The 1,142,118-nt window shown below is 38.9% G+C and overlaps 5 protein-coding genes, 1 long non-coding RNA gene and 1 pseudogene across 21 annotated transcripts; 2 read left to right on the top strand and 5 right to left on the bottom strand.

The window, feature by feature from the left end:
* Positions 1-4,071: 4,071 nt before the first annotated feature.
* On the bottom strand, positions 4,072-74,655 carry ANKRD12 (ankyrin repeat domain 12). Of its 3 annotated transcripts, XM_060775044.2 has the most exons (14): positions 74,410-74,655; positions 43,751-43,846; positions 41,820-41,956; positions 39,805-39,952; positions 31,499-31,567; positions 27,508-27,654; positions 25,978-26,178; positions 22,736-22,878; positions 22,190-22,337; positions 11,560-16,154; positions 9,420-9,518; positions 8,428-8,571; positions 6,430-6,525; positions 4,072-5,366 (listed from the first exon to the last, which is right to left on the bottom strand). In XM_060775044.2, exons 3-14 carry the CDS (start codon positions 41,904-41,906, stop codon positions 5,181-5,183), a joined length of 6,063 nt encoding a protein of 2,020 aa, XP_060631027.2. In that variant the 5' UTR covers positions 41,907-41,956; positions 43,751-43,846; positions 74,410-74,655; the 3' UTR covers positions 4,072-5,180. The 3 variants fall into 3 exon arrangements, with proteins under 3 accessions (XP_060631027.2, XP_060631029.2, XP_067323566.1); XM_060775046.2 differs by lacking the exon at positions 31,499-31,567; XM_067467465.1 differs by lacking the exons at positions 41,820-41,956; positions 43,751-43,846.
* A 9,827-nt stretch (positions 74,656-84,482) lies between these two features.
* Positions 84,483-102,002, bottom strand: NDUFV2 (NADH:ubiquinone oxidoreductase core subunit V2). Its single transcript, XM_060775047.2, has 8 exons — positions 101,779-102,002; positions 93,365-93,430; positions 91,439-91,501; positions 91,241-91,357; positions 89,774-89,942; positions 87,867-87,976; positions 86,107-86,183; positions 84,483-84,634 (listed from the first exon to the last, which is right to left on the bottom strand). Exons 1-8 carry the CDS (start codon positions 101,995-101,997, stop codon positions 84,541-84,543), a joined length of 915 nt encoding a protein of 304 aa, XP_060631030.2. The 5' UTR covers positions 101,998-102,002; the 3' UTR covers positions 84,483-84,540.
* On the top strand, positions 84,631-86,179 carry LOC132774721 (uncharacterized). Its single transcript, XR_009631429.2, has 2 exons — positions 84,631-85,107; positions 85,200-86,179. It is a non-coding gene; the product is annotated as an uncharacterized lncRNA (long non-coding RNA).
* A 73,380-nt stretch (positions 102,003-175,382) lies between the features above and the next one.
* MTCL1 (microtubule crosslinking factor 1) lies at positions 175,383-307,774 on the bottom strand. Its single transcript, XM_067467464.1, is given in 16 exon segments — positions 175,383-176,435; positions 176,437-176,610; positions 186,697-188,251; positions 189,682-189,713; positions 191,786-192,079; positions 199,190-199,438; positions 201,398-201,565; positions 207,015-207,200; positions 209,668-209,898; positions 211,668-211,760; positions 221,245-221,400; positions 222,309-223,625; positions 235,798-235,857; positions 282,842-283,000; positions 286,586-286,810; positions 306,289-307,774. Coding segments are annotated over 16 exon segments (5,844 nt in total). The 5' UTR covers positions 307,180-307,774; the 3' UTR covers positions 175,383-176,381.
* A 36,743-nt stretch (positions 307,775-344,517) lies between these two features.
* On the bottom strand, positions 344,518-366,429 carry RAB12 (RAB12, member RAS oncogene family). The gene is made up of 6 exons (XM_060775054.2): positions 366,054-366,429; positions 359,053-359,113; positions 351,294-351,432; positions 349,837-349,926; positions 348,117-348,221; positions 344,518-346,674 (listed from the first exon to the last, which is right to left on the bottom strand). The coding sequence occupies exons 1-6, from the start codon at positions 366,310-366,312 to the stop codon at positions 346,561-346,563; spliced, it is 768 nt and encodes a 255-aa protein (XP_060631037.2). The 5' UTR covers positions 366,313-366,429; the 3' UTR covers positions 344,518-346,560.
* Positions 366,430-413,270: 46,841 nt separating this feature from the next.
* PTPRM (protein tyrosine phosphatase receptor type M) lies at positions 413,271-942,668 on the bottom strand. Of its 14 annotated transcripts, none has more exons than XM_060775055.2 (35): positions 942,178-942,668; positions 813,186-813,308; positions 768,761-769,029; positions 752,268-752,346; positions 750,252-750,367; positions 723,167-723,341; positions 710,348-710,641; positions 656,729-657,037; positions 654,624-654,733; positions 643,666-643,867; positions 640,140-640,242; positions 613,627-613,900; positions 612,596-612,632; positions 605,080-605,154; positions 584,032-584,164; positions 573,981-574,010; positions 526,930-527,081; positions 524,527-524,601; positions 524,046-524,072; positions 518,109-518,120; positions 517,156-517,343; positions 490,851-490,938; positions 481,369-481,445; positions 478,218-478,254; positions 458,394-458,491; positions 440,987-441,103; positions 440,174-440,328; positions 438,961-439,096; positions 437,477-437,626; positions 435,956-436,147; positions 433,592-433,723; positions 424,274-424,399; positions 421,325-421,488; positions 415,768-415,903; positions 413,271-414,058 (listed from the first exon to the last, which is right to left on the bottom strand). In XM_060775055.2, exons 1-35 carry the CDS (start codon positions 942,248-942,250, stop codon positions 414,005-414,007), a joined length of 4,518 nt encoding a protein of 1,505 aa, XP_060631038.2. In that variant the 5' UTR covers positions 942,251-942,668; the 3' UTR covers positions 413,271-414,004. The 14 variants fall into 14 exon arrangements, with proteins under 14 accessions (XP_060631038.2, XP_060631040.2, XP_060631039.2 ...); XM_060775057.2 differs by having other exon boundaries at positions 435,974-436,147; XM_060775056.2 differs by lacking the exon at positions 518,109-518,120.
* Positions 538,111-538,162, top strand: LOC132775262 (U2 spliceosomal RNA; annotated as a pseudogene).
* Positions 942,669-1,142,118: the final 199,450 nt, after the last annotated feature.

Below are 1,142,118 nucleotides of genomic sequence, written 5' to 3'. Positions count from 1 at the left end.
ATATATTAATATATTTAAGCTTAAATATATACTTAAAGTGAACCTTACAAACTGTGGCATGGGCACCGAGAACTGGGAAGCCCTGACCCTTGGGAAGCCCTGGCCCTCTAACTGGAGGTCAGCTGTGGCCAGCAGTGCTGCAGAATTCTAAGAGTCATGAATGGAGGGTAAAAGGGAGAAATGTGCCAAGAGGAAGATGCATCAAGCAAACCCTAACCGGGACTGCCTTCCACCTGTCCTCTCTGTGGAAGAATATGTGGATCAAGAATTAGGGCTCCATAGTCACAGACATTTAGAACTGGGAAGCCCTGGCCCTTGAGTGCTCTAACTGGTTTGTAGTTTTCTAAGGTCAAAAATCTCGCCTTCTCTGCCAAAGAATGCTGATGCCCCACCAAAGTACAACTCCCAGGATTCTATAGCCTCGAGCCCTGGAATATACTTGCAGGAACACCTTGGCAAGCGAGAGTCCAAAAGTGGCAGGCTAAAACCCAGCACCTCAATCCATGGCTGATACCAAATGAGAGACTCCCTCCTGGGCACACAGAAGACTAGGCGACTTGGAAAGCACTGAACAGACTGCACCACGGGATGCAGAGCCAACCTTAAGAAATGGGGCCACAAAATCGAGTCCATGACATGTGAGTGTGCAGAAGAATAAACCACAGACCACCTATTACAATGCAGCCTGAACCTTGCCATGTGCACAATGGAAGACCTCCTTATAGCAACATCATAGGCACTCCAAGTGGCCAGCGACTGGTCAACGGAAATTTATTATAATATCACGTTTTTAAACTTTGTGTTTCTCACATACATCACAACTGTACCCTTGGTTTGCTGCTGATACGATAAAAAATAAATAAGCCCTGGAAGTTCAAGTAGTGTTAGGCTGCATCCGTTCTACAGTGTGGCTGTTCCTTAAATATAATGTAGTTAAATATTAATATATTTAAGCTTAAATATACACAAAGCAAACCTTAAAAACTGTTGCATGGGCACCGAGAACTGGGAAGCTCTGGCCCTTGAGCGCTCTAACTGGACGTCAGCTGTGACCAGCAGTGCTGTAGAATTCGAAGAAGTATGAATGGAGGGCGAAAGGGAGAAATGTGCCAAGAGGAAGGCGCGTCAAGCCAACCCTGACTGGGACTGCCACCTGGAAATGGATGCCCTCACTGTGGAAGAACATGTGAGTCAAGAATAGGGCTTCACAGTCACAAACACCAAGAATTGGGAAGCCTTGAAAGGCCATCATACACGGACAACGAGAGATTGCCTAAGTAAGTGAGTATAGTTTGGTTGCACCCCACATTGAAGGAAGGGGCTATTTATTTATTGTGTCAGAAGCAAGTTGAGAATATTTATGTATTTTAAAAATGCAATCAGAGTTAAAAACTTGACATTATGTTAAATTTCCTTTGACTAGAAACTGGCCACTTCGAGTGCCTCTGGCGCCACTGTAAGAAGGTCCTTCGTTGTGCATGTGGCAGAGCTCAGACTGCATTGTAGCAAATAATCTGTGGTTTTCCCTTCTCCACACCCACGTGTCGTGAACTCCACTTTGTGGCCCCATTTCTTAAGGAAGGGGCTGAGTTTGTTACAGTGCTGTTATGCAGTTGTTCCTAACCTCTGGTCCTCCCAATGTTTGGACCCCAACTCCCAGGAGCCCCAGCTGGCTTGGCCAACTGCCAGGGATTTTGGGAGCTGAAATCCAAAACACCTGTAGAGATCAAAGGTTAGGAATCGTTGGTGAAGTAGTACATTTTGAAAGTGTTGGTACTCATTTCCACCAAAGAGCAACTAAAAGTTAAAGTGTGTATGGTAGACAGACAAGACTGCTGCATTGGCAGTGCCTTTGAATACCCCTATTCTTTGAAAATTGCCTGTTGAGGACCATGTAGCTCCTTAGCTGACAGGCAAAAAGTTGGGCAGCTCTGCTTTCTGATCCAAGCAAACCAGCAAGGGAATGTGAATTTGCATTGGTTTTTGTGACATTCAATTGGCTAGTATCAGTCTATGGGTGCATCTATACTGCAGAATGATTGCAGTTTGACACCAGTTTTAACTGCCATGTCTCAGTGTTCTGGAATTCTGGCACTTGTCATTTGGTGAGGCAACAGCAGTCTTTGCCAGAAAAGACTAAAGACCTTGTGAAACTGCATCTTCCGTATTCCATAGCATTGTGGCACAGCAGTTAAAGTAGTGTCAAACTGCATTCATTCTGCAGTGAATTTTATCTGTGGCCTCCCTTGCAGGCCCTTGGGATCTGTTTACCTTCCTCCCTATTTCTCAAATGTTGGTAAGCCCACACAACATTCAGTCAGCTTCTTATGACTACACTTGGGCTCCCAGCCAGTTTCATAAATTAATAAAAGGGAAGGGCTGACAGACAGCATTTAAAAGGGAAAGGCAACTAATCTGCTCATATTACACCCGGATTTATAAATACCTCCTTTGTTGCTTATGCAGAAGAATACTACTGAGTGTACCCTTGCTCCAACAACTGAGATACAAGTGGCGGTGATCAGGGCAGTGTTTCCAAAACTAGCAAGACTTTTTGTTCACCGTTCATCTTTGCTTGTGAGAAAGCAACTGCTCCTATATATATATATATATATACACACACACACACACACACACACACACACACATACATACACACACACACACACACACTCTTCACTGCTATAGTGACTGGGTTAAAAGGTTTTTGGGGCCAGTGGTGACTTGTGATATTAGCTGAGAGTTAATGGCATTGATGAAGAATGTCAGACTGGGGTTTGGGAGGCTTAAGGTCAAGTCCCTACCTGGCTGTGAAATAGACAAGATGATCTACTTTCTCACCATAATCTACTTTTTCAAGAAGGTTGTGACAACAAGGAAGAGGAGGATAGTTGTAATCATGGCTTTCAGTTTATTGAAAGAAGGGTATCATCTTTAGCATCTAGAAAGACATTGTAGATGCTAAGGATGGTCATTGAATTGTTGCACAATGCTGTGGCATTCGACCAAGCAATTTGCAGAACAGATGGATGCAGTGGGCTGCCACTTTGCTTTATGCACAGGCTTTAAAAATAGCATAAAAAAGATCTGTAGCCTAATAGCAGGGTTCACCAATTTGTTTTGCAGCAGCCTTTGCTCTTTTTCTGATCTTGAAAGAGAAACTAAGTGTACCAGAAGAGATGGGGCATCTCTCTTGCTGTACTTTTTAAGTGTTGGGATTATTTGTCTGGCCCAAGTCCCCACTTGAGAGTGTGAAGAATCTCTCCTGACTTTTCTCAAATTCTACAATGTGTTTATTCAGTGAAGCTGGAGTATGGGGGAAGATAGACTCCTTGGATTCTTTTTGTGCCAGCAAGGCATTTATCCAATTAAAAATTCTGAATCCTTGTTGAAGATACCAGTATGACAGACTGGGCCTCAGAATAATTCACCTGCCTGTTGCTACTTCCATACCTCTTGCAGTTGCTTCTGCCCTTTCTATCTCATGTCTCAGTGTTGGAGCTGAGAATATGATGCAGTTTCATGTATTGCCAATCTTTTCCCTACCTTTATTAAAGGAAGTGACATTGGAGGGAATATGGCAGAGCATGTATTGGTCAGTTCATTGGTAGGGCAGACTGTGGCAGACTGTGAAGCTATTCAGAGATAGCATGTACCTAGGTAGAAGCAACCCAATTGTTCCCAGCGGGTAGGTGGCTGAAAAGGCTCATCACAGATCTCCTTTCCACTGCTGAAGCTTAGGAGGGCAGAGCATATGCGTGTTTCCCCCATTTTATTCCCAAATATTGTGTGATATAGATAAAGTCGAATTGCTCAGGCAGCTTCATGTAAGAGAGGATTTAAACCTTGAAGTAATCTCTTATTTGCAGTCCCTCCCCTCCACATCATAATAGCAGTAATTTTTCTCGTAATCCATGACTAGCACATTAATCAGTTATTCAAAAGCCACTGAAAGATTGGTCAGAATATACAAGTACAATCTTATTGTGGAACTTTCAAATATTTATTTATGTCAAATTGTATAAAATTTCAAGAATGAAAATTTCACAATCACAAAGATTCAACCATCTGTTAGCATGACCAATAGAATTTATTAAACATTGTATTTACAACTATTCACATATGTTTTAATTGGGAAATATTAAAATAGACAATGTACAATTTAAGATTTTTTTTTTCACTGAGAGGCATTTGGAAGAGCGGAGAAAGAACAGTGGAAGGCTTTTTATGAACACAATGTGATTATTAAGGGTTTAAACAAAATACTCTCAGCATAGTAAGTCATGGGCATGATGTTACAGCAGCAGAGCAATATACAAATAGCTCTGGAAAGTCATGGTGTAATCATCCATGAAGCACTGCTGCAAGCTACACAGAAAGGGACACTCATGCAAATTCCTCGGAATGAAAGGACGCTGTACAGAAGCAGTGCTTAGTGGATTGGCACCACATGTTGTAATCACTTAGGTTCCACACACATTGGGAAAACTTGAACTGAGCCAGCATGCAATACTGCTCAGTGTCAAATCGTAGCGATGATGGTGATGAACAAGCAGCTAAACCAAACACATGCCTTGTAAAAGAAAATTGCCTATTTACTACAGATAAGAAACAACAACTTTGGTCCAGTAAAACATTAGACAAAACAGTTTTACAATTAAAATATCTATTTTTATACAGAGATGAACAATAAATACAATATTTACATTTGCACAATATGTATAAAATAAGTTATTAAAAAATGAAAACAATATTACATCTTTTCCAAAAAGAAAACTGTACAGTTAACCATACTTATATAAGATGAACAGACTTTCACTCCCCATATTCTCCCAAGTTTATAATTTCTTCCACAGGTCTGATGTTGTTTGTGGGAGTTTAATAATTATATAATTAAAGTGAACTTTAAATAACTACTTTTCAGTGTATTTCTTGTAACAGCTGCCAGCGCTGTTAAATCTTCAGTGAAAGATTGTTATACATATATAAATCTGTTGGGAAGATGCTTTTTGGATGCAGAATCTAAAATAAATTTACATTTACAATATTAAATGAGATTTTGTGGAGGAATATATGGAACATTGGAAAAGGCAGTACTTCACTTTAGTGCTATATTTTAAACAATAATATTTATGTCCCACAGCCTTAAGCTGTTATAGACAGCAAAGGTATGTTAGCTGTCATATAGGTGTCAGTTCAAAGTCATCGTTAACATCTACAAGAGGAACATAGAATTCCTGAATTTCATAAATGCTGATGGATTTATAAGTTGCAGGATCAAGTTCTTGTAGTTTAAGCTGCCATTCCAGTCTCTGAACAGCGTTTAAAGCTGCTGCTTCATGTTGCTGCCTCATCAAGAGACAAGTCTATTTCAAAACAAACAGATGAAGATCTGATTATTTCCAGTACACTTTAATGTTAACCATACACAGTATTTTCTAAAGTATGCGTAGCTAACTTGATTGTGCAGAAGTCAGTAAAACCCATAAGACATTTTTTTTCCTGGCCCTTGTAATCATCAGATCTATTTTGGAATAGCCTATCATATAGGTTCCTAAAAAAAAAATCTGAATTTATAATGGAAATGTTAGTAGAAATAATGAGTATTAACCTTTGAACTGTAACTATCATGCTTGTTTTAAATTCCAGAAACAATTAAATGCGTCTTAAAACATAATGTGTAATGAATTACCCAGGACCCAGCCTCAAAGAATAAGGGGCACATGAAGGGCTCTTCTGTATGTTGTGTCTTACTCCACACTTCTATGCCTCATGCTATGTTGGAAGAAACTCAAATTCCACACAGACAACTTGGTGTTTGATGAGTTTTAGAAAGAGGGTTATTTTCAGCTATTGTGACTAATATCAACAAATCATGGCTGTTTCTCTACTAGACATATAGGTATAATACAACCCTTAAAATCCTGGCTTCTGTCTTTAGAAATCTAAACATTTGCACAATCATATTCCACACAAGTAGGGTCAATTTTTGAGTAGCAGAAACCTGACACCTATTGAAAGTGTCTATGTTTCTTCAGATAAGCATGATTTCCCCATCTGATACCACACCGAGAAGCAATTACACAGATAAAACAGGCTTGTTCTATCACTGCTGTGTTCTGACAATGCAGTGAACATGGATGCAGAAGCTGAATGTTCGCACAGGAATTCCAAGTGTGCAGGGGGAACTGAGTTTTGTGCCTTTGACTATATTTCAGTTGTTGCCTAGCAGAAGCCTGTTGATCAGCCTGCAGAGCAGAGGAACTTTGATACATTGCTCTGGAAGAAAATTTGGCTGGAGGCAGGAGGTTTTTTTAAATTAAAAAATACACATATATTTGTACGTGAATTTATTACAGCACAAACAATGAGATGGAATTTGACAAGAGTCAGCTTTTTAGTTAACCCCCCCCCCCCAAAGATACATACCTTTAATTTGTCAAATTTATCATCCACATCCTGTAACCATGACATAAACTGCCTTGCATTAAATCGATCTCTAACTGATATTTTACCGTCATCAGTCTGTAAATCAAACATATTAGAAAAATATAGCAAATGTTAATTGTTAGATCATGGTAATTTCTGCACCAAAACTATTGCCTTGCCTTATGTATTTAAAATGGTAGATTGATGAAGGTCACCACCTAGAGCTAAAGGTCCCCTTTTAGTACTAGTAGAAAACCGTTTTCATGCACAAGACTTTTGTGAACTAATGAAAGAGAGAAAACTGCACTCCCATCCAGGAAAAAAATCTGTTTGCATCTTGTACAACTTTTCTTAATATCTTTGATGAGCCCTTACATCTTGTTATTCCCCATTTCTCTCAAGTTGCAGCACACAGGACAGAACAACAGCTGTGGCTCTGGATTGCATACAATTCACAGGACACACCTGTAACAGTTACTACCATTATACTGAATATTGCAAGCAATCATATTTCATTTGAAATATTTGAATTAAATTTTAACTATTGCAAATTAAAAGCCATTGATAGATCAAATTTCCATGAATATTTTAAACTTCCCCTTAAAGCCATTTTTAGCGGCCATGATTATATCTCATGGAAGTATGTTCTACAAGTGAATCATAAACACTAGACTCTCCACTTCTACATGTGGCTAAGGGCACAGGACTCCTATGAATATGGAAAAGGGATATTTATTTTACTTGAAAGAACACCTTTCAAATAATCTCTAGATTGTCCAATACAACCCTATGCTCAACTTCTGCTGGAAGTTGACCATAGGATTATTTTGAATGGCCTACAAATATGTAGAGAAGCATTCTCTCTAGGTACTGTGGTGGAAATTCTGAAATTCCATGAAAAATAAATTCCACAAATGTTAAATCTACAAATATGGAGGATCAAATATATTATGTTTTGTATAAAGTTTATTTTACCTGTTAGTGTAATTAACCCTAATTCGTCCCTCGGACCCCCTTTCCAGATACATTATATTGCCCTCTCACCCAGTGTTTTTAAAATTTTAATCCTTGTCACCAGCCCTGCCCACTACGATTAATTCTCTGCATTCAAATATTGTGATTTTATATGGTATGATGTGTTTATTTATGTTTCTTGTATTTTATTTTATTTTTTATATTTTATTGTTGTATTCTTATGTTGTATATGTACATTGTTGTACTGTTGAGCTTGGCCTCATGTAAGCTGCCCCGAGTTCCCTTGGGGAGATGGTGGCAGGGTATAAATAAAGTATTGTTGCTATTGTTGTTCTGTCCTGAATTAAGTGACAACCAATTCTGCTGGGTATTCCTGCATTTCATTTTGTGAGCTGCCTTGCGTCCCCTGGGAGAAAAGTGGCATATAAATGAAATGAAATGACTCATTCAATAATCAAATCAAGTCTCCAAACCATATACTATTTGTAAAGTTATGCCATTTTATCTTTAGTCATCTTTTTAAACTAAAAAGAACACTAAATGTTTTAGTCTCATAAAAAACTGTTGCACTGCTGGAATGATTTCAGCTGCTGTTTTCTGACCTTTCAAGTTCTCTACTATCAATTTGACATTGGGAAATCAGAACAGAATTAACAAAGCACTTACACAATGCTATTATATAAAGGCATTATGCTACAGGCAGTTTTAAGAAAATAAGAAAAGTAATCCTGGATAGTAAACCCTATCTAGGCCAGCATTCTGTTCAAACAGTGGTCAATGAGCCACCTATGGGAATCTGCCATCAAACATGAACGCAGGTGCATTCATTCTTGTATTCTCCACCAATTGATCTGCAGAAGTGTACTGCTACTATTGCACAAGTCTCCCTTATCCTAAAAGTTATTAAAAAGCACTTACGCTAGTAACTATTCCATATTGTCACAAAAAATGAGTTTAAGGAAAAGGATTAAAACAGTAATGTAAATTAGTCAACACAAAATTCAAACAGCAGTCTTCTTTTACCTGCGCATCCATAGGTGCATTATAAACCTCAGCATCCAGCAATACTGTACATGCACTGAATGGTAAAGTCTGATTTGCTAAAGTTCTTGCAGCTCGGTAGTGAACACGCAAAACCTCTTGCTCATTGGAAACAATAAGCTTTTCCTAATTAAACAGAGAATTTATATGTAAATTTGAAATACAGTTTAATTATAGAAGCTCACCTATATTTTTATTTCAAAGGGAACAAATTTGCATTTTCACTATGAATTTGAAACAATGAGATTTCAAACAGAAAGCATTATAACACTTTGGTTTAGAAAATCTTTTAGGAAACTTCTCAGGCATTCCTTATAAGCATGAAATATTTTCTTGGATATCTTTTAAAGTAATACATTTCCAAATATTTTAAATATCAAATACAGCAACAATTAATATTTTTCTATCTATTCCTTAAAACTTGTCAGCAACATTTATTCATTTCTCTCATGAAAAATTGGACAGAGTTTTAGAGCATCTTCTGTTCTTAAGAGCATCTGGCAACTTATTTATATTTATGCCATGAAGTTTGGCCCCATATATTCTGGTGACCGAAACCAAAGTAAATGGAACAGAACACTCTAGTTGAGTATGCCAAGAATTTGGAGGAAAACTTTTAACTTTTACTGTAAACATAAACCACTCAAAAATTTGTTTGGCCACATATCTGCAGCAACTGACAACCATGACATTACAATACAAAATTTTGTTCATGTGTCCTTTACAACAACCCATCTTATCATAAACTCCACCAAATTAAAAAAAATCAATGCATTTGAAAGGCTAGTTTAAAAATAATCTGCATTTGCTAATAGTCTTTATCTAAATTACTTATTTCTCTTCCTCCTCTTTAAAAGTATATTTCTATACTTTAGAAGTATAAAAATAGAAGCTTATTAATATGTATTCTCCCTGGACTGATAATTGTATAAATGCTAAAGAAGTTAGCATGCAAGATTTCATGGGAGTCTCACCCTTTCAATACTATGCTGTAAACGAAGTTTCATCCTTACAACTTCTTGTTGTTTAAAGAGTTCTTTTAGTGGGTCAGACAGTGAAGGAGGTGGTGTGATCTGTGAATGAAACAACATTCTGATATAACACTTCTATATATGAGAATATAAACAAAATGTATTTCACTGGACAAATGACACATAGTGGCTAAAAGCAAAATTCACACATTTGTGTCAGCATTGTAATGCTGGAAATGTACAGTTTCTCTTTGTAGTCTTCTGCAACTTTAAAAGTACAAGAGTCTTCAAAAATAGAGACCTGGTAGCTCTACGCATTCTTGACTTCCTGGCTTAGAGCCTACAGTTTTCAAAGCTTCTTTGTCTACCATTCCATTTTTGGCAACCAAGAATTGGCTGGTTTGTTCAAATGAAGATATAAAAAATACTGTTTACTGCTTCCCTTCAGCAACTCTCTTTGCTCCTTTTATATTGGGACTTCTTCCCATGGGGATTTCCAGTCTTCAATCTCCCTTGTCTTACCCCACACAAGTCCTTCTGTCTCTAGGGTCCGTACAAAGTTTTGGTGATAGTAAATCCAATTTATCTCAGAATACTGCTTTGTACATTTTCTTGTTGAAGTTACCTTTTCTGGTAGTTAGAATGTATGCGAACATTGCAAGACATCATCACGTGAACTACTATAATATTGTTATTTTGCTTGTTCATGTTTGTGCAATTCTAGTTTTATTAATACGTTTTTTGGCTAATGGAAATTCTCATGGTGTGTACACATTTGGACTTTGTTCAATGAACCACTGCAGAATACACATTTATAAATAGCATTTTCATCAGGTATAAACCACAGCATATAATACTAAACTATGCTTACATTTACAAGAAACACGCTGGGTTTATGTGCTTCTTACTTTCTTCTGTGCTTAAGATTAACTGCAGCTTGTCATGACATCTTATCCCAAACTATCGTTATTCTTAATAACGGTTTACTAAACAAGCTATGCTTCATTGGTGCTCTGTAAATCTGACTTGTTTTGAATAACAATAGCTTAGGACAACATTAAACTGTGGATAACTTGAAAAAGAAAATGTAAGCATTTCCCATCATGCTGGATAAAGAAAGGAGCAGAGTGCATGAATCTATGGCTGAATAAAGAGCATTCCCATGTTAAAATATGGCTCAACATTAAATATGTTCCACATACAGAACATGATACCCTAATATAATGTTGACAATAATATTAAACTGCAGTATAGTATCACAAGTGAATGCAACCCATACAGTAGTAGTCAAAGAATAAGGAACATTCTCAGTATTGCAGCAATGGTTCTCCATTTTCTCTCACTACAAATGTAAACAAACAGATTTCATTTCAAAACTTTTTAAAAGTTTTATTGAGTTTTGTTAAAACCCCTTTCTTTTCACTTTTCCTACTATTAGAAAAATCTTAACAAAGTTTGATAATTATGTGAGAGAAGTGATTGGTCTGCCTCAGAAACTACAAATATAAATTGAGGAGCATAGTGAGCTAGGGACACGAGATCCTGAAGAAAGGAAACAATACAGCATTCTCCACTCTTAAGTATCCAGTTGCAAAGTACTTTCTCCATCATGATAAGCATTTATACTAACAAGCAGCTGAGGTAAAGCTATCACTGAATCTAAGCAATCGGAAGACACAGTTGCTTTCTTAACCAGGGCTCGTAAAAACCCATTATGACTCATCTTCTTATGTCTACTAGCAACTGGCAAAGGTTGGGACCAACACATCCTTTCACAGATTTTCCCAATTGTATAAATAAATGTTAGCTTGAAAAAGATGTGGAAAACAAACTAATAGAGATTACATTAATTGCGTATATTTTATTATGTTTTTGCAATTATTAATTTAATGCAAAAAATGAAGTATAATTATTTTCCAGTGCCATTACTCCCTTTCATTTCCACCAAATGCAAAAAAAATAAATTTACCCATAGAAATTACCTACACCAACTAAGCAAAAAGTAAAACATTATTGTATGTTGTATCTTTACAGGATAGAATAACAAATGTCTCCTTATTGGCTTATATTAAAACAAAACGAACAGTTTTGGTGTTACTGAGAATATGTAGTTTTGTTATAATTTTAGTTTTCAGTTACTTACAGTTGGAATGCATATCTTGCTCAAAGGATTGCCATCTAAGAGGTATGATCCATTGAAGGTCACATATTCATCATAGTACTGAGGCGCCTGAGGAATAACGCTACATAGTAACTTGCGTTTCTCTTCTATTTTCTTCCTTATGTGCAAGTACTCAAAGTATGGATTTGCTCTCTCTGAACTGTATGGCTGAATTTCTTCAAGTTTTAGAGCATCAACAATAGCTGCCAGGGATTGATGAGTTTTTTCCTTAGCTTGCATTAAAGATGGATTTACTTGCACAGGCTGAGGAACACGTGACAGTTTTCTTTTACGTGGATGATGTGCCTGAGGATCATCTTCCTCAGTTAGCCGTATCCTTCCTTTTATAGAGGCAGATGATTCAGAATCTCTTTCTGATATCTGAGGACACCCAGCAAGATTCTGCTTAGTCTGGTTAGCAAGCATATTTGCTCGGTTCCTTGTAATTCTTTGAGGAACTTCATACTGTTGTGCTTTATGGTCTTCTATTGCTTCCTCCAACTCTGCCTTAATTGCTGGACCGTATTTATGGATTTCATGTCCGGATAACTGTGAATGGTTTTCCAAACAACGTGAAAGGCACTGCTGCAAGTTTTCTTCTACTAAGCTGTTTTCTGTGTTGTCTGTGTTGAAAAGCTTTCTATTATAGTCAGTTACAATACCTTTCAATGCTCTGGCATGCAAGTCCTGTGAATCTACATCATTTTTATTACTGGCCATATGGGACAAACAAAGGCCATCAGAATGGGCTTTTTCTCCTTGAACCTGAACATCACTCAATCTGTTATCTAGTTCATCCGCTTGTGATGTCTTATAAATGAGTTTACTAACAACAGATGAACTTCCATTAGGATGTATGTGAGGATCAGTTACAGTAAAATCCTTTTCAAAATTTGATCTAATATCCTTAGTAAAACTTTCAGGATATACAGTGATGAGCACATCAGTCTTTTTATTGTTTGAGAAGACATTTTTTTCTATCTTCTTTTTACTGTTAGGATCTACATCTAAGCTTGCATTGGTTGCTTGAATGGCACTTTGTTGGTGCTTTACAGGTAGTGCCTCTTGACTAATATCTGGTGAAGATGCATGCTTTAATCCACCCACTGAATCAGGAACAGGATGAATCTGAGATGGGCAAGAGGGTTGGAGAGGCAAAAATGCTACTGATTCTTGTGACATTACATTTACTGTGCTTTCAGTCTGATGATGATAAGGTTCAGAACTTTTCTGCTCTTTCATGATTTTATTCTCAGAATGATGTGTAGCTGGGGCAATTGTGGCATCTTGTTCATACCAGGTGCATTCACTGTTTGAAGGGTTAAGCCTATCCAAAGCTACACCCCATGGTTTACTTGCCAGAGTCACAGTATTCTGATTACCCTGTTCTAAAGGTATATGACTTTCTCCTGATGGGATCAACAAAGCAGCACTTTTAACAACTACATCTGATGCATTAGATTTGTTACTAATAGATCTTGTTGGAGATGACGCAGGGCCAGAATATAAACTTGACACAGTATTTTGGGAGTCCTTTTCAAGCAAATTACAGCACTGGGATTCATGTATAGGAGAACAACTATGACTCTGAATTGAGAGCAAAGCACTGTGATTATTTTCATCTGAAACCCGAGACTGTTTAGTGTATTCATAAGCAGTTGGCATACTGCATCGTCGTACTTCTACAACTGCTCTGCAATCATTTAGAACAAATTTAACATCTTCAACCGATGCTGATCTAACGTAAGTTGGTGGAATTCTATTTGAAACAGGAGGTTTATTGCGCTCTGGAAGCTCTGATAAACTATCGGTTTCATGATATGCAGGTGACTTGGCACTAGGTAAAAATGGTGAATGTGAAAAAGACATTTGTGAGTCAGATCCTTCAAGCATAAAGTCTGAATCATATTCAGTTAGAGGTCTTGGTGGAGTCACAGTAGTATGGCAAGAATCCTCTGAGCTAGCAACTGAAATCATGGAAACTGATCTGGATGTTAACCCGATCTTTTCATTTTCTGATCTAGGGGATCTATTTAGGTTATTGTCCAATAGTACTAATGGCTTTCCACCAGCTGGTAAGTTCTTTGTGTCAACAGACTGTGACCTGATACTTGCAGCATCTTTCAGCAACTTATCCTTCACACAAGCATCTGACAACTCCGAGCTTTTTGAACGAATCAGTTCTTTGCTTTTTGTTTCAGCAAGTGAATGTTTTGTTTTTTCCTTATCTTTAATTTTGTTAAGTTCAGAACAGGATCGATTCTTTAATCGCTCTTTTTCTTTCTGTTTTATTTTTTCTTTATGTTTTTTATGCCACTGTTCAATTTCCAAGTCTTTGAGGCTAAGCATTCTTTCAAAGCTTGTCTGCATCAAATCATCATTTAATAATCTCTTTTCTTTAGGTCGAGTATCTTTAGGTGCAGGTGCTGTTTTAGACTTAAACTTTTCCATTTCAAGTTTTAGCTTAAGTACGTTATTTTGCTGCATTTTATCTTTATGCTTATCACGTTCTTTATATCTGTCAATATCTTTATCTTTTTTATCCTTTTCTCTTCCATCTGGAGTTTTTAGTAATTCATCTTTGGGTTTCTCTTTGAATGATAATGTTTTTTCAGTATTACATTTCCTTTCTTCTGATGCATGTTTTATATTTGAAATGGAACTGTCTCGTTCTTTGGATCTGTCTTTTTTCTCAGCTTCCTTTTCTTTATTTTTTCCTTTTTCCATCTTTGAATATTCACTTTCCTTTTCAAACACCTTTGCTTTCCTTTCATTACATGACTTTTCTTTACATTCGGATAAGTGCCTATCATTTTTTTCTTTCTCATGCTTCTTGTCAGATTTTTCCTTGCCTTTTTCTTTTTCATCAAGCTTTTTATTGGCATTAAAGTTTTTTAGCTTGTCATTTTCTTTATGAGATTTTTCTGTTTGATGAATATATAACTTTTCTTTTTCTTTTGTCTTTTCAATATTTTCAACAAATTCTGAATTGTCTTTTTCTGATTTTTGCTCACATTTACTTTTTTTCTCTTTTTCGAGGTTTTTTCTCTCTACCTTTTCATTAGCAGAGTTCCGTTTCTCTAATTTTTCTCTATGTTCCTTTGTAGTTTTTTCTTGTTTCTCAAACTCTGTTTCTTTCTCTACTGAAAATATACTTGTTGATATATCCCTAACACCTAAACACAACAGTTCTGTTTCTTTGTCAGAGAATATGGTTTCTTTTTCTTCCTTAATATCTTTTGCTTTCTCTTCCTTTTCATTTTCTTTTTTATTCTTGTCCTTTTCCCTCTCCTCTCTGAAAGTTTTCTCTTTTTGCAACTTTTTATCTTTCACATGTTTGTCATCTTTTGTCAGAACTTTTTCCAGTTTGGATTTTTTTTCTGAAATGGGAGATTCATGGTCCAAATTTGATATATCTTCTGCTTCATCACTTTTAAAAAAGTTCTCTTTCCAAAATTCTCTGTCAAATTCAACATTTCTTTGGCTCTCCCTAGAACTCTCCTTATGCTTGTGTTTTTCCTTCTCCCCATCCTGCTCTTTTTTGTGCTTGTCCTTTTCCCTTTCTTTATGTTTCAGCTTATGTTTTTTATATATTTTCCCCTCCTTATCAACTTTTTTCATCATACATTCAGAGCTTTCACATGACGGACTATTATCTTCCTCTTTATGTTTGGGACTGGATTTGTCACCAAACTCTGAAAGACTTTCTTTCTGATGTTTACTTTTGTCTTTATTTTTGTAGGGTTTGCCACTGCAGCTTTCTGGGAGAAACTCAGCATCTATATTATGATCGCATCGAACCAAATCAGATTGTGATGTCACTTCTGACCCACTTGGGGATAAACACATTTTAATATTCTCTTGTTTAAGAGGTGTTGGCTGCTTTTCAATTAACCCACATGGATGCTTGGGGGATCTGCTAGCAGTAATATGGAGTAAGGGCAAAGAAGAATCCTCTTTGGAACTGAATGATTTTCTAAAATTCTCTTCTTCTCTACTTTTTTCAAAAGATTCTAAGACAGAGCCTCCCAAAATTGTTCCTCTGGAATTATCTTTTTCTAGTTTTAATTGCTGGTTTTCTTTATTTTTGCTCTGATTTTTTACTTTTCTTTTAACTTTTCCTTTTTGTTTATGTTCATTGAAAACATATTCTTTTTTAATCTTTGTGTCAGAACTTGATGTCTCTGTAACAGTACAGGAGGGAGAAATGGTCTTTTTGTCTTGAGGAATATCTTCATCTGAACTTTCAGAACTTGAATACAAAACTCTAGAGGGCTGTTTTTTATTTTTCAAAGATTTCTGAAATGACACTTTTTCCTGTTTAGGAAATACACTACTTTGCTCTACTTCAGACTCATCTTCTTTTCTCAGCTCTTTCCTGGGTATGTGTCTATCATCAATAATTTTCTTAACTTCGTCTTCTTCTTCATCTTTAAACTCATATTCATCTAAAGCCGATGAAAGTGGTGCCTTAATAGGAATGTGTTTTGTGTCATTGACAAGAGATTCTTTCTCTGTCTCAGAATCCATATTTCCATCTATACTGGAGGGATTTACAGATGGTGTCTCTTCAAGATCTGGAAAAAAAAGAATTGTAAAAATTACAGTGATGTGCATTTTTTGCTGTTAAGGATAGAAGTTCAAATTCTTGAATCATATTTTGTGTTGGGTCTCATGAGAAAAGACAGTAATGCTTGTCAAGATAAAAGGCAGTAAGAAACAGTAAGATACAGTAAGACTGTATCACAGGTGAACAAACTCAATCAAGGAAACCACAAAAGAAGTAAGTTCTTGTATTTGTACTTGTATTTATGAACATACTATGTACTTGTATTTATGAACATACTATGGCATTGAATGTTAGCCATTTTTGTTGAAATCCACCCTGAATCCCCCCAGGAATACAAATAAACATTATTTATATTATTATTAATTTATAAGATGGGGGAGAGGAACGGAAACATCAGGAGGAGAAGGAGGAAGAAGAAGTGGGAGAGGGACCCAACTTGTAAATGACTTAATGTATTCTGACTTGCTAAAATGTGGGAGAGGGGACAGCCTCTAAATGAAATTACAAAGGCTATAAATTATTTCTTGGAACATTAATATATGACTCGAACAATTGAATTAGAAGAAAGAGGGTGTTTCACTTTCTGCACAAAGCTAAAGTTGATATTGCATGCCTACAGGAATTCGCAAAGGGAAAAGACAGCCACCTTTTAAAACAAGACAGATATGCTCTGTCTGCAACTTTAAGAAAACGAATGGGGTTTTGTAATATGTCAATAGATGTTTGGCATCAGACAAAGTGTATGAGGACTAGAAGGATCCTAATAGTTAAGATAAAAATTCAGTATAGGTAAAGGTTGTCCCCTGATATTAAGTCCAGTCCTGTCTGACTCTGGGGGTTAGTGCTAATCTCCATTCTAATCTGAAGAGCCAACGTTGTCCATAGACACCTCCAAGGTCATCTGGCCGGCATGACTGCATGGAGCACTATTACCTTCTCACCGGAGTGGTAACTATTGATCTCACATTTGCATGTTTTTGAAGTGGTAGGTTGGAAGAAGCAGGGGCTGACAGAGGAAGCTCACGCCGCTCTCCGGATTTGAACCTGTGACCTTTCAGTCAACAAGCTCAGCAGCTCAGCGGTTTAACCCACTGCGCCACTTGGGGCTCCCAAATTCAGTATAAAATGGTAGTATTCGTTGGAATTTTTGCCCCAATGTAAAACAAAGGATACTTTTTTAAAAACCTATCACCCATATTAGCAGAGTGTGGGGGAAAAGAAATGATCTGGATGGGAGACTTTAATGGGGTAATGGATCCTAAATTAGATAGGAACTGTAAAATGAAAAAGGACAAAAGGGAAGGCAGACTCCCAGATTCGCTGCTGGGGGAACTCCCTCAATGGGAATTATATGATACATGGAGATTACAGAATCTAAATAGAAAAGAATATTCTCATTATTCACATATATATGGCATCTCATCAAGGATTGACTATATCTTTGCCACAAAGAAGTTGATAATGAAATCAGTAAATGCGGAATTACTACCTAGGGTGTTGTCAGACCACAATCCAGTTATGTTAAAGATAAAATGGGGTCAGTGGGAGAGAATATCCTGGAAGATAAATGAATATATTCTGAAAGATCCCAAAATCAAGGACAAGATGAAAGATGGTATACAAAACTATCTGAAAGATAACAAAAAGATGGCATTTCTGATAAGGTTATTTAGGAAACTGGGAAACTGGTAGTAAGAAGGTTACTGATCCAACAAAACTGCATTTGGTTCAAAGGGAAAAAGAAAGCACAAGCAGAAATCCTAACCAAGGTAAAAGAAAAAGAATTGGAGAAAGGCAAGTTTGATAGGAATGTAATACACCAAGATCTGACATGGCTACAGTAATAATGAGAACTGTTAATTGTGAATAAGATTGAAAGAATGATGTACAATAAATACAATTTTTTTGAAAATGCAAAAAACAAAAACAAACAAACAAACAAAACACCCAACCAGGGAAATTGCTGGTGTGGGAGCTGAAAGAGAACAAGAATAGGCAATTTGCTGTATGGATAAGAGATAAAGGAGAAATAAACACAGATATGAAACAAATTTGATTTTTTAAAAATTACTGTAAGAATCTTTACAAAAGGATCCAGACTGACACAGGGGAACTGATCAATACTTAAGACGAAATGAATATCCCAAAAATTTACTGAGGAAATTAACAAATATCTGGATACTACAGACCGATTATAATGGATGAGCTCACTAAAGCAATAGTTAAATCCAAAGTAAGCAAAGCTCCAGGCCTAGATGGAGTCTCTGCTGGATATTATAAGCTATATAAAGAAGAACTGGCCCCATTACTATTAGCAGTCATGAACCACAGTCTACAGAAAGGAGAATTTCCAGATTCATGGGCACACACTACCATACGTAGTCCTTATTCCCAAACAAGATAGAGATACAGAACACCGAAAAACTATTTGCGGATATTCTTGCAAACAGACTGAACTATATCTTAGTTAAAATAATACATGAAGATCAAGTAGGAATTCTCCCTGGAAGACAGCTAAATAAAAATGTGAGGACGGTGCTAAATATATTAGAACAGCATTTCTCAATCTGGGAGTCGGGACCCTGGGGGGATTGTTGCGAGGGAGTGTCAGAGGGGGCACCAAATACCATCAGAAAACACAGTATTTTCTGTTGGTCATGGGGGTTCTGTGTGGGAAGTCTGGCCCAATTCTATCGTTGGTGGGGTTCAGAATTCTCTTTGATTGTAGGTGAACTATAAAATCCCAGGAACTACAACTCTCAAATGTCAATGTCTATTTTCCCCAGACCCCACCAGTGTTCACATTTGGACATATTGAGTATTTGTGCCAAGTTTGGTCCAGATCTATCATTGTTTTAGTCCACAGTGCTCTTTGGATGTACATGAACTACAATTCCAAAGCTCAAGGTCAATGCTCACCAAGCCCTTCCAGTATTTTCTGTCAGTCATGGGAGTTCTGTGTGCCAAGTTTGGTTCAATTCCATCGTTGATGGAGTTCAGAATGCTCTTTGATTGTAGGTTAACTATAAATCTCAGCAACCACAACTCCCAAATGACAAAATCAACCCCCCCCCCCAATCCCACCAGTATTCATATTTCAGCGTATCGGGTATTTGTGCCAAATTTGGTCCAGTGAATTAAAATACATCCTGCATATCAGATATTTACATTATGATTCCTAACAGTAGCAAAATCACAGTTATGAAGTAGCAACGAAAATAACTTAAGGTTGGGGGGTCACCACAACATGAGGAACTGTATTAAGGGGTCGTGGCATTAGGAAGGTTGAGAAACACTGTATTAGAGGTTGCCGAACAAGACCCAAATAGACATATCGTGTTATTATTTTTAGATACAGAAAAGGTAAGTTGGGAATTTATACAAAAAGTGCTGGGAAGGTTTGGGGCTGACCCACAATTTAAGAAGGCAGTGAGGGCTATTTACTCCCAACAAAGAGCTAGACTAAGGCTTAATGGCCAGTTGTCCAACAGCATTGAAACCAGATAAGGCTGTCCCCATCACCATTTATACTGATGTTAGAAATATTAAACATCAGAATAAGAGAAGATAACAGTATGTAAGGAGTGACTATAAAAGGGCATGAATTTAAAATCAAAGCCTATGCAGACAATATGATTTGTATTTTAGGAGACCCAATACAGAGAATACCCAATACAGAGAATACAGATGCTAATGGAGATAATCAATAAATATAGGCTCAATTCGGGATCTGGAATTAACAAAGAAAAATCTATGTTTCTAACTAAAAACTTACCAACAAAAATATTGATGAATCAGAGAAATTATCAGCATGTAAGATGGTGTCAAAAGAAAGTATTCAGGCATATGGTTAACAAAATTTTTTTTATTTAAAGCAGAATAACTATGAGAGGGCCTGAAAAGAGGTTAAAAAGGACTTAAATAGGTGACAAAGAATCCAACTAACCTGGACGGGGAGGATAGCAGTAATTAAAATGATGGTATTATGAAAAATGTTATTTGCATTCCAAAATTTACCAATTATTAAAGGAGTAAGGACTTTTGAACAATAGAGGAAGGATCTAGTTAATTTCATATGAGCAGGTAAAAAAAGCCAGAATTGTACCTAGAAATTTGACAGACGCAAAAGACAGAAGAGGCTGGCCTTATTGGATCTTAAGACATTATTATGAAGCAGCACTTTATTTGGCTAAAAGAATGGATAAAATTAGAGAACCACCCTCTTCTTAACTTAGAGGGTCACAACCTTAGTTTTCGATGGCACGCCTGTCTCTGGTACAAAAAGGATAAGTTAAACAAAGACATTAATAACCATATAATAAGACCAAATTTGCTTATAATATGGAATAGATATAAAGGAGGGATGGTACAGAAAACTCAATTATGGTTTCACCTATTAGAAACAGTCTTAAGGCCAAGAACCAAAGATTAAATAAGATCTTATAGGGAATATTTATTTAAAGAAAAATATCATTGGAACCAAAAAGAAGAGATGAACTAAGTATTAACAATTGGTTTCAATTTTATCAACTATACAACTGATTTACAAAAAATGCGAGTACAATGCGAGAAAAAGAAATCTAAGTTGGAGTGTTTTTCGATATGGGAAATAAGGGCTTACTCTCCAGGTTATACCAATTCATTCTAGAATAAAATCTAGAAGATCATAGAATAAAACCTGTCATGATTTCTTAGGCCAGAGACTTGGGGGGGAAATAGAATTAGAGAACGGGAGTATCTCTGGAAAAAAAGGATTTAAATTCTCAGTAGCAGGGTCCATTAGAGAGAACTTATACAAACGTTTTACAGAAGCGATGTAACGCCACAGTTATTAGCTAAAATGGACAAAACCCACATAGGGGATTGCTGGAGATGTAAAAAAAACAGAAGGGTGTTTTTTTCCATGTCTGGTGGTCATGGCTGATAGTATTACAATTTTGGAAAGGGCTAGTTATGGAAACAAATAACATGCTCACCAATAAGGTCAAGAAAAGCCCAGCAGTGTGCCTTCTTGGTTGATTCAGAGAGGATATTAACCAGGAAGATAAAGAAATATGCCAATACAGCTTTGTTGCAACAAGAATGGTTATAGCAAAATCACAGGAGAAAGAGAACTACTCAAAAGCGATTGGAGAGAGAAATGAATAGATTGAATAGATGAATAGACAAATGGTCAAGCTGTTTAATGGACTTCGAGGTAAAAATAATGAAGTATTTGTAAACAAATGGTGGCTGGTCTTCACATATATTGGAAAGAAAGCAAAAGTTGACTTTAAGGATGCTGCAAGGGGAACTATTTAAGGAACTTACATGGGAAGGCATTATAGGATATAGATATCATAGTGAGCAGGGATGGAAGTCCACAGGTGTAGGGAAGGAAGGAATGTATTGTCTGCTGTGTTTGTTACTGTCTCTGTATGTTGCATGTTCTGTTTGTAAATGTATATCGCTGTTTTTCCTCTTTGTTTAAAATTTTTAAAAAATTAAGGAAACCACAGCCCTGAATCTGCAAGACATGAGAGGGGCTTTTGATAATAATGTGACTTGAGCTTGTTTGGAGGTTCTAGCAGGGGAGCGCAGCTATCGTAAACCCGGGACCGAAGACTGGAGACCTCGGTACACTCCTTCTATACCTGGGACGTCGTCCTCTTCCACCGAGCGCGCAGCTTCGGGAGGGACGCACATGGAGCGGTGAGGGAGGAAGGGGACACCCGCCTAGCCAGCCAGATCAGCCAAATCAACCCTGGCGATCAATGGGGTGACAGATGTCGCAGCCAGATCGCCCTCACATCTAGTCTCTAATTCATAGTTCACCATAAGCTGAAGCTGACTTTTCAGTAATAACAACAACAATATTGTTTTAGATTCACATTTTGCTTATTTTCAATGTACCTCAGATTGTAGTTCATTTATTTTGTTCCAAAACACTCAGTAGGAATTACTGAGTGTTATGGAACAATATAGTCCTGACTTAGGCTTTGTGACCTGGTCCTATATTTAAAGTTTACAACAATGTAAAGATAATGAGTCATTTTTGCTTACCTGAACAATCATCTTCATCATCAGAAATTGGAACTTCTCTTTTCAATAATAGTTCCAGTTCTTCTGTATCTGCTACATCAACAGGTCTTTCTCCATGTTTATTGGCCTGAAATGGATTTCCACCATGTCGGAGAAGCAGCTTTACAATCTGAAACATGATGTATATAAATCTTTCACAATCAATACATAAAAACAGATTGGATAGTGTATTGGAATCAGGGATCTATCTTTATTATGTTCTTATTATTTAAGATATCATGTACACTTAGGGACCCTATATAAATAAAAAGGATAGTGAGCAGTACTGAAATCAGCACACACATATTTGCAAACAGTCCACTGTGTATGACTGTTTTAGAATAGACCGTTGATAAAAATACAGCATTAAGCATCAAAAAGAGGTGAAACTTTTATAACAGAATTGTTCAATGATTTTAGAGAACAATCTAGTACTGAAATAGAACCTGTTAGACTATGTTTAATGACAATTGATCATTACACTTATACATGAAGTATTATTTTATTTATTGCCTACATGGTAAATACCTTTCTGTGCCCACTGCTTGCAGAATCATGCAGTGGTGTATCGTCATCTAGTCCTTGAGTATTTACATCGGCCCCTGCTGCTATCAAGACCTTAGCAACATCATAATAACCAGCGTTACATGCTTCATGGAGTGGTGTCCAACCTGTCAAAAGAGAGGCCAATTGATTTTTGTTTTAGTATTTTTACCATAACCTGTTCAGTATTTGATCTAAATATTTTAAAAACAAATTTCTCACATTAAGGAAAGTTTTTACCTCAAAAAACAAAAACAAATAATTACACCTAATTATAAAGCTTGCAATTTTCTTACATTTTAGATACTTTTTTCTGTTGTTTTGTAAAGACTGTAATACATTTTAATATTAATTTGAAATGAATTTTTGTGTGTCTCTGGGAACACAGGTTTTTCTCATGTATTATAAATGTTATATATATTAGAGAGAGAGGGGGAGAGAGGGAGAGGGAGAGAGACGCACATACACACAATACAAGTTAAGGTTGTGAATTTGCAAAGTAACATTTTAAGCAACAACTTCAGTTCAACTAAAGAACAGCAGTACAAAAGCCACCTGAGATGGTTTTTATTGACTTATTAAGAAATCCTTCCAGGGAAGAAATGTATCTTGGCTTTTAGGTACAATAGTGTTTACTGTGGGGCTGTTTTATCTCTCATGCAAGTTTTTCATGTTTCAGCTTCTTTCCCTCTGTCAGGAGTGGTGCCATACTTTGTTTCCCAAACTCTGCTTGCATGAGCAGAATCACTTCTACAAACGTGTTATTTAGTGCCAGTTCTTCTCCTCTAGCTATAGCTTGCTGAACCTCCTAGGAAATGAATTTGGAGGCCTAGAAGAATCCTTTAGATAAACATGTGGTGGGTAAGAATGATAATAACTACCAGTAGTATCTTCCAAAGCAGGCTGTTAGGAACTGTGGAAGTCCAAAACACCCAGAAGGTTGAAGTTTGCCATGCCTGTTTTAGAGGCATATGTATTAGCTCGCTGAACAGACCAAATAGTTTGTTTAATGTAGCATTCTATCAATGGCAAGTGGAACATGCAAAAAAAAAAATGTACAAGCAGAATATGATGGCAAAATTATGTTTGTCCATCGATTGCAGTTAAAGATATCCAACTGAAAGTGAAAGCTCTGTTTTAAGCTTTTGCAATTCACACGGCTATCCTCTACTCAAGGGGTTCTCAAACTTGTTCAGCTGCAGAGCCCTTTTTGAAGCAAAAGTTTCTCGTGGGGCCCCAAGAAATGTTTATATATAACTAGCCGTTCCCCCGCCACATGTTGCTGTGGCCAAGTCTGGTGATCTGGATTTCTTTTTTTATTTTTTATTTTGGTCGTGTCAGGAGCAAGTCGCTTCTGGTGTGAGAGAATGGGCCGCCTGGAAGGACGTTGCCCAGATGATTTTTGATGGAAAATAAAGTAATGGTTTCTAATACTCAAATATCAATTTTTTGAGTGAAGGACATACATTGGGTTGTTAGGGGTCTTGTGTCCAAATTTGGTGTCAGAATACAATATTTAAACTGAAGAATAATTTTAACCAACATAAACTTTACAGTATTTCAGTGGAAGACCCAGGAGCCATCCAGTCCATTTTTTTCTGTCATGTAGGAAAAGTACAATCAAAGCACCCCCTGAGCAGCAGGAGGGAATTGGGTTTGGGAAGCAAGGAAGGCAAGGGGAAAAGGATCTGGGTGGGGAAGAAGGCTAAGGAAAAAGGCTTTTGGCAGCAAGAGAGGCGGGAGAGGGGGAGGAGCAGGAAAGGGGAGAGAAAGCTTTGAAGGGGGGGAGGAGGCAGGAGGGGGAGGGAAGCACGGAGCCCCTCAGTATGCTTCATGGAGCCCCAAGGGCTCTGCAGTGCACACTTTGAGAACCATTGCTATACTCTATTAATAAAAACAGGAATTTATAGTCATAGCTACTTATTTCTCATCATCATTTTATTTGGACACAAAGCCGGTAATAAACTACGAACTAAAGGTCAAGGGAAAAATTATGCTATACATTCCAAATATTGCTAAATTATAAATCTCATCATATCTCACCACTGCCCACATTGATTAACATCAAAGAAAAGTTGAGTTCATCAACATCTGTGATTACAGACATATGCATACTGTGATGAGGATCCTGTGATAAGCTGCAGGTTCCTCATCATCACAGTTCACACAGTATTTTTAAAATAAAGAATCACGTTGAATATTGTATTGTCGAGGCCTGTTGAAAACTAGGAAAATTGGGTTTATATAGCTGTGAAAAGTCCAGGGTGGGAGAAAGAACTCTTGTCTGTTGGGGCTTGGTGTGAATGGTTCAATTCACACCAACTGAATTGGTCAGGCATTTGATGGCCTGACAGTTTTTAGAGGTGGCTTGTTCCTGCCTGAGGGAATCCTTTGTTGAGAGGTGATTAGCTGTTCCTGATTGTTTCTTGTCTGGGGTTCCCCAGTGTTTGAGGTTTTTATTTCTTTATTTACTGTTATAATTTTAGAGTTTTTTTAAATACTGATAGCCAGATTTTGTTCATTTTCATGGTTTCTTCCTTTCTGTTGAAATTGTCCAAATGCTTGCGGATTTCAATGGCTTCTCTGTGTAGCCTGATATGGTAGTTGTTAGAGTGGTCCAGCATTTCTGTGTTCTTAAACAATATATTATAATTATAGATGCAGGCAAAACATCAGGAGAGAATGCTTCTAGAACATGGCCATACAGCCCGAAAAATCCTACAACAACCTACTTTAAATATTACATCAATTAGCATGTGTTGGAATTTACAACAGTATGTGAAAACCTTGAACTCCTGAATAAAATGTAGTTGTTTTACAGACTGAATAAAAACTGCTATCAAACCAAGGTGTGTCCAGTTATATCCCTATTCAGGAAGCTGTTCATTACAGTGTTCTTCAACTTGAGCTTTTGATTTTTTTTAAAAGCACAAACTTAACCAAATAACTTTCTCTACAATTGCTGGAAAAAAAATGTAAGAACATCTTCAAAATACAATCAACAACAATAAACAATCAAGACACTATGTAAAATTCTACTGAAATGTATAGGACTTGCTATCACCCAACCAATCTATTTAGGAATGAAGCAGACATTCACAGCACACTTTATTTTACATTGCAAATTAATGTTACATTTGGGACAGGGTTTGACACATGATAAAATGTCTCATGAATTTACTAACTATAAGACACACTAGAGTTCATAAACTACTTGTCAAACTTACCAGCAAAATCTTTCACATTCACATTTGCACCTAGACTGATTAACTCTTTAACTTGTTTAATATCACCTCTAATGGCTGCTGTATGTAAGGGAGTCTCGCCTCGTTCATTTCTTTTATTAACTTTGTCTTTTTGTCTTGATGAAGAGCTTGGTGTTTTCTTTTGTGTTGGTGTTGTCTGTAAAGGATGATTTAAATTGGGATCTACAAAATAAATGTTAAAACATAAAATAAGTAGATCTGTCATACTGAATAAAATTCCTTAACTAAAGCTATCTTCAACCATCTCATTTACTTATTTATTTAAATGCACAAACACATCTATCTATCTATCTATCTGTCTGTCTGTCTGTCTGTCTATCTATCTATCTATCTATCTATCTATCTATCTATCTAATGTGAGGGGTCTAGTATAAAATATTGTAATTAAAGCTGATTTGTAAAATGTCATACTTCTATCACATACAAATAAAAATAAAGAAACAAAATACAGCAGGGACACATACACAAAGCAGACACTGAAGGGACCCAGATTAGGAGAGACAGCGACTACACTTCAACTTATGCCTCTTTATGAATAGCTAATATGGGAAATTCTGGTGCTAAAATGTTAGTATAATGACAATAGGATATAGCATCAAACCTTTGCAAAACCTGACCAGCATTTGGTGTTAGCAATATTTCTTTTACCTCAGTTCAAGAAATATGTGTGTTCTACATATACTCTCTGTTGTATTATTGCAACAGCATTGTATTTGTCTTTAAACAAAACATTATTTTAAAATTTTAATTCATCTAATCAAGATAACAACAATTTTCGCGTTTAATTTTTTTCTAGGCATTCATAAAACAAGTGAGTTTAGGATTCACTGCTGTTTGATAGCAGCTGAGGCTGCACATTGGAGCAAATATTGTATAGACAATACAAAATAAACTTTATGTGCTTCAGCTAAATCTAAACTTCTTAATAGTAACTATTAGAGAAAAACCCCAAAATGAACTGTTCCACAAATGTTCATAATTATATAATGGCATTTCCTGTCATATCTGATTTAATCGTTTTCTTCAGATTTCAAATCTGAAAAAAGTGTTTAGGAGCCTTTATAACATACTGTAATAGAAAACAAACATGAATAAAACTATAACCTGCATACACTGAAACCCAACGAGTAAAAATAGGTAAGTCACAATACTATGCCCTGTTATGCATATATGAGTTTTACTTTGGCTGATTCTCCATAAACAAGCTTAATGGATTAACTGTACATTATGAAAATGCAAGGAATATAATTTGGAACTTTTACTAGTATCAGTTGAGCACTGATCATTTCTAATTTCAGGTATGTAACCAACTAAACACAATAATGAGCTTGAGAGAGAACATATGTGCCCACTGAACAAATATAGTTTATTTATTTAATTAGAGTATTTATACCCTGATTTTCAGCCCCAAAAACTCTTACAAAGAGTTAATAATTTCATCAGTTGGTGCTGATCCAAGAGTATAAGGAGAGGAAAAGAAAATTGTATTACCTGGACTGTTGTCTCTGGCAGTCATCTGCATAAGAAGGGCCATCTGTTTGCGCTCTGATAGAGGGTAACCGAAAAGAATACTAACAGGTGCTGCTTTCTTACTTCCTGATTCTTTTTTCATTTTTTTCTTCTCTGGGACTTCTTTCTCTGGAAATACCCACAGATTTATAAGAACAGCAAAATGTTGTCAATTATTCCAGATAAAACACTAATCAACAAATAGAAGAAATTTAACATTTGACATGAAGTATAAAATTTCAGGTTCTTCAGGTAGAAAAAAACAAGTACTGTACAACAAGTATTATCTCAAAAGTACTGTCTTTCACTGTGTAATAGATGAACCCCCTGCTCAATTTTGGGGGGATAAGGGATGTATGACTATTATACAGAGACCTTTGAAGGGTTTCTTTCACCAAGTAATAATCCCTATGAGGGCTCAGTAGCATGAGAAGGTGATGCTTCACCCATCCACGTAGCTGCATCTTCAAAAGCGACAGCCGCATGGGCATGTAAAGTGTCACCCGCCCATGCAGCTGCGCCCTAAAAGACAGCATTCATGTGGGCGGAGGCCGGCACACCTGCCCTTGATTTGCCGTGGGAGCAAGTCAACCACCACAGCACCAAAAAGGCAGTTGCACCCAGGCCTGTAGCTGGGGGTGTGGGGGTTAGGGGTTCAACCCCCCCCCTGAAATTTTTCAGGTTTTTTTTTTAAAAAAACTGGTTTACTCATGAATTTTAACTGGTTAACCAAATCCCCACGCTAAGTCTATGAGACGCAAAAAAATCCCTCCAGAACTGCAAGCACTATCTCAAGCAAATATTGACAATTTATTCACACTGTCATTACTTGCAGCAATAGCCAATGTAGTGAAGCAACCAAGTTGGGGGGAGGGGAGTGTTGAATGCTCTCATTAAGGAGGCCAGACTTGGTGGAGGTGGTTGACAAGGGCAGAGCTGCAGGTTATTGAAGGCTGCTCTGCCCCCGGCTGTACTCTTTGCTTCAGCATGAGCTTGGAGGAAGGTTTCAAACCCCCCCCCCGCGAAATTTTCACACCCCTCCCCCCAAATTTCAATCCCTCCCGAAATTTTTTTCTGACTATGGCCTGGGGAAGTGAACTAAGAAGAGTGTGACTATTACCAAGGGAAGAACAAAATACCAATTATGTGATGAAATACAGCATTTTGCTTAGCAGAATGGAGTCAGTGTGACAGTGGCAAGATTGTTGGCATCAGTTGTGGACACTCATGTTCAAATTCCTGACAAGCACTGGAACTCATTGTGTGGCACCAATAAGCAGGTTGGGTTTTGTTTTTGTTTTTTTGTTTTTTGCTTAATCCAGGAATTAGCAGAATTGAAGCTTGTTTTTCACTAGACCCAAGTTGACCAACCACAACAAAGCACAGAATTCACACATATGGACATAATTAAGATACCTCTAAGCACACGCTTGCCTCAAGAATTGTCAGTACCCCAACTTAAGTAGGCAAGCAGATCCTGCCATTAACAAATTTTTACCTGTTCATACCATCTCTCTTGACTGCAATAGCCTACCCTTCAGGCTACCCTTGGTCTAACCCCAAGCATGTACAAACTTTGGCCCTACAAGTGTTTTGGACTTCAATTCCCACGTCTTAACAACCAGTAAGATGGCTGGGATTTCTGGGAGATGAAGTCCAAAACACTTGGAGGACCAAAGTCTGTCCATGCCTGATATAACCTATTGGCTAAGGTGCAACTGTAACTAACAAACCAGAAGCAATAATGGCTTTGAGCCAATAGTGAACTTCCCCAATGTGGGATGAAGTGAGATATGAGACGTGCTAAACTGTTTTTCTTATATAAGTATTTCTTCCTGAAATTACATAATTGTAAGGACAAAAATGTATTTCCTATATTCTATACCCTGATGGTGCATTTATGTAAATGTCTACTTAGAAGTAAACTCTGCTAAATTCGATGATACTTTATTTCCCATAAGTGAACAACACAATGGCCTAAACTCTTATTTATTACTTCCTTTCAATAACAAAGTTGAATGGTTTCCAAATTGCTCTTTTGGGAAAAAGTACAAGAGAAGTGTGTGATCAAGAGAATTACTGGTGACACAACAAAGAATGTAAGAGAAAATGTAAATGTGCCCTGCATCTATTCTAATCAACTATTCTTCTTACTATGACACAATTCTCCAAATTCCTCTCCATCTATTTACAGGTTCAAGGCTTGATGGTCACACAATGAAGATTCCCCCCCCCCCCCGAGAGTAAAATAATTGTGTATGTAATTATGCATTTCTATTAAGCAGACAATTATTTTATAAAAAGATTATGCTATAAACGTATTAAAATTTTCACTATCTCATAGTTCCATTTTGTCTAAAACATCTTTTTCACTACAACTTTCATTTTCAATTAAGCAAAATAATAGCTGTTTATTGTGTTCTTTGCTTAATTCTTCTTTAAAGGCAAGTAACACTGAAAACCCCAGTTGCACAATATATACCTATGTTTATGTATGTAAAATGATTAATTTAAAATCAGTATAAAAAGTAAGTGACAAGCTTTGATTAATGATTTCCCTTTGCACACATATATTTGCAGTTCCATAAAAATGATGTACAAATATGTTTGGCATGATTTGATGTTGGTAAGCTGTTATTTTTATAATAAAAGTATCTTGCTTGATAAATTTAACTGTTCTTTTAGATGACTTAAATACTTAGCACAGTTCAAACTCAACGCTTTAAATTGTTTTTCAGACACCTGCTGTATACATATATACAATACTGGATGGATAATGAATACTTTAAAAATGATCTTACAAAGGAGACTCATACATCTTGTAGCTACAGGGACTAGAGCAGGTATGGGCAAATTCAGCTCTCCAGATGTTTTAGAATTCAACTCCCACAATTCCGAATAGCCAATTGTGGGAGTTGAAGTTCAAAACACCTGGAGGGCCAAATTTTGCCCATGTCTGGGTTAGAGTAAGAAAGACCAGTCCCACTGCAAGGTGAGAAAGTACTATGCCAGTTCTGTTCATGGAACATTCTGCAGCGGGAAGTCTTATTTCTGGTAGCAGAAAAAGGGCATTTTGGGAGTAGGGCTGGACAAAGAAAGACCAGGTTGAATTCACTACATTCTGTCAAAAGGGGCCCAGATTGCTTCCCCTAACTACGCTATAGCGGTTTGAAGGTTATTCCTTGCTTACTGATTCTAATTGAGAAAATATATAAGACCACAAACTGTCAGGCTGAAGCACCACTCAGAAACCAGCAGGCATGAACCAGCAAGGCTTGGGATAAGATTTATTTATTTACAACATTTGTATCCCACCCATATCATCCTGAAGGCGACTCAGGGTGGCGCACAAGTCAGCAACAATTATATGCCATATATAACAATACATACATCAATAAAAAGCAAAAACATCACAATACATTTAAAAACCATAAAATCAATGAATAATAAAAATTATAAAAACTATGTCTTATTCAAATCCTCAACCGTTCCATCATTCTAGCCATTCCTATGGTAAATCTCTTTGGTAATCTCATTTAGGATCACTCAATTTGGTGTTGCACAGAAAATTGTTAAATAGCATAATAATATATAAGAGTAAATAAACATTAAGATGTTTATTTACTCTTGTATATTATGTGCTGTGCCTTATTTTTCTGTTTAGCATTCTAACTGCGGTCAGTACAGAAAGATTTTTTTCTAAATAAGTTGGTAGTGCACCATAACTCTTACCTTCCACTACATGTATTTATTTATTTATCATAGAATAAATGTCAACAGAAGGAACAAATTTTATTCTTGTATACTTTGGGTTCCCCATTGTATGATGACACATACTACTGCTTTATTAAGTGGAAGTTACTTTAAAACAGTTCAATAGCACAGAAAAAAAAAGAACCAACAACTATGGTTGCAGCATAAAAATATTAAAATAAAATGTAACTATAGAAAGTACACCCAATAATCCATTTACCTGAATATGTCCTGTAAGTAGATATTAATCTCTCCCCCCAGCTTTCATTTGTATGTCCTGGATCTGAATCTACAGAATAAAGAAGACACGGGAGAAAAGAGATGGAGGAGAGCAAGAGGACGGAAGTGTGGCATACAAGAGCGAAATACTAACATAAAGCTTCCTATTTATTTCATCACACCATTGTGGCAGTTTCACAATGCTACAGAAAAGTCATAGAACAATAACTCCTAGTTATTAACATGACAATGTGTGATTTCATGAGGAAATATTGCAGAAAATTTGTGGAGGATATACTTGATTGTGCAACCTTTTTGCTTAGCATTCTACCTCAGAGTTTCTTTGTATGAAAACTATCTTACTGCCATTACATTAATGTTAACAGGAGAAGAAGACTGACAAAGAACAAGTGATTTCTCGGTTTGCACAACTCCACATTTCTACCAGGTCATCCAGGTTCCTCATCCACAATTGAACACAAGATGAACACACAGCATTGAGATTCTGTAGCTACAAAGTAGTGTACAGGCCTGTAGCGAGGGAGGGGGGTGTTAGGGGTTCAACCCCCCCCCCAAAACATTTCAGGTTAAAAAAAATAAACCTGGTTTACTCATGAATTTTAACTGGTTAACCAAATCCCCATGCTAAGTCTATGAGACGCAAAAAATTAAGAGTCCCTCCAGAACTGCAAGCACTATCTCAAGCAAATATTGACAATTTATTCACACTGTCATTACTTGCAGCAATAGCCGATGTAGCGAAGCAACCAAGTTGGGGGGGGGGTATTGAATGCTCTCATTAAGGAGGCCAGACTTGGTGGACGTGGTTGACAGGGGCGGAGCTGCAGGCTATTGAAGGCTGCTCTGCCCCCTGCTGTGCTCTTAGCTTTAGCATGAGCTAGGAGGCAGGTTTCAACCCCCCCCCCTCCAATTTTCAAAACCCCTCCCGAAATTTTCAACCCTCCCCAAAAAAATTTTTCTGGCTATGGCCCTGGTAGTGTACAACTGTATTCTTTCATATTTAGCAATACTTTTAACTTTAAAATTCTTAAATCTTTTAGCAGTACAAGTAGAAAGGGGGACTAAAGATCAAGATGAAACCATTACGTTAGAGAAGACTGAAACTGTAACATACTGGGGAGCATATTCTAAACCAACTGATCATACTTCAAAGACTTCCAGAAGTCTGTTACAGTAGGGCATAAACATGGATTTTGTCTGCTGTTTTTAAAACTAAAATACAGTTCCAACTGAAATCACAATCTATTAATTGAACTGAATGTGATAGCAAGGAAGGATTTTTATACCTACAACATAACAAATTCAAATCATGTCAGAATTATATTAAGACTAGAATGAAATTCAAAAGTAATTCCTCAAACACAATGGCCTGGGCTCAATAAAGTGTGAGTAGGAAGCATTCAGTCATGACTTGTGTCCTCTACATAAGTGTACTATCAATGGGCCATTGCTGAGCCTGGAACGTTGCAGCGGTGGCTAGGGGGGCTTTCGCACAATTAAAACTTGTGCGCCAGCTGCGCCCGTACCTTGGGAAGTCAGACTTGGTCAAGGTGGTCCACTCTCTTGTTACATCCAGGAAATACTACTGTAACACACTCTACGTGGGGTTGCCTTTGAAGACAGTTCAGAAGCTTCAAATAGTCCAACGAGAGGCAGCCAGGTTAATAACTGGGGCAGCATACAGGAAGCACACAACTCCCATGTTACGTCAGATGCACTGGCTGCCTGTTTGCTTCCGGGCACAATTCAAAGTGCTGGTTTTGGCCTATAAAGCTCTAAATGGCCCTGGCCCAGTTTACCTGTCTGAATGTATGTCCCTTTATGAACCACTGCAGAAACTCAGATTTTCTGGGGAGGCCCTGCTCTAGGTCCTGCCACCATCACAGGTGCGTTTGGTGGGGATGAGAGACAGGGCCTTCTCAGTGATTGCCCCCGATTATGGAACTCCCTTCCTGGCAATATTAGATCAGCCCCCTCTCTCCTGTCCTTCAGAAGGATGATGAAGACCTGGCTGTGGGACCAAGCCTTTGGGACAGTGCAATGAGGCAAAATGGTGTCCTGAGATAGTTTTAAAGCAACTGATTTTAATGTGGATATAAGTGATTTTAATGTTTGTATATATTTATGGTTTTCTGTCCCAGTACTGAATGTTCGCCATATATATGTTGTGCTCCACCCCAAGTCCCCTGTGGGGTGAGAAGGGCAGAATAGAAATGTTTTAAATAAATAAATACATTTCTATATTGGAGCAACTTAGGCCTACTCTATGTCTTACAGGTTAATGGTGCTAGTAGTAGTGTTATGGAGGGAGGAAGAGGAGGTAGATAGAAAAGGAATGTAAAGTAAAGAGATATCTAAATAATTCTGCAGTGTCCACACAATGAAATTGTATTTTTAAAACTTTGAAATTTACCATATCTCAATTCATTCTCAACTACCATCAATACACATTATATTGTCAAAACTTGGCCATACACAAAAATTCTTCCAAAGTTCAATAAAGCAAATAAAATTTAATAACAAAATGCAAGTACAGGCAGTCCCTGAGTTACAAACAGGGGTGAGACAACAGGAAGTGAGATAAATCTATCCCTAAGAAGGGAAATTTATTCTTGGAAGAGTTATCATGGGAAAAAAGTGTCTCCCCTGAAGCTTTCTCAACAATCCTTGTTTCCACAACAAGCCATTTTTTTCAAAATTCAATTATCACAGGGACAGAAATGGAGGTGAAATTTTCTGAACGGTGACACATGCAACAAAACAAACACCACAGGAATGTTAACCCTTCTTTTGCTATCGAAAGCTTTAAAAGGTATATTTTTAAACCTACAGAACCTTTCTTGTTTGTAACATGGGAGCTGCCTGTACTTGAAATCCCCTCCAAAAAAGCATCTGAGTCAATATAATGTTTTTCTACCAGCAATGTATTGTAGTAGTTTGGGGTTCTAACATACAAATAGAAGAAATCGCAACAGTTTATTAATGAACACATACTAACTACATAACTAAACCTCACAAAGAGGTCATAGACACAAAAGCTCATGAAAGAATCATTAAAAAATCACAATGTAATTGCTATGAAAATTAACTGTGAAGTGACCACAAATCGACTAGCCTGCCTCTATTTATATAGGGCTAAGTTCTAATAAGCTTTATGCTTCCCCAGGAATTCTTGAAGGATCGAGAATGAGTGAGAAACTTCTCAAATGTAGTTCTAAGAAATCACTCAGGCATCCAGTTCCAGGAACGACCATTAAAGCGTGGCACATGGTAAGAGTGTGTGTGATAGGTCAGCATTCTTCTCAGCTTCACTGTCTGCCCGTCTTGTACTACAATACTTTTGGAGCTAGTTACAGCAGAATGACTAAGCATTTTCTGCTAGAGGATGCACAAAATTCAATTTGGCAAATTTCAGTTCAGAATGTAATTTCTAGTTTTCTTATTTTGATTCTACTTTTTGTTTCTTATTCTTCAATTTAATTCCATTTTCTTTATTTTATTTTCCTGGACCAGCTGCAAAACACTTGGGAAGTGCATGTGGAGTCCTTAGGGCTCTACAGAGCACAGGCTGGGAACCACTGGTCTAGTCTATGCCACAACAACCTGAAAAAATTCACATAACCACATTCAGCTTCTCAGAAAGGTATATTACAGGTACTATTTCACATATTTAATGTATACTGACTATTTTAAAAAAAAGATTTCTATGAGACTAAAGATGGATTACTGTCATTTCTAAAAAAGGAATAGTATTCTATAAATGTGAGCATTTATTATTATGTATATGAGCCAAGAAAAAGAATGCCCTAGGAGTACTGGACTCCCAATTAATTCAAAACAGAATACTGGCTTTCAATTGAGATTGAGTTTTTGTATTCTGTTAATTTAATCTTAATTATCTTCATAGAAGTACAATTCTAATAAGATTCCCAGCATGATGTAGGAAAAACCATTGAACAAGTATTTTGGTTTTATGATATTTAATTTTAATCCAAGTATTTTGCATGCACATCATAAAAATGTTCAGCAGGTTTCTTTATGGCTGAACATTATATTACATACATAATTTACAGCCAAGTCTAGCTTCCTTTTTTCATTTAATAAGCATGCAGGTGGTGAATTAGGCCAATCATGCATAGGCAAAAAAGCAACAGCAACACAAAACATCAATTAGCCCAATGGAGGATTTTTTAAAAGTCTCAACCTAGCTTGGGAGAGTGGATGAAGAGGGCAGGGGGACAGCTGTATGGGGAAGGCTCAGACATTTACAAACAGTGTGTGGTGGTCTAGATCTAAACTGGAACTCCTCCTTAATAAAAAGTAAGTAAGGTTAAACTTGATGCTAATATTTAACACAGCATGCAGTGTTACTGGAATGACTCTGGCACAAAGCACTTCTGCCATTCCAATGCAAAACACAGAGATTCTGACACTTTATAAAGCATTTCAGAACCATAATACCATGATTAACAAAGAACAAGTCATGCCAAACTAATGCTTCTTTCAGAACCCCATGAGAAAACATACTCAATAAATGTATGTGTATAATCTATTTTCTCACAGAACATTCAGTTTTATGTATTAATATTTAAAATCTAGTAATGAAATACACAGCTATAGCTTTTAAAAGTTAGCACAGAGATTATACAGATTTATGACAAACTGCCGCTACACTTTAATATTTTTATTTGAGAGTCGAGGTTTTCAATTCCTTTAGCGCCAGACTAATTAGTCAGTAACACTATCTCTCCAACTTAACTATTATTTTCTTGTCCGGTGCATATTTTAGTAACTGAACAGACAGCTTTATTTATTATAAAATCACTAACATTTTGAGATTCTGGAAAAAGTATTTTTTTTCCTGTTTTTATCCCCAGGAAGAAGAAATTTTGTGAAAATACAGAAATGCTACCTTAGCAAGATTTACATATTATATTAGCAGGATTTACAGACTAAATTATAGTAAATTAGCAGTATTCAATTTAAGAACATAAAACACATTATACAGTATATAATTTACCTTGGCATAAAAGTATGTTAAACATATTAATCGTACTTTTTAAACATTTTTGTTACAAATGGCGCTAAAAGGTTGCAAACAGTAAGGAATCCAAAAACAATAAGAAAATAAAAGCAGAAGAACTTATCAATGTTAGTTTAAAAAAAAGTCTTTGCTACTGGTCTATAGTGTCAAACAGATGTAAAGCATTAATTCCTATATAAAGAACCGAAAAAAGGAAATCCAGAACAGGAACTGCAATGATGTGAGATATATGTAGTCTGACATCAAAGATTTTCAAAAAGCGTATGAGGGACAAATATATGAATACGGGTCACATATTTTATTCTTAATTCTTAAAGAGTATATTGCACAATCTGTATTTTCTGATTTTTCTTGGAAAAAATGTTTTGAGAGAAAAAAAGTACTTTTTCTGGATTTCCCCATTCCCCCCCCCCCCCCAGAGACATTCATTACTTTATAGAGAAGATTCAGACTGCAGTCTTGAATGAATTAGGCAGGAAAGCTATAGAACTGGGAGGGCAATATAACAGATGAGGAAAAGAAGTCCATTATTCACTGGCAACTATTTCCAGTGCAACTCCCAGGATGTTATGTCAGCAACACCTGGCTTAAAGGCATATCTGCTTCTAGGAAACTATTGGCCATAGGGTCTAGACCAAGGGTCTTAAAACTTTTTAAACAGAGGGCCAGGTCACAATCTCTTAAACTGTTGGAGGGCCGGATTATAATTTGAAAAAAACATGAATGAATTCCTATGCACACCGCACATATCTTATCTGTAGTGCAAAAAACACATAAAAACAATACAATAATTAAAATGAAGAACAATTTTAATAAATATAAACTTATTAGTATTTCAATGGGAAGTGTGGGCCTGCTTTTGGCTAATGAGATAGGATTGTTGTTGTTGTGTCCTTTCAAGTCGTTTCAGGCTTAGGTTGCTCCTGAGAAAGGGCCGGGTAAATGACCTTGGAGGGCCGTATCTGGCCCCCGGGTCTTAGTTTGGGGACCCCTAGTCTAGACTCTATCCACTGAAGAACAGTTTGAGAATAACATTGAATCTAGAAGTGCTCTAACTTCTGCCAAAGATTTTTTTTTTATTCTAAAGGTTCTCCTCTACCTCTCCTGTCAGTATACCACCACCACCATAATCAGAATAATACATTACAGCCAAACCTTAGAAAGCTAAAAAAAAGCATTAGGGACAAAAAAAAACCCCAAAATAAAACAACCCCCCCCCCCCAAAAAAAAACACCAGGGAATCTCTTTTAAAACGAGTAGCTTTAAGAGCCTGCTGAAGTAAAGTCACCTATACTGTTTATTTAAATATGGCAACATAGGATCTAGACCCAGGTGCACCTTTCAGATACAGTTCCAGTTTCTAGTTTTAGTTTTAACTCCTACAAGATACCAGTTCAGGTATTTCACTAGCAGCCCAGATGCAAATAAATTTATTGAATATACTTACATTCTGGAGTTAAAACAATGCTGGTTGCCCTTAGGGACAACCTATCCATAAATATTTTTAAGAGAGAAAATTGACATGGGAAATGCCATGTTCCTTAGGACAATATCACATTAGCATTCTAAGTGGAAGTCTCTGCTTTGCGATTTCCCTGTTTGCTTCTACAGAATTATGGGAAATGTAGGGAAGTTGAGGACCTCTCCAGATGGGAATTCCAAAGTCCCTGCCCTAAACTACATTTTCCAGTATTTTGCAGGAGCAAATTGGGCAATTGGGAGATGAAAACTTCTGTTCTATAACACTAATGTGATCTTGTCCTAAAATTCTCAAATATCTCTCAGCAGCTTCTTCTACAACACAGTTATTCAGTGTTCAGTATGCAATAGTTAGGTGCCGTATGATCAGGCAGTTGACTCATTTGGACTGAATTCCTTAATTGTAAACTATAATCTCATACAAAAGCAATTTGCAAGATTGGCAGTATTGTGAGGTATCATCTCAACAAGAAACCAAATGCCTTATAAAATATTTTCTAAATATATGATATTGTATTGAGCTCTATATAGTGTATTTTTCCAAGTCACTAAGAAGCAACTAAACAATGTTCACAATAATACTTCAGCTAAGAGCCTAGGCCTTATATTACGGACATTAGACTAGCACCATCTCTAATGGTATTCCACAAAAAAAGTGAAGACCTGGCTGTTTGAGCAGGCGTTCGAATAATCAGTGCAATGATTGGTTAATGAACACTGGAATGGAACAATGGATGACGAATCTGGAACATGTTTTGATGACGAGACGACAGTGAATGGGTATTGTAGTAACTGTTTATTAATTGTGTAATGTGTTAGGTTGTTAACTGTTTTTATACTGTAGCACTGAATTTTTGCTGTTCGTATTTGTTGTGAACCGCTGTGAGTCGCCTTCGGGCTGAGAACAGCGGTATATAAGTAAGGTAAATAAATAAATAATAAATATATATATAAGGCATTTTTATAATCAAAGCTGCTTCTTTAAAAGTTCACAGGGAGCAAGTAGGGGAGTGTAATCCAAAACCAAAAGATCATTTCCATTAGGTCTTTTAAAAAACAAGAATAAGTAGAATTGTGCTACTTATATGGTTCTTATCACTCAATGAAAATCATTTCAGTGATCAAAAACTACCTGCGCACTTTGAAATCTCACCAATTTTATCTGCTGAAATTTCCTTTGTTCTTAAAGTTCATTTACATCAATAATTCCCAACCTTTGGTCCTCCAGTTGTTTTGGACTTGCAGCTCCTAGAAATCCCAGCCATCTTACCAGCTGTTAGGAATTGTGGGAGCTGGAATACCAAAGGTTAGGAAGCACTCATTGATGTAAGATATATACAGATGTTTATCAATGGGATATACAGACGTTTATGATTTGAATGAATTGTACACCTTACATTCATACATAATATGTATAATAATATGTAAAAATGTCTATCATTTGAATCTCTCTTTCTATGAAAGTGACTTTAAAATTAATTTAAGCGCTAAAATTATAAAATTGAATTATAAGGCAGGTACCTCCACACAAAATATTGTGGGCAGGTCTCAGACACAGACTGACTAATTCACACGTGGAACAGGAAAACTAGCAAAGAACTGTATAGCTCTAAGTAGGTACCTGACAATTTGAGATAAACAATTTGTTGGATTTATGATTGATGAATAAGATATAAGCAAACGTTTCACTATTACTTTTCATTTTTTTGTACCAGATCACTATCACAAACTAATTAATAAAAATAAAATTAAAAAGGCTCTACCTGTGTCTGAATTTCGATCTTCATTTCTGGACGGACTAACATTAAACTGAAGTTTACGTTTCATGGAAGACTTTTCTTTCATGTCCTTTCCCACATCGCTCCTATCCACTTTTGCAGTTTTGTTGTAGGAGGCAATCTTGTCTTTGCTCTGATATAAACAAAAAGTATATTATGTTATAAGTACAATGTTTACATAAAACTAACAAGAGTGATTAAAAAATAAACATTTGATAGTTTGCCAATAGTGGAGTTTTGCTTCTCAGATTCCAGCAATCTAGGGTTACTAGGTTTACCAGAGACCCCTTGTAAATACAAAACACTGTAGTAATAGAATGCTAAAGAAACATTCTCTATTTTTTCTACAGGTTTAAAAATTAGAATAAGATAACATTCCTCTAGAATTAGATCAGTAAGGTTGAAAGCCATTGAAAAATGACCTTGTCGTGAAAAGTGATGTGACAAAATTTAGTAGAAGGTAATGATTCAGTTCAATAAGCCTTCATGCATACCAACAGAAATTTTAGAGCACTGTTTGCTTCCCTACTTCACTCCACTCCCAGCCATCACTGTAGGCACTAAGAAGCAGAGCAAAGGTACAGCTTGCTTTCCTCACAATATAAATTACAAGTCCACATTAAGGCTTAGGTAGCTTTCCACAAAGGGGGGGGGGGGCAGTTAAGTGTTTGGCTCAGTATTTTGACAAGCAAAAGGTTAACTGGGTAAGTTTTGCTTAACAATTCAACAAAATAAACACAGTTCTAAATTTAAATTGCACATAGGATTACAAGTACAACGGTTATAACAAAACTGATTTTACACAAAAAGCTTTCCTATCTTCCCAGTGCAAGTACACATAAGTTAAACCTGATCATTCCAAAATACAGACCAACATTCTCTTGTTTCAAAACACTTTCCAAGATTCTGATCTACTGTCCTGCTAATTATGAACCAAGGTAGGCATGTTTGTACTAGCTGAAGCAACGACCCTGTTCATTAGACAGTATGTTTTTCCATAAAATGCCAGGTATTGAGGGAATTGCCACAGAAATTGCAAGACATGGCTAACAAAATTGTCTGGGAGAGCTGGGATTTCATCATGGCCTACCAACCTAAAGACCTGGATAGAGTAGCTCTTCAGTGGATACTGATGGGCTTAAATATTTATTCCTATATACAACTCTCCCCCTGGCTCCAAAACATTTTACACTTTAATGAAAATGTTACTGTCCTGATTATCACATATATCCATATTGTACCCTTCTGAGCTAGATTAATTAATCAATATATCAATTTTCTAAGATGCCCCCCAAATATGAAGAAATCAATAGCTTCTTAAAGACCCTATTTCATTTCCAAGTTTATTATTATGGCAAATTTGAAAATAAATTTGATCATTCACTTGTACTACTGAAAATCGTTATATAAATACAGATTAAGTGCAGTAATATATTAGTATACAAAAGTATAAAATATTTTAAATGCAATAATTATAACCCCATAAAACATGCAAGTAATTCCCATAAAAAACGTTCTTGCTTATATACTGTTTGAATAGAAAACTCTTCACTTGCCAACAAAAAAAAACTGGTAGCCAGGATAGCCTTTCATAAGGGGGGACAGGGACTGGGAAGTATCTACATTTCAATGTGATTTGACAGCTTAGGAAAGCAGTTTCTGAACCATAGATTCCACCATTGCTTTGATTTGTCTGTTGAAATTTGACCCAAAGTTATGATTCAGTGCAGCTGAAGTTCGTGCTTCATTAACATCAAAACTTTTAAAATAAATCATGTGAACAGCTATTAGACATGATGCAGTGAACTGCTATAAGGAACGTTATTTTCCATCAGTTTGTAAGGAGAAACATACAGTGTACAGAAGCTCATTAATTTAGCAAGTACTTTCTACAGTTTAATTTAGTATCACATTATACTGTATCTTCACACACTATGTAATTTTTTCATTCAGGCATGTTGCATGTTTTTTGTATGTCTTCATCACATTTCTTTTTATACCTTTCTTCCAGTTGGTTTCTCCACCATGGTGCTATCACTGTCAGAATTTTGAATCTGAACTACCTTTGCTGACCCAAATCTGGGCATTTTATAACCGTTCACTAACTTTATCTTGCATCAGTGTGCTCATCATGGATCTGCCAAGAAAGAAAAAAAGAAACATAAATAACTCCCTCCATAGAGGAAAAGAACAAATTACATGTTGAATATAAATTAGAGGTAATTAGATTCAAGTATGTGAGGTCTTCTACAAAGAAAAATGTTAAAATTAAAGTGTTTCACATATGACAGATAAATCCAGAGTTCACAGAGGACTGTGATACCTGAAATCATTTTATTAGATAGCACACTGAAGGAAAATACAATCTTTATGACAAAAATCTTGGAAAGGTTATTATATGAGTATTACAAATCATATATTTTAAAATATAAATTCAAGATTTTCATGCAATATGTTGTGTATCCATTTATTTGCTTATTGCAATGTAGGTATGTGTCTATTTCTTATAAGGGGTTGATTTAACCTTTGGTTTGCTAGCAAAACTGAATTACAGTGTCACAAAATGATGCATATCTAAAAGGTGTGTCACCAACATGGAATGGTTGGAAAGCTTTGGGCTAGAGAGTTTTAAATCTCTGGTCTGAACTATTTCAGTTTCAATTGTCTATGTGGTTTCTATCTGTACTAGAGGACAGGGAGTAGGGGGCACATAATCCTAAACGCAAGTAAAAACAATTTGCAGATTGGCATTTCATCTGAGCCAGATCAGATGAGTAGTTTCATCTACTACTTTCAGCATATATACTATTTGCTGGAATGAGCCAAGCTATATATCAAGCAAACAAACAAAAGAAGATACCAATTTATTTTATATAATAAGTACTGAACAGGTAAATAATGAAATAATAATACTCTTCAACAGTGTTACAAGCACGAATAGGGAGAAATATATGTGGTCGACATGCTCCAAACCCCTCTTTTTCAGTCTCAGTACTTCTAGAAGGTTTTTTTTAAAATATCACTGATACTGCAGCGTGAGGACAACATTTTATGGAAAATCACCACTTGCAGTATAGGTGATGGGGACAACATACATCAAAATCAGTGGAATGGTTGATATTGCAGTCAATTTATTACTTTTAGTTCAATATCAATAGTTAATACCATATTTGAGCTGCTTTATATATATACTCATCAAGTGTAAGTTGAAGAGTTTTATTGTTAATAAAGACTGAAGAGAATGTTTAATTGTTTCAATAATTACAAAATATTAATTTTATTTAATTTTGAGCAATGTTTAGCTATAATGTAGGTATATATACAAATAAACTAGAAGTTCTCAAAACAAAACAGGTGGCTTTTGAACATTTTCAAACCAGATCATTGGCCACATGACAATTAACCTACCATAGCATAACTGATATACTCATTTAATTTTTTTTTAAAAATTTGGCACATGCATTATTTTCCAACTTCATGATTCTATCTCTAGCTATAAGAACACTACAAAATTCTTCCATTTCTGCACGATATTCTTAAGTTCTGATTCTAAACTGAGACGTTAAGCAGTTCAGACTTATATCATATCATACAATTGTCTTAATTTATCAAGGGCAGACCTGATTAATTCTCTGTCATCACACAGTCATTCCATTTTTTTCAGCTGTTTGAAAAAAAATATCTTTCCACCATTTCCTCCTTTGTTCTCAGCTTATTTAAATTGCTGCAAACTGAGTTAAAGTGGAAAGCCGTTTACATTCAATTAACTCAGCAAGGGAGAGAGGATTGGGGGACAGAATCCTGCCTTTCTCTGTCAGCCCAGAGAAACATGAATTGCTGACAATGTTTGTGTGCTTTTTGTTATCTTTGCCATGATGATTTAAAAATGCAAACTTGTATGGTGAGGAAAACAAGAGAAAATATTCATTACCTAAACGGAAATCACAGTAGCTAATTCCAGGCTGCAAGCACACTCCAAACTTGAGCTGCACTTATTTTTAGCTGTTATAAAATATCCAAGGAAAACCTAAAAGAAATTAATATAAATACTGAAGCAAATTAGATAATAAATGATTTCTTTTTCTTAAAACAGAAATAAAGTATGTAGTTCAAAGCTAATATTGCTCTGGACTGGAATTTCCCACATGATGGATTTTTCCATCCTGTTCCCCCTCACTCTGTACCCACTGGAAATACCTAAAAAAAGTTTTCGAGAGTCCCCACAGCCTACTACACAGCATGCATTCATAAATTAAGATCTTAATGCACCAGACAGAAATCTTGGCTATCCACACGAAGAAGCCTTGCTTCAGTATGTCAAGAACATTAATATCACTGGACTATTACATTATTATATTATGTTATATTCGTACAGGATTATACTGTATTAGTACAAGTAGGCTTACTACAGTGACAGAAATCTCTTTGTTCCCCTTCCCAAGACACAGACAAAAATATTAAATACAGTATATTCTGGCGTATAAGACTACTTTTTAACCCAAGAAAATCTTCTCAAAAGTCAGGGGTCATCTTATACGCGAGTGTAGTCTTATGCATGGGAGTCGTCTTAACTCTATATTTTAACTGGAAAAGTTGGGGGTCGTCTTATACGCCCAGTCGTCTTATATGCCGGAATATACGGTAGCTACCACAGAACCTTTTCCCATGCAAAATATCATAGTGCAAGAAACAGTTGCAAAGTAGATTAAAAATCAATTAAACTTTTATATAAAGGATTTATATATATTTTAGGAAATCAGAAGAATCACCAGCCCCCTTTATTCTTTCTGAGATGGCACTGCTTCTGACGGAGCCCCCGGTGGCGCAGTGGGTTAAACCCCTGTGCCGGCAGGACTGAAGACTGACAGGTCGCAGGTTCAAATCCAGGGAGAGGTGGATGAGCTCCCTCTATCAGCTCCAGCTCCTCATGCGGGGATATGAGAGATCAAATCATCCAGGCGTCCCCTGGGCAACGTCCTTGCAGACGGCCAATTCTCTCACAACAGAAGCGACTTGCAGTCACTCCTGACACGACAAAAAGAAAAACCAAACAAAAAAAACTGCTTCTGGCTATTTTGAATTCCTGAGTGCTTCTCCCTCTTATCAGAATGACCCTCAACTTATCTGTAAGGCATATCAAAATCCATAATTTGGTCCTCAAACCTGTTCTCGACTAACACGTAAGGTTGACTTCTTCATTAGTATATATGGTATGTGGAAAACACAATATGTCATCAAACAATATTGTAACACCACGGGTCCATTCACCAATGATTGTCTGTAAGATTATAATAATTTCTATTGTGTGTATAGTAACACGCGAAGACTGCTGCAATTGTCTCAGCCTCATTATTCTAATGCAATTTAGGAACCTATTAGTATTGAGTGAATTAGAACTAGACATTCTGAGGAGTGAGGTTGAATGGGCCTTAAGAAGCATTGCTAACAACAAGGCAGCAGGAAACGACGTGATCCTAGCGGAACTGTTTAAAATCTTGAAAGGTCATGCATGCCATATGCCAGCAAATATGAAAAACACAAGAATTGCCATCAGACTGGAAAAATCAACATATATCCCCATATCAAAAAAGGGAAATGCTAAAGAATGCTCAAACTTTCATACAGTGGCAATGATTTCACATGCCAGTAAGGTAATGCTCAAGATCCTGCAAGGAAGACTCCAGCAATACATGGAGAGAAAGTTGCCAGATATGCAAGCTGGGTTTAGAAAAGGCAGAGGAACAAGAGACCACATTGCCAATATCTGCTGGGTAATGGAGAAAGGCAGGCAGTTTCATAAAAGGTTTCTGTAGTAAGCCTACTTTCAGAAAAATATATATTTCTGTTTTATTGGCTATTCTAAAGCCTTTGACTGTGTGGATTATAATAAACTGTGGCAAGTTCTTGGTACTATGGGGATACCAAATCACCTTGTTTCTCTCCTGAGGAATCTGTATAATGACCAAGTAGAAACAGTAAGAACTGACCATGGAACAACAGACTGGTTCAAGATTGGGAAAGGCATACGGCAAGGCTATATACTCTCCCTCAACCTATTCAACTTGTATGCAGAACACATCACGCGATGTGCGGTGCTTGACGAATCCAAGGCTGAAGGTAAAACTGCTGGAAGTAACATTAGCAACCTTAGATATGCAGATGATACTACTTCAGTGGCCGAAAGCGAAAAGGAGCTGAGGAGCCTTCTAAACAAGGTGAAAGAAGAAAGTGCCAAAACTGGGTTACAGTTAAATATCAAAAACACCAAGATTATGGCAACAAGAATGATTGATAACTGGCAAATAAAGGGAGAAAACATGGAGGCAGTGACAGACTTTGTATTTCTAGGTACAAAGATTACTGCAAATTCAGACTGCAGCCAGGAAATCAGAAGACGTTTACTTCTTGGGAGAACAATGACCAATCTCGATAAAATAGTGAAGAGTAGAGACATCACACCAGCAACGAAGATCCGCATAGTCAAAGCAATGGTATTCCCCATAGTAACCTATGGATGTGAGAGCTGGACCATAAGGAATGCTGAGCGAAGAAGATAGAAGCTTTTGAACTGTGGTGCTGGAGAAAAACTGTGGTGCCTTGGACCGCTAGAAGATCCAACCAGTCCATACTTCAGGAAATAAAGTCCGACTGCTCATTGGAGGAAAGGATATTAGAGGCAAAGATGAAGTACTTTGGCCACATCATGAAAAGGCAAAAAGCTTCGAGAAGACAATGATGCTAGGCGAAATGGAAGGAAAAAGAAAAAGTGGCCGACCAGGGGCATGATGAATGGATAGTATCCTTGAAGATGGATGGTTTGACTCTGAAGGAGTTGGGGTCGTGACGGCTGACAGGGAGCTCTGGCGTGGGCTGGTCCATGAGGTCATGAAGAGTCGGAAGCGACTGAATGAATAAACAACAATTAATAGTAGTAGTAGTAGTACAATACAACCCCCTCTCCCCCACCACACACTTATTCAGTTAGGGTCTTCTGTAGAAGCTACAGTTTCTTCTTCTTTATAAATATTTTTAGTCAATGAAATCTACAATCAATCAAAGAAAGACATATACAGAAAGACAAATTTCACAAAACAAAAGGACTATATCCCCCTTACAAAAATATAGCAAATATTACTTCTTAATATAAAACATAAACTTAAGCAACTAACAAACGTGATCTAACACAATAGTTCTAACCACTACCACCCAACGCAACATTGCTAAACACATCCCACACATCTATCTATATGTGTATGTTTGTATGTGGTAGGGATGTCTGTTTACACAGAGTTCCGCCTCCACAAACGGGCTATAGTCTCCCTGAGCAGGAGACACCCATGGCCCTCCCAAAACCGACACTGCAGGTTACTATGAACATGTCCAAGAGCTCTGCCAATGTCCTCCACAAATGCCTTACTGCCTACCACCTAAGTCAAGGCTTTCAGATGAGGACAATTTCAGCCTAGATTTTCTGTTTGTCCTCCACTAAAGACACCTCCCAGGGTTCCTTTCTCTCTCAATTGGGATTGAATTTGAATGAACCTGCCCACTTGCCTCTCCCTTAACCCTTTCCTATGAACACAGTAAATAGAGGAATGGATCAGTAACTGAACATTCTGTAGGGGGTTGGGGGGCTGACTCCACAGGATGGAAGTTGTAGTTCATCCTGCACCAAGACACAGCACTGTTACCCCCACTGACAATGGAGCTAGACCACATTTTGCACAGAGAACCCCCATGACCAACAAAACACACTGGAGGGATTTGGGGGGAATTCACCTAGATTTATAGCTGTTGTAGGTACTTGGATTTATAGTTAATCTGCAATCTAAAAGTGCTCTGAACTCCACCAACGATGGACCTGGAGCTAACTTGGCACACAGAACCCCCATGACCAAGAAAAAAACACTGGAGGTCTTTGGAGGGATTTATATGAGTTGTAGTTCAGCTACATCCAGAGCACACTATGAACTCAAACAATGATGGATCAGGACCAAACTTGGCATGCATACCCGATATGCCCAATTTGAACACTCCATATTGGTGGTGGTGCTCATCTCCATTTCTAAGCCAATGAGCTGGCATTGTCCAGAGATGCCTCCAAGGTCATCTGGCCAGCATGACTTCATGGAGTCTTGTTACCTTCCTACAGATGAGGTAACTTTTGATCTACTCATATTTGCATGTTTTGGAACTGCTCGGTTGGCAGAAGCTGGGGCTAACAGTGGGAACTCACCCCACTCCCCAGATTTGAATCGGCGAACTTTCGGTCACCAAGTTCAGCAGCTTAGTGGTTTAACCCACTGTGCCACTGGAGGCTCCCCAGGCAGGAAAGGCACAAATCAAAGCACCCCCAACAGATGACCACCCAGTCTTTGAAATAACGACGACGACGATGACGACGACAAAAACAACAATAGAAACCCCAGGGGCCAGTTCAACTGTCTTCTGCCATGAAGGAAAAACAGAATCAGACCAGTGGAAGGGAAATAGGGTTTTAGAAGCAAGGAAAGCAAGGAGGAAAGGATTTGGGTGGCGAGGGAGGTGAGGAAAAAAATCTTCTGGGGGTGAGGGCAACGGGGGTGGGGGGAAGCATTAAAATCTGGACACCGACATGACAAGGGGTTTACTCAAGTGCACACACCTAGAAGAGACACCAGTTACTATGGTGGCTCTATCAGAACAAAGGAGGAAAAATACGCAGCCCATCTGTATAACAATAGCTAAAGATCACTGATTTTTGGAAGCTCAAAATGTGAAGAAACCAGTGTGTAATATTTGCTTTCAGTCAAGTTTAAATTTTTCCATTATTATCTTGCCTAATTTCCTCATCATATTGAAGCATATCCGCTTCCATATACTGTATTTACCAACCTTTCCATATTTTTAAATATACACATTCTTGTAATCATATTTTAAACAGTTTTCAAGTATCTTTTTGCTGAATAAAAAGGACATGTGTGCATTTTCAAACTATACTTTCTAAGGCTGTTTGTTTTTTTGCGTGTATTCTTCAAATGTTGAAAATGTATTCTATTATATATTAGGTTTAATAAGTACAAATTTGTACTGAAATTAAATCTGAACAACTTTTCACCAAACCCTGCTTGTATCAAAAGGAGCTGAGCTCTTGCTGCCATCTATAGGAAGAAATGGAGACTGTAAATAACTCCAGTTGTTTATTGGAGAGAAAGAAGCAATTTACCAATCTGCCAGAAACACTACACTTGGTACCCAGGCCCGTAGCCAGGATTTCGATTCGGGGGGGGGGGGGGAGGGCTGAGTTTGTTTCGGGGGGGGGGGCTGAGTCTGAGTGAAAGAGGGTCTACCCTAGCAAACCTTTTGTATTGTTACCCCAATACCCTCATGCTTATGGGATATATTGAGTATGGTGATCAGATCATGATATGAATAAACGTAACCGTTTAAATAATGCACCAGTAAGGCCTTTTCGCGAACCACCATGAGAATTTCGGGGGGGGGGGGGGCTGAAGCCCCTCAAGCCCCCCCCCCCCCCGGCTACATGCCTGATGGTACCCTTCCAAGATCATTTCTACTGCTTTGGATTGAGTGCCCCAATGTTAGAGACAAACATAACATGGATGGCTGTCATTGCACATAGATTCCTATGACTCACATGATAAGTTCCATTGTGAACTACAAATCTACAGCGTAGGTAAAACCCTAAACGGTTCTGGGCCAACTTACCTGTCCGAACACATCTCCCCTTATGAACCATCGAGGACCTTGTGATCGTCCAGGGAGGCCCTGCTCTCGGTCCCGCCTTTGTCACAAGTACGTCTGGCGGGGACGAGAGACAGGGCCTTCTCAGCAGTGCCCCCTCGGCTATGGAATGCCCTCCCTAGGGAGATTAGATCTGCTCCCTCCCTCTTAACGTTTTGGAGGCAGTTAAAACATGGCTATTTGAGCAAACGTTTACAAAGCAGAGTAACTGATATAGGACTTGATGATGGAACTGGATAATGCTTGATAATAAGGAAATGCTAATGATGTTGTTTTTTATTGCCTTTGTTGTGTTTTATACTGTTTTAATGTTTTAATTTGTATTATAATATTATGTATACTGTTTTGTTGGAAACTGCCTTGAGTCGCCGATAGGCTAAGAAAGGCGGTATACAAATGCAGCAATAAATAAATAAATAAATAAATGGGAGCCGGGGGGGGGGGGGGATGAAGCACTGTAGATGCACCGTAAGGCTTCTACCGTAAAGCAACCCATTGTGTTGTACAGTTTGTCATTATGTTTGGTGGGATTTGTAGTTCATGATGCAATGTACTACACAATAGAAAGGAATTTTCCCCAAGCATTGCTTTTTTTTCAGAGCAGGGTATGCTGAGAGTTGTAGTCTTGAAATAACAAAGAAAGGACCATTCCAGAGGTTATTATTCCATGTACAGTACTTCATTTACAGCATAGGTCAGACCTGCACAACCTATGGCCCTCCAAGTGTTTGGGACTCCAATTTCCAAAAGTCCTAGCCAGCTTGTCCAATGGATAAGAATTCTGGGAGCTACAGTCCAAAACATATGAAGGGCTATAGGTTGTGCAGGTCTAGTGTAGGTAAAGGGGAGCAGAATATAGCTGGATGGGAAGGTGAGTGGGGGAGTGAGGAAGAAAAGTTGGACCTCAGCAAATCCTTTCGCATGCCACAAGCAGTCCATGAGCTGCATGTTATACAGATCTGATTTACAGAAATTCTATATGTCTGAAATTAAGTAATAGTTTCATCTGGGCTCGTACCTCATTATTTACCATATCTTTAATGATAAAAATTGCAGACAAAATTATTTAAGAGGCTTTGATGCTGCAGTATATTCTATATGACAGACTCTAGCCTCTTGTATCTAGGGCTGTTTGTTAGCACATCATATGGTACGAAAGTGAATAAACTGCTCTTTAACCTCCATTTCATAGCTTGATTTTAAAAGTTACTTTTCACCTCTTGCAGACTTTGTGTTTGATTGAGAGAAGCTCTCTGCATGTTAATTAAGTAGCATCATCTGATTGGAGTGTTGATTACTTGTCTCCACACATCTGAGCCTAACTAGCTTCCTTTATTTTTTCCTTAATTTTAATTTTCCTAAATTTATTCCCCTTTACTTCCTCAATATACATGGATCTTACCAGATCCTGGAAAAGATTCTAAGTATGTACTTCTGACTCACTTTTACTTGAAGAAATAAACATATTTTTAAGTCATGAAAGAGGCATTTAGATGTAATGCCTACTCTGTTATTTTCTCCCTGCTATCTGAGGATATTTGGGAATGGTCTCTGTCACCCCCATCCTTCTGTATTTTTGTCAATCTGGCATTCATTTTACTGCCTCTCTTAAGAGGATAGATTAATAATATTTAATTTATATTAGAAATAATGAAAGGGGAGGTTGGAGACCAGCAGGAAAAATTAAACTTAGAGAAAATGGAGACTAAATAGAAATCCCCATCCCAAAAACATTGGAATCATAATACAGGCTCTTCTTGTAGCACAGGGAGGACATTCATCAAACAGCAAACTGGTAATTGATTTAAAATCACAAAATCCATTTCCTCTTACGAATCCAATATCAAGAAGTTCTTAGATGGTAGTGAAACATCTCTTCTGTTTATAGAATTCTGTTTAAAACAATATTACGTAGCTTGTTCAAGGTGCAGATAATCACATTCAATAATCCACTCAGTTCTTGTGGGTTTTTTCGGGCTATATGGCCATGTTCTAGAGGCATTTCTCCTGACGTTTCGCCTGCATCTATGGCAAGCATCCTCAGAGGTCTGTTGGAATTAGGACAAATGGGTTTATATATCTGTGGAATGGCTGGGGTGGGGCAAGGAGCTCTTCCCTGCTGCAATTAGGTGTGAGTGTTTGGCTAATCACCTTCATTAGCATTTGAAGGCCTGCTTGAACCTGGGAAAACCTGTTGCTGGGAGGTGTTAATCTGTGCCTGGTTTCTTCCTCTCTGTTGTTTAGCTGTTATAATTTTAGAGTTTTTTAATACTGGGAGCCAGATTTTGTTCATTTTCATGGTCTCTTCCTTTCTGTTGAAATTGTCCACATGCTTGTGGATTTCAATGGCTTCTCTGTGTAGTCTGACATGGTGGTTGTTGGTGTGGTCCAGCATTTCTGTGTTTTCAAATAATATGCTGTGTCCAGGCTGGTTCATCAGGTGCTCTGCTATGGCTGACTTCTCTGGTTGAAGTAGTCTGCAGTGCCTTTCATGTTCCTTGATGCGTGTCTGGGCGCTGCGTTTGGTGGTCCCTATGTAGACTTGTCCACAGCTGCATGGTATACGGTAGACTCCTGCAGAGGTGAGAGGATCCCTCTTGTCCTTTGCTGAACGTAGCATTTGTTGGATTTTCTTGGTGGGTTTGTAGATAGTTTGTATGTTGTGTTTCCTCATCAGCTTCCCTATGCGGTCAGTGGTTCCCTTGATGTATGGCAGGAACACTTTTCCTCTGGGTGGATCATCATCTTTACTCTCGTGGTTTGTTCTTGGTCTTGCAGCTCTTCTGATGTCTGAGATGGAATATCCATTGGCCTGGAGAGCCCAGTTGAGGTGGTTCAGTTCATCTTGGAGGAGGTGGGGTTCGCAGATTCTTTTTGCACGGTCTGCCAGGGCTTTGATGGTGCTGCATCTCCATATCAATATCAGCCAGAAGATGAATTCCCAGGACTGGGACAAAATAGACAATCTCACTTACAGGAAAATGGAGAAGAACATGGTTGTCCACACCAACAGACAAAAACAAAAATTCCACAAACGACAAAAGCAACAACCGAAACCAGAACTGGATACATCACGGACCATCATCAACCTGACAGACAGACAACTCTCTGAAGACCAAGTATCCATACTAGCGAAAGGAGGAAACTTTGCTGTAACCGCCACCAGGATCCCAGTAGAAAACATCATTGCCAATGTCGAATCAGCAATTTACCGCCTACCAGAGGAAGAAGCAGAAGAAGTACGAGCGGAAGCAGCAAGGATCCTGAAAAAGGCAAAACTCCCCTCCAGTAACATTACTAGGAAGGAAAGAGAAGCCATTCGAGACCTAAATTCAGATCCTGATATCCTCATTCTGCCAGCAGACAAGGGGAATGCCACAGTCATCATGCATACGGAGCAATACAAGGAGAAGATCAGAAAACTCCTGGACCCTACTATATACAAAAAACTCAAGCAAGACCCAACTGCCAAAATAACCAGGAAAACCAACACCCTGATTAAGAACTCCTCAATAAACTTTGACATACGACAGCAGCTATGTAAATCGGAAGCCCATCCACCCAGGCTTTATGGACTCCCAAAAATCCATAAGGACTCCACCCCACTCAGACCCATCGTGAGTGCCATTGGGTCCCCCACATACGACCTAGCAAAATTTCTTGCTGCACAGTTACAAAGCCATATTGGGCTCACTACACACTACATCAAGGACTCAGCCCACTTCATAGAAAAAATCAGCAATCTCAAGCTAAATACAAACGACAAACTGATCAGCTTCGATGTGGTATCTCTATTTACCATGGTCCCGGTAGCAGACACCATGGCACTCATCAACCAGAGGTTCCCAGAAGACATCACGGCTCTGTTTCACCATTGCCTCACCACCAGTTACTTTAAGTGGGACAATGAATTCTACGAACAGAAAGATGGAGTAGCTATGGGGAGCCCTCTCAGCCCGGTCATAGCTAACTTCTACATGGAACACTTTGAAGAACAAGCCCTGGAGACAGCAACCAAAAAGCCCACGATATGGTTCAGATATGTGGATGACACCTTCACCATTTGGAGCCATGGAGATGAAGAACTCAACAGGTTCCTGGACCATCTTAACAGCATCCACCCAAACATCCAGTTCACCATGGAAAAAGAAAATGAAGGAAGACTGCCTTTTCTAGATGTCCTAGTCATCCGCAAACCAGATCAACAATTGGGTCACACCGTCTACAGAAAACCCACACACACAGATAGATATCTACATAAAAACTCCAACCATCACCCAAGTCAAAAAAAGAAGCACCATCAAAGCCCTGGCAGACCGTGCAAAAAGAATCTGCGAACCCCACCTCCTCCAAGATGAACTGAACCACCTCAACTGGGCTCTCCAGGCCAATGGATATTCCATCTCAGACATCAGAAGAGCTGCAAGACCAAGAACAAACCACGAGAGTAAAGATGATGATCCACCCAGAGGAAAAGTGTTCCTGCCATACATCAAGGGAACCACTGACCGCATAGGGAAGCTGATGAGGAAACACAACATACAAACTATCTACAAACCCACCAAGAAAATCCAACAAATGCTACGTTCAGCAAAGGACAAGAGGGATCCTCTCACCTCTGCAGGAGTCTACCGTATACCATGCAGCTGTGGACAAGTCTACATAGGGACCACCAAACGCAGCGCCCAGACACGCATCAAGGAACATGAAAGGCACTGCAGACTACTTCAACCAGAGAAGTCAGCCATAGCAGAGCACCTGATGAACCAGCCTGGACACAGCATATTATTTGAAAACACAGAAATGCTGGACCACACCAACAACCACCATGTCAGACTACACAGAGAAGCCATTGAAATCCACAAGCATGTGGACAATTTCAACAGAAAGGAAGAGACCATGAAAATGAACAAAATCTGGCTCCCAGTATTAAAAAACTCTAAAATTATAACAGCTAAACAACAGAGAGGAAGAAACCAGGCACAGATTAACACCTCCCAGCAACAGGTTTTCCCAGGTTCAAGCAGGCCTTCAAATGCTAATGAAGGTGATTAGCCAAACACTCACACCTAATTGCAGCAGGGAAGAGCTCCTTGCCCCACCCCAGCCATTCCACAGATATATAAACCCATTTGTCCTAATTCCAACAGACCTCTGAGGATGCTTGCCATAGATGCAGGCGAAACGTCAGGAGAAATGCCTCTAGAACATGGCCATATAGCCCGAAAAAACCCACAAGAACTGAGTGATTCCGGCCATGAAAGCCTTCGACAATACATTCAATAATTTTAAAAAGAGAACACTGGAGAATTTGTCACAAATAAATGAACCATCAGACAAGTCCTCCAATTAATTGTCAAAGAAGTAACATCCATACAATATAGAATTCTAGTGAAGTAAACACAAGCAGTGAGTTTGCATTGTATCAAACAGTGATTCATACATATCGTGACTTCTTTTAATTTACTTTCATTTGCACTATGGTAAAGCTAAAGATGCTATACTAAATACCGCTGCTAATCTCAATTAGGGGATAATATGGTGATTTACCATTTAGCATTTGAATATATCTGTAAATATCAAGTAATCCAGTAAGTCTACTCTATTTGGGAATTTGATTTAGGATAAAATGGAGAGGGGAAGATTCTGCAGAGACTTTATCAATTCAGCATACAGGGGAAATTTGAATGGAATTGAAAAATGTCTCTTATAAAAAATTTGCCTATAGAATCATAAAAACTCATTCCAAAGCAGTATTTTAAAATAATATTTTATAACCAGTTATGCTTCTTTATGTTAGTATAGCTGTTTGCTTTACAGAAGATCCATGCTATTTTATTGGCTGATATAAATTGTGGCTTTAACGTACTATAGAGCAGGGCTTCTTAAACCTTTTACAACCCTTCCCAATTTTTACATGACCCAGATATATAAAATAGGTACAAAAATAAAAAAAACTGACAATAAATCAGCATTTGCAAGACTTGCTAAACAGATGGATTTTTCTTTTTATATAGTACAACTCAAGTATTTTCTGCAGGGTAGTTGTTAAGAGATAGACTTCTAAAACAGCCACTAGGTGGGATGAGAAATCTTTTACTGTTGCCAAATTTCACATGACACCACACTGAGATGAGACCAGCAATAAAAGTATAAATATAATTGAAGGGGAAAAAAACTATTCATAAAGGTAAATATTCATAAAGGTAACTAATAGGCTTGTTTGATCAAGAAAAAATTTGGTTCTAAACTGGCTTCATTTCCAGGGGGCGCCAGCGTTTCGAATTTCAGAGGACTTCCGAAATTTAATATTTCAAAATTTTGAAATTTCCAAAATTTTGTTAATTATGGATCAATTCGTTAATGGTGGACGCGATTGCGCAATGCGCAAAAAACACCTCCAAATGGGACAGGGGGAACTTCTGAAGCATCCCTCTCCCTCTGTTGCTAACTGTTGGTGATAAAACTTACAACTAACAGAAACCAAATTAAAATAAATTCAGGATGAAATTAAAATACATTAAGTTAGTAAAAATACAAATTAAAATCACTTAAAATTAATAAAATAATAAAATAAATAATAAAATAATAAAATAAGTAATAAGATAATAAAATATCTCCAGGAGGAGGAGGAGGAGGAGGAGGAGGAGGAGGAGGAGGAGGGTGGGGAGGAAAGGCAATGCTGGCACCTTTTCTCTCCTTCTTTCCCGTCTTAATAATTACGAAATAATTACAAAAATTTGGAAAAATTGTTTCAATTCTTAATTACTCTTCACACTATTCCTGCATGGCTCGATATTGGATCGTAAGCTAATTTAAATACGAATTAATAACGACTTTAGAAACTAACGAACACGATCAAACAAGCCTAGTAACTAACATTGAAATTCATTTAAAAGCGACATACAAATGTTTTAAAAAGCACCATACAATGTTAAATGTCCACTTCAATCAGTTCCTAGGAACTTGAAAGCATTTTAAAAAAAACTTGCTGATGGCAGAAGAGGAAAGACAATGTCATCCTGATCTCTCTGGAGAAGGAGTTCTAGAGTCTGACAACAGCAACTGAGATAGCTCTTTCCCTTGTTTCCACAAAACGAGCCAGAGATGGTGATGAAACAGAGAGAAAGGACCCCACAGAAGTCCTTTGAGCTCTGATTGGTTCTTAAAGACAGGGTCACTCAAATAGCCCAGTTCAAAACCCCATAGTTACAGGTTATCATCACCACTTGAATCAAGCCTAGAAATGAAGCAGCAGTAATCAAACCTGTTGCAACAAGGGAGTTGTGTGCTCCTGTTAGTCAGCTGCAGTTGACAATCTGACTAGCTGATGTTTCTGAGCACTTTTCAAAGGCAGCCCCACATAGAGTACATTACAGTAATTAAACAGGATGTAATGAAATCATGTGATAATGTGACCAGATCCAAATTCTCCAGGAACAAACATAATCAACACACTGGCTTTAGATGTGCAAATGCACAATGGCCATGGAGTCAAACAAGAATTTCCCAGCACCATCCCCTGAGATAACAGTGCCTACAAGCCCCATCTCAGTGAGGCTATTTAGAAGAATAAATTGGTCAATGATACTGAAAGATCTAGCAGAATAAACAGAGACACGTTTCTCCTATCCTGTCCCTGGCATAGGTCACCTACCGTGGTCACCAATGCTATTTCTATCCCATAACCAGGGCTGAAACCAGACTGAAATAGATCTAGATAATCCACCTCATCCAAGAACTTCTGAAATTGAGAAGCCAGGGCTCACTCTAGTACCTTGCCCAAGAACAGGATGGGATGTTGCATACTATACTTATCCTGTATAATAGGAACTACAGAAGGCTTCTTCTTAAGAAAACTTTCTTCAGAAATAATGGAACCCTGCCTTGCTGCAAAGAGGCATTAATTACTCCCCTTACACCTTCAGCTAGTTAAACAACTCATGTGAGTCAAGAATCTCTAGGAAAATAATATTATTTGAGGATGGCCGATTCTCTCATATCAGAAGTGACTTGCAGTATATTCTCAATTTGTTTCTGACACGATAAAAGCTCTTGTTTACATTTTCAAGCTACATAAATTGAAACGTCAACACTGGAAAAGCAGTGGTCAAGGATACATCCACTGGACTGAATCAACTCTAGCATCCAAGTCAGAGCAAATCAGCAATTTTATCTGCTGATTGGTACGTTCTTCACAACAGGCTAGTTCATTATGAGACACTCTTCTTTGGACCAGACTATAACAGGTCACTGAATGGTTCTATGGTGATGCAATGGTAGAAGCCAAAAAGTATTTTTGCCACCTTTAGTGCTACCCCTAATGCCTTAGGCCCCTTGATATCAACTTTTTTTGGTTGGTTTCCTGTTAGCTTTATGTCAGTGTCACTCTAGTCAGTCTCACTTTTTTCACTTTTGCCAACTCCTCAGAAAACCGGGAATCTGATCTAGCCTCAGCATGGATATTGAAATCTCCCAGTATTATTATTTATTTATTTAAAACATTTATATTCTGCCCTTCTCACCCCGAAGGGGACTCAGGACGGAGCACAGCATATACACGGCAAACATTCAATGCCGGGACACAGATTCACATACAATACATAAACATTAAAAAACATTTGTCAAAATATTAAAATACACCATCCTAGCATTCCGCATCAAATCCAATTGGCCCTGTCATCTTTCCCACTGCCGCTTCATTTTTTTTCTGTCACTGAAGTTTTAGAAGAGTGGAACATTGTCAAGAGAGGCCAAGAGAGAACTTTAATCGATTACGTTTAAGAACTCCTAATATCTAATGAGGGCACTGCGCACCTGATAGAGGGAAATAATGTACTAGTTTTGTCCCCATGCTATTTAACATACACACAACACTGTTGGGAATTCTATATAAGTTAAACAGCAAAGGATATTGGGGTTTAGTGTCACCAATATGTGGATGACTCTATCTCTTCTTCCCGTCTAACTCCAAAGAAGCTATCTCAGTCCTAAGAGCCGCCGCAAACTAGCGTCTTGGGAGAGCAAACTGTGCCAGCACGACCGATGACGTCGAAGACTCCGCCTCTTTCTCCGCGGCCGCGTGGTTTTCCCTTTGCTAGGGCAGCGATGTGAGCGTACTCTTGCTGTTGAATTCTGTCAACAGCGAGAGTACGCTCGCATTGCTGCCCTAGGAAAGGGAAAACCATGCGGCCGCGGAGAAAGAGGCGGAGTCTTCGACGTCATCGGTCGTGCTGGCACAGTTTGCTCTCCCAAGATGCTAGTTTGTGACGGCTCTTAACCAGTGTCAGTAATGTCCTGGAGGAGGGCAACACACTGAAACTTAATCTAGATAAAACAGAGGTAGGCACTCCTGGTCAGTTAGGGGGCAGATCAGGAATAGAAATTCTACTTCATCTGCAATGTCAGGATTAAGCTTGGGTATACTTTTGAATTCATCCTTGAATAAAGAGTCTCGGGTTTTGGAAGTGTCCAAGAGTGTGTCTCCACAATTAATAATAATAATAACAATAATAATAATAATAATTTTATTTCTTACTCGCGTCTCCTCATGGCACGAGGCAGGTTACAGAACAATGAAAACACATAAAAACTGCAAAATCTCCACAAATACACATATTAAAACATACCTCTATAAAAGCTACACACCAAAATGTATCTCTATAAAATACATATTTAAAAAACAAAAACAAGAGATTAAACAAAGGGCATGCATTTAAAATTCATGTTTAAAAACTGTCTGAGTAGGCCTTCCGGAAGAGATAGGTCTTTACATGGTTTTTAAATTTCGACAGCACATTTAGCTGTTGGGAGTTCTTCTGGCAGGTCATTCCACAATCTTGGGGAAGCTGATGAAAAGGTCCTCTGTGTTGTGGTTGCTAGTCAGGTACTTGCTGGTTGGAGCAGATGGTCCCCAGAGGACCTCAGTGTGTGAGGCGGATTGTATAGGGGAAGGCAATACTTTAAATAACCTGACCCAAACCATGTAGGGCTTTAATGATCAAAACCAACACTTTGTACTTTGCCTGGAAACTAATTGGCAGCCAATGGAGTGACTTTAGGATAGGTGAAACATGCTCACTCCCAGACGTTCCTGTAACCAATCTGGCTGCCGTATTTTGAACCAGCTGGAGTTTCTGAACTTGGTACAAGCTAATGTAAAGCACATTGCAGAAATCCAACCTTGAGGTTGCCAGCACATGCACTACCATCTTCAGGTCCTCCAAATCTACGAAGGGGGGCAGCTGGTGGATCAGCCAAAGCTGATAGTAAGCACTTCTGACCGTCACATCCACTTGGGCTGACATTTGGAGGGACGGATCCAGGAGCACTACCAAGCTGCGAACCCAGTCTTTCAGGGGTAACCCCATCCAGAACTGGTTGACACACCTCCACCCCCAAATTAAGACCCCTGATGTCAAGCACCTCTGTTTTGTCTGAATTCAGTTTCAATTTGTTTTTCCTCATCCAACCTATCTCCTCCTCCAGACATCATTAGTTGAAGCTGTTTTTTAAGGCATGGAGAATATATTTAGGTGTCATCAGCATGCGGGTAATGCCCCACTCTATGCCTATGTATTATCTCTCCCAGGGGCTTCTTGTAAGTATTAAAGAGCATTGGGGATAGAATGACACCTTGTGGGGCATCACATAACAGCTCCTTTTTTGAGGAGCAGTTATCCCCAAGCACCACCACCTGGAACCTGCCTGAGAGGTTTGACCAGAACCACTACAGCACAGTGCCTCCGATTCCCAGCCCTTCCAGGTGTTCCAGAGGATACCATTGTCGATGGTATCAAAGGTTGCAGAGAGAGGTAGAAGAACGAATAGAGACACAAACCCCTTGTATGTATTGAGATGGAGATCATCCACTAAAGCAACCATAACAGTCGCAACTCCATCTCCTGGTCTGAAGCTGGTTTGAAATGGATCAAGGAAGTAATGTGTCATCCAAAACCACCTGGAGTTGGAGGGCAACTGCCTTCTCAATCACCTTGCCCAAAAAAGGAAGGTTAGATACTGGACTGAAATTATTAAGATCCAGGGGATCCAGGGAGGGCTTTTTCAGCAGCAGTCTAACAACAACAACAACAACCTTTATTTGTGCCCCACCCCCTCTCCCCAAAGGGACTTGAGGCGGCTTACAAGAACCAACAGATACAGAAAACAATATAATAAACAATAAACAGCAATAAACAAATATCATTTTATACAATTAAAATGACACAATAGTATAACCATTAATAAATAAGTTTAAAAGCTATTTGCCCTATAAAAAACAGTATAAATATAAACGCCGTTTAAACCAGTCAGTTCCTATTATCAAAATATCCATTATTATTAGAGTCTAATGGTCATTCAAGTTCTGTCCGTTAGGTAATCTTCTAGTCATTATCAAAAGCCTGCTTAAATAGCCAGGTTTTCAACTCCTTCCTGAAGGTTAGAAGAGTGGGTGCTTGTCTAATTTCCTTGGGGAGTGCATTCCAGAGTTGGGGGGGGGGTGTCACTACCGAGAAGCCCCTCTCCCTCATCCCCACCAACCTTGCAATTATTTCCACAGCTTAAAAACATTCCTTTGCTTTTTGTCAGGGACCAAACTGGTTGAGAATTCTGGGATCTCTCATTCAAAAAACTTAGGCTGATTCCAGGCTTCTCCCATAGCTGCTAGCAAGGACTGTGCTATCACTAGGCACCAGCTGCCTTGCCCCCTCTTGTGTTTTAGAGGAGTGAAGAACAGATGACAAAACAAGAAAGTTAACCAATAAATAAAAAAGAGGAGGACTGAAAACTGAGGCAGACAAAAGACAAAATGTTAACAGGCTCTGAAAGGGAGGGAGAAAGAAAGTTAGGGAAAGGTTGGAAGGCAAATTGATGGAAGAAAAAGAGTAGAAGAAAAAGAAAAGATGATAATAAGTCTAGGTGGAGAAGAAAAACAGGTATGATAAATATCTGTAGAAAGTTCAGGAGCAAAAAAGTGAGTGAGCTGGGTAGAGTGCTAAATGTCAAGATTTGTCAATGTTTGTCCCTCCAGAATAGTGATTCCCAACCTTTGGTCCTCCAGGTGGACTTCAGGTCCCACAATTCCTAACAGCTGGTAAGCTGGATGGGATTTCTGAGAACTGAAGTCCAAAACAACTGGAGGACCCACTGCCCTAGAAGAATAACCAGAACTTGATATCCTATATTTAGCCCATCACTGATTCGTAATACAGTAGTCTAGACAACTATGGATAAACACACCTAAGTAATTTCTCTCTTTCTTGCATACTCATTTACTTGTGTTCAAACTTTTCAGAAGAAACTCATAATTCTTTTTTTTTACTCTAAATCTGTCTACCACCAAGAACAATAAAGTTTTTTTTCATAATACTATTAAGGTATCTACCGTATAATCATACAATTTTGAAGAAAATGCCTAGACATGTGTAAAAATAACAATGATATAATTCCTATTCCTAGTGCTCCAGCTCTTTCATTATCATTCTACATTAGCTAATGTATTATTGACACTGGACAAATATACAAAAAATGGTTTTTACCACAATTCAGAGACGTAGGATTAATGCACTTTTGACAGGTATAACTTATAAATTAACAAATTTACAAGAATATATATTTATACACTATTCTTCTGCCCAAAGACAGATAGATAGCAGTGATTAAGCACCCACTTGTTTATTTAAATCACATTATGTTAGGATGGTTTTTACTTGTCCAGTGAACTGTACTAATTTGGAATATGAAATGCAGCTCTTATCCAGACTTGATTGGGAAAAGGTCAGATAAACACATTGGTTCTTACTTTCAAATAAATACCAGTAAAAATAAAAATGAGGTGTGCAACATTCACCATACTAAAAAGAACTGCTACTATTTGATTATCTACACCGCAAACTAGCTAGGTTCTTTAATGTAAGAGATTGGAGTGTTCATATGTACGTTCTTCAATGTGTCCAGCGTGATAGCTGCACAAAACATTGCAATGTTTTCTCACAGAGCATCCAATGTAGCAAGTTTCCTTCAATAAACATCATCCTTTAGGGACCCTTCCCCCCATATGTAGACATTGAGAGATGTTAGACCATGGTGGAAAATCAATAGCACCTCTTTGACCTATCCATTGTCCAGGTAGAGTTTCATCCAGATACATTCTGATATCTTGATGGTAGCAGGGTGGAGTGTCATCTTGTTGTAGGTAAAAGTTTTCGTCCCCATTCAGCTCTCAAATGACAGGTAAAATTGATGTCTGAAGCATATCAAGATACATCACACCAGTACCAGCAATTTTGAATTTATCCCGTATACACACAATTGTTAGACGTATTAGACATCCCACCATTGTCGCTGTACCTTGCTAATGTTTTCAAACTTAAAATAAACATCATAACACACTCTCACCCTGAAATAGAAATTTTATTTAAATTTATTCCAAAAAATATTGATGAGTAAAGAGTGTATACATTTTGGGAGGCCACTCTGTATTCTATATGTTCTGTATGTTCAGCGGGCAGAGTCTAGAATAATTTTAATGCAATTCAAGAATTTGAAATTACCTTTACCATTATTCTTACAATATCAGTTTTTAGTTTATTTCCATAATTTGATATAGTCCTTCTACTGGAGCCTAAAAGTATGTAGATACTTCTTAGTTTAGCTTTAAACAAATTGTGGCGCAGCTAGCTGAGTGTCAGCTGCATTAAGATCACTCTGACCAAAAGGTCATGAGTTCGAAGCCAGCCTGGGTTGGAATGGGTTTCCAACCAATTGTGTAGCCTGTTGCAACCTTTGCAACCCGAAAGACAGTTGCATCTGTCAAGTAGGAAAATTAGGTACCACCTTGTATGAGGAGGCTAAATTAACTAATTTATGAGGCCATAAAAAAAAAGACACCAGCAAAGCACTCGAACAAAAGCATGCAGGGAATGCGGAAGTACTTCATCAGTGTCGCAGATGGGACGATGAAAGCGACAGCTCCCCTGGCAGCCAGAAAAAGCTAAATAGCCTCTGTGTATGTCTGTATATGTTGTATGTCAAATTGGCATTGAATATTTGGCATATATGTGTACAATGTAATTCGCCCTGAGTACCCTGCGGGGTGAGAAGGGCGAAATATAAATACTGTAAATAAATAAATAAAATAATAAATAATTATTATACGTTCAACACATGCTGATTACAAGTTGATTAAAATAATTTGCAAAATTATTTTAAAATGCAAATCCTACATTTTATTTTATACATATTATTACATATAAAAATTACAAAATAAAAATTTTAAAGATATAAAGAAACTCAACTTTCTAACCAAATCATGGAAGTTATGATAGTTTTGGATGGACCAGGGGTTATTCCACTAAGAGGGGATAGCACCACTGTTGTCTAAAGGGCCTCAGCTTCCACCATTTTCCATTCAAAAAGGTCAGAAGCAGTGCCATGGTGGAGAGAGTAAAGGGGCCAGTGCATCTTTTAGGTTTTCCCAGGAAAGACTAAGCCTTCACCTTTCACCATTCTACTCAGAAAAGAGAATGCTTCTTTTTTTAGAAGAGTTAAGGTACAGTACTTATACCACCCTACAAAGATTTCTGACTAACATTTCTTTTTCCTCACATAAGAGATTTTATGGTTAGAAAGAAACACTGTGTAAAACAGAAGTTAAAAATGGAAGACACTCTCATATGAAAACTCTACCCTAATAATATCCATTAGGCAAGATCAACAAAACAGCCTTATCTGGAATGAAGTTTAGAACCCTTTCAAGACAGGCAAGCAGCACATTTATAAATACCAACATTATCAGTTTATCATGCTACACATCTATTACAATAAGTTAGAAAGAAATGTGTTTTCATAGCACATTAAAGGCAAAAAAGGCAAATCTAGGAAATATGCTAGTATAAGAAATAAAGTTGGAAATCATATTCTACAAGAATTGAGACATTCAAGGAATAAGTTTTCCCCAGTTTTGAATGGGTTGATAGATGATATTATTGAACCCCTCCATGGTCTAGACAGCATCATTTACTCTGATGCCAATCAGTCCCTGAAAGGTGGGATGGAGCTTCTCCAGTTACTGCTACTGAGGAAGTGGCTGATTTCACTCCATATGAGAGTTCTTTAGTGAGATAATCTATATGCAACAAACTTGTCCCAGCTGAAGCACTGTCTTCATTGCCGCAGCTTTGGCTATCCCATGTTTTCTGCATTTGAAAAGGACACAAGATGAACAAAGTACTTGATGTAATGGACCAAGAAGGGGATCCCCACTGTTATTTCCAGTTTCTGACTAGACATAGCTGTGAGGTTCAGACGGGAAGCTTCTGTCAGTTAGTGGTTTCCCATCTATGCTATATATATCTGTTTGGAAATATTCCATTCAGTTCAGGTAAGCGGGTTCAGGACTACAATCTAATTCTGCTACTTAAATACACTAGTGCATAATTTGATCAGTACATGTGTCTTGTTTGTAATCTAAAAAGAGACCTTAGTTCTTAATACTGTATTCTTCTAATACTGAATTAATCCCTTTCTTTGGCCAAGATCCAATAGGGTATATCTGAGGACAGAACTGTTTCTGTCAGCAGAATAAGGAGGGGGCTAGACTCCTTTCACAACTGTAGCCTCCTATGCATTCTGATCCAGAAGGCTATGAAACCCTCCAGAACCAGTTTACAAGTGACATTAATGATTGCGGGGGGGGGGGGGGGGGGAGAAATCTATTAAGCTTCTGCTGTTAGGTTTATGCTAATGATAGCATATGCAACAAACCAGCACTCTGAGGTTTCTTCACTTATTTTTACATCTGATCTACGTTAACTGGCAATCTTGCTTTTCCCCAACCTCTCTATTCCATCTTCTTCATTTTTTCCACTCTTTTATTTTTACCTTTACGACACAAACAAGAGAGATGTTTAAGTGCAGTATCTACACTACCAATTATCTACTGAACCATGAACTTTCCACTGTAAAAAGACACTGAGTTTACTAATTCTCCTATTAAGTTATGTGTTAGTTTTCTCTGTTCTGAACAAATTGTAGTTTGCTTATTGGAACTAGGTAAATGAAATTGAAAGACACAGCTGTATCAGTATACAATATTTTTTAGCACTGTTGATACTGATAGAAAGAGGATTGTACATTAAGGTTTCACAGATTCAGTCTACATCATCATATATATCATCAGTAAATTTTGGTTAGTACAGACTATAAAGGAAACGCTAAAGACCGCTCAAACTTTTGTACAGTGGCTCTTATTTCTCATGCCAGTAAGGTAATGCTCAAGATCCTGCAAGGAAGACTCCAGCAATACATGGAACGAGAGTTGCCAGATGTACAAGCTGGGTTTAGGAAAGGCAGAGGAACAAGGGACCAAATTGCCAATGTCTGCTGGATAATGGAGAAAGGCAAGGAGTTTTAGAAAAATATATATATTTGTTTTATTGACTATTCTAAAGCCTTTGACTGTGTGGATCATAATAAATTGTGGCAAGTTCTTGGTGGTATGGGGATACCAAATCACCTTGTTTCTCTCCTGAGAAATCTGTATAAGGACCAAATAGCAACAGTAAGAACTGATCATGGAACAACAGAGTGGTTCAAGATTGGGAAAGGCATACGGCAGGGTTGTATACTCTCACCCAACCTATTCAACATGTATACAGAACACATCATGCCATGTGTTGGGCTTGACGAATGCAAAGCTGGGGTAAAAATTGTTGGAAGAAACATTAGCAATCTTGGATATGCAGATGACACCACTTTGATGGCCCAAAGAGAGGAGGAGCCGAGGAGCCTTCTAAACTAGGTGAAAGACTAAAGCACAAAAACTGGGTTGCAGATAAACATAAAAAACCCCAAGATTATGGCAACAAGAATGATTGATAACTGGGAAACAGAGGGAGAAAACGTGGAGGCAGTGACAGACTTTGTATTTCTAGGTGCAAAGACTACTGCAAACGCAGACTGCAGCCAGGAAATCAGGAGAGGCTTACTTCTTGGGAGGAGAGCAATGTCCAATCTTGATAAAATAGTGAAGAGTAGAGACACCACACTGACAGCGAAGATCCGCATTGCTAAAACAATGGTTTTCCCCATAGTCACTTACGGATGTAAGGATGTAAGTCACTTACGACCTTAGGGAAGGCTGAGCGAAGAAAGATAGATACTCTTGAATTGTGGTGTTGGAGGAAAGTTCTGATAGTGCCTTGGACTGCCAGAAGATCCAACCAGTCCATACTTCAGGAAATAAAGCCTGACTGCTCATTGGAGGGAAGGATAGTAGAGGCAAAGATGAAGTACTTTGGCCACATCATGAGAAGAAAGGTAAGCTTAGAGAAGACAGTTATGCTGGGGAAAATGGAAGGAAAAAGGAAGAGGGCAAGCTGGATAGATGGCATCCTTGAAGTGACTGGATTGACCTTGAAAGAGCTGGGGGTAGCTGTTATAGCTAAGTTACAGTCTGGATAATATATATGAAGTGGCCACTCTAAATAAGAGTAGTCAATAAACTCTTACTATTCTTGGGGTGTTGTGTGGTTTCTGGACCTTATGGCTGTGTTCTTCGGCAATACACATAATATTCTTATTTAGCTTTGGTCCACCAATCATGATAATGATCACAAAGCAAATAAAACACTGCACTTTTTCTCCAATACAACACTGAGTCTATGAGATATCTTGCTTTGAGTTACTGAGTATGGCTGTCAAAATCTGGATGGGGATTTAAAAATTTTCCTGGCCTGTATCAGGATTGTATATATTGCTAAAGCTTTCAATTGCCATAAATGCTCACCTACTTTGTGACCTAAAACATCAAGATTAATCTACCAGACCATAAATATGTTTAAATTAGTCAATAGCAATTTCAAACATATATACTGGTAAAATGCAACATACTTATGGTTAAGAATCATGATCACAATTCCAGGCCCCTGGTAATGATAAATCTAAAGAAACAGTGGCTCAACAGCAGCTCACATCTACATTGTTCTAACATTATGGCTGTTCTGTCGCCACTGGGTCCGAACAAAATGTCTTTATTCTACAGGACGCACACTTTAAACCCAGTGGGAAGCCGGGGTGCCCGAAGAGAGATTGTTAGAGACTTCTAGAAGTAATGGGCTTTAGAGTCTTTAAAAGTACAACAAAGTCTTTATTAAGGAACAAATCTTCAACAATACTTCAAGGCTTTACTATTCTAGTCTTTAAGAGACTGGCACTAACTTGGTTTAACTGTACTATCTCAGCATAAGGAAGAACTCTTTATAATCCCTCCCAGGCCGCTTTCTATCTATGCCTAGTCGGCGTGGGTGCTGCTACCGAAATCCACGTGCATCTGGGTATCGAGCAGACCTTACCGGCTGAGGCTTGAAGATATAGCAGCCGGAGTTCTGTGGTTCTACGATGCTGTCTAGTGGGAACTTCAGGTCTGTTTTCCCCTCTGGTGCTGTGAGGCTGAGAGGCTATGAGCTCTCAGCCAGAGCCTTTGGGACCTTTTCCTTCCGTATCCCTGGAACTGGATGGTCACTGGATGACCCCTGGATGGTTGCTGGATGGACCCCGGATGGCTGTTTCTGTTTCCCCGGAAGGTTTTGAGGAATGAAGCCTTTCCTACGGGACTAGCTGATCTGCGTCCTATAGACTGGCTTCCTTGTGTGACTGACTGAAAAATGGCCCCTTCCCTCCAAAAACTCAAGAAGGGGCGGGACCAGGGAACCTAACTATAATTGGCAGGTGGCTTACCCTATGGTTGCAGCCTATAACAGGAAGCCACCCTGCCGCAAAATCCCAACCCTGGGATTGCAAACAAACATTAAACACAGCAAATAAATCTGGAGCTCCTGGAACAGCTGTTCCAGAACAATGGCTATGCAACATGAGCTTGCCAAAGATACCTTGGTAATCATAACTTCATACCTTTCTGCCAACAAAATATTGGAAACATTGTGTAACATGATCTATGCCACAGGTTAGGAATATGGACACTGCCAGTATTTGGGCAGAACAATTAGGGCAGTGTATGTTTGTTTACACTCTTTGCATTCGTCTTCAAAGCCTGCTTCTTAAGAGTGATTTATACCAATTTGCAATGCAAGGTCAATGTTTCAAGAATGTGAAAAAATATATCAGTGTCAACATAAACAATAAAACTCTCATATAGAAGACAAACACAAACAACAACGGCTCATTCAACCACAATCCTAAAAACATCTTCCAAAATCCTATACCCAGGACAGAAAGAAGCTAATACAGATTAAAATTCTGCATAATAATCACATTATAAATTTGTGTGGCCTGGTTGACAAAATTCTGGGCTTTATATTTTAAAGTAATCTTTGAGTAAAAACTGGCTAGAAAATGTTCCCTCCTTCACTTTAGATTTTGGAGTCTGTTTTCTTCGGTGAACTAGTGGCTGTAAGTGAACTGAATGTGTATGGAAAGGAACATCTAAAATATTGTGTCTTCACAAAACAACTATTCACTATATTTGGTATCAGGATTCACATGTTAGATAAGTCAGTAAACTAGAGGAGGCTGCTGAGAGTAATTTGCCCCATGGCATTGTGTGTCCAGGTTCGCTTACACAAGTTCTGTGCATTCTTTTACTGAATTGCTTCTTAACATTATAAAACATTTATGGCATCTAGCAATCTATATGTATTTGTGAGCACCAGTGTTGCAATACAGTTAGCTGAGATCATTTTCTTTAACCTTCCATCACAAGCCTATAGTTTCATTAAAATGCTGGTGGATCTTACAGGGGCAAGGATCTGTTGAAGGTCATATATGGATACTAAGCATCAAACACTACAGGATCCCAAAATGTTCTTTTTAATATAAATATTCTATTTTAGCTAAATAGCACATGGTTTTCCTACTTCTCTTAACAAAAACAACAAAGAATACTGTGGCTCCTTAAAGACTAACATATTTGTTATAGCATAAATTTAAACTAACTACTGTTCCCTTTATCTATCTTAACCCGTGTATTCGGTATATATACAAAGGAAGTGAGAGGATGGAGAGTCTGTAAACCATTAAGCAGGAGAGATATGAAATAAAGAAAGTTGCCAACGGAATATGTGTTATGAAGTGTGAAAGTTTCTTTCTCTAGCAGAGTCTCTAGCTGAGGCCAGATGGCCATCTGTCAGGGGTTCTTTGATACTGAGTTCCTGTATGGCAAATATTTGAGCTGGATGGCCCTTGTGGTCTCTTCCAACTCTAGGACTCTAAAACTATGATAACTACATTAACAGTGGCATTCACTAAACATGCATGGCAATACACAAATTGTTCCAATGCGGAGGTAATTGAGACATGTAGTACGATTTTTAATATTTGATATTTCTTTTTTATTGTTCCATGTGAATTTACATTTATATATTATTTGTGATTTATCAAGTACATTTTCTTATTTAAAAACATGTTAACAAAAATGTGTGTGTGTGTGTGTGTTGTGTTTCGGGACCCCTGAATGGATTAATAGGCTATCTACAAAAGCCTATGCTATCACTTATTTTTCTCTATTAGTCTTTAAAATGTTACAAGATAGCTTTGTATACTGGAAAATGTTGTGTGTGTTATTACTGGGCTGCAGTGCCTTACCCTATTCAGCACTGATGAAGCCAGTCTCTACACACAACATAAAAAGGACACAAATTTGATATCAGAAACAGCAAAATTCAAAGATGAGGAGACATTTAAAACCTATCTAAATTTAAAAACTTCTTTTCCCAATCTCTCATGTGGCTTCAATAAACTTTTAAAAACCCACATTTTGTTGTACTAAGCAGTTCAGCATTTCAAGTATGTCTATGTTAAAGTCCACTAACTGCTCCATTACTAATCACTGTTATAGTACTTATCATTGTATTTTCTGGATTTTAGGTTTTTCTGATATCATTGATTACCATTCCTGTAATTATCCATAAGTGATACCTGTAACTCAGAAAATACCTCACGCATATGACCAACTAGAGAAGAGCTTTCCAAACACATATAATTTCATGATACAGTAATCCAGTTTTACTAAAAATCAGAAGTTTAAACAACCCTTATAAAAGATATGAACACAGACATAAATTGTAATAGCGAAATGTATGGGATCACATTAAAACTTTTCATTTGTATTACTTTAAAATATATATAATTTATGGCTTATTTCATACAGATTTAAGAGCTTTCTCCTTATGTTCATGTGACACACCTACACACTGATACCGACACACAAACGTGCCATGACACACAATTTGTAAAGCTCTAAACAGGTGTGCAATCCATTACAAACACCTCACAACTCTTCGGTATTAAACAGTGAAACAGGAATATTAGCACTAGCAACAATTAAAACAGAAGGAAATACACAAAGTCCACATACAGAAGAGTGGGTGCATAAAGATGAATCAATCAAGCAGAATAATAAAGCTGTTGACTTAGATGAAGGGTTAGAAGGCATGATCATCAAGTTTGCAGATGACACCAAATTGGGAGGGATAGCTAATACTCCAGAAGACAGGAGCAGAATTCAAAATCATCTTGACAGATTGAAAACATGGGCCAAAACTAACAAAATGAAGTTCAGCGGGGAGAAACGCAAGATTCTCCACTTAGACAGAAAAAAATGAAATGCAAAGATACAGAATGGGAGATGCCTGGCTTGACAGAAATATATATTAAAGAGATCTTGGGAGTCCTCATGGACAACAAGTTAAATATGAGCCCACAATGTTATGCGGCAACTAAAAAAAGCCAATAGGGTTTTGGCCTGCATAAATAGGAGAATAGTGTCTAGATCAAGTGACGTCACATGACCCCTCTATTCTGCCTTGGTCAGACCACACCTGGAATACTGTGTCCAATTCTGGGCACTGCAATTTAAGGGAGACGTTGGCAGGATAGAATGTGCCCTGAGGAGGGTGACAAAAATGATCAAGGGTCTGGAGAACAAGCCCTATGAGGCAGCGTTGTCCATAGACACCTCCAAGGTCATGTGGCCAGCATGACTGCATGGAGCGCCGTTACCTTCCCGCCGGAGCGGTACCTATTGATCTACTCACATTTGCATGTTTTCGAACTGCTAGGTTGGCAGAAGCTAGGGCTGACAGCGGAAGCTCATGCCGCTCCTCGGAATCGAACCTGCGACCTTTCGAATCACAAGCTCAGCAGCTCAGTGCTTTAACCCACTGCGCTACTGGGGGCTCCATGGAGGCATGATAGCCATGTATAAATATGTGTGGGGAAGCTGTAGGGAGCAGACTTGTTGTCTCTTGTCCTGGAGACTAGGATGCAGAACAATGGCGTCAAACAGCAGGAAAAGAGATTCCACCTGAACATTAGGAAGAACTTCCTGACTGTGAGAGCTGTTCAGCCGTGGAACTCTCTGCCCTGAAGTGAGGCGCAGACTCCTACTTTGGAGAATTTTAAACAGAGGTTGGATGGCGATCTGTTGGGGGTGCTTTGAATGCGATTCTCCTGCTTCTTGGCAGGGGGTTGGACTGAATGGGCCACAAGGTTTCTTCTAACTCTATGATTCTACGCTTCATATCAATTATTTTCTCCACAGATCAAAAGGCTCCTATACAGCATCATCTGTTGCACCGTGCTAAGATAACTGAAGCAATTAAACTGGGCTGTTACTCAAAGACTCTGCACCACAAATCTAAATGAAAGGCACAACAGAGCTCTTCCCCTGGAGCGCTAGGAATGTTTTTTTAAATAGAACTTGCCACTTGACTAGGGACCACTTGACCTGGGACCACTGTCCAACATTAGTACCAAAAAGGTTACAAATCAGTTTCTGGTCAACTTTAGATTTGGTTTGGTTATTTGGGGTGCTGATTCAGAAAATTGCATTGGATAGACCTCATCAGCTCTAGTTTCTGATACAGAACATATGCCATCCAGTAGTTGATCTTGTTGTAACCGTGTAGTAAGGGTGAGACCGCAGACCATATTTTAGTTCTTGGGGACCACTGGTGGTCCATGAACCACAGGTTGGGAACCACTACATGAATTCCGCAACAGAGCTCTTCCTCTGGCGCGCTAGGAACACTTTTTACCAGAGACCACTTTGACCAGAGACCACTCTCCAACATTAGTACCAAAAGGGTTTTGAATCAGTTCTTGGTCAACTTCAAATTCAGTCTCGTTATTTAGAGTGCTGATTGAGAAAACTGCACTGGATAGAGCACATCAGCGCTAGTTTCTGATACAGAACACATGCCACCCGGTAGTCGCTCTTGTAACAGTGTAGTATCCGCAAGGCCACGGCCCATATTTTAGTTCTTGAGGACCACTGATGGTCCACGAACCACAGGTTGGGAAGCACTGCACTACATGAATTCCGCAACAGAGCTCTTACTCTGGCGTGCTAGGAACACTTTTTAAATAGAACTCAATATTTGACCAGAGACCGCTTTGACCAGAGACCACTCTCCAACATTAGTACCAAAAGGGTTTTGAATCAGTTCTTGGTCAACTTCAGATTCAGTCTCATTATTTAGGGTGCTAATTCAGAAAACTCCACTGGATAGACCACATCAGCGCTACTTTCTGATACAGAACACATGCCATCCATTAGTCACTCTTGTAACAGTGTAGTATCTGCGAGGCCGCGGCCCGTATTTTAGTTCTTGGGGACCACTGGTCGTCCACGAACCACAGGTTGGGAATCACTGCGCTACACGAAGTCCACATACAGAAGAGCGGGCGCATAAAACTGAATCAATCAAGCGGAATCATAAAGCTGTGCCATACCAATTATTTTCAACACAGATCAAAAAGGCATCATCTGTTGCACCGCGCTAAGATAACTGAAGTGATGAATCTGGGTTGTAAATCACAGATTCTGCACCACAAGTCTCAATGAAAGGAGCAACAGAGCTCTTCCCTTGGAGCGTTGGGAACGCTTTTTAAATAGAACTCGGCGCTTTCTCTCTTTTTTCTTTCTTTCTATCCACAGCAGACGTACGCCAAGGCACGGGCACGCGCATGCGCGCACACCCAAACACACACACACACACACACACACACAGAAGAACAGCAACCACCGCCTCTTCCTTTTCGAAAGGGCTGACAATGCCGCCCTCCAGAGAACTCCCTACTCTCGTGCATTATTATTATCGTTATGACCGAACGAGATTATCTTACACACAGAGAGAGAGATAAAACCCAGGAAGCCTCAACGTGGGGCGGGGAGTACGAGAGAAAACACAAGGAGGGGAGGAAAGGGGAGGGGAAGAGGGGGGGGGGGCAGTGACAGCGGCAGCCATGGCTCCAGCTGCAGCAGGAGCAACAAACAGAGAATGCCAAGGGACGGAGGGGGGCTTTGCGGGGCAGCAAACGGGATGACAAGCTGGCATTTGGGGGGAAATGCTGAAAAGGGAAGAGGAGGAGGAGGAAGAAGGCGTGTCAGGGAGACCTCAGGAAAGGGTTGGCAGAGGGATTGCGGCGTGCCTCCATTACGAGGAAAGGCAGCGCAAGAAAGGAGGGAGGGAAAGGAAAAGGGGGAGTGTTCTCTCTCTCTCTCTCTCGCTTCTCCAATAGCTTCAGACACAAAGCGGGGCGCCCATGTTTACCACAAGCGGAGACACCCCATATTTCTTGGTTCTGGATAAAGAAAAACACGCATACACTCACACACACACACACGACCCTGGTGGCTCTTCTTGAGGGACTTTCGCCTCATGAAGAGGTTAGAAAGGGAGCCCACGAGAGAGAGGGGGAATGACAGCCACGTAGACGCGGCACAAGGCGAGGAGGAAGCCCTGACAGGCGCCCGCCCGCCCAACCGTCGCTGTGGCCTCTCCCTCCCCTCAGACAGACCCTGCGAAGGCTTCGTCTCCTCCTTACCTTCTTCTCCCCTCGTCGGAAAAAAGGGAGCCGTGCTCCTACTCCTCGCTAGCCTTGAAGAAGCGACTCGCGTTCGGGCGACACTCCTTCCTTCCTTGCCTTGCCTCTTTCCCTTCCCCTCAGCTCCGTCGCCCTCCTCCTTCCTCCTCCTCTTCGTCCGTCAGAATGTCGGTTTGTGAGTAAGCCTCTCCGATTGGCTGGAGCGCCGCTCACGTGACCGCAAGACGGGCGCGAGGGGGGGGGAAACGGGGCCGGCACGCGCCGTCGCCGCCGCCTCGGACGTTAAAGGGAAGGGTGAGCGCGAGGAAGAGGAGGAGGGAGGGGGAGAGAATGAGGAGGCGGCGCGCGGGCGCTTTCGTCACAACTCCCCCCCTCCCTTCCCTCGTCGCTTTCTGTAAACTTCTTTAATACACAAATACTTTGGGAGGAAAGGGACTGGGAGGGAGAGAACGCGGCCTTCCCTTGGCACGGGGTGTGAGGGAGGAGGCTGCGTGTGCCACTGCGCAGGCGCGTCCATTCCCCTCAGTTTCTTCTTGGGTGGCGCGGCTGGAAGGTTCTGGAAAATACGGTGGTTCGCTGCGGTTTTCCTCCTTCCTTTCTTTCCTTCCCTCTCTCTCTCTCTCTCTCGAGAGAGTACACGGGCTTGGCTTCTTCGAGTGACGCGGATAGACAAGCGAGGCCTCTCCGTCCCGGAGCCGCCATCCGTTGAGGTGACTCCCTTCCCGAGGGAAGGGCTTTCCGGCGACGGTGGCGCAGTGAGTTTTAAATAAACACCCGAGTGCGCATGCGCTACTGGCCTTAGGCGCTCCGCTGCATTTTAATAGAAGAGAGGAATGGCTTCAGACGAGACGAGGGTCTCTCTCTCTCCCCCTTCGAAGACTGCGTTGTATCCTTGCTTTGGAAGGGATAGGGACTGTTTAAAGTCTATACCAGGTTGGACATTTTAAAATGAAGAGGCAGCTTGAATACATGTCGTTAAGACGACTGACATATTGGACTGTGAACATGAGCTTAGTTCCAGAATTAAGTTGACACTAATGAGGATTTCAGTGCAGTAATAGTAAAGGTAAAGGTTTTCCCCTGACATAGAATCATAGAGTTGGAAGAGACCTCATGGCCCATCCAGTCCAACCCCCCGCCAAGAAGAAGCAGGAAAATTGCATTCAAAGCACCCCCGACAAATCGGAGCCCCTGGTGGCGCAGTGGGTTAAACCCCTGTGCCGGCAGGATTGAAGACCGACAGATCGCAGGTTCAAATCCGGGGAGAGGCGGATGAGCTTCCTCTATAAGCTCCAGCTCCTCATGCAGGTACATGAGAAAAGCCTCCCACAAGGATGATAAAACCAAAGAGCCGGCGTTGTCAGTAGACATCTCCAAGGTCATGTGGCCGGCGTGACTGCATGGAGCTCCCTTACCTTCCCGCCGGAGTAGTACCTATTGATCTACTCACACTTGCATGTTTTCGAACTGCTTGGTTGGCAGCGGAAGCTCACGATTCGGACCTGCGACCTTTCGGTCAACAAGCTCAGCAGCTCAGCGCTTTAACTCACTGCGCCACTGGGGGCTCCATAGTGCAGTAATAGTTGCGGATATATTCCTCGCCACCCAAGCCGGGGTTTAACATGCAGGAAGCCCCCTCTTATTTGAAAGTAGAATTAGTTGAAAACGAACCTGGGTTTTTATAGCTTGCAAACGCATTTTGGGCACTGAAAGAAGCAAATACCACACCATATATATATATATATATTACTAGTCTAGAGCTGCTCAAGAAATGTACATGCATATTTGCCTCATGTCCATGTCAGATGGTGTGATGCTTGCAAAGAGCTCTAGAAAATGTAGTGTATTTTATAATAATAACACTTTATTTATGTTCTGCCCTATCTCAGGGCGGCTCACAGTACATATATGCAGCAAACATTCAATGCCATTTGGACAGACAGGACAGGACAGACAGAAAGGAGGTATGTTGTGTGGACGTGCAGCTTTTGGCGTCTTTGGAAGTTGTGCTCAAATCCAGCCACAGGGGGTGCTATCACTCCCATCTTCTATAATGAGTCATCAGGACTTCCTCCTTCCTTTTGGTTGCCAGCATTTTCTGGTCTTTTTCTTTTTTGGTGTTGTAAAATACCTCTCCCGCTTTTTAGCGGTACGCAATTTCTCTACTTACAGCTCTAAGCTGTTTTTGAACTGCTTAGGTAAACTGAGTTCATAATTTTGGTTCATAATTTTAATTCATAATTTGAGCATGATAATTTAGTTAAAACCTAACCAAGTAGTAATACAAACAGTTTGAAGGTGGTTGTCTACCTAGCGGCGCAGCAGGTTAAACTGCTGAGCTGCTGAATTTGCTGACTGAAAGGTCGGTGGTTCAAATCCGGGGAACAAGGTGAGCTGCTCTAAGCCTCAGCTTCTTCCAACCTAGCAGTTCGAAAACATGCAGATGTGAGTAGATCAATAAGTACTGTTCCGGCAGGAAGGTAAGGGCGCTCCATGCAGTAATGCCAGCCACGTGATTTTGGAGGCATCTACGGACAACGCCGGCTCTTCGGCTTAGAAATGGAGATGAGTACCACCACCACCCCAGTTGGACACGATTAGACTTAATGTCAAGAGGAGACCTTTATCGTTACTATATGCCTAATGTCCATGTCAGATGGTGTGATGCTCGCAAAGAACTATAGAAAAGTTTGTGTATTTTAGTACTTCATTTGAGTATGATAATTTAATTAGTTTCAAGGTAAATCTTAAACCAAGTAATAGTATTGACAGTTTGAAGATGGTGGTCTTTACATTCAGATGGTTATTCCATATTTTAATGGGAGAGAATAATAAAATGGCATTATAAGAAAGACAGAAAGGAAAAGCAAGCTGTGATTGTTGTAAAGTGGTGGGGTTAAAAAAACCATGCAGTTAGTAAATTTGCCAAGCTGAGAACATGGATGAGAGAAGTCAGCACTCAACATTATCAAAGGCATTTTCCAGGTTCATTTTGGTAGGGCTTTACTGCAGACAGCTAACAAATTTAAATGGCAGTTTTTAATTCTCACCCCCCTCAAGATAGTTGAATTCAATTTAATGATTAAATACAATACATTTTTTTTCTATTTTGATCATCACAAGCAGACCTGTAGAAGCCCCTGGTGGTGCAATGGGTTAAACCCTTGTGCCGGCAGAACTGATGACCGACAGGTCAGTGATTCGAATACAGGGAGCAAGGTGAGCTCCTGTCTGTCAGCTCCAGCTTCTAGTGCGGGGACATGAGAGAAGCCTCCCACAGGATGTAAAACTTCCAGTTGTCCCCTGGGCAATGGCAGACAGCCAATTCTCTCACACCAGAAGTGGCTTGAAGTTTCTCATGTCACTCCTGACATGACAAAAAAGCAGATCTGTGTTTGATGAATCTGGATAATAATAATAATGTGAAGTAATGATTTCACACTTAAAATGAAATCCAGACTTAGTTGATAATTCACTTATTTATTATAGGGCAAATTTATGGATATCAAAGATTGCCTAATACAGTATTTGTTATCTGAATCACGGGTAATGTCATTACCATCTCCTTTCTTAAGATGTAGAGGAAATGACGAGTGAGAACAAAAACTGATGTCATGTGAATCACAGCTTGAACAATACCGGTTGCTGTGGTAGTGGTTTAGGGCTTAGCTTTCTTGGAAGATAACACACGGAGATTTGGAGTATCCATGAATCCAGTTGTGAACATCTTCAAAGTTGTTTGAAACTTCTGAAGACCTATCAATCAATATTCTGAAAGGTTCTACTGAATTTTACACTGCAAGTCATCCTTCAATTGTCTCCCAGGTCTAGACTTATGTTTATGAACAAGCGTTTGGTTAAACAGTGCAACCGAACATAGGAAGACGGTAAATGGAACATAGGAATGGCACAAGGATTATGAGATCGGATCTGATTTCACTGAGGCGCTATGTTTGTTTTATGTTGTTTGTTAATTGTTGTGGATGATGTTGTTGATCCTGTTGTTACATTTGTTGTGTTTTTAATTGCACTGACATTGTTGTGATAATTTGTACCATGTAAACCGCATTGAGTCGCCTGTTTGGGCTGAAAAATGCGGTATAGAAATAAAGCAAATAAATAAATAAATAAATAAATAATAGTCTAGAAGTTCCATTATTTCCACTTAGTATCACCAGGATGGTAGGAATAAAATATTTGGAGTTGTTTTAAATATTATCCCAAAGTCATGGATGCAAAATGTGTGTGGTTGTTGAACTACAACTTTTCCAGCAACCTTCAGTATTAGCTATGCTAGCTAGAATTGATACAGATTACATTCAAGCCTCTGTGGGAGCTGTGTTGTCCTCATTCCTGATATAGATGATATACAGGTGAAGCTGTTATTATAGAAACCTAGCTGCTGGAATTTTTATGTCAATTATTTAACAGTTTAATCAGGAGTATACATACCCTACTTTGTACCACATCCACATTTATCATACGAAAAGCAGGCAGTTAAATGATTATGTGTTTTAGCAATGATGTAACCTCCCTGGAGCCGTGAGGAGAGGCGGGCAAGAAATACAATTATTATAATAACAATTCAGCTTGTAGAGTATGCTAATATGTACTAACTATGGCAAAACCCAGGAACTGGAAGCAGTGCTATCTTTAGTAACTTTAGTTAGCCATTTTTCTTGACGGTTATCACCAATACATATCAGCATTCCTGAGATTAGGGGCATGGTTCCCTCGGTGAAGTGGAAAACCTGCCTTTTAAAAAAAAATATGCTATAGGTTCTCCACTGCAGCTTTTTGGTTAACTTTTACCGGAGGCTGACCATGGAATCATGCTGGAGGACCTAAATGCCTAGAGAACTGTTGTCAAAGAATGTTTATGTTCTCTAGCATGACACTATGGTCAGCTTCCAGCTGGAGGACCTACAGATTCCTAGAGAGGATATTTTAATCAAATCCACAAAAGGTAAACCTGCAAATGTGAAGTGGTGACATTTCAACAATGATATTAGTTCCTGTTGTGATAGAAACATATATTTCTAAGCAACAGGATGATCCCCTGGTTAGGAGTCTTCTAACCATATGTGGAACACTGTGTTCTTGCTGCAAGATGTAGAAATTAAAGAGTACCTTGTGCAGTAGCAATAAATGAGTGCCTTTAATGCATCCTCTGTGGTAGATCCTTAAGAGCAACATTTGTCCACCCAGTAAAACAACCTCCAAGTATTCCTTGCGTAAGAAAACCCCAAGGAATACACAAGGTTGCCATAAGTTGCCATAAGGTGACAGGAGACTTGAAAGCACATCTACACACTTTATTTTAAGAACTCTCCGTTAAATATAGTTCTGTTAAAAGAGACTGTTTTGAAATGGTATTTATTTATTGTGTCAGAAGCAAATTGAGAATACATTATATTTCTTATTTGATAATACTTTAAAATTAAGCTGTTTTAAATATGCTAGCATTGTGGCTTGAATACCCTAAAGGCACAAGATCCTGTCTAATATTGGAAACTAAGCAGGATAAGTTTTTGGGTGGGATTCCATCCTAGCAGGCTATGTTTTGGAGGATGGAGCTGGCAAAACCACTACTTGAGTATTTCTTGCCTAAGAAAACCCTATGAAAAGTTATGGGTTTTCATAACTTTTCAGCATAAGCCTACAGGCAACTTGAAGGCACATACATACACAGCATACCAACTGGAAGTCACTTCACCACCCCTCATCTAAAAGAGTGAATTTGCGTTACATTTGTCACTTGTTCTGGAAGACCTTTTACTTCCAGAACAAGTATTCAAAATATTTAAATAAAACAAGTTAACAAGTTTAAACAAAATCTGTCTTCATATAAAACAGTACAGATGAGGAATTTTCTGTTGGAATGGTTTTCTCTTCAAAAAAAGGAACATCAAGACCTGTGATAATTGTCAGTTTCAAAGTATCACTTCTATGCAAAATTTTAGTTCTTTATCTCACAAAGCAATTTTCAAGCAGCTCTTTTTCATTGAAAACATGGAACATCCTGATGTTCTTATAAAGCATAAATCATAGTCAGCTTAGTCAAAGGTGGAGAATTCGGGGAGATGTCATCCAGCAACTTCTGGATGACATGCCACCTTGAAAGATTTGCCCAATTATTTTGTTTGAAAACATGTGGGCTTTGGGATATTTGAGACTTCAATTTGAATCAGAATGAGAACCATGCTTTTTTAAAAATATGTTACTTATTTATATACAGGCAAGATAATATATATTAAAAAGTTGGATATTGTGCATTATGTGGCAAAAAACAGCCAGTATGGATAGAGTGTTGAGCCAAGATGGATGCAGCCTAAATTGCATCATAAATTTGGTAATGAAGTAAAATTTGGAATGGAAATTTTCAACTTTGGAGAAAAGATTTGATATAAATATAACCAAAGATACAACACACACACACCATACATCTCCCACACAATCCACAAATAAATACAAAGGTTTACTGAAAGTGGTCCTGAGAAATAAACTTCTGAGATCAGCGTTCTAAGAAGTTGGTTGACAGTGCTTGTAATTTGCAGTATCAGTGTGATGGAACATTAGAAACTAATGCATGCTAAAACTTTTAAATGCACGTTTACTCAGGGTGTTAATATGTTGTTGTGGTTATTTTTACTTACAAATGCACTTGGCAGATGTATTTTTGTACCAGAATTCTGGATATTGAAAGTTTGTACTTTAAATCCTATAGTTGTTACCATTAACATCAAGATAGTGATTCTGAGCCACTGCTAAAACATGATTAAGTACAGTTGCTCCAAGGAATATAAACATCTGCCTAACCTCACAAGAGCAGCTTTAAAAAGCTTTAAAAATAACTTTTCAGAGGATTGGAAGAAGCAATCATGAAAGATAATCTCCTAAGTTCTATCTGTAGATTACAATTCTACTTCAAGAGTACACTATGAATTGAGTTTTTAAATTTGGTAAGTTGAGATGTATTTACAGCAGTGATACGGGATTTTTTTGGGGGTGAGGGGTCATCTGATTTAGCACATTTAATTGAAACATTTTATTAAAAATATCAAAAACTTTGTGGAAATTATTGTATTGCAATATTTGTAGAATTATAAAGAGAACACCATATGCTTTTCTAATATAGAACACAACATGATTATACCTGAAAGCACACAGTTTTCTTTAGGATGTACTTGTTGATGTAAAGAGCTGTAACCTGATACGTTAAAAGGGTAATTTTTCTTACCTCAATTTAATTCTGTTACTCTGCACTACCTATCAGTTTGATTTCAAGTTGAGAAAAATCAGTACACAACTAGTTTGATATAGTGAATTTGTATATCCAGGTAGTTTATCACATTTTGTCTTCACCTCTTGCACACAGATTGAGAAACAATGGATTTTGTGAAAGAAGAACAAATTTAGCAGTGCACTCACTTGTTAGTCTGTTTCTTTGAGCACTTAGATTTGCCAGTACTTGTCTCCTTAGAAGAATAAGTTGGGCTTCATATACTATACCTATCCAACCTGATTGACTGCAAAACAACAGTCCATTCAACTATGGAGAAACACACGTGGTATATAATTCTTTCCACAGAAAATATAACAAGGTTTTCAAAATGTTTTATTTAGAGCATGTTTACAGTGTCCCAGTTTTCTATTCCCTGTTGTCAGCCTGATGAGGCACTAATAATATTAATATTATTGGTATGAAGTAAAAAGTATAACCTTTCGCGAACAATGATAGAAATGGCACAGCAGTACAGTTCCATTATCTGGGCGGAGGCCAAAAGGGGGCACTAGACAAAGTATAGTCCATTTTAAGTGGGACAGGTTGAGGGAGTAAAATTATTTCCCTGTTTTCTGGATATTAAACCCACCCATGTCAAGGAAACAATTTTCGTTTATCTTCGTTTATGACATGAGAGGGGGCGAGGGGAGGGAATAACCAGCAAAAATTGGGTAAATTGTTTTCCTTTTTCAACTCCCCCCCCCCCCCCCCCAGTGGATTAACCTTCTCTGTCTAGCTTTGGCCTCCGCCTGGATAATTTAACAGTATGAGCATAGCATTTCTAATTCTGTTTGATGAACATGTGGTTGATTGAGAACACTTGGGTAATGACTGTGAATGGCATGTAGTAATGACTGAGTCACCATGTGAGCTGAAGTGTATTGCAAAGGGGTTGCATCAGCTGGTGTCCCGTACTGATAACCTATCAGCAGATGGCTATATGAGGATGAAAGAATCCATCTTTCTCTCTCCTGTCTGACTTGGTGTGAGTATCTCCCTGTGTTCTGTATGTGACTATTCGATTACTCTGATTGTTTGCAAATACAAGGAAAGTGGATCTGCGTATCCTGTTTGTACATTTGTATATATTGCAACTGTGAAACCTTTGGATGAAAACCTGAATCCATGAGTTTACTGAACAGTCTGTAGATGTGGACAGTTGGATTCTGCTGATAGGCAAGGCTAATAGACAGAGTCCTTGCTGTGAAAGGACTCTGAAATATTTTTGCTTGCTTATGGGACACTTGCTATACAGCTTGTAGGGGTTCGAGGATGTCGTGATTTGGAAACTATAAATCACTTCACAACCAGTATCCTGTGACACAATGATTCATGGAAGATTAAAAAGTGACAAAAGACAACATTGACTCTCCATTTCTGATGCAAGACAGTGTGTGCATCAGATTAAGGCATCAAATTAGTGTATACAAAGTAACAGTCCCTGAAAAGCACATTTTGAGCCAATCCATGCTATTAAAGCCATGACATGAAGAAATGTGTTTGCAATAATCAGAAACATTCTTTAGCAGAGGCCAAATGTTAGTATTTTATTGGATTGGATGCATATAGTTTCAGGCTTGGAGCAGTAGTTTTCTATCTCTCTAGAGCAGGGGTCCTCAAACTTTTTATACAGAGGGCCAGGTCACAGTCCCTCAAACTGATGGAGGGCCAGATTATAATTTGAAAAAAAATAATGAATTCCTATGCACACTGCAATAAATTATTTGTAGTGCAAGAAAGACCTAAAAACAATACAATAGTTAAAATGAAAAACAATTTTAACAAATATAAACTTATTAGTATTTCAGTGGGAAGTGTGGGCCTGCTTTTGGCTGATGAGATAGGATTGTTGTTGCTGTTGTGTGCTTTCAAGTCGTTTCAGACTTAAGTTGACCCTGAGCGAGAGCCGAGTAAATTACCTTGGAGGGCTGTATCTGGCCCCTGGGCCTTAGTTTGAGGACCCCTGCTCTAGAGTTTTAAGTACTGTGTTCCTCCACTTAGAATGTGTTATAAAACCTTTACATTTTATAGTAAGGTCAGCTATGCTAAAACTGGTGACTGATGTTTACTCAACAGATTATGCTGTGTTTGCATTCGTAACCAGCTAGATTCTGCTATTATGGATAAGCAAATAGTTTTGACTGATGGAACTGTCCAATTCTGCAGTAACAATACTCACATGTAATGTGTATTCAAAAATACTCTCTTGCATAAAAATAGGATTAATCTTGTATTTCTTCACTCAAACTGTTATTCAACAGCTGTACCACTATACGTTTAGGAATCTTATGTAAACACTCCCTATTTTCTTTATTCTGTATAGTTGTGCCACAGATTATTTCCAACATTCATATATTTCTTCCTTGGTGTACCAGTAACAATTCTACCATGGAAAATGAAATTCTGAAGATGCTTATTTCCGTTTGGCAAAAACTCTTTCAAGCAACGGGATTCCATCTAAAAGCAATTTTGTTTTTTTATGATCTGGGCTTCATTGACCCCTCCTTCCCACTTCATTGACTTTATGCATAATTTTCATAGGCATGTCTCTCTCTCTGTGTGTGTGTATAAATATCTAGCTATTTGGTCAGCATGCCATTTTTTCTTGATTTGTTTATATAACTAATAACTGGAACTTAGAAATTATGATTACAGTATATTTTATATTTGTTAAAAATAGAAACTTTATAATAAAGCTTAGGTCTTAATTTCAGGTGCTGTGTGGCTGGTATTTGAATTGTTAATGATGATTATAAAGAAACATTCCAGATTTGTTGAAACAAAACACTTGTATCCTTATTTTACATTTTATTTTGAAGTAATATTTTACAGAAGGAAAAGCAATTCTAAAGGTCTGACCGTACTCCAAATCCAGGTGGCTTAGGTGGTTCTGTCAGAGAAGTAAGACCGCCAACTGGCTCACAGGAGAAGCGTCCATTCCTGAAAAGGAATTGAGCAATTCATTGTTAAAGTATTACTCACTGCACCACTCATTTTTACAAAGATTAGTCCGACTCATCTTTGGAATTAGGCTTTTATTCAGTTCTCTTTTAGGTCAGTAATGAATAGGAACTTGAAAATACGAATACAACTTCATGTCTAAATCATCAGTCTATAAAGTGAATGCATACTGCTATCCTATGGGCAGGTTCCCATTGAAATCACAGATTATACTCTCTGGATCAATAACACTATATTCAGGCAATATAGGTATTCCAAAAAGTAGTTACAGTATTATATATTTATCCTGCCTATTGCTGACATAATTCTTATAACAATCTTAAGATGTAGAACCGGCAGATGTCAAGGTGTTACTGAATTGAAGACTGTCACCTTGGCCATTGCCTATGATGCCTGAGGCTAATGAAATCTGAAGTCCCAAAATCATAAAAACACAGTTTCCCCAACCACAGGTAGGTTACAATGAGTTAATAACTATATTCAAATCATCTAGCAAGCATTGTGATTGATGATTTAAACTTGGTTTTCTCTACTCTGCTTACAGTACCGATACATCCATTTTTCACTGATGTATACTCACAAAGGGATCTTATTGCATCTTTCACACGTACCTGAAGAAGCAGACTTAAGTTTACAAAAAATGATGCTACTGATTTATTTCTCAAGTGTTACAAGATTCCTTTCCATACGGACATAAATATACAGGCATACAGGCCCTAGTTCCAAGGTGGTGTAAGGCTGGTGAAAGGGATGGATATTGTGTGGAAAAGTGACATTTTGTTCCTAAAAATGTATCAGTGTACTGTATAAAAATGCAGAATACAATTTGGATTTTTAATGGTGTGCATTACTTTGGAGTAACCCTCATACCATCTTATTAAGTGCTGACTTGTTTTTTTTAAAACTCAAGTCTTTAGCAATAAGTTAATCTGATTCAAAATTCAATATAGCAATTCAAGACATTTCTGTAGATTTAGGGTATCTTTTCTGCCTATAACAGCCAAGCTGCCTTGATCTTACAAGCTGTGCATAATTTTTAAACAAGGCAAGAATATTATAAACCTGCCTTATAGAGGCATCAATATGCACAAATTATATTTGGAGAAATTAAAAGCATTTCCATGTATGAAAAATGTATCTGTCTAACACTTAGCACAATTTAAAGATGCTGTTCACATTAACTGAATGATTAAAGAACAAAATAACATATTAACATACATCACTCTGTCTCTTGCCACATAGGAAACAAGACTTTAATCTTTTGTAGATAATCTTTAACTAAAAAAGAATTAAAGCATTATGGGGACAAAATCTCAAATTGCCTATAATTTAGAGAGATGTGCCTGAAACTGGCTGGGACAATATTCAGTAATAATATTCATTTGTTTTGGCGATAGTGTTTTGGTTGTATGGCCCCAGGGTAGTTATTTTTGTACTGCAAAATAAAATACCTGGGTCCAGGTTTTGGAACTTTCCCAGCTTTCAATTCATCAAGTATGTCTTCAATGTCTTTTGTTGTTAAATCTTCCTGTAAAATGAAATGAAAAAATGTAGCCTCCTTTTACATAAAACAGTAGTCTTTTACAGAAATGTATGAAACAACATTTCAAGAACTAGAATCCACAAAATATTATATCATAATGAATGCATTAGTTTTTAAAGTGATACCAGAATCCTTGTTTTTACTAAAATGGACTATATTATAACCATTAAATACAATTTTAGGAGTTGTCTATTGCCTTTTATTTTTGCTACAAATAAGAAATCTGAAGATCATCTAGGTTTGAATCTTCCTATTAAATTAGGATTTATTTAAGTATTGCTTTTGCCATTCAGTACTTGTTTTAATATATCTATTGGAGCTGGAGCTAAGAATTGGATTCAAACTTTATAATTATATTGGTATCTGGGAAAATTGGAGGCTACAGACAATGCTATTGCCTGTTTTTGGTCAAAAATCTTGGAAGAAGGCAAAGCAAACTCTCTCTAAAAATATTGTTAAGAAAACCATGGCTCTCTACATTGCCATATAAAATCCAGATTATCTGCTCTGAACTGGATTATATACGGCAGTGTAGAAGGGGCCCTTGTCATAGGCTGACCTGATATATGCCTGTGTGTTCAAGTCGCTAGTTACTTTATGGTGACCCCATGAATTTCATAAGGTTTTCTTAAACAAGCAATACTCAGAGGTGGTTTTGTCAATTCTGTCCTCTGAATTGCTTACAGCACCTAGTATCAATTGGCGGTCTCCCATCCAAGGACTAAACAAGGCTAGCCTTGCTTAGCTTCCAAGATCGGGATATTTAGGTGGCATTGGTTCACTTTAGAGTCACCAAGTCTGAAATGTCTTGAAGACACACAACAACATACTCTATTCCTGTATTTCATATTTTAAGGTTCATAAACTATTTTGTGTTGAAAAAAATATATGAGATATTTTGGCATGAAACCTCTCCTTTAATCTCAAATGTAGGCCCCTTCTACACTGCCATAAAGTCCAGATTATCAAAGCAGATAAATCTACATTGTCTGCTTTGAACTGGATAACATTGCTATATAATCTAGTTCAAATCAAATAATCTGGGTTTTATATGGCAGTGTAAAAGGGGTCATAAGGAAAAAAACAGTTATCAGTTATTACCTATATCCAACAGACAATTAGGCCCATCAATAGACAATATAGCCTGTCCTGACAGTTATGTCAGGTTTCAATTATTCAGTAAACACTACCGCCTTGATTTTTCTTCTTTGGGGTTACACTTTGTCCCTGTCACAGAGGCCTTAACTAAGAACAACTAATGAACTGGTTTCATACAATAGATACAAGGCCCTTCCATACAGCAATGCAACCCAGAATATCAAAGTAGATAATCCACAATATCTGCTTTGAACTGGATAATCCGAGTCCACACTACCATGTAATCCAGTTCAATTTGGATTTTATATAGTTGTGTGGAAAGGGACCACAGAGTGTACTGCACATCTAACACTTTTCAGTTATTACTTGAACTCTTAGGAATACAATGTAAAGTTAGTGTAATACATTACAATTATCACAAAATAATACCCCATTAAAACAGAAACGACACTTAATGCGGAGATCCCTATTTTTATGTTAGCATTTGTATTTTAAATCTTTACAGCTTCCAGCTTTCATGCTGCAGAAATATACTGCAGATTAGAGTTATGCAAGCCAACTTGTACTTACATAGTAGTTATCATTTATTTGTACCATTGGTGCATTCACACAAGCTCCCAAGCATTCTACTTCAGTTAGAGTGAATAGCTGATCAGATGTTGTTTCTCCAACTTTTATACCTAAGAGAGATCCATATAAATTATAATTAAGAAAAAACTCAGTAGAAACAAAACCTACAATATAATTCTCCATAGACTTTTGCCACAATTCAGACAAGGACAAAATATACACGATAGCCAGTTGTCTGTTTTAGCCTAACTGGGATGGAAGTTGTATGTAGAGATGTGCACATGTTACAGCAGCCTGAGCTAGAAAGTGGAATTTATATTCTAGTTTGCCGGATTATCAATTAACAGTCCTCACTGTTACAGTAGGTTCTAAATGTATGAAAAACCTTTAGAAACTATAGCTAGCAGAAAATACAGCAGTCATATGTTTTAGAGACCATATACAGTGTTTTCTGTTTGTTTCTCAATGTAGTTCAGGAAATTTTACCTATACAGTCCTTGTGGCCAGAGTACCTCAAAACACACACAACATACACCCTCTGATGTGCTGCCTGCAAGCTGAAGTCTTCATCGGAAATCTATTTTATGTCCTGTAATTCTTCTTTTTAAAATGTCCTAATACAAACAGAGGGTAGGTTGAGGGTACAAGTGATCAGTCCTGTTTTGTAGCATTATCCTTACTGTGAAACTCTCCTAAGAGAAGCTGGACTGGCTGCATCCTTCCCAAGTTCTTGTCAACCAGTTTCACTGCTAACTTTTCACTGATGTAAATATGCTGATTTATTTTCAACTGTACTGTTTTGACTTCTATTGTGCTATGATTCTATTTCTCATTAAGGTTTTATATTGATTTGAGTGTCCTTAAAGGCTGAAAACAACACAAGTCACAAACCTGTTGTATAAATACACTCGTCTAAATATGCTGGCATAGGCAATTGTGTTGGCATGGAAGCAAGAGGAAAAAGCCACTAGTGTAACAGCAGTAAGGGAATGCCAACAAAGTAGTTGTATGAAGAGGAAGGCTGCCAGCTTAAGTCAGACTATTTTCTCAGTGCCTGTCATGTGAGTCTTAGAGTTTAAGTGTTCTGGAAATCTTTGCTATCTTGTGGCACAGGTGTCTGTCCTAGTAAGCCTTCCCTGAGCTCAGAGTCCTCAAGATTTTTACTAGAGAAAGGAAAGGAGGAGGTAAGTTAGAATCAGAATTTCCCTTACAATGACTACTTGGGTCTACCTTTCTTTGCTGCTCTGTTCTAACCCTAGTAAAAGACAAATGCTTAATGGGCTGTTAAAATAACAGTGCATTCAGAGTATTCTGAACATAAATATATTTAGCAGTAATAATCAGCAGTAATGAACTTAGATTTTTTAAGAAAAACATTGAAATGGTATTCATCAGGAAAGAGGAAACTGAAAAATAAAGAAGGGTAGACACTGAATAATTTATAAAGCTACTTCGGATTTTTCTACATTTCTAATACGTGTATGTACCTTAAAATAAAGTACAACCTGCTATTCAGAACAATTCCATTTCTCAAAAGAAAGAGGAGAAATGTCATTTTTACTCAATACTAGTTTTAGCAATTGTACTCCCCATGGTAGAGAACATTGGTTCCAACTACTCTGTGTGGAACAGCAGCAGATCCACCTGCCTCTGGAATGTCCAGAGCATTATCTACAACGGTTTTTCTTTCATATTTCTGCTTAACAACCTAAATTGCTTTGAATGAGGTTTCTGTGCTGTTCCCGTCTTTTTTCATGTAGTATTGCAATTATTCCCAGTGACTAATAGAGATTTCACCACTCTCATGATTCACATTCTAGTTTAGAGTGCAATTTGATTTAATTATAACAATGCAATATAGTATAAAATTTCTGTACAGTACAGGGATAATAAGCTTTGCATCATACCGAGCTTCTGCTGAATGGCTTCCAATATGCTATCTGAGTCTCGTAGCATGCAAGGTGTAGTAGTGCAGATTTGAATATGGTGTTTTCCAACAGGTTTACGATTATACATTGTATAAAAGGTTGCTACTTCATAAACTCTCATGGGAGGCATCTTTAGAATTTCAGCAACCTAAAATTGTGGGGAAAGACCACTTAATTCCTTTGGTACAAAAAAAATCAATTCCAACAGTTACTAAGGGGTTTTTAAATATCATTTATATGTCCAGCTATACTCCGAATTGTCTTATTCTACAATATTTTTCACAGAAAACAAAATTTAACAACACCAACAGAGATTGTGAAGCAAAAACAGAGTTACATCTAAAATAATAATAATTCTATTTCTTACCCGCCTCTCCTCACAGCTCAAGGCGGGCTAAACACATAATCATTTCAAAACACTCTGTAAAATACACATATTAAAACATATTTCCATCTGGAACCTGCCTGAGAGGTATGACCAGAATCACTGCAGCACAGTGTCTCCAATTCCCAGCCCCTCCAGGCTTTCCGGAAGAATACAATGGTCAATGGTATCAAAAGCCCCCAAGAGGTCTACAAGCATCAAGAGGAACACACACAACCCATTGGTGTTGAGATAGATCATCCACTAAGGCAACCATGTTGTTGTTGTTCATTCGCTTCCGACTATTTGTGACCTCATGGACCATCCCACACCAGAGCTCCCTGTCGGCCATCACCTCCCCCAACTCCTTCAGAGTCAAGGCAGTCACTTCAAGGATACCATCCATAAGGCAACCATAGCAGATTCCGTATCCTGCTCTAAAGCTGATTTTAAATGTGTCAAGGAAGTGTGTGTCATCCAAGACTGCCTGGAGTTGGAGGGCAGCTGCCTTCTCAGTCACCTTGTCCAAAAAGGTTAGATACTGGTCTGTAATTATTAATGTCCAGGGGATCCAGGGAGGGCTTCTTCAGCAGCGAGCAAACAACTGCTGAATGACAAGTTTTATGTTAATTACATTAACGTAAAATGTTTAGAAAAAAAGGAGTACTTTTTAAAAATTATTCTTGGTGAGTACTGGGTTTAAAAGCTTCTGAAATTGTTTACACACTGAGAAATGTTGTGACTCAGTTCAAATACGCAATTTAAATTTATACATTTTGATGGTTGTTGTGATCAGTTTACTATTTCCAATATTGTATTAGGGTATCAGCAAAGAGAAGCATGTGTGACAGTAGGAGGTAGTAATTTTTTTTCAGAATCAGAAGTTTGCTTATAAGACTTATTACAAACCTTAATTAAAACTTTTAAAAACAAACTCTTTTTAAAAATTAGTGAGGTTTAAAATAATAGAAATAGTAGTGCCAAATGGAAATTCTACCAATAAATTGTTATTAGAGGTTATTGTGAGGTTTTTTGTTTCAGTAAAAAATAATGTAGGAGGAAAAATAAAGCTAATAATGTACCTTATTCATAGCTGATATAGGTAGCCATCCATGCTGTCTTTGGGCTAGATCCAGGACAGGAATAACTGCTGCAGATTTGTGTCCCTCTGGGTAGTTGTTTACAATTGCCTCAATCCTCTATTAAAGAAAATAAATATTACAACAGCCAAATTCTTTATGTTGCTAGACAAATATATCCTCTTGTTCATCATGACATACCTTATAGTTTTCAGGTGTAAAGTCAAATGGGGTGCTTGGATTGTTTTCAGGGGTGTCCCTGTGCTGTACAAACAAACAAACAAATATTTGTAAATGACACCTAGCAAAATATATCAGGTGGTCAGACGTGTAGAAAAGGACATGTGCAAAATCTCATGCAGGCATTAAAATACCTATTTGAAAAATTACCACAGGTAGAAAAGGCACATTCTCCTACGCATCTGATTATCCATTTAAAATGGGATTGATGAAATGAAATAATAAAGACTGAAGTTCAATCATACATCTCAATTCACACAGCATGTATTTAAAGGAGAAACAGCCAATGGTTTACGCTACTGTAGTTTTGGTTTTGCATAATTATTATGTGGATAAAATCCAGTGAATCGGCACATTGCAGCAGTTGTATGCTGGGCTGTAAACTTAAGTACTGAGAATTTACACAGCAGTCTAAAAATAGAATTTTATTGCAGAAAATATATTCGCTGGAAATTGACAGCAAGCATTGGGGGTTTGTCTGTCTTTGCTTCAATATAGCTGGAATTTAAGGATTATTACAGAAGACAATCACTAGTGTACAGGCAGTCTCCAAGTTACAAAAATCCAACTTACAAATGACTCATAGTTAAGAACAGGGGCGAGACAACAGGAAGTGAGAGAAATCTACTTCTCAGAAGGGACATTCACTCCTGAAAGAGTTACCATGGGAAAAACGGGTCTCAACTGAAGCTTTATCACCAATCCTTGTTTCCTCAACAAACCATTTTTTTTTCAAAATTCAATTATCACAGGGACAGAAAGTGAGGCAAAATCTTCTGAACAGGGGCGCAGACAGCAAAACAAACACTACATGGGTGTTAACTCTTCCCTATGCTATCTATATGGCTGTAGTTACATTTAAAATGTACTTGTTCCAACATACAAACAAATTCAACTTGAGAACAAACCTACAGAACTTGAGGACTGCCTATATTTGTCACCAACTATTAAAATCCCCAGTACAATTCTAATCACATTAGAACAGTTGCTGTAGAAATGCTATTCATTGTAATTCTTTTAAATCAAACTAAACAGATGCATCTGTCTTGAACAGATTCAAAAAGCAAATATTTATAGTTTAAAACTTTCTATTTAGTATCTTAATATATTTCTAACTTTTCTCAATCAACTACACAGAAATGATTAGGGCTTTGGGATTCATCTGGAATTAATGAAATACTGCATTTTATTGCATAATAGTCATACTTGTTAGCCCTTTTTTGACAAAAAGGGGTGTGACTATTAAAGGTTGGGAAAAAATGGGCGCACATTTAATTGAAGTGATGCTTCATTCATTCACAGGCCTATGTGCCCGCTCTCCTTTCAGGCATGTAGGAGAGTGAGTGAATGAAGCACTACTTTATTCACCCATGTGCCTGCTCATCTTTCAGGCATGGGGCTTCATTTGGCTAAATGAAGTACTGTGCCTGAAAGGGAGTGAGTGAAGCCCCATGTACACAAGCAAGTAACTGAATCAACGGTGCAACTAATATGCGAGGAAAGCAAAAATACAAATTTGGCAACCCAAAAATGGGGGTGCGACTTTCACAGTGGCAACAAGGTCGTGATGAAATACAGTAACTTACTAACAGAAACTCACTCACACAGATATCAATACACTACACCAAAACAAGGTCAAAATCCAGTGTAGCCCTATTTTTTGCTTTTAAAAAGTAAATATTTCTATGTAAAGGACAAGAGCTGGGGAAAGGGTGGGGACACAATTTTGTTCACAGATGTGGCATGAGGAGAAAAATAATTTTTCCTCGATCCTCTTCTTCCATCAACACAAGGATCTTGGTCAGGTTATTTGCAACTAAAAGACTTGTGAATAAAAGACAGATTTCTCAATGTTCAGTTATATCTGTTTTTGTATAAATTACTTACCACAAATAAAGCTCCACCACCACTCTTGCATCCAGCTGTTGTATGAAGACAGCGAACCTGTGCCGCCTACAAAGCACAAAGTAAAGACCATTTCTTCTTTCATTTACTACTAACATGTTAAATTAATCCTTAGTTATACTTAGAGGAGATCTATTGAAACCACTGGAATTTATGTTCATGACTAACTAGCTTGATTGATTCCAATGAGTCTACTCAGCAAGTGATACCCTTCATAGTACTGTAGCATTAGTTACATACTCTAAATCAAGATTTATAGTCAGTTTTCGTTATGTTTGAGGCAAAAAAATAACTAAAACCTCCTTGCTACATGTCAGGAAAAATATAGTAATATCTTAAATAACTAATAATTCCGTGCTCTTACAAGGCACTCAGAATCTGCTGCATAAAGCAACTACCACTTTATGCAGGAGAAGCAGCTACCCATCCATACTGAAATCCCAAAGAGATTCAGACACTATACAGCACAGTGGATCACTATGGAATTAATTCACTGCAGTCTTCTAAACGTCTCTTACTCTCAAATGACAGAGTGCAACTAAGAATAGCTTCATCCCTCCTGATCCCTTCCCCTGTCACAAAACTATGGAACTCAAATTGGCATGTTGGAGGTAAAAATACCTCAAGACCTATAGAAGTAATCTCTACTGGCTTTAGAAACAATTTAGGCAACCAAATCCATTAATCTCTACAGGGGCATTAAAGCTTGCTGTACATAACTATATAACTGCATGACCAGAGACTGCAGGATTGTTATCACTGATTACTGTAAACTCAGAAGCATCAAGCCTTCATTTATCCAGAAAGTCAAGCCCCACCCCACCCCACTTTTTACATACTGTTTAATTAAACTATGCAGTATACTACTGCATGACGTGGTTATGGTTATGAGGAATAAATTATCTTCCAGAATGAGAGGTAGTATGTCACTGAGTAACAGTTACTAAATAACAATGGGTGAGAGCCTGTTTGGGATCCTCACAGAGATGACTGCTTGGCAACCACATAAATAAACTGGTCTAATCCAAAATCATTCTTATATTTTTAAATTTTAATTTAAACAAAACATCAACTTATTATTTTGCTTCAGCAAACCCCCATAACTGGTGTTTTTTATTGTAAGAGTATCATCTTACAGGGAAAGGACTATTAACCTGTGTGTTTTCTTTAAATGGGTGTGGAAAATTGAGAAAATACCACCACCAGTTAGAGAATGTAAAGCCCTTACACTCGGTACTTAGATGTGTGTATAGTTAAGGTTTAGTGTGTGTGTATGGGGGGGGGGGGGTTCTAGTTTTTTATATATTAAGAAAATGTATATCCATATAGTTTTTATATGTTGTCTTGTATGTATTTTGGGAGGCTTCAGTCTGATGGTTCGTTTGGTGTTAGTTTTTCTGAATAAAAATTATCAATTAAAAAGAACAATAGTTTGTATTGTATTTCATTCATATAACTTAATTCATATCATTTAACTTATATGGAGGTTTAATACTAGAACATATTAAGGCTACTTCTCATTATCATGCATATGTGAGTCTGCAAAAACATGGAATTATTAATGTTCCAGTACAATGATGACAGTCTGCAGCACATTACTGCAGAAGACTGGAAAAAAACAACAGCACACAAAATATGGCTTTAAGTATTAGTGAGTTCCTAATAAAATTCAGACTTTTATCAAGGGAGCATTCTTCATGAAAACTAATAAAAATACTTGTTTCGGTTACTGTAACTAGACAGCTTATGATGACTTCATGCAGGCATAAAATAAGGATACATTCTGAATACCTTGAACATTCAGTAATCCTTGCACCTCTCTTGTATATTATTGTGCTTATCATTACGGATTTTTGCTTGAAATTAAGGAACCTTATATGTTGGAAAGAACGCCAGATCTGTCAACGGAAAAACAACTTTTATCCAGGATCTGATCCTGGATGAGCGGGCTGATCTGGCGTGCATCACGGAGACCTGGTTGGATGAAGCGGGAGGTGTAAATTTAACCCAGCTCTGTCCACCAGGGTTCTCCGTGCAGCACCAACCAAGATCCGGAGGGCGGGGAGGCGGGGTTGCGGTGGTCTATAGAAATACCATCCCTCTGACCAGGAGCCCCATCCCGCAGTCAACCAATTATGAATGTGTCCACCTGAGGGGGGTGACCGGGACAGAATAGGGATTCTGTTAGTGTACCGCCCACCTCGCTGCACTACGGTCTCCCTACCTGAGCTAGCGGGTGTGGTCTCGAGCTTGGCGTTGGAGTCCCAACGGTTCCTTGTGCTGGGGGACTTCAATGTTCACGCCAAGGCTACCCTAGTAGGAGCGGCTCAGGACTTCATGTCTTCCATGGCAACCATGGGGCTGTCCCAATGGGTATCTGGCCCCACTCACAGTGCTGGACACACGTTGGACTTGGTTTTCTGCCAGGGATGGAAGCATGGTGGCGGTATTGAGGAGTTGTCTATCTCTCCGTTGCCATCGACCGACCACCACCTGGTCAGATTTAGGCTCACTGCACCCCCTAGCCTCTGCAGGGGTGGGGGACCCATTAAGTTGGTCCGCCCCAGGAGGCTTATGGAGCCGGATGGATTCCTGACGGCTCTTGGGGAGTTTCCCGCCACTTCGGTTGGTGATCCTGTTGATGCCCTGGTCACTCTCTGGAATGGGGAGATGACTAGGGCAATAGACACGATTGCTCCAGAACGTCCCCTCTCAAGTAGCCGAGCTAAACCAGCCCCTTGGTTCAACGAGGAGTTGGCAGCGATGAAGCGAAGGAAGAGGAAACTAGAGAGCGTGTGGCGTTCGGATCCGAGCGAGCCAAATCGAACACGGTTTGTGTCCTTTTTAAGGGCATATGCCGTGGCAATAAAGGCCGCAAAGAAATCTTTCTTCACGGCCACTATTGCGTCTGCAAAGAACCGTCCGGCGGAGCTGTTCCGAGTTGTCAGAGGCCTTTTAAACCCCACCACTCAGGATGGGAGCCCTGACAACTCGGTAGCTCGCTGTGAAGCTTTTGCTCGGTTCTTTGCGGACAAAGTCGCTTTGATTCGTTCTGGGCTGGATGCCATATTAACGGCAGTCTCTGAGGATGTAGCTGGAGCATCTGCTTGCCTGGTTTTGATGGATTTATTTCAATTGGTGAAACCCGAGGATGTGGACAAGATACTTGGAGGAATGAGGCCTACCACATGCATCCTAGACCCCTGTCCATCCTGGCTTTTGAAGCAAGCCAGAGGGGGATTGGCTGAGTGGGTAACGGTGGTGGTTAACGCCTCCCTTCAGGAAGGCAACATTCCAGCGAGCTTAAAACAAGCTATAATAAAACCGCTGTTGAAAAAACCATCACTGGACCCCACTCAATTCAACAACTATCGGCCAGTTTCCAATCTCCCCTTTTTGGGCAAAGTCTGGAAAGTGTGGTGGCTTCACAACTCCAGGTATTCTTAGACGACACGGATTATCTGGATTCGGCGCAGTCTGGCTTTAGACCGGGACATGGAATCGAGACAGTCTTGGTCGCCTTAGTGGATGATCTACGCCGGGAGCTCGACGGGGAGTGTGTCCCTGTTGGTTCTGCTGGACCTCTCAGCGGCCTTCGATACCGTCAACCACGGTATCCTTCTGGGACGCCTTGCGGGAATGGGCCTTGGAGGAACTGTTCTGCAGTGGCTCCGGTCCTTCCTAGAGGGTTGATCTCAGAAGGTGTTGTTGGGAGACACCTGTTCTACCTCACAACCATTGTCTTGTGGGGTTCCTCAGGGTTCAATCTTGTCTCCTATGTTGTTTAACATCTACATGAAGCCGTTGGGGGAGATCATCCGGAGTTTCGGGGTACGGTGTCATCTGTACGCAGATGATGTCCAACTCTGTCACTCCTTCCCACCTGCTACTAAGGAGGCTGTCGAGGTCCTGAACCGGTGCTTGGCCGCTGTAACGGTCTGGATGAGGGCGAACAAATTGAAACTGAATCCAGGCAAGACAGAGGTACTCCTGGTCAGCCGTAAGGCCGAACAGGATATAGGGTTACAGCCTGTGTTGGACAGGGTTACACTCCCCCTGACGACGCAGGTTCGCAGCTTGGGTGTGATCCTGGATTCATCGCTGAGCCTGGAACCCCAGGTTTCGGCGGTGACCAGGGGAGCATTCACACAATTAAAACTTGTGCACCAGCTGCGCCTGTAACTTGGGAAGTCTGACTTGGCCATGGTAGTCCACGCGCTGGTTACATCCCGTATAGACTTCTGCAACGCTCTCTACGTGGGGTTGCCTATGAAGACTGCTCGGAAGCTACAAATGGTCCAACGATCGGCAGCCAGGTTGTTAACAGGAGCGGTACTCAGGGAGCATACCACTCCTCTGTTGCGCCAGCTCCACTGGCTGCCAATTTGCTACCGGGCACAATTCAAAGTGCTGGCTTTAGCCTTTAAAGCCCTAAACGGTTCTGGCCCGACCTATCTGTCCGAACGCATCACCCCCTATGAACCAGTTAGGACATTAAGATAGTCCGAGGAGGCCCTGCTCTCGATCCCGCCAGCCTCACAAGCACGGCTGGTGGGGACGAGAGACAGAGCCTTCTCAGTGGTGGCCCCTCGGCTGTGGAACGCCCTTCCCGCAGACATTAGATCGGCCCCCTCCCTGCTGGCGTTCAGGAGAAGAGTAAAGACCTGGCTCTTTGAACAGGCGTTTAATTAAGCAGTGCAACCAATTGATTGATCTTGGAACTTGGAATAATAGACGAGGAAATTCGGATTATGACTTTACTGATGAGACGTGATGGATTAGTTATATGGATGTATTGATGTCATATTGATGTATTGTATATTGATGTAGTTGCCTTTAGTTACTGTTTTAAATGCTAATGTTGTGCACTTTGTATATTGACCTGGCTGTAAACCGCACTGAGTCGCCTACAGGCTGAGAGAGTGCGGTATACAAATAAAGTAAATAAATAAATAAGAACTTGAAGGCACACAACAAGAAAACTTTCATCACAGAAATTTGCAAAGCTACAACTTCCCTATTCAAAGAGACCAGAAATGATGTCATGTTGGAGAGAGTAGAGGGAATTGGTGCTTTCTTTTAGGTTCTCATGGGGTGGACTCAGCTCTTGTATGTTGCCACTCTAATCAGAGAAAGGGGTGGTTCCATTTAAAAATAAAGAGTAAGGGTACAGTACTCACACTGACCTGTGGATAAGTCAGGCTAAGTTTTGGAGGTTGGTTTTCTGACTAAAATTTCTAGACTTATACATGAGTATATAGGGTATGTTTTGTATATGCTCATACACACTGTATTAAAGTAATGTTTAAAAATATTTTTCATAATTTTGTGCAGGAAACAAAGTTTGTGTACACTGAACCATCAGACGGTAAAAATGTCTCTGTGTCAACCATTCATCTGGACAAATTTGGATTGTGGAGCCTTTTGGATTTCCTCATAAGGGATACTCCGTCTGTAATACAATCTGAAACCATTTGTTACAGTATAGATTTCCAAAACATATTTAGTCAGTTTTTATTTTTTTGAATACAAAATTGCTCAAGCTGTTTATGTCCTGTCTAACATTTGATATGACATTTAATGTCCTAAATGTGCTAAAATGACATTTGTACTCATTTTATGAATCAGCAGAATTCGTTTAAGAATAAGGTACCAAATCTAAAAAGAAGAGGAGATTGATATTTCATACCACAACCAGAGGAAAAGAGTGAATACTTTCTTCTTCTTTCCAGAACAAAGATAATTTACACTTAAAACTGTCAAGAGGTTCAGCTGTCCTACACACACTTTTGAAAATCATGACAGGAGGTTAAAGCTCTTACAAATCCATACCTTCTTTATTTGGAAACACTTTACTGTGTGCACAATGATGTATATTTAAGAGTCCCTTCCCATGTCTGCCAGATTTGTGGGTGGCATGATTGCCAAGTGCAGCTAACTTGGGTGGTCCCATATATGCATTCCTGTGTGTGGGCGTTGGAAAACAATACTGAAGAAATAATTATCCTAGGCCTTGTTTGCTTATCTGTATAGTAGTAGAAGTATTATTAATAACTAGCACGTTGCTGCAAGGCAACAAAGGACAATGCAGAATTAAAATATTTATGTATTTCTGTATAAAGTGATACATGTCAAATATATTTAATTAAGAAATCGGTCCTAGTGAGCTGATTTTAAAACTTAACTTTGGTACTGTTTCATTTTTTGGGCGGAGGCCAAAAGGGGGTGTTAGATAGAGAAGGATAGTCCATTTTATGGGAGGGGAGGGGGGGTTGAACCCATGTTTTCCTGTTATTCTCCCCACCCATGTCATAGTAATATAAAGTAAATAAAGTAAATAAAATAAAATAAATAATAGTCGTGGAAACAACCCTTGTTTATGAAATGGGAAAGGCGAGGGGAATAACCAACGAAAAAAGATGAAATGGTTTTCCTCTTTCAAACCCCCTCCCCCAAATGGGCTATCCTTCTCTGTCTAGCTCTCCTTTTGGCCTGCGCCCAGATAATGCAACAGAACCTCAACTTTGACATATATACAATGGCTGTTTTAGGGCCCTTTCACACAGTCCTATAACCCAGAATATCAAGGCAGATAATCCATTGGGTTATCTGAGTCCACACTGACATATAACCCATTTCAAAGCAGATAATGTGGGCTTTTATAGAAGGGGCCAGCAGAAATTAGAACACTAGGTTAAAGGTATCTACATAAAAACTTTTCTTATGAAAATGAAGTTTTAAGGATAGCAAGAGATGGGGATGAAAGTATGAAACCGAACACTTGCTGTACTGGCTTGAGCAGCATCAATATCCACAAAAAGCTGATGGATAGTGCAGATGGCTGAAGTTGGGTTTTGCCTCCTCAGCTGTCACCTTATTTTCAGATAACTGCCACTCGGGAGGTTAGCTTTCTCAGTCTGTAAGTCTAGGGGCCCTCCTTTCCACACAGCCATATAACTCAGAATATCAAGGCTGAAAATCCCACAATATCTGCTTTGAACTGGGTTATCTGAGGGCCCTTCCAGACAGACCCTATATCCAAGGATCTGATCCCTGGTTTTCTGTTTATCCCAGATTATCTGGCAGTGGGGAATCATATAATCCAGTATAAAGCAGAAAACCTGGAATCAGATCTTGAGATATTGTGCCTGTCTGGAAGGGCTCTGAGTCCACACTGTCATATATTCCAGTTCAAAGCAGATAATGTGGGATTTTATTCAGCTGTGTGGAAGGGACCTAGGAGAATGAGAGTGGAACTATTAAGGCCCTGGGTTGCTGTGAGTTTTCTGAGCTGTTCCAGAAGCATTCTCTCCTGATGTTTTGCCTGCATCTATGGAAGGCGTCCACAGATTATGAAACCTCACAACCTCGGAGGATGCCTTCCATAGATGTAGGTGAAACGTAGGGAAAGAGAATGCTCCTGGAACATGTCCATACAGCGCGGAAAACTCACAGCAAACTAGTGATTCCAGCCATGAAAGCCTTCAACAATATATTAAGGTCCCGTTTTCCTTCTCTCCTCTTCTGTTGATTGATTTGCGGGCCAAAGGTGAAAAAGCAGAGGGAGCCTTCGGGTGAATCTGCAATCTATATAAATAAAAATGTAATGTTCATTTGTGGGATTAACAGAACTCAAAAACCACTGGGGGAATGGACACCAAATTTGGATACAATACATCTATGAGGCCAACAAGTGACCATCACTCATGAAAACACAGAAAAACACAGTGGAAGAAACTTAAAGAGCCAAAAACCCCGCTACATTATAACGCATGTGCTAAGCAACATACATACATACACACACAAAACTCATACACAGACTGGAGCACAGCAACGCGTGGCAGGGGACGGCTAATGTACACTGTAATTAAATACAATTTTGCCTGTCATGGTTTAATGCAGTCTGCAACCACTTTATCAGCCATGGCTCAGTGCTATGGAATGTTAGCTGTAGCAAGCTTCCCTTCCAAACTTTGGATGGCCTTTTGGGCTTAAGGCTTGGCACGTTTGGGAGCCAGGGCTTTCTGTACAATTAATGCAGTCAGCATAGCTGACATTATTCCATAGCACTGTGCCATGTCTGATAAAGTGGTTGCAGACTGCATTAATTGTACAGAAAGCCCTGGCTCCCCAACGCCTTAAGCCCAAAAGGCCTTCCAAAGTTTGGTGGGGAAGTCATTGCCCTGGCATCCCCTCTCGCGGACGCTTCCTTTTCCTCCGCAGACCAGCAGGGGGCGCGCTGGGAGGCGCGTCGGGGACAGTTTCCAAGCTCCTCCTCTTCCCCTTTAAGCGAGGAAGGAAAGGCCGCCGTGCCCTTGGCCTCTACCGCCCTCCACCGACGGTGCCCGGGAGGCGCGGGTCACTGGGCAGCGGCCAGACCCCTTTCCCCCTCTTACCGTGCGTGCAATGGCGACCCGAAATGGAGCGGAGAGTAGCATGGCGGCGCTTGCCGCGGTCAGCAGCCTCCCCGCAACAGAAGCCTTTCCCTCCGAGACAGAGCGGCCGAGCCAGCGCGCAGCCGCAGTCGGGAGGACTCGGAGGGAGGACGCGCACGCGCGCTGGGGCCGAACGAAATGACCGCCGCGCGCCCCTGAAAAGCGGAAGTGACGTCTCATCGCGGCTGGAGCCTGTTTTTCCGCTCTACGGAAAGAAAAATAGGCCATAAATTAGGATATGGACTTGTCTTTTCGTCGTTAGCATGCTATCCTCATGGGAAAGGCGTGTTTTTCATGCATGTATCTTTTTGTGGGCTATTTTACATTACAGCAGCACCCACAAAGGCATTTATACAAAGGCATAGTGCACTACAGTAATATATAATACTAATATTGTGCTATGCTAATAATTATATTGTATGTACATATAATACTGATGACAATATTGTAATACAATATAATAATACGATAATTATGTTTTATATTACATGTAATATTAGTAATTACTAATAATATTGCTGTATAGTGGTATAGTACAGTATAGTAATATATAATACTAATACTGTGCTATATTTTATAAGGTAAAGGAAAAAGTTATCCCCTGACATTAAGTCCAGTTGTGTCCGACTCTGGGGGTTGGTGCTCATCTCCATTTCTAAGCCGAAAAGCCGGCATTGTCCATAGACTCCTCCAATGTCATGTGGCCAGTATGACTGCATGTAGCACCGTACCTATTGATCTACTCACACTTGCATGTTTTCGAACTGCTAGGTTGGCAGAAGCTGGGGCTGACAGCAGAAGTTCACGCTGCTCCTCAAATTTGAACCTGTGACCTTTCGTGGTTTAACCCACTGCACCACTGGGGGCTCTAGGAGAGAATGTTTCTAGAACATGGCCATACAGCCTGAAAAAACCTACAACAACCCAATATTGTGCTATGCTAATAATTATAATATATTGTATGTACATATAATATTGATGACAATATTGTAATACAATATAAAACTAATAATACAATATAATAATATAACTATATATTTTATATTATATGTAATATAATATTGCAGTATAGTGGTATAGTACAATATAGTAATATAGAATACTAATATTGTGCTATGTTAATAATATAATATATTGTATCTACATATAACTTGTAAGCCGCTCTGAGTCAGCTTCAGGGTGAGAAGGGCGGGATATAAATGGCGTAAATAAATAAATAAATAAATAAATAAAATTGTCATACAGCATTGTGTTATTGGCATACATGCCTGGACAGTGGGAAAGGGTTCCATCATAGAGGACACCTTATTAGTAACCTAGAAGCAAAAACATAGAAATGCCTGAATGTAAGATATATACACACAATGGAAAAATGCTTGTTGGATTCCCTACAATCTAGTGAAGGGATGCATGCATGCTGTAAAATTAATGCAGATTGATACCACTTTTAACTGCCACGCCTAAAGAGTTGTGAGATCCCGGGAAGTGTAATTTTACAAAGTCTTTAGCCTTCTCTGCCAAAGAGTGCTGGTGCCCCATCAAACCACAGCTCTCAGGATTCCATAGCATTCAGTTCAAGTGCTGTCAAACTGCATCAGTTTTCCAGTGTAAAGCAGGCATGGGCAAACTTGGGCCCTCCAGGTGTTTTGGACTTCAACTCCCACAATTCCTAACAGCCTGAGGTCCCTTTCCATTTCCCCCAAAGCTGCTTAAGCGGCTTTGGGGGGAAAGGAAGGAGCCTGAGGCTGTTAGGAATTGTGGGAGTTGAAATCCAAAACACCTGGAGGGCCCAAGTTTGCCCATGCCTGGTGCAAGCCAGTCCTAGATAATTCACACATAATATAGATTATACACAAGCCTAGAATCTGAGATGAGTTTCATCCAGAGTTCAGCTCCCAATAACTAAAATGTTCCCACTGTGAAAGAAAGAGGCTCTGGCTTTCCTATGGATTAGTCTTACAGTTGAGCATTCTTTTGACATATGTTTTAAAGAAAAAGAATAACCTGATAGGCTAAGCTTACTGCTGACTTTGTACCACTCCTGATGTACCAGCTGATATAACTAATAGAGAATAGAGTTAAGATCCAGGGAAGTCACAGTCCCACTCCATTCTGCTTTGGTTGGGCATCATCTGGGATGACACTGTGTCCAGTTCTGGGCACCACAATTCGAGAAAGATACTGACAAGCTGGAAGATGTCCAGAGAAGGGCATGTTTAGCTTAGAGAAAAGAAGGCTGAGAGGGGATATGAAAGCCATGTTTAAATATTCAAAAATATGTGACATTGAGGAGAGATGCTTTTTTTCTGCTGCTCCGGAGACTAGGGCACAGAGCATGGAGTAATGCATTCAAATTTAGCTGGAATTTAGATTCCAGCTAAATATTAGGAAAAACTTCCTGATGGTAAGAGCTGTTCGGCAGTGGAACATGATGTCCCAGAGTATAGTGGAGTCTCCTTCTCCGGAGGTTTTTAAGCAGAGGCTGGATGGGCATCTGTGAGGGGTGCTTTGATTGTGTGTTCCTCCATGGCAGAATGGGGTTGGACTGGATGGCCCTTGGGGTCTTTTCCAACTCTATGATGCTATAAGGGTCCAATGGCATCCTCAAGGAGAGTGACACCAACAGATGTATCAGTTGAGAGAATGATGGGAAAAGAAGGAGGGAAAGCAGCCAAGTAATGCTGAATGGTTGCTTTTGCTTACTTGGCTCACTGAATGCTGGCAGGACTGAGCATTGTCCTTCCCATTTTGGCTGGATATCTTTACAGCAGTTCAACTCTCTCCCTCTCCCATCTCCACCCGTCTACTTTTCTGACAACCATATTAATATGAAATTAATGGGGGAAAGTATGGGAGCCATGGTGGCGCAATGGGTAAACCCTTGTGCTTGCTGAACTGCTGACCTGAAGGTCGGTGGTTCAAATCCGTGAGACAGGGTGAGCTACGTCTGTCAGCCCTAGCTTCCCATGTGAGGACATGAGAGAAACCTCCCACAGGATGGTAACATATCCGGGGGTCTCCTGGGCAATGTCTCTTAGACTGCCGATTCCCCCACACCAGAAGCCACTTGCAGTATGTTCTCAATTTGCCTATTACACAATTTTTAAAAATGGGGGGAAGTGGCACTCATCCTGAGCCAACTGGATCCTATTTGAAAGTTCTTGGAAAGAATATATACTTTTGATGTTTCATTCAATAAACATCAGTGACAACAGGGTAAAAGGGCGAAGTGCAATGCACTTGCAAAAGCAAAGGAAAAGAATTTCACTGTAACTAAAATACTGGATCCTGTTGACCAATTTTAGGCATTTTTAAAGAAGAGGATTTCTCTTTGTTCTCTCTCTGTTAAAAAAAACTAGAGGCTAAAATAAGTTAACCAGAAATATCCCCCAAGCGTAATGTATTGATTAATACATTGATGGGGCCAGTTGTTTTGGATCCAGTTCAGAAACCTCAGCCACAGAAGGTAGATGTTTTGTTAGTTTCTGAGGGGTTTTTCCCCAGGAAAACGTTTGACACAGTGCTGTTCTTTACTGCCACCCTCTGGACATATAGTCAAAGCATAACAAATAATTTCTCATTACAGTCCAATGGATACAATTAGGAGGCTTGAGGCTCATACGGACTGATATAAATTGGAAGCAAGTCTCATTTGAGTAGGTAGATAGATAGACAGACAGACAGACAGACAGACAGACACATATACACATATACACATACACAAAGCTTAGGGAAATTAATAGGTCAAAACTAGACAGTCATCTCAAAACAGAACTAAAATGCTGTTAATGTAACAGCTAACTAACAAATAAAAATGAGGCTGCCCCTAAAACAGACTAAGTTAGAACATTTTCCCTGCAAAGATGAACAAAACAAACAAATATAACTCCTGTTTTGCATTTTGTATTACCTAGAAGCAATCTAACCTAAGCATTTGTTTCACCATATTGTCAAGCAGCAACATCCAGAAAAAAGCAGACACTATGCTCAGGATTGAAAGCTAAAAGTTGTGTCAGAAAAAGAGAAATGAAAGAGTCTTTACAGAGCACTGTTCCAGGTCCCAAAGTTCAAGGCACCAGTTAAAATGGAAATTATACAGATGAGTCTGATGATATGGCTACTTTTATGTGGAAAATAAGAGAAGCATCTCTCAACATAGCCAATAGAATAGTCTTTCTCCCTTTCTTTCCATTTGCTGATGGAAGAACTGTTGATTTGAGGCCTGATATTTATCATTCCTTCCCTCTTTCTGCCTCTCTTTTCCATGTATTTATATGTAATCTCTGAGCAGGGTTCAGGTGAGAAAACAATTTCTGGGATTCCATGCAGTTGAGCCTTGGCATCTTCTGGGGTTTGTATCTGGGGCCCTCCATGGATACCTAAAACTGTGGATGCTCAATTCTTATTATATGAATAGTAGCGTAAAATCATATGCTTTATATAAAATTACCAAATCAATGTTTGCTTTTTGGATTAAAAAATTTATTTTCAAGCCATGGGGGGTTGAATCTGGATATAGAGCACGTGGATATGGAGGGTCAATTGTATTTTAAAAGACATGCTTTTTAAAGAAGTGGTATCAAATATCAAGCATCCTTAACCCAGTGCAAAGACTGGAAAGTTAAATTTAAAACACCCATATATAACAATATGCTAAGTGAATAGCTTCATCTTTCCATTCATTTCTTGGTCATTGGTGATTTCAGAATGTCAGGATATATATTCTTCACAAAAGTTTTCAAAGTTCTACTCCAAATACACTAAACCACAACCCCTTTCGACTCTCGGCCACGATAAGGAGGGTCAGAGCCATGCTTCTTGGGAAAATACACAACGGGATCATCAGGCTTTATCTGAATTATTGCTTCAGAAAGGCTTCCTTTTGTTTTTCTTTATATGCAAGGATGGTGTGCTTCAAAATAATCCTTAAATTGTATTCCTTATCATGATAGTTAATATCGTGTTTGAAGATTTCCTCACAGTCCATTAATAATATTTTAATATCATTGTATCCCATGTGCTTAATATTTCTATACATTTAATTCCATTTTAATATTAAGCTTTCCTCTGTTTCTAATTATCTTTAAATATGAGTTTTAACTGTGTGAGAAAAGTTGAGTAAAGTAGTAGTAATATTAGTAGTATTAGTAGTTTGTTGTTGTTTATTCGTTCAGTCGCTTCCAACTCTTTGTGTCCTCCTGGACTAGACCACACCAGAGCTCCCTGTCAGCCATGGCCACCCCCAGTTCCTTCCAAGTCAAATCAGTCACTTCAAGGATACCATCCATCAATCTTGCCCTTGGTCAGCCCCGTTTCCTTTTTCCTTCCATTTTTCCCAGCATCATTGTCTTCTCTAAGCTTTTCTGTCTTCTCATTATATGGCCAAAGTACTTGATCTTTGTTTCTAATATCCTTCCCTCCAATTAGAAGTCGGGCTTTATTTCCTGTAGTATGGACTGATTTGATCTTGCGTAGTTATGGAAAATATGTCGAAAATATGTCAATACTACATATTGCTGTGGATATACATTTCTTTCACATACAAAAAATGTTTAAAAATTCATTACAGAACCAGTAGGTGGTAGTGTTGTATCCACTTGCTAAATAGATGACATAGAAGCTTTACTTCTCTGCCTACTTAGTTGGAAGTAAACTGCATTCAAGTCAGTGGGCCTTTCTTCTTAGTAGATGTGTATAAAATTACATTATGAATCTCCTTTTTTGCCATTATCAAGCAATGGAAGCAAGAGTTTCTGAAGCATAGATGTCATATTCCTTAGGACGAGAACAGCTACTGAATTGCACTATGTTGCTATTATAATATGGATGACCGAACCTGTGCCCTATAAAGAACTGCTTGAGACTATTTAGATTCAAATATTGTACACTATCATCATAAAAATAAAAATGAATGTGCAATACTGTATGACTAATTGCTTTAATAATCAGTACATATCTGTTTTGTGGAAAGGTTCAGAAATTCTTTTCTGACTCTCCCTGATCCACTAATTTTACAAGCATTTGCCTCTTGCTGTGGTCGTCAACCTTTGGTCCTCCAGGTGTTTTGAACTTCAGCTCTCCTCATTCTTAACAGCTGGTAAGGTGGCTGGGATTTCTGGGAGGTGAGGTCCAAAAGAACTGTAGGATCAGTTGCTGCATTGAGTCTCTTCTAGGAGAGACAAAGTGGGGTATACATAAATATAACAACAACAAAAACAACCACCACCACCAAAGGTTGGGAACCACTGTATTAAAGGGTTGACTGGAAAGAAGCATTTCAGCAACCCTCAGTTGTATTTTTAATAATCAGTGGGATAATTAAACTATGTACTTGGGATTTTAGTCAAAACTGAAACGAATCTGTCCAAGGCACTGAATCCATTTTGGAGCTCTGGCATTTTTGGATAATAACCAACCAGTGTTTCTTTTGGTTAATTGATCAGCTAGAGACTTCATTGCATGAGGTTGGCAAACCAACATTGAAGCATGACACCATGCATATTCTGTTGCCAGTCTACCTCCTCCAATTAACCTATCTTGCTATTTACAGGTGAAGTCTCCTTTGATATTTTTTTAAACAGAAGCTGGACAGCCATCTGTCAGGAGTGTTTTGATTGTGACAGAATGGAGTTGGTTTAGATGGCCCTTGTGATCTCTTTCAGCTCTGACTCTATGGGTGCCTCTATAATGTAGAATAAGCATAGACCAGGCTGTGGCGCAGCTAGTTAGTAGCCAGCTGCATTGAATCACAACTGATCAAGAGATCATGAGTTTGAAGCCAGCCTGGGTTGGAGTGAGCTCCCAACCATTAATAGTCTAGCTTGCTGTTTACCTATGCAGCCCGAAAAACAGTTGCATCTGTCAAGTAGGAAATTTAGGTACCGCTTTATGCAGGGAGGCTAATTTAACTAATTTACAACACCATAAAACCTTCCAGCAGCATGCATAAGAATCAAGGACTTGGTGTCACAAGTGGACGGTGAAGCAGCAGTTCCCCCCAGAATGATAATTGTAATCCGCCCTGAGTCTCCTGCAGGGTGAGAAGGGAGGAATATAAATATTGTAAATCAATAAATTGATATTACTTTAACTTCCATGGCTCAAAGCTATGGATTCTTTCAATTGGTAGCTTGGTGGTGCACCAGCACTCTTCAGCAGAAAAGGCTAAAGTCATTGTAAACTAAAACTCCCATGATTCTGTAGCATTGAGTCATGGCAGTTAAAATAGTATCAAAGTGGACTAATTCTGCCATGTAGATCAGGCATGGGAAAACTCCGACCCTCAGGTGTTTTGGACTTCAACTCCCACAATTTCTAACAGCAGGTAAGCTGGCTGAGATTTCTGAGAGTTGAAGTCCAAAACACCTGGAGCACCGAAGTTTGCCCATGCCTGGTGTAGATACACCAGCAGCTGAAACGCTGGTCCACTAGCAACGTTAATTAGCCTCAGGGTTAACTGATCCGCCGAGGCACATTAATATGTAATTTAATTGGTACATTTGCATGTACATCTGGCATGCTTTCATTAGGTAAAGAAGCATGAACAGTGAATATAGCTAGATTTCTTGAAATTGGAATGCTAAAGACATTGTTTCCCTTTAAAAAAAAGTCAAGCAGTATTTCTGTATGCTTCAAAGGATTTTGTAGCAATTTTATGTGCATGGCTTACAAACTATCTGAAGAAGGTCTATAATTCAGTAGTTGAGGCAACGTTCAAGTATTTATTCTCTAGCCATCAGTAAAAGTCTCCCAGGGCAATTAAATCATTACCTTTATCGTTCTTCTGAATTACAATTTAAAGAACACATGAAACATAATGAAATGAAAATGGCTGCGCTCTTCTCCACCCAGGGCCACAACAGTGGCCCCTGGAATGGATTGGGGACCTATAGAACAGTGGTTCTCAACCTGTGGGTCCCCAGATGTTTTGGCCTTTGACTAACTGCTGGCAAACTGGTTAGGATTTTGGGAGTTGTAGGCTAAAACACCTGGGGACCTACAGGTTGAAAACAACTGCTGTAGAAAATGTTGGGTTCAGTCCCAGTGTGAACGTGGCTAGTTGACACTCCAGAAGAGATCAGGGTAAGGAGGATGTGGCCATGCAGATGGATTGTTGTTGTTATTGTTATGTTTGTTTATACCCCAATTTATCTATCCCAAAGGAGAGAGAAAGGGTTTTTTTATATCAACTGTTGGGCATTAAGCAAGAAAGTGATATGGTGAAATCCTACAAAATGTCAACACTAATGTTCTGCAAACTTACTAAAACTTCATTTGCATACAAGGAACCCTTTCTTGTCTGTATGCTGCAGGATTCACCTTTGATGTGTCTACCTCTATGTTTGAAAGTTCGCCCAACTTTGACACATGGGCTGTCACCATATAAATGCATCACATCACAGCACATCACAGAAAAGTAAATGTAGTCCTATGTTTAGAAAATAACATTGCAAGAAACTTCAGGAGGGCAGTTTCTCTACAAATTCACAGAGAAATGATGATGCATTAGATTTTTTTAACAGTTCAGATAATTACAGCAGAAGATCATGCACAATAGGCATTTAATTTCTAGTCACTTCTATTTCATTTACTCAACTCTTTTGGACGTGAGAAATATTTAAAGTCATCTTGCTTTTGTTGAAACTTCATAACAGATAACAATAACAGAATTTCTAATAAAAATAGGAACAATTTATTAACTATATAAATAAAAAATGAATGTTCGTTTGTGTGATTAACATAACTCAAAAACCACTGGATGAATTGACACCAAATTTGGACACAGTACACCTATCAGGCCAACGAGTGACCATCACTCATAAAAACACTGAAAAACACAGCAGAAGAGACATATATATATATATATATATATATATATATATATATATATGCAACCACAAAGATATACACAGACATATACACACAAAACACATATACACAGACTAGGCCACAGCAACGCATGGCAGGGGATGGCTAGTTACTGATAAAACCTTCCCCCCACAGAAACCTCCTTTATTATATATCAAGCATCAAAGTCTTTCTGCTATCCACTTTTGTCCCTTCTTTCCCTATGAAAGTTGTCTTGCTTAGACCCCTGATGCCACTCAAGGGTCTAAGCACAGAAAATTGGGCACCAGTAGATTTATCCCTAATTTCATTGCAAATTTAGTGTAGGCAAACTGGTTTTATTACTGCACAGAAGCAATGCACAAAATGAGAAGGGTATACCATGATATTTCCATATCTGAATTTCAGGAAAAAATGGTCCCACACTTACCCAATTTGGAGAACACAGTTTCTGAAATAGGATTGCTAGAATTAAAACTGGAGAGGGGCTCCCATTCCTATGATTATTGTGTAAAAGAGGGACCTAAATACCCAAAAGGCACCAAATCAAATCCCAAGTAGCCCTAGCCGAAATTCTCTCTTCTGTATAACCAGTAAAGGTGCAGGTCCTCTTTTCCTGGTTCTTTTACTCTTAAATTGAGCCAGTCAAATTATCTTGGTACATGAGGCAAAAAAATCCACACCCTTCTAATTCCTCTCCTCTCCTCTGGCATTAAAAATAGCTATCTGTATATATAATAAAGAAGAGTGTTTGTATGGGAAGGACAGAGGTGCGGAGGGCGGAAGGGGTATGTGGCAGCTTTCTGATTGGCTGCCGCTGTGGTGCTATTTGCATATGGTCTCTGATTGGCCAGCTTCAATAGGAGCCCCTGGTGGAGAAGAGGGTTCATGGCAGAAACGGGGCATGACAGAAAGAAATTTGCATATGGTCTCTGATTGGCCAGCCTCAATTCCAAGATTCCGAGATGAGAAAATGAGGAAAGGAAAGGCCGGGGGCTGGGTCAGAACACTCCCAATACAAACCGAAATAGGCACACAGAGCCCCCATCACCCACTCTACATCCTACTGCAGTTTGGAGGACTATGAACCATGGATGATGGGACTTGCAGTACCACCACTCACATTCTGAGACCGCTGTTAACCTCATCCAATGACTGATCAGGACCACACTTGGCACATAGACCTCTCATGACCCACTTTACGTCCTGGTGTGGTTTGGTCGAGGATGGACCATGGATTATGGGACTTGCACTACCTTTGCTCAATTCCTGAGACCACTGCAACACTCATCCAATTACCGATAAAGACCAAACTTGGCACACTGAGTCTCCATGACCCACTCTACATCCAGGTGCAGTTTGAAGGAGGATGCACCATGGATGATGGGACTTGCAATACCTAAACTCCCTTCCTAAGACCATTACAACTGCCAACAATGATGGATCAGGACCACAATTTACACAGAGACCCAGCATGACCCACTCTAAATCCTGGTGCGGTTTGGAAGAATTTGACAATGGATGATGGGACTTGCAGTCACTTCACTCACTTCCTGAGACCACTGAGACCCTCGCCAATGACTAATCAAGACTAAACTTGGCACATGGAGCTTCAATGACCCACTCAACATCCTGGTGCAGTTTGGAGGAGGACAGACCATGGATGATGGGACTTCAAGTACCTCCACTCCCTTCCAAAGATTGCTGCAACCCTCTTCTAATGACCAATCAAGACCACACTTGGCACACAGAGCCCCCATGATCCACTCTACATCCTACTGCAGTTTGAAAGGGGATGGACTTTGGATGATGGGACTTGCAGTACCTTCACTCACTTACTGACACCACTGCCACCCTCATCTAATGACTGATAAAGACCAAACTTGACACACAGAGCCCCCATGACCCACTCTATATCCTGCTGCTGTTTGTAGGAGGATGGCCCATGGATGATGGGACTTCAAGTACCTTCACTTACTTCCTGAAAATAATGCAGCCGTTATCCAAAGACCAATAAAGACCAAACTTGGCATACAGCACCACCATTACCCACTTTCTCTAATAACCCGGGCAACGCCGGGTCCCCAAGCTAGTTATAAATAAATAAGAAATAATGTGCTGCCATTTCACGACACTCCAAATCTGCTGCCTCGAGCAGCTGTCTCATTTGACCTGAAACTGAACCATCCTACCTCCCACACAACTGAGTTCCCAATGGGTAATCTCAAAAACCATTGGTATGGGGACAACCACAATAGTTCTCCAGACTTATTTCCAAACACGTTATGGCAAGCATCAGTCTGTGTGCCATATCCTCCAAGATTTCACAGGACTTGTGTCCAAATAACATCAAAAAGTGGTTCAGTTGGCAAATAAGAAGAAAAAAAAGTAGGAATGTATTGTCGAAGGCTTTCATGGCCAGAATCACTGGGTTGTTGTAGTTTTTTTCTGGGCTATATGGCCATATAAATTGTTTGCTTGAATCTATTGGAATCTATTGGAAAAAGCAAGATTTTTTCCTCTCGTTTCACCACTCAGTTAATTGAATTCAAACTACTTTTGGGCTCCGAGCTCAATTTACAGCAATTGAGGGAAACAGAGGACATAGAGAAGTAGATGGATGAAAGAAAAGCAGCAACATTTTGAACGTATCTGAAAAACTGGAATGGCAGATAATTAATTGGGACTCTCTGCAAATCAGGACAGTTAGAGGATATGGCATACAGATCAGTCTGAACTGTGTAAACACAACTATAAACAGAGTCAATATCCAGGCTCAGTTTAAATCCTGATTGTCCTCCAACTAAAGAGAGTTTTCAAAGCAAATATCAAAGCAAATAGTGTTATCATGCTGTAGAAATATTCTGCCGCTGCTTTTAATAATAATCCTGCTGTTGTTTTTCCACAACAGAGAATTTCTACTGCAGCGGGGCTTCAAAGATAAGGAATCCAAACCATGTTGCTATGGCAGCATTCGAAACCTATATAATAAAAATCTGTTTAAAAGGGGGTAAGTGTACTCTTCGTTTGTATCTTTTTGTGATAAAATAACAGCTATTTGTTCAAAGTAATATATGATTCAGGAATACCCTCCAAGATTATCAATAAAGATTAAGACAACAGATGCAGAGTCAAAAGGGTTAGTTTCATGGAAAGGCCTGTGACTCATGACATTCATCTTCAAGATATCCTGAACAGGGCTGGGTTTACTCTGTGGGTGAGCATTCAAAGATGTCTGTGCTCAGCAGCACATGCCAGTCTGTGGAGCAGACCTAGCAATTAATCCTTAATTGCTTCAGATAAAGGAAATAATAAAAACAGGACTTTGAAAAGACCTTGATCACCAGTTACTTGTGAATTTTTATGGCAATGCAACTAATAATGGCCTGGTGAGAATGAGAGCAGAGACTACCAGTTATTATACTCCCAACTCAAGAATGGGAAACATAATGTTGGTGGACAAGAAAAGAGATTTTAAGATGGGCTTAAAACCAACCTTAAAAATGGTGGCATAGACACCAAGAACTGGGAAGCCCTGGCCCTTTAGCGCTCTAACTGGAGGTCAGCTCTGACCAGCAGTGCTGCAGAATTCGAAGAGGCACGAATGGAGGGCAAAAGGGAGAAATGTGTCAAGAGGAAGGCGCATCAAGCCAACTCTGACAGGGACCATCTTCCACTTGGAAACCGATGTCCTCACTGCGGGAGAACATGCGGATCAAGAATAGGGCTCCACAGCCACCTATGGACTCATCGCCAAGACACTGCACTTGGAGGATCATAATCCTCGGGCTACGAGGGATGTCCTAAGTAAAAAGTCCATGTCATGGACATTTGTCCTTTGGGGTGCCACAGTTTTATTTGGCCCAATACTTTTTAACATTTACATAAAAATACTGGGTAAAATTGAAGTGATGTGGTTGTTAATGGACCACTTATTAAATGAAAGACCTAAACTAGCAGTGTAAGAGATCAGCTTATAGACAGCTTTCTTCTATAAACTACCTGAGCAGCTATACTAGCCAAGCAGTTTTGAATACAATGACTTTATTGTCATTGTACATTGTACAACGAAATTAAATGTCATCGCCAATACAAATTATATATGTAGAATTACAAAAATAAAACACCCATCCTTCCACATTCTAATCACTATTGTACAACTCCTAATGCCACATCAGTGTGTGAAATCATAGAGTTCAATATACTCACAGCTCTGGAATAAAAGCTATCTCTCAGCCTATTTGTCCTTGTTTTTATCATCCTAACGTAGTAGTCCAAAAGTAACTTTTCCAAGGTACGTTCATAAATGCCCCGAATTCCCCTGGGGAGACAGGGAGGGTTATAAATAAAGTATTATTATTATTATTATTATTATTATTATTGTGTTATTTGTGTTTACAATTATTTGTGTTATTTGTGCTTATTATCATTGAACGGCACATGCCCCTTTCTTGCCCCTTAGCTTGGTATATGACCATTGTTGGGCTATTAGTTGTTTGTTGATGTTTATGTTTTTATGATGTTTGTATTCGTAAATGTTTATTGTGTTATATTTTAATCTGTGTATCACTGGGCTTGTCCCCATGTAAGCTGCCCCGAGTCCCTTTGGGGAGATGGTGGTGGGATACAAATATTATTATTAAATAATATTTAATAATATAAATAATAATAATTTTACTGACACAAAAACACAGTATGTCACAGCATTTCATATCACAAAATCACAAGTCAAACACTTCCCAAGCGTTTAGGACTGTGTGATGTATTTTCGAATGATGCGTGCAGATCCAAGTAAAGTGACCTTTTGCAGTTGACAGATCATGATTTTGTCAATGTTTATTATTTCCAAATGCCAGCTGAGATCTTTTGGCACGGCACCCAGTGTGCCGATGACCACTGGGATCACCTGTACTGGTTTATGCCAGAACCTTTGCAGTTCGATTTTGAGGTCCTGATAACGGCTGAGTTTTTCCTGTTGTTTTTCCTCAATGCGACTGTCACCCAATATATGGTGACACCAATAATCCAAACTTTTTTATTTTATTTTCCACAATCGTCATGTCTGGTGTATTGTGTTCCAAAACTTTGTCAGTCTGGATTCAAAAGTCCAACAGTATTTTTGCGTTTTTATTTTCCACAACCTTTGCAGGTTTATGATTCCACCAATTCTTTACTGCTGGCAGGTGGTACTTGTGACATAAGTTCCAATTAATCATTTGGCCACAGAGTTGTGCCTTTGTTTGTAGTCCGTCTGTGTGATTTTCTTGCAACAGCTGAGGATATGATCAACGAACAGTCTGCAGCTGATTTTTCAATCCTGGCCTTAACTGCATTTGTTCTGATGGCTTGCTCCTGGGCTGCAAGAAGCAGGCCTTCTGTCTCCTTCTTCAGTGTTTCATTGGTGAGCCATATCCAGGTCTTCTCCTTATCAACTTTTCCTTCAATTTTGTCAAGGAACTGTCCATGTAATGCTTTGTTGTGCCAGTTGTCAGCTCTGGTTTGTAGTGCAGGGTTTTTGTACTGACTCTTTGTCTGCTGTGCTTTGAGAAGTTTCCGATTATTGACTTCAATTAAAGCAGGTTCTTGGCTTTTCTTTACATATTCTGCCAGGGTGTGTTTTTCTTCTTTGACTGCTTATTTTACTTCTGCCACCAGATAGAGCCAGCCAACATCACTGTAAGGATGTAGTGAATTATGAATGGTCATGAGGTTAGGGTTAGGGTCCAAAACACCTGGAAGGCCAAAATTTGGCCATGCCTGATCTAGACTGACCCCCTTCTTCTAGGCAGAAAGGCACAATCCAGACTCTCCTGACGTCCAATTAATATGGTTCCCCAATTAAAACACAACCAAATAACTACAATTTAGCACAGAATTATTACTTACTTTAGCCCTCTTTGCAGATTCCATGATTTTATTTATTATAGACTGACTAAAGGTCATAAAGCTATTGGGGGTGAAACTTGCTATAATGGTAGAACACATTTTCACCCTTTGCCTATCAAGTTTCATAACGTTTCACTTATCCACGGAATTTTTGGGAAGTTTCAAACAACATTTTTTAGCAATCTCCGCCTCTGCCTCCCGCCCTCCTCTGTTAGCCCTGCATGGCTGGAGAGATATGCCAACAGGTTTGGCTTCACTTCTCAGCAGGGCTTGGTTGCCCTGTGAATTTTAGCTCCATCAGCGCTACATCCGAACATATCCAAAGCTTAAGAATCGAAGGCTCCTTTTGATTCAAATTCTTAATGTTGGGGAGCAGCAAGCAGGTGTTTCAGAACTTGCTTCAAAAGCTCTAAACATTCGAATCAAGGGTTTTTCCAAGTTAAATGCCCAAGTCTATACACACACGAGGGGTATTTTTTAAGTAACGTCCGTTTTGTTGTAGACACTAGTAGTTCGCGCGCATATCGCAACGAGCGCATGCGTCATGTACCAGCATGCCTTGGGAACAACTGTGCTGTTTCCGCTCTGTAACTAACCTTTATGGTTCTGTTCTGTGTTTTAAAAATGTTTAAGACTATCAACTTACCCGCCACATGTGAGGTTTGCTCAGTGATATGGTTTTTGTCAGCAAGGAACCTGCCTGCTGCAGAAATCCATTTTCAGATTTGTGAAGTGTATGGTGATACTGTTATGAGTGAAAGCAAAGTGTGTAAGTGGGTATGACAATTCAAAGATGGCCGTGACAACGTCCATGATGAGGACGACATGAAAACGGCAGTGAACTCTTGGTTATCGGAGCAGGCAGCAAGTTTTTATGAAGAGGGTATTTTAAAATTGGTTCAGAGGTATGATAAGTGTTTGAACAAACTTGGCAATTATGTCGAAAAATAGAGTGAAGTATGTACTTTCTAAAAATAAATTTACTTTTTTGAAATAAACTTTCGTTGTGTACTTATGTTCAAACGGACCTTACTTAAAAAATACTTACTTAAACGGACCTTACTTAAAAAATATATATATTTTCATAGAAATGTAAAAAAAAATGTTTTTTTAAAAAAATCTGTGTTAGTACCTATCTTTCACACAAGATAAGGAGGGAGGAAAAATCTCTTGCCTGAATCAGTGCCTTTGAAGCAGATTTGCCCCCATTTAAAATCTATTTCTTAATGAGAGAAGAGCATTGTGGAATGGGAGGCACTTTTAATTATTTATCCATTGCTGTTTGTATGCTGCTAGAAACCTTTCAACAGCAAGTTATGCAATCCCTTGAAATCCCATCAGAAAATGGTGCTTTTTAAATGTTTTGTGGCAGCTGCTAGGCTGAACATCAACAAATGAGTAAAAATGGCTTTAAATACCAATAGCTCTCCTTCATGGAAGGTTTATTTTCATCTAAAGAGACACAAGTAACAAGCGGGCTGCTGCTTACTTGGCTTTGAACAACACCACTGCAAAGATGTATATGTATGTCAATCAGTCTTATGTGTATCTGTATGTACATCTATTCTATGTATGTGTTATGTTGAAGTCACTGGCAAAGCTAGAAATGTGTATAGAAAAGGGAGAGGTGGATTTGAGGGAAACAAGGTACTAGGACAAGTAGGGATTAAAATAGTCTTTAGAAAATAAATGATAAATAAATAAATAAATAAATAAATAACGTATTCAGTGAAAACATGGAAAGATAATGGAATATCACCCCAATTGAGTTATCCTCCCAATTGACAGAGTTCCCCCAAGGATATGATGAAATTATTGGCTGTAAGCACATAAATCCAGGCAAGAAGCCATGTTCCCTCAGTGTACATTCATCCATTTGGCTACAGTTCCCTATTCAGAAAGAAAGGAGCCTCCCTAAATTGATTCACTTCTAGTAATCCTGCATTTATCGTAGGTGGGGTTAATTTTGAAGTTTTATGATGTTTTTTGTTGCACCACAACCCCCAATTTTCTGAAGAAGCTTCAATAAAAATGCACAAAAATGCACCTTGTTTGGGATGTGGGGATAGCCAGTCTCCTCCTTGTGTTTCCACATTGCTCTCCTTATGGCTCCTTTTGTTTCTAACCTGATATCGCTACAAAATTTCAAAATTATGTTACAATCTCTCAGGAAGATTAATGGTAATCCATTTAGTGCTACAGAGTATTGCAATTTTAGAACAAGATTGCCCCACAATCATATGCTATTTTCTCAGTCCTCATTCTCCTCCAGTCCTCATTCTCCTCTGAATTCACACAGAGAATGTATGAGAGAAGGCAATGGATGGGAAGTTAATCAGACCTCAAGGGGAAATAAACAGCACTCTTGTCTCTTATAGAATTAGTACTAGTCCTGGAGAGATTTGTTTGAAATAACATAGCATTATTAGGAATATTGGAGAAAAATATAGGAGGAGGCACCATGTAGGTTACAAAGCAGTGACATACCTGTTTTGAGCCACGAGAAGAGGTTGGTAAAAAATAAAATTATGTGTCTACATAAATAAAAATGTAATGTTAGTTTGTGGGATTAACATAACACAAAAGCCACTGGACGAGTTGACACCAAATTTGGACACAATACACCTATCAGGCCAATGAGTGACCATCACTCATAAAAACACTGAAAGACACAGCAGAAAACTGAAAGATGACTGAAAGGTCGCAGGTTCAAATCTGGAGAGCGGCGTGAGCTTCCGCTATTAGCCCCAACTTCTGCTAACCTAGCAGTTCGAAAACATGCAAATGTGAGTAGATCAATAGGTACCACTCCGGCAGGAAGGTAACGGCATTCCATGCAGTCATGCCGACCACATGACCTTGGAGGTGTCTACGGACAACGCCGGCTCTTTGGCTTAGAAAGGGAGATGAGCACCACACTCCAGAGTCGGACACGACTGGACTTCATGTCAGGGGAAAACCTTTACCTTATACCTATCAGGCCAACGAGTGACCATCACTCATACAAACACTGAAAAACACAGCGGAAGAGACTTAAAATGCCAAAGAAATTTTAAAATACATTACAACGCATGCGCAAAACCACATATAAACACATACACACACACATATATATACACACAAAACACATATACACAGACTGGGCCACAGCGACGTGTGGCAGGGGATGGCTAGTTATTATTAAAACTAATAAAGGCAGTGCTGGGCACGCTCACATCAAATATCCTAAGCCACAATTGAAGCAAGGTCCCCAAAAGGATCTGGAGTATGCCATCCTTATGAACAAAACTAATGGATTAGCACCAAAAAGACTGTGTTTAGAGGGAATTAGAACGTCAGAAATCAAAGAGTAGTAGTCTGGGGAAAAAATTCTATATTAGGAAAACTTGTACAACACTGATCTTTCTTTGGGAAGTACTTTCCTTTCACATTAACAGCTTCCCTGTGCATTATTCTTTTCTTTAGGGTGTATGAGCATAAGTTCTAGAGAGATATTAATTTCATTACCTAACAAAAGGCTGCTAATCCCCTCCCCCCTTTGAATTCTAAACTGTCTTCTGTAAGACATCTTTTTCTCAGTTCCAGCAGTCTTTGAATTATAAATTGTATTAGCTCCTGCACCTGCCACTTCTTTGAAGCTAAACTCAGCCCTCTATAGCAGTTCTAGCCCTGACTCTTTTGGTAGCCTCACTCCAGGTAGACCCATTGAATCAACAGAGCTGCTTGGCAAGAAAGGGCTTTATCATTTTTTGGTTTTTTAAAATTTAGGATGCATACATAGTTAAATTGGGCTGTGGCAGAGCTAGTTAGTAGCCAGCTGAATTAAATCACTATTGACCGAGAGTTCATGAGTTCGAAGCCAGCCTGGGTTGGAGTGAGCTCCCGACCAGTAATAGTCTAGCTTGCTGTTGACCTATGCAGCCTGAAAGACAGTTGCATCTGTCAAGTAGGAAATATAGGTACCGCTTTATGTGGGAAGGCTAATTTACTAATTTATCACACCACAAAACCTTCCAGTGGTGTGCGTAAGAATAAGAAAGTACTCCATCAAGGACTTGGTGTCACAAGTAGACTGTAAAGTGGCAGCTCCCCCTGTGGTCGGAATTGAGCATAACCTCATGAAGCCGGAAAGCTGGAATATTAAATTGCCTCTTTATCTGTCTATATATGTTGTATGTCTAATGGTATTGAATGTTTACCGTGTATATGTGCTTTGTAATCTGTCCTGAGACCCTTGTGGGGTGAGAAGGGTGAAAATACTGTAAGTAAATAAATAGTATTTTTGGGACAGCATTCTCAAAACTGAGCAATACTGTAGTATACAGTATATATACTAGGAACTGTAATATATATATGTGAAAACTTATACTGAACACACCTACAGAATTAACATATAGTGGTAATAGAATGCAAATCAAAACTCATGTTTAAAAGTTGACTGGGTAAACCTCCTGGAAGAGATGGGTTTTCATTTGTTTATCTGACAGAGCTCTTTCAGCAGATCATCCCAAAGTCTTGGGGCAGCTGATGAAATGTTCCTCTGGGTGACGGTCACCTGTCTGGTTCTAGCTGATTGGAGTAGCTGCCCCCAGAGGACCTCAGTGTCTTAAAGGGCCAGTTGTATAGGAGAAGTCGATCCTGTGGGTAACCTGGACCCAAACCAAACCCAAAAGGCTTTAAAGGTCAAAACCAACACATTGCACTTTGGCCAGAAACTAAAGGCAGCCAATAGAGTGAAATTATTATAGGTGTAATATGCTCACTTCTAGATGTTCCTGTAACCAATCTGGCTGCCATGTTTTGAACTAATTGGAGTTTCCAAACTTGGTACAGAGGTTACCCAATGTACAGTGCATTGCAGAAGTCCAACCTTGAGGTTATCAGTGCATACACTACCATCTTAAGGTCCTCCAAATCTAGGAAGGGGTGCAGCTGGCGGATCAGCCAAAGTTGGTAGTAAGCATTCCTGAGCATCATGTCTATTTGGGCTGACATTTGGAGAGACAAATCAAAATGTATTCCCAAGTTGTGAACGCAGCCTTTCAGGATCCAACCAAAGGCTGATTTCATGTCAATTCTGCTCAGATAGTCTCCCATCTGCTACCGATGAGATACCTATCAGATTGACATGAGGTCAGTTGCTTCCTTCTTCCTATGCATACTGTCTCTGCTACTGGTGGAGAGGTATAACTATTTTGAGTAGTAACTGTTGATGACCAATATTTGTCTTTTGTTTGTGCTGAATCTCCCACATTTTTCATGCAGAGAGAATAAGTGTGGATTCTAGAAGCTAAATTCTTCCTCTGAACCATGCATATTTAATACACTACTTTCATATTTCTGTGTCCTCATTCCCTTTTTAAAGTTAGGCAGTTGCAGATATTGTAAATTGTCCTTTTAGGGAATCTAGGAAATGAGAAACATACCTTCTGCAGTTTGATGCAGGAGAGAGTGAGAAAAAAAGTTCCTTTTCTGAACAGCCAATTAAGCGAAGCACTATCTTAATAGTCTGCAGTGAAGAATTTATAGTACTGCAGCCTGAAAGCACACATCCTGTAGTGGGGCACACATTGGTATTGAAAACGACAAGGCTGATGCTGAAAAAATTTAGAAGCTTTTTCACTTATCTTTATGAAGCAGCCCCACAAGGAACCCATCTGTTCAGAAAGTATTTGAAGAGGAAATATGCTTGAATTATGGCTACTAGCATACAGAAATGATGCCTAGTCTAAGATGATGTAAAGATAATTATGCATTTTTATTTCGTTTCATAATTTGGACCTGATTTGAGGGCATATAAAGCTTTACCCAGGGAAGATATACAAAATAGGCCTGTTGGTGTCCTCAGGATTTGTAGTTATAAGGTATTCTTTATATTTTCTATCTGAATCAACCTTTCCCCAAAGTGCTCCAAAACATTGTCAATTCAAGCACTTGTGAAGGTGTGTTTAGGAAACATTCAGCTAGTAGTGTTCAAGTTCAGAGAGCACAAAACAAGCAAGAATGGCAGGATATCCTGGAGTTCTGTAGCTCTCTAGGAGGGGCAATGGTGACATGGACAGTAAAGTGGAGGTCCAGTAGAACTGACAACAAAACAGCTGGAATCTGATTCACTATTACTGGAGGTTCAAGATAGTATATGTGGCACCTCTAGGACTACGATGTCTTAGCTCATACCTGGGAAGCACGCCCACACCCCCACACACCTACTGTTTGGCTGCTTCCTCATAAGCAGAAGAATGGGGCAAAATAAAGAATCAGCCAAGCAATTGGAGGGGGGGGGGGGTGCTTCCTGATGCTTGCATTGCCACCACAGGCTGCAAAAGGCCTTCCAAGTCAATCCGAGTGGCCTCTCTAGAGCTCTACCAATTGACAATGAACAGACAGGCAGTGCAATTGTATATTGAAGATTTAAAAAATACTAAAAATAGCCTTTAAAAAAGAAGACAATACTGAAATGATTGGGATCATTTGTCAATTATATCATATGGACATAAAAAGAATGAAGACAAATTGTAATTCCTGAGAAAAGAGCTAGTGTGTGAAAATGTTTATCATGTCTCAAAAGAGCCATGAACAGACTCTTTAAACTGAAAATTGTAGGCGTTATATAATGATATTCAGTCTTTTCCTTTATTTTTTTGCTAGACTTGTTAGTATTTTATCTTTGTCTTTGAACCAGAATTTTACAGCCACCAATAAAAGTCTCGATTTTAATACCGGTGCAATTACATTTTGAATAGCTTTAGGATGAGGCAATATATTCTCCAGAGGTGTTCTCGAGAAATCAAATTAATTGTTGAAAATGAGAGTTCTCTTTTGACTATCTAGTTGAAGACTGTTATGCAGATAATTTCTAGATCTTCACAGAGCTTAATATATGACATTATGAGATGACAAGATGATTTTATTACAATGGCATCTTTTTAATATCAAGATCCAGTAGATTTGATTATTTTTATTGAAAAGGAAAGACATCGGCATTGTAATAGGACTATGTGGTGGTTAGTTTTTAAAAGGACATTTATCGTCATTTCTAAATGGGGCAAATAGAGCAAAACACACTAGTGTAGTTGCTATTGTTATGGTTCATGCATAAATGAGTGCACATAACATATAATACTGATAAAGTAATAACTCTAAGGAGGTGGAAAGCAAAAAAGAGGAAAGATTGCCTCTTAAATCATGGATCACCTCAACAAACCACCCACTCCAATGAAAAAAGAATTTGGAACAGCTCCAGAGCAGATTCAAAAGATTGCCACAAAGAAAATAAATAGAATAAGCAGATACAGGCATGACAACAACCAGCAAAACCCAAGGCGCCAAGTTATGAGAACTCAGTGTTCTCCAGAGCAATGTGGAAGAACCTATGACCACTTATTTGCAGGGTTAGCCCCAAGGGACTTTGCTGTCTGTGCTATAGAAAATAGCACAAGGAAACTAGCAATGTCCCATTCCAACCTCCAGTTAAGGAGCCAAATTAGAGCCTAGGAAATGTACTTTTCTAATTTGTTTATGTAATAGCCTAGTCCAGTCATGTTCTTGGGGAAATTGAAGCAGAAAATCACACAAATGCTTCTCCCTATTTCTGAAAGTAAAAAAATAAAATTGTAATAATTGAAACAGGATTTGATTCCTTTTCATGGCATTGAGCATCTGCTTCCTGAGACAGGTGTCTCTTTGTTGCCAGCCCTGGTTGTTTAACTTTGCTTTTGCCTACCCAATTTTAATGCTAATTTCAGCAATATCAATCAGGATTTAAAGCAGTGGTTCTCAACTTTTTCTTGACCAAGGACCACTTTGACCAGGGACTACTCTCCAACATTAGTACCAAAAGGGTTACGAATCAGTTTTTGGTGAACTTTAAATTTGGTTCTAGATTATTAAACATGGTTTTTGTGGGCGAGCAGATGGCGACTACTGGATGACATATGTTCTGTATCAGAAACTAGAGCTGATGTGGTCTATTCAATGTAATTTTCTAAATTAGCACCCCAAATGACCCCAGGAACAGGACTAAAAATGAAGACACCAAGGCATCCTTGCTTCCAGGTGCCACATGTAACAGCTCCACTCAAGGGGAGGGAGGAGGAGGAGAAGCAGCAGTCATGTTGTCATGCCTTTTGTGGGTAGTCAACCTTTCCCCTTCCGACATCCCTGTTGCCTCGGCATTATAAGAGGTTTTCGTGAGACCAGTTGCTCTCGTTGCAACGGTATAATAACGGTGAGGCCATGGGTCATGTTTTAGTTCTTGGGGACCACTGCTGGTCCACGGACTACAGATTGGAAGCCACTGTTTTAAAGGAATATCTGAACCAGTGACTTTAGAATAATCCACCATTAAGTGTTGCCCTTAACTGAAAAAAAAGTTTAGTGTCACTTCAACCTGAAATTTAGAGAGCTGGCCTTTGCTGAGAATGCTGAATTGGAGTGAACATCATTGTTTGATCATTTTATCAATGAGATTGAGGCTTTGTGTGTTGTATGGCAGCCAGGAGCATCATTATGAACCACGTGCAATTGCATTACACCTTTTCCCATTTTAGTCTGGATTTCTCTTCCTGAATGAGTACTTGACTGGTGTCAGAGCTTACATGTTTACTGTATTCATTAAATTAACTAAGACAGAAGTTAACATCTCACAATTGTAGGGAGGTGAAAATGTCTAACAGGAGCTTAACAGTTACTATGTAAATAAGTCCTACTGTTTGCATTCTGACATCTGTCTGGACATCTGATCCTGGCATGCAACTAATCTTTTTCTTGGCAGAAAAGACACTGTCCCAATTGTTAACATTTCTGGCAAAAGAGCAGGCTAGGTATTTCTCTTTTCCTTGCAAGAGCACTTGATGAGCACTTAGGTGTCCCCATTCCTTCTTCTATTATGCCCACATGTCCAATTAAAATACTTTTACATTTATTTTAGATTAAAAAATTCTTTATTTTAAATATTGTATTGCTCTTTCATACTTTTGGCACTACAAATATGTGCATAGGAATTCATCCATGTTTTCCCCCCCTCAAACTATAGCTCGGCCTTTCAACAGTCTGAGGAACCGTGAACTGACCCTCTGTTTAAAAAGTTTGAGGACCCCTGCATTAGACTATGTGTTTAATTATGCACAAATACCTTGTGAGTGAAACTTCATACATATCATAAGTGAGACTAAACTTTTTTCTCTCTGCTAACCCCTATATGTGGATGGGCAGGTGTGGGACTGGTTACTGTTAAACGTCTGCTTTACCCATTTTGATAGCCCTTTTATTTCTTTTAGCCACTTTCAGTCTCTTCCTAGAGAGATAAAGTGGGATAGAAATAAATATAATTTATTAATAATAACAATAGCTCTACTTGAGTGAGTTGGTATTATCTGTGGCATTTCCCATCTCCTTCTCATAGCCATCTTCTCTATATTAAATTTCAGGTAACATGTGTTCTTATTGTTTGTTCCTCTCATCATACTTTCAATTTTTTTCTGTGCAATCTAGTCTGGTGCAGGAACAAGATCCATTATCCACCCTGTTGACTGCTTAGCAACCCCACACATGTGGGATTTCTGGATCCATTCTATCTCAGATACTGCTCAATGAAGATTTAGACATTCAATGGCAAATAGAATAGGTTCTCCCATCTCAATATAGATTGCTGTTGGCTTCTTAATGTGGCTGGAAAAGCTCAGATATAGCAGTCTGTACTCTAATCATATTTTGGCTGATTATACTTTTAGATCTTGGCCATGGGAAAGAGCATTACTGAATATAACAATGCTATAGAAGGTGTGTAGAATCCTGATTTGCTTTCTGTTTTAATCCCACTTCTAGCAGACAGTGGAATACTGATGCCTCAGCAACATCAAAGGGCAACTGTTGTTTTGGCAGTGCCTTGCACATTGTCATTCATAACAGGCACCTGAATAAGATGCAAAGAGGGAAAGAAATGCAATGGAACCAGATTCATGGATTTACTGCTCTCATAGGCAATACCTGCCTTCATAATTTGATATCCTAATATTTGAAGGAGACAGGCACTTTAACTTTAAAGGTGCTTGTCCATAAATTGTGACTTCTCAATTGTTTATCAAGCTGCTGTTCATGTGCAAGTATATTCTTCCTGTGGCTTCCCTAGTACTAGGAAACATCTTCTTTCGACAAACTTTAGTTTTATATATATATAAATGAATAAACCTATAAAGAGAACTGTTTTTTTGAAAGACAGTTTTAATTAAGTGCTTATGGTTCTCATTTACCCTTGCCTCACCAAAAGGTTATCTCATTGACTGGGATAATAGCCAGTTTTCTGATTGAACTGCTGGCATAGCACAGCAGTTCACATTTCTTCAAAGACATGCTTTATGGAAGGTAGCAAAATTTCTAACTCCACTGTCAACGCTTGGATTGTTTCCTTTGGGTCATTAGACAGCGAGTTATTTAATGGCTAAGAACAGGGTGACTTGAAATCTCATTAGCATTGACTTTAAAAGAGGGAACCTAAACATGAAATTGGTGCATGAATGATTTTAATATGAGAAGAGGTTAAAAATCAGTTCCAATTTTTTTTGAGTGGTGGTACTGTCATGGTGATACTGTTTGAATGTGGTACATGTAACATGTTTGTATGCGGTAGTTTGCTAAGTACACCTGGGGATTATTGTTGTTTGGCAACAAACCACTGCAGAAGATAACTGAAGGAATGGGGGAGGAGGAATGTTACCATAGTAAATCAATGGACATGACAAGTGGCTACTTACAATAGACCTTGAATGTTTAATTTTGGTGGACCCAACATACTACAGCTTGGTTGCATGAGTTTTCCTAAAGTATATGATATATTTTGGGATAATTTCTGTTGTGAAATGAGAGAGTAGTGGGTCCCTCAAGCAAAGTAATCAAATTGGCAGGGCAGAAGCTGAACAACTAGTCCCACACCTGCCAACCTGCACAGAGACTAGAAGAGAAAACAAAGGTGGTCTCTGTCAAACATATCAAAATAACCTTACTTAGGAACATTAATGCAAAATCAAACTGATGGAATAATAGTGGAAGAAACAAAAGATTATAGAGAAAAGAGACAGAGAAAAGGTATGGGAAAATCTAACAAATAGAAAACTGCCATAAATATATGCTGTGCCAAAACTCCTACACTGCTAAATTGCAATTGATGAGCATAGGCATGGAAAAGTATTTAACAGTTTAAGAACACTGCTGTGAATAAAGGTTTGTATGGATCTTTTTGTGTATACCTTAGGGAAGTATCTGTTACTCCAATGAATTTCCATTCTTTCCAACTGTTGTGGTGTTTGTCCCGCTTTTTCAGTGATGATCTCATTCAAGTCCCTCAGAGAAAGAAAGCTGTGCTCAAGCTATTCACATGGTTCTGTAGAAAAACAGCATAGGAAGGTGCGGGGGAAGGGATTCCTCTATTTTTGGTGCATCATATGTGAGCCTATTTTTTTAGACATTTAGACCCCTTTACTTCATTTTTCACCCTCTGCACAATCATAATTACCATAATCATCAGAATGACCTGTTAAACTAGATAGCTTTATGTATAGCTACATAACAGAGATGCTAAGGATCCCTTTTACTAAATTGCAAAATTGTGTAATGTAAGATCAGCAGTAGTTCTTGATGCTCATTGATGCACACTGCACACTCATGCACCAGGCACTGATGAGTGCCCACTGCACTTTGTTGGCTCTGTAATTTAGTAACATATAGTAACAGGAGCCTTCCATTGGACACAGATGTTACACAACTGCCCAATTCTAATTCCTGCAGACACTTACTTACATATTTTAATCTATGTCTGACTGGGCTTGTCCCCATGTAAGCTGCCCTGAGTCCCTTCGGATGGCGGGACAAAAAAAAGGTATTGTTGTTGTTGTGACTATTATTATTATTATTATTATTATTATTATTATTATTATGCCCCAATGTCAATATTTATCTCTTACCTGCCTTTCCCAGTGGATCAAAGTGGGCAATAGCAACAACCTATGCAAAAACACCCAATACAGATTTTAAAATGCATAGATTAAAAATAATCTGCCAGAAGAGACTGGCAGATTACTACCTCACTACCTCTGAGGATGCTTGCCATAGATGCAGGCGAAATGTCAGGAGAGAATGCCTCTAGAAATGGCCATATAGCCCGAAAAAACCTACAACCCAAAGACTGGTTTTAACTGTAAATTACCAGTATTTTAAAATCATACAATGTATCCAACTTTCAAATGTCTTCCAACAGAAAACTGGTACAGATAACTAGGCAACACAAGGATGTCATAGCTATACTAATGAGTCTTGTGACACCTGCAAGATGGTTAAGCCGTATTTGCAATAAACTATTGTGGACTGTAGCCCACTTAATCTGATGGCTGGAGTGTAGCCATGGTGGAAGGGATGGGGAAAGGAATATAAAGGTAGCACCCCTCTCAATATGTATGTTATCTGTATACATTTGTGACAACTACATGTGATGAAGTCCATCAAATCCAATGTGTGAAACTTTGTTGGTGGCATAGAACTGTTGATTTTGCTGTAAGAGAAACTCGATATATTTATGGATACATGTAGACATTTTAGTCACACCCCCTTCCAAAAATCTGGGTTGACTTAACCATAGGTTAATGAGTAGTATACATTCTTTTTTTTAAAATGGAGCCATCCCCTTCTCTGAGCAGAGTGGCAAAAGGCTGGAGTATAACGGTTCCTAGTAAACGATAAAAGAAGTATCAATCCCCTCTAGTTTCTTTGCTGTGGCACCACTTCTGGTATAAGTGGGGAAATGGTAGGAGCAGCCATGACTTATCCATGAGGTTGACTTATAGCTTAGTATATATGGTGAATACATATATCCTCCTCCTGATTACTTCAATAACATTACGGACAGGAACAGTTTTCGGATTTCTACAGCTTGTCGGAGTTGGCTTACCATTCTGATTTTTAATGCATTTGAAATCATAACATTGCCCCCCCCCCCCCAATTAATCTTAAGTGATAGCCTCTCTGTGTGCGGGGTGTGTGTATATGTAAATGTATCTTATTTCATGGCATCTGTTATGCTAAACAAATGTGCATTTCATAGCTTTTGCTTTGCCAGCTTGGCATGATGCAATGCTTATCGCTGACACTGTTGATATGCCTAACAACACACACCACCGTGCAATGTTCTTTATAAGAACGTGCCAACTTGTCTCCTTGCCTGACTTGACCGGGTGCCAAAGGAATGCGAATTTTCTTCTGATATGACATGTGCTTGGAAAACAAGGCATGGGAATTATACCACAGAACTAGTGGTAATAACGTGACCCTCTGGATAACGATGGAATCCCACTCGTGCAGGGAGTTTTAAAAGGAAGGGGGATGGAAGAAAGAAAGGAAAAGAATTATGTTAAAAAGATAAAGATGCTTCCAGAGGTTTCACGCAACCGCTTCATGCTCTGTTGTAAGTGAAGTATGCACCACAAATTAATAGCTTATAGTATTCAATTTCTTTTTTAACATGTAAGTTCAAAACTAATCTAACTAATCTAGATATGTCTGAGAAGTAGGTATATAAAATAAAGTTAATTTTTGTAATAAAAAGTACTTGGAAAATTAACTACTTTCAGAGGTGTGTTTTGGGCCTTATAACTGTAACTATTTACTTCCCAAGCTCTGGTTACCAACTTCCATTTTAGTTCATCCCATTAGGCGCTGGTAGAAGGTTCTGTATTGAGCCTCCGATGAGAAATCTTACTACCGATTATTTTTTAGACTTATTCTAACACTGTTCTAATCCAAGTCCAACAGCACAATATCTCCTTCTTGTGCAACTGAGAGATAATTTGTCTTATTTAAAGAAGAGACAGCTATGTCCTGAGTTCTTTGGGACAGGCCTTTGCCTGTGCTTTAAATCATGGGATCCTAAAGCAAAAGGAGAAAAAGAGAGAGAGAGGCTAGGGATTAAATTTTAAAATGAAACAAAAATATTCACAACAGTGTCAGGGGATTTCTACCAAGGAAGACATAATCTTTCTTGTGTCAGCCCTTGAACCTGTTCTTTTTCAGAAGGCACGCGAGTTCTTCTAAAGTTACTGAAATGGTAGAATTATTTATTTATTATCATATTTATATTCTGCCCTTCCGACTCAGGGCGGCTTACATGTGTCAACAATGTAACTGACAATCAATTAAAATACATATTTACATTAAAACTATAAAATTAAACTGTCTTAAAATTGACATTAAAACCCTACAGTCCAAAAAAAAGAAGAAAAAACCAAAGTGTAATTTGGAGCCATTCCAATTGTCAATTGCACATAATCTGTATCTATTTCTTGCACTGCATTGCTTTACTGACCAAAAGCTTGGTCCCACAGCCATGTCTTTACTTTCTTTCTGAAGGCCAAGAGGGAGGGCGCTGACCTGATTTCACTGGGGAGGGAGTTCCATAGCTGAAGGGCCACCAATGAGAAGGCCCTGTCTCTCATCCCCACCAGCCACACTGTTGCAATCCAGAGCAGGGAATGAGGCCCTAAGATAACTATCCACCACACTTGACTGTGAAAAACAATCCTTTTTTATTGAAGAAAAATGATTACAAAATAAAGGAAAAATGTAAGTCAAAAGCCACAGCAAAATCAGCAAACATGAATTTAAATGAACAAAACAAAACCCAAAACCACACTGTAAAATACTGGAACCTGTTAGCAATCCACTAACCGTGCTTGATATCCTAGAAATCTTTTAAGACCATGGCCAGGAAAACCGGGAGAACTGCCAAGGTCTTCATTAATCTGAAATGATGCCTGAACTGAGAAAGTCAGCCCGGCGGAAGGCACTTCAAGCCAAAGAATTGGTTCCGCGAACCGCCCCTCTGATTTGAAGCCATTGTTTGTATTTCTCTTAATCGGGAAGACCTACGCAAGCTGAGTGTTTTACTTCTGTCTTGCCAGATCTGGCCCCTTCTGTTCTCATTAGAGTTACCAGGTGCAAAAGGGAGTGAAAGTTCATGGCTTCCCTCTGAAACATTCTCATGAACACTGGTACTTTCATTTTCCAAATCTACAGAAGTTTCTTCCTCACTAATTTCAGGAGCATTGGCATTTTCCAAATCTACAGAAGTTTCTTCCTCACTAATTTTAGGAGCATTGGCATCAAGAGGTACATTTTCATTGGCATCAGTAAATATATTTTCATTAGCATCAGGAGGAACAAACAGAGAATCAGGTTCAAGTTCAAACTTAGGCTGAACCCCCAACACACACCTGCAAAGGAGGTGGGATTGAGAGTAGGGCCTCCCCGGAAGATCTTAACCTCCAAGATGGTTCATAGAATGAAGAATGTATATTCTCAGAGGAAACTAAGAAGACCCATGAGAAGACTCACATTTTTTTAAAAAAAGTTCACAAAATGGCATAAAGATAGAATGTGATGAAGAAGACATTCTTATTACTGGTGATGTTACAGGCACTGGCCAATATATCTCCATAACAATTAGCATTCCAATTACTGTACATATATTAGTGAGGTGCTGCTGATGGGAAGGATACACATATATTAGTGGGATGTGTTCACAAAAGTCAATTTCCAGAAATATTTAAGATATCCATAATATCAATATGAATTGCCAAGTTTAATTGCCAAATAAGTCTATTTCTCCCCCCACTCCCCACAACAACCTAAATGAGAAGATACGTTAGAAAACATTGTTTCTCTCACTTATTTTTTCATATGCAGTTTTTTGCACATAGACAGCTCTTCGCATATTTATAAGTTAAAATGCTAGACAGTTTTTGTCACAGATTTTTTTTTAAAAAAAAATAAAAATAGAAAGTGTGAATCTCTCAACCTTGTACCAGCACTTCTTTCTAATCAGAGAGATCAAATGCTGACCTGTGACAGCCTAGGAAGCAGCTATTAAAATTCTATATTAATCCAGATGGATTAACTCCTACAAAAGAGATTTCTTGCCAGCTGGCAAAGAGCCATTTGAACTTGTTGGTCTAATACGGTTCCCTCTCTCTTTAGTGAATGGCTTTCATCAAGGTCACGGCAGCCTTGAATAATACCCCCCAGGGCTTCTCTTGCTCACATGGCTTTGTTAAGAGAGCTTTCAAAGGGACCTCATAATGATAATGTAGTTCTGCTTACAAAATATTAAAGTAGAAGATTGAAACCTTTATGATTTTAAATAGAAATGTAGACAGAGACAACAATTATACACAAATACATTCATTCTTAACCTTAAAACGCTCTGCATTTATGAGTTACGGCACCATATAAGCGAGGCAGGGAATCCAGTGCAAGTTTTAATGTAAACTTCAAAGGAGCTATCTAAAGTACTCCACCTATTTTGGGGTGAGGTGAGCTTTTTGGACAGTGCCTTTAAATACTTACTTAGGCGATCCCTTGTAGCTTGGGGATGTTTGTCTTCCAGATGTGGTGTCTTGGCGGTGGGTCCGTAGGTGGCTGAGGAGCCCTATCCTTGATCTGCAAGTTCTCCTGCAGTGAGGACATCGGTTTCCAGACAAAAGGCAGTTCCGGTCAGGGTTGACTTGATGTGCCTTCCTCTTGGCACGTTTCTCTCTTTCGCTCTCCATTTGTGCCTCTTTGAATACTGCAGCACTGCTGATCACAGTTGACCTCCAGTTAGAGCGCTCAAGGACCAGGGCTTCCCAGTTCTCAGTGTCTATGCCACAGTTTTTGAGGTTGGCTTTAATCCCACCTTTAAATCTCTGTTCCTTGTCCACCAACATTCTGTTTCCCATTCTTGAGTTCAGAGTGGAGTAACTGCTTTGGGAGATGGTGAATCCAGCACTCAGCTGACCTATCCAAAGCTCTTGCATTGCTTCAAGGTAGCAAAAATGTCTGCCAGCAGAGTTACATTACACAACCCTTATATTCAACCAGGGGGAAAAGGAAGGGGGCCGAGGCTGTTAGGAATTGTGGGAGTTGAAGTCCAAAACACCTGGAGGGCCAAAGTTTGCCTATGCCTGGTCTAGAACCTATTCAGTATTATACATCTCAATAACAAGGCTTGGTGTCTTGCTTTTTAGGCCTGTTCCTGTGGTTATTTGGGGTGCTGATTCAGAAAATTGCATCGAATAGATCACATCTAGTTTATTAGATATGGTAATTTTTGTTGGCGAACAGTATATGACACATGTTCTGTATCTCAGAAATTAGAGCTGGTGCCATTGGTGCTATTTTTGAAATCAGCAGGTCAAATATACCCAGAAACAAGGCTAACATTTGAAGCAACAAAATGTATGTTGGCCAGTGTTGTTGCTACTGTTTCTATTATTACTCTTATTATTATCCCACTTTTTTTTCTTAAGAGACCTTTAAAGCAACTCAAATATATTTCTATCATATTTACTGACAAGGAGTTTAGGTTAGCGTTAGGCTATTTTATCAATACAGCATGAAAAGAAATGACAATAACTGGTTAGCTCACGACTCTTGAATGTCCTTTTGGCATCATTAGGAAATAGGAAACAGTATTGGCAACAGAATTAAAGAAAGATCAAAGCCTCCTGTGTCTGGCAAGCAGATCTTAGTCTTCTGCATTTTTGGAACTCACTCTGCAAATGTAAACATGCTCACCCCCACCCACCCACGCCTCACCACACATAAAGGATGGCGTACGTTTTTCAGAACCCAGCTCTCCTTGCCAACTCTTTAGTGCTCTAAAATTGGTTAGCACATTGTTTCATTCCACTCCCATATAAAATCTGGGTACATTCATGTCAGGGAGGACTGGCCAACCAGCCACAAAACACTGTGGTGATCATGCCATCTCTATTTTCAGCTATCACAGATGCCAGACAAGAAATTCAGACTGATTAAAAACACCAGAACATTCCACATTTTGTTCCCGTTTCTTCCAATGATATACATTTTGTTTACCCCAGAATGCGTTCTGTCAGTTCCCAGTATGATCAGAGACTTTTTATGCCTATTCCCTAGATCAGTATATGCTCATCCAGATTAAAATTGGAAAGGACGGAAAAAAAACAGATTTTTCAACCTGTCTGGATGTTCCATAATTCACATTTGTGTTCTATGTGTGCCACTAGATGGCGATGTTTCTTCCTAATGACAAACTACCATATTTAATTGGTTTCCCAATCCTTTTAAAGGAAATCATGCAAATATGTAGGAATAAGTTAATTCCTCAAGCCCTTCCCCCCCAAATGATTTCTCATGCACTCCATAATGAAGGTAGGGGATTTTTCCCCCATTTGTACTCGCTTCTCTAGTTCTACTAGTTGTACTAGAAAAGTTATACATAGCTTTTAAAACAGGTTTGAAGTTTACAGTGTTCCCTCACTTATCGCGTGTGTTACATTCCAGGACCACCTGCGAAAAGTGAAAATTCACGAAGTAGGGACACTATATTTATTTTAAGATTTATACATTATTTTAGTATTCAGGGAAAACCTTTACCTTATAAACAAAATCCTTTAGTCACTTTAGTTGAGCAGCAACTCTTAGAAAGTACTCCATTTTCATTGGGCATATATAAGAAGCATTCATGGGCATATGCGCAGTCTAGCCCTCGCACTTCCTTACACACCTCTGTTGCGAGTCTACCCAATAAATGCCTCCGGAGCCACTTCTGGGGCCGCGGTAGCACAGTAGGTTGCACTTCGTGAGCAGCAGGCCTTCCCTGCCTCACCTCAGGCCCGGCCCTCACACCAGCCTCCCTTTCTGAGGCCCGTTGGCCACGAGGTGGAGCCACTCGCCATGTGCCACTGCATAAATAATGTAATGTAAATATTTTACATTAATATTTATTTAAAAACCGTGAAACAGCGAGTCTGCACAAAGCGAACTGCAAAGTAGTAAGGGAACACTGTATATGCATAATCTCTATGGAGGCAGTAATGAACCCACTAGGTGAACAGAGAAAGACAGCTCAGAATGAGCTCTATAGTTTCACTCACTGGAGATTTTTTTTTATTCATGGTGACATAATACTCGGCAATAGTTTGTGTGATGTAGGGCTTGAACATTGAACTTTAGGAATCAAGGTTTCAATCCTTGCTCAGCTATAGAAACCTGCTGAGTGGCCTTGGACAAGACAATACAGACTCTCTCAGCTTCGTAGGAGACCCATGGCAAACCCTCTTTCTTGCCTGGAGACCCAGAAAAGCTATTTCCTGGAATTTCAGGTGGGATCTTTAGACCTGGCAGCCTTAGTGAGCCCTATTGAATGATATGGGTACAGTCTTGCTTATCTGACATAAACAGCCCAGCAGAATGTTGGATAAACAAAAATGTTGGATAATACGAAGCGTCCTGTTACCCATCCAACATGGTGCTCGACACCTAGAATACTAACAACAGGGACTCAAAGGGCTAAGGCAAGGCAACGCCTCGGGGCTAGAGTGACCCACCAGGAAGTGCCCGGATGCAGAAGAGGAGTGTGGAAATCATAGAGGGAAGGACGAAGGACACTTCCACTTTCAGTCCTGCCTCTTTTTCCCCTTTCCTCCCCCCTCCCCCTCCTTGTCTTGCCTTTTTCACTTATTGGGAATGGAGAGAGAGAGTTGGGGAGCACTCCTTTAATTGAAGAGGAAATGCAATTTGGAAAAGGGGGGCATCGGATAAGCAAGACTCTACTGTATTTTATTCTGAATAAACATAAGACTATACATTCTGAAAACTGGAATAGTTGCTTTGATGCTGTAATAAAAAAAAGCCAAGATATTGTTCTATTATACGGGCAGAAGCTAAAAGGGGGCCTAAACAGGTAAAGATAGTCCATTTTACCGGGGTGGGGGTGTTGAAAGAGTAATTTTTGCAAGCTCAGAACTTTGTGGACCCACAATTGTTCAAAACAGATGGAAAAGGGAAAAAATGATTTAAAACTGCATGATAAAATTTGGATATATACCTTGATTGCAACCTATATTCACCACTATATCCACCATTGCCCACTATGGGACTTACTTGTGAGCAGACATAGATAGGATGTACTTGAAGACTCCAAGTGGGATGGGGATGACAGAAAGGAGATGGGATGGTTTTGTTTCAAATTAGATCAGATTCAGTTATATCTGTTGGAAAATGGTGGAGGTGAGGAATCTCATCTATTTTTGTGAAATCATACACACGCAGAGAGAGTAGTCCTACTACTTACATTGCCACATTTCCCACACTGCAGGACTTAGACACAAACACACAGAAACAAGTAGTGGTTAGTTTCTTAGAAAGAGCAGCAAATAGTGTTGTTGCTCGAATATGGATTACTCAGTAGATGTTAGATAATCGTTACGCTTCAGTGCAGATCTGGGATGATGGCAACCACAACAGGTCTTTTCCATAAAAGCATGGATATTTTATGAAATGAGGGGGTGAGGAGGAGGGAAGTTTTTAAATCACTCAAGCACATCAAATTAAACAGTGCATCCAGGCTGAAAATATCACAGGCCTCAACCTCTCTCCCGTCTCCAATCAGGGCATTACAAAAGAGACCTGCAAAAAACATATTAATGATGAATGAGGAAGGGAAGGGGGAGAGCAGTTATAACAGGATAAAATATGGCTAAACAGAAGAGGCAACTTGCTAATACGAAGCCGATGACTCAGAGAACTGGATGTTTTCCTGGTATCTCCAGGTTTGACTCACTGGGAGATAAACCAGGCTGCACTTAGCCAAATCTGCTTACGTGAATGCCAAGGCTAAGAAAATGCTACAGGGAGTAAAGAAAACCTCACAGGATACCAGATTAATGGTGCTGACTCAGGGCTCAAAATAAAGTGGAATTAAAAAGCAGGCAATGAAATATATTGGCTGAGAGTACTTTCCTCAGATGAATACCTAGATGCCAAACACATCGTGCAATAAGCTACAATAAACAGTAGTTCCAGAAAATTACATGGGAAAATGATACATCAGTGCAAAAAGTGTTAGACAAACTCAACCAGTCAAAAGAAATGTCTATATAATTTATTTCTTAGCTGGAATGAATAAGCCTGTGGAGGAAACTTTTGAGTTGAATGCCAGCTTGCTTCATTCTCTTTGCTGCTACTAATGCTATGGATCTTCCCTTCTTCCTCTTTTGTTATAAAATGTAATCCAGTGGGTCTCAACCTGTGGGTCCCTAAGTGTTTTGGCCTACAAGTCCCAGAAATCCCAGCCAGTTTACCAGCTGTTAGGATTTCTGGGAGTTGAAGGCCAAAACATCTGGGGACACACAGGTTGAAAACCACTGATGTAGCCTGGCAGACATGCACTTGACTTTTAGTATGGCAGGACCTTGAAAGGCAGCAAAGGTAAATAAGGTTTTTCAGGTGAGATCTTTTTCAAAGTAATAACCATATTAGCCTCTTGCTGCATTAAAAGGTGAAAGGAAGGTGGAGGGGTGAAAAGAAATGCAGCAGCACTTTCAGACTTGAGTGGGTCCTTGGTATCAACTGAGGTTTGGCTCCAGGACACACAATAAAACGCCTGTGGATTCCAAAATCAGTAGATGCTCAAGCCCCAATACTTATTTCTTCAATTCTAAGACACACTTTCCCCCCATATAAACATATTTAAAAACAGGGCGCATCTTAGAATCGTGGATGCTTTTTAATATATAAAAAAGCTTTTTTTTCTGCTGGTGGTCCTGTAATTAGTGTGCATAGAAATATACAATGTCATAGTAAAATGGGCTCCCTTATATAAAATGGCAAAATTGAGGGGCTTTTTTTTGGATTTCAGTCAGGGCAAGCTCTTCTTTTTCCCATTTATGCTTACAAAATGTATTACTGCACCATGAAACATTTTCTTCTGCTCTCTAACAGCATTCAATAGCCCTAGTATAAATAATGTGTCAAGTTATTGGGCATGCCAAGCATGTGTATATGTAACACAGACCTATAAAATGGAAAGGATATTAATGTAATTGAGTATGCCATCTGCCTTTAAAAGAATTGGCTCAGTAAACCAAAGGAGTTAATATCAAATAAAACCAGTGCTGTTAAGTCAACAAGACAGACATCCTATATATAAAAGGGGGGGGGGGAGTATTTTTGGTTAAGAACTTGTCAGCCTAGATGAACCAATCATCTGCTTCAGAAGAACTACTGTGGATGGACCAAAACTGAGGAGGCCTCCTGCACAGTAATGTAGAAGACACAATTCTATAACTTACACTGCTCTTGTTCACAGCAATAAACATTTGTCCTCTTTTCCATCTAGCCACTGGGCATATATAGCTAAGTTCTTGGTGGCCCAAGGGTAAGTAGTCCACTTCCTCAGTAGAGGTACACAAACCAGAGTTGGAGGCGGGGAAGACTGGAAAGAAAAGGAGAAAGGAGGAGGTCAAGAAGAGCATCAGCAGCAGGGGCAAATCTAGATGTGAAAAAAGAGAGAACCTGCCTCATTCCAGATGAGCTGGATGGTACTTCAGCTAGCTGGTTCACTCATTCTCAAATCAGTCAGTTACTCATGTGGCTCATTGTCCTGGCATATTTCATAGCCTTTCTCTCTCTCTCTGGGAGTAAGAGTGCAGATGTGTATGCAAGAGATTCAGAGGGAGAGAAAGAGTATGTGTATTTATCTGATTCCTCTTCCACTTGACAATATTGGAGTGAGCAAGAGATAAACCATTGAGTAAGGATGGAACTTGATGGAACTGTTGTAGCTACTGGTGGTGGAGCAGGTGTCCTAAAGCAGATCCCACCGTTTCACAAACCAGAGGTTCCGCCCTCCCCTATCCTCTACTTGTCACTATAAGCATACTCCATGTAATACCCTTGGGTTAAACCCTTGTGCTGGCAGGACTGCTGACCTAAATGTTCGTGGTTCGAATCCTGGGATTGAGGTGAGCTCCCATCTGTCAGCTACAGCTTCCCATGTGGGGACATGAAAGAAGCCTCCCACAGGATGGTAAAACATCTGGCCATCCCTTGGGCAATGTTCTTGCAGATGGCCAATTCTCTCACACCAGAAGCGACTTGCAGTTTCCCAAGTCATTCGTGACACACACACACACACACACACACAAACTCCCAGATGTTTTGGACTGTAACTTTCAGAATTAGCCAGAATGATCAGTCTGAGTACTCTGCCTTAACTTTAATCAAAAGTGGATTATCCCCTTCTCTGATTGGAGTGATGAAAGGCAAGAACTTAGACCATCCCAAAAGTATCTAAAAGAAGCACAGACCTCTTCTACTCTCTGAATTGTGGTTCTTTTTCTGGCCCGTTTGAATGCCTGGGTGGGGAAATTGGAGAGCAGGGGGAGGGGGGGCTATGAGAAGCTTCCCCACTGCATTGGTGATTTCCTCTCCCTGCAGAATGAGCTTTGACTTATCCATGAGTCATATCAAACTCCAAAATTTTGGCTGCAAAACTTGCCCTTGACTTTACATAAGGTGGTCTATACATGAGTATATATGGTGTCACAACTACTACTATTGCCTGGAATCCACTTGGGCAACTATGAATGCATGAATCTAAAGTTATACATTTGTATTACACATCCTTGATCCCTATATATTTCACGGTTTATAGGATACTTTGATACCATGAAAGTTGTTACAGTAAGTCCTTGCAGGACACAAGTATGTGTGAAGAAAAACTTTATTGTTTGTAATTATCTTGTTCAGCTGACTAAGGAGGTCAAGCAGCAATCTTGTGCCACGCCCAATGGGGCTATAACTGTTTGAGATTTTTGAATACAGTGTGGTGGGTGTTGGATTTCTGGTGGGCTGCTGCTGGAGTTCTGTTTCACCAGTGTGGAGTACCAGCAGGAGATGCTGATGGTGAAATAGCTATTTACTTCAGGGTGTTTTGATTTCCTATTTGCTGCTTAGAAGATGCTTTATTTTATGCATATTACAAAGACTGTGTAAATATATTGTACTGCTGATTTTTATGTGCAGCATTTCCAGTTTTGTTTTATCTCTGCAAAGTTAAGAGAGTAAAGATTTTCTGTTTACCTTGACTATTGGTCTGAGGCTTTTTTTTTACATCTGGGTTTTTAGGCGTTAGGTCGCTGGAATTAAAACACGCGCTGCATAACACTTACTGGTCAATAGCAGTTGTGTCGACATGGACATTATTTTTACCTGTCACAACAGAGATAACTCATGGGAGGGGAATGTCAGTCAGTGGCTTCTCAAGCAACAGAAGAGCAGACCATCATTGACTGGTTTGTTGTAGGTTTTTCGGGCTGTATGGCCTTGTTCTAGAAGCATTTTCTCCTGACGTTTCGCCTGCATCTATGGCAGGCATCCTCAGAGGTTGTGACCTAAACTTGGTATATCCTATGTGATCAAATCAGGTCTAGCGCATGGGAATGCTGTACTTATAGTATTGTTCCCACAGTCATCATGATTGCATGATTGTTTGCCATCACTCGTTCATGTAAGCAGAAGACCACTGAATACATTGCCAATATGGACATGATTAAACTAAATTATTTTGATTTGGAAAAATCTAAAAGAACAAAGAAAGCCAAGCAATTAAATAAAAAAAATGAAAATTTTGGATCAGATGTTGCCATGTCCTAGTTTTACAGAAATTATTTTTCACTGTCAGAACCGTTTTAGTCAGCAATGCTGATAAGAAAAGAAGGTCAGCATCTTAATAATAATTCATGTTGTGACATGAATTTACCTAGGCTGGCTCCAAAACTGCAACTTCTAGGAATCCTGCCATTCATCTTGCCCTTGTTCTCCCACTAAGTCCCGTGCTGGATTGTGTTACTGGCCTTAGGATGACCCCTTAAATATGGACTTGTGACTGTTGTTCTTCAGCATTACCTGACTCCAGGTCAGGTTTAATAGAGAGTGAGAGACAAATTAAAAACAAAAATAGGTTTATTAAACAGAGTAGAAAAATATTAATCTCTCACAATTTTTTTCTGTAAGATTCCCTCAAATATGGGTAGTTCATTCTCAAATCCAAAACCCTTCTACTTCAACCCCAATCTTTGTCTTTATTAGCTCTAAACCCTCCCTGTCTGTGTCAGCTTCAAACCCTGACAGCGCCACTTCAAAACCCTGCTTGCCTCCCAGAAGCAAGCTCCTGCCTTTTGATGTAATATGTTTTCCCCACAGTCCCCTTTCATGGCTTGCCTGAGCCACGATTGCCTGTGTTCACCCAAAGTCTGCCTAGTGCTTCTTTCACCTGTCATTCAGAAATTATTGCTCGATTGAGACCTCTACAGGTCTCAATCAAGAGCCATGAGAAGTAGCATCTTGATATACACAAAGAAATTGCAAAACATTATAAAACATTAACCATATCACTATACCTATCATACTCTTACAGTCTTAAATAATAGATTACACTTCCTAACAGTAGTTCTTCATCTATTTTATTGCATTTCTCCCCTCGCTTGTAAACAATGGGCTTAGACTCTGCCTGTCTAGACAAAGAGTCTGCCACCACATTTTCATGTTCCTTGGCATCTACTATGTCGGAAACATAGTTCTGCAATAAAGACTCCACTGCAACACCTTGCTATCGTTATCTTTGGGAGAATGATTTGTTCTTAATAGAAGCATTCTTCGCCTGAGGTAAGGTTTTCAATTATCCAAAGCCCACACCATTAGCAGGCTATACTTTTCTACTATGGCCAGATGTTGCTCCCTGGGTAACAGTTTTCTACTTAGGAAGATGCCTATTCTCTTTTTGACTTAGAGCTGTTCCAAAATCAACATTGGAGGTAATCACAAAGGGTTTGTCCAAATCTGGGCCAACCAATCACATTCTTGGACTTTGGTGGTCCACACAATTTTATCAGATAGGTCTCTCTTTGTCAGCCCTGATAAGGAAACTGTCCTGAAGCTAATGTTTGGAATGAACTGCCTATAAAAATCTAACAGTCCATGGTAGGCTTTAATTTTCTTTTTAATTTTAGGGGTGGGTCAACTGTCAGTTCCTTCTACTGACACAAAAGCACAAAAGCACAGTATGTCACAGCAAATGAGATCTATATGCTGGATTTCGTATCAAAAAAATCACAAGTTGTAGTTGTTGTTGTTATTATTGTTATTATTATTAAATCCAGGACAAGGTTTTTGATGTTGATGAGAGAAGCAAGGAATTCTAACCTTTACACCAACAATAAAAAAGACATACTTGTTACAAGGTGGACTTTCCCTTGCATATGCCACAAACATAATGCCGATCACTCAAAAAATTCCAGTATGGTATGCGACTGGTTAATCTGACAATGACTGTGAATTAACAGAGACCAACTGGAGGAGTATGTGGAAGAAAACACCATGCTCCCTCTAAACAACACAGAGACAAGACAAAATAACACCAGCATACAAGATGATTGTGTATAATTCAGTAGAAGTGTTTCATTTTATTCAAAAAATGAGCTTGAGTTGCCCGCAATATTTTAATGGCCTTCCATGCTCTATATAAGCATCCACTGTAATCAAATTTTATTCTCCTCTCACAGAAGAGAGTAGCCAGGCCTTTTGAAATGCATACTTCAAAGGGGGGAAATGTAATCAACTGCCAAAGGAGGAATGGTGCTTCTGAGGCTTTTCCCCACATGAAATAAATACTGGATTTCTAACTACATTTTATCAATTATCATAGTTTAATTTCCATGTCATCATAAACACTGCTTTTCTAGGCTACATAACTTTTAGTATTTATATCTAGGATTGTAATCTCCAATTGACAGTTTTCAGGTATGAGTCTTGAGAATAGTCTAAGAAAACAGAAACTGATCAACTGAGAACAGAGCTTTTGTATCTTTACATTGTTTCATGAAAGAGGGATTTCAGCAGATAAATGTTTATGCCATGATGCCAGTACCAACAGGAAACTCTAGCTTCACCTCCCCAAGCAATGTTTTCAATGCAACCATACTAGTCAAAAGAATCCTGTAAATTAACACAAGGATTGTCATGTTGTTAGCCTGTTCCAATATGAGAAGGGAAGGAGACTTGTAGAACCTTTAAATTGATTTCTTTCTGCAAGAGCTTTTATTGATTACAATCCACTTCTTCGGGTGCACTGGAGAAGTACAATGCCCAAACCTCAGACACGTATGCATAGTTGTGTACATGTGGCAGTGTGATTCGAATGAAATAGAATTACCAGTAAACTGAAGGTGAAATTTTAATCAATTATACACCAGACGGACTTTTGACAGTTTAGAGAAGTTAATTTGGGGGAAAGAGGTGACAACTGACTCTCCAAAGCACAATGGTTATTACCTAAATTGGTTTGATTCTGAAAAATATAATGCAAAACCTGTTAATTTTTAACCTGTGGTTATTTATTTATTTATTTATTTATTTATCATGTCAGAAGCGAATTGAGGGTGCAGTTATCATGTATTTCAAAACACAAACAAAGTTAAAAACTTGACATTATGCTTAATGTCCTTTGACAAGTAGCTGCCACTTGGGAGTGCCTCCGGTGTCACTGTGGGAAGGTCCACCATTGTGCATGTGGTGAGGCACAGGCTGCATTGTAGTAGGTGGTCTGTGGTTTGCTCTTCTCCGCACTCGCATGTCGTGGGCTCTACTTTGTAGCCCCATTTCTTAAGGTTAGCTCGTGGTGCCAGAGCACAGCCTGTTCAGCGCCTTCCAGGTTGCCTAATCTTCTGTGTGCCCAGAGGGGAGTTTCCCATCCAGTCTCAGCCACTGATTGAAGTTCCGGGGTTTTGCCTGCCACTTTTGGACTCTTGCTTGCTGAGATGTTCCTGAGACTATCTCTGTAGATCTTAGGAAGCTATTTCTTGATTTAAGGCATTGGCTTGCTGGATGATATCTGAACAGAGGATGGGCAGGAGATGTCAGTGCCTTGTTCCTATCATTACAGGTTGCTGTTTCCTGATGGATGTCAGGTGGTGCAATACCTGTGGTTTATGGTAGCCAAATTTTCTGAAGGGATTCAGATGGCAGATAAGTTATCTGACTTGTGAACCTGTTTTAAAAACCAAACAACTGACTCTATTTGGTAGCATGATCTTAACTATAGATAGCCACAAGAATACAGAAAAACAAACAAAAAACTCTACTCCAATTTCTGGCTTTTCTACAGGGAATGCCTCATCCCTCCCTTTCCCTCCTATTGTCCTAGCCAACATAGTACTCCTGTCATCTTTCTCTTATTTTTGAATGAAACAATAAGGCAGCATCTGCTGAATGGACATGCACATACACAAGGCAAAAAAAGTTTAATAATAATTTGTGCCACAATGAAACTAACTGGAATAGAGATCCCTGTTGTTATGCTGATTCTTCCTCCAAATGGTCCTTTCTGCACCAGAGACCCTGGTTCTGTCTATGGACACCCATCTGTCTATTCTGCTGTTGCCTCTTGTCAGTGAAATTGGCTTGACTGTAGGCTATTCATTTGTCACATTGAGGTCCAGGGGCTCAAAAAAACATATGTGAGATGGAAAAGCAGCATAAACAGATGGCACTTCAGAATAAACACCAGACAGCTGCATCAAATATTCAAATTGGCATGCGTTTGTTGGTACCAAAAACGTGTCTGAGGCAACAGCCACATGAAGACTGTGCATCCCGGTTGCATTGCACAGTATTCATGGTTAATAAAAACACAGAGTAATGTGTTGTATAAAGTCACAGGAGGCATTTATCCTGAAGGCAGTGTAGTTTAGTAGTGCAATTCGAGAATGAATGGCCACCAAAAAGTGACATCCCTCCCCAGGGTCAGAAATGGACCCACAACCTGAGATTTCCATCCTTGCGCCTGCTCACCTTTTTCATTGCTTACTATCTGAGGCAAGGATCAAGAATATGGTGTAAATGGAATGGAACTTTTCCAGACCCAAACCACATTCGCAAAATGAAAAAACACATTGATATACAGTACATTTTTCTGCTGGTATATGCTGACCTAATATCCCCCCCCCCCCCACTCATAATGAAATGGGAAATTTTAATGGGGGGAAAACCTGAACTAGTACCAATATGCTAATATTAAAAGGCAAAAGAAGGTTAATGTGTTAATGTTAAAAATGATTCACGAAATGAATGAATGCATTAATTTGTTGCACAGCTAAATGAAATGATTATAAAAAATGATCAATAGTGAATTACTTAAATGGGAATCATTACTTAATATCATAATATGGTATGTGGTAAATAAAATAAAATTTAAAAATAATTGATAATTAAAATCAGGGTATACAGAGTAAATGTTGGAAATGCAGAATATGTGGAGAGAGTGAAGAGAGCACTGACTGGAAACAGCCTGGAAGGAAATGGCTACCAACTCTCTGAAACCCGATAATTTCCAAGGTATGAAGCATATTTTAAAAGGACTCTTTATTCCCTCTGTTCTCTGTAAGAATTTAGAGAGAAACTGCTGTATATATTGTTGCTTTGTTTGACCTTTTGAACTGAAGTTAAGTTACTGTTACTTGTTACACAAATCTGAGTGACACATTATTATACTGCAGGGTATATTTTGGTTCTGAAACAGTGGTGAAGCTTCTGTTTATTTACATTTACCACCTCCCACAGAATACAAGAAGGCACATTCTACCACATGTGGTGGATGTGTGATAAGGCTAAAAGCTATTGGAGACAGATTCAGGAAGCATCTCAAAAGATTCTTAAAATCAAGATCCAATTGAAACCAGAATACTTTTTACTTGGAATTACTGACAGGGATATGGATCTAGACCAGCATATAGAAATTATTTGATAAACTATTTGATAACTGCAGCAAGAATTGTGTATGCGAGAAATTGGAAAATAGAATTACCCACAAAGCAGCATTGGTTAATCAAAGTCATGGAAATTATGGATATGGATAAACTGACACAATTATTATCAAGAACACTGGAGAAACCCAAGAGAACAGTCAACTGACAACTATTCAAAGGCTATATAAACTCAAAGAGTGAGATGATAATAATATGAATACACTAGGTAAATTCAGGGAAGATACTCCCATAAAAATAGAGAAAAGGAGAAGCATATTAAAGAAGCAAGTGAAAGAGACTGAACACGAAGAGGAAGACTGGAAGACACCAACTTCCTCCCCCTTTTCTCTCTCTCCTTGTCCTCCCACACCTTCTTTCCCTGGAAACCTTAGCAACACCCCCCCCCCCCAATTAGCAACCCCTACAACCAACATACACTGTTTTACCTACCCCTTGACACTTTTTACCCATATGTATATGTAACCGCTATGAGTCGCCTTAGGGCTATTTATTTATTGTGTCATCAGCAACCATACCATTGTGTTACAATTCTAACAGAACAAAACAAACACACAGATTAAAAAGAAAAAGAAAAAAACACACACAGATTTTGCAAACTTGGTAGTTGGTTAAATGTCCTTTGACCAGTATCTGGCCACTTGGAGTGCCTCTGGTGTCACCGCAAGAAGGTCCTCCATTGTGCATGTGGCAGGGCTCAGGTTGCATTGCAGCAGGTGGTCTGTGGTTTGTTCATCTCTGCATTCGCATGCTGAGGATTCCACCCTGTAGCCCCATTTCTTAAGATTGGCTCTGCATCTCGTGGTGCCAGAGCGCAGTCTGTTCAGCGCCTTCCAAGTCGCCCAGTCTTCTGTGTGCCCAGGGGGGAGTCCCTCATCTGGTATCACCCATGGATTGAGTGCTGGGTTTGGGCCTGCCACTTTTGGACTCTGGCTTGCTGGGGTGTTCCAGTGAGTGTCTCTGTAGATCTAAGAAAACTATGTCTTGATTTAAGTCGTTGACGTGCTGGCTGATACTCAAACAGGGGATGAGCTGGAGATGTCTCTGCCTTGGTCCTTTCACTATTGGCTGCTACTTCCCGGTGGATGTCAGGTGGTGCAATACTGGCTAAGCAGTGTAATTTCTCCAGTGGTGTAGGGCGCAGACATCCTGTGATAATGCGGCATGTCTCAGGGCTGAGAATAGCGGTATACAAATGAAGTAAATAAATAAATAAATAAATATACTAAAAACACTTAATAAAATTATTTAAAAAAAGAAAAATCAGGGTCAAAATTTTTATTTTAAATTAATAATTTCCACACTTGGGGATGGGGGCTGGAGAAAGAAAGAGAAATGCTAATTCTCCCTCCTTTCTACCCTTTTGGCAGAAACCTAACAGAAACGCTAGAACACCCCAAAATAACTGTGGCATGGTCTGGCTCATAAAGGAAATAATAACATATACATAACTATAGATTTTCTAAGCATCAACACTACTTCTTACTTACTTACTTACTAAAAGCTACTAAAAGCCAGTTGACATTCTGAGAAATGCAGTCTTAATGGAACATGAATTTCATTTCCAGGATCTTTCTAAACGAGGGGAAAGAGAAACAGAGACAGACTGAGAAAGACTTGAAAGTGAACAAATACATGCCTCATCTGATTCACAAGCTGTAAAGACAAGAAAAAGATGCAAGTCAAACATCATTACATGTAGAAAGAAAGTTAAATAAACTCAGTCACTGAATACTGAAGAACCTTCCTAGAAATTGGTCTAAACCAAAGATATCCCCCCCCCCCCTTTCCTTCTGCTTTTAGAAAAAGTGTTATAGAACAGATGCAGGATGGATTTTATTTTCCATGTTTAGCAACTGCATTATTTGCAATTACTTATGTAATGTCACATTATCCTGACACTGATTAATGTTCAGCTGAATGCTAAGGTCACCGTTGATCCTAAAAAGAACATTTACTTGATGAAAAGTCCAGGACAGAAAGTTTTATAAAGCCACAACTGAAAGCAAAGTAGATTTTCTAGGATTTCATAGGGGAGGGACACTAATGAGACTGAAATATTCAGGACAAGTTGCATAGATTAGAAATATATGTGAGATCACTTTAACAAGCTGACAATGATCCATTGTGATTGGGAGTCCAAGTTGGCCAACTAATTGAAGATTTTGTTGGACATGTCTTCTGCCTGCCCATTCTTAGGTAAATCTCAAGAGTGTTAGGACTTCATCACATTGAGGTCCCTAACGTGGGCGACAGCGGGAGAATTTTCCAGGCAGCATGGCAAATTCATGGGGCAGAGGGAGAAACCATCATCCCATGCCCTGCATCGCCACCTTCCCCATCACACAGGGAAAAGCTTCACCACCCAGCTTCCCCCCGTGCTGGCCCTGTTGTAGACTGTGAGAACATGGGTAATTACCCATTTTCTCAGGGCTATGTCCTAGGATGCTTCCAGGATGGGGCCAGGACAAAGCCTTGCCGGAAGTAGCCTTGCGTCATTTGAAGGGCTCCTTCCTGGCTCCATCCTAGAAGTGTCCTAGGATGGAGCCAGAAGTCCATGTAATCAGGTCCTTAGTCTTCTTGCTTGGATTTTATAAAATCTTTGTTTGTGGGTCTGTTTAGCTTTGTTTCCCAGCTCAGGGACAAGCAAGTGCACTACAGCCATTTAAAACTGCAGGCACAAACACCATGGTAAAAAGTCTTCAATGAAGCTTTCCAGAGCATGGTATGCAGTTGTTTTATCACTGGTGCTTACATCTACAATTTTATCAACAATGAGTCTTGAAACATTGAAGAGAAGAAGTGCAAGAGAGCTTGCACTTTGGTAAATAAAGTTTTCAAAGCATAATAGGTTTGCTATTACTTCTCCAGATTATACATATGAGGTATTATAGTTTTAGGATGTTTAAGAACCCTACAGATATCAAATGCTGTCTGGTCATAAAAACTAAGCAGTGTTGGCTTGTTTGGATGGGAGACTGCCATCTAATATGAAGTGCTTTACGCTATATTTCTGAGAAAGATACTGATAAAACCATCTCTGAGTATTCCTTGCTTAAGAAAACCCTATGGAATTTATAAGTCACAGGGTGATTTGAAGACACATACAGATATTACAGCTTCATGTTTTTGGGACTGAGAGTATTGATTTATTTTAAAAGTATTATTTTAAATAACATCCAGTATACTGCACCAGAAGACATTTATCGAGCATGTAGTTACAATGCATCAATCAATGGATAGAGGCATCTAGGAAATAACAACAGCAACAACCATAGTAGTAGTAGTAGTATCATTATCTTCTCGGTGAAGCATTCTCAAATCTTATCTTTCACAGTTCCTCCCAAGATGGCCATTTCCGCATTGGTGGAGAACATGGGGAGCAGCAAAGCTGCATCCAGTTATTTTCCTTTTATAGATGTAATGTGATGTGATGGATCTCCTTGGGAACATTCCAGGAGTCCTTGAGAAGACCCTGAGCATGACGTTAAAGCTGTATACAGGCAGAGATGAATTCTTTGGAATCAACTCCACAGGAGAAAAGAGACACTTTTCCAACTACTGAATGAATGGCTCTTTAAATACATACTCTGTATGTATTTAAATTGTCTTCTTCAGGGGATACATAAAAATATACCATAAATATAAATATGAAATTTAAATATCAACATATAGTCATATAATAGGAGTATGCCCTTTGTTAGGGTTTAATTCCAGGACTCTCCATTGCCATTAAAATCCATGAATGCTTAAGTACTATTACATACAATGGTGTCAAGTTTGATTTTTGGATATTTAATTTTAATTATTTTGAAGCTGTGGCTGGTTGAATCAATGGATCCATGAATATTGAGTGCTGAGTTTATATCATAATACACATATATATAATTCTAAGCTTTGTACACTTCTTAAAGCCTGGATGTACCAACATGAAATCTAACTGCACTGGTAACACAATTGTACACTGGAAACAATTACAAGCCTAACATACAATATCATAACTGACTAATCTGAAGCCAGGCCAGTTTTCATGTACTTTTCTTGCCCTTAGATACTTTCCCCTTATCTGAAAACTGGAGAAAGGGGACTAGACACTGAATGGCAGGTTGCATACCTTTGCTTGCCATTTCCTCCCTCCCCCTCCCCGAAGGACAGATAACATCTGATAGCTATTCTATATCAACAAAGGATTTAGTAAATGAGCACCTCATCTGAAAAGATCTACATCAGACAAAGCAACAGCACAGTTACTGTATCATACCACAACTCCCTTTCGCCTCCCTTTCTTGAATATAGTGACAGGATATCAGCTGTATTGTCACCAAAGCCCTTTCAACACCAAGGTTTTGTTTAGATACAAAAATGGAGTGAATTGCCAGGGTGGAGCTAAATTCTATTTCTCAGTACAAGCTTAGTTCATTTCTCTGTGGGATATATGTTTCTGCCTCAGAAGGAAACAACCTCAACCTGGTGCATTTCATGTGCAATGTATGCATTTCAATTTCTTCGTAGGGAACTTTGATAAAATGCAGCATACCAGGGGGATTTGCATAAATCACAGTTTCTTAAGTAGGTTTAACTGGATAAGACATGGCAAATGAGATCTGGTGGCATTTAGACAATGAGAAGGAGTGCAATGAAACAGCAATAATGTAATTATGGCAAAGTACTTTTATCTTTACTGAAGAAAAATGTAGCTTGGTAGGTTGAGGGTCATTCTCCTGCAACTAAGGAGCTGGCATTACCTTCCAAATTTCCCTATAACCTTAATGAAAAACAACATGCTTTGGCATAACAGGGAAGCTGGATGTGCCTGGGAGTATTTGATAGGAGAAATGCCTGGCATTTGTGGATGGATCTCTGTCAAAGTGTGCCAGCCCTGACTTATTCCTTCTATTAAAAAGGCAGTGATATCAATGTTTGATACATTTCACTACACACATCAAAACATGCTTGTAAAAGATAGTTGTTGATGTGAAACTCCAAGTAGTCCAACGGGCGGCAGCCAGATTACTAACTGGAGTGACATACATGGAACATACCACCCCCTCTGTTGTGTCAGCTCCACTGCCTGCCGGTCCATTTCCAAGCACAATTCAAAGTGCTGGTCTTGGCCTATAAAGCCCTGTACGGTTCTGGCACAGTTTACCTGTCCGAACGTATTTCCCTCTACATCCCATCTTGGAATTTAAGATCGTCTGGGGAGGCCCGGCTCTAGGTTCTGCCCTCTTCACAGGTGTGTTTGGTAGGACAAGGGACAGGGCCTTCTCGGTGGTGGCCCCCTGCCTATGGTATGCTCCCCTAGTGAAATTAGGTTGACTCCATCCCTTTTAGATCTCTTTTAGAAAGAAGCTCAAAACATGGTTTTGGGACCAGGCCTTTGGACAGTAGGATTGGCAGTAATCATAATGTTGGAATTTTGACTATGACAGGCTTTGGACTGGGTCGTTGGTTGCTAAATCAGACTTTGATTCAGTTACATGATAATAATAATGTTTTCAATGTATTTTAATCTAATGTTTTATCTTTTGTATAATGTTATACATAATGTCCTGTATGTTGTCGCCATCGAATGGCTGCCATAGTCCCCCTTTGGGGGTTGAGAAGGACGGGGTAGAAATGTTGGAAATAAATAAGTTATAAATAAATGAAGCAGTGTTGGTACAAGCAAATTTCATATATAAAAACAAAGCAGGAAAAACACATTTCTGAATGTGATTTTTATTTTTATTTTACTTGTGGGTCATTTGCTATTGTCAAATACACCACAAAGTAGCATTTGATGTTATCATTAAGACAAGAGGAAGGCTTGTTTGAAATCATAAGTCACTGAACTGAGCAATCCAAGCTCAAGGGTTTATAATGAATATTATTTATTTATGTCAGTTGAGACATCGTACTGCAAGATATACATTCCTTTGCTCATTTAAATAGGGAAGCTAGTATTTAAGTCGCACAGGACTTCTGACTGTCTGGCTCTATCTTTGTCAGAAGTACATACATATAAAAGGCAGCACTTAGGATGGTAATTTTTAAAACAGAAGAAGTAAATTCAGATTATATAGCCACCAAAGCCATCGTAACCTTGAACAGAACATAGAATAAATATAGGCAGAAATTTGTCATACCAATAAATAATAAATGAAATTAATGGGGAAAGGCTGCTGGCTAAATCCAGAGAGGACAAAGTAAAGGCAGTCTTGTAAAAAATTCAGAAACACTTCTTTTCTATCCAGAATTTAGCATCTCTGATTATACAAAGCAAGATGGTCTTACTTCAGGAAAGATCTTCATTCAGTTTTATTTTGTGCACACACTGGAAGAAAATAAATGAAGTGAAGAAGACAACTTTGAGAAATAAAAAATATTGTGGATTACTCTGGATGCCTTGCACAGTAGTCCTTCTCTTTAACTGGCAATGAACAAGAAAAGAATGTAAGTTTCACTTGTCTGAGATCATATGTTTTGTGGCTGTTGTTTTGTGATTTCAAGTCAGTTCTGATTTACAGTGTAAGGTGTCCTATTATAAATCAATCTCCTTGTTGTGCCATCTTCACAAAGTTCTGGAGACACTTATTTTGCATAGAAATGTGGACTCAGTTGGACTGTTCCATTTTACCAAGTTTAGGGGAGAGCTTAGGTTCCCCCTAGAGGCCGAGTTCGGTTGGTGCAGCCCATTCTGACTCAGAGCCAGAATGGGCTGGTTATAGAACTTTGTTTCCCATTCTTTGTTAGTCTTAGCTTATAGATAGTTGCCAGATAGTGTCTGGTCTGGCCTAGCAATTTGAACAGGCCATCCTAATCACGTAAATGCCTGATAGATAGATAGAAAGATAGTATTTGCCTTAGAGTTATAGATAGATAGTTTGTAAATGCCTTATAGATAGATAGAATAGATAGTATCTGCCTTAGAGTTTATAGATAGATAGTTTGTATTTGCCCTATAGATAGATAGTTATAGATAGATAGTTTAGATAGTACATATCCCAGAGTTTATAGAGTATTTACCTCATAGAAATTATAGTTGTTTTTACCTCAGATTCACACTTTTGTACATTGTTGTAATTCACCTTGATTATTTAGTAAACAATTGTTAAATTTAATCTTGTTTATAGAGTTTTATTTTGGGGGAATTATAGTAATTAGGGCATACCGATGGTCACTGGGAAAATAGCCAGACACATTTAGGTTTCTTATTAGGTCTTCCTGGTGTGCCATCACAGTGATTAGGATCCTGATCGGCTTGTAGCCGATTCAAATTGCTTATAGAAAGTTATAAGAGAGAGCCCACTCCCTGCAAAGGGGGTGTGAGAGAAGAAAAAACACTGTTTTCATAGTGATAAGGAGCCTGATTGGCCTTGTAGCCAATTCGGATTGCTTATAGAAATAAAAGAAAAGAGAGAGCCCACTCCCTCAGGGTGTGTGTGTGAGAGAAAAAGGCACTGTTTCCACTTTTCTATTGGAACGTGTAACAAAGTTATAGGAATACTTGGGTGAAGTGTTGCTAAATTGAATAATTTTATAGTAAGGAGAGTTAGGGGCAGCTTTTAAAGTAAAAAAGCTGCCTGCCTGCCCTTTTAAAGATATTGGAGGCTTGTTTCCTGTCAGAGAGTGAAAGGGGCAAGGCTAGCATCTGCTATTTGTCTTAAGGGGGCATTTGGCGCCAAAAGGGGTTTTTTACAGTTTGGCAGCCATTTTGTGTTCATCCTTTAAGGCTGCTATAATAACATCAGAACTGTGACAGCCTTATTGTCCCCTCAAAAAGAAGCGGCAGCCATTTTGCCTACATAGATTTCTATGGGTTTGTGCTTATAGTTTAGAAAGAGCAGGAAAAGGTGTTTTGGGGCCTGTTTTTGCATTTTTCTGAGGAAAAGGAGTTACAATACTCTTAGACCTATTCCAGTAAATTGTTGTTTTGCTGTTATAGCATAGGTGGTGACAGCAGGCTGTGTGAACATTTTGCCTCACACTCAGTCCTCTTCACTCACATAGAGTTGTTGCGTCGGCAACCAGCAAACAACAAAAATGGATGGGCTTTTTGATGGAAGTGCAGACAGGCATGTACACATTTCCCGTTCACATAGAGTTAGGCACCCCACAGAAAAGGCCCTACAGTTGTTGCTGGAAAGGGAAAGTAATTTAATTGTGAAGGCAGAAAGTGCTTGGAAACACCTGCAGTATGGCATGGACACTTTGTCAGCCTCCAGAGACCCTGAGGTAATAGCAGTGCATAAAGAAGAGCTCCAGGATAGTTTTTTACTCTGGAAAACTATTATAGAAAGGCAACAACAAGTCCTTACAAACATCAATGATGATGATGCCCAAGCAAGACTGCAAGCATTATCATTGGACTATCAAAGTAAAGAAAGAAAGTTTAATGCTGTGCTTGAAGCTGCACAGTTTCGGCTTCAGGGATTTCAGCTGAGGGAGGCTTACTCTTTATCCCCTCCTAGAAGCCCCACGTCCAGCAAGGGTTTCTACCCTCAGCATCCCTTCAGTGTCAAAAGTTATGTCACACACAGATCACATAGATCAAATTCCAGTAGTGCAGCATCTCAACATTTCAAAGAAGTTGAGAGGATGAAGCTCAAGGCACAAATCTTGCAGGCAGAGGCTGAATCGGCTATGGCTGCCAAAGAGCTTGTCTTCTCTCAACTAGAAGCTGATCAGGCCATACAGCAAGCTGAAATGGAAGCCCAGTTATCAGCTTTACAAAGCAAAAGAAATATAACTGAAAAAGCTAAAGAAGCGGCCAAGCTTGCTGTTAAGGCAAACATTCTTGCCAAAGCTTTTCAGGACGAGTTGATTCCTGAAAATGTTAGGCTGCTGCCTCAGGAGGACATCGAATCAAAGATATCATTTCTTCTCCTGTCTGACAAAGATGTCACCACCAAAGAGCTAAGCCCTATCTATACCAACACAATAGAGGATCTGCCTAATGCGGAGGGGGGAAGATCTGCACCTCAGCATAACCATCCGCCATCAGCATCAGTCTTTCATGAAGATGAGGGTCCTGTCAAAGTGCAGAAGTCTACAGCGGGGAGCCAGTCCTTTATGCTCTCCACCTGTTCCCCTGTTCCTGCCACCTGGTCCCTCCCTGACCCCAAACCTGAGAAAGAAGTTAAAGTGGGGTTTTTGGACAATGCACCTTGTGTCCAGAATTCCTTCGCCAATCAAACCATAGCCTCAGGTGTTTCTCCTTTGGGTCAGGGCGAAGGTGCAGAAAGGGAAAAGGCAGTGTTTTCTGCACGAAATCAAATGTTTTCCATGCCATCTGTGGCCTGGAACCCCTCCTTCTTCAAAAGCCCCAAGAGAGACTTAAAAGATAAGGGTGATGATTTGAGCTTCTCCAAAGAAGAGCAAAGACTTCTGGACATTCCAAGCAAAGAAGGAGTGCAGTCGGAAGAGGGAAGCTGGATAGCTCCCCTTCCCTTTAAAGACAATAAGCCTGACGAAATGAGATCAGCCTTTGACTCAAGTGATACATCTGGCACTCCACCTAGCCTTCCACACTCACAGCAGGTGCTGCTTGCCAAAACTGTTGAGAAAGAGGCTCCATGTTCCAGTGGCTGCAACCCAGATTTTCTGGGGTCCAGTGCTCATGCATTCCATTGTGATTCTGAGCAGCTTGAGGCGACAGAGGCAGTGTCCCCTGCAGCATTGCCATCCCACAAGAAGGCATTGCTTAAAGAGTCAGCTTGTCAGGATTCCATTCCTTTGGAGCCGAACACTGTGCCTGATACCAGCAATAGGCCAGATGGCAACAAGAGCATTTCCTGTGCTGAGCCAAGTCGGTGGATTCATGTCGCCGCTGAGGAGAGACCTGCAGACATCATTTCCCGAGGGGCGTCTGCTCGGAGGTTGCTGCGTTTCAGCTGGCTGTCGGGTTCCGGATGCCTCGCAGACCCAGGTTCTTCAAAGGACAACACCTTTCCAGAGCTTCCTGAGTCAACTCCGGAGGAGAAAGGTTTGACAGCACTCCAACGAGGACATCAAGGTATGAGACATTGTTTTAAAGGACAAAAGTGCTTCCTGGAACAGTTGGCATACGGGTGTTACCCAAGAAGAGTGTCTGAGTGTGGATGACCATATCAGGAAGACTCCAATCAAGACGGACTCCAACTGAAAGACTGATACTCACCAAAGACTTTTCACAGACTTGGTGGTTTATTAAAGGTTTAAAGTTTATTGTATGTAATTGTATAAAGTGATTTGTTATAGTTTGTATATGCAAATTTGTTCCAAATTTGAGCGGGGAGTGTGATGTCTCGGCCTGTTTATTTCTCAGTTGGACTGTTCCATTTTACCAAGTTTAGGGGAGAGCTTAGGTTCCCCCTAGAGGCCGAGTTCGGTTGGTGCAGCCCATTCTGACTCAGAGCCAGAATGGGCTGGTTATAGAACTTTGTTTCCCATTCTTTGTTAGTCTTAGCTTATAGATAGTTGCCAGATAGTGTCTGGTCTGGCCTAGCAATTTGAACAGGCCATCCTAATCACGTAAATGCCTTATAGATAGATAGAATAGATAGTATTTGCCTTAGAGTTATAGATAGATAGTTTGTAAATGCCTTATAGATAGATAGAATCGATAGTATCTGCCTTAGAGTTTATAGATAGATAGTTTGTATTTGCCCTATAGATAGATAGTTATAGATAGATAGTTTAGATAGTACATATCCCAGAGTTTATAGAGTATTTACCTCATAGAAATTATAGTTGTTTTTACCTCAGATTCACACTTTTGTACATTGTTGTAATTCACCTTGATTATTTAGTAAACAATTGTTAAATTTAATCTTGTTTATAGAGTTTTATTTTAGGGGAATTATAGTAATTAGGGCATACCGATGGTCACTGGGAAAATAGCCAGACACATTTAGGTTTCTTATTAGGTCTTCCTGGTGTGCCATCACAATACCCATGTATGATTCTGCAGCAAGCTGGCTTCAGGACAGGCAAAAGCTGCACATCACAAGTGTTGAACCTGACTCATCATAAAGAAGATGGTTTTGAAAGGTGGCAGATTACAGGAGCTGTCTTTGTAGACCTGTCAGCAGCTTATGACACTGTAAAGGAACAGCCACTGCCAGAAGGGATAGAAAGTTTCATCTATGCTGACAATTGTGCCACACTGCCCAAACAGGGAGCTTTCAAATGGTTGAACAGAAGCTCTCTGAAGCTTTAGGTGCTCTTACTGCCTATTACAGGCAAAACCAGCTGATTCCTAATCCATCTAAAACGCAGATGTGTACTTTTCATCTTATGAACAAACAAGCATCTCAAGCTCTGAGGATTACCTGGGAAGGAATCCCACTCGAGCATCGCAGCACACCCAAATACATGGGGGTTACCCTGGACCATGCTCTGGCCTACAAGATGCACTGCTTGAATATCAAGCAAAAATGGATGCTAGAAACAATGTCATATGAAAGCTGACAGTGAATGTCATATGAAACCAGAGACAGTGAAGACATCTGTCCTTGCGCTATGCTACTCTGCTACTGAGTATGCACGCCCAGTGTGGAACACATCTCACCATGCTAAAACTGTGGATGTGGCTTTTAATGAGATATGCTGCATTATCACAGGATGTCTACACCCTACACCACTGGAGAAATTATACTGTTTAGCTGGTATCGGTTCACTTCTGATAAATAAATACCTATTATGAAGTTTTCTTTGTAAGATTTGTTTAACGGGGGTTTCCTTCACCTTCCTCTGAGACTGATGTGTCTTGCCCAAGGTCACCCAATAGGCCTGCAACCCTTTGTGTCACAGTGTTCTAGTTCAACACTCAAACAACTTGTTGCATCATGCTCACTCTCCACATGACTTACCTTGAGATTTTCCATCTGATCCCCCGCCACAGAGAAGGGTAATTGTATTAGGTGTTCTCTTTTTTCAGCAGATGTGCTTAGAGCATCCATGTTACTATCTGAACAGGAGGAGGAGAATCGATATAAAGCTTTCTATTGCAAGCCAAGCGTGCATATCAGAACACAGACCTAATGGATGGACTAACCTTGCCAGTGAAATACATTCTGCATTATTTATTACCAATGGATAATTTGCTATAACATTTCCTGATGTGCCAGAGGGATGCATTTATAGCAATGCCTTTGGAGTACAGTTTGAAAGGGCTTATTAATACATTCATCATAACCACTGTCTAAACTGCTTCTTGTAGGTTTGCGGAAGGAAAAAAGTGTAGTATTAATTCAATTCTGTCAATAGTTTGTCCCTGAGAACAACAGCGCTTTCTTTCTTGATGCTAGTAAATCTTCAGTTGCATTGGGGATGGGAAGGTATTGTGTTATCTCTTAAGTGCATTGTCTCATATACTGGAGCTAGGTTTCTCAGAAGATGGAGGTGGGGCTTTCGGGAGCATTTGATTAGGATAACAACCTTTCCTGGAGATTTTATATCTATTTTGACTGATCAAAAAAGAAAGGCGCCTTCTTTTATCCCCTCTAGAGCTTGGAAAAGTTCTTCTATTGGATTAGAGTTACCAGAATCCCCCAGTCAGTGCCCATGCCGACAGGGAGTTTCCTTGTGGAAACAAAATAATTTTTCCAAGTTATGTGGTTATATAGTCCTTACTTTTATTGGTTAACACAGTTGACTGAAAGGAAATAAATTCTCTAGTTTTGAATTATATTTGTTCCCCCTAAATTTCCACATTCATGTCATTCTAGTCAGTAGTGAGGGACACTGGAAGCTTCAGTCCAATAAACACCCTTTCCTTATATTAGAATCCTTCACCTTTCACTCCTATTCCATTGTTTCTACATTATTTTTCCATATTTTTTTTCATATGATCCTTGCATTCTAACCACCATGCATGGTGACTTCTATATATAAATACAGACTATCTTTGTTCTTCTCCCATAAACTTGAAAAGGTTGGTTTCACTCTGCCACAGAAAAGAAATGTGGAATGCTGTCTAAAAACCCATTGTTTCTCCTAGAATCTCATTTTCCTCTCCTACTAGATACTGCTTATCATGTTTTAAGTTTGTTGTTTCAGTCGCTTCTGACTCTTCATGACCTCATGGACCAGTCCATGCCAGAGCTCCCTGTTGGCCATGGCCACCCCCAGCTCCTTCAAGGTCAAGCCAGTCACTTCAAGGATACCATCCATCCATCTTGCCCTTAGTCGGCCCCTCTTCCTTTTTTCCTTCCATTTTCCACAGCATCATTGTCTTCTCCAAGCTTTCTTCTCACTATGTAGCCAAAGTACTTCATCTTTGGCTCTACTATCCTTCCCTCCAATGAGCAGTTGGGCTTTATTTCCTGGAGTATGGACTGTTTTGATCTTCTTGCGGTACAAGACACTCTCAGAATTTTCCTCCAGCACCAAAGTTCAAAAGCATCTCTTCCTTCTTCAGTCTTCCTTCCAGTTCTCGCATCCATAGGTTGCTACAGGGAATACTATTGCTTTAACTATGCGGATCTTTTGTTGCCATTGTTTTAAGTATTAAGTTGCATGTTTAAAGTATTGTAAGCAATATAAAAAGGGACATCCAATGAACTGATCCCTTCCTGATATTATGCAGGGATTATGTTTAAATTTATTATGAATATTATTGTGAGTACTTACCGTCCCAAATTAAAGAACAACTGCAAATAATTTTTACAAAGCAGTTTTCAGGCTGTCTCTAGATCGTTCATACATGTTTATTCCTCAACCAGCTTTATGCTAAGTTGTCAAACCACAGTTTAAGGCAAAGTGATTTACCACTGCACTTTCCTCTTATGTATAGCCCATACCCTGAAGACATCACATCTTGTCTAGTCTTGAAAGTTGAGCAAGGCCAGTCCTTGGGTTAGTACTTGGGTGGGAGACTGCCAACAAACTCTGGGAGCCATGGACTATATTTCAGAGGAAGGAACTGGCAAACCCATTTCTGATAATTCCTTGCCTATGGGGTCACCATAAGCCAACAGATGACTTAAAGACAGATACCATACAGAGGAGAGGTTCCTGATGCAAGTCTACACAAAATGGAAGGGGATATTCTCTGTAATCTCATACTGATTTCTTAAATATAAAATGTAATATGATACTTTTACATTTTATATTTAAGAAATAAGTTTTAACCCACAATATGCATCAAAAATTGAAAAGGCAGCTAATACCACATAAACTGACTTAGAGGAGGGATATGTTTTGATGAATGACTCAAACTTAACACAAGAGCCAGCAAGAGGACACACTCATGAACACCAACCACATTTTTATTATTCATGGCACGGACTTGAAGTCACATTAATTCTACTAAGGTTGTTGCCATGCAGAGGTCTCAAAATTTACATCGATAGTTATAAACCTCTAAACAATAGCTTCAGGAAATTTTCTCGTCCTACAGCTTGTTTTGGAGACATTTAAGGATGCTGCAGTGGAGAGGAAATCACTTCTCTTTCGGTGTTGGTGGAGCTGTCTCCGCCATTCTGCCAGTAGAAGCCCATTTCTGGACCTGCCTGGACTGTGTATAGTGTATGGGGAAAATCCCATTGTTCTTTTTCTCACACATTTGTTGCAGTCTCAAGCATTTTAGTAAAGGCTAGTGCTATCCAAAGGCTCATTCTTAAATCAGTTTCAGAGAGTTTCCATATGTTTCACCTGCCTGAAGCATTTCTTTCTCTTACACCTCAATCAATTCCACTTTCACTATGAAGACCATATCCTAGAACAATTGACTTTGCAACCATATAATAATAACACACCTCAAATGGTAAGAGAGGGTGAAACTATATACAGCTGCTGCTTCAAAGTAATTGAAAAATAATCACTTTCCCCCTTGGCTATGATGTCTTTAACCTTGACTATGATATGTTAGCAGGAAGAGGAGACTGCTTGGAGTCTGGCCAGTGCAACAGATGCACAATTCCATTAACTGATACCTTGCTCCACCAAACTCTGGACAGCCTGTCAATAGCAGATTGGTTTCCAAAAAGAAAATCTGGCCAGGAATGTCATTGTTGTCACAGCATAAAGACAAGTCTCCTTTGTATATTGATAGCATTTCTTTCTTTTCTTTTCTGGTTAAGAAAAGTTTTTTTAACATAATTGCACAATCCTATACACTTTGCTTTGATGTGTTTATTAACTGGAGCTTATCCTTAGGTAGCTGATTGTGGATCACACTAGAGAATGAATCTACTATAAATCTAGTTGCTGCCTCCTGCAGAATTCTGGGGTTTGTAGTTTAGGGAGGAATATTTAACAGCCTTCCTAAACTACAAACCCCAGTAATCGAGGCAGTAATCGAATTTAAAGTGGATTCATTGTCTAGTGCGATGAACTACAGGAGAGGCCATGATCCAGCTGTATATGTCTTCTGGTTCACACTGCTTCTACAAGCATTTCCTTCAGTCTTCAACAGCCATCAATACACTAAAAAATTCCCAGACAAGTGGAAAACTGATGGAGACATTTTTGGAGTTACTGAGGACTACAGCAGGATTGGGAAGGGGAGAAAGGTGAGGTTCCACTGGCATTGAAAACCAAAGCAAGCCATTTGATCCTGCTCATAGAAAACATGATATGTTCACATAGGTTTGTAAAAAAAGAGCTGCCAGATTAGATGGATATTTAAAAGCTATCAGGAAGTTTTTCCTGATGTTTAGGGGAATCTCTTTTTTTGTAGTTTGATTCTCTCTTCTCTCTCTCTTGATAAAGTTACAAGCTTGGTAGATGAAGGGAATGCTGTGGATGCAGCATATCTTGATTTCAGTAACGCCTTGGATAAGGCCAAACATTATAGTCTTAAAAATAAGCTAGCAAAATACAATGCTATTTTTAGGTAGGTGGGTAGTTGGTTGACTAGCCAAAAACCAACAGAAGCCTACCAATTGTGCCTCCTCATTCTGGAGAGAAGTGACTAGTGAAGTGCCATTGGAGTTCTGTCCTGGGCCCAGTGCTATTCAACAGCTTTATCAAAAGACTGTTATGTTTACTTATTTATTACATTGGTGTTAGTTCTCATTATTACATTAAAACCTTATGGGAACAAAGATAGAAAAACCTACCTCTATTCTGTTTTGAGAGTGGTGGAGACAGAGATGCATGAATTTTCAAAAGTCCAATTTCTAATCTACTCCACCAACTAAAAAGGAACAAGTAATATTAATACACCTATTAGTGAACAACATAGATAAATGCTATTTTTTCTATTTCAATTTAGTTATTCAAGCAGTGATTTTTTTAATTGTAATTTTACAATTAAGAGAAATAAGCACAATCCAGTTATGCACAAAAGTGTATTGGTTTCTTCTTTCTCTCCCTCTACTCCATCCGCCCCGTTTTCTCCTTCTCCTGATGCATGCTAAAGCATTCCCTGTGAAGGTGATTTGACATTTTGTCCAAAAAGTTGGAGAAGTAGAGTTGTGCCTGCTGGGTCAATGTGTGCACAGATGTGCATGATGTGACTACAGTATATACTCACATGTGTTTGTGCATTTGAGTTGCTATCATGGAGGCTGTATCCCTGATGGAAAAGCCCTCACTTGCATGAGCTTTGAAGCACACCCAGAGCTTCTCAACTAGGGAAAAAAGTATTTATTTTAAGGTGAAAGAATCCTCAGCTAAGGAAAATGAACGCAGTACAAGCTACAGAACACTTAATAAAACTGACACCTGGCATAACAAATAGGTCCAGCCAAATAAATGGACCAGGCAGATGTATGCCGGCTTGACTGGCTACTTTTCCCATCCTCAGGAAACCTGGCCAATTGTCTTCCTTCTTTTCCTAAAAAATGAAGGGGAATGACAGTAATGATGGCCTTCCTATCAGCTGTAGGAGACAAGCAAGATATTCCTACAGTATCTAACATATCATAACCAACTTACCCCAAAATGTGGAAATGTACAAGGTACTTGCTATCTTTTTTTTAGACTTAAAATTGAGTTTCAGTCAGCAAAAATTGGTGTTTCTAGTACATTGGACTTAGAAAATGTTTGACATTTATAGATACACATATACTTTTAAGTTATATTTTAATGTTTGTGGATCATACCTTACTCTTTTCACTGCCCATGAAAGTATATTTTACAGATAAATTTGAAGAAAATGTATTTTTTACATATAGTCAATTTATATGAATGTACAAGCCTAGTAGCCAATGTTCATACCCCGCATACACCACATTTTCTTTCTTTTTTCCTTGTCTTTTTTGTTTTTTCTTTTCCTTGTATTATTATTTAATAATATAATAAACATATATCTGAAGGTTTAAACCAAAATGCCTACTGTGAAAATAAAATATGAAAACCACAGCACAGATTTCAGTACAAGGGTGAACTAAGATAATGATCCTCAAATATTAAGAGCGGTGACACTTTTTCTACATGACAGTTTATCAATTTCCCCTCAATTCTGTACTGTTGTGGCAGCAGCCTCCAGCTTCCTTATCTGTAGCAGCTGGCCTGAATTGGTAATTTTCTAGATTATATGCCAAGATTATTTTTAAAACTTTATATGGAGAAAGGAATACCATTAAATAGTGACAGCGATCCCAGCTTGTTAAACGGCATCAAAGCAGTCATTAAGTGGATTCTGTGTACAGCTCTGTTGCTACATTAACATATTCTCCTAAGGCTTCAGTGGTATTGAAGAAACCAATTTCCAGGAATTGCTTTGAAGACCTCCTTGAAGCAGCAGACATGAAAAATGAATAGACATCTCACACCCCGCCCCTTTCCAGGCGCCCCTTTTTCAGTGTTGACAAAGAAGAAATCATAGCTGAAATATGACTGACAATGAGTCAGTCTGAAGAAAGCCACAGAGATCCCAACAAAATGGTTTCAACCCCAAATGTGTATGTTAAAAAGGAGTATTGTTATATATAGGAATATAGTAGTTGTCATTTTCACAAATGGGTTGTGTTTTCGAGTATAACATTTGTACTTCTCAATTTCACTTCTCCTGTTTAGACTGATATCTTTATACACATATAGTTGGATACTTAAATAAAAATAATGTTTAACAGATTACAACATGTGAAACTTCATTGATAAAAATGCATAATCCTTGAAGTGACTGGATTGACCTTGCGGTCATGACCTTGGAGGAAATGGAGATGAGCACCAACCCCCAGAGTCGGACACAACTGGACTTAATGTCAGGAGAAAATCTTTACCTTTACTATAGTTGATAAAACTTGGAAACCATTTATTAGTTTCATGTGTAAAGGCAATAGTGAATTTAAACCACCAAACATCAAAAAAAGATTGTGGTTGAGTAATTTATGAGTATATTACAGTAATTTTATGTAATTGACAAAATTAGAATAATGTAGAAGTAATAGAATAGATATATTCTATTTTTATAATGCTACATAAGTGATGGGAGGGGGGTATAGACCTAGGACTAGAGGGTGAGATAAAACATTTGTATTAAATTTCAAATCTTTAAATAAAAGATTTTTAATAAATAAATAAAATTATTTAATAAAAAGGGGAGGGACTGTATTGCAACTGGCAGCTCCAAAATCTCTGCTGTTTTAATTGTTGTTGTGCATCCCTCTGATAGGGCACCAGAATCAACCATGTCTTATGTATGAGTGACTGGAGAGCAAACAACGGAGAGGCAAAGCACTGCAGTCTAATGAGAGTAGGCCTAGTTCCAGCTCTGTAATTAGCCTGTGTAGAAAAGATGAACCAGAGCATAGGGTTTTTGCTAAAAGTAATGTTGGATACTGCTTGTGGCAGACCTCTCCCCAGCCCTGGCATTTGGGCCTTTATTATTGTGACTTCTGGCTCCGGTTTCTTTAAACAATCCTTCTGTACATCCTTTCACCTGCTTAGTGTCATTTGGAATGATTTTATTGGCTTTTTGACATGGACTATTTCAATTCCTTCTAGCTACATTTCCCACTGAGTTATTTACAACTCATATTACTATTCACATTGGTCATAGCCAAGCTGTTTTGGGAGCCTTGTTTTTGAAGATCATGATTTTTAAAATGCTTAAAATAAGTAAGAGCTAAAGACAATGTTAGTCCCAACTAGAAGAGACCCTTTGAAATTAGCAGGACCTGTTTAAGTGCTGACTAACAATTCATATTCATTTCAATGGGATTTCTCTTTTGATGACTGAATTCAGATTTAGTCTTGAGCAAATTAAACAAAAAATTGATTAATGACCCAGCAAAGAAAAGTCTTTTGTGGATCAATTTTTGAATTTGTAATGTATGCCCTGGTATTGAAACTTTGCGTAATGCAGCTAACAGATTATTATCCATATGGAGCACAACCTCCTGGTTTATCTTTTGTCTTCCTCTTAAAAATTATGAGCCTTCAGGGCTGAGAGTGCCCAGCACTTGTTTTACAAAATGTCACAAATTGCTTTTGGAAGAATTAATTATTATTATTTAGTGCATTAGAGTGAAATAATAACTGGGCGGTGCACAATTAAAACCTAAATCCAATGGACAGTTATTTGAGAGCAAGCCCCATTGAACTCAATGGACTTATGCCTGTATACACACATACTGGAATTGGATTGCAATGGGCCTGCAACATATTTTCCTCAAATCACCTGCAACAATTGCCATCACTCATCGAGGCCATTAGCCCTAAGTGGCCACCCCAGGCAGCAAATTTTGAATGAGTCAGGAAAGCTCGGGAAAACTGTTAGTTGTTTGATTTATTATGGTACTATTTTTATTTCCAGGAATGCCCAAAAGGTGCTTGTGAGATTTTTTCCCCCCCTTAGGTGCCAACATAATTTGACTGTTAATGTATATACCCCTTGACCCTTCATTGGAAGTGTTATTTCCTTCTGCACCTCAGACAAGGAAATGTCTCGGGTCAGGCCATCTGTGTTGTCATCCATTATTGTGACATGTTCTTTATAGCCAAAGTACTTACTGATTTACAAATATTATCAACCGTTGTCTTTTTCAATATAAAATTGACCATAGACTCAATCCAAAATGACTTCAGAACTCAAATTTGAAAACTGCTAAAGAACCATTTTTATGGAAGATGTGGGTTGATGATGGGCATTGTTGCATTAAATCAGATACTTGGTTTTTACTATGAGCATTTGTCTTTTTCAATTTAAACTACCCCTATTAAACTTTCTTGGGCTTTAGCACAGCAGGTTAACCACCAGCTACAGTACATCTTGCCAACCGAAAGGTTGACAGTTCAAAGCCCGATCAGGGTGAGCTCCTGGCCTTTAGCCCAGCTTCTGTGAGTAGATAAATAGGTACCACTTAAAAAGCAGGGAGGTATTTAAGGCACCCATAAGGAAATGCCAGAAAATTCCAGCAATTCGATCAAGGAGGAAGTTTACAAACAAAGCTCTTCAGCAGGAGAGCTGGAGCAACAGCACACCCCCCACCCTATGGCCAGAACCAAGCACAAGCCTCCAAGATGTCGAAGATGGGAAAAGACTATATATACCTCTCTCTATTCACAATTGTCTGTCTTTTCAGTGTATAAATAGTATTGAATGTTTGCGGTATATGTGCTCTGTGATCCTCCCTGAGTCCCCTTCGGTATGAGAAGGGCGGAATATAAATACTGCAAATAAATAAATAAAATATATGACATTATCTATAACTGAAACATTTGTTCAATCTAGATTTGGCCCTGTAGCTTTAAGAATGTGACTCACCCAAGATCCCTTTATGTTTCCATGGCCAAGCAAGGATTCAAACCCAGATTTCCTGTGCTTAAACCATTACACCAGGTTGCTCCTCTATTTTTCAATATAGATAGATAAAGTTTAAGCAACCAAATGAAAATACTTTCCCAATAGTATGCATCGCCATTCTGTTTAGGTTGCATTGACGTAAGTTTTTTACTGACATACCTCAGTGTTGTTTTTAAAATGTCTGTTTCAACCTTGGTAAGCCACCTTGAATCCCATACAGTGAAAAAGCTGGGTATAAATAAATAGGAGGTGGAGGCTGTGTAGTAGTTAGTAACACATGCCTCTCCTTCTCCACTTGTATGCTGTATGTATCTTCTCCTCTGTCTTTTATGTTTCAGTGCTTCAAATTTATATCATGGAGGAAATCCTTGCTAAACAATACCATGTAATCTTGGAATCTGAGAATACGTCACTAGATTTTCCTTCAGCATGGTTGCCTGAAGGATATTTTTCAACCAACAGCTGCCAAAGACATCGCTGTGCATAATGTATTACATCCCAATTTAAATACCTGTTTCTAAGTGGTAATTACACTGTCAGCATTTCCATATGCACCAAGGCTAATAAGCTTCTCTGTCAGCATTTTGAGTCTCCTCTATGAAAGAATAAACTCACTGGAGATCGGATTGAATGGGCATCAAGGTTAAAAAAAAAGTCATAGCACACTGTCAGATCAATCACTCTCTGCTTTGTGAACTAGCCAAGCAGATGTTGTGACTGGGAATTATGTGTATGGTTGACATTTTCTAAGATTTTACCAAGCAATCACACTCTAACAATGACAGATGTTTAGTGATCAGTGACCATTACCCAAAGACAGGTGATCATCTCAGGCAGAAGATTTTGGGTGTCATGAAAGTGTTGCAAGTGTATTGCATCTCTTCTACCAGAGAAAAAGCCAGTGGATTTTCCATCAAATAAGCTGCCCAGCTATAGGTTTTTGTTATGTGCCTTCAAGTGGTCTGCATCTTAAGGTTTTTCTGGCAAGATACTCAGCAACTTCACTCAAGTCCCTTCCACAGAGCCCTATACTCCAGAATATCAAGGCAGAAAGTCCCACAATATCTGCTTTGAACTGGGTTATCTGAGTACACACTCGGATAATGTGGGATTTTCTGTCTTGATATTCTGGGTATTGGGCTGTGTGGATGGGCCTTCAGTTTGGGATCCAGCTTTGCCTATTATAGCTGGGAAAGTAGTACGTTGTGTGGGGGTTTGCTTATTGAAGAATTGCCAATTATCATGGGCCACATAATGACATTAAATTTAGAATTCCTTCTAAAATGAAAGGTATTTGACAGCTATTGCCCAAGTACCAGAAGGTACCTTTAGATTCTTAGCACTTTGAACTTCCGAGATTGAATACTTTGAACTTCTGAGATCGGATTCTGCTGTTTTATCTACAGTAATTGCTGTATTTTATTGTTTTTACCAGGGGGTACTGTGAATTTATGATGTGTTGATTGTTTTTAGTCTATTCATATGTTTTGTTTTGCACTTGTTGTATTTTGCATGTCACACCTCTGGTGTTTTGTGAGGATATAAATAAAAGTTTATTATTATTATTATTATTATTATTATTATTATTATTATTATTACCAGATCCTTTGCATTGTATTGCAAAGGATCTGGTAATAATAAATTATAAACTAATGCAATACAACTGTTTTGGCTTGCTCCTGACACAATAAATATAAATAAATATCAGATCCTTTGTAGTTTTAGAAGGTAAGGAAGGGAGACCTCCAGGGAAGACCAGACATTGCAGAACAGAGTTTCTTCAACTATCTGATGTATAGGACTGGCAGGGCTCCCCCCCCCCGCCCTCCACAATGTGCTCTATGTATATCCATTGGATATACAGTAGAGTCTAGCTTATCCAACATAAACAGGCTGGCAGAATGTTGGATAAGCAAAAATGTTGGATAATAAGGAGGGATTAAGGAAAAGCCTATGACATGTCAAATTATGTCATGATTCTACAAATTAAGCACCAAAACATCATGTTTTAAAACAAACCAAAGGAAAAAAGCAGCTCAAAACATAGTAAAGGTATTTACTAATTACTGTATTTTCAAATTTAGCACCAAAACATCACAATGTATTGAAACAGCTGGGGATCCGGGTGGAGGCAGACTGTGTTGGATAATACAGAACGTCGGATGAGCGAGGGTTGGATAAGCGAGACTCTACTGTAGATGTTTCTTTCTTTCCTGGGAAAGACTCGTAATTCATAGACTGGAAGGAACCACTTGGGTTAGGTTATAGTCAGAGGAAGTCAATGGTAAAAACTTGATAAAAACTTCCCCCAAAAAATCAATTACAAGATTACTATAAATTGAAATCAATGTGGAGGCACATAACAACAAATTTGGCATCTATAGTTATGCCACCCGACTACTGTAATCCTGGGATCAGTTTTAGCCAGTCTTTTATTTCCTGTGAAAGGTTTCTTAGCGCGCTTGCTAGGAAAGGTGCCAACCACATTAACTGCTGCTGCTCTCTTCTCCAGACTTTTCTGGTAAGAAAAAAATAGTTTGTTTCAATTATTTAGCCCAGCCCTAGAAAGTAGGTCTAATTATTTGCTACTTAAAAGATAGGCCACCAAAATGGCTAGATTATTAATGCTGACACACCATACTGGAAAGCTGCAGTTGATGTGAATAAATTATAGGTGTTTTTTTCTTCTTCCTTGACTTCAAGCTGAATAATTCAGGAATAAGGTCACGTTATTTTTAATATTACAAGTTAATAACTTTGCCCTTTGAAATGGCAAAAGCCAAGGAACACTTCTTCTTATCAATAGTCTGAAAACCAAGGCTGGACATGTAGTGCGCTGGCAGGTGTTTCTAAAGTCACAGCTCAATTTTACCCAGCAGCTGAAATCAAAGAAAGAACTTCCATTTCCCAGTATATGGGTTGAGTCACACTAGTCCTTCTCCACCACATGTATCATTAAAATCGGGTTTCCAGTTAAAAATGGCCCTCAGAAGTGGAGAAAAACTATAGCAAATTTCCTTACTCATCATACTATAGGTAAATGCTTTACCATCCTTATGTCATTCGCCCACATGTCCCTCTGAGGACCCTTCCACACAGCCCTGTATCTTAGGATATCAAGGCAGAAAATCCCAGAATATCTGCTTTGAATTGGGTTATCTGAGTCCTTAACTCAGATAATGTGGGATTTCCTGCCTTGATATTCTGGAATATAAGGCTGTGTGGAAGGGCTCTGAAAAATGGGTTAAGATTAGTTCCATTTTAAAACTAATTAATGAGTTTCTTAAGATTCGTTGTTGTGTGCCTTCAGGTTATTTCCAATTTAGTGATCCTAAGGTGTTACTACCATGAATTGTTTTTAGGCTAAGAGTATGTGACTTGCTCAGTGTCTCCTAGGGCCCTTCCACACAGCCATATAACCCAGAATATCAAGGCAGAAAATCCCACAAAATCTGCTTTGAACTGGGTTATCAGAGTCCACATTGCCATATATTCCAGTTTGAAGCAGAAAATGGGGGGTTTTATTCAGATGTGAAAGGGACTTTATTCACAAACTCTAGTGTTTGACTAGACTGCAAACCCCAGTATTCCATACAATGGAACCATGACAATTGAAGAAGAATAACAGCAGTGTAGTTGTATAGTGTAAATGGGTCCCAGGGCTTTATCCTTGGAGTGGAATCCACAACATGCGAGTATGGAGAGGAGCAAACCACTGACTGCAATGCAGCCTGAGCCCTGCTATATGCACAATGGAAGACCTCCTTGCGGCAACATCAGAGGCACTCCAAGTGGCCAGATACTGGTCAAAGGACATTTAATCAACTACCAAGCTTGCAAACTTGGTGTTTTGTCTGTTTGTTTGCTTGTTTTGTTAAAAATGTAATACAAATGTCTGGTTGCTCCTGACACGATAGATAGATAAATCAATCAATCAATCAATCTTTGGAGAGTTTTTCCTTGAGTCCCTTCGGGGAGAGAGGGTGGGTTATAAATAAAGTTTTGCTTTGTGGGTTTTTTCGGGCTATATGGCCATGTTCTAGAGGCATTTCTCCTGATGTTTCACCTGCATCTATAGCAAGCATCCTCAGAGGTGAGGTCTGCTGGAACTGGGAAAAAAGGGGTTTATATATCTGTGGAATGACCAGGGTGAGACAAAGGGCTTTTGTAAGTTGGGCTAGGTGTGAATCTTTCAACTGCTGGACCACTCTCACAACCACCATGTCAGACTACACAGAGATGCCATTGAAATCCACAAACATGTGGACAATTTCAACAGAAAGGAAGAAACCATGAAAATGAACAAAATCTGGCTACCAGTATTAAAAAATTCTAAAATTGCAACAGCAAAAACAGCAGAGAGAAAAACAGGCAGGGACATCTAATCACCTTTCAAGAAGAGTTTGCCCCAGGCACAGTCAGCCCATTGTATGCTAATCAAGGTGGTCAGTTGAAAGATTCACACCTAGCCCAACTTACAAAAGCCCTTTGTCTCACCCATGGTCATTCCACAGATATATAAACCCCTTTTTTCCCAATTCCAGCAGACCTCACCTCTGAGGATGCTTGCCATAGATGCAGGCGAAACGTCAGGAGAAATGCCTCTAGAACATGACCATATAGCCCGAAAAAACCCACAAGAACTGAGTGATTCCGGCCATGAAAGCCTTCGACAATACAAAGTGTCGCTTTTCTTGTTGTTACTGAGAGTTTCTCATAACTCAAGAAGCATCTTTTCAGGTTTTTTAAAACACCTTCAACAAAGAATTCCCCCAGGTAGTAACAGGGCACACCTAAAAACTGTCAGGCCATCCAATGCTAATGGATGGCCAATTAAATGCTAATGGTGGCCAGTGCTAATGGTGGCCAATGCTAATGGTGGCCAATTAAAACATTCACACCTAGCTCCAACAGACAAGAATTCTTTCTCCCACCCTGGACCTTCCACAGATATATAAACCCAATTTTCCTAGTTTCTAACAGACCTCACTATTTCTGAGGATGCCTGCCACAGATGCAGGCGAAACGTCAGGAGAGAATGCTTCTAAAAACATGGCCATACAGCCCGAAAAACCTACAACAACCCAACGCCTTCGACTGTTCTTTCGTTCTTTAGTTTTGATATCTTTGACCTTATTTTCTGCTGCTCACTGTTTGTTTATAAAACAGTAACATGCAACACCATTAACATCAAAATTATAAGGAGATCACTCAGAGATCATCCATAAGGTAACCAAACTATGTTCGAAAGTATTACACATAAAAGATACCAGCTGCAGCAGCGTGTGTAAATGTTTCCAAGCCTTTGCTTAATCATTTAGGTCACCCAGTTTCATGGATGAGTGGAGATTGCAACATGGATTTCCCCAGTCCTAGTCTGACACTGTACACATGGACGGGATTGCACTGTAAATCTCTTGAAGATATACACACCACAGCCACATTACTTTAAGACTACAGTCGCATAGCTATATGTAACAGTTATTTAATTAAAGGGCCTTACTTCTGAATAACATATATAGGATTGCACAGATGTATAACTTATATTTGGACTCAACAAAGAAACGTGTATGTTAATGCAGAAAAAATAGAGCTGTCACAGTAGTTAAAACTTGAAAGCCTTCATGTTTTAAACATTCTGGGGGGGCACATTTGATGCTGTCATGCTTCTTAATTTGGCTACAGGGAATGGAACATTCAATTAATGAGGTTTTCAGATCTTTTGAAGAGCTTCCCTATACCTTTGACTCTCTTCCTTTTCTTTTCTGATTCCTTGTGTTCAGCCTGCCTCTTGTTTTTAGTAATTCCCACAGTTATGTAAGCAGTTTACTTGACAAACCATGGCAAGCTGCTTAGCCTGACACACCTTACTATTTCAGGATGGCTGAGAACTAATCCGAAGGCTTGGTTCCAGAGAGCAAACATCACTTCAGAGTCATTAACCAGTTCTCGGCATCCTGAATTTGTCTCTGTAGCTTTAAAGGAAAAGGGGGGAAAGGAGGGAGGGCTTGAGCATGAATTTCTTTAAAAGCCCTAGGCTGTGTTCAGTATAATCTGTCTTTTCATTTGTATGTTCGGATATGAAAAAAAGAACCATATTCCAGTAGCAGCATTTTTTTTAACCCCAGGAAATGAAGAAATGACTTCTCTTAGATGGTACTGGTATTGGACTTAATTTGAAACAGATAAGTAGCTGGAAATACTGCAATTAATTCTACCTTTTTAAGCATAAGAATGTCAATTTCAGCTTGTGGCAGTATTTCACTGTTAACGACAACTGAGCCAGCTAGGCATTTGCTTTCACATTGTCTTCTGACATAAATGATTTCAATTGCTTTTTTTCTATGACAGTTCCATCACCTTGACAAAAACACAGAAAAGTCAAACGACCCAACCTTTTCCTTCTACACACCCTTATACCCCAGAATATCAAGGCAGAAAATCCAACAAAAGCTGTTCTGAACTGGGTTATCTGAGTCCACACGCAGATAATGTGGGATTTTCTGCCTTGATATTCTGGGATATAGGGCCGTGTGGAAGTGCCCCCAGTAGTCCTAATAAAATATATTAGCCTATTCTGCATGTTGTTTTTGCTTATGGATTACATACCTAATACTATGATTTGGCTCAGGGTGCTTTCATGAACACAATGGAGGAAGGAAAGAGTTGATTTTTGAAAAACCTATCTTTCCACTCAAGCCAATTTGCCACCTCCCATACTTCTGGAAGGCGGCCCATCCTTTTGGAACAGATTTTCCCAACAGCAGGGAGATGTGGGAGTGGTGAAAATCCTTCTTTCTATTCAAGCTGTACCATTTATGAGTGGAAGGACTCATTCTTTGAAGGGAAGGGCAGCATAAGATGCGGCCTAATGTAGCTACCACATTTCTCATCCACCAAAGCATTGGAGATGATTTCAGGCATCTCCCTTAACCTTTAAATCCTTTAGGAAGGGTTCTACAGCAGTGGTTCTCAACCTTCCTAATGCCATGACCCCCTAATACAGTTCCTCACATTGTGGTGACTCACAATCATTAAATTATTTTAGTTAATACTTTAAAACTGTAATTTTGCTACTGTTATGAATTGTAATGTAAATATTGGACATGCATGGTGTATTTTTATTCACTGGACCAAATTTGGCACAAATATCTGATACGCCCAAATTTCAGTACATGTGAGGTTGGGGGACTGATTTTGTCATTTGGAAGTTGTTGTTGCTGGGATTTATAGTTCACTTACAATCAAAGAGCATTCTGAACTCCACCAATGATGGAATTGAACTAAATTTGGCACAGAGAACTTCCATGACCAACCGAAAATACTGGAAGGGTTTGGTGTGCATTGACCTTGAGTTTTAGAGTTGTAACTCACCTACATTCAAAGAGCATTGTGGACTCAAACAATGATGGATCTGGACCAAACTTGGTACAAATCCTCAATATGCCCCAGTGTGAAAACTGGTGGAGTTTGGAAAAAATAGACCTTGACATTTGGACATTGTAGTTGCTGGGATTTATAGTTCATCTACAATCCACGAGCATTCTGAACCCCGCCAATGATAGAATTGGGCCAAATTTCCCACACAGAACCTCCAAGACCAACAGAAAATACTGTGTTTTCTGATGGTTTTTGGTGATCTTTTTGACACCCACTGGCGATACCTCCCAGGGGTCCTGATTCCCAGGTTGAGAAATGCTGTTCTACAGCCTTTGCATGTTTTGATCATTTCCATCTTGGTCTCTATGCACCTACATGTCCCTTTGGTTTTTTAGCCCCAATTGTTTTTGTATACACATTTAATCCCATTGTTTCTGACAGTGAGAAGATATGGCAGCTTGTTTTTGGGTGCCAAAAGACATGAAAGAAATATGTGAGTGTGATGGATGGTGCAGGGTCTCTGGCAGCAGATGGGAGAAGAAGACAGCTTTAGAAATGTTTAAAAGGTTTCAAATGATCCAGGATAATTTTGGAAGCTCGACATCCCATAGAAGGTATTACAGCAAAGATATTTGCAACAAAAGAAAGAAAAAGATGGTTCCCACAATTCTTACCTTGTGTGTATGCTAGTGTTATGAAAGTCTCCAGTGGAATAGACTTACCAACTGTCTTTGCCCACTTTTATTCTTTTATTCCTTACAATAAAGGGTGGAAAGATACAAAGCTGCTTCATCTCTGGCTTTTATTTCATTGTGTTTTCATAGATGGAATCTGTATACGCCCATGATCAAACACAACTCTACAGAGCAAGTATCAAAGGAATATGTAAAATGAATTTGTCATCCTAGTGACCTAGATTTGGAGGGGGAATTCTACATTGAACACTATACATCTTGGTACAATCCTGTATTTTCTAAATACCATATTTAGCTATTTTATTATTTATCATTTGCTCAACTTGACACCCTGCTTTTTTCTTAAGGAAACTTGCAAACTTTCTTGAATGGGGTCCAAGGGGATAGGCTGGTTTGGGCAGAATAACAGATTCCAGTGCACTCCAGCAATTTGTAAATACGGAGGAGTTTATTTCCACATCACATGGTCTCAAACAGACTTTGAAAACAAGACCAGTTACAGTATGCCCAGAGTTCTCAGTGCTTTCCCCCAACAAGGGAAGATTTCAATAAACACTGTACATAGTCTGTTGAACTGTTTGAATAATTATTTAAAAATCCTCTTTTTTGTACAATCAATGCAAGAATACCAACATTAAAAGTACAGTACAGATAAATTCACAACAATATAACAGTGAAAGAGACTGAGACACATTGATGTGATGGTGAGAGTACAATAGCGGGATGTACATGCACTAAAGTGCTAGGAACCTAAAGACATGCAAATCAGTGATGTGTGGCGGTGGGAGTGGGTAAATGTGTGTATATGTGTGTGTATGTATGTGTGATAGAGCTCACTTCATTAAGACTGGCTGAAGCTCCCCCTTCCTTTCTATACATTTCATATTCCCTGTATTCCCCTCTAGCTTGTTTAAGACAATTCTAGTCAACTAGTTCAATGGCTTTCTTCACTACTTAAGATTTACCACTTCAGACATGCTAAAGCACCTTTATGAATGTTCCTTTTGCAAAATAATCAACACTTGAATAAACTGAATCGACATTTCTAATTTGAAATCAAGAAGACAGGAAAATGGCCAACAGAACCCAGACCTTAACAGTGCAAATATAATAGAAGGCAGTCCGTAGTCAGAGAGAAAGAGAGAGAACACATTCAGTTTCCCTTGGAACACAACGTATGTTTCATTTAAAAGTTTACCTTTATCTGTATAGTTCTAGACCCTTTTAATTAATATACTGTGTGTAGAAAAGATGGAGGCAAAAATAGTTTTCTGAGCTATGAAAAAAATAAGTTATTACAGGCACATTAACTGTTTCAATCTAGAAACACCTCTGTTTCCCAAATTGGACATGCTGCTTTCCAGAACGTTCTTTGACCGTGACAACTTGAGCTCTCCTCGCTGACAGAGACTGGCCATGGTAATGGTGCTACAATGCAAAAGACAGTGAATTATTCCGTGATAATTCATGCAGGCTTGCATCACTGGCTTGAATATCCCAACGGCAGTTCCTTGCTTCCATATTCTTCCCCAGGAGATAGTGAGGCAGTAGGGGAGTATGAGGCCCAACGGGAAGGTGGGCGCCGGTTCGCTGGTCTCTCTGGTCGGGAGAAGCAGGATTCTAGGGATGGAGCTAGTGCGGAACAAGGTAGTAGTCCCTTTGGGGTGGAGGGAAAACAGAGAAGATTAATATTACCAATACGTGTACTACACAGAGAAAAGGGGCAGGGGGACGACTGTGCCGTAAAAGAAAATGAAAGCTACATCTAAACATATTTGAGGAAGATATCAAGAGAAAGGAAATCAAAACAGTAAGTTCATTTTTGCAGACAGATTCAATTCTCGCTTTTAGCAATTGAAGAAAAACATGAGTGAATGAGGTGAACAAATTAAATGACCTAATTCACCTGACAAACATTCACTTACACAAACAAACTGGCATGATGCAATTAGACAAGTCTTATGGTAAAATCCACACATGGTTTTGACAATGGCGCTGGCAATTTAAACTGCACGATGGGAACACTCAGATGGAAAACCCACTTTTTATATCAGTTAGAATCCCAAGAGTCGTCACTTCTAGCCTGCGAGCCCCAACAAGGAGAATGGTGGCTTTGAACACGGATTTGGGGAAAAGTTCTAGGGAAATGTTTAAACACGCTTTTCTCATACTTCACTGTTCTCTCACAAATCTGATGTGACTTTACAACTATGTTTCCTGATATCCCACTCAGTTTGGCCTGACATATCTGATGTAAATATAGGTGAATTATACTACTTGAATTTGCTTCTCTTTCTGAACATTGTTATGAATGCCATTGCACAAACATCTATATTTCACGAGCAGAGGGAAATCCACAATATGAAGTATCATGAAACGGGTTCTCAACAGCACCATATGTTGCATTTGCTAGTGAACTAACAATTGGTCAAATTCCTTGGGAATATAGCCTGTTTACAAATTATGATACATGCTTTAGTTGAAAAACACTCAGGTACAACATTGAGTTCATTTTTGTTGTACTATAATTTAAAAGTAATTGAGACCAAACAACAACAAATTTCTTGGCCTTGATAACAGATATTAATGACATAACTAAAATATGGAAATGTAATTGAACAAATAGCAAGACTATAAAGAGTGCTTTCAAATAGGATCCTTCTAGCACTATCATTCAAAAGACATTTTCTCAACGGATGTCTTTTATCCAAAAAAACACAAACGGGCTATACATGGAAGTTAATGTTTGTGATCTTTGTCCCACTCATTGGGCAATTATAGGTAGGGAAAGCCTAACTTGGAAAGACCTCAGTTGACTCTGTGAAAGCAGTTCACACTAGTGCCAACTTTACCGTATTTAATTTATGAAATGAAAAACTTCATTCAGGCTTGCATCACTGGCTATGTTCAGCAAAGAACAAGAGGGATCCTCTCACCTCTGGAGGAGTCTACCATATACCACATGTTGCATTTGCATGCAGCTGTGGACAAGTCTACATAGAGACCACCAAATGCAGCATTGCCCAAACACGAATCAAGGAACATGAAAGGCACTATTTCAACCAGAGAAGTCAGCCATAGCAGAGCACCTGATGCACCAACCCGGACACAGGATATTATTTGAGAACACAGAAATGCTGGACCACTCCAACCACCATGTCAGGCTACACAGAGAAGCCACTGAAATCTACAAACCTGTGGACAATGTCAAAAGAAAGGAATAAACCATGAAATTGAACAAAATCTTGCTACCAGTACTAAAAAGGGTAAATAAAAAACAAAACTCAATTGCAGGGAAACTCCAGACAAGAAACAATCAGGAACACCTAATCATCTCTCAACAAAAGAATTTCCCAGGCAGTAACAAGCCACACCTAAAAACTGTCAGGCCATCAAATGTTAATCAAGGAGGCCAATTGAAACATTCACACCTAGTTCCAACAGACAAGAGTTCTTTCTCCTACCCTGGACCTTCCACAGATATATAAACCCAATTTTCCTAGTTTCCAACAAACCTCATAACCTCTGAGGATGCTGGCTACAGATGCAGGTGAAACATCAGGAGAGAATGCTTCTAGAACTTGGCCAAACCTACAACAACCCAGCGATTCCGGCCATGAAAGCCTTTGACAATACACTGAAAACTTCACTTTCTCACCTCAAATTTCACAATTCTTGAATAAAATTGATACTTGGGGGCACTACAGATAGGTCAAACCTACAGACAAAAATGGTCTATCCCCCGAGTTACACTGTTCTGCTTCACGGTCATGCCAGTCTTGAGTTACATCCCACACCTGCTCTTCAGAGCAAGGAAAATATACCTATGGGAAGGATTGCTTCTATTTGAAGTAGAAGCAGTTTTTAACTGTGATATTTTTATATTTTAGGAGCGAGAATGATTGATAACAACTATATGATTTCCCACAAAATGGCAAACCTTGCACACATTTTTTGTGTTCCAGTCACTAAGTTGAGAGGTGTAGTGTTGCGTAACATGATAAACCTCTCAGCTTTTGCACTTAGTGCCTTTTAGAAAACATAAAAGCAAAAAAGTGTTAAAAGTTGTCAACACAGAGAAGAGAAAATGCAGACACCATGAAGATGAGAGTGATGTGCAAGCTAAAATCACAGTAAAATGAACACTGGCAATATACATCATTTGGAATAGTAAACCACAAAAGATATTTTTGGTGGCTTGGTTTTTAGGCTTGTTTCAAGGGTACTTTGGGTCACTGATTCAGAAAATTGCATTGGATAGATGGCATCAGCTCTAGATTCTTAGATGTGGTAATTGTGAATTTCTGTCAGCAAACAGGTAGCAACTGGTAAATGGCATATGGTTCTGTATCTGATAGGGGAAAACTGGTGCAATTTTTTGAATCAGCAGGTTAAATATACTCAGAAACAGATCTAACATCTGAGGCGCCAAAATATGTGTTGGCCAGTGTTATGGAACAACAATAGCCAAAAAATACAAGTTAAGTGAAGTGCTGAGTTTCTAGATCACATTGTACGTCTGGAACAGAGAGGACAACAGATGGGATTAGACAAGCATAGTTACATGTGATAACACAGACAAACATTCTGAATGACAGTTCCAACCTTTCTGAATGTACATCCCTATCTGGGAATTCATGTACACTGGCTGGTAATATCAGGCAACATGGAGGAATACAAGACAGACAGACAAGCAGACATTTCATTTGCAGGATTGTCTTCAGACTACCCTGAGAAGTAAGACTCTTCCTATAAAGACGCATGGACAGAAGAACTATTTTGGGAAAAACTTGCCACGTTTGATAGAAAGGAGCATACGCTGTAAACTCAAGCTTCTAACATGGCCTAAATTTATTTAGTATGAAAGCAACTAGGGTAGAATGAAGTTACCCTTCAAGAACATATTAAAATGAGATTCTCCTAGTCCAAATTTTAAAGTAGGAATACTGTTAGTGAATGGCAATCGTGGCTATATTATTATTTTACTGCTCTTATACCGGGTGTTGATCAAGAAACAAACAATAACTGGAGTGAGTGTCCATGATCATAGGAAAATTGCTAGTTGACATACTGTTAGTGTAACATGTGACAGGTTAAAACAACCACTGCATGGAAACATAACAAATTCCAGACAAGTGAAAGATGGAATGAAACTATGTTTTTTCCAGACTTCATTAACCGTTAGAAATTCCACCTTACTGTTGCCAAACAGCCTGACGCCATTTTCCTCATTGTTCCTTTTCCGACTTTTTAGCATTGGCAGGAAGGCAGACACTGGCCCATTTTTCCCTACATTATCATTAAATGCACTTCAATTATATGTACAGGTGTCGATGTAATAATACTTTTTCTGTGAATTGAAGATTAGATTTTTTTGGCCACATTTATTTATATTTAAGTCTGCAACTTAGTGTATCTCTTAGACGAGCCAAATAAAATTGATGCGTTGATGCATCTCACTGAACAGGAATGCACTCCAAGAGGCAGTGACCATGCCATTCCCCATAACAGAGTTCAGGGAAGAGTACATTACTTGAAGAGGAGAGATTCAAAATTTTGCACAGTAAATATATTTTCTGTGGAAAGGAATGAGAAGATTCATGGGAAGACAAGATGATTGGTGGTGACTCCAAACTGTGTCTACTGTGTTTGTATATAAGGACACATGCCATATTTTCAGAGTGTTTGCTGAAAACTGTCTTCAAAAAACATGCCTTCTAGATAAAATTCAACCGAAAACGTTTAATGTCTATTGCAGGGGTCCTCAAACTAAGGCCCAGGGGCTGGATACGGCTCTCCAAGGTCATTTACCCGGCCTTCGCTCAGGGTCAATCTAAGTCTTAAAGAACTTGAAAGCACCCAACAACAACAACAATCCTATCTCTAAAGCAGGGCTACACTTCCCATTGAAATACTAATAAGTTTATATTTGTTACAATTGTTCTTCATTTTAATTATTGTATTGTTTTAAAGTGTTTTTTGCACTACAAATAAGATATGTGCAATATGCATAGGAATTCATTCTTTTCTTTTTTCAAATTATAATCCAGCCCTCCAACAGTTTGAGGGACTGAGACCTGACCCTCTGTTTAAAAAGTTTGAGGACCCCTGATCTATTGTACGGAATGTATTCATTTTGAGATTAAATTTGATTTTTCTTTTTTGTGTGCCTTGGGCCAAATAATGTCAGCAAACTACAATTTTTAAACATTTGTACCAGGTTCTTCCACACCAGTGTGCTTACCTTCAGAAAGCAACATGTGACTTAACCTGGTTATGCCAAATTACTGAATGCCTCTTAGGGCAGGCCTTACTCCAACTGCTCTGTCCATAGAGAGGAAGCTAAAATTCTTTCCACAGAGTGCATTTAACAGACATGATGCCCGGTGATTTGAAGACTTATGGATTTTGACTTTATCCACATACCTTAGGCACGATAATGTTTCAGAACCCATTTTGAAATCAGTATTTAAAACTCTAGGAAAGTATAGCGCATGGCATCATCACTTGGAGTCAATCAATACATTCAGCCATCCACATTTGCGGGCTTGACTTTTGTGAATTTGTTTATTCATGAATTTGATTTAAATGTTCTCTTTAGGGATCTCTAGGTCCTCTAGTGTGACTCTATGGCCAACTTCCTCCAGTCACATTGGAGTACTTTGAGATTCTTAGAGAGGACACCTCTCTTAGAAGACATCTCTAGGCATCTACAGGTTTTCCAGTGTGATCCTAGTCAGCTTCCAGTGGATGTTGAGAATCATGCTGCAGGACCCAAAAATTCCGACAGGATTTAATAAATATGTTATTAAAAATAGAAATTCCTTTATTTGTGGTTATTCATTTTCCACAACCCTCCGCATTCGCCTAATCCCAGCGAATGTGGAGGGGTGATTGTACTGTGCATAGCTGCCTTTTGCTTTTGTTGGTTTTTGTCTACTTGAGCCTGTATAAACATTTGTATATCAAGCAGAATGAGCATGCTTCTCTGGGATCTCCATCTCTTTGATTATGCATGTTCGAACACACCTGTACAATGGATTCAGCCAGTAAAGCTATCATCCCATTAAGTGGAGCTTTCTCTCAACCCGATTTCCTTTCCATCTGAGATGAAAAGAGTGAGTTATTTTGCAATGAAAACTTTTGCAATGGCTAGGCTATCATGCTGTTACGGCAACCACCCCATGGAAAGTATGAATGGACCCTTAGTGCTGTAAAATGAAAGTACAAATGCACCCTTAACGCTGTAAAATGTAGGCACATAGTAATGCTGATTCCTGCCATTTTACTTTCAGCTCCTTGACGTCTGGTTCTTTTTATGATCTGATCCTGTGGATGAGGTTATGTTGCTGCAGCACAAGCAGTGAACTGTCTTATAGTACTTAAAGCATTAGCTTAATCCCAGGGAGTGAACAAAACAGCCTATTCCGCCTTGTTGTGTTGGAAATGAGAACATAATATTATTGCGTGCCAGAAAGGACACAAAATGAAGAATGATGAAAGATCAGGAAGGGGCAGGAAAGGAAAGTTTTAAAAAGAAAGATCCCTTTAACAGTAAACTACATCCATTATGGGAAGAAAGATATACAACTTGAACATTTGCAATTAATCAATCAAGGACCTCATCACACTAGAGAATGACTCAACTTTAAATTCTGCCTCCTGCAGAATTCTGGGTTTTGTAGTTTAGGGAGGAGCCTTTAACAGCCTCACTAAACTACAAACCCCAGAATTCTGCAGGAGGTATAAACCAGATTTAAAGTGGATTCATTCTCAAGTGTGATAAGGCCCTTAATCCAGTTGTGTTCCATGGGATGAAACTGTTTTAAGAGGAAATGTTGGCTTAAATGGTTTGAGAATGCCTATATGATTTATGTTTAGTGTGGAACATTTTAAAGCCAGCGATATAGGACTTGGGTGCTTCTATTTAAATCCTGCCAGATCACGACAATCACAAAGAATGTTGTTGCTTCTTCAGTTCACACTTTCACACCAAGTTGACTTTTTTAAAAGAAAAAGCAAAACATTTTGGAAACAAAGGTAGAAAGGACTTACAGCAGTGAGGCAGGCAGGGTTAGGGTCCCCAGGGGGCAGTTAGTAAGACAGTTTGGTTCTGGACACAGACAGACAGAGGAAAAAAAGAGAGGAAGTAGGTTGGAAAGAATATTTAAACCAGAGACTTGTAGTCAGCATTGAAGAGCTCTCCAGATTTCACTCATAGCCTTTATTATGTCTTGGCCTTTTCTGGAGAGACTACAGGAAAGAAACAAATGGGCTAGCTTCAAACTGAGAAAACACATGGGGAAGAGGAGGACAGTTTAGCCATGGTAATACTGCCTCAGAAAACATATTCCATTGTTAAGAATGCATTCTGCCTCTTCTGAATCTATAACGAAGTCAGACAAAATTATTTCAAATGAGAAAGCTGCATTTTCTCTCTGTTTTTACAAAGAACAGGAATGGTTCTTAATCACAGGATAGCTTCCAAAGTTTACCTAATGGACTTGACTCTGCTATTTTGACTTTGTATCTTAGAGGTTTATATAGAAAGGAGAGAAAAGGGAAACTGAGGAAAATAAAGCTTTCTAATGTTGTCTGTTATTCTGGGGGAAATCATTCTCAGCAGAGACTTTAAATATGCAGCCAGTGAAGTGTTATTAGGAACAGAATATGATGAGGCGAGTCCTGCAGCAGCTAATCTTTTCGGCAGAGAATATGGGCTGCTGGTCTTTCTTAAAAGATCTATCCTTTCCTAGCCTCTGGGGAAAATATTGTGATGGCTGATATATGCACAATCCATTTCTATCACAGCAATTTTTGGGAGGGGCAGAGGGCCAGAACCATGTTGCCTTTTGTCTGACCAGAGAGAAAGAGTGTCAGGTTCCTACATAACATGACATACTAGTCAAGCAGAGGCTTAGTAAAATGACAGATCAGGCATTTTAAAATTTGCATCTTTTAGCTATGGATTCAGCATACAGCCACTGAGACAGGTTAAACAAGTTATGAACCATCGCTTCCATATGTCTAGTGTGTATGTATATATATAATGCATATATGTCTGCATATATGTACACGTAGTCTAATATGCAAAGAGATCTTTGAGAGGGAGAGAAAGAAGTTGTTAATATAAGCTTTGCAGACTGGAGTCTATAAAAACTTATGCAACAAACCTCCCTATCTCAGTCTCAAAGATACTACAGGACCCCTTTGCATACTGATCCAGATTAATATGGGCTATGTCTTTGAAATCTACAAGAAGTAGTCAAGATTGTAGCAGGTATCACAAAAAGTATCCTATTAGAACATTAGAAGAAAGGAAACAGCAAGAAGCACAAATGAAATAGCAATAAGCTTTTGACCATCATTCCATGCAGGAATTTGGAACCAGTAAGACATCATGCCAGGAGGATCGGGGACAAGACAAAATCTTCCTTCAACATGACCAGATAGACTGATTAAGGAGGGTTAGGTGAGACATTCCAATAGCTATAATGATAGCATAAAGAACATTACTGATACAACATTTTACTTTGCATAGCACGCCATTTTAGGTGCAGCTCAGCCACCAAACATATGCAAAAATGTGCTTTGGCAAGTTTTGTTGAAAGGAAAACATTGCAAAACCATTTTCTTAAACTTATCTGGTGTAAGTGATAATTCCACAAACCTTATTATTAATCATGTTTGGAAAATCCATATTTTGAACTCAAACTTTTCAAATTTTACATCTTTATAAACAAATGCACAACATTCATGGAGAATTTCAGGATGAAAGCAATCCTAGTTGAGAATTGTGCTGGCTGTGGGTGGTTAGCATCACACATAATTATCTTCAGCAGGCTCAAATGCCTTTCTGAGAGATGAGCCCTCTACCATCTGATCTCAGGGATCTGCTGCCATAATTCCACTTATAGCCAAGTTCTGTTAACAAAATAGGAGAATGAGGCAAAAGCTGAGTTACACCAGATCTAAACCTCCTTCAGTCCAGAGTCACAAATGAAATGTGTGCATAAAAGCATGGATGGGCCAAATCCTAAATAATCTCAAACTCAGTTAAACTAGGACACATTAGTATTTGGCACACATGGATCTGGATTCAGCACACACTGCATTGGATCTCAGGGAAGAAAAAACCAAAAATATTATGGTACCATGATGACCAACCGGTTATATACCGCTTTGGCTACTTATCTATATTAGCTCGTGCCAGATAACATTTGTTAGTTTTCAAAGATCCACTGGAGTTTCATTTTTCTTGAAAGTATACATTCACAATATGTATTAATAACAGAGCTATTGTATCCATAACTCTCAAAATACTTCTTTCCCCAAATTTTTGACTATCTGGAGTAGATCGTTTTCATGGAAAATTTTGCTATTACATTAACAGCAGCAAGGTATAACAAAAAAATATCAACCGACATGTTTATTAGAGCAGGATTTGCATTTTCTAATGTTTGTCCTTTAAAGGTTAATCTGAGTTATATATTTTGAAATATGGAATGACAAGTACTGTAACTTGATTTCAAACTCTTATGACAATTCAGGAATCATCACCTGCCTCAAAACCAATGGAGAAGGTAAGTGCAAATATAGCTCTTGTTCAACAAGGTTTGCTTTTAAATGGCATCTAGTGTGCGTTTATGACTAAGCTGACTTTAGACCATACTTCTAATAGCTACAGGGCCATCCTAGATAAGAGAAAAAAAAACTTTCCAGTAGGAACTGTCTCAACACTTTTCAGAGAAATATCACATGCAGAGCTGCTGGAAAAGGAATGAGTCAATAGATCAAGATATTTATGGAAATCTTCAATTCTAGAACATTTCCAATATATGCTAGAATCATGAACGTTTCCAAGATATACTCTGAGAGAACAAGCTGCAATGCAATATGTAAGGTCTGTTCTCCTCCAATGCTCTCTGTTTTCTATGACAGGACAAAGAGATCCTGCTGAAAGACCTTCGATTGAGAAAGTGAATTTGCAATACTGGCAAATAATAGTGTAATCTCATAAATATATTTCTTACATCTGTGACCTCTCTGTCTTGTCTATAAAACTGAAATTTCTAAGAAATCCCACATAACATGGTTTCTTCCATTGAGTCATCCCACATCATTCTAGATTCCAGAACTGGATATGACAATTCTTAGGATATCATACCAAAATTTCTCACATAAAGGCTTCTTTTTTTACTTTCTGGCTTAAAAATTCTATCAATAACTTCACTGAATGGAAAGTACTATCTCATGTAATGTACAAAAGAGATTAGAATGAACAATGGTGCACCCTCTCCTCGGTGCCTTATTTGAAAAATAGTATGTGTGTGAGTTGCATCAGTAAGTGGAAATATCTTCATATCCTTTGAGATGTAAAAGTGAAAGGAGTTCATTTGGGTAACTGCTTTGGATGATCTCAAGAAGGAAATCCAAGGGTCAACTACTTCAAATTTCTAGCATTTTCTCTTCAATGCTTTCATTAAATTATCCAAAACCATTATGATATGCATTGTCTGTGGATTCAATACTGTACAAGTACTGTACAATTATATCAAGTCTTCCAAAGTATATGTGTGTGTAAGGTAGGACCCTGCAGTGTTAATTTTCTTCCAAAATGTAACAAATATACATTATGAAATACATCTGATATTGATTCAAACAACTATTGGTATTTGTTTACTGGAATTCACAATTACACTTAATCTAAAATTGTTTATTATGTGAGCATAAAATTCATTACCTCAATGGACCCTGGTTCAACTTTGTCTATTTCTCCTGTGCTGTTCTCATTGCTAAGACTGGGAGGGCTGTAAGAAGCAAGCCTTTTTTCCTCCTTTAAGGCATGCTCCATCAGTTTCTTGTTCAAGATTCTGGCAGCATTTTCTGTAAGGTTGTATCCCGGAGGAGCAGATAAGTCCTGCCTAATGCTTATGGTCTCAGTTCCTTCATCCTTTTGTAACTCTGCACCAAAACGGAGAGGACTGGGTGACCGGCCCCGAATACCCGCATACATGTCCTGCATAGGTCCCAGTTCTGACCTGGGTTCTGCCGACCTTGATCGGCTGCTAGACCTGGAGCATTTTTGGAGGGTGTCCTGAACTACAGGGGTATGGTCAATGATATTGAATAAACTGGAGAGGCCATCGTTGATTGTGGTATGAACGGGACTTTCCCGTGTAGTGGTGGATCTGGCCCAAGCAGATTCACTGAAACCTTTCTGAGGTGTGTTTGGGGAAGTTCGGTTATTTGGTTGATCTGTTTTAGAGAGGGTTTTCTTCTGTAATTTGGGGGAGCCGTATTTGGGAGAGCAACATGTGCGTTCAAATTTGGCCTGGACCTTTTCAATAGCAGGTGCCATCTGTCTACTTCTGAGGCTTCTGGATGGTGATGACACAGGTGTGGCTCCCCCTTTTGGTGTCAGACACCTGTGTGGGCTGCTGGTGATACTGCGCAAAGTTTCTGTTTGCAAGCCCACATTGATTGTTTGAGTGGTCTGAGTCCCCATAGTCCTCACCCCATTAGTCTGACAAGCTGTGTCTTTGAACTGAAGCTCCGTTGAGTTGGTTCGTATTGCGTTTCTGACAGAATAAGCAACCTCCTTCATATCATCACTCATGTTTTTGGACATCTCCAAGCTGTGTAAAGATGATGCAAAACTCACAGTAGTGCAAATAGGGCGCTCGATTGGATGAATACCAGTTTCCATAAAATTGTTATGATGCCTGGAGAGGTCACACGACCATCGCCCAAACACTTCTGAAGAAGCACCTTTTGTCTCACCCACATTACCCTTAGTTTTGGTCACAGGAAACAAAAAGTCTTGCTCAGGCTGGCCTTTCCCTTCATTGCCACCTGCTACTGAGTTATCAAATCTGCGGACAACGGGTGGACTATGAAAGACTCTAACTCCCACTTTTTCTGTAGCAACATGACTCCTCAGCGGCTGTTTCTGGCAGTGCTCAGGGCTGGTCACTGTATTAGTTGTCATAGTCACACTAGTGGTGAGGTACCATGAAGATGGCTGGAATGGATCTGGAACTGAATTATTCCCAGCCTTCCCAATCTCCATCCTTTCTGCCCATGCTTCAACAGGCTTCTCCACAGCTCCACCGTTGTTTCTGGTAGTGCTGTAATCCCAATTTTTGTTGAATTCCTCAATGTATTTCAGATCATCTGGGGATAATGGAGGTGTTATATCCTCCTTGGTGCTGGAGGAAGGAAGAGTCTTTTCAGGGAGAAAAGGAGAAATGTCCATCAAGCGCTTGAATTCTGACATAGAGGAAACCGACATTGCCCTGAAGAAGGAAATGTGTAGTGTTAAATGGATAAAATAAAATGAATATAAGCATCACAATAACACAATTGTGAATTCTGTCCAAATATACAATATCTTGAAGTAGCTGATTACTCTCCTGGTTTCTAAGATGAACATTTGGAAAGATAAAAGTCATTTTAAGAAGGCTTTCTATTGTTAACCAATTTCCCGATGACAGAGATGACCCATTAGACCAATATTTATTTATTATTTATTTACGACATTTAAATGCCATTCTTCTCACCCCGAAGCAGACTCAAAGCATTCCAGTTGGTTCATATTAACTATAAAATGTATAATATTTAAGGAAAAAGCTGTGACAAAACTAAATACTAGTTTGAAACAAGAGTGACTTAGGGCAGTGGTTCTTAACCTGTCGTTCCCCAGATCTTTTGGCCTTCAACTCCCAGAAATCCTAACTGCTGGTAAACTGGCTGGGATTTCTGGGAGTTGTAGGCCAAAACACCTGGGGACCCACAGGTTGAGAACCACTGGCATAGGGACATGGGCCAAATGTGCCTCCAGGCTGCTAATTGGGCCACATTTACCCTATAGAAATATTACATACTTTATTTTCTTATGCTGTATCTTAAAAAATGGCACCAGGAAGTGATGGTGGGTGGAGGATTTTATGGGACCGCTAAGCTGGAGTTTACAGACTGCAACATGCCCAATGTACCACAGCTTTCCCATCTTGGGTCATGTGCAGATGGATGGGGTTTTTAAAATCCATTGGGAATGAGGCATAGTTATACAATTGCCTCCTACACAGAGGTAATTCAGAAAGCAGAAAGTTCGCGAGTCACAAATTTTGGGTAGGCATGAGTCACTCTGTCTAGCTATAGAAAGCAATTTCTATATCTCCTTAGATTGAAAAATAATTCATCCCAAAATCTCAAGGAAAGAAAAAAAAATCCTAAAATGCTGTCTTTCTATTAAACTAAACCAGTAAATGTTGCAAGTGTACCCCAAAAAGCAGAAAAAATTGATATGTAATAACTTTGTTGAGGAAGAGAATATACACATTTTTCATCATAATTTTACATCAGAACACATGATTGCTTCTAAATGATATAGTTATATGGTATTATAAGGATAAAATTCAGCACTGTACATGGAAATTACAACACACTGTACAAAAGTAAAACTACATTAAAAGCTATTGAATTGTCATCTTTATGAAAGAGGGGAAAAGATATCTATGAAGTATCCGCAGATTATTTTTTAAAAGTGGAGATGGAGAAACAAAATCAAGTATTGGGGCTAAGTGATTTGTACATTTAGGTAATTAATCTATTAAAGGTTCAAATGTTTACTGAGTTTTGGATGGCAGGTAATATCAGACTATAACCAGCTAGTTGAGTTAATTCATTTTGCGCTTTCTTTCTGTTTTTGCTTCTCTTTGCTCACCTTTGAAGATTTCCCTTGTGCATTTCTTCTTCCTGAAAATAAAATTAACAGTTAATGCTAAACTTGTGTATATGCCTATATCTTGTGCCAGTGGGCTATATTGGTATTCAGTTTCTTCAGTTTCACAAATTATTTGAAATCCTTTGAAGAGTACATGTGATTAATCCCCCCTCCACTCCTACTCCACAAATAGTTAAGATAATTAAGAGGGATTTCCTTTTCTTATATGCATGTGGATAAATCAGTCCCCACACAATTAATTGATAGAACTAAGTCTCCCTTGCATTAGTAACACTAGACAGAAAAAATAATTACAATTCAGTGCTCTAAAACATTATTTAGTTATAATGATATGATCAGAAAGATAAGCAATACATACTGAAATTATCTTTACATGTCTGAAGCTGCTCTTCTGAACTTTCCGCTTTGATATTACTGACCTAGTAGTGCTTAGATCGGAGATAACGATCCACCCCTTTCATAAATTATTTCCATTATAAATCACTAGACATTCAGAAGTGGCATTAGCTGAAACTCATTAAACGATTGCTATAAAATATGTGGGCAGACTTTCTTCATATAGGGAATACTACAATGATTCCTCACAACACAGTGTTGTCATAGAAACTATCCTCCTGTCATAATATCCATGACCGGTTTTAAAAACTCGCATTTTCCTGAACAGAGTTATTCTAGAGTGAAAAAGATAACTGTTTAAAGTTCTAGTAAGATAAACAATTCTATGCACAAATGTAAGAGCTCCAACATAAATGTCAACATTAGCAGCCCAAATCTCTTCAATCTTTTCCATATGCAGGGCGAGGAAATGAGACTGCATGGTGTAGTAGTAGTAGTAGTAGTAGTGTGGAAATGAGACTGTGATATCCTGTTACCATATAAGGTGTGCATAATGTTTGAATAGGGATCTTAAATTTTTTAAAAAACCCATTGTGAATGCAGTCTGGTACCAGACCAAGGTTATAATGACCCTCACTGCTAAGGGTTGCCAGCCACTAGTAGCCTGCTGTTCTGCCCTCAACAAGAATTCACTCGCATTTACTCCTGCTTATGCATGCACATACACATATAAATACATGCAGTGTTTAAGGATGATATGTTGAGGTTTCCCTTGAAAAAACCTACAAAAACAAATCTACACAATGGGATGTGACTTTCAAATATGTTGCTACAATACCCTCATGTATTTTTCTCAAATGAGTGCACCCCATTGGTGGAAGTCAAATTTCATGACATTTGGAAATCTATATAGAGTGTGAGAAGGTCTACAGGTCTGGAACTGACAGTATTATTGTAGGAGAGAGGTAAAATCCCAAAACTTGAAGCATGCAGAAAGTTTGGCTTAATTGCTGATGTTTGTTTCCTTCCTATATCTGGGGAGCTGAAGAATTATTTCATCAGGGAGGAAGTAGTAGTTACCAGTATATTTGTATTTATATTAGCTTAACTACAATACCAGCCACCTTGGGATAGCATTTTCCCTTGAAAAGTGGGATATAAGTATTCATAAGGTAAGGTAAAGATAAAGGTTTTCCTCTGACATTAAGTCCAGTCATGTCCAACTTTGGGGGTTGGTGCTCATCCCCATTTCTAAGCCGAAGAGCCGGTGTTGTCCGCAGACACCTCCAAGGTCATGTGGCCGGCATGACTGCAAGGAGCACCGTTACCTTCCTGCCGGAGCGGTACCTATTGATTTACTCACATTTGCATGTTTTCGAACTGCTAGGGTGATGGAAGCTGGGGTTGACAGCTGAAGCTCACGCTGCTCCCCGGATTTTCCATTGAACCTGCAACCTTTCGGTTAACAAGTTTAGCATCTCAGCAGTTTAACCCACTGTGCCACCACATATTTATCAACAATATTCAAATTCCACTAAAGTGGAAAGGCAAGATGTCAATTCTCCATCATGCAAAAGGTATCAACTTTCCTTTATATCACTAAATCTAGTTACAGATTAATACGTTAATTATAGGTGCAGTGAATTTGTTACTGGATTCCTATAAACATTGTCTTGGAAGCATTCTTTATCAGAAGAGGAACAATACTGAATATCATATTTGAAAATATAAGCGGTAAAAGACTCACCTCATTTCCACATATTAAAAACCTTTCTTGCCCCAGTTCCTGAGGATGTGGTTCTTCAGAATCATCGGGAGAATCAAGGGACAACGTATCCAGAAAGAGGTTTTCTGTGGCAATGCATCTGTCACTTTCTTTTAGCTTAGATGCTGTCCGATCTTCAAACGGCATGGTATCAGAATCAGAGTAAGATCGCAACCCCATTGGACGAGCCACACGATGTTTCTCTGGACTTGAAAATGAAGGAAGGCCAGTTGCTTTTGAGTCACAAAGGATGCTGTCTCCTCGTGGATGTATTTTCTGAAGCGGAGGGAAAAATCACAAAAGAAAATCAACTGGCTATAAAAATTCAAAGTACGTAATTGCTCTTTACCTTTTCTCCCCTTATATTTTATTCCGCATTATAGATTTCCATTGTTTCATCTTACACCATGGTATTTCTAAGAAAGATGGGGAAAACAATTCAAGTCATTACAAATGAAAATGCCCCCATGTAATGATTCTCATGGTTCAGAAATGATCGTTCTGGATACTTCTGCTGGTAAGGGTATACCTAATAGGAAACCTTTCACACCCTAGTTCATTCTTTTAGGTTGCAATGGAAACAGATTCCATTGGACAAATCGGAACTTCTGAATAATGATGCAAAAGGTTCAATTTCCAGTCCTAGACCCTGCCATTGATTGTAATGGAAGGACAGTTTTACCTTCTAAAACAAAACATAGCTCTAGGATCCGGGGGGGGGGGGTTGGGACCTCTGGAGGGGTCGTGAAGGAGTATCAGGGGAGTTGCCAAAGACCACAAGAAAACACAGTCTTTTCTGTTGGTCATGGGGGTTGTGTGTGGGAAATTTGGCTCAATTCTATTGGTGGTGTGGTTCATAATGTTCTTTGATTGTAGGTGAACAATAAATCCCAGCAACTACAACTCCCAAATGTCAAGGTCTATTTTCCCTAAACTCTACCAGTGTTCACATTTGGGCATATTGAGTATCCGTGCCAAGTTTGGTCGAGATCAATCATTGTTTGAGTCCATTGTGCCCTCTGGATATATGTGAATTACAACTCCAAAACTCAAGGTCAATGCCCACCAAACCTTTCCAGTATTTTCTGTTGGTCATGGGAGTTCTGTGTGCAAAATTAGGTTCAATTCCATTGTTGGTGGAGTTCCGAATGCTTTTTGATTGTAGGTGAACTATAAATCCCAGCAACTACAACTTCCAAATGACAAACTCAATCCCCCCTCAACCCCACAAGTATTCAAATTTGGGTGCATCAGGTATTTGTGACAAATTTGGTCCAGTTAATGAAAATACATCCTACATATCAGATATTTACATTACAATTCATAACAGTAGAAAAAATACACTTTTGAAGTATCAACAAAAATAATTTTATGGTTGGGGTCACCACAAAATGGGGAGCTGTATTAAGAGCTCATGGCATTAGGAAGATTGAGAAGCACTGCTCTAGGGATAAACAAACTCTCCCTTCCATTCCACATTCTATGCCACTGTAATAGCAGAGCTCTCTGTCGAAGAGCATAAAACTTTCTAGGCAGGTTTTGTGCATCTTTCCACTTGGTGAACAATATACCAAGATAGAAAATTCTAAATTCTCTCTCAGTTATGTACATAATGGTACGGTGATTCTGTGGTCACCTTTCAGGCATTAGATGGACTGCCAGAATTAGACAGCATTTTAAATGCAACATTAATCCCTATGAGAGCTAGCGTAAGTGCAGTGGTTCAAGCACTGGACTACAACTATGGAGACCAGGGTTTGAATCCCTAATTTGGACAAGTCACACCTTTTCGGCTCCTGAGGAAAACAAAAGCAGAGCCCTTCTGAACAAATCATACCCAAAAAGTCTGTTGATAGGTTCACATTAAGGTCAACATAAGTTGGAATAGGCTTGGAGGTACACAATAACAACGATCCTCACTGTATTTTTTTCCTACATTTTGGTCGAAACTGTGGATGTGCATATGTAAATATGATATAAAAGCAAAAGACCCATCTTCTTAATTAAACAACAACAAAAATGAATTATTAAATAATTAGTTCGAAAATCTGAAAGCTTGCAGTCACAATCAGGACAAAATTAGGTTTGATGTTGTGTCTCAAGAGATAACACTAGCAGCGTACTTGAAAGAGAATATTTGGAGGCCTTGAAAATGTAGGTCAGCATGTTTCTATGTATAAGCTGAATTTCCATAATTATCCAAAATGATCTATTTTATCTTCTATAGAGTATGTTTCTGTTTCTTACAATATGATGAAAGTTATCAGAGAAAAAATTGTTACGGCTATCAAAGAAACGTATCTTATACACCAATATTTCAAATTGTCTTTTTGTTTTACTGATACTTGCTGTCTAAACTTATTTATTTTAATATAAATATACTAATCACTTCTACAGAAATTAAATTAGGGGTAGTATTTGCAGAAAAACCATTGAACTAAAGTTATACAGATCTCCAGAAAATTCCTGATATACAAGGAATTGTTTGATTATTATTAGTACAGATGCTTTTGTGAATCTGCATGGGTAAAATGACAGATTTGTAATTGCTATTCTTGGTTGCTCAGACCTTCTAAATAGTACACTCTTCTTTTTTTAATTTCTCATACTTGCACAGGATAATTACATGCAAAGGGGTTTAGGTACAATCTGCACATGACCTGTGAAAGACAAAAACTTGTGTATTTTGGTTTGGGTTTAGAAACAATCAGCCAATGTGCCCCAAACAACAGAAGAGGAATTGAAATGGGATTTCAAAAGCAAACCTATCAAACAGATACTTAAGTCAGGTGTAGACAACTCTGGGTGCCAATTTTCCTCCTTGTGGCAGTGAAAAATTATTTGGAAGGTTCTGGTCCAGTTTACCTATCTGAACGTATCTCCTTCTATGAGCCAGGAAGAGCATTAAGATCAGCTGAAGAGTTCCTGCTCTCGGTCCCACCACCTTCGCAGGTGTGACTTGTGGGGATGAGAGACAGGGCCTTCTCAGTGGTGGAACTCCCTCCTCAGTGAGATCAGATTGCACCCCCCTCCTGACATTAGTTAGTCAAAACATGTCTTTTTTAAGCAAGCATTTTGAGAGTAAGATGAAGCAGCCAAGACAACTTTGGGATCGGTGTAATGTTATGTTGTTTATGTTATGTTTGATGTTTATAGTTTACTGGTTTTGATCTATTATTGTTATTATTATTACAAGCTATTTTAGTTATTTGTTGTATTTTATACCCTGTGAGGCATTGCGTTTTGCTATTTACTTTGTTGTGAACCGCTTTGAGTCCCCCCTCGGGCTGAGAAAAGTGGTATAAAAAATGAAATAAATAAATAAATAAAGTCAACTCAGAAGTGAACAGAAGTCACTTCTAGTTTATACTTCAATTTTTTGGGCAGGATAAGACAATTTTCATTGCACGTTTTGTGCTCAAGAAAGGTGGGGAATTGCTCTTGTGAATGATGATTCCATTTGGAGCTACTTTCATTCATTTTTTAAAAAACGCATTGGGAATTATGGGAAATAGAATGTACTCAGAGAGACACAAAAAGGGACTGGGGCAATGTACAGCCCATAGGATGCACCGCCTCCACCTTGACATAGTTGAACACAAAGGACATAAAAGTTTTGCAATTATTTTACTGGATTGCAACTACCTAACACATTATTTCCAGCTGTGTTGGGAAGCATTACAGCAAGAAAACACAGAGCAGATTCCATTTCCCCAAGAACAGGAATAGTACAAAGCTCATTTATAAATGAAAAGAGGAGCAATTATGCACACAAGCCATTGGAGATTGCACATTAGCTCTTTTAAGCACTCTTTTATGAAAATCAAGAACATACTGGTTTACTGGTTTAAATACTGCAGGGGCAAAAAATCAGAATAGCTGTTGGAAATGTACTCTTTTCTTTGTAACCACTAAGTATAAATCCTGCATCGGTACTATTGTATACTATGTATACCTCATTCCCTCACTTTTTATTCAACTGCCAGTTTCAGTTGAACAAGTTAGCAAGTTTTGTCACTGAGACTAAATATGGATTTTAATAAGAAGTGAAATGATTACATCATTTTCAATACCTTCAACCCCAAAACATCAAATTGTTCTGTAAGTGCTAGAGAAATTTAAGGAAGGGTGTTTTAGTAAGGATTGTCACATGTAAATGTAATTTGATGAAACGTGCATGTAGACAGCCCAATTTGATCTGAAACATCTGCTATAACTTCTTCATGGCAAAACAGGCCTCCAGGCATTTAAGAGGGAAGGGAAGCTGAATCATTGGCCCTACTCCCAACTTTATGAAGCTTTTCAGTCTTACTCTTTATTACACACAGCTTCCTCAGTCCTGCCACTATGCGGCAGGGAAGCCAATGCATAGAGAAGCCCTCTATGCATGTAGAATATCCATGTAGCCAGAACCCTGAGTGGGCCAGATTTATCTGGTATATAGGCTTCTTCAGTGTTCAGTGGGTGGATGTCAGAGACTGGGCTGTTGAATCTGTACAATGACTTTGGTAGCAGAAGCCCCCTTCATGGCAATAATATGTGAAGAGGGCTTAACACAATTATGTTGACAGAGATATAATCCTGTCAATACATCAGTGACTGTACAACTGAGCGACACAGTCATTTATCGCAACCATTCTGGCTCTTGTAGTACTTGTCAAAGTTATTACAAAGAGTCATATATGATGTGTCAGAAATCTAATTGCTACCCCTAGTTTGGCTTTGTCCAGCTATTGTGCCTAGAGTAACTTTGGCGATATGTCATGAGGAGAATGGATGTTGTTGCAAAATGCCAGGTCAGTTAAGCTGAGTAAAATAACCACCACCACCGTTATTCATCATACAATCCTGCCCTGCATTATTGAGAACTGGGTGGGCAAGCTGAAGAGAACGGATCGCTCTCAGCTTAAAGCCTCAAACAAATTACCAAACAAACAGAAGATGAAACAATACAAGAAGAAATATGGAAATCCAGAGGACAAAAGGACAGCAATAAAAGCAGTAAGAAATAAAAGAATCCGAAGTGCTCAGTTCCCAGAAGAATACCTAGACTATTTTCTTGCTGCAAAAAACAATGGTTCTTGTGGTCCCATAAAGACTAACTACTATATTATGTCATGGATTGTGATAGGAAAGCATGGTTCCAGTTTTGTCACCTGTGACTTTTATCAGCATGAGTTTTTATTACACTCTGTATATTTACTATTTTTCCAAGGTGAGAATATCTGTAGTATCATTAACATATGAATAATGCCATTATTGCTGACTTCCTCTATTTTGTTGCCTTCCAGCATCACTTGTTGCAATGACTTCACCATAACAGTGCTTGGGCATGCCCACAAATTCAAGACAGTAAGTTGGATGAAGTAAACTTTAATTCCAATTTATGCCATAACACATTTGCTAGCCTTTCAGGAACTTTGCTGTTTTTGAAATATTCCAGATTTTTATGTTTTAAAATATTTTTCAGAGATGGCATTGAACACCTGTACTAAAGTACTGGGAAATGGACACATATTAGAAACTCTTCACCCTGGTAGCCATCCTGTTACCTAACTTTTTTTCTGATGGAAGCAGTTTGAGATTTATTGTACAGTATGCCTCAGCTGCTATGACATTTCACATTTGTAGCCCATATTTATGATCAGCTGGCAGAAGCATATGCTAGCACAAGTGCTCTGCCAGTTGAAATCAACCAGCAGAAGAGTGAAAATACAGGATGGAGAAGAGGGTCATGCAGCCCATGGAAATAGCCAGTATGCAGGCACAAAATTATCAGTTATTTATTTATTTATTTATTTACACCATCCTAAATAATTTCCAAGATCTCCAGCTTGATGTCAACTCTGTTGACCCTCTTAATAAGTTAGAATTGTTTACTTAATAATTCTAACTAATTATTCTAACTAATTAACCCCCAATTAGATATCACCTTTGACTTTAATCTTTTGCTTCCACTAATTCCTGAAATTATAGTCATCAATTGTATAACAGTATAAGGAAGATCATACTGGAATTATTTACACTGCAAATGAATAAAGCTACTGCAGTAAATAAAAATTGCTAAATTATCAATTGTATTTGTTTGTTTGGAATACAGGCAGACCTCAAGTTACTGTAGGTTTGTTCTTAAATTGAATTTATTTGTAAGGCAGGATAGATACATTTTAAAGTATAACTCCACCCCTATCTATCTATCTATCTATCTATCTATCTATCTATCTATCTATCTATCTATCTATCTATCTACCCTACCTACCTACCTACCTACCTACCTACCTACCTACCTATCTTGGGGAAATGGATAGCATAGGGAAGGGTTTACAACCATGTGGTGTTTGTTTTTGCTGTCTGTGTCCTGTTCATAAGATTTCACTCTATTTTCTGTCCCTATGGTAATTGGATTTTGAAAAATTTGGCTTGATCGGGAAACAAGGATTGGTGAGAAAGCTTCAGCAGAGACCCTCTTTCCCCATGATAACTCTTTCCCCATGGTAACTCTTTCAGGAGTGAATTTCCTTTCCTAGGAGTAGGTTTCTCTCACTTCCTGTTGTCTCATTCCCGTTCTTAACTATGAGTCATTTGTAAGTCAGCTGTTTGTAACTTGGGGTCTGCCCGTATCTAGTAAACCCTTATAATCATATTTCTAATATTAGCAGTAGTTTTAAAACTATTCACTTGTTGCTTTGGAAATTAGTTTCTCATCATCTGCAGTATACAGTAGGACCTCTGTATGTATTACAATCTATGACTTGAAAATATCCCTCTCCCCCCCAAAATGTCAAAATTTACATCTTGATGTTGCCATTTTATATAAGGCACACATTTAACTGTAGCATTTATATAGTGATGGAAAATGTGTGTCCTGGAACGAAGCCTTAGTGGATCCCCAAATCCATTTTTGTTCAGTAAGACAAAGCACTAATCTAGATATTACATGTCCTTCAGAAATTAGTATTTCACTCATAGGTCCCACTCATTGCAAACACTATCAGGTCTTACTTGTGTAAGGGAAGGCCCAAGACAAAATGAGTAGCAGAACAAAACTTTGTTTTTCAGAAGGAAATACGATTTCTGAGACTGAAGAGCAAGAAAGCTTTGCAACACTCGGGATCGAGACTGACTGTACAACTGTAAGATGAGTTAAATGATCTAGGAAATGGCCTTTAACCTTTGACTAATTTCCCATATGCTGGCAGTGAAGCTAAAATTACTTTTTATCTGCTTTAATCCCTTGGGCTTGTATTTATCTGTTAAGAGAAACAATGATGCAGAGAGGCCAAGTTCATCCTTACTTTGAAAGCAGAAAGCAAAAGCTGACAAATCCTTTTGTAGCAATACAGTTAAAGTAAGACACGTCTTGCTCTGATCAGCCCCTGAACTCACCTGCTCCAGTCTCCTTAGCAGCTCCTTCTTTTGCCGCTCCCACTCTCGTCGGTCTTTGTCAAGCCGCTCCAAAAGCTCCACTTTTTCTCTTCTCCAACTCTTTTCGCTGTGTTGGAGTTGCCACCGCAGGTCCAGCATTAACTGATGACGATCAGCCAGATGCTTCTTGTGCTCTTCTCTCTCCCTGTTGAAAGCTGCCTTTGCCTCAAGACCAAGCTCACTTTGTGCTTTTCCACCCTTCTCTTCCAGCTATAAATGAAGCAAAGGTGTTAGTGAAAAAGCCAATATATCTTAAAGTAGGAGTGGGCAGGATTTGAATCAGAGGCTGCCTGTTTTTCTGCCAATTTTTTGCATTCCTGCTACCAAATTGATGCCATATCACTGCATGTTGGTGATTTGCTATCTGCCTCCACAGCAGAAATTCTTATTGAAAAACAAATGAAGTGGAGAAATAAAACACAACACTATTAAAATACATTCAACAGGATACATGCGGTAAAATGCAGGTTAAAAATCACTGATAAAATCAAAGTTAAAATTCACAAGTTAAAACTGACTGGGTAGGCCTGCTTGAAGAGATAGATCTTCAGCTGAGTTTTGAATTCTGACAGCTGATTTAGCTGTCAGAGCTCTTCTGGCAGGTCATGTCATACACCAGAACAGGAACACCTCTGACCTTAAACACCACATCAGCTTGGTAAAATCAACACGATGTTTATTGAAGAATATATGTAGGCAAAGCAGTAAAATTAGCAAAAATAGTAAAATTCCCAAAACAAGGACTAGTCCATGAGCTTCAAGGCAAAAGAACAACAATCCATGAAAACAAGGTAGAATGAAAAATCCAGTACATAAATCAGGAGCTTGGAAACAAACTTGGTACATGAAACTAAGAACACTTGAAAGCAAGACAGTAATGAAATTCCAGTGTTGACCCAAATGAGGCAACTCCTTCCCATGAACCATTATATGGCTTTTCCAGATCCCAAAACCCAATGGAAAGTATTTCTCTTGAACTTACCACCACATAAAAATTTCTTTTCTCTCTTTTCTTTGCGCCAGAGCACTCTGTCTCTGCTTACAAAAGCCTTGCCTTCTATCTACACTCTGATTAACTTGATTATAATTAACTTCTGCAGCTGACAAATCATCTTCAGATAGTTGCTTTGAAAAAGACTGTGCAGGGTCTCTTGTAGGAATGTGACCTTGTGAATCTTTGTGAGACAGCTCAGGCACCTCGTCTGAGCTTAACTCGGGCCTAGACAAACCCTCATCCCCATTGACCAGGCTCACCATCAGGAACATCATCCCCATTCCCATCATGAACATCAGACACAATCACAAACTGAACAGGCTGACATATAACAGGACATTCCACAGTCTTGGGGAAGTCAATGAATAAGTCTTCTGGGTGACGATTGCCAGTTTGCTTTAAAACAAGGCATATCCTCTACTTATTATATTTTCAAAGGAATCAGGGGCTTCAGCAGCTACAGGAATTTGATCTCACAGTGGCAAATTTGGTGACATGCTGGAAGCAGCCTGAGGTTTTCAATCAGGACAATACTTGGTCCAATACAGCCATTCCTATAATATTATCTGAACTACAAAACAATTCTCGCCTTTACCTGACTGCTCCCATTTAAGTCAAAAGACTCACCTGTTGTAGCCATGGTGACCTAGGTGAAAGGAAAAGGAGAAATATCCTGCTGTCCCCATGGGTAAAAACATAGTAGCAAATATAAAGAGCTTTGTGGGGGTGGCAAGGAAGTATTCTGGATCCTTCATTAGGAGAACAAAGGGACTTGTAATAAGGCTCAGAAAGACTAAGAGTGCACAGGGGCTCAAAATTAGGCTCAGAAAGAATGTTGTATTTCACAATATTTCCGTTTAAATATTTAAGTTTAATATGAGTTTAAATATGAACTAATCTTGTGCATGTCTACCCATTTCCAAAATTAATACACGTATTTTGGGATTGTGGATAATTTATTTGTTTAATTTAATTCCCAATCGTCGGGAAAAAGAGAAAAGTATGTAATAATATAGAACATTGCTAGCAACTTTCTCTTGTAGGTTGCAATTGCTGAAGCCAAGGTTAAATTTAGTCTCCATGAACTGTATTAATCTTTCAGATAATCTGACAACCATATCTCAATCAAAGCCCAGATAACTTTTGGAGGCTCAGACCATGCAAAAAAACTGTACCTGTTCCAGCTGACACTTCAGCTTTGTCCATTCCACTTCCCAAGCTGCTTTATCAATAGCATACTGCTGCTGGAAACTATGGCGTTCTTGCTCATCATTCTGGAGCTCATTCCGGAAGTCATCCAACAGTATTCTCAAGGCATTTAAGAGTCGGTGGTTTTCTCTCGCCTGCAGAAGCAAACAGCATTAGTAATTCTAAAACATTTAAAGCACTGTTTGAAAAAGGTGCTTTTGTTGTTATTTTGTTTTCTGGATACTTGCCAGCTGCAATACAGGCTGATCAGATACATGAATATAAAATACTATCAAGTACCTTATAAATAATCCCCCAAAGAATGGATTCTCTAAAGTTTTTTTAATATTAATTTAAAAAATCACAATTCTGTCTGCCACATTGAGATAATGAATCAAAATGACCAAAATGGAACTTATAATTGCTCCTTTTTAGAACATTCCGCTCCTATTTTCTCTGTAAAATTACAATATGTAGCATATAAAGTTTAACTGGGCGAATACAAAGCACAGTCTGTCAAATGTATTTCATACTTCGGGAGATATTTAGTTGAACAACTCTGTTCACTGAATTTTGGAACCTGATGTCCTGCACATAATAGTTGAGTCCAATACCCATCAGCCCCGGCCATGTTTCCTGGTCAGGGACAGGGGTGTAGGTATGGGGATATTGCTCGCCAATAAGAATCCTGACCCTAATGGCATTTCTTTTATCTCCCAGATTTCTAGCATTGCAGTAATTTTAAACTTCAGTTGAGCATTGACAAATACCAGGCCTTTAAGTGCTATGTAGATGAAACATACAAAGTATAGTCCAGAAACTATAGTCCAATGAAGGCGTTCTAGCCTTGTTAGAGGTAAGAAAACTTCAGAGTTAAGTATCTACACATTTATTTCAGATGTAACAACGCAGAAATGCTTTGAGAAATGCAATGTTTTCTGCCTTTAAAAGGAGCTGTTAGCTTTGTACAGGACAGACACCTTGATCTCAAGAGAAGTTACTTTTCTGTTTGTCATGGAGTTGAAATTTTATTGCTTTTCTTTTCTCTCTAGTCTTCATATGGCCAATAAGGGAGTGGTTTTTGCCTGCACTAAAACCCCTCAATACCATCTTAACTGACAACATCTCAGACAAAATGTGGGCCCATGACGCTCCATGGTTTTGACGCCTTTGCCTGATGAAGCTAATGAAGCTGTGAAAGCTTGCATAATATATTTTGTGTACTGCAGTTTTGAAGAACTGTTGCTGCTTGTGGATTTTTGTTTTATTTTGCTACATGGCCAATCCAGCTACCTTTGAATATATTTTTGTGTCTTGAGAATGTTCACTATTAAGAAAAAAACTGAATGTATGTCATGGATGAAACTGTACTTGAAGCATGATCCCAAAAGCAACTCCAAGGGTTCCTGGATGAAGCAGATTACCTAGATCCATTTCAGTCTGGTTTCAGACTTGGTTATGGAACAGAGACAGCTTTGGTCACCTTTGTGGATGATCTACACAGAGAACTGGACAGGGGGAGTGTGTCCCTATTGGTGCTTTCAGTGGCTTTCAATACCATCAGCCATGGCATCCTTCTGAGTTATCTTTCTGAGATGGGGCTAGAAGTACTGTTCTTCAGTGGCTCTGTTCCTTCTTGGCGGGACGTTCTCAGAAAGTGCTGCTGGGGGACCCCAGTTCGACTCCTTTGCCACTGGCCTGTGGGATCCCTCAGGGCTCCATTTTGTCCCCCATGCTGTTAAATATATACATGAAACCACTAGTAGAGGTCATCCAGAGTTTTGTAGTCTGGTGCCATCTATGCAATTACGCAATGACACCAACTCTATTATTTAATTGGATTCAAAATACCAATAGCCAGAATTACAAAGTGGACCTAGTCAGCTATCAAAGGGCTGGGCAAGGGCTAAATAATAATTCAGAAATCCAAGAATTTTCAGCTCATGTGTCCTGACAAACAAGAACCATATATAACCTCAATTTTTCTTTTTGCCCACATTTCAGAAAAATATAAGAAATGAAAGGAGGAGTCATATGATACATCCACAATCTCTTTCGAATTTTGCTTTGTTTTGTTTCTTGTATAAAACATAACCAGTGTTTGATCCTGTCTTTACAGACCACTACTGTGAAATATATATTTCCTGGAAAAAATTCAATGTAAGATACAAATCAACTGCTGAGTTTCTACACTGAGGTTCCACCAGTGTAGTAACATTGAAAGCTGAGACTAATGTGGAAAACAGCAGTGCCAAAGGTAATTGTGAGTAAAAGAAGAAACATCTTTTTCCAGTGGCAATTGGAGAAGAAGCCCACCAGTTTCAAAGTAGAGATGTTATTATTCTACTATTTTAGTCTCACAAGTGAGGATGAATAATTTGCACAACTGTCTCCTTGCTGCTGAGAAAATGAATATTTTACAGTTTTTCACCTGAAGTGTTTGAGAAATTATTCTGTGTGAAACACATCTAGGGTTTTTGCATGAGAATGGAGGGAGACTGTGAAAAAAATCTCTTTCCACTGATGTTGGGTTTTTTTTGTTAAGTTTTAACCCATAACGTTATGCTGGAAATGCAGCATCCAGTAGGAGGAGTCTTTATGGGACAGATGTTTCTGAGCTCTAATTCCTATTAATTTTCTTAAATTCTGCACATGGTACTTATTCTAAAATCTTTGGGAACAGAACTGTTCTGTACAGCCCTCCTCTAAATTAGGTTTTAATAAGAAGAAATTCCTCCCAATACTAGCGATTATAAAGTTAGAAGTGATTGAAAACAGGACCTGGTCTATCACAGTCCCAAAATTGTGAAGCAATCTTTCACACAAAATCAGCCAGATCTGAGAGGCAAATGAGCCAGCTTTAGAAAACATTTTACTGATATAGTTTTCATCTACTAAGTGCCTGAATTTATTATATCATTGGTACGTGTATACCATATACCCCAAATGCTTTTCCTATGCTCACCATATCCTTTTTTATCCATATTTCTTTTATGTATATATAATTTGAAATGTGTCAACAAAAATCATATTAAAAAGTATATAACTGACAAATGAGTTATTTCCACTATCTTAATAAACAGAGATATTTATTTGACAAATGCAACATACTCTGCCTGTAAAATACTTTTGCTCTGTCTTGACATTACATTTGTATTGGCTTAATGATAGTATTGTTTGAATTTTATTTGTATATCACCCAGATATCCTCATAAATGAAGAGTGATTTAAACATGTTATAATAAGTAATAAAAATATTAATAATGATAAAGGGTGGTCACAGCATTTCGTTAGCTACCAATTGTTAGTTTAATGATTTCAATGGCTTTAAAGAAAGCTGGATTGTACCCCAAGTCACTGCTCCTTTTTGAAAGAAGGCTGCAAATTTAATGCATCTACTGGTATTTCCTGAGGCCTAAATATTGCATATCAATCTAGGTCAGGTTCAAAATAAGTAAATCTCTCAATACAATCTGAGTGGGGGAGAAGACATTGACATTAATTAGCTTTATGAAAAAAAATAATACAGTTACAGAGATCTCTTGCATTGTGTGTCTTCATTTTTAAAAATAAATTATATATGCTTGTTTTTTTAATTATTTAAATAAAATAAAAAGCTTTCCACACTAATGGTTAGATGGTACATTGCTGTGGAAGGATGAGTCTGTAAATGAGATTTGGGAAAACTTTAACCTGAAGCTTAATGTGGTCTAGCAGACAGAACCAAATCTCCCTCTGCATGACATATTGTCTTCCTATAATCATGTCCACCAGCTGAAAAATTACAAATAAAAAAAAATCTGCTGAAACAGGACCTTTGCCCTCTGTTTCTAGTATACAGCTTCCCAGTTTTCCATTAACTGCTTGCATTTTTGTCTGGCTGAGCACCTACCATATTAGACAATATCAGGAAAAGGAAGGAACAAGCCATCTTTTAATTTGGGTGCCAAGATTATCCCTTTCTCCATGCACAGGACTATTGGTGATTATCTCATTCTGGATCACCTTCTATTTGCTGGGTTGGTGAAAGATCACAGGAATTTCTTATATCACATTCCCCACCCCACCCCTTCTTCCTGCTTCATGCCCCCATTAGAGAAATCCTCATGAGATGGGAATCCAGAACCTGCAGAAATCTAGTCATCCTCAGTATCTGCTAGACTTCAGGGTGAGCCAAAATTATCAGAAAATGGTTAAGCATCAATTTCTTCCACAGAATGGGCTTTCTGCAGAATAATCAACTTTCCAGAGGCATATGATGCCTCCCATTCCTGTTATTCTGTCTTCTTCCATACTTTTAAGGAGCAATCTGTGTTGCTGAACCCTATCCTCCAAACTAGAATACAGCAGATTTGATTGCTCTATTGAAATGAGACCTAAATTCCAAGAGTAGATTCACAGAATCCTGGATATGGAAGTCACCAGACACTTCTGCTGAGAGTGATGATATGTAAAGAGGGAAGTCAAAAGAGCAATGCCTAGGAGAAATGCCTCTCTGATCATCGATAGTTCTATTATGAGTAGCAGGTAAGCAGCAATTGGATAATAATATTGATAACATGGCCAGAAGCTGCTGGAATTCTTACTGTGCTAGTACTGCTGGTACTTGCAGCACAAAACTTAGATAATGGACCTCGCCTTTGGCTTCTCTCCATTTGGTTCAATAAACAACCGAATAGGACGAGCTGCTATGATCTTTAGTATGTTCCTTGGACTCTATTTCTGTCTGTCACTTATTTTGTTCATTGATTCCATACATGCATTGACTCTAGCTCTATTTTTATGAGGGTGTGTTTGGTTATGTCACAAAATGGGGCTCCCAGCCTACTATCTGATACCTCATTAGGCATCTGCCATCTGGACTTTTTCTTGACAAGGAAGGAAAGGAAAAGTAAGAGAGAAACAGGAAAACAGCTTTTCATGACACATGGTAATGTTGAGAGAAGATAAAATATTATTTTGGGGGGAACTACAACATGAAGGTTCCCAGAGCATCATGAAACATTCAGGAAATATGAAGGATAAGAAAAGCCAGCTTTCACTCTATAGCAGTGTTTCTCAAACTGTATTCCTTCAGGTGTTTTGGACCTCAGCTTCTAGAAATCCCAGCCAGCTTACTAGCTGTTAGGAATCGTGGGAGTTGAAGTCCAAAACATCTGGAGGGGAACAGTTTGAGAAACTCTGCTCTATAGAAAGAGTGCCTCTGTATCAGAGAAATAATGTAGCAACTGTTGATTTAGCTCAGTGGTTCCCAACCTTTGGTCCTCCAGGTGTTTTGGACTTCAGCTTGCACAATTCCAAACAGCTAGTAAGCTGGCTGGGATTTCTGGGAGGGCCAAAGGTTGGGAACCACTGATTTAGCTGTCGAATACTTATTTAGCAAATAAGTGTTCATTGATCACTTATTTGCTCCGTGATACATGGGTGATCCATGAACAATTATTTGCTAAATAAGTGTTCAACAGCTAAATCATCTCTTCCATCCCCACTGTTGTGCAATTAGTATCATGGGCATAACAAGATATTCTCAATATAACAGAGCAATTGAACACAAGGAGACTGTTCACCAGGACAGAGCAAGCGCTTGCACATTTGCCTTAGTACCTGCTTTTGATGATGCAACAGTTCTGCAGTCTGTAGGGGTGGCCCATGATCACTTATTTCCACAGTGGAATGTTGGGAATAATCTGTCATTGTGAACACTTCCTCTTCATCCTCCTCCTCTTCCTGTTCATCACCCTTTTGTTCAGACTGAAAGCTGAATTCTGGCATGGGATCTGGATGCTCCATCTAAAATGGCAAGTGAGTTAAATCAAAGTTAACATTTCTATATGAAGGTTTTGATGCAGTATTTAATCAATGTGCCTTTGCTGGTTTTTCTTATTGTCTTCTATGACAACAAGAACGCTTCTTTTCTAAAGAAAGAAGGAAATAATAAGGATGGCCCTTGGATACGCAGGCCTTTGGTCTTAATGCACAGCAACAAAAATGTATGTAAGAGTCAATAGTCAGAATTACCATCTATTTTTGACATGCATTTTTCATGAATTATAAAATAAATTGAACTATTTAAACTGAACGCAAGGAAGACTCCAGCAATACATGGAGAGTTGCCAGATGAACAAGCTGGGTTTAGAAAAGGCAGAAGAACAAGAGTCCAAATTGCCAATATCTGCTGGATAATGGAGAAAGGCAGGGAGTTTCAGAAAAACATCTATTTCTGTTTCATTGACTATTCCAAAGCCTTTGACTGTGTGGATCATAATAAATTATGGCAAGTTCTTGGTGGTATGGGCATATCAAATCACCTTATCTTTCTCCTGAGGAATCTGTATAAGGACCAAGTAGCAGCAGTCAGAACTGACCATGGAACAACAGACTGGTTCAAGATTGGGAAAGGCGTACGGCAGGGTTGTATCCTCTCACCCAACCTATTCAACTTGTGTGCACAACACATCATGCGATGTGCGGGGCTTGATGAATGCAAGGCTGGGGTGAAAATTGCTGGAAGAAACATTAACAACCTTAGATATGCAGATGACACCACTTTGATGGCCGAAAGCGAGGAGGAGCTGAGGAGCCTTCTAATCAAGGTGAAAGAAGAAAGCGCCAAAGCTGGGTTGCAGTTAAACATAAAAAAAACCAAGATTATGGCAACAAGAATGATTGACAACTGGGAAATAGAGGGAGAAAACGTGGAGGCTGTGACAGACTTTGTATTTCTAGGTGCAAAGATTACTGCAGACGCAGACTGCAACCAGAAAATCAGGAGACGCTTCCTTCTTGGGAGGAGAGCAATGACCAATCTTGATAAAATAGTGAAGAGTAGAGACATAACACTGACAATGAAGATCCACATAGTTAAAGCAATGGTATTCCCCGTAATCACCTACGGATGTGAGAGCTGGACCTTAGGGAAGGCTGAGCGAAGGAAGATAGATGCTTTTGAACTGTGGTGCTGGAGGAAAGTTCTGAGAGTGCCTTGGGCAGCGAGAAGATCCAACCAGTCCATACTTCAAGAAATAAAGCCTGACTACTCATTGGAGGGAAGAATAGTAGAGGCCAAGATGAAGTACTTTGGCCACATCATGAGAAGAAAGGAAAGCTTATAGAAGACAATGATGCTGGGGAAAATGGAAGGAAAAAGGAAGACGAAGGGCAAGATGGATGGATGATATCCTTGAAGTGACTGGATTGACCTTGAAGTAGCTGGAAGTGGCAATAGCCGACAGGGAGCTCTGGTGTGGGCTGGTTCATGAGATCGCAAAGAGTTGGAAATTACTGACCAAATAAACAACAACATTGTAAACAGCTGTCATGTATTTAAAAATGGCAAAAATCCCGACAGGGAGCTCTGGCGTGGACTGGTCCATGAAGTCACAGAGTCGGAAACAACTGAACGAATGAACAACAAAACTTGAACACAAAAGTTTGGAAAACATGTCTAAAATACTCACATACCTCTTCTTATTTCTGGTTTGGGTAATATGAACAACCAAGTAAACACAAATCCATCAGATGTTCAAGGGCATTGCAGAGGGATAAATACATTAATAGTGTAGAAAAAATAGCTACATGCAGCTACATGAGGAATAGTACAATTTGGATTTAATAGATTATGTTTTCCTTCCTGATTTATTTTAGTTGAGTAGTTTTAAGGAGTAATATTACCTGTTCTTCCTGTCCATTTTCTTTGATGAGCTATTCAGAATCTGTATGATTTTACTCATGATTGTACTGGGCATTTTTGTGAAACCAACAGAATTAAAAATGATGACTTCCATTTTTCTTTCAATAGAAGAAAATGGTAAACAAAACGTTTTTTTTCTCTTTCAGATACAAGTCAAGATAACATCAGACAGTATGAAACTGGTACAATGTATGTTCTAATAGGTTACTCTGTCTGTTTCTCAGGGCCTTGAGAGTGGGAGTAGAGGGATGACATTTACAAAGCTATTGATTTGCTCCATAGATATGTGACAGGCTTAGAAGCCATTCAGAGACCAGTAACAGGTGATTTAGAATTGCTGCACTGCTGAATTCTCACTGCCAATCTCTTTTAAAAGTCCCAAGGCAAGAAGTTTCAAATTTTCTGCTCTTCAGTCAATGCAACACTAATCACAAGGCCCCAGTTAAGGATATCCTGACATCTGAACTTGAAACAAGGTTATTTCTTACACTGCATTTTGTACATAACAGGCATATCAGCATCACTTTCCTTATAGTTTCAGTCCATTAAATAGCACGGAACAGTTACCTCAAGTATGTTCTCTCCTTGGTCCTCTATCCGCTTGCCTTGCCGCCAGTGTTTCAACAACCATTTCAATTTGATATAGAAGAAAAGGGTGTTCTGCTTGAAATGCCCAAGTTCTTGATGCATTAAGGTTTTTTCTTGACCCCAGGTCTTCTCTTCCAATTTGTTCTGCAAAGTCAAGCTTTGTACCTCCAAGTCTTTTCTCCGTAGGGTTTGCAGATGCTCCTCTTCTAACTTTAAACAGAATATGCACAAAATATCAACATGGTATTGCCCCTGAAGGATTTTTCTTGTTTTCATTTTCACATTCTTGGGCCAGATAAACTAACATTGCTAATTATAATTATAATCAATCAATTGGGTATAGCAAGGGGGCTGATTTTAAAGAAGCCCAAACACTACAGGTTATAGACTCAATTTAATTAACCATATGTGAATAACCTGCTGAGGAAATGCACAGCTCATTTACTTTAAGAAGTTGGATCAAACTTCTGATTCATAAATGCTTTAATGCTCTGGATGTGTACTTTATTACCTTCAGTTCCACCTTTTTATCTGCTTCCCGTATGACCCTGACCCAGGAACTGCTATATGTCAACAGCATAATCATTTATTAGTTGTAAAAATAAAAATTGATAGGTACAGCAATTCTACTTTATTTTTCTCCTTTAGGGTGGAGGACAGTTCCTTTCTTGGAAATGAAGCTCCTAATAGAGCCTTATAAAATAATCACCTAGTAAAATCAACAAAAGAAACAATGTAGATTGTGAAAGCATACTCATAAATATGTACTCAGTTTCCCGCACCAAGTTACTCACCCTAATGTTTAAAGATTAGACAGATCATTAACCAGTCACAAGAAGAAACAAAGAGTATAAACACACAGTGTAAGCTGTTGCTGTTTTGTTCCAGAAGCATGTCCTAGAGAGCCTCAAAAAAGAGTGGACCTTGACTTTTGAAGTCCTTGATGGTGCACAATGCTGATCCAATTCCAGAAAGGAAGATGACTTTTCAGATCCTTTCAACTACCACAGAGGTTTCTGCCCTGGTCCCTTACCCTTAGCTCACAAGTCCTGACACTCAGAGGTGGCAAAAAAAGAAGTAATTAGGGCACTGTAGTTGATGGGGGACCTGGATTTGTTGGATCCAGCCCCCTTTCAGTCTCTACCCATACTCCCATTACTGAGAAATGTAGGTGTGCCTCTGAACACATCGAATCGAATCCTCTCTCCCCTTACTTCCTTTAAAACCCGAGGAAAACAGAAGCAGCATTATGCAGGGGGAAATGGAACCAGCTCTTCCCACACTTTGATCTTGCCACAAAGGCTTTGTATGAGGTTTTGAACATATCAAAGCTCCAAGATTAAAAGACTCCTTTTCCCACTCTTCTTGAGGATTTCAGTCTTAGAGTTGCTTCTGCAGCTTCATAATATTTCAACCAACCTGTGCCTCAGTGAAAAAGCACACCTAAAACACACCCAGCCATATTTACCATTTCACAGAAAACAAGTGAAAAAGCACACCTGAAAACCAGCCAATCACATCTATCATTTCACATTAGCTTTATTTTTATCAGTATCATATTTAACCTATGAAATCTATAAAAGATAAAAAGGGGGGGGGGGGGGAAGCTTCAATGTATGATAATCTTCCTTTTAGAACATTTTTTTAACTTATTTTATCCAACAGGATTTGCTAATATTGCGATGTCTATAGTAATGTATGTTAAAGTGGATATAAGCAAACAAAACAAAACAAAAAATAAACACCTCTGTAGTCTTAGTATGATATTCTATGCCCAAGCTACTTGACTGAAAGATGGACTCATGGTTTCTTCTAATACTGATTACAAAAAGACCCAGTTTCTTCTAGCCCAACAAATCTTAACGTGGCCTGCCAGTAGTCAAAAAAGCCACAAAAATTCCAGAATCATAGTACAGATATATAAGGCACCTCTGGCAGTCAGATAGCCAAACAGACGTCTCTTCTAGTTATGTATTTACCTGCATGATCCTTTCTGTAAAGTTTTCTTGCTCCTCTTGTCGAAGTTTCACCTCCTGCTCAAGCTGAGCCTGAATCTCCTGTATCGATACATTCTGTACAGGTAAAACAGGGCAATCCCTGAGCTGATCAGCAGAACAAAAATTCTCACAGGTGTGACAGAACTACAGGACAGACATCACCGAGTCTCACAACGACACAGCTAAGAGACACTGTTCAACTATGTGTTATGTTCAAAATCAGTGAAATGGACTTTCTAATGAATGAAAAATCCCCAGAACCACTGATGGATTGTGAATTGCACATATAGGCTGATGATGAATGTGTGGCTCATATTCATTTATGCCTGAATACTCTGGGTATTCAGTGCTTTCCACATTTGCACTAAAAGATGTATGTGCATGCATACATCTTTGTCTTAATTGTGAATAATGGGACACAAATACTAAAAAGGTTCAAAGTGCTTTGTTAATTTGGAGATAATTAGTCTTGGATCAACACAGCTGCCTGTATTCTGCAAGCTCATTGCAGTTAGAACAATGCTGCTGGATTGTAATGTGCAGAAGTTCTCATCTTGGGATCTGCTAGCTAGAACTGTAGTGAGTTGTAGTCCAGCAACATCTGAAAGGTTGCACTTTGGTTATTTCTCTGCTGATCATTGTACCCACCCTTGATGGAGAGTGAAGGCATCAACAACTATGCCTAGTTTTAGGGGGTCTATTGCATTTGATAGCAAAAGTTGCAAAGTGATAAAAACATTACAATTTCTGTTTTCTGAATTTAGTTTGCATAAATCCCAACAGCTAAATCTGCATGTGCTTCAAATTGCAGACATACTCGGGTTTATGCAAATATACAGTACTAAGGATCAAAAGATGTCAACGTTGTGCCAATTCTGTTTTTAAAGTGGCTCACTGGCAACCTCAGTTATGACAACAATGTCAGAAAACAAGACGTGAGGGTGTTTCTTCCAATACACTTTACATTTTTGCACAGTTGCCAGTAATACCGGCTGAGGAATCTGAAAGTGCAAATTTTTCCAAGTTTTGCTAATTCCATTAGGTCACTGACCACATCAGGGCCAAAACATGGACACCAGCCGTGCTACCCAGATTATCACCATGATTCCCCAAATATAAGACACTGTCTTATATTTATTTTTCCTCAAGAAGATACACTATGGCTTATTTTCAGGGGATGTCTTATTTTTATTAAGTATGGTACAACAATCTGCATTTATGGGATAATCTCTCTGGGCTCGGTAGCAGACTGTTTGCTGAAGCTTTCCTCCTATCCCCTGGTGTCTGTATGATGTGAGAGACCCACAGACTGTTGCTTGTCAAGGCTGGGAAGTAGCAGCTTTACTGGCGTTTGTGCATGAGAAAGACCCACAGACTGTTGCTGCTTGGTGCTGGGGGAGAGAGACCCACAGTGCTGAGTAAAACAGCAGCCACAGCTTTACTTCTTTCCCCTGAGGACACACAATACCTAAAGCAGAGCGTCCTGCTCCTCACTTCAGCGAGGAGACTTTTACTTCCGCGTTCTATGTCTCCCTCTATGCCTCAGCTTGTAGCATGCACAGAACAACCGGGACTTGTAGGGGAGTCGACATTGTATGCTGCATAGCCACGCCTATTACTATGTCTTATTTTCAGGGTATGGCTTATATTGCCAAATGCTTAGAAATCCTGCCATGGCTTATTTTATGGGTATGTCTTATTTTGGGGGAAACAGGGTAGTACTACTGTGGAAAATCACAGCCTTCCACATTTGTGGGTTTAACTTTTGCAGATTTGATCATTTGTGGGAACTGAAAGTCATAAAAAATCCTTGGAGGCTGCATATGGTACCAGGGCCACACTTTGCCCATCCCAACAGAGGAAAAAAAGAAAGAACTTCAGATACCAGTGCAATCCCCTACATGTTGAAATCTCCACTGAGTTTAATGGATCTATTCTTAAGTACATTGGACAGGAATTCAACCTAATCCACTGGGAATAAACACAAACACCACAAATAACAACTACTGTAGACTACCACAGAACTACTGAATATAGACAAACACAGAACATCACAAGAACATTTCAATCCAGAAACATTACTCTTGGTCTTGCTAGAAACAATATTTATACTTTGTTCTATTTTCCACCACTTTTAACAAATGACTGCTTCTCGTAACACAAATCCATGATTAGAGAAACTATGTTTTCAGAATATTTTCCAAGAAGTAGCCCCCTCTCTTTCCAATACCATGACAAACATAAGACAGTCCTCAAACAAAAAAATAGTTAACCTGAAGATGATTTACTTGCCAAGTTCCCATTGAGGAAACTTTTTTTGTCTCCAGTTTTAATGGAATTACAAGAAAACTTTTACTCTGATCTGCTTTCTTACTCCAAGGAAGCTGCAGAGTTCTCTAATCGTTGGCACAGCATCAAAATTTTAAACAATATACAAAAATGAGAATGAAAGAAAATCCCAATTTGCTTGCAAACAAATGTATACTTAAATCATGATAATAGTTTTCTGCCATAAATCTACTATGAGAGTATTTTTAAAATACCATACATATGTATAGAGATGTGTTTTGAGATTGACTGATCATATATTCTGTATTTAGCCATGTTTTTAACTTTTTAAAAATAGCTAAACAATAATTAAAAACTGCAAGGTTCCAACCTAAATATTCTGCAGATAAATTCATTCTTATTGGTCATATTATTTTACATTTGCACAAATACTATGAGAAGATTTCTGTCACAAAGTCCTCCAAAGGTATTGCCCAGTTTCTAACAAGCTCTAACACTTCATGTTCTATATCCGGAAAAGTGTAATTTTGTGTCAAAAACGATTATATCTGACTAAACAACTGACAATCAAGAGTGTTATACAATATTATGCCCCATTTTCAGAATTCATTTAGGATCTTAGTGTCAAAAATAACTTCCAGGATTATTAATTTGTCAGATTCAAGCAAAATCAGACAAACAGGACAAAAGAAGTAAAAAGGAAAATATTCTATTTTCAGTGCTCTTTTAAATATTATTAGTTACTTCATAAATCTGTCGCCCTACCATTTTGAAACTGTATTCTTGAAATATTTTTAAAATACCTTCAGCAGTTGGAGAGCAACAGAGATGTCTAATGTGAAGGACATAATTGGCCAAGAGATAACACCTAGCACATATGTGCTCATGGATTTATGAATCACACAAAATGCTACATATGAACAAACAAAGCATATTAATGGGTATAAAATGCACTCATGTTGTGTGTTTTATAAAGTTGGAACAGAAAGGGGAAGGAAATTCAGTTCTAAATTTCAGCTAACTCCAGGAATCTATTATATGTGAGACTCCCTGTAGAAACAAAATAATAGTTAGCAAAAGGACATAATTGATTTATAAATACTTCTGCACACCAAATGAAAAGTCAAAAGATGACATTCACCCATTATGATTGAGCTGCCCTAATTATTCAGCTTCTCTTTTCTATAATGCATGCCAAATGGCCCTTCCTAAATATCAGCCATCTGCAATGTGACATTCTATTGAGTTCTGTGGGTGTCATTGGTTAAGGGAAAGGTGCTTCTGATTTCCCTATGCATTTCCCAGTGTGAGTCAGCAACACATAACAAGTCACAAAACTGAAAGACATCATATTCCTATGCTTTGTCACCAAGTTGCAACTAAATTCTTCCTTTGACCTGCTCGTGTGATTCTGGAACTCTAGTAGTGGTTCTCAACCTGTGGGTCCCCAGATGTTTTGGCCTTCAACTCCCAGAAATCCTAAAAGTTGGTAAACTGGCTGGGATTTCTGTGAGTTGTAGGCCAAAACACCTGGGGACGCACAGGTTGAGAACCACTGCTCTAGGGGAAAATTTTACACCATCTCCCATGTATAGCTACAATGTTTGCACATATTTGTTAGTATAATCATTGGTATACAAGTAAAGAAGATACTAACAGTATAATCTTATAGATTCCGATTTCCAAGAAAGTCTCATTGAATTAAGTGGGTCTGATCCTCAGAGAATCCTATATGATACTTTCTTCTGAGGTTTTCTTTAAGGTGAGTAACTGGGGAAACAGTATCTTAAGCAGATAGTTGCAGAAGATGGGTAGTTCAACACTCTATGCCTAAGAAATAGACTAATCAACCTAACTGTTTAGTTCTTCCCAGCTAGGCATTAATCAAAAATATATCCACCCCTTCACAGTACAACTTTGGCCTGGGAATGCATAACTTCCATAACAGCAGGGCAATGAAAGATTTGTGGCTCTTTCAGACTCCTGTACAAGACTTTAAAGGATGTGCCAGATTATTGAACAGTGTAGGATCTGTTGCTCTGGGCCAATAAAATAACATCCATAAATAAATAACAGGTCCCTTGTGTTGATCGATCTGCATGCTTTGGTGCAGTAATGCGTAAAACAGATTCTGAAGATATTTGTATTTTAAATAGGTTGGCTCTTTACATAGCAATTCATTCACATTAAGAAATATTTCCTCTTTCGGACATAAAGAGAAATAATAGCTGCAATCTAAAGTGCTACCTTCAGGCATGCTCAAGAGATTGGCAAATCCACTGCAGCTTTTGGATTTTCCCCATGCCAAATCACAAACAGCTTTTAAAATTCAAAACAGGCTTGCAATGCAGAACAGACTTGTAGACATCTATAAGTGCTGTTTGAGAAACACACGTTCAAAAAGACACAATATGCCCTGCTCTTTGGATTCATATTTTATTGTTGCTGCTGTTGTTGCCATCAGTTTCAAAAATGATTTGTCCTGCAGAATAGAGGGGGAGTTGCTAAAATCCTAAGGCTTGCGGGGGGGGGGGGGAATCAGACTTAGTTAAATTACTAAGTGTCCAAAAAATGAAACTTTGTCATGTTCATAGTTTAGATGGAATGGGTTTTAATAATGGTTGTAATGTTTTTCAGTGTTTTAATGTGTATTAATTTTAATTGCAATTTAAATGTTTGTTTTAATTGTGTGTTTTTAAGGCATTGAATAAGTTGCCTATGTGTAAAGTCGCCTTAAGTCCCCTTCAGGGTTGAGAAGGGCGGGGTATAAATATGGTAGATAAACAAATAATAAATAAATCATAAAACCAAAAAAGGAAGGGGAGGTTAAAATCATGAGTTGCCATGCAGAATGGGTGACCTATTACAAATATAATCAACAGTAATATAAAAAGACACAAGTGCTTGCATTGTTAATTAGTTGGAACAGCAGTCTTGCATGTCATTTAGATTTAGTATGAAATGAGAATAACATTGCAGTCATTTCTCCACTTTTGCAGGTGTTAGTAGAACTCATGAAAATGGGGAGGGGGGGGGACAGGAACAGCTCCAGTGGCGGGTGAGCGGGGGTTGTATGTAGCACAATATACCTATTCTACCACCTGTGCAAATTTTGTAGAGCCACTGTCTATTTTTATTTCACGGGCAATTCATTAAATCCATCATTTTCTTTCTATTCTACAACAATTCTCACACAGAATGGCAAAAATATGTTCCATCTGTGAGCAAAGAACAGAAAATGTATCTCAGTGGGTGTTTAACTCCTACCTTGTGCCAAATTGGCAAAGGAAACAAGTTCTACTTATGGCATTTTTTTCTTTAAAAAAAGATATGTTTTCTTGCCATGTGTACTTAACCCAGAAGTTTATGCAATATATACTATTAATACTTCACACTACTAACATCTTGCGGAATGCCAACAATAGTAGCAATTTAGATAAACTGAAGACTATGGGGTGGTTTGAAATGCCAGACAGTATAGTTGTGTTGTCTGTAATTCCAATGTTATCTTCAACTAAAATATGGCACTGAAATAGTGTCCTGTTTTTGCTCAGAAGCATCTAATAAAAAGAAAGCTAGAAAATGCAATGTGAATATATTCTTTCCCAGAAAAAAACCCTAAATTCAATTTTCGCCTTTTGAATTGGCAAACATGGAATGATCTTGATATTTTTTACAGACACTGATGCATAACAGATGCATAACCAGTATGATTTCAAAAGGTCCTTAGTGCCAAACTACATGCTACACTAATAACATACCATACAGGTTCCTTAATATTTTTTCTTCACATTACAATAAGAGTATGTGGCCATAATACCATCTGAGACATAGGGAAGAAAGGCTAAATAGATTTTCTTCCATCCTCTTCCCTCATTATGGACTTCTCATTTACCATTTAATTTTCCTCATGCAAATGCTGAAGTTATAAAGATTGGAGGTTATAGAATTAGAGTGCTTCTTTTTAGTACTCTTCTTAACTGCATTCTCACCAGGGGAGATGATAAAATTGTATTATATTCAGCATTGTGCTTTAATAGTTGCCTCCTACTAAAATGACACCAAATGTTTAACTTCTAATGTTTATTATTTTGCCAACATTAAATATTTTCTAGACCTATTAATTGGCACCTTACTGGGTTCAATTTGGAATTGTGTGGAGCTTCTGAACTGGATGAGCTTTTATGCAGAAGTAGTGGAAGAACTTCCCAACAATTTCCCCTCTCCTCAGCAGTCTCCAAAACTCCAGGTATCTCCCATGTCGATGGTTCCTCCAGAGTTTTAGAGGCTACTTTAAGTATAAAGGGTAAAGGTAAAGATTTCCCCTGACATTAAGTCTAGTCATGTCCGACTCTGGGGGGTGGTGCTCATCTCCATTTCTAAGCTGGCAGTGTCCTTAGACACCTCCAAGGTTACGTGGCCGGCATGACTGCATGGCGTGCAATTACCTTCCAGTCGAAGCAGTACCTATTGATCCTCACATTTGCATGTTTTTGAATTGCTAGGTTGGCAGAAGCCAGGCCTAACAATGGGAGCTCACCCTGCTCCCTGGATTCAAACCACCAACCTTTTGGTCAGCAAGTTCAGCAGCTCAGTGGTTTAACCTGCTGCACCACCAGGGGGGCTGCATTTTAAGTGTATTTATTATATTTTAATCTGTTTTACCACACTGTAGTATTTAATTTTTTTTACCTATTGTATTGTGTTTTTTAAACTTGACTAAAGTGTGGGATTGTTAGACACTTTGAGTCCCCACAGGGAGAAATATGGAGTAAAATAAAGTTAATAATAATAACAGCCTCGGTGGCAGCATAGAAAAACACATGTGGAAATGCCTTGTTCCAAGGACCAGGCACTTCCTATGGATCAAACTCATCTCTAAAAAGAGAAGGAGGTCCCCCACCCCACTCCACAATATATGAAACTGTGATTGAATTCAGCCCACTGTGAAAAAAGATAATCCATTCCCCATTTAACAAAGTTAGTGAAGTAGGATTGATGAATCTACAATAAGTAAGGTCCATGGGTCTGTTCTCACAGTCACAAAAGTAGATTAGAATAACAGATCCATCATTCAAGGAAGAATCTGAATGATCACTTAATGCAGATTAGTTAAACTTTAACAACTCATAGCTACTCTTTTGTTTACATAATCAGGGTAGTTTATGGGAACATTTTCAATCTTGTGTTAATCTGTGTCTTTTCCAGATAAATTCAAACTTTTTTCTCACAAGCGGATATATGAATCACCATTCCATGTTTCAAACACACTTTAGAAAATAGTATAACTTGTGCATTTTTGTAATTTGGAATGCAGAAATAATGTTTCTTGAATATATCAAGGGATATGTATTTTTAGTGTTTATGTTCCTGTTGCCCCGCTTCGGCGGGAAGGTAATGGCGCTCCATGCAGTCATACTGGCCACATGACCTTGGAGGTGTCTATGAACGACGCCGGCTCTTCAGTTTAGAAATGAAGATGAGCACCAACCCCAGAGTCGGACATGACTAGAATCTTCACCCTTTATCTTGACAGAAGCAGAAGCATGTGGAAGATGATGCAAACATGACAAAGTAGGTTGAAAGGGCAGATTACAAGTCGAATATAAGGGTTCTAGTTATTACTGAAAAGGGTTGAGAGAGGACCATCAAAAAGCAGAGGAAACTTGTAAATTAGGTGTGCAATTTATAATGGTTATAGGGCTAACAAATGTTCCTCCTAGGATTCCTGATCTTTGGGCGGTTATATATGGACATGAATGTAATATGTTTAATATATATTAATATTGAATCTCATACCAAGATAAAGGAAGGGTATAAATCAAATAAATAAAGTTCTCAATGAAGGGTCTCTATTTGACATAGTATAACTATATTTCCGAACTCTTTTTTACACTAGCATCAGAGTGTTCATTCTCTGCCTATCTGAACTACAAAAGAGCTTAATCTATGGTGTACAGAAGCAAATACGTTAATTAGGACGTCGTATTTTTCTCCCCTGTAGCTCAAACTGGCCCTGGCCTTCTGACAGATTTGCCAGTCGTAATGCCTAGCAAACCGAATGTTGAATCAGTAGTTTATCTGCCCAATTTCTTAAGGTGTCTTACGAGCTTTTTTATTTTAAAAAATATTGTTATAAATTGCATTTAAATTTTAAAAAACTCACACTGAAGGAAAACTGACATCAGGGGTTAGTGACATCACTGCTTTTTTGAGGCAGTTAAGGCCGAGTGGGCACAACCAGACTCTGCTATAAACATATCATCACTTTCCCCTCAGTTCAGTACAAATATATACATAAAACCAAATGCAAGGAGCACCACTGAGTTCACCAGTCAAGGATAGAAACTGATGCTTCTTTCATGCCCTAACTGTGGCATTTTACATCATAAAACCTATTAGTGCAGGTTGATTAGCTATGGAGCACTATGCATGCATATTTGTTGGTTTGTTCTTGTAAATGATGTACATAACATAAAACATCTTTTCAGTTTTGATTTTTTTTCGTGTCGGGAATGACTTGAGAAACTGCAAGTCGCTTCTGGTGTGAGAGAACTGGCTGTCTGCAAGGACATTCCCCAGGGGACAATAGTGCCATATATAAGACGGCATAATCACAATTGATACCTGCTTACTTCCAGAAAGGAATATAATTCTTAGCTATTTTCTTTCTGCTGCAAGGGTATCTTCAAAAAATGAAAAAAATTCAATTAAGGAACATTTGCAGTTAAGGACTTATTCTTGTGTAAAGTCTACATGTGAAGAAAATGGCATTTTTTGTACAGTAATATGGTCTATGTAAAAAATAAATTTTGTTTGTATAAAATGTTTAAATTGAGGACCAATTCTGCAGAAACTTCACATATTTTGTACAGAATGAAATATATTTGACCAGAAAATAGTACTTCAGCACACACACAAAAAAGGTGCAATAAGATCCAACAAAGTTGTTCACTAGTCTCGCTTTGCTTTGTTAATTTCCTATTCCTCAAGCAGCATGTTTTTCAACCATTTTTAAAAAACAAATGGAATACTGGGATATCTTTTCCATCTCTACTTCCTGATCAGTGATACATTATACCTGCCATTACTGCTGTGATCGAAGTGATAAAATAGAATATGCTTATTTTTAAAGCAAGCAATAATGAGTTCAATGTTTTTTCCTTAATTCAAATGCAAATGGCAGTGGTTCACATGACTTGCTTCCAATTTGCTTCCCTGACAAACACTTAGGGTTCTCTTCCAAGGATTTTTAATAGACTGTGCTAACCTCTAGACTGAAACAACTCTTGTTTCCTGGCCTGCAGAGTTTAAAGTCTCCATCAGTTCTGTCGTGTGGTTCAGTAGGGCTTCGTTGGTGATGTCTCTCTTGCTCCTCTCCAAGGTCTTGGCTGCGCTGCCATTCCATCTGATCCCTCAGTTTGGACTGTTAGGTGCATGGGTGGGGTTTATAACATAAAAAAACAAAGGACAGAAGGGAATAAAAGGAAAAAATGGGTAAGGTAGACGATTGAAAAAACTACAAGACAAAGAAAAGCGTGAACAGAAAAATCAACTTAAATGCAGTGGCATAAGAAAGTGAAGAGAACAGAACTAAAATGAGAATGAGCAAAATAATGGGCTGAAACATCTGAAAAGCAAAACAGAGAAAGAGAAGGGAAAGAATGCAAACACTGGTTATGAGGCGCATGCAATGAGGATGCATGAGTCAAAACAACAGCAAGCATACAAGTTATGGAGGATATGGGAATACCAGGCTCTTCCCTCCTTACTTGTGTTGAGTAGAAAAGCCATATCCAATGTGGCAGCAGTGGCAATACGAACATGAACCCAAGTGAAACACATTACGAAAGGCAAACCTGCACTGGCTAGAGGACTTCTTTGTTTGCCCCTTGGTTATGTGAGAGGGCTGTAAGTCGGCTTTTCAAGACTGCGACTTACTGTATTTCAGATTTGTTTATTGTTGGCAAGACCTTTGGAGAACACATGTCCCTATAGGAAGGAGTGTAAGAATGGGGGACAAGGAATGTTTATCTAACCATTAGCAGAACTAGTAGCAACTTTTTGTTGGCATTGCTTGCTAGTAGCCACTGTCTTTAAACTGACATAGCAAAAGTGCTTTGCATAAAATAAAGCATCTGTTCTAAAAGCCCTTTGATTCTATTAGCTGTTTTACCATGAGGAGCAGCTTATGTACCAAAGTAGCAGAGATAAAAAATCCCTACAAAATGTTTTATAACTTATATTTGGAAATAATAACCAAACAACTATGATAAAATTAAGATGCAAGAAAAAGTAAAGAGAAATATGAAGAGAAATAAAAAGACTCCTTACCTGTAAATCTGTGATTAGTTCTTTTCCCTGATTACCAATGGGTGAGTCTCGGGATATGGATGTCATGGTGGACAGAAAACTGGAAGACTCTGTAAGGTGAGGGAGAGGGGAAAGATCATCAATCCGCTCTTTCCTCACATTGTCAACCTTCTCCAAAAATGTTTGCAGTTCTTTCTGGAAACTTTTCATTCTTGAATTGATGGTGTCCAAAAGTTCTGGTTCATTCTTACTCTCCTTTTTCCCCTCATCTTTTTCAAACACTTTCTCAGAGGAAACACTGCTGGTTATGAGCACCTTTGCTTCATATAGTAAACTATCTGTATCAACAATGAGACGGTCCACAGCTCTTTCAAGCCTTTCAGCTTCACGTCTAATGCTCACCAGAAAATCTGCATCTTCTTTGGACCTTGTCAGTTCAGCAGAAGCAAGATCACTCACTTCTGATGGCTTCCCACTCCCAAAACCTGATGTCTTTTCATAGACTTCTTCAGAATCACTCTCACCCCCAATGGGTCCTTCTCTCTTTGGTTGAGGTAGACGGCCTTCTTCGTTGTCACCTTCTTTTTTCCCTATGTCACTCTCGGCATCACTCTCCCTGGAGCTTGATGTTCGCAATCCTAGGTGAGAGGCAAGATCATAACGCTGCACATTGGACATTAACACTCGATTCTCATACTGGAGTTTCATCACCTTCCCACTAAGTTCATTGATTTGCATCCGGGCTGATTTCAGCTCTTCTTGTAAAGAGCCATTAGACTTGGATGCAGTTTCATCCAGCCAGCTGGCCTCTTGCCCAGGTTCAAACTTGAATTTGTTCAATTCATTTGTTAACTGCTTGTTATGATCTTCAATCTCAGCAATCGATCTCCTCAATAGTTCAGCTTCTTCTTCTACAAATTGCAAATGGCGGCGTAGTTCTGCAGCTGACTCTACAGAGTCACCATAAGGCGAGGTAGGAATGCTTGAAACATGGTCCTGACTGAGACATACTCTCTCATACTGACACCTCATATCCTCCATCTCAGCCTTAATACCTCTATTTTCCACCTCTAGCTCCACTAACTTTCTACCCAAAATGTTGGCTTCCTCTTCTACCAGTTTCAAACGAAGTTTTAATTCAGCTTCTCTTGTGCTGGGTGGTCCTCCGGCCTCCCCAACGGGGAGAGGGCTTTCCACATCTCCATAGATGGTTTTGTATTTTTGGAGTTCTTGTTCCAGTTCATCCTTTTCCCTGCCGAGCTTGGCCATTTTCTTACGCATCAGTGCTGCTTCTTCTTTGGCAAACTGAAGCTGGCACTTCAAATCAGCACTGTCTTCCTGCCAATAAAACAAGCCCCAAATCAAATTAAAAAGAGGAAATTGCATTGAAGATAAACATACTGTCTGAATCTGTAGTGCAGGAAAACATGAACTATATACAGAGAAAGAGAAAAGCACACAGAGATGATTCAATGAATGCATTGATGGTTACATATTTATAAAATTATTGTTGTCATTGATTAACTGAAAAATATTTACTTCAATACTAATATTTCAAAGGCTGCACATTTTTTCTTCATTTAAAAAGTAAAATGTTTGTTAAAAACATTCAGCTATTTCAGGGTTTATAACTTGATAAACCTTTACATAAAAATCTATACACATTAGATTTTCTAATCATTCGGCCTGCAAGAACAGGAGAGGGTCGGCGTCCTGGCTGCCTCGCCTCCACACTGGAGAGATAAGCAAGCCAGGAAAGGAGGCTTTAAAACCTCTGCCTCCCAGCTGCATCTTACTATCATTCGGCCTGCAAGAACAGGAGAGGATCGGCGTCCTGGCTGCCTCGCCTCCACACTGGAGAGATAAGCAAGCCAGGAAAGGAGGCTTTAAAACCTCTGCCTCCCAGCTGCATCTTACTATCATTCGGCCTGCAAGAACAGGAGAGGGTCGGCGTCCTGGCTGCCTCGCCTCCACACTGGTGAGATAAGCAAGCCAGGAAAGGAGGCTTTAAAACCTCTGCCTCCCAGCTGCACCTTACTATCATCCTGCCTGCTTCTTGAGAACTTGAGAACTCAGTGCTTGGAGCTACTCCTGCGAAGTTGCTCCTTCGATATCTATTGGTGTAGCTGCTTCTGGAGAACTCAGTGCTTGGAGCTACTCCTACGAAGTTGCTCCTTTGACATCTATTTGTGTAGCTACTTCTTGAGAACTCAGTGCTGGAGACCGAGAGGAGATAGACAGACAGACCGCTGCTGTTGCCGCTGCTGCGGTCGCCCTTGCCGCAGCGAAATTGCTGCCAGAGTCCATCCCCTCCTCAGAGTGCTGAGGAGGGACGTGTCAGGGCCTGTGCTGTTGCCAAAGCCGCCTCTGAGGCCGCCGCCGCGAGCGCCGCGTGTTCCAGCTGGGCCTTTACCGCCACTCTGCCATCCGATTGGGCCGCGGCAGAGCTGCCCCCGGGAGGGGACAAGCAACCGGGTGAGAGCTGCTGCCGCCATTGCTGCTGACACTGCCACCACCATCATCGTAGCTAAGGCCACGGTGGGAGCCTTCCCCTTCTCAGGGAGCTGTGAAGGGTGAGTAGCCCCCTGCCCAGCCGGTGCTGCTACCGCGGCAATTGACGCGACCCTTCAATAACCCCAGCCGGCGTTTGGCCTCGATTCCATCGGCCGCTAGTGCCTCTGGCCTGGTGTCCTGCAGGGCCCCCGTTGTGGAACTGTTGCTGTGGTCCTTGGCGCGCCTGCCCCGCCAACCCTTCGCGGCCCCAGTTGCTGCCGTTCGACTTGGCGCTTGGTTGGGCCTCCGGCGCATCGATCTCTGGCGCGCCGGTCTCCCGTGTGCTTGCTGCCTGCCGTGGCCCGACGCGTTGGCCCCGGCTCTGCCGGACACTTGGTCGTCCCTTCCTGTCACCCACCCGGTGCTCGGTCATCAGCCCGGCGTTCCGGCTCCGGCTCCGGCCCAACAATTAAGGACGTCCGGCCTGGCGTTCGAGGGAGTTCTTCATTGCGCCGGTTCGCTGATCTGCCGTTTTCCAGCGCCCCAGCTCCTCCATCCCTCTGGGAGTAATCCGCCACCATTGCTCGAGTTTTTATCATCTCGCCGGGCAACCCACCAAATCCGGAAAACCGTGTGGGCCATCCTTGTTTTGGTTTAATTATTGCCATCTTCCGGCATCTCATTGTCTCCAATTTTGTGGGTTACTAGCATTTATACTATCAGCACCTTAACCTATTACATCAGTGGACTATTATTTTATATGAGCTTTAGCACCTTAATCTTTCTTAACCTTGCTATCTATTTTTGAGTGTGCTAATCATTCTTGACGGTGCCAATTACCTCTGCTTTTATTGACTATTATTGTAGTCTATGTTGACCATCTTAATTTGTACTGACCGTTCCTGATGGTTGCTAACTAATCTGGATTCCATGACCAGTTGGTTACATCGTGTATTTTATTAATTGTTGTGATCTTGCACTTTATGCCATTAGCACTTTAAACTACTTCTTTGTGCACTTAACCAACTATAGCACTTTAATTCGATTGATACAGCTAGTGTTGAATCAGGCCTCCATGACGCACTTTAGTTAACACCTTGGGTTAATTTAAGCCATCGCATTTATTTGTTGTTCTACTGTGTTGTGCTGAAATAAGTTTCCATCTGTATTTCAACAGCTTAACCCTGCCCTGACTGTGCTTAACAATTACTACTCATGCCACCATCTACTTCTTGGCATCTGTTAATTTGGTTGCTAATTGCATATGTGGGTAAGAGGAAATGGAATAGCACGAGGGAACTCGAATACAGCCTAACAGGACCGAAGACCACTTGGAAGGCAAAGCTATGGCAAACTGAAACTGTAACATGGCATGCAAACCGCAATGATCCTTGGTTTATTATTATAAGTATCAAATGCGTCATGGAGGAGGGAGAGGCTTCCGTTAACCGAGGAGCCCCCATAGAAGTCGTGGTGGGGAAGGGGAGATACGGGAAAAGGAGACCTTTAATTCGGCCTAGGGAACGTGGAACAACATTAGTAATCCCAAATCGGTCTCCTGATACGGTAAGTAGGTGTAACCAGGATGGCGGTCCCTCAGGATTGAAAGTGGTGCTGTTGAACGCCAGATCTGTCAATGGTAAAACAACTTTCATCCAGGATTTAATCCTGGATGAACGGGCAGATCTGGCGTGCATCACAGAGACCTGGCTGGACGAAGCTGGAGGTGTAAACTTGACCCAGCTTTGTCCACCCGGGTTCTCTGTGCAGCATCAACCGAGATCCGGAGGGCGGGGAGGCGGGGTTGCAGTAGTCTATAGAGATTCCATTTCTCTGACCAGGACCCCCATCCCGCAGTCAACAAATTTTGAATGCGTCCACCTGAGGGTGGGTGACCGGGACAGATTAGGGATTCTGCTAGTGTACCGTCCACCTCGCTGCACTACAGTCTCCCTACCTGAGCTAGCGGGGGTAGTCTCGGACCTGGCATTGGAGTCCCAACGGCTGCTTGTGCTGGGGGACTTCAACGTCCACGCCGAGGCTGCCCTAACGGGAGCGGCTCAGGACTTCATGTCTACCATGGCGACCATGGGTCTGTCCCAACAAGTATCTGGCCCCACCCACAGTGCTGGACATACATTGGACTTGGTTTTCTGCCAGGGATGGGAGGAAGGTGGCGGTGTTGAGGAGTTATCCATCTCTCCGTTGCCATGGACCGACCACCACCTGGTCAGTTTTAGACTTACTGCGCCCCCTAACCTCCGCAGAGGTGGAGGACCTATTAAATTGGTCCGCCCCAGGAGGCTTATGGATCCGGAAGGATTCCTGATGGCTCTTGGGGATTTCCCCGCCATCTCGGTTGGTGATCCTGTTGATGCCCTGGTCGCTCTCTGGAATGGGGAGATGACCAGGGCAATAGACACGATCGCTCCAGAACGTCCCCTCTCAAGTAGCCGAACTAAACCAGCTCCTTGGTTTACTGAGGAGCTGGCGGTGTTGAAGCGAAAGAAGAGGGAACTAGAGAGCGTGTGGCGTTCGGATCCGAGCGAGCCAAACCGAACACGGTTTGTGTCCTTTTTAAGGTCATATGCCGCGGCAATAAGAGCCGCAAAGAAAACTTTCCTTGCGGCCACTATTGCGTCTGCAAAGAACCGTCCGGCTGAACTGTTCCGAGTTGTCAGAGGCCTTTTAAAACCCACCATTCAGGATGGGTGCCCTGATGACGCGGCAGCTCGCTGTGAAGCTTTTGCTCGGTTCTTTACAGACAAAGTCGCTTTGATCCGCTCTGGACTGGACACCATATTAACGGCAGTCTCTGAGGATGTAACACGAGCATCTGCTTGTCCGATTTTGATGGATTCATTTCAATTGGTTCAAACCGAGGATGTGGACAAGGTGCTTGGAGGAATGAGAGCTACCACATGCATCCTAGACCCCTGCCCATCCTGGCTTCTAAAGGAGGCCAGAGGGGGATTGGCCGAGTGGGTTAAGGTGGTGGTTAATGCCTCCCTTCGGGAAGGCATTTTTCCAGCCAGCTTAAAGCAAGCTGTGATAAAACCGCTGTTGAAGAAACCATCACTGGACCCCACTCAATTGGTAAACTATCGGCCTGTTTCCAATCTTCCCTTTTTGGGCAAAGTCATGGAACATGTGGTGGCCTCACAACTCCAGGCATTCTTGGTAGACACGGATTATCTAGACCCGACACAGTCTGGCTTTAGGCCGGGACACGGTACCGAGACAGCCTTGGTCGCCTTAGTGGATGATCTCCGTCGGGAGCTCGACAGGGGGAGTGTGTCCCTGTTGGTGCTACTCGACCTCTCAGCGGCCTTCGATACCGTCGACCACGGTATCCTTCTGGGACGCCTCGCGAGAATGGGTCTCGGAGGTACTGCTCTGCAGTGGCTCCGGTCATTCCTCGAGGGTCGGTCTCAGAAGGTGTTACTGGGGGACTCCTGTTCTACCCCACAACCTTTGTTTTGTGGGGTTCCTCAGGGTTCAATACTGTCCCCCATGTTGTTTAACATCTACATGAAGCCGCTGGGCGAGATCATCCGGAGTTTCGGGGTGCGGTGTCATCTGTATGCAGATGATGTCCAGCTCTGTCACTCCTTCCCACCCGCTACTAAGGAGGCTGTCGAGGTCCTGAACCGGTGCTTGGCCGCTGTGACGGTCTGGATGGGGGCGAACAAATTGAAATTGAATCCAGACAAGACAGAGGTACTCCTGGTCAGTCGCAGGGCCGAACAGGGTATAGGGTTACAGCCTGTGTTAGACGGGGTCGCACTCCCCCTGAAGACACAGGTTCGCAGTTTGGGTGTGATCCTGGACTCATCGCTGAGCCTGGATCCCCAGGTTTCGGCGGTGACCAGGGGAGCATTCGCACAGTTAAGACTCGTGCGCCAACTGCGACCGTACCTTGGGAAGTCTGACTTGGCCACGGTAGTCCACGCTCTGGTTACATCCCGCCTTGACTACTGCAACGCTCTCTACGTGGGGTTGCCTTTGAAGACGGCCCGGAAGCTCCAATTAGTCCAACGGGCGGCAGCCATGGTATTAACAGGAGCAGGGCGCAGGGAGCATACAACTCCTCTGCTGTACCAGCTCCACTGGCTACCGATTAGCTACCGAGCCCAATTCAAAGTGCTGGCTTTGACCTTTAAAGCCCTAAACGGTTCTGGCCCTACATACCTATCCGAACGTATCTCGGCCTATCAGCCCACCAGGACCCTAAGATCTTCAGGAGAAGCCCTTCTCTCCATCCCGCCTGCTTCACAAGTGCGGCTTGCAGGAACGAGAGATAGGGCCTTTTCTGTGGTGGCCCCCCGGCTTTGGAATGCCCTCCCTACTGAAATAAGATCAGCCACCTCGCTAATGGCATTTCGGAAAAAACTGAAAACTTGGATGTTCGAGCAAGTTTTCAACTAATTCCGATGTGATGATGTTTTGATCATGGACTAACAATCAAGGATAACGAATTGGATTACGACTTTAACTATGAGATGTTCCGGTCTGTATTGGTGGCCCAATACTATGTATGTATATGTATGTATTTTTATATTTTATTTTATATTTTTAAAGTGAATATTGTATTTTTAAATATGTTGTAAACCGCAATGAGTCGCCGCACAGGCTGAGATATTAGCGGTATACAAGTGTACTAAATAAATAAATAAATAATAAATAAATTAGTCAAAATAACAGATTTAACTGGTAAGCAGGATCACAATTCTACACACTTTCCTCATTAATGGTAAACAAGTCACTATGTAACAATCTTTGATCATGAACAAAGGCCTATCCATAGCTACTCAAAGGTATCTAAATCAAGTTCTGTCTTGTAATGGGACAAAGTCAGCTTTGGTAGCTTAGGTGGATGACCTGCGGAGAAAGCAGGGTAGGTGAAATTTGGCCCTGTTCTTTCTGCTGGATGTCTTGGCAGCTTTTGATAACTTCAACCACAGTTGAAGTTGCTTCTCTGAGAAAGGGGTTTGGAGACATATAAAACATGGCAGCAGGGTTTTGATTAGTTTTAATGTTTTAACTTTGTAAATAACAACAACAACAACAACTTTATTTACACCCCACCACCATCTTCCAAAAAGGACTTGTTTAATTGTTAAATCACTTTTTAAATAACTATTCTTATATTTATGTTTTTATTAATGACTTCATATAGTTTTTAGATATGCTGTTAGCCACTGAGTCCAATTAGGAGAAAACAGAGATAAAAATGAACACACACACACAATATATATATACACACACACACACACACACATACATACATACATACATATGTGCATGAATTTGGTTATTTTCCAAACTAGCTGAAGGCGCTTTAGATCTGCATAACATTCTGTGACACTTTATTAATATAATGCAGTACTAACATATAAGGCATGTTGGTTTCACAGGGAACAGAATGAAAGAATACATCATTCTACTTCAAAGCAAATGTATATATCCCCAGAGTTAATATTAATATAAACATCTATCTATCTACTACGAAATAAAATAGTATACAGTAGGCCCTGTGGTGAAAAATAACATGTCTTATTTAAAAAGCTTATCTCATTGGCATGAAATTCTAGTGGGGATTAAACAGAAATGAAAGCCAAGTCTAAGTTTCAAACTGACAAACATTTCCTTAATATTTTATTTCAGGAACCATTTGCTTCTATTATCTTTCATTAGATTTTTTTTTGAGATACTACCCCAGGAGAGCATTTTTCTCAGGAAAATCATATTTAAAAAATACAAAAAGAAGAGCCAGATTCATCAGAAATTGCTGACAAAATAGACTATGAAGACTACTTTTGTTAGAACACTCCATTATGTAAATAGCTTTCTATCCTTTTTTCACTTTATGCAGATTTGTTCATTAATGGGTTTTTTAAAAGGAAAAATATTTTTAAAAAATCAAGGGAAAATATATGAATAAGAACAAACACATGCACATAATCTTAATAGTACTTCTTCAGTATATGAGACCAAACATGTACAGCCATATGCATTGGGAAGACAAATAATATATGCATAGCATTAAAATGCATTAAACAAGCAATCTACATAGATAGCAGAATGATGTCCAAGAACTATAAGGCTAGTGCTATTGTGAAATAGCTATCCAGATAATGCAATAATAGAAGTTCAATGAAATAGAAAACAAAATTCAAAGATGACAAATAACATGAAGGATTAAACCTTTTAACTATATTAAGTGTTCAGTTACTCTTTCAAAATGTGGATTGCAGGAGGGGGAGCGAAGACTACTATGATTATCATGGGAGAGCCTAGAAGTCGCACCCATTTCCTCTTTCTCTCGGCACTGCCATTTTCTTGCTCAGCCATTCAAAAAGGACAAAAGTGGTCAGTGCTTTAATTTTTTTCCATTAAGGGCCCTTCTGCACATGGCTAAAAACCCTGAAGTAACCATGTTTAAGGAAGGTGGCAGCTAAATAACATTTCGCCAAAGTGCGGGCAGAATCAGGTGAAAAGTTCTAATTGCTTTCCACTTGTGCTTTCCTTATGCCCGTGGCTCCATGTTTTGACAATCAGCTGATCAGCTGTTCTGGGTTTTTAAAATGTGCATGTGTGCTGATACAGTCCATATGAGCGGGGAAAGGAAGGGAAGTACGTGTTTTGCATGACTGCAGGGATATACAGTCATGTGAATAGATGTGCATTTTTGGGGCACAATCGGGTTTTAAGTGCACCCTTTTAACACATGCTCTCTGAAATTCTTTCCCTTAAACTTTATAATATTAAACAGAGCTTAAATTAACAATTGGATAAAGAGAGAGATAAGAAATCTGCATGTGTTTACATTAAGATATTTGCATGTGTGCACATGAGGTCCAGGGCATAATGGGGTGTTGTTTTTTTTTTTAAAAAAAAAAACTTCCTCCATATGGCCCCCATCTGCCCTCCATCTTGATCCACTTCAAAGGAAGGTGTGAGGACGATGGGGGACAATTTCACAGTACAAACAGGTATGTTTTGAAACTGCTGTGAAGTCCCGGGATTTTCGGCCCCACTTTTAAGACCCGCATTTTGGCGCTGTCTGGAAACACCCTAATACATAGATTCAAGTTGAAAAGGGTAGCAGAGTTCAATTTTCCCCTCTGCATACTATAACCCAGACTAGCAAGTATATGAAAGATGTACTGCTAAAGGTCATTCAGATTCCCTACCTATGTCAGCAAGGATTGTACTTTAACAGAACAATCTTAACAAAGCCCCTTTGAGGATAATATTAAAGCCCAAAGATAATGTCTTACATGAACAAAAATGTTGGATAATCTAGTATTTTGAATTATTACAAAAATGGCACATAACAATGTGTTTGTGAGGCAGAAGTCTAGGGAGAAGATGAAGGGGGGGATTTAAAAGAGGGAAAAACATGCACTAAGGGAAACATATGACCAAAACCTACATGGCAATATCCATTAACAGAATCAAAACATGTTCAGTAGCATACATCTCAGTTTAATTACAATTATAGCTGCCATATGACAACCTAGTTGATAGCTTGGTAAGTGCAATTTACTATTATATATATTTTCTAACATTCATTCTTTGTGTCTGGCATCTTCAATGTTGAATGGGGTTTATAATCAAATATTAAAAAAAAACATACATTCATTATCAAGTGACATGCTAATTAAGCACATAGAAGCCAGCTCTGCTAGCAAATCAGATCTATTAAATGCTAAGCAGCAGAAAAATAATAGACCAATAATGCAAAATATGCAAACAAAAGTCTCATGCACTGGCTACATTAATATTTAAAAGTAGCTAATTTCTTACAAGATAAATCAATAATTAGAACCAGGTCCTAAAGGGACATATAGTTGCCATGACTTTTTATTGCCTAGATACCTAAAACACCCATTAGCTGTGGAATCCAGTAGTTATTACATCCTCTGCTCATTTATTTTTTAGCTTAGATTGTTCTTTCTATATGATTGTTCAGACAACATACCTGCATACAATCAACATATGAATGAGACCACACTAGCCCACCTTCCAATTGCTCCATAATGAATGCATCATTTACACAAAGGCTATGCACATGCTGTTGACAATGTATCAACTCTTTATTTTGAAGCGTTTTCTTTTAAAGAAATATGGATTGGAAACTAATAAGCCTGCTTGATTAAAAAAGCACTTAATATAAAAAATAGGCTTGCAGTGCAAAAGCTATGATGAGTCTGAGATGAGAGCTTAATCACATTCCAAACCGTATATCAACATATTGGACCAATAAGAACACCCCAAAAGAGAAAGGGGATGAGAGTCAAATCTTCTGTTATCACCTCCTCGGTGATCTTGGCCAGGCAGAATGTGGCTATGCCCTTACTGGATTGTAACTGGATGAAATGACAGCATAGCTGGTGCCCAGGAAACCGGGCTAGTGCCAACCTTCCTACCTTGCGCTGAAGAAAAAGTTTTCTTTGTGTCCTGACTGCTGCTTGGCATTTTCCAAGAAGCTCCATTCTGCAACTCTGCTGAACAGAAACTTATTTTTTTCAATATAACTAAATGCAGAAAAGGAACATCTAATGATGTTTTACTTTTCATCATACTGAAATCCATTAAAAAAAGACCAATGCTTCTAATATTTGTGAACTTAAACACTATGAACACTCTAAGGAACTAAGTTATCTGCAAATTTGTATACAGAAACACAGGGTTGGATCCAGATATTGTTCCTCCTCAAATGGATGAGAATTCCCTGTCAAAGAGCAAAAAAATAAAAATAAAAAATCATAGAGGCTTTTTTCTAAAGGAAAGAGGGATGGTGGAGACTGTGTTTTCTCCTTCAAAGCTCTCCTCCCCCCCGCATCCCAGTGCTTTCATCAGCAACTCCCAAATATTAATGCTATAAAACTCACATCAGCTAAGGACAGCATATACAACAATCAGAAGTGAAGTCCATAAATATGTAGAAGATCTGAAGTAAATTATGTTCAGTAGGTCCTGAAAACAGGATAGAGTGTCTCCTGAAAAGTGCATGCAATCTAACTTCAATTAATGTACAATTAATGATGCTAGGCTTTCTCTCATCTAAGACCAGATATACTGAACTAAACGAGACTTAAGTTAACCATGACCACTGTAAAACATGTGTATGAGCTAGTAATAAAATGTAGGTGGGTGTATGATATAATTCAGGGCTCTGGCAGAAGTACTGGTGGCTACAACCGAGCCTGGGGGGGACTGTATATGGTCCATGGCCACAGTTTGCTCACTCTAGTTTAGTCCTATGTTTACTGCTAGTTTCAGCCTCCAGTGCACTACAGCCCATGTACAGGATATTTTGAAAAGCTATAGTGGACAACTTGTAATCTACCAGATGATTTTGGACTTTCATCACCACTCTCTGTATAGCCCATGGTGAATGCTGGTGAAAACTGAAGTTCAACAATATGTAGAATACCACAATTTGTCACCTGTGTTGCACATCAGTGAAAAGTATTCTGTCATTACCTATGACTAATGGTAACCCCATCATGATCTTTTCAAGGCAAAAATTATCAAAAGACAATTTACCATTGCCCTTCTCTAAGGCCAAGAGAATACAACATGACCAGCATCATCCAGTGATTTTGTATGGCTGAGTTTCAAACACTGGTCTCCCAGGACCCTACTCCAATACTCAAGCTACAATGCCACACTAACTCTCCAATGTCAAATGAAGGGCATGCTTAACCCCCCCCCCCCCATGGCAAAACGCAACAGGATATCTATCTTTATTTGTGAATGCTAACCATCTGGTATTTCTGTTATTTACAATGTTGCAATAGATTTTCATTGTTGGCTGCAATGCGGACTTTAAGTCATTATGGTTTTTTCCCCCATCTTGGTAATCTGGTGACATTTCTCACTCTTGTCAGCTTTCTCAGACCACTTCATGCAGCTGATGAAATGGGTAATTTTCCAGGAGCCTGGCCAGACTTAAATTTTACCAACATACAAATAAATTGTAATGAAGTAAGTAGGAATTCTATGCAACCCATTCCTTACCCACATTTCTACCATTAAAAAGTAGCATCTGATCATATCCTAGGAAGCTTCTAGCCATAGTTACTCAGGTATGGTACTATACACCTCCCTATCTCTATTGTTATAGTATGTATAATATTAAAGAACCCAATTATGGTAAAGAGGATCAGGCATCATTTTAAACAGTATGATCTCAGATACTAGTGAACCCTATTGAAATGGGAGACTTCTAGTCCAAGAATACAACAGAATCATGCTAGAGGACGTAGAAAATGTTTACAAAGGACATATATTTGCTGAAGTGTATAAATAAAACTGCGGATACCTGTCCTGAAGATATGTGGTTTATGCTGTAAAAGCTTCCAACAAACCTTCTCAGAGTGGAACTCCAACCCACATACCTAATCTATTTAGCAATTACTCGTATAAAAACAGGGATAAGGGGGCCAATCACATTATAAAGACCAGGGGTGGGGGGAGGGAATCCAAACAATTTTTTTCCTGGAGGAAATCACACTTAAAAAACCAAAGTCAACATATGGTGAAATCAAGTAATATGCAACCACAAATCAGATTTAGAAATCTCTTTAACATGCTGTGATCACATGCTGTTCATTTCAAAAACAATGCCTCTGAGAGAATAACACATTAAGTGTTGTTTCAGTGTGTCAACTGCATTTGGTGCCAAGGTGCTCATTAACACAAAAGTCTTGGCACAAAGGATATATTTAGTTAATGTCCCTAAGCTCTACCTGTTCCAAATATTCTCAAAAAAGGTTTGTTTTATTTTTTCATAAGGAAGGTTTCTGCTCTTGCCTACATACATGGCCAAGGAGATTTTAAAACGCAAAAGACATGTAGTTTATCAAATATAAAATTCTAAGTAACTAACATTTTAGCATCACAACTAACATCTGAAGTGTCTTACTAATTAAGGACATTAATTTACCCTCTCAGTGTCTGTGTAATACTGGACTATGTCCAAATGCTTGGAGACAGACAGTACCTGAGCAAATGCCTTCTTTTCTTTATGAATATCCCTGCTGCCTCTTCTCTTCAAGGAGCTCTGAAAAATAAAGAATTAATAGTTCATTAATAAAAAAACAGCACACAAATTGGTAAGGGTTATGAAGAAGTCTTCAAAGTAATCCAAGTGAATGCACTGAAAAGTAATAGTGTTGTGACATTGTATTTATTATTTATTTATTTACAGTATTTATATACCGCCTTTCTCACCCCTGGGGGGACTCAAAGCGGTGAGAGCTAGTGTTAGTGTTTGTTCACTTACCAGTAAAAATAACTAATATTTTTAATTCTAATGACATTAAGAAGAAAGTCTATGTGCTGCATATTAGGGGCTCTACCTAAAATAATATGTTGAACCATATGTTAAGAAGGACCAGATCAATTTCTCAAATAAAAATAATTGAGAAGGGAGGTCAAAGACCGAATTGAGATGGTATCATGAACCAGACTTTCCCGTAGTTCCCAAATGTTTTGAACTGCAGCTCTCATCAGCACAGTAGATACTAACTATGGATAACATAAAATGGTTGTCCAATACACAACAGGAATTGTAGGTAGGAGAATGCTATTGTAGAGCATAAGAACAATTTTGCATGGGTGCTGCATAGAGTTGTTAAAGCTTGCAGAAGAAGTCTAAAAAAATAAGAATTCTTTCTCTAGGATATTTATTCTTTTCCCAATAGAAACTTTGGTGACTGTAGGGGAAAAGGCTTCAATAAAATATGTTCTTGGGGAATGCTGGAGCCCCTCATTGCTTGTAACAATATACGATTAACATGGAATTAAACACTATAATGATGACAACAACAACAACACCAACAACAATCTTTTATTTATACCCCACCATCATCTCCCATAGGGACTTGGGGTGGCTTACAAAGTACACAATAGTCTTTACCATATATAAAATACAATATATCAACATTAAAACCAATAACATATTTAATATCCACATATAAAGTCCTTAAATTATAAAAACAAGAAATATATGCTTGAGTACTTTTGGGCGCAACTGTTCACAGTTTTGTCTTTATATTCACAATCTTGTTTGCTTATTTTATATTTATAAATTTCATACATAGCCAAATAGAACATGTTTATATGTTATTTTTGTACACTATGTTGCCAAAGTAATAAATGCATGTGGGTTAAACATGCAAAAATATATTGCATACATTTGAATACTTGTTTTTAACTCTTTTTCTCTAAAACTTCAGAATATTTTTGTATCATTAGTTTTACAATAAGAATGGGAACTATTAAAATGAAAGCATAATGTATCGTAGGTCCTCAAAAAGATTAACAGGTTTCAACAATATAGTGAACATACACCAACATTCTGCAATTCAGATGTTCTGGATGGAAGATCCATTAGCCCCAGCAATGGTCAGAGATTGTGTGTATTGTGGTCTAAAACATCTGGAGGGCCCCAAAATAAGAGAGGCTGCTTTCAATGATTAACTTGGATAACTCTCATTGAACCCAATGGGATTATGGCTAAGAAGACGTGTCAAACTGCATGGTAAGCAGTCTATTTTTGTGCACCAGTATGGTTTTTCTTAGGCATTTAGCTATCGGATTGAATGATTCTATGATTGACAGAATCATATAAATATACATATGAATAAAGAAACAATAAAATACTGAATTTTAAAAGGTCCCACCCAAAAAACTAGTTTAAAATTAAATGTATTTCAGTCTGTTGAACTGGGATTACTTTAGCTGCACGAATGCAGAAGATTATAATTAATCCCCTTTTACCTGTGTCCAGAACACCATAGCTATTTACAGTTCATTCACTCATATTCAGTAACATATGCTGAAGATACTCTACAATTTATTTTTGGCTTTTGCGTGTTCAGAATTTTAATCTGCTTGTAAGATTACTGTGATTTGTTATTGCTTCTATGTGCCAACACTGATCTAAGTGAAGCCTTCTCTCAATTGTACTGTGCTATTTAGGAACATAATATTGTACTACTGTAATATTAAATCCTATGTAGGCCACAGCTGAGATTTATTCTAGAGTGACCATTCATATACTTCTTGGCTGTCATAGATAAAGCACAGTAAATATTATGCTTTGTTTAATATGAGGCACAATCCTTTATCATTTTGAAGTTTCTGAGTCAAGATAGGCAAGATAAAGATGGTCCATATCTTGGCTCAGTCATTAATCAAAATACAATGTCAGAAAATCTAAGGAAGAGTTGGAGCCAGACTTCTGAATTATAGCAGTTTGGTACCACGTTAACTGCTATTATGGCACAATGCTATAGAATTCTTGGGTTTATAGGTTTGTAATATATTTAGCCTTCTCTCTAAGTGAGCATTGGTGCCACAACAAAGTACAAATCCCAGAATTGGGTCATGGCAGTTAAAGTGGTGTCAAATTGCAATAATTCTGTAGTGTGGCTACAACAGGATATGGAATGGTAGCCATGAAGTCACTAGGCAAGATCCGGAAGTGTTATATATGAAGTTATATGGACACCACAAACTCCCAAACACACAAAATAAACAGGCCCACAGAGTAAATCATGCTCAAATAGTCACTAGAAACCAAAATGACTAAACTGAGAATACAGTATTTTATTTTCCACATACTATGAGACTGCATGACTCAATGAGAGAAACATAAAACATTAAAGTGGAAAGCAATAGGAAAAGAGGGAATTGCATCACAGATGGATTGATTCAATAAAGGAAGCTATAGTGCTGAGTTTGTAAGCCCTGAGCAGGACATTTGATGACTGGAGCTCTTGGAGGTCTCTCAGTTATAGGAATACACTAAGTCAAGGCTGATTCAATGGCAAATAACAACAAATAAAATCTTTGTCCGGGATATATATTAACCTTTAATAGCCTGTGGTTAAGGACATTTGTTTTTACAATTTATTGGTTGATACAATTTCCAGCACACTCTTTTTCAGAGGTTGGCATCTGACTTGCTGGTTAAAAGCATGGGATAGAGAATTTTTTGAGTTAAACCATTTCTTTCTACAACAGACAATGAATAATTTAATTGATAGTCTCTCTGCTGCCAGACAACCTTGAAACTATGCAGCTTCTGAAGATGTCTAACAGCTGTGGGTCAACAGTGACAGGGTTGGTGGCTCACCTAGCCTGTCTCCAACTAAGGGTGGAGGACAGCTTTGCAAGTATCAGAGAGTCAATACCTTCCATAGCCCTCTCCTGGCTCCTCTTACCCATTCCTCCCAGTTCAAATCAGATAATGGAGGGTTTTATTCAGAGGCTTCAGGTAATCAGGGCCCTTCCACACAGCCTTAAACCCCAGAATATCAAGGCAGAAAATCCCACGTTATCGGAGTGTGGACTCAGATAACCCAGTTCAAAGCAGACATTGTGGGAATTTCTGCCTTGATATTCTGGGATATAGGGCTGTGTGGAAGGGCCCTAAGAATACTTTTTGGGTCCAAGTTCTCTCCATAGGCTTCCCTATCCTTGTCTCTCAGGTCCTCTCTCTCTTAAAAGCTCACTCTCCTTTGTATTTCATATTTTACATAGTTACAGCTGCCATGACTTCTCTGCAGCTTTTACGGCTGCCATCCTACAGGTGGGAACACAAGGCACCTCTCTTTAATGTCATCTATAGTCTCTTCCACCTCCTGCTTTCTAAAATCAAGCCCTTTTCAACAAGGTAAGGATCTGACAGCTCTTCCCTGTTCTGCTAGAAGAGATGCTAGACACTTGTTACATTTTTATCCTTAAAAATGCCATTTTGGGGAATGACAATACCTATTTTTAGCATATTGCCAACAGCTTTGACTATATTTCAGGATTTTTTCTTCTTTACCTACCACATAATAGAAAAGAATACTCAAAATATTTGGGAAAATGCTAGGAAAAACTTATTTAAAATTATTGTCGAGAAACCTTGACGAGTAACATCCTGGATTGACAAGAATCTTTGCATTTTGGAACATGTTCTATGCAAAAAAACTCCCAAGGTCATTTTACACAGAAAATAGCTTTTATTTGCACAAAAGTAATACTTGTATGCAGACTTTTTGTAGCCTGCGGATGGCTTTTTCCCCCCAAGGCAATGTTTTATTGCATCCTTCAACACTACTGATGCGTAATACACACTGAAGCACTCCCAAGTATCCAGCCAATCTATCTTTGCTAGAGTTCTCCAGCAAAGGAGGGCAAGGGATCAAGAAGACATACAGAATTCTTGTTATTGTCATTCCAAGTTTCTCATTGTCAATTGCTAGCTTCATAACAAAATGTACTAGGTGAAAATTAACCAGGCAAACATACCTTCATTTACCCTTTTAATTTCCAATTTCTATCCCATGTTGTTCCTGAAATTTTGATCACTTTGGTCCATTTTTGACAGTTACAACTTTGCTAACCCCAAATGCATAATAAGAAAAAGATGGCCCATCTGACCAGTAGATTTCTTTTTCCGAAGCAATTATTTCAAGATGCTTTGACATATAACTTATATACTTCCCATCATTCCCAAAGCAGGAATCTGTGAATGATCTACTGCCAATCATAAACCTTTTTTTAAAGAAAGTTAATATCAGGCTTAATGGAAAACTATCAATTTTGTTACTGGAGGTGAATAATGTTTCATAAGGATTCTACTGCATTTGCTGCAAATTATCCATATTGGCAATCTGCAAATTTTATCAAGGAGATCGCTGCAGTCTCCCCCACTCTACATCTTGAAATGTCAAGGACAATATATTATGCTGAAGTATCGCTGTAGATTGTAATACATAACTGCAGATCAGCCACAGAGTAATTTTATCATTATCTATTTTCAGCTGGCCTGAAGGCTGCTTTGATAGATCACTGGGCCCCGATAAAGCCGGGTTTGAAATAAATGATCCATATCTACACTTATTCTGATCCAATCCTTGCATTATTAGTCTGTAAATGTTATCCATTTAATAATCTGCATGAGCAACCAAAGTAAAGACACATTTGCAAATTTTATAAGCACCACAGCCTAGTATTCAGAATATAAAATACATTAAAAGTTGTTATGTAAAACTTAATACATGCTCTTTCTTGGATTCTCCCATAGCATAAGCCTAGGCATGTTAACTCAGAACAAAGACCAACAACAACAACAACAACAACAACAACAACAATAATAACTTTATTTTTGTACCCAGCCTGCATCTCCCCGAAGGGATTTGAGGCAGCTTACATGGGGGCAAGCCCAAGATTCAACCAAGTTAAAATATAACAACAAAATTCATTTAAAAAATTCAGCAGTATAAAACAACCACAAAATACAATACATAGCATACATCTAACAACCTTCAATGGTCTGAATAGTGCACAGTTCTGAGGCAACAATTTGTATTCCCAAGCATATGCATATAGGACTATAGTTCTAGTTATCCATAACAATGGGTTCTTGTTCACTCATTCATTCTTCTACAAATCTCTTATTATTGTTCATGTTTACACTGTTCATTTGCCATTTTGAAATAACTCTTGCTAACAGATGACAGTACACATTGCAGGAAGGAAAACAGCAGGATGCCCACGTATTTTAAAACGCTAACAGCAAAAGTACAGCTCTGACATAAAATAAAACATTGATGTCTCTCAGTTAACACAAAATTTAGTTTGCTGATAGAATGTGGCTGAAAGAAGAATAGCAGACCCATGGTAATGGCACCCATACCTTGTTGCTGTTATATGCCTTCAAATTGTTTACAATTGATGGTGACCCTGAACTAACCTATGGAAATATGTGTTCAGGGGGAGATTGCTACTGATGAAGCACTCTGGGAGAGGAGGGAGGATTGCAGTTCTCTCACTCCCCCAGCATTGCATAGCCCTAACCAGCATCATGGCAGCAAACAAAGATTGCCATGTCACAGCCGGAGACCACCATGACATGGAAGCCGGGGTGGGGGTAGGAAGGGTGCATTTCAGTAGTGGGTATTCCCTCTCACCTCCACAGTGACTGGTTCCCTTTGTGACGCACACCCAGGACCAGATAGGCCATAGAATATTGGTCTTCATAGATTCATCCATAGTCAATGCTCAAAGCACTATATCATAATGATTCTCATATGTACTTAATTGTTAAGAGGGGAAATCTTAGGGCCCTTCCAGACAGGCCCCAAACTGCAGGACCTGTTGGGATTTTACCTGAGGCGTCCAAACTACGCCTCAGGTAAAAGCAAATTAATTCAGGACAAAGCAGGTAAACTCTGATTTGTCCCAAATTACTTCGATGCCCTATTAGATCCAGGCCTTCCTGAAAGGTATGAAGCTCTATACATTTCAGGCCCAGCTTACTTGTCCGAATGCATCCACCCCTACGTCCCATTTCGTAATCTAAGATCATCCGGGGAGGCCCTGCTCTTGCTCCCATCAATTGTGCAAATGTGTCTGGTGGGGACGAAAGACAGGGCCTTCTCGGTGGTGGCCCCTCACCTATGGAACTCACTCCCAAATGAGGTAAGATATGCTCCCTTCCTCCTGGCTATTAGAAAGAAATTAAAATCATGGCTTTGGGATCAGGCCTTCAGACAGTAGATGTTTGTAGAGTTTAAAGGACATGGACTAAAATGACAATACGACTGCCGAGACTGTTTTTATTATTTATTGTTTTAATGATTGCTTATGTACTGTCTAATTATGATTTATGTTTAATTGTGCTTTTATTATTGTGGTTGTTATGGTTTGGCATCACGTCAGTGTCCAATGTATGGCACTGAAGTTTTGTCAGTTACGTGTAAACCGCTTTGAGTCCCCCTACGGGTGAGAAAAGTGGTATAGAAATACTGTAAATAAATAAATAAAGGTAGCCCTGGAATTACCTAGGGGTGAGATCACATGTGCCATCTCACTTCTTCGGGCTTCCAAAAGGAGCAAGATGGCATCCAACCGCTTCCCAAAACTCCCCCAAAGCCCTTAAAAGAATAAATAACTTACTGGGCTTCCATTAAAGTACACCTGGATTCCTCCTGGCACGTATAAATGATGTGCCAGGAGATGGGGGAAGGGGAGAGCGATTTCGCTCCTGGTCTCCACCATTAAGGTACTGCACCAGGAGGACTCCAGCAGCACCTTAATAGTGCCCAGTAAGTTATTTCTTTTTTGAAGAGCTTTTGAGGGGGTTGGGCGGACCCATGCCATCCTAGTAGTTACCAGGATGCCCTCCAAGAGAAAGCCCAGGATTTGGGTGTGTGGATTCAAATCCACACCAAAGCAGATATTTGAAGCCCGCTTTGGTATGGATTTGACTGCTGTCTGGAAGAGTCTTTAGTTACTACTTGCAGTGATCTACCAAAAGCAGCTTTCTTTAGGCATAAACTGACTGTCTGAGCTATTGGAAGTCTGGCCTATCAAAATATTAGGCTGGAGCCATGGTTCCTATTATAAGATTGAAGCAGTCTTCTTCTGATTGAAAGACTTCTTACACTGGAGGGAGATAACATGTATATAGTCCCAATCCAATGTATTCCATTGTTTTAGAGCCATTTATATAGCCAACAATACATTACCATTTCATTAATTGAAATCCCCCTAGCATCTAAAGCACGGTCTATGCTGCTGTAAAAATAAAAATTACCTGCTTTGAACTGGATTATATAGCAACGTAGATTCATATAATCCAGTTCAAAGCAGATAATGTATATTATCTGCTTAGATAATATGGATTATATGGAAGTATATAAGGTGCCTAAATGTCTCCAAATGACTAAGACAAAGGGTAATTTTTATTATGCCAAACTGTTTGATCTGTGTTGTATTTTATATATAATCTCTAGAATTCAGAAAATTGCTCCTGGTTGTATATTTCTTTATAAATGTTTCCAAAAGCATGATCTCATAACGACATACAATGGGAAATGTGTCACACTATGTCATATTGTGGGTCCCTTAGATGCAGCAGATGTTAAAATGGGAATTACTCAAACAAGTGCCTGTTATTCAGTGATGACTTTCCAAGCATACTTACTGCAGTTCTTCCTGTTCAAGCTCATACTTCAAAAGAGAAAAGCAAAACCCACAAGTCATCATCGAACTTTAAGCATCTTTCAAGAAATGTGTGATTCCAAGACTGGTTTGAGTTGCTCTATCAAGCTAATTCAAATGCCATAGTTTTTTCTACTTCGTTGCCTCCTTCACTTCTTTAATATCCCCCACAGCTTAGCAACCATTACATAAAGAACAATCATTAGAACCTGTGACCTTCAACAGACTCTTTACAGTCTTCCCATGGAGATCTCAATACAGAAAAATAACAAAACAGCTGGAAATCCAGATCCAGCATACTCAGGCTTACAGCAGACCCAAGCGTCTGTGAAGACTGGAAATGCTAAAACTGGTGATGTTGCTGCTACTAATATTATAATGACTATTGCTGATAAATCTATTAGATAAAGAAAAAATGATATTGTATGCCTTCAAATCCTTCCCAACTTATAACTTTAACCACACATCAAAATAGAACAGGGATTGCTTGGCAAAATTCACTCAGGGCTCTTCCACACAAGTCCTAAAACGCAGAAGAAACCAGAATAAAGGGGGTAGCGGCTAAATGATGTTTAATGAAAATGCATGCTAATTCAGACCTTTGCCTTTCTCTGAGGCATGTGACATGCTCAGTAGGTTTCCACAGCTGATTTGGGATTTGAACCTGGGTTTTTAGAGTCATAGGGCAGATCCAGACAGTCTTTTATCCGAGAAGCATCCATGTTTAAAAAACGTGGATGTTTCTTGGAGGCTGTCTACGCCCACCCCAGAAAGTGCATGCTTTCTGGGTGTCCAGAAGTTCTCTCAGGACTAACACGAGAGAACATCTGGAGGCTGCCAAAATTCTTGGGCCTACTTTCTGAGCTTTCATCACAGCATCCATTACAGGCTTTGGCCAGCTCTCCTGGTGCGTAGAAAAGATGCACCAAGAGAGTGGGGGGAGGAGAGGAAGGAGGAAAATCACCTCCCCCCACTCTCCTGGTTTGTCATTTCTCATCCCCACTCCCCCTAAGCCCCCAGACCCCTTAGAAAAGTAATGGAAACATACGTGGCCTCCATTACAGGCTTTGGCCAGCTCTCCCAGCGTGTAGAAATGACACACCAGGGGAGTGGGGAGGGGGAGGTGTTCCCACAGTTTACCGGGCTTATTTAGTGAATTTATCCTGTACCTTCCAAGAAAGCGTGGAATAAATCCACTATCAAATTAATTCGCTACAAGCCAGGGTTTTCCTGATTTGTAGCAAATTAATTCAGGACTGTCCAGAGCATTGTCTGGACAGCCCCTCATTTATTGCAGGAGTTACTGTAATAAAGCTACTGCCTGGACAGGCCCGTAGTCCAATTCTCAAGCCATTAGACCATGATAGCTCTCAAGGAAAAGAACAAGTCACAATAATCCATTTGACTGAAGCAATCCTGACATCATGTACACCACACAAATTACCTCAATGAAATTTACTCCTATGTAATGCAGGGTTGCTGTTTGTTATAGCCCTTCATTTATATAGCCCTTGATATTTACCTTAAAAACCCAAATCCTAATTTTTATCCTACCTCATAATCATGTAACAAAATAGGTCACAAGTATTAGTATTATCTGTTGTTCTGAACCATTTACTTGCATAGATATTTTGGTTTGCTTGTTCCACAACATGGGCTTCAATTACTTACAGAAATTAGTCATAAAATCTCCTGCAATCAACAATTAACTGATGTAAATGTTTCCACTTGTTTTCTAAGAAAGCAAAACAAAGCATTTCTTAAGATACATACTAGAGTGAGTGATACTGAATGCTAATTTTACCTAGAATAGAACCATTGTTCTACTAGTTACTAGTTAAGTAACAGGCAACAGGTCTTACTTATTTCAATAAGTCTGTTCTAGGTAAGACTGTCATTGGATTTGCCCATGAGAATATATTCATCAAGCAGACATTGCAAATTGTAGTTTCAATGTGAAACAGATTTTTTTTAAAAACAATTTTGATTTTACAAAAACTTATCCGAGCAAATGTTGAATTCATCTAATTTTCAGGAGAGCAGAATAAATCTTTGAATCAGAAAAAATGAAAAACACTTATCTACTCTGTCATCATTTTCAAAATGTGCATATTCAGTGTGGCTTTATAAATTTAAGCTCCTGAACTATAAACAAGACAACAGATCGGCTTTTCAGAACCAAAATAGCCTCAACTTTCTATGAAGTATTAGTTAAAATTCTAAGGAAGAGAGAGATTACATGAACACCAGCACAATCCCCTCTGCATTGGACATGCCTCAGATAACCTCTGTAATCTACTCTTGCACATCTATCCGCTTATAATTGTAAAGGTATTGTCCACTGCCACAGTGTTTGGGCACGTGCTCTGTCTCTCCCCTATTTGTCATTCTGCCTAAAGCTCATAATACAAAGGACCCAAGTACAAATAGTCATAACCTTCTCACAATGAAATTAATAGAAACTAGGAGGACATTTTTTAAAGTATCACTAGATACCATAGTGGGTCAAAAATAAGAGAACAACTATGCATTGAAACAAAACTTGGGAGCTGATTAGTGATGAATTTTAATATGAAAATTAGGTGAGATATGAGATTTTATCTGTGGTAGAAATCATCATGGTCTAGTGGTTTGAGCAGAGTTAACTAATAAGCTGGAATTATCTCCCAAGAATGCATGGTCAGAAAAGAGTCCAGTGTGGACATTAAGAAATGTCATGTATCAATTGGATTAGACATGATGTCATCATGCCTTGGTGCAATTTTATTTTATTATATTCTTGAGTGCTTTGTCAGCTTTTCTTTACTCCTTCCAAACTTTTTTTTAAAAAAATGATATTGAGATTTCAATGCACATAACAGGACAGAAATCTAGGCAGTTCACATGATCTTCATCTTCTTATTTCCTTTCTCTCTCTTCTAGCATACTTCTAGTTCAGTACACTTAGCCAAGATTATTGATTCACATGTTTACAGGATCATTGGTACTAGAGTAAAGTTGATTAAGGTCAGAAGTTGTGAAAGGTCAGACAGCAGAAACACACCACTGGAATTTGCAACATATCATTGCATTATAGTATGTTTGTGGAGGGGGGTGGATTGTGTGCGAATGCGTATCTCGAAAATGTGTGCATCTATAGTAACATTACGGCTCAGAGAAAACAAGAAAATGAGCAAAATAGGCCACAATTGTTTGTTTGTTTCCTGCTTCCCCTCCAAGGAACTAGATTTAATTAGCCTGGCAGAGAGGTAATTTGAAATCTAAATGCCATAATACTTTTTCACTGCAGCCTAAAATAAAAAGTGGGAAAAAGACTACAATGCGGAATATTCTCTTTTTCATTCATGTCTTTCTTCATAATAAATATCTCATCTTATTTCCAGTCTCTCCTGGTTCCTATTTCTATTCCTCATAACCCCTACCATGAATAGTCAGTATTCCAAAGATGATGGACGTACTTAGATTTCACTACTGTTTTGGTTTTCCTTAACCTATAGATATAAATAACTGTTTTCGTTCATTGTTCATTTTACGCATTCCTATAGCTTGTGGTTTCATTATACGTGTGTAGCTGTACATATTTGAGTGTTGGACTACAACTGAAGATCTGGATTTGACTCTCACTTAGACATGAGACCCATTGGATGACCTTAGCAAAGAGTATGCTTTTTCAGCTTCAGAAAAAGACAAATCTCTTTGAGGTTCATCTTGGGGTTGCCATAGGCTGGAAAAGACTTGAAGATACACACAAGAGTCAGACTATTTATATCTGTACGTGGAATCGTTTTTACCATCATGTAGTAGATCCTTCGGGCTTCAGGGAATTTGGCAATATCTCCAAACCCTTGCCTTGTATATAAATATGTATAAATCCTTGCTATTTTTTAAAAAAGTAGCTGCACACAATAACATCCTGTGGAAACTTACTGGCACCACATGGGGTGCAGACCCAAAATTAATAAGAACATTTGCCCTAGCCTTGTCTTACTCAACTGCTGAGTATGCCTGCCCTGTTTGGCATAAGTCTGCCCATGCAAAGCAGGTGAACATAGCATTGAATGAAACATGCAGAAAAATCACAGGATATCTTAAACTGGCACCTGTTGATAAACTCCTCAAGCTAGCTGGCATTGCCTCCCCCCCCCCCCCCGGATGTGTGATGGGAAGTTGCTGCTAAATGTGAGAGAAATAAGGAAAGCCATCCACTACATGGCTCCCAGTCTCCTCCAAATAAACTCAAATCAAGGAAAAGCTTTATGAGAACTACCACTCCTCTTGGCGTCCCCCCAGCAAGAGCAAGGATATCCCACTGGGCAGCTAAACCAGGAAATCCCAACTGGATGGCCCCCCATGAGGGTCTTCCTCCAGGGGCAAACCAAGAATGGGCAACTTGGAAGTTCCTGAACAGACTCACAAGTGGAGTGGGCAGATCAAAAGACAATCTGGCAAAATGGCACTACCTAAAAGAATCCCACACCTTGTGTGACTGTGGAGCAGAACAGACAACTCCACATCTGTATGCTTGTCCACTATGTCCTGCCTCATGTACAGAGGAAGAGTTGTTGGAGGTTACAGACAATGCCATTGCTGTTGCCCGTTTTTGGTCAAAGGATATTTAGCCACCTGCGCTCCTTCTATTTTTATCAATTTTATACTAATTTATGTGATGTTTTGATATTATTATTTTAATAATAATAATCCATGCTCTGCAAAGTAGAAGGCAGAAAACTTTTCCATATGACATTACATTTGTAAAGTTGAAGATGTACCTGACTGAAATATATTATTTAATTGTTAGAAGGATAATGTCTATATTAATTGCCATTTTGAAATGTTAGTGTGGAATGTGTGAACACAACAGTGATGGGAAGAGGAATTGGTGAGAAAAGAGATGCTCAAATGCGGTGAGGGCTAGGTTTCCACAAGCAGCCAAAAGATAAGATAAGCAAGTTACAAACAGGAGAAACCATTACTTCATTGTAAATCTCGCACATGCTCAGTGGATGAGAAGGAGGAGTTAAAGGAGGGACAAGAGCAGAGGGTGGAGTCAGAGGTGGAAAGGAGGTGAAGCTGGGAGGAGCATGGGGAGGGGTGAAGGGATGTTAGTGTGTTTCTGTATGATCATCTGTGACCTATAAATTGCTTCCATTTTCTTTGTTCTGAGTGGTACCTGGCAATCCCAGAAGGCACCCGTTAGGTTTTTTGCTGCAGTAATAAAACTTCCGTGATTTATAATCTCCTTGTTTTGGGCCTCAATTGGGAAATAAGGCTAGGAATATTAGAAGAAGGCCTGCCTTAACAAAAGATTTCAGGACACTGGGATTTGGATGTGGCCATGAAATCCAGAAGAAAATTTAAGTTGCATCCTACCACTTTCAGACATTTTCTGGTGAAAAGAAAAGAAAAGAAAAGAGAGAGCCATTTGTATCTGTTGCCCATGTTTTCTTGTGAAGGAAACCCTGTGCATATTTGCTGGAAGATCTCTTTATACTTGCTGCATTTTGTACATGCTGCAGCTTCTCTTTGGAGAGATTCCGGCACACTGTTGTACATGAAAAAGGGTCTTTCCAGACCTTTATCCAAATCCATGTGGCGGGGCTAAGCTTCTCATGACAAATGCACTACTCTCCTTCCTCTGTGCATATGTAGTTTGTCAGTAAAGCATATTTAAACTTTAACCAACTATTAGTTTAGGAAGAATGCCACCAAAACAACTTCACTTTCCTTTTGTAAGTGCGGGGAGGATGCTGAATTGATGTTGAATATATAAATCAACATTTATGGCATGCTGCATGTCAGGAAATAATACATTCACCAGCAAAGCAACAAATCACAGTGCAGCATTTTCTTTAAACTGTATTGAAACAATGCACTTGTCATTATATTTCTTTTGTGCTGTGCTAGATAATTCTGGTGAAAGCCAATTGTTTTGTGAACTGTTGATTATTTCTACATAAAAAAGGGAGAAAGGGAACAGCCAACCTCTTTTCTGGAAACATATTTTGCCTGAACATGTGAATTATTTTGAACTCTGATTTTCCTTCAGTAACGTTAACTGCTCAAAGCCTAATCTTTTTTGCTTTGTCATCTCATCTTGGTCAAAATGTCAAGAACAATTTGGCATGCAGGGAAAAAAATCTGAGCAGTTCTACACACTGTGTCTCTGCTTATGGCACAATGCTGACATTGCCTTGCTCTGGCAGATTTTAAATGTAAATCTTTATTTCTTTATAGCCCAAATCTGATTTCTTCTGCCATAACACAATTCTTTTTAAAAAATGACCCCTAGGTAATTTGATCTGATGCAATGATGGATCTCTTTCTTTCTGTCCCATGCATCCCAATTAGGACAAACTTTGTGACAAAAAAATGCTTGGTGCCTAGAAAATTGCTGAAAACCCAGCATGATAGTATGACTTCATTACTGCCAATAAGTTACTAACAGACAAAGAAAATAAATATACCATGCTGGGATTTCTCTTCTATTTGTTACCATTCCATAGAAAAGTTTTCTAAAAATGCTGAGGAGCACGAAAGTCATTACAGTTAAGAGGGCACAGAATTCAACTTCAGTAAATTTACAGTAATATGAGAAAGGAACCAGAAGGGCATCTTAACACCCCACTGGGAAAATCCGGATTTCTCTGAGGCGTGGGAACAGAAATGGGTTTTTAAAGCCTGCCTTGACACGCATTTCTGTCAAGTCTTGAAGTGCCCTAGGTGGAATAGGGAACAAATATATTAACTGGAGACCTGGCAAACGGTATCAATAGGTAAGCAAGCTGTGAAAACAGATACAATGGCAGTTAGTCTCTTAGTTACCAAGATATGTGTTTCTGCACCTTTCCTTCAACTTCATTTTATCTTTTAAGAATTCATTAACAGAAATGAATCATTAGAAACAAGCCAATGATCTCTTAATACAATCTTAGATAAAAAATCTTCTCCTGAACTATAAAACATGACTTCATATTTTTAAAAATGATAATCAAAAGTGATAAGTGGGGAACAAGCGAAAGCATGAATATTAAAAATTATCAACAATACAATATAAAAATAGCATAAATCAAGAGTTATAATTACAGTTAGTATAGTTGTGTGATCATGGGTGAGATCTGCTACACATAGTAAACCACAGACCAGACAGACACCATTAAATGGAAGGAATAGACCACAGATCTGCTTTGGTTGCAGTTGTAGATGGTGTTGGCATACACATGGCTATGGATCGAGGCATCAACCAACTCACTTGTTGCTCAATGAGCCCCCAGTTCCGTCCAGATACTGGATCCCACGGGATAGCATGAGAAAGTCCAATAGGGATGACCTCTAGCATGGTCCTGCAGCCACGAGGCAGTGGTAGGAAAGCATCTGCCTCCATTGAGCAAGAGTGGATCCATAACCCACATACACACACACCACAAGATTCCAATGCCTGACACACACATCATATGAGCCATGCCAATCAAACTCACAAAGTTGTGGCAAAAAAATAGCACAAAAAGTTAATTCATTTAACCTGGCTTCTTCAAGCTGAAGCCCTCCAGTTGTTTTGGACTTCAGCTCCCAGGACTCCTGACCACTGAAAAGCTGGCTAAGGCTTTTGGGAGTTGGAGTCCCAAAGACATGTAGGGTCACAAGTTGTCCACCACTGTCCTAAATAAATACAAAACTGCGCAACCTGAAGTGAAGGCTCCCCATCTGGACACTCCTGTCAAGGTAGATAATTTTAATTTGACTTCAAAGAACAATTTCATAAAATACTACAATAAATTAATATAAAATTTCAAGATATTCCTTTTGATCTCTCAGCTGCTTTTTATATTATGAGCCATTACTGTTTCTGCGGGTTGGATGGCTGCTTACAGCTGGATCACACAGAGCTGTGGGGTGCCACAGTTGTTTTGAGTGTAGCTTAAAATCTATACAAAGTTTCTGGGAGTAGTGATGATAGCATATGAGGAAAGATTTTCTTAACATTTAGAAAACTTCTAGTGCATTACATCTGTAACATTAGAATCAGGAGAGGCCATGAATGCTCTGTACCAGTAACTGGGTACAGTTGTGAACAAAATGAAGATTTAGCTTTAGCAAAACGGGCCATTTCTACACCCAGGAAATGGGGTAAGAAATTGTTTTGCATAGAATTGCACTCCTTCGAAGGAGTAGGCATGTAGTTCAGGTTACCCCTGCACATAGTGCAGCGGTAAAATTTAAACTGCAAGTTTTCACTATGACAATTTCTATAATCCCATGTCCACAAATATGCGTTATTGTGTTAACTTTCATGCACTCATACAATAATACAGGTGGAGTATCCCTTATCTGAAATACTTGGGACCAGAAGTGTCTTGGATTTTGGAGTCCTTATATATACATATACATACATAATTAGATATCTTTGAGATAGAATCCAAGTCTAACACAAAATTCATTTATGTTTTTATACACATCTTGTAAACATAGCCTAAAGGTAATTTTGTACAATATTTTGAAAAGGTTTATATGTGAAAAAAATATGTGTACATGGAACCACTATCTTAGTTATCCATGTGGATAATTTTGGATTTTGAAGTATTTTGAATGTGGGAATTCTAGAGAAGTATAAATCAGTAAAGTAGTAGTCAAGGAATACTTGGCTACTAAATGAATTCAAGTCTCCAGGGCCAGATGAACTACATCTAAGGTAGTTTTGGTAGTTTTGTGATTTCCTATTTCACCTCCTGTGTACAAACGTATTTTAGATTGTAGGCTGATCCATTGCTTTTGCTTTTTCAGTGTAAAGGGACATGAACCTCATTTGATAGTGCTATATAAATAACAAGGCCAATAATGAAGTTACATTAAGGCATAGCTTAATAACAGTGGCAGGGATGGAGGCTACTTTGTTGCCCTGCATCCACTAGTCATGGGCCACATTTGCACTAAAATGCCCACCTCCAGTTAAAAAAATTTTAAAAAATGGAAATGACTGGATATCCATTTCCTATTTCAAGTTTTGGTCAGGTTCAGTCCTATTTAACGCTTGGATACTAGATGATGTAGGCTATATTTCTTGCCTAAGAAAACTGTATGAAATTTATGAGTTTGACATAGGTCAATAGGTGACCTGAAGGCCCACATGCAAGCACATATATGCACATATCATTTTAGTATCCAATATATAATAGGCTTTAAAAAGACTTACAATGGATCTGGGCAGTATACTTGCCAATTAATGATCTTGTCAATGACAATGTCACAATTGGGAGAGCAAGAACATTTATGTGAGTTGTGGAAAAACAATTAGTGACATCAGCACTGTAGGCTGCACGGCTTTTATTCAATTTATACCAAATTATGTTATTTCATGCCTCTTAAAAGGATTCTTTCCTGACCTCATTATCAGTGAAATGTGTTTTTTTTCTTCTTTTTAAATTATGAAACACAATTTTATTCAATTAGATTCAGATGTAAAAATTAAAGTTGTATGGACTTAATACCATCCCTATTACAATCTTTAATAATAATATTAACAACAGCAACAACAAAAGCCCAATAACAAAAAGGAATCCCATTTGGAAAATGCAACCTTATTTGATGACACCCTACTGATACCCAGATTGTTGAAATCAGTAATAGGCAGTATCTGTTGGACAGTGAACCTAATATATTATTATTAATTGTATCAGTAATGCTATTATAAAATATTTTGTTCTCCCATGGCAAATTTAAGTGGTTGTGCTGACTGATAGTAGACTTGCACAAGATCAAAGTGAAAAGGGTGGTGTTGAAGGTTAAAATTGTGCTAATAGCACTGCCTAAATTGTTCCCGCTTTCCATTATTTAGCATAGGAAATACGAAACAAATTCAATAATGAAACCATTAGATTGCTGTAACCAGAGAGCTATGCTGCTTCTAAGACTAAAAAAGACCAATGTCAGAGAGTTAAGAGAGATAATATGCTGGCAGTTTTAAGAATACTCTGCTTTCATGATCAGTCTACTTAACATGTGCACTGTAATGTCAGAGATATGAAATGACGTGAGACTGTGGATCCAGTGTTAATGACTGAATGGGCATATTTGCAGGGTATTGTATTTTAGCAACTTGGCAGTCAGGATATTGCAAGAATTAACTCTACAATTAAAATGTGAGATAAAAAGATCTGACAAGGCATAGTGCTTGTTTGCCAAGGGTCATATTTTGAGCCAAGGCATTACAAAGCTTGGCAACGTCTCTAGAAAAGAAATGGGCCAATTTTTTCAATTATTTTTGCATTTTCAATGCATAGTTCAACATGATTCTTTTTGTATTATCAGAAGAAGCTCTAGAGCAGCGGTTCTCAACCTGTGGGTTGCGATCCCTTTGGTGGTTGAACGACCATTTCTCAGGGGTCGCTGCTTTGGCTCCTTCAGGTCCGAAAAGTGGCTCCTCCTCCTCCTCCTCTTCCTCCAGCAGTATGGGGCGGAGAGGAGTCATGGGAAGGAACTTGGAGGCAGAGGCACACACAGCGGGAAAAGGAGAGGAGGCGGGCATTCACTTCCCTTTCCCCTTTTGTTTTTCTTTCTCATCCTTTCTCTCCCCCTTTCCCGTCTCCTTTTCTTTTGTTCTATTCCTTTCTTTCTCTCATTCCCCTCCTTCTTTCTCCCTTCCTACTCTCTTTCTCATTGTTCATTCTCTCCCATTCTCCTCTTCTCTGTATTTTTATATGCCTTTCTTCCCCCAACTCCCTCTTTCTCTTCCCTTCTTTCTCCCCCTTCCCTTCTCTCTCTTTCCCCTTTTCTTTCTCTTGCCTCCCCTTTTCCCTTCCTTTCTCCTTCTCTTTTCTATCCTTTCTTTCCATCTTCCTCCCTCTCCTTTCTCTTCCCTTCTTTCTACCACTTCTCTCCCTCTCTTCTCATCTCTTCTTCTCTCTGGCTTCCCCATTTCTATTGATAATTTTCTCACTCTTCTTTTTCTCTTTCCTCCTCTATCTCCCCCTTCTCACCTCCCTTTCTATCTGTCCTTTTCTCTTTATTTCTGTCACCCTCCCTTTCCCCCTCTCCTTCGCTCTTTCCCTTTTTTCCTATCTGTCCCTTGTTTTCTCTTTCTCTCTCCCTCCTTTCTCCTTTTCTATCTCTCTCCTTCTTTCTTCCTTTTTTTCTACCCCTTTTCTCTTTCTTTATAGAAGAGAGATCCCCCTCTTCTTCTCTCTTGCTTTTTATCTTTCTTCCTCTTCTTCCCTTTTTTCTCTCTGGTGCCCCCTTCTCCCTTCCTGTTTTTATTTATTTCCTCCTTTTTCTTCCTCTCCCTCTCTTTCTCTCTCTTGTGTCTTTCTCTCCCTTTCTTCCTCCCCCTTCTTTCCCTTTTTTATCCTTCTTTATTCCTCTCTTTTTCTCTTTTTCTTGTTACCCTCTCTTCTTCATTCTCTCTCTCCTCCCTCCCTTATGCCACCTCTCTTTCTCTCTCCCTTTCTTTTCCCTTTTCCCCTCTTTCTCTCCTTTTCCCCCTACCTTTCTTTCTCACCCTCAGAGGAAGGCAATTGAAACAAAACAATCTGTTATGGACTGCTCTTCTGATTCTGAGGGAGAAGCAGGATGGGTGGATGAAGAAGCAGCAATTGGGGATTTAGGGTTAAGTGGTGAAGGAGAAGAGGTGGCAGACATATCAAAAATCCCTACATTTCAGGAACGTCAAAGGGAGAAAGAAGTCAGAAGGAGATCAACTAGGCTAGCAGAGAAAATGCTGAGCAATCAGATCGCACCCTAGAGACAGCTGTGCTATCTGTCCCTAGGGCTATAAATTATCAGTAAAGTCGGGGGGGGGGGGGCGTGCTGGCTGCAACTGACCTACTTCAGGGGAGTTCCTGTTCCAAGCACTATGTCTCCATTCCAGCATCAGATCTTGGTGAAGGCTTTTGGCTATGGACAATTGTTTTTGCAACTTGTAAGACAGTTTATCAAAGACTTTCATTTCTGTCTGATGTGAAGACTTCTGTTTAACATTTGCTTGAAGACCGTGCATTATCATTGGGATTGTACTTTCTGTTTCACTCACTGCATTATTTTTATTTTGGTTGAAGTATAGCATTTTTATTTACTTTCATATGGAGAATGTTCTTGGTCTGGTAGAATAAGGTGGGCCCAAGAGCAAAAAGAGATGAAAATAAAGTATCCATAAGAGCCTACATGTACCTAGGATATCAACCAGTGCTACAATATTGGGGTGTGTTAGGAAGCCATTGTCTCTGTTCAAACTACTGAAGTTTTATGTATATCCTAATTCAATCATTTCTCTTTCCAAACTTTCTTTGAAGTTCCTCCCCTGACAAGAACTCCCTTCAAAGGTCCAAGATGGGATGTCTAGGAAGTTTTTGAGTATTTCAGTTTCTAATGTCCAATTTATATAAATTTATCCCCTTAACATAGAGACTAGCAAATATTCATTCCAACTTTAGCTGCAATTGAGTTTTGAAACATCCCTTTTAAAATAAAAATGTAGTGTTACTTGCAAAGTAACTTTTTTCCATTTGGAGTTCTCAAAAAGCTCATACGTTCTGCTACGCATTAGTAAGATATTATTAAGATGTTACTTTGGGATTTTGAAAGGTCATTTGAAATGTAGTCTACCCTCCACTTTCACTGGAGCAAGGGGCACAGGACCCCTGTGAAAATGAAAATCTGTGAATAAAAAACCTGCATGTTAATTGAATTAACTGAGTCCATATATTAAACTGAATGTTATGCTTGAAGCAGAAACATTGCATCATGATGATATTCCAAGAAAAGACAAGTGTTCCCCCACAGAATTTCATATCATGTATGGAAATTGGAATACAGTGGTCAGCATGCATTTAGCAAATTTATATTAACCACTATATCAACCTCTTCATTTTTGAAAAAGTAATGTCTGAAACTAGACTTCCTGTCTGACGGCAGTAACAGAAATTGAAAATAAATGATGACCGGAACAAGTCTTTTTCCCCACATATACTGCTCCTTCCCACAGACACTACAGAATTATACCTCCCTGTGGGCTGACAATAAGCTTACATCTGTTCTACGTAGGAGACCATTTCCCTTTCCCATGGTCCCAGCAGCAACCAAAGGAACCAGATAGAATTTCATGAAACCACAAACATGCCCTGAAATTATCACTTGTTTTTACAAAGAAAGAGAACGAGAAATGTTTAATTAATGTAGTCTTAAGACAAGAAGCAAAAAGACTACAACATTATTCTGTTCCCCAAGTGGACAACTAGATGCCTTCAGGATCACCCAAGGCAGAATAGAAGGCAGTAGCTTCCCCATGTTCCTCCGTCATGTTGTTTCTCCACAACAAATAGGATCCAGAGAGATACACAATCCTCAACTCTGTAGGTTGTCCACACCCATTATGATTATGAACCACAAATAGCATTATCATCTACTATTTCATCCCACACAAATCTAAAAATCTACTTGGCTAGCTCTTAAAAATTAATTTTGAAAACATATTGTAAACATCTCATATTGTTCTGAACAGGAAGCCTCCAGTATAAATTCTCACAATCAAATTTCATCGCCATCTGATGTTAAACCCACCAAACGATTATCATTACATGTCAGCTTTCAAGAGCTTTATATCAGATACAATACAGTATGAAGTACTATTAACGTGAGCATTGTAATTGTCAAAAGACCTATAACTGCTGATCATTCTTTGTATATTCATAGAAAAGGAAGACTACAATCTAGGCTATTTGTTCAGAATCACCAAACATCTTATAATAATTCTAGAATCCCATGGAAATGTCAAGATTTTGTGGCAGAGCTGACAAAAGGAATTTTACTGGACAACAGATGTCAGAGCTTCCAAATACTAATGTTACTCTATGGATGCATCTATGCTGTAGAATTAATGCAGTCTGATACCAAGTTATGGAATCCTGAGATTTGTAATTTGTGGTGAGGCATCAGCACTCTTTGGCAAAGATCTTGTGAAACGTTATCGCCTGTAATTCCATAGTATTACGACATGGCAATTAAAGTAATGTCAAACTGCATTAATTCTACAATTTAGGGCTTCTTAAACCTTTCCCACTCAGGACCCCTTTGCTCTTGACAAATTTTTATGTCAACCTAGGTATATAGATATATAAAACAGGTATAAAAATCAAACATTTTTCTGACAATAAATTTACATTTGCAAGGCATGCTAATCAGGCTGATTTTCCTGATACAGCTAAAGGATTTGCTGCAGAGTCCACTCTACACATTGTACCTTGTTGCTAACAGATCTGTGCAAATGTCCAGGTGGCATTCAGAAACCTATGACTATTGCCAATTTTTTCATGAGCCCAACACTGAGATAAGCGGATCCTGTTTGGGGTTGGGACCCACAGTTTAAGAAGCAGTGCTTTACATCGCTGACAAATATATGGAACAATACTGAAACGACTTATCACTGGAGACTAAACACAATGTCTGAGGAGGACATTCAATAACTCAGAACACTGCTGACAACATTGTAACATAAACTGCAAAAAAAAGAAAAAGAAAAAGAAAATTGAAGTGTACAACTTGCACTATTGTTGTAGTTGTAATCTGAGGCAAAAATAAGTATTAGTTAATATAATTATAAAGATTAAATATTTATTTATTTCATTGTCTGAAAATTCCAGGAAGTAGATTTAGGATAACCACTGGCTGTACTGAGCACAAGTTGATGTGATACAACCAAATCACACTAGAAAATGAAAAAACCTACGAACTGCCAAAACATTCCACATAATTTAGGATTTTCTTTGTATTTGGGTCTTGCATATGTAGTCCTTCACACTGACATTCACACTTCATATTCTTCAGAATGCAAGTATTTGGAGAAAGGCACCTTTATCTCCAATCACTGACTGGAGATAAGAAATGTGAGCTCATTTGTGCTCTGATTATTCAAGTGGTGGCCACTGAAGGCCAAAGGCTTTTTATTCTCCATAACCCAGAAGTTTTCCATCCTGCAATATTGTGTCAAAGTATTTCTTGACACATCTGTTCCTGAGGAAAACCGAAAAGTATTGTTAATGCTTTGAGGAGTTATCTGTTATGACAGTTTAAAAAAAGTGATCAGTGCAGACACACTGCAGAAGACCTTTTCCAAAACAGCAAGTCTTATTGAAATGCAGCAGGAGACTTTGATGCTTCCTGCAGTTTTTATGAAGCACAATATAAGCCAGAGGGATACTAACTTTATCAAGATCACAATTCTCAAAGCATAAGTTTGAAGTGATGTAGGAAGAGATATTTCTTGATATCTTTCTAATTTTATACCTGTTGAATAATGGATTTTCTACACCATTTTGGACTGGGATGCCAGGGGGCCCTGACATGTGAAAATGCCAAGCGGTTCCTGAAATTTGTAGTATGAACATGCTTTCCAGCTGTTTTCCTAAGCCTTGCCTGACCTTTTCCCATTAAACAACCCTTCCCTGCCTCTCTGGCCCCTTCCACACAGCTGTATAAAATCCACACTGAACTGGATCATATGGCAGTGTGGACTCAGATAACCTAGTTCAGTGGTTCCCTTCCCAAACTTATTTGGCCTACCCCCTGGAAATCAATTTTTCTAAATCTTCTCTTCTTTCTTGTATGCTTTCACTGCCCCCTTACAGTTATTCATCCCCCCGCCCACCCGATCGCTGCAGCACCCATCAGGGGGCAGTAACGCCCACTTTGGGAATCACTGACCCTAGTTCAAAGCAGATATTGTGGATCATCTGCCTTGACATTCTGGGTTATATGGCTGTGTGGAAGGGCCCTCTATTGAAAAGCTTCCTCAGCTTCATCTTTGTTCTGGTTGTCTTTGACTACAAGATATTTTGATAGGCGTTACTCTTCTGAAGTACATATAACACAATGATAAATCTAAGTAGCAGAAATAAGCAGTGGTTGGGATCCAGTGATCCTAATGGTGCTCAGGAATATAAAAACTATTATAACACAAAGCCATTGGTCAGACCACGCCTCATACCTCTGAGATGAGAGTTTTCTACAATATGTACAAATGAGATAATGTTTGTTGACAGGAAAATTTCCTCTCAAACATGAACAGTTAGTCTTTACAGCTTGAGCCATGATGACTAAGGTTCCTTCCAAAACATTTGCAATGTGGAAATTAAAGCCCAGTGGAAATTGAAAGGAAGGGAGGAGCTGTGATAACTCACAGACATGACTCTACCCTTTCAATCCTGAGGTAGCTTTTTGGCAGACCAGGTTAACCACAGCTTGTATCTGCAAGTTTGATGGAACAAAGGGTGGAGACAAGAAGTCACTGAAGGCAGAGACAAGAGGTCACCAGCAATGAAAGCACGCAATGTAGTTTTCTATTCCTATCCATTCTCTCCAACCTTGCTTCGAAACTTCTGCATCTCTTTTTCTAGAAATTCAACAGTTGCTATGGCATTAATTTTTAATTTGTGTTGTGCTAAAAATGATTAAATTCTGTCGTTTTGCTACTTTTGGTCAAGGAACAAAAACGTGCTTGTATTTGCAATAATTTTTTACACCATACGATTTTGCTCCATGGCATTTTCATTTAAGCATTAAGGGGAAAATAAGACACCATCGATGGTCTATAGTATGCCTGGTTCTTGAATGAAAGTATATTAGCATACTTGAAAAATTGACACTCTCAGTTGAAACGTATAGATGAGCCAAAGAGAGAGCAAGTACAGTCAGCTCTCCATTTTCATGGAGTTAGGAATCCAGGTCCCTCAAAAAGGTGAATAAAACATATATAAACAAACAAACTGGAAGGGGCTGACTTTCAAGACAAACAGGGCAAACCAATCACCAAAGAGAGGCAAAGTGAGCAGATGAATGATGGAGTAGACAGGTGAACAGGTGGTCATAAGCTGCGCACAACTTGGGCTGGGAGGGCAGGAAAGGAGACAGAGAGGAGGGGGAGAAGGACAATGGCATTGCAGGGGTGCTTGAAGCAGTATCATAGCCCTAGGAAACCTGTGGGGGGGGGGTAAGAGTAAACTAATGAATAATCAAATCTGCAAAATAAAAAAAAATCTGGAAAAGCTGGGGACCAATTGTACTTGTAAACATAGCTTGGAAAGTAGCCATATGAAAATTAGCTTTATCATCTTGTAATGCTGTCTAGCACAAATTAACACAATATCTCAGCTTATGCACTGATTGTTTATTCAATTAGTTTGATGTATGTGTTTGCACTAGCCCTTGTCCTGCCCTGTTAGCCCCAAATCTGCACATGCCCACTTTCCCAACTATTGGTTGGTTGTTGCTTGGTTTATGTTTTATGATGTTTTATATTTATTGCTTTTATTGTTTTATTTAGCTGTTACCGTGTAGCTTGTAGGTAAAAAAGGTAAAGGTTTTCCCCAAACATTAAGTCCAGTCGTGTCTGACTCTGGGGGTTGGTGCTCATCTCCATGTCTAAGCTGAAGAACTGGCATTGTCCGTAGACACCTCTAAGCTCATGTGGCCGGCATGACTGAATGGAGTGCTGTTACCTTCCCGTCTGAGCAGTACCTACTCACATTTGAATTGATCTACTCACATTTGAATGTTTTCGAACTGCTAGGTTGGCAGAAGCTGTAACCTTGTAACCTTGTTTATATTGGGCTTGGTCCCTGTGTAAGCTGCCCCGAGTCCCTGCTGGCAGATGGAGGTGGAATATAAGAATAAAGTTATTATTATTGTTATGATACTTGATCCAGTGCGAAAGAGAAAGGTAATATAATACAATACTGAAAGATCTAGCCAATATGTAAGGAAAGGGACAGCAAAACGATTACTCTTGAAGGTGTTGTTTTTTGAAAGAAGTGATGGTCCTGTGCATGGTCGGGCAACACTATGTTAGTATCATCATAGGGCTATCAAGGTAAAAGGCTACAAGTGTGCTTGATCATTGCCATCTTCTGTGCAGTACTAACAAACATTAGCTATAATGAATGTCATTGCATTGTCTCTGAGCGATCCTACGCCAGCCTTATCCCTGCCACCTTACTAATGCTGCACATTAGCTGTTTGACACATTGTGCCTGGTTCCTCAACACTGAATATTGCAGTTATCATCCATATCGTATTTCCAATTTTTATGTATGGTTGTGAAAGCTGAACAAGAGAGCTGATAAGAAGAACATCAACTCATTTGTAATGTGGTGTCGGATATTGGATGTCAGGGACTGCTAAAAACAAATAAATGAATCCTAGAGTAAACCAAGCCTCAACTCACCCTAAAAGACAATATGACTAAATGGAAACTGTCATACCTTGACTATGTCATGAGAAGATAGGACTCTCTAGAAAATACAATAAGATAGAAGGCAGCAGAAAAAGAGGAAGACCACACTTCAGAAAACCATCAAAGAAGCCAAAGCTATGAGTTTGCAATACCTGTGCAGGGCTGCTGATAATAGGATGAATGGGTTGCCATAAGTCAAAGTCATCTTGACACCAGTAACAACAATAAATCACTATAACAATTATATTCCTGTTGAAGAAGATTGAAAAGTATTTATTTATTGAACAAAATCTTCTTCACTTTGTAGAGATGTAACAGAACTGCCACCTACTTCAAAACTGTGGATTGTCTTTTGTTTACTTTCTCCAGAGTTCTATTCAATTTATTTTTGAGGGCCAGAAATACATTAACAATCAACAAAAGTAAAGAGTCCCCTTCCCTATTTCTTGTAAACAAAGAAGGAAATATTGGTATATTGTATTGTCAAAGGCTTTCATGGCCGGAATCACTGGGTTGTGGTAGGTTATTTGGGCTATATGGCCATGTTCTAGAATGCCTCTAGAACATGGCCATATAGCCCGAAAAACCTACAACAACCCAATACTGGTATAGTCATTATTGATTTTGCAACAAAACACACCAAGGATCAGGAAGAGAGAAAGACTGCCTGCCCATCCTGCCAACTTGTCATATGCTCAGGACATAAGCTGCAGGCAAGAGATGAGGAACAGAGGCAAACTACATCAATAAACATATAAATCACACTGCAAATGACTTCTCATACTTGATACATAGCCTTAAGGCTGTAAGACTGTACACTTTTTGAATGTGTAGTCACTTTGTTCAATAGCTGAAGTAGAAAGTATTTTCAAATGACCATGGAAATAAACAGCAAAACAAATAAATGAAAAACACAAAAATACCAGACCAGGCTGGTATGTGGTTCATAGAATCATAGAGTTGGAAGAGACCTTGTGAGCCATCCAGTCCAACCCCCTGCCAAGAAGCAGGAAAATCCCATTCAAGGCATCCCTGACAGATAGCCATCCAGCTTCTGCTTAAGCCTCCCAAGAAGGAACCTCCACCACACTCTGGGGCAGAGAGTTCCACTGCTGAACAGCTCTCACAGTCAGGAAGTTCTTCCTAATGTTCAGGTGGAATCTCCTTTCCTGTGATTTGCAGCCATTATTCCACATCCTAGTCTTCAGGACAGTGGAAAACAATCCTGCTCCCTCCTCCCTATGACATCCCTTCGCATATTTATACATGGCTATCATGCCTCCTCTCAGTCTTCTCTTCTGCAGGCTAAACATGCCCAGCTCTTTAAGCCACTCCTCATAGGGCTTGTTCTCCAAACCTTTGATTATTTTAGTTGCGCTCCTCTGGACACATTCCAGCTTGTCAACATCTCCCTTTGACTGTGGTGCCCAGAACTGGACACAGTAGTGGTCTGACCAGTTCTGACCAGTTTGAGGGACTTTGACCTGGCCCTCTGTTTAAAAAGCATGACTTCTCTGGATCTAGATACTAGTCTCCTATTCACGCAGGCCAAAATCCCATTGACTTTTTTAGCCACTGCATCACATTGTTGACTCATGTTTAACTTATTGTCAATGAGGACTCCAAGATCTTTTTCAAACGTACTGCTGTCAAGCCAGGCATCCCCCATTCTGTATCTTTCCATTTTGATTTTTTTCTAAGTCTAGTATCTTGCATTTGTCCCTGTTGAATTTCATTTTGTTAGTTTTGGCTCATCTGTCTAATCCAGTGGTTCTCAACCTGGGGTTCCCAGATGTTTTTGGCCTTTAACTCCCAGAAATCCTAACAGCTGGTAAATTGGTTGGGATTTCTGAGAATTGTAGGCCAAAAACATCTGGGGACCCCAGGTTGAGAACCACTGGTCTAATCTGTTAAGATCATTTTGAATTCTGCTCTTGTCTTCTGGAGTATTGGCTATCCTTCCCAATTTGGTGTCATCTGCAAACTTGATGATCATGCCGTCTAACTCTTCATCTAAGTCAGGGGTCCTCAAACTATGGCCCAAGGACCGGATACGGCCCCCCAAGGTCATTTATCCGGCCCTCACTCAGTGTCAACCTTAGGCTGAAACGACTGGAAAGCACACGGCAACAACAACAACAATCCTATCTCATCAGCCAAAAGCAGGCCCACACTTCCTACTGAAATACTAATAAGTTTATATTTGTTATAATTGTTCTTCACTTTAATTATTATATTGTTTTTAAGTGTTTTTTTTTGCACTAAAAATAAGATCTGTGCAGTGTGAATAGGAATTCATTCATGCTTTTTTCAAATTATAATCCAGCCCTCCAACAGTTTGAGGGACTTTGACCTGGCCCTCTGTTTAAAAAGTTTGAGGACCCCTGATCTAAGTCATTGATAAAGATGTTGAATAGGACCGGGTCCAAGATGGAACCCTGCGGCACTCCGCTTGTCACTTCTTTCCAGGATGAAAAGGAAGCATTGGTGAACACCCTCTGGGTTCGTTCACTTAACCAATTACAGATTCACCTAACCATAGTTTTGCTTAGCCCACATTTGACTAGTTTGTTTGCCAGAAGGTCATGGGGAACCTTGTTGAAGGCCTTACTGAAATCCAGATATGCTACATCCATGGCATTCCTTGCATCTACCCAGCTTGTAGCTCTATTGGGGGAAAGGTGGTAGGGCAATGTGCATTGCTGCACGTTGCTGCCATTCCTCTCATCTGATAGAAACAGGGTGCCAGTCCCCACCATGTGATGGGTTAAGGAGGGAAGGCATGTGAGGCACCTTGTATGCCCTGCCATTCGCTGACAACTGCCAGCACAACAGAACAGCCCATGTGGGCCGTGTGAAGAAGTCACTATATCATAGAATCGTAGTCTTTGAAGAGACAACACAGGCCATCCAGTCCAACCCGCTGCTAGGCAGGAAAAGCACAGTGTCCATATGCATTTCTACACAATATGGCTAGAGATCATGCTTGTGATGTTGCCATGTTTGGGCATTGGGTGGTCCTCTGGATACTTTTATCCTGAAATTCCGATCTGCTCTAGCCAAGGGTGGGAAGCACTGGGAGATGCTGTCTCACAATGTCTGGAGAGACACAACACTACTATAAAACCCTGCTTGTCCTCCAAAATCTGTTATGCCTAATCTAAAATCCATTTGTTATTTCTTATTAAATAAACAAAGTTTGCATAAGTGCTCACTTACCAAGTTAGAATTCATTTGATGGCTCTACACTATTTATAACAATTAGATTTAGGCCTCTGTTCCCTTGAGAAGGGGGATGAAATCTCAGCAAGATCTAAAACAATCCAGTCTTACAATCAGCTGATGAGCAGCTGGGTCTCCCATTAAAAAGGTGGAGAATTAATAAAAGAAGGCTGATGAAAAGATGAAACGAAGAATGATGCTAACAAATGAGCAATTGGAAACAATTTGAAGATTTTAATATCACAAATGAAAAGGTGGAATGATGGGGGAAGGGGTTAGGGGGGTGCTTCTTTAGTTATTTTACACATCCTTGACAGGAAAGTGGTCAAATTCATACAATCCACCACTACAGACATTATACGTACAAAATCTTGGGATTTCTAAGAGGTTATATTAAGCTCAGAGCTGGCATGAATGTTTAATATTCATTAAAACAGTTTGGAAATTAAAATCTAGGTAAGAAATGGAGATTTGTTATTAATCTCAATTCCATCATGGTACTAAACTAAAACAATAAGTTGCTCATCTCAATATTTAGCCAGATTTGTTACCTCTAGCGAAAATCCTCACAATCACAATACAGCATTTTGAAATGCTCAATAGCTATAATTTTTGATCTGCCTGGGAACTTTGCTAATTCCTTCAACCTCCACCAAACAAGGGGGAATATCCAAAAGCAAAAGTCATTTCTCTTGTGTTCTATGATGACCAGGGGCGGCTCAACCCATTACGCAACGTAAGCATTTGCAGTATAGTTGATTTTGCCCAGGGGCGCTCTTGGGGGAAAATAGACCTTGACATATGTGAGTTGTAGTTACTGGGATGTATAGTTCACCTACAATCAAATAGCATTCTGAACTCCACCAATGATGGAATTGAACCAAATATGGCACACAGAACTCCCACAACGAACAGAAAATATATATCAGTGATTGGTTGGGGGGGGGGGGGCAAAATACTGTTTGCTTACCGTTGAAAATTACCTAGGGCCGCCTCTGATGATGATAGTGCAACAGGTTGCAGTTCGCGTTATGAAAATGTAGAACTATTTCCCCTCCAAAATCCATGTTGGTTTTTTTTTAAACTTCTAGTATCTAGAAGCCATTTATGTATTGCCTCCATCTGTGATGAGTCTACTCTGAAAAGCAATTTTAAAAAAAAACAGCTCCCTATGCCTAAATCATTCTTACATCATGCTATCATAACCAATTTCATGTTCTAATCCTCTATATTTAAGAGAGCAGGGCACTGTAGGGCACAACATCTTTATAGAGGAAAAAAATGACATCAACATGTTAGCAGCCACTTCTAGTTCAACTCTGGACAATAAACAACTCTAATCTTAAAAAGGCTGACACCACTTGGGAAAAAGCAAAAGCAATACTATTATATCACCTACCATAATATTGTGTGAAGCTGCATTGCAATAGCCAGCTTCTTAAGTGCACTCTTGGAAGGAAAACATAATTGGACTAACAAAACTTCCAGTAAAACAATTTAGTACATTACGTTATTATTTCTCTCTTAAAATTCTGATTTTTCTGTTCCTCTTAGCAGCAGAATGTGAGGGGCTAGGTTACCTGCCTTCCTCCTTTGAGGGGATCAGCTACTGATCATGAGCATAGTGGTGGGACTGATGCTCCTTTTCATGTCTCTTGTTAAATCTCTGGTATGGGACAAGTGTTATACTGTGGATAGTGGCTTTGGGAGTAGTATCAATTCACATTAATATGCTTTTTGTTGTGTCAGGAGCGAATTGAGAAACTGCAGGTCACTTCTGGTGTGAGAGAATTGGCCATCTGCAAGGAGATTGTCCAGGGGATGTTTTGATGTTTTATCATCCTTGTGGGAGGTTTCTCTCATGTGCTTGCATGGGGAGCTTGAGCTGACAGGGGGAGCTCATCCACACTCTCCCCGGATTCGAACTTCCGACCTATCTGTCTTCAGTCCTGCCGGCACAAGGGTTTAACTCATTGCGCCACCAAGGACTCCTGCTACTTGGGTGTTGTTTTGGCTAATCCAAATCTTTGGATTTCTCCAAATTTCACCATATGTTAAAATCCTCTTAAGCATATAAATGCTTAAGTTGTTGTATCTGTCGTTGTTGTTGTATACCTTCAAGTAGCTTCAACCTATGGTGAGACTCTAACACAAACCTATCATTTCTTGGCAAGATTTTGTTCAAAAGTGTTTCGCCATTGCCTTCTTCTGAGATTGACAGAATGTAACGAATGCCCAAGGTCACTCAATGGGTTTCATGACCAAGTTTAAACCAGGTCCCCAAATCTGTAGTCCAACACAGGGCTTAATTTCTAAATAATTAAGTGATCTTAAGTTTTGGGGTACTTTTGCAGTAACAGTACATAGATCAAGATTTAGGGTTCCATTTTGGACCCTAAATCTTGACTTCAATTATTTCCCTGAATGTTCTCAAATGCAAGCACTCTACCCAAGGTTAGATAACCATCTGGTGGTAATGCTTTGATTAGGTATTCCTGCCTGGCAGGGGATGAACTTAATGGCCGCTGTGGTCTCCCAACTCTACGTTTCATTGCAATAGAAACATGGGGATGGGAGAAGGAAAGGGAAAAATAAGTATTTCATCTTTCACCTGCTGTGGATGCTCATATGGATTTAATTTTTGATGACAGAGCAACCTGCACCAGGAGTCCAGTATTATTTGTGGACATGATTGTTCTTTGCTGTCTCTAAGCAAGGAAAACTTGCACTTGGGGGGCATGTAGATGAGTAACACCCAAGAATTATATTTGGTGCGGCAGCCTTTAAAAGGTCATGCACCCAGTTTGAAAACAAAAATGCGGCCAAGCAGAAGATCTGGCAACACAGCCACTGAACACTTTGGAAATGGGCCACGAACACTGACAGTGTGCTGACATACTTTTTAAAAAATCTCAAAGTTTTAATGTAACTACTATTACCGAAAAGCAGAAAATTTCCAACCCCTCCTAAATGTCCGCAAATACCCCCTTTTTCAAAAATAAAAAATTCTATGACTTTTCCAGCCATTGATTTCCCGATTTCTCCTTTTTTCCCTATTGCACTCTCCTGAAAAGTTCCTTATCCCGCTAAGCAGAGGTCCCCAAACTAAGGCCTGCGGGCCGGATGCTGCCCTCCAAGGTTATTTACCAGGCCCAACCCTAAACTTTACTGAAATGATTTGAGGACACACAACAACAATCCTAATTAACCTGATTATCTCATCACCCCAAAGCAGGCCCACACTTCCCACTGAAATACTGGTAAATTTACATGGGTTAAAATTGTTCTTCATTTTAAATATTGTACAGTAGAGTCTCGCTTATCCAACCTTCGCTCATCCAATGTTCTGTATTATCTAGCACAGTCTGCCTCCCGCCCGGATCCACAGCTGTTTCAATACATTGCGATGTTTTGGTGCTAAATACAATAATTACTACGTAACATTACCATGAATTGAACTGCTTTTTCTGTCTATTTGTTATAAAACATGATGTTTTGGTCCTTAATTTGTAAAATTATAACGCAATTTAATGTTTTATAGGGTTTTCCTTAATCCCTCCTTATTATCCAACATTTTCGCTTATCCAACGTTCTGCTGGCCCGTTTTGTTGGATCAGCGAGACTCTACTGTATTGTTCCTTCATGGGTTGTTGTTGGTTTTTTTTTTTTGCATTACAAATAAGGTATGTGCAGTGTCCATAGAAATTCATTCATGTTTTTTTCGAACTATAATTCAGCCCTCCAAAAGTCTGAGGGACCGTAAACCAGCCCTTGGCTTAAAAAGTTTGGGGACCCCTGTTCTAAAGCTTTTAAGGGCCTAAGGAGAAGAAGATTAAATTTCAATTACAGGATGAAGATTAGAAACTTAAAAACCAAATTCACAGGTTTTTTTAAAGAAACTTTGCATTTGGTGTCAACTATTTGAACTGGAAAAAACATGATACTAATGTATTGTCGAAGGCTGAAACTGTATTAATTTTTATTCAATGGATTTTAAGCTTAATGTTCTATGTGTTTAAGACACTGAATAACTACCATATGTGCCTGCGAAGGAGGGCTCTATTCAACACTTTTATGCTTATAAAAACATAGACATTCTGCCTCCATATATTTCTTTCAGTGATGGAAAACTGTCCATAATACACAACTTTTCTTTCAAGCAATGAGAAGAAGGAGAACCACATTCATCTGTTGGATTTTTAAAAGGTGAAAGGAAGTATTAGAATAAGGTTCACAAAGTAACTGTCTAAAGTATTTTCAAAATTAATTGGAGAAGTAACAGGTTGCACAACCTTTAATTCCTTCGCCTATCAAATGCTTTTCTCCCATGAAAAAATCTTTTCCAGATACTTCCGGTCTATCTTAATATAAAAATATAAAGAAAAGCAATTACTTTCCTTTGTACTCAATGGTCATTCACTATGGGGCGAAGAAATCTAATTTAGCAAAAAGAATAAGCTAAAACCATGTCAAAACTGTATACAAAGCAGATACCTGAGATAATTGACACTGTGGAATTAAAACAATTAAACCACTTTAATTGTCATGGTCCTATGTTATGGGATTTGGAATTTGGTGAGGTAAAAGTAATGGTTTTTCCCTGACATTAAATCCAGTCGTGTCCGACTCTAGGGGTTGATGCTCATCTCCATTTCTAAGCCAAAGAGCCGGCATTGCCCGTAGACACCTCCAAGGTCATGTGGCCAGCATGACTGCATGGAGCGGGTACCTTCCAGCAGGAGTGGTTCCTGTTGATCTACTCACATTTGCATGTTTTCGAACTGCTAGGTAGGCAGAAGCTGGGGCTGACAGTGGAAGCTCATGCCGCTCCCCACATTCGAACCTGCAACCTTTTGGTCAACAAGTTTTGCAGCTCAGTTGTATAACCCACTGCGTCACCAGGGACTCCATGGAATTTGGTGAAGAACCAGAACTCTTTATCAGGGAAGGATAAAACCTAGTAAAACTACACTACAACTCCCAAGAATCCTTAGCCATAGCAGTTAAAATGGTATCAAACTGTTTACTATCATCACTATTATTACCACCAGACTTCATTTTAAAGTGTGTATTATTCAGTTTCTTGAAAGATTATTTTGTTTTCTCCATCCCAAATGTATTTGCAATGGATACCAAAGAGCCTGCATTCAAAAATCTCATTTACTGACTGCTGTGAAAATTGAAGAATGAGGTGCATCCAGAAGAGTTTTCTCCCCCTCCCATGTTGTTTCTGGAAATGCAGGCACATAAAGTGTGCTACCACAAAATGTGTGTGTGTGTGTGTGTGTGTGCACACGCACACACACACACACACACACACACAGAGTGAATGACATTATAATGTTCATTTTCCTTGTGTTGCTATGTATGTCCTTGTTGCCTAGAGCAACATCCCATGCCATTTAGAAAGAGTGGCAGAAAATTGTCCCAGCTGGAAATTTGAGAGCACTAAAGCAAAAGAATGTTATAGTCAAGCATGACGCAAGGGGTATCATAAACACTAAGATCCAGTATTTCAGTAGATGCAGAGTTGTATAAAAGAATTCTCTACACGCTCCTCTGTTATGTCTGAGCTCTCCTTCTGCTGTTCTTACAAACACATTGTTACAATGTGAGGTTTGAATTAGAAATGCATGGATAATCCTTTTATTAAAAATATTTAGAGCAGTTATTCAGTTTTAAAATCTTTGACACAGTAAGATGATTTCCAGTGTTTCTCCTCTGTATACATTCTCTAAGGAGAACAGCAGAAAAGTCTGCCCAACTAGAGACCTCCCATGTTATAATTAAAGTGATAAGAGATGACTGAAGGTCTGAACTAAGTTGTCGTCGTCATCATTATTATAACTGCATTGTTATGATTTTCCTAAATAAGAATTAGTATCAAAGGATAGAACATTTCTGCACATTTTTTTAAAAAATTAAATGCCTAAGTGAAGCACCCCCACCCTTTCCCCCTCAGTTATTCAAGTAATAAAACTCATCTGTGTCCATGCTTTTGCCATATTTACACACCAAAGCTGAACTGACGTGTGAAACTTTCCTTTGCATGTCTACTACATACAGTAAACAAACTGGAACCCTTGGTAAGATTATTCCCATTTATTTAAATTGCCCTTTTCCATTTTGGCTAATTATTTCTTACCTTTCCAAACGTAGAGATATGTTCGGAAAGGTAAGAAGATACAGCCTACCTGTCCGAATGTATCTCTCCCATGAACTATCTCATAGATTAAAATAATCTGAGAAGGCCCTGCTCTTGATCCCACCTTCTTCGTAAGTGTGGTTGGTGGAGAAGAGAGACAGGGCCTTCTCAGTGGTGGCCCCTCCATTGTGGAACTCCCTCCTTAGTGATATCAGGGCAGCCCCCTCCCTTCAAGTGTTTAGAAAGAGAGTCAAAACCTGGGAGTAGGCGTTTGAAAAATAGAGCAGTGCAGGAATGTCAGTATGGAATATGTGCAATTTGACTACGAATTGGCCACGACTCCAGATGACGTGGTTCATTGAAATGCATTTTTTATTATCTTTATTGTGTTTTAATTTTTAACGTATGTTTTAACTGTTGTTGAATGTTTTAAGGCACTGTGGAGGTGCGATTATAAGTGCCTTATAAGTGCCTTTAGTCCCCTCGGGGTAGAGAAAGGTGGGGATATAAATAAGGTAAATAATAGTAATAATAATAATAATAATAATAATAATAATAATAATAATAATTCCCTATCTCGTATCTCGCAGACTGGAGAGATGTGGATGTTATTGAAGAAATTACTATAAATGTCATTAAATGCTGATCATCAACTTGTATAGTTTGCTGCTCATAAGCTTCGGAAAGATATAAAAGTCATACGGTATTGAAAATAAGGCTCCTGTTTCTATTTATAATGAAAGCTCACAAAAGCATCAAGTAAGTGATGGTACCATGTGGCACACAGCTGGCATCCAGATTCAGTTAAATGACTGGTCTAAGAGTTTGTTTCGAAGTACAAGCCCTCTTCTGTTCACAATGCTATGATTTCACACAGTGATTCGAAAGAAAAACCTTACACAGGAAGAGTCATTGTATCAGGGCTGGATCCAGAAGCAGAGCATGGTTTCTGATGTAACCTCTGCTTCCTAAAAAACATGTGCATTGCCTTCTTTTGGGTGACAACATTAGGAGAAAAATTATTACAGTGTTACGTGGAATAGATTTTCTAAACCATAGAATTGATACCCCTGTACCTGCCATGGCTCAATGTTATAAGATCCTGGGATTTGTAGTTCAGTGGAGCTCTGCTATGTTTTGGCAGAGAAGGCTAAATAACTTGAAAAATTACAACTCCTATTTTTTCATGTCAGGAGACTTGAAAAACTGCAAGTCGCTTTTGATGTGAGAGAATTGGCTGTCTGCAAGGACGTTGCCCAGGGGACACCTGGATGTTTTAACATCCTATGGGAGGCTTCTCTCATGTCCCTGCATGAGAAGCTGGAGCTGTCAGGTGGGAGCTCATCCTGCTTCCCGGATTTGAACCACTGAACTTTCGGTCAGCAATCCTGCCAGCACAAGGACTTAACCCACTGCGTCACTGGGGGCTTCTGACACCTCCCATGATTCTGCAGCATAGAGCTATGGCAGCTAAGGAATAGTCAATCTGCAATAATTCGAGTGTGTAGATGTGTCCAGAAATTAAAGGGTAAATTCAGATTAAACTTTTCTTCTTACACTCCCATTCTCCCACTTCTAAATCCATAATACCTTGAGAGTGCATGCATGCAACCACCACTTCTTTTAATTATAGAAAGAGTAGCGGCTTTTGCATTGCCCTCCTGCTGACCATTAGGTTTGCTTATGCCATCTTCCAAAAAATTAAGAGGGGAGCCATCAGCTGCTAAATGCAGCTGTTGCACACAAAATAAATCCCCCTTTCTCCCAGGTTACACAATTTCATTCATTTCTTGCTAAATTGTTTTATAACATTCATGTCAAATCACCCTGCAGCTGCTGCCCCATTCCTAATCCTCCCCGCACTTCGTCTCTTTTAACACGGCTACCCTTTTCAAAGCAGCTTGAACTCTGCCATTGCAGTGTTTATTTTCCCCCCTCTTTGCTAGCTCAAAGTTTTTAGGCCAGACAAAGACTACACCAACACGCACACTAGGCAGCTGCAAAAAAGAAAGAAAAGAAAAGAAAAGAAAAGAAAGAAAAAATGTAGCTGCTTTACTGAGGAAACAGAAGCGGTCTCCATACATTTTCAGTGCTTTTGTGGAATGCTGAGTAGGAGCTGCTCGCTACCACTTCTCATTGGCTAACACACTCAAAGACTGGATTATTGTCAACAATATCTTGCCTCCAGCATCTGCACAATCCTAACTGTACATGACAGGAAAGGGCCAGCTGAGCCAACATTGTGACAGCAGAAGCTGGGTCCTGATCCTTCCCAGCCTAAGGAATTACTTAAGACTTCCCTCATACTGGTCTAACTTAGTGATGGCAATAATGGATGGACTGGAGAACAACTGGTTTTGGTATAATTCAGCTGTTCCCTTGTCCAACTCCATCTCCACTTCTGCAGGGATTTCTCCCATCTATCAATTTCAGCCAGCAGAGCATTTCTCTTAGTGGCAGATACCTGAGAACAGCCGAAGAATGGCATTCATTTCTGCTGGCAAAAGAGGCTGGGGCATAATCCAAACCTGCTCCATCTACAGCATTTGTGAGTTAGGCTTTGACTGCCCATTCACAGCTGCTGGATCCAAATCCAGGATCACAGGCACAGAAGAATTTCTACAGTGGAGTTGCCCACATGCAATTCATATTTAGAGCACAGAAAATCCCCCTCAAAGGATTTAATTGAAACCCCATATGCTGAGCTTATTCGTTAACTCAGCCTTCCCATTTTGGATGCCTTTGAAACCTCACATTAATATTACTGTGTGTTCTCTGCTTCTTTTACCAATTCAAAGGCAATGCCTGTGGTCTAGAATGATGCTGTAACAAAGCGTTTAGTTTTCTTTCAAATGGAAATCAATAGGAACTTCTTGTGCCATTGATAATAATAACCCTATTTTTTGCTTTTTTCGCAAGGAAGCACTTGGAGCATGTAGGAATGGGAGCTCAAACACTAATACCTTATGTATTCCAAAATAAAATCCAAGCCTTTGGAGAATGATACTTATTTCTTACAAAACAGCTGTAAATAAATCGGCTCTGATGATTTCCCTCTGGTCAAGACATCTCAGCATCTATGCCGTGCCTTCACCAGTGAGAACTGCAGAATTGCCTGAGGGCCCTTCCACATGGCCAAATAACACAGAATATCAAGGCAGATAATCCACAATATCTGCTTTCAACTGTATAATCTGAGGGCCCTTCCACACTGCCATAGAATCCAGTTCAATGTGGATTTTATACAGTTGTGTGGAAGGGCCCTGAGTCCACACTGCCATATAATCCAGTTCAATGTGGTGTGGAAAGGGTGTGGAATGCGGTGTGGAAAGGGTCACGGCCTAATAGATAACAAGAATCCCTGCCTGTGATTGTGTGTGTGTGTGTGTGTGTGTGAGAGAGAGAGAGAGAGAGAGAGAGAGGGAGAGGGAAGATCTAATCAGATGAGGGCTTGTGCCCATTCACCTTCTCTTTTACGATGGAGCCCACCAGTTTCCATAACATGACACACTGCAACTTCCAGTGGGGCTCCATCTTAAAGGGGAAGGCGAACCGACCAATGCCACTGCAGCTTCCCATGTTGCCTTGGATCAACGAGGGGAAGCCAGGTGGCGGACATTTCTCCTCATGGGACTGAAACATCAGTGTGCTGGATGATGCAGAACATGGGGTGATGGGTTCCACACGCCCCTGGACAGGCACCACCAAAATTGCCATGATCCATAGAGATTCCAGTAGCACATGTGAAGAGGTCCAGAGAGAGAAAGACTGCGTGGACCATATGATTCCCAATATCAGAGCTTTTCAAACATTTCACGGTGGTGACACACCCTTTAAGACATGCATCATTTTACAGCACAGTAACGTTGTTATACTAGCAAACTGGAAGTTAAACCAGCCCTTAGAAAAGATAGAGACAAATACATAAAGAAAAGTATGGGTACACAATATAGCTCATGAAAACCATTCATTTAAAAAAATAGGCTTAATTATTTATTTCACATTTATTATAGTCAGTGGACGAATTGTCCTAGGTTTCAGAAGATTTGAGCCACTGTTGAGTCCCACACATTCAACCTCAAAAGGTGGATGCCATTTCCCCAAACATATCAGAAAAAAACTTAAGATGCTTCACTTCAGTTGCTAAAATATGACAGCTCAAAGAAAAAGGTGCTCCTGTTACGCCTTCATGCTTCTTTGCGCTGACAGTTGTCACAAGTGTGACATGTACACCCATGAAAAAAGCCTCTAATCCCACAAGGCTGAAGTTGTATCTGATGACAGTGACTGCCAACGGGATGTTTAGATTTGAAACTGAGAAATTAAAATGGATTTTCTTATAAACATTTTTACGAAACCCAGTAATTTCTTTCTCCGGATAATGCATCGTTGACCTCTGTTAGACCATAAGAAATGTTCATTTAGTTTTCTTTAGCTTTTTGTATACACATTTTTTAAGCTGCCAAATAAGATGGGGAAAATGTGCATTTTTCCGATGAAATACATTCAGATTATTCTTAAAGAAGTTAATTTGAAATTTCAACACATCCTCTGTCAAAGCATTTTAACTGCAGTGAAAATGAAGCATATGTAGAGCACTGACATGGATGGAAATGTGATCAGAACAATCTATGCCTATTTTCAGACTCAAAGCACTGACCCATCCGATTATTATTTGTGGTCCTACAATAACCGCCTTCTGGAGAAAGTATCACCTGTGTTCTTATATACCCCAGTAAGTCAAAATTTTGAAATTACAACTGAATAAGAAATTAATTATTTTTTTAACAGTTAAAAAAAATCCTCCTGTAAGGACAAGGACGTGCAACAGAGTCTTTCAAGATTGTATACAATATACAGAGCCAATGCTAGAGGAGCTGATTAATTTTCCACCAAGGAGCATGTGAAAGGCATCTTCTTCTAATCCCTCGAAGGCTACAAAATACTAACTTTCATCCTTGCCTAACACGATGATTTCACAACTTTGCATTACCACAATAATCCTGCAGGGAATAGCATCTTTCAATTACAGTGAGTTCCTTCCAGAAGCAGTTTATCTGATTTGCAGATTATCTATGCCCTAAAGTTGGGAACTGGCTGTTAAACAACAGTGAGAAGTCCAGCTGTTTTAAAGGTTATAGGAAATAGTTTAGCTTATGCTGAGCCATGGCTCAGGGCCACCTCCACATTGAAATTATGGCACTGGATCAACATGGCTGGTCTCACATGCAGTCACAGATCAACTAGTTTTCTTCCAAAGTGTTCTACAGATAGACCTCAGGGTGCATCCAGAATGCGTGGCCTGTCGGGCTTTTACTGGAGGTGTCCAAATAACACCTCCAGTAAAATCGAATTAATTCAGGACAAAGCAGATAAACCCATATAATCCAGTTCAATGTGTGGAAGGGGCCAAAAATAGGTAGCTTTTCCCAAGTTCTGATTCTATTGAATATTCAGTGTAGAACATTCAATAATTCACAATCTCTATTGTATTAATTTCCACAACAAGATCGGAGATATGGGCAAGCATTGTCATGTTAGAGATGCAGAAATGAAGCAACACAAGGAACAGAATGCTAAAGGCATGTTTCTCTCTGGGACGTGATAATGTCTGTGGAAATTGGTTGTATAAACAGATTCTATAAGGACACATTCCTTTGCTTGCTTTAAGCAAACATTGCCAATGAATACCAAGTGCTAAAGGCACTTTCAGAGAAAGAAACCGGCCAAAATGCCTCTGAGTATTCCTTGCCTTAGAAAACCCTATGAAATTCATGGGGTTGGCATATGTTGACAAGTGACTTCAAGACATATACATGTATGCATTCACACACATACACGCACAGTGGCTTTTTAAAAAAAACACTGCTTTTTACTCTGCACAGAAATCTCTTCACATCACTTTACAGCATCTTGCTTTATGAAACCTTATAAAGGCAGAACACACTTGAAAGGTTTTCTAAATCCAAGTTCACAACTGTTATATGGGAATTTCAACTTTCAGATTATGGCCAGATTACTGACACAATCAAATTGGAATAACACTTTTACACTTCATTGGCTCTCATAATTGGAAATGCAAAAAACAAAACAAAAACTTTTAAAGCTTTAGCAGCCTGGATCACTGCACTTTAATAACTAGCCAAAACAACAACAACAACAACAAAACCTTCGCCACTTTGGAGATTATTTAGGTCAGGCATGGGCAAACTTTCTAGCTTGGGGACCCGCATGGAGGGCCAGAGCAGAGTAGGCGGGTTGGGAGGGAGGGGGTTCTCCCCAAGCCCCTTCCTTGCCCTTTCCTTGCCCTTCCCCTTCTCTTTCGGAGGCAGAAAGGGAAGGAAAGACGGGAAACATTTGGATCCCAAAAGGGTTAGCCTTGCTCAGGATGAGATGGTGGACAGGAGAGAAAAACTGTATCCATTAGATCCCATATTAACCTATTCCTAATATATAATCCTAGAATCGTAGAGGTGGAAGAGACCCCCAAGGGCCATCCAGTCCAACCCACTGCCATGCACAATCAAAGCACTCCTGATAGACATCCTCTGTGGAAAAGCCTCCAAAGAAGGAGACTCCACCACACTCCTAGGCAGCCTATGCCACTTTCCAACAGCTCTTATTTTCAGGAAGTTCTTCCTAATCTTTTAGGTCGAATCTCTTTCCCTGCCATTTGAAACCATTGCTTCCTTGTGCCCTGGTCTCTAGAGCAGCAGAAAGTCAGTTTTACCCCTTCTCCTCAATGGGACACCTTTTTAAATCTTGAAACATGGTTCTCGTTTTCCCTCTCAACCATCCCCCCCCCCCGGAGGAAAGAAGGAAGGAAAAAAGAGAAGGGAGTGAGGAAGAAAAGGATGGAAGGAAGGAAGGGTGTAAAGGAATGGAGAGAGGGAGGGAGTCAAGAGAGAAGAAAGGAAAGACAAAGGGGAGGGAGGGGGGGAGGGAGGGAGGGAGGGAGGGAGGGAGGAAGGAGAAGGAAGGAAGGAAGGAAAGAGAAAGAGAGAGGGAAGGAGGGCGGAAAGAGGGAAGGACGAAAGGGTGAAAACGAAGGAGGGAGGGAGGGAAGGAAGGAGGAAAGAGAAAAGGAAGGAAAGATAGGATGGTAGGAGAGAGGAGGGCTGGAGAAAAGAGCCCAAGGGGCCGCATCTGGCCCCCGAGCCTGGGTTTGCCCATATCTATTTAGGTGATATCAGGATTTTCTTAACTCACTCTTAAAATCCCTTCTACAACAAATCTGCCTTACACCTATTTCAGCATTTCATAGATAACAGGATATTTTAATGTTGGCATGATTTTTTTTCTTGATAATTTGATATTGCTGTTGGAATGATTACTATAGTTTACTCTGGTAGCTGGGTTCTTATCCTACCGGAACTTATATAAATTGCTTTTGTTGTTTCTTGGATCCATATCTAGTGTCTCTGCCACCATTGCCGCATCTGCTTCCTGGTCATTTTGCTTTTGTGTGGACATATGTAGATCAGCCCCCTCCCTCCTGTCCTTCAGAAGGATGGTGAAGACCTGGATGAGGGACCAAGCCTTTGGGACAGTGCAATGAAGCAAAATGGTGTCCTGAGATGGTTTTTAAGCAACTGATTTTAAAGTGAATATAAGTGATTTCAGTGTTTGTTTATATTTCTGGTTTTATGTCCCGGCATTGAATGTTTGCCGTATATATGTTGTGCTCCACCCTGAGTCCCCTGCGGGGTGAGAAGGGCAAAATATAAATGTTTTAAATAAATAATAATAAATATTTACATTTTTCTACCACTGTAGACATAAAATTATTTAAATAACAAATAACCCATTTTTGTGCAATGTTCTTTACTTTTTTCCTTTTGTAAATGGAAAAAAGATGCAGCTAGCTTTTCAGAAATGATTATGTGTCTGCAGGGTTAATGTCAGGCTTCTCATACTTTCTGAGAATACACCCTATTTCTTTTTTTCCTTTTTTTTTCCTTTTTGCTTCCTTGAGTTGTAAACTCTTATTCTTGGCTTGACTTAATTTTTCCCATATGCTGCCGTCTTTTAATTTTAGTCATATAGCTAGAGGCAACAGATTCCAGTCCAAATACAGTTCAGTCCAGTGCTAATCCCAGCTAGAGTGGACCTAATGAAACAATGGGATTTATATAAGTGCCTGATTTACTATCAGACAGTGGATTATAAGGTTTACTTTAGTTGGGCTTATCAAATGAATTTCGGCACTTGACTTCTCTCTGTGCCTCTCTCTCTCCAAAACATTATTTCATTTTAATAAAACATTCTCTTTACTTAAGACAGTATTTAGCAATGCTTCAGGTATTGCTTTCTATTATTTGCTAACCTCTGTTAGAAATTTTGTAAATCTCGTAAGCTAAAGGTAAATGTTTCCCCTTGACATTAAGTCTAGTTGTGTCCAACTCTGGGGGATGGTGCAGATCTACATTCTAATCCAAAGAGCCGCCGTTGTGTGTAGACACCTCCAAGGTAATGTGGCCGGCATTACTGCATGAAGCATTGTTACCTTCCCACTGGAGTGGTACCTATGTGATCTACTCACATTTGCATGTTTTCGAACTGCTAGGTTGGCAGAAGCTGGGGCTAACAGCGGGAGCTCACCCTGCTCCTTGGATTTGAACTGCCAACCTTTCGGTCAGCAAGTCCAGCAGCTCAGTAGTTTAACCCACTGCGCCACCAGGGGCTCCTTGTAAATCAGGTATTAAACCATAAATGAGAACAATAAAATATGATGTTTTAGCTCTCATATTCCCTAATTGTTATTTTATAAGTTCTTGTCTTCATCATGTTGTGTTGTCATTGAACTTCGCCATTTTCATAACCGTTTGGTCTCTAGAGATTCTGTCTCCAAGTACAGAGAAATGTTTGGATGGGAATTACACTCCAAAACGATAACAGAACTGAAGCACCTCAGTTACAGAAGGCCTTCCCCTTGTCAGTTTGATCAGCATCTTTGTAAAAACACTGACATTTTTCATATTTTATTCATAATTATTTTAGATGCATTTTATCAATGATTAAATTTCTTTGCTCTCTGCTTTTATTCCTTTTTTCTGGGATATATCTAGAAATAGATGAGACCTGCTAAAATCAAGTGAGCATTTATGTCGCAAGTCCCATTGGTTTCTATGTCTTTGATGCAAGTGTGATTAAGGCCCTTCCACACAGTTGTATAAAATCCACATTGAACTGGATAATATAGTAGTGTGAACTCAGATAATCCAGTTCAAAGCAGATATTGTGGATTATCTGCCTTGATATTCTGGGCTGTGTGGAAGGGCCCTAAATTTGAATACAACCCATTGTCTTCATTAGCCTAATGAAGGACAGAAACTAAAACAAAAACTTAGAAATCTGAACTGTAAAACACCCTGTGAAATTTTTGGAAAGATAAATCCCTAATCTCAAGAAAGTTATGCTGCTACACTATACCTGAGTGTACAATGATGTGAGATTATGATTGCTGGTTAGTTTAGTTCAAGGCACGCAATCATCATCTTCCTTCCCATCATTTTTAATTTACTTATATAAATTATTAGAAAGACAACATAAAAGTGCACTGTTTGCATGGCCAAATGTGTAACATAAACATTTTATTCTCCACATACAAAATATTAGTTGAACATAAAAACAGGACTTCTTATGCTTGACAGCATCTCTGCAGAGTTTCGTGAGGAATTAACAGAGGCTTAGCCTCATGTGGCTCAATTAACATCTCTATTTTAAACCGTCCAGATTTATTCAGTCCTGCTTCAGCAGAGGAAAGCAACGTGCAGCTTTCCAGATGTTGTTGGACTGTAACTTCTAGCATTCCTAACCAAAATTGCCAAGGGTGAGAAATGCTAGAAATGCTGTAGACCACTCACACTGCATATTTATAGCAGTCCTACATCACTTTAACTCCATCCTATGGAATACCAGAACTTGTAGTTTGTTGTGGAATCAAAGCTTCTCTGATAGAGAAAGGCACATATCTCACGAAACCGGGAATCCCAGACACAAGCTTTTTCTTCGCTTCTCGTTGCCTCTGTGGTCTCCTCCTTCTCCTCCTCCTCCAGCATTAAAAACCACCAAGTCCCCACCAATCATTCTCCTCATTTCTAAGGGAGAAACATAGGTTCACCATGAAGTTGTTGTGGGGAAGCTAAGTTTCTCCATCACAAATAGGGGAGATGAACAGTGCAATTGGAGGTTTTTGCCCTCCATAAGAGAAGGTGACAATAGAGGCAACGCAGACCCTTCCACACAGGTGTATAAAATCCACATTGAACTGGATTATATGGCAGTGTGGATTCAGATAACCCAATTCCAAGAAGATATTGTGGATTATTTTCCTTGATATTTTGGGTTATATGGCTGTGTGGAAGGGCCCTGAGCGGAGGCAGGGAAACAGAAGCCAGTTACACACAGCCCTTTAACCTGTACCCAATCAGGTTTAAACCCATGCATCTTTTGGGGGGAGGGTGTCTAGATTCCCTTCTGGATCTTCAAGCACGACACCCAGATATAAAAGAACCCTTCCCCCCAAAGGGCAAAAAAGTAAAACTTACTTACTCAGCCACCATTAAAGTGCTGCTGGCCCTCCTTTCTGGAGCATAGAAATGGTGTGCTGGGAGAAAGGGAGGTCAAGGAGCTATTTTCCTCCCACCCCCACCCCCAGTGCATCATTTCTATACGCCAGGAGATACCCAGCAGCACTTTAATGGTGGTCGGGTAAGTAATTTTTACTTCTTTGCCCTTTTTAAGGAGTTTTGGGAGGAATGGGGCTGTCTTGGGTTTTCCGGACCTAAAACAGCTGTGTGGATTGGACCCGGAAGTGATGCGATGCGATTCCCGGGCCCAATCCACACAGGGCCCACAGCTGGAAAGAACTGGGTCTTCTGAAAGACCCAGGTCATTCCAGGTGTCAAATTACTTCAGGACAAAGCGCAGAAGGTTGCACATTTCCCATGCTGTGTGGATGCACCCTGAGGCTAATGCACTTTACTGCTTGCTCTGAGGGAATGCGCACTCTTGAAAACCCTGAGTGAGGTGCTAAAAACCTATCTATGGTCCGAAGCCTATTTAATTTTGGTACCTTACTACTGCCAGTTTGTGCAGGCCTGCTCTATGGTTTGAAGTCACCTTTTATCCACAGTTAGTAAAACACAATTCATGCAGATTCAGATATATGACAAATGGATGTTGGTTTTCAAAAAGAGAAAGAAACAATATAATTTACCATATTTTCCTTGTAGTTGCACTAGAGGTAGAGGCAGGAGTAAAAAAAAACCCATGGCAATAGATTTGACTAATTTTAAAAGTGATATTATAATTAATAGTTTAGCATTACATCTGATATTCAACGCCTATGACTGGTATGGCGTTGTTAGTAAATTTTAATTTAAAGGGATTTGGGTTGATTTTTCTTCTTTTTTGTACAAATTTGCCTTTACTAACAATCTGTTGTAGCCTGCAACTTACCTCTTTCAATCTGTCCAACTCATTTTGTAATGCCTGCTTGGATATTTCCACCTCAATTATTTGTTGACGAAGGACTTCATTTTCATCCTCTGCTTTCACACGCTTCTCCTCTACATTCTCCAGTTCATGGTGCAGCCTGACAGATACATCTTTGGCTACCTATTTTAAAGCATAAAACAAAATTATGTAAGCTACTATCAAAGCATAACATATAAATACACAGATTTAGATCTAAAGTCCTCTTTCAATTGCCAACTGGAATGTTTTTGCTCCTACAGAACTTGTCTACTGATAGAATGGAAGAAGCAATAGTGATGGGTCCATCTCCCCCTACAATCCTCAACATTTTTTGTAGAACTGTCACAGAGGATTGCAAGAATCTCCAAAACTGCACACCAAAACTTCAAACTGCAAAAGGAGGGAGGTAGCATCAAAGTCCTTGCCTCACGCTCCTTCCCACCAACAGGAGCATCCTTAGAATAGTGAATTCATTGAATGCACCCACCATTGGGCTTGGAGGGAACTACAGCTAACCTTTACCTTAGAGATTTATATGCATTGCTGAAAATACTGTGGCAAAGGGGGGAAATACACAGCACATAATTGTGTGGTCATTCCAAGACATGTCGCATCTAGTCCTGTTGACACACACCTTCGTTCCATCCCTTTTGGATTACTGTCATGACTTCTCCATGAGGCTACTTTTGAAAAGCATTCCAATACCTCGGGTAGTCCAAAAAGCTGCAGTTGGATGGTTAACGGACTGGTTACAGGGAGCGCACAACTCACTTTTTACAATAACTCACTGGCTGTTGGTTCATTTCCATGCATAATTTAAAGCACCAGGTATGACCTTTAAAGCCCTATATAAGTTAGATCTAGATGATCTGAAGGACATAGGAAGTTGATTATATCTCAAGATGTTCTGGAAAGGCCTTTCACTCTGTCCTAGCATCTTCACAGGTAAATCAGATGGGACACCAGAAAGGGGCCTTACTGATGGCTGCTCCTAGACTTTGGAATTCTCTTCCAAGAGTGGCCACACTGGCATCTTTCTTGCTATCTTTCCATAGGCGGATTTAGACATTTTTTGCAGGCCTTTGACTACTGACAGCTCAAGGGAAGCAGAATTGTGCTGTAATGTTTTATCTGAGTTTGTTGATATTTTGTTTTTAACTGCTACATTTTAACTAGTTTTAAGTTAATAGATTAGTTATATTTTTAATTTTTGCATGTTTCTTTTAATTCTTGTAAGCAACTTTGAGGAACACAAGGAAAAAGATGAGATGTAAATAAACATAATGATGGTGGTGGTGATGGTAGCAGCAGTAATAGCAGCAGCAGTAGCAACAGTAGTAAGTCTAATTTGATCTTGCGATTTGTTAATCCAAGATATGACAATAACATTTGATTTTCCAATAATCATATCATCTCATACACAGAAGGTATTATACTCGGTTTTTACAAAAAAACAAAACAAAACCTTTCTCTATTCTAAATTCTGCTATGCCATTTAAAGCTGATGGAATACTTTTCTTCTAGTTCCAGAATTCACACTTTAGCAGTCATTAACAAAGATCAGTATCTCAATATCTCCAAGATCAATATCGCTGACAAATCCAAACATTCTCCCCTCTAATTTCTGGGAATACTGCTAAATGAAGAACACATTCAGATACAGTCTGTAAACAAATTTTGCATATCCGTGTGAGCTGGAACAGCAAAGCAATTGCTTGGGTCCCATAACTAAGTTGAACCAGCCTATTAATGGGTTAATTTCACTTTCCTTCCTGAGAGCTACTAATCCCATGTATAATATGATCTTCCAAATGATATTTTGTTGTCACGTGGTTGGCAAAGTCAGCCTAAGCACGATAAATTATTCTAAGAATTTTGATGAGTCTTAGCCAATTTTTTTGTTCATGATCACATTTCAGCCTTTATGCTTAATTCTATAACACATGTTCTAGAAAATTTGCCCAGCTAAATATGCTAAACGGTTTGTGAAGGTATTTAAATGAATCTCTGAAAAAGGGATTCTTCTTCATTCATAAATAACAACCTTGTGTTTATATGTATGCAAGTTATGAATTAAAATTAAATAACAATATTAAATACATTAGTTTTGCCTACTCCAAAAGAATAAGGGTACTGCAACCCATCTACATTACAAGGTTGGAGTTGGTGGAGCACTATTTTATTACAAGGTCACTAATTAGGTTCTTGAGATTGCACAATAGTTACATTTTAGGATCCTGTGATATTAAAATACCACATAATTTAATTAATTACATTTTGTATATCTAATACTATTATCAGTATAATTTTTGTTATTATTATAATATTTTCCATTCATATAGAGATTTCTGATAAAAACAACAACAGAAACAGCAGAGCAGGGCAGCAAAGGATTTAAAGAACAGCACATGCACACATACACCTACTCTCTTCTCAATACACAGTGCCTACTAAGGAATGTTCAGTCTTGTTCTGTGGGTAACTTGTCCTCATTTCTGGGACAACAGAATTCCATTTTAACACAGTCATCCTCTGGCAATGTTCTTCCCAAATGCAGAAAGGGAAAAGGTCTACTTGAATGTTCCTTCATGGAAAAAGTTCCTTTCAAAGGGAAAGTTCACATTTTAGGAGATAGGTATTCGTCAGCGACACCTCTTTATAACATGTTAGACCTGTCGCAAAGTAGGCTCCTGCGGGAGCAAACCTTGCGAGCACGTCCCTGATGTCATGAGACTCCGCCTCTCGCCCCGCCCCTTTCTCCGCCCCTTTCTCAGTGCCAGCGTGGTTTTTCCTTTGCTAGGGCAGCATTGCCAGCGTACTCTCTCAGTTGGCAGAATTCAACTGAGAGAGAACGCTGGCAATGCTGCCCTAGCAAAGGAAAAACCAGTGGTTTTCTTCTCTAACACGGAGAAAGGGGCGGAGAAAGGGGCGGAGAGAGAGGCGCAGTCTCATGACGTCAAGGACATGCTCGCAAGGTTTGCTCCCGCAGGAGCCTACTTTGCGGTGGCTCTTAGCCTTCCAATGCAAGGAGTTCATCAGGGGAGAGAATATATGTCTTCTCTCATCAAATATGATTTCCTGTATTCTGAAGTGCTTCGGTCTCAGCTACTTACATTAGAAGATCCCTTAATGTTAGATACCTGAAAGTCATTCAGTTTTTCACAAGGCCTGTTGGTGCTCCATGCAGCAAAAGCTATGACTTCTACAATCATCAAGAGTTTCCCTGTAGTCTTACATGTCTCTTGTGCCACATTGCTGCTATGTTCATTCCGTACACACTTGAAACTTCAAATGTTTTACACGTTATTTTAGTAAGGTAAAGGTTAAGTCCAGTGGTGTCCCACTCTGGGGGTGGTGGTCTCATCTTCATTTCTAAGCTGAAGAGCCAGCATTGTTTGTAGACACCTCCAAGGTCATGTGGCCAGCATGACTGCATGGAGCACCGTTAACTTCCTGCTGGAGTAGTACCTATTGATCTACTCACATTTGAATGTTTTCAAACTGCTAGGTTGGCAGAAGCTGGGGCTGACAGCGGAAGCTCACGCCACTCCCCGGATTCGAACCTGCGACCTTTAACTCACTGCACCACCAGGGGCTCTCGACAGGTTATCTTAGAAGGTGCATAAATTGGGGCTCTGCCTTTGGCTTCTACATGTAGAATTTTGGAAAGCTGTCTAAGACTGCATTGCTGACAAGGAGAGTATTAGACACAAGTGCTCCTCTCACCTTTAGATCTTGTTCTAAACTTCTAATTAGCTCCCCATCAACTTGACCCGTCTGTGCAACTTTCAAGCTTTTCTGCTCGGCTTTCCTGAGACGATACTGCAAAATGCGGCAGTTCTTGTTTGCACGGTCTAGCTCTCGCCTTAGCTCCTGCAGTTGGTAAACATCTTCTTCAAGGTAGCTGTCACGCATCTCTTCCATTTCAGCTCGGAGTTCATCGAGCTCATCCTGTCAGAACAAAAAACAATGTCAGGCATCCAGTGATTTATCCTTCACTCTTTCCAAAATACAGAGGGAATCAGCCATTTCCACTCAATGCAGAGTTCACTGAAATACATTCTCTGGAATAATGTTATAAGCAATGTCAGCAGGTTGGTACCAATTATAACTTACATCTTAGGAAGTAATGAGAACAGCATCATTAATCAATTCTGTACAATGCACTGCTGTTGTGTCCTATTCAGTTTTCACATTAATCATAAACTGGACAGGATGGGGAGTATTAGCTTTTACAGACATCAGAATTCTTTATTTTCAGCAAGGAATTCATATTAGGTATACATAAGTATTATCTGACTTTTTTTGTAGCTGTGAATGCATATAACAATATAGTGAGTGCCTGTCCCTGTCTTTCAAACATCCAACTTCATACTTCAAGCCAAGGAATTTCTGTAGCACAAAACTTATACCCTTTAAGGTAACATATAACTGCTTCCAACAAATATATCAGTCTGAGCAGTGAGTTCACACAAAGTTGAAATTTTCTTTTATTACTATACCATTATATTTACTCCCTCACATACATTCCATCATTGCTATGCTACCAGAAATAAATCAGGTTAACTCTTCCTTGGAATTATTAACCTTTCTGATTCAAAACTGCACTAAATGTGTTTCCTGAGTCGGGGGCCTAAGCTTGCTATAAATTACTTTCTGAGTAGAATAAGACTAATCCATTCTACCAACTCTGTCATTCCCATTAATAGATTCAGTGCATACCTGAAACCTCCCAAGCTAAAACTTTTATATATAGGTCTTCAGCTTCACTGTGTAGGCCATTAACTTGCTAGATGGTGACTCCAGGGATTCCAACTACTCTATTATTAATTTAGTTCCACACTTCAAAAGAAAACTCAAGCTGGAAGGCAACAATAAGAGCACTTCTCCCAATATGCGTATAACAAAGGCATGTACATCTTCAGTTTTGCAGTTTATTATCCCTTCAGAAAAGGGACTGAAATATGAAACATTTGATTTTTTTTTCTACAGAACAACACAATCAAGATATTTAACATACCATTTTTAAAAAACTAATAATAGAAGATCTTATGGGTATGCCAATGCAATGGGAGTGGAATACAACATTATCATATGGATAGATCTGTGGTGAGTGTCTCTAGAAGGTCATTATTCTTCAGGCCCTTCCAGGACCATAGAAGCTGCCAGTCAAGCACCTCCAAAAACAGTCTGCTTTTAAGTTTGCAAAATGGGTTTTATTTTGTCTTTAGGATAAGGAAAAAAGAATTTCTAGAGAGACAACTCATCCTTTAGGGAGGCAGAAAAATAATGTTCCAGGGAAACTGAAAAGGTCCCAAATATAGACTTGGTAATCCCAGGGGTTCTTGTTGCTCATGTCAGTGTAGACATAAATAAACAAATATATAAACATTAAATCCAAATCACACATAAAAAACAAAGAAAACAATAACATATTTTCTATTTGGAAAATATAGCACCACTCACAACATGAAAACTGATCAGTTGAAACATCAGATGTGTAATTTTAAAAATGTTTTCTACCAAATGTATTGTTAAGTGTGCTATTGCACAGGGCATAGGGTTACAGCCTGTGTTAGATGGGGTTACACTCTCCCCCTGAAGGTGCAGGTTCGCAGCTTGGGAGTGATCCTGGATTCATTGCTGAGCCTGGAACCCCAGGTCTCAGCGGTGGCCGGAGAGCTTTTGCACAATTAAAACTTGTGCGCCAGTTGCACTCGTACCTTGGGAAGTCAGATCTGGCCACAGTGGTCCACACTCTTGTTACATCCCAAATAGATTACTGCAACGCACTCTACGTGGGGTTGCCTTTGAAGACTGTTTGGAAACTTCAATTAGTCCAGCGGGCGGCAGCCAGATTACTCACCGGAGTGTCATACAAGGATCATACTACCCCTCTGTTATGTCAGCTCCACTGGCTGCCAATCCAGTTCCGAGCACAATTCAAAGTGCTGGTTTTGACCTACAAAACCCTATACGGCTCTTGCCCAGCATATCTGTCCGAACCCATCTCCCTCTACATCCCGCCATGGAGTTTAAGATCTTCTGGGGAGGCCCTGCTCTCGGCCCCACCTCTATCACAAGTGAGGTTGGTGGGGACGAGGAGCAGGGCCTTCTCGGTGGTTGCCCCTCACCTGTGGAATTCACTCCCCAGGAAAATTAGGTCATCGACATCCCCCCTCTCTTTTAGAAGGAAATTAAAAACATGGATATGGGACCAGGCTTTTGGGTAATCTGGCAGATAGACAAAGGACAATGACGACTAGAATTGATAGGATTTGACAATGTGGAATGAATTTACGGACTCTGAGCTAGCGAACATTGAGCATTAGATTGGTTTTATTGATTATGATGTATAATTGATTGTTTTAATTGTTTATAATTGCTGTTTATATATGTTTTATCTTATTGTTTTGTTGGCATTGAATTGTGCCTTTTGTAAGCCGCCCTGAGTCCCCCACTTGGGGGTTGAGAAGGGCGGGGTAGAAATGCGTGAAATAAAATAAATAAATAAATAAATACTGCTGCAAACATTGTTTAACAACATTTAAAGAGAGAGGGTCCTTCCAGAAAATCCCATATCCTAGGACCTGTCTCAGTTTTACCTGAGGTATCCAAATGACACCTCAGGTAAAAATGAATTAATCCAGAGAAAACTGGGATTTCCCAGTTTGCTCCAGATTAGTAAAACACCTGGAAAGATCCGGACCTTAAACCATGGGCCCTGTGGGGATTGACTCCTGGGACTGCTTCCACAGATGAGCTGCTCCTGTTTCCAATGGGAAGGAGCATGTACCAGTAGACAGCCTTGTTCCCAATCTTGGTTTATCTTTGCCTACACTCACTGTAACCTTTCAGTGGCCTAGAAATAGCATCTCTATTCCCAGGAGACAGTTTCTGGGGTGACAACGTTGTGACTGGGCATGTGAACTTGGGAGAGAGATACGCACGTTGATATCTATGATACAGAAGAAACATATTCTTTCATGATATAAATAGTTTAGAATCTCTCTGCACCTACTCAGTTCAAAAAATATATCACTATCAATTTAATCTATCGGGTTTTCTCTTGGAACCCTCTAACAAACTTTCCAACGCTTGTGGACAGAGCATATACACTCTATGGCAGTGGTTCTCAACCTTCCTAACGCCACGACCCCTTCATACGCTTCCTCATATGGTGGTGACCCCCAACCATAAAATTAGACCCCAACCATAAAAATAACTGTCATTTTGCTTACTGTTATGAATCATAATATACATATCTGATATGCAGGGTGTATTTTCATACACTGGACCAAATTTGGCACAAATACCCAATACACCCAAATTTGAATACTGGTGGGATTGGGGGAGGGTATTGATTTTGTCCTGTGGGAGTTGTAGTTGCTGGGATTTATAGTTCACCTACAATCAAAGAGCATTCTGAACTCCACCAATGATGGAATTGAACCAAACTTGGCACACAGAACTCCCATGACCCACATAAAATACTGGAAGGGTTTGGTGGGCATTGACCTTGTGTTTGGGAGTTGTAGTTCACCTTCATCCAGAGAGCACTGTGGACTCAAACAATGATAGATCTGGACCAAATTTGGCATGAATTCTCAATATGCCCAAATGTGAACACTGATGGAGTTTGGGAAAAATAGACCTTGACCTTCGGGAGTTGTAGTTGCTGGGATTTATAGTTCACCTACAATCAAAGAGCATTCTGAACCCTACCAATGATTGAATTGGGCCAAACTTCCCACACAGAACCTCCATGACCAACAGAAAATACTGTGTTTTCTGGTGGTCTTTGGTGACCCCTCTGATACCTCCTCGCGACCCCTCTAGGGGTCCCGACCCCCAGGTTGAGAAACACTGCTCTATGGCATTGTGTCCATCTCCATGAATGCCCGATCCTAGAGCTGCTTGGATCAAAAGTGCCTTGATCTAGAGCAGTGGTTCCCAAACATTGGTCCTTCAGTGGTTTTGGAATTTTGGGATCTGAAGTGGAAAACATCTGGGTGACTAAAGTTTGGGAACCGATGATCTAATTAAATTAACTTATGTCACTCTGCTTACTCTTTCTATACAAATGTGACACTATATTCCAGAGGTTTTGAGGAATAGTTCCTATGTGGCCCCCTGATTATAACATTAAGGACCAGGAGAGATGAGCTGTCTTCCCCATTATCACAGTTTTAAAGTCTTTTTCATGGCTGATCTCAAACTCTGGAACCACTCCTAAAGAGACCAGGATGGACCCATCCCTGCTTGCCTTTCATCAGCTGGTAAAACATTTCTCTGTGATCAGGTGTTCATACACTGATGAGATTGGACTTTAAAGGGTGGTATGACTAGAACTGGATCTAGATTGCCAAATGCATTTAAACCCAGGACATGATCTCAGATTATTATTGAAGATTATTGCAGATTATCTGGCAGTGTAGACTCATATAATCCAGTTCAAACTAGATAATCTGGGATCAGATCCTGGGATATAGAGCAGTGTAGATCCAGCTTGGGATAAAGATTTAATATATAACATTTTTTTAAAGCTAATGGTTGTAATATAACAAATTATTTGAATTTTTTCTGTTATATTTATATTTTCATGTTATTTGCATTATTTTATGAGCTGCTCCTATTTCCATTTCATTCTTAGTATTAACTGCCTTGAGGTTCTATATTAGGAAAAAGGAGGATTAAAGGAAAATAATAAAATTAAGAAGACTATGCTTGATGAAGCCTATGGTCTACCAAGGAAACATTGTCTTAATGTTGCTAAATACTTCTTATTACTCCTATAGCATTTCAAATAAAAAGTAGTTTCCAACCCCTAAATACAGGAGGAATTATTAGATTTGGCAGTAGGTGCATATGGTTGCTTAGCATCACTGCAAATAAACAGAAAATGAAATTAGGTCACTTGTATTTATGCTCTTATAGTAGGTGCCTAACTTGGGTGACCTATGTTTGGAAATGCCACTAACATCCTTTCTCCAATCACAAGAACACTTCATAAAGCATGATGTCTATGATACTGAGGCCATCAAAAGATCACACTGCAGGATAGCAAGTTAAATCTATATTATGACTGAAATCCTATATCTTGCTAGTAGACACAGAAACAGTGCTTGCTTATACAGAAGTGAAATGCCCAGAGCTTAATAAAGCTTACTTTCATGTAAGTCTGCTTGGAATGTCAACTACAATCCTTCTGAAGCCTAAAATGTGGAAAGGATTGCTGCTTAAAAGCACAATGCCTTGAGATAACCAATGTACTATAATGCTACTACTCTGCCAACCTTCTATTTAATCCTCCCTGCAAAGCCCTACTGACACTACTGCAAGTTTCAAGGCAATGGCATTCAGCATTGCTTCCCTATTGCCAAAGACTGAACTGGTTTATTCAGAAAAATTGTGAAAACAGAAGAGACAGTATTATATTGACTACTTTGTATTTAGCATCTGACAAACCAAAGAAAAGCTTAAATTTAAAATGAATGGAAGACCTCCTATGCCTCCAATTACTGCCACAATACTAGTTACATGTTTACTCTCCTAGGGCATGTGTTAAAGCTAACTTAATAAAACTTGCCATACTAATTTCAAGTTAAAAATAAAAACTAATACATAAAGTATAGGGTATTTTTGAAATACTAGCTTGGGTACCCGGCATTGCCCGGGTTATTTGAAAAAGTCATTTTTTAAATTTTACAAAATGCATAAGGTTGTGGGTGAACTACAACTCACATCATGTCAGGTTAACTCCCAGAAACCCCATCAGTAGTTTGTTATATGTATTGTCGAAGGCTTTCATGGCCAGAATCACTGGGTTGTTGTAGGTTTTTTGGGCTATATGGCCATGTTCTAAAGGCATTCTCTCCTGACGTTTCACCTGCATCTATGACAAGCATCCTCAGAGGTACCTCACTACCTCTGAGGATGCTTGCTATAGATGCAGGCGAAACGTCAGGAGAGAATGCCTTTAGAACATGGCCATATAGCCCAAAAAAACCTACAACAACCCAAAGTTTGTTATGTTGGGCAAGTTTTCTGTAGATGCATCATTGATGGGGTTCAGTTTGCTCTCTGGCTGCAGGGTAAACTACAACTCCCACCATGGTAAGTCAGTTCCCTCAAACCCCTCCAATAGGTTGAATTAGTCGGGAATTCTGTGTGCCAAGTTTGATCCAGGTCCATCATTGGTGGGGTTACAGTTTCGGTTTCTCTGGTTGTAGGTGAACTACAACTTTCAGAAATTAAGGGTCAGTTCTCCCCTCTCAAACCCCTCCAGTAATCAAATGTTGGCATATCAGGTATGCGTGCTAAGTTTGGTCCAGATCCATCAATGTTTGAGTTCACAGTAGTCTCTGGATGTAAGGGAACTACAACTCCCCCAAATGAAGGTGAATTTCACTCAAAGATCTCCAATGTTTTATTGGTCCTGGGTGCTCTGTGTGCCAGGTTTGATCCAATTCCAACTTTAGTGAAATTCAGAGTCCTTTTTGATTGCCGGTGAACTATAAATCCAAGTGCCTACAATTCCAAGATGTCCAGGTCAATTTCCCTCAAAGCCCACCAGTATTCAAATTTGGGCATATTGGATATGCATGTCAAGTTTGGTCCAAATCCATCATTGTTTGGATTCATAATGCTCTTGGGATGTAGGTGAACTACAACTCCTATATATTCCTCCAAAGACCTCCAATATTTTTTGTTGGTCATGGGGGTCCTGTGTCCTAAGTTAATTCCAGATCCATCATTGGTAGGGTTCAGAGTAATCTTATATTGCAGGTGAACTACAAATCCTAGTACCTACAACTCTAGGATGAAATTGTCCCTTTATAAAAGCATTCACTTGGATGGTGGGCAGTATGGTGTTTGTGGAGAACATTGGCAGGGGCTGGGCTACATATTCATGGTGCTCTCTATAACCTGCAATGTCATTGGAGGGGAGGCCATTGGTGTTTCCTGAGTGCTGGGAGTTATTGCTATTTGTGAAGGTGGGAGCCTGTCTGTATAAGCAAGCACCCCAGCGACACATATACATAATTTTTTCACTTTTAATTTGTATACAGATACATGCATTTTGCTCTTAGACTTTGGTAACCTCTCCAAGATTATGTATATGTGTGAAAATACAGTATTCTGAAATCTGAAAAAAGTCTGAAATCAAAAATATTTCTGGTCCACAGGATTTCAGACAATGGATACTCAACCTGTATTCATATATTATATTTAGTTGACTTCAGTATGTTTGCATCATGTAAATATGAACATTTTATGAGAAATATTATATATTTCTCATAGCAAAAACTTTATGGTCATTTCTTAGATTCAATTAATTATTCTAATGTATATTCTAATCTAAAAATCCCAGTTCAAAGATTCACTTACTAGTATTCTAAATAAATATCATGACATTTGTATCAGTTACAATGTACATGATTTGAAATATGTGTGTTTCTTGTGGATCTGCAATTTTTGTTACATTGTACAACATAAGCCTCTGTATCAGGCATGTAGCCAGCGGGGGAGCTCGGGGGGCTTCAGCCCCCCCCCCCGAAATTTTCATGGTGGTTCGCGAAAAGGCCTTACTGGTGCATTATTTAAACTGTTATGTTTATTCATATCATGATCTGATCACCATACTCAATATATCCCATATGCATGGGGGTATTGGGGTAATGATACAAAAGGTTTGCTAGGGTAAACCCTCTTTCACTCAGACTCAGCCCCCCCCAAAACTCAGCCCCCCCCCGAAACCCCCCCTGAAAATTTTTTTAGCCCCCCCCCCCCCGAAATGAAATCCTGGCTACGGGCCTGCTCTGTATGGTTATGTATTTAAACCTAATTAGAGTAATTAGAGAGTCAAAAGTATTTTCAATTGTCTATGGTTTTAAACAGTTGGAGTAGTCATCTGCCCAGTGATACTTTAATATGATCTACTGAAAGATACAGATGGAAATCACTGTCACATTATACAAATAATCCACTCTGCTTCCCCTGGACAATGCCATGTTTCAGCAGAGCCACAGCTGTGGCTAACAAGACACATGGACCCACAGCCATTGTTTACCAAGCTGGTCTTTTATTCCAGCAGCTGACTGGGCTTGCAATTGAAAGGGTCTATGCTAGTTTGATGCCTAAGGTCAGATTAAACCTCTCCTTTCTTGTCACAAAAGCATCCCATCCGTCCACAAAACTGATCTCTTATATTTAATAACAAAAACCCAATAACCTCCATCAATTCTATTATTTCTTGGCTGTTTTTTTTTAAAAAAGAACATTTCCTGGAATATGTGACTGCACCTTTTTGTGAGACCAATATTCTTATGTGAAACAGAGTCAGTCTTTTCCATCTGAGATTCGATCAAATATTGTAGTTTGCAGATTACATTTCTTTCTAGAAACTAATCACTGGTGAGCATATTTTCATGGATGAAGATATAGAGAAGCACATAGTGTAAGGTTCAGAATCATATGAGATAACACTTTTGGAACAATGTCTTCTATCTGTGTGAACTTTGGCAAAGTTATTTAACCCAGTAGGAATTTATTTCTCAATTAATATAAAATAATTTAAATTGTGCATTTGGACATAGAATCATAAAGTGGAAGACACCACAACATCCATCCAGTCCAATCCCATCCTGCCATGCAGGAATAAAGAACCAAAACACTCCTGACATTATGGCCAACCAGCTGTTTAAACACCTCCAAAGGAGAAGAATCTGCCACACTTCAAGGAAAGGCAGAATATTTCACTGTTGAACAGTTTGAATCCATTGCTCCTAATCTCTGTAACAACAGAAACTAAGCTGGCTTCATCTTCATTACGCCATCCTTTCAAATTTTGAAAAATTGCTATCATGTTACCACTTAATTTTCTTTTTTCCAGGCAAAACATACCCAGCTCCCTAAGCAGCTTCTCATAAGGCATGGTTTCCAGACTTTTTGCCATTTTGTCGCCCTCCTCTGGACACGTTCCAGCTTGTCAATATCCTTCCTGAATTGTGCTGCCCAAAACTGGACACAGTATTCCAAGTGAAGTCTGACCAATAAATGTACACAATACATGAAGCACAAACAATGTGTGCTCATCTGGAATATACATTATTTTTCAAATGCTACATTTAGCTTTTATCGTATTTGTAGTGACTACAGTTTAGGGTGTGTGTTAAATTATCTGGCTCCCCACATACTCAGAATGTGATGACAGCTCATAAGAGATGGAAAGAGGATCCATATCCTCAACTACATGAATACAAATCTAAAACATCTGTTGTTTGTCTAACCCACTCTGAAATCAGAATGACCATGCACACTTTGTATCTGAAGAGCTTTTGGGCATGCAATATGCAAGACAGAGGCCACAATGAGATACACTGATATTATGGTGTACTGTTACTTGAAAAATCCTCCTGAAGCCTTGAATTCATGCCTACCCCTCTATCTGCAAGGAGAGGTCCAGGAGTGTTTACTTCCATTTTGAATCAACAGACTAGATGTCTGAAAAATAAATTGTGATTAATCATAATTGTAGCCTCTTATAGCAATATATCATGGTGTGATGTTTTCTTATTTCAATAGGACTTGGTTAAGATTAAGGTATCAGGCTGGGTTGTTTCATATCAAACAAAGCAATAAACTGAAGTTAAAACCCAAAGCGAAGATTTCTGATGTCCCTATGACTAGACAGAAGAGTTGAATATATGAGACGGAGGTTCACAATGGCTCCTTTGAATAATCATAAGCATTGCATTCAAATGAGATCAGACTGCCATATTGACCATCTGGGTATAAATGAGCATAGAATTATAAAGTTGGAAGAGATTACAATGGCCATCCAGTCCGACCACCTGCCATGCAGGAATACAGAATCAAACATAATATAGAAATTGTAAAAGCTACTTTTGGGGATTATTAAACCAATTCTAAATCCAACTCTGAATTACTATTAGTTGAGAAGTTTTGGGAATTTCAATCTCAAAAGTAGATTCCTTCAAGCTGTGGCCTGCCACATGTCTTAAACCTTGGATTTTTAATGCAGCGTTTCCTGTTTTGTCGCTCCTATTCTTGCCATATTTACACAATATTTTACCAAATAACTTAGCCACACACTTTGCAGATAAAGTTGCTCAGATCTGTTCCAACTTGGATGCTGTTATTGATACAGTTCCAAAGGATGTAACTTTGGCTCCTGCTTATCCAGTGTTGATGGATACCTTTCAATTTGTCCAGCCTAAGGATGTGGACAGGATCCTTGGAGGTGAGAGCTACCACATGTGTTCTAGATCCTTGCCCTTCCTGGTTGATCAGACATGCCAGAGGGGGACTGGCAGAGTGGGTGAAGGTGGTGGTCAATGCCTCCTTGGAACAAGGCAAAGTTCCAACTTGCCTAAAGTTGTGAGACCTAGATTTTAAAAGCCATCCCTGAACCCCTCTATAATGGACAACTATCAGCCAGTGTCCAACCTTCCCTTTCTTATTAAGGTTTTGGAGCACATGGTGACCTCCCAATTCCAAGGATTTCTGGATGAAATGGATTATCTAGATCAGTGGTTCTCAACCTGTGGGTTCCCGGGTGTTTTGGCTTATAACTCCCAGAAATCCCAGCCAGTTCACCAGCTGTTAGGATTTCTGGTAGTTGAAGGCCAAAATATCTGGGGACCCACAGGTTGAGAACCACTGATCTAGATCCATGTCAATCTGGTTTCAGGCCTGGCTATGGAACAGAGACAGCTTTGGTCGCCTTGATAAATGACTTACGAAGAGAGCTAGACGGGGAGTGTGCCCCTGTTAGTTATCCTGGACCTCTTTCAAGACCATTGACCATGGTATCCTACTGGGTTGTCTCATTGGGATGGCACTGTCTTAAAGTGGCTCTGGTCCTTCCTGGGGGGCTGTACCTAGAAGGTGGTGCTGGGGTACTCCTGCTCAAACCCCTGCCCATTGACCTGTGAGGTTCCTTGGGGTTCCATTTTGTCTGCCATGCTGTTTAAAGTGTACATGAAACTGCTGGGAGAGGTCACCTGGAGTTGTGGAGTATGGTGCCACCTGTATGCAGATGACACCCAACTCTACTACTTTTTTCTACTTAATGCCAAGGAAACTGTCCTGACCTGAAACAGTGCCTGTCACCAGTAATAGACTTTGTCACCTATTTCTGACATGGTGGCATGCTTCAGTCATAAATTATATGTGTGTGCTTTCTGATATATTTTTTTACAAAATTCTTTGGATACATCGCTCTAAGTCTGTTCCTCTAGTTTCTTTCTTTTTCAAGTTGTTGCTGTTGCTTTAGATCAGTGTTTCTCAACCTGGGACCCCTGGGGGGTGGGTTGCAAGGGGATTTCAGAGGGGTCGCCAAAGACCAGCAGAAAACCTATATTTCTGATGGTCTTAGGAACCCCTTTGGCAGAGAAGGCTGAAGATCTCTCCACTTGTCCTTCTCTTCCTTTTTGGAAACAGATGACGAATCCTCTCCCCAAAAGCCTTCTGCTGTGATTGGTCGGCCTCTCAGTCAAGGGGAGGGCTGAGACTCCAAGCAGGGAGGGGAGAGCAGGCATGCTCAGCACATGGCAGCATGGGGTACATGTGCAGGCGAGGGAGAGCATGTGAGGCTGGAGGGAGGCTCATGCCAGTGAGTCCCCTCAAGGCATGGGGGTTCTATGTTGGAAGTTTGGCCCAATTCTATAATTGGTGGGGTTCAGATTGCTCTTTGTTTGTAGGTGAACTATAAATCCCAGCAACTGCAACTTCCAAATGTCAAGGTCTATTTCCCCCAAACTCCACCAGTGTTCACATTTGGGTGTAATGAGTATTCGTGCCAAGTTTGGCCCAGATCTATCATTGTTTGAGTCCACGGTGCTCTCTGGATGTAGGTGAACTACAACTCCAAAACTCATGGTCAATGCCCACCAAACCCTTCCAGTATTTTCTGTTGGTCTGTGTGCCAAGTTTGGTTCAATTCCATCATTGGTGGAATTCAGAATGCTCTTTGATTGTAGGTTAACTATAAATCCCATCAACTACAACTCCCAAATGACAAAATCAATCCCCCCCCCCCCCCCACCAGTATTCAAATTTGGGCATATTGGGTATTTGTGCCAACTTTGGTCTAGTGAATGAAAATACATCCTGCATATCAAATATTTACATTATGATTCATAACAGTAGCAAAATTAGTTATGAAGTAGCAACAAAAATAATTTTATGGTTAGGGGTCACAACAACATGAGGAACTGTATTAATGGGTCGCGACATTAGGAAGGATGAAAAACACTGCTTTACATTGTCAAATTGTAGCCAGGGTACACATTTACACAGAGGTATTTATATGCATACTCCTTTATAAGTTGTTTATAGTTTTTGGAAGGGTCTTCTTCTCTTGTTCCTACTCTAGGTTTAGCCTCATTCCATGTTGATCCATGCGATGCTGCATTTTACCCATCCCGTTATAACTTAGCAGGATACCACATTAATGGAAATGAAAAAAAGACTTGCTGAATGATGGGGTCAAATACAGTTAAAGCATACTGGCATATCTTGGAGACAGGATTGCTAACCTCTCCCTGCTAGAACTGCTGTGGTGTTATCAGCTGCCTGACAGGCAAAACATTAGCCAACGAATATTCTGTACCAATTAATTCCATGGGAAGAAAAGCCACTGCTAAAATTTTGCCTGCCAAGCAGTTGTTAAAACCCACTAAAAATGTTGTCTGCCTTACACTACATATATTCAGAAAAGCCCATTGCTAGTCTTTTCTTTCACAAACAATAAACTGAAAAACCTTTCTTGGTCTTTTCCAATTCTTTCATTAATCCTTTCAAGTTGTATTATGAAATGCTATTTTTAAAGGCAAGGAGAGAATATTAGCTCCTTGAATAGAGATCATTTATATAATAATAATTCGGAAGGATCACCAACAGACAGACAGAAAGACAGCTTTAAGGAACTGAAATATCTCCCTCTGTCTCATTTCTAACCAGCCTCCACAACACTGACACGCAGCCTACGCAAGCCAGGCTTTTATAAGGCAATAAGATTATGCACACAAGTGCCTTTATCTGACATTTTCATAATTCCGCTTCCTCTCAGACCTTCAACATCCATAAACTTGGAATATTTCCCAAAGCTTGTTGCAAATATATATATATGTATGTATGTATGTGTATATATATATATATATATATATATATATATAATCTCTGAACCGAAATGCTGAGGTTCAGAACCATGAAGTCATCCTTTTACATTGCAAAGAGGTTCAACCAAGAAGTCAGGACTAGGATATAACTTCAGTAAAACATGCTCTTTGGACAGTTTTATAAAGGATAAATAAATGTCGTGATTTTCTTCACTGATCATGTTCTCTTACAAAATATGCTAGAGTGGCTTCAAGCTGTAATAACAGGACATAAACAGAAAGCTATCAGATGTCTATTGCAGACTTCTCCCTGACCCTGGTGCACAAAGGCATATATATGTTAATATGCAGCAGCAGTCAGACAGATTAGCATAAATAATGCACCATATCTATTTTATTTTAAAAGGATATCACTTATTGTAAATACTTTTGAGGGTTGCTGTGAGTTTTCCAGGCTGTATGGCCATGTTCCAGAAGCATTCTCTCCTGACATTTCACCCACATCTATGGCAGGCATCCTCAGAGCTTATGAGGTCTGTTGGAACTAGGCATGTGAGGTTTATATAACTGTGGAAGGTCCAGGGTGGGAGAAAGAACTCATCTTTGAGGCAAGTGTGATTGTTGCAATTGGCCACCTTGATTAGTATTGAATAGCCTTGCAGCTTCAAAGCCTGTCTGCTTCCTGCCTACGGAATCCTTTATTGGGAGGTGTTAACTGGCCCTGATTGTTTCCTGCCTGGAATTCCCCTGTTTTCCAAGTGCTGTTCTTTGTTTACTGCCCTGTTTTAAGAGTTTTTTAAATACTGGCAGCCAGATTTTGTTCATTTTCATGATTTCCTCATTTCAGTTGAAATTGTCCATATGCTTGTGGATTTCCATGGCTTCTCCATGTAGCCTGACATGGTGGTTTTTAGAGTGGTCCAGCATTTCTGTGTTCTCAAATAATATGCTGTGACAAGGTTGGTTCATCAAGTGCTCTGCCATGGCTGACTTCTCTGCTTGAATTAGTCTGCAGTGCCATTCGCACTGGCGTCTAACAGACAAGAGTTCTTTCTCCCACCCTGGACATTCCACAGATATATAAACCTCACTTGCCTGGTTTCCAACAGACCTCACAACCTCTGAGGATTCCTGCCATAGATGTGGATGAAATGTCAGGAGGGAATGCTTCTGGAACATGGCCATACAGCTCAAAAACTCACAGTAACCCAGTGATTCTGGCCATGAAAGCCTTTGACAACACAATACTCTTGAGTTTCAAACTTCCTTACAGGCTGTATCTACACTGTGGAATGAATACAGTTTGATGTCATTTGAACTGCTATAGAATGGTGGAAGTTGTAGTTGTGCAAAGTCTTTTGCCTTCTCCAGCAAAGAGCGCCAAATTACAGTTCCCAGGATTCCACAACAAGGAGCTATAGCAGCTAAAGTGGGGTTGAACTGCATTCATTCTACAATGTAGATAAATGCACTCACAGAAAAGAGTGTGTGGAGGACTGGCACACGAATGGCACGGCTTCTTCTGAACCACCATCTTCCAACAAGTGCCAAGCAACTTCCCTGTCACTGCCAGTCTCCCTCCCTCTATAAATACAAGATCCACCAGCAACTTCACAGACCACAAACCCAGGCCCTGTTTCATCCTTTCCTCCCACTTGTGTGTATGCCACCTGTCTCCTTATGGGGCCCTATGAATTCCATAAGGTTTTCTGGAGTGATTTTGCCAGTTCCATCTTATCCAATATAGCCCACTGAAGCTGGCACTCAGAAGTGAGAGTGCCAGTTTCTTCCTACAGCTTACATTGTCTGGTATTCCTTGGCTGTCACTCAATTGATGGCTCATTTGAATAATCATAAATAATAGTCTTTATATTCAAATGAAGTCAGAATGCCATATGGGCCATCTGGACGTCAATGATCACTGATGTGGAACTGAGTTTTCCAAACTGTATGTCATGATACGTTAGTACAGGCATGGGCAAACTTAGGTCCTCCAGGTGTTTTGGACTTCAAGTCCCACCATTCCTAACAGCCTCGGGCCTCTTCCTTTTGCCCCTCAGCTGCTTAAGCCAAAGGAAGAGGCCTTAGGCTGTTAGGAATGGTGGGACTTGCAATCCAAAACATCTGGAAGGCCCAAGTTTGCCCATGCCTGTGTTAGTATGTCTGCTGCAGTCTGCTGCAGTATGTGTGTTGCAAGAACATAAGAAGAAACCTCTGTGTTTACGTGAAATAAGTAATAAGCCATATATTTTCAAATACATGTAAATGTAATATTTTATGAGCTATCTTGTGTCTCCATGCATTTCATTATGACCATTTTTGTATGTGTCCGTATCTCTTATAAGGGGTTGGTTTATGTGTTTGCTAGTAAAACTGAATCACTGTGTTGTGAAATGATGCGTTTCTCAAAGTGAGTCACCAACATGACACGCCTAGAAAGCTCTTTTGGAAGAGACCCCGAGGGCCACCATCCAGTCCAACCTCCTGCCATGCAGGAATTGCACCATCAAAAGTGAGAGAGTGGTTGCAAAAGTTGCTTTTAGGGAATATTGTACCCCTAATCCTACTCTGAATGGCTACTAATTAAGGAGTTTTGGGAGCTTCGGTCTAAAAAGTAGATTTTCCCAAGCTGTGGCCTTCCTGAAACATTCCTTAAACCAGAGGTCCTCAAACTAAGACCCGTGAGCTAGATGCGGCCCTGCAAGGCCATTTACCTAACACCTGCATTAAACCTCAGACTTAGGGTCACCATAAATCTGAATTCACTTGAAGGCACACAATAACAACAACCCTAATTTATGACCATCTCATCAGCCAAAAGCAAGCCCACACTTCCCATTGAAGTACTGGTAAGTTTCTGCTGCTTATAATTGTTTTTTCATGTTTTGGTTTTTGGTTTTTGGTTTTTTGGGGATGGTGGTGGTTTTTTAGTTGTTTTTCTTTTTGAACTACAAATACAATATGTGCCATGTGCATAGCAATTCTTCCATTTTTTTCTTCAAACTATAGTCCAGCATCTCAACAGTCTGAGGGACTGTTGAAGGCTTTCATGGCTGGAATCACTGGGTTGCTGTGATTTTTCCAAGCTGTATGGCCATATTCCAGAAGCATTCTCTCCTGATGTTTCACCTGCATTTATGGCAGGCATCCTCAGAAGTAATGAGGTATGTTGGAAACTGATCAGATGGGGTTTATATATTTATGGAATGTTCAGGGTGGGAGAAAGGACTCTTGTCTGGTTGACAAACAAATGCAATGTTCAGCAAAGAACAAGTGGGATCCTCTAATCTCTGCAGGAATCTACTGTATACCATGCAGCTGTGGACAAGTCTACATAGACAGTAATTTTTTTTTGGTCATGTCAGGAGCGACCTGGTGTGAGAGAATTGGCTGTCTGCAAGGACTTTGCCCAGGGGACGCCCGGATGATTTTTATGTTTTTATCATCCTTGTGGAGGCTTCTCTCATGTCCCCCTATGAGGATCTGGAGCTGATAGAGGGAGCTCATCCACCTCTCCCCGGATTTGAACCTGCAACCTGTCAGTCTTCAGTCCTGCCGGCACAGGGGTTTAACCCACTGCGCCACCGGGTGCTCCTTATAGGCAGCATTGACCAAACGTGAATCAAGAAATATGAAAGGCACTGCAGACTAATTCAGCCTGAAAAGTCAGCCATAGCAGAGCACCTGATGAACCAACCTGGACACAGTGTATTATTTGAGAATACAGAAATCTTGGACCACTCCAACAACCAACATTTCAGGCTACACAGAGGCCATTGAAACCCACAAGCATGTGGACAATTTCAACAGAGGGGAGGAAATCATGAAAATGAAGAAAATCTGGCTATCAGTATTTAAAAAAACTCTAATATCAGGATAGTAAAGAAAGAACAACACTCCGAAAACAGAGGAATTCCAGACATGAATCAATTAGGGCCAGTTAACATCTCCCAACAAAGGATTCCCCCAGGAAGGAATCAACCAGGCCTTGAAGCTGAAAGGTTATTCAATGCAAATACATGTTGCCAATTGCAACATTCACACTTGCCTCAAACCAAGGATAGTAAGAGTGGGTGTGTGGGGTGGGGTTTTTTAAAGGGGTAATTAATTAAGATATATGGTAAAGGGAGTCACAACTGGAACCTGTATCCTAGCCATAAAGATTGTAAACAGTTTTATGTTATCTTTTAGATGGCTAAGGTTCATATTGTATTGTTTTGTTATCTGTATGAAGAAATTAATTTAATTTTTTTCAAAGAGTACTTGCCTCAAACAGGCAAGAGTTCTTTTTCCCACCCTGGACATTCCACAGATATATAAACCCCACTTGCCTAGTTTCCAACAGACCTCGCAACCTCTGAGGATGCCTGCCATAGATGTGGACCAAACGTCAGGAAGGATGCTTCTGCAACAAGGCCATACAGCCAGAAAAACTCACAGCAACCCAGTCTGAGGGACCTCTGCTTAAAAAGTTTGAGGACCTTTGATGCTGAGTGCAACTTCTGTGTTGTGGCTCATGTTTGTGCCACCTGTCTCTAAGAACAGTTTGTTAGTTGTTGGCTCCCACAAGCCTTTTGTACCCAACCATTGAGGCACCTCCTTGTCCAGTTTGGACTCCCAAAATACTCTTCGGTCTGAAGCAAAGAAATCTTAGGGCAGTGATAGAAAAGAGGCACTCTGCATTTGAGAGAGTCTAAGTCTCTCTCCCGGGCCTCTTACTTTCATTCCTCCCTTTAGTACTGATAAGAAGTGACAGTAGTTGGCTAAAACAGTCAAAACTTCAGCTGAGGAGCTCATAAACCTTTTGACACTTCAATAAACCAAAAACCAATAAGAATCTTTACTAAAACATTTCCCTTTTTCACTTTGAGAATCCTCAGAAGACAGAATACAATAAGCTGTATAGTGATATAGGTCCAGGGTTTCTTATAAACTGATGAAAATGTCAAGGGCTTCTACTAACATCTTTCTAGAAATAAAAAGCATCCTCTTCAAAATACAAAGGAGGGAGTTCATATCTCATCTAGGTTTCAAAGACATTCAGAATTATGTTGTCTCTCCTGCTGGAAATATGGGGCCTTTCTAGACAGGGCATTATCCCAGGAGCATTCACTTTCTGGGGTGGGTGTCCAGATGTCCTTCTGGGACTGGTTTGGGAGGACACTGGGACACTCTACTGCCCTCCCCAAAAGCCCCCAAAAGCTGAAACATCCCCAAAAGTTTCAGCTTCACGGGCAAGTGACTCAAAGAAGGTGAAGCCAACCACTTGTCTATTGGACTCCTGCCCATTCGGGCATATTCATGGAATCATAAAGTTGGAAGAGACCTCATGGGCCATCCAGTCCAATCCCCTTCCAAGAAGCAGGAACATTGCATTCAAAGCACCCCTGACAGATGGCCATCCAGCCTCTGTTTAAAAGCTTCCAAGGAAGGAGCCTCCACCACACTCTGGAGCAGAGAGTTCCACTGCTGAATGGCTCTCACAGTCAGGAAGTTCTTCCTAATGTTCAGACGGAATCTCCTTTCTTGTAGTCTGAAGCCATTGTTCCTTGTCCTAGTCTCCAGGGCAGCAGAAAAGAAGCTTGCTCCCTCCTCCCTGTGACTTCCTCTCACATATTTACACATGGCTACTATCATGTCTCCTCTCAGTCTTCTCTTCAGGCTAAACATGCCCAGCTCTTTAAGCCGCTCCTCATAGGGCTTGTTCTCCAGACCCTTGATCATTTTAGTCCCCCTCTTCTGGACACATTCCAGCTTGTCAATATCTCCCTTCAATTGTGCTGCCCAGAACTGGACACAATATTCCAGGTGTGGTCTATTAAGTATATTAAGGTCTCCTATTAAACCCTTCTCTTGTGGAGCTTGGAGAGCATGTCTTGTCGAAGGCTTTCATGGCCGGAATCACTGGGTTGTTGTAGATTTTTCCGGGCTATATGGCCATGTTCTAGAGGCATTTTCTCCTGACGTTTTGCCTGCATCTATGGCAAGCATCCTCAGCCTCAGGCCCTTTCCTTTCCCCCCTCAGCCAATGCTTAAGCGGCTGAGGGGGCAAAGGAAAGGGCCTGAGGCTGAGGATGCTTGCCATAGATGCAGGCGAAACGTCAGGAGAAAATGCCTCTAGAACGTGGCCATATAGCCCAGAAAAACCTACAACAACCCTTGGGGAGCATGCTTTAGGTGTCTCATGGTCTGGGTGTTGGCCTCCCTCCCACCCGGATCCCCCCGGGGCCTTCCCTGCTTGGCTCCCGAAAGACCTCCGAGGGGAAGGCGGATGCTTTTTACCTTGAGATAATCATTCTCGGAGCGCAGTTCCTCGATCTCCCGGAGCAGCTCCTCCTCGTCGGCGACAGGCTGTTTCGCGAAGAGGGGCGTCCCGAGCGGGGCTTTTCCTCCCCCTCCTCCTCCTCCGGGCCTGCTTTTGGGGGCGGCTTTGCCCCCCGGCGGCCCATCGCCGGCCTCTGGGTGCGGAGGCTCAGCCTTGGCGGGCGGCGGGGCGGCGGGCCCTTGGCTGGAGGCAGCCTCGGAGGCGTGGAGGGGAGGCAGGAGAGCCTCCCTTTCGCGGTCGCTGGACTCGGCGTCGCTGCTGGCGGCCTGGGCGAGCCTGGGCTCGTCGGAAAGCGGCTCGGAGGGGCAGTCGGAGAGGTCGGAGCTGCTGTCGGTGTGGCTGATGCGGACGGCGGGGGGAGCCAAGGCGGAGGAGGCAGCGGCGGAGGAGGCGCGCTTCCCCGCCTTGCTGCCTTTGCCTCCCCCTTCGAGAGGCGGGTGCGGCGGAGGCTTCCCGGCGGCCCGCTGCTCCTGGGCCCGCTTCTTGCTGGAGAGGGCGGCTTTGGCGGAGCCCCGCAGGCAGAGCCCGCTCGGGGAGGCCGGCGAGGCCGGGGCTGCTGCTGCTGCTGATGCCGCTGCTGCCTTGGCGCCGCTCCGGCGGGAGAGCCGGGCGGGAGGGGCGGTCCAGAGCGCCGGGGAGTGGGCCCGTCCCCCGGTGGTGGGCTTGGCCGAGAGGCTGGGGGACTTGGGGGGCGCGGGCGGGGGCCGGGCGGGCGAGGCGCGGGCGTGGAGCAGCGGGTCCTTGAGGAGGAGGAAGGGCCGGGCCGGCGACGGGGCGCGGTGGAGCCGCTTCTTCTCCGGCAGCGAGGGCGAGGCGGGCGGCTTCAGGGGCTCGTTGAAAGTCTCCATCGGAGGAGGAGGAGGAGGAAGAGCAGCACTTGAGGCTCGCCTCGAACACAAGAGCCGCGCTCTTCCTCCTCTCCTTCCTCCTCCTCCTCCTCGCCGAGCCCTGAGGCGAAGGCGTCCTCCTCTCCTCCGCCTCGCCTTGGCTCTCTCATCCCTCTCCTCCTGCCCTCCCTTTCCCCTCCGTCCCCCTGAAGGAAAGCCGGCTCCTCTCCAGGCTCAGACTCCTTCCTTCCCCTCAGGGGCGCCTTCCCTTTCGCCAAGCACGGGCTCCTCTCCAGGCTCAGACTCCTCTCCTTCCCTTCTCTTGAGGCGCAACTTCGCCTCTCCCGCTCTTCTTTTCCCCTTCTCCTCACAGCCAAAGCTTCTCCTCCTCCTTCACGACGGCTTCTTTCCCCTTCTCCTTCCTTCTTTCCTTCCTTCCTTCCTTCCTTCCTTCCTCCTCACGACCCTCACCCATCCATTCCCGCCTTCCTCCAGGCTCCTTCCTCTTCTCCTCTTGAGCTCCTGAAATAGAGAGGAGAAGAACTGCAGGCGCTGCTGCTGCTGCTCCTGCTGCTGTTTTTCCTGCCCCTTTTCTCTGTGCGCATGTTCCTCCCCTCCTGTCACCCAGCCAACCTGGGCTCAGCCACCTTCTCCCCCCCCCCCTTTCCTTCTTTCCTCGAGCTCCTCTCCGCAGGCGTTTATTGGGGATCCTTTTAAATATATACGACGTGGCTCCTGGGTGCCACTTCACGGCTTTCCTGGGGATTTCGTCGCAGTTGCAAGCAAGGTGTGTAGTGGCAGGCGCCTTCCTCGCTTGGCAAAAACAAGCCCTTTTGCAGCATCGGAGAGGAGGATAAATCTGTTGATCCCCCCCCCCCCCCATCTCTGGCTCTCCTGCACAAGGGCAGGTGGATGGCCACAGCAGGGATGGCTCAGAACATAGAAGTCATGGAGTGGAGCTCCCGGTGGCGCAGTGGGTTCAACCTTTGTGCCGGCAGGACTGAAAACCCGACAGGTCGTAGGTTCGAATCCGGGGAGAGCGCGGATGAGCTCTCTCTGTCAGCTCCAGCTCCCCATGCAGGGGCATGAGAGAAGCCTCCCATAAGGATGATAGGAGGGTTGAATGAAAAGTAATGCCTCCACCTTCATAACTCCTCAACAGATGGCAGCACTGGTATGCCGCAGGTAATAATAATAATAATAATAATAATAATAATAATCTTTATGTGTTATCCCGCCACCATCTCCCGAATGGGGACTCCAAGCAGCTTACATGAGGCCAAGCCCAAATGACAATTACAATAAAGAAAACCAAAAACACACACCAAAAACGCAAATAATAAACAATAACATCATAGTTAAATAAAACACATGAATACATAACAATATGAAAAATAAAGAATATGCACAGGCACACTAATAATGGGCGGGCAACATGTAGTAATCAAGAAGACAAACTGATTAAAACTAATTAAAACGTCGGACGAGATAAAAGAGGGAAGCAGGTAATTTACAGAGGAGGGCTCATTCCAACAGGAGTTGTGGAAGCAAGCTTTCCCATGGGGGGGGGGGGGACATAAACTCCGATGACAGAACTTTGAGGCAAAGCAATCATGTGGGATTATATACTGGCTTGTTCAGGTACTGGCTTGTTCAGTAGACTCTCCTCTACAGTTCTATTTTGGCATGAAGCCTTAGCATTGAACAGTTGTGTTGTTAAAGTGCAAAGTATGGAACCCTGTGCAGGCAGTCAGTCAATGTGACTTCAGCAACGTGCAGTCATTGAATTCTTGATAACAGAAGGTGTCACCTCAACATCTTTAAACCTACTCGCCCAAAGACGTACAGTACTCACATCAACACAATCACCATAAACAGCTTGCATTCTCTGATGAATATCCTTTGGGGTGACACTTTCTGCTGTCAGGAATTCAATGACTGCACATTGCTTAAGTCGCATTGACCAACCGTCTGTGCAGGGTTCCATACTTTGAACTTTAATAACACAACCATTCAGTGCTAAGGGTTTCCACCAAAATGAAACTGTAGAGGAAAGTCTACTAAACAAGCCATTACCTGCCACATACTAGTGCTGCCATCTGTTGAGCAGATCCTGCCATCTGTAGAGGAGAGTCTACTGAACAAGCCAGTATCTGCCACATACCAGTACTGCCATTGTTGAGGAGTTACGAAGGTGGATGCATTACTTTTCATTCAAACCTCGTAATTTTTACTTTTTTGCCCTTTTGGGGAAGGTGTTCTTTTGTATCTGTGTGTCCTGCCTGAAGGTCCAGAAGGGCATCTAGACACCCCCCCCCAAAAAAAGAAGCATGAGTTTTGGGGCAGGCGTGTGCACTTTAACCCATGTCAAATCGGGTTTCTTAAACCTGATTGGACATGGGTTAAAGGGCTGTATGTAACGGGTCTCAGTTTCCCTGCCTTCCCTCAGGATCCTTCCACACAGCCATATAACCCAAAATATCAAGGCATATAATCCACAATATCTGCTTAGAATTGGATTATCTGAATTCACACTGCCATATAATGTGGATTTTATACAACTGTGTGGAAGGGGCCTAGGTTGCCTCTGCTGTCACCTTCTCTTATGGAGGAAAAAACCTCCAATTCTACTGTTAATTTCCCTTATTTGTGATGGAGAAACTTCATGGTGAAGTTACGTTTCTCCCTTAGAAATGTGGCGTGGATGGTCGGTCAATGCGACTTAAGCAACATGCTGACATTGAATTCTTGACAGCAGAAGGTGTCACCCCAAAGAAGATTCATTAGAGAATGCAAGCTGTTTATGGTGATTGTGTTGATGTGAGTACTGTGCATCTTTGGGCGAGTAAGTTTAAAGATGTTGAGGTGGAAACATCTGACTTGTGTGACAAAGAGTTGGACGTCCTGTGACAGCAACCACCAAGTTTCACAAGCAAAAGGTTGACAGATTGATTCAGGACGATCGTCACTAAGAAATTTCAAGCATAATAGGCATTTCTGTTCCCGATAATGAAAGAAGATCTGCGAAGATATCATTATGCTTCTGATGAAGATGTTGAGAGAACTGTGAGACGCTGGTTGTGGAAACAGAGTGTCGACTTCTTCCATAATGACTCCAGAAAACTTGTTCATTGTTAGCAGAAATGTATCCAATTGTCTGGTGACTGTGTGGAAAAGTGAAAAGTGGTAGTTAAAGAGCACATTCTAAGGATTATTTCTGCATTTGATTTATTAAAATAATCCCATCCAAACCCAAGTAATGAAGGTGGAGGTATTACTTTTCATTACTTTTCATCCAACCCTTGTAAAAAATCAAAACATTCGGGCGTCCCCTGGGCAACGTCCTTGCACATGGCCAATTCTCTTGCAGTTTCTCAAGTCGCTCCTGACACACACAAAAACAAAAACAACTTGATGGAGTGTTTCCAATGAATGAACTGGGATGTTGCTCAAATGAATGTAGGCTCCCACCATATAATTTTAGTACATGACCCACCTGCCTACATTCTCTCTTTGTTGCTCAGGGAGCAATGAAGCAGCTGCTTTGGACAGCATATCCATCTCTCAGATTCTGGTGAATTTTATTATTTTTCTGCTTCTCCATTCAAAATGTTCAGGCTGATTCTGTCTTGCCTCTATGTTATTCTTCCAACAATCGCATGAGGTAGTCTAAACTGAACTATAGCCATTCCCTTTTCAATCCTCCTTGAGAACTAGTGCATTGGGTTCCTTTAATAGCAAGGGACATCTCTTTTAATGTACCAGGCTTAGCTAGTAGCTTTCCTTCTCTCCTACAGTGGGGGCTAGAAGAGGCAGCAGCATGTTTCCATTCATATATCATTCTCAAACTACAAAGTAATTAGGAGTAGGATGAGAAATAATGATTTTCCCAAGGCCTTTCCTTTGGACTTCATGGCTGAGTAAGGATTTCATCTCAGGGAGAAGGAGGAGGGACAAAGGCTTGTGGAGAAGATGCTAATGAATACATTATGACTCCCATGCTTGGCAGCACCAACATTGTTCTCCTGATCTATAATCCAATGTGAATATATTATTTTGTAAAGCCTGTGAACACTAAACCAACTCTTTTTTTAAATGTTATTATGCAATAGAATGGATCTCTGTAGGGACTTGCAGGAGTCTTTTAATCAATTCCCTAGAATATCATTTTGCATGGATTTGTGTGGGACTCTGGGAACAAGGGGGAGGGGTTGCTTAGTGACTGTCTCAGCTTTTATAATCCCATTCAGAGGTCTTCCCCTCCACATCCCTCATTCAGTTCTGCTTTTGTTTTCTGCTTACTATTGGGAGCTGGGGTGTGAACCTGATTTAAATCTCCAGAAGGTACCAATGGAAAGAGATGTCTCCTATACCAATGTGTTGCTCACTTTGCTTGAAGTTTTAAAGAAGAACTTTTCTCTTGTCTTCTCATAAACAGGAAACATGAGATCGGGATGGAGAGTTTGTGGAATCATAGAATCATAGAGTTGGAAGAGACCTCATGGGACATCCAGTCCAACCCCCTTCCAAGAAGCAGGAAAATCACATTCAAGCACCCCTGACAGATGGCCTTCCAGCTTCTGTTTAAAAGCCTCTAAAGAAGGAGCCTCCACCATGCTCCAGGGCAGAGAGTTCCACTGCTGAACAGCTCTCACAGTCAGGAAGTTCCTCCTCATGTTCAGATGGAATCTCTTTTCTTGTAGTTCGAAGCCATTGTTCCATGCCCTAGTCTCCAGGGAAGCAGAAAACAAGCTTGCTCTTTTCTCCCTATGACTTTCTCTCACATATTTATAGGTATCATTGGACACACTTTAGGTTTTTCACATCCGCAGAAGAGTATTACCTACCTATTAGCATGTACCAACAAGCCAGATAAGTATATATGAGATCTGTAGATGTAAAGAGAGGGAACCTCTTGACCTCTGATAAATAGGAAACATACGATCAGGATAGAAACTCTATCCTGTTAACACAGCATTCCTCAGCCTGCTGTCCTGCAGAAGTGTTGGACTACAACTGACTGGGTATGATGTGAAGTAAATAAAATAAAAAAATAAATAAAAACATACTTTATTTATTTTCTGTTCTATCTCCCTGAGGGGACTTCCGGACAGATTACAGAACACATACACGGCAAACATTCAATGCCGTTATACAATTGACAAGGACAGACAATTTTTCCCATCTTTTCCATCTCCGGCATCTGGAGGCTGTGCTCAACTCTGGCCATGGAGAGGTGTTGTCGCTCCATCTTCCATTCTGAGGAGCTTTTGTTATCCATAAATGACCTCTCAATTGAATTGTCGGCATGTCCTTACGGGCACCTTTTATTACCTCCCCACTTTAAAGTGGTACCTATTTATCTACTCACATTGCTGTTTTCAATCTGCTAGGTGAGCAGAAACTAGGCTGATGGCTGGGAGCTCACCCTGACCCAGGCTTGAACTGTCAACTTTTCAATTAGCAAGATTTTCTGCAGCAGGTGGTTAACCTACTGTACAAAAGCCCAGCCCTAGTAGTCCAACATACAAAGCAGACTTTTATTTCACCATTTTCATGCTTGAAAGTGTTGTTCAGTACATACGGAGATTTAAGCAGAACCATATTTGTGATATACTTTCAAGTTGTATGCCCACTTATGGCAATCCCATGCATTTTATAGGGTTTTTCTTTTAAAGGCAAGGAATACCCAAGTTGCTTTCTATGAAATAGAGGCCGCAGAAGCTGGTATTCTTAATAATAATAATAATAATAATAATAAGAAGAAGAAGAAGAAGAAGAAGAAGAAGAAGAAGAAGAAGAAGAACAACAACAACAACAACAACAACAACAACATGTTATTCCGCCCTATCTCCCCAAGTGGTGGGCGGATCACAGTACACATACACAGCAAACATTCAGTGCCACATGGACAGACAAGGACAGAATAGACAAAAAGGAGGTATATTGTGCTGACGTCCAGCTTTTTGGGGCCTTGGAGGTTGTGCTCAATCCAGCCACAGAGGGGTGCTATCACTCCATCCTTTATGATAAAGAGCCATCAGGACTCCCTCCTTCCTTTTTGTTGCCTCATTTTCTTGTCTTTTTCTTTTATGGTGTCATGAAATATCTCCCCCACTTTTTAGCGGTATCTAATTTCTCCATTTACAACTCTTAGCTGTTTTTGAACTGCTTAGGTAAATTTGAACTTGGCTGACAGTCGGGTGCTCACTCCGACCCGGGCTTTGAACTGGCAATCTTTCAGTTGGTAGGTCTTTTGCTGCTGCTGGTGGTAATTTACCAGCTGTGCTATAGCCTTGCTTAACTTCCAATAGCAATTGCAATCTGATGCCTTTAGTGAAGAAAACTTTTAAGGCTATGGACACTGTAGTCTCCACAGCACTCCACAATTACAAACAGTAAAATAATTTGTCAAAGGTTTTCATGGCCGGAAACCTACAACAACCCACTAACATAATTCCTTCTTAATAAGTAAGCAGGCAATGAATAGAACTAAACCAAGAAGTTTCCAGATTTGCTCCCAAAGGTTTTTGGAAAGAGGGAAAATGAAATGCTAGAACAAAGGCAGGGCAAGGTGAGAGTAATTGCACTTCATCATTTTTGTTATTTAAAATGTTACTTCATAAGAAATTGTATAATTATGTTGTTCCTACATGGATTAGAAATGAAATGTCAAGTAACAACGACATAGGTGAAAAAGATTTAAGAGTCTTAGTACACCACAAGCTAAACATGACTCAACAATGCAATGCAACAGCCAATAAAAGCGAACTCAATTCTAGGCAACATTCCCAGGAGTGCAGTGTACAGATCAAGAGAAGTAATAATGCCACTCTATTTTGGTCAAATCTCATCTAAAATACTGTGTCCGGCTTTTGGCATCCCAGTTTAAGAAGTATAACAAGCTGGAACATGTCCAGAAGAGAACAATCAAGATGATAAAATGTCTGGAGACCAAGGGTGCATCAACAATGTAGAATTAATGCAGTCTGACACCATTTTAATTGCCATGGTTCAATGTTATGGCATCCTGTGAGTTAGGGTTTGGTGAGGCACCAGCATTCTTTCACTGAAGTCCTTGCAAAACTTCCCCTGTGATGAATCCACAGCATTAATCAATGGCAGTTAAAATGGTGTCAAACGTCATTCATTTTACAGTCTACATGCACCACAAGTCCTATGGAGAATGGCATAGGTATATTTACCTTTGAAAAGGAAAGACTGAATGGTGATATGATCATCTTTAAATATTTGAAGGATTGTCATTTAAAAATGGACTGGGACCATTGTCTTATGATATGGAGATTAGCACTCCATATCATAAGGCAATAGTCCCAGTCCATATCATAAGACAATAGTCCTAGACTAAGAAAATAAATAAATAAAACAAAGCAAATAATAAATAAGAACAGAATTCGCATCTAAATACAGGCAGTCCCCAAGTTACAAATACCCAACTTACAAACAACTCATATTTAAGAATGGGGTGAGACAACAGGAAGTGAGAGAAATCAACCCTTTGAAAAGGAAATTCAATTCTGTGAAAGTTATAATGGGACATGGTCTCTCCACTGAAGCTTTATCACCAATCTTTGTTTCCACAACAAGGCATTTTTTTCCAAAAACAAACGCCACAGGAGTGTTAACTCTTCCCTGTGCTTTCCAAAGACAGATAGACAGACAGCTACATAAGGAGTTATTTATTTATTTATTTATAGCATTTATATTCTGCCCTTCTCACTCTGAAGGGGACTCAGGGTGGATCACAGAACACCTCCAGCAAACATTCAATGCCATTAGACATACAGAACAGGCAGACAGATAGAGGTATGTGTCCAACCTTTTTTCATTTTTCCAACTTTGGTTATGCTTGATTCTGGCCACAGGGGGTGCTGTTGCTCCATCCTCTATGACTATGAGCCTTTTGGATCACAGAGTTTCCTCCTGTTCTTTGATCCCCAGCTTTTTTATGGTACCATAAAATACCTCACCGCTTAAACGGTGCTTACTTTCTCTACTCACCGCTACAGTTGTTTTTGAACTGCTTAAGTGGTAAACAGGGCTGAAGATCGTGTGCTCACTCGACCCGGGCTCAAACTTCCAGCCTTTTGGTTGGGAAAGATCTATTGCTGCTGGTGATTAACCAGCTGTGCTAAAGCCTGGTCCAATTACTCTCATCTTTTACACTTAAAAATGTACTTGCTCTGACTTACAAAAACATTCAATTTAAGACCAAACCTACAACACTTACCTTGTTCGCAACTTGGGGGCTGCCTGTATTAGATTTAGATTGCTATTACTATTACTCCCAAACTGTTTGAGAGGGGAATACACTGCCTCAGAAGATGGTGGACTCTTGTTCTTGGGAGGTCTTTAGACAGATGTTGGATGGGTGTCTTTTAGGAGTGCTTTAGTTGTGTATTCTTGGATGATATGGCCTCTGTGGTCCCTTCCAATCCTATGCTTAGTGTATCTGACTGACAGTTACAGCATTCAAAAACTCTCTTTTTATTCCATGGTGTTTATTTAGGCCCACTGCTTTGATTACAAAACAGCTTGTAGGGTTTGTAGACTATGGACTCTTCCACACAGCCATATAACCCAGAATATCAAGGCAGAATAATCCACAATATCTGCTTTGAACTGGAATATCCGAGTCCATACTCCCATATGCAGATAATGTGCGATTTTATCCAGCTGTATGGAAGGGGCCTGTATCAACAGATTCTGTATCCATGGATGCAATCCTTGGCTTGAAAATATTTGCCTAAAAATTCCAAGAAGCAAACCTTGATTTTGCCATTTTATATACGGGACACTATTGTACCACACTACTGTATATAATAGGACTTGAGCTTCCACAGATTTTGGTATTCCCTGAGAGTCAGGGAGCCAAACCCCAGAAGATACCAAAGGTTCAATCTATATTTAATAGAACTGAAATCTTACATAAAAGAACAAAACTATTTCTAACTGAAGTCTTCCAGGTTAGATGGGGACTTCTGTGTCACTTTACTATATTTGAAGTTTGCTATGGCTTCCGGAAACAGATAATATCAGTAATTATTTTGCTGAAGACATATTTCATCCTGTTCAAGATCTCAGTTTATATCTCTCAATACATGCTTATTAGTGCATGAAATGAAGAAATAACTAATAGAAAAATATGTGAAATGATAGTGTATCAGAAATAGATTTGAAATCATCTATGTGAATGTCCAAGCACATTGTGTGTATTTTTAAAATCTGTGTATCAGGGAACAAAATCAACCACTGTACATAGCATTCATTGACCTTGCAAAGGCATTCGAGACAGTGAATCGTAGTGCTCTCTGGAAACATCCTGCAGCTCCTCCATGATGACATGATGGCAACAGTCTTGGACAGTAATGGCTCCCAAAGTAACCCATTCAAGGTGGTTTCAGATGTCAAACAGGGATGTGTTATTGCCCCAACTTTATTTTCCATCTTCATTGCTATGATTCATCAACTTGTTGACGGGAAGCTTCCCACCGGAGTGGAAATCATCTATCAAACAGATGGCAAGCTATTTAACCTCAGCAGACTGAAAGTCAAAACCAAGGTTACAACAACATCTGTTATAGAACTCCAATATGCTGATGACAATATCATCTGTGCGTATTCAGAAGACCAACAACCCACTCTAAACACCTTCGCAGAAGCATACGAGAAGCTTGGCCTGTCATTGAACATCAAGAAAACCATAGTGCTCTTCCAGCAGTCACCAGCCAATCCCTCTCTAATACCAGAAATACAGCTTAATGGTGTAACATTTGAAAATGTTGACAATTTCCGCTACCTTGGTAGCCACCTCTCCACACAACATTGACACTGAAATACAACACCGCCCAAGCTCTGAGAGTGCAGCTTATTTCTGAATGAAGCAGGGAGTGTTTGAGGACCGGGACATCCGTAGAGATACCAAGGTGCTTGTTTATAAAGCTATTGTCCTCCCAACCCTGCTCTATGCCTGTGAGATGTGGACTGTCGTCACATGCAACTCCTGGAACAATTCCATCAGCGATGCCTCCAAAAATCCTGCAAATCTCTTGGGAAGACAAGCAGACAAATGTCAGCATGCTGAAAGAAGCAAATACCACCAGCATTGAAGCGATGGTCCTCCGTCATCAACTCCTCTGAACCGGCCATGTTGTCCAGATGCCCGACCACCATCTCCCAAAGCAGTTGCTCTACTCCGAACTCAAGAATGGAAAACGGAATGTTGGTGGACAGGAAGAGAGATTTAAAGATGGGCTTAAAGCCAACCTTAAGATCTCTGGTATAGAAACCGAGAAATGAGAAGCCCTGGCCCTTGAGTGCTCCAGCTGGAGGTCAGCTGTGACCAGCAGTGCTGTAGAATTTGAAGAGGACGAAAGAGAGAAAAGTGCCAAGAGGAAGGCGCATCAAGCCAAACCTGATCGGGACTGCCTTCCACCTGGAAACCAATGCCCTCACTGCAGGAGAATATGCAGATCAAGAATAGGGCTCTACAGTCCCCTACAGACCCACCGCCAGTACACTGGAAGACTATCCTACTCGGATAACGAGGGATGGCCTAAGTTAATCAGGGTGACTCAGGCTGGATCTACACTCCCCTATATCCTAGGATCTGATCCCAGATTATCTCTTTATCCCAGATTATCTTGCAGTGTAGACTCATATCCAGTTCAAAGCTGGATCAGAGCCCGGGACATAAGGCAGTGTAGATCCAACCTCAGTAACTTTTTCCTCAATTAGAAGAATTGTCTGGGGATGCTCTCGGAGTCACAAGCCTATTATTATGCATTCAGACAAGGCTTAATTCAATTGAGGCTTTATTCAGTGGCCCTTGACCAAGGCCCCTAGGCATGATTCTAATGTAAATAATCATAATAGTAATTTAATTGAAAGGCAGGGAAAAACCCATCTCATGACTTCATGACCTACTAGCACAATACAGCTAATATATACGTTGTTCAATTTCAAGAGTATAATGCTTTGCTCATTGCTTGGATTGATATATATGCCTTTAATTTCCTATCAATTAATTGAAGGTTTTATCCTGCTTGATTGCTCTTTTCTTAATAAATGAATGATTTAATTACCTAATTAAAGCTGAATAGTTTGATATCAAAGGGGATATAATACTTTGTTTTAATAAGAGACTGACAAATATTCATTACCCATAATCTTAAATGTAATGAATAAATTTAGACCTATAAATGCTCTATATAGGGTAGTGTTGATAGCCTACAAAAAGTTTGCAGAAAGTATAATCCCCAAATTGAATCTGCAATGTACCATTACCATATATACCCGAGTATAAGTTGACCTGAATATAAGCCGAGGCATCTAATTTGACCATAAAAACTGGGAAAACTTCTTGACTCGAGTATAAGTCAAGGAAGGGAAATGCAGTAGCTACTGGCAAATTTCAAAATAAAAATAGATGCCAATAAAATTACATTAATTGAGGCATCAGTAGGTTAAATGTTTTTGAATATTTACATATTTATTTACAGTATTTATATTCTGCCCTTCTCATCCCGCAGGGGACTCAGGGTGGATTACAATGCACATATACATGGCAAATATTCAATGCCAATTAGACATACAACATATATAGACAGACACAGAGGCAATTTAACATTCCAGCTTTTCCAGCTTCATGAGGGTATTCTCAATTCCTGCCACAGGGAGAACTACCACTTCACCGTCCACTTGTGACACCGAGTCCTTTGATGGAGTATTTCCTCATTCTTCTGCACGCTTCTGGAAGGTTTTATGACATCGTACGTTAGTTAATGTTGTCGGGCTTGGCCTCATGTAAGCCGCTCCGAGTCCCCTTGGGGAGATGGTGGCAGGGTATAAATAAAGTTGCTGTTGTTGTTGTTGTTATTATTATTATTATTATTATTATTATTATTAAATTAGCCACCCTGCATAAAGCAGTACCTAAATTTCCTACTTGACAGATGCAACTGTCTTTCAGGCTGCATAGGTCAACAGCAAGCTAGACTATTAATGACTGGGAGCTCACTCCGATCATGGCTGGCTTCGAACTCATGAAACTGTAATTTAAGATAAAACAGTACAACTCTGATTAAACAATTATTCTAACCTTCTTCAATGTAAATGTGCTTACATATCCTTCCAATAATCAACATAGTTTATTTTAACTATACATTTAGGAGGACATGCTGTGTGTATATAAATAAGGAAAAGTGGGAAAGACTAGCTTGGGAAGGGGGTGGGAAAGAATAACTGGAAACATGAAAAGGGTGGAATAGGAAAGGGTGGTTGAAAAGTAAGAAAATGAGGTGGAAAGGGGTAGCTGTAAAAGTAAGACAGATTGGGATGGGAAGGGGGCACAGCAAGAAGAGAGGAAGGTGCGCAGGAGAAGAGGTCAAGAAAGTGTGCAGCTTCTCTTCTCTCGGCACAGCGACCTAGCTGGGTTGCTGTGAGGAGAGGTTAGGATCCTGGCGGGAAGGTGTGGGGCTGGATGAAGAGCTTATTTTATCCCCAAGCCTTCCCGTTAGGACCCTCACTCAAGGGCAGAAAACTAGGCTTATACTTGAGTATATACAGTAATAGGGTCATATCTTTTCAAAATATGATGCCAGGAAATAACTTCCACTAACTTGAATGCATCTCCAAATCAAATAATATTATTTCAGCTATAAATCAGTTATCACACCTTTAGCCTTAATATTACGCATGCAATTCTTATCCTGTGTGTTTTGCCTGACAGCACTGACATCTTATATATGCTCATGAAGAAGAACACAATTGAAATAGAGTACTCAACTGCAGTTGACAAACATTTTGAGACATATTGCGACCAACCGATAGCTCTGAGAGAAATGTAGGGCAGGAGAGCATGCAAAGCAATTTAATGATGGTAAAAAAAATAATATTTTCCCCAAAGTACTATATTCATTCCAACCCATAATATAGTGTGCTGTGCCCTTTTGTCATAAGGCGGTTCAAGAGAGGGGATCAAGAAAGCACTCTGCTTTACTAAGATAAAAGCACTTAAGTTTTAATGAAAATACTTTATAAAGATCCCCTTTATTTCCAGAAAGCACTTCTCCCCTATTATTAACCCTGCATCTTCAGATCCAGCAATTCCAATCAAGTGCTAAATGGTCACAATTGTTGTCCTGTGTTTGTCATGCTTTGTGTATGACTGAAATCAAGGGCTCTTGACTTACTGTAGTTGTGACTACGTTCTGCTATTAATGTCAAAGGGTCCACTCTTCAACATGTCGAAAATGAATCAGGTTTGTTTATTGCTACTTCAGAGTTTGGAATGGGAACAAATGGCTTTAAATCACATGAAAATAAGAGGTTGAGGCCATCTTTCAAGAGTGTGTGTTTCAATATGACAATTTCTTTGGCCTCTGCACGTGAATCATGTTCTAGCTGAACAGCACCTTTTTCAGAATGCTTTTCCTTTGATCCCAAACGGTGTCACAAACTATTGAAGAAACTTCCCACCGTTTCAAAAGAAGTTTGCAAAGTAGCATGTGAGTTTCCTGTGTTAAAACAAGTCTGAGGACCCTTCTACACTGCCATATAAAATATAAATTATCTGCTTTGAACTAGATTATATGGTAGTGTAGACTCATATCATCCAGTTCAAAGCAGATAATGTGAATTATTTGATTTGATCATCTGGATTGTATGGCAGTGTAGAAGGGACCTCATTTAACCAGATAATCTGGGATCAAACACTGGATTGTATGGCTGTGTAGATCCAGCCAGAGAGCTCTGGTGTCTCAGACTGGATCTACACTGCCATATCATCCAGATTATCAAATCAGATAATCCACATTATCTGCTTTGATCTGGATTCTATGGGGGCCCTTCCACACAGTCCTATATCCCAAAATATCAAGGCAGAAATCCCACAATATCTGCTTTGAAGGGCCCCGTGTCTACACTGCCATATAATCCAGTTCAAAGCACACAATCTGGATTTCATATGGTAGTGTAGTTGCAGCCTCGGCAAACATATTCTACATGCTCCACCGCAACCTTCTTTTAGGAGGAACTGCTTTCTCATGGGTTGGCGATCACCTCCGCTTTGATTACTCCATACAATGGTGGACATACAATGAAAAATATACATGTACTCTTTTTTTTGTCATGTCAGGAGTGTCCTGTTGTGAGAGAATTGGCCGTCTGCAAAGACGTTGGCCAGGGGACACCTGGATGATTTTGATGTTTTTATCATTCTTGTGGGAGGCTTCTCTCATGTCCCCGCAGGAGGAGCTGGAGCTGATAGAGGGAGCTCATCTGCCTCTCCCCGGATTCAAACCTGCGACCTGTCGGTCTTCAGTCCTGCCGGCACAGGGGTTTAACCCACTACACCACCGGGGGCTCCTTTTTTTTTTTTTAAGGATACATGTACTACAATAGAAACACATGGAAATTACTGGGAAAGTTCCTATCCTAGTCATTCCTCCACTCTTAAGACAGTTCTGCAAATTATTTCACAAGTCACACTACAAAGGAAAGACAATAGTAGATAAAATACTAGCGTGACCTATTTCACATTTCCATGTGTTACATTTCTGCGTAACAGTTACAGTAAGCATCTAGGAAAAGATGGACCAATTGCCATTTACAACTCTCTTTTTGTGATATGCTGCTCACTATGTGACTCAGCACCAGCTGCCTACAACAAGGAAGCAGCCCTCATCAAGCAAACTAATTAAAGCTGCAATTCAATATACATTTGGGAATAAGACATATCAGACACAGTGGGGTTTACTTCTGAGTAAACATTCATAAGATTAATAGGATAATCCAAAATCTGCTAAAGCATTTTTGAAATGGCAGGGTAATGATAGGCCTCAACATCCTCCACATCTTCTGGTGTTAAATTACTGCAACAGGATACATGGGTAAAGTACAACTGTTAAAAAACAACAACACATTAATTAATTAATGCACTGTATGGATGCTGGGAGGAGCATGTTGCCTAATATAACTACATCCTAATACAACTACATGCAATCAGGTCTTTAGTTGAGTTTTGAATTATGACAGCTGAGCTCCCACTGTTAGCCCCAGTTTCTGTCAACCTAGCAGTTCGAAAACATGCAAATGTGAGTAGAACAATAGGTACAATTTTGGCGCTCCATGCAGTCATGCCAGCTACATGGCCTAGGGGGTATCTACGGACAACACAGGCTCTTCAGCTTAGAAATGGAGATGACCACCCCTCAGAGCCAGAAGAGGAAGCCTTTACCTTTATTTTATTGTTTCTAGGCATTGAATGTTTCCCTTTGTGTTGTGTATGCTGAAATCCACTCTGAGTCCCGTCAGGGAGATAGGGAAGAATACAAATAAAGTATTATTATTATTATTATTATTATTATTATTATTATTATTATTATTATTACTATTATTATTATTATTATTATTATTATTATTTAATATGGTGACAATATGCTCACTCCTAGATCTTCCTGTAACTAGTCTGGATGTTTTGAGGTAATCAGAGTTTCAAAACTTGGTACAGAGCCTACTGTTAAGTGCATTGCAGAAGTCCAACCTTGAGTTTGTACACTACAATCTTTAGGTCCTCCAATTCTAGGAAGGAGCGCAGCTGACATATCAGCTGAAGCTGGTCCCAGCTAGCATAGATACAATTACATAGGATGAGCTGAGTTTCCTTTAGTAGTTGTACTAGAAACTTTCTTTAAGATAATAGTAATAGGCTGGAAATTGAGTTGGGAAGGAATATTTTTTTCTTGGATAATTATCAAAAGCCACATTTACACTGGCTGTGGCCAGTCCAGATTAGTGGAAAGGCAACAGTGCCTATGTGGTCAAAAGATGGAGATCAATGAAATCTGAAACAGCTATCCATCTGACCAAGAAGCCTTAGGAATATACAGTATTGTAATAATAGCATTACTGCTGCATTGTGATACTTTAAAGAGTTTGTGCATTTTCCATGTACAATCAGCACTCCCTATCTATGGATTCTGCATTTATGAATTCAATTTATAATGACTATTGGTTTTACTGATGGGTCTATGGACTGCAATAACATTGTTGTTGTTGTTGTTGTTGATTCAATTGTCCATAGTTTGATAATCTTTTTTTTAAAAGGTGTTGTCATTTTATATATAGAGGGCACTGCTTTACTATGCCATTGTATATAATGGGACTTGTACATTTATGATTATTGGTATCCTTGGGGGTAAGTGGATCTTGGAGCCAACCTCCAGCTGAATGCCTAGTTCTCCCAGAAAGTTTTTTTTAAAGGGGGTGGGATATTTTAAGAATCTGAATGTTCACATGCAGTGGTGTTTTAACATATGACTTTTTGAAAGTGAGATATATAAATGCCTGTTAATTAACAGAAGACAGAAGCTGTGAGGTTTATGCCAATTGTGGATTCACAGAAAAGGTGTCAAATATGCACAGTGAATATGCTGAGTTATGAACTTCACATTGACAGATAATATAATTCTAGCACCTGAGAAGTTTTGCTAATTGTGTAGAGTATTTTTAAGCAGAGATTTTATGCTATAATTGTCTTTTAGTTTTAGTTTACTGACTTAGTTTTTGCTCATGTTCTAAATACTTTGATTTTTTAATATTGTGTCTCTGACCACTATTCTATGAAAAAAACCCTAAATATTTTATTTAAACACATACACATACTTTACACATTTCAGCTTCAACTCCTTAGGAATAATATTTTGCTTTTGGTGACACTTTTTGGGTGGACTAACTATAGATCTTGTAATTTCAATATTTATGTAAGAGGGTAAAGTTTAGCTGGTATCACGGCTCTCATCGCACAGTGACGGGAAAGAGAATAATAGCTTCTAAAAAAACCTGTAGCTATTCATGGCTTAGGATCAGCCAGGGATAGGGGTGACTCATGCAGATGCATGGTAATACATATGGATCTGTAATTAGATTGTTTCCCTCCTACAGTTCAAGTTCATTGTTTGATTGCTCATATTCATTTATGAGGTAAATGTCTGTCTGGAATGCCTGACATGAGTGAAAATAGCTTCTCAGTGTTAAATAGAAAAACATTGGCTCAGACTAAGTCTCTCTTCGTTGTCCTGTGGCTTCTATGCTTAAAAATTGTTCCCTCTGAAACTGTTTTCTAGAATCTCCACAGTGTAGTTCATCAGATTTTCATGTATTTTTAATCTAGCAGCATAGGTATCCTTTCAAGTTTGGCTCCACTTTTCACTTAGCTGTCTGAATATGTTCTTCCCAATTGATGGTTACATTTTGTATTGTTCTATTTGTATCAAGGGCAATTTCTTATTCTGCTAGATGGGAATTTTTTTTATTCTGGGCACTTCCAGACAGGGCCCAAAATGCAGGACCTGTCAGATTTTTAGCTAAGGGGTACAAACAACATCTCAGGTAAAAGAGGGTCAATTCAGGACAAAGCAGGTAAACTCTGTTTTGTTATGAATTACTTTGATACCACATTAGACCTGGGCTACTGGAGCTTTGGGAGGGGGGCTTGGGGTGGACCCAAACCAGTGTGGTAGTTGCTGCACTGGCATGGGCACACACACACCCCTCCAGCCCCAGGAAAGCCTAGGTTTTTGTTTGAGTGTGGGTACTCAAACACCACACTCTTAAAATTAGCTTCATCATAGGTTTCACCAGGAGCCCCCAGTGGCACAGTAGGTTAAAGCCCTGTGCTGGCAGGACTGAAGACCGACAGGTCACAGGTTAGAATCCGGGGAGAGGTAGATGAGCTCCCTCTATCAGCTCCAGCTCCTCATGCAGGGACATGAGAGAAGCCTCCCACAAGGATGATAAAACATCAAAATCATCCAGGCGTCCCCTGGGCAACATCCTTGCAGATGGCCAATTCTCTCACAACAGGACACTCCTGACACGACAAAAAAAATCATAGGTTTCAGCCTTGTCTGGAAGCACCCTTTGTTTATTTAATGTTTATGTGAGTTGAAGTCATTTGTCCATTTAGAGTGACCCCATGAATTTCACGAGGTATATTCAATTGTGATTTTGGCAACTTCTGATGCCTACAGCATCTGGCATTGACTAGCAGTCTCCAGTCTAAGTACTGACCAGAGCCGATCCTGCTTAGCTTCCAAGATTAAATGAGATATTGTGTCTTTAAGTGTATCTGTACTCCTTCCTTGTGATTCCTATTGTTGTTCCTAAATAAACACTAAGTGGATACTTGGCTGAAATTATTGATTCAGCAGGAACAAGGACTTGGATCACACAAAAGACTTAGATTACTTGGCACCATAGCCTCCCTTTCATAGCCATACTAACACACAGTAATATCAATATCCGTCTGGCCAATTTTATGTCCTTTCTAGTTGCTAAAATGCGATAGGCAGCTATGTCTGCAGCAGTTGCTACTGCAATATCTGAAAGCTGGACACAATGTTTACTTCTACCCCATCTGTATCAATGTTCTGGGCTGGCCCAAAACATTTTCCTTCCTGGGGCAAAGGACAAACACAGGACTTCACTTAGCAGCAGCAATTATTTCCTAACAGTTTGAAGATAGAGCTGACTTCCATTTTCTTGTCCAGTAACACAGCATTTTTCCAGGAAGCTATGTGGCAAACAGAATCTATATGAATCATGGAAAGAGTCAACCAATCTGGTGGCTGGTTGGCTGATTAGTAGTACTATTGCTAAGTGCAGATGTTGGAAGTTTTCACATAAGTCCTACCAGGAAACAGAAATACTCCTTCATTGTTACTTCAGCCAATCTCCCTTCAATGGAGCACCCATGCCATTCCTTCCTCAACTTGAGCTATACGTGTGGATTCTGGTGAAGTCACATCCTATCATGGATTTTTATTTCATAATGTGGATGCTTTGGCCTTATCACAACTTTTGGACTTGTGATTGGAGTACTGAGCTGAATTTTTGGAGTAATGTGCATCCTTTTCCCACTTTCATGTTGCTTGGGGAATCTTGGGGAGCTGAGGCGTTGGGTCAGAATGGAATGGAGTACCTTCACTTTCTGCCATTGGTAATGGAAACACACAGTAGCTCGTGAGCATTAAAGTTACTGAATTCCTGTAGGTCTTTTCCAGCAGGCAGGCTGATTGATGATGAGCAGGTTGTTTGATGCTGGAACTGATGCCGAGCATCTCTCCCCCCCCCCCAAAGTATTTATAGTTCTGCCAAGGGCAAGGACACCAGACTACACAGCAAGGGTTAAGTCTTGGCCACATTGCCAAGGCACTGACAACAACAAGGACCCCATGAGGTTTTTTGGGAAATGGCTGGACCTTGGGACTTCTGCCCTTTTGTGGGAGTTGTAGTTCCCCAAGGGCTGAGCAATGGATTCTGTTATTGATCAACCCAGCGCCCATCACTGGACTTCTGCCTTTTTCTTATTGACTCTCTGCTTCATGAACTGAACTGTTTGCCACATCCCTGGCCACGAACTTCCTTCTGGTGCTTGCCTTGAAATGCAAGCAGCCTCCGTTTCCACGCACCTTTGCCAAAGGACTATGAGATCTCCAGTTTGCGTTATAATAAAGATCCAATATTGTAATAAACTTTGCTTGGGATGGGGATGGGATTGCCTTATGAAATATATATATGAAGTATATGAAATGTATGTATGTAATGAAATATCATGTAGAATGTACTCTGATTCCCCTCCCTGCTTCTCCTCTTTGACCCTTGCCCCAAAAGGAATGTGACCTAAGGATTACTGTGACAGGGAGGAAACCCTTTGTCCTCCCGAAATGGTTCGTATTTACATTTGCATGGGCCGTGCGGTTGATCCCCTTCTCAAACTAACTTTCAGAGCAGACAGTAAGGAGGGAAGGGTCAACAGAAACTCAGGAAGAAAAGACTGATTGTATCATTTTTAGGTATTTGTTGATCCCCCTTGTTTACAAGGCCCTGAGGTCCAAATACCATCAAAAAGCTCCTTTTCATACTTCCTCCCAAATCCCATCACAGACCAGGAAACTCATTGCTCTCCTATCTAACACCCCGCCGTGTAAAGAACAAAGCCACACAGATGCCCCAAAGGCTGTCATTTCCTCAGTCTTTGTCAGGCTTCGTCCCGCCTCCTGGCTGCCGATTGGTCCATTTTCCAAGGCGCTAGGAAGGCGCTGATTGGCCCCCTAGAGGCAGCGGAGCCCACTGATTGGTCAGGAGGCGGGGCGTGCCGCCAAGCCTCCTCCCAGCTGTTCCGCGGCCAGCCAATCAGAGCGAAGCCGGCCGGCAGAGGGCGGGCGGGATTTTTGAAACTGTTTTCCTTTGTCTGTGTACTATAAAAATGCTTGGAAATTCTGTAAAATTATGCTTGCAGTGGAATGATTCCTGCAATGCATCTGATCTCAGCTGAATCACAATAAACCTCGGTTGCTGAAAAGAAACTTCTTCCACTTGGATGAGGCATTATTATTTATAATATTTTTTACTCTTTGGATTGGCTCTCGCTGGCCTCACCAAGGGACCCAGAGCCCTTTAGGTGCGGTCCTCGGGCTTCTCTCTCTCAACGAGACCCCGCTAAAAGCAGCTCGATATCAGAACCATGCCTTAAGTTGGGCCCAGAGTCTTTTAACAGTTATAACTAATAAAGTTGGGACCATTTCTACTGCACAGTGCCTCCTGTGTGTGTTAACAGAAATCCTATAACCCAGGCCCTTATCATCTTTAGCTTGGCAAAAATGGCATCCTTGTCCATTTTGCACATAGAATTTCAATTTATTGGCTCCAGAACATGGAGCCAATTGCCTCCAGAACATGGCCATATAGCCTGGAAAAACCTACAACAACCCAATTTATTGGCTGTTAAATCTTCAATACTATTGGATAAAGAGCTTCTTCATACACTTGTGGAGGAAGAGGTAGGATTAGCAGGACAAGATTGTTCAAGACATTTGGGATAAAGGCCTGGAGACATATTACATGATTAATAGAGTTTTAACAAAAATTCTGGACTCGTTGCCTTCATGCTTGTTTCTACAACCAGCATTTCAAACTCAGGTCACAACTCTTGACCACCCTACCTTTGCTAGATCAGGACCCAGTCCTTGACTTCATATTTACTAGATATGGAAGCTAACTGTCCCTTCTCAGCTGGCATCCTAACCTTGTTTCATATCTGAACAAAAGAGGAAATTCGTGAACCATAACATTTCCTATTGCTTCTCCAGAGAACAGGATTCCATGGTTAGAAATTCCATTTATCCACATCTGGACATAGTAATACAGTGGGCCCTTTGGTTCCAGGACTCCATGGGTACCAAATCTGTAGATGCTCAGGTCCCATTATATACAATAGTGTAGTAAAATGGCAAAATCAAGCCTTGCTGTTTGGTATAATTTCCAACCACAAATGACTGAATCTCTGAATCCATAGGTTCAGAAGGCTGATTGGGTGATGGCATAATCTTTTCCCATTGTCGTTTTATATTTAATACTTTAATATTTTGCTGTCATACTTTGTGACAATAAGGGTTTTTTTTTTGTTTTAAAGTTAGTTTTCTATGCATCTTGATATTTTTATGTATTGCTTCCTTTTCACAGGCACATATGTTGTTCTTTCACATTTGTGCTATGCAAAGCCATGTTGAAGGGACACCCAGCATGCCATTGTGTTGCATATTCAACTGCTTAATATCACTAATCTTCTCATATTTTCTTTTATTGTATCTTTTCTGTCTTGGTCAAGTACTTCCCTATTTGCTTAGCATTGTCTGTCAAATGGTCAATTATTGGCGACTTCTATCTGAAACAGTGTTTATTTGCATACATCTCAGCAGTAGAGATGCAAATTTCCTAAATTTCAGTGGCTTTGTCTTTGGTTTTGCTTTTTAATCTAGAGACAATTATCATTTCCAGGTAAAGAGCTAAGAACAGGCTAGAACCAGTTATTTTGTCATCTTTGAAATTATGAAGTAGATTTGACATTTTGTTGCTGTATTTTAATCTATTGTCTTCTGACTTGATCCACAGGGAGAGGAGGAGGAGGAGGATGAACAGCAGTAGCACCAATAACAAGTTTCAGAAGACAGACTTTTTTTCCAATGAAAATAAAAATAGTTTATTTTCACTGAAAGACTCCATATCTGGGAGGACTAAATGCAACCAGATATGAAACCTCCCAGATATGAACTACTATTATTTTTTGCTCCATAAAGAAAATGACGTAATCAGAAACTTTTTTCTCCTAATATTTTGATTTAGGAATATAACTTTTACTTAAAGGTAAAGGTTTCCTCTGACATTAAATCTAGTCATGTCTGACTCTGGTAAGTGGTGCTCATCTCCATTTCTAAGCTGAAGAGCCGGCGTTGTCCATAGACACCTTCAAGGTCATGTGGCCAACATGACTGCATGGAGTGCCGTTACCTTCCTGCAGAAGCGGCACATATTAATCTTTTCACATTTGCATGGTTTTGAACTGTTAGGTTGGCAGAAGCTGGGGCTAACAACGGGAGCTCAGCCCACTCCCCAGATTCGAAATAGCGACTTTTCAGTCAGCAAGTTCAGCAGCTTAGCAGTTTAACCTGCTGCGCCACCATATTTCTTTTACTTATAAATATTTTATTTCAAATATATCAGAATTTATGCTTACATTAGTGTAAGAGATAAGCACATTGTGTCATTATTTTGATATAAGCTTTATTTGCCATGCTTTGTTTCTGATGAATATTCATTGGTGGACACCTTTTTCTTTTGGATATTCTGGATATAGCAAATAGGATAAATGAGAACTAATGAGAACAGTAAACTGATAGAAATCGGTACTTTCTTGGCACAAGTTACTTGGACTACAATCTTATACTCTTTCCTGGTGCAATCATTGGTGCTTGCTCTCTGTAGATCTGCATTGGATTATGTTGAAAGGAGTCCCTGTATCCACTTATCAGGAAATAAGCCCCATTAACTGTTCCTTTAAAACACACCTTACATTAGGTCCAACAACAGAGAAATCCACTAAAATGTAAAGGCCATCCACAGAGAGACAAATAGCATTTCTTCTGTCACATGGCAGCTCTGGCTTTTTAGCTCTTTTCGCCTCACATGGGCAGTGGCAGCTTTGCAGTGAGAATGAAAGCAATTGAAATCAAGTGGTAAATAATTGCTGGTTCTCAGCCATTCTGTGTTTTATTCAAATATATTTAATTATAATTCAGTAAAGATTTTGATACAAATACAGTAACTAATTATTTGTACAGTGGTATCTGCTGCGGTTGGGTTCCATCATATATAGTGGGATAGTTTTTGGTCCCATACCAAAAATGGCAAAATCGGGGCTTGCTTTTTGGATTGGGGCCAGTGGTGGTAGGGTGCATATTTTGAAACTCTGAAAGGTGGCATCCATGTATGTATATTCCATGGATACATAAGGCCAAGTGCAACTTATTCCATTGCTCCCAAAGAAAATATGACTATATCATCTTACTTCAGTAGTATATCAGAATCAGGTTTCACAAGTTTGAAGCCCTGGGACTTTTGTATGAATACAACATTGTTTGATCATCTGCCGCCACTGTCCATTCTGAGTTTAGCTGCAGTGCCTACAGGAGCTGAAGAGGAAATCTATTCCTGGTAGAGATAAAAACTACTGGTAAAAGTGATAGATACTTTTGTAAACCAACAGACAGTTATATTGATCAACACAGCATTTTTTTTCCTCCTAGGGTGTGTTACTATACCTTTACTGCTACCCTACTAAATTTAATACGAGATATTTTCATGCCAAATAATTGTTATTTTTCTATTCTACTCATAAAGGTTCTGACCTCATTATATAATTATCACATGGTTAAATGTTGTCTCATACCTTTGCTCCATGTTCTGCTGTCATTGTTGATGCAATCAAAAGGTTGGTAAGACAAAAATGGGCCTTGAACAATAAGGCTAATGGTTTATACCATTTGGACTTTAAAAAAAAAAAAACGACCAAAGGAAAATTAGCATCAATAGAGTCTTAATTTAAAGGATGGCAGGATCAAAACCTTCAGGAAAATTCAGTTACTGGAAAGTATTCCCTAAACAAAAGTGTAATTATGGTGAACAAATGATGTCAATATATAGTCTGGCTGTAGACCAGTCTCTTTATTCAGCTATATTTCAAGGTTATGTCTGCAAAATTGTTCCTGTTTGGCTGGTATGAATGCAGATGGGACTTTATTCTCAACCATATTGCTTTATTGATAGCAAAGAGAGGAAAAAATGAACATGTGTTAGTAATTTGTTGAATTATTCATGTTTTGTACTAAATTGATTAATTCTTTATTAATGGTGTAAGCCACCTTGAATCCTGCATAGAGAGAGAGAGAGAGAGAGAGATGGGGTATAAATCAAATCAATCAATCAAATTGGTATCAACGTCTCCCCTTATTACCTTCAACTTGCATCTTCCCAAGCAGAAATTATGGTCTGGTTTTGTTAGGAGACAAAGCCCATCCTAAATCTTCCATGAGATGCTGTACAGAAATTACTATAGTAAATTGCCACCATAATTATATCTTTTAAAAAGTGAATGGCTTGCTATAAAATAGAATGTAGAATCAATGTATTTCGAATTATGGCCTTCTTTTTCACCTTTTCCTGGGGATATTGGCATCTTCAGAAAGATTTGTAAGCCACGTATACTATAAAAGTCTCCCAAAAGCAGTTAACCTATGTCTCATTTGTTATTTAAAAAGACATGATTTCTTAAGTATTGCACTGAATCCTCTTGTCAAATTTTGATGTATGTAGAGGGAGCATCCTAGACTCCAAATCACATAACGTAAACAAAGAATGAAAATGTATGTGCAGTTTAACAGATTTGTTATTTAAGAATAATAAACAGGTATATTACTGTTAATGTATTTGAGTCAAAAGAGAGACAGAGCTCTCAGTATTAAAACATAGTGTTATAATAAAGTATTATAACATGTATTATATATTACAAGAATATGTGAACATGATTGCACACACAATTTTTAAAAGCGTATATTGGAAACACTGAAATACAACAAGTTGACTTAGGAAAGGCTTCACAAACATGTCAGGCATTTCCCCTTCTTATTTAATAACTTCGTTGACTGTTTTCCAAATTTCATAGTAGTAAATCTGCACTTACTGTCTTGTCTTTCATTTGTTTGCTACAGATTGTGTTTTCCAAATCTACTTGTGCAACTAGGACCAGAAAGGAGCCCGTGTTCCATGTTTTCTTGCATATGCTTCCCGCAGCACACCAGGTCTAGACAGTTGGTGATATGGATGCCAGGTCTCAAATCACTTACCACATTAGGACCCAGCTGTCAGGCCTTGGATGCACATTTAAAAGCATAAAAACATTGTGGTCAAGTTCTCAATGGAAAGCTGTTTAGAGACAAAAGGAAACCAATGCAGGAACCACCATTTTTCTGATGACTGTTCTGGATTTGATTGGGGGAAGATTGTGGAGTGGAGATTTTATGTTCAGATTTTATATTCCTCTTGATTTGTGTGGAACAGGACCAAATAATCTGTTGGGATGAATGACTCAATTACAATTGCTCTGTGCCAGCAATGGGTGTGGTAGAAGGACTTGTATTCTATCTTGATTTGTCTCCACTTGCTGACATTTTAGTGTTATTTTTCCATTACTGCAGCTTGTGAATAGTAATTTTGGAAGAGGCCCCATTTAAAAACTGGACATTAAGCTTGAGTTACTTCTTCTCACAAAGCCTCTTGCTTTTCTCCCTTAAATTCTCTAAACCGCTTTCTGTAATTTGGAGCACGCTCTCTGCTTTCCTGCGTAGCACATAATAGGTAAAGTGTCCTATATAATCAGTTTCACCAGATAATCCTGCGCTCTGCCTTTGTGAGTCACACTGCATGAAGAAAGGAAAGCAGCTGGCTGGAATTTATGCCTTTCTATTATACAAGAGCTGAATGAGCTTCTTCTCACCCACACAGGGGAGCCAGACCAACCCATGACATTATGGAAATGACACACTGAGACCTATAGGGTAACATTTGCAAGGATAGCCAGGGTGTATGATATACAACTATATGACCCCCCCCCCCCCCCATTACCTAGTCTGCTTGTTTTGTTTTGAACTTGGAGACATTTTGAGTGTGTAATCCATCTTCTGAGAGGTTTTACACTGTCGTCGTTTTGTCAAAATACGTGGCACAACAGAAGATGTGTAGGTCATTATTACTAAGCACATGAGGAGGTCAGTGAATCAATAGTAGAGTTTATGCTTTACATCTGAGAAGGTTCCTGATTCAGTCATGAGTATCCTTGAAAGCCACAAGGAGTCATATTAGAGTAGGGATGGGGATGCTGGGAGTTACTGGATTGTAAATCCCATACTCGGTTACTATTTGTTGCTGGCTGGCACTGATGTAAGGTTCAGTCCAACTTAAAACAAAATAGTTCCCATCCCTTGTCAAGAAAAACCTAAGCTAGATGGAATAGGGATCTGGTTTAGGTTATAAGCTAGCTTCTTATACTTGCCTATAGAGGCATGTGTATTACTATGTGTTATTTGTATTTAAAATACTATGTTGTTGTGTAATCATGGGTTATCATGGTTACTGTTAATATTCATCTTTAGAATATGTGAGATATTTAGCATGAGTATTCTTCTGACCTTGTATTAAATGCTTTCCCCCATCAATAAGCATTTACAGTTTGCCATCATACATCTAGGAATTAGTTGGATAGCATCCTAAACTGAGTAATGTACTTTGAGAAGAAATAAAAGGCAACATCAGAGTCAGAGAGCTCTAGTGCCTCACTATAAACTATAAACTGTAGGATTCCATAGGATGTAACCATGGGAGTTTAAGTGAGATATGGCACTGCAACTGTGTGTTGTGATTGGACTCCTAGGTTTGTTTTTTTTAGGATGTATTAAGTGCTGACAAAAACTTGAAGGATATTGATGTGATATGCCTTAAAGCAGTGGTTCTCAACCTGTGGGTCCCCAGATGTTTTGGCCTCTGACTCCCAGAAATCTTAACAGGTGGTAAACTGGCTGGGATTTATGAGAATTGGAGGCCAAAACACCTGGGGAACCACAGGTTGAGAACTGCTGCCTTAAATTCATTTCTATCCTAAGGAGACCCTATGACAGGGTTTTCTTGGTAACATTTGTTAAGAGTGGTTTGACATTGCCTTCCACAGAAGCTAAAAGAGTGTGACTGTTGTCCACACAGTATTCCAATGCTAAAGTCATTGTACCATGTTGGCTCCAGATCTTGGAGCTTAAAACAATATGTATATGCTCACTGTTGTGCAGAGTCAAGTTGTTGCGCAGTAGCAATGTCCAATACGCCCAGAAACCCAATGCCAAAGACACAGACCAGTCAGAAGAAATAAAACAGTAGAACTTTACTCTTGGATGCAGAGTTGAAAAATAAAACAGTTTGGCACACTTACATAATCACTGTAAGTAATACAGAATAAATCTTCTGTGTTTTAAATCATAGAGCATAACAAAATAAAACATGGTTACTTCACCATAAACTAAGCTTCTTGCTTCTTCTCTCCAGCAATTCAAACTTCCAACTGCCAGCCGTCTGCACAAGCCTCAAATTGTTACATTTAAAAGGTGTGGCCTAGCTAGCATTCTGCAGCTGCAGTTAATCATTAATACTTTGCAAGGCTTTTCTGTTTAGGCTTTCTTTAACACACACACATTGGGCTTAAAGCAATATACCGTAATACTCACCTACCTATATATACCTATACATGGAGACATGAAGTGTAATGGGTGTAGTTCTGCTCATTTGCCTGCAAAATTTGGAATACAGTGTGACCCCTTTATCCATGGTATCAATATTCATGTTTCATTTATCCACACTCCAAAAAACCGCCTTCCTGTAAGTCTTATAGGCCTCTCCAGGTGGTCCAGTGCTATTCTATGCTTGCATCCTACGTATAGGAAAATTAAAGGGTTCCCTATAAGCACTGACAATGTATCCCCTGTGGAAGCAGGTGTCATAACTATTTATTCAGCCTCTTCTTCCATAACTGGTTCAAGATGGCATTGTAGGAATTTTGTTTGCACAAACACATCTTGACAATTCTATTGGTACTTTGTCCTGAGTGGCAGAAATTAGAACTTTATTTTGTTTCATCATTTTTTTTCATTTTATGAAAGAGTTCAAGATGGCATCTTAAAATGTATATATAGCCATATCCACAACATCAGTATTTTTGTGATGACCATGAAGTTAAAGCAGAGGGCATGCTGCTCTTAGAGGTTTTTTGTAATCAAATACTCTTGAAATGTTATCTACTTTACCTTCCAAAAATAGCAGTCCATTTCAGAGATGGTTGATCACGCTGAAATATATCAAAGCAGCTGAAATGGTGTAGGTTCATCATTAGGGAGCAAGTTCCAGTCCCAGCTATCGATCGTAATTGCTAAAGTGCCTCCTTCTGTGCTATTTCAGGATTCCTCCAAGGGTTTTTTTTCCCTTTCTTTTTCTTCACACTGGAGTTTTGCCAGTTCCTCTCTCTTTTGCTTGAATTAGCTGTATGTTGCCACTGTTAGTGCCAAGTAGACAACACTCCCCTCTCAATTTTTCTTTTCAAAGGACCATATTGGATTAGTGGTGAAAATTATTTTCTCTTCCTAATTTCCTAAAAAGTGTTGGAGGAGGGGCATCAACAGCAATTGTCCCAGAATAGGCTGAGGAAGAAAGAATGATAAGCCTGCTTTCATATTGCCTAGGTTGAGTCACAAATCCAAGGCCTGTTGAACAACTTCAACATGGTGATACATAAATGGGAAGCATTGAGAAGTGGGTCAAAGCAGGACAGAAATCATGACTGGAGAGTATGCATCCTGAACCTCACAAATAGCACCACTGATTTTGTGGAAGCCATGAAACTGAGGAACACTTTAATGTCTCTCGTGCAATTTTGATGGTACCAGGGAGTAGCCCGGAGAAGCATGTCTGGCAGAAAGTTTTAAATTACAGTCTAAGATGGTTGCAGATTAGACTTCTCAAAAGTGACAAGCAAGCCTAATGAATCTAGGAGGCATAGTATGAGATCAATATTGTTGAGTAGGAACAATGTAGGTCAATTTAGGGGAGCATGAAGACACCTTACTGCCTGAGCTGAGATGATGACGCCAATGCCATACACTTTATAAAGACTCAAGAAGTGGTGGAAAGTTCGAATAGAAATACACAAAACCAAAAGACCCCCTTTTCCCCCCGCCGCCTATGGAAAAAAAGGATGCACATGTGCAACAGTCAAATTTTAATATGAAACTTGTCTTCCACATTCAACATTGTAAACCAATCTTCTTGCAACAAGGGAAAGGTGAAATTAATGTAGAAATTAATATCCTGAAGGTCCAAGATTGGGTGAAATCTCCCATCTTTCTTGATCTTAGTAACTGCTTTCATGGGAGGAGTGATGAAAATTACATCCACAAGTAGGTAATCCCAAAGCTCTATAGCGTATCTCTTCTGAAAGATGTCTATAATGGAGCAACCCAGGCACTGTGATAAGTTGAGGGTCTGTTGCCAAAAGTAGCAATCTTGATGGGAAGAAAATTGATTGAAGAGTTAAAAACAAATAATTATTTGAAAGACGAATGTTGAAATGCAAACGAAAGGTAATAGAAAACCAGAAATGTAGTGGAAAAAGAAAAAATAAATTACTAACAGTTCCTTCAGTTCTCCTGCTCCAGTGGATGAAAGGAAATGAGGGTGTCACATGGAAAGGGGCAGGGAGGGGTATCATCAAAAAGTGTACAAAATAGCTCTAGAAGATTCTGAATGATGCATTGCAGACCCAGAAACTCATTTGCACAGAGACCCCAAAAGGATCACAGTACTACAGCTAAGTAGTATGAAAGGGTCCCACAATATTATATAAATCATTCCTGATTGAAACAGGGTAGCTGTCCCATCAGCTGCGGTAAATATGGTGAATGGTCATGGATAATTGGGTATGTAATTCAACATCAAATGGACAGTTGCAGGTTTCACATTCCTGATTTAGTTTATTACTACTGATAATAGTAATACACACCCCACTAAACATACTTCTTGGTCTTCTTGGTCTTCAGGACAATCGTATCACTCAGAGAGAAATTTCAAGCATAATCGGCATTTCACAAGAATGTGTGGGTCACATTATTGCTTTGCTTGACTATCGGAAGATCTGTGCATGATGAGTACCCAGGATGCTGACGCCTGAAATGAAAGCACACAGGCTCGAAACTTCAGAGACTGGATCTCACCACCGTACTACATCCTCCATACAGTCCAGATTTAGCACCGTCTGACTTCCATCTGTTCTCGATAATGAAAGATCTGCGGGGACATCATTATGCTTCTGATGAAGATGTTGAGAGAACTGTGAGACACTGGTTGCGGAAAAAGTGTGTCGACTTCTTCTGTGACGGCTTCAGAAAACTTGTTCATCATTGGCATAAATGTATCCAATTGTCTGGTGATTATGTGGAAAACTGAATAGTGGTAGTTAAAGAGCACATTCTAAGGATTATTTCTGCGTTTGATTTATTAAAATATTTCCGTCCAAACCCAAGTAACAAAGGTGGAGGCATTACTTTTCATTCAACCCTCGTACAATCACTGATTAACTGGTTTAGAAGTACATAGAATATTTGACAGCTGTGTTACCTGCTGTAATAAGGCATCATTCAATTACAAACTGAGATTCCATACAGATAAGCCTTAATAAGTCTGCAGAATTGCTCTTCTTTTTTGTGGTGTAGTAACCTATCCCATTTTTTTCTGTTTTCTTGCCTCTAGTATCAAAGTTTATGTTGAAGAAGTAAATCCAGGAATACATGCATTTTGTTAACAGAGATGTACATATAAAAGACTTGACTGTCAATCAATTTGGCCCCTATGGCAGTGAGGGAGCAAATATCTTGGTATGACTCTGGTTTGAGAATTAAAGGATAACCCAAAGTCCTCATAGAAAAGGTGAGTTTTCGGAGGGAGTATGACAGAAGGAAGAGACATTATACCATATCTATCTATCTATCTATCTATCTATCTATCTATCTATCTATCTATCTATCTATCTATCTATCTATCTATCCTCATTCCTGGAAGGGTACTATGTATCTGAAATGTTGACATTGAGCCTTCTATTTAGATCTGAGAGAGTATATTTTCTCTACCAAAATTTCCCAGCCATGTTAATGTCTCACTTAACAGCATGCCATAAAGTGTAATAAAAATAGATATACATATCAATGAGTAGTAACTTGAGTAGACGCAATGCGGCAGAAAGTCCAATATATTTAAATGAACACCTAATTAGTTATCTTAAACACTGCAGTTTAAATAATGTGCACCTGTCCTATGGGCTGCAGGGTATGTGACCTTGTTAGACTTTTCTATAGCGACAGAACTTTTATCTTCAATGGTAAAAAAACATTCTAACATCAGGATTTTTCAGGCAGTGGAGGCTAGCACACACATGCTGGTTATCGACCTGAATAAATAAAGGCGAACAGCTTGGGGGACCCAGACTGGAGAACAACACATTTTCCCCAACGTCCCACCCTTAAAAGCAAAGCTTAAAACCTGTGCTGCATTTATGCTCATAAAATGGAAAAGACATCCCTACCCCCAATCCTGGAGCTTATGGAAGTAAGAAAGCTAAAGAACTTTCTTGATTAGGAACAGAAAGGACAAGGAAAACTTGATTCCACACAGGCAAAATGAAGTCCACTGCCACCTAGTGTGAATTCCATATAACATAATGTTTCTAGGACAAGTCATTCCATTAGGCAGGAGGCAGTTGCTTTATGTATGTATGTATGTATGCATTCATTCATTCATGGCCTTGTGGCCAACTCAAGACAGCTCAAAGAATTAGCACATTTAATGCCATACATTCATAAAAATCCGTTAAAAACATACAACACAACTTTATAAAAAGCATATATACACCATTTAAAAACATATGTTGTCCTGTTAAAAATCATTGTCCAGCAGCATCGTCTAGCCATTCTGTGTTCATTCTTATTTCAAAATTACTTATTCTGCTTCACTTCCAAATGCTTGTCCAAAAAGCCAAGTTTTTACTCTTTTTCTGAAGATCAGGAGGGAGGGGGCCGATCTAATATCCCTAGAGAGGGAGTTCCACAGCCAAGGGGCCGTGTCCCTCATCCCAGCCAGGCACGCTTGCGAGGAAGGCGGGAGAGCAGGGCCTCCCTAGCCGATCTTATATTCCTTGATGGTTCATAAGGAGAGATATGTTCGGACAGCTAAGCTGGGCCAGAACCGTTTAGGGCTTTATAGGCTAAAGCCAGCATTTTGAATTGTGCCCGGTAGCAAACTGGCAGCCAGTGGAGCTGGCGCAGCAGAGAAGTTGCATGCTCCCTGACTGCAGTTCCCGTTAGAAGCCTGGCTGCTGCCTGCTGGACCATTTGAAGCTTCCGAACAGTTTTCAAAGGCAACCCCATGTAGAGCGCATTGCAGTAGTCTATACGGGATGTAACTAGAGCGTATTTACTGGTAGATACAGCATAGCAGCTCCCTACTACTTCTCCCTGGTCCTTTAAATTACTCCACACTGCTAATTCCAGACTCATCTGTTGATTTAGAAGTGATAGATGTTCTTATTCCAGTGTTTGAAGATACAGTCACCATTCTGTATGTGGAATGGAACGATATGCCATCTTGTTCTTTGTCCCAGGGATCAAAGTATCTTGGACTGAGACTGAAGTATACAATATGACCTAGTCCTGTGGGAACAGTTATTACAGTTTTACCTTCCCACTTCGGACCAAAGGGAATTTTTTTAGGTCTTCCATGTGATTTGATGGTGTTTCTGCTGGAAGTTGACATACAGTGGTCCTGGAGGACCCAGCACATTACTAGAAAGGATACTTCTCTATAATTTTCCAAGGTCTTCTAGTGTGACTGTATGCTAACTTCTGAAATCAACTGTTTCCTATTTCCAAAATAGGTTCAGTAATGTATCCTACATGGATACAGGGGTTGTAGTCTATGAACTATTGCAGGACAAGTCAGCTCCAAGATGACCCTGGCAATGCTTCGTTGACCTAGTAGTATGTGTGTTAAAAAGAAGTACCATCCAAATGGCTGAGGCACCATCCCTGGAAACAAAGGAAATGTAATGAAATGGAAAGCATTCAGAAAGAAGTTAAGAGAGACACTAACACTAGGCAGGCAGTGATCTTCGCTAAGAATTAGGGTTGTGAAGGCTCGAAAACAGAGTATGAAATAATAACATACAGAATCAGATAAATGAGTCACCAACCCAGAATAAAAAATGAATTGATGGAGAAAGATCAAAAGCCAGAAGGCAACAAGTTTTTGCTTGGAAAGTGGTAGGACTGCAAGCCAAGGCAGAAAATAAGGTTGGTTAATTCAGAGCTGCACAAAGTGAGAAATCCATGTCATTATAAAAAGAAATGTCAGGTGTGAAGAAATTCTCAAGAAGTACACTCTCTTCGTATGTGGATCTGGCATCTTCAGCCTGTGATGACAGCAATCTTCAGTTGCTTTTAGAGAGCGTTGGCTGAATTGGTCTGAATTACTCTGTGAATCTGCTGTAGATGAAAGCAGGAGGCTAGACTGTCTGTCCTACCCAGGTCTGTCTCGGACAACAGGAGTTAAATCCAACATTACTCCTAGTAAGAAAAGATACATTAGATGAATGGAACCCATTACTTTGAACTAATTTAAGCTCTACTGATTTTGGAAGGTCCATTTCAATAAGGAATAAAATGAATTTCGTTCTCAGAAAGTTACTCTTTAAAATGGTTGATCAATGTGAGGCCTTGAAAATATGTACAGACCCCCCCCCCCCCAAAGACATGTTTGGAAACTTTCAAGACTCTCTCTTTTTGGCCTTAAGCAAGGGTGAATTGCCTTTACCAGAAGTCTTCAAGAAACACAATGCGCTTTTTCAATTGAATACAAGGATTCCCTTGCATTGTTTGCCATCAAAATACCAATTTCACAAAAGCAGTCACTAGTCTCTCTTGGTTCTTTTTTTTTTGTTAATTTTTCTTGATTTTGTCTTTTTCTGGCAGCCCAGAGGCAAAAAAAATTTACATCTCATGATAGCTGCACTCCACTGCTTCAAAAGTAGTAAGTTACACTTAAAATTATATGTTTAAATTTAGATATTTTCAGTAAATTTGGCATTCCTGTTTTTCAGACCAACTATAATGTTATTTTGTTTTTAAATCACTTTATGAATACTGCAAACCATCATTTCATGGTACAAAACATGAACCTCCTATCTACTTTGCTGTCACTCAATATTAATTATGCAGGAGGCAATTCATGCTGGCACTTGAACCATATGGAAGACCGCAATTCATAACTAAATTAGAAATATGCTACCTGCATAGATACAAATGTAATGTAAAGCAGTTTATCTTTTGTTCCCATAAAACTGAATTTATAAATAGCTTATTTGTTAATTATTTACTTCCAAGCTATGACTGACATATATGAGTCCCAGAATGGTGCCATACATGGATTTACTTTGATCTCAGTTGTGTGATTGGAAAATCAGCTTTCCCAGAGACCGGCAATTTAAAGCAGATACAATTCTCTGTTTAGGCCTTGGTTTGGCTTGCCATGTCTTAAAAATTATTTACTTCATCGCTGTAGCCAAACAGGTCACATTAGCCTCTAGACCAGGCATGGGCAAACTTTGGCCCTCCAGGTGTTTTGGACTTCAACTGTTAGGAAATGTGGGGTTTGAAGTTCAAAGCACCCAGAGGGCCAAAGTTTGCCCATGCCTGCTATAGACATATCCAATGTACAAACTGGAGGAAGCAACCTGCTGTTTGGTATTAAGGGAATGCATCTTGCACTGGCACGCTGTTACATATCTCCTTATGCAACATGCTGCAATAAAATATTTTCTCCAATGTATCTAAATGCAATGCCAACACTTCTGTCTTGAGGAAGAAATCACACTGAGGTTCCAGAAATCAGCAGAAAACAGAAGCCTCCCGATATAAAGTATAGTAGTGACCCCTAATGGGCTTCATGTATTACTGCTAAACAGAATAATCTTTTTTCTAAAATGTTGTAGAGTACATACATATTCATCATGGCATTTTTCAACTTTATCTTCACTTCATACTAAATAAAATATAAATATTTAATATTTAATAAGTATTAAGCTTCCAAGATCAATCTAATTCTAGGGAAAATTCCTGGTGTTCATATGTGTTAAGATATTCCTAGCAGGTTGTTCTACAACACACACAAGCTCACATTAAATATACCTCTCCAGAAGCTTCATAATTCTCTTGCATTTGTTTTCTAGAAATCCAAAAATAGGTATGTTCTAATAGATAGCTACTAAATTGCACTAATCTTTAATTCAGAAGAAATTCAAACTGAAATAGATAAACTTCATCTTAACTGATTTCATGGATAAGAACGAAAGGGATCAAAACTAAGATCTTACACAAAATCTGAGGTTGAAGAAAGCTGCTTTGGAAATAAAGGCATGCTAAAATAACTTATTACTGATACAGAATTGTAGGCCACATATTCCAAAAATTAAGGTAAATTCCCCAACACAGTGGCCATTTCTCTCCACTATTTCTCTACTTAAGTGCTACCATCATTTTGAAATAAAATTGCATATACTTTTTTAAAATTTGTAAAATTTAAATACTCTGCACATTACGCAAAAATTTGATAGGCAGAAACATTAGGGAATAAACTTATTTCAGAGTTCTGTATGATTGATGTCTTTCCCCAATACTAGGTACTGTGGGCTCATGTGTTACACAAGAAAATCATTCCAGGAATCTGGAACTCTCTTATCTGGAATAAGTGGGTTTGGACCTCCAGCCACTTCATACCACAGAGTTGTGCTAAAGGATCTACAAATGTCTAGAAACGTGTTCTCTCTAGATCTTATGTGGCAAAAAACTGGCAGAAGCTGAATGCTTCTCTAAACACTGCTGGTTTCTGCAATGTGATTTTATGGCATTCACAGTTCTTTGCAAATAACTGTAACCACATTCAAAGAGCTCATGTAATAAACAGGCCTTGGTTTTCTAAATAAGTCAAGAGTGATTTTCGATTTGCGTTAATGTAGAATTAAACAAAATTAAATGCAACTATGTCTCATATCTGACCAAAATAGCTCTAGAGGAAAGCATAACCTGATTTATATAGGAAATATCATTTTCTATAGGAAACAACATTCTTTTTAATTTTGGTTGATTTTGAGTAAATGGATTTCTCAAGATTACAAAGGGTTACTAAGGGGGCTTATTCCTGGGTAGAGATGCACAACTGCTTTACAGTCAGTAGTGATTGATGTAAAAATGACATTAGTAATTCAATATTTCAAACTGATGGTTGTGTGTGTGTGTGTGATAAAGGAATATGGAAGTCTGCAAACCCAATTATTTTATATCAGTTTCCCAACCTGTGGTCCATGGACCACCCGTGGTCCCAAAGAATGAAAATATGGTCCACCATTACTACACCGTTGCCTCGAAACTATGTGGAAACGAGTGACTGATCTTGCAAAACCCTCTTATAGTGCTGAGGCAACTGGGATGTTTGGAGGGGGGAAGCTGACTATCCTTGAAATATTACTACTACCACATCAGCTCTAGATTATTAAATACGTTTTTTTTTCCTGTGGGCTCGCAGATGGTGACTACTGGATAGCATATGTTCTGTATCAGAAACTAGAGCTGATCCAATGTAATTTTCTGAACCAGCATCCCAAATAACCAACCTGAGTCTAAAGTTGACCAAAAACCAATTCGTAACCCTTTTGGTACTAATGTTGGAGAGTAGTCCCTGGTCAAAAAAAGGTTGGGAACCACCGTTCTCTAATGACAAAATACAGAGGACCTAGAGACACAGCTGAAATGCAAAACTCATTGCTTTCTTCCAATAATTTTGCCTATAAAGTACACATGCCACATGTTTGAGGTTTCAAGGGACTCCTCTGTAATATTAAATACTTTGCTGTTTTTCTTTTTTCCAGCAAGTGCAAGATCACTGTTGGGTGATACCTGGGAAGCCTGTTAATAGCATGCACACCTTTCCTCATATACAGTAACAAGAAAATATGCAGATCAGGGACTAACATCATCCCTTTCTCCAAGCTGTGCATTAAAAATATGTTTTTTGGCAAAGAAACCATAGTTTCAAAAGCTAGCACCATCATTTCCCTTCCTTTTTGGTTAGTCTAATACAGACATTGGAAACAACTGAGATATGTAATTCCACTGAACAGTATGTTCAACACTTTTAATCTTTTTGAATAATCCAAAATTCATATGGGGAGAATAAAACTCCTTCAATGGATGTACAATGGATGTACAAGATGATATAGATTATGCTAATATAGAAACATTCCTCTCAAACTCTTTTCTTACATTTTTATTTAAGAACCGAAGGCAAAAAAACAGATTTTTAAATACAGGAAAATCACCTAAATGCTTGTAAAGTTTAAACGTACTATTCATAAGTTGTTTTCACTGTTATTGCCCACAGCATTATAACAAGTCCTACCAGTGCTACAAAAATGGCAAACTTCATCTGGTCAGTACTATAGAAAGCCACATGATAATCTGTGTGAAGATTGACACTTGTATAGGCACATTGCGGTAGCAGAAATACATTTCAATTGTGCATCTTTTATTAGTTGAAACTGTATGATCCAAAAGAGGTATTCCAAGATCAAGATCAACTAACTGTACACTTAAACTACAACCAATTATTTAACATTTTAATTCTGAACAGGACCCTGAAGACAAGACATCAGGAAAGTCAGTGGAGAACACTGACAGCCACATGAATTGCTCTGCACACAGGACAGAGATTTGGGCAGTGAAAGATAAAAGCAGCCATTTGGTTATTAAAATCCAGTGGTCCTGCTTCATAGTCCACAAGTCACTAATGCTTCCACGAAGCCCACTGGGATATTGCAGCAAGCAAGTCTTATATAATAAGTTTGATTAGGGCTGCAGTATTTACTGGGAATCTCACTGAATATGAGTAATCATGCTGCAAATTGACACATACTTAGAATCCCCCCCCCCCCCCCCAATGTAGCTTCCTTTTTTGGCCAACCAATTGCTATTTGGAATTCTAATAAGAGATGCAGTTTCATTGTCATTCATAAATACAAAATTTTATTGGCACGTCATTAGTTGAAAACGACAATGCTTTTCATTACCACAACATTTAGGACACATCAAGTTATTCAAATACGTAGCTACTGGTTTACCACAGCTAGACTATACAGTGCAGTTTTAATAAAAGATATACCAAAAGAGATATGGTTCACAAACCCATTCAGACAAAAAAGTCTTTAGCACAGCATATTTGATGGGAATAAGCTTACCTATTAGAAAAAGTATATGTAACAGAAGTAATCTTCCCATTTTTTCCAGACAAACATATATATTCTTCAATATAGGAAAACGTTTTGTCCTAAACATGATTTTAAAAGAATTTGTCTAGGGCAACAGCAATGTTGTTTCTTTAAAAAATATTGTTTTTTTAAAATAAGTTGCAAATATATCTCTGTTTTATACAGAACCTGATTGCTAGCTAATCTGTGTTAGAGGAAAACAACTCGGCATGTTGGCAGTTTTTCTTTTTTAAAAACTGCTCAGAATGCATCACCTCAGTACACATACCCATTACCTATAATAAAGTATAATAAATAATAAAGGAGTGTTGCAAATAGCATTTGCCTGTGTGTTTAGGATTCATTTCAGTAAAGTTCGCACAGAACTACATGGGGAAGTTCCACTGAACTGAATGGACTGCATCAGCATCTAGTGTTTTGAACTCTCAGGATGCAATCTTTTGCACCCTTGTGTAGAAGTTAATTCCCTAAGTCTCAACAAACACAACAGGGCTTAGTACTGAGTAAACACGCACAAGATTGTGCTGTCAGTAATTTTATGACACTGTAGTAAACAGGATCTTTTGTGGGAGACAATGCTGCTCAAGAAAGCATTATTACATGTCAGTCTAAATTTTAAAAACCATCTTAAGAAAAGCCAGCAAAGCACCATATACTAGAAGAGATCTGGTTTTATATCAAAGACTATTACAACATTTATGTTCAGAATAAGTATGGATTTAATTTCTTACATTCTAGGATGGGGAGTGCTGTATTTCCCAGCCAAATGTACAATATTTATAGTGCTGGGGGAAAGGAGTGAAAAAACACTTGAGGGAAGGTCAACACTTAACCAGTTAACAGCCGATTCCTACCCAGGTTTGCATATTTGCATATTTACAAAGTAGTGTGTAGCTCTGACTCTGAAACAAAGTGCAACAAGGAACTGCCACATGATTGTAGTGCCGAGTAGTACATGTACTGCTTTTTTTCTTTCCTTTTCTCTTTTCTTTCCTCCCGTTCATGGTTTCTACTCTGGGCAAAGCAGCAAGTCAGCAACAGCGGACATGAGGTCTTGGAGGAGGCAGTTCTGGTGGAATTTCTGGTTCTGGTTGTAAAGACAGGATGCTGTTGGATAGTTCGTTTCTTATTACATCCAAAGGCATCTTGAAATGAAAGGAAACCCAGTGTAAATAATATCTGATGCAGAATTCTACAAAATATTATTCAGTTAAATCTATACAAACCGTTTTCATAACCTGGCATACATTCAGATTTTTGTGAATAAACAGTATTAATTTGTTTTAAAATAGAAGGTCTTTACATTTAATTGTTGCCAACACTGTGAACCGTCCTGAGTCTCCTTCGGGGTTGAGAGGGGCAGTATACAAATATTGCAAATAAATCTATATAAATAAAAATGTAATGTTAGTTTGTGGGATTAACATAACTCAAAAACTACTGGACAAACTGACACCAAATTGGGACACAATACACCTATCAGGCCAACGAGTGACCATCACTCATAAAAACATTGAAAAACTTAGCGTAAGTGACTTAAAAAGCCAAAAGACGCTACAGCACATGCACAAAAATGACTCCTCCAGCAAACAAAACACACAATAGCATATCCACACTTTCTTCTAGACCACAGCTCCCAGCACTCCCTAAACCAGGCCCTTTAGGAGAAGAGGATGATCCAAATGCACTGCTTTCAAGCTGCAAGCTTTCTTCTCCTTGGATTTCTTTGAGACCATCCCAATTCCTGCATATTTCCAATTTCCTATTCCTGGACTGCAACTCCCAGAAACCCTCTAGATAGATAAGATAGCTAGAGATAGGTAGGTAGGTAGATAAATCAATCAGGAGGACTGCTGGGAATTGCAGTCCAAAAATAGGTAGAGAAGGAAGAAAGGGGAGAAAGAGGAAGGGAAAGAAAAGGAGGGAACAAAGGGAAGAGGAAGAGAAGGAAGGAGAGAAGGTAAAAGAGGGAAGGAAGGAGAGGAAGAAAGAAGGAGAGAAAGAGGGAGGGAAGGTTGGCCACAGCAATGCGCAGCAGGTACAGCTAGTAAATAAATAATTGTAAAGGCTCACATGTAAGCATTTTTTTTCACAACAGTGAATTTATTGTAATGCCAAAATGTAGTTACGTTGCCAATTATAATTTATGAAGATTATTTTTTATGATTGTAGCCACCATGTATTCATGAATTTATTATTCATAGATTGTGTGAAACTTTTATTCATCACTTGCGCCTTACAGCAAAAAATTCAATCATCAACTAAAGAAAACGTATACAATGCCTCTTCCCCATCAGTGAAACAAACAAAAATAATTTAGCAACTATATTGAGTCATGTTCTTATGGCAACATTAAGTACTGGAACTGAAACAAGCAGTGTACAGTGTCCTTCCGATGAATTGGCTGTTGTATTATGGTAACTGAAGAATAAGTAAAGAACTCAATGAACAGTACTTTAAAACCGCCAGGATTTTGAGGATGCAATCCCATATGCACAAGAACCACTGAACTCAATGGTTCTTGCTTAGGAGTGTATGATACAGGACATTGTAAGTCTTATTAATATGCAGTATAGAAACACTTTACCTTTTTAAGGATGTCATCAACTAGTTTCAGAAATATTTCATCAACATTAAAATTATCCTTGGCACTAGCTTCACAAAACCGCATCCCAGTTATCTGCTGAGTAAACTAATAGGGAGAAGAAGAAAAAAGATAATAAGAAGCTTCTAGCCTTGCTCAATGTGATTGCTTTTGGCCAAAATGTGATTGCTTTTGGGGAGATAGGGCGGGATAGAAATTCACTCAACATTCATTCTTAAATCAAGTGGTCTATATACGGACTCATTAGGACAAAAATAAAAAAAGCAAAAGTTGCTATAAATAGATGACTATACCTTCTGTAAACATCATTTAGTAAATTATTATCCTCAATAACACTTCACTACTATTTCGGACAAGGCTGGAGCTCATGTGTTTTTTAGATGTTTTTGTTGTTTACTGTTCCACGAATGAATGGTTGATGCTAGCTGAAGAATCATTTGAGCATCAATTTTAATTTTATCTTGACTAGGATTTACAAAGTAATAGGGCTAGTGCGGCGTTACAGAGTTGGGCTTCTGCTAATGTTTTCTTTTTGTATACTAAGGATATCTGTCATGTATCCCTTTTACATTTGGAGTGGCAATCTGGATTAAAAGTGCCATATATGCAAACAGTGCAGGAAATATTCCTGTGGTTTATCCCTATCTGACTCTTGTGACAGAGGTTGAATTCCAACTAATAAAACCCAGGGCTGGTTTGACTCTTTGGATTTGATTATTACACTATTCAGATGCTGTAAATGCTATATGTGTGAACTGCACCCCAACTGTGCTTCTGTATACATGTAACTGTTTTGAAACAAGATACAGTAGAGTCTCGCTTATCCAAACTTCGCTTAATCAACATTCCTTCTTATCTGACTGCCCCCCCCACCCTTTCCTCCAGCATTTCACCTTCATTCCCAATAAATAAAAAAGGTAAGATAAGGAGGAGGAGGAGGAGGGAGGAAAGGGAGAAGAGGAAGGACTGGAAGCGGAAGCGTTCTCCCTCCTTTCCTCTGTGATTTCCACACTCCTGTTCTGCATCTGGGCACTTCCTCCTCGGGTCACTCTAGCCCCGAAGCGTTACCTTGCCTTAACCCTTTGAGTCCCTGTTGTTAGTATTATAGGTGTCTAGTGTTGCGTCGGACACGGAATGATAGGAGACTCCGTATTATCCGACATTTTCATTTGCCCAACGTTCTGTCGGCCTGTTTATGTCGGATAAGAGACTCTACTGAATATGTAATGGGTTTTTCATCTACAGGTTCTGACAAGGAGGGGGATTCCTCAGACTAGTTCATATATCTTAGTTCCAGAGGTCCCCAATATTTCAACAATGTCTACATGGTCAAGGCTCTTTGGCAAATGCACCATCCAATTTCAAATGACTACAAACATGCTGGTTAGCAATGGAAATCTTCTCAGGTACCACATGTACCATTGGAACCACATGATCCCACTTGAATGTTTACATAAGCCAATTCTCAGGTCTTTTGAAAAGGTGAACATTAAGAATTATCAGATTTAAAAAGTAGAAGCAATAGATTTAATATGGAATTCTATACAAAGGAAACATTTTTCAAGAAATGTATCAAGTAAATAATACATGAAAAGTAGGAAAGTTAGCCCAATCGAATGTTAACAAACAACCCAATCAAGTGTTAAGCTTCTGTGATCTACCCCAGAGTGACCCCTTTTTCTCTTAAATTCATTCCACCTACTTTTTCTCCCTGTTGTCGGCTAATCTCTCTGTCCACTTCACAGTCTAACTTATTTCCAACCAGTAGAAGTTCTGCGTCTTCTGAGGCATACTATGAGAGAAAGACAAACAAAAGTATAAAATGTCCTCAGGCTATAAGCTTAGATTTTAAATTTTAGACTACAACAAAGTTATACAATGATTATTTTATATAATTAAAATGTATTTTTAAATTATAGATTATCACAAATTACTGTCTTTTTTGTTCATTTTAATTTCCTCTACTATTTCACAGTGTATATATTATTTTTGTTTCATCTTAGAATTGTTGAAGGCCTCTAGCAGCAGTTCTGTTCTATAAGCATTTTCTCCTGATATTTTGCCTGCATATGTGGCTGGCAGCTTCAGAGGATAATAAATAATAATATAATAATAATAACTTTATTTTTATACCTCACCAACCATCTTCCCTAGGGGACTCAGGACGGCTTACAGAGGGACAGGCCCAAAAATACAGATAAAAACAGAGACAAAATTAAAATCAATCAATAAAATAATAAAGCAAACACAGTCATAACAACATCATAAAAAACAATATGGCTGAGATAAAGGGAACATAGCTGAGTTCAGGCTCAATAAGTGCAATAATTCCTAAAAGGAGCCCATGGAAGGTGCTGAAATCAAATGAACAGGGCTGGGGAATATGATTGTTGAAATTGTCAAGGTAGTTGAGAAGAGGGCTGAAGTAAAGTGCAGAGCTTAAGAAAGGGACAGGTCAATTTCTGGTGAACTGCCTAATCAAAGGTGCAATGGAACATCCAGGTTTTTAATTTCCTCCGAAAGGAGGACAAGGTGGGAGCCTGTCTGACCTCTCTAGGGAGGGAGTTCCAGAGCCAGGAGGCCACCACTGAGAAGGCTCTCTCCCTCATCCTCACCAACCGCACTTGAGACAGCGGCAGAAGAGAGGAAAGCCTCTCTGATGATGCCAGTCACAGATGCAGGTGAAATGTCAGGAGAGAACACTGCCATGCAACCCGGAAACTACACAACACCCATCTTAGAATTGTTAGTTGCTCACCAACTATAACAGGTATTGTATGATAACTAAAAAGGATCAGGACAGAATATATTCATAGCAGTCAATGGCATCCTGTCATCAAGATCTGTGATATGAGACCCCCCCCCCCAAAAAAAAAAAAGATGTCTAGAGCTATTTTCCCATAGTGGCCATCTCAGCTGGGGCTCATAGGCTCTTTCAAGACAAAACATCTAGAGGACATCAGGATATCAATCTTCACCCCTTGTAAGTATAAAGCAGTTTGGAAATGTCAAATACTTAGAAGTCTAAAAAGCAGGTTACATTTCTTCAGGATTTTACTCTTAAGAATATGCTGCCACAAACAAGTCCAACATTAGAACTTGTTTTAAGTATAAAGTCAACCAAATCAATACTGCTTATTTTGAGAAACTGAGGCTTACCTTATCAATCATTTTCATCCATTTAGGCAAATCATCAAACGTCTCCTTCTTTGTGATATCATACACCAAAATAATTCCCTTGGCACTTCTGTAGTAAGCTGAGGTAATGCTGTTGAATCTTTCCTGACCTGCTGTGTCCCTAAAAATTAGCAGCAAATAATGATAATTTGACTAAATAAGCAAAACATCACAAGTTTTTATGGCATGAAATATGTTAAATCTGCATCTGCTTTTACCTTAAAAATTACAACTGATGCACATTTGTGTCAAGGACTGTAATATGGCAAAATTATATATACAAAACAAAATTCTAGTTTGTGAATGTACGTGACAAAACCCACATAATAGAACACTCTTTGACAGTATAAAAACCTTTAACCCAAATCATCTTGTGTACCTTCGTAGGGGAAGGATGGGGCATGAATTGAATGAATGAATAAATACATAAAGAAGAAAAGAATAAATCAAAATAATGTTATGGCTGCACTAACACACAACTAAATTTAAAAGACTAAGCATAAGAATATAAGACAAGAAAAATGCAGATGTGGGGCAATTTCAGAAGGGAAACAGATGGAGTGGTTCCAGTCAGCTAAGTCAGCCAACATAACATCATTTCCACCTGTCATCTTCTATGGCAATGCAAGACACTGATGTCAGAACAGCAGTTCCATTAATTCACAGTACCAAGCCATACACCTCAGCTTCAAACATTTTATTCGTAATTAATTCCTTTCTATTAAACATGATTTTATATAACATATTTTTATATGATGAAGTGGGGGTTTGCACAATGAGTTAGAATAAGCAAAAGACCAACTTTAAACTTCCATTATTTTTACTTTCAACTTTGAGCTTAAACTTTGCAGTCCCTTCTGCCAGCAATTCTATCATTGACAAGTTAATCATAACTTCCCTATAGTGATCCTGTACCGCATCTGGAGAAGTTTATATCCATGAAAGCTCATACTAAAATAAAAACCACTTAGTCTTAAGGGGGCTGCTAAATCCTCCCTTTCCCTCCATCTCCCTTCTTCCTTCCTATAGTGACACTGTCCCTATATATCCTTCTGTAAGAACAAAGAATAGCTACAAAAATTATAAAAAGCTCCTATTTTTACACATTTTACTTATAGTTAGGAAATTTTGGATCAAACCAGATATATCACTCTCATTCTGCTCCTGATTTGATGTACAGAGAATAGCATTCATGACCATTAATGATATGCACTTTCCCATTTATGCTATCAAATCAGTTACACATCACAAATGTCAGAATACTATAAAATCATAAAGATGATTATTCTAGTTGTCTACTGATGTAAGGTGACTCCATGAATTTTATAGGCGTTTCTCACCTTCTAAAATATAATCTATAGCACCTGGTATCCATGGTAGTCTCCCATTCAAGTTACAAGCAAAGCTGATCCTGCTTAGCTTCCAAAATCACACAAGATCTGTTTTTTTTTAGGCCCTTAGGGCAGTGGTTCTTAACCTGTGGTTCTTAACCCCCAGATGTTTTGGCCTTCAGCTCCCAGAAATCTTAACAGCTGCTAAACTGTCTGTGATTTCTGGAAGTTGTAGGCCAAAACCCCTGGGGACCAACAGGTTGAGAACCACTGCCTTAGGGCATTTTATGACACAAAGGAACTTTAATTACATTGTTTTAGACAATTGGCTGAATGCAAATTACTGAAAGCTATAAAGACCTGGGAATTCTCCTCTCCATTAGTCTAAGTATGTGCTCTTAGAAGCAAACTAAACCACACAACACAGTCACACATCCAATTTCTGTCATTTAAGGTGAACATGGAGTGTGAGGGTTAATGCAGCTGTGTGCTGGAAGGGGGTTTAGACCCCTTGTCAAAGCCTTTTCTTTAAAAAAAAACCTCATTGTTTTTCTAAAAGAGAGATTGATCCAAAGGTGATTTATGTCCAGAATTAATATGAATTGTGTAAACAATAAAAGGCTTCCAAGTGATTTCAAATATCTCTGCTTTTATTTTCCCTCTTGCTAATCTCACTTAGTTTTTTCTGAAAGTCCCATAGATCATATTATGTTTAGTCACTTTTGTATTGAAAGTTCTTCTCATGTTTTCACAATTTTTAATCTTCTAGAACTTGACATAAGTGTTAGAAGATCCTTACTTGACATTTTGTATTCGAGCTTTCAATTATGAAAATGAAGAATGCTCCTTTACGATTATTTTTGACCTAACATTTGTCTTGTAGTATATAATTTCTATTGTGTACATAGCAAGTATTGAGGGGGATGTATGTAGGAAAAAGGTCCAAATCTCCCCAGCTATAAGGAATTTCCACCCTGAAGTTCTGATGGAAGGAAGCTGCCACTGGTACCAATAAGCGGCTTCCCTCTTGAAGAGAGCAGCTTTGTAAATACACTGATTTTTGGCATGGGGGAGGGAAGGATAAAACTGCCTTTCAATGACACAATTTAGTCTAGATAACCTCATCCCAGTATCCAGGAGCTGTCTAAAAAACTCAAGTGGAAAATGAAGGACATCAGTGTGTCAACATACATGCACAATTCTACATACATTGCTTTGGATGCTACTCCCTTTCTACAAATGAAATATGTGCCTAACAGAACTGAAAAGCGACAGCAATACCTATTAATCATTTCCAGTTTAGGGAGTCAAGAGTTACAGAAAATCCTTAAGCAGAGGATGTATTATATCCAACGCAGGGTTAAAAATGCAGGCTATTTTTAATAAAATAAAAAACCAGGAAAGATTTTATTAAAGAAAAATCCACTACATGCTTTATGGGCAAACACTACTTTCTACTTGGGTAGGGAGCATAAACTAACCCTAACTCTAACCATTTACTCTCTTCTTTACAAAAAGTTAAGTTACATAAACATTACTTCTGCACTCATCCTTTTCCTCAGGGTCAAAGAGAATATTCTACAACTTTTTTCAATATTGACATGACCCTCATAACCATTCTGTACTTACAGCTATACCCATGTTAAATATTACAGTTCTATCAATATTGTTAGGAATCTTGTATTGGTTTCTATTACACAAAGAAGCAGAAATTCAGTAACTACATTTTATTCAAGATTTGTGGCCAAGAATCAACGGGATACATTTTCTGATGAAATTGCTTCCATGAATAAAACTGAGTTCATGTGATCTTCCCTCCCTATTTCAACCCTCTATGCACCCTCCCAAAAACATTATCAAACAGTTTGAAAAATCTCTAGGGCATGATTTTAAGCAGTACTAAATTTATGAGAGAGGTAAAAAATTTTGTTTGCTTTAGACTTTAATCAAAACTTTGCCTAGATCGGAAAAAAAAGTCTATTCTCTATTACACATATTTCACAATTGGGAAAAAAGATCACTGAACTCAAACAGTTGTAATGAAAATGAAAAAAAACCCACAAGCATACAGGATATAAAAAAGTGAAATATGAACAGCAATACTACCACTCAAAATTCAGTTCTCCTTGACATTCTTGTCACAAAAACAGTTAACTCTGAAACAACCCTGGAAGAATTAAATGTGAGAGGAATGTCTCACCAAACACTTTTAATGAGACTGAAGTATGTAGGCATGCTTGACATGCAAACATTAGACACTTAGGCATTGGTATTTTGTGAGAAAGTCAGAAAAACACAAAAGGGAAATACAAAGGGAAAAAGCCATTGTTTAAAGTGCCTGTACATTACATGCAGTACAGGCAGCATACAAACCTGTCTGGTCGCTCACCTCTGATGTACCTATACTTTTACCTATACTTTGCACTCTATTGTGCATAAAAACATTGAAGTGGCATCCACATTTAAAACATTGTAGAGGAAAATTACAAGTTTTCTTTTCAAATCATGATTGCTAGATATTCACAAACTGAAATATCTTGGAAAGCATTCAAGATGTAGAACTGCCAGGTTTGTTTTTATAGCAACTAGAATGTGATGAGAAGCATTTGCCAAATTGGCAGCATGGATTCCTTCCAGCCACTGCATAATCCTACCAGATAAAGACAATTCCTAGAAAAGTTAAGCAACATTAACATCTAACTGAAAGTGTTTGTATGTGTCGGAAGATGCATTTATTTACAGTACTGAGATTAAATAATATCTAAACAAAATAAACATTGAGTATCATTTAAGGAAACTATGTTTGCTACATTTATGTCACATTGAATCATCTTCACCAGTAATCCCAATAATAGCAGAAGATCCATATGCGTGTCTGCTACGTATGTCAATCTGTACTACAGACCATCACATGCACTGCGGTCTATAGAGGAGGCCTTTCTCTCAGTCCCACCCCCGTCACAAGCTTGCTTGGTGGGAATGAGAGAGGGGATCTTCTCTGTGATGGCTCCCTGTCTCTGGAACTCCCTCCCAAAAGAAATAAAAATGGCCCCATATTCCTCTCCTTTAAGAAACTTTTAAAAACGCACCTATGCACTTTAGCATAGGGAGAGGAGGACGAGTAAGACACTTTAAACGCTAGCTAACTCACTTGTACTATATGGCTGTTATGATACATCTTAAATAAAGCACTGGTGTCAGCCATTTTTAATGTAATTTCTCTTTAATTTACTTTTAGGGTGTACATTGTAATGTTTACTTATGTTTTAGTTTTTTATGTCTTAATGAATTGTTTCTGTTTTTATTTTATTTTGATGCTTAATGCCTTCGTTGTAAGTTTTCTGCTGTTAGCTATCCATTATCCTGTATTATTTTTATGTGTTTGTACACATTTCGAGGCATTAAATGTTTGCCTCTTTATGTGTAAATCGCCTTGAGTCCTTCCGGGGAGAGAGAGCAGTCTAGAAATAAAGTTTTATTATATCTAATTCTTTCACTGAAATTAATAAATTAACCCCTGCACAAAGAACTGTGTTTGTGCACAATAGAATACATGGAGAACTACTGACTGGAAATCATAACTTTATGCATATGTAAAATGTTAAGAATTCTCTTATAACATTATTAGCCGTTCCCTGCCACACATTGCTGTGGCCCAGTCTGGTGATCTGGAAAATAAAGTAATTAGAAAGTGTTGGTTTCTAATATATGTAATTTCTTTATGCTTCTGGGTAAACAGCATTTCTTGCTGTTTCTTTGTCAGTATTGATGTGGAGATTGTCTGGTTTACCCACTCTGGAACATGCAACATACAATTGTCCTTCTTTAGGAGTCCCTTTCAAATCTATGATACTATATCTCTGTGTGTGTAAATCAAATATATCTATCTATATCTATGGCTGGATGGCTCTTTGTCAGGAGGGCTTTGGTTATGTTTTCTTGCCCTGGTGGAGGGAGTTGGACTGGATGGCCTTAAGTATTTTCTTTGATTGTAGGTGAACTATAAATCCCAGTAACTACAACTCCCAAATGAGAAAATCAATTTTTTGAGTGATGGTCACTCCTTGGGTTAGTAGGTGTCTTGTGGCTAAATTTGGCAGCAATTCGTCCAATGGTTTTTGAGTTATGTTAATCTCACAAACGAACATTACATTTTTATTTATATAGATTCTTAATATAATTTATTTTATTTTCATTTACTAGATTAGCCACAATATTCAATTGGAGAATAAAATGAAACCTTTAATTTTTTTTTTAAAAAAATCTGAGATACCAGTTACAGAAGATAAACAAAATCAGGGTCAGAGGCTCATCCAATCAGGAACCCAGTTATGTGTACTGAGCATCTACTGAAATAAGTCAAATGATTTGACTTACTGCAGAACTGCAATGGCTTCAAATGCTAAAATGTTTGTGAATCAACAGTCTAAAAAAGCCAAAAAATAGTTAATTTTACCGTCAGATATTGGCACACTAAAAATCTACATTACCTCATGTCAGCTTCAGAAGACCCATGCTAACCATCATGTTGGCTCAAATACCAACTCTGAGGCCATACGAATCCAGATGGGGACACAGATGAGGAATGAAGTCATGCCAGTAACTTTCAAGTATTAGGTAACGGATGAACGAAAGATGCAACAGCAATTAACTCAGATGGAAGCAAGACAAACACATGGTGCGACAAACAGAGTTGATGGTGACCTGCCAAGAGGAGTTAGTAAACTGAATTCACTACATCTATGCAAATGTTAAATATTACAAGCTTATGCCAGTGCTGTCATTCAAATAACCACCAAAGTTTATTTTCCCCCCTCTGGCCGTTAGCATGTCTAGCAGTTATCTTTTATGCCAAGGACTAGTACTAGTAATATACTAGGATGAAGCCATCGGGAAATTTGCAGGATTAGGTTTGTGCAAGCACAGCTGGTTTATTCTCTCCTAACAGCAATTCGCACTACACTACAATGTATTATCTCATGATATAATAGAAGGGCTCTTAACCTGCGGGCCTGTGGATAGGCTTCAAGGAGCCCATGAGCCAGGGACAATATTTATTTTCTTTCCATTTCTTTGGAAATTATTTTAAACTTGATGTTAAATATATTATTAAGGCATTGCTTCATTCCAAGCAAGTGCAATGTGTCATGGCACAGTTAGGTCATGTACCGCTAGCTGCACATACAAAAGTAATACAACACACAACCTTATTGACTTGAAGACAAATGGCACGATGCAGTATAAATTGAAATCCTGTCTCCAAACCCACTTTTTTTTCAGTTCCACTTCTCCAAACCTGGCCACAGTGACTGTAAGTACAGTCATATCGCATTTCTGTTACCATTTTCAGATTGGCTACAGAAGGAAGTACTTGAAGGAAGTACTTGGACTCTGAGATGCTTGAGAATGTTTCCATTTTGGGGTGGGGTGGAGGTTCTGAGTAATTTTTAGGCAAAATTGGCTGAAAGTTGTGTGCTTTTTGTTAAAGGAATGCATGAGTAGGGGGGCTTGCATTCCTTTAACAAAAAGAAATGCAGGAGGATTGATGAGGAGGATCGATGAGGAGTTTCACAGTCTACAAAAGTGAGGTCTGGGGACAATATTTTCCCATCTCTGATTTAAACAGTATTTAATTTCTGAATGGCTGGAACCTAGAGCAAGATAACTACTAATTTCCTATTAGAAAATTCAACTATTGAATTGTCTTATTATTGTAAAGGTTTTTGCATTTTCCTATTAAAACAACTACCAAATCAATTTCAGCTCAGAAATTATTAAACTTGAGTACCCACTTTGTTTGCTTTTTGGAAGCCTTTTTAGCTGAAAACCAAAGTGAAAACTTCTTAAATAAATGTGCAAGTCACCCTTATCACTGCTACATCTTCATGGCATTCAACCTCACGGCATTCAGGAGGGACTTGAAGACCTGGTTATTTAAACAGGCTTTTGACAGTGATTAGTCAACCTCTAGGATATGGATTTATGGTAGCAAGCCCCTTTAACTAATGGGAACGACTGTGTTTTAATCTATTGTTAATTTTTATTATTTGGTTATGCTGTATTTTGTGTTTTATATTTATTGATGTGTTATTATTTGTTTATTCCATTTTCTGTATTTTATTGTACTGAACATATTATTATAATATTTATGTTGTAAGCCACCCCAAGTCCCCTGGGGAGAGGGGGCAAGATATAAATCAACTTTATTATTTATTATAATTACATTTCAACTTTGCAACCTATTTTAAGGCTGCGTGAGGGAGAGAAAAAGCAGCAGCAGAAGGTAGGCAAAAAGTTAAATCAGCTTACAACAGTGAATGGTAGTGAATGGTATTAAACAAGCAGACTGAAACCATGCTAAAACACAAAATATATAATCAGAATCCTGCTAGTTGCATTTTTTTACTTACCAAATCTGTAATCTAATTTTCTTTCCTCTTAGCTCTACAGTTTTGATTTTAAAATCAACACCTATAAATAAAATAAAAGAAATAAAAGAAATGGAATAAGTGATAAAATTAATTCAGGCATGCTTTAAATTTGTAACAGTCCAAATGGAGGATCTGTATTTCAACAAGCGCAAAGGCCTAGCATTTATAATTTAACTCAAAACAGTTTGTCCCTACTGTTATCATAAAAAACTACCATAAATCTTCCCATTAGTAACCATATCGGTTCTAGCATCATCTTTTTCCATCTGCCTCTGTTTGACTAAATAAGTTGGAAATAAAGGTCAACCTATAAAAGTCAAGCTTAACCAATTTTAATACATTTTAGCGTAACCTAAAGTCAAAGGTCACTGATAGATCCAGGAAGATCTGCTGTTTTTCTATCCAGAATAGGTTAGAGAAACTAAGACAGGCCTGAAACGACACTGAAATGAAATGATTTGTTTCCTCCAAGAACATATGAAATTTTCCAGCTTCATATGCTCAACGATATGCCAATTAGCAGTAAGATATGCAATTCTCACATATTTTGGGGTCCAAGGAAGTCATCTTCAGGAAAAAGACATCAAGGTAGCAGATGTATTGCCTTGCCATAGTCATTTACCACACTCTGGACCCACCCAATCCACTTCTGCTAGATTTTAATAGCCAAGATAGACAAGCATCAACCATACATGTGGTAGAACAGATTAATTCAAGCATTTCCATGCCATCAAGCTGCAACATCCATAAACTGGTCATAGAAGACTTGATCAGCTGGAGTGCTTCACATTCTCAGACTCTGTGTTAACAGTGGTATAAGTTTCTGGACTAATACAGGCTACTTTCTCATTGAAGTATATGACAAACTTGTCACAGTAGGCAGCATTTAGAAAACATCAGTACTCCTGCTTTGTAACTATCAGGATCACATATGTCTATGAAAAACATATTAAGAGGATTATTTAGTTTACATTTCAAGCTAGCACTGATAATTTTTTTTACTGAATGACATCAATTGAACTCTTGACAAGTGCAATAACTGGCACAATTCTCACTGCATTTCTCATTATGAAATGGCATTTTCCCCATCATATTTTGATCACGACACTGTTGATTTTTACTAGTTAATGGCTACTGTATTTTGTGTTTTCAATCAGAAGAAAATGCCTAGATCTAAGTGTACAAGATACCCCGCTTTCATTTTTAGTATTTGGTGCCTCCTTTATTAGCACACCAGTTATTTTAGCATGCATCTTAGCGTATTATTCCTTTTGATCTTTATTTTCTACCTGGAAATATGAGTGTCTTGAAAGAGAACCCATTTTTTTCAAAGCCCATTCCTAGAAAATGGAAGATGAAATTTGAAAATGGAAGAAATGAGTTATGGAATGGCATAGCAGTAAATAAAATATTTTAAACAAAGTGTTCGTGTATTTACTCTCCCAAAGTTATTTTTAAATGCACATTATCTGATCATTACCGTTACTAGCCTTGGCTGACACGATGAAGGACTAAAAAAGACAAAATAATTTTCTGTTTTACTGATACTGATAGTTTTTTTCTTCTTTTTGCATTACTTTTTCCTATTCTTAAGAAAGCGACAAAACCAAAGTAGCCCATTACAGTTCAGGATCTTATGACTCCATTTGTACTAAGTATACATATGATAAAAGTGATATTGCTAAATAAGCTAAATGTTAAAAATGTTAAAATTCAATTGTGCTGAACAAAATTATTATACACTGAACAAATGCAGGGGTCAAAACTAGAAGCCCTCTATTCCTTTCTACGACAAAAAACCACTAAGCATTCACTTCTGCAATCTTTGCTTCCAGTTTCTAAAATTAGCTCACATATGATTACTAGTAAGTTGCTATTATAAGCAACAAAACAGTGCAATCCTGCACATGTTTATTCAGTATGGTTTACTTCTAGGTTCAACAGGATCTACACCCAAGAAGGTGAACATACAACAGTAGTCCAAATAATTTGCAATTATAATACAAGGCCTCATTCTGACTTCAATCAAAATGTGAAGTTACAAATTAATCTTAAATTAAATAAACTTTTGGGGTATTTACTGATAACAGTAGGCAAATTCAAAAAGAACCAATATTAGGGAGATGTTAAAAATGGGTCTAGCCTGTAATTTTGAGGTCCAATTAATGATCCTATTTGGTGTAAGCTCTCAAAGGTCTTCTTTGAGTTTTTTTTTTAAATTGATAAGTCATTCCTCATTGACCATCCTTGAAATGTGTCTTCAGTTTTCTGCTACATATACTGGGTACTTCCCTATTTTTGTTTCTTTAAATTGCTTTATTTGCCCATTTGGGAGTTTGAAATGAATTTAAAGTGTCATTTATAACTGTTAGAATAAAACTTTGCAACTATTTTAAATTTCCAGCTTCATGTTTCTTTGCAACCAAGCACAGTAATATTTCATGTTTTACAAATTATCATCTTCTCATTAGCCAAGGAAATGCAAAGTATGCCTATTACAAATATTTACATGAAAATCATTATCATTACACTCAGTTAAAAGTTTAAGCCTAATCAAATTGTTATTCCTATCAAGTGTGCCCACTAAATCAGTGAAAACTTGGTCAGCACTTGTTCCATTGACAGGATGGATTTACTTTGGTTGGGATTAACAACTGCATATAGAATCAAATAATCTTCAAGTAATCTTCAAGTGTGGTTAGAACTTGAAGGCTAATGATTTTTCAAATGTTGTTTCAGTAAGTCTTATTGCAACCTTCTTTGAAAAATCAATAATGGCAGGCAAACCTCGGTGAAAGATAGCTTGCCTGTCACTAATGATTTGCAAACCTAAAATAGGCGCATTTGGAGCATGCTTGACTGACAAGTAGTGATGCTGAGGCACAACAGACCTGGCCAGTGCCCCCTTTTAACTCTGCAGAATGTTCTCCTCATGCAAAAACACAGAGGTTTCTGATGAAAGTAATTGGTGCAGAAAAGTAGAAAGTCTGCAAACCATAGATTAAACATTTACTTTGTCAACATTTACTTAATCTTGCACTACAAGATTAAAGGGTATTTTATGAAATCATTTAAACTGCTTGCTGGAAATATGTATAACTGGATACAGAAGTAATTTTTAAGAGAATGGTAATCTCAGGTTATCTATAAGGAGAACAGAGTTATCACAAGTAATGTTTCTTAAATTTTTATTTTGAACATAAGAAATCATTCAAAAGATGCTGCCAATGCATTCGTATTCTCATTGCCACTACTATGTGGATATTCCTCAAAACTTAACACTCAGATACACTTTTACCTTTTCACACAAGAAGTGGAAAAAAATATCATGAAAAGAGTATTAAAAATATATCTGTGGACCTCTTCACATGTCCCTCCCCCCTGTGGGACACCCCGTGTGCCCTCCCTCCTTTCCCCATCATGTTGGGGGAATTGTACAAGGTGCCCTCCCTGTCCCCATCAGATAGCGGACTGGGTGGCAACACATGTTGCCCTTTCCCCCATAAAATGGGGAAGATAGGTAAAAAAATATCTTTTTTCTTACAGGGAGTTGTACCCTGAGGGTTTAGGCCTTCTTCTTTTCACTCAACATCCTCTTTGGGGTACAGCATAATTCATGGTCCTCCAAGCATAAGGACATTATAGATGACTGCATCAGCATGGTATTGACAGTTTTATTTTCATGCCTCTCCTAGTGCTCAACAACATGGAATTTGCCCAACCCCCGCAACTAGGCAGATGTTTTAGTTATTGCCAGCTCAATACAATGATCAATACATTGCTTTGCTTAAAAAGTAAGTAGCACAGCATCCATATGGAAAAAACGTGGTTCATGCACAAAATCATGAAAAATATAACATTACTTTTAAAGTATGTGTATAAGGTGTGCATAAATGAATTTCATGTTTAGACTTGAGTCCCATCTCCAAGAGAGTGTAAGTGGGGGCGGAGAATCTGAAATCCAAAAAAATTGGGCTCAAGCGTTTTGGAGATGGAATACTTGACCTCTCACATCCTAAACCCGCTTTGCTAGGGAGATGTTCACAATATGGACAGAATCCGGAATTTCACACAACTCTAACCCCAAAGGCACTGCTGTATTAATCTGAAATATTAGTAAGCAAAGTTACTGTAGTGCCTTAGCGTCTTAGAGTGCATCTAGTGTACAATTAATTGAACTGCCATGGCACAATGCTATGGAATCATGATAGCTGTAGTTTTACAAAGTCTTTAGCCTTCTCTGTCAAAGATTGCTGGTGCTTTACCAAATTACAAATCCCAGGAATACATAGCATTGAGCCATGGCAGTTGAAGTTGTGTCAATCTGCATTAATTCTACAGTGTAGATGCACCATAAGTGAGAGAAAAAGGTTGGTAGCATAAGCTTTCAAGACAAAAGGTTGAGTCATCTGAGGAAGTAGACTCAGGATGCATGATACTGTAGAATTAATACAGTTTGACATCACTTTAACTGCATCAATGCAATGGGATTGAATAGTTTAGGATTCGCAGTTTGGTGAGGCACCTGCACTCTTTGGCAAGGAAGACTAAATATAGATTTTGTGAAACTACAGTCTCATGATTTCATATCATTGAGCCAGGGCACTTAAAGTGGTGTCAAACTGTATTAATCCTACAATGTATGTACCCTAAGGCATCTGAGGTAGTAGACTTAGTGTGCAGCAATACTGAAGAATACAGTTTGACAACCATCTCTACCTGCTAAAGCACATAGGAGTTTTAGTTTTAACGGCAGCCAGGTTGTTAACTGGGGCTCCTTACAGGGAGAGGTCAACCCTCCTATTCAAGGAGGTCCACTGACTGCCATTCATTTACCGGACCCAATTCAAGGTGCAGGTTCTTACCTACAAAGCCCTGAATGGTTTGGGACCCGCCTACCTGCGTGACCGTATCTCCATATACGAACCCACATGATCCCTTCGATCATCTGGAGAGGCCCTGCTCTCGATCCCACCAGCATTGCAGGCGCGATGGTGGGGATGAGAGAGAGGGCCTTTTCGGTGGTGGCCCCTCGACTCTGGAACGCACTCCCTAAAGACAACAGACAGGCCCCAACTTTGGCAGTCTTCAGGAGGAGCTTGAAGACGTGGCTGTTCCAGTGTGCCTTCCCGGAATAATGATCCCATAGCACTTTGTCCTCCAAAGCACTTTACATTTCTTTAGGTCTGCTCGTATGCCCTTCCGCAAACACCACTATCTCCTTTTCGTCTATGTCCCAACATTATTTCCAATTTTAACTGTACATTTGGCCTTTCCACTGTTTTTAATTATGTGTTGTCTTATTAATAATGTTGTATATTTCTTATTGTCTATGTTTTTTATTTTTAATTGCTTGTATTGTTGTTTATTGTCTGCATTGTTGTATTTGGGCTCGGCCTCATGTAAGCCGCACCGAGTCCCTTGGGGAGATGGTAGCGGGGTACAAATAAAGTGTTATTATTATTATTATTATTATTATTATTATTATTAGTTTTAAAACATTTTTAGCCTCCTACGCCAGAGTGTTGGTATCTCACCCAACTTACTGGTGTAACATTAGAAAATGTTGACCACTTCCGCTACCTTGGCAGCCACCTCTCCACCAAAGTCAACATCGACACCGAAATACAACACCGCCTGAGCTCTGCAAGTGCAGCATTTTCCCGAATGAAGCAGAGAGTGTTTAAGGACCGGGACATCCGTAGGGATACCAAGATGCTTGCCTATAAACCTATTGTCCTCCCAACCCTGCTCTATGCCTGCGAAACGTGGACTGTCTACAGACGTCACATGCAACTCCTGGAACGATTCCATCAGCGCTGCCTCCGGAAAATCCTGCAAATATCTTGGGAAGGCAAGTGGACAAACGTCAGTGTGCTGGAAGAAGCAAAGATCACCAGCATTGAAGCGATGGTCCTCTGCCATCAACTCCGCTGGACCGGCCACGTTGTCTGGATGCCTGACCACCGTCTCCCAAAGCAGTTGCTCTACTCTGAACTTAAGAACAGAAAACGGAATGTTGGTGGACAGGAAAAGAGATTTAAAGATGGCCTCAAAGCCAACCTTAAAAACTCTGGCATAGACACTGAGAACTGGGAAGCCCTGGCCCGTGAACGCTCCAGCTGGAGGTCAGCTGTGACCAGCAGTGCTGCAGAATTCGAGGAGGCACGAGTGGAGGGTGAAAGAGAGAAACGTGCCAGGGGGAAGGCGCATCAAGCCAACCCCGACCGGGACCGCCTTCCACCTGGAAACCAATGCCTTCACTGTGGGAGAAGATGCGGGTCAATAATAGAGCTCCACAGCCACCTACAAACCCACAAAAATAGTCATCAAGGAAGACCATCTTACTCGTCCAACGAGGGATCGCCTAAGTAAGTAAGGTATCTCAACAAACTACAACTCCCACGATTCCTCAACATTTAGTCTTGGTAATTAAAGTTAATTCTCCAGTATACAGATACAGCCTTGGTTTCCAGATCTTTTATCATCTTGTCTGCTATTTCTATTTAGCTCCATTAGATGACCTCTCAGTCTAGGAAACTCTCAGTCTAGGAAAGCTGATGCTACCGACTTTGCTCTCACAGTTAAGTCCCCAGGATCCCTTTACAGTCAAAGTTACAGCTGTGCCCAGGACTGTTTACAAAACTTAGGGTGCATCAGGACTGTTTACAAAACTTAGGGTGCATCTACAGAGTAGAATTAGTGCCATTCGACATCACTTCATCAGCCATGGCTTAATGCTATGGATTCCCAGGAGTTATAGTCAAAAATACCAGTGTTGGTGCCTCACTAAACTATAACTCCCAGGGATCCATAGCATTGAGCCATGGCTGTTGAAGTGATGTCTTAGTTGTATTCAGCAGTGTGGAAGGGGCCTGGGAGCCTGGGAGTCAAGCGAAGCCTAACATGAAGTGAACTAAAATCAAACTAAATCCAAAATCCCTCCAATGGGGGAGTGAGACGTGCGGGTCAGTCCCTACCTACGGTGGACTTGCAGGCCTCGCAGAAAGTGTCGTCGGTGAAGCGCTCCATGAGGCTGGTCTTGCCGACGCCCCGAGAGCCGATGATGATGACCTGCAGCTTGAAGTCGGCCGGGCGCGGCGGCTGCTTCCTGCGGCGGGACTGGGCCCCCGAGAGCGAAGGGGAGCCCCCCGCCGAGCCCAGGCCGCCCCCTCCTCCTCCGCCCAGGCCCAGCCCCCTCCGTGGCGGAGGCTGGTGTAGCCCAGCGCCCGGCTCCATCCACTCAGGCGGCGGAGGACTGGGCCCCGACCAGGCCCGGCTCTCTCTTTCCCTCACTCTCTCTCTTTCTGGCTGGTGCGCGCGCACTCTCCCTCTGGCCCTGAGCGAAGGCGGCCCCGCGCGCGATGCCCGGATGTCGACGCGGGGGGGGGGGGGGGGGAGATGCTGCACGCGCGGCGAAAAGGGAGCAGCGCCCTCTGCAGGGAGGGAGGGCTGTGGCCACAAACCCTGTTGCGCTCCTGTTGACAACTGTTGGATGTCTGCCCAACACACAGCTTCAGGAGTCTTGTCAGTAAAGGGAGGGAAAAAGTAATGGTCCTATGAGGAGCGGCTTAAACAGCTGGGCATGTTTAGCCTCCAGAAGAGAAGGCTGAGAAGAGACACGATAGCCATGTATCAATATGTGAGGGGAAGCCATAGGGAAGAGGGAGAAAGCTTGTTTTCTACTGCCCTGGAGGAGCCCCAGGTGGCACAGTGGGTTAAAACCCCTGTGTTGGCAGGACTGAAGACTGACAGGTCGCAGGTTTGAATTCGGGGAGAGTGTGGATGAGCTCCCTCTATTAGCTCCAGCTCCTCATGCTGTCCAACTGGCAGGGGGACATGAGAAAAGCCTCCCACTAGGATGATAAAACATCAGAACATCCGGGCGTCCCCTGGGCAACGTCCTTGCAGACGGCCAATTCTCTCACACCAGAAGCGACTTACAGTTTCTCAAGTCGTTCCTGACACGACCAAAAAAAAAACTGCCCTGGAGAATAGGACACGGAGCAATGGCTTCAACTACAGGAAAGAAAGGATATTCCACCTGAACGTTAGGAAGAACTTCCTGACTGTGAGAGCTGTTCAGTGGTGGAACTCCCTGCACCGGAGCGTGGTGGAGGCTCCTTTGGAGGCTTTTAAAGCTCTATACCAGGGGTCCTCAAACTAAGGCCCGGGGGCCAAATAAAACCAAACTAAATGGCCGGGTAAATGACTTCCAAGGTCATTTACCCGGCCCTCGCTCAGGGTCAATCTAATGACTTGAAAGCACAACAATCCTATCTCATCAGCCAAAAGCAGGCCCATACTTCCCATTGAAATACTAATAAGCTTATATTTATTGAAATTGTTCTGCATTTTAATTATTGTATTGTTTTAAAGTGGTTTTTTTTGTAGTACAAATAAGATATGTGCAGTCTGCATAGGAATTCATGTTTTTTTCAAATTATAATCTGTCCCTCCAACAGTTTGAGGGACTGTGACCTGGCCCTCAGTTTAAAAAGTTTGTGAACCCCTGCTCTACATGGTTGTCGGCCAGCTTACTTCTGCCTCTATGTCCCACCTCGTAACTTAAGATCATCCGGGGAGGCCGTTCTTGCTCCTGCTAACATATCAAACACAGCTGGCGGGGACAAGAGACAGGGCCTTCCCGGCTGTAGCCCCTGCCTGTGGAACGCACTTCCAAATGAAATACGATTGACCCCATCCTTCCTAGCGTTCAGGAAGAAATTAAAATATTGATTTTGGGACCAGGCTTTCAGACAATAACATAAAGCAGCACTTTGACTGAAAATAGATTGGCAAGACGATATATATGAGGATACAGTTTTATTGTTCTATCAGTGGGTTTGTGGACTGAATATTGTTTGGTTATAATTAATTGCTATTGTTTTAACTCTGTATGTATTTATGGTTTTATACTGTGCTATTGATTTGTGGCATCAAATTGCTGCCTTTGTTAGCTGCTCTGACCCCCCCCCCCGGGGGGGGAGGGGTTGAGAAGGGCGGTGTAAAAATGCTGTAAATAAAATAATAAATAAAATAAAATAAACAGATGGCCATCTGTTGAGGGCGCTTTGGTGATAGTATGATGCTTTGAATGCGATTTTCCTGTTTCTTGGCAGGTGGTTGGACTGGGTCTTCCAACTCTATGATTCTATAATTCTATGATTCTTGAATTGTAAACTGGTTAATTGTAAAACTATCCCTCTCTAATTTCAGTTTAGGGAATGTAGTGACTTGAAGATTGGGGTGCATCTTCTCCACTGTAGAATTAATGCCGTTTGATACTACATTTAACTGCCCTGGCACAATACGAGGGAATCCTGGGAGTTGTAGTTTGGTGAGTCACCAGCACTCTTTAACAAAGAAAGCTGAAGACCTAGTGCAATGTTTCTCAAACTCTGCTCCTCCGGGTGTTTTGGACTTCAGCTCACAAAGTCCCAGCCAGCTTACCTTGTTAGGAATTGTGGGAGCTGAAGTCCAAAACACCTGGAGGAGCAGAATTTGAGAACCGCTGACCTAGCAGAATGGCTCTGTGGGACTTAATGTGGTGTCAAACTGCATTAATTCTACTATGTAGATCCACCCTAAGACTCTGGAAACCATGGTTTAAATCCCCACTTGACCCCGAAGGCACATTCTCTAAGAACTCAAGAACCACAGGCCAAATCCGGCCCTCCGATGCTGGACTACAACTCCAGTTTTCCTCACCATTAAACATAATGACTAGAGCTGATGGGAGTAGTGATACAGTGACATCTGTTCTATTTAGTGACAATAGTGGGGTTTGAATGTAGGTGCAAGGCTTGTGATGCCTAACTTTAAAATGCCCTTGAGCTTTTCCCTAACCTCAGAGCTACAAGTGCTGCTGGGTTACCATTCCCATTTCCCCCAGTCTGCATCAAAACTGATGTTGTCATTCAGTAACAGCTGGGGACCCAAATTGGGTAAAGATCGAAGAGCACCTCCAACTCTGTGTGTATTTGGCCCCCTACATCCATAAGTTCTCTGTCCTTGGATTTAGTGGCCCTTTGAAAGCAACCTTAAGGCTGCTATGGCCTTAAGTGAGTGACACCCCTGCTTATGCATCATTGTTAACATTATTTATTCACCTCTTCCGTGCCTGCTTTTTCTCCGTCTTTGCTTTGCAGCACTTTACCTGTAGCCCTTCTTTAGCTTCACCATCTATTCCCCATTGTAGGAAATGATACTACTAATACAAAACATAGCAAAGCCAGCAACAAAAGTGATCTCTGCCTGTCTTTGAGATGCCTTCAGGGGGTGCTATTGTAATATGCTGCACCTGTTGTGGCCTGCTCACTCCACTTAATGGCCAGGAGAGCTTCTTTTTCTCTTCCTCTTTTCTATTAACTTTTAACTGCACATGTCATTTTAATTTCTTCCCCAAGCTCTAGCCCCTTGAAAATGCTATAGAGAGAAGATCAGAAGAAAGGTGGTGATGAAGGTATAGGGAAAGGTTGCAAAAATGCTGTGGGTGGGTCTTTCATAAAATTTAGCCTTTTACTAGAAGGCAGATTCCAGATCCAATTCAATATTTGCAATTATTTTGTTGGAGTAACAATCAATAAGTCAACAGGTTGTAAAATCTGAGTGCTGCTTTTTTCATGACAAATTAAGCCAGTATTTGACAGCAGTTGAAGACCTGGGGATAAAAGCTGACAGCATGTCTGCAGCTATAACAGAAAAGAACAAAAACATTTGAACTTTTAAAATGCCAAACCAATAAAGAGGATTCAGAAATGACAGCAGAGTAATGCCCCTCTGTTTTTCTCCAGTGGAAGCCATCTCCGTGTGCTCTCAGGCAGCAATAAATCAAGCTTCTAAGGGAGCAATACAAATACATCTTGGTGCAATAATATTAAGTATAGCCATCATAAATTTTAGTTTGTATCCTTAAAAAAACCTATTATGTTTCATCAATGTAGTGTAGTGAAAGAGCATATGGGCTTTATTTTTCATTTACTTGCTTACATACCCATCTGTCTTTAGAAAATTACCTTCTTGTTGCTGAGTTAACACTACAATAATAAATTATTTCTAAGTTTATGTGAAGTTTTTATGGAACTGGTCTACGTATCAACAAAACTGCTTGTTACAGCATTCCCAGCTAACCATACTTATCAGGTAATTCACATGTTGTATATTGACAACAGGTGGCCATGGGGGAGAAAGTGTATTCCAACTGTGGTGGAATAATGTGGCTTTTTGCAACAGTGGTTCCCTTTTTTTATAAAAGCTCTGGATTTCAGTCATTTGTGCATTCATATGTTGTCATTGTTTCCAGTTAATGTAATTGGTTATATTTTACATATGTGCCCATGTGTGAGTCATAACAATCATATGTTATTTTATAAAAGTACTAAAGTTACTCAATTTGCATGGGTATTGTGATATATGAACAACTGTGAGCATGAAAGGACACAGTTATTTTTAAAACAGTTCCACAAAAGAATCAGTATTTGTGAACGTCTTGGTATTTGTTGTATTTTTAAACAAATATCCATGCCCCAAGAGAATGTTTAAAATAGCTAGTAGTTTTAAATAGAACACATTAGTGTACATGTGTTATATTTAAAACTACTAGCCATTTAAATAAATGCAGCTACAGGGCTTCCCTCAGATGACAGCCAAGGGAAGCCCCGTAGTTGCAAAGGAGACAGGCACATGGCTGAGTGGCGCTTCACCCATCCGCCTACTTGCTTCCTCAGAGCCCTGGGCCTCACCCGCCTGCCCCTAAGTCTTACCCTTCATTCATTTGCTTGGGCAGGTGCATGGGTGAGTAAATAAAGGGTGCAACTATTATGTGAGGAACAGCAAAATACTAATTTTGCCACTGAGGGGTGGGGGTTTACATGCAGTGGCAACTACTGTGTTTCCCTGAAAATAAGACACTGTCCTATATTTATTTTTCCTCAAGAAGACACACTATGGCATATTTTCAGTGGATGTCTTATTTTTATTAAGTATGGTACAATAATCTACATTTACTGTGTTTGTGGGGGGTGAGAGAGACCCACAGACTGGTGCTGGTTGGTGCTGGGGGAGAGAGACCCACAGTGCTGAGTAAAATGACAGCCACGGTTTTATTTCTTCCCCCTGAGGATACACAATACCTAAAGCAGAGCATCCTGCTCCTCACTTCACTGAGGAAACTTTCATTTACACTTTCTATGCATCCCTCGATGCTTCAACTTGCAGCATGCACAGAACGACCTGGACCTGACAGGGGGAGCCAACCTTGTTGATGGGGTATAAATAAAATGATCAAGGGTCTGGAGAACAAGCATTATGAAGAGCGGCTTAAAGAGCTGGGCATGTTTAGCCTGAAGAAGAGAAGGCTGCCCACACCTCTCTGGTCACCTCTGAGATAGCAGCTGTCACGATGGGCAGATGAAAAGGGCTGCTCGTCTCCTTTACTGCTCTGCGCCGGCACACTGCATAGCCACTATGTCTTATTTTCGGGGTATGACTTGTATTGCGCAAATGCTTAGAAATCCTGCTATAGTTTATTTTATGGGTATGTCTTATTTTTGGGGAAACACGGTATTATGTGATGAAATACTGTGTGTGTGTGCACATGCACACAGGTGTACAGAGAAGCAAATCCATGTACTGGGATAGCATGAAGTATGCCTTCTGTTTTTGTTTGTTGTTATGTACATTCAAGTCATTTCCAATTTATGGAGTGAATGTAATGCAAACCTATCATAAGGTTTTCTGAGGCTAAGTGTGTGTGACTTTCCAGTGGGTTTTCATGGCTGGGATGGGGTGGGGGTGGGATTCAAACCCTGTTCTCCAGAATAGTAGTCCGACACTCAAACCATGATATTCACTGGCTAACATGAGGTAAACTTTATTTTTCTTGCCCTTTTGGAAATAGTAGTGATTGGCCACTAGAGGGAGTGTATTTACCATTACAGTAGATGTAAACTCTTTGAAGTTAAAAGTTGTGGTAAGTATATTTGGCTCACGATTGAAAAGTAAGTTGATAAAGTTAGGGGCTTTAGCTTAAACTCTGCAAGGGAGTTAAATTGAAAGTATTTCACAACCTGGTTTTAGCAGCTTTAGTGCAAGCTACTTAGCAATCTGTGGCCTGTGGAGGCTAATCAAGCATTTGGACATTTTTGGATGCAGTATTACACTGGAGCAGAAGTCCTAAAAGAGCATATGTATGTGTTCTTCCTATGCTTCAACCACAAAACACGAAATATCTTGTGATTTAAAACAAAGGCTGTAGGAAATACTGATCACAATACCTTATATGTAAATAATGGTAGAGAAGTAATTTTTGAACTTCATGTCTTCACCATGACAATCTCTACAACAGTGGTTCTCAACCCAGGTGTTTGGCCTACAACTCCCAGACATCCCAGCCAGTTTATCAGCTGTTAGTATTTCTGGGTGTTGAAGGCCAAAACATCTGGGGACCCACAGGTTGGGAACCACTGCTCTACAACATGGTGGAGGTGAATACAGACGTGCAGCCAGCTGTGTTGATTAATATATGTATCTGTCTTTAAACAACAATAACAACACAATTTTAACAATTTTATCTTCACCAAGGACAGCTTTTGTGCAAAGCTAATGTTTTTTTCCAGTCATAACCAAGCCACCTCCCATAAACTTAAATAATTCAAGGTTGCTGGAGAAACCAATTTCTCCTTCAGGTACTGTGGTATATGAAAATGAACCCAGATGGGATTCCAAGGAAAGAGGACAGTAGTAGATGTCACAAACCCTAATCAGCAATAGGGCTTCAACTCAGCAAGTTATAGCTCTACTACAGCACTGCTCCTGAATCTATACATTGATACATAGTTTTCTATATATGCATAGAAAACTAGTACATATCTTATTTCCATTTCATCTAGCTTTTCACTTGTATTATGCAGTGCAATCCTATGCATGTTTATTGAAGTATGTCTCTATGCCCTACCAGAAGACTTCCAGGTAAGTATACCTAGAATTGAGACCTTCAGGTATGAATCTCTGCTAGTTTTTAACTCACAAAAATATAGTTTTGTGCATACTCCTGAGCCACATTTTCAGAATATGCTGTGACTCTAAGCCTCTCCTCTGTTAAAAATTCTACCCAGTTCTAAAAATGCCAAAAGACTGTTTGATTGTAAGGAACATTGAAGTAATGCTTAATTTGCTTGGAAAATGACAGTAATACAGGGGGAGAGAGTGACCTTTATCAAGAGTTACATTGTCAACTTCATTTTTATAATTCGGTTTTCAGCCTTGCTGGTGTTATTGTGTTTCGATTTCTTTAGCATCAACAGCATCTCTTTCCTCCTCTTGTATTTCCTGAGATGAAAAATTGTATCATGGCATAGTTCCAAAGTACAATGGTCAAATTAATTATAATTATTAGTGTTCCATTCAGTGTATTGGTAAGGTCATTAGCATCAGAGTAACAATCCTAAAGAATAGTGAAAAGGGTGGTTTCCCATGTAAGCGTAAGAAAGCAGCTAAACATACGCATTGTGAAGAAAAGTCTTTGCTCAGGGACTAGTATTTGTTAGGGACCATAAAATAATTAGTTTTGAGAAAAAAATTGCACAAATTGCAAAAAAATTAAAAGACTAATCTTTTTGTACTGGCACTGAGAAATGTTGTAGGGATAAAAAAAAAATCTCAACAGGCTGCCTGAACCTTTCAAAACAATTTCTTTTTATGACAGCACATAATTTTGTGAGCTTTATTTGAATTTATAATGTGTCTGTCACTTCAAGGATAGTATATATATGCATTTTCTATCAATGAGAAAAGCATGCAGCTAGAGTAGACCCATTCAGTCCACTGCTGAATAGTGAACCAACACATAGGTAAATCCAGCTGATCCAGTAGGTCTTAATTTAAAATGTGGGGTCTTAAGCCAATAGTCCAAATTGTGATGTTAGTATTGACCACAGAAAATGATTATCCCTGTGCCTAGAGCCCTTGTGATGGACAATGCATGGCTCTTTGTATGAATGAGTGTTCCTACAGAGGTTATGCCTTCCAAGGTTGGCTTTCAGATATCCCTGTCAGGGAAAGAACCTCCTAAGCTGTGGCATATTGTCTTTGAGGTGCGCTTCATCTGGAGGCTTTCTTGACTTCTCAGCAGACTGTGAAAATGATTTTATTCCCCCTCGTCTTTTACTGGTCTTCTGCTTTCCTGTTGCTTTAGTTTTAGATTTGCATTGCAACATTGCTGGGGTTGGTCTGTTGTTGGTATAATTTTACGGCTGTTTTGTTTTTCTTCTAGGTTACTTTAACTTGGTTTTATTATAAGTTACTATTAAAGTTTTGAGCATGTGCTAAATTTCTTAATTGAATATATATTGGAAAGGAAGAAACCCTTTACCACACTTGACTGTTTCTGAATGAGATTAGGCAAAGACCTTTTTATTTCATTTATTTAAGACATTTAGTGCTTAAATTAAGTGTTGTAAGAGTGTTTTGAATGTGGTGTGCTGTGCTTTTATCTTTTAATTGCTTTTAAATGTATTTTAAACAATTTTAACCATGTGCCTTTTAATACAATTATTTTAAAAACTTTTAAAAACTTTTTAAAATAAGGTTTTTAGATTGACTTTGTTTTACATTTTGTATATCTCTTTAAGCCCCTTGTTAGGAAAAAAGAAAGAGTATAAATAAGTTATATGACATTTTAAAAGGTGTATGAATGCACTGGCCACATATAAATCTGCAAGAGAAGAGAAGATTCTTCAAATATACCTGAATGGTTGCCTCTTGACTATGATTCAGGTGCCATTGTAAGTGCTCAGAAAAGGAAAGGAACCCACATATGGTTCTGCACATCTTTAAGTAGATCCAGTTGATGGAAGCAAGGATATCAAATGAACGTCTATGTCATACTAAACCATAGACATCACAGGAGAATTTTCAAAGTAATGTTATAGCTTTTTTCCAAATGCAATAATGCACATTATCAATCATTGATGCTGGAGATGGAGCAATACAACTACTAACACTGCAGTGGGGTGGTTTGCCTTCTGCTGCACACAGTTCTGCAAATTGTACCTCCCAGTACTACTGGGTAATATAGCTGCAATTTCATCAACACTTGGTAGGAGACCAGAACAGAAAAAGCCATGATTCCGTGTCTGTCCTTCCCGTCTCTCTCCTGAAACAATCTCATTATGCATACTGTTCATACTCTGGAAAACATGAAGCCATCTTATGCTTCAGCTTCACCTGTGGAGAGGAATTCTGTCTGTTCTGGCAGGTGGTTTAACAGAAGTAGGCAGAAATAACCATTAATTTAAACATTTGAACTTAGCTTTGTTCCTTGACTCCAGCTGAGCAAAACATGCCTTGACTTGTATTCTGGTGACCCTTATTAAATCTATGAAGCTTATCCTGAAATTACTAAATTGAGCTCAAGCTGGTTAAATTGATTGTTGAATTAAAATAGCTTTTTAAAAATCATATTGTTTGCATATTGACTATACCTCAGGCAAATCCTTCCCAATTTTGTTATTTTTCAAAATACATATAAAAGAAAATCACATGGATGCGTAATGGTGCTTAAATTAATTTTGATAAAACAGAAAACTCCTATACCAGTAAGAAGCTCTCATTATAGTATGCTAAAGAATAACTAATCCTATTCAGTCACTGAATTTCTCTATTGACTAATTTGTTAAATGTGTTTGCTTCTGTTTTACACTTCTGTTCAAATTTCACCTTTCTCCTAAATTGCACAAGCTTCATTGATTTATGTGCATTAGAGTTGTGTTCTCTAATTGTATGCTTTTAAATACTAAAATTAACCGGTTGTGCTACATTACTTCAAGGATGCTTAATCCTTGCTCAACAGAAGGCCACATTAGCCACTATAGTACATTTATTACCAACATTTAATGAACTGGCAAAACCACCTCTGAGTGGTTCCTTGCTTAAGAAAATCTTGTGTAATGCATGAGTTGCTAAAAGATGACAGGTAAAGTGAAGATGAGTGTATGTTCATGCCTTCAAGTCATCATAGAATCATAGAATCAAAGAGTTGGAAGAGACCTCACGGGCCATCCAGTCCAACCCCCTGCCAAGAAGCAGGAATATTGCATTCAAATCACCCCTGACAGATGGCCATCCAGCCTCTGTTTAAAAGCTTCCAAAGAAGGAGCCTCCACCACACTCCGGGGCAGAGAGTTCCACTACTGAACGGCTCTCACAGTCAGGAAGTTCTTCCTCATGTTCAGATGGAATCTCCTCTCTTGTAGTTTGAAGCCATTGTTCCTTATCCTAGTCTCCAGGGAAGCAGAAAACAAGCTTGCTCCCTCCTCCCTGTGGCTTCCTCTCACATATTTATACATGGCTATCATATCCTCTCAGCCTTCTCTTCTTCAGGCTAAACATGCCCAGCTCCTTAAGCCGCTCCTCATAGGGCTTGTTCTCCAGACCTTTTATCATTTTAGTCGCTCTCCTCTGGACACATTCCAGCTTGTCAATATCTCTCTTGAATTGTGGTGCCCAGAATTGGACATCTGTTGACATATGGCGACCCCATGAATTTCATAGAGGCAAGGAATACTGGTTGTGACAGTTTCTTCCTCAGCGATTGAGCCTACAGTGCCTGTTATTTGTTGGCAGTCTCCCGCCCAAGTACTAACCAGGACTGACCATGCTTAGCTTCTAAGATCAGACAGGACTTGACACCTCAAAGGTGTTGTTGTTGTTGTTGTTGTTATTTCTATCCACCCCAAAAAATAGAGACTCGAAGTGGATAACAATAACATGACACAATCCACTAAAATTTAGAAAGCAAATGAAAATGGAAAGAAAACAAATGAAATTAAATTGTGACATGACTACAAAGTTAAAATACAGTTAAAATACAATAAAATGCAATTACAATTACATTTAAAAGGTAAATGTCTAACCCACAACATCCCCAGCAGTATTCTCCTCTGCCTCCCCAAAATGCCTGATGGCAAAGATATGGCATTACCTGCTTGCAAAAGACAAGCAGACCCTGGTCTCCCTTGAGAGGGAATTCCACAGTTTGGGAGCAGCCAGATATCTGACCACCACAAAACATTTTTCAAGTTGTCCCCTTTAATACAGAGCACAGGACATGTTTTATTTGTTTGATAAAATGCAAATTCTTAACATTTTGGGGTATAAATGATAAATGGTACATCAGGTGCTGCATATGCATGTAACACATATTGACACTATTTTTTTTATTTACTTTATTTCCACCCCCACCCCCCCTCTTCTCACCCCAAGGGCAGCTTACAGATTTTGGCAAATATTCAATGCCACTATTATACAAAAAACACATTGTTAAAATAAATAAACATATAAATTACAATTAAAACCAGTTAAAACATGCAACCAAATCACCAATCCTGAAGTTGTCAACCTTTCGGGTCTGTGAGGGTCTATTGCACTTTAATTTATATTTGCCAAAGGCCTGCTTCCACAGCCAGGCCACTCTAATATCACTGAGGAGGGGGTTCCACCATTGAGGGGCCACCATCAAGAAGGACCCGTCTCTTGACCCCACCAATTGTGCCTGCAAAGGGGGTGAAACAGAGCAGGGCCTCCCCTGCAGATCTTAATGCTCAAACTGGCTTATAGAGAGAGATTCTATATACAATTACATACTTCACAATGTAACCAAAAACACACGGGCACATTATTCCCCCCCCCCTCTAAATCATGTGTCAGCATGTTACTTTATTCTAAAGATTATATACAGACATGGACACAAATGTACATGCAGCCATTATATAGGCTGCAGTAGACTCCAGAATGATGAAGTCGTTTTTAATGTTTGTCTGGCTTGCTTCACAACTTGGGTGTTTTATGTTGAGCATTGGCTTTATTTCCTTAGTGGTGGGGGTCTGGCTTCTTGAATTAGGGTGCCATCTCTGGGGTGGGAAAGTTCAGGGAGTTTGGGAATGACTTTAGGGATTGCAAAGTAGAAACCTGGAGCTAGTTTACTACTTTCACTTGGTTACTTATCCTCCAGCTATCCTGGCTTCACAGGAACAGACCCAGTCAATAATCTGCTGTCCTACATTCTCATTTGCTTTTTAAATTTCCTGTTTTTCTCTTCTCTTGACACACCTGTCCTTTATTATTTCAGTTTCTGCAAACTGAATTCATAATGGAAAAGTAATTTGAATTCAACACCGCAGGAAGGAAAGGAAAAACCAAAGTCAGGCTCTCCTTAGCCAGCCAATTTGTTTTCAGTTTTTATTTTTACAGGCTTTTGTAAACTCTTGACCATGCTCTGATGTTGTTTGGCCAAACGTATTCCAATTTTCCATTATGAAATGTTGTGTTATATGTGATCACTGTAGTTAAGAGTATCACTGTAACATTAAAAGTCCTGTCCACTGCTTTCTCCTGAGACAGAGATTCAGAGGCAGTGTGTTATCAAATAGGTAGGCTGAAAATATGTATTGGGTTTCAACTCAAGCTCAGTTAAGGCAAACACATGCAGAACATTTTGCTCCATATTAAGTTCCTTATTCAACTTGTAACTAGGATGAATAATCATATGTTCTTACACGTGTGTGCAGGCCCGTAGCCAGGATTTCGTTTCGGGGGGGGGGGGGGGGCTAAAAAATTTTCAGGGGGGGTTTGGGGGGGTGAGTTTCGGGGGGGGGCTGAGTCTGAGTGAAAGAGGGTCTAGCCTAGCAAACCTTTTGTATCATTACCCCAATACCCCCATACATATGGGATATATTGAGAATGGTGATCAAATCATGATATTAATAAACATAACAGTTTAAATAATGCACCAGTAAGGCCTTTTCGCGAACCACCATGAGAATTTCGGGGGGGGGGGGCTGAAGCCCCCCGAGCCCCCCCCCCCCGACTACATGCCTGCGTGTGTGTCATGCAGAAGGAATGGCATGACCTCCAACATTGTTAAACGATATTGCATTCAAAAGATTATAATTCTTATCCATTATTTTGACAACATTTTTAAAAGCTTGCCCTGAACAATCATTTGAATAAAATGTATTTCTCTAAAATTGTATACCTATTATTCCAAAGAAAATATTTATTCCCTGTTAACTCATTTTTTAATCAAATTGACCTAAATATTTATATTTTGAGTACATAAATTACCAAAGAAGTGCCATTTCCTAATGTGATACATTAAAGTGTACTTACTGTTGTGCACTTCTTCGCCTCCAAAACATTTCATGCAATACTATATACTCAGATGACCATATTTGTTGATCAGTATGATTGTACCACAAGATGGCTCTCTAACCACAAACATATCCATGTGAATTCTACAGCTGTTTGTGAACAAACTCGGTCAAGGTTCATCTTGAGTTCCAAGACTACAAAAGTGCAACCATTAATACATAGTTTTACCAGAGGCAGCCTCAGCATTCCAAATACTGCTAAATAAAATAAAAAGTATCCTGTGAGATTGTGGAATCTGAATTTGCTCCATGCTTCTGTTCAAAATGCCTGCTGATTCAAATTTCCTTTGCACATTTCATTGTCTCGTATTAATTACATATTTGTACTGGAAGATGTTCCAAGTCCATATATGTGCGCAAACACATTCAGTTGGAGACCTCATATCTCAGATATCCATGCACAAGAGAGAGTGTGCATAGGCCCCAGTCCAGTATCTGCACTGAGGTGCAAGTCCTACTGTGATCAGTGGTGTTTTGACAGGCAAGTGTTGTAGGGCTGCAATTCTGTTCATTCTTTTCTGGAAGCAGAAGCCATTAAACTGTGGAAGATATTTACTCCCGTATAGGATAAATATTTTGAATTGTTGAAAAATAATAATTTATATCCCATTCTTTCCACCCAATGGACATAAACTGCTTAAAATGTTTCCTAAATCGCATTGCCAGAAATACTAAATGTATCAAAACTGACAGCTACCAGTGGTTTCTATTCTAGCCAGCTTTACTAAACTGTCAAGGATTTGGATGCTAGTCCTTCTTCATCATGCATTGTAAATTCACCTTATCCCTGAAATTTCATAGCCATTATCAAGCTTTCATATGCTAACAGTTTTACAGTAATAGTGTATTAGGATTCAAGCACTGGACAAACAGGCACAAGTCTTTAAGGAAAAAGTTATTTGTTTACAATGTATGCAAATATTATGTAAGATGCTCACAATATGTTTAATTGTTTGTTCTGCAAGGTGAGAGGGTGTATCAATAGCAATTAATATGGCATCATGGTGTTATAGTGCTGTTTGTTAAAGGATCTGTTGTGCGGAGAATACAAAAGAGAACATTGGAATTCCACAATAATGAGAGATAATGAGACAGGATAACACTATGTAACAAAATTTGAAGAACAAAATCCTATTCCGGGTTTGAAAGTGTTATTCCTGGTATTTACTTTGAAAATAGATGTTCTACTCCAGAAACTTTATTTGTGGCTGCCACAAATTATGTTGAATTGGATGAGACTCAGCAAGATATTCATTGAAAAACTATAGCAAAAGTTTTTGCAGTTTAATAAACTTTTCCCTTGTTTTTATGATAGAACCAATTAGGAAATGATATTTTTCACCCAGGAACAGAAATCGTGTTACATAATGTAATTTGACATGATGATCGTATAGGCCAGTAAAGCAAAATGGGATGAAGTTGGTTATAGAACATTCTTCTTTTGAATTTTCACAGCCTGGTCTCATGTCCATTAAGCTGGTTGACACTTTTATTTAATGTAGGATTGTTTCATAATGAAATCAACATAATTTTGGTTTAATCACAGATGACGAAATTGACCCGGTACATATTAATGACACCTGGATGGATGAGCAGGGTAGAGCTAACACAACTAGCTACCTGGGTGTTCCTCCCCGCATTGACAGAGCTTATAAAGCACTAACACAGAGATACATAGGAAACCTCTCCTCCCTGTGGGAGGTTATCAAACTCTGTACTGGGTGTACTGTTCATTCTGCTGCCCCAAAGCATAACTGAGCAAGCTAGCTGAGGCGGTCTTTAGTGTGTTGCTGACTTCAACATTCACCCTGAGGTCATAGTTAATTTGGGACTTCATGGTGTCCAGTATAACTACAGAATTGTCACATTATGTCATTGGCCTACTTTATGGGTTATGCCAACGACATCTGCTCTAGTCTTTGCTTCTGGAAGCAGGTAGAGGAAGTCTCAAAATAAGAGAAGTAGTGGTTACTCTATAGTCATGGTCCACCATTTGATGATGTATTTTTTTCTGCTGTGGTAAAGGATGACCCCATAAAATGATTTTTCCTATTAATAGGAAAAATAATAGAATTTCTGAATTCTCAGAGATATTTTCTAGTAACTAAAGCTGATTATCTTTAAGGAAACTAGTACTTTATGGAATAATGAGGTATGACAGATCATCATCAATAATGAAAGGACCAAGGCAGTGACATCTCCGGCCCACCCCCTGTTTGGGTATCAGCCAGCACGCCAATGCCTTAAATCAAGAAATAGTTTTCGAAGATCTACAGAGACACTTGCTGGGACACCTCAGCAAGCGAGAGTCCAAAAGTGGCAGGTTCAAACCCAGAACCTCAATCAATGGCTGGTACCAAATGAGAGACTCCCTCCTGGGCACACAGAAAACTGGGCGCCTTGGAAGACACTGAACAGACTGCGCTATAGCACCACAAGATGCAGAGCCAACCTTAAGAAATGGGGCTACAAAGTGGAATCCATGACATGCAAGTGTGGAGAAGAGCAAACCACAGACCACCTACTACTGCAATGCAACCTGAGCCCTGCCACATGCACAATGGAGGATCTTCTTGCAGCAACACCAGAGGCATTCCAAGTGGTCAGCTACTGGTCAAAGACATTTAATAAAATAACAAGTCTGCAAACTTTGTGTTTTGTTTGTCTGTTTGTTTTAATGCAATACAACTGCTTTGGTCCGCTCCTGACATGATAAATAAATAAAATACCATAGTTCATGAGTACTCTTTGTAATGCTCTCGAGTACAGGTTCCTTTATAGTTTTCTGGAAAATTTTAAGCCACTGCATCCTAAAATATCGGATGTAGTAGATTAGGATTCTTTTTCCCCTTAGTGCACAAGGGATATTTTTTCTCATTAGTAATAATAATAAACTTTTATTTGTACCTCTCCCCATCACCACAAGGGTGATGGGGAGGGGTACAATAAATAATAATACAGCATAATAAATACAGTAACATACACAAAATAAAACAAACAAAATAACACATCAAGCAATATAATACCAAACAAGAAAAACTAAAACACAAATAAGCAGCATTAACAATAGAAATTATAAACATTAGATTAAACACCATCATTGAGTATAGCTTTTCCCCAGAAACTTGCTGCTGGCTGGTAGCTAATGGCTTATAAATTGGTACTTATATAGCAGTTTTCTCCATAATGAATCAGACCAGATGATATCTAAAGCATAAGTGACCTAAGATATAGCTGACCGGATAAGTGTTAGGGCAAATAATCACACCTACTGCTTTGTGATCCTGGCAGCAAAGAAGGGTTAATTTTGATGCCTCCAATCTGTCTTGTCTATTAATCCTTTTTAATTGTAAAGAAATGCTTAGCATCTACTCTATAACACTTGGAGACTCATTTGCCAGCTTCCAGTGCATTTTGAGGATCATAATCACTCACCTTTTCAATGATCTTAATGTTGCTAGTGTAGGAAGCTTAAATGTCTTATGCAGTTAACTATCTTGTGGGATCAATTTCTGCTTTTGCAGCCTGAAGATGTATATCTAGGTGAGCACAGGGAACACATTGAAGAGAGGAGCAATCTCTTCAAACAATACAACCATTCTTGAAATGTTTTATTAAAACCCAGAGATTTACAATGCCTATGTCAACATGGAAAATATAATTTTGCATGTAACATTTAAACACAGTTGTCATGATCTATTGAGTTGGAGTTTTTTATACTGTTTTTATACTATTGTTTTAAACCTTTTAGGGATATTTTGATATGAGAAAGAATATAAAAATATTTGTAGTAAATAATAATACTGTGTAACATGATTTTTGCTCCTCAGTTATAAATGTCATTTCCTAATTGGGTTTATCTTAAAAACACAGAAAAGGTTTATTAAACTGCAAAAAAATCATTTTTGCAGGACACCCTGCAACAAATTTTGCTGGAGTTTTTCAATTAATATCTCACCAAGTCTCAACCACTTCAACATGGTTTGTGGCAGCCAGCCACAAAAACAAAGTTTCTGGAGTATAACTACTACTTTCAAAGTAAGTACTGCACAATTAAATGGGAAATAACACTTTCTAGCCAGGAACAGAATATCAACTTGAGGCTACTTGACCAGAACATATATAGAATCTTGCTTCTTATCTGTCGCTTACAGTTTCTCCCTCCAGTGATTTCATCTAGCCTCCTGATACTTCCTGCACTCTCCTTTTTGAGCTACTGTCTCTGTTGACCTCAGACAGTTTGAAACAGCCCCTTTAATACAGCTTCACTGAAGATCTTCTAATCAGTGACCTACATGTCCTCATTTTCTTTCAGCTCATTGTTCTATAGCTGAAAGCGAATAACAGCCAAGAGAATGACCTATCAAACTTGACTTTCTGAATCTTTTCATTTCATATGTTAGTTGCCAGGTCTGTGAACTACTAAGGTCATCACTGCTTATTTCATAAGAACAGTAACAGTTTTACATCATTTGGCAGCCTGGAAATAGAAAGGCCCAATTAGAGGCAATGTTTTCACGTTTTCCAGATAACTTTTATAATCTTAACTATATTTGTATTACCAAACATATGAATAATTTGGAATTCTTTTGCTCTTGATGTTTAGGTTTCTCAGATGTCTAGAACAGCATTCAGCCATATTTACCACTTTAATTAGAAGCAAGCCACAAATATCTATTATGACATGGGAATGTGATTTTGCATCAAACCACCTTGAATTCTACTAGGAAAAAAGCAGAATCCCCCATCTCCTCCGTATACATAATAAGGACAAGAGATATAATATTTTTTAACATTTTAACATTAAAACATTTTAGAAACATTGCAAAATGCAGTGCCATGACTACCCACATATTCTGTTTTTGCATTAAAATACACAGTCATTTATCAAAATCACAGTACTCCAGATATTCAAAACCTACTTCTGTCCATGGGATTTCCGGGGGATAAAACAGTCTTGTGGCATTAAAAGAATCATACTGTTAATCGGAGCAAAAAATAATCACATCTTTTAATTCTTCTGCATGTCAAAGTCCCCCCCCCCCCCATAGATACCTACGATATATTTTACTAAAAAGTTTCCATTATGCATAGTATGCTGATGATATTGTGTAACCCCTGGGTCAATAATTTGGCCAAATTATTGTTGAACATTCTATAAGGCAGCCATATAATGTTTTCTTCTACAAAGTATAATTGGCTTCCTTGGGGATTTGTTGACATATTAACTGTCATCTTGTTTGTGCTATAAACACACATACTTTTCTCTTGTATGTTCTTTTGTAAAATGCAACAGAGTTTGTTATTACAATGCAGCCATGGTAGACACTTTCCCAATACTGTCCATTTTGCACTAGTCACAGAAAGGCTTTGTTTATAGGCTTTGGAGATTTTACAATAAATCTGGATAATTGGTAGAGTAGTATATGGCACAGCCTAGTGTCAGAATATATGTAGAATTACAGGATTGTAGCCATTGTATGCATTCAATTTGTCTTTCTAAAGACAGTTGCATATTAAAACCTTCTAAATATCACAGAATCATAGAATTATAGAGTTGGAAGAGACCTCGTGGGCTATCCAGTCCAACCCCCTGCCAAGAAGCAGGAAAACCACATTCAAAGCACCCCCGACAGATGGCCATCCAGCCTCTGTTTAAAAGCCGCCAAAGAAGGAGCCTCCACCACACTCCAGGGCAGAGAGTTCCACTGCTGAACAGCTCTTAAAGTTAGGAAGTTCTTCCTCATGTTCAGGTGGAATCTCCTTTCCTGAAGTTTGAAGCCATTGTTCTGCATCCTAGTCTCTAGGGCAGCAAAAAACAAGTTTGCTCCCTCCTCCCTATGACTTCCCCACACATATTTATATATGGCCATTATGTCTCCTCTCAGCCTTCCCTTCTTCAGGCTAAACATGCCCAGCTCTTTAAGCCGCTCTTCATAGGGCTTGTTCTCCAGACCCTTGATCATTTAAGTCAGTCTCTTCTGGACACATTCCAGCTTGTCAATATCTCCCTTCAATTGTGGTGGCCAGAATTGGACACAGTATTCCAGATGTGTGTTAAATTGACAATGTGCCAGTTTTAGGAGAAGTAGTAATACAATATGCACACTTCTAAGTGGTCATGGAAAAACATTGTTCAACATCCCTATGCCGCCCCATCCCAATTATATTAGTGTACTGTATTGTGTGTTTCAATATGAAACATATTAAGACAATAATATTGCATAATGGGTACTTTGAAGTGATTATCGTGGTGAAGAGCAAAACATAAATTTAAAAGTATTTAGCTGGTTAATCTATAAAGCTTTGACAGTTCTTAAATTCAAGCATGATGGCAGTAAAAGAAATTCCTTTTCACTACAATCTAAAGAAGCTGAGAAAAGAAAGTGAATTCATCTCAGTGACAAGTGGATATATATTTGAACGGCTATGAATAAATGACATTCTTATTAATCATTCACCTACTCTCTAACATCAACAAACAACAATAAAATTTGTTTTATCAAAAAGAAACTGACACCTGCATAGTGGATAAAAGTGCAATTTATTATTACTAACTGCTATGTTTATGTATAGATATTTTTTTTAAAACAGCACTATTTCTTCTGTATTACTGACAGAAAATACCAACTATTGCAGGAAATTGTTTATCATTGTCAACTTTTAGTGTTATAATAAAAAATCCTGTTAATTTTATTTCCTTTGCGTTAAATTCACATCCAATCTTGAACAGACCAATTGAAACCAATAGCACCTGAGTTAGTAATGACTAGGAATGGGAATCATCATCATCTTTATTTATATGTCAGTTTCCCCCCAAAACTAGAACTCAAGGCAGCAAGTATTGCAGTTTTCCAGCTTTTGTTGATCTAAAGCTAGTATTCTGCATCACTGACTACACTACTATGGTTGCTGGGAGTTGCAGCCCAAAAATATCTGGAGACGTCATGGGCAAACTTCAGCTCTCCAGGTGTTTTGGCTGGGATTTCTAGCAATTGAAGTCCAAAACACCTGGAGGGGTGAAGTTTGCCCATGCCTGATCTGGAGGGCTGCATAATTCTCAACCTGCTTGTAACTATCAAATTTCATTTGTTCCAGTAAGTCTGCTCTACTGAAGTTGGACTAATATTTTATTTGGCCCTCTAACTCAAGACCAAAAGCACAGAGAACAGCCAAGCCCAACAACCTTCTATTTCGTTCAAGTTCAGATTTGAAGTTAGGTTGCCATTTTGGTTAGACTTAAGACAAGGCGTGATCTAGAAGCCATTTCTTTAAATCAAGATTCATGAGGTTGTGATGGTGTGTGGGATTAGCTGGTGGTGCATGCTCAAGTGTATCTTCATCTTTAGATTTATGGCATGCAGTTCTGATATGAACAATAAATTACAGAGCTTGGTTTCTGATTACACCAACTGACACTATTTAGCACCAAGCAGTGTGAGCACTTGCACCTAGCAAAGAATGTTAGGGGTGATGTAATGTATACCTCGCCCATAAATTCCACCAGAAGACCCTTGGCTGCTATCCCAAAGAAACTTGACATATCCAGGACGTGACTATCTTAGTTCTCTAGATTGGCACATTGACACCTCCCTTACCCTCCAAAGCATCACAGATTGGGACTGTTGTTGTTCATTCGTTCAGTCGTCTCCGACTCTTTGTGACCTCATGGACCAGCCCACGCCAGAGCTCCCTGTCGGCCATCACCACCCCCAGCTCCCTCAAGGTCAGTCCAGTCACTTCAAGGATGCCATCCATCCATCTTGCCCTTGGTCGGCCCCTCTTCCTTTTGCCTTCCAGTTTCCCCAGCATAATTGTCTTCTCTAGGCTTTCCTGTCTCCTCATGATGTGGCCAAAGTACTTCAACTTTGTCTCTAGTATCTTTCCCTCCAGTGAGCAGTCGGGCTTTATTTCCTGGAGGATGGACTGGTTGGATCTTCTCGCAGTCCAAGGCACTCTCAGTACTTTCCTCCAGCACCACAGCTCAAAAGCATCGATCTTCCTTCGCTCAGCCTTCCCTAAGGTCCAGCTCTCACATTCGTAGGTTACTACAGGGAATACCATGGCTTTGACTAGGCGGATCTTTGTTGCCAGTCTGATGTCTCAACTCTTTACTATTTTATCGAGATTGGACATTGCTCTCCTCCCAAGAAGTAAGCGTCTTCTGATTTCTTGGCCACAGTCTGCATCTGCAGTAATCTTTGCACCTAGAAATACAAAGATTGGGACTACCTGGCCAGATAACAGAGAATGGACAAGAAGGTGAGAAAGATAAACTAGCGGGAAGGGTCAATGCTACACTAAGGGCAATTCCTCAGCGAAGCCTGTTTTTCTTTGACCCAAGGAGAGGAAGAAAAGATCCCCTCCCTTTTTTCTTGTCCTCCCTCCCTCTGCCCCCACCACCATACACCTGGCTTGTCTTTGGTTGCAGTATTCTTCAGTGGAAATGCATCTAATGGGCAAGAGGGAGAGTGTTAATACTGAGGGCTGTTTTGTCAGTGTCGATGACTGCTGAGACAAAATGAGTTGCTGATTTTTATTTGGGCAAGGAGGAGCCCCCGGTGACGTAATGGGTTAAACCCTTGTGTTGGCAGGACCGAAGACTGACAGGTCGGAGGTTCAAATCCAAGGAGATCATGGATGAGCTCCCTCTATCAGCTCCCGCTCCCCATGCAGGGACATATGAGAAGCCCACAAGGATGGCAAAACATCAAAAACATCCGGGCATCCCCTGGCCAGCGTCCTTGCAGACAGCCAATTCTTTCATACCAGAGGCAACTTGCAGTTTCTCAAGTTGCTCCTGACATGAAAAAGAAAATTGGGCAAGGGAAATGTGTAGTCATCAATACCATTTCAGTGTGGTATGTTATGAGTTGGTGTGGTGTTCACAAGGCAGCTCCAGGGCTGAACACACTTAACTTGCAGCTGGATTATGCAACTCCTGTGTGTGAGAGCAAAGGGATCAATTTTCCACCTGTTTTTGATCATAGAAAATCTTGCTTGGTGGATGACAGTAGATTAGGAAACTCAAGGGAGGACCACTTTTACTCTGAGATCCGCTGAAGGGCATTTACCCAGGTCTGTTATTTCATGCACAATACGAAACATTTTGACTGAAGTCACAAGAGCGGCACCTACTCAGTTCCAATCCTGTGACTTTACTGTTAAATCTTGTTAGCATAGCTTTTTGGGTTTTTTCTCCCTTCAGAGATTAATTGTAATTTGTAACATCTGCAGGTATAAGATCAGCTACTGCTAAAAACTTCTCTTTGAAAGTGGCAGGCTAGACAATGACCCTGAAAGAAAGTTATTTGCACAGATAATATTTCACATTCTGTCAAGGCTTCTATTAACATGTTCCTTCTGTTTCAATAAAAGCATATTTTAAGACACCATGGTTCTTTGGAATTGTTAAGCATTGCGGCAAGGACAAATACATTCCCTGAGAATGAATAAACGTGTTAAACCTCTTATGGCAGAATCTGTCACTCATCCACAATGGAATTTTATCCCCTTCTTAAAGAGGCTTCATTTTTTTTTTTTGGCTTTTCAAATAAATATAAATCAGCACCTCATTCCAACTCCTCTGAGAGAGTTTTTGTTTTGTTTCTCTGAAATGAAACCACATGCCACCCAGCAGAAGAGCATTTAACTAGTGGCAGACTAATTGTTGCTGGATAATTTCCAGACCTTTCCAAACTCAGAGGGTAAGGGAAGAATAGACAGTGGTCTTTTTCTCTCTCCTTACCAAGAGCAGTTACTGTCAATAGCCCAAGCACAATATCGCTCCCATTAATAGCCTTACTGAAGATACAGTCACGTCAAAGAGAAAGGGGAGGAGGAATCAGTAGAGTAACCTACCTACTCATGTATACGAAAGTTGACCTCGTGTATAAGTCAAGGTTTTGGGGTAAAAATCGTGGATTTTGATATGACCTGTGGATAACTTGAGGGTTATTCCATGGAGAAGGAAAGCACCAATGCTACATCAGAAGCAGCTGCTCAAACAGTGGGTTAATGTTTCTTTTCGGTTCTTCCCTTTTGCTCCTCTACTCCAAGATAAGAGTCATTCCTTCATTAAAAATGAGAGTTCAGGTACAGTATTTATATTGATCCATAGATAAGTCAACTGATTTTTTGGGGGTTGATTTTTTGCCTGTTAGTGACTGTTCATCGAAGATGGAGAGCTCTTGGGCTCAGGTGTTTATACCCACAACTCCAAGCAACTCCACCCCATATGGTCAATTTAAAGTTATTATGGAAGCTGTAATCCAATAGAGAGCATGATGTAGTGGTTTGAGTGTTACACTGTGACTCTGGAAACCAAGGCCTTAGACACCCACTTGATGGTCTTGAGCAAGTCACACTCTCTTAGCCTCGGAGGAAGGTAAAGGCAACTCCCCCCTCTCCTGAAGGCAGGAGGACACACTCCTCCTCCTATTAATATTACAGCACAAGATCTTCATTCCTGTTATAAAACATCATGGCTTTAACTATAGATCAGAGTTGAAAATGTGTGTGGCTCTCTAGATGTTGGATTACAACTTTGGCTATTCTGCCTAGGGGTTATGGGAGTTACAGTCCAAAAAGAATTGGTTCCACAATTTCTGTCTTCTAGAGATGGATGTTCTATAAACGTTCGGACATTGCTCTCTAAATTGCAGGTGGTCTGCATGCTTGTGGCCTATCTGCTTCTTCTTTTTAATAGCAGTTGAGCAAAGTGAAGAGCAGTGTGGTGATTGATCTAGAACTCAAGAAGACCAGGGTTGAAATGCCCACTCAATCACAAAACTTGGGGAAGTAACACTCTCTTCACCTAAGAGGAAGGCAATGGTGTACTTCCCCTGAACAAAAATCTTACAAAGGAAGCCCTATGATAGGGTTGTCAAGAGCTGAGTTGAAGGCACAAACAAAAGCATACAAAATGAGCATCTACACATGCTTCTATTCTTCAGTTCCATCTTTGTCAAGTCACCAAAAGCTTGCAACCAGCATTTTTCACTACCTGTTAAAAAGAGAGTATCTTACCCTCTTAAGTGCCTCGAACTATGGATGTGCAAATGTCAAAAATTCCCTGGATCCTAATGCAATCAAGGCAATGCCCTGTGGTTCATTAACTTCAGAAGCCCTGCACATCTTTTTGACTTTCAATCCAATTCCAATTAACAATTTTCCAGTAAACGGTTCTGGTATTTCTGCTCCTGTGTTACTCTGAAAAATATATTTGAATAGATACCCTAGCTGTGGATTGTCAACTGTTTCAAGTGCATTTGGATAGACAAGGCATGGTTTCTGCAGTCCTGCAAACAGACATTCTTAACCAATTTGCTCCTGGAAGGACTTGGCAGAACAGCACATCCAAAACCCAAACTATAACCGTTAAATTGGAACTCTCTTTGGTCACTGCATTTATTCTCCAATCTGTGGAAATGTTCACATGGATATATTTGTGGATATAATTCCAAGATCTCAAAGACTGGACAAGTAACCAGGGGGCATTCATCCAGTCTCCAAATTCAAACACAAGGGAAGGGATTATTGAGATTAACTTGCATGCCATATATCCTTGCTCCCTACAGACTTTTGAGTACTCTGTGCTGGTCTGGAAATGATTTTCCAAGTTCTTAACTGTTAAAGTCATTGATTCCATTTAGTATCACTTAATCCCACTCTGCTGTTTTGTAAGTTTCTGCGAGGGTGCGCTCAAAGGCTATTTTTGGCCAGGTGGAACAACATATCTTCTATCCAGCCTGTGAGGTAACAAATAGCACCTTTTGCAATTCCGTGTTCCTGGCTGGCTGTAAAATAGGAAGGAAAATGTATTACTGCAGAGGTAATGGGGAAAGCAATAGTTGTAAAACGTGTAGAATAAAGTCAGTTGACATACACTGGCCATATTCCAAATATAGTTTTACATACTTAAGAATCAAGGAGTGTTCTAAAATAGCTATGGGAAAGGTTCTGTTTCAAATAATCTGAGGAAATAGAAACCAAAAGACACATTGTAGTGTCTTAGAGAGTGGCTATATTTTAACACAAAAATATGCCTTTTCTTCATCATCCTTAATGTTTATACATCTTTACTTTGAAGTAAATCACATGTAATTCAATGGGATTTCTATCCAGGTAATTGTGGTCTAAGATTTCCACCTTTAAATGTATGCATACACCAATTTAAACAGCAATCACAGCGTGGAATGCTACTTTTGAAAAAAGAATGACTTAATTTATTTGTTTATCTAATCACAGAACAGGTAATTAATTTATTTCTGCTATTGTATTCCACTGAGTGACTAACAAATTACAGTTATTGTTCTTATTGTTACTGTTCTTGGAAACAGTTTTCCCAAATGCAAAGAGTGTTACAAAGTGGTTTTTCCTTGTGCAAACAAATCAGAAGTTTAAGAAATCATAAGAAAATCTGAAGTTTTGTAAGTCAGAAGCCATATTGGAAGCATTTTCATGGCCCACAACAAATATTTTAGATTTCAAATTTACCCAATTTTTGTCTTTGTTTTCATTTTGTAAATCTCGGAAGGCTCCAAAGTCAGTTTCATATTTAATGCAAGGCAAGGAAGCAAAGCCAAAGGCTGCCTTAGTGCCTTGCCATTCATCTGTAGAATTAATGCAGTGGGCAAAAGAGGGAGCAATGCATTTTGGGAACAGCAGAGAACTCTGGGAAATGTAGTTTGGGAAGGGAGGAGCCCTATGCCAGAGAATTCAAAAGGCCCTGCCCTAAACTACATTTACCAGACATGGCAAAAGTTTTTTTAACTTCAAAAACTTTGTCTTTGTGCAAGGGACATCACCCTCTAGCACATTTTGCTTTGTTGTGTCTCCACCAATTTAATGAATTTTCTGGAATAGAACAACTACTTTCTAAGTAAAGACTACACAGTTAAACAGTAAGAAGTAAGAACATACATTTTCTTTATTATTAAAAATGTTTTAATAAAATTTTGAAAAGTTGCCAAAAATCCATGGATATGTAAAATGTTCTGAAATTTGGTGGGCTAAGAGTGGTAAAGGCGTTCTACCATTGTAGCAAGTTTCACTTCAATAGCTTTAAAAATGAGGGAGATAGGAGCCCCTGAAATTTCCCCAATTACAGTCATTTAATTATGTGCAATTACTATAATTAAATAGTAACAAAATTTCATCACTTTTGTTATAGTAATGAAATTTTCACTAAGTATACTTTAGAAACAAAGGGCCAGGGCCTCCCAGTTTTGTAATGACTTTTGAACCATTTTTTATGGATCACACATCCCTACTGATTTTTTGCTGGATTTGTAAGTTGCCTTGAGTCCCCTCTGGAGTAGAGAATGGTGGGGTAGAACTGAAGTAAATAAGTAAATAAATACTAGCTACTGTAAATCTAAATACTAGCTACTGTAAATCATGAATAGACTATAGGTCTTCCAAAAGAATTACTTTTCTCTTTTAGTCTTAAAATTCAGATCATTCGCATTTTAATTTCTGATTAATTCTCAAAATAAGGTATTATAGACCCATGAAGACTTTCCCTGTGGATGATAGAAAATAGATTAAATTATTAAATAAGATAATACAATTGATAAAAAGATACTTGCTTTCAGTGCAGTAGTTCATATATCTAGTCACAACAGTTAATTTGGAAAGTTAATATCCATTTGTTCCAGACACAAAACCATTTTGTAGATGGAGAACACAGAGAGACTGTTAATTAGAATTATTTCTAGTTAAGGGGATATAGAGTCAAAGATTCTGAGTGAGATCCACCAGAAGGAGAAAGTAAAAGGAGAGCAGTCACACAACAGAAATGATATGGGCTAACGGTTCCCAGATGAATAAATGCAAATGAATCTTGTTTGGCAAAGTTTACATTATACAGTACCTTAAGAAGTGCTTTATGCTGAAGTGTCTTGTAAAGTTTCTTAAAAGGACAGAACTATTGAGTTTGTAGTATCATAATATTTGTTTTCAAGGCATGATAAAGAGAGGCATGCCTGGGGGAATTTGCTTAAGGCTGCACCAAAGATGGGAATCATGCAGCATTTTAATATTCCTGAATAACAAAAGAGCATTTCCTAAAAACCTGTATAGCCATCATTCTACATTTATGGTTTTGACTTTTTCAGATTATTCATGAATTTGATTTAAAATGTTTAGAATTCTGTAAGCCCTGCAGTGTGACTCTGTGGTCAACTTCCAGTCATACTGGAATAACTAGAATTTTTTGGAAAGAGAACACCATTCTAGAAATTTCTTGGTCAGAGCTTTCAAAACATTTCATGTTGGCAACACACTTTTTTAGACATGCATCATTTTGTGACATGGTAATTCACTCTGAGAAGTAAACTAGAGAGGTACAAACACTAATGCATACATTGTAATAATGAAATTTATATGGGAACACAACACATTTCATGAAAATCTTTCACAAATATAGTATTTATTGTTTACTTCACATATTGTTACATTCACGTGACACACCTACACACTGCAGCTGACACTCTGAACATGTTGCAACACACAATTTAGAAAGCTCTGCTCTATGTCCTCCAATTAAATTCTGTGGTCAGCTTTCACAGGACGTTGACCCATAGAGTCATGCTGGAGTACCCAGAAATTTCCAGAAAGGTATTCTATCAGGTAAAAAAAAAAAACCCTAGCAATTTCTTTATTTGTAGTTTTTCACTGCCTTGGACTGCAAGAAGATCAAACTAGTCTATACTCCAGGAAATAATGCCCGGCCGCTCACTGGGGGGAAGGATATTAGAGGCAAAGATGAAGTACTTTGACCACATAATGAAAAGACAGGAAAGCATGAAGAAGATAATGATGCTGGGGAAAATGGAAAGGAAAAGGAAGAGGGGCAGAGCAAGATGGATGGATGGTATCCTTGAAGTGACTGGCTTGACTCTGAAGGAGCTGGGGGTGGTGATAGCCGACAGGAAGCTCTGTTGTGGGCTGGTCCATGATGTCACGAAGAGTCAGAAGCGAATGAATGAATAAACAGCAACAAGTTTTTCTCTTTCATGGGGGTCCTATGCCCCTAACCTCAGTAAATTTGGAGGGCATAGAGTACTGTTGTATGATGGTAAACAAAGCCATTTATGGTTGGGGAGGCTGTATCTCTTGTTCTGAATCTCATGTGATAGTTATCCACTGACATGATTGAGTCTATAGTGACAGTAATAAATTAGGGGTGTACTTGTCTACCAGGTATTTAGTACCTGTATTTCAAATGGTAGGGAAAGAAGATGTGATGATGTTGAAGTATTTCAGCATGCACATGCCATAGACTCAAATTGTCAAGGGGAAAAGGAGTCCCAGGTCAAGAATGCTATATTGGCTAACTAAAGGAAATAAATAAAAGTTGAAGAAAAGGAGATAAATAGTGGCGCCCGTCTGCTTGTCTGCCTTGCAGTTTAGAAGCAGTGCAAATGCACCTCACAAATGGTAGCCAAAAGTGGGCTTTCAAAACAATAAGTTGCTTCAGGCGTGTGCGAAACCCACATAGGAGGCCAGAACGCGTGGCCTCACACTTACTCTCAGATCTGCACCCTTAACCATCTCCAGTTTCTAAAGTTATTCAAGCTTTTCTTTGTCTTGTTATTTTCAGCTTTCCTTTTCATAAACAACCTGATTTTCTCTGGTGTGTAACCTGCAATTCTGTGGGTTAGAAACATTTACAGATTTAGAAAGTGGCATTTATGCTCTTATAGCTGCTGAAGCAATTTCATATTTGGTAAGCCTTGGACCCTTTGATACTCATTCCCGAAGCATTTATAGATCATTGAGGAAGACGAAGCTGGATGCATGTGACAGGCAGAACCTTGGCACAGGATGGGGCTAATTCCCTCAGACTGCAGAGATTAATGACACTCTTTTTGGGGGATACAAAGAAAATCTCTTTGGCAGACAAACTCTATTATGACACAGAGAGGGAGGGGAGCGCTCCAGTCCCATTCATTTTCTCTCTCTGGGTGTGCTTTCCTCAGCAGCTATTTTTCAGATGACAGAATCAGCCAAAAGAACCCTGCCAGTTCCTGTTGGGTGGTTGTGGAGGAGGGGGAGAAGTGAAGGTAGTCCAAGTCTCTTGGAAGGAAAGTTAGCTATACAAAAAAGGGGAAAAAATGGCTATACATGCCAGAGCTGACAGAAAACACCAATATTAATCTCAGTCTTCACCCATGCAGTTCAGTGCTATGAATGCTTACTTGGCAATCTATTTAGTAGAGTTTATGAAATCATATACTATAATTTTATAGGAACGGGCTAGCCTTTGCTCTGAGGACTACCTTCACATATTATTGGAAAACAGTAGATTGCTGCTATCCCAAAAATTGGGAACATGTTGCCTTCAAATGTTGTGGGACTGCAATTCCATGAAACCTATTATAGCCAATGGTGATATTCCATATCCCACACCCCTGTAGTATTCCAGTTTCTGATATGTTAACCAGTCATCCATTAAAAAGTATTTTTAAAATGATTATTATAGTAGAATTCTATAATAATATAGTAGAATTCTGTTTTCTTTCAAAAGCAAATCACATTGTGTTCAATGGATCTTTACCCCAGTTTACATGTGAAATCCCCCCAAAACCATTTCTACATTCTTGCTAACTTACTGCTATCTTTAATAGAATATTTATATGCTTGTTCCTGCAAGGAATCTGTCATGGGTATCTATCAGTATAGTTACGAGGAATGCTGTTTCCCCGCAATTTCAGCCTGTGCTCAGCATGCTTTTTTGCTTGTTTCACCTTGGGTTGAATTCAGCTCAGATATGGCCTTTTGAAAATCTTTCTTTAGATTGGATTTAGCTAGACCTAGTCAATGCACAGTTGGGATTCTCTCGATGTTCGGATGCCAGTATCAGTCATATAACAAACTGTAATTACATACTCGATACTTACATTAGGGGTGGTCAGCATGTCTGGAGACCAATTTTTCTGCCTCCATGACTTTCCAGGAACTGCCAAAATTACAATAACAAAACAAACAAAACCTAGAAGGGACCAGGAGTACATTTTTAGTTTTGAAAGCAGTCTTTTATATTGTAGATTCCAGAGAATAGAATAGCGACCTGTTTAAAAAGTAAATTGTAACTTCTGCATTTTTCAAAGAGGACACTTGCCATTTGAAGTGTGTTTTATAAAATGGAGAGAGCCCTGGGAGCTGCCACCAAAGAGGTCCTCTTCCCCATTCCTCCCAAGTGAATCTGAAAAAGTGATGGGGTTGAAAGGATGGCCTTCCCTGAAGATCTTAGAACTCAGGCAGGCTTGTACAGTATTCCCTCACTTATCGTGGGTGTTCCTTTCCAGGACCACCACAATAAGTGAAAATCCGTGAAGTAGGGACTCTCCGCCCACTCAAGTGGGCGGAGTGTCTCTACTTCGCGGCAGCCTCCTCCTCCTTGCCACGTCCGCTGCTCCCCGCCTTGGAGGTCCCTTCCTTGGAGGTCCCTTCCTTGCCAGGCTGGGCACCCAAGCCTTGCACCCAGCCTGGCAAGGAAGAACATTGGAGGAACGAGGAGGAGGATGCCGCCACCAAGACCCACTTTGATGGTGGCCTCCTCCTCCTTGCCACCTCCACTGCTCCCTACTTCAGAGATCCCTTCCTCGTCAGGCTGGCCGCCCTTGGGTGCCCAGCCTGGCAAGGAAGGAATGGGGAAGAGCTCTATAGTGTTCCCTCGCTACTCCCACAAAACAGCGAGTCTGCAATAAGTGAACCATGAAGTAGTGAGCAAACACTGTATAGGGAAATATGGTTCCTTAGAGAGCCTGAACGCAAGGTAACCATCCTGATTAGTTGCCCTTAATGACCCCATCCTCCGTGAATCCAATTTTCTTTTAAAACAATCTAAAATGGCAGCACCATAACTCTTGGCAGTGAGTTCTGCAGTTGGACTATGCACTTGTATGAAGATGTACTTTCTTTTATCTGTCTAGAGAATCTCCTACCATTCAACTTCAGTAGATTAATCTTATGTCCTGTGTACAAGTGAAAGCAAGTGTGGGTTCCAAACTATCCTGCTGCTTATATCTATTTTGTTTCATTACCAGTATAGGAAAAACTGCATTTTCATTTGTCTTCTGTGTGTCAAATTCAGCTACTCTCATAATTGTCTTTTAAGGAATGAAAGAAAACACTATAGGGATTTCCAACACCATATAATATAACCAACAAAATAATATGTGGGTTGACCTCCATGAAGCCATAGCTATAGTAAATCATAAGTAGCTTGGGAGTTCAGCCTTGGGGCATTTTGTTCAGTTTTAGCAAGAATTTTTCTCTCTTTTTAAAATTGTCCACTGAGCAGTGTAAACAAATAATCTCCCAATGAGCCAATTCCCAGATGTTTTCTATATACACATTGTAGCACTCAGCTACAGGCTAAATAAAATGTATTAAACTCACTGTCTGTGGAGGCCTAGATAATATCTTGGCAAATGTCTGCGCCAAACTTGGATTAGCCAAAATAATGAAAATGTCTAGGTGGGCACGGAGGGGGAAGAGCACTTTGACTCTGTCCGCCAAATGCCCTGTGGGGCTATTCCTTCTCCAGCCAGGTGCTCTTCCATTTTCAGAGCTCAACTGGTATTGGCAAAGGATTTCCAGGAGACAATGAGGAAGGAGAATATAGACTCTGCTACTTTCCAGTTCAACTTCACAAGGGCCCTCCCTGAACTCATGTTAGCATTTAAAGAGAACTCCCACATTGGGGAACTTGTGTATCTTCATAATAGCATCTGGTTCTACTGTAAAGCTGGAACGCTGTTTCACTTTCTCTCTCCTTGCCAGTAGTGAGGGACATCAGACAAAATATGCTGATTGCAAGTAGCCTATTTCTCTAGTTCCTGCCTTCCTACCTACCTGGAGCACCAGTGGCCTTTTAGCTCCCGGCGCTCCTGCCTGTGCCAGCACAATTATGCCAGCATAGCATACCAGCAGGATCCTGGCTTAATACATTTAAGGAGCTGCTTGGGAATGCTTTGAAGAAGCTTACAAACAGGGCTAATCTCACCCAGAAAAAAGAGAAGCTTACGCAGCTGCTGCTTCAAGATATTCGTTCTTTTATTTAGCTGATAAGGGAAAGCCTTATTCCATTTCAAAATGCCTTTGTAATAGGAATAAGCAATTTAATGAAGAAATAAAGGAAACGAAGCAATTTGGTGAAGTGATACGATTATGGGTTTGGGCTCCTGCCTCATCTTTGCGGCATTCAAACTTTGCCAAAATCCGGAGACAGGGAAAGATGAGGTGAGAATTTAGTCCTTACTACTATTAAATTATAAGACCCGAACTTCTATCTTGACAGCTCTCTAAATCCCTTTAATGCAATTTACATGTGTGGAGCAGATGTTGCCAGCTCTTCATGGTTTGCACAAATGTGAGGCACCCCTGAGATCTTGCAAGGAGTGGGGGTTGAAATCACATGAAACCATAATAAAACCAATGTTTTTTTGAAAAGGTAAATAGCAAGGCCAATAATATAATAAGGAATGTGAGAAGACTCACTGTTTGGTTCAGAAAATGGCACAGAAGGTGACAAGGATAGCTGAATTCAAATGATTGCAGTTGTGAGATTTTCTTGAGCTAAGGGATAATTCCAAAAACAAAATGAAACAGAGCAAACAAGGAAAGTGACTGGATCTATACAACCCTATATCCTAGGATCTGATTCGAGATTATCTTCTTTGAACTGGATTATATGAGTCTTCACTGGCATATAATCTGGGATAAGCAGATAATCTGGGATCAGATCTTAGGATGTAAGGCAATGTAGAAGAGGCCTGAGTGAGAGATATTTTTCTTATTCATGTATATGGAACTAAAAGCTTGCTGTTTGATATAACTTTAAGAGCTGGTGCCTAAGTTTGCTTTGTCTTTGTCCCTTTTTCTTTTTGTATGGCATCTTAGACCATAAGCCTGTAGCTGGGGACTGTTTCTTGCATTGATCCTATGCACGCCAGTATGGGAAACTTCTCTGCTGGGGACCAAGCTAGGAATTCTATAGTGAATCATTTTTAAAAATGAGTAGTTGCTTTTAACATGTGCAGTTAAAGCACAGAGGGTGTTAGTACCCAAGAAAAAAAAAAGACTGCAAAGCATGTGTAGATCATTGATTGCAATGACTGCAATAGATGCACCTTCTTCAAGGCAGACATGCAGTGCATCACAGGCAGCTGGTATTCACTGGAGCAGTGGGCAGATTAAACAGGAGCAAAGGGAGACAACTCTGGTTTTGTCCTCCTCCTCCTCCCAATATTTAAACCCTACAGTATGAAATACCAGCAGATCACTTGCAGATACAAATCAAAGTATCACACACATGCCCTCCCCGCCAGCTCACACACAAACTAACTGATTAGCTTGTATTTAATATTTAACAGAGGACTTCTGGCAAACATTTTCCCCCTGAAGAGCCAGATGATTCTTCCAAAAATACTTCTCCAGTTCCATCACTGCAACACTATTTCCTAGAATATGCCTTCTCTTGCCCCCCCCCCCCCCCCCCGGACAAAGCCTATGATGTGCCAGGCCAAATAAAGAGTCATCATTGAACAAACCACTTTCATTAAACAACATTTAAAAACAACAATTTGACTAAAAGCGTCATCATATAAGCTTCTTATTCTTTATTCTTTGTTTCAATCAGCTTAAATATACTAGTCTAAATTTCTGGCTACTCTGCCATCTACTTCAGGTGATTACAAAAACTGTAGATTGCAAATCACAATTTCTATGTTCCAAGAATTTCTACATTGAATGTAACATGAGAACATTCACACGATTAATTAAAGATTGTTTATAAATAGAAGATAATTTTTCAATACTTTGTCAACACAGTGAAACTAATTAATCAGGTGCCCTGCAGATAGTGTTGAATGCAAGTGCTATCAAAACTAACCAGTATAGTCAAATGTAACCCTTCTAACCCTTCATCTAACATCTTTATTAATGACTTAGATGAAGGGTTAGAAGGCAGGATCATCAAGTTTGCAGACGACACCAAATTGGGAGGGATAGCCAATAGTTCAGAGGACAGGAGCAGGATTCAAAACGATCTTGACAGATTAGAGAGATGGGCCAAAACTAACAAAATGAAGTTCAACAGTGACAAATGCAAGATACTCCACTTTGGCAGGAAAAACTAAATGCAAAGATACAGAATGGGGGATGCCTGGCTCGAGAGCAGTACGTGTGAAAAAGATCTTGGAGTCCTCGTGGACAACAAGTTAAACATGAGCCAACAATGTGATGTGGCGGCAAAAAAAGCCAATGGGATTTTGGCCTGCATCAATAGGAGCATAGTGTCTAGATCTAGGGAAGTAATGCTACCCCTCTATTCTGTTTTGGTTAGACCACATCTGGAATATTGTGTCCAATTCTGGGCACCACAATTCAAGAGAGATATTGACAAGCTGGAATGTGTCCAGAGGAGAGCGACTAAAATGATAAAAGGTCTGGAGAACAAGCCCTATGAGGAGCGGCTTAACGAGCTGGGCATGTTTAGCCTGAAGAAGAGAAGGCTGAGAGGGGATATGATAGCCATGTATAAATGTGTGAGAGGAAGCCACAGGGAGGAGGGAGCAAGCTTGTTTTCTGCTTCCCTGGAGACTAGGACGCGGAACAATGGCTTCAAACTACAAGAGAGGAGATTCCATCTGAACATGAGGAAGAACTTCCTGACTGTGAGAGCCGTTCAGCAGTGGAACTCTCTGCCCCGGAGTGTGGTGGAGGCTCCTTCTTTGGGAGCTTTTAAACAGAGGCTGGATGGCCATCTGTCAGGGGTGATTTGAATGCAATATTCCTGCTTCTTGGCAGGGGGTTGGACTGGATGGCCCATGAGGTCTCTTCCAACTCTTTGATTCTATGATTCTATGATTCTATGTAAGGAATGCTAGGAATTTGGAGGCCGCATGATTCTCATCCCTGTCCTATTCCTACTCACTAAATTGCAATCCTTTGCTTTCTCAAAATATAGTTTCTCCCTTTAAAACCATTGTGTTTTCTCTCTTCAGGCAATTTGTATCCATATGGACTGACATTGTACTACACAACCCATTCAGTTCTCTTTATACTCAAACCTTTCCTTCTATTTACCCTAAAATGCCAATTTAAAATGCATTTTGACCTAACGTTTGCACTATACTAGTTATATGATGCATTTGAAGTTTTAATGTGTTTCAATTGTTCTAAATTAAAGTTTAGAGTGGCCTGTATTTACTATATTTTATCTATAGTTAATACAGACAGATTTATTGTTTTACTATCTTGTTGTTGAAGATACATATCCTTCAGCACACAAAGGATTCACTACCATTTCTGAAGGAGGATGGAATTCCTTGTCCCTATTTAAGTTCAAACAAAACAGAGTTAACTATTTAATTCATCTGTTACGTAAAGGTAAAGGTAGTCCCCTGACATTAAGTCCAGTCATGTCTGACTCTGGGGTGTGGTGCTCATCTCCATTTCTAAGCCGAAGAGCCAGCGTTGTCCATAGACACCTCCAAGGTCATGTGGCCGGCATGACTGCATGGAGCGCCGTCTGTTAACTTCAGTTAATTCAGCCCCCAGTGGTGCAGCCCCTTGTGCTGGCAGGACTGAAGACCAACAGGTCACAGGTTTGAATCTGGGGAGAGCGTGGATGAGCTCCCTCTGTCAGCTTCAGCTCCCCATGTGGGGACATGAGAGAAGCCTCCCACACAGATGGTAAAACATCAAAAACATCCAGGTGTCCCCTGGGTAATGTCTTTGCAGACAGCCAATTCTCTCACACCAGAAGCGACCTGCAGTTTCTCAAGTTGCTCCTGGCATTAAAAAAAGTTAATTCAGCTGTTTCACACTGGAGTATTCTTCTGAAATTCTCTTAATGTGAAAAGTTAATAAAAATGAATTCTATCTAAAACACTTCTGTTGCTCTGGATCAGTTCTTCCCAACTTGGTCAACTGTCAGGGATTCTGGGAGCTGAAGTCCCAAATATTTGGAGGACCAAAGTTTGGGAGCTGCTGCTTGGATGAATTCCTACATACCTTTCCAATGCATCCTTATGGGAGAAATAAAATTCTTAGTCTTATCAGTGACTCTGAATTCTGTGCATGGACTATGATAGTGTAATTTGTATATGTAGGTCTGTTTTTTTAAAAAAGGAAACAATTAAAAACATAATACAAAAAACAAAAACAAAGAAGAATAGACTTGGTTTTGCCAGTGTTTAAATGGTTTCAAGTACTTTATTTCATAGAGCTATGAAAAACTTTTTAAATGGTTCAGCCTTTGAAACATTGTGTCCAAATGAGCAAAAGTACATGTTCCCATCTTGATTCAGGCTATTTTGAATAAGTGTGTCATCTGACAGGGTCCTGCAAGAATAAGCAGCTGATGTTAATTTGCCTCTTAAATAACTCTGCAGATGATGAGGACACTTGTCATTTACAATGCGAAGAGCCTGGCAGCTCCTTACAGGTAACCAGAGTCTTGCCTTAATACATTTTGCAGCAATGATCATAAAACATTACAGTACCCTGCAATGTTGTTCTGGCTGGTTGGTTATACAGAGCACTTAACAGCATTGTGTGAAAGGTTTAACTGAATTACAACGGTGTACTCAAAATGAAGTGTTAACAAATTAATTTAAAATTGGTATACTGTTATAGGGGTTACCAGCACTGAGACAACGGCTCCATTTTTGACAAAAAGATTTTGTTAAGCAATCAAATTGACTAATCAATGGGGCCATTACAGAAAGAGCAGAATTAGAGTTCAGTGTGGGAGAGAAGCAATTCTATTTTAAAGTGGTTAGTTTTAGTTGGTTTGTTTTAAAATCAAGCCACAGAAGAGATACCCACTCTGGAATGAAAGTTAAAGCAAGACTAAATTAAGAAGGTAAAAGTAAGAACAGGGCAGCACCCTGTGGTTTTTATTTGCATTTGCTGACATTTTCCCATGTGTTATCACAGGCATGGGCAAACTATTGGAAATAGCAACTTTCTCAAGCCTTCACTAGTTGTTGACTATGTATATAATTGCTTGGGAGTTCTCCTGGATTCATCGCGGTGCCTGGAACCACAGGTCTCAGCGGTGGCCAGGGGAGTTTTTGCAAAACTTGTGTGCTAGTTGTGCCCATACCTTGGGAAATCAGACCTGGCCATGATGGTACATGCTCTTGTTACATTCCATATAGATTACTGGAATGTGCTCTAGGTCAAAACCAGCATTTTGATGCTCCCTGTATGCCGCTCCTTTTAGAAATCTGGCTACCGCCTGTTGGACCACTTTAGCTTCCGAACAGTCTTCAAAGGCAACCTCACATAAGAGGTTGCCTTTGAAGACTGTTAGGAAGCTAAAGTGGTCCAACGGGCGGTAGCCAGATTTCTAAAAGGAGCGGCATACAGGGAGCATCAATGTGCTGGCTTTGACCTATAAAGCTCTAAACAGTTCCGGCCCAGCTTACCTGTCTGAACTTATCTCCCTCTACAATCCACCATGGAGGCTATGATCTTCTGGGGAGGCTCTGCTCTCCATCCTGCCTTCCTCACAGGTGCGTTTGGTGGGAATAAGACAGGGCCTTCTCAGTGATAGCCCCTAGGCTATGGAACTCCTTTCCCAGCAAAATGAGAGCAGCCCCCTCCCTCCTGAACATCAGGAAAACAAATTAAAACTTGGTTATGGGACCAAGCTTTTGGCGAACAAGCTAGTGCAATATGAGTGTATGGAATTGTGAAATGACTAATGGAATGGCTTTGGATTTGACTCTGGATAATGTGATTTTAATAATTGTTTTAATGCTGCTGTTGTTTCTCGAGTTTCAATGCATATGTTTATTTTTATTGTATTTATGTAGAGCATCAAATTGCTGCCTTTTGTGAGCCGGTCTGAGCCCCCTTGCTGGGGTGAGAAATATGGTAAATAAATAAACAAACAAATAAATATGCTATTGTATATATGTATATTGGTTTGCAATTTTACCTTAACTTTTTGATGTGGGAGGGGCTGCAGACCTTGTATTCAGAACTGCATTTGTTCAGGACTCAGACTCAATTTTAGAACAGTATGCCTTTAGAAGACTGTAGGAACAGTTTGTTTTGGACTTCAGTAGGAACAGTACGCTTAGAGGTTTCACTGGACTTTCAGACTAGACAAAGATTCTATTAGAGATGCTTTCGACTATTGACTATGAGAAGATGCCTTGTGTTATCTATACAGAGGAACTACTTCAAATGTTATTTGTAACTGGATTAATATGCAAAGTACTTGTATGCTGAATGCATGAAGTTTGTGAGTAAACCAGCTATGTTACTTTTAAATAAGTCTACTTATTTTTGTCTCTTGAGAGCATGATTTAAAGGTAAATATATTTTAAGGAAGAGTTGATGTTTTTGGACAACTAAAAGAAACACTTCTGAAACTCTGCTGTGCATATATGAATGAATGCTGGTGAAAGCCATTTTCCCAAAAGGTTGTGACTATTATACAGTGGTTTCCAACCTGTGGTTCGCAAGAGCTAAAATGCGGTCTGCGGCCTCATAGTTACTACACTCTTACAACGGGAGTGACTGATCTCACAAAACCCTCTTATAGTGCAGAGGTTTATTAAATATGGTTTTCTTTGGGCGAGCAGATGGTAACTACTGGCTGGCATATGTTCTGTATCAGAAACTAGAGGTGATGTGATCTGTCCAATGCAATTTTCTGAATCAGCACTCCAAATAACCAAACTGAATCTAAAGTTGACCAAAAACCGATTCATAATCCTTTTGATACTAATGTTGGAGAGTGGCCCCTGATCAAAGTGGTCCCTGGTAAAAAAAAAGTTGAGGACCACTGCTCTTAACAGGTTCTGCTTTTTACCAAGAGGTTAGGGCATCACATTTCAAAAGGTTGTGACTTCTAATAAGGTAATGCCTTTCCAAAGATCATAAAACCCCCAAAAGGTCCTGGAGATTTTTATTTTCCATAAGGGCAAACTTCGGTCCTCCATGTGTTATTCCTACTGGTTGTTAGGAATTGTGGGACTTGAAGTCCAAAACACCTGGAGGGCTGAAGTTTGCCCATGCCTGGGTTATCATTCCCCAAGCAGGAGGCTTCCAAGATACAAAAGATGCAGATTAGGCATGTTTGTTTTTCTCTCTTGTAGGGTTGGCGATGTGCTGTTATGAGAGAAAGTATAGCAGATGGTGGGGTGCAGGGGAATCATTTTGAGAAGGTACTAGAAGCATTTTTAAGAGTTGAAGGCCACATGGATGACATGAGCAAGAAACACCAAGGTCTTAGGATGGCCCCAGAATGGCTCCAGAATAATGTCCTTGGCTATACAAGTGTTTTATGCCCCTACATGTTGAACCTGATTTGCCCTGGTTCATTTAGTTTTGAACCTTTTCATTTGTGTTGGGAGCCCTGGTCTCCTTTTCTCCAACATTATAGTTTTTCTGCAGGCATTTACCAAGATGCCTACTAAAAATATTTTACAGACTTCAACACAGTCTCTGATTTGTTAACTGTAATTACAAGGATAGTGGAGGCCACTCCGTTTTTAGCTCCCAATAGCAGGAGCTCATTGTTTGTGTGTATGTATTTCTGATACAAATTAAGCCATGTTAGATGGCTTCACCAGTAAAGGTCAGTTGCTTTTAAGACTAACTTGTCAGGAACTTTGCAAGCATTTGATGCAACACCTGCAAGGACTAAAGGACATCAAGTCAGAATTCAGATAATTAAGCCTTCAAGGGCCTGTAGTAGATTTCCTTCCTTCTCTCAGGTGAGAAGGCTGTACCTGCCTTGCATCTTCAAGAATTTCAGCCACTAATAGGATCTATATTTTATATTGATTGCCTTACTTTTACAAATCAGGATTGCTAAGGGATGTAATAAAGAACCGACTTAATGTACATTGTACTTTACTGAAAGTGTTAGCATGAGCTATACGGATAATAAACAGTATATTCCAGCTACTATTTTAGCTTTATAATTGTATTAAGAAGAGCAGACTAGGATTTAAGACTTTGTTTTCCATCTTCTTCCACTGTCATTGCAAGTTATATTGGAAGATATTGCTTCAGTTTCATATTTTGAGTTATGCACCTCTGTGGTCTTTAGGATATTAAAATACATCCTTCCTTCAAAAACACCCACACATGGCATTTTATATTTCTCAATAAAATAAGATTTTGTCCCCTCCACAGACAACCTTTCATGAATGGAACCAAGAACATTGGTGAGGTTTGGAAATGTCTTACGGTTTCAGTTCAGTGGACAATGATGCTGCAATTCCAATTTCTCCATCATTGCTTCGATTTTGTCTTCAGTTTGAAAAACTGTATTTTTTTCTCCTTGAGGATTTAAGCTGAGCATTATTAAATGAGTGAAAGTATCTGACAGATTTGCTGATTATACTAACTAGGAAAAATCTGTCAAATGGCTGCTGAGGTGAAATTTATACCCCATGAGGAATAATGTCATCTCATTTATCAATCCCACCCAAAGAGACAAAAGTTCATTTTGTGAAAGCCAGTAACCTTCACAATGTAGCATGAGAACCTGAGTAGCTTATGTAATACCATCTCATGAAGTACCATCTATGACCCAAGGTGGGGACATGACTAAGGAAAGGTCTTCTTGATAGCCCCTTGTATACACACATGCCACACGATAAAGCATTCCCTGGAGCAAAATTTGTTGTCATCAACAAGTTACAACATTTGTGTTCTCCCGGACTTTTCAAATCTTTAATTCATATTGCATGGTGGTGGTTGTACTTTGGATTTCTTGGCTGGCATCAGTTCTTCACCTTTTTACTGTCTTGTCATCATGTTCATTTTGTAATGTATCCACATCATATTTACCGGTATTTGCCTTTGTAAATTTATTGTAAGATTTTTGTACATATTATTTATTTTCAGTTCGGTGTTTTCAGTTCTTAATTTTTACAGTATATTATGCCGATGGCACAATGGGTTAAAGCGCTGAGCTGCTGAGCTTGTTGACAGACAGATTGCAGGTTCGAATCCAGGGAGCGGCGTGAGCTTCTGCTATCAGCCGCAGCTTCTGCCATCCTAGCAGTTCGAAAACATGCAAATGTGAGTAGATCAATAGGTACTGCTCCGGCGGGAAGGTAGCAGCGCTCCATGCAGTCATGCTGGCCACATGACCTTGGAGGTGTCTACGGACACTGCCGGCTCTTCAGCTTAGAAATGGAGATGAGCACCACACCCCAAAGTCATACATGACTGGACTTCATGTCAGGGGAAAACTTTTACTTAATCTATGCTATTTTTCAGTCTGCAACCTTTATGGCATTTTATGTATGTGCAATTTATAAACAGTAACACAGTAATGTTATACGAGGCCTTTGTATCAGAATGTCTTTTTAAGATATTTTTTTCTGGGTACTGTTCTATTATCCGGGCAGAGGCCACTAGAGAGAGAAGGTTTGTCCCATTTATGGGGGAGGAGAATTGAAGGAGGAAAACCATTTCACCTATTTTCGCTGGTCATTCCCTCTCCCCCTTTCCTATATCATAAACAAGGGTTGTTTCCACAATGGGGACATGGGCGGGAGAACAATAGGAAAATAGAGGGAAATAGATTTCCTCCTTCAACCCACCCTCCACATTCATAAATGGGGCAAGCCTTCTCTCTCTAGCACCCCTTGGTGTTCTCTGCCTGGATAATGGAACAGTGCCTTTTTCTATTTACAGTTACATTGCCTCTTATTAGAGCAGTGGTTCTTCATCAGTGGGCTGTGGAGCACCAGTTGGCCATGAGGACGAAAATCTGGTCCACCAGTCTCCTTTCTCTTAATTTAATTTTTTTCAACTCTTTTCACACCACCTTCCACTCCTTTCCTGTCGCTGACCATGGCATATGTTCTGTATCAGAAACAATGTCCCACCTCGAAGCTTACGATCTTCCGGGGAGGCCTTGCTCTCGATCTCGCTTCTGTCGCAAACACGCTTGGCGGGGATGAGAGACAGGGTCTTTTCGGTGGTGGCCCCCCCACCTGTGGAATTCACTCCCCAGCAAAATCAGGTCAACTGCTTCCCTCCTTTCCTTCAGGAAACAGTTGAAAACTTATGGGACCAGGCATTTGGATGGGAGGTTGATAAATGATGACAGTGTTATGGTAAATGGACTATGGACAGGCTTTGGACTAAGTTGTTGATCGTAGAACTCAGATTTAGATTTGACCAACCAATTCAATTTGCACTATTTTAAATGGTTTTAATTTAATGTTTTACCTATTTTGTAACTGCTATTTTATCTGTTTGTATTTGGGGGGCATCAAATTGTTGCCGGTTATAAGCCGCCCTGAGTCCTCCTTCGGGGGTAGAGAAGGGTGAGGTACAAATATTTGATATAATAATAATAATAATAATAATAATAATAATAATCTAAAGCTGATGTGGTTTGTCCAATGCAATTTTCTGATTTACCAAAAACTAATTTGCAACCCTTTTGGTATTAATATTGGAGAGTGGTCTCTGGTCAAGTGGTCCCTGGTGAAAAAAAGGTTGGGAACCACTATATTAGAGCAACCACAAGAAGTGGTTCAAAATGCTAAAAATGTTGTGTTAAAATGTAACTGTCAAATGACCAGGAAAGTGTGTGCATTTGAAGGGGTGTCACTTCACCATCAGAGCAATATTCTTGAAGGAAGAATGGTTGCCACCTGGAAGAAGTTATCCAATAAAAGTAACAGAAAGCACTAAGCTAATATAGTTTTCAAACCATACTGTTGTTCTTCCCCTTCTTAACCGTAGTCAGTCAAACTGTTTTTGAAAGCTTGGACTTATTTTGGTGGTTTATCCTGTTCAGTAATTGCCAACAGCCGCATAGCAATTATGTTCCCAATTAGTCATGCTGGTGTGGAGTCTGAGTGATTCAAGATTTTTTTTTGTGTGAAAATGTAGTTTAATTTACTAGTGAAAGATTTTGAGTTAATACTCAAATTAGATGGTTCAGAATAATGTATTTTAATAGCAATGCCCACATGCGGTTAAAATAAAAGACAGTAAGTGCTGTCTTGCTGGTGTCATACACTACATTCTTCTACGCATGCTAGAAATGCAACCACTTTTGAGACTCAGGTTTTGATATCCAAACAATAGCAGATTATTTTTCCTGAATACCTTTAAACAGGTCTGCAGCCAGGAAAAAAAGAAAAACCAAAAACATTTGGGGTGGCGGTTAAAAGTATTTTAATTTTTTTAGTGAATTATGAACAATTTAAATTCTATGACTCATTTTATATTTGTATATAGACTTAATTAAATCAAATTTCTATTTTAGCTACAAAGCTTCAAGTCATAAAAAACACTGAAAATGATTCTTATTTGGTAACTGAGTGGTTACTAAAGAATACCACAATGCCTGTTGGAAACACTTGAAAACTGTGTCAGTACACTGACAGAAATCAGGTTCCAGTGATAAGTTTTTGGTGGACACTCAGGAGTGCAAGTCCAGTCAGTCTTTCTTGCCCCATTGTGCTTCTTATGTACATTTTCAAATGTTTAAGAGTTGAAAATGACATTTCATTTGTAGCTGTTGACACAGGCAGTGTTGAAGAAATCTGACGAAGTTTCTTCACATTTGGAAAAAAAACCTGTCTTATCATAGACAAGATATGCTTTCAATGCATTTCAATTTTTTTCCCTGCAGGTGTAATCTTTCCCCTTTTCTACACCACAGATCAAACACTTCCATCAGTGTGCCAGTACCTTGAAGGCATTTGTTATAAAGTTCTGTGCACTTGTTCAAGTTGGATTTTAAATTGCTACAATTAATAGGAACACTTGTACAAGGAACACTTGTAGTTCCTAGACTACTTTCCTGTGCTTTGTAAACCTTTGCTGTGAGGCTATATGGCCATGTTCCAGAAGCATTCTCTCCTGACATTTTGACCACATCAATGGCAGGCATCCTCGGAGCTTGTGAGGTTTATATATCTATGGAATGTCCAGGGTGGGAGAAAGAACTCTTTGTCTGTTTGAGGCAGGTATAAATGTTGCAACTGGCCACCTTGATTAGCATTCAATGGCCTTGCAGCTTCAAAGCCTGGCTGCTTCCTGCCTAAAACAGACGAATTCTTTCTCCCATCCTGGACATTCCACGGATATATAAACTTCACTTGCCTGGCTGCTTTCTGCCTGAGGGAATCCTCTGTTGGGAAGTCTTGGCTAACTCGGATTGTTTCTTGTCTGGAATTCCTGTTTTCTCAATGTTGTTTTTCATTTACTGTCCTGATTTTAGGTTTTTTTTTTTAAATACTGGTAACCAGATTTTGTTCATTTTCATAGTTTCCTCCTTTCTGTTGAAATTGTCCACATGCTTGTGGATTTCAATGGCTTCTCTGTGTAGTCTGATATGGTAGTTATTAAAGTGGTCCAGCATTTCTGTGATCTCAAATAATATGCTGTGTCCCAGTTGGTTATTCAGGTGCTTTGTTATGGCTGACTTCTCTGGTTGAAGTAGTCTGCAGTGCCTTTCATGTTCCTTGTTTTGTATTTGGGTAATGCTGCATTTGGAGGTCCCTATGTAGACTTGTCCACAGCTGCATGGTATATGATAGACTCCTGCAAAGGTGAGAGGATCCCTCTTGTCCTTTGCTGAACGTAGCATTTGTTGGAAATTTTTTTAGTGGGGCTGCAGATAGTTTGCATGTTGTTTTTCTTCATCAGCTTTACATTATTAATTTTGCCGCATGAATAGATCCAGCAGAACAGCATGAACATTATGAGGTGTGCAGATTATATGGCATTATTGGTAAAATTGAATTACTGTGGGGTTTAGGTTCAGAATCCAAGGAAGTGCTCAGAGAGATGGTGCAAAACTGATTTCAAGGTTTATGCAACAGATAAATATAAAAGTGCTTAGAAGTTCAGATTATCGGGTGAAAGGAATCATGAATCCTTGGTTCAAGCAAATAATCAGTGGCACTGAGCAATTGGCAAGAGGGAAAGCAAGAGCATGGATGATCAGGAGGTAGCATATCAGATGGGGGTGGGAGTGGAGAGGAAGGATAGAGGATCCTATTATTGTTGGTTAGGCTCATGTATACTTGGAGGGACAAAACAGAAAGAGGTGTCCTGTACCTTACACCATGCCACTATCTTTCCTGGGTGCACAAGGACAGCCAGAATGTGAGTATATGCATGCTTGCAGGATAGAGGTGCAACCAGCAACAATTTCATGACTTGTTTTGGAGAAAACAAGGTTGGCTTTTAGGGATTACAAGAGTCCTTTCTAAGTACTTACAGAAAGTCTGTTTAATGGTCTGTTCCAAAGTCTTTCCTGGTATTCATGTCCGGTTAACTGTTTTGGATGCTGTCCATCTGTCTGAAAGACTTCATTTAATCTAAAGTTGCCTGATATTTCCATATCTTTATCTATTGTGTAGTGCCTTTCTCTTACTGTTTCATCTGCTCAATGTTGACCAGTCTTTTCCATTTTGGAGATGAGTGAGGCAAAAATGTTGTTGAATAGTTCTTCCTTTCTGTCTCGTTGCCACTTTCTCCATGCATTGTCCCTGCCATTTCTTTTACCCGTTTCTTTTAAGTCTTAGCTTAGTTCTTTAGATATACAACCCAGTTTCTTTAGATAACTGCCATCTTCCCTCCTCATTGGAACTATGTTAAAATTGTATCTTTAGTAGCTTCAGAAACTCCTATTGATCATGAACTCCCTTTTCTTTTAGTATTCCTGACCAACAAGTTCTGTGACTTTCACATGTGTATTGACTAGTAAACCAGACTACAGTGGTGAAAGCTGGAACATACTGGCAGAAATATTTCCAGAGCACCTAATGTGAATTAACCACTATATTAGGGCATGTAATTAAAAACCTTCATGATATGGAAAACAATGCAATCCTGTAGGAAATTAAAAACTAGTAAATTTTATTTGTTATGAGCATTCACAGACTGTACATTGCTTTACTTCAGTTGTTCTCAACCTGTGGGTCCCCAGGTGTTTTGGCCTAAGGAAGCCCTGGTGGTGAAATGGGTTAAACCTTTCGAATCTGGGGAGAACAGGTTAGCTCCTTCTGTCAGCTCCAGCTCCCCATGTGGGGACACGAGAGAAGCCTCCCACAAGGACGGTAAACATCAAACATCCGGGTGTCCCCTAGGCAATGTCCTTGCAGACAGCCAATTCTCTCATACCAGAAGCCACTTGCAGTTTCTCAAGTCACTCTCGACACATACACACACACAAATCCCAGAAATCCCAGCCATTAGAATTTCTGAGAGTTGAAGGCCAAAATGTCTGGGGACCCACAGACTGAGAACCACTGTTTTACTTTGATCATGTAGGCAATAGTCCTCAAAAGTATATGCTCCCCAAAATTGGTTAACCTATGAGATGCCATTGTTGTGTGTGTGTGTGTTGACCTTTCCTAGTAAAAACATCAACAAACTGTTCAATGATACCTTTTTAAAAAAATGTTCCTATAACACACTAATAGGACTAGCTCCTTTGACTTTGAAACTGAGTTAAGAAGTGAACTAATTTTTAATGTGGTTGGGATGACTATGTCCAGGGATCTGCTGAGGCTCCTGACAACAATGTCCACTTAATAAAGAACTATGGTTTACAGCAGCAGCCATTTGCCCACCGAAGTCAGTCCTGCCAACCACACCTCTCAAATTCTGTTTTCAAAATGTCAGCCCCTCCCCTGCTGCTAGATCCTTCAACTAGAGCAGACATGGGTTGATTGGAGGGTTCATATGTGTGCTCTGATGTTGAGCTCTGGCCCAGCAGGAGGAGGAACTGCCAATTCAGTAATTGTAAAGCAATAGTCTGAAAGCCTGTCACCAAGTTCAGTTTTAGCTGGAGGCAATCCATTTGCCATGAAATGCTATATATTGAATGAGATTTTATCAGATATGTAATTATTTATTAAGCTGAGAATCCAGACAGGGTAAACAAATGTTTACAATATAATACAATAAGCATTTTCAGGGCTTAATAAAAATGATTGTCACTCACTGTGCTTCACAAAAGATTTCTCTTTAATGAATAAATAATTTGATGAAATCAAAAAAAATATTTACAATATAAACAAATGGGGGGAAAGCTTTGGATATATTAATCTGATCATCCTGTATGTTTTTTTCATTTTCTTAATGGACTTCTGTCAAGTCTCTCCTTTCTCAAACAATATAAGTTGGACAGAAAAATAGAGTTCTGCAAAGTTAATGTGGTCTGTTTGTGTAGCTATTAGTTTGGTTTAAGCTACAGTGGCTTTGTTGTATTAAGAGCAAGTAAGATACAAATGTAACTAAAATACATTTATCAAAATGCTAGACGGCATTCTCCACAGAACAAAAATGTACGCTAGGCTGTGACGACAACAACAAAGGATCACGGGCAACAAAAAGTACAACAGAAACAAAAAAAATTCTTCATGGGAGTAGAATTGTGCTCTTTAGTTTACCAGATGACTAGGCTGGTATATCAGGTTTCTATGGTAGTGGTTTTCAACCACTGAAGTGAGTTTGTGTGTGACTGTAGGATTGTAGGTGTCTCAAGCAGCAGCCATCCTGTGGAAAATAGGCAGTGCAAGCATTTTTGGAAAGACTCTCTTGGGCTCTTAAAAAGAGCCAATACAAAGCAATAGAAGCGTAACACTGAGAAGTCTTTGTCTCTCTTACACACAGATATCATGAAGCAACTCGCTTTGATTGTGGCACTGAAAGGTCTTCATCCGTCCACATATTTTGTGCCATCAGCCAGAATTCAAGTACTCCAAAGCCACTTCATAGCAGAATTTATATTGATCCTAGGAGGAAAACAAAACAAAAATGATATGACTTCAATAGTAGCAAGGACATCAATTTCCCATTCTATTAATTAAAAGTACTTAATGAAGCAATTTTCTCTTTTGTATGTGTCATTTACTTGTGTTGGACATAGTCAATGTGAATCAATGTTCAAATCCTATTTGTAACGACAGTGAGAATATTCACACAGGGAGAATCGATAAGCAGAACACCTGGTCATTTAGATTACATGAAGCGGTGGGATTAAGATAGCCACATAACCCTGTCTGCAGAGTTTTTAATCCAGATTAACCAATCATTCAAATGCCTCTCAGACAATCTTACTTAAAGAAAAGAGGCAAACACAAGGCGTCTTCTAGAATCTGATGTGCTTGCTACACAGGAGATTTTTTGCGCTTGCCTACTATAAAGTGACAGCATTTGTCTTGGTTGTTGTGTATTTTCCAGGCTGTATGGCCATGTTCCAGAAGCCTTCTCTCCCGATGTTTTGCCTGCATCTATGGCTGGCATTCCCAGAAATGGTGTGGCCTCACAACCTCTGAGGATGCCTGCCATAGATGCAGGCGAAACGTCAAGAGAGAAAGCTTCTGGAACATGGCCATACAGCCTGGAAAACACACAACAACCCAGTGATTCTGGCCATGAAAGCCTTCGACAATAGCATGTGTCTTATTTCTTTCTCTCACATGTTGCCTCCTTGCACTCTGGTTTGCCAGATCTTCTCAAACATTGGAGTAGTCTATATTCAAAACAATCTTTGAATTCATTTCAGGATTTTTGCAATGGTTTCCACACATACTCATGTTTCTATAATATTTCTTTTTTAATGCCCCATAACATAGCTCTAATTTTCTCCAACTGCACATCTATCAGCTTTCCACTTTCACCAATTTTTCTAGATGCATATTTTGTGGCCAACTGTCCTGCCAGCTTGAGCTTGTTGGAAGAGAAATAAAAATGTAGCACTACCCAAATACTTCATTTAGTTATCCAAATGGAGCTTTAACAACATGCCAAATAATGTTTGATAGTGGAATTTCTCTTTGGCTTAAAAAGACAGTTGCAATGTTAGTTTTTAAACATTACTACTGAACAAAGTAGATTATAATATCCTGATGCTCTGAGTTGTTGTGTGTGTATGTCTGTATGTGTGTGTAACAGTAGTTGGCATTTCAGCAATTCTACATTTGAAAAGTTCCACAAAGCACTCTACAAGGAAATAATTGCTCTTGGCCCTTTGTTTCTGAACTCTTTTAATCTTTCTGCAAGATAGAAGAACCATAATTAAATGCAATACTCTGAATGTCAAACTGAAATTCACAGTCTTGATAAATATTAGGAGATTAAGCTATTTATAAAATATATAATTTGAAAATCTGGCATTTCATTTTACATGACTATTATTCCTGCCATACAAAAGCTGCTCTACATGTGGATTGCACTGCCAGAAAGGAAAATTAATAGGATTGTTCTGTTGAAAGATTTAAGTTTTCATAAAAATTCCAGCATACACAGAACACATCTTTTTGGTAAGAAAGCAGCATAAAAATACTTCTACAAGTCAAGTGACTCTATTATCCCTTTTAAAAAAACAACAGGCTTCCTTTTATGAACAGGCTCTTAGTATAAATCTAGAAAATGTCACTGTGCTTCCTGGTAACAACAACAAAAAATCCTACTTGGTGGCACAATTTTAAAGAGCTCATACCAGAAGGTCCACCATATTAGGCTTATTATTCCTCAGGGTCTTCACAGCATGAAATACATCAACAGCTCTCTGGTGTCGCAGCATTTCACAAACAATACTGATTGCGCAAAATGTCCCACTGCGGCCTCCTCCGTTCCTGTAAGAAAAGCAGTAACATTACTTAGGTTTTCTTTTTTAGCTTGGTGCTCTTTCCTCTCAAATCCTCCTCTTTCAAATAAGCTTATTTGCATGTTGAGGGGACAACAGTAATTTATGAGGGATCAATAACCTCTGCCTGGATTCTAAGGAAGACAATGTTGCAATGAAGCGCCAGCCACAGCAGAAGCAACACCTGTAGCACTAAGACTCACTTTGGCAACTCATGCATGTTGCTGAACTATAATCCACACTGGTTCTGTGATTTGCAAGCTGATGTATGAGGAACCAGATTTGGGAGTCACTGAGCTACAGCCTTTAACCCCTGGTCCAGACTTTAGCTATGACTCTTTGGCAGCTTTGGACTTGTTTTCTCATCTCCATGGCCTTTGTTTCTTAAGAGACAATGCATTACTATACACATGTAAAAAACAGCAGCTTAAAAATATTTATAATTCTTAATATTTTTTAAATACAAAAGAGAGAGAAAACACTAAATCCAAGTCTACCCATCATTCCAGGCATTACAATAAGTGATGTTTCATGCTGACCTTATACTGTTCAATCAATCCATCAAAACTTTATTTGTATCCCACCCCCTCTCCCCATGGGGACTCAAGGCGGCTAACAACATGAAATAGTGAACAAAGCAAATGGGCAATATAAACAATAATAAATCTTCATAAAGTCAATAAAGCACAATCACACAAATCCCATTAAAACAATAAAACAAGGTAAAAAGCCATGTTGAAAGTTAAAAGCCAGGTCCAGAATTAAAAGCCATGTCCCGTAAAGCAGTCCTTAATTAACATTTTTCAGATGTTAGGCTCTTCATATGCCTGGGAGCATAGATAATTTTTAATAGCTTTCTGAAAGAGGGCAGCGAAGGGGCCATTCTAGTTTCCTTTGGGAGAGAGTTCCGGAGTCAGGGGCAACTGCAGAGAAGGCCCTCTCTCTTTCGCTCCCACCAACCGGGTTTGAGACACGGGTGGGATTGAGAGGAGGGCATGCACTGATGACTGCAGTATCCGGGCAAGGTCATATGAGGAGAGGCAGTTTGTCAGGTAGTCTGGATCTGAACCATTCCTTTCCTTTGTGTAACTCTCCAACTTGGTGAACACAATTAAATTATTCTATCATAATCTGGCATCCAGTTGTGATGTCATAGACTAATCACCTTGTGGTGGCATTTATCATTGTGGCACCACTACCAGAATCATAAAGGTTCTGTAGTGTTGACAAGGAAGGACAACCTTTTGGCAGCGCCTTTGGTGGGATGAAGGGTTGGACAAGATCTTGCAGAGGTCTCTGTTTCTGGACCCTGCCCTCCAGCACAAGAAAATTTCTTATTTCGATTACTGCCTGGCTTTTGAGGTGGGTTTGAGTTGTAAAAGACAGAGCTGGACCATAACTGAGGTTTTGTCCCATGCAGGATGCTGGGCATAGTTCTATAGCAGTGGTTCTCAGCCTGTGGGTCCCCAAGTGTCTTGGCCTACAACTCCAAGAAATCCCAGCCAGTTTACCAGCTGTTAAGATTTCTGGGAGCTGAAGGCCAAAATATCTGTTTGAGAAATACTGTTCTAGAGGATAGCTCAGATAAAATGCCCATTGCAGATTAAGAGATCTAAATGAGACTGGCCTGTGCTTTGTCTTATTTCTTGGAGGCAAATGTTTTCTCTGTTGGCCTAAACCACAGTTATGGACCAGCCCTTAATGATATTAACACGAATAAAGAATTTATATTAGGAGATGCGAGGGGTTGGATGTCCATATCTCAACTTCAGTCCCTTAGCAAACAAGGTGTGAAGGGGCATATTGTATTTGCCCTAAGAATACAACAGCACAAAGTCATTTGCTGCAAAAATGTGAGGCATAAGTGTTCAGAAACATGATTAAATATGGCATTTAATAATGCTTCATCTCTGGTTATTTTTAATCTTCAAGAGAATCTCTCTCCCTCTGGAAACTCTATTATTTCCACAGCTATTCTAATCAGCATCTTTAGGCTCACTTCATTGAAAATAATAAACCTTAATAATTACCAGAGTGCAGACTAGTTAGCTTGCAGTTCTTTAAAGGCAGCAATGAACAAATGGTTGATTTTCAAAGGAAGCCACAATATGGCACATCTGTCACATCCAGGCAGCATGAAAAGAAAATGTTCCCTGCTGCCAAAATACTGGATGATATTGTGCCATTCTGTGAGCATTTTAATTAAAATAAAGTAATTTAAAAGGATTATACTGGAAGATGGTTTTTCTTCTTTTTTTCTGTACCACCTCAAAGTGATGTGCATGTGGGTGCGCGCATGAGATGTGGTTCAACTATTTAATGGCATGCGTAATTGAGAGAGATAATATCAATTTGCATTAAAAAGGACCTCCCAGATGTGGATCTCAATGACCCTCACATGATAAAGAATTACAATATTCATTCAACAGGTAGGAAAACTGAAATACAATAAGATAAAACTATCTGCCTTAATCAGCTGTGGAAATTTTTCAGAAACTTTATAATGGAAACACTAAGGAGATATGTACATGCAAGATGCTTCTTTGAAAAAAGTTTTTAAAGCACTTTATGGTTTAATCTGGAAGTCAACGCTCAGCTGGAAAGGCGAGAGTGCTGGGCATAGATAAGAATAGGCAGACCGATGGGAACAAGCTAGAAAAAGGAAAAGAGGAAGAGCAAAAGTAAGTGGAAGGGACAGATTCCAGTTCCCACAATCTCCAGCCAGCATGACTATCAGCCATGTCCAAAAAGTGGCATTTCCAACTTCTGTGTCTTTTTCAGGTCTGATTGTTCGACTGGGTGCAGCCTGAGAAATCAAACAGTTTCCTTTCCCTCTGTTGTAGTCCCCTGGCCCAAGACCAAACTGTTTTACTGGCTCTAATTGAGACTGTGACTCAAATAAAACATGGTATTATCCAGTTAATTCATTATGAGATATAGGTATATAGATATATATCCTTCTAAAATCATAGCCACCAAGATGGTGTGAGAATACTGTAATCCTCTAAAGCAGTGGTTCTCAACCTGTGAGTCCTCATGTGTTTTGGCCTACAACTCCCAGAAATCACAACCAGTTTATCAGTTGTTAGGATTTCTGGGAGTTGAAGGCCAAAATATCTGGGGACCCACAGGTTGAGAACCACTGCTCGAAAGGCTAATTTTGAGCACAGGAGAGAAGATGCTACAGACCTCGATGTCAAGTGCCATGCCAAATCATTTCAGGTGGGAAGACTTTTCAGATGGACTCCCTTATGACTGCTATGATAAGAAAAGGAACATTCGTATAGAAGGTGATTTTTCATAGGACTACATGGCCTTTCTTAAATCATTATGTTTTTATATTGCTGTTAGTATTTTTAAGTATTTATGATTGTTTTAATTTGTTGTAACTGCACCGGCATCGAATTGTTGCCTATTGTTAACCGCTCCGAGTCGCCCTTGGGCTGAGAGGTATATAAATGTAGTAAATAAATAAATAAATAAATAAACAGTGACACCTTTGTTTCAGGTAATTCATTGGGACCAGCCTGTTGGTGCACTGTGCTGTGGAATAAGGAGGAAAGCCCAGGATGCAGTGACCATGAAGAAAAGAAAACTTTGGAGGGACGGATTAGGTGAGGTTGGTAGATTTTCCCTTCTCTTGCCACCACTACATGACTTGAAGCAAAACCCTTAGTGGTAGTGCTTCAAAAGGATTTTGACTGAAGCTGGACTATAGTAGCCATGACTAATTAAAATACATTAAAACAACTGAACTCCCCCCCCCCCCAATGCTGTGATAGTATTAATACTACAAAAGTATCCATATTACAGTTGTGCATAACATGCTGTGTAGAAACAGGCAGAGGAATCAAAAGAGTACATGGTCACTCAGATCTGCCTCAATATAATCTATGAATCCTTGCAAAATTTCAGAAGCTGGTCAAACAAATAGTCTGTGAAGATAACAAGTAAACAGGGCCAACTATCATACAGATGGAGGCCTAAACAGAATGCTATCTACTCATAACAGAGCGTATAAAAACACATGTAAAACAATTTTCTCTACTCATAATACAATCTGGAGGAACACATAACGTACTCAAGTTCATATAAATACAGTGAAAAATTCCAAAAGACGTTATGCTTACAAAATGTAAAGAGACATTTGAATGATCAGCAAACACGCCTAAGAACTTCAAGACCTGTGTGGGACCATTGTACTCACCTGCCATGTGACTTCCATTTGCATTGCTGTTGCTGGACCACTTGCTGATTCCCCATCAAGTATGCACTGCTGTCAGGCCACTTGTGACCCTCCCTACCTTGTCAATGGGCATCTCCAGCTACCTTTTACCTTTCTATTACTTCTCACTTTCCCTCTCTACATCAAGACAGAGTCACCCACTGCCCTTGTGTTTCATCAGGTAAAGTTTCAGAATAGTTTGCCAAAATATCTGCTTTCCAATGAAAGGGTGAGGTGAGGCATTGAGGAAAGTGGCCCTGAAGACAACTGTGTCACCAATGCATTGTAGTAATATTTAATACTTTGATTAGTATTTGCTGTAGTTATGTCACAATGGTAGCAGACCAGGAAGACAATGGGCATTTCAACCATAATGCTTTGTTGGACAAGGGACCCTTGATGTGAATTTCTTCAATCTGTCTTAATCTGAGTAGGAAGTCCAGAATTTGAATTTATTTATTTACCCTATTTATGCCCCGTCTTTCTCTACCCTGAAGAGTACGCAAGGTGGCTTACATATAGGCAATTATTCAATGCCTTAGAACACACAATTCCAATAACATTAAAATTAAATTAAAATTAATACATATTAAACATTTAAAAACATTACATTCAATATTAAAACCACGCCATCCATAATCGTAGTCCAAGGCCGTTCCACACTCATTGCACATATTCCATATCTGTTATTACACTGCAGTATTCTCAAAAAAACTTGATGCCAAAGCCAAGTTTTCACTTTCCTTCTGAAGGCCAGGAGGGAGGGGCTGATCTAAAGTCGCTGGGGAGGGAGTCGAGGGGGTCATTACTGAGAAGGCCCTGTCTCTCGTCACCATTAATCGTGCCTGTGAAGGTTGGACCGAAAGCAGGGCCTCCCCAGACAATCTTAATCTCTGAGGTGGTTCCTGGGGGAGATACGTTCAGGCAGGTAAGCTGGGTTGGAATCGTTTAGGGATTTAAAAATTAAAGCCTATAAGAAGCTTGCATCTGTCATCAATGTAAAGGCAGTATTGCTTAGGCAACATATACTGTCCCATCCTCATCTAATCTCCAATATAAAGATGAAAATTCTAGGTCACCAGTTATGTTTTATACATTATTGTAAGAATGACAATTTAACAACAGATGTGAAGTGCTCTGAACACATAAGGCGGTGCCTCTCACTGTAGAATTACATCAACTTACAAGCAATGGACGACTGTGCGGCCTTCACCTCCATTGTACTCTTCTTGCCACTTGTCCACTTGACGTATCAATTTCAGAAAAGAGCGCTTCGACACGGGGGTATCTCTATACATGGGCCATCCCAGGAACTGAAATTGTTGCACCATTCGATAGCCATCCTGGGGCTGTGGGGACCCAACCAACAGGAGCATAAAAAGACAGCATTATTTATTCTACAACTATGCAATATAAACACTGCACACTCCTATTAACACTGAATGATAATAATAATAATAATAATCTCCCCGAGGGGACTCAGGGAGGATTCTAACATAACAACGGCAAATTCAATGCCTTTGTAAAACAAACAAATATTGACATAAAATCCCAGAGAAACCCTGAAAATGAAAATAGAATTAAAACCTAATATCAATAAATTAAAATACACCTAGTCAAACAAAATTATATAATAACAAAAAATCTAAACAAACATCCACATTAATTTCCAACAGCCAATTAGAGTTCACAAAACAGTGTGCATTCATTGTATAGTCAAACGATGGTCACTGGGCTGGCGTGGACTAGGAGAGTCCAAATACGAAATAGTTCTCAATAGTTACTACCCGGGGTCCGGTAGTAATCTTTCATTATCTAATCCTCTTTCTCTCTGTATACTAGTGAGCATAAGTAGGTCTTCAGTTGTTTTCTGAAGGAGAGGAGGAAGGGAGGCAGCTTTATTTCTTTATGGAGGGGGTTTCCTCCTTAAAAAGGTAACCTGTTTTACATTTAATAAAACAGGTTACTACTACTAACCATTACTAGAGATATCCACATGGGAGTACTGTGAACTCTCAAGCGCTATGAAGACGATATTCTAAATAGCCAAAGATACAAATATACTGGGATGAAACAATGGCACAGCTGCAAGAACCAAATATGCAATGATTAATATCAGAGCAATCACAGGCAAGCAAAGTAAAATTTGCAGCACTGTTCCAATTATGGTTGTTCTCTTTTTTCATATGCTTGTCATTTTCAAATTCTCAGTATGAACTTTCAATGTGTAATGACTGATTGTCAAAAGGCTAAATCAAGCCTTCTGCATCCAAAAGAAGCTGATCTTTACTAGCATCTCTCTGCAAAGATGGATTTTATTTTATAGAATGTAATTTGAAAGAAATCTTCTTACTAATTTATACAAAACATGAGGAAGAAAAGCTTCCAATGATCTTAACTATTTAAGAATGTTGATATAAAATTACAAACATTGTGAGGTTGGTAAAGGAGTCAGCCAGGGTCCCTGGTTGTTTATGTGAGCCTTTAGTCTGGAAGGGTTGGCAAGCACACATTCTTGCATGCTGAACTCCTTTAAGACTACACATTTCAGTAGTTTCAATACAAAAGAAAACCAAAAGTCTCAGACCTTGAATATTATCTTGGGTATGAATCTTCACATTTGAATTAACTGAAAAATGACCAATTAGCTTTTTGTGAGCTTTGTTATCTTCAAAGAAGGGAAATAATAAAGTTCATTAAGATATGCTGTGAGATTTTCTTTTAAAATTCAAGGTCTTTGTTCTTTTGTTTGCAAGCAATTTCTGCACCAGCGGTTTAACCCTCAGGTGGCGCTTAGGGTTAAACTATTGAGCTGCTGAACTTGCCGACTGAAAGGTTGGAAGTTCAAATCTGAGGAAAGGGGTGAGCTCCTGCTGTTAGCTCCAGCTTCTGCCAACCTAGCAGTTCAAAAACATGCAAATATGAGTAGATCAATAGATACTGCTTCTGTGGGAAGGTAATGATGCTCCATGCAGTCATGCCAGCCACATGACCTTGGAGGTGTCTATGGACAACACCGACTCTTAGGCTTCGAAATTGAGTTGAGCACCACCCCCAGAGTTGGACACAACTACAGTCAATCTACTTAATTTCTGTATTACAACTTATTTTGAGCAATGTTACCATCTTAACTTTGGTAATTTGTTTATGTCCATAGCAAGGAGAACAAATCTGGGTTCTAATGAAATCAAAAGCTCCCCACATTTCCCCAATTTTAGTTACCCATACATCCCTGTATTCAAAAACCAGAAATTGATGGGAAAGTACAAAAGGTAAGTGCACTAGAACACTTCTGTTATTCACCCCCAAAATTGAAAAATTGGGGACCAACACTCATGTAGTTAGGGATAATAGCTTGAGGATTCTTGAATACATCTAGTTCGTTTGGTGTTTGAGAGTTCACCAGTTTGACTTATCTTTAAAATGGATCACTAGACATCACATTTAAAATAACTCTCCTATTCTAAACATAATGAGTCTATAGAATATAATGGATCCATTCAGGCATGATGCTGAGTCAAAATTTAACATTACAATAATGAACCCCAAGCAGCCTTTAGGTTCACTGAAAATCAAACTAGATGATACATTGAGAGAGCATTTACTAAAGGTGCTTTTGTCCTCAACTGCTTATTTTGCATAAAGTGGACTTTGTGTTGGTAATGTTCACTGAAATAAAAACATATTTAATTTGAAAATCTATTTGCCGTATTGCATGTTAATGAGGAAATCCTTTTGCAAAAGAGAAATATGCCAATTGAATTGAATATGCATTCTTGCTAATGTCTGGTCCTCACTTCCCCCTCTTGTCTCTGGTGTGGCTATATAGAGACTGGAAAAATTCTGCCTCATTTTAAGGTTAACTTTAGTTTGGTGTTTCAGCTGTGATTATGTATAGGTCATGTTAGCTATGACCAATTAAAAACGCAAGCTGTGGTTAATCTAAAACAAAAGTGAACGTTTCCAACTTCCTGCAGCCATGCCAAAGGAAGAAAGGGAAGCATACAAGATAAAGCCACATTATGATGGTTTAATGATATGTTAGTTAAGTATGCTTGAACTCTTTAACATGTGAACTCATTTTCTTCTACTGTCGTTAAGTTAAATGTGGAAATGATTGAGTCAGATCCTTACTCTTGATGCATTATAAATTCGGAATATCCGGCTGATAATATCTTCTTCTAAATCTGCAGAAACAAACTCCACCTGAATAGGGCCGTGCCGATGAACTCCATTCTCAGGCCAATATTGTGGACACAACTGTAAAACAAAGATTAATCCACATTTAATAAATATATTTTTAGAAAACATGTTGTAGTATACTTTAACCAACCAGTTTTGAGTCTTATACATCAGGGGTGAGCAATTATGCCAGGTATGGGGGCCTCATACTCCCCTCACACCATCATTAAGGCTGCAACCCCAGCTCCAAATAATACAACAACAACTTCTTTTAAAAACCTCTTGAACAACACAAGGATAATTTAAATGGGAAGGAAAAATAATCAAAAGTCAAGTCTCTGTTTAAAGCTGGCGAAGTACTGGTGTACTTTCATGAATACCAAAGACTGCCAGTTTGCTGGAAGTTGGAAGAGTGGTGGTTTGTTTGGCGGATTCCCATATAGCCTATGCACAACCTGCAGACATTCAAGTCCTGGGAGGAGAGAGAAGAGCTATACTTGTGCGAATCAGCCAATAGCCTGGCCAGGGAAATGCTTTCATAAGCAAGTACTGTAAAAAAATGCCATTACTGGTGTTGATGTAAAATAAGAATGAAATAATAATAATAATAATAATAATAATAATATAACAATAACAATAATAATAATGGTGATCGGCACACTGGGTGCAGTGCCTAAAGACCTTGGCCTGCAATTAAACACAATCAGCGCTGACATTACCATCTGTCAGCTGCAAAAGGCCACCTTACTGGGATCTGCACACATTATTTGTCAATATATCACACAGCCTTACACACTTGGGAAGTGTCCGATGTGTGATCCAATACAACAGCCAGCAGAGTGATCTTGTTTGCTGTGGACTCATCTTGTTGTTTTTCAAATAATAACAACAAGTTTATTTTCATACCCTGCCTCCATCTCCTTGAAGTAACTCAGGGTGGCTTACAGATGGCACAATGTGCCTAAAACAATGCATAATAAAAACACAATACAATACAAGATAAAACCAATAACATAAATAAACAAAGTTTAAGCTCAAAATAGAGCCCAATAATCTATGATGAGAATTGTCGAAAAAGATTAGTTGTATGCTGGTCTGTTTCAGTGAGCCTGCACAACTCCATGTTGACAATAGCTGACCTCTCCCTATGGCCAGTATTATTTGTTGAGCTCTGTTGTTTATATTTTGCTAGAAATTATATAACTACAGCATTATGTACCCAGGGCCAACAATCAGAAGTGATGGCTACATACAATGCCAGATGTTGAGATCATCCCTGTAAACAACAAACATTCCCTGACTACATTCTACATAATAATAATAATAATAATAATAACAATAATAACATTTTATTTATATACCGCTCTATCTCCCCGAGGGGACTCAGAGCGGTTTCTAAGTAACATCATCAATATACCAGTTCACTCACACTTTGTCTTCGCGTTAACTCTGAAGTTCTATCAAATACTGATGGTTTGTAAGTACTGTGAGTAGATTGGACAGAAACCACATATCTGGCTTGCTACTTCCCTTAGTTTAGCCAAAGTTATTGTTTGTTGTGTGTTTGCCTTCCTGCTCAATTACAAGGATCATGCTTGTTTCGTATCCTACCTGGGAAGATACAATAGAGCTAAAATACAGTTGCAGAACCAGGAGTCAAGCTTGCATAGTGCCCAACAGGATTCTGGATAGTATTTTAGACCAAAACGTATTTGCAGATTTACAACCCCCTCCCCCAGTAAACGTACCTCTGAAGGTAAAATCTTGCTCTGTCATATATTTATATATCCAACTGTAATCAAGTAGAGTTTGTGATTACAAATGTGGCTACATAGTTGCATTGCAAGCATTTCACATGTTTCATTTTATTTGTTTTTATTTATTTAGACTATTGCTAGACTATTCTCAGCACAAATGTTTACCAGGTGATTTTTTAAAATCTAAAAATACAGGTATATCTCTTTAAACTAACTTAATCAATAATTACTTTGTATGCAACACAAAAGCTGAAGTAAAAATTGCCTGGCAGAAGAAAGAAATTCACCTACTTCTAGATGAAACTATGCAACTACAAGCATGGACTTCAAAAGCAGGGTACTGCTCTTTGTAGTTAACATTTTGCCTCCTTAGAACAAGGCTACATTGACAGATTTAGGTTCAAACAGGGTGAAGAACCTCCAGGCCTCCAAATGCTCATGAGCTACTATGCCCATGAGACTTTACCACTACCCAACCAAGTTAGAAGTGAATGGAGTTTGGCATCTGGAGGACCACAGGTCCCCCAGTATTGTCTTAAAATACAGAAGAATCATATTGGAAAAGATCCTCCTTGACAAATATGGTGGCCAAACTATCCAGACACCAACCTCCTGAACTGGATCAAAACCAACCTCTTGAATTGGATCAATTATTTTAGTTTGGCTTTCCTCATTTGAAGCCTCTCATTCACATATTTTCACTCAACTATTGTTTACTACTAAATTCTTAAATCCTTGTTGACATTTATAATGACAGTTTCACACCAGTGAAGGAATAGACTGTGACAGCATGCAAGAGTGCGGTCAACCTGTTGGGCATTATGTGGGGCACAAACACTAACCTCTGGGTATGGCAAACTGTTGCGATAGCCAGATAATAAACCTTATAGCTTAAATTCCCAGAAGCAAAGTTTTGTTCTCAGTCCAGAAATACTGGATAACATCAGTCTGGCCTCAAACTTTTACCGATTTTTATATCTGTGAATGTCTCTTTATTCCCCTTTAAAAGCTTGTCCCAGAAAGTTTAAGTTATATAGGAAATAGTAGCCAGAGGGGATCACAGGCATTATAGTGCTGTATTCTGGACAATTTAATTGTCAGATAATATTGTGTAGGTTGAATAGCCTTACAGGGCTGTTTAATCCTTCACCTCCCACTATTCCAGACATCACTTTGTAAGTAAGCCACAGAATCTATAATAGGGCCAGACATTGGACAAAGAGAAAATGAAGAAGAAGAAAAAACAGAACTGCAGAGAGATGTACTGATGCAGAAATTGTTCTGGCAGGATTTGCAAAGAATATATAGTGGAAAGAAGCTGGTGTAAATGGCAACTCTTCTTGATATTATGAGAACTGAGTTCACTGTGCATCTATTTGAACCTAAACTAATGTATGGCTCCTTGTATGGCTCCATTTATGTGTTAAGGCTCACATATGATACCAACTTGGGGACGATATGCTTCCATAAAAGTACAAACACACATAGACATTCCAGTGAGTCCTTTTTCACCCTAGGATGTGGGAAAAGAAGGTTGTGAGTTGGCAGGTGCATAGAGTTATTTCTTGAGTTCAGTGGATTTAAAATCCTGAAACCTCCTAAGAGGCAATGTAGACATGGTTAGTCTGGCTGTTTAAAGACAATGGTTGGCATTCAGTATTGCAGTTAGGGATTCATAACCTAGAGTTACACATCTATGTTGCTGCTCTGTACTCAGTAAAACTATATAGATTTATTGTAAAATGAGATCATTGCCACTTCTTCTCTGGTACTTCAACAGCCAGGAGTAAGAAGGGATGAAGGAGGTTTATTTAATAGCCAATCAGAGCAGAAGGAAGATAAGTATAAATGTAAGTATAAATATAAATATGTGAGAGGAAGTCATAGGGAGGAGGGAGCAAGCTTGTTTTCTGCTGCCCTAGAGACTAAGACTCGGAGCAATGGCTTCAAACTACAAGAAAGGAGATTCCATCTGAACATGAGGAAGAACTTCCTGACTGAGAGCTGTTCAGCAGTGGAACTCTCTGCCTTGGAGTGTAGTGGAGGCTCCTTCTTTGGAGGCTTTTAAACAGAGGCTGGATGGCCATCTGTCGGGGGTGCTTTGAATGCAATTTTCCTGCTTCTTGGCAGGGGGTTGGACTGGATGGCCTACGAGGTCTCTTCCAACTCTATGATTCTATAATTCTATGTTTCCAGCCAACTCCAGCCAGTGAATGGGGCTGCAACAATCAGAAATACACATCTGTTGCAATACTTTATTGCATCCTCACTTTGTGGCAGAAAGGCTTGGAAATGTCATCCTTCTTGTGCTTCAATTGGCAGCTCAACAAAATCTTCTTCACTTAAACCAGCTGTTGGCTACAGAAATGTTACCAAATGTTTTAATCAACATGACAAAATTAATCCAATCATATTGTGCAGGTTAGAATCACAGCACAAAGTTTAACCCTACCCTTTCTGGCTGTAATTCCCCTGCTGTGAAGCAATTAATTTCACCAGGAAACTCTGAGGCGTCATTGTGGAGAATGCACCCTTCATGTACTGCAATCCCAATGAAAACCATCTGGGTTTCAATAATTTGGAAAAAAATTGAAGGCAATATGCTGTTAAACAAATAGTTACTGGTATGTCTAATTGACTATAAATCCTTCTTCAGCAGACTTCTCAGAATTCTTTTGCAACAGACAAGTTGGAGCGATTCTATCTGGCTTGGCCTTAAAAGTGCCCTGATGAAAATTTTAGGTTCAAAACACTTTGGCTCAATGAGTTTATTTTTATGAATCTGGAGGCTCTTTTTCTCTTTACTTCCAACAAGCTAACACAAAACTTGGATTAATGCACTCCTCTCCCCTCCATCTCTCTCTCTCTCTCTTTTGTTTTTGGCTGAGGTGCTAACCAAAGTTCTTCATTTTTCTTTATTTAATGAGAAACATTTCTCAGTCCCAAGGCAACAAGCCCTCATAACCAACCTTTTGTGATCTATATGCCAGTAATACACAGGGCCAAAGCAAAAGGGTCAGTAGGACCCCTACTTTGGAACCTGTGTGCATACACAGCCATCTGTATACATTTTGTAATGATAACCATTCACAGGCATCGCCACACATCTGCAGGCATCCCTTGTTTTGAGATGACATTGCATATTAACAACTTGTGGCAAAAGAGGCAATGCATGGAGTGGAGTTTTCCTTAGCAAAGCTTTCCGCTACAATTTCTAATGTTACCTAATAAAGACAAATTATTGAAAGAGAACCAGTGCCATTACTTGTGAATATAGAGCTTCCACATAGAGGAAAAGTATCCGAGGATCAGATTTCCTTAATACTTGAGTTTTCTGCATCATGAGCTTTCTAGAGGCAATTGACTTGCACAGAGAGAGAATTGTGGTTCTTACTACTAAGCAACAACACAGGACATCTTTTCCCTTTGGCCTGCATAAATAGGAGTATAATGTCTAGATCCAGGAAAGTCATGCTACCCCTCTATTCTGCCTTGGCCAGACCACATTCAGAACACTGTGTCCAATTCTGGGTGCCACAATTGAAGGGAGATGTTGACAAGCTGGAATGTGTCCAGAGGAGGGTGACTAAAATGATCAATGCCCTCAAGACCAAGCCCTATGAGGAGAGGCTTAAAGAGCTGGGCATGTTTAGCCTTCGGAAGAGAAGGGTGAGAGGAGACATGATGGTCAGGTATAAATATGTGAGGGGAAGTCACAGGGAGGAAGGAACAAGCTTGTTTTCTGCTGCCCTGGAGACTAGGACGCGGAACAATGGCTTCAAACTACAGGAAAGAGATTCCACCTGAACATTAGGAAGAACTTCCTAACTGTGAGAGCTGTTCAGCAGGTGAAGTCTGTGGTGGAGGCTCCTTCTTTGTAGGCTTTTAAACAGAGGCTGGATGGTCACCTGTGGGGGTGCTTTGAATGTGATTTTCCTGCTTCTTGGCAGGGGGTTGGACTGGATGGCCCATGAGGTCACTTCTAACTCAATGATTCTATGATCCTATGCAACACAAAATGTTGATTGTCTTCTAGGTTTCAGAAATTGATCTGAAAAGCCAAGTGGTGGCTCTCAAATTTTCATGATGATTTCAAAATACATCCAACCTCAATCCTAATTAGAGCAGATTCACTGAAGTGAATGGGACCTGATAGTCATACATTACTGTAGTCATTTTCAGCAATTTCAGTGGATCTAATCTAGGGAGAAAGGGCCTCCTGGTGGTGCAGTGGGTTAAACCGCTGAGCTGGTGAACTTGCTGACTGAAAGGTTGGTGGTTCAAATCCAAGGAGTGGGTGAGCTCCCGCTGTTAAAAATATAAATGAAAGATTTTCATTAAATATCATAAAAGTTTTGAGTGTTGAACTAGGAATCTGAGAGATCATTGTTCGAAATTCACTGGGCGACCCTGGCCAACTCAGTCTCTCTCTCAGGGTGCATCTACATTGTAGAATTAATGCAATTTGATATCACTTTAACTGCCATGGTTCAATGCTGTAGAATCACGGATGTCTTAGTTTGGTGAGGCATCACCAATCTTTGGCAGAGAAAGCTACAGACCTTGTGGTGGAAAATCTCCCCTGAGTAAATATTGCAAAGTAAACCTTAGAATAGAGTTGACTCATGACACATAACAACAGCAATTCCTAATTTAACATCTTGTAATGGATGTTATTGGCAAACGTATCAAAACAGATGTATTACCTGAGAGAGAGCATGGCCCATTAGTTTTTAAAAGGATCTAGAACCACCGATGGAAGGCTGAAAAAGCTTGTGCATTCAAGCATGGCTAAGAAATTCAAATGTGCATTGTAGTGGCAGCTAAAAGTCTTGCCTCCCCTGAGGCTTTCCTCTTCCACTCTGAAAGTAACCCACCAGCACGCAAACAAGGATTTTGCCTTTCATGTGTTTCCCTGGGGACAGAGGAGTGTGGCTGGTATACAAAAAAACCCGCAATAACATTTGCAATTTGTACTTACTGACTTGCAGAAGGAATATTAGTTATGAATTTTAAAGCAAGAATAGCAAAAGATTTCTATTGCTAATAAAAAGTTTTCCTTTTGTTATTTTATTGTATTAAAATGATAATTTATGAGATCCCCTCACAAATAAAATAGACCAGACAGCAGATTGATCCACTAGTGCCCAGTCACTTAGCAAAGGAATGCAATTAAAAAAATATGTATGTTTCTAGTGGGAGCATTTACTTTCAGAGGGGTTTGCCATTGCCTTCCTCTGGGGCTGAGAAGGAATTTGAACCTGTAACTCCAGAGTCATAGGCTGAAACCACTACACCATGCTGATTCTCCAAACATGACTGAACACCTAGAAATCAATTCCCTAAAAGTGATTTTTTTGTTTGTTTGATCGATGAGCTTAATGGTCTATTGACAATTATTACATGTGAAAAAACGTTTGTTTCCAGATGGATAGCTACTAGCATTACAGTTCAAAAGGCTTATGACTCTGCTCTTACGGCCTTAATGGATTGAAAAAAGTAGTAGTGGGAATGCAATGGAAGAATTACAAATGGAACATCTTGTCTAGGATCTCCTGTAAAATTCCATGAAAACAGCAGGGTTTCGGCATGATAAAAGCACTCCAAGGCTTCTCATTGTTTTCTGAGAAGGAACTGATTATCAGCAATTGTCTAAACTACGTATTCAACAATGATTTTCTATGGCATAACAAACTTGTAACATTATGAAATTATGAAGAAGGGGAGCTGGGCTGGAGCTGAACATCAACTATTCCATAGTGAGGCTTTTTACACATTATAGAATACAGTGTTATGATTTTTTTCATAATACTTATGGCAGCATTTAAATTTGTTTATTAGTTTAGTCACTACTGACTCTTTGTGACCTCAAAAAGCAGCCCACACCAGAGCTCCCTGTCAGCCATTGCCACCACCAGCTCCTTCAAGGTCAAGCCAGTCACTTCAAGGAAACTATCCATCCATCTTGCCCTTGGTCTGCTCCTCTTCCTTTTGACTTCCATTTTCCCCATTATCATTATCTTCTCCAAGCTTTCCTGTTTTCTCATTATGTGGCCAAATCTTTGCCTCTAATATCGTTCCCTCCAGAGGATGAGAGACAGGGCCTTCTCAGTGGTGGGCCCTTGGCTGTGGAACTCCCTCTCTATTAGATCAGCCCCCTCCCTCCTGACTTTCCAAAAAAAGTAAAAACCTTTTGGAAATGCAGCGTAACAGATAAATATGGAACTATGAAAGAAGGAAACATGGAATGGCTTAGATCAGGGGTCCTCAAACTAAGGCCTGGGGGCCAGATACGGCCCTCCAAGGTCATTTACCCGGCCCTTGCTCAGGCTCAACCTAAGTCTGAAACAACTTGAAAGCACACAACAACAATACTATCTCATCAGCCAAAAGCAGGCCCACACTTTCCACTCAAATACTAATAAGTTTATATTTGTTAAAATTGTTCTTCATTTAATTATTCTATTGGTTTAAAGTGTTTTTTGTACTACAAATAAGATGTGTGCAGTGTGCATAAGAATTCATTCATGTTTTGTTTTGTTTTCAAATTATAATCTGGCCCTCCAACAGTTTGAGGGGCTGTGACCTGGCCCTCGGTTTAAAAAGTTTGTGGACCCCTAGCTTAGATGATGCTACTGGAAAATGAGATTAACAGGAAGACATTGGCAATGATGTTTTTTTTTTTGGTATGGATTTTTATAATGATTTTCTAAATGTTTTAATTGTATCTATGACTGTTGTGGCATCAAATTGCTGCCAATTTGGAAGCCTCCTTGAGTCGCCTTCGGGCTGAGAAAGGCGATAGAAATACCGTAAAAAAAAAATTCATTTATTTATTTAGACCATTTATACCCCGTCCTTCTCAACCTCCGAAGAGTGACTCAGGGTGGCTTCCAAACAGGCAACAATTCAATGCCAAACATAATATAAAATGTAGTAAAATACAATCATATACATTAAAATAGTTATAAAATATACATTAAAACAGTTTCCCAGGTTATAAATAAATAAATAAATTTTCCTCCAACACCACCGTTCAGTAGTGCCTATCTTCCTTCACTCAGCCTTCCTTATGGTCTAGCTCTCACATCCATAGGTTACTACAGGGAATACCATTGCTTTAACTATGCAGACCTTCATTGACAGTGTGATGTCTCTACTCTTCACTATTTTATCATTTAAATACATTGAAATATTGGGCAAACTTGAAATTGTTCAATTTTAAAACATTTTTTCTGTGTTTATAGCTAAAATTATCTGTTTCTTTTCCAAAAGAGGCAAATTCCTAATGTATTGCAATGGTTACTCCTGCAAGTACATCTAAATTATGGTTAAATTTGATACCTTTTCAGCTTAGGTCATAATTCCTTTTTCCCACTTCTAAATTATGTATCAATCTTAGAACGTTTCAATATGCAACACATATTATTTAATGAAAAAACAGAAATATGCCTGTCCATTAGTGTTTCATCATCGAACTAAAAAAGTACAGTTTTAAGTCTGTGCGACTTACTTGTGCTGGATCCACATCATTCAGCATAACGATTGATGTGCAGTGATAGTCTAGAACCAGTCTCCAGAAATCTTTGACAGTATTTGGTAAAGGATGCTGTGTAACTATAAAAGCTGAAGGCTGTTTATAACTCTGTAAAACAAGGGGAAGAATAATTCAGTTATTGTAGAAGCAATATCAGGATTATAGCTATTCTAAGAAAACGCCTACAGCAGTAATGGCACCTAAACCTTAGGAGACACTCATAAATGGTGGGGTGCTGAATGACTCCAGAACTACATGTAAGGCAGACATCATGCAAGGAATCTGCAGAATTTACTAGGATGTACTCTGGAATGTTTGTATAGGGTGACTAACAACGCAAATCAAAATCAAATAAATAAATACCAAATGTTTTCTGGAAGGGAGAGCTCCATGTTGCTGTTGGAGAACTTTCCCACATGTCCAAAAAAACATTTCCAAAGCCAGACAAGATCTTTTGACAAGTGAAGCAAAATTTGTCACAAATTTGCTTCTCTCCGCAATAATAAAGTTAGATTTTTATTATACTATAATAAAATAGATTTTAGTACTAATGATTTATCAAATTTTTATGACATCCAAATTCTACTGTCTAAGGAAATAGTCATACTGTGCCTAATGTTAGTAGTAGTTACGATTCCTAGACTCCAGGAAAACACCAGTAGCAGTTGCTCAACCAACACTCGAGTATCTATGGGAGCAGTTCTATTTTTATTAGGCAGGGGCAGGACTATTTGGAAGTTCTCCCTAAAGCACCAGATCATGAAAATACTTCTGACGCAGGGTAGGAATAGGTAGCTGTCATACTGGCCTTCCCCCTCATCAGGCGTGCCCTTGTTCTGCCCCGCAACACACATTTTAAAAAAAAACTTTTAAAACCTTCCTAAATCCCTAAGGTCTATGTGAGGCATTTTTGCTATTTTAGAGCCTCCCTGGCCTTTTTAGGCCCATTAGCAGATCTTTTCCAACAGGAACTAATTTGAAAGGTAACATCTGATTTATTTCATGATTGAAAAAAGAACATTTACTACAGAGTTTCTCAACCTGGGGGTTGGAGCCCCGGGGGGGGGGTCACGAGGGGGTTTCAGGGGGTCGCCAAAGATATTTACATTATGACTCATAACGGTAGTAAAATGACAGTTATGAAGTAGCAACGAAAATAATTTTATGGTTGGGGGTCACCACTACAAGAGGAACTGTATTAAGGGGTCACGGCATTAGGAAGGCTGAGAGCCACTGATCTACTGGGTTTAAGGCATCCCAGGGTCCTGCCAAAATTGCCCTACCACTCAATAGGTTACATGGAGTACATTTCTAATCATTCCTCATACTTTTTAAAACAATTCCCAAGAGCGATGCTGGGGTATTGATAGGTGATAATGTCCCTAATTTGCCAACCAAAGTGTGGCATCAAAGTAACTCCTCCCTGTCCAAAGAGAAGTTTCCTACAACTCTTTATTACTATTTGGATAATGCTTAGAGAAAAGGACTGTTTTTATGGAAGACTGTTTAAAATGTCTTCATTCTTTTTCTGAAGTCTGCTTTCCTGGCATATGTGTATATATGTGTGACAGCTTTAATTACTATTGCTCTAAAATGTCAGAGATACTCTACAATCTCTACAGAGTGTAAAACATGTTTAAGTATCCATCTAGCGAAACCCTATTAGTGCTATTAAAACTTCCATAGCTGCATTTAATGGGTGTGTGTGTGTGTCTGCGTATGAAGAGGGAGAAGAATCCTTTAGGAAATGTTCCTTCCCTCAGAAATGAAGGGAGTGACTGTGGTAATGGCTGTACTATCTATGCCAACAGGCAAGTGTTTCCCTCCCTTTTAATTGCTATAAAAATTAGAAGGAAAAGAAACTAAAATATGGCTGTAAAGCTTATTATGCTGATTAGCTGCCTTAGTGCTATAATGGGCAACTCCTGTTCTATTTAGGCATTAGTACTCAAGCTTTAGATAAGAGATGTGCTGGCAGTTTTCATTTGTTAAAATGCCTTTACCACCGACTAGCCCTCTCAATAAAGCTTTTGGGCCTTAACAGTTATATATGTCAGATCTTAATGTGTTTTGAGAGTTTAAAGATTTGGGACTAAATCCAATTGTGAGCCTGAACCGCAGCAGACCCATTAAATCAATGGGACTTATGTAAGTGTTGACTTCACAGGTCTTATTCATTTCGTGGTTCTGCGGATAACAATTAAATTTGGCTCACAAGGGATTTTTTGGGGTGTATGGGGAGGCTTTGGACATTTTTCAAACATAAATGTGAAAGATTTGATCTCCTTTGTGTTGAGTCTGCAGCTTGTGGTACAAGAACATTCCTCCGTAACTATTAACCTCAGGAGAAGAGCTTACATCCATCAGTGCGGCATTGATATAGTTACTGCTCTCCCCATCTATTGTGATGAGGAAAGGCAGGCATCTGTCTGGCGGAAGGACATCCATGCAGCGGTTCTTCTCATGATTCCGAGGTAAAAGTGCTATGCTGCAGTCCTCCACACGTAATGTGGGAGTCACCATATTCAGGGTCTAGAAGATTAGAATAAAATCAAAGTTAAAATGATGGAGGAGAGAGAACTGCAGTTAGGAAGGTAGCTGCGATCAATACATTTCTGACAAGCCAGATACTTTGTACTCTAGAGAGAGACAGGAAGGAGGGAAAGAGATAATATGGAGAGCAATGGTTGTGGTGTGTCGTGAGAAAGATTTCTTAGGACACTCTATAGTCTATCAATGGGCATTTTGCTTTGGCTGCATCTAGCCACTGTGTGACCAAAATAGTCACTTGCATAAGGCATTATAAGATAACTCCCTATGCAACCTTGGAAAAAAGAGGAATAGTATTCTATTGGCATTTTGATTATTACCTTCAACACAGGTCTTCAAGCAGAGTCTTGAAGACGTGTATTGAAGATAATAGGGGCAGAGCACACAATGCCCCTATTAAAGCAGCTCTACTGGCTGCCGGTTATTACCCATAAAGCTCTATTTATATACTTCGGGTCCAACCTACCTTCAAGACCGCATCTCTTTCTATGAACCAGTGTGGGTGCTTAGATCTACCAGAGAGGCCCTCCTCTCAGTCCCACCTCTGTCCTAGTGTGGTTGGTGGGGACAAAAGAAGAGGGCCTTCTTGGTGGTGGCCCCCCATCTTTGGAATGCCCTCCCAAGGGAGATCAGGCTGGCTCCACTCTGCAAGCTTTCTGCACACAACTGAAGACATGGTTGTTTCAACAGGCCTTCAACCACAGTTAGATTTCTTTAATAAATATGTGAAGACCCACAGATTTCACCAAGCACTTTTCATGACTAAGATAGACTATTGTTGCTTTATATTGGCAGCTATTGCTGCGTTTTATTAATTTTAACCAAGGAGTTTTATGAACTGAGATATTTATGCTGGCTGTTACTGTTGCTGCATTTTTTTTTTGTATTTTATGTGTTGCACCTTTGAGTGCCTTGTAAGCTGCCCCGAGTCCCTCTGGGAGATGATGGCGGGGTATAAATAAAGTTGTTGCTGTTATTATTTTTAGAGTCTGGACAATTACTTTTTCAAAAGGAATTCATGATATAATCCACTATAAAAGCCTTAAAAAGCAACTTGTTAACATATACTTGTGCACACACACACACACACAATACCAAAAAAAATCAACACACTACCATTTATATGAAAAATAGCATTACTCTTAAAAGGAATGTTGTTATGTTGTTATGTGTTTCTTATCCCCAAAGCATTGCAGGCCATTTTTTTTTTAAAAAAACATCACCGGCTTCAGAGAATAATAGAAAGATTCAGATTGCTTATTAGAGAGCCATTTTGCCTGTTTAAAAACATGTTTTCCATCCATCACTTACTCTAAATTCTTCTTTGATTTGGCTTGAATTGGTCTGAGGATCCAGTTTATTCATTTCATAATATACAGACCTAACTTGAGAAGCTGGAACAGAGGTATCTCCGCACAGACAGGCTTCAAGTATTGCGTCATGTATGAATACATACTGTTCCTGAAGAAGCAAAGAAATACTAGCTCAACAGGAGTGTGTTAATAGCATTGGGAAAAATGACAGCCCTTAAGTGAAGTATCCTATGATTTTGTTTAAGAGTTCTAAATGCTACCTTCACCATTTTGCATGCCCTTGGAAACCTATTCATTATCACGGCACTGTACTTCAGTATAGTGCTGCTTTTGTAATCAGACAATGTGGTTGCTATAACCTTAGTATTTTTTCCTTGTATTTTGCTATGCACTGTCATTGTTACATAAATCATACCCAGTTCTATTTTTTTTCTTTATCTCATCCACATTCAATTTCTGCACATCCAATTAGAGCAGCTGCACCAAGTGTTAAGTTCTTTTGATTTCAATGGATCTCCACTATATGGGCCAATATTGGATATTGCTTTTTATTGCCTGGTTTTGTGTTTAAGAGGTACAGCTATGCTTTCAGCATGCACGTTGGGGCTAAAACATTTAGAAATGCAGGTGGGGGCTTAAGTGACTGAATACCTCTCTCTACAGAAATACTCCCACACACAGAAATCTGGTGTATCAAGGAGGAGATGTGCCCAGAAAACTTTCTGATAATGTCATATTTTCCATGTGGGAGAAAAGGTTCTGCACATCTGCATTTGCAATAAAAAGTAGCAGCGAGACAGCCTCACAACCCATCAGATCCAGGTTCATGCCAGGCTGGTAGAACAAAATAAATTTAAGCAGAACCCAGAAAGGTGTAAATTATTGCTCTATGCGGTAGCCAGAGAAGCGACTGTTCCAGAAGTAAGCACACTCTCCTTGAGTGTGTTTCCAGTCCCAGTTTTCACCTTGTCAATCCAAGTTACCCCCAGGAGATATAAATGTTGTTTTTGTTGTTTTTATTGTTATTTCTCCTTAGTAGTCTCTATGCCCATCCAACTCCATACCTTTTGTCATGTTGCTATCTATGTCTGGAACATCTGCCTTCTACTGAGTAAACTGTTCTCATCTCCATTTTGAAATCTCTACTTTCAAATGTGCTGCAAAACTCTTATCAATCCAGCCACACTTTAACTGCTTCTCCTACAGCCATCTCTTAATTCCCTTGCTTCATACTTCCTACCCGTTTGTCAGTCTTTGATCTATCTCGTCTTCTTATCTATCAATCTAATTAATTAATTAATTAATTAATTAATGACATTTATGTCCTATCTCTTTTTCGTTGAACCTCTAGACTCTGCACTTCCCTATAGGGACAAAGCTCATACAACCGAAAATAATTTAAATTCTGCCCTGTGGTAGCATAAGCATACATTTTATTACGCATAATATGAAACCTTGAACACGAGGAGAAGATTGGAATACCTCAGTTTGCACCATGTTAACTCTTCGAGAACGAAGCTCTCTGACACAGTTGTATATATCTACAACACCTTCTCTTTCTGCCATGTCTAGCATAATGTCAATGACAATGAAGCATCCTGTTCGGCCAGCCCCAGCACTGTTAAAAAACAAATTTGGAAGCATATTTGCAGTTGAATCTTAAAACATATTAGGAGCCCATGCTATGACTGCCCACACTAAACATCACGGTGTAGATCACAGCTTCTTAAACTGAGTGTCAACCCCAAATGAAGTCCCCTATGCTCAACATTGAGGTCATGAAAAAACTGGTAATAGTAAAGATTTCTGAAAGCTGCTTAGAGATTTACACAAATCTGTTAGCACCAAGATGCAATGTTTACAATTGACTCTGTAGGCAATGCTTCAGCTGTAGTCCACAAAAAGGACTTGCAAATGCTGATTTATTTTCAGTAAAGGTTGGATTTTTTACCTATTTTATATACCTATATATCTGGGGTCACAAGAAAAATGTCTCGGGTGGAAAGGGGTCACAAGTGGAAAAGGTTTAAGAAGCCCTGGTATAGATTCCCATCATGTAAAAATATTTTATACACTACTCGTAAAGTACAACTCATAATTTCATGTTACAGATTACTGTAAACCAGTGGCCCTCAAACGTTTTAAGGAGGGGGCCAGTTCACGGACACTCAGGGAGTTGGGGAACGGACGGACTATAGTTTGAAAAAACACGAACAAATTCATATGCACACTGAACATATCTTATTTGTAAAACAAAAAACCATGAAAGAACAATACAATATTTAAAAGGAAGAACAATTTTAACCAACATAAACATACCAGTATTTTAACGGGAAGCGTGAGCCTGCTTTTGGCTGAAGAGATAGTTAAGTTATTTAGGTTCGTTGTTATTGTTTCCCTTCAAGTTGTTTCAGACTTAGGGCGACCCTAAGTCTGATGTTTAGAGTGGGGGGACGTGTAAATAACCTTAAAGGGCCACATCCGGCCCACGGGCCTTAGTTTGAGGACCCCTGCTGTAAGCAGTAGTGATGTAAAATATGTGGTTCTTCATCAGACCTATATTGCTCAGCAAATAATTACAGATTATGGGGTCTACAGTTTAACATCTAAGGTGCTAGATTTAGAGTGATCAAGAAAATAACATATCATGTAATGTTACTCATCTAGCTCAGCAGCCCTTTCCCATTCCACTCACCTGCAGTGTACAACCAATGGACCAGCATTTGGTGGACTTTTGGATTTGACTTGGCGAACAAATCCTAAAAGTCCTGTTGCATGGTAAGGCACACCATGATCCGGCCACCCTGTGAAGTGGAACTGTCTGATTTCTCGGATTTCGTGGGCACCTCTCTGTATTTGTTGAATAAAAAGCAAGAGGAAAGTAACAGTAACTATTTTAAAACAAAAATGAAGCAGATTTGAATCAACACTGTCCTCTCCAAATAAATAAATAAATAACTTTATTTATATTCCACCCTATCTCCATGAGGGGACTCAGGGCGGATTCCAGCAACAGAAGGCAAATATTCAGTGCCTATCCAGTAAAAACTACAAGTACAAATACATTGACAGACCACCGAAAACTCAAAATAAACAACATATGCCACTTTAAACTCACTTAAGTCAAAATTAAATGTATTTATTTATTTTATTTAGAACATTTATACCCCTTCCTTCTCAACTTCCGAGGAGGGACTCAGGACGATTTCCAATAGGCAACAATTCGATGCCGACACAATATAAAACACCAATAAAATACAACAAATACATAAAAATGGTTAGAAATATACCTGCAGGTCAAAACAAATTAAACAACCAACTTAAAATTGACTTGAAGTTGCCCCCTTTGTCTTCTGTTTCTTTAACTAGGAAAAGTGTCCTTACCATTAGGGGGCAGTGGAATACTACCCACAAAGATGTTTAAGAAATGGGTTGATTTAAAGATGTGGCAACTGTAAGAATGACATAACTAGAACTGTTCTGAGAAACTATGTCTTTAAACACTCACCTTTTCTACTGCAAATGTTCGGATCACATATTCTGCCAGGAGCTCAGTTTCTATTAGGGTAACTTTAATGTCTTTATATATCTCTGTGTCATCTGGCCAGTATTTACAGCACTTGACCTTTTAGAAATTAAAAAAGGCACATATCTTTCAATTTGAAACATTCCTGAAAACTTCTGCAGCAATGCATGATATACAACCTAACTGCACATGAAATAGTCATGCTGCCCACGCAAGGAAATGGGCCATTCATTTTAAAGAACATGAACCATTTTCAAATCGAGTTCCTGAGAGTTGAAGGTGTTTTTTTAATTCAGTACAATATGAAAGAAATAAGTGGATGAATCACATTATGTCATTCATTGCTGAGTTAAAATAACCATTCATTTCCTGACTACTCCCCGCCTCAACTTTATAGAGTATCCAGAGGGAAAAAAGAAAACATCCTCCAACAGTTGAGAATTTTTACTTCACACTTTCCAGAAAAAAGCACACTAAAATAGGTTCCTTCTCATGGAAGGCAGAAAACAATGTTTCTGAGATAAAATGTTTAGAAACTCTAGTAAAAAAGGAGGGGGCACATATTTGAATAAAACATAGAGAAAGTATAAAATTCAGCAAATGCTATTGTGAGATTTAAATGACAAAATTCTGTTTCTGGGCCTAAAACAGTTACCCAGGGAGACGAGATAATAGCCACGGACAATCCATGGTTCTAAATGGTTCTAAAGTACTTACAAAACTAGAGGATGCTGGTGCTTTACTTCTAAAGTGTTGCAAAAGTTCTGGTGGTGAAAATTTCCAAACTCTAACAAAACTTTGAAAACTTCATAAATGGCAGTTCCTAATTGGTTCTGTCATAAAAATCGCCAATAACAAAATAGTAATTACATTTTGCAAGTTTTGTTACAGTCCTGAACTTTAGTTACACTTTAGAATCAAAGCACCAGTTTTAGCAACACTTTAGAAACAAAGCAGTAGCACCCTCTAGTTTTGTACTTTAGAACCATTTATAACCACGGATTGCCCATGCCTACTAGATAACCCATTAGTCCCCTACTGGGAAACTGGGTAGGCTGATTTAAGAAGCCCATCTTACATTCATACAAAAAATAGCTGAAGAAAACTTAGTCCTTCCCTTTTAAACCTAAAATAATTTAATCCCTTCTCAATTCTTGTTTTTTCTCTCACTACCTCCACCTCCACTGTTATGGGTTTACAAACGCACATTTTCCCAAAACTTGATGATATGATTTCAACATGAAAACTCTACACAGATTTTAATTCAAATGTGTTTTGCAAAACTAGTGCTCCATCATGTAGGAATTCAACAGGTCATTCTCTTTCTACTCCCACTGCCAATGGATAAACATGAAACGGCCCTGCAAGAAACAAAACTGTCCAATATTCCAGTTCAGCCCTCCTTTCACATTCAGTGCAAGTGCTTTATGGTCGAGAGACAAAAAGCTGAATGTAATATGCAAGTTATTTGTTTATATATACACCCACAACTGACTTTTCACTTTTCAACTCCTCCCATATTAGTGGTAATGATGGAAAGGTGATTCAATTGAGTTTAATGAAATTCCATGCAAAATGTCTGTAACTGGAATAGTTACTTTTTTTTGGATATGAATGGCTGAAAGCGTCCTGTATAATGTGGCGTGTGTGTGTGTGTGTGTGTGTGTAAAAAAAACCCAGCCAAATCTCAGTTCAAAGCCACCTTGGGTGAACTGCAATGCCATCTGCATATTTACTGCATCCTGTTCACTATCACCTTCATATGGCCAAATTTATCTGAAAACCAGACTCAAGGCTTTGGAAACATTAATAAGCACCATGACAACTTCATTTTCCCCCTCCTTTCTGTCTGGCATTTCATTGCCAATCCCTGAAACTCCCTCCAGAAGAATGTCAAATAACTCTGCAGTGGGGGAAATAAAAACCAGAAGAAACACATTTGGAAGCTCATTGTTTATCAGTCTGTCTGTTCTGCTTGATAATCCAGACCAACGTCATTGTTCAGATTTCCGACTCAAAGCTTTGCAGAGCTTTGTCTCCATTGCTGAGCTCTTATTTGCAACAGCAATTTCTCCCCAGCAGAGAATATCTTTTCCTGTGCATTGTTCAGGAGAAACAGAACTTCCCATTATTCCCCAATGGGGAGAAATCACCAAAGCCGGGTTTGTGACCCCCCATTTCCCTTTGCTTGTTGTTTCGTTTCTCCTGTAGGTAGCGTCGGGTGCGTGCCAGGTCCAAGGCACATACGAAAAAGGAAACAGCTGCAGCACGAGGCCTCAATCAAGTTTCTAACTTTAGCACAATTCCTTTCGAGATGGGCACTTGCCATGTTCCACAGTGCTCAGTTTAGCTGGCTAAACAATTTAACTCAATTGCTTGTCTCAAAAAAGAAACGTACAACAGTGCAGTCTAGACACTCTGGCTTACTAATATGTTCCTTTTTAAAAAAGACATTTCTCTACCCCCTCTGCAGACTTTGGGGGTGCACAGGCACAAGGCTTTTATAGCTTCATGCTGTGGGATTTGTCAATTCACATCACTAGAATCTCCAACATCTGCCTTGCAGAAGATAAGTAAGAGAAAAGCTAGTGGTTAACAATAACCCCTTCTTTCTACATGGGGATGTCAGCTTGTTTACAGAAGTAAGAACAGTTCTTTCCCTCTATTCCGTTTTGGTCAGACTACACCTGGAATACTGTGTCCAGTTCTGGGCACCCCAATTGAAGGGAGATGTTGACAAGCTGGAATGTGTCCAGAGGAGGGCGACTAAAATGATAAAGAGTCTGGAAAACAAGCCCTGTGAGGAGCGGCTTAAAGAGCTGGGCATGTTTAGCCTGCAGAAGAGAAGGCTGAGAGGAGACATGATGAGGATCATGTATAAATATGTGAGGGGAAGTCACCGGGAGGAGGGAGCAAGCTTGTTTTCTGCTGCCCTGGAGACTAGGACCTCATCACACTAGAGAAAAACTCCACTTAAAATCCGGTTTCTGCCACCTGAAGAATTCTGGGGTTTGTAGCTCAGGAAGGAGCCTTTAAAGGCCTCACTAAACTACAAACCCCAGAATTCTGCAGGTGGCAGAAACCGGATTTTAAGTGGATTTTTTTCTCTAGTGTGATGAAGTGATAGGACGCGGAACAATGGCTTCAATCTACAGGAAAGGAGATTCCACCTGAACATTAAGAAGAACTTCCTAACTGTGAGAGCTTTTCAGCAGCTTTTCAATAGGAGCATAGTGTCTAGATCTAAGGAAGTAATGCTACCCCTCTATTCTGCTTTGGTTAGACCACATCTGGAATATTGTGTCCAATTCTGGGCACCACAATTCAAGAGAGATATTGACAAGCTGGAATGTGTCCAGAGGAGGGCAACTAAAATGATCAAGGGTCTGGAGAACAAGCCCTATGAGGAGCGGCTTAGGAAACTGGGCATGTTTAGCCTGAAGAAGAGAAGGCTGAGAGGAGATATGATAGCCATGTATAAATATGTGAGAGGAAGCCACAGGGAGGAGGGAGCAAGCTTGTTTTCTGCTTTCTTGGAGACTAGGACGCGGAACAATGGCTTCAAACTACAAGAGAGGAGATTCCATCTGAACATTAGGAAGAACTTCCTGACTGTGAGAGCCGTTCAGCAGTGGAACTCTCTGCCCCGGAGTGTGGTGGAGGCTCCTTCTTTGGAAGCTTTTAAGCAGAGGCTGGATGGCCATTTGTCAGGGGTGATTTGAATGCAATATTCCTGCTTCTTGGCAGGGGGTTGGACTGGATGGCCCTTGAGGTCTCTTCCAACTCTTTGATTCTATGATTCTATGATTCTAGTGGAACTCTCTGCTCCAGAGTGTGAGAGGCTCCTTCTTTGGAGGCTTTTAAACAGAGGCTGGATGGCCATCTGTCAGGGGATGATTTGAATGCGATTGACCTGCGTCTTGGCTGGGGTTGGACGGAATGGCCCACGAGGGCTCTTCCACCCCTATGATTCTAGTTGCTTGTAACTTATGTGCCACTCTCCTTACATCAAGTTAATTTATATCTGAAAAACAAAACTTCCTAGGTTTATTAACTAGAACAAACCATCACTGTGATGGGTGAGGCATAGGTGAAGCAGGGATTGGTATATTTTAATGATCAAAGAATACCAGTCTGTGCTCTGCATGCAAAAGCATGGCACAGCTCAACAGTATATGCAGAAATTGCTATCTTACATTACAATTCACAGAATCTTCTGGCCATCATGGTCACTGGCAATGCTGGCTAGAGGCTTCTGGGAGCATTAGTCCAAACAACTTTCTCAAACTCTGTTAATAAGAACATAAGTAATATGCCCTGGGGTAATTTTCCTCTCCCTCATCAGGACTCAATTTACTTTTCAAAATTTAAAAATGTTACCCAAAACTTTGCATTTCATTTCTCAGCCAAAAAACAATATCCAAGATGTGAAGGGCATTTTCCTCATGTGCGTTTTTTAAGGACTATGTGCATACTGATGTAGAAACAAGAGAGAAGGGATTTATGATTCCATAGCCCGTTCATTATTATTGTCCCCGCAGACAGGTTTCGTCAACTACAATGCTGCACATTTTCCACAGAAATGAATGTAAGTCACTACCAATAAAGGGGAAACTAAAACATGAACCCAAAGCATTGTGGTTGCAATCTTATTCACACTGATTAGGGAGGAAGGTCCAACAAATATAATGGGGGAATATTTCTGAGCAGAACTGAGTAGGATTACACTCTCAGTGAATTGTTTGGAGACAGACTGATCAAAGGTTGGACATGCAACATGTTAGACAACACTCTCTGAATCCCCAAGCCAGTATAGAATAATGGATAGGAATACCTTTTGCCTTAAAAATGAGATTATATGCCTTTGTAAAAAAATGTCCCCTTGGATACCGATGATTAGATTAATGTGCAGGATTCTAGACTGCAGCAGCTTTATCCACGCTTATCTTCAAACAAGGAGCGTGCATTGGCTTCTAACTGGCAATTCAAAGCTCTGGTTTTAACATTTAGAGTCCTAAAATGGCCTGAGCTAATAAGCTGCTGCATCCCACCATGACTGCTAAAATTTTCAAGACTGCTATCTTAGCATTGGCTGGAATTCACAATTGTAGTTACAAATACATAACCCAGAGTTTTTGATTTGTAACTGATTTTTATTCATGACCCCTACATATTCAGTAGAGATGGGAATATGTAGGGATTGTAAAAGTTCCCCAATTCTGGCTTAGCAAGCACCATCCACTGCAAGTGACAGGAGTCTGTTCTCCTCTTGATTGCGACAGAGCAGGCTGATGTTTTTACCCTCCTCCCCTGAGGTATCTCTGGTGTGAGGCAGAATTTTGACAGGGATTCTGCCTTTTGCACTGGAGACTTTCCATAGGAGGGAATGGAAATGTCAGTCTCCTGTGTCTTGGTTGACAGAAGAACAGACCCCCATTGCTTGCAATGACTGATACTCAATGAGTTGAGATTTGGGGGAGAGAGCTGGGCCATCAAAACCTATTCAGCTAAGCAACTGATGTAGTTAAATAACTAAGTAGTGAATGCAGAATTCCTACTATTATCTCTATGTATGGTCACCAGGAACCTAATAGTGGGTACCCTGTTATAGAAGTCCTTTCTTAAAGAACTGAAAACCTGAGCCCCACTTTTTAAATTACCTTTAAAATGTATGCATGTATATGAAATTATTGCTCATTTCCTGAGACTTAATAAACTACAGTCTAAATGAAGTCAACAAGATAGATAAAATTAGGTTACAGGTGATACAAAGTGTGTGTATATATCTATATGAGAAAAATATTTTCAATTTCACACACTTCTAAATTCCCAAGGATTTTTGCCAGATAGGTTTGTGCATCACCAGCCTCCAATTTCAAATCTTGAGCCTACTTGAATGTTCACAGCTATCATTACATAAGGTGTAATGCAGTGGTCCTCAAAATTTTTAAACAGAGGGCCAAGTCACAGTCCCTCAGGTTGTTGGAGGGCCGGATTATAATTTGAAAAAAAAACATGAATGAATTCCTACCACATTGCACGTATCTTATTTGTAGTGCAAAAAAACCCCCCAAAAAAACAATTTAAAGACAATACAATAATAAAAATGAAGAACAATTTTAATGAATATCAACTTATTAGTGTTTCAATGGAAAGTGTGGGCCTGCTTTTGGCTGATGAGATAGAATTGTTATTGTTGTTGTGTGCTTTCAAGTAATCTCAGACTTAGGTTGACTCTGAGCAAGGGCCGGGTAAATGATCTTGGAGGGCCGTATTCGGCCCCGGGCCTTAGTTTGAGGACCCCTAGTGTAATGGGTGTTCCTGGAAAAGTCTGAGAGAAGAATGGGCAACAGTACACATTTTGAGTGCATTTCAGGAAAACTGAGGCTGGATCTACACTGCCATGTAATCCAGATTATCTAATTTGAACTGGAATATCTGAGTCTACATTGCAATATAATCCAGTTCAAAACAGATAATCTGGATTTTATATGGCAATGTAGATGGGGCCTGAGAGAATATTTGGGCAAAGGAAGTTGCTCTTGAGGCCAGAAGCACTGGACTGCAAATTTCATGACCTCCAGGTGCTGGGAAAGGATGCTGCAGTTGATTGAACTAAATGGTTTCAGACATGCTATGATGGGAAAAAAACTGATGAAAAAGCAAGTACGTTGGTAGATTGGGATCCTAAACCTGATTGTCACTTGCAGATTCAATGCTGCTGCTCATTTTCCTATTCAAACATATGTGTTTTTTTGAGAGCCACAGTCATGTATTAAGATGCAAAAATATATATAATACGAGAAGGAGAAGGGATTTGTGTATGTCACAGAGAAAATTGATGTTTGTGATATCCCTTCTGGAAGGATGTCTTGAATATGCCTATTCCCACTTGCTATACCAGACATATAAAGTATTTTCCAATACTATCTTTTCATGAACTTCTAAAGCATAAATGATGATTTCCAAACCCATATCCATATATAATAAAAGTAAATAGAGAAGTGTCCATCATGTACTTGAAGTTTCCATGAAATTCTATGATTCTACTTGAAGTAGTTAGCAATCAGGAGCAGTACAGCAATTCATACCTCTTTAGTGCTGAAAGCTATATATATGAACTGGCAGCTAAATTAATCTTGTAGCTGCACAGGGCATTTAAAATTACTTATGGGTTATCTATAGTAGACTTGACATTGATAGTGCATATCAGGTCATTGGCTGGGCAGTTTTACACATGCTAATTTTAATGCAGAATTACACTTGTGCTGATGATGATGGGACCCATATAGTATTTCTTGGAAGAAGGATTGAATATCCAATAGCACCTCTGCCACACAGAAAACTAGTGAGAAGCTCAGAATGGTTTGTCTAATATGGATGTAGCAGCAGGTTGCACCAAGCAAGCAGGGCAAATTAACCTTTTTGCCATGCCTATGAGATGTATTAACAGATTACTTGAGTATATCCAATTTCCCGAATGGCACCAATGAACTTTCTAGGCACTTGTTCATTGGATCCAGAAGAGACAACAAGTTACAGAGGTAACAGCAACAGGGAGCTGGTTCCCAGATTTGAACACATATTTCAGCCACCTTTCTATTTTGTGTTTAATATTCCTTTAAAAAGGCATGCTAAAAAACTCACTGGAGCTGCTTTTGCTATTCCCTCAGAGAGATACCTCTAGAGATGATATACTAGTAAACAATGCAAATGCTTTAAGGGTGTCTAGCTTTCCCCCAAAACAATTATAGAGAATAATGGGTGTCCTCATTCTATATTTAAATAGTTAAACAGCTTCTTGAGAAGAGATAGTAACACCATAAATTATTTATTTTCAACTGACACCTCATTTATCTCCCTAAAAGTATACTAGGAGAAAGGCATGGCCAAACTTTAAGCAAATAACTGATGTGTGCACCACCTCTATTATTAAATAGACACACTGCCTTTCTACCAAAAAGAGCACACAAGGCAATAAACATATGTCTAATACAATACACATAAACCCAAAACCTTACGTCAATTGAAAACACAATTTAAAACAAAACATTAACAATAATACATGACCTCCAACCAGTTAAGTGCATTCTCCCCTCTCAGAAACAAACAAGAAAACTGTCATAAGTCTTTCAGCAAAAATAGACTAGGTCTACATTACGACACTATACTGTTGACTTCCAGGAAACCTTTGTAGCTCTTTTGTGTTGAGCTCAAGGTTATGCAGTACTAAAGAAAAAGATCGTCATGCAACAGAAAGGCATCTGTAGTCTAAAAGTGTAACCTCAGAACTATCTTTGAGTGGCTATGAAGAATGGCTACATGGTAATTGCAGAACTAATGGTGCAAAAGAATGCCATACAAATAATGTATCTGAAACCACTGAGCTCAGTATTAACTAAACATGTACAATTGTAATTTTCACACCAGGACACAATGACTGGACTGTGGCATTTCCAGACCAGGTCAAGGACAGATACCCATTGTACTGGAAGATGGTACACACCATATTTCTAAAAGATATCGGGCCTGACATGACTGTGCTGATAAACATGAGACACAGTGGTTAAATAGCATTCTCAGATTTCCAGTGTCAGCACAACTGATGAGCCATAAAGCTTGCAGAGACTATGTTTACAGTTATGTTGAGACACTATTTTGGGTGTTTTTGTAATAAGTCACAACTGCCAAAGACTGTCATTACCAAGGATCTGTTTGGGTGCCTCTCTTCAAGAACCCTGGTTTTCTGCTAACAAGCGTCACTAATAGATAGGATGGATAGCTCTTCTAACTGCTGGATACAACCATTCTTGACATTCAAAATCAGGATGTCTAGAATTATGTACTAAAGAAAAACTACCTATAGTGACTCCCATCATGTATACTGGAAGTCTATGTAACATGTACTTTAAATAAAAACACTTAAATGGAAAAATGCCACCTATCTTTTTCTCTTACGACAAGCTAATGTACCCTATTTTAAAAATGAGAATTACTGTTAGGGTAGGAACAAAATACCTTGACCTGACTACACTGATAGGCATAGTTTTATTGCAGTATCTTTTCTAGGCAAAAGGGCATCATCTGCGTAAGTATGACGAATAACAGATTCATAAAAAGAAGTTTTCTTAGGACGCATCCACTCCCCGTGCCTTTTCTAATCTCCTTGATAATTATTGGTTTCCACAAATATCCAATTTGCATTTGAGGTGTAAAGACACATTAAGCATCTCATATAGTTTAGCCCTAATGCTGGACCTAATTACTTCCTCTATGGATAGTCAGCAATTCATGGGGAAAAGTGACTAGTGGCATACCAGAGGGTCCAGTACTATTCAACATTTTTATAAATGACTTATGACATAGGGCATGTTTATCAATTTGTACAAAGGTAAGGGTAAAGGTTTTCCCCTGACATTAAGTCCAGTCATGTTCAACTCTGGGGATTGGTGCTCCATTTCTAAGCCGAAGAGCCGGCGTTGTCCAAAGACACCTCCATGGTTATGTGGCCAGCATGACTGCATGGAATGCCGTTAACTTCCCACTGACCTATTGATCTACTCACATTTGCATGTTTTCAAACTGCTAGGTTGGCAGAAGATGGGGCTAACAGCAGAAGCTCAAGCCGCTCCCCGGATTCGAACCGGCGACCTTTCGGTCACCAAGTTCAGCAGCTCAGCTCTTTAACCCACTGCGCCACCAGAGATCCCTATCGATTTGTAGATTATATCAAAATAGAAGGGGTAGTTAAAACCCCAGAGGACAGGATCAAAATTCAAAATAACCTTAAGATATTGAAAAGCTGGGCTAAAATTAACAAAACGAATATCAACAGAGAGAAAGGTAAGGTTCGACACTTAGGCAGAAAAAAAGAAATACACAGATACAGGATGGGTAACATCTGGCCTGACAACAGTACATGTGAAAGGAATCTGGGAGTCCCAGCAGACCACAAACTGAACATGAGTCAGCAATGTGATGCAGCAGCTAAAAAAGCCAACACAGTTCAATAGTGTCTAGAGAAGGAACAGTTCAACTCTATTCTGCTTTGGCCAGTTGCTCACCTGGGATACTGTGTTCAGTTTTGGGTACCAAAATTCAAGAAGGATATTGAGAAGCTGGAAAGTGTCCAGAGAAGAGCAACCAAAAGATAAACTGTCTGGAAACCATAACCAATGAAGAACAATGTGAGGAGCTAGGTAGGTTAAGATGTGACACGATAGCCATATCTGAAAGGATGATGTATTGAAGATGGAGCAGGCTGGTTTTCTGCTACTCCAGAGACTAGTATACAGAGAAATGGATTCAAATTCAGGGAAAGAGATTCCACTTAAACATTAGGAAGAACTTCCTGGTGATAAAAGCTATTTGACAGATATGTGCTGCCTTGGAGTGTGGTGGAGTCTACTCTGGATGTTTTTAATTACCATCTGTTTGGAGTGCTTTGATTGTGTGTTCTTGCATGGCAGGGATGGACTGGATGGCCCTTGTATGTTTCTATGATTTTAATCTGTGACTTACTCACATGGTAACAAAAGGCCAAAAGCTACCTTACCAGACACTTATTTGTGAATTCTGACCCACTCTCAGCATTTAAAAAGTTTCACCTCTTTGTAGTAATTTCTAGGTAGGTGATTTGGATACTTTTAACCACTCTGATAAAGCTTGATATATTGATCTTTTTTAGATTTCAATACATAGAGCATCACTTCCTTGTAGAAAAGGTTATATTAAAACAAGGGAAACTAGTTCACATGACAAGGGCCATGTTCTCACCTTTTTTATGCTGCCTTGCTCAGTGAGGCAAGCACTGCTGATTTGGGGATATCTTCATTAAATGATTACAAAGCAGTCCGTCTAGATTCCTGGAGAATAACAGCCAATTATTCTCCCCAGGGATACCTTTCCCGCTATGCATGATGGAACAAAGCCAACTTGTTATTTCTGGTTGTATGTTTGAAAAGCAGAAATCTGATTTGACTGGTAAGACATATGATCCTATTTACTGATGTGTGAGATTAAAGATGATTTTAGACTGATGAATTTCATAAGGTTTCTTTCCTTTTAGCAATCTATCACATCTGCCTTCACTTTTATTGGTAACTACAGTTGTTTACATTTTTTTTTTAAAGAGAGGTCATCACTTGAATAAATGACTTTAAGAATAACATGGATTATTCTTATGGTTCTTTAAGTCTTCAGAATTAAATTGTAGTTTTAAAGTTTTATTGTTAAATTATTGTACTAGCCTCCATTTTAATTTGACAAAGTGATATATGCTGAGGTTGGGGTGGAGAGGAGGGAGGCTACACACACAGCCTGAGCCTTGTTTTGTCTTTCTTGCAGTCTCCTCTGCTGAGACAGCAAGACATAGTTTAGTTTCAAAAAGGCAATCCTATGTATGTCTTTGAGGTCTCTTTGTATTTACTATATATACTCATGTATAAATTCGCCTCGAGGGCAGATTCTGTGACCAAAATTATGGGTTTTGATATGACCCATTGGTAAGTCAAGAAGGAAAAGCACCAATGGCACCTTAAGGGGGCACCGTTTCCCTGCCCATAAGTGCCACTACTGTGCTTTTTTTTCATGTCAGGAGCGACTTGAGAAACTGCAAGTCACTTCTGGTGTGAGAGAATTGGCTGTTTGCAAGGACATTGACCAGGGGACGCCCAAGCGTGTTGATGTTTTACCATCCTTGTGGGAGGCTTTCATGTCCCTGCATGGGGAGCTGGAACTGACAGAGGGAGCTCATCCACACTCTCCCTGAATTCGAACCTCTGACTTGTCAGTCATCACTCCTGCTGGCACAAGGATTTAACCCATTGCGCCACCGGGAGCTCTCGCCATCACGGTAAAGAGCACAGAAGGGGTCGGTGATGATTATTATGCTTACCCACCTCAACATAGTTAAAATACTTCATCTTGCCTTTGGCCACTCTACTTTTTTTTTTTAAATGAGAATTAAGGTACAGCATTTTTACTGATCCATGGATCAATCGACCAAGATTTTTGGAATGATTTTTTTGACTAAATTTTCTAGACTTTTACATAAATAGAAAGGGCAATAGGCTTAATTATAGGGAAATATAGTTCTGAGATTGCCCTGGACCATAAGAAAATCAAACCAGTCCATACTCCAGGAAATAATGCTCGGCTGCTCACTGGAGAGAAGGATATTAGAGGCAAAGATAAAGTACTTTGGCCATATAATGAGAAGACAGGAACGCTTTGAGAAGATAATGATACTGGGGAAAATGGAAGGAAGAAGGAAGAGGGTTCGACCAAGGACAAGATGGATGGATGGTATCCTTGAAGTGACTGGCTTGACCTTGAACATCTGGGAGTAGTGACGGTTGACAGGGAGCTCTGGCATGGGCTGGTCCATGAGGTCACAAATAGTCGGAAGCATCTGAACAAATGAACAACAAGTGTCATGGAGTTTCCTTGTATTTGTGTACAACTGTATATAGTTGTTTTTCTCCTTTTTGGCATTTGCATAAAGAGGTAAACTTCACCCCGGGATCCCAATTTTCTGTATATGTAGCCATGGATGTATTGTCATAAATCCACATGTGGTTCAGTGAAGTGTGTGTGTGTGAGAGTCAAACAGAACGAGAGAGATGTGACATGATTTTTAAAGAATTTATCACTTTTCAAAGCATTTTTCATGGCAACTCAGTAATGGCTATTCTAAATGACAACAAAGCACCATTAGCATTTTTTTTTTTGGATTTCAGTCACATTCTAATGAGGTCTTCACAATGCTGGCAAAATATGCTTAGAAATCATTACTGTAAATTACTACAGTAAAACACTCCTGGGGGATTTCTGCCAATTTCTGTCACAGGACCCATGGCAGATGGATCAGTATAATAGCAAAAGAATATGAGGAATGTGGTGTGTGAGTTGTTTGTTTCTCCTTTTCCTCCTCCTTCTTTTTTATCTTTTCACATAAACAGTGTAAATGTGAGCAACTTGGTAACATGCTACCAGATAAAGAGCTAAATGTCCCTCAGGTAGGTTCATTAAAGCAGGAAAACAATCAGAACACATTTTGCTGCCATTTAAATACCAGGTGCGCAGTGGCCTACAAGTGCCAGGAAAACTGACAAGGGTCCCTTGCTGCAACGCAAGTGAGCTTAAAGGATGCCGGGTTTTTGACAAGGCTGCCTCAGATAATGACAGGTGCTGGCAGATGTATTCGGGCCCCGCTAGAGGCGAATGGAGGGACCGAATCATCTGTAACAGGTGCCTGCGCGAGAGGAAGTCTCCCGGTGGCTTCTCTGCCTGCAATTAAAACCATCCTGATGCAGAGAGCTCCAGGGCAAAAGCTATATCCGAGCACAAATTTAATGACTATCCAGTCCGGGTAAACAAACACACACACGCCCACTTCATGATTAATTCATGAAGGACAAACACAAGGTATGTGGCAAACATGTTAAAGAGGCATTCTTCTCCCCTGGAAAAAAAAATCATCCCTGCGACCCTCCCAAAACAGGATTATTTTCCTCCCATTTTGGGCAGGTGGTCTCCAGACAAATCTGTAAATCAAACGACAAAAGTAGCAGCCAAATGGCACGGAGAGCTCCCAAAAGAGTGAAAAACAATCCCACAGAGTCAAGAAAAGGTACAACAGGAATCTGACCTATTGTCAAAACATGACAGTAAAAACAAAACCCAGAGAAAACTCAAAAGAGCGAGGACCCCTTAAAGACATTGCTAAATGAGGCATAACACAGTCCGGCAGGTTGAGGTAGCAATAAACTGCAAGTACAGCTTGTACATTAATTAACATTTAGTGTCAATTGCTTCTCCACTGAAAATAGCAGACTACGGATTTTTTATTTTTTTTTTGCAATTTTTTAACTACAACTTTTAGAATTCCACAACCAGCACAGCCACTGGTCAGTAAACTACAGGTTAAGAGTAAATGTCACATTTACTACCATTTCCTTTAAGCATCTAGCATTGAGACAGGTTAGAAAAATTAACCATCTGATGCCATATTGGTTCTGATCCAAATCAATCCTTCTTCCCATGCTCTAAATAACAACAACAACAACAACAACAACAACAACAACAACAATCTTTACTTGTATACCGCTGTTCTCATCCCAGCGGTGAAATTATATACAAAAAAACTTCAGCAAAATGCAATGGGTATAGTAGGCATATTGGAGCTAATTGAGATTGATATGCTAAAGGTTTAAGGATTTAAGTCTTCCTATCTTCACTTAGAGTTCCAAGTCAGATTGAGACCCCTTGTCTTTACTTGTCTAAGGAAAGAAATCAGATACATATGTACATATTACATATGTACATCCAATATTAATTTTGGTACATTGTGTCACAAAACCATCACGTCTTGTGGACTATCTTGAGAAGCATACACTATGCAGTGTTTCTTATTCTGAGGTCATATGATTCCCCTCTGTCCTATTGGTAGAAAGATAGCTATTTAAATGTTTTGATTGTAAATACTTGATTATCCTGTGTAGGACAGAGGCCACAGGAGGGAAACAAGATTGGAAGGGGGTAACAGTCAGATTGGAAAGGGCTAACAGTCAGAAACATGTTGAAAAACACTGCACTATGGCACAGTTTTGTAACAGTTCTGGTGATGACAGGACTAGATAGATACCTTAAAGACATTCAGACAACTGGAAAATAATATCCAATTATTGGACTGAGATGACAAGTGCTCAAAGGCTGTAGCTGTGTATAGGTCTGAAATGCAAAATTAAATGTAGTACACTTAATGAGGTAAAGTGCTCCCTAGATTATATGTTTCCTATTTTTCAAATGTACAGCACTGGATTGATCAATCCATCTTTTGCCCTGACTCTGATGTGGTGGAACTGAAATGCTCATGAACCCTGTACAACACTGTAAGTGGTGAGAGATTATAAGAACTGCAACCCTACAACACCTGAAGGGCCAACACATTCCCCATCCTTGCTTTAAAGAAATGGCCTAATGTGTTCAGCCATGGAAAGCCATTGAGTGACCTTGGGCAAGTCATAATCTCTCAACAAACTTCTTCTGAGAAAATATTGCTAAGAAAACCTTATGATAGGGTTGCCATATGTCAAAAATGACTTAAAGGCACACAAAAACAATGAAGGTGATGTGAGAAGGAGGTGACTATGTAAATAACAGATGTTTCATTATTAAGCCGTGAGCTGGGTACACAGTGAGGAAATCAGACAACTATTTTGCTACTGATGCAAAGCCTACAGTGAGTACATTATTCTACAATTCTCTAAAAAGGCTCTCAGAATCTGCCATCTCTCAGACTACATTCCGTTTTGTGGAAGATAGTGATCAAATTGATAAAATATATAGGGAAATTTCATATCAATATTTGGGTGAACATTTTTTTTACTTTGAATGAAACTGGGAAACTTAATTTGTCCATTCGTTACATTTCAAATGGTTCCAAACTGGCTATTTTAGCCAATCTAATTGTGTCAATCTTTGTGCTTTTGCAACAGCCCTTAATTATACTCACAAAATGTACTACTTTGTTGTCCAAATGTGGTCCTGTTTCCTGATTTGTGAGCAGGCTCAGGCACTTAGATGTCTAGGCAGGAGGATTTAAATGCACAATAAACTATGAGCAAAACCCTCTTTCTAAACGCAGAATGAAAATTGGATTTACAGTAAAAGAAGCTGTAAATGACACGTTTGCTCATAATATGGAGAAAACATTCAACACACAGTACTCCACACATTTATTTTTCAAGGGAAATTATAAACTACAGTATTGCCAAGAAATTAAAAACATGCATCACAATTATTTTAGTTGCACCAAAATGTATGTTCAGTTTCCCTTTCCATCATTTGCTAATAAGGCCTGGAGGTGTTGACAGTACAGTTGAGAAAGTCTGAGAGTTTCATGAAGAAATTGAACATCTGCTTCTATAGGCTAACTTAACATTAAGGAAGGAGAGTGTCTTTACGTGCCTAATTCTCAACTATAACCCCAACACCATGAAATGTAGACAAGATGAAACTTTGCACTGATAGCAAGGGGATCCCAAGAGCATGCATATAGGACATGTTTTTAAACAGATTTAGTTTAAACTATTTGCAGCCTGTAGTTCTATTTTCAGTCACTAGTATGTTATAAACTACAACAATGAGTATCAATTTCCCCATGATATCTCCACATCACTATCTTCGAACAAAGAGAAAGAAGAAAAGGAAGGAAAACACAGTCAAAAAAGGTTCTGTGTCTAGTAAGAACAAGAAGAAAAGCGAACAGGCTAAAAGAGTACAACGGCTGAGGAAAGGGAAAAAAGGTGGTCAGGGGAGAGGAGCAGAATAAGGAAAGAAAAAGAGGATGTACATCAGTATAGGGAAAGGAACCGCATGCTGATGGGTTATGTCACAGAAAGAATATCTAGTTCTGAGTGACAGGAAAACCACCAGGGTAGCTGTGTAGCTTATGGAGAAGAAAACAATTTAATATAGGAGAGAAAAGGGTAACTAGGAGCTTCCAGCCTGTATGAATCTGTGTACTTTTGCTAGTTATAAATACTGTAAATAATCTGCTTTTGAAATAATAATATACTTCTCTCTTCATCATGATTTCCTTGTACATACTGCTTCCTCAAAAATTACTATTAGATAACATGCTGTTGTGTACCTTCAAGTTGCTTTTGGTCTATGGCAATCCTAAGAGGGTTTTCTTGGCAACACTTGTTCAGAAGGGATTTGCCTTCCTCTGAGACTGGGAGAATTTGTCACTCAGTGGGTTGGGTGTGGGATTCAAATCCTGATCTCCAGGGTCATAACCCAATGTACAAAGCACCACACCATACCTAAAGGTATGTCCTAGGTCTTTACCACTATTCCTCTATGGCTAATAGTAATTTTAAGAGAGTTGACTTCCATTAGAAATAAATGCAGAAAGGGACATAATCCCTCCTTCCCATATGTTTGGTTTTTTTTAATCAAAAGAAATAGACACTGGGAAATCCAGTCATATATCTTCCATGTTTCATGTAACTTAGTTTTGGGTGAGGATCCGAATTCCAAGAGTTATGCTCGATGTATTGTCGAAGGCTTCTAGAACATGGCCATATAGCCCAAAAAACATACAACAACCCAGTTATGCTCTAACTAACAGAACTATGCTGGCTCTTTTTAGCTTACTTTGTTCTTGGAGTGAATGACTCAAAACCAAGCTGGTAAATTAGCACTAATGTTTTTTTTAAGCGCAGAAGAGACCATTATAGAAACCACTCAAAGTAAACATTATTTACTGTACTTTTATGGTTTAAAATAGAAAACTCTTCAAGCATTTTGTACATCAGTATCCTTATGCTTTTGACTGTTCTGAAATATATGTGAAAAATAAAAATTCAGATGTTCTTACCCTTCCCACTTCCACAAGATTTGTCACCATGACTATACTTGCTGTATTTTCATGCCAGACCATTCTCCAAAAGTCGTATATTGTCTCTTGCATCGGCCCTGAAACGAGAAATCAATCCAAAGGTTATTTTTTGCATCCTTCAGTGTTGGGAGATTACGCTTTGATAAAGTTGGAACCTTCAAAGTTTGACACTGGCAGAGTGTGCTTAGAGGACCAGTTGCGCATCTGTAGATTCATCAGATGGGGCCACTAAATCACTGTTGATTTAATATGTTGTTTGCTAGCTCATTTGAATACAACTATTTTCCTCCTGAGAGTGAAGGTGAGTTGGTTGTTGAAAACGGCATTCTTATACACACATATCTGGAATAGGTCTGATTAAAGTCACTCAATATACATCAGAGCAGACAAGTATAAAATCACACTGACAGTATCATAGCTAACAACCAGGGCTTTGATAAGGAGAAAATGGCATTATTTATTTGAACTTTAAAATCATATTCAGGGGAAAATCCTCCTGAAAAGATAAAATAGTAGCATACATTGCAACTGATTCAAACAGAAGCACACACACTTTAGAATTTCCATATTTAGTTTACACCAACTGTAAGAAAATCAATTTAGGAAAACCAAGACTAGCTTCCATGTACTCTTACAAAATCAGACTGGAACATCCAGTGCCTTAGAGTCCATTAAAAAGGACACGTACAACCCATGGCATGCTATTCTATAGGGATGGAATCAATAAAGAAAATGCATCATCTCTGTGCTCACTATATCATGAGACTACAGATTGCATTAGAAAAGATGATAATGCTTGAAAAAAGAGGATTTCATTATAGGTGGATAGACTCAATCAAGGAAGCTATTGCTCTGCAAGATCTGAGTGGGGCTAATGATGATAGGGTGACCTTGGAAGTCTCTCACTGATAGGATTACCAAGTGCCCAATCATACTACATAAATAAAGTGCTATATTCCACTTCAACTGCCATGGCAATCCTGAGATTTGTAATTTGGTACTGGAATATTCTGACTGAGAGTTCTAAATGCCCCTCCTGAAACTACAAATCCAAGGATTTTATGGGACATTCCAAGAATAGTTAAGTAGTGTGTAGTGTGAATGAGCCCCCTAAATCGAAGGTGACTTAACAGCAATCAAATGCTCTCCAACTTGAACCAGACATATGTGCAAGATGGCTGAATTCTGGACCCTGGTTATGTGTTCTTTCAGGTCACTTGCTGTCAAGTCATTTATAACTTTAAAAGTCATCACTAGGAACTTTAAATGTGTGCTGATCAAGTTTGCAGATGACACCAAATTAGGAGGGACAGCTAATGCTCCAGAAGACAGGATCAGAATTCAAAGGGACCTCAACAGATTAGAGAGCTGGCCAAAACTAACAAAATGAATTTCAACAAGGAAAAATGTAAGATATTACACTCATGCAGAAAAAAAAATGAAATGCAAAGATATAGGATGGGTGATACCTGGCCAACAACAGTCCATGTTTTAAAGATCTTGGTGTCTTTGTAGACAATAAGTTGAACATGAGCCAACTGTGTGATGCAGCAGCTTAAAAACCAATGGGATTTTGGGCAGCATCAAAAGGAGTATAGTGTCCAGATCAGTGGTTCCCAACCTTTTTTTGACCAGGGACCACTTTGACCAGGGACCATTCTCCAACATTAGTACCAAAAGGGTTATGAATCAGTTTTTGGTCAACTTTAGATTCGGTTTAGTTATTTGGAGTGCTGATTCAGAAAATTGCACTGGATAGACCACATCAGCTCTAGTTTCTGATACAGAACATATGCCATCTAGTAGTCGCCATCTTCTCTCCCACAGAAAACCGTATTTAATAATCTAGAGCTGATGTAGTAGTACTAATCTTTTGTGGGTAGCCAGTCTCCCCCTTCCCAACATCCCTTACAGTTGCCTCAGCACTATAAGAGGGTTTTGTGAGACCAGTTGCTCTCACTGCCACATGGTTTCGAGGCATTGGTGTAGAAATGGTGAGGCTGCAGATTATATTTTTGTTCTTGCAGACCACTGGTGGTCCATGGACCACAGGTTGGGAACCACTGGTCTAAATCAAGGGAAGTCATGGGACCTCTCTATTCTGTTTTGGTCAGATCTCATCTGGAATACTGTGTCCATTTATGGGTACCACAATTTTAAAGAGATATTGACAAGCTGAAAGGTGTCCTGAGGAGGGTGACTGAAATGATCAAAGGTCTGGAGACCATGCCCTATGAGGAACATCTTAAAGAACTGGGTCTGTTTAGCCTGCAGAAAAAAAGGTTGAGAGGAGACATGATAGCCATGTATACATATGTGAAAGGATGTCACAAGGAAGAGGGATCAGGCTTGTTTTCTGCTGCCATGGAAACTAAGACTCAGAGCAATGAGTTTAAATTGCAAGAAAGGGGACTCCAACTGAACATTAGGAAGAACCTCCTGACTGTAAGAGCTGTTCAACAGTGAAACTCCCTGCCTTGGAGTGTGATTGAAGCTCCTTCTTTAGAGGCTTTTAAACAGAGGCTGGATGGCCATCTGTCCAGGTACTTTGCGCTTTGGGTAGGGGTTTGGACTAGATGGCCCATGTGATCACCTCCAGATCTATGATTCTCCAGGCAGGTATGCAGCTGAAGAATCATCATCACAACCTACAGTTCCAGAGATAACAACTCCATGACATCTCCCAAGCACAAAACACAAAGCTTCAGAAAGAATGCAACTCCATTCATTGGTTTCACATCACTAACCAGATCAGCACCTTTCTTCGATCTAAATGTCTCTGCCTTCTATAGATCAAGCCTTAGCTTATTTTTTCCTCATTTATTCCCAAATTGCCTCAAGTTATTTTGTTCAGGATCTTCATAGTTTCCATGTGGTGAATTTGGAGAAATAAGAGTCAGAGCTGCATGTCACTTGCAGAGTGGTAACATCCAGACAAGGGTTAAATCGTGCAACTTATGAGATTAGTCCCTTCAAAAAGAGACAGAGCCACTGTAATACCATGGTCTGGCCCTACACAAGTAAAATGAACCAGAAAAATTGTATAGCTGAAGGACAACAGACATGAGGTCCATGAGAGTTAACAGACAGTACTCCCTCACCATGTGTGCCAAGACTGTGTCTGTCCCAAAACCAGTTTGGAAACCAATCTGGATTGAATCCAAATAACTGTTGTTATTCAACATCACTAGAAATTAAGAAGCCATCACCATTTCTGCATCTTTCTTAAACATGGAAATTAACATGTCAAGAATTAATCACCCAGGATTTATTGTCCAGTGTTTATCCATTGCCTCCTTAAATGCAGGAGGAACTACACTCTCAGTCAGAAAAAGATTAACCACCACTGAGGTCCAGATGGTAAGAACTGTACTGTAAGTTTTTAACACCTAGGAAAAGCATGAGTCCAAACAGCAGGAGGTGGGTTTCAAACTTTCAAGCAATTTGTCATCTTGCTACAGATAATTCACTTTTTTTTTAGGGGAGAGAGTTTAACAGATAATATGAACTATTTCAGTGCCCTCTGCATTTTTTAATATTCTTGCTTGTTTGTGCTATTGATCTAATTAGGTTAACTCCCAAATTGTTCTTTCTCAGAAAGAAACAGGTTTTTGGAGAGAGTTTACTCTTTTGACAGGAGTAGTAAAAGTAGTTTAAATGACAGAGTTGACAATTATTCTTGCTGTAGATCTTAATGAGAGAAATGATTCCAGGGAAATTAAGTAAGTTAAGTAAGTAAGCAAGTAAGTTAGTAAATAAGCAATCAATCTTCCTGTTTTTATGGATTCAGGTCACATAGGCTATAGTTAATACTTTATCCACAGGGGGGAAAAATACATGGAAATGACGTGTACATTGCTGAATAAATGTTTCTGTCTCTGGCTTTTCTCTCACAAATGTTGTAAGGATGCCCTGCCAGTGTCACCTTCTCTCACCATGTATTATGTACTAAAATATGTGAAATAGATTACAACATATACTATCTTAAAATGTTATTTCATTTATTTAAAGTCATGGTGTATAGAAAAAAACACCGCCTTATATAAAAACTAGTCTATACTGATGTACCTTATACTAAAGCTAACCCATGTTTAGAGTTTTGTTCATGCTAGGAAAGCAACTAGCTAGTTAATGAATTGCTGCTTTTCTTGGACAAACATAATAAAGCACACAGCAGTGCCTATGCATTAGTTCATTCTTGAAGAGAGGCAACGTGCCATTCAAAACAGCCACAGATTGCATATACGTCTACAAGGACTTATTTGTTACTAGTTACAGCTATATGTGACAGTATTCAGTACACAGCTTTCAGGGTACTTTCTGGGAGGAAAAATTTGCTTCCTTATTTATACAATGTTAAAACCTTAATGTTTGCACTGTAGCTATCTATATACATAGGAAGAGTATATAGACTATCAGGATAAAAAAATCTAGTTCTTTTTGCTTATGTTCACAGCTGGGGTGGTGAAAGTGTGTCCTGTGTACCACACATGGCCCCAGCTCCAATTTTGCAGCCCTTGAGAGACCCACAAGGTACCCATGCCAAACGACCACCCATTTTATTTTAAAAATATGTTCAAGTGTTGACCAATTTTCATCCAGAATTAGCAAAACTCCATCCAGTCTGCAACAAAAATATGTCAGTTTAGGTCTTGCCCTTCAGCTCCACCAAATGCCAAAACATAAAATAAAGCAAAGAAAGCCTTTACAACCTCGCCCCCCTCATCACTTCCACTGTGGTCTTCTAGGGAAGGCGGGGTGACCTCTCCTTCTATGTGGTTGCAACACAATCAGATATAGTATAAAACTAGTTTTCATAAATGTATTAAGATTTGGGCTCATATGCTCCTTCCATATTCTCTTTTTCTTTCTTGTATAAGAAAATGTGCAATTTCTAATTAAAAACTAATTAGATCCCTAGCATGTCCAAACTTGAATAATAACTGTTTCTTTTAATTTCAGATCCAATTTAATGGAGGATTCAAAATTCTAATCTGATTTCTGGATCATTTTACTAACAGTACCTTAAATAAACTATAGTTTCCTGATTGTGGGTATCATGATCTTAAAATTCCTGTTGTGCCTTTTCATGTCACTGCTTTTCATTCATTTAACTGTATGTCATGGTTTCTTTTTGGATCTGAACAAGCCCATAAAGATATTTCTTAGGAAAACAAAGGCACTGACAATGTACAAATACCAGTATAAAAATTCCGATATTGGCCTTGGAGACTTCATGATAAATATCTGATGAAAAGTTTAAACTTTCCTATTGCTAATCCCGGCCTACAGATTGAAAGCTTCTACACTTTTGACCTACTGTCAAATTATGGATTTCATTTTTCTTATAAAGCTGAACATGTGACTTTGTTATTGATCGATTTTTCTGAAGCATTTCATGAACATGGAACTAAATCATAACAATATGACAAATCTAAATTAGAAAATTAGGAAAGAAATTCAGCATCCTAGTTATTTACAAAATGTAGGTAACACTTTTCAACCCATGTTCCCAAATCAATGCTCAAATAAAAGCACAAGAGAAGCCTTTAAAATTAACTCTTCTCATTTTGGAGGGAGGGTTATATGACATACAGAGCTTTCTGAAACACTTAGGATCCTGACCATTTAGATCTTGAAAGGAAAAAATGGATTGTTAATTGAACTTGGAAACAAATTAGTAATCAATGTAATAATAATAATAATAATAATAATAATAATAATAATAATTTATTTATTTATACCCTGCCATCATCTCCCAGATGGACAGGACCGGTTACAAAATAGCACACATCGCTGTTGGTCACTTTGGAGCCATTGCTGTCTAAGACTGTTACCATCATGTCATCGTGGAGGAGCCTACATCTCACAGTCCTAAATGCTTGGGAAGTGTTTGATTTGTGATACAAAACCCAGAATATGTATCTCACTTGCTGTGTCATACTGTGTTTTTGTGTCAGTAAAATAATAAATTTATTTATACCCCACCATCATCTCCCATTGGGACTAAGGGCAGCTTACAAAATAGCACACAAAGATGCCATACATAAAATACATAAGACATAAAATAAAATACATCAACATGAAAACAGTAATAATTACATTGAAATACAAATGTAGTACATCAATGCCAAGAAATGACTGCTGTTCTCTACACAATATTGGTATTCTGTACAAACTATTTTAATTGAAAAACCATGTAGAGCTCGGAATGGCCATCTAATATGGTGGTCTGAATTAAAATCACAACCAGTATTGCTGTTTGAGACCCACATTCCTGGGAAACAGTTGCTATGTTGGAATCAAGGAGCACTGCAATCCAATGCAAGTACTGAATTAACTCCAAGCTATAAACCCAAGTCTGATCCTGTTGAACAGCATGATCCTGTTCATATATATCTTTTCTGAATCTTTGTTTATATAAACAGATATGCGCCCTGCCATATTGCTTTGTTAGGCTAAGTCTATAGGAGGCATAGAGAACAAGCAGATACAGAACATTATTAGTTACAGGCAGTCCCTTGTACAAACATCTGACTTAAAGAAAGGGGCTGAGACAACAGGAAGTGAGAGAAATCTCCCCCTAGGAAGGGGAATTCATTCCTGAAAGAGATATCATGGTGAAAAGGTGTTTCAACTGATGCTTTATCACCAATCCTTATTTTCACAACGAGCCATTTTTTTCAAAATCCAATGATCACAGGGACAGAAAGTGAGGTGAAATCTTCTGAACAGGGGCACAGACAGCAAAGCAAACACCACAAGGGGGATAACTCTTCTTTATGCTATCTAAAGCTTTTAAATGGAGTTACATTTTTTAAATGACCTATTCCGACTTACATACAAATTCAGCTTAAGAACAAACCTACAGAAACTATCTTGTTCATAACTTGGGGACTGTACATGAAACCTGCCATCAATACAAAGTCATTTACTCATCTCCTTTTCGACACTGTGCAATTAGTCACTTATTCATGAGACTGCTACCAGTCTATTCATATGGGGACAAATGGATGAAATTATTAGCCTGCTCTCACTAATTGATGAGATGCCTCACTTGAAACATTACAATACTTTTTAAATTTTAAAGTTAGGATTGCCTACAGTTGATAAGAAGCCACAACTGCAATCACTCTCGAACTAAGAATACTTCTGTAAAATAATGGATGCAAATGACACACCACATCATTACCTGCTCCTCAAAGCTGACATGCCCACTTATCTTGATGACCTATATATCAAAAAATAATAAAGCCGAGCCTCCCATGCATCTATCAGAAACTCTTTGAAATGTGGTTTCTACTGACATTTGCAAACAAATAGGTTTCTGTGAATATTCTGGCCCGTTTTGCCTGTTTCTATGCTGGTGAAGAGAAGAAGACTATGGGATCTTAAGACTGAGAAGAACTTGGAGGCATGGGCTGTGGCAGTGATGGGTGAACAGGTTGGAAGCTCATTGTCACTTGGGAAAAAGGTAAAAATTGATCTGAAATTGGTTGGAGTAACCCAAGCTACTTCCATATTTTTTGAAGCCTTTGACAACACAATGAAAAAGGAAAACCTCACAAATGGGGGGAAAGAAAACCACCCATCACTTTGGAGGCAAATATAATTACAACACATAAATAGTATGTGATCCTAGAATGCAATTGATTTTTGTTGCTCTTGACATTATGTGATGTAGTTATCTAATCAAAATATGCCCCAAATTATTTTGAGAAAAAAGCATTTAAAAGGAATATATTGGAGATAAATATTGGGGGAAATACATTTTAATGTGCACAAAATGCATACATATCTTTGCTTGGTCAACTTTCACAAGGTAATGGCAGATATAGCTGGCTCCAGTACTTTAGATCTGCAACTTCACTTTTGATTTTAATATCATGTCGCTCTTTCATCCTCGTCTGCTCAATTATTACAGGAGTGATCCAGGTGATGACCTCTATTCACAACACAGAGTTCATCTCCCATAACACCTGGATACACTTATAAGAACTTCACAACATGCTATCATTAAATTTGCGGGTAGAATGGTTTCCCTACATTGGGTGAAGTTTGCCAATGGAAGCTATGCATGAAACTCTAATTTCATGAAGATCAATTCACAAGAGAAGAGGTTTCCATGATTTATTGTCCTTGCACATACATTTGTGGCTGAGATCATATTATCACATTATAACAAGCAAGATAATAAACACCAGTGACACAAATGGACTTAAATGATTCAGTAGGAATGTCTTTGGGATTGTGATATTGTGATCTGTGCTATTATAGCTGGGATGCTTCACCTAAAGAATATATTTGTTACATATTCATATTCTATATATTTTATAGTGATTTGTAATTTTGGGCCATTATGCAGTGCAAAGTTATGCTAATACTATTTATGCTAAATCTCACTTAAATTAGTGGAAATTAAGTTTGCATGACTTCATGTAGGATTGTGCCATTAATCTTCAGAGAATGCTTTACCAGTGTAGATTTATGTGTCTTGGGAATGTGTGTTATATATCATGCCAGAAAATAGATCCTACTTATTAGCAAGCGTAGGGAGAGGGAATATGAAGATGAAAAATAATTTTGTAAGATGAGGAATCCCAATGGCTTTGGAAAGAGTTGGATCAAAAATTTCCTTTAAGATTTTCTTCCACCATGCTAAAACTAGGTTTGTATCACAAACATTTAAGAATGAATGATGAACAAAATGCTTCTTTTGGAATGTCAGCTGTGTTCCTCCTTCATTTGTACCTCTTGTTGCAAGAGAAGGGTAATTAAAATAACCCAGGGGAAGCGGAATTTAATGGAGACTTTGCTATCTATTCATTCTAAATGTTTCTCGTACTTCAGAGAGTTACAAATTTATTTTGGACTCAGGACATTCATAGGAGAGGGAGGGGGAGCTAACTGTCTGTCTTTGGAAGTAATTCTCTTCTATCCTATTTTTCTTTTCCACTTGACATTTTTCAAATTATTTTCTGACATCTGAATAAATTATAGCTCTGTCACTTGTCTCCAACAAAACTGAAAAGCATTAGAGGGCAGAAAGGGGTACAGGATTTATTGTCATCAAGAGCTGTACAATCTGATTCCAAAGATGCCGGGTAGGAAGAAAGAGACACTATAATCGCTATAGGAACCATGTTTATAGATGTGTACAGAGAGTACAGTCCACCAAGACCTACTGCTGTGCAGCCTTGATTAATTGCAGGAGGAGAAGTGCCAGGAGTCTGCGCAAGTGATTCCCACAAAAATAAACAGAATCTGCTTTGCAACATGGCTTGGTATATTGCCCACTCATGAATGACAAACCTGTTCTCAGTAATATTATACAGAGAGGGGAATCAGTGCTTTGTGTATAAATCCAATGACACAATCTACTAGGAATATAACATGCAGTAATAGCTAGCATAAATACTCTCTACCATGGGAAAATTATGCTTTTTGATAGCATAAGACTACTAAAAATAGGAGAAGAAACAAATGTATTAGTATATATTCAATGTGCACAACTCTCGTGTAATTATTAAAGGAATTTAATGCCTCTTGTGTACTATGCTTTGTAATAATTAGGACTGCTAGTTTACTATATTTTCAGTCAATGTACTGTGTTGCTTTTAATTGCTCTAGTAACTGGCTATAACAAATATTACAATATCTTAATAGCTTTTAAATGTTAATATTTTACAGAGATAATAATCTCTCTGAACTAATTAAGACAACTGTCTCTTTCATGTTGGTTATGTCAGGAAATAGTGTTCTTTCTCTACCAATTTCTTCCTTACAGAATTTTCAAGATGACATAAGATAACACAAGGTCAGACTTCAGCTCAACTGACATTGTAATGATTATACTATAATCGTTATCATTTTAAAATCCTCAGTAATTCCATTCTTTTGGAGGGTGTGTTTCTTACAATGGTTTTCCTCTAAGCTCTCATCAGACCAAGTATTTCTTGGTATTTCCACTTGGTCTCTGGAACACGTAAGGCAAAATATGGATAGTGACCCAAGATACACTTTTCCCTCTCTTATCGTCTCTCTATGTTGAGCCTTCAGCAAGTATCGTGTTACTGTGTCAGCTGCCCTATACTTGGAAAGCAATCATGCTCGGACACAAGTGATCTCCAATGAATGAATGAATCAATGTCAGCCGCCCATGTGGATAATTTTGGTATTTCAAAATTCTAGATAAGGGATGGTCAACCTTACCCTGGATGCCTATGCTGTCTATCTAAAGCTATAATACTCCACTCCTAGAGATATCTAACCTGACCATGGTGATACATTGCCTTATTTACCTCCTGCTAGAATTATTACAACATATAAAACAGGAGGAGAAAAAATGTGGTAGCACCTAAACTTTTTTCATTTTAGCATGAACTTTTATGGATATAACTCCACTTCTTCAGATGCAGTACTGAATACTGGCTATTACCTCTGGGGAAGTGGATTTACATCTGCAAGAGACTAACATGGCTACTTTTTAGAAAACTAATAGAATTACTGTAATGTGGAACTCCCTTTGAAAAATATTCAGACATCTCAACTTGCAGAAATAATGGCATAATGACTGTTATCTGCTCTGGTTGTATGGAACATGGGACTCCCTTGTTAGAACAACTCAGTTGGCTGCCAGTCTATTTCAAAGTGATTTCGTGATGATACTTCCACAAACCTTTGTAACCCTGCCGTCCCATACTACTGCTTGTTCTTATTGATTTTTTCAGCACAGTTGTGCAATTCTAGATTTCAAAACCAGACAAAAATAACTATGAATGATAAAATAAAAGGAAAATGAGCAGCTTGGGAATAGTAGTGAAGTAGGGAGGGGAAGAGAATTTAACCTTCTGACATTGCGTTATTAATGGCATACTGGCACAAAAATGCAAGGGATCCATTACACCAGGTAGATGATGAAAATGTTGAGGGTTTGGAAGTTGCATTAAGTGAGGAAGCATAGCTTCTTTTACATGAAATGTTGTACAATTACTGACAACAAGTATTGCTATCTTAATTGGTTTCATGTCATAAAATGGAAAGACCTAGAAAAGAATGGAGGAACGTGGAAGCAGAGAGAAAGGGATCTAAGAAAAACAATTGGAATGGGAGGAGGTAAAGAAATGAGGGGATGAGTGAGGAGAGAGAAATAAGAGTTACAGGTATAGAAGGAACATTCTGAGACAGATGAGAAAAAGATATCGAGAAGAGATGAAAAAATTGAAATCTGAACACTGAGTCTTCTAGGTTACTGCAGTCAGTATTTGAAAGGCGTGACCACATTCTGTGAGAAATAAAGACTCTTGGTGTCAAGGGGTAAACTTTATCTTACTGCCAAATATAGCTTTGAGTCCTAACTGCAGGGAAAATATATTAGCAGCTGAAGTCAAAATGTCATTTGAATTTTGAGAGCACAAAAATAATTGGCACAGTAATCAAAATAACAGAATGTGGGTAATTTAATTAAAAGTCCAGAAATGTTGTTTTCCATAATGTAACCTTATGGAACACCAGAACCGTTAACGGACTAATCTCTATGGAGTGTTTCCACAGCATGTGGCTCAATTTATATGCAAAATTACAGGTTTACTAATTTTCTGCCAGCCCAGTGATCTGATTGGCTAATTACCCGTAAGCACTGTGTATACATTTATTCTTGCCAAGCGGGATTTCTGCAGAACGCCTGGGATTTTAAAGTACTTTTCCTAGTAACTGATTGAGCTGTTTAAATAAATAATTATTATGTAAAATAAAGTTCAGATATGGAGTCTGGAAGAAGCTGAATTTCTACACAGAGAACCAACATTCTCAAACACATTTCTGAAAGAAAAAAAAGAACTGGTTCACCCATGTAGTAATGTGAATGCATGGAGCCGGTCCTTTTGCAGTCCCATGCATTATATTTTGATGCTATAGATTTTCACAGTATTTTCAGTCTGAAATTTCAAATCCTTAAAGATTTTCTGGAATGATGTGACGAGGGATCTAACTGAATGGTCATGTGTCCTATTGTGCAGATCTTTGATGCAGCTTAATATGGTCCCAATTTTGAATTAGTCCTAACTGCCAAATAAAGCAAGTAGTATAATATCCTTTTGGGTGCACTACAGCCATAAGAGCAGGAAAAAATGAATCTGATAATGCAAATCAACTCAAAAGATTATTTGGGTCTGAGATATACTACATTGCGTGAAATCACCAGATCCGATCTGATCTTAGAAGCTAAGAGATATCAGACCTAGTTAGTGCTTGGGAGGGAGATTACCAGGGAACACCAGAAACTGGCAATGGTAAACGTTCATAGAGTATTTTTTGTTGCTCAAAACCCAGGTCAACAAATGACTTGAAAGCACATGCTTTGACTGCCCCCCCCCATAAAAGTAAACATAAACATGGAAACATGTTATTAAATGTTTACAGTGCTTGATCTATTGAATGATTTATCTCAGTGTGACCTGCCCAATATTTACACATCTTTTACCAAAGTCATGGGACAAAAATATTCCACCATATTTTAATGGATAAGAAGAGAGGGCCCAGAAAAAAATCATGTAAGGAGGCTTTCCTATCAATTTCAAGAACCTTGCAATCAATTGATGTTTAAATGATACAGCATTCTATTTGTATTGTAGAACAGCCGTAAAAGGAACTTTGTGAAGACCTCAACTCAAGTCACAAAATGAGTAGAATGCTTTCCTAAAAGTTTTTAAAATTCAGTTTTACTTTATGTCATGGCTGCAGTGCCAAAATAAATGAAGTGAACCATTTTAATTGTGTTGGTTAGCTAACCTAAATGTGAATACTTGTGCAGGGATGAGATTTAAGAGCTGTGGAGGTAATCTCCACAAAGCCTCAATCTCAATAGCGTTTTGATATAGGATTGAATGCAGATATATTCTTTTTTAAACAATTACAATGAGAATATAAGCTTCTACTAGAGTGACAAAGGAAGGATTTGGGTATCACCTACAATAGCAAGAAGAGCAGTCCTTTTTAAAGAAAAGGCAGAATTCAATTAATAAGGAAGAAGCAATAACAAAGAAAGAAAAGTTATTAAAAAACCAGACATAGAATAAGTCTATACTCCTGTTAGATTGTGTATATAGTATAGCATGGAAAAGTATTTTTTTTTCATACTATAAATCCCAAAATCCCCTAGCCAGAATGGTAAACATATTGGCTGGGAGATTCCGGAAAGTATAGTTGAAAAAGTTACTTTTCCGAGTTTTGAACTAGAGATATATTGCTGCTCTTGGAGAAACATTGGGACTCATTTTTTGCCAACAGACGTTAGGGAAGAGTTCTCCAATTTGGATGTCAGCATAAGCAATAACTTTTGGGTATTAATAGAAGTCTGAATGCAATGTGTAAGAAGGAGAGCAAGGAGATGAGTTTAACTTTGAGTTATTCAGACAGTGGATTGCAGCTCCCAGGATTCCTTTTTTGTTTTGCTATGCTGGCTAGGGCAGGTGGGGATATAAGCTCAATATCTTAACATGTGTTCAGCTCAAATCTTGATCAACCTTCCCTGTTCCCTAGATGTGTTTCTCTACAACTGTTACCAACACACCAACATAACTATTGTTAGTGTGACCAGGGGGAATGGAAGTTAAAGTCTGACACATCTGGAAAACATTAGGTTGAGGAACACTGATGTAGAAAATGAAGGCTTCTCAGGAAGGTGATGATGATTTTCATCACTGATCGTCATCATCCTAGACCAGAATGAAGACACTGAACAGTTCTGGAAATGCAACATGTGCCCCTGCTCTTTAGTTGTAAGAACCTACTATATTAACAAATGGAAGCAAAATGCTCAAAGGAAAATGCTTCCTTTATGTAACTACAAGAAAACTTTTAGCACAAAATCTTTATTTGTGCTTTGGAGGGTCTTCTAAAAATAGTCTTGCAACATCTGTGGCAATAGGTGGGGGGAAAGTGGAAGGTTATGAAAGAAGTTATTATACTGGCATATTTGTGCAACCACAGTTAAACCTACATAAATATCTTCATTATAATATATCTTCAGGGCCTTGACATGAAATGATTTCCCCATGACTGAGACATGATCAATGTCTTGTGCTGAGAAAGAAAATTATGTTCACACTGCTAGTGAGAAAAGTAAATGGTTTCTTTGTTGTACAGCTGAAGGTAAAAGGAAAGAACAAAATGTCTTCTTTCATATACTGATTTATAATTATTAATTCAAATATGTTATTAGCCCTTATATATCTTAATGATGTATGCCTTAAACACATCAAATATAATAATTGCACCTATACATAACTTTATGATTACTTTTTTTGCTATTTAACCCTATAGCCCCACGGTTTTCTCGCAAACAAATAGGGTCTGCAGATAGATTATTTTGTTGGTGCTGCAAGATACCTGATCATTAGACGCACAAAATTGTTCTTTTCCCCTTCTGTACTGTGTACAAGCAGAGGAGATATTTAAAACGGGGGCTCTGAGGATAAATGATATCTGCAAAGGCTGCTTCCATTGGCATTGACATACAGAACACAGAGTGTCATGCAGCCTCTTTTATGCAAAACAAGCTTGAAACGACTTTCCTAGAGAACTTAGGAAATGGTATTTCACTTTTTAAAAAAACCATTCCCCACACTAACATTAATACCTTTTTTTTTTCAAACTCACAAGTAAATTTCTAGCCAGTTCTAATTTGGGATCCTTCTTTCTTTTCTTTTTGCATTATTGACTGACTATGTACCTTTCCCAAAGGGGCTCAAGACAGAAAAGTGGTTCCTAGACATGCTACCATTCTCTACCCCAATGCATTTCCGGATCTCTCCCTCACTATGTGGCAATTTGGTAATAGTTTGAAATTAATATTTGGTGTTTTGACCTAAATCCAATAGTTTCTGAGACAGAGGGATGAGCACTGAAGTGGAAAGGGAAGACTGTCTCCTCCCACTTTTGCTAGATTCTGTTGTTTTCTCAGCAAAGATCAAGTTGTGAATCCTGGCTATGTCTGGTAGTTTTATTTTACTGTACAAATATGTTCAGTTTGCTTTTAAATGGCAGCAATTACAAATGTTTAATAAACATGTAACCAATCTAAGATTAGTTTCTACACGATGACCTATTGCTACGGATTCATTTTGCACCAACCTCCCCCCCCTCCAATTTTCCTCCATACTACAGTTTGGTAAGTTTACCAACCTATTTACAGCAGGTGTGGGGAAATGTGGCTATCTAAATATTGACGAAGTACTACTCCAATCATGCCTCATATTTTGCTGGGCTAGAAACCTAGTCCAAGAAACCTAGTCCAAGAACTGGAATGCGATAGGTTCCCCAAATTTGATTTCTATCATGGGATTCAACACAACCAGCAACTCAAACAGGCATAAAGGCGCACACACTTGCTTTTGTGTAACAGTCTTCAAATAACTAGTTTTATTCGGAAAATATAAAATATTTTCCAAATAAAACTAAAATTTTATTTTAAAATTGTTCTTGCTTCTTCTTTGTATGCAATCCACTTCACCTGGTTCAACAACAAAGTTTTTTAAAATGCAAAATGCCCAGGTACTTCCTGCGTCTGTACCAATTACTGAAGATCACCTAAAGTCTTCATCAGTAGCAATTTCAGCTTATTATAGCTACTGTACAGAAGAAAAGTAGATGGTAATTTCTCAATCCAAATTGCAGGTTTACAATTTATTGCACTTAAAATGTTGTTAGATGGTCTCCAGATACACCATTAGGTAAAACACATTTTACTCTTCATTTATCTGTGCCCTAATCAACAAAAATTGGAAAGGGGCTGAAAGCAGGCTTATTGCCAACCTAAACCCTACAAAGCTAATAGTGGATTACTTGGAAGTAAATAAAACAGTAAGAAACAAGTGATTATACAACTCCCTAGTTTTGTTAAATGCCAGATTGGTAGCCAATAGCAAACCAATTACATTTTGCCACCATTTAGTGGCATCCAATTATATTTGCTCATTATCACTTCATATGTGGAATGGAACTGAAGAAGAACACAGGGGTATTTGGACTGATTTCGCCATTGATTTTCTTTTTGCTCCAAAGCATAGTATAAACACTTCCATGCATGTGGAAAGATGACAAGGACCTGGATGTGTAAGGTTGCTGAAATAATATTTTACAGGAAACATCCCAAACATTTAGCTCAGAAGTGAGGTGACATGTTCACATTTTCCAAAGAGACTGTTTTCTAAAGAAGTGGGAATAATTGCCCCGGTACCCTCATAAATTGACTGTTTATATAAAAACTGATAAGACAGAAAGAAGGAGCACCCATCTACATGGACCAAAGGGTGAATGGGTCCCATGGCATCCATGTAACACACAGGGATCATTTGACCTAAGACCGCTTAAAATAGCCTTGTCCCACATCTTAAAAATTCCCTTTGTGGTAAAATAAACAATTGGGCTATTGTGCATTTGGGAGTGGCTATGGCTGTTCACGTGGCCATCTTCCCCTGGTTGTGTGGCCTGGAGACAGGGGATACCACTTATCTTCCCCCTCGTGCCCTTGGCTTTGTGGCAACAACTAGGTGTGAAAATGCCAGTGGTTGTTGCTTGCTGCATCCACTGACTCTGGCCAGAGCATTAGAGTGATTGGAGAAGGTGGGGGAAGAAGGAAGTGATAATCTGAAGGGGGTCTGTTTCCATCCACAGGGAGTTCTTAGAAGATCCCTCACTGCGCTTTTCCATGGTTCCCAAAGTTATGATGGAAGAAGAGGTCGGTAGGGAGGATTTACAGGAAAATGCATGATTAAAGTTTCTGGCCCCAATTGCCATTTGATTCTCAGACAGAAGGAGCCAGAAGCCTCACTAATTTGGATAAAGTTTGGATTTTCAAATGTCTCCTCCAAATTAATTCAATCAAAATGGAACCCTTTGATAACCAAATCTGCAAAATGAATACAAGCTGAAACTGAATTCCAGCGTAAGTTTCCGTATTCAACTTTGCTCATGTTGATAGAAAGACATCAGAAGAGTGTCCCTAAATGATATGAACTAATTTATCCAGAGAACTACAGCATGTCAATTCTTATGATAGCTGATAAGGTCTAATTGATCAAAAGATGCACTTGTTTTCTGTGGCTGGGATATCTGCATCAAAGTGGAGAATTTTGTTTCAATTAGGAATTAACATGCTAAAGCAGTGGTTCTCAACCTCCCTAATGCCGCGACCCCTTAATACAGTTCCTCATGTTGTGGTGACCCCCAATCAGCAAATTATTTTCATGGCAACTACACAACTATAATGTTGCTACTGTTATGAAGCATAATGTAAATATCTGATATGCAGGATGTATTTTCATTCACTGGACCAAATTTGGCACAAATACCCTATAGGCCCAAATTTGAACACTGGCTGTTGGGTAGGGGATCGATTTTGTCATTTGGGAGTTGTAGTTGCTGGGATTTATAGTTCACCTACAATCAAAGAGCATTCCGAACTCCACCAATGATGGAATTGAACAAAACTTGGCACACAGAACTCCCATGACCAAGAAAAAATACTAGAAGGGTTTGGTGGACAGTGACCTTGAGTTTTGATTGTAGTTCACCTACATCCAGAGAGCACTGTGGACTCAAACAATAATGGATGTGGACCAAATGTGGCATGACAATCAATATGCCCAAATGTGAACTCTGCTGGAGTTTGGGGAAAATAGACCTTGACATTGGGAGTTGTAGTTACAGAGATTTATAGTTCACCTACAATCACAGAACATCCTGAACCCCACCAACGATAGAACTGGGCCAAACGTCCCACACAGAACTCCCATGAACAACAGAAAATACTGCGTCTTTGGCGACCCCTCTGACACCCCCTCGCGACCCCTCCAGGGGTCCCGACCCCCAGGTTGAGAAATGCTGTGCTAAAGTGTTATCTATAAGATGTTATATTGAGAGCAAAATGCAATTTAAGAAAACAATGTAACAATTGGTAACACAGAACTTGCTTTTGATGGGCATGGGCAACCCTTTGGCCACCTTTGTGTTAGGAGAAAGGAAAGTTATAGCTATTTTAACTAAAAGTATTCTATGACAGTGGGACTCAAAAGTGGTGGTCTCTGGACTGGTGCTGGATCATGAGTCAAGAAAGGAAATAATATATTGCTGGTTCCTGGCACATTGCCAGCCCCTCCACCTGGGAAGCACTGATTTCCGCTAAAATAGCTGCAATGGAAAAAAATGCTGCTAGCCAAGAGATATAATAGCTGTTTCATAAGAGCCAACATTGGCTCATAGTTTCTCTTTTGGAAACCAGTCCATCATTCATCTTTTCATGGCAGAACCCCCCCCCCCCCCCAGTTTCACCGAAAATAGCAACCATATAAAAATTTTTCAGATAATGATGTGCTTTCAGATATGAATACAAATACAAAACCTGTTAGGCATTACTTTCAACCAGGTAGGCTTCAGTTTAGACCATCAGAGACCTACAGGTAAAACAAACCATTCTTTCATTGTGTAAACTCATCCTGAAATTCTTCTTTTGCTTAGATTATTTTGGAGGTTCCACTTTGTTGAATTCCAGAGAACCTATTAAATGCTAAACAATTTTTAGCAGAAAAGAAAAGGGATACTCTGCACTACATATAAAATTGATCCTATATAGGGAATAAAACATATCACATTATGTTCACTTAATAGAGTATTTGGAGCAATTTTACTTTTCAGTTTGCTCAAAGTTTGGTTAATTTTAAATTATTCAAATACAAAATGCATACAGGGCTGTGGTATGCACGTTCATTTCAGAGAAGAATAATTTTGCTCTGAAATCAATCTTTTTACATCAGGAGGTATAAGAAGTGAAGGGAGCATGTTAAACTCGGAAGGTGGTAAATATTTCATAAATGCAAAAAAAATACTTGCACAGAGCAAATAATACCCAGTCAAGGTGCCAAGTCAAAGTGCACAGTACAGATGGAAAGCAATATTCAAATGGCCAAAAAGCAGGTTTCTTAAGGACTGGAGAATCCTGCATTAACAAGAATCTTTGCAATTCTGAAACTTATTATGTGATGGAAAATGCATATTCGGGGACAACAATCCCCCTGTATTGAAAGCTATATTTTCTATGTAATGTTTTCTGGACAGGAAACTTTTTTTCTGAGTAGGAAGCTTATTTTCTGCAGAGAAAATGCCATTTTCTGCTCCAAAGCATGCCTTTTTGTGCAGAGTAAGTCCAAACTGTGAATAGTCTTTGAAAACTTTGCAACTTTTTGATACCTCGCTGACAGCAAAGAGAAAATGGTAAAAGGGAAATTTATGAAGTAAGCAATGCCAGCCAAGTTATGTTGACACATGAAGAAGAAGATCTAACACTTGTTAGTCCTTTTTCCATCACTGGCAAGAAAAAAACAGCAGAAGCAGCAGCAGCAACAACAACAACAAAAAAAGATGACAAACAGTTCAGTCTCTTGTTAAGATACATAAAATTTCCTGTTTCAGGTGAATATCTATATTGAATTAAAATAATAATAATAATAATAATAATGTATTTATTACCTGCCTATCCTTGTAGCTTGAGGTGTGTTACAACATAGTTAAAAGAGTGAGATAAAACAAAGCGCTATTAAAATACATATAACAAATAATAAATGAGATGGCTGACTATGCTGCTCAATATAGGCAATTTCCAAACTCTTCAGTTGTGCCAAGTTAGATGAAGTTGTGACTCCAGAGTCCTAGGCTGAAGAAATCAAGTCCTTGGACTGAGTTAACTATAGCAGAAATAAAAACAGTAATCTCACATATGAGGAAAATATAAATATGAGACAAACTTACCTTGTGTAGCAATATAGTGGTTTGGCCGATGATAACCCTGAAATAAACATTTAAGAAGCATTTTAAATCAGCCTTGAAAATTTGTCACAGGTATTGAATGAATGCACAACATATTCAATCTGACACTTATTAAAAACATATTTGGTGCACTTATTAAAAACATATTTGGCCTTATGAGAAGAACTGTGAAAGAAAAAGCAGCCAATGCTGCTAGGGTTGTTCCTAAACTATGTAAAACCGAGGATACACACTACTCATATTACTCTGGTTCCACTTTAACTGTCATGGCTGCATCCTATGGAATCCTATAGCTTGTAGTTTGACTCTCTGCCTAAAAATTTCAAAGAACCATACCTAAACAGCAAATCCCAGTACTCCATAAGCTGGAACCACAAAAATTATAGTGGAATCTTAGTGCTATATTTTTGTAGTGTGAAATGATCCTAAGTAGCATTCAGCAGGATCCTGTTGGTTTATCTCCCCAAATAACTATCCTAATCCACAGATATTTGTAGTGAAGTAAGATATGCTTGATTTGTTTGAATGAGATGATTTCAAGATAGCTACAGTATTGTAAGGTAAATGTGTGTCTTGTGTCTCTTTAAACCGCGGTTTGCAATAGTAGGCTGATTTATGGCTGCATCACTATATATAGTTTAATTAGCACAAAACTTATGGTTCTGTTTATGTCTCATTCTCAATCACTTTTTAAAAACTGACTGTGTGGTTAGTAATATCAATCTCTTCGAACCAGGAATTGTTTGTACAATTACCCTGAAACTGATAGGGCTTTCAGAGCTAATCTACTTACAAGTGATTACTGCTATCATACATAATGAAAAATGAATCTAAACAGTGGAAATTACCTTCTGAAATGTAAACTGAAATGCAGTTGTTCATAATAGAAATGTGTTATTGACATTAGTAAAGTTAATACTAGGTCCTTGCTACCTTTATTTATCTTTTGCAATCATGGTTTTCTTATAACTGGGGAAAATGCCATGTTTATTGAACATCTATATTGTGGAATGTTTGCTCAGTTCTACTAGAAAACACAATGGAAAGTAGCCCAGCTCTTTTTTTGGAAGATGAGAATAATTTAATCCAATATTGGAGGAGCAGTAAACAATAATGTTAAGATTGGGGTTTTTTTTTGGGGGGGGGGGCACTTAATATTTGTTAATTATATTCTTTGTAAGAATATTATTAGAGCAGCATTACCAAGATTATAGTACACATTGGTCACACACACATGTATATATCAATTATAATGACATTTATTACATTGAAGTGTTTTTAATAAAAGCAAATCTGCACTAGCAACCAAATCAAGGAAATTGCAATCTTTATAATGGAATGATAAGAAGTGGTGGAAACAATACTTGATGCCATGGCCATATAGCCCGAAAAAACCTACAACAACCCAATGATTCCGGCCATGAAAGCCTTCGACAATACATTGAACACCTCTTCACCCTATGGGGAATATCTTTAACTATCCCATTTGTGTGTTTGTTTATTATTTATTTATTTATTTCAGACATTTATCCTATCTTTTTCACCCCCAAGGGGGGGACTCAGGGCATCTCACAAGCAACACAAGTAAAAAGGGTGTCAAATGGCTTTGTTCATGGTGGCAGTCACCAAATAAAGCCACAAAAGTGGCTTCTAGTAACATATACTTAAATAGAGACACAAGGCTTGTATGATAAAAGAAACAAGACACAAGACTTGTATGATACAAGAAAGAATTGTAATTTATCTTGCAGTGCTGCACTCTAAACACAGATGTCCTTGCCAAGTAAGTATTAGCTTAGGTTTATATTTGAATTAGCCACTATTCGATGTGTCTAGTTTACAACAAGTCAAAAGATGTAATTCTCAACAGTGAGACTATTAAATAAAATAGAAAATTGGCTTGTTGAAACTCTTGTGGGATTAAAAAAATAGTTTTAATCAACCGTCCCATCTTTTCAATTTACCAGCAAGGAATCTAAATTCACTTTTGACATAGCCAATGGAAAGGTAAATGTTTAAGTGAAATCTCTATCATAAGATCTAACAAATAAGGGAAAACCAATGTTGATAGCATCAGTTAAGACAGCTAAGTAATTCTCAGTTTCTTAACTTTGCAGGAACATGGACAATTCTTAGATTCCTCTGCAGAATTATGGCTTACAGTGGCATTGATTCTTTCTTAATTTTGATTTCATTCTTTCTTTAGTGTCCCCAAAATGCTGTCTCTTAAAGAATTTATTCTAATGTAAAACATTAAGTTAACATGATGCAGAATGAACAAAGAAGCAGTCTTCAATAATTAAACAGTGTACATATTTTATGAAATGTCTTGCTTGCATTAGAAGTCCTGCTTAACAGATGCAGACTGTACTTTGAAGGCTGCTTAAAAGTGCAGAGATGACAAGAGATTGCAAGTCACTGCATTAGGAATTACAGAGTTTTGTCACATTAATATGCAAACAGCGCCCCTTTAAAAAGGAATTACGTCACATTGTTGACAGAAAGTGCACATAACAGGTTCTTTTTTGTCCACAATAGCTTCAGGACAAAACGTAACCAGATAAAATTATTGGCAAGCCTCCACTTCAAAATGAAGAAGTTTTAGGAAATGACTATTTTAATTTCCTTATTAGAAAATCTTTTGTAGCTTTAATGCCAACTTTAATAAACATGTGTGGTTTACTCACTATGGTGTTGCATAGCATTTAGCAGCTAGCAATTCTAGTTTTTGAAATATCTCTTCCAAACAAGCAATAAATAAACATATGTTTCTTTGATTACTAATATTTATTTCAAAATTATGCTCCTGCAGTGTGGGATCAGAAGGTAAACCTGGCTGTACCATAACTTCTTTGACTTTTACAACAAGTCCAATAATCCAGCACTAAAAAGATAAACATGCATCTCACTGCTTATTTATGTGTGAATGTGAATTTTGTTGAGACCAACTTGCCTCCAAAATATATTTTTGGAAATATGGCCAGCTTTCATTAAAGTATGTTTAAGCCCTTGTTCCTATCCTAAACATTTCCTCCTTTTATTTATTTATTTATCTCTCTCTTTTCCCTCTTTTTCTATCTGCACTTTTAAAAGGCCTACACACTATTTCTTGACTAGATAAGTATATACTTACATCAATATAATTTCCATTGATGTAGTCTGAGTTTAAGTCCCCTTCGATGGGCTGCAGTCTAACTCGAGAATGATCATCTGAAACAGAACATATATGACACATTAAATAATTTACATTACCCCTAGCATTGAAAACGTTAGCATTAAAAAAGCTCCATGGGTATTAGAAGGAACATTAAGTTATTCGTACAAGATTCTGAAAACAATTGGAAAACACCACCACTACTAGCTGTTTAAAGTGAAAACAAGTCACAGGTGACAAGTAAAAGGAGCAGAAAAAAGTAATCTTCCACATTCTAGCTGAACAAATGGTTTCCAAAAGTGCTTAGTGTGAAATACTAAATTAATGATCACTTGGGAGCGATGTACTTTATTTAGAAACTAATTTTGGTGATTTCCATTTCCAAATTGTATGTTAGTGTCTTTGGATTAATTGTTCCCATGTATATACATAGGATGCTTTATGCTGCTGCATCCCACAGTCATTAATGTCTGTCAGACTCCCACATGTATCATTTATTCAGTGTAGAGACTTTCCAAAACACTACTAGTCTTTCAAATAGCTTCCCACATGCAGCAGTCACATAACAATTCAGTTTGAATGCTGGTGGAGAAAGCCCGTAGCTCAGTGAGAGGGTGTCATTTGGAGGAAAGATGACTTCTTTTAATGTGTTCTGTAAATCCTCCAAGCAAACCACTCATATGATAGTTGGAAAACACTGCAGATAAAATCATTGCATTCCATCAGGTTGGTGGTGACTGCTGCTGCTGTTTTAGAGGTGTCAATGAATTATCCATTATAACTGAATGCTATTTGTTCAGATGCAAGACAGGTTTCTCTCAAGTTTGATTAGAAAATAGGAAGTATGTATATTCAGAATTCTTTCCTGATTCTATGCTCCCATGTAGATAAGTTGTCCTGAAAAGGAAAACCTTCAACATCTGTGCTGCCCTGTATTTTCTAAAAAAATATATGGACTCAGAGATTTAATGTGCAGTCTTCCAGAAACACGAATAGGTTCTTAGCTGTGTAGGAGAAACAGGCATTAACTTATGTACTTTTGCTAAAGAAAGTACCTGTGTTTGCTCTAATCTAGTGTGCCACTGAATGTAATGCACACCTCAATTATCAAAACACTGGAACAAAAAGAAGTATTTGCTGGCTAATGTAATGTGCAGTGGCAAAAAGTGAACTCTTTGTAATTCCAAAAAGTGTGCATTACAGTTGCTGTGTTCTTTCCTCAAGGAGCCTCTTCTGTTTGTCCCACCTCAGCTTCCTTGGGTTAATCTTTCTATGTTGTAGAATTAATTCAACCTGATACCACTTTCACTCCTCTGGCTCAATGCTATGAAATCTAGGGGCTGTAGTTTTAAAAGGTTTTGAGTCTTCTCAGTCGAAGGGTAATGTTGCCTTGCCAAACTACAAATCCCAGGATTCTATAGCTCATCCAAAAGAAAGACCCATTTCCTCCCTGCTCCCAAGCGATCTCCAGGCTTCTCTCTCTCTCTCTCTGTCCCACTTGCTTGCACATGCACCACCTCACCTTCCTCTCTCCCCTACAAGTCATATCCAGACTCCTTCCCATATCACTTGCAAGTGCACCCCTCACCTTCTTCCCCACCTTGGAAGCCATCTACAGGCATTCCCTCTTTCTCTCCCACTTGCCACATGGGCTTCCTCTCCGCCTCCCAAGCAATCTCTTGGATTTTCTCTCACCTTGGTTTCTTCTTTGCCTCCCAAATCCTGCCAGCTAATTGCTCCTAAAGCGGCGGCCCATTTTGCCTTACCCATTACACATATGTAATGCGCATGCTGATTTTGGTAACAACATTTAGCCAAAAAAGGTGCACATTATTTTGAGTAAATATGGCATATATTTATTTATTTATATGAAATGAGGGTACAGTTGTAATGGCACACGTGGCTTTAACTATTTTATGATTGTAGCTTTATCCTCTTTAAGAGTCCTACATTTACATAGCTGTTTCCCAGGGGAAAAACTTTTAGCAAACATTTTCCCCAAATTATTATTTTCTGAGATGACATTGTGTAATGTTGTATAGGTCAAGAAAGATCCAATGCATTATAGTGGTTTGAGTGTTAGATTATTAGATCATTCGGAGTTTCGGACTAAGATGTTATCTCTATGCAGATGATGTCCAAATCTGTCACTCTTTTCCACCTGTCACCAAGGAGGCTGTCCAGACATTGAACCGGTGTTTAGCCGCTGTATCGGACTGGATGAGAGCTAACAAATTGAAATTGAATCCAGACAAGACAGAGGTCCTACTGGTCAGTCGCAAGGCCGAACAGGGTATAGGGTTACAGCCTGTGTTAGACGGGGTTACACTCCCCCTGAAGACGCAGGTTCGTAGCTTGGGAGTGATCCTGGACTCATCGCTGAGCCTGGAACCCCAGGTCTCAGCGGTGGCCGGGAGAGCTTTTGCACAATTAAAACTTGTGCGCCAGCTGCGCCTGTACCTTGGGAAGTCTGATCTGGCTACGGTGGTCCACGCTCTTGTCACATCCCGGTTGGATTACTGCAACGCACTCTACGTGGGGTTGCCTTTGAAGACTGCTCGGAAACTGCAACTAGTCCAGCGAGAAGCAGCCAGATTGCTCACCGGAGCAGCGTACAGGGAGCATACCACCCCCCTGTTGCGCCAGCTCCACTGGCTGCCGATCCAATTCCGAGCACAATTCAAAGTACTGGTTTTGACCTACAAAACCCTATACGGTTCCGGCCCAGTGTATTTGTCCGAACGGATCTCCCTCTACATCCCACCTCGAAGCTTAAGATCTTCTGGGGAGGCCCTGCTCTCGACCCCGCCACTCTCACAAGTGAGGCTGGCGGGGACGAGGAGCAGGGCCTTCTCGGTGGTGGCCCCCCACCTGTGGAACTCACTCCCCGGGGAGATTAGATCGGCGACCTCCCTCCTGGCATTCAGGAAAAAACTAAAGACCTGGGTTTGGGACCAAGCCTTTGGACACGCTGGCGTTAAATTAAGGATCTGACGACAGACAAGGACAAACGGAATGGAATGGATATATGGACTCTGAACCCGAGCATGAGATTGTCTTAATGTCTTAATATTTTATTATGCGCTGATGTTTTAATTCTAATTGTTGAACTGCTTTTTTGTATTTTGTATTACTGTCAATTGTTTTAGGCATTTAATTATGCCTCCTCTGTAAGCCGCCCTGAGTCCCCCCCGGGGTGAGAAGGGCGGGGTATAAGTAAATGAAATAAATAAATAAATAAATTATGACTCTAAAGTTCAGGGCTAATCCTTGCTCAGCCATCGAAACCCACTGGGTGACCTTGGGCAAGTCACATTCTCTCAGACAAAGACAAAGGTAATACTCCCTTGAACAAATCTTTCCAAGAAAGCCCTGTGATAAAGTTGCCATAACTTGGAGACATCTTGAAAGCACCCAACAATACCAACAATGAAGACTATAATACTAGTTCAAATCCAATGTCAATGTCTATAGTAAAATGGAATTTGTATGTATTTAATGTGAGAGCCAGTACAACTTAGTGTTCAGCTTTCCAAACTCTGGGCCCTTCCAGACAGGTCGTATATCCCAGGTTTTCTGCTTTAAACTGGATTATTTGAGTTCACACTGCCAGATAATCTCTGTGTTGCAACACATAGTGTGTTGCCTGCAATGTGTAGGTGTGCTGGGTGAATGTAAAGCGATACCTCTGAGTCTATGTGAAATAAGCAATAAATCATACATTTTTATAATATATAAATGGAAGTTTTTAAGGAGGCATATTGTGTCACCATATAATTCATTATTACAATTTATGTATGTGTCTGTATCTCTTATAAGGGGTTGGTTTAACCTCCCAACTGAATTACCATGTCACAAAATGATGCATGTCTAAAAGGGTGTGTCACCAACATGTTATATGTGGAAAGAACTGGCTTAGTGGCTTGAGTGTGAGGCCAGGACTCTGAAGAACAGAGTTTGAATCCCCTCTAGGACCACTGGTTGATCTGGGATAAATCACACTTTGTCCACATCAGAGGAAGAAAAGGACAAACCCCATTTGAATAAATATTGTCAAGAAACCTCTGTGAAAGTATTAGTGTGATCTTTGGAAATGACTCAAAGACACACAACAGCAACCACAATGTATTTAATCAGCTGTTCTGGAAGGCAGAAAAAAGGGACTTCATATTGCTATATGCTGGGATAATAATCTGTTGTTACCTAAATGTTCAAAGAAACATGGAGCTGTTGTTGATGTTCCTGTCACTGCTTTCTACCTTTTTTCATTAAGGTAGAAAGTCATGAAGGGGTCCTATATATATTGTATATGGATACTATGATACTTGGAGCCATTTACAAGATTTTATTTTTCATACATAATGTAAATTTATTTTCTACACTGTATATGATGCTATTGTACTGTAATTTTTTTCAAAAAATTAAGGAGTTATTAAATATTGAAACCCTTTGTGACTTTTGCACCACCCTGTAAAAAAGGCATTTTGACAGTAACGGTTAGTGGCTCATAGACCTCAATCTACATGTTAGCTTCAACTAGACTGTCCCTATTAAATCAATGTGAAATGGGTAAGTCAACATTAAAGATCCATTGGCTTTAGTCTGATTGAGTGACTTAGAACACAGTTATTAAAATGTTATTACTGCAAGTTTGTGGAAGAGGCTCTTACTTTGGTTTTATATAACAGGATACATAAAGGAGGACAAAAATGGGGTCTATAGTCTTTAATGTTTCAACTTCTTTTTTCCCCAGTTTTTAAAATGTTGCATGCTCCAGAAAAGGAAGAAGTGAGCAAGCAGTTTGTTGTGCTTTAAATATACACACACAGAAACAGCTGTGCATTTAGAAAACAAAACTTAAAACTGTAAGGGCAGTGTAGGAAGCTGAAGCTTCTATCCTTTGGGGATCTAATGCATAATGCATACTGAATCATTATATTGCCTGTTTAGAAATTTGATCATCTCCAATATATTCTGTTTTATTTCTACATCTGTAAATAATAAAAAAGGTTTTATCCAATGTTATGCTGCTGGAAGGCCTAAAGTGCTGTTGTTGTTCAACAGTGCTTGTACAACTGCTAGCGGAATAACTGGTCAAAGAAGCTCCTATCCTAGGGACATCACAATGAGTCATACCACAGCCTGTATGGTAACTAGCACAGCAGTTAATCCAACGGCCCGTGGAATGATTTGCACAGGCATGATATATTACTGAAATTGTGCAAAGATGAAAATGTGGCTTCTATGTGTGGCAGGTTTATGTTAACGGAATGTAACTACAGGATACCACAATGGCACTGCAGATCTCTCCTGCTCACTGCAATTACAAGAAAACAGATCGAACTGATCGGAGAAGAGGCTTCTGTGAGGCAAACTTTTCAGATACTGAGGTATATTTCTTTAAAACAGAGCACAGTCATATGTAAAAGTAAAGATGTTACATTTATACTGCTGTCTGTATTTACATAGTAGTATCTTTAAAAGCTTCCATGATAAAAACTGACCGATCTTTTCAGATATGTTTTTTCATTGCAAGCAAGAAGTCAGTTCTCCTTGCTCTTCTTACACCATGTTTTACATCATATACTTTCCTGCCTCACGTTAAATCAGTGGTTCTCAACCTGTGGGTCCCCAGATGTTTTGGCCTTCCAACTCCCAGAAATCCTAACAGCTGGTAAACTGGCTGGGGTTTCTGGGAGTTGCTGGCCAAAACACCTGGGCACCCACAAGTTGAGAACCATTGCATTAAATAAAAGAACAAATGAATACATTTCAAACTCGATGGCTCTATATCTACGAAAGTCCTATACTTCCATAGGTTCTGCTCTCTATGGCTTCCACCTCCAGGTAAGAGGATGGTAAAATCTTTACACGTTTTCTCTTGGAAAATGGGATCTTAAATAGGAGTGGGGAATGTTGAGGTTGGCAGGCTGTATTGGCTCTCCACTGATGACCTCTTCTTTGGTGTAACATACATTTGGTGAAGTATATATACTTTTATGAGACTCTTAAGTATTCAGTTGTAAAATCTGAACCAAAAATTCTTGACAGTTTTGACAGGTGTCACATAATTTGTTTTTTAGATTTTCCTTAAGTTCCTCAATAAGTTTTTACAAATTCTTTTTGAGTTGCCTGTCACCTAGAAATACTGCAAACATTTAAAACATAAGAAGACACCTTCAGGCAGATGAAAAGACAAAAGCCATTTTCCATTCTCTATGCATGGATTCAGATTTCATCCTGGAGAAGTATTAGATTTTTCACATGTGCTGATTTTATGCAACGCTGATGTTCTCCAAGTCAGACAAGGCATTGACTGACCCGTTTTGTAATTATGTGTACATGGGATCTCTCTGACCTGAAGATCTGCCCTCACATCAAATCAAATTGACATGGCACAGCACAATTCACTTGTTATTCTCATTGTGAGCCATAGGTCTAAGGTGGAAGAAAGGTGTGCTGGTATCCTGTATTTAGTTTTATATTAACACCCCCTCTTCTGAATAAGAACTGAATTATTTTTATATACAGTGGCTTTAAAGTTGGATTTGAAATGTATAGCTGTGAAATTGTGTTTTGTTCCTAGGGACTATAAAAAGAAAAACTGGGTGTGGGTGGGTGCATAGCTAAATACCTACTTATTTGCTTTTTGATGGAACAGGAGGAGGGAAAGAATTAATTCAGTCCTCCATTCTGAAGCTGAACAGCCAATTTACACTTTCCAATCAAAATATAACAACTCTTGCACAAGCATGTCTAAGTATTAAAGAAAAAGTCCAGGTTTACTGTCATCAGTTTGCATAGTTGAAAGCACTGATAAATTCTATTTTGCATTTGCAAAATTATTTTTCTTACTGTCCCTTGGGGCAAAGGAATGCTCAGATATGGGAGTGCTTTAGATTTCTTATTCCCCAGTCATATATATGCTTGCTCCCTAAGTTAGCGATCATCACAATATTCTGTGTCAGTGGGTCCCACAGTTTAATGATATGTTGAACAATGATGTGCTATCTTTTCCGGGGTTAATTATTTTATCTTTCTTTACATATGTAATTCATAATTTTCTCAACTTACATCAAGTCATTTCTAAATCGTTTTTCCTGAGCCTTAGTAATCTGTATTACCTTGTTTATGCTAATAACCTAAACTCACAATTTCTGTTTCTAAATACTGATGAGAAGAAAATTGAACCGGGATCCCAGTGATGAAAGTAACATTTGCCACTCTTCAATATATTCTGTAAATTGTAATTGATCTGTGCATCTAATATTTTTATCTTGTTTTTCCTTTGTGACTCATCATTAATCTGTAGAGTGATGGGTTTCATTCTGAACTGAAAGCATGGACCCAAAAGTGATTGGCTACACAGAGGTAATTGACACAGCAAATGAGTGAATATAAATAAAATGGGATATAAATATAAATAAGGTTATATTTTCTTTGATTTGTTCTTCAATTAAAAATTCAAGCCTTTCATGGAGCATTAATGGAGGTTTTTGAAAAATGGCTACGTGGGTATGGAGATTTCAAAATTGAAAACAGATGGATCTCTGTGCTAAATTTTCCCCATCCTGGAGGACTGGTCCCTGTAAAGGCTGGGAAGACACACATTGAGTATACAGCAATGATTTCCAACTCTGAGTCCTCAGATATTAGGTGCCAACATACTCCAGACAAGGCTTGAGCAATGAGAAAATAAGCTCTAAATAAGCCAATTGAGAAGGGGAGCAGCTTCTCCTCTTCTGTATGGTTCTCTTTGTGCAATGAGCAAACACCATCCCTATTTTATATTCATTCATCTGGGCTTTCAATATTATAATAATTATAATAGATGGTTTCCATTATTTACTGGGTTATTCAAGATGGAGCAGATTTATCAGGAGATTGTGACATTTGTTGCTGTACTTCCTGGTTTTAAAAAATAAATATATCAAAATGGCATTTCTGTTGTTACAGACAAATTTCTGGAAAATTCTGGCATCAGCTGCAACATTTCCAGCTCTTATTAAATCCAGGACATATCAGAACAAAAATGTTTCATTCTCTTCTCTTTTCTAATGTTCTTTTCTAAGTTATCACTTTGTAGCATATCAGAGAAATAGCGCCTTTGCACCATTAGTCTTTTGAAAAGAGGAGAAAATGTGTCATTTGAACCACGGATCATCTCACTAAATGAGCTCTGGATTAAAAACAACCACAGCAACACGTAGATCCAAGAAATCAATACAAACAACCTCCAGACATAATGTAACATGTGGATATAGAGACAACAATATCCAAGGAGTGATATTGTGAGAACTCAGGTTTCAATTGACCAGTCTGTAAGAGCCCACAGTTTGATCGTAAAAAACCTCAGTGAAATCAACTAAAATACCATGTAGTCAGAGTGCTCCATTTGCATGACATTTTCAATCTGACTTTTCATCAAAAATGTACATGTAATACATTGTTTCATGGTCCATAAGTGATGTTTGTAGAATGAGGAGTTATAGTTTGGTTACTTAATTCCTTTCTGCCAATGCAATAGGACACTAGATTATATGGGGGCAACTGCAGTAGAGGTTACATTTTTTTAATTTTCAGAAATTGGGGGGGGGGGGGCTGGTAGTTTAAAGAGATTAAAAGTTAAGATGCCACAGACACAACATGGGTTGGGGACTCTGCTAAATTCTTCATTCGGTCCTCATCTTTTTTAGCAAAGTCCCATGTAGCCCATGGGCTGTATTTTCCCCACTTCTACTTTAGCAGCCTAATAAAGTTTTGGGTGAAAGCCAATGTCATATAAGTGGAGCTCACGCAATGGGACTTTCTTCTTTCCCCCTATAACTGAGTGTTCCCTACAAATATGCTTCCCAACTCTTCCCAACCTGAGAGCTACAAGGGCCAAGGAAAACTGACACTTCCTCTTCCACATACAGAAGTCATTTTTAACTCATTTAGAAGCCACCCAATGGCAGAAATCCTATTAGTTCGTTTGAAACAGAGTAGATTAATTGAATCAATTGCTGAATGGTGGGCCAGGACATAAGCAAATTTCCCTGATTCAATAGTTCCGCCCTAGTAAGGAGTAACAAAATGATTTTGTTATTATTTATTTATCCTGTTTTTCCCATTGTGTCCTTCTCCTCCCATTTTATCTCCAGAACAACCTTAAGAGGTGACACAAGTAGAGAGACAGTGATGGACCCAAGGTCACCCAATGAACTGAGTTATGATCTGAACTTTGGTCTCTTTGGTCTAATGTGACACTGAAACTGCCTCTCTGCATTCATTCTCTAATAATACCTCTACTGCTTTCAAATCTTTCAAGTACTAAAGTATTTATTTCTCCCCCTTCTATTTTATTATGGTGGTTAGAGCTCTGTTTTACTCTAGACACAAAGAGCTGTATATCAGTGGGCAGTGTTGTCAGTTACTAAAAGGAATTTACACAGTAGTACAATTATGCTGTCAACACTTACATGCAATGATATTCCCATATCTATTCTTCATTCGGTTCTCATCTTTTTTAGCAGAGTCCCATGGTGCAGACTGTCCTTCAAAGAAGCTCTGTTAAAAAAAAAAGGGAAGCAAAAATCACAGTGAGGGAAGGATTATATACCAAAAGAAGCATTAAAGATAACAGAAAGACATGGGAAGAAAAACTCCTGCAGCAGCTGACAAAGACTGCCTGCTTTTACTAATTACCAGATGATTAAAATTCCAAAATACTAAAATAATTAATAATTAATAATGGCATCATTCTTTTTTATAAACATAGCGTCCCTACCACTCTAAGAAAATGGAGACACTACTATAATGGCAAAGATTAAATTGATAGGATGAACAGGATACGCAGGGTAATGAAACTTTCTGAGTTCATTTTTATGAAACCCAGATACTTTTATTGTTTATTATTTTATTATTAAAATCCAGAGACATACATCATTCTGATTGCCATGGATCAAGGAGGCTCAATACCATCACCCAAACACACCAGTCCTATCCGACCATGGAAGCTAATTGGAATTGGGTTGAATTAGTACTCAGTTGGAAGAACACCAAGGAACACAAGAGATCTTCAGGCAAGGGCTAGGAAAGAATCTTTCCTGGAATCTTGGGACAACCACTGGTCCAAAAATTATGGGCTATATTGAAATAGTATCAGGTAGTTTCTATGTTCACTGTACATCAGGTGCAAGTAGCATGTGGTCCTCCAGGTGTTGGATCTGTAATACCCATGAAACCTAGTCAGTGAAGATTGACGAGAGGTATAGTCCAGCAGTGTATTTGGAAAACAAGATCCTCCTTAGCCTTGTGCTACATGATCAGGTGAAGTTACAAAATGTCTTGGGCGCATGCATATCTTTAAGACATCTTCAGATGAACTTCTTCCTAACACGGAATATGAGATTTAAAAAACCCTCTAAAAGTGTAAATCAACTATATCAATTAATTTTTAAACTTTTTTTTGGTAATTGTGTGCTTCCAATTGTATGTCTCACATAAAGTGACCCTAAGGTGAACATATGGGATTTTTTAAAAGGAAGATTTGTTCAAATGGCATTTGACATGGTCTTCTTCTATGTCTGAGAGAACATGGCTTGCCTGAGGTGACCCAGTGGGCTTCCATGGATCTGAACTCTCGTCTCCAACCCTCAAATCACACAACTCCCTTCACATTCACAAGCCATATGAATAAGTAACATAGTGCTTCCCATCTTCCACAGCATCTGGCAACAGCTCGCTATCTATTATTCTGAATATTTCAGAAATAGGAAAGATCCAATTCATTCATTCATTACTTAAATAATAAAGTTCTCATAAAGGAGGCAGCATTTGTTTGAAAGGATCTAGATATGAAAATTGTTTCCAATATGAAAAGCCTGAATGTCAACAAATCTTCTGTCTGATGTGTCAATTTTTAATTGGATCACATTTTAACCTGTAGAAGATCTCATGTCTGTCACAGCAACAGAAAGGTCAAGCAACAGTTATTCTTAGAGTTACCTATTATATATATATATATATATATAAAATAAAAATTGGGCATCATTTTAGAAAAATATGTCAACTGAGGACTTGTTACCATGTCACCTAAAATAGAATTCCGTCAATTCAAAAAAAGGAGTGTGAATTCAAAGTGGCCAATCTAGGTATAGCTCATTATGCCATAATTTGAACAAATGGAAGCAGAAATATGCTTCTTTTCCTGAGGCAAATGCAGACTGCAAGAAGGAGATTATGTTCCTTTCTTTAGGCAAGATAGCCCAATAAGACATAATCCAAGCACTGAAGCCTGTCCATGGAAGATGAAGAAAAATAATACATATTTTATGCAACAGGTGGCACTTGGCTAACCTGTCTTACTACAGGTAATACTATTTTTCATCATTTGCCTGCAACTGATGTGCACATATGTTTTATTAAAAACATTATTTGCAATACCTCATAAGATTTCAGATAGGGAAATATATTTTCATTATGCACACAACCTGATTTAATATTTACTTGACCACAGTGCTATATAATTTAATTGGGGTTATTTTAGAATTAATTAATTTAGGTTAGGAGTATACATTTGTCAGCCACAGCTTGGTTGCTAGAGGGATAGCATTTAATCATCCAGTGGTAGAAAGTATGTGTGCCTGAATACAACTCCCCAAAAAAGAAAAGAAAACAGGCAGCACTGAAGATTATGCCAAAAGGAAGCCAGGGAAACAAGGACTCACATCTATTTGATATGGTTTAGGACATTTGTTTCCAAGGCCAAAGCAACTGTGTTGGAATCCCCTGGAAAGTGGTGGGTTAGAGATGCCTATAATAAAGATGACAAATTTGGTGTAGTGGTTTGATTGTTGAAATATGACTGTGGGAGACTGGTCTTTGAATCCCCATTTAGCCATAGATACTCAATGGGTGGCCTTGGGTGAGTCAATCTCAGGCAGCAAGCCTCCTCTGAATAAACCCCACCAAAAAACTCTGGGACAGGGTTGCTATTAGTTGTAGTCAACGTGAAGACACATAGCAACAACCAGAACGTAATATTTTACATAAAGATTTCAGTCCTTTGGATCTTTCAGGCCAGACAAAATGGATCCCTTAAATGCAATCCTCACATTACTATTTGTGGAGCTCCCAGTGGTGCAATGGGTTAAATTCTTGTGCTGGCAGGACAGATAACCGATAGGTCAGTGGTTTGAATCCAGAGATAATGGGTTGAGCTCCCTCTGTCAGCTCCAGCTCCTCATGCCGGGACATGAGACAAGCCTCCCACTAGGATGGTAAAACATCAAACATCTGGGCAAAAACATCAAACATCTGGCCAATGTCCTTGCAGATGGCCAATTCTCTCACACCAGAAGTGACTTGCAGTTTCTCATCTGACTCGAAAAAAATACTATTTGTTTTGGGGGAAAGGCCTTAAGTGTTTAATCGAACCAAGGCTTATGGATACACCACCAAGTGATAAGTATGAGCAAACTACAGACTGAAGTTGAGAACATTCAAATAAATGAGTTTCTCTATTAAAATGAAGTCATTATAGCTTAGAGCCAGTAAATGCACATCTACCAAAAGCAACTGTCATCTACAAAGCACTTAAAACATTCAAGCAATATTGAATCTAGTATTATCAAACACCATATAACATTCTCATGGCAAGAAAAAAAGTACAGCTTGCACTAACAGCACAAGAGATGGACACTGCTGACAGTATGTTTCCCAGTTTAATAAGAGATATGTTTCTCTGTCTGGCTTCTTTAAGCCAGTCTAACTCTAAAGCACATATTGAAAAAGTTACATTTTTGGAGTCCAGCAGTCAGAAGCTGCTGGGGAGTGTTATCAGTACTGTTTTCACCTTACATTTTTTACTGCTTTGACTATTTCTCTCAGTTTGGATCCCTTCCTTGTAAACATGATGTGAAGGATATTTTTTGCTTAAGAAGTCAACCTTTAAAGTATCAAATCCTATGAGAACCCCTCATTTGGATAAGAATTTTTTTCCCTATACCTGTTTTTTCTACATCTTACAGACAACTAGTTTGATCCCTCCTTCTTCACTTCAGACATGTCAGTTACAGTTTTATAACTCAAAGTAGTACTTTTTATTGCCTTTCCCATTTGCATACTCTCCAACATTTCACACACTTAAATGGGATACATGTAGCTGAGCCACATCGGAGTATGGTCAAAAGGTATAGCAAGGGAATAAGGAGGCAAATGTTACGGTATTAATGAGAAAGTAGTCACATAACTACTATTTTGAGCCAGAGAATCTCTGGTATTAGTTACCATGTTTAGGAAGAAGAAGACTCTATCCTTCCTCCACTCTCCCTCTTGCTGAGTTAATTGAGTACACACTGATGGCGCACTTTGCTCTCAATTTACAACAACTGAAGTAAGTTGAAGACAAAGGGGGAAACTAGGAGGAGAGAGGAACTGGGGCTGGACAGCAGAAGATTAACTGGGGCCATCCCTGCCAAACCAGAACAGTGGGGATATGTATTTGACTAAGAATCAGTTCAATCTCTGCTATCTTTCAAAACAGAGTAAGGCAAAATAGGGACATGGGGGCCTGATGAAAAGTTGTGGTTTTTTTTTAAAATGAAGAACTAATAATAACAATCTCATACCTTCTAGAGTTCAGTAAGTTTTTGCTTTTGGGGTTCTTTTAGACCTGGAAGATTCCCTTTGGAACTGGAAGGAAGGAAAACCAGAACTAAATCCCTGGAGTGTATGGAGAATCATGATGATTCTCCATGTGAAGCAAGAGTGCAGCAAGCCTTCAAAGAACTATGAGGGAGTGATGTAATCCCCAACCCTGGCAATGTCCAACCTCTCCTCTGAATCTATGTTTGCAATAATTTCCAGTTTTCTCAATTGTATTTTTAGCTATCTACATCTATGACATAACACACATATGCTGTTACCTGCAGGGATAGAGTTATGGCATGTTAGAAGACTCCTCTTATGAGGACAGAAATATCTGCTGTAGCACTTTGCCACTCTTTGTATTTAGCCATAACTTCCAAAGAGTTAAAATGCATAATCTCTGTATGCATAAATTAGGGGGCATACCAAGCCCATCCAAGTACAATTTGTAGGTATAAAGGGCCTTTCAGAACAAACAGAAGATAGGCATGAAGCCATAAAACATGATCCTGGTTCTCTATATATGCTTGTTTTTCACTGAGAAATAATGGTCCTTTGTTGGCAATGATATCACTGCTAGTACGAATAGTGTCCTGCTTCGTCTGGCTTCACCAAAGAAACAGAGGGGCAGCTGGGCAAATCCGTCAGCCCATGTGCTGTTCCCTGGTGGCACTGCATTTCCCATCACACATGGGAAGCATCACCTGAGCAGCAGAAATCTGTGCTGGCTCTACTGGAGCCAGCACAACACAGGCAAGAAGAGAAGCATTGTGTGATGTTTCCATCAGATGGTGGCCCCACCTGATGAGGTTGTAACTGTTTGTTGTTGTGTGCCTTCATGTCATTTCTGATCCCATCATGCAGTTTTCTTAGCAAAATTTGACAGGGAGGGTTTACCACTGCTTTCTCCTGAGACTGAGAGAGAAAGATGTGTCAAGGCCACCCACTGGATTCTCATGGCCAAGTGGAGATTCAAAGCCTGGTCTCCAATATTGTAGACCAATGTTCAAACCAGGCTCTCCTAGAAGAATGACTGTAGGTATTTATACAAAGACAGCTTAGATAGTATTATCTCTATTAGTACTAAACCAAATGCCTCCATTCTCATACATGTATTCAGTTCCAACTTTTTCAAGATAGAGTCTAAAATCTAAATAACAGGAACATCTTTCTTTCTTTAACTGTTAACTACTTTAAAAATAATTTCTACAGAAAGCAATTTTATTTTAATATACTCCCAGCAGTTCCATGCGCTTTTGAATTCTAATACAAGCTTCTCAAAAAAGGAAAGATTTTCTAAAGGAGTCTTAGTCTGCATTAAGCTGAAGTATGTACTGGAGGAACAATTAAAATTCAAGTTTAGCAACACACTCCTTGGCACAGTAGTTAACAGTTAACTTAAAATAATCTATCTTGGAGATTTATCTCTAAAACAATGAACAGAATGAGCTGATAGCATTTTACAGTTCTTCTCTTTGAGGAAGAATTAATGTAATGCTGCAATTAATGTACATGGTATATTATTCCAATTTGTGTCCCTAAAGTTTAGAGTTGTTCTCTCCTCTCCAGAAATAAAAAGTGCTATCAGTAGGGTGGATGGATGGTTTCTCTGATGTGTACGTAGCATTTTTATAAATAAACCTCAGTTTTTATTCTTTATAGCATGTAACTAAAGTGTTGTTTCTGATGGTATTTCATATATTCTGTAGCAAGTCAGTGAACCGTGGAGATACCCATAATAGCAGAAAGTCTATAATACAATAAAATGAAACCACTTTATGAATATCAACTACTTTGCATTTTCAGAACCATCCCTGAGTGCTATGCATTAGAAAATTGAACATCCCACACAGATGAGCATTTTCCCCGGAATAAGATACCTAGTGATTCAACAGCTTTCTCCAGATCACCCTTACCTCCCCATACAAGATGTAATTGCACATCAGCTGCACAACCCAAGACACTCCAAGTACAAAATGATATCCCAGTTTTTAAATGAGAGTTTCCAGTATTGGCAAAGGGATACATTATTTCCCAGAAAGGTGAGGATGTCAGGGTTATATATCATGTACTGTAGATTTCTCATGCAGTATGGATACAATTTTCAGTCTTCCTACCTTTTACAATTCAGCTCCATAAAACACAGTTAAAATGGATACAGTGGAATAAAAAGGAAGATCAAAATTTGTTGCACCATTATTTAGAGCCAGTTTATACATTTAGCAGACTTTGGTTATAAAGGTTTCTCTGGACTATTGGTAGGATGAATAGTAATCCACAAAATATTCTCTCTCTGCACATAGCAATATATCATGTCAGGGTGAAGAATAGGGTTTGCCCTGACAGATTGAAATGATACAACATAGGAATTTGATTTTCCAAAATGTAGAGACATAAATTTATTATTGGCTACATATTTTTGTTTATCAGAAAGTTTAACTTGCTTAATATCTTGCATCAACCAAACAATAGTACAAATCTATTGTTATGTGGATTTTTTTTAACACAGCACAACTTCTGAGTTATGTTCCCTACTCAGAATTTTTCAAGAAATACCATTGTTACCAGCCATGGCTTATGGCTGTTATGCCATGTTCATCTGCTCTAAGCTTTAGCCCAAAGGGGTTACTTCAAAGGGATATCCAAGGTGATGAAATCTATTCTACAACAGGTTCAGCCAGCAGGATAATTCCTTTAACATTCAGACTAAAATCTGCAGTAATTTCCCCCTTTCAGAGACTTAGAAGCCACTGGCTATTACTAGTGATTTTCCAGAAAAAAGGCATTCATAGGGTGAGACCTTACATCAGGTTTGTGACATGTAAATCATGGTGTTGAAAGGGATCCCAACAGTCACCTAGTATAACTCACTGCCATTGCGGGATCCCATGCTATCTGATGTAGCAGACCAACAATATTGCACCAATATATCAGGGGCAGGTACCATATTTATCTCTCTTGGCTACAATTGTTCTGCTTGCTTCTTTGGAAACTTGACAAATATTAGTAGCCAATGGTACGGCACTCGTCCATGGGCCACCACTTTGGGTCTCAGGGATGTAGGCTATGCAGAACAAATGTACACTTGAATAAAAGCTGCTCACAAAGAAAACCAGGTTTTGTAGAATAAGAAAGCAAAGTCAACATATGAAATCAACACATCATACTTGTACAATGAGTCACATGAAAAGGAGAACTGATAACTAACTAGTACCACTCTTCCACAAAGGATTAAGTAGGAAAGAATGCTATGTTCCTCCCACCTCCCCTCCCTTCCTCTCCAAAAAATCTAAAGCAGCTGCCATTTTTCATGAAAACAGCAATTAAACAAATACATAGAAGCTTATTCCTTTCACAATCAAATTAACTATATTTTTGAGTATCTCACTATAAGCATTAAATGATGAGCATTTCATCATTTCATATTTGTTCCAGTGAATGAAAATACATCCTGCATTATCAGATATGTATATTAGGATTCATAACAGCAAAATTACAGTTATGAAGTAGCAACAAAAATAATTTTATGGTTGGGGGTCACCACAACATGAGGAACTGTGTTAAGGGGCCATGAAATTTGGAAGGTTGAGAAACACTACTCTAGGCAATGTGGGCAGCAGCTATACTGGCTGACTGGGAAATTTTGATCAACTGTGTTCCAAAGAGTAACGTTTACAAGTTCTGTATTCAATGTAGTTCTTGTTGTTTTCTGCCTTTAAGCCCTGTCCAACTTATGGAAGCCCCATAATGGATTATTTGTGTGTTTATCGAGAGGGCATTTGCCTTTGCCTTCCTCTGAGGTTGAGAGAGTGAGGTTTGCCTAAAGTAATTTAGAGAATTTTCATGTAGAGCAGTGATTCAAACCCTGGTCTTGAGTAATAGTCCAATGCTCAAAACCACTACACATTGTTTCTTGTATTCTATATATCATATATAAATGGCATTACAAAAACATATTTGTAGAAAAAATCCCAGTGAATCGAATGAATCTAAATGCAAAATATTGAGGGATACAAATATGTAAACATTAAATTATATATGAACCATGTAAGGAGTAACTTGTGTATTAACAGAAATAAAACGTGGAATGGTAAACTTAACAGTAGAAACAAAGGCAATGAAAAATTGAAGGTCAAACAACAAAAACAGTTTTTTAAAGACTGCATCCTGTTTTCATGTATCTGTCTCAGCAAACACCTAGCACATGGCTAATTGGGAGGAAAACTTGCCAGCCGCCTTGAAACATTGAATACTATGGTTAAGAATTAAGAGCTCTGAAGATCTAGGAAAACACAAATCCTCTGAAAGACGAGAACACTAAGCAACTTTATCTTCCAAACTGATTGGCTGGTGCCATTAAAGTATTTGTATTGGTTTGTTCCTGACTGCAGACTTTTTGTGTTGTTTGAACACAACACTCTATGCTGAATAGTTTTCTGGTAGGTCATACTGATAGCAAATTAACCTATAATTCTTAGATACAATAACAACCTAGCCCAATCTTTTCTCTTTGACCTGATCTTTAACTCAACTGATTTTTTTGGTTAAGATTTTATAAAATCCATTAAATCACACTTGTCCAAAGCACTTCATCTACAGTGAGTCATGTTTCCACAAAAATACTGCAGATGATGAAATGTTCAATGCCAGCACCACTGATAGTTTGGGTTAATAGTAAATCACCACCACAAGTGCTATATGTTTTATTTTTAATTTGGGTTTTTCAAGGTTTAGCCATTTGTTCGCCCTATGACTTCTTTTCTTAGATTATGGCACCCTCTTAATATACCGTGCTCTATCTGAAACAAGTTACTTGTTTGTGGAATAGTTTTATTTGTTTGTGGCACAATATCCATTACAAAAATTCAGATAATGCAGTGTATTTGGCTCAACAAATCACATACTATTGACATGCTTACATTAGAAAAAGGATCACAAAGGAAGTTAGAACTGAAAAGAATAAAACAAGAAGTTACTGGATAAAATCTTGGACCAACAATAATAATGGCAGCTACAAAAACTAATCCCCTTTGCAGTCCACTGCTGATGTCTTTAGGAATTTGGAATGAGTTTTTGGGCTGCTACAGCAAAGGTGGCAACCTTGAGTGTAATGGATTTGGAATGATTTGCCAACAGGTCACAAATAGTATCAGGCAACATCCAAGTATCCCTTGCTTTCAAGAGGTCTCCCAAGAAATTCATCTTTTGGTCACTATGTAATGGCCAGTGTATTAAAATAGTGAACTACGTCTTCTACCACCCCAGAGACACAAATACATAGTCACTGTATATAGGCGATATCTTTATATCTTTTCTCTAGGTGATCCAATAAAGTTATTTGAAAATGGAGGGCAGTAAAGGATTTTTCAAGAGCGACAAAGGTTAAGTCTTGGAAATACTGTTGAACACATTGTTCTCTCTTTAGAAAGCTGTATCATGGGGAGATAACTTGCTGTTGGCTAGCAAGCACATTTTCATAAGAATGAAACTTGAAATTCTATCTCAAATAAAATATTTATCTGTAGGGATTATAGATGTTTAGACATCCTCAAAGTAAGATTAAAATAATGACTAATAATAGGTTCATCCACACTGAGTGGGGGTTCACATTCCTAAATCAGTTCGAGCCCACACTGATTAAAGAGTTGACACAACAAAAATAACAGGTGTTTATCTATGTATGTGTGTGTTAATGTCTTGCAAAGGTACTATATGACAAATGCTGCCATAAAAGCCACATACAGGTTTCCTTTTGTTTAATCAGGTCAATGTACAAACATTTGTCAATTGTGCTCCTACCATGCCAAAGCCTAAATTGTTCTTCCAGTGCCTAGGCTTGGAGTTTATTAAGAAGAAATCTGCAATATACTTTGGACACTATGCCCATAAAACTATTGGTCTACAGGGGTTTTTTTTGGGGGGGGGGGACAGATCCTGTACTTTTTCATACTGAGGAACAGTAATACTGGACTGCAACCCAGTAGAGATAATTTCTGTCTGATTGATATCCAAAACTGGGGTGGCCAAAATAAGGGCCATCAGCAAAAATTAAATGTTAAAAATCCAGGGGGGAGCATGGAACTTTATCTGTTGTCAGGTTTTTTTAATAGATAATATCTCGAGATGACACTAAGGGGCACTCATGGAGATCTGTACTCCTTACAGTATTGCTATACACTTAATTTGATGTACAAATCTGGGTAATCTCTTATTTGCAACCCCCATTCATTGCATAAAAACTTGCAGATTTCAAAAACCCTTGTAAAGAGTGGAAAATAAAAATGAACTTCTTGTGCCCTCCAAGGGCCTACTGTATCAACCAATTCACATTCAACAGCTTGCTAAGCAAGTTTGTCCTTCTGTTTTAATAGAATTTCCTCAAGGCTGAGCAGAAATGCTACAAATTCCGCAAAAAGCAGTGGGCTGATTCATTATAGTGCCCACATTCCCAAATTATCAAGTCTTACAGATGTCAGAATGGGCTATGCTTTCCAGAAATCTCAATACTGTACATTGGGTTTTTTTAAAATCCCAAAATGACTACACAGCTAAATCAGAAATTACCAGGTAACTGTATGTAAAATGCTTCTCAATTCTTAATAATATTTCTCACAATCTTCAAGATTTTGTAGGTAGCGTAGGTTGAAGAACCTATCTGAAAATGTATATTTTTACGGCATCGAAGTGGGATGTATGACCACCTATGCAGGCAACTGATGTTGATGTTGGTTGATGAATTTTTATGATGTATTTATTCTTCTGGGTTTACTTGTTTTAATTAGATTGCTTATATGTCACTATATTTTAATTGTGTTTTAGCTTGTATTCTATGTTTATACTGGGCATGGTCCTCATGTAAGGCGCCACGAGTCCCTTTGGGGAGATAATGGCAGGATATAAAAATAAAGTTGTTATTATTATTATTATTATTATTATTATTATTATTATTATTATTATTGTCGCATTACGCTGTGGTACTATGTGGCTCTGTTTGAAGTCTGGAATTCTGAGATCCAAATAGAACCTGTTCCCCACATCTCTTATTAACTAATTTTAAAAAATGTGTTCAGAAAAAAGTAAAATGCAGTTGTTCATTCACGAGGTTTTCACAGTGAGAAAAGAAAATAGAGCCAACCGCTTTACAAGCAGCTTAAATATGTGAGGCCCAGTAGTTTCCAACTAGATTTGATGTAGCGTTGACAAAGTGAAAAAAAAAAACCCAACAATTTTAGACAATGCAACAGAAGTTTCCTTGGAGAAGGACCAGGTCGTATGTTTTTGTCATGCTCGTTTACGCATTCTACAAACTAATAAACTGAGGCTATATTCTATATTTCCACTCAATACATGAGGTAAATTTAGAAGCAGTGGCTCAAAAAATCAAGTGGAGTTGACATTGGCAAAGAATAAAAGAAACCTTCCTGTTCAATCAGCCTCCTTTCCTAATCAAATTAATCTTCAAGACACGTATCATCTGCTAATCTTTCTTGGGTTTTCCTCTGCTTGCTTTCCTGCACAGTAGCTGCTATCTGGCTTTGTCTTAATCCCCTTTTCCTCTAACCTTCACCAGCTCCAACTCTATCTTGGGCCCCTTCTTCAGAGCTGAATAAAATTCCCATATTATCTGCTTTGAACTGGAATATATGGCAGTCTGGATTCAGATAACCCAGTTCAAAGCAGATATATTATAGGATTTTCTGCCCAGATATTTTGGGTTATATGACTGTGTGGAAGGGCTCTTGGTCACTGAACAGAGAAAATGTCTCCTAAACAGGAATCGCTTTTTCTGTACATTGCCAATAATATGTTCACTACAGCTAAGCAGACTTTTCTTAATATTTGCTTGTCAAAATGAGAAAAGAACAGTTAAGTGCTTTCAGGTACCCAGAAAGATATACATAATACTAAGTACCTAGCATATAAGGCATAGTAAAAAGAACAATAATGATAAGCTTTACATTTATAACTCTACCCTTGCTTCTACTAAATAACCTTAAAAACACATTAAAATGGAAAAAAGACAACTGTTTTCTCAAGGCTTATCTACACTGGCAGGTTAATCCATAGCTAGTCCGAAGTAGCAATCGTCTCACCCATGAACAGCAGACCAGTTCACAATGTAGCCAATGTGAACTGGCTAAATATATCTATCTTCAATCATATTGGATTTTTTCCCCTGAATGCAAAGTTGTTTCAGAAATTTCTCCTTTATAAGCTTCAAGTCCAAATAAGAACTAACCATGGGGTTTCTATCTACTATTTCCACACTAGCAACCTATACTACAATTAAATTATCTTTGAAACTCATTTCCTTAGTCCTCCCCCCGCCCTCAGCAGTGCAAATATAATCAAGGAAGGTGGTATGTTTCTTCTGTTAGCTCACCTTAAACTGATCTTGTTTAGGGTGAGCTTTGTTTTGCACCATCTTGGACAACATTATTATTTCTCCCTTTTCAATGCAGCCCAAGTGATACTTCTCAGGGCAGCTCATGGTCTAAACTGAGGGAATGGTTCACCTAAGAAGAGAAGGAAGAGGCTATGTCACCCTTTCTCCAAGGTGGACCACAGGCTGGCATTAAAGGTGCCTCTGCTACAATTTGTGAAGAGCAGGAAATATACGCAGCCCTTCCAACGTTCAACCAACCTTGATATCTGGACCCAAGGGAATCAAAACTTAATTCAATTTCAGAGCTACCCAGGCCTAATCCTTTCCTTTGGACTGAGTGCAATCTGCTGTGAACGGACTGCTTCACAGGCCTTCTGAGATGGAAGAGTCTTGCCACAGCTATCAAGGTCCTTGACAAGAGAACACTGTCTCTCTGTGCTGAAGCCCCATGAAATGACAGTTCTTTCACTACCCAAATTACAAACTCAACCTGAGAATTAAACATTTTCTTTAATCCTTGACACCAACTTTATCTGAATATATATTGGGCTGCAGCAAAGAATAGAAACTGAATCACATACAGCTGATGCTGAGTCAGAGTTGTTTTCACAGTTTTGAACAGAAAGAAATACAACATATTGACTAATTTAACATTCTGCCCATCACTTTGTTACTTCATTAATGTCACTTCATTAATATTTTAAGCTACTGATTTGGCATTAGAATATTGGCATCACTACCTTATGAAGAAAAACAATTATAGAACAGACTGCTGGAGTGACAGTTTTGTAAACATAAAAACAAAAGTCTGATGCTCAAATTAAAACGAATCATACTTCTTGGTCTGAAAGATGATATAATAACATCTTCTTTCAGACCATATGCTCTATTCTGTTTTCCCTCCCTGTGATTTTCACCAACAGAATCAATCCAAAATTGGCCACACACTTTTTGACCTTTCTGTTTATGCATCAGTTTTGAAATCCCTTTCTTCTCCACTTCTACACCTAGTAAAATTGGGAGAAGCATGTGTTTACACATTTTCATTATGTTCCCTCCCCAGGTCACTTATCCACACATAAGTAGTTAATAGACCCTGGAATTGGGCAAACTGTGCACTTAAAGCACATTGCCTCACTTTCATACTGCATTAATTTTACTTTCAAAAACTGGGAGACATTTCAGACATAAAGATCTATTCTCAACCCAAAAGGATGCATAGAGATACATTTTCCTTTAAAATATTCAGCTAATACCTAACTAATAATAAAACCACCTTAATGTTTAATTAGAACTAGTAAGATTTGGGAGAATCCCTTTGAGATCTCTTGACCAATCCTCTGTTTACAGCATTGATCTATAGGTGGGCAAAGAAAGTTATACCTTGCCCACTGCAACAACAATGGAAAGACAGATGGCAGAATGTACAACAGGCACACCACACACAAGATGGAGGACAAAGGACAAGGTCTGGCCCAAGGCAAGGCCATGAGGAGATTAGAGCACACACACCCTCATACACACAAGGCCAGTCAGTGGGAAGCTACTACTGTAATTTATATTTTGCCTTTGCTGCCTTTATTAAGGTTTTCTTTTGCTGACACCAACTTATTATTTCCCAGGCCACGTCCTTAACCAGAATGTTTAAAAAGCCTCACAAAGACTTCAGTTGAAATGAAACAGGAAAATGTTGTAATGGTTTATGCCTAATGATTTCAAATAACTTGTCAAGCTTTACTTCTTACAGAGGATCATACTTTTCTCTTGAGTTTGTTAAAACAAAGTTCCACATGCAGGAATCTAAACAGGATCTTTTAAAAACCTTTTGAATCTCCCTCCCACAGCACTCTAATCACTATAGAGGCCCATTAACTATTATCCTCTAAGAGGTATCTTTCATAAAACAAATAGTTCCCAACTCCCTTCCTTCCATCCTTCCTCCCCCCCCCCCCTTCAAACTCCTGACTATCTTCTTCCCCACCAAATTCCTAACTGTCCTAAAATAGCTGCCTCGGCTTCTTCTCTTTGCCTCTGGCTTCGCTCATCTCCAGTTACTGAGCTCCCCTCAGCTCTCTTTAGCTTTAGCAAGTTGTGCCTGTTTTCAGCCTTTTACACTAACCCTTTAAGGTAGGCTAATCCATTACACCACAACTCTCATCAACTCCAGGAGCACAGCCAATGGTCAGCAAAAGTAGCACTTTCAGTCAACAGTATCTGGAGGATTACACTTTGCCAACTCTAATCTTCAGCATCAAGATATATGCTCAATCTTTACTTAAACACTTCCACCAAACAAAATCCCGTCAATTTCTTCAACAATTAAACAGCTTTTGCCATATTATTTTTTCCGTTTGAATTTAAGCAAAATAGTTTCCCTGAAGTATTTTCTCACCCATTCTAATCCTCCGGTGTACAATTTTTGGATCACGTGATTTAAATATTTATATTAAGATGTTTTTAAAACTTTGTTTTAATGATTAAATGTTGTTTATATCTTACATTTAATAGTTACATATTATTGTTTAGTTATTATGATTTTGCTTTTTTACATATATGCTGGCATTGAATTTTTGCCATTAGTATGTTGTAAACCGTCTTGAGCCTGCCCCCCCCCTCCCCGGGGTGAAAAAGGCAATATATAAATACAGTACATAAATAAATAAATAAATAAATAAATAAATAAATGGCCAAGTTTCCTTTATCCTTTGCATGACAAACCTCCATGAATTTCAAGATAACTATTTTCCCCTTTATCTTTTTTCTGAATAAGAATTCTAGCACATTTTAGCATTCACCAAAGAACTTGGGAGAAGCTCTTTTGGTGGCCTACCTAAACTGTGGTACCCAATACAAGCAAAATTCTGTCTCTTGTGTCATGTAGTGTATTTCATTATATATCAGTTTACTCTTTGTGTAAACATGATGACAGCATCATGTTTAAAGCACTTGTACTATCTCTTGTTTCTGAATGCTTCAAGGGTGTTCAAAAGCCTGCATTTATAAAGTACAGGTCTGGTGCACACATGCTAGGATGTTTAGATGGCCCTTTATGAATTAACTAAACTGATCTGATATATAGCCAGCAGTTTATTTCTCTCATACCAGAAGCAACTTGCAGTTTCTCAAGTTGCTCCTGACATGAAAAAAAGTTATTATTATTTACCTGCCTCTTCCTATAGATTTAGGTGGGAATAATATCTGCTACATATTACATACTACACACAACATCAATTTAAGAAAAGAATAGAAAACCTATACATTTTAAAATCCATCAATAAATACTTTCAAAATTATAATTTAAAAATAAATCTGGACAGACTTGCTGGAAGAATCACACTTAGGCAGTGTCTTGAGCTGATGAATCCTTTGTTTTGTTTTTTGTTTAGTGCTCCTCAGTAGTTTCTGTTTTGTCTGTGTTATTACTACGGTTTTAAGTCTTGCTTTGTTACAATCACAGAGTTGGAAGAGACCGCGTGGACCATCTAGTCCAACTCCAACTGACACAACTGATATAAATAAGAACTAGATAATTTAGGAATATTATTTTTTTCTCTGTATGTAGAAATGTGAATGGTTCTTTATTTTCACTGATAGGTTTGTTTGTACAAACTACTTTATTATATTATTTGATTTGCATAACAGAGCATTATTAGAAGTAGCCATTTTAAAAAAAATTAGCACCTGGCTATTTTGTGATGGTTACAGACTTCTCAGTCTTGGGAATAACAATGGAGAGTATTGTCGAAGGCTTTCATGGCTCACTACCTCTGAGGATGCTTGCCATAGATGCAGGCGAAACATCAGGAGAGAATGCCTCTAGAACATGGCCATATAGCCCCCCAAAAAACTACAACAACCCAACAATTGAGAGCTTTAAGACTCACTGAATCCATGTTTCTTGTTGCTGTCAAGCCAATTTAAACTTATGGTGATCCTAGGGATGGAAGACCTCCAAGACACTCCTCTATTAACAATCTTGGAAATGTCTTGAAACTTCATATTTAAGAATATAAGATACTAAGTTTAATGCCTTTCAAAATTGATGAATACTAAACTATTACGGTAATAATGTGATGATTTAGACCCTGTTCCCTCACTCTTACTGAGTTTTATAGATTATAAAATGAAATATACAGGGTTTTAAATGGTGGAAAATATTTTTCTTACTTTACATACATTGCTTCTAAGAGAAGTAAGTTGATAGACAAACCTATTTCCAGCAACCATGCCTATTTCCAAAAAACATGTTAAAAACTTGGCTTTTAACAACACAATTCCCTTGCAACCTACCAACTTGTAAAAGCTAAATGGAACATCTGTAGAAAGTTAACTTACAAGATACCTGCAGAGGGATTAGCAAGGCTTGTGCAAGTATCACAGCTATGAAACTAAGTAGTGAATCTCAGGAGATACATATGAGGCCTCCACAAGTGTGTCTTGCCATCATTCATGTTGAAGGAATAAAGAACGTTGTGAAAAGCAAAGCAGTAAGTTAAGAAGAACCTTGATTTTCTGTGCTGTGTATACTTTAAAAACACAGACATGTATCTGTACTCTCGTAATGTATTGACTCTCATACATACTACAATTTCATGTTGTAGTTGTGGTATTTTATAGAGCAAGTTGTAGTTGTAGTTGTCATGTTGTGGTATTTTATAGAGCAAGACATTGATTCAAGTTGAGGTATGAAAGAAAGAAAAATCTTGCTGAAGCTTTTATTTACTGCATTCAGCCACACAACAAACATTTTAGAATTTGAAGTAATATTCCTTTGTAAAGCAAGGAAAATGCCTGACATCTGTTTCTCATTATAGTCATTAGACTGTGCTGGAAATAATGTACAATACAATTACCCATTAACAATGCTGCATAGTTATTTGCATATTGAGATTCTGATTTATAGTTCAGGAAGACTGAGGTATAGGACATACTCAGATTCAAGGCCCACTGAGATATCCATGTGAGCAAGTGAAAGCTGTTGAAGAAGCCATTTCTTAGCTGGTTATGTGCATTTTCTGCCAGGCCATAATTCAGTTTTGTCAGCCAAAGCAAATCTATTTTTGCGGCAATTGAACAAAAGTAGACTATTATTTCTGGTGCTGTGAGCAACAATTGGCTTGCCTTGGGTTTAAAACCAACATCTACAGGCTCTTCCATATTTCCTCCGCAGGCATCTCTGGTGTATTTCCTCTCTAATTATATAGCTTTCCACTGGGAAGGTCTCTGACCTACAGTGCTTTTACCATCACTGATATAAATTAAACTGGTTTTTAATTTAAGACATGGATCTAGAATGACAGAAACAGCTGCCATGCCCTTCCCTAGTTAAAGAAAACCTGTTCTTCCTACACACTATATTAACTACTTGGAAGGTGAATTGGTTGTGCAGGGAATGAATTGGAGACTATATAGCTGAATCAAAGATGATTTGGTTTCTCAAGTTGCTCCTGACATAACAACACCAAAAAAGAGATGAATTTATTAACTGACAGAAATTTTAGACTTTCTCCTGAGTCTCACTACAAAGTCTTTATGAGAAGAAGTAAAGTCTTTGAGAGAGAGCCACAGTTTTGGCCGAACTGAGGATTTTGAATTTTTATTTCTTCTTATTGTCTCTTTCTTGTATGGTGTTCAACTGTCTCTAAGATGGTCTCAGTATTTAACTGACTGCACTTGAATACAGCACCGACGGGACTTGAATATAACTCATACAGCTCTCTCTTCATCTTCCGGTCATGAAAAAGGCTGACTCTTTCAAGAACCAGAAGTGCCTTGCCTGAGACCCCGTCCCTGAGGGGATTTTTAAAGGGGCAGGGCAACGGAGGCTTCAAATGCAAAGAGGCTGTCCAGACTGACCTCCCAGAAACTGTACACAAAATATTAATCCCCAACTAAAAAGGACTTAACTAGCTGGAAAAAAGTTTTTCTTTGCTACCAAACTGTGGAGGCTATACTATTATTGTAAGAAAATTCATGATTACCTGTTTGCATGTTGGGTATAATGGAAAAATATGCTTTACTGTAACTGCTTGAACATGCAAAGGCATGCACCACCTCACTAGTAGTTAAATTGATTAATACAGGTATGGGAACAGAGGGAATACAAACCTGATCAGAAAAGGAAGAGATGATTGGGAAAAGCTCTTTCTTTTATGGACTGCAAATTAAAATGCTGACTGGTTGCTGTAGGGTCTAGAGGAACTGAATCTATATGATGAACATGAACACAGGGAACTGCTGAACTTTGCCATAGAGATGCTATCTTGTAATTTCTAGTAGCTAAAATCACAAGGATGCAATCATTCTATTTGGATGAATTCTCTAACAGGACGGGAGGTTTTGAGCTATGCTGGCATCCAGTCTAGCTTTACATTTTCCGTTGGCTTGTAGCTTCAAAGGGAACTACATGAGCCTTGTTGTTGGAGTCTCCATTCCAATATATCCAGTGTGTGGTTTCTGCTTGTTAGAATAGGTTATCAGCAGTGCTGTCAAGTTTTTGCATTTTTACAGAGCATGAAAAACTTATTTCTCTAACTGTATTTTTGAATTAGGTCATACAATTACAGCGGCATATCCAGTCCTTGGGAATATACTGCAAGCCTTAATATTATCTTTGGGTTTTGTCTGCATTTTCAACATGTTATCCAGATATACACAGAGAGCTTCCACCTTTTAATGGGATGGAGGCTTTGAGTTAGGGCCTAATATGGAATAATGAAAGCAATCATAAAAATTGAACATGGTCCTTAGTGCTGATTTAAGAGTTACACGTGCATGTATTTGCTAACAGATACATGAAAGATATCTAATACATCTCTCTGGTAGCATTTCAAGTGGATAAGTACAGAAAGGAAAGGGGAGAATTGAGACTTTGTGTGTGAGAGGCCCAAATACACAAAAGGATTTTGGAAATTAAGCAGAGCCTGGCCTGGTTAAGGCTAGGATGGGAGACCATCAATACATACTAATTTTTTTTTCAGAGAAAGGAACTTGCAAAACCACACCTAACTAAAAAAGCTCTATGAAATTCTTGGGATAACCATAAGTTGACATGTGATTTGAAGGGACATACACACAGACATCAAGTCAACCTCACTCAGAAGAGGTGAATTTATTATCTTCAAAGACAAAATGAATAATAAAGAAATAATGGGATGTTCTTAAAATAAAGATCAAGTCTAGTTAAATTAGATTTATTTTGCCATTGTAATATGATTTAAAATGTATTAACTCACCAAGAATATTTTCAAATATTATTAAATTAAAATATGAAGGGAATAAATGCTTTATTATTTGCACACCCAGCCCATGGAAAAACAGTACATTTATGATTAATAATGAATACTGTAATTACAAGTAAAAGACCATTTGCATAATTTACAAGTAAATAAATTGATGTTTAATGTTCTTCTAAGGACAATAATAAAATATAAAAGAAGCTATATTGCTTTTGCATCCAATAAAAATTAATGCATACTATCCAAGTGAGAGCAGATTTCTGTGAGCCATAATGGAATCAGTTATTTGCAAGAAACCTAAAATGACTATAGTTTTGAGCAGAATACATAATGTGAAGAAAAGATGAAATATGAAATATGTAGTGCCATATTTCAGTAGCACACATATCATGGCAGGAGCCATTTGTTTTTCACTCTGAACCTTATTTTATTACATCGTTTTCCTTTTAGTACACTGCATGTGTCTGTCAGAGTTTTTACTAAAGGTGCATTGCCTAAACATTTAAACAGACTTTCCCTAATGACAATTAAAAGACAAACTGGTCCAAAGATTCACACAAGTGGAACATTTGTGCAACATTTTCCAGAGTTTAAAAACAATCTGATAATTGGATTAGACTAATATGGGTAATGTGTTAGAGACACAATCTAATGATGAGCATTCATTATTGTTGTGTTCCTTCAGATTGGCTATGATTTATGGTGATCATAAGGTGAGCCTACCTTAGAAGTTTCTTGCAAGATTTGATCAGAGATTTCCCACTGTTTCCCTCAGAAGTTGTGGAGTATGATTTTATCGAGAACTCCTAGTGGGGTCCATGGCCAACTGGGGATCTGAACTCTGGTCTTCAGAGTCTTAGTCCAACTCAAACCACTATACCATACTGGATCTCTACATTAGTAGGTGAGTATTACACTACTAATACGGCTTTTCCTGGTCTGTATTGGTGTGTTCACTTGAAATGTACATAACAGTAATCTGTGATTTAGTTCTATACGTTTTTACTTGGACATAAATTCCATTGAGACCAATGAGACTTACTCTTAATTAAGTATCCTCTAGATTTTGATTCAGTTTCTAATTAACACAAATGTCTGGCTGATGTATTTTATTAATAATATTCAATTGAAGAGTATACATGCAGAGATGCAGAATGCTGAGTCGAAACAGATTATCAGCACCAACACGCTAATAGTCTATGTGTGTTGGCAAGTCATTGTTTTAAAAGTGAGCTGTGGAAATATTGACATAGGTACCAAGAGGAAAAGGGCTACTAGACCTTTAAACTATGAAGAAAATTAGGATTAAGTACAAAAGAAGAGATAAAAGGAGATGCAATGTCCAAGAAACGAGAAGACGGGAAGCCAAGGGCTTCCCGTCTTTGAAAATTCCACTTTGAAAATTCCACCCCCTTATCCTTCCCTATCCTCCATCCCCATACCCTTTTCCTATTAACCTATCCTAGATTCCCCCCATCAACCCCCCCTTTTTATGTAAAACGTTTAAATAAATATATTTTTTTAAAAGTGAGCTGTGCATGCGTGTGTGTTTGTGTGGGATTCAAACAAAAGATTACTGCATTCTGAAGAAGTACCACTAAAATAAGGCTGAATTTTTTTTAAAAAAAATCCCCTAATGGCTCTCTGAGGTGCGTTGCACCTCATAAGCATTTTGCCAAAGTTGCAACGTTGATGCAGTAAAGTGTGTATAAGCAGAATTTCTGTCATTTCTCCTCACCCTCACTTCTAGTGCCTCCAGGTTTGCCCTCTTCAACCCTGTTTCCCTTTCGGGTCACTTTACTGCAAAACGCTGCTGCCTACTGTGTAATTTCAAGCTCTGTTTTCTTTCAGAAATACACAAGAAATGAGAACAAACAAATGGTTGAGGAGGGTACTAATGGGAATGGCTTTCTTTTCATGCTTCCATTTAGCAACCTGTATGTCCTTGGCTCCATCTGATTACATCCCTCTGTCAGCCGTTTTGGGATTCTAAAATGTGGGTAAGTGCTGGAACAGTTGACACAAGTGTAACACAGAACTCTTAGAGATTTTTTTTGGAGTTCTGGGACATACAGTACTCGGTAGCAGTACTAATATCAGATTTTTGTAAACCTTTTCATCATGTGTTTTTCCGTCCCGTGGTCAAGCAGATAATTTGAGTGTGCGGTTTGTAGTCACCCTCCTTTTATCCACTTTCTACCAGGTTTTCAGGCCTGTGTAGATAGGCCCCCAAGATAACCTGGTAGGGGATGAATGAGTGCTATCTTAATATCAAGATGCAACAGCAAAATCAGCAGTCATATTTTCTATCTCTAATCAATGGCATTTACTAAACAAGGTATTATAAGTGAGGACGTATTTCCAATACATTTTAATGCCAATAACCTGATTTAAGGATGCAAGACTAAATAAAACCAAATTTTAAAATACCTTTGGTATGAAGCCAACAAAATCTATCCAAATTTAAATCACAGGGACAAAGCAACATAGGGCACATCTACACTGACTTAATTTGGGTTTGAAACCAGTTTAGGAGAAACCAGTTTCGCTATATGCTGATGACTAGATTGACATGACAGGAACAGGATGATGATGACATTAACCATGTGCCTCAACCTCGTTCCAGAATCTGCAATATTTTTCCCAATTTTCCGTTGAGATGCGCACCAGTGCTTTGGAGGTATAAGAGGTAGGAGAAAAATATGATATTTAGTAGTGAAGATAATCAATTACCCATCCCAGGGGTCAATGGCTCCTCTGCCACTGAGCCATTCTGAAGGGGTCTACAATGTGATTCACTTTCTGTACCATATGTGGTTTAGATTTAGGGCTTGCTGAAGTGCAAGAAGGGGTTTAACTCGGAATTTCTCCCCAACTTGGCTTGATGCACATTAAAGGCCTTAATTTATGCTGCAGCACTGCCTTAGCTTAGAATTGGCTTGAAACTGCAATTAAATGATCAGTGTAGTTGTGCTCATTTTTTTTTTCTGTGCAAAGTTGCTGAAGACATTTTCTGATGTCTTCATATAATATTTTATAGCTCTTCCCACAGGACCATGGATGGCATATAGTCATTAAGAATCCTAAAGTAAAATCAATGGAAGAGAATGGGAGATTTGGGAGTACTGTTTGTTTGGGAAGAATCCTCTTGTTCCCTGCAGAAGAAAATGAGAGAACAGATGGTGGTAGACTAGAGTGCTCTCAATACTCTCAGTGATATTGAACTAAGTTTGTTATAGAATTCTACAATGTGTACAACAGCACACACTTATTAACAGAGGACCCAAATGTTTAGGAAGAACCCATTAACATGTAAATGGAAGCCACAAAACTATAATCTAAAGATACTTTGGCATAAAGGATGGCTCCCTGCTTTAACTGAACAAAGTCTTAGCTATGTCTAATTAGCTAGCTTTGAAAACTGTGCCCTTATTAGATTTTTTGGGGGGTCAGATTTGGATTTTATTCAACTTTTTGTGACAGTGGAGAAGAGCATAATAGCTTTTGCCTGGATGTTCTAATGAATTGTGGACTGGGCTCAGTGCCTTGTAGCTAAACCCACGAGTACCTGCACACACATGATCCAGTATTATAGCTGTAATACTCCACAGTCATATAAAAAGTTAATAAAACTAATTAGAAAACTAGCAAGCCTAACTGTGATTTACCACATTTCATTAAGTTGCATTTTTTTTACACAAAGGTTGTCTAAAATGTTTTTAAAGACAAAAAGCAAATTGAAAGTTCTTTATTTTTTATGACAATTTCCAATATGGATTCCCTTTCCACTTACACCAAAACTGTTGTATGTCCACATTCTTCCGAATGCATTTTTAAAATAAGGAAACAAGACAAAGGACAGTGTAAGCACTGTGTTGGTATTGCCTGCCAGTCTTCCCTGCTTCTATCTAATTTTCCATACTGAGCTTTGTTTTTGTCATTATTTTTATCCTATAAAATAAAAAAAAAAACCAACCTGTAGGCATTGCTGCCACTGATTGACTCAGCTGGTGTTGCGGAATATGAAACAAGAGCATTTCAAAAGTGCACAGGTTGGAGATGTGATTTGGCTATGCTCTGGCATAGCTAATGTCAGCAAAACAACAATGCCTGCTAGGCTCTGTAAATGGTATAGCAACAACTATTACAAAACTAGGTTTTTGAATATGTCAAGCTATTTCCAGAAATAAATTACTGCCTTCCTGCAGAAAAATGTATATGTGGTACAAATGAAGACAAACAGAGGAGAAACGACTTGGAAGGTATAAGAAGCATGACATTTTCTCTGAAATCTTCCTGCCTACATTGGTGGTCACTTCAGATACTGGTTGCTGGGGTTTATGCGTGAGACATCAATGAACTCTTACTGTTTGAGCTACAAGTGCTATGCAGCTTCCCTGGTACCTCTTAAACAAACTTGCTGTCTTAAAAAAAGGCAGTTCTGCCCTTTCTTTATGAAATGGAGTTGGGAGAGGATGGATAACTATTTTATTTTTAATGGCTGGCACCAAAACTTTAAAAATATCTTTATGGGCAGCCTGGGCCATCCGTTTCAACATAACCGCAATAGACAGGGATTGAGAAAGCAGATAGTTGTTATCTTTTCCATGTCTGTTAGCCACAAAACTGAAACTGTTTCCACAAGTCAGCCCACAAAGTTGATAAGTGAGTTATGTAGGCCACAAACATATGCCACAGAATTCAGAAAGTTGGAGTTGTGGAGTATCCCAGTCGTTGGAGCATCCCAGTCGTTGGAGCAGATGTTCACAATCACCAAACCTTTAAGAGCCATATTTTTGGTGCAAGTACCACACAACAGGTGTCACTTTGGTGTATGTCTGTGAAGACTGTGTCTTTCAGATTATATTGACACTGTAAATGATCACTAACTGGGGCTGGAAATAGGGAACAACTTTATTGTAACTTTGGTTGACAGCCCATTTCTGGAAACAATTCCAAGTATTAGTTTTGACCTGCAATCTTATCACATGGGGAAGCACCACCACACACCCAGTGCCATTTAGCTAGCAAGTGTGGTGAAACGGCAGAGGCAAGCGTCAACTCTGTTGTCCCGTGCACCACCCTGATGCTGCAACATTTCTCCTGTGGATGCTTCCACCCTGGGAAGTCACTCCGTGTCGTGTGATGACTGGCATGGGGCTCTGTCTCTGAAGAAGGCTCGCAGTGTCCTAGGACACATATTTTGGTGAGTGTGATGAGGTCATTATAAAGCCTCATTTGGCTCATGTCTAGATTATTTGAAGGATTGTATTTTGCCTTACAAAGGAATTCAAGAGGTCCCTCTCTCTGTCCCACCATCCTCATAAGTACATATGATTGGAATACAGTAAGGGCTTTCTCAGTAGCTGTCACCAGACTCTGGAACTCCCTTCTTAGGGAAGTTAAGACTTGCTTCTTTCCTATTTTTTTCCAATCATGCAAGCACTTTTTTCTTTTGACAGACATTTGATGAATGAGTATATAAGGCTAATCTCACCTAAACAATGTGTTGGATGTTGTTAACTGTTGTCCTGGGGTATGAGTGCTTGTGCATATGTTTAATGATGTATGCTTTAATCTCGTTTTATTTTAGGTAGGTAATGATACATGCTAAGTACCCTTTATCTGGAAAATATAAAATCCTAAATGCTCCGAAATCTAAAACTGACCATGTGGGTGGCTGAGATACTAATATCTTTGCTTTCTGATAGTTCAATACACACCATTTTGTTTCATACACAAAATTAAAAATATTGTGCGTAAAATTATGTATAAGATATATAATAACCTTTGTTTTCAGAATTTCGGATAAGGGATATTCAATCCATATGCCCTGTCCTACATAGGCCCACTGACAAATTGGAATATCCTCATAAGTGTCATCAAATCTGAGCTGATTCAATAGGAGCCTTGGTGTGAATACTGACCCCACATCTCCCAGGTGGACTTAGATGTCCACCTGGGAAATGGGAAATATCACAAAGCGTACCCTCCACACATCTGTCTTTATGTTCCAGTACCAGTTTCAGCAGTGCATTGACTATGCCCTACAAGCATTAATGGTCCTGATGAATCAAGGCAGACGGAAGGAAACACTTCTTCACACAATGATGGTCAACACTACTATTAAATGTGGTGACAGTCTACAAATTAGATATTTTAAAAAGGGGATTAAACAAAATAGGGGAGAGAAACATTATCCATGGATTCCACCTGTGCTGTATGCTGCCTTCAAGGTAAAATCAGCATGTCTTGTCAGTAACACTTGCTGAGAAATTCAAGAGAAATATTGTGCTTATTTAATGCTTTCAGATTTCCCATTAAGTATCTAGTTGGGATTAGACAGACCTCTGACCCAGAAAAGCTTCTCTCATATTTTTAAGCATCCCATCCACTTAACTGCATTTTCCCATCTTGATCGCTATTTTGAAAATACTTTCTCTTTTTTAAGAACAAAAAAACCTGGAGAAAAAGAAACAGAACTGAGGATCACCTGTAGCGGAAGCTTACCTCATATTCCTCCTTGAACCCATAGCCTTCTGCACATTTCATCTGTGTAATGTGCTGCAGCAAATCAGCAACACGGATAGCTGGATGGAGCTGCCCAGTTTGGTATGGCACATCCACAGGGTCTCGCTTCTTATAGGTGTGTGACTGGACCAGGCTGCTTGTATCACTGCCCATTGTGTGAGTTTCATCTAGGAAGAGAACACTGCATAATATATCAGGCTATTTCCAAATGTTCTACAAGTTTATTTTACAACACTTTATAAGGAGAGCTTGTGACACAACCAGCGTCCTTGATAATCTCTATCTTGGTAAACTAAACCAAAATGGAAAAAAAAAACTGCACTAAGGATTATATTCAGGGGGTACCCAGATATATTGAGAAGAGATAAAATTCTATCGGTTTACAATCAACACAGTGCTTAAGTTATCTTGTCTATTTAAATACAGTAATAAATCAGGCAATTTAAATTCTGTAGGTATTTAACTCTAAATCATACAGGAAGTTTCAAGCTGAAACTTTAGCAAGTCCCAATTTTTGTAAAAATGGGGTCTTGAGTATTTCCTGGATTAGTAAATTGTTTATTATCTTTTTCACAGTGATTCATGACACAGGTCAGTGAAAATATTTTTAAATGCAAAAAAAAGGTGATACAAATTATTAAGCCAGGATAAAAAAATGGAAATGTAGACTGGATACAATACTATGAAAGAAAATACATGAGGATAAATGTGAGGAAAAACTGACTGGGTTTAATGTTCTGAGTGAATTTAGCATGCTGCAGTATTAAATAAACACTATATTAAGGGCCATCACATAAGGCATGAAATGTTATATGTCAACTGACATGCAAGCCAACACACAACATAACCCCACTGGGTTGGTCAAAACTAGTATGAAGCCAACAATTTCCCACCCCTCCACCCCTTTTCAATGGGGCAAATGGGCAACTTACCATTTATTGGCACTTTTAAGAAGATACATATCAGGAGAAAAAGAGGAGGAGGAGGAGAAGAAAAAGGAAACAGGCCATAAGCAACAGCACTACAATAATAATTACAGGTACTTTATGTTTGCATTTAAGTGTCTTCAATTAGGTTTCCTAACAGAACAGTCTAATATGTTGTAAAGGGTAGGGCCAAAGATCCAATATAATTTTCTTATTTTTATCAAATTAAAATGCTACTTCCAGTATGTGACAAGAAAAAAAGGGGGGAGAGAGAGACCTAAAACTGAGAATTAAATATCTGTATTTTTCCTGCTACTATAAAAATTAATCTTTAATTTTTTGTTACTTATTGAAATGCAACATTATACTAGAATCTGCAATTTTCTTCCCCTCCACCTGCAGCATTCCATTGTGCTTGAAAACCTGCCTTGAAGGCATTTCCCAGCCTTGTAAAGCAGGAACTGAAGGCACAGGGTGGCGTGGGGGCTTCAAAGAGATCCTTCCTCCTAGTTCCTTTAGAAACTAATCATATCAATCACGAAACAGTTTAACTGGGGCAGGGGGAGAACACCTATCAGTTTATTCCCAAATTTGGGAGTGGCATTTTTCAACTAATACAGTTGACATAGGACAAAATAACTAGGGAAGCCAGCAGAACCTTGTACTCTTTTGGCATAACATCAAGGTAGACATGCCCAGCTTTTCCTTCTGTTTCAAAATATGTGTCTCTTTGTCATGCTGTGAGCTTAATGTGTACTGTCTTGGCAAGTACAGAACACTCTGCAACAATGCTAGACTGTGATTAAAAATCATGGGAAATTTGAGCTAATTATTTTATCATCCATCCTAGCATATGAGCCAGGCCCTGAGACAGATGGTGGAGATAGCCATCACACACCCAAGCTATATGTTTAAATGTCTTTGCCAGCTCCAAACTCTCACCAGAGAAAGAGTTTCTGATAATAGAAATAAACGGGACACCTGGATCAGATCCCAAAACCTAACAAATGATGAAAGGAAACACTACCAAGTGAAATTATTTTGACCCAATGGAGTTACTCGTGTGTTATACAGATGCATATTAAGTTGATGTAATCTATCTTATCCTGAACAGCTGACAAACACTGTATTTCTGACTTAAAGTAATAGATGTAATCCATGTATATGAATGTAATGATTCTTCGATAGTTCTGGGAAATTGGACAACGTTACTATTCTGTTACGTATACAGATGGAAGTAACTGTTAGCTGCTCTTCAGCAAAATTGTAATGCAAAGCACCTTGAAATGCATGGCATGAAGGCGATATACAAGTGTTGGTACAGTATGTTGTTGAAATGAAACCTGAATACTACGAGGCGGCTAAGACACAAAAAGACAAAATAAATAAATAATTAAATAAAAGAAAGAGTTGAAAGTTGATTTGTGATAGTTTAAAAATAAATTTATGCAAAGAAGTCATGGATTTTACTTTAAGTTACTATATTATAATCAGGTAAAGTTAAGAATTCAGCACTGTAAAACCAGATCAGTGCATCTTTTCTAATTATGTTGCATATTCACAGTTTCACATCAAACCATGGCAGAAATGTATTTCTGCTAGATATTGTTATGCCTGTTTTCCTAGAACTATAATTATTATTTTTAATAAAGACATAATTTTACAAAGCCTTTGAAATGAAGAGTTTATTATTCCAGCTTCAGAAATTGGATGTACTAAGTTTTCAGGCTAATGTTTTTTATTAGCTCAGCATTTGCTTAGATGAAATCCAGAACTCAGTTGCCAAAAGCTGGTGGTCTTCTGGAGTACATGTCTTGTAAAAGGTTTGAGTAACATCCAGATGTATAAATACTCCCTGAGCCCATAAAGTCAGAGAATCTCATAATTATTTTCGCAATATAAATTTTACAGTGAATTGGTCACATATGATAGGAAATTGACACAAATACCAGCAGCTCTAGCAATCGCTACCAGTACCAATATACAGCATTATTGGTGGCATATGGACTCAACCATTATTTTACATTTTATTTCCATTTGAGATTCCAGGTTAACCTGTATGTCCACAATTTGAAAAATCATGAAAAATCAGATTACTAGTTGAACATGTATAAACAATTTTGTCACTGACATGACACTTGTAGGCCAAAATCCAACTGCAACTTTCAACAATTAATTCAAGGTTCTACTCTGGTTCTGACCATAAATTAGATTTTAGATGTGGCCTTTGACCGAAATCATGTGTGAACAACATGCTACCACAGCTGAGGATCTCCAAAGGATCTGAATTTACTTTGATGCTTGATAGATTTTTCATATTCTGTACTTTCTGGACTATATGTGTGCTGCATGCAATTCAAAATGTACTTACATGAACACTAATCAATGGGGGAAATGCCTTCAAATAATGCATTACAATTATAAAAATCTGCATTACAATTATAAGCATCTGTATATTTGCAATAAATAAAAAGGGAAAAATTTCATCCCATGATCAAAACTCACTCACATAATTGGAGAGCTGGGCACAGCCCAGAGGTGGAGGTGGGAAAGAGAAGATGTGGAATTTACAGACCTCCATGCCCGTATGCTCACTGCTAGAGTATCACAGCAGTGCTCCTTAAGCTATCTATTGTGGGGGATCAGGAGATTTTTTTTCCCCAATGTGCCAGAAACCATATTCAATACAGATGGTTCTAAAACAGGCATGGGAAAACTTCAGCCTTCCAGGTGTTTTGGACTTCAATTCCCAGAAATCCCTGTCAGTTTACCAACTATTAGGAATTGGGGAGGTCCAAAATAACTGGAGGGCCAAAGTTTGCCCATGCCTTTTCTAAAACTTCCTGTGAACTAGCAGCCAATAACTCATGGACTGGTCCACAGGCTACCACTTTAAGCGGCACTGCTCTACAGTGCCTATAAATAAACAAGGGCATTTTTGCATATGCTTATAGGGCTTTTATATTATCTATCCATGCCAACAGAAGAGGTAACAGAGATATGTCTGAGAGTTGATTGACTCAAACACTTCAGTGTGACTGTGGGATAAGTCTAGTCTGTCCTTACTTTCAGCTGTTTCAGCCTTTTGCAGAGTGTAGCTGTATACAACATGACTAAAAACAAAATCGGCATTCAGAACAGTACGTACATGCAACCAACTGCAATTTAATGAAGTAATTGACAATTAACTGCAGCTAGGTTTCACCCCAAGCTATCATGTTGAAATTGTAAAGATATAATATACATTTTTATACTTTGAGAATAAGCAGATAAGGCTATATGCTTTCTCTTCCCCTTAAGCACGATAATTAATCTTCCAATTTTTTTTGCTCAGAAAATTATGGTTTGTATTTGCTTGCGAACCAGGATGGTGACTCAGTAGCGGCTATGTGAATATGGACTGCTCTTCTAGAAGACTGGCAGTAACATTCATTGGAGGAAAAGGTTGACAAATCTTAAGGAGGAACTATGGCAGTCTTTAAGAGACATGTACAAAGACATCCTGCAGTGATGGACTATTTAATGAACTATTCTGGCATTTGAAGTGCGTAATTTTTGCTCATTGACATTACATTTGACAAAAAATAATCTTACAATGATCTCCCTGGCTTTTTCCTTGCTCTCTCCCATACAGGAAAAAGAAGTAAATATAACAAGAAGGCAATTGGAGAAATTAAGGTATCTGTAATACAAGATAGAAAAATGTGGGCAAACCCATGGAGAAAATTCTTCCAGATCCTTCTGCAGTAGCAATCTGAAGAAAACTGAGTAGAAGGCGATGCACACCTCTCCATTATTTTTTCTTTTGTTAAGGAGTTCAAAATTGTTGCACAAACATCTAACTGTATAACTTAATAGAGACCATGAAGTAGAACAAAAATTAACCCTAGCTTGTGATCATTATTATTGTTAACAATATTTAGTATAATTTGATGATATTATCATCATTTCATTTATATAATTTGTCTTTAATTTTCAAGACGGCTTGCAATTAAAATTATTACAAAAACCACAATCAGGTGCAAACCATTACTTTGTCCATTTGGACAAAACAGCAAGTCATTGAAACATAAGTATAAGATCCTAATAGCTATATTAGGATCTTACACGGCTCCTACATTTTGTTCCTGTAACACCAAACTATATTATGTGTTTTCAAATATATGTCCATGGAGGTAAAAAAGATTGTGTTAATGTCCATATCCAAATGCTTGCTTCTGCTGTTTATTCATACAATTCAAGTCCACATCAGACGGAAAAACTTCAAATATGATGATGGTAGAGCTTACTAGTGATATATGTATGAAAAGTCGTGCATGTATCACTATGGTCACCACTGTACCCAAGACAGGATGAAGATGGTAAGCGCCACTCCCTGTCCCCAGGCTGCCCAAACACAGGGAAAGTGGGCTTGCCATGTAAACAATGGTGTCTGTTTCCAAATCAGTACTGGTCCAACTATTTACACACATGCCCAAAGTATGGCTGTGATTCAGGTCTTCATAACATCCCCTAGCTTTGGGTAACGGGTGGCAAGGCCACGTTAAACAGCCCTACTAGGCATGTAGAGTTAATTTGTCTTGTGCATCATGTGAATGCCACAAAGTCCACTTGCCCCGAACCAAATGCTACAAAAGTCTATCGTTTAATAGTATTGTTTTTTATTTGTCTTTTAACAATGTCAACTAACACTGTCAACTAAAACAGAGGTGAGATGATCTCAGGCTGCTAAAAAATCACTGCAAATTTCATTTACATTCATGTTATTGTGTTATTGTGGTGACTGCAGTGTCATTTTCTCCGGTTTTCAAGAAATTGTTGTCCTTGTACATCACATAGAAATTAACTTTGTTCATTATTATTCCCATATAATGATTTTCCTGCATTTGGAGAGGGAAGGAGCAGAGGTTGCCTCTAGAAAATGTAACCTGGCCATAGGTTGGAGAAATCAATAATCAGTTGGATAAGCTCAAGGGACCTTTTGACGCCTGCCCCTTTAAAATTGATAGCAACTGCTCAAGACAACAAATTGTTTTATGATACCATTCCTGATGGTATCTGTGCACTACATTGCTAGTTAGAAATGTTTGATCTAACAAATTTAGCAACTCAGGAAATCACGTAGTAATATTAATAAGGACAAAGAGAAAGAGCAAGGAAAAAGGAAGAGTAAAAACCATTCAAGAGACAGCATGAAAGCAGCAACAGGTATTGAAATTGATTTCTTGCCACAGTGTTGTTATATTTATCTTTCTTAATTTGTGTAACTAAGGTTGTGTAAGTGTGGGTTAGGTATGGTTAGTACTGTGTAGTAGTAATTAAAAGCACAGGCCAGCTTCATTGTTATGTATTACAAATGGGGTAATATCTCATGCCATTTTTGTTATCTCAGTATGGTAAATCCATTTCCCTTCATTTTTTATGTTGGATTATTAAAAGCTGTTTGCACCCTCCTGATAGATATATACGAATACCTCTGCTTTCAACCTATGTGATATATGGCACAAAATACATCATTACTATAATATGTTGTGCTTTTGAGGGTCACAATCTCATTGAAAGTCTCTCTGTAGCATGCCAACAAAATAAATTAAAACTGAAATACAGAGATGACCAAATGTCATATTACTGTCTTACTAATTCATATGTTTATTTTATTTCACGAACAATATGGTAACAATGATAAATCTCTGTCATCATATTAATACTCTTTGCTAATGCCTTACCTTAAGAAAGAAAATCTCAATGACACCAAACACATGGTCTCCCCACCCTCCTATTTACTACATTTTCTGATGACAGTAAGAATTCACTATGCACATTCTCTTGTAGCAAATGACACTTGTATTCATTTTTCAAAGAAAGAACTCTGTTGTGTAGCTTAGGTTTGAATTTTTAAAAATTGTTTCGGTAACAGATGTTGATAAAGGGAAATGTTCTCACCTAAAATGGCAGTTGGCACAAACGGATCTGTCATACATCATAAGCAGGTCAGTGCAGAAGCAGTAAAAAGAGAAAGAAATGTAAATGTCTGAGAAATGTTCCCAAATTTTCTGCCAGAAAGCCACAAATAAGCAAGTGGTTACAACATGCAGATGGCACTTATCTCTTATGGTAGTATCTCTTCTCCCCCCTCCATCATCTCCAAAATTTAGCAATGACAAGAATATTACTGCTAGCATATTTTAAAAATCTTTAGGGGTGATCTATTCTTGAACAGATTTTGAAAAATGTATGGACTAAGGCTCTAGAGGAGAGTATAGGTGTGTGCAAGCCTCCTATTTGGAGCTTAGAGGAAGGCAAAAAGGATCCCAACCAGTCCTGTTATGACTATTCTTCATGGGTATGAGTATGCCTCTATGGGGGAGACAAATCATAGAATTCTTAGAAGATAACTAGGAAAAAACAAGTAAAAATTGGTTACCTGGATAGTAAGAATTAGGCACAGTTGTACTCAGTGTGTTTGTTTTCATTGTGAATGAAGAGGGTGATGATACAGCTGCAAAAGAAGGAAACTATTATGTAGGACACCACAGTAACATCAGAAAACTTCGAAACACCTTTATAATTGTTCTTATAAGAGGAATATTACAGTACAGTAATTGATCAGGCAATTCAAATCCAGAAAAATGTATTTTATGAAGAAAGATATCCAGACAAAACATGACAACAGTCTTTGGGGACTACTCTTTTAAAGCACAAGGTGTTTGTTTTACTACATCTCAGTAACTGTAGAAATCTTATGGTACATGTTCACTCTACAATATTTTCCAACACCTGAATTGTTTTCCTTTGCTGATGTGTAAAAGCTAAATCTGCAACATACTTTCTTTTCAAGCAGGTGTTACTAAGCAGATTAGTTGGGGAGGAGCAACACTGCAGTTGCTACTGAGCAATACTGAGTGCTCCACAAGGGATTACTGAGCAGAAAGGTGCAGGAACAAGCTATCCTGTAATAGCTTCCAATTGTAAAACGGAATACTAGAAAAAGCATTAGACTAAAATGTTTACAATTTTGGTTGCAACCCAATCACTACATGCCAGTGAGTAAGCTCATCAGTGTTACCTCTGAGTAGATAGGCACAAAGCACTATGCTGTCACACTGGTAGCTTTCTGTAGAGCTGAGCCTCTACCACTAGACAGATGAGTTTTAGAGTCATTGTTAGCGTCATGGCCAACCCTTAATGGCTTTCCAGTGGGACAAAATAGAACTTATATTACAACCGCATTAGATTGGTTGTATGGTTGAAGCAGGTAATAAATATGACAGCTGAGAATCAACTGGGGAAGATCACTGTTCTCTGTTGCTAATAATAATAATAATAATAATAATAATATGTTGCTAATCTGCTAGTACAGCTCTTAGATCTATTTTTTGGGGGGGGGGAGATAATACACGTGTGCACATTTTGATTTTCTTTCTTTGTTTCTGCACTATACACCCCTTGGACATCCACTTTCCATGAGCCTCACCTTGCAGGATTTGTGCCCTCAAGCCCAAGGGCATAATAAATATCTAGCAATGGGGAATCTGATTTCAGCTCAATGATAGTCTGGGTACAATTTGTTTGCGGACACAGATTGATCACTGGTTGTGAAAGGAGGCTGGAATGTTTCTTTGTTGCATACCATTCATTGCATAATTTACAATCAATAAAGCTTATGCTACAATTCTGGCACCAGACAGTAACTATGTAAAGATAGTTGGTTGTAATATTTCATTAATATTAAACATACTACAAAGGCTTCTTGAACAGGACACCAGTATTTTAATACCAAAGCAGATACTTCCCTTCAAAACTTCACACAACCTTGAGGATAGGCCCAACAGTTCATTCTACATGGGTACTAAATAATAATTCAAGTTACCTCCTTTCTCTCTTTTAAAAACATTTCTGAGAAATACTACCAATCGCCTAGGCACTGTTCTAATAATGGTAGACCAATTCAGAACTTGAAAACGTTACTTTTTTGGATTGTAGCTTTTTCCCTAATGGGTTGCTCAGGTCTAAAAGTATCTGGGCAACTCTGCGCAAATGCATAATACAAAGAAGTAACTTTTCAAACTTCTGCTTTGTATGCAGTCTCTGGGGTTTCCATTTCAAAGACTCTAAAATCACAGGATGACCTCTGCCTGCCTGACATCTTGAAAGAGTGCTTTCAGTTAGAGTAGACAATGCCCAGCTAGATGGAAAAAAAGGGGAGAAGTCAGCTTTCTGGTTTCACTGTTCTAACCATTCTAAGAAAGCTAATGTCATTCTTTTGGATAGTAATAGCAAGGTATGGCATTTTAACTTGTATAATTTTTATGCCTTCAGCATAAAAAATTAGTTTGGGTATGAGTCCAACACAATTATAAATGTCATTAATCCTGTTACAATAGGAGTTCTGAAATATGTCACTTGAAACTTTAATTGATGCTTATGGCTAACTAAATGGCTTCCTTCCAAACAAATTATGATAATTCTTTAAAAGATGGACCAAATGAACATGGGGGCAGGCAGGCAGTAAGAAAACAATAAAGCTTTCAATATTGTAAAAATAAATGAGGAGCTGTACCTCAACACCTGCTAGACTAATATCTGTGGTTGCACATGAATCCAAGACAGAAAAGCAAAATTATCTTTATTGAAGGACCTTGTACTTTTTCCTCTTGCAAAATGTTGCACAGTGTGAGATTCTGGAGGCCATGGATGAGTCAACAACCTGCTTATGGAATTGACTGAGCAAGAAGCAGTATTTTAAGAACCACTTATGCTTCTCCTCCCTTTTTGCCCCACGGAAATAAAAATTGATGGTTGCATCACTGTGCGTTTTAAAACTTACATCTTCCATTTAGATTGTGTGTGTCCATGAAAGAGAAAGCCTCATCACAGTTAGTGCCTTGTTCAGTGTAGCTTTTATCCATTGAGTTCACCATCACTGTCATTTCCTGCCGTGTGCTGCTCAATGTCTCTTTCCGCTTTTTAGCCAATTTCCTTGAGGAATGAACATTAAGAAAAGGGAGATTATACCACAGTCAGCAAGAACTGAATTTATATTTTTATGTCAGATGTATCTATACTGATAATGACAAGAAACAGCCATATTAAATCAATGCCGAAAATGTCAAAATCCCCAAACTTTGTTTCTTTTAAAACTCATTAAAGAGAAAAATGGGCACATGAAAAACATTTTAATAGAATCACATCTACTTGTTCAGAAGCAGAAACAAAGTGAAACTGAGCATTTGGGTACAGCTTCCTTTTAGGGCTGTGGCACACAACCTATGGCAGACCACCCTGCAAAACCTTAAGCAAGGCCCCCAAGTGGTACCCAGTACCCCCATCGATTATAAATTCCCCTAGTGATTTTCCAATGATTTCCCTATGTATTCTTATAGAGATCCCCATTTAGTGAAAAAGGACCAATGACATGAAGACCTCTGAAAGAAGGGGCTGTCTTGTCTCTTCATCAGAGTTTGATCATTCTAATGAAGAGGAGAGATTGTGAGAAGCTTTTCCATTTCAATTTCCTCCCAATGAGGAAAGGGGATCACCAGGAAGTGTGTGGTGTCCAAATGTTGTGCATCTTCTTACAGGATCCCCAGAAATATTTCTTTCCATACCAGGAAAGGAACAGCAGAGAGGGACAGAACTAGACAACACCTCTGCTCATGTGTTGAAAAAAATCTAACAGATAATGCTTTAACAAGCCTAAAAAGTGACTATAAGTATATGACGGGGAAAAGTATGCATGCATATAGCTTCTTTTCAGACCTTTGTATTAACATCTGTAACTGAAAATGGAGGCAGCAAGCCCAAATCCAATTCCACTCTTACCCACATTCACCGAACAGTTAAAAAGGACAGAAAGAATTGAAGAATAATTCAGTTCCCCTACGTATTAGTCTGTGACCTCCCCACCTTTTATGAAAGGTGGTCATTCTTACTTTGATGCTTAATACAGCTGAAAATAACACTGTTATATTGTTCATACACTACAATCAGTATCTCAAAACTGACAGAAAAGAGCAAAAAATATGTTAGGGTCACTATGTGATTGGCAAGCAAGCAATATGGTATCCAATTATTGTACACTTAAAAGCAAACACTAAAAATGGTTGGCATTTAAATTCCTCACTATTATTTTTAAAACAAATCAAAGCAATGTGTATTCTGTTCTTTTAGATAATTGTCATTTATAGTTTTATAATGTTCTTGTATTCACTTTTTCTTCAACCATCAAAAGTTTAGAATGTCTGATTTGAACCCACCTAGAAGCTATTTTTTTAGCCTTTCTAGAAAATACTGAAACATTTTTTTAAAAAAAAGATTACAAAACTGAATATAACAGGGCTGGATTTTTTACATTACTTCTTATCTGAACTCTGTTCAACTCTTGACTCAGGTCACAAGTAAAAAATGAATCTAACAACTACATGCTAGTCTGGGTTGTCCATTTAAAGAGACCACCCCTGAAGTTACAATGACTGACAGCCTGTCTGAGAAAAATGCTGGGCTGGGAACTAGTTGTAAGGGAAAAGCCATGAAAAACCTGGTAACAGATAAGCTAACATTATGAACAACTTTCACATCTCCTTAGTTCAGGTTCTCCTCCAATCTACCTTTGACTCACCAGCTTAAAAATATGAGCAATAAAATAAAATAAAACATGTTTATCAAGATGCATTAATTATAGGTCATAATGTTTTATCAATGCCCAAAAGTCATCTTAGCTTTCAATTCTTTGGGACAATTATGATATTTGTTATTGAATTTGAAGGGAAAGTCTCCTGAAATAAAAATGTTTGCATGCCTGTGCATACCCTGTGTGCTTTAATTTCAATAAAGTACAACAAAATGAACCTCATATAAGATACATGGATATTTAAAAAAGTGAGCCCATATATATAATGACAAAACTAAGATTTGTTTCTTGGAATTTAATTTTATTGAACTATTTTCAAACTAGGGATGGTTGAATTTGTGGATATAGAGGGCCAATACCATATATTTACCCTCTTTGTCTGCTAATAAAATTTGCTAAACAACATAGCCAGTACTCCAGATTCTGAAGGCCCTTCCAGACAGGCCTTATATTCCAGGATGCGATTCCCGGTTTTCTGTTTATCCCAGATTATCTGGCAGTGCAGACTCATATAATCCAGTATAAAGCAGAAAACCTGGAATCAGATCCTGGGATATAGGGCCTGTCTGGAAGGGCCCTGAGATACAACGTATTATATATTAATTAGGATGTAGATTTTAACATGAAATCACAAGAATAGCAAGAACTATTTCAATACTTTCATACTGAATCAAGTAACAAAGCACAGCAAATGAACATATACATATAGTCTAACAATAAATTGCTTTTCTCACACAGCAATACCTTCATTCACTTTAGGCTTTCAAGTTAACAAGTGAATATTAATGGTTGGAATTAAATAATGCTTGGATCCAGACTATATTAATATCTCAATGATTTCAATGTGAAAAGCTAATAATTACATAAATTTAATTTATTTCAATGGGAACTAAATGAAGCAATTCTAGTCTCAACACAACACAGTAAACCTGCCTAAAGTTGTGAGCCATGATCCATTGCTACCCCTATCCTTAGTTTATGCTCACAGTCTTGCAACAGAACAATCTGGTGCAAGGTCAAATAGATGATTCACTAAAAGATGTTAACATTTTTATGGGAAATATTTTTTCCGATTTCCATTGCTCATGGCCACTGGTTGTAGTTTAATTTCTCAGAGACTACCTTGGCATCAAAGGAATGCTAGCACCTTTCCTATGCCTACTCATTTATTTCCCACATTACTGGTTTGCAACACCGTCCCCTCCTCCCACTGAGAGGGGGAAGCCCTCGGTGCCACAAAAGGTTAAACCCTTGTGATGGTAGGACTGCTGACTGAGAGGTCAGCAGTTCAAATCTGGGGAGAGTGGGTTGAGCTCCCTCTGTCAGCTCCAGTTCCCCTAGTAGGGACATGAGAGAAGCCTCCCAAAAGGATGGTAAAATACCAAACATCTGGGCATCACCTGGGCAACGTCCTTGCAGGAAGCAAATTCTCTCACATCAGAAGCGACTTGAAGCTTCTCAAACTGCTCCTGACACACACACACACACACAAAACTAAGAGGGAAATGCACCTGAATGAGAGGACACAGTGATTGATCATTAAATTACCAGTTCTCTCTTCTTTATTATGCAAACAGAAGGAATAAAATATTAAGGTTGAGATGGTTCCTCACCAACTTTCTGTAGGCAGCGGCATTCATTCAAACTTCCCTGCTACATTGCTCAGAAAGGGTGAGGAATCGAGGAGACAAGAGCAGTGGATGACTTTTTTTGTTAGCATGCTTCTCTTTCTCCCAAAACAGTATATTGCAGAAAAAGAAGTATCATGGGAAATGTCTAGTGTTCTTGACTGTTTCACTTTTCTGTTCTGTTACGCAGGGAAAGGGAAAGGAGGGGGCACTATTTATTGCCTAGTGTGTGATCATTTCTTCTTTATACCAATTTCTGGGTGTGCATTCTTTGATACAGAAGTGGCTGTTTTGCTAGTGCCTATTTTATCTTCCAGTCTCATCTGAATGGGGCATATATTTTACAAAAGTCTCTTTGTAGTCTTAGTATTCATTAAAAATGTCTAGACAAATTCGACAGTGAAATCTTCAACCTGAAAACATAGTTATGTCTGTGTTGTGTCTTATTTCATGCAGCCTTATACTATCTTCCCCCAAATCCATACCACCTCAAGGATTCCTGTCAAGCTAGACTCAAACAATTAAAAGACTTTTCCTAGACAAAAAGAGTTTAAATGTAAACAAGAGAGATTAGTAATAAACTGTCAGCACTCACTTAAAAAAACAACAAACTAATGTGATTAATGTAAAAACCAACGTGAGGTATTTGAGGTACCACCGATGAGATCTGGCTTTACAGACACAGATTAATTGAGATGAGACGGTCTTCAACAAAAGATAACAAGTTTATTGTGTACAAAGCCTATGGTTGCAGGCTGTTAAATAACTTATAGAACTTTGAATATCACTTGGTTTGTAATACAGTCCACTCTTCCAAATAACACAGCTCGTGGCTAACTTTTATTGAGGTGAAGCTCTTTAGTGAACAATGTTTCCTACTATGAATAGCTTTCCAATTTGATCTTTCCTTGATCAAATCTCTGATCTCTAGTCCTTCCTTGACTAGGGATCTTAACAAGCTTCCTTTAGTCTTCCTTGACTAAAGAAACTGGCCAGGTTTTTCTCTTCAGCCCTTCTAGACTGAAAAAACCTCCAGCTGCTCACACACACCTCTCTCCCAGGCTTTTCAAGCCTCCACACTCACTCACACACTGCCCCTTTTCCAAAGACGCACATAACTTTTCCTGCTTGGCTCCGCCCACTTCTCACTCTCCTGAGCTAGCCTGCCTCGTCTCCTTGGCAACGCTCACTGTGGATTCAAACCAGATAACTCTAGTTTTAGCTACTGTTACAAACACAAATATATACTCTAACAGTTAAACACATACATAGTATCAATGACTTCTGCACAATTACATTACTAAAAAGTTACGAAAGGCTAAAACAATGATACTTAAGATGACATTTGATGATATCTTACGTATTGCATGTATGCATGTATGCCCAAATTTTATTATTTACAATTGTCTACAATGACCTGATAATGCAAACATACAATTGCACATAAATAAAGTATTTGAACTTGCGCATATGATGTTGGCAGACTGAAAACAAATGGGATTGCTTCACAGAACAAAAACTTTGAAATTCAGTAGGATACCATAACCGGAATCCTAAAATTTGCTTAACTAGTTTTATTTTATTTATTTATTTATTTATTTATTTATTTATCGTGTCAGTTGTATTGCATTTTTTAACAAACAAACAAAACACAAAGTTTGCAAGCTTGGTAGTTGATTAAATGTCCTTTGACCAGTAGCTGGCAACTTGGAGTAACTAGTTTTGCATGACACAAGAGCTTTTAGGTTAATGTTATTTTAACATCAGCACATCTTCAGCTCTTAATGTCACATGGCACAGGGATCTGGTTTGTAGCTAGATATAGTAGAACCAACTGAAACCAATGTGAAATTAGTCATGACTAGGAATGTAAAGACCATTTGCTAACTTTCTTAACATTGGTGACAAAAGATATCTTGGCACAGTTGACCCTATCAAAAAGACTGTCTACGTCCTTAAGATTTTTTACTCATGTGGAATAGCAAAAAACGCTAGCACTGTTCACCACCAGCAGCAATAAAAAGCATGCACAAACTTCATTGTACTTTGTGCCAAAAACCCTTCTTAAAATGATGGGACAAAAAGACCTAAAAACCATCAAAATATGACAGAACTCCAATAATTTTGGCTCGAGCACAGAAAACTTTTGAAACTGTAAATGAACATTTATATCCCTAGTCCTGACTAAAGATAGATGAAATTCACTCCTTTCAGGGTTTTTTAAAAAAACTTTTCCTGTACTCAGGCTGTTACATCTCGTTTTTTTTTTTTTTTAAATCTGAATGAATATGGCATGCATTACGTGGAGTTTTTCTAATATAGAACTTTTTGCATACACAATTTTCAGGCAGCTTTTCCTTTCTTTGTATGTTTATTTGGCAACATGTTTTGTACATACCTTCCCTAATTATACATACTTGTGTATATATTTTTGTTCAGGAAACCACATCAGAAAATTCTCAAAAGTATCAATATTGACTTTTATGAATGCTATAATTAGCATATTATTTTTGTGAAAAAATATTCCAGAGAGTATTTTTTCTTAGCAGAACATTCCTGATTTCAATAGGTGCATTCTAACTGTGACAAAATATGGAACTGGGATGTGTTTCAAAAGGTTTTGATATGTCATAAATTCATTTTACTCATTTGTCTATACAGAAGTGAAGCTGAAGTAATAAGGTAGGGTGTATGATTGGAGGAACTCTGAAAATCGATTCACTTGATGAGAAAATCTAAGTGACAGTCAGTATGTAAAGATTTGTGTGTGTTTGAGTGCATCTACACTATAGAATTAATGTAGTTTTATATCACTTAGATCACAGTGGCTCAATGCCATGAAATGATAAGAGATGTAGTTTACAAGATCTTTAGCTTTCTCCACCAAAGAGTGCTGGTGCTTCACTAAACTCCAGATCCCTGGGTTCTATAACATTGAGCCATGGCAGTTAAAGTGGTGTCAAACTGTATTAATTCTACAGTATAGTGGAAGCCTTTATGTGGCTTATATGTATACTCCACCCATGTCCAGGTAATTTGTCTGCATGGAACTACATACAGTCAACCATTTAAAAACTTGTATTAAAAGTGATCAATACTAAACCAGCTCTTTATACTCAAGTGTCACAGGTCCATCCTATTGTCAACTCTAGTATTTGTATGCCCAAAGTACAAACTATGTAACTATTTTAAAAAAATTGGTATACTAAATTTATGCATGGAGAAAAGCAGCTCATAAATGACCTGAAACAAACAAATGATGAAGACACCTTTGCACAACATAGAAAATTGTGAAGGCTCAGAGAAATGCCTCCACAATTATAAAATACAATTAAACACTTATAAAATTAAATTAAAACATTTAGCATATAATATAAAAACCGTACAAAGCCAGTGTCTCCTTACTAAAATCGTTATCCAATTGCATCATCAAGTCGTTCAATAATTTCATATTTACCTGATTACGCTGCATCAGAGAAAGCTTGCTCGAAGAGCCAGGTTTAAACCTTTTTACGGAATATCAGAAGGGAGGGGGGTGATTTTATATCTGTGGGAAGGGCATTCCACAGCCAAGGGGTCACTACTGAGAAGGCCCTGTCTCTTGTCCCTGCCAAAAGCATCTGCGAAGGAGGTGGGACCGAGAGCAGGGCCTCCCCAGAAGATCTTAGAGTCCTAGATGGTTCATAGGGAGAGATACATTCAGACAGGTAAGCCGAGCTGGAACTGTTTAGGGCTTTATAGGCTAAAGCCAGCACTTTGAATTGTGCCTGGAAGCAAAGTGCAAGCTAGTGGAGCTGGAGCAACAGAGGAGTTGTGTGCTCCCTGAGCGCCACTCCCGTTAGCAGCCTGGGTGTCGTACATGGGACCATTTGAAGATTCTGAACAGTCTTCAAAGGCAACCCCACATAGAGTGTGTTGCAGTAGTCTATATGGGATATAAGCAGAGCATGGACTACCGTGGCTAAGTCAGACTTTCCAAGGTATGGAAAGTTGGTCTATTTTTCCCCCTATGATGTGAGAAAGGGGAACCTTTTTCAAGCCAAAGACTGAATTCAAATTTGGGTAGGGGTCCAGAGATGCATTCCAGTAGATGCCTATATAAGAGGAAAGGTTGAGGGCAAAGCAAAGTGAGAAGGAGCACATGTAACCTTTTACCTATTTGGGGATTCCTCCACAAAATATACATAGCAGAGATCAACTTAAGTGTGTATATCATCTGGTAATCTTCCAAAGCTTAAAAACAATTTCAATTTAATGTAAGCTTTTTTTGGCCTCAAAGCACAACCTAGTTCCATGTAGCAGCTTTCCAGCCTTTGGCAAGCCATTTTTCTCATTTTATCTCCAGATGCAACAACAAAAGAAGCACGTGGGATAGATGGAAAATCCCATGAGGCATATTTGACCTGTGAGTTGTAAGATTCTCATCCCTTCTATAAAAGTTACAGTGAGGAAGACATGCATTGATATGAGTAACTGAGCTGTCATTCTCATATGAGGAGGAAGTAGACAAATTCATTATTCTTTCTATATACGGAATGGCTTCTTCTGATTACCAGAGACACTAAAGATTATCCTGTTGCTTTAAAATTTCATTCTGATGGTTGGGTATTTTTCCCCTCCACCTCTTTTCCACCTCTCATAAAATCAAAGAAGTATAGTAAAGACTGAATAAACAGGCAACATGGAGGGGCTTGCTCAGGGGGTAGTTGTGTGTGATATATAGCAACAGACAACACAGACATGAAAGGTTTTTACAGGATCTCCTTTATGACACGTTCTGAAATTCTCATCTTGAGACTAATTACCATTTTAGAAGAAAAAAGACTAATGATTAAAGAGTCCACCTCCTTATTCAGTCAAGCTGTCAATTGTGTGCAGAGGCTGAAACATGTAAGGGAGGTGTGCGCTGTAGGCTTCCATCTTTCCTTTGCTTTTATGAAGCTAAGTAGGAGGCCTTTTAAAACTAATGCAAATATTTTTGAGATGTCCTCCTGTAATACACGAAAGCCATCTCTGTGAAATAGCCACCTTTGATCCACGCAGTAACTCAAGAAGCCTTTTAATTCTATGCTGTGATAACATTTCAGAGTTGGAGGTTATATCCATACCTCTAGTTGGCCCCATGCTTTGCAGCCAATGCTTTGATTTTATGTTAATGTATAAAACCCGAGCGGTTACAAATAGGTACTTTTCCTTTATTTCAACAAAATGGTTTCTTCTTCTTTTCTACATAAACTTTTAGCTACAAATGGACATCATTTGCCTTGAGACAATGAATTAGCAATAGTGTTCTTTGCCTCTGAAATGTGTATGAACAGACTTTCAGTTATAATTCATGCCAAAATATACTTTCAACACAAAGAAAAATAATATTCATTGGAGAGAGAATAATGACACCTTTGTGTAACTACAGAAATGAAATTCCTAGAACTGTTTTAAATAGAATGCTTTTAATTGTTTTAATTGTGTTAATTGTGACTGTGTGTTTTAATGTATTGTTTTTGGGCATCTAATGACTGCCTGCTGTAAGCCGTCCTGAGTCCCTCTTCGAAGGTGAGAAGGATGAGATAGAAATGCATGAAATAAATAAAGAAATAAATGTCCTGTCCTTGAAAGGCCAAAGTGGTCATGCTTTCAGCTCCTAGGTTTCATTGAGTTGATTATTCTTATTTATGAAGATGGTGAAGACAATGACTTAATTTGATTTGCTCTTTCAAGAAGTAAGAATATACATATTTACAGAAAACACAGAAGGCAACAAACCTTGAACAAACCAGTTATCCAAAGTAATGCACTTATTTCATTATGGATCAATGCTGAAATGGTGCATAAAAACTCACAGGGGAATTTTGAGACATATGGATTTGAGTTGTTACATAAAGTATTTAGACGGCTATCAAGTTAAACTGCTTTACATGTTTACAGATCCGTTACAAGAATACACTGGCCTTTTTAAAGTGGTTGAATATATTCTGTTATGTGCATGTGGAGTAAAATAGGGGAATGGTTGATTTGACAGTATTGTTGACAGAAATGCTACAGAAACACAAAGAGCTCCAGGAATAGACTTATGGCTCTGTCTAAACATGAACAACGTTTTAAAACATTTTTTGTGGTAAATATGCAATTATAGTATATTTGAACTGGATTATTCAAAACTATTAGTAAGGAGAAACCTACAAAAATGCTATAGTACTTGGAATATCCATAATGAAAATGAAAAGTTACCTGATTTTCCTAAAGACATTTATCAGCTGACCTCTCAGTACATTTGAAGTTCAATATCAAAAGTCAAAAGCCAGTCAGTCACTGAATGAGGACTAAAAAGTCACTAAAAGTGTCTGTGTTGTATGTACAATGTAACACCCAATGAAAGAACCAGAAAGAAAGAAAAATTCCAGAATAGGACTATTTAGAATTACAACACCCATATCTAAGGGAGGATAGAGACACAAATACTGCAGCTTGGTAATCATTACATTAGCAGAGAAACAGTAGAATGACTGAAACCATTCCAGCAGATTTGGGGAAACACAGGGTCTGATACTTCATTTGTAGCACATTCTTCCATTGCTCAAAAATAGGGACACAATGATGTAGAAGCAGTGAAATGCAAGTTAGAAGGAATCCCAATAGTCAACTACTCAAACTTCATGTCAGTACAAAAATCTATAGTTAAAGCATGTCTCACAGGTATATTTGTTTTTCTACCACATTTGATTTTTTCCCCTCTCAAGATCTTTTTGGCTCATTAATTTTGGAAATAATTTTAACAAAAACAAGCCAAATGAAATTCATAACCATTTTAAAAGGCCACATTCAATAGATAGATCTATATCCAGTATGCGAAGGATCATGAATAAATCTGACAACTTTTACAAACAAACTGTTCTTCTGTACTCAACCAACACATTATTTGCTCTCTGGTAAGTGTATCTGACACCATTCACTGAAGATTCTAGATTTCCCTTTTTGTAACTTACAACACATATAGTCCAGCTGATATCTCAACAGTAAATGAGACAAGAACAGAGAAATACAATCTATAGGCATACTTAATATTTGCTATCCAACCACTGTGTTTGTATCAGTGTTTCACAGTAAGAAGCTAGGTGGCATAGTAGGAGGCGAGGTGACCATGTGGTCTATTTTACAAAGGGCAGTCCAGTATTTGAATAGCTGGTCTGGCATATGGAAAAGCTAATGTACACCTAAATCCATTTTATAGTCCAAACTAGAGTACACATACTGAAGCAAAAGAACAAACACAACTACTGAGTTGCTGTTCAGCATCTGGTTCAATGGTCTAATCTAGATAAAGCCAGCAACTGGATCAAGTTATAGAGCTTGATTGATTGCTTAGCAAATTTACAGATGAAAATTTAGAAATTACTACTAAAGGATTCTAGTATATCATACAATGGCTGCTTAGAATTTTTTAATTTTAATCTGTAAATATAAATGAACATATCTCATTTATTTTTCTCGTTTTGTTTTGAGACTTTGTGTTTGTTCTAAGCAGGGATAATATATCACCATCCACCTCGTTAGCTTAAATGTCAAGGATAAATGTCAATTGTCATCTCATCTAAGCTCATGTCCTGGATTACTGGTGTTTTATTAGACATCTACCGGGCACTGAACAGCAGTATAAGATTCAGTGGTAAATTGGAAGAAGGATCAAAGACGCCTTGGCCTGCACAGGACCAGAAGGTAGTATACCTATGTAATTTCTTCTTCCCTTCTGGTAGTAGTATCTGTTCTTATCAGTTTCATATCTGATACCCACTTTTTATAAGTGGCCTATACCAACTCTATGATTCTATAACTCAAGCTCGTCTTCCAGTGCCTCCTTCTCCTTTAAATAGAGATTAAAAGACTCACAAAGCCCAAAGCACATGTCAACAATAAGTGATAAAGCAAAAAAAGAAGAAGCAGGGGGCAATGTACATATCATCTTGCGAAGCAGCTGACATAAAGTGTTAGCATTCAGGTGGCAGCCATATTGTGAGAAACAGCCCTAGGAAAAATTTCTCATGAATGTAGTTTTCTCCATACCATTCCTGCCTTCCAATGGTTTTAAATACACCAAATGAATAACTGTTAATATATTGTTTATTCAAAGTCACCAACAGACTTCAATAGACAGTTATAAACTAACTGACCGTGGCTGTACTGTTATTTCCCCATTCATCTCACTTTATCAATTTAGCATTGTTGTGTTCCATATGGTACAGTGCCCCTGCTGCTTGGAACAACCATTCTACACCAAAAAACTCTTGTAACAACAGGAAGCTAATAGTTTAACTGTTCCTCTAAATTTGTTTGACAAAACTGACATTTAACGCACCATGTCACATTGTCAGTAATCTACAATTTACCCCTAGGCAGTCAGTGGATGCTCATTTTATTTACCTCTCTTAGTTAAGTGCGTAATTAATATTCCACTCTGAAACAAAGATTAGAGATTTGACAAACATTGCAATTTAAATTCTCCATTATCACAAACATTAAAATCAAACATCTTCTGCATGCACCATTGCCTAAATGACGCATGTAGCTGTAATTTAACTTTTTAGATTTTAATACTGCAAACTAATTTCTGCTGTCAGTTTAATGAGACGGAAAACACAAATCTTACAAGTCTCTGGATGCAGTGCATAATGGCTATACTACAGGGGGATAGCATGATTATGTTCCTTTAACTCTTTAAATATAATCTTGAAGGTTAGAAATTACTGAGCACTACTATATGAAAATGTTAGTTTCTAAATGGGTGGAGTTTATAAATAAACCAGGAGTTTACAAATATTACTGTGAATTTGATTTTTAAAAATTAAAGATTTATTTATTTATTTATTTGATGCACTTATTAACCGCCATTCTCAGCCCATAAGGGCGACTCATGGCGGTGTACAGTACACATAAAAGACAATTACAAAAGCCATTTTCAACAACATATAAACAATACAACAAATTACAATCTACACTAAAAATCCGCTTCGTCTCTTAGTAGAATCATAGCCAGTCTCATATTCCTTGTTCCATTCCAGATTTCCATTACCGTATTGTTTGTTGTTTAGCACTTAATTAAATGCCCTCTCGAACAGCCATGTCTTAAGGCTTTTTCGAAAGGACATGAGGGAGGGCGCCTGTCTGATGTGAGCAGGGAGAGTGTTCCACAGCCGGGGGGCCACCACCGAGAAGGCCCTCTCCCTCGTCCCCGCCAGTCGTGCCTGTGATGCAGGCGGGATCGAGAGAAGGGCCTCTCCAGACGATCTCAAGGTCCTCGTGGGCTCGTAGGCCAAGATGCGGTCGGAAAGGTATTTTGGGCCGGAACCGTTTAGGGCTTTGTAGGCCAAAACCAGCACCTTGAATTGGGTCCGGTAGCAAATCGGCAGCCAGTGGAGCTGGGACAACAAGGGCGTTGTGTGCTCCCTGCCACCCGCTCCAGTTAGTAACATGGCTGCCGTGCGCTGAACCAGCTGAAGCTTCCGGGTCGTCTTCAAGGGCAGCCCCACGTAGAGAGCGTTGCAGTAATCCAGGCGGGATGTGACAAGAGCGTGTACCACCGTGGCCAAGTCAGACTTCCCGAGATACGGGCGCAGCTGGCGCACGAGCCTGAGCTGTGCAAATGCTCCCCTGGTCACCGCTGAAACCTGGGGGTCCAGGCTCAACGATGAGTCCAGGGTCACACCCAAGCTGCGAACCTGCGCCTTCAAGGGGAGTGCGACCCCGTCCAGCACAGGCTGTAACCCTATACCCCGTTCAGCCTTGCGACTGACCAGGAGTACCTCTGTCTTGTCTGGATTTAATTTCAGTTTGTTCGCCCTCATCCAGACCGTTACAGCGGCCAGACACCGGTTCAGGACCTCGACAGCCTCCTTAGTAGCAGGTGGGAAGGAGTGACAGAGTTGGACATCGTCTGCGTACAGATGACACCGCACCCCGAAACTCCGGATGATCTCACCCAGCGGCTTCATGTAGATATTAAACAGCATGGGGGACAGTATGGAACCCTGTGGCACCCCACAAGTCAAAGGTTGTGGTGCGGAACAGGAGTCCCCCAATAACACCTTCTGGGTGCGACCCTCTAGAAATGACTGGAGCCACTGCAAAGCAATGCCCCCAAGACCCATTTCCGCAAGGCGCCCCAGAAGGATACCGTGGTCGACGGTATCGAAGGTCGCTGAGAGGTCCAGGAGCACCAACAGGGACACACTCCCCCTGTCTAGCTCCCGGCGCAGATCATCCACTAAGGCGACCAAGACCGTCTCGGTACCATGCCCCGGTCTGAAACCAGACTGTGCCGGATCCAGATAATCCGTGTCTCTCAAGAATACCTGGAGTTGTGAGGCCACCACACTTTCCATGACTTTGCCCAAGAAGGGGAGATTGGAAACAGGCCGAAAGTTGTCCAATTTAGTGGGGTCCAGTGATGGCTTCTTCAACAGCGGCTTTATAATAGCCTGTTTTAGGCTCGCTGGAATCTTGCCTTCCCGAAGGGAGGCGTTCACCACCACTGTTACCCACTCAGCCAATCCCCCTCTGGCCTCCCTCAGAAGCCAGGATGGGCAGGGGTCTAGGATGGACATGGTGGGCCTCATACCTCCAAGTATCTTGTCCACATCCTCGGGTTTCACAAACTGAAAAGAATCCATCAAAATAGGACAAGCAGGTGCTCTCGTTACATTCTCGGAGTCTGCATCAAACGCGGCGTCCAGCCCAGAACGGATCAAGGCGACTTTGTCTGCGAAGAACCGAGCAAATGCTTCACAGTGCGCGCCCGAATTGTCAGGGCTCCCACCTGCAGTGGTGGGAGTTAAAAGACCTCTGACAATCCGAAACAACTCCGCCGGACGGTTCTTTGCAGACGCAATAGTGGCCGCAAAGAAAGTTTTCTTTACGGCCTTTATTGCCGCGGCATATTCCCTAAGAAAGGACACAAACCGTGCTCGGTTTGACTCGCTCGGATCCGAACGCCACACGCTCTCTAGTTCCCTCTTCCTTCGCTTCATCACTGCCAGCTCCTCAGTAAACCAAGGGGCTGGTTTAGCTCGGCTACTTGAGAGGGGACGTTCCGGAGCAATCATGTCAATAGCCCTGGCCATCTCCCCATTCCAGAGAGCCACCAAGGCTTCGACATGGTCACCTACCGAGGTGGCGGGAAAATCCCCAAGAGCCGTCAGGAATCCCTTCGGATCCATCAGCCTCCTAGGGCGGACCATCTTAATAGGTCCTCCACCTTTGCAGAGGTTAGGGGGCGCAGTGAGCCTAAATCTGATCAGGAAGTGGTTGGTCCATGGCAACGGAGAGATGGACAACTCCTCAACACCGCCACCCTGTTCCCATCCCTGGCAGAAAACCAAGTCCAATGAGTGTCCAGCACAGTGGGTGGGATTTGTATTGTATTGTAGATTGTTGGCCTTTTGAAATATGTTATGATATGGCTCAAATAAAACTCCAACAAACACAGAAATGTGTTGGCCTTATTCAAGCGGAACCAGAAAGGAAACGCAACATTACCACAGCTTATCAGTAGTTAAGTATTGTTTACTGCTGTAAATGTAGAAATTATCAATAAAGTCATTTACTGCCATATGAGATTACAGTGGAATTAAATATCATTACAACACAACTGGATAATGTATTTGTAATACCAAAAAAAAAAAATCAGCACCCATTCAATAAAATCCCTTTCATCAATAGATACAGAGGCAGTGTGGTATAGTGGTTCAAGCATTGTGCTATAACTCCAGAGACTAGGGTTAGAATCCTTGTTCTGCCATGAGAACCCACTGGCTGACTTTGGGCAAGTCACAATCTCTTAGTCTCAAAGGCAAAATTCTATCTGAAAAAATCTTGCCAAGAAAACTCCATATTAAGTTTACCTCAGGGTCCTCAGAAATTTGAAGGCAACCAATTTTCAAAACCATTTTTTCTTAAATTCCCAGAACCCACTAAGGCCATGTCTGCAAAATGGACCCATGGCTCAGCCATTGCAGGAATTCACATGACAAACAGCAGGATTCAAAGTGGAACAGCTATATCCAGCCTTTAATCCAGGTCTGCAGAACATGGTATTTACTCCTGGGTTTCCTGAAAGCTTTGGAGTGGTTGCTCATTTTCAAAGGTGTAAACAGCAGGTTTGGGCTGGATCTTGTTTGGTCCAACAGAACCCACCACAGTATTGTCACCAACAAGCAACTCTCTCCCAGAGGCTTGCTAGTGATGCCACATTTCTGGTGTTGAGTATATAAATAAAAAACCTTATGTATGATAACACATTGGATGTTTCAAATATAACAACATATTATTTCTTCTATCTCAGTTATAGATATCTGTGTTCTAAGTATACATTTCCAGTGATGTCATTTCTGACAACGAGACATATGACAACTGTAGCTGGTAGTAGCAGTGGTAATCCTGATGCACCCTGAGACTGGCCAGTCGTATGGATAACAATGCTCCTGTGCTGTATAGGAGCAGCAACGGTGCCCTTTATACTAGGTTTATCTGGTAGATATACATGCAGCCCAAGTATGGGTCCTGAAATCAAATGTGACCCAGAAGATCTTGCTTCAAGGGATTGTTATACAATGTATTATGTGTGCTTCACGACCAGCTGGCTTCACATTTGAGAGACCCAGTGACAAATATGCCACTGCAAGATACCTTTGTTACATGTAGCTGTATTTATCTTCACAATTGTTCTTCTTGCTACAATCCTGACAGATATAAAGGCTGGACAACATTGATTTACTACTTCCTTGTACCAGAATCATTTCTGTTTCTTTGTTTCTAAATGTGATCTGTGGTCGCCTGGGTAGAGAGAGCAAAGAGATGGCTGTTTGCTCTATCCGTTTCTCTACTTGGCAGTCCTCAATCCAAACAGTAGGTACACAGCAGATATGATACATCTCAATAAAATCACTATATAAAATTGACCAATATACAGAATAATGTTTTTAAGCTTCCTGGGTCATCAATATTATGTATTTCCTAAGCAAGGACAAATGCCAATGGGGTCAAAGAGTAAAATTGCTGATGCTTAGGCAAATCTCGGGAAAACAAATGACTACAGCTCTAATTTATGCTAATTTGGGCTGGAATTCTGGCTTCATAAATTTTCTGTGACTGATTAAAATTATTATTATGTAGAACACCTCTAGGCAACTATACTGGCTCATTAAACACGGAAGCCTAAAATTATCTGCTCTGTAACAACTGTCTCTGTGTGTGCATATATACACAGCCCTGCGTTTGGATGTGTGTGTAGATATAAGTATGAGAGATTGAACACATTTGCGAAAGAGAATCTCAAGCAGACACACAGAAAAAAAGAGCTGGAAATGTTTTATAACTTCTTCTGCAGACCGTCTTACCTCACACCCCCAAAGAACATAAACTTTACAAAGACTCTGCTGCTACTCTCTCCTCAATTCATACTATATAGTGGAGCTACTGACTTGTCTGACTCCTTCCCAAGACTTCATTAATCACTGCCAGGTTCGATCTGCTTCAGCCGTTTTACATTTAGTACCCAAAGGAATAATACCCTCTCCCTAGTGATTGCAGAAGGCTAAATGGCTGAAAGATAAGCCAGTTTGTTTTGTAATATACAAATATATGGACTCATTACCAGTTCCAAACAAAAACTTTTTCCCCAAACCTTGTCTTGGCATTAAACACAGAAGTGGGGGTCTGCATGCGTGTATGTATATATGTATGTGTGTGTATATATATAGAGGAATTCAATCATATCTGCATAAGAAACACAACGTTTAAAAAAGAAACCTGCTACTCAAGGAATTTCTGTTACACAAAATGACTTATGAGTAGAACTATAGTTCAAAGATTGTTTCTTTCACTTATATTTTCATACTGGAGGATTTTTAAAAAAACATTATGTGCTGAAAACCAGTGCACTATAATACTTATAAGGCATTTTAAGTGAGAGTAGCTGCTTAGTTCTGTTTAAGTTATCAACTTTTATACAAGCATTACTCATAACCTACAGTAAGCACAGTCACAAAAACCAGCTGTAAGGAAACTGGACTGAATGAAAATCAAGGCAGCCAAGTTCCTGGATAAATGAGAACAAAAAAACATATCAGCTTCACGTAAATTTCCATGCAGTACCCTTGTGAAAACATTTTCTAAATATTTACCCCTCCCATTGTCAGGCAGAGTGAGCTGCCTCAGGAATCTGCCCAATCAATACCCGAGCTGACTTGACCCCAAGGGAAAGCTTTCTAAGAAGAAACAATCCAGCATTGAAACACATAAAGGGAAATCCTTCAGAATACTCTGAGGCTGTGTCCCATAAAGCAGTCTTTGCTTTTATACCTTTCGCAAACCCTCCTGTGCCTCATGAAGCCCTTGGCAGAAAATTTATAAGAGGAAAATTAAAAGCCATGTTTCCCCATTCAGCTAAGGGAGTTTTTTTTTTTTTTGGAGGCACAGCCCTTTTGTCTAGGAAAGTAACAATACGCCATTTTTAAAAATGAATATTATGTTTGTTGTTGTTGTTGATTTGTTCAGTAGTTTCAGACTCTTTGTGACCTCATGGACCAGCCCACGCCAGAGCTCCCTGTCAGTTGTCACCACCCCCAGCTCCTTCAAGGTCAATCCAGTCATTTCAAGGAGCCCATCCATCCATCTTGCCCTTGGGTTGGCCCGTCTTCCTTTTTTTGGCCAAAATGACATTTATTTTCTAAACCTACTCTATATACTAATGTGGAAGTCTAGAAATTTGAGTTAACCCCCCCCCCCCTCCAAATATACTTTATCAAAAAAGAGAGTGACAAAAAACAAAGAGATTAGTCTGATGGGAGAACCTAAAAGAAACACTGACTCCCTCTTATCTCTTCATCCTGGCACCATTTTAGACATCTTTGAATGTCTGGGCTGAGAAATGGCATTATGGTTAGAGGGGGCTAACCTCAAAGGAGCATTAGTGTTTGCCCCTTTCCATGGAATGACCCTCAACTTATCCACGGGTCATATCAAAATCCATTATTTTGGTCCCCAAATCTGCTTTCAACATATATGAGGTCAATTTATACAAGGATTTATCTGTAAGCCACATAATAATTTTCCCCTGAATTCCCCCCCCCCACTTTTACATATTTAGAACATAATTAGCTAAGCATGAGTAATTTCTGATTTAAGCATGAGTAATTTTAGGGCAGTGAAACTACACAAAGTATCATTCAATTTGATTATCTCCTAAATTAATAAAATAAACAAAGAAATACTGTTTTCTGTCTTGTGTCTTCTCTTAAGATATATTAGTAGAACATGATTTAAAAATTATGTTGATTTTCAGATTTATATTTCCTGATTTTTTTAATGAACTAATAAAAATGCTACCTCAATAAAATCTAAGGAAGTCCTCTCTCTAAAAGATTAAAAGGCCACTGATTTTTTCAAATTTGTAAGCCTTCTAAATACATAACAAAAAGAACTCTAAATGGGCTTAAATGTCATTAGATCAAGGTTGCTTTCTTAATGTGACAAACTCCTATTGTTTCTTAAAACTTTCAAAACTTATTGTGAGTCCTGAGCAACTTCAACAAAACTCCTTTTCCAGCTAAAACTGCTTTCTCAACAAGGAAACCATGTCAAGAAATATAACTGATACCATGGAATAAGAAAACCATTATGCACCCAAAATGAGATTCATTTATACAGAGACACACATATGGGCTGAGATAAAAAGACAAGCAATTATGTATGAAAGTTAACTATGGGTAAACATTTCAGAAGACTATTTCAGAACTGAAAGCTACAACATTCATTTTGGATGTGTCAATTTGTTCTGATATCCCTGTAAAGTAAAGGGATGCTGTGTGTGACATTTTGCATTCTATAGCCTAATGGGGAAGTGTAATGGAAAGATGATATGCTGGAATGTGACAGTTTTGTATATCTAGCATTTGACTTTTAACTAAATATCTCTTAGTAAAAACTCAGAATTGCTTTTTAAAAAATGGAACTGCCGAAACCAAGACATATCTGCAGAGACTGAGACACCCTTTACATTTCCATTCATTAAAATGGAGCTTGCACAGAGCTTCTGCAAAAGCTCTATTAAACTCTATATAGGTTTCATGCAAGTGAGCGCCTCTCAAGTTCTGACTGCTAAACATTAAAGAAATGGGCTTTTCCATTCTTTTTTGTAACAAAACTTTGATTTTATGTTATTTTACCCTTCTGACATGATCTTAACCCTGAAAAGCAAGCAATGTCTATTGCACTGGGGTAGGATTAAAAATAGTTACCACAGTATGAGGAACTCAAAGCTGGGAAACTCTAAACCAGAGTTTCTCAAACTGTGCTCCTCCAGATATTTTGGACTTCACTCCCACAATTCCTAACAGGGGTAAGCTGGCTAGGATTTTTGGGAGCTGAAATCCAAAACACCTGGAGGAGCACAGTTTGAGAAACACTGCTCTAAACAGACACATATAAAACAAAATTATTTTGTGAAGAAGAACATAAAGCATCTCAAGAAATTATTTGCCTGTGCTCCATTTTTTGTGATTTAGTTACCATTCCATTTAGGTCTGTCAAAAATGAGGAAAAGTGATATTCTGTTACCAGCATTTTCAAACGAGATAGCATAAAGTACAGTTCAATACATTACTGTGAACTTGCTGGATCAGCATTTAACATAACCTTATACATTCTTAGACTCAGCTTTTTTAAAACCAATGAAGTAATGAAACGATGCATTTTTCAAGGTTTGAAAGCAACAATTGATGCACCGCCACTTGTGTCCATGAACACAGGGCCGTTTTAAGTCCTCGGTTACAATTTCGTATTTCCCCTGCTTACATATTTACTGTTCCTCACATAAGAATTAGCAGCATTTTTTCTATCTTGTTTACTTTTCTGTAGTACATATATGTCTATGAAGTAGATGGTTCCACAAAATGGTGGTGGAAATTTCCTCAGTCATCATGCCAGTGTTGGGGTTCAGCCTGAGTTTGAACTTGAACCTGATTCTCTGTTTGTTCCTCCTGATGCTAATGAAAGTATATTTACTGATGCTAGTGGAATTGTACCTTTTGATGCCAATGCTCCTTAAATTAGTGAGGAAGAAACTGCTGTAGGTTTGGAAAATGCCAATGTTCCTGAAATTAGTGAGGAAGGAACTTCTGTAGATTTGGAAAATGAAAGTACCAGTGTTCATGAGAATGTTTCAGAGGGAGACCTTGAACTCTCCCTCCCTTCGGCACCTGTTAACTGTAATGACAACAGAAGGGGCCAAATTTGGGAAGACAGAAGTAAATCACTCAGTTTGCGTCGATCCTCCCGAATTCAAGAATTAAAAACATTGGCTTCAAAAAAGAAGGGCGGTTCACTGAACCAATTCTTGAGTTTTAATTGCAATACGCCGGGCTGATTGTCTCAGTTCAGGCATCGTTTCAGAATTGATGAAGACCTTGGCAGTTCTCCCGGTTCCCTGGCCATAGTTTGGGAAGATTTCTAGGATATCAAGTACGGTTAGTGGATTGCTAACAGATTCCAGTATTTCCCAGTGAGGCTTTTGGTTTTGCTTTGTCCATTTAAATTCATGTTTGCTGATTTTGCTGTGGCTTTTGACTTGCATTTTTCCTTTATTTTGTAACCATTTTTCTTCAATAAAAAAAGGATTGTTTTTCACAGCCAAGTGTGGTGGATAGTTATCTTAGGGCCTCGTTCCCTGCTCTGGATTGCAACAGCCAGCTTCAATCTTTGTCATGAAAACACAATATCTTTAGAGCCTTTGTTGCCACATTCCTACCAAACATGAAGAACACAAAGATTCCTACTCGAACAGAATTAAAATCAAAGAAAAGCCCACTAGCAAATAAGAAACTTCTCATCCATGTTCCCAATTAAATAGAATGCAGAGGCATACTTCTTCTGATATCAGAGACCACATTATTGCTATTATTACTAGTAGCTAATAATTTTACCCTTAACGAACTTGTCTAATCCTCAGCTGTCCATGTCTGTCATGGATACCACTATATCTTGTTCTAAAGAATACCACATGGAACTACACATCTTGTAAAATCATAAAATCTTAAACTTGAAAGGAAGAACACAGACTATTTAGTGCAACCCTTTGCCATATAGGAATACATATACCCTTTCAACCTCTGTTTAAAGTCCTCCAAAAATGAGCAGTTTATTCTACTGTGGACCGGATTACAGTAAAAAAGCATTCCCTAATGTTTAGGTGGAGTCTCTTTTCTTGTAATCTGCATCCATTTGTTCACGTACTAGCCTCTGGATAAACAGAAAACAGCCTTGCCAATTTCCTATATGACATCTCTTCAGATATTTGAAAATGGCTATCATGTCACCTTTCAGTCTTTTCTTCTCCATGCTAAACATACCAAGCACAGTAATTCCATTTTCATAAGGCTTGGTTTCTAGCCTTTGATAAGCTTAGCCATCCTTCTCTGGACATATTACAGTATGTCGATACCTTTATTGAACTGTATGGTTCCCAGTACTGGATAGAAGATTCTAGATGAGATCTATCCAAAACAGGATGTCACCAATATTTAAACTTCTATAGATATGACTCAAAACTGCATTGTCTATTTTGTCTGCTGAATCACATTGTTGACTTGTCTTTATTTTGTAGACTACTAAAATGCTTCAATTCTTTTCATGTGCACTGTTTCAAGTCAGCTGTCACTATCTTATATATGTGCATTTCCTTTTTCCAACTTAGAGGTAGTACTGTACATTTATCCCTGCTGACATTCATTTTGTCAGTTTTACCTCAGTTCTCCAAGGTCATTTTGAATTTGGGCTATTAGTTACCCTCCTAATTTGAGGTTCATCTACAAATTTGATAGGCAGTCTTCTATTCCATCATCTACGTCATTTGTAAAAATGTTAAACAGAACTTTGAGGACATCCAACTAGTTAGTTCTCTCAAATGGTACATGTTCCCTGGGTTCGGTCTGACAGATCCATTGAAATGTAACACTGTCAAGCCTACAGTTCATCAGCTTGTTTGTAAACAGATCACGAAGGACCTTGTTAAAAGACTTACTGAAATCAAGATATACAACATCAGCATCATTTCTCTCACCTACCAAGCTTGTAACTCTATATAAAAAAAGACAGATAAGATTTGACCATGCTGGTTCTTAGGAACTCCTTCGCTCCTCTCCAAGTGTGTGCAATGTTTAATTACCTCTCCACGTGTGGCTATTTAATTATCTGTTCTATAATTACCTGTTCTTGTGTCAACAAGCTAATGAGGTCTTCTTTTATGTCCTTTTTGGAGATGGAGACAACATTTACTTTCCTCCGATCTAATGGACCTGTCCTCCAAGAGTTGCCAAAAATTATTGAAAGTGGTTCTGAGATTTCACCTGGGAATTCCTTTAGTACTCCTGGATGCAGGTCATCTGGCCTTGGAGACTTGAATTTATTTAGTTAAGAACTGAATAAGTATTTTCCTTTGTTTGGTTTGATTTTCCCACTATTTAATTTTACTGCACAACCCTGAGCTTTAGTGTTATGAGGGAGGGGGAAAACGTCATTTTCTTCACACTATATCCCCAAGCTCCTGTCAACATTTCCCTACAGATCAGTTCAAACACTACTCTATTGCCTTTTTGATGTTAAGTACCAGCAATTGGATTTCAGTCTGGTTTCAGTATCCCCTGTCACTTTTGTATACGTCTAGCTTGTTCCAAAGTATTCTACAGTGCTTAACAAACTTAAATTCATCTCTGTGCTGTTCTCTTATCATTTATCTCATTAGGACCTCTCAGATTTGCTTTCTTAGCCTGTCCAACGTGTGTCTTAGGGATGTAATTTTGGCTAATTTTCTTCTCAAAGGGGCAATGAGTGATTTCAGCAATTTTCTTTCTCCTGTGTAGTTTTAAGACTATTCACAGTTCTAGACTTAATGTGCACAAAATTCACATGTGGTATTTATGTGCAAAAAAATAGTACAATCTACAAGAAACAGCATTTTCTTTGCACAGATATTGTTTTCTATGCAAATAACCTTATGCAAATTTTGTGTAGTCAAAGTCTCAAATGGTGACTTTACTTGACAGTCCAGGATTGTTGTCACTGGGTAGTTCCTCATATTCAAGAAACATATTTTCTTGAATGTGTCTTGAGATGGCTTTAAACAGCTAATTTTAAAGTAGGTATAACGGATTTTAATGTAGTGTATGTTTATAGTTATTTTATGTCCCGGCGTGGAATGCTCTGCCCTAAGTCCCCTTCGGGGTGAGAAGGGTGGAATACAAATGTTTCAAATAATAAATAAATAAATAAATAAATAAATAAATATTTTCAGAACCCCCACCCCACAAAAAAGCATTTCAAAGAATCTTAGAGGTTCTGTCAATCTCTTCTTGGAACCTTGATTTGTTTTCCAGGTCGGCATGATACTGTTCATATCACAAGACGTGATCATGTCCCAGAACTACTTACTTTACTCCTGTACTGTTTACCTAGACCAGTGATTCCCAACCATTTTCAAATTGCAACCCCATTTTATAGAGGCCAAGTAATCTGTGACTCCGATACATGGAAATACATCTAAAATATTTTTCCAGTATAATATAATTCCAAATAATGTTAACTTATAACATATTTAATGTGATGATTGAAATTGTAACTCATTAACAAGCTTTAAAAATATCACTGTTGAGTTTTTGTTAATGCAAACCTCATGTCATTCTCAACATTTAGTCTGTTTCTTGTTTTGGTTTTCAATTGAAGAAGCACTGAAAATCTGCTCTCACAGAGATATGCAGAAACAAAGGGGAGGAAAACTGAAAATGGAAGGATAGTGACATTTGGATGATGTGACTTTTTGTTTTCCCTTTTAAAAAAATTCATAGCTCATCACTGCTTGGCAACCCCACAGAAAATGACATACACAACTTTTGCAATGAACAAGCAATTCACCCTGCAGTTGAAACACATATAAAGGGGCAGCTGTCCATGTCTCAAATCATCTAACTGCTCACTATCAAAAGAAGTTGAGTGGTCTGCCCTTGATGACAGAGGCCTGTCCTCCAAGGAATTGATCACTTCAAGGAGTCACTTAATTATCCAAAATTATACCTTCCTTCCCTAAAGCCTGTTATTTTAAGCGAGGGCTAACAAAGTCCCATCACTAGATGCTTGGTTCACTGAACTCCTTCACTCTCTCAACTTCTAGAGGTCTGTTGTCTCGGCCACAGAAGGATAAATGTGTTTTCTGAGTGAACGACCTTATTGTAACAAGCAGACACTAGTAATTTCTCTCCAGCTGATAGGTACAAATGGCACAGAAGTGCAATACAACAGATAACCCTCACACCTTTATTAGCTTTCTGGCTTCATGTTTTCTTTATTGGCTTTGCTTACTTGGAGGCAAGGTATTGATTGTTTGTGGTGATTGGGTTGACCATGCTAGTCTATTGACGTTGTTGCCAAAACCTTAATTTCTTATTATTTCCACACTTTGTCACTAGGATGCTCACAATCTATGGAACAGAAACTGATTAGGTTAGGATCCTGGGAATGGATGTATCAGAAGATGACTGGATGATGTGCTCTGGAAAGGATATAATTCCAGCCACCCACTATAGGTATAGATGCTACACTTTTTCAGACTTGCTAGCAGATGGCCTAACATAGTACATAGTATATCATGTGGTTTGGGTCTTTTGTTTCTTTGGCTGTAATTGTTGCTGGACTGTTAAGTAAACACAATGTGCAATGTGGTCTTGTCCATATTTAGAAGCCACCCTAAATTGAATGAAATCTATTCCCTTAGGTTAAATTCCATTGAAGTTAGTGTGATACAATCCTAAATACACACATATTATATTGTACACTGTGTGAGGTGACCATGTCCTTGTACACAAATGTCTCAGGCCCATTACTACTATCACCACCCAATCAAACTCAAAACAGAGTTTTAGCCAAGTTTGAAGTGAAGTGTATTACAGAAAAATGACCTTCCTTATCACAATACTTTTCATTTCTGTCTCATTATGATACTCTTCACTGATAGAGCTATTAGGCTGCAGGCCATTTCCTTTCATTTGTGAAGTCTCTCCTTCAAAGCTGTAACTGACATCAAGGTATAGTCTCCCCCTTTTAAAAAAAACACTAAGAAGACATTGTGCTTTCAAAACTAATCTTTCTTCTATTTATATATCAATAGGGAGGGGACAAGCCTGTCTTTGCAACAATATTTCACTAAATAACTAGAGGGATTTTAAAAAAAGGAAAGCAGGACTATTTTACTCCAAAATGTCAAGATTCAATTCTCCCCACTATGCTTTTCACTGTGCACAAAGAAGAGGATAAAATACATCCCAAAGTGTCGTGAATGACTACCAATCAAAAATGTCACATTTAGGTAGATGGCTATTGATGGAACTCTGAGAAGAACAGTAAGAGGTGCACACTGATGATAGTAATTTCTCTGTGATGCGCACACATACGCAGGCACTGAGTGGAGAAAAAAGATGTGACAATAGAAGAGGTAAGCAACAAAACAGCCTACAATAAATAATAGCCAGCAAAGACAGAATATAAGCTCACTATCTTCAGACACCCACCACAGATTGATTGGATTTGTGTAGTGTTTTGGTCCTTCAAGAAAACTAGTAGTGGCAGCTTAAATGATCAGTCTGTTTGGAGCCTGAAAAGATTCCCCATTTCATTTTACTTAGAGTAAATGCCTGTGTCTCAGAGAACTAAAGGTACTTTCAACTTCAGCAGCAGTCAGTAAAACATCTCTACTAATTTTCATGATAGGCTGTTTACCATTGGGAATATGATCCAGACACACTAAAATGAAAAAAAAAGCACTATATCCAAATATCAAGAACATTAGTTCTAGTGCATAATGTTTAAGAATACTGAAGGAAGGGTATTGAAACAACCATGAACCTACACCAGTCCAAGACACTACCTTGCTTTATGACAGTATTTTGGTTTCCATGTACTGAGAAGAAAATGGAACACAAAATGGCTGACATCATAATGAAACAGATCAGAAACTATTAGGTTTCCTGGGTAGAAAGTGGAACATATGGCCGAACACAATTGACAAAGGATTTTAAAATCATAATTACTGCAGAGAACATGAGTTATCTGCAGTGTCTCACATGCAAGAGTACAGGATCATCCATTAATGCAGTGGTTCTCAACCTTCCTAATGCCGTGATCCCTTTAATACAGTTCTTCATGTTGTGGTAATCCCCAACCATAACATTATTTTCATTGTTACTTCATAACTGTAATTTTGTTACTGTTATGAATCGTAATGTAAATATCCAATATGCAGGATGTATTTTCATTCAATGGACCAAATTTGGCACAAATACCCAATACACCCAAATTTGAATATGGATGGGGTTGGAGGGGGGTTGATTTTGTCATTTGGGAGTTGTAGTTGCTAGGATTTATAGTTCACCTACAATCAAAGAGCATTTTGAACTCCAACAATGGAATTGAACCAAACTTGGCACACAGAACTCCCATGACCAACAGAAAATACTGCAAGGGTTTGGTGGGCATTGGCCTTGAGTTTGGGAGTTGTAGTTCCCCTACATCCAGAGAGCACTGTGGACTCGAACAATGATGGATCTGGACCAAATTTGGCATGAGTCCTCAATTATATCCAAATGTGAATATTGGTGGAGTTTGGGGGAGAGAGACCTTGACATTTGAAAGTTGTCATTGCTGGGATTTATAGTTCACCTACAAACAAAAGAACATTTTGAACCTCACTAATGCTAGAATTGGGCCAAACTTCCCCCACAGAAACCTTATGACCAACAGAAAATACTGTGTTTTCTGATGGTCTTTGGTGACCCCTTTAACACCCTTTTGCAACCCCCACAGGGATCCCGATCCCCAGGTTGAAAAACACTGGATTAATGTGATACAATGTATTCACAACACATTGCACAACACATAAATGAGGTATGAAATGTATTGTTATAGTTACAGAACTGTTCACTCCTTTGATTTTTCCATCTCTTTTGACTTCTGATAGATTATAATACTTTAACTGGAATATATTTAACAAACATTATTATGCGGCACTATACAAATCGTTCAACACTGTTAAAGTGTTAAGTAAACAGCCACATGTTTATTGCTCAAGCAGTCACTCCTTTCCTGTGACATGTCTAAATTTGCTTTGGCAGCTAAATGGAGTCCACTTGTGTGTAGTTCCAATGCCACAATTTCAAATTAAATACCTCTGTTTCTTAAAAGTCTCAGAATTTGTGGGAGAGAATATCTGAATAAAGAGTATCACAGAAACTAAGAAATTATTCTAGGTAAAGCTGTGTAAAAGCCTCACTCAGAGCTGATTTTTTTAAAAACAAAAACAAATTATGAATATTTTTGGAGTATCACTGGATATATTACTTTCAATTATAAATTGAAATAATATGATGCAACTCTGCCTAGAGAAGACTGTCCACCAAAACTCAAGTGACCAAACTAGGTGATAACTTGTCAGAGAAGTAACCAAGTGTCCAATGGTAACTCTGCAGGAGCTACAGATAATCGTAATAAGATGGGAGAAATTATCGATAAAACATTATCATCTGAGTGCTCCACAAAGCAGAGCCATCCTTTTTTCAGAGGAACTGTAGAACTGGTCATTACTGAGGACAAGATGACTACAGCCAAACACGGGTCAGTTCAGAGGAAAACACATACCTGTCTGAAATAGGCCAAGGTCTGGTGCAGAGATTATCTTTTTACAAGGAGAGTGACACTAAACACATCCAAAGTAATATTGGAGTGTTTTAAAAACAAGAACATGGAAGTCTTAGTTAGGATGGTTCAGTACTCTGACCTCCAAAACTAATCCTTTGGCAAGATCTGAAAGTGGCCTTTAACCAATAATCTCCATCTAATTTGAGAGACCTGGGGCAACTCTGCTATGAAGAATGGGTTTTTCAGCTATAGGAACTGTGTTTTGGCATAAATAGAAAAATTGTGACATATTTATCATTTATCAAATTATTTTTTTCTTTACGAACTCACAAAATCTAGCCAAACAAAAACAATACAAAGACATATTTTTTGCTATTAAAAATAATGTTGTATGCCTAGTCTGGATCAGAAATGAACACCAAGATTTTGTCATGGCATAGGACAGACTGGTACAGAGAACATGGGTGTTGGATGAAAAAAATCAGCAAATTTAAATCAGATTTTAGGAGATTGTACAAAAATAGCATTGATGGTCTCTCAGATAGCTCTGTGGTACATATGGTATGTGGCTTCTGTTGTACTAAATATGTGTTCACTTTACACTTCTTTTAGAAATAAATAATTAGTTTTAATAAATTTCTCTACAAATCACACTGTGGGCCAGTCCTTTGTAGAACTGTTACTTTGTAGAACCTCTTAATGTATGCTGATAGGACAGCACTGAAAGACATGTTATTAAGATCCTGTATAGGAATGGAAATCTGATAATTCAAATAATAATAATAAAAAGATTAAATACTTGGCAGGTCATGTCAATTCACAGAGAGACTGTACAAGAACAACAACAAAAAAGTACAGAATTCCAGTCAAAAAAAGAGGGAAACCTGTTGAACTTTGATAGCTGAATTTACCTCTTACTGGCAACATCAATGTATGGATTTATTTCAGAAGATTTGGATATCATATACAGTATATCACTTCTCCCCAATACAGCACCTCCCAGCTTTGCTGGACATCAACTCACATCATTCTGTGGTGAATGGGAAATGCGGTCCAATGCAACCAAAAGCTACCAACCTGGAGAAGCCTAATATTTAGGTATTTTCCCTTTGACCAAGGGTTTTAGTTTTGGCTAATTGTACAGGGTTTCTCATGATGATGTCCTACATATGAGCTCATATGAGCTTGTTAACTAGACCTCAGTTCAGTACTCCTTCTCTCTTTCCTGTCCCACCGAGCTGTTCCTATATTAGCATGTAGAGTGAAACTTATTAAAATTGACATTCATTATCACGTTAGATAAAAGAAATATGTTGAGACATGCTCAGTAGGTTGCTGCTTGACTTTCATATGTGACTTTGATATAACCATACACTATACCTTGTACTACATATTTGTGTAGCAAACTTCTTTTGTTCTTACAAGGACCAGAGGGAGCCTTCTGCTATAGCTTCTAAGAGAAAAATAGGATTGTTTATGGAATCTTTAACCCTGAATTATCCTCTATTATATTCTTAGGACCTGATTCACCAGTCTGTTCCAGCTGCTTTGTGTAGCTATAGCAAAACAAAGCTATCATAAACCAGATTAAGTGGCCAGTAAAGTCTGGTTAATGGCTTATTTATATCTCCAGAATATCCCCAAGCAGTTGGCACATATTGGTGAATTTTTCTCTTAGGATTTCAGCATGTTTTGTCCTTATCTATAACCTTTAAATTGGATGCTTTTCTACTGCATACACACTGGTATAGGAATATTTATTTGGTTTTGAATGTCTCCTGGTAAATAACAAGATCAGTACTTAATCTCTTCCCAGAAACATGATTTGATTCATATTAACTTGTATTATGTTTTTAAGATAGCAAGAGTTAGGAATAAAGTTACAGTTTTTAACCAAGCACCTTTTGCTGGCAGAAGAGCATATGTTAACATTCACCTTATGCCTTTTCTTTGCAAGAATGCAGAAATAGGCACTTCACAATAGCATTGAAAGGTTACTATTGCTGCAATATTTATATATTGAAAATAAGGCAAAACAATTACAGAAATCCTGTTTTACTGTTTAAGGAATCCCATATCTACCTTTTATCAATGCAGACATTCAAATATACCATTACACAGGACCTGGGGCAGGAAGGGGGGGGGGTTAAAAGTTCAACCCTTCCCTGAAATGTGTCAGGTTAAAAAAGAAACCTGGTTTACTCATAGCTTGGTTAACCAGTTAAAATTCTTGAGTAAACCAGGTTTTGTGGGAGGTGGGGGTTACAACCCTTTCCGGGGGAGGAGGTTAGAACTCTTAACACACACACGCACCCCGGCTATGGCCCTGCAGCAGTCCTTTCGTAGCTGAAAGTTTAAGCCAAAATTCCCCACACAGCAAGCTTTATTGTGTCCAATGAGGATGACTGAAAGTGTAATTTTTAAAATAGTGATGTTCTTCTTTGGACTTATATTAATATTACTGCTAAAAATAAGAACATATGGCTCTCCTTCAAAAATTAAAAAATTAAATACTTTTTATCAAGCAAACTTACTATGGACATGCTGAGAAAGAAAGGAAACTCGATATTTCTCTTTGATAACACTTGGAGAGATGGAGGGGGCTAACGGATGGTCTAGAGCAGTGGTTGTCAACCTGTGGGTCCCCAGATGTTTTGGAATTCAATTCCCAGCAATACAATCCAAGCTGGCAAACTGGCTGGGATTTCTGGGAGTCGTAGTCCAAAACACCTGGGGACCCACAGGTTGAGATTCACTGTTCTAGAAGCATCATTTCATATTTAGATATGAATAATCCTAAAGGCCCCTTCCACACAGTTGCATAAAATCCACATTGAAATGGGTGATATGGAAGTGTGGACTTGGATAATCCAGTTCAAAGCAGATATTGTAGATTATCTGCCTTGATATTATGGCTTATATGGCTGTGTGGAAGGGTCACCAGTCATAGATGTGGTTGAAATGCTTGAGCACAGGTCTCTCAATTCCGGACCCCATGTAAATACTATTTGAAAATAAGAAACAGGCATAATAGGATGCTAAGATTCTTCCATGGTAAAAAAAAACAAAAAACAACTGGTTGATTGCTGAAAAGCAACTACTGAGTAAAACCAGAAAAACAAAAATCCAAGGCCTTTGCTAGCACTTTGAGAAAAGACCATTGGGATGTAGTGGATGTCATTCTTTTAACATGTTTTCTTATTGTTTTTCCCAGTATTGTAAACATGTCATTCCTGGTGTGCATCATTTTCTCTAAATGAATAGTATGTGTTGGACCTGCTTGCTGGTATTCATGTTACTGTTATTTTCAGTGTGATAGTTACTGTCTGACTGGGCTACCAATCATTCTTTTGCTACAATCACAACAAATAAATAATTGGTATCACAGACAAACCAAGCATATCCATAAAAAAGTTTATTTCTAGGCTTTTGTCCAGCAGTTTCTACCATGGTAGGCTATTACACAACAGATTGAAAGCATCCTACTCCATGCTGCGTCTCTTATTTAATAGAAGAATGCTAAGTGAGGCATTACAGAGGTGTGTGTGAAAATAGCATCTAATTTATTCCATTCTGTTTGTTTTTCTTTCTTACCTGCTGACAATTACTTTCACAATAAAACAGGAGTGTATAAAATGCAGTTCCTTCTTAAGATATATACAAACAGATTTTATGACCATTACTTGTTTGAGTAGGACACCACTGAACTTCCACTTCTAACTTTATGGGCTCTTTGGAGAGGAAAGGGAAGCACGTTTTCCTTCATGGATCTGCCTAGATACTGTGATTTTCCTTGGAAACTCTTCTCTTGATCACCCAAATTCAAATAAGTAGTTTCATCTCAGCTTGCAAGCAACCCACATAAAGACCATGGCAATTTGATTCCTTGAATTGGACTATTGCCAAGCTACCTTGGGCAAGATTGCTTGTTCAAACTAGGGACTGCCAAGCATCCATCAATTTAAACACATTATACTATTAAAGCTACCTTTGTGCAGAGAGTAACGAAATGCCAGGAAAATAATTGTGTTTGCGACTGCATTTATTATGTGCTACCTCTACCTATTGTTTGGTTGTTCGTATTTTATATTTTTGCTCACCCCTCAGAAAAAAAAAAAGTTAGCCAGCTAACAATATAATAAATAGACAAATACAATATGTCAACTGTTTTCAAGTAAACCTTTTTGGAGGGGGGAGAACAAACTACTACAAGCAAACTTCTTGCTTCAAGGGGCTATACTAAGACAACTTTTTAAATGTTAGATTCAGCTAATATAATTCAGCTTTACTGTCTTATTTAGCTTCACAGAAAATGATTGATTTTGCTTGGTATAACATAATTGGCAAAACATGAATGCTACATTCTTTGAAATAGACTTCATATAGCAGTATCAATATAAATGCTATGTGTGATATAAATCGAAAGGGATGTTCTACAGTAGATTTTGTTTTCCTCTGACATACATTCAGTTTACTCATAGGAATGGCCACATTTATTTCCTATAATGAATGAGTTCCTATACATGAATTAATTCAACTTCCAAAACAAAGTATTTCCTATGCAATTGCAGGGTTTAAGAATACATTTTCTTTTAAAAACCTTTATCTCATTATATTTTAAGGCTTTATTACAGACATTTTTAGAAAATCTTCGGTATTTTATTTAATGCATTAAGCCATTATACGACTACACGAATACTAATATACTGAAACTCAACTAGTCAAGAAGAGGTTATGTTGGTGGTTAATTCATCCGAATAAGGAGAAAGATATCAACATGCTCTTGGCTGAACTAAATTCAGGTTTCATTATTAAGTTTTCAGTTAAGTGATAACAGATTCCCTTATATAGAATGTCTATATGAGGCTCAGTGAGAATCTAGCATTAGATCACATATGTTTTATATGCTGGGAACTCTGGGTCTGAAACATAGCATAACTAGCACGTTTAGACATTGGTAAAATAGTAAGACAATAGCTTTATGTCTCTAGTTTCTGACATAATACACTTTTCAGTTACTTAGAGTAATGTTCCTTGCAGAACTTGGAAAATACATTTGATAGTAAAACTATGTGAATGATGGCCTTAACTATCAGAATGTATCAGAAAAATGGTTCCACACAGATCAAGCGGACATGGAGGAACAGAAATCGGGGGCTCCCTTACCTGAGCCTGACTCAACAATATGTATTTTATGGCTAAGCCCAACACATGAGCTTCTTCGACATTGTTTTTGTACAAATAAGGTCCATATATGTCACATAAGAGTAGGGAGGGTTTTCCACTCTCATTGTGTGCACCTTTGAATACCTTTCTAGAAGGATAACCTGGTACAAAGACAGATTATGGAGCCTCCATTCTAGGAAGAGATTATGGTGCATACTGATCAAGGCATACTGCGCTGGAAGCATGGCCGGTTGAGATCTTCTTGGGGACACCACCCCCTTTATAATGAGACTCTGTCTCCTCATTAGATGAAGTGATCTGTTTCTGCTGCATTAACCATTGATGTGTTATTTTACACCAATTTGGTATAAAGTCTGGGAAAGGCCTAAAATCTTTGACACCAGCTCAGGGAACTCTGACTATAAACCAAGAAAGTGTGATCCCTGGGTAATTTTGAGAGTTACAGTTTAAAAAAGTGATTTGTCTTAGGCCTCGTCCCATGTGACCCATTCATGACAACATTACTTATTTATTATTTACTTAATTTCTACCCCACCTTTCTTGCCCTGAGAGGGAACTCAAGGCGGCTTACAAATTAGGCAACAATTCAGCAATTGGAGCTTTGTTACCATTCTGTATTCCCTATCAATGCCCATATTAGACAACTGCAGTGTCCTGTATGTTTCACTGTCTTGAAAGATCACTCAATAATGTTAGCTGTCTCAAAACACAAGAATTAGACTACTGAGAGATATAGGTAACATGAAATCGGTTTCACTTGCAAAATTTCCACATCCAATGCATTCATAGAGATGATGCAAAGACACTGGCACTGAAATGGAAAACATGGTCACAGAGTATCTCAGAGACTGCCAGGCCTTGAAATTATTGGGCCAGTGCCTTTTCCTCAGATTACTTGTTCTTTTTTCTTGGATCTGAACTTTTTAATTATTAAAGGGAGCAATAAAACATGCTTGTTCCCTCATATACTGCATGACTGGTTGGCTCTAAAATATCTGCAAAAAGGTTCTGCTCACAAGACACTCCCACTAGAGGAGGAAAATTGATTTCCCCCCCTCCAGATTCATTTCTCACTTACCACTTATCTCACTTATCATTTCTCACTTTTGTGTCAAAGCCATCTGAGATGGGTGGGAGCAGGGAGATTAGCGTGGAGGTGGTCCTGGAGGTTGCAATGAGAGAGTCATCTAGACTTCCTCTAGTACAAATTATATTTCAGCCACCTTTGCAAATCAAAGACAGCCTTCTATTCAGGCAACAAAGCTTTGTAAGACAATTTCTCTATACATGACAACTGGCACTTGAATGTCTGAACTGGCTTCATTAAAAAGTGTGGCATTTGAGGTGAGGTGATTTCATATGAAAATATGGCATTCATGTGGCTCTCTGCATGATATTTTCAATCCTTACCCAATCGTTTTGGTTTGCAAGGAAAGTGTCCAAAGATTTTTAAAGGCTCTGTATTTTCAAACTGTCACAGCGGGGGAATCAAGGATATTGCACTCCCTCTCTTGCCTGTTTCCTTGACCCCTATAGTCAAAGAGGTCTAAACAGATGTTGCATCCATATAGGCAAAGAAGCATTTCTTATTGCACCTAAGTGCAGAAACAGAACATAGAACTTTGTTTTAACTAAATAAGCATGGCTGCTGTAAAAGGTACAATTAAGTTTAGCAAACATTTTAGTTGTAACTGTGATCTTTTCTCCCTAGTGAATCACAAGTTTATTTATCCTTTGCCATCATCTACTAAGTGTCACAGTGTTTTAATCAAACGCCTTGAGCTATGCACAAAAAGTGATTTCGTCAGCAGATTGCTCTCACAAGCAGAAGTATCTATGCAATGATTACAAAACGGTAGATGATTACTTTTTAAAATTTATGAATCAACTCTTAATTTCAAATTGATTCTGGCAATACATTTATTTTTAGTTTCCTAAATGAGAAGCTGGGATGCTTTTAAAAATATACATCAATGAAAATAAATGAAGCTTTGAAAATCCTCGCAGATGCCACCTTTACAGTGGTCTCAGAATGGAAAGCTGAATTGCGGCATAGAGTTATCATACTTCTGAAACTGTATGGGCATTTCAAGTGAATTAGATACTGAAAGAAATTCCTGTATGCTCAAGTTGTGAACATATTATTTTCACCATGATGCCATGTGATGTACTTTACTTTTAAAGCTAAGCCACATTAGCTAAATCCTGAACTTTGAAAAATTATGGTTCGAATTTCAGCTCCCATAAACTAAGAAGTTCAAAAAATACTGTTTCACAAGACAGACTAAATCATACTATACCCAGAAAAGAGAAAGGACAACATCAAGTCTTTATGGACTTTGTCTTTATGGTGCTCTCTACTTGTAGTCTTCAAATGGCGAAGGAGCTACATACTCTATGGTGAAAGCTTTAAATATAAATATGCCTTTCTTACATTAAAGTTCTGACATTCATTAACATTTAGGTTCTGATCCTCAAACATGCTAAAGATAGGTAGCTCATAAAAAGTACAAACTAACCTCTAAAGTACAGTAGTTTCACATCAAACCAAAAACAAGTAACTGCATAAATGATTATGGTTTCTAGCAGATCCTCAAAAGATTTAATTTTCTTTTTCAGTGGGTTAAGCGACAATCCTATCATCTCAGGGACACAACCCTAGGATGACGAGATGGATTGAAAATCCTTCTCTGAGTTTACTAATGACATATCAACGCCAGATTCCATCTTCCCAACTTCTGAGAGTATTTTCATCATGGTTTGCACAGTGGCTTCCTTCATGATTGGACACACATGTGTCAGCAGGCAGAGCAAGTGAGGACAAGGACTTGTTGGATTCATCATCCTCTCAGCTCTGATCACAACAGCAACATTACACTATTATACCACTTTGTTGTCCTTTTGAATACTGGGATTCATAGCCTGGTGAATCACTTGAGCTATTTAACAGCCAATTCTAAATATAAAGCTATATATCTCAGGATTCCTTAGAATTTAGGGTGTTATCATAGTACTACAAAGTGCTATAATTATGTAGTGTGAAAGAATCCACGAATGTAGATGACCCTCAGTTCATATCCAATGCCAGTGTTTGCTGAGAGTTGTTTTTGGTTAATGTAACAATAATGTAAAACAATGTAATATAAGAACAATATAAAAATAGCTGAAAATCAGTCACAACTTCATTTCACTGAATCTTTCAATGAAATTGTGTTTTATGAATGTTATCAGTGTTGCGGACTTCCTTTTACTGGAGATTTCCTTTTAAAATGTTTGTCACTGTGATTTATGCCGTGCCAGTTATTTAACTGACATTCTGATGGAGGAAAATTAACTACAGAATTTTTTTAAAAAAAAATTAAAGATAATTTATGACAGAATTGGGCAAGTGTTCTCAGATGAGGAAGAATAGTGGTCAAAGCTCATTCTACCATGAATTTCTTAGGATAGCCTCCACTAAAATATCCTTTCTCTGAGTAACCTACTTTGGAAAGTAGGCATGATAATAAAACGGACTAACAGTGTAGATATCCTGGGATTTTGAAGAAAAGACGGGATAACAAATAAAGGCTTAAAGAAAACTAATTTGATGCTGCTAAGAAAAATGGCTGGTTTTCTTTAATAATGGAAAACAAGCCACATTCTTTTTAGTCTACATTTAGCATGTCATCATGCATTAATAACCAGAGTAGCATTTTGCTGAGGATCTATAGCCTCAAGTAAAGTATACAATTAATCAAGATTAGCTGGTTTGGGAGTGCTTGAAGTGGATGCTAACCTTTTATTTATTTGGTAAGGTTAATTTATTTTCCTGAGGGTCACTAGCTTGATCTCATTTGCTTGATTGCTTGATGGCATGACCCTAACAATAACAAAATCTTCTGTAAGTAATGCTTGCACTAATGTAACCAATTACATCAAATGACCTTTCCTATTTTATATTAACCTCCCTCCCCCAGTCATATGAATATTCAGTTAAGTAGGCCAGACAAATACTATATTGTGGCACTACCAAATGTTCCCATCGCTGGGACACTAAAAGCACAATGCTATGCATTTTGAGTGTCTGCAGTGGAGGTTACTCTTAAAGCACACATGTCTGAGATTGAAACCTATTATTTTCTTCCAATTACAACAAATTGGCATATTGTAGTATTTGAGGTGAGCACAAAATAGGATTTATTATTTAATTTCCCTTTTAAACAGGTTTTGAAATGTGATGACCACTTCTGATTAAAGTATCAGATACATGTTACAATTCTACTTCTTCTCCACAGTACTGGCTAACTGTAATATGTTATCATTGGACACAACCCATATATCCATACTGTATCTTTTTTCATTCTCTCTTTTCTCTTTCTGCCATTTAATGTAAGATGTAGTCCAGTATACTTAGCTACCAAATTCAGTGGACAGTGCTTAAAATACTGTAGTGGCTATAATAGTCAAGGGCTTTTATGGTCTGCAACCTCCCTGGAAACATAAAGGTTTAGAATGACATTTGTAGTCTAAGGGCAGATCTTCAGTGATCTATTATACTAGGACTGATCCTCTGTGGCATACACCTGTTCTGGATCAGACAAGCACTCCCCTTGCTTCTGTGGAGATAGAGGTAGTAGGGAATTCTGACTCTCCTGTGGCACTGAACATGGTTTGGCCACTTATAACACCCCTCCTATCCTCCATGTTGCTGCAGTCCCCTGTTGGACATGGGTTCTACCTAACTGCCATTGTCAGTGATGTTGACTGGGGAAATGTGGGAGGGGGAGTGCTTGATTGCTCTGTCTTAAATCACTACAGGAGATGGTGGAAAGGTAGGATCTATGTTGCAGTGGAAACTACCACAATATGGAGGGGACAGAAATTGCCACCCCCTGTCTGCAGGTTGACCAGCCCCAGGAAACACAGGATGGAAGTGAGAAAAGTTGTGGCCATTTCAGTTCCAGAAGCAGCCCAACTGTTCAGATGGGTCCAAAGACACGGGGAACTTCAAATTCTGAATCTCAATTTGGACAATCCCAACTTTGGTTAATGCAGTATCTTGCTTTGTGTTAATCTAGATCAGCTCTGTGTACCATTAAGACACCATGGAACTGATCCATGATCCATCTGAGCGAAGTGATCAGCATGAATGTGCACTTACTAAATAAAGAATGGGAACCACACAATAGTTTTACTTAGCCTACTAGAAGTGTATTTTTATTAATCGTTTGTTGCTGGTTTTAGATTTTCAGAGCAGGGATGGGTAATACGCAGCTCTCAAGAGGTTAATTACAATGTTCATTATCACTCATTATTCACCATGTCAGATAGAACTACTAATGAGAGCTGCAGCCTAGCCACATATCCCCCATATGGGTTTAAAACAGGGATTCTCAACCTGGGTTCCCTGGAACCCCAAGTCTCCATGTGAAATTGCTAGGGACTCCAGGAAAGAGAATAACTGTAAGAAAATATTAGCTGTAGATATAATTATTTTTAGGTAGGGGTTTCCTGAAACCTTCAAGGATTCCTCCAAAGGAAAAAAAAAGGTTGAGAGAGGCTGCTCTAGGGGGTTACTGTTCGAAGGGCCACTTAAGCAAAAACCTACTGGATGCAAGATAGGCGAGAGAGAAGGCCTTTTACCATGTCTCAAAGTAATAAGAATGCTGGTAAGAGCATGGATGTCTGCACAGCTCATAATAGAATAAAAAAGAATAAAACCAATATGACATGTTTAATTTCAGCAGTATTTTTAGTCATTAGTATTAAAACAGATATTTATGTGCCCCATATATATTCATAATAATATACACCCTGAGTCCCCTTGGGGAGAGAGGACTGAATTATTATTATGATTATTATTACATTATACTGAAATTAGTGGCGCAGAGGGTTAAACCCCTGTGCCAGCAGGAATGAAGACCGATAGGTCGCAGGTTCAAAACCGGGGAGAGCGCGGATGAGCTCCCTCTATCAGCTCCAGCTCTTCATGCGGGGACATGAGAGAAGCCTCCCACAAGGATGGTAACACATCAAAACATCCGGGCATCCCCTGGGCAACGTCCTTGCAGACGGCCAATTCTCTCGCACCAGAAATGACTTGCAGTTTCTCTAGTCACTCCTGACACGACAAAAAAAGTATTTTAATGAAGTATTAAAGACTCTGGAACTCTAGAAATCTAATGTGTTAAATAATGATTGCTGGAATGACAGTACATTCTGAAATGGGACTTTTTTTCCAGCTTTTGGTACCATAGAAAATAAATTGCAAATCGTAGGAAATTAAAGGCATGATTCAATGTAATTGCATTTGTACAATATTTCAGATGATTAGAAAGTACCTAATTGCTTTATATGAAGCTGATCCACAAGATAAAAAAGATATGCTATAACCAACTGTATGGAATTTATAGAGATTGAAAAAAGGCTCCTAGATACTCATACCTAAATTGTGATAAATTGGGTCTTGGTTCAGAATATTTCAAAGCAGTTTTACTTATATCACTGAAGTTGGTAGAAACTTAAGGCAGTCCATTCAGTCAAACTTGTATTTTTTTGCTGAATCAATCTAAAGTTTCACATTCTCTTTCTTTTAGAGCAGGGTATGATATGCAGGAATTTTAAAAAGTAAATTATTTCTCTTGATGGCCAGTAACATTGCTAGATCTGAAATGGCCTCTTTAATTGAAAATGTGATTTTAGCATATATAGTCTGTTTTATGCTGTACAGGTAGTGAATCAGCAGTTAAATATAGAGCACCCGATAATGATTAAACTGTTGTTGAATATCTGCAACTGTTTTATAGACCTACGGAATCAGACATGGTTCAATAATTCCTTTGCTTGCTCACATTTTTAAACTCAGGGCCTATTACTTCATATACCTTTCTGGCTGTAGGTCATTGAAAAAGTCAGTAATAATGATGCTTATAAATTATTTTATCTCTAACGTGGCATGATAGCCTTAATATGCTATAAATCTTGGCACCGTCTTTACATTTGTTTAATTTGCTTTAATTACATTGTCACCTAATTAGGAAGCTGAGTCTGGAGAAAGACTCTCAAAAACCAACAGTGCAGAAAACTGAAAATAGTTTATTCCACCTCTTGGGTTTACAGCTATGGAATCGTATGGCGAAGTGGTCAAAACAGACTCTATTTGGAAGGTAAACTGCCCTTTAGACATAAGATACATGGCAACGACTTGCCATCGTAATGAAAAGTGATACAGAGTTTACTCATTCAGATAAGAGAACACAGATTACACTTTCTCCAAAGCACAAAGGCCTGCCACTAAAACAAATGCATAATCCTAGTTGCAATTAATTTGATCCTTGTTCTTTTTAAGGCTCAGCTTGTAGATGTAATTAAAGCTTTCATGCAGCAGGCACACTCAGCGACTATCTGTATTTAATGGTGTCTTGTGGAAGAGAGCAACAGCAAAGATTGGTTTCAAATACCAGGTAACAATGCCAAAATAAAAAGCACTGCCACACGCATGATGCTCATCGTATAGCTGCCATTACATTCAAAGCCTTTGAACCTCTGACTTACAAAGGTAGTTAAGGTGTAACATTAATTAGAAGAACTGCATGAATGCCCGTGAAAAACAGAGCTGAAGAAAACCAGGCGAGTGGATGGAAGGGAAGAGGCTTATTACTGAAACTCTGAACAAAAAGAGGCTTCCATTGTAGGCAATTTCAGAAGGGTAAGTGATCAGAGGAAAAAGTACCCAGGAATATACTGACAAGTAGACTACACAGAGAAGCCACTGAAATTCACAACCATGTGGACAATTTCAGTAGGAAGGAGAAAACCATGAAAATGAACAAAATCTGGCCAATAGTATTAAAAAACTCTAAAATAAGCACAGAAAATAAAGAGCAACACTCAGAAAACAGAGGAATCCCAGACATGAAACAATCAGTGCCAGCTAACAACTCCCAACAAAGAATTCTCTCCAGGCAGGAAGCAGCCAGGCTTTGAAGCTGCAAAATCATTCAATGCTAATCAAGCTGGCTAACTGCAAAATTCACACTTCCCTCAAGCAGACAACCTTTCTTCCACCATGGACATTCCATCTATATATAAACCCCACTTGCCTCGTTTCCAACAGACCTCACAACCAGTGAGGATGCCTGCCATAGATGTGGGTGAAACATCAGGAGAGAATGCTTCTGGAACATGGCCATACAGCCCGGAAAACTCACAGCAACCCAGATGAAAGGAATTTGGGATGCTGGAAATTTATCAGCAAACTGACACAAAAATAAAATATGTGAAAAATGTCCTCTCTTATTGTACATTCCTAAAGCCTAGCAAAAATTAACGAGCTAATTTTAGAGTAGTTGTATTAAGGTTGAGTTGCATTAATCACACTCCATTGTAATTGAAAGGAGGCAAATACAAAAGGTTATGCCCAGAATATGGCACCGCTGATTGATCTGGATCATGTGGGAGAGATTAGTTAAAATGTGCTTACTGTTGGTTGGAGAAAATAAGAATGAGAAACAGCTTGTCTGTAGACTTCATTAAACATTAAGACAACCTGTTACGGTTAGAGTAAGGACAATCTTTCTTCTATGGTAGTAGACTAACTTCTTCATAGTTCTACTTAAAATGCATTTTGCAGCCCATTTTAAGCACCATGGGGAGTTCCCACCAGTTCAGAGTGAGAAACACAATAGGACTATGTTATTCATCTAGTGAAACCTATATGGCAGGCATGGGCAAACAAAGGCCTGGGGGCCAGATGCAACCGCCTGGATGCTTATCTCAGGCCCTCCTCATTTCCCCTGTCCTCTTGGTAGAAGGACACAGCATTCTGCCAAGTCCTTATGCCAAAAAGATGGGGGAGAAAGGTACGTAGCATCTGAGAACCCTCTGGAGCGCTCTCAGCCACCATGTGTCTTGCCCTCTTCCTGGCATAAGGACAGTGCGAGCAGCCCCATCCTTATGTCAAGAGGATGGCTCGAAGAAGGTACACGGTGGCTGAGAGCCCTCCAGAGCACTCTCAGCTACCGCCTGTCTCGCCCTCCTCCCGACAAAATGGCAAGAGGACAGCCTCAAGATCAGGGGAGGAGGATTGAGGGGAGAATCTGCGGGAGGGGGAGGATTGAGGCAGTTGCTGCATGTCCTGCCTTCCTCCCGGCATAAGGATGTGCCGACCAGACCTGTCCTTATGCTGGGAGGACAACCTGAGGATGACCCAGGCCCTGCCCTGACCCCTCCCTCTCCAGGGCCCTGCCCACCCAGCCCCCTCCCTCCTGATCCAGTCTTCCATTTCAGGCCCACAATGTGGTCTCAAGGCAAAAAAGTTTGTCCATACCTGCTATATGGGGGATGGCAGGGAAGGAGGGGAAAGAATGGGAGCGACTGCAACTGCCCAGTTAAAACAGAAACAACACACAAATATTCAGACATACATACAAACACAGTGTTTGGTCTGTGTGATTTCTTCCCCTCTAACTTGCAAACGACAAAGTATGCCTGGAATCTGTAATGTGTGACCTGCAGCGGTTTTGCCAAAGTTTTCTTCACCCATCCAGCGTTCTTGAAACTAGGGAGAGTTCAGTGGTTGCCATCAGAGTTAGTCTATGTTTTTCTTTATTTATTTACTGGTAAATTGACAGCTCAGACATGGTTGTCTGATGTACAGTTCATGGTTTTTACACATTCTGCTTCTAGGGCCTCTGTGAGAAAGGTGAGCATGATTGACATCTATCAATCATAAAATGGTAGCAAAAAGGTAAAACTAAAGCTTGTCTCAATCAGGTACCAATTATATCATATCTTGGAAATTACTCAGCTCTTTGCAAGATAATATTTCTTACAAGTTCATCTTTCTTTAAGCTATAAAGAAATTCTTACTCTTCCAAACTGAGAGTTTAGGAGAAAAGTGGAATATGATGCTTGTTGTGAAAATACCTGATTCCAATTCACAAATATAAATGTATACCCAGAAAAACAGTTAGCTCAACAAGGCAATTAAAAGTGGATTATACTCTCTGACCTTTTACTAACAGAAATTGTTTTTCCTCTGCCCTCCTTATCTCTGGAATCACAACACATTTGTTGGAGCCCCCGGTGGCACAGTGGGTAAAACCCTTGTGCCAGCAGGAATGAAGACCGACAGGTCACAGGTTCAAATCCGGGGAGAGGTGGATGAGCTCCCTCTATCAGCTCCAGCTCCTCATGCGGGGACATGAGAGAAGCCTCCCACAAGGATGATAAAAACATCAAAATCATCTGGGCGTCCCCTGGGCAACGTCCTTGCAGACGGCCAATTTTCTCACACTAGAAGCAACTTGCAGTTTCTCAAGTCACTCCTGACACGACAAAAAAACCAAACAAAAAAAACCAAACATTTGTTTTGAAAACAAATAATAGAAAAAACCCAAACATCAACACTACATGTTTGAATTGCATCCTGTGGCATCGGGGAGCTCCCGGTGGCGCAGTGGGTTAAACCCCTGTGTCGGCAGGACTGAAGACTTACAGGTCGCAGGTTCGAATCCAGGGAGAGAGCGGATGAGCTCCCTCTATCAGCTCCAGTTCATCATGCGGGGACATGAGAGAAGCCTTCCACAAGGATAGTAAAACATCAAAACATCCAAGTGTCCCCTGGACAATGTCCTTGCTGACGGCCAATTCTCTCACAACAGAAGCGACTTGCAGTTTCTCAAGTCCCTCCTGACACGACAAAATAATAATAATAATAAAAATCCTGTGGCAACCAGTCAAGAAAAGTTTGATACCATTTGGACACCAATTATCCAAACCAGACGGCTGCTTAATCTTGAGATACAACTGTATTTTCTCCCATGATGTCAAGGTAGGGAAGAAATGCTTTGAAGGAAGAAGTCACAGGAAAAAGTTTCAAGCTGAGATAGATTACCTCCCGGAAATACAAAAGAATACTGACAGACGGTCTCTTGGGGCAGATTATCATTAATCTAGTCATAACACCCATGAATAAGGTCAATAAAGGTATTTCACTCAAAGCATCTTCTCCAGGATTAAAAGAGAATTCAAGGGATTGCTGTTTCAAATTTCAAATGGAAATATAATTATTTAGGAATGCTAATAGTAGTAGGCTAAATGAATACATTTCACTCCAGAGACGTGAGCATTTTGTTCCAATTCTTCTGAGGCAAAGAGTATTAAAACTTATGAATAACAAGGGCTTTTGAGTTAATTTTCTCTACCTATTGCCTTTTCTTTTTCTTTTAACTGCACACTGATTTATATACTTTCACCTCATTCCTCACGGTTCTGCCCTTGGCATTTGGTTCAATATTTCATTAAATCACCCTGAAAACTAACAGCTCAATTTGTTATGAAACTACAGTCTCTAAGCAACATAAATTACCTACCAAGCTGTGGTTTCCCCATGCAGAATAATATGGCCTTAAGAAGCATTTCTAAAATTCAGTGATCAAAACCCTGCCAACTGAGGACTAGAGTTAAGGTTAGCTCCTCCAGGCTCAAGCTTCCCAAAGCTGAAGTATCAGGTTGATATTGGAATGGCTATGGCCTGTGACCGGCAACTATGGTGTGGCATATTGTGTTGGCTTACAGCACATCCTCTAAGCCTGTTTTCTCTTGGACTTCTTAGGTACCAATTATGTATAGGTGTGCCTTATAAAGCATCTGAATAGTGCACTACTGTTTTCCTAGAGGAATCTCGTCATTTCCCTGTTTACCCAGCTGGCAGGATGAGTGAAACAGTGGAAGAGGTGTGTTTCCTCTGATACTGAAGGGGTGAGAGCCATACGATGGCTAATAATATAGATGTGCATGAATAGCTGTGCTTCCAAAGAGATCACTCCACTGTTGTGGCTGGACAAAGTTCAGACTGCAGACATAGCTGTCTAGCCCAAACTGAGTGTAGTGAGCCCAGCTTTTTTTTAAAAAGCAGATTTATAGAGAAAGCCCAGTGTACAATACACCTATTCCCCTACTGCATATGGATTTTAAAAGAAAAGAAAAGAAAAAATACCAGTTTGTACCCGTAAGGGTTTTTGAAGGAATAGTCTGGCGAAAATTCAGGCTAGGTTATTTGCTGTTGTTTTACTGACAATCCCATTCTCAAACAATTTCAGATTATTTGTCCATGTCATCAAGAACTTAATTTTCCTGCTTCTTGGCAGGACTGGTTGGATCGGATAGTCTATGAGGTCTCTTCCAACTCTACGATTCTAATGTCATGGTGATCTGATTTTTACAGAACCTAAGGACCTCTGTGAAATCTAACTGATCCAAAATACTTTGTGCCCAGAACTTTTCAAGTACTTGCTGCAATGTAATACTACAAATGAGGCGTACCTTCACAGAAAACATAATTGAGATCACTGAAATTCAGAGGACTGCTGAATTATTTATGTAACAATATGCCCTAATACCACACCTTAGTAAAAATAATATTTTGTCTCAATCTCTAATGTTCTTTTGGTTCACAGAGAGCATCATATCAAGAAGAGCTGTGTTGGAAAGTCAATTCAGATCAACATTCTGTTTCCACATATAATTAGAAAGTTGTTTCTGGATACTTACATGTATGGATCAATGCAAGGATGGGCAAGCCACAGCCCATGACCACGAACTCTCATGTTTTAATTGACTGAAAAGGTCCCCCTTCATACTTAGATGCAAAGAGAGACAATTCTGGTAGGTCTAGATACTCTGACCTCTTTTGATCCAAGGATGGGTGGCTTTTTCCAAAACCAGAAGAAATGGCCTCCCTGGATTCCTTGATATTGTAGAGGAATCCTCTTCAATGAAGTTTCAAACATGTTTTTAAAAATCTAGAATTTTGAGTGTGGGGAATGATGGCCTTTACAGGTTTGTTGTGTGTATCTCGGCCTGGGAAGGTGGTTCACCCCCGACATAAGGGCAAAACATATCCTTTGCCAGTAATGATTCTCTACCTGTTATTTATATGCATAAGGAACAATTATGACTTCTTCACTGGACATTGTCTAGCGGGATTGTTTGGAGGAAGGAAGTAAATAGGTTAGGACGGAATATCCCATATAATAATGGCACATCTGTTTAAAACTATGTCTTTTTTTAAAAAAGAACAAGCAACACTTGAAATTTTGAATCCAAATAGCATAAATAAGATGTTTCTTATTTTGCACATCTCATTTTCTGTGATCAACATGGCAACAACTCTCCATTCCAAAATATCTAAGGATACTGAAGCAATATGTTTGTTTATGAATGGGATTAAAATGTATACAGTAATGGATATATGGAAAATGGTTGCACATGTACATACATCACTAGATTTTCAACATGGACAAAAAAAGTAGAAAAAAAATCTAATGGCACAATCCAATGTCCATTCAATTAGGAATGCGGCTTTTTGATCTTGATAGGAATAATTTCTATGTAAACATGCACAGGACTTGGCCACATATCGTTTCATTACAGGCACCTAGACTTATTTTATAAAAGCACTTTTTAGAAATAGTGCTTTCCACCACTGGCTATTTTCAATGGGGGAAGGGATTACAACACTCTAGCACACAGTACGTGGCAAAGGAAGCTTAAAGGGAAAGTGGATTTGAACACAATGATATGAAGATGTTGTTGTTTCAAGCAGAGCTGGAAAGTATTTTGAGTTTCACAAGGAAAGTTAAATCATTAGTATTCACTATTCATGCACAGAAGAACAACATGGCAGAAAGCATGTCTCTGATGATGCACAAATAAGTTACTTACAGGTAATAAGTGTAGGAGTGATAGCTTCTTCTGCCATGATGGTGGAAGGATTTAGGCAGTGGAGGAAAAGATGAAATGGAAGGAAAGAAAAGCCAAATATTAATGTATGAAAAAAATCAAGATGAGACTAGAACTGGAGAAACAAATGAAAAGGTAGCAAGAATGCATCTCAGAAATATCATGCACCACATCTGGAACAGACAGATGACATATCCACTCTTCACAACAGCTTAAGCAATAACTAACAAAGTAATCACTGAAATTTAACACAATTTAGCATATATCTATTAGCCGTGACTAACAAAGATATACGTCCTATACATATAGAAGCATAACACAGAGATAGTCATGTTAATTGATTAGCCATACTTTGATTTATGTTTTAATACTTTGAGTAAAAAAAAGACAACATGCCATCTTTAAGTCATTTGGAAAAGTAAAATTGGACAGTGTTTTTGTTTTGCCAGCGTACTGTGAGCTATTTGATACCGGAGACCCTCTCTAGATCTTCATCTGATGGCAGAGAAATATTCAGCAACACAATGGAGAATTCAATTTGGTAAAAATCTCAAACAAAACAAAACAAAACAAAACCCACACCCCACCATGGGCGGGCCTTTATCCACAGAAAAAAAGATAAAAATCTGCATTTTTAAAACTAAAAACAAATGACATATTTTCTTTTTTTCATTTTTCTCCAATGTAGAAGATGATTGTGTTAGTATATACAAATTATTTCCAGTGACTGAAAAAGAGCATTGGGTTCTTCAGCTACCTGCCCACCTGGTGTGCTCCTTTTGACTTTGTTGCCAACTCCTTGTCATCTTACAAATGGTGATAGTTGCTGTGTTATGAACCACTCACCCTTTTAATCAACCTCAATGCCTTGCTTTAAATGATGAAAAGCAAACAGCGCCAAGTTACCTAGATATAAAGCTGATGGTAGGTAGGGCTAAGTGAGAGAATGGACAAACTGCAGGGATGGATAAATTAAAAATCAGGTATTAGTATTGGTAGCCTCTATGGCAGTGATTCTTAACCTGTGTGTCCCCAAATGTTTTGGCCTTCAACTCCCAGAAATCCTAACAGCTGATAAACTGACTGGGATTTCTGAGAGTTGTAGACCAAAACATATGGGGACCCACAGGTTGAGAACCATTGTTCTGTGCGGTTCTAGCCATTGCATAATCATACCAGTTATGCCCTGAAAGTAAAGCAGATACATAATGAACATTTCTACGCCATGACTTTGCAATAGTCTCCTCCCTTTCGGCCCTGAAACTCTACATCATGGATCTGATGACTGATCCCATTTTAAATATATACTCTTTGCTAAGAAAGGGCATACATATGCAATACTTATACTAAAATGGCCTCTGTTTGCTTTAGTCATGATTTCTTCTTTTCCTCATGGGGAAAGGGATAAAAGCAAAGACCACATTTCATAAGAAATCAAAATAATTTAAAACCTCTCCAGGTGAAGATGGAATGTAACTTTGTTTTTTTTTAAAAAAAATCTTAAGGATGAATAAACTAACATTCAGGAGTACTGAATTGATGTATAGAAAAAGGCACTAGAGGCATAGATAATTTTTACTTCTCAACTACGGCAAAAATCCCAAACTAAAACAGAAAACCTACATCCCATATAAACAGAGGACTACAGCTAATGTTAACTTGCCTCCAGCAACATGCTGCAGGCGTCTCTTTGAAAATAAGGCTTTCATCAAATTTTCTCTCTCATCTTCTTTGCCTGTAGAAGTGTTTGCCAGTTTTATATTCTTATTTTTCTGATGCTAGCAGGATTGTTTAAACACGAGAAGCTAAATGTTTAATATTTAATCACATGGGGCAGATTTACCAAATGCACACCTGTAAAGATTGTATTTAAAGGAAGGATGTGCCATGTTTCAGGAGAACATCTGCACTAATATATGTTCTTTGCATTTCTGAGTCATACAAAAATGATATTAAAAATAACCAAAAAGAACAAAGCAGATAATAAATAAATATACAGCTCTTCCATATGGAAATTCTTCTACCTACCTATAAATGAAAGATAGAATTTTTGTTGTTGTGGTAGAATATGTGCATGGGAGTAATAATAATATTTTCTCCTTATTTCAGAATTATTTCTAGATCCCCATTTATTATCTTGTGATACAGCACTCGCAATTTTTGACATATGATGTACTGACAGAAATATAGTGTAATTGGTATAAATGCTACCACACTCCCCAACTTGTATAGTAATTTCAGAAACAACAATAAATAAAATTAATCAGTGTGAAATTGCCAAGTACTTGGATGCAAAATGCTGCCAAAAGTGTATTGAGATGAATTATTCTGTTTTGAAAAAAATGGTTGAAGAGTCAGTTAATTTCAGATCATGCTTCACATTAGAATATGACATAATGAAAGAAAAATAAAGAGGAAGCTGCTCCAGATATTTTTATACTGAATTTCTATAATAAGATCATGAAATTTTATGTATGAGAATCTGTGTTAATTAGATGGTGGAGTTCTTAATGGCAAATAATAAACAAGTTGAATAACTTGGTAAAACACTACTTTACTTATGATTTATTTAATAATTATCAAAAAATTATACAACCTGATCATAAAGGCCAAGCGAAGCGACCCACTTTACCTGGCCTTTGGGAAGGAAAGAGGGAGCTGTGGGGCAAAGCTGTTGCATTGTTTACAGCTCCCTCTCGCGATGCTTTCCTCATCATATGGGGAAAGCATCGCCCTTTCAGAAACACCCTGTGCTGACTCCATTGGAGTCAGCACAACACGGGATGCCTCCTGTGTTGCCAGGGAAAGTGTCTGGCAACACTTTTCCGCAGTTGGAGGATGTTTGAAATGGAGCCACAGATGTAGATGTCTGATGGCTGCAGTGGGGCTCCATCCCCCAAGATGGCTCTAAGCATCCCAGGACGCTTAATTTGAGCTCTCTGATGAGGTGCATAGTGATATCCACAGGGGTTTGGATACTGAAATCTGATTATGGCATGATAAAATGGTATCCCTTATCAAGCTTCACTTTTGGGCTGATTTTTAAAATATTTTCAAACTGTGAATGGATCAATCCATGGATGCAGAATCTATGCATATGGAGGGTCAACTGAACATAAAACCTTACAACACTTTAAGAGCAATTATCTCAAGGGGTTGGATTTTGACAGGGGGAATCTTACAGCTATCTTTCCATGCATAAATCTCAGTTTCCTAGTATTTGTGTGATGGGAATCAGTCTCCTCAACCAGCTTCTATCTCATCCAGCAACATCTCAGATGAACTCTTTGGGAATTGGGTTGATCTGCCTGCAAAGATGCTGGAACAACTGAAGTTGATTTTCAGATTGCGTTTTAATCTGGGGATCTACTAAAGAAACAGAGTGGGGTTGTATGTAAATCATCCTCCATACAATTTATGAATAACCACAATCTTGTCCGAGATTTAAAAATAACTTTCTAAATTGCAAGGAACAATGAAGCTTGTTGCTGTTGTTATTGTTGTATGCCTTCAAGTACTTTATCACTTATGGTAACCCTAATATGGGTTTTCTTGGTAAAATTTGTTCAGTGGATGTTTGCCTTTGTCTTGTTCTGAGGTTGAGTGAGTATAATTTATCCAACATCGCTCAATGGGTTTCTATGGCTAAGCAGGGATTTGAAACCTGGCCTTTGGAGTCATAATGTAATGCTTCAACCAATTATATGTTTCACTTCGTTCTGAAGGGTTTGGCTTCTTTGTTACCTATCTACAGTCCCTTGTGAACTCTGATCTTTAAGGAACTAGGACACCAAACAACAGTTAGATAAAAATACTATTTCCCGTAGTTTGGATGACACAGGGAGCTGTGGTTAATTTCCAAATGAAAGCAGAAAGTTTTGATCTCCTCCTAGATATGTTAAGAAGGACTATGATAGAGGATGAGCTAGATTTCAGCCAGAGTCATGAATGAACATGTTATGCTAATGGCATCTTTGCTGGATGACCTTCAAGATCATATAGTCATATTGTGAAGCCTCAGTTTCATCCAAGAAGAGTAAAATTTCTTCTAATACTAAGTGGTATGGGAACAGTATTTGCCTGTCCCTTACATTTCTTGAATAAGTCAGAGCATATTAGAGGAACCTACAAACTTTTTCACACCCAGTTTTTAAAATATAAATAAATGTGCCTTTTTGTATGGCACTTCTAGTCTCACTGAAGCTTCAAAAAGAAGACATGGACATGGGTACCAATCCCAACTTTTCTAATAAATTCAAGACTACAAACAAAAATGGGCTAACTCAATCTTTGATACTGCTACTTATTCACAAGCCCAAACTCCCATCAAGAGTTACTCTTATCCAAAAGTCCCAAGTTTCAATGAGGAGATATGAGAGGCACTCCAAAATGTAGGTGGCTACTCCTACCACTATATAATTTGCACACTTAGTAAGATTATTAGTTATCTTGTACGGAAAAGAGTAGAGCATTTGGGTTCACTTAAGTTTCTCTGAAGCAGCTACTGGGTTGTTATGTCCCACAAAAAGGAAATGCACCAAAGATTTCTTGCAATATGCTTTATGTATCCTAAAGATTATCCGATCCAACAGATCTTAAATAAAAAAGGAATAAAGTGCTTCACGAAATAATTTTCTGTGGCTTAGTCTTTTAGTAAATTATGAATGCTAGAAAACTGTTGCAAGATCACTTGACCAAGAAAGGGGATACTATTTCTTGCAACTAAATGTATGTAATCAGTTGAGACCGACTCGTACAATGTCTTCTGTAATATAATATGCTGCCTATAACACATTATTGTATCCGTTGTATCCTACTCTGCAATTTCAATGTAATGTTTTGCCTTTTTGTTTTAGTGCCTGAGCATCAAGTATTGAAGTGCCCTGCACACATAGATAAAGCAAAAGTGCATGCTAGGCTCTGATTTAACAGCTCATTCATTAGCCAGATTGATATTGGATATGAAAGCAAATGTATCCAATGCCCGAATCTTACTTGAGGAATTGAAACAGGGAACCACCATTGGCTTTATTCTAAACATCCTGGGATCCCCTGTCAAGGTCCATAAATTGTGCACTTGGACTTTCATACAGCCACAAAAATTCTTGCAAATTAAGTTACCAGTTATGTGAAAGCCTATTTGCACAGTACTGTAAAGATGGCCATATTCAATACACGGACACCCCATCTTGTGACATCTATACAAAGAAGAGAAATCTGTAGCAAATATGTCTATGCACAAAGAACACCAGGAATTCAACACAACTGGGAACTCCCATTACACAGTGATCTAAGTATTTAGGCTGCCCCGCTTCATATGTAAACATCAGCCATTGGACTAGCTGGTGTGCACATGATCATGAGTGATGTATGAATGGTGCTTGCAATTTTTCACAGGAACTTAGAAACCATAAGCAAATAACCAATTATTATACTTAATAAGGAGGCTTTCAGATTTTTTTAAAAGTTATGAAATACCATCATAAAAATCAATCTAAAAGTCACTGAAGCAGAATTTGTTTAAAAAGATTAAGTGTCTAATACTGTCATCAGCTGATAACACAGAAAGTGATCCACCAAGTACAGGCTCAAATCTTTATGAAACAATTGGAAAAAAGGAGAGCAATTCCTGGCAGGCTGTCCCTTTTATGTTTATCAGACATATATAGGATTAACGCTACAGATGTTACACAGTCCTTCAGATCTGAAAGAAAGCCATACATTCTTTTCAAATGCATAGAATTGATGGAAGAAAGCTAAAAATTAAAATCATGTCCCATTTCCTAAAAGAATTATACATTATTTTCGTACACTGGTCGGGCATGTGAAATATCTAGAGTTCCTGTTTGGTTGGCAAATTAAAGTAACATTTTCCTATGAATAATTAGATCACTTTATTTACAATTTCACTGAACTATGAAAAAGCTGTAGCTGAACAGATGACAGGCAGACTAATTTTAAAGCATTTAAAAGTTAATTTTATTAAGTATCAATAGGCCTTTCCACAGTGATTGCTAATGTGGGCTTGAACTGCTATGCTGAATGCTGGACTGAGCCTCAACCGCCTCTGATGCAAGACGCCGTCTCCCTGCCCACATGTTGTGGCTGTCCCCAGCTCCGATATATCACCTACCTGGCTGACATCAGCCTAAGCCAGGTAGGTGGTATGTCAGAGCTGGGCATAGCCACAACATGTGGGCAGGGAGATGGCTTTTTGCCTCAGAGGTGGTTGAGGCCCAGTCCAGCACTGACATCAGCCTAAGCGGAGTCCCGGTGGCACAGTGGGTTAAACCCCTGTGCCGGCAGGACTGAAGACCTACAGATCCGGTGAGAGCGTGAATGAGTTCCCTCTATCAACTCCAGCTCCCCATGCGGGGGCATAAGAGAAGTCTCCCACAAGGATGGTAAAATATGAAAACATCTGAGCATCCCCTAGGTAATGTCCTTGCTGACGGCCAATTCTCTCACACCAGAAGCGACTTGCAGTTTCTCAAGTCGCTCCTGACACACACAAAAAATCAGCCTAAGCACTGAATCGGTAAGGAAGCTGAGTGGGTGGAGCACCCCGTCTTCTCCCTCCTCTGTTGGCATGCTTTGGGTGATGTCAGCTAGGGTACCAAGAGAAAGTGGGTGGGGTATCACGGCTGGGGACACGTGCATGTATGTGTGGACAGCCATTTCACATCCACAGGCTGCCTGAGGCTGAGGAATGTGGGATGGGAGTTAAGATAGCTGTGGCTGGTTCCAGTTAGCAACGACCCAACTGTATTGACAGCCCTAAATTTGGGATAAAGCCTGAATTCTGGCTCAGGATTTGGCCTTTCCCCTGGCTTAGCTAAACATGGGGCAAGGTTATGTCAGATAAGCCCCTAGGTGGTCAGTATAGATGATCTGTTAGTTGCTTCCTTCAATTTAAATACTGATTTTTTTAAAAAATCACAATACATACATTAAATGGCGGTGATGGAATTAGGTTATTACACTATCGGCCTATGACACAACACCCCTACAGAGTCAATATAGCATTACATAGCCATTTCTAAGGTGGTCTTTTTATTGTATTGTTATTTTTTTTTAAATAGTGTTGATAAAATGGGGCCTGCTCTTTCTCCAAAAAATTAGGATTTAATTGTCATGACAAAATTGATTAGAATTATTATCAGTATTATACAATAACATTCACATCTTACAACCAATGTATGGGACAAGGAATAACTAATAGAAGGGCTAATGTTTATTTAAAAGATCCAGAATGGGAGGAAGCTATTCACCTAATAGATATTTTCTAAGGATACAGATGAATTTGGATGGGTCAGAGAACCTAAAGTATTTCCCTCCCTGTCCTAGTTTGTAATTTTTGGAACACACACGTGGTACAGAAAGAACCTTTCCCTATATATCCGTGCATAAGTCAGCCTCATGTATACAGGTTTTGGCACCTGAATTCAACTCTAACCCATGGATTTTACTCTGTTGTGGGTAAAAAATAGAGACATGTAACAAAGAAATAATTTCCTCTCCCTTAAAAAATCATAAATTCATAAAGGGAACATACTTAGGAAAACCTAAAAAGAAGATCCGTTTATTTGAGGAGTTGCAATGGGGGTGGATAGAGGTGAATTACATTGCTGATCTTAAAATGCCTACATCTATGCAAATACAGATATGGAAAGGAATACAAATGAGGAAAAGAATGTGAATGCACCCTAAGAAAGCAATGAGAGAAAAGCAAGGAAAATAATCTGTCTGTATTAGTGACTCAGCTCGAAGGCAGTGTTGTTGTTGTTTATTCATTCAATTGTTTCTGACTCTTTGTGAGCTCATGGACCAGCCCACACCACAGCTCCCTGTCGGCCATCACCACCCCCAGCTTGAAGCCAGTCACTTCAAGGATACCATCCATCCATCTTGCACATGGTCGGCCCCTCTTCCTTTTTCCTTCCATTTTCTCCAGCATCATTATTTTCTCCATGCTAACCTGTCTTCTCATCATATGGCCAAAGTACTTAATCTTTGCCTCTAACATCCTTCCCTCCAGTTGGGCTTTATTTCCTGGAACATGGTTTGATCTCGCAGTCCAAGGCAGTGACAAGAGGCAAACATGAAAAGCCACTCGTGGAAGTGGCATAGCAGGGCATGGAAAGTAGCTTCTATCTCATTACACCTCCCTTTCCCATAGCAGAGAACGGCAGCCTTCCTTCCTTCCCTAACTTCTTTTCAGCCTAAGCAGTAACATAGAGAAGCCCAAAGAATGTGATGAACCTTCCATTTGGGGTGGAATGGAGTAGTGGCGGCCAAGTTTATAAGTACTTATTTTACAAGCTTTAGCAGGCTTGTAGAGAAATTCCCACGAACGTACAATTAGTATTTTGACTGAATGCCTTATACTTTGATGCAATATATTTTAATGACAAAACACTAGTCTGGAATTTTTTTTCTAAAATAAAAAGTAAATATAAAGTCCAATATAGGATTTCTTATATGCTTTATATTCTGTCATTCTCTAGACTGCTTTTCATTGTTGAAGTATCTATTTATTTAATACATTGAATTTGAGCCTATGATATGTATGTTTCTATGTATTTCTAGAAATGCAATGCTTCAGACTCTTTTTTGACCCTTAGAGATATGAGTAATATTTAATATCTTTTTCTCAAAGAAATTCATTTACTTTTGTCACTTTTTTCTCTCTGCTTCCCTTGTAAATTCTTTTCATTACCTGAAAAGTGAATTCCATTTGATTCTTCAGAATGCCCCAAGGAATATATTAATATGTTGATGAGTTAAATACACCTACATATTTCCCTTCCCTCAATTTAGCTCATAGACCATTTTTCATCTGGGACTCTCCAAGATTTATAGGAAATAGGCTTGGTGCCATTAAAGGACACAAGGTCAGCAGAAACTGTAGTGATGTGTACTTCATTGAGGAAGGCAGGAACTGCAAAGAGAGAAGCACTCTAAAACACAACCAATTTTTTTCAAAGCTAACATATCCAGTCAATCCAAGGCTCCACCAACAAATGAACTTAAGTACATGTATAATAAGGTTACTAACTTTCAAGTTCTATTGTAGTATGCAATACTCTTAAATTCCCTCGTTGCCAAAATTATTATCTTGTTTTAGTCGCTAAAAAAAATCTCACCTTGATATCAGATATTTCAAAGCAGGACAGTATCACAGTATTCTTAAAACTAGTAATTAATCAGAAGAATCACATTCTTTCTACTCTCTCACAATTCTTCATGAATCGGTTCTAAGTTATCTTCAGAATCAACAAAATATGGTCATTTCATTTATCAAGGGGGGAAACTATACAGCAAAACACAGAAATCCATGGATCTAAACAAAAATACCCTCTCCCATCCACCTATCTTATGGGTTGGGTCCACAGTGTTCCTTCGTTCGTGGAAGGAGCTTTCAATTCATAGAAGGCCTAAACAGTCATTCTGTTTAAAATGTTCTGTGTGAAACTAGATCCAAAGATGTAACTTTGGCTGTATACTAGCTTGTGGGACTTTTCCCAGAAGTGAAAACATCAGAAAGGATGTGGAACCCACAGCTATTAATGTTCATGGCCACTTCTGCTCTACTTAGTTTTTTTTATCCAATGTTTAGGTTCAGATATGAATCTAAGAGTTTGAGCTTTAAAAAAAAAACTCTAATTGGCAAAGAAGTCTATATTCTTTAAGGGGTCAAACTCCTCTAACATTCACCTCAGCTCTGAATAGAGGAGATGTACAGATAAAGAGTATGCATATGTCATTTGGGCTGAGTGTTAGACTTATCACTCTCGGGGTGTTTTAACACAAGGGCACTAACATTAATTCACTATGAACACTGGAGGACAGAAGAATCAGATAACTGCCATTTCATCTAACACCAACAAGGCTTTAAGGGAGAATAAACAGCATTTTGTTTTTAAACTATTTGGAAATGTGGTTGGAAAGTTGGCAAGTGTTTTATTGGAAATTGCTGCAGGAGATACTGCAACACAAATATGCACGCACCAAAGCTTTATCAACTACTCACCTTTTCTTCATAACCAACACAACCCCAAGAAATATAATAACGAACAGCAAGATTCCTGCAATCACTCCAGCTATTTTAACAGTGTGGTCTGTTTGCTTTTCTGGCTCAGGGTCTGGTTTTCGAGTAGCAGCACCTACAGAAGAATATTTTAAAAGAAGAGAAGAAAAGAAAAGAAGTGAGACACTGCGCTTCCCATTTATTATATTTAAAACAGTAGTGGCTAACAATAACTATTAGGGTGGCACGTGCCAGTATTTTGATATCTTGGGATACTTATTGGTAACAGCATATGCCCTGTGAGAACTCTACTTCTTTATAACATTAAGCTATATTTGAACACAACTCCTACATCCTACCTTGTTCTCATACAGCATTTCACCCCTTATATTTTTATTGTCCCTGCTTCCCTCCCTGTTATTTCTATTTTTTTAAAAATGACAACAACACAATAACCCTCATAAGCCTTTGTCCAAATTTGATTTGCTGAAACATTTTCTGCAATTATTTTTCATAAATGAAGCAGTAATTCCTTAACATATTAGCTTAAACACCTGGAAATGTGAGATAAGCTCATTTACCATGCATTTTACCAGCAATTGTTTTGTTTTTACACAATAGACTGTTTTTGCCTTTGGAAATCTAAATCTAGGTCACATCTGGTAGGCAAAAGACTCTTTCTAAGCAATTTATTCACAAAATGGGAAGCAGCTGATGATCACACTACTGGCATCCACGTTTAATATCTGTTTAAATGAGATAACCAGTGCCTTACAGCAGCTACTGTCTTAAGCTTTTATAACCTCCTCGTTGCAAAAAAGAGCACAGTTTGTTCTGTTTACTATATAATGTAATAGAACATCAGAATACATGTCTACAAAACATCAATTTTCTCTGCTAAATAATTTTAGCATGAAAACAGTTGAGGATGCATTATTCAATTCAGTATGCTGACCCCCTTAAAGGACTTCTGACTTTTTAATCAAAACATGACAGTATTCATCATTTGAGGCGCCATGTCACCTTCACAAGGTAGACAGACAATCTGGGAAACAAGCCTGATTTATAAGCTTCCCCATCACAGTTCCTTTTGAGTGACAAGGATGTGGGCGGGGAAAGAGTAAAATGTGATTAAACTTTAACGTTCGGGGACCAGAACACTCCTGTTTTCATCAAGGTGTTTGAAAGCCCTGATTAAGTTCTATCTTTTTTTATTTGCCTAGAAACCAAGGTAATGAATAATCATCCCAGGACAGATTTTTTATTGCTCAGCATCAAATGATGTCAAATGTTCAAGGATACTCAAGTCTCACTGAGTCAAATGAGGGTCAGATTTACAAAACTCTTCTTGCCAAAGTCTGCCATAGCTACAGTTTCACAAACTGACTACTGTGGGTCTAGGGGCCAATTTTGCTTTTGCGGAACACATCCAAATGGATCAATTTCCGTCGCAGACTGGAAAACTGCCATTGATACAAACGGAAAATGCTTGTTTCAGTCTTGTATCAATCTAGGTTGGGTCACAGTTTCTCTTGATTTCACTCACAGCCTTTGCAAAAGCAGCACGGATTTGTAACTGTGAATAACTAGTAGAAATGCCCATAACACAAGAGAGGACGCTTCTGGATACAATCCCATAATCACCATGCTACTTCTCCGCATAATTCATTTTAATTCTTTACTGCCATAAAAAGTAATGGAAACTTCCAACTTGGATGGCTTTAAAAGGGGACTGGATGACTACTAATCAGGAACAGTTGTTTATCTTCTCCAGTAGCACAGGCAGTATGCTTCTACCTATCAGTTGTTGTGGAATGAAGGAGGTAGAGTGCAGTTGCCCTTCATGTCTGGATGCAGAAGAGTCTGATAGGTGGATGTTGAGTTACTGTGTGCACAGAATTCTGGGTCTGATCCAACATTGCCCTTTTTATGTTCAACGTGGAACCAAGACTGCTTTGTTTTCAGCCCCACCCCACCCACCCACACCTACACACACCTACACACACACACTGTGCTTCTAATGTCCTTTCTTTATTGCATTCTAATTATTTGAACTCTTTAGCATTTAACCCAGCTTCTGTCTCATTCACATCCAAATAATAAAGGGTTCAAACGATGCATCACTTCAAAGACCTTATCCATATTCTCAGTTACTGAGTGCACAGGGTGTATTTAGGAATGGCAACAAACAATGGACAACTGGAGTTTAAATGGAATTTAAGAGGGGAAGAAATTAAAAGCAAAGCTGGACCATTCAGAGAAAGGGGTGAGCCCCAAAATGAGATCAACCTGAGTGTCCATCAAACATTCATGAATTTTCCACAGCCCTTTTGATAGCTATAGTCAAAACAGGACATATGCCAGCAACACCTCAAATATTTGCTGCATAATATTCACAAATGGACACTGTAGAGTATCATAGCAGCTGTCAAAAGCTTTTAAATTAGATTAAGAATGCTGGTACAACTGAATGTTTGGTTTGGTTTGTCCAGGTGCCAAAAAAGTCAAAATGCAAAAATTAACTGATAGCACTAAACTCTATAGAGTAAATCATGGAAAAACCATGCAAAAACCTTGACCTGCATTGTAGCCATTTCATTATTCCTTATCTGAACTGCTGCAATGGCTTACATTAAAATGACTGCTGGCTTTCCATCAATTCAATCAGTGAATTGACAAGGAAGAACTCTTTTTTCTTCAAATAATGAGCACAATTTGAATGGAAGATATTAAGATTTACTGAAGTCCAGATACTGGCATCAGGAACACAATCACATAGTTTGTATGGAACAGAAATTTAAGCATGGACTTGGAATAACCAAACAATTTTTCTTTTTTCTTTTTCTTTTGCAAAGGCAGAGGGGGCAAACAGTGTGTATTAATAAAATTTTCTCCACGTTATCAACTACAGAGGAAATACAAAAAGGAGAGCTCTGTGACAAAGGATGTTTCTAATGAATGCCCTCAATCTCTCCTCAGGAAAACCCTAAGTAAGTTAGCACTCCAAGTCTAAACTATATGGACACAATGTGCTTAGAATGGGCTCTTTTCTTCCATATATCGATGGCTACAGTTTAAATTCCAGAGGCAGAGACTAGAAAACTAGTCGAAAAATTTGCTCTCAGTATCTGAGGGCAAACCACATCTTCCTTCCTCTTCTTTCCAAAGAAACATGCAATTTATGATTTATTCAGTGGCTGTGTCTAATTCATCTAAATATATCAGAATTCATTACTAATTGTACATCAGTAGTATAAAATAATTGTGGCACTCTGAATCATCTAATAACTTCAGCATTTTTTGTTTCAGATTAACCATTAAATCCTGCAATAAAACAAAAACCAGAGCTATGATATTCTAGTTTGCCAACAGGAGCATAGCCAGATAATTTCCTTTGCTAAAGCAAAACAGAAAGTATCAGATGCTGCAGATATTCCTTAGTGGGACAGATTAATTTTTTGAAACCCTTTCAGAAGCAGACTAATTAGGATATTGGGGAAGTAAACAGGGATTACAGCATGGAATTATCCCCTACAGACTTGTTTTCTGAAGTACCTGGTGATTGCCAATTGGGAATTAATTTTATAAACATAATTAAAATCTAGATGTTTGTTCCCATGTGTGTGCAAATAGGAGGAAAATAAACATATCATGTTTTAGCACCAGTATAGTTTACAGGAACTCTGACAGATACCAAATGTAACAGTCAAACATGTGTGTGTGTGTATTTGTTCCATTATCAGGGCGGGCTCCAAAAGGAGGTCTAGACAGAGATTGATAGTCTATTATATGGGGAGTTGAAGGAGGAAAAACATTTCCCCCATTTTTGCTTGTCATTCCCCTCCCCTTCCCATATGGTTGTTTTGACTAAGGAGACATGGGTGGGGGGAATTAACATGAAAACAGGGGGAAATGGTATAACTCCTTCAACACCCCCCCCCTCGTAAAATGGACTATCCTTCTCTGTCTAGTGCCCCCTTGTGGCCTCTGCCCATATAATGGAACAGTACCCTCCCCCCACACACAAACATATATATGCATGTATATATCTCTGTCTATTTCAATACCTATATGTTACATTTATATTTATGTTTCCATCTATGTATATAGAATCATAGAATTATAGAGTTGGAAGAGACCTCATGGGCCATCCAGTCCAATTCGCTGCCAAGAAGTAGGAAAATTGCATTCAAAGTACCCCCGACAGATGGCCATCCAGCCTCTGTATAAAAGCCTCCAAAGAATGAGCCTCCACCACACTCCGGGGCAGAGAGTTCCACTGTTGAACAGCTCTCATAGTCAGGAAGTTCTTCCTAATGTTCGGATGGAATCTCCTTTCTTGTAGTTTGTGTCACTAATAACCAGAAGAAATGCGACCTATATCAAAATGCTGCAATATACAGTCCCCCTGTTATGGATTCCTGACACCCAACTATGTTCTTATCAAAGATGCTTATCAGTGTATTCTTTCCCCTCTTTCTATAGACTCCTCCTTCTACAACCATAATTCAACATTCCACCACAGAAACTCTGGGCTATTGGAGTGTAGATTCCCTTTTAGTCAGTAATATTTTCTCAGTCTGATTTACTTCAAAAATTATTCTAGAAATGGGTTGTTGTAGGTTTTTTCGGGCTATATAGCCATGGTCTAGTGGCATTCTCTCCTGACGTTTCGCCTGCGTCTATGGCAAGCATCCTCAGAGGTAGTGAGGTCTGTTGGAACTAGGAAAAATGGTTTATATATCTGTGGAATGACCAAGGACTGTGGAATGACCAAATATTTGAGAACACAGAAATGCTGGACCACTCTCACAACCACCATGTCAGACAACACAGAGAAGCCAATGAAATACACAAGCATGTGGACAATTTCAACAGAAAGGAGGAAACCATGAAAATGAACAAAATCTGGCTACCAGTATTAAAAACTCTAAAATTGTAACAGCAAAACAACAGAGAGGAAACAAACAAGGACATCTAATCATTTCTCAACAAAAGTTTGCCCCAGGCGCAGTCAGGCCATTGTATGTTAATCAAGGTGGTCAGTTGAAACCACACCTAGCTCCAGCAGAAAAGAGTCCTTTGTCTCACCCTGGCCATTCCACAGATATATAAACCATTTTTCTAGTTCCAACAGACCTCACTACCTCTGAGGATGCTTGCCATAGATGCAGGCGAAACGTCAGGAGAGAATGCCTCTAGACCATGGCCTTATAGCCCGAAAAAACCTACAGCAACCCAGTGATTCCGGCCATGAAAGCCTTCAACAATACATTATTCTAGAAATAATAATTATACATACCATCTTGAGCTCAACAAAGGAAATGCGGGATATAAATGTAACAAGAGGCCTTAACACACTAGATTGTTACATCTCTACTAACTGCCAAGTCAACATCCTATGAAATCCTGGGATTTGAAGTTTGAGGAAGAGTATTGCAAAATCTCAACCTCACTAAACTACAAATCTAAGAATTCCACATGGTATTGCAATGTTAATTATCGTGTAATATCAGTGTTGTGACAGTGTGGTGTGATAGGACCTTAATGTATAGGATGAAACAATTATCCTATTGTTGTATAAACCTGTATTGCAGGGACAGGGAAAGAAAGGAAGTTGAAAAGTAGAACTAGAGAATTACATTCCAGTAGTATATACATACAGATGCATTCTATGTGGGGCTGCTCTTGGAAAGTGTTTTGAAGCTGCAGCTAGTCTGGTTCATTTAAAGAAGAATACAGACAAATTTGAGCAGTTTCAGGGAAGGTTCATGGGGATGATGAGAGGTAAGAGGAAAGGCTGAAAAAGCTGGGCATGTTCAGCTTGGTGGATACAAGTCTGAGTGGAGACATGCATGCACTCTTCCAATACTTCAATGGTTGTCACAGAGAAGATGGTACAGGGTGTTCTCTCCTGACCTAGAGAATATGATAAGATCTAATGGTTTGAAATTACAGGTGAATAGATTTTGACTTACCTTAAGAAAGAACATCTTGACAGTAAGAGTGGTTTCACAATCAAATCAAATTGCCTATAGATGTATAGGACAAGGATGATAGTAATATGGAAAACAAATCATATGAGGAAATTTTGAAGGGGTTGGGCATGTTCAGCTTGATCAAGACGAGACTAGGGTTGACATGGCATGATATATTATTTAAATACATCACAGAGAGAAGGGGGCAGGTCTATTCTCTGCTACCCTAGGAGGTAGAATCAGGTGTAATGGTCTCAACAGTTGATTAAACATTAGAAGGAATTTCTTGACAGTAAGAGCAGTTTGGCAATGGAACAAATTGCTCAGAGTGGTGGTGGGGTTTCCTGCTGGGACATCTTCAAAAAGAAGATGGACAGCTACCTATGGGGGAGGCTTTAGCTGGAGACCCTGCATTGTGTAGGAGGTTGGGCTTAATGGCCAAAGAGACCCTTTCCAAATCTATTCTATGACTCTATGTGTTTCTTAAAGAAATGAAGGGTATAAATGTAAGCAACATAACATCTACCAGAGCTTTTTAAACAGCATGTTAAAAATCCAAGCAACTAAAAAGCAAAAGTAAACAGCAATATTTGAAACATTAAAATTCAAATTTTGAAGGTTTATTTCCCCCTCGATATTAGACTACATGTTTACCATATTGAGAACCAGTACCCCCAAATATTAACAACTTTAGCCTATGTAGATGATACCACTTTGATGGCTGAAAGCGAGGAGGAGTTGAGGAGCCTTATAACCAAGAAAAAAAAAGAAAGTGCAAAAGTTGGGTTGCAGGTTAAACATTTAAAAAAAATCCCAAGATTATGGCAACCAGACTGCTTGATAACTGGCAAAAAGAGGGAGAAAACATGGAGGCAGTGACAGACTTTGTATTTCTAGGAGCGAAGATTACTGCAGAGGCAGACTGCAGCCAGGAAATCAGAAGATGTTCACTTCTTGGGAGGAGAGCAAAAACCAATCTTGATAAAATAGTTAAGAGTAGAGACACCACACTGGCAATGAAGATCTGCATGGTTAAAGCAATGATATTCCCTGTAGTAACCTATGGATACAAGAGCTGGATCATAAGGAAGGCCGAGCGAAGAAAGATAGATGCTTCTGAACTGTGGTGCAGGAGGAAAATTCTGAGAGTGTCTTGGACTGCAAGAAGATCAAACCAGTCAGTCCCCCGGACTCTGGAACACCCTCCCCAAAGATCTTAGACAGGCCCCTACATTGGCTGTCTTCAGAAAGAACTTGAAGACCTGGCTGTTCCGATGTGCCTTCCCAGAATAGGAAATCTCCAATACCAAGTCCCAGAAGCACTTTATTAGAACTAAGATTGCTGCACACTGCACACTGCACCTACCCTATAATCCTTACGTATCACCTGTCACATCAGCACTTTTAATTCTGTACCCATTACTCTGGCCCGGCCAGTTTTATTGTGTTTTTGGTGTATTGTTTATTGCTTGTTGTTTTGTTGTTTAATATTGCTTTAATTGTTTTAATTTGCTTTAGGTTGTATTGTTATATTGTGTATTGAGGCCTTGGCCTTTTTAAGTCGCATCGAGTCCTTCGGGAGATGCTAGCGGGGTACAAATAAAGTTAATAATAATAATAATAATAATAATAATAATAATAATAATAATCAGTCCACACTCCAGGAAATAATGCCCAACTGCTCGCTGGAGGGAAGAATATTGGAGGAAAAGATGAAGTACTTTGGTTACATAATGAGAAGTCAGGAAAGCTTGGAGAAGATAATGATGTGGGTGGGAAAGGAAGGAAAAAGGAAGAGGGGCTGACCAAGGGCAAGATGGATGAATGTTATTCTTGAAGTGACTGGATTGACCTTGAAGGAGCTGGGGGTGGCGACGGCTGACAGGGAGCTGTGATGTGATCTGGTCCATGAAGTCATGTAGAGTCAGAAGCAACTGAATGAATAAACAACAAAAAACTTCCAAAACCACACTGATTCTACATAAGGATTTTTTAAATGAGAAATTAAACAAATCAGTACATGTATCAGCATGCACTGCAGTGATATACAACTACTTATTTTTAGAAGAAAGTGACTAGCATGTGCTGACAGTATTGTTATAGTTATTATGGATTATAAAAAGTAATCACAACAGATGCTCTTAGAATGCACCATTTTGCAATTTAATAGTTGCTATATACAATAGCAGGCCTTTAAATTTTGGTGACATTCCCTTTTCCTTCCCAATGTTCCCCCAGAAATGAAACTGAAAATATTCCCTCTGGGTTCAGACAGTTCGGAATTTAATTTTCAAAGGAAAGAGAGGTGCAACATGCAAAAGATGTTGCAAACTAACAAATGTACTATATCTAACAACAATTCTAAATAATATTGCAAAGAGATGATCTACTGATTATGATTTTAGCCGAACATCAAATATTAAACACCATCCTCAACCTGGAGATCTCCTTTATTCTATGCTTGATAGTCACTCCCAATACAATAGTTTGGCCAACTATGATTTTGTTAAACCAAGCAATACAATAACACTTATTTCCCATCTTAAATTCAAATTACTGCAGTTTTCTTTGCATGGATGGTTCCTTGAAAATTATTATTAGTGCTTTTCAGGACAGGTGTTGGCATGGCTGTAAACAAAAAGGCATGTTTAAGGGTTAGGGTTAGGAATGTGATAGAGTTGAGGTGTATTGGAGAACGACTGAAAGAGAAATTAATATAATGTTAAGTCCCCAAATAACAATAGACAATAAAAATGTATTACATGAAAGGATACCAGGGGTGTATAATGTGCAAAAGGAAAGAGTGGTTGACAAATTAATAGCGTGTGCACAAATCGTTTTAGTGAGAGGATGGAAAGATAAAACAAAATGAACTCTGACAAATTGGTATAATTGTATAATTAATATGTTAAATGTGGAAATAACAAATTGTAAATTGACCAATATAGATAAAATAAAAAATGTTACAATAGTTAAGAGTATGTGGGACACAGTTAGGAATTATTTAGAGAACGTATTAAGAATTAGAGTAGGAAAATTGAGATTAAGACTGATATTTCAAATGTAATTTCTGTCATTTATTGTACAAACTGTATGTCCAAGGGGAGGGGCTGAGAGTGGGAATGGGGTAAAACCATAAACAATACAAAAATATTTTTTAAAAGTCAGTGAAGACAGAAGAAAATCATCTCATTTGAAATGTGGTGCTGGAGAAGAGCTTTACAAATACTGTGGTCTGCTAAAACAATACATCAACAGGTCCCAGAACAAACCAAGCCTGGACTCTCCCTAGAAACCAAGCTAACTGAACTGAGACTGTCATATTTTGGCCATATCATGAGAAAACACAGTTCATGGCAATAATGCTTGGTAAGGTGGAAGGCAGTAGAAAAAGTGGGAGATCACAATTGTCTGTATGGTTTTCTTTCCGGCTAGATATAGACTCAAGATTTCATATATTCTGCATTTCATTATTTCAAGTTGATAACTATTGGGAGGTAGGCGTAAAATACATTTTTATTTTGCCCATAATGTCTAAGTTTTGCTCATTCAATAACGTTGAGGATTTAATAGAAGGAAAACTTCTTGACCCTTCTCCATTTATACAGCTCTCCCTAGTTGGAAGCACATCAGCTAAAGTTGGATATGATCCATCAGGCGACTAGGGGAAGGTCAGAATAGAAATTTTAATTTCAAGGCCACTCATTCACTTTGAGACATTTGTTCACATTTTTCATTCTTGAGTTTGAAATTGGCAACAATGCTGACATATTTTGTATAATATGAGTGCTAGTCTATACCACCCAGATGGTACAAACATTTCAAAATTGTATTGCTTTGTTTAAGGAAGCACACATTTGCTTTGATAATTTTTTGTTTTCTAAAATTATAAAAATAATGGAAGTGGAAGCAAGAAATCATCCTTTGCAGCCTAGTCTTATTCAATTTATGGATCAGTATCTAAATTGAATACCAGTCTTTCCGCTAACTTTTTGCCCAGACACATGCAGGCACACAATCACAGGATGCAATGACATCAATCATTACATCAGAGTTCATTTGCTTGTTCATCCTCCAACATTTTCCAAGAAAAGCATTTCAAAGAAAAATGCTGAATAAGAATTTGTCATCCTATGATTGTGTCTTCTGGAGAGTATTGGTCGTTTGCTATATATTGCACTATCTGTGGTTGTTTTTATATTGCCGAAATTGTTTTTTATGAAATCTGTTGTGTTACATTTTAACTATGTTGGACTTTGGGCTTGTCCCCATGTGAGCCGCCTCGAGTCCCTTTTGGAGATGGAGGTGGGGTACAAAAATAAAGTTGTTGTTGTTAAAGATCACATTTAAAAAAATACAAAAATACTTATTAAAATTAAATTGTTTTATAAGTTAAAATTATGGTAATTAACATTTGCTGTTCTTAAGTTCCATACGTTTAAGCTGTCTTGGAAGATGACTTCAGGTGCACCTACACGGTAAAATTAATGTAATTTGATACCACTTTAATTGCCATGGCTCAATGCTATGGAATCATGAGACTTTTAGTTTTACAAGGTCATTAGCCTTCTCTGCTGGTGCCTCCTCAAAAAGAAAATTCCCATGATTCCATAGAACTGAGCCATGACAGTTAAAGTGATGTTAAACTGCATTAATTCTTCAGCATAGATGCACCCTTAGAAATCTTTATGAGTATAGAATTTGGTTGCAAAATTACCTTTCCAGCTTTACATGTCTTGAGACCAAAATCTCTGAAGGAATAGTTTTCAAAGAACATCTTCTCACATATGCAGGAGAAGCATCTATGAAATGTAACTGACTGTCACCAGTGAATGAAATCCATTCTTTCTGTACAAAGAAAAGGATCTTTTCTGTGGTACATCCTAACTTTGCACAAAAAAAAGGCATTTCTTTCCTTTTTGGTGCAAGGCCAAGAGATATTTATCTACCCAAGCATTAAAAAAAAAAACAAACCACAAAAACAATTGCCTCTGTTTGCAGCTGTATTGTTTGTTGTCCTTTAGTTTAATGTAAGAATTATGTTTTTTTTTAATTATACTGCACTTTGATTATTCTTGACCATCCTAGATGAAGACCAGTCTAGAAGGGCTTATCTATTTAACAAGCAGAAGAGTGAATTTTGCTTAGAATTATCACAATATGTTGGCACCTTCGCTTACAATTCTCCCCTCCTTAATATTTGTATGTCCTCTTTCAATCAAGTTATGTTATTACACCCACCAAGTGTGTAAAATATTTCACTCATCTGAAGAAGTCAAATATAGTCAATGAAAACATATGCTAAAACAAATAAACCACAAATGATATGATAGTCTTTAAGGAGCTACATATTTGTGTATTTCCAACAATGGAGTTTGAAGTGGCTGAAACGATTACTGGAAACAGCCCATGTTTGTCAGCTTCAGCTATCTTTGTTTACAATGCTCCTGTACTAAAATAGTTCAATTTTCTAAACACAGACATTTCATGGGTAATTACACTAAAATGCTTCTATCAGATTTTCATATATAATTTGAAAGCAGTTCGGAGCTGGAAACACTTAAATCAGAAATCACAAAAACGCATCTCCTGCGTCTGAAGCAAAGGCACATGGCCAGTTTTCATCAGCCCACAGCTAGCACACTGGCTGTTTATCAGGACTCTTTGTGGAACTAGAGGTAAAGATTACAATGTCTGCAGAAATTCTCCTCATCATTAGGCATGATGGAAAACAGAGAGGGTGAAGAAACATACACTAGACTGTTTTTTGAATGGCACCTAGACTTGATAAATATGGAATTTGTTGCAGGGGACTTGGGCAAATTCAGAGAAACTAGATTGCTTGTAGCAAAGATTGGCTTTCAGAGCCAGGACGGTCTGGAAACTGAAAGCAGTAAAACAATCTGGACAGGTTTCAAAAGTGAGGGATGGAGGGTGGGAATCAAAGCCAGAATGTTGACTATAAATGTTTGAATTTTCAAGCAGCCACAGTGTAAAGAGGAGTTTGATTTTAGGGAAGGTGCCTTGTTTTGAGAACTATGGCCTCTCATAGTTTGTCAATGAAGGTCAATACTATAAACAGTTGTCTGTTCTAAAATGTCTAGAAGAGCACTGGGACCAACTGACGGAGAGATGTAATGTTCTCTTATGCCAGAAAGTAGAAATGACATATTTTCTTGGAACTAATTATCTTCTAACAGTAGAATGTATTGTAATACTTTGATATGTCTTCATCTCTGAATTTTGCCATTGATTATGTTGTGAACCGTTTTGAGTCCTCCAGGGGCAAAAATAGCGCTATATAAATGCAATAAATAAATAGTAAATAAAATAAATCATCTCTGTTCATTGGACACAAATCAATTAACCTAAAATATTTCTTTATTTTATAAATCATGCTTCAGTCAACACTCTGGCGGCAGTCTCCAGTTGAAAAACAGACTAACTTCAAAACAACAAACATAAACTATTAACAGTTAAAGGGAACAAAGGAAATCTTGTTTGAGTTTTGAAAAAAATCCTGCCTGCAGAATAATGATTAAAGAATACCATTCACTACAATGTAAAGTACTATCTCATTTAAGGTGTTTCACTTTTGAGTACTTCCCCAGTTTGGCACTTTTCAATTATACAACATGATGCCATTTTCTTACCCGCATTCAAGTCTGTATACAGCATTTGTTTACTTTGAACCTCAATGTTGTTTTGATATACTTCTACATTTTTAGGCCTAGCACTAATTCACATGTAAGAAATAATAGTGTAAATACGTGGTATGATTCATTTTAAAGCAGCGTTTCTCAACCTGGACAGATTGTGAGGGGGCATCAGAGGGGTCACCAAAGACTATCAGAAAACACGGTATTTTCAATTGGTCATGGGGGTCCTGTGTGGGAAGTTTGGCCCAATTCTATCGTTGGAGGGGTTCAGAATGATCTTTGATTGTAGGTGAACTATAAATCTCTGCAACTACAACTCCCTAATATCAAGGCCTATTTTCCCCAAACTCCACCAGTGTTCACAGTTGGGCATATTGAATATCTGTGCCATGTTTGGTCCAGATCCATTATTGTTTGAGTCCACAGTGCTCTCTGGATGTAGGTGAACTGCAACACCCAAACTCAAGGTCAGTGCCCACCAAACCCTTCCAGTATTTTCTGTTGGTCATGGGAGTTCTCTGTGCCAAGTTTGGTTCAATTCCATCATTGGTGGAGTTCAGAATGCTCTTTGATTGAAGGTGAACTATAAATCCCAGCAACTACAACTTCTAAATGACAAAAATCAATCCCCCCAACCCCACCAGTATTCAAATTTGGGCACATCATGTGTTTGTGCCAAATTTGGTCCAGCAAATGAAAATACATCCTGCATATCAGATATTTACGTTATGATTCATAACAGCAGCAAAATTACAGCTATGAAGTAGCAACAAAAATAATTTTATGGTTGAGGGTCACCACACCATGAGGAACTGTATTAAGAGGTTGCGGCATTAGGAAGGCTGAGAAGGTTGAGAATCACTGCTTTAAGGTGTTCTGGAACCTAATCTACTATAACGGGAAGATATGTCTTTTGGAACTCCTGAGTGTAAAACTGGGCACTGCAATTGTGATTAGGAATGGAGAAAAAAAACCCTTGTTAGTTTTTTCACAATAATGCTAGAACTGACAACTTTTTCCTATCTGTTTTGCATATAAGTGAAACAGGTTTGTTTATTTCTGCCTTTTAGTATTTACAAGGACTGTCACCCTCACAAGATGAAACTCTGTTCCTATTATTTTCCCATTTTGTGTAGTAAATGCAGCTATTTAGTTGTGCTGCACATGGATAAACATAGTGGAAGTTATTTCTTCCCATTAAAGAGAGTGAGATCTGAAAGAGGCTAACTATTTTTTGGACCAATTAGTTTTTTTTTTTAAAAAAAAAGAAGAGCAGAGGGAGGAAACTGAAGCAGCTGGGGTGGGAGTGAGGGCAAAGGGAGAGGAAAGAGCAGCTCCTACAGCAATTCTCTATCTTTTTAGCATTTTCTTGTAACTATACTGTTTTACAGATAAAACTGCCACAGCAAAAAATGACAAATACAACACATAAAAGAACAAAAAGGAGCAATAAATCACTAGTGACACTGCATCCTATTAAAATGCATTCAGTTGTTGCAGAAAGGAGAGCACTTCCCATTCACTTTACATTCTGCTCTGCAGGAGAGAAGTAAACAGAATCTTTGAACTATCAATACAGTATAACAAATACTGGAGTTCTAATCGGAGGAGATATACAGGCCATAAGGCTGATGACAAAGGCAGGCACAGCAACCGATGGGGGCTGTCAGTCACTATACTTTATCTAAGCTGCAAGTGTAGAACTGGGAGTTACAGTGTAGTATATTTATGACTGCTACAGTCATCTGCAGAAAACGCATACATGAAAAACAGATGCACATCACCAAAACCAATAGAGCTTCTCCAGAGAACTTTTATTTAGCTGTGAGTATAGTGTTATAAACAAGCTGTTTATAGGTAGCAACTAGCATTTGGACTTTCTTAATGCGGAAAAAGCTGCAATTCCTGATGCAAATTTGATTGTGCATCCAATTTGGAAGCCATGTCAATCTTTAGTTCGGGATCCAAGGACAGCAAAGATAAAAGGGAGGTAATGGAAAAAATATGTACAACTGCAAAAAATGTTTGGATCATAACATATGAGATAAGAACCAGAAATGACATTAAAAACAGACAGTGATCATTCTCACCATGTAGGGCAGTGGTTCTCAACTTGTGGGCCTACAACTCGCAGAAATCCCAGCCAGTATTCCACCTATCAGGATTTCTGGGAGTTGAAGGCCAAAACATCTGGGGACACATAGGTTGAAAACCACTTGTCTAGAGCTAAGCTGCATAAAACTTTTGCGTGGTGAGCAGCACTTTGAATTGTTCCTAGAAAAGAACCATTATTTAGTATTGTTGATTCATATGGAAGATATTTGTAAGTGGCCAGTGCAGATGAGGTCTATATCTCCACATACCAATCTACCAGAGTCTTCAGATCCACAGGAGAGGCCATTCTCTTGGTCCAAGAACCACTTTGACCATTGTTACTGAAGACATCTTTACCCTACATTAGTGGTTCTCAACCTGTGGGTCCCCAGATGTTTTGCTCTTCAACTCCCAAAAAATCCTAACATCTGGCAAACTGGCTGGGATTTCTGCGAGTTGTAGGCCAAAAAACCTGGGGACCCACAGGTTGAGAACCACTGGTTTAGCCAATCCCTGTGTGGATCCTAGCTAGCTTGTTTCTCAGTCAATCAGGTGGAGACATGGGAAGTCTGAATAGCTGTCAAAGTGTATAAAATGTCTTGCATTTTCTGTGAAGGTTTTGTACGGTTTTGACTGGTGACTTGGTACCTGCATCCCTTTTGGTCAAACTGAAATAAACCTCTGTAATTTGCCTTTAAACCTGGAGTGCTTTGTTCTACATTCTGGCTGATATAGTTTAGTGGAAGCTCACTGGGCATGGACTCTCTAACCATGGTCCTAACTATTTATTTATTTATTTATTTATTTATTTACTTTGCTTATATACCGCTGTTCTCAGCCCGAAGGCGACTCACAGCGGTTTACACACAATAAAAAAAGCAATAACTAAAATAACTTTGATGTGATTTGCAATAGATGGTGGAATGAGGAAAAGTCTCATTTCCCTCTTCCCAGCCACCATCATGAGTCATGCAACATGGAAGGAGGTGGGATGGAACAGCCATCCCATGTCTTCTGGCTGCCTGAGGGCAGGGACCAGAGAACTGCTTCCTGGATAGCTGCAAATGGTTACAGTTACGAAACAGCTGCAGCTATCTGGATTGCCCTAAGTTGGGGTAGAACCCGAATCCTAGTGCAGGATTTAGGTTTTCACTTTAAGTTACATTAACCCAGGAGAAAGTCACATTACTATGGATCAGCCCCCAAATGTTTTGTAGCCATTTGCGGGCTGATCCAACGATAAAGCGACCTAAGTGGCCAGTGTAGATGAGGTCTATATCTCCCCATACCAATCTGCCAGAGTCTTCAGATCCACAGGAGAGGCCATTCTCTTGGTCCAACTATTGTCATAGGTATGCTTAATGAGAACACAAGAGAAAACCTTCTCAGTTGCTCCTGAATTCCTTTCCATGGGATGCCCCCCTTCCTGATTACAGTATGGTGCTATAAGAAAGTTTTATAGATAACATGGGCTGCCAAAACCACAAATAAAACTAGAAAAGATGAACATGCTTGGTAAAGTAGAAGGCAGGAAAAAAGCCTTGCAAATTGATAATGGTTTATCAAGGAAGCCACAGATCCAAGTCTGCAAGATCTAAGCAGGATTATTGGTAACAGGGTGACATGAAGGTCTCTCGTTTACAGAGTCCCTACAAGTCAATGTTGACTTGGTGGCAGTTAACAACTTTTGATAATATATGTATCAAGAGCAAGGGAAAAAAAAGATTTTTGTGTATGAACTTTGAATTTATTTTCCAGGGTATTATATATCTATCTGTTAATCAATTCTGCTACTTTCAGCTAACCTCTCTGCTATTTAGCTGACAAAGCTGAGAGCTGCCTCAGCAACAAACCATGTGGTACTAATTTAGATCATGTTTCACTAAAGGTGCTTAGCAGCTACTGTCTGCTGCCTCTTCAAGCAGAAAATTCTCTTTAATATAAAAGAGGGAAAGATGCTGTGGAAAGAAAAAGTCATCCTCGTGCTACTTTCAGATAGAGAAGGTAGACTACTTATGTTCAAGAGAAGCATGCTAATGGAGTAGATAAGGCTTTTTGTCAGGTGCTGGAGTTTCCCCTCATCATTAAATGTTCAACTCGACACATCGTATGTGGTATTTTGGTCTACGGGCCCATCTACATGGGCCAAATGATGTGGGGAGGCGGGTGAATAGACATATGATACATGGGTCCCAATCACCCTAATGTCCACCAAAGCTGCTTAATACAGTTTTGTCCAATATTTGAAAAAGTCACAGATTTTGTGACAGTGTAAACAGACAGACCAGTTCTGGTTTGGAAACAGCAGCAGTTGTTTACATGGCCATCCTGATTTGGCACATACAGTTTCCCTCTTGTTCACAGCTCAGCAGTGACTACCAGATGCAAAACTGCTGGTAGATGTCACCCATTACATCAACTTAATGCTGGTGGAGTGCCAGAGCAATCAGAGAAAGCAGGAGAAAAGCAAGGGGTGAGCCCTACTTTCCCTTCTGACTTCTCTCATTTTGCTCTGGTCAGTGTCAGTGGACTCAATGAGTAATGACAAGACACTTTCAAAACAGTTCAGTTAGAAATTGGAAGCAACTTCAAGTTTAACTATCTTCAAAAGGTAATATAACAATTTTTTCAATCCCAGTAATTTTTCTTTCAACATAAAACAATTCCTTCTTCATAAATTTCCTTTGTCCTTTTTCCTTATGTCTTCAAATGACATTCATTCTTGGCAATATTTTTATTTTCTCAAATCTATTTTCTACCTTCTGTAACTCTTTATATTGAGATCTTTTAGATTATTGGTTGCTTGCTTAGAGAACAGTTTGTATTGATGCCACTGGTGAGGGGCTTAATAGTTTTATAGATGATTTGGAAGTACACCAGTGTAAAGCAATCCTAAAAACACAATTTTTGGACTAAACTATACACTTCCAAACTCATGTGTATAAAATTTTGCTGGCTTCATTAGTGCAAAACACACCAAAAACAAATATTAGAATTTCCATATTTAGTCACAAGCGTCTCAAAAATATAAAATCCCTTGAATTGTTTCCACATAAACATTTTGATTCACAAGAGGTAACTATGCCAGTTTTAAGTATAGAAAATTGATATTTCTGGTTCTAATTGTGATGAAACACCCTTTCTGTTTTGAACTGCTGGAACTAATTGCTAATCCACAAAGTTTCATTTCTAAGACAAATACTGCTATTCTGATGGCAAGGAAAAATATCCTAGACCTTCTTTGTCTTCAGTTATTACAAATATGTAATTATTTCCAAGTTTATATCACGGGGACAAATAAAAATAAGACGTGCAAGCTTTGCACATATGGCCTAGAGAAAAAGGTGATTGAATATGCAGTATCTTCCAAGGATCTATGTACAACGGCCACATAAAGTTCCAATGAAACTGAAAGCCATCCTCTACCACCCCTTGACCCCCACAGCCAGTCTGGAGAATATCTTTACCTATAGATGTGACACTGCCATAGGGATTTTAATATATTTTCATTTTCACATGATAAAACATTCAAGGTTTAGCAGACATGGACAAGCTAGTCTAGAATGTAAATAGACTGGTCAAGTTGGAAATGGTTCTTCACTAGAAAAGTAGAAGACAGCTTCACTTCAATTGTACATAAATTTGACAACTTCACCTCTTTCTCATTTGTCAGCTACTCATTTACAGTACCTATGCAAAAGCTAGATAACGACTGCATCTGCATATCACACCAACTATGGTGTCATTTTATAGCTCAATATTGTATCTATGGAAATCTAATTATAAATGATGTACAAGGGGGGAAGAAAACATGGTTTCCAGTTACATAACCAGTTGCCTGGTAATTTTTGTGTTTAAGGACCGCAAAAACAGGTACATGTCTACTATGTTGGGAAGTAAATTTTCACTTTTTTCATCCATGAGAATGAGAAATTTCACAATTTTTCTGGCTGCGCACATCAGGAAAGATATTTTTGTGTATTTTCTTATATGAGTAAGAATTATTTTTTTACAAATTATGCAACTGCAGACTGAAGACTTTTTAGAAGACTGGAAACTGTTTATGGATATATTTGAGCAACAACATTTAATGATATACTAATTTGTGTCTATTGGGATTCTTTGATTGGATCTCTTAAGGTAAAATTATCTGTTTTTCTTTCATTTTTAATTACAGTTTGAATTGAGGATTGGAGCTCTTTAGTAGTTGTGTTTCACATTATTAGTTTCTACTGTTTTAGTTAGCGTCTGTTATTTTAGGCTAAGGATATGGTATTGCACTTTAGCTTTATATATATATATATATATATATATATATATATATATATATATACACACACATACACACACACACACATACATATGTATCTTCAAATAGCTTCTCATTTCCTCTTTCTTCTCATTTCCTCTTTCTTTCATGTTTTTGTCTTTATTTTTTTCTATACTCTATAGGTATGACTATAGAAAAAATGATTTTTAATTAAAAATCAGCCTTCAGAATTCACACAATACTTTTCTACTTGCTTTTTCTGCACGTGTATTTGAAAAGAAATAGTTTCAATGCAAATTACATAACCCTTTTAGAAAAAAATCACTTTGTGTTGTATTCTCTATCTGGAGGCATGGCCTTTTGTAGTGGACTGCAAATTCTTTAATGTCCCTTGCCAAAAACCTTTGCTAATATTTTAATATCCGTATCATGATACAACTAAAAAAACCATTGGGATTCTAGTATGTAGTAGTATGCAGTCTATTTCTGTTAATACTGGATTTTGGCATGGACTGGTTTGTTGAAATCTAACTTGTTATAATATGTGCACATGTATCTGGTCATGGTTTGTTAAAGAGACACAAACCACAATCTTTGCCCATTTGTTTCTAGCTTCCAAAGTCTTTTAAAAAATGGCTTGTTATGAAATCTGAAACTACAACTATGAATTGTCTCTGACTGGTTTCCTCAGCTGGCTACCTGAAGCTGAGAGGACCGTAAGAGAAATATGACAGAAACTAACTAGAAACGGGGAAGACACAGATTTCTGTCTTTAGTCTTTTGGGGTAAAGGAGTAATAGAATAGTAATTAGCATTGCATTCTCCAGCACTGGCGCCTGGTTGTGGAAATCATTGTGTAAGAAAGTGAGGGAAACGGTTTATCGCAGATATATGATTTTAACAAGGAAACATAAATTTTGTAGTGGTGAGAAGTTTGGATTCCAATATCTGCACCCTACTTTGGCAGGGGTAGGCAACTGCCATGACTTTGAGTGGTCAATGTCTGAGGGCTATAGAGTACCAGCTAAAAACAAAACTAGAATAGGCAGAAACCGAATCATGATTTTGAAATGTCTTTAAAAACATTAAAACAGTACACTAAGCAATGTATTTTAAAGGTGAAATGTCTCTCCTATTGGTCCTGTCCCCAACTGCCTGCATGGCTCAAAGGCTATAAACTATGGGTTCTCCAAGATTTTGCTCACTCCTGCACCATGGGCTCTGGATCTAATGGCACATTACAAATATACTAAAGAGTTAAGTGAACTATATTAAAACTTTTAACAGTTTCTCAGATTTTTATATGAAAAAAATATTTTCTAAGCCTATGTTATGAGCTAAATGTTTGCACATTACTTAAATGTCTTGTAAAAATTCAGTAACATTGAGATGTATTTAAATGTTGTCACTTTGATTTAAAGATCTACCTAATACAGTGGACAGAAGCTGAGTTTTTTTTTTAACCCTACCCTTCTTTTCCTGTAAGTTCTGTGGGATTTATAAAAATAGTCACCCAGAAGTTGCTGAATGGTTTGGCTGTGAAGGGGAAGGGGTGCTAAACGGAGCCTAAACTTCTCCCAGTTTTCCATAATTCTCTCTCCTTTTTTTGTTGAGCATTATAGACCACCTCACTAAAATGATCACCTAACCCTTACGCCAGCATTACCCGATAAATCTTGCTTTCCATGAGCTGTGGACAGAGTTCTGACTGAGAACCTATGCATCTATATTAAAGTAGTGAAGTATATATTAGCCACTTGAAGTCAGGATAGACATTTAAAAAAAATTAAGGCTGTAAAGGGATCAAGTCAGTGTTGAAATACACAATGAAACATGCAGTGGAATAGTTTTGCGCTTATGAATACATGTGTTCTAACTGTTTGCTATCCAGCCAATTGCACAATGGCAAATTCTACAACATGGTAAAACAACTGTAAGAAAAGGATGATAAGGATGCAAAGGAAAACAAACCCCCAAAGCAAGATGGAAACAAGCCCAAAAAGCGAGATGGAAATGGGTAAGATGACTTGTCTATACTTGAGTGTCTGACCTGTTAGTTGGTCGTCGCCTGCAGCAGGGGCGATGCGAATGTATGGTGTTGTAAGCTGAGTCACGATTATCGCAGCTAAGGCAAAGGAAGATTTCCAGGTCAGCATGCATAAGGGGAAAAAAAAGCCAGACTGAAGCTAAGCTAGCAAGAAACAATTTCTTCCATTTTTATTGTTTCAAATTGTCACAAATTGGAAGGAAGGAAGGAAGGAAGGAAGGAAGGAAGGAAGGAAGGAGGAAGGAAGGTAGGTAGGCGGAAAGGTTGGTTAGAAGAGATTTGCACTAGTAAATTCCTCATGTAATTGTAAACATGCCTAGGGCTACAACCCTTTGTGTAAAGATCGCTGCACACTGGATTGTACAGAAGAAAGATGGCAACCATTTTTATTATTACTGTAGCTGTATGAAAAAAAAGGAAAACTGTAATTATAGACATGGCTGCTCACTAACCCATATATGCACAGCTCAGTTCCCATCAACTTTTCTCCACCCAGTTAAGTACTCATAACATTTAATTGTATGGGGAAACGTAATAATGTGTCCAGCCTTCAGTATCCTTTGGCACTTACTGATGAGCTCCAAATGACTCTTGCTTTAAATAACAAAATGAATAACAAATAAACAAAACAATTTAAAACACATTATGTAAAATATCAAATTAACTATATGGTGGTTCTAATTGGTGAATCACAGAAATTCAGGATTTATCATGTAACCTGAAAACACTAGTCAAACAGTAGTTAAACAGCAGTAGCATCCAATGGGATGCATCATATACATTCGAGATTTGTAGTGCACCCAAACTGAAATACTAGTCAAGTAGTAGTTCAACAGCACTAACTTCACCCTATGTATATTGCTGCAACATTTTCATAATGTCAGTAATATAAAACCTGTAAATTAGCTTTCAAAAGATACCTCAATATTATTTTTATATCATAAAATATCACATTTACATTCCTTAAATTGAAAAATCTTATAAATGTTTACTTTGATGCCTATGAATATGAAATGAAGACTTCCTGAACTATCAAAAACCAAACTAGTGGTTACAAGAGAATGTACGAATGCCTCTCCGTTCTCTTTTATAAATTCTGGGTAGCCAAGTTCCAGGGTCCAGCAGCCTAGTAGCCACATCAGACTCTCATAATAAAATAAAAAATGACTTGTTTTGTTAAAAAGCTTTTCTTAAAACCTTCCTTTTGGAAGAATAAAACACAACTTTGGGGGGGGGGAGGTGGAATTCAGGATAGCAGATATGGCTCATGGGCCACTAACTTGCTAGATGTACAGGTGGGGATCCAATGCAAGTTGAAATAGCAGCACCATGGGAGTTCTAAGGAGGTAGCTAGCATCTTAGGCCCCTTCCACACTGCCCCTATATCCCAGGATCTGATCCCAGATTATCTTTTTATCCCAGATTATCTGGCAGTGGAGACATACAGGGCAGTGTAGAAGGGGCCTTAGAGGAAGGCATAATTTCATCAGAAAAACAGCATGAGGGTGTGGTTAAATACCATCACTCCACACCCTTATTCCACCCTTCACTTAAAAAAATTGTAGGGACACAAAAGTTTAATGTTGGCACAATGATTTACGATTAAGTAGAATAAGTAAACATTTCTATTTATTTACTTAAATAATTCACAAAACCTGGCAGCTGTTGTGTGAATTATGTCAATTTATAAAGTGTTCAGAAAAGGAATTACATATATTAATCTTAAATTCTTGATTTATTTTACTTATTTATTCCATTTATAAGCTGCCTTTCCCTTGAATTAGAACCTACAACAGTTTACAAAGAGTAAGAGGTACTGTATATTACACAGTACTTGCCTTTCTTTTAATAGTGATTGCAATGTTTTATATGTTTTAAAGTGCATTTAATGTTCATTTTTAATTTTTTAATTTAATGCATTTTAACTGTTTGTTGTTCAAAGGCATTGAATAGTTGCCATATGTAAAGCCGCCTTGAGTTCCCTTCGGAGTAGAGCAAGGTGGGCTACAATAAGTAAATAATTAAATATGAGCGTTGCTTACTGTGTTTTGGCTTTTCTACTAAAACTAATAACTTAAACTGCCACGAAACAAATGGTCCACAAACATTCCTTTCCTTCTGAAGCTTTTACGATGCATTGTTATCATTAACCAGTCCAGTTCTGAGACCATATTTCCACCACTGATTAAGATGGAGGTGGCAGCGGGACAGAAGTTTCATTTAGGCTTCTGCGCCTTCTACCTATTTTTTATGGATAGATTTTTATCCTTTATGATGTATTATTATTCCAACTTTTAAATATAGAAATTCATTAAAATACAAGGTTTTAAAAGTTCAGATTTAATTTTAAAATTACACATATGCAATACGAATTCTAAATATGTATTTGCAATAATAGAAGAGGTCATGGGCTTCACTGTGGGCAGCATCTCTAAATTTGAATCAACTCACAAGCACTCCTAAAGAAAACAGATACTCATTTCTCCTTACATATCAGAGTTATTTCTATTTATGGCAGAAAACTGTCATGTGCATGGGTCCTTTTATGATAAGAAAATGAATGAACGAGCCTTGAAGTGAACAATGTTTCAAAAGAGGAATGTACTGGTGTTCAACATTTGCATTATTGAGACATTTCTTTCCTTTCCAGAAGTTCCATGTATAAATGTTACTGTTAAAAACTGCATTTGAGTTTGGGTGGGAGAGAGCAACTTTTAACATTTCAGATCAAGCTTGCCGCATCTGGAAAAGGTAATGAAGGAAAAATCTCAGAACCCAATGGAAATTAAGGAAATTGATGATATGAAGGCTTGTAAATTTAAATAGACCAGCCTGGGTGCAGTTAGATGTGTGGCACTGAGTGAGGAAATGAGATGATCCAACATCTGCAGACAATTAAGTTCAAAATTGCTGCTGCATAATATTTTGAAATATCTCTACGCAATTCTGAAACAGTCTTTTAGTAATTGTGGCTGCACTGTTAGTACAAGGTATCTTTCTCTCATTTATCTGCAAAGTTAAAACAGTAGACATAGACCTTGTGGTCTTACATTGGGAGAGAGGGATAGGACATTTTCTTTTGACTTCAGAATAAGAAAACATGTACCCTGCAGGCATGAAATTGAACTATAAAAATAATTTTGGCTACTATTGTATTTTAATAATATAGTATTTATTATTCATAATTTATTTTATTGATTAGGGATGATATCATTGTCATCTAAGGAGTTTACTGTTGTTTATGCCATGTTTAGCTAAATATTCCTTTATGTCCTTCTAGTTTCTAAATTATCTATTGTCCGTAGACACCTCCAAGGTCATGTGGCCAGCATGACTGCATGGAATGCTGTTACCCTCCCACAAAAGAGGTACCTACTGATCTACTCACATTTGCATGTTTTCAAACTGCTACGTTGGCATGGACCTAACAGCGGGAGCTCACCCTGTTCCCCGAATTCGAATCGCCAACCTTTCGGTCAGCAAGTTCAGCAGCTCAGTGGTTTAACATGTTTCTTTGCTTTTTCTTTCATTGTTCCACACTCGTGTGGCTATCTGCCTCAGCAGGCAAGTATGAAGAGAGCCAGACATGAAGCACTAAGACTGAAATTAGTTATTATCAATACAAAATGACTTATAGTACAACCCTAGGATCTGCAGGTGACATGTTCCAAGGGCCCTGGGGATACCAGAAACCATGGATAACATCAAATCCTATATTTTGACTATAGCTGGGATGGAAAAATACATAGAGTAACTCAGGAGGACTTAGACAGGACCACAAATACTTTTTAGGAGGATATCTTTTGGAGTATGGCTACGTGTGCATATTGAAGCTGAGGATTAAAATATCATATTGTAATTTAACGAAATTCTAATTGTTGAATCACTTTAATTGCCATCATTATTCGTATGCTTCTTTACATAATAAATATGTTCCAAATTTGGATTCAGATTATCTATGAGGTAAAGGAAGGGAGTACCAGCGCTTTGTGTGGGAAAACTGTAACTTCTCTCTTGATTCTGGGACTTTATTTCCTTAATTTCTCTATTTTAACCTGTTAGGTAACACAATATATCTCTTTATCTAGAATTCACCAATTCTGACATTTTGACAAGAGGTAGGGATATTTTCGTACAACAAACTGTGGGGGATTAAGAATTAATTCCCGTGATAGTTGCCAAGTATAGAGCATGTGAGTCACTAATTCTACCTCATTTTATAAATACCTCTCTTAAATATCTTTACCACTTTATTCTTTGATTTCCCACTGCTACTATAAAATTGCTAATAATTCATAAATTATACAGTAGGGGGGATGCAAGATATAGCCACCAGATAAACCAACAGATTTATTTAAAAACTGAAAATATATTTGTATGTATTTAAATGCTATTTATATACTATGAAGATAATAAATAAGAAACACTCTATTAGTTATTTACATAAATTGGTACTGTAATAAATGCATGAATTTATAACTGAAGTTCAGTACTAATTACTTAATCCCTACCTCCACCAAAGTGGCTTTTCACACTGTCTCAGAAAGCAAACTGGAAGTCCAGTCGTATAACACAATTATAGGGAAAACCAGGATCCCATTCACATTACACTACTGTTGTGTTATTATTCCACTTTCACTTTCATTGTTCAATCATACAGGAATTTGGGATTTGTAGTTTGGTGAGGCATGGGAGTTCTCTGGCAAAGAATTCTCAATGTCCTTCCCTGAACTAGGGATCATGGAAAAGCAGCACAAAACTATGCAGTTTTCATGAGCCTCTGGTTTTACCTTTGCCTGGAACCCACTAGATGAACGAAGTCTGTCAGTTGCCTTTTACTGCAGATCTTCAGATTTGTGAGATGAATTACCTTCATGTAGGACTTACTTTGATTTCATTACCATTATCACCACCACCGTTATCATCATTATCATCAATTTATTTTATTTTAAAGTCTGCCTTTTCCCAAATGGGATCCAAAGTAGCTCAAATGTGAGTTAAAATTAGTTTCATGAGTTTAAATATTCCCAGGGACACAGCAAAGAAATCACCACTTAGGTCCCTCCTCTGATGCTTTTCTGCAGACAACTGTCTCTTGCTGTTAGTCTAATCAGACACCCTGCAGAACTGCTTCTGAAGTATTCCTTTCCTCGCTAGTCCTCACAGCTTCTGAATTCAACTATTTCAGTCACTTATCATCAGCCTTTGCGTAGGATCTGTACCTGCTCCCTTCTTTTTCAGGTACTTCTATGTCGGAATAACTACTCTGTCCCAAAACTCCTTCCAGTGATCATTAAGCGTGTTGGACCATTCAACAGCTCTCTCGTTCAGGACACTTTTGACAATTTAGAATTAATTCCTGACTTTAAAAAAAATTATCCAGTCCAATATCCTAAGAGGATTGTGAACTACTAAAGTTGGGTTTCAGTTAGAGATAATCATAATGGTAGTACATTTCAAAACATCTTCTCATTTTGATACAACAACTAGCTTTGAATTCCTCTGTCTAGACACACATCCACACTTTCCTGGTTGACTCTGAAGTCATGTGCGGACCATGGAATTAGATTTTTCCTGACTTTAGCTCCTTCTTGTTTCAATTTGGATCTCAATGCTTCCTCTGACTAGAATACTAAGAACAAGATTCTGACACATTTTTAAGATAAAACATTTATCTGATTTTTTGACAGAAAGAGTAAGTGACAGAATCCTGTTCCAAGAATATGAACTTAAACTAGAGTTCAGCCTTAGCCCTCTTCTTAATGGAAAGAAAAGTAACGAAAATGCTATGGCAAATACGGACGCACCATATTCATCATCTAGATTTTCAGCACTTAGGTAAATCAGTATATCCTATACATAATTCAACAAAAGTAATATTTCTAAAAAAAAAAATGCAGAAAATTCCTGAGACCATTTTGAATATTTTTCAGTCCTAAATTGTAGCTCGGAGGATTACCGTACACAGGGTAACACTTGAGAATGTACAGCCTTTTCAGAAATTCTAAAGTACTCACAAATACACTTTCACAACACAAAATGAACTGGCATATGTTTTAAATAAAAGTTGAACCTCTTTCACTGCATTCCCCTAAGAGGCTACTTTGATGTCATTTGTTGCTATGGTAGCTATTTTATGGCATAATATAACCTTTTTTCCTGAGCACAGGAATGAAAAAGTTGAGCTTATCAAACAGGGAAACAAATGGCAGAATGACTTTTAAAGATTTGTAACACAGATTGCCAAGTGATGTTAATAAATCAGTCTACTTATTTATATTAAACTGAGGCCATTTTTCCCTCTCTACTTAATTCATTCTTTAAAAAACTACCAGGACAAAAACGATCAAAATTCTACAAGATCAGGAATAATACACAGTTTCACGAAATATCAGTAGCATATGTTAAGCATATATTTAAATGTTTATTTTAACTGTACATTGCTTTTGAAGGCATTGCATAGCTGCCTAAGTGTAAGCCGCTTTGAGTCCCCTCCGAGATGGAGAAAGGTGGGGTAGAAATGTTGTAACTAACTAAATAAATAAGTAAAACTGGGAGGTGAATGTAGCTCTTTAAACAACTGCCATACAAAGTTTATTAAATCATCTTGTAAAATCCTCATTTTTTTAAAAAAAATGTGTTATGCATAACAGCCTTTACAGTTATACATATATTGTACGGCACATTCCACTTTCATTCAACAGGCTGTTGACAGTAAGTCTTATATACAACCTTTTTCTTCCAAAATTAAAAATTACCCTTCTTATTCTTTAAAAATGAGAGAAAACGCCTATAACTGTGCCAGCAGGCATATTATATGACATAACATGGGACAGAACGATTACTGGTATTGTCAACAAAGTAGTCTGAGAAATGTCAATAGAGCTTCTGAAAAATTACTCTGGTTGCCATCTAGATCATTGCGGGTATTTCTCAACTTTCTTATTCCTAAGAACAGTTCCTTGCTTAACAAGGCAATCTGCAATTCAGGGAGTACAAAACTGATTTGCAATGCAATATAAAAAATGCTGTCCAAAAATGTCCCATAAAAGTGCAAGAATCCCACATTCTTGGAAAAACTCAGTAAGAAAAACATGCCCAAAACACAGATGGAGAAACAAGGAGTACAAACTGTTTCAACTGCTTGCAGAATCATATTTAGATACCAGGAGCTCTATTATTCATGGTTAGTCTGCATCCCAACTTTTAAAAATTAATTTTATTAAGATATTTAAACTATGAAGAAAAGAGACTTTCGCCATTTTCATGAACAAGTTGACTGGTTGCTCTACGTCCTAGTGAATTTAAGTTTGTATGATAGCAAACTATCAGAAAAATTAATTGCTGAATAATAAGGCTGTGTTCTTGCAACTAAACAAACTTAAGAAATTGGCACCATGCTTTTATATTTAAACTGCTAAGGTTCAAAGTATCATGACAGAATCACACATATCTGTTCAACAATGTGAATAAAGGTCAGCAGACTTAAGGTTAGTGGAAAAAGGCAAATGAAGCATACCTTTTGTGGCCACTCTGACGCAGTCAATTTTTGTTTCCTATGTCAGAAAAAGAAAGAAAAGGTCATTTGCCAGTTTGCATCCACAGTTTAAAAAAAGATGTATTGTGTCTGCTGAAGCTGCTTCTAAGATCTAAGGAAAACATAAGCTTTCCATGTTTGTTCTCTAGCTTAATAAGATCTTGCAATAGTTCAGCTCATTTCCTTGTTATAGACAACAGAAGGAAAATGCACTTGGGCATGTAACATCAATACTTCACTTAACATCAACCTAGAAGATGAATGAGATGTTACTAGACATGATACCTGCACTTTCCCCCCTCCTCTGACAACACTCTGACCTTGGGTTTTTTTCTTCTTCTTTACTGTCAGTTACATAGTTCTAAGCAACATGCTAGACAATGTAAGAAAGCAAGCAAAAATCAATGGTGTTTCACATTTCTGCACTGTCAGTACACTGTAAAAGAGGGGCTATTATGGTATCTGGCAGAAAACATTTCCTTGCTGTCAAGGGAGTCAGCCAAAGCTTATCAGGAGTTGAAGGGCTTTGGATAGGTCTGCCCAGAAAATGGAAAACAATGGTAGAATCAGCTGGATAAAATGGAAACACATTTTACATACTTTTCACTTTGATTGTTTTCAACTTATTTCTCTTACACAGCTTAAGAGAGAAAGGACATATATCTAAGTCAGGACAAGCAAGAGGAAATATGGACTTTCATCCTGGTGTAAACTAATGTAATTCAGTTGAATAACCCAGACAACAATGGAAAAGCAAAAATAATGTACCAAGGATAGTGAGATTGAAAACATGACAGAATGCCATATTTTTTTGCAAGGAATGTCTGCTAGGTTTGTCTCCATTGGCAGGAAAATGAAATTCATGATTCTTTTCTTCACCCCTTGCCCATCTTTAATAAGAGGATATTGTGAATAGTCAAAGAAAAAAGTGCAATCTCTTTTTCCATTGTATTTTTGGCATTGTATATACAGCACACCTGGATACAGCTTCAAACCTCTGTCTGAAAACTTACCCCATTGGCTCTGCTGAGAGCTTGAAAATAAATGCTATAACTTTTATGAGGGAGCAGAGGAGTGTTCCAGAAGCCGTTGTAAGTTTTGTTGTCACCGACAGTAAAAGGCAGAGCAGTTTGAATACCGTTGGCTGGAAACTCTGCTGCAAAATAATACTGAGAGTTCAAAAGAGAAGCATTCTGGAAGTGTATTGGCACTGGATAGCATTTCAAGATTTCAGTTGTTTTCTTGGTTCTGCGGGGACGTTCCTCTTCAACAACGATTTGGTAGACGCTAAGAAATGGGATAGGGTGATAGAGAAACAAGGAATGGGGGGGGGGGGGGAAAGGACATGTTAATCTAAATTATGTGGAACATACATATTGTGCTTAAAAGCAAGCAGTAGGGTAAAATAAAGTAAATTTTCAAGATTTAAGTGTTAAAATATGTGTTCCTACGTCCTTTTAAATCAGTGGTTCTCAGCCTGTGAATCCCCAGGTACTTTGGCCTACAAATCCCAGAAATCCCAGCCAGTTTACCAGCTATTAGGATTTCTGGGAGTTGTAGGCCAAAACATCTGGGGGCCCACAGGTTGAGAACCACTGATTTAAATATACATAAAGAAAATAATATTCACCAGAAAGCATTTAAGAGCAAGGCTAAGTCTTGGATGCATCCAAATATAATATCGTATGCATTTTTAAAGTGATAACTATCTTGAAGAATGGAAAGTAGGTATAAGGCTGTAGATTCTCACTTTGAGATTTGCCCTGTTTGAACAAAACAGTGTTCGAGAATATGGGAAAATAAATAAATATTATTTAAATATTTGAGAAGATGGGAAAAAAGAGTAGCAGAAGAAAACTGACCAGAGTAGTTTTGAGATAAACCTAATAGCCAAATTTGATGACTGGATTGAAATCCCCTTTGTTAATGAAGATGAATTCTTAATAAGGGAGGTGGTTCTCCCTTGTGCCTCTCATTTTGTTTGTGAAATCTATATTGGCACAAATCTACCTGTTCACAATGTTTCTCTGAGTGATAAGTCCCAAAATGGATAATTTGGCAGGCTGGGTTGGAGGAACCTTGGTTTATGGCATTCATATTTATTTATTTATTTCGCATATTTGTATCCCGTCCTTCTCACCTCCGGAGAGGGACTTAGGGCGGCATCACAACAGGCATTTATTCAATGCCATCTGCAGTCATAAATGATAAAAGCAATTAAAACAATTTGTTAATGCTTTAAAATTACTAAAACATTGTTTAAATCATGCAGGTTTGAAATCATAGTCTGGGTCAGTCCATTATCATTCACACAAATTGGATCTCATTCTAAATTGCTGCCTGTTTGAATGCTTGGCTCCAAAACCAGGTTTTGAGTTTCATTCTAAAGGACAGGAGGGAGGGGGACAATCAAATGTCACTGGGTAGAGAGTTCCACAGGAATGCTCCTTTATTCTTTATGAAAGTGAGTGTAGTATTGTGATCTAAGTATTGAACAAGCACTCCTGGGAGTTTGAGCACTCACTGGGCCATGGAAATCAAGTGGCTGACTTTGGGCAAGTCACACACTCTCAGTCTCAGAGGAAGGCAAGAAGGCATACAAAATTCACCTTTGGGAAACTCTTAGTGGGGCATCCTATCTACTTCTTCTGAGATAGCTAGACTGATTAGCACCACATTTGAATTGTAGGTTTGGGTACCTTGACTGTAAATACAGTACGCTGTTCTTGTGAAACACAGCTTGGCAGTGCTTAGTGAAGAGAAACTGAGCAATTTTGCTAGTTAAATAAAATCCCCGTTATACTTGAGCAAGTGACTGTACCTCATTTAGTATTCAGTGGCAATTATGATTATTATTTTTCCTTAAATAAAAATTTTCTGAAACACTGAGTGAGTCTCCCCCCACAAAGAAGGGCTTGGTTGTGAATATCATCCATGGGCTGCAATAACCCACCTCTGCAATAAAGGATATATAAACATGCAAAATTTTATCATAAAAACATAACAGCAGGCAACATTTCAAGGTGTTTTTGAAAATTTATCAACTGCTAGCCTGGAAAAGAATTCCTACCACATAATAATATACCAGATGTTCAGAGAGGATCAGACAAAAAGGCATTATTCACATGTTCTGCTCATGAAGTTTCTGAACAACAAAATAACAGCACTCTGTTACTGTTGCAAGCTTATCAAGGCAGAGCATGTATAAATCTACCTTATATATAAGTTGGAGGCAGATTTAGAGCCAAAATTATATATTCTGATATGATCTGTAGATAATTCTGGGGTCATTCTGTGGAGAGGGGAAAGCACCAATTATGACTTGGGGACCAACTGTTCCTAGTCAATACCTGTATTTCCAAGACATTCATAAAAGCCTGAGAGTAATGGGGTGTCAGTGATTTTTAAGGTTTTCCTGGGGTAGACTAACCTCTTCCCTTTTGTCACACTACTTTGAGCTGAGGAGGATTTTTTTTAAAAGAGTTAAGGTACAGTACTCACACTGACCCATAGATAAGTCAACCCAGGTTTTTTGGGTTGATTTTTTAAACTAAAATTTCTAGACTTATATATAAGTAAATTGGGTAAATAAAATATTAAGTCTATTTTGGAAACAATAAATAAATAATCAAGGACCGAGTTTGAACTTTGAACACCATTGCCCCTTGTTAACCCTTGCTAATGAAGGCTGAATGAAAAGTGACTGAAGACTTTCTTCGTCTCAGGCAGTTGGTGATGATCTACATTTGTGAACAAGCAGTATTCATCAACTGAATTGTCCCTGACAGTGGCACTATGGAAAACAACTCAAAAGAGAACCTATTTTCTCCTATCCATTTTTAATTTTCTTTGTAACACACTGGGAGTATGAAAGATCCAGAAAGCATGACTACATGATCTTCTCATTTACCATTTGGGTATTACCTTATGCAATCGGAGTGTGTTGCACTGAAATCTAAGCCACACTCAGAGGCTGGCCTGCCTGTAACAGAGCCAAGTTACATATATGGTCTGCAGTATTGTCTCATGGTGTGCTGGGCCAGAACTTCTGGCCTTTTCACTGCACTTTGGCTGGTTGTCATTAGTCAGTAAGCAGATTGCTCAAGAAGTTCATTCTAATCTTAAGTCTACACTACACCCTGTAAAGTTTAAAGCAAATACAAATCTGGCCAGTTTGAATCCCATTCTACCCATGCTGCAGAGATGAACAAATCTTCATGAGATCATGAAGGCCTTAACAATAATCTGCCAGTCACCAACTAACGCAAGATGTTTAACTACTGGTTGTTGGTCAGGTCTAGGCATTCTTCAATGGAATAGATAACTTGAATCAATTTTCAATCAGATTTCTTGAAACTATATCTTTACTGAACTAGTGAATATTTACATTGAGAAAGAATAGTGGGAGTGCTTTGCTTGTTTTCTTGGACCTCTTGGCTATTTTGATATCATCAGTCATGGTGATATGCCCCCCCCCCCCACCTCCAAATGATCTCAAAGGATGTAGATAACATTTCCACTTATTTTGAGTACTGCTGGACGCTCCCAGGGGTGGAAATGAAATTTTATTACTTTTTTTCACAAAAAAAAGTTTGCTTCAAATATCTCACATTACAATCTAGAAACCCAGGAAGGTCCAAAAACATGCCTCATGTTTCATTGAGGGCTCTTGGAGGAAGGTGTGGCCCTCTAAAGTCTCTTGGATGGCTAACTCAACCCATCCTACAGTTTTTCACCCATGCTATAAATCAGTGTTTCCCAATCTTCCGAATGACGTGACCCCTTAATACAGTTCCTCATGATATGGTGACCCCCATCAATAAAATTACTTTTGTTGCTACTTCACAACTGTAATTTTGCTACTCTTATGAATTACAATGTAAATATTTGATATGCAGAATGCATTTTCAATCAATTGATGAAATTTGGCATAAATATCCAATACGCCCAAATTTGAATACTGGTGAGGTTGTGGAGGCTTGATTTTGTCATTTGGGAGTTGTAGTTGCTGGAATTTATAGTTAACTTACAATCAAAGAGCATTCTGAACTCCACCAATGATGGAATTGAACCAAATTTTGCACACATAACTCCCATGACCAACAGATAATACTGGAAGGGTTTGGTGGGCACTGACCTTGAGTTTTGGAGTTATAGTTCACCTACATCCAGAGAGCACTGTGGGCTCAAACAATGATGGATCTGGCCAAAACTTGGCACAAATACTCAGTATGGCCAAATGTGAACACTAATGGAATTTGGGGAAAATAGACCTTGGCATTTGGGAGTTGGAGTTGCTGGGATTTTTAGTTCACCTACAATCACCTACAATTATGAACCCCACCAATAATAGAATTGGGCTGAACTACCCTCAAAGAACCTCCATGACCAACAGAAAAATACTGTGTTTTCGGATAGTCTTTGGCAACACCCCAACATCTCCTTGAGACCCCCAGGTTGAGAAACGCTGCTGTAGATGCTCTCCACTAGTGACTAGAAATATTGATTAGCTTGCATTCTCTAATTACATCCATTATTTTCATGACATGACTGAAACCTGATGTTAATCACAGAGATAGGAATTCATTTCTAATGGTTGCTGAAAATTTACAGTGGAATTGGTGTTTGCCTAGTTATATTCTGATCAGACCATGCTGGTTAAGCTACACAAAGTAATACTTCATGCACAATGCATTTTAAACACCTGAATTCATCCTCTGACTCATTAAAGGGAGAACCAAGTTGACTAGAGCTATTTGAAACCCAAAATATCTTTTCATCTTTACTGTGAAAGACAAATTAGATTTGTGAGCAACCAGACCTCAAATCTATTTGCTCTTTAATAATTTAAGCACTGAAAGGTCACAACGCTCTTTTCTGTTCCCCTTTATCAAAGTCCAAGTGGTAATGAAAAATGGCTAAATCCTGTCTGCTGCCCCATTTCCACACAGGACTGTCTCCCTGATGTAAATTAACACACTATAAGCACCTGGGTCAACAGAAATCTGACAGCATTTTATGAGTTATGTGCTTTAAATTTGTATAAATGAGATCATCTTGCTAATGAATTTTATAAGATCATTTGAATTACAGCCATAATATAAAACCCCTCTTTAAATCTTTCTATTGGAAATGCTTCCTGGTAATATATAATATGAGACTATAGGCAGAAAAAATCTTTAGACTCAAACTTGATAAAACCAGTAATCACCGAACCAGATCTTTATATCTCTCCAGTGTGTTAATCATATTTTCCATTTGTCTTAAGAAGTACTATAGTATTTTTTAAAGCTATGCCTTTGCATTTCAACTGAAATATGAAACAAAATCCAAGCCAGAAAGTGTCAAATGTTATTAATATAATGTGAACAAAATTATTTATCCCACTCCTTTTTTTTTACAATTATCACATGTAAGATCATAAGTATTTCATAAATATGGATATGTGCTTTGTACTTTTTGTATTGTTTAGTTTTTTTCCATGAAGCATACAAATGACCAAGAAAAAAAACAGCAAAGACATCTGAATGTTAGATTCTGGAAGATCAGGGTTTAATCTCAGCTGAGTCATGCAAACTTAGTGGTCTTGGGCAAGTTACCGACTCTCAGCTTCAGAGGAATGCGATGGAAAACCCCTCTGAACAAATCTTGCCAAAAAAACCATATTGACAGAAGGCACACAACAACAAATAAACAAATGGCCACACCAGACTTAGCTATCTTTCCTGTGCTACAGGATATTTTGGGCACAAAGTAACGGTTTCTTCTCACAGCAATCCACTGATTCCAGCCATGAAAGCCTTCATCTAAACACCACTAAAATTACAGGATCAGTGCAGTCTCATACAGTTGTTTTCACTGAGGATATTAATTTCACGGCAGCAGGGAGGAAAAAAGAATATTTTCTGGAATCCTAGAGTTGCATGATTTATTGATTAGTTTACCATCCACCAAGTAAAAAGTAAAAAGGACTTCAGTGTGGTGTGCATGTGCTTGTAGACTAAGTGACTGTAGTAGGGACACATATTCTGAGAAAACATCATTTTTACACGAGTATAGTGCTTCATAGAAACATTGGAGGTATATTTCAGGCAAAAATTGGTATGATAAGAAACAAAGATGGCAGGGACCTAACAGAAGCTGAAGAGATCAAGAGAAGGTGGCGAGACTATACAGAAGATCTGTATAGGAAGGATAATAATATTGAGGATAGCTTTGACGATGTGGTGAATGAATTAGAACCAGACATCCTGAGGAGTGAGGTTGAATGGGCCTTAAGAAGCATTGCTAACAACAAGGCAGCAGGAGACGATGGGATCCCAGCTGAACTGTTTAAAATCTTAAAAGATGATGCTGTCAAGGTGATGCATGCCATATGCCAGCAAATATGGAAAACACAAGAATGGCCATCAGACTGAAAAAAATAAACTTATATCCCCATACCAAAAAAGGGAAATGCGAAAGACTGCTCCAACTTCCGTACAGTGGTCCTTATTTCTCATGCCAGTAAGGTAATGCTCAAGATCCTGCAAGGAAGAATCCAGCAATACATGGAGCGAGAGTTGCCAGATGTTCAAGTTGGGTTTAGAAAAGGCAGAGGAACGAGAGACCAGATTGCCAATATCCGCTGGATCATGGAGAAAGGCAGGGAGTTTCAGAAAAACATCTATTTCTGCTTCATTGACTATTCTAAAGCCTTTGACTGTGTGGATCATAATAAATTGTGGCAAGTTCTTGGTGGGATGGGCATACCAAGCCACCTTGTCTCTCTCCTGAGGAATCTGTACAAGGACCAAGTAGCAACAGTAAGAACTGACCACGGAACAACAGACTGGTTCAAGATTGGGAAAGGCGTACGGCAAGGCTGCATCCTCTCACCCAACCTTTTTAACTTGTATGCAGAACACATCATACGATGTGCGGGGCTTGATGAATGCAAAGCTGGGGTGAAAATTGCTGGAAGAAACATTAACAACCTCAGATATGCAGATGACACCACTCTGATGGCCGAAAGCGAGGAGGAGCTGAGGAGCCTTCTAATCAAGGTGAAAGAAGAAAGCGCAAAAGCTGGGTTGCAGCTAAACATTAAAAAAAAACCAAGATTATGGCAACAAGAATGATTGATAACTGCGAAATAGAGGGAGAAAATGTGGAGGCCGTGACAGTCTTTGTATTTCTAGGTGCAAAGATTACTGCAGATGCAGACTGTGGCTAGGAAATCAGAAGACGCTTACTTCTTGGGAGGAGAGCAATGTCCAGTCTCAATAAAATAGTAAAGAGTAGAGACATCAGACTGGCAACAAAGATCCGCATAGTCAAAGCCATGGTATTCCCTGTAGTAACCTACGGATATGAGAGCTGGACCTTAGGGAAGGCTGAGCGAAGGAAGATCGATGCTTTTGAGCTGTGGTGTTGGAGGAAAGTTCTGAGAGTGCCTTGGACTGCGAGAAGATCCAACCAGTCCATCCTCCAGGAAATAAAGCCCGACTGCTCACTGGAGGGAAGGATACTAGAGACAAAGTTGAGGTACTTTGGTCACATCATGAGGAGACAGCAAAGCCTAGAGAAGACTATTATGCTGGGGAAAGTGGAAGGCAAAAGGAAGAGGGGCCGACCAAGGGCAAGATGGATGGATGGCATCCTTGAAGTGACTGGACTGACCTTGAAGGAGCTGGGGGTGGTGACGGCCGACAGGGAGCTCTGGCGTGGGCTGGTCCATGAGATCACGAAGAGTCGGAGACGACTGAATGAATGAACAACAATAGTGCTTCATGTGCTACTGAATGTGATTGTTTTCCTTCTTCTTCCCCACTCTTTCTCCTTGTATGTTGTCGTATTCAGATTGTAAGACTGAAAGCAGTAGTTGTTCAATTAATTATTTGTAGCTCATTCTAGTAGCTACCTGTATGTCATTCTGATTAGAAGATGAATACATACAATTATCCATCCACATTTGCAATTCTGACCTTTGTGGATTTGAATATTGAGTTTTCTCTAGGAATCTCCAGGTCCTCCAGTGTGATGTGGTAGTCAGCTTCATCTGATCTTGCTAGAGGACCTAGGTCTATAAATAATACCTCTCTAGGAATCTATATGTCCTCAAATGGGATTGGAAGGTCAGCTTCCAGCAGATCACAGAGTCATGCTGGAAAATCTAAAAATTCCTACAGAGTTATTATCTCAGGTAAAAAAAAAATCCAGCAATTTCTATATTGATGTTTTTTTTTTTAACTTTCACAGGGTTCTTGTGCCTTTTATCTCAAATAATGTGGACATCAATTGTAAATGAAGACGCATCTTGAAATATGGATTCCCTTAGTCTAAGTGATTGTAGTAGGGACACATATTCTGTTCCAATATGATAAAATCCAGTTTTTTTTCTAAAAAGTCTCAACTGATTGAATTTCTATTTCTTAATTTCCTTCAGAAAGTAACTATGGTATGCTGTTCTCCAAGCTCTAGGTAGCAATGTGTTCCTGTTACATGATATTTCCTCACTTTCCCCTTAAAACTGTTAACGATTTGGTTATTTAAGTAGAAGCAAGCAGGTCACAATCATATGTAGGCAGAAAACTGAAGCTGTGTTCGACAAGCCTCCTTGGCAGAACATTTGTTCCAACACTGACATTCAAGTTAACAAGAACTGGAGAGACACAATGGTTGCTAATTCCTAGGACTTCAGTTCATCCAATTTCTTAACTATAGGCTGCTAGTGGAAGATAGATTTTTCAGAATGGGCCTGCACTGTTCAAAAACATCAGTGCTGCAAACACGACTTAAAGCACTTCTCTTTATCTTTCTGCAACATATTTACCAGCAGCTAGAAGCTGATGCTCTTCATTCAAACTCAGGGGACAATAAATCTCTGAAGCGGGCCAAGCATAGGCAAGCAGGCCAAAATATTATTTACCACAGATAGACTCCACAAATAAACTTCTATGAAATACCCAAGTAGCCTTACTGGAGGAAGTAATAAAAGATGGCTTAATTTCAGCCTGTAGAGATAAATGCCCAATACAAACTCCCAAGTAAGCTTGGATAAGATTTACTTTTACATTCCCAGTCTCGGGGGAGAAAAAAAAAAGGGGAGGGGGGTTGGCATCTTAAAAAAAAAAACCCAACATGAAACCCTTAAGCTTCTTTGTAGCTGCCCAACCATTCACATGAATATTTTCAAAGATTTAAAAAGTCACTATTTACAAAGGGGATTCTCTGCCAAAAAGAGATCCAAGCAAAGCTTTTTCTCAACATTCCTATGTACACAGACAGGAAATCCCTATGGTTTCCCTGTAAAGAGAGTGTATCATCTGTGGAAGGTGAAGGAAATTTTTCTCCTGCACATTGCTAGAAGGGCATTTGCAATGAGATCGAGACCAATTATTCACCTCCTCCGGGAGGGAAAATGCTTGTTTATTTATATGATATCTTGATTATAGCAGAGCCCTGGGAGTTTCAAAGGCTGCATATCTTTGCCAGTGCATTTCTCTTTTCAATGCTACGTTTTAGTTAAAGGTAATTTCAATGTTGACTCCAAAGCATACATTGTAATCTCATGTAAAACAGCATGGATTTTCCTGCAGCCATGCAAAAGATTGCAGCGTATCTATATCTATAAATATGTGGTTATACTTTAAAAAGTACCTGTTTTGACTTATATAAAAATTCAAATTAAGAACAAGCCTACATAACTTATCTTGTTTGTAACTTGGGGTGTTGTAGTTCAGCGTAATGGTAACGTTACTACTACTGGTAGAAGGGAGAAGAGGACTGCGCAGGTGTTGGAAGAGGAGCAGCAGCGAAAGCGGATTAGAGAGACAATCATGGCTCCGAGTGATTCTGAGACTTTTGAGGGCTTCTCCGACTGTGAAATGGGAGATGGAGAGGAAAGCAGGGGAGTCAAGCGGGCTACTCGCGAACAAGTGTCCGACGAAGAGCTGCAAAGGAAGCGTATCGCGCTCCTACAGAGGACGAGGACTTCATGGGGTTTGAAAGGAGTGATGGGTCTGGGAGTGATATGGGGGAGGAGGATGAGCTGGATTGGACCCATGTTCAGGAGATTAGGGACATTTGCAACCAACCCACCTCCAGTGATGAGTTTGAAGGGTTGGCAAGATCTAAGTCTTGATCTAAGTCTTGACAGAAGTTGGCAGAGGTGGAGGGATGGGCACACGGGTTCAGCTGCGGGGTTGGAGGCAGCTGAGAGCGATGATGAAAGGGTCGTTCTCTCTGATATATATATGGTTACAGCTTTTTCATGTGTGGAATATTAGAAGATATGTCAGTTGCACGGTCCAAGCATCGGTTTACTACTTCAGTGAGATCTAATCTGAGACAATCAAGTGCTGGCTTGTATAAATGACCTAGTAAAAAATAGATATTTAAAAGTTTGCTAGAGTTTTAGGCTCTTCAGTGTCATGGTTCTCTTATGTCAGCTACCCTACTTGAACATTATTGCATTTTTGATTCATTTTATTTAAACTCTAGTCATATTTATTCAAAAGTGAGTCCTACTATGATAAATGAGAATTCCTCCTAAGTATGTGTGCAGTATAGCTAGATTCTCAATAAACGCAAGTGTGACAATGGTTTGGTACTGTTCAAAAGCTTGTTTGAACTCTAGAGCAACCAAATCAATAAACAGTTATATTCCTGTATTGTCGAATGCTTTTATGGCCGGAATCACTGGATTGCCGTGAGTTTTCCAAGCTGTTTGCCTTGAGTTTTCCGAGCTGTATGGCCGTGTTCCAGAAGCATTCTCTCCTGATGTTTTGACTGCATCTATGGCAGGCATCCTCAGAGGCTGTGAAGTCTGTTGGAAACTAAGCAAGTGTGGATTATATATCTGTGGAATGTCCAGGGTGGGAGAAAGAACTCTTGTCTGTTTGAGGCAAGTATGGGTGGTGCAACTGGCCACCTTGCTTAGGATTGCATAGCCTTGCAGCTTCAAGGTCTGGCTGCTTGCTGCCTGGGGATCCTTTGTTGGGGGTGTTAACTGGCCCTGATTGTTTTCTTTCTGGAATTCTCCTGTTTTGTGAGTATTATTATTTATTTACTGTCCTGGACTTTCCACGGATATATAAACTTGCCTAGTTTCCAACAGACCTCACAATCTCTGAGAATGCCTGCCATCGATGCAGGCAAAACGTCAGGAGTCTGGAAAACTCACAGCAACCCAGTCATGTTCCTGTTTCTTACCAACTGATTAGGTTTCTTCTATTGGGTTTTGGCAATGTAATACATTTTCAGAGCACTTTGCAAAGATGAAATCTTCTTTTGAAGAGACTACTCAATTTCACATTTTGAGATAACTAGTACTGCAGAACTTTTTCTTCTTTATATAGTATTGAAAATAGATTCTCCAATGCAGGTCCAAATCCAAATGAGACAAGGGAGAAAAACGTATCACCCTTCAGACATTGCTGGCTGTAACTTCCAGCATCCCTCCCCATAACCTGTGCTGATCACGGCTGCTGGGAGCAGTAGTTTAATAACAACTCTGCCCATCCCTGAAATAAGGCTAGTTTAGCCCAGAGATCAATGCGGAAAGTGGCTTAATTCCAATTCTGATATCCTAGGCAGGAGAATTCCCATCTACCAATTGTTCAATGCTAAGTCAATTCCAATGCAACCCCCACTGATTCTATTGGCTTTTTTTTTTTTACTGGGACAAACAACTTAATTTAGGCCTAAGTGCCTACAGCAGACCTCAATTTAAGCAAAAGGAGGCACTGGAAATTTAATCCACATATACCAGGAAGTAAGTCCCATGGAATACATTGGAGCATCCTTCTCCGTAAACATGTACAGGATTATGTAGCTATTCACAGTGTAATTGCCTGAAGTTTCTTTTCTAAATATTAATGAAATGCTCCTCAGGATTGCTTTGAGGATTGAAAAGATTACCACTGTAAAACACTCTGTTTGTTTAATGCAAAACAGAAATGCTAAACAAAATTAATTCCCCTTAATTTGCATTTATGCACCAATCACCTATTCAAAGTCAGGAGAAGAGAGGAAATTAGCTACTCTTGCCTTCTCTGACTGAACATGATGGTTTTTGCCTTTACTGGCTTATGCCAGATGGAATCATTAGAAAACAGAAAGAGAATGTTAATGAAATGGATGACGTTTAGGCCAACAATGTTACTATTTTTCTACTTTGTTTATACGTCCCAAATAGCTCGTTTTTTTTTTCATGACTAATATAATTTAATGTAAAAAACCCCCGAAAAACAGGAGCTGCATTTTAATAAAACTGCGTATTTATTTATACAAGCTTAGAGCGGAGCATGGGCGAAGTACATATTATCTAGTTTAAATTTTAAAGGAATTTACAGTTCACATTATTTTTAAAAGCTTGGGTAATCCATAATAAAAAAGAAATGTAATTTTGCCAGACATCTTCTTAAAATGAAACAATAAAACGGAGATAGCTATTGGTCTTACAGGGACTTTTTAAAACTGTTGGTCATGTGCCACATATGCGGGATATCACAACTAGATCTCCAATGATGAATATTCCATTTTTGCAACTAATTTCTCCTGGTCTGGCTGTGATCTTGATACGATCAGTTATAAATTGCTTTAGAATATTAGCTGGGTATCCTAAATGCATTTTGTGTTCTCTCAACCATAACTCATTACAAGAAAGAGGCTTGGCATCAGTAAGTCACTAGTAATTTAAAAAAAAAACCCTGTATGTGGCTCAATACCCTGCTGCTAGGCTATTTAGTGATAAAATCTGATATAATAAAATATTAATTACAGCTGAAAGGTTGGGTGAAAAATATGAACTCAATTACAGCCCCATATTGCGAACAAAGGGCAGTGTGAAAAAAAAAACCCCTGTTAGTTATGGATGTTCGGGATAATAAAGTAACAACTGGAACGTTAGAATGAATCTGAGAGTCCCCTAAAAGGCCACCTATTATTAATCATTGCATCAGGCACAGAATTCCAAATGAAAAAGCTCTGTGCTGAAGCTAATTTTCACTCACTCTTACCCCACCTTTTAAGCAATTTAAGCTCACTGCATGTAAATTTCATTATCTTCATCCTTTGCTACAATGCAACAAGTATTTTTCAGGTCAGGTTTTTATTACAGATGCTGCAGTATATACGCTATATTATGTACATCATGTACAGAACGTATTAATCATAGTTACGTTTATGTACTTTTCTCTCTATTGTCTGTGTCAGACAGAAGCAGGATGTATTATGTGCCTTCAGGTGGGGAGGGGGGGGAGTGGTTCTTTTTATGTTACTAAACAACATCATCTCCATTCTGTTTTTATATAGTAAATTTAATTATTCCTAAGAAAGGAAAAGGGAAATGGAAATATTCTTACCCTATGATTTTCTGGTTTTGAGGTGGCATCTCTTTCTGCACTAAACAGGCAGGGATCCTTTATAGGGAAGGACTATAATTCCAAGAGAATTATAAAAAACCACTGTGCGTTCCACGCAGGGAATCTGTGATCTACTGAGGACTGAAAGAATAATTTAAAGTGGAGGTGAGATGAACTGGAAAATTTTCCCTTGTATTTCCTATTCAAAACTTTCACTTGAAAAATCACCTGGTCCTTGGCTACTGAACTGGCTACCTTGGTTCTGACTCCAAACTGGTTGGTTTCCAGTGAATAATCTGTCAATGGTGCTGTTGGTGGCATAGTTCTTTTAAACTTCTGAAACCTTGAAATCTCTATCTCCATGTCTATTATGTCTCCACTCTGGCTCAGAATAAGTTGATCACTGAAACTTTTGGTCCTGCAGCCAATGCTCTAAAATTTACTGAAAAATGTGCTTACATCTTTTTTCTTTAAGTATGTAAAGAAATCAGTTGTTTTCTTCTTTTTTGGGGGGGGGGGGGACCAGCTTGACACATATTCTGGAAGTCCTTATCTGCTCAAACACTTGTTTAGCGGAATTCAAGGTTAAGTTGGAACTATGTTTATGTAAAACAAAGCCATTGATAGTACAAAACAGTTCTCTGGAATGTATACTGTGGAATGTAGTCCTCCAACTGAAACCAGACACAGTTGACATATATCTAGCCCCATAGATATATGGATGCCTTGTGCTATTGGAACCTCCTAAACAGAAGGTTCCCCTCTTTCTAAGAACTGTGACAAAGGAATACCATTTCAGGAATACTCTGCTAGAGATTGCCTTGTAATATATATGATAAAGCTTACAGGTTGGGAAAGAAGAGTTCGCCTTTGCTAAGATCACTGAGACTGCAACTATTCATCAGTTGAGAGTCTGGTACAGCTACATACCAGCTGCAAACATGCTTAGGATACTTAGACTAGTTCAACCTTGCACACCCTCAAAGTGTTTACTGGAAATCCAGGAATAAAGAAAGTACTTTGCTACAGTAATTTATACAAGACTCTAAACATCTTAGAACAGATAATTAGATAAATAGTTAAAGGATGAATAATAAACCCATATACTCCTCTCCTTCTCAACCATCCAAAACCACAACCCTCTACATATGTTGGAACACACAATTCCTCCTTAAACTCTGTTGTAGCAATGGTTGAAATTTATCTGAGACAGAGGGGGAAAGATGCCAGTAATTACATTATGAAGGTGACAAAATACTGCTTTCAGAAAAAAAAGTAGACTTGGAATGATTACTAATGATCTTCAAGGAAGAAAGTGCAAAGGCAGGTTTACAGTTCAGAACTAGGAAAATTAAAATATTTTTTGTATTCCCAGTGCTATTCAATATCTTTATAAATGACTTGAATGATAAAATAAAGGGCGTACTTATCAAATATGCAGACGACAACCAATTAGGAGAGATGGCTAATAATCCAGAGGACAGGATCAGAATTAAAAATGACCGTAACAGATTAAAGAGCTGGGCCAAATTAATAAAATGAATTTCAATTCTACTTCTGTGGAATTAGAGGGTGACTGCCAAATCCTAAATTCTCATGGCAGAATTTTAATACTTCAAATAAATCCCAATAATGACATACTAATTCTTTATAGCTCTCTCAAGTAATCGAGTTGCCCCTAGAGTTCCTGCTTGCGGACATCCTTTTTCAGCATGCATGCTATTCTAGGAGATGACCTAAACACTTGGTTGGGGCAAAGAAATGCAGAGCTATTCAAACGTGGGCATGTGCTTTGAGGATTGCTTCCTGTTGAAGAGGTATTTGCAAGTGCCTTAAGTATTGTCACAATCTAATCCTGTTTACAAATATCTCCAGTTAATTTTGAATGGCAGCCTTTTGAACATGTTGGAAGGTCATCACACAAATAATTAATCAAGGGTTAGAAGTGCCCTGGATTATTTTATCATTTTCTCTAGTTTGCTTTCTAATGTAAAAAGTTTCGCAATGGAAGGACGTTTGAGAAGTGATCATTACCCTTTTAAATTAGTAAACTAGCTGACCCTGAAGACAATAGTGAATAAACACATATATAGTTAAGAGTGTCAGTTTTTATGGAGAAGAAAAAAGAATGTCAGTTCAAAAAAAGATGCCTTAAATAGTCCTAATGTTGGAATACCAAAACAGAACAGAGCTCATCAAACAATTCATGTAAGAACCTGGTTATGAAAGAGAAAGAAGGTCACATTTGTAAGACAAAAATGGACGAAACTGGGTTTGGCTTTAATGAAAATGGTTGAAGCACATTTTTGGAATATGGTTAATTTAATTTTATGTATCTTCGAGCTTCATCTAGAAACCCAACTCTTATTTACCACATGACAACAGTTTTCTGAGAGTATTCTGTTAAGCTGGTCAAAACAAGGTCCAATTCTGCAAGGGACTCCCTAAGTGGTTGCCAGTGTCATTACAGTAGACCAGGGGCCCTCAAACAGGGCTATAATTTTTTAAAAAAATCTATGATCAAATTCCTATGTACACTGCACATATCTTATTTTGAAATAAAAAACCAAACAAAACAGGAACAAATACAATATTTAAAATGAAGAACCACTTTAACTCAATATTATGGAACCCTAGAGCTGCAGTTTGATCTTTTGGCAGAAAAGACGAAATAGCCTATAACATTCAAAATCCCAGGATTCCATAGCATCACGCCATGCAGTCAAACTGGTCTCAAACTGCATTAATTCTGCAGTGTAGATTCACTCTATTTTTCAGCTGGATGGTGAGGGGAAGCTTCAGGGCTGCCTATTGTCTGCACAGAAAAAAGGGATATAAAAAGAAGAGGAGAAAGGGAGAGAAAAAAGAGGGAGAGAGGGGAAAAGGGGAGAGACTGAAATGGAGAGAAAGAGAGAGAGAGAAAGAGAGAGAGCAAGCATGGGGGTGGGGGGGCACAGAAAGAACGAAAGGAGCTCTCCGTTAGCAGAGCCAAGACTGATTCCACTGAGAGGGAGGCCTCCTCCTCAGCGGGCCGAATAAATGCCCTCAGCGAACCACATGTGGCTTGCGGGCCGTAGTTTGAGGATCCCTGCAGTAGACTGATTATTTATTAGGATTTGGAAATAGACAAAGCCTCAGAAAAAGGCATGCACCCCACCCCTGCATTAATTCTTTTAGAGCTTCTATTTTTGACAAAATTGTATTCCTAATGGATGGTGATCTACCTTATTATTGTTCCCATTTAAAGAAATGATGGTCCTGAACACTAGTTAACATTCTGGATATACTGTTTTTGTTGAACCAATATATCTGAATGAATATATTGAATCCCATTTCAATTACTGTAATGCGTTTTACAAGGGGATGACTTTGAAGAGTGTTAGGAAACTTCAGCTGGTCCAAATTGCTGCAGTCATATTATTAACCCGGACTGGCTACAAGAAACATAGAGGTCCCTTGTTACAGCAACACCACTTGCTGCCAGTCTGTTTCCTGGCATAATTCAAAGTGCTATTTATTACCTATAAAGTCCTATATGAATCAGATCTAGATCATAGGAAGAGTGATATTCCCTCGCTTGTGATTTTAGGTCTTCTGGGGAGACCATTCTTTTTGGCTCACCACCATCACAGGTGGATAAGGCTTTCTTGGAAGCTGCTCCTCTCCAGAGAGGTCAGATTGGTGTCTTCCATCTGTATTTGCAAAGGCGGATGAGGACTTTCACTTGTTTCAGGAAGTTTTTGAAGACATTGTTGGGGGGGGGGGGATTTGTATAATATGCTGTATCGCCTATGTATTGTTTTCTTTTTAATTGGAATGCTTTAAACTGTTTTTGAAGTTTCTGGTAGTTAATTACACTTTTAACTTTTGTATGATGTATTTTTTTACCTGTGCTTGTTTTAATTTTTTGAAGCTGTCTTGAGTTCTGAACTGGGAAAAAGTGAGATATACATAGGAGAAGGTGGACACCATCAGGTGATGCCATGATCAATGTATTGATTTGAGAGCTCTGGAAGAACCAGGAAGGAGATATTTCACCTATCTAATAGTCAGCAAGGATTAGTTATCAGAGTAAACAAAAAAGAATTATGAAATCGAAGGAACATTGCATTGTGTCTCATAGTAATATATCAATCATACCATTACGCTCTTAACTGTTTACTGTTTCCAGAGGAAATCATGCAATAGCTTACCTGGCCTTAGAATATTTTAAGTGTGAACAAAACGAAGTCAATCAGTCAGAAAAACAAATCATAACTAATTTTGACCAAAAAGTATTATTTTTTGCTCTTTAGGAAGAAAGGTTGGGCTTATGGTTGAAACAAAGGTCAAATGCAAGCTCACAAATTACACAGAATTTCTATAATTTAACTATAACTTGTGCTTTTCACTTTATCAGAGAATGAAGCATCCCTGGTTTGCATTTTATCTAGCAAAGGTTGGAAACCTCTGGGCTTCTAGATGTTTTGAACAACAACTGCCAAAATATTTTGATCACGGTGAAGGGGATCTTTGGAAATGTAGATGAAACAATTGGAAAGCAATACCTTTGTTATATGGGAAGTGTGCAGAAATTACATCCAAGACTTGAGAGGAACATCAGTGTTTATTTTGGCATATTACTGATAACAGATACAATCTGTACATATATGTTCAAAGCTATATATAACATACCTATGTGTGGCTGACCTACAGTATTTTAAAGTATTGCTCAATATAATATCAAAGCTTTTGCTTACTAACCTTTACGAAATTTCCACAGCTAAGAGCTATCTGTTTAGAATGAACTACTGAATTTATTTTAAAAAGCTGATTTCCATTCTCTATCAAAATTATAAAGCTATTATCTTGGTTATGGTTACTATCTATATTGTGGAACTGTGTATAAAAATAATATTTTATTTCCACAAAATTTGAATTTCTAAAGCTTATGTATTTTTTCAAATAAGGTTTTAGGTTTCAATAAAAAGTTATAATACTATGAGACATAGTTATAAAATATATTTCCATGAGATCACATATGTGACACTTATAACAATGAAGAGATAATTTCAAAGATTTTAAATCTATTTTATGTCTTGGGTTAATTTCCCTTTTAAAAGAACACTGGTAATTGCTAAGGGTATAATAAACAGAAGGCGAACAAAGCACTATGCTAATTGTTGAAATCTCAAGTGTTCTGGTTGTCAAGACCATTTGTTTAGAGGGTAACCCAGAACTCTGAAGAAAGAGCACATATCTTTTTTAAAAAAATACAAAAATAAGCAAGCTATGTAACAAACACATTTTTGAATACAGCATGGTGACATTAAAAGCAGTTATTACATTTGTATGTTGTACCTAGAAAGAATTCAAGGGATACAAGAAGAGAGATTTCAGTTGGGAAACATCAGGCAGGAATGCTAAGTATCAATTAGGACTCATGGCAGGAAGACCTCTAGCCAGGTTGTATGCAGAGTGTAATCCAAATAGCAAGAATAAGAACATCATCACCATGGCCACCTTCTCTTTTTTCCCATTACTGAGGCTCAAAGTAGTTTATTAAAAATAAAAACAATACAGAAAAAAGGTAAGATAAATAAATGCAATTCAGCGTTTAATGTACTGGTTAATTAAGCCAAAACATTTCTTTTGATTTGAGATATGGGAGGATGGTTCCAAAAATTAAGAACAAGAACATGAACAAGAAAAATAGTTGTGAATGGGTACCATTGCAGTTTTTGTTGATGTCCCCACTGGATCTGAGCTCCAATGCCCACCTCTAGAGTTTTGTTCCCTCTTTATAATGACAATCCTCTGGGCTATTTGTCTTCATGCGTCATCTTCTGCAGAACGGACCTGTATGTAGCTCCACAGAGCTTTGGATGCTCAATTTTCACTTTGGATGCACAATTTGCTGTGTGAAGTTTCATTCTTTTGGAGGCCTTAGCAATAATGGTGTTTGGAGGAATAGATGGAGGGGGGGGAGGTAACACCCTCTTCTTGAAGCCTGTATCCTAGGTTTTTGATTGAGATATTGCTGATATTGATGATTTCATATGACAACATGCCTATTATATGAGTATATGAACTGATTACTTAATATTCAATCTGATTCTTGGAAAATCAGATTCAGTATATGAAAAGATTGAACTTTCATCTCTGTACCAAGATACATCACAATTCTTAGGACCTATTTAGCACAGGAGTGAAGATATTTTGAAGTTGAAAGTGGAGCTGAGTCATCAACATCTGAATTGGGAGATGATGACTATAGAAAAGGAGATTATGAACTAAAAATCACAGGCATAACTGTATAATTGGTTGCTTTCTGTTGTGTATGACTCATGCTTTGTCAGGTGAGATTAATTCCTTGTTAATAATGGAACAGTTGCCTTGTTTGACATTAGGATGAAGAATCCAATGCTGCTGTAACTATTTTGGATTACAGCAGACCCAGCAAGTAAGGTACAATATTGGGAATGATCTAATATATAGGTATAATATGCATTGAAGATAAAGGATGAGCATTTGAAGTAATAATATCTGGTGTGAAGGCTGCCATTATGATCCTAGATGGCGTGACAACAACTGATGTGGCTGGGAAAGGCTGATGGAACATTTGTGATATAGACAGGGTATATTGAATATCTTGCGGTAGAGGTCTTGAGACAGTAGTGGTCAGGTGAGGTCTGGGAATCTCAATTAGGTAGGGTGATAGAGACCACCAATAACAGCAATCACCATAGCTCCCATGATCAGAACAGGCATACCAAGTATGCATGCTGGATCTATGGGGAAAGGTTTCCAGCTAGAAGTTATGCCACTCTTTGAAATAACTTCACAACCATGTTTTAAGTCTAGGTTAGCTGTAACTGATGTACAATGGAATTCAATATTTGCATTGTGTGTCCAGTGTTTAAGTATCCTTCTGTGAGCACAAACACAAAAGTACAAATAAAAATCAAAACACTTTTAAAAAGGTTCCCATACTCTCATTCCTCCCAAAAATATCATAGAAATATGAGGACTAATATGAACAAAAGAAAAAAGGTTGAATGCTGGTAACTTCTACATGTTAAACTGTAATCCTCATCATTCATTTTTGCTGGGTGGGACTGACAGAAGTTGGAATCTCTCACTATCTGGAATGTTACGAGTTCCCTGTCTCTGCTGATAATAAAGTATTCATGCTGAGGAATAAATGAACATTTAATGGATCAATACATAAAGACCACTAGCATCTGACCATATAGTCTTCTAAACCATGTGCAACTTTATGTAACTCAAGTGATGGGATATTTGTATCATAACTAGTTGTTTGTTAGCTATCACTAGGTGAGATTTAGCATTCTGACCCAGGAACTTTTCTTACCCAACAGAACATTTCTGCTGGCCCAATGGAAAATGTGATTTCCACTCATTTTTTCTCCTCTGTAGTTTCCCATGCCTCCTGAAAATTTTGTACTGAAGGTTAGGATCTATTCCACAACAGGTAAGGTGTAGTTGAAGAAGATTGGAAGAAAATGTTTAAAACTTCCCCTCTCACCAATTTAACAAATGAATGATAAGTAGTTAACAACAGATTTCAATAAACCCAATGCAACAAAGACCCAATATTCAGGATGGTACTTAGAATAATTAGAAATTAATTCAAATATTCATGTCAAAAGACACAAGAACATCATTTTGTTTTCACTGAAATCCTCTAAAGGAAAGGACAGATAATGTTCTCAAGGCAGAGGTTTCAAAAATTTTGGCCTTTGCTGTGGATTGTCTATATACACAAATTGTGTTTCTGCATAAAGGTGGTAGCCCTAAATTATATTGTCTTTACACTGTTAAAAGGTTTGATGGGAATGGTGTTCCCAGGTTTTTAAAAAAGCAGTAAGAGTTATAATTGAGGGCATACAGGGCTGACAATCAGAAATGAACTACATCCAACATTCTGTATTATCCAATGCAGTCTGCCTCCTGCCTGGATCCACAGCTGTTTCAATACATAGCGGTTTTTGGGTGCTAAATTCGTAAATACAGTAATGACTACATAAAATTATTATGTATTGAATTGCTTTTTCTGTCAATTTGTTGTAAAACATGATATTTTGGTGCTTAATTTGTAAAATCATAATGTAATTTGACGTTTAATAGGCTTTTCTTTAATCCCTCCTTATTATCCAACATTTCAGCTTATCCAACGTTCTGCCAGCCCGTTTATGTTGGATAAGTGAGACTCTATTGTATTGCCAAGTTATTGTTCTACCTAAATACCTAGTGAATCACCTGCAGAGAGCTGGGACCAATGTAACAAAGGCTACCATCAGTAACACACTACGCCTCAAGGGACTCAGATCCTGCAATGCCAGATGGGTCCCCCTGATTAAGTCAGTACATGTCTGGGGCCAACTGAAGTTTGCTAGAGAGCATTTGGATGATCCAGAAGAGTGTTGAGAGAATGTCATATGGTCAGATGAAACCAAAGTAGAACTGTTTGGCAGAAACACAACTTTGTGGCGTCATATTTGGAGGAGAAAGAATGCTGAGTTGCATCCAATGAACACCATACCTACTATGAAGCATGGGGGTGGCAACATGATGCTTTGGGGCTGTTTCTCTGCAAAGGGACCAGGGCGACTGATCCGTATACATGAAAGAATGAATGGAGCCATGTATCGTGAGATTTTGAGTGCAAACCTCCTTCCATCACCAAGGGCACTGAAGATGAAACGTGGCGGGGTCCTTCAGAATGACAGTGATCCCAAGCACATTGCAAGGGCAGCGAAAGAGTGGCTTCATAAGAAGCATTTCAAGGTCCTAGGGTGGCCTAGCCAGTCTCCAGATCTCAACCCTATAGAAAATGTTTGGAGGGAGTCTGTGTTGCCCAGCGACAGCCCCAAAACATCACTGCTCTTGAGAAGATCCGCATGGAGAAATGAGCCAACATAACAGCAACAGTGTGTGCCAACCTTGTGAGGACTTACACAAAATGTTTGACCCCTGTCATTGTCAATAAAAGATATATAACAAAGTATTGAGATGAACTTTTGTTATGGACCAAATATTTATTTTCCACCATAATTTGCAATTAAACTTGTTAAATATTAAACAATGTGATTTTCTGGATGTGTTTTATCATGTTGTCTCTCATAGCTGAGGTCTACTTATGATGTCAATTACATTATGTCTGTCATCTTTTTAAGTGGGAGAACTTGTACAATTGGTATCTGACTAAATACTCCCCCCCCCCACTGTATATCATCCTCTACATGAATGAAGGATGATGAGAAAGGGCTACTGGAGGCAAGTACTTGTCTGTTTTAACTCATATGCTTTGCAAACATGTATGTGCAGCTTATTTTGCTACTTTATTTAGGTGTCTACACACCGCAATAATAATTGAAACTATACTTCCTGAACCTGACAGTTTTTTGAGATTTATCTTCACTTTGTATTAACTAGTAGGGGTTGGGTCCAGATGGCTTCTATAAATTTACCAACATTTAAACAATTTGTACTGTTAAAACAAAATTTCTTGGATATGTTGCAAGTGTGATGGTAAAGGACAGCTTCCAAACAAGGTTAAAATAGAGCTCTGACTTTACATTTTCCCCAGGTGTAAAGAGAAAAGTTAGTAAAGCTGTAAACAAGGAAACCTAGACTGTAATGTGCTAGAATTTGTGCTTACTTTCCTCTCCCTTTCTCCCTCCATCCATCAGAGAAATTAAAGATTTTTATGTGACAGAGCTGATGTGTTGATCAATAAAATGACAACAATCATTTACACTGAAAAGTTTAGCACAGTTCCAAGAATCTGCATTAACCATGCTGGGTGGTTACAGCAGAATCAATAGACAGCCATTGCACTTAGTGAAGTGCATAAATAAAGTGCAGCTACACTTTTCTGCTCCGCAATGAATACAGATTAAGGAAACCATGTACTGGGAACTTCTCATCCTCTAAGAAAGAGCACAGACACGGGATTCTTGTCCTTTTCCTGTTCATTTAAATGAGACTTGAGTAAACCAAGTTTCCAGCATGAAGTATCACTGAGGCTCACTATTTGACATCATAATACAGAATGTGTCATGCCTTTAGGATAATGAAAGGAATGTTTTTGTATTTATTCTTATAACTACTCTGTAGGGTAGGTCATTATTATTGCTGAACAGAATGTGCTAAGGAATCTTTCTTTGCCTGAGGGCTAGTCTTACACATAATTTTCATTGCAGTTTCATGTACCATTGTGTGTGTGTGTGTGTGGGGGGGGGGGATTGTAGCAACAAGAAAACACATCAGAGTTGGAGAACGCAACCCCCTGCCCTGTTACTGTGCCAGTTCCCTGCTTTAGTATGCTGCTTCTGAAGCTGAATTGTCAAAAATAAAAAGTGTAGGAGAGACTAATATGTATCTAAGTTTCATGTTTTCTTCATGTAGACAACTTTGAAGGGTCTACAGTATGCAGACACTCCACAGGCTACATTAAGTCTTGAGAAAACCCCATCTCTTGAATAGAAACGTACCCAACAATGTTTCAATAGTAGTAAGCAAAGCAACCTGTGCTGGAGATGTGGCATGCACAAAGAGATATATTTTCATTTATGGTGGGAATGCCCACAATTGAAGAGTTTTTGGAACGATGTATTTATCGAAATAGGTGAAATTATAGGACTAAATATCACCCCGGATGCTAGGTTAGCATTACTAATGGACGCCACAAAGTTGAATTTAGAAATGGAAAAGAAAGAACTGGAGATGATTTTACTCACAGTGGCAAAAATTATAATTGCAAGGAATTGCAAAATAGTAACTAATCTCACACTGGAAGCATGGTATGGGGAGGTATGGAATGTAGCCTTAAATGATAAACTATCAATGGAAATGGGGGTGTTCAAGGGGGAAACTAACAGATCGGAGTTTGATGCATACTGGTCGGTTTTTATTAAATATGCTTTAGACAGTGAAAATGGAAAACAATATAACCTTGTTGGTTAGGAATTTTGGATATGACATTTGATTAATGGCTGATTTATAATTATATGGCAAAAGAAAGGATGCTTGTTCAGGTCTTGGTGATAGGGTTATGTGTTTGTAAAATATTCACTGTGTTGTGTTCTGTTACACTCTAAGCAGTTAATGTATATTAATAAAATTATTTTAAAAAATTCAATAAGTAACCCACAATTTATTTTATTTTTATTTTCTTGGCTGTGGGGAGATTTAAGCCCCCTTTTTGGACTTCTTTTTGTTTTTTGCATGTGGTCACACAATGGTATATGGGGGGGGGGTGTAGTCCATGGGACGTACTCTTCCCATCCCTACGGGTTATTCTTTGTCTGTGTGGGGTTTTTTTTTAAATCTACATGATAAGCTGTTCCCATACTGGCTGAAAAGTAGGATAGAAAGAGAGAATATGTAAATAAGTAAATACATGCCGTGCATGTGACTGAATACTACATTTAGTCTGGCATTTTCTTAGGTAAGGAATACACAAAGGTGGTTTTTCCATCTTCTTAATATGAAATATAGCCTTGATATTGATTGACCAAGTACTAACTAACCTAACTAACCAGTGCTGACCTTTCTTAGCTTGCAAGATCATATGCAATCTGTTGCCTTTAGGGTATTTACACACTGGCTGCTAATTCTCAGTGGTGGCCCCTGGTCTATGGAACACTCTCCCCAATGAAATTAGATCAGCACCATCCATCTTGGCCTTCAGGAAAAAGCAAAAGCATGGCTGTGGAACCAAGCATTTGGACAGTAAGCAGGACAAGAAATGAACACAGATTATGTACAATTGTTTTTCATACTGGAACGGCCTGGGCCGTGCTTTTGGATCATGTGATCTTATTGTTTATATTAATATAAACAATATTGGCCTTTGTAAGCTGCACTGAGTCCTTCGGGAGATGTTAGCGGGGTATAAATAAAGTTAATAATAAATAAATACATATGTTTTTAATCCCTTGTTTTAATGTTTAAATGTATTTAATTTTATGATTTAATTGATTGTTTTATGTGACTGTTGTTTTATGTTAGATTTTTATGTTTCGTAAGGCATTGAATTTTGCAGTATGTTGGAAACCACTTTGAGTCTCCCCAGGGGTGAGAAAAGCAGTATATAAATGAAGTAAATAAATAAATAAATAGCACACAGAGTATACTGTGATGACACAGAGTATTTCTGTACTGATATTTCCTTCTTATTGCTAAAATTATCTACACGACTACTACAATATCACCTGATCATTCTACCTGGGTTTTAAAGCTGAATACATCCAATGTTTTAGCTCTTACAGCTCAAGCACAAGGACACATCTGTTCCAGAAACAAGGTTACCTATTTCATTTCTCTCCCCCCCCCCCCGAAAGATATACAAACCCTCTTGCATTTAAACTTGCTTAGTTCTGAAAAAGAAAATGGCATTTATCTCTAAAGAATAAGGAATAAGGAGGATGAGGTACTACCTTTTTAAAAATTGCAAGTGGTTACCATAATGTATTTTATTGCAACAAGAATACTCTGAACACAGGACAGTATTATCCCTCTGTTGCAGATTACTGTTGAAGAATTTGATATGTCTAAGAACTCCTAATAAATTCACAGTAAATGAACTGAGACTGGGATCGTCTTGATTTGTTACTCCGCTTCTTAGCCACCACACACCATAACTTCCCAGAACAAGGTCCTAAAAAATATCAATTGGGAAGCATTTCTTATTGCTGCCTACCTACGTTCTTTTTTCCATTCCATTTTGATCCTGACATATTTTGGTTTTTAAATGTCCCAACTTGTCTCAGTCGATTACATGAAATAATGGTGATTAAACCCACAGGTGGAAAAAGAGGGAGAGTGGTTACTGAAAACACTGTAGTAGAGGATAAAAATAATGATGCGCCCTTGAACTCATAACACTGCAGTAAGCAATTACCTTACAGAAATAAAGAAGCCACCCACATAACAGCACAGCAGCTTTGTTCTTTATTTTCAAAGACTAAGCTTTGAAATCCTCTACACAATACCTGAACACTCCACATCAAAGGACTTCCTTTCTTGTCTGTTATTTAATTTAATTAGAGATAATGCAAACATGGATTTAAACACTGATTGCTGAGTTAGAAAAGAATCCCCAGAAAACACTGTCAAGAAATTAATCGATTTTGTTTTAATCTTGTAAAGCTTCCCCAACACCACCATACCTGACTGGAGCTCCTCTGCTCTGTGCAGGTTTCAACAGAACTGTCACCGTGCTGTCAGTTTGATTTAAAGGTGTTTCCAGTTCATAGGGTGGCATGGAAGGTGCTAGAAAAACAAGAACAGAAGAAGAAGACTAGTTTAATTTGCAGCTTTCCTTCAATCATAGAAACTTCTAAAATCTTGGTTATAAAATGCCCTTCCCAAAGAAATGGCATTATAAATCAGAGCCTTGTGCATGCAGATAATACGTGAAAACAACAGTTGAAATTACTAGACAATAAAAGGAGCCGATCAATAATGAGGTAAGCTCTTGAGTTCATACACACCTCCTTTTGGATGCCATTCTGCCAATTAAACACTTAGAATGAGTTCATTTATTTATTTCATGCATAACATTAGCTCTAGTTGAACTGAAGTTATCAATTCACTGTATAGCGAATCATTCATAGTCAGTTATCACATGGATTATTGTTTTTTCTTGACCCTAAGGTCAGTTATACCTCCACAGAATGACAACTTTCCTCTCTAAGTCATTAGCACCATCTACAGAAGGAATTTTTACTCAGACTGTTGGATGTTAAGTTTGAGCCCCAGTCTTTTAAAGTACATAAATGTATTCAATATTTGCATGTATAAAGTAATGGTAGCCATATATGTCCAGGATTGTGAAGGGCATTCCTATCATAGTTGGACAACACCTGAGTTCCTTCCCCGGGTAAGAACAAACAATGGCCCTAAATGGTGCTTGGAGCACTATTTATTTATTTATTTGAAACAAGTACAGAGAGAATTTGGCCCTCTAAGCATAATGTGGCTTTCTAGGTTTGCACAGTTGCCAACTCTTGGGATAAATGGACAGAAATGACACCATGAATGACTACATCATTACCTCGGCTGGTAGTAAAGAATGAAAGGCCAATTATATCGAATGCATATTCAAGTAGAGAAAAGGGGAGAAGACCTATAATATTTCATCGCATAAAAGGCACAATTGCACAATAGTCACACAGTCCTTCTTTGGGTCCCAATTTTGGTATTTTAAAATCCCTTGTATAATAGTCACACCTTTGGCTTACTACAATGTAAACAGTCTAGTATTCCATGTGTCTGGCTACCCTGTGCTCATCTGCTTTACCCACACTCATTTGCTCACCTATCCACTCATCCACTGACCCACAACTTCACTCACTCACTCACATGCTCATGAGCCGACCAGCCACTCACATGCCTGACCATTCGCTCAGCCACCCCCTTAAATGAATGGCACTTCCAAGGATGGATGGCCATGTGAGTAAGTGGGTGGGTGGGTGAGTGAAGCAAGGGCAGGTGGGTCTTTAAATGGATGGGTGGGTGAGCAAGTGATATGCCCTTGCTAAAAGTGGTGTGGAGTCTGTTGACAAGCAAGATTAAAATGTGTAAACATGTCAATTTGTTTTTTCTGGCCACTCTTGTACTCTCAAGTTGTTTTCAATATGTTTAATTAAAAAGTTATTGTTTTGGTACAAAAAAAGCCTGGTTTTTTTCCGCTTGCGTAATAACTGAACCCTCGATTTCACTGAAAAAAGTGAAAGTTACAAAGTTACAAACAAGATTGGTTTTTTAGGTTTGTTCATTTTTAAAGTGTAACTCCAGCCAATTATATAATTTACTTTTTGTACATTTGTATCCTGCCCTTCTCATCCCCAGGAGGAGATTCAGGGCAGCCTGCCTGCCTGCCTGCCTGCCTGCCTGCCTGCCTGCCTGCCTGCCTATCTATCTATCTATCTATCTATCTATCTATCTATCTATCTATCTATCTATCAGCTTTGGATAGCATAGGGAAGGGTTAACACCTCTGTGGTGTGTGCTTTGCTGTCTGTACCCGTTCAGAAGATTTCACCTCACTTTCTGTCCCTATGATAATTGGATTTTGAAAAATTTGGCTTGTTGTGGAAACAAGGATTTGTGATAAAGCTTCAGTGGAGACTCCTTTTCTCCCCATGATAACTCTTTCACGAGTGAATTTCTTTTCATTTCTCTCCCTTCCTGTTGTTTCACTCCTGTTCTTAGCTATGGGTCTTTGTAAGTTAGATGTTTGTAACTCAGGGACTGCCTGTATGTGCAACCTGGCACTTTTCCACATACCTTTCTTGTATTCACCTAAATATATATTTTACATTAAAGCAGGGGAGAAATGGAAAGTTACATCCTTCTTTCCAGGAAGCACATGTTGTGCAACTGATAGAAGAAATTACTGATTTTACTGCTGCAGATTCCAAACTTCTATAATACAGAAGTATGTAAGTGGCTCCAGATAGTATATATTTTATTACACAGCACATGCAAAGTATGTGCATCTATCTCAACACACAAATACATGTACACAACAGCAAACTAAAGCTAGTTCACCAACAGTGAGCATTCCTTATCATGATTATGGAAATTAGACTGTTGCAATGAAAAACAATGGTTTATATTTCAAGGCGTTTGAAGACATTAAGTCACTTAAGTCCAATTGTAAGAGCAAATGAGTGTATACATCAAATAGATCAGTAAAATCATCGAATAGATGCCTAAGTGTAAGCCATCTTGAGTCCCTTCCGGGTTGGAGAAAGGCGGGGTAGAAATCTTGTAAATAAATAAATAAATAAAATAAGACTTCAAACAATGTATTTTGGGTTCAGAATAAAGAAGACCATCAGGAGCATGTGGCACCAAGTGGCAGCTACACCAAGTGCAAGCTTTTATCTGAGTAGAATCAATAGGCCTGGAGCTAAACAGCAAAGGACTTTATATCTAGTCTCTCTTCTTCTCTATAGGCCTTCCTCAATTCTTACACAGTCATCAACGGCTAGCCTCCAACTCTTTCAGCATACTTCCAATGTCGCAAGATAGTTGGGCAGTGAAAGATGAGAGCACATCTGTTCATAACATTTTGGAAGAGCCCAACATTTTTCTGCTTTCAGGTAAATAACTTTTGACCTGCTCTCATTTTTTGTTGGTTTTAAGACTTTCAACATTTTGGTGCCTATAACATTTTGGAAGAGCCCAACATTTTTCTGTTTTCAAGAATTGCCCTCATCTTTTTGTTGGTTTATGGCTTTCAGCATTTTGGTGCTCTTCTGTGGCATTTATATTGTTATCACATGATTTCTTTTTATTGGGCATTGTTTTATGATTACATGAGGTGGCCAGGGAACTTCTTAAACTAAGCGATGGTAACACAAATGTTCTCTTAAATATTAATGTTGAGGTCAAATAATATTATCTACTAAAACTATTGATTCCATAAATCTGAGACAAAGATGCTAAATTTAGCCATCTAAAAACTAATTCCTTAAGAAAGACCAATAACAAAGGCCAGGATATCCCAGATTTCCAAAATACATTATTTCTTAATTTGTTTTGGAAATCCATAAACATTTTATTTATCCCAGTTTTTTCTGTCATGTTCCAAATGTATTAGATAAGGTTATAAAATTATAGGTATGCTGTAAAAATACAATAGTTGATGGAACAGAACATTTTTTATTTAATTTCAAATAATACCTGATATCTTTGTAGTGAATTGACTTGTAACAGGTGGCCCAAACCCCTTTGCTGTACTGGCTCTGATAGTGAAGGAGTAAGTGGTCCCAGGATACAATCCAAAAAATAAATTGTGTGTTTCATTCCCATGTTTTGGAACACGTCCACTTTGGTTAGATAAATCTGCTTCTGGGTCAAAGGAGCTGACAGCTTTGTAGGTGATCTACAAAAAAAAAAAAACACAAAAAAACACAAAGTTATAAAATACCTTCAGCAGCCGGGAAAAGATTGCATTTTTAGCCAGTAAACCCTTGTGATGTGTGCACTGTCAGACATTTTATGATAAGTTATCTTGCTTCCTTATATGCTTCAATTCCAGAATCCAATGAAAGGACACAGACAATGCTGTTATGAGTTATTACTTTTATAGATATAGGGGCTTAAAGGCACCTAGATTATGAGTGTAAAGGCTACAGTTCAGACTTAATCTAATACGTTTCCATTGCTAGGTTTTTATCTTGTAACTTTTAGGCAGGGGTACTGCACTGCTATTAGTTTTGCGCAAAGAATAAAAAAACAATAAAGAAAACAGATTTAAGAATGGCAAGCCCATGTTTATATTTTAGAGTGCTCTATAACTGGATTTTGTACTAAAATGATTACATACGTCGATGACATACGTCGTTACATTTACATTAATTCCTTCAAAACATGTAAAGACATATACTTCAAGAAAAATATGGCCTAATGCATATGAAAAGAGTTTTGTCTAGAAGAACTGAAGAGCTGGGCAATTTTGAGATGTTTGTCCCATACTGAAATAGTTGGCTATAGAATAAAATGGCAACACTCATGTTTTACTTAACGATTTTATGCTATAATCCTCATACACAGATGCTGTTCCTTTATCATATGTCTAGCCTCAGAGGGGGAGAAGCAGACTTGGGCATGCTTCCACCACACTTAGGTCCATAAGCAGATGAATGGTCCTCCATCCATTTCAACTGCCAATGCTATGGCATCCAAAGGCAGATAAAGAAGCAAGAAAAGCAAGCAGAGCTCCATCATGGCTGGGCCAAGGAACAATTCCCACCTGTAAGGCTGGGGGACATGAGAGAAGCCTCCTTGCAGGATTGCAAGACATCCGGGCGTCCCCTGGGCAACGTCTTCGTAGACGGCCGATTCTCTCAACCCAGAAGCAACCAGAGACGACTTGAAGCATGCAAACAAGGAAGCAAAACAACCAACGGTCCTTTTCAGGACCAACCATGACAATAATCGCAATCAACATCGAAGGCATGTCAGCTCCCAAAGAACAACTGCTCTATGAACTGTGCCGAGATAAGAAATGTGACGTGCTGTGTGTCCAAGAAACACACAGGGATGAACGACAGAAACGACCCAAAGTTCCAGGAATGATCCTAGTAGCGGAAAGACCACATGCGCAGTATGGAAGTGCTGTCTTTGTCAAACCAGGCCTCCAAGTCAGCAGTGCCCACAACACTGAAGAAAACAATATCGAGGTGATAACAGTAGAGCTTAATAACATCACCATCACCTCTGTGTACAAGTCCCCAAATGAAGATTTCTGCTTCTCCTCCCCCGAGAACTTTGACAGGCACCAAAGGGCGGTAGTAATTGGTGACTTCAACAGCCATAGCCATGTATGGGGCTATGCTCAAGAGGACAGAAATAGAGAGGCTGTCCTGTCCTGGTCTGAACTGCACAAACTATCACTCATCCATGATAGCAAGCTCCCACCATCCTACAACAGCGGGAGATGGCACCGAGGTTATAACCCAGACCTCTTATTTGTGAGCTACAGCATCGTACAGCAATGCACCAAATCAGTGGGACCACCAATCCCAAACACACAGCACCGACCAATAATATGCCAACTGTTCCCAACAATAAGGCCTCAGGAAGTTCGATTTAAACGAAGATACAACTTCAGAAAGGCAGATTGGACTAAATTCTCAGACATGTTAGACGACATGATCACATCGGTCGCGCCAATCCCTGAGGAATACGAACATTTTATTGAAATAGTGAAAACCTGCTCACGGGCCTCTATACCGAGAGGCTGCAGAACCCACTACTCCAGGGCATTACTCCTGAAACAGCTACCTTGTTGGAAAACTATTACAGGCTCCACAACGAAGACCCATTCAGTGAGCAGACTCTTCAGGCAGCGCAGAGCATTGTGTCCTCCATCTCTGAAGCCAAGAAAGAACAGTGGATCAAGTTGATCACAGAGGTCGACATGGGCAGGAGCAGCCAGAAGGCGTGGAGGCTGCTGAGACGGCTAAGCAACGATCCCTCACAAACTAATACCCATGCCAACATAAAGGCAGATCAGATAGCACACCAACTCTTGAAGAATGGGAAACCCAACCTTGCCACCAAAGTAGGAAAGAAACCAATAGCCAGACAACCAGAGATTGAGAACAACAACCTCCATGAACCCTTTACATCTACTGAATTGGACATGGCTCTCAACAAATGTAAGAATGGCAAAGCAGCTGGCTTGGATGATCTACGGATGGAACAAATCAAGAACTTTGGTCCAAAAGCAAGACGCTGGCTGCTGGAGCTGATGAACAACTGCACTGCATCCTGTCAGATCCCCAAAATCTGGAGGAAAGCAAGAGTCATCGCCATCTTGAAGCCAGGCAAAGACCGTAATGACCCAAAAAGCTACAGACCAATCTCCCTGTTGTGCCACCTCTACAAAGTTCTGGAGAGACTTATTTTGCATAGAATTATGGAAAATATAGACCCCTGTCTGATCCCACAGCAAGCTGGCTTCAGAAAAGGCAAAAGCTGCACATTGCAAGTGCTGAATCTGACCCAGCACATAGAAGATGGCTTTGAAAGGCAGCAGATCACAGGAGCTGTCTTCATAGACCTGTCAGCAGCCTATGATACTGTGAACCACCGCCTCCTCCTGAGAAAAATGTGTAATATCACAAAGGACTACCACCTCACCCGCCTCATAGGAAACCTGCTACAAAACAGGAGCTTTTTTGTTGAGTTCCAGGGCCAGAGAAGCAGATGGCAGAAACAGAAGAACGGCCTGCCTCAGGGGAGCGTGCTTGCTCCATCCATGTTCAACATCTACACAAATGACCAGCCACTGCCAGAAGGGACAGAGAGTTTCATCTATGCTGATGATCGTGCCATTACTGCTCAAGCAGGGAGCTTTGAGATGGTAGAACAGAAGCTCTCTGAAGCTCTAGGTGCTCTTACTGCCTATTACAGGGAAAACCAGCTGATCCCTAATCCATCTAAAACACAGACATGCGCCTTTCACCTTAAGAACAGACAAGCATCCCGAGCCCTGAGGATTACCTGGGAAGGAATCCCACTGGAGCATTGCAGCGCACCCAAATACCTGGGAGTCACTTTGGACCGCGCTCTGACCTACAAGAAGCACTGCCTGAACATCAAACAAAAAGTGGGCGCTAGAAACAACATCATACGAAAGCTGACTGGCACAACCTGGGGATCACAACCAGACACAGTGAAGACATCTGCCCTTGCGTTATGCTACTCTGCTGCTGAGTATGCATGCCCAGTGTGGAACACATCTCATCACACTAAAACAGTGGATGTGGCTCTTAATGAAACATGCCGCATTATCACGGGGTGTCTGCGCCCCACACCACTGGAGAAATTACACTGCTTAGCCGGTATTGCACCACCTGACATCCGCCGGGAAGTAGCAGCCAATAGTGAAAGGACCAAGGCAGAGACATCTCCAGCTCATCCCCTGTTTGGGTATCAGCCAGCACGTCAACGACTTAAATCAAGACATAGTTTTCTTAGATCTACAGAGACACTCGCTGGAACACCCCAGCAAGCGAGAGTCCAAAAGTGGCAGGCCCAAACCCAGCACCTCAATTCATGGGTGATACCAGATGAGAGACTCCCCCCTGGGCACTCAGAAGACTGGGCGACTTGGAAGGCGCTGAACAGATTGCGCTCTGGCACCACGAGATGCAGAGCCAATCTTAAGAAATGGGGCTACAGGGTGGAATCCTCGGCATGCGAGTGCGGAGAAGAACAAACCACTGACCACCTGCTGCAATGCACCCTGAGCCCTGCCACATGCACGATGGAGGACCTTCTTGCGGCAACCCCAGAGGCACTCCAAGTGGCCAGATACTGGTCAAAGGACATTTAACCAAATACCAAATCTACAAAATCTGTGTGGTTTTTCTTTCTTTCTTTTTTTTTCTTTTTCTTTTTAATCTCTGTGTTTGTTTTGCTCTGTTAGAATTGTAATACAATGGTTGCTGATGACACGATAAATAAAATAAACCTGTAAGGCTTACAATCTGAAGATATGAAACACACAGAAAGGGGACAGCAGGGAGGGAGGGAGGATTAAGTCCAACTACCATTGGCCTGGTCATGGAGAGAAGACGAAGAAGCTTAATCTAATCTCCACTGCCATCTCCATTATTGTGTGTCCCATATTTACATTGAAAGCCTGAGGGCATGAAATTCCATTTCTTGTTCTTAGTCTTATAAAGCACATTGTACAGTGATGACACAAAATAAATAAAGAAAATAATAATGATAGTGTCACACCTAGATCTATAATTATCCAAAAACATGTGAGATGAATTTTTGATATTTCATTTTTATAAATCAAAACACATGATAACATCAAAGCCAGGCTGCGCTAAATAAGCTCCAAACCACATGTTACAATATATATCACAGGTTGAAAGTTTTATCTCTCTTGATGTCTCATTGTGTATAGGCAATGGCTTTCTACCAAAAGTGTCCATTTTTTGTGCTAGAAACTGCCTTAGTCACAAGTGAAAGTAAATAAAAAGTCTTTACTTCAGCCAAAATAAAGATAATGCAATAAGTGAAGCAGAAAGTAGTCCCAACTGTTCTGCACAGTCTTCAAGCAAACGTAAAACATCAGACAGAAACTAGGGTCCTTGACAAACAGGCTTACAGGTTGCAAAAACAAAAGTCAATAGCCAAGAGCCTTCAGCAAAGATCGACACTGGAACGGAGACACAGTGCTTGAAACAGGAACTCCCCCTGAAGCAGGTCAGTTGCTGTTAGCACTGGACCCATGACTTTGCTGCTAATTTATAGCCCTGAACTTCCAAGCACAGCTGTCTCTAGGGTACAGTCTGATTGTTCAGCGTTTTCACTGCTAACCTAGCTGATCTCCTGACTTCTTTCTCCCTTTGTCGTTCCGGAAACGTGGGGATTTGTAATATGTCTGCCGCCGCTTCCTCCTCTTCTTCTTCCTCCTCCTCATTCTCCCTCAGAATCAGAAGAGCAGTCCACAACAAAAAGATTCTGGATTTGCCTGCCTAATTTCTCCTCAAAATTCAACATGCTGGATATCTATGTGCATTTTACCACAAAATTCATCTATTTTACTCTGCCTTTTGTATTGTCATAGTTATTAAGCTAACGCAAAAAAAATAATTTCAACCAGTTGCTAACACAATTTAGATGTAAAAACAAATACATCATGGTGTAGTAAACAGTGTTATGTTTTCATTATCTCTAACTACTCCTCCCTACATCCTTTGCAAATTTTCCTAGCTGGTGTAGTTCCTATGTTAGTAGAATATTGAATTCCATCCAGGTTTTACTCTGAACATTAAGGGAGTTATCATAGGTCTGAGTCTCTTTTAGATATAAGAGCCATTTAAGGTACTAAATCCTATTTTGCTTTCTTGAAAACTATTCTGCATTAGAAAGTAGAATGCATGTTAACTAAACAGATAAATCCAATGCCAGATCCTGTTTTAATAACTTGGCTTAAATGAGACACTGTAAGGTCTTCCTATAATTGGAAACCCAGTTATAGAAGTTCCCTGTAAACCAAGTTAAGAAAATGAATCTTATTCAGCATTGGCTGATAAATCCATTTAGGCTGAATCTGTATGAGGGCTGTATCCCAACTAAATTATGTCCCAGTTTGAACCCTTTGTTGCCACACATACTTGTTTTTTTCTAAACTAAAATCAATTTGGAAAGCCAGGTGGGGCCTCCCTCATGTAGGCACACCAATAAGTGTTTCTACTGGATACAGGTAATAATAATTTATTTATCTGACCAGTCATATGACCATTTCAAAATTCAACATGAATAAAAGACTAGGCAAAAAGGAGAGGACAGCGGCTGACCTTCTATTTACAGTCAGATTTTCCTGGTTCTTCTTTCAGGAAATGTGCTCTCTTCTTGATAGGTTTCAGAACAAAAAGGCTCACTCTGATCATGGTCGATCTTTCCTATCTATGCAAGGAATGTCAGAAGATCATTTCTGACTGGGTGCAGGTGTTCACCATATTGTTTTATGTACAACAATCAAATGCGGAAGCTTCAGGTTTTCCTTAATTCCTGCTATGCATGCACGTATTTGCATAATCAATTACACTTTCTGTTATTCTGACCCCACCGTGAAACTGCACTTCTGCTGGACTGGGTGACACCCTCAGCCCTCACAGGTGTTGCCTTCACCCTCTCTAATTTCCCTAAACGGGAATGGCCCTTTCCCAAGTGTGTACAGAAACACAGCCTTAACAACACAATACTATGCATGCATGCTCCCAAATCTCACCAAGTTGAATGGATCTTATTACTACGAATGTAGATATGAGATTATACTTGTCTGTAATTCAGCAGAACCCCACCACCACACTACTCAAAAGGATATTTAAAGGCAAGCAGAGTTTCTGATACTGAGTGCAAATGGGGAAAATGTTGCTGGCCCTTCCTGGCTGCTGTGTAGATATCACTGGGTCTCCTGATATGCTAGTCCTACCACAGCAACACTGCATCTTTCTCCAATACCAATGCTGTATGCAAAGCACATAGGAAAATAGAAAAGATAACACCAGTTCTTCCTCAAAAGAATGGAGCTTTTGAAAAATCGCTTCAAAGCCTTCAGGCATGTAAAAGATTTAATTTCAAACTAAATTGGGAAATCTACGCCAAGCTTGAGAACAAGGTAAAACTGGCTCATTTTCCCTGTTTAGATTCAGCTAGGGAAATGCTTAGTTTATTTAAGTAAATGCAGATATAGTAGCTTTCCAATACTTAATAGTTTCATTACTTTTTTAAAACTCAAACAATTAAAACAGTTTAACATCTTATTTTGGAAGTAACTCTTAAATCTGTTTGCCAGTTCTTAGCATCACGGGAAAGTATAGTGTAACCAAGTAAGCTATCTTCCCTAAAGTTGGACGTACCAAGTGAAAGGGAATATAAGAACTAAAGAGGGAGAATGTAAACAAATGATTCATTTCTAGTCTGAACTGTGTTTGCTTGATCAAATATCTTAAGATCTCAGCTGGGCTACTGCTGAACATAAACAGCACATGATTTGTGAATAGTGTCAGTGGAATTTAAACAATTTAATGGGTCAGAAATTATATCCTGCAGTAATATACTTGAATATATTTAAATTGTTGCTGTTGTTATCTTTATTTATACCCCACCTTTCTCCCCATGGGGACTCAAGGCAGCTAACAAACCACACTAGACAAGTTTGCAAACAAGCTAAAAAGAAATTAAATAGTAACAGTGTGGTAAAAACAAAATTAAAATACTATAAAAATGGCCTTTAAAACCCATTCCACTCAGAATTTACAGGATCTTAATTTCTGAATGTAAACTTCAAATTCACAGGCCTACAATGAAAAAATGCTTTTCATTACTGTAGCTGTTTTTACTGTATATCTGGGTGCTGAATTTGTGGCACATAAAGATTTTTTCACAAATTTAATTTCTAATTTCAATATTATTTTCATTCAGTCATATATTACAATATAAAAATGTCAAAGCAAGCAAATTCTTATAAAACCAGCATACTATTTTTTTAGGAAATTGTAATTTACGAGTTTGTCACCATCCGTTTTTTCAGCTCTGTGTTAAGAGTGGTGCCAAACCTACTATACAAAAGCTGACTAGCTTATGGGTGTCATTATGGGTGCAAGTTAGCTGTAATAGAAATCAGCAATAATTACAATATGAAACCCGTATCCACAGGGAAGACATTCCCAGTCTTTGTATAGATATATGAAATTGCAGATAATAGTGAATCCTGTAGAAATGAAAGACTCTTGGTCCAAGAATCCTATAGAGTTGTGCTGGAGGACATGAATAAATGAAACTGCAGATGCTAGCTGTACTGTGTATGTAAATGTAATACATATTTAACAAAACTGTGCAAAGTACTATACAAACCAACACCTATAATACCAAGTGAGGATAAATTATGTTAAAGGAAGACACTTTTCGTGAAGATGTGAATTACTTTGGAAATCTATGTCCAGAGCTCTGTAATTTGCTATGGTGCAGTGAGAACATTAATGTCTTCAAAGCACTACAGAGTGAGACTCACAAACAAAACTTCTAGTAAAGCCAAAACCAATTCTGCACAGGTCAACTACAGGTTAAATTAACTTCAATGTAGCAGTGACCCAGGGTAAGCTTACAATTTTCAGAAGCTCTCTGTTTTGACCTTAGAAATTATAAAAGGTTAACGGTAAGCTGAAAGTTTAATTCAGAATAGAAGGCAAGTTTTAAGAGACAATGGACAATATTTCACTTAAATGTGGCAATGGGTGTCACCTAAAGGACTCCGACATTTGAAACACTGTGTAGTCCAATGGCTTAAGCAGATGTGGCAATGGTTCTTCAGAAAGTCTCTGAATTGTGGTGAATAATGTTGTGACATACAGTTCAACTGGCAGACACATTATATTTGTTCTGACATTGTTTTAGTGTTCCTGCCTAATGAGGCCCTGCTTACTCATGCATCTCACTCTCTTAGCGCTTGATTTCTAAGACCTGCCACACTATGCTAGGAAATGCATGGGTAACATGTGAATAGTGCAATGCAACATCATGATGTTTAGATGTGTCAGTACAATAGTCCATTTCAGATGACATTAAAATGTTACATGATAGGTTAACTCCATTGTACTTTATTTGCAAACATAGATAATGTTATAACTCAGCAAATGCACTAAGATAAACAGTATGTTGCAACAGGTACTAAAATGCTGTTGTAAGTAGCATCTTTATGGGAATCTGTCATGTAGGATATCATGCTACTTTGTATAACTAAACTACAAACAGAATTCCATGTGTGACCTGTCACAATTATGAGATGTTCTCTCTACGTTCTCTAGTGCAATCTTATGGCATGTTTCCACTGGAACTTCACCACAGAGTCGCTCTGGAGGATCTAGAAATGCTAAAGATTTGATCTCTCTAAACATTTTCTCCAGCATGATTCTGTAGTATTCCTCCATGTGAAATTGTTCATTTAAATCAAGTTTGCTATTATCTGTGATTTTGTGGTCTCGTGGTAACTCTGGGAATGCATCCTGCCAGCTTTTAGCACTTGCATCAAAATGTAAACAAATATGGGCTGATTTGAAGACTGCAGCACTGATCCAGCAGATTCACACTAGGTAGCAAGCAGCAGATAAAGATTAAAAAACTTGGAAATTGGCACCAAAAGTGGAAGAAAGCAGAGAGAGGCGGCTAGGAAACAATTTACTAAAATTTACCAAACATGTTTAAGGTACAAAAGCCTTCTTCAGGGGCAATTCTTCTTTTATAATACTCTACAATTATAGATCTGGTGCTGCCTCCCACTCATTTTTGAAAGATCATGGACCTACATGTCTTCAATATAAAAACATATCACATGAACAACCCACTTTTTGATTACTAAGGTGACTATAACTATTTTAACAAATTTCCAGAACATACTCTTTTTTGTAGCATACTATCTTTTCTCATTAAGCTAAATAGCACTGAAAACTTAGTAATACAAAATTAGATATTTTCTTTCCTATTATATTTTGTGGCACATGTATTTTTCATAGCATTTTGACAACATGTTCGGCAATTGAAAGAAAAACTTAAGGGCAATTTGGTCAGGCAAGAGGTTTAAAAATGATTATGGGCTGCCAGCATAATACACATAGTCCTTTGTCAGTATTTTAGAAACCTCTATAGGGCAGAGGTTCTGTATACAACGAACATTGGTTCTTATCAAACAAACACATGTAATTTTGTTGAATTCCAAGGAAGGAAGGTACCAAAGGTTATTTTCTTTGATAGCACCTGTTTGTTATAAAATAGATGTTTCAGAAATCTGACAGTGTTCAGTATTATATTGTCTTTCCCCTTTTTGCACCTGTGTGGATCTGGAAGCACTGAAATATTCAACTACATAACTAGGCAGAACAATATTAATAATAGTAAGCTTTATTTGTATCCTGCCCCTCTCCCCGAAGGGACTCGGTGCAGTTCCTAATACACGCTTAACAAAAGTGGATACAACTTATCTTGACAACAGAATGATCAAATGTTAAAGTAAGGTTTTTATGTTACATATTGTGTGCATGGGAAACAATATTCTCAAACTGAAGAAGAAAGGATATATGACCTGCAAGCTAAAACCCAAACCCTAATTAGACCTCTAGCATTGAAAGGTAATGAACAGAAAGATGACTTGTACTAAATGCATTCCAATGGTTGGGTGCTGCTGCTTTCCTAAGTTGAAATCTTCTAGAGACTTCCTCCCTTGGTATATGCATCTTGTGGTTGAATCACCTCCACACACATTTTGGGGTATAAAACAGTGTACTTCATGCAAAAGTGCAAATTTTTGTGTGGATTCTTTTAGGTTGAAAAAAAAAGAATGATATAAATAAAATGTACACTCTTACTGATGAGAGGTAGCCAAACTTTAACAATCAGTACTTGTAAGTAAAAACATATTTGTGTTAGACCCAAATAGTGCTTCTCAGAAGGCTAGCAGAATGCTCAAATAATAAGGATGTACTTCAGTGTTGAATTATGCAACAATAAATAGCGTGTCATCAGATAAACAGCAAAAAATATTTCATTAAATCCTTTTAGTCTTACGATTTTTTATCAAGATGGTAGGGAAAGAAAATGCTATTATATACCTCATATACTGTGATCACACCATATGTCTGGACTGGCTCCTTCCACTGAAGGAAAATCTTCTCCTCAAATGTACTTCCTTGGATAGATTCCAGAGGTACGGCTCCTGGAACTAATAAATACAAAAACAGGCTTTTAAACGAAGTGTAATATATATCTGTGCTGGAGCAAAGTTCTGAGAGTGCCTTGGACTGCGAGAAGATCCAACCAGTCCATCCTCCAGGAAATAAAGCCTGACTGCTCATTGGAGGGAAGGTCCTAGAGACAAAGTTGAAGTACTTTGGCCACATCATGAGGAGACAGCAAAGCCTAGAGAAGACAATTATGCTGGGGAAAGTAGAAGGTAAAAGGAAGAGGGGCCGACCAAGGGCAAGATGGATGGATGGCATCCTTGAAGTGACTGGACTGACCTTGAAGGAGCTGGGGGTGGTGACGGCTGACAGGGAGCTCTGGCGTGGACTGGTCCATGAGGTCATGAAGAGTTGGAGGCGACTGAACGAATGAACAACAACAAATATATATCTGAAATGTTTTTTTCAAGTTCTATTGCTAATAATAGGAAAATATGACATTAATCCCTTCTACAGTATAGACTGTGTAGGGTTTGTTTAGGAGATTTAAAAGCAGTTATGGGCTATCAATAAGAAGAGAAAATGTACACTTAAAAGTCACTGGTTTGCCTTAATAACACTGGTAAAAACCATGTGGATTATCAGCAGGCTTGGAAATCACCTCTCTGGTTCATAACCAAATAATTAAAGCAGTATATGAGACAGAAATTTTCAGCTATAGCTACAGCAATCAGGAGCAACTATTAGTTTGAGAAGAGAATATCTACATGAGATATATAATTGAACACTTCTTCTCATTTAATATGTACAGCCAGCCCTCTATATCAGGCATGGGCAAACTCCGGCCCTCGAGGTATTAGGAATTGTGTTAGGAATTGTGGGTGTTGAAGTCCAAAACACCTGGAGGGCCAGAGTTTGCCCATGCCTTCACTATGTCCACATAGGATCAGTGCCAAGACACCCCAAAATTCAAAACAATGCAGATGCTCAAGCCCTGTAAAGGGATTTATTAAAAGGGTATCCATAGGGACTCGGAGATCAATTCCACATCCCCACACTTCATACACACCCCAGATTGAGGTCATAATAGGTATATCTATTGAAATTAATAGTTTATATGCATGAGGGAAAGACGGAGATAGACAGGGAGACAAAGCGAGAGTAAGTGACATAGAACTGTAACAAATAATGAAAGGGATATTATTTGAGAAAGCTTTTGATTAGGAGGAAATAGACTATCTTCTAATTCTTCTAGACTGTTTGAAAATGAATGAGTAAAGCTTTTGTCCAAAGTGAGAGCAATACTGGTTCAAAAGTATCATTCTCAATCTGAATTAGCATTGCAGTAGTATGATACATTCACATCTGATATTCTGTTTGATGCCCACATATAATTTGCATAATTATTTCCAGGTATAAGCAGTCACCAATTATGAAACAGTGTTGCTGAAGGCACAACAGAGGAAGGAACCAAAGGACACTGCAGAGCTTGAAAACAATGGTAATGTGAGGAGGATATTAGAACACCCTATCCAAAGCACTCCTCCTGCAAACATTAAAACAAAACAGGTGAATATTTGGTGCAGGCCAAATATAGGTATGTATAATGCTTCTATGGGACATAGAACAATGCCAATATTTTCTAATTGATCTTTCTTCCAGAAATGCCCTAATAACTATAACTGTACATGATGCAAAGTGGGGAACTATAGGGGTAAACTGCAAAATCCTGCATCTGCTTTTCCTCAGTGGGCACTTCTACCTGTTTTCAGGGGTACAACAAGCTTAGTTTTGTTTTTATTGAGAATCCAAGAATGCGACCAGAATTCTCATGTCATCTCAGTTCCAGAGCAGGTTATGAGTCTTTTTTCCCTTTGCACAAAGAAATATATCTATTTGTAAATATGTTTTCTAAATTATGCATTTCTTTATGCATTTTACTCACCAATTAAATCTTGTGTGTGTTTCAATTACACATTTTAGTAAGTCACATTTTAAAAAAATATATGCATACTTCTTTCAATTTTTCAACTCACCATCTTCATCTGTCTGTTCCACAATTTCTTGGCTTTCTTTCCTTCCTTCAGGATTCATTAGAATGAGTTTGATGCTGACATTAGTATAGGGGGAGAGATTAGTAATGGTGTGCTGAGGGTGCGAGTTGTCAGTATCCCAGCTCACTTCTTCTCTGACTTGTTCTTGTCCACCAGCTTGGTAGCGATAATGGACTGTTAGGTTGTACTTATGGCAACGAGTTACATTGTAGCCAAATGGTTCCCAAGTGATGGTAATCTGCCAGGATTTGATATCTACAACTTCCAGTTTCCTTGGACCACGCACAGGATCTGTAAAAAAGAAGACATGATTTTAATCTAAGTGCTTGTAGAGTGATGTATGATCACAGAATCATGGAGTTGGAAGACGCCACATGGGCCATCAAGTACAACCCCCTGCCATGCAAGAAAAGCCAATCAAAGTACCCCTGACAGGTGGCCATCACCACACTCCGAGACAGTGAGTTCCATTGTTGAACTGCTCTTACAGTCAGGAAGTTCTTCCTAATGTTCAAGTGGAATCTCTTTTCCTGTAATTTGAACCCATTCTAGTTTCTAGGGCAACAGAAAACAGGTCTGCTTCTTCTTTCTTCCTTATGACAGCTTTTCAACTATTTAAACATGATGATCATGTCTCCCCTCAACCTTCTCTTCTGCAGGCTAAACATCCCCAACTCTTTAAGCCACTCCTCATAGGGCATGGTCTCCAGACCTTTAATCATTTTAGTTGCCCTCCTGTGGACAACTTCCAGCCTGTCAACATCTCTCTTGAATTGTGGTGCCTAGAATTGGACATAGGTGATGTCTCACCATAGAGAAGCACCATTACTTCTCTTGATCTAGATCAGTGGTGGTGAACCTCTTAGAGACTGAGTGCCAAAACTGTAATTGAAAAGCAGCTGTAAGGTAAGCAGGTGAGGGGGGGGGCACAAGCAGGTGAACAAACGAGGCGCATGCCAGGAGAGAGGGTGCTGCGTGCCCCCTCTGGCATGTGTACCATAGGTTCACCACCACTGATTTAGACACTATACTCCTTCTGATGCAGCGCAAAGTCCTATTGGATTTTTGTAAGCTGCTGCATCACATTGTTGGCTCATGTTTAACTTGTCCATGAAGACTCCAAGATCTTTTTCACATGTACTGTTGTCGAGCCAGGTGTCAACCACCTTTGCATTTCATCTTACATTTCTTCTTAATGAAATTCATTTTGTTAGTTTTAGCTCAACCTTCTAATCTGCTGAAGTCGTTTTGAATTCTGATCCTGTCTTCTGGAGCATTAGCTATCCCTCCTAATTTGGTGTCATCTGAAAACTTGGACACATTTTTGAGGGGAGAAAAAAAAAGAGGCTTTCATAATTGTCACCCCACTTTTGATAATTCTCTTAAAAGACAGTGGGATAAAACTGGACAGGGACAAGTTGTGCCTGCTTTATCCCCAGTTGATGCAGGAAACCACTCAGTGATTTATGTTGTTATCCCCCTCAAATGTGGACTTTTATCAGACAGCCAGAAGATTGTCCAGTTTACAGACACTGCCATATGCTGTACCAAAAATCACAATTTCTTTCACTAATGTATGTTTATGAGAGGTTTCTTTACTATTCACACTATCACTCTATTCCTCCTTTAACTACTGGGCTAGCAAACACTTTCATACTAATTAATATAAACAGCAACTAGCTTGAATTCCAGCTTTAGTAGAAATACAGCAGGCATGAGCAGACTTTCAAACTTGGGGCCCCCATGGTGGGCCAGAGAGGGGTGGGTGAGCCAGAAAGGAAGGGGTTCTCCCCAATCCCCAGCCCTGCCATTTCCTCCCTTTCCTCTTCTCTTTCGGAGGTAGAAAGTGAAGGAAAGATGGGAAACGTTTGGATCCCAAAAGGGTAGGCCTTGGTTGGGATGAGAAGGTGGATGGGAGAGAAAAAGTATGTCCATGGAGCCTGGCGATTCTGTCGACGTCTTGGTCGACCTCTATAACAGGGAGATGACCAGGGCTATAGCTACGATCGCTCCCGAACGCCCCATCACGTTGCGTCATGACATGCCGTCTCCCTGGTTCACCGAGGAGCTGGCTGTGATGAAGCATACGAGAAGGGGGCTAGAGCGCATTTAGAGGAGTTCTCGAGACGTGTCTGACCGAGCAAGGGCTACTGCCTCTCTTAGGGCGTATACCGTGGCTATACGGGTAGCCAAAGAGTCCTTCACGACTGCCCTTATAGCATCTGCAGCAAATAGATCATCGGAGTTGTTTTGGGTCGTCGGGGAACTCCGTCAGCCACCTGTGATGGAGGGGACCTTCGACGACCCAGCAACTTGGTGTTGCGAGTTCGCACACCATTTTGCAGGCAAAGTTGCTCAGATACGCCTTGAGCTTGACTCCAATTTCATCACAGTGCCAGAGGAGGTGATTGAGGCATCTGCTTGTCCAATTTTGTGGGATTCTTTTAGGCTTGTTCTTCCTGAGACCGTGGAAGAGGTCCTTGGGGCTGTGAGGGCGACCACGCCGGCTCTAGACCCTTGCCCATTTTGGCTAATTAAATCGGCCAGGGAGGGGTTGGTTGACTGGTTTGGGTCGATCATCAATGCATCATTGGAGCAGGGGATTTTCCATCTCTCCTGAAACAAGCTGTGGTTCGTCCACTCCTCAAAAAGGCCTCCCTTGACTCCACGGTGCTGAACAATTTCAGACCAATCTCCAACCTCCCTTTTTTGGGTAAGGTGCTGGAGCGGGTGGTTGCCTCTCAGCTCCAGGGCTTTCTAGATGACATCAACTACCTAGATCAGTCACAGTTTGGTTTCAGGCCTGGTCACGGTACCGAGACAGCCTTGGTCGCCTTGGTGGATGACCTCCGTAGAGAGCTGGACAGAGGGAGTGTGACTCTGTTGGTTCTCTTGGATATCTCAGCGGCTTTCGATACCATCGATCATGGTATCCTTCTGGGTCAACTCTCTGGGATGGGTCTCGAGGGCACGGTTTTGTCGTGGCCCCGGTACTTTCTGGAGGGACGATCCCAGATGGTGAAGCTGGGAGATGCCTGCTCGGACCCCTGGCCTTTGACCTGTGGGGTCCCGCAAGGCTCTATTCTGTCTCCCATGCTTTTTAACATCTACACGAAACCGCTGGGAGAGGTCATCCGGAGTTTTGGAGTTAGGTGCCATCTCTACGCAGATGACACACAACTCTATTACTCATTTCCACCTAACTCCAAGGAGGCCTCTTGAGTGCTGGACGAGTACCTGGCCGCTGTGTCTATCTGGATGAGGAGGAACAAGCTGAAGATCAATCCCGACAAGACAGAGGTCCTCCTGGTTGATCGCAAACCGGATCGGGGTATAGGGTGGCAACCTGTGCTGGACGGGGTTACACTCCCCCTGAAGCCACAGGTCCGCAGTTTGGGAGTCCTCTTGAATTCATCGTTTACGCTTGAGGCTCAGGCGTCAGCGGTGTCCGGGAGGGCTTTTGCACAATTGAGACTCGTGCGCCAACTGCGACCGTACCTCGCGAAGGCTGATCTGGCCGGGGTGGTCCATGCCTTGGTCACCTCTAGATTGGACTACTGTAATGCGCTCTACGTGGGGCTGCCCTTGAAAATGGCTCAGAAATTCCAACTGGTCCAACGGGCAGCGACCAGGATGTTAACTGGTGCTCCTTACAGAGAGAGGTCAACCCTCCTGTTTAAGGAGCTCCACTGGCTGCCGTTTATTTTCCGAGCCCAATTTAAGGTGCAGGTGCTGACCTACAAAGCCCTGAACGGTTTGGGACCACCCTACCTGCGTGACCGCATCTCCGTTTATGAACCCACGCGTTCACTTCATTCATCTGGAGAGGCCCTGCTCGTGATTCCGCCAGCATCGCAGGCGAGATTGGTGGGCATGTGAGACAGGGCCTTTTCTGTGGTGGCCCCCCGACTCTGGAACACCTTCCCAAAAGATCTTAGACAAGCCCCTACATTGGCAGTCTTTAGAAAGAACTTGAAGACTTGGCTGTTCCGATGTGTCTTTCTAGAATAGGAAAACTCCAATAACAAGTCCAGAAGCACTTTATTAGAATTGAGATTGCTGCACACTGCACTTACCCTATAATCCTTTACATATCACCTCTCACATCAGCACTTTTAATCGTGTACCCATTACTCTGGCCCGGCCCAGTTTTATTGTGTCTTGATGTATTGTTTATTGCTTGTTGTTTAATATTGCTTTAATTGTTTTTTAATTTGCTTTAGGTTTTGTATTGTTATGTTGTGTTTGAGGCCTTGGCCTTTGTAAGCGGCATCGAGTCCTTCGGGAGATGCTAGCGGGGTACAAATAAAGTTAATAATAATAATAATAATAATTAGACCCCATATTTTCTTCTCCTGATAAAGAGTCCTAGAGGTGGAAGGGACCCCCAAGGGTCCCCCAGTCCAACCCCCTGCCTTGCAAGAAGGCACAATCAAAGCACTCCCATAGACAGCCTCTGCAGAAAAGCCTTCGGAGAAGGAGACTCCACTACACTTTGAGGCGACCAATGCCACTCTCAAGGAAGTTCTTCCTAATCTTTTCAGTCAAATCTCTTTCCCTGCCATTTGAAATCATTGTCCCCTTGTGCACTGGTCTCTAGGGCAGCAGAAATTCAGTTTTTCCCTCAATGGGATACCCTTTTACATCTTGAAACATGGTTCTCATGTGTCCTCTCTACCTTCTCTTCTCCCAGCTAAACATCCCCCAGGAGGTAAAGGAGGAAGGAAAAAGAGAAGAAAGGAAGGAAGGAAGGAAAAAGGGAGAGAAAGGTGAAGGAAGGAGAAAAGAGGGAAGAGAAAAGGGATAGAAGGGGAAAAAAGGAGGAAGGGAGAAAGAGGGAGGGAAGGAGAAAGGAAAGGGAGATGGAAGGAAGGGAATGTATTAACATGTTTGCCACTTAATGATACTGCTGACAGCACAGATTGCTGAATGCTGGGATTTTTACATGGGATTTAAATAATGGCACCCTTCTGCATACAAATCATATGGTGATTAAACATCTTGATATTTTTCAGATTATTCCAATCCAACAGGCATGCAATACATGTAATGACACGGTTACAGGCAATTAAAATTATGACTTCAATCCTTCTACTGAACTGACCACAAACTGATGCCATGAACCTAAAACATAGATCTGTTTATGCTGTCCAAACAAAAGAATTTCCAATGGAAAATATTTGTTTAAAGATTTTAAATGATGTCATAGCATGAGATGGTGCTTGCATTACATATCTAGTAAAATACTCATATAAGACTGTCATCAGTGCAGCAATTATACAAATTTAGCAGTAATCTGATTTTTATTTCATATGAGAGTCCTCAACAAGATAAAAGACAATGACTAGTTTCATCTACTGCTTTGCTAGTTGAAATGCCAAGAAGCTTTTTAATGAGCTAGAAAGCTCTTATACATAAACAGATTAATATGCATCTTCTAGCTCATGTTTATTAATCAACACATCTTTACCAAGAATGTTCTAAATACTTGCCACAAGATTCCATCACTTCTGGCTTCAAATAATTCTCTGCAAGCTGGCAATATTATGCAAATGCACTGTGGATTCCACCTCAAGTTTGCAAGGAAATGCAATGAACATATAATCTAAACAGCATTAAAAACCATGGCTAACTTTGAGTAAAAATGTAAGTGTGTTATATAAATTAACCTTTTTATTATAGAGGATGGCTTACTGTGTGGTGACCTACAGCTATGGCAATTTATCAATGTTTCCGTGCTTTCAGTCACTCCTCTCCATCCCCACCCCGGAGCACCCGGTGACGCAGTGGGTTAAACCCCTGTGCCGGCAGGACTGAAGACCGACAGGTCGCAGGTTCGAATCCGGGGAGAGGTGGATGAGCTCCATCTATTAGCTCCAAGCTCCACATGCGGGGACATGAGAGAAGCCTCTCACAAGGATGATAAAACATCAAAAAAATCATCCAGGCGTCCCCTGGGCAACGTCCTTGCAGACGGCCAATTCTCTCAGAACAGAAGCGGTTGCTCCTGTCACGACAAAAAAAAAAACCCAAAACAAAAAACAAAACAAAAAACCCTCAGCTGTTAAACTGAAGAACCATGTCTTTAAACTGCCAAGGATAAAGACATGCCACTACAAAAAAATATTGGATTAGCAGAGTTACATTTATTAAGTTACATTTATTAAGCCTTACTCAGGAACAAGGAATAATTGAATTATGCTGGGCTCTATACGTTTCACTTGAGCAGGGAGGCAACAAAAGAATCTCTTAGGCTCTGCTCAAACTAGGTGACAATTATCACACATTTTTTAAAAAACAACCCGACCCAGAATGTATTGGTCCATGCCAACATACATTTCTAAATACATTCCTACTGGAGATACCGACTGCACAGGATGAGCTGCTGTCTTTTAAAAAAGAAACAAAAACTTAATATCAGCTTAATAACAAGGAAAATATGATTTAGCAGTGCTAATCACAATGGAAATCATATTCATTTGGGCTGAAGAAAAATAAAACTGTTTACACATCACAACATTTTTTGTATGCTAAACATAAATCTCATTGGCCTTGGTAATAGGGTAATTAATTATGTTTTCAGAAACAGCTAATTTATTATCTCCTCATTTGGTGCAAAACAGTGGGAAGAGAAGAAGATCATCTAGCTGAACTAGACCCTTTCTACTTTACAACTGCTTCAAAAAAATAGTGATTAATCGAAAGCATTCAGGGATATCATAATCAATGATAATTGCATGAACCTAGTAACCAAACTAAGCCCACTTTTGAATGCTAAGGGGCAGGATTACTTTCCAAACGGGAACAAAGTCTGTCGTGCTTGACGCTTAGTCTCATAGTTCTTTGCAATTCCCCTGATGGTACCTGTAATATTTTTCACGCTGCCCTCTTTATGCCAGTTTCATCTAGGTATCAAGCAGTGAAATCTGACAGCTGCAACTTACAACCTTAGGGACCAGTAAGTCCAGTTGTAGCCCATGGCACTTTAGCATCCTATTTAATCAGTGTACCCAGTTTCTCTGACATTCAGAAATGTTTTTTCACAGAACAGAGGAAAAAAACCTGACTGATAAGATCAATTTCCATTGCAGGTTCAATTCACACTCATTTCTCTAGAACTTCATACTTTACCTCCTATTACAACTACCGTGCTTTTTTCAGAAACTCAATTTCAGAATCTGCGAGAGACATTTAAGTGTAATTTTAGAATCCTGACATTGATAATAAAAAACCTGAAGGCAAAGATCTTGCTTCAAGGATCCCCCCGCCCTTCTTCATCACTCAATACTGAAATACGAAGAATAAAAAAAAAGGATAGGTGTGCATGTATATATGTCGAGATATCAAATGCATAAAGGTGGATCTGAGCAAAATATTCTCTAGCAGCTTTCTTGATTAGTTTGGACTCTTCCATAGTCCTGTTCCTGCTACTCATTGCTCTGTATTGCTGTGCCCAATTCTCACACAAGGAAGAAGGCAAGACAAAGAGGTTGTCCTAGGTCTGCCCTTTCTCCAGACAATGGGTTTTATGAAACTCCCAATGATGCAGAATCTGAGCTCTATATTGTATCCTATGCATTCTGATATCATGAAATGCAACCCAAGGTGCATAATTGTGACTCAAATCCTTGAAACTATTTATGTTTGTGATACATGGTATTGTATCATATTCATGGGCCCCCCTGGTAGCACAGCTGGTTAAACCACTGAGCTGCTGAACTCACTGATCAAAAGGTCGGCAGTTCAAGTCTGGGGAACTGAGTGGGCTCCCATTATTTGGTCTAGCTTCTGCCAACCTAGCAGTTTGAAAACATGAAAATGTGCATAGATCAATAGGTACTGCTTCCGCGGGAAGGTAATGGAGCTCCATGCAGTCATGCTGGCCACATGACCTTGGAGATGTCTATGGACACGGCTGGCTCTTCAGCTTAGAAATGGAGATGAGCACCATCCCTCAGAGTCGGATATGACTAAATTTAATGTCAGGGGAAATCTTCACTTATCATACTAATGATTACTAATCTCTTATTTTTGTTATAATTTATAATACTTGAAATACTTACAAACTTTCATAAGTCCATAAAATTTAGTTATTAAATTTAGTTATTAAACTAAGATGAGAGGAAGCATATTAAGGGCAGTAAGAATAATAATATTGCATTTAAATTCAAAAATCTTTAAAGAGGCGATGACGACATTAATGTATGAAGTTTCTCTCCTTTCCCTCCTTCCTCCTGTCCTCATCCTCATAGGACAATTAGTTTTAATAACCTCTGTGTGTGGGGAAGGGTCCTGAGCTATACATTTATACTAGCTGCTTCAGAAGATATTGCTTTTGAAGATATAAAGGCTAAGTGAACCAAAATAAAAGCAAGCAAATGGAGAGGATGAAAATAATTGTTACAGGCCTTTTGCAACTGACCTTTCTTGCTTTAAAGAGGGTTTCTGGACAGACGTGTGCTGTTATTTTATGGCTATTTTTAAAACTCCATTTTTGTTTTTAATGCTTTTATTCATTTTGTGTAGTGGACTCCTAAAAAACCCACACAATGTGAAACAACTAGCAAATATAGTGGGCCCATGGTTTTTGTTGTGGTTTGGCTGCAGAATTCTCAAAATCCATTCTATGCAATAACATAGTAAAATCGCCTTAAAATGTCAAAATCAAGGTTTGTCTTTTAGACTAAAAAAGTATATTCAAGCTCTGGGTGTAGGCCCCTGCCACACTGCCATATAATCCAGATTATCAAAGCAAATGATCCACATTATCTGCTTTCAACTGGATTATATGAGTCCACACTGCTATATAATCCAGTTCAAAGCAGATAATCTGGATATTTTATGCCAGTGTAGATAGGACTGTAGAATCCACAGACACAGAGGGCTGATTGTATGTTAAGAAGTCTAGATATATTAATACCAACTGTCCAAGGCAATTATGTATCAGCCATCCTGGTGAGAATGGTACAAATCGCCAGGTTTATCAGCCGAGACTCAGGATAGTGTTTATCAAGCTGTATCAAGGCTATAAATCCTATGGGGAATCACATCTTAAACTTTCGTCCACAGTAACCAATAAGCGATAGACACTCTTTTGATGTGCTTGTGTCATTTATTGTTATAGTTTAAAGACTCACTAGTCCACGGGAAAGCAAAATAATCGTGAATAAAATAAGAAGTAGACAAATCCAAGAAGGTAAGTGAACTCTGGAGCAGTCCTAAAGAAGTGTTAAATATGTTCAACTCACTACCTCTGAGGATGCTTGCCATAGATGCAGGCGAAACGTCAGGAAAGAATGCCTCTAGACCATGGCCATATAGCCCGAAAAAACCTATAACAACCCATGTTCAAAATTGGTCTTAATAAGGTGATAGGTAGGCACAGGATCAGGTCTGTTAGGATAGTATGTGTTTTGGGGACCCGGTCAGAGAGACTATACATTGGCTCAGGCTCAAGATGTAGGGCAGTCAGTCTATGGGGCTCTGAATCAGTCTCACCCATCTACTCATACAGTCAACTAATAATAAAAATGTGTGCTGTATGGAACTATCCACTGGATAATCTAACAGTAAGTCATATTGATAAATGTTGTATATACAAAATAATATTTTTCAGATACATACTGGTAGTTTGTATTTTTGAAAAAAAAACCTGTTACCTGCTTTGAATTTGTATTCCTTTCTCTTTCTTTTGCATACACATAGACATTTTCTTTTAAGTTGGATTTCTATACCTACTGACCTACCAACAAGCTCCACTGAAGTGTATATAATTTAGTGTTCATTATCATATTATTTGTGCTGTGAAAACTTTAAACTCTTTACCAGTGAAATGTTCATTAGGGTTTATTGTCTTTGAGAGGCATTATGTAAACCTTGGCAATAAATAAATAAGAGGTGGTCAAATTACTTTGATAAGACAGCTTGCCATGCCAAAGCTATTTTTGCGGTTGCAAAATGTATACATTCCTATCTGTTTTCTTTGGGTAAATTGGCACCAGCTTTAGAATATGCCTCATATCTTGAACATGACAATCTTTTTGAGACATAATCTAAGATACAGAATGCAATGTACTCTAACAAGATTGAGGCTTTATGGTGCACTGAACAAAAGTATTTTGTGGTAAAAGTAACAATTGATATTTGTGTTCTTCTATTGCACATTACAAAGCAACCTCTAGTTTAACTGTTCCAGTAAAAGTCAAATGTCAGCAGGACACATCTTCCTGACATAACACATCACCGCGCTTCACTAAACAGATCCTTGGTGAGCTGCTGCATATTCCTGGCATGTCAGCATCCTTTTACAACAGCACAAATGTAAGCAAAAGTTTTCCTAAAGAGACAGGATTTCAATTTTATGCCTTTTACATTCTTGTAAAGTGCTGCTCCAAGACTGTTTGTCACACAGTCTTTGTCCTTCCTTGCAGCCCCTTCCCAAGGCTCTTGGGGATAGTTTAGTTGTCGAGCTTTTGAAAAATGTTAGGTGTCAACTTTCTGATAGCTAAGTTGGTGCATGCACGAAATATGAAACAGCAAAGCTGGAGAAAATACTTGTGCGGATGTGCACACAGATTGCCAAGAAATATTATACAGACAGAGAGCCTGAATACTGACATTTCAAAGTGAATGACTTAAATCTTAAAATGCATTCAAGAGATGCAACAATCACACCCAAACCGTATTTATGCATAGGATCTTTGATACCAATACACTCAAGCACTTCGGGCTGGATTGCAGTCAAATCATTCTTCAGATCTCAGGTATATTCATTCACTTTAGACTAGGCATGGGCAAGCTTTCGCCCTCCAGGTGTTTTGGACTTCAACTCCCACAATTCCTAATAGACTACCGACTGTTAAGAATTGTGAGAGCTGGAGGGCCAGCATTTGCCCAAACCTGCTTTAGACAGTAGAGAGATAATGTTTGGTGAATAAAAACAATCATAAAAATGTAGTGAGGGGTATTCTTTCACTATTCCCACTTCAACCAACAATAACCGGAAAGAATAAGAGGAGTCATCCAACAAACACATCTATCTATCTATGTATATAATAAAAGTCAGTGTTTGTATTCGGAGGGAGGGCGGTGTATGTGGCAGTTTTCTTATTGGCTGATAATTTCACAGGCCACTGTGACTACCACGGGTGACCCACCTGGACCAAACATGGCACACATAACTCCCATGACCTCCTTCACATCCTGGTGAGGTCTGGGGAAGGACAGACTATGTATGATGGGATTTGTAGTACTTTCAAACCTTCGGTTCCCATAGACCACTCTGGCCCCCAACAAAGACCGATAAAGACTAGACTTGGCACACAAAGCCCCCATGACCCACTCTACATCCTGGTGCTGTTTCGAGGAGGGCGGACCATGGATGATGGGACTTGAAGTACCTCCACTCACTTCCCGAGACCACTGCAACCCTAATCCAATGACTGATAAAGACCAAACTTGGCACACATAACCCCCATGACCCGCTTTATGTCCTGGTGAGGTTTGGGGAAGGACAGACAATGGATGGTGGGATTTGTAGTATTTTCAAATCCTTCGGTTCCCACAGACCATTGAGGCCCCTAACAAAGACCGATAAAGTCCAAGCCCCCATGATCCACTCTACATCCTGGTGCTGTTTGGAGGAGGATGGACCACTGATGATGGGACTTACAATACCTTCATTAACTTCCTGTGACCACAGCAACACTCATCCAATTACCAATAAAGACCAAACTTGGCACAGAGAGTCCCCATGGCCAACTCAACATTCTGGCGCAGTTTGCGGGAGGATGGACTATGGATGATGGGACTTGCAGTACCTCCATTCATTTTCTGAGACCACTGAGACCCTCATCCAATGACTGATCAAGACCAAACTTGGCACACAGAGCCCCCATAACCCACTCTACATCCTGGTGTAGTTTGGAGGAAAATGGACCACGGATGATGGGACTTGAAGTATCTTCACTAACTTCCTGAGACCACTGCGAGCCACATAACTGATAAAGACTAACCTTGGCACATAACACTTTTCTCAATTAACCCGGACAGCGCAGGGTCCCCAATCTAGTATATAATAAATAAACACGTTTGCCTACATCCAGTCTTAGTCCCAAACACAGTAGGCAAATTCCACTCTTTACTAAAGTGATGTCCTTCAGTGAGGATGAATCGTGCTCCTGCCAACATTACTAATAAAATGTGCCATGGGGTAAGGCATAAATATTTAGAGAGCCATTTGACTTACAATTCAAATTTTCATGAAACTTTTTTTGCCAGTTCAAAGAAGAGGAGAAAGCATTCAATTTATTTATTCGTCCCAAATAGACTTACTGAAGAATACAACTGTGTATAAATCAACGTCTATAAACTGAGAGCTTATTTTGGGTCCAAAATTATGGGTCCAAAATTATGGACTCTGTAGAATGAGTCTGTAGAGTCATTCTACTGAGGAAGGAAATATCACTCATGTCTCAAGAGGTTAGAACCACATCTGTCATTTTCTTATCTGGCATTCAAAAAGGCCAAAAGTGGTGCAACAGTGAAGAAAATATAGGGGGCAGTGCTTTTTTAAGGTTCTCCCAGGACAGATTAAGCTCTTGCTTGCCTTTTACCACTACACTCTGAGAATGGTGATGGTTAACTTTTGGATAAAAGTTACAGTACAGATACTGATCCATGGATGAGTAGATGTAAATTTTGGGTGCAATTTCTGAATAAAAACTTCTAGACTTGTACATGGATGTATACAGTAAGTAAGTTGCTCTTGAAGAAAGCAAGGACTCAACTTGCCAAACAACTCCTCTGGTCAGGACTAACAAACTGGATTTACCTCCGTATGGCGTATTCCTTATTGCCCCTTTTATAATCTTGAATTCTTTAGAAGCTTTCATTAGTAGAATAGGAAAGGAGCTGGCTTGCCAAGGTTCTCTCATCCTGATGATGTTCCCTGTGGTACCCCCATGCTATTCCAAAGGGTCCATGAACACCACAAAGTGGACTTATAGGACATTAGAGGTTGCCAGTGTGCACAATGAATTTTGAAAACATGCCTCTCTCCCCTTTCCATTGACAGGTGCTTTATGGAATGACAGAAACTTTGACAGTGAAGGATCATACAAAACAATGATATAAATTCTGTCAATGTTTCCACTTCAGTCAGAAGCAAGAAGCATTAGGAGAAGGAGAGAGTTTTTCAAACTTAAGACCTATCATCAACTTCAACTGTTTAATAGAAGGGTACTTCTAGTCTTTTAAGCAAACCTTCAAAGCTTCTGAAAAAACTGTCCATACAACAATACAGGGTTAAATTCAAGCCCTTTATTTGCCTCATAGTTTGTTCTGTCGTTTTATACTCAGTTTAGAAAGTGATTTATTTAAATTCTTTTCTATTTCTGATATGAAAAAAAGGTTCAACCTTGCTTTGAAACTACACAGAATACTTGCTTATTTCTCTACAAAGCAAAGAAGATTCTTTAAATACAAATATGAATGTAAACAAAATTATATTACAAATCTCTGAGACATTTTAGTTACTTGGTTAAAATGACATACCCAGCTATTCAGCACTCACTTTATAATAACCCCTTTCTTTTCCAAATCTACTTAGCCATCAGGCAGTAGCAATGAAAATGCTGGTGAGAGTTTTTACAACTACACATTAGTTTTACATTTCATGACAGCCTAATTCTAGAGAGTTCCAAAGACAGACAAGCATGCTTTTTTACAATCCCCCCAGCCTTGGACTTGAAAAGAACATGAATTTAACTGATAAATGGGGGAAAATGGGAGCACAGACATATATTTTTCATTTCAAACTTATGTCAGTATCAATTCACCCCGAGTGCATTTCAGCTGCTGTGATGTACATGCTGTAAACTGTAAGAAACACACATTTCAGATAAATATTTCTGATCATAGATTAGGAATGGCATATGAAAGAGTTAACTCAACTACCATATATAATGTATAAGTTAAGAGCAGGCTTTGAGGTCAAACAACGCACTAGTGCTGTCTCAGAGGCCGGCCACCCCTGCCATTTCTCCATGCAGGTATTCAAAAAGACCAGAAGACAGCATGGTGGTTGGTAATTCTTTTAGATTCTCCTGAGATTGACTAAGATTTTTGCCACTCCGTTCTGAGAATGGGACAGTTTCTTTTTTGAGAAGAGTTAAGGTACAATACTCACACAGACCTATGGATGTTGACCCAGGTTTTGTGTAGCTGATTTCTTTGCTATAATTTCTAGACTTATACATGACTATATAGGGTAAATATAGTTGGCCATACACATTTGTGTATTTAATTAATAAGGATTTGATTATTCATGGATTTGCAAAAAGATGCTAGAGCAGGAATGGGCAGCTGTATCATGAGGCTCTGCGTCTACCTGGATACACAGTTCCAGGTTCCCAGTTCCTGCTCAGCATCTCTCCCAAGTACTGTTTAATTTACTGAACCAAATTTTAAACTGACTGAATTTAATAGTCTTCAGAGTCCTTGAAACCAGACAGAAGATTCTCAAGAGTGACCCTACAGAGTAGAAGGGGTATTGGGATGAAATTGGGAAGATTAGTTATGGGGTGAATAAAGAGATGCTAAAGCTTTGTGAGGGTAGAGCAATGATTTATCTGATTTAAAATATTTGGACTATCCTCAAATCCTCCAGCCAGCATCCGATTTTAACAGCAGCAGAACTCTCAGCAACTGCTAATTTATAGCTACCACATTCTTAATGAGTGACTTGGGGTAGGCAAGCCATTATTTCTCCCCAACAGAAGAAAACTGTGACAACCCCACCTCTACTGATGTCTGCCACCACTTGTGGTAGACATTTTTTTTTAAGAATCATAAAGGATGAGTTCAAAACCATCAAAAAAGGAACGATCACAAGAGGTATGCCAATTTGCACTGTTATGTTGGATCACAGCTTAGAAAAGTTACTTTTTTAATTACAACTCCCAGAAACCCCTAGTCAGCACATCCTGGGAACAGAATTCCAAAAAGTAAACTTTTTTTTTTTTGCTTCTGCTCTTAATAATTTTTGAACCTTTGCCTAAAGCTTTTATTTCCTGAAAAATACCATAAGCTCTATAGCACAGCTGGGGAAACTACAGCCTCCAGGATGCATGCAGCCCTTGTGGACTTTATTGATCCCTCTTCGTCACTCTCATCATTACCGTCATGGTTATTGCTCATGTTATTATTGCTGTATTTGTTGTTGTGGCCACAAGATCATTAATGGTGCACAATAAATTATTCACACATGGAATTGTATGAACCCTATTGCTATACAATTTCATGATTTTCCCCCTGAACCTTTCTGATAACTAGAAAGAATCTTTTAACATTTTATCAATCAAGGAAACGTGTGGTATACAAAAGGTTTCTGGACTGTCAAAGAAATCTGCTTGACAATAATGAATACTAAATTATTTTTTTCTTACTCATGTCAAAAGAACACTGGCAGGGATGATATTTACAATTTTGTTCAAAAATAAATGGGAGTAATCACTGCATAGTTATATAGTAGGATGCTGAGTCTTTCACTGTAGTTCTTTGCTACTGACAAACTACATTAATTCAGAACAGTTATTGACAGCAATATTCATTAGGTTGCAGATTTAGGACATCATCATGCTGGTTCCAAGTGAAAAAACAGTATGCAAAATCAATGTAAAAAGAAAAAATGCCGCCAATTAATAGTACTCAACCGCACAGTAAGTAAAATATTGAAAAATCCTCCCTATCTAGTATGTGCAATCAGCCTTAACGTTCTGTAGAGTGGTTTACATTGAGACAAGGCAGCATTCAAATGCCAAAAATTGATTTAATTATAATAAATGGATAGGATTCCTTGCATCAGTTTGACAAAAGAAGTATGAACACTAAAATAAATATGAGCTATGTTGTTTTCCCTTCATAGAAGTTATATTTTATCCTCCTTATATACTAGTACAAAACAATGACAAAATAAAAAGGCAAATGTTTCTAAATCTTTGAAAATCACCTTTGTGGAAGGAATGTCCTTTGGCTCTATACTCCACATCAGGCCAGAATTTGACATCCAGAGACTTTCGGTCTATACATCAGTTAAAACTGGCTAACCCAGTTTTAGCTCACTTTAGGAGAAGTTGGGGATTGTGCCAGAGTTTTGGTGAAACTCCAGAGCAGCCTCATACTCTGGGATTAGTGTGGACAGCTGGACTGGCTCAAATTCAAACGAGTCCATTGTCCACAAGGCCTTGTGCTTCTGTCCCCGTTTCCTTTCATCTCAATTGAGCCACAAAGCAACTCACAACATTAAAAAATAATCCTTTAATACATTTAAAAATGATAAAAGACAGGGGCCTTCTCCTAACAACAACAACACAACAGTAACGACATCTCATATGAGCTATCAGGCACTCATTTAGTTTTTTCTTCTTGTTGTTATTTCCACTGCCATCAGAGATCAGTATTGGCATAAAGGCAGAATCCCTATCTGAACATTCAAAACATGCTTTAGTCTTGGTTCCTGACATACTGACAACTGCTCCTCTTTCAAAAGGAAAGAATAGCTGTCAACTTAAGATAAAAATCTCTGTGCCAAATAACATCCCGAGAGCACAAGTGTTTAAGTATTTTAAACTTTCCAGTGAATTCCGAGCCAAGATGCTGAATTCATTCAATCTGATGAGAATTTAAAAGGTCATTCCAACTAATTGTTCTGTTCATAAAGCCACTCTAATAAGATCCAAAGAACTGGAGTTGTCTCTTCCTCCCAGCTGCATCTGCAGTGTAGAATTAATGCAATTTCATCCCACTTTAACTGCTGTGATTTAGTGCTATGGAGTCCTGGATGTTGTTGTTTTACAAGGTCTTCAGGCTTTTATGCTAAACAGAGCTGGTGCCTCATCAAATTATAACTCCCATGATTCTTTAGCATTGAGCTGTGACAACTGAAGTAGTGTCAAATGGTATTAATGCTGTGATGTAGATGCACATCCAGCCAGGTGAATTGAATGTTTCAGAAGTAATTTACTGATGAGGACACTATTTCTCAGATATCTCACATAAGGACTTACTGAACAGCCCTAAACGATTTGGGTCCAGACTATTTGGCAATCGCCTCTCTTCGTACGAACCTGCCCAGACACTGTGATCATCAGGGGAGGCTTTCCTCACGCTCCCACCTCCGTCTCAAATCTGGTTGGTGGGGATGAGAGAGGGAGGGCTTTCTCTGCAGTTGCCCCTTGCCTCGAGAACTTCCTTCCGAAGGAAATAAAAATGGTCCCCCTCGCTACCTTCCTTCAAAAAGCAGTTAAAAACATTGTTGTGCTCCCAAGCATATGAGAAGCAGATAGTTAAGCTAAGGTTCTAAGGCTTTTAAGCAATGTGGAATGGAATAGGAATATGGCTTTTAACACTATAGGCACTGTTTAGTGTGGCATTATGTTGTATTGTTTATTATTTGTTGTTACTGAATGTCGTTGGGGTTTAAATGCTTTTTATTAAGTTATGTCTGTATATATGTACTTGTTGGCATTAAATATTCGTCTTTTATGTTGTTAGCCGCTCTAAGTCCTGTATTGGGAGATGTGAGCCATAACCAGGTCTTTTCCTTATCAACTTTCCCATCAATTTTGTCAAGGAACTGCCCATGCAATGCTTTGTTGTGCCAGCTGTCAGCTCTGTTTTGGAGTGCAGTTTTCTTATACTGACTCTTTGTCTGCTGTGCTTTGAGAAGTTTCCGATTATTGAAACTTATTGGCCCAATATTAATTATTAATAAATCTGTATTTCCACCACATCCAATAGATTACTTTCACACTATCTGCAAAATGGATTCAAACTCAAAAAAAAATATTTGAGTATCAGGAAGAACTTTTTGACAGTAAGGACTGTTTGACTGTGAAATTCACTGTCTCAGAATGTGGTAAAAGTTCTTTTTTTTTTTTTAAGGTTTTAGACTAGATGGTCCTGAGTGCTTTGACTGTGTACATCTGCATAACAGAGGGGTGGTCTGGATGTTCTATTATGGTTTCTTCCAACCCTACGATTCTATAATTCTAGGTAAAGAGGATATCATATAATAATCACTATCACAGGCTATATCACTCAAGGCCAAGTATGATTATATTTCAAGGGTAGTCCTGGCACTGAAAGCATTTCGTATAATGAAAGCATTTTATATAATGAAAAGCTTTCCCATGCAAACATAACCTTCCTGGGCCGCAGTATTAGGTCAAATTATTGTGCAGCTTCAAGTCGTTTCTGACTTATGGCAACCCTAAGTCAACCCCATCACAAGATTTTCTTGGAAAGATTTGTTCAGAAGTGGTTTGAATCCTAGTCTCATTTAGTCTCACACCATACCATGGTCAAGCTAAATTTTTGTTCTTGGGATGCTTTATTTTCTATAGACAGGATTTGTTTGTTTTTAACACCAAATAGCATTCAAAACATACCATTCCACTGCACTAAATGGTGCTGTTTTTTCTACATATAAACAATATTGGAAGTGAATATTGCAAAATCACTTATTGTAAAGAAGAGAAATAATCAAATAGATATTAATTCATACAACTGTGCTCCAAGCAGAGACCATGTAAGTTCTTTGTATACACAACAGTTATGATTTATAGAGTTCAGAAATGTCTATTTCCCAATCTGTTAAACAAAATCTCTAATTTAAAATAAAATATATTCAAATCTGGGGTGTTTTATAATTCAATATATGTATAAAGAAAGCTGAAATCCCTACTCGTGTAACACACACACACACACACACAATGTAATTCTGATGTAAACAGTATTTACCACTTCGTTGGCAGTTACTAGGTTAGGGAAACCAGAAAAGCTATTCCTTTTTGCATTCATAATCTTGTTTATGGTTTTGCATTGGAATGATGATGCCTGTTCTTCTCCCAGGCAGTTAAGATGCACAAAGTTAAAATGCACTGATTTAGACATTCTGAATTCTAAAAGCAATGCACTATTACTACTTGCATCTAGTTATTAGTATAATATTTATACAACCAGTACTTAATGTTTATGGACAACTAAATCCTGCTTTATGATAATATAGATTTTAAAACTCTGCTGCTAGTGGTACATAATTTTTAAACAAATTATGCATACCACAGGCAAAAGCAATTTAATTCAGTTGCATTTAAAAAGAAATGTATTTATGATATTCATAATCATGTTTCATTAATAGCAGGTTATGAAAATCTTAAACCAATTTACAGTATATTTTTAAATGCTAATTGCTATTGCTCTTGTTACACAAAAGATTTTTTTTTGCATCACCATTAGAACATGTTAAAATTTAGTGAATTTCAAGTTGTGTTAGATGACACAAATGTTTGGACCTTCCGGATCTGGTAAAACCCAGGAACGACGCTAGTAGAAACTACTGGGGAGCTGTTGCAACTTGGTGTGGACCATACTGAGCTGATTCAGTTAAAGGCAGCACTTATTCAACATCACATAAAGCTACTGAAAGAAACTGGAGACACTGCAATATTGCACTGCCAAAGAGGGAGTTTCAAGCATGCATTCCACAAGGTTATTCAGGACTTACTGTATATATTGCCAATACTGGGGAAAACATTTGCATGTTTCAAAGGAAGGAACTGGCAAAACTGTGAACTGCTCTGAGTCCTCTTTGGGGTTGAAAAGGGTGGTATACAACTACCGCAAATAAATAAATAAATAAAACTGAATATTCCTGGCTTAAGAAGACCTAATAAATCCATGTGACCACCAGAAGTTAATAGGTAATTTGAAGACACATATACTTCGAATGGCATTCTGATAGGCATCATTCCACAGAAAACAGTTGCTTCTTCTAAGGATTTCTGTGTAGTTGGAGCATAAAACATATGGCATAATATTGCTCTATTTATATCATCCTAATGTTGTTTACATTGTGGCTGATGATTTCATCCAGGTTTTAAATGAAACAGAAATTTGAATGGCAGAAACCAAACGCCTTAAAATTGGTTTCACTTCAAGGTTCATGTATACATAGTGAGAGATATGCATGCAAAATGCACACAATATTTATGCATAACATTCACAAACCAACAAAAAAAAGGAACACAAGAAACGTGTTTCTAAAAGGGTAAAATTGTTAAAATTGAAACATGGATTTGCCTATTCCTAGATGTGACACAGGGGCCTGAATACATTAATGCAGGGGTCCTCAAACTAAGGCCCGGGGGCTGGATGCGGCCCTCCAAAGTAATTTACCCTGCCCTCGCACAAAGTCAACCTAAGTCTGAAATGACTTGAAAGCACACAACAACAACCCTATCTTATCAGCCAAAAGCAGGACCACAGGTCCCATTGAAATACTAATAACTTTATATTTGTTAATATTGTTCTTCATTTTAATTATTGTATTGTTTAAAGTGTTGTTGTTTTTTTGCACTACAAATAAGATATGTACAGTGTGCATAGGAATTCATTCATGTTTTTTTCCAAATTATAATCTGGTCCTCCAACAGTTTAAAATACTGTGACCTGGCCCTCTGTTTAAAAAGTTTGAGGACCCCTGCATTAAAGGTTCCAGATCACTTCTGATCTTTGAAGCTAAGTAAGTTCAGCCCTTATTAGTACTTGCATGGAAGACTGTCAATTTACAGCGGATGCTATAGGCTGCATTTGAGAGGAAGGAAGTGGTAAAAACACCTCTTAAGTATTCTTTCCTTTTTAAAAAATCCTAGGAAATGCATGGGGTCACCGTAAATCAACTGAAGGCATGCATCCGTACATACATATGAGATGCACTATACCTGTATTTAAGTTATCCTAACTCTATCTATCTATCTCAGAGCACATACAAACATTAGTCACATCAGTGTCCTCTATTTCGATTATTCAGTTCCACTTTTTCAGTGATATGTCACTGTCCTAGTACGTATTCATATTTCAAACCCTATGATCACAAGAAACGTTTCCTTTCAAGCTGCTAGCTGAAATACTGAATTGCACTGACACAGTTTACATTTGTAAAAGTGGTAAGTGGTTAATCCACTCTGTAAATGTACTTGGGAGGTATGAAAAAAGAAAGTGTTAAATTTCACACTGACTTCAGTTCAGAGGCATGAAGAGTATACTAACTATATATAAAATATTTTATTCTAGCCTAAGGCATTTTTTTCAAACATTCTGGAAAAATACTCCTAACATCTCATTTGAGTTTCTTCTATACACTCAGTTAACGAAGAATCAAGAAAAGAACATCTGAAATATTCTCAAGGCACCTTATCAACAGAAGCAGAATGTGGATTGAATATATTCTCCCTCCCTCGGTCTCTTTCGTACACAAATTGCATGCAAGGAAAAAAACCCTAATATATTACTTAACCACAGCAGTGGCTACTTAGTTAAAATACCACTGCATGTAATATTAAATCATTCATAGGTGTTCATGTTGTTTCCTCTGGTTATGAATCTGTAATTTTTATATTCTGATGTTCCCTTTCCCAAGAGCATCTAAATAGCATACACTTTCACTCACATTGTCAAAAGTATGCTTCTTTCGACCATTAAATCTCAACTGCTTTTTAAATCCATCACATCGCAACCACAGTCCCCTCCAAATCAGCTTCCTTCTCATTTTCTTTTCTCTTTCCCTTTTTAACTGTCTCCCACTGCTTCCTTGAACTTCCAAGCCAAATTCTCTACAAATAATTCTCCTTTGTTTAACATTGTTTCTATACACACTGTACTTTACTAGGTCATGGTTCAGATGCCCCAAGGATTGTTTTCCCCTCACATATTAAGACTGTTTGAAATTTAGTTGGTGCACTAAGCTAGTGCAAATGGTGATAGCAGGAGGGGAAAGGCTGCCCAAAGTAACAGCTATGAAGATAGAAAGACACTGGAGAAACAGGCTCTTTGGAGCTGGCAGAATTTGTCTGCTTTCCTTCCCACTGCTATTTGACCCTGAAAATAGTTCAACAACTAGTACAATGTATTAGCAGATTCCAACTCTTCTTAATAGGGGCCCAGTAGCTGTTTGGCACATTTAGTCTGGCCTCACTGAAAAGCTTGATATGGGACACCCTGCCAGCAGCACCGCTACCATCAGCATAACCATCTTATTTCCCAAAGCAACAGAAAGGTAGTGCCATGCTGAGCAGTATAAAAACAATTCTCTCCTTAGACAGAATAGGACTTCTCATTAAGTTTCAACATTATTTAGCAATCGTGATTGCATCATAATGAAATAGAAGAGGAATTTTATGAATAAATAACCCCCAGAGCGCAGAGAAGATGTCAGGAGATGTAATATAATTCAATAATAGACATAGTCACGGTCTTGTGTCTTATATTGTCAGTTACTAGGTGCATGAATTAATGTGTCACTCTTGAAAGCACAAAAGATGATGCTGAATAAACATTAGAAAGTTTAATAATCAAAGTAATCTCCTTAACGAATAGAATATTATAGATATTAAAAGTTGGACTGGGAGTTATTTGTGGCAACCTTTGCAGGATCTGACCTCGAGACATCCATAAGCTAAAAACGAATGCCATTTGGTGAGCACTTCAAGCTAGCTGTTATGATTGTAAATGTTCTTCCTAGTCCCTAGAGGAGGACTGTTAATGCATGCCACAGTGAGCAGTAAGCATAGTTTGTCTCTTGTTGAAACTGTGCAACTCAAACAGTTGAAACTGTTGAGTGGATAAAAAAACAAACCACAGTTTAGAAAATAGCAATATTCAAAGGCCAGATGTACCAGCATCCATTTATGTACTAGTCCACAGACTTTTAAAACCCAAAGCGAATATTATTCCCATACTATGAAAGAAGGAGTGAGAAATGACAAGAAAAGCCATTAAGAAGACCACATTTTCATTATAACAAATTTAAACCAGGTAAAGAGCTGGGGTGAAAATTGTTGGAAGAAACATTAACAACTTCAGATATGCAGATGACACCACTCTGATGGCCAAAAGCGAGGAGGAGCTGAGGAGCCTTCTAATCAAGGTGAAAGAAGAAAGCGCAAAAGCTGGGTTGCAGCTAAACATCAAAAAAAAACCCCAAGATTATGGCAACAAGAATGATTGACAACTGGAAAATAGAGGGAGAAAATGTGGAGGCCGTGACAGACTTTGTATTTCTAGGTGCAAAGATTACTGCAGATGCAGACTGTGGCCAAGAAATCAGAAGACGCTTACTTCTTGGGAGGAGAGCAATGTCCAATCTTGATAAAATAGTAAAGAGCAGAGACATCACACTGGCAACAAAGATCCGCATAGTCAAAGCCATGGTATTCCCTGTAGTAACCTACGGATGTGAGAGCTGGACCTTAGGGAAGGCTGAGTGAAGAAAGATAGATGCTTTTGAGCTGTGGTGTTGGAGGAAAGTTCTGAGAGGGCCTTGGACTGCGAGAAGATCCAACCAGTCCATCCTCCAGGAAATAAAGCCCGACTGCTCATTGGAGGGAAGGATACTAGAGACAAAGTTGAAGTACTTTGGCCACATCATGAGGAGACAGCAAAGCCTAGAGAAGACAATTATGCTGGGGAAAGTAGAAGGTAAAAGGAAGAGGGGCCGACCAAGGGCAAGATGGATGGATGGCATCCTTGAAGTGACTGGACTGACCTTGAAGGAGCTGGGGGTGGTGACGGCCGACAGGGAGCTCTGGCGTGGGCTGGTCCATGCGTTCACGAACAGTCGGAGACGACTGAACGAATGAACAACACCAACAACAACAACAACAACAAAGATAAAGTGAAAACCATAGTACCAATGCCCCTTCATCAGTTTTTAGCCATTTGTTCACAAACTCTTATAGTTTGGGTTAAACGTAAACCTAGCGAATGATATAATTAATGATATATACAGGACCAAGAATGTTATACAGATTCCCCGGTGAGGGAACAATCAAGGGAGCAAACTTCTTCCATTTCTACAAAAATCGTATACTTGAACATGTAAATCCGATTTCCAACTCTACAATGTTACTTAGACATACATGATTGCATATAGGATGTCATTTCCCTCAAAAGCAGCTCAGGAGAGACTATTAAAGTGCATTAGTTAACATTGCTAAACATTCCCTGCCCAATGCTATACGAATGTTTCCCTAAAAATTTGGGTGTAAAAGGCCTTAAGTGATTTGCGTAATATCCTTGTGCTGCCCTCAAACATAAAGGAGAACAAACCTTCATAGCGGGTGTTACAAGATTTTGATAATCAGTTCTTTTGCCCAACTGGGATAAAAGCAACCTTACCCCCACTCAAAGCCTCGAAAACAAGTTACCAAGAGACTACAAATATAAAATTAGCCTTCAAGAAAGTTATTCTATTCAGTCTTGTAATGTATCAGAACCACCTTCAGCCAATATGTTTGCCCCAAAGCAACAGCACTGCCTTTTACTAAAAATAAAACAAAAACTTGTTTCTAAGTGGGAATGGTGGCACACAGCATTTTGCTATCTCCTGAAATCTGAGCATGCCACACATTTTTGTAAAGAATGTGATGGCACTGCCTCATAATTACTTTTTAAAGTTGTATTGCTTTATGTGAATTTATACAAAATCTTGTTTATAAGGAAGACGAGTTTTCTTTTATTAACTCAGCATCTACTTGTGAAAAAGTTGTTCATTATTGTTTTGAAGTTTTGCCCCACTTTATTTAAAAATTAACTCAAGACAGGTAACAATAATAAATCATCACAAAAATGTAAAAGCATCTATTTCAACCCACACAAAAAGTCATTGTGGAAAAGCATTAACATAGCTAGAGAAGAATTCACAGAAATGACAAGTGCAGCAATTTAGAACAGCAATCAAAGCCTTGCTCACACACAGATACAACCACATACACTAAAAGCTTCATGAATAGTATTAACTGACTGCCTAAAAACAACAGTGTTGCAGCAGATAGCTTAGCCTCTTCTACCTATGAGGGCACTCACTCCACAAGTTAAATGCCACCACTGAGATGGTCCTGCCTTTTAAAAATAGAATCAGTTCTCTATATTCACTAGGGTTAGGAGAAGAGAACCTCCATGGAACTGAAAAAAACAACAATCTGGAATAAAGAGCTGCTAATGTTTTTATTTGAGAGAACATCTAAGAATCTCTAGGTCCTCCAGAGGAACTCCACACGGAAGCTGGCCACAGAATCTTATGGGAAGACCTAGAGCAGCAGTCCCCTGTTCTACAGAAACCTAGGGTTCTGTAGAGGCACCATGAAAAACCTTTACAACCTTAAAAAAACTTTTATAAAACTCCATTCTAGAGTATAAAGATCTTATTGAAATTCAATGTATCCCTGCTTAAAAACCAAAATTTTAATATCGTTACAGCAGAGTCCCACTTATTCAACATAAATGGGCCGGCAGAACGTTGGATAAGCAAAAATGTTGGATAATAAAGAGGGATTAAGGAAAAGCCTATTAAACATCAAATTACGTTATGATTTTACAAATTAAGCACCAAAACATGTTATACAACAAATCAACAGAAAAAGCAGTTCAATACATGGTAAAGTTATGTAGTGATTACTGTATTTACGAATTTAGCACCAAAACATCACAATGTATTGAAACAGCAGAGCGTAAATACCAACTGTAGAGCTCAGGAAAATATTAAGCAAAGTGACCCCATCAGTGAAGAGTAAAGAGAAACAAAAAGATTTAAAAAATTATCATTAGACAGCATTGGAAAATTTTATAATAGCCTTTCCTTCTTGTTTTGAGAATTTGCTTCGACTTATAAAATTAGATGTACAATGAGTTGCCTTAAATTTTCATCACCATGTGCATAACTAAATATCCATGAGATTGATATCTAAGCTGAAACTAATGTCTTGGATTTTTACAAAACAAAAAACCAATGTATTTTTTTGGAATGTGTAAAACTTTGCTGGCAGTTATAGAAGGACCACGGAGGTTTTACTTACAGGTAGCAGGAGCTTTATTTTTCTTTGTCCCAGAGCTGTCAGTGGGAGGAAACCAAATTCAATACTATGCAATGGACCTTTCCATTCTACATTGTTATACTGTTCCCAGATTGAGGGCTCTTCTACTTTTAATGTATGTGTAGAAAAGAAAAGTTCAGCCACTGTTGCTTGTCACACAACCTGGTAATGAGCAACACCTGCTGAAATTCTCTCTTCTACATAATCATTAAAGGTGCGGGAGCCTTCTCCAGTTTTCACTCAGACAACCCCAATGTTATATATACATTTAATGGCCAAAGTGTGAGCTGCAGCAAGTTTTGGACCCCACCACTCCTCTTCTTGCACAGTTGAGAATATATGAAGTATTTGTTATACTTTCATACCTGGAGATATTAAAGTTAGTTAGGGCATTTTAAAACAAATAACTTGCAAACCATAGTTTCTGAAACTATCTCATTCAAATTAATCATAACGAATTACTAAGATTGATGAGGAAAACTAAAATTGGAAATACAATAGCTTAACACTTCAGGAGAAGGAGGGGGACATCAATGAACCTGAAGCTCCCTGACGCTCCTTCCTGCTTTGGATGTCATGCCAATTATTTAGCATCATGGTGAAGTGTGGTGATCGTTACTGCCTACAATATTTTGTTTCAACCTGAAAAAAATCTTTGAAATCAACCTAATATGGAATCAGATTTGAAGTCCATCTGTCTATACTGGCTGGCATAGATATCACTATTTAACAGAAGTCTTTCCTAACTTGCTCTAAATCCAGATACTGAAAGTAGGCCATTGTGCATACTCTGTCATGTCACTGATCTACGGCCCTTTCTTAATAGACACATTCCTTTTTTTTGGCTACTGCTAAGAATTATTCAAAATAAACATGATCGTATATACTGCATGTTCCAAGATTGTTTCTGCAGCCCCCCCCCCCCCCCAATTAGATTCTTTTATTTGGGGACCTAAGTTAATTTGTTGTTAAATACCATCAAACTGGCTTCATTAGTGCTCCAAAGCACTCTGTTGTTAATAATCTCCTAATTCAGGGCTGTGAGTTGAATTTATTAATCGGTAATGCAGTCTTCCTCTCTCCCAACTGCTTGTCGTGTCCACTAAGATGTATCATGTCTTCCAGTGCGTTATGCAGTCTCATTATATGTCAAAAGTACAATTGCCTTAGTTTGGTCTAGGGCTTCTAGGTAGAGTTCAGACTTGATTTAATATTGGGGCGTATCTACATGGATCACCTAATGCAGTTTGAAGACAGCTTGAGAACGCAGTGTTTAAATGACATGTGCCGAGAACACACACAGTGACACACATTAGAAGTTTTTACTTGGTTTAGCATAATTTGGGGATACTTCAAAACAGAACTGTAATATGTATCAATGTGCTTCAGTGTAAACATTATTGCAAGATGAAACTGATTCAGGGATACGCGTTTGAGAGGATAAAATTTTTAAAAGCCCAATTCCTTCACGGCTCTGAAGCTGCAAATACTGTGAATCCTGGAACTGGGTTGAAGCCATCCTTTGCAGTGTGTGTAAGCACTAACCAGGCCTAGATACGATTCCAGGGATCCATGTGCAATCCCCCAAACTGAAATCGAATAATCCTCTGCTGGGTTCACCCTGCCTTAAGTGATCAGTGTAGATGGGCCCCTGAATCATTTTACTTCTCCTTTTGCAAGTCCGTGACATTTGTAGAACTCAAGCACATTTCAATGGATTATCGTTCTGTTAGCTTTCTTCTCTGTCAGCTTTCACAATCATACAGATATCAGACACTATGATATAATCACGTTACATATAAATATGTTTGATATTACTAAAATAAGTATTTGTAAAAAGGTGCTAATCTTGTACTTTTATTCAATTAAAAACATTTTTGTTTCTGGAAAAAATGCCCCACAAGTTTGACATTGATGAAAATCTTACATCTGTTTTATAATATAGAGTATGTTCCTTCTACATACGTGCACTTATAACCAGAATTTAGCTGTTATGGGAGGGGGATGATTGTATTACTTAAATTAAAGAAATAGTAACATTACAAACTTTGTCCAATATAGTCTAAGTTATTTTCAGCTCTGACCATTGTCTTTCTTGTAGTGGTGAGAAGCAAAAGCCTAGCGTCTTTAAAAATTCAGGTATACCAACACTTTAACAATATTTTTTTACATTAATTTTACATTTTACACACATTTTCACTTGATGGCTTGTACTTAATGTACATTAAGCTTACTTAATTTTTCATGCTGATTTCCTCAGTGATAAAACATTATCAGCCAACAATCTCTTTTAAACATGCTATTACTTACCTCTCAAAATTTCCAAAAGATCCAGCTGGCCTATAAAATGTGCATTAGTAAATTTCCATGCCTTCAAAATCAGCTTTAAGCCAACAAAACTTCAGTGGTACAAATTAAATTAACATTATTTTAATTAAAATAAAATTTGATATTATTTATTTTAGTTATTGTGTGTCTTCCAATTGTTTTCTACTTATGGTAACCCTAAGGCCATTAAGCATCATTTCTTCATCTGAACTGGAATTTATTAACAGTACAATATTATGCAGGTTGACTCCGAAGGAGGCTTTATTTGGTCTAGCAGGGCCTATTCCCAGATATGTTTATACAGGACGGCAGATCAAATCTACTGAAATCACAAATATATTTTGATGTTAAAATTGTTGTGACATAGAAATAGAAATATTTTAAATAAATATAATTCAGATTTAATTATGCCTAGATTAAAACCAATCAATATGATTTTAGCCGTGACTATCTTTGTCTTATTGATTTTACTGAATATGACTCACAACATCAGATGGGCTTAACGTTGGCAGCATACGACAGTTCTCCATTTGCTCCACAGAGCTCGCCGGCTCCAATCCCATGACATAGAGCTTCTTCCAGTAGGGCTCCATGGGGCAAATGGAGAGGAACCAGAATATGCTGCCGCACCAGCAACATGGAAGAATTTCCCATGTTGCATACAGATCAACGAGGACAAGCCAGGCAGCAGATGCTTCCTCCTCATAGGATGGGGTTTGGGTTAAGTTGGGCAAAATAAATTGTGGGGCAACGTGTTCCCCTCGCCAGGCACCACCATCTGTGGTAATTCCAGCCTAAATAGTTGCCTAAGTGTAAGCCGACTTGAGTCCTGTCCGGGGTGGAGAAATGTTGCAAATAAATAAATAAATAACAGTATGACAATGATTTTTTAAAAATAAACAAATTGTTGTCTTTTTTTACATTTCAGTTTGGAAATAGGGTCAGAATCGGTTTACATTTCAACACAGTGTTTTATTAGTTCAAGTTAGTTTGTAATTAGTTATTTAGTTATGCACAGTTAGCCTAGTATTAGTTTCAGAGTTATTTAGATATTACATGAGTTTTTCTTCTAACTTTCTGTTTATGGTCCTTTTTTCTTCTTTGCCTTATATATGTATATTGATGTAGGTGTAGTGAACATCTTTGCATGTTTTGAAATATTTTTTTAAAAAATTCCTTCGGCTAGCTATGCTGTATAGGAATCCTTTTTTCAACTTTTATTTCCCTTCTGGAGTTAATGTATAAGGTCTAATGTTTGAGAAAAATACATGGTGTCAGACTAAGTCACAGCTTTGCAGATGTCTTTTACAGCAACCTCTTTCAATAATGCAGGTGATGACACTTGTCTTTTGGAAGAATGTGCATGAACCTGGAAATGTCTCTGAACCCCAGGTAACTCATAACAGGTTTTGATGAGAAGAACAATCCAGCTTGAAATAGGCTGGGAGGACATCTTATTGCCCTTCTGCTTTCACGTATAAGGAATAAAAAGCAGAGGGTCAGCTCAGAGTGCTTGAGTTCTTTGAAGAGTGAACAACAGGCATCTTTAAAATCTTACAGAATTGATAGCTTTTATTGTTTTGGAGAGGGAAAAACATGGAATATATTGGTTTAAGTGTAAATATGAAACTATTTTTGATCAAAAAAGAGGAGAAAGAACACTAAAAAGAAGCAAATCGGTTTCTCCATTTAACAGTTTGATGAAAATTGAATTTGCTTAAACTGCAATTAAGCAAACAGGTGGTTTAATAAACTGTTTAAGGGCACAAATAATATTCAGCACGGATAGTTCGCCAAATAAATTTGTTGTTGTTTATTTGTCCAGTCGTTTCCAACTCTTCGTGACCTCATGGACCAATCCACGCCAGAGCTCCCTGCCAGCTGTAAGCACTCCAGCTTCTTCAAAGTCAAGCCAGTCACTTCAAGGATACTATCCATCCATCTTGCCTTTGGTTGCCCCCTCTTCCTTTTTCCTTCCAATTTTCCCAGCATTATTATCTTCTCCAAGCTTTCCTGTCTTATGTGGCCAACCTACTTCATCTTTGCCTCTAATATCCTTCCCTCCAGTGAGCAGTCAGGCTTTATTTCCTGGAGTATGGACTGGTTTGATCTTCTTGCAGTCCAAGGCACTCTCAGAAGCATCTATCTTCCTTCGCTCAGCCTTCCTTATGGTCCAGCTCTCACATCCATAGGTTGCTACAGGGAATACTATTGCTTTAACTATGAGGATCTTCGATGCCAGCGTGATGTTTCTACTCTTCACTATTTTATGAAGATTGGTCATTGCTATCCTCCCAAGAAGTAAACATCTTCTGATTTCCTGGCTGCAGTCTGCATCTGAAGCAATCTTCGTGTCTAGAAATACAAACTCTGTGACGTATTTTCCCTCGATTTGCCAGTTATTAATCTGTCTGGTTGCCATAATCTTGTTTTTTTTTTTTGCTGCAACCCAGTTTTTGCATTTTCTTCATTCACCTTGGTTAGAAGGCTCTTCAGCTCCTCCTTGCTTTCTGCCATCAAAGTAGTATCATCTGCATATCTAAGGTTATTAATGTTTCTTCCAGCAATTCTGTCTCCAGCCAGCCACATAAATATGGCTCTGAAATTTTCAGGGAAGGGATTCCACATCAATGAAAACATGAAGAAGAAAAAACTAGGATTATGAGATGTTATATATAGGATGTTAAGAAGTACTGAATCATAGAGTTGGAAGAGACCTCATAGGCCATCCAGTCCAACCCTCTGCCAAGAAGCAGGAAAATCCCATTCAAAACACTCCTGACAGATGGCCATCTAGCCTCTGCTTAAAAGTCTCAAAAGAAGGAGCCTCCACCATACTCCAGGGCAGAGAGTTCCACTGCTAAACAGTTCTCACAATCAGGAAATTCTTCCTAATGTACAGGTGGAATCTCCTTTCCTGTAGTTTGAAACCATTGTTTCTTGCGCTAGTCTCCAGGGCAGAAGAAAACAAGCTTGCCCGCTCCTCCCTATAACTTCCCTCACATATTTATACATGGCCATCATGTCTCCTCTCAGCCTTCTCTTCTTCAAGCTAAACATACCCAGCCCTTTAAGCCGCTCCCTATAGGGCTTCTCTACTCTTCACCATTTTAGTCGTCCTCCTCTGGACACATTCCAGCTTAGAGTCAACATCTCCCTTGAATGGTGGTGCCCAGAATTGGATACAGTGTTCCAGATGTGTTCTGACCAAGGCAGAATAGAGGGGTAGTATGAATTTCTTGGATCTAGACACTATACTCCTATTTATGGAGGCCAAAATCCCATTGGCTTTTTTTAGCTGCCACATCACGTTGTTGGCTCATGTTTAACTTGTTGTCCACAAGGACTCCAAGATCTTTCTCACACATACTGCTGTCGAGCCAGGCATCCCCCATTCTTTATCTTTGCATTTCATTTTTTCTGCCTAAGTGGAGTATCATGCATTTGTCCTTGATGAACTTCATTTTGTTACTTTTGGCCCATCTCTCTAATCTGTTAAGATTGTTTTAAATTCTGCTTCTGTCTTCTGGAGTATTATCTATCTCTCGCAATTTGGTGTTGTCTGCAAACTTGATGATCATGCTTTCTAACCCTTCATCTAAGTCATTCATAAAGATGTTGAATAGAACTGGGCCCAGGACAAAACCTTGCGGCACTCCACTCATAATTTCTTTCCAGGATGAAGAGGAAACATTGGTGAACACTCTTTGGGTTCATTCTCTTAACCAATTACAAATCCACCTAACCATTTTGCCTAGCCCACATTTGACTAGTTTTTTGCCAGAAGGTCATGGGGGACCTTGTCGAAGGCCTTACTGAAATCCAGATACGCTACATCCACAGCATTCCCTGCATCTATGCAGCTTGTAACTCTACCAAAAAAGAGATCAGATCAGTCTGGCATGACTTGTTTTTTATAAACCCATGTTGACTATTAGCAATGGCTGTACTCCTTTCTAGGTGCTTGCAGATCACTTCCTTAATTATCTTTTCCAGAATCTTGGCTGGTATCAATATGAGGTGGACCAGATGGTAATTGTTTGGGTCATCCTTTTTTTTTTTGAAGATGGAGACCAGATTTGCCCTCCTCCAATCTGCTGGGACTTCTATTCTCCAAGAAATCTCAAAAATGATTGCCAGAGGTTCTGAAATAACTTCTGCTAGTTCCTTCAATACTCTTGGATGTAGTTGATCTGGCCTTGGGGACCTGAATTCGTTTAGAGAGGCCAGGTATTCCTGGGTGACTTGTTTCCCTATTTGGGGTTGGATTTCCCCTAATCCTTTGTCCACTCCATGTTGTTGAGATTGAGGATGGCTTTTTTGTGAGAAGACTGAGGCAAGAAGGTATTAAGTAACTAGTGAGCAACTAGTTCACCACAGCATGAAGTTAAGGTCTAAATTAGATAGATCTTTGGATTTATCTAGTTCTTAGAGTATTGTATTTCTACAGTGGTAGTCATCTATTTTAATCATATTCATTATAATTTGAAAGTAAATGCTAGAAACACAAACTATGTTTGTGAATAGTGGTTCTACACAAAACACATACCAAAAGAATGTGAGAACTTAGTACCACATGTAAATGCAAGATAATCACATAAACTAGAATGCTTCTCAACAATGGTTCCAAATACCTAGGAAGCCTTTGTCAGTATAGTTCTACGTTCAATGCTTTACTCGCTGCAGACAATTGTGCTGAAAAACGAGTCCATTACAAAATAATTCAACATATAAACTAGAAGGCTTATATCTATGTCTTTTTGAGGAACTGGATCTTAGAACAGTTTAATACAACTTCTCTGCCTCCTGTAGACCAAAATATGAATGAAATACTATTTCTGTGTACAGCAGATAGATAGACAGACAGACAGATAGATAGGATTCTGAGAGACACTTTCTTCTACTATGCATGTGGGGATGGGATTTCATTTGAATAGCTCTCAATATAAGGATGTGCCATCAATAAAAGTTTCATTTTTTCTTCATAAGTAGGCCAAAAGAACAGATGCTGCTTTTGCCTGAAGGGAAAAAAGGTTTAGTGCTAAGCAAAAACAACACACGCACAAAAAGGAGGGAACAACAGAACATTTCCTACCTACTACCTGTTTAAAGCATTGCTGATGATTCTCTTACAGCTGAATTTCTGAACCTTTACTTGTATCAGGACAGTTATAATTTCACATTCATGCAGATCACATAAACATAAAACGTAATATTCCTAACAATTAGTATCTTCCCACATCTGAGTTTTGACTCACTCATTATCCTCTGAATGGTAATCTAAAGATTTTTCATAAGTAAAGAAGGTATAATAAAAATCAATACAAGGAAATGATTGCAGTAATCTCTTTTGCACACAATTCACTTGACTAGTTCAAAAGGCAAAACTGGCTCCTCTGAGAGGCTAACAACCTTATGAACAGATATAGAAGCAGCAAAACACGCTCTGACAAGTGGTTTTACAAAGGAAAAGGTTGTACCTGCCGCCTCGTCCTCCTTGTAGGAGAACACATTAAACTACAGATTTTAGAATGTCAGAAACTCAGAACACAATCATGAAGTTTAATGTGAATACAGATTTCACTTCTAGTTTACTATTTGATAGGCTTGTGCAATCTGGGTAAACCACTACCTGTTTCAGTGTCCCGGATTTCAGTGGGATTCCTGATTCCTTTTTAAGGAGCCTCCCAAATTTAGGAGGACAGAAATCCATTTTCTATCTGGGAAGCCAAAAGATTCATTTTCTATTCAGCCCATTATGGAAGGGACTTCCCAGGATCCCCTTCCCATCGTTTTAGGTATCGTTTGTCCTTAAATTCCTCATTAAGACCTGGATTAAAAGCAACTGAGTTAAGATACCACCCTTTCTGCAATCCTTTCCCTTTTGTCTGTAGAGGAAACCTGGGTCTAATGCTTTGTTACAGCTATTTCTACTCTAGAGGAGTCAGGAGCTGAAGATGTCCGCAGCTCTCTCCCTGCAGGAGGCAGTTTTCCAAGGCATTTTAAGGGGGCTTTTCATTTTCCAGGGAAGGAACAAGGATCGACCAGGTATCCTGTCCTGGGCTTTCTTTAAACAGCCCTACCTTCTCTTGATTTTAAGGCAGCGAAAAGGAGAACTGGTGGCGCTTTAGAATGCTCCTTGGCACTTCAATCTCCATTCTGCTTCCAAATCAAGAGAGAAGGGGGGGGGGGCTTAAGAAACCTCGCTTGCTGAGATCCTTTTCCTTCTAGTGGCTGCCTCCCTCCCTACACTCGAAGTGTAACCGAAATAAACCAAAAGCAGCTGGTTTTGACAGCCACTGATCTGTTGCAACTGGTAAAAAAAATGGCTGCGGAGGCCGTTATGGGCTTCAGAACAAGCTGAAAGCAAATGTCCAAAACTAATCCATGCACAAGCCTACTATTCAACAATAAACACACTGCCTTTTATTGGTATAGGGATATATATTTATTTCTATCTTTACCAAAACGGTCCTCCCAAATTATTATCCGAATTTAATAATCAGCCCCAGGAAAGCATCATGTTCAAAACAGCTGTAGCTTGACAGGAATATAAATGAGAACACAGCATATGCAAGTTTGCTTGAATAATATAAGGAAATGCCTTCTTTGCTTTAAGTGTGAAAAGGAGATGCAATTATTTAGAAAAGGGATCTTCAATTTTTGGTTCTCCAGATGTTTTTGAATTCATGCTAGTTGGGCTTGTGTTTGAGGAGGTCCTTTTAGAATACCTCTCACTTCAACCTGATTATAAGGATGAAAGGATCAGTAAATAGGACTCGCTAAAAGTTTGTTGCCAGCATAATTTGCACTGGTCAGTTGATGGGATACCTCAACATCTAAACAATCCAAGTTGACAAGAAGACTTTGGAAGGTGGAGGGAAATATTAAAATGAAATTATTTTCACCACATAATACACAAATTGTATAATTATTCTCTCCCATGGAAACTGAAACAAGAACAGTGCTTTAAGCTAGGAGTGGGAAATTGTGGTTCCCCAGATTTTTTAAAATCTGTAACACCTGTGGGCACAGCTAATGGTGAAAGATTGTGTGAGTTGCAATCATTCTTAGCCAATATAGCCAGAGATTAGGGATTGTGGGACTTGAAGTTGAAAATCTTCTGATGGGCCAGAGATGCCTAACCTTGCTCTATGCCATGGCACTCTTCTCTTTGATAAGGACTCCCATAATACCACCATCAACAACCAATCTTAAATATGGCTCCTGGGAAACAGGAGGGTAAAACCAGAAAGTATTGTTTAGCTTTAATTTGAGGGAGTGTGGTACTGTACCACAAATACTTTTGTCTTAAAGAAAGCATTATTCTGGAAGCAAATGAACCAATTTATTTCCATTTATCTGAATAAAGCATTTTAACATCATTTCAGAATTATGTCATGCAGCAAGTGGTTAGGATCTTAACTAGCTCACGTGTACCTATTCTGTCCTCACAACAAGCATTTTTGTCCTAGATCTATATTTGTATATTTTGGTTTAATGTATATTTTTTCAATTCGTTTTCCTTAATGTAATGGCATTTCACATGGTTGCTCCCCTTAAACTATGACAATTTTTGGTTAAAAGAATTGCACTACAACCTCTCAAAAGACCAAATGTGAAGTCTGTTTCCAAAAGGTACCAAATCAATCTGAACAAATGTTAATGGAGGTGAAAAAAACAAGTAGCAGGCATGCATTATTTTGCTATAAAATGCAATTTTCCAAGAGTTGTACCAAATGATCTGATACATTCTGATAGATCTGTACATAATATTCTACTCCTGGCCAACAATGTGCTGTCACCTATAAATAATTTTTCATTTTTGGTAGATTTGGTATCTTTTGGAAACTAAATCCACAAATACGTGCCTTCAGTTCTTATATTAGTACAAATTGTGTTATTATCTCTGTTCTTCCATAGGCCAAGATATAAATTAAACTCAAATTACAGGAAAAAATGTACCTGGAAATATTTACTATAAAAAGTATTTGACAGTGGAGCAGAATTCCTTGAAGGGTGATGGGCTCTCCATCTTTGGAGGTCTTTAAATAGTGCAATATTTTAGGAATGCTATAATTGGGCATGTCCGCATCACAGCCCTTGCGACTGCTTCCAGCTCTAAGATTCTGAGTCTAAATTGAACATTCTTTTTCCTGCATCCCTTTCTAGTTCAACATGCACTGAATTTTACAACACAGTTCTATTATACGTGAGGGAAGAATTGAAACATTTTTCTCTCCTCACATCTAGAAGTAGGAAACAAGGTGTGTATCAAATAATCCAGGCCAGTATGTAAGAACTTGAAAAACGGTCATACATGATGCAGTTCATGTGATATTAGGCTCCCCTGTACTTTATGCAGCTCCACAAGCTATGTGAACCAGGGATTAAACAAAAAGTACAATATTGAGTGTGGAATCAGTAGTACAGTTATCCCCTCCTTGCCTCCATCTGCATCCACTTTGTACGTGAAGGATGAGAGAGCACAACAGAATATCTTCCATGCCAATGACTGGACTCAAGTTCAATGCGAGAAAAGCATTTGATGGCCGAATTACCATGTTGGGCCCCACCAAAGACAGAAATGGGGAACTTGCTAGCAGCAATAAAAATTTGAATACACCCCCTATGCCACATCAGTATAGGAAGAAAAATAAAACCTGGTAAAACGTTGGGTACAGACATTGACATTATATGGAAATAGGCATGGCCATGGCCATTCAGTTTTGGATTTCAGAAGGGCCAGATTAAACGTCATGGTCACAAGTTCTACACAGCTGACCAGCTGTAGCTGGTTTGGAGTCCATCCTGAAAATTGTCTATAATATGCTATGTTAACATTAAAATGCAGTTTTCTGAAAGATGTAAAGAAATCAGATGTTACACCTATAAAAGTACTATATTAAGAAAACATTTAAGTGGAGAAATACAGATTCTTTAATCATATGCATGTATGATATACATAGAGGGGGGGGGGAGGTAAATACTGATTATCTCCAGAAATTAAACAGCTTATATTGGCACTATGTATGCTTTAAATTGGGAACCTGCAGACTCCTCATTGTTGCACATGAAGTCTTTTTCTTTTATTGCACTGCCATGTTTACAGAGTAATCGGACACGTATTCTGAGAGTAGTTTGAGCAACAGAAAAATTTCATTTAGCACACACACAATCCAATGACTCAAGAAACGTATTTAATCTACTTCCCTTAAGGCATACAATGAAATGAGGAGAGGTGGAGAATAACTACAGAGCCTCTGAACAACAATTTTTCATTATGACTACAACATCCCTATCTATCTAGGATAGTCCGTTTTGTTAAGACAGTGATTGGGGTCAGGAACTATACACACTTCCTACTCTGTCACGTACAAATTTTATGCCCTTTTCATACTATGATTTAGTTGGCGGTGGGTGCACTAAACAACATGTGTAAATGTGAATTTATTGAGAGGAGATCAGTTCTGCAGTTCAGTGAGCTTATCAGAATGAGTTTTGCAGATGAAACTCCACTCTTGAAAATGAAATGTGAAAGACACAGTACTGGTTGTCTACCAGAGTATGGGAGTGAATGTTTGTAATTGACTTTTTCCCTCTGAGTGTGTGGTATTATATTACTGCAATGCCACATAAAAGGTGATTAATTTCAGAAAATATTTATGTTTACCTACAACAAAAAGATACTTGAACAGCACACACAGGTCTTGTTGTATCAGTACAAGAGAAAAAATCCAATTTCATCTAGTTGTAGGTGCTACATAACATAATTTTTCCCCCACAAGTAATAGTTCTCGCCTTTTGGACACAAATGTTTTACACAATGTTTAGAAGTAAAGAATTTTTAAAAATACATCCCAAAAACAACTACAAAACTCTAGCTATTTTATAATCCATGTGTGGTTTTGCTTTCTATTAAAAGAGAGGATAGTGAATATACTTTTATATTTATGAATATGTCACCTAAAGAAAGAGCAAATCTTGGTTTCATAGCAGGAACCATATTACAAGTCTCTGCAAAATCAATTGTAAACCATTACTCCAAACACAGAATAATGTATTGAATAATAGTATCCCTGATTCCTGGAGTCAAGCCACGATAACTCTAATCCATACCATAGAACTGGTACCCACACCTACCTGCATCTGACAAAATACAGGGATTTTCTAGGTCCTTCAGGCAATTACCATAGAGCTGCATTAGAGGACCTAGCAAATTTTCCAGGTCTTCTGCGGTTCCATTAGTAGAAATAATTTATTTCAGTAAGATTCACTATTATCGACAGTTTACCATTTCCATTGTATGTTCAGGAATGTATCACCTGTGGATACAGGGGTTGTTCTGTACTGACTGAAAATGATATTAACTACATCAAATCACTACAAAACAGCTGTCTGCAATAATTTAAGCCCAAAAATGATAGTTTTATATATGTTGGAAACTAACATATATACATGGGAAAAAATCCCCAGCTTGTTAGTTTAGACTTGTTTACTATTCTGATCCTCAAAGGAAAATCTAAGAAGTTTTGACCAGGTCAGAAAAAAAATACCCAAATGATCTACATTACATTCCTCTAGCTTGTAATTACATTGCAAAGATAGTTCTGTGTCCATGTTTTTCATTAGCCGATGCCCTGCTCATTGCTTTTTATCGTTATGTGAGTACCTGAGGAGGAAATGGGAACTTTGGGAGGAATGGTGCTCATTTTATCTCTTATTCTACAAACTGGGCTGAAACAAACATCAAGGAAAAGCATAAAATATGGTATCAGACCTTACCTTTGAAATCAATGGGACTACCATTCAAAATGGTCATTTATTTGAAATCTACTATTACAGAGTTGTGGTGGGGAGACTGCATTTGGTGGACAAGATTCTGTCTCAGGATACTATTCTGTTCTACCACTTCAGGCTGTAGATATTAGCAAGATCTGAAATCTGGGGGATGAGGGAGTCTGAAAAATATATTGGGTGACAGATATAGGGAGAAAAAAAGAGGGGTATATTTCCCCTGTTTTATTGCTTCTCTCCCACAAATACAAACAAAGTGCATTCTTTACAGTCACTTATGCATACAAACTGGATTATTTCCTCACCTGTTTATCAGGTCCTAATGGATTCATAGTATGCCAGCAGATGTTTATTAATATTCTACACATCTATTTAATTTGAAGGGGACTGAACTACAGACACCTCTCCCCTTTGTAAATAACAAATACTATGTGATTTTCTTTTTAAAGTAAGAAGGGATCCTATATAGGCTGCTAAAACAGCAGTCAAATTATGCATTTATTATGCAATCAAACAGTTTTCGAAATCTTGTCCTTCTTGCAAACCATTGAAATTACGGGTGACTAAAAGCCATTTATAGGTATTTAATGGATCTATTCTATTACAAAAGAAGTAATTTACTTACTCAGTATATGCATTTAGTCAGTTCTTCCCAGGCCATCAGATATAAGGGACTGGCAATTATTATTATTTTTTGCCTGTATGCCAGAGACTATTACTATATGTATTTTTTTCGCCCTTTAGCTATATTGACAATACTATTTCTTTTTCCCTAGAAACTCCTCTGGGACTTGTAGCTGATGGTTATGGAGTGGCATCACTTCAGGAAGTACTGTGTTGAGTATCATTCTTTGGCAGTGCCAAAGAAAACGAAAAGAGCCAATCAGAAAATTTTGCAGATAGAAGAATATTCTGTTATGAATATTCCAGACAAGCGATAGGATACTTAAGTCATTTGTAGAAATTAAAATGGCTTATTTTGTCACTGAATTTGTATTATACCTGCCACTGAACTACGAGAGCTTCTTCTTTTTACTTGTCAGTATGACTTTTGGTTTATACAACAGCATTATCTGTTAACAGGCTCTAAAGATTAAGAGACTCTTGAGACCCATACCAGCATGCCCTTAAGTTAGTTGCAGAAGCTGTTTTTAAAAACAGTGGAAGTGTTCAGTAAATACTATTTCAGGTTTGGTGCTAGAATACTCTGCATTCTCTAACTTTATTTTTTAAAAATGCTGGCAGTCATCTGCAGGTCACACAGAATGAGGTCAAGATCCTATACCTGTTTGTGTCTGTGTCTTCAAGCAGTTTGTTTTCTTGCAGTGACCATACGGATTTCATAGGTTATGTAAGGGAAAGATTTCCCCCTGACATTAAGCTCAATCATTTCATACTCTGAGGTTGGTGCTCATCTCCACTTCTAAGCCAAAGAGCTGGCGTTTTCTGTAGACACCTCCAAGGTCATGTGGCCAGCATGACTACATGGAGCGCCATTACCTTCCCTCCGGAGTGGCTCCTACTGATCTACTCACCACATAATACACAAATTGTATAATCATTCTCTCTCCTGGAAACTGAAACAGTGCTTTAAGCTAGGAGTAGGAAATTGTGGCCCCTAGACTTTTCTTTATTTCTAACATCTGTGAGCGCAGCCAATGGTGAAAGATTGTGGGAGGTGTAATCAGTTTTTGCTAATATAGCCAGAGATTAGGATTGTGGAACTTGAAAATCTTCTGACAGGCCACAGAAGCCTAACTTTGCTCTATGCCACGACCCTCTTCTCTTTGATAAGGACTCCCATAACACCACCAACAACAACAACCAGTCTTAAATATGCCTCCTGGGAAAGGGGAGGGCAAAAACAGACTGTTTGGCTTTAATCTGAGGAAGGGAGTGTGGTACTGTACCACAAATACTTTGTCTTACAGAAAGCATTTTTCTGGAAGCAAATGAACCAATTTCATCTCTATTTCTCTGAATAAAGCATTTTAACATGGTTTCAGAATTATGTCATGCAGCAAGTGGCTAGGATCTTAACTGGCTTATGTGTACCTATTCTGTCCATATTTGCATGTTTTTGAACTGCTAGGTTGACAGAAGGTGGGGCTAACAGTGGGAGCTCACACTGCTCCCTGGATTCAAATCTTTCGATCAGCAAATTCAGCTCAGAGGTTTAACCCACTGTGCCAATGGGAGCTCACAGATTTTTTTTAAAGCAAGGAATAATCAGATCTGGTTTTGTGTAAGTTCCTTCCTCTGAAAAAGGAAGGTTCATTGGCAGTCTTCCACGCAAGTACCAACCAGTGCTAAATACGGCTTTAATATGATGTTGGGCCTAAATACCTTAAAGGCATTAGATCCCATTAGTATTGGATAGTACTTGGATGGGAGCTGTAACTTTAGTTGTTCTCACATAATGGGCAACAGAAGCCACAAAGCACTGCACTTATACAACCTCTGAGAAAGTTTACCCAACTATTTTTAACACAGAATGATTGTCCTATGGGACTGGATAGGATAGCAGTATATGTTTATATTTTTGGAAGAAAGGAACTAGTCATTTTTACTACACTAGATGTTTCCATCAATACTCCAGTTAGTTTAGAACACCTTTAAAATCCTGCTCCATAGGGGCTATTAAATCCCACACTGTCTTCAAGCAACCGTTTCACATTTGTTGGAAGATCCCTTGGCTATTTTTAAAGGTACATTTTTGACTCTAAAGTAAGCTGTATGCTATGGTAGAGCCTCAATGTTTTTTCATCAAAGAAAAAGAAATTTGAAAGCTTCACAAACTATTGCATGGGTTTCACAGCACCTGTGGGGAAAAAATACAATGTCCTGCATTTTCTCTGATGGGTTTGTAACAAGAATTATTTGAGTTCCACAGCAGATTGGTTTCTATCCTGTCATCTCAAACCAAGGCTGTGGCACTTTTTTTTATTCTGCCTGAGAACCTCTTTAAGCTGTGATTGTCAGTTCTATTATGATGTATTGTATACTTAGGAGGTACATCAATATCTTCTGATGTCAGAATCGCAGGAATGAAATTCGTTTTGGGCTTGCACATATGGAGAGAAAAAAAAGGGAACTATATTTTTCATTCCAAAAAATATTCAAGTCTCCATCTTGCACATTATTTTTTAAAGAACTGTTCACTATTATCAAAACATGCACCTCAGCAAAATGTTATTAATCTTCAAAATGTCCAGCTAGAATGTTTTATTTCTATATGTAAACAAACACAGAAAAAAACAGATGAAACCCGGATTACTAAAGACATGGAAGATTATGGGCTAAAACGGCAATATAATTTTTCAGAAAAAAATCATATATTCCGAACTTTAGCTATTTTGAGGGAAAATATTGTAAAGCAATATTACATCTTTTATGCAGCCTGGTTACTTAACCTGACCAATAATATGCTACTTGTAAAAAAGTTGTTGTGAAAAGGGTTGTGCAGATGTCTATTAGAGCCTCAATCAACAAAAATATTTAAGAAAATTTATGTATGTGTTTTAATAGGTTAGTTGAGGTGGTCAATTAAGAGATTTCCCAAACTGATCACAGTCTGTTGCCTAAGCATGTCTACCAGTGAAGGTGATGTTGTAATTGAGGATCTGCACAGTGCTTAAACAATCATTATTTCCTTGCCTTCAAAGTCCTTTTATAATGTCTCTGTGGATGTGCCTTCAAATCATCTGTGCATACATGGCAATCCCATGAATTTTAAAGGATGTTCTTAAACAAGGATTATTCGGTAATGGCATGCCATATCCTTCCTCTGAACAGTACTTGGGATTCCATTGCAGTCCTATATTGGTTCTTCTAACCTGAGAAAGGCAAGCAGATCCACCTTCTCAGTCTCCATCAATATAATCAAGATAGCCAATCAAGACAGCCACATGTTCAACAGAAGTCATTTTGTAATGCTTTTACTACACTTAATACTGTTTCTATTGCTGGCATTTCTCTTGAACCTCTTAAGTTGCCCCATGCGTTTATTTTCCTTAAGGAACAGAGACAATGACAGTTGATGGTTTCCATGTCAGCAGAGAGGTGAAGCCATTCTGAGTTTCAGTCTAAACTTCAAAGAACTCACAAAACAGGATAGGCACCTTTGGTAGCTCATTTAAAGTTCAGGCCGAAACTTGCAGCTGCTGTACTTCCCTATCAACCTTAGGCCCACCAGCTGTCATTGTGGAGTTTGAGTACTTTTTAATTGTTCATTTTTTCTCTCTTTTCTTCTTTCTAAATGGCAACAAAGAAGTCATAATAGTGAAGGAATAAATAATTAAAGATTCCCAAATCATAGTTTTGAAGGCTGGAATGACACAGTACTGTGAATGTAACTTATGTAAACCACTTTGTATTTCATGGAACTGTATATAAATAATAATAATAATAATAATAATAATAATAATAGCTTTATTTTTTGTCCGCCTCTCCTCACAGCTCGAGGCAGGTCACAGCATTACTAAAAGATAAACACATAATCATGTTAAAACACTCTGTAAAATACAGATATTAAAACATACCTCCATAAAATATGCATCAAAATACACAAAACAAAAACAAGGCATACAGTGGAGTTTAAAATTCACCATTAAAACTGTCTGGGTAGGCCTGCTGGAAGAGATAGGTCTTCACTTATATCTTAAATTCCGACAGTTGATCCAGGTGTCAGAGCTCTATTGCCAGGTCATTCCACATTCATGGGTGGTGGTTACCAGTCAAGTTTTGGCTAGTTGGAGCAACAGCCCCCCGAGGACCAAGGTGTGTGGGGCAGATTCCACAGGAGAAGGCGATCCTGTAGGTAACCTGGACCCAAACCCTGTAAGGCTTTAAAGGTCAAAACCAACACCATGAACTTTGCCCGGTAACTAATTGACAGGCAGTGGAGTGACTTTATGATCGGTGTAATATGCTCACCCCTAAATGTTTCCATAACCAGTCTGGCTGCCGTATTTTGAACCAGCTGGAATTTCCAAACTTGATACAAGGGTAGCCCAATGTTCAGCGGATCAGCCAAAGCACTCCTGATGGTCACATCTACCTGGGCTGACATTTGGAGAGATGGATCCAGGAGCACTCCCAAGCTGTAAACACAGTCTTTCATGGGCAGTATAACCCCATCCAGGACTAGTTGACACACCTCCATCCCCAGATTGGGACCCTTGATGGCAAGCACCTCTATTTTGTCTGGATGCAGCTTCAATTTGTTTTTTCTCATCCAGCCCATTACCTATTAATAAAGAGGGGACACACTATCTTTAGTTGAAGCTGCTTTTGAAGGTATGGAGAAATATATTTGGGTGTCATCCGCATACTGAGTACACCCTGCCCCATGCCTATGGGTAATCTCTCCCAGCGGTTTAATATAAATATTAAAAAGCATTGGGGATTGAATGGCACCTTGTGGGATACCACATAGCAGCTCCCTTTTTGAGGAGCAGCTATCCCCAAGTGCCACCATTGGAACCTGCCCGAGAGGTATGACCCACTTTCCCTCACCTGCTTACTGACACAGTACCCAGCCGGAAGAGCTTGGGCCCAGGCTGGAGCATTATCCTCTCCCAGCCAGATTTCAATGAAGCATGCCAGCCCAGCTCCTTCATCCTTGAGGAGATCATAGATTATGTGTGTTTTATTCTTCACTGACATGGCATTACTTAAGAGCAAGGTGAGGTTTTGTGAGTGAACTGGCTCACTCTCCAAGTTCCTCGGGCTGGCAGGGTAGCTGGAAGGTGGGATAAGTACTAAACATTTTTCTCTCCTTCCTCTATAAGGCTATGTTACCCTGCTCCCTGCTATTACCATCTCTCTCTCTGCCCTGCACAATTTTATCCCCCTCCCCGCCATTGATACAACACTGGACACAGAGTCAATGGATGCATTCCCAGTCAATCAGCTGACTAGTCCAGCAGCACCCTGCTTCCACCAGGAGACTGCCTCGCAGCCAGCTAGATGGTTCTGGTTAGCCCTCTCACTGCTAACCAGTCCTTCAGCTGGCTTTCTCACCACAAGCTGGCATAACAGTTCCAGAGAACTGGACCTTCACCAATACAACACACAACAAACACATTAAAATATAGGTACACCTGGGCCTTGTGGGCTCAGCTTTATAATAGGTGCCTCCTTGTAGTTGCTGAGCAACAGCCAGCTGGAGTAGGCCTGGGCAGCTGGCTACTCACAAGGAGTCCCAAGGAATGGGGTAGAGATGTTAAATGCCTCTTCACAGCAGGCATAGCAAGCCCAGTAATGTATATATATTTGTTAATTAAATAGATAAAATTGTGTTCAAATCATAGCTTTGTACAATAGCTAGTATAACCTATGCTTTTTGATAAAATACAATCGCAGGAAGCTAGGCCAGGAAACTTCATAAGGTAATTTATAAAATCTTACTGGAAAACACCCTATAAAATATTTTTCTTTGTTTGAAACAATGGAAGGATGCTCAGATAACAGCTTTGTAATCTGAACTTGTTTTGCTCCCAAGGGAGTGCGAAAAATCTTCATCTACATATCTACTTTAATTATTAATAGTTATTTGTCACATAGCCACATAGCTACAGGTTAAGTTCTATATCCAGAATTTCCAATTCCAAAATACTTCAAAATGTAAAATTATTCACATGGGTTACATATTTGCTTTCTGATAATTCAATGTATACAAACTTTGTTTCAAGCATAAAAATAATTTGAACTATTGCATATCATTGGGTATAAAGTGTACATGAAACATAAATGAATTTTGTATTTAGACGTGGGTCCCATCTCCAAAACATCTCATTATGTAATTATATGCAAATAGAAGTATTGCAAAGTAAAAAAAAATCCAGGGATATATAGAATTCTCTGCCAAAGTGTTTTAAGTGCCTCACCAACATGCAAATCCCAGAATTCTATAGGACATCACCATAGCAGCTAAGTGCTTTAACTATGTAGTGTGAAAGAGCCCCCAGCACTGATCATCTACAGATCCAGGTTTTAAAGCATTGCCTTTTAAAGCAAAATAGCTTTCTGTAATATCTTACTTTTTTAGTTATTATTATAATTATTATTATTATAACTTTATTTGTACCCCGCTAGCATCTCCCAAGGGATTCGATGCGGCTTACAACAGGCCAGAGCCCAACACAATACAACAATACAATACATAGCAAATAAACAGTTAAAGCAGAAAACAATAGCAATAGCAATACAACAGGACATTATTAAAAACTGAGCCGGCCGGAGTAGGGTACAGGATTAAAAGTGCTGAAGTGTCGGAGGGATATGGGATTAAAATATAAGTGCAGTGTGCGGTGTTAAAAAGAATTCAATCATGTCACACTACAATAGACATATTATGATTGAGAACTAATTTATCGTGTTGTTATAACAGATAACGTTTTCTAAAGTGATTTTTAAAAACCATTTCAAAGATGGATTGTTGTAGGTTCTAAAATATGGCCATATAGCCCGAAAAACTTGGCCATATAGCCTGAAAAACCTACAACAACCCAATAATTCCACCCATGAAAGCTTTCGACATTTCAAAGATATTTTGTGATTCGCACCTGTTTCATGCCAAGGTTGGAATCGGTGACAGAAATGGAGTCCAATTTCAACTCCTACACCACTTTGCGACAAGCCATACCAGTCAAAAAGTTACGCCCTCAGCTTTTTGTGAAGCCATTTTTTTGAGGTTTGGAGAAGGCAGGGTTAAGGTTTAGAGTTAGTGGGGATGTAAATGTAGCTAAAATATAATTCCAGAAGTAGTGGTGTGCCTTTTTTAAAAAGCCATTTTGGCCATTTAAGTAAAGGTTTCCCCTTGACATAAAGTCTAGTGGTGTCCGACTTTTGGGGAGTCATGCTTATCTCCATTTCTAAGCTGAAGAGCTGGCGTTGTTTGTAGATGCCTCCTAGGTCATGCGGCCAGCATAACTGCATGGAGCCCCGTTACTTTTCCACCGTAGTGGTACCTATTGATCTACTCACATTTGTATGTTTTCAAAATGCTAGGTTGGCAAAAGCTAGGGCTAACTGCAGGAGCTCACCTTGCTCCTTGAATTCGAACCGCTAACCTTTCTGTCAGCAAGTTCAGCAACTTAGCGGTTTAATCCACTGCGCTCAATTGGCCATTTAGGGGTTATAAAAATAACCTTTTCACATTAAAATTGAGAAGCTTTGGGAAGTAGCATTCCTGCCATTCATCAAGTATGCCATCATTCAGTGTTACCCATAGAAAAAAGTTAGAAAAGATGGGTCTTAATTGGCTTAAATTATTTTCAATGATGACTAAGAAACCTTGACTGAATTAATATCCTTTATATTTGAAAGACATTTTTCTACAAATTGAACAGGATGGGATAAGAGTTAACAAAATTACATTGAATTATTCTAGATCAGTGAGCTTCAGGCAAGCTAGCTTATTGTATGCAGAATCTTCTCAGTGGCCACATCTTTGTTAAAAGCTGAAAAGTTTTACAACAAATCCAATTAACTATCCATTTTTACCTGCAGAGTTTCTGAAATTATTCTGCTTGTCATAAGTATTTTATACACTTGCAACCTTTTGAATGAATTCTTAATAAAAATCTGCAATGGATTTGAAAGACAGCTGTCAATTAGGTCCAACTCTGGATCTAGTAACTTTCAGAAATAGATTATTCTTCCTGATCTACTAAACCTAGTGGGGAGGAGGAAGCTGTATATCCAAATGTAATCAGGAAGTGAGATGCCCACAAAAAAGGAATAAATAAAACAAAGGAGTAACTAAAAGAATCCCCAACCATGTGTCAGACACTCCCCTCTCTTCCAACAGAGAGTATGAGTGCACGCCTCTTCACATTCAATCAGCCTAAAATTTACTGGCACAAAATTCACATTATCATGGCAGCCACACAATCTCAGGCCACAACTGGAGCTTTGCACTGCATTCTGAAATCCAAGAGCAAAATCAGTTTGAACTTCCTCAATATCATATCTTCTGAAGCCATTTCTTTTTAAAAGAAGAGAAAGTGACTTAAATGAACAAGCAAGTTACATAACGGGTAATTGTCTTACACAGGTTACTATAGCACTGCATTATTAGAATGTCTAATCAGGCCACTTTAAATAAATACATCACAGAACTTACAGAAATAAGTCCTGTGATGATTTTAAGTGATATGTTTTAATTATGTGATTTTAAAGTTTATGTTGTTTTATTTTTATCTGTATTCAAGGCACTGAATTGTGTCTCTGTTGTGAGCCATCCCCTTTATTTACTACATATAAATGTAGTAAATAAATAAATAAAAACGAAGAACAGCAAAAACTTGCTTTGAAAATGTACAATATTTGTAATTTTAGTATTTGACATATCACCCAGAAGCAGTTTTTATAAAAAGCTTGCCAAAATTCTTTCAATTTTTTACATATAAAATTGAAACAGATAAATTCAGAATGATAATTTTAAAAGATGTGGAATTTAATGTATAAGTTAATTTATAATTCCCAGTATAAATTCTGCATAATAGACAAATGAGTTATATTCATTTTGCAATGAATCAAGCAAAAGCATTAAACACGAAAAGTCCTCCTGGACTGAAGTAGGACTGGGGTTTTTCCAGTCATAATTACACTCAGGGTTATTCATATTTTTCTACTGGAAGAAACCAGACATTATATCAGAAAAGGACAATTGGAAATGGATTGTCTAAAACTTCCATAGTAATTTTTGGTGTCATAAATGAAGAAGTTAAATTGCGATATTGATTAATTTAGCCTACAACAATTGTAAACCACGGTGAATATCATGGAGATTGTATTATTTACAGATTTATGCTGCTCATGTAGAATCAGGTTGTAAACCAAGGCATTTCCTCCCATAACTGAAAAAAAATCTTCTCTATTCCAAGCCAATCTTGCTTCATTCGGGATTCCTACTGGGGTGGTATACTGGCACAACTTCCGGTTGCATTTTATGAGCTTATCCAATATATTTGTACACAAGCAGTTCCGCAATGATGCCACATCTTCATTCTCCATGATTGCAATGCCCAGCAAGAAGCCCCTAGATTGAGGTAAGAAGATGCCGACTTACTGCAGGGACCTGCCTTTCTACCTCCCTCTCTTCTCAGTAATCATGCGTGTTAGTAGATTCATATATATTAACCTCAAGTACAAGTAAAGGGCGAGTTTAGGGTCCAAATTATTATTTTTGACATGACTTGAGTAAATTGAGAGTCATTCTGTGGAGGGGGGGAAATGCCAGCAGCACCTAAGGGGCCAGTCACTATCACTTACTCATCCGGGCATTCAGAAAGGCCTAGTATCATACTCCTTTTTTTCCTTCTATTTGCTTGTTTTACTTATGTCATTGTGCTGTTTTTCTGCCAAAATGGACGAAGCTCCTCCCATTCGGGGCTGCTTAGACTGAGGAGAGGGTGGTTTACAACCGAGTCAACAACTGTAAGATTACTTTTCCCCCTTTGACCAGGGCACCTTGCATCTCATCCATTGCTGCTGCAGCTGGTACTGCTGCCATGCCCAACTGGGAACTTCACTCATGCTCTTAATTCAGCTCCTTCTCCTGCCCTATTGGCAGCAGCACATTTATCTCCCATGAGTCCTGGGTGACAGGATGATTGCAGTAGGTACGAGGGCTGTGAGTGCCATTGTGTCCCATAACAGAGGAGAGAACAACCAGAGCTGGAGAAAAAGCCAGAATAGAAGCATATACTTTAGGAACAGTTTGCTTTGACTGCCCATAATAACATCTAGGACTTTGAATCTACATCCATGAAAATTTTGTCTAATATTATGTTTTTAATGAGTTGGTAAACTTTGTTGTTGTCTCTGGGCTTGTCCCGCATGTAAGCCGCCCCGAGTCCCTTCAGGGAGAGGGTAGCGGGGTATAAAAATAAAATTGTTGTTGTTGTTAAGTCAAAATTTGGGCTGGAATAAAAGGTTACTTCATGAAAAGCAAACTTTGAACTTGCAGTCTTGATGACAGCTAATGCTTATTTCCTGTTGAAAAATCTGTTGGTCATACTTCACAATCAAAGGCTGAAATTTTATGTATAAGTACACGGGACTAAACCACATTAAACACAGCAGGACTTAATTCCAAGGAACATGCACAACAAGTGTATGGCTGGATAAGGAAGATTTATTTATGAGATTTATGAAAGCTATGGAAGCTTTTTATATACAAATCAGGTTCAAAATTTGTTCATTTAGCCAAGGCTCTGGTATATATTATTTTGTAACATCAAAGAATGTAAAACACTTTTATAAAAGTGCTTCTTTGAATTCTGATGCATTTCTTATTTATCATTACTAGCCTATGCTAACTCAATGGATTCTCATTGTGTTGGGCAAAACATATTTCTAGCATTAAGGAAAACTTTTAATATTATTTTTAAGAAGAGACTAGTATGATTTTTAAAGTCTCAAAATGGTATAATCTTATCCAAGAGGACACATTTGTATCATATAATTATCACTACAATTTAAAAGGTAGAGAAGCCCATGCAACATCATTTTGAGTAGCAATTATCTAAACTATGATTGGAAAGACAAGTGCATCTCCAGATCAATGAATTGCTCTGCATGCATGTCTACTTTTGCATTCTGGCAACACAGGAAATAAACTTGGAATTTTGAAATCAAACAAAGCCTTTTGAGCAGCTGCATCCTATCACCGGAATGCCCTTTTGTGATTTCTGATCTTCTTAGCTCCTTCTGCTTTTAGAATTTAGATATCAATTCGTGTTTTTACTATGCTGACTTTGATTACATACAACTTTTTAAATATTTTCATTTATTTTATCATAGTTCAATACATTTTTATACATTGTTTGTTTTATAGGCGACACATAATATTAAATACAATCTACCATACATTAACTTTTGACAACTACTGTTATTTTTATGCTTATACATATTTTCTATCCCTCACCTCTGTGCTTTTGTTGTTTTGTGGCTTATTCTTTCCGTATTTGTCATAGTTTTGAAACATTCTGGACACTTTCCAAGGTAGTAACAACAACAACAACAACAACAACAACAACAACAACTTTATTTTTGTATCCTATAACCATCTCCCAAAAGGGACTCGGGGCGGCTTACATGGGGAATAAGCCCAGTCAAACACAATTAAAAATATAAAACAATAAAACAGGAAAATATAAATAAAACATCATAAAAACATAACCATCATTATCAACCATCAGTGGTCGAGCACAGATGACATGTTCAGAACTAAAGGATGAGGCAAGGGCTTGTGTGATACAACTACACAGACAGAACTGATAATAGATGCAAGGGCCAGAGGCCTGATAGGAGTGAGGGGCCACCACCGAGAAGGCCCTCTCCATTGTCCCCACCAACCCGCTTGTGAAAGAGGTGGGAGTGAGAGAAGGGCCTCCCCAGCATATCATAGGGCTCATGTTGGTTCATAGGGGAAGATGCAATCACGAAGATAGGCTGGAGATAAACCATTTAGGGCTTTGTAGTTAATAACCTGCATCTTTATATAAATAAAAATCTGCAAATTGAGAAAGTTTAATCATTTGCATCTATATCTATATCACTATGTCATGAACCACCATCTCTAAAAAGTTCACCTACAGCATTAGGTGGTAATAATAGTATAACTATCTACAACTAAAAAATTCTGGGAAACATCCATCCCATTGTAATTCCTTCACAGCTGTTCTCTCTTAATGATAGACTATTATTTGGCTGTTGGCTCTGAACACACAAAAAAGGGAACACTGAAGACCTCGGTAACCATCTCCAGAGCATTTTTAAATAAAAGACATAACAGTAGATTTAGACACAAAGCAGTTCACATCCGCTCAACACCTCCATAAACATATTCCAGAAGGTAACATCTTGTTTTATTAGAATTGATGCTGTACCCATTTTTCTTTCAGACAGTGTTTCTGAACCTCTTACACTATGCCATTTGTATATAATAATACACAAATGTTTCAGCCACTAATGTATTGTTTAAAAAGGTCTGACAGCACTCAGATCAAACTGATATAAAAATGGGGAGAGGGAGTACATCAGTCAATGGCCATTTTTGCTTGAACACCCATAGATGAACCATTAGAACCCATCAACACACAAAAGGTGTCAGGACATATTTGTATAGAAAAAATGATTCTCCTATTTATGTTTCCAAATTAAAAATATTATCCCAAAGGCACTGTCTACTGCTATCAGATCTGCATGCTACACCAACAAACATGAGACAGGCTTTCGAGACCCTGGTTTTTTATCCTTCAGTAAGAACTAACAGACACTCCAGGCTGCCACTTTGTGCCAATTTTCCCCACACTTTTTCATGTCATTTTTCCTATGTCTTGCTTGTCTTGCTGCTTCCCTCCACGTGAGCTCTTTTTTCTTTAACAGCAATTAAAGAAGAGGGAAGGGTTTGGACAGGAGAAAAATAAAATGATTCTTTTCCTGTTAACTTTCTTCCAGCCTGGTATCTTTCACCGCTTCCATCCCTTCACCATAAAACACTTCCTTTTACATTTTTGTTAGAAAAACGTAGAGCAATAATACTAAAGCATTTGGTTCCTCTATTTGAAGGGATCGCCCCCTAAGTTCACACATTAGTGGATCAATCTTCCATTGAGATCTATCCCTCCCAAATAAAAGACAAAAGAATGGTAATAGAGAGAGAGGAGGAAATATTATGAACACAAAGAAGTATGGTGCACAATCAACGTTAATTATCACGAGCCACATGATGATCAAATGCACTTATAAAAAAACTCATCCTTAGAGTAGGAACAAAGTAGTTTGGAATAATACAGCAAGAAAGCCTGAAACAGTGCATGACTGGCAAATATTGTTTGGTCCTTGATAAATCCAACCAATCTGGTGCTTTTTGAAACTCTATTTCCAAAGAAGTATCTGTGGTCTCCCCTCTTGTTTGTTGACCTGCTTGTTTTGTTTAAATTGTATATTTTGTCAAGTTTGCAATTTTGAGTATTTTACCCAGTGCAACTTTTGAAAATTCTATATATGGGTTTTGTATTTTATTTAATAGTTTCTATGTTTTAATTGACATTGTTCATTGCTGTAAACAAATATAATCAAAACTACATCAATGAAGTTCTATGTTACTTCATTATTTGCATATAAATGGATGAAGTGATTTGGAACACAGCCCTCATCAACTGTATCACAACTCTAATAGAAATCTGCCATCACCAAGCCAAGTTCATCCTTTTCCTCAGAGCACTGAACCCAACCGACGATGGATCTGGACCAAACTTGGCACAGGGTAAATACAGTTGGGGTTTAGGAGTGATCGACCCACGATTTTTAGGAAGTGTAGTTCACCCACATCATCACGCATTTTCCAGTGGGAGCATTCATAAAAAACAAAAGGGAAGATGGGCTTTTTTCTAATAAATAGCATTACAACTTAACAAACAGATATAGTTTAACATCCAAAAACAAACAATGCTTTTTTCAAATAACCCAGGCGTTGCCAGGTACCCAAGCTAGTTTAAAATAAATCTCAAGATATAGACTTACTCACCAGCACATTTTGTTCTTGTTTTAAGAGCTGGCCCAGGGGATCCAGTACCTCCTTCACCTGGTCTAGTAAGCAGCACGCTAATTTCATATTCTGTATCTGGATCAAGATGTCCGATTTTATAGCTTGCAGAATCTACTGGTTGTTTATCATACCAATTTCCACTGGAGGTGCGATATTCTACTTCTCTCACAATGATGGGTCCATCTCCATTTATGGAATTGGCATTCAATTGTATCCATAAATAGGTTGCACCAACAGATGACAGCTGGGGCGGTGCAATGGGAACAGGAGGCTCTGAAATGAAAATGAGGCACTTTAAAAATAATGAAGCAAATCCAGCAAATATCCACATCCAGCAAATAAAGATATCATAACACCAATTGAACTTTTGAAAGCTTGATGGATAACCACATGCTATACTATCTGATTTACTTCTTCCCCTTTCTATTAGGGAGTTCCAAAGTTTGGGAGCAGCCACCAAGAAGTCCCTCTCCTTTATTCCCACCAAATGAGCCTCTTAGAATGGTGGTACAGAGAGAAAACCTCTCAAGAGTTCTGATGGGTTCATAAGCGATGACACGGTCCTTCAAATAACCTATAACCAAACCTTTTCGGGCAAAAAGCAGCACTTTGAATTATACCCAGAAATGAATCAACAGCCAAGAGAGCTGTTGATCCCTGTAGCCACCTCCAATATTGCTGCAGCTCTTTGGGCAACCTGAAGTTTCTCAAAACTTTTCAAAAATAGTCACATAAAGTACATTACAGTAATCCAAACAGGATGTAATCTAGGCATTTATCACTCTGGACAGATGTCTCAGGAATGGATGCAGTTGATGTACAAGTTTTACCAATGCAAATACACTCTTGATCACTGCTGAAAACTGGGCTTCATAAGTACTCCTAAAATGTGAACCTGTCTTTTCAGGAAGAATGTGATCCCCATCTAACACAGACTGAATCCCTATTCCTTATAATGAACTCATCATAGAAGTTTCTTACCTTTCTTTATAAGCTGAGACAATGTTACTTGCCCAACATTACCAAGTGAGTTTCCATGGCTGAATGAGGTTTCGAAGTCTCCAGAGACATAGTCCAACAATCAAAGCTAAATTTGTTCCTCCTAGAAGTAGTTTTCCTGAAGCACCCCTTCAAAGCCATAAAATCTTCTTAAGATCATACTGCCATTAAATTCTTTCTTATGAGGCTACAAAGAACCCCAAATTCATTTCTAATTCAAGCCTTATGAAGCTCACTGCTATCCCACGTTGAGGGAAAGGCAAATATGAATTCAATACATACATACAACTTTCTTTGAAAGTTTAATTCATATTTTGTAGTGTCCATAAGTGTAGATATTTATGATATTTATAACAATTTATAACGAGCAAAGAAATATAGATAGAATTCAGCCAAAAACAATTGCACTATGCATTAAATCAGGCATGGGCAAATTCAGGCCCTTCGTGTGTTTTGGACAGTAGGCTGTGAGGAATTGTGGGAGTTGAAGTCCAAAATACCTGAAGGACCGAAGTTTGCCCATGCCTGCACTAAACAATATACCGCCCCGAGTCCCCTTGGGGAGATAGGTGTGGGATTATTATTATTATTATTATTATTATTATATAAAAGCTTAAATTTCATAACATTTGAATACTTTATTTTTCTGTACAATCATATTCTTGTAATGTTTAAAAACTGAGACAGCTAGAGCCATATATTTCTTTCTAGTTTTTCTTATACCTGCTTAAGCCCAGAGCAATCTCTAAATGATTGCACTTAAATAGTAAATGTTGCCATGCAAATGATAGGGAAAACGTTCCTCCACCTAAAGAAAGCAACACTACATTTTCCCACATTAATGAGCTATTGTCACTGACTCCCATGGGATCAAAATGACAAATTTGGAAGCAACTCCTATGAAGTTCTTGTTATTGCTACTCAATATACACTGCTACATTAAGCATATTACACAGATATTTGTAAATATTGTATGTGTAAAACGTCACCAGTCAATACCACTAAAATAGCTTAACCATTTTACAATGCAATAATGTGCTCAACTACAAAGGCTCTACTGTATATAAACAAGTGCTTTATGCAAAATCAGAACAATTTAAATAGCTGTGGCTTGATTCAAACTGACCTAGCTTCACTTTTATTAGTATGTTTTTTCATTAAAAAAACCCATAAAATGGAGCTTGGATAGAACATCCTCAGGCATTTATGCAGCCATGCTGAATAGTTAATTGCATTCAGATTTCAAGTGCTGGTAAGGACTGCTGAACTACTATTCAACATTCAAGCTCAGGATTGAGGTGGCAAAGGTTAGTGGTTATACCAATTCATTTTAGGTTATTCAGGTATTCTAAATAGGCAATATGTTAATAGTTTCTCTTGCCTGAAGATATTTTCTGACCCTCCGTGCATGTAGTACTCTTTAAAACTTGTATTCAGTGGCTTGTTTGTCCTAGTACGCCTGCAACTTATGGTTCAGTCACAATAACATGAAATTTGGTATAAATATATCCAGCACAACTCAAAACAAATCGGAAAGGAAAGAAAGAAAACAATATTTCAAGACAGATCCCCATTTCCAAGTGAAGTGGGTTAAGAATATAAGACCTGCCAACTGTTTTTAAGTAACCATTACAGAACATAAACTATTTGGAGCTGTGCAGAAAGCATCTTCTTTGATCATTTTATAGTGGTAAAATGTCAAATGCTGGTAAATCGTCCAGAACCTTAGGGATAAGCATACAATATTAATCTAGCTGGATATTTAAATGAATGAGTGAACCCATGTGGCATAACAGACAAAGTGCTCGTCTTGGAGCAGAGACCTCCATTCAAATTCATACTAATAAAGCTAACTGCACTATAGTCACAAGTCACAATTCAGTGTATCTAACCCAAATCAATTTGACAGAGTTGTCACAAAGATGAAATAGGTTACTCCCATGTATATATCTCTGGAGAAATGTTGAAGTACCAATCTAACAAACAACTAAATAAAGGTAAATGCTAAGTAAATGCTAATACAGAATATTAATATTAGATGACTTGAGGGATTTGTCCAGATGTTGCACTCCAGGAAGAACAGTAAATAAGGGGAACAGAGACACTGTCAGGTACACAGGGAAGTGAATGTCTTCTTCAGGGACACTGGGAGACAAAACATGAGATAGCAATATGCTCTCTATAAGAGCTCTCATCAAACAAACACAAGGGAACATGTTGGGCTAATTAACTTCCCATGTACCTAGGGTTCCTGTCTCCCCTTACTCCTGTATTGCTTTTCTTTCTCCACCTCTTTGCTTTCAGAAGGATTCTGTCTCACATAAATGCAACTAAAAATGTGTTTCTAAATGATGCAATCTTCGTTTTTTGCTCTACAAGACACATGACTGATGGGACTGCGAGAATGCAACCATATTAAGAACATGTTTAGAACATGTTAAGGACCATATTATTAACATGTTAAGAACATCTCTGGTCGTCTGCAGGAGTTTTGCAAGATATCCAAAATTTAGCCTCATAATAAAACAATGTTTAGAAGAAAGTCAAATAATGCTGCATTCATTTCTGGAGGTATCTGATATGGCCATGGTAACACATACCTTGGTTACATCCCACCTGGATTACAGTTGGAGTCAACAAACTACAACCTGAAAATATTCAGGAAAAAATCCAAAAAGCAAACCTTGATTTTTGTTTTTTTACACATAAAGCGTTATGCTGATGTGTAGGCATACTTGGCTACTCCTGCCATTTTGCACATCTTCAGACTCCCTCCAACACTTGTTTGAGTTGTTCACCATTTTATACAAGAGACTACACTATTGCCCATACTGCATTACTGTCAATGATGGGAATTGAACATGCACCAACTTTGGTATCCACGGAGGACCTGAAACCAAACCACAGTGGAAACCGAAGACTCATTGCATTGTACTGTACTGTACTCTATAGGGCTGCCCGTATAAGGAGTTGGGAAACTTCAGTTGACCAAAAGTGGTGGTCCCAGATTGTTAACTGGGACTGGCTACAGGGAATACACAACTTTCTTGTTGCAAGAGCTCCACTAGCTGTCAGTTGAAAGTAATGTTTATGACTATCTCCGCAGTATGAACCAGTCAGGCTCTAAGATCTCTTTCTCCTACCACCTTTCTAAGTATATTTATTGAGAACTAGGACCTTTTCAAAGACTCAACTTAAGCTTTCAAGCTAGACTGGCTCCCTAGTTGTCATCCTTTTGCTGGCAGATTAACACTTATTTATTCCAAAAGACTTTCAGGAATTGACTGTTCTGGACTTTCAGTTTTAATTCTATAGATTCATTCATTCATTCATTCAGTACAAATAAATAAATGCTGTAGCAGTAGTAATCAAACTGATACTGTATCAGTTTTGAATAACTGTGTAATAATTGTAAGAGGAACTATTAAATAAATGTGTGCCTTTTAAAAGCTCTGTTCACACAATACAGCATTTACAGAGAATGCTGACTTCAAACTTTAAAGCAGTGGTTCCCAACTTTTGGTCCTCCAGGTGTTTTAGATTTCAGCTTCCAGAAATCTCAGCCGTCTTACCTGCTGTTAGGAATTGTGGGAGTTGAAGTCCAAAACACCTGGAGGTTGGGAACTACTGTTTAAAGGTTTGCCAACTACACGCACAATACTGTTGCAGTGGCATGAATGTCTAGGTCCAAATTTCACTTACCAGGACTAACAAACCGGATGCAATTTTGATCCATAGCTGAACAAAACTGGAGGGCACAATCCCACTTCCTGCTTAAAACGACATCTCTATTTCATACTACCTTGTAACACCAGGACAAAGGAAACCTATAACAGTATTTCTACAATATTTTTTGGGAAGTTAGGCCTAAATCTCCACATAGATTAGAGTGTTTGGCAAATAGATGTTACTAATGTACAATTTTGAGTCAAGAAATTACTGTTAAGGAGAATGAGAAAAGGAAAGACAAATTGTACACACAATCCAGCACAGAAGAAGAAGAAGAAGAAGAAGAAGAAGAAGAAGAAGAGGAAGAGGAAGAAACACAACATTCACTCGTAATATTATTACACTTTCCCAAACTATTTTTGCTCTCATCTTTGCACATGATTTGCTATTATATAAATCCTTGGCATGAGGGGTGTTATTCAAAGTGCTAAATCTTCCATTTGACAACATGAAAAATAAGTCACAGTACAGATGGTTGCCCTGCCATGCCCTTACTTAAAAACCTAACAAAACTCCTTCTAGCCAGTCTGACACCTTGCTTTACCTAGTATGAACTCAGTAAGTACTTTGAACTCTGTAATAATCTGATATCTTCTCAGACAGGCTCATTCCATTCCTTTAAATCTAATCTAAGCAACAGCTGATGACTATTAAGAAAATTCACAAAATGGAAGATATATATTTATATATATGCACAGTGCTAATTTATTTCCCCACGATATGTTTAATTGATTCTTATTTGCTGTTTTCTTGTTCTGGCATGGCAATGTCTGATCATTTTTATGGCACCTACTAGAAGAGAGATGCTGGATTTGTTTGTTTGTTTATTCAGGGAGGCATAAGGTTGTTCCTTTGTTTTTACAATAAATGGGTGATCTGACAAATTCAATTCCATGCCTTGAATTACATGACGTGACATTTCAAACCCGCTCCCTAACAAAAAAAAAGCTGAAGATATTGTGTGCATGGAACATTCAGAATGACAACCAACTAATTCTACTAACTCTCCTTTCAGAATCAATATTTGGATTAAATTGAAAACGTTTATTTTTAAGATTATTTCAAATTGTCCAGTCAACATTTTGATTAGCTGTTATAAAAAAGAATTGCTATAAAATGCCATTTGGCATACAGTTGTGTTGGCCCTACATAGATCATTTAAAGGCATATTTTTGATGCTTAGCAATATTAATATGTACATTTATTTACACTTAATTCAAGATGGTGCTATTCGGAAAAATGCTAATGCTGCATTTATTTACAACTCAAGTGAGAGTATAAAGATGAGGATGAATACATTTGTAAGTACATAGATTTTGTAAGCCTGTGCAAATGGAGAGGACGGGAATAAGAAATGTCCCCTGCTCAAGAAGAGAAAAAGCAAAATCTGTGCTACATCTGCATCTTTGTAAAGGGATAATGCAAGACATTGAAGCTGGGATTCTTTGAAAATTTCACTCTTCTATGGCTTAAGAATAAGTATGCCTCCTGATGTTATAAACATTTAAAATAACCTAACTTAGAGGCATTTAATATAAGAGATGCAAAATTCGGCAGAATAAAAATATATTTTTGCTTGCTATAAACTATTTTCTATATATGAAAGGAAAGGGAGTCTTTGAAACTATATAAAGATAGTGTATATTAAGTTGGAGTTTAGTAATTATATACACACCTCCCATATATAAATGAAAATGAACCTTTTCCCATCCAGTTTTCATCTCTCAACTGATCTGAATTGATTTGTACTTCTACATTCCCAAGGTGGTAGGATTGCAAGTCTGTGTGAGGCAAGAGGCTATGTTGATGGCAGTAGTGAAGACGGTAGGGCCTCCCATGGAAGACATGCTTTTGCTAGGGACCCAGATGAAATGAAAATGAAACTCATAGGTCAGAAGACACTCAACAAGGACTGAGAAACAGAAGAGGACAACTATGAGTAGCAATATTGCTAATGATACAACTGGACTCAGACCGAAAAGATGTTGACATGCTCAGCGATGAAAGGTAAGTCTGAAACTGTATGACACTCATCACAGGAATTTTAGAAGCGTGAATCAGAGGAAGCTAGACATAGAACATTACAATACTTAGGATGAGTAAGCTAAAGTGAACAAGAATGGGATCTTTGGGTCATAATTACACAGCACTGTAATCAGGAAATGAAAACCTGTGAAGAAATGGAATTGCATTTATTGTGAGGTGAGATGTAGCAAAATCACTCAAATGATATATTGCAAAGTATGACAGAATCACATTAACACAACTTCAGGGAGAATCGGTTAACATAAGCTTAATAAAAGCTTATGGCCTAACTACTTATGCAGAAGAAGACACTGTATATTCTATGCTGGAGTCCAGAATAACATACTAAAACATGACTTCTCTTTAATGCAAAGTATGTAATAGAACAGAATCAAAGATGATAGGAAAATCTGGCCAAGGATCAAGAAATAAACCAGGAAACTGACTGAATTTTGTGAGGCCAACACTTTTTTCAAGCAACCCAAGAAGTGTATACACCAACATCAAATAAAAATCAGATTATGTAACTGGAAGTTTTATTCTCTCTGCAAAAACAAGACTAGGATTTGGTGGCGGCACAAGCATTAATTGCCAACACACAAAATTAGAGTAAAGCTAAAGAAGAACACTAAACCAACTATCATGCTGAAATACAATCTGAAGAATATCCCCACAAAAGATAATGAGAAAATTCGTACTATTAAGTCTGATTAACCAGGACCTGGGATAACTTGTAAGATAAATGAAGGCATCAAAGAATTTTAAAAGAACATCAGCTTGTACTTGATAAAATATAAGAAAGACATTTTATAGATCGTGAAAAACTATGGCTAGTTCTTGAAGAAATAGTGTGCCACTGTATTTGATTGTTCTGATGTGTAACCTGTGCTCACTACAAGAGACTCTAAGACCTGAGCAGGGTGACTTAAAGGTCATTCATTCATTATATTCCAATAAGATGAATTCAACATGATGCAAATTAATAACCACCAATGTTTAAATATGGAATTATATCCATTTTATATCTACACAGGATTTACCAATAAACGTGTACAGTGTGGCCTTTGTTGGATAACTGCAAAAACCCATTTTGTGAAAATTTCAGACCAAATTTAACTGTTAGCCCTCACCTGAATGGATGGATTTATTAAAACAGAGGTCCACAAACTAAGGCACATGGCTCAAACTCCAAAGTAATTTATCTGACCCCTGCCCTAAACTTTAGACTTAGGGTCACCCTAAGTCTGAAGCAACTTGGGACCTCATCACATTTGAACGTTAAAATGCTTAATCAGTATGCATCTCACTTTTTTAAAAAACAGGATGCATACAGGAACCTGACAGGATGTACAACCCATTCCCCCATAACATGATTTTTTTATTGTTTTAAGTAATCTGTTTTTACTCATCACAACATGGAAGCTTTGCTCCTTCCAATGCATTGCAATTTCTGTGTACATCATACATCACATAGATCATAGTGGCAGTAGACAGCCACTATCACTTTCATTTGACACAAACCAGCAAATAGCAATTACTACCATGCTATATGAAGGTACTCTGAGGTATTTTCCTTTGAAATTTTTACATTTTTAAAAAGGTCTGAAGATTTCAAAGTAGCTATGATGGACGTCTTCTCTCGTCATGTAGTTAGACACAAATGGCGATGGCTCCCTTCATGACAATCCCCGGGGTCTATAGGGACCAACCACATACATGCCGCCAAAGGAGACTTTACAGCACAGGGGACGGACTGCTTACTGTTTCACTGATCACACATAAAAGCAGCACATTTCAATCCAATTTCTAATTAATAAACAGGATATGTTATTAATGCTCCATTTCTTTTTTTCTTTACAAATTCTTCTTATTTTTTATTGGTAGGTTTTTAAAAATAAGTTCACAAACATATCTGAATAATTCAATCTGCTGAAACAATTCACAGCTTGACTGATCAATCTAGATGGGATTGTAAGTATAGCCATTGTGAGGACTTTCCATGGGTATCTCCATTTTAGATGAAGGGGAGTGGGAGATTCATATCTTGCCAGCTTCATTTCTGGCACCTTTTGCACACCGTTTCCAACATGCTGACAGCAACAAGGGACAAATGTCATTTGATAAGATCCATCGAGATGCATATGCAAACAAGTTCAGAAAAAGACTATTGTTTAATGTGGTCAGGTCCCTGAAGGCACAAAACTACAATCCTAATTAACTTCACTATCTCATCAGCCATAAGTAGGCCCACATTTCCCTCTGAAATACTGGTAAAGTTTATGTTGGTTAAAAAATTTCTTCATTTTAAATATTATATTGTTTTTCCATGTTTTTAGCATTACAAATAAGATACGTGTAGTGTGCATAGAAATGTGTTCATGTTTTCTTCAAACTATAGTCCAGCCACCCTGCCCCCCCACCCCATCTGAAGACTCGTCAGCTTGCTCAGAAAACTCTTTTGCTGCATTCATATGTGACTGAGGTTGTCATTATTTGTATGCACTTTTAATCCCTTTATTTTCCTTTTTTGAGTCTTAAGGAGGAAACCAAAGCTTATTTCCAATTTGCTTTTAAATTACTCAGAGTTCTTAATTTCACCAAACTCTGGTTCTGCTAATCTTCCAAATATTAGACTAACTTTAATCAGTTCAGGCCTTGAAACCAAGGGAATCATGGGGACTTGCAGTCCAGCAACATCTAATAGGCAAAAGAATAGCTATCATCTGTGGTTTAGATTAAGCCGTGTTTCCAAGCCAGAATCGTAAACCACTGTTTGATGCTGTGTTATCTGAGTAAATCATTATTCAAAGTAAGAAGAATTACCCTGAATTCAAACACAATTTCTATGTAAGTACTATTTATATGTAAATAATTATTCTAAAATGCATACTAATTTAACCATTACTATTCATAATTTAACAATTGCTAATAAAAGCAGAAATAATCTGGGTGGAAGGACTCTATAAATTTTGATTTTTTTTAAAACTTACTGGTAACCTGATATATTTAGAATATATATTTTTCTGAAAATATGTAATTTTCTGTGAAACGTAATTAAATGTAAATCCTGTATAATTGCCTACTATTAACAATGTAAATGACTATAAAGAATCCATAATGTTGTTATTTAAATATAATGTGTTTCAAGGTCAGCACACTGTTTAAAACGGGCTTTTCAGGTTACAAGGAATGACCTGCATGAGGTCTCATAAAAGCTACAGCACAATCAACAGGGATTACCATAATTACTTCATCACACTACAAGTAGCTAATGGGATTACACCCTAAGGGTAAGCAATTATTCGTTGCACACAGTGTAAACGTGCTGAGAGAGGTGGATAAGAGCAAATATTACAATGCCATGATAAATAAGTTCAAACACGGCAGGGTCAAGGTCAACAGCAGTATGTTGCTACAACTTAAAAGAAACAAGTCTGCAGATATTTTCTTTCAATCTCTCCGTAATTGGACTGTAATTTTGTTCTTATTTTCTTTTCTTCCTCATTTCTAAAAATCTGCTGTGATATGCGGGTTTGTACTTTAGCCACAGAATGAGATGGAAGTACTTTGGTCACAGGAAAAGACAGGAAAGCTTGGAGAAGACAATGATGGGGGGGAAATGGAAGGAAAAAGGAAGAGGGGCCGACCAAGGGCAAGATGGATGGATGTTATCCTTGAAGTGACTGACTTGACTTTGAAGGGGCTTGGGGTGGCCACGGCTGTCAGGGAGCTCTGGCATGGGCTGGTCCATGAGGTCACAAACTGAATGAATAAACAATAACATGTGGGTTTTGGACAGAAACATCCTCCAGAATATTTATTCCTACTTCATCCTAAAAATATTCAGGTTTTAATCACTTGCAGCAGTAACTGAAAGCATCATCAAAAATACATATTGAAAATCAACTGGGTTTAGAAGCCTAAACATGTTGTTTACTCTTTTTTCTGAACTGTTGCATGTTTTCTTCTATCAGCATAGACATCTCAGGAAAGAAAATAGACTACATGCTTCCCCTTGGCATTTCAAATGCTTTCCACTTCCTCCATTTTCTGTTTGAACTATCATGCCAGGGAAAGATCGCAGTTTTTGTTTGACAAAAATCTGTGGAAGTCTCTTTGCCTCATATGGTTGTATGGTTGCCACTGTTGGCAGCTGACAATGTTAATTGAGCACACTGCTAGCCAAGGGTTTAGGACTATGGCTGGTATTTTATCAATGGCAGTTCCTGATTGTTAAGAAATATCCATTGGAAGTTCAAAGAAGGTAACCGTCATCAGTGAAAAGGCAAAAAACAGCAAAAATAATCCCCCAAAGGTTTGGACTTCTGAAAGACAGCCTTCTGAGACTTCCTATCCAGAGTTAGCTGGGGAGGGCTTTGTGCTACACAAGCTGTTCTCTAGAGATCTACTGCCGGCTGAAAGTGTGTTTACTTGCTTCCAATATGCTCCGTTTGGGTATTTGTAAATAAAAATAAATACTAAAAGGACACCATATGTCTCTAGTGCTGTCAAGCAAAGGGTACTAATCCCTGTAGTTCATCTCCAAGAATTTTTCACTCTTTGGAAGTGGGAGCACATAACAGTATGATTTCACTAGGGATATATGAGATGCAAATGTGTCTCCCATACTGCAATAACTTTATTTGATGAGCATCAAAAGAAGAGTTATCTTGATCTTGAATGTACATTACATTCATAAAAGAGATTAAGAAATTAACATTAATTTATTTTATGAACTATATATAAATACCGTCTTCTAGACTGCATCCTGCAAGCATAGAAATATTTCTTTTCATATCCCAAAAAGTAGTTTTAAATTACATTTTCTTTATATACACAGGGACTATTTCCCCTGGTTCACCTTGTTCTTTACACCTCAAGAAAATGAACATTTTTCAATTCATAGAAAAGAACATTACAATATCTATATGTACAGTGCTCTATGTCTGTTTCAAAGCTTTGGGGGCTTTGAATCATGCTCAAAAGTAATAAATTTTCATTAATAAATTCTAGTGCAGATACTGCCGCAACAATGTAAGGCAGGAGTTTGCAGGATTACAGTGGGTACGCAGTATGCTGATATGTGCTGCTCAACTGCAATGGGAATGGCTCAACAAACCAAAGGCCTTCCGTCTGTGATTTATCATCCCCATTGTTTATCACAGTTCCTTCTCTAGCGGTAGCCAGATTTCTCACTGGAGCTGAGTACATGGAGCATACAACACTTCTGTTACGTCAGTTCCAGTGGCTGCCAGTTTGCTACTAAGCACAATTCAAGGTGCTGGTTTTAGCCTATAAAGCCCTAAACGGTTCTTGGCCAGCTTACCTGTCCGAATGTATCTCCCTCTATGAGCCAGCTATAAGGTTAAGATTGTCGGGGGAGGCCCTGCCATTGTTCCCACCTCCTTCACAGGTGCGGTTGGTGAGGACGGGAGAAGGGCCTTCTCAGTGGTGGGCCCTCAGTTATGGAACTCCCTCCTTAATGAAATCAGATCAGCCCCCTCCTTCCTGACCTTCAAGATGTGGATGTGGGATCAAGTGTTTGGTCATTAACCCAATAGAGAATATAGAATAGTGCAATGACAATTTGGAATGGCTATGGATTATCATTTTGGATAACATGATTTTAATAAGTGTTTTAAGGTTTGATATGTTTTTAACAACTGTGTTAATGTATATGCTTATTTTATAATGTATGTATGTCTACATGGCATTGAATCGTTGCCAATATATACAAGTCACCTTGAGTCTCCTATGGGGCTGAGAAAGGCAGAGTATAAAAACAGTAAATAAATAAATAAATATCGCTCCAAATAAAACAGAGAAAATAATTCCCATCTCATCCTCAGACTACGGAAAAGGCCAGAAGAACAGCCTCTGGCCTTGTTCAAAATAAACAAGCAAAATTCTGAAGGTCATTTGGCCACTCCCAATTAAAACAGAAATCACATATATCACTGTTTACTGGTCCCCAGCATTATAGGGCCTTTCTGTTTTCCTGGCTTATTATGTTGTGCAAAGTGGGCCAAAGGTGTAGTGAAATACCTTTCACAATCAGTTCTGCATAATTTGAAACTCCGACTCCTCCTTCTGTGCGAATCATACAGCGATAATTGCCAGTATCCCGCTTGGTAGCATTCACCACACTGAAGGAAGCTACAAATCGCCGATCATTAAAAATTTTCATGTCCTTCAGAGGTGCATCTCGTACAAGCAGACCCTGATGAAAAACAAATGAAGAACTCAGTTTTAATTTTTTTAAAGAAAATGCAACTGAAAAGATGCTGCGTTCGTCAAACACTTTTCAATAGGATTTAAATTAAATCTGACATCTAAATTAGCACATATAATACTTATTTTCAGTTTGGATGAAACAATTAATTAACACACATCTAAAATATCCAGCACTTCTTTTAAGTCACTGCAGATCTTGTATTAAACAAAGAAATGATGGAAGTATGCTTTTATAATTTGTTCTTGCACTACAGAACAAATTAGCTTTATTAAAACAAAGAATCTGAACAGTTCTAAAACCTACGCCACCACTTCCTTTTGACTTGGAAAACTGTTTTGTCCCAGCTTTTATCTTTGCATAAAAATGTTTGTAGATCTCTTGTCTCAGAAAATGAAAAATGTGGCAATTACCAGACTGGCTTTGAAGAGAACAGATTAATATGTACGATTATCTACAGGTATTATAAAAAAAGAAAAGGAAGGGAGAGCACCTATACAAGGATGCCTGGGAGAAGTGCCCTCTTGCATGTACACAGAAGTGATTTATTAGGCCCAAAGCATTGCAAGAAAGGTCTTCCTAAGAGGCAGTGTGCTTTTGGTCCAAGTGATAAATCTGTGAACATCTGAGATATCCTCCATTTTATAGTCATATATGTGTATATAGGATTTTCTTTCTCAAGAGTGGCTTCTCATGCAATAGGACATGGCAATTAAAACAATAAACCATAAAAAAACCACAAAAGAAGTGTTTGGTAGAGAAATAAAATACATCACTGCACATTTAAATTCTTGGCGAAATCAATGGATTTTCACTTTGCCTCAGAAGCAAACCAAAGACAGAAAAAGCTACATCTCAGAAGGATGAGCCTTGCACAGATGGTGTGCCACAACAGAAAAGGCCCTTATTTCTAAAAGTGAACGGAGCCTGGGATGTTCACCTTAACATCTTGATACATCCATACTGGAGAAACGGTCCTCTCAGTAGCCTAGTCTCATGCCACTAAGGACGTCATCAATTAAACCAGCATTGTACATTCAGCTCAAAATTGAGCAGGAAGCCTTTTAAACACATCAATGCCCACAAGATGTATTTCATACATCAGGCAGCAATTAGTAATTGTTCTGTTATATTTTGCACCAGCTGTCATTTCTGAACAATTCCTCAGACTTAGTCTCTCATGCACTGCATAAATCTAGAAAAGATGTATTACAGATGGTATCTACTATCCTTTCTTCATGTCGTCAGTGTTTTGCTAGCGGCATGCAAAACAGTAAAGAGTACGTCTACACTGTAGAATTAATGTAGTTTGACACCACTTTGCCAGGTCTCAAAGCTGTGGAAACATAGAAGTTGAAGTTTTAAAAGTTCTTGAGCTTTCTCTGTCAAAGAGTGCTGGTGCCTCATCAAACTACAAATCATACATAGTATTGTGCCATGGTAAAGTATAAAACTGCATTGATTCTATAGAGTTACTGTACCTGGGACATTCTCTATACAGTATATCTACATTTTTTTAAAAGTAACTAATAATATTTACAGTCCTCACCTTCACAAAACATAGTTGCTATACAACTGCATTTTAAGAGTAATTACTTACATTCTCAAATATAGCTAGAATAGTTGCTTCAAGTTACTTTTTAAAAACTAAGTGCTAGAATCTAATGATCTGATACACTGATCCCCTGTTAGGATATCAGCCAGCAAGACAATGCCTTAAATCAGGAAATAGCTTCCTAAGATCTGCAGAGAAACTCGCAAGAACACCTCAGCAAGCAAGAGTCCAAAATTGGCAGGCTGAAACCCGGAACCTCAATCAGTGGCTGAAGTCGGATGAGAAACTCTGTCCTGGGCACACAGAACACTAGGTGACTTGGAGGGTGCTGAACAGACTGCGCTCTGACACCATGAGATGCTGAGCCAATCTTAAGAAATGGGGCTACATGACATGCAAGTGCGGAGAAAAGCAAACCACGACCACTTACTACAATGCAGTCTGAGCCCTATCACATGCACAGTGGAGGACCTTCTCACAGTGACACCAGAGACGCTCGAAGTTGCTATTTTCTGGTCAAAGGAAATTTAGTATAATGCCAAGTTTTAACTTTGTTTGTGTTTCCTTATACATTATAACTGTATTCTCAATTTGCTTCTGACACAATAAATAAATACATTCAGAAAGACATACTTCTGCTTTCCTTGTTTTTGCCTTTAGTATTAATTTTCACATAGCACAAAAGTTAAGATTTAAGTGTACATGTGGTCATATCTTAATTTCTCTAGGTTATCACAATTGTCATATGCTTTGACTATTTTCTCCTGGTCTTTAAACACAAATTAAGTTTCAATGAAATCTAACCAGGCTGACTTTATGAAGTGGAAAGAGTAAACCTTACCCTTTGTACCAGAAAACAAAACATAGAACCTATTAAGGAAATGCTGAACTCAGTCCGTTAATGATGGTATTCAGACATCAACATGTTGAAAGTAAACTTAACATGCTATTCATAGCTTTTGGAAAGCTCCAAATAATGTCAACATTAAACTGACTCTTGTACATAATTCATGAGGGAAAAGCCAAGGTTGTAAGGAGCATTATGCCAAAGTAACCCCATATTAAGCAGTAAATAACAAAAAATTAATGTATTTAATAAGTACAGTATTAATGAAAACCTTCAACTTTTACCGGTGCTTTTATTGCATAGCCTATTTATAACACTGTTGAAGTTAACAGCCATGGAATGGAGGGCACTGGGCTTTGTCCCTTGCTGTCAATAAATCTCAAGGGCACAGGGTAAAACTGGGTCTCACCTAACCCGGACAGAGTTGGACAGAAGGGATGGTGGTCAATTCCATCTTATTGGCTGGTTAACCCTGATTATTTTACACAAGGATTGATTTGTAAATGGCATACATCTCTAACATACACCCTTCTTTGCGTCACTAACAGAAATAATGCACCCAGAAATATGTTTTCAGTTGAGTTTCTTCAGCTGACTATAATTAATGGTCTGCATCTGCCAGAAGATGTTCTGGTGTTTCTATTTTATTGACCACTCTAGTAAAATACATACTCTTAAATTACCAAATGCATCCTTTTGGGATCCAAGACACTTCTCTTACTTGAATATGATTTTAAAATCATTATTTATTTTCATTTATAGCCCACCTTTCTCTCCATGGGGACTCAAGACAGCTAACAACCATCCACCCTTTACTCTCAGCTCAAGAATGGAAAATCGAATGTTAGTGGAGAGCCAGAGAAATTTAAAGCAAACCTTTAAAAAGGGGGGCGTAAACACCAAAAAATGGGAAGCCCTGGCACTTGAGAGTTCTTACTGGAGGTCAGCTGTTACCAACAGCACTGTAGATTTTAAGGAGGCATGAATAGAGGACGAAAGGGAGAAATGTGCCAAGACAAAGGTGCACCAAGCAAACACTTGTCCTCACTGCAAAAAACCATGCAGATCCAGAAAAGACCTCTACAGCCACTTATAGACCTACCACTAAGATTCTACCCCTGGAAGACCATCATACTCGGCTACGACAGTTGGGTCAATGCTCCAACCCAAACATATTTGGATTTTAAAAAAAAGATCTAGATAGAAATTTACCTGAAATCTCTTCAAGCCACTGGAAAGACAAACTAAAATGTGAGATTTACTCCATCCATAAAACCTATAACTGCCCCCTTCCAGAAAAAAAGGATTTAAAATGGTAGGATAACAAACCCACAAGTGAGTAGAAGTTTGTTTTATGTTTCTTTTAATATTGGTGTAGATGGTGAAGGGTTTATTGTTCCCAAGCTTCCTAACAGTAGTGGGATTCCAAATCTTGTTCAGAATGTTCAAAGTATCAACTATTAAATCTTCCAAGCACACCCTTTTTACAGAACTATGTTTGCTTTTTTTTAAAAAAAAAAAGGGTGGGGGGAAATATGACTGTCTAATGGTGAGCTCAATACAAGCTGGGCCAGGCTGAAGATACTACTGCCTTGTCATTCAAGGCATTATTTGCATGCTTCAGATACCCCCTCCCCCAATATATATACATACATACATACTGGGAGAGGAGATAAATCTGAACTGCTCTGCAAGAATAAGAAAAAGTTAGATCAGTCAAATGAATCTTTCAAGAAATGATAAACATTAGGACTGTGCAAATCTTCATTTCTAACTCAGTCAAATCTAATTCATTAGATTTGTACATAAGAAACAATATTTAGGAATGTGAGGGGCAGCCACGCAAAAGAATTAAGATTCAAAACAGTGACCTAAAACTTTTGGATGAGTTAAGTAAGTCTTATAAATGGCTCCAGGTCTCCAATGCGGGCACCGCTTCTCCCTAAGAGGGCTGGGTTTGGTTTCCCCCAAAGGGTCCTGAGGAGGATGGTGAGGCCAGAGTGGAAGAAGGCGCCCTGCTCTTTTCCCAAAGAGGACAGTGGAGGGGGGGATGACTGGATGGATGATCGGGCAAGGAAGAAGCCCCTCCAGCACATGGTTGGCCCAGAGAGAGCGGCAGCGACCACATTTACATTGAGGCTTTAATGCAGGAAGTGAGCAGAATTCTGGGAAATTAAGTTTGAATTTTCTGACACTGATGACATGGAGGCAATGAAGCACCTGAGTTTTATGAGGAACTTCTCCAACTTGGAAGGGGAAAACCCAAGCGCTTTAATGCAAGAAGTGATCAGAATTCTGGGAAATGTAGTTTAGGTGGGGCCTTTTGAATTCTCTGCCATAAAGGTTCTCACCTTCCCAAACTTCATTTCCCATAATTCTGCTTACCACCTTGAGCCACCTCCTCTTCCTCCATCCTGAAAGTTTTGGTGGGGTAAAACCTGTGTTCATTTATTTTTCATTGATCACACAGGCCTAATAAATATAATAAAAGTGCTTTATCTTCCTTTCCATTGTATGTATGTGTATAGATACATATACATACACACACACACACACACACACACACATATCTCAAGAAGAGTACTACTTCTAGCTATCTACTAACTTTTCAAAATTGGGAATACCATCAACAAATTGCTCCATGATTTGATTTTTATAATGCCTTCCCAGAATTATTTTCAGAACCAAAACAATTATGTTCCTTAGAGGTGAGAATAATGTACTATGATTATGTTCTGCTTATTACATGTGCATATATTAGTACTTCTACTAACCAGTGAAGCAACCTTTGCACAACGTTATTTCTAAAACATATTATTGTCTCAACTGGAATAATTATATTTCAATACGAAATATGAATGGTATATAACTTTGGTCTGCTCTAAAGCATGCAAAGGAAGTGTTTTTAATTAGGTGTGCTTTGCTCTGTGTGTGTGTGTTTTTTTTAAATGGTGTATTTGCCCTAATTCTCTAAACACGCAAACAACAGGTGGGGAAATACAATTGTGAATACACGATGTAGCATTTCCATCTTATTTTGCATGACTAAGGACCATAACATGAACAAATGTGCTACTGCTTCTGCAATGGGAAAAGCCAACAAAACTCTACTAGTAGGACTTTTTTCCTTCACTAAAGTTGTTTTTGACTTACGTCTCTGTCATAATATATATCAATAACAGATGCTTCCCTTGCAGTATTTCCAGTAACTTTTCAGTTTGTGCCCACTTTGTGACGCCTACTAAATTACAAAAAACTCAAGCCTTGACTTCTGCTATTTTAAAATTTTAAAGGAGGTGTTTTCCAACTCAGTAAGTGTTTACAGGATGGAACCTTCTACCGGTGTGAGGCCATTTTTTTTTTTTTGTAACTCTTGGTCAGAGATATTAACAAAACACAAATCAATTTTACTTAGCTCTCCTATACTCTTTGGTAGCACTACATTTTCCCAAATGAATTATTCTAGAGTTTCCACCAACTTGAACCCTGTGATTCATTCTTAAATTCTTTAGCACTTGTCTTTCTTTCCATTCTGTTTTTTGTAATACGCAGGCTGCTTGTGTTAAACCTATTTTGCATTCCTTCTGTTAATCTGCATAACTGTATCTTGCAGCTGTCCTCATTGTGGATTATTAGATCATAAATTACAGCAAATTAAGTACCTTTGGAAATATTCCTATTGTAGTGGATCCCAGTAACTGATTTATTACATTTTTCTCAGCCACTTATCCAATTAGTATAAGAGTGCAATTCAAAGCTATAAAACCCAATGGTAGCGTTTCCACTGACTTAAATTGGATGTTGATTGCACCCTCCATTAGCAGCAATTTTTGAGAGTTAAGTTTAGGCTTAATCTGTCACAAAGCATTTCCCTAAAAATGTTAGTAAGTTAAGACACTTGCATTTTTATTTCTCTGACTGAGTTTGAGATATTATTCTAAGTATTGTGTTTATGTTTTTAAAATACCTTTCTATACAGATGTTTCTCATTTTTTGATATCTTGCTATTCAATGATCCACTCTTTCCAGCATTCTAGATTATTATATAGTGCTCTATATTAAACACATGGTCTGCTCTTTCAGCCATGCATTCAATTAATGAGTGATGGTAATGTATAATTTAAAAGGACTGAAAGAGTGAGTCAGTGGTTGCAATTACAATAGTACTGTACTGATAATCATAATCCATAGGTAATTTTTGAGTATGGTTGTCTGTATTGTACTTAGATATTGCTTTGCACAATGCTTTTAGTGGCCACACTTTTTTTTCCTGGCTCAAAACCATCTTTTAGTGGGTCTGTGTACTGTAAAGGAGAATGAACCTTGTAACTGTCTCCTTGTTCTCCTCTTCCCCCAATGTTGGGGAGTACAACTGGGAAGGTATCTGGCCATATCTGGCAGCTCTTGAGAAAGTCTGGAGGCAGTTTTAAAGGAGAGAGTAGTGTCTCTTGGCTCATTCTGCTGTTGAGTATGTAGAAGGGAACAAAAACTTACCTGCCCAAACGCATTTCCCCTTATGAACTATCTAGGACCTTATGATCATCTGGGGAGACCCTGTTCTCAATCCCACCTTTGTCACAAGTACATTTGGCAGGGACGAGAGACAGGGCCTTCTCAGTAGTGGTCCCTTGGCTATGGAACACTCTCCCTAGGGATATTAGATCGCCCCCCCCCCCCTCCATTTTAACATTTCGGAAAAAAAGTCAAGACACGGCATTTTGAGCAAGCATTTGCAAATGTAGAGTAACTGACATAGGAAAATGAAATGACTAGATGATGGACTGGACAATGTTTTAAACAAGGAGATGCTAATGATTTTTTGTTTTATTGATTGTTGTGGTTTTATATTATATATTAATATAATATATATATTATATTGTAGGCATTGAATTGTTGCCTGTAAACCCCCTCGTGTCGCCTACGAGCTGAGAAAGGCAGTATACAAATACAGTAAGTAAGCAAATAAACAAATAAGCAAAGCAAGAGACAAAGCAAGGTGCAGAGCAGGCAATCTCCTCTGTAGCACTGGAAGATGGGGGATTACTGAATTAAAAGAAGGGCTGGATTGAGTGCCATTGCCAATTTCTACACCTGATGGAATTAGAAGACCTAAATATGCTAGTGCATGAACTGGTAACTTCAAGATTGGACTTATGTGATGTTCTTTACACTGAGCTACTTTTGTACCAAGTTCAGAAATTCCAATTAGTTGAAAACACAGCAGCCAGGCTAGTTACGGGAACATCCAGGATTTGGTATATTATACCTATATTAAAGTCACTCCATTTGTTGCCAATTAGTTTCTAGGAAAAGTACAAATGTTGGTTTTGACCTTTTAAGTCCTACATGGTTTGGATTCAGGTTATCTACAGGATGGCCTTCTCCTGTACAATCTGACCTGCACACATAGGTCCTCTGGAAAGCGTTCTCTAGCCTGCCAGAACACGACTGGTGGACATTTCCAAGAGGACCTTTTTGTTGGTCACCCCAAGACTGTGGAATGACCTGCCAGAAGTGCACCAACAGCTAAATCAGCTGTCAGCATTTAAGACATAACCTAAGACCTGTCTCTTTTAGAAGGCTTAACAGTCAATTTTATTTTGCATTTATTGGTAAACTTTAAGCTGCATTTTACCTATGTGTATTAGTTTTATGCATGTGGATGATGCTTTGTTCAACTTTTTAACTATGTTGTACCCTGCCTTAAGCTGCAAGGAGAAGCGGATAATAAATAAATAATTGTTGTTGTTATTGTTGTTGTTAATATATTTATTTATTTATTTATTTACTACGCTTATATACCGCAATTCTCAGCCCTATTCTATTTTCACCTTGTTTAACCACTTACCTTAAAAGATTAAAATTATACCATAATATTTGCACACTTTATTTCTTAGGTCCTTCTTAGATAAACATTTATTTTAAGCTTTCTGGATCACAATGCAATTCATTGTTGTCTTAATCAAAATAATGGGAAATTAGTACACTGGTGCACATCTTTCTAAGCACATGTGTCAGAGTGCTGGTAATAATTATAACAACAACAACAACAACCTAAAATATGATAGACTGTCATGTCATTGTAGCATTATAAGATATGCATGTGTCTGGATTTTGCCCTTTCTTTTTCCTATTTGAAATAGATAATGAATATAGATGTTCCGGAAGTAAAAGTCTGTCTCTATATATACACCAAACAGATGAGTAATCATATTTGTTAATTAAAATTTACACTGCAATATTTAATGGGTGCTCAGAATTACAATGGGCAAAAAGATTCCTATTTGTGAGCTAAATTATGGATCATTATCTTATAAACTATGATGCACCTCTTGGTTTCATGAAGAATTACAACATCAAGCTATTCCTTTTATCACAAAACACAGGATATTTTGTTAACTATGTTGATACCAATCAGTGTTAACAAAAACATTTTGCTTCTATATCCGCTTTGTAAAATTTGCTTCAAACAAATGAGGAGATATCTATGTTGGAGATATCTATGTTGCAGGCATGTAGCCCACCATTCTCATGGTGGTTCGCTAAAAGGCCTTACTGGTGCATTATTTAAACTGTTAAGTTTATTCATATCATGATCTGATCACCATACTCAATATATCCCATATGCATAGGGGTATTGGGGTAACGATACAAAAGGTTTGCTAGGGTAGACCCTCTTTCACTCAGACTCAGCCGCCCTGAAACAAACTCAGCCCCCCACCCTCCCGAATCGAAATCCTGGCTAGGGGCCTGCTATGTTGGATGACTTTCTGAATTTTGTTTCTACAGTCATTTATACTGAGTTTCCATTAATAGGGTAGGAATCTTCCTCCCTCTCAAACACACATTTTAAGAAAGCTCTGCAGATAATAAAACCATGGGGAAAGGTGACAGTGGAATGCTTTTTCATAAAAGACTTAGTTCATTATTATACAGAAGGGAAGAATTTCAAATATACAACAGCAAAGTTGAAACACAAGACTGCCTTGAGTCTTTAACAACCCTGTTTTGACTCAAAAGAATGTGGTCTAAGAAGATAAAAAGAATGAAAGGCAATTGCACATTTTCACCATCTTTGAGGTTTTTGACATGGTAGCTTTGCTCTGGAAAAGTTTTTTAAAACCCAGTTTAACTGAAAACAGATCACTGCATTTCTACCAAAGCAAAGAAACTAGAAATATACACAGATATAGAAATTGTAATAAAAACTGGTGAAGGCCCACGTGAACTCCTGATGATCAGTTGTTTATGAGATTCCAACAACTATTTATTCTTAAGGATGATGATGTGATAGTTAAGCAACCCTTTCCTGAACAGTTACCATATAAAACACACTGTACTTGAAAACATGCACAGCTTCCACTATGCACATTCCCATTATTTTTGTTAAGTAGGAAAACTGTGGTCTTTTTATTGGATTTGATATGGAGTTTGAATGGCACAGGAAGAAGACCAATGGAAAGAGGGGGATTTTTTCTTTCTATGTAAATATCAATTCTGATATCGAGAGAGACCTACGGTTATGTAGCTTTAATAGTTGTGTAGAAGAGAAAATTATAGCAAGGGCTGCTTGCTTTGTGGTAACATGATAAGCAGCAACTGCTGAATTCTTTCCTTCTACACCAGTGGTTCTCAACCTTCCTAATGTCATAACCCCTTAATACTGTTCTTCATACTGTAGTGACCCCCAACCATAAAATTATTTTCGTTGCTACTTCATAACTGAAATTGTGCTACTGTTATGAATCGTAATGTAAATATCTGATATGCAGGATGTATCTTCATTCACTGGACCAAATTGGGCACAAATACCCGATATGCCCAAATTTAAATACTGGTGGGATTGGGTGGGGATTTTCTCATTTGGTGGGCACTGACCTTGAGTTTTGGAGTTGTAGTTCATCTACATCCAGAGAGCACTGTGGATTCAACCAATGATAGATCTGAACCAAACTTGGCACGAATACTCAATATGCCAAATATGTGAACAGTGAAGGAGTTTGGGGACAATAGACCTTGACATTTGGGAGTTGTAACAACTGAGATTTATCGTTCACCTACAATCAAAGAGCATTCTGAACCCCACCAATGATAGAATTGGGCCAAATTTTACACACAGAACCCCCATGACCAACAGAAAACACTGTTTTTTCTGATGGTCTTTGGCAATCCTTCTGCCACCCCCCTGGTGACCTCTCCAGAGGTTCTGACCACCAGGTTGAGAAATGCTGTTCTACACAATCATTAAGCCTTCTCCAGATTTCAGTTTGGCATCCCTACACAGAACTAGCCTGCATCCAACTAACATAAACAGTAAGTGTCCCATTTTATTCATTCCACAAAAACTATGGATGAATGGAAGTTTAAAATTTGTTCATCTAAAATGTAGTTTAACAATAAAGTGTAAGTGTTACAATTTGAATATGCAAACTATATATGCTTAACTGACATCTACTCAAGAAATACATTTTAATGAAGACTACAGAATTGGCTCTTTAGGTCGAATTGCTCTGAAAAGTCATTTGACTTTCAGACTAAGAAGAACACACTGAAAACAACTATAAATGATTACAAGTCTCAATCAAGCACAGTCTAGTTCTCCAATCAGTGAAAACAGGAAACGATGAAGTTAAACATTCTTTGGAGACCTGTTCAGAGATGCATTTACTTAAATGGGATTTATTTTCATATGGTCATGTGCAAGATCTGAAAGCTCAAATTTCAGTAGAATTTCCCTGAAGAAAATTTGATTATGCTGCCTTACAAGTAATTATTACAACATAACTGGTTTTTAGACTGTGGTATTTGATATACTTAAAAGACATTCTGTCATATTTTGAGATAACTTTATACTGAAAACGGTTTGCCTACGTACATTGCACTGATCACATAAGATGTCTTATAGGACACCTCAGTGAAGATCAATTGTGGAGGAAAATCTAATTACTATTTTCATGAGATGATTACTATTACTGTGATAGCTAAGCCTATTGTAATTTGTCATATTTTATTTGCCACATTCAATTTTAATATGTATCGGTTAACGGTAAAGGCAGCCAACTTGTGACAAGCTTATTATGTTTCATTTAGCATCACTAAAGATCATAATGTTGCCAGATTTGAAAATTTGAGATGGTTTTAGAAATTGTTGCTTTTCATACAGCCGTGGATACCTATTGAGATTCATTTTCTTCACAACCATTAAAAGGACAGGACCATCCTAGAAAAACGTAGTTTCAAGGCAGGAAAAGACGGAGGAGGAAAAAGAATGGTTTACCCCAAGGCAGCATTCTTGCATCTTGTTTAACACCTTTACTGATGAACAGCTACAGCCACCTCTCACAAAGAGCTTTATATATGCTGATGACCTTGGCCTAACAACACAAGCAAAAGACTTTGAAAGAGTCAAAACCCAGTTTACTAATGCCTTGAAAGTTCTCTTCAGCTACTGCAAAGATAACCACCTGAAGACTAACCCTACCAAAACACAAGCATGTGCTTTCCACCTACGAAACTATGAAGCCAACAGGAAATTGAAAGTTACCTGCGAAAATCAAGGCCAAAGTTAACTGGGAAGTTATCTGAAAATTATCTGGGAAGGTTTGCCCCTCCAGGGGCAAAATTGGAAGGCCCTGAACAGACTCAGAAATGGAGTGGCAGGTCAAAAGACAACCTGGCAAAATGGCACTACCTAAAAGAATCCTCTGCCTTGTGCGACTGTGGTGCAGAACAGACAACTTCGCTTGTTTGCAATGTACTGCCTCATGTACAGAGGAAGAATTGTTGGAGGTTACAGACAATGCGGTTGATGTCACCCATTTTTGGTCAAAAGATATTTAGCCACTTGTGCGCCTTTTATCAGTTTTATACTGATTTATGCACTGCTTTTAATATAATAAATAAATAAAATTTTAATGTTGATGTTGATAACATTAGATGCAACAAAAACAAAATTCCTTCTCATTAAAGTTTAATCCAGCTATAATCTGCAAATTAATAGGACCCTAGAGTGGGCTCCATATTTACAAAGACAAACCTGCACTGTAAACCTAAAATATTGTTTCATACATTATTGTTCCATCATCTCTAAAGGTTTTTAACAGCAGTATCCTTCATGACATTTTATCATCTCTCTTGGGCTAATTCCATTTCTAAATTCTTTTTCGTGGAGGAAAATTAGATATGTCCTTCTTACTGAACATCACTCCTGCTTCTTGCTTTTACCTGCATCCATGTATTCAAAGTCAAAAACCGGCACAAGAGTTTTAATAAGCATACACAAAATTGCTAGAATAGTACAAACCACTGGGAATTAGGTCTCTGAAAAGGAGATTAAAAGAATAGCAGTGGGATACAGAGGAGTGATGCCTTAGAGACCAAGTGACTGTGTTATGAAGACTAAATTAGGGAGCTATAGACAAAACTCTCACCAGGCTAATAGTATAATACAAATACATGTTTAAAATGCTTACATTATTTGCTTCATTAATATATATACCACACACACTTTCTCAAAAAAAAAAGATAACAACTTACCTAAAATGGAATGCACAATATTATTAAAATTATAATTTAATATCACAGTAATACAATGGAATACAATGGGCTTTTAAGTATGGCTAAGCAGCTAAACATGAACATTAGCTTGCTATTTCATTAAAGCATGCATAACTGAATGGATTTCAAATTGTAAAAATGAAAGATCTCTATCAGAAGGGGGTTTGAACACAAGTATGACACTGCGAGAATGCCTTGCCACATATGATTGCTCTATTGGTAACCCACATTACAAGAGAAGACCTCTCACCAGTATATATTAAATTCTGGGTTGTTAGTACATGGGAAGAAATCTTTCAAGCAATATCTGCAATTTCACTTCTCTGCATCTGACAAAATACTTGCTCTCTAGAAATTTTCTAGGTCTTCAGAGAATTCTAGGGTTTGCTTCTAAGAAAGGTTATCGTAGAAGACATATCTTGGAAGACCTCACGAATTCTTAGAGTGGATACAATAAAAATAATACCAGTGTTGATGATAAAGGATGATGATTTCAATTAAACAACATGTTCATTTCCTTGCTATATCTTTATCATAACCCAATAACATGCTGCTGTTGACAAAGACTGAAATAACTTGGCCAAAATGCCTGAAAGTTGTTGTCCTCCCATAGTACTTTTACCATGATCCAGGAAGCTGGCCAGCAGTTGCTTGGAATTAAGAAACTGAGGAAGTCTTCTATGTAAGAAGAGAAGACAACAAACTGAAGCCTCACTGGATATCCTGAGAATCTGAAGGCTGAAACACGCAAGATCTCTAATCTCTATGTCTGTGGGGGCAACTACACTGTAGAATCAGTGCAGTTTGACCCCACTTTAACTACCATGGCTCAATACTATGGAATCCTATGATTTAGAGTTTGATGAAGCACCAACTCTGTTTGGCAGAGGCGACTAAATACTGTGCAAAACTACAACTCCTGTGATTGCATAGCATTGAGCCATGGCAGTTAAAGGGGGGGGGGGTCAAACTGCATTAATTCTACTGTGTAGAATAGGAATCATGTGGAGAGTGTAGTAAGACGGTGTTGTGGCCGGTTGTCTTCTTCGGAGCTGTTGAGAAGATAACACACTGTTGTGCTCTCACCAGTCTAATTATACACTTTGATCAGCGGATTTTTTTTCTTTCTGGTATGGAAAAATTTGAGGCATTCACAATAACTCCTTTTTCCTGCCTCTACCATCCCCAGCTGCCTTTAAAAGCTGCCAGGACCACAGGAAGCAAAGTGCTGAGAAAAGAGTCTATTCACAACAGAGCACTAATATTATCAGCAAAGCAATGCAACTTACCATATTTTAAAGAAGACAATACCTTGAAGAAAATCTCTGCTCCACATTCCTGCCTCATGGTCATTGTGTGTGACAATATATTCCACCGTTTTAGGGGTTTGTCAGGAAAGGAAAGAGCATGGGACAGGTAATAATTTTGGACTAACAGTTTAAAAGGCATTCGTGAATTTCAGATCTTGTTTGCGCAACACATAAGTTCTGAGTTTTCCAAGGAGCTATACTATATCTGGTTTGCTCTGCTCTCTTTGTCGCCTCTGTTCTTTGGGGTCTCGCTTTTGCTCTTTCTCCTTGCCTGAGAAAGAAGACCGACGTAGCCTTGTTTACCTGGAGAACTCCACACAACAGCTCTCTTTTCCTTCCACAATGGATAAGTTCTCACTGTTCTACATTTTCTTCCTAAGGTCAGAATTTATCAAATGCCAGTGAATAAACTGAGGTCAGTCATCAACTGGCTTCCATTCCTAGATGATGTTTATGAATGCTTTCCTTCAACTAGAAGGGAGTAAATGAAAAGCCTCTTGTTCAGCCAATCACAGAAAACTATCCCTTCCCTCATCTGGATTCTAAAATTGTTGCTGATTTAGTTACTTGATTATTATTTTATTTATTTATTTACCCTATCTATAACCTGCCTTTTTCTATTCCAAGGGGGACTCAAGGCGGCTTACATATGGCAATTATTCAATGCCTTAAACATATACAACATTAAGCTTAAAATCCATTGAATTAAAATTAATACCTATTTAAAAATTTAAACATTACATTCAATATTAAAATCATGTCATCCAAAAATCATAGTCTGAGGCCGTTCTGTAGTCATTGCACATATTCCAATTATATTTTATTATTGCACTGCTTTTCTGAAGGTCTGGTCCCCGAGCCAAGTTTTTAATCTCTTTCTGAAGGCTAGGAGGGAGGGGGCTGATCTAATGTTGTTAGGGAGGGAATTCCACAGCTGAGGGGCCACCACTGAGAAGGCCCTGTCTCTTGCCCCCACCAGTCACACTTGCTAAGAAGGTGGGACCAAGAACAGGGCCTCCCCAGAAGATCTTAATCTCCGAGGTGGTTCATAGGGGGAGATATGTTCGGAAAGGTAAACTGGATCAGAACCGTTTAGGGCTTTATAGTCCCTATTTAATATCCATGTATTTTACATACTAGTAGAAACTTTTAGTAGCAAGCCTGTGGATGTGGTAGATCAGGACTACTCTTGGAATAGATATATTTATGTAACTACGGATGAATTTAAGAGAGCCAACTTGTGGAGAGAAAAATTGGGATATAAATAAACATAATAGTAATAATGAAGTAATTTGATTGTTGGGCTAGGTGTCTTTGAGAGGAAGAATTCAATCCTTATTCAATGGATTTTCTCATGAGAGAAAAGCCTATGATAGGTTCACCTTAGGTTCACTATCAATTGGAAATAATGTGAAGGCACATAACAACATATGAAGTTACATTTATTTCACTGATGTACTGAAACATACAGGGCCAATGCTAACTTGGATGAAAAAAAAGCATTTACATACTAGAAAGATTTCTAGTAAGACATGTATCTGCTACTAAGCTATCTCTCTTGGCCTAACGCCACTCCTCAAACCAGATGGAAATGTCATTCATCCACATTCCAAACACTGGCACATGGACTTCCTTTTCCCCATGTAGCTGAAGCCTAATAAAGCAGGTCTGGGGGAAGGAGGGACTTAAAATCTTGGCAATATTGTCATTGCTGTGGCTAAGTAATGATTGAAAACACAAATAGTTACTTAGATTGACTGGTTCATTACTGTTCCATATTAACGATTTCTACTTAGCCACAATTGTGTCACTATTATCAAAATTGTAGTCCACCCACCTATCCCCTTTACCAGGCTTTAATCTCATGGGGAGAAGGAAGACCATTCTGTGGGTGATCAGCACATAGATGATGCGTCCATCAAGTCTGAGAGAAGGTAAGACAAGGTGATTTTAGTTAAATATTCTTAACCAAGTAGCTAACACTGGCCACCAAGTACATAACCACTAAGATACTTATTTTTCATTCATTTTTGACAGCTATGCAGAAAAAGCATTCCCTTTATTACTACTATTTTTATACTACACAGCTTCTAAGTAACAAAAGCTTTTGTATTTTTGACAATCCCATACCTTTCATTTCTCTGAGTGAATTTCCGAAAATGAATATGACTGGCAGTTTAATGTTCTTCATGGATAGCCACATTTTCTGCTAACTGAATTGGTTCTTTCTTTCTTTCTTTCTTTCTTTCTTTCTTTCTTTTTATTTATTATCTGAATTTATATGCCGCCACTCCCCTGGGGCTCGGAGCGGCTTACAAGAATGGCTAAAATCTAACAAAATTTAAAAGCAATTTAAAACAATTTAAAAACAGCAATATCAAACATTAAAAGCCTGTCGAAACAGGTATGTCTTACATGCCCTGCGGAAAGCTGGTGAGTACTGCAAGCTGCGGACTTCAGGTGGCAGAGTATTCCAGAGTGATGGTGCCACTGCTGTGAAGGCTCTGCGTCTGGTTGCTGTTAGACGCAAGGTCTTGACACTGGGAATTTCCAATAGATCTTGGTTCTCAGAACGGAGGGATCTCTGGGGTTGGTAGGGGGTGAGGCGGTCCCTCAGGTACATCGGCCCCAGACCATGCAAGGCCTTAAAGGTGAGTACCATCACTTTGAAAGTGATCCGGTGCTCAATTGGTAACCAATGCAGCTGTAGTAAGATTGGTGTTATGTGGAATCTCATCGGAATTCCTGCAAGAAGCCGAGCAGCTGCATTTTGTACCAACTTGAGCTTCCGGATCACCGACAGAGGAAGGCCAATGTAGAGGCCGTTACAGAAGTCCAGTCTTGAGATGACCGTGGCCTGGATCACCGTAGCTAGGTCGTCTCTGGACAGGTAGGGGGCCAGCCGTCTAGCCTGCCACAGATGAAAAAAGGCGGTTCTGCTAACGGCGGAGACCTGGGCCTCCATCGTCAGCAGAGGGTCCAAAAGGACTCCCAGACTCTTTACCAATGATGATGGGCATAGCACCTCGCCATCCAGGGTAGGCAGCTGGATATCCCCACTGCCCGGCCGACCCAGCCATAGGATCTCCGTCTTTGCTGGATTCACCCTCAACCTGCTGGCACGCAGCCATCCAGTAACGGCCTCGAGGCACGGATGGAAACAATCGGGTACAGCGTCCGGTCGGCCTTCCATCTTCAGCACCAGCTGAGTGTCATTGGCGTACCGATAACACTCAAGCACAAAACCTCGAACCTGCTGAGCAAGTGGTCGCATATAGATGTTAAACAACAGAGGGGAGAGAATGGCCCCCTGAGGAACCCCACAAGATAGAGGGGACCTCTCAGAGACCAGGCCTCCCCTCTCCACTCGCTGTCCACGGTTGTGAAGAAAGGAGGACAGCCAGTTTAAAGCTGCCCCCCTGATTCCAGCAACAGCAAGGCGGTGGGTCAAAAGATTGTGGTCGACTGTGTCAAATGCCACTGTGAGATCCAATAACACAATAACGTTACTCTTTTATTAAGTTGAACCTTTTAACCCATCACAGTCATGAATGGTAAATTAAAAGAGCATGGTAGTATTCCTTCAGTTAAAATTAGCGGGGAGGAGGGGAAGTTCCATTACCAGTCACCTTAGAAAGAACATATAAAAATAGGCATTTGTTTGTGGAAATTAGCAATAAATGATAAATTAACATGTAATTTAAAGGCTTAAAAAGGCCTTTAAATTGCATGTTAATTTATCATTAACATGTAATTTATCATTAACATGTAATTTTAATTAAAATAACGATTTGGAAAGCATATGGAAAAAGATTATTGAAGAAACACAGAGAAAAGAAGATGGGAAGCAACCCTCACCAGAAGAAATGAAGTTCTAGTGGGTCCACGAAGAAAGAAAGGACTCCGGAGATGGGGAGCACAACCGGAGAAATGCGAAGAAATAAATATATGAATTATAGATATTGTATTTTGTAATGAATTGGAATGGAAATGTAATAAAATTCTTAATAAAAATAGGCATTTGTTGAGATAACGATCTAAAACTTGGCATCTATGATCTATATAGAATACCTACAAGTGTGCCAAGTTTTAAATCAATCTAATAAAAACTGCCATAAGTACACGTGTCTGAAAACTCATTTGCTTGTTTTACTTTAATTACTGCTGAGGCATAGTGGCCAAAATTTAATTTGTTATGCGCAGCTAGAATACGTAATAAAAATAGTTTTCTCAGAGCTTTTGATAGTTTCTAATTCCCTGACAAGCCTGTGGATTCAAGCTTACTTAATGTTTTCACCTGCAGTGCTACAGCTTGGCTTGGGGTAGGCACAGCCAGGTGTCACAGCTGGGATCATTTTTTTCAATCATGTTCACATGGAAAACTCCTCATTGACAAAATACTGGAAATTTTTGGGTTTTGGTCCTGAGATTCACAACTGAATTCTATGAATTATGGGAAGAAATGTAACCTTTGTCTCTCACCTGATCTTTGATATTGTCATTGGTTGCTGGCTTTCTATTTAGGCTTTTGTCCCTGTGGTCATGGATCCTGACATGTGAGGTGATTTCATTACAATGATATTATTTTGCAAAAAAAAATGTAATTCCTTTGTTTGGTTGCATATGCCTTACTTTTAGAAATTGCTTTTAGTATGGATCATATGAGTCGATCCAAAATGTGAGATCCCTAAGAGAGATCCTGTTGAACTTCCCAGCACTGTGTGAAGCTTGTGTGCTGTGTGCATATACCAGGACCTTCTTTACAGCAGCACCGCAACAGTGAAACTTGTGCCAATTACAAGAGTTCCTCCTATTTTGTTACCACGCACTGTACCTATCATTTCTTTATTTCTTTTCACACCATCATTAATCAAATTTTAACCAGCAAATGTTTTTTACTTTTAATTATGTTTTATTTAATGTTTTGATGTTTCAAAGTAGATGGGAAAATTAAATTTGGACTCCGACTATGAGGCATCCGAGGTTAAATGTAGACACAACTGGTCTATATTTAACCTCGGATGCCTCATAAAGCAATACAGGACCAAGTAAAGGTCAGACATCCGTGATCAAGGAATCTGTCCTCATCACCTTGATTTAAGTACAGAAGACTTAAGGAAATGTGTACAGAGAGAAGAGCTTGCACGCAGGGAAAAATTGTGACACTGTGCAACACAGACTTGGAGTGTGTCTGTTAAGGCATCAGCTCACTCCCCAGAATTGTAATTCCCCTAGGGACATGTTTTGCCATATAATGTAATCCTGCTCAGAATTTCTAGAAACAGGAAGTGATCATCCTTCCAATTTACTATTTGGCAAATGCTTTTGGGCTTGAGGTGATAGAACAGATAAGGGTTTGTGGGAAAAGCATGTGTATGAGCTGCATGTTGCCCACCTGTTGTATAAAGAATTGATTACCAAAGAAACAGTGCAACTAGAATTGAAAATCTGGCAGACAAATAAATATGAAAAAGAAAGCATTAGGAGTGTGCCTTATTCAGTAAAACTGAACAACTGTGCTATCCACAGAACAAATAAGATTTGCTTCTCAAAACATTTAATTACAGAATATAACAATCCTAAGATTTTGCATTTCACCTTTTAAAAATTTAATTTATATGCCATCTTTTTCCGGAAGTGGGACTCAACATGGTTCATCTTTAGATGGTGTTCAGACTGTATAATGTTGTGAGGCAAGAAGCACTGCAGCTAGTAGGGTTTCCCATACCAGACAGGCTTTTGCCAACGAGACAAACTAAGGACTTTATCAGACAGTCTTTGGGCTCTGTTTCCATATGCTTAGGAAATGAAGCCCCACAGAACGTTAAGGGCACTTCTGGTGGGACACCATTTCCTAAGCATATGGAAATGGAGCCCAAAGACAGTGGTCAGGAGTAAAGTGCTACCTGACTCCAAGCAGTAGAATTCAGGAGAAAGAAGGGGAAAGGCGGGGGAAGCATATGGGATGGCTGGCTATCCCAGAAGATGGGGAAAGATGGGAGGGAATAAGACGGTTCCCTCCACTTTCCCCTGCTTCTTCCCCTCCTTCCCAAATGTGCCAGTGGGGCACAACATTGGTAGAGGTTTTCTCAGATACAGCAGCAATAGCACTACAGCTAAGACTTGTTAGTACTCCACAGAAGGAGGCATAGGAAACCTCTTTGGAATGTCTTTTACCATGAAAATCTTATAATAAGACAATCCAAACAGAAATAAGAGATTGTGCCAGAATATGATACTCCATGGCCAGATGACATTCAATAATAATGACAACTTTATTTTTATACCCCACCTTCATCTCCCTGAAGGGACTCGGAGCAGCTTACAAGGGGCGTGCCCAGCAAATACAGATTAAAAACAAGCACAGAAATACATCCAACATCTAAAAACAATAAAACATCATAATAAGACGAACATCATAAACCAATATCGAGGCTGAACAAACAATTAATGGGTTTGGGCTCATGATTCCTAGGTGCGATCATTCCTATGTAGCGCCAAGGGCAAGTGCGGCAAATGGAGGGCTGGTTATGAGGCGAATTCAATGAGCAACTGTGTGACTTAGAAGTATCATATTCATCAAAGCTGACCTTATAGTCTTTAACAACAAAACAAACATTGAATGCAGTAAAACAGTATTTCATCAGTTTTCCAATACAAACTAGTCCTAAACCTAGAGTTGCTCACAAATGTAAAACAGAAAAAAATTAATCCAGTGGCAGGCCTATTAGTAGTAAGCAACACTTCTTCTGTATCATTTTATTTAATTGTGTTCTATGCTTTCACTGAAACTGCAGCTAGTGAGGCATTTAATTCACAGTGATATAACCTAATCCACAAGCTCTCTAATGACATAACGGTGACTGCAAGAGGAGGAAAAGATCTTGCACTAGGCTGTATTACACTCATGATTTCCTTCATCTGACTTTAACCTAAGGTGGAATTGGTTCAGTTAGTGTCAATTTGTCTCCGTGTTATCTGATGTGCTATAATCAAATCTCATGATTCAGTGTTCATCTGAAAAGGGTTGAGCAGATTAAAGTCATTACCTAGGATGACTTACCATAGAGAAACTATTCTTTCTTTCCTTCTTTTTCTTTCTTTCTATGCAGTGACTAAATGATCTAAGTGCTATGATTGCCTACAATGCAATAAGGCAGTTACCTGATCCAGAAATTTCATTTATCATTTCAGTTAATTTTTTTTATTCTGGAAAGAGTCCAACCTAATATCTATGATGGCAGAGCTGCACTCCAGCAGTTTCCCTGGGTGAACGATTTCCCCATGGGAAAAATACACTACCCTTTACAGTAGGTTAGGTAGGTTTAAATCAAAGCAATATATTCTCAACTATTGATTAATTGTGCATCACATTGCCAGATCATCCAGATTTAAATTAAATAAAGCTTTCTCATAAACTATTTCACATCATGATTCAAAATGCTTCACATCTGATCACTAACATATATCAATTTGCAACTGAAGAGAGCAGTTGATAACAACCACAATACTGTAACACTTTAGATAATACTCGATGTGTGTTGGAATTCCTTCAAAATATTCCCTAACAGGATTTTTTACATTAAATGAATCCACTTCAACAAAGGAGGACAAAGTATGAGACTCCTTCCCTCCTCCTCTCCTACAATGTCCACCTGCCTTAACTAACTTCCCTGAGACAGCTCCACCCCAATGAGCACAATCCCACTCAGTCTATGGCTTTGGCTGTCCGGTACTTTTAGGCAGAATGAGAAACAGAAATTATTCAAGCAAGAACTGGTAAATATTGTATGTTGTTGTTTATTCATTCAGCCGCTTCCAACTCTTCATGACCTCATGGACCAGCCCACACCAGAGCTCCCTGTCGGCCGTCACCACCCCAGCTCCTTCAGAGTCATGCCAGTTACTTCAAGGATAACATTTATCCATCTTGCCCTTGGTCTGACCCTCTTCTTTTTCCCTTCAATTTCCCCCAGCATCATTATCTTCTCCAAGATTTCTTGTCTTCTCATTAAGTGGTCAAAATACTTCATCTTTGCCTTTAATATCCTTCCCTCCAGTGAGCAGTTGGGCATTATTTCCTGGAGTATGAATTGGTTTGATCTTCTTGCAGTCCAAGGCACATCCAGAATTTTCTTCCAACACCACAGTTCAAAAGTGTCTATCTTCCTTCGCTCAGGCTTCCTTATGGTCCAGCTCTCATATCCATAGGTTACTATGGAGAATACCACTGCTTTAATTATGCAGATCTTCATTGCCAGTGTGATGTCTCTACTCTGCACTATTTTGTCAAGATTGGTATATTGTATAGTACAGTCATAAAATAAAAAAGCTTAAAAGGAACCCCTTGTATGATTGTAGGCAATTCAATATGTACAATAGGAAAAGTCATTAAGTTCTTTATGTTGAGACTTTGGATACATCTACACTGTAGAATTAAAGCAGTTTACCACCACTCGAACTGCCATGGCTCAACACTATGGAATCCTAGAGTTGTAGTTTGGTGAAGCATCAGTACTCTCTGTCAGAGAACGCTAAAAACCTTGTAAAACTGCAACACCCAGGATTCCATTGTGTATAAATATGGAAGTTCAAGTGATGTTGAATTGCATTAGTTCTACAGTGTAGATGCACCTTTAACTAATTATTTATTTTTAGCTATAGAGCATATACATTTTGTCTGCTGCAAGGCCCCCAAAATGATGTAGAAGGAATAAAAGCATTTAAACCGTTCAATAAACAAATACAACATTTTCCCAAAGACAACTAAAGCAACCAAAGCAGTGGTTCTTAATTTTAAAGAGCAAAGAGCAAACAAAAAACACAGTCTTCACTGCCCCCATCACAACTCAGAAGGATTGGATCCAACCTGACTACCACTGGGTAGCACTTCAAAATGACACTATAAAGAAGGCTGTGCCTCATTTACCCAACAATCCAGCCTTTCAGGATCTCAGTTTTTTGGAAGGTTCAATATGGGCCAAAGCAGTATTCTCCAGTTCACTAGGTATGATTTATATAAAGCTTTATATGTATGTATGTGGAGCCCCTAGTGGCACAGCACATTAAACCGCTGAGCTGCTGAACTTGCTGAGCCAAAGGTCGGCAGTTTGAATCCGGGGAGCGGAGTGAGCTCCTGCTGTTAGCCCCAGCTTCTGCCAACCTAGCAGTTTGAAAACATGCAAATGTAAGTAGATCAATAGGTACCACTCCTGTGGGAAGGTAATGGTGCTCCATGCAGTCATGCCGGCCACATAACCTTGGAGGTGTCTACGGACAACGGCAGATCTTCAGCTTAGAAATGGAGATGAGCACCAACCCCCAGAGTTGGACATGACTAGGGGAAAACCTTTACCTTTACTATGTATGTATGTATGTATAGATCTTTGTATGCACTAGAAACAACTTTTAGCTAATATAGCTGTCTATAAATTGTGAAAAATAGCCAGTGTGGTATAGTATTTGTGTGTTAGATCTTGACTGGAGAACAGGGAATCCCACTGGTGATTTTAGGCAAGCCACATTTCGCCTCAGAGGAATTTATTATTTTATTTATTTCCTTCATTTCTTCCCCGCCCTTCTCCCACAAGGAGACTCAGGGTGGCCCCACCCAAGCATCAGCGATGTTGTCAACATATACATACGATTAAAAACAGTAAAGCTTGATTAAAACATTATAAAAATCATCAAAAAATCATTTAGGAAGGCAAATCTCACAAAGAAAACCTTGTTATAGGGCAACCATAAAAAAGATTTGAAGTCACACTGCAGCAACAGCAGCAACAACAATCTGTGGGATCTGATGCATTTTCATTCTAGGTTTCCTGCATGATAGTCATAAGAAAAATATGTATTTATCTGAATTTCAGTAAAAGAAGGTGAGGAATTCTCAGAAAAATGTAAGTTGTGCAACAATGGTAAAAAATACAATTTGTTGAAACGTGACCTTGGCTAAGAACAATTTTTCACACAGATTGTTAAAACTGTTTTGTTTTTTTGTTTTTGTTTTGGGACCTGTCTACTGCTCCAGTATCATGATATACAAAAACCCATTGCAGAGAAACTGCTTTATATTTTTTTCTATTCTTTTCTATTTCTTTATTTTTTCTATTATATTCATTTTCTATTCTTGCCTTTCAATCACACCACTAGGAGCCCCCGGTGGCGCAGTAGGTTAAACCCCTGTGCCAGCAGGACTGAAGACCGACAGGTCACAGGTTCAAATCTGGGGAGAGGCGGATGAGCTCCCTCTATCAACTCCAGCTCCTCATGCGGGGACATGGGAGAAGCCTGCCACAAGGATGATAAAAACATCAAATCATCTGGGCATCCCCTGGGAAATGCCCTTGCAGACTGTCAATTCTCTCACACCAGAAGCAACTGGCAGTTTCTCAAGTTGCTCCTGACACGACAAAAAAATCACACCACTGTTTGTATCGCATAAAGCCCACTATCCATCATCTGTCGATCTTCCATAACAAACACACCAAATGAATATTGGCTTTCTGGCCATGTGAGCTTTCTACTGCATTTTTCTCCTAATTCCAAGGAGAAAAAAGACAGAAAAGTGACACTCTGGTTCATGTTTGTTAACTGTAGACAGTAACTAACTACCTCTGCTGTGGATGATTTCATTCCCAACTAAGACAAGATGCCGAAGAGGGTACTACTTTACTCTAGAGTCTAGACATAGCAAGTCAAAATGATAGCAGCAGATACTGGTTGGGTAGTAGATTTTGATGGACAAAGTGGAGCAAAGAGTAAAACACTCTCTGCCTTATAATGCTAACTAAAAAGTCAACAAGTAGATGTCCTGTTGGGTCATCAAAGTGATAAGTGGATGGTTTCTTTAAAAGTATAATTACATGCTCTGCATAATAATCATAAGCTTCTTAAAAATAAGCGAACTGTCATCATTGCTAGCAAATATATGATTATTTTCCAGAGTTTATGGGTTCAGTATTGCAAAAATAATGTTAACTATAAAATATTCATTCTGGGGTTAGCGAGGGGAAAATAATATTTTTCTGAAAGTAACTGCTAACTGGTAGTGACATCATTTTTCACATAGCAAGTTCAACATTGATAACTTTTACTTTATTACTCCAGGAGCCCAAGAATACTTTTGAAGGACATATTAGGCTCCCTTATTTATTGTGCTAAATGGATTTTCCCCAAAAGTACTTAAAAAGTAACAGGGAACACAGTACCTTTAGTAACTTTATTAACTTGTGTACATAACCATTGGTGATTAAAATGCAATTACTAATTTAATTTAAACAGTAACATTTAAGCTTCATTAATTTTATAGGTAGAGATATCTGACATTGCAAGTGTATGCCCATGCATGTCTGAATGAGTGTGCTGTAGTATTGACAAATTTAGGTTGCTTCATAATGATATCACATTTATACAATTTGTTAACCAGTGGCATTTAGTATGAGATTTCCAGCATGCATCTGCTCAGGGAAAGCAACTGAATATCACTTCTAGGGACTAGTCTACACAGCCATATAATCCAGAATATCAGGGCAGAAAATCCCACAATATCTGCTTTGAACTGGGTTATCTGAGTCCAAACTGCCATATATTCCAGTTCAAAGCAGAACATGAGGTATTTTATACAACTGTGTGGAAGGGGCCTAGCATAGTATAACACAAGAAAAAATGAAAGTGATACAACAGTTCATGGAATCCTTAAAAATCCTTAGAAAATAATGGAATAGTATTCAACAGTCAGAAATGTAACTTAATTTTAAATGTCTGATCGCCATATACAGTGCTATAAAAACTCAGAGATATCAGGTGGTAATGTGAACATATGTTGCTAAAAGTAATACTATCTTTAATTCAGCACACATCTGTTCTGAACAAAATTGTTTCAGAGTACTAAGTAATTAAACCTTAATTACTGCAGCAATGAAGCATTTTTCTCCTTGCAAGCACACAGCAATGAAAGGAAAGGTAGCCATTTTTTGGACTTTTGCTGATTCTGATATTCTACAAGAGATGCTAATTATTTCATCGTTGAAATCATATCTTCTAGTCTTATATATCTAAGTCATAGTAAATGTATTTTACCATATTCAGTTACCACCATGCATACATATGCAGAATAGACCACATCTAAAAATTATCACTATGCATCGGTTTACAAGTGGTATAAATGTGGTGCTTTGATGAAAAAACACCTGTGCATTATCTCTTTTTTTCAATGTTTTATAAAATGTATAACGAGCATAAATATGAATTTCCCTGATGCCTCCATATATGGAGATACTAAAAATAATCTATTACTCAGCGAATGCTGCAAATTTGGTAAAAAAAAAACCCTTTGAAACATCATCCGAGTATATTCAAAAGAATATTTAAGTATTGTATGAATGACAAAGACAGTTGTTAACTGAATTTACTTTTTAAAAAAATAATGTTTTGTGACAGTAATCTAAATAATGAATATTTAGACAAGTGCAACATGGGCATTGGTGGTGTTCCCTGCAGAACTCCCCATGTGGTTCCTTTCTACATGTGCATAGTTTTTCTTTGGACTTTGACTTCAGAGTAGCCATATAATATAGATTTTCCAATAAGCCAAACCAATACAGAAAATAAAGGTGGAGAAAGATTACCTGCAACCAAAGCCTATTGCCTTGGACTGTTCTGCCATTAGCATTGCACTGGAAAGTGGCAAACTGCCCAGCATTGACTTCCACATTTTGGACACGCAGAAAATGGGGTGTGCTCGCTGTTGAAATCAAAGTGCGTGGAGAGAGAAGCACATTATTAGTACAATGATACTCAAATTAATTTGTCTCATTTTAAATAAATGTCTGTTTTCTATAGACAACTTCTACTTCAAATACAATACAATTAAAAATACTACATACACTGCTGTTTTAACAGAAATACATATATATTGTTGGAAACCAAACAAGGATGTATGAAATTTATTTTTAAATATGAAATTCTACTCTGCTTGATATTACGAGTGTACTTTTTAAGGAAAAATCTAGGAGGTAACAGCTTACCAATCTTCTTGCAAAGCACTTCAACATTTATAAAAATTAAATTAAAATTGACACGGTATTATTTAAAAAACAGCAGTAGATATTTGTTTTCATGGTTATCTGAAGATCTGTTATCATCAAGTGAAACTGAAGGACCATACCATAACAACATTTAGTGTGAACTTATTGTAATATCCACAATGCTGTTTTTCTCCCCGAAGTATGTCAAAATCCAATTGAGTCAGTTAATGGAAGAAATCAATCAACAAATTCGAGAAAAGGAGATTCCTACACAAACACAATTCCCCTTAGCAGCTGCTCCAGGTGTTCCTGTCTGGAGTTTTTGAATGGTGCCTTCATGCAGCCTATAACGTACATGTGTCTATATAGGTGTGCAAGTTCTTAGGGCTGTCTTAGGCAAGGAATACTCCGAAATGGGTTTGCCATGTCTTTCTTCTGGAATATAGCCTACAACACCTAGTATTCATTAGTGGTCAACCATTCAGGTACTAACCAGGGCTAATTAGACAGGATCTGCTGTGTTGTTGTAGGTTTTTTGGGTTGTGTGGCCATTATCTAGATGGATCTGAGTTGAGGTCTCTGATGGGTTGTCTTTCCTTCATTGTTCTGTTGCTGGGGGGAAGTACTGCCTTGCTCAGGATCCTTACTGTTTCCCCTCTTACTTCTTCCACTTCTTCCTCGGGGAGGTGGTAAATTGCTGATTCGATATTAGCAATGATGTTTTCTACTGGGATCATAGTGGTGGTCACAGCAAAAATGTCTCCTTTAGCCATTATGGATACTTGGTCTTCATAGAGTTGTCTGTCCGCCAGGTTGATGATGGTTTGCGATGTATCCAATTCTGGTTTCAACTGTTGCTTTTCGCATTTGTGGAATTTTTGTTTTTGTCTATTGGTGTGGAGAGTCATGTCTTTCTCCATTTTTCTGTAAGTGAAATTGTCTATTTTGTCCCAGTTTTGGAGATCCATCTTTTGGCTGATGTTGATATGGAGGTGCAACAGTTCCTTGTCTGTATTTTCGAGTTCTTTGTGGATGGTGTGAATTCTCTCTCGTAAGAGACTGCATTCCATACTATCATAGATACTGTGAGCCTGTGGTGTTTTGAAAGTCCTTTTCGCTGCAAAAAATTGTAGGATAGTATCTGTGTCTCTGCAGTGTAGAAGGAAAGTCAGAGAGCACAGTAGATGTGCTTTCCTGGTCCTTAGTTTTTCCAATTTTCATGTGTCTCAGAACAGTTTCTCCCTATAGAGATGTTCAATGTATTGTCGAAGGTTTCATGGCTGGAATCACTGGGTTGTTGTAGGTTTTTTAGGATGTGGGGCCATGTTCTAGAACCTGGCCACACAGCCCGAAAAACCTACAACAACCCAGTGATTCTGGCCACGAAAGCCTTCAACAATACAGGATCTAATGATATCTGTCAGTGCATGGACAAAACTGGATTCTCGCCATTACTGAACAGCATCTTAACACTAAAAAATTGTGTGCTTCTGGGAGATGGACAAACCTTTTGGAAATCTGGAAATAAATGCATTGAAAGATCAAAATGATACAAGTGGCCAATTTATTTCCTCAATCTCATAAAGTAATTTCAAAATATAATGTTCAGTCACTTACTGCATGGATGTCCTAAAACCTTCACGTCATCGATAGCCAGGTATCCTTGGTGACCTGAAGTGATTACTTCAAAAACTATCTGAAACACAAAAAGGGCAGTTCTATAGATTAGTGCTATCAATAGAAATAAAGATGTGTGCTCTGCAAATGTAAGAACTATTTCTCAAAGAAGCTGCAAAATGCTTAGAAGTAAGATCATAAAACAACACAGCATTTCTGATTACTTGTATCCAAGCTGTGTATTTGATGGAAAATTACTCACACTTGTATCAGTAAGCAATTCACTACCTGGCTCATAAGATCAATAGAAGAAAATGAGCTGAGAAAGTTCATCTTACAACAGCAACATGCATTGTTTGCTTTCCAAACTTATAAATGCGCAATAAGTATTTGGTTACATTACCTTAACAATCCCATCCATCCACCTCCACAAAATAGTCCTGCAATATGTATTATGGTACAACTCCCAAATTTGTGGATAGGTTTCAAAACACCTTCCTTTCCCCATGGAAACTATGGATAATAATGAACGTTACATAATGAACCCAGGAAATATATCACAATCACATTGGAGAATCTATAGCAGGCCACAGATGCTTCCAGGATTATATTTTGATGTGTTTAGAATCCATGGAAAAGCAAGTTGCACGGCATTTCTATCTTTTTACATTTTATTCATATTCTTTTAGACGAGTGACAATTTGAAAAAGGAGAGGGTTAAAAATTATATGATTAAATCCTTTGTTGTATTTCAAGTGTCATAACGAATCAGTACTTTTTTCTGTATTGCTTTTTAAGATGTCTGCAGTTCATAATATAATAGAAATAGGCAGACTTGCTCAAATGAAGATGGGAGAACGAAATAAGGAAAGGTTGTGAGGGAGGAGAAACACAGGCTGTTCTAAACACAAAGCTGCTATGAAATCCAAGCAACGTTTTTTGGAAATGTTCTTCTTGTCTACAAAACTATAAAAAGAGCACAAGCGAAGGCAGTCTTTTCTCATCCCTCTCACCTGGAACAAATCACCTGGGGCATGATACCAGCAGGTACTTTTAAGAAGGTTGTGCTGTCTTCTTCAAATTCCTCAAGTGAGCTGTCTTCCCAATTTAATGATAGGAAAAAGTGTTAGTGTTGGGTTAAGGGGAGTAGCAGCTCGAATAAGATTTTCCCCCCCGCTAAGATGAAAGGACAGATTTGCAGAATTATTTGGTGAAAGAAATCCATGTGTGCATGGAACAAAGGGGGCTTTTTATTGTGTGGTGATAGGTTTGGTTATGTGATGCTACCACTGGTGAAATATGGGCAGTAATGTATATTTTTAACTATGCTCAATTTACAAATTAAATAAATGAAATCTCGAATCCCATTCACTGCTTCCTTCCCCTCTTATGAATCCTTGCATGATCCAGGCCAACTTCTGGAAAGCTGTACTTACTCTGGAATCATAGAATCATAGATTCATAGAATTGGAAGAGACCTCATGGGCCATCCAGTCCAACCCTCTGCCAAGAAGCAGGAAAATTGCATTCAAAGCACCCCCTGACAGATGACCATCAAGCCTCTGTTTAAAAGCCTCCAAAAAAGGAGCCTCCACCACACTCCGGGGCAGAGACAGTTAGAAAGTTCTTCCTAATCTTTAGGTGGAATCTCCTTTTCTGTAGTTTGGAGCCATTGTTCCGCATCCTAATCTCCAGGGCAGCAGAAAACAAACTTGCTCTGTCCTCCCTATGACTTCCCCTCACCTATTTATACATGGCCATCATGTCTCCTCTCAGCCTTCTCTTCTTCAAGCTAAACATGCCCAGCTCTTTAAGCCGCTCCTCATAAGGCTTGTTCTCTATACCCTTGATCATTTTAGTCTCCCTCCTCTGGACACTTCAGAGTCAAGTGACTGGCTTGACTCTGAAGGAGCTGGAGGAGGTGACGGCCGACTGGGCGCTCTGGCATGGGATGGTCCATGACCTCACAAAGATTGGGAAGTGACTGAACAAATAAACAACAACAACAACAACAACAACCTCTAGACACCTTGCCACATCTCCCCTCATTTGTGGTGTCCAGAATTGGACACAGTATTCCAGATATGCACGCCAAAATCTCATTGGCTTTTCTTGCTGCTGCATGACATTGTTAGCATGTTTAACTTGTTGTCCAAGAGGAGAAATGACATTTCCTCACTTCACTAAATTCTACTTTTGTTTCCAATAAGTCTGCATACAAATCACAATGATCTCTTTTTCTACCTAAAAAATAACTTCAGTTCTGATTTTTATAAAATAAAAATACAGAGCATTTTCATCGCAAAACCCCCAGAAGTGTAGGATTTTTAAAATCCCTCATTTTTACCTTACAGTAACAAAAATAAACAACCAATGAATTGATCCCAGTCAGGAAAGAGTATAAAACTTCTGGTTCAAAACGACTTAAGTATCCCCTTCGGTTTAAAGGACCAGAACTATAGCTTGCAAACTATCCTTTCTTTTTACTGTAATTCTGTATTTTCAATAAACTCATCCCTGGGTGGGTCCAGAGGGTAACCGTAGAGCCCTCAACAAGGCAAACTAGGTGTCTGGCTTGGTGATTGAGTGGGGAAGCTGACTGGAAGTCTGGCCCCGAGGATCATCATGAGTTCCCAGGGTTGATTGGACTTTCCCATCCAGAATGTCCCTTTGTTATTGACGTGTCCTCAACACCCTGAACCATGGAACCAGACTTTGACAGAACTCCAGTTCAATCAGGTGAATGCTGATAACCTTAGTATTGTAATACTAGAACTCCCTGTATTTGGTAATACTAGAAATTTCTCTACCTGGGGATGCTTGGTAAAAATGGAAAATGAAGGAAGTTCTGTTTGTCCTGGCCAGGTTTTGACCTTTGTCGGAGTATGTTATGAAAAGTTGGGATGTTGTGGGAAGTCCTATTAGTAAGAAGAAATTTAAGAGATATTTCACAGAGATCTTACCCCTCTATAGCCCCTGGTGCTTGACATTTGATAACTTGGTGCCTCACTTTTATTATGTCCATCTTTAAGATTTCTTTTGTTTTCTGTGCATAAATCACATTGATCATCTCAGCCAAACAGAGAATATCTAGTTATGGGACTGTAAAGAGGGCCTCACAATTTTATTTTTTTATTTCTGCTACTTATACCCCGCCCTTCTCACCCCCGAGGGGGGACTCAGGGCGGCTTACACAGAAGGCACAATTCGATGCCCTTATACAAATACATACAGATATAAAAACAGTAATTAAATAATTAACAGATTAAAAACATCAATATATAGCACCATAGCACAACAGTAAGCAATCTCATGGTCAGTGTTTCGCGTTCCGTAGGTCCAATAGGTTGAAATAGGTTCCTACAGTATTTGCCCTTCATTATGGTCCTTCTTTTTAGCTGCCAGAGTTTCCGAAAGCCTGGTCCCACATCCAAGTTTTCAGCTGTTTCCTGAATGAGAGAAGGGAGGGGGCTGTTCTAATCTCCCCGGGGAGTGAGTTCCACAGGCGGGGGGCCACCACTGAGAAGGCCCTGCCCCTCGTCCCCACCAGTCTCACTTGTGATAAAGGCGGGGTCGAGAGCAGGGCCTCCCCAGAGGATCTTAAACTCCGAGGTGGTGTGTAGAGGGAGATCCGTTCGGACAAGTACACTGGGCCGGAACCGTATAGGATTTTATAGGTCAAAACCAGCACCTTGAATTGTACTCGGAATTGGATTGGCAGCCAGTGGAGCTGGCATAACAGGGGGGTGGTATGCTCCCTGTATGCCGCTCCGGTGAGCAATCTGGCTGCCTCCCGTTGGACTAGTTGAAGTTTCCGAGCAGTCTTCAAGGGCAACCCCACGTAGAGTGCGTTGCAGTAATCCAGCCGGGATGTGACAAGAGCGTGGACCACCGTGGCCAAATCCGACTTCCCAAGGTACGGGCGCAGCTGGCGCACAAGTTTTAATTGTGCGAAAGCTCTCCCGGCCACCGCTGAGACCTGGGGTTCCAGGCTCAGCGATGAGTCCAGGATCACTCCCAAGCTGCGAACCTGCGTCTTCAGGGGGAGTGTAACCCCGTCTAACACAGGCTGTAACCCTATACCCTGTTCGGCCTTACGATTGACCAGTAGGACCTCTGTCTTGTCTGGATTCAACTTCAATTTGTTAGCTCTCATCCAGTCCGACACAGCAGCTAGACACCGGTTCAAGGTATGGTAAATTATATGTCACAGAAGCAAAATATATTTTGTAACCAATGAACTTTGTTGAACTGGGATGGACTGTCTGATAGTTTTTAATGTTGCCAAACACAGCCCCCCCCCCCCACCAATAACTAAGTATTCGGCACACAACTATAGCTCATTTAGAAGTCAAATTTCTGTTGATGTCTAAAAAATGTGTTAAATTCCTATACAGAACTAAATATTCTTATTCAATGTTGAATATTTAGTTCTGTATAGGAATTTAACACATTTTTTAGACATCAACAGAAATTTGACTTCTAAATGAGCTATAGTTGTGTGCCGAATACTTAGTTATTGGTGGGGGGGGGGGGCTGTGTTTGGTTCAAGATTATGAAAATGTAATTGCGAATGTGGTGCCTTTTTGCATGCAGATGGGGATGCATATAAACATTTGCTGTGCATTTGCTTGTGTATTTGGGTGTGCATTCAGTTGCATCACTTCATTCTTCAGTGTAAGAACTGCACAGAAATTTTAATGCATAATTCCACATGTAAAGCTTTATGCCAGCCAACCTAAAAGTAGGATATTGGTCAGTATCAAAGCTCTCCTTTTATTCTGTAATTCTCTTTCCCTTGGCAAAATACTGATTATATTATTATTTATCCAAAGAATAAAGAAGCAACTGAGTTCCTAGTTTTTGAGGGATCTACTATTTCCTCCAAATGATTAACTCCTTAAATACATGTGTAAGATTCAAGTTCAGAGGTTTCACTGTATGCCTGTACAAAGAGGCAAATACAATGCGGAGAAGGGGAAAGAACATGGGTAAAACAGAAGTGATGGACATCATCATCCCACTGTTTTGTATTACGGGAAGTAATTAGCATGTGGATTTTGAAATAGCAGCTTCCCACCCCCCCAACTCATTTTAAGTCCCTAGCATTCTTCAGAGCTATTGTCTAGGAATAAAAGGAAAATCCCTAGAATACAGTAGAGTGGCACTAAGCATTTCCTTCCAGCTTCCAGTAATCGTTGAGCAATGATCTGAGATTAGTGGCACAAATGCATAAACAGCAGCCAGCATAGAATGACTAGAATACAATGATGTCAAATGGTTAAGCTTCCAGTAGCCTTTACGTAAATATAGAAGGTATTTTATAGCTTGCTTTAAAAGGGGTGGGTGTGGGGAATCACTATGTTAAGTTTAGTACCACAACCCAATGGGGTTTTAGTATAAAAGGGTTCAGATCTGTTACTCAGCCTTCTATTCATATGTCCAGTATTATTTCTTGGGGCACAGGTTTGATCAAAATAGAATGTTTGCCTTTCTTGGCATTGAATATTTGCCTTTCTATGTTTGCTAGCCACCCTTAGTCCCCAGTCCCCATGGGGAAATGGGGCAGGATATAAATTAAGTATTATTATTATTATTATTATTATTATTATTATTATTATTATCAGAAGGTCCCTTTTTGTTTCTTTTTAAATCAGGAAAAATCCTACTTATTTGATCCTGCTACCACCCTGTCACTCACAGACTGTGGAAAGGGGAATAACTCTTTTTTTACCCTCTTTTAGAGATTGACCTCTAGCAAAGGATCACCGCCTTGTCGTGGCGCTGGAGCTTGAGCACCTCAATGATGTCATGAGCGAAACCGTGAAGGGCCACCCAAGACAGGACGGTCGTGGCAGAGAGGTCAGACCAAGCATGATCCCTGGGAAGGATACTAGAGACAAAGTTGAAGTACTTTGGCCACATCATGAGGAGACAGCAAAGCCTAGAGAAGACAATTATGCTGGGGAAAGTGGAAGGTAAAAGGAAGACAGGCCGACCAAGGGCAAGATGGATGGATGGCATCCTTGAAGTGACTGGACTGACCTTGGAGGAGCTGGGGGTGGTGACAGCCGACAGGGAGCTCTGGCATGGGCTGGTCCATGAGGTCACGAAGAGTCGGAGACGACTGAACGAAAGAACAACAAAGAGATTGACATCTTTCTTGAGACTCCTGGCTAACACTGGACCAAAATGCATCTAGATGAAAGCCCTTTCCACCTCAGCTGAAGCCAGCTGCAAAAACCCTGCCCAAAATGAAAAGCATTTGTCTCCTGATGGAAAAATAATGAAAAGCCCTCATTTTTCTTCCCAAAAATCCTTGTAAATGAGGCAGAAGGTTATTTGTGAAGATTCCTGTGTCTGGGCAGATTTATATCGGAGAATCCTCAAAGAGTTTGCACCCCCAGTTTAATTGCTGTAAAAATTGCATATGAAGTTGCCTATGTTAATTGTCTAGAAGTCCCAGAAAGTGAATTCAATAATATCACAATAGTCATTTGTGATTTGTGCTGGCCTTTGGGCATTTCCAAGACTACTGTAAGTACTGGTATCAGTCTTTAAATTTCTATTTGACTTAGGACATAAACCAAAGTAAACTGGAGTTGTCTGACTCCAGACACTCTACTTTAAGACTGATGAGTACTATTGTTGGGCAGAAAAGATACAAGGACTACTCTTCCTCTAGCAGCCACAAGGGCTATACATAATCCTGCCATTAGCCTAAAAAAAAACCTGCCCAACCAATTCACTTATTACAGAAAGGCCACTGTTCAGAAGGTCTACTAGCAAAAATATGCTAAACTGTGATAGAAAGGTAATAGAAACTTGGAAAGTAGACTAACACAAGCCCAATTACTTGTCATGAGCAGGTGCTTCGAACAGTCACCATTTCTCTCTATCTATCTATCTATCTATCTATCTATCTATCTATCTATCTTATTTGCACCCTGCCTTTCTCCTCCTCAGGGGACTCAAGGTGGCTTACAACTCTGGTACAATTTAATACCAGTAAAAACAACAGTAAAAACACTAACATACGCCCTCCATTAAAACAATTAGTAATTAGTCAATAAACACATTAAACAGTAAACAGATTAAAACATAGAAAGTGCATAATTCCACTCATCCAAGATCCGTGTTCATAATCTATATTCATTGCTTTTTTTGTTGTGCTTCAAAAACATATCAAATCTATTTGAATGGGGTGACAGTGAGCCAAAGGAAATTGATATGTACACCAGAATGCTTCTATCACATTTTTCAACTCTGAAAAATAAGAATCTGTCTTCAGTCTCTGTGAGTTGGGACAGGAATCTTTGACCAAGGCAAAGTTCAAGATGTTATGCTCCATCAGCACAGACTAGGCTACAGATATATTTTCTGGCTGGCTGAGTTTAAAACTTTTCTAAAGCAGCAGCACTAAAATCAGTTCTCTGTGCATTATTATGTTTACTAGAAAGTATGTTTCTACATATGAGTGAATATCAGTATTATGTAAGATAATAAAAAGGAAAGAAATCCTATAATGTTACGTGGCTTGTGCAAAAATAGTGTCCACCTTTTCCTTCATTTTCCACAGGATTAGTTCCCAGCTTTTAAAAATGTTAAAACATTCACTCTAAGCTGTCAACTTTACATTTCATCACAGCTGGCACAACATCTTGAATGCAACACATGAAGCACATTAGTCAAAATAACATTCTTGCACAGCAAGCTGTACCGAATACGATAGTCCTTTGATTCCTTAGACTTTATTTTGCTGCCTTATCAGTCTGGAACCAACTGGTTAAAAACACAGATTTCATTTGTTCATGAAAAGCCATGCTGGATGTCTGCCTGAGAGATGTTTTACATCAGACTATCCCTCAATGCCTGCCAAACAGGAAACAGGGAAGCGGTTTAACATTGCACTGTCCCTGATCCTCCCTGCTTCAGTGAAGAGCAAAATTAGCTTTTCATTCTTACCACTTCCCCCTTCTCTATGAGAACAAAGAGTGGGGGGGGGGGGTTGCTTGCCACCCTAAATGCTTACTGCTGAAAATGTGCTGGCAGAGATAACTTGTCAGCTCCATAGAACAAAGGGAATAAATAGATTTGCTTTCAATACATGACCTCACTTAGTAAATTCCAGCCTTTGTTTTGACTAAGCAATTACAATTCCTGTTGTCCAAAGGTGAATTGTACCTAATCACACACTTTAATTCATAAAATATACTTGAAACACAGAATGAATTTACCAATATCGATATGGTGAGTTAATACAATTATGTGAATCAAGCATGAAAGTAATCCCATTTAAAAATCCCCAAACAAGCCACAATTCTTTGTCATCCTATGTGCATCCTCTTGAATCTCTTCTCTGCCCAGCAGCTCTGCATGGTTACATTTCTGCATATATCCCACATTCAGATTTTCGCTAAAGTTCCTAAAGAAGAATTTAGGAGGTTAATATGTTAACTAGCTCACCTACGTGAAAATGATTTAAGATCAACAAAACTGAAAACTGGAATCACGTAATAATGAACGTGTTTGTAGCGGGTTATAACTGGATTATTTTTCAAGGCAAAGGATCCGGAAACTGTTCATTTGACAAGGGCATGTGTTGCTCCACAGTAAATCTCTCACCAGTTGGAGTCAATATTCTGCTCTATTTTTATTCATGGAATCTCAGTCACTATTTTCATAGTGGTGACTGCATCTAATTGATATGACGACTCGAGCTTCTGTTTATGTCTGTTGGCAATATACCTCTTCCTAAGGCACTATTTTAGAACATGAACCTGCTATACGTGTCTCTTAGCTGACTTCATTACAGCAGTATGACCAGAGACCCTCCAAAGCAGTAGTAAGTGACTGCTTGGAGAAAGAGAGGATGACAATTTTCCACCGCTCCCATTCATAGGCTGCATTCCCACCTAAGAGAACCCACATACCTTGTTTTCCTTCAATTTCTTCTTCAAAAATGGCAATTGGAAGTGATACCGTGCCACTGCTTGTCACTATTTTGAAGGGGAATTAGAGGGCAATCCAAGTATTTCAGTGGGGTATGGACCTTTTGAGGGGGGGGGGGGGTTAGATAATTTTATTCTGTATTTGCACAAATTGGAGGGTTTGGCTGAGATTTCTGGTTGATTTTAGCTATTCAGTTGTGGCATTAAAAAAAACAACCTTGGGAGACTTAGCTGGATTTGACAATACGATTTACATTGTATTGTACTGTTTTAATCTGTAACGACGTTGCACTTTGTTGTACTTATATATTATTGTATTTGCATATATGTTGTAAACCGACCTGAGTCCCTTGTTGAGGTGAGAAGGCCGCTGTAGAAAACTTCCAAATAAATAAATAAATAAATAATACATTCTTGATGCACCTATAGTGATTTGGATCAAAGACTGTATACTTCCTTGTGCAATGAAATACACAGCATAGGCCTCGCTTGCCTGCACATAATAGTTGTGCCCCCTTCCACCCCCAAAATGGGGGGAATGTGCGACTATTATGCAATAAAATATGGTAGATAATATATTTTATTTTTTTCCTGAAAATGCATCTCACAACTCTCTATCAACTTTCAATTTGCTTTCAAGTTTCTCCTGGGATTAAAACTGTCCATAATTTTTAAAAATAGAGGAGAAAGCTAATAATTTAAGAACATTTAGGATTAGGGGATACAATGGAAAATGATGGGAAAGCACAGTTCCCCAAGGTTTTGCAGAGGCCCAGTGTGGTCCCTCAACCTCTGACATTTGCCAATTAAAGTAGACAGGCAAAACTATGTGCAAGAAGTCCCAAAACTACCTAAAAGATTAGTCTATACTGTACATTTGTTCTTAAGTTGATTTTGTATCTAAGTCAGAACAGGCACATTTTAAAGTGTAATTCCAAACAAAAAAAATAGTTTTAGATCGAACAGGGAAGGGTTAACACCTCTGTCACGTTTGTTTTGCTATCTGTGCCCCTATACAGAAAATATCACCTCACTTTCTGTCCCTTAACAATTGGTTTTAGAAAATTTGGGGTTTTCGTGGAAATGAGTATTGGGGATAAACCTTCAATAGAGACACCCTTCGCCACAATAACTCTGACAGGAGTGAATTTCCCTTCCTGGGGTAGATTTTCTCTCACTGTTGTTGTTTCATCGCTGTTCATAATTTCAGATGTTTGAAATTCGAGAACTGCCTGCACAATATCTCTTTAATTTGGTTTCGGTCTTACTTTTCAGATTACAAAGCAGAAGCGTTATTTATCTGGCTACTTTTCTGAAGCCTGCTTTCCTCCATGTAAACTAAAACATAATGGTTTTGGAAGTGAGAGTATGTTGTTTATTTCAAAATAATACAAACTTGCTAGTGTGGGGTATATGGAGCTAAGAATACAAGACGTTGAGCAGACTGAACTCAGTGGGGTACCAAGCAACCCGTGGAGCTGTCTAACTGATTCTTTTGCAGAAATAGAATTTTATTTTAAAGACTTTTTGGACTCATTTCACACTATAAAATAATCTGAAATAAGAATGATGACTATGGCCTGACAGTGGTAGGAAAGGAAAGGAGTCCTACTATCTGAAAGACAATCCTCTATTTCAAAGTATCACCTCTTTGAGATTTATCCAGTACAAACCTTTATTTAAAGATAAACAATTCTGAAAACAGAAAACAGAGGACCCTTCAAATTGTTCTTCAACACCAAGAAATGTCAGAGCAAACTGAGCAACCTACTGGTTTCTCTTTCTTCTTAGGGTGAAATGTATAGCATTTCTATTTAAATTACAATACTTATTTTTAATTTGAATATATGAATTAGTACATGAAACTGTTATGCAATTCTCCACCCTCTTTTGTAATGATGCATTCTGGTTGGACAGTCTAGAACAGGGGTCCTCAAACTTTTTTAACAGGGGGCCAGTTCACTATCCCTCAGACCGCTGGAGGGCCGGACTATAGGGTTTTTTTTTAAAAAAAAAACTATGATTAAATTCCTATGCACACTGTACATACCTTATTTTGCTACTGTTATGAATCATAATGTAAATATCTGATATGCAGGATATATTTTCATTGTTACAAACTGAACATAAAGCATTGTGATTAATCACAAAAAGAATATGTAATTATATATTGTGAAATATTTATTTCTAATTACAAATAAATGACATTTTGACTTCAAGCATGTCGTAGCAAGAGTAACAGTCTTAATATAACAACAGGGGACCCATTAACATGTTTACTGATCAGCCTATAAGCCAAACTCCCATGACCAACAGAAAATACTGGAAAGGTTTGGTTAAAATATACTCAAACATGTGGACGTTGCAGTCGCTCCTGCAATCAAAGAGCATTTTGAATTCCCCAACAATGGGATTCAACCAAACTTGGCATACAGAACACCCATGACAATTAGATTCATCATCATTATTAAAAATAATGCCACAGTCATCATGCATACGGAGCAATACAAGGAGAAGATCAGAAAACTCCTGGACCCTACTATATACAAAAAACTCAAGCAAGACCCAACTGCCAAAATAACCAGGAAAACCAACACCCTGATTAAGAACTCCTCAATAAACTTTGACATACGACAGCAGCTATGTAAATCGGAAGCCCATCCACCCAGGCTTTATGGACTCCCAAAAATCCATAAGGACTCCACCCCACTCAGACCCATCGTGAGTGCCATTGGATCCCCCACATACGACCTAGCAAAATTTCTTGCTGCACAGTTACAAAGCCATATTGGGCTCACTACACACTACATCAAGGACTCAGCCCACTTCATAGAAAAAATCAGCAATCTCAAGCTAAATACAAACGACAAACTGATCAGCTTCGATGTGGTATCTCTATTTACCATGGTCCCGGTAGCAGACACCATGGCACTCATCAACCAGAGGTTCCCAGAAGACATCACGGCTCTGTTTCACCATTGCCTCACCACCAGTTACTTTCAGTGGGACAATGAATTCTACGAACAGAAAGATGGAGTAGCTATGGGGAGCCCTCTCAGCCCAGTCATAGCTAACTTCTACATGGAACACTTTGAAGAACAAGCCCTGGAGACAGCAACCAAAAAGCCCACGATATGGTTCAGATATGTGGATGACACCTTCACCATTTGGAGCCATGGAGATGAAGAACTCAACAGGTTCCTGGACCATCTTAACAGCATCCACCCAAACATCCAGTTCACCATGGAAAAAGAAAATGAAGGAAGACTGCCTTTTCTAGATGTCCTAGTCATCCGCAAACCAGATCAACAATTGGGTCACACCGTCTACAGAAAACCCACACACACAGATAGATATCTACATAAAAACTCCAACCATCACCCAAGTCAAAAAAGAAGCACCATCAAAGCCTTGGCAGACCGTGCAAAAAGAATCTGCGAACCCCACCTCCTCCAAGATGAACTGAACCACCTCAACTGGGCTCTCCAGGCCAATGGATATTCCATCTCAGACATCAGAAGAGCTGCAAGACCAAGAACAAACCACGAGAGTAAAGATGATGATCCACCCAGAGGAAAAGTGTTCCTGCCATACATCAAGGGAACCACTGACCGCATAGGGAAGCTGATGAGGAAACACAACATACAAACTATCTACAAACCCACCAAGAAAATCCAACAAATGCTACGTTCAGCAAAGGACAAGAGGGATCCTCTCACCTCTGCAGGAGTCTACCGTATACCATGCAGCTGTGGACAAGTCTACATAGGGACCACCAAACGCAGCGCCCAGACACGCATCAAGGAACATGAAAGGCACTGCAGACTACTTCAACCAGAGAAGTCAGCCATAGCAGAGCACCTGATGAACCAGCCTGGACACAGCATATTATTTGAAAACACAGAAATGCTGGACCACACCAACAACCACCATGTCAGACCACACAGAGAAGCCATTGAAATCCACAAGCATGTGGACAATTTCAACAGAAAGGAAGAGACCATGAAAATGAACAAAATCTGGCTCCCAGTATTAAAAAACTCTAAAATTATAACAGCTAAACAACAGAGAGGAAGAAACCAGGCACAGATTAACACCTCCCAGCAACAGGCTTTCCCAGGTTCCAGCAGGCCTTCAAATGCTAATGAAGGTGATTAGCCAAACACTCACACCTAATTGCAGCAGGGAAGAGCTCCTTGCCCCACCCCAGTCATTCCACAGATATATATAACCCATTTGTCCTAATTCCAACAGACCTCTGATGATGCTTGCCATAGATGCAGGCGAAACGTCAGGAGAAATGCCTCTAGAACATGGCCATATAGCCCGAAAAAACCCACAAGAACTGAGATTCATCATAGTTTGTGGCAGCCACACATACAAAGTATCTGGAGGAGAACAACTACATTCAAAGTAAGGGCCACACAATTAAACAGGAAATAACACTTTCAATCCAGGAACAGATTTTTGTTCTTCAATTTGGTTTCAGAGTGTGATTCCAGGTGAGAAGCTCTGACCAAAGCAGGAGATCAGAAGAGGAGGACTTTATTATTATTATTATTATTATTATTATTATTATTATTATTATTATTATGTTTATTATGTTTATTTATACATCACTTTTTGTCTCCACAAGGAGACTGTGGGCCTTTCCAGACAGGCCCTATATCCCAGGATCTGATCCCAGGTTTTCTTCTTTAAACTGGATTATATAAGTCTGCACTGCCAGATAACCTGGGATAAAGAGAAAACCTAGGATCAGATCCTGGGATATAGGACCTGTCTTGAAGGACCCTCAAAGGGCTCTTCCAAACAGCCATATAACCCAGAATATCAAGGCAGATAATCCACAGTATCTGCTTTGAACTGCATTACCAGAGTCCACACTGCCATATAAACCAGTTCAGTGTGGATTTTATACAGCTGTGTGGAAGGGGCAAAGCAGTTTACATTTCGATACTATTTCAAATCTACAAATATATGAAACATTACAACAGAATTAAATATCATTGGTGTTTTTTAAAGCAGGCAACTTGGGCCCTCCTTGTGTTTTGGAATTCAATTTCCACAATTCCTAACAGCCTACCTACAGGCTGTTTTCACAGCAGGAGCCTGGATTTGCCAAAGAGAAGCAGAGGACAAAGAAGGGAAGAAAAGTTACCCAAGGTTTTGAGGAGACGTCTTTCCTCCAGGAGCCTGGCATTTCTGCCGCCCCCACTCTCCCCACTTCCTGTTTAACTGGGGGGGAGGGGCTTTGCAGGGGCTCCTTGAGCCCAGCGTTCAGGTAGAGTTGGAAGGAAGAAGGGAGGGCTGGATGGTAAGGGGAGGTTTCGGGGCTGCCTATTGGCAGCTCTGAGTCTTTTCTGGAAGAGTGGAGGCAAGGGATTCTCTTGCCTCCGCTCTTCCAGGCAGCCGCCGCAGTGCTCCACACCGAGCACCGCCTTCACCTCCTCTGAGAAAGAAGAAGGGAAGAAGAGGAGAAAGGGAGAGGAAAAAAAGAGGGAGAAAGAGAAAAGAGAGAAAGGAGGAGGGATAAAGAGAAAGATAAAGAGAGGGGAAAGGGGGAGAGACTGAAACAGGGAGAAAGAGAGAGAGCTTGAGGGGGAGACAGAAAGAACGAAAGGAGCTCTGCGTTAGCAGAGCCAGGACTGATTTCACTAAGACAGAGGCCCCCTCCTCGGCGGGCCGGATAAATGCCCTTGGGGGGCCGCATCCGGCCCCTGGGCTGCACTTTGGGGACCCCTGGTCTAGAACATGACCCTTCATACAAACTTACTTGTGCACAACTAAATTCTTGTTTAATAAATAATTCTAGCTGGTAAGGAGCATCTTCAGTTGAGAATAATTAGAAATACTATTAGCTATAAAATTAATAAATAGAGAAAGTATTACCGTAGTTAAGGGATTAACTATCTAAATGGCTAGATAACTTATATTTAAATGAACAATAATTAAACTACAAATAGCTTTTTTTAAACATGCAGGCTACTCTTATGTTTTACATGGCTTAGCAAAATAATTATTAGCTACAACAAATATTCTGAAAGCAAACAATAAGTATGATCAAAAGGTAATAAATTGTGAGGAGCACTTCAGCAGAAATTGTTTATATAGAAGTGAAATATAGAATGTTATCTATAGAAATGTGGCAGATTCTGCACTCAGTAATGTCACTTCTATTTAACACTGGGAGTTCCACATAGGTTTTTGGAAATCATGATTGAGCCTTATCTGGAAGTCCAAACTCCTCCAAATTCCCTAATTTTTACCGCTAGCTTCTTCCATCTGTTGTTGAGGGGGCTGATGTGGCACTCCTGCTCATTCACAAGGAAGAAGCTGGAAGCCTGAGGATACCCTGGAGATTTCATATGCAGTACAAGTATTGTAATTTTTTTTCGGTCCCTCAGATCCTCAGCCTCCTTTCTTAAAACTCTGAAGACACCACTGAAATGCTGAATGGGTACTTGGGATGAATTGGATGGGGGGGGGGGGGGGAGAGAGAGAAACTGAAGTCTTATCTAGAAGTGTTGACCTCAAATATGAATTCAGTGTATTTTAGATAGGAGAGAATGTATGTTGGAATTACTTTTGGACATCCAGGTATTAGGTGCATCTTTGACTCAAACTAGGTTGGCATGCCTAATGATCTGCCATTATAGTTTGCCATTCCAGTTAAATAAATATGACATATGCTTTTCTCATATCCCTTCTGAATAACTGCATTTGTTATATCCCTATTGAATAATTGCAATGTACTACGAATAGTGCCATGTAGTATATTCAATCTGTCTCATTCCATCATAATCATTTAGGCACAAAGAACATATCAGGGCAGAATATTGGAGATTCCAAGGTTTAAAACTTCACATTAACTCTTCCTCTTCATCTCCCTCAATGGACTCAACTATTAAAGACAGGAACTGCAGGAAGTCACCTGGTCCAAGTCTTTTAGGGATACTGAATTAATTTGAATTCTCACCCTATGTCCAATCCCCATACATTAAAAAACTTTGGTTCTCTACCATTCTTCTTTGTGTCTGGTTGGCTGATGTAACTCCTGCAGTTTATCTCCCTGATAATGGAATTTCCTGAATTTGATTTCTGATACAGATTTTCAAGATATAGTCTTTTTTCAATGGTAGATTTCCACCAAGCCAATTCTACCTTGCTTTTTTTGACCTAACTATTGACTGTTGCTTTCAACAAGATCTTCATAAAATTTGCGTTTATCTTGGTTGGCACTTGCAGACACTTACATTCATGAGGATATGTTATGCTAAAGGGATGCTTAACTTTTGCTGTTGTTTTATTTTGACATGTTTTTATTCTCTTCAAAATGAAGCTTTAGGTCTGCACATTACTGTCAAAAATACAGAAAGAAATAAACACTGCTCAATTTAACAACTGAACTAAGTAGATAATTGTTATTAATAGAAAGAACTAAGAAAATTACTTCATTCAAAGAAGATAATGATAAAGACCAAATGTTTCTTTTAACCTGCTCCATACAAATAAACAAAGAACAGAACAAAACAAAAATACCTGATAGAAGTTTGGCCAAAAGGTGCTGATTGCCAATTCAATTTTGTTCCAAGTTCCTATTGGAGCTCCAGACATATTCCACACTGGGCTACCAAGTGGACCATTGTTGACTTTCACGTAAACATTTAATACACCAGGACTGGACCCACTCTTGCTAGAAACATAAAAGTTGAAATCGATACAATGGGTATCATTTTCTTTAAGGTGTGGTAGCAAAAGATGGGCTCTTTGTCCAATCCTTCCAGAGGTATTCACCAACATGAAAGAGCCTGCAGAAAAGAAAACAAAATAGAAGAGTACAAGTTCAGTCAGTGGATTTAGAAGAGAAGATTTTGAACAACAACTGCTATAATTATTCACTACTAGTAACAGGCAATGTAAGTTCCACACTTGCACAGCTCACCTGCAAATCTATTTTGTTGCCATCTACCAAGTTATTATAGTGCTGTATAAAGTTTTACAAAGTTTCTGTTCTGCAACTGTAGAAGATTAATCAAATTGTGTTATATAATATGTAGTGATCTCAGAATCTAAAGCTGAGCAAATTCTAGAATGGCAGGGCTCATTCGAAATGATCATGGCAATAAGTTTAAGGAGCTCCATTGGCTGCCGTTCATTTTCCGGTCCCAATTTAAGGTGCAGGTGCATACCTACAAAGCCCTAAACCGTTTGGGACCCGCCTACCTGCGTGACCGCATCTCTGTATACGAAACCACACGATCTCTTCGATCATCTGGAGAGGCCCTGCTCACGATCCCACCTGCGTTGCAAGCGAGATTGGTGGGGACGAGGGACAGGGCCTTCTCTGTGGTGGCCCCCTGACTCTGGAACTCTCTCCCCAAGGACATCAGACAAGCCCCAACGTTGGCAGTCTTTAGGAAGAGCTTGAAGACGTGGTTGTTCCAGTGTGCCTTCCCAGAATAGGAAACTCCAAGCATCATGTCCCAAATGCACTTTACTAGAGATTTAAGATTGTCTGCATAGCGCACCTATCTCCAAAAACCAATCCATTTCACCTGGTCACGTCCAGCATTTTAAAAATTTTTAATCATTACATTTGGCCCTGCCTTAGTTTTTAAATGCATAGTGGTGTTATTGTCTAATGTCTATTGCTATTGTTTTAATGTTTATTGCTTTGTTTTATGAGTTTATGTATTGTTGTATTTGTTATGCTGTTGTTTTACTGATGTATTGGGCCTTGGCCTCTTGTAAGCCACACCGAGTCCTTCGGGAGATGTTAGCAGGGTATAAATAAAAGATTATTATTATTATTATTATTATTATTATTATTATTCATCCCACCCCTAGTCATCTACTTAAGCTCAGGCTTAAAAACAATAAAATTGGCATTTTGGTTGTACATGGAGCAAAAAATAACAACAAGGAAATGATGGGGTCATTGTATGGAGAAGGACAGAAAAAAGGCAGGACTACTCAACTCTTTTTAGATTTGACTTTCACCCAAAAGGAACACAAAGCTCATCCTGATGAAAATGGTGGAGGTAATGCAGTAGGGAAAATGCAGCACAGAATAAGTAAAGAGGTAGAAATAGAAAATACCAAAACTTATTCCCATGCCATTATATAGTAAGCATAGTTCTCTCTCTTGGCCATGGAACTCCACTGACAGTCATTAAAAGGGGAGATTTGAAAGTCTCTGTGCTCTCTGGCTAGAAACAACTTAGTGTTATCCTCAAAAAACCACTGTTAGAGGCAATTATGCAGCCTGTTTTGGCATGAACAGTGTGATGAAAACTATATCAGATCCCATCCACCACAGGAGACTCTCAGGACCAGAAATTCTCTGCAGTACATAAGTTCGTTTCCTCTTCACAGTGTTTACTATTACAGCCACTTTGAATCTCCTGCTATGATACCTAATGAATGTATCTGCTTCATTAGATTTTGAATAGGGACATCACACCAAACTTTGGGCCTTAGAGGCATTTTACATCTTAATATTGTTCCATTAGATTTATAACAAGCTGCAGGGGTGATAATCAGGGCAAAAGTCTATCCATCATGGAAGACTCATGGAACCACAGCATCTTTTGCAGTTGGCAGGCTTTTCCCTGCTTCATCTTCTATAGGCATCCCAGTCAAAGAAAGAGTAGTATCATAGAAAGCTTGCAAAGTACGTATATACACATATGTATAATTTTATTTTAACATTTCCCAGATATATAAAATGCCACAATACATACAGTGGAAAGGAAGAACAGAGAAAGAGAGAGAATAAAAATGGGGAAAAGAGAGAAAGAAATATACTAGTAGAAAAAGAACAAGTAAGAAAACAGATACGAGTGACTTCAAATCTTCACTTCAGGGATTATGGTATTATGTTTAAGTAAACCCCGGTGATGCAGTGGGTTAAAGCACTGAGCTGCAGAGCTTGTTGATCGAAAGGTCGCAGGTTCGATTCCGCTGTCAGCCCTAGCTTCTGCTAACCTAGCAGTTCGAAAACATGCAAATATGAGTAGATCAATAGGTACCGCTCCGGCGGGAAGGTAACGGCGCTCCATGCAGTCATGCCGGCCACGTGACATTGGAGGTGTCTACGGACAACACTGGCTCTTCGGCTTAGAAATGGAGATGAGCACCACACCACACAGTCAGACATGACTGGACTCAGTGTCAGGGGACTACCTTTACCTAAACCAGGAGTCCTCAAACTTTTAAAACAGAGGGCCAGGTCACAGTCCCTCAAACTGTTGGACGGCCGGATTATAATTTGGAAAAAAAAGAAAGAATTCCTATGCACACTGCACATATCTTATTTGTAGTGCAAAACAAACCCACTTAAAAACAATACAATAATTAACATGAAGAACAATTTTAACAAATATAAACTTAATAGTATTTCAATGGAAAGTGTGGGCCTACTTTTGGCTGATTAGATAGGATTCTTGTTGTTGTGTGCTTTCAAGTCGTTTCAGACTTAGATTGACCCTGAACGAGGGCCGGGTAAATTACCTTGGAGGGCCGTATTCGGCCCCCGGGCCTTAGGTTGAGGACCCCTGACCTAAACTATAAGATCCATAAGTACCTCATTAATTCAAGAAATCCTCACCTCCTAAATATAGAGTATAGTTATTAATAATTGCAATCAAGTCTTCTACCTTTGTAATTATATTCCCTACAAAACACCCATAAATAGTTAATGTGTATATGTAGATATCAGCAATTATTATCAACTATTTCTGTTTCTAATCTCTCCCCCCCGTTTACATTAAACAAACTATAACTCCTCATATCCAAAGATGCTTCTATTAAAATAATCACACTACCTATTTAACATCCATCTGTTATAACATCAATTGTATCTCTCAATCATCCATATAGAAAAGTTAATATTTTCCCCTTAATGCTTGGAAACACTTCCCTGTCCAACCAATCTGATAAATCCTCCTAAATTATTTTTCTATATAATGAAAGCACTATCATTCATATGTTTTGCTTTATTTTAATGTAAACATTTTTGCGATATTTGAATAAACTCTAACACTTTAAGCTAATCAAGTGATAAGACCCATATTAATATCTTAAATCCAGAAAAGCCAGGTAGTTTTTCTTTGCAGAAGTTATCATGGTGTAACAGTTTGAGAACTGGACTAGACTTTGGAGACCAGGATTTGAATCCCTGCTTGGACATGAAACCCACTGAGTATACTTAGGGAAGTCATATTCTCTTAGTCAGAGAAGAACAAATATTCCCAAGAAATCCTTATGCATGTTTGTCTTGGGATCTCCATAGATCTGAAATGACCTGAAGGCACAAAATGACAAAAACCTTTGCTTTACACTTTGTACTTACATTTAACCATGATGTTTTTTTAAATATACATTTGCAGATGCACAAATTTAGCATCAATCTTCCTCCCCATTGCATACAAATAGGTGGAGGGGGCATACGGTATTTAATGACAAAAATTCTGTTGTCCCTCCAAACCCATTCCCATATAATGTCCCTCTTCACATTCGATATCACTTGTCCATTCTATGTTGATTCTGATGCTTCTGACATTCTATCCTGACTACTCCAGAATTATGTCCAGGGCTCGAATATCTTGGGATATCCCTGGCATTCTCATAAACCTTGGGGCTCTAAAATCTCCTGGCATAAAGCCCTATCTGTAATTACCTCTTCACACTCTTCTACATTCCAATCGACTTCCCTGCCTTGATCTTCCATGCCACATCCCATGGCTTCCTTCAGTTCTCACCCCTCATTCCATCCAGCTATTCCATTAGACCAAATCTCAACCTAAAATTAAATCTAAAGCTCTTAAAGTCACTTTTAATCAAATTCTGTTCCCCTAATATCTCGTCATACCTTGCAATTTCATCTTGTCAAGGTCGCATTTTAGCAGTCTTCTGTTGAACAAGGCCTTCATACACTAAAAGTTGATATATCTGTCTCCTCCTTGCCTCCTTTGCAACAACGTAGTAATGAAACAGCCCAATATTAAGCCTCTCTTGGTATTTTGATTGAGATAGTCCCCCTAGTCAAAACAATTCTGATCTCTCACAACAAACCAGTCCCCTTCAGTTCATTATCAGGTGCTACAAAATCACCCAATCCTCCAACTATCATTTCAAATTACAAAAAACCCTTATCCACTTCAACAATTTGCTTTCTTCTTTCTTTCCAACAATACGGTTCCAGTCTAAGTCTACAATCTTAAAACTTTAAAAAATCGCACAATGTTCGCTTATTAAAATGAAAGGCAAGAAACTAACCTAGGCACTGATGAGAGGAATGATACGAAGATTTCTTTTCATCTAATAGTTCTCATTATTATTAGAAAAGAAATAAAGAGTAGTCTGCCAGCTTAATTCTATAAAGGATAAATTAATTGGTGCAATCATCCCCCTGCCCTACTTCACCGGCAACTGACTGTCTAGGAGTAGGTGGGATTCTCGGACCCTTATGGGCTACCCCCTCATTTTCCATAGTCTAGAGAGAAAATCTCTATAGAGGTATAATAATTTGCCCAAAGCCACACAAAAGCAACATGAATAAAATTGTTTTTAAGTTTCAATTTCTTAAGAACAGATTGAGCACTCTACTTTGGACAACAAAATAACATCTCTCAAATTTCTACTGAATTTAAACATTTTGATCCAATGGTTTACACTGATCCAACAGTGAAAGTGAGAACTACTCAGAGGAATTAACTAGTTGTTTGAAATTGAAAATAAGAGGGATTTTGATTTTGAAACACAAGGAGAAAAAAACCTAACTACCCATTGATCACAAAAACCCCAAGATAATCAATTTTAGACAATATTATATATAAGATAATTTTAAAAAAAATCACCCAAATAGGGAAACAGAATTTCACATTCCTATCCATGGCCCAATATTATTCTACTTTTCAGTGAGAAAGGAAAGAGCTGACTTGCTTTGTTTTATACTTAAATAATTCATAATTTGCAACTCCTTATAATAAAATGTATGTTCTTTACTCCAATTCTCTTTGGAACAGTTGTGTCTAAACAAACCTTCACTTTGTGTGCATTTTTTCTTGACTAGAGATGGGAAGGCCTGGAAAAAAACAGAAAAAATGGGGGGGGGACAGTTTTTTCCCCTTTTCAAAACATTTTTCCCAGAAAAATGAGAGGGGGCGGAGTGTGTAGAAATAAAAAAGTTCAGAAATCTTTCTTTAAGGTCTTAGTTTGAATACCATGTCACAGATATACTGGAAAAGAACATATTCTACAAGCTTTTCAAATTTTCCAGAAAAAAAATGGCTTTGGAAAAAAATGGGGAAAATATTTCCTTCTCATTTCTAGTCTTGACTTCATTCCAATCTCAGAAAACATGCAAATATTAAGATGCATAATTATCTAGACAAAATGTAATCCCTTACATTCAATCATTTAAAGTATAATTTAATTCTACTAAGTTGAAAAGTACAAAAATCCTATAATTTGCACCCTCCACAATATAATAATTTTGCATCTAAAGTAAATTTTAAATGTTAAAGTTCAAAAAGGCAACCTGGCAAACCTAATTCAGTGCCCTTTCAAACTATACAACCATAGCGCTACGATTCCACTTTGACTGCCATGGTAATATCCTATGGAATACTAGGAATTACAGTTTGGAGAAGAGTACTCAGAATTTCCAGTCAAAGCACTCTAGTGCCTCTCAAAAGGACAAACACCAGGATTCCACAGGCCGCAGCCATGGCATTTAAAGTAGAGCCACAGTGTTATAATAGTGCAGATGAAAGGCTTTCTGGGGTTTACTCATTACAGTAGAGTCTTGCTTATCCAACATAAATGGGCCAGCAGAATGTTGGATAAGCGAAAATGTTGGATAATGAGGAGGGATTGAGGAAAAGCCTATTAAACGTCAGATCGCATTATGATTTTACAAATTAAGCGCCAAAACATCATGTTTTAGAACAAATCGGCAGAAAAAGCAGTTCAATAAATGGTAATGTTACGCAGTAATTACTGTATTTACGAATTTAGCACCAAAACATCACAATGTATTGAAACAGCTGTGGATCCGGGAAGGCCAACTGCATTGGATAATACAGAACGTTGGACGAATCAAGGTTGGATAAGTGAGACTCTACTGTATTTCCCAATCAGAACTATTTACTGGGTACAATACTTTGAGAAATATGTTTTCTAGTTATATACATGTTTTCATCTTAGATATCACATTTACAATTATTTTACAGTTTTACTATATATACAGCTTAATTAGTTGAGTTTTGAGAACAGCTAGGTAAGGAATCCTGAACAAATGATACAGTTTTCTAGGAATTCCTGAAACAAGAGATTCTTCATGAGGGAACCCTTCATTGCTGTCGCTTGTCATCACATAATCAAATATTTAGATAACTGAAATGTGTGCTCAGTAACTTGTGCCATTTATCTAATAAACTGAATGTAAAATGTTGTTTGTTCTTTGAACTGTTATAAAATTCCTTCCTATCATCCAAGTGTAGCTACATACAAAATTACTGATAGTAAAGCATTCCAAATATTTAGTCAGTGAAACTGAAGAATTAAATAGGAAAGTAAAGCAAATGACAGAGCAAAATAAAGGGTGCCAATCTTAAGCTTACTTCTTTGGAACCAAATCCTAGGGGTTTTGCGTGTGTGTGTGTGAGGAGTGACTTGAGAAGTTACTTCTGGTGTGAAAGAATTGGCCACCTGCAAGGACAATGCCCAGGGTATGCCCTGATGTTTTACCATCTTGTGAGAGACTTCTCTCATGTCCTCGGATGAGAAGCTGGAGCTGACAGCCAGGAGCTCACCCTGCTCCCTAGAGTCAAACCGCCAACTTTTTGGTCAGCACAAGGGTTTACCAAAACCAAATCTTAGTAAAGTTAATCAAATTTATGGCAGAGCCTGAACAATGTCAGTTGGTTTCTAGATTATCACCCAATTGGGACTTTCTTCTTCACCCTCCTGATACATACCCTTAGAATTGGCAAGGAAAGTCCCAGTTACTATTCTGTTATTCCACTTTTCCAGATCCTTTTTTTAATGTCTCTGTTTCTTGCTTGCCTCCTTTGTACTCTTACTTCTATTATTGCAAACTGAATTCAAAATACAAAAATATATTAACTCCATTAACTCAGTTTAGGGAGAGAGAGAGAGATAAGAAGAGGGACAAAAGCAAACTGCTGCAGCCATTTGCCATCTTGACCGCAGTCTGATATTGTTTGGCCACACATGGCTCAGTTTTCATCTTTGAAATGTAAAAGGTTTGCTATCAAAACCCTCTTCCAAGGAATTTCCCAAATCTCCAGAGCAGATACAGGAAAGAAGGCGATCGTGGATATTTAGCATCTTAGTGTCCCAAGGACAAAAACAAAACAATTAATTAAGGTTAAGGTATCCATCACTTTCCATTTAACAAAAGTAACTACAATTGTCATTTTAGATACTCTGAAAGGAAGCTGAATGCTTCATGGTGCTGCCTGTAATACAAAGCAGTCTCCTAACTACCCGGTCATAGTCTCCTTTCATAAAACAACTAACCCCCACTGCCTTATAGTGAAGCCACATACAATAAGTATAATAGCAACCTTAGAAGCTGTAGTTTGATATAAAACAATTTGAAGTTATCCCTTAACAGGATTATAATCTAATTTTGGAATACTGTCATTACTGGATGAAAGGAATATCTGAGTCAGCAATTTGGAAGGTCAGGCCACTGAACTTCACAAATACAGCATTCCACTGAAACTGCCATGGAAAAGTCCTATGAAATCCTGGGTCTTGGAGTTTGCTGAGGCACTAGGACAGCTTTCTGCCTGAAAATAATACATTTCTCCGCAGTTCCCAGATTCACTTGGCATCATCAAAGAAATGGACACTGCAATAGCTGTGATTATTATTATATTTATTGTTAACACATTTTTTTATCCAAAACTGGGACTCACGTCCTTTTATAAACATTAAACCAAAAGCTAAATAAATAATTACAAGTAAAGAACACTTAAAAGTTTCAATTAAAATCTAGTTAAATTATCTATAGAATTAAACCCATTTAAAAAGAATTATTATTTTAAACTACCCATATTTTTTTGAGCAGAGGTCCTCAAACTTTTTAAACAGACGGCCAGGTCACAGTCCCTCAGACTGTTGGAGGGCCAGATTATCATTAGAAAAAAAAAATTGAATTAATTCCTATGCACACTGCACATATCTTATTTGTAGTGCAAAAAATCCCACTTAAAACAATACAATAATTAAAATGAAGAACTATTTTAACAAATATAAACTGATTAGTATTTTAATGGGAAGTGTGGGCCTGCTTTTGGCTGATGAGATAGGATTGTTGCTGTGTGCTTTCAAGTCATTTCAGACTTAGGTTGACCCTGAGCGAGGGTTGGGTAAATGACTTTGGAGGGCCGTATCCGGTCCCCGGGCCTTAGTTTGAGGACCCCTGTTCTTGAGTCTAGTGTGCCATAGATTGTAGTGAGTACTTCAGTTTTAAGGTGCAGATTACCAAAAATGGATTTGCCCTTCCACTTGCAATTGGTTGGGTAGGGGCTTCCCATTCACCTCTCAGCTGAGAACTGAAGGACAAACCAACTAGGAGGTTTTTTTTATTTACTTGGCTCATTGTAAGGTTCTTTTTGTCCCTCCTTTTTACTTTGATTTCGAGTACCTTGCTTTTAACTTTGTATTCTGTTACTTATCCTAAGATTCCCTCTTTCATTGCATGGAAATATATTTCTCTGCCTTTGGTTTCGTTACAATGATTATAATTCATGTTTCACATTGAATTTACTTTTTAAACATATATATTGTCTACTTCTACATTATTTTATTATGATTTCTGATTATTGTAAGGTCTGCCTTTTGCAAGTTTTATGTTACTTCTCTTTTTCCCATTTTGTGTCTGCGGTTTTCTCTTATTACTCTGTACTTCCGTCACTGACAGCTGATGATTATCTTTTCTTGTTCAAAAACATCCTTGATTCATACCAGTCCAAAACTAAATCGCTACGATTTTAACTGCAATTCCTCTGTTTTAATTATTTATTGTTGCCTTTGTTTTCTTAGTATGTTGTGCATTTGTTCTGTAGTCTATCAACTCAACAGATAGCAGATATTATAAAAACACAGCAGTCTTGCTAACTTTCACGAATAATGCACATCCCACCACTGCCATGAAGCATTCCTTTCTGTCCAACTACTCAGAAACGAGTTATATTCCTAAATAAGCCTGCATACAACCCAAGAAGATAACATAGTCAAACTGCTTTGAGTCCCACTTTGGGGTGATAAGGGGGGGGGGGTATAAATGTGGTAAATAAAGAAGGTAAATAATAAATAAATTAATCCAACCATTTAACTAAGGAAAGCTTTATTTCTGTTGAAATCAGTAGGGGTTTAATTACATTGTCTCCCATTTATCATAGCTGAAGGTAATTTTTTATACTCAATCATTTTCACTGGGCCTTTGATATGTTTATCTCCCATTTATTTTGATGCAACTAAAGCATGACCACCTACCTCTAGCTTAAGCCCTATTTCTCTAATCAGTCTTATTTAGGATAAGCCACACTCGGAGGACTACATGATAGCACAAACATTTGCACAAGACTTTCTATGATGATTTATTGAGATTTACATGCAACATATTCTGACAAGCATTATATGACAATAAATTCATATATCCTTTGAACAGGAGTGGGAAAAGATCACTGACTTCTATAGATATATGCATTTGACCACAGTACTATATCCAAAGGAGAAAAGGACACTTTATTCGGAACAGGGAGTGACTGAAAAGTGATGGGAGTGAGAGAGAAAAATAATATTACCAAATAAATTCATGAATTGGTCCTGAATTCAACATAGTTTGCCCTTTCAAAGAATTGCACAAACTGCCCCTAAAACAGAGAATGTTTAACATTCCTGTTGATATTTTGCCAAGAGCATTTGAAAGATTATTCATTTGATGGAAAGGTAGGAAATAAATATTTTAAATACATGCATACTTTAGCACACAACAAGAACTCTCTTTCAAGGTTGTGAGAGTTTTACCCAAATTATTCAGTTCTTAGTGTTCCAGCCTCCCAAGGCTAGAAAATTCATCTAGCAATGTAAATGTCAGCTGATTCTCATATCATGGCATTTCATCAACAGCACTGACTCTTGACTTTTTTAAAGGCACACTGGATCATTTATTTATTTAATATCTTGCCTTCAAGGCCTATGAGAGAAATTTTTCAAGAGGAAGGCCTTCTCTCAAAACTGAAGCATTAAGGTCAAAATGAAGGCTTGTAAGACACCTGATTATAATGTCAATATGAGCTATGATCAACAACCAGAATTAAGAAACCAAGGGAATACATCACATTTCACATGGTGAAATTATCCATTCCGGGGGGGGGGGGGGGCTGAGAAAGATGAGATATAAATGTTTAAAATAAATAAATGTTTATTAAACTTTATAAAATAATGCAATGGAAGGGGGCTGTGAAGTATTGTTGGTACTGGGTGGAGACCACAAGAGAGTGCTAGAGATAGAAGTATAGTCCATTTTACAGTTGGGGGGGGGGGTAGTTGAAGGAGAAAAAACATTTCTTCCATTTTCACTTGTTATTCCCCCTCCCCTGTTCCCTTATACTGTATAGACAAGGGTTATTTCCATGATGGGAAACATGGGTGGGGGGGATAATACAAAAAACAGGGGGAAATGGTTTTACTCTTTCAACTCACCCTCCACCCTCATAAAATTGACTATTCTTCTTTCTCTAGTGCCTCCTTGTGGCCTACACCCAGATAATGGAACAGTACCATGTTGGTACTGTTGAGGCAGAGGGCCATCAGAAATTCACGAGTCACTCATTGACTCATTGACTCTCTTGGAACCAATATACCAGTTAAAGCCCCCTCTCCAAATGGCATCCAATGCGAATAGTTTGGATTTTAATCTGGTGAATGCAGTAGTCATTCTTAGGCAAGCATGGGAACAATCATATATTTTGCAGGTACTCATGTACACCTACACAAGAATGACAGTGCTGATTATATATGAAAGAATGCATATGAAGAGATATCTCAGAACAACATCAAACACAAGAAAAATCTACTGTATATACTTATGTATAAAAAAAATCTGTGTTGACTTCTTCACAAATCAGTAAAAGTATTATACCTTGACTCTTATTTTAAACAAGGAGCTATCCTCTTTAATTAGAATGGTAAATGGCAAGGGATTGATCCATCTCAGGAGAACCTAAAAGAAGCACAGAACCTCTCTACATTCTCTGACTTGGTGCTGCATCTGGCCTTTTGCGTGCCTGCACAGCAAAATGGTAGCAGGGACAGCCAAGGGTGACTGACCCCCTGAGAGACACTGGTATTTCCTCCTTCCCACAAAATGAATGTCAAATTATCCACAGGTCATATCAAAATGCATATAGTAATTAATGACCCCAAAACTGACCTTAACTTGAACATGAGGTCGACATATTCATGAATCATGGATCTAGGAGTGCTATCAAGCTATTCACCAACTCCTTCTAAGGAAATATAACCTTATCTAAACACACTATGTACAAATGTCTTAGACCTAGAAATCACCTGCCATAGAATCCATAGACTCTGTATACTATTTGGACTCAATTCCAATTTGTCATCCTTCATTGAGTCTATTAGAGCATCCAGGAATTGGTCTAGCATTTGTGCAGTTACACTTCTCTGACAGTAAGGAACAGTAGAGCTAAGTGTCAGCAGAATACAGACAGCACTCAAAAGCCACATTGCTAGTGACCTTACCCAGCAGTCCACAATCTGGTTTTCTTAAATTATATTCTAAATGCACCAGATCCTGTATGTTCATGGAAGCTAAGCATGGCTAGCTATGGTTAGATGGGAGACTGACAACACATACCAAGAGCAGTAGACTCTATTACAGAAAAAAGAACTAGCCAAACCATCTCTGAATATTCATTGCCTAAGAAAACCCTAAGAAATGCATGTGGTCACCATAAGTCGACAGGTGAGTTGAAGTCACATACGCATAGAGACAGATAAATAATAGATATTAACATAATTTTAAATCACATTAGTAATAATTAATTAATTATATTTTTATAAGATCAACACATCCAGTAAAGTAAGGTTGCTTACCTGTAATCATGTTTCTTCTAGTGGTAACTGTGAAATTCACACCTGTGGTATTTCCCTGCGTCCACGCAGCTGACTCGGATCTTTCTTGAAAGCTTTTCCTAATTAGGGACTCCAGCCCCGCCCATCTACTCCTAATAAAGCCAGGCAGCGGGGCTTGGAGCCTTAATTCCGTACCGCGAAAGACAGTCGGAGATAAAAGGCATGACAGAATGTGGGGAGGATGGGCGGGTTGTGTGAATTTCACAGTTACCACTAGAAGAAACATGATTACAGGTAAGCAACCTTACTTTCTTCTGCGTGGTACTGTGAAATCCACACCTGTGGTAGACTAGCGAGCAGTCCCATGGATGGTGGGTGTCATGCTAGTGCAGAAAAAAGTACTGCTCTCCCAAAAGCCGTCTCCTTCTTGGCAGCTAAATCCAATTTATAATGGGAGACAAAAGTATGCGGTGTTGACCATATGGCCACCCGACAGATATCATGCAGAGGCACACTGTGCAAAAAAACCATGGAGGCTGCCAATGCTCTAGTGGAATGAGCATGGATCTGAACAGGTAAGTCCAGTCCTGCCATTTCACAAGCTAGCCGGATAGCTGCAACTATCCAGGCCGCCACCTCTGGGTAGAAACAGGAAGGCCCACAGTATCCCTACGGTACTTAACAAAAAGTCGTAGTGACTTCCGTAATGGAGCTGTGCGGTGGACATAAAAAGCAAGAGCCCTCCGCACATCAAGAAGGTGCAAAGACTGCTCCAGGGGAGTAGAAGGATTTGGAAATAAGGTTGGAAGGACAATGTCCTGAGACATATGAAACTATGATGCTGCCTTAGGTAAGAAGGAAATGTCTGTGCCCAGCATGACATCCTTATGAAATTTCAGGTAAGGACTATCGACTCAAGAGCCATAAGCTCGCTAGTGCGACAAGCAAAAGTAATAGGCACGAAAAATGCCGTTTTCCATGATAGATGGAACATGTCAGAAGTGGCCATTGGCTCAAATGGTGGTTTCGTAAGGGCGAAAAGAACAACCTCCAACCTCCAAGAGGGGGGACAGGCCTACTTGGGGCCAGAAATTTCTAAAGCCTTGCAGAAATCTCTTTACAAGAGGATCGGATAAAGGAGAGGGAAGAGAATGCTCGCTTCTAAACGAATCTATATTTGCCAGATTGACCTTCAAGAATAATAATGAGAGTCCTGAATCTGACAGAGAGATCAAAAAATCCAGGAGGAGGGAAGTGGAAGCAGACAGAGGCTGAACCCCTTGCTTTTGTGAAAAAATGCAAAAATGACACCACTTACAAATGTAACAATGTTTAGTGGCAGGTCTCAGGGCAAGGTCCAAAATGCCCTTTACTGGTTGAGAGAGGGCTGAGGCTGGAGCTGCCACGCCGTCAACCGGAACTGAATGATCTGGGAGTACGGGACTGGGCTGTTGCCCATAGCCAGCAAGTCTGGCCTGAGTGGCAACTGAATGTAACAGCTGCCTGCAAGTTGGAGCAGAATGACAAACCATGGCTGGCGGGGCCACCATGGTGTGATGAGAATGCAATCTACCTGCTCTGCTTGAAGACGAGAGACCACGCTGGACAGCACTGGCAATAGTGGAAAGATGTACAGGAGGGTGGATGTCCAATCCAGGAGGAAGGCATCTCCCAACAGCCTGTCTGGTGGAGGCAAGACGTGCTCCAAAGAATTGGCACTTCATGTTGGCGGGAGAGGCAAACAAGTCCAGAAGGGGAGTGTGCCATCTGACAAAGAGTTCCCATGCCTGGGAAGGATGAAGGGACCATTAGTGGTCAGTATAAACTGTCTGACTGAGGAAGCCAGCAAGAGAGTTCTTGATGAATGGCACTGATGGTTATGGTATACCAGTCCCAGATTCTGATGATGAGGGCAAGCAAATCACAATCGTGGTGGTGGTAAGCTGGACAATACTGTCCATGAGCAAATGACAGATAAGGTGCAGTGCCATTTCTACTGCGAGTAACTCCAAACAGTTGATGTGCTCCATGCCCTCTATGGCCGCCTAAGGACCATGGATGGTGTGACCCTTGAGGTGAGCTCACCACACTGAGAGGGAAGTGTCGGTTGCTAACATCGCCCACACAGAGATTGGAGCGATGAGTCCACTAGTTGAGAGACCTGTGGATGGCTAGAGGGACAATGACACATTCATTGGGCTCATCCTGCATGGGATGAAGTGCCCGAAGAAATCAATTCTGGAGAGGCCGAAGGTGCAAACAGGAGAAAGGAGTGGCAGCTGTGGCGAATGCCATGTGTCCCAAAAAGCACTGGACATCCTTGGCATGGATGTATGGCATCTGCCAGACTCAAAGAGCTAATGAATGCAGATTCAGAAACCTGTCTGCTAGCAAGTAGGCCCTTGCATGCCCAGAGTCCAATACAGGCCCATGAATTGGTTGTTTGGATAGGCTGAAGAAGAGATTTTACCTTGTTGATAAAAAGACCAAGCGTCTGCTATAAAGACAGAGTAAAGTGAATGTTCCTCTGTAGATACTCACAGGACTGTGCACCAGCAACCAGCCAGAAATATAGGGGTAAACTACTACCCCGTGCACCCAGGGATGAACCGGCATACAGCCATCTCCTTAGTAACACCTGTGGAGCTGTGGAGATACCAGAATGAAGAACTTGAAATGAAAAAGCCTGACCCATGTCTTGCTGGACAACAGAGGGAGGATGGTTGGTAACGACAATACCTGAAATTTGCAATATGCAATATATGCATAAAATCCTGTAAGGTCCAAACCTGGCCAAAGCCCACTGCCTTTATTGGAAACCAAAAAACAGCTGGGGAAAAGGAAAAAGAAGGAAACATAGAAAGATGTAAAGAAGCTACTGCTCCTTTTGAAACAAAGTAATTACCTCCTGCTAGAACACAGGAGGAGGAGTGGCCCGTAGAGTCCCTACTGGGGACAGTTTGAAAAATTCAATTGCATAAACATGCTCTGTAATCTCCAACACCCATGAGTGAGAAGAGATCTAATGCCATGCATCTAAAAATGATGAGGTGGAGCTCCAAAAACTGGAGCTGAAGGGTTGGAGGCTATGAAAGAAGAGAAAATGCATGCGAAAAAACTATTGGCCCTGATCTACTTCTTCCCTTTAGTTTGTTGTCACCCCTGGATAATTAAGCTGAGGGGCTGGCCACCACAATCTAGGCTAGATTGTGGTAAAAAGCCAAACTTAGAAGCAGGCTATGTTCTGCCATGGGCAGTTATCCTGCCATTGCTCTGCCTTCTTTGGAGAGGGTAGAGGATCTACACATGCTGGTGGATGGCTGCTGCAACAGCAGCAAACACCTTAGTACTGTATCGGTGCTGTGCTTAGCCGTAGCGTTGTGATGAGAAGCTAAGGTGAGATACTACTGACAGAAAGCCCTTGGGATCTGTTGATGTTGTAGGGGAAGAAGATCCAAATAAGGTGCTGAGCTAAGCCACAAGAGCACCTGATAGGCTGCCATACAAGCATGGTAATGAATCATGCAAGTGAGTAGGCTAGCAGTGGGGTGGATCTTCTTATCACAGTGGATTAAACAACTTTGACCACAATAAAGTTCAGTTTAGTAGGCTTAACTAACCACTCTGCTGAAGAGGTGCGTATGCAGTAAAGTGCATTTACAAACTTAGAAATTCCAGACACAGATACAGGAGTTGCCCTTTGTTTTTCTCCAAGCTTAAGCGAATATGGAAGTGCTGGGAGAACTGTACTTGGAGCTTGTTTCTGCTGTTGCTCAACTGAGAAAAGCAGATCCTCTAAGCAATCAAGGAGGAAAAATTAGGTAACACATCCCCTAAGGAAGCTGGGATGGAAAAATCCTCCTCAAGAGTAGGAGAAATCTGCTACTCATAGGAGTCAGAATCTACATCAGACTCATTGACTGGTTGCAGCTGAAGGAAGCACCAGAATGAGCTTAGGAAAAAGTTTTAATAAACTCCTGAAAACCAAAAGAAGGGACTACAAATCCTTGAAAAGGAAAGGAGGGTGCAGTTTGCCTATGCAAAAGAGTAGCAACCTACCTGTTGAGGCATGGGCCAAGTGGAGATGGGGCCCAAAAGACACAGTACTTACAGTCTGAGCCGTCACTGAAGCTCCCAGGCAGCATAACGCAGAGGGAGGATAGTAGCCCGAAGGCTCCTCCAAGGAATTATATTCCATGGGCTTAGACCCAAAGCCTTGGCAGCCATCACTCACACAGGTGGCGTGGCTACCTTGAGCCTACCCTCCCCTGAGGGGGGCAAAAGCATGGCAGGAATTGTTGCAACCCGAAGGCCCCTCCAAGGCGTTATATGCCATGGGCGTGGAGGCAAAGCCTTGGCTAGCCATCACTCACATAGGTGGCGTGGCTGCCTTGAGCCTCCCCTCCCCTGAGGGGGGCAAAAGCATGGCAGGAATTGTTGCAACCCAAAGGCCCCTCCAAGGCGTTATATGCCATGGGCGTGGAGGCAAAGCCTTGGCTAGCCATCACTCACACAGGTGGCGTGGCTGCCTTGAGCCTCCCCTCCCCTGAGGGGGGCAAAAGCATGGCAGGAATTGTTGCAACCCAAAGGCTCCTCCAAGGCGTTATATGCCATGGGCGTGGAGGCAAAGCCTTGGCTAGCCATCACTCACACAGGTGGCGTGGCTGCCTTGAGCCTCCCCTCCCCTGAGGGGGGCAAAAGCATGGCAGGGATCGTTGCAGCGTCCACTGCCTGCTGGGGTAAATGGGGCAGGGAAAGCACGGGCAGTGAGAGCAAGCTGTCCTTAAAAAACAGAGACAGCTGAGAGGCGTGGCTGCAACCCAAAACAAAGTTATTGGCACAAAGCCACAGTGGCAGTTTGTTGCCACAAGCTCTACCAGTTCCTGGGTCTGTAAGGGGTGGTAGGCTGGTAAAAGTCTTCTTCCCTCCTGCTTTCTGAGCGAGGGGAACAGAAGAAAAAGAAGGTAAGTTACTGCCCATTGCCAAAGGCAAAAAAGTCTGCGCCTCAGAGGACACGGCATTTTTTTTAATTTTTTTTTTTAGAGGAAGGGAGTGGGTTTGTCCTCCCACTAGCCTAAATAGGATAAACAAAGGTCCCAGAACACAAGTTGGAATTGCTGTCTGTTAGAGTAGTCAAACTGGAGTCCTTGAGTCAAACCAATAGTTGTTTTAGGAGAGAACACCGAGTTGTTGCTGCTTTCGCGGACAAAAGGAATTAAGGCTCCAAGCCCCGCTGCCTGGCTTTATTAGGAGTAGATGGGCGGGGCTGGAGTCCCTAATTAGGAAAAGCTTTCAAGAAAGATCCGAGTCAGCTGCGTGGACGCAGGGAAATACCACAGGTGTGGATTTCACAGTACCACGCAGAAGAAACCTTTTTCCCCTGACAGGTGAGTCATTATCAAAAGCCTACCCTAAATAGAAAGGGAAAGGTTGTCCTAGAAGTTCAATAGTCTGGAAGCTGCTACCAAGGTGGCCCTTTCTCATGTTTTGAAGTTAGAGCGATGAAGAGAAGGGTCATGTCTGCAGATCTCAAAGTCCAAGCAAACTTGCAATGTTGAATATGGTCTTTCAGATATTTTTGGAGGTGCTTTGTGACAGAGTTAAGTACTATTGATAATTTTCTCTTTTGTGAGGACAGTCTATAAGATTTGTTAAACATAGACATTAACAGAGAGTGCTCCTACAGGCACAAAGAAAACAAGCTATTCAACTTTTATAGAAATTCAATTTTGCTTCAGCTCTGAGCTACTCGGTTAATGTTTGACTAATGATTCCATCTATGTACACATTCAAATTGTCCAACCAGCCTTGCAATACCTTCCTGTTAATTTAGAAGGAGTCTGTTATTACATCTTCTACTGATGGTATCTGTTGAAGGATTACTGTCAACGAACTAATTATCTATGTACTGTCTACTGATGATGGCAGATTGTCTTCATAACACTGTCAGATGTGAAAACTACTAATATAATGTTTTAGAGATTAGCATTTGCAACGAGAGAGAATCATAAATTCCACTGCAAACAGACAGAAACTGGCAATTTATCACATGATTTAAAAACAGAAAACACTATTGACTATGGCATAATATTCTGTTTTTGATATTGTTTTGTAGGAAAGAATTACAGATAATATAATAATAGACAGACATTGGTGCAAGATATTATTTTCCTGGGAAAATTGACTAAAGCTTTTGAAATCTTAAAATGTGAGAAAGAAAAAACAATAACACTTGTGTTTTCTATAGTGGGAATATCTTGTAAATTACAGCGTAACATCCACTGCCCAGTTTTTCATTCTCTCATGTCTTCCAAATATCTAAGACATTTCCAATTGCTATTCTATGAGTTCCGTCTTTTTCAACAAGTTATTGGAAAGGGGATTATACAAGATATAAGCCTCCAGTGTGCAGACAACTAAGAATTGTCTTAATCTTTTACAATTCCAGCGTTCTCAAACTTCCTCTGACAAACAGTAAAAGATCTAGACAATGAAAATACAACCATAAAGCAAATCAGACAATTTTGTTCTTCTGGCAGCAGGTAAAAGCATCTCTGTTTTGACAGACCTTCACAAATTCCAAAGGGTTGAGCTAAGAGTGCTGTGCGGTGCTGTTTTGAAGATTTTTAATAGGTTTATAACACATTGCAATATTCTTAATGGGTAATGTTTTAATTTACAAGAGGTTTAATTTTTAATCTTATAGTTATACTTTCATTTTGATTTTTGTATTGTGCATAATATTCTGTTAGCTGCTTTGAGTCCCATAATCTGAAGAGAGGTAAGCTATAATTTAATATAATAATAATAATAATAATAATAATATCATCATCATCTCTGCTCAGCTTTTTTAGAAGTCCAACCTCTATCAGCAATTTCAATGGTCTGGTCATTGCTAACAGTAGCTTCTGCCAGCTGCTCAAACAGACACTAAAACCAGAGACAGGAATTCGTTTTATTTTAGAAAATAAAATTTAGGTAACAAGGAATGTTCTGTCTCCCAGGAGTTGGATTTGCATTGCCCCACAGTTATAGGAAATAGCACCCCTTTTTGCATTTCTTCCAGGGTTGTTACAGACTCAGCAACACCCTGATAGTTTACCATTAACAGAGGCTTGAAGTCAGCCTGCAAAGCTTTTGCTGCTGTTGGCTTGCAAAAGTATATTTTTGATTTTGAGACCGCCCCTTTTTCCTGGGGATGAAATCTCCATTTTGAGAAGCTCTTCTGTCTTCTACAGTATAGCAAAAGACTCAGATGTGCTTGTGGTCAAGCCAGGCCAGCTCAGATAAGCCATCGTAAGTACTAACCTCTTGCCTTTAAAACTATTTCTGAGTTTAGATAGAGAAAGACCTCCTCTTTCTAAAATAGCAACTCAGCACTAGGGCAGAGAATATCCCAGCATTTCTTTGCCATAGGAAGAAGCTCTAACTACTTCGCCTCCAAGCTAGCTTTGAGTTTAGATAGGGAAAGACCTGCTCTTTCTAGTATAGCAACTCAGGGCTAGGATAGAGAATATTCCAGGATTTCTCCACCATTGGAAGACGTTAACTCAGCAGCTGAAGGGAAAAGCAAGAAAGGAACATCCACATGATTTTATAAGTTGACTGTTTGTATTTGTAACCTCAATAAGTTGTGCCAAGCCTGTCAAGGACTTTGAGAAAATAAAAATATTGTTTGATGTTCAATCTGGAGATGTCTTAGTTGCTGGGACTCCTGAGCTTCAAAGTAAGGCCCCCGCGGTCCACCCGGCTAAAGGAAGAAGCAAATCATAGTTTCAATCTTAAAGTGCCTAGGTGTAACTGCACAAGGAAGAAGATATGCTTACCAGGTTTCTGAAAAACTGGCTATTATCTTCTATTCTGACAACATCCCTCATTACACAGTCTAATATTAAACTGAGCAAAGTCCACCATTGCCGCAAAACAAGCATAGAGACATATTCCCCAATCTCTGGTTTCCAGAAGCCAATTTCCTATGTCCTGTTTCATCCTCACCTGTGATGGCAGAATGACAAAGAAACCAGGACATATGTGGGCATGTACACCTTATATATGTCTGTATCAAACTTCTATTTTGCCTGTTAAACCATCTTAAATAATCTGATGCCTATGTAGAAATGTCAAAAGTCATACTTATTGTGATGGCACGCCGGGATGAAAGGAAAACTATATGTCTGGCTACTCCCGATGGCTATCGGTATACCCTATGATGTACTTCAGTTCTTTAAAAATAAAGACTCTTGAGCCAGGAATAAAGTTAACCAAATGAGTTTACTGGAAACAAAGGGCAAAGTTAACTTCAGTCAGAGTTCTTAAAAGGCGAAACAAAATAAAATATTACAAAGCCGAAGTTTGTTGATTGAACTTAGTTACACTGGTAACAACACTTGACTATATTTGTAAAATATGAGGTAATATACTTGGCTATAATTGTGGTAAGTCACTAGGTAAAATACTTGACTATTGGCAACAGTAAGGTACTTGGCTATTGAGATAATACAGAACTAAAATGGTAAAGATACAAGCTATAATGGTAAAGCACTCTGGGCTATAGTGTCTATATGGTAAATACAGCTAAGAAGATCTATGAAGTATATATAGTTGGTAAATACTGTAATGATGGTATGAATACAAAGCTATAAGGTATATATAGTTGGTAAAATACTAAGCTATGATGCTGGTATGTACAAAGCTATAAAGTAAATACTAAGCTATATGGTATATACACAACTATGATTGTAAATACAAAGCTATATTGGTAAGTACTTGGCTATGTGGTATGCACAGCTATGATGAGGTATATACTAAGCTATACTGGTGATAAATATTCTCTATGTTGACTATGTGGTAAATACTAAGCTATGGTATGCACAAGCTATACTGGTATGTACAAGACTATAGTCTATGAGGTATGTACTGGTATAATTCTAGCTATGGTATGTACAAGCTATAGTAACTCTGAAGTATATATGTGGCTATAATGATGGTAAGCACGTGCTATAGAATGCCTGTTTTGGATTGCCAGGCCACGGAAACCCAGACAATTTCTGGCCTTCTTCTCTAAAGCTGTGACCCAGAAAAATGGAGGGAAAAACCTTTCAAACAAGCTCTGAGGCAGCAGGGCTAAACCATCAGAGCCAGGCCTCTAGGGGGATTTTAAGCTCCATTAAAACTCAGCACAAATGGAAGAGTCCACCCCAAAGAGAGGCCAAAACAAGGAAATGAACAGGGGGGGGGGGGGGGGGAGGGCAAGACATCACACTTATGTACTCTATAAACTCATATATGTCTAGAAATCTTAGTCAAAATATCTATCCAATTAACCTGGGTCAACTTACCCATGGGTCAATCTAAGTAATTGTACCTTGGCTCTCATAAAAAGTAACCCCCACTCTCCTACTCTGAGAAGAATAGGGTGGCAAGAAGTGAAAGCTTAGTCTGTTCCTAGAAGAACCTAAAAGGTTATTCAACTTTCTACACTCTCGACCATGGTACAATCCTTCTAGCAAAATGTAGTACTGCCTACCGCGGCATCTCGCATTGTATCCCACTGTGCAACTTTTACAACACTGAGACATCCATTACACAATGGAACACGTTGAATGGTAGACATACTGCTAGCTCCACTTCCATGATGGCTCAATCCACTTGCATTCTTGTCCCAAAACATCTATGGCTTTGCTCCTCAGAATACTGTTGGTACATACGGTAACAATTACCTTTACATGGTTATAAGTTCACCTTTATCTGCCATAAACACTGTAAGTACTTATGACTTTACTTCCTCTATTTTTATTTATCATTGCTTTCTACTGGAATGAAATATTTAATTGTCCAATTTTAGTTAACTAATAGCTGGTTTTAAAATATTTTAGGAGCAAAAATGCGAAGAATATAATCCTAAAGCTTCTTACAATAAATGTGTATTGTTCAATCTGAGGAACACACCAGAGCCAATGCAGCATTTTCCCTGGAAAAGGTATTAGGCTAAAAAAAAAAATGTAAAACAGAAAGTAAAGTTCAAAGAAAAGAAACACTCAGCAAATTTTGAAAAAAGCTCTTAAATGTTTTTCTCTTATTCAGCAGCTTTTGTTCTTGAAAGAGGAAACTGAAATCCAAAGACAGACTTTCTATCTGAAAACAGACGATCCAATAATTCATTTAATACATACCACAGTTTGACAATGAATATTAAATTCTAGTTTAAACTATCGTTTTCTTTAAGTAATGGCTATTGAAAAGATCATGTACAGAATTGAACCCCCCTTGTGGCTAGCTGTCATAGTAATCTGTTACCATGCTGATGAGTTTCAAGAGGGAGTTCAAGGTTGCCCATGACAAATAGCCAAAGATTCCATTATAGCAAAGGTAAAAAAATCCTTGGCTGACCACCCATTCCCCCACCAATCCCATCAGCCTGGCCAATGGTAAGAAACTATGGGAGTCCAAAACAACTAGAGGACCAAATATTTCCCACCCTTTCTCTAGAGAACGTCAGTAAAACCTGCTTCACATCAGAAACTTTAGTCTTCTGACATCCATAAAATGTGGGCCCATTCAGAAGCTCAATTTTGTTGGTTCTTATTGGATACCTTCATGCCATTTCTGGCTTACGGATCCCCTAAGGCAAACCAAGTCACCTTGTCTGGCTTCTGAGGAATCTGTATAAGTAGCAACAGTCAGAACAGACCACGGAACAGCCAATTGGTTCAAGACTGGGAAAGGAGTATGGCAGGGATGTATACTCTCACCCGACCTATTTAACTTGTATGCAGAACACATCTATGCGATATGCGGGGCTTGACGGATCCAAAGCTGGAGTTAACATTGCTGGAAGAAACATTAACAATCTTAGATATGCAGATGATACCACTATGACGGCAGGAAGCGAGGAGGAGCTGAGAAGCCTTCTAATCAAGGTGAAAGAAAAAAGTGCAAAAGCTGGGTTGCAGTTAAACATAAAAAACTAAGATTATGGCAACAAGACTGATTGATAACTGGCAAATAGAGGGAGAAAACATGGAGGCAGTAAAAGACATTGCATTTCTAGGTGCAAAGATTACTGCAGATGCAGACTGCAGCTAGGAAATCATAAAATATTTACTTCTTGGGAGGAGAGTAATGACTAATATTGATAAAATAGTGAAGAGTAGGGACATCACACTGGCAATGAAGATCCGAATAGTTAAAGCAATGGTATTCCCGTAGTAACCTATGGATGTGAGAGCTTTTGAACTGTAGTGCAGGAGGAAAATTCTAAAAGTGTCTTGGACCACAAGAAAATGAAACCAGTCCATACTCCAGGAAATAAATCCCAACTACTCACTGGAGGGAAGGATATTAGAGGCAAAGATTAAGTACATTGTGAGAAGACAGGAAAGCTTAGGGAAGAAAATTATGCTGGGAAAAATGGAAGGAAAAGGGAAGAGGGGCTGACCAAGGGCAAGTTGGATGGATGGCCTCCTTGAAGTGACTGGCTTGACTTTGGAGGAACTGGAGGTGGCCACAGCTAACAGGGAGCTCTGGCGGGGGCTGGTCCAATAGAGTCATGAAGAGTCAGAAGCGACTGAACGAATAAACAACAACAAGGCAAACCCATCACAGAGTTTTCCTGGCAAGGTCTGTTAGAGAGCAGTTGTAACTTGACAAAGGTTATCCATGGTGTGACTTGCCAAAGGTCATCCACCCTTATCTCATAGAATCCAACACTCAAACCCCCACACCATGCTGGCTCTAATGAAGTTGATAGATAATATTGAAATGCAAGCATTTAGTGACAAGCTTTTTAGCCGAAGCACTGCTGTTAAGATCCATTAATAAATCCTCAGGGAATGAGGACACATTACAAAGTGTACTTTGTAAGTGATTCCCATTAACTGGCGGACTCTATAAAACTGAATAAAATATGGCCATCGTTGCTTGTAGTTCTTGCCTTCATGTTCTCTAAATGTATAACTAGTACAATTTGTGAACAGCATTTTATATTAAGCAGGGTTTTTCATCCTTGTTTTTCCTGACCAATGTAAAATCAAATGTGTATGCATGCTGATGAATGATTTTTAATAAAGAACAGTATGCTAGAATTACTGGAGTATAATATATTGTATTTATATAATAAACAAAAACCAAGAATTAAACAAAAACACTGAGTGAATTATGGCGAAGCCCAATTCTTTCATATTATGATGCATGTCTATTTGGTTTCATTTAATTGCTTTGCTTTAATTTGATTGTTACTCAGTCATGCAAAAATTTCTCCAACAATACAAATGCTACTGAATTTGCATTGAGAGAACTGTTCTAACACAGAGAGTGTTTGCTTGAAAAGCAGAAACCTAAAAATACATAATGCTATCGGGAACATCTATTAAACTTTTCTACAATATAAATGATTCACTTTCTCTTGTGCTTTGGTTGCACTTCAAATGCAGGAATTATTAGTATTATTGCTCAGACCAAAGTTTCACAAATCTTTTACTCTGGATAAAATGTATAGATCTCAAGAAACCCCTGAAAAAAATGTAGGGAGCATTTGTATAAAATAATAATATCTGTAGCTCAAAAATTGTATTTTTTTAAAATAATCATGATATCTGAAGAACCCTTTAGTGACCTCTCTAGGAACTTCCAGGGGTCCAGAGTCAGCTCTTCAACTCAAAACTGACCCTTTAGGAGTTGTGTTTAGTTCTCGTAAATGTCTTAAGAGTTCACAAATATCTTTAGGATCTCATCAGGCGAGACCTTGGTAAGCAAAGAAATAACTTCAGGCAGCAGATGCTTGTGGGGGCGGCGGGGGGAGTCCAAAAGCAGATCTATGGATGTCTTGTGCTTACCCTGCAATCCCTTAGTTAGCCTGTAGCCTTCAGATGCAGCCTTCAGATGCAATGGAAGATGTTATCCAACATGAATACATAAGAAACCGTAAGTCCAATAGCCTTCTGCACATGGAATGAAGTTCAGTAACCATCTTCAAGATAGTGGAAGCCATCTTCACATGACATAGCAAAGTATCTAACATCAGCCTGGAGTATGGAATGATGATTTTACTCAGTGTGGATTTCTACAGTGGTAGACATTAGAAGAGCCCATGTGGAGAAAAATACATCACTGGTCTCCAAGAACAGTTGGTGCTATTGTGCTAGAACATGTGGTCAAGAGTGTATGTAACATTCTCTCAGTTTTACACGTCATGTGCATTTTCATGCGTTGCAATCTCCTTAACCCCCCCCCCCACACACACACACACACACACACGAACACAACTGAAATCATGATGCCCTCCCTCTGGAAGTGAATTCAATGAGTAGACGATTGTAATCTAAGTTTTTAGGACCTGAGAAAAGTGTACAGTGACCCAAAAGGAAATTCCTGACAGAGATAAAAGACAAACAGAGCCCTGTAAGCCTTAGTCATGTAGTCAAACATTTAACAAAATACCTTTATAGAAACACTCAGAGTACTATCAAATGTAATTGAATAGATGCCACAAAAAGCCTGCCAAGATATCCAATTGGCTTCTTTCCACTATGAGCTGAAAATATTTCTCTTTAATAGGCATTTTAGAAATGTTTAAGTGATACTTTTTCCACTGTCATCTTTGCTATTATATATTTTATAATGATTTTCAAGTATTGTGGTTTTTTAATACTCTCTTCACCACCTAAGGCAGTTATTTTAATTGAAAAGCTCAGTGTATGAATATGGCAATAAATAAAGAACAAGTAACAGGCAGTTTCTTGTCACTACAACAACTAAAATCTAAATACTTTAAATGTTAACATTCCATTAACACCGTGTGTTATCTCATATATCTCACTCTTATTTAAATGTGTTATTTTTCTTATTCTAAAATGTATTTGAAATAATCCAGAAAATGTGATTACAAGGATAGAAACTACTTCTCAATCAGGAAATTCACATTTTAAATCAAGAGTGGAAATATTCTGTATTGCCAAACTATCTCATTCTTGGCACAACTTTTGACCCACCCTACGGGAATTATATTCTGTAATAGATGTAAAAATTCACACAGTAAAACTGCTTCTAAAAGATGCTAACTCCCTGTAAAATAGTTGCCAAAATATATTTCCTTTTTAGTGGAGAGGTCATCTTTTTTCCCACTAGTGTTTGTAAAGAAAATACTGAACATAGAAGACTGATAATTTTAGAGTGCTGTGGACACCTCCAATGAAGAGCTTCAGGCCTGAAACTGAGTCACTGTAGGTTAAATCTGAACTCCAAAAGACTCTTTCTGATCCCAAATTAATTTAGGAAAAATTAATAACTAAACATCTGTAGTACAGTGACCACCAATAAAGTTCCTCAGTTATCACCTAGATATCTTTAATGTAGCAGCTCATCTTGTTTGGTTCCCATGCTTGGGAGGAAATTTTTCCTCATTGACACATTAAATAGCTTCCCTGTCTTGTTTGTGAAAGGTGGATGAGAGCCACAGCAACCGTGATAAGAATGGAACCATTCTGCAGACAAATTTAAAAATCTGTCATCTGCTAATATGTTCAACATTATAGTATACAGAAGTAAATTGAGGGGGAAGTTAATTCGGGTAGTTTCATGTCATTACTAGGACTGCCAGAATGAAAAATTGAGATTGCTCCTGCTTCTTTAACCATTGTGTGGAAGAGGGAAATCAGAATATCTTGCTTACTATCTGGTAGTGTGACAAGCAACACCTGATGAAATTCTCACTTCTACGCAATCATTAAATATACAGGAGCAAGTGCCCTGAACAAGTCCAACTGAATGGGAACACACAATGTTCAGACCTGTAGTAAACAACAGCAAAGGATAGCTTAGACATCTGCACCAATGCCCACATTGGCTTCGCCCAATGTATATTATTACGGAATACTTTTGTTGAAAAGGCTTTATTACTTTTATTTTATTATCTATTCAGTTGGTGGGTTGTCCAATATCATTAATATTAACACAGGGCACTGGGCACACACAGGCAATAGATATTGGGCCTTCTCAGTATACAGTATCCCCTCATATTTTGCTAATACTGACTCATTTTACAATGTATTTTAGTAATACAATTCCCAGAGGTCACATCGAGGAACAAAAAAAACACTTACTAGAAAATGTCAATGAAAGACAGGGCTTACATTTATGATTGTTTAATGCATCTAGTGGAATGCTCATACAAAGTAATTAACTTTTGGATGAGAAAGAAACAGTGACAATTAATTTTTCCTCCTTTATAAAAACAGGGAGCAAAATAGGTTACTATTGCTAAGTAATTTTAACTCATATTCTTCTTATTCACTGTATGCATTAGCAACAAATCAAGAAATTAATGAGTAAAAATTCTGTCTGTCCCAAAAACAGACAACACCATCACCAGGACAGTTTTTTAGAGGAGGGGCAAGAACTGCATTGTGGAACTCTACCCTTGATAGCTTGAATGCTGGCGGGGGACAGCAAAATAATGTAAAGTGAGCAAAATGTAATGTTGAGATACATGTATTAAAGAAATGCATTTCAGAAGGGTAGGGGTATTTTGCTTCTCTTTGTTTTCATAGATCTACTTTAAGCCAACCATGTAAAACCTGAAATGAATTAACTGCCCCAGTGATTCTTAACCTTTGGCCCTCCAGGTGTTTTGGACTTCCATCTCCCACAATTCCTAACAATGGGTTAGCTGGTTGGAATTTTTGGGAGTTGAAGTCCAAACCAATGGAAGGCCAAAGGCTAGGAACCTCTGCTACCTTATTCACATGGAAATCATTGCATCTGTCTTCTAAGTCCTTATTTTTCTGTCCGGGGGGGGAGGGGGCAGTGGGAAGCGCCATGCTGCCTACAATCAGAAAAAATGTTTAGCTTATTCCCATTTACTACTAAAAGTCTAAAGCTGGATAACAAGTACAATCAGCAATGTGGAACTCAAATTTACTTGACAGAATGTTGTGCTGGCTCTCAGTGAGGAACATTGCAGTACAGCAGACATGAACATTATCATGTTCAGACAAAGCCTCTGGATAAAGATTTATTCAATATGGAGGTGGGGGCAACCCCTTCAACTAATGGACTACTTCTTCTCACAGGCAGGGCCTTCTCTCATCACACTGAGCATGCTCCAATTATGTCTAAAGATATGTGACTGGATGCAAGCTGGATCTACGAATCATGTAGGTGGGCACTGATGAATATTTGTACACATCTCCCATTCACCTCCCACTTCATCCATTGCAGACTGTTTCTCCCAAGCAACAGAATTAAGCTTATCTGAAGAAAAAAGTGGCTTGAAGTTGCAAGTATAAAATGCAAAGGAGTCAACAAAGGTGGACCATGGAAAAAATTAAGATGTTAGGTGAAATTCCATGCTGAGTTCCATTATTTTTTTAACAATTGGATTTTGGGGCCCTTATATTGAGGTATCTGAATGGCTTCTTATATTAGAGATAAAGGATTATTATCTTTCCCTGAAAAAGCAAAACATTCACTTTACAGTTGCTAATATCTGGCAAGAACATTAGCTGACAGCCTGTCCAAAAAAATTCTGTTCCCAAAACTTTATATCACTCCTGTTTAAAAACCATTCAGCAGTCCTAGGGGAATGGATTTGCTATACATTCAAGAATAGCCTCTTTTGTATAATTCATAAAAAAAACTGATTTATAAACTTTGTTGTACAGTTAGTCTTTCTTTCACATTCATTTCAAAAGTAATAAGCTTGCTTAAGTCTAAACATTCTGCTTTGATTTGTTGATTGGGTGCCTAACTACTCAAACTAAGGATTGCTAGTAGGAGAGACTGTGGAGGGAAGAAAGAAAATTAAATAATTAATCTTTTCACTCCTCATTATCATTGTTTATTGCTCTCTGTTTATCTCTGCTTAAGATGATAAACAGACTGATTTGTTGCACTTTTGTTTACTCTATTTTTCCTAGATAAACCCGGCTCATTACTCTTGTATTTGATTGTTTCTTTCAGCCATAAGCTTGGCCAACTTTGCCTGGAACAATTTTTAAAACCTATCTATGATATCTTTTGTATCTTATGAGCTGTCTTTATACTAACACAGAACGTAGAGTCAACGCACAGCTGAAAGCTTAACTATGTATTATGGGCAGAGAATGTCTGGTGTTCCAGGGTCTTAGCAGTTTTGATTTCTTGTGCTTTTTCTTTGTCATTAGACTATTATCTATAAAAATAAAAATGTAATGTTTGTTTGTGGGATTAACATAACTCAAAAACTACTGAACAAATTGACACCGAATTTGAACACAATACATGTAATAGGCCAACAAATGCCCATCACTCATAAAAACACTGAAAAACACTGCAGAAGAGACTTGAAAAGCCAAAAAAGATTTACAACACATGCGCAAAACCATATATATATATATATATATATATATACACACACACACACACACACAAATATATATATACACACAAAGCACATATAAACAGTCTGGGCCACAGCAACGTGTGGCAGGGGATGGCTAGTCTACTATATTTATATTTAACTGTGAGCTCATTTTGTGTAAGTCTATACTGTGTATGATATCTGGCTCCCTTATTTTAAGAAGTGGTGCTTGTTTCTGATTTTGAACAACCTATAATGTATTATATCCTGCTAGAATCTTCTCATGGTTTGGCACATTTTATTTTTTGTATATTAAATTTTTATTAATCAGGGAAAATAGGGAAGAGGTCAGGGAAGAATATTTTTCTAATACATGTAAAGTGGGAGAACATTGATAGGATAGGATAGTAGGAAAGGGATAGTGAGACATGGGCAAAAAAGCAAGTAAGAACAATACAAATAGATAATAAAAACCCACACATTTGGCACATTTTAGGTGTTTTTAAGAAAATACTGCCTAAAAGTTCATTTGAATTAAGTTCATGTACAAAACCTCAATTCTGAGTTGGAGAACAGACATTTTAACACAAAGGACTAAAAAAGTGTTTATTACAAATGGCAGTCAAGCAAATACGCCAAATAATAGTTTTGGGAAATCTTTAGATGTTACTGGACTATCAACTCCAACTTACCCAATAACAGGAGTAGACACCAGTTATTTTACTGAGAAGAAATAATTTCTCCTTAGTGATATGATTTTGGAAAAACCTTAGTAAAAAGATGTGAACATAACTGTAAAATAAACAGAGTCCCCCCCCTTTTTTTAATATGACATGTATTATTTTTATTCATTTCTAGAAAATTCATCTTCATTCTCTCAATTATTGCCTTGATATATGGCTTTATTTATTCTCACGGGCTTGGTTTCTCACTACAGATAACAAAGATTAATTGTTACCAGACAAGTGCAAAACTGTGAACATCAGCGCCCCTCCCCCAGCACCAACGGCCACTCTGGGGCCAGAATAAAGAAGGGGAGCCAGGAGGACATTGCCATCTTGTCCCCTGTGACATCAGTGCCCCTCCACCAGCACCAAAGGCCACTCTGGGGCCAGAATAAAGAAGGGGAGCCAGGAGGACATTGCCATGTTGTCCCCTGTGACATCAGCGCCCCTCCCCTAGCAATAATGTAATATTATGTAGTACTAGTGTTATGAATGATGTAATAGTACTATGCTAGTTATGTATTATGTAGTATGTTGTATGTACTTATGACTTGTAAGCCGCTCTGAGTCCCCTTCGGGGTGAGAAGGGCGGCATATAAATGTCGTAAATAAATAAATAAATAAACATAAAGGCGCTTATGACCATTTAAATTATAGTTGCATTTCTCTTCCTTTCTCACACAAGAAAACAGATATCCAGTTTTTATCACTTTAAACCACACAACACAGTTATATCCATTTGATACCAATTTTAACCATGATTAAATCCTACAAAGTCCCAGGATTTGTAGCTTTGATGAAATGCTTAGAATTATTATTAAGCAAAATAATAATTGGCCATTGAAAAGTACAAGCCCCCAGCTAGTCATGTTTTAAGCCTTCGTCATAGAATGAAGACTGAAGACAGTAATAGGGAATTAAATCAGGCCACATTATTACTGAATTAACACTAGCCAACACATATTTTCATGCTTCAAATGTTAGACCTGTTTATGGGCATATCTGACCTGCTGATACTAAAAAAGTGTGCCCATTTTTCCCTATCAGCTCTAGTTTTTGAGATACAGAACATATGCCATATACCAGTCTTCATTTGCCCACCTATATGATGGTCTAAGATAACCATATCTAAGATACCAGAGCTGACGTGGTCTAATTAATGCATTTTTCTGAATCAACACCCCAAATAATCCCAACAATATGTCTAAAAACCAAATAATCAAGACATCCTTTTATTTATTTTTTATTTTTTGGTTGGGCTGTGTTATAATTGAATGAACATTAACACTGGTCTCCAAAGCATAAAGGGTGGCACAACCCTGGTTCTAGGATGAAATTCATCCCTTCAACAATCTCAAGACGCCATTTAACATAAACATAAGGGCACTCACTACATTTCCCTCTATTCGCATTCCCTGTAAAATATGACAACTGGAGAACCAGTGGTAGTAATAAATGTAAATTTCCATTGACCTTTCACAGTATGTAGTAGGCAAAAAAAGAGGCTCCAAGGGCTCTCAGTACTCGTATTAGCTCCAATAGACAACTGGAATACTTCTGCTTTCAGGGACGTAGGAGTGTGGATAGCACACAGTCTGGAAATCAATGGGTGGCCTCATACAGACTCTCTACTCAGTTTCAAATCACAAAACAAAAACCACTGTTGCTGTATTTATGAGTTTTCATTCCTCCAAGAATGGAAGTAAAATAGTTCCTGGCACAGTGTCAAAAGAGTAAACTTGCACCTATTAACCAGAATGAAGACTCGAGGGAGTAAGATGAATTGCTCAAAATTCTCTCCTAAGGAGCTCTATTGCCTTGCCTTATACTCTCTTACATTAAACCAAAGACTGGTGAATTTAAAACCACAAAGCTTCAATTAAACAATTATTTCTCCCCCTTGATGAACTCCAATCCTACTAGAACACTATTTTCTAATGGTCAATGAGCTCCATCTTCCATTTGCATCTTTTATACTGATTCCTGATTCACGTATTGCTATCAGAAAGCTTCTGAACATGCATAAAATGTTTCCATCCACAAATATACATATTTGTTCAAGATAAGGAAATGAAAAAAGAGGCTGCGTTTCACATTAATGTATCAAGCATGTTCATTAAATATATATACCAACACAGCAAGAATGATAAATGTCCCCATGGCTCTCTCCCTTAAAAAGAAAAAAAATTACAGGAAAGGGAATAACATTCCTTGCTCTCTTATGCAATAATGCTGAGAAATCACTGGGCATAAAGCAAACAAGTACACATTTTGCTCGATTTTTTTGAAGGAATTAATATGCATTATTGGAATGATTTTGAATTTTAAAAACAGGTTTATAGCTTTTATTAGTGTACATGAGTCTACTTTGATGTGCAGACTGCAGTTAAAACACTTAAAATGAAGCTGGAAGGAGTAAACAAATTAGCTGGTACCAGTTATCACTGGCATCTCATACAATGTTGTCTTTGACTGGTCAATAATTGCTAGTATTTTTGCAGCCTCACAGGCTTTCACATTGGTGTCTGCTGTGCCCTTAACTCATTTTTTTTTTCATTTTCCTAGCTTCTATTCTCATTCCAGCATCACACTGAATCATCTGTTTCTTAGCTACTACTCTTTACATATTCCAACATATATCTTACTCAGCTCTTTGCCAACAGTTTCGTAAATGCTGTAGTTCACGCTGCACCCCACCTGTTTGAACAATTCACTTCATTAAACCTCATGCTTTCACGCCTTTACCAACAACATGATCTTAGTCACTGGTCCCAGATGAACATAAGCACAGGGACCTCCTCATTCTTTAGGGTGTGTTCACAATCCTTGCAAGAAACCAGCAAAACAACTTATTGAGAATGCAACAGATTGGAGAGAATAAAAGCTAAAAACAATGCCACTCATAGTTAGTAAAGAATGGGCTTTGGGCAGATATGTACATGTACAAAACACATACATACACTGATATTTGACAAGAAAAACTACTGTTATTTGACAGTTAGCCATCATAACTCTGTGACAAATATGGAAAGCAATGCTATTTATTTATTTGCCATATTTATTTATTTGCCACATTTATACCTCACCTTTCTCAACCCTGGAGGGGACTCAAGGAGGCTTTACATATAGGGAACTATTAGATGCCCTAAAAGAATGTAGAATTAAAATAGACATTTTGAACTAGAATTTAAAATTACATTAAAACATTTAAAAACATTACATTCACTATGAACCATGCTATCACATTCTGGAAGGCTTCCTTATACATAATACTGTTTTTAAAATGTTTGCTGTGACTGTGAAATGTTGTTGTTGATTTTATTTTATTGTGTTTTTTTTAATCTGTATTTTTGGGCTTGTCCCCTTGTAAGCCACCCCAAGGTCCCTTCAGGAAAATGGTGGCGGGGTATAAAAATAAAGTTGTTGTTGTTGTTGTTATACATGTTATCTCATTTGCAAGGTATAGTTGGTCATCTGTTTCTATGCTGGTACTCATCCAATCCTTGAAAATATGTTTTTAAAAAACCCAAAAGGAAACACTGATTTTGCCATTATTTGGAGGGGGGAGATTGGATGGGTTCCTGGAACCAAATCCCAGTGGATACCAAGAGCCCGTAAATCACATAGAAATCACAAATTAATAATTTAGAAGTGCAATCTTCACTGGCCAAGATGGTAAAGAACCAATTCAGACAACTATAGATTAACGATAGCAGAGGTGAATCCAATCCCCTCCCAGTTTGGGAAAGTTTAGAAATGATAGGAATTACCTTGAGCTATAGAGACAGCCAGGTCAATGCTATTCATGTATTAATGTCTGAAAGAGGTCTGAATCTAATGTGATACAACTTTTCCCTTACCATGCTCTGTCTATGCATCCTTTTTTGCTTTTCTGGCAACAGATCTTAAGCAGAAGAGAAGTTCTGATGCCAAGCTGCTCTGTTAGCAGATCTATGGGACCAGACTTTGCTCATGTCTAATCAGCCATCACAGCTCTGAGTCAGGATTGACCCCATTTTAAATGACCAAAGTAGTTAAGGGCCAACTGAATAGGCACTAGGCCAGTTGAAGCTGAACTCAATCCAAACGTTTCCCAGCCTATCATTTCTACTAGCAGAAAGAGTAAGTGCCTTATTATATTTTCCTATTACTAGTGCATCTCTGAGTTAGGATTCCACTGTTAGCTTTGGATGCATATAATCATAATCATAACCCCACCAAATGAAAACATATATACAGTATCTGTAGCAGGAAGATGGATGAAATAATTCACATCCAAAATGTGTCACACAAATTCAGCCATATACATCCACAAATGGAGATAAGTTAGAAAAAAGAACTACAGTACTTTGTTTTTAGAAATGAAATTAACATCAGGCAAATGAAGCACTTAGTTCTAATCATACCAAGAATAAAAATTAATTTTTCCCAAATTTATTTTTCACTACAGACTAAACATTAAGGTTTCATTTTTGGTGTTGTTTTTTAAACAAAATTTTCCATAATTCAATAAAAGTACTCGTGCATTGAAGTCACTCATTGCATAAGTGTAAATATTATCTGCATTAATTGAAATGAAATAAATCCCTTGGGAAAAAATAGTTTGTCTCATTCCTGTCAATACAGCTTTTAAAAACTGCTTAGCTTTTGACAAGGAACAACAATAAATCAAGCAACTAAATGAATTTACATTACTTTTTATTTATTCAGCAGCTGCAAAACCGTGATGTGTTGAAGCCAAAAGAACATCCCTACAGCAAGCTCTTCCCCTTTCCAGCCTGGTCGCTTAAAATATTTTTCTACATGAAGTTCTGCTATCACTCAGATAGTTGCCAGACAGTCCAACACATGTTCTTAGAGCTTAGAAGAAAGATATGGATTTAGGCTGAGTGAGAAATTTATTCTGTTCACATTTCAACCCGAACATGCACTTTCTAAATATGAACACAGACTAAAACACCAAGGCAGTACAGTCCAAGCACAAAGATATGCCATTCATATGGACAACTCATTTGCCAGAGGAAATCATTTTCTTCCAGTAGAATCGCTTTTCTGTTATCTGATCTTATAACTGTTCCTCTGGCTATTATATGGCAATAAAGGAGTCCAAAATGGGAAGGAAATGTGACAAAGGAGGGAAGAAGTTAGGCTACTCTCGAGATGCAAGCCCCTTAATCAGGGATACAGCCATAAAACTAACACAAAATTAGGCCCAGTTGTTCAAGTTGTCCTCAGCCAGAAAGGTATAGTGATTTGAACACTGGACATCAACTTTGGGGACCAGGTTTTAAAACCCCGCTCAGGAATTAATTTTTTTTACATTGCCTTGAGTCAGTCAGGTGCAGCTTCTCAAGTTATTCTTTTCCAACTCTATGGTTCTGTAACGGAATGGATAAATTGAACTAACGGGATGTACACTAAATCTGACCTGCCATCCAACAGTTGAAAAATTAGATCTGCTCTGGTTTAGGATCAACAGCTGAATAAATGCTTTTTTTCCTTTCTTTTCACACAATACAACTCAATATGGCAATTCTAATGTCTGAAACTCTATTTACCCTATATTAGTCTCAGGTCACAGAGATTCCCTACAACAGTTACCCATCTCTGCTGGAACTCCACATGTCAACACAATAACAACAATCTGAACATGGCATCCAGAATGCATTTGGTGACTATAGTTACTCCGACATAAAGAGCAGACTGGGAAACAAGCGCCATACTCATAACATCATTACAGTTTATGTAATGACCAAGAAATTATAAAAATAACGTTGCAGTAAAATCTCCAATATGCCACCCCCAACTGTTACAACCAATGGACAACATTCAAAGTCTTTCAAACAGAATGTTTTTTCAAAGCTGTACAATACTTCATGTTAAACAATGTGATTTATATTTTCTTAAATTAGATGATATCAGGACATTTTCATTTAGAAACATTACACACAACAATGAGATTTGAAGATTTTTCCCCGTCAGCATCTTTGAGATCATCGAAGAGCTAGACTAGGCTTTTAAGACTGCACAAAAGAACGCACTGAACAAAGGAAAAACAGTAATCATTATTTAAATTATTATGTTACAATTAAAACGCCTTTGATAACAGCCATTAGTGTTTCTCAAAAAAGAATCAATAGAACAAATGTGCTGCAGTAGTCTTTATATTTAGTTAAGGTACACATTACCAAAAAGATGATAAGCAGTATTCTTGCCTTACATCTTCTGGATAAGAAGCTACTAAAATGTGTACAACAAAATACGGAGAAATAACATAGTGGCTTTATGCTGGTACATATGTCATAAAGCCACTATATAGTACGCCAATTTAATAAAAACAGTGGTGCAAGTGGGTACACATTATCAAGGCCTGAAACCGCGGCACTCCAGCTGTTTGGACCTTCAGAATTCCTGAATTCTGGACCTCCCAGAATTCCTGAAAATTGAACAAGCTCATTGGGGCTTCTGGGAGTTGGAAGCCCAAAAAGCTGGTGGGCTACTGTTTGAGGATGCCTGATCAAGACCTATGTGTATTCAGAATACTATGAGTCTGAGGTTGATACTGCAAAAATCCTAGTATAATGCAGATGTTTCAGTACAGTTAGTCCCCAAATTATAAACATGATAGATTCTGCAGGTTTGTTTTGTAAGTATGTAGAATTTGTTTGTAAGTTGGAACAGGTATATTTTTAAGTGTTAACTCCAGCCAAACACACACACATACTTTGGATAGAATAGAGATGGGTTAACACCCCTGTGTGGTTTGTTTTACTGTCTGTGCCCCTATTCAGAATATTTCACCACACTCTCTGTCCTTGCGATAACTGGATTTGGAAAAATATGGCTCGTTGTGGAAACAAGGATTAGTGTTAAAGCTTTAGTTAAGACACCTTTTCTCTACGACAACTCTTCCAGGAGTGAATTTCCCTTCTTAGGGGTGGATTTCTCTCACATCCTGCTGTTTCACCCCCACCTACCATTATTAAATATGAGTAGTTTGAAAGTCAGATGTTTGTATTGGATTATGTCTCTGGATACCAGGGAATTTCCACATGGCCATGGAAACCCATGGGGTGGCCTTGGGCAAGGTACACATTCAGCCTCAGTGGAAGAGAAGGGCAAGACCCCACTGAACAACTCTTGCCAAGAAAACTCCTGATAGATTTGCCTTAGGTCGTAGCAAGTCAGAAGGCAGACAAAGACAGCAATGTTACACGCAGAATCTAAGATACTCCCCAAATACACACATTTTGTAAGAACTTTCTGACTAGAGAACTTCATTACAAAATTGGAAGGCACTTCACTGTATCTATTCAACAGTCCTAGGACACTTCATTAATTTCTGCCTTCCCATACCTACACAACATCCTCCCTTCTTTTCTTTCAGTCAGTCTGCTGTGGGGAAACAAATCCTTGAGGGGTAGTATGGAAACGTTATTATTCTCACAAGGCCATGACCTTTCTCAGCAGATTGGAACATTATCTACCTTCTCTGACATTAATGTGATGTTTGGCACAGGGGAAAAATTAAATTCTATCTGTCCCTTCTGTGACAGCAATTTCTAATATATTCTGTCTTCACAAGAGAGAGCCTATATAGAATTACAATCAGCCATTAGAAAAAAAGTAAAACCACATTCTGATTTTCAAATGGATGCACTTCTGCATTTGACTAAGAATTTAGCTTTACACTGAAGCTAAATAAAGATGAAGTTAAGGAAACCCAAGTCAAGAAATCCAACAAGCCACCAGCACTTACAAACACTGCAACATAAAATAAGGAATGTTATGGAGGATGAAGCCAAAAACAAGAGAGGCCTCCTCAAGTTCACCACTACAGTTCATTACTGGGTCACTTTCCTTTACTGGTAGCTGAGAAATGGTCAATACATCATCCTCATTTCCTGATCATTAATAATTGTGATCAAGTGCTATCCCCAGCAGAAGTGTTCCCCACCCTGTATATAGAGTAAGTTATTAGTCCTATTATGTTGACATCCTCATTATTTTAATGAAAGGATGTTTTCCTGTAACTGGACCTTCTACTCTAGAGGAAGAAAATATGGTTAGAACTGCGCTTTAGAAAGGTCACAGCTGATAACAGCATTATGAGAACTGTGAATAAATAATAACTGAAAATAGAGAAGCAGTTAAAGGCATTGAAGAGGAACAATGTGCAGAGATGGTCATGACCCACAAGGGAACAAACTGATAACTAGCATTGCAAGAATGCAACATGTATCACTACAACTTCGCACAAAAGTAAGGTACTTTCTGTATGGAAGATGAACTACAAAGGCTTTTTTAAACAAAAGGCCTGTGAAATATGAAAACAAATATAAACAATCTATAGCTGCACTATAACTATCACTTTTGTTTTGATTCATATAACATTTCAGTCTTAAATAAAGTATTAAAGTTTAAAACTGTTATTAAAATATGGACTTTGAAATCAAAAATACATATCAATGACAATTTTGATATATTTAAATGGAAATAAACCGTACTGCTGAATTCAGAATGGTGTCAAACAACCTACATAACTAAATTGCAGTCCACACATTAAACTAAGGGGTATAGCTGTGAAAATTTCATATAAGAGTTCACAAAGGCTGAATATATCAAGGTAATGTGCCATATGGACTCTATGGAGCAAGTGACCTTTGCAGTATCTGAGTTTATCTGGTCAAGTTCAGGGGAAGTACTTTGATCCAACTGAACTAGAATTTCCTGTACTCTCTGTAAGATCTCCTCATTTTAATTTATTATACATTTGCAATCATTTTAATAGGACCTTTAGAATAAAATATGCAAACACTCTGCCTAACCTTAGTTCAATGTGGGTAAATGCTTGGTAGATAGAATCTTCAGTTTCAGCAAACTATTTATTTTGATATCATTTTTGAAGGCACTGGTAAAAAAAATCAGCAAGGGACATGAGTTGCTTTTATTTAGTACAATACCTTTTTTCAAAATTATCTGCTTATAAGTACCACATAGTAGAAGAGGCCTTCATTTCATCCAGAAGAATCCTAACTTGGTTAGATAAGTTCGGCTATTGCAAAGTTTCTTTTAAGCCTTGACTCAGGAGCCTCCCTCTCGACCCCTTGTTGTTTATTCATTCAGTCGTTTCCTACTCTTCGTGACCTCATGGACCAGCCCACGCCAGAGCTCCCTGTCGGCGGTGGCCACCCCCAGCTCTTTCAAGGTCAAGCGATCATTTCAAGGATAACATCCATCTATCTTGCCCTTGGTCGGCCCCTCTTCCTTTTTCCTTTCATTTTACCCAGCATCATTCTCTTTTCCAAAATTTCCCGTCTTCTCATTATGTGGCCAAAGTACTTCATGTTTGCCTTTAATATCCTTCCCTCCAGTGAGCAATTGGGTTTTATTTCCTGGAGTATGGACTAGTTTGGTCTTCTTTAAGTCCAAGGCACTCTTAGAATTTTCTTCCAACACGACAGTTCAAAAGCATCTATCTTCCTTTGCTCAGCCTTTCTTATGGTCCAGCTCTTCCACACCCAGGTTACTATGAGGTATACCACTGCTTTAACTATGTAAATCTTCATTGCCAGTGTGATGTCTCTACTCTTAACTCTTTTATCGAGATTGGTCATTGTTGTCCTCCCAAAAAGTAAACCTCTTCTGATTTCCTGGCTGCAGTCTGCATCTCCAGTAATCTTTGCACATTGACCCCTACCACCATATTATCAGCCCTTGCAGAATTCTTGTGGGAGGGAATTCTCACAAGGGAATCAGCGATTTACCGATTTTAATAAAAAATTGCTGGTCAATTTTCAAAAATTAAGAAGTCTCACAAAAATGTCCAACTACTGAAACACTGCAGCAGTATAATATAATTATGATCGGCCTCAACCAGTCCTTTCATCTGGCTTAAGAGACTCATAAAAATCCCATAATTTTGTTATAAACAGAAGACAGAGTCTCTCTATGTGGGTAAGGAGGACATTCATGTTGCGGCTGGACAGCTTCAGCTGTGAGTTATGTTAAAGATCCCATGACTGATAAAGGGAGCTGATTTTAAAAGACTCCACTTTTTCTGTTCTTGGAACAAAAGCACACAGAATAAAAAAAAAAGGCAATTTCACCACCTTTATGGTGGTTCATGATAGTCTCATGACAGAAAGTGTCTCACTCTGCAGTGGATTGGTAAAATATTTCAAGTATTTCCAGTCCAACACTAGGGTAGTGGTAGCATATTTTGCCAATTCTTTACACATTTTGTATCCCAGTTGAACAGTAAGCATTGTTTTCATTTCAATGATTCACTCAGAGTTCTTGGAGAATGAAGAGCCTTGAATTTCAGTTGACAGAATTTCTTTGGAATATTTTTCAACATCTATGCTCTCAAGACAGTAACGTCTTTTCCTACTCTTCCAATGGAGCTTTATGAGTGTCGAATCTTCTTGGCCCTTAAGTCATAATTGTCATGAATGTTGCATTAATGTATTTTAGATAAGGCTCCATTTGATATCCATGCTTGATCCCAAACAAATTCAGGTTACTGTACAGATTAAATAAAGGCCACTGGCCAAAAACACACAAACAATACATATGGGAAAAACCTGTGTGAGTGGCATAATAAAGAAACATATTGTAAAGAATGGAAGAGGAATGTCAGCAGGCTCTTAATGGGATTGTACATTATCAGGATAAATGAGAGGAACTATAAGGCACTGCACTGTAAGACATACAATCAAAATGAAATAAAGTAAAATGTACAAAAAGATAGATGGATCTTCTTCAACCATGAAATACGTATCTAGATTAAAATAAATAAAACAGAAATAAAGAACTATGTTTTGTACTTTTCCTAATATTGCCTAATTGATCGTGAAACATTACATACTGTCATTAATTCACTCACTGAAGCACAGTGTCTGAAATTAGGAATGTCACTGTGATTTCCTTTTGTTTTTGACAGGAAATTATTGGACTCACTGAATGTTTTATCTAGTTTAATAATAATTTTGCAGAAAGTGTTTCTCTGAGGAAGATAGGATGATCCATGAATCATAACTTTAAAACGCACTTCTTATTATCATAGAATTTAGCATATAGAGACAAAATTTTGCTGTATCTCTCCCAACTTCAAACTAATTAAAACTTTTCTGTATGGCTACATATCTAACCATGATCAAATAAAATTATTCCTGAAGTAATATTCCATTCTACTAATGGGATAATACAGTGTCAATCCATGCTAATAAAGATCATTTCCTTCTAATTTAGAGCAGGATGGATCTACACCGCCCTATAATCCAGTTTCAGAATGCAGATTAACTGTATTGAAATTGAATCATATGAGTCTACACTGCCCTATATTCCAGTTCAATGCTGTAAATCTACATTTTAAAACTGGATTATAGGGCAGTGTAGTTCCAGTCATAGAGTCTGGCAACTGCAACAGGGTGTGACAGGTCGCATTACTATATGTTGACCAAAAATTGGTCAGACCAGAAAAGATCTTTCTAGTGGGTCGCAGGGGACATTTAATGAGTTAATCATCATTCCCAGTCTTAATTTATCAATAAGGAAGGATTTTTTCAAGTACATGATCTAAGGATTTTGAAAATGTCAGGGAAGAGGCTAGCGAAGGGTTGGGAGCAACACTTTCCCATTTCTTCTTTTACACAAACTGAATTTTTAATAATTAATAATAATGATAATAATAATAATAAACCTTTATTTATACCCCACCACCATCTCCCAAAAAGGGCAGCTTACAGAAGCACATACAAGTGTCATAACCACATAAAGTACAAGTAAAATCACATCAACATATTAGACAATGACAATATCAGTTAACATAAAAACACCACATTACAAAAATAAAAACGGATCCCAATTAAAATCAATAACACTTATTATTAATTGGCATTAAAATGGAAAGTACAACATCCCAGACACAGCACAAATTCAACCATTAAAGTGCCAGTGTCAATATTATATTGTTTGGTCCTTAGAATAACAGATGTCTTAATCATTTCCAAAAGCCTGGCATGTTTTCAGCTCCTTGCAAAAACACTGTAGTGTGAGGGTAAGCCTAATATGCCTGAAGAGGACATTTGAAAGCCAGGGGGCCACAACTGAGAAGGCTTTCTCTCTCGTCCCCACCAGACGTACTTCGGATGGAGGTGAGACCGAGAGTAGGGCCATCCCAGCAGATCTTAGAGCCCTTTTTCTAATAGTGGACTCTTGTTTTAAAGCCATTAAGATGCTTTCCCCCTCCACCAAGACCGTCTTTTTAATTAGGGTTAACCTTTATTTCAACAGTGAGTCTTACTGATTAAAAGTTATTTTTTCCCCACAGAAATAAGCAGGTAGAAACCCAGAACAGAATGTTCTCCACATTTAAATACATTTATCTCATGTTCTTCCAGCCCCCATTTGAAATCAGACATTTATTTTTCACTGAATATAAACTATTCCATTTTAGAATATGAAGTTTGTTTATATTCACTGGTTCCATTAAATCATAAAACTAAATAAAAGGATATTGTTCTTAAGACTTAACATAAAATGACTTAATAAACAATACCATATATCTTAATCTCTGATTTAAATCATATGTTGATATATACACGAATATATTCAGAATATAATAGAAAGGACAGGATACTACTGAATTTGGATTCCACCAGACCACAAAACCTAGTTCCATAAATTTATCAATTACTGTATTATATTTTTTATCAAAAATAGTTTTCTTACTTTGATAATACTGGGAAGCCGGCTTTAAGGCAATCTTGTATCTCCCACCTTATGCACAATATCTATCACGTTTCTGATTCAAATAAATATTCTCTTAAACATATAACAAACTTCAGGAGAATATCTACTTGAATCTACTTCAACAGATCTCTAACTGATTAGATTGTTTAATGGAACTCGGAGATTGTTTACACACTGAACCCAATTATGTTTCACTGCAACAAGATTGGCAACAAACTAGCAAAAACCACAGGCTCTTACACCAAAAGAGACACTCAAATCACAGGTTTTAATTTAAATACAGATGTAAAGTATCTCATAGATGTTGTTTGTCAAAGATGGACAGGAGGCCTGCAGGCCACAAATACCCGCAAGCTAGTGGGACATTAATTATATGTATAATTTCTCCAAAAATGGAATTCAAAGCAGCTTACAAGTTAAATAAAAGCAGCTTTTGGGTTAAATGCAAATAATGTTGTGCAATTGTATTTCTGGGTCTAGGCATACATGAGAGTAAACGAGAATACTGAACCTTCTTCAAACAAAACATGAATGTGATTGCACAGCATAGTTACAATCTATGATCTAAAATCAATGCCACACTGGCAGCCAACTGCAGCAGAAAAGAACTGTACTCAGAGTTGCATAAGATTATGATCTACATTCTTCTAAGAAGTCTGAATTATGATTTAACCGAATTGTTTCACAACATTCTATTAATCTCTTACTGGAGTACTTTGGGTATTAAAGACCACATTAAGTTTTGGATGACTTGTTGGATGCTGCATGTGGAAAGAAAAGAAAGTTGCATGCTGTCAACTAAACATGCAATTCTCACTTCTGATTTATCTTTCCTTTTTGATAAGAATGTAGAGTTTTTTCTGTTTATTTCCTTAGTTTCCATTTTTCTTTTCTGTAACAATCATTACTGAAATTTATTAACGCAATTGTAAACCATGCTCAATTTTTATCTGTGTAACATAATTTTTAAAAGACAAAACATTTTTTAAAATCCAATGAAAACTACCTGTGGGCATCCAAGGATCCGATGAGGGCTTTAACAGTGTGTTGACTTGATCCCAGTTAAGATCATCATCTTCAGACTGACTATATCCGCATGAGGTAAATGGTTCATCAAAAGAACAGCCACCTGTTAGAAGAAAAGGAAAAGAAACAAGGGTTGAAATGAAGTAACCTGTGAAAAATAGTGCAGTCTTTGACACTAAAGCCCAATCTACTTCCTTACCCTGAGAACACAGAACATTTACATACATTAAGAATAGGGTTACAGCACTGTCCAACTGCATTACAAATAAATTACAGTTTGGTAATATTAGATATAAATCAATAAAGCAATGTAATAATATATCTTCCTACAGAAAATGCAAGGTTATGTTCCAGACTTGTCACGACTCAATTCTAAAATATAGCTGCAGGTGGTCTTTAGTTGAATATGTGTAGCACCAAGTATAAGAAATGCATTACCTGGTTTTAAAATTTTAATTCAACCTATTTGCCCAATTACAATTTCATTTATCTACCGTACTATATTGTATTCTGCAAGTGAAAACATATAGGCACTCTGAGTCTGTAGCCAAGAGATTTTGGGAACAAACAACAAATAAAATAGCCTGCTACTCCTATAGAAAATTGATAAAATAATGAAAATGTAATTAGCCAGTGACTTCTGAAGTTTGAAAAGGAGATTTAATGATGATGATAAATCGTCCCAGAATAATTTAATCACCACGTATTCCAAGAATCATTGTTGGGGAACAAAAATAAGGACTGGAAACCTAATATGGAGAGGTCTTCTCGACATGTCAATGTGCTTGCCAGACATGTAGCACTACATACCAGGACACCGATTCTAGGACCTGAATGCCATGAAGTACTCTAGCTATCTGACTGACAGAGAATGTTTAATGTTTACGTGTTCAAAGCCCATGTTCCTAATTTCTATATACCATGACTGTATGCATGTATGTATGTAGGTATGCATATATATGCTAAGTCTCATACTTATGCCTTCTCTCACGTATATTCCAAGTAGTACAGAAGGCATAGAAAAAGTGGCCTTAATCTATTTATCAGGCACTGCTACACAGTATTATTATCATGTAGCATTGTGAGTTTTAAATGCTATTTTAAGTGTATTTATATTTTAACTGTATCTAACCTAAATCCACACTGTATTCTTTAATGGATTTTTAATTGTATTGCTTTGTTTCGAATTGTGACCAAAGTATGTGAATTTTAGCCACTTTGAGTTCCCACAGGGAGAAAGGTGGGGCATAAATAAAGTAAGTAAATAAATAGCGCCTTCACGAATCTTTTATCTTAAAGACTTTAAAAAGACATACAGAGGGGGAAGCGTAATAAAAGAGCAATGGGATATATTCAATAGCAACTACAGATAACAGAAACTAAATTCACCCTCTGTCATTTGCAGTTTCATTATATCATCAATAGGTATACTTTGAAGTAATACCAGTCAGTTCAATCAGACTTACTCTAGGTAAATGTGCACACGATTGCACTCAAGATATGTTGGGAAGAATCCAGTGGAGGGCTCTGACTAGCAGAACAGTGAAATCCAGCAGAATCAAGATAATCTCCCCTTTTCACTGCAGCCCATTGCCCACTATACGCATTCAAAACCTGCTCTCCAGAGGGGTGAGAAATCCCTCTGATGTCAACTCTGTAGCAGCTCTTAGGGTTAAGGGCAAAGCAGAAAGGAAGAAAAGGAGAATTTGTCATGCTCTCACCACACTGGATTTTGGTGTTGTGTTTAACTTAAGCTCTTCCCTTTGTAAATTGTTTACATTCCAAGTGTTTCTATAATTTGAGACTGAATTTTACTTTTTTATACTGTAAGCTATCTGGTCTTAAAAGAAAATAAACAAAAAGTTGGTAAGTGAATGTCAATACTCTATTAATTTTTTGTCCAATACTCAATGAAAACCAAACATGAGTCCACCTATTTCTGAAGTAAAATTTGTTATGTCATTCATGTTCCCCACTCCCCAACCACACTCCCACATTTCCACAATGTGTCCTACTTTTCCTTCAGTTTAAAGGGAGATAAAACCCTGTCACTTTCCAAGACTTGCTAGCCAGTCCAAGAAAAGGTGTTTACTTGAATTAAGTCTTTAAATATTCCCCTTTCAATGGAATAGCCCTCAACTTCAGGGTAGGAAGGATTTCAAAGAATTCCTGGCATCCACAGACACCGTATATTTCAGAAACCCTTCTACCTTTAGGTCATTTGAATTTACTCTGAACTTTTAAAAAACGGCATCACTACAGTGGCCAGACTTAAATAACCACCTTGCAAACACCCAAGCCCCCACTCACATCCAATTGCAATTCAGGACACAGATTACAAAAACGCCCCCCCCCCCCTAAAAAACACGGTCAAAAGGGTTCGGTTTTTTAAATCACATTAAAGCCTTAAAGAAGAGATTTCACTTTGAAAATGGAAGGTCGCTGTGTGTTTCAACAGCACCAGGAACAAAGTAAGAACAAATTATTTTGCAGATATGGATTCAAGACTTGCTGTCTTGATGTCTTCCCTCTGCTACCTTGAGAAAGGATCTATCTTTGCTCCTAACTGGAAAAAACCAAAGAAAAATAATCTGAAACAAGCTTCAAAATGGCCTAGGGGAATGCTACTTTGTGCCTAATCATTTCTTATATTGGGTCAATGTTAGATGTTTTGTCCACTGTCTAAAAGGACTATCATTATATTATATACAGAGACACATACACCACTGTGTGTATTACTTTTACATGTTTGAATGTGACTGATAATTAAATACTTATTTCAGGAAATATCCTGTAATTGAGATCTACTAAAAGTTGTACCTAAAAAGGGTACAAAATGACCAGGTGAACTGTACTTGTAAATTAATATTCCTAAAGTGAGGGAGACATGAAATATTATATCATCTGGAAATAGCCATTAATCATTTAATTTTTTTAACATTCATTCAAACTTTTTTGTTCTCTTAAATACCACCATCTGTTCTCCTTTATTATGAACTGAGAAAACATATTGTGTATGCCCTAGTGATACATCTTCACACAATTCTAAATTGTTCTCTTTAGAAGAGTCTCATTCATTATCTCTACACATTTCAGGAAATTAGCAGCTCTGGCCATTTCATATTCTTATCTCTATTGCATCAGCCTCCATTAAAAGCCTAGGAATTCATGATCCTTGCTTAATATTTCATCTTTGTAATAACATATAATTTGTCTGACATGTGAAGAGTCAAAGAAACACAGAAATCAAATGCATCTTTTCAATAACAGGTAAGTACCTGCCATATTTAGTGACCGAAAGATTTGCATTATGCAGAAAAAATAACGATGGGAAATTATAAGCAATTCATCCTCAGCAATCACAATTTGCTCACCTCACACTGCGTTTTTCATATGCAAGCACAGGTCCAAAAAAATTTAACATCCCACTTTCCTATACTAATTTTTGGAAAGACAAGACATATTCTAAATCTCTGTAATATATTGTAATATACATATAATAAACCCCTATTTGAAAGAACTAGCAATTGTGGTGTAACATTCCATCTGCTGGCTTGTGTCATTATGACTTATGTCATATTATACATTTTAAGGGATATGATTCAGGCCTCAAACACCTGTAACATGAATGCAATCTACATACAGAATAAAAGGAAAACAAGGTCCTGTTACTCCCAGAAAGAACCCCATATAAAGGACCTATGTCTACAAGAAGGAATACAATGTTCAAACAACAATAAATGAGTATCTTCTTCCGGCACAGCTTACCTGTCCGAATGTATCTCTCCTTATGAACCATCTAGGAACTTAAGTTTGTCTGGGGAGGCCCTGCTCTCGATCCCGCCTTCTTCGCACGCATGTCCGGTGGGATCGAGAGACAAGGCCTTCTCAGTGGTGGCCCCTCGGCTGTGGAACTCCCTCCCTAGAGATATTAGATCAGCTCCCTCCCTCCTGACTTTCCAAAAAATCCACTTCGAACAAGCATTTGGAAATGCAGCGTAATAGATAAACATGGAACTATGAAAGAGTCAACTTGGAATGGCTAGACGATGCTACTAGCAAAATGAGTTTAACAGGAAGACACTGGTAATTATATGTTTTTAAAGGTTTTTTATATGGATATTTATAATATTGTGCTAAATGTTTTAATTTGCATTTTATGACTGTTGTGGCACCAAATTGCTGCCAATTTGTAAGCCGCCTTGAGTCACCTTCGGGCTGAGAAAGGCGGGAATGAAATACTGTAAATAAATAAATAAATAACCACAAATCAAACAAAAATAAAATCGCATTTTTACCATTGTTCTCCACATGTCAGTCTTCATTCTCTTACACTATATTTAATTTAAACTTGTGAAATAAATTAACACTAGCAAAGACGTATACCACTTGAAACCAGGTGAAGGAAAAATGGAATATTTTTTATGTAGAAAAACTTGAAAGGTTTCTATAAAATAGGTATCTGTAGATGAGTGGCAAAAAGAAATTCTAGTATAAACATTCATTTATATTATAATGTTAATGTTGCAATTTAGTAATTATGCCATGAAACTAGCACAATTCGTATAATTCAGAAACTCTTGGCAGGTGCATAGAGTAACAAGGCTAACTCAAGGGCTTTGCTGCACTATGCAGAGGTAAATGGCAGACTCCATTAGGTGCTTGCATTGCATTCTGACAAGGCCTGCTCCCAATGCAACTTAGAAGAAATGAACCTACAGCCCCTTACAATGCCTCAGAGGATTATGGGGCCGACTTTCTAATCTTGCAGAAACTCACCTTTCTGGAAGCCCATATGTCAGCCCACAATTGCTAACTACTTCACACCTGGCAGGCAGGCACACTTTGTAATGCATAGTGGAGCCAATTTATTAATAGAATCTATTGCTGAAATGCATAACTTACTGACCTACTTGGAAAACTCCTTTGTGTATAGATTTTTGGCAAACCAACCTATAACTGTTGCCTTGTTTCCATTACAGTCTATCACATCAAAGATGTTTTGCAGATATCTTTAGCTCAGGGATAACCGTTTGGCACAGCGTAACAGCTTCGGTTTGTAGTGCAGCTGCTACAGAACTTCAATAAAGTCTTTCAAAACATTTTGTAGCACAGATCCTTAGCTACCATTAATCCAATGTACTAATGTAAAGGATTCTAGCTTAGGCTCACATACTAGTTTTCAATAATATTTGTTTTACTGTCCCACTCCAGTGCATCTCAATACATAACATTGTTACCATACAGATATCAGTGATGCTGCAAAATGCAACTGAAAGCTCTAGGACATACATTCCATAAAGGGATCACAGGATGGAAATCAATTCTAAGACATTTCAATTCAACTACTGAATTGGAAGAAGGACTGATGCAAAATAACCTGGAAAGCTGCTAACCTTACAACATAAGGGGAAATGCATTTGAAATTTAAAGAAACTTCTGGAGGGGATGTTGGATGTATCTTAAGTACAAACGCGTGCACACAAACAGAAAACATATTTAAAATTTACTAATCTTAAGGATAAAATTTGGAACTAGCTTGCAAAATAATGCATCAGGGTTGTTCAGAACATAAGGAATTTTATAGCACCCTTATTTATTTATTTATTTATTTATTTATTTACTGTATTTCTATCCCACTCTTCTCACCCCAAAAGGGAATCAAAGCGGCTATTGAGAACACTGTGAAAAAAATTGAAATCCTGTATTTCATCCATATATTATCATATTTGGGGCAAACAAATAGAGAATGATGAAGTGTTTCACCAGAGACCAAGTAACAAGAACAAACCCTATTAGAACATTCCACTTTTTTCTATCTCTTTTGGTAGACTGGTACTATAATGGCAAATTGCCAACTATTTGGTAGGATACCTGTGTTGTTAATGATGGTGAACACTCCCGCCAAGAGGGGGGTCCACCACTCAGGATCTGATTTTAAAATCTCTGGGATAATTACATCCGATCCAGCCACTTTTTCAGTATCTTAAGTAATTTCAAGCTTTTGGGTGAAGAAGAAATTTAATAGTATTTTTAACTGCTTGAAACAGTATGCATTCCTTTGGCAAACATTAATTAAATTCAATTTTACAAGAACTGGTTAATTACCACTCTGTGTTTGGGGGCACATTTCAGATTAAAGTTGTTTTCAAAAGGAGTACTATATTCCTTATCATCAGCAACAACGTTCTGTGAAACTCTTTTAAGAAGAATTCAAGTGACTCTACATATTTTGTTCTTCATATTGTGCACCTTCATGTTGTTTCCAGAGAACCTAAGGCAGTGGTTTTCAACCTGTGGGTCCCCAGATGTTTTGGCTGTCAACTCCCAGAAATCCTAACAGCTAGTAAACTATCTGGGGTTTCTGGGAGTTGGAGGCCAAAACACCTGGGGACTCTCAGGTTGAGATCCACTGCCCTTAAGGCAAACCTACAGGGTTTTCTTGATATTTATTTAGAGGGGGATTGCTATCACCTATTTCTGAAGCAAGAGAGTATGACTTGTCCAGTGTTTACATGGCTGAATAGGAATTTGACCCCTGATCTGCCAGAGTGCTAATCCAAGTCAAAATATGATATCATGCTAATTCTCATGACTACACATTATCTGTCCATTCCTTCCTCCCAAATATTTGTTGACTTTGGATAATCATAGATGTTACACAGAAGCATAAGAAGTACATTCTCATGGCTTCATTATAAGCTGCTACCATGTTGACAATGATCCTTCTTATTCATGCACATCATTCTTACCTCAATGTCACTCCTCATCCTGGCCAAATGACAACTGCATCAGAAATCACCAGATCTCTGGATATGTCTATATTATCCAAGCTTGTCCAAGCCATAAACATGCTACAACAGTACAATAAAATAAAACCCAGATATCCAAAGTATACCCTTGTTTCCATGCCCAAACTGTACTTTTTGATACAAAGGACCTTAAGTATTCTAGTTCCTTTTAATCTCAAACTCCGCAAGATCTGAGGTCAGTGGATGACCAAGGACACATCTACACTGACAACTTAGGTCGGAACAGGCTCAGATCAGCTCCATGGCAGCTTTGCCTCAGGTTAACCAAAGTTGTGGGATACTCTAAGAGTGAGGCTGAAAATATCATATCCCCCAACTGTAGGTCTGTATGAACAACTGGGCTAGGTCCTGAACCAGCTACAACTGTTCTCACTGTTCTGTTATCATATTCTGTGTTTTCCAGACTCAGGCAGCCTGGGGACACAGAATGGAACTTTATTGTTTCCTTCTGTCCTCTGTGTCATGGCAGTTTCTGGTCATGACACAGGTTGTACTGGATTGAGGTTCACTGCAGTGATCAGTCAGGGCAACAGGGAGATCAGGGAAATGAAGCAGGAAGGGAGGGAGAAATTTTGCCTTCTCTCTCTCTCTCCTCACCTCACCATCCCAACTAGTATCATTGTGAGCAATAGATTAATGGTAGGAACCATCTTGTGGCCAGTGCCCAACATGACACAGAGAACAGAAGAGGACAGTAGCTCTGAACCGTGTTCTGCACTGCTGGGTGGATAGGGTCCCATATCACTTCCACAGGGTGGGGGGAGTGAGTGGTTGTCTAACTCACACTGGGACCAACCCAGGTATGCTACACCAGATCTGTCCCAATGTAGTGTGTCAGAGGATAAGTGAATCAATGACTACAGTGAGGTACAAAGTATGTTTAACCTCTCAAATGGGGTGGGGGCAGATTTAGATCACTACAACTGTAAGATTCCAAGTGTCAGGTTTATGTCAAATAAACAACTCTCTAAACAACATGTTGTTATATATAAGACATAGAAAACAAATGTAAAAGAGGGGCCTCATTGAGCTTAATAAAATCAGAGAAAAACAGGGCACATGAAGAATACATGCAGACAAAGAACATACAAAGTGAAACAGTTCAAAATGTGTAATAAAGAAAAGGAATTATGATCAAAGCCTAACCCTTCTGCCAGATTTGACACCAAAAGTAAAAATAAAATGGAAAGCACATTAGTATGAAAGAAAGGAATATCAAAGCCGTCTATGAGTAGCTGATTTTTTTTCTGGCCAAAAGAATGAAAGCTATGTAAAATATTAATAGGTTCAGGTACATACTGCAATTAAAAAGTTGCATTACACCGTCTAGATTAAGTACCACATTAAAAACTTTTTTAAAAACAAAAAAGCACAGCCCATGTTTTTATACAGGTTTTCTGTTTTTTCTGTTTTGTTTTTTGTTTTGTTTTTTTGCTATTCCAAAGCAACAAGCAATTCACAGCTGTTGGAATACAGAACAGATCTCTCCAAGTCTAATTTGGGTTTATTAGCTAAGCAACTGGTCACATCCTATGGACACATGGCTGAAGCGGCTTATAGCAAGTATTTTGGTACAGGTGATTTACTACAGATACATTCCTATCCCTAAACAGCTTTCCATCACCTTAACAAAAAGGTAAGAAAAAGTTTAATCTTAGAATAAAAGACCAGTTCAACCATCAGTATGGAAATGTAATTATTTTTAAACTATTGAGGTCAGCAGTTACTGTGCATTATATCTATCAATTGTTTCTTTACTAAATACTTGTTTGTTTTAAAATTTTATTATATCGTGTCATGTTATTGTTAGCCTCTATGGTGAGAAAGTTGGGATATAAATAAATAAATAAATAATCACAATCAGGCAGAATTGACATTTAACTGTTTGGTGAAAGAAATAGATTTTTCCCAGTCACTGAAAAGTGAACAGTGAGCAATGGGCAGAAGATCTCTTGAATGTAACTAATGACGTAAGATAGTAGTGCCTGCTTGCTACTCTAATTTCTTACTTACTTCTACAGTAAGAATGTAAATAGTCAGCTATTAAATCCATGCATTTGAGGGTGAAAAATTATGTCAGTGTTCTCCCAGCTATGGGAGAAAGCCAATATTTGTGAGAAAATGATTCTGCAGATAAAACATTTTTGTTAAAAAAAAAATTCTGCACAGCAATTATGCAACATTCTTGATGGTCTACTATTCTCTCTGACTGTCAGGAAGCCTTGTTTTTGACCTGGGAGTGAATAATTATAAATATAATTTCCATACCTATTACACTTCTGGAAGTGTGGGGGGCACATAGCAAGCCCTTATGTCATCTTGACCCAGAAGCAAGATGGCTGCACAAATTTTTTAAATAACGTCATCTTGTAAGTGTCCTCAACTCCAATTATGGTCATGTTCCAGGGCTCTGCCTGGTAATGAACGCAGAGTTTAACTAAAATAGTACCAAGATTGTGCCTAAAATACCTTTATGATATCCAATAGCTTAAATATATTGTATCTTGAAATCCAACTACAAACATAAATAATAGCACCTGTCTGATAGTATAAAACCAAGTCCCAAAAGTTCAAGGGCTCAAACAACATTTGCAAAATAACATAACAGAATAACAGTAGTCCAGGAAAAGTAATGTCCATCAATTAAAGGTTCAAAACCAGTCTTTCCATTCTAGAAGTCCCATCAAGAAGTCAGTACAAATACTTATACAAAGTTCCCAGGTTCACAGCTAAGTTTCAAGGTTCCTAAGGATACACACAAGCTCTCAGGATCAAGACTGGGCACTGATTCCAGACCAGGAGACAAACAACTAGGAAACACAGCCTGGTACAATAGCTATTGTTCTCCAAATAATAGTCTCTTACAACATTCTTTTTTGCTGCTCTTTGCAATTTCATCCCATTTCAGCAGGCCTCACAAATGGTCACTACAGCCTGTGAATAATTACTTGGAAGGAAAAATCAACCTGGCCTCTTACAAATAGGAGGAAGATTAACCCTTTCCAAGCATTCCTCAGAAGCTATACTAAAACCACCAAACTGCTGGTCATGACAGTTATCTACTTTATTACACAAATTTGGGTTTATGGCTATAGTACTGGAATTCCTATATCTACATATCTGTTACCCCTAAATGTTGAAATAGGAAATTGCTCAGACTTTCAGGTTAGCTATCTGAAAGCATAATGTTAGTTTAATATAAATACACAAATAGCTGCAAACTCTGAACAGTATAGAGTAATTAAGAATGAATAAATCCATATTCCAGATCTTCAGCAATATTCTTTAATGAAATGAACAAATAGGATTATTCAAGAAAAAAGATGTAAATCCACAGAGGCTGGATCCAGACAGGCCTTTATCCCAGAAGCATCTGCGTTAAAAAAAAGCAGATATTTCTGGGGGCCTGTCCACACCCACCCCAGAAAGCGCATGTTTTCTGGGGTGGATATCCAGACATTCTTTCGGAACTAGCCCGAGAGAACATCCAGAGGCCCTACCCCCTCTCCCAAAACCCGGCCGGCTCCCCCGGCACATGCCAGGAGAGTGGGGGGGGGGGTGATTTTCCTCCCTCCCTCTCCCTGCTCTCATAGCACATCACTTCTATGTGCTGGGAAAGCTGGGCGAGGCTTGTAATGAAGGGCACATAAGTTTTTATTATCTTTCTAAGGGGTTTGGGGGCTTGGGGGGAGGGGTGGGTATTCCCACAGTTTACCGGGCTTATTTAGTATTCTGCAGTCCAAACCCGGAAACAATGGATTTATCCCGCACCTTCCAAGAAGGCACAGAATAAATCCACTATCAAATTAATTCACTGCAAACCAGGGTTTTCCTGGTTTGTATCAAATTAATAAAGGACTGTCCAGAACATTGTCTGAACAGCCCCTCCTTTATTGCGGTAAATACTTCAATACAGGTGCTGTCTGGACGAGGCCAGAGTCAAAGACTATGATTTCACTCTGAAGGACTAGTTGGCAAAAGGTACTCTTATACAGAACTACTAAATGCAGTCTATAAGCACAAAGTAAAACATCAAAATTTAGACCAGGAAACCTCACAATAGGAGTCTGTGTGATCATATGAAATAAGTATAACCCCATATGGAACATATCAAGTATGCACTGTGTACAGGGACTGCCTAATTTCCATTTTTTTAAATCTGGTTTTCCCAACTATGGTATTTTCTGAGACTTGAACATGACTACACACAAAAGGGAGGAGTTTTATACATCTGGAACAAGAAATATATCTTTTCTGCATTTGCTAAGTTTTTAAATAAAACTATTAAGACTGAAATTTCCATATGGGCACTAGAGGTTAAAATAACCATGGTTATTTTAACCTCTAGTGCCCATATGGAAATTTCAGTCTTAGCATACTTGATATGTTCCATATGGGGTTATACTTATTTCATATGATCACACAGACTCCTATTGTGAGGTTTCCTGGTCTAAATTTTGATGTTTTACTTTGTGCTTATAGACTGCATTTAGTAGTTCTGTATAAGAGTACCTTTTGCCAACTAGTCCTTCAGAGTGAGATCATAGTCTTTGACTCTGGCCTCGTCCAGACAGCACCTGTATTGAAGTATTTACCGCAATAAAGGAGGGGCTGTTCAGACAATGTTCTGGACAGTCCTTTATTAATTTGATACAAACCAGGAAAACTAGTTGACACAATTACAATAGTGTCATTTGTTAACATGTCGCCTTCGGGCTGAGAACAGCGGTATATAAGCAAAGTAAATAAATAAATAGATAAATAAATGTTCATTAATTTATGTTCCCTCGCTATCCAATAAATTGAAATATGCTACAATTAGCTATTTCAGGTATTTTAAACAATTTTTTTAAAAAAATCGACTAAGAATACCCAAAGCTAAGTAAAAAATTAACTTGAACCACATTTTGTGGGTTCCCCCCCCCCTGCATGCAAATAGTAAAAAAACCCGCAAGATTCAAATGTTCCATATTGGTTTCCTGAAAGAACTCTCAGTTATGAACAGGAAACAGGAACAGGAATAGTTATGCACTGGAAACAAAAACAACTAAACATCTAGGATATAAAACATAGTATAATTCAATGAGAATGTTGGTGATATTTCTTTTGAACTGTTATTTCGGTTTTTAAAAAGGTATCATCCACATTTACACTCCTCCAGCTAAAAGCTACAAGTATACTTGAAGCTCAATCATTTTCCCCAATGCAACTCATATTTAATGAGCATTTAGTCTTCACGTCCCCCCAGAAGACAAAATCCACAAAGCAATCTAAGAAAATGTGAAAATAGCGCCGGCTGCTTCTCAAAATCACTTTTAAAGCCTGTCAACTTCTGGTTAAACCCTTATGGGAATGGAAACTATTTCAAGTCAAACATGATTTCATTATTTTATTTTTCCCCACAAACTCGTTCTTAAAAACAACCCATAGTGGATTGCTAGTGCATAGAGTTTATTGCAGGCTTTGAACTTTGGAGAGGATTTTAAAAGACAATACCAATATCATTATAAATCCAACTATCAATTGTGAAAAATACAAAAAATAAAACTCTGAGGCTTTACTTCACGGATAATCTTTTTCCATTTTCTTGATGAGTTCTGCAGTTGCAACTTGTTTACATAACAGCACATTAAGCAAATAATGAAAAATCTGGTTTGTTTAAAACACTTTTCTAATATTTCAAAAATCCCACTAGCATAAACTTTATAGAGCTAAAAAAAAGATTCTAAAGAATATTTATTTATTATTATTTATTTACTGCATTTGTTAACCGCCGTTCTCAGCCCTAGGGCGACTCACGGCGGTGTACAACATATAAAAACACAATTTACAATAAAGCAATAGCACAACAACATATCAGCATAACTATACACCAACGCCAACATATAAATTAATATATCATTAACTAACCGATAGCATTTTCACAGATGATTACAACCGACAGCTGTATTCCACTATTAACACTGCATTCATTTAACAACTTTTGCAAGTCCCTCTGGTAAGGTCAACATATGCATAAACAAGTAGAAGACTGCAGTTTTAGACTCATCCACAAAGTACTCGTGTCAGTACAAAAGCTTAGTGCAATCAATAAGATTGCTGTTTCCATATTTACACAGTTCCAATCTGTATTACGCACAAGTATCTCTAATTTAAGGCATGTTATTTTAGTGCTTCCATTTTTACTGGTGGCTATTAAGTCTGTTTTGTAAATTGATGTAAACACCCCAGTGCCTTGGGTAACAAGATATGTTATACATACCTTTCGTGTAATTACTCTCCTTAGAGCAGAAATCCATATGCAGAAGAAAATAAAATCAACAACATGTTGATTACATATATTTACAGCTATACTTTCTTTAGACTCCTTGCCTAAAGCAACTTTTAAGATTTTATTTTTTTGATGGTTTTGTTTTACTTGAAAATTTGCTTCTAAGCTGAAAAGTCAGCATCTTTGCACTGCCACAGGGTATCATAGCTTCATCTACATTTCCTCATATATGATCTAATATTAACCAGACAATTAGTTATTCAACTCAACTCCCTTTTAGTAACAAAGATCTTGCTTATATTGCCTAAATTCTCTTTAGTCCTGACCAGCGTAGACCCATTAAATCCCCCCAGCACCAACTGCCGCTTTAGGTCAGAGTGAAGGGGGGGCAGAAGACAGTTCCACCTTGTCTCCTGTGCTATTCTAATAATAATATATTGTATATACATATAATATATATAATATTATAATGTAATGCAATATAATACTACTAATAGTTTTATATTATAATTATATATTCATATTACATGTAATATTACTAATAATACTGCAATATAATGGTATAGTACAATATAGTAATATTTAAGACTGATATTTTACTAGAGACAAAGTTGAAGTACTTTGGCCACATCATGAGGAGACAGCAAAGCCTAGAGAAGACAATCATGCTGGGGAAAGTGGAAGGTAAAAGGAAGAGGGGCCGACCAAGGGCAAGATGGATGGATGGCATCCTTGAAGTGACTGGACTGACCTTGAAGGAGCTGGGGGTGGTGATGGCTGACAGGGAGCTTTGGCGTGGGCTGGTCCATGAGGTCACGAAGAGTCAGAGACGACTGAACGAATGAACAACAACTATGCTAATAATATAATATATATTGTGTGTGTGTGTGTGTATTGTAAGCCGCTCTGAGTCCCCTTCGGGGTGAGAAGGGTGGCATATAAATGTCGTAAATAAATAAAAATAAACAAATTAGATGTATTTACATGTTGACTCACCACCAAACAGGATATTTTACTTAAGTTTTATTCAAAGAAACAAACATACCATTATACAATTGCATCAAATGCAAAAATATTTTTCTTAATATAAAACAACTAACAAAACTACTATACGAAACCAATACACAAAATGTACATACAAAAGCAAAACTATCAAACAAATGGAAAAACTAATATACTGGTCTCTCACTCTCTGTCTGATGCTTTTTTAGTTCTGACGAGTCCACTCCCTTTAAGAAATATTATATAATCATTCTTCTGCATTTAGTAACATATTACTAGATCATAAATCCTACAATAAGTCAATAACCCAATCTTATATTAATAAATCCCATTCTCTCTTGAAGTTAAAACAAATACTTCTTCTCCATCAACTTAATCAATTTGTTGAACTTAATTATTTCACAAATCATTGTTAGCTGTTATCATAGACTCTAGATATCTCATTTCCATTCTGTTTAACATTCATCCATACAGGAGATTCTCCTTTTCTTCTTCATTTTTCTTTCATTGCATATAGATGTTTCCATGACAATGCCCCTTAGCACAGCCCAAATCATGAATCTGCTATCTTATGAAGTTAGCCACTGCTTCTCTATGCAGATTTTTGTTTGGCCTCAACAGGCCTGTTGATAGATCACATCAATCTCCTTGATGAAGCTTTTCTACACAGCTCCCATAGGAATTTTGTCCAATCTTGCTGTCCACTGATGGGTTTTGGATTCCAATTTCACCAAACTATGGCTTGTCTGAATTAGCTCCCCGGTCAGCTTTGCCAGGAATTATATATTTCTTTCAATTCTGCTGTTACTTTTTTTCCCCTTATAATTCTAAGTTCTGTCAATATTTGGTGAAATTTAACTAGATTATGTGCCTTCCCTAGCCATTTTGCCTTAGTTACTGATGTATCTGGCAGTAAAATGCACTTTCTTCTTTTTTTCTGTGTTTGTTGTTGTGGTGTTGCTGCTGTTGCTAGGTTACTAGTTTATTCCCCAAAGGGGAGGCATCACAATTCAGATAACTACTTCCTGATTCTTTGTTCTGGCAAAATTTGTTATGGCTTTGAGGAAAATCAAAACTTTAACCATTTGACAGGTATGAAACCTGCTTTTGTGTTACGACTCACTCAGCACACAAAATTTATGGACCTTGGTGTTTCTTAAAAGACTTTTTTTAAAGTCCATTAGTTCTTTGGAGGAGTTGACATCAGCTGTTTCTAGATGTGAGATAACTCACATCTTCAAGAACAGAAGCTGAATTCCAAGGGGAAGTGAATCCAGGAATGACTCTCAAGGTCCAATCTTCTTTAAAATATTGCGATTAGATGTTCCTTTTGCTGTGAATTACAGCTGCCATGCCGGGACGGGTGTTTTTTCTAACTCCTAATTCTGTGATTGCTGAGACAAAAACAGTGTTTTGGCAAGACATATGAGGAAGAACTGGGTTTCATGAAAAAACCTCTGATTTTCTCTTGCCTGGAAAAATGCTACCACTTGCCCAAGATCACGCAGAACTTATTGGACCTTATAGGAGGAGACATCAGCAGATTGCCTTATTTGCCATGTTTTTCCACTACTAAACAACATATTAAATAGGTCTACCCAAGTTGGATCAACCCAACAGGATGCTGGCTACTTATTACCTTTACTTTATTACACCATATTGATGACTGATTATAGCTTGGTGTGTCTTTTCTTGTATGTTTCTAGTAAGACTACTTATGTAGTGGGGAATGAAAGGATTCCATTCAGTCAGTTGACAAAGACAAATTCCAGATCTCTATATTAATATTTTGGCATTCCCAGCCAGTGCCTCAACCTAATCTTCCCTTTGAAAGTATTTACTTTGCATTTCAAATTATGCAAAGTATCTTTTGTCTTGGGAGGTGAAAGGACAAGCTGACCACATCACTCTAACACAGTGGTTCTCAACCTGGGGTCCCCAGATGTTTTTGACCTTCAACTCCCAGAAATCCTAACAGCTGGTAAACTGACTGGGATTTCTGGGAGTTGTAGGTAAAAAACATCTGGGGACCCCAGGTTGAGAACCACTGCTCTAACACCTCTGACATGAACCCTAAGAATGAAACACTATATGGTCAAACCGTATATGATATTAAATGCACTACAATGTTTAATATGTATGTTTTCAATTATTTAAAGATTAGACATTGGAGTATTAAGCAGAAAAACTGACCTCCCAAATCAAATGTCTGAAATTTGTGTATCTGCCCAAGTTACCCACCAAATTCTTTGTAAGGTTTTCTTAGGTTTTCTTAGGCAAGGAATATTCAGATGTGGTTTTGCCAGTTACCATTTGATTAAATAAAATTTGAGTACTATGCAGAAATCAAGAAGCAAGGTAACAAATGTTGTGTATCTGATATTATGCTTTATTGCCATTTTAACAAACCTTGCTATATATAATTTAGTTCAATCTAGCATGTAGTTAAATAGTCAAGATTGATAGTACCCCCTCTTAGTCTTTATCATTTGTTAAATTATGACAGATGACTTATGTACATTACAGAATTTAAATGTCATCTCTGTTCATTTTTCTCATTTCAATTAAAATATATTCTACTAACAGTATTTTAATCTGCCTCTTCCACAACAATGTGACAGTTAGCAATGGTGATTAATAAGAGAAAGGGCAGAATGTTATTGAATACTCTGATGTGGGGAACAGTCTATAGATTCAACTGCTACTGACATATGTTTGAGTTAACAGTCCATCTAAAAAGAGGCTTGTTTCCTAAAACAGCAAAAACCTGTGGTCAGCTCCTCATAAACCTCAAAGTGAAAAAGAATTAAAATGGTGTAGTGGTTCTTACATTTTTAGGGAATTACCTAGGTCTACAAGCGCTATAGGTTAGTACAGGGAAACTGCTTCATTTAAAACTGTATAAAATATTCAGCAAAGATCTTGTGAGTTCCACAGAACAGGAGTTTCCAAACTAAGGCCGACGGGTCGGATGCAGGCCTCCAAGGTCGTTCACCAAGCTCCTACCCTAAACTTCAAACATAGGATCTGAAACGACTTGAAGGCACAAACAAGAACAATCCTAATTAACGACTATCTCATCAGCCAAAAGCAGGCCCACACTTCCCAATGAAATACTGGTAAGTTTATGTTGATTGAAATTATTATTCATTTTAAATACTCTATTCTTCTTTCATGGGGGGGGGTGAACTGCAAACAAGATATGTGCAGTGTCTATAGGATTTTTTTCAAACTATAGCCCAGCCCCCCAACAGTCTAAGGAACTGTGAACTGGATCTCTGCATAAAATGTTTGAGGACCCCTGCCATAAAAATTGAAGCACAGAAAAAAGAAACTGCATCTTGAATATTAAGTGAACATAGGGAATCTCCTAGATGAACAGATTTGCAAAATTAGGGAGCTTACATTTGTCCCTCCATAGTCACATAATCTACATCCATGGATTCAACCACTCAGAGAACAGAAGCAACATCAACACTATTTGCATTTAAGAATGGAATCACTTAGTCTTATAGCTAACACTGCAGAAACATAAACAGAAAATAACCCCATATAGTTGGAATAATAATAATAATAATAAAAATACTTTATTTATATCCTGCCGCTCTCCCCTAGAGGATTCGGAGCGGCTTACAATATTTACTTGAAAATTATTTCATTCAACTTTGTCTCCTTGGGTTGCCATTTTTGAACACTAAAATGGGAGCAAGCCCCACAGGATTTAAGAGGGTTTGTTTGTAGAAGCAGGATCCTCAGTGTCAAAAACTTTTAAAGGTTGATGGGATTCTTTCCAGACTGAATAATCCACCTTGCATATTACAAATAGCCTGTAGACAGCTTTCTGGAATTTGTTAACCTCTCAGCGAGTAACTCATCCTATACTTCTTGAACTTCCTTGATAATTCAATAAAATAAATAATTATGAAGCTTTAGGAAGAAGGGATCCCCTCCCCACTCCACTAACAAGATCAATTGGTCTCAGTCTAGTAGTACAAAATACCTACATATCTTAGAAAAATCAACCTTAAACCAATCTATTTATTACTGCATTTACAAATTTTGCACCAAAACATCACAATGTATTGAAACAGCAGTGGATCCAGGTGGGAGGCAGACTGCACTGGATAATACAGAACGTTGGATGAGCAAAGGTTGGATAAGAGAGACTCTACTGTATTCAATTCGGACCTAGAAGATGTTCTATCCATCTCAAAAAGTAAGACATCTAGCGCGCTAGAGGCTACGCACCTAATAAGAATATGTTCACTAATGGAATAGTGAAATGTTGCAAATCACTGTTACCTCCACCCTCTTATTATTCATTCATGCTTCACACTGAATTGAAAATTTAAAGGTCATTCTTAATTGCACTTCTAAAATGAACCTTAGAAGTAGTTGCTGGTATTAAATATGTAATGACTATATGACCTATTAACTTTCCTCTCTTAATTGAAGGAGAAAATTGAGTTATCCATTGCACTTTCATTTCTTCAAGGACTGAGAGATGCGAATTCTGCAAGAGGCCCTTCTTAAAAGAATACTATTTACTGTCAACATTTATCCTCCCTACCAGCCCAAGAATATAACCCATTACAAAACCAAGCTCCTGGAGCAGAAAACGCAACTTCACCATGTACATTTGTTTTTGATATATCAAAAAAGTGCAATATGAAAAAGGTTAGTCAGAAATTAAAAGGTCTTGCAATTTTAAATAAAATGTTTTACATTAGTTAGAAGCTTGAAAACTAAGAAATGTCTTTATTTAAAAGGTGGTTCTTTGATATAGTGCACGTTTTAAAAAAATCTAAATTCTGCACAATATCTAAAATTAACACTTTTTATGGAGAAAAACAATTGGAATTTGGACTTCTGCTGTCTAGCTTTTAAACACACTAACCCTATTTTTGCTATAATGTTGATATATCATGTTGATATATTGTATATCTAATGGTGTTTCTTCAAATATTCATCCTGCCACAAATCTTTCAAATGGATTTGATCTGCAATTTTGCTTTTCTTGCTTCTGTTCAGAATTTTAATCTAAATTAACCCCGATGCACAAAGTCAGTTCTAAATCTCTCTCTTTAACAGCACCATTCAAAATCAAGTTCAATTTTCCTACAGATTTCCCCTTCAAAAAAGACGCATGTACATTCAAAAATTGTGATCCCAGGGTGTACCATTATAAATAATGTGCATTTAAATTATCACTGTCAAAGTATAAAGCTTCAAAACAGGGTAAGCGATTTTAAGATGACATAGTAATTATAGACTGTGGCACTAGCGTTAGTACAACTGAAACTGAAAAATGCTATTCCAGTCTAAACCTGTATTTTAAGCTCTTTATACCTCTCTCAAACATATTCTTCCAGGGACATAGCAAAGCATATCGCTGTGATTTACTTGTACTGCATTAGTTTCTTTGTTTTTGCCCAGTATCCTACTGAGTCATAGAATCATAGAATCAAAGAGTTGGAAGAGACCTCAAGGGCCATCCAGTCCAACCCCCTGCCAAGAAGCAGGAATATTGCATTCAAATCACCCCTGACAGATGGCCATCCAGCCTCTGCTTAAAAGCTTCCAAAGAAGGAGCCTCCACCACACTCCGGGGCAGAGAGTTCCACTGCTGAACGGCTCTCACAGTCAGGAAGTTCTTCCTAATGTTCAGATGGAATCTCCTCTCTTGTAGTTTGAAGCCATTGTTCCGCGTCCTAGTCTCCAAGGAAGCAGAAAACAAGCTTGCTCCCTCCTCCCTGTGGCTTCCTCTCACATATTTATACATGGCTATCATATCTCCTCTCAGCCTTCTCTTCTTCAGGCTAAACATGCCCAGTTCCCTAAGCCGCTCCTCATAGGGCTTGTTCTCCAGACCCTTGATCATTTTAGTCGCCCTCCTCTGGACACATTCCAGCTTGTCAATATCTCTCTTGAATTGTGGTGCCCAGAATTGGACACAATATTCCAGATGTGGTCTAACCAAAGCAGAATAGAGGGGTAGCATTACTTCCTTAGATCTAGACACTATGCTCCTATTGATGCAGGCCAAAATCCCATTGGCTTTTTTTGCCGCCACATCACATTGTTGGCTCATGTTTAACTTGTTGTCTACGAGGACTCCAAGATCTTTTTCACACGTACTGCTCTCGAGCCAGGCGTCCCCCATTCTGTATCTTTGCATTTCATTTTTTCTGCCAAAGTGGAGTATCTTGCATTTGTCACTGTTGAACTTCATTTTGTTAGTTTTGGCCCATCTCTCTAATCTGTCAAGATCGTTTTGAATTCTGCTCCTGTCCTCTGGACTATTGGCTATCCCTCCCAATTTGGTGTCGTCTGCAAACTTGATGATCATGCCTTCTAGCCCTTCATCTAAGTCATTAATAAAGATGTTGAACAGGACCGGGCCCAGGACGGAACCCTGCGGCACTCCGCTCGTCACTTCTTTCCAAGATGAAGAGGAAGCATTAGTGAGCACTCTCTGTGTTCGTCCACTTAACCAATTACAGATCCACCTCACTGTAGTTTTGCCTAGCCCACATTGGACTAGTTTCCTTGCCAGAAGGTCATGGGGGACCTTGTCGAAGGCTTTACTGAAATCCAGGTACGCTACATCCACGGCATTCCCCGCATCTACCCAGCTTGTAGCTCTATCGAAGAAAGAGATCAGATTAGTCTGGCATGACTTGTTTTTGATAAATCCATGTTGACTATTAGCGATGACTGCATTTGTTTCTAAGTGTTTGCAGACCGCTTCCTTAACAATCCTTTCCAGAATCTTGCCCGGTATCGACGTGAGGCTGACCGGACGGTAGTTGTTTGGGTCGTCCTTTTTTCCCTTCTTGAAGATTGGGACCACATTGGCTCTCCTCCAATCTGCTGGAACTTCTCCCGTTCTCCAAGAACTCTCAAAGATGGTTGCCAATGGTTCCGAAATGACTTCCGCTAGTTCCTTCAATACTCTTGGGTGTAGTTGATCTGGCCCTGGGGACTTGAACTCATTAAGAGCGGCCAGGTATTCCTGGACGACTTCTTTCCCAATTAGGGGTTGGATGTCCTCCAATCCCTCATCCACTCCATCTTGCTGAGGTTGAAGACTCTCTTTTTGTGAGAAGACAGAGGCAAAGAAGGCATTAAGTAGTTCTGCCTTTTCACCATAGATAAAGCAATAGTAATACAAAAGGTAGCCTCTGGAAGGTCCAACACAAAATAATTGCAAGGCAGCATATGTTGCTGAAGTTCCCATAACCAGATCTTAGTTGTTGCATAGTGGGTTCTCTGTGTCTCTCAGGCCCCATTTATACTGCCATATAATCCAGTATCTATTCTAGATTATCTGGTTGGAACTCGATTACACAGCAGTGTAGTCTAATTATAATCCAAAGCAGATAGCCTGTGATCAGATACTGGATTGTATGGCAGTGTAGATTCAGCCTCAATAATAGCTATCAAAACGCACACTGTCTGCCTCTTTTACAGTATCCACTTGTCTAAAATCACTGCTATTAATTTTAATACAATTCAAGTGAACTTTGTGTTATCTGCTTGTGATTTACTTCAAAAAATGGCTTTTGTCATTTAAAAAGAAGAAAGCGATTACTCTCTCGTTCATTATATTGTGTTTCTAACATTATACTTCCTACTGTAAGGTCTTGCATAGAATGACTGGTTGATGAAATATGAAAAAAGGATATGGTTTCTTAAAAATGTAACTAGAACAATATGAATCTTCATAACTATTAATGCTTGAGATCCTATCACTCATTAGGTGCCATTTGAATTTACAAAATTTATCACAGCCCCAAAGTTTCCTAAAAGTGCGAGACTAGTGCGCCATCTTCATTGATGAACTGGAGAATATGCTCTATCAAATTTTACTGAATATGGCATAAGTTTTCCTGAAAAAAAGCATATCTCATTATAAGACATAGGATTCCTTTATTTCAAATTACAAAAGAAAATTTAAAAAGTGAAGAACACATAAATGTATACATTGTACTCTTGTTTAAAGCATAAATTCTGCCATTCCTCAACATATTATTTCAAATATTCTCTGGAATAGAGATATGATGGTTTTATAGTTTACTCTATTTGGAATTTTTTCAAAACTAAGGTGTGATCAATAGGGAAAGTCCTTAAAGGTGCATTGACATTGAGGGAATGGCCAATCGTTGAGGTTTTTCATGATTTGTGACCTTTCTTCAAAAAGTTCATTTTATACACAACACCACGTACAAACTACGTACAAACAAAATATTGTTTGTACGTAGCAAACAATATTTTGTAGGAAAAAATGGAACTAGTATGGCATCCTCCCCTCAAAGAATGTAGAATAACTTTTAATCTCACCCAAAACACTAAAAATTTTGGCAGTGTTTGAACTAAACAAAGCTTTACATCCCTATCACAAAAGCACAGGGGTTATGCACATAACATTAGAACACCGTTTATTCTTACATATGGTTAGTTTGTCAAATGAAATATTCTGTTTGTTTTTGTTTCAACACTTCTGCAGAAATGCAATAAGAACAGAATTTAAAACAAGTGTCACTTAAGATGCAAAAGATCCTGATCATTAATTCTGGATAGGGATTAACTGCATTACTTCTTTCGCCATCTGTTAAGAGAACATTCCTCATGTTATATGTTATTACTCTATGCAGCCATTTAGTTATATGCAGAGTGGGTGAGGTCACCATCTAAAATTTATCTATAGAGCTCTAGAAGGTTTCAAGTATGCTCTGCACAGGTGCAGAATACCCATTTAATGATGCACAGAGATCACAAAGAAAAAATGTTATTATGTTGTTTACTGGTAGGTTGCACACAATGGAATAACTTGTAAATATTATGCAGCCGGCTTGCTAATAGAAATAAGGTTACAGAAAAAAGAGCTAACATTCTCTGGTAGCAACAAAAGACCATAGCAATTATTGTACTATTGAGATTATCTAAAAATTCAGGTTGTGATGTCTTCTTGCAAATTTGTTGTTATTCATTCATTCATTCATTCATATTCTACATTTCAACACTACTCTTACAGTTAAATTTATTGCAGAACATCCTATTTTAAATTCTGCTATAATATATAGCTGGAACAAGCACAATTTTTAAATGTCTAAAGCAAACTTTTTAAACAGAGGGCCAGGTCACAGTCTCTTAAACTGTTGGAGGGCCGGATTATAAATTGAAAAAACATGAATGAATTCCTATGCAGACTGCACATATCTGATTTGTAGTGCAAAAAAACCCACTTAAAACAATACAATAATTAAAATGAAGAACAATTTTAATGAATATAAACTTATTAGTATTTCAATGGGAAGTGTGGGCCTGCTTTTGGCTGATGAAATAGGATTGTTGTTGTTGTGTGCTTTCAAGTCATTTCAGTCTTAGGCTGAGCCTGAGCAAGGGCAGGGTAAATAACCTTGGAGGGCCATATCCGGCCCATGGACCTTAGTTTGAGGACCCCTGGTCTAAAGCCATGCATATTGAGGGAGAACATGCTTGCATGCATACAAGACTTTGAAAGTTCCATTTCCAAACATTAAGGCTATTCTATAATGACATAACTAAACTGAGCTGCACATTAGATCCAGTGGCATGTTAGAACCCCACACCTAAACCCATCAGCAGTGTTGGACAAAATATCCCAGCTGGGGACAGGAGGGGGAAGCAACCTTGGCATTGAAATGGCTGGTGGGAAGCTGATGGTGGCCCAAGAAAAGTCTGGTGGAAAGGCCAGATGAAGGCATATGGCTTCCCACCTGCCTTTTTGTGGCCAACATCAGCTTTCCACCAAGCATGTCGGAGAAGCACAACTTCACACCAGACTTTTTGCAGCCTCCACTGTATCGAATTACATTTGACAGCATATCCTTTTTTGTAATACACACTTTCAAGACTGGGGTGTGCACTGTATTATACTTGTATACATCCGATAATAATATATACACCTTTGGTTTTAATAAGAGCAAAAAAAGACAATAAGCATGTACTCTTAGAACTGGTAGGGTTTTACTCCTAAGGATAGCAGGGTTAATTTGGTCCCATTTTGGATAATATTCACCTGTTCCGATACTATTATACTTCCCATGCTTTAACTTTCAGGTTAAAAGCTTGTAATCTCCCAGAATAAAGAAAAACTTCGATTCAAATTATGGATAGAACATCTTAAGACATAAATATAAAAGCCTTTTAACAAAGCACATTATTCCCTTAGATCAGTAAGTACCAGTAAATTATAGAGAGGAAACCTGATTATAGTTTTCAGTCTTTTAAAACAGGTTAATTTAATATAAAGATTGCAAAGCTAGAACAGTTTTACAAGTGTTTTACATCCTGTCAATCGTGCTAAATGTGGCCAGTAAGATACACTAAAACCCTAGGAGACCATACTTCATTTAATATATGTAAAAGAGTCCTGTTTAAAAATCCAGGTGTTTCACAAATTCTAAAAATAAAATCGAGAAGAGAAGGGCTCCATGCAGATGTGTGAAGTATAATGCTATATATGTTTGTGCAAATCTGTGAGAGGGGAGAATTCCAGAATTTACAAGCAGGGGAATATGAAGAAAATAAAAAAGAAAGGAACAGCATGCAGTAAATCAGAATATTTTCGCTCCATTCTTAGCATTCTGTGGGGAAAAAATACTGCCATTTATTTAGTAACTGCTTTCATTATACAAGAAAGTCATGGTAAGTCTACTAGGCTTCCTCAGAAAGAGGCTTGAATCCTAATGTTAACCTCAACTATATTAGGCTTACTGAATGAATGAGATTTATATAAGTGTTGACTCACCATAACAACTGATTCAGTAAGTCTTAGTAGGAGTACCAAGGGGCTTCACATTGCAGCACTAAAATTATGTAAAGATTATAAAAATGATATTTTAGTGTTATTTGTTGATGTGCATTTGTCTCAGGAAGGTACTCATAACTTTCATTAGATTCTTGAATAGGCTCATACCCGAAAAATAGTTGATAGACACTACACTGGATTATTGGTGAAACATTGCAACCGGAAATGGGCATCTGTGGCCTTCCAGATGTTCTTGAATAAACTTCCCATGATTTCTCATCATTGGCTCAGATGGCTAAGTCTAATGGGGAGTTACAACCCAAAAAAATCTGTGCTCCTCTTCGACACAGACACACAGTGAGATGGACCAGTGTGGATTACAGTTATTTAATTTCCTAACTGTGGCATTCTATTAGTACTTAACCAATAAGTATGTCTTAATAATATGATTACACATTGTAATGGGGATTCAAAATATGCAAGCACTCCTGGGGTCTCCTGACCATTCATGAGTAAAACAGAAAATCTTGGCATGGAGGGGAGTTCCTCTCTTTCTAAGATTATTTTTTATATACATGCACATATTTTTTTACAAATGCAAATATTTTAATGTGATTATTTAAACTGTGTTTTACTTTGTACTGTTTGTTTTTTGGCTCATCTTGTTTTAGCTAAATGAGCTATGTGCCCCACACCACAAGAAAGACAGGATATAAATGGAGGGACAACTAAACAAACTTTAGGAATGAGGATAAATGTATTCTAACAAGGATAGGTGCCCACATCTCATGAAATCTTCACTGCCTCAGATTTCCGAGTCCAGGAATACTGAAAGAAAGAGCTCATCCAGCTTTTAAATTCGGAAATGAATTGCTTTAATCAATTAATCCATTTATATGTTTAATCCCCATTTAAAGACGAACCATTTCATCCTTCTCCCAGTCACACATTCAATCATTGCCAAGATCAAGTAATTAACACACAGAAAGCTGCCAATAGGTCACAACAAAACCAAAACACATTTCTGTAAGCGATAGGAAGAACCAACAAGAGAAGAAAAATGCAAGATGCAAACTGGCAAAAAGTAATTAGGCAGTAAGAAACTAGTCTAATTTTACTGAGATAAAACAGTTTCAAATGGCTACCAGATGGCTTCAAACCTTCCCAATTTTTTCTCTCTTTTCATGTGATGGTCTTTCATTTACTGCCAGAGCAATCAGTTCCAACATCCAGATTTCATGGGCAAGGCAAACATTTTTGCCTTTTAGCCTCCAAAAAAGGAAAAGGTGTTTGGCAAGTAGAATAGTTCTTTGTATATCAGCTTCTCAAGCCTTACTGGGGATCTAAACTGCCGGGAAGCAGCCCAAAAACCATATGCATTTATGAAGAAGAAAAGGAACACATTCAGTGCACTTGGTTTAATTTCCCTGGCTACTTGCTCCCAGAAGAAAACAAGGAGTCATCCATTCTAAAAGCTACAGGCTAATTTGGCCCTGATGGCCTACGATGGCAACCTGTATCTGGGGCACACAGCCCAGTGCTTCAGAGACCACTTATGCATCAACTAAACAAGAAAATAACAGTGTATATCAAAAGAGGAAATAGAAGTAGAAATAGATTTGCTGTAAAATGCCCTCTAAGGAAAACGTATATGCATAGAAATAATAGTATAGCTCATAAGCATAAATAGCAGCATTCCTTTGCACATTATTAAAGTGGAAACCTTGAACCATAGGGAGGGTGATAATTATGCGGAGCGTCCTGAACAACTACCCTTTACTGTATGCTTTCAAGCTTTTGTATGTTACACCATAGCATAAACTGTGGATAAGCGACCCCTGCACAACCATCGCAGCATATGAAACAATATTTGAACCCACATGCTAATCTCAGTAAAGGTAATATCAGCCACCAAATTAAAGCATCAAAATCTATTTTAGAATCATAGCTTTCCAAAAGAAAAGAGGAAAAAATACAACTGCAAGGTGTTTTCCATTATTAGGCAATGCTTGGGATACCTGTCAAAATCCCCTTCTACACTGTCCTTATACCCCAGGATCTGATCCCAGATTATCTGTTCATTCCAGATGATATGGCAGTGGAGACTCATATAATCCAGTTCAAAGCAGATAATGTGGAATATCTTGTGATATAAGGATAGTGTAAAGGGGCCAAAGTGTACTCTACTAAATCACAAGTGATAGTGCATCTATGTTCTTCTCTCTACTTTGTGAACCATGTCCAGATATAATCCAACCTTGCCAGTGGTAGGCCTACACTTGTTACCTAGATATATTGCTTCTCACAGTTATGCATATCCAGCAGTATTTTTCAAAAATACGGTATATTTACTACTTGGAAAATCCAAAGACAAGTGGAACAGATAAATTAAATGTCCTTAAAGCCTCATGTGTACGCTTAGACATCAAAATCCCATTCTTTGATGAGTCTGTAATCAAAGCAAGTCACTCTAGTAATATACACAACCCCGAGATAAAGGCTTACAGGATTAAAGGATTACAAGAGGGTTATTAAAGGGTTTGGGCTTTTGTTTTAATTCTGTTTGAAACTTAAGAAATAAGGAGGATCCTTTTAATTCTAAAGCGAGTTACACTGTTTTTGTTAGTCTCCCTCTCAAAATAATGTGTGTGACTGTATGGGGCGGGGGCTGTAGAGGTGTTTTTACAAGCAGAGTATATTCCTGATTCTGTAAACACCAGGTTGTTAATATAAACACACAACATGTCTACAACCAGAACTATTGTTCAGTTCACTAAAAATGTATTAAATTAAATTGCACCATGAAGAGCAATTAATTATTTTGTTAGAATTATAAAGAAATCTTCCAAAAATGATCTAGAATGCCAGGATAAATTTGGTGTCAGATAAATTGTTACTCTCCCACTCACCAGCTATTTCCTACAATTCTGATGTATTCTTTATTTTCCTCGTTTTGTCATTTCTTTAGCTTTTAAAACAACAGGAACCTTGATTGATAGGCAATTTAGAATGTTTTTGTCTTGCTTGAGTGTTTCACTATTGATTTCTTTTTAAGAAAACAGAACTATTAAAATAAGCATTTTTGTACAATTTTGAAGAGCAAATCTGAGTTTGATCAAAAACACTTTCCTTTTTTTAAACACACACACAGAGAGTGAGTGAGTGTGTGAGTGAGAGAGAGACAGACAGACAGACAGAACAACAACGTCCTTGAACATCCAGATGATTGGTTAAATTATCAGACATTTTTATATAACATCTGAAATATCCAGGGAAGATTCAGGATTAAATTTGTAATTGCATTTTTCCCGGTTTCAAACTGTTTGAGTTCATTGATTTCAAACTCTGGCTTGAAATTTAACTTATATGTTAACTTTGATTGATCCTGTATCATGGGTTAGCCTTTAAAAAAATCCAGCCTGCATTTCCCCCCAGATTACTATAAACATTTTAAAGCTTTAAATAAGGAGAATTTTAAAATTAATTTACCCCCATCCCCTAGTGGCCGCTTTATCATCATGAAAGGTTAACCTGAAAACAAAAATTAACCTAGGCTATTTTGTTTTGTGTACACATGTGCTCATATGAAACAGCTTTAAGCAGAATGTTGTTATTTATTCGTTCAGTTGCTTCTGACTCTTTGTGACCTCATGGACCAGCCCATGCCAGAGATCCCTGTCAGCCATCACCACCCCCAGCTCCTTCAGAGTCAATAAAGTCACTTCAAGGATACCATCCATCTATCTTGCCCTTGGTCGGCCCCTCTTTCTTTTTCCTTCCATTTTCCCCAGCATCATTGTCTTCTCTAAGATTCTCTAAGCAGAATACTGTTAGTAATATGTATATGCAACTCCTTTTGTCCAATCTCCATCTAGTGTTCCCCTCTAGTATGCAACCATAGTCTTCTTCTACTCTGGACTTCAGCTTCTGTCCTTGCACCCAAATCCAGCTGGTGGTCCCTTCAATTGTGTGAGACATTATTGCACCTTTTGTGGCCCATTTCTTTTTTAAACAAAAGCTTAAAGAGCCATATGTAGCCTCTGCCTGCTGTGCCGTCGCGCCTGGGGCTATAGAGAAAGAGGCATGGACGTGACTGCTTTCCCCAGGGGATTGCTTCTTGCCCTCACTTTAGGGAAACTGGAACTCCCAAGGACCAGAACACAACAAGTGACTCGAAATGGTGTTTATTGATGATAATTAGTTTTCTTTCTTAGGCACAAACTTTATGTTTCAACAGGGAAAAACACTTTATAAACTCTAAAGCCCAGGGTCCCAGGAGTAATAAGCTGAGAAGCTTTTCCTGTTCCCTCTCTCTCAATGGCTATGGATGCCGGAGCAAACCACAACCCCAGTTCAGTGGCCTAAATTGAAGGACAAGACCTTCCTATGGTGCCAAAGAACTGGAATGAAGGCGCCTGAAGTCTTCACAATTTCGTTCAGGAGGTTTGAACATAAAGAATAAGACTCCGGGGTCAAAACCTAAGAACTGGTAGTAAAAAATGCCTTGACCAGGGGCTTTGGGCCAAGCTTTTGGACACGTCCATCCAATGAGTCTTTTTCTGAGGTAAAAAAGGTGAGGGAGAAACCTTCCCTTTCTCCCTTGGAAGGGGCGGAGCCTAAACAACTGAACTGGGGAAATAAACCAATTGGTGCACAACAACAATAAATTGACAGCTATAGTAACCAATGAAATTTAACTATACATGTACAAGGTAATCAGAAATAAAATGGCAGTTTAAAATCCTGCAACTAACAGTTCTAAATATATGTGGCGCCACACGCGCCGTCACACCTGCTAATTCCTGTTTTAAAGAATCTCGAATGACTTAAAAATATTCAGACTATGTCAGAATTAAACTATCAATTAAATTTGTTGATTAAAAAGATAACAACTTATTGTTCTTTAAAAAGATTGCCGAGGGCAGCCATGTTGTGATGTGGATGGGAAAAAAGTATAGTAGGCTGGGCTGGCTGGGACCAAGAGCTTTGAGCTCTAGCTGGATTGTGCAGGCCAGTTAGGATTGGGCACTTCTCAGCCAGCCAGCCAATGAGGTTGAAGGGGTATGCACTTCCTTACTGGCTGGCTGGAAAACTCCACCTGGCCACACTTCCCAAGTTGCAAACATCCAGCTTACAACTCAAAGTTACAAATGAAGGTAAGACAACAGGAAGTGAGAGCAACCTATCCCTAGGAAGGGAAATTCCCTCTTGGAAGAGTTATCATGGGGAAAAGGTGTCTCCACTGAAGCTTTCTCACCAATGTTTGTTTCCACAACAAGCCAAGTTCTCCAAATCCAATTCTCACAGGGAATGAAAGTGAGGTGAAATCTTCTGAACAAAGAAATAGACAGCAAAACAATCAACACAGGGGTTTTAACCCTTCCCTATGCTCTCCAAAGCTTAAGTTACATTTTAAAATGTACCTATTCCAATTTACTCAAAAATCATCTTAAGAACAAACCTACAGAGCCTATCTTGTTCGTAATTTGGGGGCTGCCTGTAGGTGAATTCTACTCTAGATGGGTACTGAGGTAATAAAGGGGGAGAGATCCTAGGATTTCTTTCCAGTCTTTGACCCACCCTCTCACCTTGTACCTTACTGCCATTGTTACCTCATGTATTGTAGTTCACCGCTATTTGTAATGCATCTCTGTTTTTGTATGTTTTCCTCTGCAACATTGTTAATTTGCTCAACTCCATTGTATTTGTCATTTTTTAAATCTTGTCACAGTTTTGTAAAGGCAGTTGGCATAGGTTATGGATCCAAATGTGGGTATGGAGCTTGGAACTAGTTGGCATGGGCCCCCAGCAATGCAACTGCCTGTTTTAAATAAAGTCACAGTTTTCCTATTATACTGGGCTATGTCTATTAATGATCTGTGCTTAGCTTAATCAAACATAGACTTTGTCCTTTTCTGAATAATTATAAAAGAGGAGCTCTATAACTTTCTCCATGTTTCCCCCATGAGCCAATTGTAACTGTCATGCCATATTAATGGATTCCAGAATGTTTTCCACACATTTACAAGATTATGGAGAAGGTACAGTCCTTTTATCCCATGTTTATCTTTATCAACACAGGGGCTGAACCATTGTGTGACTAGCATTTCTCAGCCTGGGTTTCGGGACCCCTGTGTGACGGCGCGAGTGGCGCCACCTATATGTAGAATTGTTAGTTGCAAAATTTAAACTGTTGTATTATGCCTGTCTACCTTGTATATGTATAGTTGAATTTCATTGGTTATTTATATCTGTCAATCTATGTTGTTGTACAACAATTGCCTTGCTTCCCCAGCTCATTTGTTTAGGCTCCGCCCCTTCCAAGGGAGAAAGAAAGGTATTTCTCTCACACCTTTTTTACCTCACAAAAAAGACGTTAGATGGACGTGTGTAAAGCTTGGCCCAAAGCCCCTGGTCAAGTCATTTTTTTACCACCAATTCTTAGGTTTCTTACCCCTGAGACTTATACTTTATGTTCAGACCAACGTGAACGACATTGGGAAGTCTCAGGTGCCTTCATACCATTACCTTTGGCACCAGAGGAAGGGCTTGTCCTTCAAATATAGGCCATTGGGACTTGGGGTTGTGAGTGTTTCGGCCTCATAGCCATTGAGATAGAGGGAACTTGGAAGGCTTCTCAGCTAAAAACTCCTTGGGCACAAAGACAACCAAAGACTGTTATATATTTCTTCTTTAACCCCATTTTACCTGGAAAGATAACTCTTTGAACAATAAAGCCTATTGCGAAATACCTATGGCGTTTTGTTGATCCTCGGGAGTTCTAGTTTCCCTAAAGGAAGGCAAGAAGCAATCCCCTGGGAAATAGTTGCCACATCCTTTTTCTTTTTTTTTTTTACTAAGAACTATAGATTTCCAGGCAGCGACAGCATACCCTGGGAGGAGAGGGGCTTCAGAGGGGTTATCAAACACCATCAGAAAACACATATTTCTGATGGTCATAGGAACCCCTTTGGCAGAGAAAGCTGAAAATCCGCCTGAATTCTCTTCCTATTTGGAAACAGATGGGGGTTCTGTGTGGGGTTCAGAAAGCTCTTTGACTGTAGGTGAACTAAAAATCCCAGCATCTTCAACTCCCAAATGTCATGGTCTATTTTTCCCAAACTCCACCAGTGTTCACATTTGGACATATTGAGTATGTGTGCCAAGTTTGGTCCAGATTCATCACTGTTTGAGTCCACAGTACTCTCTGGATGTAGGTGAACTATAAAATTCAAGATCAATGCCCACCAAACCCTTCCAGTATTTTCTATTGGTCATGGAATTCTGTGTGACAAATTTGGTTCAATTCCATTGTTGGTGGAGTTCAGAATGCTCTTCAATTATAAGTTAACTATAACTCTTGGCAACTACAACTCCCAAATGACAAAATCAATCCCCCCAACCCCACCAGAATTCAAATTTGGGCATATTGGGTATTTGTGCCAATTTTGGTCCTGTGAATGAAAATACATCCTGCGTATCAGGTATTTACATTACGATTTGTAACAGTAGCAAAATTACAGTTATGAAGTAGCAACAAAAATAATTTTATGGTTGGGGGATCACCACAACATGAGGAACTGTATTAAGGAGTCATATCATTGGGAAGGTTGAGAATCACTGCACTAAAGGGCTACTAAGATTCAGACTGGATTTCAAAATATTGCTGGATCAAACCTCCAAGCACTGTGTTTCCCAGGCTAACCTTGTAAATATAATCCACTATGAGCATATCTGAACCTGGCTAGCCATATTTTGCCATCGAACTCTAGTTTCCTGTCTGGAACAGGATGTAGATTAATTTATAATAAATATAGGAAACAGAGAGTAAAAAACAGATGCAGCATCCTGTTATTCCAGACATTCGTGTACAGTGGGACTTTGGTATCCCTGGGATTTGTTTCCAGCCCCCCCCCCCCCCGTGCAAAATGGATGGCCACATCCCATTATATACAATAGCATAGTAAAACATTCTCCCTTACATTAAATGGCAAAATCAAAGCTTGCTTTTTTCATTTTTAAAATAATTTTAAGCCGTGGATGGTTGAATTGTTGATGCATGATATGTAAATAGAGAGGACACTATTCATGCCCATGTCCTTTCAGCAAGAAAGAGACAATGCTTCATAGAATGGTGCAGACTGTTTGTACTCTTAATAGGAAAATGTTCACAGTGGAAATGCTCATTTACATTAACACACTCATGTGATTAAGGGTGTAATTCTCCCTATGTGTGTTCAAGCAGATGGATTAGGATAACAGGCTAGGAGAAGTTTTGGAAGATAAACAGGATGGTTTAAATTATGCTGCTATGTTTTAAATCTTAGTTGCAATGTGTTTTTTTTCTTTGTTCTTGCTATAACACATAAGCACTCAGAGCATTCTCATTTTAATCTGTATCCTTGAAATGCAGAATGGCACAGTGATTGACAAGTAAGTATCAATAATTTGCTGAGGTCAAAGTCTGCTTTAGTGACATGAGAAAGAGCACAGATAATTCTTCTTTTAAGAGCGCCACTTCATTTACTTACTGCTAGTCTCTTCTGGTCACTTCTGGAGTGAGAGAATCAGTCCTCTACGAAGACATTTACTAACTCAGATATCAGCCAGCACGCCAATGACTTAAATCAAGAAATAGCTTTCTAAGATCTACAGAAACACTCGCTGGAACACCTCAGCAACCAAGAGTCCAAAAGTGGCAGGCTAAAACCCAAAATGTCAATCAATGGCTGATACCAAATGAGAGACTCCCTCCTGGGCACACAGAAAACTGGGCGACTTAGAAGGCGCTGAACATACTGCGCTCTGGCACCACGAGATGCAGAAGCCAACTTTAAGAAATGGGGCTATAAGTGGAGTCCACGACATGTGAGTGTAGAGAAGAGCAAACCACAGACCACCTATTACAATGTTGTCTGAGCCCTGCCACATGCACAATGGAGGACCTTCTTTTAGCAACACCAGAGGTACTCCATGTGGCCAGCTACTGGTCAAAGGACATTTAATAGAATGCCAAGTTTTCAAACTTTGTGGGTTTAAAAAAATACAATTGTTTGGTTTGCTTCTGTTACGATAAATAAATAAAATTTACTTACTGGCAGCCATAGAGCAATACATTATACACTAGTATCTTAATCTTCACTTGGCAGTGGACAGGAACTGCCCATACCATCCATCATTCTTTTCTACTATTGCAACAGAGAGAGACAAAAGCACTATCTACTAAATAGATAAGGTAAGACTAAGCAGTAAGAGTACAAATTCTATATTTAACATAACTGCAGGTTTTAAAATGGAGATGTAGTGATCTTTACTCTCTTTTCAGCTACATCCAGACTAAACATGCAATTATTAAACTTATATAAAATGAAGTGGGCTTTCTTATGTATAAACAATACTTGGACATATTCTCAAGCTCTTCCAAAACTGTGATGTCTGTTAACTATAAACAGTCGCTAAATTGTTTTTATTTCAAATATACAATTTCTATAAATTTTAAATGTGATGTTTGTTATCACAAGGTTGCCAGAAAACTCAGATATATCTGTTTCAAACTGTCTTCTAGGGAGAGATATAAACCAAGAATGGAGATACTGAAACTGTGTTTTGAGGCTTGAAACAAATAGCTTAATCAACAGTCTACATTGTGATCAGAATTACACAAATTCAAAGTAATAATTGCTGTTTCTATTTCTTTTCTACTGATGAAAAAATAACCTGTTCAAAAGACCTTGAACATAAAAGAGGCGCTTTAATGTTAACAAGCATTAAGGGGCATGACAACACAAAACAAAAAAGAAACAGAATCACAAAGGGAAGCTCGTTAGGTTTATAACCCTGCCATTTCATTTTTATTACGTTATTCTTTTATACTTTTAGGATCTGTTGTTTAGGCTGCCAACATATTCTTGGACTTTTTTGACCTTTGCAGCCTCAAAGGGGATGCAAACTTCCTCAGCAAGAGCACTTCAAACCACCCTAGATGCCTGTTAGTAGTTCTTTTCTTTTTAAAAGGCTGCAGCACTGGGTTTGTACAGAGCGTGTTCTTCCATTTCTCCTAAACAGATCAGCAGTTCAAAGTGGTCTGTCCAGATAATCAGCAAAACAGGAGCTAAAACAGTCCAGGGGCAAAGAGATAAGGCAAGGAGCCCTTCAGGGGTGATCCATAAGATTAATGCTAGCAAAGCCAAGGTCAAATATACACAAAGAGGTATCAGAGCACTGAGACCAAGTGCAACTGTTGGATTTATAGGCCAGCTTCAGCTTCTCAGCTGCTCTCTGATTAATGAGTGTTTCTCATAAAGATGACAAGACCCCCTGAACTCATCCCTTTCCTAGCATTGTTGTAACTTCGTAGGTATGTCCAAGCCTTTGACTGGAATTTTTATCAAGAATTGCCAAACTCAGATTGAGTCATTGGAACTTCCAATGGCTCCAATGTAGGCGGCTGCTGGAAACTACTAGCTTTAGAGAAGGCATGAGCAAACTTCAGCCCTCCAGGTTTTTTGGACTTCAACTGCCACAATTCCTAACAGCCAGTAGGCTGTTAGGAATTGTGGGAGTTGAAGTCCAAAAAACCTGAAGGGCCAAAGTTTGCCCATGCCTACTCTAGAGGAAGACCACTTCCATCTGTTCTTTCTTTTTGCTATCTGAGCAGGGAATGACACCATCAAGGGAAGGTTCTTAATAGTGAAGCACAGATCATATTCAATTATTTCTCCTCCCCATTTCCTGAATCTGTTCCACTTGACTAAGAAAAAATTGAGCAATGTGGGAGGTGGTGTGGTGGAAATTACACCACTTCCATTCTATTGATGAAATTCTCAGTTGGATCAAACAGTTTTATCAACTGGAAAGGTTATTGTTGTTCATTCATTCAGTGACTTCCGACTCTTTGTGACCTCATTGGCCAACCCATGCCAGAGCTCCCTGTTGGCTGTCACCAGCCCCAGCTCCTTCAAGGTCAAGCTAGTCACTTCAAGGATACCATCCATCCATCCATCTTGCCCTTGGTCGGCCCCTCTTCCTTTTTCTTTTTTAACTGGAAAGGACGGAACACCAAATACAACTCCTGCATTGGTTGTTTATATAGACTAGGGAAGTTTGAATAGCTAATCCCAACTGAATGGGACATATGTAAGTCCCATTGACCCCCATCTAGTTGGAATGAGTCTATTCTCTTCTTTCTTAAATTGGCAAGTAAGGAAGTATTGCAAAGCTTGGAATATACACTACATGGCTGTATAAAAGGTTGTGAACATATTAGTAATAGCTAGCTTAGGTACCTGGCAATGCCCAGGTTAGGGATTCTGTAATGCTATTTTTCAGATGTTGGCATGGTGATAACACTAGGAAGATTCATCCTTTTTCAAGGATATCAGCCTACTAAAGGAGTGTGAAATTGCATAAATGTAGTCCACAAAGACCAAGAATATTCACTCTATGTATCTCATTAGGCTTGACAACCCATTTAAGATATTTACCTGCATGAGTACAAGGTACTAATCTAGGAAGAAAAACTACTAAAACACAACCTGCTTTTAGTATATTAAGGGAGGCCAAAGGGAAATTGAACAGCTCTTTGGAGAGCTTGTGAAAATGGATCTCATATCAAAACTCAAATGTACCTGTATAATTTTCCATCATAGATTTCTACAGATGGATGACACTCATTACTTCTGAATTCACAGACAAACTACTCTACGGAGTTCTGCTATATATAAAAAAAGATCATTGCAGGAGGTATATTCATAAAGTGCCTCTGTTGGATTTTATGCTTTCTGCTTATACTACTCACCTAACTTGGCAGCAGTTATAAAGTCTCATTCATATGAATAATGCCGCTTTGTGTATGCTACAATCCTGGCAGTTTTCCCTTCAATAAAGTGCTCCAGATGTTAGTCCCAGTAATTATGCCTGACATCTCTCAGCTTTAGTAATGAAATACTGCAGCTACAAATGTCTTGTTTATATTTCTATGGATCATCTGCAAACACGAGGACTGCAGCATTGAGACAAATATGTGGATAGGCACTGAATAGAAATATGCTAAAACAAAAATATGGCAATAACATGATTTGCATAAATAGGATATATATGGAAATCAAATATTCCGTGAGGAAAAAATAGCAGAGTAATATTGTGCACTTGTTCTCATGCATTTGATGATGAGCACACATACTACTGCATATTGATTCCTGAACTGGGGGGAAAAGATATCATTGTGCCTAGGCTTCTAAATGTATTTATAATTCTATCCATAAACACAAATGATATAAAAGCAAGCAAAAACAAACATTTGTTTTAAAACGGCTTTGCTCAATCTGAACACCTTTAGGAGTAGAACAGCAAGAAGGAATATTATGCTGCTGCTGTTGTAGGAAAACCTACCACATTTCCGACATCACAATCTATATTATTATTTAACAGTAGTTCACCACATTTTAGAAGGCCACCAATGGATATCATAAATCTTACATTTACCAGTAAATGTCAGTATCCCAAGTCCCTTTGGCTAGTACTCATATTTTATCTTCATTTCTCCATCTACTGGAAAACGTATGAAGGCTAATTATTATCCAAAACCAAGCATTACTTGTGCATTTGCAATTACAGTAAAAGAACCATTTTTACTACTCAAGAAATGACATTTTTATTAATATTTTCATTACATAAGTGGGAACTCATAGCATATGGAAATATTCATATTTGCTATATATATGTATTTTCACATTTTATTTTTAAATTTTCTATCCTCAATGCAGACTATACTAACACTGAGGTCCTTACAAAAACAACAACAATTAAATAACCACTAGGTTCCGTAAGGTTGTTCAACATCAGATCTCAGTATCTGTCATCTGAGTGCCTTTCTACAGAAAAAACATAAATGTTTGCAGAATGCTTCTGGCAAGTTTCAGAGGGTCATCAGTACCGTACATTACAGGACTCCAATAAAAAGGATATGATCCATAAGCCTGTGAGTCTACCATATGTACTGAATCATGAGGAAGCCTCCAAATACTAAAGAGTAGACAGACTTGTTTACAGAGATATGATCCACAGACATAACTGCACATTCTCTTTGTGACAGGGAGCCACGATTCTATCTTCCTGCTTGATAGGGAGCATTGTTTTGGTCTGGAGCCCCTGGTGGCGCATAGGGTTAAACCCTTATGTCAGCAGGACTGAAGGCCAACAGGTCGGAGGTTCGAATCCGGGGAGAGCACGGGTAAGCTCCCTCTGTTAGCTCTGGCTCCACATACAGGGACATGAGAGAAGCCTCCCACAAGGATGGTAAAATATCAAAACATCTGGGCATCCCCTGGGCAATGTTCTTGCAGACGGCCAATTCTCTCACACCAGAAGTGACTTGCAGTTTCTCAAGTCGCTCCTGAAACAAAAAAAAATTGTTTTGGTAGGCTCTCATGGATCAGCCAATGGGATTGGTAGTGAAGGCAGAGGAAGGTGGGGTTTGACCAGGCACAAAATGAATTAGCAGGCTTCATTCAAGTTTGCCCATACAATATAAATTAAGCCCCCCCCCCCTACATCCTTCTGACTTTTAGGCCCTTGCTGCCTTCCCTCCTTCAACTGATTATGTTGATGTATTATTGCACCACTTGATTGTCACAACTGTGGCCATGTGGCAGAAGCATGTTTTGGGAAAAACTTCAGCATCATACTGGGGAGGGGGCATAAAGAGTGTTGGAAATTACCAATCTCACTTCCTGGTGGTAGGGAATCATCGAGAGACTTAAACCAGAAGTGGATTCTGGAAGCAATCATCTCAGCAGGAGATGGAGGAGGTTTAATTCTATCTTGTACCAATACACCTGTGGTCCCTTTTGTGCCAATTTTTCCATGATGGGTGGATGTGTACATTTCCGTATTCTCGTGCTATAGCTTCTCTAAAGTCATTGCAGATATTTCAATGAATTTATCTACTCTGGAAAATCCATGACAAGAAACAATTCTTTCAACTCAATACCTCTTTGTTTATCTTAACTTGGAAGAGATATTTTCTGTAGGAATAACAGCATCAGGCAAGGTTTGTGAATCAAGAACTTACACGTTTGAACATTGGTGCACATAGTGGTGAGCTACCTGAATATATAAAAAAGAAGAAAGGCCATTGTTGTCCTCCTGGATTTTTACATGGCGCTTCTGGGTAACCCCTTCAATTCTCTTGACATGGCCTGGATTCTTTGCACATAATCCTGTCCTGAGTCCTAGCCAATAGTCAGAGATTCCTGACTATCTTACATGGCTCTCTAGTCATAGTCCAGTTATATATTTCAATACACTTGTTCTCCACCTGCCCTCTTCCCCTATGGTGATATTTAACTTATCTGCCAGCTTGCCCATCTTCCTGGTGGCCCTTGCATATTTATTCAAACTCATTTGGCGCAGATTTTCCAAATCACCCCAAGTTTTATTTCTTGTCTGGATTAACATTCATACAACTCTTCCCCGCTCTCCCAGAACTCTGGTACTTGCACTCATACTTCATGATACTCAGAGAGTCCCCTTTCTAGCACACTTTTCCATGGAGAGATTTAAGACACGTCAGTATAGGAATACTATGAAAAGGGTTTTTTTACACAGTTTGCAAAATGTCCTTTTTAGAGAAATGCAAGTATGCTATATAAACACTCAGTGAAATTATCACATATTCAATTGTTTTTGGCAACAACTCCGAACTGTTTCTCTTCATTTATAAGATATATCTTCTGATTTCGCTATGAGCAAAACAATACCACTATGACAAAGCAACAGTGAAGTCGAAAATATGCAGCTTTGGAGAAGCCATTTGGAGGTGCATCCCCTAATTGATTCTCTCTGGGCAGAAAAGAGGAAATAGCCACTGGCACAATCTAAATCAGTCCAAGAGTCTGCATCGAAATTATGTCAGCTGCATTAGTCTCAAAGGGACCTTTGTGCTTGGCTTGGGATAAAGTACATCATTGTGCTACTCCAACTGAAATACCCTACTCCTAATGTGACATGTATGAAAGTCTCAAGTCAGAAGGGAAAATCTCAACTAATTTGTGAAGAAGAAAATAATTTTCCAAACAGCTTCTGGTGTTCCCTTAAAGGCACTGCTTTTCTTTTCTTTTTTCTTTTTATGCTGTACTTCATAGCAGGTAATAAGACAACCCAAAAGCAATTAGAAGGTAAACAATTTCTACTTGTGAACACAGAGGGATCTGACTATCCCCAACTGTAGACCTTTGCACCATATCACACGCCACTGAGAAGGTCCTTGACTTTTTAAGGAAGACATAGCCTTCAGTTATCATGGAATCACATACTACATTTACCTCATGTTATTAATGCTCATGCAATCTGTTTACACATTATTCTCCTCAGACTAAGCTCCAAGCATTTTTCGCCTTTGCAGTAAAATAGCTACTGAGTCAACAACTGAAAATATGATAGACTATTTACTAGCTTCTTTTATTGCTCACTCATTCTGTGCCGTTCTGCTAGAATCCTACCCCACGCAGCATTGCTAATGATGCCTAGCAATAGTGGTGTTTTCTGTGTGGGGGCTGACGTAATAAGAAGCAGCATATAAAACCTTTTACCAACTCCATGTGAGCCTGCAATGAGAACATTTTATTTAACCTTTATCACTGCATTTATTTCTTATTTGGGGGTGGGGGAAGGAAATGGAGTAGATATGTTGCTCAGTTATGATAAAGTTCTAGATTTCTTCATTATCCCTCAGCAGAATCCACTTCAAATCACATTGGTTTGAAACTTCCCAGTCCAGACCATGAGACTGGTTTCTTTACCATGTCCTTATCTCTTTGCTTTCCACTGCGTAATGGAGGGCCCAAGGTCCAGTTTCAGTATGTGCATTAAATGTAAAGGTGGTGGCCATTTTTAATAGAGGCTAAATGTATTAACCTCGTGAGGCTGGAAACTATTCTTAAGAGCCTGTATAAGCTCTCCTACGTTGCTGCTGAATACTATTTAGACTGGAAAAGGGGAGGAAGGTGCATCCTTTCTGTCTTACTGGCACCATTTACCCTGGACAGCCACAACATTTGTGCATCAACATTGAACAGGGTCACCATAACAACATTCACCCTCCAAAGACACATATGGTATTCCCTCTTGTGTGTTTCTTCCATTTTAGGGCTGAATCTAAGTTTTTACCTGCTCTAAGTGTACCCCGAGGTCTTACCCTCAGATTACTCATGAGTCACAGCAACACCTTCATTATTGCCCAATAATTGCTCTTGGTTTATATATGAAATTGACGGATGCATGAGTAAATATAGTAAATTGTTCTGTGGGTGACACATGATCAGTTGAAGTTTGCTACTGAAAACCAAAACATAGTCTAATGGAAATCTCACTAAAGTTCTAGATTCATGAAGTCATACTGAAGAGATTTAACTGATCCTAAAATTATATCCTTGTATTTTTCAGTCATATTCATCAATTTCAGCTTCATAAAAGTTTCAAGAGACTTAGTATGAATCTGCTCCTCTATTGTCAGGGGCTCTGTCACATAAATATTTGATTATGTTTCATAGTAAATGAACACATACGTATGATAAAACAAATATTAAAAGTTTAAAGAAAAAAGGAACATTTTTTTCTTTTATAACACGTATTCTCCAGCATCCTCCACATACACATACGTACACATATAAGGAAAAACAGACTCTATTTAGGCTGCTTAATTACAGCACTAAGCTAGATGCATCCAGACAATAATAACTATTTCTATTGCTTAGTTCCTCAGATAAGAGGATTTTGTCATTAAACTGTTCCCTTGTGTAATGCTTTTTCCAATTCTTGTATATTGACCAAGATTGAAAATGCACGCTATAAATCATGTATGATCTACTTCTAGTAAACTGATGTACTTAGCCACTTCTGTTATAATGGATCAATCATCAAATAAGATTAGGGTGGTGTTGATTAAAGTATGAAATGTTTCTGTGGCTTTTAAAATACATTTCTGTCTAATCAGGCCATTTTAAGTATGTGCTGATGTGGATCATATTTTTTGCCAAGTGAACTGAATACATTTCACATTACTATAAACTCCAATAGTATTAACTGCCAGAAAAGGCATGAAAGAGTTATGATAGAGAAATTTCAGTAGGTTAAACAAGGTATTTACATTAAGGGCCAAATTCTCTTACTATGATTGAACATGTTTACAAATCACTACTGCCATGTCATTATAAGGGGATCACAATGGATGATCCAAGTGCCATTTCTTGCTTTGTGTCTAGGATATTATCTTTGCAACAGTATTACTTTAATATTTTATAGTATTTACATAAGCGTTTTATTATATTTCAGAGTTTTATGTTCTTTATCAGAATTAAAATTTGATTTTCCAGAGTGCTTTTAACAATTTTCAAATGCTATGCTTTCCAGCAATTGATAACAACAATGGCAGTATACTAACAGAAACCATAAGCAAACATTGGTATCAGAGAATGAATATGCTGGCTACATTACAATACCAGGAGACGACAACCACGTTTTTCTAGAAAGAATAGTTACGTCGAATTATTTGCCAAAGTAACTTGATACATTTATTCCTAAATGCAAAAACTATGATTCTGTATTCGTTTCATGGAACAAGCAGCCTTTAATCACTATGTTTTGTCATATTTTTTTTTGTCATGTCAGGAGCGACTTGAGAAACTGCAAGTCGCTTCTGGTGTGAGAGAATTGGCTGTCTGCAAGAACGTTGCCCAGGGGACGCCTGGAGGTTTTTGATGTTTTATCATCCTTGTGGGAGGCTTCTCTCATGTCCCCGTATGAGGAGCTGGAGCTGATAGAGGGAGCTCATCTACACTCTCCCTGGATTCAAACCTGTGACCTGTTGTTCTTCAGTCCTGCCGGCACAGGGGTTTAACCCACTGTTTATTCAAATTCCTGGATATTGACCAAGATTGAAAATGCACACTATAAATCATGTATGATCTACTTGATGCACTTAGCCACCTCTGTTATAATGGATCAATCATCAAATAAGATTAGGGTGGTGTTGATTAAAGTATGAAATGTTTCTGTAGCTTTTAAGATACATTTCTGTCTAATCAGGCCATTTTAAGTATGGATCACACTTTGTTACCGGGGGATCCAGGTGCTCATTAAGGAATTTTGACCCTCACTCCCCAGATTTTTTTGACTTTGGTGGATTCTCTCCATTAATTGAAAAGATTTTTTTAAAATCATGACTGATGTGACTAGTTGATTTTTTTAAAAAGTGTTAATAAATAAATTCCCTCCAATCTTAGAAGCAAGTTCTATAATGAATTTAGTTTAACTAGTTACTCTCAAAGCCCTGGTATCTATGCAGCAGATGGGACAATTCAGGCAGTCTTTCCCTTTGCAGCTGCTACAGGTCGAGTGTGACTATTCAAAATTCCTTCATCCATGATGTCAATATTTCCTTAGATAAGAATTCAGCTTATGGGCTGGCTTTGACCACAGTTCCTCTTGATCTAGAACAGAGAATGGACCTTAGTGCACTGCAGTCCTAAATCCACTCCCTTTCCCTCTCTCATAGATGGGAGAGACCCTTTCCTAAGACGCTTCTTTTCCAATCATTGTTTTGACTTAGTCTGTAACGGCTTCGTAAGTCTGTATGTGCACAAATGAAGCAAAATAAAACAATTCTGTGATTTAGTATCCAGCTAAAAATAAACAAATTCAGTCAGAAGAAGCAAGCAAACAATTGTGCAGTTAAAAAATATTCTAGGCAGCTCATGAACATTTGTATTGCTAACACATGCAAATGTCATTCTACATTAGCACTTCAATCAAGCTGAAATAAAATTATGCTAGGCAAAAGCTTGTCATTGCTTTTATAAGCAATTAAGATAGCACCAGATTTTTCTGTGATTTATATTTTTTATTTTCTGGCACATTTTCAAGCACGAAAGCCATCATTAGAACTCAACTCATATTTAGTAGTAAAGTACATAAGGAAAACACTGGACTAGATACCTATCCATCAGCTCTCTAATGTAATTGAGCCCTGACACATACTAAATTGACATCTTGTTGGGATAACATGCCTGGATGATATCATAAAACTTTGCAGCAACATTCAGTTTTGTATGTATCTAATCATGTAAAAAGAGAAAACAATGTCCAATGGTTTATGAACTGAATGAGGCCCCGGAAGGTCCTGGAGCAGAAATGTGGCCCATGAAGCAACCACGTATAATAGGACAATAAAACATCACCTTCTCTCCTTCTCTCAAACCGACTATCCCTTTTCTGTTTGTCTGAACAATACCAAAGATTTGCCTCCGTTTTGAGAATACAATTTTTCTTCAATTGCAGGACCCTATTGCAATTATATTGAATCTTCTAGATGCTTTTTGAGATGTCATTATCTTTAGACCTTTCTTTATCTTCAATCTGAAGTTAATTCCCTGGGCAACATGCTGCTTGCTGGATCGAAGGATTAAATATAAGGGTTTATGAAGAAAAGCCGCTTTGGATACAATGCTATTACACCATGATAACTTACACATACATTGGCTGATCTAAAAATGAATGTTACACACATGCTGTTGATTTAGAAAGAAATATTATCCTGTTTCAAAACAGAAAAAAGGGTTATTTTGAAAACACAGAGAATCAGTTTTCTGCTTTTCAGGGCACACACAATAGTAAATGCCCAGACATCAGGCTCAGATAATTACTAAAGTTAAGATTTAAGTAAATGTATTACTTAAATGTATAAACTTAAAGACTTATTCATTTTTGGTAAGGCTTCAGAGTCCCATACCGCAAACTGTCAGTCTAATTGAGAGGTAGAAAGAGCAAATACTATACTAAGTACATAAATAGCATGTGCAAAAGCTGCAAATATTCAAATAAGTGAGCACCCAGATTTTTGTTTTATTATTATTATTATTGCTTCACCATAGGACAGACCCAAGGAAGGAGCTTCATACAGGGTCATATCACTTGTCAGAATTTCTACCTACCACCAAATAACAGGTTTAAAAGGACATTAGTCTGATGATAGAATCATAGAGTTGGAAGAGACCTCGTGGGCCATCCAGTCCAGCACCCTGACAAGAAGCAGGATACTGGGTTCTTTTTGTTATATTTTGGAAATATGTATAAATCACACTACATACTACACCACAATTCCCTTGCTTTTCCTCTGATGCTTCGGAGCATGTGTATTCAAAACAGGAAAGACAGCCTGAATCATGAATCACATGTGCATAGATTATATGATACAAGTTCAAGAATGTTTTGGTTCTTTATGCTGTGCATTAGATTTCCCTAAAATGTTTGCTTGTTTGGCAAACCATACATCTGTAAGCACTTACCTCTAACCATTTACTATCACCACACCTATAGGTATTTTGAGATTGACTGTGAACTTGGATAATCCAAGCACCACAATATGGCAACACTTTCCACATATTGTCTCCGTACTACTGGAATCATCCCCTCTCTATACACAGAACAATACAAGCAGTTCCTGAGTTTAAAACATCTGACTTACAAATGACTCATAGTTACAAACGGAAGTGAAACAACAGGAAAAAGTGTCTAAACTAGAACCTTGTTTCAACAACAAACCATTTTTTTTCAAAATCCAATGAAAGTGTGGTGAAATCTTCTGAACAGAGGCACAGATGCTATCAAAAGCGCGTACGTGTGTGTATCTGAAGTTACACTTTAAAATGTACCAGTTCCAACTTACGAACAAATTCAACTTAAGAACAAACTTACAGAACGTATCTTGTTTGTAACATGGGCACTGCCTGTACTGGAAACCTCCGAACTATTATGCATCATGACACACATCAACAACAAAAACAATGCCATCAAGTAGATTCCAATTTCTACAACTGAATTTCGCTTTTGCATCCTTTCACCCATTGCCTCCTGTATCACAAAATAAGCTCCAGTAGAATCCCAATTCTTTAGTAATTGTTACGGGATTATATTTAGGTATCTTAATAAAAACATTAGTATCACATCTGTCAAGGACAGAATAACCAGAGGGATAAGCAATAATCCTTTCATTGTTTTATAGAAGCACAATCCTCTGGGAAGTATGCAAATCTACACATCATAAGCCTGAGTGCTGTGTTTTAAAGCAAATCTTACATTTGAAGAGGAGGTGTGTTAAATTCACAAATGGGTATAGTAAAATATTGCCATCATGTTATATGATTTGTTTCCGCTCTTAAATTGAAACTTTTATATTTATCAAGAATTAGAAATCAGTGAATGTCTCTTCTACTGCTCATGGGTTAAATTCATGATTTAAGCATTTTACAAAGCAAAGAAAAGGTAGGTGAAGGTTGTCCCGTGACATTAAGTGCAATCATGTCTGACTCTGGGGTGTGGTGCTCATCTCTATTTCTAAGCTGAAGAGCCGGCGTTGTCCATAGACACCTCCAAAGTCATGTGGCCGGCATGACTGCATGGAGCGCCGTTACCTTCCCGCCGGAGCGGTACCCATTGATCTACTCACATTTGCATGTTTTCAAACTGCTAGGTTGGCAGAAGCTAGGGCTGAAGCGGAAGCTCACGCCGCTCCCCGGAATCGAACCTGCAACCTTTCGGTCAACAAGCTCAGCAGCTCAGCGCTTTAACAGACTGGGCCACCGGGGGCTTCTACAGAAAAAGCAGCATCTATATAAAACCACAAATAAACAATTAATTTTCCCTACAAACAGGCCTATTGGATAATTACTACTTGCCTTACATCACCACTTGTACAGTAATGCTTGCACAGTAATATTGTCTTCAGACTTTAAATATAAGTAGTCATTATGTCCTAAGTGCTGTGTATTTAAATTCTGAAGAAAGGTAGGTTTAAGGCATCCTGGTCTGCTGATTAGTTAAGAAATGTTATTCATCAATCAAATTGGTGTATGCACAGTTTCTCTGACAATCCCTTTTGAATTATCACTAACTTCTGCAAAGCCAATATCAACAGGGACAGCTAATTGTACATCTGGGACTTATAAATGTCCTTCAGTAATCTGAAATAGTTATTCACAGTATAATTGAATGGCCCCAAGAGTCCAGAAAAAGTACACACATGCATCTTTTCAGCTTTTCTAATTTGAAGTTTCCAAGTCATTGGGTAGTTTTATTTTAGTTTAAGTTGATAGACACCAATACAACCTCCTTTACAATTTCATGGATGAATCGTTGAATTGGTTAACGTTTAAATGCCATTTTCCTACTGAACTTTTGGGTGAATAAATTTGCTGTTATATGCAAGTCTGAGTAACAGCTTCAGTATAACAATCAATTATGCTACACTGTTTAATTAGGGAAAGGATATAATTACATTCTCTTTTCAGGGCATTCCAAGCTGCTTGACTCTACAAGATTCACAAACTGTGCTTATTCCCCACCACATGCAATTAACATGTGTCTATCTGCCTGTTTTAGCAATGAAGTTAGTCTGAGGTCACTCAGCAAAAAATAAAAATGATCTTAACACATGCATATTTTTTCCTTGGCAACAAATGGCAGTCTAGGAAAAGTGGAGCTGTAACTACAAGTTTGCATGGAAAGGAGCTTTAAGTGAGCTAGTAGATCTAGATGTCTGGGTGTTTTCAGACTGAAAGTGTCATGTTAGCAACTGGAAATTACAGCACACCAATGCTCTCTCCAGGCCTTTGCATTAGCAGTCTTTCACACCAAGAAAAAAATAAATAATATGCAGTGGAGATGTTCCTGTTCCTGGGACCTCCAGGGACTGCACACACTACCAGAAAGGTCCCAGAATTGAAACAAACAAACAAACAAACAAAAAGAATACAAAAAGAAAAATGGCCGGGAGTCCACATCCTGTCTGAAAAAACTCTTTTAAAAAAATTAAACAATGTAGAGCCCTTTGTGACCTAAGCAAAAGCTGAACTACTGCTCATTCAATTCATGAAATACATTATTTCAGGAGGAGGACCAAAAACGCTAGCCCAGGAAGTCTGAGAGACCAACAGCTTGGGAGGTCCCATGTGTTTCCATGGCCTCACCTTGCCCACTATAATTTATAGAGAGAACAAAAATTTGAATGATTGCTTACTTTCAGTGGAATTAAAGATGTATCTCAATTATCTCAATTAACAACGTATGTAAGTTTCTGGGCATCTACTTATTGAACACAAATTTTGGTACCATTCACAACAGCAATTCTCCAATTAAGGGATTAATAAGTGAATATTAAAATCTCCAAAATGACTCAGAAAAAATGTATTATAAAGCTATTGTGAGCTTAGGTGAGAACCAACTATTGTCAGAAAGGAACTGGTAATGGAAATAAAAAAGAGCCATACATCTCTGGATAACTTGACTGACAAGCCAACCCAAAAGAATCAGAAAATAATAAAACTGAAATCTGGGATTCAAAAACGACAGAAACTTTAGAAAAGGCAAAGAGTACAATAAAGAAGAAATTATGAAAGTCATTACTCTCCCAGACGTTAAGGAGCAGAAAAAAAATTATCAGTGCACAAAATCTGCCAAAACAGCTGATGGAAGTTACTTGTTTCAACATGTCCAACGTCCTTGTTGACCGTGGAAGCTCCATATAAAGATCTTAGTAATACAGAGAATGTGATCTGTCAATAGGATTTTCTTGGGGCCAGAGAAAGCTTTATCAAGATCTGGATAGCAAATTGATGATTTGATTTTCTATTATCTATAAGAAAGAGATTTGGAAATAAGACTGACATATAGAGCAACAAAGGAGAAATATTACTAAAAGTAGAAGGTGATTTTATGAATAGTATTTAAAGCAAACTGATTAAAGAGAGAGAAAAATCAGCATATAGTAAGTGAGACATCAGTATTTGTTTATTAGCATTGGGGGTTTTTTTTGCCCTTGTCTGTTTCATTTTTGCATTTACATTTTGTTATCTGAAGTAAGCCTTTAGTAGTAGGGCAGTATTAGTAGTGGTTAGAATTTAGATAAGCAGTTATTTTAAAATATTTATCAAAACTTGCAATTTGTGTAAACATGCCTTTGCTCTTGATTTTTTTTTTGTAAGGGTGCTTTATTTTAAAATGAAAACTGTAAAGGGAGGGAGGGAATTTGGTATAATAAATAATATGGAAAGAACAAGTTTACATTCCTACACCATAAAAAGTCAGTTCAATATATTTCAGCCACACTGAAATGCTTCAAAACATGCTATCTGAACACATTAACTGAAACAACCAGTTCAAGGAAGACTTCCAGAGGCAGCAAAAGGAGAGGGCATAGTGCCTCCCATGAGAACTCTTTCAAGAAACATTGCCACCTTCTATTTTCTTTTATGTTATTGTGTTTGTCCTTTTTGGATGCCTTGGTGGGGAAATGGGAGTTGCAGCCAGGGTAGTTGAGTCCTCAAGGAAATACTGGTACCTTCCCCTCCCCAAAGAATTATCCAGGGTCACATCAAAATTGGTAATTTTGGTCCTAAAACCTGTCCTCCACTTATACTTGAGGTCAACTTATACATGAGTATACACAATAAGCCTTTTCCACATGCTAGCAGCTGGCAAGGCGAGATGATAAGGTCGATGCTGCTAAAGACACCCTCCAACTATGAAGATGAGGAAGAAGGCAGAAGGTGGGCGTAAAAAGTCTCTTTAAAAAAGGAGTTTCACTATTAAGGTGGTATGCCTAGGCATTTATCCCACAGTTCTTAAAATTAATGAGAGTTACTACAGATTAAGCCAATGGACACTGAAGTTCACAAAGAAGAAAAGCCAAGGACAGAAGAGTGTGATCTCATTTCCTAAACTCAATATGAGATTGCAGGAAGACATTCTGTACTATGCAGTATCTGTTTTATTATCCAAGGTTCCATGTTCCAAAGCTCTATAATATTTTAATAGTCTACATTATGGTAATGTTTTTATTAGGCCAGCCAAAAAGACACAGAATTCTCTTTGCAAAGTCCAATAAATAATTTGTGTTATGGTAAAAAAAATCCTGCATTTATTTGTCAACAGGCATTCAACAGGATTATCAGTGAATAAATGCTTCAAGAGAACAAATGTATTTCAGTTGCTCAGTGCGATAAGTTTGGGGCACACAATTTTTATAAAATAAAAAAACAAAAGCACTGTCTCTTTTTAATGAAGATGCAGTTCAGAGCTGAAATCATTATCTGCCCTATCTAAACTCTGAGAGTGTGTGGAGACTGAAGGAAAAAGGTACAGTTTCTTTATACAATCTGTCATGATTTAACTTTTGTCTTTATATTTTTCTTCTCTGCTTCATGATGATCTTCCTACTTAAAAAGAAAAGTTAGTGTCAAGCACATGACAATTTCTGCTTGACTATTATTAGTGGTGATAATTTTTGAAGAAAACCCTGGAAGTAGAAAGTGTAATACACAAAACCACTTCAGATCAAATACTAATTCTTCCGCAACTAAACTGTTTCTAGGCACAAAGATAATATTCTCGTTTCCTCAGAAGTACATTTTCAATTGTCTAGTTAAGAAAGAAAATTGAGGATTTTCCTTCAAAAAAAAGTGGGTCAGTATACATTTCAGATGTTCACAATGCACAGAAGGTACAGAGCTGTGTGTGTGTACAACAATCGGGATTGGTTTTCAGCTTAACAACAAAGATGAGCAGTGGCAATGTTTAGAGAAAAGTGAATTACTTGACTACATTTACTTCTTCTGAGGCCAAATGGAAATTAGTAGGAGGAACATGCACCTGACCTTTTAGTACTAAAACCAGTCTATTCTAGAAAAAGACCAGCCACACAGATACCAAATTTGAAGAATTATATAACTTCACAGGTTATTGAAACTAAAATGTGCTATTGTTTTGGATCTGAGCTATAAAAACCTTAATATGTGAGGATATTTTGAAATAATAATACAATTTTGTCCTAGATATGAGTAAAGCTGTTTGCTAGAGCTCCTAAAGTCAGAAGCTAATTTTGTGCATATTATGGATCAGATACAACAGTACATCTGCTTCGCTGTTGAATTAAAAAAACGGTCTGAGATCAGTCTTCTTACAGGACATCTGTTTTCCAACTCAGAGATAAAACTATAAGGTCTGCTCACAAAGGCTCAATCCCCTTGTGAGGAGCCCCAACCAAGCTTTTGTCCAGGATGAAATTAAGCCTTCTTCCACACCACAAGTATTAAGCAGTAAGTTAAGCAAAAAATAAAAATAATAAAAAACTTGTTAGGCTGTGTGAATAAATACTAAGTTGTAAACATGTGAAACTTTGGCTTCCTAAATGAACAGCCAAATATAACCACTGATCTAACATGGTGTGGAAGCTGTAATCCAAAATATTCAGAGAGTTCATAGTTCTGTGATTCGTTTCTACCATGTGAATGGAGGCTTAGATGCCTATTGACACATATAGCCCATTTTCATGATTCTTGGTTCAACAAATCAAAGTTTAGGGTGGAAGGGTCTTTTTTTCACTTCTTTCATTTTCATTTATAGATTAGGAGACATATACCTTCAGCACTACAGAGAATAATTAGCATTTTAAAAAATCTGAAAGTTACAATCCATATCAAACCCATAATTATTTGAATTTCTTATACTCCCACCGGGTTGAGGGTTGCTTGTAAGAGAGTTCGCCAATTGGATAATTAGGTTATCAAATAGCTCCATCACAGTTCCTGGGCTATTTACAATGATTATATCCTGTTTTGAATTAGAAATGTTCTAAAAAGGCCTTAAAAGTGGCCTCGGTTTGCGACAACAATTTCATTTGTGACATCGTGTATATTATTTGTATTTTGCAGATTTGAAGTTTCAAATACAGCCAACAAGAACAGAGAACACTAAAGGAAGATGGTCACTTATAGCAAAGTCATCAATGACAAATTGGGCTTACAATGTGTGGGGATACCAGAACATATCATACTACAACCCCTGGTCAAAATGAAAGTAAACCATCTGCATTGGGAAACTTCAACACCATTAGGGCAATGCAAATTTAGCGAAATTAAGGTCTGAAAAGTTATGAGTGTCATCTTTTGATTGACAAGCTGCAGAAGTCTGCATGTTTTCCCAGCACAAGCTAAGCATCAGCAGCTGCATATGATGGCAAGTAGAAATCCACAGGCATAAAAAAAAAACAACTTCTCAGGATAATATTGCTTTGTGCTGGTGTTCTGTGCAATGAGTTATGTTGATAAACTTGCCCTCATAGACAAATAGAATACAATGACCCCCATGCACCCGATGTAACCACATATTTCTGGCTGTGGTTTGCTCAGGGGTGGATTGGATCTAAAATTATGTTTTGGGTGGACCTCTTTGTCTATGGGTTGCCAGGAGACAAAGAGGCCCACCCAAAACTAAGGGTAAACTTCATTGCACAGTCACAATAGAGAAGATCTGAGCTTATATAATGCATATAATGTTTGTGTTGGCCTGATATAAGCCAAATGAATTTTTCAGAGTAATTTTTTTCTTAAATATAAAGTATCCTCAAAAACTATTTTATTAATATATTAATTAAAGTAGTAATGTGTACATTTTAGTTGCATACAGTAAAAATATTGAAACTTCTATTATACTTTCAAACTACTAAAAGGCCATTATCATTTGTAACGTATTGTATAAAGTTTAAGGGAAAGTAGTTGCCATCGGGCAAGCTGACACCCTGGCCAGTCCGCCACTGGGTTTGCAATGAGTCCAATCTACACTGAAAGCCACGAGACAAAAACTTCTGACAGTATGGAGCAATCCATGTAAGAATGTGATTAGAAGTCACCTCCTTGCGGTGAGCACAGAACTTGGGGGTAGCGTTTTTGATTACAATGTCCAGAATCTCTGCACCACCATGGGACACTAAACATATAGACAAATGCAGCAAAATATAGTCCAAGACAATAACTTTCCAATGTATGGGGTGATGACTGTGCAAAAAGCTACCTTGAGTGAATTAACCCACTCCTAAATACTCTATTTATGTGTTACTGATGAGAAACGGTTGTTTCACTTTACATAAGACCACAGTCAGTTCAAATATGACACTAAAGATTAAAAAAACAAATACATGGCACCTAAATAAATATGCTACCTTCTCACCCCCGAGGGGGGACTCAGGGCGGCCTCACAGCAAACACCCTTTGGTGCCATCATAATGATAAGAACAATCAACAAATTCATTAAAACAAAACATTAAATAAATAGTTGTTAAAACATGCCAATTAAAATCCGGGTCCGGGCCAATTCATTGTCACTTCGAAATTGCTTATGTCTTCTTCATACAAGCACAGTCTATTTCATTTTTATGGGAAGTTCATGAAAGAGGATACACTCAAAGGCAAAATAACTCAATATCTCCTTAGAAAAAAATAATTTAAGAGAAGATACTCTTCTCACCTCTTACCTTTGCCAACACTGAAGAAAGCTTTTCATATACTTTCAAGACTGTATCAGGATGTGTGACCATTTTCTAAGAGATAAAGTTTCAATATCTCTACTAAAAGCAGTGTTAACACATCCACCAAAACAAAACCTGAATTCTGTGAATTTTTAAAATCCTAATATTTAAGAGAAATCATAGCAACTGATAAAATATCTCACGGAATGCAAAGATTCTTAACAATTTGTCCATTTGTCATGCAGTTTGTCAATTTCAAGAAAGTTAAGATTATATCCAAATTATTACACATTGGTCCAAGTTATCTTACCCAGGACATTTTTCCACCAGCATTATAAACCAGAGGTTATCATCTGTCAATTGTCCAACGTGCTCCTGCAGAATTCTGGGAAATGTAGTTCAGGACAGAGCCTTTGGAATTCTCATCTAAGATCGGTCTTTGGCTTCCCTAAATTACATTTCCCAGGATTCTGTAGGAACCCGTCAGACAATTGGCATCTGTTCTATAACACTTGTGGGAAAACATTACTAGAAGATTCTATGCATGTCATCCCTGCCCACCCAAATGCCCATCTTATTCTGAAGACTCATTCTCAAGATTCACATTCTGAAGATTCAATCTCAGTATACATTTACTCTGCAGCTCCACTCAGAAGATTCTTTGATGGATCCCTTCTTACTGGCAAGATGAGGAAGAACAACACTGAACCTAAATTTTTATTTACACTTCTCCCACTTATATTCTCCCTCCTTTTTCTAAACAAATAAAGAGTGGAGACATATTTAGATTTATGACCGTACACCTCCTTATCTAGGACCACATATTTCCAAACATTTGGGAAAGAGACTGTCAGAAAAAAAAAACAATGACTATGAAATAACATGAGAGCTGTGTGAACCTCTGGTCCTCAACCTATCTGCATAGCATCTCTGTTCAACATACATTAATTTATCAGATATGTGGTTAGCAATAACAAAGCCATACTGGTCAGCTTATCACAGTAATGGGCATCATGCAGCTATCTAGATATCATTGCTCTACAATTCCTAACAGCCCTAGCCAGCATCACCAAAATTGTGAATTCTTTGAGCACACTCCAAAAGAATTTAGAGTCCCACATCATTTCAAATCCTTGCTCTAGGATATATTATGATCTCCTAATTTTTGCAAAGAGTGATTAGGTGAGCATTTGTATAAAAGAGGTTGTTGCATTCATACTGGCTCCTTCTGTGACTTGAACAGCACAGAGTAAGATTGGAGTGAAGCCTTCTCATACAGCAGACCATGTGCTCATCAGATGTCTCCAGACACAGAGACGGCTTTTAGCAGGGCAAATGAAATCTGACAGTATAACCAGTGAATGCAGCCTTGCTTTCAAGCACAGTATGATTCATTTATCTACAGATCCAATATCCAGTTTCACTTATCCATATGCCTCTCGAAGTCCTCTAGTTCTCTATGGGTCCAGCTCAACTACATATATGCAAAACATAAAGTTCACTAATATCCATGCTTTCAAATATCCACTGAGTGTTTTGGAACGTATCCCTCATTGATTCAGAGGTTATCCTGTATGTGCAATTTCTGATGGGTGGAGGACAAAACATGAAAGGGATAATTCATCATTTCATTGGTTTTTTTCAACTTGAATTTCTCAACAAGATCATCAAACGTTGATGTGGTGCACTTTCTGCCAGGTTTGCTATTTATTAATGTTTGCTCTTTCTGCTATGAAAAAGATCTGCTTATCTATAGTTGCATTGAACAATAGCATCAACAAAGGAAGTAGAATCTCTAGAAGGATTTAGAAATTCTGTCCTTTGTAGGAATCTTTAAGATATTCCATCCTCACAATTTTTCAAAATTACATGATTGACACTTCTAGGGACTAACTGAACAAGAGAATTTAATTTTAATACTTCCAAGTATTGTGAAGCAGTTGATTGAAACATATCAAGAAGTACTCTCATATGTGTTTAAACTGAGAGAAAATGCAAATTTAAATATGCTTTTGTTTTTAAAGTAAATATAAACAAAATATAAACAATACTATAAAAGTGATATGGATGAGAACAGGCAGATTTGATTACACCTCATCTTTAGCAGTTTGTGATCATTTTAACAGATCAAATCATTTTGATCTCTTTTTGTTTGTTTGTTTCTCTAACTTTTAGTGCATATGTAGATTTATCCTATAAAGAAACATCCTGAGAGAGAGAACCGGGGATGAACAAGATTCTGCTGGACTAAGAGTGTCAATGTGAATAATTGATCAACAGTGACACAACAATAGCAAGGACTCTATAACCAGAGAGAGAGACTGATCCCCATGGACCAAAGTGCACATCTCTGTAATCGTAGCAGCTGTAATAAATCTAATCTGACAAGTACTCAGAGACTGAAGCAATGTTCCATCAAATATTTTTAAAGTCAGTTCCACACAAGTCAACCCAGCTTTGCCTGGAGATTTATTAGACATTTAGCTGGTGCTCATGTGATCACTAGTTATCTGAAGAGGAAAGGAAAAGAAGTTGATAAATGAAAAATACCCAGAAAGATATGAATACAGGACTTATGGATTATATTAATACAAAACTAAACTTAAAAATATTTTGGTATTGATCTCTTTACCTTTCAAATCTCCTCTGTTTCATCTTTTCAAATGACCCATTTTATGACAAAATAGGTTGTGTTTTCTTTTTCAAAGCCCATACTTCAGAACAATTTGCTTGAACTTTTCTCATATTTATTAGGAAAAGAGACAGGTCTTGCCTGTAATTCAGCTTCCTTCATACGATTCTGCCATATATAATCCCAGGGATCAATCTTCAAGTTATCTCGCCCTAGGAAGCATTTACCCCAGAGATGGTGCCACATTCTCCATCAATGAGCATTTGCACTGTTGACCTTGGTATAGTGTGGGTAAAAATAGTTGTATGGGGGTTCGATTGCAGCATTTGCTTTGAGGGAACACTGGGATGCGCAAGTGTTGTGATGCTTTCCTCTGTTCTGGGTCACTTCCTGCATCAATGTACCACCAGTAAAGCAAAATACAGCAAGGACACCTATCAAGTTTTGGTACTACATGAGGTCTTGAGAAGTGGAGCCAGTTCCCATCTTTAAACACTCCCCTAGGTTGGCAATCGGTTAACTAGTCTCAAGTTCTGTTCTCTGGCAGAGCAGAGCCAACCTTTAGGCAGAGGAGATTCACCTACCACTAAAATAATGTCCCCAATTCACTCATGTTCTAAAAAGGCCAATTTTTGGTTAAGGAAAGTTGGGTTTTAAAAATGTTTATGTTATTGGGTTGCTGTAGGTTTTTCGGACTATATGGCCATGTTCTAGAAGCATTCCCTCCTGACATTTCTCTTGCATCTATGGCAAGCATCCTCAGAGGTAGTGAGGTCTGTTTATGTAATTTTAAAATGTAAGTACTATAGCAAGAGATTCCCCAGATCTCCAAGACAGATGTTGCACATAAAGAATTAATTCTTCATATGCTTTCTACCGCCAGGCTGAGATGGCTGTATACTAGAGGGGACAAGCTCTGTCCTTAATAATTGTATGGTATTTAAAAATTGCAAGATTGTCTAATGATGCAATGTTGAGTCTCCTTCACTAGGTGTTATAAAAAAAATGCCAACCATTAATCATTTTATGCACTTGGTATCCACGTGGGTCTTATGCAAAAAATAATCTCCAACAGTCTCTAAATAATTATAATTATTTACTCAGTTTACATAACAATGATTTGTATCCTCTTTTCATTCCCATTTTATCTTTTGTAAGTTTATCCCAGTATACACCGTATCAAAATATTTGCCAGCTAATTCTTGGTATAGACCTTGCATTATATCATCAATCATATACACTTTCATACGGACAGAATGTCTGCAGTCTTATTTTAAGCAAATTGTCCAAATGCAGGAACAGTGTTAAAAATATATATGGGAGTTTTAAAATAGCTACCAATTTTAAACACGAAGATTTAATTTTAATAATAGAGCAGGAGAGAAACACGAGAATAATAAATGGATTGTGTGTGAACTAGCCCTAGAGATTAGAAAATAAAAAGTACTAAAATAAATAAAATGAACTATCCATACAGACATTAATATGGAACTAATTTCTTAGGTTCTCACTTCACTGAATAATTATACCTTTGAGCTAATATGAATAATTTATTAAGTGGCATGCAGTTTATGTAACCCTGAAAAATCTATGCATTTGTAACTCTTACGGCAAACCATTTTGGGGCATATTACAGCTGATTAGTCATTTTTGCATAAAAGGTCTTTTTCCTTCTGGCCTAAAGGAGCATTACCAGAGGTAAAGATTCAAGAGACCACATTCACAAATGTGTATTTGCTTCAACCAGAAAACACTCATCTAAGTGCTTACCACATTCTCACCCCCATGAAGTGTCTTATCCCATTAATGGAAGCTCAGAAATAAAGGCCAAATATTTTTAGTATATTTTAAGTGCCCTCTCTCTCTCAAGCAGCATTCAATAATTCATTAAAGTACTGTAGCTTGGAACTACCCTTAAGCCCTGGGAGTTATTGGCTAACTACTGTCTATATTGATCTTTTCAGTGATTAAATTTTTAAGGCAGTTAAAGTTGAATTCTGGTAAATGCAGTATACTTTTTTCAACAAGCTGAAACATAATGTATGGCAAGAATCCGGAGAAGCTTTGGGCCAGCTTATAAAATTGTGATTTAAAAAGGATTTTCTCTTTGCTCTTGCAGATAGTAGAAAGCATCAGTTCAAATAAAAAATATGGCAATTTCAAATTTTTGCCACTTGATATCAGGTACAAAGAAAACCATATGCTCAAATAAACTGTTTATTATGCTCACTTACTAAAGAAACATTCTGTCCCTGCATAAAGAGAATTGTATTGTAATTTCCTTAAAAAGGAAAATATTACTTTGCAAGTGAATATAATTTTGGTTTTACAATACAACACTGAGTTCAGTTAATTCAGATGACTTGCCTTAGAACCCAAATGGAAGAGTCTCATCTTAGTCAAGATTTATATGGTACCTTCCTTCAGCAAAGAGTTGTATAGCACTTCTAACCTATAAACATGTGTGGATCTAAGGCACATCTGAATTTTATCAGTGTAAAAGTGGCTCAATCAGGGCTAGTCATATGGAGTTCAAACAGGGCAAATTTCATTTATTATTTATTTACGGCATTTCTAGCCTGCCTTTCTCAGCCCTAAGGCAACTCAAGGAGAGTTACAGATTAGCAACAATTCGATGCCACACATTCATAAAAGATACAATTAAAAACATTAAACATAGCACTATAAAACCCATATAAAAACCACTAAAAGCATATAATCCCCAGAATCGTCCTGTTAAACTCATTGTCCACTAGCATAGTCAGGCCAAAGTTTTTAATTTTTTCCAAAAAGTAAGGAGGGAGGGGACTGATTTAATAAGCTTTAGGCACATTTTGCCCAAAGCTTCTATGTACAATCATGCTAGCTCTCCGTTTCTGGGATTGGTTGAACTCAAAATGGGTGAAATAGTTGATAGCTGAGAAAAAGGTACAATAGAGCTAGCTTTGGCCTTTCCCCAGTGAAGGTCTACAACTTACTGGCAACGGTACTACAATTTGACAACAAAGTGGAACTGTTATATCCATATATGTGTCCAATCAGCAGTTGATCTTCCTGTGTAAACATTGTATTATTTGAAAATCAACATTTTTAAATCAAGAATTAGACTTTGAGTCTAATGCTCAATTCCTCTTCTATGACATGACTTTGTTGTTTTTTGACACAACCAAGTTGCAGAATAAGTACAGACTACAAATACTGGTGTTAATCGATTTTTGGCAGGAACCAAAGACTACTATATTTGATTGCATAATAGTTGTACATCCTCCTTTTTCCCCGTCAAAAAAGGTGGGTGAGATTATTATACAGTGAAATATTGGAACCTCACCCATATGTGGCCTCACCCAGCTGGCAGCCAAGGGAGACCCCATAGCACTCGGTAGGTGTGTGTAGCAGTGAGCCTTGATTGCTAACCACACCTGCTGGACAGAGCTGGGCGGCTTCTCTCAACTTCTCTCACTGCCACCAGCTTATCAGCCTTGATCAGCTGGTGGCAGCGAAGGAAATCTCCTAGCTTTAATGAATTCACCTGCCCACGTGCCTGTCCTTTGGGGCTACAGGGATGGTTCCAAGGGACCAGTGGGGGTACACTATTATGTGGAGAAAGGCAAAAGACCTGTTTTGCCTTCCCCAAAAGGGGAGTGCGACTAAAAGAAACACTCACTAAAAGAAGTAACTTTTGAGAACTGGGAGAGTAAGATTGTCGGTATAACAGTAACCAACTGGCCTCAGCATTACAATTAAAATAAAACCTGTATGTATTTTTGTATTAATTAAAATGTGCTCCCTGAAGAAAATCAAATTTGTAAAATTGTGACATGTGAAACAATGAAGAAAAAAATAGCAGAATTTATTTATTTATTTATTTATTTCATCTACTTATACCCCGCCCTTCTCACCCCGGGGGGGGGGACTCAGGGCGGCTTACAAAGGAGGCACAATTAGATGCCCAAATCACACAACAAACAATACAAAATATAACAGTTCAACAATTAAAATGAAACATCAATACCTATTAAAATCATTATTTATTTACAGAACCTATTAACATGTTAGCATCACTGCTGCCCAAAACAGCCCATCTCTTCTCACATACTATTAAGAGAAGACACAAATCCTAAAGATTATATCAAAATACACAGAGACACTTCTTCTGCAGAGGTATTGAGTAAAACTGTGAGAAGTATAACTGCTCCCTTCTTACTAAACAGAAGTGCAATTTATACAAAGCTTACAGAATTTTATTTATTCTGTTATTTATTTTAGTAACCGGGAGCTGGAATTCAATCATAATTAAATCATAGGTTGGGTCAGAATGTAGTTTGCCATACACTGCAGTTTTCTATCTAGCCATTAAGACCCATTTTCTAATTTCAGTTGGATAAAATCCAGTTATAATTACAGGTAGCAAACGAGAGAATGAGATATATTATGCTGCGAGCAAATAAACCAAATCATCATGGAGGCTTTAAGAATATAAAAGTCCTAGGAAGGTTTAAAATGGAATGCTTGCCGGGGTGCATGCGTATTTGTGGCTATTTCTGAAAAACCCTGCTTATTCCGATAGATGACTGATAGAGGCTGATAATTAACTGCAAATGGCTTTTTCACAGACACAGTGTAATTTAGCTAGTCCGCGCAAGATCTCAAAAGAGAAATGGAGCTCACATATACGTTTCTGTCATTTTCTATTAGTTCTATGTAGTGAATGTTAGATAGAATGGATAGCGATGAGTGAGGTGAAAAAGGAAACGGGAAATGTCAAAAAGAAGAAGAAACTGTTAAATGGCACCAAACGCCCGGGTGAAGTGTTTGTCTATCCATGTGCTGCTTGTCTTTCTCAATCTATCATCAGAAAGGACAAGAGACCTCGAGAGGGACAAATGTCCTAAGTCAGAAGGATGGAGCGGGCTACAGCCTCCATTGCCTGAGGCCAATAGCATGCTTGCCCTAAACTGTCAGTTTATGGTCTTCATTGCAATCTGCTTCCTGTCAATGTGAGCCTCAAAAATTGAAATCCGATGCGACTTGTAGCCCTCAAAACAGAAGCTATACACATTTATAAATGATTTAGGAAGAAGTGGGACAGTGATTAAGAGAGATATCAAAGGAATGGGTGTGTGAGAGACAACTGTGAAGGTTTACCCCTTGTGTTTTGGTCTCAAAATTAATGGTAAGAAGTGAAAGACTGCCTGGCAGTGGCTCAGCTAAAGAACCTGCAATCTATGGGCTAGAAAAAGGGTAAAGATTGGAACAGAGAAACCTTAAGGGATGAGCACTGGCAACACCTCTGGCATTTGAAATCCTGCTGGAAGATGCGAGAAACATTCAGACATGTTAACAATTTGTCTGACATAATTACAGGAAAAATAAAGAGATGACAAAAGATAAACTGTGTTTTATCATCTCCATTGCCTTCAGCAATACTTGTAACAAGGAGAGTACTAAACAGCGGCATATTTAATATAGCCCAAAGAATTCTGGCATTATAAGGGAACCAGGAAGCTGTTACTAGACAACACAGTAACATAGAGATAATGTATTTGCACTAACTTTAGAGATCCAGTGTAGGAAAGTTGTTAGCAAAGTTTCTTTTCAAAGATAGCAGTGCATAAATTCTGTAACTTTCTTCTTACTGCAAGAAAGACTTTGAAACACAACTTTTTAACTGTGCAAAAGTTGCACATGCTTGTTTTGTGTAGAAAACAACATATTATGTGCAGGAAAAAGCATTTTTTGTGGAAAATAATGTTTCAATGTAGAAATATTTATTCTTGTGCAGAAAATGCTGTTTTCTGTACAGAAAATGTTTTTAATGAAAATCAACCATATGTGAATTTTATGCAGAATAAATCACCCATTACAGCATTTTTCTGCATAGAAAACAGCATTCTGTGCATGAAGAAATACTTCTGCATTGAAATATTATTTTCCATTGTTTCCTGTGTGAAACAACATGCAAATTCTGCACATAAAAAGTTCCAACCTGCAATTACTCAAACCAATCCAGATTCTTCTCATCAGAGTTTCTTAACTGTCAAAAGACATTCATATCAACCATATATCAATTTTTAAAATTCCTAACCCAGGATTACATTCACCATGCTTTGAGAAAGGGTGCAAGGATAAGAATTTCTGTCAATTTCAGAGACAGGGTATAGGTAAAATCCAGCCAAGCCAGAATATTTTATGAAATTGTAATCCTATAAATAAGTTTCCATAAAGAAGTTGCAGATAATTCAATTGCAGTAGATATGCACAGGTTTGTACTATAAGATATGATTTATTTTAAATTCCATGAGATATTATAACCTCAGGTTTTTGGTTGGTTTAATTTTTCAGAGTGCAAGCTAATTTGGATTGAATTTGCTTAACATTTATCAAAATATTTAGTTAGGATTTACAAATATAATATTAAGGATGTGTTTATTGGATAAACCTATCCAATTTAAATTTAAAAACTTAAAAAGCAATGTAATTTCTTGGATCGTTTTTTTCTTTTCTTCTAAGCTATGTCTTTGGAAGAAAGAAAACCTATCACTCTCATGAGGTCATGATAGAATAACGGATTGCCACATTTCATGTTTGAATAAATCCTGGCTTCACATACTCAGGACTTTCCCAGTCTGACTCCATGCACAGAAAGCCATTATAAATGCACTTTCCTCATTTGTGAGTCATGTTATATCTTGTCCCAATAGGCAAGCTATAATTTGTGATTATGGTGTGCAAGCAAGTACAAACCATAGTTTAAATATAATGATTTGTCACAAATCATTATCTATAAAGCCTGAAAGAATGAAAAATTAAAACATCTTCATGGTTCATATTCAAAATGCCAAACCATGATGCTACAGCTGAATATGCCCATTTGAATGCACGAAATACCCTTTGTGTAATCAGGAAAAGATAAATGAAAATACAGTCAGTACTCAAGATTTCACAGATTTCAGTTTCAAGAATTGGATTATTCACAAATTTCCCATCAAGAATTAAATGGGTATTTGGGAGAGATTTGAAGTTGGCTCGGAAAACAACGGATGACATGTGAAAAAGGTAAAGGTTTCCCCAACAAGCCGAGTCATGGCCAAACTCTGTCAGGTGGCGCTCATTTCCATTTTTAAGACGAAGAGGCAGTGTTGTCCATAGACACCTCTGAGGTCATGTGGCCAGCATGACTGCATGGAGTGCCATTACCTTCCCACAGAAGGGGTACCTATTGATCTACTCACATTTGCATGTTTTCGAACTGCTAGGTTAGCAGAAGCTGGGGCTAACAGCAGGAGCTCACCCCACTCCCTGGATTCGAACTGGCAACCTTTCGGTCAGCAAGCTTAGCAACTCAGTGGTTTAACCCACTGCACCACCAGGGGGACCTTAAAAGTAAAATCTAAAGAGAACGTTAAAAGGTTTAGTAAAGGTAAAAGGTTTCCCCTGACATTAAGTCTAGTCATGTCCGACTCTGGAGAATGGTGCTCATCTCCATTTCTAAGCCAAAGAGCCGGCGTTGTCCACAGACACCTACAAGTTCATGTGGCCAGCATGACTGCATGGAGCTCCGTTACCTTCTCGCCGGAGTGGTACCTATTGATCTACTCACATTTGCATGTTTTCGAACTGCTAGGTTGGCAGAAGCTGGGGCTGACAGCGGAAGCTCACACAGCTCCCCTTTTAAAAGGTTTAGCAAGTTATAAACACATAAAATATATGTACTGTACTTTTTGCGTTAAATATGGTCAACAAAATTAATAATAAAGAATTACGCTTTTGGGGGGAGGGTAGAGATATTCATGGATTTTCTACTTTTGCGGAGATCCTGTGCCTTTTATCCCTGCAAATGTAAAATAGAAAGAATCTGAAAACTGTAACATACTAGACCACACCAGAATTCAAATTACAAAAGTCATTATGTTGAAAATTATTTGATAATGTACGCATTAAATAATTGAATGAATTAGTCAGACTCCTACAAAAGCACAAACAAAGCTTCTCTGGGGAAGTGCAGCCTCCCTTTAGGGTACTATCATGTGCACATGGAGGAAGCATCTTCACAGCCTTCCATACTGCCCAAAACTTGGTAGGCAAAGCAAAGGTGAAGATAAAGCCCTTTTCAAATTCTTTTGCAAGCTCTTTTGTTCTCACCATTTTGTTCCCACCATTCTTTCCTACTGGGCAGGAAGTATATAACACCAGTTCCAGGAATTGTATGCTTTCTGTTATCTGCCAAGCCTTGCCCACCTTGTAGTACCACCACTTCAAAAGTTTTCTTTCTTTCTTTCTTTCTTTCTTTCTTTCTTTCTTTCTTTCTTGAGGTTAGAGTCCGACTGTTAGGAAAGAATGCAATGTCAGATCTACCTCCCCTCTCCGAGTAAAAAAAAATACTTTTTAGTGAAAAAAAATACACTGGCCACTTTTGAAATTACCCACTCTATGAAGTTAACAATAAAAAGAGTTGCCAAGTGTTGATCATTGACTTTAAGTGATTGTTAACCTTTAAAAAAAATTAAAGTTACGCTTTGACTTGCATTTTTCCTGGAAAAAGAGAATAGAAATTTAACAACAAAACATACAGCTATTACTATCCTAAGTAGAAATGGACTGGTTAGCACTGCGAGTGTGTAAAGTCATTCGATGCTATACAAAGTTAAATTTAAAAAAAAAACCTCAAAATCCTCCTCCTCTTTAAAAATTCTTAAGTGATGTTAATTTCTATCAAGGAAGAATTAATACTGTGAGCTTTCTGGAAACATTTATAGCAAAAAGTGGAGTGGGGGGGGGGCTTCTCTTCATGCTATTCAATCCACATGCATAAAAGTATTGGTGGGTTTTTTAGAGCCTTTATGGTGATGAACAACAAAGTATGTTGCATCAAACCCATCCATCAGCTTCCTATATTGCATTAAGATGTTGACACCAGAGAAACACATTCTGACAGATTAACTTGATCAGAAAGAGGTTAAACAAATCCTGGAAAATGCAAGCTTCAATACTCTGGATGCAGGAATTCATGCCTAATTACCAGATGCTTTGAAGAGGCAGCTTTGAACAGGCAGTCTCTAGTTTGCTGTTCTGGCTCATGAATTTGCTTTTTTTTTTTCTAAAGAGAGAGAGCGAGAGTAGGATTGAAGCCAGAATCCTGGACATTTTGTTGGCACAGGTGGATTTTGGCATTGTCTATCCAATTAAATATATAATCGAGTCACCAAACATGCCAAGTGACTTTCTTCCATACAACACAAACTATATTTGTACGCATTGGTCTGGAAAATGAACCACTGGATTATGTTGAAAATGAAATAGTGGTTGAGAAGGACAGCAAAAATGTCAATGCAGTGCATAGATTGGGGGAAGTGACCTATATTAAATCTAGAAAATAGTTTTTCCTTACTTATTTTTTTACTATGTTAACTCAATCACTTAATCCTATCAGTTTGTAGTATATGGTCTCAGGCTAATTTACATCCCACAACATAAAGGACTGCTTTTAGCAATCTCATTATCACTTTCCTTTCAGGCATTCTGTAGGTGAAAATGACCTTTTCACTAAGTCTCTAAATGAAAGATGAGTACAGATGGAAAACGGAAATGGAAATTCTTCTTACCTAATTCTGTACTTGTATTTGATGTGTCTAGACAAATCAATTCTGATTTCAAGGACAAGTGGGATTAGATAAAATGAGTATGTATGTTGTCAAAAGGGGTGTTTTGGGGTTTTTTTTGTGTGTGTCAGGAGTGACTTGAGAAACTGCAAGTCGCTTCTGGTGTGAGAGAATTGGCCATCTGCAAGGACGTTGCCTAGGGGACGCCCAGATGTTTCGAAGTTTTTACCATCCTTGTGGGAGGCTTCCCTTATGTCCCCACATGAGGAGCTGGAGTTGATAAAGGGAGCTCATCCGCGCTCTCCCTGGATTCGAACCTGCAACCTGAGGGTCTTTAGTCCTGCCAGCACAGGGGTTTAATCCACTGTGCCACCAGGGGCTCCTAAGGTTACAAAATGCATGAGACTATTCAGGTGAATAATAAAATTTATCAGTAGGAAGTGATATCCAGAATTTCTCTAGTGATACAAATACCAAAGGAAGGCATTGCCCCATTAAAAAAGATGAAGGTATATGGAAAAGTTGAAATAATTTAAAAATAAGATTGCTAAGCAACCTTATTTATTTTCATTAAAAAAATTGCACACATAAAATTGCACAGATTCCTAAAGGAATTCTATTTGCTCATTCCAGTCAGAAATAGGCATTGGCTACTTTGTAACTGGGGGAAAGAGGAGTAGCACTAAGGAAATTTTCATATAGAAAATTTTACTGTTACTGTTCTACTATAGCCTTGCCAAAATTGGATTTTCTGTCTTAAAACAAACCAAAGTGTCAGGAAATCAGAAGACATTTACTTCTTGGGAGGAGAGCAAAGACCAATCTTGATAACATATTTAGGAGTAGAGACATCACACTGTCAATGAAGATCCACATAGGTAAAGCAGTGGTATTCCTATAGATGCGAGAGCTGGACCATAAGGAAGGCGGAGCGAAGGAAGATAGATGCTTCAGAACTGTCATGTTGGAGGAAATTTTGGGGGGTATCTTAGACCACAAGAAGATCAACTCAGTCCATACTCCAGGAAATAAAGCCTGACTGCTCACTGGAGGGAAGGATGTTAAAGGCAAAGATTAAATACTTGCATAATGGAGAAGATAATGATGCTGGGGAAAATTGAAGGACAAAGGAAGAGGGGCCAACCAGGCGCAAGATGGATAGATGTTATCCTTGAAGTGATTGGTTTGACCTTGAAAGAGCTGGGGGTGGCGACGGCTGACAGGGAGCTCCGGCATGGGCTGGTCCATGAGGTTACAAACCGTCGGAAACAACTGAACAAATGAACAACAAAAAACTTTGAAACTACTGTTTCAATGTTCCTGCTAGATTAATTATCAAATCCCACAGATAAACATCAAGAAAGTTAACATCATTTCCTCAGGAGCAGCCCTATAAGGAGGTAATCAAGATTTGTATATCCATATGGGCAGTTTATGGACTCAGACTTTTAAATGCCTTAAAGTAATCACTGACAACGAAAAGAAAGTTGTAAGAAATAGAAGAATAAAAGGACTGCATAAATTCAGCTAATTCTATTCAGGTTGTTGTTGTTCATTCGTTCAGTCGTCTCCGACTCTTCGTGACCTCATGGGCCAGCCCACGCCAGAGCTCCCTGTTGGCCGTCACCACCCCCAGCTCCCTCAAGGTCAGTCCAGTCATTTCAAGGATGCCATCCATCCATCTTGCCCTTGGTCGGCCCCTCTTCCTTTTACCTTCCACTTTCCCCAGCATAATTGTCTTCTCTAGGCTTTGCTGTCTCCTCATGATGTGGCCAAAGTACTTCAACTTTGTCTCTAGTATCCTTCCCTCCAATGAGCAGTCGGGTTTTATTTCCTGGAGGATGGACTGGTTGGATCTTCTCGCAGTCCAAGGCACACACAGAACCTTCCTCCAACACCACAGCTCAAAAGCATCTATCTTTCTTCGCTCAGCCTTCCCTAAGGTCCAGCTCTCACATCCGTAGGTTACTACAGGGAATACCATGGCTTTGGCTATGCGGATCTTTGTTGCCAGTGTGATGTCTCTGCTCTTTACTATTTTATCGAGATTGGACATTGCTCTCCTCCCAAGAAGTAAGCGTCTTCTGATTTCCTGGCCACAGTCTGCATCTATTCTACAACTATTCAGGTTAGTATCCTAATTTAATTCTCCATAGCAGTAAAGTATTTTTTTCTGAAACAGTTTTCATAATTTTACTTGACATAATCCATATAACATTGGTTTCTATTGGGATCAATTCATTTTATAAACTTACACAAACTAGAACATCCATTTCATCATAATGTTTCTTAGAATCTTCCCCCTGCAAAGCATTGCATGAATTCTTCTAAAAAGAAAACAAAAACTATTCCATAAATTGGTTTGTAGTTTGGGCCTAGCTGAATGCAGCATTTCTTTTAAAAAGCACAACAAAAACAAAAAACCATCTCTGTAGCATGAACCTTTCCAAGCAGAACCTTTTGAAAAAGCAACATAATATAAAATGTATAGTATCTTAGTGACCCTTTTATTATCCTATCATATTTTGAAAAACCTAAAACTGGAATTTATTATTGGCTGCTATTTTCCTTCTGCTAACTCCAGATACTAGCATCTGAAACAAAAAGCATGGGTGAGTGGGTGGGTGGGGAAGGGGGGGACTGTTGAGCCCTGGAGACATATCACAATATTTCTATCATAGGGAAGATAATCACAATTTACTCTTCTGAGATGGAACTCCTTTATGGACCACTTTGTATATGGCAGGAGATTATTGATTCACCATCCATCAGAGATACAAAGATTTTTTTAGTCTGATAGCTTTATGGATAAAGCTTTTCTCCTGGCGCACATCATAAAATTGGTAGTCATATAATGGGTTATTACTGCATACAGAAATGGCATCCCAAATGTAAAAGTAATTCTGATTCACCCCCACTCTTCCATAACAGTATATCTTCTGTAATGCTATGAGTATGATTTACTGCATCCTGCCTGCATAAGAAAACACGGAGTCAAAGATCTCACAAGACTGCAATAATTTCATCTGCAAAAAGCTGAAGAAAAAGTTGGCAAATTTTTCAGAAGCACCTCCTAAATGGAATACTTTTAAAATGTTTACTTTACTTTTACATTGCAGAAAGCATTTAATGTTTAAAAATGCATATTTATTTTAAGAGCACGTGCCCATTCAATAAAAACATTACTGATTTAAAAAGCAGTACCTTTGGAATTAAAAATCTGTTATTTTCATCCGTTTGTCCAAAGAAGCATTTCATACCAAAATTGCAATTCTAAACTATTTATTTTCAAAAATTACATTGTCATCTAAAATCTGATAGCAGTAATCTATGAACTCATGATCAGTAATTCTACTTTCCCACAGGCATTCCAAAGGCAAACTAATATAGGATCAGATCAGACAAAGCCAGTCTACAGGAAGCCTCTTACTTTCATATAGTCACAATTTAAGGTAAAAATTAGGATGTGGTTTCTTGCTATTTTAGCAAGTTTATGACCTTTCTTTGATCCCATTCTTTCATTTAATTTCCAATATTTTTATGGAATACAATCAGCCCTCCATATTTGCTGGTTTTACTTTTACAGATTTGATCATTTGTAAATTTGATTAATGTGGTGTCTCCAGGAATCACTAGGTGTGACTCTATAGTGAATTGCTACTGAAGTTTGATAATACAATTGTGTACTGGAGAACCTAACAATTCCTAGAGAGGTATTCTCTCTGGTTAAAAAAAGAAAGAACATTTTTAAAATTCCAATTTTTTCCACTTTTACAGAGTCCTGGGTACCTAACCCCAGTGAATATGGAGGGTTGACAATTCACAAATAATAATAATATAATAGTGACTTTATTTTTATGCCCCGCCTCAATCTCTCCAAAGGGACTCAGGACGGCTTACAAGGGGATAAGCCCAAAAAACACAGATTAAAACATAGAACAATAAGATAAATCAAAATAAAACTGAAATAATTAACACATCACAATCATATAACATAAAATCATAAAAGTAATCTGAAGGCTGAACAGTAATAAATACTGAGTTCAGAGGGCTCAGAGTTTGTGCAATAGTTTCTGGATAGGGCTAAGGAAAAGTGCAAAATCCGATAAGAGGTAGGGCTGGAAGAGTAATGTCCTTTAGCATTAAAATATCAGGATTATAGGGCAGAGAGAAGTACTAAAATGCAGGAGCTGTTAGTAAGTTAGGGGTCAAGTAATACGAATAGTTATAGTTATTATGAAGAGAGCTGATTAGAATTTTTTAAAAATGAAAAACAGTTTATCTCCTAATTCCTTTCTTTAGAAAAGTAACAAAACTGCATTGATAAGTCAAATTCTGTACCTTCATGTTGAAGGGTTTGAGGTCCACTGTTGCTGCCATGACTTTAATGCAATTGGATAAAATACAGACAATCTTCTCCAATGTTGCCATGTCACAACAGACAAAGGAAGAGTTCTTAGCTGCTTTTCATTCTGTTTGCCAAAGCAGCTCAACAGTCTTTCCAGATCATTAAAAAAAGCTTCAACATTCCAGTTTATTCAGGCTGAGTTCCATGGGTCTCTATTCTTGTTTGTATCTTTCACAGGAAAATGTTCCTACAGCAAACTGGTTTTCAGATATTCTCAGCATGTTGGCTTGGTTTCATTATTGTCAGAGAAGATTTCTGAACAAAGCCATAGGAACTCTGGAAGATGAAGAGCAATTGGCCAGACAAACAGGAGATATATCTATACTACAGCTGTTCACAAATGGTACTGCAAAAGTCTTCATGCTATTTAGGAGCAGAGAAATTGGGGAGAACACTACAGCTATTTCACCAGGAAACATTTTCTAACACTTAGATCTTTATCACTACTGTGACACATTTTAAATGGAAAGTCATTCATATTTGCTCAGGATACTACACAGTTATGGTATCAAGGTCTGAAGGGTGTCTCATCCAGCCTGGATTCTGAACATCCATTTTATATGTTCTGGCTTAATGGACGAGGCACATGAACCCGTTCATCTGAACGTAAATTACTTGACTCATCCCAATCTTTGTTGGTATCCAGTAGAGGAAGGGTGGTAAAATGACAGAAAATCATTTGAAAGAGGCTATGACAGAACTCTCCCCAAAAAGAATGTCTCTCAGTCAAATGAGATCTACCACCCTATCACTAATGGCCCGCTTGGGAACTACGATGTGTGATGACTAGTCAACTTCAGATGATCATGGAGCAACCAAGCTACCTCAGTCTGGTTTCAGGCCAAACTGGATTGTCTTCACTGATTACTTTTATGGGTGAAATAAAAAAGAGTGTGACCTTGTCTATCTTTCCTGAATCTCTCAGTTGCTTTCGGTATCATTAAGCACGGCATCCTGGACAGGCTCCACAAAATGAGAGTAGGAGGCACCACATTATGGTGATTCTGCTCCTATCCAGGTCGCTGGTTCAAGAAAGAGGCATTAGGATATTCCTGTTCATCCCCATGAATATTAATTTCCTATATTTTAAACAGCCTGCGACTTTAATACTTGAAGAAGTATCTCTCCCTATATAAAATTATAGAAATGGAAAGATCCTTGAGGTCCAGGATGGAACTCTGTTAAAGAGGTTCTTTTTTATGTCCTATCAGTGAGATTAGTAGGCTACAAGAGAAAGACTTCTCTGTTGTGGTACACTTCAGTTGCCGAGTGCCTTCTCCTTGGAGGCCTAACTGGCACCAACACTTATTTCATTCCAGTGAAAAGTAAAAAAGATGAATTTTATAACAGTCAAATGACAATAAAACAATTTTATCAAAATATATTGTTGTTTATTCGTTCAGTCACTTCAGACTCTTCTTGACCTCATGGATCAGACCACACAAGAGCTTTGTCAGCAATGGCCACCCCCAGTTCCTTCAAAGTCAAGCCAGTCACTTCAAGGATCCCAAGCGTCATTTTTTTTTTGTGCCAAGAGGATGCGAGGAGAGGCTTTATGGCAGCAAGGTGCCTTTTTTTTACTCAGTTTTACAGGGGAAATGGGGGGCTTTAGGATGGCATGTAGCCACACCCCGAGGAAAGATTAGGGTTTAAGTGGGTAGGTAAAGATTAGAACCCGCACCAAAGAGGGTTATTTTAACCTGCTTCAGTGTGGGTTTTAGAGCTGTGTGGAAACACCCTCAGACTTACATCATGGGTGTTTTAGTGAACTCAATCCTGAAAGCCACCTTTGGTCCTATTGTGGAAGACAGAGGACAAAAAAATGAAATAAATAAATTTGAGGGCTTTTAATATAGTGTGAGCATCTTAGTATTGCGTGTTCTTGATGTGAGGCAAAGCCATGTTTCATTGGGTAGTGTAGCACAACGTTTTTCATATACACCTTCACACAGAATAGTGATGCTGGTATTACAGATACAAACAGTAAGAAACTTTTTCTGCCAAGGGCAGGGAATTTTAGTGCACATTCTGAAAAATGGGAAACTTAATAAAATATAGTTGGAATATATTTTCAGGCCCAGATTTGTCACATTCTGTGTCCTCCAACCTTCAACAGAACAAATGGATGCATAATGTGTATGACAGGAAACTGTAGCCCCATTACTCTTAATAACAAAAGCCTCATAATTAACTTTTTATCTACATCTAATCTTGTAATCACCATGTTTTAAAATTAAAGCTGAGCGAGACTTTTAAAAAGCAGATGGGAGCTGCTGAACACAGAAAGGGCAGAACATGGAAAAAAGATAGACATCTAAACAGATGCATGATTAGGATAGGTGCTTCTGATAAGAGTATGGTAAACAAAGACTTCAACATATTAGAAAAACAACATATGGAGCTCTGTTTCTGCATTTATTTCCTCATTTTTAAAAAATCAGAGAACTTAACTAAATTGGCAGGTTTTATTTATTTATTTTTCTGCATCTGCTTTACTTTGAGGAGCTTTGAATCACAAAATAATTTCAGTGAAATGCTGGCTAATGATTATTATTCACAAAGCATGCAACAAAGCCTTACAATATTAATTTCAAGAGAATTTACTTACTCTGGTACTAAACAGGGTTGCTTAGCCACACTTTGAATTCAATATACAGTTGGTTGCTGTAATTCCAAAATAGTGCACTTAAAGAAAAAAGTTCTTATAAGAAAAGCCCTTGTAATTATGGTTGCTCTACCTCCAGGTGCCTATCAAAGTTCATAGGAATCAAGTCCCATCCATTTATGAAAGGTTCCTTCATTGAAGTTAATATTCCATCATCCCATCTTAAGAGCTAAACCCCAGCCAGGGATTTTTTTATTATTATTATTTTGTATAAGGTGGATCTCAAGCCGTGATATGCCCCTGAACTGGCAACCCTAAATGGTAGGCCAATTGAAACATTAGCCTAGTGGAGACCCAATTTAATAAAAATGATGCTTTGACCAGAGATTGCTATATTATGAAATCAAAATACATACTCTTGGATAACTTCCAAAATTCAAAGGATTATAAAATGTATTATTATTAGTAGAGAACCGGTGCTAAGATACTGATTGCAACTGAAGTTGAACACACAGTAAATTCTTGTAGAAACTTCTTTACACCGCAAATAGTCCACAAAAATACTGCTTCTAGCTTCAGATTGTTTGCTTTACAAAACAACAAAAATCACGTGTGGTTTAAAGCAAAGGATTTCTATTTAGAGCAGGGATGCTGGGCCAAGCATATGATTCTTCCTCTCTAAGGAAGATTTGGGGTGCCATAAAGCATTTTTCTTAGGAGAGCTATATGACAAGAATAAACTACTTATGAGATACATCAAGTTTAATTCCTGGCAGATTGGTTTAATGCTCCGTTTCCAAATACATCCCATGGTGCAGACTTCAAAAGGTCTGTCAAATATAAGCAGCTTCACCTAGAAACAGATGAAGAAAATAACAAAGATAGAAGTGTAGCGCAGATATTCTAAACATATCCTCATTGTACTTCCTTTCAAACCCATTTTATTCCCTTTCTCTTCTTACTCATTAAAAAGCTACTGCAATGACGTGTTAAAGGATTAACTGATTGTATGGGTTTTGAATGTTAGGACGTTTACACTGAATGGTTATTATTCAAGGTCAGATCTTGGGGGTGGGTTTTTGGACTACAAACAGCATGTTTTCTAAACTCTGGAGTAGGCTTATTAGGCATATTTGATTGCTGTGCATTGCTGATCACATAAGGGAGTAAAAGCAGGACTACATTTACAGGCCTTGGCCCCTATGTCACTGAGGCTCTCCTCTCTCAACACATGGAAGGAGGCAACAAGAACACAACAGCAAAGAAGGTCAGCAAGAACAGTCCCATTCTCCTTCCAACAGGCAACTAAAATTGCCTAAGGTAAACATCTGAAAACAGCCTTTGTTCCATTTGGAGTTCTAGTCTGATGTTCCACGTTGGCTCTTAAACTATACAATATTATACAAAATAAGTTCTGTAAACCCAGTTGGGTGCAACTGCAGACCTCCAAAAGTTGTTTTTGCATGCTGCCGGGCATCAGAATACTTATAAAAAGAAGAAGTTGTTACACAATAATGAATAATTGCCCAGTTTGTTTCACTTTCTCAGTTTATGAGCCAACTTCTGACTGCCGATTTGAAGAAAGAATTTGAATGAAACTTACTTAACTCTTTAGAAGCAAGTTCTTTGAATTTACAGATATGTTCTCATTTTTTGTTTAGCAAAATGTGGCAACAAAAGTTTTTAATGAATATGTCTCCTTTCCTTTACTTGCAGAAGGAATGGGAGCAAGATAACATTCTCCACTTGGCAATTAGTCCATTGGTTTTCTCTAATTCATCAGAGAAGTTGGAAAGGCAAAACAGATCTATTGTCAACAAAATAGGCTTTTGGTTTTGGGTTAAGCCTTAACCCCCCCCCCCCTTTTTTTTAAATTGTTTCATAATTTGAAGGAATAGACTGGGGATCATACTGCCAAGTGCAAACTAAGAGGACGTAACTTTTGCTTTTCTCACCTAGTAGAACTGCCCGGAACAAACAAGTCAGAAGCTGGTTTGCTTCCATGACCGCAACTACTACACCTGTCCTCTAAACACTTCCCAGCTCTTCTGTTTACTTCCTTTTTTCTCTTCTCTGCCCATACTGGCACATTTTTCTTCATTAACTACATCAAGATTTTTTGCTGGCTCCACCTGTAAAAGTATAACTTGTTTTCCATGTTATAAACAGAACAGAGGGAAGTTCTCATCCTTTTCTGTCCATCACCTTCTGCCTATTTTCTCACAAAGCCGCAACATGCAACATATATATAAGTCTAATGTAATATCAGAGTCAGGTGTTTCCTCTGGAGAAAGCCCTGCATTCTCCCACAATTCAGCCTTGAATTGTAGCTCCGGCACATTAATGTTCAATGTCAATTTCTTGTATCAGTTGCCAAGCCTCCAATGTTGTGTTGCACTGTTGGTTCAATAGCTCCAAATAAACATCTTTCTCTTTTGCCAAAAAACGCAGTCCACAGTGTCACTTCCACCACACAGGGATTATGTTCCAACTATGAATGTTTTATAATATTATTCAAAATCCTTGGAATATCATACTAAATGCCATTCTATATGCTTTATACCATTTTAATACATATGAAGCTGGTTGTTTTTTCTTGTCCCAAAATAGGTAAGGCAAGAAGATCCATCTATTTTGCTGGCCAGCCGAAACAATTCAGACCACCTTTAGGATTTATCCACTAGATATACAATTATTTTTACATTATGTTGACGTCTGTAAACCTTTGTATCATTCTATGCACCAGTGTTCACATTCCTTTAAGCAGCTATTAACATAAAAATAAACTGCTTTCAATATATTCTAAAAGGTATGAAAATCATTTTTCATTTGGCATCGAGCCATTAAAAAGTTTTAAAGATTCTTCACAGTAGATATGCACTGTTTACTCTTGGAATTACCATGACTGATTAGCACACAGCATGGGAAGCTATGAAAACATCTCCTTTTTCACATTCCAGTGATTGCTTCGCTGGCCTAAATACTCCTATATCAGCAATTAGCAGTAGCTATGTTACATTAATCCATCAGATTTCTGGTGTGGCACATTCAAAAGGCAGAGATAATGGAGAATCGTTTATTTAAACCTCAGGATTAGCTCAAACTCCATCACACCACCGTATGTCATTAACAGCAATGGTGTTAGGATAGCAGGAAAAGACTGTCTCAGGATAAAATGACAAAAAAAGAGATAAGAATCTAAGAGGTCTTCCTAATTTCAATCTGCCAGTCAATATTACAAAATTAGTATTAAATCTAACACAGGAATTTAGACAGATAAACATTAGCTACAATCCAAACCTAGATCCATGTGCTATCATGGACATTTACCAGGAACCAATGTGCTTTCAAACTTCATCTAATGTTAACATATGGTCACTGTACTATTGTCAAGATCTCGCACAGAACATGAAAAAAGAGTCCCCCCAGAAGTAATTTCTACTTTGTTCTGACTCAGTTATATGTCTGTTTCATCATTTAATATGTAAAGCCTGCAAAGCCATTTTGGAATTCCTTGAAGGTTCTCCCATTTTAGTACTGGAAAAAATACTCAGATATGTCTCTCAATTTGGCATGTACTAACTTTGAAGTTATTTTACAATTCATAGTAAAAGTAAAGGTTTCCCCTGACATTAAGTCTAGTCGTGTCCAACTCTGGAGGGTGGTGCTCATCTCCATTTCTAAGCTGAAGAGCAGTCATTGTCCGTAGACACCTCCAAGGTCATGTGGCAAGCATGACTGCATGGAGCGCCGTTACCTCCCCGGAGAAGCAGTACCTATTGATCTACTAACATTTGCATGTTTTTGAACTGCTAGGTTGGCAGAAGCAGGGCCTAACAGCGGGAGCTCACCCCTCTTCCCAGATCTGAATCACCAACCAAGTTCAGCAGCTCAGTGGTTTAACCTGCTGCACCACAATTTATACTTCCAAACAATTCAAATCACATCCAAACTCTAACTTTAGCTTCTAAATACCTAGATTGCTCTGGTATAAGAAAATATATCTTTGACATTCATCATTATTATTATTTAGTGGAGGAGGATATCTTCAAGTACCATTCTGTAAATCTGTTAACTTCATGAACATCATATGCAATTACCCTAAATATAAGGTTGGCTGATTTTTCTGTCAGAAAAAAAGTTTTACATATTTGATTACTGCTATTTTTTATCAATTATGTATGCAAGCTTCATTTCCATAAAAAAGAAATGCTTGACAAATAAGTAGATTTATAATTTTTATATAAGTTGTTCTAAAATTCTGTTTTTAAAATTACTATCAATATAACAAAAACGTTGAATGTTAACAATAGCTGCGTCTTTGTTATCAAAAGGTAATAAATACTTATTTAATGCTATTTTCCCTTGATGAGGAAAAGAAGTCTGATATGAGCCCTTCCATAATAAACAGAAACAGTTTCCCACTCAGCTGTTTTAAACCACTCAGATCCAAAAATCAAAAAAAAATTTTTGCTTAGGAAAATAAACCAGACACTACAATAAACAGGGCTGTTTGTTCCTTTGCCATCAAATGAGGCATTTTCTCTGACAAGACAGTAAAGGCATTTACTAGACTATTACTGACTGAACCAAAAAGAGTCTTGATAAACAGGAAGCACCTCAGCTTAAAGTGAAAGGTTGCAGTTTCCAGTAACTCTTTGTCCATGCACACTTCCCCGCTTCATTCCTTTGCTTTTGAAAAAGTTACCAGCATTAACTCTGGGAGAAATGCTGGGGTTGGGGTAGAGAGGTGCAGGCTTAGGGTGCCATATTCCTAGCTCAGTTCTGTCTGCCGTTTGCAGAATGCAAGCCATTGTTTATTCATTACTATTTACAACAATGTCCAGAGAAAATGTCACTACTACATCTAAAATTTTCTAAAATGCTCATATCTAGTTTTGCTAATCTAAATTTTATCTTGTTTCTTTGTACTTCTGTATTATAGACATCTATAATCTGTGTGTTTGCCATGGCAAGACTTATTTTTTCTGCCACTGTTTCTAAAAATGCAGCTAAACTACTGTTCATTTGTCCTGAAATCTTAGGTCTAATTTTATTATATTCAACACAGTAGAAGTCATTAACTCATTCTACGTTTTAGACTCACTCTAAAATACAGAGTTCATATGGTCCAATATGTTCTCTTAAGCACTGATTTCTGTATAAGATACAAAAAAAACTGTAGAGTGGGGCTCTCTCATATGGGCTCAATTGTGATTATTCCTTCCTTTGTAAGCCAATGAAAGTATTTTAGTTTCTTTTAAAAAACAAAAAGCTAATTTTTAAACTCAAATTAAACTCATTCCAATCTCAGGTTTATGATCTAAGAGACAAAATTAAGAGAAATAAAATGAATGGAATAGTATATAATGGTAACAGAAATAAAAGGAATGGTGGCCTTGGGGAGAGAGAAGAGCGTCAAACACAGAAGCTACAGTAGCAATGAAAGACCTTCCTTCCACTCCCACTGCCTCTGCCCTGGCCTTCCAAGGAAAGAACAGACAACTTTTAATCGACTTAAAACCCATCTTTTCCATTTTCTTTTCCATTGTTATAGTGGTATTATTCCACTTTATTCCACTTCTAGAGATTGTACACATAGTTTAATGAGGACTAGGAGGTCTCCGGGTTAAAAATCTAAATGCCCTTCCCTAAACTGCAATCCCTATCATTTAATAGGATGTTCACATGACAGACAAAATGGAATAATAGTACAATAAAGTATAGTGTGATCAGTTCCTTAGATAGCAAGCCTGTCGAATGAACAATTTGTAAGTCACTCTGGGAGCTTTTTGGCAAAAAACCCAAAGTATAAATGTTCTAAATACATTCCAAAGGATTACGATCATATTAATAAACATGAAAACTTTTGTTAAAAAGGGAGTATTCAAATTGTTGCTTGAGATTAATGAAGAATACTATAATTTTACAAAAACAGTGACATTGCAGAAATAAAGAACTAAAGAGAACATTGCCTCATATTTAATGACTGTATAAAATTAAAATCTTATTTAGAAAAGAGCACCCAATTGGGAATCTGTTTTATCTTCAAGGTTATAATAAAAATTATATCCAAGATAATCCAACCTTAATTATGTGTGATATTTGCTGACCTTTGAAATTCAATTAAAAATGGGCTCCAACTTACCTGTTAGCCCTCACATCATATTCTTATTCCAGTTACTGGCCTCACTGCATCCAAGCAAATTTGGAACAACATCATTAATTTCATATTAACAGAGACAGGATTTGATCCACTTTAAAACAATACATGCTCTATAATTTCATTATCTTCAAGCACATTTCATTATCTTCAATCTGTCCTTTAGTCACTTCATTATTCATTACTTGCAACAGCTTGAGGTAACACATTTTTTTATAAAGCTCTGGAGAAAGGCACAGAAGTAACAAACAAATATATTACCATCGCCACAAGTATTCAGAGAAGCAATTCTTGGGATCTAGAAGTTTCAGAAAGTTTAAAGTCATCTAAATATGAAGTTTATTATTTGTTTTCCTAGTTCCAACAGACCTCACAACCTCTGAGGATGCTTGCCATATATGCAGGCGAAACGTCAGGAGAGAATGCCTCTAGAACATGGCTATATAGCCCGAAAAAACCTACAACAACCCAGTGATTCCGGCCATGAAAGCCTTCAACAATACATAAAACTACAGAAGTTTGGGGTAAGAGGGAGAATTACCTCTGAAATGTATACAAGAGAGTGGGTATTTCTTATCTGAAATGCTTGGAAATAGCAGTGTTTCAGAGTCTGGATTTCGGATTAGTGCTCAGTGGGAATCCATGCCTCCTACTATTTCACAGATCCTCATGTCTCTCTCCAGGCTCAGTTTTGTTTATATACTTATATTGTGTATGAGATGTGAGTATGGATCTGAGTCTGAGAGACTGAAGAAAATAAGGATCTGATATTGTACTTAAAAATGTGATCTTTGGGGTGCCCCAAGCTGCCCTCTTCCTTTTGTAAACCAATGAGCAGGAATGCCACAACCTCTGCCTTAAAAGTGAAAGTACACAGTTAGCACCAAAAAGTTTTGAAGTTTGGAGTGTTTCAGATTTCCAGATTAGTGAGACTCAACCTGTATTTTGAAAATGGGAAATATATCATTTATAATTTGCTTAGTCAATTAAACCATCTTGCTTGGTTTATATTTGGTGGTATGATATTTAGAAGTTGAAATATTTTGCTACGTTAAAACAGTAATGAGAAATCTACAGAACTGCAAAAGAACTGCAAGTTACTAACTTTCCAACAGTGAAGAAAAGTTGAGAAAAAGTTGAAAACAGAAGCATGAAATCTGTAAGTAAACAATTAAAATAACTATTTGTCCACTAAACAATTAGTAGCTCATGTGAAAGAACAACAAACTCCTTTTATAGATAAAGCACAGAAAATACATTATGACATATAAATGGCAATTAATGAGGATATTCAGATAATTTTATAATATTACAGGTGAGCCTTCTATTCTTGGGGAGAAGGGACTAGTCTTATGCCCAGGGCTTGCTGAGTTCTTCCTTAAGGAGTCCTGATGGGGAAAAGAAGAGGAAGACATAGAGGTCTCAGCTTCCCTGTAAAAAAGATGTCCCAGATGCTTCTTTGGCTATCAACGCACTTACAGAAGTGAAGGGGGGAAACCGTGGCCTTCGCTCTTGACCAGTGGTTCTCAACCTGTGAGTCCCCAGGTGTTTTGTTCTACAATTCCGAGAAATCCCAGCCAGTTTACCAGCTGTTAGGATTTCTGGCAGTTGAAGGCCAAAACATCTGGGGACCCCACAGGTTGAGAACTACAGCTCAAGACTATTCACAAATGGCAATAACATTTTGCCCCTTTGAACAAAATTGATGCAAATCTTTGATCATTTTTCTTGGACACTTATATTAAAAATATTTCCAATGGTAGAAGTGATAAAATTCATATTTTAATTAGCACTTTTTTGGAAAAAATATTTATACAAATAGGGGGCATATTCCATAAAGTCAAACTATTTTTGTCCAAAGATTAAAAAAAAAAAACAAGTTAAAGTGCTGGTATTTTTTAATTGATTTGGGGCCATAATATACATATTATGGTAGCTGACAGTATTTCACAAAAACTAAAGAGCTTCAAATGTATGATTTATAGGATAGGCTCTTTATATGGTAGACAATCTTTGATTGTCCGAGAGCCTATATGTTTTGCCTGTACTAAGCTTCAATGTGGTCATCCAGTCCAATGAAAGGTATTACTTTAGAATCAAAAAAAGTTTATTTGAAGTCAGCTTAAAATGAGTAACAGAAATGGTGGCACCAGACCATACATGCCATTGGGATAAAACAAGACCTGAGGGTCCCTAGACCAATGGCAATGAGGTCAAGTAAGAATCTCCATTTTCTGGAGTTACACTCCTAGTAAGGATCAGAATAATTAGAAGAAGCAGAAGGACACTACACTAGAAAGCACTAAAAGCTGCCAATGGCCACTGCTAGCCATACCACAACCAGTCCCACAGAGATTAAACAAAAAACAAAAGAAGGGATAATGATAGGCAGATTTTCAGGTCTTTTCCCCCTTTTTTGAAGTTAAAAGTTGCAAATGTCCCTGAAACTTTCATACACTATCCAGTTTATTCATGGAGCCTTTTAAGCTTGTCATATGTAAAGGATTCTAAATTGTCTGAAAAGATTACCATGTAGCTAAGAACATATAAAATTTCCATTGCCTTAATATGAACGTACAAAAATCAGCCATATTTACGTATCTAGGAGTAAAATGAGTTCTTCACAAAGTATGGTGGCACAGGTGTGTGCTACCACCAGAATAACTACAAATAACATGTTCTATAGATAAGAAAAGTGCTAAATCTCCAAATTCTATGCTATGTCATGAAAGTTGGCCAGGGAAATCTCTAAGGGAAAATTATAGTTGCTAGCCTTTCAAAATCCCGAAACTGGATCTACTGACCTAAATAAAAGTGCTTATCTTACCATAGTGAGATGTCACTAAAAGGGTCACTAAAAAGAAGTCCAATATAAGAATCAAACTAAAAGCTAATAAAAGGGTCAGAACTTTTTAGGCTAAAAAGTGAGCTATATTTTTTCCACTCCACTTTTTCAGAAATTGATACCAGCTCACAGAATTTTCATGGCTCTTACCATTTTTGCATCCATGTATCATATGTACTATGTACATATGTACTATGTATATCATGTACTACATATATTATGTACTACCATCACAAGCTTCAGACCACAATTTTAGAGCCTTACTGTATCATTTGGATAAAACGGAACTGCACCAAGGTAAAAGTGCCTTGGTGGCATATTTACCACATGATATGATAGTTCTGTTGCTGTAGTCCCACGGAAGACAGTTTAAAAAGCTATTCTTTTTTAACCTGAACAAATCTATTAATGAGCTCCTTTCCTGTCTATGTCATGCAATGATGGTGCTTTTATTCCAATTCTGGTAGTCTAGGCGATCTAGTGGGTATGCTTCGGGTGAAGAAGCATAGAAAAAAATATATAGTTATTTGAGCTGTGGTGGCAGCTCCTAGAGGCCAGCACTCAGCTCAGAAGGCTGGTCCTTTCTGCTGGGGGTCAGGGGAAGTTATGGTGACTAGTGGCATGGGGAAGACTGGCAGTGAAGGCTTTGTTCCTTTGTGGGATCTGATTAAAGTTCAGGGGAGGGCAGTGTTATAATGCCTATAGCAAAGACGCTTTACCCTTGTAGCATACAAGGTTGATTTCTTGGCAAACACTGTCATTTGGAAATTCCACATAACAGAATCAACACGAAGCTTTTTTTAGTGCTCAAATGGCAATAAGATTTCAATTTAACCATATCCCTTCACAGCCAAGGTAGTATATAGCAAATGGGATTTATTCTTTAGAACCTGATGTGGTAGCCAAAGATTCATACCATGTCCAATTTAATTTGAAAGCAATGTACTAATCTTTTTATTTGTCCCAACCATGATGCTTCTAACTCGGCGATGTCATCATGATTTGTGACTTCAAAAGCTAAGTCAGAGTGGTAAAAGGTAAACTCTTCAGCTCTTATAATCACTTTTGCCATCATCTCTACCAACTTTATTAACAGAGATGGATGACAGGTGTTTGCATAATACATTTTGCCATGATTGTTATTTTATTCTGTGATAAAAGTTTATGCAGGCCATACTTTGAATTCAGATGAGTAGAATGATGGCAAAATATAAATATTACATATAGTTTAAGTCACTCATACACATCATATTTTACTGAGTATAAGATACCATCAAAAGTACATCCCATTTTGAACCTTCAGTTTTAAGGGGGAAAAAAGTTCTTATTCTTAGAATATTTGTTCAATTTTCCCCTGCATGTACAATACCTTTTTATGTAGTTTTGCAGTGCAATCTTTTCTATGGAGTGAAGAAGAAGTGTGAAAAAACTCACTAGTCATCTTGTTTGCATGAGTCTACGGGCCTGTTGCGAAAGCAGGAAATGATGCTTAGCTCAGCCAGATGGTTACACGGCCAACTGGCTGAGGACAAAATTATGGGGCTGACAGAGTCATTTGGGGCTGGAGCTCTTCCTACTCCTCTCTCTTAGATAAAAGGCAGTTTTAGAAACAAAATAAAAAATCAGTGAATCTAAGGCGCCATTGAATCAAAGGCACTATAGGATCTAAGGTGCATTCTGTTTTTGAAGCCCCTAAAATGGGGGAAAAAGAGGGCCTGAGATTCAATTAAATACAATATATACTTAGGACCTCCTCACATAGATACTGAGAAGCCGAGGGACAGTGGGGGAATCGTGGGGGCAGTGCACTACTTCTTGACCTTACCATCAATGGTTCTCAGGGCTCCATCTCTCTGCGCTACTGGTATGCTGCTAGCACAAAACCCAGTGGAGCCCCGCCGGAAGTAACCCTGCATCATCTGACGAGATCCAGTGGATCCTGTGCTGGCAGAATGCCGGAAGTGCATTGAAACAGGAAGAACACACTTCTTGGCCTCCACGTGATGAGGTCATTATACACTCACACAATCTCTGAGTTTCCTGTTATTTATTTATTTATTTCATATCAAAAGCATTGAATAAATCGGTATAAAACTGATAAAAATAGAAGGAGCACAAGCAGCTAATTATCTTTTGACCAAAAATGGGCAACAGTGATCGCATTGTCTGTAGCCTCAAACAATTTTTCCTCTGCACATGAGGCAGTACATTGCAAACAAGCATACAGATGTAGACTTGTCTGTTCTGCTCCACAGTTGTAAAAGGGGGAGGATTCTTTTAGGTAGTGCCATTTTAGTTTCCTGTAGTATTTTCCATGTAAGTTCAGAAAGTACATCTCAATTTATCTGATATGAAAGACTGATAATTTTCTTTTAAGATTGCAGGGACCAGCACATATTTCTGCCTTTTAACTAAAACACTATAGAAAACTAGTAACTTGTGTGTGCGACTATGTAATTTCCAGGCACTTTGCTCCAGCATTGCTAACTAGTTACAGTTCATAAAAAATCAATTTGGAAAAAAATAGATATTCCCTAAACTAAGGGAAACTAAGCTCTAACACATCTTTTGGAGCAAAAATTAATATGAGACCCTGTCTTATTTTGGGGGGAGTGGGGTACCTCTCCTGTAGCTTCTGTATCAAACTTCGATGACCATGTTTTGATAATTACAGACCACATGTGAGCATGCTGCATTATAGAACTATAGATGCAGCATGCTCTATAGATATAGAGCATGCTGCATTCAGCTCTTTGTACCTGAACAGTTAAGAAGGTTTTGTGGAGTCTGTAGTATACACTTCTCCCGTATGAGGAATGTCCTGTCTTTTTAATCTTTTTCAGTTTTATTGCCAGACAAGCAAAAGGTGAGGAGACTGTATATGTCTCTTCCTTCTAGTGGGATTCAAACTTGCCTCACCTGCCTACCAATTCTATAACTTATTTAAAGATCCATCGCTCATAAGAGAAGTTAAATTATCAACGCACTGAAAAAAGTCAAGTGTGGACAAAATTTGTAGTGAAAGAATGCCAATCGCTGACTGTCTCGGTCAAAACACTGAACATGAATACAATATTAAGATTTTTTTAATGTTTGGAAACGCTGATATTCTTGAATAATACCAACTTTTAAATGTAAAAACTTTATACAATTGCTTGGCAAAAATGTCATTATACAGAAAGCTAATGTATGTAATTACATCTACTAGTTGATCATAGCTATAGTCATAAACTGAGCAATTGCAAGTGATCTGTACCAATTACATATGTTCTTTTGTAGCCTTTCTGCAGTATAGAATACTTTTTTTACTGTTGGGATTATCTATTATACATAATTTCTTTCTTCCCTTTTTTAAAAAAAACAGAGGGCAATCATTATATGAACTACTTTGTAGATTAGGTCGTTTCCCCACCACCACAAGTCATCAGTAAATGCTCCCTAGAGTAAACAACCAACGAAAGCTACAGAATGTCTCCTGATATTAAATCTTTTGTGAAATCAAGCTTTTAGATACATGCAATACTCTGGCATGCAGACATTCTTACAACACTAAATTATTTATTCACCAATCTCTGTGCAACTTCCCGTACACCATTGGAGACTGGGACAATTTCAGCTATTTGATGTAACATCTTCTCAAGTGGCTAAAGAGGCTATAAAGCACCCCATTGCTTAAGCCTGCCATCTCAGTTCCATTAGCAGTAAAGACCTCTCCATTCAAACTGCTAAGTAAATCCTCCGAGAGCCAGGACTTTTTCATGCTTGAAAGCAACTGTTAAGAATGTGACAACGACCAAACTGTTCCTATTTAATTCTTCTCCCAAGGTAAAAAGAATTATAGGTAAACATATGCCTTCATTATTTGCTTTGCTGCATTTCAATACTCAATCGCACACTAAATTGCCAACAAAGGATTTAATGCAGCCACTTCTATATTTCAGAGTGATTGCCACTGCAGATGCAATAAGCTTAACAATGACCACAAAGTTAAATGAGAAACCTACTACATTTCATATCAACATATTAGAAATTTCACTGGGAAGAGCTAACTGTTCTGTTTGAAATCTTTATCTCCAGCTTTGCTCTTACAGGAATCTACTGTAAAATTAATCAAGATTTCCCCCTCAAATCCCTGGAGACATAAACAACACCAAAAGTTTATATATCTTTACTCAAAAGTAAGTCTCAGTCAGTGCAATGGCACCTTTCCCCAAATAAGTATGTTTGTCACTGCATTCTATGGAACAGCTACTTAGTATGCAAGAATATTAGTAAATGGTCACTGCAAAAATAACTTTTAAAACACAAATACTTTTGCATTTTGAATATTCAAAGAAAATAACAGCATCTAAATTATGCCAATCCTAAAATACACCATTCTGAGTGCTACACTTTTAACCTGATGTGCCTGAGAAATGGCTTTAGACTTTAATTTCATGCAACCCACATTCACCTAATCTACCTGGCAAAAAACTTAGCTATTGTTCAAAGAACATACAGTACATCAAAAAGTGCTGTTAGTTGTTTGGAAGCAGAACTTGGAAAAGTGCTGTTTTGGACATCACCTACCAGCATGTAATTGAAGGATTCTGGGAGGTGTAGTATAAAGAAGTGCTTTTCTGGGAGATATAGTATAAAGAAGTGCTCTAACAACAACAACAACAACAACATCCATTTTATTTATATTCCACTCCATCTTCCTGCAGGGACTCAGAGAAGCTCACAACCATATAAAATCACAGAATACATAATAAAACAATAATTTATCTCCAGGTTTGATACCACCTAATTTGCTTTGCTCTGTTTTGGAAAAGGAAGTGGGTATGGAAAGGGCATTACAAAAAGGTACTAAGGAAGGCTTATTTTCAGTAGTTCGCCTCCAGTTAAGGTCCTAATAAGTCAGAGATTGCCTTCACTGGATATTCTGTGATGCATGGAGTACAAGGGAAATCCTCCAAATCAAACCCTCCAAATCAAATATATCAGCTAGATATTCCTTGGCCCAAGCACTTTCTCATCCTTGTTTTTTAATTATTGAAGTTGACTTGAAACAAAAAGAGAAAAGGAAACTGAAGGAAGAATGTGTATGTCCTTCCATTCGTGCTATTTTATTTGGTTCTAATCAACCTGCTGGAAGATGGTACATCTTTGATTCTAACTGGCATTGTTCTCTTCTCCTTGGGTGTACGACAACAGGAAAAATACTTGGGAACATTTATGGACAGCAACACATTGCAAGAGAAAAGTCCCCTCTCATCCAAAGGATGCTTAATCAAAAGTCCCCTTAATTTAAAGGTGCACATAGGACAGAAATGTTAACAAACAGTCTTAGGTACATCTGAACACTTGCCATATATGTTCTGCCAATTATGTACTCTTTCAAATCTTCAAGGGTCAAAGGGAAAAGGCTCTAAATCCCCTTCTAATGGCAGCACGCTTTCCAATATGTTTTATTACTAGTCTTAAAATACTGCATAAAAAACAGGAGTTGTTTTAAAGCTTGTTCATATCATTAATAATGAACTAGATTTATAAATGCCTATCAACCTAGAAACTGAGCCTTTCCTGGATGAACTCTACGTATACCATTCTGTGTTCAGAAAGCTTTCAATCCATTAAGCCATGTCAATGGTTTTTCAAGTTAAGGGTTGAATCTAAAACAATTCAGTAGTAAATGTGGCCCAAGATTCATTTGTTCTAATGAAAGAAAGACACAGGCTAAGCGATGGAAAGATAGACACGAAATGGGCTAAGATATGAAACAGCATACACATGGGATCTCTGAAGGATATCTTAGCAGCTATAAGTATGAGGTGCTTCCAATATCATGATTCAAAACAGATCAGCTTTCCTATGTGTGAATTTCATATGGTTCTTAGGGAAAGAATACTCAGGCCCCTTCTACAGTGGCAGACAAAATTCAAATTATCTGTTTGAACTGGATTATATGGCAGTGTAGAAGGGCCCTCATAGATGGTTTTGCCAGTTCCTTCTGAAATATAGCCTACAGCACCTGGCACTCAGGTGTCATCCATAGGTGTCAGGTGTCCACAGGCCTCATTCTCGCTTCCCACAGGCATCATCCAAGTATTTACCAGATTGACCTTGCTTAGCTTCCAAAATCACAGATGATCCTTTTTAAGTGATTATAATATATTCTAGATATTTATGGTTAATACAACTTTTATATAACTGAAAGACAAAGGTTGGTATACATGAAGATTATCAAATGTATCACTGCGTGTGCAACATTTATTTTGTTCACTGCCCACACTCCATTAGTAGTTTTTAAAAACATAGATAGGTTTTCAAGTTTTTTCAATATCAGGGGGCACATAAAGCATCTGTTTCCTCTCCAAAGTTTGAATTTTGTCTCAGAGCAGGACTGCTACAAGGATGGTTTGCTTTCACCTCATATTTTTCTATCAGAAATCTGTTTCATTTGTGAAAAAATTAAAAACTAAGCAATACACTGTGATGCTTAATCTGCCCAAACACGATACAACAGTAGAGCCCGAATACTGATTCAAGGCTTGCTTGGATGTATGCATAATCTAATTTAGTATATAATATATAATGGCGCTATTCATGGGAAAGACATTGGTAAGAATACAGGACCACTCAATCCTATATTTGGAAGGGCTAAGTAAATCCAAAGAAAGGATAAAAGGAACTGACTCAAATTTTCTTGAAAGAAATGAACCTTGGACATGTCAAAGTACTTGGTGAAAAGTGTCAACAGAAAAATGGTAGGATGCGCACTTTTTCTTGTTTCAATGAATTTTGCATAAACAAATTTTGCAAATAAAGTATTTTGTGCAAAGGCTGAATTTTGTTTAAAGAACAATAGGTTTTTTTTAAAAATAGAATCTTCAAAAAAATACAAAAAAATGACTGAAAAATGCACAAAATCTCTTGCACATTGGGAGAGAAACATTTGAAATATGTGAAGTTTCATACTCACACCCACAGCATAAGCACTATGAAAACATTCTTCTTTCAATTATATGCTGTACCATTATCCCTGGCCACATAGGTGCCTCTGTTGATGTCAGAATGGGGAACCCGCAAGGACCAAATGGTCTCCCAGAGCTCTGTGACTATCTAACAGTGGTGAAGGTGACAGGGAAGATAAGGTGACAATTCAGCTAGGCCATGCAGATTCCACCCCACCACTATCGCAGGAAGATGAACCCTGAGTCATGGAGACCCTCCAGAGGCAGATATTCGCATAGGTCTATTGCTTGTGAGGAAGTGAATAGAGGAAGAATCTCCAACTGAGATTACCAACAATACAATAAAGATGAAATGACACTGCTGTCATCAAAAGAAGAACAACACAGTCACTGTCCTTCAAAATTGAAGTTTATTTCAAGGAAGGTGCTTGAGGGACACTGCCTCAAAAACATGATACAGCGTATTTGCTGGTCACTTTAGTCCGAATTACCGTATTTGTTTCCTACAAGTTAGAATACTTACGTCATTTACATGCAATCCTCGAGTTACAAACATCCAACTCACAAACAACTCATAGTTAAGAACAGTGGTGAGACAACAGGAAGTGAGAGAAACCTACTCCTAGAAGGGAAAATTCACTCCTGAAAGTGTTATCATGGGGAAAAGGTGTCTCTACTGAAACTTTATCACCAAACCTTGTTTCCACAACAAGCCAAATTTTTCAAAATCCAGTCATCATAGGGACAGAAAGTAATGTGAAGTCTTTTGAACAGGGGCACAGACAGAAAAATAAATTTCCCTTCCCTCTCTTTCTCTATATATATGCTTGGAGTTCCACTTAAAATGGACCTGCTCCGACTTACATATAAATTCAGCTTAATTTGTGTAATTCATGGTCATTGCCAGAACAGAAAGTTTTCCTAGATTAAAAATCAAGCACAATCATCCATCTGAATTGAAAAGTGTTAGGAATAATTTTATTGTGCAATCTTTTCTTTTTGTAGTGGGACTAAGAGAAAGGAGGTCCCAAAAAGTAAATACACACAAAGTAACAATACATGGTTTTTCAACACACTCCTCACCTAAATAAGGGTTAGTTCTGTACAATTACAATTTTATGAGGATCATAATGAAATTCATAATATGTTATGACACACTACTATGCAGTATGTAAGGAAAAAATCAAACATCCATCCATTCGTTGTAACTTAGGACATGAATCCACAGCATCCCATATGGAAGTGATATTTTAAAAATTGATATTTCATACTTGGATCCACAAAGGACCTCCTGTCAGAACAAATCTGTCTGTACTTGCCATTCCTGTAGTTTATGGGAAATCCTATATTTTTACTTTCACCCTTCTGTAGAATTTTATAGATCTAAAAAAGAGAAGTTCTCCATAGATTTTCCAAAATCTAAAGAGATATTTAAACAGTTAATCTAAAAAGATGCCCCAAACAATGCAGAATACAGACCAAGTACTGTTTAACACCACCCCCACCCCCCATCTTTCTTTGGCTGGCTTTACTGCAAAACATCATGTACACTTGATGATGATATAAAAATAAGGTACAATGATTATTATTATTATGACAAATTGACATACATACACATTATTAATACATATTATTAAAATATACAGCATCAGAGTAGGATGGAAATGAAATAGCTTAGTGTTCTGAAACTGAATCTCATGATAGATGGTTGGCACCAAATAATGATCCAACTCTGTAATAAACAGGTCCTCAATGCTTTAAATAGATGCAATCTAAGAACAAAGGTTCAATTCAAAAACTACCGCACATACTTGTGTATTGCAAAATTGTCCCTGAAACTGTATGCTCAGAGGGAGGGTGTGGAGAAAGAGAAAAAGCTTGAGTAGGCATTTAAAAAAAAATTCAAGGAATACCAGAACAAACAAACCAAAAAATCACAAAACAGATACTTAACAAATAGGAATTGTGCAATCCCATTTATAACAGTCTGGCCAAGTATTTTTTTTTGGGGGGGGGGGGAGGGAAACCCATCTCTTTTGAATTGCACATACAGCTAAATATACTGTCAAAACAAAGGAATACCAGAACACTCTGCTGAAATGAAGCCCTAAATCCCTCTTGCTACCAAGTTCTTCAAAAATAATTTGTTACAGACGACCTAGAAAAACGAAACTAAGTCAGACTAACAAACAACATCCCCAGAGTCATGTTGTCTTCACTGATAACGTGAGTAAAGCATTCTAGGCTAATAAACAAATCCATGTTAATTTCATGCTCAATTAGAACCCGAGCAGTCATGTTGGAAAAAGGAGAGAAAAATCCATATTTGCTAAATTTAGGAGGATTCTTAAATTAGAAGACAACGATTAAAATATCCATATGCTACAGCACAACACTAAATCCAAAAACAAATGAGCACAAAGCATCTGAAGTGTTATGACTTCAAATATTCTGATCCTGTAAATGTACGCTACCATGAAATGCATCAAGTAGTATGTACTAATATAACTGTCTGCACGTGTGAAGTAAGTGGAGCTGGCGTGCCCTGCAAGCCTAAAAGAACATGTCAGTACCATTTGCCACTGCCAAGATGTTCCTCGTGAGGCTACCATATGATGAATACCATATAAACAGGGCTGGTAAATAGGGCTGGTAACTATCTCAAACTGGTGAAGTAGGAAAGGGGAAGTTGTGTACTCCTTAGCCTATACAATTCATGGCAGTAATCTGGAGTGCTATAGTGCCCCATTTCAGTCTTGTAATTATTTTTACTAGTTAGCACCAAATCAAAGCAGAAAGATATTATATTGAGAGAAAGAGTCCAACACATGAGAGGGAAGTTCTTCAAATCCTAGGTAATGGTAAAGGTTTTCCCCTGACATTAAGTTCAATCATGTCCGACTCTGGGGGTTGGTGCTCATCTCCATTTCTAAGTGGAAGAGCCAGTGTTGTCCGTAGACACCTCCAAGGTCATGTGGCCAACATGACTGCATGGAGCGCCGTTACCTTCCTACCAGAGCGATACCTATTGATCTACTCACATCTGCATGTTTTCGAACTGCTAGGTTGGCAGAAGCTGGGGATGACAGTGGGAGCTCACACAGCTCCTCGGATTCAAACCTGCGACCTTTCGGTCAAAAAGTTCAACAGCTCAGTGGTTTAACCCACTGAGCCACCGGGGGGGGGGGTATTATCTTCAAATCTTAGCAACTAGAAAAGATTTCATTGCAAGAGCAACAATGCTATAATTATTAAATGAACTCAACAATATTACTGTACAGTTACCAATTTTTCCAAAAGACAAAACTTGATAGATAACAATGGTGTAAATCCAACCCATTGAGCTAATTCTTCAATATTAAGTCACTACATAGGGAAATGACATCCAATCAGTCTACTCCAACTGAGAGTAGAAGTGGATTCAGGGCACCATACCATTTTTGCTAAAGTATTACAATATGGTGGAGCACACATCAATTGTTTATTTAAATAAGAAAAGTTTGTGTGTATGTGTCTTCAAGTCACATGTTGACCACGAATTTCATAGCATTAGGCAGGAGACATTCAAAAAGTTTTCCACTGCGTTCCTCTGAATATAGTCTACAAAATCTAGCATTTCCTGGCAGTCTCCCTTCTAAGTACCAACTAGGCCTGACCTTGCCTTGTTTCCTAAATCAGAGGAAAACAAAGTACATAGATAAGACTATATAACAAAAAATAGTTCCTGGGTTATAATTTCCTAATTGGTTCTATCATAAAACATGGAAAAGGTTTATTAATTTGCAAAAACTTGTGTTTTTGCAGGACATTATCCTGCAACACATTTTGCTATAGTTTTTCAATTAATATCTCATGAGTCTCAACCAATTCATTATAGTTTGTGGCAGTCACAAAAATGAAGTTTCTGGAGTATAACAACTACTTTCCAAGTAAGTACAGCACAACTAAACTGGAATAACAATTTCAAGCCAGGAAAAGATTTTTTTTCAAATGTTGTTTCAAAATGTATTTTCTTACATATACTTTTTCCCCCAAATTCATAATGCACATAGATTGTGAAGGTTAATCCAATTTTTGCAAGCTGTTTTCCCTAAACAGAATAAACATTCATATTAAGGTTGGCTGCAGATCAGGTTTTTGAACTGCAATTATGGCTACATTTGTTGTAACTGATCAGAACACTAGGCAAAAAATAACAGGAGGGCAACTGTTACCAACCTCTGCTTTATCTATACACACCTGCCATGACAAGTGCCTGAAGTTGTGGGCGCCCCCCCCCCCCCCAAAAAAAGAGACCTTATTGAATGAGTGGTTGAATTTATACTCTTCCTTTTAACCAGGATAGGATAAAACACAGCTCAAACAATTATATAACAACCTCATTTCTTTTCAATAGTCTTAAGTATGACATCTTGTCTACAAGAGCCCAAAACCCTGTATTGACTGTGAACGGACTGGTGGCTGTCTCCAAGTTATACAGTAGCTTCTAGGTTTTTCATTTTAAACCAACTTTACCTACATTTAGCAAAGTTGGGTGAGGGGTGCTCTGAAGTTTGCTGGGCACTCTGGAGCATCCTGGAGCTTTGGGGCCATCTGGACTGCAGGGTCAGATCCAATTCGGCCCAATCAAATGTCCAGATGGACAATGTCATCGTCAACCTTCCCTATGCCCGTCCTCCCTCCTTCTTGCTAGTTCTAACATCAGCTGTAGTTTCTGTGAGACCAAGTGCTCTGATGAACTCCATGGTCACCTAGGAGTGGCAGCGACGTGGAGGTAATAACAGTTCAGTGCAGCAGATGCAATCCCAGATTTCACACAAAAAATTGTTTTCATTTTTTCATGAGCTTTTACAGCTATAACCCTATTTCTTTGGATACAATACAGCACCTGAAATCAAAACCAGTAAGTTGAAAAAAATATGGAATGCAATTTAACTAAAATTGCATGCTGCATTCACAAAATGTTATAACACAATAAAATTGGGTTACATTTAGTTGAATTAGATTTTTTTAACTGTAACTCTCAAGCAACCAGAAACTACATTTATCTGACATCTACCAATCCCCAGAAGTGCTGGTTAACTGAGAGTCCACTGTGCTGCTATTTACTTCTACTGTAACTACTACAGCAATATATTCATGTTTTAAAATATAAGTAACTTCAGTTTATTGGAAGTTGTGGTAAAGCATTTTCAGCCCAAGAACTTTGTAGTAGATGTTGTTGTTTTATAGATTTTACCCTCTCAAATAAAACTTGTTAACATGTTAAATGTTTTTCTATAACCTACAGTTTCACTTCCAGAACTTCTCTTGTGACAGTAGTGAGATTTAATGAACCATGACAACTGTGAAAAACCCAATAGAAGAAATTTAGGAGAAATAAACATTCATGTAGAAGTAGTCACTGTCCCTGAATTCTCATTAAGTCTGTCTCATCAGGCTTCCAGGGACAATATGATCTGGAGCGAGACAGGCAGGTATAGACTTCTCTAGTGATCCAAGTGAGAAAAATTCAACTGTGACAAGAAGTAAATAGTTAATGAAAAGGTGACAAAAAGTCTGAGAGTGGTGTGATCAAATGACTTCCAATACCTTGCAAGAATCTTGAAAGGAAAGGGAAACATTTGTTTTTTTAAGACAAAATCTCTGTAGGCCTACATGTTCTTTTATTATCTCCTCTACAGAGAATAATCCTTGAAACAATAACTGTATTTTACCTTCTGTTGCAATACAATGAAAAATAAATCAGAATGAGTGCACTGCCATTATGCCTCAGACACTAGTTGTCTCCAGCAATGCAGTTTTTTCCTGTGTTTGCTTTTTATTGTGCAAAGTGTAAAAGTCCCCCAATTCGAATTTATCATTGAATATCTATGTCATGCAAACTAAATAAGGTTTATGCTTAATCTAAAACATTTAATAACTAACTATGGAAGAATAAGAACCGACACATAAAATTGAATGAAAGAAGGGTGCCTTTATTTGGGATAGAACTACACTCCTGCTATCTCTAGTGTAGCATTATTAAGCCAAAAGTAGAGAGGTCTGATTTGTATAATGTCAGAGCAGTGTGACAAGGAATATGAAGATAGTCAAAATGGGGTACTGAATGTTAGACTATGTTTTGACCAGAGGTTCGTTAATGATTTATCATTATCATCACTAATTGGCAGTCTCAGTGCCACTGCTAGCAATTTTTCAAGGTCTTTTAAAAATGAGATTTGTCAATCTGTTTTGGATTATCAAAATGTAAATCTACCATTACCCAAACTAGCTACCTTTACTGGCTTCTGGAACTAAGACAATATTCTCAGTTTGAGATTAGATACACAGGACATCTGTTTTCTTTTTGTTGTTAATAATATGCTGTCTGCCCTGAACCACTGAGGCAAAGTAAAATTTGGCTCAGGCAGTATCTATGAGCACGCCAAATAATAATAACCTTTCGGCTGTTGTGGGGAGTCCACATTATGCATGACTGCATTTGCAACAGAAGCAATGCATCTAGCCCTGTTTGACATCACTGAAAGTGACATTTGACCACTGTGGCCCATCTTGTGGCCAATTACCTCCATGACACGGATAATTGGTGGTAGTGGTGGTGGTGGTAAGAGTATCTGTCTTGTGGAGAAAAGCCAGGTTTTGCACCTTTGAGCAATCAGGATCCTGTCTACCTCCACAGAAACCATGCCGTTAGATGCTGATGTAACCCATCCTCAGTTGGGCTAGTTCTGTTAAATATGGATAGCGTTTACAACACTGTGGAGCACTATCAATGAATACAGTACAACTCCTTTATCCATGGATTCCACAATTTCACTTACTCATGCTTCAAAAAAAATTAAAATCCCCTCCTCTGGAAATGTCCTCCAAGAAGATTCTATGATGTCCTACCAGACCAAGAATAGTCAAATACATAGTTTATTATTATCCATGATTTCATGTAATCACAGGGATTTTGGAAAAGTGGATATGGGGGTTATATTGTACTCACCACTTCCCTGTAATTGCAAAGCAGGCGGCATCTATCAGAATAGTAGATTTAATAAGAAATTATAAGGAGCATTAGCCTTGGGTCTGAGACCAAATCTTCAACAGGCTAAAGCTATTACTTGTTAATCTATTGGCATAATGTTAGTAGTGAACCTTTAATGAAACTTCCTTTCTAAAACCAAGAATGCATAATTAATCTGTCAAAGCATCCACAAACATATCAGAACCTATAAGAAGAAAAATATTCTGCAAGTCAGCAAAAATATTATAAACTCTGAAGGCAACAGAAATACTTATTAATGTAGCCAGTACTTACCTTGTCCTTGTCACATGTATTTGAAATAACATAAATATAAAACCTGATCTTTTGCTGCTCTACCTCTTTTCAATTACATTCACAACAATAAATAGAATCCTTTCTAGGGTCTGTAAGAGCAATATTTTAGTGGAAATGCCATTAATACGATGTTTTGCACTAAGGCATCCAATAATTACTACAAGTCCTTGAATAAAGTTGATGAATTAAAAATCCTTGACATTTGCATGTATATTATCTCTAGCAAGGAGGTGAGCATTTCAACCCAATGCTTTCAGCTTCAATGCCAGATACCCAGGTTTCATGCAAGATAGGTAAGCAACTTAGAAATCCAGGCGCACCCAAATTCCTATAGCTGGGGTCTATATATTGGAGTTCAAAGCCTATGCAAGGAGTTAGTAAACATAAGATTGCAGAGTGCTTTAAAAAGAGTTGCAGTCGAACAGATCTTGCAGCCAGGTATTTTTAAAGAACTTGAGCATTGCTGCTCGCTGATGTAACATCTTTTCCAGAACTCTTCAAAACTTAACTTGGGAAAATGATCCCAGGTTTTGGTATTTATAGCTTTTCTGCTATAAGTTATCACTTCAAATCCCTATTTGTTTTCATAACAAAATAGCTCTTCTTTTGCAGGAAGGGTCAAGGTGAAATGTTGGCGATGTATTACTGCAACTCGCATTTCCCTCTCTACCAAGCCCTCTGGACAGAAAAACTGATGCATATGAATTGAATACAAGTAACACTAATGCATTAATGACTGACATGTGGCAACAACGCTAAGACACGCAGATGCAGTTTGACATTAATGGAGAGATTTGCCTGTGGTCATACACACGGAGGGAAAAAAATAGACCCACCTGCCTCTTGCCCTTAACCTGGGTATGAAATCAAATGTCAGACAAGATTAATTAGATGCCTGGAGTTTTATTCTTTTCTATTGATAGAAAAAGCACATTTCCATAATGTGAGGAAGCATTTATGTGCGTAGAAAATCAGGTTGACATTGAAGGAAGGTTTACTTTATTGTGAATGCTGGCTGTGTGGTGCTTGTCAGTGCAATTACTTTCTACTCAAGTGGCTTGTTTTTTAACATTTTATTATCTTAAGAACAAAACCCCTGGAAGCAATAATTGTTTATTATGTTAATTCTTGAGATTTTTTTATTATGCATGTCTATAAAATGATTAAACTCTATGGTGCACCACAAATGAATAGAATTTATTAATATGCAGCCAATTAAGGGTAAAAAGAGCAACAGAATCACTGTAGTGGTAATTACTCACTAAGTAGTCAATTCTGTACACTTATCAGCTGCACCACAAGTTTCCCTTTCACTTCCTCAATAGCCAGCAGCTCTAGAATCATTCTAATTGAATCATTATTTTTATTTTTTTAAAAATTCATGCTTGCTTTGGAAAAAAATCAGCAAGGATGGCAGATTTTTAAAAACAGCAGTGGTGTGCATAATTCACAGGAAGAGGTATGGTAACAACATAACCTTTTAAAAACACCCATGTTGTATTAACTGCAAATGAAAGCTATAAGCCAGGGGTCTCCAAACTTTTTAAACAAAGGGCCAGTTCACTGATGATTCCTCAGACTCTTTGGGGGTGGACGGTCGATTATAGTTTGAAAAAAAATGAACAAACTCCCATGCACACTGCACATATCATATTTGTAGTACAGAAATTATGAAAAAAATACAATATTTAAAATGAAGAACAATTTTAATCAACAGAAACTTACCTTCCTATAAAAGGAATGTTTGGCTTTGTGCCCCTTTTCCTACAACTTATTGAAGCCAGGTACAGAGCTTCTGTAGATAGGTAAAACTTATTTCATGCTAAGTGCCTTCTCTTAGAAACTGTTCAAAGTGACAAACATGCATTGTAATGTTTCAATCTGACATGATTCCACTTCTTGGAATACACTATAAAACAGTGGTTCCCAAACTGTGGGCCACCGTGAGACCTAAAATAATGGCTGCAAGACATGCGGGGAAAATTGGTATGGGGGTGTGTATGTGTGTGCCACTGTTGGATGAGAGCGAGAGACAGAAGGAGAGGGAGAGAAGGAAGGAAGGAAGGAAGGAAGGAAGGAAGGAAGGAAGGAAGGTGCCACCGGCGCATTGCCCTCACCCTCGTCAGCGCTTTCTCACCTTGGGAGGCTTCCCAGATCAGGATGGAGAAGACTCACCCAGCGGCAATTTTCTGAATCAGCACCCCAAATAACCAAACCGAATATGAAACTGACCAAAAACTGATTCGTAACCATTTTGGTACTAAAGTTGGAGAGTGTCCCCAGTCAAATTGGTCCCTGGTAAAATAAATAAATAAATAAAAAGGTTGGGAACCACTGCTATAGAGTCATGCTTCCTCGCCTGGCAAAATCAAAATTGATAGCAGCCATGCGAGTTGACCAAACTGTAGCTAGTTTTACGGTGTAGCCAACTGGTTTTACGGTGCTTTGAAGAACACAAAAGAAGCTCCAACATCCATTTTCTGAAACATTATCTTTAGTTCTACTGCATAATATTGTATACAAGTTTCACTTCCAACACGGATGGAACGTGAGAAATACTTTCACAGCACTAGCTCAGCTAGAAAGCACAAAAACATACAGAAATGCATCATTCTGCCTTTGTGGGTTTTTCTTTAGATATAAAACTGCGATGGAAACAACAACAATAGAGCACAGTAACAGCAGGTTAATTTTGGCAACTCATCTGTTACAAGGCTCAGTATCTCCACTATGTATTTATACATTTTGTTAAGCAAAGTTGCAGAATAATAAAAACTTTAAGTGTCTATTTTTAAAAACAGTAATATATAGAACTTTCAATTCTTTGTAAATTGAAAACACTTTCTTATAAATATTTTGGGAGAATTTAAAGTTAAATCTCACTTGGTTATTCCTTATTTTAAACTTCAAAGTACGAAGAACAGTGAAGTACAAAGATACCTCACTTAATAAATAGCAATCTAGGACACAGGACTCAATTCCAAGCAATCTCATCTCATCATCAGTTTCTCTACCTACCCTTTTCCCAATTTGATAACTCCAGGCAGCATGAAATAACAATATGGCTCAGAATTTATCCTAGGGCAGAACTTCATAGCAAGTGTAGCACTATAAACTGACAGCTGTGAAAGACTTTCCCAATAAGAAACAGGACATTCTCTTGCCTCTCCATAATGAAGTCGGTATCATGCCATCAACAGAGCTGTCAATGTTGTTTGAATGATTTCCATCAGTGAGATAGGTAACGAATCAGTTATCTTTCAACTGGACCCGTATCTTCACATGTTATGCAGGTATGTGGATTTGTTTATATACGCAGAAAGACAAGTAAACACACAATAAACTATGAAAACTTGTAAGTTCCAAAAAAAAAATTTGTCGTGTCAGTAGCGACTTGAGAAACTGCAAGTCACTTCTGGTGTGAGAGAATTGGCCGTCTGCAAGGACGTTGCCCAGGGGACACCCGGATGATTTATGTTTTTATCATCCTTGTGGGAGGCTTCTCTCATGTCCCCACATGAGGAGCTGGAGTTGATAGAGGGAGCTCATCTGCCTCTCTCCGGATTCAAACCTGCGACCTGTCGGTCTTCAGTCCTGCCAGCACAGGGGTTTAACGCACTGCGCCACCGGGGGCTCCTAGTTCCAAAATGAAACAGTTTCTTATGAAGTCCATAAAATTTAGATTAAGTTTTAGGAGTAAGTTTTCTGGAAATGTAACTATTTTATAAACTCAGGTTGAAAATCAGTTGAAGAGAATAAAATCAATATTGAAAGAGTATGTGAATACATAACATGACAAATAAAAGAATTCCAATTCTGCCATCTTAGTTTTTTCTCATCAGGAAAACAATAAGTCAAATCTGATCTTGCGAGAAAGTTGTATATAGCTTGTGGGAACTTAATTTTCCTTTTGAAGACACGTGAATCTAACATTCTATATGAAACTGTTTTAATATGTAATGCTTTCCTATTGATTCTCTGTGCTCCAATACTTACAAAACAATTTCTGCATGTAACTGATGCACTATGTTGGGGAATGTGGGAAAGAATCAATGCAATTCCATACACTTCCTCTGGGCCTTCTCAAACATACATCTGCAATGCTCCAAGTGCAAACCAAACATGACCTAATTCTATTTGTCTTCTGAATTATAAATATCAGAAAGCTAAACTATCTGGTTGGATTTCACATGTATACTATACTGATAACATCTACACAGATTAAGTTTTCATAATAAATCATCTCTTTTAACTTTTGTCAGCTACAGTTCTGACAAAACTGCCATGAACATTTTAGAACCGTTATATATTTCTACTCTAAATATGATTAAATCGTGATCTAATTCTGTAATTCTAAATCAGTGTTTCTCAACTTTCCTAATGTCGCAACCCCTTTATACAGTTCCTCATGTTGTGGTACCCCCAACCACAACATTATTTTCATTGTTACTTCATAACTGTAATTTTGCTACTATTATGAATCATAGTGTAAATATCTGATATGCAGGATGTATTTTCATTCACTGGACCAAATTTGGCACAAATACCCGATACGCCTACATTCGAATACTGTTGGGGTTAGGGGGATTGATTTTGTCATTTGGGAGTTGTAGTTGTGGGATTTCTAGTTCACCTGCAATCACATACCATTCTGAATGCCACTAACGATGGAACTGAGCCAAACTTGGCACACAAGGACAACAGAAAATATTGGAAGGGTTTAGTGGGCATTGGCCTTGAGTTTTGGAGGTGTAGTTCACCTACATCCAGAGAGCACTGTGGACTCAAACAATGATAGATCTGGACCAAACTGGGCACAAATACTCAATATTCCCAAATGTGAACACTGGTGGAGTTTAGTGGAAATAGACTTTGACATTTGGGGGTTGTAGTTGATGGGATTTATAGTTCACCTACAACCAAAGAGCATTCTGAACCCTACCAATGATATAATTCCCACACACAACCCCCATGCCTTGAAGAGACTTGCTTGCTAGAGCCTCCCTCCAGCCTCACACTCTCTCCCTTGCCCGCACACGTGCACCATGCTGCAATGCGCTGAGTACATCTGCTTTCCCCTCCTCACTTGGAGTCCCATAAACAGCCTTCCCCTTGGCTGAGAGGCCAGCCAATCACAGCAGGAGGAGGGCTTTTGGTAGGAGGATTCACCCTCTGTTTTCAAAAATGAAGAGAAGGACAGGCTGATAAATCTTCAGCCTTCTTTGCAAAGGGCTTCCTAAGACCATCAGAAATATAGGCATCTGATGGTATTTGGCAACCCCTCTGAAACCCCCTCGCAACTCCCCAAGAGATCACAATCCTCAGGTTGAGAAACACTGATCTAGATAAAGGGCAGTGGATAAGGACAGGCTGCCTATCTGTAACTTTGTTTTTTTGGGTGGTCCTTTGAGAATTCACAAAGGCAAAAGGCAGCAAAAAAGAGGAAGGTCCAACTGATCCCCTTCTTCACCTCCTCTAGAAGAGAACAACCACAATGTCAGAGGCATCATCACACACTTCTTCACCCTCGCTCCAACCTGCCCAGCCATTTTGATCTGCTACTGCAGCTCAGGAACTGGGGAGTGAGAAGCCAGGGTGTCTTATATGTCTTGAGGAGGAGTGAATGGGGTTACCGCCAAAATTTGAAAGAATATAGCTTAGACGTTTCTATTAGAGCCTGCACAGGTGCAGTATACTCCACAAGTGTGCATTCACAGAGGACTCAAAGAAAAATCTGATTTTAAAAAGACACACAGACCATGATGGCTTCTTGATGTTAACTTATGCACATCTAAATCAACAATCACATCCATCGGTGGAAAAAGTACATGAACCTTTAAATTTAGTGCCTGGTGATACACTCTCTTGAGCAAAAATGATTTCAATGAAGTATTTCTGGAACTCTTGATAGTCCTCTGATTTTGAAGGATTTTGACCCAATCCTCTTAAAGAATTGCTTTGGCTCAGTGACATCTAAAGGCTTCCTTGCACAAACAGTCACTTAAGGTCCTGTCACAACATTTCAATGGTGTGGACACCTAACAAAGTCATTTTAAAACAATGAATCTGGTATTTGACAGCATTCCTGGTAGATCTGTCTTACTGAATGTGTAGAATCATAGCTATGTAGCATGATCCATTTTTGTTCAGCTCTCAAATTAATGGCCTGATATTCTCATCCAGAATATTCTGATGAAACGCAAAAGGTATTTACTGCATCAAATGATGGTGAGCCACACAGCTCCTGAGATGGCAAAGCAGGAACTAGCCCATCACATTCCCATGATCACGCTTGCTGGATGCTCAAGGTGTTTTTAATCAAATATAACATTTCTCACTGAGGATGGAAAGTTTTGTATTTGACTGGTTCACTCAGTAATTGCTCTTGAAATCTTGGGAATATATTTATCAAACTCAGCACAGGCCACAATATTCTTTCTAAAGAGCTGTAGGTTCTTGGTTATTTTTCCATGAAAATTATTCCTGTTCAGACTTTCCTGATTGATGAGTCATGTTACAGAAAAATAGATTGCAAATTCTTGGATATAAACCTGGTGCTGTTGTTTTTCGTTTGTTTGTTTGTTTTTTGGTTGAATTTTGGATAATGTGACATTTTGTTTTTTGCATGACTTTAATCAGAAAACTATGCCTGTGTGAAGGGAATATGAATTTTAACCTTTTCAAATCCAATACACTTTCAATGCAAATACAGTTTGCAACCTCTCTTGACAGTGGATTGATAAGAGTCCCATGGCACATCCAGATAGCCCTTTAAAAGTGGGAGGGAGCTTGGGCATTTTCAAGTGGGGCATCCAAATGGCGTCCCACGTAAAAACAAATTCATTTGCCACAAAACAGGAAAACTCTGCTCTGTAGTGAATTAATTTTTAGTGGGTTTGTTCCATGTCCTCTTGAAAGTCATGGGGCAAACCGACTATGGCCGCTGTCTGGACTAGTAAATCACAAGTCTTGGGACTTCTGAAGGGGTCGTTCGCTAAGCCGTCTTGCGTTTTCTGAGCTGAATCAGACCCAGGAAACGCGAGAAAGCTCTAACCCGCTCCCCACCCCAAAAAAAACCCCTTTAAATATAAAATAACTTATCCGGCTGGCATATCCCTGCTGCTGGCCCTCTACTGGTACTTAGGAATAACATACCAGGAGAAGAGGGGCAATCCTCCCCCCCCCCCCGGTATGTCATTCCTAAGTGCCAGTAGAGGGCTAGCAACAGGGAAATGCCGGCAGGGTAAGTTATTTTATTTTTAAAAAGAGTTTTTAAGGGATTTTGGGGAGGGGTTTAGTGTGTTTGGGTGTTCTCCTGGAAGGTTCTGGAAGCACATCTGGACACCCAGCTACAAAAGCGTGGGCTTTTGTGGCTGGTGTGCAGATTACAGGCATTGAGGTGATTAAATTGAAATGGCTCCAAATCATTCATTTTTCCAGAAAACCATCTAGGTGACTGCCAAAAACACTGTTTAGGATCTCACCTAAAACTGAATATTAGAGACTAGCTGGTAATTCTCCAACCCTTTTACAATTTAACTTTCTACATGAGCACTTTGTATTATGATTTGTTACTGTTTTAGCTGAGTTTGTTTTTATTGATTAGATTGCTTTGTTCTAACTTTGACAATTGGTCAATATATAAGTATCTTAAATAAGTAAGCCCAAACCAAACTGAACTAGGACATCACCATATTTCTGGAAAGTTTAAATCAAACCTTCACGACTACATAGTTTTACTTGCATGGATAAAAGCACTACCTTGCTAGAGCAGGAGCACTGCTATGAACAGTGCCGGAAGCAATTAATAAATTATAGATGTCTATGTTCAGCAGTTAGGTTGCAATGACAGGATGCTGTTTTTACATACTGTATTTATATTCGGTTTTTAGGATGAAAACTTCAAGTTTCCTTGCAATATTTAACAAATACAATACACTGAATACAATATTTGAAATAAAAATAAGAAATAATTCAAATGCGGGCTTAAAAATATGAAGTGATCAATGCGGAGTCTTTTTAATGTCAACGTCTATTTAAAACATTTCAGTCCCCCAAAGAATCTCTGTGGGCATGGGGACAGTTTCACTGTTTTATAAGGTGAAAAAGGTATTTCAGACCACATTTCTGCTTTCTGACTTGGGGGAGTGGGTTGTATGGAATAGATGTTATTCTACAAAATCACTTCATCGGACATAGGGAATCCTTGCAACCTACAGTGAACTAGAATCCTCTGTGGTGTCAGGAAATACCCGCAATTCAAACAGCACAAGTGTTCTTATCATAGTATAACAAGGTTGATTGAGTGCAGGTGATCCTTCAAAGTAATTGAAGTATGTATACTGTACTTGAATTCATTTCCAGCTACAAAGTTTTAGACTCCAGCATGTATCAAAGCTCTGGTAAGAAGTAAAAATATACAATACAGAAAATGTAAACAATAATGAATTTTAGGGATAATCTCATTTTGATCCATTAAATTGATGAGAATTATGTTAAGCATTAGCATTCAACTGATCTGGTCCAGCTGGGACTACTAACAGGATTGAGGCTAACATCCTCTACACCAGAGTTTCTCAAACTGGGCTCCTCCAGTTGTTTTGGACTTCAGCTCCCAGAAATCCCAGACAGTTTACCAGGTGTTAGTATTCGTGGAAACTGAAGTCCAAAACATCTAGAGAAGCAAAGTTTGAGAAACGCTGTTCTAAACAAATAAAACTGGTATTTCACAAAGTTTCAAAACGCTTTGACATGTCAATTTCTACAATTATGGACTCCTCAGAATGCTGGTATTTTAAGAAAAGGTAATTTCCCCATCATGTTACTGAGCCCCAGTCAATAGCCTCAAGGTCTCACAAACCAGAATAGTCTAAAACTTGAGAGTGGGAAAGTATGTGTCATTTGATGTTACCATGTAACATCAAAATGTACTAAGTAGAAACAACATGCTTAGAACTGGTATTTATTTTGTAGGTTTTTTTAAGACTCAAAAAATAGTCCTCTCTCTCTTTATAATTTCATGAATCTTATTTTCTCTTCAAGAGAAGTGACTGGGTCTATTTTTTTATGTGTGTGAAAATATAGTGCCAAAGATATTGATAAACTTGTCTCGTTACTAAGAAATGTTAGCTGCAAAGGACACACAAGATTAGTCAACACCACTAAATTATGTCCCTACCATGACCCTGTCAATAAATTAAGTAGTAAATTATCATGATTTCAACTCCTACTACTAGGACCAGCTCCAACCAGGCATTTTGGTTATGCACATCAAGAAAATAATTTAAAAGGTATCTCTATACAGGAATACATGACATGGGTTCAAATCAACTGCTAATCCCAACCCACCACATCTATTGCTTACAGCAGAACTTTTCCAGTTTGGACTAGCAACTGGATTCAGAGCCATAGCCTTTGTCTAAAAAATTCTAGTAAATTTGATGCTCACAGCTGATTATGTTACACACATATACACACTGTAAGTACAATGAAAATGTAATGCCATTTTTACATGCTTACTACATTTAATGAAATAGATGTGGTCCTAGACTTTACTTAGCACCAGTGGCAAAATTAACATTAAAAGAATTGGGGCAGGTTCCAACACAACAAACATAAGAAGAGCAGTTCAACATATTTCAACAAACTTATTATTAAAACATTATGCACATATGAAATTAAATAATCAGGTAAGTTTAATATCTGCATAAGTGACCAGAACCATTTCAAATCTCCTAAAAACTATATGAAAGCATCCCGGAATGATTGTTTTCTTTCAACAGCCTTCATTTATCCTGATTTCCATTTTGGTCACAAATTTTACAGATTTTTTTTTCAACAACCAAGATAAATGGTGATGCAGGTTATTTTACCTTCCCATTCTCTATATTGAACTTCACACATGCTAAATGGTTTTGGAGGCAGCTGCTTACTTAGCCTATTTTATATAAGCACACACAGCTACAGTAGGATATCCTAGGGCCTTTCCACACAGCCATATCACCCAGAATACCAAGGCAGAAAATCCCACAATATCTGCTTTGAACTGGGATTTCTGAGTCCACACTGCCATATATCTCTGTTCAAAGCAGAAAATGTGGGATTTTATTCAGCTGTGTGAAAGGGGCCCTAGAATAGAGGCCCTCCCACACAGCCCTATATCCCAGAATATGAAGGCAGAAAATCCCACAATAACGGCTTTGGACTGGGTTATCTGAGTCCACACTCAGATAATGTGGGATTTTCTGCCTTGATATGCTGGGATATAGGGCTGTGTGGAAGGACCCAGAGTGTAACTTGTTCAAGTTCGTCCAGTAGGTTTTGGCATCCAAGTGGGGATTTGAACCCTGTTTTCCCAGAGTCCTTGTCCAATGCTATGCTTATTGCTGAAAATATAACTCCAGTGAAACAATTTTTAAAACTGGTTTTTAGAATAAAGAGGGGAAAAAACCCAAAGGCTGTCACATTGCCATATCTATTTAGCTATGTATTTTTTTCTGCCCTATGTCTGCCCTGCAGACATACAGCAGGAAAAATGTTTCTTGCTGTAAATGGTTGTATCATTTTTTTTCATACTAACATACACAAGGAGAGAGCGCAAAATTTCCAAAAAGGGTTCAGACTAAAGACACAGCATGTTTTTTCCTTAAGAAGATTATTCTGAAAAACATTGTTATTGTTCCCGCTGTTGTTAAGTATCACAAAGCTGGCTGTGACTTAAGGCAATCTTGGTCCCATGTATACTGACAATTTTATGCGGTTTCAAACCAGTATTGAAAAAAGTGATTTCACTGTGCAGGTGGATTACATAGGGAATCTTGGAACCAGTTTGACTGCCAGATGGTGATTGCACAAATGGCTGCTAACACACATTAAGGGTTTTCCTTTATGCACTTTTGTGGGCATATGTTGTCTGGCCACTGCAGTTTAAATCAGGCTTCGAACTGCGTTAAAGGGTCAGGGTAGATGAAGCCCCTGTGAATTAGAGACCTCACAGATAGCTTGGTATTAAGAACACCGTGGTGTCCTTGATTGAGATAATCCATCTCTAGAGCAGCCTTCCACTTTTCCTACTACCTTCCACTCAACCAAGCATGATTATTGTCTCCAATTAGTCATGTCAGATCAAGTTAAATGTTTTGTTGCAATATCTGGAATATCATTTTACTTCATCAACTCAAAATAATGGTCCACAAGTTACTACCATCCCTGATACCCCCTTTCATACAACCCATTCAAGTGTCAGTTGTATATATATCTAAACAAGTATACTTCTCCACCAAAGAACAAATATATTTCTCCAAAGACATTTTGCTTCCTGATTTTTCTGAGGCCCCTTCTACACTGCCAAGAACTGATCCCAGGTTATCTGGCAGTGGAAACTCATATAATCCAGTTTAAATCAGATAATCTGGGACCCGATTCGGGGATATAAGACAACATAGAAGGCGTCTGAGTGTCGTGCTGCATCAGAGAAATAGTGAAACAGCATTGTAGTACAGAAGCGCTATTAGATTATTTTCATTGGCACACTAATGCACTATACTATAATTCTATAAAAAAAATTAAAGGAAGAGAAAATGAAAGAATTCATTTTCCTTCCTTAACATCTTGATGCACACGTTCTTCTTTATCTAATTAATCTGGTTTGGGGCTTCTTCTTTTTTGGGTTTTTTTTTTCAAACAATTGCAGAGTGAAAGTAAAAGGTAACAATTGTTGACAGGAAATGCCAGCAAATAGTCCAGAATAACAAAAACATCTTTTGGATATATATTTTTTAGAAAAACACATAAACATAAGAACTATATATATAAATACAGTCAACCCTGCATATCCATGGTTTCTGCATAGATCCAGAGATTCAACCATCCAGAACTTTAAAATACCTCCTCCCCCCACAAAAAGTCCCAAAACCAAATCTTGATTTTTCTATTTTATATAGAGGACACAACTTTTCTATGCCATTTATATAATGTGACAGATTTTAGTATGAATGGAGGGTGCCCAACTGATACCAATATCTGCTGTACTGGAAGCAAATTGCCCTGCCTTTTCCTCTCTGTGACTCAAAGTGAAAGAGTCAGGCTTTGTATTTTTAAAAAAGAGGTGAATAATACCCATGTAAAGGAAATAATAAATTCAAATTTTAGGGAAAGAGAATCCACATGAACATTAGGAAGAAGTTCCTGATAGTAAGAGCTGTTCAACTCTGGAATATGCTGCCTTAGAGCATGGTGGAGTGTCCTCTGGAAGTTTTAAAGCAGAGGCTGGATTGTCATCTGCCAGGAGTGCTTTGATTGTATTTTCTGCAAAGCAGAATGCTGGACTGGATAACTCTTGAGGTCTCCTCCAAATTTATAATTCTATTGATTTTATAAGAATTTAGTTTGCTATCTCAGGCTATGGTAAATCTGTAGAAAGGAAAACAGTTAAGTTTCCATTTCTGCTTTAAAATACACAAAAAGATCAGAGCTGCTAAGTTAAAAGGTGCCACCATAACCTTTTAAGTCTAAGATTTTCATGAATATATTTTGTTTTTTACGTTCTTCCCCTGTTCTATGTAGTTTAGGACTATCATCAGAAAAGGTCTACAGCAAGTTCATATGAAGTACAGAATGCAGTACTTTATATAGAAAAGAACACTGCGCTTCTACCATTAAAACCAGCTGTTTCCTAAGCAAGCTTTTCGCATCTTTCCTTTATATTTTCTTTTAGATGTTACAAGGCACCACAAACCCACTTATTTCCCTATCATCATTTGTCTACTCACCTGTTTCCCCATAGCTCTACTATCTAATTCTCCACAAAGGCTTAATAAGGTTTAGACTCTTAATACAATTAGTGATATAGCTCACAAATTAACCAAGCCATTAGCACTCCAAAGGAACAATTCCAGGGAAACTCTAGCCAACATGCAGATTGGGGGGGGGGGGGGGGGAAGGGATATCCTCCACTTCATTTAGAAGATTGCAAGTTATCATATATACAACATGTAGTACAAATGAATATCATTTGCTACAAAAGGCAGCTCAGAGCATGGTTATTTGTTTTACATGGCTTTCCACGTAGTAGTGAAAAATGTTAGCACGGTGAATTTTACAGGCTAAAAACTCCAATGACTCCCAACCATTGGCCAGAATACATATTGTACCAGCATTCAAACAGAATGACAATAAAATATTTTAAATAATTAATACAACAAGTTACACCCTTGTAGCCATTACATACCACTCTAAGACCTAACAGCAATATGTGGTACACAATGTATTCTCATGACTCCAGATAGGAGCCGCGGTGGCGCAATGGGTTAAACCCTTGTGCCAGCTGAACTGCTGGCCTGAAGGTTGGCAGTTCGAATCTGCAAAACGGGGTGAGCTCCCATCTGTCAGCTCCAATTTCTCATGTGGGGACTTGAGACAACCTCCCACAGAATGGTAAAACATCCGGGCATCCCCTGGGCAATGTCTCTGCAGACGGCCAATTCTCTCACACCAGAAGCGATTTGTAGTTTCTCAAATCGCTTCTGACACAATTAAAAAAAACTCCAGATAAACAGAAATAGTGCTGTTAAACCAAGCAGTTTAATATATGCACAAAAACTCTACGTTTACCTTAGTCACCTCTTTGAACAAAAATTAAATTTTCAACAAATCCTCAAAATTTTGAACTGATGAAATGTCAAAAACCTACCAAACATTTACAATTTTCACAAAGACTAGGAGGACATGCCCAGCACACATATCATCAATTGTACTAGTATCCTAAAGGTAACAAAAGCATCCTTAACTAAGTTTTAAAATAATTTATGCTAAACCATTTCAACTGTGTAGCCTCCTGTTTCCTGAGAGGCAACATGACCTTTTGTTGGTGGTCCTCCATAAGCATACCTACCTTTTTCCTCACTTATTATCTTACCTTTATTTTTTTGAACCAAAACTACATAGCCAAGCACAGGAAAAATAACTTGAAGACTGCCAGTTATACTTTTTAGTCAGTTCTATCACCAAAACATCACACACTCCAAACATTGGCACTGCACCCTTCAGCTTAATGATTTCTGGACTACAATTTTCAGAATCCCCAGCAAGGTGGTTTGAGGTACTGGTAGCCCTAGTTCCAAAACAAAATTACTCTTGGTCCTCCTACCGCAAGAAGAGACTTGGAAAATGTTTAATGATACTGTACATGAAGCTGTTCCAAATCTGCACCATTATAACTTGTTATGAATGTTCCTTCCTAACTTTGTATAGCATTCATTACTTTCTTTAATGTAATGTGCACACAAAAAGGAAAAATCAGAAGAAATGAAAAAAGAAAATGTTAAGGGCACTCATGCTGGTCTTTATGTGTGGAAATGCAACTATAGCATATCTTTTTTAGGACCAACTGGTAAGTCATTAAAAAGTAAGCAAGTTTTCAGGTTAATCAAAACTCTTAATCAGTCAGGATATTAAGCAAAAGCGGGGGCAGGAAGAAGAGGCAGAGAAACATATGTTCCTGAACATCCTGGAAGACCCATACTTGCAGTTTGTAATAGTTTAAGATGGAACGGAGGAACTGTTATTCAGTCATAGGTTAGGCTATAGAGACAGCAGCACAGCTGTTCTCCTTTTGAAAATATAAAAGATAGCAGTTATTTGGATCTGCCTCTAGCACTAACTGGAACACATGCATCCCTTATAAAACAGGAAGCTGAAGAGGGAAAAGACATGAATAATTCTTATACTACTGAAACTGGAGACCTATTTTTGGATGGGACACTACAGATAAATGCAAACCCAGTTGGATAGAGTTCCCTAGTCAGCAACATCCCAGTTAATTTGTGGTTTTTATACAGTAGTCCCTGCACATATGAAGTTTTGACTTTTGCTTATTTGATTATGCAGTAATTTGATTGCTAGGTCCACCACTGTGACTGTACGATCACCTTCCTCCAGTCACACTGGAGGAAGGGGATTTCTGGACAGCACCTCTTCAAATGTGATTCTACTTTCAGCTTCAAGTGGAAGTTGACCATAGAACTGTACTGGGAAGACACAAAATTCATAGAAAGATGATTTCTCTGGTTAAAAAAATAGTTATTTCTTTATTTTTGGTTTTTCACTTTCATGAGGATCCTATGCCTCTCAACCCAGTGAATGTAGAGAGCTGACTCTCTACATTCTACAAGGGGGGGGGGGGGGAGACTTCCATTTTTGTAGAATTTAGTACAAACTACATTTAAACAAGTACTATCTAATAAAATTATATCTGTACAGGCAGCATCTGAGTTATAAACATCTGACTTACATACTACTAGGAAGTGAGAGAAATGTATCTCTAGGAAGGGAAATCCATTCCTGTAAGAGTTATCATGGGAAAATGGGAGTCTCCACTGAAGCTTTAGCACCAATTCTTTTTTCCACAACAACCCCAAATTTTCAAAATCCAATTGTCACAGGGACAGAAAGTGAGGTAAATCTTTTGAACAGGGGCACAAACAGCCAAACAAATGTTACAAGGGTGTTAACACTTCCCTATGCTATCTTAAACAGAAAAAATAGGGTTTTGGCTGGTGTTACAATTACAAAATGTATCTGTTCTGACTTAACATACAAATTTAACTTCAAAACAAACCTACAGAACCAATCTTGTTCATAACCTGGGGGCTGCCTGTATACTTTCTCCTTTATTTCATCTCACATTGTTCCATCCTTCAAAATCGGCTTGGCTCTTCCATGCTACTGTAATACATTTCAACCTGATTAAGAATGTTGATTTTTTTTCTTTGCAACTTTTTAGCTGATCTAATAAAGGCATTCAATTACTGTCCTTTTAAGAAGAGGAACCCAAAATTTAATATCTAATTTGACACTTGGGCAACTCCCCTCCCACCTGGATTTAACAATTCAATACTGCTGTGATTTCCCACACAACTCATTTCCCTCCTACTTTTCTCTGCTACGTAAACTATAAATTTGAGGGGGAAAATCTGTTCCAGATTTGAAAGTGTTATTCCTGTTATCCCTGTTTAATTGTGCGGAACTTTCTTTGAAAGTAGTTGTTATATTCCAGAAACTTCATTTTTGTGGCTGCCACAAACTATGTTGAATTGGTTGCAACTCTATGAGATATTCATTGAAAAACTTTAGCAAAATGCACTGCAAAGTTTTTACAGTTTAATAAACCTTTTCCATGTTTTTATGATAGAACCAATTAGGAAATGACATTTATAATCCAGGAACAAAAATCATGTTACATGGTGAAAATAGAACCACAGAAAGACATGATAATAGAAATGAAGTTATGGGTGAATCAGGCTTGACATGGTATGCTTAAATGATATGTACACAAATTACTACTAACACACAAACAAAATCCTTAACCTGTTCTGTACTATAACGTGGTGATTTGGGTGTTCAACTAGAATCTTGGAAACAAGGGCTCCAATCCTTGCTCAGTCATGGAAAACCACTGAGGGGACTTTCACACAGTCATATAACCCAGAATATGAAGGAAGAAATTCCCACAATATCTGCTTTGAACTGGGTTATCTGTGTCCACACTGCCATATATTCCAGTTCAAGAAGAAAATGTGGGATTTTATTCAGCTATGTGGAAGGGGCCTGAGTGAACTTGGGTAAGTCACACTCTCTCAATCTCACTTGATCAAACCTTGCGAGGAAACCCTCATGATAGGGCTGCCATAAGTCAGAGAAGGCTTTAAGGCATGTGACGACAATTGTGGATTAGTTCTGAGGTAGTTTCTTCTTGCGCTCATATCTGGATCAAAAAGCTTTTCTGAAACCAAGCGGTTCAACTATTGCATCTTTTCTAACAAAACTACCACAGTAGTTACAACAATGACACCCCAATTTCTTTGCATGGCTAGTCACGATTTAGATATTGCTTCTATTCTTACTTCCTACCTATGGAAAGCAACCCTGCTCATCCATTAGCAAGACAGCTTTATATTTTCTATTTCATTGCCTTTTTCAGAGGCAAAAGCTAAATCTGATACAAACTTCCAGGCTACTATTCACCCAACTTAACTTCTGCAGTGTTAAGTTAACACTGCAGAATGTTTCATAGATCTGATATCAAAGCCAAACGAAATGTAAGTAAAATGTAAATATTACCATGACAACTAAAAGGATTCTTTCGCAGATTTACCCTTTTTCCACTTAAGATTGCAAAAAAGTGTCTAATGCGTTATTCTATAACCTAAAATCGGTTTCATGTGAATCTCTGGCTCATTTTAATATAAATGTGCTATTGCCTCCATAGAGCTCAAGCAGCAAAGCAAAATGTAATATAGGTAATTTTATTTCAAATATAGGAAAAATACAGACAATATAATGGGGAACACTTGTACTTGAATAATAAGTGAACTTGGGTAGCAGCAGCTATTCTTATCCATCCATGATGGCTGCCTGCTGCTCCTGTCAAATTCATACTGTGACCATATTCATTTCTAGCCACTCAAAATATCTAATCTCAAAAATATCTGACCACTTTTACAGAGCTACAGCCAAAATGGGGATAGAGTAGAAGCATATAGAAAACTGGTTGGCCCACCTAAGGCATCCTACTTGCCCATTTTTTTAAAATAAATTTAGGATGCACAATTTTCCACTTACAATAATGCCATTTAGATTGTTGTTATTTTTAATAGAAGCATCTTGATAGCTTGTCACGAAATTTTCTTCAAACTCTACCCATTTGATCAACTTCAGAATCTCTTTGGAAGTTTCAATACATCGGCCTCATTTGCTTCGAATGTTTACTGCTTATATGCTGAAACATTCAGCATAAGATAAGTGTCTAATTTACTTTTCTTAAGAGAGAATACGTTTGGGTTGCTATGAGTTTTCCTGGCTGTATGGCCATGTTCCAGAAGAATTCTCACCTGACATTTAACCCACATTTATGGCGGCATCCTCAGAAGTTGTGAGATTTTGAGTTTAAATTTAAATTTCATCTAACCCAGACACCATCTAGCCTTCTTCACTGCCAAAGGTTTTCAGGATCCCAGAAGGAATATCAATCTCTCAGGCTTCTTCACTTTTGTGATGTCTCTAAAATAATTCTATTACTATTATCCTAAGTATTCCATAAATACTCCCAATCAATTATCACAGCATAAATGCAACAAAATCCTTATTAATTAATTGAAACAACACAAGTTCAAATGTCTCACTGTGGAGAAAAAAATAAGTGGAAACTGCACTTTTTGCACTCATGCATTTATTTAAAGTCCCAAAATGTGAGCTCATTTTCCTTGGTGAAATGTCCTGAGCATTCAAATGCCATTTTTTTTCATCAAGGAGGCAAATATTAGTGAGTTTAGTTCATATTCCTTTTTTAAAAAAAAACATTTTTAGTCAGAAAAGCAAAAACATGGCCATACAAACCTACTACAGTCTGCATTTAACCTACTACAGATACAAGTAATACAACTAAGTATCTATTAAAATGCAGGTTGTAAAAACAAAATCTTTCCAGGCGTGAGTCCTGTGAGGACTGACTCCCGAGACCACTTTTGTGATCCCGGAGGTAATTCCCCACAGCCATCCTGGTTCTTTGGGCTCCTAGAGGCCAAATGTGTGGGATGGCGCCCCACCCTCCCCTCCCAGCCCCCTATTTATCCCAAATATACCCTCCTCCTGATGAATCATTTTGACGTGTCAGGAGCTTTCAACAGAAGGGCCTGAGCATGTAGCCTGGCCCCTCAGGTAAGTTTGGGTTGTAAACTTACCTGAGGGGTTGACCTGGGAAGGCATGTAACCACCCCACCCCCCAAGGTTTGGGGAGGTGTGAGATCCTCCTGAGATTTGGCCCTGTCTGGAAGGGCCCTAAGTCAAAACTTGAAATGTAGCCCATTCTTCCAGGATTTAACACTCAATGTGATAAACCAATTAGTCCAGAAGAACTGCACTAGTGCCTCTAAATGGTCACAGAACAGAATAAGGAGCCAGTGAAGAAGTATGCTCAACTTTAATTGTATTGGTAAAAATTCTCATGACCCGTTATTTACCACTTATGCACTGAAGGTCACTTTCAACAACTGTCCTATACATAACAGAGAAAGATCTTCAGTGATCCGGTTAAGATTTCTGCTTAAATGAGTTTGAATTCAGGATTTTAAAGTTTAATTTTGCAGCTGTATCCTAACTATATATATTGCATTCTCTGAAAGGTTTCTAATTGTCTCTTACTGAAGAAATGCAGACTCAGATTCTAGAGTTTATTTTAGAAACATACTAATGTTAATTCTGATTAACATGCATTCTTTTCCTTTATGCATACTTACACCCATGTGCACAAGATATTGCCTAAAAACAGCTCAATCAATTAAATCCATTCTAGTACTGTTTTTGCATTTAATGTCACAATATAGACAATAATCCCAGAGGTAGGAGTAAGGATACAAGAACCTCTAGAATTGCTCACCAGAGTTCCTGGTGAATATTATCGTTTAATTGTGTCCATTATTTCTTCTCCCAATGATATCTTCTAAAATTACAGGTGTCATAAAATATAAAGCAGGTTTTCTTGTCCTCCACCTGTTCCATCCACACAAAACAACCCAACTGGAGGAAATATAAGCCCTGACCACATAGTATCACAAGTGCTGGAAACGTACCAAGGTATCCTAACAACAGATGACATGAGAATTGAAACAGTTCAATTCTATAGTGAAGAAAGTTCACAAGTTATCCTATCAGGGAAGTAGACTAGTTTTCTCTGTCAGATGCGCTAATGGAAGCAAAGTGAAAGCCTCCATCAGCTGGGAAGCACTTGGGTTTCCTATTTGCAAAGAACACCATATAAGCAGGTGAACAAATAGGGAAAGGCTTGTATGTCATAAAATATCGAACAATAATGTTAAACACAGACATTAAGGAAAACACAGAACTGATAGAGCATTCTCACTGTTATCTGTAGGTAGGGAAATTAATGAAATTATCTATTCCAAGGCACACACACACAAAAGTAATACAGGTTAGATATCCCTTACCCGAATTCCAAAATCCAAAATATTCCAAAATTACTCACGTGAATGGGTCAGATAGTGCTTTCTGATAGTTCAGTGTACACAAAGTTTGTTTCATGCACAAAATTACTAAAAACAGTGTATATAACATTATTTTCAACTAGAGGTATCAGTTATATATGGAATATAAATGAATTTTATGTCTATACTTGGGTCTCAACTTCCATGATATCTCCTTATGAATGTATACTGAAACACAGGTATTCCAAATCCCCCCCATCACAAAAAAAATCACCAAACAAACAATTTTAAAAAACAACAACACATGTTTCAAGCATTTCAGACAGGAGATACTTAACTTGTACTGCTGTCCTCAGCAGTATTTAGGCCTCATTTTAATAACTATATTGAATTGTGTGTTTATGACGTACCAAAATATAGAGGAATTAAAATGTTTTATCTGAAGTCTACACAACTGTTAACTACAGGGAATCTTATATACCTGGACAACAACTTTGTCCCTAGCATCTAATAGGATTCTGTATTCATAGAGCATTTCCAGTGACAGTGTCAAGCCATCTTTAACAACCCTACTTCCATTTGTGCATTATTTCTAACCCTGAAGATAGTGATGTTAATGGTTATCACAGCACTCTGTGACAATCTATGAATCTGTTCTGAGTAGTATTTCCTTTTCCTTTAAAAATATGTATGGTATCACTATTCATCAGAAATATTTTTTAGACAAGTAGAGAATACTCTATTTCACTTCTGCCAGCAGCAGACAAGCTGCTAAAGCCTTCTCATTTCCACCTCTCACAGATGAAAATTACTTGTCTCTGTATGCCTTCAAGTCACTTCCAATTTATGGTGACCCTAAGGTGAACCTTCAAGGAGTTTTTGTTGCATGATTTGTTCAGAAGGCGCCTTCTCATTGCCTTCCAATGAGACTTGCTCAAGACCACCCAGTGGGCTTCCATGGCTGAGCGAGAATTCAAACCCGCATCTCCCGGAGTCCTAGTCCAGCACTGAAAACGTCATCCCACGCTCGCCTTCACTGACACTTAATGCAATTGCATAAATCTACTCATAAAGAAAGGTTTAAAATATAGTTAGTTTCGTCTGATTACTTTGAACAATTTCTTCCAGAGCCTCACCAATTTTCTTCCAATTCTCACTAATTCAGCCTTTGTGATTCACAGTTAATGCCACTAGACAGGCCCAGTTCACCACATCACTGCCTGATTGGAAAAATGTTACCCTCGGCGTGGTAATACTGGATACCTTTTTATATTGCTATGTTTTGCTAACTGCCCTTTGCTTGCAATACATTCCACACAAACTTTTCTTCCTACATTCCTTCAGCATTCTCAAATATAAGCAAAATACACGGCTGTTTCAAGTTTCAAAGCACAGTGCCAGGACTGAACAATGTAATTGCTAACATATTTAAAGGCAGCCACATGGGGAGAAATCAACAACACGCCTACTGAACACTGCATCTGAGTTCCACAGACGTATTTGGGGCGTACCCAAGAGAAATTCATGTACCCAGCAGAATTCCTGCCTTTTTATTGCAGTAGAGTATCTTCTATTGTAGAACAAACTGATTTTTCCCTTAGCTCTGAGAGATTTGCGTTCAGAATTGCTACCACAAAAATACAAATCCAAAGCAAAACTAGGTCGTAAGGTGCTAACCTTAATATTTCAGCCCAAAGGTGATTTTCAGCCAATTTAAAATTCACTTTTCAATAACTCTGTTTCCATAATGAATAGCTCTCAGTGGAGAAAGTTTCCCAGGATGATACTCCAAATTATATATTCTTAGCACATTGCTGTTGACTTACAAGAACAAACATTCTAAGAAAAACAGATATAATTCCATGTTACGGTATTACTGCCGTAAATATGTGCAATCATTTTTGACTACCCCTATATCTCTGGCAGCCACCAGGAAAGTAACAGTCTAAAATAGAAATAGTGAAGAAAGAAATTACTACACAGGCTTGCATGGTCTCTTTACTTTGTGGTTTATTTTCTTTCCAATAAAAAGGTACACAACTTGCATGTCGTCAAGCTTTCAAAACAATCCAAACGCCTTAAACACCTTTTCCTCATGTCTCAAGCTCAAAAATGCACCACGTTCAGTAAACCCAACATTACAGTCCTGACTTAGGAATGTGGATTTAGAGATGCAGCTACACCTAGTGATCAGCAGTAGATCACAGCAAACAAAATTCTATAAACTGAAATGCTGAACATTCAAATAATAATACAGAGATGGGTGAAATCCAGGTGAAAACTGAAAAATGCATAGGTAACAATGACTATCAAAGTGCAAAATGTATTATTTTAGTAAAATAGAAACCTATACCAAGACATAACTAATGAATCAAAGGGAAACAGCAAAAAGTCATATAATAGAAAACCTACCAGAAAGTTTATTTTACATCCATCTGTTCATACAAAACAAATAATTAAAAGTCATTAATTTTGAATCATGTAGTGCTTGTGTGTGCTGTTTCATCATGATTGCCTGAGACAACGCTATTTTTAACTACATTAAGTCAAAACAAATAAGATTTATTTATCTTATCAGAAGCGAACTGAGGGTACAATTGTAATGTATTTTAAAAATACACAGTTTAAAAACTTGGCATTGTACTAAATGTCTTTGGATCAGTAGCTGGCCACTTGGGAGACATGAGAGAAGCCTCCCCACAGGATTGCAACACATCTGGGCATCCTCTGGGCAACATCTTTGTAGATGACTGATTCTCTCACACCAGAAGCAACTTGCAACATGCAGCCAAACAAACAAATAACATGTCAGGCAGATACTAAACCCTGTAGGAGTTTTCACTCCCCTCTCCATGCCACAACCCCTATTTTGGTGGGCTGAACAGAAACACTTCTTTTGAATGCAGTGGGCACTGGAATTTAGTTCCCGCCCCACCTCCCATAGATATCAAGATCCATAGATGCTCAAGTCTCATGATAATAAAACAGTGTGCCTTGTTTAACATGGATTAAAATATTTGCTTTTTGTTTGTTTTTAAATTATATATATATATATATATATATCTTTTCAAGCAATATAAATGTTGTTATACAATTTGTAAAGGCAGTAGTTTCCCCATATATATTTTCAAGCTGTAGATGGTTGATTCTGTGAATATAGAGAGACAACTGTACTCTCCTCAATATTCAGAGATTTGCCAGAGACTATTCTTGAAAAAACGTAAGCCTCAACTAGCTGCAAGTGTGACAGAATTAGTTGTCTTTATACATTTCTTTGAATTCTGGGCCATGAATTCTTTCCTTCTTTTATTTCAAATGTATCTTTATAGCCAATTATAAGAATTATGAAACCGACTACAGAAATACATGATTAATATGAAAGCAAATAACATGCTGTTGTATGGAGAAACTCATCACTAAAAGAAATCATTTTTTAAGGAAACTGCTGGAACATTTAAGTCAGCCCAATCAAGTTACTGGTTAGTTTAGTTCCCAAAAGAAAAGTCAGCTGCTGCACACACTCATCATAAGTGACTGGAATATTTTCTCAGCTAAACAATAAAGGGAAACGTGACATTTGTTGTTCCACTGTTGTCCTATAGTCACCAGAGTTACGTATTTCTGGGGAGATGGAGAGATTATATACGTGCCCTGCATTCTGTGATTACACTGCAATTGTCAATCCATTAGATTACATCATCATGAAACACTTTATTATACATATTGTTTGGTTATTTCAAGCACTGTAATTTTTCTTCCAGAGTTTGATAACTAAACGATGAGACCAAAGATACATTATAGGAGTTCTTTAGTATAATTACATCCTTGTTATACACTGTAGGGTATACTTTTCTCCACTATATTATCATAATAACAGGGCCATTTTAATCAGTGACTGAACAGAAAACTTTAATTTTTAATAAGTAATACAAGACAAGTCTGATATGGTTTCAGCATAAAAATCACCAGACAAAATATATATGAAGTATTACGAAAGCAAAATAGTGTGTTACATGAAATCGCCATCTATGGTGAAATAAAACTAGGATGATCTAATGGCTGGTGTTACTGGCTTTGACAATATCTAACTTCACCTTTTCTCTCCTAACCAATATTTGGCTGGCTCCAACAAAGCTTCTATTGGTTGGGTGCTCAAGCACTATTCTATATGTGAAACAGCAGAAGGCATCCCAGAATCACACTTCATCACTCACAACATAAACTGGGAGGATGTACAAATAATTGTCCACCTCTACATCAATTTATAATTGGTATATGTGAACAGCTCATAACAGAATAAATTATGCATCAAATATCCATTATTAACCAAGTATTGAAAAGGCAAATGGAATATGAAAGCATTGATAATGCAAACAGTAATCTACAAAGAAAATGATTCCATCTACATTGCATCCCAGCAATGGGTCTGACAAAACCCAATGTCCAGAAGACAGAGTTTATTTCTGCATTACTTGTTTATGCGCCCAGATACCAATGCCCATAGGTACAAACTGCATGTTTCAAGCCTGTGGCGTACCAAGTATGCTATTTGTGCACTATGTGTATCATTGTTGCTATGGAGCTTGAATTCAACTCTGAGTTATGGCTACCCTTTCGTCGGGTTTTCTTGGCAAGAGATTTGCCACTGACTTCCACTAAGGCTGCGGGAATGTGCTTTGCCAACAATTACCCAGGGAGTTTCCATGGCTGAGTGAGATCCTAGCCCAACACTTCAACTACTACACCATGGCCCATGCTTATGTGTATTAGGTTCGATCAAAACATCCAATACAGAGATGTTGCCTATAGTTCTTAGACCCAATAGCACAATGGATTTAAGCACATGTCACTTTATTTCAGGACTGTTGCTTAGGTTTCAGATTTTGTTTATCAACAGCAGGCATATTTTGATGGTATATCTGATTATACTGAGGATATACAAGTATATTTTATACTGAGGATATACAAGTATATTTTATTTTCTATTATAGTGCAACTTTACTCTGGTATGCAGCTCTTCCAAGGAAAATGACATATTGGTCCCTACATCAGCATGATCATCATATTAGAACTATTCACTACAATATTCTTGTATTAGCACAACTTGCTAACACAACACATTTAAGCCAAAGCTGGACAAAATGTGGTTCTATGGCAAAATGTGATCCCACTCAAGGCTCTTTTATAGTGCTGAATAGTTCTTACCCCCGACTCTTGTAAATGTTTGTTCCAAAGCCTCCCAGGAATAGAAATCCACCTTTTAAATGGATTTTAAAACTCCTTCCATGCTACTTAACAATCCCAATATATATTTTTTTTCTATAGGAAAAGTGGGCTTCCTGTAACTTCAAGAATTTTTGGCATTCCTGGCAGTCTCTGTGGCCTCCAAGCCTACTAGAAGTAGAAGAATGGGCCCTAAATGGGCAACATATGCCCACCCATGTTTTTAACAAAATTTCCTGTTCAAAACACAAAGGTTTTTTTTTACATGTTACACCGAAAATAAGCAAATCAGTCAAAACAAAGGAAAAACATAAAAACAAATTAAAAATATAAAAGGTGATATCACCAATCTGTCAAACACAAAGGGATTCATTTATTATATATATATATATATATATGTATGTATGTATGTATGTATTCTTAAACATAATGCTATACCTAATTATAATAAATACATACAACTATAATTGACAGCAAAGATACAAATCTCTCTATCTATCTCTATCTATCTATCTATCTATCTATCTATCTATCTATCTATATGGCCCCAGTGGTGCAGCAGGTTAACCTGCTGAGCTGCTGAACTTGCCAGTTCATATCTGGGGAGCGGGGTGAGCTCCTGGTCAGCCCCAGCTTCTGCCAACCTGGCAGTTTGAAAATACGCAAATGCGAGTAGATCAATAGGTACCACTCCACCAGGAAGGTAACGCTGCTTCATGCAGTCATGCTGGCCACATGATCTTGGAGGCATCTATGGACAACATTGGCTATTCAGTTTAGAAATAGAGATGAGCAGCACCACCCAGAGTCGGACACAACTAGACTTAATGTCAAGGGGAAACCTTTATCTTTATTATACAAATCTAGACCTCAAGTGTTGTGCCAGCAGACACAGTAAAGATTTGTGACTATTCCAACCAAAGTGTTGAAATATTAGGCTGAAATCCTAAACGGTATGAATAGGTGGTTTCAGGGTTGAAGTATGAGATGGCATACAACTTGTCTGCCATTTTGTATGACACAAAATAACTGTGCAGCCTAATAACAGGCCTCTCCAGCTCCAGACAAGTCTGTCTTATAACAAAATGCATCACTTTTTCTCATATATAATGCTATATAAAAAAACCCTGAAGGCTTTTACAGAAATGCACTTGTTTCAGTTCCATTACCTCTCTCTCCATCTTGTTGATATTTGACAGAAAAGGCATCTAAACCTTTTACTTTATACAAAACCCAACATTTAGGATTACACAATCGCCGATATCTCTTTAGTTTTGTAACCTATTTCTATCTGAACCAAACCATTTGGAGAATGTTTTGCTTGTCTTGGATAATCTGCCAAAGAAATGACCCAAACACGTCACAAACCAGAAGCAGTATCTTCATTTTCAGTATATCTGAACTCTTATTTATTATCATCCCCACTGTGTTCATTACTCAAATTTGGCAATATTCAATGCAAAGTCAAGACATACTAACTATGCTCAAATTCTACTAAGATACTAGGGTCTGAAAGTAATATAATGATTTAATTGTCTTTAGCATGAGGATATGACAATGTTAAACGAGATGATCTTTATGATCCTTTCTATAGTTGATATTACAATCTCAAATATAACTTTGAGCACTAGCTTTTACAACAGGCTGCCAATTTGGATAATCTCGTCTATTTTTAAGCAACCCACTGAATTTCTGTCAACTAACAGTACTGTTTAAAAAGTCAGCATGTTATTAATTGTTCAACTTTTCCAACGTTTTTATGAATATTCACAACACCAACAGAAACTTCAAATAGTAGTTAAATGTTACTTCCTGCTCATGCCCATCCTTCATTGCTGATCAGGTAAAGGTAATGGTTTCCCCGCCATTAAGTGTATTCGTGTCTGACTCTGGGGGGCAATGTCATCTCCATTTCTAAGCCAAAGAGCTGGCGTTGTCCATAGACACCTCCGAGGCCATGTGGCCAGCATGACTGCATGGAGCACCGTTACCTTCCCGCAGAAGCGGTACCTATTGATCTTCTGACATGTGCATGTTTTCAAACTGCTAGGTTGGCAGAAGTTGGGATTAACAGTGGAATCTCACCCTGCTCCCTGGATTAGAACCGGCAACCTTTTGGTCAGCAAATTCAGCAGCTCAGCAGTTTAACCCGCTGTGCCATCAGGGGGACATTGGTGATTATGTCCCCAGAAAAGTATACCCAACAAAGAAGAACTAAACATAATATGTGGTCTTAACCTTTCCTGGGTTAAGGAACATTTTAGAGTCTGCTGAAATCTGTGGACACCCTCCCCAGAAACAAATTCACTTACACAGAAGTGGGTCACAAGTGAAGAACCACCATAATAAAAAAATCAATCTACAGTAGTCTCGCTTATTCAACATAAATGGGCCAGCAGAACGTTGGATAAGCGAGAATGTTGGATAAGGAGGAATTGAGGAAAAGCCTATTAAACGTAAAATTACATTATGATTTTACAAATTAAGCACCAAAACATCATGTTTTACAACAAATCAACAGAAAAAGCATTCCAATACACTGTAATGTTATGTAGTAATTACTGTATTTACGAATTTAGAATCAAAACTTCGCAATGTATTGAAACAGCTGTGGATCTGGGTGGAGGCAGACTGCATTGGATAATACAGAACGTTGGATGAGTGAAGGTTGGATAAGCAAGACACTATTGTATATGTTAAAACAAATAATCAAGTGACAAATATGCAGTCACACTTTTCCCGATCCATAATCCACAGACAGATTGTTAAGTTTCATTGTGGGATTTGTTTGACATGGCATGATCACTCACAAAACTGAAATTATATACTTAAGGAAACATTAGTATGCATTAACACTGTGGGTTTTGTCAACTGAAGTGCAACAAGTACCTCTGGACGTTTTAATGGTGAACTATAAGGTGTCTATGGACAACGCCGGCTCTTCGGCTTAGAAATGGAGATGAGCACCAACCCCCAGAGTCGGACACAATTGGACTTAATGTCAGGGGAAAACCTTTACCTTTACTATAATGCTCTAAAGTACAATTTCACTGTATGTTAGAGTGCAACAAAAAGTGTACAATGGTTATCTTTCCATAGTCTGCAGTTGTCCACAGAATGCACTTGAATTAGTGCTTACTGAAAGCCTGCCATTTTGCCTAGATATTGGCTCACACAGCTGCCAAAACAAATCTTGTTTAGTACAGAACCAGGCATTTCTTGAATAGAATAGCCAGTACAGAGGTTATGTGTGGATGAGTACAAACAATTCTCTTTTTCCGCCAGGAGCCAAAGACACTAACATCACAATCAAGAAGTACACAAGTGACACTGTGAAAGTATTGTTCCTAAGAAGGACCTGCAATAAATTTTAACTGCTGGCTTTCTCACTTTTGTAAACGCAACCCAACAGGAACTGCTATTCTCCCCAATGGGAAAGGAGGGGGTTTGGATGACGGTGATGACATTTACGAAACTAAGCAACGAGGTACAGCTTTATCTAAGTCAGAACTAAATGGAGTGTGGACTTGGGAGTCTTTGAAAAACAAAAATAATGTGAGCAAAGTTTCACAACTTGCAGCTACATCCCTGAAACCTAAGAAGGGAGCAAGGGACAGTCCTTCCCTTCGTGTTATATTTCATAATAATGCAAACTCTGAAAGATCTCTTCCCTAATGAACCTCCTGACTTATCTACCAGCGTAGAAGCAAACGTTGAGAAAACACAGGCGGCTTTCATACACAAAGTGTTCCTGGAACATTCCACTAAACCAAAATGTGTTTACAGAAGAAAATCAGTGAGCTTGGATTTCTTCAAGACTAAAATTTGGTGACATAAGGGCAATGCTGCTGCTGCTACACACAAGCAAGACTTAGACCAATAAAACACCACGTCCTCTGCTGCTGAGGATCAAAGCAGGCAGAACATGGCACCCAGATGTCTTCAATTTCTGTCCTTGGTTTCTACAGTTCATACTTCATGTGGAAAGGGGAAAAAAAGCACTCTAAATAAACCGATGTTACTCATTCCTTCCAACTATGTCAACAAACAGTTTCGCAACAGCTCAGACTGAAGAGGTTTTGTGTGTCGCCATTACCCATACATAAGGTGCATCTCTACACTATGGAATGAATGCAGTTTGACACTACTTTACCTGCCATGACTAAATGCAATGGAATCCAGAGATCTGTAGTTTGGTGAGGCATATAATACTATTTTAACTCCCAAGATTCCACAGCATTGAGCCATGGCATTCAAAGTGCTGTCAAACTTTTATTTTTCGTGTCAGGAGTGTCAAGAGCAACTTGAGAAACTGGAAGTCGCAACTGACTGTCTGCAAGGACATTGCCTAGAGGATGCACAGATGTTTTGATGGTTTACCATCCTTGTGGGCGGCTTATCTCATGTCCCCACCTGGGGAGCTGGAGCTGACAGAGGGAGCTCATCCACGCTCTCCCCAGATTCAAACCTTCAACCTGTCGGTCTTCAGTCCTGGAGCCACAAGGGTTTAACCCATTGCGCCACCAGGGGTTCCTGGTGTCAAACTGTATTCATTCTACAGTCTAGATCAGGCATGGGCAAACTTTGGCCCTCTGGGTGTTTTGGGCTTCAACTCCCACAATTCCTAACAGCCTACCGGCTGTTAGGAATTGTGGGAGTTGAAGTCCAAAACACCCAGAGGGCCAAAGTTTGCCCAAGACTGGCCCACGTGCACCCATATACATGGTGTGTGCTTTGTTACTAAAGGAGATCCTGTGGAGGAGAGTAACAGCAGGATGCTGAGAGCTTGTGGTTGCCAGGTAGGTTTTTGTGTGTGTTTGTTTTAAAGTTTTATGCCTCAATGATCCACTGCTGTCACCAGCTGGCAGATGTTAAAGCCTGGCATGAGGAAAGTGAAGGAAACAAGAGAAGCCACGCTGCTTCCCTGCTGTTGTCCCCAAGCTGCCCTGCCCCTCTCTGCTTTCAGGCTGATCAACTGCAAGGGTGCCAAATGTCCCCCTTCGAATGCAGAAAGAAAGAAAGGGGGAGCACGTCTGAAAGGCATCCTACTTTTCTCTTTGCCAGGCTGGAAGGCGCCCAGGGAAGAGGAAAGAGCAAAATGGTCAAAGGTCTGGCAGCTGAGTCCTATGAGGAGCGGCAACTTGGGAGAAATGAAGGCAGAGAGGGCAAATGATAGGAATGTTTACGTATTTGAAGGGATGTCAAATTGAGGAAGGAGACAAGCTTGCTTTCTGCTGCTCTAGAGCCCTCCAGGTGTTTTGGTCTCCAACTCCCACAATTTCTAACAGCTGTTGGGAATTGTGTGAGGGCCAAAGTTCGCCCATGCCTGGAGAAATGAATTCAAATGGCAGGAAAAGAAATTCCATGTAAACATTTGGGGAAAAAACTTCCTGATTGTAAGAACAGTTCAACATGCAGCTTCAGAGTGTGGTGGAATCTCCTTCTCTGGAGGTTTTAAAGCAGAGGCTGGATGACCATCTGCCAGGAGCGCTTTGATTGTATCTTCCTAAATGGCAGAATGGGGTTGGACTGGATGGCAACTTAAGGATCCCTTTCAACTAGGAAGTACCTGGAGACTAGGACCTGGAGCGATGGATTCAAATGTCAGGAAAACAAATTCCATGTAAACATCTGGAAAAAAACTTCCTGATGGCAAGAGCAGTTCAATATGCAGCTTCAGAGTGTGATGGAATCTCCTTCTCAGGAGATGTTTAATCAGAGGCTGAATTGCCATCTGTCAGGAGTGCTTTGATTGTATCTTCCTGCACAGCAGAATGGGGTTGGACTGGATGGCTCTTGCGGGGATCCCTTCCAATTACAGGATTCTATGACTCTAGACCAGGCATGGGCAAACTTGGGCCCTCCAGGTTTAAGCAGGTTTAAGGAAACGGCCTGAGACTGTTAGGAATGGTGGGAGTTGAAATCCAAAACCCCTGAAGGGCCAAAGTTTGGCCATGCCTGGTCTAACGACTAGGACCCAGAGTAATGGATTTAGATGGCAGGAAAGGTTATTCCATGTAGAGCAGTTCGATATGCAGCTTCAGAGTGTAGTGGAATCTCCTTCTGTGGAGGTTTTTAAGCAGAGGCTGGATGGCCATCTGTCAGGAGTGCTTTGATCATGTCTTCCTGCATGGCAGAATGGGGTTGGACTGGATGTCCCCTTGGGGATCCCTTAAGTGGCTGAGAGGGAAAAGGAAGGGACCTGAGGCTGTTAGGAATGGTGGGAGTTGAAGCCCAAAACACCTGGAGGGAGCGCCCAAGTTTGCCCATGCCTGGTATAGAGTCACATAATCCTGAAGTTGGAAGAGATTCCCAAGGGCAATCCAGTCCAACCCCATTCTGCCATGCAGGATAACACAATCAAAGCACTCCTGACAGATGGCCAATCCAGCCTCTGCTTAAGAACCTCCGGAGAAGGAGATTCCACCATAATATGAAGCTGCATATCAAACTGCTATAAGTCTTTCCCTCCGAATGTTTACATGGAGTTTCCTTTCCCACCATTCAATCCATTGCTCCTGGTCCCAGTCTCTAGATCAGGCCTGGGCAAACTTGGGCCCTCCTTCCAGATGTTTTGGACTTCAACTCCCACAATTCCTAAGCAACTGAGAGGGGAAAGGGTCCTGAGGCTGTTAGGAATGGTGGGAGTTGAAGCCCAAAATATCAGGAAGGAGGGATGCAGTTTGCTCATGCCCTCTCTTCCAGTGTTTTGGACTTCAACTCCCACAATTCTTAAACAGTTGAGGGAGAAATGGAAGGGTCCTGAGGCTGTCAGGAATTGTGCCAGTTGAAGCCCAAAACATCAGGAGGGAGGACTGAAGTTTGCTCATGACCGCCTTCCAGGTGTTTTTGACTTCAACTCCCACAATTCCTAAGCAGCTGAGGGGGAAAAGGAAGGGTTCTGAGGCTGTCAGGAATGGTGCGAGTTGAAGCCCAAAACACCTGGAGGGAGGGCCAAAGTCTGCTCATGCCTTCCCTCCAGGTGTTTTGGACTTCAACTCCCACCAGCTGAGGGGGAAAGGAAGGGCCCTGAGGCTGTTAGGAATGGTGGGAGTTGAAGCCCAAAACATCAGGAGGGATGGCTGAAGTTTGCCCAGGCTTGCTCTCTCCCAAGTTTGGGGAGAACTTGACTCCCATTTACCCAAAGGAGCAAGAGAGAGGGGCATGCCTGTGCCTCTTTGGCTCATCCTGTGGCAAGGCAACTTCCTCTTTCCCCCTTTTTTCCGGAGCCACCCTCAGAGGCGCCGCTGAGCAAAGCAAAAAAATTCCCCAGCCGAGCTAACTTTGCCCAGACAGAGAGTCCTTGGAAAGGAAAGGAAGAGAGGGGGGAAGAAGGGAGGAAGCCCAGGGCTGTGCAACCTCCCCGAGACCGCCTTCAAGCTGCGGCCAGCAGCACAGGCAACTTGCGGAAAGTTTTCTTTTGTAGGGTTCACACAAAGCTAGAGATCCTTATCTTCCCCCGAGTTGCACCAAGCTGGTGCTTTACAAACGCGGGGGCTCCTTCCTTTCCTTCCTTCCTTCCCTCCCAGCCTTGAACTTCCCCCTTCTCTCCCAGGCGCCTTCTTCTCCTTCTTCATTTCACCGTTACTCCTTGGATTCCACAATAGTTTAAGGTAGTGCCAAACTGCATTCAATCCTCAGTGTAGCAGATGCCAAGGGGAAACCTTTACCTATCTATCCTAGCAGTCCTAGTTCTGCAAAAAAGAGTGCCTCGTCGAACTATAACTCCCGGGGTTCCGACTTAACGAGGGTCCGAAAAGAAAGCCATTGAGAACAGAATGACAACAACAATCTCACAGAGGCGCATCTATTGGAAGTAACGGGAGCTCTAAGCGTCTTGAGACTAGTGTCTCGCGAAACTACAAATTCCCCACCAGATTCCGAATTATCCCGAAGTCCAGAAAGCGAGTTGTTGAAGAACAGGACGAGGATGATGCCTGATCACCCGAAGCGGCTTTGGCCGGGGTCGCTGCTGCTTACCTGTGAACGTCTCTGCTCGGGCTGCCAGCAAAAGTCCAGCCAAAGTCAGGAGCCAAGTTGCAACTTTCCCCATATTCCTTTCCCTCGGGAGGGAAAAAGCCCCGCTCCGCCGGCCCTCCGGGGGAAAGAGAGGGCGGGAAAGGGGGCGCCTCCAAGGGGACCCCCTCCAAGGGGAAGGAGAAAGAAGGGAAGCTCCTCCGGCTTCTGCTGCTCCTCCTCGCTGTAACTCCGGGGGAAAAAAGACGGCGCTGGCTGCCTCGCTCCCTGTTGCGCTCCCCGAGCCCCGCGCAGCCTCCGCCTGGCTCCTCTCCCTCGGCTCGGCTCCCTCTCTCCCGCCCTCTCTCTCTCTCTCTCTCTCTCTCTCGCCCTGGAGAGTCCCCTCGCAGCGAGGATGGAAGTCAGGCGGGCGAAGCGAGCGCGGAGAGGAGCGGGAGAGCAGCCCAGAGAGAGAGAGAGAGCGGAGAGCGGCTGCCAAGTCACGCCCAGCCGGAGAACACGGCGCCTGCCTGCCGCCTTTCCCCCGCTAGAGGGCCGCCTCCCGCTCCTCGCCCCGGGCTTCCTTCCTCCCTTCGCTATGCCTCCCGGCTCAGCCAGACCAAGGCTGACTCCCTTTGCAGGAAAAGGCCGGCAACGCGGAGGAAGAAGCAGCCAAGCAGCACCCCGCGCGCTGGACAAACCTCCTCTCAGGTCCACATTCCCGCACAGAAGCCTTTTTTAGGGTTCACACAAACCTAGAGATCCTAATCCAAAACGGAGCCCATTAGAAGCGGGAAGTTGATATAGCTAGTGATACAGCAGCCCAGGTTGAGCAACTGAGGCAGCATCTACACTGCCCTCTAATCCAGTTTCTGAATCCAGCTCGAAATGGATTGCACGATTTTTTTTAGTTCCTATATATACAAGTCGTTTTCCTAATTGGTTCTCTCATTTAAAAAAAAACAACACGGGGAAAGTTTATCAAATTGAAAAAAAGTTTTGTTCTGGCTGGGCATTCTTCTGCAGCACATTTAGCTATAGGTAAAGGTAAAGGTTTCCCCCTGACATTAAGTCCAGTCGTGTCCAACTCTAGGGGTTGGTGCTCATCTCCATTTCTAAGCCGAAGAGCCTGCCTTGTCCGGACACCTCCAAGGTTATGTGGCCAGTGGGCTCTGCCTTATTCAGGTAGAGATGAACCAAACAAATACCCAGTTTGTATCAGGCAGTTTAATTAAAACAGCACCTACTTTCTGACAGTTTTAATAGTCCAAAATATAAAACATAAAGATTGCACTCAGCCACAGAATATAAAACAAAAACAGCAAACACCGTTGCAGGTTCAAGGTAAGTCCATAGTCAAAAGGTTCAGTCCCGTGGTCAAACGCCTAGAGTTCAATAAACAAAGTCCAGCAATCAAGAGTCTATACCAGCGGTCCTCAAACTTTTTAAACAGAGGGCCCGGTCACAGTCCCTCAAACTGTTGGAGAGCCGGATTATAATTTGGAAAAAAAATTGAATAAATTCCTATGCACACTGCACATATCTTATTTGTAGTGCAAAACACACTTAAAAACAATACAATAATTAAAAAAAGAACAACGTTAACAAATATAAACTTATTAGTATTTTAACAGGAAGTGTGGGCCTGTTTTTGGCCGATGAGATAGGACTGTTATTGTTGTGTGCTTTCAAAGTCATTTCAGACTTAGGGTGACCCCGAGCGAGGGCTGGGAAAATTACCTTGGAAGGCTGTATCCGGCCCCTGGGCCTTAGTTTGAGATCCCCTCGTCTATACCGTAGTCAAAAACCAGTCCAAAGATTCAAGGTTCCAAAGATTCAGGAGACAGGTCACCGAAAATCCATAAACCTGGGAGAAAACCAGCAGCATCTACCACCAAGATAAAACAAATACTTTTCTCCCAAAGATCAGTCCCAAAGCTAGCTCTTTATATCCAGAAACACCCAACTGCAACCCATCTCTTGCATACCTCCACCCTTAATTGCTTTCACCCATGAATTCTTATTTACAATCTAATATAAGGATTACTCAATCCTTATATTAACCCTTCCATCACCAACTGCTAGGCCTGCCACCACCAACTGCAGAACATGATACATGGCAGCCAGCATGACTACATGGAGTGCCATTACATTCCCACCTTACCTTCCCCACCTCCAAGGTCATGTGGCTGGCATGACTACATGGAGCGCCATTACCTTCCCGCCTTACCTTCCCCACCAGAATGGTACCTATTGATCTACTCACATTTGCATGCTTTCGAACTGCTAAGTTGGCAGAAGCTGGTGCTGACAGCTGGTGCTCATGCTACTCCCGGATTTGAACCTGCGACCTTTTGGTCAACAAGCTGAGCAGCTCAGCAGTTTAACCCACTATGCCACTGAGGGCACCAGATTTGGCTATAGTTTTTCTCAATATCTCCATGGAGTCTCAACTAATTCAACCTCTGAACCAGGCCTGGGGAAACTTTGGCTTTCCCTCCAGGTGTTTTGGACTTCAACTCCCACCAACAGGGAACAATATATTATAGACAGTATGATGACAGAATAGGGAAGGAAATAGAACAGAAAGGGAAGCCCTGGTGACATCAGAAAGCTTGTCATTTATGGTCTCCTCGACTTTCTTTGGAAGGCGGGCTGCTTAACAGCAGGAGGAGAGGATGGGTTGGAACAGGAGACAGGTACAAAGTGCTTGGGGATGACCCTTAAAGCCCTACACAGCTTAGATTCAGGCTAACTGGAAATGTTGAAGAATTGCACCCTCCAAACGCTCCAGTTTGGCAGGGACAACCCCAATTAACTCTTTCTCACCCTCACATTTTCCAGCGGCTTTGAAAATTTCAAAGTATTTCTCTTCCTGCTTCATGGAATCTCATCCAATTCAGCCTTTGAACCAATTTAGCCTCAACCAATTCAACCTGCTTCATAGAATCTCAACCAATTCAACCTCTAAGCCAGGAGACATGGGCAAACATGGGCCCTCCAGGGGTTTTGGACTTCAACTCTTACTACAGCCCCAGGCCCCTTCCTTTCTTTCCGCTTCAGAGGTTGAGGGGGAAAAGGAAAGGGCCTGAGGCTGTTAGGAATAGTAAGAGTTGAAGTCCAAAACACCCGGAGGGAGGGCCCAAGTTTGCCCATGCCTGATCTACATTGCCATATTATCCATTTACTCTGCATTCTGAAACTGCATTATATGGCAGTGTAGCTGGGGCCTCCCTCAGAAGGGCAGCATCTAAATAAGAGGCAGAGGAAAAACCTAATAAAATAATAGCCTGCTCTAAGTGATCCCAATTTCAGAGTATGTAAGAAGAAGCCCTCACAGCTGCAAAACACAGGCCGAAAAGCAGCCAATTAGGAGTGGGAAGGAAACACTAATGAAATAGCATCCTGCCCTAAGTAACTGAGGCAGTTTCAGAATAAGAAGTCCGCATTCACTCAAAACCACAGAATAGTGGGAGAAAGGAGCTAATTAGGAACCGAATTGGAAAAGCTACTGAAATAGCAGCGCCCTCTGAGTCACTGAGGCCATCCCAAATTCTGGGGAAGAAGAAGAAGTCCACTTTCCCTCAGAACCACAGAATACAAATTTGGCTCCATCTACCCAGTCATTATAATGCTGATTGAACTGCATTATATGGCCAGAGTAGACTCATATAACCCAGTTCAATGCAGTTACACTGCACTATATTTATTTATTTATCCTATTTACACCCCACCTTTGACTTATACAACTTACAAGAGAGGCAATGATTCAATGCCTTAAAACACATACAATTCCAAAATATTTAAATTAAAAATTGAGTTAAAATTAATACATGTTACATAATTAAAAACATTCCATTTCATATTAAAATCACGCCATCCATAATCATAGTCCAGGTGGTTCCATAGTCATTGCATATATTCCAAATCTGTTATTGCACTGCACTATTCTCCGGTGCCCCTGGTGGCACAGTGGGTTAAAACACTGAGCTGCTGAACTTGCTGACCGAAAGGTCACAGGTTTGATTCCGGGGAGCAGGATGGGCTCCTGCTGTTAGCTCCAGCTTTTGCTCACCTAGCAGTTTGAAAATATGCAAATGTGAGTAGATCAATAGGTACCGCTCCGATGGGAAGGTAACAGTGCTCTATGAAGTCATGCTGGCCACAAAATCTTGGAGGTGTCTATGGACCATGCTGGCTCTTCGGCTTAGAAATTGAGATGAGCACCAACCCCCAGAATTGGCCACTAGTGGACTTACTGTCAGGGGAAAACCTTTACCTTTTATTCTCCTAAAGCCTGATCCCACATCTAAGATTTTACTTTTCTTCTGAAGGCTAGGAGGGAGGGGGCTGATCTAGTGTCTCTGGAGAGGGAGTTCCATAGTCGAGGGTCCACCAATGAGAATGGCCTGTCCCTTGTTCCTACCAACCGCACCTGCGAAGGAGAAGGGTCCAAGAGCAGGACCTCCCCAGACCAGGCCTGTAGCCAGGATTTCGTTTTGGGGGGGCTAAATATTTTTCAGGGGGGGGTTGGGGGGGCTGAGTTTCGGGGGGGGGCTGAGTCTGAGTGAAAGAGGGTCTAGCCTAGCAAACCTTTTGTATCATTACCCCAATACCCCCATGCATATGGGATATATTGATTATGGTGATCAGATCATGATATGAATAAACATAACTGTTTAAATAATGCACCAGTAAGGCCTTTTCGCGAACCACCATGAGAATTTCGGGGGGGGGGGCTGAAGCCCCTCAAGCCCCCCCCCCTCCCGGCTACATGCCTGCCCCAGACAATCTTAATTTCCGAAGCGGTTCATAGGAGGAGATGCATTCGGGCAGGTAAGCTGAACCGGAACCATTTAGGACTGTATAGGATAAAGCCAGCACCTTGAATTGTGCTCAAAACAGACTTGCAGCCAGTGGAGCTGAAATAACGAGAGTTGTGTGCTCCCTATACGCTGCTCTGGTGAACAATCTGGCTACTGCCCATTGGATCAATTGAAGCTTCTGAACAGTCTTCAAAGGCAACCCCATGTAGAGCGCATTGCAGTATTTGAGTCTACATTGACCATATAATGGAGTTCAATCTGCACTATGATGACAGAGTAGATGGGGCCTGAAAAACAAAGAAAAACAGAATAATATAGCAGCCGGTGTTGAGTAAATGAGGCCCCATCTACATTACCATATAATGCAGTTTGAGATTGCAGCTTAATTGCATTGATCTGCATTATACAGCAGTGTAGACTCACTTAATGCGGTTCAATACATTATATGCATTATATGGTGGTGTAGATGGGGCCAGAGGTCATACCAGTTTTGGAATTATAAGTCCAATTTCCTCCACAACTGTGAAAGAGCAGCAGAAAAGGAGCCAATTAGGAGCGGATGGAGAAGCTAATGGAATAGTGGCCCCTGCTGAGTAACTGAGGCAATCCCAATTTCTCAACAAGATTACATTTCCTCATGATCACAGAATAGCAAAGCCAGTTAGAAGGAGGAGGAAAAAACTACACAACTACACACAGTAGCCCCTGCTGAGTAAGTAACTGAGGCCCCCATCTTCACTGACCATTTAGTACCGTTCAAAACTAGCTTAAAACTGTGGTAGCCAGACAACAAAGTCCCACAACAGTGTGTGAAAGAAAGCCCTTACTGTGCATCAGTGCCAGACCTCTAGCCGGTTCCAGGATTTCCCATATAATCATTTGACCGTGAAGCCACTTTCTTTAATACCGATTTGAAACTGACTTAAGTGGTCAGTGTAGATGAGGCCTAAATGAAGCAACCCCAATTTTGAAATAAGAAGTTAATAACTGTGGAATGGCAGCAGAACGGAGGAGGAGGAGGAGGAGGGGAAAGCTAACAAAATACTAGTTGCTTGGGAGAGTTACATGCCCTCACAAAAGGCTGTAGGAGAGGATGAGAAGTTCATGGAAGACATTTTGTACAGGTTCAGGCTCCCTTGTCCGAAGTGATTCAAAACTATGGCCAAGAGAGTGACACCTTTGCCCTGTGAGGGTTCAATGTACAGGGTGTTTCAAAATAATGGACCAAATTTCAAAGTTATATGTTTCACGATGGTAACATATTACAATTACACAAAAAGTTACAAGCGGTTTAACAAGTTATCAAGTATTACTAACCATTTGGAGTAGGAAAAAAATCTTTAAAATAATCATAAATTAGGCCTTATGTTAAGGATTAGCACCTTGCAAATGACTGGGACTAGAGCATATTTGCGCACTGGGATAGGCATCTAGCAGTAACCATTGAAACTCTATGTAAAGCCTTTCAAATGGTAAGAGTTTCATTTATGGGCAGTTCACGGTTGCAGAGATATAGCGATCTCAAATTGGCTCCATCTTTTTGAAACACGCAAATTAAAACTTTGCTTCATGCACAAAAATGTTTGAAATATTGTGCATAAAATTCCCTTAAGGTTATACATCTGAAATGTAAATGGAACATAAATGGATTTCATGTTTACAACTAGGGACTGACCACCAATATAACACTCATAAATTGGAAGTAAGGCTGCAAAGTGCAACTCTACGTTTACCTATTCAGAAGCAAAGACAGTGAAAAGTCGACAGGAGATAAGTAAGGCTAGGATGGAAGCTTGAAATTAAGCCAGGTCAGATTCAGAATTATAAGTTTTGTTTTGTTTTGTTTTGTTTTGTTTTGTTTTGTTTTGTTTTGTTTTGTTTTGTTTTGTTTTGTTTTGTTTTGTTTTGTTTTGTTTTATATGCCACCTTTTGCCCAGGGGAAGATCCAAGGTGGCTCACAGATGAAATTACCATAAGAGAGAACCTTTCAATACAATTTTAAAAACAATTAAAATATAATTGTTGTGCTATTTTTCAGGGTAGTAGGCAGGGTGAGAGCAGGTCTATGGGAAGATATGGAAGCACCTGGAACTGTCAAGAAAACATTCTGGAGGCTTTCAAACATTTCTTTGTCTGCAGACATGTTGACTGAACACAAGTTATTATGCTAAGTACAGCAATGGATCCCAAATTGGGCTACGGCCCAGCAGTGGGCTGCGAGAACAAAAATCTGGTCTGCGAATCTCCTTTCCCTTTATTTCCCCTTTATTTATTTATTTTATTTTATTTCCACAGAGGTAACCAGTCACGTCGCTTTTGGTACTAATGTTGGAGAGAGGTCCCTAGTCAGAGTGGTCCCTGGTCAAGTGGTCCTTAGTCAAAGTAGTCCCTGGTCAAGTGGGCCTTGATCAAAATGGGCCCTAGTCAAGTGGGCCCTGGTCAAGTGGGCCCTGGTCAAAATGGGCCCTGGTCAAAAAAAGGTTGGGAACCACTGAAGTACAGGCTCCATGGATCACAGAAAAGTGTGATGAGAAGATGGTATGGCACTGTGAATGGAAGATGCACCTACACCCCATAGCATTGCCAAACTAGGAAGTCTGCTCAATTTTCAATACTTGTTTAAATGAGAGAATTTCAGCTGGTGTGGCTTATTTCCAGGTTGTATGTCAAGCAGCACTTTCTGAAATTCTCTCCAGGTGGTGGAAACCTATGTGGCCAAAGACATCATGGAAGAATATCAAAATGATGGGGAAAAGTAAAAGAAGGTTAAGTAGTAGGACATTTCTAGATCACTCATTTATATATTTTAGAAGGGGATAATATTAGAACAAGAAACTTCATGCTCTGACTGATAATACTAGATTATTCAACTGTGAGGGATTGACTCTACATTGTATGTTTATGTTCTCCAAATGTTCCTCATTCTTCTTCCAGATTAGATTGACCCAAGGAATTTCTATCTATTCATATTCCACCATACTTTTGTTTTTTATAAACCAATGTGATATTTTATTCCACTACCACTACCTGTTGAAGTTTTCAGCCAATATGGAATAGGTTTATTTCCTCTTCCAAATGGGAAGTATTGAAAACTGGATTATAGGACTGTCCTTTAATTTCACAATGCCAGTGACCAGAAAAACATCCTTACAATCCTTGAACTAGCCTTGTCCTCTGGACAAGACCAGATAAATTTAAATTGAATCAACATGAAACCCAGACACTTTAACATACCTGCATGCAAGAGCTTGTTGTATTGTTTATTTTTGGGGGTCAAGCTACAAGTTACATTGAGCACTCAACAGGCCCTCAATGCCACTGATTTTATTCGGAAGGCAAAATAGATGGTAAGCAGCTCTTGACATTGAGGAAAACTACTAAACTGTGAACAAGAAATACCAAACTCTCTCATCCCTTTCCCTGCCTTGAAGGGGAAAAAAAGGTTGGAGAGAGGCAATCCTTGGTGCACTATCCACATTTCTACTGTGTGGGGAGTGGCAATCAAGACAAGACAAGACAGTTGGTGGTCCTACTTCATTCTTGCTTACAACTTCTGGGCACCGTGGAAAGCAAATAGGGCCAATAGATTTGCTCTCTGAGGAAAACTGAGCAACTGTTTCTCCTTATTAGTGGTGCACCACAGAGGTCTTAGCCATGGAAAGAACAGTCATGCCATTATCCCACTCACTTGTGCTCTCCCATTGAAGATAGGGAGAACACAGTGGTGGATATTGGGTTAAACAATCCATTTGCTATGAACTGAGCATCTACCACGAGGTAGATGAGTTTTGGAGTCCCTGTTAGCACCATGATCCCACATCAGCATGAAAGGAATAATAACTAATCTTTTTGGTATTTTTTGGCATTCACGTTGCAGTATGAAAAGTTAACAATAAAGTGAGAATGGACAAAAAGAGTGATTTTTTTACCATTACTACAGTACTTGTACAGTTCTCTTACTGGGTTTGGTGGGGATGTGTTACATGTGCATGGTTTGAATTTGTTTATTCGCTTCTGCACAGTATTAGCCTTGGGACCCCATCCTCCATTGGCCCAAGTGCCCTATATAGCCAACAATGAAATCTGAATTTGATTTCCAGCCGTGACGTTGTCTGAATAGAATTTGGGTGTCCAGTTCTACCATTGCTGAACTCTATCAATGATGGACCTGAAATATTTATCTATTTTGTATCATCCACAGTGTCAAATATTTCAGCGTCTGGCACCAAAACAACTTTGGTGAGCTGGAACTACACCCGGTCGGGCACAAAATACCATCTTTCTCAATGGCCCAGTGAAGAGGGAAAGTGAGGTGTCAGAAATGGCCACTGATCCATAAAGGTAATGCCAGTTGTCCCTTCTTACACACAAGTGGAGCCATTCAGTGGGGGTGAGTAGGTGAAAAACAAGTAGTAACACAAATATCACTTTCCAGTAAGAAAGAATGCCAAAATTGCAGAGAGAGATGTCATTTGGGAAAACAATTAAAAGAATTATGTGCTGTTTGTTCTATTTCTGTGTTGCACCACTTAGGGTCCTTCTACACTGCCATATAATTTAGAATATTATCCATTACCTGCTTTGAACTTCATTATCTGAGTCTACACTGTCAGATAATCCAGTTCAAAGCAGACAATTTGGATTTTATATAGCTGTGTAGAAGGGCCCTTAAATAGAGTAGAACTTTATTTTTGGTCAGAATAAATATCAGAAAGGAAATTAAATAAATTTTAACACCTTGCATAAATTGAGGTGCTGATCTTTGGGTCCATCCGTGGTTCCTTTATGGATTACATTTTAAGAGATCCTGGTTTAGAGTATCTCTCCTCATAAACAATGTCTGTTAACTATTAGCTTTTCCTTCAGAACAAAAGTGGCTGGGTCAAGCACACTTCTTTGATAAGTATGCTTAACATACTGATCCTTATGTCAAGGACAGGGAGGAGCTATTTTCTCTGCTCTTTGGAGTATGGGACCAACACAGCTCAAAAACAGTTTAATTTGCAATGGGTTCAGGTGAAAGTAGAGGAAACAGAATCTATTATTTGTCCTGACTATTTCTCTCTGCTAATTTTAAACTACTCCCCTACTTTTTTTTTGGTCATTCTTGTTAGTAGCCCCGCAGAGGAATGTATTAATGCTTTTCCTCTTCCCCACAGCTGCTTTGTTTGCAGAAAAGTCTGCTCAGGATTTGTGTTCCTGGCAGGAAACTGTTTCAGCTAGAGGAGAAAGGGTGTGTTTGTGAAACTCAAATCTCACTCGGGATACAAAAGAGTCTCATTAACTTTCTCATTTAGTGCACTATGCCAGAACCTCAGCTGCACCATCCACAAGAGAAACTGGAGAACTTTTTCTCTTGGCTAAATCCTCTACTAGAAAAAGAGTGATGCAGTTACACTGAAAAAACAACACACAGTTTCCATGTGTGTTATAAATCCACCCATAGTTATTGTGCAGGTCACTTGCACAAGGAAATAATTCTCTTTTCTTTTCTTTGCAAGCTGAGTATACTGATACATCCCCAGTGTCTTTTGATCCATGTGCAATTATAAAACATTTTTTCCAAAAAAAAAGGGAGGAGTAATTTAAAATTAGCCAAGGATATTTCACAGGAAAAGACATTGAATTTGTCCCCACTTGTATTTTTTTGGTAAAAGTGAGAAAGAAAATATAAAATGGCACCACTTTAAAATATAGGGATACAATTACAATCTGGATTCTGGCAGCAAGAGACATTGTTTCTAGGCCACTAATTGTTTTTATGCTATCCTATATGTATACACAAATCATCAAACCAACTAACTACAAACAGATGTAAACCATTTTACAGTTTGTTTTTATGCACTAACCCCTGAAATGATATTGAAGCAGAAAATATTTCTCTCAGACAGTTGCACCTTTAATATACTGAATATAAAGGGAAGTTAATTTTTTTTGCAGAAGAAAATTAAGTCCCATGCCAAAGGAAAAGTGGTGATTACTTTAAGGCGGGGGAAACTTGTGACCTCATCAGACGATGCTTATTTTGGCGGCATATGCCGATTCAACCATAATTTACCCACGGAGCCCGCCAGAACCCATCTCATGACACAGAGGAACTTCCAGTGGGGTTCGACGGGTAAATTAGAACGGAACCAGCGTACCACTGTGGTAACACGGGATGCTTCTTGTGTTGCACCAGAAGCAATGGGGGAAAGCCGAGGGGTGAACATTTCCCCTCACAAGATTAGCTTCTTGGTAAGCCGGGTGATGCAGGGGATGGGGTGATGGGTTCCCCACGCCCCGATGGGCACTGCCGGATTCGCCATGATCCCGTGGTGATTACAGTGGCCCATGTGAAGAGGTCCTAACTTTGAAGACAGGATTTAGTTGTTTTGCATCTGAGGAATCAGTCATAGGCAATCCCACGTGGACAAGTATGATGCCTTCCAAGTGTAGGGTCTAGGCGGTGGGTCTGTAGAGACCTGTTATTGAGTTGCATGTTCTTTTGCAATGAGGACATCAATTTCCAGATGGAAGGCGGTCCTGTCAAGGATTGACTTGATGTGCCCTCCTCTTGAAATGTTTTTTCCTTTTGCCCTCCATTCATGCCTCCTTGAATTTGGTAACAGTTGACTTCCAGTTAGATTGCTCAAGCGCCAGGGCTTCCCATTTCTCATTATCTATGCCACAGTTTTAAAGGTGAGCTTTAAGCCCATCTTTAAATCTCTTTTCCTGTCAGCTAACATTCCATTTTCTGTTCTTGAGTTGGGAGTATAGTAACTGCTTTGAGAGACAGTGATCAGGCATTCGGACAACATAACCAGTCCAGCAAAGTTGATGATGGAGGATCATCACTTCAATGCTGGTGGTCTTTGCTTCTTCCAGAATGCTGACATTTATTCACTAGTCTTCCAAAGAGATTTGTGGGATTTGCAACGCAGATGGAATCGTTCCAGAAGTTGGGTGTGACGTCTACAGATGGTCCACATTTCACAGGTGTATATCAGGGTTGGGAAGACATAGGGGCACCTTCTTCTTCCAGAAGAAGGTGTAGCCTTCTTTTTCTTCTTTCAGCAGTTCCTCTCCTGCTCTGCGGGTCTCTTAAAGTACTGCTATATCAATGTTAAAGTGTCTCAGCTCTCTTGCAATAAAAGCAGCCTTGTATTCAGGGCAATCACTGTCTGTGTTGTGCAACAATGTCTGTGTGTTCCATGTTCCAATGTTATTTTTTTCTTTTTTGACTGCAAGGTAGTGACCCCTCTGGATGCATCAGTCCAGTCAGGGATAAGAGGGGCAGATAATATTTAGGGCACCTTTTCTAGCCCTCTCCCCATATGGGGTGAGTAGAGTGGATCCTTTAAAAAGGGCTGCTCAGTCGTGGATATATCTGCTTAACTACTCAACCATCACGGATTTTGGAGGTAGAGCGACTGAATCCATATCCACTTTCCATGTGCCAGTATATTACTAGGAGCTTCCAGATTTCACAGACCTGGCCTTGTCACCACTTGCTGATCTCCATAGGGCTTTTGTTGGTTTTGTTTTGTTTTTCTTGGAAGATCCCTGTGCATGAATTTTATTTATGTGTGGAGATCAGTGCACAGCCGATCAATACACGATCTTCACAGAATGAGGGTCCCATCCGGTGGCATTAATTAACCCAACGACCTGTGGGTTCTCATTAGTTGCAGGCTTCTTCCACTTTCACAGCCATTGAACCATATACCATGTTATAATCCATCTGCTCCACTGCTGAGAACTTCAGCTTGTGCTTGGTCTGGCTCTTCCCCTTCAGCCTTGCCATCCAGAGAAACCCAGGAGCACATTACTCCGACGGCTATGCCTGCAGGTTCACTGGAACGCACAAGCTTCTTTACAATGATAAGGTGACAATCCATCAAGAATTCAGTGATACCAATACATCTTCCGTGGCTTTTTCTTGTATCTGATTGTACTTTTACAACCATCAAAACTATAATGCTATATCTGATAGTATATGTCTCTGAATTCAGTGAAGAGAACATTATAGGATTGTAGCATTGCTCTTGAAGAAAGGGCTGATTGGTCACATTCAATTTGCTATCAGTCATGGAAATCAAGAGGAAGAATATACAACACAATTAAGGCTCCATATTCCAAAGACATGTTTCTCTTCATACCTCCAAGTCTTAATTCTTACAACATAGGCAATAAACAATGAGATCTACTCATTTCATTTTAGGTACAAAAATGGCTAAAGATTCCTCAGAATTTCTTCATGGCATGGAAGGCAGAAAATGAACAAAAGATACATTGCAAATTTTGTAAAGTGGTGCCACCAGAGTTTCATTGGTTTGTGCCAATGTAAACATGTCTCTTTCTTTCCTCCTTTGTAGGGAGGGAAAGTCCACATGCTAGTCAGAATTTATGCTTTGGTTGATGCTACATTTATATTGCAGGCTTGCTGTTTCTGGATGCCTTTGTGGTACTTCTTTCTGCTCAGGCATTTGTTAGTGATGAAGCTTCATTTACCCTGGGGCTGTCTGTCTCTGGCTTTAAGGACAACATCTGCACTGAATCTACTTACTTTTCTAATCTCCTAACCCCTCCTAACAGCGCTGCGGTCACTAGTGTGTGGGATGGATTGGAATGACATCCATCCATTTTCATTAGGCAGACATCATTTAGTTTAACTTAACTAGTACAACTCCGGTTTTCCCTTCTCAGTTTGCTCACTGACTCACTTCCTCTGCCCTGTATATAACCACCACTTCAGTTAAAAAGAACAAAATATTGTCCTTACCTCTATGGCCTTTAAACTGAAAAATCATCCAAACTGAACCAAAATGCCACACACTAGTTCAGTAGTCATTGACAGGACATGAAATTAATGGGAGCTTTCTGGCATGTGATTCCAGGGTGGAGACTTGACATGAGTTTTCTTGCAGTTCCAATTGAATTCTGTCCCTTTCTGGAAATAGTTCCTGTCTATTTATTTTTGCAAACCCCATAAAATGGCATGATTTTTAGGTTGTGGGGTCACCTTCCTGAAATAAGGAATAGGTAAAGCAATTTGCCCCATACTCTGTTGTCCTCCCTCTTCCCAGGGTTCAGAGCAAACTTGCAATGTTGTGAAAATTATGCTTAGCCTTAATTTAAAGACCTTCCTTGCTTCTTTTGTCTTGATGCTTGTGCCAGTGCTTATCTGTGACATGTGCTTGTTTTGCAGTACATTAGAACTCAAACTTTTGTTTCTGTGTTCTCCAATATTCATTTTCAGTTGCTGTATTTTCCTTCTTTTATCTTTCACTTTCTTCTCTTGTGATGTTGTATAATATCTCTTGGTACAAAATCAGTACAATGATGCCCCAGATACCTGTTGAAAATACCCATTTCAAAATGTTGACTAAGCCAAGTTACATTGTTCTGCTGTCATATCCTGTTTTCTTCCATGTACTCTCTCATAGGGCTACTTTGGTTCTTCATGTCAGTATAGATAGGGACTTTAGTGCTACTCATATTGAAAGGGATCTTAAAAAGGAACATGAACAAATGAAAATAAACGGTTTTATGGCAACTTATCAGTTTTCATGTGGCAGAGCAAAACCACTGCCAATGCTGGCTAGGGGATTATAGGTGCTAGAGCCCCAAAATTAGCTTTTCTCATCAGCAAGTCAGGGCACACTTTGTTGACTATCCGATATAGCTTGTGAGTAAAAAGAACCGATGAAGAACTTTAAAAAGTAGCATTATATGACAAGTAATGCAATAAATTTCTCAGCCAGATTCAAACCACAACAACAAAAATCCAATCAAAAGAGTATAAACAGGCGAGATTGCTATAAAGACCAGGGAAAGAAATGTGATGGTGTGTAAAGAATACTTTGAGGCAGGCGGCTTTAACTAGCATTCCTCTCCTAAAGCAACCTATACCAAGAGGTCTCTGTAGTTGGAAAGATCTTTACGCAATCATTGCTGCATTAGAAATATCAAAGAGAGGATTGCCTTCAGGCTTCCCCATTGGTATTCTGGTATAACTTTGTTATGTCTCTGCTTCACTGCAGGGAGACAGGCTTTAGCAGCAGAGAGGCAGTTTTTCACCTTTCTTTGCACTGTATATTTGGCTTAGATGAAACCTTGGCCTGGGTCAAAACCTGACTTGTTTAAGGTAATAGAAATACTAGTATATAGCTGCACAGCCTTCTGAGGATATTTGGAGGAGTTTGTTTTCTTTGTAAGTAAATACATTTTTTAAAAAAGCAGATATTCTGGGCATTTTTTTCTACACTATACTACTTTTATGTCTATGTGTAGAAGTCTCCAAAAATTATGGTTGGAGAATTCTGCACATACACATACTTCACAGCCATAAAATGAAAAGAGGGGAACAGGTAACAGTTCATTTATACCGAAGGCTGAATACTGTACCACAGGGCCCTTGGGGTTTGCAGTGTTATCCACAAAATATCGTACTAAAACAAAGCTATCTGTCTTAAAGTTTCAACAAGTTTTCTCCCCCACCTTCTTTATATGCTGTAACAAACTAACATGGTTACACCTTGAAAATTGCTAGTAAGATTCTCTTTGACACAACTATAGTTTTATATTTCTTGTACAAGAACAAAACATATTTCCAACCCAATAAAAACAATGTTATCCCACACTGTCAATATTATGATTTCTTTCTTCCTATAAAATATGGATTTGAGTTGGCAGGGGACATGAGACTTACCTTATAGTACAAATAAAAAAAATCATAAGCTCATGTAGGTATTGGAAGAACAACTAGTATGCCGGATTGTTTCCTAGTTTTTCATTGATCTGCAGCTTTTGGCTCAATGGAAATTGCAGAAAAGAGAAGCTGACTTTCACGATACACTTTGGGCTGTCTTATGACTTGTTAGAGAAATAATAATGGCACCATGCTTACAATTTAAGACCGAGGAATATTACCAAATCTGGGGGCAGGCTCAGTGGCAGGGAACACATCCTTTGCATGTAGAATTCCCCAGAATCAATATATTATATCGCCAAAATTAAATACAACAGACACAATTCAGAAAGTTGCTACCAATTGGCAAGCAGGAAGTACATGAAAATGTGTTATTAGACTCTAGATAATTTTCACAAGTCACCAAGGGTTTCTAATTCCTAATTCTTTAACAACAGAACGTCTTTCCCTTGTCTCATCCCAGGCTGCTGAAATAAAGAAAATAAAGTATGGAGGGAAGAATTAACAGAGCAGATATGTATATGAAAGTCTCCATGGCTGATAACCTGTTCTGATCCTGAAGGCAAAAATCAAGACAGAGCATATGGTCAGAGGCACCTTAATTTACCAGTCAATAGCTGGCACCCCAGTAGCTGCAATGGCTAAGTCTAGTTTAGATCTTTTCAGCTCACTTTTTTCATTGTGGAGGTTGTAATTCCTTACCTACTAACCAATGCCTACAATCCCTTCCTCATACCATCTTTTCTCTGTTACCTGGAGGTCCCTGAGCCCTTTGATCCTGAGTAATCCATGGCCAATGTGATGAATCATTGATAGTACTGGCCCGCACTTTGACTTGTTATGACAGATAACTGGCCCACAGGTTCCACTGTATTTTAGGAATTTTATAATTTTAATTTTTTAATAATTTTATTAATGAGATTTTTGTGCGCTGTTGATTATACTTATGTCATTGTATTTATACTTATGTATTGTTGTCTGCATGTGGCAGTTGGAGTGCTTCTGTGAGCCGCCTCAAGTCCCTTTGGGGAGATGGTGGCGGGGTACAAATAAAGATGAGATTATGGTGGTGTCACTGATGTAAATCTAGCTCCATTTCCAGAATCCAGAAGATTTCTGCCTACTGTAAGCTGCAGTTGAAAACAACCAGCAACTATTTAAAACTCTGGTCTGAATGTGTATATTACAAATGATAAAGTATAAGAAGCCTATTCAAATGTTCACATGTTGCTAAGTAACAATATTATTATTAATCAGTGAACTATTATTAATCACAATGAAATGAAAAAAAACTTTTTTGTTACTGTAGCTGTTTTAATGTATTTTTTGGAAGTTGAATATAAGAAAAAAAAACTAGAATAAAAATGTCATACCACACACAGTTCTCTCACAAATTCAATATTTTTGTCAATTCCGTTGTTATTCAAGTTTGAAAGTGCTGATGTTTCAATGCAGCTTCTTTACCTGCTTTTAACAGATTTTTGTGTTTTTTAATCAATACATCAAATAATTTTGAAAGTCTGTGAGAAAGTTTTAACCCCTTTTATACTGATTACTGTTTACTTCCCCCCCAAATCTTAGTTACATATTACAAAACTGTCAATGAAGCATAAACAAAAACAAAGAACACTCTGCACATTCTGCAGCGAATTTGAGGTCATTTTTGGATTTAGAACATCCAATTCCTAAAAAACCAGCACATATTTTAAGGTTTTTATGACCCTCGGTTTTGCAGGCCTGTATTATTTGTCTTGATCCCACATCTCTTTGGCTCATTTTGAACTTAATGTAGCCTTTAGCTTAATAAATTGGTACATACTTTTGCAGACCAAAATAAACAGGAGGTACTTGTCTTGATTAAGCCCTTGTATGCTATGGAACCAAAAATCAGAATAGCCTGGATGCTCGAGCAACCAAAATAGCTCTAATAACTGGTTGATAGAGAGAGGGGGACTACTTGCAACTATTTCCTCCAATGTGAGTAACATATTGAAAGACATTTAAAATACATGTATTTATCTATTCATAATTAGAAAACTATATTATATAAGCAGAAGACATCACCTAATTCTCTTTTATGTTGATAATAAAGATTTGACACTTTAAAAAAGATTTTGTGAATATTGCCAGTGTTAATAGCTCAATGTAAATTATAATAACTGTAGTTATGAGTTGTGGCAAGAGGCCAAACTGAGCCTCAGATGGTATTCAAATTGAAGACAATTTCAAATATTTCAGGATCTAATTAAATAAATGCCTATTCTAGAAAACCCACGAATTATCAATAAAATGTATTATTTCCTTGTCAGTACATACCGTTCTGAATTTTTCTAGGGCAAGGGTATATCTCAAATACTTTATAGTGTAATATTATGAGGTTTATATCATATTAACATTATTAACCTTTTATATAATACGCATTAAAATCAAAGATCGTCTTTGCACTTTCCTCTTCTCTCAATCAACCAAAGTCAGTTTGGGCTTTCTTCCAGTTTTCTGCCTTTCTCATTTTTCCCTTCTCCTTGCTTTCCAAATTTCTTTATCTCCTCACAACTTTCTCTAGGCTTCATTTGCAGGCCCATTCCTTCTGTATATTTCCATGAGTGCTTCCTCATCTACCTTTCTTTTTTTTCCATCTGTGTTTCCCTGTTTACTTCTGGTTTTTGGTTGACATGAGGTGGAAAGGACTTTCACGGTCCCTGGAGTAGAAAACAAGCTAGTATTTCAAGGGATCGAAAGTGATAACCATGTATTTCATGTTGCAGGAGCACCTGGTGGCGCAAAGGGTTAAACCCTTGTGCCAACTGGACTAATGACTGACAGGTTGCAGGTTTGAATCTGGGGAGCGTGCAGATGAGCTCCCTTTGTCAGCTCCAGCTCCCCATGTGCGGACGTGAGAAAAGCCTCCCACAAAACATCCAGGCGTTGCCTGGTCAATGTCCTTCAATTTTTCAAGTCGCTCTTGACATGAAAAAAAAAGTTGCATAAGAAACATCCTAAATAAATTGGGAAAAGTCAAGAGGAGACCAAAGAAATTGCTTATCAACTGTACCAGTTCTATTGTATTACGTTTCCAAATCCTCTAACATTTTACTGACGAAATTTGGAGCACATGTGGATAAATAAAATCAAAGAGTGATCAAGAACCAAAGTTCTTAAAGAAGAAGAACACACAAACTGAGAAAGGCAGTAGCACTTTATAGTTCCCTGGCCTTACTGGAAAGGGCATGATTCTGCCTTTTTCCCTTGCTTAATGAAGTTCAAACTGCCAATAATCTGAATTGTTCCTGCAAAAATCTGGGGCCCCTTCCACACAGCTGAATAAAATCCCAGATTATCTGCTTTGAACTGGAATATATGGCAGTGTAGACTCAGATATTCCAATTCAAACTAGATATTATGGGTTTTTCTGCCTTGATTTCTGGGTTATATGGCTGTGTGGAAGCACCCTGGGAAATCTAATTCAGAGCGGAGCCTTTCTGATTCAGGGTGGAGCTTTTGAGGCCCCGTTCCCTGCCACACGTTGCTTTGGCCCAGTCTGCTGGTCTCGAAAATAAAGTAATGAGAAAGTGTTGGTTTCTAATATATGTAATGTCTTTCTGCTTGTGGGTAAACAGTACTTCTTGTTGTTTCTTTGTCAGTGTTTATATGGAGATTGTCTGGTTTGCCCACTCTGGAACATGCAACATATCATTGCCCTTCTTTAGGTATCCCTTTCAAATCTAGGATACTATATCGGTCATAGACATATATGCATGTGTGTGTGTGAGAGAGAGAATCATATCTATCTGTATCTAACTATAACTCCCAAATGCCCAAATTCCATCTGTGTTCACATTTGGTCATATGGAGTATTCGTGCCAAGTTTGGTCCAGATCCACCATTGTTTGAGTCCACAGTTCTCTCTGAATGCAGGTGAACTACAACTCCCAAACTCAAGGTCAATGCCCACCAAACCCTTCCAGAATTTTCTGTTGGTTGTGGGAGTTCTATGTGCCAAGTTTTGTTCAATTCCATCATTGTTAGGGTTCAGAATGCTCTTTGATTGTAGGTGAACTATAAATCCCAGTAACTACAACTCCCAAATGTCAAGGTATATTTCCCCAAAACTCCATCTGTGTTCACACTTGGTCATATGGAGTATTCGTGCCAAGTTTGGTCCAGATCCATCATTGTTTGAGTCCACAGTGCTCTCTGAATGTAGGTGAACTAAAACTCCCAAACTCAAGATCAATGCCCACCAAACCCTTCTAATGTTTTCTGTCGGTCATGGGAGTTCTGTGTGCCACATTTGGTTCAATTCCATCATTGGTGGATTTCAGAATACTCTTTGTTTGTAGGTGAACTATACATCCCAGCAGCTACAACTCCCAAATGACAAAATCTTGAGAGAGAGAGAAGGACATACATTGGGTTGTTGGATGTCTTGTGTCCAAATTTGTGTCCATTCGCCCAGTGGTTTTTGAGTTCTGTTAATCCCACAAACGAACATGACAATTTTATTTATATAGATAAATAAATAATAAATTTGGAATTCCTAGCTAGAGAAGTCCTTGGCTTCCCTAAACTGCATTTCCCAGAATTCTGCAGGAGCACATCAGACAATTGGCCTCCATTTTATAACACTGATAGGAAAACATCCTACTTTGGAACTTCAAATTCAGTTTGCAGTGTTTGAAATAAAGAGGGAAAGTGGGAAGAAACTGGTACATTTTTAAAACAGCTGAAAAAATGGAGTGACAGAGGATTAATCAGGGCTGTCCTTGACAAATTCCTTGAGGAATTTCAAGTGATTCTCAGACTTTTTAGCTGTTATTTTTTATTTATTTATTTATTTATTTGGTATGCTTGTATACCGCTAATATCTCAGCCTGTGCGGCGACTCATTGCGGTTTACAACATGTTAAAATATACAATGTTAAAAAATACAATTCACTTAAACATATAAAAATTAAAATTAAGAATACATACAAAAAACATACGCAGTATTGGGCCACCAATACAGATCGGGACATCTCATAGTTAAAATCGTCATCCAATTCGTTGTCTTGATTGCTAATCCATGGTCAGATAAAACATCACGACGAGGGTCAATTGAAGACTTGCTCAAACATCCAGGTTTTTAGTTTTTTCCTAAATGCCATTAGCGAGGTCGCTGATCTTAATTCAGTAGGGAGGGCATTCCAAAGCCGGGGGGCCACCGCAGAAAAGGCCCTATCTCTCGTTCCCACGAGCCGCACCTGTGAAGCAGGTGGGATGGAGAGAAGGGCTTCTCCTGAAGATCTAAGGGTCCTGGTGGGCTGATAGGCCGAGATACGTTCGGATAGGTATGTAGGGCCAGAACCGTTTAGGGCTTTAAAGGTCAAAACCAGCACTTTGAATTGGGCTCGGTAGCTAATCGGTAGCCAGTGAAGCTGGTACAGCAGAGGAGTTGTGTGCTCCCTGCGCCCAGCCCCTGTTAATACCATGGCTGCCGCCCGTTGGACTAGTTGGAGCTTCCGGGCCGTCTTCAAAGGCAACCCCACGTAGAGAGCGTTGCAGTAATCAAGACGGGATGTAACCAGAGCGTGGACTACCGTGGCCAAGTCAGACTTCCCAAGGTACGGTCGCAGTTGGCGCACGAGTCTTAACTGTGCGAATGCTCCCCTGGTCACCGCCGAAACCTGGGTCTCCAGGCTCAGCGATGAGTCCAGGATCACACCCAAACTGCGAACCTGTGTCTTCAGGGGGAGTGCGACCCCGTCTAACACAGGCTGTAACCCTATACCCTGTTCGGCCTTGCGACTGACCAGGAGCACCTCTGTCTTGTCTGGATTCAATTTCAATTTGTTCGCCCCCATCCAGACCGTCACAGCGGCCAAGCACCGGTTCAGGACCTCGACAGCCTCCTTAGTAGCGGGTGGGAAGGAGTGACAGAGCTGGACATCATCTGCGTACAGATGACACCGCACCCCGAAACTCCGGATGATCTCGCCCAGCGGCTTCATGTAGATGTTGAACAACATGGGGGACAGTATTGAACCCTGAGGAACCCCACAAAACAAAGGTTGTGGGGTAGAACAGGAGTCCCCCAGTGACACCTTCTGAGACCGACCCTCGAGGAATGACCGGAGCCACTGCAGAGCAGTACCTCCGAGACCCATTCCCGCGAGGCGTCCCAGAAGGATACCGTGGTCGACGGTATCGAAGGCCGCTGAGAGGTCGAGTAGCACCAACAGGGACACACTCCCCCTGTCGAGCTCCCGACGGAGATCATCCACTAAGGCGACCAAGGCTGTCTCGGTACCATGTCCCGGCCTAAAGCCAGACTGTGCCGGATCTAGATAATCCGTGTCTACCAAGAATGCCTGGAGTTGTGAGGCCACCACACGTTCCATGACTTTGCCCAAAAAGGGAAGATTGGAAACAGGCCGATAGTTTACCAATTGAGTGGGGTCCAGTGATGGCTTCTTCAACAGCGGTTTTATTACAGCTTGCTTTAAGCTGGCTGGAAAAATGCCTTCCCGAAGGGAGGCATTAACCACCACCTTAACCCACTCGGCCAATCCCCCTCTGGCCTCCTTTAGAAGCCAGGATGGGCAGGGGTCTAGGATGCATGTGGTAGCTCTCATTCCTCCAAGCACCTTGTCCACATCCTCGGATTGAACCAATTGAAATGAATCCATCAAAATCGGACAAGCAGATGCTCGTGTTACATCCTCAGAGACTGCCGTTAATGCGGCGTCCAGTCCAGAGCGGATCAAGGCGACTTTGTCTGCAAAGAACCGAGCAAAAGCTTCACAGCGAGCAGCCGAGTCATCAGGGCACCCATCCTGAGTGGTGGGTTTTAAAAGGCCTCTGACAACTCGGAACAGTTCAGCCGGACGGTTCTTTGCAGACGCAATAGTGGCCGCGAAGAAAGTTTTCTTAGCGGCTCTTATTGCCGCGGCATATGACCTTAAAAAGGCCACAAACCGTGTTCGGTTTGACTCGCTCGGATCCGAACGCCACACGCTCTCTAGTTCCCTCTTCTTTCGCTTCAACACCGCCAGCTCCTCAGTAAACCAAGGGGCCGGTTTAGATCGGCTACTTGAGAGGGGACGTTCTGGAGCGATCGTGTCTATTGCCCTAGTCATCTCCCCATTCCAGAGAGCGACCAGGGCATCAACAGGATCACCAACCACGGTGGCGGGGAAATCCCCAAGAGCCATCAGGAATCCTTCCGGATCCATAAGCCTCCTGGGGCGGACCAATTTAATAGGTCCTCCACCTCTGCGGAGGTTAGGGGGCGCAGTAAGTCTAAAGCTGACCAGGAAGTGGTCGGTCCATGGCAACGGAGAGATGGATAACTCCTCAACACCGCCACCTTCCTCCCATCCCTGACAGAAAACCAAGTCCAATGTATGTCCAGCACTGTGGGTGGGGCCAGATACTTGTTGGGACAGACCCATGGTCGCCATGGTAGACATGAAGTCCTGAGCCGCTCCCGTTAGGGCAGCCTCAGCATGGACATTGAAGTCCCCCAGCACAAGCAGCCGCTGGGACTCCAATGCCAGGTCCGAGACTACCCCCGCTAGCTCAGGTAGGGAGACTGTAGTGCAGCGAGGTGGACGGTACACTAACAGAATCCCTAATCTGTCCCGGTCACCCACCCTCAGGTGGACGCATTCAAAATTTGTTGACTGCGGGATGGGGGTCCTGGTCAGAGGAATAGAATCTCTATAGACTACTGCAACCCCGCCTCCCCGCCCTCCGGATCTCGGTTGATGCTGCACAGAGAACCCGGGTGGACAAAGCTGGGTCAGATTTACACCTCCAGCTTCGTCCAGCCAGGTCTCCGTGATGCACGCCAGATCTGCCCGCTCATCCAAGATTAAATCCTGGATGACAGTTGTTTTGCCGTTATATATTGAACAATAGCCTATCTCCTGATTTGGAAAGCTAAGTCAAAAATCATGTTCTGTGAGTTGCATAATATTAATAATTAATAATACATTAATAAATCTAAGTGAATGTAAGAGAGCCAGCATTCAAATCCACACCCAGCCATGGAAATGGTGTGACCTTAAGCAAGTCTCATTTCTCAGTTTAACAGGAAGGCAGTGGCAAACTTCCTTAACGCATCTGATGAAGAAGACTAAAGCTTATGTTATCACCTTTTTTTCTCACAGTCTCAAAGGTGCTACAAGATCCCTTTGCATAATGATCCAGGATAATACGACTTCGCCTTTAAAAACTTCCTTTGAATAAATCTTTAAAGAAAACTCTAAGATAGGGTCACCATATGTCAGAATCAACTTGAAAGCACATAGCAACAACAAGAACAAAGTGCATGTCATCCTCTTTCTTTTACTCTCTTCAAGGTTTTTATTCAGTTACAGCAACAGAATCCGGTTGCATGTTTTGGACTTGTTACCTATTTTATACTGCCTTCCCCTAAACACATATTCCCTACCTACTTTATTTTCCCACTAAGCTCAAATCTGTTGGAAATAGAATGCATGTTTATTTTATCTCTCCGAACTGATTATCTCTCTGAGATGTTGCATTCATATTGTCAGCAATCCATTTCGAACCAGGCGTGCAATGACACCAGGCCCTTGAGGACTCTGAAGTGATTCTTAGACTTTTTAGCTGTTGCATTTGAACAGCAGAGGAAAAGGAACATTTTGTGTTTGCTTCTACACTTCAGTACTGTCTAGTCAAAGGGAAAAGCAAATATCCTAATCACTATTCAAAAGCTTCCCAGAATGTTAACAATGGCTTTGCTGTAGTCTCCGACCCTTGTTCCCCATCATGATTGCCTATTTTACCTTAACTACTTGTAAAATTCAAAATGAGATGTCTGATTGCAATGTATACCTTCAAGGGATCTTCTGCTGTTGCAAGTTTTCAGTTTCTGATATTGTTTTGCACAGCAGTTGATTATTCCATACTTCTATTATGCTAAGTAAAATGGTCATATGGAGTGGGTGTTTTCTGGAATGGAATACGCCATCAACTCATATTTGTCAGCCTGCCTATCTTCTCTTTTGGATGTACTGCTTTTTATAGCTGGGAGGTGGAGGTGGTATGGATTCATCCAACAGTACTCTTGATTGAAGATCCGCCTGGTCGTTACTTTAGGAGGATAAGGGGGAGGCATGAACGCGAAATGTGCTTCATGCAGTCATTTTCCCCTCGATTGCTTTTTGTACCAACAACAGATGCCTGCTGAAGGGACACAAGTATTTCCCTACAGCAAGTCACTCCACTGAAAATAATGGGAGCTTATTTAAATGGTACATATAGCCCTGATCAGGCAAAAAGCATATTTACACATGAGAGGATAAGAAATGAAATGTGTGCTCAGTCGAAAATGACTGTGGTGAAGTGTTTTGCAAGATGTTGATAAAGGCCTGTAAGAGCTGACACTGATTTGTCAAAGCCATTAATATCATATAAGAGATGATTTATCGCTCGCAGCTCTGACAAATAGCACTGGAAATTAAAATATTAATTTAAAATTGACCACCCATTGTCCCAAAAGGAGGGATAGGAGGATTAGGTGGAATAAGTTTCTCACGTCACAGAAGAAAGAGGGCCAGCCTAAGATATTTGGCCACCCAAGATGATAAACAAGATGGTACCTGGTCTTCATTCCAACTAATGAATTTGGAACAGACTGGAATTTGAAATTTTCTTCATTACTGGTGAAGGAAGTCCTTTAACCAAATTTGCTGGCTCTTTCACAAATCTGTAAAAAAAGAATTTGGGTTAATTCTGGCAATAAAATGAATTGAAACAAAATTCTTGCTCATCCCACATTTGAGAGGATTTAGACATGTGGAACAGTTGTGGAGAGAGAGAGAGAGAGAAAATGACACGAATCTACCAGCTCTAGCAACAAAATAGTTTCATGACCTATAATAAACATTTTTGGACCACAACTCGGGTTCTCCCCTTGGGGGTTGAGAAGGGCGAGGTAGAAATGTTGTAAATAAGTAACTCCCACAGTTCTCAAATCAGAAACCACTGTTCTGGGTGACTGGCAGTTATAACCCAAGATGCATAATCTACTTGTGGAACTAAAAAAGAGCATTAAACAAAATGAAAGATTATTATTTGAAAGAATAAAATATATAAAATTTAGCATAGGTATGACAAATTAACAAGATGCACATGATTAAATCTTAAGCTGCCCTGAGTCCCCCTCGGGGGTTGAGAAGGACGGGATATAAATGTTTGAAATAAATAAATAAATCATATTTGGGGTGCACCCACAAAAATCAATGAAACTTAAATCTGTCATCATGATCAATTTGTAATGCTAAGTTACTCTAATCATTCACAGTGTGTTTTACTCCATTCTGACTATGAACACCATAATACCTAGATAACATCTCTTAGGTTCTACATTTTATAAATTGTTATGTATTATATGGCTTTGCATGAGCCTATCTGTTTTAAAGATATGCCGTGGTATAAGGTTCCTTTCATCTGCCATGCAAAGAATTCTCTCCCCCCGCCCACTCCAATACCCCTACAGTTAAATACCAATGATGTTATTAATAAGGCATGCAATATGGAAGGCAGCCGCTTTTAATTTGTTTGATAGTCCCTAGAAAGGTGGTATTCAGATTAAACCTTATGATGGATGTAGGCTTTCATATCCCATTATTGGATGCAATCTGTTCTGATCTGCTTCTTTTAATTGCCACAGAAAAGCACAGTAGTCAAACTCTCCTCCAGAGGGCAGCTAGAAAAAGGGGCAGGTGTGATGATATTGTGAAAATGCAAGAATCCAGATCCGTACTATTGCCCTTAAGCCCCTTTATTGGGAGTAAGGTGATGTAAAAATAAAATAAAAATATTATTGGGAGCTTATTCTCCATATAAGGGGAAATATTATATAAACACCAACAGCAGTATAAGTACCAGAAAAACAGACAAAGCCTTTGGAAATAACATTAAAATTCTTCCCCTGGTTTGTGGCCATATGACTCTCAGCAGTAACAATAGAAAATAAAACCTTTTTTGTTTTCTCTTATATCGAGTATTGAGTGGAATTGAGCATTATTGTGCAAAATTATTGTGCTGTGTATTGAAAGAATGTCTAGCTATTGTCTGAGGCCATGAACTGGGAGTGCAATTTCCAGAAAAATGATACAAACTAAATGAAATCCAAGAGTCAAAAAATGTTCACAATAGATTCATTCTGCTGTAGAGATATTTTTGTATAAAAACATCCCAAAACTATGAACAAAGTTTAAAATGACAGTTATTGTGGTCCAATAAGAAGTATGCATAGTTGAGGAAAAAATATGCCAGCTCCAATATGTGATTCATCCATCTTTGGAAAATTTGAGAAACAGGAATCATTTTCCCTGCATGTCCTGTTACATTTGCTGCAGAAATAGATCTCAAATGGATGTTCATCTCTAGTAACCAAACAAAGAACATTGCTCCCTCTAAAGCAGGCATTCTCAAACTGCGATCCTCCAGCTGTTTGGGCCTTCAACTCCCAGAATTCCTGACAATTTAACAAGCTCATTAGGGCTTCTGGGAGTTGGAGGCCCAAACAGCTGAAGGGTCACTTCATTGCTATATGCTGGTATAAACTGCTCTAGCGCATGTGCACATTTTAAAATCCCAAAACAGCTGTTGAGGGCTGTAAACAAATGGAGCCACTGACACACAGGTGGCTAAATAGAAGCACAAATGGAAAGCAATTCCCATGAGAACTCTCTACAAACATTCCTTTGTTCTGATGTTTATGAAATTAAACAGAGCTTGAATTTACACAGTGGGCACCAGCATGGCAGGCAAGTGACTCCAAAGGGAAACAGGGTTCAAGAGGGGAGGAGTAAAAGGGTGAGGAGAGATAATGACAAGAAATCTGCTTGTGTGCGGATTAATATATCTGCATCAGTGCTTATGAGGTCCAGCACATCTCAGAGAGTCAATTTTTTAAAAAAAGTAAATTTCCAGCAGATGTCCCACATCCATCTTGAGGATTCCTAAAATCCGCTAGAACGGAACCTTCAGGATGCTGGAGGAGCATTTACTGTGACCAACACCTCAGTGGACTCTCCATAAGGTTCTGAGATGTATTGCCCCACTTATTTGTTCCACATTTTTATGCTGTCTGGAAGAGCCCTGAGATAGTAAAGTAGAACTAATGTATTTTTACAAAAATATTAATTAAAATAACATAGAATTAAAAACTATTCCAGAAATTTGGTGTAAAGCCGGGTTTAATTTGGTGCAGACTGAAGGCAAGTGCCAGTGGCAATTAGGTTATTAAAGGGATGGCAGAGAAGGCTTGTCCTGCCCCTTTAAGAAGCAAAGTTTAGTTATTTGAAGGAATATCAAGTAATGCTTTGCTTCCACTGATGCAACATATTGGAGGAACCTCCTGGTGGATCTCAGTCAGTCAGGAATGTATAGGGAAAGGAAACCCTTCAATTAGCTAAATGTTTATTTATGTATTATCTATTAATCAAAATACAGTAGACCCTCAGTTAACTGGTACCCATGGGGATTGATAGATACCTGGAATGTAGGTTCTCATGGTGTGAGAGTTATTAAAATAGGTGTTATACTATATCCCATACTATATCATAAACTCTTTATTGAATTGATATTAATATTGAAATACCGTAATTTAAGGCAACTTAAAACAAATAAAGACAAACTTAACTTATTGTAACAGAGTTTTACTGTTTCATAAAAACAACTTTGTGAATGCAGTCTGCAAATTTAGTTACAATACAATACAAAACTTTATTACGGTCATTGATCAACACAGATTTAGTTTTGTTTGTTTTTTGCTGATTGTTTGTGAGTGTTGGTTAACTCAAGCTCTACTGGATTGATATACTGGATTGTGTGTCTTCAAGTCACCTCCCCACTAATTTTCTGTTAAAGAAATAATTCCCAGGAACAATCTACTGTATGTCATTAATTAAGGAATTCCTGTAATTGTGTGATGTGTAACTTTACATGAAGTTTGGTGGTCTGTTTTTATTTTTGCCAAAAGGCATGCTTTTGATTGGACAGAAATTCCATGGTAGCTGTGGCAGTAATGTCTTTGAAAAACAACAGGCTGAACTGGCACAAATCTTCCAAATTTTCAATAGACAGAACTGTCAGAAAAAAATTCTGTTTGTCTGCTAAGAGGAAAGATCATGGTATTAGGGTGGTCAGTGATTAGATCATTTGGACATCAGAATGATCAAATAATTATTTTTCCTGTGAAACTTATTCTAGATAAGCAGAGACTCTGCTAATTGGTGTGTATGGTCTTGGGAAGTGGTGTTATGGTTGCAGACCCCTTTCCAAGCAAATTCTCAGGTTGTAGAAGTGGCCGTATAGCACTGAATGCCCTGGCATTAAGTGGTTTCCACTATGTGACTTTGGCAGAGGAACTCCTGTCAAGTTGAGTTTCTAAAACTTCAGTAAACAAGAACTCATTTTATTTTTATCATTAAAGTATGTGTTTCACTATTATATACGATGCTACTTCATAAAAATTCAGCCCACATTGCCTTGAGCTTTAAGAAGAATGTCAGAAAAAAATGTCACTCAGTTCTATGTCCTTTGGGCTCATTGAGCAATGCAGATTCTTGGGAATGCTCAAAAATCAGCATTGCTCAATAGGAATCCTTGTATATGTATGTGCGTATTCTCATAGGGAAAGAGAGAGATTATGATGAAAACGCTGAGATGAAGGGATCTAATATACCAAAGACAAGTGAGCAGGTGAAAGATAAAAGGGAAACCATTTCTGTGTTCAGACTGAAGCCAAAACAAAGGGGAAAACGGTGAGTGATTGAAACAGTGCTGGATGGAAACGGTTTTGGATGGTTGGATGAGCTGAGGATAGAAATGCAGAATGAACATGAAAGGGGAAAAGTGCAACAGATGTGGGCAGCAGGGAGAAGTACAATTTGGCAGCTAGCATGATTGGGAATATCTTCCAAATATTCTCTTGCAGCACTGCGTGCACTTTTGTCCCATCCAATTTTAAGATTAATACTCAAAACTCTCTTGTTGGAGACTACAGAACAGTTGCTCAGAGTGTGATTTATTGTTTTCAAGCTTTGCAGGTGGCATTTGTTTCTATGAATTCTTTATGCTGCTTGGGCAAGAAAACAATCACCATATCGCTTTCTGGAATGTGTGTGTGTGTGTGTATGTGTGTGTGTGTGTGTGGGAGAGATAAAGGACATGGGCCCTGTATGCTACATGCAGATTCCACCATTTGGTTTTTGTACATTTGTATAGAAATATTTTTCCTGAAAACTATTAAAGCTCCTGAAATAAAAGCAATTATATATACATATAAAACACCATATGTAGCGGGACGATGTACCAGCTGGCATAAATTACGTTTGTTTTATGTATGTGTATATTTACTTCTATTCCAATCCCTCTCCCCACTTTATTCAGGGTGGCATAACAATGCAAATGTCCTTAAAAACTTCCAGATTATAATAATAATAAGTTAAATAATATAAAATGTATTAAATTGAGAAACAGTCGAACAACATTGAAAGCTATGCCAATTTAAAACTAAGTACATGTATATTTCAAAGTAAATTAATTTCTAAATGCTTTAATTTAGAAGTATGTTTTGACTTGACAACAGAAAAAAAATCAATGTTGATGCCATTCAAATTTCCAAGGGCAGGTTATATTATTTGTTAGTTAATATATATGTTACCATATGTTATCTGTTAGTAGTTAAAAGCATATAGGTGGGAAATGTATATATATCTGAGAAACACTGTGTAAAATGTGCAATTCTGCAATATATGGATGTGCATATTAAAATTTTAAAAATCTTCAAAGGGAGGTCATTCTAGAATTGGGTTTACAACTGAGAAGCTCCTCTGTCAAGTCGTTCCACTTCATACTGCATCCACTACTGAGACACAGAAGAGAGACCTGCTTCTTGGCAGGGGGTTGGACTGGATGGCCCATGAGGTCTCTTCCAACTCTTTGATTCTATGATTCTATGACCATCCTGCAGACCTCAGTTCAATGGCACATAGAGATAGGAAGAGGCACTCCATCATGAACTGAGGTCTCAAGCAATTTAGGGATCTGAATGTAATCAACAGCGTTTTGAATTCAAACCAGGAGCAAATTGGTAGCCAATACAATTCCTTTAAGACTGAAGTATGGTAGTCTTACCAGCAATTATACATCTACAGTTTCACTAGTTTCTGGCGCATCTTCATTTTTGGGGGAATTTCAGTTTAAGGAGGGACTTTTAGGATTATCAACCAGCATATACTATGGTCTCATCAGATTATTTGCTTCTGAATTCCCTAAAATGGCACCATGGCAGTTAAAGTGGAACAAAAGTGTTATAATGTGGAACTAGTAAAACTAGTTCTACTCTATAAGGACAGTTTCAGACATCAGAAATTTCTGTTAAACCCTTTAACATTTAAACTGTGGAAACTCATAAGATTTCATTGTATCTTTATTGTTCTTTAGTATCAATATGAAAGAAGTGGGTGAGCTTATCCAAGGGTTTGGAGTGAGGTATCATCAATATACTGATTTTGTGTGTCAGGAGTGACTTGAGAAACTGCAAGTCGCTTGTGTTGTGAGAGAATTGGCTATCTGCAAGGACATTGCCCAGGGTACTTGTTGTTTTACCATCCTGATGATGGTCATCTTTATGTTGTCAAAGGCTTTCATGGCTGGAATCACTGAATTGCTGTGAGTTTTCCAGGCTGTATGGCCATGTTCCAGAACTATTCTCTCCTAACACTTTGCCCACATCTTTGACAGGCATCTTCAGAGGTTGTGAGGTCTGTTGGAAATGAAGCAAGTGAGATTTATATATCTGTGGAATGTCCAGAGTGGGAGAAAGAACTCTTGTCTGCTTGCGGCAAGAGTGAATGTTGCAATTGAATATCTTGATTAGCATTTAATGGCCTTGGAGCTTCAAAGCCTGGCTGCTTCCTGCTTGGGAGAATCCTTTGTTGGGAAGTGTTGGCTGGCTCTGATTGTTTCATGCCAGGAATCCCCCCTTTTAAGAGTTCCTCTTTATTTACTGTCCTGATTTTAGAGTTTTTAAAAAAATACTGGTAGCCTGATTTTGTTCATTTTCTTGGTTTCCTCCTTTCTGTTGAAATTGTCCACATGCTTGTGGATTTCAATGGCTTCTATGTTTAGTCCGATGTGGTGGTTGCTAGAGTGGTCCAGCATTTATTTGTCCTCAAATGATATGCTGTATCCAGATGGGTTCATCAGGTGCTCTGCTATGGCTGACTTCTCTGGTTGCATTAGTCTGCAATGTTTTAAATTTGCAATATATGTTCCCCAAAGGATGATAAAATCAAATATCTTAATGGCAGAATATATTTCTCTTCATATTCATATTGCTTTCATATTTTTTAGATTCGTTTAACCCTATGCTTGCTTTCTCTGTGATCTGACCTGCTAAGAGACTGTGCTCCACAATTGTGCCCCATGCTGGAAATAATTTAGGTGTGACTCGACTTTAAGCCTTGAACTAAATGCCTGCACTTTATACTTAAAGTTCTGAAATGGAGAAGGCTACGAATAGATGATACATGAAGATCAATGGTTGGTAAGAAGCAGCATCAAAGGTAATATGGGGTAGGAGGATGTAAAATGCTTCAGAAACAAACAACGATGAAAGTGAAAGAAAGTAAAGGGATCAAGAGAAAGGGATGAAAAGGAGCTTGGCAGAAGAAGCACATGATGAAAGCAGGTAAAAAGCCTCAGGTGAGATGGAACTTATTTATGCACATTTTTTCACTAAATGGTCAACAAGTCTGAAGCCTTTTAGGCTCTATTGTACACTGCAATTTCATTTTTAGAAAGGAGAGCACATCACATTTTTAAGCAACCATAATACATTAAAACATAAAAATCAAAGAACAATTGCACATCAGTCAGAAGATGCCAGGAAACCTCACAAAGGAAGTTTTCATGGAATGGTGAGAAAGCTCTGCATTTCAACATGAAATGTTCTGAATTAGAGTTGTTAAGGTATTTATTGCCAATCCTTTGAGAATAATGTGCACAAATTATGTGCATTTCTTGATTTCTCTCTTCTCGGGAAGAATGGATCTCCTCCTTGTCTTACAGAGATTCTTCATAGCTTTTGGGGAGTGGATCTCTTCATTCCTACACAATTGCTTTGGTTTTGCAAGCCTTCTCTTCTGCAGCATATGGGTGAGATCCATAAGGATTTATTGGTTTGTGAACATATCATCCTCTCTATTAATAGTAACTTTGAGAATAATGTGCACAAATTATGTGCATTTCTTGGTTTCTCTGTTCTTGGGCAGAACAGATCTCCTCCTTGTCTTATAGAGATTTGTTATAGCCTTTGGGGAGTGGATCTCATGAATTCCTACACATTTGTTTTGGTCTTACAAACCTTCTCTTCTTCAGGATATGGGTGAGACCCATAAGGATCTATTCGTCTGTGAACATACTGTATCATACTCATGTAACCAAAACAATACCATCCACACACAAGGGGGCAGCAACAACAGATTTGGACCAGTCCAGTGATAATTCAGTATATTCAGGAGAAGCTGAATGCTAAAAGAATTCTTTTTGGAAGGGGTTTAGTGCATTCTAGAAAAGGACAACATGACTGAAACCTTAGAAAGGAAATAAATTCCTGCACTGTTTTTTATCATAGATCCTACTTGTTGTTGAAGGCTTTCATGGCCAAAATCACTTGGTTGCTGTGAGTTTTCCAGGGTGTGTGACCATGTTCTAGAAGCATCCTCTCCTGATGTTTTGCCCTCATCTATCTATGGCAGGCATCCTCATAGGTTGTGAGGTCTCACAACTTCTGAGGGTGCCTACCATAGATGTGGGCAAAATGTCAGGAGAGAATGCTTCTGGAACATGGCCATAGAGCCCGGAAAACTCACAGCAATCCATCCTACTTGTTGTTTTTATATTTAAAATCTAAGTACTGTGTTCATAAAAAAAATCATATTTAATATATCACTTTATTTAGTCAAATATACTGTAATTGCAAATAGTATTTTTGTTTTAAATTGAACCAGTAGTTATGGTATATTTTTGAACCAGTTTCTAAGCTGTAAGAAACATCTTGTAAAGACCATCTTTGGTGTTGTCAATTTATATGGAGCTGGCAACCCTCACCCCAGCAGCACCAAAACCACAAGAAAAATTAACATTAGTAAAATAAAGACTATTATTTTGCCTCTTCTAGTCTTCCACAGTGTGAAGCAGCCATAAAGCATCTGTTTTCATTAAAATAACAGAGAGAAAGAAACAAGGCCAGGAATTATAATGACTTCAAATTCTGTACATAGTGTTACATAAAAGTCCACTGGCTCCATATTTTTCAGAAATAATGTGAGGAGAGAAATAAAGGAACACCTTGTCTTAAATATTTTATTCATCATTATAGAAGAATGTATTCCATAATCTGTAACTGCTCCAGGGTCTTGAATGCTTTAATCTAACCTTGTCTAGAACTACCCTATATAAATTGTATTCAATTAATCTATGAGGTGTAATTGGTAAGAAATACGCTGCATTAATCCTGTATATTCTGGATATTTTTTTAAAAAAGGCATAACACATGTGCCTGCAGTTTATTTGACAAATAGCATGTGTCATTAGCACATATCAATAGCTTAATGCCATAGTGCCAAAAATAGTGTTGTTATCTCTATAATAGCGGTATTCCAAGAAATAATCATTAACCTGGCCATGGCTCTCAGTCAAATATGGTTCTGCTATTTGTAATTTGTCATAAAATATGACTTCACATTTGCTACCTGGTAATAACCTTGTATATTATTATATTATTTCAGATGAACTTTGATAAAAAATTCATTCTAGTTAGTGCTAATAAATACTGCAAAAGGCTTGACTGATTTGAAAACCTGTTTTCTTGGGAAGGCCTGGAGAAGTTCTTTTGTAAAACTCAGCTAGATGACATGCAGTTGTTGCTTTTGTTGTGTACCTTCACTTTGTAAAAGGAAGCTGCCATTAAGGGGTTATATTTAGTGTAGAAAACTTCAATACCTAGTTTCTCCAGTTTCAATTATCTCAGCATGAAAGATCAGCAAAAGCCTGACCCTCAGACAGCTTCCTGGAAATCTCAAACCAGGATAGATTTATAATTTTCTACATATTTGCATTTTTAAAAGTATTGAAAGAGACTGCAATAGTGATTTTTTTAAAAAAGAATTGAATATAATCACGGAACATGTGTATACTGACTGCATAGCTTTGGGGAAAGGTCATTTATAAAAAAAAATACAATACAGTACACCATCACAAGTGTTAATTAAACCAATTTCACATGTAAAATTTGGCACCTAAAATGCATCAGTCTACAATAAAACCAAGGAGCATTTGAAAGTTGGGATGCCATCACAGAAAGAACCCTTTCCTTGTCACCTCATGATCATTCTGGTCATAGAAATACTAAGAAAATATATGATAATGATCTTAATAGACAGAGCCAAAAGTAGTCAGCTTTTGGCATACTTGAGTCTCATTCAGTCCTTTCCATTGTCTCTATAAACATGGAGGAAGTCAGTGAAATGTTATTGTCAAGATATAACTCTGTGTGAGAGAGAAAGGGGGGAGGTGGTTGAGAGAAATAGAATTGGTGTGGACAATTTTTACAATATATTTTTTTAAAATTTAAATAAACGACCCAACAATTAAACACCAAATTTATTTAAGAATCATCCACACACCACCTCTATTTCTCTGAATAATTTCATGGATTGTTCAACACATTTATTTAGGAATAAACCTCTTGCTATTTGATTCTGCTTTTGAATAAAGTTTATTTGTGCCTTCTTTTTTTGGGAAAGAAGAATCTCTCAGGCTGGGTCTGCACTGTCATGGAATCCAGATTATCAAAGCAGATAATCTGGATTTTACATGGCAGCATAGAAGGGGCCTGAGCTTATTTAAATCACTGGCCTACGAACCATCAAGATTATTAAGATCATCTGGAGAGGCCCTGCTCTCGGTCCCACCGGCCTCGCAAGCGCGCCTGGTGGGGACGAGGGACAGGGCCTTCTCGGGGGTGGCCCCGCGACTCTGGAACTCTCTCCCTCTGGAGGCCAGAACCGCCCCATCCATCCTAACATTTAGGAAACGGGTGAAGACGTGTCTGTGGAGTTAGGCCTTCGATGAATGAGACAACACCATAGGACCCTGGATGGAAGTTGATGTAGATCCATCTTAATAGGATGACTGACCACTGTAGTTTTATATATAGTGTTTTTAAAGTTGTTTTTGTAATTGTGATATATGATATTTTAATGAGTGTATTTGTTTTTAATGGCTGGAAACCGGGCTGAGTCCCTCAATGAGGTTGAGAAGCTCGGTATAGAAAACTGTGAAATAAATAAATAAATAAATAAATTTCTTTGGAAAGGTAATTAATTCTCAATTATTGAATAACAATATGAGCACTCTGGAAAAGTATGTGTTTTTCTATAGATATGAATCCATTGTCTCCTGTAATAAAAATTAAAGGAGTGTATGGCGACAGCCATTTTGAATTTCCCAACAGTTATAACCTCAAAACAAGGTTTATGGGGGGGGGGGGGGGGGGAAGTGGCACAGTAATTGATATCCCCATTTTTTTTCTTTTTTCCCCAGTAATTTCATATCCTATCAAAAACATTTCCCATTAAACAAACCACTTCTGAGGTGGACGATACAGCTGAGACGTGGTTCTTGGTTCCGAACAGCTAGTGCTGTAATCTGTCCTGGATGTTTCTCAGAGAACCTACTTTTTCTCAGGTTTCAGTCCCTACATGCTCCCACAGCCCTGGACTGTCCCTCAAGGGGTAGATAAATGCATTCAGGCACCCACAACCTCAATTTCTGCCCCTCTTCATGGTACTCCTGACGTGAGAAAATGACATCCCCTCACTGCCGTGTACACCATTTTCTTGTGTCAGGAGTACTGTGAACAAGGGCCTGCACTGCTTGCTGTCAGGTCTCTCCAATAGGTTTTTTGTGGGGAAATGGAGAGGAGGGAGTGAAGAACCAAGATGGCTGTGGGGATTGGCCCTTGTTATCATGGAAGGCGGACCTAAGAGTCAATCCCCACAGACCCAACACCGGAAAAAAATCAGGACCTTGCATTAAGGTCTGGTTCTTTTTATGTGTTTTTAAAATCCAGAATAAGTCGGCAAATCTTGAATTAATCCGGATGAATTTGAGGCATCTTTTGGACGCCTCAAGTTAACTCGAAACCCATTATGGGTTCTGGGCCTGTGTGGAAGGGCCCTCAGTTTATTAATAACTGTGGCTGGGCTATCTCTGTACTGGAAGTACTGCAGCTGTTTCATGAACCTTAGCTGCTGGGATGGATTAATTTTGATGTGGGCATCAGAGCTAATGATCATAGAATCATAATGTTGGAAGGGATCCTATGGTCCATCAAGTCCAACTCCCTGCTCAATGCAGGATCTCTAACTAGAGCATCCCCAGTAGGATGATGGGCCCTGCAACTCTAAATCCATCCAAGCATGAATGAAATCCCATCCAAAACAGCTCATACATTCTCATTGTCAGTCAGACCTCTACACTGTCACTCTTTTTCTCTTGTATTTTGTTGGTATTGGTCCCGAATGAGCAATGCCATGATTCAAAATCACTTGATGACTCCATGTTAGGTGCAGATGTGTGGAACTGAGTTGCAGCACCCTGCTTAAAATATAAAGTTGCTTTAAGATTGAGAAATTTAGAACAGGGATGTGGGAGGGATTTAACTCTTTCCTTAGTCTTTTTCCTTGCCAATGTATTTTCCCTCCTTATATGGGACTTCTAAACCTTTTTTTCAGGTTTGAATACTATTGCAGAGATGCCCTAAATCACACAGAAAAGTAATGCATTATATGATGAAATTATCTTAGACACCTTGTTTCAAGGGCTGTTCTTACCATTACTCAACTGAGAATATCTTTTATAATGTTTGTGCAACTTTGTTGATAAATTAATTGTCTTCATGAAAAAAATGAATCTCATTTGCAGGAAATGAGACTATTCATTGTAGGAGTAGTATTATTTTTCTCTGTATGTGTTTTTGTTATGAAATCTAGAAAAAGTCCACAGTCCTTTCTGTCTGTTTGGCCTAGATACAACCATTGCCTAACTGGCAGTAGTACCTGGCTCCGTCTCAGGAACCATTTGCATTTAGCTGCATCTGCTCTGTGATATCACGAAGATTTGCCTGTCCTATTTAAAGCCTGCTTTTCAGCAAGCAGTGATCTATAATGAGCTACGTGCCCAGGGCCTCCCAATGTATTTCAATTGGGGTTTGTCAGTGTAATAGGAAGAACTTGCCAATGATTTGTTTAGTATGAAATGAACACACTATCAATACACTCAAGGATGTTTTCATCTCTGCTTCCCAAACCTGGTGTCCTTCAGATGTGTTGAATTCACATCATTCTCTAACAACATTGTTAGCCCAACCTACTTGGAAAGCATCAGAATGGGGATGGTTGTCTTAGGCTGAGTCTATATATTAGGCTTATAATATATTTAGAGGTAGTTCTCCATTAAGTTGTGAAAGAATCACTTAGTCTTTCAATGCTTTTGTCCGCTTCTGTATCTGCATTCCAGCATTTTGCTTTGTAATTTGTTCTCATATTCCATACTGAGAAGCCCAGTGATGAGATTTTTTTGCTACTGCCTGTTTTCATAGGGACTGGAAGTCATCCCGCATAGTTAGTGGGGCAAGATCAAGAGGAGAAAGGGATAATCTGAGCCAGTAGTTGAGTATGACCTAGCCTCCATTTTCATGAAGCCTGTATCTAGGCTCAGGAAAGCATTGGACACATATTTTGGTACTTGCAGGGCCAATCTTAGAAATTTTAATTGCACAAGTTGTAGTGGGGCAAAATTGGAAATGGGGCTTAGCTGGGCTCCATACAGGATTTATGCTACTGGTTTAACTTCAAATGGTTTGAATGCTGCAGGTATGAAGTAGCCACCTATTGGCTTGAGGTATTTTAGAATGATAATTGAGCTTCTTTGTGCAACTCTACCATGGAGTTGATATAGAAGTTAAATAGTAATGGGGCCAGGATGCAACCTTGCTTGACACCTTTCTCAGTTCCATCTGCGCTGTTGAGATGGGCCTGGGAGTTACATCTTATTTTGAGTGAGGTGACTTCATGGAGTATGTGGATTAGGTAGAGCAGTCATCGGTCGATTGAGAAGGTCTCTAGTTTTTCCGTAGTTTAACTCGGGAGATGGAAGTGAAAGCTGCTTTAAAGTTTATGAAGGCAACATGGAGGGAAGATGTGTTATGGGAAGAGTATTTTTCTACAAGATATTGTAGTTCTAGGCATTGATCTACAGTGGATGAGCCTTCTCTAAATCCAGCTTGCTCTTGTTCCAGTCAGATCTGGAGTTACAATTGTAGATGTCTTGCATATGGTTTACTGATTGTATTGAGGAGGCTGATTGGTCTGTAATTTCCATGATAATCCCTTTCTCTTTTCTTTTTATAAATGGGGATTTGGTCATAGTTGTCAGTGCATTTGAAAAGCGAGTCTAGAGTAAGGGTCCAGAAATCCCAATTATTTTTTATGACTTCTGATGGAATTAGATCTTTTCTTGAGGCCTTTCCCAGTCTTAATTGGGTAACAAGGATCTTGATCTCTGTTGCTGTCACAGGTGGCCACATTTGCAGATTTTCTATAGCTAGGTCAGAGCAGAGGTATCCATATATAATTCCTCCCAGGTCCCTGGGGGGGGGGGGGAGATGTGAAAGTCCACCATGGGTTGGTCATAGCTTTGAGCACTTGATGTGATATGCCAGGAGGTGGTTGACTCTTTGGATTTGATTGCTTGAATAAGCCGTGTTCAGTTGTTTTTCATGGCTTCCCTTTTTTTGTTAGCCAACAGTTGCTTATAGTATTTCTTCTGTTGGAGAAGGTCCTGTGCAGCTGTTGATGTACTGCTGAATATATAAGCCTGATAGGTGGTAGCGAGTGTTGTTTTTTTTTTTTGGCATTGACACATTGCTTGTCAGATCAAGCAATGTGTCAATAAATGTAAGTAGCAATGGTGTTGTTGTTTCTTGCTTCTGGAGCTCTTGAATGATGGTATTGTAGTTCTACAGGAGTGCATTAGATGTCGTAGCCAATATCACGGCAGTCTATAGGGTCAATAGATGTTCTGTGGCCAGCAACTCAGTTACTATTTGATTCAGAAAGGGAGTCCACCTGGCTCTACAGTAGGTTTTTCCTACTGGCAGTAGGAAGGATTGATAGCAGTCCACTGTGTGTGTTTCTTGAGTGAAGGTGTTTAGTTGGAGGAGCATTGGGAAATTTAGGCATGAATCTTGTTTTGACATATGGGAGATGATCCCTAGAGATGGTAAAATAATAACAATCATTTTGGAGCCAGAGAGATAGGTGAATTCAGCTGGATGGTCACCTTTCAGGGCACCATTTAGAATGTGGACATTTCACCTGAAGGTTATTTGAGCCAGGCATAGACCTGCCAAGTTCGATTTCTGATCTTAGAGCAATGAGGAAGGGGGGATACCTCATATTCAGGATTGGGAGGGAGACATTTGTGGCATTTGTAGAGAGCAGAGTCATCAGGACCTATTCTTACATTGAGGTCCCCTCCCAAAATTACAGGTGCATTTGAGTTCTGCGCTATATGGTTAGCAGCATAAATTTCCAGTTTAAATCACAAGGCTCTCATCTGGGATTTCATCCTCATTGGGTTCACATAGGCATTTATTATCAACAGGGCATGATACTTGAATTGAATTAGCACTGCCATGGCACTTGTCTTAAGTTGGGAAAAGGGCCTTGTTAAGGCAAGTAATGTGGTGGAGACTAAGATTCTTAATACTCCTTTGGGTTTTCCGTGTTCATCCACAGTCCATTTCCTGGATCAGTATGATGTCATGGTGAGACAGAAAGTCTGTGTTTGTCATTGAAATGCAAGCCTAATTTTAAAGTTTGATTGCTGTGGGTTAGATGCTCTTGGTTCCACTCCTCAGCTGAGACCTCTCTGGCTTGGTTGGACCTGCTGATAGTTACACTACCGCCAGCACAGTTCTTAGCATCCTTGGAGCAGTTAAGCCCCCCACCACGACAAGGTGGTACCCATTGGGGGTGCAGACTGTGCAAGGAAGCTGATAAAACAATGGATCATATCCTCAGCTCTTGCAAGAAAATTGCACAGACGGACTACAAACAAAGACACAAGTCTGTGGCCCAGATGATTCACTGGAACTTATGTCACAAGTACCACCTGCCAGCAGTAAAGAATTGGTGGGATCATAAACCCGCAAATGTCGTGGAAAATGAACATGCAAAAATACTGTGGGACTTTCGAATCCAGACTGACAAAGTTTTGGAATACAATACACCAGACATCACGATTGTGGAAAAGAAAGAAGTCTGAATTATTGATGTCACCATACTGGGTGACAGTCTCATTGAGGAAAAACAACAGGAAAAACTCAGCCACTATCAAGACCTCAAAATCGAACTGCAAAGGCTCTGGCATAAACCAGTACAGGTGGCCCCAGTGGTCATTGGCGCATTGGGTGCCATGCCAAAAGATCTCAGCTGACATTTGGAAACAATAAACATCAACAAAATCACAATCTGTCAACTGCAAAAGGGCACCTTACTTGGATCTGTGCATATCATTCGAACATACATCACACAGTCCTAGACGCTGGGGAAGGGTTCGACTTGTGATTTTGTGATACGAAATCCAGCACAGAGATCTTATTTGCTGTGGCATACTGTGTTAATAATAATAACAAATATAAAACAAATAATAATAATAATAATAACAACAACAACAACAATCAAACTTAATTTGTATTCTGCCCTATCTCCTTTAGGCGACTCAGGGAGGATTCCAACATGACAACGACAAACATTCAGTGCCTTCGCAAAACAAATAAATACTGACATAAAATCCCAAAGAAATCCCAGAGATGAAAATAACCTTAAAACCTAACATCAAATCAAAGCCTAACATCAGTAAATTAAACCTATCATCAATAAATTAAACTACACATAGTCAAACAAAATTATATAATAACATAAAATCTAAACAAACATCCACATTAATTTACAACAGCTAACTAGTGTTCACAAAACAGTATGCGTCGGTTGTGTAGTCAAATGATGGTCATTGAGCTAGCGTGGACTAGGAGAGTCCAAATACGAAATAGTTCTCAACCAGGGCCTGGAAGTAATTTCTCATTATCTAATTCTACTCCTTTCCATATGTTAGTAAGCACAAATAGTTCTTCAGCTGTTTTTTGAAGGAGAGTAGGGAGGGGACCAGCTTTATTTCGTTAGGAGTTCCAGAGGAAGGGGCGACCATGAAGAAGGCCCTCTCTCTTGAGATGGAGGTGGGACCGGTCAAGTAGGCTGGACCTGAGCTTCATGCTGTCTACTTTGATCCATATATTATATCTTCAGGGAATATGCAGCTGGCATTCTGGTTCTGTACTATGCTTTAGCTGCTGATAGTACTGTACAAGCAGGACTCACCTGGAATCAGCTAAAGTGGTGCATCATGCTGAGAAGAGCACAATCACATAATATAATCACTTCTTCCTAGAAAAAAACCTTGCCACATTGATAGTCAGTGTTGGCTTATCAGAAAAAGGCATAAAATGTTTGATTGTCTGGCATCTGACATTTACTCCAAAGTGCTACATTTATCAGCAGAACACTCGATTAAGTTTGGAGTAGCATGTATAAAATAGATATAACAGAATTTGAAAACACAATAGCAAATGCGTCTTATGTTCCCATCAGCCACTGACCCAGGAGTCAGGTGACTAGAATGCAAAAGCTGATGGATAGTTAATCCAACTAAAGTCAGTCACAGCAAGATGAAGGGAGAAGTAAGGCCTGAGGTTGTTGCAGCATGTCAGTAGTCTAGATAAATGTAGGTAGCAAGGAGTAAAATGGAGTCATCAAGATCAAGAAAACACTAAACCGAAGAGTACCCTATTCACTAACACAGAATGGATACAAGCAACAAAGACAACAGGGAGCTGCTGGGAGATTTATGGGTAGCTATCTCAAGATACCAGGTGCAGATTGTGTCAACGTCTCCTACATATGAGCAGTTGTGATCGGCATAGTTCATTCTTTTCAAAGCGTGGCAGCATGTCCACATATTTGCCACCTCCTGCTAGGGAATATGTCACCCCAACTGCCTCAGCCCTCAGGTTCTTGGAGAGGCCACCATCATGAGGAGCCATAAAGTCCTCACAATCTGATTTCTCTGTGTTGTAACTGTCTTACATCAGAGGCAAAAGATGAGTTAAGGCAAAAGATGAGAAAGATAAAACACACAGGAAAAAATTATTATTGTGGTCTAAGAAAGGTTTTATCAGAATTGTGAAGAATTTCAGAGGCCAAATGGCTTGATTGGCCTAAAATATGTGAAAGGAGAAAGGCCAATAGCAGACAAAAAGAAGAGGATTGCAAAGGGGTGTTTAAAATTAAATATGAGTATATAAAGAATAGAACAAGATCTTCTCATCCACATTGATAGCAACTATTGTTTACTCATTCTAAACTAAGCAAAATGATACAGTCTTTGTGCCAAGAATGAGATAGAAGTATATCTGCCAAAAAGTCCTAAAGTAAAAGCATTTGTAATTTTATAAAGAAATAACAAACCCTGGTTACTGGTTGAAAAGAGACTAATGAAAAGGAATATATGGAGAGGAAAATATTAAACATAACTTCTGCTAGGCAAGCAACATACAGAAGCAAGAGTAATTAACCACTAAGTTTGCTAGTTGCATATGATAAATTATATAGCAATCATATTTTTTCCAAACACATCCCATAAAGACTGTGTGAATCTATTAGTCAAGAGAGCTTGTGTAAATTGAAATGAAATTCACCAAGAATGTGAGACACAATGATTGGAATAGTTTCTGGGATGTTTATTTTGGTTTTTCAATTGCTTTGCTATTTTTAGATTAATTTTCACAGAGTAATTGCTTTATTTACTTTGTTTATACTAGTTATCTGGTGATAGTACAAGTGCCTCTCATTTTACTCTACTGGTATTCAGAAATAGATTGTTGCCATTTAAGCATAGTTGCTTTGTGTCTTTTCCACCTCAACTTTGCTGGCGTGGTATGTAATGAGATAGAAAATCAAATTGGCAATTTGACTGATAGTTCCTTCCACCTGTAATTGAAACTTGACATCCTCTGAGACTGAGTCAGCAATGATGTACAGGGCAGTCTAATTAAAGTCGCGTCCAGTTGCCAGAATTGTCTGTTTATTGAGCAGTTAGAAAGCACTCATAACTCACTAGGCCCATCTCTCTGTGTCTTTTATCTTTGAATGACAGCTTGTTAAATAAGAGCATCGGGGGGCTGCTTTTAGAATTTGCCCTACAAATGAAGTTTTCAGCTCTGTAGGATCATTTAATAACGATATGTTTTCCATTCACTTATGACAATGATGGCTTTCCAGATCGAATAAAAATATTAACTCTTTTTTCTTTACTGCCTATCATAACACACTTGCTGGGATTTGCAGTTTAGGGAGGGTCATTTAGAATTTTCAGCTATAGAGCTCTTAGTTCTTACTAAACTACAAACTGCAATATTTCACAGGATGCAGTGTTGACAGTTAAAGTGAAATAATAGTGCTATTACGATGTAATGTGATCAGGAATGATTAGCCTCATCACAACAGAGCATAGATCTACTTTAGATCTAGTTTCTAAAGAATTCTGGGGCTTGTAGTTTAGGGAGGGACCTTTATACTGCTTAGCCAGATATGTCCTGGGCCTCACTAAACTACAAACCCCAGAATTCTTCAGGAGGCAGAAACCGGATTTAAATTGAATCCATGATCTAGTGTGATGTGGCAGCTAGCCCAGAGTTGGATGTAACATGAAAATCTTTGTGTAAAGTAGAGCTGATGCACAAAAATTGAACAACTTAATTCTAAGGAGTTGTAAAATACAATTTTGGAAATCATGTTATCAAACACAACCACCTCTACCCCTGATAAAAAGAGAGACATGGTTCTACCCCAAGGAAGTCATAGTTCCCCAGGAAAGGAGAGTCAAAATGAACTGCAATGGCCACTGTCCCTACAGTCTCCCTCGAGCCTCCTGGTACCAGCAGCAATCCCAACTCCTTAGCTCCCAACTCCCCACACATGCATGCATCCCGGCTCTGTTCAGTCCAAGCTGATAAAAATTACCCCCTCCCTTTTGAACCAAATTTTGCCTTTGATGCACATCCTTAATACAAAGTATATTGGATAGTTCTTCAACTTTGGTGGATCACACCAAAATCCTGTCTACTCCAGCATTCTGTGTCTATAATGAGCAACCAGTTCCCTATGGGAAGCCCATAAGCAGGACATCAATGCAATAGTATTCTCTTGTGTTCATACCACTCACTCATTAATATACAGGTCTGTACCATTTTTGGTATAGAAGATTATCTCTATCATGACTAATAGCCATCCTCATGAAAAAATATATTAAAATACATTGGTTTGTGGGTGGTTATCCTCTCCTCCACTTTTTGCATTTAATATACAAGACAGAGCTTTGCCGTGAATTATCCACCTACATGCAAGAATAAATTTCTCCCCCTTGATGATAAACAGAACAGCAGCCTTGTCCCACTTACTCATGATCATCCATAATCGTTCCAGTAAGGATGTGAAGGCATTTTTGGAGAATTAATTTAACCATTTATTTAGCCAATAATACTTGAGAAAATTGTACTACATGTCAAATTGGACTGGAACAAGTTTTCAGATGTGAAGTGGAATTGCTGCTTTTTGTCAAATCATTAAGGATTAGTAGGCCATATAGGATTTGATGGAGAATCTGAACAAAATGGAAGCTTTGAGCTCATACATCTAATATGGTTTTCCAATGTTGTAAAACTGCGACTGCAAAATGCATGTGCTGGGAAAATTCCATCCAGATAACAAATTTGACAGAAATTTTCACTACAGGCTAGGTCATGTACAACCTCCTTTTAGGTAACCAACCATACCCCAGTTTAGTCAGGTAACGCATTCCCCAATTTATTGGTGTCATAAGAAATGCAATATATTATTTAACCTTTGCAGTGTCACCTTCTTATGGGGACCAAGACACACAATTTAAAAACAATACAAACTTTTCACAATAGCCAATGTAAAGCCATGTTAGTTTCCCTTTACATGTGTATTAAAGATTTAAATTTATGAGGTGTTGATTGCCCCAGCACTCTTTGTATCAAGACAATACAAATGTATGTATCCATAATCTCTGCCAGAAAATGTTTGTGCAATACCAGAATTCATTGAAGCACTGATATATTCACATTGAAAGGATTTGGGGCAGTATCCAGTTACAATGAAATGACAACAAACATTGCTGCAATGGATGAAAATAACTCAATTCCAATGGTTTTAGGTAAGAGAAGAACCTGGTGAACTGCAAACAGTCTCTGAGTTACAAAAATCCGGTTTACACATGACTCATAGTTAAGAATGGGGATGAGACAACAGGAAGTGAGATAAATCTACCCCTCGGAAGGGAAATTCACCCCTGAAAAGGTTACAATGAGGAAAAGTGTTTCAACTGAAACTTTATAGCCAATCCTTGTTTCCACAACAAGCTGTTTTTTTCTTCTTCAAAATTTCATTATCACAGGGACAGAAAGTGAGGTGAAATCTTCTGGAAAGGCGCACAGGCAGCAAAACAAATACCATATGGGCGTTAACCTTTTCCTATGATATCAAAAGATATATGCTGGAGTTACACTTAAAAATGTACCTGCTCTGACTTACATACACATTAAACTTAAAAATAAACCTACAGAACATATCTTGTTCGGGGACTGCATATATATGTATGCTATGCCTCGACTCCCAATCGCTAGGGCACATGAGTAGGAGAGTTCTGAGTATTTTCTTGGCTGGTATAGATGCAGAATGTTAGACTACACACTATGTTAGCAGTTTCTTCCAATCAGTTTAAAGGTAGTATATGTTATGTATCAAGTGTAATTTATATAAAACATAAAAATAATTTCTTCGCCGTTCTTTGAAAAAATTAAACAGGAAAACTAAATAAGTGCAGGATTTTATTTTTAAGCTTTACGGTTTCTTGTTGTAATTTAATGAAATGTTTATAAGGTTGCTATGGCTACTAACATCTGGATAGATATTCCCTAGGATCAGTAGTTTAATATATTTATTTATTTATTTACAACATTTCTATGCTGCCCTTCTCACCTTGAAGGGGACTCAGAGTGGCTTACAATACACACACACACACAATATATTACAACAACCCACTATCTTGATGCAGTTTAATAGGTACTGTGATGTTTTGGGTAACAGGTTTTTAAACTATTTTAGAAGTTAATTAGAAAAGCAGTTAGGAAATGGCAATCTTTCTCATCCTATTCTGTGTTCCCCAAAACAACTTACACAAATTCTAAAAAAGTCTAAAAAAGTCATTCAGAGTTCACAACAATAAACAAAATCAAAGGAAGATAAAACATATATAATGAAATATGCACATAGCCTTATATCTAAAAAGCGAAACATTTTTCTAAAAACTACTGAAAGATCTTTTTTTAACGTAAGCAACACCTACAGTAAGGCAATTGAAGTCTATTCTAATCCACTGGCAGTGCATTCCAGCATTCTTTAATTCAGTTTCTGGCGTCTGGGTGCACGGCTGCACTCTGCCATGACTCCTTACAGTTTCTAGTCATTTCCTCTTCTGAGCTCTTGAAAAACACTCAATTTGCTTGTTTGTCTGTATACATGATTTTAACCCCTGTCCCAGCTTTGCACATTAAGGAAGACAACAGAGTTTTCTTACATTTCTATTTCCCATAATAATGAGGTTTCTTTCCACCCCTTGCATTTTATTTTCCTGGAACACTCGTTGACCCTCCTGGCAAGAATAATCCTTATAGAAACAGCAATCGTTTTATGACCATGAACAAAACAATCACATTAACATTCTTTTTCTGATCAATAAAATGATAAAATGTTGAACTGTTTTGCATCACTGTGTTCATCATTATCTACTACTGTCTGCCTATAATGTCTATTCCTGGGCATTCCATGCATCTGAGGCCCCTTCAACACAGCTGTATAAAATCCCACCTTATCTGCTTTGAACTGAGTTACATGGCAGTGTGGACTCAAATAGCCCAGTTTAAAGCAGATATTGTGGATTATCTGCCTTGATATTCTTGATATGGCTGTGTGGAAGGACCCTGAGGAAGGAGACTTATCACTTCATGACATTCATTAAATAATACTGAGCCATCCACTTAAGAAACGGCAACAATCACATGATGTAGGCTTCAAGTGTAGGATAGAGATATCTTGAGGTTAAAAAAAAACAACGTTGCAAAGGGTTATCTTTTCAGACGCTTTCCAAGCTGGTTGGCAAGTGACTTTTTTGCAAATTAACTGGATAGAGGTGAGCAATTTCTGTTATGTGATGGTGTCATGAATCTAACCTTTTGCCAGGAAGGCTGAAGCCTGAAGTCAGTAGCTGACATGTTGAGAGATAGGCAGGAGAGCTGGGAGGCAAGAGGGAGGAGCCAGCCGACTCCTGATTGGCTAGAGCAGTCAGGGGAGGAGTTAGGTTTGAGAGGGAAAAAAGGCTGTGTCTTTTTGACAAGCTGGGGAGAAGAGCTTTAAACATCGAAGAGTGTAGAAGGATAGTTAGGAAGAGGTAGCTGTGAAGAATTTATACAGGGAGAGAGAACTTTTGAAGTGAGCCTTGTAGTAAGAGCATAGGGAAGGCAAAGGTTCCTGGTTCACTGTACATAGTAGGGTCAGTGAAGGAAAGCCTGGTTTGCTCTGTGAGGCAGTCAGTGGGCTGTTCTCAGTGACACACTGTGTCAGTGTAAGGGCCAGTGTGAAGCAAGGAACTCACAGGAAACAAAAGTTAAAGTCTTGAGAAAAGACTGCTTGTCTAAACAGCTAAGCCTCAGTAACAGCATTACGCTTTTGTACCACTCTTATTAAGAGTTGATTTGTTCACCAAGTTTAAATAAACCTGTTATTTATTTCATTTTAAACTGGTGTCTGCCTCGATCTGTCACAATCATCAGATCTCAGCTAACCTAAAGAAAACTAATTTTCAGTCCAGTCAGCAAGAGAAGCAGTTATTAAAGAAGAACTAAGGTCTTGAACAAACTTTACCTATATCACATTCACACGCATGTTTTCCTCAGACATATAACTGAGGTGGTGGAGGCGAATTTACCAAATACATCAGTCATTAACAACGTTAATACAGTTGGTCACTTAATAACAGCATTGAGGAGGGAATAGAGAGTCTTTCCCCCTCTGTCACTGTCATTTATCCTTAAAATAGTGTCCAGCTGAACGTTAACCCTTCACACCGGTGGGCTGTGGTGAGATTGTTGTCCACCCTGCCCAAGTGAACGTTAATCTTTTATTATACTGGTGGCAGCGGTGGGATTGCTTGTCCCCCTTGTCAAAGATATCGTTGATCTTTATTATATTGGTGGCAGCGGTGGGATTGCCTTGTCCACCCTGCCAAGGTTTACGTTTATCTTATTACACTGGTGGCAGTAGGTGGGATTGCGTGTCCCCTCTGCCCTGGTTTACGTTGATCTCCATTACACTCGTGGCAGCGGTGGGATTGCCTTGTCCACCCTGCCAAGGTTTACGTTTATCTTATTGCAGATGGTATTAAACATTCTCTTTTTAAAAATGATATGGTTACGCAACTTGTGGGAGGAGCTAAGTGCCTCTTTGAGAAAAAATCTCCACCACTACCTTTTGCTCATGGAGGAGGGAAGATCGGCAGTATGTTGTGCTCCTTAGAGTCTCATTCACTTTCTGGGGGCCTTCCTTCCTTCCGTGTATTGTGTGCGCCACGTTTTACCTCCTCCTCCTCTTCCTCTCCTTTTCCCCTCACCTTCCTTCCTTCTTCCAACATGGGTAAGGCGAGGGAGAGGGAGAGGAGGCTCACTAGACTGGCGACAAAGGGAGAGCTGCCAGACGCCTCCTTCCCTTCTCCTTTGGTGGACCCCAAGGGCCATCCAGTCCAACTTCTTTCTTTCTGTCACATAGCAAAAACATAATCAAAGTACCCCAACTGATGGCTTTCCTGCCTCTGAATAATAATAATAAAGAAAAATGTTCCTAGTTTGCAAGTGTTATTTCCTGTTTAATTGTGTAGTTCTTAGGTTCTTGTGGGTTTTTTCGGGCTATAGGGCCATGTTCTAGAGGCATTTCTCCTGACGTTTCGCCTGCATCCAGAAATGCCTCTAGAACATGGCCCTATAGCCCGAAAAAACCCACAAGAACCTAGTGATTCCAGCCATGAAAGCCTTCAACAATACATTGTGTAGTCCTTACTTTGAAAGTAATTGTTGTGCTCCAGAACCTTGGTTTTTGTGCCTCCAAAACTATATTAAATTGGTGGAGATTCTACAAGATACTCAATCATTGAGAAACTAGAGCAAAATGTGCTATAGCAGGATGTCCTTCCTGCAAAGACAAAGTTTTTGCAGTTTAATAAACTTTTTCCCATGCATTTATGATAGAACCAATTTGGCAATGACATTTATAACCCAGGAACAAAAATCATAGTCCAGAAAAGGAAGTGTTTCTTTTCACAAAGAAAACAGGGGAGGGACAGTGGGCGAGAACAACTCTCTACAATGGGATGGCAAATCAACTGAGAACTCCTGAATAAAACAGATAGTTTGCTATGTGTGATGGAGTTAGGAAAATCATCCATTTAATTTCAAAACGGAGTATGCCCGAGTTGTATGGTAAACCACTCTTCCAAACACTTGACATATTCAATGAGATGAAGTCTCTATATAAGCCATTGAATCCAAAGTCAGTTCAGAGTAGTAATACTTCAATCTGGTCCCATAGGCAGCTATGCTACCCATTTCCATCTCACAGCAACAGGAAGGTAGAGCCCAGACTGTCAACTTACAAGTTCCATGTTGCCACTGTCAAACTGCCACAGAGCTCCAAAGAATTCCTGGCCATTGCCAGGTGCCTCTGCTGTGTGACCAGGGAGAAGAAGGGGGATCTCTGTGACCACCTGCTGCAGAAATAGGAGTGCAATCTGTCCCCTTTTCTCTGCACCACAGAACATAGGGGAAAAGGGATGGTGGTGGCAGCCCATGTGGACAGTGAACCAGTTCAGATTAGAGATTGTCCACACTAACTCCGAGGTGCAGTGAACCTCTGGAGCATTCCCCCAAATTCTTGTAACATGGAAATGAGAGTTAACTCAGTCTAGCCTGCATTAGGGATAGACAATCCGCAGTTTGTCTGTGTTACAGGTTCCTTTTTTATTCAAATATCTATAGACAAACAGCTAGGTTTTTGAATAACAACAGCAATGACAATAATAATCCTATTCTGTCAATATCTGCAGGGTTTTGATTCAAGACACCTCCTGGATACTCAAATCCATGAATACTCAAATTCCATTATATACAATGATGTAGTAAAATGGTGTCCCTTATATAAAATGTCAAAATTGAGTTTTGTGGTTTGAACTTGGGGTGGGAGTAGGATATTTTCAAGCCATAGATGATTGAATGTGTGGATATAGAATCCATGCTTGTGGAGTGCGAACTGTATTTGACCTTTGATATTGCCGATTTTAAAATGTTTGAAAATTGTTCTTATATTGTGTTAGATTTTAGCCTGTTCTTGTAAGCCGCTCCGAGCCCCAGGGGAGTGGCGGCATATAAGGTTGAATAATAAATAAATAAATAAATAATAAAATTTATAGTCAATCCTACATAGCTGGGATTCAAAACTGCTAGGCCATACATGCATAATGATGTATTGTTCTTTGCCACTAATTTTATCTATGGTAACCCTAGGTGTGATAAACTTTCAATAGCCCTGATAGTTTTTACCTCTAGAATGTGTGTGTGTGTGTGTGTGTGTGAGAGAGGAGCTACTTGAGAAACTGTGAATCGCTTCTGGTGTGAGAGAATTGCAAGGACATTGCCCAAGGGATGCCTGGATGTTTTACCATTCTGTGGGAAGCTTCTCCCATGTCCCCACATAGGAAGCTGGAACTGACAGATATTTATTATTTTATTTATTTACAGCATTTATATACCACTTTTCTCATCCCTAGGGGGACTCAAAGCAGTTATGGGATGGGAGTTCACCCCACTCCCCGGATTTGAACTGCCAACCTTTTGGTCAGCAGTCCTGCCGGTACAAGGGTTTAACCCATTGCACTACCAAGGGCTCCATTCTAGAAAGTTAAAAGGCTGAGGGACTAATGCATCCTGTCCCAAAATATGTAGTGCCTTGATAGCAGCTATCCTTGGGTTGAGAAAACCAGGTTGTCATTGTAAGGAGAGCTTTGGAAAAGATGCATTTCCAACTAATGCACAGAAGCATGGTGGGAATTGTGCAGCCCTCCAGATACTTTTGAACCATAATTCCAAGTAGTATAACAAATGGTGAGGTGCAGCTTAGTAACATCAGAAATCCACATATTTTCCATATCTGGTATTGGAAATTGATAGCTGGGCATATTCAGAGTCTGATTGGCAGTATTACATGTGAACTGCAATATTGGTTTGTGCTTTTCCAGCCCCAGCCCCTTCCAACTTTTAATTTTTACAGTCAAGTGCATAAGCATTTTAGTTTGCACAAGCAGCAGTATTCTTGTGTTAACATAAAAATAATAATACAGTATAAAACATCAGGAACTTTTTCCCCTCCTGAAATGGGCAATACTGACTCCCAACTAGATTTTCCCACTGGTTTTTATTCTCAGTTCCTATTCTTATCCCTGCCAGCTTTTTAAAATAGCAGGTTCACAAATGATGAAATGACCTATCTAGATAATTAGATGGTTCATTCTGCCCCCTTTTTATATCTCTCTCTTTTAGCAATTCTATTTTATTCATTCTCTCAACCAGCTGTCATGCCCTCTCCTAGCTCAGTCAACAGTCCACCTGAGCACTGTTTTAGATCCCTTTGAACAGGAATATATAATTTGCCTCCAACCAGAAATATTTAGATTTCCACTTTTTTTGTCCCTGGAGCTTGGGACAGATGGGAATTGGAGTCCCCAGCAGCTGGAAGGGTGCAGGTTGTTCTCACCACCTTAGGCATTATTTTAATTTTCAGTACTACAAACTTCAGTGCTGTCCTCAGATTTGCCATTAGCTTTCTTTTATTACATCATTACATGATAAATACTCTACCCTGAATTTCAGAAGTATAATTTGTATTCCTAAATGTAAAATTGCAAAAGTTGAAGAGCATTTAGAATCTCACCAGGAATGGTTTTTATTTTATTTTTATTTTTAAGTGTGTCATATCTTTTCAAAAATATTCATCTGTTTTGCAGGTGTTAAAATTAATATTAAATTATCAAAATGAAGCAAAATGCATTAGTTTTCTAGATACTTCTGGACCACCCATGTGTAATATAATGGGAGAAAAGAGTGCAGAATGCATGGTTCAAATGTATTAATTTACAGAGATTTTTCTGGATGTTTCTTTCTTTGCCAAATTTAACTCCAAGCAATATCTCGGCACGTAAGCAATATAAATCCATTTTGCTTGGTTCAAATTTTGAAAGGTGATTACATTGTAATCCATTTATGAGTTAATTTGCTTTAAACTTTCTGCAAATCTAGCCAAGCTCAATCCATTGGCTTCTATCTCCTTAAAGCAAGTATGAAATAACATATGGCATGTAAATTTTATTTGAGATTGATATATCCTGTGTGAGGCACTCATTATTGCTACTCCATATTTTGAAATTGCTATTCAAATGCTTTATAAGAAGAATATTTTGTGAGTTTATTATAATGAGACTAGACAGTCTTCTAGTTACATCTGCATTGCATAAATAGTATTTGTATCCTAACACTGCGAGACAGCATGGTGCAGTGGTTTGATTTGTTACTTAGAAATCTGAGAGGCCAGGGTTCAAATGCCACTCAGCTATGGAAACCCACTTTGTAATCCTGGGAAAGTATGTGTTCTCAACTTTAGAGGAAAGCAGTAGGAAAGCTCCTACAACTACATTTTGCCACAAAACAACCCTTTGACACAGCTACCATTATTATTTTGTGTCAAAAGCATTGCATAAATAAGTATAAAACTGATAAAAAAGGAGCACAAGAGGCTAAATAATTTTTGACAAAAAAAGAGCAGCGGCAACCGCATTGTCTGTAGCTTTAAACAATTCTTCTTTTGTGTGTGAAGCAGGGCATTGCGGGCAATCATACAGAGGCAGAGCTGTTTGTTCTGCTCCACAGTCACACAAGGTGGAGGATTCTTCTAGGTAGTGCCATTTTATCAGGTTGTCTTTTGATCTGCCCACTCTACTTCTGAGTCTGTTCAGGGACTCCCAAGTTGCCCATTTTTGGTTTGCCCCTGGAGTCAGACCCCCGTGGTGGTGGTGGTGGTGGGGGGCATCCAATTGGGATTTCCTGGTTTAGCTGCCCAGAAAGATACTCTTGCTGTTGCTGGGGGAACGTTACAAGGAGTTGATTTGAAGATAGATAACAACATTCTTACAACAGACATGCTGGGCTTTTCTTATTTCAGATCTTTTCCCTCTTAAAGCTACACTGATACTACCACCATCACCACAACAAGACAGTGACGAGGTTTGTGTGACTTACTGGCTTTTCTTATCATGGGCAGTACAAGCTTGACTTGCTCTATAGGATCATATCCCAGCTCTAGCACATGTGGTTGAGCCATTTTTATGACCTGTTCAACACTTTTTGCACCACAAGAACACTGGAAGCTCTCTTCTTGTCACTTGCATATGTAGATTGTTCAATCTCCACAGGAAATGCATATAGTGTGGTCCTCCTAATGTTTTGGAACTGCAGTTCTACCATTTCTCACCTGTCTAAAGGTGTTGGGAATTATAGTACAACAACATCTGAAGATGCCCTTTATCCACCTACCCTGTTTACCAGAGACTATCCAGAATTTCAGACAGTCTTCCTTGATGCCAGAGAGTGAACTTCACATCTCAGGTTGCTCTGCCTCTGAGCTATAGACTTTATCTAGAGCTGTAGCCACTGGTCATAGTTTTGTAAGTAGGTTTCTTATTATCTTCCCTAAAATACAACACTAACAAATCTCTTTACTTTGGTTCTTATCCATGAACAACTTTATTGATCTCTGTGTGTGGTTTGTTTGAGTTGGAAAGCATTTCTACAGCAATTAATAGCAAACTCACCCTAGGCCTGCTATTACTAGTTATGTATTGTTTATCCTATTATAGTTATAGTACTTGCAATCTTCCAGTGCTTTAAAGTGCTGTACCAGTGCAAACTCTCCTCACATGAATGGCACTCATGCTACCACTAGTGTTTGATGATCAAACACCAATTTATCTCCCTAAGGAGACCTGTAATTACATCTAGGTCAGTGGAAGGCCATACACAATGCTGTGGAAATATGCTATTGCCTGAAAAATACAGTATGCTTCTCTGCCTTCTACTTCTACATAATTGGATTTCTAGTTGCCCTAAGGGTTTTTTATTTCCTTTTGCCCCTACTTTTTATACACTTATTCTTCACATTTCTCTCTTCCCCTATAATTCATTCTCACTATATCCTTCCATTATCAATACTTTTATTTCTCAGCCTCTCATGCTTCCTAGTGTTTTATCAAGTCTACAATTTAAAGAGCCCGATCCAATTGTGGATAAAATCACTTACCTATTTTCTGACTTTACCTTTACAAATATATATATAATAAAGTTGCATATAGATGTAGCTAGGGCACTGATTTTATTTTTATGGATATTTTTCAGTGTGCACAACAGAAAATGTAGCTATAGTACCCAGTCTTTATCCATCTGTGCTCTTGAAGCCTACTAAGGTAGGAGGAGGAGTCTGGAGGCTTGTCAAGATGAGTCCCGAACCCTGGAATCACACTGAATGGATTTTTGGCTGTTGTCCTGATATAAGGCAACTTCTTATAAGTATTACAGGTTTTTTTTTCTTTTTACACTGTTTAGTATTTTTCCCACTTTTAGCAAATTCAGGGGGATATTCCAAAGAAACTCAGGAGTAGACCAGGACTTCAGAGCAATCTGGACAGTAGGATTAGGTCTGATCCACTGTCCAAAATAGACACCAGCCCCAGCACTATTTCCCTGCACACATCAGCACAGGGAAGGGATGGATCTTGCCATTTTGCTGCCACTGCTCTTAGCCAGCCACAGAGGGGAGCTTGTCCCTCCTTTTCCTGGTCACTTGGATGCACTAGTCTCACTTCAGCAGAGCTACCCGTGATGTCCAGGAATTTGGATGGAGCAGAGGGAACATAGAAGTGATGACAGCAGAGCGGATGCACTCCTGGGCTATATAGACAATGGTCTGCAATTCAGAAAAATAAATGATTCTTTGAGGGAGAAGATGGTGTCTACCAAAGTCACAAAGTACACAAAGTAGATGCTTTCTCAGCATTATTTCCTTAATTAAAAATGGAACCAAAATAACATGGGGTAATAGGGATAGGTTCTTGCATCACAAAAAAGAAGAAGAGAACATGTTCAACAGGAGCCATTTCTATATCCCAGAGTTTAAATAGAGCTTCCGCAATATAGCATGCCAAGTCTTCCCCAAAACCCACCAGGAGACTATCCATAGTGATAAGCCTCCTGGGGTAAACCATCTTAATTGGTCCCTCAACGTTACAGAGCTTCATAAAACTGTAATGCAGCTATCAATTTACTTGTCTTGCACGAAAAGTCTACCATAACTGCAGTACAAGGCTGCCTGTGTCTTGCCTGACAATGTTCCACTCAACTCTGCCCCTGAAGCTCTGTTGCCAATCATTGGAAAATGCTTAATCAAAATTAAGATGGATTGAAACCTCCTCCTTAAGGGAAACTTATGATCCCTTCTGAAAAATTACAGTTATTTCCCCAAAATAGCCTTCTAGTTGAGGAATGATGTTCCTTTTAATAGGCAAATGTCCTAGATCAGTGTTTTGTCAACATGGGGGTCGGGACTCCTGAGGGGGTTGCAAGGGGGATTTCAGAGGGGTTGCCAAAGACCACCAGGAAACACACATATTTCTGATTTTCTTAGGAACCCCTTTGGCAGAGAACGCTGAAGATCTCTCTGCCCATCCTTCTCTTCCTTTTTGGAAACAGATGGTGAATCCTCTCACCAAAAGCCCTCTTCTCAGCCAAGGGGAGGACTGTTTCTGAGACTTCAAGCCGGGAAGGGAGAGCAGGTGTGCTCAGTGCATTGCAGCATGGTGCACATATGCAGGTGAGAGAGAGAGTGTGTAAAGCTGGAGGGAGGTAAGTTCCTTCAAGGCACAGGGGTTCTGCGTGGGAAGTTTAGCCCAATTCTAACATTCATGCGAAATTACAGTTATGAAGTGGCAATGAGAATAATTTTACGGTTGAAGGTCACCACAACATGAGGAACTGGATTAAGCGGTCATGACATTAGGAAGGTTGAGAACCACTGTCCAATATCATAAGGTATTTTTTAAAGTCACAAATTATAGTTTTGATTGCCTGGACTATAGATATAAATTGATCATGGTAAAATTATGGAAATCCATAGTAGAAATATACCCTGAGAAAACATTTATCTGCAACCAAAACAAAACCCAAACCCTAAGAATGAAATTATGACTGAAAAGGAAGTTTCTCTTTTTTTAGCTTCTGCTACATCTTTAAGAACAGTTTCCCCCTATTTTGGCTCCAGTCTTTTGGCCACCATCTGCAAATGACTCCCTTTAGTTTCCAGCTGTATTTGTTCCAATGCTTTTTTGTCAGAATATACCAGTCTGGTCTTCAGCCAGAATAATACCATTTACTACTGCCCTCAACCTCAGCTATGGAAATTTTAACAATGCCAGAAAAGAGCAGTTCCTCAGGCAAGTCAATAGAAAAACATCTGCAGATTATGTTTGGGGAGATTTTTGGGGGGAGAAAGTGAATATTTTCTTTCAAGGTTATCTGCTGTAGTGTAAGCTTCACCTAAAACCTGATCACAAAAAGGGAAGAATGAGAGGGTCTTGTTTGGTTTTGTGTAAGATAACAGTTTTTGGATTTTCCCTGTCACTTTTCCCTGCTTGAAATCCTGTCATTAATTTACATATAATCTACTGAAAGATAAAAAGCAGCTTTATTTTGCATCTTATTTTATTTTGCATCTCCTCCAACCCTCTCATGTTTTTGGTTTTGTTCTGGGAACAGAGCATAATAGCAGCTGCTCATACTTCAATGAAAGACACTCCATGAGGCATTCACTTGTAAACATGCAATCGCTCTCTACATGGGCATAAAAGTTCTCACACACCTGTGGAACTAACTACAAAGATCAGAAGGCCCAGTGGAATTACTGCCTCTTACACATGGCATTGTTACTGTGTGTGTTTCTGAACATCAAACGTTGTGAAGAACCAATTCTAACAAAACACTGTGCTTTGGAAGCTAGTATTCCACCCACAGAAGATGATCGACACCATAAAATCCCATGAAAACTGATGGAGGCAGGAACTGGAAAATTATTATCTGGATGTTTAGCTTGATTTGATCTATTTTTATTTTAAGTAACACCTTTATTTCTGCTCAGTAACAATATTTTCTGGGTGGCTTATAACATCAAAAAATAATTGAATGTAGCAATCAACCATACAATAATAATGCAACAGAATTTTATGGGCTTTTTTAAAAACTGAAAAGAAGACACAACTGTTATACTTTATAACAACGAGAGAATATGTAACATACAGGTTTTTCAAGTGAGCAAACTACAGTATGAAATGTTTCAACATTATATCACATTTACTCATATAGCACTGTGCAGTTAGGTCAGGTGGGCAGGGCGGGAGGAAGAGGGTTCTCCCCAAGTCCCCTCCCTACCCTTTTCCTTCCCTTCCTCTTCTCTTTCGGTGACAGAAAGTGAAGGAAAGACAGGGAACATTTGATTTTCCAAAAGGATTGGCCTTGGCTAGGATGAGATGGTGGATGGGAGAGAAAACGTGTATCCATGAGACCCCATATTGCCTACTCCTGCTATAGAATCCTAGAATCTTAAAGCTGGAAGACACCCCCAAGGGCCATCCAGTCCAACCCTGTCATGCATAAAGGCATAATCAAAGCACTCCTAATAGACAGCCTCTGCAGAAAAGTCTCCAGAGAAGTAGACACCACCACACTCCCAAGCAGCCTATGCCACTCCCCAACAGCTCTTACTCCCAGTTCTTTGTAATCTTTTCAGTCAAATCTCTTTTCCTGCCATTTGAGCCCATTGCTCCTTTGTGCCCTGGTTTCTAGAGCAGCAGAAAGTCGGTTTCCTCCCTCCATCCTCCTTAATGGGACACCCTTTTAAATCTCAAAAAATGGTTCTCATGTTTTCTCTCTACCTCCTCTTCTCCCAGCAAAACATCCCCCAGGAGGAAAGGAAGAAGGAAAAAGAGAAGAAAAGAGGGAGGGAGGGAGGGAGGAAGAGAAGAATGGAAGGAAGGATGAAAGGGAATGGAGGGAGAGAGGAAAGAGAGAAGAAAGACAAAAGGGAAGGAAGGAAGGAGCAAGAGGTGAAAGGAGGGAGGAAAGAGGGAGGGAAGGAAGGATGAAAGGGTGTAAGGGAAGAAGGGAGGGAAGGTAAGGAGGAAGGGAAGAGAGAAGGAAGGAAGGATAGGATGGTGAGAGAGAGGAGGGCCTGAGAAAAGGGGCAGCATCAAGCCCAGGTTTGCCCATACCAAATCCTATTTTTTCATTGTTTCCTCCTGTTTTCATGCAGATCCAGAGCTTAGAAGACAATTTCTCCCCATCTTCTCCCCCCCCCCCCAATTTCTTAACATTTTCAACACATTTATTTAATGATTTATCACAGACAAAGACAGGAAAACTTCTTGGGTCATGTGAAGGACTCCGTTGTACTTCATTTCAAAAATGGATTACAACCCTTTAGAAATGGGTGTGTGTATGTATGTGTGTGTGTGCATGGGATAAGGTCCTAGGACTTGGAACAGCACAAAGATTTACTCACTAGAAGTATCAATTAGTCCTCCTCTTTGCTGAAGAAAACAGTGTCGTAGAATACCAATGTGAGAATTGTCCATGCCATTGTATTTCAAGTTTCTATATATAGTTGTGAAAGTTGAATAGTGAAGAAAGCTAATAGAAAGAGAATAACCATGCACTTGTTAATCTCTCTCTCTCTCTCTCTCTCTCTCTATTTCACTAATAATCTGTGCAAAGAGTTAGGGTGAGAGTCTACAATTGGTTTCAGGAGGCCACATTAGTATTATGAAGGAGGAGACATTGCACCTTATCTAGACTGTGCCTTCAGCAGAGAGGGGAGGAATGAACACAGACTATGGATCTGAGAGTGAAGCATTTTGATTACATGGTAATGTATTATATATGCTTATATTTATTGATAGTCATACTGTGTAATGCACATACACACATATTATTGTATTAATTGATTTCAGGTTTTTATTCAAGCTTTCCTAAATTCATAACATAATTGAAAAGGTTTATCTGCTTAAACAGTAGCTTTGTGTGTTCTTCCTCATTAATATTTTGCCCTCTTGCTGTCTCCCACACCCTAATGTAGCTCAGCCCCATGTGTCCCTCTTTTTATCTGTGACATGGCAGGGGATATGTGTTTCAGAGTTTGGAATTCGCTATTGGGTTTGAGTAATAACCTTTTGTTTGCTTCTCCATGAAATTCCAGGCCGATAAACTCTCTTTCCTCTGTGTCTCAAGGTCTGTTTTTATATGGATCAGTTTATCTGCACAACAATCTCAGCAAAGCTTCTGTTTTATGTATGGACCAGTTTTCTTGGGCAACAATCTCAGTTAAGCTTCTGATTTATTATATACATGGAAGTGTTCATTCGGAGATGAAGGTTAGTTGAAAGAGTATCACAGACCTTCAGCCAGGTCTCTTTCATCCTTGGCTCAATAGTCCTATAAACAAGAGGAAGGCTGGCCTTCCTTTTGGATGATCTTCATAAATAGTCTTGGCACGTAGAAAACTAGTACATCAGGCTTTCTTCCTGATATGTTGGTGAGTTTTCCGCATACAGGTGAAAGGCTTTTATTTGATGTTTAATTTATTCATAACGAGTCGCAGGCACTGTCCAGAAACTGAGACCTCTCCCCAGAGATGATCAAAGAGGTTTATTGCATTAAAGCATAAAAGGGTATATCACTTGTCAGTACACTTCCATGATGTTCAAGAAAGTATTTCCAAGCTTTCAGCAAGGAGAATGTTATCCTTACCAAGCCTTTAATAAAACAAGAACGGGTAAGAAAATAGTTAAGCTAACAAAGAAAGTTCTGGAATTTTTCCAGAGATTTCTTTATTTAAAAAAAAACAGAGGGATGGGGAGAGGGATTTAGATCACTTATCCCCTGGAATGCCAGAGAATAAGCAAACAATCTGATGGCAAGACTCTGAGAGCACAGGGACAAGGAAGGGGAAGTGAACTAGTAAGGATCTCATTATATTGAGGTCCAAAGAGCATGTGATAGCAGAGAGATTTGCCAGGCAGCGTGGCGAATCTGGCAGGCAGCGGGGGAAACTACTGCCCCACACCCCACATTTCCTGCATCGCCTCCTTACCCATCCCATGAGGGGAAGTCTCACTATTTAAGGTACAGGAGTCTGCTTCAGTTTTTGCACTGGTAGCTCTCCTCTTAGATGCTCAACTCTCAACATCTTTTCCAGACATTCATAGTTGTGTAGTGTGGCACAGCATTATGAACACAGAAAACTTTATATGTTTTTGTTTTGTCTATCTCACTGTTGTCCATATAGATATGGGTAACATTCTAGTGACCTCATCAGATGGGTGAATTTAGTATCCTAGGACGCTTTCACTCAGTTTAATGGATAAAGCCCCATGCCAGACATCGCATGACATCATGTGACTTCCAGCAGAGATCCCGCCCCCAACTGGTATGAAAGCATTGCTGGAAACTTCCCCCACAATGCCGGGAGAATGATGATTTCCCCATGTAATGAGGAACGCATCGCCGAGAGGGAGCTACACGCGGGGTGACAGATTTGCCCCACTACCCCTCTTTTATCCTGGATGCTGGGTGATTTGGGATGCTTCCCCTGGCCTTTATGATGAGTCCCTAGGTCAAGATGACCATGTTGACCTCCTTCATTGGTGCTGAATTCATGCTACTTCCAATAACTGATGGCTGGATGGAGAAGAGTGTCTTCGTTTCACTACAGTTTATTTGGTGGGAATTATAGCAGCTCACTGTGGTGTAGGAAGGTACCAGAATGCCCCACCATACCATGGAATCTATGGTGTCTAGTAGTGGTTCACCAGTGTTTGATATGCCCTTCCAGTAGATGCTTGTGATTGATCCTATGAGCTTCTACAAGTAAGAAGCTTCACATGTACTATGCTGCTGAACTGTGTATCTTCCTTATTAGCTTTTTCTTTGAAGCAAAGAAATCACAGTAACTGCACTTTTTCTGTTGTAGGTACACACACAGAGAAAACTGTGAAATGCTTTTTAAAAATAGCAATACTGAATTTGTTCCTCACTGCAATTGAAGACAAATTGCCTTTAGAGTAGATATGAGACCATCCTTTAAAGTTATAAAGAGCATGCATATATTCATTTCCTAATTAAACATAATTTGACTTTACTAAACTATCTACACAAGCAATGATTAATGGAGCCAGTTTTTCTCCCACAACTTCCCTTTACTATCTGACTTTCTTTCTATAATGATGGTTGCATCTACACTGTAGAATTGACATCACTTTAGCGGTCATGGTATAATGCTATGGAATTCTGGGAGTTGTAGTTTGATGAGGCAATTGTACTCTTGGACAGAGAAGGCTAAGGGTCTTGTAAAACTACAATTCCATAGCACTTAGCCATGGCAGTGGTACCAAGCTGCATTCTACAGTGTAGATGCCTAAGTGAAGAAGTGCAAGTGCATGTGGCACTGAGGATACTGGACCAGTGCCTGGCTGCTGTGATGATCTGGATGAGGACGAACAAGCTGAGGATCAATCCCGACAAGACAGAGGTCCTCCAGGTCAGTCGCCCGTCTGACCGGGGTATTGGGTGACAACCTGTGCTGGACAGGGTTGCATTCCCCCTGAAATCACAGGTCCGAAGTTTGGAGGTCCTCCTGGATTCAGCGCTGACGCTTGATGCACAGGTGTCGGCGGTGGCTGGGAGGGCCTTTGCACAATTAAAACTCGTGCGCCAACTGCGACCTTATGTTGTGAAGTCTGACTTGACCATGGTGGTCTATGCCTTAGTTACCTCTAGACTGGACTACTACAATACACTCTATGTGGGGCTACCCTTGAAGACAGCCTGGAAACTCCAACGCTTGGCAGCCAGTTCAATAACGGGTTAGTTACAGGGAACGGTCGACCCCCCTGTTTAAGGAGCTCCACTGGCTGCCGTTTATTTTCCGGGCCCAATTCAAGGTGCAGGTTATAATCTATAAAGCCCTAAACGGTTTGGGACCTGTCTACCTTAATGACCGTATCATCCTCCATGAACCAGCCCGGGCCCTCTGATCTTCGGGGGAGGCCCTCCTTCGTCCCTGCTGGTTTCACAAGCTTGCCTTGTGGGCACAAGGGTGAGAGCCTTCTCCTCTGTGCCCCCCTGACTCTGGAACTCATTACCTGGAGAGATTGGGAAAGCCCCTACCCTAGAAACCTTTTAAAAAACCTTTAAACTTGGCTCTTCCCCTGCGCCTTTGGTGAGAAGGTACACAACTTCACACTATTGCTCAGCCTCAATGTTTCGTCATTGGAGTACACATCCCCCCCTCGTGGGAAAGCTTGGTTCCACAACCCCGTTTTTAATGAGCTCCCCTTTGCAAATAATCTGCTCCTCCTTTTATCTCACCTGAGTTTTTTAATCATTTTATTCGGCACATGTGGCCCGCCCATTGTCACTGTGACTGTGTTTATTGTAATTTCATATTGCTAATGTATTTATATGTATTATGTAATTATGATGTTGTTGTTTGTTACTTGTGTTTTTGGTTTTATTTTGTTGTAATTTGTTGTTTGGGCCTGGCCACATGTAAGCTGCCCCGAGTCCCATTTGGGAAGATGGTGGCGGGGTATAAATAAAGTTTATTATTGTTATTATTATAAAATAATGCCATAGTGACACAAAGTTATCTATACTCTTATGCCATATGATGAGCCAAATTCAGTATTGTAACAAAAACTTGTATCTTTAAGTGGTTGCTCCTGTCTCAGATGAAATTTACATTTTGCTGTTTTTGGACATAGATTAAGATCTGTCTTTCATGGATTACATCAGTACCCTATGAAATTCATGGAGTTGTGATATGTCAGCAGGTGACTTAGAAGGCATACACATACAATTTCCCATAGCTTTATCAAAATGAAAGTCTTATCAAAGTTGCTGAAACCTTAATCAGTAGTGGATAATGACTTCTACTTGCAGTGGTTAATCATGTGTATTCCACTGAGATGGCTGCAATGTGACTGTGCTTCAGGAGGTCCCAAGCACAGGAAGACTTCTTTGCTCAGTTATCTATGTCCACTATGCTTGCTCTTTTCAGCTTCTGTAGAAGAGGCCAACTGTAAATGTTGCTCAGGTGCCACAAGTAGCATTGATTACATTCCATGGAAAATATTCCTGACAGCTCTGATATGCAGCCTTTGTTCCTTTTTCACTTGGAAACAAATTGCAAATATTCTTCAGCATGTCCCTCTATCTCTGTGGTTCTCAACCTGTGGGTCCACAGGTGTTTTGTCTTACAGCTCCCAGAAATCCCAGCTAGTTTACCAGCTGTTAGGATTTCTGGGAAGTGAAGGCCAAAACATCTGGGGACTCACAGGTTGAGAACCACTGCTCTATCTTGTTTGATTTCCTGTCTTCTGACTGAATGTCTTGTCTTCTTGACATTGACTGTTATGAACCAAAGCCAGCTGCAGCTTATCAGTCTACCAAAGTAACTTCCAACAGTGAATTTATTGTGTTTTAGTCTGAACTGTAAACAAATGATCCCTAGAGCTATGTTCTACTCCCCAAATAGGTTCAGCACCTTGGACAAATTCTGTACATTGTCGAAGGCTTTCATGACGGAATCACTGGGTTGTTGTAGGTTTTTCAGGCTATATGGCCATGTTCTAGATTGAAGCATTCTCTCCTGGTATTTCGCCTGCATCTATGACAGCATCCTCAGAGATTGTGAGACCTCACAACCTCTGATGATGCTTGTCATACATGCAGGCAAAATGTCAGGAGAAAATGCTGTTAGAACATGGCCATATAGCCCGAAAAAACCTTCAACAATCCAAATTCTTTACAATTGTTATGAAAACCCAAAGTGGATACTTTGCTGAAATGTGATCCACCAAATTTTATTATGCATTGTCACAGACTTTAACACTATTATCTTCATATTCTGTGGATTAAACTTCACTCATTGTCACAGCAGAGACTCCAAAAATTCATTTGCACAGCTGTTGTTCAATTCAGAGAAGCCTGAGTAAGAGAACATCCCAGTGGATTGTATTTTCACTGATGTTACTGTTGTAGTAGTTTCTTGTAGCAAACACCTGTCCAAAACCCAGGACATCTTTGTTGTTAGATAATAACAAGAAATGTTCCAATGCACAGCAAACCTATGGCAGCCAACAAATCTGTCCACTATTCAGATACTGCCATAATTTTCATTCTCTTCATCCAAATGTATCCTAAATATTCCTTGTTCAATACCACTCAAAAATATTATAGCTTATTATATTATGAAAAGCACTCCTTCCCCTTTTCATTGAATGACAGTATCAGAATGTTGTAATTGTGTGATTCACTTGCGAAGCCAAAAACCTACTGTGTGGGTTCCAAAGATCCTAAAATAGGTTTTTTTGGCATTGTATAGACATCTCATTGTTGTTATACAGAATACATCTGGGCTTTTATTTTAATGGTGCTCTAAAAACGTCAGCTTCCTTCCAACTTGTTCCTGTACAACAATATATCTGCTTTCCATTACAATACCAACTCTGTACTTTAATATGTTACAACATCCCTCCCTCCCCTCGGGCACACCTGAAATCATGGATAATACTGAACCCTACATTTTAACTATATCTGGGTTGGGCGCATACTGTAGAATAACAGTGGTCAACTTAGAGAGACCTACAAACATTTCAGGTAACTGAGTTGTTGTAGGTTTTTTGGGCTATATGGTCATATTCTAGAAGCATTCTCTCCTGATGTTTCACCTGCATTTTATTTATTTATTTACGCTATTTCTATCCCACCCATATCAGCCCGAAGGCGACTCAGGGTGACAAACAGTTGGCACAATTCGATGCCATATATAAAATACATACATTAATAAAAAATAAAAACATCAAAAGCATTTAAAACATAACAACAGCGAGCAATAAAAATTTTTAAAACTATGTCTTCATGTTCAGTCCTCATCCGTTCCATCGTCATAGCCATTCCTAGGTCATTTTCTGATTCAAGTTTGTCTAAGTTATACTGAGGTTCCAAAGGCTTGCTTGAAAAGCCACGTTTTCAGTTTTTTTCTGAAAGGTCATGAGGGAGGGGGCCCTATGACTGTGAGGTCTCTCTGAGGATGCCTGCCATAGATGTAGATGAATGTCAGGAGAAAGTGTTTCTAGAACATGGCCAATATAGACCAAAAAACCTATAACAACTCAGTGATTATGGCCATGTAAGCCTTCGACAATACATTTCCAGGTAATGTTATTTATTGTGGGGGGAGTATGTAAGTGAAATTGGGATCATATTATATCTTGTTACTGGTCTATAACCTTTTTTTTCTCAGTGAGGGACTACCATGCCTATGTGGTAATCAGTTGGGTCCTTTTATGGAGTAGGTACCCCCTCTGGTGGGTCTAGCCCACTCCATGATTGGTCTCTTCATTTATTAATGTAAACATTGTCCCATGCATAGAAGCAGTTCACGCAACATAGGTTAACCTTTTAAAGGCTTTTAGGTGGAAATGTCTTAAAATGAACACATTTGTCCAGTTTATTATGTATTTTCCATTTTAAAAACACAGTTTGATTTTTATTCTTTTCCTTGTGGTAATAAGATGATTTTCTTCCTGTGTTTGAAGGGAATTTACAATGGCCTTTCATGCAACTCTGCTGTGGATGTTATGGCAAGCACATCCAGCAATAAGCTGTACCGTTGTTTATGGCTGAATATATATTGTAACCTTTCACAGAATGCCTTAACATTTCCTCCCATATTCGCCATTGTTAGATTAGAACATCACACACAGGAAGTCTTTTTGTATAGCAGTGTTCACTGGGCATCTGGAAAGGAAATGAAGTCAGCCAGCTCCTGTTGCTTTGTCTCTTTTTTCATTTCCACCGCTATGTGATTGTTACACTTTTGTTATTTTTACAGATATCAGATACAGGCAAATGCTTATCACATCTTGGCAACCATGGTAGTGTTGTTGTTCTCCCTCCCCCACCTGCACTCTGTTTCTTGTTTTTTTTTGTTTTTTTTTTAAATCAGAATAAACAGATGTTTTCAATTGAAATGGGCATGTTATTGATGCACCATGCAGTCTGCCAGAACCCTCATCTTGTTTTAGAGGACATCTAGTTAATTAGATGGTTACCTTTACAAGGAGAGAATATAATTGAGGCTTCTCCAGAGGCATTTTATCTTTAAGTGCTAGTTATACCAAGAGAATAACATGATTCTTTTTCAAGGTTCTTTAGATTTGGGGTGTCTGCTTAAAGCTCCCAAGCTAAATAAATGCTTATTTGTAGAAGCAACCCCAAGTGTACAAAATCACTAGGCACTTATGTAGAATAACCTGAAATTTTCATGATATTTCTAGAAGAGCAGTATTTTAGGGAAACAGAAATGAGTAAATATTGACAAATTTGCTTGGCAATATTGTTGCCTGATCCATAAGGCTAAGGGATCTCTCTCAGGAGAGTCACATTTGTTGTGGTGATGTGACTTCAAGTTGTTTCCCAGCATTGGTAACTCTATAAAGAGAATCTATCATGGTTTTTTTTCACCAGCAAGATTTGTGCACAGAGGTTTTGCTACTGCCTTCCTTACCCAAGGTCACCTAGTGAGTATCCATGGCTGAGCAGGGATTTGAAGCATGGCTTCTAGTGCTAGCACCATTGTTGTTGCTAACTGTTGTCAAGTTAATGTTGATTTATGGTGACCCAATGAAGGAGAGACTTCCACTATCATTAACACTGCTGCTCAGGTCTTGCAGAATTAGGGCAGATTCACTGGATCTTACTATTCGGTCAGACACTACATTATACTTCCAGATTCTAGATTTTATGAAGTTTTATAGACCCAGCAACATATTGGAAGTAATAACACTCCTTTAGAACTAGTGTTCCTAGTAAACTGTTCCAACTGGGGTAACCTTTTCACTAACCAGAGTTTCTGAGCTATCTTCGATGCCACTGCCATATACAGCACATTTCAGCAATGTAATGTTGATTATCAGTATCCCACACCCAATAGTAGGAATGAAATAGAACACCTTCCTCAAATACATTATGAGTGTCATTTAGTACCAGCCACCTGTTTGCATAATTCCAGCTGCATCAGAGAAATTCCTGGGACCTTCCAAGTTATGGTTTCTGGGCAGATATAGGCCCGGTACCCACTATTCCTTAGAAACTTCCTGACAAATTGTACTGGGCTTCATCGGCTTCTCATAGCTATGCCATAAAAGGAATACTGCCCTGGCATTGGGCTCACATCACAGCCAACCAGGCCTTTACCAAATGGGGAGATAATGGATGTCCTACTTGTCTTCTCAGATGGACATCCTACATTTTAGAAGGAGTGGTGGAAGAGATGAGTTTCTCTGAATATCTATAGTTTTAAAATATGCTGGTCTTTATTTTCCATATTTAACACTATATTTATCAGCTTACAGTGTTAAGAAGCTGTTGCTTACTGATGGGACAGATATGGGATAGCAGTAAAGGAAGCCATTGTAATAATGGACAGCAGAGACAGATGATGACAGCCATGTTATTGTTGAGGAAGTTGGTTTTCACAGGATGTTGATTTATCAAGAAGTTCCTATCATATTACAGAATTTGCTTGTGGGTTTCATAAAACCATATGATCGGTGACTTCAGGAATGAGACAATAAATGTTTTGTTTTGATTTTATGTTCTTATATCTTTTGCTGAAGTATAAAATGCAACAGAACAGAAGGCAAAGTGAAAATATGAAATATGTATATGCAAATGCAAAGCAGTAGTGTCAATTAGCTTCTTGAAGGATATGTAAAAGGCCAATACAAAAGGGAACCTACAGGAAGACACAGAAATAAGACTATAAGATTAAAAAAATGAGATTTCTTTACAGATGAGAAAGAGGAATGGAAAAATAGGACTGTATATAAAATGGCCTTGACTTGTACACCTTCAGAAATCAATGTACCACTTGGAAAGGAATACTTCAAAGCAAATGATACCTTTGGATGTTGGCAGATTTACTGAACTTTTACAATAGTCTGGAAAGCAATGGAAAATTCTGGCCCCACTTTTGCAAAAAGATTCTAACCCAGTACATTTTGAATAATAACTCATTAAAAAGGTTTTTATCTCTGTTATTTAAAGTTAAATGCAATTTAGGTAAGAGTTCACATCTTGATTTTAATTATATATATAGTTCAGCTAATTTTACTTACATTTAATTGTAAAAACATATATTCAAGCTTCGGATTGTTGCTGTTGTTGTATTTATAACTTGCTATTTCTCAGGCTTAGAGTTGCAATGACTCTGTCAGTTCTTCTTTTAAGAAGTCATAAGTAGGGTGACTTATTTAAAATCTGGCGCTGCAAGAGAGTTCTCCAGATGCCATCATCAATAAATGGGTCATAGAGCTAATAAAGCCTAACTCTTTCTAGAAAACAAAATGACCAAGATGAGGCTAAATTTCCAATTGCCATATCATGAGATAATATTACTCATTGGAAAAGATGATAATGCTTCCAAAAATAGTAAGGAGTTGGAAAAGAGGAAGCTGCATTACTGGTAAATAAAATCAATCAAGGAAGCTACAACCTTGGGTTTGCTGGGTTGTTGATAGACGGCAGGGTGTCTTGAAGACTCCTCATTCATAGGGTCACAATAAAGTAAAGCTAACTTGATGGCAATTAACAACAGCAACCAGGATGCAAACTTTCCATTTAAAGGAAAGTTGTGGCCTCCCTGGATTTTGTGCTACACCCCCCTCCTGCCAATTCCTCTTTTAAAAATCACAATATTAATATGTGATAGACTAACACACATTGCCTTTAAAAAGCAAAGAGAGAAAACAGCAATGCAAAAAACTCCTGCTGTCTCTCAGGTGTGAGGATCTTGCTTCTGACTGTGGCACAGAAGATTGCAATTGGGGAGTGAGGGGACATCTATTTGCTATTTTCCAATGGATAGGAGAACAAATACCCAGTGCTCATTGAGGTTGGTGCCCAGTAAAGTACAGGGGTTGGCTCTGACCATACTACTTAGCAACTTAGTACTACTAAGCTAACACAGCGGACTATGTAGCTGATCAAGGATTTTGGCTTTCCTGTTTACTTGTAAATTCTTTTGTTGTGAGAGTGAATGTTCCACAAACATTGCCACTAGAAATAGTGAAGTGACAATACATTTTAGATGTTATTAAAGGGCAGGAAATTGTTAGTTATTATGCTTGTATTATGGGAAGAGAGAAAGGTACTTCTGAGTATCCGCCTTATTTTTTCAAAATATCATAACCAACTAAAGGTTATATTCATCTTATTTGGTGCCATTTTCTGTTCTATTCCTTTCATGCAGTCAGTAAATAGTTAACATCTCATCTGTTGATGTATGATAGACAAATAGGTTAGAACAAAACTGCACTGAAGCCTCACTGCTTTGTGCAAAACCCTACCATTATCTTTGATTAGCTCATGCATGGCTTCCCTTTGCAGCTGTGTGAGTACAGCTCTGGTTCATTCTAGTTGTACCACACCTAATCTGATTTGCTTTTCCCTTTTCCTAATGGATAGTTTCAAAAAGAAGAAATAGCATGCATAACACCCATGGCACCATAATTGGGTTACATCTGAAAAAGATACATTGTTCCTTTTATCTTGGAGCAAGTTGTGTTCAAGAAGAGTTCACTTTAGTTCTGTTGAAAATGATGCAGAACTGATAAACACATCTTGAAACTCAAAAATATGACTTCACATCCTTTAAAGACGCTACATGACTGACTGAAATATGGAACATGTATGTAAATTCACAAAACTGGTTTTAATTAAAAATTCACAGTGCACTCCATTCAATAAAAAGGAAATTTGATGTCTTAATCCTTTCACTGTGGACTAAGACAATGAAAATTTTGTCTGGCTCCTGGAAGCTGAAAGCAGAATGGCAATAATCCTAACATCGACTATTTTCTTGAAAAATAGGACTGTTTCTGTTTCCTCTTGAGATTTTGGTCTGCCTGGCTGTATATTATAACAAGAATGAACATGGCTCAGTTTCCTCATGCCTTACAGAATCTTTTCTTGGGACTCCAGAGGATGTCCCTAGAAAATGCATTGTATACCATACTAGAAGCATATCATTCTTCCTGCATTGATTGTTATATCTTCAATTTTGACTGATTTCAGAAGAAGTAAGAAGTAATTCAGCACCTGAATATCATGGTTTAAATTCAGTACACTTCTCTGATATGGCACCTCACTTGAAATTATTGCATCTCAGGTCCTTGCAGTTACTTTACTCATCTCCAGTGATTAACCACAATTTTCAGCCATTTCAAATTGCCTGCCCTACCATTTGATTTATGCTTGTAAGTGTGATATTTCTAGCAGACTATTATATGACAGATAGCTATTTGGCAAGCAGAAAATGACTGAAGTCTTGGCTTATGCTCCCCAATACACCTGGGAGGGAACAAACTGTCCACATACTTCCATATATATAAGATCATTTTCAAAAGTCAGCTCTTTGGTCTGAAATAGTCAGATTTATCACTTAGCAATGGGACCAAATTGTACATTTGGAGAAAGCTTGGAAAGGCGCTTAAAACATTACTATAATAATATAACAAGATAAGTATTACAGCTCTCTTGTCTGGAAAAAAATGCTCCATGTAAAATGTTGATTTTGCTTATGTTTTGTGTTTTCTCCCATGTCCTACAAATCCACATTTCCACAGAGATTATCCCTTCAAATCACAAAGGTTGTGCCTATACTTATCTAGTTAATCCAAGGTAAAGAGTTCTGGACTTGTCCCAATGTAGCCCTGGGAGTGTCCCTGGATCGGCTGGGCTGAGAGTGCATTGGGTCTTCTGCCACTATTGTACTAGCCACAAGAGTGTTGGATTCCAGGACCTTCTGGTATTGAGGTTGAGGTTTAATCAAACAAAACCAAGGTAAGTCAAGACCATATCTCATTTATAAAGAAAACTAAAGTCTTGAGGCTTTCAAGGTCTGGCAAAAAAATAAAATAATCCAGAACTGTAGCACAAATGGAGTATCAATGAACACAAGTTGAGTACTATAGAGCCAGGTTAGGAACAACAACAAACAAGGTTACAGATGCCAGGAGTTCAGTTATCAGAGTTCATAAATCAATGAACAAGATTCCAGGAGTACAAACAGGAGTCAGAGTTCTGAAGACAAGCCAGACAGTCAGGAAATACAAACTGAAGTCCAAGTCCATAAATCAAGCCAGGAAATTGGTCCATAAGTCAGAGTCAAGGGTTCAGGTATAAGTCCAAACAGGAATACAGGAACCAAGGTTAGAGTCCAGAATTCTAAACCAGGAGCAACAAAGCCAATGTCCAGAACAAAGGTACAAAGGTACGATGTTTTCTACTAGAAAGAGCCCCTTTATCATGAGATTTCAGCTGCTACTCATTTCAGAAAGCCTTCATGGATAATCACAGAAGTCTGTGATGCTGTCCTCGAGGAGGAGATCAGATTGACTCATTTCAATCTTGCTCCAAATACCTCCAAATACCAGGTCTGCAGCAGTCTTTCTCTGCTGCAGACCTGCCCCTAGGAGCAGCTGAGCTAGTCCAGATAAAGCGCGAGCCATAACAAAGAAGCTCCCTTGCAGGGACTTGTTGCAACACCACATTTCCTGGCCACATGGCTAGATGCTGGCAACAAGTCTCTCCTAGGGAGCTTCTTGTGGCCGGCAGCACAATGGTGGGTCTGTAGGACATGAGCACAGCGGATCAGGCTAACTACAGTGCTTCTTCTGCGAATCCAGCCATATGTTGTGTGGATTCTCTATATATTATTTGGCTTGTGTAGACGTAGCCAAAGGGTCTCCCATGGTTCACTTTAAGAAGAATGAGTATAATTATATCCATAACTTGAACAATGGAAGGAAGGTGCCCTTGATCTCAGAGCATCATTTCATCACTGTTGAATCATGGATGGCTTCAGCATTTCATTATATTCTATTTCCTTGAAAGAAACTAACAGTTCTGCATTTGGATAGAACAGTATCTAAAGTATGTCAACTATTTTTAATGTGGTATATTGATAGATATTTAAGTCCAGATCAGTATTACCAATTATCCTCAGAAATATTAATATATTTATATTAATTAAGTGTAAAGTAAAAAAAATGGGCATGGGAAAACAGAACAAATATTCATACTGAATCTGAAAAACAAAGGGACAAAGTGACAACACAAATGGAAAACAAAGTCACATTTCAGATTTATGAAAAAGACTGCAGAGGTTTCAAGAAAAACATAGTAACAACAACTGCAGAGGTTTTGAAAGGCAAACAGAATGGCCTTATCTTGGAATGGAGTCGTAAATCAATTTGTTTTGAAGGATGCAAAGAACATGATCACCACAGGTGTAATAAATAATGTGTTTGTAAGTTGTCAAACAATCCCACACTCCTGACATTACTAGAATCCACAGGGCAAGTCCAAATGTTATTCTTACATATTAGATGTTTTACAGTCCAGTGAAGATCGTGAAAAATACAAGCAAGCCTAAAAATGATTGCAGCATTATTTTTGAGGGAATAAGCAGACTGGCATAAAAGAAACATACTGAAAATTGCATAAGCCATCTCAATGTGACCTCTCCCCATTTTGTCCCTAGTTCCTAGTTTGGCTGGTCTCATTACGTGCAGATGGACATATCACTAGATGAATGAGAGATTTCTTCATCTGTGACAGCCATGTGAATGTGAGAGGGGATTATGATCCAACCAAACAGGAAACAACCTTTTCCCACTTCCTGTCAGAAAAGTTACTTCTATTCAGCTAGTTCAGGATTCTTTCCCTGTTTCATCAGAGGTAAGTGCTCAGTTGCTTTTTCTGCTGTGCAACCTTACTCCCTAAAAAGCCATGAAAATAAAGGAATAGAAACAATAGAATAAACTTTGTATGCACCGATGTGTTGGAGTACTATTGGCTTTAGATGTCACTATAAATAGGTTCAAGAACCACAATATCCGCAAACTGTTGGTCACGCACTATAAGCTAGGATTTTCATAGTTCACTGGCTTATTGTGTTGTTGAAACAAATGGCAGTATGAAAGTAGCAACTGATCCTCCTCCATGCCAGTTAAAGCAAATCAGTATATCCTTATCTGCAAGCCTGAAACCTATCAGTCTTCTCAAAACTTGAAAAGTGATTGCATATCATTTGAAAGATTGGCAGATTTCAGCAAAGTTGGTCATGAACAGGATTTTTTAAAATAAAGATTCAGGAAAAAGGAAGTGCGGAAAGGCTCTTCTATATTTGATAACAGCAGTGAGAATACTCTTGGCATAAAGATGGGAAGATGTGGAAATACCAAACTAGATTGAATGAGTAATAAAAATACAGGAATATGCAAAAATTGACAAAATGCCAACTTGGGGGAACAGCCACTCTTGGCCACCGCTATTTCCCTTTATAGGTATACAAAATGGCAGATGCAGCATCAGGGAAGAGGAACTACTCCCCCAGATGGACTAAGTTATTGTGTTTCACTACTACGCAGAGAATTGGATACAGTAGTGTCTCGCTTATGCAACCTTCGCTCATCCAACGTTCTGTATTATCCAACGCAGTCCGCCTCCTGCCTGGATCCACAGCTGTTTCAATACATGTTTTGGTGCTAAATTCGTAAATACAGTAATTGCTACATAACGTTACCATGTATTGAACTGTCTTTTCTGTCAATTCATTAAACGTGATGTTTTTGTGCTTAATTTGTAAAACCATAATGTAATTTGATGTTTAATAGGCTGTTCCTTAATCCCTCCTTATTATCCAACATTTTTGCTTATCCAATGTTCTGCTGGCCCATTTATGTTGGATAAGCGAGATTCTACTGTAGTTCTTTTTTCATAATAGTTAAGGTACACTACTTACACCGAAATATGGTTAAGTTGGCCCAGTTTTTTGGGGTTGATTTTTTAAACTTATACGCAAGTATATAGGGTAGCTAATTTGAGTTAGTTTTTGTCTCTGTGGGAAGAGGATTAATAGGGGGCTTTTGTTTTTTGTACTTTTGTATCCCCTATGAATTGTTTTATAGTCTGTACAAATGCTTAGTATATAATAGTCTTTTGAATATTATCATCAGCTCAAAGTAAAGCCACGGGAATGACTGTATCAGCAGGTGTCAATGTGGACAAAGCTAAGGACAAAAGACAAAAGGTAATTTTAAAAAAATAATTGAAAAATTGTCAAATATATTCCTGCTGATAGGAAAGACAAAACTGTACAAGTATCTGCATGTAAATACTCGGAGGGATCAAACATTGGGGCTAGATATCCATTGCCAAATCCAGAAACATTTCTGAAGAAGGTTGCCTTTAATATATTTGTTTGATTGCAACTTGCTTTCTGAAAATGAAATAAAACTGAACTTTCCATATAGAAACAGTGGACTTTATCATATGAGGTAAGCAAACTGATATTGCAGGTGCATACATCCCACTGTGAGTCTGCTTCCTCTATGTGATTTTCCTTTTCCTAGCTATTAATGGGGAAAACTCATCAATAGCAACGCTCCCATCACTTGGGTTGCTATAATGGATCTCTTCCATCTCTGTGTCAGCATGCCAGCAGTTAAGTAACATCAAGGACCGGGATTCTCCTCCTCTCTCCTATCCCCCCTCTTTCCACTTTTCTCTGCTATTCCCAAGCTGGCTGTTTTCTTTTTCTTTTGTATTTTATTTTTAATTTCCTCCTTTTTAAATACTGGAATTACACAATTTCACTAAACACAATACTAATAAAAACATTAAGATGTCTGGGAATCTGAGTTAAAAGGGTGTGTGGAAGTACTATTATTTATTTATTTATTTATATCCTGCTTTTCTCCCATCAGTGGGATTCAAAGCGGCTGTTGGGGATTCCTCATCATTGGAAGAGGAAGGGGAGCAGGGAAGTGCTCAGGAATTGGAGGGTGAAGAAGAATCAGATGATGAGGGTTTGAAAGTGACCACATTTCTAGAGAGATGAAAAAAGACAGAGCACAGATGGCATTCAGCCAGAATAGCTTCTAAAAATGCTGAGCTAATTGAGAGACGCCCTAGCACCTCCTGTGTGGGGAATTCAGGGCTATAAATCAGAGGCAGGAGCAGTCAGCTTTCACTGGTACTAATGACCCTGATACTGATGTTTTCACTCCAACGGAATCTGCTTTGTGTCTGTTGCTAAGGACTTAGTTCATTGCCCGTTGTCTGATGAAAGACTGGTGTTTCGTTTGGGACTTTGTAAGAGACTTTAATTTGTGTCTGGATTAAGACTTCCTTGCTTCCTTTTGCACTTTTCAATTGCATTTGCTGAAGTAAAGCACTTTTCTTTTACTTTCAACATTGTCTGAAAGCTGTTTTTGAAGGGCAACTCAGGACAGCAGTGAACAATGGTTAAAACAACAGAAATTACATTACACAAAGCATAACATCATAACCCCAAATAAAACAGATAAACAAATACACTAGAGTCTTGCTTATCCGACATAAATGAGCCAGCAGGACATCGGATAAATGAAAATGTCTGATAATACAGAGGCTTCTGGGAGCTGAAGTCCATATCTCTATCCTGGCAGAGATAATTGGTTAGTGAGTTCTCCTTCTGTTTGGTGTTTCAGACACAAGAAGAGAACTCACTGTTCACTGATGGAAAAAAGTGCAACAAACAAGGAATTGTAATGAAAAGGTAGACAGTACACTTAACACAAATCCTCAAGATAACTGCCCACCTTCATTGTTTTCTCCTCCTTTCTCTTCCCATATTTCCTACAAACCCCCATGTAGCCATGACCCCTCCTTCTAACCCGGACTGAACCATTGCTGTGTGTCGGGGCCAGGGGAGGGGGAGGAGAGGCAGAACACAGTTTACACAGTGATACTGGCCACAGTTTACACAGTGATACTGGCCAAAATGGGGAAGAAAGAAGGAAACTAAAAACATGGCCTCTAAAGAGGGAAATGCTGGAGGAAAGGGAGGCAGAGGGCATTGGATAAGAGTGTCGGATAACATGGAAAGTCGGATAAGTCAAGGTTGGATAAGCAAGACACTACTGTAACACATTACATAAACCAACAAGCTTAAAAATACACCACTGAGGTTGTCCATAAAATCATTATACTAAAAATCCTAGAAACTCCACTTCTTTAGGTCATGTACATACTGACAGTCTGAAATACCCTTCATTGATGTGCCTTACCAATAGCTGCCTGGTCATATTTTGGGTTATCGGGAAAGGTCTTCTTTCACAGAATGTTTTTAACCTGTGAGCAAAAGGCCAGTAAAGAGGAGGCCAATCACACCTCTTTGGGAAGGGAATTCCAGAGCCACAGGGCCACCATCAAGAAGGCTGTTTCTCTTGTTCCCATCAACTATGCTTGTGATGGGGGTGGTGGGACCAAGGGAAGGGCCTCTCCTGATGATTTTAGGGCTCGTGTGGGCTGGTAGGAGGAAATGCAGTCCCTCAAGTAGGCTGGGCCCAAATTGTTTAAGGCTTTATAGGATAAAGCCAGCACCCTGAATTGCACTCAGAAACAAACTAGGAGTCAGTGTAGCTGCTTCAGGAGTGGAGTAGTTCTAATTGAAGGACCATATGTTGGTGCATTGATACAGTTGTGCAAATGAAGAGAGGTGTGATATTGAGGCTGCTCTACATAGTCTCAATGATAATGTGATTTTATTGGAGTAGCAGATTCATGTGATAAGGTCCAATGTGTCAGAAAAGCCAATCTGTAGTATGTAGGCCATACTACAGCAAGCCTTCCCTACACTGGATCCAAAGGAGACTAAACAAATCATGTTCTAAATATATGAATAGTATCACCAGGGCTATTCACCAAGATCAATAAATATACAAATGGACCCTCAAATTTTGACAAATCTAGAATAGTTGTTGTTTTCACAAATGAAATGGAATGAAACAGAAGATCCACAATAAGAATTTCTTTCATACAATTCAGTATGAACAAAGACAAATATGCTTACAAAGGACATGATGTGAGAAAGAGTTTCCTTTACATTCAGCTAGTGAAGATCATAACTGTACTCAAGTGCAGTAGTGCCAAGATGAAATGCAACTACAGGAGAAAAAATGTTTTCCATTCACAATTGTATCCAAACTGTGTAAATCCAAAAACTTTGTATATACTAAAAATAGAATTTTAATGGTGCTACGGAATTTTGATAGTCACTGAGAGCATTAAGAGCTGTTAATGCTGACAGGGCAAAGGAAGTACATGAGATTAGCTTTAAAAGTATTTTCATATCAAAGCCAGACGGTGCAACCTTTAGTATGCTTTGTTTCTTATCTTGGCTGTTCTCTAAAAACCTGTTGCAATTATTTTGAAATTTAGTACTTAAAATGGGTATCTATCTGTGCATTAATAGATTAGGTTTGGGGACTGGATTCAATGTTTAAAGTGCTGTTTCTTATGTTAGCCTCATTGTTCTCTAAATAATGCTGTTTTAGACATTTCTTTTTCTTTAACTGTCTGTCTATAATGGGTTGGGTTTGGAGATTGTGGTCACATGGGATTTGACTCATGTCTGTTTTTTGTGAGGGCTAGTCTTGAGAGCAACAACTTTTACTGGGTTTTGTGGTATTCAAAATTGTAGGGTATTTATTCTCTCATTTACTTTACACCAAAAGACTTGTGAGGATTTCTTGGGTGGGGGTGGGGGTGGGTCTGCTTTTCGTCATTTTGCTGTACTAGTCATTCTGAATCTCGGTCCTTTGGCTAAGTTGTATTTTTAAAATCAAATGAAGGCATATGAAGACCCCTGTGAGCTATGTGGTTCTTTATTCTTATGATCTCTTCACATGTGCCACCAGAATCTCTATGGATCATGGCGATTCCAGCAGTGCTCATCCAAGGGCTTGGGGACTGACTCACCCATTTTCCTATCCCATGGGGGGAAGTGTCCGCTGCCCAACTTCCTCTTGTTGATTCAAGGCAACATGGGAAACCTCCCAAGTTGCCACAGTGCTGGCATGCACCAGTTTGCTTTCTTCTTTAAGAAGAAGGTTGGAGTGCGTTGCATAATGGGAGCTGGCAGGTTCTGTCTTAAAATAGAAGGCTAACTGGTGCACGCTGGTGATTTCAGCCCCATGTGATGAGGACATCAGTCTCAGTTAGTGATGCTTTCATCTCATTTTTATTTTACTTTCTTAAATTCTATATGCAATACTTTTATAGGGTTGATCTGCTAGCTTATTGTTTTACATTCCCTCTTTTGTTTTTAGTTGGGTTGTCCCTTTATGTATGTGTTATAAAATGGTTTTGCTTAAGTGGTTTATGCATAGTAGTAAATGTATGGCAAACTGTATATTTTTCTGGTATCTGGAGATCAGCGTTGTATTTTTTTTTTGTCCAGATATTTTCCAGTTATGATTGTTTTAATGCACAAACAGGGGAATTTCTTTACATTTTCATTTGTGCCTGTGCCATATTATTGGGAACGTTGTGTTTTTTTTACTTTTAAGACTAATTCTAAGAGTTTTAAAAACTTATTGCTTGATATCCTTAGGTGCCTGAAATCTGGATGTTTTAAGACAGAAACTAAAGGTATATCAGATACTCTACTGGCAGTATTTTTGTGGCACCATTTACCCACCAGAAAAATGAGTGCAAGATATCTTTTAAATACAAAGTATGTAAGAATTTTTCCTTTTCCTTTTCTTTTTTCATTTTAAAAATCCTTGGCTTAGGTGTCCACAGAATCCTGGAATTCTCATTACCAGAGGCATATGGCAACTCAGGAACTTGGTTGAGTAGTCAACCTATAGCTTGAAGTGGTGAGAAAGTTTTAAAGTCTTCTATTAGCAGTCTATAGTAGACATCCGTCAACCTCAGCAACTTACAAGATTGGTTGGGGTCAAACGTTTTAATGTGACAATAGTGTGGGTTGCCATAGACTTAACACATTGCTTATCACTATCTATACCAGTTTGTCTACAGTAACAGGAAACAGCTCACCAGACAGTTCTACCTGAAAATAGCCTGATTAAATTGGGGAGCAGCTGTGTTTATCCTTCCCAGTTCCCTCCCCGGTATATATTGATTCTTAACATTACTTTCCATATTGATGTAATAATAAACGTTTAGACAAATTACACCACATATCAATCTTGCCAGAACCAGTCATTCACATGAAGTCACTCCTTCTTATTTAACTACTTTCAGTGCCCTTGAGGAAGACCATTGGTCAAAAGCTGCAAAGTACAGTAATTTTCACATTTTTAAACACAGTTCATAGAAATATATTACTTTATTTTAATGATTCTTTTGCTGTATTTCAGAGTTAAAGGTCTTTCAACGTGACCCAAATACAAAAAAGTCTACAGTTGACCCTCTTTATGTGTAAAAGCAACAAATTGAGTTACCAGTTTCGCAGGGTTCAAAACTCTTTCAGAAGATTCCTTTTGTTATATAAAATTGTTGGATCATCTGGAGCATCCCACATGTGTTATATTAGAATAAACCAAAGAGGGAACTGATCCATATTCAGCTCTTTTTGGATGATTCACTCCACAATAGCCCTGTTTAGATGTTATGACACCTTCTTGAATGTGGGAGCAAGCAGAAGCCTAAACATGTTTCCCTCTGCCTTTACTTCCCCTCACATGGATACTGAAATGTCTTAAGAAAAGATCCTGTCCACACAAAGGTTTTCCACGCAAACAATATATATAGTTTTGGACATCTTGCACACATGGAGAAGCACCACATGAACAGGGACATTTCTTTTACAAATATGTTTGCAGATGACACCAAATTGGGAGGGATAGTCAATGTCCCAGAAGACAGGAGCAGAATTCAAAATGATCTGAACAGAATAGAGAGATGGGCCAAAACTAACAAAACGAAGTTCAACTGGGACAAATGCAAGATATTCCACTAGGCAGAAAAAATGAAATGCAAAGGTACAGAATGGCGGACGCTGGACTCAAGAGCAGTACGTGTGAAAAAGATCTTGGAGTCCTCATGGACAACAAATTAAACATGAGCTAACAGTGTCACACGGCAGCAAAAAATAGCCAATGGGATTTTGGCCTGCATAAATAGGAGTGTAGTGTCTGGATCCCGGGAAGTCATGTTACCCCTCTATTCTGTCTTGGTCAGACTACATCTGGAATACTGTGTCCAATTCTGGGCACTGCAATTTAAGGGAGATGTTGACAAGCTGGATCAAGGGTCTGGAGAACAAGCCCTACGAGTAGCAGCTTAAATAGCTGGGTATGTTTAGCCTGCAGAAGAGAAGGCTGAAAGGAGACATTATGGCCATGTATAAATATATGAGAGGAAGTCAGAGGGAGGAGGGAGCAAGTTTGTTTTCTGCTGCCTTGAAGACTAGAACGTGGAACAATGGCTCCAAATTACAGGAAATGGGATTCTACCTGAACATTAGGAAGAACTTCCTGACTGTGAGAGCTGTTCAGCAGGGGAACTCTCTGCCACAGAGTGTGATGGAAGCTCCTTCTTTGGAGGCTTTTAAACAGAGGATGGATGGCCATCTTTCGGGAGTGCTTTGAATGCGATTTTCCTGTTTCTTGGAAGGGGACTGGATGGCCCACGAGGTCTCTTCCAACTCTATGATTCTATATCACTTTCTGGCAGGAAACATGTTTAGTTAGGATGGGATATCTGAAGCATGGTCGTGTGTTTAAAAGAGGTAGAGATTTTTGCAAGGAGGGGAACTATATTTCTATGGTTTCTCAACTGTAATATGAAAGCAATGACATTTTGCTGCTTCCTGTAATCTTTTTTATGTTGATGGAGCTCATCTTATCAGGGCTGGTAATTTTGATCCTGAGGCAGAATAGATACATTTGTGATTTAAACTATTATTGGTTGTAAACTATCATGTAATGGTGAGGAGGGAAAATGTAATGAGCTCATTACATTTTATATCATATTTTCTGAAAGTAGATTGCAATTCTCTTACTTGTTTCACCAGTGTATTTTTTTGTGTGTGGATATCTACTGTGTTGGAGTTCTAGTATCTGAGATTAAAATCTTCATGGAGAGCCCTTGCTTTGCTTCCCAGGAAAGCCACATATATTGAGGGACTTTTTGTACTTTATTGGGTAAAATTTTGGATCTTAACAACAGTGCCTTAATTATATTAACTGAAATAAAAGGGAAGAATGCATGGACACAGAAGGCATCTGTAGATGGAATGCAAGGTGCCACGTAGTTTAATTCAAATTAAATATACAAGCTGTTTAGCAGTTCAACGCTCTGCCTCAGAGTGTGATGGAAGCTCCTTCCTTGGAAACCTTTAAACAGAGGCTGGATGGCCTCTTGTCTATACTGGGTAGGCATGATGGGAGTGACAAGCTTACACTTTCTACAAACCCACACTTTATCTACCCCTGAAAAACGTCAACATGGCAGTTGTAGTTTGGTCACGGAAAAGCACTCTTTAGCAGACAAGGCTACAGCCCTTGTAAACTACAACTCCCATGATTCCTTAGCTTTGAGCCATGGTAGTTTAAGTGATATCAAACTTCATTCTACAGTGTTGATATACTTCAAGTCTCCCATTCACTTTTCTTCTCACACCATTGATGCAAATGAGGAGCCCTGAAAGCTAGGTACATCCCTGAGTGTGACTGATTGCTGAGAGTAATTACACAGAAGCACCAGTAAGATTTAATTTCAGTAAAGAAATTAGGTTCGGAGTGTTACAGCATTCTGCCAACTAATGCATTTCTTATTGTGAAAGTCAAATACAGTATAATATTTGGAGGTTGGAATGGATTCTCTGCCAAATACACAGGTGGATGAGTGGCTTGCTTTCTTCCAAGGAGATCTATGCTTGTGTGAACCATCTGGTTTTGCTTTAATTCTTATCTCTGCTGTGTTTTATTTGTACTATGGCCAATTTATTGTTACGCAGAATCAATCTGTTGCGCAGTAGCAATGTCCAACATGTCCAAAAACCCAATGCCAAAGACACAGACCAGACACTGGACTTACAACAATATACCGTAATATTTATTGTGGTGGTATTGTAGTGATTTCAGCTAGGGCTGCAGTTAAGAGGTCTGTGCCCAGATCAGCCAGGACAGAGAAACAACCTCCCCAGGCAAAACCACAGAGGTTTATCACAATTTGTCCAAAAAGGATGCAAGTACAAGCAATTTGTCTCAAAGGATATAAGCATAAACTCACAAATAAATGCATGACATTTTATACATTTCTAACAGGTATTCAGACTTCCTGTTCCCTCCCCTGATTGGCTGAAAAAGAGGCAGGCTAGGATTTGCACCCGCAGTGGCCAAGGGGCTCTCTTGACATCCACAACCTGCAGGAGGAGATTCCCATGGCAGGTGTGTTTAGCTAGTTCAGAAAGTGAATCCATTGCAGGGATGTCCCCTGGTAATCACAGTCCAGGAGGGAGTGATGGTTTGGATATATTGATGAATCCCTGATTAACTCAAGTGTCTGGTTCCATGTGAGAAAAAGGTGCAAGACAAAGGTGGTGATTTCAGATAATCAAGGGTTTGGCTGCCAGCATAGAGAGTTAATGAGTTCACATCTCCTAAGCCTCCTCTTCTGTGGGAGTGGCAGATTCACAGCCTTAAGTTAAATAGACAAACATCCTGATCTTATTTTGTTGACGAGGGGAACATCTATCTACATATACACACAAGAATTCTGATAGCTATCTGGCTTGGGAAATAGCTGGAGGGATCCTGGCCATTATCTCTTTCTCCAGGAAATATGTAAACTGGGGGCACAGAAAGGTGGCTTCCATCGAAAGGTATTTTGATACATGCATTTGATACAGTTTATACTTTTAGGGACTGACACAGTACATAAAAGATACAAATTATGCAGAAATAATCAAACTGATACAATTTATTAAAGGTGAAGCTACAATAGTGTTTGTAGGGCACAGCTGCTACCAGTTCCATTCCAGAACCTCTAGCACTTTTCATTTCACAACTCAGGGTCCACAGAAAATATTTTAATAAAAAAGAAAAAAAATCATATTATTTGCTTGGAGTCTCTTGATGAACTATAAATCTTTTTTGGGTGTGTGTGAGCCATGGCTTGACAACAGTATTCTAAAATATATACACAGACACAGAAAGGCTGAATGTACAGTACCTCTCATAGAGGGATGATCTATAGCAGGTGTCCTCACACTAAGGCCCGAGGGCCGGATACACCCCTCCAAGGTCATTTACCCGGCCCTCGCTCAGGGTCAACCGAAGTCTAAAATGACTTGAAAGCACACAACAACAACAACAATCCTATCTCATTAGACAAAAGCAGGCCCACACTTCCCACTGAAATACTAATAAATTTATATTTGTTAAAACTATTCTTCATTTTAATTATTGTATTGTTTTTAAGTGTTTTTTTTTTGCACTACAAATATGTGCAGTTTGCATAGGAATTAAATTACAATCTGGCCCTCCAACAATTTGAGGGACTGTGACCTGGCCCTCTCTTTAAAAAGTTTGAGAACCCCTGATCTATAGTGTCATGCCTCTCACAGAAATGGCATGGTGGCTTCTTCACATAAGCAATTATTATGTTTATTGTGATTTTCTGTACAGGGTTATTGCAAATAACATCTGATATTAGTCTCTACAAGGAAGTGGAAGAGTAATAAAGTAAGCATGGCATGGAGAAGACACTACGGGGATGCTAATTTTCAGTGCTCTTCATAAGATAAGATGAAACATAGTTTGCCCCTTACTCACCTTTCCTAAGTGTAACCTGAGAGCTTCTAATTATACTTGAGAGGCATTTGATGATAGTCTGAAGGGCAAAATATGTTTTTCCACACTGCCCTGGACCAAAACATTCCACTCCATATCACCAATTGGAGTATGCATAAGACTCACACAGGGCTGGCAGTTCATGTAAACCAATATAATCAAGATGGAAACATCAATGTGTTTTTCAGGCACTTCCCTAGCAATTTCCTGAATGTCTAGTTCCACTGTAAGAATTGAAATAGAAGTACAAACACCTGCACTCTTGATATACCTTTGGTAACTCTATAGACGATTACACATTACTATTCCCTATGTTACTTATTTAGAGCTTTCCCAATGCAAATCAGAGCAATAAAAATCAGTATGCAGTTTGAGACACCAGCAAGTTTGGACTATAGAAAACAGATCTACTGAGAAAGCTTATGTTTCACCCTTCAAAGCCATCCTCTGATGTTCCATCAGGTACCATTAGGAGCTTACAAGCTGCATTCAGAAAAGTTGAATAAAGGACAATCTACATCTTATGATGCTGTCATGGAGTGAGCTGTAAGCAGCATCTGTTTGAAACCAATATAGACCCTTTAATAGGCTAACATAGCATTCAGAAGCTGTAACCTAACTTACAGCTTGGCCAGTTAAAAAGAAAATATTTCACCAGCATGTTCAAAGATGTGTTTAATTTTGGGACTATGAGAGAAATAATATTAACTGTTCTGATAAAACGATGAAGGCTACAATTGTAAACACATACTGGCAATGCCTGATGATTTAAATAGGATCAGAACAGTTAACACTAAGCTGTAATCCTCTTAGGCTAAGTTTTCAAAGAGAGCTTTAAAAGTTAAAATTGGCTTCATTTTGTACACTGGAAACTCGAGGCATTATATGGCTGCAATCCAGTGCATAGCTAACTGGACTAAGCTGCATATAGCTACATTATATGAGGCATTGATTATGACATGTCCATTATGATTTATTTTAGGTTAAGCAGAAGAGAAAAATGCATTACCGTATTTCACTACATTATAGTCTCATCCCCCGCCTCCTTAGGGGGAAAAAGTGTGTGACTATTATACAGTGAAAAAGCCCCCCCCCCCCCTTCAGTGGCTTTTTTCACCATGTAATAGTCTCTGTGAGAGTGCAGCTGTCAGGTGTGTTACCGTTTGATGATGCATGCAGACCAGCTGAAGATTAGCTCTTTGTATATTCAAAAATGAGCAATACAAGTAGAAAAATTACAAAACTCAAATTTTACTCTTGTGCAGCAGAGTTCATGAAAAACAAGAACTTCAACACAAACTTTCCAGTAATAATACAGTCACAGTTCATTTGCTGTATCAAACTCACACATGGTCCTTGCATTTCATTCATGTAATGCTTTCCATCAGAAAATATATCTTCTTCTAGTCTTCATTTCTGGTTCATGGAGATGAGCATGGAAGACAAATTTGTCAGCATCAAATAGGCTGCAAGCCAGGAGCTTATGCTGACTTAACCTAGGAGCAAACATTCAGCATGTCTAAAAACATACAACAAACACTCCTCAGTTATACCCCTTTAGGAGTGGTCCAAACTTGTTGACCATAATTACTCAAATTATTCAGCGTGTGGGTTGTAATTAAGCAGGGTGAGTCTTTTTCTCTTAAGACATACCCGGTAGTGATCCCACAAGAACTTATTCATGTACCTTAATAAGGTGGGTGAATCTGTCCTTAAACCTGTGCCCTCAAAGCATAGCTTGGAGGGGAGAGGTGAGTGAGTGAGTGAACTTGCCTGCCTCTCCCCTTAGAACTACAAAGCCATGTGGGTGGATGAAATGTCACTCAATTATGCAGTTGTCCACTTGACAAAGTGGCTTGTGAGTGGTTTCAACAACTTGGACAGCAGCAACAAAGGTAAAGAGGGCAGGGGAAATCACTCTGCCACTCCCCTGCCTTCCTTCCATGACACTGTGGGACTTGACTCAGATGGCAGTTCAGTCAAACCCTGTTGTTGTTGTTGTTGTTGTTCATTCAGTCAGTCATTTCCGACTCTTCGTGACCTCATGGACCAGCCCACGCCAGAGCTCCCTGTCGACTGTCACGACCCAGCTCCTTCAAGATCAACCCAGTCACTTCAAGGATGCCATCCATCCATCTTGCCCTTGGTCAGCCCCTTTTCCTTTTTCCTTCTATTTTCCACAACATAACTGTCTTATCTAAGCTTTCCTTTCTTCTCATGATGTGGCCAAAGTACTTCATCTTTGTCTCTACTATCCTATCCTTCCATCCAATGAATGGTCAGGCTTTATTTCCTGAAGTATGGAGTAGTTGGATCTTCTGGCTGTCCAAGGCACTCTGAGAACTTTCCTCCAACACCACAGTTCAAAAGCGTCTATCTTCCTTTGCTCAGCCTTCCCTATGGTCCAGCTCTCACATCCGTAGGTGACTATGGGGAATATCATTGCTTTAACTATGCAAATCTTCGTTGCCAGTGTGATGTCTCTACTCTTCACTATTTTAATCCTGTAGTACCAAGAGAACCCAGGGGAGTGAAATAAGGGTGTGACTTTTATATGGGCAAGAGAAAAATATCAATTTTGCTTTCCCCAAAAGGGTGGTGTGACTATTATGTGAGACTGGTGTGTGTGTATGTATTTTAATTTCCGTATACATGTAGAATATTGTAACTGTTCTATAAAAACAGATGTTAAAAGGAGATATGGCCAATAGTAGTCTGTATATGAGTTCTTTGTTTAATCTCCTATTACTTTTAATTCATAATTAAATGGGCATTCAACTAGGTTATCCAAGTTTAAATTCTTCTGAGTTTCCTTTCCTTGAATCAAGAACTGTTTGGAAAATTAAGACATCCTTTAAGGTAAGTAATGATTCCAGTATTCACACATCTTTTTCTTATTTTATGTTCTGTTGCCCATTATCCCACAACATTTAAGCAGAGGGGGAGAGCATGCATATTTTTCTACACTATTAACAAACTATGTCACTATGTAGCTCTGTCTTGAAATTTATTCCCTGATGAATCAATTAGTCTTTAAGGTGTTGCTATTCTCATTTTTTTTTACTTTCAGATATGCAGTATTTCTCTCAGAATGGATAGGACTAACTGATCCATTGGGTGCCATCCAACTTTTAAAACTTTGTATGAATTTGAATATTAACTGGAGATAATCTGTATCCAAAATATATACTGGAGTACACATTAAACCTTCCTTTCTTTTTGCTAGATGTTGACATTTGCCACCTGAGTGATGGATTGGAAGTGCAATTTAACTGTGTGTTGATTTTGCAAATTGAGAATGACAGAAACCTGTATCTTTGAGGATCACTTATCAGTTATCCCACATGAAGTCTTCACTCTATTGTTTCAGCCCTGATCACTCCATCAGCCATCTGTTATGGCTGCTATTTCAACTGCAGCCTCCTGCCTTCCGCCTTTTCTTTAATACCAGGATGTGTCGTACAAGTTAATATCCACCTGATGTGGCCAGACAGGGCAGATGCAATCGCAGGTGCAAACACGGCCAAGCATGAGTCCAGATGGCTCTTGTTCATTAAGTCAAGCAAAGTAATAGGAACACAGATGAAGGCCTCCAAGAAACTAATAAGCTGCCTTTCAAGGGAAGCATCAGCTTCAGAGCTGATGCTTGTGATGATTCTAAAGATGTACTAATCAGCTTTGAATGGAGGGTGAAAGCTGAGCTGATCAAGATTGCTTGATATCTGGGCAAAATGATAAAACTGATAATGGGAACAGCCAAGAGGATAGCTAAAATCAAATAGTATGTCCTAATGCAAAACTTTCCAAACTTTTTATGTTGGTGACATATTATTAGACATGGGTGCTTTGAATGCAATGCAGGGGGTTGGACTGGATGGCCTACGAGGCCTCTTCCAACTCTATAATTTTATGATCTTTTTGCGACATGGTAATTATTATTATCTCCATTTCTAAGCTGAAGAGTCGGCATTGCCCATGCAGTCATGTGGCCAGCATGACTGCATGGAGTGCTATTACCTTCCCACAGAAGTGGTACCTATTGATCTACTCACATTTGCATGTTTTCGAACTGCTAGGTTGGCAGAAGCTGGGCCTAACTGTGGGAGGTCATCCCGCCCCCAGGATACAAACCGCCAACCTTTCGGTGAGCAAGTTCAGCAGCTCAGCGGTTTCACCTGCTGTGCCACCAGGGGCCCAGTATAGTACTAGTTATACCTATTTAAATACTCTAAATCAACCATGGGTGCTTGTTAACTGAGAGTCATCTGCATTTTGATCCCAAATGTGTTTAGGTCTTAAAAGATATGAAATGACTTCAAAAGTGAATAGGCGGCTAATATAATTAAGATTCCGCATAACATTTAATTGCTAGCCGAACCTTACTATCCTAAAGGCACCAGATCCTGTCTGATCTTGGAGGCTAAGCAGGATCAGCCCTGGTTAGGAACTGGAAAAGTAACTGTCAATGAATACCAGATTTTGTAAACTGTATTTCAGAGGAAGAAACAGGCAAAACTATCTATAGATATTCATTGTCCAAGAAAACTCAATGGGATTTATGAGGTTAACACATTATTTGAAGGCAATACACATGCACACAGTTTAAATTTAGCTAAACCAGTCAGATGTGTAGTAGTTACCAAATTTGGAACCAAGTAAAAATGGCAAGAGGCATTCAAGAGGAGCCCCATATACTGCATTAAAATCACAATACTGACAAGCTACCAGTGTATAGATCAGAAAATTATATCTGTCCAGAAACCATTGTTAGTGAACCAGCTGAAGCTGCTAAAAATGCCCTGTGCTGTTGTGGCTACTTAGACTTCCAGGATCAAGGATCATTCCCAAACTGCATATTTGGTTTTTCAAAGGAAAGTGTAACCTGCATGTAGAACTGGTTTCACATTGGATAGCAAACCTTTTGCCATACTTCCATTTTCTCAGTGGGCAAACCTAGTTCCCCAATCAGACGATTAATGAGTCCAGACAATGCTTTAGTACTTGCAGAGATGACAAAGAAATAGAACCAGCTTCAACAAATTGATTATGCTGCACTCCAAACACTCAAATGACTGCACTCAATGGCTTCAGGAAAGTGAAGAATAAGATTTCATACCATAAAGTAGAAATCTCCAATACTGCTTTCAAACTTTTTTTGGCATCTACACCTTGAGCAATTGACACATAACTAAGGTTTGGTAAAGGATATTATCATAAGTATGTTTATTTAATGTTTGTGTGTTGAAAGTCAAGTTGCCAACTACCTTTCAAGATAGTACAGTAAGAACCTCTTCATATGGTCCAAAATTTGGCTGTATCGATGGGTTTTTTTTTTTTACTTCAGCCATGCAGCCGATGGTTCCTGTCAAACACTCTGCCACCACCGGAACATTGCCGGCAGTGGTTGATGGAAGGCTCTATGTCTTTCCATTGGGAAAGATGGGTTGAGCTGACTCAAGAAGGCTCCACCCATGTGATGAGGCAGGGGGGAAGCAGCGATGGTGCAGAGAATGGGGTTACAGGTCAGTTCTGGTCGTGCTTGTGACAAGGTCCTAAGAGGTATCTATAAGTCTGCAAATACCAGCATTACAGGATGGCAGAGAACTCTTGCATGCTTGCTGTGAAAGCTTGTTATTAACAATCTGATTCCAAATGAAATGGATAAGAGTTCACCCATCGCTAATTTTAACCCTTTTCTTAATGTTTGGGTTAACTTAGCAAGGGAGGTGGATTATTCATTGATATTCATAAATAACAAAATAAGGAGCTGTATATATTTTTTATTCTATGTCAAAAGATCTCAGGGCAGTGTACAGGTTAAATCAATATAATAAACAATTTAAATGGTCCAAAATGACACTGAGCCAATGTGGTGTAATGATTTGAGTGTTGAACTAGAACTCCGGAAGACCAGGATTCAATTCCATGCTCAGCCATGAAAAACCAGTAGCCAATCCCAGGTAAGTCACAATAGCAACTCCCTCTGAACAAATCTTGCTAGCAAAACTCTGTGATAGTTTCACCTTAGGGTCACTGTAAGTCAGAAACAACTTGAAGGCATACAGAAACAATCAATTAAACACATTAACATTATTGGAAATAAATCATGAGCCCCAGGGGCTTTAATAAACAGTTTATTTATTTATTTGCAGTATTTATATTCTGTCCTTCTTACCCCACAGAGAACTCAGGGTGGATCACAATGCACATATACATGGCAAACATTCAATGCCACAGACACACAACATATATAGACAGACACACAGAGGCTATTTAACTTTCCAGCTTCATGAGGGTATGCTTTGAATTCCAGCCACCGGGGGAGCTGTCACTTCACCATCCACTTGTGACACCAATGAAGTACTTCCTCATTCTCTTGCATGCTGCTGGAGATTTTTATGGCATCATAAATTAGTTAAGTTAGCCTCCCAGCATAAACAGTACCTAAATTTCTTACTTGACAAATGCAACTGTCTTTGGCTGCAAAGGTCAACAGCAAGCTAGACAAATGGTCGGGAGCTTACTCCGACCCAGGCCAGCTTCAAACTTATGCCTTTTGACTCAGTAGTGATTTTAATGCAGCTGACTCCTAACCAGCTGTGCCACAACCCCGTCCTGTTATGTTTTACTGGATGGCGATAAGTTTTCTGGGCTGTATGGCCATGTTCCAGAAGCATTATCTCCTGACGTTTCACCCACATCTATGGCAGTCATCCTCAGAGGTTGTGAAGTCTGTTGGAAACTAGTCTGCATATTTTAACTTGACATATAAATGAAACCATAGTGTGAAATCCCTCTCTCACATCTGCATCCTCAGACCATATATTGACCTTACTGGTGGGTCACAGAGAAGAGTCCTCATAGCAGATCTCAATCTTCAGGCAGGTGCTTATAGGGAGACATGCTTTTTATATCCAGTATGAAGGTGCCAAGCTGTTTAGGGCTTTAAATGTCACCACAAGCACCTTACATTCAGACTGGAAGATTATTGGCAGCTGGTCCAGACTGGCAACTATGTAAATGTCTTTTATGTAGGTTGACGTTTACAAAACCACTTCATTAAGTAAAGTATATCATGTACTCTTACAGCCTGAATCTTTTTCTAAAGAAAGGACACAGAAGCCAGTATCTGAAATGTTACTCACACTGTATTTTTTTTGAGAAAAATAAACTTTTCTCAAGGACAGAAATCTTCTTTCATTTGCAATTTATCTCACTTACCAAATAGAGTGGGGTAGGAGGGGGTGGGGAAGGAAAGCCTGTTCATCAACCGTTCCAGTATGTTTTGCTTAACAGTCCCTCTGAGTTGACAGCGTGCCTCTTTGAACAAATGCTGCTGCTGACGTTTTGATTGTACATTCCTTTAGAGGATAGCATTTGCTTGGATCTCTGTTCGAATTTGGTTTCCAAACATCTTGCTGTTTTAGCGAGCTCACCCAACTGCAGCGATGTCAAAGAAGCAATTTGAAAACATAGTCTTTTCATGAGTATATTCATTGGTATGCTGGAGGCATAACAAAATATCCATGTTTTCCAAGGAAGTGAGAGCGTTGGATGAGGCAGGTGCCGAATGGGAGGTGTTAACTGACCAAATTGTACTGTGTCATGTGGAAAGAGTGGACAGTTGGATCCATAATATATGATGTTTTTATTTTTACAGCACTGTCTCCCTCTGGAGCTCGGGAAGGTCTCTGGTATATGTATATATCAATTCACAGAGTCTCAATCCTGCATTCCAAGCAGCTTGCATTGGCAGCAACACAAAGTACATACTTATTAGCGATATAAATCAAGAATTCCAGCTCCTGAATAATAATTAATTTGAGATCTATCACCAGGAAGAGACAGAACAGGATCCAGCTTTAAGAACAGTAGCAGCGGTCCCTTAGCAACTGTTTTTCCCTCTCCTAGATCTTCTCTTTTTTCAAATAAAGAAGAAGTTCAGGGTAGAGAGGAGGGTGTTTGGAGAGTGGAAGCAAATTCATTGCAAGCCAGGGAAAGATATTATTTCTGGTGCAACTGGATATTAGAAAGCTTCCAGAACCATTTTGCAAGACAGGCTAACACATTCGTCATGAAGTCCACAGGGTGTGTGGCACATTTCCACCATTCCCACAAGATGATGATGGAATGAATAGTGCAGGTGAAAAACATGAACACTTCAACTATAATGCCATGACTTTAGACATTTGGGGTTTGAAATGTCTCTTGGCAAGACTGAACTAAGATTAATGGAGTTACACAGGTCCAAAGACATCCCTTGTTATCACCCTCACCCTCTTTTTATGCAAACTCAGTTTCCATCCCAAGTGAGAAAGTCTTTCTTTGCTGTAGTGTGCCTCTGAAGCAAGTGGAGAGTTTCAGTGATGAGAACTAAGCCTACATGATGACTTTCTTGGTGCCAGGCAGAGAAATTGTGCTGGCAGTTTGTTGACAGGTGATGAGCAAGGTACCTTTATTTATAACATGATGCAGCACAGTAGGAGGTGACACTGTGATTGACTTACAGCAACTGCAAGGTCAGAAGTCTAATATGCTCAGGAAATAGCAGCCCTCCAACATATTTCCTTACATTGTGATGAATCAGGAATACATAAAAGGTTAAGCAGGGCAAAGACAGTAGCTTGACTTATCTGAAGTAGGCACAAAACTACAAACAGCTACTTTGCACTTCCCGAGACACTGGCTAAAATGGTGGGAACAATAATGCACTCCGAAACTATTCACTTTTCTCTTGGAATATCTCTTAACTCTTCAACAAGCATAAAAATCAATTGACACTAGTGAGCTCTGTAAGATGAGAAGATCGAAAGAAACTAAATGAAATATATATTTTAATCTTCAGCATACCTATTTGGGAGACATGAAGAGGGATTGTGCTTTGAATTTCTTGGGACTCATTGAGAGAGAAAGAGAGAGAGCAAATATGTCTTCCTTTGGGGGAACTGTACCACTTCAAAATGCAAATGAGAATTCATGTAATATGCCTGATGACTACAGCTTCATCAAAAAATACCCTGCAAATGGAGCACTAGTTCAAGAGAGATAATGTACTTAGCTTTGTATTCTGTGACTGATATGATAGCAGTGGTTCTCAACTTGTGGGTTCCCAGGTGTTTTGGCCTACAATTCCCAGAAATCCCAGACAGTTTACCAGCTGTTAGGATTTCTGGGACCTGAAGATCAAAACATCTGGGGACCTGCAGGTTGAGAACCACTGGTTTACAAGAATATGATCACTATCCTGTATGCTAAGTCCTTCCAACTATTTTTTTAAAATAGGAAATTCCCATAGAAGTTCCAGCCAAGGTTTTGATAATTGTATTTTCCAAACTATAACTTCTAGAATCCTCCTGCAAGCATGGGATACTCCAACTTGTAATCCAAAAATTTAAATTTTCAGATCCTGGTTTAAATGCACAATTCCTAATAAAAATTCTATATTTAAAGCCATCATAGATATATACTTGTCCAATCATTCTTAGAAATCTTGAGGAAAAGGGCTCTGCTCTCAATCCCACCACCCTCATAAGTCTGACTGGTGGGGATGAGAGATAGGGTCTTCTTGGTGGTGCCCCCAATCTATGGAACACACTTCCCAGTGAAATAAGGACAACCCCCTCTCTCCTCTCCCTTAGAAGAAAGCTTAAATCATGGCTTTGGGACCGAGCATTTGGACAGCTGGCTTAGTAGTAATTGGCAATGACTTATGAGAGCTGACAATTGATAGACCTCAGACCTCAGACTGGAACTTTGTACTCTGGTTTGGACTTGGGTTTTGGGCTGGTTGTGTTTTAACATTTTAATATTTTAGTGGATATTTATAATTTTGTTGTTTTATCTAATGCCAATCTGTTTGTATTGCTATTGTTGTTTGTTGTTGGCAACTAATGGCTGCCAGTTTGTAAGCCACCCTGAGTCCCTGGGTTGAGAAGGACGGGATATAAATGTTTGAAATATATGTATGTATATGTATGTGTATGTGTGTGTATGTGTGTATAGCCATACTTACTTTACTTTACTTAGGCAATCCCTCATAGTCCGAGGATAGTGATCCTCCAAGTGTAGTATCCTGGCGGTGGGTCCATAGGTGACTGTGGAGCCCTATTCTTGATCTGCATCTTCTCCCACAGGGAGGGAATTGGTTTCCAGGTGGAAGGTGGCCCCGGTTGGGATTGGCTTGATGCGCCTTCCTTTTGGCACGTTTCTCTCTTTCACCCTCCATTCGTGCCTCTTCAAATTCTGCAGCACTGCTGGTCACAGCTGACCTCCAACTGGAGCACTCAAGGGCCAGGGCTTCCCAGTTCTCAGTGTCTATGCCAGAGTTTTTAAGGTTGGCTTTGAGTCCATCTTTAAATCTCTTTTCCTGTCCTCCAACATTCCGTTTTCCATTCTTGAGTTCAGAATAGAGCAACTGCTTTGGGAGACGGTGGTCGGGCATCCGGACAACATGGCCAGTCCAGCAGAGTTGATGGCGGAGGACCATTGTTTCAATGCTGGTGGTCTTTGCTTCTTTCAGCACACTGACATTTGTCCACTTGTTTTCCTAAGAGATTTGCAGGATTTTTCGGAGGCAGCACTGATGGAATCATTCCACGAGTTGCATGTGGCATCTGTAGACTGTCCACATCTCGCAGGTGTATAGCAGGGTTGTGAGGACAATAGCTTTATAAACAAGCACCTTGGTATCCCTACAGATGTCCCGGTCCTCAAACACTCTCTGCTTCATTCGGAAAAATGCTGCACTTGCAGAGCACTTGCATTAATGAACTGCAGTGAAAACTGGAAAGTGCAATTTTTTTTGTTTCGCAAAATTTAATTGAAATAAAATCTTTGTTTTTCTCAAAGAAGCCAAAAATCAATTGTAACCCCCTTTCTTACATTTCTTTCTAATATTATTTGACTATTATGTATGTATGAATTTATTTTCAGCATTTATTTCCAACTTTTCTAGAACAAGGTCTTGGCAACAAAATGCAATACATAAAACAAGGACCAAATCAGCAGAACAAAAATTAATCACCAGCTATGCTATGTGAAGAATGTCAGCATATTTGTTCCCTTGAATGTATTTTCTCTAGGTTTTCCATTTTGGTTGTGAATAGGAGATGGTAAGTTTTCTATGACAGATATGTTTTTCAAATGATTATTTTAAGCATTCTTGTGTGTTTCCCTCTCAATCTTGGAACAATTTAGTCCTAATCTTTGTCAATAGAACCAGTCAAATGTTTCCCCTAATAAATCTAGGAGTTGTTTTATCAAAACGGCAATCAAATAGCATAACAGAACTCTCAATTAAGCAATTAAATAATGCCACAATGTACCTGACCTGTCAATGGAAAACAGGTAGGAGATTGTATGTCAAATATGCTTAATAGCAACTTTCTCAGACTACAACTATGTCCAACACTACTTGCTACAGAATGCTCTTGCAAATGCAAGTAAAACAATAGCAACAACAGACATCAAGCATGTATATTTCAAAAGAGGTGCTTATTTTACACAGCTGGTTACTTGCGTTGCCATGTATCAGCTCATTTACAAAATTGGATTCCATCAACAGAAACAAATTGGGGTTGGGAGTTGGGATAATAGCAGGAGATGATGCAAAATGGTGCCAGAGCAAGGATTTGGGCAGATTGTAGTGCCACTGAGAGGACTTGTGGGGATCTCGAGAATTGTTACTAAGCAACAAGAATATTATTTAGTGGGACAATGAAACCCAGTTAAATTCATGTTTTTCTGAAATACTATGAAGGGCATATAAGTAACATTTGAAGTACATAAGACAGCTTTGCAAGAGAGAGACATGAAAAGACCTAAACCTTTAAAGACATGCCGCTGTAAACATTATGTTGTGGTTCATTTACCACCAGAGTTTACAGGGTCTTTTTTCAGAATTTTGTTAAGCAAAATAAATCTGAAATAATGAAATAAAATGAAAGAGGTCCTCGATTCAAGATGCGTATGATCTAAATGTCAACTCAAGAAGATAATGTAAAAAGGAAGAGTCATTTGAGGGCTTTGGCAGGAAAACAAAATGGCAGGCTCATGAAGGTAAAATGTATATAGGGAAGGCAAGAGAAAAAGAGTACTTTTCAAGGAAGAAAGTTCCAACATATGATCCTACTTTTCTTAATTAATTACGAAAGTGGAACAAATGGATTGTAGAGTCATTTAGATCGCATCATGAAATGTGTTCACGTGTTGACTGGCAACTCCAATTATGTGCGGAAAAAAACACATAAATATGTCTAGCCCCAATGGTTCGGAATTAATGACACAGCACTGCACTCTCATCTCGTGCCCTTGTTCCTTAGCTACAATTTCCACTATCCCATTCCCTTGTTCTCGTTTACAGTTGATCATGTTTTATGACAGTTCTCACCACAGGTTATTGGGTGTTATTCTGAGTTTAAATTGTTGTTTTATATGCTATTAGTTTTATTTTTGTATTGTACTGTATGCTTATTTTATGCATTGTTTTAGGCACTTTGTGCCATATGTAAGTCACTCTGAGTCCTTTTAGGGAGAGGGAGGCCAGGTACAAAAATGAAGTTGTTTTTGTTGTTGTCGTAATTATTATTATAATAATAAATATAGCCCCCCTTTATTAGTTGGGGTTAGAGACATAGGATCCTCACAAAAGTGAAGAACCATGAATAAAAATGGCTACTTTTTAAACCTGATATAATGTCTCTAGGAATATGTAGTTTCTCCAAAAAAGTACTATGTCCACACCCATCGTAGGCTGACCATAGACTTGTATTGGATGTCCTAGAGATTCCTAGAAAGAATTTCTTTCAAGAAATCTCTAATTCCTAAAGCACAACAGAAGTTGACAATATAATTATACTGGAAGACCCAGAGATTTCTAGAGAAAACAATTCAATCAAATCTGTGAATAATCACATCATATCCACAAATGTGACGGTGTGAAAGTACTTAGGGAATAGGTTATTTTGGCAGATTTCAGGCAGAACTAGGTCCTCTTGAATCTTCTTTTGTACATGCAATCCTATTTTCTAAGAGGTGTCAGGGTATACCCAGAATTTGATTTTTGTTTCTTTTGGGCTAAATTTCCCTGAGTTCATTAGCCACTATGGGCATTGTAATCTAAAAAGTAACCTTTTCAAAGACAGCCTTGTTCATTTTTCAGGTAAGTTGCTGTCCTCTTGTCCATCTAAGGCAGAATCTCAAAATAAAATACATTTTCTAGTCCTCTAGTCAGTGGTGGCTAAATGCCTGACAAACCAATAAGGCAATGAATCTGCCCTTGTTTTAGTCAAAACTTTTCTGGAGCTATCCAAAGTGCTGAACCCTTACCACAAGATAAAGTTAGGAAAAACAATCACTTTTTATATTCTGGACAGATACCTGAAGCTGATTCATGGACTCATCACCATGGAACCCATCGCCATGTGAACCATTGGCTCGGTAAACAGACCACTGGCTGTATCTTTTGAGTTATCCATAGGCACAATAGTGACTGATGGCTTCCGTACCAGTGGTTAATGAATGTATGAAATGGGACGTCATGGCCAGGCAATGATTACAGAGAGAGGAAAAGTGAATGCAGAAGGGAAAGAAAATGACCCATATTTATTCATCCTTATTTTCTTATTTTTGTACAATTGAAATATCCAGTATATCTTGGTCATATAGTTAAATCTAACTTCATTAACATTAACCATTTGGTGATTTTTAACTCCTCCCACTTGTTATCACCTAAACTTAATTTTGTGAGTTTTAAAAAACAGCTAATGATAGTTAATCTTCTAAACTTACCAAAACCTATTAGTATCTTTGTGACTAAATATAAACAAAGCCAACTTCTGGCACAACTTTAATGTGGTTGAATGTAATTATTTTTCACTTAGCCATAAAACTGTTTTAATTGCTTTAAAGTAAACAACTATGTTGCTCCCTCCTTTTTGGCAATATTTCTTCTCGTAGTGTTAAATTTAGACTAATACACTGCTTTTTCTATTTGACATTTTATTAAAGAGATGTCGGCATACATCTATAAAGTGAGAGCTGTGTAGCCATGGAAGTAATAAAGAGTAATTTGCAACCAGAGGGTGATTTTTTTTAGTAAAATAATGTGCATAACAAAAGCATTAAATGATAAACAAGCAACAGGTTTGCTTGGAAGAAGTAAAACAGCTTAATACATAGCTAGACCATATCACAACTTATATTTAATCTATTTGGTACAGAACATTGTAGAATATTAAGTTAGCATTATCTTTAAGGCAGATATGGAGCACTTACAAACAATTATAATTTCTGAGGTTACCCAAAGTACAGCTTTTGAATTTGAGTTGCTTATTGTGTACTTTATAGTGTTCCTGTAATTATCCCATAAAAACTGTAGTTCCTACATTCCTTCCCTGAGAACTAACTCAGGATGCATCTACACTGTAGAATGAATGTGGTTTGATATCATTTTAACTGGTATTGCTCGATGCTATAGAATCCTGGGGTTTGTTAGTTTGGTTAGGCAGCAACACTCTTTGGCAAAGAAGGCTAAAGACCATGTAAATCTACAAGTCCCGGGATTCCATCACATTGAGCCATGGCTGTTAAAATGGCATCAAACTGCATTCTATAGTGTCAATGAATCCACAGTCAAACTGGAATGAAACAATTATACACTTTTAATGAGAGATTAATGGACCTGTCCGTTTTATTTCTCCAACATCTGAATTATTTTAAAATCTGCTTTCATCATAATTCTTGGCAGTGCTAAACAGCATATCTAATAACGAAGAATGCTGGGTTAGGCAGTAGACTAACATCTGGAGGTTTGCCTCAGTCCCATGCCTGCTTTAACATCTTTTTGTCATGAACATTCATTTTTTCTGTAGATGTTGTTATCTGTGATGTTTTGCTGTTGCTCAATTCCAGGAGCCAGCCAAAGTTCAGCACTTTTAAGTCTTACTGATCTCAGTGTGTAATATTTAATCACACACCTCACTCTCATGATAAAATCAATGGCACTCCAAAGTGCTTAATTTTCAGGTGGATTGTTTCTTTCATGACTCTGTAATGCATCTTCTCACATACAAGGACAGGAGGTACTTCCAAACTGCTCCTAATCCTATGAATAATAATATAAAAACATTGCACAATTGTTCTTCCTTTCCCTCATAAAATATATTTTAGTGGTGATTATGGGAAAAGAAACAAAATGCATGAGGGGAAAACATAGAAGGATTAGAAATGGAAAAATAACAAAATCTGAGTCCTCCTCCCAAAAGAGTATATAAAAATATATGTGGAGACGATTTCTCCTTAAGTATCATCCAGAAGCAATGCACAATGTAATGTCTTCTTCACTAATCTGTTTTGATACTGCCAAATATAAAGCTACTGATCCTCCACCCTCAGGGAGAGGCCAGGTAGTTTCCACCCTACATAAACATGGCATTGGTGCAGTATACACTCAGAAAAAGAGAAAAGTGGTTATGGCTTAGGTTATGAATATATTTGATGCACTCATTCTACAAGTTTCCTCAAAAATTGACTGAATTCCTTCACCAGAAGATCAAGCTATGATTACCTACCTCTGTTGTAGTTACATCTCTCAATGCAATTCCCCAAAGCCCACCTTAGAAGCTAGCTATGTCTCCTGATGTGACCCATCAAAATCCACACTCCCACCTTAGATGTCGCCTCCTAAAAAATTAAGACCGCTCCATAACGCTCAACTGGATGCCAGGAAATGCCACAAACCCAGGGATTTTTGAGGTTATGGGAAGTAGAGCAGTTAATGAAGCATCCACTACTCTCTGTGCAGTAATGTGCTTTAGGACAAGCATTCTCAGGAAACCTCTATGAGGTCCTGCTGCAATTCACAAATTCAAATGTTTATGATGATGTAAATCTGGCTTATGACACCATAAATATTGGGCAATATATAATGATAATAATAATAATAATAATAATAATAATCATCATCATCATCATCATCTAACTTTTTCCTTTGGGTTTTGGGGTGCATCAGCAGGCTAGGCCCAGGGGGTCGGGGAGGTGGAGTTGTGGTGGTCTAGCATGAGTCCACCTCTCTGGTAAGGTTCCCCTGTGCTTCAATTGCCAAAATTTGAATGCGTCCACCTGAAAGTGGGTAACTGGGACAGACTGGGGATTCTGCTTGTGTAAAAAGCAATTAATGTTTCAATATCCGCTTGTCCACCCCTCCAGATCCTGTTGACTCAGGATGGGAAATACTTCTTCGCCCAAATACATATTTCTTAGAAATTTTGCTTACATTGCCAAAACCATTGGAATAGAATCCTACTAGTTGGCTTTGCATGGTAACCCTAAGGGGAATCCACCATAGGTTTTTCTGGGGATGGGGAAGTGTAACTTGACCAAGGTCACCCAGTAGGTTTCCATGGTTGAGCAGAGAATCAAATTCTTGTCTTCAAGGTCATAGTCAGTACTTCAACCACTATACCATACTGGCTCCTACTATCTGGCTACTGGTGGTTAAGTGCAACTCATGCCTCTGGCAAAGTGATTTACTAGCAAATATTGGCTTTTTAGTGTAGTGATTTTAGCTAGGATCATGGTTAAAGGTTTCATGCCCAGTGAACATTCACTAAACAAGATGAGCCAGGACAGAGAAACAAGCTCCCCAGGTTGAAGACAAGCCACAGAAGTTTATTACAATTTGGACAAAAATGATACAAGTACAAGCAATTTGCTTCAAAAGGTACAAGCAAAATTCACAGAGAAATGCACGGCATCTTATACAGTTCTGACAGCTATTCAGACTTCCCCCTCTCTCCCCTGATTGATTAAAAAAGAGGCAGGCTAGAATCTGCACCCAGATTGGCTGTGGGTTCCCTTGACATCACAGCCTGCAGGGGGAGTTTTCCAGGGTAGGAAGAATGGCAGTCAAATGTTTGGTCAGTTCAAAGTATCTGGTTCCATGTGAGAGAAAGGTGAAAGACTCAGAAGATAAGGTGGTGGTTTTAGACAATCAAGGACTTGGCTGGGTTGTTGTAAGTTTTTTGGGTTGTATGGCCATGTTCCAGAAGCATTCTCTCCTGACGTTTCGCTTGCATCTATGGCAGGCATCCTCAGAGGTTGGCTGTCTGCAAAGAAAGTTAATGAATGCACATCTACTATGACCCCTCTTCTAGAGTGGCAAACTCTCAGTCTCAGGTTAAATGGACAAACATCTTGAGCTTATTTTATTGTGAAAGAAAATAATCTATCTATATATGTACACAATGGTTATGATAGATATCCAGCTTGGGAAATGGCTGGAAGGTTCCTGGCCATGATCCTCTTTCCCAAGGGATTACGTAAACTGGGTCATGGAGAGGTGGCTGCCTTCAAGTTACATGTTGATACATATAATATAAACAGTTTACACACTTCAACTAGTAGGAGTGGACACAGTACACAGTATATAAAAGATACAAGTTATTATACAAAAATCATCACATCGATCCATTTTATTATAGGGTCAGATTTGATAGAGTTTAGAAGGTACATCAGCTGCTAAGTGCATTCCAGAGCCTCTAGCTTTTTAGTATCTTGCAACTCCAGGAATTCCAGAAAAGATGTTAGCCTTGATGAACTATAAATCTTTCAGGGGGGATGTATTGTGGCTCAATAACATTAGTTTTAAAATAGAAAAAGTGCCCTATTTTCATTTGCTGTAGTGGACATTAGAAGGTCATTGGGAATTTTTCTTTTGTGTAGGTTGAGGATTTATGGGGGCGTTGCATAATTGCATTATATGCCATATGCTACAGGCTTTTTAAAAAGTTCATTTAGGTTGAAAGAATAGGTCTTTTTTGGTCCTATTCCTAAGTCTTATTGACTGATAGGCTTAGCATCCAAGTTCTCAGCAAAGATAATTCAGGGAGTTCTCATTTTCAGATCAAGTCTGTTTCAAGTCAGGTGAGAGATGAACTATAGTTCTGGACATCTCTGATCAGATCTTCCAATTTTTTTAAACACCCAAAGCAGAAATAAGGTGGGACTGGGGACTAGAGGAGTTCAATGGTGCTATCAAGCCAAAAATAGCAGGTATAGATTGACCCCCCCCCCCAAAACACACCTGAAGGTCTCCCAAACACAGTCAATGGAAGGTATTTTTTTGCCAATGCAATCTGTATCTCTCCTTTCTGGATCTTCATTCCCTCTTACATTAATTTTGTTAGAAAATATCATATAATTTCAGCGGTGCCTGATGGTTTCCATGTCAGTAGGGTGAAGAATCCACCTCAGGTTTTAGCCCTAGCTTTAAAGATTTCCAAAATGCTGAATCCTATCCCCCAATAATAGCACTTTGGGCAACTTTTTAAGATATCAATCTTGCTACTTAATTACACTAGAGAATGAATCCACTTTAAATATGGTTTCTGTCTCCTGCAGAATTTTGAGGTTTGTAGTTTAGTGGGGCTGTTAAAGGCTCCTCCCTAAACTATAAACCCCAGAATTCTGCAGGATAAGGCCCCAAAACATTGGATCCCAACCTTTTTTGTCCAGGGATGACTAGACCAGGCGCCAAATGACCAGGGACTACTCTACAACATTAATGCCAAAAGGGTTACAAATCTATTTTTGGTCAACTTTAGAATTGATTTGGCTATTTGGGGTTCTGGTTTAGAAAATTGCATGGGATAGACCACATCAGTTCTAGTTTCTGATACAGAACATATGCCACCCAGTAGTCACCATCTGCTCGCCCAGAGAAAACCATACTTAATAACCTATAGCTGATGTGGTATATCCAATGCAATTTTCTGAATCAGCACCCTAAAAAACCCCAGGAACAGGCCTAAAAACAAAGACAACAAGGCACCCCTGCTTCCAGGTGCCAAATGGAATGGCTCGGGGGGGGGGGGGGGAGAAGCAGCAGCCGCCAGGAGGATTGTTGATGTGCCTTTTGTGGGTAGTCAGCCTCTCCCCTCCCAACATCGCTGTTGCCTCAGCACTATAAGAGATCAGTTGCTCTTGTTGGAATGGTGTAATAATGGTGAGGCTGTGGACCATGTTTTTGGGGGCCACTAGTGGCCCACTTGGTCTAAAACTTGTAGCAAAACCAGTGCCCCACTGACCTGGAAGCTGCCAGCTGCCAAAGGATGTACTGCAGAGAAACCAAGAGTTGTGCCCAGGGGTTGCAGAACACTTTTTACACGAAGTAAGTGGTTGCAGAACACTTTTTTTTGCCAGGGGCGCAGAGGCACCTTTGTAAATGCCCCTCAACCACCACTTGAGGAGCGCCCCCTCAGTTCACAACAGCCCTAGCAGTCTGGGGGGAGCCTCGGCTTTCTTGCCTCGCTGCGGGGTGATCCTCTTCCCAAAGGGGCCAGGCCCTTGAGCCTCGCCTAGCCCCTCTTGTTCCTGCTCCACCCGGCCACCGGGTGCGCGAGCAGAGCCGGCGCTCAATCGTTCTCCGTGTTCGATCCCTTCCCCATGACTGTCTCCCTTTCCCGATCCCCTGGTGCTCCACCCGCCTCCTCTCCTCTCCCCAATCTTTGGGTGGGTCAAGGGGTGGAGCTGCAGTGCCTGGCCCGCTTCGGGTCCAGAGGCATGTTTGAAGACCTCAGCGTGCGCCCCAAAAGTCACCTCTTCTCCTGACTTTCTCTTCAGCCATTGGGACCAAGAGAGAGAGAGAGAGAGAGAGAGAGAGAGCCCCTCCGGCTGAAGGTATCTCCCACCTCCGCTCCCTCCTTTGTTTTTGCGCCTACCTTCAGGAAAGGTGGGCATCTCCACCTCTGTCTCTGTCTCTTTCTGTCTCTCTCTCTCTCTCTCTCTCTCTTGGTCCCAATGGCTGAGGAGAAAGTCAGGAGAAGAGGTGACTTTTGGTGCACATGCCGGGGTCTTCAGGCACTCCCCCGGACCCCCATCAGATTGCTCAAACCTGGGTTATTTATTTGAAACATTTATATTCCACCCTTCTCACCCCGAAAGGGACTCAGGGTGGAGCACAACATTTATATGGCAAGCATTCCATGTTGGGAAATAAAATAACTATAAATATACACAAACACTAAAATCAGTTATATCTGCTTTAAAATCAGTTGTTTAAAACCATCTCAAAACACCATGCTGGCTCTGGTCAGCAGAGTGGGTTTCCTATTATTGCATTATTGCACTGTCCTAACGGCTTGGTCCCACAACCAGGTTTTTACCATCTTTCTGAAGGACAGGAGGGTGTGTGTGTGATCTAATCTTGCCAGGAAGGGAGCTCAGAAAAGAGGGACAATTCAGAATCATGCCCCTTTGTGTACTACTTCATTGGGTGTTTTGTGCCTTTGTGCATAAACCAACCAACCAACTAGCCTCTACTCAACAGAATAGTAAAAAATATTCTGACATTGGAAATACCAATACTAAAAACTCAATAGGACAACACTTCAAACTCTGGTCCTTTTGTCACTGATATTAACATTGCTGCTATTCAGAAACAAAATCATTAGAGTAACAGAATGCGGAGTTACAATTCATCAAGAGGTTATAGTCTGTCTCCAGAGGTCTGAATTGGGATAAAGGTTTCTTATCACAAGGCATGTGTTAATTGGCTCACCTACAGCTGGGATGTTTGTATTATCAGCAAAACAACCGCTTTGGGAATGGTTACTGTTCCTAATGTAATTGTCAGTGTCAGTACTTTCTGCATTCTTTTTCCTTCTAACTTCTGTGCTTACAATTGCAGTCTCTGCTGCCATAAGAACTGCATGTGTCCCTGGAATTGTAGATAACACTTCAGTCATTCTGAGAAGTTAGCTGCTATCTATGAAAGCTTATACATTTGGTATTCTGTACCCACAGAATTTGTTATCCATGTGTGTTGTGGAACCCAACCTCAGTGAATATCAAGAGTCCAATGTACTATAACATTCCTAAGTTTTTCATATTGTTTTAGGAGTTACCACATATTTAGTTTGCACCAGGAAATTATAATGTTGAGAAAATACCCTATGTGCTGATCTCGTAATCCTGGTGTGGACAGTAAGGAACAGATCCCCCCCTCCCCAAATACCACCAGAAGCCAGAGGTCTTCAATGACAAGTCCCTAGAATCATAGAATCATAGAGTTGGAAGAGACCTCATGGGCCATCTAGTCCAACCCCCTGTCAAGAAGCAGGAATATTGCATTCAAATCACCCCTGACAGATTTTTATTTATTTTTATTTTATTTGCTATATTTGTATACTGCCGTTTCTCAGCCTAACCGGCGACTCAACACGGTTTACAACATAATATAACAATCAACAGTATACAGTTAAAAGCATAAAAGACATAAAACACAATTCATACATCAATACCAATCCAGTTCAACTCTTAACTAAAAACGTGATCCAGTTCGTCGTCCATATTGCCAGTCCTTTAGTCAGTTACCATTAGTTGCACTGAATTAACCAAATGCCTGCTTGAACATCCAGGTCTTCAATCTTCTTCGAAATACCATCAATGAGGGGGCTGATCTTACCTCCAAGGGCAGGGCGTTCCATAGCCGCAGGGCCACCACAGAAAAGGCCCTGTCTCTCGTACCTGCCAGCCGCACCTGTGAAGCAGGCGGGATAGAAAGCAGGGCCTCCCCAGAAGATCTAAGGGTCCTGGCGGGCTGATAGGCCGAGATACGTTCGGATAGGTAAGTTGGGCCAGAACCGTTTAGGGCTTTAAAGGCCAACGCCAGCACTTTGAATTGAGCCCGGTAGCAGATCGGCAGCCTGTGGAGCTGGTGCAGCAGAGGAGTTGTATGCTCCCTGCGCTCCGCTCCCGTTAGTATCATGGCTGCCGAGCGTTGGACTAATTGGAGCTTCCGGGCCGTCTTCAAAGGCAACCCCACGTAGAGAGCGTTGCAGTAATCCAAACGGGATGTAACCAGAGCGTGGACTACCGTGGCCAAGTCAGACTTCCCACAGTCTGACTTGGCCACGGTCTTCCAACAGATGGCCATCCAGGCTCTGTTTAAAAGCTTCCAAAGAAGGAGCCTCCACCACACTCTGGGGCAGAGAGTTCCACTGCTGAATGGCTCTCACAGTCAGGAAGTTCTTCCTCATGTTCAGATGGAATCTCATTTCTTGTAGTTTGAAGCCATTGTTCCTTGTCCTAATCTCCATGGAAGCAGTAAACAAGCTTGCTCCCTCCTCCCTGTGGCTTCCTCTCACATATTTATACATGTCTATCATATCTACTCTCATCCTTCTCATCTCCCTCTTCAAGTCCCACCCATGACATTTTTCTTCATGGACAGATTATTGTTCTGTGTCTTTGAAAGAGACTTATGTAACATCTGCATACTTTTCCACACAAGACAATTATAGGGCTATGATTCCAATTTAATTGCCATGGAATCCTGGGATTTGTAGTTTGGTGAGGCACTAGAGCTCTCTGGCTAAGCATACTAAATACTCCTTCCTAATGCACTTAGTAATTCAGTTACAATTGTCAGGATCCCATAGAACACTGCTGTAGCAGTTACAACAAGATCTCGAAGCTCCAACTGTTCATTGCCAAAGGGTGCTCCTCCAGCCATTCCTGGGACAGAGACAGAAAGGCAAAGATGGCAATCTTTGCCTTTCTGTCTCTGTCCCAGGAATGGTGAAAACATAAGGAGGATACATCAAGTGCCTTGGGGAATTGTTCCTACTCTGATGTGACAAGTCAAGAGAGGAGTAAGGAGTCTTGGCTTCAAGGATCATCCAACCTTTTAGGAGGAGTAGCACTCCATAGGGGCAGAGTCTTGCTTGATGCCTCATTTCCTGGATGAAACATGTTTGGTGGGCCAAATTCCGTAACCTTGTTCTAGTCTGATTTTCCTTCCCTATCTTGGGCTGCCTTAAAAGATCTTTAAGAAGGGAAAAAAGGATCTTCAAGAGGGGAAAAAAGGATGACCCAAACAACTACTGTCCGGTCAGCCTCACGTCGATACCGGGCAAGATTCTGGAAAAGATAGTTAAGGAAGCAGTCTGCAAACACTTAGAAACAAATGCAGTCATCGCTAATAGTCAACATGGATTTATCAAAAACAAGTCATGCCAGACTAATCTGATCTCTTTCTTCGATAGAGCTACAAGCTGGGTGGATGCGGGGAATGCCGTGGATGTAGCGTACCTGGATTTCAGTAAGGCCTTCGACAAGGTCCCCCATGACCTTCTGGCAAGGAAACTAGTCCAATGTGGGCTAGGCAAAACTACGGTGAGGTGGATCTGTAATTGGTTAAGTGGACGAACACAGAGAGTGCTCACTAATGCTTCCTCTTCATCTTGGGAAGAAGTGACGAGCGGAGTGCCGCAGGGTTCCGTCCTGGGCCCGGTCCTGTTCAACATCTTTATTAACGACTTAGATGAAGGGCTAGAAGGCATGATCATCAAGTTTGCAGACGACACCAAATTGGGAGGGATAGCCAATAGTCCAGAGGACAGGAGCAGAATTCAAAACAATCTTGACAGATTAGAGAGATGGGCCAAAACTAACAAAATGAAGTTCAACAGTGACAAATGCAAGATACTCCACTTTGGCAGAAAAAATGAAATGCAAAGATACAGAATGGGTGACGCCTGGCTCGAGAGCAGTACGTGTGAAAAAGATCTTGGAGTCCTCGTGGACAACAAGTTAAACATGAGCCAACAATGTGATGTGGTGGCAAAAAAAGCTAATGGGATTTTGGCCTGCATCAATAGGAGCATAGTGTCTAGATCTAAGGAAGTAATGCTACCCCTCTATTCTGCTTTGGTTAGACCACATCTGGAATATTGTGTCCAATTCTGGGCACCACAATTCAAGAGAGATATTGACAAGCTGGAATGTGTCCAGAGGAGGGCGACTAAAATGATCAAGGGTCTGGAGAACAAGCCCTATGAGGAGCAGCTTAGGGAACTGGGCATGTTTAGAGGAGATTCCATCTGAACATTAGGAAGAACTTCCTGACTGTGAGAGCCGTTCAGCAGTGGAACTCTCTGCACCAGAGTGTGGTGGAGGCTCCTTCTTTGGAAGCTTTTAAGCAGAGGCTGGATGGCCATTTGTCAGGGGTGATTTGAATGCAATATTCCTGCTTCTTGGCAGGGGGTTGGACTGGATGGCCCATGAGGTCTCTTCCAACTCTTTGATTCTATGATTCTATGAAAAGATATCCAAATTAACACATTTTCCCTTCCATTTTCCAAGGCTACATTTAAATATTCACTTACCTAGGACTGAGCACTATTGAATATAATGGGACTTATTACTCAGTAGACTTACTCTCCTATATAAGTATCCATGATAGGTACATTATGCATAGTAAGTGAAAGAAGGGCAAGGTTATTGGTTATCAGTGTTTATTTCCATTCATTTTGGATGTGTTCCTACATCATGAAACACTGTGAACTGGCTGTCAGACGCAAGGCCCTTTTATGATGGCATCTCATTTATTATTTCCATAAATACAAGCATTTTTTTCATCAGCACTTAGATTTGGTTTATGGCAGCTGTCATTATTGCTATGCCTCTGATTTAACTGTGTGCAAATTCTGAAGTTGTCTAATGATGGGCTTAAAACCTGAGCTGAACCTAAAATACTAACAACAAATGAATATATGAAGAGAAACTTATTAAAAATCCCAGAGGCATCAGGTAGCAATTCTAAACTATAGTTATTGTGCGGGAAAATTCAGCTAATCTTGTATTATAGTTAACTTTGAAGTATTTAGGATGATGTATAGACAAGACAAGTATAAGTCGGAAGTTAGTTGAGTAAAATAAAAAGAAAGCATGAACACACAAAACAATATTTAGAGAGCTGTTTTTGGTGATTGCTGCTTTATAGATTTGCAGAAGTTATGCATTGCATCAGAGACTGGGGAACATATGTGGCTCTCCAGGTCAATAATTCTCAAATTTTGGCCTCTTGGGTGCATTGGACTTCAGCTCCCCAAAGTTCCAGCAAGTATGTGCAATCCTTAGGGATTCTGGGAGTTGAAATCCCAAACATAGGGAAGTCAAAGGACTGGGAACCATAGTTGTGAATATGGTTGGACTTGAGCACCAATCATCCCTCACCATAAACTATACTGGCTATAGGCAAAATAAGTTATAGTTCAACAACATCTGGGGAGTTATTTGCTCCTCATTCTGTGTTATATTTTACTTGGATGCACAGACTATCCATGGTCTGAGCAAGAAACATCACCCCTGCTTAGATGCTTCCTATCAACTTTCTTCTTGATTCTCTAGCTTCTTGCTTAATCATTTCTTTATATTTCAAGGCATGTCTATATACAGACTGGATTTATAAGACCTTAGCAATCAAATTTCAGGCCATGCTTCAGAAGGGAAATTGCTGTCACGGCTGTTGTGAACAATATGTATCTGGACACTGACAGGAGGAACATGACCCTGTTGGAGTTTTCTAACCTCCTGGAACTTTATACTGTTGGGGTGAAGCGAAATGATTGGGAGGAGACCATGGGGAATATTCCTGTCATTTTACTGGGCCCTGTGTTGTTGCCTTTAGTAGCTTTCTTTCTTCTTCTTTCACATCCCCTGATGTCTCCATTTTTGTATTCCAATACAAAATCTGGGGATAGGAAATCTCTTTCCCAACCATATATTATGAATTTCATCCTGCAATTTAAGTAATGCTTCACTTCCATTCATGGGTAAGTGTTCTGTGGAATAGTTTACCTTGACAAAATGTCCCTGAATATGCACTTCTTATTTGTTATCTTTGTTTCTCTAAACAGCCACAATAGGTGAATGGGTAGCTATTCTCCATAAGCTTGCTTCTTTGTATATGCCATTCTGGCTAAATAGAATGCCACACAGGAATCATAGGGCACATCTACAGTCACTGCACAGTTAATGCAGTTCAAAACCACTTTAACTACTTTGGCTCAAGGCTATAGGATCATGTGGAGTTGTAATTTTATAAGGTATTTAGACTTTTTTGCCAAAGAGTGCTGGTACTTTACCGAACTACAGCTTTCAGTATCCCATAGCATTGAGCTACGGCAGTTGAAGAGGTGTCAAACTGCATTAATTCTAAGTGTAAATGCACTCCAGGACTAGGTTTCTCAGCTGTTAAACTGATGTACCTAGGTATGTCTTTGAACTGCTAGGGATAAAGATATCCCAATGCACAAAAAACACGCAAACATATATACAGCAGAGTTTCAGAAGTGTTCTTTTTGGTTGCCCCAAAACATCTACTCTCCCTTAAAATAGATTTGCCTTTAAACCATGCTCTCAAAAGACAAGATAAGCAGCCTTCTTTAAAAGTAACTTAATTGGTTTACTCACAAAGTTCATGTATTCAGCATACAAGTACTTTGCATATTAATCCAGTTACGAAATAGGATTTGAACTAGAATCTTAGAATCAGTAGTCTGTGGCACAGCTAGTTAGTAGCCAGGTGCATTAAATCACTACTGACCGAGAGTTCAAAAGCCAGCCCGGGATGGAATAAGCTCTCGACCATTAATAGTCTAGCTTGCTGTTGACCTATGCAGCTTGAAAGACAAGTAGGACATTTAGGTACCGCTTTATGTGGGGAGGCTAATTTAACTAATTCACGACTTCCAGCAGTGTGTGTAAGAATGAGGAAGTACTCCATCAAAGACTTGGTCTCACAAGTGGACGGTAAAATGACAGCTCCCTCTGTGGCTGGAATTGAGCATACCCTCAAGAAGCTGGAAAGCTGGAATGTTAAATTGCCTCTCTGCCTGTCTATATATGTTGTATATCTATGACACTGAATATTTGCCATGTATCTGTGCATTGTAATCCGCCCTGAGTCCCCTGCGGGGTGAGAAGGACGGATTATAAATATTGTAAATAAATAAATAAGTCAATAGTCTAAAGCGTATTTCTGTTCTGAGAGTCTAATAGAGTCTCTGTCATTTGTTTCTACATAAATCTAAAGCAAATTTCTCTACTGAAGTCTAAACTGAACTGTTCTTGCATTGAAATCTGAAGCATACTGTTCTAAAATGGAGTCTGAGCCTGAACAAGCCCAGACCTGATTACACAGTCTGTAGCCCCTCCCACAACAAAGAGTTAAAGTAAAATTGCAAACCAATACATTATGCAATATGGTAAGCAATTATATACATAATAACAAATAACTAGTGGAGGCTTGAGAAGGTTGCTATTTCCAACAGGCACATCAACCACGTTGTTGTTTCTATTAGCACAACACTGAAATTCACATTTATGTAAGTGATTATAAGTCAGTTTGTTATTGTTGTGTTCCTTTAAGTCATTTCCAAATTATGGCAATCCTAAAGCAACCCTTTCTGAGGCTAAAATTGTGTGACTTGACCAAGGGTTTTCATGGCTGTGTGGGAATTCAAACCTTTTCACCAGAGTTGTAATCCAGTTCTCAAATTGCTACATCATGCTAGCTCCTTTTGTAACATACATACCTTATGTGTATATCTACACAAAGTAATTTCCACAAATACATTAGCATATGTGGATTCCAGACATAATGCACAGAAAAACACAGAAATGTGTATTAATTCCCATATATAGGGATATAATAGAGAAACACCAGTAGTTACCTAAACATGCATAGAATTGGCATGTTAGGTATATGAGAGCACTAAAAGGAAAAATAAGTGTGCCTCATAACAGCAGAATGCTTCTTCTGAAATCTAGGGGTTGTCAATCACAAAAAGGCTGCCAGAGAAGAGAAAGGGGAGATCATACGTCGGTGGAAATTAATTACGGGCAAGCAAACTCTGAGAATAAATGTATCTGGGCAAACTGCTCCAAATATACAAACACCAATGTTCATGAGGCATCACAATGTATCCTTTCCCTGATGATCAGAAAATTTCATTTTGTTTCTATAGATCATGCCTAGCTCTCAGACAGTGATCTCTCATTCACCACAACCTTGATGGCAATATAGCGTAGCATTATCCGGGAATGACGAACATCAGTCTTGGTGTGAAGGACAGCCTTTAGACATCTTTTCTGATGGACTTCAAACCAATTTAAAAGTAAAGGGTTTTTTTAAAATAAAAAATAGAGTGTGGCCACCTGCTGATCATTTAATAGCTGGTATCTGTATTTTCAGCCTTGCGGAGAGATTCATTATATGTCTATATTGAAGTGTTATGAGGTTTTCTGGGCTGTATAGCCATGTTCTGGCAGCATATTTGCCTAATGTGTCACCTGCATCTGTGGCTGGCATCCTTAGAGGATCCTCTAAAGATGTCAGCCACAGATGCAGGTGAAATGTCAGAAGAAAATGCTGCTAGAACACAGCCACACAGCCCCAAAACCACACAATCTCCCCGCGATTCTGTCTATGAAAGCCTTCGACAATACATATAGTCTACATTTCTCTCTGTTCCAGACACTTGTTTATAGCAAGCAACTATTTCATTGTCCTTCTGTACATATTTGAGTTTTTGTTTTAGTGAGTGAAAGTTTTGTTGAAGGCTTTGATAGCCAGAATTACTGGGTTGCTGTGAGTTTTTTGGGGTGTATGGCCATGTTCCAGTAGCATTATCTCCTGACGTTTTGCTTGCAACTGTGGTCGTCATCTTCAGAGGTCTGTTGGAAGTGTTTTTTGTGTCTGGAGAGACTTGAGAAACTGCAAGTCACTTCTGGTGTGAGAGAATTGGCTGTCTGCAAGAACGTTGCCCAGGGGACACTCAGATGTTTTACCATCCTGTGCAAGGATTCTCTCATGTCCCTGCATGAGAAGTTGAAGCTGATAGATGGTAGCTCACCCCACTCCCTGGATTCGAACCGACCTTTTGATCAGCAGTCCTGCTGGCACAAGGGTTTAACCCATTACAACACTGGAGGCTCCCTGTTGGAAATGAAGCAAGTGAAGCAAGTGGAATGTATATATCTGTGGAATGTTCAGGGTGGGAGAAAAACCCTGTGAAGTCAATGGAGTTACACTTAAAAATGTACTTGTTCTGACTTACATATAAATTCAACTTAAGAACAAACCTTCAGAACCTATCTTGTTCGTAACTTGGGGACTGCCTGTAGTGCTTCAGAAAGCAACACATCCTGGGCAAAGAAACTAGATAAACCTGCAAATATAGAATGTCACCAATATTGCATCATATGCTTTAGAAACATGTAAAATATGAAATCTAAGGGGGGAAAATGAAATTTGGATCTTGTTTTGAGTATCTCTGAACCAATTGGTGATATTGTAGAGTTTAGAATAGAGAGTTTCCAAAAATTAATTATGGCAAATTCCAGTTGAACCTGATTAAGGAAAAGAAGGATTACTTAGGGAGGAATATGGCACTGCCTTTTAAACTGTCAAAAGTGTTGCAAAGTACACTAACCTTTCTCTGTACTCCTTTCTGCTTCACCCCCCCCCCCCCCACACACACACTTAAAATTCTGGTCATGACAAACATCCTGTCAAGATAAAAGAACAGGACTGGATGCCATCAAGCAAACACTGGAGAGCATTTTTGCTGTGAGTATTCGTTTGAATTGGAACTTAATTTGCATTTCTTTTGTTTTTCCATCCAGGAATATTTTAACCAACAGTTTCTGGGCAGAAGTGCTAGCCAAATTTTTATTTAAATGATATATGTTTCAATGCTGAATTTCAAATTCATGACCCTGAAAACTGTTGTATATATAAGAAAAAATAGCACGTATAAGAAAAGTGCTATTACTACTACCTTTTCTGACATATACTATTTTTTCTTTTGTATACAACAGCATACATAATTGACACAATTGAAAGTGCATTACCTTTATTTGTTAATGTGTTAAAAACAAATCACAAAATACTTCAGAATATGCATATATGTAGAAACTAGTATGCATGCTCCAGAAACAGAAGTAAGGGTGTAGGGGTTTTTTGTGTGTGTCAGGAGTGACTTGAGAAACTACAGGTCACTTCTGGTGTGAGAGAATTGGCCATCTGCAAGGACATTGCCCAGGGGATGCCCGGATGTTTTACCATCTTGTGGGAGGCTTCTCGTATGTCCCTGAATGAGAAGCTGGAGATGACAGATGGGAGCTCACTCTGCTGCCTGGATTCGAACCACTGACCTTTCAGTCAGCGGTCTTGCCAGCACAAGGGTTTTACCACCAGGGGTTCTGAGGGTGTAGTTCTGGAGGAGAAAGGGCAAAAATAGTGATTATTCCTATTACTACTATGATTATTTCGCACTTTCCTCCCAGGATTTGGCCTTAAAGTGGCTCACAATTTAAACAGCAATATAATTAGAAACATACAAAAGGTAGATATTAAAATTGAATTAATCCCAACAGAATTAATAAAACAATTAAGTTAAAATCCAATTAAAAATATAAAAGCTCTTAAAACAATCCAATTAAAACAATGCTGCATCCCTTCCTTTGTCTCTATATCAGAATTCTGCCTTCCAAACGAAACTTTCCTTTCACTCCTGAAATTTATAGCAATTGAAAGACTGAGCATATCATGCCCACAGAGGACTCAGATTTGCTGTGTTCGCATTGCCTTGGTCACTTTGGCTGGCCTTTTTGCCTGAACTTTATTTCTAAATGCGCAGTTGAAACTACTGCAATGCTACAAATTTAGGGAGTAGAGGAAAATGTCATTTGGGGGCAGCATTCTTATTTTTGGGATCAATGCTTCATTTTGCCTCCCATCCATAGATATATCCCTGGACTGAAGTGCTATACTTGAGATGTCAGCTTACATAATGACAACTTTGGGGGGGGGGGGGGCAGTTGAATTGATTCAGAAGACATGGATTTGGAAAAGTAACAGACTGAAACTATAGTGTGATTCTTAAATGTGGTTGCCTAGAAAGGGACACTGACTTTTCCACAAATTAGAATGATGGCACTCCATAAACTGGAAAGTTATGGTTGTAGAGGAAGCTAGAAAATGCAGCTAGTTCCCTAGGAAATTTACTTTGGGTCAACTTGCCCCTAAAGGCCAAAATGATTCTATTAGAGAGCAAGGATAACAGATAAATACATAACTGGATATTATACTGATGGACTAGTTCTGCTTCATCACAATATGTTGCTCATGACTGCCTACTTTTTAGCTCAATCTGAACATGACAACCTTTAATAAGGATCAATTGGCTTGAATATCATTTAGTTCAATTAAAATAAACCCTTTGAATGATTTATTGAACTGTGAGTCTATTTAAAGTTAAATCTCACCACTCTACTCTATATTAAATATGTTTTTATGCAAGAAAATGACAAAATGGAACATGCAAATGACATGTAAAACTCCCAAAAACTGCATCTGTATAATGTCCACTATTACTAATTTACAATTATCTCCAGGCCTTCAGATACTGCCTTCTCCATATAATGTAATTTTCTAATATTGTTGATTGTAGATCTTCTAGTAATAATAAACTATTTTGGAAAAACCTCCCCAACCCCATCCCTGGATAATATAATACAACATGTTGCATTATCAACACTCTTAACCACAGTGTATCATAAGAAATAAGAGGGAAATAAAATCTCATATCATAAAGACATAACAATATTTTTGTCTAACATTTGTCTTTTTAAAAATTTGGGATGAACAAGTAGAATATAACATTAACGCTTTTCCTCTTGAGGAAATTTAGAAGATAACACAGGCAATTTTTATGGAACATATATTTTAACAATTTAACAAAGAATAGATAAAAAATTAATATGTAGTCACTGTTGTCCCCTACTTGTATCCATCCCTTTCCCACTGTTTTCCCCCTCCCCCAATGTTTGTCTTAACATTGTTCTTCTATCAGTGATTTTTAGTCACTGAACAATGTTACAGGTCATTGTAAAATATACTACTTTTCTATTCCACACAGAAATTTAAAGTATTGTGTTGGAGTATCTTTATATACCGCTTTTCTCACCACGGGGGAATGGTGGGTACTCAAAGTGGTTTCCAACATCTTTAAGAAAATTGATCAATTTATCCAGTTTCTTCCAGTTCTTCTTTTTCTGCATCATGTTTGATATTATCGTAGAATTAGTTTGCTTGTTGCAATGTTGTAATCCAAAGTCTTCTGTTACTGAAGTAAAAAGCCCTTCCAGTTTCTCCCATCTGTATGTAACATTTTTCTTCTGAGGTTTCTCTGTCAAGAAAGAATAGTTTCTTGCCTTTGTCAATATATAATCTGGAATTTCTTTTTTCATAATAATCTGTGTTCCTTAATATGCCCATTTAGTTTCTTGATATTGCTGTAGAATCTTATCTCTGAAACATTCCTTTACAAAATAGATGATCATATCTCCTGGTACTTTTTTGTGGTCCACTCTTCTATTTGTGATCCTCAAAAGCCTGTCAACCTGTTCCTTGAGTCTCTTCTCCTTCATGTTCTCCTGAGTCTGTTCTCTTCTGTTCTTCTTCACTTGAGTCAATGACTGTTTAACCTCTCATAATTCTATTTTCAGTTCATTCTTCATAGTATCCAGAGACAGTAACATGGCATCTTGGTCTGATTTCAGTTCTTCTTTTATCTCTTGAAGTTCTTCCAGAATCTTTAGTGAAAAATCTGATGCTTTTATTTTGGTAGGTCCTCTTCTTGGAACTGCCTTTGCTCTTGTTGTCATTCTTGTCAATATTATCTCCATAAATCAACAAAAATGTTTTGGTATTTGCTTTAAATTGTTATAGCTTCCATCAAACAGAGTAAGTCACCAATTTCATTCTTCTACAAATGTTCATTCATTTTTGACTATTCATGAGAGCACAGTGTCTTTATCAGAGGTCTTCAAGGTCAGCCAGTTTTGCAGAAGGAAATATCTCCAAACTACCAAATGGTCAACAAATATAAGTATATATTTCAGATTTCAATCCTTATAGTCTTTTTATATCTTAATCCAATAATATTTTTTGCATTATTCTTATTGCATATAGTTGAGTATTTAATGTTCAATGTCCCAGAAGAAGTTCTATCCATTGACTTCACCGATGCCTGAGACAATTCTAACCTGTTTAAATCCATAACCAAGAGCTGGGTGCCTGAATGTTATTTATTTTTCCTGCCTTCCTGGTCCCTCTTTGAGATATGTGGTTCAGAGTATATGTTTGCAGGTAAGGATAATCTAATATTAGAGTAAGGAGTAAAATAAAAAATATAGATAAATAAAAATATAATTATGGTTTTTGGGAGATTGTTGGTTTGTACAAATTATGTGCTGGAAAGTTCCAGATAAATGCTACTTCTTCCAACTGCACCAGTCTCAGTTGAGAATCTGAAAATTTCAAGAACTAAAATTTTGTGACAACTTAAATGAAAGGCTAAAATCTGTTTGTAACAAAATAAAATTTTTGAATTAACTGATGAATGGTAAGCCAACAGAATCAATCCAGTTGATTTGATGGTCTTCCCTTATCAAGATTAACAATAGGATGTAGATTTATTACTTTTTGGCTACAATTCCTGGAATCACCCATTACTTGGTCATGCTGGCTGACGGATTTTGGAAACTGCAATCCAAAAAAGGAATTTTCTAAAGATCTGTATACAAATCCAGTTAGAGATTTTTGCAAACTTCTTTACATTTTGCAAGCTGCTAGCTTATTCTTTGCCCTTTCAATATTCCCTGATTCTATGTGCTGGAACTTTGCCCTAGGTATACACTCAAAACAAAACTGAAGTGATGACTTCCCTGCAAAGTACAAAGCCTATAGCAATTGATCTTGAATCAGTGAAGTGTTGGAAAGGGCTATGGAAGCAACCTTTTTTCTTTTGCATAGTCTTTCTTGAAAATTGTGTCAGTTCAAACAACAAGAGCAAACAGTATGTCAGAGATCAAAGCCATTCACAGTCTCTTGCTTATTCTCACAAGAATTGCGATAAAGCCCCCACCAACCACTGGTCAAAGAGGCACAATATGGGAAATAATTTGCCCGAGGGCATGGGGACTCCTATTTTGCTCACTTGCTTAAATCAAGTTCATTTTTAGGGCAATGCTTTTTTGATGATATTTCTGCTCCAATGCTCCCTACACTTCTGTCACCGAACAGGGCCCCTGTGAAAATGTTATGTGCAAACAGGCATTACACCACACACTGAATGAAGGATGCAGTCATCTTCCAACATTGGTGGGAGTGTTTTTTCAACATTATCATATTCTGCTGAGCTTTCTGATAGTATCTAAAGCCATCTAATTTAGATGTCATTTCAAACTTCACCCTTCTCTGTGATTTGAGACAAAAGGAAAGACAAATTGCCCTGGAGGGTCACTTCATTCCCTTTTGTGCTTATAGAAGGCTGCAGGGCCGAAGTGCAGTGATTTCAGCTAGGACCGTGGTTAAGAAGTCTGTGCCCAATGAGTTTCCACTAAACCAGATATGTCAGGATAGGGAAACAAACTCCCCAGGTTGAAGGCAAAGCCATGATTCATTCCAAAAGGATGCAAGTACAATTTGCTTCAAAAAGTAGAAGCATAAACTCACGGAGAAATACGTGTCATTTTATAAAGTTCTGACAGCTATTCAGACTTCCTGGTACCTCCACCGATTGGCTGAAAACAAGGCAGGCTAGGATCTGCGCCAGGATTGACTTGGGGTTCCTTTATCACAGTTTGTAGTAGCTGTGGTGAGAAGAATGACAATGTGGTTGGTCAGTTCAAATAACCAATCCATTGCAGATGCTCCCCTTCATAAGGCACACTTCATGAGGAAATAATGATTTAGATATGCTGATGAGTTTCTGATTAAGTGTCAGGTTCCATGTGAAAGCAAAGTGCAAGATCCAGAAGACAACGCTGATTAAGTGTCAGGTTCCATGTGAAAGAAAAGTGCAAGATCCAGAAGACAACGGCAGTCAAGGTCTTGGCTGCTGCCATAGAGAGTTAATGAATTCATATTTACTAAGTCCCCTCTTCTGTAGGAGTGACAGCCACAAGTTAGATGGACAAACACCCTGAATGTATTTGGTTGACAAAGGGGATCATCTACTTATACACTCATACAAAGAATCTGATAGCTATCTGACTTGGGAAATACAGAGGGCTCCTGGCCATCATCGCCTTTCTCAAAGGATTATATAAATTTGGAGCACTATTACACTTTCTTTACTAATAAAAACAAACAAACAACAGCAACCTATTCCAAAGCTATTGCATTTCTTCTTCTCACAATATACTGGAAGAGGCCAGCAGCCCACCATCCATAAGCAAGCAAGCAATATGTCCCGTTACTTGAAAAACACTCCTGTATGATCTATAACTGGGAAATAGAGGGAGAAAACGTGGAGGCAGTGACAGACTTTGTATTTCTAGGTTCAAAGATTACTGCAGATGCAGACTGCAGCCAGGAAATCAGGAGACACCTACTTCTTGGGAGGAGAGCAATGACCAATCTTGATAAAATAGTGAAGAGTAGAGACATCACACTGGCAACAAAGATCTGCATAGTTAAAGCAATGGTATTCCCCATAGTCACCTACGGATGTGAGAGCTGGACCATAGGGAAGGCTGAGCGAAGGAAGATAGATGCTTTTGAACTGTGGTGTTGGAGGAAAGTGCTGAGAGTGCCTTGGACAGCGAGAAGATCCAATCAGTCCATACTTTAAGAAATAAAGACTGACTGCTCATTGGAGGGAAGGATAGTAGAGGCCAAGATGAAGTACTTTGGCCACATCTTGAGAAGAAAGGAAAGCTTAGAGAAGACAATTATGCTGGGGAAAATGGAAGGAAAAAGGAAGAGGGGCCAACCAAGAGCAAGATGGATGGATGGTATGCTTGAAGTGAAGTGACCTTGCAGGAGCTGGAGGTGGTGATGACCGACAGGGAGCTCTGGCATGGACTGGTCCATGAAGTCATGAAGAGTCAGAAACGACTGAACGAATAAACAACAACATGATCCAGGATGTGGTTGGCTGGTTGCTTGCATGTCTTGGCCAGGCCACAGCTCTCCAAACAAGGGAAAGGTAGCAGCAGGTGGAGGGACACAGTGGGATGGGGGCCTGCTGTCGGCATGTTTTGGCCCGTCTCCAAGTGCCGCCCCCCATACTTTCCAATTCCTGGTCCCTAAATAAAAAATCAAGAAGATAATCTAGGAATATCAAAAAATAAAATTAGATTTAATGAGCTAAACCAAAAGCTAAAGCTGCGAGTGAGTGAGTGGGTGAGTGGCAAGGCGATCTGACTGCAGTGATTGAAGCACCTCTCTCTAGAGCCAGGATGTAACTGAGCAACAGAGGCACTCACCCCATTAAATAGACACAGCTTGCATAAGACATGTCACAGCTTTCTTCTGTTCTGATTGGCCCAATAGAAACACCTCACAGGGAAACCCCATGCTAGCACACAGCAGCCTCTCCATGCACCGCATGATCCCAAATAGAAACCAAAAGTAGCTGTGACTGGCAGCCATGTGGTCAATTTCACTAAAAAAAAAAATGGTAGCAGAGCCCTTGACATTACGGGCATCCGAACAAACCAAAACAGCCAAAGGCAAATGTCCAAAGGCAAACTAGCAGCTGGACACCAACAGATGCAGCTCTATATTGTATTAAGATATAGTTCAAGTAACATTTTTGGGGAAAAATGTACTAATGAGTAGTTTCCTCCATGTCAGTATGGTAGTAAATTCCTTTTAGGTTTCAGTCTAACTTTCAGTCCTCCCCCTCCCCAAAATAGATTCATTGTCTTGGAAAGTTCTTTCAAAATTTTGAATAAAATACAGAGTGGATTCATCATTCCAGTCACCAGGGAGCAGACAGACACCAATGTTTTTCTAAATGTGTATTAAAAAGAATATGATATAGACAAGAATAGCACTATTAAATACTGAGCAACTCATTAGAAAGAGCAATGTAAATTTGCGACTGACAGATAATATAGATATGCATGTTTGACGTACTTTGCAATCATAATTGCATTGTTTAAAAACAATCAACCTGAAAGCTATCTTACTAAAGTATATTTCCTGCCTTTGCCTTTTCTTTCTGGGGGAAAGTGTGCAGACAGGATGCCCTTCCTTTTCCTTTCCCCCAGCCTCCATTTCAGTTCTTGTCTAAGAAGAATTTCCTGTCTTATAGTTTTTCAACTATTGCACCTGGTGAACTATTCAGCAAATCCTCCTGTGGGTGTGTGCTGAGGGTGTGATGGAGATCTTGCAAGGTCATTGCATTTCTGCTGTTCATGTATCTTGAACCTCTGGGAGAACTAAGATACACTTCCCTGTGCTCTTTGTGGAATTAATGTTTTAAATGAATGTTGGAAACACAGCTAAGAACTTTGCAGCAATTTGAGTTCTAAAATGGATAGCAATAATAATTCAAACAAATTCAAGTAAAAACTGGAAAGAGAACCTGTTGAATCCAAATTCCATACATTATTAGATGTATTCATGGCACAATGGATGTAAACTAATACAAGAGTTCTTGTTACTGCACATGCAGCAAAAGGAATATTCTGAGTGAAAGTTTTGAACTCTAGGAAACTATTTTTGTAAGCATATTAATTGATTTCAAGCATCAACACTAATTGAATGAACCCTCCTTTCCACTGCAGTTGTGCTATCATTGATTTTTTTTGTCGTGTCAGGAGTGACTCCTGGTGTGAGAGAATTGGCCGTCTGCAAGGACGTTGCCCAGGGGACGCTTGGATGATTTGACGTTTTTATCATCCTTGTGGGAGGCTTCTCTCATGTCCCCACATGAGGAGCTGGAGCTGATAGAGGGAGCTCATCCGCCTCTCCTCAGATTCGAACCTGCGACCTGTCGGTCTTCAGTCCTGCCAGCACAGGGATTTAACCCACTGCACCACCGGGGGCTCTGCTATCATTGATAACGAATACATACTGGATTAAGCACCTTCAATATCATACCTCTCTTCAAATGCTAATTGTGCCAATTTAATGAATTGTGGTCCCATGATTGTATTTCTGCATGATCTTGTAACCACTACTCTTGCTGTTCCTTCATTTTTTATTTGTATTATTATTTTACTTAATCATTTATTATTTTACTTTAAATTAATTTTCTAATTTCATTTTTTAAAAAATAAAATGAAAATTCAAATATAACTATCTATACACATAATAAAAGTGAAAATGTGTGTAGGTGGCAGAGGTGTCTACTTAAACAGACAGCCTCCCACCTCCATAAACAGGCTATAGTTCCAAGTGCTGAGAAGCTTCCAAAGGCACTCCCTCAACTGACATTGCAGGTTACAGTGAGCACTGTGAACATGTAGCCCAACCCCTGCCAATGTCCTCCCCAAACATCAACCCCCCAAGGAATGTTTTCATTTGAGGACCATTTCATCCTAGATGTTCTGTTTTTTTCGTCCAGAATGGACATCCCAGAATTCTTTTATCTCTCAAAATTTGCATGACCCCGCTCACTGCCTCTCACTTTACCCTTTCCTACCCATTCCTATGGCACACAGCAAACAGGAACTGATCAACAACTGAACAAGAGGTTTGGGAAGAATTCACCATGATTTAGAGGAGTTGTAATTCATCATGTACTCCAGCCTGCATCCAGAGATACTACCAAACTCCCCAAAACAAACAATGTCTTTTTCAAATAACCCGGGCATCGTTGGGTCCCCAAGCTAGTAAAATATAAAAAAGAAATAGCTCTGGAATAGCAAGAGGGACTGGGTAAAGGAGAAGAATCCTGCTGTCTGATATCACTACTGCGGGCCCTTCCACTCAGCCATATAACTCAGAATATCAAGGTAGAGTAACCCACAATATCTGCTTTGAACTGGGTTATCTGAGTCCACACTGACAAATATCATAGTTCAAAGCAGATGATGTGGGACTTTATTCAGCTGTGTGGAAGAGGCTTACCTGCATGCTGGAATGGAAGTGGAACGGACCCATTGTACCAATAGTGCCAATAGTGGGGAATGTAATATTCACAGGGAGGAGGCAAACTGGCAGTGGAATGTGCATGTTATTATGTAAAAGGGACTGTCACCAAAGTTGATAGTTCAATTGCAATGCTGAGTTGCCTGCCTCATGCAATAAAGTCCTAACTGACTACTATAAAAATCTGGCCATACTGCAGCTCTTTAAAAATTAATACAAGAATCATGTTTTGTATATTTCTGGATTCTATTATATTCAATCCCATTCCCACTCTTACATCTTTGTAAATATTCTTTATTTACAGGGACCTGAATATCACTCTACACTGTTTGAAGAAGTGGGTTTAAATCCAAGAAATCTCATGCTAGAATTTAAAAAAATGTTTTAAAAGTGTTGCCACATTCCTCCTAGTCCCCCTTCTCTTCCTCCTATTTATATCCAGTACTTAATAATATCTATCTCTTATTAGAAGAAAGGACATATGAGGGGCCAGTGCAGGAGTGGCTTGATGAATTGTCCCACCAAATCACTTTTCCCCCAAAGTCAGAAAGTTATTATTTTTCAGAGCCTCAGCTTATAAAGCCCAAGACACAAAAGAATCAGTAGTTACAACAGGGAAAAGTCTGAAGGCCCGGAAAAAGCATGTCATTCCATTATGAAGAGTCTGACCTTCTACCACCATCCCTTCCACACTGAAACATTATCTAACTCAAGATGATAAGGACTAAAATGTTGCTTCCAGGGAAAAAGCAACTCAGCTCCTCTCTTCTCCTCACCAGCTGTTCTCACCTCTCTTCCTGAAAATAAGAGCACAAATCCTTCTTTTAGGATTTTTTTATCCATTGTGTTCAAGCAATTAATCCACAGAGATTATGCTCTCATCTTTCCCCTAGTGAAATGTTTGAATCACATCCATATCAGATGCCCAGGCATCTTACAGTGAGGAATGTGCTGAATTCCTGCTTCTGTTATCCTGGAAATGTACAAATCGAAAGCACGTAGAATTCGCACACCTGCGTTTACTACTTCCCAGAACACTTACAGAACAGCAGGAGGCTTCTGTGCACAGGCTTAGCAGTCATTATGTGTGAATTTGGCAGAGCCAGTGCAAAACATTTGGCTGCTTAAGACAAAGAGTAAAATAGTGCAGCCTCCTAATTTATGTACATAAGTCTAGTGAACTGGTGGTTAAAACTGGCACTTCTAACTTGAAAGCAATAGTCTAGTTTAGGAGTTACAGAGTTGACCATGTGACATACAGCTCTAAATTCCAACACTTTCTATATAGGGTTGTTGTAGGTTTTTCGGGCTATATGGCCATATTCTAGAAGCGAAATTGTGGGATGGTATTTGTGTTTCTGCAGCGTAGAAGGAAAGTCAGGGAGCACAGTAGATGTACTTTCCTGGTCCTTAGTTTTTTCCAATTTTCATGTGTCTTGGAACAGTTTCTCCCCATAGAGATGTTCAGTGGCCATGTTCTAGAAGCATATAGCCCGAAAAGCCTACAACAACCCAGTGATTCCAGCCATGAAAGCCTTCGACAATTGAACATCTCTACGGGGAGAAACTGGAGCTGCTTCTGGCTGACAAAACAGTGGCAATGGCCCCTAGGAGTACAGGGCCTGATACCAATGTGTTGTTGGCTTAGCCAGACATGTGGGCACTTCCATGTTAGTAGTTATGGACTCCCCACGTCATATGTGTAGACACTGCCTATACTAGAGACGTAAATTGCCACCTGTTTCATCCTTGCAGGCAGATAAACGATTTCTGTTGTTTTCTCAGTGATGGATGAGAAAACATAAATTTTTGTATGGTATTTTCTCTCTCTATGTATGACATGAAAAGACATGTCTCTCTATGTATGGCATAGCTGGTGTGGTTTTAATATTGAATGTAATGTTTTTAAATGTTTAATATTATTAATTTTAACGTAACATTAATTTTATTGTTATTGGAATTGTATGTATTCTAAGGCATTGAATAATTGCCTATATGTAAGCTGCCTTAAGTCCCCTTCGGAATAGAGAAAGGCGAGGTATAAATAGGGGTGAATAAATAAATGAAGGATTCTGGAGGAATTGTTCTGTACTGAGATGCACTTGTTACTATCCACAAAACAAAACAAAAAATAACCAATTGCCCCCCTCCCCAAACTACATATTTTGTGGGGCACAAAATATGTTCAACTCAGAAAAAGCTACATGTATGTGTACAGAATAATTATTTTCAATACCTCAGAGTGTGCACAATGCACATATCAGGAAACTGCACAAAAATCTCATTGCTGTATTATTTTTCCCAGTGGGATTGCTCAAGTGCTCAGAAGCCTGTTTCTAAGTTGGGAAATGAATATCAACAAATATTCATTCCATTCCTAAGCTATGTGCAGACATGATAATACAGCCTTTGATTCTGTAGCAATCTAAGCAGGTAACTGTTCTTACAGAAATGTTAAGAAATTATGAAATGTATTTTTGAGTGAAAGGGGCTGCATAATAAGTTGCTTTCTAGATAGGCCTATTAAGAATATTTTAAAAATTAAATGTTCATCAGATCAGACTGTTACCGTTCACTATAAATTTAATGATGCTTTTGAAAACATCCTTTACTTTATTCGACCAGGTAATTTTAGAGAAAATAATAGCAGCAGCAGCTGCAGTAGCAATAGCAAAGTTTTTTTCTGTTGTTATTTGCTACTTATTTTAATTTAGTTTCAAGTCAAGATGGATTTCCCTTGTACAAGTGACTGGGGAAATCCATTACTCTGGTTTTGTTTGGGATAATGAAGCATTCACTGAGCCAAACAGAGAGGTTTAGTAAAGGGAGCACTGCATGCTAATGGTAGCAAGAATCTTAGTTTTAGACATAGCTGTTGTTTTTCAGAATGAGTTTATTGGATGCAAGAAAAATCCTATAGCAGAAGGGCAGAGAATGAGATAAGATACACACAATTTATAAGTGGAAGATGGAGATATAGAATCAGAGTACTGTGTGCATATAAATGGATGAAAGAGTTAGTTGACTAAAAAGACACAATCTGAAAAGCCAGACCAAATATGAGAGGACATACCATTTCTTTGTTTTCTTACTGCTGTAAACCCAGATACCCTGAATGCCATCTGCATTCTTATTTATATGCATATACTGAACTCTATGGACATTTGTGTATATGTGCTTTCATATTGTCTGTCAACTTGTGATCCCATGAATCTCATAGAGTTTTCTTAGGCAAAGAATATATTGAGGTGGATTTGCCAGCCCCTTCCTCTGTCGTCCATAGTACTTGGTATTCATTGATAGCCTTCTACCAAAATACTATACCAGCTTCAATGTTTGTGGAATCCTACTGTTTTATAAAGAAAATCCTAGCATCCACTTACTGAATGCTGTGCTATAAGATAAGAATAATTGGGCCAACTGCAAAATCTCCTAGATGCCCTTTCACAATATACAGTTATAACTTTATGATTCACTGTAAACTGTCTTTGTCACCCCCTGTAGAATCTATGGGTTTATAGCTTGGTTTGTAGTTTGGTAAGGTATCACAGCACAATGGCAAAAAATCCTAAAGTCCCTTTCTAAAGGAACATGAAGAATTCCATAGGGTAGAACCTTAGTTATTCAAGTGGAATCATAGCACTGTGTTTGTGCGGTGTGAAAAGGCTCCTGGACAGCTTGAAAACACTCTGGAGCTTATCCGAGAGCTTTAGGGAGGAGGTTTAGGGAAGAAAGGCTAACCATACTGAAGTGCCATGGGGCATTTAGGCCAAGGGCTCCTTTCATCCCAGTGTTTTCTTACATTAGTGTGAATGGTCCTTTGAGTCAAGGTGAGAAGTTACAGGAAGAAAATTCCTATCAGCACTCTTGTTAAATTCTGTCATTGGTAGCTCACTGCTGAGCTAAGCCATCTCTTCTGATCCATTTTTCTGCTCTCCACAGGATGTTCTCTGGTGTTACTGGTAATTGCCATTCTTCCATCACAAGTCCTCAGGAGGTGATAAAGAAAGCAGAGCAATAAAGCGTGGCTGTGGTTGCCACCAACTGCTTATGCAGATGGAATTGTTATGATTCAGTATTAGTCACTCAACATTCATGCATCTGTCACTTATAGAAAGCATATATGTAGAGACAACAGTATTTTCTACCAAGCAGGCTTAAGACATGTATTTAGTTCTTGATAAACATGGGCGGAACAAACCCCCACCAGAAGAACTGCTTGGGCTCAATTGTTTTATTTTTTTTGATAAAGAAGAACCATTCCAGATAGCATGAAATCCTCTCTGAGCGACTCATGCTATAAAAGCCAATTTTGTGCCTGCAGCAACCCTTTCATGACTGCATAGCAAGATTTAAGCATGTTCCATTGTGAAGCGGGTGGTGGGTTATGAGCAAGAGGGGCCCAATGTTGTCTATGCCCCCCCCCCACATTTTGAGTGGATATAGAGCCCCTGTTTTACTGCAAATAACAGCTTCCCTCTCGATAATCACCAAGAATCACTTGAAGCAGTATTCTGACTTCCTAATAAGTGTGCGTTTGACTCCTGTACAAGCAGCTATAGTTACAGAAGCCAGTAAAACATAATGGAATGCTTCAGTGTGAATATTCATGTTCTTTTAGGAGGACACAGCTACGACTATTAAAATTGCTTATTATAAACAGGGTGGCCACCTTACCCCATTTCCTTCAATTGTTCCTGCCTACTGCAGGTGCCCCAACACAGTTAACCAACAGATTCACATCATAATTGTCTGGTTTGTTTGATTTTTTTTTAAAAAAAACAGGACATTGAGAGCTTTTCTTGTGAATTTTTCAGTTCCTTGCATATGAGTATAAACTGGGCTGAAGACAGCCCACACATCTATTGTATATTATAATCCCATTACACTATGTAACAAAATTTTTGTTCCTAGGTTATAAATGTCATTTCTTAACTGGTTCTATCATAACAACATGGAAAAAGTTTATTAAACGGTGAAAACTTTGTTTTTGCGGGACAGCCTGCAGTACATTTTGCTATAGTTTTTCAATGAATATCTCATCAAGTCACTACCAATTCAAAATAGTTTGTGGCAGCCACATAAAGTTTTTGGAGTATAACAACTACTTTCAAAGAAAGCACCTCACAATTAAACAGGAAACAACACTTTCAAAGCAGGCACAGATTTTTTTTCCAAATTCTGTTGCATTGTGCTATATAACAAATGAAAAAGACACAACATTGCTTTTCCCCCCCAATGAGGTTAGGCAGGACCAGAGCCAAATATTTTACTGTCTGAGATGGAGCATCAAATGGCACCACCACCCGCCTACTAAGAAGCAGTGAACCTAAAGCCAGATGAATATATTTTTGGCAGAAAATATCATATCTCTAACCTTGCCTAGGAAGAAAATGCACAGTAATAACAAATTAAATAACTAACCATTTGCTGCTCTTTCACAGTGCCAAACATTTTTTTTATTCCAGGTGGTTGAATCAGCCTATTGGTAGGACCAGCCTTAGGAAAACAGGAACCTGCCAGCTGGCTCACATATTAGTAACAGGAACAGTACCATTTCCAGTTTTGAATAAAGGTTTGATTCCAGCTTTAGTTATGTTAATGTCCCATAGATTTCAGAGGGCAAGGCTCTAAGCACGAATAAATATAGGGACCTTATCACATTAGGAAATACTCCATTTCTGAGGCTCTTTCCACACAGATGAATAAAATCCCACATTATCTGCTTTGAATTGGGATATATGGCAGTGTGGACCCCGATAACCCAGTTCAAAGAAGATATCTGCTTTGATATTCTGGGTTATACAGCTGTGTGGAAAGGCTCTGAGACTGAGAATGATTTTGAACAGGTCCCATCACATGACATTTGCCCCATGTCATCAGTATCCCATTGAAATCCATCTGCAAAGCGTTGCAGAAACTGATTATTTGCAGACAGAATTCTAATCATGTTTTTTGAAATACTGCAGATTCTTCCATTGCTGAAGCACTGTTTTTGGGTGTGATAGAAAAATCTGTATGGATCCCGTTAGCAACAATACTTTTTAAAAGGTCATAGAGTGATGTAGGGGGCATTTTGAATTGATTGGGAGGGGCCAGCCTTCTATGATGTGATGAGTCAAAGTGCAATATTTTCAAATCATAAAGATTGTAATAATCAGATTGTAATAATCAAGATCTGTTAGTTTCACAGTCCAACAGATGTTACTGATTAAAATTTTGAACAATCAGGTATTTCCATTCTGACCAAGAATCTAGAAAACATGAATGGACTGGTGGATAATGTGCCATGTTCCAAGCAGTTTTTATAATTGTGCTATGGTGATCCTACCCATGATGTTTATCAGTTTATTTGGATGAGCTCCCTCTGTCAGCTACAGCTCCCCATGCAGGGAAATGAGAGAAGCCTCCCACAAGGATGGTAAAATATCAAAACATCCACGCATCCCCTGGCCAAAATCCTTGCAGATGACCAATTTTCTCACACCAGAAGTGACTTGCTATTTCCCGTCATTCTTGACATGAAAAAAAAAAGTTTATTTGGAAGTGTTCCCAAAACACCTATCACCACAGGAACCATAGTTGTTTTCTCAGATGTTCTGCATTTCAATATTTCATAACTATTCTCCAGCCTTTACTTTCATTTCTGTTGTTGCATGGGATGATGAGGAGCCTTATTTATAACCCAACATTACCTCAAAACTGGGACTCACGTTCGCTCACCAATTAAAGTACACTATAGTTAAAACACAAACAGTTCTTCTGGCTCAGGAACAATATGGGAGGGGGAAGGTTTCCGCATCTAAACCCCTTCCTTTGCTCTGGTTGTACTGATCCAGTTTTAAAAATCTGTTTATTGCTTGTTTATAATATGATTTCTGCAGAAGTGTCCCCCTCTGTCAGATTATGGTTAATAAAATGTGGCCCTCATTAAATCAATTTCTTTTATCACAGCTCTTATTTATTCTTCTGGGTGCCAAGTATTGTAAACAACCCAGCTGATGCATTTTCAGAATAGTGTATATTAACTGAAATAGCTGAGCAGTACACAAGAGTGGGGCTTTTGTTACACTAGTATCATTTTTTAATATTATTAAGATAGACAAACAGGGAATGAGACTCTATTTATCACAAGACAATTCCTTGTACACGGAGTTCAGGGGTTCATTGGTTCACAGAGCTGAGTGCTCCAAATCTAGTTGGTAGAGTGTCTGCCAGAAAGAAAGGACAACAACTTTAAAAAACTCACAACTTTTCCAGGCTCTGCACACATGAAGTTGCCTCTGCAATGGCCTCAAAGAAGAGAAGAGCAAAATGGCACAGCTCCATTGTGCCTAAATCCAGAAATAGATTGAAGATCCTCCCTCCAACCCAACTGCTGTTGCCCTAACCTTGGTGGGAGACATGAAGAAGCCATTTCTGCTGGACCACCCTCTCCACTGCCATCCCCATTTTTGTGTGTGTCTTGCCCTAATTAGATTGAAAACCTGAGAGCATGAAGTGTTTTTGTTGTTGTTGTTTGAAAGTACTCTGTATAAGAATGGTGCCAAATAAATAAGATGACTGCTGGGATCGGACTCAAGATATTTGGTGACTTCAGTGATTCTAGAGACAGCATAAAACTGTAGAACCAAAATGCATAGAAAGGAAAGAACTGGGTGGGCCTCCTGTGGCCATTTCCTTGTGTACAAAAGCAATATTTTTTTCTGCTCAAAGAATGGGTTTATATTTCAATGGGGCTTTCAGCTCTTTTTGTAAAGGACACGTGAATTCTTGAATTTCCTCATCACAATCTATTAATAACTGATACCATGTATCTTTGATTAGTTTTAGGTCAGAGGAGCTTGACATTAACTGTTTCAGGTGTCAATGGGAACAGGAGGAGAATTTTCCGATGCATTTAGTTTGTTAGGCCATTGCCAGTTCAATTTTCCAGAAAAAAATGGATTCCACTCCATATAGGTGTTTATAAAAGGACACACATAATGGTGGCAAAAGGCATTCTTGAGCAAAAGACAATCAACAAATGCCATTTTGTTCTTGTTTGCTTATGTTTTGTTCCATAAAAATATTTTGCACCTTCATAATGTTTAGTATATTGCAGCAAATATATAAAAGCAGTGGTATCCCTAATGTTGGAGTTACCCAGTACAGTAACTCATAGTGGCACCCCTTTGGACCTCCTCCTGTATCAGACCATACCATAATATTGTAGTCATAAAACCCCCCAAATTAATAAATAAAAAACAGCTTCTATATAAAAAAAATAACAGCACGTGCATGTAGCACATACACATGAAATTAAATAATTCAAAGCATAACTGAATTGCCTCTGACCAGAGCATATGAGCATTCAAAAGTTTAAAATGTAAATCAGCATACAGTTTTAGCCTTGTAGGTATATAGATACAGAATATGTAAGTTGAGCTTGCAAAAAATGTTTTTGTAGTTATATCTAAGTACAAGGGTGTTTTTTATTTAAAATTATCAATTTCTGTTGAAATACCACAACTATTTTATAGATACTTGTTTTGATGCCATGTCTTCTGATACTGTCACTTCCTGCTCCCCCCCCCCCCCCCAGTGTATAAAAGGTCAGGATGTGAACGATTTTCAGTGCTTCTCTCTGCAATGCTAGATATTGGGTGTGAAGGGAAATTACACTAAGGGGAGAATTATTATTGGAAAAGCAACACCTTCATTTTGTGCCTCCACCATAATCATGCCCCTGGTGAGAACCATCATGACAAAAGGAGAAGTATGGAAATGTTTTTGCAATTGGCTGAATGGCGACAGACCAAACAGATCCTGCAGTGACAGGCATGGAAAGAAGGAAAGTGTAAGATAAGAGGACACAGACGAGAAAAATACAGGGACAACAATAGTACTCAGTCTCAAAAGGAGCACATGCAAGGAACATAGTGAAATGTGTGCAGATATAAAGACAGCAATTAGCTCTGAGGTTTTCATATGGCACTGAAGTGTTTCTTGGTTTATAGGATTTTCTGTGGTATTCACTGCTGTGTTGTTGAAACAATTCAGAAATATTGATGTCTCTCTATCTCCAATAAGTAGAGAAATAAGGTTCAGTCTAGCAAATGTTCCTTCTGCTGTACAGCTGGGAAATGTGTGGGAGCAATGCTGCGCATACTGTCTCTTTCCTTGTATCTGCTAGGAACTGAAGTAAAGAAAATGCAAGCATGTCATCCTCTGTATGCAAGGTCTGTTTGTAGCAGACAAATGTCGAAGAGTTGCCTTTCTTAAATTGGCACCATTGTATGTCTCTTTATAACTGGAAATTAATTATACATTGGATTATTAGCCTTGTACAGACAAGGCAGGGCATAATTAGGCAATGAATTGGTAATAAAACTGAACAATAATATCTCTTTCCTCAAAACTATTGTGTCATTAAAATAAGACCACCTGTACAAACATACCTCAGTTAACAAAGGTAATGTGTCCAAGGACATGAATTCCTTAACAGAAAAGTTGGTACCTAGTTCCCCAGAAGGCCAAATCAGGCCCAGATGGGTAGAAAGCAAAAGCAGAGGTTTATTTTCAATGGCTGGAGAGGATGTCAGCAGAGAAGAAACTTCAAAGTACTGACATAACACAATTGAAATACAGAGCATTTTTATTTCATTTAACAGCATTTCAAGAAGCCTGCGGCAGCTCCTCATTGCTTCAAAAACTGTCCAGCTAGGATCTGTGCACTAAGTGGCTCAGGACCTCATTGGACATCGTTACTAGCTGGCTCTTTGTATAGCAGCAACATAAACTGTCAATGGAGCATTAGAAGTGTCAGTCAGCTCAATGGTCCTCATCTGAGAGGGGCACGATCTGAAAGGAATGCGGTGTGGCAATATGCAATGAGTCCCTGATGAGATTAATGGGTTGGCTCTGGTTAACACAATAGGGTTAGTCTGATATACACAGTGGATACTTGGGATGCTGACCATTTCATATTTTGATCCTTAGAGACTACTTGAAGTAATCTTCTGAAATGCATCCAGAGATTTTTTCTTTCTTTCACCAGCTTCCATTTTTCTTATGATTTCCATTTTGAGAGGGTTTATAAATATGCTTTTATAATAAACAGGATGGGGTAAGGGAAGAGCTGAGTCATGCAAGAGCCAAAACATTTCCATCCTAGAGACAAGGTCAATGCATATTTCGGCCCAGGTAATTGCACTACAAATGGATTGACTCACCTTGAGTTTGTAAGAGCTGACTCGAGTGGTTGATTTTGGAGATCTCTCTTTCATGGGGTTACCATAAGTCAAAGTTGACTTCACAGCAAATAACAATCCCAAAAGAGTAGTTCTAAATTGTTTCCAGTGTCATTAAGCTTGGGGAATTTTGGATTTACCAATCCTGCAACTGCCTTGATTTGGCAGGAGAAGTCCCTAATAGTTCTTTGTTGTGCCACTGGGGGCCCTTCCACACAGCCCTATATCCCAGAACATCAAGGCAGAAAATCCCACATTATCTCACTCAGATAACCTAGTTCAAAGCAGATATTGTGGGATTTTTCTGCCTTGATATCCTGGGATATAGAGCTGTGTAAGGGCCCTAGCTTTTAAAATGTCTCTCTTTCCTTCTTTATCCTCAGCAAACTTCAATGACTGTAAACTGAGTTCAAAGTGCATAAGTTGTCTGCTCTCAATTCAGTGGTGGAAGGAAAAGAAAAATCGTGCCTTGCTAGAAGGCAAAAGCAAACTGCTGCAGCCCATTCTAGATTATGTGTTCTTTGTCATGAATAACTTTGACTGTCTTGACCACAATTTGATGGTGCTTGGTCACATGTGCTCCACTTTTCATCTGTAAAATATCAGCATGTAGGGCTACCCCAATCTCAGTCAATCCAGGTTTTGGCCATCCTTGCTAGAGAAAACTGCCCTCTCTTAGATTTACATTTTGCAGCCAAACTCCCTGCAATGTATGCATTTTTAGGCCCTGCTGACTTCATTTGGAGACGATTAAACACATACTTAACTTGCAGGGTTAGAGAAAGTGTATTTTTCTTTAGTGGATGATGCTAGCATCTTGGATAAAGGTATCCCTCTGATATAAACCATAAAAGGCGCAGTAATTTTAAAAAAGCATAGCATAACTGATATTCTCTTTGAGTGGGGGTCATATGGAGGGAAAGCAGGAATTAATTGTGCAAAATAATATTATTGCACATCAAACTGCCATATCTAAATGTTATAGTACATTATAATATACTACAGCAAATTAATAGCCCTAAAAAGAGTGATAACAAGCATGGCTGGAAGAAGAAAAGATTTACTCCAGCTGCTGGCAGTCAAATATAAATGGTAAAAGAGAAACAAATCTATGATGACTTTTGATCAGGCTTAATGAAACATGAGCTAGTAATTTAGAATGACTGCAGCTGCATGAAAGCAGCTTTCAAGAATTATGCATCAAGAAAATGTGACCATGAAATTTCATTTGGTCTGTTTCAGCCAATAGCCTCATGTACCACTATGCTAGCTGATGACAAGCCAGTGTCAACCACAGCAAATTGGCATGATCTACTGTGAATGGGCACCTCTGGATTCAGAGGTAGCATAAACCTCAAAAAATCAGTCGTTGTAGAGCATGGATAGGAAATTCTGGGACCTGCAGCCAAAACCAGCCCTCCAGAGGCACCACCTGGTATTCTGGGTGTCTTCAGGTGACCACAATTCATTTTTCATGACACCATCAGTTGGTGATTTCCCACTTTTTATATGGATTTCCCTGTTTTCTAAATGGTTGAAATGCTTCTCATAAGGCATACCTGCAGTCAGGCCTAATCTTGGGGGGGGGGGGGGGGGATTGAAAAAATTATTTTTTTGTGACTCACGAAGAGTAGGTCCATAACACAAAATAATTTACATTCTATGACTCATTCTATATTTTATATAAACTTAATTCAAATTTCTATTTTAGCTATAATGTTTCAAGTCTAAAAAAACTTGTAAATGACTCTTAATTGGTAATTTAGTGATTACAAAAGAATACCACAACTATTATTGGAAACACTGTGTCAATGCACCTTGACAGAAATCAGGCTACATTGATAAACATTTGAAATATTTCATACACACACACACACACACACACACACACTTTAAATTGGAATATCTAAAAATCAGGATCTATGACCCACACATAGAATCATAGAATTGGCAGAGACCTCATGAGCCATCCAGTCCAACCCCCTGCCAAGAAGCAGGAAAATTGCATTCAAAGCACCCCTGACAGATGGCCATTCAGTCTTTGTTTTAAAGCCTCCAAAGAAGGAGCCTCCACCACACTCCAAGGCAGAGAGTTCCACTGCTGAACAGCTCTCAGTCAGGAAGTTCTTCCTAATGTTCAGATGGAATCTCCTTTCTTGTGGTTTGAAGCCATTGTTCGGCACCCTAGTCTCCAGGGCTCCCTCCTCCCTATGACTTCATCTCACATATTTATACATGGCTATCATGTCTCCTCTGAGCCTTCTGAGCCTTCTCTTCTTTAGGCTAAACACGCTTAGCTCTTTAAGTGGCTCCTCATAGGGCTTGTTCTCCAGATCCTTGATCATTTTAGTCGCCCTCCTCTGGACACATTCCAGCTTGTCAACATCTCCCTTCAATTGTAGTGCCCAGAATTGGACACAATATTCCAGATGTGGTCTAACCAAGGCAGAATAGAGGGATAGCATGACTTCCCTGGATCTAGACACTATACTCCTATTTATTACATTTTTAGAAACTTAATAAAAATACATTTGATCTGGTTCCTAGTTATTCAAAAAATGCTTGACAAAGTAAAGTATAAACTTTTAAAACAAGCATAAATTATCATAATTGTTATATACCTGGAAGCATCATAAATTGTATTTAAACTTAAGTTTTTTTTAATGTAGTTTAACCTGGGGAGTCAGATTCTGATGTCAGTTTTGGTGCAATACGTTGTCTTCTCATCAAAATATTGATTAAAAACTTGCAATATCAAAACTTGGTCAATTCCATTGTGTCAGCTATTAATGCTACTGCAATGTAAATTGGCAGAAAGGTAGGTAATGACAGTGTGAATAAATTATGAAAATTTGGTTAAGATAGTGCTTGTAGTTCTGGAGAAACTCTATTTTTTTTTTGCTTCTCATAGACTTAACATGGGGATTTGGTTAACCATTTAAGATTCATAAATAAACCAGTTTTTTTTTCAACCTGAAAAATGGGGGGCGCGGTGCACTGGTTGAACTGGTAACATCCCCCTTCATCTTGGCTATGGATTTGCCTGCAGTAAGAAGTTTAAGATATAAAAATATATATTTTGGTTACAATCTCTCTGTTTTGGCACCATCACTGAGACTGTATTTGGCACTAGAGTGGAAAGAGGTTCTCATCTTTCTAGTACAATCATGGTAAGAAGAGTGGTGCAAGGCATTTTGCTGCCTAAGACATCTTCTGTCCAGCTGCTCTCCAATGAAATGAAACAAGTAGACCAGTAGTTGAATCTTCCCTTAACATTGGCAATGTGTTACATCCTCTCCATGGGTAACAAGTTGGCTCAGTCACTTCAGCTGTAGATGGCAACAGCTCAGTCACTAAAGACATGAAGAGATTGCTTCTTTGGTTGAATGACAATGCTATGCAATCAAACACCCAATAGAATTTGTCATAAAAAGCACAACCAAAAGCACAGCTAAAAGGGATCTCTCTGTGTGGAGATTTAGGATCTCATTACACAAGGCTTGGGCTCCATCCTATGATGCTTCCAGGGTGGACCCAGGATAGAACTCGCTGGAGCAGGGCTACTTCTGGCAGTGCTCTGTCCTGGAAGTGTCCTAGAACAGAGATCTGGGAATATAGGTGGCTACTCATGTTCTCATTAGATAAGCCGGGGACAACGCAGGGGGAAGCCAGACAGAGATAGTTTCCTTCATTTGATGGGGAAGGGCGCCATGTGAGTGATGCAGGGCATGGGACGACAGCTTCCACTACTGTCTGTCGGATTTACCCCATTGCCCCACAGATGTATCTGCTATCCCCCAGCTTTAGGACTTAAATGTGATGAGGGTCTTACTCCAGACAAACCCAATATTGAATCCTGACTCATGTGTGTCCATCCCCTCACTAGGAGATTTGAATTGGAAAATCAGTTCATAAATGACTCCTACATAGGTATTTCAAAGGCCAAAACTACATTGATACTCTTTTTCAGATCATGAGCAACACCTCTGATGTAGAAATGAATCTGTTTGGGATGTGTGATTTTACTTAGAGTTCAATCCCAGTAGATCTTATTGCGAAGTCAGTGTGCCCTAGGGTTGGAACCTGTATGCATTTTTCTTTTAGTTGCCATAACTTTGCCAACTCATGTAGAATTCAGGAGTGTCGCCTGGGTGTATCTGTAGTTCAGCAATCTGAAAAATAATGAGGAGTTACAATCTAGCTGCAGCTTGGTTATGGGTAACTGAAATACTGTTGGAGTTATGAAAGGGCACATGATAAACAACAGCATTATAATGCAATGCACATCCTGGGATGCTGTAATTGTGGGTATAATTGTAAAAGCGCATTCATGTTGTCCAGTTAAATGGAAAATCTGTAATTCAGGCTGTGAAGCTAGCAGAGTAAGTTGCTTTGCGCTGCTTCTATGTCATAAATCTAAGGTCAATTTCTTACCCTGAATGCATTACATTGCAACTTGCACCTTTTATGCTATTTCAAAGTTGACAGCAAGATAAGCTTATATGCTAGTTTGCTGCTGAAAGGATTCATGAGCTATCATCACCTGAGTGCTGCTAATCAATTAGAGTTTTCAACTTCATCCACTTCAACATAAATACTCTTTAATGCCAATAAACGGAAAGCGTCCATCATTTTGATAGTGTTATTATAATGCCAGATTTTGCTTCTTGCAATTATATACAACACCAGAAATTGTAATCAAAATGAAAGGTTTACTGCATCTTAAGATTTTTACAAGCATTGTGCAATCCTGTGAATGTACTAATGTCTCTGGATAGATCTTAAATTAAATTCTTATTTCTCATTGGAGGGGTAGAAAAACAACTGCCACAAATTTAAAATTGTTTATGCACACTGTATATCAGGGCACATTATAAGTACATGAAGAAAGAATCCAGTTCCTGTTAAAAAGACATCAGGTTTTCCTGACCCTCCACTGTGAGTTGGGTTTTGTTTTTGTTTTTGTTTAAAAGAGAAATGACTATCAACCAACGATGAAACATATTTTCAGTTTGACAATAATGGACTCAATAATTCTGACATGTTAGGTGAAATGGCCCAGTTAAAAGCAGTTATAACTTTTCTTTGTTTCAATCTTGTCACTCCTTTTCTCCAGTTCTCCAATTTAGCTTTGAGAAGACACAAACAGCTGGAGCTATTCCCTCCATGGGTCTCCAGTCTCATCTTTCACATATATTTCAGCAGTCTCCACTTACAGTCTACTTTCATCCACTTCTAACTGCTGTGTACAATGAATCCTAGGCTGCAGTATCAAAAGATCCATTAATTTCAATAGATGCCTGTGATTCTTAAAATAATGTTTATTTTTCATCCATGGTTTTTTTGTTTTGTTTTAGTTCTCTTAAAACCTGACAGTTGTTAAGTTTTTGTAGTAATGTTTTCTTTTTTCCTCTGAGAAGAGCAGTGTGGCCTAATAAAAAAGATACTACTCAGGGCATTTTTCCTGAAGACTGTCACCAGGTCTTGACTTACTCTATATGACCTTGGTCAAATCAGTTCACAGCTATATGTCACGATTTTCATTGCTTCCTTTCTTTCTTTGTCTGGTGTGTGAAATTGCCATCTTCCATACTATTGTGTAAGTCCTGTTGAACTTGATGGCATGTATCTCTAAAAAGTGCCATATTTTCTGGATTCTTAGAATAGTCTTCTCCAATTTGTTTTCTTGTGAGCTTTCAAGTTGCTTCCCTAGGCTAGCAAGGTTGGCTGGGACTGATAGGAATTGCAAGCCAATCAGGGCTCCCAAGCACCCATTGTCTTTAAAACCCTGGGCCCATCAAAGCATCCAGGGATCCTACTATTACAAATCTGGGAACTATGTCCTCAGGGATAATCCTGTCTAGTACTTATTACACTATGTAACAAAATTTGAAAAGAAATCTGTTCCTGCTTTGAAAATGTTATTATTGTTTAATTATGAAGTACTTACTTTGAAATTAGTTGTTATATTCCAGAAATTTTGTTTTTTTGTGGCTGCCACAAATTATGTTGAATTAATTGAGACTCTATCTATGACATATTCATTGAAAAGCTATAGCAAAATGAGCTGCAGGATGATGTCCCACAAAAACAAAGATTTTGCAGTTTAATAAACGTTTTCCATGTTTTTATGATAGAATCAATTAGGAAATGACATTTATAACCCATGAACAAAAATGTTGTTGCATAGTGTTATCTCCCAACTTTGCCCTCATTCCACCCAAAGAGGTGGACACACCAGGCAACAGACAGCTTCAAATGCAACTAATGATAGTTTTTTCTTACTATACACCAATCATAAACGATAAATGAATGTACTTTTAACCCAATGGGATTACAGATACTAATTTGTACTCCACTTACTGCTTCTGTTTTTTACATATGAGGGCCAGTATCTAGTCTGGCAAGAGTTGTGTAAACCTGATTTCCCTTCCTGCCTTCAGCTCCTGCTGTGTGTGTTTCATTGGTTCAATTGGGAGCTGTAGCATACTGGGAGGACCCAGATTTTGGAAAACACAAGCATGACAGATTCTAGCCTAGTTTTCATGATTTGTACAGGAAGCTCTCTCAATTTTTTTCCAATGTGGAAGAATATTTAACCTTGTCCAAGTTAGCTGTATTCTGAATCTAGTGCAGTCTTAGTAGAGCTACATTAGTTGCTTTCTTGGAATGCGTACCATGGAATCATAGATGTGGAAGGGATCAAAAGCACTATCTATTCCAGTCCTTCAAAGTGCAGAAATCAACCACTAAAGCAACCCTAGAGGCAGTCGTCCAACTAGTTTTTAAAGATCTCTAAAGAAAGGAGAGTGTTCCAACTTTCAGTGTAGCATGTTCAATCTTTGAACAGCTTTTCTACATAGAATCTGTTTTTCTTGTAATTGGAGTTCATGCATTCTGAAGGAGCAGAAAGCAAGGTTATTCCATTTCCTATATAACAGGTCTCAAGATATTTTAAGATGGTTCATATCATCATTCAGTCTTTTCTTCTCCAAGTTAAACAAAGGTGATTCCCTCAACCATTTTTATACAGCTTAGACTCCAAATGTCTTATAAGTGATTGCTCTTAACTGTTAAAAAAGAGGAATTATGAGTGGGTATTAATTTTAGGAATTGAAGTGCAATTCCCTGATCATTCATCGTATGGTCCCTGTAATTGTATCTGATCTATTTACCTGTACTTCATCTCCCCTTAGTACCATTATTATCTTCACTTGTGGGAATTGGTTTTTCAGCTGAAAGTGACCCAAAAAAACCCCAAAACAAAACACCCCATTCCTGAGTTCATTTAATGGAGATCATTTGTCTGCCACAAGTTGTTGGCCTTTACTGCCAAACCCATTCTAGAACTATCAATTTCTTTATCACCTCAGAGTCTGCAACAAAACAAAAGGCACAATATAATCCAGCACTTGAAGTATATGGTATTCCTCCTCCACCATCTAATGATTTCCTCCACCATCTCCTCCACCATCTACACTCAAATTAAAAAGCAACTTAAAAATTCAGGTTATACCAACATTGATTGAGGTGATCGCTTTTTAAGTTTCAATATAACATGCCATAATACAACTATATTAGGAGGAATTTACCATAAGCAATATGTTAGGACTTCATGGCCTCCGTGACAACCATTGGTCTGTCCCAAGTGGTGTCTTGCCCAACCCATGTTGCTGTTTTCTATGCCTGCATGGACTCCAAACTTCCACAGGGATGGGGGATTGATTAAGATGGTCCACCCCAGGAGGTTTACAGATCTGGATGGATTTCTGAACATCGCCTCTCATGGAGCAGAGCCAAAACAGCCCCTTGGAGGCAATGAAGCAACAGAGACTAGAGTGATGTTGGCAGAGAACTCAAAGTAAATCTGACTGAGCATGGGCTCGAGCATATTTGAAAACCTACATGGCAATGGAGACAGCAGAGAAATCGTTCCTTGCTGCCACCATTACATCTGCAATGAACTGTCCAGCTGAACTGTTTTAAGTAGTCAGAGGGCTACTACATACTGTTCCTCAAGGAGAAACTCTGACCATTCAGCAGACAGCTGTGAAGAATTTACAAGGCACTTTGCAGATAAAATCGCTCAGATCCGTTCCAACTTGGATGCTGTTACTGATACAGTTCCAATTGATGTAACTTTGGCTCCTGCTTCTCCAGTGTTTCAATTTGTGCAGTCTGAGGATGTGAACAGAATCCTTGTAGAGGTGAGAGCTACCACATGTATTCTAGATCCTTGCCCTTCCTGGCTGATCAAATAGGCTAGAGGGGGACTGACAGAGTGAGTGAAAGTGGTGGTCAATAATTCCTTGGAACAAGGCAAAGTTCTAACTTGACTAAAGGAGGCAGTTGTGAGACCTATATTTAAAAAGCCATCCCTGAACTCCTCTATAATGGACAGCTATCGGCCAGTGTCCAACCTTCCCTTTCTGAGCAAGTTCTTGGAGTGTGTGGTGGCCTTTCAACTCCAGGGATTTCTGGATGAAATGAATAATCCAGATACATTTCAATCTGGTTTCAGGCCTGGTTATTGAACAGATACAGTATTGGTTGCCTTGTTTGATGACTTACAAAGAGAGCTAGATAGATGGAGTATGTCCCTGTTGGTTCTCTTGGATCTCTCAGCAGCTTTTGATACCATTGATCATTGTATCCTTCTGGGATGGGACTGGGAGGCACTGTCTTAACAGTGGCTCTGATCCTTCCTGGAGGACCATACCCAGAAGGTGGTGTTGGGGGACTCCTGTTCCAACCCCTGGCTGTTGATCAGTGGGTTCCATTTTGTCCCCCATGCTGTTTAACATATATATCAAACCACTGTGAGAGGTCATCCAGTGTTTTGGAATATGGTGCTACCTATATGTGGATGACACCCAACTCTACTACTCCTTTCCACCTAAGGCCAAGGAAGCTGTCCTGACTCTAAACTAGTACCTGTCATCAGTAATGGACTGGATGAGGGAAAACAAACTGAAACTTAATCCAAATAAGACAGAGATGTTCCTGGTCAGTCGAAAGGCAGATCAGACAACCTATCAGTTGCAGCAGTTCCACTGGCTGCCAGTCTGTTTCTGGGCACAACTTAATATGGTGGTTATGACTTTTAAAGCCCTAGATGGTCCAGGTCCAGGCTATTTGGTTGGTCGCATCCCCTTGTACAAACCTGCCTGGTCCTGAGATCTTCAGGAGAGGCCCTCCTCTTGGTCCCACCTCCATATCAAGCTTGGTTGATATGGCCTTCTCAGTGGCTACCCCTTAAATCTGGAACGCCCTGCCCCAGGAAGCCATAAAGACCCTTTCCCTGCTGTCTTTCTGGCAGCAGGCTAAAACCTACTTATTCAGACAGGCTTTTAAAGATGAAGGTGTTTAAGATTAATCAGGGGGTGCTGATTTATGTTTTGATTTTGGCTGTAATTTTTTTTTAGTGTTGTTTGGGTTTAATTTTGTTTTAACCTTTGTATATTTGTATATTTTAAATTGTATACTCATACCTTTATATCAAACAGCTTTGAGTCCCCTTTGGGGAGATGAAGTGGGGTAATAATAATGATGATGATAATAATAATGATAATAATAATAATAATGATAATAATAATAATTTCTAAGTTCTGGTGCTGCTTCTGAAAGCCAAGACAAGGCCACCAACTAGTAGTTGCAGAGATAAGATTTCTGTAAGGAAGTTACTCAGGAGAAAATGACAGAACACTCTGAGGGATGGCCCATAAGTGAAAATAATGGGCACAGAAGTGTGTTGTAGATACAGAAATAATAAGTGATTTTAACCAAATGATACTGTATGCAGAGGAGAAAAAAAATGACAGTAACAAATAGAATCATAAATATTTAAAAGACAAAGAAATAGCTTTCTGTGCATGTCAAGGTCCAGAGCTCTAATTGTAGAATTCTGTCAGAACCTCACCAATCAAAACCACTTCTCCCACCATCTTGACATCTGGTCACTGAAAGTGGTAGGTGAAAAAGGTACAATGAAAAAGAATGGAGAGAGGGAGACATAGAGATCACCTGAGTGATTAAGAGCAGAGGATAATGTTGTCACTGAATGAGAAAAAGAGAGAGGTGAACGAAATAATGGAAGCTCCAAATAGGCTTCTTTTCTGTTTATAAAGAAGGTGATAGGGAGGGGATACTCCTGCAGAAGAAAAAGGTGAACAAGCATAAGAGGAGTCTAAGTAGATGGTTAGCAAGGCATCAGAACAGCAAACAGTGAGAAAGAGGGCAAAATGAAAGAGGAAAGGCATTTTAAAATAAAGATGAACAGGTTTTCATGGGTAAAATACATTTTCTCTCATTATGTATGTGCAAATTAAGCCAGGTTAAGCAAGAGACAATTAAGGAGTCAAGCTGTAGAATTCTGTTTATTCACTTCTTGTGTCCTTCCTTGAATGAGCTGAGGGCGCTATCTTATCCCTGGCCCTTTCCATAACCATATGGACAGAATGTCTGTTTTACAAACAATTTATTCTTAACTAGTTTGGCAATGGAAACAGAGCATATCCAAGCTGTCTCCCTCTGGAACTAAAGTTCCTTTGTTCCTAAAATCTAGTACCAGGAGGTATTTAGTATAAGAAGCAAATCACAGCCAGGTATCTTTTGTGAACTTGTGATGTCTTTGCCATTTATGCCCGGAGTAAATCTAAGGCTGAACATTATCAGGCTGAACATTATCAAGTCAGTGGCACTTTGGATCCAGACCTTGTTCAAGCTCAGCATAAATAGTTAGCATTTCTCTTCCCTCCTCAGTTCTTTCACTGACACCAGGGGTTTGTGACCTATGGTTAGAATCCTGTACCACAGTTACAAAGGTGTGACTGTTACACATTCACAGTCCCTACATGCACTTAGTTTGGAGAAAGTCCCCAAGTCCCCACTCATAGGGCAGAAACAGTAGCCATCTGTTCCCCAAGCAACAAGGGAACTCACTTTACTGCAGTGGCTGTGGTCTGGTAAGTGGGGCTGGAGGAGGGTCACTCCAGAATTCATTGCATAGCACTGTAACCATGGAGCGTGTGACTGTATATTTCCAGCTAGAAAATCAACGATCACTAATATTTCAATTCACATTTTTAATGTATAGGATTTTCACAGAGCATGGGTAAGTTTGCTTTTGGACTACTATTCCCAGAATTGCCCCAGACAACCTGGCTAAACTATGGATTTACATAAAATAAACATGTAGGTCTAGATCAGTGGTTCTCAACCTGTGGATCCCCTGATGTTTTGGCCTTCAACTCCCAGAAATACTAACAGCTTGTAAACTGGCTGGGATTTCTGGGAGTTGTAGGCCAAAACCCCTGGGGACCCCCATGTTGAGAACTACTGGCCTAGATTGTCCTGTAAATGACCATGGGCTGTGGTCCAGCACCAAGAAATGACATCTAAAATGCTGTCACAATGAAGCAACATCCTGTGTCTGTTTCTATTCTTCCAAAAATCTTTTATCTGCTGGAGTCCACAACACACCCATTTACTGGCTAGTGGATAATATAGGAGCATCAGAGGAGAAGAGCCAAGTTAAGTTCCTTCAGCTGAAAACAGGACAAGATCATTCTTCAGAAACACCGCCCCCGTTCTCCCTCAGCCAGTAAACGGTTGTATTTGGAGGCAGTGGAGGCTTAGAGATTGTATTAGGGTCAAGAAAGATTCCAGTATCTGAAATGACCAAAGAAATGAATCATGATGTATAATGTTGAAATTATGCCAAGGTATGTCACCAAATGGATGTTGAAAGAATGTCATATTGAAGGTAGAACAAGCTTGTTTTATGCTACTCTGGAGAATAGTACATAGTGCAATGGATCTGAACTACAAAAAAAAAAAGAAAAAGAAAAAAAGAGGTTTCACTGAAACACTAGGAAGAGCTTCCTGATGATAAAAGAAAGCTGTTCAACAGTGGAATGCACTGCCTCAGAGTGTGTTGGATTCTCCTCTTCTAGAGATTTTTTAACAGATGGCCATCTGTTGGGAGTGCCTTCAATGTTCCTGCATGGCAGAGAGTTGGATTGGATTGCCCTTGTTCCAACTCTATAATTCTATGATTCTTTTCCCCCATATAATTTTATTGTGAATATATGAGGAATGGGGAAGACTACAAGAGTGGGTATACAACAGGGGCATTTTAAACATCTTACATCTTCGCCTATTGTTATCTAATATAAAAAAGCTTTCTGTTATGTTAAAAAAGAAAAGAAAATAATTATATGATTCTATAGTAAATGTCTTCAGCTGATCTGGTGTAGTGGTGGCTGATGACTTCCTTATTGTAGGGTGGTGAACCTGCTCTCCTAAACTTTAAAGGCGCTGTCCAAGTTGTTGGGTAATATTTTGGTGATAGGTTCAGCAACTTGGACAAATCCCCTTCAGTGTGAGAAAAGCGGTATACAAACACTGTAAATAAATAAATCCTTTGCAGTTCAGACTAAAATCCAATGCAGATCCACTACTCTACTCACATGGATATTATCAATGGCCACTGATCAGACATATGTTCTTCGCCCTATGAAAGGACTCTGGAGGACAGATTTGGAATTCTTTCCAAGCTGCAATTTGTGTTTTAGCAATTTAAAGGTAGCATATACTTTAGCTGAGATGAATCCACCATCATAACTACCTCTCCCCATTATTTTCAGGAAGATGTCTACCTGAACGAGATGAAAAAGGCCATTGTGAAGTGTTAATAGTATCTTTAAAAATGTACTGCTCTATTTGCATACAATTTATCTTTCAGCATCATTTTCAGGAACACTCCAATGGAGACACAATGCAGGTGAGATGAACAAGGCCAGTGGTGAATGATAATAGCTTACTTGTCTTGTTTTGAGAGTTCAGCTTGATTTGATGCTCTTGGATCAAAATTTAAAAAAATAACAGACACTTCTGGAACTGCAGTGTGGCGCTCCTTGCAGCTCTGTAAATCAGTCTTGTAGCAAACAAAGAAGCCTCAATTACATTCCATGAAGCTGGAATGGGGGAGAGTAATACGTTGCATCCCTCAGTATGAGTGGCAAGTCATTGTGCTAATAGATACAGGCAAGGCTGTGCACAGATTATGTCTTTTGAAAAAGCATTCCTACCCATTTATATTCCGAGGAGCTGGCAAACCTGATTCCCCAAGGGCTTCATCTACATTACAGACACCCTATCCATGCACTCCATTTTGTACAGGACTGTATAAAATGCTCCTATCCCCAGATGTCACTGTCTGCACTGACCTTGGGAGACAGCTTAGAAAAGCGAACTTTGGCTGTGCTGGTGGGTATGGATGGTTTCTGGAAGGTGCAGTGCAAAAAGGTAAGCTCTGGTATTTCCCCTTCACCACATGGTAAAATAAGATGAGAAGCAGATGTCTATTCATGTTCAAGTGAATACAGGAGGCATGGGTCATGATACTGGCCCCTGATATTAGTAGCTCCTTTATAACATTTGGGGAAATCTGTAACTTGATTGTTGTTTGGAAAATATACTTTCTTGAATGCAGCTCTCATAATACCCCAGCCAGCACAATCCCTTACATCAGTGTTTCTCAAGCTCTGGTCCTCCAGGTGTTTTGGACTTCGGCTCCCAGAAATCCCAGCCAACTTACCAGCCATTAGGAATTGTGGGAATTGAAGTCCAAAACACCTGGAGGACCAGAGTGTGAGAATCACTGCCTTACATTGTGGAGTCCTCTGAAAATATTCACTTGAATGCATAGTAGAGGTTCTGCCAGACATCATACGAGATCCCTGTGTCAAATAATAAGGCAACAGAAATCTGCATGCATTCAATAGCTTTATTTGCTACTGGTCCATTTCCTTGCAAAATTCAAAATGTTGGTATGACGTGTAAAGACTCTACATCTCAGATCAAGTTTATCTGAATGACCATATTCTCTTATATGAGCTTATGTGAATGCTGAGATCTTTAGGGGAGCTCTTCTTTCTGACACATCATTTTCACAGATGCACAATGGGAATGCAGGAGAGGGCTTTCTCTGTGTCTGCTCCCAGGCTCTAAAGACCCCTTCTTTGAGAGGTGAAGACTTTTTGTTTTTGGCAGGAATTTGGGGAACTGTTTCTGGGGACATTAGCAATTCTGCCCTACTGTTCTTATTTCTTCCTTCTTAAATGATAGTTTGCTAAATGGCTTTTAATTAGACTTAATTATATTTCAATTTTAGCTTAATTATATTTCAATTTTATGTGTTCTGATTAGTCACAGCTTTTGATTCTACCTGTTTTTTTTAAAGATGACTTAAATCATTAGGAGGGTGGGGGACAATACATCGATGGACCAATGTATAGATAGAACCATAGAATCATAGAATTATAGAACTACAGAGTTGGAAGAGACCTCATGGGCCATCCAGTCCAACCCCCTGCCAAGAAGCAGGAAAATTGCATTCAAAGCACCCCCGACAGATGATGATAGATAGTCAAGCAAGCACAGAGATGTGCTCCATCTTTTCCAGCAGGCATGGATCAGGCTCTTTAAAGGAATGTCTGTAGATTTAGTATGTAAAGTACCTGTAAGACATCCATCCTATATGAGTTACCTACCGTGTTTCCCTGAAAAGAAGACATACCCATAAAATAAGCCATAGCAAGATTTCTAAGCATTTGTGCAATAAAAATATAAGCCATACCCTGAAAATAAAACATAGTGATACAAGCTGAGGCATAGAGGGAGACACATAAAGGAGGGACTTGAGAAACTGCAAGTCGCTTCTGGTGTGAGAGAATTGGCTGTCTGCAAGGACTTTGCCCAGGGGATGCCCGGATGTTTTGATGTGTTATCATCCTTGTGGGAGGCTTATCTCATCTCCCTGCATGAAGAGCTGGACCTAATAGAGGGAGCTCATCTGTGCTCTCTCTGGATTCGAACCTGCAACTTGTCATCTTCAGTCCTGCTGGCACAGGGATTTAACCCATTGTGCCACCTGAGGCATCATTCAAAGAAAGTGAAATACAAGAGCTTTCTGCAGCAGCGCTGGAGGTGAATCCAGGCCTCCCTCCTTCTCACTTCCTGTCTCCTCCTCCTCCTCCTCCTCCTTCTGTTCTTTCTTTCCTTCGGGCCAGGCCAGGCAAGGCAAGGCTTCCTCCTCAAGTGAGTGAGAGAGGGAGCGAATCACCGTCTCCAACGGGACCATAGTTGGCAATGCTACTTCCCTTCAGTCTGCCCCCCAAAGTCTTCTCAGTGAAGTGAAGAGTAGGATGCTCTGCTTTAGGTATTGTGTATCCTCAGGGGGAAGAGGTAAAGCTGTGGCTGCCTTTTTACTCAGTACTATATTTGAATAAATGTAGATTGTTGTACCATAATAAAAAATAAGACATCCCTTGAAAATAATCCATAGTGTGTCTTTCTGAGGAAAAATAAATATATTATGTGTTATTTTTGGGAAAACATGGTACTTTATGTTTTTCTTTTGGCGGAAATATGGGATGTGTATTTTAACATTAAAAAGCTCAGAATATTCTTAATAAATCAGGAAATGGTTTGTTTTGATCACCAACTGCAGCTATGTTCAGTATTCATATGTGTGTGTGAGAGAGTTTGAGGGAGAGAACTTCATGCTTCCATGAAGTGCAACTGAATGTAAAAGATTATACAAGTATGAGGAAAGGACAGGCAGTTTTGTCCCTTTTCTCTGTTAATTTTTTTTTAAAGGATGGTATTGTAAGAAACATTTATTTTTTCATTGTTTCAGTAATGGCAGGATGCCAGCTTTCTCTGGGTGGGGAGGAAGCAGAAGACAATGGAGAGCTCACACCAAATGCCTGTTCTAGATACATTGATATTATAACTGTAAAGTGTAGGATTGCTCAGGATGCTTCTTATATTCCTCACCAAAACCAGACATATAATGTGATGTTTCTGAGGAATCATAACATGTGGCCTGAAGAACAGTTGTATTTCTACATGGCATCTCATAAGATTCATTTTTTTAACTTGCACTGTATCACAATAGTAAACTAAGCCTATGAGCATGGCATCAAATAAGATCAAGCTTATAGGAATACTGTATATTTTGTAGACATCCTAATATCCTTTAGGGCAGTGGTTCTCAATCTATAAGTCCCAAGGTGTTTTGGTCTACAACTCCCAGATATCCCAGCCAGTTTACCAGCTGTTAGGATTTCTGGGAGTTGAAGGCCAAAACATCTGGGGACCCACAGGTTGAGAACCACTGCTTAGGGGAAGAGACATACTGGGGATGGTGTGTGTGTGTGTGCGGATGATGATTACATTCAATGTGCACAGAATACAGACTTTTATTTTTTTATGGGAATAAACATCTTCAGTCTTCTTTAATTAGGGTTCTCTTGGAATTTTGTGTCCAGTTCAACCACAGTTTAAGAAGAAGAATAACAAGTTAGATCATGTCTGGAGGAGATTGACCAAGTTGGTGAAAGGATTGGATATATTTAGACAGGTATGTTTAGCTCGAAGGAAAAAAAAAGACCAATGCTTAATATGATAGCTATCTTCAACCATCTGAAGGGTTGTCAGGTGGAACATGGAGCAAACTTTCTACTGCTCCAGAGATTAGAATCCAACTCACATAACAGGAAAGGAGATTTTCATTAAATATGAGAATCAACTTACTGGAAGGGCATGGATTTACTTGGAATGGGGTTGGATTTTTACCTCTTATGGCTACTTCAGTAATAATTCTTCACTAGCAGGAGAGTGGACTAAATCACTCTTGGCTTCTCTTTCAATTCTATTAGTCGAATACCTGATGGAGACTGGATTGAAGACTGAGAATGATCAGTAGGCACAAAACAGATAATTTATATAACCAGGAAGATAACCCTGAAACCGCAGTGAAGGGGAATTAAAACTGATTAAAATGAAATCCTGAATGGGACCACCCATGTTGCAATATTTCGGGTTTACTGTTCTCTGGGTCTTGCCCTTATAGTCCACAAAGTCTCCATATTTTTATTTCTTTGCGAATAAATAAACTAAAAGAAATCTATTTTAAAATGAACTTTTCAAGCAGCATAAATTATGCAAGGTATTTTGCATAATTGCCATTTTGCATAATTTATTCTGATTGTAAAATACAGGCTTCTTTTGGATGCTTTTTTTAAAAAAGGTGTGCGCCCTAGAACAGCTAATGTGCTTCCCAGTGCTTGTTGCTTGCTGAATAAATAATGTTTTCAGACAAGTAAAATACCTTTCTAGCAAAGGCTTTCTAATGTGTCTGTCACCATAGTGCACAGACACCAGTGTAACTATCAACAGTGCAGACATTACAGCCGCAGCTGTCATTTTGTTCTATCATCTCACCTTTTAATAGCCTGCCTGAGAAAGGAAGGGATGGTGCCACAGTTTGACTTCCAGGCAAGCAAACTATTGTGTGCAGCTACATATGAGACTGAAGCACAATGATTTCTCTTAGTTTTTTCTCCCACTTAAAATCATCAGTCTTAATGATAAACATTACATTCTGTAAATATGCTGCTGGAATAATCATTGTGGTATTTGGGCCCACAAGCAACCAATGATCGTGTTGTTAAGACACTTCAGAGCAACCAGGAAGGTCTTTGAAATCATATAACTCGTATAGAAAAACTCAAGTAAAACTGTCTTTTAAAAGGAACAGGTAAATGTATTCATAGCAAGGTCCAGCTAGTCAATCTCCCTCTTTTCAACTTTCTCCTTGGCATGCTTACAGAACGGATGTGAAGTTGCCTTGCTGTTTTTGCACAAATCTGATATTCAGAGGTCTATTTCCATGAAACATGCAGGTTCGAGATAGAGCTTGGAAAACTGGGGACTTTATCACAAGGGGCAGGCAAGCCAGCATGTCAGCCACATCATCACCTTTCATGACAGTCCCTATTCCACATGTGCATCCTACTGTTGGTCTACCGCCTCCTTCACATGATTCTCTCATCCGTAGCTCGTAGTCCTGCAAAATTCCCATCAGTTGCCTTGGTACAATGGGTTCCTTCCACTTCTGTGCCAGCATGACAACAGTAAAGTGATGTCAGGGATTCTTCTCTTCTCCTACTCTCAGCCCTCTCTTTCACAACCCCAAGCTGGTTGTTTCCTTTTATTGTGTGTGTGTGTGTGTTTGTGTGTGTGTTTGTATGTGTGTGTGTGTATGCTTTTTTGTTTTTAAATGCTTCAATTGTAAAAAAAAAAAAACCCTAAAATAATAATAAAAAGTAAAGAACAAGAGCAGTGCAGGAATGTGGGGTAAAAGGATGTGGGGCAGTATGATTGCAGGACAAAGAACTGGCAAATCAGTGTAATTACGCAACTGAAGAGAGGTGTAATATCAAGGGAGCTCATGGTATGTATCCACTATCAACAATCAAATGAGTGTAGTAGTAATAATAATAATAATAATAATAATAATAATAGACTTTATTTATATCCCACTTACAAAGTCACTCCAGGGTGCAACATATAACATGAAACAGGACCTAAATATAAAACAATATCGCATAAAATTATAAAATTATAACACATATAACATAAAATGGCTCAATTTTACAAACACATAACATCTGTAGATAAAACTAGCTGCCATCAGTTCACAACCAAAATGCCAGAGTGTCAACTTTGTATGGCAAAGTTCCAGCTAACTCAAGATCAAAAGCTTGTTTAAACATCCATGTTTTAGACTGAATCGGAAGGATTGAAGGGTGGGGGCTAACCTAATCTCTTTTGCGTGGGTATTCCAGAGCCAGGGAGCCACCACAGAGAAGGCTCACTCTCTTGTCCCCACCAAGATGGTCGTGGGGCTGAGAGGTGGGCCTCCCCTGCCAATCCCAAAGCCTGCACTGCTTCATAGAAAGAGATGAGGTCTCAAAGATAGGTTGAACCCGAAGCAAATAGGGCTTTATAGGTAATAACTTGCACCTTGAATTGAGCCCAGAAACTTGTCAGAAGCCAGTGGAGCTAATTTAGTAGGGGCGTGGTATGTTCCCTATAGCTAGCCCCAGTTAGTAATCTGGAAGTCGATCTTTGCACTAGCTGCAGTTTCTGAGCTGTCTTCAAGAGCAGCCCCACATAGAGTGCATTACAGTAGTCCATTTTGGATGTAACTAAGGTGTGAACCACCATGGCCAAGTCAGGCTTTTCGAGGTATGGTTGCAGCTGGAGTATGAGTTTTAACTGTGTGAGTGCCTTCCAGCCACTGCCGAAACTTGAGCTTCAAGCGTCAACTATGAGTCCAGGAGAACACCCAGACTGTGAACCTGTGTCCTCAGGGGGACTGTAACCTCGTTGAGTACAAGTTGCCACCCTATATTCCAATAGGCCTCTCAACTGACTAGGAGGACCTCTGTCTTGTCTGGATTAAGCTTCAGTTTGTTGGTCCTCATCCAGTCCATTGCATAGAGATGACACCCAACTTCAAAACTACAAATGACCTAGTTCCCAGAACCCACCACCAGTATAATTAATGTCTCTAGAATTCGATCAAAATGGCAACATTATTTAAAAAGTAATTTCACTCACACCAAAATTATTTGTCCCAAGCCACTGCCTCCTCCCTTTCTTCCTCCTGCTGTTGGTGAAATGACAAAACAAATATATTTCAGAAGACCAAATGCTTTATTTGAAAACAGACTGAGGGGTTTAAAGGCACTCATGTTGTATGGGTATGAGCTTGAATCAGAGACCAACAGTACAACATTATGCATGAGTAATAATGAGTACATCACCGTGTTCAGTGGGACTTACTCTTACTCCCACACCAATATGCTGAAAAATCAGCAAAACAAATTGGCAAAATAAAGTTGAGTGGGGAAACCATTTCACAAAGCGCATTCTTGACAAATCATGGAATCAATGTGACATGTAAAAACAGAAACAAAATCATCCCCCTTTGCCAACTCTAATAATGGGAGATCAAGGTACTAGCCGGAAGTCAATTTAGAAATTGTATTAACACCCTGGCTTGGCTTTGTGTACACCAAACTGTTGCCAGCACTTCTTTTTTGTTGCTGTTGCTTGTGACACCAATGCCGAACAGCTTTCAAATACCTTTCAGGGCATATTAAACAGGAAAACAAAAGTAGTCCCCAAGAACTGCTGTTACAGCAGGATTTCCTGCTCGGCGCAGTGTGGTTCATGAGAGACCTGCTTGCCCTCTGCATTTAGAAAGAAAAAACACTGGAGCTGAGGAATGGTTGTTTGCCTGTGTGTAAGTATGTGTGTGGAAAGAATGCTTCTGTGTGCCATTCTCCAGTGCAGGTTGCCAGCTTCACAACCCAGAAGAATGATTCTCTTCATAATTTTTCCAAGGACTATGCATACTTGGGGGACTGAGCAGTCTGAAGAACGATATTTCTGGGAAAACGATTAACAGAATCAGTGGGGCATCTTGAAATACAAGGGGCGGAGGGGAGGTTGAAACAGCAAGCACTTTGAAACAGAAGGTTCCTCTTCCTTCTGAGCAGAAATTGTATTGAGCATCACAACACTCGTTTTTTTTCCCCTCCCAGAAAACCAGGCTCCATCTGTTTCTGGAAACACTTAATGTTCATAAAGTAACAAATTATGTTTCACAGTGTAGCTCTTTCACAAGTTAATGGGGCTAAGGAAAGATTTTATAAGATTCTCATGACTACAGCACAGGCCCAGAGGACACAAAGGAAGCAGGTTGGAGATGCTATAAAGGCATAATTGTTTGGTTACAAGCTAACCTCTCTAACCAGAAAACCCAGAAAAATACACATAGAAAGATGCTTTGCTCACTGCAAAGACAGAGCCTGAAATACTGGCAAGTTAAACAGTGGCAGAGCTTCCAATCCCTCTTTGTGATTGGGTCATTTGGACTTTGTAAAGGTTTAAGTGAGGCCCAAGGGATGAACTCACTTTTTTCTTAAGGGCTGTCAACTCATTTTTTTTCACAAGGACCTTTGATTCTCTCTTCCACCTCCTTCTCCATAAATGATGGCATCAAGTGCCTCCTACCCTAAATGGGGAAATGAAGTTCTCTAAGGGAATGGAAAGGTTGGAAGAAAGAGATGCCATGCCGGGTGTGTCCTTGCCTCCTGCCTGTAATGTTTAGAACCAATATCTCCCTTCCAAATACGCAATTATAGCACTATGATTCCTTTTTTAACTGGCATGGCTGTATCCTAAGCTGTACTTGGATTTGTAGTTTGGTACTAGAGCTCTCGCTGAGATTTCTAAATACCTCTCCCCAAATTGCAAATCCCAGGATGTTGTCAAAGTTTTGGAATTGTAGCATTATAATTATATAGTGTGAAAAGACCCAGAGTTGTATTGTGGTAAACCTTTCACGCATCTTCTTTCAGTGGTGGTGATGAGGAGTTAATTCTGTATGCAATGCAGGTACCATAGCAAGAAAAATGAATCAAATAGAAGAAGCAACTCTGTTCAACCGTATCAGCTGTTTGGTTCTAGTCATTTGTAGCCATGATCCCCCATTATGCTTCCAGACTGTAACATCCTGCAAGAAGCTCTTCTCTTCTCATCCTGCTCCTGGCAACAGAAGACAGCTTCTCAGTTGTAATATGTTCCCCTGCAGCCTATTACCAGCTAGCAGAAAGGTATCTGGATAGTCTCAGCAACAGATGTGCACCTGGGAGAAGACAGTGTAGATGTCACCCTTCTGGATCTCAGTGTATTTTTTACATCCAAGAGAAGGACCTCTGCTCTTTTCTCTTTGCTGTCCAACAGCAAGTGGATGCTGTCTAGGCATCTCCTGCCCAGAGTCACTAAAAATCACAGGGATTCTCACTTGAAAGAAGATGCTACCTTGAATCTTTAGGGAAGAGAGGTGTCATTGAAGGAGGTACTGAGTTCCTCTTTCTGCAATATTCCCAATTTTACATATGCTACTCTAACCTTTAATTCTCTTCACATATGTCAATATGAATGCAGGTCTCCTGAAGAGTTTTGATAATGTCATTACAGACCAAGGCCTTATCTACACATCCAAATTAATGTGACTCGCCACAAAGTTGTTGTGGTGAACCTACATGGTGCACAGGCTGGATTCACAGCACACCCGCTGCATGTAGCTGTTACACCATGACAGCATGATATGGGATTTATTCCTGAGTGGTTTTGCAGCATCAAAGGAGTGGATGGCAGGATCTGGCTCAATACACTGTCCATACTACCAAAGGACACACAGCTGTGGTGCTGGCAGCAAGCAGCTTCTCCTAGAGGACTGATGGTCATGTCACATTTCTAGTGATCTCATGTTGGATACCAAGTCAAATAACCAGAAATGTGATGTCACCAGGATGCCTCTGGGAGAGAGCTGCATATTTGTGGTGCAGCATGGTGGCCCCAATGAATGCTCAGCCTGGATACCCATGTGACTATTCACTAGAGCAGTTCTGGAGTCTTCAAAACTAGATTTCTGTGGAAATTGTAAACATGGTCCAAGCCATCAGTAAATACTTTGCATTTACAGTATGATGTTGCTGGGAAAAAAACCTTCTTTTACTTGGATACACCTGAATTCAGAGGCAATGGGAAAACCTAGAGCAAATGAAATCACTCATCATTCCTTGTCGTCAAAAGCTCTCACCTGTTAAACTCTACACCATTCTGAGATATGGTCCATTAATGTAAGCCACAGGGAAGACATCTGTCATATAGAATTGAAAGGAATTCATTGCATTCTTGTAAGCTCTGAAGTTAAGGAAATAAAGAGGGCATATTAAATCATGTTTCTATGGAGGGAAGTTAGTGAATGATTCTGCTATGTCTTGCTGACTGTCAGCATCCTGCACCTTGCCATATTTCTACTCTGGTCATGTTTTGGCTCCCTGTATAGCTGAGGCAGGGATGGAAAATCTCTGGCCCATGGATTGTATTATACCTATAAGATCTCCCTATCTACTTTCCAAAGTCACAGGAAGCACCCCTCCTTTCCCTGAAGCTCCAGGATCTTCCCTCCAGACACGTTACCTCTTTGGGTGAAAATGTGATCTAACCTAGTGATTCAAAAGAATGGTCAGATCACTTGCACCTTCCCCTGGTTCAGGGAGAAACAGGCTATTCTCTACAGATATACACATAGAATAACTGGCAAGGAAATCATTGAATTGGAAGAGACCAGAAAAGGTCACCCAGTCCAACCTGCTGCCATTAAGAAATACACAACAAAGCACCCCTGACAGATGGCCATCCACTTTCTGCTTAAAAAATTCCCGAGAAGGAGATTCCGCTACACTCCGAGGCAACATATTTCACTTTGTGCATTCTGCAGAAGACAGATGATAAATGCAAGTTGCATAGAATAATTCATCTATTTTGGGTGTTTTTTTAAATAAACCCTTACTTTAAAAACATTATAGCCAAAAATTTTACTATAATTGTTTTGAAGGAGATTAATCAGACACTACCATGTGTTCTTCTTATGTAGAAACCAAATAGCAAAAGGAGGAGGACTGTGCATTTAAGAAGACATAATACATTTTCCTGCTTGACTTGGCAAAGCCTGATCATATTTTCCTTTCAATTTACCACAACTCTCCAAGTAAGCTAAAGGGAGCTGTGGCACCTGCATTTTCAGCAGCAGCTGCTGCAACAAGAGATCTTCCTTTGAGCATGTACTTTTACTATCACACATTTAATTCCGCTGTGTATTTAAGAATGTTACACCATTTTCCTTACTTGTTAATTATAACAGAATCTTTATACCGTTATCAAAGTGATGCATGTTTTTAGGATTAAGTGTATTAATCCTAAATCCAATTGCTAATCTCAATGAGTATTGACCCACTAAATCCATTTGTTGTCATTGTTATTTGTTGTCAAGTCAGCTTCAGCTTATGGTGACTTTATGGGTAAGTGAGTCCCAGTTATCAACCGTCCTGCTTAGATTTTGCACACTCGGGGCCTGATGCCATCCACTGCTTCATTTACTGAGCCAACCAAATTCCAGTGTGGCATATCTCTTTTTGTTTGCCTTGTTATTGTTGCTAACTACCATCAAGTTGATTTTCACTTGTAGTGATCCTATGAATGAGATAGCTTCAAGTCACCCTGTTATCAACAGTCCTGCTTAGTCTTGCAGACTCTGGACCATGGCTTCCTTAACTGAGTCTATGCATCTTGTTTTCTTACTTTGTACTATGCCAAACATTATTGTCTTTTTAGTGAGTAAACACTTATCATGATATGGCCAAAGTACAACCTCTGTTTAGTCATCTTGCCTTCTAGGGAGAGTTCAGGCTTGATTTGTCATTTTAGAAGTCCTTGGTATTTGTAGAACCTTTTTCAAATACCATATTTCAAATGAGTGGAATTTTCCCTATAGATTGTTCTTCCTATCCTGAGCTATGCAAGTAAACCATAAAAAGTACTTGATTTCCTCACCATGGGTCCCATTTCTGGCATACTTCTGTATTCCCAAATAAATGGATTCTTACCCAATAGGATGACACTTGCTTGTGTTCAGCATAATCTGTGCCTTTATGGAAGACTGGAAAATATCAAGTAACTATTTTTTTAAAATTGTGACCAGTTCAGGGCAGTATTAGAGGAACTGTGCTGTCAGTTTCACAGATAAGATCTGATCTATAATATTGCAGATTTGGACTGACTAATGACCTCATCAGACAGGGGGAACCTAGCATCCTAGGATGCTTTCACTCTGTCTAATTGACGGAGTCACACGCCAGCCAGCACACGACATCACTGGATCCCTACAACATGGGAGGTTTCCTGTTTTGTGCTGGCTTGGCGTCTTGCTGGAAGGGTGATGCTTCCCCCATATGATGAGGAAAGCATCGCCAAGAGGGAGCTGTATGTGGGATGATGGATTTGCTCCTCTGCCCTTTTCCTTTGTTGGTGAAGCCTGGCAAATTAGGATGCTTTGTCTGGCCTTTGTGATGAGATCCTAAGTGTGCATCTAGATGGTAGAATTCATGCAGCTTGATGCCACTTTGACTACCATGGTTCAATGGTATGGAATCCTGGGAGCTGTAGTGAAAGGGTAAAGGAGGAATCACACCCCTTTCCTTCTTTGCCCTACTTTGCACTCTGGATACCATCACTCAGAGGTGGCCCTAGGTAATTTTCAACGGTAAGCAACGGTAAGCAAACAGTATTTTGATGCCCCCCCCCCCCAATGCGAGTTCTGTGTGCCATATTTGGTTCAATTCCATCATTGGTGAAGTTCAGAATACTCTTTGATTGTAGGTGAACTATACATCCCAATAACTACAACTCGCATATGTCAAGGTCTATTTTCCCCCAAGAGTGCCTCAAGAGCAACCCAGGGCAAAATCAACTATACTGCAAATGCTTACTTTGCATAATGGGTTGAGCCACCCCTGCCATCACTGCAACAAATAGCGCCATTTTCATGCCCACTGAGCACTGCAAACAGAAGATCAACGGAAGCAGTGTAGGTGCCATCACCTATTCTTAGGCCAAACGCAGCGCCCAAACACGATTCAAGGAACATGAAAGGCCCTGCAGACTACTTCAGCCAGAGAAGTCAGCCATAGCAGAGCACCTGATGAACCAACCTGGACACAGCGTATTATTTGAGAACACAGAAATGCTGGACCACTCCCACAACCACCATGTCAGACTACACAGAGAAGCCATTGAAATCCATAAGCATGTGGACAATTTCAACAGAAAGGAGGAAACCATGAAAATGAACAAAATCTGGCTACCAGTATTAAAAAACTCTAAAATTACAACAGCAAAACAACAGAGAGGAAACAATCAAGGACAGCTAATCACCTCTCAACAAAAGATTCCATCAGGCACTAGCAAGCCACACAAAAAACCTGCCAGGTCATCAAATGCTAATCAAGGTGGTCAGTTGAAACATTCACACCTAGCTCCAGCAGACAAGGGTTCTTTGCCCCACCCTGGTCATTCCACAGATATATAAACCCATTTTCCTAGTTCCAACAGACCTCACTACCTCTGAGGATGCTTGCCATAGATGCAGGCAAAATGTCAGGAGAGAATGCCTCTAGAACATGGCCATATAGCCCGAAAAAACCTACAACAACCCTATTCTTAGGCTGTATTAGCCCAGGAAAAGTGAGATGGTATGTAACCAACCATGGCCTTTTCTCAACATAGCAAAGTTGATTACATGTGTCCAAAGTCAGCCTTAGACTGTGTTATGTCCAATCACCTCTGTGCATTGTGTAAAGGCCGCAGAGCTGATTCCCTCTCTCCCTGCCTTGAAGTGCCAGTGAAGACTCACTCAAGAATGTTTAACACTGCATTTTTTTTCATTCGTCTTGGAAAAGTACATCTAAAGATATAATGCAAACTTGAAAAACTGAAAGCGAAGCCTTAAGTTTCATGCCATGTATGATGTGTATGTCCCTTTAACATGTCCTTAGGTACATAAATAATTGAAATGGGCACATTAGGAAAACATAACAGATTTTCAAAGTGTGAGATAGCTTGAATCTTTTTTTTTTTTTTGACAGAATCTTGACTGACAAGGGCCATTCTTAAAAGCATCTGTTCTCCATCTAGGAATTTGGTTTGGGGTCAAAGTGGGGTAAGAGGCTATCAGGCAGCTTAAAAAGGAATAAGCCATTTCTGCTCTGCCAGTTGCGATATATATATATATATATATATAGAGAGAGAGAGAGAGAGAGAGAGAGAGAGCGAGAGAGAGAGAGAGAGAGCGCAATCTTAGGTGTTTTTTCTGAATATAGTCTATACTGAATAGTCTCCCAGTTGTCTAGTGGGATATCAGAAATCTGCCTCTAACTAGCAAGCCCTTTAGAACCTGCCTAGATTTTCCACTGAGTCTTCAGCAAAGAAATGTGAATAGTGCTGCTAATGATAGACCCTTCAATTCTTCCCCTGAAAAATTGGGCAAAACCCTCCTGAGATATCATGAAGAGTTTGTGTGAAGAGCGCAGGATGGAGATGCTGCAAGCAGTGAATGTAAAATGTTGGGAAGAAAGGAGGCTGTTGAAAACAAAACGCCGACTCAAAGGCATCTGCGAAGGATACTGTCTCCTTTTCAAATCCTCATCCTTTGTGAAGGGAAAGACAAAAGTTAAAGGCAGTGAAGGAAAATTATGCAAAATCACAAAGCTTTTTTCCCCTTCTCAAAAAAAGCAGGTCCATTTCTGTGCATGATTATACATATAAATGCTAGAAATAATAATGCGCAAGCATATTAAAATTAAAGAGGATATAGAATCCACCCCAAGTCAAAATGTCAAAAGCTTGAGGTTTAATAAGAAAGCAAGTGGAGTTGAAAGTGGTTTAATGGAAAGTTTGAGAAAAATCAATCAGTTTACAGTATAACTCAGTGGGATAGCGACATGTGAATAAAAGGGGAAAACAAAATCAGAAAAAAATATGTGTTACGAAAATTTCAATTTATAATTGACCTTGAAGGTTGTGCAAGTCAGGTAGGTGGTGTTCCTCATCTATGAGTAGCACATATCTCTTAGGGCAAAATGGACTGGAGAGAAATATGTATATTTATTTCACAGTCTGTGATTTAAAGACTTAATAATAGGCCCTAAAATTCTAACTGCATTGTGAATAAAGGAAAATGATCATGTCAAATTATCCTTCAAATTCAGATTTTATTGTCAATTAAGTATAAGTATTAAAGATTTGAAGATCAATAAACTTTTAAAAATTATTTCTGTTTTACAACTACTCATTTTTTATATAACATATTAAGGAGAAAGGGAGAGGGAGATAAAGGAATGTAGAAGCACCTTTACAACTAGATGCCTTTTGTTAAGCATGAGCTTTTGTGGATGCAAACCCACTTCTTTGAATGCATTATAGAGTGCTGCTATAGCAGATGAGAAAACCATATTTATACAGCTGTGGGAGTGGGATAGAATGTAAAAGGATTCAAAAAGATGTAAATCATGTCCCTTGTCCTAAATTTTCAAGAGGCTGGGTAAGTAATACAGGTCTTCCAGATCTTTACAGTGGCCAGTTAGTGTTGAGTGTGTGAAAGAAAGAAATTTGCTTACCAAATGTCAGTCTCCCTGGGTTCATAGCTCTCAGCAAAGATTTCTTTTCTTTCCTGCCCATATAACATGATTCACCTGTAATTGAAGAAGCGGGCAACTCCATGGTATTTTACTGATTGCCAGACACACTGTTGTTTCATTTTAGAGGCTCCAAAATGCACCTTACAATCAACGTGCCCGTTTGTTTGTTTGGGTTTTTAAAATTGGCTTAACTTCAAAGGAGAAGGAGGAGGGCCCCAGACACAAATGGCTCCAATTTTTTAAAAAATCTGTTTACTTTTGAGAGAGGTGGCAGAGGAAGTGGAAGAAGGGCGCCAGCAAGTAAAGACTTTCTGTATATATTTCAGATTTCAATATTAATGCCAAAAATAAGTAGTATGATTTTACGTAGGATTTGTGTTACATTAGAACAGTAAAGACAAATATCACTTAAGTAAAATAAACATTAATTATTAAATAACCAATAAAATAAAATAAGATGTAAACACTAAACTAATCTTGGAATCTGCTATAGCAACACATCCAATGAAATGGTTTCAAATCAGTATCTATATAAAAAAGATTAGGACTAAATATGTTCCAGTCTACTTGGAACGCATGAAGCTCATTCCAGAAGTGTGTTTAAGAACTGGTCCAAGAGTCTAGAAGAGCCCTGACTCCCAATGTGACCATCATCCCACTTTCTTTGTTAGTTAACTTGTACCCAGTATACTCTTCCAGACCCCATTGCTTTGTCTTCAGCCTAAGCCAGACAGCTGTTTACCAGTCTGACTGAACTAAGCACTGCCTCCTGCTTCTGCTGCCTCCTCAATGGGCCCGTAGAACTACTATAAAGATGCAATCAGACAAGATGACTCCTTGGGTTGAAACAAAAAAAGGTATTGTGCATTCAGAAGAAATTCTAAAAAATACATTAGTAATAGTAAAAGATTTTTTTTTCAAAAACTGAAGGAAGTGTGCCTTACATTTGATTGTGCCTTAGATTCAGTGGAATATGATAACACAGCTTGAACATTGCTTTAACTGTCATGGTTCAATGCTATGGAATTCTGGGATTTGTAGTTTGGTGAGGCACCAACCCAGTGGTTCTCAACCTGGGGTCCCCAGATGTTTTTGGCCTTCAACTCCCAGAAATCCTAACAGCTGGTAAACTGGCTTGGATTTCTGGGAGTTGTAGGCCAAAAACATTAGGGGACCCCAGGTTGAGAACCACTGCGACCAACCCTTTTTGACTGAAAAGGCTAAAGAACTTGTCAAACTACAACTCCCATGATTCCATAGCATTGAGCCATGACTGTTAAAGTGGTGTCAAACTGCATTCATTCTACCATGTAGATGCCGCTTGTAGTGGGTTTATATATCCACCAAAGTCCATGCTAAAGTGAAAACCAGTTAGTCTTAAAGGTGCTACCACTTTCCTTTTTTATAATGTAAGAAATTAATATGGCTACATCTTTGAAATTATTATAATATGTTAATTATTGTTCCTAAATAGCGAAAGTATAGTCTTATTTTACAAACCGAGGATTCAATCATGTTCCTAAATTGGTCTGTATGATGTGATAAGATCTAAAATACATATTGACCTTGTTGATCAATAGGAATTTGACAACTACCAGTAATATTAGTTATCATACTGAATTCTGAAAAAATGAGCAGTGCTCTTCATTGTATTGAGGATCACTGTCAGGAAAGGGCTAGATGTTTCATCCTTCACCGCCATATTTGCTGGTGCTGCAAATGATACAGCTGTCTGGATATAAAGGTGTGATTGAGGACATTTGCAGTTGTGGCATCAGTGCCACAATCATAAATGTGATTACAAACACTTACAAGGCTCTTAGCCTAGCTTACGACATCGTAACTGCCTAACAGGACACCAGCCATTTCAAAACAACAAATTGAATTAGTCTCTTTTAGCACAAATAGGTGGTACACAGTTACATTGAGAGTTTACTTTTTATTAGTAAACTCAAAGTGGATGTCAAAATCAAAGCTGTGCAATTATTATACTAGATCAAAAAGAACAGGTGGCAAATTATGACTTCAATAAAAAATTAAGAGTTACCTAGCATCCTGTTAGCAATTCTTTTCCTCTGGTCTGTGTTTAGTGGCATAATTTTGCTAGAAGCCACAGCTCAAGCTATCATGGGTGCACTATTGAGGCAGGAGTGAAGAAAATGTGGCATTGCCCCCACCAAAAATTCAGCCTTGTCACAAAATGTTCTGTCATTGCAATAACATAAAAATTCAGTTGAACACTGCTTGCCTGGACCCATATTTAGATGTCCATGTGCAATGCTAGAAATGTGGGACAGAAGAAATTCTTACTGAGGAAGTGTTCCTACATTTTGTCCCCTAGCTGAATCTTCTCATCCACCTTGTCTTTCCAGACCTCTATTTTTGCTATTTTGGGGGATTCCCCAAATGTCTGTAAAGCAGCAGTTCCCAACCTGTGGTCTGTGGACCACCAGTTTTCCGCAGGAACAAAAATATGGTCAGCGGCCTCACCATTACTACATCATTGCCTTGAAACCATGTGGTAATGAGAGTGACCAGTCTCACAACACCTTCTTATAGTGCTGAGGCAATGGGGATATCGAGAGGGGAAAGGCTGACTATCCACAAAAGATTACTATGACCACATCAACTCTAGATTATTAAATATGATTTTCTGTGTGTGAGCAGATGGCGACTACTGGATGGCATATGTTCTGTATCAGAAACTAGAGCTGATGTGGTCTATCCAATGTAATTTTATGAATCATCACCCCAAATAACCTAAAGTTGACCAAAAACTGATTTGTAACTATTTTGGTACTAATGTTGGAGAGGGGTCCCTGGTCAAAGTAGTCCCTGGTCAAGTGGTCTGTGGTCAAGTGGTCCCTGTTCAAGTGGTTCCTGGTCAAAAAAAGGTTGGGAACCACTGCTTGAAAGCATTTTCAAGGGGTTCCATGAACTGTTTGGGAAGGAAGAGGTAGGGAATTCAATTCCAGTGAATTTCATTTATACATTGGATTCTCTCTTTATTTGTATTTGGCACTGAATCGTTGTAACTGCCATTTCCAAAGTGTATAACAGTTACTTTTTAAAAAGCATAACACCTAGAATTCCCAAAGCAGATGAGGGTTCTTGGAGTCATGATTGAAGAATAATTTTTCCAAGTTCCGGATAGTGTCTACTGTTAATTTGCAGTTTCATCACCTCAATAGCTTTTCAGAGCAACAGTTAATATAGTAAAGGTTCTGGCTCTTCTTTTCTCATCATCCTGGCCTTCTCCACAGAGAGCATCACACAGGCACACAAGTTAATAATCTGATATTCCCCTCAAAACAGAATGTGACAGACATGGATAAACCTAAGCCGTGGGAAGTAACACCTAGCAGCAAAACAATGCCTTCATAAAACTTCACAGGTGCCTGCAGGCTTGCCAGATGTAAAAAACATGTCCCTCATCAAATGAAACCATCACAATTTACAATTAAAACACTACACTGCACTCTCCATCCCAACTGCCTCCAAAATCCCATGGACTGCAATTCGATAGTAATGACTGGTCTTCAACTGTGTCTGAAATAGCTCCTATATTGATAAATATTTTACACAGAACTGCAAAACAGCGAGGAATAAAATATGCATTTCTCCTTTTTAAAAAATCATAAAATATATTCAATGCATGCATGAGAGAACCAAATTTAGCCATCTTTTGAATTCCAAAACTTAAAAGAAAGGCATAATTACAGTAATCTCAATTAACATAGCTTGTATAGGTTAAGCCATATGCATTGAATTGTTGAAGATGTGTTTCCAGATTCTAATTAGAGCTAAAAAAAATTAGGACTGTGATTTCCCTGTAACTCAGATAGATTATCTGATACTTTAGAATGCTAATGCAGCTGTTCCTTTATAAACAAGAAGCATCTGGAAAGGTTGCTCTTTTTATTTATGGTTATGGGAAACATAATATAAGAGAGAAGAAACATGTATTGCTATCTTTTAGTAGGGTTAGTTTTAAAAAAAAGGTTTGTGTCCTTGTTCACAACAATGAGAATTCAGCCTCTTTAAAGATGATTGGCCCTTCACCTCTAAGGAGTGATGTACCTGTCAGATTGCTTATTGAAGTATATAAGTGGTGCTTTCAGCATTCAAGAGGCAAGGCCATACTTTCATAAATATGAACATTTCATGGTTTGTTGAATGCATCTGCCCCCATTACGAGGTCACTTGAAGCAAGGAAGAGATCATTTCTTTACATATTAACTTTTTCAAACAATAGTTAAATAACTAGTGGCCATCTTAGTATTTTTTGAAAAACATTTTAATAATCCAGTTGAAAATGCGGTAGCTATGCTCTTTGAATGAAATGAACATTTGTCCATGCACAGAGTAATCTTATTTGCCACAAGAAACCCCCATTCAAATTGCAGGCACCTCTCTGAAAAATCCTCAAACACTAACAGAACAGTTAGTAGCAGGCCACCCATCTTGATGCTTATTTGTTTTCTGTAAGATCCAAGAAAGACAATCTTAGATGAATACAGAAGCCTACATTCAATTGTTAATCCCATCTAGAGTAGACTCACTACTCTAGGGAAGATGCCAAATTGATCCCTCTTCACCTGGCCTCTGCAAGAAAAGAGAAGAGTAGCAGGATGAATGTCACCCCACGTGCAGCTCCCTCTCGGCGACTCCTTCCCCATCACAGGGAAAAGTGTTGCCTTCCCAGAGAGGTGCTGTGCTGGCTCCATTGGAGCCAACACAACATGGGAAGCCTCCCGTGTTGTAGGGAAAGTGTCTGGTAATGCTTTCACCCCAGTTGGGGGCAGGGTCTCTGCCAGAAGTCATATGACGTGGGGCTCCGTCCTGAAGATGCGGTGGAAGCATCCTAAAACACTGATTTCAGCAAGACTCCTAGAACGCTTTCACTTGTGTTGCTTTTAAACCAGGTGTCAGCCATCCTATATATGTTTTTTTCATTTTTCATTTTTCTTATGTAGAAGTATCACCTTGATGAAACTTCATTTTGAAATTTGACTGCATCAGTTTGAATTTTAATCCTGTCTTCTGAAAATTACTGTTTCCTGAAAATTTGGTAAGTATGCCTTCTACTCCATCATTAAGTCATTTCTAAAGAAGCTGAACAACACCAGCCCCAAAACAGAACCTTGAGGCACTCTACTCACTTCTCTCTAGGATGATGAGAAATCATTGATGAGGACTCTCTGAGTCCAGTCTGTCAGTTCACCTAACATGAGCCCTATCCAATCTACAGTTCATAAGTTTGCCTCCAATAATATAATGAGAGATCTTTCTGAAATCAAGATCTGCTATGGACTTCATCAGTCAGGCAGGAGGGAAGCAGGTAAACGTGTTGAGAAGAGTGGGGATCCATCTTACCCCATTTTTCCTTGGCAAGTTCAGTCTTTGGAAATGGCCAGCCATCCTACATTATTTCCCCTTCTTCTTCTTGCTTCCCCCACTTTTTTGAAACAGGAGTCAGGTAACCGATTCCCACATGTGGCCACCAGAAGTGACCATGTGTCATGGGATGGCCTCCATTGGATTCTGTTTTACCAGCATGCTAAAATGGAGAGAAAATTGAGTAAAACTTTCATGTGATGGTCCTATATTTACAGTACTGTTGTGATATACCAAGTCTGTAATTCTACCAAAAAAAAAAGTGATAGAATAGGTTGGCATTGTAAGTTTTTGAGAAATCCATATTGTCTCTTGGTCATCACAGCATTCTTGTCAAAAGCATTGTCTACACAAGCAAAAAAACAAAAAACAAAAACAAAACCCTGCCCTGACTCACATTTTCCGGGTCCACAGTCACTGCCATACACATCCTTATTAAATCAAAGTGAGGGCAACATTCCCAGTCACAGACTTCTTTTATGCAAAGTCATTTCACTGTTAAATGGGGTGGTAATAAGGTTGCCCTGTGATGATCACATGTGGAATACTTCATATTATTTATGACCACATAGTTGTGGGCCTTTTGTCTCTCCATCCTTTCCATGCATGTGAAAATATTTATGTCTTGATAGGGCACTGGGCATCCCATTAAACACAGCAGTTGATATTTAAATGTGCTAATACTAGTATATAATTATCTGCACAAACACACCCTCAAAAATAAAAACAATTTCACACCAGTAAAAGAAAAATGAACAGTATTTCACAGCAGCAAAGATCAAGGGACCAGTGGCACCCACCTACTGAAATCCCAATCTCCAGTTCATTGAACTATGGGTCACATAAAATAACCTTTTTACAGAAAAGTGCAGATTAAAAAGTCGATCTTTTAAAAAGCCTTGTATTTAAACCCTCAGGGGTGAAAAAGAACTTAATTAGATTCAAATCTTCAAGAATGTTGTGTGTTATTCCAGCACTGGATATAAGGTGAGTATGTTCTGTTTTTTTGTTTTTTTGGCCTCTGTAGACAACCCCTAAGTGTGCACAGACTGTTTAATGATCTGTTGTGGAAACTTTCCTCATATTGGTAGTTGCTTGGGTTCTCTTTTTTCTCCATTTTGAAGACAGGGATTATTACATTTGCCCTCCTCCAGTCTGCTGGGGTCTTTCCTGTTCTCCAAGAATTCTCAAAGATTGATAGTGGCTCTGAGATTACATCTGTACTTCTGAATGCAATTCATCTGGCCCTGGAGATTTGAATTCATTTACAGTAGCTAGCTGTTTACCTCTTCTGGGTTGCAGTCTGCTTACTGCATCATTTGTTCTATTTTCAGTTATAGCACTATTTTTCTTTTTTAGAATAGAACTATAGCAAATAAAGTGTTGAACAGTTCCACCATCTGCCTGTCCCATCTCTGTTCACCGTCTTCTCTATGCAGTGACCCTATTGTCTCTTTGTTATTCTTTATTTTAGTGTAGCAACTCTATATGATTATTCTTTTTTTTAAAAAGAAACAAAACAAAACACACAAACAAGTATTTTAGATGTATAAAACTATCATAATGCACTTCTACATACTATTCGTTGGAACTAAACAACTTTTTTTTTAAAAAAATTACCACATTTCATAATGTTATTGTTATTTCCCTCCCCTTTGACTTTCAAGTAAATGCTGTTAACCCATTTTCCATGATCTAGTCATAGCTCTCCTTACATGTATTGTCGAAGGACATCTAATCACTTCTTAACAAAAGTTTGCTCCAGGCACTGTCAGGCCATTATATGCTAATCAAGGTGGTCAGTTGAAACATTCACACCTAGCTCCAGCAGACAAGAGTCCTTTGTCCCACCCTGGTCATTCTACAGATATATAAACCCTTTTTCCTACTTCCAACAGACCTCACTACCTCTGAGGATGCTTGCCATAGATGCAGGCGAAACGTCAGGAGAGAATGCCTCTACACCATGGCCGTATAGCCCGAAAAAACCTACAACAACCCATATCCTTACATGTTTACACACTCTTGACATTTGATACTAACCTTCCATATTTTCCTATTTGGCCTATTTATTTGGAATAGGATATGCCATTCTACATTCCAACCATGTATCACTAGTATCTATTAATTAATATTTATCCTCCTTTTAAAAGAACTCATCCTGTTTATTCCCAATACTATGTGTGTTAGAGACATCTTAACAGCACTGATTCTGTTCCCTCCTAACAGTAAAAACTACTGTGACCTCATGTCCCTTATCAAAGATTGCCTTCTGGGGGAAGAGGCCCTTCTCCCAGTCTCTGTGTCTCATAAACAATGAAAAGAAGAACTTGGAAATAGGCTCTTCCATGTGCTTCAGAACTCTAATTGGGGAAAGGAGGCCTAGGGGAAGTAATTTAGTTTTTACTACAACTGCATGCATGAGTATATGAAATCTATGCTGATCCACCTAGAGATCCACCAGTAGGCACTTGTCTTTCTGCCTACTGGATAGGATAGAAATAGATCTGCTGAATGAAGTGTTGTGCAGATCTGATAATGAAATTTCAAATTACCATTTTTCATATTAGTTCATTATCTAAATATAAAGCACTCTCTTTCTCACCAACAATGATTAAGGACATCAACTTACTCCCTTACTATGGAACTTTTTCTTGTACAGTATTGACTTTTCACCTCCCATACTTTCCTATTTGAAACAATTCAGAAAGCATGGAAGCATATGAGATTATGGAGGTTGTAGAATGTAGAACCTCTTGAAGACTCAACTGAGAATAAACATCACTGACTATAGCATTGCTTACCTCTGAGTGCATGGGAAATGCAGTGACATGGGATTTGTGCTGGTCTGGGATAATAAACATCAATCATATTGACAAATTCACCTGACTGCAAATATTCTGAAGCTAACCTCCTTCCCTCTTTCTTCCTCCCTCCCTCCCTCCCTGCCTTCCTTTCATCACTTTCCACCAGTCACTGTCCTGGAAAACATGCAACCCAATTCAGGGAAATGCCCAAGATTTGAACTTCAGAGTTGTGGAATGTGCCACTTTTCCTGACAAAAGAATATCCAAGCTGCCCATGAAAATAACCTGGAATACATCCCTATAATAAAAATTGCCAATTTCTATTAAAGAGGTTGGCAGAGAGTCAACAGTTGGCATTCATCCAATGGTCATTTAAAAAAATGAGGAGGAGATGAGCTGGTCAGATCATGTTGTGTCACTTCTAATTGCTTACGATAAACTGATAGCCATTTTATTAATGAGTATATTTTTTATAAAAATCTATTTTTATTCACACTGATCTTTTATTGGCTTAGAAAGCTTTTTCCCTTGAAGCTAATCAGCATCCAGTGCTTCAAAAATTGCAATGAAGAAATTGTCACTCAGTTGTCTTAAGCATCCATCAATCATACACTTTAATAGAAATAGTGTCATTGTAATGAAATGTTGTCAACGAATATGTGTCTCTTGCTTTGAAAAAACATGCCTTTGACTTGATAGTTTTGATAAATGCTTATGATTTGTCATTTTTTAATCTTGCAAATGGAGCTCATTGTCTTATGACGAAGCTCTATCCAAATGACATTATCTCTTAATTATTTCTGCAATATATTTTGCAGGAATTTTTTTGGAGCAAGACTTTATTGTCTAATTTTCATGATTGATGTGCTAATTTTGTGAGTATTAGATTAGCAGACAATATATATTTCCCATTAGCATATGTTTTCCTACTGCACTTAGGCAAAGAACATGGTAAAAGAATGCTTGATTTTTACGGTTCAGATTTAATGTTCCCTCTGATAGTTGCACCATACTCTGGGGCTCATCTGATTCTCCCAGTATCAGAAGTAGCAATTTACACTGGTGCAATCTGTAGCAGCTTTGTCTAGTTGTCAGGAAGGATAAACAAGAGAAGGTGCCAATATCAATCCTTCCATTGAATGTTGCCATTAAGCTGAGTGGACAGTTTGTGGAGTAGCACAAATATTGCCAGGCATAGCAAAGGATATAAGCAGACAAGGATGACAGGAAACAGGAGAAAGTGAGGACCTCATCAGACGGGCAGCATAGGGAACCGTTTGGTTCTGTTCCCTCACATCGTGGTCTGTCCTCTGTCTTCCCATGCTGTTTCCCCCTTCTGATCCATCTTCCCCCACTATCTTCTCATGTTCTTCAATGAGGAGTTGGGTATTTACAGGGGCACTCTGGGTTCCACTTCTCTCCGCTGCCAGAATGAAGCCCCAGAGACTCCTGTCAGAATTTGACCAGCGTCATCTGATGGGCTCAGTGGGACTCCATTCTGGCAGTGGAGAGAAAGGAGAAAAAGACGTTCCTATCTCTTCATCTGATGAGGTCCTGAGTGGTGAGTAAATGGGAAGATATTGACAAGACTCCTCTATTCATGTATTTGTTTTTAGTGATGTAGCCTTACTAGGTTGACTCACATATGCACAGGAAGACAGAAGAGAAAGATTCCCAGATCATTTTGCTCAGATATGGGTGAGAATTTCATTTCATTATTAAGTAAAAATTTACTAACATTTAGAGTGGAAAGAAGCTGAGAGTACCATACTTTGATTGTAGAGAAAGCCAAAACTCACAGATTTGTGAATTTGTGAAGCTCATCCCAGGGTTTGGAGGAGTTTAGCTATTGGAAGCCTAAGTTTGAATTCCTGTTGAATGCACTTTACAATATGACCCCTTTACATTTCTGAACTTAACATGAAAACGGAAAACTATGGATAATAGCAAACCCTGTTAAAATGAATTACTTTAAATGGAAATTACTATATAGTTACCCTGGAGGCCCTAGAAAATTCTTAGAGAAGTATCCTTGCTAGGAATTTTCTAGATCTTCCAGAATAGCTCTATGGCCCCATACACACCACCAGATAAAGTCCAGATTATCTGCTTTGAACTGGATTATATGGCAGTATAGACTAATATATTCCAGTTCAAAGCAGATAATCTGGATTTCATCTGGCAGTGTAGTTGGGGCCTCTGGAGGATATAGATAATTCCCAGAAGACACATTTTGTCAGATGTGGGTAGGTGAAACTATTGTACTGGTATTTCATTTTAATCTATATTCTGGGCTGCTTTTGGGTCCATATTTTTGAGAAACTTGAGTCTGGAATAATTAAACAAACAATTGCAGATGCAGTTGTTAGGAATTTTAAAAAGGAGGCTCCTCATATTTAACACCTATGTGGTCAGAAAGTATAACAACACTGCTCCATCCTTGTATCCCTTAAACTTGTCCTGTGCAAGCAGAGAAGGGTTTTATTTCAGTTTTGAATATTTTAGCAATTTTCCCAAATGTCTTCATAACTGAAACAGAAAGGGAAATTTTAAAACACATAATATGGGAAAAACATACAACGATCCCATTCTTAAGGCTATTTTAAAAACATAGTTCTGAGTTTAGGGATGTAGGTGCTGAATCTAGAGAAAACACACACACGTAAAGTCTTTTATTGGCATCAGTTCTCAGACCTTTACATGTTGAATCTTGTGAATACTGACTCCATTTCCTTGCTCTCAGAAGTAAATTACCAAACTCTGCATGAATACAATACATACTTCCTTACCCCATTCATTTTGCATTCCCCTATTGTACTGTTTCAAGGACAACCTTCAAGGCTAGACCTTGTTATTTGTTAGACTTTTTTATTCAAATAAATTTCCTCACTGGAGGTGGACCAAGGTGGTATATTTGAATTTAAAAAACACACCAAAAAACCAGAGGCTAATTGGAATCGTAACAGTGGAATTGTGTCTAGTTTATGCTCATTTAGAATGCAATCAATTTAATTTACGGTAAGTGACAATATCTCAGACTTATTCTTCTCGTACATGTCTGATTTTGAATGTCTGTGGTTTCCCATATGAACTCAGTGATCCTTATAAATCAGCATTGTGTCTTTCTTGTGTTGGTTCTTGTTTTCATGGGCATGGTTGAGGGCCAAATATGAATTGACTTTTTTAGTGCTTTTTGTCATATTGTTGAACATAAATAGAAACTCTCTAGTCCACATGTGTCAAGCTCAAGGCCTTCTGACAGAATCCAGGCAGCCACATCATTTTATGTGGCCCACAAAGCTTTCAATGCCAGAGCAACATAGTTTTATGTCTTAGAATTTCAAATGGCCCTTTGGAGGCAACTATAAGAATGATGTGGCCCTTGGTGAAAATGGTTTGACATTCCTGCTCTAGTCCAATATTCTGTTCACATTTTCTTGCTAAGTGTGCAAAGCCTGCTAGCAAGAAGGGGTGCAACTATATTCTCTACTTTATATTTCTCAGCAACTGATCTATAGGCGCTGTCTCTAATAGTGGAGATGATATATAACCACCTAGATGACCCTAACATGCATTAAATTATCAAATTACCTTTGGTAGCCATCATTACATCTTGTGGCATGAAATCCATCAATTGTTTGAAGAGGAGTCTTTTTATCTTCCTTGCATCTCCCGCCATCCAGCTCCAAACCATTATGAGAAATGTATGCATTTTATTTATAATAGTAAAGGTAAAGGTTGTCCCCAAACATTAAGTCCAGTCGTGTCCGACTCTGGGGGTTGGTGCTCATTTCAATTTTTAAGCCGAAGAGCCAGCATCATCCATAGACACCTCCAAGGTCATGTGGCCAGCATGACTGCATGGAGCGCTGTTACCTTCCCACCAGAGCAGTACCTATTGATCTACTCACATTTGAATGTTTTCAAACTGCTAGGTTGGCAGAAGCAGGGCTGATAGCGGAAGCTTGCACCCCTCCCCGGATTCGAACCTGTGACCTTTCGGTCAACAAGCTCAACAGCTCAGTGGTTTAACCCACTGCACCACCGGGGGCTCCATTTACAATCGAATGGCTTATTACATGAGCTTATTGAATGTAAATTCAGTTATCTGCAAAGAGCTTGGATACCATTAAATTGGGCTAGTGAATCTAGTGGTGTCCAGCAAAGTGTTCTCTTTTGACCTTCATTGAGATTCTATGGTCAAGCTCTTCTGGATATTCTGCCAGAAGTTTTTGTCACAAGTTGACTATGGAATTGCATTGAAGGCCTAGAGGGAACATTTCTCTAGACATCACTAGGTCCTCCAGTGTGGTTCCATTGTTTGCCTTGGGTGAAAGTCTAAGGCATCTTTAATTTCAGGTAAGAAAAATAAGGTGATGGATTAGATGTGAAAATTGCATTACACTGAGTGCCCTGGAATGGATCCCTCATATAATTTAACTCTAATCTGAGTGGGAAAATAGTGGCAGTGACCAGGGGTGGCTGGTTCCTTAGTTGATATTGGTACTTTCTCCTCTCTGTGGAATAGCCCTTGTCTTATCCACGGGTCATATCAAAGTTCATGATTTTATCCCCAGAAACCTGTCCTCAATTTACACTTATACATGGTTATATATGGTACTTGCTATGCTGTCTTTTCCTCATGCATTTGAGGACAATTCACAATATACATTAAAACAAAACACTACTAACATACAATGATAGAATCATAGAGTTGGAAGACACCACATCTAGTCCAACCCCCTGCCATGCAGGAAAAGTACAACCAAAGCACCCCCAACAGATGGCCATCCAGCCTCTGTTTAAAAGCCTCCAAAGAAGGAACCTTCACCACACTTCAAGGCAGTGAGTTCTACTGTTGAACAATTCTTAGGAAGTTCTTCCTAATGCTCAAGTATAAAAACATCTCATAATTAAATAAAGGCTGACCTCCTGCATCAAACACATAGCGATTAGGGGTGTGCAATTTTTGTGTTAGTCATTGTAAGTTGTATCAAATTTGATAAATTAATATTTACGATGTTATATCTTATGTGTGGGTGTGGCTTGCAACAAAAACTTAAAAATTGAAACTTACCCTATACTTTTTCATTTGAATTTTGTAAATCTTGGAAGCTTCCCAATGTCAGTTTCATTTTCAGCACAAGGAAGCAAAGCAAAGCCAAAAAAGGCTGCCATTCCTCTTTCAATTAATGGCTTCTCACCATTAGGAGAGGAAAGTAGCAAGGGGAATGCAGAGTTGAAAGAGACTGAGAAAGCTCAGAATTCTGGGAAATGTAGTTTGGGAAGGCAAGGAGCCCTATGCTAGAGAATTCAAAACTACATTTCCCAGAATTCTGCTCAACATCAGAAAGTCCTAATCAGGATAGGGGAGAGATTTGTCCATCCGTAGAAGCAGCCAGCCAGAGTTCCAATAAATTGTTGAATCTGCAAAGAGGAGGACTGACTGATACTTCTAATAAGTACATCTCTATACTGAGCAGGAAAGAAATCCCTAAATGGAAGTTCTATTGGTTAACATGAGAGACATTCAATGAGATCACTGTTTTGGCTTTCCTTTAAAAAAGTTTTTGTCAAAACTTTTAAAAATTCCCTAAAATTTGTAGACATATGAATATTTCTGAAAGTTGAGGGGAATTATCCCCTGTTACCATCTGTCATTGTATAGAAAATTCAAGGAAATGGCTCTTGTAGTATTTTTTAAAAATATTGTTTATATAAACTTTGAAAATTCCCGAAAAATCTGTGGATAAGTAAAACAGTCTGAAACTCGATGGGCTAACAGTGGTAAATGTATTCTACCATGGCAGTAAGTTTCACCCCAATAGCTGTTAAATGAGGGAAATGGAGCCCCTGAAGTTTTCCCACTTGCGCAATTACTATTATGAAAAAGTAATGAGATTTTGTTACTCTCATTCTAATAATAAAATTTTCACTAATGGCACTTTAGAAACATTTTAGAAATGAAAGGTTGGCATGCCCTAACTTTGTAATGAGATTTGAAACATTTTTTCCCATTGGGCACACAGCCCTGATAGCCATGATGTTGTAGCTATGCTTTAGCTCCTCACCTAACCCAAGAATTTTATAGAGTAAACAATTGTAAAAATCTGAATGACATTTCTTCTCTCCGCCCCTCCCTCCCTTCTATAAGGAAAGGTTAAGGAGGTGCACAATATCTTTTTGTAGTAGTTTGGAGCTGTCTATCTGGAATCCCTTCATGGAAATTTTAAGTCACTACTAGTATTCTGGTCAAGCAAACAGAAGCTGATAAATTCCAAGGCACCAGATGCAAAGATTGAGTCATTTGAAAGAGTATTTTTATGAAACAGTTAAATGTCTGACATTCAGTGAGAGCAATGAAGACTCCAAATTTCCCAGAATGTTATTAAAAATATGACAAAATATTTCTCAAATGTTTCAAGCCCATTCCAATTTGGACATAAACAGGAACCAATTAGTATGCAAATACAGTGCTTCCTATTCCCATCCCAGCTACAGACAAAGAAAGAACTTTAGAGTCAATACTCTGAAGTAATATTTCAGTCTCCAGTTCTGCAGTATTTCTCATGCTCAGATACATAACCAAGACACCATCCTTGATTATGGCAGAATCACACATAAATAAATAAACTGATCTGGCTGATAAAAATATTGGAAAAGTCTGGCATGGAAAAATAATGACAACAGTTTCAGAACAGTTTCTCAGAAGATTGGTGGGGGCAGTAGAGTCACTTGTCTCCTAAACAATAGCACCATCTGCTGCCCATTCTAACAGAGTAGCATTGAAAATTTTTCAGATGGAACTGGAGGATGTGGTGAATCACAATGTTTAAAGCACGTGAAAGCACTAACCCTTTAAAAGTTGTATCACTTTGACAATGTCATGAATCTGGTGACACTATGATAGCTTTTTTCCCTTGTAGCCATTGCAGTGCATGAACAAACAGGAATTCCAATGATCTCATCACACTGAGAGGGGAAAGCATGGGTGACCATCCTTTTAGCATAGAGAATCGCCCCTCTTACATCGTCAGCAGTCCTGCTTTGAGTTCTGCCTCCCCATCACACTCACACTCACAAATGGAAACTTGAGCGCTGGCAATACATTAATAATAATAATAATAATAATCTTTATTTATACCTCACCACCATCTCCACCAACGGGGACTCGAGGCGGCTTACATGAGGCCAAGCCCAAACAACAAATTACAACAAAGTAAAACCAAGAACACAAACAACAAGCAACAACATAATAATTACATAATAATAAAAGAAAAAAAACATATAAATACATTAGCAATATAAAATTACAATCACAGTGACAATGGACAGGCCACATGTGCAGAGTAAAATGCTTTAAAATGATTGAAAACTCAGGTGAGATAAAAGAATCATCTTACATTCATCACAAGGTCAGAATGACTTTTTTGTTTTTGATCAGGAGAAACAACAATATGCAAAAACCAAGAGATCCCTTGTCATGCCCAAAGCCCATTACATTATAGGAGACCGACACCAGTTTAAAACCTTATCTTCCCATGGAAAAAAATGGTTCTGCCCCAAAGCCTAGAGGATACAAGAGACAAACATCCAGGTTAAAACTATTGCTTTCCATGGGATACTGTTGATCTGCATTGAACCCGAGAGGATACAAGAGGCAGTGAGCCAGATTACAACCATTGCTTTCTATGGGATCCTATTGATCTATATTCAACTGCAGGGGATACAAGAGACAGTGATCCAGGCTAAAACCATTGCTTTATATGGGATCCTATTAATCTGCATTGGACACCAGGGGATACAAGCGGCAATGATCCAGGTTAAAACCATTGCTTTCCATGGGATCCTATTGTTCTGTATTGGATCCTATAGAATACAAGAGACTGCTGATAGTTGGGCAACGGAACAGGAGGGGAAATTTTGATGGTTCCCATCACACCTCTTTATCCGTTGTAAAGATGTGAGTAAAGTGTGATAAGAGGTAGGAGCTCTGAACACAATTGCTGGCCTGTGTTCAGAGTTCCCTCCATTCAGGATATTTCAGCCTCTTCTCAACCCTGGAACCAGGTATGTAGCCGGGGGGATGAGGGGGGGGGGCCTTGAGGGACTTCAACCCCCCCCCCCAAATTCTCATGGTGGTCCACGAGAAGGCCTTACTGGTGCATTATTTAAACTGTTATATCATGATCTGATCACCATACTCATTATATTCCATATGCATGGGGGTATTGGGGTAACAATACAAAAGGTTTGCTAGGGTAGACCCTCTTTCACTCAGACTCAGCCCCCCTCAGTCTCCAACAGTCTCCAAAGGAGGAAGGAAAAAAGAAGGAAGGAAGGAAGGAAGGAAGGAAGGAAGGAGGGAGGGAGGGAGGGAGGGAAGGGAGGGAGGGAGGGAAGGAGGGAAGGGAGGAAGCATAATAGTGGAAGGAAATGGAAGGAGAAAGGGAGGAAAAAAGAAAAGGGAAGGAAAGAAGAAAAAGAGAGAGGGGGAAGGAGGAAGGAAAGAGGGAAGGAAGGAGGAAGGGAGAAAGAGGGAGATAAGGAAGGAAGTGTGGGAAGTGTGGGAAGGAGGAAAGAAAAAGAAAATGAAGGAATGATAGCATGATGTGAGAGAGGGGGGGCCTGAGAAAAGAGCCCAAGGGGCCACATCTGGCCCCCAGGTCTTGGCTCGCCCATACCTGCCTTAAAGGCTTTAGACCAAAATAACCAAAGTGGTAAATACTCTGAAATAGATCCCTTAATATGCACCAGTGTGCTTTAGTGTAAACTACATTATACTGTGAAAGCAATAAAGGCACTGGATCCTCTGGCAATCTGCATTCTTCATGGCTGTCTAAATTTCCCATCGAATCATTTGCATACCAAAACTTCTTCTTTCTCTGCTGGTTTAAAACCAATGAGTGATCAGTGTAGATGTGCCTGTAGCCCAATATTCAAACCACTATACAAAGCTGGCACTTGCCCATATGCTTACTTGATCCAAATAGTACTAAAGGGATATAGGAGAGAACTTGTTCATGTAAAAGTACCTGCTGGTGCTCTCAGAAACATATGCCTCCAGCTTCTGAATGAATTTTTTATATTTATATGTCACCTATTGCAGACAGCCCTACGTGTGCAAGTATAATTCTTAGCAGCACTGTTACGGTAGCATGCCAACATCCAGCTGTGCAGTCTTTTTCTATTTCTTATTAGAAATAATTAGAAAAATCCCCCTTTCAAGAATAGCACATTCAGGCTTGAAATAGGATGGCTAAAGGGAAAAAAAAACATACAAAAGTATGCGAACTTTAAAATATTATAACCATATACCAGTCCATACTACGGTAACTCATAGGCTTGCTGTATAACCTTAAGTAGATAATTTTTCTCTCACCTTCAAATCAGTATTTCAATCCTTTATATGTTTGCGTCAAAATTGGATCCACTCTGTTCGATGAGACTGCTTTTCAGATAAGTGTGTATAGAAATGTGTCCTTAAAATGCTGTTAAAGGGGTAGATCAAAATAATGCAGTATGCCCTTGATTTGACATGGATATGCAAAATTGTGGCTAACAGTGAACTCTATTGAAACGAACTGACTTCCAACTTAACACTACCACGGTGTCATAAAGAAGGACCTAAAAATACCAACAGAAGTCATATTTTGTCAAAAATGAATAAATGAAACTGTAGGTACTGGTTCTGTAGAAATAGGAGTCATACTTTACATGATGCCATTAGAATGCCACATTGATAAGTTTGCACATGATGCTCTATGAACTTAAATGCTTTGTATCTCTTCTATTAGGCAGAGCAAGATAATTACTTCAGGCAGAATATTCCCAAGGGCAGAGAGCCTTGGGAATATGCTGAATATATAACCATAAAATAATATACAAATATTAACAATGGCAAAAAGTAAATTAAATAAAAATGTAAATGCATCTAATTTACATAAAGGGTGGGTGTAAAGGATAAACGTTCACTTGGACAGGGAGGACAAGCAATCATACCCACTGCCCTCTAATTCACAGGATTATCATTCAGCTGGACACTAATCAAATAAAGATAGTTAACTACAACAAGGAGGAAAGACTCTCTTGTCCCCACCTTAGTAATTTATCTATTAAGTGACCAACTGTGATGTAGTTGTAGACCGATGTAATTGTTAAATCACTGCCACCACCTCAAATTAAATAGGTCTGAGGAAAACCATATGTGTGAATGTCAAAAATAGGAAAAGTTATATTCAAGCTCTCTGTTCTTCTTTGACCACTGTTATTTTTGCTGACTAGACTGAAAGAAATCTTCTTTAAGTTAGCTGAGATGTAAAGGTTGTAATAGACTGAGGCAGACTCCAATTTGAAGGTGAAATAAGAAACAGGTTTATTTTAGAACTTGACAAACAGATCAACTCTTAAAAAGAGTGGTACAATAATCTTGATGCAGTTCAGTTCTTGAGGCTTAGCTGGTTTTAAACAGGCAGTCTTACTTAAAGGCTTCAACTTTTGTTTCACAGTGAGTTCCTTATCCCCACACTGATCACTAACTGACACAGTGTGTCTTTGAGCACAGTACACAAACTGCCTCCCAGAGCAAATCAGGCTTCCCTTTCACTGTCCCTACTCTGACCAGTGAACCAGGAGCCTATGCCGATCCCTTGCTCTAATTCTCAAGGCTCACACAAAAGTCTTCCCTCCCTGCCTAAGATCTCCACAGCTCTCTCTCTCTAAAATATACATCTTTACTCCACGATGTCTAAACTCCTACTCTCTTACTTGTCAAATAAGCCAGCCTTTTTTCCCTCTCTATCCTAACTCCACCCCTGACTGTCCTAACCAATCAGGAGTCGGCTGACTCCTCCCTCCTGCCTCTGGCTCTCTTGCCTAACCCAGAACATGTCAGCTACTGACTTTCTAGGCTTCGGCCTTCCTGCCAAAAAGGTCAGTTTCACTACAGTGGGATATGCAATCTATAAAAACAGCATCACATAGCCTTAAAAGGAATTGGAAAATGATTCATTTTGTGATTTGTCCAGCCTGTATATAGAGTTTGAACTCGTCCTTTGTGCCTCAAGGAACCTTTGGTGAATTTGGCATAGAAAGAAGATCGGTTACTCCAGTATTACAAATAGTATTAGATGTCTCTAAAAGTTCTGTAATGCTAATCACCTAGCAGCTGATTTAGTCATTTACCTCAAAATAATTTGGTACTGGATTAGCTCTCAGCACATATTACTTTGCTTTATAGATCTTGGACTAGATCATTAAATCGTTACTACCATATTTCCAGTCTCTAATAGATTTGCCTAGTGTTGAGACATGAATGTGGTAGAAGTTAAGCCTATTATGAGCCAAATCAGAACACAAAAGCTCCTTAAGCAAGGCATCAGATTTATTGGTTTATATTGACATGAAAACATTTTTATAAAAAAATGGAAACATTTCCTCTAATTTAATCATTTTCTCCTTAATAGTATTTAAAAGATCAACGTGTTCCTTACATATTTGCAGAATACACCTGGCCATTTCTGAAATTAGAAATAAAAATGCACACTGGAAAGAACATCTTGTTCCAGACTCAATCTTTATTCAAGGTAATGTCATAGCCACTTCATATTGAAAATGAGACGGTACTTGTTCTTGTTTATACAGTGAATGTATACATGGTTCTTCTCTAAGTATTACAATACACTTTGTATATTGCTTACCCATTGAAACACTCGATCTCCCTCTTTCCTTACAGTTAAAATAAAATTCAATTAACAATAAAAAATTCCAAAGCATATTTAAAAACAAAGACATCTACAGCCTCCAATAAAACAGATGAAACCTGTCAATTAAATGCCTTGGCAAACAAAAAAGGGGTTCCACTTGGCCCTGAAACTGTTTTGGAGGATATTCCACAGCTGGAACACCACAGGAAAGAAATTTATCTCTCTTGCTACTGCATGGTAGATATGAGGTCCTGGGCAAAGAAGCCTCCCTGATTAACAATATGGGCAGGCCAATTGAGAGAAATGTCCCATAGCCCAAGGAAGACATGGAAGACATTTTAAATGAACAACCAACCTTATGACCGAACAGCTCACCAGTGAAAAGTTTTTGGCATAGAATCCTATTCAGTTCAAAAATCTAAAAAGGTAAATACATGGAAACAGAAGTTCATTAACACCATCTTCCCCAATGCCACTACTCTTGACCGCTGCATGTGGAGAGCAATAGTCTGAAGAACAGAACTTCTTTGCTTTGTGAAGACACTGTACACATTTGGGAATGTTTGTGTCCAAATTTTCCAGATCACAGAATTCTGGTTAATGCATTTTAAACTAGCTGAAACACCTGGTGGATCTTCATTATAGTAATCCAACTCAGAGGTTTCGAAAACATTAATGTGACTGTTATTCGTGGACTTCTTATGTCCATTTCTCATATTCCTTGCTTTAATTCCAAAATCCTATGTGTTCATTCTTGAATTTCCTGCTTTCATTGATAATTTTATTTATTTCCGTCACTTTTACCCCGCCCTTCTCACCCCCCGGGGGGGGGGGGGGGGACTCAGGGCGGCTTACAGAGGAAGGCACAATTCGATGCCTTTATCACATATACATACATATATAAACAAATTAAACAATTACAAATTAAAAATTTAAAACATCAATACACATTAATACAATAACACAGCAGTAGGTTAATCCTGAGTTCAGCGTTCGAAGTTTCATAAGTCCAATCCATCTCGACCAGTTCCATCTCGTCATTAGGTTTTTCTTTAGCTGCCCGGGTGTCCAAATGCCTGGTCCCATATCCAGGTTTTCAATTTTTTCCTAAATGAAAGAAGGGACATTGCCGATCTAATTTCCCAGGGGAGGGAGTTCCATAGGTGGGGGGCCACCACCGAGAAGGCCCTGCTCCTCGTCCCGGCCAACCTCACTTGTGATAAAGGCGGGGTCGAGAGCAGGGCCTCCCCAGAAGATCTTAGGTTCCGAGGTGGGACGTAGAGGGAGATCCGTTCGGACAGATACACTGGGCCGGAACCGTATAGGGTTTTATAGGTCAAAACCAGCACTTTGAATTGTGCTCGGAATTGGATCGGCAGCCAGTGGAGCTGACACAACAGGGGGGTGGTGTGCTCCCTGTATGTCGCTCCGGTGAGCAATCTGGCTGCCAGATATATGCTTATATGAGGTTCAGTGTAAAAGTTTTGGGTAAACTTCCACCATTAAGCTGTTTAAACATTTGTAAATACCCACTATATACACATGCTGCCTCCCATTCTGTTTTTCTGGACTAAAGTCAATCAAGGGGCTTCATAACACTTGGGAGTTCCTCAGTGTGCCATTAGGCAGGGATGAGGGGTGACTCTGTCACCCCGTGTGCTGTTTCGTCATGGTGACACTTCTCCATCACACAAAGGGAGCATTGCCAAGTAGTCTTCTGTGTTTGGAGGAAAGCTTCCTATGATGCTTCCACTCTGGTTGTGGGTGGGGCCTCTGCTGGAAGTCCAGCGATGTTGTGTGATAAGCAGCATGACAATCTCTTGTGGGGGAAGTGTCCTAAGATGCTTAAAAAGCCCCATCTGATGAAGTGGAAGGACTCATTTACATGTTGCTACACCATACTCCTAGGGTTCATGACCCTCTCAGGGGTAGAACAGAGGATGGACTGAAGCTTTGAACTAAAAATGACAGCTGTTTATTTTGCTTGCCACTGGAGAACACCAGCCAACAATGACATCAGAGGGAATCACCAGCCAATGGGAGCTTGGATCCTAGCTGAGCTGAGCCACTTTTCAGCCAATCAGAGGCTGGTACAGGTATTCTGAATAGCTGTCAAAGTAAATAAAAATGCTGTTAAGGCAGGGTGAAATCGACAGAGAAGGAGCCAATTAAGGAAGCCCTGGAACAGGATACAGTTCCAGGATCCACAGTATCTGCAGTTTCATGGCTGTGGAGGATTCAGGGGTCCGCCCCCCTCCCCCCCCCCCCCCCCCGCCTACCAGGCAGCAATATACATATGTGCATTGCTCATTCCTTGCTTTCACTGTGCAATGTGATTTATACTAAAGTGCTGGTGTGCATTAAGTACTCAGACTGAAATACTCAGTATTTCAGAGTATCCCCTGCCTTTGTTTATCCTGGTTTAAAACCCTTAATGTGTTATGCTGTGTGTGCTTGCAATGTGTGTCATCTAAACACCATGCTATCAAGTTGCATTCAAATTGCATTAAGTGGTCAGTGTTGATGTGTCTCAAGTAAGGACCGCTTCACATGGCTCACAGGGGCTGCGCCATTGCACTGGCAGTTGCTGGCAAAAGGGAAGGCACGCGTGGTGCCGTGTGGTGCCCCATGTGTCCTCCCTCCCTCCTTCCCCTATCATATGGTGAGGTCAGGACATATGAGGCAAAGGGGAAGAAAGTGCAGTAGCTCTTTTGAAGCTAACTGAAAAACATTTATCTCCCAATGGTGGAGAAGGAAGCACCTTCCAATACTTCTCTCCACTTTGGGAGTAATGTGGGCAGGACCTTCCAAGTATTATCTGATAACACTCAGCAGTCCCCTCCAGGCCCCGGCCAAAAAGGGGCTATTTTGCTTGGTGTGAAGAGGTCCTAAAAATGGGCATAATATTACTTGCAAGTTGTCTTTCCTATTGGTTGCAGTGGCTGTAGAAGTATTTTTCCATTCCTGATATGAAAGGTCTGTTGCTCAATTTTGTACAAATGCAATGGTAACGGGAAAGCCAGCTTTCTTCACTGTCAGCATTGCCATAGAGAAGGCCCCCAAATGGGCTCTGTTCCATTTTTGATTGAATTCATGATGTGTTGTTTTCTTTCAGCAGAGCTCAAATTGTTTTAAAGCCCCCCCTTAAAACACCATATTACCCATTTCTTGTGCAGTGAACATGCAGTGCCTTTGAAACTCAAATGTTTATCCAATAGACTGAGAATAAATATGGAATTCCTATGGCTTCTGTTGCCTTGTTCAGGTTGCAATTCCCCACCTCTCTTTGTGAGTTCATTGGTACTTTGCAACATTACTTTAGACTGAAGTTGCTGTAAGATCTGGTTGCATCATTAATTATTTAACATGCTTGGGAGATTATTATGTTTCAAGACTCCCAAATCAGAAACAGTAAGCTTTGTTCATATAAAGTATCTTTGGACTTTTGAGATTTTTGTCAGGGGAAAAAAAAATCAAACACACCTTAGCTGTCTTTTTAGAAGATTGTATTCCAGCGCTGTGTAAGCTTTCTTCTGAACAAGTTCTGTTAAATCTGTTGGTTAAAAGGCAGACCGAATGATGCAAGAATACAAAGAAAAATCTTTTTAACATACTCCCCTTTGTCTTGTAATAAGTAAATTCGATGGGCTAACCCACCTCATCATATATTCCACCACAATTCAAGATAATTGTAGGAGAGTTCAAAAGGTAGCAATCATATCTTAGTACACCTGAGAGTAAACATTTCTCAAAAAATAGGGGAGCGGGGAATAGAACCATATGGGGAACTGCTGATGTCTGAGATAATGTGTCAAGTTGTTTGCCCTATGGAGACATGCATTTCAACCCTCAGATTCAAAGGTGTTTTTTTACAGTGGGTACAACAGAAGCGCTGAGTATCCAACCAAGTAAAATAATGATAATTAGAAGCAAGTAATGTGGTTACCATGGATAGATGTTTAGAGGAAATGTACGTGGGCTCCTTTTGTGCTACACAATGATAATGTTATGATTCCACTTTAACTGTTATGATTGCATGCAATGGAATCTCAAAATTCATAGTTTGATGAGGCCTTGGAGCTCCCTGGCTAAGAATTCTAAGTACCCCTCCCTAGATTTCAAATGATTTTGCCACAGTTATTGAAGTAAAATATTAATATTGTAACTGCATAGTGTGAAAGGGGCTCCAGAGGAGGTGAGACCTTTTGAGGGATACCTCATACCTGGGCATCCATTTTCACTTGAGTGGTTTATTACCACATGGATCCTTGTATCTGGAACCTTGTTATACCTATGTATAACAGACTTCTAACAACAAAATGTCAAGGAAAATGTAGTTGCCATAGATCAGTGGGTCCCAAACTTTTTTTTGACCAGGGACCACTTTGACCAGGGACCACTCTCCAACATTAGTACCAAAAGAGTTACAAATCAGTTTTCAGTCAACCTTAGAATTGGTTTGGTTATTTGAGGTGCTGATTCAGAAAATTGCATTAGATAGACCACATCAGCTCTAGTTTCTGATACAGAACACATGCCATCCTGTAGTCACCATCTGCTCACCCACAGAAAACCATATTTAATAATCTAGAGCTGATGTGGTCTATCCAATGCAATTTTCTAAATCAGCACCCCAAATAACTCCAGGAATAGGCCTAAAAACAAAGGTGCCCCTGCTTCCAAATACCAATGAAAGGCTCTGCTAAGGGGGAGGAGGGAGGAGAAGAAGCAACATTTAGGAGGTTTGTTGTTGCACCTTTCATAGGTAGTCATTTCCCCTCCTGACATCCCTGTTGCCTTGGCACTAGAAGACGGTTTTGCAAGACCAGCCGCTGTTGTTGCAACGGTGTAGTAATGGTGAGGTTGCGGACCATATTTTCATTCTTGGGGACCACAGGTTGGGAACCACTGCCATAAATATTTATGTCAATGGAAACTGTATCTTAAAAAGAAATTGGTTCTTGTCACTACTATGATGGTGTAAAGATGCTTTCTTTTTAGTCCTGGTACATGCAAAGGGAGTCAGATGTAACTGTTTATCCTAGTTTCTCAACAGCACATGCCATCTTTTCCCATTAATTATTGATGTGTGGGAAAAAATTCTGAAGGCATCCACTTGTAGCCATTGTTCTATTCATTCTTAGCACTATGCATCTTAAATCATGGCTTACACCCTTTGTTCATCAGATGAATCCATTGCACTGCACCAAAAGAGCACTACCATAACCTCCTTAACCACAGTTCCAACATGGCTGAAGAACTTATATTGCAAATCCCTCAACAACAAACCAGGGATGAGCTTACAGCATTACCTAGTTTGGAGGAGGTTAGCAAAGCCACCAACCAACTAAAAAATAACAAAGCCAGCAGACCTGATGGGATTACTGCTGAAATCTGTAAAGAAGGCTAGACTGAGATGGCACAACAACTCTAGAAGGTAACTGAAAAAGTGTGCGTAGACTTCAAGGATGCCATTATCATCACCCTTTTCAAAAGGGCAAAAGAACAGGCTGTTGAAATGATCAAGGTATGTAACTTTTAACCCTGTTAAAGCATCCCAGCTCCCTTGCAATAATAGCAGTCCTGTGTTCTGTGTTGTCCAACAACATCTGTATGTTCCATGTTCCAAAGCTCATTTTTCTTTTCTGGCCACAAGGTGGTGACACCTCTGGATGCAGCAGTCCAGTCAGGGATAAGAGAGGCACCTTTTCTAGCCCCCTCCCCATATGGGGTGAGCAGAGTGTATCCTAAAAAGGACTGCTCAGTTGTGTATACAGCTGCTGGACTACTCAAAAGTTTGGACTTGCGGTTAGTGTTGGGAATCAGGAACTGTCAGGTTCAAAATAACCCTCTCTGGGGGTGATTCCACAAAAAATATAGCAAAGTGCTAGATGCACAGTTCATAAGCAGCAGAAACGTATGTAGTGAGCAAGGATTGGCTTCTATTCAACAGGATGGAACAGGATTGCAGAATCACAACTTCATGGAATCAAAAATAATATGTTTATTAAAGACAAAGGAAATCCATTCTAGATAGGAAAGGTTCTTGGAGCTAACTAGCTTCGCTGAGCTATCTTCTAAGGAAAAGGAAAAGGAAAAATAATAAAAGTAGCAATGTCTACTACATCTTGCCTGGACAATGGCAAGATGTCTCCTCACTCTAGAGAAGACAAAAGGAGAAGAGAGTCAGTATGGTGAACTCTGACCACATGGTTTCACCAGGGCAAAAAAAAAAAAACAAAAAAAAAACTTTAAAGAGGAAGTTATGTTTTCCTGAAGGGATCACATTGCTAAGTATTCATAGGGGGAGGAGATAGTGGAATGCAAAGATGAGTAAGACAACCCCCTTCTAAAACCCTTCTTAAAATATGCTTGCTAGAGGAAATTGGGGAAAAAGAATCCCTCACTCTAATCTATTTAAGCTAACTACTCATTGAGAGCTGGAAACTTGTGCAGTCAGGGATGAAACCCAACAGTCAGAATGAATGAATCCATATCCACCACCCATGTGCCAGTTTGTGACTAGCGGCTTCCAGATTTCACAGACCTGCCCCCATCGCCAACCACTGATCACCATGGGACTTTTGTTGGTTTTGTTTTATTTTTCTTCTTGGAAGATGCCTATGCATGAGTTTTTTTAATGTGTGGAAGTCAGTGCACAGCCGACCAACGCACAGTCTTCATAGAATGAGGGTCCCATCTAGTGGCGTGGTTAACACAACAGCAGTGGTGTCTCATCTGTTGCAGCCTTCTTCCATCTTCAAAGCTGCTGCAACATGTACCATGTTGTCGTCAGTCTGCTCTGCCGCCAGGCCTGTAGCGAGGGGGGGGGGGTTAGGGGTTCAACCCCCGCCCGAAATGTTTCAGATTTTTTTTTAAAAAAACCTGGTTTACTCATGAATTTTAACTGGTTAACCACTTCCCCATGCTAAGTCTATGAGATGCAAAAAATTAAGAGTCCCTCCAGAACTGTAAGCACTATCTCAAGCAAATATCGACAATTTATTCACACTGTCATTACTTGCAGCCATAGTCAAGTTGGGGGGGGGGGGTGTTGAATGCTCTCATTAAGAAGGCCAGGCTTGGTGGAGGTGGTTGACAGGGGCGGAGCTGCAGGCTATTGAAGGCTGCTCTGCCCCCTGCTATGCTCTTTGCTTCAGCGTGAGCTAGGAGGCAGGTTTCAACACCCCCAGGGGCAGCTTACCCATTACGCAAAGTAAGCATTTGCAGTATAGTTGATTTTGCCCAGGGGCGCTCTTGAGGCGCTCTTGGGGGAAAATAGACCTTAACATATGCAAGTTGTAGTTACTGGGATGTATAGTTCACCTACAATCAAAGAGCATTCTGAATTCCACCAGTGATGGAACTGAACCAAATATGGCACACAGAACTCCCACAACGAACAGAAAATATATATCAGTGATTGCTTGGGGGGGGGGGGGGCGCCAAAATACTGTTTGCTTACCGTTGAAAATTACCTAGGGCCGCCTCTGAACACATCCCCCCCCCGTGAAATTTTCAACACCCCCCCCCTGAAAATTTCAACCCCTCCCAAATTTTTTTTCTGGCTACGGCCCTGTCTGCTGCTGAGGTCTTCAGATTGTTCTTTGTCTAGATCCTCCCCTGTGGCCCCTCCTGGAAGTACATGACTCCAACTGTTATGTCCACAGGTTCATTGGACCACACAAGCCCCCTCACCATGACAAGGTGACAATTCATCGAGGGGGCCTCAAATACACTGTGTTTTCAAAAAGAAGAAAAAAGTGTATTGTAACCAAAGGCTAAAGGTAAGGGAAACATACATTTTATTTATTTTATTTATTTACATATTTATCCACTATAGATATGTTACTAGATAAAAACTGGTCCAGTGTACATGTACCAGTTGTTGTTTATCTGTCATCAATAATTTCGTAACGTCTTCTAGGGAAGAGTTATTAGAAATTTTGCCTGGAATTTTGTTCTAACATAACTATATCGATGAAAGAAACGGAGGCACGAAAAAGCAATGGTGTGGATACTGAAGTTGTGAAGGAGGGAAAGAGTTGGAAAAATAAGCTGCTCTGCACTGGACAGTTTTGGCTGTTTTACCTCAGCAATGCACCTTTATGTGGGAAAATACATTCAATGCCATTATGCACTTGCAGGATTTCAGACTATGTTGTTTTTTTTACTACTTTGAACAACTTTGACCAGCCAAAGTATGACAATTTAAATGTGCATTAACAGGCAGCTACATCTCAAATGGAAACTCCTTTATATTTGTGTCCTGTCGCCCTAGTGACCTGACACCTGATATTACCTGATAAGAAATATGCAGATGGAAATTGTGAAGTTGAGTTTTTAAAAAGGTCTGACAAGTTCCAGATATTGAATCATGTGTCTATAAGTAAGATTTTACACTTCTGTTACAAGTTAGGAATGTGATCTTGCCATCAGCCCTGAGCTGTCACATAGAAATGATGACAAAGTAGCCTGCTGTGATCCTGCCATTATGAAAGTCCATATAAACTGCAGGAGCTGTGGAAACGTTTCACTGCATGCAGCTTTTGTTCCTGTGCAGATATGGATCCATGCTGTGGAAATACGAAATGGACATCCAGGATGTATGGTATTTATTCAGTGAGAGACTTCATCAAAACCACTCTATGCACATAATGCTAGGAGTTATATGCTGAGTTAATGAGATATGTGATAAGAGATTACAGGTTTTCCAGGAACTCTTAAATGTATTATTTGTTAAATGGGAGGTGTGGGAGACAACAGCACTGAAGTGACAAAGTGACAGGCATCACTTGAGAAATAAAGAATAAGGCAGAAACAACAAAGCGTCCTAGTCCAGTATGCACCCTGATGTATAGATCAGATATTTCTCCCCAGGCAAGAATTCTGGAGCAATACCTAGGGAAATCAATAATATCAGCAGTCTGAAAAATGTGTGGTTTTTGTAGAAAAGATTTATAGATTCTCTTCTATCCTTTGTTAGATGATCTTTCCATTATGGCAATGCCCATATGAATGATATTGTAGGGAATGTATTGCCATGCACCTCCTGTTTAGTAGAATTTAGGAGCTTAAAAGAAATCCCATATATGGATGCAGCTGCTATTATTGGTTCCCACTTCAAAATTCCTAACCTTTGTTATTCTTTATAAATAACAGATATCAGAGGTCTATATACCGGAAGGCAGCACATCTCACCTGATCTTATAGGTTAAGCAGATGGGCCTGTGTGGTACTTAGATATTGCTCACCAAGGAATGCCATGTCGCAGGATGCTGGTCATGAAGTGATTTATAGTTTCCAAATCATGACCTTCTTGAACTGCTGCAGGCTGGTTAGCAAGTGTCCCAGAAGCAAGTAAAAATATAGTGGAGTATTTTGACAGCAAAAACATATGCTTCATCCCATTTATCAGCAGAGTACAATTGCCAGCATCTGACCTTATCTACACACATAATAAACTCATGGATTCAGGTTTTCATCCAAAATACCCAGAGGCTTTAATCTTCACTATTGCAATATATACAATTTTACAAACAGCACATGCAGAATCACCTTCCTTGTTCCCTAGCAAACAATCATAGTCATCAGATGATCACATACCAAACAGGCAGATACTCACATTGAGTCACACAGGAGAAAGAAAGATGGAGTCTTTATATAGCCACCTGCTGATAGATCTTCAGTAAGGGACACTGGCTGATGCAATCCCCTTGCAGTAACCCTCACATGGTTATGATTCAGCCATTATCACATCCCCTTAGGTATTGCATCATGACATTCACAGTCATTGCCCAGGTGCTATCAATCAACCACATGTTCATCAAACAGTACTTTTCCATGATTAGAAATGCTGTGCCATTTCTATATAACATGCCAGGTGTTGTAGGCTATATTTCAAAGGAAGAAACCGGAAAAACAACTTCTGAGGATTTCTTGTCTAAGAAAACCCTATAAAATCAGTGGGATACCATAAATGGACAGGCAACCTAAAGACAGATATGATGGAAGAAGGCTCATGTGTTTTCCTGTAGATGGTTTTTCCTGTGCAGGGTGTTTCAAAAAGATGGACCCAGTTTGGAATTGTTATATCTCTGCAACCACGAATCTCCTGTGAATGATTTTTTTATCACTTGAAAGGGTGGGGCATGTAGTTTCAAATGATTATAGCTAGATGCTTCTCCTGGAGCACAAATAGCCCCGAGCCTCAATCATTTGCAAGATGGTGGCCCTACAACATAAGGCCTACAACATAAGGTCTAATGAGATATTGATGGAGTATTTTAGATTTGTTTCTGGCTCAAAATAGTTATAAAGCTAGATAGCTTGATAACCCATTAAATCATGTATAACTTTTTCTGTAATGTTAACACGATGCTATTGTGAAATATACTGCTTTGAAATTGGATCCATCATATTGAAACACCTTGCATATGAGGAATGGTCATCTGCAAAGAGGATGGGGGCTTTTTTTTATCTCTACATCCTTCCCAGGGACACACCAAAGTACCTAACTCAATCAGAAATTTAATTTTCAGTCAATTTTCAGCTGATAACTGGCCAATTGTTTCCACAGTCTTGAGGGCTGTAGGGGCTAAACTGCTTAATATAACAGCACTTCAAAAACTTTTTTTTTGTGTCACTACAATACGATAGATCAAAAATGCTTCCTTTTTAGTCCTAATGTATGCAAAGGGATTCAACTACTCTCATGGAACCTTTCACTTAGAGCCTTGTTATAAGTGTGTATACCAGAGATCCACAACAAGATGTAAAGGAAAATGTAGCTCCCAAAGATGTTTATGTCCCTAGTAGCAACTGGATCCATATTACCTGTATCTTGAAAAGATGCTATCTTTCTAGACCAAATGCATGCAAAGCGATCAAGGTGTATGTTTTTATCCTGATTTCATGACATCACCTGTTAGTTTCACCCCTTATTTTTGATGTGTGGGGAAAAGTTCTGAAACTATCAATTTGTTGTCTATACTTGTTGTCTATACTATACTATTTTGTTGTTCATTCGTTCAGTCATCTCCGACTCTTCGTGACCTCATGGACCAGCCCACGCCAGAGCTCCCTGTCGGCCGTTACCACCCCCAGCTCCCTCAAGGTCAGTCCAGTCACTTCAAGGATGCCATCCATCCATCTTGCCCTTGGTCGGCCCCTCTTTTGCCTTCCACTTTCCCCAGCATAATTGTCTTCTCTAGGCTTTCCTGTCTCCTCATGATGTGGCCAAAGTACTTCAACTTTGTCTCTAGTATCTTTCCCTCCAGTGAGCAGTCGGGCTTTATTTCCTGGAGGATGGACTGGTTGGATCTTCTCGCAGTCCAAGGCACTCTCAGAACTTTCCTCCAACACCACAGCTCAAAAGCATCGATCTTCCTTCGCTCAGCCTTCCCTAAGGTCCAGCTCTCACATCCGTAGGTTACTACAGGGAATACCATGGCTTTGACTAGGCGGATCTTTGTTGCCAGTCTGATGTCTCTACTCTTTACTATTTTATCGAGATTGGACATTGCTCTCCTCCCAAGAAGTAAGCGTCTTCCAATTTCCTGGCCACAGTCTGCATCTGCAGTAATCTTTGCACCTAGAAATACAAAGTCTGTCATGGCCTCCACGGTTTCTCCCTCTATTTTCCAGTTGTCAATCATTCTTGTTGCCATAATCTTGGTTTTTTTGACGTTTAGTTGCAACCCAGCTTTTGCGCTTTCTTCTTTCACCTTGATTAGAAGGCTCCTCAGCTCCTTCTCGCTTTCGGCCATCAGAGTGGTGTCATCTGCATATCTGAGGTTGTTAATGTTTCTTCCAGCAATTTTCACCCCAGCTTTGCATTCATCCAGCCCCGCACATCGCATGATGTGTTCTGCATACAAGTTAAAAAGGTTGGGTGAGAGGATGCAGCCTTGCCGTACGCCTTTCCCAATTTTGAACCAGTCTGTTGTTCCGTGGTCAGTTCTTACTGTTGCTACTTGGTCCTTGTACAGATTCCTCAGGAGAGAGACAAGGTGGCTTGGGATGCCCATCCCACTAAGAACTTGCCACAATTTATTATGATCCACACAATCAAAGGCTTTAGAATAGTCAATGAAGCAGAAGTAGATGGTTTTCTGAAACTCCCTGCCTTTCTCCATTATCCAGCGGATATTGGCAATTTGGTCTCTCGTTCCTATACTATACCTATCTTTAAAACCTTACAGAAAAATAATTCCCAACAAGTCTGTGAGGCATTTTAGGCTAAGAGACATCCTTGACCCATCACTCCAACTAAGATTCATGGCTGAAAAGAGATATGAAGTAAAGCTGCCGCATTCTAAGTCCAATATTCTGTCCAATATACAAACACATACACGGTGTCTTCAAAAGATAAGAAAAAAAGCTAAAAGCAAAAAGCAAAAAACAAAACATAAAACGGGAACTAGCACTCTGTAGCCAAAAAGGCTAAAGACCTGCCTGCCCACCTCTCATGACCTTCTTTGTGGTTGTCTGATTGACAGATCTGAATACAAAAACTGCTTAGTTGGTCTAGTATTCTAAGAGACTTTTTGAGAACAAGACAGAAACCAGGAACAAAACAGAACAAAACAAAACACCAGGCTGGAAATGACTGTAGAAGTCTGCTGTTTTGAGGGATGTTTGAAATCATTCACCTCTAGTCTGTCAGTTCAAATGAGACAGACATTTATAAGCTTCTGTTTTGAACTCTGTCATCTCTCTGGTCAGACTGTAGCAGTGCAGCTTTCTTTATGGCTGACTTTAGGGCCCTTTGCCATGTCCATCCATGAATGTGGAAGCTTTAGGATCTGGAAGAGAGGTTAGACTGATACTGAAAGAACACATCCCAAAAACTTCCACAATCAATTTAAGGTGTATTTAGATATACCGTACTTTTCTTTTTGGAGTATTCTCAAAATACTTGTTTCCTGGATATGGAACAGGCGCTGGATGCAAACAAAGGAAAAAAACGTTTAGGCAAAACCCAGAAAACTTACCAATGTGATTATACAGACAAGGGTTGCATCTACATTGTAGAATTAATGCAGTTTTTAAAACAATGGGAGTCATAGTTTTAAATGATCGTTAACCTTCTCTGTCAAAGAGTGGATGTGCCTACAACTCCTGTGATTTTATAGCATTGACCCATTGCAGTTAAAGGTGATGTCAAACTACATTAATTTACAGTGTAGATCAGGTATGGGCGAACCTAGGTCTATGGGCAGGATGTGGCCCATCACATCCTTCTCTCAGCAGGAGGATGTAATGGCCTGCCACGTCTTCCTGCCAAGAGAAGGGCCTCCAAGTCACATGTGGCTGCACAGAGCTCTCCTGAGATACAGCCATGTGTCAAGCCCTTGTCTTGGGAGGAGCCACCACATTCTCCTGCCAAGAAGAGAGTTCTGCAGCCATAAGTGGATGCACAGGGCTCTCCTGGGAGCTCCATGCAATCGTGTGTGAAATCCTACTTTCTCTCTCCACACCAACTGCCCCACAGCCTCACTCCCTGTGCCAACCTCCCCACCTGACCTCCTCCCATGCCAACTACCCCCAGCTCCCTGCCCCTGCAGCCCTGACTCCCAGTCCGGCCAGCTTAGCATGTAATGCAGCCTCTGTGTTAATAAAGTTTGTCCATGCCTGGAGTCTGTCGATACATCCAAAGTTTGTCATGTAGCCCAAAATTGTAGTTTACTGTTTTGTAAACTGGTGAGAATTCATTATGTGTAACTGCGTGTTTCTGGGATAGTCAAGATAAAGCCCACTCTGAAAAAGTATTAATATATGCAAGATAATCAACAGCATTGTAATTCAATACTGTGATGAGCTGGGGATTAGCCTGGACATAGGATATAGCAGTCCTGGTAAGAAGTAAGAAATTATCTATAGCCTGTTCAGTTAGATTCATGTGAGAAAGCAATACAAACAACAATCCAGTCCCCACAATAGCTTTCAAGACACACACACACACAAACAAACAGCGAGAGATATTATTTAATGAATTGATTCTAAGAAGCACTTTGCAGCTTTCTTTAGTTTTGGAAAGACCATATTTAATGCTACTTTAAATTGTATTCTTAATTTTTTTATTGCACAGATTGCAAGGGATTAAGTATGCTTTGCAAGGCAGCCTGAGTTGGTACACTGGAAAATGGGCATAGGGAGGAAGCATACTTTAATCAGAGTTGAATTAATTTGCAATTGTGGGAAGATTATTTTTCTAGCTTCACTTTCGGCTTGATCAGGGACAGTCTAATGCTATTTATAGGGCTATATATCAGGCTATTCTCAGAAGAAGAGTTTGTTTACTTCCAAACAATTTAAGTATCTTCTAAAACAGTGTGCGTAATCTCTAGGGAATGTTTAACTACACACAAAATATGTAATTGAAGAAAATGAAATAATCACAAGTGATGTCTTCATGCATCCTAGCGGGCAAGGGAACATATCATAAAAGCTTACCCAGAATGAGAAGTTGGGAGCAGGCTTTTGGGAACATTTTGCTTCATAGTGGGGGCTTGGGGGACTCCTTTTATTCTAATCAATCTTTGCCAGAGTGGAAAAGGTCCAAGAGTCCAGAAGGACATTTATTTGCCCTCAGAAACTATTGTGAGATAGTTTGTGAGATACTTAGGGTCCATAAATGTTAAACAATAAACCACCAACAACATAATCTTTGAAATGGCTCAAAGTCCAGTTTTAGTTTAATTGGTCTTTTTAACTAGAGGACGTGAGTTTTGCACTGTGTTCTAATTAAAAATGGTCATGCCTTTAGGAATAGAAAAATGCATGTTAAAAATGAACACATAAGGGCATTGGGGTGTTCACCCAAGGAAGGCTAAGAGATGCACTTTGTCCATCCTTGCTTTAGGCAATGGATTTGGAAACTGGACAATAGATCTTTATTATTCTTACCAGGTTGTTCAGCCCTTTAAGTATCAATCACACCTCATTGAAGTGAGTGAAAAGCCTACTTATAATATATCCACATTCTAGAATTATCGTTGTTTGACACAATTTTAAATGACATGGCTCCAGGCTATGGAATCCTGGGATTTGTAGTTTAGCGAGTCAGTAGCACTCTGTGACAGGCATGGCTATACACCTTGCAAAACTACAAACCCAAGGATTCCATAGGATGGAGCTATAGCACTTAAAAGTAGTGTCAAGTGTCAAACTGAGGTCAAGGGATGACCCTTGGTAATGTCACAAAAGCCAGGCCTTGGGGAATATCATGAGGGTGATGCCACAAAGGGCATCTCCTGCAAATGTCATTGGAGAACCAGCATGATATAGTGGTTTGAGAGTTGGGTTATGACTTTGGAGACCAGGGTTTGTACCTCTGCTCACTGCATGACCTCAGGCAAGTTAAACTCTTTCAACTGATATAGAATCTGGACTGCAATACTTTGAGAATTCTGCCTGGCAAGGAATGCTAGCCATCAATATCCAAAGTTTCCAGATTAAAATTAGCTCACAACAGCAGCCATAGACAAGGACAAAGGCATTTTATTGTTCATCCTGATCAGAGATAGAGATTTGTGGGCTATTGTCTGAGAAACATGTGCTCCTGTAAGGAGCTAAATAGAGTCTGTTTCATTGTTACAGCTTGAATCCTCCCTCCCTGGCCTGGGATTGGCAGAGCCTTTGATGATGTGGCTGGAAATCTCCTCCCAACCAGGTGGAGACAAGGCACTGGGGGGCAGGAAGGAGTCCACAGAGGGGAGGTTAGCATGTACCCAGCAGGGGATGATGGAACTATGGGATCCACATTCCTGAGTACAACAAGTGTGTGTGTGTATAATGCAGAAATGAAATATACTCTCCTATACTCTCTTGGCTGTGTAGAGTATAGGAATGTCTCTCACCCCAGGTAGAGTTCCTTTTGTTTATGAGTCATTGCCTGGGACTGGTTCACAATAGCAGGGTCATTTAGCTGTTAGCTTAGGCCAAGTAAAGATCAATGTTCCTTGTAACATGAATTCCAGCATATTTGTTACCTGTCCATATCTGCTATAAATATCGAAACCTGGTAAGATGCATATAGATATAGCCAGAGAGAAGGGGAGTCCATGCTGCTGCCAGGCCTTTCGTAGGGTGACTAAAACTTAACCCTTTTATACAATTTCAGCCTGAATAGATCTCCAAACTATAGATCCTTTTTATTTGGGGTGGGGTTAGTGGTGCTTGATAACACAACTTCAGAGAACGGCAAAGGAAACCTACTCAGAACAAAATTTGCCAAGAAAATTTCATCATAGATTTGCCTTAGAGTCACCACGAGTGAGAAATGACTCGAAGGGTCACAACCACAACATGATACACAACATATACCACCATTGCACTGTGGCATAGTCAAATAAATATATCAAGTCTAAGAAATAAAAAAAAATATGCACACACTTTTTTATATGACAGATGGGGCCTCAGAGCAGAAACTCTAACACATGAGCGAAATAAAACTGAAACCATAAATTTAAACCCATTCTATGGATTCTTTCCTGAGTTTGGGATGGGAGGAAATAATGAGAAGAAAAACAGGCAAATTAATTAGCTGAAATCTAATTCTGGTTTAATTTTTTAAACTAGTTGCACAGATAGATTCCTGGGCTGCAGATTTCCACGGGGATGATGTTTTACATGTGCTTTTTATGTATTCCACTCATGTGTTAAATTCTGAAACACTTTTCTACTTAGTCTTTCCTTCCTAATCCATCTGCCCTGAGGATTTGCAGGACTGTTTTAGCTACTTCTGGTATTCCTTACATGCAACTAATAAATATGCATTCACACCCATAAAAAAGCTTTCAGGTAAATGTATCTCACTCTTCTACATTTTATTTCAACCAGCAGCAGGAACATTTAATCTTGTGCCTGCGATGGGCTTAACATCTCATACCCTATCACAGCTATAAATGGGAATTTCACGCTATTAGAAAGAGGAGAGTCTTAGAGGTTCACTGTGACACTGAGGGTCATTCTATTATTGGAAGCACTTCAGAAAGAGGGAAAAATTCAGATCCATTTTATTATTATTATTAAAGATCTATATATGTCTCAACACCCGACTTCTATTAATATGCCTGTTAATAGAGATGGAGCATATAACTTTGAGAGACCAAATATAGCTTTCACAATTATCTGAGCAATTAGAAATTACACAAGCTATGAAATAACAAAACTATGATTTTGATGATAAACAGTAAACAATTCCTTTATTTTTGTGAACAGTGGCTAGCTGAATGACATTAAGCTTTAAAAAGTTCCTCTTTTAATTTTTATGCCTTAACATTTACTGCTACAAAACATTGGCATTATATATCTTTGGCACAGAAGAATTAATTTTAAAACCCCAATCTGTACATCAGTTCCTAGATATGAATGTTTTAAATATCTGAAAAATGATGGGTTTTTTTTGCTATAAAGCCAACAAATATCTAGGCGTGCAGTTAGTATGATTCAAGTTGAGCACCTTTGCTTTATCACAAAGGACTGGAATTTCACTTCAATATAGCTGTGAATGCAACTCCACAATGCAGATGCAAGTTAGGGTGGTGACAGAAAGGCTGAGGGTGTATTTGAACTGTAGAATTACAGTGTTCCCTCACTTATTGCAGGGGCTCTGTTCTAGGACCACCGGCGATAAGTCAAAGTCTGCAAAGTAGGGACAGCATATTAATTTTAATATTTATACATTATAAATATTAAAAGCCTACCACTACCCTCCCCCGGAATGTCATTGGTACATTCCAGGAAGCCTGCAGAGAGGCCTAATGTGACCCGGTAAGATTTCCTTTATTTTTAAGGTTATTGGGGAGGGAGTTGGGGGGAGTGTGGGTGGCCTCTTCGCTTCTCTGGGCTCATAGGACTTTAAGAATTGAATTGGACTGTGGGGACAGATTACTGAGATTATGGAAGCAGTCCCAGTAGTCTATCCTGGTACGCCTCCAGTAAAAATCTAATAGAACCCGGGATATGGGCCATGTTTGGAAAGGCCCTATCTCTTCGCATACACATACAATGGATTATGATTATTTCTCTGGCTGGGAACAGCCAGAGGGACTTGTCCAACCTCAGGACTTCATGTCTACCATGGCAACCATGGGGCTGTCCCAACAGGTATCTGGCCCCACCCACAGTGCTGGACATACATTGGACTTGGTTTTCTGCCAGGGATGGGAGGAAGGTGGCGGTGTTGAGGAGTTATCCATCTCTCCGTTGCCATGGACTGACCACCACCTGGTCAGCTTTAGATTAACTGCACCCCCTATCCTCTGCAGAGGTGGAGGACCCATTAAGTTGGTCCGCCCCAGGAGGCTTATGGATCCGGATGGA

This window comes from Anolis sagrei, chromosome 4 (assembly GCF_037176765.1).
Source record: "Anolis sagrei isolate rAnoSag1 chromosome 4, rAnoSag1.mat, whole genome shotgun sequence".
In the NCBI taxonomy this organism is placed as follows: domain Eukaryota; kingdom Metazoa; phylum Chordata; class Lepidosauria; order Squamata; family Dactyloidae; genus Anolis; species Anolis sagrei.
This window is presented reverse-complemented; position numbering and strand designations above follow the sequence as displayed.

Excerpts from the sequence above, each read along its gene's own strand:
- PTPRM (XM_060775055.2), bottom strand. The coding sequence starts at position 942,250 with ATGGGGAAAGTTGCAACTTGGCTCCTGACTTTGGCTGGACTTTTGCTG. Across the intron at positions 524,602-526,929 it reads ACACAATCTAAATGGAAGAT|CTGTATCATCACCCTCTTCA; the intron begins GTAAGTTTTAAA and ends CTTCTTTTGCAG. Across the intron at positions 478,255-481,368 it reads TCAATGGAAATTATATTGAT|GGTTATCATCGGCCAAACCA; the intron begins GTAAGTATATAC and ends TGTTTATTTCAG.
- RAB12 (XM_060775054.2), bottom strand. The coding sequence starts at position 366,312 with ATGGAGCCGGGCGCTGGGCTACACCAGCCTCCGCCACGGAGGGGGCTG. Across the intron at positions 359,114-366,053 it reads GGCCTGCAAGTCCACCGTAG|GTGTTGATTTTAAAATCAAA; the intron begins GTAGGGACTGAC and ends TTTTATTTATAG. Across the intron at positions 348,222-349,836 it reads GCCGACAACAGGGAGAAAAA|TTTACTCAGCAGATAACTGG; the intron begins GTAGGTGGAATG and ends TCTCCCTATTAG.
- NDUFV2 (XM_060775047.2), bottom strand. The coding sequence starts at position 101,997 with ATGAGACGTCACTTCCGCTTTTCAGGGGCGCGCGGCGGTCATTTCGTT. Across the intron at positions 91,502-93,364 it reads GTGGTGGAGCTTTATTTGTG|CACAGGGACACCCCTGAAAA; the intron begins GTAAGTAATTTA and ends TTGTTTGTACAG. Across the intron at positions 91,358-91,438 it reads TTACACCTGAAAACTATAAG|AGGATTGAGGCAATTGTAAA; the intron begins GTATGTCATGAT and ends TTTCTTTAATAG.
- ANKRD12 (XM_060775044.2), bottom strand. The coding sequence starts at position 41,906 with ATGCCCAGATTTGGGTCAGCAAAGGTAGTTCAGATTCAAAATTCTGAC. Across the intron at positions 31,568-39,804 it reads AGATCGAAATTCAGACACAG|ATTCAGATCCAGGACATACA; the intron begins GTAGAGCCTTTT and ends TTTATTCTGTAG. Across the intron at positions 22,338-22,735 it reads CAAGCAGTGGGCACAGAAAG|ATTGTAAAGCTGCTTCTCCG; the intron begins GTATTTACCATG and ends ATCATGTTTCAG.